This window comes from Mirounga angustirostris, unplaced genomic scaffold, assembly GCF_029215605.1.
Source record: "Mirounga angustirostris isolate CCGP_5_RB_7025 unplaced genomic scaffold, mMirAng1.0.hap1 SCAF_8, whole genome shotgun sequence".
In the NCBI taxonomy this organism is placed as follows: Eukaryota; Metazoa; Chordata; class Mammalia; order Carnivora; family Phocidae; genus Mirounga; species Mirounga angustirostris.
Genome location: NW_026991716.1, coordinates 40,501,141 through 41,654,573, shown reverse-complemented (window position 1 = coordinate 41,654,573; position 1,153,433 = coordinate 40,501,141). Strand labels below are relative to the sequence as shown.

General features: G+C 40.5%; 2 protein-coding genes and 1 pseudogene across 9 annotated transcripts; 2 read left to right on the top strand and 1 right to left on the bottom strand.

Moving 5' to 3' along the window:
* Window positions 1-189,222: 189,222 nt before the first annotated feature.
* On the bottom strand, window positions 189,223-417,484 carry RUNX2 (RUNX family transcription factor 2). Of its 3 annotated transcripts, XM_045866969.3 has the most exons (7): window positions 417,101-417,484; window positions 407,953-408,109; window positions 401,476-401,580; window positions 350,552-350,725; window positions 329,990-330,151; window positions 298,945-299,010; window positions 292,897-297,351 (listed from the first exon to the last, which is right to left on the bottom strand). In XM_045866969.3, the coding sequence occupies exons 1-7, from the start codon at window positions 417,482-417,484 to the stop codon at window positions 296,873-296,875; spliced, it is 1,527 nt and encodes a 508-aa protein (XP_045722925.2). In that variant the 3' UTR covers window positions 292,897-296,872. The 3 variants fall into 3 exon arrangements, with proteins under 3 accessions (XP_064453743.1, XP_045722925.2, XP_054361847.2); XM_064597673.1 differs by lacking the exons at window positions 292,897-297,351; window positions 298,945-299,010; window positions 417,101-417,484 and adding exons at window positions 189,223-190,423; window positions 415,561-416,228; XM_054505872.2 differs by lacking the exon at window positions 298,945-299,010.
* A 44,958-nt stretch (window positions 417,485-462,442) lies between these two features.
* Window positions 462,443-1,024,493, top strand: SUPT3H (SPT3 homolog, SAGA and STAGA complex component). 6 transcript variants are annotated; one of them, XM_064597675.1, is made up of 14 exons: window positions 462,443-462,719; window positions 476,236-476,336; window positions 745,623-745,707; window positions 851,276-851,362; window positions 854,296-854,386; window positions 861,695-861,834; window positions 902,606-902,681; window positions 907,716-907,828; window positions 908,806-908,913; window positions 913,112-913,279; window positions 919,401-919,511; window positions 962,619-962,812; window positions 998,349-998,434; window positions 1,020,816-1,024,493. In XM_064597675.1, the coding sequence occupies exons 2-13, from the start codon at window positions 476,236-476,238 to the stop codon at window positions 998,428-998,430; spliced, it is 1,356 nt and encodes a 451-aa protein (XP_064453745.1). In that variant the 5' UTR covers window positions 462,443-462,719; the 3' UTR covers window positions 998,431-998,434; window positions 1,020,816-1,024,493. The 6 variants fall into 6 exon arrangements, 5 of the variants coding, with proteins under 5 accessions (XP_064453745.1, XP_064453744.1, XP_064453747.1 ...); XM_064597674.1 differs by lacking the exon at window positions 1,020,816-1,024,493 and having other exon boundaries at window positions 998,349-1,000,114; XR_010413639.1 differs by lacking the exons at window positions 962,619-962,812; window positions 998,349-998,434 and having other exon boundaries at window positions 462,444-462,719; window positions 1,020,816-1,020,929; window positions 1,021,658-1,024,493.
* LOC123837775 (elongation factor 1-alpha 1-like) lies at window positions 679,795-681,599 on the top strand (annotated as a pseudogene).
* Window positions 1,024,494-1,153,433: the final 128,940 nt, after the last annotated feature.

Sequence of the window (1,153,433 nt, the reverse complement as noted above, 5' to 3'; positions counted from 1 at the left end):
ATCATCTGGGGATCTTGTTAAAATGCAGATCCTGATTCAGTAGTTCTGGGTTAGGGCACTTCTCATGAGCCCTCAGATAAAGCTGACTACGCTGGTCCCTGGACAGCATGTTAGTGAGTCTGTAGGATACAGTCTTCACAGAAGACTGAATGAATCTGTGAACTTGTGTCCCCCGCTCCCCGTATGGGCAGAGGAACCACCCCAAGAGATAGTCCAGACTACAAAGAACTGGGCTTGGTGGGGCATTTCTGGGAACTTTGGGGGAGGTTGAAGTGTGTGTCGAGGGGTGTGGGTAGGAGGGTGGGGCAACATAAAGGAAATGAAGTGATTCATGCTCAACTGTGATCGCAAGAGAGAAACCCAATCTCCCCACTGCAGAGGGGAACGTCCAACTCAGAGCGCCCTCTCCAAGCAATACAGCCTCCACCCTCTCCTGACAGGACCCACCCAGATTGTGCCTCAGGGAACGCTTCAGGGCTGTCAAACACATGCACAGTTCTCAGACTTCGTGTTTTCTATGGCAGTTGGGCTGTTTGCACCTCCTTTGGGAAGAGGAGAGGTGGGTCCCTTTTGTTTTCTGTGGGCACATTTCAATACTTTGGTGGCCTGACTCTGCTCTGCTGCATGCTCTCTTATATCATGGTGCACTAGTATTTTTAATCCTCCACATTTCTTGGAAATGCACAGATCTCGGAGACTCCAAGAAACACACAGTTGGTTGAGTTCACGCCTATCCAGGGGCCTCTACTAAAACGAAGAGGGGTGTGTTCCCAGGGACCAGGGAGGGCTGGGGTCTGCTTGTGGACTGGACAGCACTGAGATGGGAAGGAAAAAGAGGACAAGTGCAAGAGAGAGGAAAGGAGAGAGGGGGTGGAAGGAGGGAGGGAAGGCAGATGGGGTGGGGGAGGGGATTGTCCATGAAAGAGCTGACCTTTTTTTCTGAGACAATGTTCTGCCTTTTTGGAGGTGGTATTAAATGTTTTCATTAAGATGCTATTGGTTGTAGATGACTGACGTTTTGTTCTTGTTTTTGCTTTTTTTTTTATGCCCTCATTCAGTAAAACAAGAAGTTGGCCATCCCATGTTAGTCAGTCCTCCAGTTTGGGGGGGAATTGTTCTTCTCTGGAAAGCCACGCCCCCCAAGAACCACTTCTGGTTTTCTGGCCGCAGATGAGAGGCTGCGTAGTGCTTGCGTCCCCCTCTCAGTTGTCTACAGCACCAGGGCGCCCAGGACCGGCGGTGCGGGGGCAGGTAACTTCCTCCCGGACGCAGGGGAGTCCCTCTCCTCGTGCCCTCACCAGTCTGCTTAGAGGGAAGCAACATCAGACAGAACGGGTAACAGAGCATTTTCTGGCAGTGGATTAACACCAAGTTTAGAGACTGGGAAGGAGTTGGAGTCTGAAGATCTGGGAGCAAGCCTTGGTTCTGCCACTTCAAAACTGTGTGAACTTTTGCAAGTGGGAGAATCTTTTGGAAACTGAAAAATCAGAGTTGCCAAGAGAATAAAATCAGTAACATATATGAAGAGCTCTATAAAATGTAATATGAAAGAGCTGTGAAAATACAATCTATCATTACACAATCCCTCCTTCCTTCCCTCCTACCAAATTTCCACACACAAATGAAACAGTGTTGGGTGGGTAGCTAAGACCGCTGGCTCACTTGTGCCCACTTTTGGTGTGGGAACAGTTAAATGATCTCAGACACAAGCAGTCTGATTTTTTCCCAATTATTTATTAAATTTTATTGGTCTGGGTTCTGTTAGGACAGCAAGAGCTAGCCGGGTAATTCAAATGTGTATCCAAAGTCAGTAACCACTCTTACAGAAGGTGAGGTACAGAAAACATATCTAACCTAATTAGATAAGTTACAGCTTATCAAATGCTCTGACATAATAATCTCATTTAGCTCAAAAATCTCCCAATCTCACATGAAAAAAACAGAGATTCTAGAGATTAATTACTGCCCAAATTCACATCATCAGAGTGGCATCTGGCCTCTCATCTGCTGCCAGGGACAGGATGCTAACCTCATTCAGGCTGACTCAAAAGCTCTGCTCTTTATCCTTCACTAGTCCATGCTATTGGAGAACCAACACTGAATCCCAACTCACTCACCATGGAGGAAATCCTTGGGATAAAGTACCAAAGGTCAGACTGTCCCAACTTTACTACTTAGCAAAAGGACAACTCTGGACCCATCCTTTCTCATAGGTTGTATAGAGTTCCTAGAAGAAATACAACATCTTCTCAAGTAATTTCCAGGGAAGTGATTACAATCAAAACCAAAACCAAAATACTTTACATTTCTAAAAATTATAATCACTTTCTCTAATGAGCTAACTCACCATTGGCCAAGACTTGCTCTTTGTGCCAAAACTGAAATAAAATGCAGTGTCATTTATTTTTCTTGGTAGTGTTGGTAAATGGAACTGTTCATACTTGAAGGGTTAAATAAAATATTTTTATACTATTTATGTTGAACATTAGCTAGCTCCCTGGACAGATATTGGACATTATCCCTTCAGTGTGCATTAGACATAATATATGCATCTGTTACTGATGTTAAACATCTAATTGGGGGAGTGGAAATATAATATAATAAAGACATGTGTATATAAGGAAAACTGAAGTCCAAAATGCTTTAAATTACAACATGATGCCTTCCACTTTATTTAATCAAGTCCTTTCTTATAACTCAGTTAAAATGAGAGGGACAAGAAGAGAGAGAGGGAAAGTAATACTAAAATTTATTCCTAATTTTAACTCTGAAGTATACAATAATCATAGTGATTTGGTGAAATAGTTTGAAGTTTCCAAAGCAAAAAAAAGAATAGTTTCTGTGTTTTTCCTGTGAGGCCTCTCTTCAAAAAGATAAATACAGAAACCTTACCTTAATCATCCTAATATTCCAACCCAGGAAAAATTAAGATGTTGGTAATGTCAGCACGTAGGCTGTCAAAATAGACACAGACCCACGGTGGCGGATCTGAATGACAAGGGTCAGCACCAGAAGGATTACTGGAGCTCCCAAAAACTTATAAACAAAATAGATTCGACGGACCTAGTGTTTCAATTATATCCAGTGAGGTGACCCAAGTTAGATTAAAAGAGCCAAGTGTCTGCTTCTACATGTTAGGGTATGTTTGACTTAAAAATGGGAGGAGAAAGCAGCAAATAAAATCTGCATACCTAAAAAGTCCTTGATCCTGTCCCTCTCAAAAGCCATCTCTCTTCCTTCCTTCAAATCCCTCCTGCCCCAAAGTCACCAAAAGATGGTGGCCACTGGAAGTGACTCTGCCCCACCGAGCAGTCATGTAAGCCACACCCCCTCCTTGAGGGCATCCCCATCTTCAATACAGCAAATGACCAGCTCAAGCGAGATGGGCTAGAACAGGGATCAGCAAACCATCCCTGTTTTCTAAATACAATTATATGGGAACATGGCCATGCTCTTTATTTATGCAATGTCTAGGCCTGCTATGACCCTACAATGCAGAGTTTTCTAGCTACAATGGAGACCACAGGGCCCACAAAGGGTAAAATGTTTACTTTCTCGTCCTTCGTAGAAAAAGTTTACCGACACTTGTACTAGAAAGAGCACCAGCCACAGAGCACCAAGGTTGGCATTTCATCAGCTCCCAAGTTCTGATTCTCAACCCTCCCGTAACCCCAGCACAGAGAGGGGAAAAGACATATTCCCATCAGTAATCCCATCCTAATTCTTGTAGTGGAGATGCTTCTGGTACACACACACGTGAGAAAAAGATTTTCCATGAAGCTAGTGAAATTTAAACTTCAGGATCTCTCACCTGCACAAGGCCTTGGAAGGAGCCCCAGTCATGTGGTCACATGGTTGTATGATTTTGCAATGTTTGCACAAAGAAGATGTAGAGACCGTTGTCTCTTTCCATTCCAGCTTTCCCTCCATCATTGTTTTGCATGTGTTGGATGGTGCTAGAAGGGATGTGGGAATTTTGTGAATCCGATTAAACACAAGTTGAGTTGGGGAGTTGGGGATGTATCTAGTTTGAGTTTAGCGGGACATAGGTAGAGATAGACAGACAGAAGCTACCATGGCCACTCCTCTTCGTGGTCAAGTGATTGCCAGTCCCCCCAGGATGGGAATGACATGCAGGAATCGTCCTACCACCCACTAGTGCCATGACACAGAGGTCAGGCAGAGCCGTCCTAGCGCTATGTGAGCGTGTCCGATGGCACCCATCTCTGAGAGTGTGTAGTTGTGGGGGAGAAAAAGCTTTGAAACGTGTGAAGCCAGAAACTAGTCTACGGAAAATCCTACCCTGTCTTACAGTTTGTATATGACAGAAACTTGACAGATCTTCCCAAACCTGGTAACAGTCTTAACATGTTGAATGACACTATCAGTCACAAGGAGTGATGCTGAAGAAAACTTTTCTATCAATAATAAAATTTATTTTCCATCAATCACACTAAAGAAGGGGTCGTGGCGCCTGGGTGGTTCAGTCGTTAAGCGTCTGCCTTCGGCTCAGGTCATGATCTCAGGGTCCTGGGATCGAGCCCCGCATCGGGCTCCCTGCTCGGTGGGAAGCCTGCTTCTCCCTCTCCCACTCCCCCTGCTTGTGCTCCCTCTCTCACTGTCTCTCTCTCTGTCAAATAAATAAACAAAATCTTTAAAAAAAATAAATAAATAAAGAAGGGGTCAATGATCTATTTCTTTTGATGGACAATTATATAACGACATTGCAATTATTTAAGAAGATCAAAAAGTATGCAGCCAGCAAAGATGGGAAACCAGTGTGTCAAACTATTAATTAGTACAAATATCATGTTGTTTTCTGGATTTTGTGATGTTTGGGGTCAGCTTTTTAAAAGTAGCAATGTCTTGTGGTTTTATTTTTATTTTAAAAACATGCTGTATCCTTTTTCATAATTAGGGCCCCCCAAATCATATAAGCTTTAGGCCTGCAACACCTGGCCTACTGACATACTTGCATGCACTCGTATATTATTAAAAAACAAATTTTCTTTTCTTTTTTAATGCTGTCCATCATAACCCACTACATCGATGCCATAGCCTACTAACGGAGTAAGATTTGCAGTTGAAGGCCCCTCCCTTAAAAATCCACACAAAGGCAGGGTGCCTGGGTGGCTCAATTGGTTAAGTGTCCAACTCTTGGTCTTGGCTCAGGTCTTGATCTCACAGTCGTGAGTTCCAGCCCCAGTTGAGTTCCATACAAAGGGATTATTATTTTAAGTGACTCTATTACTGCATGGAGCATGTTACCTTCCAAGCTACCTAGCTACAATGAGCAGGATGGGATGGAAAGAGCATACATTTCAGAGCTCAGGTGACCTGGATATGATTCCTGACAGCACCTTTTTTGCCTGGTGTGTCCCTGAACATAATATTTGACTTTCCCGTGCCTCAGTTTCTATATCTGTCAAATAGGATAAATGGTACCAACTTCACTGGGTTGTTGAGAGGGCGAAATGAAGGACCTTGGATTAAAGGCAAAGTCCAGAACCTGGCCTCCAGCAGGCCTTCTATGCTGGTGGTTCCTGCCCTTCACCATCCGCATCCCCTGCGGGCCCCCAGCAGCTCCCGCGCAGAGAACACAGCTGGCAAAGAGACACTCAGAGGAAAGCCTCTGTAATTCATGTCATATTCACTCAATTTCAGGTCTAGACAATATTTTTCTAAAACAATTGCTTCCAAGGGCCAGTAATAAAAACAGAACAATGTCAGTCATCAGAACTCAGAAAGGGGCGGGATAAATACTGCCTGACGGGTCCATTCTAACTTTGATCCGAAATTCTGCATTCCTCTGGGGGACTTGTAGTAAATGATTTCCACACTTTTCCATGGCTGTTGGTCCTTACTGTGCACAGCCCTGAGACTCGGGAACAAAAACCAGGAATTCAGGGAGAAGATGGCTTTGAGACGGTCCTTGAGGGGATCCAGAAGACTCAGTGACTAGGGTAGCAGGTCAGTTGGCCTCCAGAGATCTCTGTCCGAGACATAGTGTGAGACAGGTACTCTGAAAAAGACAGGCAGCCACAAATCTCTGACCTAGACGATTACCCCAACTAGCGTTCTGGGGTCTGAAATCCCCATCCATCTGCTACTTAGGGTTGACCCTACGAGCTGCTGCCTGTTTGCTGGAGTGGCAGAGGAGAAGTTGGAAGGGAATTATAATTTTCCCCAGTAATGGGCCAGCTGAAGGGGGCTCTATTCTTCCCCACCCTGATTCTTCCTTACTAGTCAGGAGCAGGAACTATGGAAGGCACCAGCCAGAGTCACCCAAGAGTTGTGACTTTGAGAGGTGACATTTTGGTGGAATTCTCTGCAAATGGTGTCCCCTGAAAATGGGCAAAGCTGTAGTCCAGGTGCTGGCCATTTAAATCTCTCCAGAAAGGTTTCTTCACATTTCTTTCCACGGAAAGAGAGATGGAGACGGAGAAGCTGGCCAGAGGAAGAAGAGAGAACAATCCAGGGGGAGACACAATGAGGAAGCTGGAGACAGGCTGTAGGGTCTCTGTTACAGTGCAAGAGAATAAACCAAAGCTCTTTGGTAAATCGAACTCGGCAAAGAAGCCAGCAGATGTTCTCACGAACACAGGGCACAGCAGGGCACACCAGGGCACAGACCACCCAGCGCGCAGACTCCTTTACCAGATCTGGCGTTTTGTCACCAGAGGGAGCCCTCTGAGACAACAGGGGCCCTGGGAGTCATTCGGGTCTATGCCACCGCCTTAGATTTCCATATTTGAATGAGGACAAGGCTTTGTGATCCAAAAGGAAAATCTGCATTCTCTTTCCCCTCCTCCGCCCCACCCTGGTTCAGTAGCTAGTGAGATTTAGGATGATGCGACACAGCAAGAAGGAGCAGTAACCTAAAGTGGCATGTCAGCTCCTGGGTACACTCACTCACCGGGCATCGTGCAACCCATTTTAAAGTTCCCCTCCAACCTACCAAAATAGGGGCTCCCCCTGAAGTTTCTCCAACCCCGTCAAAACTCCCCTTCTCCCATGAGAGTATTCTCAGCTGAGTACAAAGGGGGATCTGATTTGACTAAATCTTACTCACGTGTAAGTGACTGACAATCTTTCTCGACTCTTCCAGGAGCATTTATATTGTAAAAGACCAACCTAAGACAAAGACAAACAAACAACAAATGTGATGAATCTCTAATTGGTAGGGTTCCAGGTAGGCGGGCAAAAGGGAGGGAAGAATTTCAGTGAGGGTGGGAGCCTTCATGGAAGGACGAGCTAGTCTCCCAGGACCCCGTGAGTCACATCATGGGGGCAACTGCTTATTCTATCTAGGGCTAAAGCTGCTTCCGTGTCTAGGAAGTCACCCCTCTCCTTAGATTAGAAACATGACACATCTGCTTTCTGCCAGAGCACCTAACAGGAGAGTCAAGTGATGCAAGGCAGGGGTTCTCAAAGTGTGAGCCCTGGGGCAGCCGCATGAGGCTCACCTGGGAGCGCATGAGAAATGCAAATTCTTGGGCCCCTCCCTAGACCGACTGATGCAGAAACTCAAGGAGTGGGACCCAACGAGCCCTCCAGGCAATGCTGATGTACCTCAAGATTGAGAACTACCTTATAGAGAGCATGGTGAGCTCGGAGCCTCCCCTTTCCTCCTGCCAGCTTGAAACCTGGAGCAAGTCATTTAACTTCTATGAACCTCAGTTTCCCCAAATATAAAATAATATGGGATTAATTAGTGTCCTATGGAAAACTGGTTTAATCCAATTCTCTGTGAAAAGATATCTTAAGGCCAGATCTTTCTGGGAAATCCCTTCTTAGGTAACTATGACATATATTAGCCTATCAAAGACCAAAATTCAACCACGGATCAAGAAGCCTATTTAACTGTGTTTAACTCTGCTTGGGAAACATATTTGAGTATGGATTCTCCTTCTGGGTCACATCCACTAACACCTGGAACAGGGAGGGTTTAGGTGGTCACCGGGATCTCTTCCAACCTGTAATATCCCTTGGGCCCATCTCGTGCTGCCCCTGGGAGGCTGGCTCTGTCCTCTCTGGCCCGTGTCTCCTGCAGCCCATATAAAGTCAGTTCCAAGGAGCAAACGCTCAGACTACACAGGGCTGTGCCCTGTACTAACGTTTGTCTGTATTAGGATTGATGTACATTCACTGCTTGTGTTAGTGTCATGTACCACCTTACCCTTCTCTGCCACGTAGAGAAAAAAATCACAAGACACAGAGAGCATGAAGCAGCTTTGAGGGCAAGAGGGGAGGCCAGCCCGAGAGGTGAGGAAGGCGGCCTGGGAGGAGGGGCGGAGCGGTGCAGAGTGAAGCTCCTACAGAGACGAGGAGCCCCAGGCAGGAGGAAGCTGATGACGGTCCCCAGCCATCTGCAAGACTGTCGATATCACTTCATAGCTTCTCATTTCTTGACTCCCTGACTATCTCAGAGGGCAGAGAAATCGAGTTATGTGCATGGAACACCCTCATCTCTGAAAGCGGGTGATGTCAATAATGATTACTAACTCATAATCGTTAGAATGTTCTGCAACTTACAGAGCATTTCTGTGTAGATTCTTCCTTAATCTTGGCAACAACAAAGCTGTGAAGTAGGAATTACTTTAATCTCCATTGTATAGATAAGAAAATTGAGGCTCAGTCGGGATTTTTTTTTTTTTTCCAGGATCTAATAGCCTATAACTAGGAGTAAGTGGATTAGATACTAGGGCTCTTCTACCATCCCACCTGAGAGTGGACTCCAAGGGCACATAGTCTGCTCTTCTAAATCAATTTCCATCCAAAAGCCCCCATTGGTTTGTGTAATGTTGAATTAACCTCAGGCCAGCCCACGGTAGCCCTGACACCAGACAGGAGGAGTGTAATGGTTAAGAACATGATGCTAAAATCAATTGTTTGAGATTGAACCCCAACTTCTCACACTCCGTATGCAATTTGGGGTTTTGCGGGACGAAATGGTAGAGCATAGCGCCTGGCATAGTAAGCGTTCTGTGAATATTGGCTACACTTCGATCATTGTAAGAAGACAGATCTCAGCTGAAGTCAGACAGAGGAGGCACCAGAGGGATGGAAAGTCACCGATTATGCCAAGACCAAGGACAGAAGTAATGCCAAACACAATGGGCTTAAGACTGAAGACTGTGGTTGGCATCTTCACTCTGCCATTTAATTCCAGGTGGCCTTGAGCAAAAACGAAAATGCTTGGTTTTGTCTTCTGTTTGGAGGAGGTTGTAAGACCTGACTTGCTTTCCACACAAGGTTGTCCCACTTGTGTGGACACCGTGGGCTGCCTGCTGAAACAGTCACTCACCCAACTTCTGGATAACACAGCCTCAACTTCGTTCGGGTGTCTACCTCTTCCAGTCCGCAGTGCAGTTGAGGGCAGGTGCTCGGATTGGCCCAAGCTCGTCAGGTGGCTCCATTCCCGTGGTGACTGATGGAAGTCAGGGCTTGTAAAGCAATTCTGACCAAAGAGAAGTGAGGCAAGGTCCTCTGGGAGTGTGGGGGGAAAGGATTCCTTGATTTTAAAAAGAGACATAAGGAAGAAGTGGTACCTCCTCCCCCCGAATGTGGCCACATCTGGATATGATGATCCTGCTGCTGATGTCTTGCTACCACAACGGGACACGACTGAGTGTGAGACCAGCTCTCTGAGGATGGCAGAGGAATGGGATAGAAGCATCTGGGTCTTTGATAATGTCACTGAGCCTCTTAATTAACCAATCCGAAGATGCTCTGTCTCTGAAATTGCATGTGAAATAACAAACGTATTATTTGCTTAGGGCAGTAGGATCGGGGTACTGCGCCGCTTGCCCCTGAGGGCACCTAATATTCCCCAGGTGGCGGAGCGCCGTAAAGTACAGTTTTATGCATCTATGGAACCATGACTTGTAGTGAAAGCTCCAAATTCTCTGCGTAAGTAGGAGAATAATAACAAAGTTCCCAGAAAAGCCCCAGTGGGTTGTTGCACTCGGATGACAAGGCCTAGGTCCTGATAAGAAATAGAATCTCAGTGCAAAACTGAGTCTAGCTGAGCTTCACACTTTATTCCCCTTGAATGATGCTCAGAACCGTGCCTCACCCATGTTTCTCCTGTTCAACAAATGATAAGCGTCCTAAAGAAAATAACATGTAATAATGGAGCAAATCCTTCACCAATCCTTGTGGACTTCCCTTTGTCATCCACATTTCCAAAGCTTACATCCACTGCACGTCAGAACACAGGCAAAGCAACTGTGGGAAATAGTCTGCAAGTCACAAGTCCACGCTTCTATTTTATTTTAAGCGAAATTCAGAGATGCTGGCAACACCAGTGTCCCATTTATTTTCTAAATAGAATGCTTTATTTGGCCAGGCCAGATATGACCTAATGACAGAGATGTAATTGCATCTGAAAGGAAGATAAATTAAAATATAAGTAGTAAAATTGCGTATTCTTACTAAACTGAACATGTGACAGGATTTTTTTTTCTTCTAAAATAGCTGTTCATTCTGACTATTCTCTCTCGTTTGATGACAAATGGCAATGTCTTGAAAATTGTCTAAAATGCTGTGGAATTGTATTTGTTTTAAATTTTGTATTGGGCAGGCAGGCAACCGTTCCTGGTAAAGAATCAGGATAATGTCAGAGACAATGTCTTGATGGGATTTATAGCTCTCGGTAATGACAAAGCCCGCATTGATTCCTGGTAACTAGTAAGTGCTCAACAAATATGTTTTAAAGAACTGAAGCATAATACCCTGTTTATTCTAAGCCGAAGACTGAGCATCATCTTAAGGTGGCAGCTTAAGATTATATGAACAGGTTTGAGATATAAATTGTAATAAATTATTAGAGCAAATGTTATATTCATTGGAATACCTATGCTTTTTCAAAAATATATGGCAATGATCATTGATGTCCATGATGAGCCACTGAGATTCACAAACTCGAAGCACCTTAAAAGGAAGCATTATTATAAAGAGCATGAAATTTGGAGTCCACCAAACTGGGATCCTGTGCCTGGAGTAGTTATATAGCCCCAGGCAAGCGATTCAACCTCTATACCATAGCTTCTTTCTTGACCTAAAGGATGATGACCATCATGCCTATCTTAGAATGTGGTTGTGAGGACTGATTAAGATAATGCATGAGGGCGCCTGGGTGGCTCAGATGGTTAAGCGTCTGCCTTCAGCTCAGGTCATGATCCCAGGGTCCTGGGATCGCGTCCCACATCGGGCTCCCTGCTCCTTGGAAGCCTGCTTCTCTCTCTCTCTCTCTCTCTCTGTCTCTCATGAATAAATAAATAAAATCTTTAAAAAAAAAAAAAGATAATGCATGAAAAGTACTCACTAAGGTGCCTGGCATATTAATGCTTGTCAGAATCACCCAAAATATAATGAATGAGAATGAATGAATGAATGAATGAATGAATGAATGAATGAGCTATGTAGGTGATAGCTTTCAAGTCCAATCTATAATACTATAGCCAAGTTCTGTATGACCAAGTCATGGATGATACACATGGGAACTCACCTAACCAGATTCTTTGATTAGCCAAGGTATGCTTCTATATTGTGCCTACCTTTTCGCTTCATAATTATTTGTTTGCAGATTTCTCCATAGCTAGAAAGTAAAGGTCAAGCAGGCATGAATGATATTCATCTTTTTATCTCCCACATTCAGCTCAGCATTGGCACATAGCAAGCCCTTAATAAACAACTATAAAATGAGTGAGTGAGCAAATAAAGAATTTTGCCTTGGGCTGGACCTGTTTTCTGTAATATATTTCATGATTGACAGAGAATCCTTTGGAAAGTCAAGATGAAGCCACTACAGAGAGCCCTCTATGAAGGCTAAAAACGATAGGGCTCAACTGCCAGCCGCACTGCCAGACGCAAACCACATCGTGTGGCAATTTACATTGTGTTCTTCTAACATCAGGAGACTCAAGACAGCCTGGCTCCTGCCATCTCATGAACAATTCTGCCTCAACACACTGGCTACTGTTCTCTCTATTGAACTGCAACTTTTTTTTTTCCCTGGGTATCGATAAACAGCTGCAGAGTCAAATTAGTACTGTTTACTGTCAAATTAAGCTGGAAACCGATCCTTTCTGTGCTTTGTTTACTTGCTCCTGTACTGCTTGTCCCAAACCTCCCGAGTCACTAAATGTGAACGGACTGCTTCTGACGGCGGATGCTGCCCCAGATCAAACAGAAGGCAGATTTTGTTTGTCTTCGAAAATAAACTATCTTTTCAGGTTCATGGGCTCGGAATAACAGCTATCATGTTTCGCCAGCTGTTTTTTATTCCTTTGCTAATTTTACAGCTCGGGCTTTGAGAAGGAGGGCTCCGTCTTTGTTCCATTCCTATGGTGCTGGTTCAGTGCCAGAGGAACGAATATTCATAGAAACTTAGGAAGCCGAGAGAGAGAGAGAGAGAGAGAGAGAGAGAGAGAGAGAGAGAGAGAGAGAGAGAGAGGAGAGTGTGCTAGTGATTTGGATGCATGGATAAGAGTGTTCTGAAAACTCATCATGAAATAAACAGTGTTTATTGTCAAAACCTAAATGCCGTAGCAATCTCTAAATAATAGAGTTTTTAAAACCTTGGTCCTATTACTTAACATTTATTTTGCTTCCAGGCCCTTCACCGTTGCATGTTCAGTAAGCAAACCTTCTACATATTCTTCTAAGTTCTTTTCTTATGTTGAACTAGATCGTGCCACCTAGAAACCATCTGAAGATTGACATCACTTTGATTGAGTCCGCCATGTTCTAAAACCAGCCAACTGCATTGTTCTGCTTACACTCTTCTGTCTTCTTCGTCAGCCTGTTATGAGGAAGAATCTTGCAACTTGCCTTGCTGAAATCCAGCCATGCTACTTCTGTTGCATTTTCTGGGTGAGTCAGGCAACTGTCACAACAAAGGGAATGATGGCGTGCTCCCGAGAAGCACAGGTTCTCAGGGAACCGCTGCGGGCTCCTGGAGATTCTTTATCGCATGCTCACAAACCAAGTTCTAAAAAGCTGATCTAGAATATCACCTAAGAACCCCATCAAGTTGATGGCTCTGCATTGAGCAAAACCCATCTTCTTACCCATTTGGAAAATAGGACCGATCATTGGCCAAACTTGTTTATTATTCATTTCACAAAAAGTAATTTTACATACACTGTATAATTTAACCTTCATGATAATTTTATAAGGAAAGTACCACTCCCCACTTTGTAAATAAACCATCACATAGGGAGGTGAAAGTGCTGGGACAGGAGTTGAAGCCTCTTTGCCTTCCCTACTCTAGACCCTCCTGCCGTCATGCTCCGTCTTCCCTTCCTTGGGATTCAGAGCCTCAGACCTGGCTTCTGAGTTATCTCTAATGTGACCTCACTCTTGCATTTCACTCTTCTCCAGTGTGAAGCTCTGGAGAAGTAGCTCTAGGCTGCTCCCTGAGCCTAAACATGTCCGTACAATCCTGCCTCCATGTGTATGCCATTCCCCAGTCCTCATCACGTAGCCAGGTTGAGGTTAAAATTTCACAGCTTTTGCAAATTCTTCTCACATGAGACCCATATGTAATCTCTTGCACACCCAGAGCTGGTGCAACGGCTGGTCAGTCATTTGGCAGTGAATAGAAAGAGCACCTTGCTGGGAGAGCCCTGGGCTTTGCAATCTTTAAAGCCAGTGAGCTCAAGACTCCAGCTGAGGAAAGCACTTTGAGAGCCCTTGGGGGCTGGGGCAGACCATCTAGGAACACTGGACTGAGCAGACACATGGCGTGAAATATTGCACATCACTTCCTTCTCTCACTGGAGCTGTACCTGGGGTCACAAATCCTTCCACACTTTTAGTGCTCCCCTGGCAGAGTGACCATCTTGTCCCGCCAAAATCAAGTGGGGAGGAGGGGGACTGCAGCTGGATCCCTTGCTGTTAAGACCCTATGCCGGGAATCTCCTCAGTCTGTGAGAAGTCTGGGGCTTCTTGTCCAATCCACCATTCATTCTATCATTCCTTCCACAGGAAAATATGAACCCTTGAAATATGAAATATGAAAATTGAAATATGAAATATGAAAACACTAAAGCGAATAAAAATGAATAAGAAATGGTCCCTAACCTCAGAGTTTATAATTTGGTGCGAGCAATAACTTCAAAGATCACAAAACAAGCCAGCAGTACGTAAGGGTCTTGTCAAGCGTACAAAAAACAAAACAAAACAAAACACCACTCAAAGTTCAAAAGGGAGAGATCTTACTACTGGTTTTAGAGACAAGCTGGAAATTGAAGAATTGGAAGGATTTTTGGAGTAAAGGCCAAAGTGAAGGTGGGAGTTGCAAGATGAGCTCAGGCAATGGCAAGGGGGTCCGGGCTACAGCACGCATTCCATGCAGATCGTGGCAACTGGTCAACATAAGACTGAAGACACCTGTGAACACCAAGCTAATGAATTTGTCTGCTTTGTGTTCTTCTGGACAGGTGGTGGAGAGCCATGAAAGGTTTGCACGACTTTAGGAAGTTTACTCTGTCCTGCTGTGTGAAATGAAAGGCTCTGGGAAGAACCGCACTAACTTCATCACATTTGGAAATCCTTCAGAATATTCTCTGCCTTCTCACTTCTTGTTCACCTACACTCACCACAAATTATAAGGAAGCCCAGAGTGGAGGGCCAACATGTTTTGTTTTTTTCTTATGTATTTTTTTTTAAGAATATATCTGTGCTAGTTCTACTTATGAAAAAGGTGGCTATGTTTGAGTCAGACAGGTTCCTAAAGCATAGAACGGACTTCAAGTTGAGGACCTGTATCTGATATGGCACAAAGTTCATTGTCCTCATTGGTATGATTGTCATCACCCCCATGAACAACTATTGAGCACAAACTCTCCACTAGGTTCTTGCTATGGACTCATTTAATCTTTATAATTCTATGAGCTAGAGAAAAGTGGTCAACCTTTATATGTGATCAACACAACAATTTTGATTCTAGATTCTCTTTGGTGTATGCATGGCCCAGGCCCAGGGTAGAATTTCCGGCCTACATCCGGGGAACCAGCTCAGGGCTCAAGCTGGATATAATCTGGAGTGTTGGTTTTGGATATAATCTGGAGTCTGCTCAATATTCAGATCTGGATATCTTTCTTTTATTCTTTGAATATTTCTTGAGCATCTTCTATGTGCCCAATATTTTGGTGAATAAGACTTTGGTAAATTTCCTACTCTCATGGATGATTTTTGCTTGGAGTGCCAGAAGGTAGAAACCTTCACCCCAGACTCATGATATCAAGGAAACTTGGAGCTAAGACGTGGCTCAGATGCTAATTGTTCTGGGACTTTGGCCAAGCCTCCAAGCTTCCCCGAGTCTCAGTTTCCTTATGTTTAGAAAGACAGGATTCACCTGGAGGGGCCCAGCTCTTGATCAGAGTCTATGATTTCCAGAGTTTCAAAAAGTGGAGTTGTGCTGGAGTGAGATAGCTTCCTATCTCCCTGTCTCAGCCTTTCTGCTCACCAGGGCTGAACAGTTTAGGCTTCAGTGGAGCAAACTGGCCACACTGCAAGCCCTTCCCCATCTAAGCTAATCAGAGCCACACTCATCTAAGCACACCCATGTCCTACAAGGGCCTGCTAGGTCCAGCCCGGCTCTTTGCTCAGCATCACTCTGAATCTAAACTCACTCCATTTTAACTTGATAATGTTGCTGTTTACTTTACCTGGTAAGTGAATCATTTACCTTATAAAAAGCTCATTTCGGAGATGGAGTGGGATCCAGGAAAGGGCAATGCCAGTCATTGTTCCTGACCTTCTCCGTTAGTTGAAGTAGACTCAAGGAGAGGTGATGTCATTCTCCGAGGCAGACACAAGACATATGGGGATGAACAGAGTTGCTATTCTCCTCTCATTGGAAGACCATGCCAATGGAGTTATGTTGGGTTCTTCAGAAAGGGGAACTCAGAAACTCAATACGAGTATCATTATAGAGACACCACAAAGTCTCTTTGAATGTAGGACTCTGTTGACCTAGAGTGTACTGTTAAATTGGAAACAGGATTAAGCAGAGCAGTTACAAATCACAAAGCATTAGGGCTGTCCCCCATTTTCACCCTCCTCTCCTTCCAAATGGGCATGCCGCTTCTTTTGTTCAATGACATTTGGCAGCTGCTAACCCAAAGCCATTTTGATTTTTCCTATTCATCTGTGGTTTCAGCCATGCATTAGAGGCCTATCTTTTTCCTTTTTTCCCCCCAAATAAAATAATTCATAAAGGGAACCAAGAAGTTGATGGGAAGACTGGGATTCTTAAACGAGGAAGCAGGAGGGAAAGCATGAAGTATACAAAGAAGTTGTTTAACACCATGGTCCGGCCATTATGTCCTCTGAGCCTCAGGAAAGAGGGATGATGGCTGCTTCCAGAGAGCTAGAGTGACTTCAGCAAGATACTGGACAGAAAACACATAGCACCATTTCCCTCATGTATTTACTTATTCATTCAGTGGTTAGCGAGCACTCACTCTGTTCCACAGAAGACGACTCTTAACTCCCTCAAAAACAGAGAATGCAGACTGAGCTACCAATCCTGTTAAAACACAGAAGAATTTGTTTTAGAAACTCAGCGTTTAATAATAACTCCATTTGAGTGACCCTTTTCGCTTTATTTTGCCCCTTTTCCTCCAGCCCAGACTTGAATGTGGAGAAAAGCCTCTGCCCAACCCAACTCCCTTCTCCCTATTCTTTTCTGGAATCCAGGAAATCAGACTGGGAAGAGGTGTCTGGAGAAAAGACAGCTTTGAGAAGAAATGGATGACTTTTGATTGATTTGGTGGCCAGTAAGAACTCAAAGGGTAAAATCCATTCAATCCCACAAAGGCCTGGTAAGTGCCTATTAGTGATGCACTGCTGTGTGATGTGGGAGCTGGGAGAGAGCAGAGTTCGAGTCCCCGGTCCACCACTACTTGGCTCCCTGACCATCTCCATTGCCTCGCTGGGCCTCCTCTTCTGTTAAGGGGGCCTGGAACAGAGGGTCACTCATGGCTCTTCCAGCCCTAACAGTTTATGATGCTGATGAGCATAGGCAAAAGAAACCGAAAACTTGCTCTTGCAAACACGAAGCCACTTTGCCCTTTCTGTTCTTTATTTGACCACAATTACTTAAATTATTTAGAACATATTTCCATGTTGAAGTCTAATTGTGGAATTTTCTTTTCTTCTTTTCTTTTTTGCTGTTGTTGCCTTTGAATCCAACTTGTTTTGCTCATTTCCTTGGGTGGAAACTTTTAGTGCTGAGTGCATTTTTATGAGTGTCTTTAAAAGAGAGATTTAGATACAGTTCCTCTGCCTTCATATGGAAGTTTCCTGAAATTTACAGGGGAAAAAAAAAAAGTATCTAGTCACTTTGAATCTAGGTCAAACCGAATTTTAATATCCCAAGAATGTAATCAGAAAGCTGGAATCTACATTACTGTTTAAGATACCAGATTTGGCAAGTGTTCTATTTTGTTATGAAGGACCCTACCCATCTCAAGGCTAATGCGGTACATATTAGCATTCGAGACCTCAGGAAATCTCATTTTGGTTTAAATTTAACTCTCTATATCCTAGAGTTTTTAGATAAGGGAATATCTGCTTCAGATTCTGTCTCATGGATCATATCAGATTTATTTCTCCAGCTTAGGGTGATTCAATAGTTATCAAATGGTCCAACAGTTTCCAAAAGTAAACATATAACATCTCATTAATTTAGACCTTGCTAATTTAGAATTTATGCACCCCGAGGGTACACAGGCAAATCTAAGCTATTTAGTGGCGTAAATGACAATTAAGGAATTGCAGTGTTCTTAGGAAGACATTGTTTGAAGTGCATCAAAAAACCTTTTGCATTGAAAAAAAAGATGCTAACTACAAATGTTTCTAAGTTAATCTCCAAAGCTGTCCCAAGGCCCCTCTCTGCACAATATATTTTTAGCCACGATTTGTGACACTGTTTATAAGAGAAATTATTTTTTTTAAACATTCCACAATTGCAGCTTTTTCCCTCTTGGGTGCACTTGAGCCACCACTTAATAGAAAATAATCCTACTGCTGTTATAGAATATACCGCGTTGGAAAACGTCACATGTCTGATCGCAGTGTGAAATTGGCTTTCTGTGATTCGCCCCAAGGTAACGATGAAAGCCTCCGTGGGGACAAGAATATTTGAGTTGAGTCTGGGAAAACATAGAAGGAAAGCTTGTCATCAAAAAATGCATGCAATCATCTGATCATGGGCAAGGAGGACCCACACAGGCAAACTGATTTGCTGAGGTCCCTCAGTTTAGCAAGAAGGAGAACAAGACTTAGAAAGCATGGCTCTTTACTCTCGGTTCAGGCTTTTTTTTTTTTACTACCCTGATCTTTTCTCTCTGAAAGCAGATCCTGCTCGTCCATAAATGATCCTATGCTGACCCAGTGCCTTAACCTCAAGCGGCCACAGAATTACTTGTTTAAGGTACACTGGGAGCTGGCCTACAAAATTGTTCAATTTCCCCCCAGATCATGTCCTTAGCCTCTAGGATTTGCTTTTGTTCCAAGGCATCTGACTCAGCGTTAGTCCCATATAGACACAATTATCGGGTTGGCCAGGTGCGGAGAGGGGCTATATATTTATCTTGCCACATTATTTAGACTGACCCTTCTGCCCATTTCCACCTCCTGCTCCTCGGTAAACCAAGGGTAAATGGGTATTTTAGGGAAAATGTACTGGGAGATCACCAGAGCAACCTGAATTTTCTTCAAGTGGAGCTGAGAGCCACAGGCCACAGTAACCTGACTCTTGAAATGTTCACCACTGATCTTGGCAGCTGTTTTCTTTCTGGTTTGTGATTTTCAATAAGATCCTAAACAACCAAAGGTGGGGGGGAGAAAAAAAGAACAAGCAAAGAGAGAAAAATCCCTAACCCTCCAAAACCAGCCATTTATCATAGTCATTCACACAGCGACCTCAAGGGAGGTCAGCGCTGCTGAGGAGTTGGCCCCAGTGCTGTGGTGAGCACCAAAAGGCATTTTGGGCCGAACAAACCAATTAGCCAATGATCATATCCACTTCCTTGCTCCTTCCTGAATTTCTTAAACATGTGTTTCTTGGAATCCACCTCTTTTGCCACATAGACCCAAGCGACAAATCATCAATCCCAAAGATCCTGTGCTCCACAACAAACCACGAGCTTATGTTGCAACTGCTAGAGGGCAGGAGGGAACGATAAGCCAGACTACCAAATTCGGTAAAAAAAAAAAAAAAAGAAAGAAAGTAAGTAAGAAAGAAAGAAAAAAAAAGAAAGAAAGAAAAAGGGAAATTCTTTGTATTGACCAAGTCGTATATTCCAAAGCACCAGTGATGGCTCTCATCTATTTGCAAAATGTCCTGAGATCTGTTACAGTCAAGAAGAAGCTTGGTGAGGGCGCCTGGGTGGCTCAGATGGTTAAGCGTCTGCCTTCGGCTCAGGTCATGATCCCAGGGTCCTGGGATCGAGTCCCACATTGGGCTCCCAGCTCAGCGGGGAGCCTGCTTCTCCCTCTGACCCTCTCCCTTCTCATGCTGTTTCTCTCTTGCTCGCTCTCTAAAAAATAAATAAAATCTTAAAAAAAAAAAAAAAAAAAGAAGCTTGGTGAGAGGGAGGGTGTGTCATCAGGGCAGGCTGGCCAACAGCCAGGGAATCAGTAGCTTGATGAAGTTTCTGGAGCAAACACACTGGTCCTCAGCCAGGTGGTCCAGCATTTAGATTTGGCCAGTACATACCCAGAAATGAAAGATCAATTTCTTTTAAGCAGGTGTTCGATAACCAAACACAGAGGGGACTGATGTACAGACCAGAGGCTAACCTATAAAGTAACAATGAGGCTGACCCTCTTCTGGCGCTGGCACGCTCCTTTGCCTCCCTTTCCTGTCTGGAATGCTCTTCCCCAGACACTGGGGAAACCATCTTAAGAACCTGAAGGAGGCTAGTCACAGAGCATTGACCAACAAATGCAGGCCGATGGCCTTGAAGAAATTTTCAACCCCGCCAAAATGTCCCTCTTCCCTGAATGGACCCGGAATACCCCCTGAGCGTTTCTGTCTTTCTACCATTCCAAACTGTCCCCGGTGTTCTCGTTTTTTCCAGAAGTTCCTGGAGCCTCTAAGTGGCGGAGCCAGTGTTTGAAGCCGTGTTGGTCTCTCACCCCAGCCTGTGTCCTCAGTCACGTCAAAGGAGTCCTTGGGGGCGCCTGGGTGGCTCAGTCGGTTAAGCGACTACCTTCGGCTCAGGTCATGATCCTGGAGTCCCTGGATCGAGTCCCGCATCGGGCTCCCTGCTCGGCGGGGAGCCTGCTTCTGCCTCTGACCCTCCTCCCTCTCATGCTCTCTCTCTCTCTCTCATTCTCTCTCTCAAATAAATAAATAAAATCTTAAAAAAAAAAAAAAAGGAGTCCTTGGTATTTCCAATATTCTGGATTTCCTCCCTTCCTTCAGGCATTTAGTTTTCTAACTGAGAAAGTGAAGGGTAGGGCTTTTGCTAACCATGGCAGAGGATAGAGGGTCCATGCACACTTGGAGGTGACAAGATGCAGACTAACCACAACCGTTGAGAGGACAGAGAAACCTGAGAACCAGCTCCCCCCCACCCAGTTAAAATAACAACAAAGATAACAACAGCAAAAGTCTACCTTAAAGGTGCTAATCTTTCTAAAATACGTCTACTGATTGCCTACCTTAGTTACTAACATCTAATAAACATAATTGAGCTTTTAGATTATTGACTATGATGACCCTAGAACATTATATCTGTAGTTGGTATAAAAGATTTTCCTGAAACTTGGTTGGTTTTTTTTTCCCCCATCCCCTCTCCTTAACACAGATCTATTTTCTTGAGATTTCTTCTCAGTGTTGAGCTGAGGTAACATAAGATCTAGTTCTGCAAAGATGAGAAGTTAAGCTCTGTTTAATTAGAAATGTGCAAGCACAATGATTCATAGCACATGATAATTTATAGCTTGGGGGACTGTGGCAATGAGGCAACCTAGTCACCTCATTCTACAAAATGAGGAAATGAAGGCCAAGAGAGAAGTAAACTGCTTCAGGACACTCAAGGAATTAGTGGCAGAGTCATTATCACGTCTTCTACCTACAAATAAGATGCTCTTTCCACCTAGTGGGAGTGAAGTTGAAAGAAAAGCTGTCACATTGATGGGGTAGAAGGACATGGGCATGTCCTCATGCCTTTCTATGTCTGTGTTGAGACCTCAAATACAAATATCACCAACTCAAAAAGTAGTGGAGACACCTTTCCCTCACCCCTCACAAACCCCAGTCTTGTAGACTCAGGCAACGGGTAATGTTTCTGGGCCTCTCTTTCCAGAACTGAGGGCAAGGAGGATGTTGAGCAGGATTTTTTTTTTTTAGTAACAGAGCCTTTCTACCCTGAGCACATCTTGAGACTCTCCTGGAGAGAATGGACAGAAAAGGAAGGAAAGATGTCACATCACCCTGTGGATGGGCCCTGCAAGAGCCTGGCTGGGTGCAGGGCAGGGGAGACTACAGAGCAGAAAACAAGTAGAAACTGGTTTTAGAGTCTTGACTGAGGCTGGGCTGGGCAGCAAGTCCTGAGGCATCATAGCTAAGAGAATGGGTGAAGAGTAAGAAGATCTGAAGAGAAAAAGGCTGGAAAGACATCCAGACACCTGGAAAGACACCGTCTAATGTCTGCCATGGCTGAATCTGACAGGGGCAAAGGCTTCTCTCCCCACCTCACCCCAGCACTCCAGACATTCAGACAAGAAGGGGGCAGAGGTCCAAACACTCTAACTCCATGTCCAGGGTCCTGGGATCGAGTCCCACATTGGGCTCCCTGCTCAGTGCAGAGCCTGCTTCTCCCTCTCCCTCTGCCATTCCCTCTGCTTGTGCTCTTCTGTCTATCTCTCTGTCAAATAAATAAATAAAATCTTTAAAAAAAAACCCAGTGAATTCTGTTGCAATTATGTGTTAAAAATGTGAATTTTTATTTAGAAGGAGAAAAGACACCACAAGATATTACAGAAGTTTTAAAAAACCTTCAAATACCAAAATATTACAAAATCCAAAAAGATGCCCATAGCGTTCTTATCAATTAAGTTTCGGACACGCCCCCCAACTACTGGTTTTTTTCCCATCTTTTTGTTTGTATTTCTTTTTTGATGCATCCCTTCTAGAGATAATGATGATTAAGTATTATTTTCTATATGTGGGGAGGAAAGGCAATTCAGTCTTTATGCCAGCACAATTGACCAAAATTTGCTTTTTGGTTTTTGGTATTTTGGGGTAAGAGTTTTGATTAGGCCTTGGTGAGATGCCTAAATCTTCCACTTAACAGTTTTGGATACATAGCGTGGAGAAGAACTTTCCACAGCATAGCTTCTGGCTCCACACATGGAGACCTTACTTCTCCTCTGATCTCTCATATGACCAATGCCAGTGACTTAGGACACAGTCACGATGAGAGATGACGCTGCGCCTACATCTTTGTGCCACGATGTGGAGCAAGTCTACCCCTTGGGCGGTAGGAGTACCCCTGACATTCCTACATCAGGAGGGTTTGCAGTAACCTAACCATGCATGGAGATGGCGACAAACCACGTTAATCTACCCCAAGGAAACTGAACTCATACATGCCCAGCCTAATTGCCCTTTATCCAGATCCCCCAAGATGCCCATGGCCCCTCCAATGTCACCTAACAGGAAGGGAGGTGCTGGAGGTAAGGAGGGGGAGAAAAACCAGTAATTAACTGACTGCCTTAAAATGGCTTACTTTTGCCAATTTTAGAAAGACATATGAGCACTGGGGCCTCTTGCATGCAAATCAGGGAGGGAGGTCCTGAAACCTAAGCCCTCATCAGCTTCATAGTAAATCCAGGCTTTAAATCTGGAAATGCCAGACCTGTTGATAAAGCTCAATCCACCCTCTACCTCCCCCAGTAGGCTGGCTCACCTGATGTCTGGACTGAGAAGCTGGTCTCCTGAAGTCTGTAGCTAGGGGATGGTCAGGGGGAGGGGGTCCCAGATAATCCTTAAACTGAATCCATATGTGGCTGGATTTGCCTGATGAGTGGGGAGGAGGGTGAGGAGCCAAGACCAGCAAACATCTATATTCAGGGGTTGATTAACATCGTGGGAGAAGAAGAGTAAAGAGCAGCCTGCTGTGTAGGGTGGGGAGCAAGGAGGGGGCCAGAGGACGGCATGGAGTCACACACACACACACACACAACCGCCAGTCCCAAACGTAAGTCTGGGCACTGTGGAGACAGGGGCTGCCAGGTGAAGCTGCACAAGAGGATTTCTTTTCTTTTTTTTTTTTAAGATTTTTTATTTATTTATTTGAGACAGAGAGAATGAAAGACAGAGAGCATGAGAGGGAGGAGGGTCAGAGGGAGAAGCAGACTCCCCACCGAGCAGGGAGCCCGATGCGGGACTCGATCCCGGGACTCCAGGATCATGACCTGAGCCGAAGGCAGTCGCTTAACCAACTGAGCCACCCAGGCGCCCTGCACAAGAGGATTTCTAAAGGACCTGGGAAGTCACGGGCACATCACCTGATCAAGCCCCAGGTGATGGAACGTGTGGCCCAGAGTAGGGCAGCAACCCTCTCACGTCTAAGCAGAACGCAGCATGGCGCCAGCACCGTGAGGACCGGCCACCCTCCGAGCAGCTGGCCCTCAACATGGCGGACGGGGTTCCTGTGGTGGGTGTGGGCGGTAGGCTGAGGCAGCTTGGAGGGCCATGCACAGAGAGGACATGGTCGTGAGGGCCTCGAGGGGGGAAGGGGGGAAGGAGAGGATGCCACATGGTGACTGCTGCAGGCACACGTGGCACATACCCCCAGGACTGGGCAGGGCTCCGCAGAGGGCTAAGGCCTGTGTGAGCAGGCGGGGGTCGGACCGGGGAGGAAGGCATTGTTGTCCCTGGGCCCCTTGGGATGGGAGCTCCATTTCCTAGACGTTGGTTTCTCAGCCTGAGTTATAGGAACTCCATCGAAGCGGTATCAGGGATCTGATTTTGAAGGTTGAGGAAGTGTATGGAGACCCTCCCCAGGCCCATGGGGTGAGGGGGAGAGGGTCCGGTTAGAATACAATTCTAGTTATTTATCCCTTCGCTCATCTAATAGTCATTGAGCTTCTACTACGAGCCGGGCACTGTTGTGGGGTGAAATCGAGAGTTCCAGCTGATAGACTGCCAAGGGAGCTGGCAAGCACTGAGTCAGGAATTGCTCCATCTCATGGGAGCTGGTGTGCATACCGGGGGGTGGGGGGGACGGTGAAGGCTCTGGACTCAGGAGCCAAACTGACCTGGGCTTAAACTCATGGCCACCCTTTCCCAGCCATGAAAACTTGAGCAAGCTCCTTGATGTCCCTGACCTCTGGCGTGGCGGTCCCCATCTGGGGAATGGGAACACTGTCCGTGCTCACGTCCAGGGTACGTGTGAGGACTAAAATGCGGATTCCACAGAAGAGTTCGGCACCACTCCTGGCACTCAGGAAAGGTGTGGTGAGTGGCAGCTCTTCACAGCCTGTTGGGACTCTTATACCCTCAGCATCCCTGTTCGGGAGTCGGGAGTCATACTGCAGCGCAGATCTGGGAGTCAGACCCACGCGCAGGGGGTGGCGGGAAAGAGAGCACAGCCTTCTGCAGGTGGCAGCAGGAGAATGCTGACGTTACACCAGAGCATGCTGAGGGCAGTTTCAGCAGAGAAGGGAGCAGACAAAATGCCACGAGGAGACAGCTGCGCACACAAGCACACAGAGGACCCCTTCTGGAGACTAGATAGAGAAGGAGGCGTGTGAAGGGCGGCTGAGGCTCCCATAGTCCAGGTGGGGCCAGGGCTGGAGAAGGGAGCCTGTGGAATTATGTTTCTCCTCCCAGGCTGGAGGCCGAGGAAATAGGGGCTGCAACGAGAGTGACCTCCTCTTCTTAGGCTTGGGTAGGGAGGAGGCACTGACTGGGTCCTGAAGGATGAATAGGAGTTTTCCTGGGAGGACACTGGTTTAGGGAGCCACCCAAACCTTGTATGGGAAGAAATGGAAATGAAGCTGGAATGTTAAATGGAAGCCAAATTGTGGAAAGCCTCTTATGCATGGAATGATCTAAGACACCAAGACATGATCGGAGAACATTAAGGAATGTTTCTTTATGCCCAGGTGATCTGCTTTACCTAAATGCGTTCTCAGTTAGAAGGGAAGCAAAAAGAAACTGTGACTTGTGCTCTTTGCCTCTTGTTTTTTGTGAGAAGGCACTTGTGGGGAGATGAATGCCCCTTGTTGGAAGCACAGACCCTGGGGCTGCCCTCACTCATGAACCCCCTACCCAGCAGGCTTACTCCTCAGCCCTCCTGCCTCCTCGCTTCCCCAGACCACACCGCGCTCCTTGCTACCCCACCTTGCCTTATGCCCTGAGCCACATCCGAAATACCCTCTTTTGCCTGTCCTCCTCTTTCCACACGGGTCAGTGTGGCACACCCTCTCCAGCACTGCGACCCAGGGTCACCTCCTACAGCGTCTGCCATGGCACCGGGTCCAACCTTAGGCACCTACGATGTCTTCTTATTGTTTGGTGTGTGTTGGACTTGGCTCCGTAACTATGATCATTGAAGGCAGGGGCCCAGCCTTCAGTGTCCTGATTTCCCCATGGCACCTGGTACCACGCTGAGCCCCAAATACTTGGGGAGTGAGGCAAGGCAGGCCTTATCTGGCTCCCCAGCGCCTGTCTCTTTTTTTACCCATAAATTCAGCAGCAGAGGGAGGCCTGCGGGGCTCCTGGATACTGAGATGTCTCCAGGCTGCCCTGCTTGTCTCTGGTCCCCACCACCTGCTAATCCCCCTACAGGCCTTCCAGCTCTGTAGGAGGGCTCGCTAATCCCCTTGATATCCAGAATCTTCTAAAAGTACTATTTAATCAGGCCGTGTATTCCAAAGATACTGTGGCATTCCTTCTTTTAATCTTTTATGTAAATAATGAATAACAAATAAATCATATAGCACTGGTCCTGTGTCAGGCATTGTTCTAAAACTGGGGGTTCTCAGTTATGGAGTATAGGTATCACCTGCGAACTTGTTAGAAATGCAAACTAAAGGGACAGTCTGGGGTGGGACCCCCCTGCAATCTGTGTTTTAACAAGCCCTCCGGGGGTTCTGAGCACATAAAGTTCAAAACCACTGTCCTAGGGCTTTTCATGTATAAATTAACACACTGAATTCCCTTTCCAACCCCCTCTGAGATAAGTTCTACTGTTAACTCCACTTTGGGGCTGGGGGAATGGAGGTACAGAGAGGTTAGGTAACCCGCTCAGAGTCACACAGCTAATGAGGTTGGTGCTTCCAATCCCTCACTAGGGGAGAGGCTGACCTCAGGGAGTTTGGGGAACTTGGGGTGGCATCTGCTTTGCCACTAGAAAAAAGTGTCTATAGACAAGAGGCTGGTGAGCACAAGACAGGGCTCTTCAGACTCTGGTGGGCCGGGGACATGCCAGTTTTCCTGGGGGTCACATGGACCTGGGAACTGTTGCTGGGCCCCCAGGCAGTGCAGAACAATAATGAAGGTACCAATAATGAACAACATGAAGTACCTCTAAAGGTACTGTGTAGAAAAAAACGAAGCACTTTTAAAATCATCCTTTGCCAAGCCCTGATGATTCCATACTGTGTTTCTCTCAGGGCTTGACAGGAATTTTCCAGCTGACACTTCCAGAAGTCCAGTGATGAGGAGTTCAGTAGGACATGGTCATAGCCTTTGGCCATGGAAGGAAGGTGACCATCTTGGACCAGGGGCCTAATTTGTCCCATAACTGGGGGATCATTTTATCTTCAGGGAAATGGCCGAGAGGGCAGAAGATCATCTGGGAAACACCCATCCTCCCCCGCCGACCGGGTACAGGCTCTTCTGCCCAGCTGGGATTCTCCATCTGGGGTCCTGGGAGAGAGTTGCGGACGGCCACCGAGAAATGGTAGCACATTCCTGTGGCGGATACCATGCAATTTTCTTTCCAAGTATGCTTAAAGATTTTACTAGCTCTGAGGGTTGGAGTGGGAGAGAAGAGACAGGGAGATAAAGAGACAAAAACAGACAGAAAGAGAGAATAAAGATACGAAACTGATGCAATAAACCGCACAGAACTGGTAGAAAGATCTTTCCTCTTTCTTCGGTGCTGGACCATCTCACAGCCTCTAAAGAATGGGGTTTCACAGTCTCAAAGAACCCACACTGGGCCGGGTGGTCTCCACGTGGCACTTTGCTTAATCCTCACCACACCCACCAAGCCGATTTTATTGTACCCACTTTGCAGAAGATGTAAAAGACGGAACTAGGTTGCAGGATTCCTTCTGCTTATCACCAATGCAACACTTTGTGCTACGTCACGTGAGCTCTATGAGTCTTGATTCTTTTGCCTGCAAAATGAGTCTCCAGGTATACAAATGATTGGTACTTTACAATAAATTATTAAATGCTTCTGTCATTCTTCCTCTCATCCCTGTAATTTTTTCTCCATTCTCATCTCATGGACACATGAACTTGGTAGTCCTGATGGGAATATTCATTCATCTATAAGGACACAAAATGGCTCTGTTTGTTAGGATGCAAGGGTTGGTTCTCTGACCCCGTCAAACACCCACTCATAACAACCCACCTTACCTGAAACGTAAAGCCTCATGGTTCTTCATTGAAGAAATATTTATCAATTTCAGAAGTTTCAAAATAAATGCTGAAGTTCAAAATGGTAGCTTGGACCTACTTTATCTCTACTCCCTCCCACATCTCACTGAAATAACAAAAACTGAATGCAGAAGAATAAATCTGTAACAAGCATGAAAGGATCCCAGCAGCAATCTAGATGATTTCACAAATGCCTAGAACACAAGGAAGATGAGATCATATTGATGCATAAAGCTGAGTGGAATAATCTACACCCCAAAAACACATACAGGAAGAGAACTAGCCTGGAGAAGGAGGCGCCCTTCCCAGCAAAGCCCTGGAGAGACTCCCAAATCAGAGCCACGGCTACAAAGGATAGGGGTGGGTTACGGAGTCACTATGTATTTGCTTTTATTATTACTATTATTTTGGATAGGGGAGGGGAAGGGCAGAGGGAGAGGGAGAGAGAATCTTAAGCAGACCCCATACCCAGCATGCAGCCCAATGCAGGGCTCAATCTCATGACCCTGCGATCATGACCTGAGCCGAAATCAAGAGTCAGACGTTTAACCGACTGAGCCACCCAGGAGTCAGTATTTAAAGGCCTTTCTGAGTTTTACAGCCCCCAACCCTTCTCCATAGACAACAACTGGCTGCAACGGCATTTGCTTGTGTAAAAAAAAGAAAAAAATCCATTTGGCCTTAGCTTCTGGAATGTTCTCTACCCAAGGTCCCCTTGTTAAGTGGTGGAGATTCGGTCATACTTCTTGGTTCTGCAGTATCTAATATTTTCATAATCACAGTATTTTATATGCTGTGTATTGCTTCTTATGTTTTCAAACCAACCTACAGACGCAATTTGGAAGACCTAGAATATAAATCTTAAAAATCTTGAAAAGGTAAAGTGAATACTACCATTCAGAGAAGGAAGTGGGGAAGGCGGGGAGGGAAAGGAAGTGCAGGTGTGCTCTTGGCTCGTGTTACAGTCTTCCATGCAACAAAGAGCAAGCAAGTGCCTACCTGTGTCAGGAGGGTCCCGGGCCCTGGGAGGCAGCAAGGAGCCGAAAGGACAGACAGGCTCACCCCTGTGTCACTTCTATTCTAGGGGCAAGACAATAGGTACTGCCTAAAAGTTGATGAATTGCAAAACGAAGATTTAAGTATATTATTGAAAACTATGAAAGTAGCCATGAGATTATGAAGACAACAGTATCATGTACACAAATACAGAGAAGAGGACAGATAGTATAAATGTGCTAAAATCTCTGTCATAGCAGAGAGGGAACGGATGAGGTTTACACAAGCTCAAGACCCAGCAGTAGAAGGGAATTATCTAAGCGTCTGGTAGGAATCACCAAAACCAAATACTGACAGAGTTAGGGAGTTACATCTGGGGCGCGGGCCCAGGGCTGCACCCAAGAAACAGACCTACACTCCATAGCTCTTGGTAGTTCTGGGCGGGGGGCACGTTTCCGTTCATGTGCATATAAGGACATATCACACATAAATGAATAAAATGATCAAAAACAACTTTACAAACGCTGGGAGAGATGTAAAGTAGATTCTCATTCCTGTTTTATATGTGAAGGAGCAGAAGCCAGCCTGCATCCATACTTGTGATTAGAAGCCACGTCTCCTGACCCCTGGCTACAAATTCCCCCCCACTTCCCTGAGCCTTCTCCCTTCAGATGCAGACCGACTGGGGTTGGGGTTCTTGATTTCTTGATTCAGTGCAGGCTACTTTGGGCTGCTCACTGCTCATCTTTGAAAATAGGGAGACTATGGGCTGTGGAAGGAGGGTGGATGCTAACTCCCTCACACAGGCCTGGTGATGGCAGGCCCTCAGAAGTATCAGCTTCCTTTCTTTACATTTCTTTTTTAACGCATCCAACATTTGGAACATTAATACCATTTGTCAATTGTTTTTTTCTTCTTATTTTATGTGATAAGCACTAATTCTGACTAAATGAATCTGGCAATTCATTCTAATGTGCAGGCTTGGCCATATCAGAGGGCTTGTCATGAGTTGAGAGGTAGAGAATGTCACGTTTATTTTTTATTTATTTTTTTTTTAATTTTTTTATTCTTATGTTAATCCCCTTACATTACAACATTAGTTTTAGATGAAGTGTTCCATGATTCATTGTTTGTGCACAACACCCAGTGCTCCATGCAGAATGTGCCCTCCTAAATACCCACCACCAGGCTAACCCATCCTCCCACCCCCCTCCCCTCTAGAACCCTGTTTGTTTTTCAGAGTCCATCGTCTCTCATGGTTCGTCTACCCCTCCGATTTCCCCCGCTTCATTCTTCCCCTCCTGCTACCTTCTTCTTCTTCTTCTTCTTTTTTTTTTTTCTTAACATATATTGCATTATTTGTTTCAGAGGTACAGATCTGAGATTCAACAGTCTTGCACAATTCACAGCGCTTACCAGAGCACATACACTCCCCAGTGTCTATCACCCAGTCACCCCATCCCTCCCACCCCACCCCCCACTCCAACAACACTCAGTTTGTTTCCTGCGATTAAGAATTCCTCATATCAGTGAGATCATATGATACATGTCTTTCTCTGTTTGACTTATTTCACTCAACATAATACCCTCCAGTTCCATCCACGTTGTTGCAAATGGCAATATCTCATTCCTTTTGATGGCTGCATAATATTCCATTGTATATATATACCACATCTTCTTTATCCATTCATCTGTCGATGGACATCTTGGCTCTTTCCACAGTTTGGCTATTGTGGACATTGCTGCTATAAACATCGGGGTGCACGTACCCCTTCGGATCCCTACTTTTGTATCTTTGGGGTAAATACCCAGTAGTGCAATTGCTGGATCATATGGTAGCTCTATTTTCAACTTTTTGAGGAACCTCCATACAGTTTTCCAGAGTGGCTGCACCAGTTTGCATTCCCACCAACAGTGTAGGAGGGTTCCCCTTTCTCCGCATCCCCGCCAACATCTGTCGTTTCCTGACTTGTTAATTTTAGCCATTCTGACTGGTGTGAGGTGATACCTCATTGAGGTTTTGATTTGGATTTCCCTGATGCCGAGCGATATTGAGCACTTTTTCATGTGTCTGTTGGCCATTTGGATGTCTTCTTTGGAAAAATGTCTGTTCATGTCTTCTGCCCATTTCTTAATTGGATTCTTTGTTCTTTGGGTGTTGAGTTTGATGAGTTCTTTATAGATTTTGGATACTAGCCCTTTATCTGATATGTCATTTGCAAATATCTTCTCCCATTCTGTCGGTTGTCTTTTGGTTTTCTTAACTGTTTCCTTTGCTTTGCAAAAGCTTTTTATCTTGATGAAGTCCCAATAGTTCATTTTTGCCCTTGCTTCCCTTGCCTTTGGCGATGTTTCTAGGAAGAAGTTGCTTCGGCTGAGGTCAAAGAGGTTGTTGCCTGTGTTCTCCTTTAGGATTTTGATGGACTCCTGTCTCACATTGAGGTCTTTCAGCCATTTGGAGTCTATTTTTGTGTGTGGTGTAAGGAAGTGGTCCAGTTTCATTCTTCTGCATGTGTCTATCCAATTTTCCCAACACCATTTGTTGAAGAGACTGTCTTTGTTCCATTGGACATTCTTTCCTGCTTTGTCGAAGATTAGTTGACCATAGAGTTGAGGGTCCATTTCTGGGCTCTCTATTCTGTTCCATTGATCTATGTGTCTGTTTTTGTGCCAGTACCATGCTGTCTTGATGATGACAGCTTTGTAATAGAGCTTGAAGTCCGGAATTGTGATGCCACCGGCTTTGCTTTTCTTTTTCAATATTCCTCTGGCTATGCGGGGTCTTTTCTGGTTCCATACAAATTTTAGGATTATTTGTTCCATTTCTTTGAAAAAAGTGGATGGTATTTTGATGGGGATTGCATTGAATGTGTAGATTGCTCTAGGTAGCATTGACATCTTCACAATATTTGTTCTTCCAATCCATGAGCATGGAACGTTTTTCCATTTCTTTGTGTCTTCCTCAATTTCTTTCATGAGTATTTTATAGTTTTCTGAGTAAAGATCCTTTGTCTCTTTGGTTAGATTTATTCCTAGGTATCTTATGGTTTTGGGTGCAATTGTAAATGGGATCGACTCCTTAATTTCTCTTTCTTCTGTCTTGTTGTTGGTGTATAGGAATGCCACTGACTTCTGTGCATTGATTTTATATCCTGCCACGTTACTGAATTCCTGTATGAGTTCTAGCAGTTTTGGGGTGGAGTCTTTTGGGTTTTCCACATAAAGTATCATATCATCTGCAAAGAGTGAGAGTTTGACTTCTTCTTTGCCAATTTGGATGCCTTTGATTTCTTTTTGTTGTCTGATTGCTGTGGCTAGGACTTCCAATACTATGTTGAATAGCAGTGGTGAGAGTGGACATCCCTGCCGCGTTCCTGACCTTAGGGGGAAAGCTCTCAGTTTTTCCCCATTGAGAATAATATTTGCTGTAGGTTTTTCATAGATGGCTTTTATGATATTGAGGTATGTACCCTCTATCCCTATACTCTGAAGAGTTTTGATCAAGAAAGGATGCTGTACTTTGTCAAAAGCTTTTTCTGCATCTATTGAGAGGATCATATGATTCTTGTTCTTTCCTTTGTTAATGTACTGTATCACATTGATTGATTTGCGGATGTTGAACCAACCTTGCAGCCCAGGGATAAATCCCACTTGGTCATGGTGAATAATCCTTTTAATGTACTGTTGGATCCTATTGGCTAGTATTTTGGTGAGAATTTTTGCATCCATGTTCATCAGGGATATTGGTCTGTAATTCTCCTTTTTGATGGGGTCTTTGTCTGGTTTGGGGATCAAGGTAATGCTGGCCTCATAAAATGAGTTTGGAAGTTTTCCTTCCGTTTCGATTTTTTGGAACAGTTTCAGAAGAATAGGTATTAATTCTTCTTGAAATGTTTGGTAGAATTCCCCTGGGAAGCCATCTGGCCCTGGGCTTTTGTTTTTTGGGAGATTTTTGATGACTGCTTCAATTTCCTTAGTGGTTATAGGTCTGTTCAGGTTTTCTATTTCATCCTGGTTCAGTTTTGGTAGTTGATACATCTCTAGGAATGCATCCATCTCTTCCAGGTTATCTAATTTGCTGGCATAGAGTTGCTCATAATATGTTCTTATAATTGTTTGTATTTCTTTGGTGTTGGTTGTGATCTCTCCTCTTTCATTCATGATTTTGTTGATTTGGGTCATTTCTCTTCTCTTTTTGATAAGTCTGGCCAGGGGTTTATCAATCTTGTTAATTCTTTCAAAGAACCAGCTCCTAGTTTCGTTGATCTGTTCTACTGTTCTTTTAGTTTCTATTTCATTGATTTCTGCTCTGATCTTTATGATTTCTCTTCTCCTGCTGGGTTTAGGCTTTATTTGCTGTTCTTTCTCCAGCTCCTTTAGGTGTAGGGTTAGGTTGTGTACTTGAGACCTTTCTTGTTTCTTGAGAAAGGCTTGTATTGCTATATACTTTCCTCTTAGGACTGCCTTTGCTGCATCCCAAAGATTTTGAACAGTTGTGTTTTCATTTTCATTGGTTTCCATGTATTTTTTTAATTCTTCTTTAATTTCCTGGTTGACCCATTCATTCTTCAGTAGGATGCTCTTTAGCCTCCATGTATTTGAGTTCTTTCCGACTTTCCTCTTGGGATTGAGTTCTAGTTTCAAAGCATTGTGGTCTGAAAATAGGCAGGGAATGATCCCAATCTTTTGGTACCGGTTGAGACCTGATTTATGACCTAGGATGTGATCGATTCTGGAGAATGTTCCATGGGCACTAGAGAAGAATGTGTATTCCGTTGCTTTGGGGTGGAATGTTCTGAATATGTCTGTGAAGTCCATTTGGTCCAGTGTGTCATTTAAAGTCTTTATTTCCTTGTTGATCTTTTGCTTAGATGATCTGTCCATTTCAGTGAGGGGGATGTTAAAGTCCCCCACTATTATTGTATTGTTGTTGATGTGTTTCTTTGCTTTTGTTATTAATTGCCTTATATAATTGGCTGCTCCCATGTTAGGGGCATAGATATTTACAATTGTTAGATCTTCTTGTTGGATAGATCCTTTAAGTATGATATAGTGTCCTTCCTCATCTCTTATTACAGTCTTTGGTTTAAAATCTAATTTGTCTGATATAAGGATTGCCACCCCAGCTTTCTTTTGGTGTCCATTAGCATGGTAAATGGTTTTCCACCCCCTCACTTTCAATCTGGGGGTGTCTTTGGGTCTAAAATGAGTCTCTTGCAGACAGCATATCGATGGATCTTGTTTTTTAATCCAGTCTGTTAGCCTGTGTCTTTTGATTGGGGCATTTAGCCCATTTACATTCAAGGTAACTATTGAAAGATAGGAATTTAGTGCCATTGTATTGCCTGTAAGGTGACTGTTACCGTATATTGTCTGTCTTCCTTTCTGGTCTATGTTGCTTTTAGGGTCTCTCTTTGCTTAGAGGACCCCTTTCAAGATTTCCTGTAGGGCTGGTTTTGTGTTTGCAAATTCCTTTAGTTTTTGTTTGTCCTGGAAGCTTTTTATTTCTCCTTCAATTTTCAATGACAGCCTAGCTGGATAGAGTATTCTTGGCTGCATATTTTTCTCATTTAGTGCTCTGAATATATCCTGCCAGTCCTTTCTGGCCTGCCAGGTCTCTGTGGATAGGTCTGTTGCCAATCTAATGTTTCTACCATTGTAGGTTACATATCTCTTCTCCCGAGCTGCTTTCAGGATTTTCTCTTTGTCTCTGAGACTTGTAAGTTTTACTATTAGATGTCGGGGAGTTGACCTATTTTTATTGATTTTGAGAGGGGTTCTCTGTGCTTCCTGGATTTTCATGCCTGTTTCTTTCCCCAAATTAGGGAAGTTCTCTGCTATAATTTGCTCCATTATACCTTCTGCCCCTCTCTCTCTTTCTTCTTCTTCTGGGATCCCAATTATTCTAATGTTGTTTCGTCTTATGGTATCGCTTATCTCTCGAATTCTGCCCTCATGATCCAGTAGTTGTTTATCTCTCTTTTTCTCAGCTTCTTTATTTTCCAGCATTTCATCTTCTATATTACTGATTCTCTCTTCTGCCTCATTTATTCTAGCAGTTAGCGCCCCCAATTTTGATTGCACCTCATTAATAGCCTTTTTGATTTCTACTTGGTTGGATTTTAGCTCTTTTACTTCTCCAGAAAGAGTTTCTCTAATAACTTCCATATTTTTTTCAAGCCCAGCTAGTATCTTTAAAGTGATGATTCTGAACTCTAGATCTGACATCGTACTAATGTCCGTATTGAGTAGGTCCCTGGCAGTCGGTACTGCCTCTTGTTCTTTTTGTTGAGGTGATTTTTTCCGTCTCGTCATTTTGTGCAGAGGAGAATAGATTAATGAGAGAACAAAATGCTAGCAGAGTAACCACGTCCCCAGAAAATATACTCTAAACAAATCAGAAAAGACCTGAAGCAGTGGGATAAGAAGGGGAAAGAGAGAAAAAAGAAAAAGAAAAAAAAAAAGAAAAAGATAAAGATAAAAACAAAAACAAACAAAACAAAACAACAACAACAAAAGAAAAACCAGAATGTGATCAAATATGATCTATATGGTATATAGATCAGTGCCACACACTAGATTTGGGGTGTGTTTTGGTCTTTTAGAAGAAAGTGTCTCCCAAAATTTTAAAGAAAGAAAAAGATATATGTACAAAAATAAGGGTTGATATGATGAAGGGATAGAAAATGACTGTAAAAATGGAAATTATAAAAAATTTTATAAAAGGAATTGATAAGAAGTTGTTTGAAAAAGAAAGAAGAAGATTTAAAAAAAGAAAAAAGAAAAAGAAAAAAAAAGGGAGAGGATGTGATCAGGCAGGGGAATAGAAAACACCATATACTAGAGATTTAGGGTATATTTTAATCTGTTAGAAGAAACTATCTCAAAATTTTAAAGAGAGAACAACTTATATATATAAGCCAAAAATATGGGTAACTACTATGAAGGGATAGAATATGACTCTAAAAATGAAAAATAAAAATGTTTTTTTTTTAAAAAAAGGGATTGATAAGATGTTGTTTGAAAAAGGGAAAAAGAAAAATTCAAAAAGAAATAAAAAGACAAAAAGACAGTTAAAAAAAAAATTAACTTTAAAAGACTAAGGAATCATGGTAAAAAAGCCGTGAATTCTATGTGCAGTAGTCCCCTAGCGCTGGAGTTCTGCCGTTCTCATTGATCGGTAAACTTGGTCTTGGCTGGCTGTTCTCGCTGATCTTCTGGGGAGGGGCCTGTTGCCGTGGTTTCCAAATGTCTCTGCCGGAGGCGGAAGTGCCCCGCCCTTGCCCCCTCCCGGCTAAGTAATCTGCTCGGGTTTGCTCTCCGGGGCTTTTGTTCCCTGCGAGCTTTCCGTACAGCTTTGGAGGCGGAGAGTGAAAATGGCGGCCTCCCAATCTCCGCCCCGGAGGAGCAGAGAACTCGGGCCTGCTCCTCAGTGAGCCCCCAGAGAAAAGCCGTCAGTCACTCCCGTCTCCCCGGTCTCCGGCTGCACTCCATGCTCAACCGGCCTGTGACTGCGCGTTTCTATCTCTGGCACCCGACCCGGTCTGGAGTCTCCAAACCCAGCAGATCCCTGCGGTGCCCTCCCGCGCGGCTCCTCCCGGGGGAGGAAGGTGAGTCTCCCCGGATCTGCCGCTTGTTGGGTCCCTGCTGGAGGAGCAGTGGCCCGGCTGTGCCGCAGATCACGGTTCATGGCCACCCCGAGCTGAGAGCCCGCGCCTGGGCTCCGCCTCTGCAGCCGGCTTCCCTGCTCCGATACCTGGGAGCTCTGCCGCACTCAGGCACCCCCGGTCTTTCTGTGACCCCGAGGGTCCTGAGACCACACTGTCCCGGAGGGTTCCACCCCCCGCTTAGCCACCAGAGTGACGTCCCTCGGCGGAGCAGACTTTTAAAAGTTCCGATTTTGTGCTCCGCGGCTCTATCACTTGCCAGAAGCGGCCGACGGAGGCCCCTCCCCCGCCGTCTATCCTCCCGAATATCGCCTCGGATTCACTTCTCCGCACGTCCTACCTTCCAGAAAGTGGTCGCTTTTCTGTTCAGAAAGTTGTTGCTCTTCTTTTCTTTGATCTCCTGTTGGGTTTGTAGGTGTTCAGAATGGTTTGATCCCTATCCAGCTGAATTCCTGAGAGGAGACGAAATCCAGGTCTCCTACTCCTCCGCCATCTTGCTCCGCCCCCCTCACGTTTATTTTTTAAAAAATATTTTATTTGTTCACTTGAGACAGAAAGATACAGAGAGAGAGAACATGATCAGGGGGAGAGGCAGAGGGAGAGGGAGAAGCAGACTCCCCATTGAGCAGGGAGGCTGACTTGGGACTCGATCCCAGGACCCTGGGATCATGACCTGAGCCAAAGGCAGACATTTAACCATCTCAGCCACCCAGGTGCCCCAAGAATGTCACATTTAAAGCATTTGAGAAAAATACGATGCTGCTGACACATCCAACCAATGCTCCACGTTGGTGAGTTAAGGAGCACATGGTATGAGGGGATATGGGACAGACTTTTCCCTTTATCCCCCCAAATATCCCTGTACCACTCAGGTGATACCCTCTGAATCACTCTTTTGGACCTTGAAGAATTTCAAATTTCTCTGGTCCCCTGTGAAAGTGTCATGGGCCACAACCCCCTAGAAGGAGGGGCTGTCCAGCTGGAGTACAGTCTCTTGGGAGCAGACTGCGGGGAGGGGTCTGGGAAAGGATGGAACAGCATAGATGAGCTCACTGGATCAAGCGCTACCAATGGGCTAGGTAGACACTGGGCTAATACTTCAGACATTATTAGCCCATTTGATCTTCACAACCACCCCAGGAAGGTGTCACTATTATTATTTCCATTCTATGGATGGAGAAACTGAGGCACCCAGAGGCTGAGTTTCATATCTGAGCCACACAACTCTGTGACAGAACCAGGAGCAGAGCCCACGTAGCTTGACTCCAACACCATGCTCTGCACCATCACACTAGAAACACAATCCCCACCTGTAACACACACACACACACACACACACACATCCTGGGAGGACTTTCAGAGACTCCTGCTTTGAAGAACCGCTAGTTGCCAAGTTCTATCTTTTAGAGCCTATGAGACACTGAGGACATGTTTATTGTACGTACGAGTGCTTAGCTGATGCTAACTTAGTAGATTTACTCTCTTTCACGCCAGAGCCCAGAACTAGAACTGAAGGGTGAGCCTCCCAGGAGGCAGACAGTAGTTCAACCCAGGAAGTGTAATAAGACAAAGGACTGCTGTAGCTGGTAATGAGCTCCCTATCAGCCGAGGTGGAGAGCACAGGCAGCCTCAGGCCAGGGATTGTCCGTGCCCTGTGGACAAGTTTGGAAGAGCCGAGAATCAAAGCCTCTTCCAGTCCTGGCGGTCAATTCAGACACTTCTCCAGACCTGCCGTCACAAAGCAGTGCACTGAACCAACAGGAGATGTGTGAACCATAAGACCTGACCCAGCCTCTGAAGAGTTTACAGTGTGATTCTCAGATTTTCTAATATCATCTTCGGAGAGTGTCCAGGAGGAACTTAATAAAGGACAGTGAAGATTCATTCCTTTCATTTCCTAAGGCTAAGTCCATTCTGACCTGCCCATTCATTCTTTCTGTTCTCTGTCTGCTTCCGGAGCGAGCGTGCTATGGGGATTCAGGCATATATATATATATATATATATATATATATATATATATATATATATATGTATAATATGGTCTATGTCTTCGCCTCTGCAGAGGAAATGCTCTATTTTACTGTAAATAATAATTTGCAGGTCAGTGAAGGTTGTTAAATGTCCCTGATGCTTTTCTCACTTCCTTCCAGACTCTCGTAATTACTACTGCTCTGAACCTAGTGGGCAGAGGTGCATATTTCTCTGTCCAGGAAATGACAACAGTGTGGCACTCTCTTCTCATTGCAGCGATAGCCTGCGTGTCTGTGGATCAGGTCTGTCCTGAACCCATATCAGAGTCATTCATGTCCCTGCATGGAAATAGCCACACGGGAACGCTGCAATTGACTTCCCCAAAGAGCTAGGGCTACGGGTCATGGCCCTGGGTTCTAGATGGCTCTACTACCATCTGTGTGACCTCAGACCAGTCACGGAAACTCCTGGGTTTCTGTTTCTTTATCTGAAAAGCTGAGAACACAATACTTACCTTGACTAAAAGATATCCTTCCTGTAAGAATTAATGCTTTCATTCAATATTTCATATTGAATTTAAATATTTATGGATCATCAGTCAAGGTCAGGTACTATTGCAGTCCCGGGGTAAGGGAGAGTGGTGCAGTCATAAACAAAACAGGTAAAAGTCTCTTTCTCCCTAGAGCTCCACTGGGGGAAGCAGATAAATAAGTGAGTAAACTAAACATACAGAATTTCTAATGGTGATAAATTTCTTGGCAAAAAGTAAAACATGAAGGAGAATGGGGAGTGCTGGAAAGAGATCAGGGAGGGCATCTCTAAGAGGTTGCTATTGAGCCTTATACCCAAAGGATATAAAGAAGCAACCCCAGTGCACATTTAGGGAAAGAGCATTCCAGGTGGTGGGAATGGCAAGTGCAAAGGCCCTGAGGCAAAGGCGACTCTGCACATTCAAAAATAGCAAGGCCAGAACAACGGAGGGGATGAGGGTGGGGGGTGTAGTCACTCTGAGGACCTAAGGAAGTGGGACCAGATGGGCTAAGACCTTGTAAGGCTTTTGACTTTGACTCTGAGTAGGATGGAAGCCACTGGAGGGTTTTCAGCCAAGGTATGGCATAATCTGACTTGAGTCTAAAAAAGAATCTCTCCTGCTGCTGTGTTTAGAAAAGAGAACTAATGAAATAATACTTCCTGAGATGTTTTGCAGAGCATGAAGTACAACATGAAAATGAAGTACAGTAAAAAACTCAGCCCTCAGGGGCGCCTAGGTGGCTCAGTCAGTTAAGCGTCTGCCTTCAGCTCAGGTCATGATCCCAGGGTTCTGGGATGGAGCCCCACTCCCTGCTCAGCTGGGAGCCTGCTTCTCCCTCTCCCTCTGCCCCTCCCCCCAGCTCGTGCTCTCTCTCGCTTGCTATCTCTCCTGCTCTCAAATAAATAAAAGCTTAAAAAAAAAATCTCAGCTCCCTAGACCACCCCCTGGGAACAAGTTGTTCTGGAGACCCAGTGTGGATTAAATATAACCACACATTTACTGCCATATTCCACATGGAGAGGCAAAGTTCATGTCCCTGCCCTTGCATCTTGTAGGTTCTGCAGCTCCTTATCAAGTAAGATACAGTGGAAGTGAAGCTGGGCCTGGTCCAAGGCCAGCTTTTTTTTTTTTTTTTATGTTATGTTAATCACCATACATTACATAATTAGTTTTTGATGAAGTGTTCCATGATTCATTGTTTGCGTATAACACCCAGTGCTCCATGCAGAATGTGCCCTCTTTAATACCCACCATCAGGCTAACCCATCTCCCCAACCCTCTCCTCTCTAGAACCCTCAGTTTGTTTTTCAGAGTCCATAGTCTCTCATGGTTCGTCTCCCCCTCCGATTTCTCCCCCTTCATTCTTCCCCTCCTGCTATCTTTTTTTTTTTTTTTTTTAACATATAATGTATTATTTGTTTCAAGGCCAGCTTTTTGAAGGACTGGTAGTGGAGGGTGAGGAACAGGGCTCCACCTCCCAGGCCCCAGGCCCTGTTCTTTTCCCAGCTTATTTGAGCACAATTCTCTGTAGTGACCTGTATGTCCCTACTGAGGCCAGGAAGTCCAAGCAACCCACTCCTATGAGAGATCAAAGCACAGGGGAAATGCTTTGTTCAGCTCTACCACTTACTAGCCATATGATATTGGGTGAGCTGCTTGGGCTTTCCAAGCCTAATTTATTCAAGATTATAAGTTCCATTATCCGGGTTTGTTAGGAAACATAAATAAGATGACACATGCTTAGTACCTAACACGGTGTCTGGCACTCATTTTGGGGTGCCCTATTTCAGACTTAGCCCTCACACAGAGTATGAGGCTCCCTCAGTGGCTGGATCAAAGTCTTTCTTTTTCCCTGTAACTTTACCTACTTGATGGGAATGTTCCAGCTCTAGACCCTTCCCTCTGGGGATAGGATGGCAAAGGTAGGAGACTGTCCAGGAAAGGAGTCTACTAAGACTTGTATAGCTCATGGGAGGGGCTGTGGAGGGATCCCTGTTCGAAGAGAATCCAAGTTTGCTGAGTCCTGCTTCTGGGACCCTCTGCTGGGCAAGGGCTTCCCTGGGGATGGGGAAGAAGAGTGGTTTGCCAGAGGGAACACTTGAAGGAAGGACACAACCCTAGAAGCCAGCAATGAGATGCAAATGCCTGCCACCCCCCCCACACACACCTCCCACTTCAGTTCCCTGAGGACTGTGAGGCCCCCAGTACTTGTTTTGGAGAGAATTTTAGTCAGTGCTCAGAGGAAAGGTGGGGCGGGGGGAAGAAAGAAAGCCAGTAAATCAATAACAGATTTTTCTTCCCATCAGTTGGTTTAACGTATGGAGCCAACATCAACCAATCTAGAATTTCTAAGTTGTAAATAAAAAATTGAATGGTAAGATTTTTATCTTAGCCACTTCATGAAAGCCACTATTCAGAGTCCTGGTTTATCACACTCCTCACGTAGTCTGAGCTAAGGTATGGGTGCACCACCTCAGGTCAGTCCAGGAAATTCAGTGGGAAAGTTTTCATTTCTACCTGGCTCGGGCTGCGATGCTTGGATATGGCACTCCTACTGGATCTTCCTGTTTCTCCTCCAACTTATTTCCCTCAACAGATTTCTTGCACCCTGAACAAATCTTACATAAATAGTCAGACCAATGAAGGACACCAAAGGACATTGAACAGCCTCAACGTTCAGGATGAAATAGCCAATCAACATGCCCAGAATTGTACCAGGTACTGCGGAGAATAACTGTAACAACAACAATAGTAGTGTAATGACAGTTACCATTGACTGCACCTGCTATATGCCAGGCACCGAGCTAGCCACTTTTCCTCTCTTATTCCTGATTCTTCCAAAAAATGGACAAAATGGTTGTTCCATTACCTCCATTTTATACCCAAGCTGAGATTTATAGAAGCTAGGTAAGTTGAATGAAGAGTCATATGGTAATTTTCTTGCTCCCAGAGAGTTTGAGGAAACACCAGCTCTCATCAACTACCCAAGAATGTTCTCTCATGTCTAGCCATCTGGTGAGATTCATTCAGCCAATAAATATGTATAAAGCACTTACTATGTGTACTGGCAAATCTAACACCGACAACAGAGGAAAAATATGTAAAACAATTATTTATTCAATTTTGTGGAACATAGTGGAAGGTCAGAGAAAGAGGACAGCGTGGGCCAGAGAAGCCAGAGAAAGTTTCACAGAGACAGTGAGTCTTGAGTTGGGTCTTGGAAGATGAAAAAACTCATTCCAAGGGCATTTCTAGTCAGGGGAACAGCATGGGCAGAGGCACTGAAGCACAGAAGAGCAGGAGGAAGCATGTTGGAAAGAAGTGAAAATAAGCCTCAAGGGGAAGAAAGAAACGAGTCCCACTCCCTACAGGGATGGGGCAGGAAGATGGCATTTGTCCAGGAATTTAATTAAACTGTTGCGAATGATAATTCCAATGCTTCAAATTCCTTATGCTCAAAAGGTCTGAGACTACTTTTAAAAGTCAAAGATGAATGAGAAAACAAACAAACTACTCTGTTTTAATACTTGAATCATGAACTCTGCTATGAGAAAAGCAGCCTACCAGATGATGGTGTGGTTAAAAAAGTGTTTCTTTTTTTGTGGGTTGAAACTGGAATTTTTTCTGAAAAGTAATTTGTCTTCGGAAGATTCCGCTGTGTGTGTGTGTGTGTATGCATATGTGTGTATCTGTTTCTGTAATACTCCCGAAAACTGGAAAAATAAGAAAGTGTAACTGCCCCTTACCTTGGTGTGAAAAGCTCTTTAGGGACCAGAATTACTGTATCCACATTCCCAGTGGATTAGTCTGAAGGTCTTGGAATGTCAAAGGCTTCCATGGAATGGCCTATCATCCTACATTCTCTCCAGTAATCTACCAAGATGGCAGGTTATTCATTCATTCAGTCAATAAATATGTTTAGAACAGTGTTTCTCAAACTTTTTTTGAAATTATGACTCCCCTAAGGAGCATTTTTAGATATTTTTCCCATTTCTCCCATGAAAATTTAATGCCACAAATATACTGTATATCTACTTATGGACTGTGGCCCTTTGAAGGGCAGTAAGCCATTTCTCAGGTTTTTCTCATGCCCCTTCCCTAAGAGTCATTTCCCCCCTGGGGGGCACTGTCATCTCTATTGAGAATGCATGGTGTAGAGAACTGACTGTGTGTGCAGGACAGCAAACTGAGGAAAACAGAACTGATCCCTGCCCTCAAAGGCTTACCATCCAACATGAAGTAGCCTTTGTCTTGCATCATCAACAATCCTAGTAAAAGAGAGAAACCAGAGGCTCTCGGTTAATTTTCTGTCTAAACCGCCAAAGTTGATTTTAAGACCCTTCTCAATCCAGGAGTTTAGTAGCATTAGATCGGGTTTCAGTTCTGAGCCATCATCAGTGGGGGCTCTACATAGAAAAAAATTGGCAAAGACTTGTGGTCTGGGTGGAAATATGGTTGGGAGGCACTCACCACATATTTATGGCACTAAGAATAATTTCTGCTAAAAAAAAAAAAAAACTGTTTATAATGAAACACAAGACAGAATGGAACAAATTCCTCCAAAAAATTAAAAATGTTTTTTTCAATCACTTCTATTGAAAATCCATTCAGCGGGATTTAAATAGCCGACCCTACTCAAGATAGTGTTTCACTTTCTTTAACAAGGGAAAGAATTTGAAGCTGAAAAGCCAACTGCTACTTCATTACTTTAATGGAAATCCCCTTGATTCTATGATCCACTCAATCACAGGCTCAAAGATTGAGTCACAAAAAGGTACGACCCCTAAGAAAGGGACTGAATGTGAAAGGCATTCCATTTCACGTTAGCGCCTAAGAACACGTTATTATAATGCTTCTGGTGGGCATGGGGGAGAAAATGAAACATGTGCCACGCTCCTTCATTCAGCAAATATTTATTAAGTGCTGCTTTGTGCCAGGTACCATGTTAGGTGTTTTTTTTTTTTTTTTTAAAAAGAAGTCCTTTAGGGAAAGAAGTGACACTTTTCTGACATCTATAGGTGCCTGGTCTTATACTTCATATGTGAGGCATTCGAAATGCAGTATTGGAAAATTATTACACGGGGAGCAAGAAGGGGACTTGAGTGCTGGGTCCACCTCTATGTCTAGCTGTGTGAGCCTCTGTCAGTTATCTAATATCTCTGGGACTTGATTTCTCCACCTGTAAAACTTAGAGGTTGATGCTAATTAGTGGTTCTCAATTATGGCTCTCCCCTGGAGGGCTTCGAGGATATATGGGTGCTTGAGTCCTGTCCAGCACTAATTGTATCAGAATCTCTGGAGATGGAGCTTGGGGGTAGGTATATATATTTTTAAAGCTTCCCCCAGTGATTCTTCTAGCTCTGTCTGTCCTAAAGGCTAAAGACAAAACCCTAGAGAGGGACTCCTCTAAAAACAAGATGGCAGGTCTGACTTCCTGACCATGAGCAATTCTCAATGGAAAGAAGAGGCCACGATTTGCCTCCATGACTTCTAGTTTCTGTTTTAGCATATTTAGGCTTTCTTTCCTCCTTCTCCCATTCCCGCCTGTTTCCTTTCTCTCCTGACCCGCTTGCTAGGGGCTGGTGCCTGCTCTACTTTTCTTCTGCTTTTGGTAACACATACAGTAGCATTCACTCTCAACTGAAAGAGAATTCATCTAGAGGGTTTCTGGTCTCAGGAAGGATGACCTGTAACAGTCAAACGAAAGGCTCTCTAACCCTGAGAAAGCAGTCGTAGGCCCCAGACAAAGAGCTTAGGATACTTTTAAGAGTCAGGAACAAGGCTGACATGAAACCCTATAGATTAGTACTTACCCTGGCCATTTGGAAGAGTCATATGCCCTTGACCCCCAGTAGAAAATTAGATAAAATTTCTCCAGGATTTAACCTAAAAAGATAAGAAATTTGGAATGGATTGAGAAGTCTTCTGGCCAAACACTTCCATCCAATGCTCAGGCTCCCAGGCCCATCAGGCCACTTTTTTACTTGTGGATGTTCCTCTTTAAAAAAAATGGAAATTCCATTATATTAAAACATTCTTTTAAAGATGTCCAAACATTGAGGGGCTCCTGGGTGGCTCAGTCGTTAAGCGTCTGCCTTTAGCTCAGGTCATGATCCCAGGGTCCTAGGATCGAGCCCCGCATCGGGCTCCCTGCTCCGCGGGAAGCCTGCTTCTCCCTCTCCCATTCCCCCTGCTTGTATTCCCTCTCTCGCTGTGTCTCTCTCTGTCAAATAAATAAATAAAGTCTTTAAAAAAAAAAAGATGTCCAAACATTGAAAACCCCAGGTTCCTCTGTAAAGTCCAGTTTTATCTGCCTGAAGATACTGAGCTATCTAACTTGAACACAATAACATGAACATAGAAGGTATTCAATGAATATCCCCTTCTCCCTTTTATGAAAGAAGTGTGTTTTACATTGTTCCAAGTTAAAATGGGGCATTTTTGCTCCATACCTTTCTTTCAGTCCTGAACTAAAAACCCTTCAAGAGACAAGAATTCTTCATCACTCAGCAGAGTGTTTGGCAGTAGAATGAATGGATGGATGAATGGACAACTGTCTCAATGGAAGTTTCTCTTGTAATTTTTTTCTTATATAAACCATCCTGCCTTGCTTATAGCCCAAACTGCACTATTTACCACCACAAGGATATCTGGACTATTTCAGGAGTAAGTAACCCTCTGACCATGCCTAAATGGCAACCACACCGTTTGTCCTGTGACCAGATGACACCCTCATGACCTACGAAGTTGTTGCCCACAGTGGGCATGACATCCTATGACTTTCTACTCTGGGTGTCCCATCCGGCCCCATCAAAATGCCCTGGTGTCTCAGTTGAGAGAAGGTTAGCTATTCATTCAGACCACATTAATAAACTATTTAAATTTTTTTGAAATAACTAAATATTGCAAAATTGTACAGAAGAGATCCCATGCACTCTTCACCAAATTCATCCAATTCACCAAACTACTATGCAATTTGGCAGAAAAACTTTTATCAATCTGTTCATTTGAAGGAATGGGAGCTAGAGTGACCAACATACTTGGTTTGCCTGGAACTGAGGGGGTTCCCAGAACATGGGACTTTCAGTCTTAAAACTAGTCTCAGGCACATTGGGATGAGTTAGTCACCCAAAAAATATTCATATTAAACTGCTAAGTAAGCAATTTTTGAGAGGGGTATATCCCCACTGCTCCTTTCGTGCCTCCTCTAGAATTGGTTTCTATCTCCCCCACTATGCTCTCTGGCTATTTCATTTCTCCTGCTTGTAGACTCTCCCCTCCCACTACTCATACCTGTCTTTCCTCCCAGAGCTCTTTTTGAGAATTATCCCCTCACGTTTTCCTGAATCCCCCGTTAGCTATCAAAATTTGTATTTTCTCAAGTCACACTGCTGGTCTCAATAAGATATTGGGAGAAAAGCCTTTCATTCCAGTGCAGTGAAAACACTCTTGTCCAGTGCTCCTGGACAGGGAGCAGGGGGCAAGATTCATACCCCTCTCCTGCCACCCGTTGGCTGAGTGACTTTGCAAATCATCTTCAAGCTCTGGGCATCTCACTCTGAAAGGAAGGGAATTGGTTGAAAACAAGCTTTCTCACCAAATCATACTACTGATATTTGGGGCCAATTATGCTTTGTTGTGGGGATGGTCTTATGCACTATAGGATGTTTAGTGGCATCCCTGACCTCTACCCACTGGATTTCAGGAGCACCCCTAAGCTACGACAACCACACATATCTCCAGACATTACCAAATATCTCTTGGGAGTAAAATCCCCCCTGGTTGAGAACTGGTCTAAAATACTTCTAAAGTCACTTCCAGTTCCGAAAGCCTTTGATATAAGTTAATCCCCAGTAAATTATGAGTGATTAATAGTTTCCCCTCAACTTCCCAAGAATGTTTGCATTTTCAAAGTATTACCCATTTGGAAAAAAGTCCAAAAGCATCTTCACTGAAATAATCAAAGCAGCTCTATATGGTGGTTGTAGAGATTTACTTCCTCCAACCCTCCTGCTCTTATTCTCATTCTTACTCTTCATTTGGGGGGGTTAATATCATAGTCATCTACAACCTGAGTTATTTTTTCTTAAACTGGATGTTTTTCAGTCCAAATGAAATCAGTCAGTAGATTTTCAAGCCAGCAGGAGGGAGCCTGGGTTTAAACAGGAGAGATTACAGCAAAAACAGGGCCTCACTAACTCACATCATGTTCTGCTTGCTATTAGATCTTTTCACAGAGTTGTATCTACTTTGACATTTTTATGCTGTATTTATCCCAATCAGGTTGTTTGGCAAACACAGGGTGTCTTCAAAATACTTTTCACACTGAAAGCATCCCTCCAGTTTAGGGTACCTCAGCTGGAACTAACAAAACCTCATCAACTTTCACCTCCCAGAAGCAAAGTCAACCAAAAACCATCATCCTCCGACTCTGGGTCTGGCTGGCTGAGAGGAGTCGTAGAGGAAGAACTGCTTAGAAAAATCTACAATACTTCCAAAAGCTTATGGATTATCTACTTTACACGAACATGCCGGAATTTGATCGTACCATATGACGTTGTTGATAGTTGGCCGTTCTGACCTACAAAACCTACAGTTTCCTATGGTTTTCCCCTAATAATATTCAGAAACTGTCAAGTAGATGAAGAACCACACCATCAGCACTGCCTTGATATAGGAAGTGGGTGGAAGGCTTACAAGGAGAAAAGGTAGGAGCTCCGGCCTCTACAGTGGTAGGGGACCACTGAGGATGATGGTGACCCCACAGCTGACCTGACCCATGATGTCACCGAGAGGCAAATGGTGCAAATCGTGGCTCTGCCCTGGGCAGTGTGTAAGCTACTCGAGGGTAGGAACCATCTGCTGTCACACCATGTCTGTGTGCCTCACTCTGTGCCTTTCACACTGCACACAGCAGGGCCCCAACAGTCACTGTGAGTGGGAACATTTGTCTGTCCTATGGTCACATGATTCATTCTGACCTTCATTCGTTCATGGATTCCTTCGTCCAAAGTGTCTTTATCACCTAGTTTTTGCAAAGAGAAATGTTAGATAATGTGGTTGGTTCAATACTTTTGTCCCAGCTCTCAAGATATTTCGAGCCTATGCAAATTGGGCCTAAAGAAGTGGTTTCACCACTAGAATCCAAGTGCAGTGTAGTGCCATGTGAATGACTTTATCATTGAAAGAAGCAAACGGGGGGAATTCCCTTGAAGCTACGTTCATGACCCCAGTCTCTCTGCAAATGACAGTACCCGGTTAAAGTGAAGGAAAAAGCCTACTTGGAAGAAAAAATATGTTTACTTCATTAATGACTAAATCTTCTCATGCTCAACAACTCATTTTTGGATTCTCAAAAACCACGAGTTTGCCCCTATTGTCAAAAATACACATGAGCTGACAACTGCTCCCAAAGTATCCCAACATGCCAAAGTCAAACTAAAACAATGAGGGGAGCTAATTCTAAATCTTTTGGATTACTTTCAGGGTCCTTGTCCCCTTTTATAGCACTTATGGTTTAGGACCAGAATTGACTTGGATCAGATCCCCCCACTAGCTGAAAGCCAATTAGATTCATTCCAAATGACTAGAGCTACCGGCTCTGATTTAGGTCAGTAGAATAAATAAATCATTACTCAAGGGGAGGCTGTTCTTCCATTTTCTATAGGAATTGCAACAAATTCCTCAAAGTCTGAAAACCTCACATGTTTTGATCATTTTCCTGTTTTGTCCTGACATTTGCATTCCTAATAGCTTCTTCTAACACGGCTTTGACTGGTGTTAAATGTCTGTCAGCAATTTAGCAGGACCATTCAGAGGAGGCCCAGCTACATATCAGCAGCATGTGGTCCTCCTGCTCCCTGGAACTCGCTGACTCTCTTGGCTACCATGATGGAAACCCTCTAACTTTAGCTTAGTTCCACTCTCTTTCCAAGAGAACCTGGTCTCTCATCTTGCTCTTGTAACCTCATCTTTAGGCATCCGAGATGTCTGGAGAAAGAGAAGACTCCTGGAGGACAGAAGGAGCTCCAGTAGAGGGCAAGGGTCAACGGGAGTCAGAGGACCTGGGTCCACATCCTACCTTTCTGCGTCCTTGTGCCACCTAGAGCCAACATGCTCCCACAGCCCTCATCCACAAATCACAGAGCTAACTTAGATGACCCTGAAGTTGCTTCAAGTTTCTGTTCTCCACAGTTCTGTGGCCAATGATGGAAAAAATATGCCTCTTTTCTTCTGCTCTCCCTACTTCCTTGCCTTCCCTCTACCAGTTGCCCTCCCTCTCTCTCTCTTCCATAGGGCTCGCTAAAAGCTGGCAAATGCTTCCCAGCAGCCAAATAGAAGTCATTACCAGAAGCACTGCAGCTAAACAGAGGGAAATGTTTAGGTAAGCATTATAATGGGCATGGAAATAAAGAGACCACAATTCAAAGCATAAGTCATCATAGATGAGAATGCACATGTTTGGGGCTAGGTTTATGAGAAATGAACGGGATGATGCTGTGCTGGCGAATCCCGGGCTTTGTGTTTTCTTAATGCCAGGAGTGATTTATTTTCTGGTAAACAGTTTTGCTCAAGTAGGGCATCCAATTACTACAAACCTTGTTTGGTATAAAAACTAACTGCATAGAAAAATATTGCCTTTGCAAGGTTTAACTGGTTGTTAATCCAAACATGTGGCAGAGCCCAAATTCCAGGGCTCAAAATACCCTCCCGATTCTCAGCAGCATCTGAACGTCCAGAGGAGATCATAATCATCACTCTCAATGAGGCGTGCCTCAGAGGTAGCGTATGGAAAGAGGACATTTCCAGAAAAACCATGGTATGGAAACCAAGCCCGCTGGGGGAGGCAAGGCCTCCCTTAGGTAGAAGTTCTGCTCAGCTCCTTTGAAGTATGAGGTTGGGTTGCTTTGGGAAGATGAAAAAAAAAACAACAAAACTTTTTAAAATCCTCCTTTCCACACAAATCTCTTCACATACAGCTCTGTTCCCTGGGATGTTTCATCACCTTAAGAAATATATTTAAAACAGACACAAGTAAGAGTATCCTTTCTAAGTGAAGCAAAACTCTAGGCTTTTATTTTTTTAACAACAAAAAAATTAAATTGCCTTCTTCACATTCTCTGGGTTTGCCTCTCAGCATCCATGAGACCTAATTGTCATACTTTAAATATTTTGTTTTTAAGTAAAGAAAGCTTGAAAGACCTCGAGAGGGGAAGAAAAATGAGAGCGAGAGAGAGGAGGGAGGGAGGGAGGGAGGGAGAGAGAGAAATCTGGTCGTCAAGAAAATTTAGCTTCTGTGTCAAAAAATGTTTTAAAAAGAGAAAGAGATACGTTTAATATCCAGATCTTCCTATTTCCCACATCTCTGTTCTGTGGGGCTTCCCGCTGGGCTAACAGTTCTCAGGGACCTCTGGGAGGTGTCCATTGACCATAGTTCCCCAGGGCTGCACATGCCCCCCGGGCCTGCATGTCCTGGAGGATTTGTTTCAGATACTTGCCCTATTTCAAGGTGGCAGTTGGCAGTCTGAAGGATCCTAAACGACTCTGGAGCCATCGGAGTGGAAAGGAACGTGAAGTGTCAGCTTTCGCCAGCATACAGACAAGAGGCTTTGCCACAAGGCCCCAGGCTCCTGGCTCTGTGCACCGGGCTCCCGGCCGCAGGCCGTTCTCGCCACCCAGAGTCATGGCGACCAGGGGACTTGGCCCGCAGACCCCCTCTGCTCAGCCGGCCCTCCCTCGCTCGCTAGCAGGCAGATAACCAACCCGTTCCACCGCGCTGGTCCACACAGATCACATTATTTGCGGACTTCCTAAGAAGGGGATTTCATAATCTTCCTTGGGTTGTTCACTCCAACGTCTCCTAACCCTTCCACAAGGCCCTGCTTCTTCAGCCCTAACCCTGATCTCTCCCCCTGATGCAATCCCAGCCCCTGGTTTTTTTTTTTTTTTTTCTGTCTTCACTAGAAATGAAAAACAGCTGGACACCATCTTCTGCATACTAACGCTCCAGAAACGGAGAGACCATTATTAAATCAACCGGGTCCTTGTCTTCTCCAGGTTAAGTGATGCCCATGCCCTCAGCTTTCCCTCATACCTGCGGATTTCCAGCCCTTATTTTCATGACTCGCCCTGTCACTCAAATGGTCAAGGCCCAAAGTAGAAATCATATGAGGATTTGACTAATACTAAGTGTGTATGTGTGTGTGGCGGGGGTGGGGTGGGGGATGATGTGGAGGAGGGAGGTTTGGCTCAGAGTTCCAAGTTAAGTTTTTACACTTTTTTTTGTTGTGAAAGACATCAAAAAGAGTTTGTATAACATACGTGCACAGTTTATTTATTTACTTATTTATTTATTTTATTTATTTATTTTTTTAAAGATTTTATTTATTTATTTTGACAGAGAGAGACACAGCGAGAGAGGGAACACAAGCAGGGGGAGCGGGAGAGGGAGAAGCAGGCTTCCCGCTGAGCAGGGAGCCCGATGCGGGGCTCGATCCCAGGACCCTGGGATCATGACCTGAGCCGAAGGCAGATGCTTAACGACTGAGCCACTCAGGCACCCCTACATGCACAGTTTAAAAAACAAAAGATGTGAGAACTCAGGCACCCAGTGCCAGTTTTTTTTTTCTGTTAACACTGATCTTGTGTTTGGTTTTGCTTTATTTGAGAGGAGGCGAAGGGTCATTTTGCCAGTGATCACATTTTATTTTTATTTATTTATTTTTAAGATTTTATTTATTTATTTGAGAGAGAGCGAGAGAGAACATGAGCTGGGGGAGAGGCAGATGGAGAGGAAGAGGCAGACTCCCCCACTGAGCAGGGAGCGCGACTCTGGGCTCGATCCCAGGACTCTGGGATCATGGATCATGACCTGAGCCAAAGGCAGACACTTAACCGACTGAGCCACCCAGGCGCCCCACATTTTAAATTGCATTTACATTTACATCGCACAGACTACATTTTAAACCAATGATGCTCTTCTAACTCTTACACACGTGCTTGTTACTGAATCTCTTTCAAATCTGACAATATTTAGCTGAGGCATCAAAAGTTTTATAAGATGGCCCACTCTAAAAAAAGTTGAACCCAGATCAAAAAAGTCTCCAAATGGGGAATGTTTTCAATGAGCCAACTTTACTAACAGTCTAGTCCTCGATTATTGAAATACTCATTTCTGAACTTAAAATACAATGTTTTCATCAGGAAATGTCAGGAAACAGGCCATTTAATCATGTTTCTATCAAACAATATTTGATGGTATTGTTTCCATCATCCAAACAAACTGCCAAGAATCAGATGTGCCTTGCATGAAAGATTCAAGCCGCCCGTGGATTTATTATCGTGAATTTTCTACTTCTCATCGGTCAAAAAGATGGCGCTCGGTGAAAGCGTTTGAGATGAAGCGACCTCAGCAGACCACTGTCATTTTGAGTATTTTAGGGAAAAAAATGTGCTAACGAGGTGTTGTTTTATCATTGATCCGAGGCCCATCATTTATGGTCAACCCGAATCTCTGCTTGAGTCAAACGCCCGACGTTTTCCTGGACAAGAAGCCACAACTTTCAGTTGGGCTCACAGGGAGGGAGGTGCAGAGGCTTTTTCTCAGGAGGCAGCCGTCAGTGCCTCTCCCCTGCACGGGTGGCCTGTCTCCTTGACCCAGAAGGAGCCTCAGTTTACCAGCTCACCTCAACTTCTTCCAGAGCTCTCTGTTGCTAACTTTCAATGTCCTAGAAAAGAATCAGAAGTAAAAGCCGTGTTCTCACCACCCTTGTCATCTATATTCCCTCAAGCAGACCAAGGTATTTTTCACTTGTTGTTTTGTTTTGTTTACTTCTCCTGCCAGCAGATTGCCTAGTGTGGCTGGGACTGTATCTGACTTGTTTCCTGTTTCTGGGTCCTCCTCTCACGATTTGATCAAGGTTTGTGACTTGGTAACAAACTTATTTTGTTTCTTTCAAGATTCTGCAGACTTAAAGTTGCTTTTTTTTTTTTTTTTTAAAGATTTTATTTATTTATTTGACAGAGAGGGAACACAAGCAGGAGCAGAGGGAGAGGGAGAAGCTCCTCACTGAGCAGAGAGCCAGACTCGGGGCTCAATCCCAGGACCCCGGGATCGTGACTTGAGCTGAAGGCAGACGCTTAACCGATGAAGTCGCTTTTGAACACAGACCTCAGTTGGCTTCATCACACGTGCCCAAGAAGCTGTGCAGAGAGGTTGGCTTCCTGCATCTGGTCCCTTTATCCAATACCAACTCTTTCCCTTGGCTTCGGCTATAATATTTTTAAACCCTCTCCACCCATGCCTCCTGAGAATTTATAGACTGTTCACTTGTATTTTTTTCCCCTAGCTAATGCCTACATTTTATTCTAGTTCCACTTATTAAAATTGAGAAACATGCAGTATCTTTGAGTTTCTCTTTGATAGTGACTTCACTGTGGACACTTCTTACATTGGTTTCTCTCCACCTGTCAGAACCAAGGCCAGCCGATTTCCTATCGGTACAGCTGTTCCAGGCTCCAAAACAAGGCTGGAATCGGCCACCAGGCTCTGTGTAGGATCCAAGGCAGAGATGGGCTACCTGTCTCGGAAAAGAGAATCTTGGCCATCAGGCCCACCCACCTGATACCATCCTGGAGCTTCAAACTGGCCTTTTTAGGAGGGAAAGAGGTGGGGGGGGGGGGGAGGGCGGTGTGCGGGTGGAGAGAAAAAATAACATTGCAAAACTGATCTCAGCACTACCCGTGGAGTCATTAATGTGGTTTCTAGCAAACTGCTCATAAAATTCATGGCAGCAGCTAATTGCTACCATGTTCTTCCTCATATACTCTCATATTAAATTTGAAAGAAAGAAAGAAAAGCCCTTTCAAAGCCGTATTAATCCATGCACAGCAGTGGAATGCGTGATCTAAAGTGAGCCTTTCACATCACCACAGCTATGTGGGCCGGCTGTCAAACGGTGGATTTCATGTCACTCACGATACAATGAACAATGCCTCTGCCAGCCGCGGGCTCCGCCTGGGCCCGGCTCCCTTGAAGTGCTCCAGCACGAGCCGGCACGGAGGGCCGCGTGAGCGCCCACACGTGAGCGTCGGCACATGTGCGTGAGTGTGCATTCGGGCCTCCGACCCATCTCCAGGGAATTCAAGCTAAATCTTGGCATGTATCTTTTTGCCTCCACCCCGCACACACGTTTGCTTTCAAGTCCGCCGCAGAAGAGGGGTGGCTAGGGGCCAAGCTCTGGCTGCCGCCTTACCCTCATGAAGATGTTTCGCTGCATAGGCCATGCAACGTGCTAAGGAGACCAGCTTTGCCTCGAGGCAGCTCTTGCAAGGATTTAAAGAACCACAAACTCAACAAGCTGAAATTCTCACTAGTAGAAGGCTCCTATTGCAATTGATTGTTCCAAGCGCTCGTCGGAACAGGGCTGCTCCTCGGCTGGTTGGCACTGTCGAGGTGCATCCGTTGCTCTGGTCAGCTTCCATTGTAATTGGCCGTGGTGTCCATCCTGATTGGGTGCGGCATCCATTCAATTGGCTTTGACATCCCTCCTGATTGTTAGAGTCGGCGTCAAGCTGATTGTTACATATTGCAAACGTATTAAACGCAATAAATGGAGCCAAGAAACCAACATGTTCAGATGATATATCAGAATAACTGGGTGACAGCTAGCCAAAGCCATGGCTGGGTCTGCAATGAGCAGTTCATCTGAAAACTTCCTGCTGTTGTATGAGAATAGGACCCTCTCCCAGGTATGTCCGAGATGTCATTGCAAAATAGCTACAGATCAATGTTTATTTTCCCAATCCTGCCTGAGCAGGAAAGCTGAAGAGGACTAATGTCAGTCTCCCTGGTGGGGAAAGATTGAGTCCACAGGCATCTTCCCGGTGACTACTTTATCTACCCTTCCTGCCCCAGCTTCACGTTCTGTAAGACCTGAACATTTTCCATTACTGCCCCAAGCCTATTCTGGCCCCAACTCAGCCCTAATGAAGCCAGGCAGTAAGTTAGAAGCCCCATGCCAATTAATGGGCATGTTTGGAATTTGTTTGGAATTAGTCATGTAAACTGATGGCTTGTAGGAATGAGGTGAGAATTCTGTGCACCCCCCGCCCCCAAGCCTTTAGCATTAGCTTCATTCTCTCAGTCATTAGTCCTCCATATCCCATTAATTCCAAGGGGATGAATGCCCTGCTCTGAACCACAGGCCTCTCACATGAGTCTCTACCCTCACGTAACATTAGTGATACTCTGTGACCCCTAGAAGTAGCTCAAAGCTTCCCCTCTTCTCCAGAATTAGAGGGGAATTCTGCCACTTCCAACAGAAAGAGTTCTGAGATCATGAAGTCTCAGGACCAAGTTAGATCTCAGTCCCAGGCAATGAAGCTATGGCTGGGAGGAGATGTCAATGGTGTGAATGTGGCCAGCGTTCTCTTTCTCCTGGGTTCTTCTTTTTGTGTGCATCCTCACTATCAGAGTGGTGAAAGTAAAACCATATATAGGCCCAGGGATAAGAGGCCCAAGGGACCTGACTTTAGGTCTTGGATTGGAGGAGAAAAATGGGGTCATTACTGTTTACATCTTCAGGGATGACAGCAGATAAGAATATGGGGCCAAAGTCTGAGTTAGAAATAAAGCCTGTTCCCTTTGCCCCTCTACCTCAGGAGTTCGTGGCAGTAATAAGCAGCAGGTCAAGTACTAGAGTTTCATGATCTTGGACAAATTCATTTCAACAGACACATAGCTCTAGTGAGGCCTCTTTCCCTAGATTCAGGGGACTATTCACCATCTTCTTCCCTACGGGCTGGGGTTCTGCTTATGATGGATGGAAGTTCTTGGATGCACAAGGCACTCACCCTCTAGACAAAGAATTTTGCCCTTTCCAAATATTCTTGCTGCTGAGACCCATCCACCATATTGGCACCCTCGGGTGTTTTCATCAACAGGCATTCAACTCAAGTTCAGGCATGGACATTGTGAGACCCTCAGCCACCCTCCTTGAGGGCCAGTCCTAGAATTGGCTTTACACCTCCTGATATGCTCCCCTCTTCTGCTGTCCTATCTCAGAAGGTTGACAGCCTTGCAGCCATGGCAGTAGAAGCGCTTGATGCATGTTCAAAAGTGGAATTGTTGTCCACGAATCGTGAACACTACTATGGATCTGTGATTATGTCAGAGGAAAGTAGCAAAACATGAGAAAATTATACAAATTAAATTTTCAGTGGATTAGAGTTCAAGCAATAGTGCTTATTAAAGTCTGTTGAGAGATTTGCTGCCCTCCCTGAAGATTTTAGATTGTCTGCTTTTGAGAAAGAAGTGTTCTTATAAATAATACAACCCAAGTGACCCAAGGTCTACAACTTTCTACAAACTTCTGTCTAATATTCATGTAAAATAACTCAGGCCTCTATTCTCTGTAACTGTGGGGAATTCAGTGACTCTCAGGTATTTCTCAGGATTTCTACAAGGTATTTACAACTTTTGGGAGCTTGCCTATACCAATCAGCCCTAACGCCCTGCTCCTGGTTTATCCCAATCATTTCTGTTTTCAGTCTGTGTTCTTATCTACACCATTGCTCCCAAGTGCAGATCAGCCTCCTTGTATTCCCCAAAGCAAACCCAACATTGCCTTGTGTGGAACAGACTTTGACAGTTCGGAGCTCACATAGGGGGATTACAACAGAGGACAGGTTACAGTTAAAACTGGATATTGGTGACTATAATTGGATATTAGATACCGATATTAATGAAGTTGATTGTCTAAGCCCTTCATGAGGGCTTGAATGGCCAGGACACAGCTTCAGATCTTGCACCAGAGCTCCTCTCTTACCACATTTCTCCGCCAAGCTTCTACCTGCCGCCACCTCCCTTTCCCCAATGGCGAGCCCTGAGGCGAGCCCAAACAACACTGAAATTTTCATAAAAATTATGCAAAGCTATTTTATGCCTCTCTTTAATTCAAATGCATCCATATAAATAAAACATGATGTATAACCAAAGCCTCATTAAATTGTTTTCTTTAAAAAAAAAAAAAAGAGCAACTCCATTCTTAATAGCAGGTCTGTCTTCCTTCTAAGAAGTGGCATGACTCTAACTTTGAAAAACAGCACCTTTCTTTCTTTGGTTCCACCCTGATAGGGTAATCCAAGGATTTATTCCAATCACTGTGGAGGGTTTTTAGTGTTTCTAGTTTTCTAAAACATTTCCAGGTGGAATTTAAAGGTGTCCTTGTAGCTGGAAGAGAAAGGGGAGACTGTCCTAACAAACTAAGATGGCCTTTTGTTTGATGTATGAATGAACAGAAGTTAAGGTGATACAGACTATGCTTGCCGTCTCAGCGGGGTGAGTCCTCAAACCGGACTTCAAAAGAAGAGGATTATTTTGTAGAAAGGGAGGCTGCGTAACACAAGTCAAGGAGATAGCTCTCCTAGAATTCAGAAGGCTGCTGCTGACAGGTGGCTGAAGAACACGTGTACGATGGGACCAGGCCCCGAGGAAGGGTGGGGGAGGCTGTGGTCAGCTGCAGCACATGGAGGATGCCACCCAGATGTAGATGATGGGACATGCCAAGAGCAGAGCATCTGGCCAATGCTAGAATTTGAAGGCATTATTTCATGGTCTTGCGGGTCAGGCAGGAAACCCATCTCATGGGGGTGGGAAGATCTTAAAAAGGAGTGGGGAGGCAGTTATTGTTGTGATGGAAAATTCTCTATTGATCTCAAGTGAAGGAAAAGAAGGAAATGCCTCAATTCGGCCAAATCATTTATTTGGGGGGTTTATTTATTTTTAAGTATAAAATAAAATGAATAAATGAGTACAGGGTACTGATTCCTATACCCCATTTTAATAGTGGGGGGTCTAGTGTAACTAAAGAAAATTAAAATTTGGTCTGGCATGAAGTAATGTTTGAGAACTTTATTATCCATTTGAAGACAAGGAATCACAAGAGGCGACCGTGTACTGTCTTAAGGCTGTCGCAAATGTGTGCAATCGGACTATGACTAATTCAGATCTCAAGAAATCCCCTCTCTTCACTCCATACAACAGTCTTCTTGTGGTTTCAGCCCCTTCCCGAAATAACATTGGAACCACCCACATCAGAGGGTGAAGTAAGCGGTGCAGGGAGGGGGATATTGGCCGAAGGCATGGGATCACCTTCAAGATATTTGGGTGTCCTTGTGAGCACTTGGTGGCTTGTTAAATTCCACTTTAATTCCTAGTTGGCTTGACACTTGGGTTCTTATTTTCAGATGAATCCTAAACCATACAGATCCTACCTTTGACCAAAAGGATGACATAAAGTATGTAAGACACCGAGAGGATGACCCTACTTTAATAGATAAGGAAAGCAAGCCAGCTTATGTGTCAATGCAAAAAGTCAGGAGGCTAAAGCACAACCAGTTCCTGGAGCAGCTCTGATTCCATGCCCAGGAGGTTTACGTAGAAGTCCCAAGCATCCCTTCATTGGACAGAAGTCAAGCGACATCATCACCTGGTTTAAAAAAAAAAAAATTAATGCATTGAAATAAATCATTATTCTTGCAGAGGAAACTCTCAGAAGTGTATTTAAGAAATAGGGACAAAGATGAACATTAAATCAAACATGTATATAGCATGAATATACAAGTTAGGCTGAACTGGAAGGAGAGAGTCAGGGAGGTCAGTGTCTTGATGGGGTGACTAGCTGTTCTCGCTTCCCAGGACATGGAACTTTGAGTGCTAAATCTGGGAGACTTCCGAATAAACCAGAATAGTCACCCTGATCCATGGTGAGTGACGCAAGTGGCCATACTAGAGTCAGAAGAGATCTTTTTGTGGCAGGCATGGACTAACTACCCAGGGAAAGGTCTGGAGGTTGGTTTCAGTGCTGTATATTTGAAGGATGGTAGAATGAAAGCAGAGCTCTCTGACTCCTGTTTTGCTTTTGTTCTGTCTGAAAAGAAGAATGATCTTCAGGCCAAGAAGAATAAACTCAAAATTGGTTAAGGGTCTACCAAGGCTCAAGATGAATGTAGAGCTAATAAGCACTGATCCAGCTGCCCTAAATGAAATCAAGAGTGCTAGTCCAGGAACTTTCAACCCGAGGGAAATGGCAATAAAGCTACCAAAGCCATGTGGACAATATTTAAAGAAGAGTTTCCAAACTCGAGTGTGCTTGATGTCTTCCAGGGAAGCCTGTTGGAGATGCAGATTCCTGGGTCCCACCTTTGTTATGTCTCAAAGATGGGAATCAGCATTTTCTATTAACACTCCAAGTCACTCTCCTAAAGGTGAACCTTTAATGGTACCGCTCTTTGGAAAACACTTTTTTAAAGAACACTGATGAACAACCAATTGGTGAGCAAACAACTGGTCAACACCAATTGGTGAATAAACAAACAAAAAGAACAGATTAGAGATTAAAGAGGAACAATAAATAAATGGAGGCGGATTTGTGTGGATGCACATATACATATTTTAATTTTCAAATAAGATGCATCTAACGTGGATTTCACAAAATACAAAATACAGCCTAATGAGCCGCTTGCCAGGTCCTATTAGATGCAGGGCGATACCTCTCAGGGTGGGCAAAGCAGCTGGTGGTGGCAGGGGCCAAGTGTGGTCGTCTGGTGTCCAGACTCCCTACAGACCTTTGGGCTGAGCGCTACTCTGAGCCGTCTCTCTGGAGTCAGTGCCTCCACCCAAAAGAATTAGATTCAAGGTAAAAATCGAAGATACCCCAGCAAACCAAAGCATAATATATGTCACTTGTGTATATTTTTGTCATCAGTGGGCTAGACAGTTGCAGGTATGCAAATCAGAGTCCTGGAAACCACACCACTAAAAATGCCTCAGCTAAAACCTCCCTGCCACCCAGACAGCCTATTTTCTAATAATAGCATTTCCTTCCTATCTGGTTGCTAATTCTCTGAGAGGCAAACAGAGAAGAAATGAGAAAGAGAAGACCTGCCAACTAGCTCTGTAGAAAAATTCCTGCCCGATTAAGATTTTTATCTCTTCTTAACTTTGGTTTCTGAAATAATAACTAACATGTGCATAGCTCTTTATTCCTTAACAAAGTCCTTTCATGTATATTACTATCTCATTTCATCCTCCCACCAGCCCTGAGAAGTAGGTAGAAGAAATGATTTAATGACATCTGGGCCCTCCAGGCTAAAAAGGGGCAGGGTGCAAATAATCAGAGCTGGGGCTTGAACTCAAGTCTCCCGATTGCAAACCTGAAACCGTTACTCCTTTGAACTGGACGATTGCTTCCTTAAATGCTTTGTGGAAAAGGAGGCGGTGCAAATTACTTAACGAGCTAATTCCTCCACTGAAGGAAGAAATGGCTCAGACAGTCGTGGCTGCTCTCCTGATCACTGTTACATTTGTGTTTGCTTTTTCTTAAAATTAACTTCATTATGTTCCTGAGTGTGGATGCCAACACATATCTGCAGAGAATTACAATTTGCGCTGGAAGGAAGCTCCCTCTTGGACGTCTTGCAAGACCCAGCAAGGAACCTGATGGAAATTGAGCCTGTCATTAATGAGACAGGGCACTTTGGCTCGGAGAAAACAATCTCCTAAAATGACTGTGTCAGCAACCTCATTGTGCTCCCCACCAAAGCGGAGGGGGGACAAGTTCCCAGAGGGCAGGGGAGCCCCATGATTAAATGTTGATCTGCTCCACGGTGCCCAGCACCGTGTCATGAACAAAGTGGGTGCCCGGGAATGTCTGTGGAACAAACAATTCAGGATGGCTACACATTTTGTCAGATCGAAAGAGGTGCAGAGAACAGAGCCAAAAAAATAATTCAAATCTAGGGTTTTGATCCCAGCTCCAGCCTGGCTGTTCTTCTTTCTCATGGGTGAAGCAGTGTAATGAAGAAGAGGACAAACCAAACATCTTATTTCTCAATAATTTATACAAAACCCACCCGAGGGTGGGCAAGTAAAGCAATTAAACCAACATAGGTACATTAACAACGGAGGGGAAGCAGACCGAATTCAAAACCGAGAATACTAGCTAGGAGAAAAAGCAGTTTAGATCACCTCCCTTTGTAAAATGATCCTCCTGGCTAACATGCGGTTGACTGTATGTGGAAGGGTTAAATGCATTACCAGCTGGCAAATGACCTTCTTGAGAGAGAAAGGGGAAGCAAGAGAGGCCAACGCTTTCAGAAGTAACTTGTTTAATAAAAATAATCTCCCCCTCGCATTTCTGACACCACCGGGCAGTCACACCATCCTGCCTCGGGTCACTAGATGTGGCTCTGTGAAGTGAGAGGAAATTATAGAAATCCATCATGGCTGAGTTTTCCAAACTGGTTATTACTCGCCGCGTTTTATCTTCCAAACAGTCCCTAGATTTAATTGCTTGGTTGTAATGAATTAACCTCTGAGGTCCACAGTAGCATTTATATTGTGTTCAAAGGGAAAGTTGCAGGTTTGGAACCCTGTTCCTGGAATGTGCTCTATCAGACCAAAGCGTCCTTGCTCAGTCCCGGGGAACTCTGGTAGACACTTGTCGCCAGAGGGCACTCAGATATCCAAGCAAGGGGATACACAAAGAGACTCATCTGACCAGAAGGAATCAATGCACACCCTCCATGCTGATCTCAAGAAGGAAGAGGAATAGGCGATGACCATGGGGACTGTCACTCTGCAAATAGATGTTAAAAGCACTAGTTTCAGAGGACATGGGTCTTACTCTCCTGCCTTGTTTATCTCTCTGTCTCCTCTGGACCATTCCCATCAATGAGTAAACAGGCTCTACCATCTCTCATCTGCAAAAAGGGACTCTCTTGGCCCCCATATCTTGGCTATTCCTTAAAAACAAAATTTTTAAAAAGATTTTATTGATTTATTTGACAGAGAGCACAAGCAGGGGGAGCTGCAGAGGGAGAGAGAGAAGCAGGCTCCCCACTGAGCAGGGAGCCCGATGTGGGACTGGATCCTAGGACCCTGGGATTATGACCTGAGCCAAAAGCAGATGCTTAACTGACTGAGCCATGCGGGCACCCCAAAAACAAGTTTCTTAAAAGCATTTAAGAACACTCCTCTCCCCCTCTACTCAAACTTTTCTTATCAGTTACCATCAACCTTCCATTGAGTCAGATTTAACAGACACTTTCGTGGGTTCATCTTCATCACCTTTGTAGTGGCATTTGATGCAGGGTATTGCTCCCACCTTCTTGAAACAGTTTCCTCCTAGATTCTGTGAAGCCCTCACTCCATCGGTTTTTCTCCCACCCCTGGGGCTGCTCCTTCTCATCCCCCTTTGCCGGTTCCTCTTCTTCTACTTACTTATCAGTAATGAGCCCTCTTCTCATTTCTCTTGATCTTCCTTCTCTAGAAATTCTCATCAGTCCCTGTGACCTTAAATGCCATCTATGCACCGATGACTCTAAAATATACTTCTGACTTCTCTGAACTTCAGACTAGCATATTCATAGCTTCTCTAGCTCAAATCCAAATTCTTGAGTATTCACCATCTCAGAAAAGGAGTCCTGCTTTTCTCTTGCTTCGAACCCACTGGCTAGTCTTGTTGGTTCTACCTCCACAGTACATCTCAAATAAATCCACTTCTACTCTTCATCCCTGTTAGCATAACTTAGGTCAAGCCACTGACTTAGCACAGAGGCTCCCAATACTTGTTAAGGCTTCTACCTGAGCTCCGTTTCTATCCACTTGTCACACAGTAGCCTTTGACCCTCAAAGCAGGCTCACACTCTTTCTCTGCACCTACTCCAACCTTCCTGGCCTGCTTTCTGGTCCTCAAATACACCAAGCTCTTTCCCACCACAGGGCCTTTGCACTTGCTCTTTTCACTGCCTAAAATGCTCTTTCTTCTGATCTCTTTATGCCTGGTTCCTTCTCATCATTGTGATAGTAGCTTAAATGTAGCTTTAATGTCACCTCTGTCTGATGCTACCTGCTGAAACCAGCTCAGAGACAATTGTGGTAATCTAGGAGAAAGGTTGTGCCCCTTGGACCAGGCATATGGAGAGAACCTGATGGATTTGAGAAACATTCTTTGAGGTATAATTGAGAGTACTTGGTGATATTTGTGTGTGGAAGAGGGGTAGAAACTGAGGATAACTCCCAGATTTCTGACATGGGAACTTGAGTGGGTAGTAATGTCTTTCACTGAGATGGAAAAGACTGCCCAAGAACAAAACTTGGAAGGGATGCCTAAGAGTTCCTTTTTGGACATGATAAGTTTGAGATGCCTGAGAGATGCCTAAATAAAGAGTCAAGTAGGCCCTTAGATGTGTGGTTGGAGTGCAGAAGAGAGGTCGGGGTATTTCCAAGTCTGTAGTAGATGCCTTGAGACTGGGGGTTGTCAGCATAAATTGCATTTAAAATCATGAAAATGGAGCAAGTTGTCTAGGGAAAGAATATACAGAGTGGGAAGAGGACTGAGGCACTGCAGCATTTGGAGATAGTATGAAAGATCTAAAAGAGATTGAGCAGGAATGGCCAGAGAGAGTACAGAATGTAGGCATCTAGGAAAAGGCCAAGAAAAGAAAGTTTTGAAAAGCAGGGAGTGATCAATTATGTCAAACACTGCAGAGATGATCAGGAAAGATGTGCCCTTTGGGTTTTGCATGGAGGAGGCCATGTGTGGCTTTGGGTTTTGCATGGAGGAGGCCATGTGTGGCTTTGGGTTTTGCATGGAGGAGGCCATGTGTGGCTTTAGCAAGAGCAAATTTGTGCTAGCAGTAGGAGAAGACAGACTGAGGTTGGCTGATGAGGAAGTGGAAGCAGACTGTATAGACAATGCTTTCAAGAAACTTGACTATGATGGTAAAATGGGACAGGGTGGAAGCTAGTGAGGGCAATAGTATCAAAGGAGAGCCATTTGTACAAGTGGGAAGCTAACAGAATGATCCAGACAAGGGGAAAAAGTTGAAGATATAGGAGAGAAATGAGATTATTAAAAGAGAAATGTCCCTGAGTCCCTGGGGACTGTTGGGTCTAGAGCATAATGCAAGCTTCATATATAGTTTTAAATTTCCTAGTAACCACATTAGAAAACATAAAAGGGAAAGAAGTAAAATTAATTTCAATAATATATTTTGTTTCATACAACATACTCAAAATACCATTTCAACATGCAATTATTACTAAGATATTTTATATTCCTTTTTCATACTAGGTATTTTATAGTTAGAGCTCACTTCAATTCAGACTAGATTCATTTCAAACACTCAATAGCACCTTGTGGCTGGTGGCTACCATATTGGATAGTGCAGGTCTAGAGCACAAGTAGGGGGATTGATTGGTCTTTGCTGGAGTGAAGAACACTTTCCCCATTGAAAGATAGAAAGGACTCAGAGCATAGATGCAGAAGGGTTTGGAGATTGGGTGGTGAATGGGTGAGGGAGAATGGAAGGAATATCAAAGACCATTTAGTATAACCACTTCTACATTACTTAATCTTTCCATCAATATACCTCTTCTCCCCAGAAATTTCCATTTACTTCCATAATACTTTGGGAGGCCACTAGGCTTCTTGAGTCATGGAAGGTAGGCAATTTTCACATTGAAAAGCCTCCCATAATATCTAAACAAACCCCTTTTTAAACAATGTAAGGACCTTTTTTATACATTCTCTTCTCATATGTTTAGAGAGACAAAGAAGCATTCAGTGGTAAAGCAAGGGTAAGTTCTGTGTCCTAAGCCCAATTTAGCCACTGACCCTTCTGCATGCTGGGCAGTTCACTTCATAGACAGGGTCTAAGCAATAAGCATAAAAAAGAAAAAGAAATAATACAAAATAAATGCCCACATACACAATCAATAATAATAATAACAACAATGACAACAATACACATGGGACCAACCACAGCCTCCTAGTGTTGGCAGTTGATGACCCCTCAAACCTATTTTTCATTCATATAAGCTTCAGCAAAGCACCAAGTGTGATTCTGCCTAAGCCTTTTCCTCCTCTCCCTGCAAACCCACTTGGACTTTGAGGTAAATCTAATCCACATGTTTCTGATTCATTTACACTTAACTCATCAAAATGTTGTTTTCTAACAGCTATTTGATGGTCAAGAAGTCTTTCTTAAAGCTCCTTTCTTAGAAAAAGGATGTTGTGGTTTGCCAAGACAAAAAAAGCTGAGCCCCAGAAGATTTGAACTCAGCTTGAAACTCAGAAATCGTGAAGTTTGGACCAAATTTGTCCCAATGCTTTCTCATTATTCCTAATAACTTTTTCCCCCCAGGTGATTTTTCAACTCTCCCTTCACTGATGGACAAAGTTGGAAAGGCTTGAGCTGGGCAGTTGCTGGTCCAGCATCAAATTTTAGACAAGTCAAACTAGAAATTAGGACACACTTGGAAAGGACAGGTTTCTGGCAATTCATTCCCCCTCCCTTGAAATTCCCTTTACCTCCATGCTTTACAGTAAGCCTCTTGTCAGCTAAATGGCAGCTCCTTGACTCACCCAGGGCGCTTCCCCTGTTCATTAGCTGCTCCCCCTAGGGTGGGGCTATTCATGGCACCACTTCTTTCTTCATGTCCCCCTTCTCAATGAAAGCTCTATGTCAAAGGGTACAGGAAAACAAAACTCCCAGAGCATGAAGAATTTCATGGCCCTGCAAAGAAACAGAAGATATGTTAGGTCAGATGTTAGGCTGATAAACTCACTAACTGCCTTTAACTTAAGACTTTAATTAAAATGACCCTTGTGAGGGGGATTAAAAATAAACACTCATTCATGGCCTCACTCTGGAATCCCATAAACTCTACATGAATATGCTACTTCTAGTTTACTGTAGCTTCCTAAGACACCCTGCCCAGATGGATTTTATTCCTGCCATTTGGAATGAAGACAAATCTCTAGCAGCCCTCACAGGCTTAGAGACTCTGATCATCCTCCATGTTTGTTTCCCTTTGGGCAGCTTCCAGACATGGGCCATTGAATGCATGGTACAATGGCGAGATGAGTTTATGAATTCTCTCTGCTGAAGGAGCAAACTGTGTAGTCTGGCAGCAGTAACTAGGACACAATAAATGTCCAAAAATATATGTGTTGAATTAGTCTATATCAACAAGACTCAATGAGTCTGTAGACCTAGTAGAATAGAGAAGGGGAATGATATTCATAGTTTGCAAAGCAAAAGAAGAAAATGAAGGGGTACGAAGGGGAATGAAATGAGGAGGAATGCAGAGGGATGGTACCTAGTAAAGTCATTTTGCAGGCAACTTCAACCATTCAGTGAGTATGAATGACCATTTCTAGAAAGTTTTACCAAGGTGACAATGGATAAGACAGGATAACCCAGACTTCGTGAAGTACACTAATATAGTACTATTTTGATATTATCCGTTTAGGTGTATATAAGTGAAATTTTCCCAAGAGGACCTGATACTCTCCCTGGAAAGAAGTTAGAATAATGGAAGAAATGAGGGACACACTTTGGCCTGGAAGGTAAGTTTTCTTGTTTCTTTTGGAGGCTAAAGTTCACTGGACCCAGACTCTAAGACATAGTTAGACTGGATCCATTCCAGTGGTGGAAATTGGCTCTCCCTGAGACAATGGAAGGTTCTAATAGCAATGACAATGTAGAGAGGTGGTCCATTTCTAGGCAGCCAGTATGCAAGACAGCAGTTATGAAGCCCTACGGGTTTCAAGAAGGTATATCTGGATTTTCAGTAATGCTAGTAAAGATCAAGAACAAGTTTCCATGTTCTTGTGAACTTGAGGTGAGCAGCGTCCCATCTTGATGGTGCTGCTGGGTCATCAACAGCAGATACCTGGATGAGATAGCAGAAAGGCAATCTCAGAATGTTCTGCACTGAGCTAGAAGCAAGATGAGAAGATAAAACTGGAAGATTTGTTCAGAACACAGCATCTGAGGGACATTTGGGGGTGGTTTGTGTCCAGCAAGTATATAGGCATGGACTCATGCTCTAACAATTTGGACATTAAGAGAACATAACTCGGTTCTTTAAAAAACCTGAGAACATATATGATGACATGAAGAGTGCCTTCCTGAGGGGTCCCAGCCAGCTCCTTAGTTACCTTGTCAGTGTCTCGGGCTTTAGAGGGATTCCTCCACATTTAAAACCACCTTCTCTGCCTTCTTCTGCCATCATAGAATCTTTTTCTGAAGTAAAAGAGTCAGAACTGAAGGTCAACTTGTATTAAAAAATGTAAAGAAGGCAAAGCTTGTATAACCCAAGTGATACTCCTGGATATCCACAGAACCTCCTTCCCTGACTTAAACAACCATCGGAGCTCTTATTCCATATCCAAGAGGAATCCCTCTAAAGCTACATGGCTTGGTCCTCCCTCTGGGATGCTCCTCAGGTGCCCCCTCCCACTCTGACCAGCCCCTGACCCCCTACTCCCTATTTACTCATCATGGAGGACAGTACAAATCTTTAGTCTTGTCCCTTACTCTTCAGGGATAGGGAATCTTTCCACATCCCCTTCAACAACAACCTAAAAAATTCAGTTGCTGCTCATTAACTGATGGGCGCATTTACATATGTGACAGGAAAATATTATTTGTTATCTGTCATTTCTGCCCCCCTCCACGTCTCCTATAGAGAGTGAATCCTAGAAACTAGATGATCTTTAGTAAACTGAGCCCCATGCTATCATTCTCAGAATAATGGGCTTTCACATCTCGATGGCAGTATGATAAAGGACAACATTTTCTGATCTTTTCTCACTATGACTCATAATAAGAAATGTGTTTTATGCTACAACTCCCCCCACTGCACACACTTTTTATTTCACTTTTTAAAATTTTTATTTCGTTTTTAAAAAATATTTGTTCTCACCCATTAAATTGATTTCACAACCCACTCTTGGTTTATAACCAACCCACAGTTTGAAAAATACTGAAAAATTGGATTGAGGCAGGTGTGTGTGTGTGTGTGTGTGTGTGTGTGTGTGTGTGTGTGAGAGAGAGATTGAGACCGAGAGGTAGAGAGAGAGAGAGAGAATGAAGAGCTGAACGAAAGGGACGAAGAAGTAGATCTGGGAGGGTCAGGAGAAAGGGAGAATGCATAGCCTAAGAGTAACTTTGGGGCAGATCATAAAGGTCAAACACGGATTTTTATTGCCTCCTCTTTAATTTCCAGTAAAATCTGCATTCTTCAGGGATGCTCTGCAGATCAGCTTGGTAGGGCTACATACAAAGCACCGTAACCTGGTTCAAGATTGGCAGAGAATAAATCCAGAGGAAAGCGGGAGCATATGGCCTGGGTGTATTAACAGGCCAACCATCTACATTTCATGGGATCCAGTGCACTGGACAGTCAACAGAGTTTAGAGAAGAATGGCAGCTGTGTGGGATGGAAAGAAGGAAAGTTAGGGAGTCAGGAGGCCTGGGTCCTCGTCTGGGATGGCCTCTACATGGCACAGAACCACGATGCCAATTCATCATTCTGGGTCTCATCACCACCTGCAAAATGGAAGAATTGTAAGATTTGTAAGGTCCTGTCCACCCCTAACTTTTGAAGATTCCTACATTGTATTCCTTATCTGTAAGACATTTACAACCTTTGAGATCCTTTATTGATCCAGTAGAGTTTCCCTTGTTTACCTCCTTTGAATTTCGTGCCAAACTAAGCCTCAGTCTTGGAAGATCACCTCTGATACATATATAACTGTGCATGCCTCCTCCCCACATATACACATCCCCTGTACACACACAAGTTATGAATGTGCTTCTGACCCTCCATATCCATCTCACCCTGCTCTCTGACCCCAGAGACTTAGGCCTGTATAAACCCAACCAACAGACTCCTGGGCCTTCTACCGCCCACGGGGTCACTGGGGAACCCTGACAGGGAATAGGTGGGGATGAAGAGAGTGGGTTCTGGAAACTTATTCTATTTATTCTAGGTATCCTAGGAAATTTATTTGTTCAGTTCCCTCCCTGTGAGGTTGCCCTGGGCTGCCACGCCCCTCTCTCTCTCTCTCTCAGAAATCCCTTCCTTTCTGGTTCTGATAAACTTTCCTCACTTCTTCTCCCTCCAGGCCTAGGGGTGGCAATGGCTCTGCTGCTTCTGGCTCTCAGGTGTGTCTCTCTCTCTGGAGGTGCCTCTACCTATCACCGGTACCTGTGGAATAAGGCCTTACAAATAAACTCTCATAAACCGACCCTAATTGGAGTGTGTCATCTGTCCCTATAGAGACCTCTGCTATGAAAGATTCAAAACGATTTCCAGACTTCACCTTTGAACGCTGGTGACAGAAAGGAAAAAAGTCAATGAGTTTCAGTCGGTTTAGAAGCCAAAGGTTATAAACTTTTAAACACACATTTTTATGTGATATAAAAATTTTGGTTCTTCAACAATGTTAATATTAATTATTTTTGTGTTTTTCAATAGTATTAATAAATATAGATTGGGCAAAATGAAAAAACTAAAATTGGTGATAGAAGTATTAGGGGAAATATCAGTTCTTAAGATGGGACCAAAGCTTGAATCATAAAATCTATCAATAAATCCGCATGAAGTTTTATAAATCCATGTATTCCTTATGGTCATATGATTCACCTAATCAGGGCATTATATTGAGCCTCTTCTCTGTAAAAAAAAATATATATATATATATGTACGTACTTACACACACATATACATACATACAACATATACACAAAAGCCCATCCACAATGAAGACATATAATAATTTATGCTATACATATGTTTATATGTTACAAAAAGTTTTATTTAGGCTAATGGTGTTAAACAAGGGAAAGTAATTGGACATTTAATTAATTAGGGTCACGCATACATTTCTACTGATAATTAGAATCATATATTTGGAATAGTGATGATTCCTTAGTTTAAAACAAATTGTACACTTATTTCTCAAGTGTGTGTAAATATCTAAAATATCTCATTAAGACAAAGAATCTTATTCAAGCTAAGAAGTTCATAATAGAAATATAAACATAACTCTGAATAATGAATGTGCTACCAGATTATGAAAAGCACATGGCCTGGAGCCTCTGTTCCCCTTTTCTCTTTCTTAGAAATTACTCACAGCACTTAGCTCAGAGCTGAACACCTAACAGGTAATTGAAGAATAAGCCTGACTGTTGACCAAGCTAACTATAGCTCGTTCATGTACACACACACACGCAGATGCACACACACACACAGCTGTAGTCAGATTAATGCCTCATTTATCTGACATTATTGTTAGTACATTTGCCAAATGAGTAAAGCTCACCCCTTTAAAGTTATATATTTTAACTGAGATCACAAAATTTTCTTAAAGAAAATACACACTACTCTAACTTCTTAAACAAAAAATTCTCAACATAATATAAACTGTAAGCAATGAATCATGATGGTTCTAATTATAAGCATCAGTCATTTCACTAGGCCTTCAGATTCTGTTGAGGAACTTTTAGTCATCATCAGGGTATTTATTATTTTAAAACTGTATTCTAAACACTTGAGGCAGTGAGACTTCACCCCCTCTTACAATACCTTATATCTGGTGGCAACTTTTGCCCCCAGAATAAAACCTGAGCGTTGATCCCTGAAGACAATAGGTGTTCTGCCTGGGAAGGATCCAGGTGTGGGTCTGAGTCTGAGACCATATTAAAATAAATCATCTGGTAACTGTAGCCATCATCCCCATTAGATTCTTCGAGAAACAAAAAGGGAGCTCCATCCAGGAGTAAAATATACTGAAAGGCAATATCCCCCAACTGAAGCCCGCTTTTTTTTGCCCCTCTGGGTTCTCCAGCCTCCTCCATGCTCAGGCACCCTATGGGGAAGCCCATGCTCTGTCCAGGTCAACACAGCAAGCGGCCTGTCCTCTTCATGGGAGAGGCCCATGAGGCAGACAGCTCTGAACAAAAGCAGAGGAACCCTACAACCAAGGATCACCCAACGCTGAAGAAAAGCTGATTCCATAAAAGAGAAGAATCCGGTGAATAAAGAGATCAACTGTAATTCAGAGAATGGAAGTGATGTTTTTCAGAAGTATAATTAGTATCTGCAGAGTTTGAAGAAGATAATGCATTCAGAAATCAAGAGCAAGCTACTGCAAGAAAGAAGCATTTAGGGGCTCCTGGGTGGCTCGGTAGGTTAGGTGTCAGACTCTTGGTTTGGGCTCAGGTCGTGATCTCAACGTCCTGGGATTGAGCCCCAGGCTGAGCTCGGCATTCAGTGTGGAGTCTGCTTCAGATTCTCTCTCCTTCTCCTTCCTGCTCACCCTCTCTCTCTCTCTCAAATTAATAAATAAAACATTTTTAAAAAGAAAGAAGCATTTAAAGAACAAGAAAAGATTTCAGGAAATTAAAAAATAATAATTTTCAAAATAAAACCATCATATCAACAATAAAATAGTGTAGGCTAAAGACCAAGGTGAGCGTCTGGAATTTATTACTGATCTATGAACACCTATAAATTGATCTATAAACAACCTACAAACATCTCATACTGCAAAGCAAGAAGTCAAAGAGATGGAAAATGTGATAGGTGAGTTAGGAGACATAGAAGAAAAAGCTACTAGATCCAGTGTATGTCCAATAAGAATTATAAGAGAGAACAGGGACAAAGGAGAGGAGAAAACAATAAAAAAAGAGGGGGGGGGGGATGAACCTCCCCCGGGCTGAAGAATGATAGGATACTCCAGATTGGAAGGGGCCCATTAAATCTCAGCAGAATGTCTAAAAGGATCCCAACTATGGGTAGGGGAGATTTCAGAATTTTAAAAAATAAAGAAAAAAGCTTTAAAGCTTCTGGAAGACAAGATAGTTGTTTTTTTTTTTTTTTTTTTAAGATTTTATTTATTTATTTGACAGAGGGAGAGGGAGAAGCAGGCTCCCCACTAAGCAAGGAGCCCAATACAGGGCTCGGGGCTCAATCCCAGGACCCTGGGATCATGACCTGAGCCGAAGGCAGATGCTTAACCGACTGAACCACCCAGGTGCCCGAGAAGATAGTTTTTATAAAGGAAGTCGAAGCAGACTTACATCAGACTACTTGTTGGTTACAGCTGGTGCTGGAAGTCAGGTAAGCAGTGCAAACACGCATGTGTGGAGACAAGGAGGGAGCCAGGAAATGTACCTGTGTGTCATGCAAGGAGTCTGGGGACAGCACTGCCAGTTTCATACCTAATATTGCTCTTACTTTCTTCTTTACTAACAGAACCTCAATTTGGGGAGGGGGATATCAAGGTACCCAGCTAAGATTATTCTTGTCACCAGACTCCCATGAAGCTGGGAGTGGCCATCTGGCTCAGTTCTGGCCAATGAGTGTAAGCAGAAAGTGATCACTGGGACTTCCTAGAAAGCTTTTCCTAAGGAACAGACTCAACAGCCTGACTGTTTCATTCATTTGTTTCTTTTCCTCCCCCTGCCTGCTTCTCAGAAAGTGGACTTGATACGCCTGGAAGCTCACAGCCATCCCATGACCCAAAAGACCAAAGCCCACACAATAAGGGTGCTTCTAGAGAAGGGCAAAACAAGCCCAGATCCCTGATGAAAAATAAAATCATAAAACTATTAAAAAGAAATGTGGCAAATTTACAAAATAGTTTTGGAGGAGGAAAGGCCATTCTGTGTAACATAAAATGCAGAAGCCACAAAAAGAAAAATTAATACATTTGACAAATTAAAATTTAAAAATTTCTGCACGGGAAAAATAATCCCGCAAAAAGTCAGATAATTAAAGACAAACTATGCAAAAAACCATAATTGCCACTCATGTCATAAAAAGTTAATTCCTTCAATATATAATAAAATCCCTAAAAGTTACTACTGGAAAAAAAAAAAGACTGACTCAAAGAGAAAAATAGGCTAAAGGTAAGAACAGTTCACAGGAAAAAGAATACAATCACCCTTATATGAAAAGATGTTCAACTCACAGTAAAGATAATAACTACAGTGAAATATTATATATGTTATGTTATGTATTAATATTATATATTATATTAAATACGATAAATATATTCTTGCCTGAGTTTGTATATTCATAGAATTCTCTAAATAGATACACAGGAAATTTGCTCTTGGAAAGAGTGTGGATGACCAGGAGACAATGATAGATGGAACATTTACTTTTCACCATATAACTCCACCCTTATTTTCAGAAAGAGAGAGAGAGAGAGTATGCGAGTAGGGGTGGAGGAAGGGCATAGGGAGAGGGAGAGAGAGAACCTTTAAGTAGACTCCATGCTGAGCACAGAGCCTGCTCTGGGGTTTGATCTCATGACCCTGAGATCATGACCTGAGCCAAAATCAAGAGTCAGTCGCTTAACCGAATGAGCCACCTAGGCATCTCATAACTACCCCCCCCCCTTTTTAAAGATTTTATTTATTTATTTGACAGAGAGACACAGTGAGAGAGGGAACACAAGCAGGGGGAGTGGGAGAGGGAGAAGCAGGTTTCCCGCCGAGCAGGGAGCCTAATATGGGGCTCGATCCCAGGACCCTGGGATCATGACCTGAGCTGAAGGCAGACACTTAATGACTGAGCCACCCAGGCGCCCCATAACTCCCCTTTTTAATTAAACATCATATTTTGAAGTATTATAGGTTGGCATAGGCAGCTGTAAGAAGTAATACAGAGAGAGTTCTTGTACCCTTTACCCAGTTTCCCCCTGTGGTAACAATTTGCAAAACTATAGTACAATATCACAAATAGAATATTGATACTAAGATATTTTCATCACCACTGAATCCCTCATGTTCCCTTTTACAACTTCATCCATTTCCTTCTTACCAACAACCCCTCCTTAACCCCTAGCAACCACTGATGGACATTTCAAGATGTTGCATAAATGGAATCACATAGTATATAACTTTTTTGAATTGGTGCTTTTCACTAGAGGTTAATGCTCTAGAGAGTCATCCAGGTTGTTGCATGTGTCAACAATTTGTTGCTTTTTATTGCTGAATAAGTTCCATGGTACCAGCATAAACTACAGTTTAACTATTCACTCACTGAAGGATATAGGGGTTATTTCCAGTTTGGGACCATTTTGAATAGAGTTCCCATAAACATTCATGGACAGGTTTTTGTGTGAACATAAGTTTTTCTTCCTCTGGGGTAAATGCCATCCTATTAAAGAATGAATGGGTCAACCAGGAAATTAAAGAAGAATTTAAAAAATTCATGGAAACAAATGAAAATGAAAACACAACTGTTCAAAAATCTTTGGGGTGCAACAAAAGTGGTCCTAAGAGGAATGTATATAGCAATACAAGCCCTTCTCAAGAAACAAGAAAGGTCTCAAATACACAGCCTAACCCTACACCTAAAGGAGCTGGAGAAAGAAGAGCAAATAAAGCCTAAACTCAGCAGGAGAAGGGAAACAATAAAGATAAGAGAAGAAATCAATGAACAGTAGAACAGATCAACAAAACTAGGAGTTTGCTCTTCGAAAGAATTAATAAGATTGATAAACCCCTGGCCAGACTTACCAAAAAGAAAAGAGAAATGACCCAAATAAATAAAATCATGAATGAAAGAGGTGAGATCACAACCAACACCAAAGAAATACAAACAATTATAAGAACATATTATGAGCAACTCTATGCCAGCAAATTAGATAATCTGGAAGAAATGGATGCATTCCTAGAGACATATAAACTACCAAAACTGAACCAGGAAGAAATAGAAAACCTGAACAGACCCATAACCAGTAAGGAAATTGAAGCAGTCATCAAAAACCTCCCAACAAACAAGAGCCCAGGGCCAGATGGCTTCCCAGGGGAATTCTACCAAACATTTAAAGAAGAATTAATATCTATTCTTCTGAAACTGTTCCAAAAAATAGAAACGGAAGGAAAACTTCCAAACTCGTTTTATGAGGCCACCATTACCTTGATCCCAAAACCAGACAAAGACTCCATCAAAAAGGAGAACTACAGACCAATATCCCTGATGAAGATGGATGCAAAAATTCTCACAAAATACTAGCCAATAGGATCCAACAGTACATTAAAAGGATTATTCACCATGATGAAGTGTGATTTATTCCTGGGCTGCAAGGTTGGTTAAATATCCTCAAATCAATCAATGTGATAAAATACATTAATAAAAGAAAGAACAAGAACCATACAATCCTCTCAATAGATGCAGAAAAAGCATTTGACAAAGTACAGCATCTTTTCTTGATTAAAACTCTTCACAGTGTAGGGTCCATACCTCAATATCATAAAAGCCATCTATGAAAAACCCACAGTGAATATCATTCTCAATGGGGAAAAACTAAGAGCTTTTCCCCTAAGGTCAGGAACACGGCAGGGATGTCCAGTATTACCACTGCTATTCAACATAGTACTAGAAGTCCTAGCCTCAGCAATCAGACAACAAAAAGAAATAAAAGGCATCCGAATTGGCAAAGATGAAGTGAAACTCTCACTTTTTACAGATGATATACTTTATGTGGAAAACCCAAAAGACTCCACCCCAAAACTGCTAGAACTCATATAGGAATTCAGCAAAGTGGCAGGATATAAAATCAATGCACAGAAATCAGTGGCATTCCTATACACCAACAACAAGACAGAAGAAAGAGAAATTTAAGAGTCAATGCCATTTACAATTACACCCAAAATCATAAGATACCTAGGAATAAATCTAATCAAAGAGGCAAGGAATCTATACTCAGAAAACTATAGAATACTCATGAAAGAAATTGAGGAAGACACACAGAAATGGAAAAACGTTCCATGCTCATGGGATTGGAAGAACAAATATTGTGAAAATGTCTATGCTACCTAGAGCAATCTACACATTTAATGCAATCCCTATCAAAATACCATCAAGTTTTTTCAAAGAAATGGAACAAATAATCCTAAAATTTGTATGGAACCGGAAAAGACCTCGAATAGCCAGAGGAATGTTGAAAAAGAAAAGCAAAGCTGGTGGCATCACAATTCTGGACTTCAAGCTCTATTACAAAGCTGTAATCATCAAGACAGTATGGTACTGGCACAAAAACAGACACATAGATCCATGGAATAGAATAGAGAGCCCAGAAATGGACCCTCAACTCTATGGTCAATTAATCTTTGACAAAGCAGGAAAGAATGCCCAATGGAAAAAAGACAGTCTCTTCAACAAATGGTGTTGGGAAAATCGGACAGCCACATGCAGAAGAATGAAACTGGACCATTGCCTTACACCACACACAAAAATAGACTCAAAATGGATGAAAGACCTAAGTGTGAGACAGGAACCCATCAAAATCCTTGGGGAGAACACAGGCAGCAACCTCTTCGACCTCAGCCGCAGCAACTTCTTCCTAGACACATCGCCAAAGGCAAGGGAAGCAAGGGCAAAAATGAACTATTGGGACTTCATCAAGATAAAAAACTTTTGCACAACAAAGGAAACAGTCAACAAAACCAAAAGACAACCGACAGAATGGGAGAAGATATTTACAAATGACATATCAGATAAAGGGCTAGTATCCAAAATTTATAAAGAACTTATCAAACTCAACACCCAAAGAACAAATAATCCAATTAAGAAATGGGCAGAATTCATGAACAGATATTTCTGCAAGGAAGACATCCAAATGATCAATGGACACATGAAAAAGTGCTCAACATTGCTCTGCATCAGGGAAATACAAATCAAAACTTCAATGAGATACCACCTCACACCAGTCAGAATGGCTAAAATTAACAAGGCAGGAAAAGACAGATGCTGGTGGGGATGTGGAGAAAGGGGACCCCTCCTACACTGTTGGTGAGAATGCAAGCTGGTGCAGCCACTCTGGAAAACAGTATGGAGGTTCCTCAAAAAGTTGAAAATAGAGTTACCATACGACCCAGCAATTATACTACTGGGTATTTACCCCAAAGATACAAATGTAGGGATCCGAAGGGGTACGTGCACCCCGATGTTTATAGCAGCAATGTCCACGATAGCCAAACTATGGAAAGAGCCTAGATGTCCATCAACAGATGAATGGGTAATATATATATACAATGGAATATTATGCAGCCATCAAAAAAATGAAATCTAGCGATTTGCAACAACGAGGATTGAAATAGTGGGTATTATGCTAAGTGAAATAAGTCAATCAGAGAAAGACAAGTATCATATGATCTCACTGATATGTGGAATTTGACAAACAAGGCAGAGGATCATAGGGGGGAAAAATGAAACAACATGAAACCAGAGAGGGAGACAAACCATAAGAGACTCTTAATCTCAGGAAACAAACTGAGGGTTGCTAGAGTGGAGGGGGGTGGGAGGGATGGGGTGGCTGGGTGATGGACATTGGGGAGGGTATGTGCTACGGTGAGCGCTGTGAATTGTGTAAGACTGATGAGTCACAGACCTGTACACCTGAAACAAATAATACATTGTGTTAATAAAAAAAAAGAAAAGAAAAAAAAAATAGACATTCTTGCCTTGTTCCTGCTGTTGGGGGGAAAGCAGTCAGTCTTTCATTATTAAGTATAATGTGAACTGCAGGGTTTTTGAAGATGGTTTTTATTAATTTGAGGAAGTTCCCCCTGTTCTTATTTTTCTGAGTATTTTTGTCACGAACAGGTGTTGAATTTTGTTAAATGCTTTTTCTGAATGAACTGATGGTCATGTGACCTTTTTTTCTTCAGTCTTGATAATATGGTGAATTACAATGATTAATTTTGGACTATTGAAACAGCTTTGTATCCCTGGAAGGTACAAATGATAAGGAATATTAACGCAAATTGGTTGTAGTATCTTTGAGTCTCACCCAAACCGTTCTTTCTCTGAGCTCCACTGTACTTCCTCACCTGCTGGGGAAGTTGACAAGGCTGGCTTTAGAGGACACTGATCCAGGCAGAGATCACCAGGCCGTGATGTTGGCAAGTATCACAGGACAGTATGCCAAGGAAGAGGGTACTGTGGATACATCAGACTGAGTGAGGAGATGTATGCATTGTGCCAAGCTTGCTGCCTTGGGGCCCAGTGAGGTACTAGCCTTCAGTTGGCCAGTAATTTCTTTTTTTAAAGATTTTATTTCTTTATTTGAGAGAGAGAAAGAGAAAGAGAGTGTGTGAGCAGGGGGAGAGGCAGAGGGACAAGCAGACACCCCACTGAGCGGGGAGCCTGATGCAGAGCTCGATCCCAGGACCCTGAGACCATGATCTGAGCCTAAGTCAGACCCTTAACCGACTGAGCCACCCAGGTGCCCCTGGCCAGAAATTTCCATTGGAGAACAATGTGGCTGATCAATTCTGTCTAATTTTGCCCATAAACATACAAGGCATGAGGGGAAAACACATCCAACTATTGTTGGAATGCAGTCCTCATGCACATAAACTCACATCCGCTTACTTTGCCTTGCTATATTCTAGGAATTGATTCTACATTTTTGGTGGTGTGAAATAAACTGTCCTCAACGAATCCCAGACTTTGTCACATTAATCTAGTGCACAGTTATAAAAATACCCATAGACCTCTAACATTGCTCATAGGCTGGGAAAATGCATCTGAGAGAAATGAAGCTTGGAAAGAATGCCTTCTAGCCCAGAGTCTGTATAACATTCAAGCTGCCTGGAAGAAACAGGCAAGATTTGGTGTGTGGAGGCTCTTTCTCTGTGCCTAAGAGCCCTAGAGAGACCAGAAATCCAAGGCAAATGTCTGTTTAGAAGCAAAGGTCATCTATAAATTTAATTCTCTCATCTGAATCATCTGGTGAGGAATTTATATATGTCTAGTGAAAGTAGAAAAACATTGTCCAGCATTTTAGATGGAAAGGGCTCCATATTCTATTTTTCTTCCCTAGATCAGTGTTTCTCAAATTTTTTTCATTCTATCTCCCCCAGGGAGACTTTTTATACATTCTTTCCTAATTGTCCCCCTGCCCACATGAAATTTGGATACTACAGATATATTGTATATCTGTTTATGTTGATGGGTAGGGTTGAAATTTGGAGGGCCATAAATCATTGTAATATCTAATTGCCACCCCCCAACCAATTTTTGCCCCCTTGGCAGTAATATTTCCCCTGGAAGAATACGTGTCCTAGATAAATGAGTATCTAAATTCTTCACGAAAGCAGGAGAAAGAAATATCCTAAAACCACCTTTAAGGTTGCTCCCATGTCCTGTCCTGAGAATTGCAATGACAATTATTCTCCTTTATCTGGGTGGGACTATTGGTAGACTTCGGTCCACGATCAAGTAAAGAGAGATTTACTACAATCAAGGAAATGTAAAGGAAGTCAGTTTCAGGGAGTCTGGAAAGTCATAATCAGGCAGTTGCCTTCTCATCTGTATTCTCTTCTGGGAATGTGAATTCCCTCCAGAGTAGGTTCTAGGTGAAGGCTCTCACTGGCTCCCACCCAGTGCTGGGTGTCTCCTCCACAAATCCAGATGCCTAAATTCCTCATCCATACGACCTTCCAGGGTCCCTTCACTGTTATGACAAGGAAGAGGAGTAAAAGAGGGTGAGTTACATGGCACCATTTGCTGCAATATTTGATGACCCGACTCAGATGCCGTTCTTAAATGGACCAGCTTAATTTAAGACATTATATAAAATCTAGTGTTATGTGTTGAGCTTGGATTCTAACAGATTTTTGGTACATGAACCATGACATACTTTTCAAGGGCAGCCATCGCAATGTACTAAGAAAGGTGTGTATCTGATTTGCCCACATCAGAGGCTTCTTCGATTCATTTTCATTGGACTTCTGCAGCTGTCGTCGTGTCAGAGAGCAGGGAAACTGAAGCTGCTTGGTGGTGGCTGAACATGCTAACATACCAGGGTTTGCCAGGAAAGGCTGCTGCTGAGTTTGAGGGAGCCTCTAACATTCTCTCCACAAACTGGTTTAATGAGGAATCTCAAGTCATTGGGAGATAAACACGAGATGGTTTCCTTTATGGAGTAGCTGCCACCAGCTGGGCTCTGTCCTACTGTCCTTTCCCCAGGCTGCCATGATCTTAACCACAGCTGAGCAGTGGCCGACCTTTCCATCACCTTGATTATCAAGCAGCCTCACTTCAGTTCTGTGAGGGTCAGTGCTGCCAATGTCAAGCCTCAACTCCATATCCAAGGGAACGTTCTTTTCTCTCCACCTTCCTGACTCCAGGGTAGTCGACACTGGGAATTTGGCTGGGGGCTGGAAAGTGAGACACGGTCTGCTCCCACACACTCCTCCTTCCTCTTCTCCACTCTTGTGTTGGGGTGGAGAACAGATGGATGGAAGGTATGTATCTTCTTAAAGTGAGCTTTCGGGCTTCTCCAAACTTCACCTCGCTGGGTCATAACTGCTGATTTGGCTCAGTATCTATGAACTGAGAATGATCCAGTGGCAGTTCCAACAGCCTTGTGGATGAAGGGCTCAATTTAGAGATGCATATGTGGCCATTTCTAAGAAGAAGGGGGGATGATAGTTTGGGGGGTTCATGGCACCCCTTGAACTGGGCAGTTTCATTCCACTCCCAGTTGCCCTCTGATACCTACTGGGAGAAGGGATGGAGAATAGTAGAAGCTACATTCCTTTGTGAGCCCAGTGGTGGTGTCTGATCCATCAGTGGTAAGAAAGCAGGATCTCGCTCCCCATTACATGGCTTCTTCCCAGAGCTCTTGGTTCCTTTTCCCTCACAAGGATACCAGCAGATATGGCTTTGGGTTGTTGTGGTGACAAATCTGGTGGCCACTCCACCTTACCTCAGCTTCATTGCTCAACCCCATCTGGCTCAACCCCCGAGTCTCAGTGCAAATTTTCAAGGGAGGGAATCTGATTGGCTTTGCTTCAGACAGATGTTCACTACTGGCTTAACCAGATGTGGATGGAAGAGCAGGTCACCAGATAAAAACATGTCTTCTTAGGCCTATTCATTCATCAGGGCTTATGGTTAGGATTACTATCTCATCATATCAACCAACCTGAGGCTTTTTGGGGAGCAAAGGGTGGGGTTACCAATAATTCCCCAGGGACAAGAGGCATAAATTGGGACTGTCCTGAGCAAATCGAGATGTATACTCACCCTACCTGAAGAAAATTCCAGGGGCGCCTGGGTGGCTCAGTCACTTAAGCGTCTGCCTTCAGCTCAGGTCATGATCCCAGGGTCCTGGGATTGAGTCCCATGCCTGGGATCCCTGCTCAGTGGAGAGTCTGCTTCTCCCTCTCCCACTCCCCCTGCCTGCCACTCTGCCTGCTGTGTTCTCTCACTCTCTCTGTGTCAAATAAATTAATAAAATCTTAAAAAAAGGAAAATTCCAAAAAAGGTAGAGTAGCTAGACAAGTGTACCAGATACATTTATTATGTAGTGGAATACAAATTAGTCATGAGGCTCCTCAAGGGAAGGAAATGTGTCTTGCACATCTTTATATTTTGAAGTCTAACATGGTGTCTCTCAGATTTGGAGTCACCTAATGAATACCTGTGGAATGAATGAAAATTTAGCAAGCTCCAATATCTTGTTGAAAATGTAGTTAATTTTTACATGTCAACCTGGAAACTATTTTTTTTTTTAAAGGTAAAGTGTTCAAATCATTCTCTGGGAGACATTTTATAGTCTTGTTAATCAAGTTGCCTACAGTAACGCACTAAGAATTTGGAAGCTTGGGACTGTTCCCTTTCTATAATTTGGCTGAAAACGTACCCGCACCAAAGCAGCATGTTTTATTTTGAAAGAGCCTTTCATTTGGAACGTTGGTGATTCTCAAGTTTCTACCCAGAACTTCAGCCCTGATCCACAGGCTTATGTTGGCAATTCTTTGTCAGGAACTTAGGCAGAAACTGCAATATCTCTTCGTTGTTGGTCTCTCTTGGGCTGCGGGGTAAAACGGAGCAGGGAAATGGAATATCATGGGAGGGGTGGGAAGAAGGGATACAGAAGAGAGGAAGTAAGAGAGCAAAGGACAGGAAGATACCCAAAGACAGGTGCAAGGCTATAGCCAGGAAAGAATCTAGAACAACTGCTGAACAGCATCTCTGAGGGTGCCAGGTATGTGGCACTTTATGGTGCCTGTAACAGCCCACTGACTCCCAGCTACCTCTCCTCTTGGGGACTTCCAGCTTCTCTTCCAATCTAGGTCTTTCTTAGGCATGTGCAGCCATATCCATATGCCTGTCTAAAGCCATTTCTAAGAACAACATCTTTGGGACCAGTGGAGGCACCTGTATGAAGCTGGGCTGAACACCTTGGCCCTCCTCCATCTGATATCGGAATACCACTCTCCACAAGCTCTGCTAACATGGCCATGGGCCTCTACTCTGTTCTAGAAGGCATCTGACTCCAGAGACAATGACAAAAATAATATTGAAAGCCACTGTGAAAGGAAAATGGCCTTCTTTATTATAGAGGGTGAAGCCATTATTTTACTTACTAGTTATTATTTTGTCTTAAATGGGTTTATATTTGATGCTTTCCTACAAAAATAAGATAGGATTTGTATAACAAGGGAAATAGAAAAGATATATAAGAAAAAATGTATTACCCCCTCCTCCACCCTCATTTCACATTTTGAATCTACGTTTTTCTTTATTGCTGTCGATTGCCACAGATCCTGTATTTTGTTGTCGATTCTTGTACTTATGAATGTTCAAGTTGCTTTAACTTTTTTTCCCCTTAAGGCTCTATTATTTTAATTAAAATATTGGCTGTGTTATGTAGATTTCTCTGGGAAGAAAGTCTCCGTACACCCGCCGCAGATCTTGTTCTGTGGGAGAAGCTCTAATGCCAGGCATTTCCCTTCTCTTGGGTGGCAGCCGCCTGAATCACAGACATAAAGCCTCAGGGTATTTAACTTGGCTTTAGAGAGTCTCCTTGCAAACTCAAACTTAATGAGGACAGGAAAATTATTACAGAGGTGTTCTTGATGGCGTACAGAATGAAGGCACATTTGCAGTGGTCAGTGACAACAGGGTCTACCCCACTATGTGTCTCTGCCAACTTCAGCCTCCTGGAATTTCCCTGAGGTCTAGTTGCCTCAAAAACCCAATAAACAGTCCAGGTTGTTTATTGGAAAGGGGCTCTGCCTCTCACCTACCATTCACCATTGCCCCGGGTGGCCTGACCACCCTTGCTTTTAGGTTGGGAAAATGGCAAATTCAGGGCCATGTTTGTCACCTAGAAGAAAGCAGAGAGAGAGAGAATGAGGCTTAAGAAATTGGTTAGTCTGGACATGAAAACATGAATGCATTTAAATCATAAGGAAAATAGATGGGTTACAAGTTTTCTTTTCTTTTTAAGATTTCAGAATGTTTTGTGATGGTGTAAGCCCATACAATACTATTTTTTAGACCACAGGTTGGCAAATTGTGGCCTGTGGGCCAAATCTGGCCAACCATCTGTTTTTATAAATAAAGTTTTATTGGAACATAGCCACACACACTTGTTTACATATTGTCTATGGCTGCTTTTGTGCCACAAGGCAGAGTTTAGTAGTTGCAACAGAGGCCATACATGACCCACAAAGCCTAGAATATTTACTATCTGGCCCTTTACAGGAAGAGTTTGCAATTCCTGTTTTAGGCCAACTTTGACACACCATCTCATCTTCCTCACTAATTTAACAGCAGGCTATTTATATATCAAAGCAAAAGGAGAACACATTGCTTATGATCATGTCACTGTTTTTCTGCACCCACAAGCAATTCTTAGAGAGGTTGTAAAGAGCACAGTGTTGGAGTCCTGCCTCCATGCTCACCAGGTGTATATCTCTGGGCCAGTCCCATAACCTCTCATGTCTCAGTTTTCTCATCTGTACATGGGGATACCACTTGCTCCTAGCTCATCAGGTTGTAATGAGGATCAAATAAATGAACAGACATTTTGTATCCATTCCATGTAAAGAGTCAAGGACAGCCCCTGGCCATAGATGGCCTCAACACATATTGGCTGCTAAGTGGTCCCTTTTCATTGTGTCGTCAATTTCTCTACACCCAACATTGCATGAAACACACCTTTATCAGAACAGGGGAAAGAAGGAGAACCTGGAAAAGGGGCAGAAACTCATTTGTCATTCAGCAAGATCTAAGCACCTACCCTTTATTTATTTTTCCTAAAAATCATTCATAACAATTCATGAACTGGATGTACTAGAACATGGCCCCTATAAAAATTTCAACCAACAGTTGAAGAGAATAACAATACTGAGTTGCACTGGAATCTGCTCAATTCACCAGCTCCCTGGAATCCAGTTATTACAACTCACTCTCATGCTTCAGTGGGCTAATTGTTCCTTGGATAGAATCAACCGCCTAGGCTCAGCACCTAGCTCTCTTCAAAGCCCTTAATAAATGAATGGCTCTCCACAGGTACTTACCTGTGTGCCCCAAAGTCAGATACACAGGGTCTGGGCTGACCTGGGTTTGAAAACAGGAAAGCTAATCAGGTCATTGCTCAAAGTGAGTCCAAAGAGCACGGGAGTAATTTGCCCCAAGCACCCAGTGCTGCGTTGCCCCTCGACAGAACTGCCGAATCAATTAGCCTAATTAAATGAGGTGGAAAATTACTCCCACAAATAAGTTGCCATGAAAGGCAAGTCTTAATTTGGCCTAAGGGAAAGCAAACAGCTCTCCCCTGTGTCTTGCCAGAGTCTATGAATGGGGAATAATTGGCAATTTATGTGTGTGTGTTTTTAAAGCCACGGTACAAATATATTTTCGTTGACAAGCAGCTGAGGCTTTCTCTGGTAGAAAGAGAGGGTTCTAATTAAGGGACAGGATAATTGTGTGTGTTGGCTGAAATGCCGCATGGGTACTGTGCCTGCAAACATCGAGGCCTGGGACCTGCGCCGCTGTGAGGAGCAGGGGCTCAGGCCAAGATGGACCCCTGGGAGGGGCGCCTGGCAGCAGCCCAGCCTTTGCTTTCTTCCTGGGGGATGTTTTCCCCAGCTCACTAACCCATGCACAGAGGGTCAGAGGACTCTACTGCAAGTGACCCAGAAAGAAAAACTACGACGTTAAAAATTAAAAAGGGTATGCCTTTGTCGCATGGAATCCACTACAGGCCTTAAGAATGATGTTGGAGAAATAAATTTCTGAGCATAGGAAGGTGATCAAAATTACTTGATAAGGCAAAAGCAGTTGCATGATGGTCTATGTCAGAGTGAAATGAAGCCACCTTGCTCTTCCGCAACCCAGCGCCCAAACTCTGGGACTGTCCTACCTGCCCCAGGCCCAGCCCCATCTATAGGGAGAACTCTAAGACCTCTGCATGGCTGGGGAGGCTGTAGGGCCTTGGAATCCTCGGATAGGGCCATCTACAAACCCAGCAAAACTCTTGCCCACATTGGCCTCCATGGGCAGTGTAACTCTCCTAAGTTTGTTCACCAACAAGTCTCCTTTGGAGGTCTATCTTGAAGACCTCTCCCCCAACAGGGATGAGGGCTTGAAAAAAAGTAGGCTATAGGGAGGAAGAAAATCCCTGCTACACGTGGGTAATTTAAAATTAAAATATTGAAATAATCACAGAATGTGAACTTCTCCCACTGCCTATTTCTAGGTGCTGGGTGGGACCCAGAGCAGTATCCTTCTGAGCCCAAGGAGTAGTTCAGATGAGTGAGGCTGATGTGGGTTCTCAGTCAACTCAGCTCCCTCCCTTGTTTCCCTGGCCCATCCTGTACCATGTGGCCCTTAATTAAGACCCTACTGTTTGCCAGCTTTTTCTTGTGAGCCCAGTTCATCTCCACTAGGGCTCCTAGACCCCTGGACAGTGTCTTACACCCTCTTTCCATCTAGCTGGGGACAAATGAATGATTCACTAGTGACCCCCACTGGGAGAGAGTTGATAGACATAGAGGGTCCTTGAGAAGAGGGTGTGAAGGTGATGGAAGGTTTAATCTTTTAACTGACTGAGTTGAATGGCCTCGTGCCCTGTGGATGCCAAGAAAATTAATGTCAATTTCTTTGTGCCACAATGGGGCTCAGTTTTTGAGATACTAAGTTTAAGAGGCAGTATAGCTTGGAGTTAAGATATGGGCTCTGAAACCAGCCAGAGGGAGAGAGGGAAGGAGGGTGGAGGGTGGAAGAAGGGAGTGGTGGGGGGGGAGGACTAACACGAATGCCATACCTACCATGTGACGGGCTCTTTACAGACATTATCTCATTTAACAGCCCCCCAACCTATGGAATTCATCTCCAAGGAAGGGCATTTTAAAGAGAGCCCTTTTGATAAAGCTCAGAAGTCATATAATTAAATGTTCCATTTGATCTGTAACCCTCAGCCCATCTCTAACCCCCTACCCCCTTCTCTGAGCACATTCCATCCCTAAACCCCCTCTCATCCCTAGGATGAGGCTCAGACATGGGTGGAAGGCAGGGGGTGTCTTCCTCATAAATTATTTGATAATTTTTTAAAGCTAGCATTTTGATGTTTTTCTTTTACTGTCATAAAATTTGGTGCAAATACCAAAATCTCTGCCATGGTTACCAAAAATACCAAGTCAAATTGCCATATTACCCACTATTATTCCCATTTCTCAGACGGGGCCCAGAGATTCAATGACTGGCCCACATTTAAAAAGCAAGACAGTGGTGGAACCAGGACTCCAAAGCCATGCTTTCTGGTTGGCTTGAGTGCCTGGCTTTCTATTCCACATGCTCCCCCACATTTCCTACAGGACTTGAGGTTTAGTGGCGCAGCCCCAAGGTCATCCACTCATCGGTCTCTCTACCCCACACCTAGGTCAGGACTCCGTTCTCCTCTGAGTGTCCAGGGTCATGCATCAGCTTGAACAAGTCCCTTAACATGTCATGCCTTAATTTTCGTGTTCATGTCACAGTAGCTTATTGTGTGGAACTAATCTGAAGAGTGTCTGGGGGAAGAAATGGTTACTGGGAAATGAAAAAAACATGAAGTCTGAAAAGATGCTACAAGGTAAATCTTTTCTGACAGGTGCTCTTTTCCTCAAACACACATGGATTCATGGATTTCAGGGAGGCCAGGTATGGCCTTTTTTCACATAACAGCAGGATCAGGTAAATGGATCCATGGTACCCATTTCTATTTTTCATCTCCTTTTAGATTATTTAAAGAATGTGGACCTGGTCAGCTGTTGAGGGGGTGGGAGAAACTCTTGAGATTGGGTAGCAAGAAGATCTAGAGAGGAGAGTCTCTGGGAAGAGACTGCACTGGACTTTGGGGTTGTTCTCAGGCTGCAAAATTCTTGCTAGGGCTTGTGGGACTCTGAGATTCCCACAGAAGCCCTATTTATCCCCACTGCTCTTACTGATGAAGTTTTCATGTGGAAACTGAACCTCTGAAGCAATGATCTGTCCATCTAAACTCCAGAAGAGAGCCACAATGAGCCAGAATGGAGAGGTGGGAAGGGGTGGTGAGGAATTTATTTTATTTTATCAAAGGACAACAAGTTTCACAGTTTATCAATCCCCCATTTGATGAATATACATGAGACTACTGGACAGAATGGTAAGTGTCTCCTTTTCTAGCCCTCAGGTTACTCATGGGCCAAATGATTCTAGTGTTTTCTCTGCCCCTTCGGGTCTGGCAAACATTGGTTATTCCTCATTTCTTAGTGTCTGTCAAGATTTGTTTTTTAATTTGAAACATGTGCTGTAATTTGAAAATGAAGGGTTTTCTTTAAAGAAATAATATTTGCCATTTTTTAAAAGAGGTCTACTGGATCCCAGGCAAAGGCACAGTAGTCAGAGGTTGGCATGGAGACAGGTGGAAATGCTCTGGCTGGAAGTCCCCTCTTTGAACTCAAAGCATCTTTGGGTCCACTGTGGCCTGTGACCACCAAGGATCCAGAGCTACATCAGCCAAAGATCAGGAAGAAGATGAGGGGCTTATCCAGTCTGCTGCTCAGCAAGACAGAAATGGGGGGGAGAAAGACCCATAAAACACCAAAAAATTTTAGGAGCCAGAAGACTGTCCATTCTTAAGTAAAAGTAGCAAGGACTCCACAGCCACTATACCTTCCCCACACTGGAGAATAAGCCAACCTCCCACCCACAAACTGTGCCCCAACATGATGGTGCTGCTCCCCGTAGCAGCCTCCCCAGCTGCCCATCTACAAAGCTGAGGCAGTGGCTTCCCTCCAAAGGGAGGGCTTTTCCCAAATAGCATCCCAGGGTCCTTCTTTAACCTCTGTATCTCTGCTAAATCTGCAAGGCTCTGTGGGGTTGGGTGGGAGCCAAGGGGGGATTAAGTGGAATTGTAGAAGTTTTGCAAATAAGCAGTTTCCTACCATTAGCAACTTCACACCTACAGCTAAGGCTCAAGTTCTCCCCCTCCCTTTCTTACCTAAGAAGAATCTGTAATAATTCTGTTGTGTGAGATAGAAAAAGATACATATGCACACGCACATACATGTGCACACACGCACAGTGGGCCACGTATGTATCTGCACACCTACACACAAGAACTGCGTGGCCATATCCTTACCTGCACAGCCTACAGGGTTGTTCAAGCCCCAGAGCAAACATGCACTGTGGTTACCTGTATAAGCATTTTCAGCGTGCATGCATGTGGGTGTGTGTGTGTGTGCGCGTGCATATATATCTTTTCTCTTATAGATTCTCTTCCGAAGATTTCATCAAATCTGATGACCATTCTTTTCCATTCTATCCTAGCCAGGTTTTCTGCTGTCTGCTTCAAACATCACAAAACAAAGGTTAATTTTTTTTTTTTTTTTTAACAGCTCCAGTCATAGGACCTAGAGCTGCTGTTTCCAGCTTTTCTTTCTGGCCTTGACCTCTCTGGGATATCTCCTACCAGAATTCCCCAGAAACACACCAGTAACCAGAATGCATGGCCAGGCATCTCAAGTGTTCCTTCTGGGTTATGTTATAAATTTTGGCTGAGACGTCAACACATGTCAACATGTTACTTTCAGTGACATGTTTGTCTTTTCTTTGTTAGCTTTGGTTCAAGGCCGTGAATCCATTTGGAGAAGTAACATTTCCAAGCCTTAGTGAAACTGGCCTGACATACTTCATGGACTTTGAGATTTCTCTCTGCCTGTCTCTTCCTTCCATCACTCTCCCTCCTCCGTTATTTTTCTTATAAATCCAAATGGAAAGGATATTTGGTGATCAAAGTGAATTCAACTGGCAGAGCATGAATGAACACAAACCAATGAGCTCCCAGTGACCTCTGTCTTTGGTTGGATCTTGATGAGATCCATCCCCCGTACCCACACTTGCTGCCTCTGGGGAGATCAGCCATCTCTCCCCTTTTTATCTGAGCTCTGCAGTTCTCTTTTATCTTCGCAATGACAACGGCGGTCTACGCTCAGGTTTTAACCCTGCTTTCTCAAGTCTCTCCTCTCCATCCTCATTATTCAAATTGTCTTTGATCTGTTTGACGTGGGGCTCTGGAGTATCTGCAGGCTTCTTCCAGGGGTCCTGAGTGCTCCAAAGCCATCTCCTCTTGCCCCCAGAAGGGCTGCTTCTTTGCTCGCTTCCTTTTGTCTTTGAGCGAGCAATTTCCTTTGGCTGTGCTTTCATTACCCGTCATGGGAAAGAAGGTGCCACCATGGCCTGGCTCAAAGACCTGGCCTGTGAAGTGACCTAAAGGTGAAGGCATGTTTTGCATTCTTCAGGGACAGCAGAAGGTGGCCAGCAGGAAGCCAGTTCGCAGGGAGCAAAAGCACATGATTTCACTGCCTCTGTCTTCAAAAAAAAAAAAAAAAAGCTTCAGGTTTGAACAAATAATATTAATATACAGCTTGAACAAACATTTTCATTCACACCCTTTAAACTAACCAGCTTTGTCTGTCCCAGAAACCCATTCACGAAGGACAAAGATTTACCACCATTAGGATATCCTGAAGAATTAGTCACAGACTCTGAAGAAGTCTAGAGCAGGAGAGAGCATGTGGCGGTGAGGGTGCAACAAAGCAGCAGTCAGGCAACTGGGATTCTACCCCTAGAACTGCTTCTGTTGTGACCGTGGGCAAGTGACGTCATGGTGCTGGGGTTCAGTTTCCTCATCTGTTAAAGGGGAGGCAGGTGAACTTAACCTCTAAATTCCTATGGGTTCCAAATATGTCTGAGCAAGGAAGCAACATCAGAATAAGCATGTATTCGCCCAAGGCAACTACTTTGAAGGAAAAATATATTTATTTGGAGATATAAGTTCTGATGTTTGTTTAAAAAAAAATGATTTTCACTGCTTTATAGTAACACCTCGTATATTCCAGCTTCTGTTAGAAGCCTTTTATGACTCTGTCATTCATAAATTTGTCCAAACTCTTTTTTAATCCATTTACATTTCCTGTCTGTACTGCCTCTCAGGGTAATGAGTTCCATAACTTTATTATGTGCTAGGAGAAGTATTATTTCCTTGTTTGCCCTAAATTTACCTCAAGCTTCGAAACTGCCTGTTTGCCCTAGTATTTCAGAATTTGATGAACAAGCCCATCCACAGTCTTTACTTTATAAACTAGAGTTAAAATCATTTTAGGCTGCTTCATAAAGCAGCAGTCCACCCCACACCATTCCCTTCATCATTATGGTTATTGAGACAATAAATGTGGGAGTGGATAGTGTAAAGAAGTCTTGGCTCTAATGACTGAGACTTGGTCTCAAGAGCCTGAGGTCTCAAGCTCAGGCTTTAGAGTCGGACAAACCTAGACTCGAATTCCAGCTCTGCTGCTTGCTGTGCGGTCTTCTGAGCCTTACTTCCTCATCTGGAAAATAGAAAACAGGACCTACCTCAGAAGTTGTTGTAAGCATTGACTAATATAATTTTTGTAATGTGCCTAACATAGGGCCAGGTCTGTTGTAAATATTTCCCGAAATCTAGTGGTAGATAGAAGATAATTAATGAATGCCGTGGCACCAGAGAGACTTAATGTCCAAGGTGTTCCAGAACCATTGCTCACATCGTGAGCAGGGCCCAGATCCGTGGTTGGCAAGGACCAATCCAAGATTCAGTGCGTGAGATAATGGGGAGGTATAGGTGGGGAGTGATGTTCTGGACACTAGCAAGTGGGTAGAGTTTAAGGGGAGATCAATAGGAAGTGTGATCTCAGCTTGAACTAAAGTGGTACCAGATCATGAACAATAAATATTTACAAAGTGGTAGAGGAGATTTTAAACCAAAAGAAGGAAGGAAAAGACAATATGCTCTTTCTAGAGCAATGCCTTGAGTCTCAGGGCATAGAAATTCGATTTCTTGTTCATACTAACCAGCTGTGTGACTTTGAGCAAGTCAACACTATCTCTAATTCCAGGTTTTCTTGCATATAAAATAGAATTAGTCTAGTTCACTGACTTACAAACCATACTCCTTGAGCCTGTATTAGGGAGGAGAGGAAAAAGGCAGGAATGAGGACAGGATATGAGTTCTTGTTCCTAATTCAGTCCAAGCATCTATACTTATAAGATCTTAAGATTGGCTCATAAAGGGAAATTGCATTGAGCCAAAATTACTCTTTAAAAAATCCTTAAATCACCCAAATGTATACTGTGAAAAGTCCAAAGGAACTAAAACCAGGTGAAGAAAAGCAGAGTCATCTCTTCCTTTCTCATAATTACTCTGGGGTGTGCCACTATTGAGCCAAGTGGCAGGCTGAGTCTATCTGTCTATCTATCCATCTATCCATCTGTCTGTCTCTCTGTCTCTCTCTCTCTCACACACACACAAATACATACAGGTACATGAATACATGAACTAATGCTGCTGCAATGATCTTTCATTTAAGATTTAAAATTTGGTTTGTAGGGACACCTGTGTGGCTCAGTCGGTTAAGCATCCAACTCTTGATTTTGGCTCAGGTCATGATTTCAGAATCGTGGGATCAAGCCCCACATCAGGCTCCACCCTCAGCAGAGAGTCTGTTGAGGGTTCTCTCTCTCTCCCTCTGCCCCTCCCTCTGCTCGTACACACACACTCTCCCTCTGTCAAATAAATAAGTCTTTAAAAAATTAAAAATAAAATAAAATTTGGTTTGTGAAAAGGCTTCCCCAGCTACTAAGAAAAATAATTGATACTACTAGATGAGATGCTGAAGTGCCTTCCACTCTAACAGAATAAGATTCCAACAAGAAGGATATAAACCTTGGATTCAGGAGTCTTATTAGAGGGATTTGGAGAGAATCCTTATGCATAAGAAACATGGGGACAATTTCTTTGCACACCTAATCAGGCAACCAACAGGTGTGGGAAGTGGGTGGAAAATGAGCCAAAACATATCAGCATTTCTGCATGAATGCTGGAAGCCCCACAATAACAAAAAGAAACACTTGGCATCCACTAGCTCCATAACCCAACTGGCATCCTCACAAGTAACTAGTTACAAGAAAGGAATGCAGAAACTCTATAGGCTATTCCTTGAAGACATCATCCCAGTGTATACCCAGGGCCAAAAGACCAATAGAATTCCAGGCACACCATCAGTATGATTGCTTTAAAAAAATACAGGTACTTTATCCAGTTCCTGAATAAAAGCATGGCGCAACCCAACTAGGATAATTTGCATTGTTCTCATTCTCCTACCTTGGAAAGACATAATGAGCTGGACAAGGCAACTCAGAAAACAGAGAGAGAAAATAAAGCAAAAGAAACAAGAAGAGGGTAAGGGAGGGAGAAATGAAGGACAGACTGAAGTATTTCAAAGAGGGGGATTGAGAGAACTGAAGTGATAGAAGATTCTTCAGTGGGCAACACTAAGAAGGGATGTTACCAATATCTACAAAATAATGAAGGAAAGCAAAATGGCCATGGGCTTTCTCTGATGGCTCGCTTCCTTTCTCCCACTCAGAGGAGCTTAGAAAAAGTTGTATGGAGATTAACAAAAAGCATATTCTACCCAATAAAGTAATATCTTTAAAGGATATCTCACAGGTATAATGTTCACATTCACCCAAAGAAATGCTTGGAACTTGTTATTCTCCAACAGATGTTGTAAATCCATCCAAGAAAGGCTAGGGAAAAAGTAAATGTGAGAACTTTATTTAAGAAGAATGCAGCTCTGTATATCTTTGACCAAAGAAGAATCAGTTTCTTAAGGGAAAAGTTGTTCTCTTCAACCAAGAGCATGATTCTGGAGAATGTTTCTCAAATGTCTTCACATTTCCCCATTTGTTTGCTAGTGTCTGGAGGCAAAGACCAGGTCTTATTCTCTCTTATATCCATCTAAAGATCCTGTCCAGCACAGTGCCTTGTCAAAAAAAATTTTGTTGCTGTTTGCTGAAACAAACTTAATCACATTGTTTCATTGCAAGAGCTAGTAAATCGGGTCTCCCTACAAGCCTTCTTGGTACCTTCAGTGATCCCTTTGGATCCATGAGATCAGACCCTAATAATGATTACATTCTGTGTCATCTGGAAAACATTCTTTCTCTGTGTGTGTTTTTAACCTTTCTGAAAGGTCCAACCTATTTAGTTTCCCAAACTTTTCATCTAATAAGCCTCTTAGAAAAGTATGCAATTTGAATAACAAGAGAATAAACCCAGCCTAGCTTATTGTGATACTAGGAAACAGTCAGTGCCAATCAATTTCAAAACAAATCCCAGAGTGAGTACATCCAAATAAAAGAGCAGTCAACCTACAATTTTCTTCAGAGCATGACCATTGGTGTTGAGCCTGTGAAGGAAAAGGAATATCTGTGAGCTATCTAGATTTGTCATCATCCTTTTTGAGGAGCAACCAAGCATGAAACAGGAGATGGAAAGTCTGAGTCCAGTTCTATCACAAAAGCACCTGTGGCCTCAGGTGAATGATTTAGTCTTTCTGGGCCTCAGGTTCATCATCTGTAAAATGCAGAGGTTACGAGGACTAAGGTCATAACACCCAAATCCAAAAATTCTATCCTCTCGTATCTATTGGGTGAGAAAAATACTATGTTTCCAGAAAATGAGATTTTGAGTTTTATATCTGAGAACATAGATTTTCTAACTTATCCTAACTTAATTACACCTCCATAGATGTCTTACAGCCCAGATAAAAAGACTGCGTGTGTGCACGTCCATGCATGCATATGTGTGTGTGTGTGTGTGTGTGTGTGTGTGTGTGATGTGGGAAAGGTAAGGAGGGTTGTTTAAGGGAAGAGTTTAATAACAGACTCCCCTTAAACTCCCCTGATTCTAGAAGAAAACTGATTTTCTCTGTGATGTGACCACATTTCATATCACATTTCCATGTTCATGTTTATTAATGAGACAGCCTTCCAAGAAGAAATATTCTTTCTGAGAATGTTCTTAAGGCCCATCCTCCACTCCACTATTGGATGAAAAACTCCTGGAGAGTAGAGCCCACAGGCCACAGTCCTGAAATGGTTCAAGAAGTAGAAAAAGCAAAGTCCTATGTGAAAACAGTGGAGCACAGAGAGTGGTAAAAAGTAGGCTGTGGAGAAATACTAGAAGTCTTGCTAGAGGAGTCAGAGGGCTGTGCTCATTCTAGTCAGCTGCAAACCCACAAAAAGACAGAGACTGCCTCAGCAGATTCTACAATCCTTCCAGAACTCTGGTTCTTTACCAACACAGAACTGAAGTCAGTGAACAACATGAGATGAACACGCAATGCCATGTGAATGGGCCAAGACAAGGACAATGCAAACAAAAAAGGCATGCTCTTTAAAGCCTTGTGGACCAGGATGGCTAGTGCCTGGTTCATGATAAATGCTGTAAGAGTGTTTGTAAATAAATAAAATAAAAATGAAAACACTTACTGTCCAAAACCCATGTGAAATATGTCTGCCAGAGACATCTTAAAAATGTTTTCAGCATTGTTGTCTACAAGACTTTCTCCATTCATATAAATAATAGGCCTGAGCTGTGACTGTGTTGTAACAAGAATGGATGATGAAAGCTCTTACCCACCTGCAGTCAACTTCATATGAATTGAAAGCATGCTTTGCCCTCTGGCAAAAGAGTATAGAACAAAGTAGAATGAATGGCCTCTGCCTACAAGATTGCTATCCAACTGGTGAGGTAAATTATCCGTGTGCCCAAAGTTAAAATCTACCCAAGAGATGTCATCAGACAATGTAAATACCAAATGACTGATAGAGATAAGGTATGCAGGTGTGCAATGAGCAAGAAGAGTGTGGACTCAGCAGGTCACGGAAGGTTTCGTGGAGGAGGGCTTTGAGTTGTGGGCATGAGAGGCACAATGGAGAGGAGAGGAGAGACTTCCAAAAAGCTAAACGAATGAGTATAGGCACCAACATCAGAGGAGAATGAGCAGTGAGATATGACATTGCAAAGACTGGGTAGATCAGCTGGCCAGCAGGCTAAGCAACTCAGACTTATCCTATCAGTAGTAGGGAACACCTAAAGATAAACAATGTAAAGTAGGCTCTTGGTCATCCAAAATTCCCTAAGTGAATCTAGTATATTGATCACATCTGTCAGTGCTGGTCCTTGCTCCTAGTAGCCACGGGTGCCCTCATCACATATGGTTTTAGCAGATATTCTTCCCAAGTTATAGACATACTTGCAACTTTGAAGAATATCCCAGAATTGGAAGAAATCTAAGAAATTACCAAACTCTATTTCTCAATCAATGCAGAAATTTTTTTCTATAAGACCATCAAAGCAATGTATTCCCTGGGCTGGCACAGTATACTTACTGCACATAGGAGGAACTCAGTAAAGGTGGGTGAGTGACCAAATGAATCCAACAATTGATCATTTGGATTTCACTTGCAGAGTTGAGCAGCATTTACTCCTTAGAAAGTTCTTTCTTACTTTGACTTAAATTCTGTCTCCCTATTTCTACCTCCTGTTGGTTCTAGTTTTGTCATCCAAAGAAACATAACAAATCTACTCATTCTTCCACGTCACCATTTTTGTTATTATTGTTGTTTTTAGTATTTAGAGATATTTGTTGGCTCTTAGCTTTTTCCTTTCCAAATCACATTTCCTGTTTCTTCATAGAGCTCAAAGGAACCAATCTGCTATTGTGAATAATATTGTATTCCCTTGTCTCTCCTTTAATTCACTGAGCAAGATGGGTTGCATAAGGGGTTGCATTATAGATTGGGGGGGTTAGTCCTCCCAGAGGCTAGATCCACAAGTCCCTGAACTTCTGCATATGTACCATGCTTCCCTGAGGGTACGTATTGGGTCCTTGCTGCAGCTGAGGCACATGACCGCTTTCCAATGAGCCTGATCCCCAAACTCCCATGCTGTAGGATCTATGGGATCTGCCACACTCCCACTGCATGCATTTCCATCAGATGGCATTTTCCCAGGAAGATGTTCCTGCTGGCAGCATCTTTCTACTCTAAATCAGAGCCATTACCACTTAAGCCCACTTCCTCCAGCTTGGTCCCCAGCGCTTTAAGCGAGCAAAAGCATCTGGTTCCTCATCCTCCACACCATAATCCTTCAAATCCTCGAAAGCCTTCATTAAATCACAATTCTACCAATGTCACCACACCCCTAAGCTTCAGGAAATGCTCAACTATGAACCAATCCTTCACCTTCTAATGCAGAGGGTCATAGCCAGCATTTCTAAAAAAACAAAACAGAAAATACCACAGCTCATCATCCTTAATAAACATAAATATTGTTTCTGGAACTTTTGTTTTTTATATACAGTAACACATTTTTTAAGCTATATACAGGGATATCCTGTATGTATAAACATAAATATTCTTCATGCACTGTAATGAAATATTAAGTGTCAGCTATTGTGGGTGTCAGTCGAGCGAGTTTGATAAACACAGTTTTCCTGCAGCCCAAAGCTGTGGTTGTCACTAGCTAATGGGGCCTACAGGGCTATGTAATGGAAAGAGGATTTCTGAAGATAGACACCACATCAGTTTTATTCACCATGGCATCCCCGTGCCTCACTCAGTATCTGCATAAAGTAGGTGTCCGATAAACATATGTTACATGAAAGCCACTCACTGGCTGGGTGACCTCTGGGACTCACTCCCCTCACTTATAAAATGAGTCTTCAGCACTTCTTGATGAACTTTGAGTCCCTTCAAATGCTACCCTAATAACCCATGACTGTCTCTGGGTCTTGGAAAATGCTTTTGCAATGGCAAAGGCTGGCTCTGGTAACTCTTCTCTTCCCCCACATTCACACTCTGCAAATAACCACCTCTGGGTAAGAAGTGTGAGGATAAGCTGGTGCTGAAAATGAGCTAAGAAAAAAATCATGTACGCCCTGCCCAGTGTATGTCAGGCTGTGGTTTGTGCTAGATTAATGAAAGCCCCACATGGCATAATTGTGTTTACAGTAAGCTTATAGGAGTTTTCCCTCAAGGTAGGAAAGGAGGTTTGGGTTAAACAAATTATTTAGCTTTTCCTGACCTGAACTGGCAACAGTGATGGGGAGTGGGGGCTGAGGAATGGACTTCCTGATTTCAGCCCAGATTATGCTCACCTTGAGTGCCTTTGCAACCAGACGCTGGTCTTCCATCAGGGAAGCAAAAGGCAATTCCTATGCTCTGAAAAGGTCTAAAGCCCCAAATTGCTTCCTGTGGGCAAATTGTACCTTGTCCAATTGTGTAGAAGTGACTTCTAGCTACAAGGCAGCCAACAGCTGGTATTACAGGAATTAAAGCTCCTGCTTTTTGGCTGGAGCAAGTGAAACAAATAAGAAAATTTGATTGCCCAGAATGAGAGTCCTGCTATCTTTATTGCAGTCACCCACCTTTTCTTCCTGAAACAGAAATATCCCATGGAGTCACATGCAGCCCACATCTACGGGAGGTTAGTATCCAGCAGTTCTCTTAAGACGAAAACACAAATCCTACCCGCTGAGTCTACACAGCACCAAAAATCTAGTTCGAATGAACATTTCACTGAATGGATTCAGTGCCCGACATGTTGCACTGGCATATTTGACTTTGGTGGAAAACAAATTAATTTTAACTACAGCTTGGGGAGTGTGGATATAATTTTGCTTAGTTTTTATGGTAGATTTTTTTTTTTCAGTCAATCCATAGCCATTGCCAATTTCTCTTCAGTCTCTGAAGATATTTTTAGGTATGAGACTATACTAACAGGATGTATGTAATTTATTGGCAGGACTTTTCTGTCAACCCGTCAGTCATTTTTGATTCTAAATTACATGGGCCCAACCCAGGTCTGGGATGCATTCACATTAAATGATTGTGGATCATTTATTTCAGAAATGATAGGTTGGAGAAAATGTGCTTTGCACATGAGAAATGAAAACCCACAGCATGTCAAGTTTCCTGTTTCCTGCGATCCTCATTTTTCCATTTAGCCCCTATTTTAACTTTTCCTCCCTCTGACTTAAAGGTCTTGAGAGGATCCAAAAACAGACTGGGAAAGACCTACCCACCCACTCTGTGGCCCCGGGTTGAGTAAGACCACCTCCTAGAGGGTAGGAAGGAAATAATCACAATCATCATTGACATTCTGGATCACCCTTGGGCGTTCAGCAAGATAATGAGAGGAGGGTGATGGCCCACATTTTGTAGGCTCACCTGGGTTAGGTGACTCGGCTAAGGTCACACAGAAAGGAAAAGAGTTGCCAGAAGTCAAATACATGTGCTCCCGATGCTTCACTTTTTTCCTAGAAATGATTCTCACTCTTTGTGAGTCTCCTCATGGTTCATGGTGACATAAAGAATGGGATACATTCTGCAGGTGGGTCTTATAGTCAGGGAAGCAGGTGCATGGCTTCTATGAGTCTGTCTGCTGTCAGGGTGGGTGGTCAGGAGGGGAGGAAGGGGGTGAAGTGGGAGAGGTCAAAACAAAGAAGAACTGTGTGCAGCTCTCAGCAGCTCCAACCTTGATGATGTGGGGCCCTTCTGCGTGAAGCTGCACTCATAACTGGCCGAGGAGTTGGAGAAGGTGAAGAGGTGACCTATGGGCCTGGAGGTTGCCCTGGGCCAGCACCCAGCCAGCAGGCAGATCAGCCCCAAGAGCACCTGCCCACACTTTTGTAAACAAAGCTTGCACAAAAACAATTATACGGATTTGGTCTTGTCCCAGTTCTCAGGCAATTTTTGTAATTATTTAGATTTTGCTTTATTTAAGCTTTTAGTAGAGGTATAATTTCTATATTATCAATCTTAGATGCAACGTGATTGATTCTGATAAAGGCATATGTTAATGTAACACACCCTACCAGGATATAACATACTTCCTTTACTCCAGAATGTTCTTTCCCAGTCAATATCCTTCCTCTCCCCGGCCAGAAATCACCACTGTTCTGATTTCTTTGGCAACAGATTCACTTTCCCCATCCTAGAACCCCATAGAAATGGAATCCTATGTTGTTTACCCTTCTATGATACAGATTCTTTTACTTAATATAATATTCGTAAGATTGTCCATGCTGTCACATGTTTCAATAGACCATTCCTTTTTATTGTTGAGTGTACTCTATTATATGAATATAGTGCAATTTACCCATTTACCTGCTAATGGACATTTGGGTTTGAGACTATTATGAATGCAACTACTATGAATATTTTTATATAAGGCATTTAGTGGGTGCAGGGGCATGTGATTTCACTTGGGTAAATACTTGAGTGGAATTACTGAGTCGTCGGATAGGGGTATGTTTAACTTTATTAGAAACTGCCAAACTGTTTTTCAAAGTGAGGTGTTATGGACTGAATTGTGTCCCTCCAAAATTCATATGTTGAAGTCTCAATCCCCAGTACCTCAGAATGTGACTATTTTTGGAGATAGTGTTTCTAAAGAGGTAATTAAGTTAAAATGAGGTCATTAGAATGGGCCCTACACCAGTATGATTGATGTCCTTATGAGGTCAGGATACAGATACGTGCAGAAGGGAGACCATTTGAAGACACAGGGAGAAGACAGCCATCTTTAAGCCAACGAGAAAGTCCTCAGAAGAAACCAATCCTGCCCACGCCTTGGCCAGAAAATAACTATCTGTTGTTTAAGCTACCCAGTCTATGGACCTTTGTTATGGTATCCCTAGCTGACTAAAATCTGTAATGCCATCTTTACACTCCCAACAGCAATGTATGTGGGTTCTGGTTTCTCCACATCCTCACCAACACTTGGTATTGACAGCATTTTTATCTTTAGCCATTCAGTGGGTGAATAGTGCACATCATTGTGGTTTCCATTTGCATTTCTGGATGATTAACGATGTTCGGCCCTCTTTTGTGTGCTTATTGGCCATTCATTTATTTTCTTTTGAGAAATACCTGTTCAAGGGTCATCTTCGTCACCTTCAATCATCCCACTCCAGCCACCCTGGGCATTTTGCCATTTCTTCAACACACCAAACCCACTCCTGACTCAGGGACTTGGCTGTTGATACAATCTGCCTGAAATTCCCTTCCCTGTGTTGCTGTCCCTCCTCATTAGGCCTCAGCTCAAACATCACCTCCTCAGAGAAGCCTTCCTTGGCCATCCTAGCTAAAATAGTCCCTCTCCTATCCCCATCTCTTTCCATTACCTGGTAACTTATTTTTACTTCATAGGAAATTTGACTTTCTAACATATTACATCTGTCTTGTTTTATCTTCCAAGGTAGACTGTAAGTCCACAAAGTAGACAAAAAATTTTCAACACTCTACATTTGGAGTCCAGAAAAGTAGTACAAAGATGGTATCTAATAATTATTTGTTGACTAGATAATCAAAAATGAAAGAGAGGGAGAGAGAGAATGAGCATCTATGCACTGCCTGGTACATAGTGATTGTTCAACAAATGATGTTATTATATCTCTAAAGATGTGTAATCATTGAAACCATAATAATATGATCTTCAGGTGATTACAATTCTCAAATTTAGACATACAAAAACATAGTTGAAAAAATAAGTAGAAATTATAAGCAGGTTAAAAACATCCCTATATTCACATATTAAATAAGTTTCTCGCTTTCAGCTCTAGTTCTCTTTTTCCATTCCTTATTAAAGTTTTTAAACTGATTTTTATTGAAATATACACCCTGACACCCTGAAACTTTTCTGCAAAACAAAACTAAGTAGTCAAAGGTCTTAGAATGAAATAACTTAAAATAACACCTGAGAGTTTTGTATTTCCGGTGTTCCCAGGGTCTGATAGCTTCTGCATGCCTGTTCCCAGAATGTCTTGGGGAACATCTATTCCTAGATTTCCATGAGTATTCCCTTGAAGCTAAAATAATCACCTTACTTAATTGAAGTAAAATGATCCTTTTATTTACTAGAACTCCTTCAATTGGTGTCTACACCTTGCAATCAATCATAAAATCCTGAAAAGAACAGGTCTTCCATTTTTTAATCGTTTTTTTCACTTAGCTGCATAATGCAAAAATCCTTTCGTGTCAATAGACAAATAGCTGAATAATTATAAATGGCTACATACTATCCCACTGAGTGGCTAAAATATGGAATCTATCCAGTCTTCCATAATTTGACTTTTAAGTTTTGGGGCCATTGCTATTCATTCTCCTCACTTTACAGTTTGTTTTTTCTCCTTCTCCATTTTTGATTGAAATCTCAAACTGGCTTTTGATTAGGAGACAAAACTTGTAATTTTCGTGTGGAAAACAGAAAACCTGAAAAGGTAAAAGACTTAGAATGGAATGATTCAAAATAGCATTGGGGCATTTTATATGTCCATGGTGACTATAATATGTCTGAACAGGGAATGGTCTTCAGAACTAAATGAAAGAGAACTGATGTCTCAGGCAGCTGGTGTCACACTATCTGTGTCCTGACCAGTGTAGGAACAGAGCTGGATGGTACCTATCCTTTCTACTGGATTTGACAGAAGATTGTGCTTCTAAGAGCCAGATCTTAAAACTTGGATACTAGTTTTCCCTAACAAGGATAATTGGATCCCTCTTTTTCACATCATAGGTTTGAGAATTATTTTTTTACTAAAGTGTGTTTTCTCTAAAATTAATTTTATTTTTAACTTTCTTCTATTGCTAATAGTCATGCAGATCTGGCTACTGAATTCAGGTAAGTGTGCTTAGGGATAGAACTGCCCATGTTTCTCTCTTAGCTTCCTTTTTCCCAGGTGTTATCAAGACTTTGAATGGAATGGATTTTAAAGGCTGAGAGCATTTGATTAGTCACATAATTATTCCAGAGAAATTAAATTTCCAGGAGTTTAAGTTATTTAGGAAGAAGGATGACAGGCAAAGACCTATGGTCTGTGGTCTACCAGAAAGACAGAATAAAGGACCAAGAGGTTTCTGGGGGTGTTAGTATAAGCCACTGCACCACTCTGAGCCTAATAAAAGGATCAAACTAGGTGTTCTCTTGTATCTTCCTAAATTCTGAGATGCTGTCACCCAGTTGTCTAAGGGAGAATTCCAACTTCTTTCCCAAAAGACTCAATCACTTATTCATTTGGAGATTTTTACTTTTGTTGGATGTAACATTTTGAAAAAGTCATTTCCTTATGACTCCTTTTAAACTGCTATACGAGGAGAAGTTAATTCTTCTCATAGGCGGGCTTGGGAGCTCATAAAGAGAACATTCTTAGCAGGTAGGTTCTGTGAACCCATAGCCTTGCTGTCATTTTAAGTAATTCCATTGAGTTTAATAGCAAGTGTTTAATTCAGCACATTGACTAAGATTCACCAGTCCAAGGCCTTGTAGACTGAAGACCCTGTGGGAGATAATGAAAATTAATGAGTTTCTGTCTTATTTCATTCAGATGACTTGCTGAGTTTCTCTCCCTTGCCTGAGTTAGAGAACTCTCTAACGCTTGTCTCTTCTCATTCCTGGTTGTCTTAAGCACATTTGTGCATCTGTGATGTGTGCACAGAGGCCTGTGGGAAAGCTCAGCAAATTAAAGATCCCGTGGAAAATTAGACCAGGAAGTGAAGGTCAGACTACAGAGAATTAATTTAAAGATCTTTTCAAAATGTCGCTCACCATTTCTATAGCAAAAGAGCAATTTTAAATGTAGAAAAAATAACGTGGAAGCTCTGTTGCATCTCTTGCACTGTAGAAATTGGAGAGAGGAAACTTCAAAGATGGGAAAGACCTGTTGATTGAAGAAATCATGTTTGCATTCTATGGAAGGGAAGCCTATTGGAAGACAAATCCCAGAGCCTAAGGCAAGGTGGATTGCTAGACTCTTCCCTAGATGTCAGCCAAAAGTTGGGGCCTGCAGGGACCAGCTAGTTGGGCACCAAAGGGGGCATAATGTGATAATATGGTACTGAGTTTTCAATTCACCTTGCTTGACTCATTTTAACCTGATTTCACACTTATAATGTTGATTTCATATTTATAATAAAATGCTGAATAGGAACTTGGGAAAGAGGCAGAGAGTTCTAATTTAGGGTTGATGTCCCATAGCAAGATTGGTCCAAGCCTTTCATCTTTAGAGGACAACCCCAAAGGAATAGTAATAAATGAATATAGGGGGGAAAAAACCCTCAAATCTTTGTCTATGTCTTAAGTATTGTGAAAAAAGATATTGAAAGCAATGACATCTGCACTCAATCCATGCAACTCAACTTGGGAAAATGTCATCCTAGGGGAATCCACTCTGTTTGGTAAACTTTCATTTGTCACATGGCCCTACAGAATAAGCATCTGTCCCCCAGGTCAAAGTCAAGTCCTGCAATCTCCTGTTGCAATCCAGTTTTATGAAGAATGTAGCTTCTGTGTGGAGCTTAATTGCCTCCATCAATGTTTTGTGAAAAAAACAATCAAGAGACTATAAACTGGGATTACTGCCCATGAATATCATATGACCTATATTTTGTTTTACTAGTAGGATTTTTTAGATTTAATTATATAGTGTTTATATTATTTATATACATTTCAATAAATTTTCAATATGGATAATATCTTTTATGCTTCTTTTTTTATATTCTTTATATACATACATATATAATTACATACTTTAGAACTTTAGGCACTGAGCTTGCAACATTATAATGCAATAAAATGACTCAGAAAATTAAATAGAGGTTGTAAAAAATTTAATGAGAAGGTCTTTTTGATAATAACTATTCTAAAAGGTGTGAGGTGATATCTCAATTGTGGTTTGGGGTTGTGTTTTCTTAATGATATATATGTGTGGGTTTATTTCTGAGCTCTCCGTTATGTTCTATTGATCTATGCATTTATTTTTATGTCAATACTGTTTTGTTTACTATAACTTTGTAATATAGTTTGAATAATGCAGTTGTTTGGCTATTTAGGGTCTTTTCTGGTTCCATGCTATTTTAGTATTGTTTTTCTATTTCTGTAAAAAAAAAAATAATGACACTGAACATTTGCTTCAAATCTGTAGAGGGCTTTGGATAATAAGGGTAATTCTTCTAAACCAGAAATATGAGATGCCTTTCCATTTATTTGTGTCTTTTTCAATTTCTTTCATCAACATCTTATAGTTTTCAGCTTACAGATGTTTTACTTTCTTGGTTCAATTTTTTCCTAAATATTCATTGTTTTTCATGTCATTGTGAATGAGATCATTTTCTTTCTTTTCCAGATATCTCATTTTTAGTATATAGAAACAATAATTTTGTATATTGATTTTGTATCCTTCAATTTTATGGAATTCATCAATTAGTTCTAACAGTATCTTGGTGGAGTCTTTAGAGTTTTCTGTATAGAATACCATGTCATCTGCAAATAGAGACAGTTTTAATTCTTCCATACTGATCTGGATGCCTTTTTATTTCTTTCTCTTGTCTACTTGCTCTAGCTAGGACTTCCAGTACTATGTTGAATAAAAGTGGCTAGAGTAAAGATCCTTGTTTGTTCTTCAACTCAAAAAAAAAGTTTTTCACCATTGGGTATGATGTTAGCTTGCCATAACGTGGCCTTTATTATGTTGAAGTATATTTTCTTTATCTTCACTTTGTTGGGAGTTTTTATTGTAAATGGATGTTGAGGTTTGTCAAATGCTTTCTCTGCATCTATTGAGATGATCTGTTTTTATCCTTAATTTTGTAATGTGTTGTATCGCACTGGTTGATTTGTGGATATTGAATCATCCTTGCATCTCAGAAGTGAATCCCACTTGCTCATGGTATATAATCCCTTTAATACATTGTTGAATTTGGTTTGCTAATTTTGTTGAGGATTTTTGCATCTATGTTCATCAGGGATAGTGGCTTGTAATTTTCTTTTCTTACAGTGTCCTTATCTGGTTTTGGTATCAGAGTAATGCTGACCTTGTAAAATGAGTTTGGAAGTATTCCTTCCTCTTCTATTTTTTGGAACAATTTGAGAAGGATTGGTATTAATTCTTCTTTAATTGTTTGGTAAAATACACCCGTGAAGCCATCTGGTCCTGGACTTTTGTTTGTTGGGAGGTTTTTGATTCCTGATTCAATTGCTTCCTAGTAAATGGTCTGTTCAGATTTTCTGTTTCTTCGTGATTCAGTCTTGACAAGTTCTATGTTCCCAGGATTTTATCCATTTCTTCTAGGTAGTCCAATTTGTTGCTATATATATCATAATCTTTTGTATATCTACTATAGGTTTTGACTTTGTGGTTATCATGAGTCTTACATAAAATATAACATCCTATTTTAAGCTGATAATTTAAAAACATACGGATATTTTATATTTTTTTGCTCCCCTCTCACATTTTAGGATTTTAATGTTACAATATTGTGTATCTAATAACAAATTATTGCAATTATAGTTATCTTTAATATGTTCATTTTTTAACTTTTAAACTAGAGTTGTGATTTGCATACTACCATTACAATATTAGAGAATCAGACTCTGACTACATATTTAGCTTTGCTGATAAGTTTTACACCTGCATATGTTTTTACATTGATAACTGGCATCTTTCAATTTCAGCTTATAGAATGCTCTTCAGTATTTCTTATAAGGCAGGTCTAGTAGTGATCAATTCCTCCAGTTTTTTATTGTTTGGGAAAGTCTTTACCTCTCCTTCATTTCAGAAAGACAGCTTTGCTGGGTATAGTAACTTCCTGAGGACTCTGAAAACAGTAGCTGAGTGCTCAAGATTGCAACATGGGACGTTCCTGACTTCAGTCCCGTTCACAACTAGCAACTATCCATAGATAACACACTGTTGGGAAAATTTCACTTTACAAGAAGACCCCTGACCTCATGGATCTCCCAGCCCAACCAACACCATTCTCAGCTCCCCCTGCCTCCACTAGGGCTCAGGAACTGAGAGGGAATTTGACCAAGGCTTACACAGAGTTGATGGTAAAAACATATCCAATACCACAGCAAGGCTTTCTTCAGATAGCTAGTTCTTCCTTTCCCCAAGATTGAAGCTATTTAGCATAAAAAAATTAGCAAGTTATCAACTTTTCCTACTGTTTTGAGGGAAAAGAAAGGACTCTGTAGTTAGGGAGTGTTGTGAAACACCAGTTTTCAAGGTACAAATCACATTTTTATTACTCATAGTCTAGAACATCCAAGTGAAAGATAAACAGCATAAAATAACTCTAAATAAATGAAATAAATTTTTTAAACACCCATTCCATCTGCCTGTATCACCACCACTGCCATCCCCAACAACTGTGACCAGTTAGATGATAAAGCTTTTTAAAAATCTTATCTCCCTTCTAGGATCTCACAATCTTACTCAAATAAGTATGAAAATCCAATGGTAACCTAACCTTCATAAATTATTTTCAGGAGTCAATTCTCTATTTTTAAGCTCTTGCCTCCATGTTTTCAAGCTGCTTAAAAACATTAAAATTTTGATGATCTTAAAATGAATTTAGAACATCTAAGGTTGTGTTTCTGTTCAGATGAACACATCATATTATTTTGGTCAATTTCATCTACTAAAATAAAAAAGGAAAACACTAAAATTAAAAAAAAAAAGTTCATCTGATTAAAAAGTAAAGCAGTCAGACCACTGATTTAGAGTGGTATAGAGAGCTCCAAAATTGTAAAGCAATCAGGGAGTGGGGGGAAAGGCTTCATTTGTATCTCTGTCCTTCATTGTACCAGAGCACCAGTTAGAATCTCAGATGAGTAGAGAAAGAACTTCAAAAATTGAATTCCTGTCTACACAATGCCAAAACATCTAGTAAGTCTGGTTTAAAAAATGTCAACCCAGATGTTTGGCACTGCATAGACAAAACATCCAGATGACAGGCTGAACTTGCGAATAAACTGCTGAAATGGACCAGATGTTCTGGCTTCTTTGGGCTTCAGGGCCTAGGGGTCCCTGGGGACGTCAGGAGAAAGCAAATGTCCCCGCTGGACCTTCACCACCTGCGTGCCTTCCCTGGAAACTGAAGTGGGTGTGTAACAGCGAGGTTTAAATTAAAAATGTCAACGACTACCTTAGAAAAATCAAGTGAAAAGTATAAGAAGGATGTAACGTGATATTTATCTGAAATCCATGTTTTGGGAAGTCACTGAGTCACAGCTATCTTGAGGCATTGTGGTTGCATTTCTAAATATTCTCCCCACCCCCAGCTCCCACCCCCAGGGACTTTCTCTTTCAACCCAAGTTCTGGGCTACCCTTTCCCAGCCCAGGGTGTAGTGGCTTTTTTTTTTTTTTTAAGATTTTATTTATTTATTCATGAGAGACAGAGAGAGAGAGGCAGAGGGAGAAGCAGGCTCCCAAGGAGCAGAGAGCCCGATGCGGGACTCGATCCCAGGACCCCGGGATCATGACCCGAGCCGAAGGCAGACGCTTAACCATCTGAGCCACCCAGGCGCCCTGTAGTGGCTTTTTTACAGGCCGCAGTTACCGGCTGAAATCTAGAGCTTTCTCTCTCCCCTTCACTTGGCCCTTCCTCTCTCACGTCTTCATACTTCCTTTTAAAGATCTTGCCGTTCGTATGGTGTGCAAAGTGGGGAAAGGAACGTAAGGATCGTGCCAGGATTTTTCCGGCACAGCCCAGGCCACGGGCAGCCCTGGCAGAAAGGCGCAGGTCCCGGGGTGGCCGGGCCAGCGGGCGGGACGCGCGCGCAGGGAGGGGTGCTGCCAGCCTGGAGGAGGAGGCCCCGCGGGGCTGCGGGCCGGCGGGGGTGTGGAGGGCGCCCGCTCGGGGCAGATACTAACTGGCAGGGTGGGACACCCGCAGAGCCTGGAGTCCCCTCCAGCGACGTTGTCTACAGCGGTGCCTCGCAGGAAACCGAGGGCAGCGGGGAAAGGAAGACGCTCGGAAAACACCATGTGATTTACTAAGCTCCCAACTGTATTCAGCAAACAGCTTTGGCCTCCGTCAGGAAGTTCCGATATGCATTTAATCCGTTATATAATTTCTGTTTTCAGAGAGGGGTTTGTTTTGCTTCTTTTTAAAAACGTCATTAAAAGATTGCCTTCGAGTCAGTATTTTCTGGAGCCTTCCCTGGGACCCTCTCCGCTGCGCTGTGAAAGGAAAAGCTGGGGTGGCTTTCTTGTCTCCCTCCAGAGGGACTTGTTAAAACAATCTTCCAGCTGCCGCTGGAGGAAGAGTTACTGCATCTCTCGTCAGGATACAATTAATAGAACAAGTGAAGTGGGAACAAGTGAAGTGATGTGGGAAAACAAAACAAAACAAAACAACAACAACAAAACCCAGAAAATAAGAAAGGAATGATTCCCAGCGTGTCTCATGAAGCGGGCCCTGCGCTTCACTGCCTGAAGGAAATCAGGACAGCAGGAACCTGGAAAGTGGAAAGAACATCATGGATGGATGCTCCCACCCTCACCCCAAGAGACGAACGACATACCCCGATTTCACCAATACCCAGAGATGGCAGACACACACGGGAGAATTTAAGTACAAAACTAAAGAGTATGATTTTCCTTGCTTTGAATTTAAAAAAGAAAGAAAGAAGGAAAAAAAAAAAGCAGTTTTTTCCCATTCTCCCATTTCTAACCACCCCCACCCCTGCCTTGCTTTCCCCTCCACTCACCCCCTCCTCTCTCAGGGATTGGCTTTATTTAAAAAACTGTATTTCTGCCCAGGCATTCAAAAATGCTGAGTGCCTCAAGCAAAGTAGTAGAATAAGCATGTTTCTTACTGCTTCTTGGCAACTCTGCGGCCCAAGACCTGCTTCCAATTAGAGATCATGTGGCTTCAGTTTAGTATTATCATGAAAATGAAATTACCACTTTAGAAAAGTCAAGTTATTTTGGAAGTGAAAACTGCAGGTCAGAGCCTACCAAAATTCCAAAAAATTTGCTCAAGAAACATCTTGTTGAAGGGTCAAAACGGCCTGGCCAATAAACATCCTGGGGTTGCGATATGCACAGCTCAGTCCTCTGGCAAGGCCTCTCCGGGCCTTGTTGAGAAGGTCAAGCTCATTGTCCTTCAAGAAAAGGCATCCCTCTGATGGCAGATCCGAGCTCACTCTGCTTACAGAGAAACAGCGCGGGCCTCTCGGACCCTGCCATGCGCTTGAATCCACCCATCTCCACCACTCACCTGGCTGGGTCTAACTCTACTTAGCTAGGTCTTCCTCTGATGAAGGTTTCTATCTTCCCTCCCCAACAAGACTGTAAATTCCTGAGAGCAAGGGCCGTGTCTTTACTTTTTTGTAGCTTCATAAATTCTTAGAACAGGAAGGGACTTAGTCCAATCGCTTAAAGATAAGGCCTGTTAACTAGTTTCTGGCAGACACGCTATGAGCATTGAGGCCTGTGGCCACATTAAGGTCAGCTCTGAATACAGAGTGTCTTACCACCCGGATGCCCTTCAGAAGTGCTCTAAACCTGACCTGGGAAACCTTGTGTACCAGCACGGTGGTTAAGACCCTGGAAATTCAGAAGGACTGGGTTCAAATCCTGGGGCCACGGATAACTAGCTCTGTGACTTAAGACAAACTGCTTTACCTTTTTGAGCCTTTGTTTATTCATCTATAAAGCTGGGAAAACAGAAGTATCTATCCTTTGTTTTGCTGAGGATTAAATAAGATCATGTATGTAAAGTATTTAGTCCATGTGCATACAGTCGGTAAGCACTAAATAAATGGACGTTGTTTTATTATCACTATTATCTGGCATGTGTTTGATGGGACCTAAACAGAGGGTTTCTTTTATAGAAAGCTCCACAGCTTGTCATATGAAAACATGGGTTTATTTGGAGGAAATGGTCTGTATCAGCTTTCTGGAACCATCTCGGTTATTATGAAATTCCAGGAATTGGAATAAAATAACAAGGGGTTGAGAGAGAGGTTGTGTGGATTCTTCACAAAGCAACTTGAACCAACCAGCCAGTAGATCAAAAATCTATTGAGCACACTTTGTATGTTAGGCACTGTGTCTGGTACTCTAGGAAATTCAGGAAATGTTAACATGGGCTCCATCTTTAAACGCTCATAATCTAGTTGGAGATAGAGAATTCCTGGGAAGAAAACTGAAATTCTAGCTGTGTGCAGTGTGTCTCAAGGGGCCTATTGACAACATGTACTCTAGAAGCTCAGAAGCAATGGCAATGGCTTCCAGGGATTGTGGGCAGAGAAGGTGAAACCTAAGGTAGGTTTTAAAGGACTGGGAAGACACAGCTGAGTGGAAATGAGGAACCCATGCTCCTCATGCTCAGGGAAGAGTTTGTGTAAAGGCCAAGATGTAGGAATTCCAGGGTGTGTTTAAGGGCAGGGGGACCAGACTGGCTAAAGTTAAAGGTATACCTATAGGCTTAGGGAATGTAAAATTAGATGAGTTGCTTAAAAATGTACTGTGAAGAGCTTTGAATGCTTTCCTTATTGCTGGGCCTTAGTATGGTTGTGCAGAATATGGTGCACCTTAGCATTGTGCAGTATACAACCTATGCGACTGTATTTAGCAGCTTGGCTCACTCTTTGGACTTCATCCTGCAGGTAGCCATGAGGCCTTGGAGGCTTTTGAAGAAGATATCAAGATCTGATTTTTATATATGTTGTTGTTAAAAATGAATGTTATTTTTATATATGTTTTAATATGCACTAGACTTGGAAGAGTTTTAGAAATGGGTATAAATTCACTGAAATAACTGACCACCAATTTGGATAAGAAAACGAGAGGAGCTGTGGTGCTCTTTACATTCATAGTCTTAGCGCCTTTGGAGGTTGAGAAGCCCTCATCCAAATAAAAAGTCTTCTAAGGGGAAAAGATGTCAGAATAAAGCCTAGCACAGTTGTCCAGCCTTTATTGTGGGCTATTCTAAAACTCTCCTATCTAATAACACAAAGTCTAAAAGAGTTTAGGGGAGGAGGGACAAGCTACAGGGCTGAGGGGAGGGGGGAAGAAGCCATGGTCCTATCTAAACCTCTTCAGAGGGGTGGGAAATGAAAGAGCAGGTAGAGAGGATTTGGTTATGATTACCCCATTTTCCTTTCACTGTCTTTGCGAACAATTGTTCTGTGACTTACGTCAAAAATAGAGACAAATCCATGATTGTGCCAAGAAAAACTCCCTTGGATATAGCACAACATTGACTCTAACATGAGGTGGGGGGCAAGGAGGGAGTGTATTACAAAAGAAAACAGTGGTGTGTGGTCCTCCTCACATACGTTGGCAGTTGGCGGGTGAGTTTCAGTACCACGGGCTACTTCAGACGAGATCGGGCACGTTCAGGGTGGTGTGGCCGTAGACACCACGGGCTACTTCAAATGCCATTCAGCCTTGAGCCTTGAACCCGCTGTCCCGGGCAGACAACCGCTAGGACCCTGAGTCTCCCGGCTACCCCCAGCTCTGGGCTCCACGTGTCAGAGCTCCTACTGAATGCCAGAGAAGACACACTCAAAGGAGAACAGAAAGTTTCTGCAAGCCCAAAAGGTGTGGAGCAGATGCTGGGGGTGGGGGTGCCAAAGGGATGGAAGCAGATGCCTGGAAGTTTCTGCCATCAACACCTACTTGTAGATTCAAGTTTGAGCCGTCATTTGCAAATGCCTGTGTAAAATAATCCATCTCCCACGACCTCAACGGAACATGACTTGGCTGGCGGGAGAAAGCATCCTGAGGAGAAAAGCAGCTTCCCCAAGATCTTCACAGAAAACTTAAAAGATCCGAATATGGGCCCCATTGCTCTAAGGCAGGAGGACGGTGTCGAGGTCAGGAATCCCACGGCCACACTGAAAGAGCTTCTCCAATCCTGCTGTTGACCAAAGGAGAGTGGGGAGGTGGGAATGAGATCGTGGGGAGGGCGGATGGCTCTTCCACACTCTTCCCAGGCCCTAGCGAGTGCCAGGGACCAGGCTCCCCTATCTCCTCCTCCCCATTGGCCAAACTCAGACACACCCCAGAAGTGTCATCTGTTCCCTCAGGAGGGAACAGGCCCAGGCAAAGGCCAGCTGACCCACAGCTTAGCATCCCCCAGGCCCCCGGGGGCAACCCCTAATGGATGTACCTGGGGGTCTCGGGAGGCCCAGCCCCAAAACCAGAATGGAAAAGAGAATGACTCAGAATTGCTGACAGGCAGACCCGTGTCTGTGGACTGCACATGGCGGGGGGGAACGTGCAAACACAACCTGCGTCAGCTAGCACGGTGGGTCTCTGGGCAACGGGCATTCTGCAAGCTCGGCCACCTGGGACAGAGACAGGGATTAGCTGTGTTTCACTACTTTCCTTCATTTCTCGGAAGTGCTGTTACGACCGTTTCAAGCAGGGCCTTGAGTTGGATTGCAGAGCGCCGCAGACCCACTCCGTGTGCTGTGCATCCAGAATGAGGAGAGGACGAGCACGAGGCTCCTTGCCCACAGTGAGCACTGCTCATTGGGACATCTGGGCCATCCCCACCCCCCGGCTCCTGGCCTCTTTCTGTCTGCGGCCTTTTCCTGACACATACATAAGATGTGTGTGTATGTCCATATGTACATATGTAGTACTAAATAATGTAGATAGTGCGGCATTACATTACAGCCTGTGTACTACCATAGAGGTCAGGATCGTCAAGCTGACTTCCTGGCAACGGCCAGTTTTATCAGCCCAACACCCTGAAAATCAACTCAGAGCAAGGTCACCTAGAGATCTCTGCCCTTAACCCTAATTTCAGAGGCAGAACCAAGTGTACTTCCTTTCAGTGTTCCAAATGCTTTTTGTGGGTGAATCCTTTTACCTGGTTCACAAAACCAGAAACTTCCAGAAGCTTCCATTACTGTCACCGGTACAGTCCATCATTGACAGGTTTCCATGTTTGGGCCAACAGTTGGCCTCAGATCCTGACTTGCCTCTAGCAGGGGCTGGCTCACACTTGGAGATGTGAGGGGTCTCTAAGGGCCACGGGCCAATCTGCCTCCCATTCTTGACCCCCTCCTCATGTCCTCACCTCTCCTGTCTGCCCTGAGTGTTTTAGGAATGAACCGCTCCTCCCCACCATCTTAGCTCCACCCAGGTCTCTGGATGAAATGGCAGCAGGAGCGCATCTCACTGTGGTGAGCCACCAACACTCAATGTTCTGGTCTTTTCTATCACTGGTATTTAGAGATAAAACTCTGATAAAACTGCTCAGCTATCTCTGGGCATTCACACCCTGCACTCAGACCACCAAATCTGAATTTGTAGATCAGCCAAGCTATCGCCACCAGCCCTGAGTCACCTCTTCCTCTCCTATGGGTTCTTCATCTCCTGCTATATATATATACTGTCACGTTCCCTCAGGGGCTCTCGTGTTCATTCATCTGCCAGCAAGTGCTTATTCAACATGAATTATGAGCCAGGCACTGTTTGTTCTAGGCCCTGGGAAAAAGGCACTGAGCAAAACTGCCAAAGTCCCTATCTGCATGGATCTTCCATTTGCACAGGAGAGAAAGAGCAAAGACTTCATAATATGCCAGGGAGTGATAAGCGCTAAAGATGGAGCTCGAGGTGAAGTGGGTTGAAAGGTAGTCAGGGAAGGGGATTGGGTAGTACTTCACATGACAAGGGGACCCTCCTAAAAGTCTCTCCAAGAGGAGCACACCGGGTGGAGATTGAAATGCCACAAGAGGGCATTTGGGAGGACATCTCTCGCCTATAAAAAAACAAATCCACAGTTCTCATGGCCAGGGCAGGTAGTAATCAAAATTAAAGTGCCTTGCATTATTGCAGCATTCAATCATTTATCGTGTGCTTTGCACTCTGCATTTCATTAACTTCTCACAATTGATGAGGTATTATTCACACTTTGCAGATGCCAAAATCGAGTGCCAGAGAGGGGCGGGGACTTCCCAAAGCCATTCAGAAAAAAACCCAGTGGCAGGGCTGAATTAGAACCCAGTTCTCCTAATTCCCAGCTCAGTGCTTCCTAGGGGGACAGATCATGTTGGCTAATCCTAATAACAGGCACATTTTGCTTAAGACTTCAGTCGGGAATAGATTAAAAAGCCTACGTGGATATTTGTCACTGTCTGTGATCTAGCCACATGGTTACAATGGGCAAAACAAGTTCCTCAGTTACCATAGGTATCCCATTCTTAAATAACTGGGAGCTGAGTATATTCAGTTAAAACCCCAACAAAAAGGAGATAAAAAAGTGTGCGCATTTTGTCTGTAATATTTACTATGACTGTTATGTACATATATGTGCACACTAACAGATTTCCTCTGGACTTTTGACTCATGGGTCCCAACATTTCCTCTATATAATGGATTATGAGGTGGAAAATCACTAGTCCTATGTAACTTTGGACAGATCGTTTCCTTTCCCTGGCCTCAGTTTCCTCTTGTGTAAAATGAGCATCTTGAATTAGATTCTCTAAGTTCTTTTCCCCTTCTGGCATCCTACAGTTCTATCGAACATATATTTTTTAATAATAAATACAGATTTGATTAAGGCTCCTAAGGAAGTCTTTGCTGCTGTGCCACATTATACCTGGCTAGATCGGTAATACCTTACTGTCTTGATTCATTTCCCCAACAAAGATGCTCTTCCCAAGCTAACCTCTTCCTGAGCTTTTCTAAGGTGAGGTGCACAGTATGTTTATTTACCTCTCCATCAGTGTCAGTTGCCGGCTAAAAAATTGAGGCAGGGGAAAGACTTTGGGGATGAGTATGGGAATAAAAGGGAAGGACAGGAAAGAGGCAGAAAACAAAAAGAGGGGAAGAAAGAAGAAGAGAAAGTGAAGAAAGGAAGGAAAAGAAGTGGTGGGTGGTGGGTGATAGAGTAGTGGGGGCAGGGACAGGAAATGTCCCAGAAAAGTATTTCCAGAGCTTTGTGATCTGTTTCTTGTATGAGGCATACGGGCTTCATTAATAAGAGTGTGTGTGTGTGTGTGTGTGTGTATGTGTGTCCTGAAACATGTATTAATCATGCTGGTGACGAGCAGATCAAATCAATGATTTCTAAAACTTCCTCTGAAATCAACTAGAGAGACCACGTACGTGATGTTTCCCCAAACTGGCACCAACACATTCATCCTTCATGGGCTGGCGTCCAGGACTCTTCCCCCTATGCTTACCCCTTGCTCTGGGAAGAGCCCTCAAGTTCCCTTTCCTTTCCCACCCCCATCTCTGGTGTTTCTTCCTCTCCAGGAAGGGGAAGACTTATATCATCTCCCTGGCCAGCTTTAGCAAGGGAAAGCTTTTATTTCTCCACGTTCACACTTTTTCTGTATGTTTTGAGCCTCTGATTCTACTTTATTCTTTCAGGTTCTTTTTTTCATTGAGGTTCTTCCATTCATTTTCCTCTTCACCTCCACCTAGAACATCCCATATCTTACAGAAACAATCTTTAAACTAGGTGTGTGTTCTCCTCAGGGCCCAAAGACTACTGGGGGTAGGAAGGCTACATTGACAAGAAAAATTTGAGGGTATCATTCTCCAGATCGTCAACAACCATAAACACTCTTTAACAGAGCACCTCTAGACTACTATGTCTGCCCTCATGTCCCTTTCACAGTTACGTACCTGACGAAATATGGTATATTTCTTGCCCATCCAAATCTTGCTTTGGACCATTACCTTGGTGAGTAAAAACCTCTGGGATGCCAAACAAGAGGACAGTTCAATCATGCATTGTTCTAAAAGGAACTCCTTTACAACAAAGCAATGAGATTACTAAAGGGGCAGAACCTTATTTCTTTCAGGACACAAATTGTTGACAGAGCTCTGTGGCTTTATCTGTGTGACTATCTACCTATCTATGAATTAGAAATGAATGGTTCCCATAGGAACATATCAACAAGTGTATTTGAACTGAAATTTTAAGTCAATTTTTCTAACAAAAACAAGGCTGATCTGACTGATTTATTTGAACCCTCCCCTTTGCCAAGGGGGTTTTGTATAACCAAAAATAGATATTTAAAGCACATACACAATATGCCAAAATTCACAACATTTGCAACTATTAAGCCTATGAATAAAAAGTTTTAGAAGTTGTGATAGATTGTGTTTTTGCTTCAACTTAATTATTTATTGCCTTATTCTTATAAGAAGAATAACCTTGGGTCAGGCATGGCCATATGACCTGCCTTGGCCCATAGAATGTGAGGGGAAATGATGTGCACCTTAGCAGCACAGAAGCCTTAAAAAGTCATCACATGGCTCTACCAGAGCTATTTTTCCCTTCTGTAACAAGAATATCATGTCCCAAACAACAGGTGTTGCTTCAGCCTGGATCCTGGAAAGAAGAAGACATATGAAACAGCCATAAACAACCTGCATCCAAGTATCAGGTAAGCAAGACATAAGACTCTGTTACTATAAGCCACAAAATTTGGGGGTATGTTTGTTATAGCAGCATAACTTAATAAAAACTGATCGATTATGGATATCCACTCAAAAACATCTGAAAGGATAAATAACTTTTCAAAATTTATTTAGGGAGCATGAGAGCAAAGAGGTTACAGACCTTTCATTTTAGATCCATCACCATTTCCCATTAAAGAAGCCACCTTTCATACATTCTCCAGTTTTATCAACCAAATATTAGATGTGAGCACTGGAGATAGAGAAAGGAGCACATACTCCCCAATCTAAAAGAAATGACAGTCTAATACTGTAGATATTGTATGGTATTTATGCTCTGTTTTATAGTCTACCATATTGTACAGAGAGAGACAAGTAATGAGCATGACCATAGATATGAGCCCAGAGAACAGAAGTGTTGCAGAGAAGGGTTTGATTAAATTTTTCTAGGGTAAAGGACACTGGGGAAGAATTACTGGAGAGATGAAGTAGGGGAGGACGTTTTAGTCAGATACAAATGGCATATGTAAATTCCTAGAGATGTAAAAGGACGTGGTATGTTTACAGAAGTAGAAACATCTGGTATTCCTGGAGTTCACTTTCCAGAAGCAGTGAAGAGAGATACAGCCTGTGGCTGACAGACCCTAGATCCTCACCCTCTGGTGTTCATACCCTCATATAATCCTCCCTCTTTGTGAATGGAAATGTCCTTTGACTGACTTCTAACCAATAAAACATCGCAAAAGGCATGGTAGTGTTCTATTCCATCATATAAGACTCCTAGAAGACTTGTAGGGAGTCTCTCCTTCCCTTGCTGGCTGTGAGAAAGCAAGTTGCCATGAAGTAAGTGGACAAGAAACTGTAGGAGGCTTCTAATAGCTAAGGGAGACCTCTGGCCTGCAACAAACAAGAAAATAAATTCTGCTAACAATCAGAGTGAACTTAGAAGTGAATTCTTCCTTGGTTGAGCCTCCGATGAGACACCAGCCACAGCTGATAGCTTGATGGCAGCTTGGTTTAGACTCTGGTGCAGAATACCCAGCTAAGGCATGCCCACACTCCCAACATAGAAACCATGAGATAATAAATGAGTTGTTTCAAGTTACTGAGTTCATGGTAATTCGTTACACAGCAGTAGTAAAAACTAACACACACACACACACACATACATACACAAACTAAAACACAGCTAGAGATGCAGGAAGGTGCTGTTCTAAGGAGTTCAGATTTTATTATGTGGCAACGAGGAGCCAGGCTGATGGCTCAAAGAAGAGGAATGACACGGAAGGAAGTTTTAGGTTGATCATTCTGATCAGAGTGCAGAAGAAAGACTTCAAGGGACAAGCCTCTTGTCTCCCATGAATCCAGGCGCAAAATGATCTTGTGACCTCAGACCAAGAACTACCAAGAAACACGATTTATTGAACATCTACAGGATGCTGTGTCAGTGAAGAAGAATATAGGAAGAGTCACAAAGTACCGTCCCCACGTTTAAGAAACTTTATGTTGGGTTAGGGAACATGATGGCTATGTAGACAAAGGTTTGTTTGTTTTGTTTCATTTTGTCTTCTTAACTAACAGTCATCAGTAAGTGGATAGTATTTGAGAGGAGGGCTAGATCAAAGTCTCTTCCCACGGGAGCAGTCAGGGAGGTTTCATGTGAAGAGCGATTCTGAGGTCCACCTTGAAGGACGAGCAAGGGTGGTATTTAATGGCCTGTAGATAATTTCTCGGTGAGAGAAAACTAGAGCTGGGGCTTTTGGAAAGAGCTTTAGGGGTAGAGATTAAAGTGAGAGATTGGGAAGACTTTGAACTATCCCCTTCTAGTTTGTCTATTGTGCTGACTACATCTTATAATGTGATGAAGGGCCACCCAAGAAGGATTCATGGAGGAGGTGAGACATGAGCTGGTTCTGAAGGAAGGCAGGCCCTACACAAGCACCAAGGAAATGAGATCATCTTCCTGTGGGAGCAGGGTATTGCCAGAGGTGTGGCCACGGAGTAGGGGTAAAAGGATCTAGAGAAGACCTGTCTGTCAGAGAGAAGGATTGAAATACAAATATGATATAAATATAAAGTAAATATATAAATACTTTTATATAAATAAAGTATAAATAATTTCATTTATATAAGTGAAATATAAGTATAAAGAGATGTGGGGAAGAGAAGGATGAGAGAGCTGGTTGGGGCCAGATTTTCATCTCAAAAGCTTTTTTTTTTTTTTTAAGATATTTTTTATTTATTTGAGACAGAGAGAATGAGAGAGAGACAGCACATGAGAGGGGGGAGGGTCAGAGGCAGAAGCAGGCTCCCTGCCGAGCAGGGAGCCCGATGCGGGACTCGATCCAGGGACTCCAGGATCATGACCTGAGCCGAAGGCAGTCGCTTAACCAACTGAGCCACCCAGGCGCCCTCATCTCAAAAGCTTTAAGCTCCATCAGTATCCTTTTGAGCCCTTATTTTCTTAGCCCATCCATGTTCATGTTACCCCCAATTTATTACCTCTTGATAGTTTCTTTTTATCTTTGAGATAAAATCAATACTCCCATCACCTACAAGGCACCCCCTGATCTGGCCTCTACCTCATCTCTCTGGCCTCAAATCATATCCCCAAGACCCCCAGCACTCTGGTCTCACTTCTTCAGAGCACCCAGCTACTTCTGTCCTCAGGTCCTTTGCACAGCCAGGGTTGGTGGATGCAGGGAAGTGAAGGCACATTCGAGGTAGGATCTCCCTGGACCCTCCTCACCCAGGTCTGGGGTCCTTCTTTGTCATAAGCTCTCACGGCCCTTGCTCACTTCACAGCACGTATCATGGTGTCATTACCGCCCTGGGTGAGGAGCTGTTGAGTGTCTGTGGGTCTAGCTGCAGTATAGGAGGCCTAGTGTGTGTTGTTTGCCACCAAACTCTCCAGGCCCAGAGTTTTGCCTGCCCAGAGCTCACACACAACAAATACTGGCCCCAATGAGTGGGTGGATCTATGGATCCACCCTCTCCTGGAGTCTTACCCAGCACAGATGGCAAGGACTGGAGCTTGGAAGTGGTAACTTCTACCCCTCATGCCAAGCTCTGAACCCAGAGCACGAGATGAAGCCTCCCTGTGGCTTCCCACTCACGCGCCCAGGACAGAGGGCCACCAGACCCAAACACATACCACTAACTGACAGTGAGTAAAATACTTTTACAGCCATTCCTCAAAACAAGGAAATGAAAAAGGATGGCTTGGCATCCCTATGCTCTGTATCTCTATGGCTGCATGAAGTTTTTATTGGCAAGTCCTCATAACAAACTTATGGGTTGTTGTTTTGTTTTTTTTAATCATCATTGATAGATAAGGAACCAAGAGATTTTGATATGCCCAAGGTCACATGACAAGTTAACAGTGGAACCAAAGGTTTAAACTCAAAACCACAGGATCGTCAACACAGTTATTGAACAGGCGTTGTTCAAATGTGAGCTCTTTGGTTTCATCTGTGATTTCATTCCAATTTTATGTAGACCGAGAGAAACCCCAGTCTGGCAGAGGACTTAATACTCAGAATGTAAGAGAATTTAGGATGTGCTGGGGTTGATGCCAAACTCAGTGCTGAGGACAGATGGTGCATTCAGAGGAAATGGATGCCTGGGAACGGTGGCCTTTTTGAAAGAGGGGAAAAAAGGGACAGGAGAGAATTGGGAGGACCCAGGCTGGGACACTGTGCAGGGACAAGTGCAGGGAGAAGTGGGTCAATGTTTGGTGCTTTTAGAAACTTAGATGGGGGATTTAAAAATAGGGCCACTAGACTGCGTTTGAATCCTGGATCTTCCTATCTTGGCAACCTCAGAAAAGTGACTTCATCTAGTTAATTAGTACCTACCTTATATAATTGTTACACAAATTAAATGGGAAGATTCATGTAAAGTAAGGGTGGCAAGCTAGGCCTGCGGGCCAAATCAGGCTCACTGCCTGCTTTTGTATATAAAGTTTTATTGGAACACTGCCATTCGTTTACATACTGTCTATGGCTGTTTTCACAACTACAGTGGCATAATTAAGTAACTGCAACAGAGGATATATGGCCTCTAAAGCTGAAAATATTTGCTTTACAGAAAGTGTTTGCTGATCCTTAATATGAACCATTTATTACATATCCAGGGTGCTGATTTAGTACTAAATGTATACACATGTAGCAAAATGCATTTAGTGTACAGACTGGCACAAATTATGTGCTCAGTAAATATCAGTTTTTGTTAGATAATCCCCTCCTGTCAGAGGAAGGCCCAGAGAGGGTAAGTGATTTGCCCCGGACGGCTGAGCAAGGTAGCAAAGAAACAGGGTTCCAGAAAGAGGATTAGGTGCCAAACAGTGCTGTCAGAAAATATGACCCCAAAGGAATGCACATCCAGGACAAGGGAAATTCCATTCAAGGGAATCTCCATGTCAAATCCATTGTCTTACTGGTTGAGCTGGATATAGAACCAAAATTCACTGTAATCAAGAATGAAAGGCTGAGGATAGTAAGTTCCTCATGTGTGTTCTCTTATTAAGGAAATCCAGGAAGAGAGGTCTGGAGACAAGGGTTTTCCAGAAAGGATGCCGTTGACTCCTGGGTGATGGTTGTGACAAATTACCCAAAAGTGATAAAACCAGTTAGCAAATCTTCATCTTAATTAAGGTGGGGGGACAGTCTTGTCATTGCAGCCCATCATTTACATTTCAGGAAAGGAGACTGAAAAGTTTTCCATTTAATTTTTGTTTTTCTGGAATGTCAGTTAGGAAAACAGTCATTGGCAGGTCAATGATTCCTTTGTAAAATAAAATAACCCTTTGGGTGTGTCTGAGGGGTGGTAGTTATTGTGTATCAGAAGCTCTTAACATGAAGGAGCAAAGCTGAAGGCAAAAATCATCTTGTTATTAGGATTTATTATAGGTTTTTTGTTCACTCAGTGGCATTTAACGCAGGGATGGTAAATAATGGTCATGTGAATACTGATCATATGTGCTTCCACTCCTCTATCTATGGCAGACATTACTGATCGATCTTGGCACAGTTTCCCACTGAGCCCAGAATTCAGAATTCTTTTCAATGCCATGCTCTGTGAAGTCTCCTAGGTGGCATGCAAGAGGAAATTAAAATTGCCATCTCTAGACGCATAGGGATGCTTATTAAATTTCTGTTGAATGATGAATGAATGAATGAATGAATGAATGAATGAATGAATGAACAATAGGTGATTCAGGTGATTCGATAATGGAGCTTTCTAAATGCAACAAACTACTTTGTTTTTATCACCGGCCACAAAAGAAACAAGGAAGGATAGTGTGGGAGTGGATTGTGGATTTTTTCTGGGGAAAAACAACTCCAACACATCCTTGGAGACTTGAACTCATGATGCCCACTCCATCCCTAAGGAATGGAGTATGGGATAAAATGGTTCTGGAACTGACTTGTTGCAATGATCCAGAGGCATGGCTCACTGTGGTGAAACCTCATTCCATTTGTTCATTCAATAAATCTCGATTTCATCCGTCAGGACCCCAGCAAGATCTAGATAATGGTGGAAACAGATAACCTCAAATGGGTCATTTTATGAGTGCAATGAAGAGTCTGTTACAAGGGCTTGTGCAATGCCCTGGGACAAGAAGAAGGGGAGCCATTACCATTCTTGGGCCTGACAGACTCTGGCCAGCCTGTCTGCTGATGTCCCTTAGTATCTCCATTGGCTGTATCCAAAGGGAAGCCAGAGGGCCAGGGAGCCAGTGTATGCCAGGGTTCTCCAAAGAAGCGCAAGTGTGAGGAGAAATATGATAGGAATTGACTCATGTGGTTTTGGAGTCGATAAGTCCCATCATCTGCCATCTGCAAGTTGGAAAATGAGGACAGCCAGTGGGGTGAGTCCAGTGAACTGGGGGCTGTTGGTGCTGCCTAGAGTCCAAAGACCTGAGAACCAGAGGCTCTGATGTCTGAGGGCAGAAAGAGATGGCCATCCTAGCTCAAGAAGAGAGAATTCACTGTTCCTTGGCCTTTTTGTTCCATTTGGGCCCCCAACAGATAGGATGATGCCTGCCCACATTATCTAGTCTACCAGTCAAACGTTAACCATTTCTAGAAACACTTTCAGAGACACTCCCAGAATTAATGTTTTACCAGCTATCTGGGCATCTCTTGGCCCAGTCAAGTTGGCACATAAACGTAACCATCACAGAGTCCATTGACCATTGACACAGTTCACACAAGTCAGCTCCAGGGTGCCGAGCGGGGTAGGGAAGGGCATGGAGCACATCGGGAGGGGTAAACAGAGATACACAGCTCACGCTGAGCAGCGGTGTTGGTGAGCCCTCGTTCCAGATCCTGAGGACTGAGCAGTAAGCAAGACAGGCAATATCCTTGCTCCCAGGAAGCTGACGGTCAGGGGTGGGAAGAGAAACACTGGACTTATGAACATGTTAAAATAAAATGTTTTCACATACTTTAGAAAACCCAAAGCTGGTGATTTTTTACCAATACTGTTTCTATTTGTTTTTTTTTCCAAATGAAAAGACAAATCATCACCAGCAGATAGTACAAATGCCAAGAGAGAGCACTCTGCCTAATTGGTTCTTTATTCTTTAAACAGAAACAAGGCACAGTTTTTTTTCTATCTTGTCTTTTTATCACATGCTCACTTCCAAAGTCATTCTGTCTTGGATAGTTTGAGAAAACAGATTTTTGGTTTTGGAATGGGTGCCTTGTTTAATCCTCGTTTCTGCAATCTTGGTAAATCAGGGAGAAAGATATGTCCAGTGGGCAACACAAGAATGTTTTATTTGCGTAAGAAAATGAAAATAGATATATTTTTTCTTCTGAGTTGCAGGGATAGAGTCTTAACCATACTTGGGTGTTTAACATCCGTTCATTTCAAGAAATGTTTTATTTCCAATCTGTTCTGGATTCTCTCCAGAGAGAACGATGACATTTTTCTTTACCAATAATATTTTAAAGCTTACGACCCTACAGGATCTTTCTTAAAGATTGTAAAAGGAGACAAGCTTTGACCAGGGGTGGGGGTGGGTGTTGAAGGTTTTCTTGGGGGGGATCTGAGGGAGAGGTTGACAAGTGGGAAACGGGAGAGTTTCTTCTTTTTATTCTAGTGTTGTTTTTTTTTTACCAAGATATAAAGCCTTGATCCCAAAAGTTGACAAGCCATGCCCAAAGTTAGGGAAGTGGAGAAGGGTTGGCTGAACCTCAGAAAAACTTGCAAACAAATTCACAATATGATGGGTTCCCAATATTAAATTAAAGCTTCAGCAATCACAAATCTTACAACACATTCCAGAACAATGAAAGAGAGAAAGAAAGACCCCCCCAAACCAGCTGAGCCAGTATTTAAAGCCTTTTTAATTTAACAGAACCCATTTTTTATGGTATCCAGGATATGTTTCTGGCTTTTCAGGCTGTCACATGATCTCTTGTCCAGATGTGGGCTGTATATCTGGGACTGGACCAGCCAAAAACTGCAGCACTTTCCTTCAGCTCATAGCTTGTTACTGTAACTCAACCATGCTCCTCTGGGCTACAGAAGCACCACATTCATATGTGGTACAACAACAATAACACAGGAGGGGATAAAGTTAACCGAAACATCCACATGGATCTGGCAAAGAGGAGAGGCAGGAGGTGGGGCGGGATAGGAAGGAGAGCCAACTCAGATAGGTTTATTTGTCAGCCCCACACAACACTGAAAATGAAACCTCCAAGTGTGTGGTGGTCTGAAAACTTCCCTTTTTCTCACCTACTGTGAACAGCTTTCACCCGAGGACAAGACTTCCTGGAGCTTTCTTCAGGAAATTAGCAAATGCCTCTGTTTGGAACGTCAGGTCGCAGGAACCCACAGCAAGGCCAGAAAGTGCCTCAAGAACCGCAAGAGGACAGGGCTCCTCCTTCAAAGAAATTTCTGGAAGCCCTGGCCTTCCCCACAGAGGGGGCGGGAATGGAGAGCAAGGAGGCAAACGCCCGCCTTGCTCATCTTTGCTGGTGACCTTTGGGGGACTCGCCCGTCAAGCCACTTAGACAGCTTCTGGCAGTCAATGAACTTCGTTAAGCCTTGGTTTCCTCATGTTACGAAGTGGGGGTAGTAAGAGAACCTGCCTTGAGGGGGTGTTTTCGGGATTCAGTGGGATCACCATGACAGCACTTAGAACAGTGCCTGTCACATAGTGAGGGTTGAAGTCGTTCCTCCGTCTACAAGCACTGAGTGGGGGTGGGGGTGGGGGAAATCAGGTGAACTTTAATAAGGTGATAAGGGCAGGTCCCACGGAGAAGGCGACTTTTAAATTAATTAAATAAAATAAATGTTATTTATGGTCTTATCTTCATGCACCAAAGACATCTGTCAACCCAGCTGGCTCTTTCTTTGGATTTCTGGCCCTAACAGTTGAGAACAAGGGGCTTCATCAAAATGAAGGTGAGCAGCTGGGATAGTGAGGAGGTGTCTCAGAGACACCCCCCCCCCATTTGAAATCCTGCTTCCAGGTCCGCGGGGCCCACCATGGCAGCTCACGTGTCTCAAGCTCGCCTGTGACCACTCAAGGAGCTGGAGCCACATGACGTGGCTGGCTCTGGTTCACCTGTGGGTTTTCTCTCAGGTAAAGCAGAGAGTTAAGACAAGTAGAGCCCTACGTCCCCTTTCATGCTGTTACGATTCTCCACTAAAGGAGCACGAAAGGTAAGAGCTGAAGATTTATGAAGGGCAAGCTTTATATTCTCCTTTGCCTAACTCACAACCTCCCGGTGCCACAGAATGGTCTCCAGAAGGGAATTCTATGCTGGGCCCTCCCCCAACCTCTACCATTTTCAGGACACTTTCCCCTCTTCCTTTGAGTGTCAATCCTTCCAAAGCCTCTGTGCTCTACTTGGTTTGACTTCAGCATGAGTGGTGAGAGGGAAGATTTATTTCCATGACTTTCTGTGGAGACCGTTTCACAGAAGACATATTGTTCCAAGAAAGATTTTCACCAGGGCGGTGGGGGAGGCAAGAAATCTCCCCCCAGAAATAATGTCACATTTCTTCAGAATCATTGACTCCGAAAAAGAAATGAAGGAAAAAACCTCTAATCGTTTCAGTTAGGTAGTATGCAGATATCTATATTTTACATGCAAATATATGTGGGTGTGTGACATAATACACATCCACACACATTAAATCTTATGATCTCGAGGTCAGAAGGGCGCGTGTGGTCGAATTCCTTCTCTCACCATAATGCACTCTGAATAATGCCTGCATTAAGTGTAACATGGGTTAGAGCCAAAGAGAACTATCACCCATATGCAGTCTGGCCAGTCTACAAAATTCTGCAGATGACACCCAAGAAAGCCAGAATCTCAACTCACAGCCTAAATGATGATAATTAAATTAATTTCAAAAGGCTTTTATTCAGCTTAAGGTGAGTTTAAAGGCCAAGGAGTTAATAAAAGGACGTTTCTTGAGTTTTCCAGTGGTTCTCATCTCTGGCTACACATTTGAATCACCTGGACTGTGGTATTTTTAATCCGTCCCTATAGAGAATCTATTCACAAAGTATTCCAGCATTCACGATGCTGGATTCACGTTTGCAACAGAAAGAAATATTCTGCTTATAATGAAAACTTGTGGCTAAAAGGGTCATATATATAATTTCCTCCTCATCATGGCTAAAATGGAAATCGCTCTCCCTTCCACCCCATAGTCATACTCTGATAATTTTAATTGGCTTTTGCAAAGAGCCTTTTGATTTTCCTTGTTGCAATTGTATGGTGTAGTTGAAAGAATCATAGTCTAGGAACCAAGAAACATGGTCGTCCCCTTCTCTGATCTGAACTAGCTATATGATTTTAAGTGAGGTTTTTTTGTTTTGTTTTGTTTCTGTTTTTTACCTTTCTGGCCTCAGCTTGCTCTTCAGTAAAATGGGCAGATTATCCTAGGCAATCCTGAAAATCCTTTCCCTTAGAGAAAAAGTGTTGAGATCATGAAGGAGTCAGAGAATCCCAGCTCAACCACTTCCTAAATAGCTGAGCTTGGGTTTGTCTCTGAGTTTCAGAATGGCCATTGGTAAATGTATATCAAGAAAGTGAATTGAGATGACACACACAAGTGTTTACCAAACATTAAAAGTATTAATTTCCACTCCCTTTGGCTCCCTTTGTCACCTTAAGGCCCCTTCCTGAGTTGACAGAAGACTCAAGTAAAGTACAAAGTGGTTAAGAAACCCACCCAAATAATGAAGGAATTTCTACATGGCCCACTCTTCTGTCCAGTAAAACTAATCTTTCCTATTCAGGTAGCCCAAAGGAGGCCAAGTCGCTCATGCTGTCCGCAGACTGTTTACTTCCTGGAGTTGATGATCCCTTTGGAACCCTGATGGTGGGCATTGGGGGCTACGGGAGAGACATAATGGAGACAACCCCTCATGGAAACCTCCAGATCATCCCATAGTCAGCCCTAGTTTCCAGTGTTAGACAAGCCCTACTGGTCTCAACCATTTCTCTTATCCTTCAGTTGCATCAGGGGAAGGCCTCTGAGCAGCCATCTTCAGGTAAATCTAATGTTTTGGTCTTTTCGTAGGAAAGAAGAGACTATTGAGATAGGACAAGAAGGCAAGCAGACGTTTCCTTGCCATTCCTTCCAGTAGCCCAGGTATCCTAGGAAATTGCCCAGCCTTCCATGAGATGAGCTTTCTACAATGAATGGAATAATCTTTTTAATTAGCCCATCATGTCAAACTCCGTGGTAGAGACACCAACCATAATTCCTTGCCACTTTTAGCCATTATAATTCTAGAGTATAAATTTGGTGTATGGATGGTTTTGTGAGCCTGGCAATTGGAAAACATCTAAATCTGACTTGTTTCCTGAATGAGTGTGTGGGGGTGTGGGGGTGGTTGGGAAAAGAGAAAGATAAACCGGAGCTGTGTGAAATTTGACAGTTTCAGTTCACAGGGCTTCGCATTAAATAATTTCAGTTTCAGTTCATGCAGGTTTCCCTCCTTTGGAGAGAAACTTTGACTTTCAGGTTGAAAGAAGCTAAACGGAGCTGAAACCACATTATTTGACGTACTTTCAGATTGAGTTGGGGAAAAGACAGAGGTGGGAAGGTTGCCCCAGCCTCATTCCAATTTCTCCCACAAAAACTTGCCCCAGGCTCACCTCCAGAGTTCTGTGATTCTTGGTCATCTTTCCTCCCAGCCAGACTCAAGTTGAACTATGAACCCAAAGTCCTGTATATTTAGCTGATCTTGGAGACCCATTCCCTGAGCCAGGGCCCAACGTGGGAGAGGAGAGCTAGTCTGTGAGGGAGGGACAAGGCCTACCCTGAAAGACCCATCTGCCCCAAAAATGTCACTCTGTTGACCTTTCCGGAATCCCCCGTTGAGGCTGGGAATAGTGGTCAGCAGAGAATCTGGGTCTGAAGCCCACCTCCACAATTTACTATCTGTTTGAATTTGGGTGGGTTAATCACCAAATTCTTGACACAAACATTAATAATTTCAAAACAAATCCTAACATTTTCTTTACTACCCCAAAGTTACACTGTTGCTCCAAGTTTGGTTAGCCAGCCAACATGTTTAGTAAGGACACGTTCATCTATCACTAGCCTAGTCCCCTAAAAATGCTAAGCAGTTTTTAGAGAAGTTAGTAATGAAGTACTTAAGAATTGTTTGGGAGAATGGGAAACTTAACAGGGACGTAGATGGGCAGAGTATGAAGTAGCCAGAGCCCTGAGTTTGGAGAGCCCAGGAGGGAGCAGGAGGTTTAGAAAGTGGAGCCCAAGGGTACTGAAGCCAACCCCACCTATTCCACAATTTGGCCTCAGTAAGAAGACCCCCTCCTTGTACAAATGTGCTCAGCTTCTCCAGAAAGCAGAAGGCCCCTCCCTGGTTACCTTTAGCTTGTTAATGTGGTGTATCCCATTGACTGATCTGGAGATGCTGAACAATCCTTATATCCCCAGAGTAAAATTCACTCGATTGTGATATAAGATGCTTTAGGTGTCTTGTGGAATTCAGTTTGCTAATATTTTGTTGAGGATTTTCGCATCTATGTTCATCAGGGAGACTGGCCTGAAATTTTCTTTTTGTGTGTGTGGCGTCCAGGTGCAACTACTTTAGATTGTAATCACATTGGAACAAGAAGGAAGGATCAGATCCAGAATAAGAGGAGGAACTCTAATGAATACACATAGGCCCCAATCAGTTGGAATGTGATTTACTAGATATTCCAAGTAACCAGAAGGGCTATATTACACGGTTAGAAGAAGAGCCTTAGAGAGATCCTATCAAGGATGGTTCTCTCTCTAGGAGAAAAGCAGCTATAATTTTTCAAGGTCTGACCTGGGCTCCATATTGAGTCAAGCTGATCTTGCACATGTAAGTCACGTGAGCTGATTCCACAAGCTGCACGTGGTCCACAGCTCTTCTTAGGCACGTCTCAAAGTCAACCCAAGGGTAGACAACCAAAGCTTACACCCCCCACCATGGGGATGGGAAAGTCTCTACCCTGCTGCAGTGGCCTGCTAGACCATGACTTGGAGAGACCATGGTTTGGGAAGAAGGAGGTAGTTTTAATGAAAATCCTTGGGGCATGGATCCAAAACTCAGCTTGACCAGGACTCCCTCTTACCAAAGCAAAGTTTGTAGGGCTGCCTTTCCCCAAATTCCACAAACTCCCTGTAGCAATGATTACTGATGTCCCTCAATACCTATTCTCTCCATCTTCCATGGCACTTAGATTCATAATGTTTTGTGAAGCACCTGGCTGCCAGATTAAAAACTACATTTCCCAGCCTTCCTTGTGATTGTATGACCATATAACTGGGTCCTGGCCAGTGGGTTAAAAGTGGTGTGTATAATTTGCTGGAGGTGGTTTTAAAAGCAAAGTTGTGCCCTTTTTCCCTGCTCCTCTCCTCAGCCTTTTCCCTTCCCACCGGCTGGAATGTGGCTATAATGGCTAGAACTGCAGCAGTAAATGCGGACCATGGGATAACCTACAGAGGTCACCCAGAGCGGAGGATTCAGATTGAAGAGGCCTGAATCCCTGATGCCATGGAGGGCCATTTGCCCTGAACTGAGCACCTCTAAACTTCCTGAAAGTGACTTGTGAATCAACTTCTACCTTGTTTATGCTATTGCTCATGGCTAAGCTCAATCATAACTAATACATTCATCTAGTAGGCTGCATGTTTTCTCATTTTGTTTCCTTTTCCTGTTATTCCAATAGTCCCTCTACCAGGAATTCCAATTATTCAAGAAACAAAAATTAAAATAATAATAGTCTTTATGGAGTTCTTATCGGCCAGGCACTGTTCTAAGTGAAATAAATTCAAAATGAATTTATTTGCCACAACAACCTATGAAGGAGGTGCTACTTTGTTTTCTGACCAAGAATATTTATTATAAGAATATTTACAATAGCAAAAAATAGGAAATAAACTATGCTAATAGTGGGCTGATTAAATAATTTAGTGTGTGTGCATTAAAGAATTAGACAGCTTTGTATGTATTGATAGGAAACAATCTCCCAGGTGTGTAGTTAAGTGAAAAAAGCAAGGTGTCAAAGTGCTTTTACAAATCAGTAAACTGAGGCATAAGGTACTTAAAGAATTTGCTCGATGTTACATTTCTTATAAATGGTTTGATTCTTGAATCCAAACCTGATTTCAACTCTGAAAAGTGATAGGCAGAGGTTGGCCTGGTTCTTCAGCCACCGACTAAGGTTCCCAGTGATGGAGGAATCCTCCTACAGAGCAGGAGGTCAGATCAGATGTTTTCTGAGACATGTTCTAGTTCAAAAAGTTCCATAATCGCATGACTAGGAGCTGTTGCCAGCTCCTTGGGCAACCAGTGAGGTTTCACTTACGTATTACACTTCTCTTCCTGAAAGAAGGGCCGTGAACTGGAATGTTTCAGATATATTTTCAGTACCTTTGTTCCAGGATGATTCCAGATTCAGCAGAAACTCAAATCATAAATAAAGGAGCTTGCATTTCCCCAAGTCTCTGGTTAACCAAGCCACTTCTCCATCCAGTCATGATTCATTCAGTGAAGAACAAGCTAACTTAATCCTTTCCATGTGTAAGTCACTACACTACCTGATCAGGGAGACTAAAACAAAATAAAATAAAATAAAACAAAGAAAGAACATGACAATGTCTATGCCCCCCCCCCCCAAACCTGTGAACTCTCAGCATAAAAGTCATATAGAAGAGTCTTAGGCTTGAATTCAGAAGACCTTGGTTTAAGTTGTGGACCATAAGAAAGTCACTTTTTCTCTTTCAGTATCCATTTCCTTATATTTGGGTTGGGATGGATAAGACTTGGATCAAAGAGTTGGCATGAAGATTAAGTAGCTTGAGTAAAACACAATGTAAATCTCAAAGCGGTGTAAACACGTTTACCTCTTAACTGCCCCTCAGAGCTACACGTCTGTCATGTGCATTTTCTATATCATGTCTTCCTCATTACAGTCCAACAGGATCTGTCACGTGGATAACGGCACCCATTTCACAGAGGGGCAAGCTGAGACCAGAAACATGAGGTAACTTGTCTTATGACATAGAAGAGTCTGTTCTTAGAGCAGACGCCTCTAAGCTGAAACCCTGACTGCTGTTTCCAGACAGTGAAGCCCCAGAGAGGAAATCGAGCAATTCTGAACTTAGACTCAGGAGCCATGCTCCCTGAGGGTGAATCCCAGATCCGCCTCTGCAACCCGTGCCCATCTAGGAAATGCTTTAACCTCTGGGCCTTGGGTTCCTCAGCTGTAAAATGGAGATGTAATAAAGTAAGAAAGGTAAAAAAAAAAAGGTTTAACGGTTCTCTACAACATTTTGCTCATGTCCTGGAAGTTTCACTTTTAAATCTCTCCACTTGGGCGCCTGGGTGGCTCAGTTGGTTAAGTGACTGCCTTCGGCTCAGGTCATGATCCTGGAGTCCAGGGATCGAGTCCCGCATCGGGCTCCCTGCTCAGCAGGGAGTCTGCTTCTCCCTCTGACCCTCCCCCCTCTCATGTGCTCTCTCTCTCTCAAATAAATAAATAAAATCTTTTAAAAAATAAATAAATAAATAAATCTCTCCACTTAACAGATGGCATCTTTCTAAAGGACAGCCTGGTGTTTGGTTTGAAGAGCTTTGTAAGCCCGTTCTTCCTTCCTTCTTTCCTGTTGAGGTGGCCCGAAACCTCAAACGAATAGGACATCACAAGAGGTGCATTGTTTCCTCAGCCGGGGCCCAGAACCCTGGGTTGTGAGCTCACCCCGTACAGAGAATTTCCACCTCTGAACAAGGCAGGGTAGGATCTGCTGAGCACCAGAGGAAGGGATCAAATCCTAAGTGTCCAGGCTCGCCTCTCACCATGGAAACACTCCCTGGCTGCACACAGACACCCAGGGCCACACTGCTGTATACATTTACACCGGGAGAAGCAGATGAATTCACTCAATTCACTAACACTCTTGTTTAATTTGGAGCTTTGAGCGCGCAACTGCCAAGTGAAATGGCTGTCTTAGAAAGCGCCTGTGTATTTTAAAGGAACATTGCATGCATTTTAACCAGAGATTTCCTCTGTGTGTTTATTTCCAGTGGTACACGTGGCAAAGGGTGGTAAGTTTGCTGCATCTCATCTGTGGTTGTTGGGACAAGGTGACTGGCCCACCTGAGGACATTGAATGATGGGCTACAAGGAGCGAATTAGAAATCAGTGGGGTTCCTCTGTCCCCCGTTGCTCAGCAAGCGGGGAAAGGAAGGGCTAGTTTTATGCAAAGGGGGTTGGAAAATCTTCTGAAGTCCAGGGTACTTGGCTCATGGTATTTTTTTCCACGCCATCCTCTTAATGCCTCCTGCTCGAGTATTGCTTTGCAGGTTAGAATTCTCTCCCGTACATTCTGTCAGTCACTAGGCAGCTGGAAAGTTCCTGGTCTTGTCATCAGGTTACATCCTAGGGCATGTGTAGGGTAACCCTATGCTCAGGTTGTGTGCACATCCTGACGTTGGCAGGGACCACCACCCTCTTCCATTGATGGCATGTCCCGTGTAGGTGTGTGATCTTGGACAGATCATCTAACCTCTCAGCACGTCTCTTTTCTCATGTTTCTATTTTAGGGGGTTGTGGGGATTAAATAAGGTCATGCATGCACAGAACTTAGGATGGCACCTAAGCCATAGTGAACACGAAGTAAATATTAGTGATGATGGTGATGATGAGGGTGGTAGTGATATAATGGGGGGGGTGATGGCAAGGACGATAAGAATGCTTCTCTCTCCTCCTTTTTGGTAAAATAAAAATAATGAGAAATTCCAGTCCCTTGAGGTCTATTGTAGGCCAGGAAACCGCCCTGGTGGGCATGTTATGTACCTGGTGTCTAATTTTTGATAAGCCCTATGTGATAGTTGGGAAAATGGGGCCTCAGGCTAGTTACATAACTGGCCTCAGGTCACAGTCCTCATAAGAGGCAGAGGATTCGGATCTGTGGATCTTCAACCCACACCCCTTCCTCCATCCACATCTGTGCTTTGTCTCTTGGGCATTTCAGTTCTCTTAAATACTTTCTGGAAAGGGTGGTGTATACTATCAATAAATGAACATAACACCCAGAACTTTACCAGTTTAGTTCTCAATTGCTTTTCCTCCCTTTCTGCATTTTGTTTCACTTTTATCTGTACTTTGATACCACCTGCAATCAGCTTAGGTTCCCAAGGTTTCCGTTCACAATGCCTCTCATTAAGAAAGTGTTTTGTGAAACTTCTGAGGCCCCCAGGCCATTTCAATGCCAGTTTGGAATCCCTCGGTGAAGTGGATTGGAAATGACAAAGTTACACGGTTCGTTTCAATACAGGTGCAGGGATTGAGCGCCTGGTGTATGCCAGGAGCAGTTGCATGAGTAGGAACGAAGTCCCCCCCTTCCCACAGACCCATATTCTGGAGTATGATGCACATAGCTTCCATACACAAAAGAGAAATAATTACATCTTCCTGATTTCACTAAAGCTGATTATAGGGAAAGCCATACATTTCAAAGCATTCAAGTTTTCAGCCCAGTCTGGAGTCAGAATTTCAGGATCCAGCCCCAGTTGGAAGAGACAAAGAGTTGGGAGACCCAAGGTCAAGTCTTGGTTCTACTCTGCCCCTCTATGACCTTGAGCAAAGGTTAGCCCTCCTGATCTTCAGGTTATTCCTTTTTGAGAAAGAGGATGCCCAGTCCCTCCAGAGCAATGCCTTGAGTTTGCCTGAAATATTCAACCATCCAAGAAGTTTCCCATTAGCATTCCATTTCATTTTGCCAAGCCTGGCCACCCAGGTCATGTGGAGCATCGGCCCCCTGTATCTCTCTGGAGCCCAGTGAACTAGTGGCCGACCACCACACAAGGACCATTCAGCCCCCTGTGCAGATCAAGATGGAGAATTCTGGGAGGAACACCACCACCAGCCATGTACTGGCTGAGAATGAGTGGTGGCCAAGGCCAGGAGAGGAGACTGGCCAGTCTCAGAAAAGATATCTTGTGCCTCCCAGTGCCCCACTGCTTGTCCACAGTTGCTGTTCATTTTGCTGATGGAAATACAAAGTGAAAACTATTTCAGCTAAATGGTGTTTATGTGCACTTTCTCTTGGCATATATATCTACATATCCTGAACCTATTGCCTAGTTTTGACCTTTTGGCATGGCTCTTCAAAGTAAAACATTGGCCCTCCAAATACCACTAAAGGGTCTGTGTGTGGGTCAGACCACTTCCTCACTCAGCCCTGCTCCTAGATAGAGTGGTTGAACTTAGCCTTTGAGTATACACAGTTTAGAGTCCTGAATTCAGATTCTGCCTCTTTACTCACAAACTGTGTGACCTTGGGAAAGATATTCGACTTGCCAGTGCCTTGGTTTCCTCATCTCTAAAATGGGGATAATAATATTTGGGGTTGTTTTAAAGATCCAATCAAATAACATATGTAAAGAACTTGAGACAGCAAGCACTTAGAAATTGGTAAAAGCCAAAAAATCCACAATTAGCTAATTTTTATCAGGAGGGAAAATGGGGAGGGGAGAGCTCAAGAGAAATAGCTGTGCCCAACATACCTTGAGCACTGGCCCTATGCAAAGGATGTGGTAATCTAGCCTTGTCTCGAGTGCCCATTCAGAGCTAGTCATCTTCCAGATGTCTCAGGTGCATGTGAATTTCCTGATTTTACAGAAAAGTAAAGCCAACTATGGCTCAGAAACACTAAGATCCTGACATCACACGAGTAGCTAGTGAGTTTCTTGAGGAAGGGGACCATTTGGGTCTTATTTGCCCCCATGTCCCCTGCCCCATTACCTGGCACCTGTCCCTCCCAGATGACCCGTGTCTGGTGGGCAGAAAGTGAGAGATTGTCCAGACATGTGGGCATGGCAACTGAGGGAAAGGGAAGTTTTAGAAACCCTACTTCCCAGACTACCTCCTTGTCCCTCTGGCCTTCTCTGGGACATGAAGCCCCTCAGGCTTTCAAAACACCAGATGCCAGCTGGTCTGTGGGGCCCCGAGGTCCAGGCCACTAGGAAGAGAGCATCAGCACCATGCATTTGTCCAAAAAGCTTCCTTCTCTGCACATGGCCTCCTCCCTTCACCCCCCAGCAGGAAGGATGCTGAGTGCACCCCTCCAGTCTTCCACCACTGACTCGCCTCTTACCATCACCTCCGCTCTCACTCAGTAACACTTCTATTAGGACCCTTTCTTCACCTGGAATGTCCACCTTTTCCTGTGCTTCCGGGGATTGAGACTGGTGCCCCCACCTCCAAACACATACCAGTTCTTGGCCAAATCATATTCCCCCGAGGCATTGCTCTCCTCCTCCCCAAGTGCCCCTCCTTTCCTCAACTTGCCCTCCAAGCTCCACCCCTGGCCACATCTGGAGAGGTGGGAGAAGGCTAGAGATGGGGCCTCTAAGTTGGAAGTTGCCAGGTCCATGCCAGGGTGGGGACCTTAGACCCCAGCCACAAGGGACAGTAGAAGACACTGAAGGACCGGGGCACAAACAGGATAGAGCCAGCCCTTGCAGGAAGGGCAGACGTGGTCCAGAGAAGGTTTCATGGTAGAGGGGTCACATGAGCTCAGTCTTGTAGGCAGGTAGGATTTGACAGTCCCAGCTGGGTGTAGAGGGAGATGCCCCACTGAGAAGCCTGGTGCACTATTGTTGGGAAAGCAAACTGATGCAGCCACTACAGAGTTTCCTTAAAGGCTTGAAAATAGAACCACCATGTGCTCTAACAATTCCACTTGAGTACTTGTCTGAAGGAAATGCAAAGACTAAGTCAAAAAGATATCTGCATCCCCATGTTCATTGTAGCATTATTTATAACAGCAAGGCTATGGAAGCAACCAAAGTACCCAAGTGTCCATCAGTGGAAGAATGGATAAAGAAAATGCGAGATATATCTATCTATCTATCTATATCTATCTATCTATCTATCTATCTATCTATCTATCTATCTATCCATCATCTATCTATCTATGAGAGAGAGAGAGAATGGAATATTATTCGGCCATATAAAAGAAAGAAAACTTGCCATTTGCGACAACATGGATGGACCTCGAGGACATTAGGCTAACACATGACAGACAGGGAAAGACAAATACCATATGATCTCACTTACCTGTATAATTTAAAAAATAATAAAAAGCCCACAGATACAGAGAACACGTTGGTGGCTGCCAGAGGCAAGGAGTGGGGGGTGTACACCATGGGTGAAGGTGGCCCAATGGTACAAATTTCCAGTTCGATGATAAAGAAGTCCTGAGGATGGAATGAGCAGTGTGGTAACTGGAGTTAACAATACTGTGTATTTGTATATTCCAAAGTTGCTAAGAGAGATCTTAAAATTTCTCATCACAAGAAAAACAATTTTGGAGTTAGGTCCACACCTAATGTGACAGTGATCACAGAATTGTGATAGTGATCGTTTGACAATATATAAATATAGAATCATAAGGTTGTACGTCTGAAACTAATGGAGTGGTGTATGTCAGTTATCCCTCACTTCCCAACAAAAGGAGATGCCCTGCTGAGAAGACCTGAACCAACTGTTAGATCTGAAGGGGATGAGGGGACATTGCCCTGGCGGGGAATGGTGAGACAGAGCCCAGGAGTTTGCACAGTGGGGTGTGACAGCTCCCAGGCCACTTGGAGTCTTGGGAAACACGAGGGTGTTGAACCTCAATAAGCATGAGTTCTAATCCTGCCTCCGCCCTTCTGAGCTATGGCACCTGGAATGAGTCATTAACCTTCCCAAGTCTCAGTTTCCTTATCTACAAAATGGGACTGTCAAAATCTATCTTGACAAGGTTGGTGAGAGGATTAAGTAGCAAAGCATGCATAACTCAGCAGGCCTTGAGCCTGGCGGTTACTCTGAGCTACCTAAATGATTCTTTACTTTCAGGGTCAAGTGCAAACCTCTCAGTCCTTGCCTGTGAACTTTAATACAAACATATCCACTGTTGTAATTTCATTTGGTATTCAGAAAATGATTTTTTAAAACTATTTTCATAATACACACCACAAGATATAAAGCTCAACCAAACCTTGGCTGGTCGGGATGCAACTAAAAAAAGGCCCAGACCTGTCCACAGCCGGGTCACATGTGGTCGGCATAAAACTCAGGCTTATATGGTGAGCGCTGTGAATTGTGTAAGACTGATGAATCACAGACCTGTACCTCTGAAACAAATAATACATTATATGTTAATAAAAAGAAATCTTATGGGTGAAAAAAAACCTCAGGCTTATCAGTAGAGGGCGAGGGGATTTAAGGTAGAAAACGTGGGGCTCGGCGGGGGGGTGGGGGGAGGGGGGTTCCTCAGAGATCCTCTGCCTCCAAGATTCTGTCTCACTTGGAGAGCACCAGGAGAAGTAAAAGAGAGCCTCTCACTCCCCCAGGCCTCAATGGGCCTGGGGGCCACATAGTACTACAGGGCTTGTGTTCCTCACACATTCTGCCTCATGCACCCTGGGACAGGTGGAGGTTTTTCAGGAGTAGGGGGTTGGGTGGAGGGGGCAGCCGTAGGTTTTAGAAGCTGAATGCTTCCTGTCAGCCCCTTCACAATAGACACTAAATGCCGGAGTCCCAACACGAGTTTTGGGTTCTTTCTGTGGTAGCAGGGACAGCGCGTTCCCTGGGCCATCTACACTCTCACCTACTGGCCTTGTTGTCTACACATGCATTCCAGTATTCCAGAACACTCTGGAATCTTTATGGAAGTTCTCAAGTCTTTAGCCAAGCTAAAACAACCTCTCAAACATTTAGGGAAGAAAAAAAAAAAAATGTTGCCATCTTTTACTTCCAGAGCACATGCTACAGATTTGGGGACCCATCTCCCAGCTACCTTTCATCGCCCCTCCCATGTAAGCCAAGCACACAGAAGATTCTGAGTGGCTTCTGCATCCCTCACGCCAAAGTCCAGCCTTCTGGGCTGTAGAAAAAAGCTAGAGTCCTTGCAGATCTCCACCTGAGCTTCCGGCTCACGCTGGTCTGGCAATGCCTAGACCCTGGCTGGGTACTGGTGAGATTGGCACCAGAGCTCAGCTGGCCTCCAATGAAACTTCCCCAGGGAAAGCCGAGCTTCCATCTCCTCGGAGCTGTGTTGACGCTGGGTGCACCTGTCTATTCACATTCGTGCCTTGAGAGAAGCATGTGCAAACGGGGAAGAGATGCCCCAGGCCAGACTGGGGAGGAGCTTGGAAAAACTGTGCCAGGTGTGTCCAAGACACATGCCTAAGTGTGGGAAGATGGCGTAGCCATAGCATAGGATGCTATGACTGCATCCTCCCACTACCCACGACCTGAGCCAACTGCCTCATGATGCCCATGTGTAGACAACAGGCAGCCAGGTGAGAGTGTGGATGGCCCAGAGAACTTGCTGTCCCTGCTATCACAGAAAGAACCCGAGGCAGCTCTGGAGTGCAGATAGACTAGCCTCATCTTTGGGAAAGGAGCTCCATCACGGTGGGTACCAAACATCTTCTCTGTCAACCCAAATGGCGGCCAGGATAGCAAAGGATTTTTCAGGGTTGGAGAAACTGCTTCGGCAGGAGTTCTGGTCTGAGACCTGAAGATGACACAGGGATTTCCCTGAGTCTGAGGCTCCCCTGCGCCAGAGTCCCCGCTCTGGCATGTCCGTCTGGTCCTGTGGTTCATGAGATAACCTCCCTACAGCAGTTTCTGTGACAGGACGGATTCGGCATAAGAGCCTTCTCTCTGGACTGGTCCAGGCCCCAGTTCTACCCATCGTGTCCGTGAACTGACCGGCCATGAGAAGTGTGCACTCTCAGGACCAGTTGGCGAAGGTTTAGCCCGAGTCTTGGATGGTCTAGGTGACGAAAGAGTTCCCCCGCCCCAAATCCAGTTGAATTACATGTTTTTATGTACAGTCTCAGCAATAACTATTTTTATAACACAATGCATGTTGCCCACAAATAGGAACCGCATAGAAGACAGTGTAGTGACCCTCCCAACATGTGGTCCCTACTTAAAGGAGCCTTCGGGACCCGGTTGGACCCCTCACCCAAAACCTCTCTCCCCGTGGCTTATCACAACCAAGGAATTGCCATCTTTAGAATTTCATTCCTTTGGGTTAAGATAGTGTCCCCTGTCAAAATATAAAAATTCCTGAGAGGAATAACACACTGAGTATCAGTCTCCAGCATCTCAGAATCCATTTATCATGCTTTCATCACCCCCCTGTAGCAGCCCCTCCCCAGCTGCCCTGCACCATTTTCTCCTCCCCCCATCCATCTTCCCTTCTGCCAGCGAAAGCTTTAAAACACACACACACACACACACACACACATCAGTCCTTGTCACTTCCCTGCCTAAAAGCCTTTGTTAACTGCCCTTCTCCTACAGAATACAATTCAAACTCAAACTCACGTTTTGGCTCCTGCATGGACCTCCCTCACCCACACCCTGAGTGTTTCCCAAGGGAACCAGGTTCTTTTACACCTACCTTCCCCATGCTATTCCCATGCCCTTCCTCCACTTCTCATGAAGAACTCCACCTCAGCCTTGGAGACCCGCCCGAGATTTTTGTCTCCATTGTGCTGGGTGTCCACATCCCACCCCACGCCCTCTGTGGACACTCTGTCCTGCCTCTTGCTTCATCCTGAGGGTCCTTTATGGACACCTCTGCAAACACACTCATCCCATGAGCCCACGATTGTGTAGGGATATAACGAATACTGTAGATGCTCCTATATTAACATATAATGGATATAAGAATATTCCTTCCACCTTTTCCACTGTGGGCTCTTTAGGGACAAGGGCTATGTCTTAGTCATCTGTGTGCCCCGAGCCCTAGCGTGTGAGACACAGCCAGCCTTCAACAAGGACGGGCTCTCTTCTAGCCCGACAGTCAGGGAGGAGGGAGTGACGGGGAGGTGTGGAGGGCAGGAAGCAAATACTTCGCACAGTGGTGTGAAGATAGCAGGCGATCACCCCAAGCCTGGATTGAGGAGAAGAATCATGAAAGGCAAGGTCCCAGGACAGGTATCACATACCTCCTCACGTTCTCCAGGCCCCCCCACGCTTATGGCCCCTTACAGCTTTGCCAACTCCTCTGCTAGAGTTTGCATCATTGATTCTTGGTCCCCAAATTATTGAGAAGTGTGTTTGAATTTCCAAATGGGTGTATGTCACCTTCTTGCCATTAGCTTCTACCTTAATTGCCTTGGAGCCAGAAAACAGATTCTATATGTTCCTGAATTTTTAACCTTTGTTGCCTAACATATGGCCAGTTTCTATAAACATTTACACAAGAGAAAATATATCCGTCCCAGCGGCGGGGTGCACGCCTCCCTATATGTCCACCAAATAGATCTTGTTCAGTGAGTCGTCCAGATCCTCCATAGCTGTACTCACTGTGGTCGGCTTGATCTTAAGGGCGATGTGCTGAACTTCTCCCACCAGGATGGAGGGACTCAGTGTCTTCTAGCTGGCTCATCCTCTTCAGACTTACCTGCTCTCACTTGCCTCAGAGAGCTGTCAACTCCAACCAAGGGAGTGTCTGCAAACGACAAAGCTTCACGTGCGGGTTAATTATGATGGTTGATAACGTTCGCAATGCCTATCATCACCTTGAGGAGAAGAAGAGGAACACTTCAAATAGTTCTTTTATCGGCCTTTCCTTCCTCATGGTTACTCCCCACTGCTGAACACCTGCTGTGTGTGGGCCCTCCTACTTCCCTCCTGGCTTTCCCTCAGGTCCCTGTGAGGAAAGGGCATTAGTTACATAGGGGAGTGTCTTGCTCAGACCCCAAGAGCAGAGCCCAGGTTGGCCTGCTTATATTATGTTTCCTTTCATAGTCTAAGTTGTTTTTCTAACGATGAAGTGTTCCATATATATATATATATATAATATATTTTATTTATATTATATATAATATATATGTATAATAATATATGTAATAATATACATAACACTATGTAGAAGGTAGAAAGAACAACACAAAATCCATGTCCTCACCACACAGCCTTAAATGGTACATTCTGGATGCTTTCAAATTCACCTGTGTGCCCACCTAGTTCTTTCCCTCCACCCCCTTCTCCAGGGTAGCCATTCTTCTGAATTTTATGGGTATTTTTTTCCACCTTGCTCTTTTCTCAATAGTTTCACTGTATATACAGTGTGTGTGTGTGTGTATGGGTGTGTGTATATATACATAGATGTGTAAAGTTTACATATATATAGTTTTATATGTATATATAATAATTTCACTATATAGATGTGGTGTATAGATCTATAATGATAGATTATGGAGTTGTGCATAATTCTGAACCTTACTTAAATGGGTTCATACTACAAAAAATAATCTTTAACTTCTTAGGGTCACCTGCATAGATATGACTAGAGGAATGCATTCATTTTCACTGCTGTATAGTAATCCACTGTATGAAAATATATTACCATTTATTTATTTCTTCAACTACTGGCAGACATATAGCTTGTTCCTACTCATCGCTATAATAATGGTGCCATCAATGAACTTATCTTTTGGCCTCCATGTTCAAGAGTTTCTCTAGAATGTAAATACCAGGAGAGTGTCAGGGTCAGCTCGGGCTGTCTAAGAAAATACTACCCAGTGTCTTGAAAAACAACAGAAATTTATTTCTCACAGTTCTAGAGACTAAAAGTCCCAAATCAAGGTTGCAGTCTCATGGCCAGTCTCTGGTGAGAGTTCTCTTCCAGCTACTTCTCACTGCATCTTCACGTGGCAGAGAGAGATAGCAAGCTGTCTGAAAAGGCCACTGAGCCCAACATGAGGGCCACACCTTCACAACCTCATCTAAACCCAAAGCTCCATCTCTGAACACCATCACTCTGAGGGTTAGGGCTTCAACATATGAATGAGGAGGGGGGCACAACTCACTCCATAGCAGAGTGCAATTGTTGGGTCATAGCTTATGTATATCTTCAACTCTACTACATGTTGCCAAACTGTTGTCTAAAAGAGTCCACTTAAAATCTACGCTCCGGACCGGTTTCCCAATTCAGACCACCTGCCTCCTTCATTAGGTGCGCCAGTCATGTCCTTCAATCAAATTCAACATTTTTTCCTCTCTGAAAGTTTAAGAATCTTTTTTGTGTCTTGACCTGTTCCTCTCCCCTGCTCCCTCACCCCTCCAACCACCTTGCCTCACTTGTTTCCTCCCCACCGCCCCTTCTCTCACCTTCCCTCTGATGACATTGGCTGACACCCCCCCACACACCTCACCTGTGCTCTAGAAATTGGGAGCACTTCCACGGGCAGAGCACAAAGAAGCATCTGTCTTTCAAAGGCACTCAGAGAAATGGTGCCCCGACCTCCCTGCAGTTCACCACCATGAGTGAGCCAAACAGTTCCAGAAATGGTGGGCACGGAATAACATTCTGGAAGAGGTCCAGGAAATCAGCATCTTGAACCCCCTTCACATAGGAGGAAATGAAGGCCCAGAGGGGAAGGTGTTGGCCTGAGGTCACCAAGCCAATGGGGGCAGCTGTGCCATTACCCCGAGTCCTGTGCTGTAAGCAGAAGTTACCCTCCAAGTGTGTAGGGACAGAGGGGATATTATTCTATTTCTGGGCTTTGGATGCCAACAGCTAGTTTCATCAGCATCTAAAGAAAAAAATTAAAATTTTCTAAAATACCTCACCTATTGGGGGAATTTATTGTTGAGGGCTGAGGTTGTGTGCAGCCAAAGCTAACCGCTATCAGTATATGATAACAAAGGGTGTGTTATAGCATATGACAATTAATACCTTGTGACCCAATCTTCCTTTGTTCATTCAATAAGACTTACTGAGCAGCTGCTATGTGCCATATTCTAGGCACTGGGATACACCAGAGGAGAGAGAAAGCAGGTGAGAATCCCTGCCTTCTTGGAGTTGGATTTCTAGTGGATAAGGACAGACAATTAAAAAAAAAATAAAAACCACAACAAACACATGGAAATAGCAGCGCGTACCTGTCTGTGTGTGTGTCAGATGGTAGTAAGCAGGATGAGGAGCGAAGCCGGGTAAGAGAGCGGCTGGGAAAAACAGCCAGCAGGGGGCGCTGCTTCCAACCAGGGTGCTGCCTCTGGGCCCGGGGGTGTTTGAGTGCGAGCAGAATGGGAATGGGGAGAGAGCCAGCCGTGCGGTTTTCGGGAAGAGCACTCCGGGATGAGGAACCAGCACGTGTGAAGGTCTGAGGCAAGAGTCCCCTTAGTGTCCAGAGAAACAACGAGGAGGCCCCTGTGGCTGGAGCAGGTGAACAGGAGTGGGGAGTAGAAGGAGATTATGTCAGAAATGCTTGGAACAGAGCACACAGGCCCTGTATGCCATGGTAAAACCTTTGGGTTTAACCTGAGTAGGATGAGAAACTCTACTAGTTTCTGTTGCTACTGTAACAAATTGCTGCAAACAAACAAACTGTGCCTTCAAACAACACCAATTTCTTATCTTGCGGTTCTGGACGCCAGAAGCCTGGCATGGTTCTCACTGGGCTGACATCAAGGTGTCAGGAGGGCTGGGATCCTTTCTGGAGCCTCCAGGGGAGAATCCCTTTCCTTGCTTGCCTCTTCTAGCTTTCAGATGCTGACCTCATCCTCTGACTCATGGTCCCCTTTCTCCACCTTCAGAGTCAGCAACAGGGGGTCAGATTCCTCTCACACGACAACCACATAATCCAGGGTACCTTCCCCATAGCAAGGCCTGTACCCTTCCTCACACCTACGAAGTCCCTTTTGCCCACGTGTGGCAACACATTCGCAGGCTCTGGGCATCGGGCTGTGGACATATGGGGGACCATTAGTCTACCAACCACCACCACCACTGGGAGCTCTGAGTAGAAGAGTGAGCTTCTTTCTCAACAGCTGCTGGGTGAGAACAGACCATGGAAGGCAAAGGTGGAGGCAGGAAGACCAGGGAGGCTGCTCGTGTACTGACCCAGGCAGGAGGGAAAGGGACATGGCTGGGAGCAGTGGAGGTTATGAGAGGCGGTCTTGTTGCGGGTATATTTTTAAAGGTAGAGTCAATAGGATTTCCTGACAGGCTGGATGTGGAGGGTGACGGGAAGAGAAGAGTCAGGGTGATTCCAAGGATGTTGTTCAGAGCATCAGAGAATGGAATCGCTTGCAGGAGAGGAAGACTCAGAGAAGCAAGAGATGGGGAGGGATGAAACCAAATAGTAATATTTCCACCAACGAAAGCGAAGCTATGCATCTCCTCTGGCCCCCAGCCTTCAGGATCTTCTATTTCAACTGGGAAATCAAGACAAACAAAGTGGCACAGCTGATTACTTACTGACACATCAGAACTGATTCCTACAAGTGATCACTATCCCCAGAGCTGTCATCCCGCGAAGCTATATGCATTTATTCCAAGGCTGCTGCCAAATAGTCTTGGAATTCCTTTCTAGGAATTGGATTGATTTACGGACCATACAAGAAAACGGGCCTTGCCGTTTCTCCCCTCATTTACTTTATTCACCAGACCTGACTCGACTTCCAAAAAATGGAAACTATTCTTCCTAGTATGACAGCCACTGAGGATATTTGGATCTCCGGCTGTGGCTGTGTCACTGGAAGAGTCAGCTGCAAACTCCAGCGGCGACAGAGTCCCTTCCACACGCCAGGACCCCTTCAGTGGAAATGAGAGCCACCTTCCTCCTGGAGAGTATCTTGGGGCACCTGGGCGGCTCAGTCAGTTAAGCGTCCGACTCTTGATTTCGTCTCAGGTCATGATCTTGGGGTCGTAGGATCGAGCCCCGTGTTGGGCTCTGCACTCAGTGTGGAGTCTCCTTGTCCCTCTCCTTCTTCTCCTCCCCCAACTCATGCTTGCTCTCGCTCTCTCTCTCAAACAGATAAATAAAATCTTTTAAAAATATCGGGGGCAAGTCTTCTTAACATGGGTAAAAATCATATATCTTCTCCGTAGGGTAGTTTTGAAGAGGAAATCAGACATTTCATATAAAGCGTTTCACACCAATGCCTAAGTAACTTAAGAAATCTTGGCTGAGATTTTTCTCCTCAGTCCACGTGCATGATCAGATTTACTAGATCACTGCTCACCTTTTGTTCTTCCCTGGAAGAACCTACTACTATCAGGGTCCAACTGATTTTGTTGCTTTCTTTTGATCGTTGTCCGGTTTTCCTAAAATTCCCTCTGAGTAGCTTGGCTGCCCAGTTGGTTGTAGAGATTGGGTGGGTGAGCAATGGTCTTCTTCTCCTTCCTTTCCCTCCCTTGCCCACTCTCCTCTGACTGCCAACCCATCCCGAGACAAGCAATGGCCCTGGTATCATATAAATTCTTAGCCTCCCCCACATCCTTCATGACTGACAGCTAGACCTCCCCTACACAGAACAGTATAAAGATTTCACAGTCTCCAGGCGGGAAACTGTTTTTGGTGATACCTGGATGCTAAGGGAGAAAGGTGAAAATTATGTATCTAGGTAGAACTTTGGTTCTCCATCCCTCTCAACTCAACCAACTCCCAAGTTTTCCATTAACCCGAGAAATGACCACTTGCTGATGCCGGGGGCAGGGGTGGGGGGCTTTCCTTCTTTCACAGGGAATTTCAGGGACATTTAACAGGGGCTCCTGGAGTCCATGGCTCATGCTTCGAAGCTGATTCACCAGTGGCTCAGTTGTTGGGAATTTTAATCTACTGGGGGTGATAGTTTGGGCCAGAATATCTTTTAGAAGCACCCAGAAATGACAGAGAATAAGCCTCCATTTTCTCGGTTTGGCCACAGGTAGGATGGGAAACTTGAGGGTCCTCTCCTTCCCCTCCTGCCCCCTGATGCCACTCCACACTTAAAGGGGAGTCACGTCCCATGGTTGAGGCCATCATCCATATTAGATGAGAAAATTGACTTAAAAGTCCCTTGTTCTGTGCCTGGTACATAACAGGCGTTTTATCCGTGTCAGCTTAAATGTTTTTCCCACCCTCCATGTTTGCTGACCAAAGCCATGAAGTTCGGATCCCAACAGACTGTATGACAACTCTGAACTGTCTGTGAAGGTCCCCATCCTTGCAGAAACTTCCCCAGCCCGTTCACAACGTCACAGTCTCCTACAGTGCTGATGTAATGGACCAGCCATGCCTGTCTTGCTTTCTGAGGTTCTGGGACCGTGCAGAAACTCCCAGCCGCTTGATTTGACAAATGACTTTCTGAGTAGAAGGGGGTTTTACATTTAATACATATCATAAGAGACATCAGAGCTATGCTCAGGAGATCAAATAGTTTCTTCAGCTAAGTATGTAAGCATTATCCCTATTAATATCTTTCCAACAAAGGCCCTGGGCTCCCCACCCCCGTTTCTCTGTGATCTCAGTTTATTAATGTTGCCGTCCCCTCCCCCTGGCTAAGCTACCCTCACCGCAGACTCTCATTCCAGCCTGATGTATACCCTCAATAGAACACACCTCCTTGGCAAGCATTAAATGTAAAAAAAAAAAAAAAATCCATCATCATAAATCGTAAAATCAAACAACTGAACACCATCTCCTGGGAAATAAAATCTAAAGAGTTAAGAAGGGAAAAGAGAGGGCTATGATTATTTTAATCCTATTCCAGATGCTTAAGTACTCTCCCCAAACAAAACCCAAATTAAACATGAGACTTTTCAGAGGGATGATGACTGTGTAAGTGTAGAAGACAATGTTTGGTAAATAATAGATGCTCAGTTAATGTTTACTTAAAAATAAATAAGCACAGGGGGGCGCCTGGGTGGCTCAGTTAAGCATCTGCTTTCAGCTCAAGGTCATGGTCTCAGGGTCCTGGGGTCGAGCATTGGGCTCCCTGCTCAGCGGGGCGTCTGTTTCTCCCTCTCCCTCTGCCCCTCCCCCCACCAGCTCATGCTCCCTTTCTCCCTCTCTCTCTCTCTCTCTCTCAAATAAAATCTTTAAAAAAAATTTTTAACTAAATAAGCGCATACATAACAAGCAGACCCTTGGACTGTGTTCAGTCATGCTCCAGCCTGACCAGACAGACAAGGTTGCTGTAACTGAAGTCCCCACACAAAAGCACCTTCATGCTTATTAGCTGGTTGGACTAATGCACCGTATCGAAGCTTGTACCTGACCTTGAGAGAAAGTAGCCCTCTGAGGTCCTTTGAAAAATGGATTAATGCAGACACCCCACAGAGACACACACAAACAGTGAGAAAATCCTGTTCCCCCAAGATTTGGGAACCACTGAAAGATTTCGGAATCTCTGTCAGCACTAGAGAAATTTCTGAGATTGGCAGCTCTGGTTCTTGATCAGAAGTGGAGTGAGTAAACCACTTCTTTACCACCACCACCCGCAAAAAAGTTCCGGAAGGATATTGACCTTGTAGGATGGATACTTTGGCTCCAGAGGAGGTCAAGAGGGCAAATGCACCAGCCAGAAAAGTTCCCTTTCATTTAGCCAATCCTGCCCTGAAATCAATGGCAAGCCATGTAATGCCCTGGCCTCAGTTGATGCACCTTTACAATGGGAACAAAGAGGTCAGCTCCATCTACCTGCCAGGATTCTTGGGAGAATAAAATTAGACAGCATGAGGAAGATTTTTGAAGAACTAGAAACTGAGATATACGAGAAGCACAGATGATGGTGAACCGAGGAGAGAATGCTCTTAGAGGCATTGAGCTAAAGGAGGTCCCCGCCAAAACGGTCCTAGGTACCAGGAGTAAGAACGAGCAGGTTGTCATAGGTTGTGTTCTTTCGTTAGAGGACTCCGTCCTAGTACCTAGGTTCAGATCCTTGGCTGTCCTGGGCGTGAATTCCAGAGCTGCCATCTACCCGCTGAACAACCTCGAGCTGGGCCCTTGGCCTCCTCATGTGCTAGACGGACTACCGTCTTCTTCCCGACAGAGAAGCACTGTGAGAAGCCAGTGAGGTGGCCAAGGCCAAGCCCACAGAGGTTCCGCTCAGATGTTAGCTCAGCCTGAAAGTAGGTTCTTCAAAAAGACCATTCCACTCTCAGAGACCCCCAAGGGGAGAAGGAGCTTCCTTACAGCTTCCTGTGTAAATTTGTCCCTAGTTCTGCCTCATTGCTCCGGGTTTCCTCCCACCACCCTCTCCGTGGCACTTCCAGGGGCCTTAAAGGGTCACATGCTGAGAGGCAAATGGTCCTTTGCCTCATGCTTTGTCCCCTGCTGCTGTTGGTGGTGGTGCCTGGAGGGGAAGGAGGACAGCCTGACTCGTTGCTGGTGGCAGCTCTGGACAGATGGCCCCAGCATCTCCCGGAGGTCCCGAGCCGTGCCCTTGGTGAGAGAGTGAAGCAGGCAAAACCTCCTGCCTGGTTGTCCCAACTGCATTTCAGCACCTCCCCTCACCACCCCTGCCAGCAAGACCCAGATCCCCCCAAGAAGTGCCCCATCAGCTTGCCCACCTCTGACCTCCTGTCAGAGAGACCCAGAGCTCATCTCATCCAGATTCTAACTTGGGTCCTTGAGCTCCTAAATGTCCTAGCAGACAATAATGGGGGCACTAGAGATATTCTCAGTATTTTTAAAAGCTGTTCATAAAGCATGCATGTGCCTCATAGGAGACTGAACAGGCTAATTATGTCTCGGTCTCTCTGAGATGGAATTATATGAATTCAGTGTGATCACCCTGGTTAGCTGATGCTGATGAAAGTTCTGGTAGGAGTTTGCAGTTTTAAAATGTCAGCAATTATTGCTTAATGGATGCTTTTGTAAAATAGACAAACTTTTTTTTTTTTTTAAGTTTTTATTTATTTATTTGAGAGAGAGGGGGAGAGAGAGAACACAAGCAGGGGGAGCAGCAGAGGGAGAAGGAGAAGCAGGCTCCCGTTGAGCAGGGCGCCCGACTCAGGGCTCGATCCCAGGACCCTGGGATCAGGACCCGAGTCGAAGGCAGACGCTTAACGACTGAGCCACCCAGGCGCCCCCAAACTTTTTTTTCTAAACAAGGAGTCCATGGGGTAAAAATAATGAGACTTCTCTTTAGTGGCAAAGAGGCCAGAAACCACCAGCCTCCTCATTTTATAGGTGAGGAAACAGTGTCCCAAGAGTTAGGTCTCCCCAAAACCCATGTGGTTTCTCTGGGACAGACACAAGAATACAAATTATAACCCTGATGTTTTGCTTCCGGTGTTGTTTGTAGAAAACGCTCTGCCACATCCTCTCCACACAGTTCTGCGCATTACCAAGTGACACCTAATAAGGAAACTATATGTTGTTGGCCAAGAGATGAATGTATGTCAACAGGTCCTTCTAGAACTGTGCTATCCATTGGGCAAGACACGTGTGGATATCTAATTTTACATTAATTAACGTTAAATAAAATGTATAATCCAGTGTCTCAGTCTCACTAGCACATTTCAAATGCTAAGTAGTCCTAAGTCATATGCTCTTAGTGGCTACCATACTGGACAGTGTAGGTATAGACCATTTCCTTCCTTACAGAAAGTCTGGGCAATACTGCTCTAGAAGTAGTGATTCTAATAGGGAAGAGTCTGGGCCCTGTGGTTGGGCAGAACATGGAGGTACTTTGCATGTTACCCAGGCTCTGCCTGGTATTACGTCTGAGGGTCATCATCAAAGACCTGGGGACCCTAAGAGAGAAACAGACTAAAGGAACACCTTCTCCCTGGACTGGCCCTATGGCTTCCATGACATGACCAAAGGCCTCTCTCAGGATTTAGCCACACTGAGTATTTAAAAATCACTCTGTCGCAGGAGAAAGAGCACAAAGAGTGGGGTGGGGCAGGAGAAGGAGGTTTCAGACCCAGCGTTGCCTTTTGCCAGCTGTGTGCCTTCAGCAAGTGGCTCCCCCTCAGTCCCCCACTAGGGAACAGCCCAGTCTCCTGACGCCCTAAAGGTCCATGCTGGCCAGCATGCTTTCATCTACATCATCGCGTTCCTCTCTCTCGGTATGTGGCTTATGTTTCTTGGGTGTGTGTGCATTTAGAGAATGTTTCATCCTAACCCAGGGAGCAGCAGGGGAGGACAGGTGAAGTCGCCTTGGCCAACACCAAAATGTGTTTTCACGTAAAGAAACCCTTCTGAGGAGATTCAAAGGCTGCTGAAGGCTTTTAGGGTGGTGTTCTCCACTCAAGAATCCAGTAGAGGGGGATATTGCATAGAGGCGGCTTCCTAACAGACTTTGCCTGAAGCTTGTCATTTTGAGTGCCCAAACTCAGCCGGTAGGAAATGCCACTTTTTTGCAGGACCCCAAATGTCCTCCCCGTACCCCGGGACCTGATGAGTCACAGCTAGAAGCCTCGGCACAGGCCCAGGAAAGCCCCTTGAGCCCTTCCCGTGCCTTTAGCCCTGATGAATTTTCTCTTCTCATTTCCAAATTACAAAATTGAAACTATTTTCTCAGGTGCCTTATTTAGCAGCTGTCCAAAGTTGGAACCTGGCAGGATCAACACATTTTTAACAGCTCAAAATTCGCTAATATCCCAGGTGAGTTTTCACCTTCTGTGCCCTCCCTGTGCTTCGTCAGAGCAGACTTTCTTCATCTAGCACGGCTACCTGAGACCTGGCAGTGTGCCTCTTTCGATGAAGAATGCTTCTAAGGGAATAAAAATGCATTCCCCATTCACTCTGTCCTAACTGCCTCATTGTCCTTCCGTCTTTGACAACTGGACTCGAGTCTTCCTCCCCAGATGAAGGTCGATTGGCCACCACAGTCCACAATCTGTCACCATCTTCTGAGAAAGAGGCTCACCCAGCCTCAGCACATCAACTGAGAGCAAAGGATTCAGTGGGATTTCCAACTCCTGTGATTTCTCCATTCAGTTCTTCAGAGATAAAGATGTGAGTAAAAGATGTCAAGAAGGCCTCTGGCTGTGAGCGCCCAAAGAGAGGGTGGAGGGGGGCACACAGGGCATGCATCCTTTGCAACTTCTCAGTGAGATTTCCACAGAAGGGCTCTTTTCCTTGTAAATGTCCCATTTCAGGCTTAAGGTTCAAGATGGCACCTGGATCCAACCTCATCAGCATCACCATGCCCTGGTCTATCAGTGCTCTGAGGGGTTGGGGGACGGGTGCTAAAGACAGTGACCTCTGGTCATGATACTTTCTGTTTAAAGCAGAGGCACCTGTCCTGCTAAGTGAAGCCATGTATAGTCAGCTCAGCTGCTGTCTTAAAGCAATCAAAGAGGACATATGTTGTAGATGGAGGGAGATTTCATCCCCCGAGTTTGGTCTCCAAGCTGAATAGACAAAGGAGCAAGAAACAGGGAAGTTCTCAAGCAAAATAAGGTGTATTTGCCGGGCTATCTGAGTGAGAATTCTCAAAATATTTTCTAAAGCTCTGAACTGTTTGGAGAACGTAGCCACAGCATATACAAAAATAAATGCCCCGTGTTATTTAGGAGAGCCTGTGTGTATAAGGGGAAGAAACGTCCAGGCTTTAGGGCCAGATGTTGGTTCAAATCCCAGCCCTACCATCTTCTACTTGGATCACCTTGGACAAGTCACCTAGACCTGCTGAATCTTCATGATTTTCTCATCTGTAAAATACAATGGGACCTACTTTCATAGACTTATTATTGCAAGGAATCAATGAGATAATCTGTGTAAAAACACCACGTCTAGCATATAGTTAGCACCCGCCAGATGTGAGCTACTATTTATTACTTTACTGATAAAATAGTACCACAACATTCTTCTGAGTTTAGAGATAGAGCTGTATGAGAAACTCCTCTCTTCCTATAAGCTATGGGAATTTCTTGAGAATTAACATTCTGATACCTGTGTGACTTAAGTTTGACCCCAGTTTTGATACATGCTCCCCTTCTTCCCAACAGCCTTTGTGTGTTTGGAGTTCTACAAGTGAAGCCACATGGTTCATATAAATGGGAGAGTATTAATCAACCGAAAAACAAGTATTTCTCAGATCCAAGGGCAATAAAGCGCTGTGAACATGCTCCACCCTCACCCTGTAACTGGAAATCAGATGCAGAGACGGGATCTATCCTGATTTTAGTCCTCCCTAACACGAACCTATGTCTTAGGCTCTGGGATACTCCGGACCCTGCTTCCAGCATCATGGTGGAATCTGGGGTCTGTGTGGGCCATTGTGCCGGCAACCTTGCATTGGGAAGGGGGGCCAGCCTGAAGGTGTTCACCAGCGTGTGCTTCGATTCCCATCCCCCTCTTCAGTCATGCTCTGGGTGGCAACTCAGTGGCAGCGTGACTCCCATGGGCTCTCACCCCACCCCCACTGCTTCTATAAGTGAGAGTAATATTATCATGCAAGAAGAACCTCAGGTCCACACAAATAAAAAAAATGAAAATAAAAAAAGGAAGGAAGAAAGAGCGTTGTTACCAGGTTTGAAGACCTCAAGACTGGTTAGAAATTCGCTATGACATGTCCCAAGTGATCGATCACATGTTGCCACCCCTAATTGAAAAGTGGGCTGGTTATTCAGTCATTTCACCAAACTTTTATTAAATACTTACTATATGCCAGACTTGGGAAAACTGGGAAAGAACTGGACACAGATGCAGCCTTCAAAGACCTCACAAAGATACATGGGAGATCGACAATGCAAGGTGACAGGTGCCACACAGGGCAAGCACGGGGCACTGTGGAGCCCATCGGAGGGGGAGAAGCCCCAGACTAGTCGTGATGAGAAATGCTGCCCAGAACCAGGAGGCCCAGGTCCTAAGATAAGAGAGTCCGCGTGGCATGGGGCAGGGGAGGGCTCCTGGGGTGTGGAGGAGGAAGCAGGCTCAGGTAGGAGCATCTGAGGCCAATAAAGGTCAGAGGGATCAGGTACACAGGCTCTGAGGTGGGAGCCTATGAGGGGATGGGGGAGCCTAATTCCAAAGCCTGCACTGTTCCCCCACATCCATGATTCTCTGAGTTGCACCTAGATTCATAAGGCACAGAATCGTAGCTCAACCAGCACTGAATTCAAAAGAACATTCAGATGCTTATTCTGGAATCAGAAAAGACCTGCAGGTATCCTATGAAGTTTACCTCCCTGACCCTCAAGCCCTCAAACACTGAAAAGAAGACCACGTATCAGGCTCTAAAGTTCAGGATTCTTGCTCTTTTGTTTTTTTTGTTTTTTCTGGCTCAAGTTCTAATAGCATCTGACCTCTCTCCTAAAAAATCAGGAAACATGTTTCATGTGGTCCTTATCACACTGTGAGCCAATGCCTCTTGCTTGTGAAAAGAGCCTAATATTATTAGCTCAATTATAACAACTTAAAAAAAAAAAAGACCCCATAGAATAATAGAAGGAATAGAATGCCCCAGACATCGCACTTAACCCCGTTCCCTAAGTCAGCAACTACGAAGGTAAGTGCTGGTTGTGAGCTGGTTGATCTAGTCTACGTGCAGACCCAAAGCCAACTCAGCCCCACACTTAGGTAGGATTTGAGAGGCGCCAAGAAACCTGCCCTTGGTGGCAGAATTCCAATAAGTTACTTATATTTTGAGTGAAGGTAGTAGGAGTTTGGGGTTTTGTTTATTTGTTTTACCTTTTTTTTTTTAAAGCAGTGGAAAACTTCTCTCAAGTGAAATCTTGCAGAGTACCCCATGCATATCATAATAGCAAATTCTTAAATAGAGTTTACTATGTGCCAGATGTTTTACCTCATTGAGTCCAACAACAACCCTATGAAATAGATCCAGTGTACTGTTATTGCTAATATTTCACAGATGACAAAACTGAGACCCAGAGAGATTTAATGACCTGCCCACCATCACACAGCTGGTAGGTGGCAAAGCTGGATCCAGAGCCCACCCTCCTCCTGACCCCACAGAGTGGCTCTAGTGTGGAAGGCCTATCGAAGCAGCACGGCCCTGGCTGGACCTGGGGAGAGGGCAAGGGCTTTCAGGCTCCAGAGAGCAACCCTCAGGCATATCCATGGAAGCTTAGGACCCCATGAAATGCCGTTCTAAAGCCCCTGGATGGACACATTATCTACCAAAAGTCACTTTAAAAAACACTTTCCTGGGGCGCCTAGGTGGCTCAGTCGTTAAGCGTCTGCCTTCGGCTCAGGTCATGGTCCCAGGGTCCTGGGATCGAGCCCCACATTGGGCTCCCTGCTCCGCAGGAGGCCTGCTTCTCCCTCTCCCACTCCCCCTGCTTGTGTTCCTGCTCTCGCTGTCTCTCTGTCAAATAAATAAATAAAATCTTTAAAAAATAATAATAAATAAATAAATAAATAAATAACACTTTCCTGGAAGGAGTAACAAATTAGTGCATTAGTAGGATTCACTTTTCAAAAGCCAGATTCTTTTTTTTTTTTTTTAAAGAATTGAACTTTATTTTTTATTTTTTTAGATTTTATTTATTTATTTGAGACAGAGAGAATGAGAGACAGAGAGCATGAGAGGGAGGAGGGTCAGAGGGAGAAGCAGACTCCCTGCCGAGCAGGGAGCCCGATGCGGGACTCGATCCCGGGACTCCAGGATCAGGACCTGAGCCGAAGGCAGTCGCCCAACCAACTGAGCCACCCAGGCGCCCTCAAAAGCCAGATTCTTTATAAGAATGGTCCATAGGACAGGTAAGCAGTGACAGGGGAGAGTCCAGTTGCAGGACATGGAGGCTGGGGGGTGGGGGCAGAGTTGGAGCGGGGAGGGAGGGCTGGACTCCAGAGTCTGAAGAGTAGGAGGGGAGGGTGCTGGGAGAGAAGGAACCTTCAGGACGACAAGCTCCCTGCCTGGCCGGCCGGCCAGCCAGAGATCAGGCTAACAGCAGGAACCCCTTTTGGAAGGGCATCCAGGCAGACAATTTTGTGGGTGCCGAGGAGCTCAGCAGCAGGTAACTCCCTGGCAGAAGCATAGCGTGACTCGAGCTGTGTGGGGTGGGTGAGAGGAACAGCCTGACGTGAGAGTGTCAGGGCTCCCCAGGAGGCGACACTCAGGGTTTTCAGTTTCTATCTTGATAAAAATTTTGCAATTTTCACAACTGCAGAGCAAATAGAACCATGACTCACATTTCACAATTTGCCTGGCGAGTTTACTGTATTATCATGATTCCGACAATTGCACATTTATCAGGGGTGTTGAGACAGAATACTTGGCACAAGGGGTCTGGTATAATGGAGATGATGGGACACACACTTCCCCCACCCTGTGTCTTACGTTCAGCCCCAGAAGCCAGGGATTTACGTAGGTTATAGGTCTCAGTGGACTGGGAAGTACATTACACATTTTGACATTCTCCACGTGTATATTTTCTGCCTGTTTTTACATCATCTCTGAGGCACATATTCATCCTCTGTAACTTCATGGGATGAATTACCCAAGGTTCATCGTTTTGGGTTTTTTTTTTTTAAGGTTTTGACATTTGAATGTTTAAATAGTAGGAGTTTGAGTAGAAACTTTCAAGACAATGTAATTTAAGAGCTGATGATACACACAATTAAATCTTAATGCTTTAAAGGGACAATTAAAGCCCTTAGTGAAACTGAAAACCAGAGTTTTGCCCTTTGGTTTCTGAGGAATCAAGTCAAAAAATCTTAGTCTCCTGTGGAAGGAAAGAGACCTGGGGGCCAAGTCTTGGCCCTGATGGATAGCCCCTGGTATCGTGGCAGCAACATAAGAGATAATTATTATCTGTTGAATGAGTGAGTGAAGGATAAATATATATATATATATACAAACAAATAGTCCATACAAGTTGAAATACAGGGTCCAATCTTCCCATACTTAGCGACCATTTCTCTAATTAAGATTTGGATGATATTTGTTCCTTTTTAAATATATGTTCATTAATCTTGGAAATGAGTTTATACAAGGAGAACTACTGTAATCTTACATTTGCCCAGCACCCTTCACTCAGATCCCTTGATAACTGTCTACATTTTTAATTCTCAGAACACCAGTGGGCTGTGAAGGCCCAGGGTAAAGGTCATGGTCTGCCCTATCTCTTGCCATCACGTTTTTCACTCTCTCTCAGGTGCTTTTGTGGAATAGAAACCTAACTTCAAGAGACTAGTTCTCATTAGAAGATGATTCATTTGGATAGTCTGGAACTCACATTTGTTGAGTTGCCTACCTATACAAGCGTTGAGACAGACCCTTCATCACAGTTATTTCATTTAATCCTCTCAAGTGTAATTTTGCCTGTTTTAGGAGATCAGGAGTTGTGGTCAGGGAGACTCATCCAAGCCACAAAGACAAGAAGGAGCAGAATTGGGATCCCAAGTCAGGCCGAGCCCAATGCTTGTGATCTTTATATTGAGTTCGGATGGGGACGGACAGAAAGAGACACCTTAACAGGACTAAAAACCAAACAGGGAATGCTAACCAGGAGGGCTTTTGGACTGATGGGTGGGGTAATATTTGGGGTCATCCTTCTGTTACACCTCAATTTCCACCATGTAGCAGCTTGACCAGTAGGACGCTGGAGGGGCCTTCCAACAGGTCACGAGCCCACTCTAGTCCACCTCTGGGCCACTCTCCACACTCAGCCAGAGTGAGTGAATGCAAGTCTGATGAGGTCACTCTCTTGTCACAAGCCCCTCAGCACTGCCCATTGCACTCGGAATAAAGACCTTGATCCCCACATGCCAGAAGGACCCACCTGACACACCCTGCTTACCTCTTCAGGCTCATCCTGCCCTTCTTCTCATGCTCTCACTTCCTTCTTCGTGCCACAGGGCCTTTGCATGTGTCGTCCCCTTTCCCTGAGAGCCCAAGCCCACCTTGCTCTCCACCAAACCACCTTCTTCCTCTTTTTCCTGTCTCAGCTTAACCCACTGAGCCGCCCAGATTTCCCCCCTTCCTGTTTCAGCTTAAATATTCCTTTCTTCAGAGAAGCCCCCTGTGATGACCAGGTTGGGCCCTTTGTACTCATCTTTTGTTTCACTTATCACTGTGAGAATGGGATAATTCTTGGCATAACTGTATGTCAAATGTCATCACACACACCCCTGCAGAGGAGGAGATTTAGAATAAGGGACACTGTGAGGCAGGAACCCATCCATCTTGCTCATTACCGTCCCCCCAGCATCTGCTTTAGAACCTCACAGGTGGGGCATGCTCAGTACATGCTTGTTCTACCCAGGAGACAGTCAATCACAAAATTAGCAACTTACTATTCTAGTTTCAGGCCCAAGGCCTACGTACGAATCCCCTGTCGTGTTTACTATCTGATTGCCCCAAGTTTTATCAGAACCTATGCGTGAGGAGCTGATGGAGCAGCGTGTGGCAAACTTTACAGGAAACCTTTCACCACTTGGCCACCCCCTGCCCCCACCACCTTCTATTCAGCTTCATAGTAGCTACAGCTAACATTTATTAGTGCTATGTTCTCACCAGTGGGTTAGGAGAGTTTCCTACAACCTAAGTCCACACGGCGTGATCCTGTTCAACTGAAGTCAGTTCCTGTCCTTGCTCCGTTCACCTCCAGAGGCCCCATCTCCCTTGTAGCAAAAGCCTACATTCTAGCCATGGCCTGTAAGGCCCAGGGGACCGGCTCCGGTCTGATCTCATCCCCCCACTCCAGCCTCCCTGCAGCTGCTCGAACACAGCTGGTATGCAGTCTCCCCGGCCAATGCACCTGCTGTGCCCTCCGCCGGGACCCCTCCTCCCCAGAGAGCCACACCCCTAGTTCTGGCATCTGCTTCAGATGCCCCTTTCCCTGACCACTGCCCCGCACTCCCTTGGCCCCTTTCTTGCTACATTTTTTACTATCACTTTACAACATCTCACGTCCTCTCGCTCTTACTTATCTCTGTGTTTTCTGCCTCATCCCATGGGCATGGAAGCGCCTGGAGCGTGGGATTTCTGCCTGTGTTGTTCCCTGCTGTGACTCCCTGCCCGGCACCTAGGAGGAGCTCAGCTGTTTCTGCCAAGGCTACCCCTGCAGCCCTCGGGTCGAGTGGCAGAGAAGAGAACCAGGCAACTCAGGCCCCCGGACATTCTGCGTTCACACCCTGTCCCCCAAGCCTGATGTGAAACAGGTGTCCTGTTTCCATTTCCCACTTCTTCAGTCGAACCCAAAGTGGGTTTCTTTAAGAATCAAGGGTTTATTTTCAGCCCTTCCCTTGTTGGGTGTTGTAGCCGATGCTGCCATTTACTCAAGATGGAGGTTGGAGGGGCGCCTGGGTGGCTCAGTCGTTACGCGCCTGCCTTTGGCTCAGGTCATGATCCCAGGGTCCTGGGATCGAGCCCCGCGTCAGGCTCCCTGCTCCGCGGGAAGCCTGCTTCTCCCTCTCCCGCTCCCCCTGCTTGTGTTCCCTCTCTCGCTGTCTCTCTCTCTCTGTCAAATAAATAAATAAAATCTTAAAAGAAAGAAAAAAAGCTGGAGGCCCGAGGTGAGCACGGAAGGCCCTGCCCGTGGGAGCTCTGTTAGAAAGCCACCTCACAGTGGCTACGTTCGCTTCTTTCTGTTGAACGCTTCTCCTGCTTGCTTATTTTTCTAGTCTCAAATATAGATTCTGTTACCTTTCAAAAACTGGGGCATTTAAGAAAACAGTATTTTAAAATAGTACTCGTGGCTGGAACTGAGAGCAATTCTTTCATACCTCGCGGTCACAGCCTCCAAGGGAGGAAGGGATGCAGCTTGGTCCCAAGGAGGAAAACAGCACTTTTTAAAACCAGGCACACAGGACAGGTTCTGGGCCCTGGGATAGCAGTGAACTTGGCCCTTTTTCATTTCGGGTGCCATTTCTCTGAATTCTTTCCCCATTCCGTGACCACTCAGCGCTGTTGTTCTCTGCTCCGAGCGTTTTGCTTACTTCTATGGCCTTGTCGTTATTCAAAATGAGGACCCAGAATGTGCTTCCCCCCCTGCGCCCCACCTCCTGCCCAGGATCTGCTTTTCGGTCCCCTCCACTTGCATCCTGGCTCTGTCATTTCCAAAATTGCCCCTTGCATTCAGGACGACCAATTTCTCCTGCTCCATCAAACCACCTGCTTCCAAATCCCCCCTCTCCTTAAATCCCTCTTCACTCATCAGTGACAACTTCCGCCTCCAGCTCTCAAGGAGGCCCCTCCCTCCTGCCACTCTGCCCAAGACTCTAAAAGGAAGGAGTGAGAGCAGTACCGAAGTAACTGTCGGGTTCAGCTAACCTGAGCAAAGCACACTGTCACCAGGTGTCTCCCATCCTGCCTACTGAGGCAGACAAGGATCATAAAAGCCAAAGGCAAAGACGAATACCGTATGATTTCACGGATATGTGGTGGTTGCCAGGAGGGAGGGGAGGAGGGGGTAGGTGAAACAGGTGAAACAGGTGAAGGGGGTCAAGAGGTATGCCCAGGGATAAAATAAGTCCTGGGGATGTAATGTACAGCGTGGTGACTATAGTCACTAATACAGTATTGCATGTCTGAAAGTTGCTAAGAAATAAATCTTAAAAGTTCACATCACAAAAGGGGCACCTGGTGGCTCAGTCGGTTAAGCATCCCACCCTTGATCTCAGCTGAGGTCTGGATCTTAGAGTTGTGAGTTCAAACCCCATGTCGGGTTCCACCTTGGGTGTGGAGCCTATTTCTACCTAAAAAAAAAAAAAAGTTCTCATCACAAGAAAAATAAAATTTCATAACTTTGTAGGGAGAGGAATGATCACTAGATTTACTGTGGTGGCCATTTTGTAGCACATACAAATGTCAAATTATTATGTTGTGTTCCTCAAACTAATATAATGTCAATTCTACTTTAAAAAATACTTTTAAAAACTTGGGGAAAAAAAGCAAAGGGCAAGAACTCTTTGTCCTCTGTGCTTGCAGGCTAGACTGTCAGAGTCAGCACTTGCTTCCAAATAGACAGGATTTGGACATGTCTGCACAATCTGATTAAAAGAATTACCAGAGCTCTGTGTACCCATTAATTCCTTAATGCAGTCCTTCATTTCCGCAGCAAATAGTGACGGAGAGGTTATTTCTTTGACTGCTGAAGGTTTTACAACCTACTCTTCAAGAATACCCTATTACATTGTCAATAGTCTTACAAAGTATTACATCTTATTGAAGGGAGTTCAATTTGATAAAATTTAGTTCATTCATTTGAACTGTCAGGGTATTTTCCAGCATAGTAAAGAGCACTGGGCTAGGGCTAAGGAGAACCAGAGAAGAATCCTGTCTATTCTACTTACTGGCTAATTAACCATAGGAAAGTCACATGACTTCTCTAAGCCTCAGTCTTCCGTATTCACAAAACGGGTGATGCTAACTGCCTTACCTATATCATAGGAGTTGCTATATCTTACTAATCTCAGTGTCCTTGGCAATCAACACAATGTCTGATACATACTAGCCTTTCTGAAAACAAAATGGAACCAAAAAGATTTTACTTAAATTGAGTCAGTGATAATAAAGGACCTTTTTGTTGAATCAAGCAAGCATTATAGGTGTGAAAGCCTTGTCTCTACTTAACAAAGTTCCATGCATTTTTCAAGCCCTAAGTCAAATGCAGCTTTATCCATGAAGTAGTCCATTCTCCCAACTCCAAGATAGAAAAGAGCCAAGGAAGTTGGTTGATGTCTGGAACCCCAGGCCATACCTAGGAGGTACAGCCCACCAGAGCAGAGCTCATGAGAACTGCCATAAGGAGAGACCCAAGGCATGTACCCGAGTCTGGAAACCCAGGCCCTTTCGCGCGAAAGGAACAAACCAAGGACCCAGAGCCAAAAGGCCTCTGAGCTATGGAGAGCAAGAATGGAGCAGATAGGATATCTGAGAACAAAGTTGGGAGTTTCTGGGGAGCCAGTAGAGATGGTGTCAAGGGCCAACTGGATAAGGACCGACTCCCATTTTGGGTATCTGAAATGCTCTCATGCAGCTGAATCATGCTGGACAGAAACCATCCTACCTTTTCTCAAATCCCATAGCACTTTGCACCTCTCAGGTCACTGCCCATACTATGTGTCTTTGTGCTTCCTTGAGGATGTGCATATCTTCTTCCCATACCAGAATATAAACTCTTTGAATGCAAGTCCAGGTCTTACTCAACCTTGAACCACCTGTCCAGCCCACACCCAATGCCTAACCCAGTGTCTTTCATGTGATCAGTATAATAAATATTTGTTTGTCAGATTAAATAGAAACATTACAGTCTTCAGTTTCAACCATGACCAGATAAAACATGGCCCCAAATATTGAACCTTTCAACTAGTTTACTCGTCTATTTTTATCATCTGGGTTTTAAATGTTTCCTCTTATCCTTCAGAATTTTACAGCAGGCCCAGTTTTCTTATCTAACAAAATCACTGGTCATTTGACTGTGTGTTCCTACTATTTATTGAGCATGTTGGCAATATGGCTAGCTGTTGGTCAGAACCTTTTGGCTCCCTTTTCAGAGCGTGGTGTTATTGCTAAGAGGCAGCTGCTAAGCTGGAACTACATTTCCCAGCTCTCCTTGCAGCCAGGTGAGGCCGCATGACTAGTTCTCATCAAAGCAATGTGAATGAAAGTGGTTGAGTCTCACCTCTGAGGCCAGGGCTTTTAAGAAACAAGGCTTCTCCACTCTCACTTTCCCCTTTGCCACCTGGAAGCAGAGGATTTTGAGGTTCCAGGGGGTCAGAGAGTCACAAGATGGAAGCCTGAAGCCCTGAATGACCACATGGAGGAAAGCCTTCTGCTTTCCCCATTTAGATGGGCAAGGAGGCATTGCAGTACAGGAGCCTGGATACCTGAGTCGCCACATGGAGGAGAGCCTCCTGCTTCCTCTATGTAGTCTATTACATGGACAAGAAATACATTTTAGTTGTATTAAACCATTGGAATTTGGCATTTAACTGTTTCAACAGCTAGTGTTATCTTAACTAATACAAGTACCTACTCTCTGCCAGGTGCTTCCCCAAAATTATTGCACTGAACACTTGTAATAGCCCCACATGGTAGACACTATCACTATCCTTTTTATTTTCTAAACCCGTAAACTAAGACACAGATGGGTTAAGTTACTTAGACAGGATGTCACAGCTAATAAGTGTTGGAGCTGGAATTTGAGATTTGTCTGGCTCCAAATGCTCTGTTTCCACCGCTGTACTACATCATCCCATCTCCCATCCATCAGTGATCTCGGACGGTCTTTGACATCATTTTTAAAGTAGAGGTTTCTGCCCTGATTCTGACCTACACTTTTTAAAAGCAGTTTAGAAATATGTCTCCCCTTTCCTTCACAGAACTCCTTCCATCACCTGGAAAAATTATGTATTCCAAGCCCTGGAGTGTTCTCCAAAGGCCTTAATTTCTTCCTCACCTGTTTTGACACAATTTTTTTTTTTTATTACTAGAATTGAATTCTTTCTCTAAGGAAATATTTAAGCTTATTACTGCTTGGCTTCTGATTTTTTCACCAGTTATAAAGGGTAAGAAGAGAATTCATTATGGGTTTTAGGTGGAGGACAGGAAAGAGAGTGGGGGAAAGAGAGCATATGAATTCATCAAATCCCACCTGCTTCTTGCTTGCTTGAGAAAGTCTCTCAAAACTTCTGTACGAATTCTCAGGGACTTTGTTGATGATATTTATACCACCCACAGTTACAACTGTGTTAGTTCTGTTTCTTATTTACCTTTTGACTGAGGCGTAGAAAAGTTCAAATGACTTAACCAGAGTCATATAGTATTAAGGGGCAGAACTGGAAAGCAAATTATATCAGCTTGAAAATGAATAGAAAGAAAGGTCAGTATAAACTCACTGGTAAAAAGGAGCTTATAAAATGACAGGAGATTTTTTTGTTGTTGGTTTTTTTTTTTTCTCTTTACATATAAAATGACGGTTATCCAACTCAGAAAGAAAAAAAGAAAGTAGGCAACCCCAATTGTTTTTTCAAATCATTGAAACTAGCTCCTTTAGCTCCTTGGACAGTAACCTTTCTAAAATATATGTACTTGTGGGCCTTCTTAAAGTATACTAACTATTCTTGATGACTCAAGATAAACATCAATTATTGAACTGGATTTTTAACCGATGATGCCTCCAGAGAATATTGAAGAAAACAAGGCTGTTGGTCTCTGTAATAAACGTCCTCAAAGTGGTGTGTATTACTGGTTCAGTGCACTCCATGAGGGCAAAGATTTTAGGTCTCTTTTGTTCAGTAATGTAGTTCAAGTACCTAGGCCTATACTTGGCATGTAGCAGCTCAGTAAACGTTTGTTTAATGATCAAATAAATGAATGAGTGTTTTGCTTCCTAATTATTCCGTTTCTTCCTTTTATACTGGGTCATTTGTTGTCATCATTCCCTTTGCCCTTAATTTGCTATTTCTAATCTGTTGTGGGTTGAGAAGCTTAAAAGAAATGATATAGATAGATAAGATAAATTATAATATAACTCAATAAAACTTTTAGAACTTTCTGCAATGATGGAAGTTTCTCTGTGCACTATCTACCACTAGGCAGCTAATTAATAGCTAGTTCAGCTAAGGAACTGAATTTCAAGTTGTATCTCATTATAATTTAATTTAATTTAAATAGCCCTGTGTGGCTAGTGGGTACTGTACTGGATAACACAAGTTTTGAACAAGGTGCTAAATTAGAGTCAATAAGGACTTGTCTGAAGGCCAGGGGACAGACATTTGGAAAACTCAGCAGCCTTAATTTTTTGTTTTAATTTACTTCTGTCCTATTCGGAATGAATAATGAAGCCAGTTAAAGGCTCTCCAGCAGACCTAGACGTGGCAGTGGAGTGAGACAGTGGTTTGGTTCAAGGAGGACATTTCAGCCTTAGTGATAATGCTAAGGGCAAGGATGGCCAACCATGAGAAGCAGGAAAGCTCTGTCAGAGGTGTTCTTGAGGTCAGGTAAATCTGGAGAGAAAAGCTGGTCTTTTGGGGGAGAAATCTTTCATGGTCTGAGCCCTTCCATCCTGGTCACTCAGGGCAGGGGACTGGAGAGCAGAAGGTCCTGAGACACCCAGGACCAGCTCAGCAAAGGGTCCCTACCAGCACAGGGCACTTCCCTGGCACCAGCATGGGCAATGACAGCACATTGATGGAGGGTTTTATGAGAGGTGGGTTTAAGAGTGGGGGGTTGATACCTAGACTTGCTTACAATTTTTTTCCAACACAGAGCTCAAAGCACCCAGAAGTAGCATAAAAACTCTGCTTTGTCCCTATCCTAGAGGCAAGTCTCGTTCTAATTCAGCCGGGAAGCCGGGAAGCTCTTATCTGACTGGATATGGAGTGTATGGGTCCTGCAGGGGTGACTTGGTGGCTTTCTGAATGGGACTGAGGTAGCTCTGCTGGAAGAAGTCCACCCTTGGCATCTTTGCTAGATGGTGTTTGCGAGAGCTAGAACAAACTCAGCAACTTAGACCTCAGAGATCCCACACTAAATTCATTCATGCTCAGAAATGGTCTCTGCCTGTCTTTATGTGGGTCCAGTTTCATCACTGGACGTGGATACATGTATATCTCTCTCCTGGTTAAGGATAACATTGCTTATATGCGACCCGCAGGCATGCACCACTTTCCTACCCACCAATTCTTTCCTTAGTGAAAGGGTCAGTTTGGTCTCGACTACCCCCACTGTTCTACCAGGTCCTATTCCATAATCAAATCCATGCAATTCTTTTGGTTTTACTTTTTAAATTTTTGTTAATTTTTATTTTTTAGAGAGAGTGCTGGGGGGGAGTGGGGGTAGGGCAAAGGGAGAGGGACAGAGAGAATCTTAAGCACGCTCCACGCTCAGCATAGAACCCCAACACAGGGCTTGATCTCCTGACCCTGAGATCATGACCTCAGCTGAAACCAAAAGTCAGACGCTTAACTGACTGAGTCACCAGGTGCCCCTCTTTTACTTAAAATAAAGATATACCTGTATCCGTGCATAGATATAGTTAGGTGTGTGTATGTGATGTAATATAAAACAATAACTGATCATTATAGAAAATGGCATATAAAGAAAATAAAAAAATACATATAAACAAAAGCATCCAAAGAACCCCCATCCAGGGACACCTGGGTGGCTCAGTTGGTTAAGCATCTGCCTTTGGCTCGGGTCATGATTCTAGGGTCCTGGGCTCAAGTCCCACATCGGGCTCCTTGCTCATAGGGGAGACTGCTTCTCCCTCTGCCTGCCGCTCCCCCAGCTTGTGCTCTCTCTCTCTGACAAATAAATAAATAAAATCTTTAAAAAAAAAAAAAAGAACCCCCATCCAAAGACAAAGACAACCTCAGTTAACATGTTGTTATATTTCTACCTCCCATTTCTCTCTGCACAGAGAAATTTCCCCTCGACCTAGTTCTAAGCTTTTTATAATCAGTGTCTTATTTTTTGTTGTATCATGAGCACTTCCCTTATAATCACACAGACTGAACAAGCATCATTTGTAATGTTTGCAGAGTGTTCTGTTAAGAGGAGTTGCCATATTCACTTAATCATTTCCCTCTTGAAACGCCTTCGTTTCCCAGTACTGCTCTCTTCTAAATTAGGATAGCAAATAACTCTGTGCCCAAAGGCTTGCCACCTGCCAACACTCCAGTTTGGAGGTACCCTTCTTAGGCTAGAAGCATAGAAGAGGGATTTCTGAGTCCAGGTTCATGAAGGTAGGGTGCCAAGGTTCAGGAGGGTAGACCAGCAGAGCCAAGTTCACAAACTGATAATCTTGACCTTCTTGGTGTTGCAGCTCCCAAACACAAAACCTACTTCAACAGGAGCGCTTGGACATTTATTTACAAACCAGATTCCTGGGACCCACCTCAGACTTGCTGAATCAGGGCATCCTGGGCTGAGCTTGGGCATCTGGATTTCTCACAGTCCGTGGGTGATCGTTTGATAAGCACGGCTTCTGAGCACAAGACCTCCAGGTGGGCCTTCTGTTTATTGGTTGCTTTTAAAACTGTGGACAACAGGCCTATTTCTACCCCTGCCACTTGGCAGGGGGAGAAAACATCTCAGGACTGCAACTGGTTTGTTTCTCCGTTTCTTTTTGAAGTGTTAAGTTTAAAAAAATTTTCTTAATCACCCCACAAGAAAATATGGAAATTGAGATCCCACTGATTAAAAGCCCTGCCTTTAACTTACATGATCTTTGAAAGTGAGCGCTCTCCACGTGGATTTTGATTCTTTGTCTCAGTATTTGCCTTGCTGAGCCCATTTACAGTCCTGCCAGGACTCCAGAGTCTTATTTTCTCTTTACTGGAGGATAGCGAGAGGGGCTCATCAGTTCTAATTATAAGCCTCAAAGACTTCAGCCAGAATTTTAGCAATATAACATTACATTTCTGCCAAAGGAAAAGTGTTTGGGAACCACTGATGGGGTCCTCCAAGGAGGAAGTGAAGCTGGCTCAAACCCAGGATGGGCCAGAATGCTCAAAACTCTTTCCGGCTCCCTGAGACTGAGTGTGCTCCCATGGTGTTCCTTTTTATGAGGGACAATGAATTCACACCAAAATTGAGAAACAAAGATACAGAACTCAGTCAGAAGCGGAGACCAATTTTGGAGTGTACTGGACTGCAGGCCAAGCTGGGTGTGATCCCAGAGCCTGCCACCCAATGGGATTCCAGAGAAACATCTTGCCTCCCACATCTTGGCGCCGGGTCAAAACCTCTTTCTCAAATGAGGCACTGAAAAGGCGTCTGAGTATTAATTTGTCTGTTGTGAGAGGTTTTAGTGCTGCTGTAAATCACTCCAGATCACAAACAGGGCTTCCATGGAGGTGTCCTTAAGCTACTTGAACTTGGTAAGACCTGAAAAGAACAAACTTCCACCAAAGCCAGGAGGAGGGGGAGTCCGACTACAGCCCATCTTTAATTACCTGAGGAGGATAAGAGGCAATGGTCCTGGTCCCACTGAGTCACCGGACAAAAAGGAAGTTGGCACGTGTGGGGTCCTGGTAGTTGAGAGATTTTTAAGGAAACGTTTCTCTAAAGCAGGGTGGGTTGAGACACCCTGAGGCTGTGGTTCAAAGTTCAAGGGTCCAGGTCAGGAAAAGGCAATATTCAGTGGTCTGTGAGAGGCTTCCTTTTACTATTAGACAAACAGTCATCTGGATCCAGGTGAGAAAGGTCTAAAATTGAGATGGCCAGTGTGAGTGGTGATCTGGCAGGTCATGGATGTGACTCCAAAGTAGTTTGAACTTGAACTTTGAAGTTGCTTCACCCATGTCTCCAACAATACTCAGTCTGTGATGACTTGGTACACTGAACCCAACCCAGAGTCCAAACTATAAGTACCCACAGATGAAGAGAACAAAGGCAAGGCTAGGCTCTTGTGATAGCGCTCATTTTCTAAGTGACCATATTATTATGATGTGCCTCTCTCTAGTGTGTCTAATCGCCGGAGATTCCTAGGGTGGTCCAGGAATCTGGGATGTTAGCAAGCCTCCTTTTCCACCAAATGATTCTGATTTGGGTGGTTGAAGGACCTGTTGTGACCAAGACCCTCTCCCAGAGCTCCAAGCCTGGCTCCATTCATGGGCCCCATACATAACACTTTTGGCCAAGGTTGAACAACTCTAAGATAAGCTCTATGCTCCTAGGGTGAAAAGGCCATGGTTTCTTGGCCCTTCTTTTGGAATGAATCACTAAAGGAGGACTGTGTATTTGTTCTTTGTGCATACAAGCCAATGACTCAATTCTGGCTGTGATGTTCTTGTAAAATGGCCCTTGCTGGGCCCCATAAGCAAAAGACTTAGTCAAATGTGCTAATTCAGCTAGCCGACTATAGCTGACTCATCCTCAGAGTGCCCCTTACAGATTGCATGATTGTTCCCAAATATTCATTTTCTCCTCCCCACTTCACCAGAGCTTCAGCCAAGTAATATAAACAAGTCATAGACTATAAAGTAATATAAGCAAGAAATAAATGTTTATTGTTTTAAGCCAATCAATTATTGGGGGTGTTTGTTACTGTAGCAAAAGCTGGCTAACACAGCCTGTCCTTTGACAGGTACAGGAATCTAGGCCATTCTTCTACCCAATATAGTTCTTTTAAGCATACTACAGGCTAGGCATGATTCAAGGACACATGCAAACCTTACAAATACAGAATCTGGCCACACCCTACCATTCAGCCTTATCCCCTTTTGCTACGGAAACAAATCATGTCACTCTTCTACTTATAACCTTTCCATGGTGTTCCAGCTAACTCAGAATTAAAGTCCTTGGGGAGCCTGGGTGGCTCGGTCGATTTCAGCTCAGGTCATGACCTCAGGGTCCTGGGACCCAACCCCTCGTTGGGCTCCACACTCAGTGGGGAGTTGGCTTGAGGGTTCTCTCCCTCTGCCCCTCCCTCTGCTCTCTCTCATTCTCTCTCTCTCTCAATATCTCTCTTTCTCTCTCAAATAAATAAATAAATAAATAAATAAATCTTTTAAGGAAAAAAAAAAAGCTCAAGTCCTTATGATGGCCTAGAGGACCCTACAGAGTCTGGCTCTTGTTTCCTCTTTGACCTCCTTTTCTACTACCCCTTGTCACCCACTCCTCAGCTACCCTGGCTTCCTTGCTGTTCCTTGAATAAGCCGAGTATGCTTCTGCCTCAGAGCCTTTGCTCATGCTGTCCTTTCTTCCTTGACTCCTGTTCCCCAAGATACCCCAGGGCTCACTCCCTCCATTCCATAAGCCTTTGCCTAAATGCCACCTCCTCATTGAAGCCTGCCTTGACTACCCAGTTTGAATTGCAACCCTCCCATTACTCCCCCTGCACCCCTTCCCTGCTATAATTCTCTCCATTGTACTTCTCACCAGTCTGTGTCAAATACTCTATACCAGCAGTTTTCAGAATATGGTGCACAAACCCCTGAAGGTCTCTGAGCCACATCTAAATGATTTTCATAATAATACTAAGATGTAGTTGCCCTTCTTGCCATGTTGGTGTTCACACAGATGGTGGGTAAACTGCTGGCGCCTTCACATGAATCAAATCAGTGACACCAAACCTCACCGCTGGTCACCATGTCCCTCACCACCACACACAGTACTAGTTTCACTGAAGAAGGGCCCCGAGGAAACTGCATAAATGATTAATTTTATTAAATCTTGACCCCTAAGTGCCCATCTTTTTCACAGTCTGAGAACTCTGCATCAAGCCCTCTTGTCACCTACCAAAGTATGAGTTACCTCAAGGCTAAGTAGCTGTGTGATTGCTGGAGTTGCACGTGAATGAGCTGCTTTTCTTCTGGAATATATTTTTACTTGAAGGAATGACTGGCAGATAAAATGATGGTCAGTCAGACCTGGGTCTTTGACCGACATTTTCTGGAAGACAACTAACTGGTAGTATTTGCTGCCAAAAATAAAATACAGGCTTTCAAGCAAAATTAAAATTTTTGTGAACTGCCACTTCCCAGCACTGAAAGAGTTGTCTGATAATATTGGAGATGCTATTCATGAATGTGATTTTGGAAACAGATAATGAAATGTATTACTATTTGGAAGATCTGCATAATTTGGTGAACCCATTCTTTCCAAGGGATAAATCCATGATGCATGGGTAGGAAGACCGTTCAAAGTTACATTCAAGAGAAATTCAAAATAGACCAATGGATTTTAACGAAATGGAGTATTGACATAGTTTCAGATTTGACATGGCAACTGATCTTTAACAAACTATGACTTGTTGAGTTCTGGTGTAGAATCAAAGAAGAATAGTCACAATTAAAAGGCCATTAAAATACTCTCCTCTTTCCAACTACATATCCACGTGAGACCAGATTTTCTTCATATGCTTCAGCCAAAATAACATATCAACACAGATTGAATGCAGATATGAGAATCCAGCTGTCTTCTACTTTTGTCGGAAAATGCAAAAATGTAAAAAATACTACTATCCTGTAAATTTTGGGGGGGGAGAGAAACAGTAATTTTTCACTAAATAGATGTTATTCATACTAAAATGTAATGAGTAGATTGTTATTTTTAAATTTTCCTATATATTTTAAATTTCTCAGTTTTAATTTCTAGGACTGTCATCCCCAGCAGCTATAACCTGCCTAAACAAAAGTTCTCTGAGATCTTCAATAATTTTTGAAAACACATAAGGGTTTCTGAGACCAAACATTTGAGCACCACTGCTATATATAACTTATTAGTTATTTTTTGTCTTCCTCTTTTAGAATGCAAACTACATAAGATAGAGGTTGTTTTCTGTCTTGTTCACTGCTGAGTCCCCAGTTTAGAGAAGTGTCTAGCGGGCGCCTGGGTGGCTCAGTCGGTTAAGCGACTGCCTTCGGCTCAGGTCATGATCCTGGAGTCCCGGGATCGAGTCCCGCATCGGGCTCCCTGCTCGGCGGGGAGTCTGCTTCTCCCTCTGACCCTCCTCCCTCTCATGCTCTCTGTCTCTCATTCTCTCTCTTTCAAATAAATAAATAAAATCTTTAAAAAAAAAAAAAGAAAAAGAAAAGTGTCTAGCAATAGTAGGCACTCAGTAAAGATCCGCTGAATGAATGAATAGATGAATGAATGAGCGAATGCCACCAACCACACCTTCCACTTGCCAGGGCGTGCCTGCTCACCTTCCTGAGAACATCCCCGAGGCACAGACCCCGAGGCCTGGCTAAGGCCCCGTATCCATCCACCTGCTCTAGGGCATTTGCCAGCATCCTGTCCTCTCCAAACCAGACCTTTTGCTCATTCTGAACTCCCACTGCACTGACCCTTCTGAGTCACTCATCCCAGCCCTTAAGCCTACCACTTACCTGTTTCCCTGTATTTCCTTTTCTCGCTGCCAGACTATAAGACCCTGGCCTACCATGTACATGATTCCTTAGTCTCTTCTTCAGCTCTAAACACAGGGCCTCGCACAGAATAAGTGCTTTTTAAATGAATACAGTAGTCCCTGCTCATTCATGGGGGATATGTTTCAAGACCCCAGTGGATGCCTGAAACCACGGATAGTGCCAAACCCTACATATATATTTTTCTTATACATATATACCTCTACTAAAGTTTAATTTATACATTAGGCACAGTAAAAGATTAACAACAATAACGAATAACAAAACAGAACAATTATAACATACTGTAATAAGAGTTATGTGACTGGGGCCTCTCTCTCTCTCTCTCTCAAAATATCTTACAGTATCTCACCTTTCTTCTTGTGATGATGTGAGATGATAAATGCCCACATGACGAGATGAATGAGGGGAAGGACATGGACATCGTGACACACTGACCTTCTGACCATACAGCAGAAGGAGGTTCATCTGTTTTCGGACCTCTGGTGACCAAAACCACGGAGGGCAAAGCCATGGAGAAGGAGGACTATTTCACATGCTTTTAAAATAAGTGAATGATATACAAAATAAACATTTATTGGCATGAATAGCATATATGCAAACATTCAGAAGAATAGTTTCCAGCAACCAATTAAAACCTTTGTCCAAGGACAGCCTGAATCCCACGCATTTTTTTACCCATAGCTAAGATTTTTACTCACTCCTGAAGGTTCTCTAGTTAAGCCTCACTGGCCAGTGCAGCTGACCTAGTATCCAGGTGTCTGCCTTGTGGCCGCAGGTCCAGTAACTGGGCCCCTCCACTGTCCCCTTGCCAGGGTCCTTGCCTTGGTGAAAACAGTAGCATTTCTTGAGCGTCCTACTATAGGTCAGTCAGCACGGTCATTGATATATTTAATCCCTAGACCTTTCAGCAACCTCAGAGGGAAGAACCATAAGAAATGAGAGGTCATGTGTAATTAATTTGTTGTGTCTCCATCCCTGGCACAGTACTTGGCACATGGTATGTGCTCAGTCAATGCTTAGAGAAGAAATGGATAAATAAAAGAATTCCATAAGATGGGTGTTCCTATTCCATTTTATAGATGAGCAGACTGAGCCTCATAGAGGTCAGGCAGACCATCCATCACAGTACCACCCCCTGTGTATATTCAGGGCCACAGATGATACACACGGGTTTGCCTCCACAAGCCTTTCCACCCAGTTGGGGGAAAAAAACAGTTTTCAGGTCACAGACGCTTCTGGTCTCGGTTCATCCTACTGTTCATTAAGCAATAATCTCTCAGTTGCAGCCACTGAGGCAAGTCACCTTGGCCCTTCCAACCCAGCCATCCTCTGCAGAACAGGCATGTGCATTTTCAAAGTGTTAAACCTTTTGCATTAAACTTCTTCTCAGCTGGTTGGTCCAGACCCAGGACCAATACCACCAGGGCAAGCTAACCACCCAGAGAACAGTACCACCAGGCCAAAGAAAGCCATCTTGCTTTCAGAGAGTGTGAGGCCAAGAGCACGTCTTTCAGTCCTCCTAGTTTCTGTTTCTGGGGGAAGAAAAGCAAAGAAGGAAGTCAGGGAAAGGCAGGCCACCCTACAGTCTCAAATTGCACCCCACCTCCGCACCCTGTGGCTATAGTTTTTGCTGGAAGGGAATAGACTGATGGCCTGGGTAAGTCTACAGTGGCTAATGCCTTGCTTCCTGAATGCTTCTAAGAGTTGCACTTAACCAGAGGAAGCAGCCGGGAAAGAGCTAGGAAGGCCCAGCTTTGCTTTCTTCCCCACTGCCCAGGCCCTCGAAGCCTGGCCACAACCATCCTTTGCTCATTTATTGCCACTTATAGCATAAGGAGCGAGTGGCCTCTTATGCAGGTTAACCATGCAGCAGAGAAGGAGCGCCAGGGCCCCAGGCAGGATGGGAAGGCTCCAGGGACAGGCTTTCTCAAGCTCTCTGCAACCCGTGGTTCTCAAGGCAGAGCACCTGCTTGGCGATGGGAGGGGAGACCAGAGGGCCTGGCCCTCCCCTGCAGCCTCCGCACAAAACAGAGTGCCCCCCGCCAATTTTATTGCTTCAGGAAAGGGATACGTTTCAAAAGTAGAAAGTGTGGCGAACAATAGGAATAATTCAAAAAAAGAAAATTAAAATGATTCTCATGGATATTTTGTACAAAACTTCCAGTCTTTCTCCTGCACACGTCTTCGGTCTGCGACATATTGATCTTGACCTCATAATGTTCATACTGTTTTATGAATGGGTTTTCCACCAAACACGACAAGGTAAACATCTCCTTCATCATGGTAAATAAGACAGTGATCATATTAAAAACATACACCGTATTCCGTCATCATCTGGAATTTATTTTAGCATTAATTTTTTTAACTATACCCTCTCATTGAACTTTTTCACTCTTCTAAACAATGTGCTGAAGATCTTGAACATAAATTGGGCACTTCAATTATTTCCTTAGGAGGGTGACGAGAAGTGGAATTATTGGGTCAAAATGTTCACATATTTAAAAATTGTTTAAACAGCCTTATTAAGGTATAATTGACATACAATAAATTGCACATATTTAAAGTGCTCAATTTCATAATTTTTGACATATGTACACACCCCTGAAACCACTGCCACAATCAAGATAATGAACGTATCCATCACCCTTGTAACTTTCTCTGTGCCCCTTGTAATCTCTCCGTCCCTCCACTCTCCCTCCCTCTGCTCTGCTTTCTGTCACTATAGATTAGTTAGCATTTTCTAGGGTTTTATATAACTGGAATCATACAGTGTGTAGTCTTTTTCCTCCGGCTCCTTTACTTGGCGTAATTATTTTGAGATTCATTCACGTTATCGCATTTATCAGGAGCTCATTCCTTCTTCCTACGGAGGAGTGTTCCACTGCATGGGTAGGAAGGTGCACATATTTTTAACACTCTTCGTGCACCCTACCAAATTGTCTGTCGGGGCTTCTTGAGACTCTTTATCATAAAAGTGGGTGATTTGGAGTTGACCACTCCTGAAAGGTGAGGATTGAAATTCCATTTGTTCCAAGTGTACCATTCTACTTTCTGAATTACATAGTCTCCAACATGGATTACCAGGAAGAAATGAAGATTGCCAAGAAGAAAGGCAGGAGAAGGGGGTCAGTGAGGGCAGCACTGGGGTTAGGGGTACCTGGGGGTTCATGCATCAGCCCTCCAAGCCCAGAAGGGACCTGTTTCTAGATGCTGTGCTGCGGCGAAGGAGCCTGCACTAAGCCAGTTTCACTCACTGGTAGTAACAGGCGTTGATGAGCAAGGTAACTGGGACAATACAGGTCCTCAGACCACAGAGACAAGTGTGTGTGAGGCGCATCTGCTCCCCTATAGCCATGCACGAACATTGCATTGATACGGACGATCATAACTGTAAATTAGGAAGAACAACAAAACAAAACAAAAAAACACCGTATTTGCTTTGCTACCAGACTGTAAAACCACTTGAGGGTAGAATCTGGGGCTGACTCATCTTTCTACCTAGCCTCTCGCTCTGGTAAATTCTTGATACATTTTTCTTGAATGCTGTTGACTGCATTTTCTTTGAAATGTAGCTCATTGCCTGCCCAGCACCAGGAAGACAGAAATCAGGTGACCTCAGGGAAGATGGTCTGGGGGCTGGGCCTGCTACAGTCAGGGAAGGTTATGTCCTTCCGAGGAAGACAACCGTAAGAGTAGCTGGAGAGTTGATTTTTACATGTCACACACAAACATGTTTACAGGTCAACAAAATAAGGAGGAATTCTCATGATAATTACAGTCCTTGGTTCTGTAGCTGGTCACGTGGTAATAGCTGGTATTTATAACTACCTTCTTCCACTACTCATCCTGCATTTCCTTTGCCTTCAGCAAGCAGCTCAGCTGGTCAGGACACTTTACCCGGTGGGAGAAGATCATAAATAGGACCATAATTCTTCATCCCTGCTGTATCCATGCCCCTTGCCATGTAACTTTGCATTGCCCTCCAAGGCTGTGTCTGGGCTTAGTCATGAATTTGTTTTGGCCAACAAGATAAAGTGGAATTGATGGGTATTGGTTCTGAACCCAGACCTCATGAGGCCTTGTATGTTTCTTCTTGCTCTCTTTTGCAGCTATCATCGCCATGACCTTGGAGGGCTGCTGTAGGACTGAATGAGATACTACACATAGTATGTGCTCAATAAATGTCAGATTTTGTTCTCAGGGGCAGAACCCTATCATTATCTTAGAACAAATCAACCTTTTAGAGTTCCCAACAGAAAAAGCATGATCCCGTTTTGTGAGAATTAAATGGGATAAAGGAGGGCGAAGTGTTTTGCACACTGTGGAGAATTCTCTACAGAATAAAAGGATGATTGCTGTGTGGGGATGACAAAGGAGAATCAGGCCCCTTATTCTCTGGAGATGCTGAGGATTTTCACCCAGTTTCACCTATTTTTCTTTAATTCAAGACCTGTGTTTCAGATTGGAGATCTGTGCACCAGATTGCTCAAGAATGAGCCTTAGGACTCCCCTCCAGGACCACCCAGGAGTCTGAGCAGCCACAGGATGCCCGCAGCTTGTTGACTTAAGAATATGAGCCATTGGAATGTACTACACCTGTCTCTACTAGCTACCTAGGCTTGTAGTCCTTGAAGGTGTTTAATTTAATCTGCAGAACTCTATACAGTGGGACCCTCATTCCCTCTGAGCTTATTGCTTGCTTTTACGACATCGAGCTAGGAAGCTGTAAAATTACAGTGTGGGAAAAACACCCAGAGCCTAATCTTGGTTTGACCACCTACCAACTATGTGGTCTTCAGCAAATCATTTCACTTCTCTAGGCCTCAGTTTCCTGGCCTATAAAATGGGGCTTATAATTCCTGCCTATCTCTCAAGGTTATGAGAATCAAGAAAAAATGTATATATGCAGTATAAACAATTATATAAAATAAGTATATAAAATTATCCGTATCATGTCTGCTATATTACTTGAGTTAGGTTATACTCTGCTCCAAGAACACAACAAAGAATCATTTCTTATTCACATAAAGCCAAATATGGATTGGGTGGTTCTTGAGGGCAACTCTCCTCCATACAGTGATTCGGGGATCCAGGCTCTCCCCCTTTTGAGATGCTGACATCTCAACACCTGAGTTGCCCTGGGTTGTGGACGAAGAAGAGAAGGAGAGCGATTCATCCAGGATGTGGTTAAAAGTCACACCTGGGGTGGTCATAGATCACTTCTGCCTACATCCCGCTGGCAGAACCCAATCTTGTGGCCCCAGGTTAACTGCAAGAGTGAGAAGTTTAGGGGAGCCCATGGACCAATTGGTGAATATCACGGTCTCTGCTATGCTTGCACTAATGACAAGGAATTCACATCTTTTGGAAACTGCAGGTGAAGTAAAAAGACCTTAGAATCAGACAAGCCTAGGTTCAAATCCAAGCTTTGTTGTGTACTAGCTATATGACATTGAGCAGTACTTAACTTTTCAGAGCCTCAGTTTCTTCATCTCTAAAATGGGACAGTGAACGGGGTTCCTGGATGGCTCATTCAGTTAAGCATCTGACTCTTGGTTTTGCCTCAAGTCATGATCTCAGGGTTGTGGGATCAAGGCCCAAGTTGGGCTCTGTGCTCAGCGGGGAGTCTGCTTGAGATTCCCTCTCTCTCTTTCTGTCCCCCTGCCCCTCCTCACCCTCTCTCTAGAGTGAATAAATGAATCTTTAAAAAGAAAATAAAAATGGGAGTGTTAATAGAACCTACCTCACAGTTTTGCTGTAAGGACTATATGAGGTAATGGATATAAAGTGCTTTTTATCTGACACATAATAAATGCTTAATAACTGGTGGATGTTTATTTTTATTCTAGCCTCTGAATCTTGAGACTGCTACTTCACTTCTGTGATTAGGTATGACAGCTTGAGAAGGAAAGATCTTAACACTGACCAACTCCCATCTTAGAAACACTTTATTGCTAGTAGAACATGATCAAAATGACCTTCAGAAAGAAGTAATCATCTGAGGGTTATTCATTTTTCAAATAAGCAGCTTGTACTGTGGTCCAGGTGCCAATGACCAGAGTATCTATGTGCAAATTAGGAAAAAGACATTTCTTGGTGTAGCACAATCCCTGGGGCCCACTGCCTGCTGAATGTGGATTTTACTTACTCCTCAGCCAAGCACACTCGTGCAGTGACCTACCTGCACAATTGTGCCCAGAAGCCCTGTCAGCCATATAAAAATAAAGAATATATAGTCTTACTCTTGAGGAGCTCATAGGGAAGCTCTGGGAAGATAGATCCACACCAATCGGCTCCACTTCCCAGTGGAACAGAGAACAGGGAGCAAATACTTTTGTGGATACAAAAGGCAAAAAGTTGCCCTTTCTTCCTACAAACTAACCTGTCTCAGAGTGTACTGAATTTCAGTCTTGGATGGTCTCTGCAGAGTTAAAAAGATTTGGTTGCCTCAGTCTCCCTGATTGGGGCCAATCACAGCCCAAGATACAGAAGTTAAATCACTCTAGTTTCATCTAGTGGAGATGCGCATTAGATCCTTCCTCAGGAAGCCTGGGGAACCTGTTTTCCAGTCCCTCCCCAACTCTCTAACAGGTTGTTTACTTTGGAGAACTCATTTAACCTCCCCATGCCTCAGTTTCCCCTACCATAGAATGAATATGGGATACTAATCACAAGTGTACTGAGGAGGACAAGTAAGAACATCGTGAGCTTTGAAAATTATTGACAAATACTATATATAAACACAAATGCATAGAGATTATTGTTATGTGTATAATTGGTGAACCTCTACAGTAATTAGCAGTCATATTTTCTATGAAATATCTTTACAAACGACCTTTATTTATTTGTTCTAAGCACTTTCTCCAAAAGAGGACAAAGTGGCCCCTAGAATGTGATATTAAGAATTACAGTAAGCGACAAATAAGGGAAGCCTGGAAAATAGTAACATAAATGATTTAGAAGTTTTATTTTTTCTCATATAACAAGATGTCCATAAGGAAGGCCTTCTAGTACTAGTACAATGCCAACCCTGCGACCACACTATCCGAGACCCAAGCTCTTTCTGTCTTTCCTCCCAGCCATTCTTAGCTTAGCTATGCTCAGGGTCAGAATACCCTCCAGTATTACATTCTCATTTCAGGCAGGAAAAAGGACAGGGACAAAAGGAGTCTCCATCCCCTTTTGGGAGTTCCACTGGATACTTGTTTGCTTCTCATTGGCCAAAGAAGTGTCATATGACAACTCCTTGCTGCAAAGGAAGCTGGGAAATGTAGGTTTTTAGTTGGCCACATGGTTCTTTTTTTTTTTTTTTTAAGATTTTATTTATTTATTTGAGAGAGAGAGAGAGAGACCTTGAGCAGGGAGGGACAGAGGGAGAGAGAGAAGCAGGCTCCCTGCAGGGACTCATCCCAGGACCCTGGGATCATGACCTGAGCTGAAGGCAGATGCTTAACCGACTCAGCCACCCAGGTGCGCCTGGCTACATGGTTCTGATAGCAGTGAAGAAGAGAATTATGGATATTAGGTAGACACCTAATAGAGTAGACCAAATGATTTAGATGACCATTTGATTGAAACAAGGAATTAAAATGTGGTAATAAAAGTATATGGGGTAACTGTCCATATCAATCATCTACTTCCACAGTGATGCCTTACCATTGTGAAACCTCAGTGACACACAACAATAAACATCAAAGGGTAGCCGTGGGTCAGCTAAGTGGCTCTGCCAATCTTGACTGGGCTTATTCACATGTCTGGGGATTGGCTGGTTGTTGGTCAATCTAGACTGGCATTGGCTGGGACAACTGGGGTGACTTGGCTCTGCACCTCAATGTAACCCCTCTCCAACAGGCTAGCTCACACAAGTTGTCATGGTGATGATAGATGCAAAAAAAAAGCAAGAAGAAACATACAAGGCCTCATGAGGTCTGGGTTCAGAACCAATACACATCAATTCCACTTTATCTTTTTGGCCAAAACAAGTTCATGACTAAGCCCAGACACAGCCTTGGAGGGCAATGCAAAGTTACATGGCAAGGGGCATGGATACAGCAGGGATGAAGAATTATGGTCATATTTCTAATCTTCCCCATCCTCTTTCCATGGGTGCTCCAACCTCAGGGCTAAAAGAGGGATTAAGCGTCTAAAAAAGACTCTCCAGGCAGTGAGGTTCATCATATTCACACTACTCCCAGGTCTGCTGATAGAAGAGTTATGCCCAAGCAGTGTGATCACTTTATTTCTTACAGCTCACTTTGGGAGTTGAATGTCTTCCCAGAAAGTAGAGAGATAATGTCAGGATTTTTAAATGGTGGAAGAGCCGAGACAGCAAAGGGCTGCATCAGGGTTAGGAGGAGGAATACAAATCCTTCAGCTGCAGAAATGGCCCTTCACCTGAACTTGGCTCTTCACCTAAACTTGGAACTAACATAAAACTGAACCTGTTTCAAAGCCACCTTTTCTGCACAGTGCTGCTATTGTGAGGTGGGTGGTACGGATTTAGCTAACCCTACAAAATCCATTTCCCTGGACACATCCTGCAAGGTTTCTCTGACTGCTGGTGGTAAAACACCTACATGGAGCTCATTCGTCAAATAGTGCTGTCATTCAGCCCCATTCCTCCTAGAGGCACACATTGGAGGGGAGAATTTCTCCTCTGGGGTCTTGGGCTTGTCTGTTCGTGGTCTTGTAAGTCCCAGCAAGGAGAGAGGAAAACATGGGGGGAAATAAAAGTGTCCAAAGGAAACAGCCAGCTGTACAGAAATGGTGCTTGAAGACCAGCTTCAGGAGAACCTGACAAGGACCTTCTTTCTCTGCAGAGGAGAACAAGAATGCAGTCAGCGTAGGGTTTTGCACTAGGGTAAAGTGGAATGGGTTGTAAGAGGCCTGATTTTCACTTTAGATAAGTGAGAACCCCTCTCTAGGCCTCTATTTCCCCAAACGAGCAGCAAGAACTGGATGAAACTGAGGTCCCTCCCAACCCTTTGGAGTGTGTGTCTGGGAGAAACCAGGAGGCCAACAGCTCAAGGAATTTGTACGGGATCGTGCATGTGTGCCCCCCAAGGGGTAGAAGATGGCAGGCGAGCTTGGCATCGGGATGATCGGGAAGGAAGAGCTCCCAGCCCAGGGAAGCAGGTGCTTAACAATAAGCCCTTAGAAGGGGCGGTGGGGGGTCTGCTGTTGCAAAGAGAGGGGGAAAGGACCCTGGGAGAAGCGGGATTCGGAAAACAAACTTTGCTTTGGAACTCCAGAGGAACTGGGACACAGAACGCTATCTGATATTTGTGGGCAGGGTTCCCAACAGACAACCTCAGCTCCCAGATCCCAAAAGGGTGACTACGTCCAACAGGGACAGCCACACAGCATTTCTGAACCTGATGTGCAGTTCCAAGAGGAGAACGGATTATTATATTTAGGAATTCCATGTGGGGGTTCACAGCCCTTAAATTAATTGGATCTAAATATCCATTCATTGATCAAACAGGAACCAATCACTCACTGTGTGCCAGTGGGGTATTTGGTTCCCTTCCTGGCTCCATGATGTTGATGACAAATGCCATCACCTCTCAGCCTCAGGTGGAGCCCTCAGCCAGGGAGGCACAGCGGAGCCGCAGAGCAGTCCTGACCGGAAATGCAACAGGTCAGCCTCCTATTTCCCCACCCTCGCTTCTAGACCAAATTCCCTGCCCTGAAACGCTGTCCACGGCCAGGAGCGGGGGGAAAAAAGAAAAGAAGAAGAGGAAGAAGAAGAAGAAGAAGAAGAAGAAGAAGAAGAAGAAGAAGAAGAAGAAGAAGAAGAAGAAGAAGAAGAAGAAGGAGAAGGAGAAGGAGAAGGAGAAGGAGAAGGAGAAGGAGAAGGAGAAGGAGAAGGAGAAGAAGGAGAAGAAGGAGGAGGAGGGGAAAAAGAAGAGGAAGGAGAAGAAGAAGAAGAAGAAAGAAGAAGAAGAAGAAGAAGAAGAAGAAGAAGAAGAAGAAGAAGAAGAAGAAGAAGAAGAAGAAGAAGAAGGAGAAGAAGGAGAAGAAGAAGAAGGAGAAGAAGGGGAAGAAGAAGAAGAAGGAGAAGAAGAAGAGGAAGAAGAAGAAGAGGAAGAAGAAGAAGGGCTTTTAAAATTAGTGTAGTAGGATATGGGGCTGGTGGGAGGAGGGATGAGAAGAAGGATCTTGGAAATACTCCAGCTATTTTATTCCAACATTTTCATTCCGGTTTGGAGGTCTGGGACACATTGATTCACAACTTTATAGCTCTCATTCAGTGTTGATTTATGGGTTGACCAATCTGGGCCTAATCAGTTGGAGAAGGATTGGTTTTTTGGTCCAATAATGTTATATTTATGAGCCCATGAAGTGCACCATGGCTGTGGCCCTGCCTGGAGTCAATAGAACAGAACTTCTAAGATCCCAGAGAGGGGAGTTCACAGACTATTTTCTACTCCCAGATCAGGCTTAAAGCTCCTCTTTACATTAAAGGCTTCTGGTGTCATTTTGTATTTAAACTCCGAACTGCCTGCCCGTAAATCTTTCACAACTGTGAACAGCTCTGATGGGTTTGAATGTTCCCGGTTCTGTCTGCTTGTCACTTTTCCCCCCTCTTTCTTTTGACTCTGGCAATAACAAGCCGGAGACCAGAGCCTCGGACGCTGCTGGGCGCTCGCTGGATACCCTGCAGCTGCAGAGAGGCAGGTCAGCCGTCGGAAGTGCTCGGGGAGAAGCCCAGCCAAGGCCACGCAGAGTTCAGCGGGTTATCGCACGCTTCCGGCTCGATTTGTGGTTACTCTGGTTCAGTAACTCTAAAGAAATGAGCAGCCTGAATACACAGGAACTAGTTGAGAAGCCTGCCTTGGTGGGTAGGAAACAGAGGTAAGTCAAATTGCAAGCATCTTTGTGTTTCCTCTTTGAGGGGAAAGACATTTTCACTCACTCACTCTTGAGAGTCTGTTCTCTGGCCCCACCTCGGTCCGCCCGGGGCCAAGCATTTGCAAGGCACCTCCCCACAAGGGCAGCCCATGGTGGGTACCAACAGGAAATGCCTTGACCCCCTAAGTCACCTCTGGAAGTCTCCTGATAATAGGTTCGCCCCCCTGGTTCATCCTGGGAAGCCACAGACAGACCACTGGGAAAAATCACAAGCATCTGACAGGGAAAGGGAGAAAGCTGCAAATTCTAAATTTCACAGTTGGAGCCCTGTAGAGATGACCAGATAGATGGACCTGTAAAAGAGGAGTCTTCAGTCTCCTGGGCAGATTGTTTCCATCACTGGGAGAAACGTCAAACGCATTGTCCAGACCGGGGATCTGCAAACGTTGTCTGCAAAGGGTTAGACAGTAAATACTTTCGGCTTTGCAGGACACATCCGGTCTCTGTCACGTATGCTGCTATTACTGCTGCTTTTTTCACAGTTTAAAAACGTAAAAATCACCCTTCGCTCCCAGGCTGAATGAGAACAGGTTATGGGCCATAGTTAGCCTGACCCCTGGTTTAAAAACACGGAAACAGTATTTTTTTCATTGAAAATTCTGGATCCATCCGACGTGTGTACACGTGTGTGTCCAGTCCCAGGGGCAAAGGACAGGACTGTTCCAGGCTGTCCCATTCCACCACTGGGAAGAGTCACTCCAGGGCAGCCAGGAAGTGCTATGGTTGAAAGGACACAGGACTCAGAAGACAGTAGCTTCCAGGCCAGGCCAGCTCCTCATCGATGGGCAACCCCGAGCCAGCCACCGACCTCTGTAACCCTTCCTAGAAGATGGCACAGTGAAGGGGGTCAGGCCAGATGCTGTCCAAGCACCCCCCAGAACGTGGTATTCTGTGGAGCCATCGCAAACGCTTTGGGGAACAAGGGGAGATGTAAGAGGAAGGAACGAATAAAATCTGTTAGATCTGTTCACTGCAGCTCAAAGCCCAGCCACGTTTGAGATGACCACCGCCCCTACCCCCTGTCGGAAACCCCGCTCCGGGAGCAGTCGCCTGGCACGCGCCCTGCCCGGGGAGGCCGGCAGGAAGGCTGGGCCTGGGAGCACCGGCCATCTCTGCCATGCTCACCACGGAAACAGCCGATGCGTCCCGCACACTGTGCCAAGAATCCGGGCAGCTGAATGAGCCATGCCATTGTGGGCAGACACCGAGGCTCCCAGAAAACAAGCAAAGGCGAGGCCTGGAAGCTGCAGCGGAGGCAGGTCGTCATGACCTTCCCTCCTGGGCCAGCACCAGACTGGCCGCCGGACAGGTCTTCGTCTCTATCCAGGCAGCTCGGGCAGTGCTCAGGAAGCAAGACGTGGAGCCCCGAGCTGCCAGACTGGACCCTGGCGTCTGCTCTCCCCACCACCAACCCCCCAACACCGGAGCCCTCCATCAACATTTACTGAGCACCAGCTCCGGGTCTGAATGGTGCTGGGCATAGCGGGGATGGGGCGGGGGGAGCAGGATACAGTTCCTGCTCCAGAAGGGACGGCTGGGCCAGCGGAGTGCCCTCCGGAGAGCACGTGGGCAGCAGAAACAGCACTGGGGGCGTTCTGGAGGAAGACACTGGAGCCAAGAGCCTTGGAAGATGCTCCCGGTGGCCTCTCATCAGAAGCTTTGTACATTTGCTTTGTGGAAATGGTTTGAGCCCACTGGGTACTGGCCAGCCTCATGCATGAGCCAAGGTCAGAGGCAGCCTGCGTGCTGCTTGCTAGGGTCCTTGCTTTATAGGAAGCTTGGAAAATGCCCCTGGGACTCGAGATGCTAATACTCGCACCTGAGAGACTTGCAGAAATCCTTGCATTTCCTCCAAGCAGAGTTGGTTGTTTAAGTCAGGTGGCCCAAGGGGGGAAGGAGTGAGGGAAACAAAATACAGCTGAAGCTAAGTCACCTTGTGCGTGTAATGTAGTTAATGACATTGACCTTAAAGGTACTTCAGAGCCACCAAGTTGGCATAATCCTTCTGGCCTCTCTCCTCATCCATTCTTCCCTGTACCTTGTCTTATCCTCTAGCATCTCCTCTCCCTCCAACATGTATGACACCATTGGTGCTGTGGGCTGCGGGGGGAGTCCCTTGCTTTCCGGTTTATTATTCCAGTGCTGGCATTTTCTCACTTTTTCAGAGACCTATCTTCCAGAGAGCAACTCGGTTGTCGCTCTCGGGGAGATTCACCAGCCAAAGGCAATTCAACAGCCCTGGGTCTTTGACCTACTTCTGAAAGGAAAAAGTCCAGTCAATGTGATAGGCAGCCTCAGGTGGCGGCAGGGCCAGGGCCCTGGAGACAGACAGATCCAGGCTCTGTCAGTTACCAGCTGTGTGACCGTGGGCAAGTCACACCCCCTCTTTGTACCTCAATTTCCTGATCAACGACATGAGTGTCATAAGACCTCGCTCCCAACCTTGCTCACAGGGTTGCTATGAGAAATAGAAAAGATTGTGTATGTAGACAGAGCACACAGCACAGAGCCGATGCCTGATAGGAGCCCATCAGTGTTCGAGCCTATGTCCTTTAGATGAAGGAATATGTCCAAGGGCAAGTCCCAGGGCTGGCTTCTGTCTCCCAGAGGGGCAACGCACATTGGTAACTACTATTATCCAAGACCCAGCGGTCCCCCACGAAGCCTCCCAAACCCAGCCTGTCTGCCCTCGGCAGCAGAGCCTTCTCTCGGGGCCAGTCTCTCATTGGCACCCTCTGGACTGCTGAGCGGTATCCGATGAGAGAGCCAGGGTGCATGTGTCCACCTGTGGCTGGGTCCTGAGGGTCAAGCAGGCCCTCCTCTGCCTGCACGGACGCTGCCCACGTGGGTCTCCGCGGTGCCTGCTCCCCGGTGCTCCCACGGCCTAGGGCGCGTCTGTCGTGCGGCAGCTGCTTTCCTTAGATAGACCACAGCTTTGACCCAAGGTACGGCTGGCACGGTTCATTGGCCTATCTGCCGTCCGCTGTGCTCCATCCTGTGTCATCGGCGTGGAGGGCCCACAAACTGCATTCCCAGACTGCCTCCAACAGGGGGCTTCCAGCTAGTTCTGGGAGAGGGAGGCACCGGATGAGAGCCAGAAGGTGAGAGGAGGGGAGGAGCAACTCTCTCCCTCCATCCCGCTGCTCTCTGGTGGGGGTCTCAGGCAGAAGTGACTAGTGATATCTGAGGGCGTTGGTGGCAGTGGCTGCAGGGACAGGGGCTGCAGCCCAGCGGTGTCGCCCCCGAGCTCCCTCTATTGCGGGGACTTTGGGATCACTGGGGTCCTGCACTCCCATGGCCGCCCCAGCCCAGCGCTGGTGGTGCTTTCCTGCAGTTACTCACCTTGGGCAACCTGAGCTTCCCCTCCACGCTCCTCCAGCCCTTCCAACACCCTTGTTTCCAATCCCTGAATGAGAGCCCCCCCGTGTGCAAAACTTAGATGGCTTCTGTTTCCTGATCAGACCCAGACTCATGCACCATCTGAGGGACCATGCGAGATTCATCCCTCCCAGGTGGCTTTGAACAACTCTGTTCTGGCCCACTGTGCTCCGATTTCAACCTTCAGAAGGCAGTTTTGTTTTCATTTCCTCCTTTTTCCAGGTTCTTGAATGGAACCTCCCCAAGGCCCCCGAATTCCCCCTACCATTCACTCACTTCCCCTTTTTGAACCTCAATGAAGCCGCAACAGCAACCTAAAACAAGAAGTAGGAATGTGTGCCCTTTGACCCAGAAATCACACCTCTAGGAACTTACCTCAACACACAGAAGAACAAAAACAGGTATGCCCCAGATAGATTACAGTCCTGCTTATGATGAGAAAAATTAGAAACCCAGGCACAGGATTGGTTAAGTAAATGTGGCTTCATATATAACATCTATTTTTTTAAGGGGAAAAATTTCCATCCATTATCAAGTTAAAAAAAAAAAAAAAAAAAAAAAAACCAAGCCGCAGAACAGCAGGCCTAGGGTGATCACAGTTAAGTACAAGTACACATGTGTGTATGCATTTTGTACAGACACAGATGTTTCAAATAGTAGTTGCCAAAATACTGACAGTAGTTATCTCTTGGGAGTGGATTTTGGGGTGGGTTTCACATTCTTCTTTGTTCTCCTCTGTATGGTCTGAATTATTACCATTGATGGGTCCCTTTTACAAAACACTTTTATTTTTTCAAAGGCAGTATGCTGAGATAACAGAGCAGACAAAAAATCCTTCCCTCATGGAGCTAACATTCCAATGACAAAAAATAAAGTAAGCATATAGTGTGTGTGGTCGTGGTTTTTTGCAAGGAAAAAAAAAAACAAAAAACAAACAAAAAAACAACCACACACACAACAACAACAACAACAACAACAACAAAACAAGAAAGGAGAATAAGAAATGCATCTGGGGAGTGGAGGGTTAAGGTTAGGGAGGGGGTTACAACTTTTCAAAGGGGGTTTGAGCAAAGACCTGAAGTTATGAGGGAGCAAGTCATGTGACCTATCTGGGGGAGAATGGTCCAGACTGAAGAAATAGCCAGTGCAAAGGCTCTGAGGTAGAACGTGCCTGGTGCGTGGGAGAGGCAGCAAGGAGGCTGGTGGGACTAGAATGGAGGACAGTGATAAGAGATGAGATCAGGCAGATAATAGGAGACCAAATTATGTAAAACTTTGGCTCTTACTCTGAGTGAGATGGAAACCACTGGAGAGTCTGTGCAGAGGAGTAACCTGGTTAGAAATGTTTTTAAAAGACCACTCTGCTTTACCTCGAAGATACAGATGTGGTGAAAGAAGGGGCACCTGTACCCCAATGTTCATAGCAGCAATGTCCACAATAGCCAAACTGTGGAAAGAGCCGAGATGTCCATCAACAGATGAATGGATAAAGAAGATGCCGTTCATATATACAATGGAATATTACTCAGCCATCAGAAAAGATGAATACCTACCATTTGCATCAACATGGATGAAACTGGAGGGGATTATGCTAAGTGAAATAAGTCAATCAGAGAAGGACAATTATCATATGGTTTCACTCATATGGAACATAAGGAATTGTGCAGAGGACAATTGGGGAAGGGAGGGAAAACTGAAGGGGAAGAAATCAGAGAGGGAGAAAAACCATATGAAACTCTTGACTCTGGAAACAAACTAAGGGTTGCAGAAGAGGAGGGGCATGGGGGGATAGAGTAACTGGGTGATGGGCATTAAGGAGGGCATGTGATGTGATGAGCACAGGGTGTTATGTGCAACTAATGAATCACTGAACATTAAAAAAAAAAAAAAAAAAAAGACCACTCTGGCTTCTCTGTGAGAATAGGGAGGAAGGCAGGGAGGCCAGTTAGGAGGCTATTGCGGTAACTCAAGTGGGAGAGGACAGTGGCTTTGGCCAGGTGCTAGCAGTGAGAAGTGGTTGGATAATGGAACTCTTTAGAAGGAAGAGCCCACGTGACTGGACGTTGGCTTGGGTATGGGCCTGAGAGAGAGAGGAGCCAAGGCTTACTTCAATGCTAGAGTGAGAGGGTCTTTAAATCACTGCTCCACCCAGTGTAGAACCCCGTTTGCTTCAGCATCAGCAGCTCCCCATCTGGTCTCTGCTGGAATGCCCACCAAAACAGGCCCCTCGTTACCTCACAAAGATGAGCTGCCGTAACTGCTGGTAGATGCCGCCCTAGCTTAAGCCTGCTATCTCGGCCATAGGTCTCAGGCTGATTTTCAGCTTGCCACCTTGAACCATCATGTGCTTGTCTTATGTCGTGCCAACCCTAAGGACACCTAAGCCTTGGGGCAAAGAGGTATCAGGACAGTTTGGTGTCACTCAGAGGGAAATTCCAACCTACAATCTACAAGACGAGATTTCTTTTTTTCTGCCCAGCCCCTTCAGACTGATATTTTGTTGGAACTCAATTCCATCGCCTTGGCTGTACCTTCTGCAAAGTCCTGCCCCTCCTATCCTTCTTCAGCCGCATCCCCAAAAACCCTAGACCAGACCCAGTTTCTGAGGCCCTCTGCGCCCAGGACTGGTGCTCAGACTTTCTTCCACTCTCCCTGGATCGACGGAGTGTTACACTAGCCTCTTCTGATCTCCCCAACCTCAATCTCACAGACGCAGACGGGGACTCTGACCAAAGGATCCAGTCGCTGTATCTGAATTTAGGATTTATATGCCAGTCCCTTTGTTCTAGAAGGATTTAGTTTTTTGTTGTTCTTACTCTAATGCCAAAGAAGTCCCTCAAATTGAGAATAAAAGACTGTTTGAATGAGCATCTGAGCAAGAACCCAATCCTGATGTTCCCGGCCAATGTGGTTGAACGCCAGCTTAGCTGTTTCTTCAGCCGAAGAGCAGAACAAAGGATGGTCGCTTTGGGCCATGGATCCTTTTCCTGAAAAAAAAAAGAAAAAGGAAGGGGGAGGGCTTAGTCAGTCAGAGATGGAGGGGCAGCTCTGATGTGAGTGTGTGATCATGACCTGAAGTAAGGAGGGCATGTGATGTGATGAGCGTCTGGACACTATGCTCCAGGGTGCCTCTCGCCACAGGACCCAGGAGAGAGGAGGTAATGATACCCACTTGCCATACAAGGGTATCTTACAGCACTTTCTGGAATGCAAAGCCCCCGGAACATCCAAGTCGGCTTCTGTTGGGCCGTGACGAAGCAGATGCCATCATCCCCATCTGACACAGATTAAGAGACTGAGGCAAGAGGATAACCCTCCCAAAGCCAAAGCCAGAAGCCTGGCCTCAGTGACTGCCATTCTCACCACTCCCTGCTACTTCTCCCCACCCCCTCTTCAAGTTGTTTACTCGCGGGAACTGCTGATCCCTCTCTGTGTGGGACACTAGGTTGGGAGCCCCTGGAGGGCAGGGCCCTTTCTCTATTCATATTTGTGTCCCCCCGGGCACCAACATCGTAGACGCCCAATAAATGTTGAATTGGTTTGAACTCCAGTGAAGCTTCTTTAGAAGTGGGTGGCTAGACCTAATACACCCTGGCTTTTATTTAAATTTTTTTGAAGAATTTATTTATTTATTTGACAGAGAGAGAGAGAGAGAGAGAGAAGCAGGCTCCCCGCTGAGCAAGAGAGCCCAACGTGGGGCTCGATCCCAGGACCATGACCTGAACTGAAGGCGCCCCACACCCTGGCTCAGTCGGTTAAGCATCTGCCTTCAGCTCAGGTCATGAGCCCGGGGTCCCTGGATCTAGTATGGCATCAGGCTTCCTGCTCAGCGGGGAGTCTCCTTCTCCCTCTCCCTCTGCCACTTCCTCGGCTTGGGCTCTCTCTCAATGAAATAAATAAAGAAATCTTTAAAAATAAAAAAATAAAACAGAAAGTCCCTCAGAGCTGCAGTGGAAGTTTTGGTAAGAGCTCGGGGGCTTCTAGGCCACCACAGGGTGCAAAGACAAGCAACCCAAACCAGCAGGAATCCCAAATGGAAATCCTTGGAACTCACTTACTACTCAAAATGTGTCTTGGGCCAGTACCATCAACATCCCCCTGGAACTCATTAGAAATGCAGAGTCTCGGGCCCCACCCCAGAACCACTAAAGCGGAATCAGCACCCTCACAAGCTCTCCAGGTGGGTCATGCCTGCCAAAGTCAGAGATGCTCTGGGTAAGCCAAAGACTGCCAAGCCCAGGCAGCCACTGGCCTCAGCCCATCATCTGCATGCCCTGCAAATGCTCAAGGTTGGCCTTTTACTCTGTGCAGTGTGGTCTCTGACTCCTGGTTTGTTTCCAGGAAAAGAGCAGTACATCTGCTTCTGACAAATGAATTCTAATTCAAATAGGAAAGTGGAAAGAGCCCTGCCTCCTTATGGGAAGTCAGATCCTGGAGGGCATAGATTATTCCAGATTTTTGAAATTCCATCTAGGTCGCAATCAGGGGACATTGGCAAAGTCTGGAGATATTTTCGGTTGTCACAGTGGGGGAGGGTGGTGTCACTGGTACCTCATAAGTAGAGGCCAAGGGTGCTGGCTTCCTTCATAGTGCCCGGTGACTCTGTGACTCAGCTTCTGCTCCAATCCAGAGGAGAGGGGTGGATTTACCAAATTTAGGGGGGTCTGGGAGTTTTAGAAAAGAATCGTGAGAATTTTAGAAGCTTATTCTTCACAAGCATGAGAAACGTTGAAATAAGAGCCCAAGGAGTACAGGAGGGCCGGAACAAGTAACCAGGAACAGGGGCCCATGCAAAGGAAAAAAATGGAGCTGAGTGAGGCCAATATCCCGAAAGTACATATAAAAATTTTATTATGCAAATACTTTCTTATTCATAAGAAAGACTTAAATACCCCCTTCTCCAAATACATCAGATTTTTTCACATCTCTATTTTCCAAACTTCTTGCAATGTGGTTATAATGAGAAAAAAAAATTTTTTTTTTAATTATTCAAAAATATATTTTTTTAAAGAAATATGTAAACATCACCGGAGATCAGATACACCATCAACAAGTCGAAAAAGAAAGCTGGGGCTGGCTTGCCTTCCCTCCATACTACTCAGGAGTCACAGATGTGGGCCTCGCCCAAGGTCCCGTCACCTTCTGGGGGCACTTTTCCCGCCGGGAGTTCAAGGCCTTTTCCAAAACAAGGAGGAGGACATCTGAAGGTCCAGGAGAGCCCACGGGAGTGAGGCAGCCGCGACTGCCGAGAAAGGGCCTGGCCCGAGGGTGTGAGAAGCGCACATCATTTCAGACTGAGCGGCCAGGGAAGGTCCATTCGGGCAGGCCGAGCAGAGAGCTCGTCTCTTCTGCTGGCTTTGCTGGGCCCGTGTGCGTGACAGGTGACAGGTGACAGGCGGGGACGCCCGGTGCCCTGGGGATCCCTTCGCTGACCGCCGCGAAGGTGCCCCGCCAGGCGGCCGCTCCTGGCTTAGCTGGCATCCCGGGCCTCGGGCAGGGGCTGCGGCGGAGGCCCCAGGGACGAGGCCAGTTTGGTGAGGGCCCTCGCTATGACGTCCAGGTGGCCGTTCATGGTCCGCAGCTCCACCAGGATGTCCCCGACGCTGGCTTCCAGGCTGGCGGGCCGGGCGCAGGGCGGCGGGGAGGCTCCCGGGGCCTCGGCGCCCTCCTCCCTGCCCGCTGCCCCGGGGCGCGGGGCGGGCGCCGGCCGCTCGCGCTCATCCCCGCGGACGCCGGGAGGGGTGGCCGCGGGGCCGCCGGGCAGCCAGTCACCGAGGCGCGGGGCCGCGTCCGGGGAGGAGGCGACCATGGAGTAGAGGCCAGCGCGTCCGGGGGCAGCGGGGCCGGGGGGCGCGGTGGCGGCGGCGGGGGGCGGCGGCAGCAGCGGAGGCAGCACCGAGGCGCCCGGGGAGAAGGCCTGGGGCTCGCAGGAGGAGGAGGGAGAGGGCACCGCGGCGGTGGAGGGGCCGGGCTCCTCGGAGGACAGGAACAGGGTGGTCGAAGACTGGGAGTCCGAGGTGCTGGGCTCTGAATCTGTGAAGGAAGGAAGGAGAAAAGGTCACCCGGGGGTGGATGGAGTGTCGCTGTATGCCCAGGGCCGTTCCAGGCACTAAAGGAGCTGAGAAGATGGACATGCATTTCCTACCCCCAGACTTGCAATCTAGGAACGAAGAGTGGGTTGTAGGAGCAGTTAATGTACCAGGAACAGAGCGGGAAGGGGGTGGGGCTGAGCATAGGAATTCTGAGGCAGGAAGATCACGGAGTCCAACAAGGCATGGGGGGGGGGGGGGAGGCAGGCTGTCCCCCGGGGTCTAGGGAGGTGGCCCTCCCCCGGAGACAGTGATGGCGTGGGGGCAGAGTCTGGGCCTCTGTGGAGGCCGTCTTGCCAAGGACAGAGGGTGAAGATGGAAAGGAAGGCCCTTCCCCACTGTTGTCAGAAGCAGAAGTGTGTTAAACAAATGGCCTCCTTCACTGTCCCAGCAAAGCCAGGCTCTCAGGAGGCAGTTGAAAGAGTCTGGGGCCAGGAGCCTGATGACCTTAGCGCTGATTGTCACTCTGCCAGAAAATGCCATGGAACTTTGGGCCAGTCCCATCCTCCCCACCCTCCTCCCTGGGGACTTGGTTTCATTTCCCCCATCTGTACAAGAAGGTCGGGCGCAGTGACCCATCCCCCGGACCCTTCCAAGGCTGATCAGCCCGCTTTCAAAAATCTTCAACTTGAAGCATTGATCTGTGTTCCCAGTGGGCCGCACTCAAGGCCCTGGAGGCACTTGACAAGCCTACCTTTGTTAGTCGCTCCTAAATCCCTTGAGCCTCCAGGTACGAGGGGCGGCAGCTCTTTGTGATGGGCTATGGTAACGAGGTTTACCAAGTTCACATCAAAGGATCCACATCAATGCAAAAGCCCTTAACTCAGCTGTCTCAGCCACCCTGTTTGCTGCCTTTGGGGGAGATGGTCCGTGCTCACCCTGGAAGCAGTTCTGAGTTTTACTGGAACCAAGTCTCTGAGGCCTCCCTCCCAGTTCCAGCTGGAGTGTGTCTGCTCTTGGCTTTCTGCGTTGTCTGTTTGAGGGCCCACCTTTATGCCCTGCCCTTCAGGGGTTCCAAGCCTTTCAGAGGCAGAACTTGCTCTATTCCCTCAGTTTGTTATCTTGGGAAGGGCGCTAGGATGAAAGAGCCCGTGAGTAAACCTATCCCCCCTCGAATGTGAATGTGTGCACTCTCACCACGAGTCTCGGGTGAGCTGTCCCTTCACCTGCGCCTGGCTGGGACTCAGAGAAGCCTGGAGGGGAGCTTGTTCCCTCCTGCATCCTGGCTCTGGCCCCCCACAGGGTTCTCACAGGGCTCTCCAGGCCCCAGACGTTCAGCTGGCCAGTTTGTGTGGTTGGGAATTCCGTCTGAGGGGCCTAGAGGCACTCGCTCCTCGGGGGAACAGAATTTGCAGAGAAACCACCAGAAGGCCTAAAAACTTCTCTGGTAGAAATTTCCTGGGCACCTTCTGCTGCTAGTTTTCACAGAACTGCCTCTTCTCCACCAAAACTTCGCTTCCTCAGGTTTCCGTGAGGATCTTCCTTTGGAATCCAAGAATCTACAGACACGTGTAAGTGCATTAACTACTGCGAGTTGAAAATGATAAGAAGACCTCTACAAACTGAACTGGTCTTGCTTGAGGAAGACGTTAATGAGCCCCACACATCCAAGGCTCATATATGTTAAGTCAAATACAAGTCTAATGTGTGAAATGCAATGGACACAAGCACACAAAATGTTCTAGCACAGTCTTTCCTAAATGCTAACGTGCATGCCATTCCCTAGGACACTGAGAAAGGACAGGCTGCGACTTGGCAGGTCAGGGGTGGGGCCTGAGACTCTGCATTTCTATCCAGCTCCCAGATGATGTGGATGCTGCTGGCCTGGGAACCACACCTTGCCTAGCAAAGCTGTAGACCAAATATACAGCTTCGCAATGAAACATAGGATTCATGACCATAGAAACTCGGGTAACCAGGGGTAGAGGAACCATCTGCAAGTCTGATATGGTCATGAATATAGTAACAGTGATGATGCTGATGATGGACCTCTCCTGGCTGGTAGGAGAATAAGATAGAAGATGGCCTCTTCTGCAGTGAGTCTGATGGTCCCCAGCCCAGCCTTGAACCTCAAAGCACTGGCTCCAGGAGGCATAAAGAGTTCTTTTTTTTTAAGATTTTTGAGAGAGAGCTAGCGAGAGAGGGCACGAACAGGGAGGAGAGGGAGAAGCAGGCTTCCCACAAGGGGCTCGATCCCAGAACCCTGGGATCAGGACTTAAACCGAAGGCAGACCCTTAACCAACTGAGCCACCCAGATGCCCCAGCATAGAGACTTCTTAAGAGGAAAACCCTTCCTTGTTGTTCCAGCTAAAACTTCAAAAACATATCAAGTTGTTAGGACTCGATCCACCCTGACGGGCACATAGAAATCGAAAACAGAAACGTCTTTTTAATAAGTACATGACCTTCCTGAACTTTCTCCCAGCTGTCAGGGAACTTGGTTGCAGCCCCAGCTCAGCTAAAATCTGCTCCAAATGATTTATAGGTCTCTTCCATCCCTGTAACTGATCGTTTTATCCCTGGTTTGGACAGGTGCCTTTGAACCAATGACATCATTTTTATGCACCTTCATTGATTGCTATGAAATAATGTCAGGGTCCTATTGTTACAAACACAGCTCTTGGTGGAGGGGGGGGCTCTCAGGTGCAGAAGGTCAAGTTCACCAGACTGCTTGATTCCCTCCTTCACCCCCTCACATGGTCTCTGACCTTTAACCTGCTTTATTAGTCTTCTGAGCTTTATGACCACCTGATATTTTATGTATTTTTTTTTTTTGTCTACAAGGATGTAAGTCATATGAAACAGAGACACTACTTTATTTTATTCTCTGCTGTGTCACCAGGCTTAAACAATATCTTGCATCTAATAGATGCTCAATAAATACTTGTTGAATGAATGCCATATAGTCATCATCAGTCCAGAAACACAAGCCCAAATGTAATAAACTGATTCAGCTAGATGTTGTTTAGTCATTCAGTGCTTCAATTATTTTCAGAGTCATGCACTATTTGAGACATCCTTATACTAAAAAAAGTATCCCTTGTTTATCTGATGTTCAGGTGTAACTGAGTGTCCCATATTTTATCTGGCAACCTTGTGGGAGGTCAACATTTTCATCTTGTTTCATAGATGAGGACACTTTTTAAAAAGAAAAGCAAGGGGCGCCTGGGTGGCTCAGTTGGTTAAGCGACTGCCTTCGGCTCAGGTCATGATCCTGGAGTCCCTGGATCGAGTCCCGCATCGGGCTCCCTGCTCAGCGGGGAGTCTGCTTCTCCCTCTCCCACTCCCCCTGCTTGTGTTCCCTCTCTCGCTGTGTCTCTCTCTCTCTGTCAAATAAATAAATAAAACCTTTAAAAATAAATAAATAAAAAGAAAAGCAAAACAGCTTAGGTGTTTTCATAGAATTTCAGAGTTAGAAGGAATGTTTGCTATTGTTTGAATTAACTCCCGAAGGTATAGAGATGGAGGTCTGTTCGAGAGAGGGACTTGCTGTTTAGTGACCTAGCAGAGAACAGAGAACACAGAGGGACACGGTCTCCTGTCTCCTAGCAACTATTCAGTCTTCCCATCATTCAGCCACAGAACAAAATCCGTACCAAGGGAGGAAGGACCACATGCCAGGTGCCCTACTGGGCTCTGGAGACACAACCAAACCAGACACAGTCCCTCCCCTGGGCCGTTGGCTCCCAGTTTGCCTCTCAGTGGATATCAAAACCCATCGGGTGGATCAGATTGGGGCAGCAACCCAAAAAAGCTGCACAGCGAACATCCGCCATCTATTTAGTTAGCGCTGGTTTGCTCGGGAAGCTTGGAGCCTCTCCCCCTCCCAAAGGTGTGCTGGAGGCTGGTGTGGGAACCCGGGTCCCCCAACCATTGAGTCCAACCTTTCCACCATGGCACTCCTTCCTCTCCCCATTGCTACCCCCATCTTCCTCACACATAAAATCATTTGGGGGAGATGCTACTTCTGGAGGTGGGAAAGGTGACTTTTAACCAAATTTTGGCGATTTGGGTTCCTATTTACCGTCCTAGAAATAATTTTGCAAAAGTCAGTTTTGAAAAAATATGTATGACTAATAAGCATTTGAAAAGTTTTTGTTCTCTCTAGAAATGAAAGAATTGCAAATTAAAATAATGAATTATGAATTGAAATATATAGATTAAAAAATGTACATATTGAAATATATATTATCAAAAATATACATAACTAAGAAGCATTTGAGAAGTGTTCATTCTCTCTAGACATGAAAGAACCGCGAATTAAATAATAGTGAGTTGTGAACTGAAATAATTAGGAATTAGGAATAATAAATTGCTCTTTTCAACTGGTAAAATTGGCAACAATTGCGAGGAGAGAGGCAGTCTAACACATTGTTTGTAGTAGAGTAGATCAGTACACCCTCTCCGGAAAGCAGTTTAGAAACACGTGCTCTCCTGTTCAGTGAGAAAGGAAATTGCCAAATCATGTTTTGTGGATGAGTTCAACTGCTTATAGAAAAATGTGTAAAATAAAGATTGGGAGGAAGTACATCAAGATGCCAGGCATGTGATGGGATTATCGTTTTCCGCATTTGCAAAGATGTCGGCACTGACCACACATGGAGCTGCCTTCCATCTCGCTGGTCACTGACCTTTAGCAGAAAGTGACTACTTCCTATCCAGGGTCAAGGTCCTCTGATCACTTTCTTTTCAATCTTATTGCTGAGTCAGACTGAATCATTTCTTGGCTGGCAACTAGCCACCTTCAACTAGCCACCCTTTTAAAATCTGTTTTACACCCATTTGGCATTCCCAGTCACCATCACCACCACCACAGACACCCACCAACCTGGGGCTACCCTTGCTCTGGGGATGCCCCTGGGGGAGAGAGGAAGCCTGGGGCTGCCTGGGGGAACCTGCCATTCATCTGCAAATAAACCCTGCTCCCCTCACTGGCTTCCCCTTCTTCGGGGAAGTCCTCTCATGTAGGACTCTCCCCAGCCTTCCTGGTCACCCACCACCACTCCCACTCGCCTAGGAAAATCTTTTGCTGAGTCTTAGCCTCTTTTATTTTGTATGAGATAATAGCGAAATTTATTCATTAATTCATTCAACAAATATTTATTGAGTACCTACAATATGCCCCGCAGAATGCTCTATGCTGTGCGAAGCCAGACCTAAACTCTGACCTCATTGTGGGGGCAGAAAATAATCAAATGATTGCATAAAATAAATGTGTAATTGCAACGATGATACCATCGACATGCTAGAAGCATCTAAATAGGAGGGTTGACCTAATCAAGGAAGACTCCCTGAGGAAATGCTGCTTGAGAACAGTTCTAGAGGATGAGAAGTCACATCTGAAGAGGGGAGAATGTTGAAGTCTGAGCAAGGGCCTGTGGCAGGGGGGAAGTGTTGCAAATATGTGGGACTCTTAGAGAAAGCCAGTTGTGACAGGAATGGAGATAGCTGGGAGAAGGAGGCATGAGGTGAGACGACGCTCAAGGAGAGTAGGGGTCAGGAGAAGATGGAGTGTATGATATATACTGCCAGTATTGCCCAACATCCATTTTTCTCTTCCTCTTTTTTAGGTCCATGACCACTTAAAATAAAGATTACGTTTTCCAGCCTCTCTTCCAATTAGCTGCAGCTAGTAACTAAATTCTGGGCAGAGAGATGCCAGTAGAAGTGCTGTGTGCAATTCTCCCTTCCTCTGCCTGGGATTTGGTTGCGATGGCTGCTGCCCAAGCAGCCCTCTTGGACCACGAGGTGGAAACCATCTGCTAAGGATGATAGAGCAGAGCACCGAGTCCTTGATAACTTCGGGGAATTGCTATGCCAATCCTAGCTGGTTCGACTGCAGACTTTTTGTATGAGTTATAAAATAAAATCTTATCTATTCAAACCCCTTTAAAGTGGGTTTTCCATCACTCACAACCACACCAAATCCTGATACACATGGTCTTGCTGAACTTGTTAAGGAGTTTTGCCATTATCCTAAGAGCAATGGAAAAGTTTGGGAAAGTTTTAAGCATGAGTATGTGTGTGTGTGTGTGTGTGTGTGATATAATTAGTTTTGTATTTTGGAAAGTTCACTTGGCTATTTGGGCAGGGAGTAGATAGAGTAGGAACAGGATGACCGGTTAGGAGTTTGCAGCAGCAGGTGAGAAATTACAAAATGACAGTGGCTCTTGCTAAAGCAGCAGCTCTAGAGACGCAGAGAGGTAGACAGCTTCTAGAGACAGCCGGAATGCGGAAATGTTAGGATTTACTATCTTCAGGGATACAGGAGGCATCTAAGAAATGGGTGCCCTGCCTGGTTGTTGCTTCAGTGTTAAGTTTCCAGAACTTCTCACTCCAGAAGGAGAACGTCCCCTTTCTTGCTCTCTGGAGTCCAGACGGCCCTTCCCAGCCCACACCCAGCCCTCCAGCATAGCTCAGTTCTGACACACCTCACCAGAGACGCAGCCCTTGGGAACATTTTCCCAGGAGCCTAGAGGGAGGAGAAACGGGTAGCCCTGGGGAGCCAGAGAAGCAGAAGTCTGTGGGAAGAGGCTGAAACCTGTCTGCAGAAGAAACAACATCTCAGCACTGCAGCCGGGCCCTTTCCTTTGATGGCTCAGACTTGGCTGGCTTGCTGCTTGCTCCTTTCACAGCGCCCAACACACAAAAGGGAGGGTGAGTGTCTGATGAACTCAACCCAATAGTATTCACTTCTTTTATTTTCCAGGAACATCATAAGACCCACAGGGCAGTCTTCTGGCTTTAAGACCTGGTGAGTCAAGTCTGCAAATACCTCTGACTCAGTCTGAGCCCAAGTTCTCACCAGGCATCTCCCAGGAACGTGGCTGAGCCGGACAGCTGAAGCTGGACAGCCCGGGCAGGCAGGCAGGCGGGAGGGAGGAGGGTCAGCTGCTCTGGGGCCCGTGGGGAGGGCTGGCCCAGTGCAGATGACATTGTCATTCTCCCCACGTTCGCAAGAAGAGCCAGCCTTTACAGGGAGCTTCCTAGCATCAGGCCACGTGCTAAGTTATCTCTTCTGATGGTTGGTTGTGGAACACTGAGGCGGACTCTGTTCTGAATCCCATTTTACTGTTCAGGGAAACTAAGGCTCCGATATGTTCAGTGTCCAGCTCACTGTCATAGAGCCGGGGTACGAATCAAGGCCGCTGATGCCAAGGCCATTCCGTGTGAAGGAGGGCACGTGTTTTATGGGGTTTTTGCAGGCATGACAGGAAGGCTGAGATGGAGGGCCCGCATTCACAGAGAGTCTCCTACACCCCAGGCCAGTGATTTGCCACCTTGACTGCATATTAAGGTCACCTGGAGAGTTTTGTAAACACTACTGATGCCCCCAACCAATTAAATTGGGATCTCTGGGGATAGTGCCCAGGCAGCCTGTGTTTTGAAAGCATCCCGGGTGAGGGGCGCCAGGGTGGCGCAGTTGGTTGAGCATCCAACCCTTGGTTTTGGCTCAGATCTTGATCTCAGGGTTGGTGAGATCGAGCCCCATGATGGGCTCCACACTCAGCGCAGAGTCTCTCTGAGACTCTCTGTCTTCCTCTGCCTCTCCCCTCCGCACATGCTCTGCAGCTCCCTCTCTCTCAAATAAATAAATCTTTAAAAAAACAGCATCCCAGGTGATTATAATGCTAATATGCAGATAGGGTTATTCATACGTTTTCTCATTTACTCCCAACAATGACGCTCTGCCCATTTGCCAATAGGGAAACTGAGGCTCGCAGAATTTGGATAGATTGGCCAAAGTCCACAGCTAACAAGACCCTATCCTCACCTGTCTCTGGGTGACTCCCATGTGAGTGCTCATTCCTATTGGTTCCATTCTCCCTCCTATCTGGGCCTCCTCTCTTTTGAAAGTGAACTTTTAAAATGTAAGTTTATTTTGTAATTTGCATCTTTTTGGTTCAAGATCAAGTGCTATTTAGGCCAGCTACCCAAGTAATAGTAACAGGTGCAGTCTATAGCCACTGAATGAATTGGGCTGGCCCAGGGCACCCTGAAACCCTACGCCTTCCTCATTCACTCTGCTCCAACTATGCCTTGAAGGTACTAGGCACATTCCCACCTCAGGACTTTGCACTTGCTGTTTGCTCTTGCACTTGCTGAATGCTCCTTCCTTGGGTATCTGCATGACTCACTCCCTCATCTCCTTCCACCTTTGTTCAGTCCCCTTCTCAAGAGGCCTTTTCCGAATACCCTAGCTGGAAGTGCTACCTGCATTCCCCCCACATCAGCCTTCTGTCCCCCATGCTCTGTGCAACGGATGCTGTCACTGATCCACTCGTGTCCCCGGGCACTCCCGGTGGAGGGAATGATTTGTGCAAATACAGGAGGCCTGGAGATCACGGCCTGACAGTTTGAAATAGCCAGAGTGTAGGGTGCACAGGGATGGGAGACTTTGAGTGACAGGACTTAAAAGTTAGCACGGACAGATGGCTGAGGAGCTTGTCTGCGAAGCTAAGGAATTTGAACTTTAGCAGGCAATGGGGAGCCACTGAAGGCTTTTAAGTAGAAGAGTGATAGATTTGATTTGCATTTTTAAAAGATTACTCTGGCAGCTGGCCTTGTGGAGGCTGAACTGGAGGGGGTGAGGCTGGAGGCAAGAAGACCAAATGCAAAAGACGTTGTATTCTTGAACATGAAAGGAACTTAAATGATATCACAGCAGAAAGAAGCACAAGAGTGAAGCCCAGCCAACCAGTATTAGAAGCATTTTTTTTCTAGGAATAGATTGAATTTCAGCAAAAAGAAACTTTGCTGCCACCCTTTATGGACAATACTGTGAACGTTGGCTCCTGTCCTCGCTCAAGTTGGCTACCCTGGGTCTCTCATGCATCACCATTCAGTAAAAGCAAGTGTGGGTTTTATGGGATTGTTTGTTAAGCCCCAAGCCAAGCTTTTCTACTCACTTGGGCCGAGCTGCTCTGCCAAATTCTAACTTGGCTGTTTCTTCACATACAGGGTGTGAAGCATATCTCTATGTGTCTCTGCGAACATCCGCATTTGGAAGGAGACACATGTTGACTATACATAATCCCTATATGTGCTTTTTTGAAGGGACATTTATACAACCTGTATATTCCCTGCCGTGAATATTTTTGTGGCACGGAGAAAGGGAGAGACAAAATGAAAAAGTTATTCCCACACTATAACCAACTTAGGCTCGTGAAGAAAAATTCAAAATAGATTATGTTCCTTAGCAATGCCTCCAGGGTTGAACAGTTCCCAAATCAACCCATTTAATCTTTCCTCTTGGAGGGTCATTCACCTTTGAACTTCATTTTTTTTTTTTTAACTGTCATTAAAGAGTATAGCACAGACCAGACCCTGCTGAAGCCCAGGCTCCCTGCCCACGCCCAACCCCCCGCCACCCCCCCACCTCCCCACCCCCTGTCAGGAAGAGCTCACCAAAGGGGCCATCTCGCTTGTAAAAGAGCAAGTGCTTGATGAACTCGATGGAAAGAGCCAGGTTGTAAAAGACGGCATTTTGGTTTTAACAAGGTCAGGAAGCCCGGAGCAGAGCCAGCTGGGTAGTCCAAACGAACCCAAGATTAGAGCCCGGGGTCACACAGAGCTGGGACGCCACCAGGAATGCAGGGAGCAGAGACAGTCTGGCGAGGGGCTGCCAGCTTCCCCATGTGAGTCCAAAAGGGGAGCTCGAGGTGGCAGGGACAGCTGGACCAGAGCAGCGCTGGGCCCACTACCTGGGCCCCTTTGGGTCCTCTTCACACGACAAGGCCCCAGGACCTCTGGGCAGGTGGCAGGTGGATACATGCATGTCTACCCGCCAGCTCAGTGGGGACAGCATCTCAGAGAGGAAGCCTCCTTGGCTGGCTTCATGGTGCCCCCTTGACCCACACTGAGTAAGGAAGCGGTGGGCTCCCTAGGTGACGGTCCCATGTCCCCAGGCAATGAGCAGCTGGGTTCTAGACAAAGGAGTTCCCTAAGCCAATGGCTGAGCAAAGGGCTCAGGATCCCCCAGGACCCTCTATTGTCATACGGTCCAAAGTGACGGTGTCCAGCTCTGGACATTTTTCTCAAGATCTGGCCATGAGTCAATGTGATGCATTGTGACACATGGTATGACTTGTGGTGGAACACCATGAGAAGCATTTCCCTGCTGAGTAATGGAGGATGAAAATCCATAAGGCCCCTCGCCATCCCCAACTTTCCCTCCACGTTGTCTCCAAATTAGAGCAGATAAAAGAATTATATTTACACCATGTTTCGCCAGGTTTTTAATATTCTCCAGAAGTACAGAAAGATCTCTATTGAGGCAGTTCACCTCCTTTCAAAATTAAGCTCTCTTGTAGGATTTTTGCTGATCTTGGTATTTTGGGGATTTAAAGACTGAGTGGGGATGGCAAACATCTTGGCAAACATCTATTAAGCAGATTACCCTGTTTCTCCAGTGTTCTCTGCTGCCCTGGGAGCAGACCCTGGCTCTTAACAACGGATGCCTCTGGTGTCTGTCGCCACCTATTACGACAGTCCCCCCCACATCTGCCTAGCTTAGAAGCAAATGATCCTAAGAGATGGCCAGATTAGCTTCTCTAACTGCCCCATCCGGCCGTTTTTAATGCTCTGTCCTTTCTCTTAAGGACTCCACTGAGATTAGACCTTCCAGCCTTAGCACTGTGTCTCTCCTCAGAAGATCTTTTCTAATTTGGGTACCAGCTTTCCTTTTTTTTTTTTTCATTTCATGCCATTCCTCCTAATGATAACCCTTTGTGCCAGTCTCAATTACATACAAAGCTCAAATGAGCAACCCCAACTCTAAATTTGGCTTTATCCATTGGAAAAGGAGGTCATGGGCATCTTGCTTTGCCCAGAGGGAAAGATGCTGGTCCCTGGAGGGAAACAAAGCCGTGTGGGATGGGGAGGGAGCTTTGCAAAAATAAAAGTCTAGAATGAAGGAACAGACCAGTGCTGTCTGCCCCCAGGTCACCGGGGCTCAAGGACGATCCTGCATTTTCAGCCAGGCCCGTAAGGACTCTTCCCCACCACAGGCATGCAGAAGCAACAGAAGTGCTTTGATTTTTCCTTTTTAAAGATGTCCTCCAGCCTGACCCTACTACCTATGCTCTCACTGCAGGGTCAGCAGAGGGTGAAATGAGAGCATTCTCTGGGAATTTCCTGACTTCTGTGAATTTTTCTCAAGATCTGGCCATGAGTCAATGTGGTGCATTGTGACACATGGTATGACTTGTGGTGGAACACCATGAGAGGCATTTCCCCGCTGAGTAATGGAGGATGAAAATCCATAAGGCCCCTCGCCATCCCCAACTTTCCCTCCACGTTGTCTCCAAATTAGAGCAGATAAGAGAATTATATTTACACCAAGTTTCGCCAGGTTTTTAATATTCTCCAGAAGTACAGAAAGATCTCTATTGAGGCAGTTCACCTCCTTTCAAAATTAAGCTCTCTTGTAGGATTTTTGCTGATCTTGGTATTTGGGGGATTTAAAGACTGCGTGGGGATGAGAAGAGGAATGGAAAATTGAGAATTGCTCAGATCTACAATGCCCTGACAAGATCTGAGAACCTAGAACACTCCCTGAAAGGCCCAAGTACACTGGACTAGGGAGGGAGGGAGGGAGGAGGGAGAATTATTGGGTAATTTTATTGATGTTGATGACCAATCTGAAATAGTCTCCAAATAAAGCAGACTAATACCAGTTTCATGTGTGAATTGTCTGACTCCCAGGACTGGGTACCACGTGTTCCTGGAGACCAGCCTGACCAGTCTCTTTTAGAGATGGTTTATAATTACCTTAAGAGTCTGGGGGCAAGCACTCAGATCAATGGCATCCTTCAAGAGATCCTGGAATTAAAATAGGAGTGTTCAAATGAGACTGGTAACTTGTCTGTAGAGCCTGGCCCCCCACGAGGTTTTGGGGAGCATATGTGGAAGCATTTTGCAAATTGCCAGACACTATGCAAACAGCAAGGAAGTGTTGATGTTACCATCATTGGGGTGCATGACACACCACTGTGGAACCAAAGATGAAAGCCGTTTATAAATACAGCACAGAGTATCTAATATGCTTGGGAGTTTCGGGGCAAATATCTTTATTCCTCACTTTCAAATGCAGAAAATGAAGGGCAAGCCACCAAGTGAGTTGGGTGGACATTGAGGAAACTGAGACACTTCTTGCCCTAAAGTCACAGCTGCTCTGGCCCCATTCGCCCCCTTCTAGCCCAGGTCCCTGAGGGAGAACGGAGTGTCCTCCGACGTAGGAAGCTTAAGCTGGGAAGGAAAATCCCAACTGTAAGCGAAAGCTCGCAACGCTCTTAACACTTCCTGCCCTTTGGAGGTAAACTAAGATAAATATTTTCTGGGGCGCTTTCAAACAAGATGAACAAGGTTCTCTAGCCCCTTCTTCCCCTCCCCCAACCCTCCTCCCCTCCAGTCATCTTACCGCATTTCATCTAAACAGGCAACTCTTCAGTTTCCTTCTCTTTCTGGAAAAGAAAAACCTCTTTCTGAACCGCTGCCTTTTCACTGACTTGTGAAGGCAAAACAAGAGAATAAAATGAGGCCACTGGGTAAAAAGGAACCCAATCTTAGCAAACTATGATTTTTTTAAATTTTTGTTCAAAAATTTTTATTACACATTACATATTTTCCTATATATATTATTTTGATCTTTATTGTAACTTTTAAGTATAGACATATTTTTAAACTAACAGGAAAGGAGGTGACAATTGGCCAACGGCTATTTGCTTGTTGAGGGGCCGGCCCCTGGGGCAGGCCTGCCAGGAGGGAGGGGGGCTCCTCGGGGCCCCGGGACGTCTCTGAGCCCTGGGCAGACCTCTCTCCCTGGCGGGCTCTGGACGCTCTCCATGCTGGAGTCCACCTATCTACAAAATGAGCAACACAACATTTTGCCCTCCCTCAGGTTTGATTATTGTAAATTTGTGAACTGTTTTAAGGTCCTCGGATTAAAGCGGTTACATGAGAAAATGCACATATGCTTGCAGTGTGGACGTCCACGGAGTTGTCACGTTTCCTGTCACTGCCCTCCCCTGTGTGTTACATTACTTGGAACGAGGACCTTGAGCTATGAGGTCATCAGAAAGCCTTTAAGTAATTTCTTGGCCTATTTTTCTTTACCTACCAAAACAAAACAAAACAAAAAAACAACAACAAAAAACACACCTCTTCATCTACTTCTGGTTTTTTGGGTTTTTTTCCTTCTTAATGCAGCCAAAAGCTTTTGCCTCCTAGTGTATAGTATCAGAATAGGAGCCAATCGGTTGGAAATGGACAGACCCTTTCCATCTTGGTGTTTTCTCTTGGACTCTCATCTCTGCCTCCAGTTGTCTTTGCGCCCTACCTCCAGTTTTTAGTAAGTCGTACGTTTTAATGACTTAAAACAAATTTGACTCTGAGCCCTTGGCTGTGAACTTGGCTTCTGCTTCTCAGACTGGCGGCCAAGACAGAGGACTGGGTTCGCCCACTGGCACTGCCTCGGGGGTGTGGGTCACTGCCACGGGACGGAGCGGAGCCCTGCCGCCCAAGGACGCTCTGGCCCACTCAGGGCTTGGCGACAGCAGCGTCACACGTGGAATGTGGGGCCACACCCAGGCAGCTGCCAGGGCGGTCATGAGGCAGGGGCCAAGAATGCCCCTCGCCCTGACCGCAGCTGGGTCCCTCAACCAGTGCTGCCTGGCGGCTGGGTATGCCCACATCTGTCACATCCTCCTCTGGGCACGCAGAAACGCATCCCAGATCAGGGGCTTCATCGTGGGCTCTGTCCCCTGCCAAGCCCAAGGCCACAGAGATTTTTGAGCACAAGACAGTCCACGGGGACCAAAAGCACCCAGAGTCACGTTCCTCTGCCCTCTGCCCTCAGCATGTGGCTAACTGGACAAGTTAGAGCTGCCCCTCAAATTAGAGGCAGGGAAGGAAGTTTCTCCAGAGAAGGCCACGGCTGACCTTTCCCTGACAGGCTCTGAGTGCGGTACCAGAGAGCTGCCGCCACCCCCACATGCCCCCCCCCCCCCCCCCCCGCCACCTAGTTCTGTCAAGGCCCAACTTCTCTGCTCTCCTCAGACTGGAAGAACCACATGAGGGAGAGCAAAAGCAGGCCTGAGCTTGGGACAGGACAGAACCGGACACCTTCCTCCCGGCCCTCCTTCACCAGCTCCTCCCCAGCCCCACCAACATTCATTCCTTCCTCTCCTGCCCGGCACCATTTCCACTCCAGTCTACCCTAGCTTCTCCCCTCAGGGATAGGTAGTTATCTTGAGTGTGGGTGTACATGCGTACGTGTGTTGCCTCCTCAACAATACAAGAGTAGGGACCGTGTCTTACAGAGCTATACGCAACCCCCAACGGGGTGTTACACATCTCTGCAGACATGAAAACCAAATCAGAAAGACATCTCATGTTAAATTTTCTCTGTATCTGGGCGCCTGGGTGGCTCAGTTGGTTAAGCAACTGCCTTCGGCTCAGGTCATGATCCTGGAGTCCCGGGATCCAGTCCCGCATCGGGCTCCCTGCTCGGCGGGGAGTCTGCTTCTCCCTCTGACCCTCCCCCCTCTCATGCTCTCTCTATCTCATTCTCTCTTTCAAATAAATAAATAAAATCTTTAAAAAAAATTTTTTTTTCTCTGTATCTATGTGTACAATCCAAAATCTCCTATCCCAATCCTTTGTGCTTTGGGAAGAAACTTACTGTGTCCTCCTTACCTATATTTTAGTTTATTTTACTGTGTTTTACTTTACTTTTCCCATGGACTATGAAATGGAGCTCCATGAAAATTCGGTTCCATGAATTTCCAGGTAATGCCAACCCATCCTGAGCTGAACAAAGTTAACTGGTTTCCCCACTGTAGGACTTCTCAGGACCTTAACATGACAACGGGCATGGTAATCATCCTGGAGAGGGATGTAGAATTAAGAATTTTCCAAATTTACTCCACCTCAAAGCCCCCTTTATGGAGGAATATTCTGAGGTTCTGATACCCTTTGGTCAATGCTGCAGCAGACGTTGGTTCCTCTCTTGGATTATATATAGTGCCCAGCACAGGATCGGGAAAACCCGACACTTCAGACCCATACCTCTGCCTTGCTTCAAGCCAGAGAACAGAACGGGCCTCATCCTTCAGACCCTTGGGCTGTCCCAGGTGGAAGAAGCTGTTTGGCAAATGAGGGACTTGCTCAGATTTGGGCTCTGGGGTGTGTTTCAGGATAATAAGGGGATATCCAAAGTTGTTCTTTCCACAATAAGGCCCTCAGAAAAAGCCACACCCCTCAGTTGTTTATGACCAGCAATACGCATCAGGACAACAAAAGCACTGCAAAGCCAAAAAAAAAGGACAGATCTAACACTGGGCTGTGATGACTCTTAATTACAACTCTTACTCTCCCGCTGCCCGCCTTCTGGGACCTGGCCTAACTTCCTTTGAGTCCCTCACTAATCAAATCTCACCTCCTGGCCCCCCAGGGGCTTACTTTGATAGTCCAGATAACAAGGATCTAGCCCTTGTTCTGGAAGCCTCTGACCTGCCCTATGGCCTGGACGTACATCCAGGGGCCCAATTTTATTTTCTCAGATCAGGGGGAAGAGTGGAATGGTCTTTTAGCTTCCTGGGGATGTTGGTGATCTCAGTCTTAGAGACTGGGGGACCGGGTGGGTAGGGGGCACTGTCAGGACCAAGCCAAGGTGTGTGAAGAAGCCAGGCCAGTTTCCACAGTGGGCCATCAGCATGGAAATGCTGAAAACCAGAGCGCACTTGGCAAAGGATCTTTACACCTCCTGCCATTCACAGCAGCATCACTCTTGTGAGAGTTGACTCCCATCATTTCCTCATTGGCCCCTGACATTATCCCTACAAAGAGGGCTAGGGATTATGGGAGAATCAGGCAGATGACATCCTCTGAACAACCATCAGGGCTTCTAAGACTCACAGCAGGCATCTTCAGGCCAACTCATGTTTCTTCCTCTTCCTCTCCATGGGCACGAGTACAGGGTGGGGCAGGGGTGAAAGCTGTGTGTTCATCTGTAATGTGAGCATCACGGTTCCCTCCTGGCTTGTCTCACAGGGGCTTCTGAGACTCACGGCAGGGAGAGGGGGCATGGAGAGAACTAAGAGCGAGTCTCTCCTCCATTTTTCCACAGGTTACCATTCCTGCGACTCAGTGTCTCTTCCCCATGCAGATCAAATCCAGACTCCCTCTCTGACAATACATGAGGGCACAGGAGACCCTAAAATCCCACCTCATTAGATTCCAATTAAAGAATTACATGGCGAGTGTCCCCTGAGCTGCTTTACCTGGGACAAGCTGTATAATAGAAAAGACAGCCTCCAAACTCCCTTACCTGACCACCTACTCTGCTCTAACCACGCCTGAGTGTCTCCTCACTTCTGCAAGGCCTTTCCTGGGAAGCTCTCAAAGATGGTGGCAGAGTAAGGATGACTCGGAGCCTGTCAAGACTTAACCCAAGGTAGCCATACCTCCATCTTCCTGACAGATCCATATGGAGTGAGAAGACAGGACCAGACAGGAGTAGGCAAGAGAGAATAGGATGGGTTCATTTCTGCCTCCTCCCCACAAACCCAGGCCAATTGCCAGGTCTGTGCTTCTAGTTACGGACACCCCAACGCTGCTTCCCAGCATTTTGCCCAGCATGAGTCAGATGGAAGCCCAAGATTAGCAGATGACTTTCCCCAGACGGAAGAGCCCTCAGAGCACCAACGTGTTGACAAAGCTCAACACGCTTCCTGTCGCTGTCCCTTGATCCTCTGACTGTAACTCGAAGCTTTTCTCAGCCCAGTCTCAGACTTCAGGATTCACAGACAAAGCCCCAGCCCTTCGTGCACCCTCGCTGTCTGCAGGGACCTGAGCATGGTCATTGCTGCTTGGCCTGCTGCTTCCCTGAAACCCCCACAAAACCATCAGAGCTCAGAGCTTGAGGTGGCCCAGGAAAGACTCCAGGAGCGCCCCCACCTGTAACGTGGGAGAATCAGGGCACACTATCCAAGGACAAGAGGGAAGGGGGCTATAGAAAAAGGGAGGAAAGAAGGGGAGAGGAGTGGGGGGCAGAAATGGAAAGGAGAAGAGAAAGGAAAGAACATCAGGCCAGGAAATCTTTAAAAATGAACTTTCTCTTCCCAAACAGAGGGATGTGACCAGGGGAAGAAGTCCACAAAAGGGAACACATACACATAATTATAAATATAGTAATTTTAGGACTCGGCAGAGAATGGATGCTGGTGGTCTCCCCCTTCTTCCTGGTGGGTCGGCATTCATCCCAGGGAGGAAAACGGGGCCATCACAAGCCTGGCCCTGAGGCCCGACGAGGTGGCCAGCAAGGAACCGCAGAGGGCGGCCACACGGGTGGCAGCCCAGGGCCGCACCTCCGTGCGGTCGATCAGTCTGTGTGAGCAGCACTTTGATATCTGGCCACGAAAGGGCAAGTTCTCAAAGCCCCCATTCATGGACCCTACACACAGGAGCAGCAAACAGAAAAAAACTGTTTCTCCATCAGTCTAGAAAGGTGGGTTCCTGTTTATTAATCGAAGACCACATAAAGAATGCACGGTTACAAATGTTCTTTCTGAGGACCTCAGAAGGCGGGGGCTGAATGTAAAAAAAAATAAATAAATAAGAATTCCATCCGGTCATTACCTGGGACAAAGAGTTACTGCTGTGGCCCCCGCGTTAGTTTGAAAAAGAAAATCCTACAAAAGTGCAGGGGTGGGGGGCCTATTTTCAGTAGGCCGCCCCTCACGTAAGGGGACGTGGCTTTTCCATAGGCCCTGCTGAAAACAGGCCTGCTGCTAGGAGCTCTCAGGTAGCGGGGTCAGCAGCAGCCGGCCGCAAACTCCCCCTTCTTCCTGCTGGCACCCCCTCTGTCTTCCTTCTGGGTCTGTAGCAATGACAAACATTGGCAATTAGCTCCCTGTGGAAATTCATTCATCGGGGGAGGCTGGCCCAGACCATGAGGGTCGGGCCTCCATCCGAGAGTGCGGGCCGGACTTCTCATCCTCAGCAGGGACTGCGGAAGAGGAAGGAAGAAGCAAACTGGAGATAAGATGGAGGCTCGGGTTGTCCTTTGACCTTTCTGATCAGCCGTACGTGGTGAATGCCGTAGACCTACCCCAATGGCAAAGATGATTGTGAACAGGGAGCCATGTTATTCCAGAGCAGGAGGTGAAGAGGAAGCTGGTTCAGGCTTCCAGTGCAGGGCAGAAAAATCTGGAGTGTAATAATTAAATGCAAATCGTGCCTGGTGGCCACAACAACAACAAGAAATCCTTGCTCTCTGCAGATAAGGGGGGAAGGGGGCAGCGGGAGGAGCAGTGGGTTCAGGGCCATCTACATTATTTTATTTCTCTGGCAGATCCTAAGTGATTTCTAGGTGAAGGAAATCACACGGGCCTGTCCCCAAATCCCAAGATCATCTCAAATACCTGCAGAGTGTGTACCCCGTCCAGCTCCCAGACCACTGGCACATCTTATGATTTCTTTAGACTACAGATATTTGCCCATGCTGAAATTGCCCCATAAAACCAACTCGGGGCTTCGTCTGCAGTTCTGAGGTGTTCTCCAAGTGCTGGCCGTAGCCCAGCCCCAAATAACCCCTGCTCATCTTATTCCAATGTCACAGGCAAATACGTCGTCCTTCCCATGTCCGCCTACCACAGCTGTGAGCAAAGGGAAGGTCTCCATTTGGTTGAGGTGGCCACTGTTGTTTTCCGCACACCCAAACGCACATGCAGTCAGGATGAATTGCCCCTGGGTGACAGCTAGGTCCCGTGAGTAGACTATAAGTCTGGTTCTGACCCTCTGTAGAAAAAGAAAGTCCAGGTCAGGCACTGGGACAGAGTCTGTGCCTGCACTTTGGGCAGCCACAGGGCAGCCTAGTGGCCTGAGTCAGAAGACCAAGATTCAGAGACCTTCCCCTTGAGCCCTTCGGCCTCAGGCCCTCCACCCTCCTACCTAGAGAAGGGGACCAGGGCCGAGTGCAGACAGGAGAGCCACAGGCGCTGGGGAAAGGCAGGTCTGAGACGGGGTGGAAGCCAAGGCTCCGAGGGGTCTGCTTGAAAGAGGCACCGTGCAGGGTGAACAAGGGAAGGGAAGGAAAGCAGGAGGCAGACACCGACAGAACTCATCAGGGCACCCAGGGGCAGCGGGCAGGGATGCACCACCCTTGGTGAGCACACTGTTTGCTTCTGGCCACAGACGATCCCACTCCGCGTGAAGATATTGACATGTGTCTACATCACCTTTTTCTTTGACGCCAGTTCTCAGAATACAATGTGGGTTCTACTCAAAGTCATCCTGGCCTTATTCGGAGAAGTCAGTATAATTTCTCCCTCTTTGCAAGTGAGAAAATACGTATGGAGATAAAGAAGTGAATCCAGAGGAATATTCCAGGAGGGTTCCTAAGGCCAGGCCTAAAGCCCCACAGTCCAGCATGACACAGGGTCTACAAAGAGGGCAAGACCTTTCGGGAGGCTGGAAGAATCTGTACTTGCCTGTTAAGCACCTGTCTCCAAAAGCCTCCATGTCAGGGGGTGAAGGACTTAACCCACGGACCTCAATGAGCAGTCTTTTCCACAAGCTTCTGAGGCCCGCACAACGCCATGAAGGATGAAGTCCCAGACAACAGCCAAAGCACCGTGCATTCCATCCTCACCCACCTAAGCCAGGCCTGTGGACAGAGCTGGCTCCATCAGACCCCCACCCCCGCGTACCCCTCTCCAGGAATGACAGCTAGCTCTGGACCCCAGGGAGTGAGACTATGAAAACTAGCCCTGCACATCATCAAATGGAGACAGGCCCCGGGGCAAGGCCAACAATAATCTTTGTTTCCCCCAAGGCCACACCATGCTGTAAAGTGACTACCAACCCCCTCCCCATTTTTAGTGATCTCCTTGCCAATGCCTTCCCCAGCTCTGCTTCTTTCCTCCTGCCTATCACTGAGATACCCAACTTCTAAATGGCCCCTACTTCATGTTGGCATGCAATCCAGAGTAGACCTCATTTTCCCAGGCCCCTCCTCATAATCATTCAGTATGAGTCCAAATCATAAAAAGCCCTTCCCCATTCCTTCCATCTGAGACGCCCACATTTGGGATATGTTCTCCCTTGCTGCAGCAAGTTAATCAGCCTGATTTTATTTGACAACGTGTGCATTCTTGGTGGTGGTTATCTGTTGGAAAGAGGAATATGGGGGGAAGTAACTAAGGCTGAGCCTTGCTTCTGGAACCATAGAGGCCTCTGCAGCCTCTACAGGGATGTTACTGATGCTCCGCTGAGATATTCACCTTGGAATCAACACCTGGCTTTCCAGAGAGTGATCTGAGGCCCCCACCATAGAGTACATGACCCGCATCTTGTATCTTCTTCCCATTTCTCCTAGAGGCCGCATTTCATGGGCCTTCATGGAGCCAGGGCTCCATGAAGAGAGAGGAGCAGAGGGACACCCTGAGCCCTGAAATGCATGCCTTTGTTGTTATTGTCTTATTGTTGCTATTCTTTATTTTTACATTGAAAAAAGTCTGCTTTCTGATTTAAAAATAATAGCGCAGAACATTCAAACTCTAGAAAAATATAAGCAACTAAAACAAACCTGAAATCCCCTAGTCTGTTCATCACCATTCCTGTTTTGGTGACCCATCTCTTTATAGCTGTGTACACGAGCAGAGACATACTTTCTGCATCACTGGGAGACTGCGCATACTGTGTTCTGCATGGTGCGTTCCTCCCTCTCTTTCATGGTCTTGGTTCTCATCTCCCATCTCCCCCTCCTCCATATCCCCCCTGCCAGGAAACCAGTGCTACCTCATGTTCCTCCTTCCATACTGCTCTTCACTCATTGAGTTCCACATGCTGTGGAGCATGAGAATAGCCCTGCTGCCCTTGAGGAAAGCCTGGCATTTGACAATGGACCCTGGGGACAGACAAAGAAGGAGATCCACTTATGCAATTAAGGAAGCTCTGATTAGAAGTCAGAAGTCCTCTGCCCCATAGAGGCTGGATGTGACTGTTGGAGTCAGTTGCATAACCGAGTTCTACTCAAAATATACTGGCAGGACCAACAGACCAGCCTCAGAGCGTCATCCTCCTCCTCCTCCTCCCAAAACTAAGTTGCATAAGATAACGGGGGTTCTATGTGGATTTCAACACACTCCCAAAGCCCCTTTAGGCAGGATTTCCAATTGGTCCTCTGTGTGTGGCCGTGATTTGGGCAGGATTGTACCAACCAGGTTGTTGCCTTCTCGGTGGCTACACTCCCCACCCAACAAACCTGTCCCCAGTTGGAAAGCACTCCTCAATCCTACTTGAACAGAATTCCTCTCTCCTCCCACAGAGCAGCTTCTTCCTTTCTCTCTTTCTCTCATCTGATTATTTAAGACCTTGGTTTTCCTGCCCTTCACTTGATTGGATTTGCCATATTCTGCATTGAGCTCTTCATGCCTGTTCATACATGGCACTTGTTTACCATCTTGCATGGCGTCTTCGAGACCCCACACATGACAAAGGACGGCTTCATAAGGGGTTGCATTCTACAGCCCGTGCTAAGGATGGATGCCATTTTAATCAAACCTATCTTTTCAAAATTCAAATGTACTCTAAAGATGAATTACACAGTAGTTATTTGTTTTAAAAACAATTGGCTGCATGGCGCCTGGGTGGCTCAGTCAGTTAAGCATCTGCCTTCCGCTCAGGTCATGATCCCAGAGTCCTGGGATCGAGCCCCGCATCGGGCTCCCGGTTCAGTGGGGAGTCTGCTTCTCCCTCTCCCTCTGCCCCTCCCCCAGCCCATGCTCTCTCTCTCTCTCTTAAATAAATAAATAAAGTCTTTAAAAAAACAATTGGCTGCATAGTAAAGGAAAATGCTATTTGGGACTACAAAAATAAGTGACTTGTACCCAAAATTTCAGAAGCAGATTTATTGCATTAAAAGAGGGGGGCACATCTTGGTCCCTGTTTATGGGTGGGTCTCTGCATCCTTAAGCCTGGGCTTCTGGTGTCTGGCTGTTTAAATCAGGACCAGGTTGCCTGGCACATTCTGCTCCCCTTCCTGTCACTCACCAGAAGCAGCTTCTTGCAGGCCACAGCTCTGCTGTGCAAACAGGTGCTGCAGAGTTCACCCAAAAGATTAAAAAAAAAAAAAAAAAAAAAAACCCAAAAACAAAACTTTCCACTCAGGGCAGGCAAGGTTTACTTTTTTAAAGTAAGTGTTACTTAACAGAAGGCCTTGTAAAGCTCATAAAACCCTGGAACATCTGGTAAATGGTGTCAGTTTTACACATTCTCCAGCACAGGGTACATGACTCTTGTTTCCACTGGCGGAACTCAAGGATGCTGGTGCGTCTCCGGGCACCCTTCCCACCCTGATTTTCATGGGACAATCCCAAGCCAACAGACCTGTTGGCTTCCACAGACCTCTACCTTCCACCAACCCAGCAACAGACAACAGACAGCCTCACGGCCCCAAGCCAGGAAGCTAGGAAGGTGGTGGGGAGAGTGGAATGGGCCAAGGACATCTCTCCTGCTGTGACTGGCACACACAGCATGCTGGGAGGCTGGGGGAGGGGTGTAGAGTAGGGCGGTCCATGTGACTAGCAGACCCATTTTTCGGGGTGTCTTTAAAATACCATGAGAATCTGTGGTTTTAATCTTCATTCGTGTGTCCTAGATGTTAAACACACCACTTTTTGCCTGGGTTAGGTGCCAGGGGTTGGGAAAGGTTACTCAAAAACATTTAAAAAGCAACATTTCCAAAGTTGTCTGGAAATAAGGTCACAGTCCCATCCATGGATGCTATTCTCTATACCTGTTTTTATATCCTGGCAAGTCAGGACCCCAAAGGTTCCACTGCGAGATTCTGACTTTGCTATCAGGAGGCTTCTTTCTTCCCAGTTGGCCTGCCCTCCCACTGTGTGACTTTCAATCTTGGGGGTGGTCATAGGAAAACATTAGAGAGATAATCTAAATTTGGGGCCCCCAAGCAAACACCTCAGAAAGCTAATCCTCACCCTTTTGCAAATTCTCGCATGCCTGCATGTCTCTTTGGGAAGTGCTGCATTTAGGGCTCAGGATTATCCCACTCTCCAAAACCCGGTAGACACAGGGCAGTGGCAGCATCCAGGAAGGATCCAGGACCCCTGGCCGAAGGAGGCCTGACTATGAGTTCTTGAGCAAGCCCCTCACTTGAGCCCCAATGTCGTCATCTGAGAAACTGCTCCTTGTCACAAAATTGATGGGAGAATCAAACAACTTAATACACATGAATGTGGTCTGTACAACATGCCACAAATGTGACCTACAGTTATACATACACAATTGCTGACTACTTTGTCTTTTCTATCATCTTCACTAAAAACCCAGTTCTGGCTAATGAATTAGCAGAAAGTCTGCTGAAAGATTTCTGGAAAAGAAATTTTGCTGCTGCTAAAATATACTTGTGTTAGAGAAAAGAGCTCTCTGGTATACCCCCTTCCCTGGGTTCCCATCTTTGGAAGTAGAGCCATGGCAACACTTCTGTCACCATGAGGCCACAAGCCCAAGAGTGAAAAGCTCATATGTCGAAGATGGCGGCAGGGGAGGCTTGGAAGAGCCTGGATCTTTGATGACGTCACTGAATCAATGCTAGAAAATGCCTGCTTTTGAACTCCTTGTCACGGGGGAAAGAATAAGCCCAATTTATATGAGCCACTGTCGACTGGGTTTTCTGTTACTTAGAGCTGAATGCATTCTAGTGGATTTAGTCCCTCTCTTATGTTTTCATAACACCTTATATTTTCCTCTGAAGAACTTATCACAGCTATAACGACTTAATAAATTATTTAATATTAGTGTAATTATCTGTTTCATGTCTCTATCCCTGCCTAGATTTGAAGTACTATGAGGGCAGGAACAACATTTGTCTGGCTCACCATTGAATCACCAGCTCCTAGCTCAGTGCCCAGCAGATAGTAGACGTTCAGTAAATATTGGCTGGTTAAATAAATAGTTCTGGTTCCAAATGGACACTGGTCACTTTGCTTCTTGTTCCCAGTAGCACTAATGTGGTGATCACTCAAATTAGTGCTTAGGCGCTGGCCACATAGAGTGGCCTCCCTACCATTTCACTTCCAACAGTAGCTTGAGTCAGATCTTCCATGCCAGTCAAGCCACCTCCCTTATGGAGAACAACGCCCAACACCAACCCCTTAGAGGACCCTCAATAAATACTTGTTGAACAGAATTTATAGCCTCCAAGAGTTGTTTCCAATAAGATACACGCATTCTGCTTTGTAATGGTAATTTGAATCCTTTCTTCGGAACTTTGAGGCTCGACCTCCACTTTCAGAGCAGGAGATCACCTCAATAAATACTATCCCCTATACGGTTTCCCGATTTTGCTTGCAGAAGAAGGGAGAACATTTTCTTAATGAAAAACGTGCTTCCTTTTCTGGCTTCTCCCTGGGCTGTGTATTACCACCTCTGGTCTCAGCTGGAACGAGCAATCCGAAAGCAGTCCCAGAAAAGAGAAGGAAAAAGAATTAAATCACACCACCCACAAGGGATCAGGAGTTTACAAAATAGTTTCCCCGAGGTTGGCTGTGAACACAGTGTGGAGGGTGGTCTTCCCTCCACGCTTGTCCCTCGTCCTCCCTGTGAGAGAGGGAGTATATTACCTTTCCCCCCTGTTAAATGCCAACACACAAACTGCTGGAAAGTGTCCATCAGCAATTCCAAGGCAGGCTCTCCCACAGAAAGCAGGAGAATCCTGAGTTTCGGCTTCCTGTCTTCAGCCAATGTACCTTCCAAACGGAGGGAGACGGGTTCTCTTGGGGCCATAAAGCATCATGGTCAAGAACCAGGATTCCAGACCTGGGAACTCTGCCACTTCCTGGTTATATAATCCTGGCATTTTACCCAATCTCCATAAAGCGCACTCTCTGCATTGCTAAACTTGGGAAATAAGGGCAATAACCCAGGTAGAGTGCAAGCTGGCCACACAGCATCCCTCCGAGCCTCACTCTCTAAAGGAGCTACTCCAATTTGAGAGACGCCTCCTACTGCCTTTAGACTGTAGGGCCCAGCAACGGGCTATCTCAACGATCACCTTAGCTACCCTGAACTCTGCTATCTGGTTCTCTGCCAGGCAAGCTGCTCCCCTACCCTCACCCCTGCTGGTTTCCATCCTCTGAAAATCGGGGCTAATAATTGCTACTTTGCAGGACGGCTGAAACTTTAAATAATATTTGGAAAGTGCCAGACACATCTGGGCACTTAACGCTGTACTTCATACTGTTGTTATAAATAATGATAATACCACTATTATTATCATTATTCAAGATCCAAATTAGCATATGCCTAAGTTAACCAAAACAAACAAACACACCAGAAGCAAGGGCAAAAAAAAAAAAGGAAAAATACTTTTCTTAAAGCTGAGATGCAGCTTGGCAAGCTGCTGGGTTCTGGAAAGGGAGCCGGCCAGCCACCCAACGTGTTAGCTGCCACTTCCCGGGAAGACCCTGCTTTATAGCCAAAGCCCCACTGGGCAGGATCTGGAGATGCTGGGCACATTACTGGCACCACACAAATAAAGAGGAACGTGTGGTCACAAATACATATACAGATTTGGATTAAAAATAAAATCCCCAGATGGACCCACAATCTTATATTTTAGAAGGATTGCTTTCTCTCGCTGTCCCTCCATGTGTGTCTCTCTCTCTCTCTCTCTTTCTCTCTGGCAATATTCTGGACTCCTGAAAATAGAGGTTTATTATGGAAATGCTGACAGACCCTTAAATAGAGCACTGTATTTGCAACACTGTAATTATGCCTCCATTGAAAAGCTCCAAAGAAAACATGATTTCCTTGTGCAAATAAATCATGCGTGGCTTTAAAGGCCCAGATTTAAATCATTCAAACCATAAAGAACCGTCGTCTTCCTTATATAAATGGATTATAAATAATAATGACCTAAAAAAATACAACTAGGCCCATACCAGGGAAATGTAGATGGACTTTTATGGTATTCATAATATTGGGCCCGTATCTCACTCCCATCCTCCTGTATAAGTAGGCATCAGACTAGCCTTATTACAGTGTTGATTTGATTGGCTAGAAATTGCCCCCGGAAAAATAAGAGATTCTTATCATCCCCTGTGCACACCTAGCATAGGACTCAGATGTCTCTCTCCCTTGATCCTTCTCTTCTCCCAACACCCGCGCCCCCCCCACCCAGCCCCTCAATGCCAGCCCCACCTTTAACATATTGGTTCTGTGGCATCACTCAGCCAGTTGGTGTAAGGTCAGGTCCCGAAAACAACTGTCTCAAGGTGATGCAGTAGCTCAGATGTGTCCAGTGACTACAGATATGCTCTCACCCCCCACGGAGCAGGACTCGCGCACTTCTCCATGCTCTCAACACGCATCTCCTTGAAGACAGGAGGCCACCAATCCTTTAGAACTGCACCTTGACAAGCATCGTGTGTTTGACATAGTACATGTATCTGCAGCCTCCGCAAAATTTGCTCCAGATTTCTCAGCCGCTGCACCGAGCGCTGGATAAGGGGCCTTTCTATGTAAGCTCCCAGCAGTAATCAGAGAAGCAGAACATGGTATTGGAGGACAGGCTTTTTTTTTTTTTTTTCCATCCAGATTGTGGTTTGCTTATTTTCAAACAGTTATTGATAGTTCCAAATGGCAGTCACTAAATGACAGGTTTTATTTAGATGATTGTCAAAGTGAAACTAGCAGACTTGAGGCTATAATTCTTTTTCATAATAGCGAAAGAAAATCTGCATTGCAACTGCAGAGACCTACATGTAGTTACAAATACTTATTTATAACTACCAAAGCTAAAAGTTTGATATGGCATTCGTTTGTTCAACAATATAACCATTTCTCGGCTTTCTTCACAGATGGTAATTGTCCTTGCTGAGGGTAAGTTCACTCCGACAGAGACTTTCAACTTAATGAGAGATTCAGTTAGGTGCCTTCTAATTTTCTTACCAAGGCTATTTTATTACATTCTAGTTTCTTGAAAACTGGGTAACAGAGAGTTGCCTACATCGATGTACAACCCCTACAAACCCAGGACACCTGGGACCCAGGCTTGTCGCATGCTGTCTCAAAACCAATTCAAAAAGCAAGAGTGGTTTTGGACACGTTAATTTCAAATTGCTTATTAAACTTCCAAGGCTGAGGTGTAGCAGGAGACAGTAAATTATATAATTCTGGAAGACAGTAGAAGGCCTGAACCGAGTATATAAATTTGGGAGTTATCAATGTAGAAATGACATTTAAATCCATATGATCCAATGATTTCATCAAGGAAGATAAGAAAAAATTTTGAGGTCTGTGCCTCATTTTCAACAAGTTAGCAAACAAAGAGGAACAGCTAAGGAGAATGAGGAGGAGTCAGGGAACATTCACAAGGGTGTTTGGTCTAATCAGGATTATATATAGAGAGAGAGAGAGAGATTTAATTGTATTATTGTTTACTGCTTTCTTTATGGTTTTGAAAAATTAAAAACAATTGCAATGTCCAACAACAATAAATTCTGATGGATCTGTTTCATGGAAAAAAAAAAAACAATTCAACAGAAAACATAAATATAATAGAAAGCAATTTAAAATTTTCTGTATTTTTTTTTTATAGAAAACACCAATTTGGGGTTGCTGGGGGGTGGGGAGACACATATTTAATACAATAAAATAAACTTAAAACCCTTGTTATGTACGGAATGGTGTCCCCCACCCCAAATTCATATGTTGAAGCCCTAACCCCCAATGTGACTGTATTTAGAGGCAGGGCCTTTAAAGAGGTGATGAAGATGAAATGAGGTCATGAGGGTGGGCCCTGATCCAGTAAGGCTGGTGTCATTGTAAGAGAGGAATAGTCACCAGGGCTGCATGCGCACAGAGAACAGGCCATGTGAGGACACAGGGAGAAGGCAGCCATCCATAGGCCAGGGAGACAGGCCTCGGGAAAACCTTACCTGCCCACACCTTGATCTTGGACTTCCAGCCTCCAGAACTGGGAGAAAATTGACTTTGGTTGTTTCAGCCACCCAGGCTGTGGCATTTGGTGGCAGCAGCCCGAGCAAACACAAACAAGCCTCTTTAGATCGCTTTCACCCTGATTCTCTCTCTTAACATCTTTCAGTGGCTCCCCCAAAACACCCATTTACCCCCCTCTCTCTCCCTAATGTCCCCGTTCTGCCTGCTTCCTTTTCTCTCCCGGCTTGGCTCTGGGCTCCGCTCTTTATTACGTATATATCGACTGCACTCCCAGGTGACTTCAGCCTTTCCTCATCTCTGCAGGGCTTCCAGAAAATGAAAAGCCTTCCTCCGAGAACTGGATGGGGGGAAAGGCCATGAGCATGATGATAACCTTTGTCCTGGTGGCATACTTGAAGATTCTAATGTCGAAGCAACTGAGACAAGAAAGAAAGGGATGAAGGTCAAAAGGACAGAAAGGCAACCAGCAGCTCCGCCTCCATGATCTCAACCGTTTAGAAGAAAAGACCAATTATTTCTTGTCATGAGAAAAAAAAAAAAAAAAGAGGAATCCACATGTCTGATGAATATGTTTGCCATGCTGACAAAATTGACTAAAACCTTTGACATCCTGTCCACCTGGTCAGAAATGAGTGTGAAGGTAAACTGGCTGAGATGGCACATTGGGGTCTCATCACCGAGCTCTTCTCTAGGTGAAAGCAGAAGCAAAGTAGACCTCATTTGGCCATCTTTAACCAGAGAGAAATGAGAGAGAGAAAAAGTAACCAGAAATGCTCAAAGGAACAGGGACGATTTTTAAAGCACCAATAGCAAGCCTTTTGTTTCCAAATGGGCTTGTTTACAATTGACAACCAAAATATTTAGAAATGTAATGGGGAGAAAAGGTCATCACCAACTCCAAGGAGTTCTACAGTTAGTCAGCTAAGTGCCTGCGAGTTTGGATCCGGGCATCTAGGTGCCATTATGACAGCATTTATAATGCTGTCACCTTCACGCTTTCCCCGGCATTCATTAATGAACCTCAAAACACCCTTGTCGGGGAGGTGTGATTATATCTGTGCTGGAGAGAGGGATGGGATGGCCCGAAGAGGGCTCCACCTTTCCTAGGTCTGAGAGAGAGGCCTCTGGAGATACAAATCCTTGGCAGACTCTGGTCAGCCAGGGCTCCCCAAGCTCAACAACCACTTCCAACTTCCTGGTTTCTATCCCCTGGGTGCAGGAGCTCTCCAGACTGGAGGCCACCAGCTTATGGCTACCAGTCCCCCGGAACTGAAAGACGTAGTGTCTCTCTCTCTGCGGTGATAAAAGTTTATTTCTGTATCCAAACAAAGATCTCTTCTCCAACCATCTGTCTTCAGTATTCTTGCAACATGCATTGGCTTTGTCCAGTGTCCACTTGCCCAAGCTGTAACTGGGATTCTCAGAATTCCCTTCCCTCTATGATTCCAGGTGAAGCTTGGCCACAAGAGTGGGATTTAGGAGGTGGAAGTGAAGCAGCTTCCATTAGGTGGGGAAGGTGGTATAAGGGCTCCAAAAGCCTCTGGGGATTGTACCTGTTGCCACCAGTCCACGAACCCACTTGCTGGAGGAGAGCAGAGCTGGGCCTGAAGCTCTTACAGATCCTGCAGGATCTCCTTCTTCAGCTTTTCTGAGTCTCAGGCCAGCCATGCATGTGGTTCCAAGGAGGAGGCCTTCTGCAGGTCATCCGTCTTGCTCAGGTTAGAGGTGATGGGTGACTCACCCAGGTTCCAATTTGCCTTCCCGGGCTTCTCAAAGGTGTGTTCCAGTGTATCTTTGGTTCTCCCCCACTTCACTTATCCAGGATTTTCCTCCCAGTCGCCAGCGCTGACCTGCAGTGATTTCGGGCCCACCACCAGACACAGAGGCAACAGCCTCTCGTAGACTTCTTCACCAACAATTGTGAAAGGGATAATCCCTACAGAAAATCTCTTATTTACTATATTAGTCATAGTGGTTTGACTTCCTTGATCAAACCCTGACACAGAGCACCTGACTACTTATGGGATCGTAGAGCCTCCAAACAAAATGGGGCCCCAGCCAAGAGTCTCATCCCCTGGAAGCCTACAAGGTATGTAGGATGACACCCACAGTCAGGATGGGCTTCCCGGTGTCCCCCGTTTCACTCTTGTAGGTCTGTTTGGCCTCCTTCCCTGGGAACCAGGACTCAGAAGACCTGTAAATGTGAATTCTAACCCAAGAGCACATTTCCAGTCCTCTGTGCTGCCTCCTATGCACTCCAATCCCTCTGGTAGGGTAAATGAAGAAACAAAGACCAGGCAACACAGTGCACTCAGCCTGTGTCCTTACAGGTCAAGTGCTTATATAATAAGGAAGAGCTGCCTCAAAGGTACTCCACCCACGTAAATCTCGGTTTCCAGTGCAAAGCTAGTTAGCGGAGTGCAGCGGCTTCACTAAAGTGTCTACATATTTTCCCAAAAAGGCTAAATATGGAAGAAAGAGAAATTGGTAGGTACAACCCTCCCAAGGGGCCACCATTTATCTAAGATGAGCGCAGCCATATTCCCTCAAACACCAGGAAGAGTGTTGGGGGAGTCTATGGATGGATGGATGCTGTACTGGTCATTTGCCTGTTTTCCCTCAGATCCAGTCCCCACAATTTCCTTGCTCTTCTCTGTACTCAAAAGGGACGACCTCTGTACCTCAAAAGGAAACTACCAGGGCTCCCTTGCCCACTGCTTCCTGCTTGGTTTGGCCAGTGAGGAGCACAGGCAGGAGACTGGAGAATGGGTGAGAAAGAGAAGCCAAGTGTTCACCTCCACTCCACCCCATACTTGGGGCTGAGTCTTCCCCATTCAGCACACTGCCAGTTGGGCATCCTCTAGAACCAGATTCCAACAGGTAACCCAGGTGCTTGGGCTCAGGTAACACCCCTGTTCTTCCAGCCCTAGGGGGAGCAATGGCTTTCTGCAGTTGTTAATCTTGGGGTTGCCTTGCTTTTCATGGATGTTCTTTCAACTCTTCTGAAAACCTTCATAACTAATTTCCACATTAAATTTCTTCTATTAAATTGATCCACATGGGTTTTGTTTTTTCTTGATAGACCCCGGCTGATACAGATGCTTTCAACCCTGGGGATTAGAATTTGCCAAAACTGACTTCCCGATTTCTAAACTTCCTGGCCTGGCATCATTTTTTAAAAAAATTACTTCTAGGCAACAAGACACTAAGTGTTGCAGAAAAGGAAAATTGAATGGTAACCCTCACCCAGCCTTTGGAGTGGAGGTGGGGGTGTGGAATTGATTCAAGTCTTCCTACTCATCTAGCAAGAGCAGACATGTACTAGAGGAGATTCTCAAGGGATGGCAGTGGGTTTCTCCTTATGGTAATGGATTTTTACACTTATCCAAATTTCACATCTTTCATATATTCATCAGCATGGGACATGCTAGGCATTGGAGATATATGATGGACAAAATGCTGCTGACATCAAGGAAATTCAGGTCTAGTAGACAATTGTGTGGTCATGTGCAAGCCTGTTCTAGGATAACTTCTTGTCATTAGAACAAAGGGAAATTAACTGGCCCCACAGGACTGAGTCCGGGGTATTGTCTTAGAACGACCTGCTCTAATCAAACCAGCCAGATGAATTCACCATAGACTAAAATCTTTGAAGTCACTTGGGTAGAGTTATTCAAACCAAAAGAAGGACTCTTCAAGCTCGTCCTCACAGCAATACCCACCACTGAGGTCATTCAGGTCAGGACAACAGTGACATGCACTCCCAGCGAGGAAACCATGTTCTTCCTCTCAAAGTCCAGAGACCAGTTTTTTTCTGGGGTTGGACATTCTGGTCATTCATTTTGTTACCCTGTGTGTTCTGACAATGTATCAGTCTAACCTACTAAGCCTTCAAGGGTTGTCTAATCCTATCTATTCAAAAGATCTCTTTAGCTTCCCTCTTCCTCCTTCTCCAAGACAGACACTGACCCTGACACTTTTCCAGTCCCTTCAGACCACACCTCCAGCTCTTCCTTCTTTAATCAGCTGTGTGTCTTTCCTCAGCACCAGGATTCTGACAAATTTAAGGCCTTGAATAAGTGTCTGCTAAATTAGTGAATTGCATGGATGAACCGTTGAATGAATGATTGCATGGATGCACAGTTTAGTTTGGAGTGGGAAACAACCACCGATGTGTTAACTAGGAGTTGTCTACAAAGCACTGATTGTCTACAAAGCACTGGTCAACTAGGAGTTGTCTACAAAGCACTGATTGTCTACAAAGCACTGGTTAACTAGGAGTTGTGTACAAAGCACTGATTGTCTACAAAGCATTGGTTAACTAGGAGTTGTCTACAAAACATCTTGCTTTAAATGCAGTAACACATCCACCTTAGATCATCACTGGAGTTGTATGCCAGAAATAAGACTTACAAGGAATAAGGCTGAAACCCCATCCCTGGGCACAGACTGGAACCAGGGTGTGCAGAGGCAGGCTGGCTGCCGTGACCAGACCTGAAAAACGAGTTTTGGCCTAAGATTCAGGCTATTCTAGAAAATCAAAATTTCTAAGGAAATGTTTGAAGAATTCATTTCGCGGAGTCCCCCCATAAAGCTGGTTTGGTGTGGATCCAATATTTTAAAATCTTCCACTGGCATTTCCAGTTGCAGACAATGTGGGTCACAGCAGGCTATGGGCAGAAGGCTCTGTTTTCCTCTACCAAAGTGGCCTGCACACCCAAACGCCCTCTGAATAGTGTAAATTAAAGACCACAGGAAGGTGTTTGTTAGTAGCTGTACGACTCTCCCTTTTCCCAGACCTCAAACCTTGGTCTCTAGCTCATTAAAAAAAGGTAGATTCCCCTGTGGCCCAGACTTGTACCCAGCGTACTAGAAATAATCAGGAAGCCAGAGGTGACTCAGCTCCTACTTTGGGCCCAGGATGACTTTTCTACCAGCCGGTGCTGTTTTTATGAAGTACCCGACCATCTGGGTTCCTGACCCTGCTTGCCTTGACCTCCAAGACACGTTTTTCCTGTCCTGCCATGAATAATGCACTGGCTGGGCCTCAGGCTTGCTCCTGACCTCTGAGAGCATCAAGCTCATCACTCTTAGCCTGCAGACCCCTCATCTCAATTCCTATTCCATCTCTGCATGTCCAGTCCTGACAGGAGCCATCCACACCAGAGCCTGAAAGTAGCTCTCCCCCAGGAGAAAAGCAAAACAAAACATAAGCCAATAAAAACCCTGGCTGAAGATTAGATAGGTTTGCAGGGACTTGGGCACCATGCAGAATTAACACGGAATGCCTTGTGCCATAAGACGAAATCACAGTACCCAAAGACAAACCGAAGAATGGCCTCCAACCATCCCCCCACCTTGCTGAGACAGGGTGGCAAGAGTTTGCCCTTTCTCTGCCTTCTACGCAGGAAGTCTTATATGGCTCTTACATTCCATCCAAAAGACAAAAGAGGGGGTGGATTTCTCTGAACCCTCGCCAGGTCACATTGAGGTGGGTGTTGGGTCTTTTGAAACCGTCAGAATGAGTATGCTTCTGATTATGGGGTTCCCAAGACTCTGAGCCAGCTTTTTTTTTTTTTGAGCACATACATTTTCTTTCTGGACCAGAGCCACGTTGCTCTGGCTATGTTAATCCTCCCGGTAGTCACAGTGCTTCCCAGGGCATCCAGGGAGTTGCTTGTTTTAGGGAAATCCTGTTAGTTTGAACTCTGTTCAAGAATGTGCCCAGTGTGTTTCAGCCCAGGAGCAAAGTGAATTTCTCCTGGAGAGTTAAAAGCACTTGGGTAGCTGGGGGTGGGGGGCAGAGAGGACAGTACAGGGATCTGAGGGGTCGGTTAGCTCAGCTCCGCAGCATTCTGACCTATTATCTTGGCGCTGAACTGGCTACTGGAAGATTCTCAGGATGACCCAACCAGTGAAAGTGTCAGTTAATATTGATGTAGTGTGGGCAACTGTGGAGTGGACTTACTTCGGCTCTTGTTCTAAGACCTTCCTCTCTCACGAGGTTCTCTGGGTCCTCTCTGTGTCTGAGAAGCCCAGGCATTCCCAATGCATTATCTCTGCTGATAGGGAACTATGTTGCCCATTTCCAGAATTTTACCTCTTATTTTTCTGACCCATCAAAACGTGCATATTTTTCTGACCCATCGAAACTGATAATAGGAGATGATCATGGAACACTGTCAATGCGTTTTCCAGGGAAACCCTTAAAAATAACTGGAGTGAGCCACCTCCTGCACAATGGGGATTGAAAAACAGCAGTTGTTGGCCCCCCTCATCCGAAGAACTCTCCACCTCTGAGTCAAGGCCGCTTAGAGGTTCGCCGTGATGTACATGAAACAGCAAATGGAAGAGGCAGTATAATATAGTGGGGAGGGCCATGCCACTGAGAATCAGGGGCTTCCATCTCCCTCTTGGCTCTGCCATTAGCTAGTTATGTGATCCTTTACCTCTCTGGTCCCCTGTGGAGTCCATGAAGGCCCTGGGGAATAATGGCAATTTTACTGATTCAGGAACATGACACAGCCCTGAGGACTGCCTGTAGGGGGGCGCCCTCCAAATATTTGATGAACAGATGTGTTCCTGCCGCCGACTAGCCTGCTGGTGAGTTAAGACCTTATGATAGCTTATCCTTCTACATTCATCAGATTCTTTTCCAATATTGGGTTTTATTCACTGGGGGGAGGGAGAGGGAGAAAATGAGAGAAAGGAGAGAGGAACATAGAGCAAATGAGCCCAAACATAAAACATGCCATCAAGAAAAGAGAAAAAAAAAGCAGAAAGGGAAGGGAAGGGTAGCAGTGCTGAGGAGAAAATGAGCCTCCTTCACAATTTTGCTGAGGTAATTCACAATTTTGCCTAACTGGTCTTCCCTTTGTCTTAACCCAGTTAAGTATACCTCAGGGCATGTGGCCCAATAGTTAATCGAGCAGAAAGAGAATGTTCTGAACTTGAATCTAGACTCAACCTCTCAGAAAAGTGATTTAGCTTTTCTATGCCTTGATTTCCTCCTCTATAAAAGGCTAACATTAGCACCCACCTCCGTGGGTTGTTTTGAAGACTAAAAGCAATAATGCATGTTGTTTTGAGGATTAAAAGCAAGGACTCAAGTTAATAATGCATGTTAAACGTTCCTGACTAAATACTCATGGAGGTAGGCTCCTGTCCATGTTAGGGAGGAATTCGACCTGAACCGGAGGCAGGCATCTAGGGGAGGAAGTGTTCTTTAAGTTGGACAAATGCAGTAAGGCTTGCAATTGCAAGGCCTCTGGAGTCACAGCATGTAAAATGGGAAAGCGAGTTCTGCTCAATGAACGACATTAGGGACATGCATAGATTCTATTTATAAACCCCAAGTAACCCACAGGTGCCAAGTTACCAGCGCCCTGACTACATCCCCTGCCAAATGTCAGGTTAAGACTTATCATAGCATAAGCCTCACCACTGCGTGTGAGATGTGATCCTTATGCTGCATTCTGAAATTTGCTGGTTCTTGACCATTGAGTTATTTTTTAGCTAAGAATCAACCGTTAGACCAAAGCTCTTCACAAGTTAAATCATCCCCGAGAGGACAGGTCAGCTGAAGCCTGGGGATCCCACCCTGCTCAGAGGGAATGGGGATAGAATGGGTGGGGTGTTTTCTTCTCAAGCTACAACTTGGGATTTTATGGGCAATGACAATGATGTGGGCTCAGCACGATAGCAACTTAGTGAGCTACTAGAGTATAAAGACATTTGAGTATGAAAGAAAATTTACCTAACAAAATTTTTTTTTTTTTAATATCGCGCACAGTTCTTTTCTGAAGAACTAGTTAAATGAAATCTGAAGGCCTGGTCATGGCCTCAGTGTTCTACATGATCACGCCCCTTCTCTGACTTCCTCTTCCTCTTCCCCTGGTTCCTCCCCAGTCCCCACCAAGCCCAATCCCTAACTGGCTCTACCCTGGTTTTGGAAAATTCTCCTCAGATACCCGCTTAGCTTGCTCCCTCACTTCATTTAGGTCGCAGCCCAAAGGTAACCTTATCGGCAAACCCTCCCTGATTGTGCTATTGACAAGACCACCCCCAGCCATATTTTCTCCTCACTCTGCTCTATTTCTCCTTCATAGCCCTTAGCACCACCTTACATGTTGATACAAGAGAGGGAACTTTAAAAAAAAAATTGTTATGCTCATTGTAGGCACTCAATAACTATTCCTTGAATGAACATATGAATGAATTTGTTGAGTGGGCGGATGAATGAAGGAAGGAGTGGACATACAGTAAGGTGGCAGGACCACTAAGTGACTCTCTTATGGAAAGCTGCATAATCATCATCCTACACATTTTTTTTTTAATGAAAGAGAGCATACAGTAGAAGATTTGGCCATAACCATAATCCATTTGTGTTCTTACTTAGTCTTAAAAACTTGAATACCTCTTTCAACTCACTGTGTGTAGAAAAGCCCCTGGATTGGGCCGAGGAGGATGGGATTCGATCTTGATTCAGTCACTTCCAGGGACGTGATCTTGGACAAGACATGTGACTGCCCGGAATCTGAATGTCCTCATTTGTGAAGTGAAGCTGGAGCTCACATCTTCAGAGGGGGGTAGGTGGTGAGAATTAAGTGAGATGTTGTACACAGAAGTGCTTGGAGCTGTACAGTGTGATGTCAGTGGGGGCTGTGGGGGCTGGTGTTACATTGTAAAACATAGAAAGTGGCCTCCCCTTGAGACTTTGCTATTGCATGAGCAGGAGGGAAGGAGGGACTTTAGTCAGGACTATCCCTAGAGGAGTGTTCTTTTAAAACTACGGGCCTTCACTCACTGGTGGGCCATAAAATCAATGTAATAGATTAAAACAAAATTGTGTATGCAATAGATGAGAAAAGAATAAAACATACCGAAATATTTTATAAAACTCTTATTTTCATTTTGTAGATGTGTTTGTGATGTCAGGATATAAAATAATTTTTTTGCTGTGGGTCACAGTTAAAAGGGTCAAAAATTACTGACTTAAAAGCATCTATTAAAGTCCTGATTTGAGGTGATCAAGGCCTGAATTGAAGTGGGAGCTCTGAGAAAAAGAACGATAGCAACAATAACTATTATTTTCTTGTATAATTCTTGCAATGAGCCTATGGGGTAAGGTTTATTGCATTATCCTGAGGTTTCAGAGACTGAACAACAGATCTTAAAACACGCAGCAAATAAGTGGAAGAACCTGGTTCCAACCCAGTTTGTGTTCTCGGTTTCTCTGCCAACTCCAGATCCCATGGTCCTATGGCCAGGCTACCTGCTTCATCTGTACGGGGACTGAGGGAGGTGGAAAGCTCAGGAAATGAGGAGTCAGTGTTGACATGAAGGCCCCAGTCCTGAGAGGCTGAGAACACTGGCACAGACGTCCAAAATGGACATATCAGCAGAGTAGCTTGGTTTAGGCAAGGCAGTGGGGAAAACCCTGAATTTAAACTGTGTCTAATTTTCTTTTTTTTTTTTTTAAGATTTTATTTATTTATTTGAGAGAGAGAGAGAGCACGCACAAGCAGGGGGAGTGGCAGAGAGAGAGAGAGGGAGAAGCGGGCTTCCCGCGGAGCAGGGAGCCCGATGCGGGGCTCAATCCCAGGACCCTGGGATCATGACCTGAGCCGAAGGCAGACGCTCAATGACTGAGCCACCCAGGCGCCCCTAATTTTCAAGTCAAAAGAGAACTTCAAGCCCTTGGTAGAGAGGCCTAGCATTCAGGTTCACACATCTCTGGGTCAGAGGCAGTACCTATCCTCCCCGAGCAAAGGAGCACTTCCTGTGCCCGAGCCCGGGCTGGCTGCACCTGTGAGCCTGCACGTGCCACATCACGGTGTCCATGTTCTATTGACATGGGAGGATTGTGAGGGGTCATCAGCCCTTCCTTGTGTGTATACCTCCATGCCCCGCCCCCAGATTGTAGTCCTCCAGGCAGAGATCACAGAACATGTGAAAAAGTCCTATCTGGCTCCACAACTTCAGTCTCTGAAAGCCTCTCAAAGCTCCTCTAGCTGCACCCCCTTGGGGTTGAGAAGCATTTGTCAGCCTCTCACTCACCCCTGTGATCTGCTCTTCTGCACACCTTACCCACCTCTCTCGGCTTCAGCGTTTGCCTGGTGCTTTCGGAAGCTGTGGGCACCGGGCAGGTTGCAGCCTTCTGAAAACAGCCTGACTTTAGGGCAGCCATAGGTCGGGTATCAAAAACTGAAAGTCAACGTCATGCCAAGAGTAAAAATGAAGGTTCGTATCAATTGCAGTGAAGAGAGGGGCTGAGAGAAATTTGACACACAGAAGAGGAGAAGGCACAGATTGGAGGGATGTGGTTAAAGCCAAGGAATATTGGCAGCCACCAGAAGCTGGAAGTGGTGAGAAACAAGTCCTCCCCCTAGAGCCTCCACAGAGAGTGTGGCTCGGCTGACACCTTGACTTTGGCCAGGCTGAGGCTGATTTCAGACTTCTGGCCTCCGGAACCATGAAGGGCTAAATTTCTGCCGCTGAAGCCAATGTGTTTGTGATCATTCGTGACAGCAGGCTGCTGACAGTCTGGAACACCAAGGAATGTGAAAACACCTACTGTAATAATTGTACATAATAGACACTCAATGAATATTTGCTTCTTGCTTGCATGCCTTTCTCCGCCCCTTCCTGCCTTCCTTCATGTGCCTTCTATTTTTCTCACCGTCCTTTTAAAAAATGTCCAGTCTGAAAGGTATAGAGAAAGAGCACAGGCTTTGGAGCCTTAGCTCTAATTCCACGACCACTCATTAGCTGAACGTGGGCTGGTCATGTCACCTCCCTCAGTTTTCACACCTGCAAAATGGGCTGTCACCACTTTGCAGGGTTCTTGTGAAAAGCAAAGGAGATAAAGATAACACACATCAATCTTCATACAGTTTGTTTGCATCAGGTACCCATTTATCTTGCAGAGTCAACTTTCCATTTGGGGGGAAAAAAGAAAACGAAAGAAAAAGGGTAATAGCAAAAAATAACTATTTAAGTCATGCGGGGAATTAAGTCTGATGTTTTTCTCCACAGTCATCTGCCACAGGGAGAGTAGGAGATGAAGGATATGAAGCTACTCTTTCCCCTGTGGTCTCTGGCCTCAGGTGCTTTGCGAAGTGCTTGTTCGGAGTGCAAGTCCAACTTTTAAAGACAAATTTTTTTAATAGAACATGGTCCCTAAACACAAGCCCACCTCTTCATCTGGTGCCTCACCCCAAAACAGCAATATGATCCAACATAAAGGGGAAGATCATCTGAACGCATGCCGGTCTCCAACATGGTGCCTTTGGATGGGGTTTTCACCAATAATTTTAAGCACGCATGGTGTGCACCTTAGAGCTGACTTCAGGACGTGGACCCAGGTAAGATGTGACTCCACGGTACTGACGGTCATTATCCTCTCACAAGACTGCACACTGGGCTTGCCACCCCTTTCCTTCCATTGCTCCACTGAACCAACCCCCACTGAGCTCAAATACACACCAGAGGCTACTGGACTCCAGCAACACAACACTGTCGTTCTAGAAGAGTTATCCTACTTGTATCTTACCCGTACTACATAATTTTCATGCAGAGTTGCAAAGAAGCCATCAAGAGGCATAAAGAGTCTCAAAAATTGGGGAAATGTAGCAAGCACTAAAAATTCATGAGACTCATCAAATACCAAGTTAGTGCTCCTTGCCCTCAACCAATCTCTCAGCAAAGACATACATATTTATGGAAGGGTGGTCTTCCTACAGCATCTCCCACTTCCAAAGTGATTCTTTAAATTGTGGCAGAATTCATTGCTAAACAACTACATCTGCATTCGATAGCTTTGGGGGAGGTTATAACACAGATAAGCAGCTCTATTGGAGTCATAACAGCAAAAACCTAGTCACACCACTGGGGGGCGGGGGGAGGAAACCCTGAAATTTACCCTACCCACTTTAAAAAGGGAGTCTCTCAGGGAAAGGGGGGGGGAAAGAATGGTCTCTGGCTTCCTTAAATATCTCCCTGTATTTAATTTCACTGAAAACCATGCTTCTGGCCCCACTGTGCCTGCAACCCTTCTCATTACCCCCAGCAATTTACATTGCATCTTTTTTGAACTCTGGATTCCCGGACAGAGTTGAGTGTGGTGGGGCAAATTAGTGAATCATAAAAATTAGAACTGGAAAAGGTCTCTGGTGTCACAGGGTTATCCTCTGCCAATTCTAGACGGTTCTCTGTGGTTTATTCCTGAGTGCTTTGTTCAAACTGCTTTTAAGTTCACAATACAACCCACAGGGAGGGGGGAGAAAGAACAACAGCAACAAAAATGTCTCTTGCCCATCCATTTCGCTCACCAGCCCAACCCAGGAGAGAGAGAAGCCTGGGGCCACTGGGAAAGGAGGGATGAATCATGGGATATGAGGGCTGGAAGGCCCTTCAGAGGGCATCTAGGCCAACATCAAATTGCACAAATAAGGAAAATGAAGTTCAGGGAGTGTAATGTGCAAGCCCACAAGGATTATATGAGGGCCATGACAAAAAAGGCAGGACCTGGCACATCAAAAGTACTCAACAAATACTGGATCTATTTCTTTCTTCAGATCATCTTCCACCTTATATTAGAGTTTGTGGTGGACACACATTAAACTGTGCTTTGTGAACTCCTTGGGGGTGGGCCCTCCATTTTATTTATTTTTATATCCCCACAGTGCCTAGATCAGGGCCTCGTACACAGAGGATGGCTCAGTTAGTGCTGGTCATGTTGAATTAACTTACTATAAAAATGGTCTTTCTTCCGTATACAAATCTCACTAGCTTGTGCCTGTGTGTGTCCCTGCCCACACCTTCCAGACCTTGGAACAACGGGTGTACACTACAGGAAGGTGGGTTTAGGGTCAACGTGAGCAGAGCTCTCTATGGATTACACCAGAAATGGACAGGACTGCCGTGGGAGGCTGTCGGGCAAAGCTAGAAACTGGGCAGAGACATAAATGAGGGGATGCAGGCATCGATTTAGGTTTAGAGTGTTGACCTCTGAGGTCCCGCCCCACCTTCAAGCTTTTAGACTCTATGATATGAAAGAGCTTTATTTCCAAATGCACATAAGGTTTCAACTAGTTGAATCCCTTAAAAGTCAAAACTCTCTCAAGACAGATCCCCATAGTCTCTCCCCCTTATAAATCAAAGACATCAAAATATGGCTCCAACCGTGGACACGAGGCAAGAGTTGTCCCCAAAGTTTTCTCCCAAATGCACCTCTTGATCTAGCTTAGAGACTTCAAAAGTTATCCCCTAATACACTTTTTAAAACCTCATTTAACATAGTCTAGAGTGGAATTAGTTCTGTGAGTTAGTTTGGCAGAGAGATGAAATCACATCAAATCCATATTCATTATAGACATCCCGTATGTCATCTACGAGGATGGATGGCGGCTCTGGTGTGGGAGAAAGGGTGCAGCAACAGAAAAACTCCAGGATTTACAGAGACCTGTCTGCTGCCTTCCTGTTTCACCTCCTTTTAATTGATTCATCCCCAAACGCTGGGCAGCCGGGGAGACTCATCCATTCCAGCTGAAACCCTTCCATGCTTAATTCCATCCTGCCCACTCTTTACATGAGCCAGTTATGCCCAGATAGGCCTTTCAAAACATTTTAAAATTCTTATGTGCTGCTTTGAAAATTAACTTATTTAAAACTGGGAATGACACTATAGAAAAATTATGAAATATAGGTAAGTAATAGAAAAACCCCTAGCTCCTGGAGAGAATTGCTATGAATATCTAGCATGTAAGCTTTAAAGCCTTTTCTTCTCCCTCTTGGTCCTTCGGAGCAATGGGAAAGAGGGTAGTTAGAGAATAACTTTATTACCAAGACTCCACAGAGAGTCAGCTGTACCTTCTAGGTCTTAACCACAATCTTGAACACATAGAAAAACCGAGAGTAGGGGTGTGTAGAAAAAATTTACAGAAATGATACAGGCTGTTTCAAACAAAACATCCTCCCCTGTGCTGGGAGTGGGGGAAGGAAGAAGGGACAGGGACAGCTTTTTAACCTAAATTGTTCAGACTTCCAATCATGATAATCACAGCTACCATTTACTGAACATTTACAATGTGCCAGGCATCCTTCATCTCATTGAGTTGACGTCTTCTTTTTTGCTTTTTAAGATTTTATTTACTTATTTGACAGAGCAGAGCGAAAGAACACAAGCAGGGGAGCAGCAGAGGGAGAGGGAGAAATGAACTCCCCGCTGAGCAGGGAGCCTGATGCGGGGCTTGATCCCAGGACCCTGGGGTCATGACCTGAGCCAAAGGCAGATGCTTAACCGACTGAGCCACCCAGGCGTCCCAAGTTGACGTCTTCTAAAAGCCTTCTCAGGGGTGTATTGTAAAGTTTAACAACTGGCAAGCTTGAGGGTAAAGCTCTGACTTGTAGTATCTGCCATTTTCTGTGGTATAAATACTACCAATTCAAGCTATGACTCAGAGTTGGAAAGAGGGGCTCAGGAACACAGCATCATGTAATGTTTCTACCATTCAGACGTAATAGTCATAAGTTACCTCAGGAACACGGATGATAGTGAAATGCAGTGACATCATTAGGCGTTGTGAGTTTTGTGTATTTGTTACTTATGTTTTAAATATAAATTATTCAATGGGAAGTTTGTGAGCTTAATTTTTATTCATGGTTGTGTTTAACAACTAGCTTGCAAAATTCCTGAAAAGTAATCGATTGGTTCTCGTGAGCCATTGTGAGCTAGCTCCCACGTACCACAGGGCTTTCCTCACCCACTCTTCCTCCTGTGCCGTGTAAGTGGAACCTGATTCCTGAGCTTTTGTCTGACCTGGATTTCGGTTTTGTTTTTATATCTTCCACCTTCAAGACACTCTTCACTCCTCCTCTTCTGATCTTGGCTTCCCAGCAATAGGAGAGGCTGGGGTAGGGAAGGGAAGCTAGCAATGTAAGGCAGGTTTAAAGGCCATGCTGTCCAACATGGTAGCTACTCACCACATGTGGCTACTGAGCATTTGAACTGTGGGTAGTCTGAATTGAGATGTTCTAAAATTGTAAAATATACATAGGACTTTTAAGACATAGTTCAAAAAAATATGAAATATCTCACCAATAATTTCTTTTATTTTTATTTTTATTTATTTATTTATTAAGATTTAATTTATTTATTTGACAGAGAGATAGAGAGAAAGCACAAGTAGACAGAGTGGCAGGCAGAGGGAGAGGGAGAAGAAGGCTCCCCGCTGAGCGGGGAGCCGGACGCAGGGCTCGATCCCAGGACCCTGGGATCATGACCTGAGCGAAGGCAGCCGCTTAACCGACTGAGCCATCCAGGCGCCCCTCTCATCAATAATTTCATCTTGATGACATGTTGGATGATTATATTTTGTTTATGTTGGGTTCAATAAAATATATTATAAAATTAATTACACCTGTTCTTTTTTATTTTTTTTTTAAATACACCTCCTAGAAAATCTTATAGTACAGATGTGGCTTGTATTATCTCTCTATCGGACACCACTGCTCTCGAGAGTGACCCAGAATCAAGGATAACCTTTGCTGGAGAAAGCGTTTTGGAGGCATGGTCTCTGAAACCTACAGGCTGGAAAGGTTGCTTCCCTTAAAATGTTTCAGGAACTCAGGCTGACCCCGACTTACTTAGTGCTGACTGTAAGGGACACCATGTGCTAGGACAAGGCCAACAGCACACTGCTGTGACTTCACACCATCCGAATTCCTGTTGCATTACTGTTCCTCAGCCCCAGCAACATTCAACTAGATCTAAGGAGAAAACTCTGAAAGACAGCTGGACTCAAGTGATACCCCCAAGTAGTTAATAAACACTTGCCGTATGCTGGCCCTGAGCTGGGTCTACAACAGACGGAGGTGCAGGAGTATAAAAGAAACACACCCACAGCTACATGGCCGGTTGCTTTCTGATGTAGGTGCAAAGGCATTTCGGGGGAGAAAGGAAACTCTGTCCAACGATTGTAGCTAGAATAATTAGATAGTCATATGCCCAAAAAGGAATCCTTATCCCTACCTTCACACCACAAAAATTTACTCAACATGGATCACAGACCTAAAACCTAAAACAACCAAACTTCTGAAGAAAACATGAAGGAATGTATTTGGAACCGTGGGTTGGGCAGAGATTTCTGATAAGTGACACCAGAAGTACATCCACAAACAAACAAAACTTGCAGATTGGACTTCATCAAAATTAAGAACTGCTGCACTTCCAAAGGCATCATTCAAGAAACAGAAAAGACAGGTTCCAGACTGGGAGAAAATATTTTCCAATCAGTTACCTGAGTAAGGACTTGTATCTACAATATATAAAGCACTCTCAAAACTTAATAGTAACAAAGGAAATGACCCAATACAAAAACGGGCAAGTGATTTAAACAGATACTTCGGCAAAAAAGATGAATAGATGAAAAGGTGCTCAACATCATTAGTTATTAGGAAAATGCTAATTAAAACCATAATGAGATACCACTAACCACTGCAAACCTATTAGAACGTCTAAAATATAAGGACTGACCGTAGCAAGTGTTGTCAAGAATATGGAACAACTGGGACTCTCATGCAATGCAGATGGGAAAGCAAAATGATACAACCACTTTGGAAAACAATTTGGCACTCTCTCAAAAAGTTAAACATACACCTACTATATAATCCATCCCACTCCTAGGCATTTACCCAAGAAAAATGAAAGTATATGTCCGTACAAAGACTTATACATGAATGTTCCTTGCAGCTTTATTTGTAATAGCCAAAAACTAAAACAACCTAAATGATCATCAATTGACTAAGGCAACAGATGTCTTATATCCATATGATGGAATACTACTACTTAGCAATAAAAAGGAATTAACTAAATATATATAACTATATATATATAAAACTAGATAGATAACTGTACACACACACACATAACCGTGTGGTTGAATCCCTGAATAATTATACTAAATTAAGGAAGCCAGGCAAGAAATAGAGTACATATTTTATGATTACATTTATATAAAATTCTAGAAAATGCTAACTAATCTATAGTGACAGAAAGCAGATCAGTGCTTGCTTGGGAATGAGGGGGATGGAGAGGGCCATGAGAAAGGAATGATAAAAGAGCACAAGGAGACCTTTTGGGGTGGTGGATATATTCATTAGCTTGATTGTGGTGATGTTTCCATCAATGTATACATGTATCAAAATTTATCAAATCATACATTAAACATGCGGTTTATTGTTAATTATATCTAAAAACAAGAAGTGGGGGTGGGGAAGAAGAAGGAGAAGAGGAAGAATAGAAGGAGGAAGGAGGTACAAGGAATGGTGTCTGCCCTTGGGGAGCTAGCAATAGAAATTGTATAATCAAGATTCACCATGGCTTTCCCTGTAAACCAATGAACAGACAGTGACTCCAGAGTTTCTATAGAACAGGAGCTGAAGGATGATACCAATGGATGAAAACAGTACAGGACACTTATCTTGAAACCGAGTCTGTATAGAAAACTGTTAGGGTTTTTTGTTTGTTTGAATGTTTTGTGGGTGCTCATGGGGATTATGGGGAGTGTTTTGTGGATGCTCATGGGAGGGAGGTTAATGGGGCTCTGCTGGGGCTGTTAACTCTGCTAAGAATCCTAACAAGTAAACAAGATGGATTCCTTTTAGGATCTGGTCCCATACCGCCCAAACCCAGCGCCAGCCCTCAGCAGCCTTCCCACTTCTGTCTAACATTCTCCTGCCCTGACCTATCTTCACTCCCTCCTGGCTACCTTGTCTGAGTGCCCTGTGATGAGCTACTCTGTTCTCAGCTACTCTCACTGGGGAATTAGTGCCTGGAAAATGCTTGACTTATTTCTCTCAACAGGACCTACATTTTTATAGATCTATAGAACAAAAAGACCCAAAAGGATTCATGTCTAGAGAGGATAGTTCAGATTCTATTAGGGCTTGTGGGACATTTCTACCACATGGAGCAATCGCCTGCCATCACCTATCACCTTCTGCAATTACAAGTCAGGAGACCTCTACCCTCTGGTTATCCGTCTGCTGGTGTAAGGAAGCTGAGCTAATCTCTGACCTCCCTTCAAATTAAACACTCAAGAAAGAGCAGATGGTGGGAATGCCCTGCAGCATTGCCATCTGTTGAAAACCCAGTCGTGCTGGCCACCACAAAGTTCCACCTGATGGTGAGTTCCAGGCTGAGAAGTGAGGAACACACCCAATGTCTTATGAAGGACAAGTTCCAGGGAGACCATGCCTGCCAATCTTCCCTGTAGGGAATAATGCTGGGAACACGTTAGCTCTACAGGGGGCTAGAAGATGAGCCGGGACCTCAACTCAGGGCTCCCTGCATTTTGAGATGGCACAGGTTAGCCCCTCAAGACAACCCCTCTGGAGTCTGACCCAGGGCTGGCTGAGTCCCAAGTCAGAACCCGGTCAGAGACACAAAACAACGTTGTTGTCTAGAGTGATTTTACCTGTTCTTTAATTCTTTGGAAAAATCAACACAGGATCGGGTAATCTCAGCTGGAGGAACACTAAAAGTATTCTCACCCAACTACATCCCCGACATATCAGCCTCTGCTGCAACATCAGCAGTCTGATCTTCACCTGAATGCTCCCAGTGACAGCTTTCTTTTCAAACAAGCTCTGATTGTTAGAAAGTCCTTCCTTGTATGTGCAGCTGTGAAAAAGAATGAGGAAATTCTCTTTGTACTGATGTGGAAAAATCTCCAAGATATACTATCAAGTGAAAACAAAACAAAAAAAACATTAAAAAAACCCAAAAACTGGTGCTGAACCATGTGTACAATACACTAACTTTGGGATTTTTTTAAATGAGAAAAATAAGAATTGATATTTCTTTTTTTTTTTTTTTAAAGATTTTATTTATTTATTTGAGACAGAGAGACTGAGAAACAGAGAGCATGAGAGGGAGGAGGGTCAGAGGGAGAAGCAGACTCCCCGCCGAGCAGGGAGCCCGATGCGGGACTTGATCCCGGGACTCCAGGATCATGACCTGAGCTGAAGGCAGTCGCTTAACCAACTGAGCCACCCAGGCGCCCCAAGAATTGATATTTCTGTGTGCTTGTATGTGTACTAAGAAACTCTGAAAGAACACACAAGAAACTGGTTAAAATAATGTTATTTATTGGTGGAAATGGGAGAATGAAGCAGAAGGTAATGAGAGTTAACACGTACGTGAGGTCACCACATACTGGGAACTATTCTATGTATTTTACATGGAGGAACACATTGAATCCTCACAACAACCCTATGCCGTTATTCTTATTTTTTCAGGTGAAGAAACTGAGGCTCAGAGAGGGTGAAGAACTTGCCTGAGGTCACACAGCTAGTAAGCAGCAGGGCTAAGATCCAAACCCAGGCCGAACAGTTTCAGAGATAGTGTTCTTAAGGACCATGCCACACTATGCCTACCAGAGCACAGGGGTGGAAGGGAGGCTTTTTCCTGTATTCTTATTTGTGTTTATACTTTTTATTTGGTTGGTTGGTTATTTATTTATTTATTTAGTTGGTTGGTTGGTTGGTTGGTTGGTTGGTTGGTTATTTATTTATTTATTTATTTATTTATTTATTTATTTATTTATTTATTTATTTATTTATTTGGTTGGTTGGCTGGTTTGTTTCTGAAAAATGTGAATACATTATATAATAAACACAGGTTTCTCCGGTTACTGTGAGGAGACAATGTTTGAAGCAGGGGGGAAGAGGAGGCAGTTTGAGATAAAAAAGAAATGTAATTTCTTCCCTAAGCTGAGCAAAAACTCTGCTTCCCTGAAGCTCTTTGCTTTTTGGTCCCAAGTCTCTGGGCAACTATCTATCAGGTCCTGCTAACTGAACCCTTTCCCAGAAAAGGACAAAGACATTCCCCATTCTTTCTGTGGATCTCTGGCTGTCCTGGGCTTCCGTACCCTTTGCCATGCTGGTCAGTCTTCCCCAAACATGTTCCAGGATATCACTGTCCTCTTCAGTGAGGCCCCGAACAGAACGCAGTTCTCCAGCTCTGGTCTGGCCCATATGATGATCACCTCCCTTGTTTTGAGAACTGTATTTCTATGCCCGCAGCCAATGTTTCCACTTGTTCTTTTGGAATCCTCATTTCTCCATTGCAATTAACTAAAATATCCAACATTTATTTCTGCCTATTCGGCTCTTCCCGATTCCTGGCCAGTATAATCGTTTTCTGAGTCCATGTCTGGGATGGTAAGTCTCTTCCTATTAAACTTTGTTTTGTTTAGTTTGTTTGACCTATCAGTCCAGCCTGCCTCAATTGGATCCTGTCTCCGTTTCCCAATGTAGTCAAGATCCCTCCCAGCCTCACACATAAGACAGGTTTCCATCTGGCAGATATGGAAACTCACTCCCAGAAAGGGATCTTCCTCCCTAGGTTCTCACAAACGTTGGTGCCAGGAAGATGACTGAATGAAAGGCTCTTGACCTCCCGTCAGTGCCCATTCCAGGAAGGTCTGGTGTCACAGCCCAGTGCCTTCCAGAACTCCATCCTACGGGCACTATGTAGGCCCCTGGCTGGGTGCTGCCTCCCCAGTGTCCAGCTCTAGCACCTCCCACTGGAACAGGGAAAGAGTGCACTTAGATAGCACCACGATCGAGTGTTGTCTTTGAGAAGGGAAGGCCGTCATGTGCACGGCACATGTTCAAAGTTTGGCTGGTGATTATAGCAGCTTAAAACATCATGTTCTAGATTAGCTGCTTGGGGTTTTCTGAAGCTTGTGCCGAAATCAGAGATGCCGTGGGGATGACATCTTCCTTATCTGTGAAGTGATGTGATGTGAAGCTATTCAACAAGCAATCCCCAGAGACCACAAACCAAGGAAGCGATCCAGGAATTCCATTCTCGCCTGCCCGCCTGCCTGCCCGCCCGCCCGCCTGCCAGATGTGCAGGTTGAAGTGTGTTTCGAAGCTCCACATGTCTTCTCTTCAAGAGATGAGAGCAGGCAGCTATTTCAAAGATGAGTCCAAAAGTGTGTGTGTGTGTTGGGGGTGCCTACCTAATCCTTATGCTGGTAGCATGTCTGATTTGGCGAGGCGGGTGGAAAAAGTGAAAACAGGGAAATTCTCCAGGATACATTAATCTGTGGTCATGAAGACCCCAGAAAACACAGCAGAGAAGATAGAAACCACAACTGGGTGGATCCAAGTGCTCTAGGACCCCTGGCCATGGGAAAAGTCAGGACAGCACAAGCAGCAATGAGCGACACCTCAAGAACTAAAAATGCCTTTGCACTGGGGGGACGCCAACCAGCCCTCTGTCAAGGTTGTGGTGGGTTTGTTTGATGTGTGGGACATCTAAGTCTTAGATGTCACCTGGAACCTGGACTTTACTGGATGCGGTAGAAGTTATAACAAAGCTCACTAATCTAGACCCCAGGATGGTGGCCTCCAACTCTGAGCAAGCCTTACTGGAGGGGCTTCTGAACATTATGTAGCCAACCTGTACCTCTGTTTCCCCATTTTGGTGGTGGCTCTCGGGAGGGCAGGAGGCGGCATAAAAGAGATGATCAATAATCTCCCCCCTGCCTGCCTGCCTGATGTCCTACAAATACAACGATGATAACAACAGGACATTCTTCTGAATTACTTCAAGAAAGACAGAGAATTAAGAGGAAACTTTGTTACTGCAATTATGATGAAATTTATAAAACTGCCTATGTTTTCTGAAATCCTGAAACACAATATTTTTCCAACTATGTAACAGCCTTCACTTTGTCAAAACACTTAACAGAAAGTCCCCAGGAAATGTAGAGAGGCCTCTAAAATATGCCCTTCTGACCCCAAACCAGAAGCAGGTTAGTGCAGGAAGGTATCTCAGGGATGTTCAGTTGTGAACTGGGTGCAGCTGGCGTCTCTTCACGGATGACACTGGTTGCAAGAATGAGTCATACTGATTATAACCTTGGGACATCGTTCCTAAATATCATCTGTCCCCAAAGACTTCCAAAACACAGGAGTCATGGCAAAACACACACACACACATATACATGTAAACAAGGTGTCTAACAATCAGGCCATTGTTCACAGCAGAAAAACCAGGCACACCCTTCATCTAAGATAAAAAGAAAATGCAAAAAGCAATCAAATGAAATCTATCTTGCCTAACCTGAAAAACAACAGTTGGATTAAAACATTGTCTACCATCCATTTTTGGCAAGCGACTTTTCCGGGGAACATTTCAGCAAGCAGAACACCTTCTCAGGCCAGCCATCCCCTAAGTAAGAAGAAAGTGCTCCCTGCTCCTTGACCCATGTCTCCTTTTGTGGCCATCTTCCCAGTAAGTCCCATCCTCACTCAAGGAGCCCAACACCTGGTTCATTAAACGTCCTTCTCTCCTATAAAACATATTCTCAGAAAAGTAGATCTCTTTTTTTTTTCTCCCAATAGGTAATAGAACTTCAGAAATGTTCATTTCAGCATTTGGGGCACCTGCAAGCCCACAGAGACTGGTTAAGATAGGGCAAAGGGCACATGTATATTATTATCTCCAACTCCCCAGGCAAGAGGCTGCAGCCGCCCCGTTCAAGGGATTCCCCTCCTACTTCCTCCTCTATTCCAGCATGGAACAGAAAGTCTCTAAAGGCCTAGCCCCACACAATGGATACTTGGTCCCACTGTGGCATCGTATTCCCCCAAAAAACTCCCCCAAGGATGCCTTTCTACAGAAAGACTTGAGAAGAGTCAGTAGGCCACACAATGTAAAGCCAGGTGCAGCATATATTAATCCTAAACTGAGCCTGCAGCATGGGGTAGAAGTTGAGAGGTTTCAGACTTGGTACTCAAACGCTTGGGGTCCTTGGTAGGCTCAGGAGCCATCTTGTGTGTGCCCTAGAGAGATGCACATGAAGCTCTGGCCCCACAGCCCCTCTGCACTCCTCCTCTCTCCACTGCATTTTAAGACCTAGGAACTAACTGGAGCCCGACCCCCTCCTATGAAAACCCAAGTGTGGCCATGCCCCACACCCTGCTAGAGCACCAATCCTAAGAGACAAATTATGCCTCCCACACTCACTCTTTAGAGGGCATTGGTCAAACAACTTCCCATTGGACACACATCTTCTAATTTGCCCACCCAGAGGTTGTCACCCCATATGAATTCTACCATTGATTCTTCATGGTCAAAACATTCTTGTAAAGAGAAAGATGGAGAAAGGGACATGAAGAGAAAGGGGGGGAGGGGAAATGGAGGAAAAGAGGGACAGAGACAGAGGTGGGAGAAGAGGGGAAAGGAGAGAAGAAGGAAGAGAGGGCACCAGGGCTGGAAGTCACCTCCTAAAATGAGCCAGGCCAAGCCACTAATCTTTTTTCTTTTTTTTAATTTCTTCAATGGTTATATATCTATTCTGTTTTGTATTTATTCTGAGTGAATTTTGGTAATATGATAGGAAATTGTCCATTTAAAATTTCAAATTTATGCCATAAAATTATTCAAGATAGACCTATATTTATAGTTCTATCCTTTTTTTCCTGGTTTATTCATGCCTTCTGTTCTTCTTGCTTAAATTTGCCACAGATTTGTCTTTCCAAAAGACCAGCTTTTGAATCTAACAATCCCCTCTTGAATCTTTGTTTCTGTTTCTTGAATTCATGTGCATACTGTTGTCTTTCCCTTCCTTCCACTTTCTTAACATTTACTCTTGTATTTCTCCCAACTTCCTAGGATGAACACTTTCTTCTCTGATGTAAAGATTTTTTTCTTTTCTAGTTGTAATGCCCACTCTCATCCAGATGATCACAGACCACATTAAGTCTCTCTTGGATCAGTTTCACTTACAAGCATATGGGGAAATACAACGTGCCAGCAGGCCAGGATCAGACATGTCTCTCTTGTGTGGGTCCTCATGATAATTCAAGGCCTAGTCTTTCATTTTTTTAAATGAGGGTATTTAGGCCAGAGAGAGAAGTAGTTTGATAAGGATCAACAGCAAGTCAGCAGCAGTGTCAGACCTAGACCCTAGGTCCTCTGTCTCCTTGCTATGCTGCCTTAAATAGAAAACCAAGTGGCAAGTGTTTAAGCATGAACTTTACATCCATAGTATTATATTATCTTTGACTCTACTTCAGTTTCTTCATCTATCAACTGGAAATAAAACCCTTCTTTTGATCATCCCAGATCCCAGTCATAAGAAGAAAACAGCCGTTCATATTTAAGTTGTCTGTGTGTGCATATGTGTGCATGTGTGTGTGTGTGTGTGTGTGATATTGTTGGTGATCATCATTAAAGACTATCCTTGCTCATGATGGGGTCTGACTGAGGTCAAGATGTCTTGGTTAGCCCCATCTGTGATCTCAGCATTTATTACCCAAAATGAATCCAAAGATGAGTCTCTCACTGATGAGAGACTTCTAGATCTTCAAATCATGTCAGTGGGTACAGCACGTCTCCATAGAATTTAATGGAAGAAAGAAAAAATTTTGCTAGGTTTGATACCTTGTTGTTGGAAGGGCCAAAGGGAATGGACTCACATTTATTTGGGGCCAACTCTATGTCAGATACTTCCATGGCCTTTTTTCATAGTATATATCTTTATGGGAAGATTTTTAGTTACCAGCTTAAATTTCTTTACTTGTTATGGATTTATTCAGATTTTCTATTTCTTCTTCAGTTGGTTTTGATATGTTTCTTTCTAAGAATTTATCTATTTCATTGAAGTTGTCTAATTTGTTGGCAAAACAGTATTCATAGTATCCCCCTTAATTCTTCTAGTTTCTGTAAAGTCATTACTAATTTTGCTGATTTGTGTTTTCTCCCTTCATTCCTTGGTCAGTCTAGCTACAGGTTTGTCAATTTTATTGAGCTTTTCAAAGAATCAACTTTTGTTTCATTGAATTTCTCTATTATTTTTCTGTTTTCTATTTTGTTCATTAATACTCAGTCTTTATTATTTCTTTCCCTCTGCTTATTTTGAGCTTAGTTTCCTCTTCATTTTCCAGTTTTTTAAAGTCTAAGCTAAGGTTAGTATTTGAGATCTTTCTTCTTTTCAAATATAGATACTTAAAGCTATAAATTTCCCTCTGGAAGCACTATGGGTTGGTGGAGCAAGGACCTGTGAAAATCAGTTTCTCCATAAAAGCAACAAGAACATTGGCAAAAATGCCAAAATCATTTTTTTTTTTTTTGGAATTCGTTAACAATCCAAGGAATATTAATGACTTTTAGGATAAGCTTTCCCACACTTGCAAGAGAGGAAGTTAGAATTTTGATAGGGATTGCACTGAATCTATAGATCAGTTAGGAGAATATTACCATCTTAACAACATTAAGTTTTCCAATCCATGAACATAGGCTATCTTTCCATTTATTTGGATCTTCTTTAATTTCCTTCAACAATGTTTATTTTTTAGTTTTCAATATATAAGTCTTGTATTTCCTGGGTTAAATTTATTCCTAAGTACTTCCTTGTCTTTGATTCTATTATAAATGGAATTATTTTCTTAGTTTCATTTTGGATTGTTCATGGCCAGTATATAGCAATACAACTGATTTTTGTATATTAATACTGTATCCTGAAACCTTGCTGGATTCGTTTATTAGCTTTAAAAAGTTTCCTGTGGATTCCTTAGGATTTTCTAAATACAACAGCATGTCATCTGAAAATAGAGAGAGTTCTATTTTTTCTTCCCAACTGGGTGACCTTTTTTTTTTTCTTTTTTCTTTTTTCCCTTGCCTAATTGTCCTGGCTAGAACTTCTGGTACCATATTGAATAGAAGTGGTGAGTACAGATAACCTTGTCTTGTTCCTTGACTTGAGGGATAAAGCTTTCAGTATTTCACAGCTAAGTTTTATTTTAACTCTGGGTTTTCCATAGATGCCCTTTATCACTGGTAGGGATGTAAAAATGGTGAAGCTGCTTTGAAAACTGTTTGATAGTTCTTTAAAAAGTTAAACATAGAATTACTATATAACCCAGCAATTCCACTCTTAGGTATATACCCAAAATAATTGAAAACCTGTGCCCACACAAAAACCTGAATATTCATAGCAGCATTATTCATAATAGCCAAAAAGTGGACACCAATTTGGACATCCCAAATGTCCATCAATTGATGAATGAATAAACAAAATGTGGTGTATCCATACAACGCATTATTCAGCCACAAAAAGAAATGAAATACTAACACATGGAACAACATGGATGAATCTTGAAGACACGCAAAGTGAAAGAAGACAGACATGGAAGGCCACATGTCATATGATTGCATTTCATGTGAAATGTAAAAAGCAGGCAGTTCATAGAGATGGAAATTACATCAGTGTTGTCAAGAGAATGGGGAAAGGGGACAATATGGAATAGCTGGAAATGGGTATGAGGTTTCTCTCTGGAATGATGAAGTGTTCTAAAATTAGTGGTGGGGTTTGCAAAACTATGATATATACTAAAAACCACTGAATTGTACACTATAAAAGGGTAAATTTTATGGTATGTGAAGCATATCTCAATAAAGCTGTTATAAACAAATTTCCTTCTAAGTACTTCAGCTGCATCCTATAAATTTTAATGATGTGTTTTTGTTTTCATTCAGTTAACAATATTTTCTAATTTCCCTTTTGATTTCTTGTTTGACCCATGGGTTATCTAGACATGAATTGTTTAATTTTCAAATATTTGGAGGTTACCCATACTTATTTATGTTGCTAATTTCTAATGTAACCCCATCATGTTCAGAAAAATACTTTATATTATTTAAATATTTTTTTAACTTATTGGCACTTTGCTTTATGACCTAGCACATGGTCTGTCCTTTAGAATGTTCCACGTATGCTTGAAAAGAATGTGTATTCTTCTGATATTGAGGGGAATGTTCTATAAAATGTGCCAAGTTGGGTGGTAGTGTTGTTCAAGCCTTCTGATATCCTTGCCAATTTCCTGTCTAGTTATCTATCAATTCTTGAGAGTGGGGTATTAACGCCTCCAACTATTTTTGTTAAATTTGTTTAATTATCCATTTCTCCCTTCAATTCTGTTCTGTTTGGTTTTTTCTTCATATATTTGGGATGCTGTTTTTAGGTGTGCATAAGTTCATAACTTTTATATCTCCCTGGTAAACTGACCCAACTATCAGTATGAAATATTCCTCCACGTCTCTAATTTTTTTTTTTTGCTTTAAAGTCTATTTTTTTTTAAGAGTTTATTTATTTATTTGAGAGAGAGAGAGCACATGAGAGGGGGGAGGGTCAGAGGGAGAAGCAGGCTCCCTGCCGAGCAGGGAGCCCGATGCGGGACTCGATCCAGGGACTCCAGGATCATGACCTGAGCTGAAAGCAGTCGCTTAACCAACTGAGCCACCCAGGCGCCCTATTTTGTTTTTGAGTATAGCTCTCCTATGGTTACTGTGTCTAAGTCATATATTTTTCCATCCTTTTATTTTCAACTTATTTGTGTCTTTGAATCTAAAGTGCATCTCTTGTAGATAGCACATAGTTGGATCTTGTTTTGTATCCAACAATCTTAGCCTTTTGATTGGAGTTTTTAGCCCACTTACCTTCAGTGCAATTACTGACATGCTTAAATTTATGTCTGCCATGTTTTTTTCTATAGGTCTCATGCTCCTTTTATCTTTTCCTCCATTACCCTATCCTTTTGTGTTGAATAGATATTTTCTAGTGTGCCATTTTAATTCATTTATTTTTGACTTTTAAATTATATTTTAGTGGCTACTCTAGGGATTAGAGTTTAAATCTTAATTTGTCATGATCTACTTTGGATTAATACTAACTCAATTCCAGTACAATATTGAAAGTTTACTCCAATACAACTCCCTTACATCCCTCCTCCTTTCTGCTATTCTTGTCATATATATATTCCATCTTTATATGCTATATGACCCCAAAGTACAACTTTATGAGTGTTGTTTCATGCAATTGTCCTTTAGATCTGATATGAGAAAAGTAAGTAATACAGTCTTTTATATTTACCTACATAACTGCCTTTCCAGTGTTGTTTCATCATTTGAGTCCCTCTTTTCATTTTTTTTTTTTTCAGCCCAAAGGATTTTCATTAATGTATCTTGTGAGGCAAATCTGCTAGCAATGAGCTCTTTCAGTATTGACCTGGGAAGGTGTTTAATTCACCTTCACTTTTGAAGGACAGTTTTGTTGAATATAGCATTCTTGGTTGACTTTTTTTTTTTCTTCCCGTGCTTTGAATATGTGATCTATTGCTGCCTAACTTTCAATGTTTCTGATGGAAATTTCAACTTTAATCATATTGTTGTTCCTTGTATGTGATATGCTGCTGTTTTCTCTTGCTGCTTTCAAGTTTTTCACTTTGTCTCTGTCTTTCAATAGTTGCACCATGATGTGTCTGTGTATAACTCCCTTTTTTCTTATACTGCTTGAGTTTGTTGAGCTTCTTAGGTGTTTAAATTAGTATTTTTAAAATAATTTTTTGGACTTTACAACCATTATTTCTTTAAATGATTTTTCTGCCTCTTTTTTCTTGCTTCTTCTGGGACTCACATTACCCATATGTTGGTATGCTTAATGAGATCCCACAGATCTCTGAGGCTGTGTTCATTTTTTGTCATGCTATTTTGTTTCCATCCTTTAGATTGGATTATTTCTGTTGATCTATCTTCAAGTTTGCTGATTCTTTCTACTGTCATCTCACACCTGCTTTTGAGGGACTCTAGTAAATTTCCATCTCATGTTTTGTGCTTTTTGATTCTAGAATTTCATTTCGGTTCTTCTATATAATTTATCTCTTCATTGATATTCTCTATTTGATATGCCATCACCATAATTTTCTTTAATTCTTTAAACATGGTTGCTTTTGGTTCTTTGAGTGTTTATAATATGTTTTGAAATCTTTGTCTGCCAAAATCTAGGCTTCCTCAAAGACAGCTTATTTTAGCTGTCTTTTTTTTTCTATGTAGGGGCCATACTTTCCTATTTCTTTTGCATGTCTTATAATTTTTTGTTGAAAACTGAACATTTCATTTAATATATTATAGCAACTCTGAATTCTGATTTCCCCTCCCTAAGGGTTGTTGCTGCTGCATTGTTTGTTTGTTTGCTTGCTTGGTTAGTGATTTCCTTATACTAATTCTGTCAAGTCTATCTCCCTGTAGTATGTGGCCACTGATATATCTGCTCAGGTGTTTGGGGTTTTTTGTTTTTTTTTCCCCTTCCTTTTATAGTCTGGTTCCCTACACCTTATGTTCAGCCAGAGTTGTATGGATAGTTGGTCACTCCTGAGTATGTGCACAGCCTTGTATCTCTGTGCAAACTTCCAGACCTCTAAGGATGTTTTCAATGTCCACCATGGCTATCTTACTCCTTGTATCTCCCTGTTCATTTTTGGGGAAAACTGCCTATCTGTGGCTTGCCCCAATCAGGATTGCAATCTCAGGATAGCTGCAGTGTTGGCCTTCCCTACTCATTTGCCCACAAAGATAGTTACTGTTTCCATAAGGTTTGCCTGCACTCCACTCCAAAACAATTCCACCTCCTCCAGCAGCAAACCTTCTGGCTTTCGTGACACTTTTTGCCTGGAAGAGCTATTAGGCTGATGAAATTGATTGGGGAGTGGGGGATGGTAGCAGCCTCAGTCTAAAATGCCATAGATCCCTTTGTTCTTAACCAGGGTTCAGTAGTTTGTATTGAATAAATACTTCTCGGGGCGCCTGGGTGGCTCAGATGGTTAAGCGTCTGCCTTCGGCTTAGGTCATGATCCCAGGGTCGTGGGATCGAGCCCCGCATCAGGCTCCCTGCTCAGCGGGAAGCCTGCTTCTCCCTCCTCCACTCCCCCTGCTTGTGTTCCCTCTCTCGCTGTGTCTCTCTCTGTCATATTTAAAATAAAAAAAAAGAATAAATACTTCTCAATTTGCTGTATGTTTTACTTGATTTTTCAGTCTTAAATGGTGTTAGTGATCATTTCCCCCCAGCTTTATCCTTGCATTTGGAGACAGTGTTTGACAAGCTTCTCATTCCACCATTCCAAAAGTTCCATGAGTCTCCATATTATAGCTCATTTCAACTCCACAATACTATCAGGTAATGTTATTTTTATTTCCAGTTTATTGATGAGGAAACTGAGTTTCAGAGAAGTTAAATAACTTGCTGAAAGTCATGACTCATATTTCTCAAAGGTAGTGCAATGTTTAGAGGGCTCTCCACCTAGATCTAAATCTTCCCTGATTGTTTAAAGACACGAGATGCCAGCAGTTTGAAGAACCTCGGACATCTTGAAAAATAAGATTAGGAGTCAGCACAATCCTCTGGATAGCTCAGGTGACATTGTCTATTTTGGTCATGATAAAGATAGAAATTGTATCTCTTACGTACAACCCATGTTCCAGGAGCTAAGAAATTTTCTACCACATTTCAAATTTAATCCTAATAGCAATGTTGGGAAGGAGAGAAGCCTAGACATGCCCATTCTGAAGATGTGGAAACGAGGCTCAGAAACATCTCAGTTTTTAAGGGGTGGAGGTAGTATTCAAAGACAGACTTCAGACTCTTAGGCCCATATCAGACACAGTGCAATGTCCTCCTTCAATGGGGATGCCATCCAGCTAAAATAAAGTGGGGAATGTGGAAAGAACCCTGAGATAATTCATAAGAATAATGAAAGATTTAGAAATATAAATCGAGAGAACTTTAATATTTGGGATTTTTTGATGTAGAAAGGACATAAAATAACAATATTTAATATATGAAGTGATATCAGTGTTTGTTAGTAAGCACTAGACTATTATTATCACTGAAGGAAAAAAGCAAAACAAAACAATAGGAAGAACATTTCTATTTCATCAGGAAAACCTTGCATCTTTCAAGGATTCATGAGATGTTAAAGTTTGTTGCCCAAAAGGTTACATGATCTCATTCTGCAGTAACTAAGTGTTTTTCAAGTCTCCTTTCAAGTCCCAGGGCAAGGGGTGACTTCCCAAGGCTCTTGCAGCCCTGCTTGCACCTCCCAAATTAGAATGACAGGCTCTCCATCCAACCACACAGGTGCCTGGGTCCCATATGCTGCTTGCCTCTGGTGCTTCTACATCTCTTTCTGGTTCATGTAACTAGTTAAGGCAAGACTCTTGCATGCTACACTCTCCGGGCAGGGCCAAATCCCTATCTGGAAAAAATAGGCCACTATCATGCGAGTTCTAACACAGAAATGTGTAAAAGGCCCACTTGCTCCAGCATATCTTTCTGACCACCTGACATGAAAATCCTCCACTTGATTTAATACACTGAAGGAAGACATAGTCTCCAGAATGTGATGGATAGGACACATGCATCATCTTGGACACATCTATTTAAATGGATGTGCACATCTGACAGGCCAATCATTCCTCTAAAAGAAGGGATGACTCTGAGACATACCAACTTAAATCAGGGAAAGGTCCATTTGTGGACAAAAAGGGGGAGAGGCTGAGATTTCTGCCTTGGTGGAGAAGTGAGTCAGTGGGTGCTGAGAAAGGAAAAGCCAGTGGGGAGGAGGGCAAGCTCACATTCAGAAAATACCAGTACAGGCCAGTGGCATGAAACATTTGTCCTTTACAGTTGTCCTTCACAGTTGTCCTTCAACCCAGCCTTGACTCAGATCATCCATAATTTATTCCTTGGGGCTGAGAGCCTGCAGTGAGGACCTCACCCCTGTGCAACCCTGCCTACCCCTCCAGCAGCCAGCTGGAACCATAAGCATATGTTTTTACATTCACTTTTATATTAACTTCATTTTGCTAGAAATTTCATTAAAACCCACTTCCAGTGTTGATACGTGCAAACATAAAATCCTCCAGATGAATTGGTTCTGTAGATGGTGACAACACTCTCGCCACACTCCATGGATCAAATTGCTCTTTATCCACTTGACTTGGCCGGAATGTAGAGGCAAACACTAAGCAAATGCTATGAAACCAATAGCTGCAGAGTGTTGGGGTTTTGTGTGTTTTTTTTTTCCTGTAGAGGCCCCAAAGGAGACTGACATGCAGATTAGACAAATCGCTTTTCATAATCCCAAGGACTGCTGCATGATGTATCCAGAGTATTAATCAAAGGCTAAGACCGGGTAAATGTGAATTAAATTTCTTAATGGAGAGAGACATGAACTTTCTATCCTTAGATCTCTGGCTGTGGATGTCTCTAAGGCAATGAAAAATTCAGCTACCCAGTTTATAATATTCTGAGAGATATATCACCAAAGTGGCACAATTTATCATGGTTACATTTTCGGTTTAGAGAACTCAGCTTCCAATGTGGTTGAAAGCAGCTTGGCAAGCTGCTGGTAGACACTTGGACAGTGGCCCATGAAACCCATTTCCTATAGGTTTGGGGTCAGTTAGAGAGTCCCTTCCACCAGTGTCTGGAGGCCTGTCCTCAGTCTCAACCAGACTTCAGGGCCTTAGCATTTTTATTTAGTCCATGGCATTGCAATGAAGTGAAATTTTTGCTTCCGATGCCGGTAAAGCCAAGATGAGCCCAAAAGAAATTAGGTTGCAAGCAAATGAGATTTAAGACTAAAATTCAAAATAAACCCGCACGGTGGCCTTTTTTAAAAAAATTCCAACTCACAACATCTGAAATCCCTGCTATGGCCCTGGTGAAGGGAGGAATAAAGGACATGAAAAATGAAAACAAAAAGGAAAAGTCAGTCAAAGTGTGAAACAAAGAGGTTTTTTTCTTGGTCCCTACAAAGATATTTTGGGCGACATGGCAGTGCCCAGTCAACCCCACACAACCGTCTTCCTCAGGAGGAGTGGCTGGAGCGGCAGCTGGGCGTTGACTCCTCCCCATCTGGGACACTCAGGTTCCCAGGGATGGATGAGGCGACCAACACACACGGAAGTTTGATAAGACCGAGTGTTTGTGTGTGGACAACTCTCCCCCGAGGGATAAAAAGCCGTTTTATGGGGTTTATCTGACTTATCTCCCCAACTTTCTGGTACCCAGAGGGGAGTGAGGGGAAGCAGGCAAAACAGATCGGACCAACAGGCAGAAATCCACAATGCCTGTTTGAGGCTCAAGAGAGAGCAAGCTGGTGGAAAAAGAAATCAGAGGCATTTAGCTTTCCCAGAGTCAGGGCTATAGGATTGCATGCCTCCCCTAACACACACACACACACACACACACACACACACACACACACAGAGTCTGAGCTTCACTTTTAAAATAGGGATTACAGTGTATACCTCAAAGGATTTTAATGAGGATCCAGGGAGATGTCATAAAGAAAAGTCCATAATAAAAGGCAATTCCCTCCCAAACCCTTCCTTTTCCCCTCCTCACTGCCGTATCCATGCAGAAAATGGGCCAGCCACAGAAGGAGGAAGAAAGTCCAAGGCAGCTAGATCGGCCGTAGGAGGAGTGAAGCTGCTAACACCCCCTCTAACAAACTGATTACAAATACTGTGTGTTCTGGGCTCTACATGGCCCGTGCACGTTAAAACCCCATACCGAAATGCATTTGGCATTTTGTCAGGCTGTTAGGAGTGCACTGAATCCCTAGCTGAAGCTGAAGCTTCTTCTGCCATGCCCGTCTGCTTCTCTTGACCTCTAATGGTGTTCTCAGTAACTGGGAAGAAGCGCATGCAACCTACACGCCTGCCCAACTTAGAGACCCAATGGGACTATGGGCGTATGTGCAGTAAATCTTGAAGATCTATCCCCACTCAAACACAGGGTGCTAGAGTACACCAGGTTACGAGATGCATAATTAGAGCTCATTCGGCTGACAGATTAATGGGGGTGTAGCAGAGGCCAGATAGCAATAAATTAGGCAGCTAAACACAGCGATCTCTGGTGTAACGTCAGCACTAAATTTGCACATCCTTTGCAGTGCCTTGGCCACTTCTCATAGCTTTTTAAAAGTGTGTCTGTTTTATGAGGTGTTTTCTTTTTAAGGAACCTCCGCATAAATACTTTTGTGGAGAGTTTAGCCTCCTGGTATTCACCACTCCATGGGCCCAACTACTTCAGAATCACCTACTTAATTATATGTCATATATCGTCATGGTCTATTATTGGATGAACAGCCAGATGCATCTGTAACAGCAACGACTTTTTAGTAGGATTTAGAAATACTCTTGCTAGGGGCACCCAGGTGGTTCAGTCAGTTCAGCGTCTAACTCAAGGTTTCGGCTCAGGTCATGATCTCAGGGTCGTGGGATCGAGCCCTGCACTGGGCTCCGAACTCAGTGGAGAGTCTGCTTGAGAGTCTCTCTCTCCCTCTCCCTTTCCCCCTCCCCTCTTGTGCTCTCTCTCTCTTTAAAAAAAAAAATAATAATAACAAACTAATGATGTACTGTATGTTGGATAATTGAATTTAAATTAAAAATAATAATAATAAAATAAATACTCTTACTAACTAGCTAAAAACAAACAAAAAACAAGCAAGTTCATGATATTTGTACATATGTTCTGATTCCCTGATTCTCTTAAAGTAAAATGTCGTGGAAAGGAAGTGAAATTCCAGAGTGTTCTGATGGATAAAACAAATAAACCTGAGCAGTACGGGCATGTCTTTCTCTAGGAAAAAAAAAAAAAACAGACAGCTCGCCAAGATCACACAAATGTCAGACAAATTCATCCCCAAGCCCACGCAGCTCTATCTTCTCTCTCACGGTCTCCTAATTCTTAATACCTCTCTTTCCACCTCTTCTTAGATTTCTGCAATTTTGACAGCATTTTTCTAATCCCAGGCTCCTTTCGGTCTATTGAGTTTCCTCCTTGTCTATGTCTCCAACTTTCTCTAAACAAGGAGTCCTCAAGTGATTTTGTGTGTGTGTGTACTTCCACTAAAAGAATTTTTTAAACTGCATTTTAAGATGACATCTAAATGTCATCATCACAGGTTTCAATGATTATAAAGGTTGTGTGTATTCTACTTGTGCTTTAGCTATTTTTCATCAAAATCCTTGTTTCGACAGATTTAGGTTATTCCACTTAAGGGAAATGTCTGCCTTAAAACCTAAATGACAAAGCAGTTCTCATTGCCAGTCTCTAACTTCATTTTTCAATTCTAATAAGTGTGTTAATATGTGTCCCTGTGGCAACTAATTCATTTCTGAATTGTCATTCAAATAAATAGTGGGTGGATAGATAATTACGACTGGTACATACATAAGTACATGGACATTTGCCTTGAGTTTGTCATGGGATGAAATAGAGCTCTGTCCCCTTCAAGTATTTCTCCCCAAAGCTCTATTTCCTCTTCTCCTGGGACTCTTCTTTGGGCAAAATGCTTTCTCAAAGTATTTCATTACTCAGAGACCCAGAGGATATTTAGACATTGGGGCAATGCTCTACAGAGAGATTGGGGTGAGTGAGAGGATACCTTTTATTTTAAAAGTGTTAGAGGGGCAATTGTAAAGGGATGATGGGAAAGGAAAACCAGAGGTGTGTTCTCAGACTGGTGAGTTCTAGAAAAGAGGGCAGAGGAGGTCGAGAACCTGAAAATCAATGGTGTTAAAGCCATATGCAACTGCATATCCCCTCAAAAATCTCCAGGTACCCCCAGAAGGATGCAAACCACAGTGTGAAGGTGGTTGTTCATGATCGAGCACACAAGACGGGGATCATTCTGGGGCAAGCAGAAACACCTGCTGTACCACCATCTGCCCCTGCTACTCTAGCCACCACAAGCAAGAGGTACCACCTCTATACTTACTCATTTTTTCATTCAACAAGCATCTTCTTTGTGTGAGGCACAGTGCTTTGTATGTCCCCTTGGCACTGTGTCCCAGGGATCCTCTTGAATAATCATCATCAACAAAATACGGAGACTCCTACCAGCCCACGACCCAGATAACTTTGTATCATAACAAAACCAGGCTGTGTGTCGAGAGCAACCAGTTCCTTGGTTAGAAAAATCTGCCTATGGTATTTCCAGACACTCGAGCCCACTAGGTTCCAGATCCCAAATAAAATAAAATAAAATAAAATAAAATAAAATAAAATAAAATAAAATAAAATAAAATAAAATAAAATAAGAGGTGGGAGGGGCGCCTGAGGGAAGAAGTCATATTCTAAACTCATTGTTAACTTTCTGGGAAGTGTGAGTGATGAAAATGGCCAGAAAATACGATCCTTCGGTGAATTGGGATCTCACTAATGTTTAATTGGGCCTCCTGTGAGACATTTAAATCTATGGTCAGTTACCAAGGGTGAGAATTCTACTCTAGTGGCCCCCAAATGATTTCACCTTCACTTTCATTTTAGTGGTGGAGGGAAGCCAGGACATTTGCCAAAATACTTGCACTGTGGGTGTGTGTGTTAGCCGTATGTGTGTGGTAGTCACCACTGAAGAAACTCAGGGCTCCATAATCTCTTTCAGCGTGTCGCCTACCAAACACAGGGTGGCCACTCTGGAGGTCCGGTCGCCTCGGGCGGGGCCCTGGATTGCTAAGTTTCCCCTAACAGAGTTTTGTTCCAGAAGTACGGCTCAAAAATGACCGTATTCAAATGTTCACCAAATATTTTCAAACCTCCTTAAGGCTGAAACCTAGGTGTCTCCAAATAAACAAAAACAGTTTGCAAAGCACTCCTTAGTTTCTTCACCCCAAACCCATTCAAAATAAAGACAAAGGTGACATGTTGGTGTGTTTTTTGTGTTTTTTTTTTTTTTCTTTTCTAATCCCACCTCCACATCACAGGTATGGGGATTGGAGACAAGTGGGAAAACGTGGACCAAGAGGCAGGAGAGAGGAAGTTCCAGGCTCAGCTCTGCAGAGGGACTCCGGGGGCCTGGGGGTCCCAGGCCCACCCTGCCTTACCATGTGCTCTTGGCTCCTGACCTGAACTGCCCTCTGCCTTGGTTTCCTCCTCTGTAGAAGGAGGAGCCTCACCGGGGGCGGGGGTGGGGGGGGTTGTCGAGGGTACAAGGAGACGGGCGCAGGGTGTGTGTGGCCGAGGGCCCAGCATGGAACAGGAGCTCAACCATATTTGTAATTACTGTTGGTGGCACGGGGCAAGTCACAGAGTTTCTGTAGGGCCCCCTTGCTCTCTTCTTCTGCCAATGTGGCAAAAATAAAGCACTTTTGATGGCTTTGTCTAAGGGTAAATTTTACTGAAAGGCAAATGGATCAAAGATGAAGTTCTCCCTCCATTCGACCGCAAATGTCTTGAAGTCTAGGAGCAGGATCTTGTTTTTATATTCTATCCAAGCTCCCAAGCCCCCTCGATTGCCCAACACGACCTTATACATGGTAGGCATCAATAAATGTTTACTGAGTCGAATTATCTCGAAGTTTAACTTGATGATAAGGGAGTAAATGAGAGAAGCCGTTTTTGTGGGGGTGTTAAAGTGAGCCTGGGAGAGCCTGTCTGAGGGAGAGTAGGTGTGTTCATTAGTGATTTAGAGAGGGAAGGGGATGACTACGCCTGAGTAGAAACATTTCTGTAATTACCGAGCCTGCTTTAACTGACCCAAAGACTTCACCGGAACATAAATCCCCATCTGGCAGTTAGAGACGCCGTTATTAAAACCTAAAAATAATAAAGAGGGGCATTTTAGCCCTCAAATGAATCAGATTTTGCCAATGATCTTCCAAAGATAAGTTTGTGTGGGGAGAAAATGAGTTGCATGTTTTCCATCTTTGCCCTTTCCTGCCTTCATCAAAAATATCACCTAGAAGAGGGCTTTTTCACTTCAGGAAACAATGAACATCAGCCCTCCCCCTTTGCCAGGGGCTCCATCCATCTCCCCTGTAAATAATACCAAGTACAGAGGAAGCCCTTTGAGACAAGCCTGGGTATCCAATACTCTACTTAAGAAACTTGAAATTAAAAATACATCTAAACAGTGGATAATAATTTATTTTTATTTTTAAATAAAGGAAAGGGAAAAAAAAAAAAAAAACCACCAAGCATTTCATCACCTGGTATGTGCATTTGTGATGACTCACTTCAAGAAAATTCTGGTGGGGGGAAAAAACCCACCTGACTTTTACCTCTAGGAAATTCCCTTTTCATGGGAATGAAAATCCTGGCTCCCACGCTCTCAGATCTGGGGACCTTGGCGTGGGGAAGTGGGTCTGTCTTTCTGCCCTGAAGCTACAAGCCCAGGGCAAATCAGTGCTTTCTCTCTAACCAGATCCTATTTTTTTATCTGAACGATTTTATGGTGGGGTCTTAAGCAACTTCCTACATTCCTGTTGTTGCTCTTAATTTCTTCTACTGGGAGTGAAACCCCTACAGGGAAGCTATAAGGAAAATAAAACAAAGAAAGGTGGAAGAAAATGTTTCTCTTCTCTTTCGTCCCTAAACCCCCCTCATAAACATCCCACCCCATGTCACAAAATGTATGGCGAGCGTTAAGCTTTGGCAGTATTTTGACACGGTGCGCAGTCCCTTTCTCCTCCCCTATTCCTTTGAGGTTCATCTTGCAGCCCAAGGCTCTGTTCCCCTGCCAACTTGGTGGGAGTGTTTAGTGACTGGAAGGCTGTGGCCTGCTCTCCCCAGAACTTCACACTTCATTTTTCCATATCCCTGGGAACAGCAGCAAATATCTCACCAGCCTGGTTTGCTGGCTGCTGCCATAAATCAGACTTAGGCCTCAAAAAAATATCCAGGCCTGTCAAGGCATTAAGCTTTTATTTTCTGACTCGATCCAGTGGTAAATGAGAGCTTGTATTTTCCTTTAAAACTGTAAAGGGATTTTTAAAGATTGTTGCTGGATGGCTGCCAGCTCTGAAAGATACAATACAGAGGGGTAACTGGTTAGGAGAGATTTGGAAGAGTCTTAAGTATGAAAAATGGCTTTTCTTAAAGGTTTTTCAATGAAATGAGAAACGGAGCTTACATTTCATAAAGGGTTTTTTTTTTTTTTTTTTCTTTTTCCCCTGAAAGACCTGAACTATTCAGGAGAAAAGCATTAGGAAATGAAGAGTTGCTCTCCTAGAGAAATAGGCGTTCTATTTGTTATGCATGCCCCCTGGCCTCCTCTCTCTTTCTCTATGTACACAGATACTTGGGCCCGTTCATTAGTCAGTTCCTGCCATCATTACTGACGATATGACAGCAAGAACAAACAGACTGGACAGTTTTATGTGCTGTATATTAACTGCTTCATCATTTAGGCCTGCAAACCAAGACAGTGAGGCAAGTCCATTCAAATAAAAAAAAAGAAAGAAAAAAACCCTGCTCAAAATTCTAAGCAGGTGCAAATCTTGCCCATGCGATCACTTCTTAATGTCTCCCCTGGTTGAACAACCACATCTCAAACTCCAAACGCTGAAAACCTTCTTGCAGTTGGGAGGGCAACGAAGTGAGAGCAGGCAGGTGTGGCCCCCAAACACCACATCCAGGAAATCTGGAAAAAGGTGCAAGGAATCGGGCTGAGATTGGGCACTCTGTAGAAAAACAATCTGCTCAGATTTTGTGATGTGTCATGTTTCATTGCGGTACACATTTAATTTCAGTGAAGTGTAATGAAATGAGAATAAACATAATCTTTCCTCTGCCTGGTGCAGGTCATTGGTACACTCACAGCCTGGGGTCGCAAGGGGGTGTGGGAAGGCGGGGGAGAAATAACCAAGGGAGGAGGGAAGCTCCATTGAGGAGGGTTGCAAAGGAGCACTTAAATCAGGATGAGACTGATCCAGAAGGGAACAAGGCCATACAGACAATGAGATCTGGTGTTATAATCAGGGAAGGTGGGCATGAGGTGGCTGGGACGGATGGGAACCCAGGAGCAGTGGGCCTGGGATGTGGAAATGACAAGTGTGTACCAGGGAGTGTCAGAATAAGAACAGTGAGGAAGATACACCCTGGGCTGATTTTGTAAGGATCCCACAGGCCATCCGCCCTGCTTGTATAGTGATTTACAGACACCAACCCCAGGGTCGGCTAGTTGCATTAAATCTTGGGTGTTCCCAAGGTGAGGCATCGTCTTCTTGGGTGTTGCCTTTTGTCTTCTTGAGAGAGTGCAGGAAAACCTAGAAGCAGGCTTTCTGGCCTCAAGCCATTTGAGCAATGGTTCAAGTCTCCGTGCGATCCCTGAATGGGTCCTCTGCTCAAGTTCTTTCCAGCCGATCTCCCTCCACTACTTCCAAGCCTTCGGGGGCACATGAAACCCAGCTGTCCGTGGCGGAAGCTTCCGCAGCCGCATCCCTCACCTCCACTCCCGCTCGGTGATCTCTAAGAACCTTCTGTCACTTCTCTGGATTTGCTGAGTTTTCTCTTTTCCCTCTGAATACTGAGAAAGTTGTACGAAATTCAGACTTCAAGGCCCATAAATAAAGTTTGATTGGGACCCAGCCACGTTCATTTGTGTACAGATTGTCTATGGCTGTTTTCACAGTTTTAACAGCACCAGTAGTAGTTGGCACAGAGATCATGTGACCCACAAATATTTGCCATCTGGGCCTTGACAGAGAAAGTTGGCTGATCTCTGCTCTCTTTGCCTCACCAGCCACACACACACCATGCTGGGCAGCCCCTCTTCTTCCTTCAGATCATCCTAAGGACTAATTGTTCCTTTCTTGTTCACTCCGCACTTCTCCTTGCAGAGCCAATATTTTGTACATTGAATTCATTTCTAAATGCTTTTCCATTCAAACTACAAAATGGCAAAACTATTAGATGTAAAAACTAAAAAGCCATCAGCAATCATAAAAAAAAAATACTCCAGTTGAAATCTGGAATAATATAACCACAATGTTCACGTTGGTTATCTCTAAGTCGTAGAATTAGGGGTGAGCTTAAGATACATTAGATTATCTGCATTTTCTAAATTTTCAAAATATAGATTTTTCTGAATTTTCTCTATAATGCACATGTTCTAAATGTTCGACAATGTATAAATGTTATTTTTCATGGAAATTTTACAAAAATGTGTATATAGCGTCTTCTACACGAAAGGCCCTGCATTAAGCACCATGGAAGATATAAAGAAATACAAGAAATAATCCTTGCCCTCCAGAATATCTAAAATTGGTAGTTTAAAAATAAGGACATGCATAATGATGGTGACAATATGCACATTTGGCCTATTTTGGTAGTGTATTCAAGAGAGTAGCTATTATTCGCTGATGAAATGTGTTGAAGTGTTGTTGGATAATATACATGTGTCTATGTCTGTGACCTCCTAGTTCTCTCTCAATGGGCACCCACTTATTTACCAATAGACCTTGAATATGTCTATATGCTTTAAAAAAATGGAGTATGTGTGTTTTAGTTCACATTAAAGATATTCTGGTATCATACCACTCTTTAATTTCCATTCTTTCAAAGAGTAATTAAAGGTTTTGGTCAATCCTCTGTTAGGTTAATTCCCAGATGTGCTGTGGACTTAGCTGCCATGGTGAATAGGATCTCGTTTTCTATTACCGTGGTTGTTGCTGGTGGATGATGAATCTTGACTATGGCAACCTGGCTGCGGAAGGGGAAAGTAAGTGAAACAATAGAGGAACCTCTTGCAGACCACTGAGCCACCAAGCATGGAATTCACCTCTGCACCTGAGGTTGAAAAGCCTGGGGCGGGGAGGGCAGGTGTAGGGAGCCGTCTCTTATCTATGCCACTGATCAGTGTGTTTCATGCTCTTCATCACCGAGACCCCTGCAGGCCTGCTTCCCATGCACCTGGCGTTTCCTGACCCCATACCACAGCCACATTCACGACCCAATCTCGCCACACAATCATACCTGCCAAGGAAACCTTTCTTTCCTTAAAACTCGCCTGCAGAGTCTCACTGAGGCCCTAAGCTTATGATCTCTACTATAAATCCGTTGGAAGCAGCAGTGCGGGCAGCCTCCTCTCTCTCTGTGAGTGGCATGGGTGCCCTCCGGGTTATCCTGGCAGGCTGAAGATGGCCTCCAGCATACGGCAGATCGAACTGGGTGGGGCTCATTATTTTAGGGCATACCTACTGGTTCAGTCTGGAGGGATCTGGAATGACCTGAGCACCAGAGGTTTCAGATCTTGGTGGATCCCACTTACCACCACCACCACGACCTGAGCTAAATCATGTCATTGATGTTATGATCCCTCGTTCTCCCAGAGGTTTGTGGAGAGGACCGTTTTTTGGTTGGAGTCAAGTGAGCTGTTTGTCCACATCCATGAAATGTAGGGAATAAGCTTTTGAGAGGCATGTCAAAAGTCTGTAGATAATCAAACCATCCTTAGCTAACTTTTATGCAGGAATCAGCAATACTACCTCTCAGGATGGCCAGGCCCAGCTCCTCCCCTGAGACTTGACTTCTCAAGTACAGTTGTCATCTGGTTCTTTCCATCACTAGACCAGTGGCTCTCGATTACAATCACTTTGGGAGCTTTTAATAAATGCCAATCCCTGGGCCCCACCCCAGAGAAACTGAATCAGAACTTCCCCATCTGCTCTGCCAAGAATATCAGGTTGGGTCTCTGAGACCAAGGAGGGCACCTCTGTATGTGAGGGAGAGGTGAAGCAGTGGGGTGGAGAGCTTGTCCTCTGCCCCACCCCTCTCCAACCACATCTAAGTCAAAACCACAAAACCAAGTAAACAGGCGAGTGAGGGTTGGTGCAGTGATTGGAAGGAAGGGGGAGTGGTGGGGTAAGGAGGATGGATGAGGAAGAGAGGCCATGTTTTACTGACAGAGTCTTCCTGCAGGGCAGAACTCCCAGGGCCATGATGGACGGGATCCTCAAGGACCCAGGAGAAGGACGGGCTTGCCAGCATCCCAGCTAGGAAAGGAGCCCCAGCTCAGGCCAGGCCTTAGTCCCCCTTCCTCCCTGCAGCTTGAGTCCGCTCCTTCATGTGCCCAGCTCACACTCACTTCATCATTGCCGCTGCCCCCGCCCTGGGCTTCTTGGGTGTTCTCCCGGCTCTGGTTGCCCTGTGAGGGAATTAATTTCCTAAAATGCCACAGTCTCAGCAGGCCGTTTCGGGACCGGGAGGCAGGGAAGGCCACGTGGCTCAGGAGGATGTGTAGCCAACAGCGAGGGGTGCTGAAGGCGCATTCTGGGGGTGCTCAGGTGGGACCATTTGCTCACCAGGGCTGTTTCGAAGAAAAGGAGGAAACCAGCACTCCGAAGCCTCCTCTAACACTCCCACCAAAGTCACAAAGAAACAGAAATAACTTTGCTTCTATCTCTGTTTTCCTCTTAAAATTACCTCTTTTTCTCAGCCCAGGCCCTCTTTGCTTCCTCTCTGTAGTAATGAATACCTTTGACTCCATGCTAGCTAGTGCTAAGAGCACTGTGCTGAGTGCTACCTTCTGCGGTATTCTGTTCAGAGAAGAAGAAATCAGGGCCCAGGGAAATTAGGTGGCTTGCCTCAAATCTCCTGGCCCGTAGTTGGCAGAAGACAATTTGGATGCAGGCCTGTCTGAGACCAAAGTCAGCGCCTCTGGCCACCACACCACGCTGAGAACTTTGTAGGCCAGGGTGGTCAGTAAAGTCAGAGTTGGTGCTCAAAGGCCTGGCTATCATCCACCAAATTCACCAGAACTCAGAGCCACTTGGACAACTCTGGTGGGAGCAGTTTCTGCTCGAGTTGGAAGCCCCCACAGGCTTTGGAATCAAACAATTACTTGACTATCCAAGTTTCAATGTCCTCATCTGTAAAATAAGACAAGAGTATGTCCTTCATAGGGTTGTGGAGGAAAACCAAATAACAGAGGGGAAACATTTACTACAGGGTCAGGCATAGCATAAGAGCTCCATAACATAGCCATTTTATCATGAATAGTATTAGTATCAGAAATATAAGCAACAGACATTTACTCACTCACTCAGTGAATATTTAGAGTGCCCTGCACCAGTCACTGAGGTACATAGGTGAACCAAAGCTAGAGCACTGCTATCAGTTGATTGGCTCATTCTCTTCCCAGGTAGAAGGTCTGCTGTGGAAAGCAAGTCACCATTGGAAGCCTGCCTGAAGTTATGGCATCATCAGAGAGTAATGGCAAGTGCCTTTAAGTTGTGACAGCTTAAAGTGGTCATTTCCCTTCAAGCAGCTTTGAACACTGGAACAGAGCTTAGGACTGCCTGTCCCATGGACAGGAGAAATGGGGGAGAGAAGGGAGCAGCTTACTGAGCTCTTTCTAGGTGTCAGGCACAATGCTCCTTGCTGTCATGCAGGGCAATGTCTCCTCATGTATAAGATGTCTCTAACTCACAGTGCAGGAAACGCTTTTAGGTAGCACCTAAGATGTTCTTGGACATCATGAAGCCATAGCATTAAATAACACTGACTCACCATGTCAGGGAAGAAATAGCCCTGTGCTAACAGACTCTAGTTCTAGAAACAAATCACTTTGGTTCCCACTGTGTCCGTACACCCAACTAGCTGGGTGCTTTCAGCAAGTGATTTATTCTTTCTCAGCCCTGGTGCCTTCGGCTGAAAAAGGGATGTAAATAATACGAGAACCCGTCTCATCTGATTGTGGAGGTGTTGGTGACAATACACAAAAAAAGGGACCCAACAAATTTCACCCATTATTGCTATCCTTTGACAGTCTTCTTCATTACACCAAGAAGAAAGTCTTAGTAGGGTGTACTGGTAAATCTAGTAATGGCTAGTCTGCCCTTTAGCAAAGAGAGAGAAACCTTGGGGCCAGAGAATTCCACAGGTAGTAGTACCTAGCTAGGACTTAACAACATTGTTTTGTTTTCACGGTGGGGTATGCATGTGTGATTAACTTGTAATTGTGACACGTGATACTGGTTTTCCATTTCTGATAGTAGCAGAAAGCTTCCCTGTAAAACAAACACTTCAATAAAAAAGAAACTCAACTTCAGTGCAAATATGAGGAAGTACTAGGACAGGAGGCAGGTGAATATAGCAACCATCCTGATGTGGCCTTCCAGCAACTGAAGTTTGGGAAATAATGACAGGGCAGCCCTATGTCATAGCTTCCAGCCTCCAGTGAGAGATGAGGCTCCCAAAGCCAAGGAGCAGTAGAGCCAAGTTCTGAACCTGGTTCTACCTCCCTCCAGTACCTCTGCCTTTTGCCAGCATGCGCTATCCACACCCGTTCCAACCACCCACTGTTCAGACTTCCAAGACACCACTGTGCTTCAACCACTCTCCTTCTAGCAGGTCATGCACCACTGCTGTGGTGGTGACACCTAGGCTTAGGGAGAAGTCCCAGTCCCCTGGGCAGAATCAAGCTGTTGCTTGAGTCTCCTAAAAACACAGCTACAGACCGTCTCTAGGTGTGGTCTGCTTTTGCACATGGCTAACCTCACTCACAAGGCATCCGTTCCAACTACTTCCTTCCTTAGACGGCAATTGTGGCACCTTGCTGTAGCTCCTCGTGCTCCAACCACACATCCGAAACAGATGAGCATCTCATGAAGTGGGAGAGGCCAAAGCCACATGAAGAATTCTGTTTCTACTGTGGCTCTGATTTCTGTGTCTCACATCAGAGAAAGGGGGGCTCCGGGCAGACATTGTCGGATAAACGGTATTCTTTAGCACAGCCATGGTGGTGGGTCTAAGAAGTTGGTGAACTAAGGATCCCAGAGGATATGGGTTGGGAAGAGATGAGAATCACAGAATTTGAGATGTGGAAACTCCTAAAACTACACAGCCCCACTATTCTGCTTCACACACAAGGGGAATGGAGGCTAAGAGGTTGCTTGACCTGCCCAAGGTCACATGCATCCCGGTCAGAGCACTACTGTGTTTCCTTTTGGGCTTCTGAACCCAATTTGACCTTGGGCCTCATTAAAAATTCTTGCCATGTCTTCTTTCTTCAATGGATAATTTAAAATAGAAATAATAATAAATATAACACCTCGTTGTATATGTGTAGCACCTTTCTTCGAATAAATGGTGTTCTTTCAGCTTGCCCACCCACGCTGCACAGAGCGGAAGTGTTTCCACTGTGGACTCTGACACTGGTTATTGACTGGAGCCTAGCCTCTAGCCCACACACGTACCCCTATCAAAGGTATAGCTCAGGGGACAGGGCTCAAGTCCTACAGGGAGATCTGTTATTAGCTACTTCAGGGAAGTGTTAAAAAAAAAAAAAAAAGCCCTCACACGTAATATATATAAGAAATATGTTTAGAAAGCTAAATTTCTAACTGTTTTGAAAATCAAATATTTTTCTTTCAATCATCTAATTCTTTGATTCTCCATGGAGAATTTTTGTGTTTTTAATAGTAATTGTTGTTGTACCACTAGTAGTAATAGAATAGTGGCAGTAACGGTAATGACTATCATTTATTAAACTTCTGCATAGAATATATGCAGTTATCTATTTAATCTTCACAAAAATCTTAATGATGGAGGTATTACTACTTCACTGATGAAACAAACTAAAACTCAGAGCCTCTTCTTTCTGACAATAGGAGAGACTAGATTTTCAGAGAATTCCTAAGTGCACTAAGTAAAATATAAAAACATTTTTCTAATGTATAACACATTTGGCAACAAGTAAAGTAAGTCCTTGGGCCCCAGAAATGATCAGAAAGCCCAAATCCAGAGGAGTCATTAAGTGTTTGAATCAGCATTTCCCCCACACAAGAGAAAAAACCTGAAGCCCACGATGAATAAAAGGTCTAAGCAGGGACCCATAAGTGAAGCCAAGAATAAGGAAGGGCAACACTCTCAGTGAGTGAACTAAAAAACACCTATGACACAGAACAAGAAGATAAAGATACAAACCCAGCTTTGCCTTGGCTCTGAGTGGAACAACAAAAGAAAAAGAAAAAATCACCTCCATTCCATTTCTAATTTCAGATCTGGACTTTCATGGGTTTGGAGCCTGAATATACACAACTGTTATGGCTGAAAGAAAACTCTGAAGATTTGGTTTAAATTGGTTCTACTTGACAGTATCATCAGGCACCTGGCAGAAGCAAATTCTAGTCTTCTCTGGTGGAAGATATGTTTAAATGGGGACTCAAAATGAATTCTTACACAGTAAGTTACAAGGAAACGTCAACTTTTTTTTTTTTTGAAATCACTAAACACACAAGGAAATCAGCCACCCTGAGTGAGAGTCAACTGAAACAAGAAACTCTAGAATCAGATCTACAGAGACCACAGATACTAGGACTAATCAAAGAATATGAAATTATTATAATTAATATGTTTTTAAAAATCAAAGTGGAAAGTATAGCAAAGAAGAAAAGAGACTATTATAACTGGCCAGTTATGAAAAATGACTAACTAGAAACGAAAAACTATGATCAGTGAAATTCGAATTTCAATGATGAGGCTAAAAGAGAAAACTGATGAACTGGGATACTGAAGCGATTACACAGACTTGTAGTAGAGAAGTAAACAGCATGGAAAATGTGAAAATGCTTAAGAAACCCAAAAAATAGGATGAGAGAATTCTATAGGAAACAATAAAGAAAATGGAAGGTAGCAATGTTAAAAGAAATAATGGCTGAGCATTCTCCAGAATTAATGAAAGACACCAGTGCATGAATTAAAGAATGCCCAGAGAATCCCAAACGGAATGAGTAAAAAGACAGCCACTCCTAAACATATCATAGTGAAACTGCAGAACAACAAAACAAGAGGAGATCTTAAAAGCAATCAGAGAGAATGAGCAGATTGTCTGGAAAAGAATGACAAGCTGACAGCTGAATTCTCAAGAACAGCAAGGAAAATCAAATGCATTAATATCAACCAACTACTATCAAATAACTAGCAATCTAGAATTCTAAACAAGGAAAACTATCTTTCAAAAATGGGTGAAGGTGGTGGCAAAGTAGCAATCTCAAACTATCACAAACAGTGAATTTACTACTAGAACACTCTCATTGTAGGGACTCCTAAAAGGCATGTATTTTAGGAAAAAGAAAATGATTTCAGAAGGTAGGTCTGAAATGTAAGAGGATTAGTGCACAAAGATTTAATTTAAAGTAAACATGATTAAATCGAAATAGAAATTGATAGTATAAATCAAAATCAAGAGAGTTTTGAAAATCAGGATTCTTTGTGTTTTTAAAAATCAATAGAAGGGGCGCTGGGTGACACAGTCAGGTGGGCATCCAACTCCTGGTTTCAGCTCAGGTGGTGATCTTGGGGTTGTGAGATCGAGCCCTGCGTCAGGCTCCACACTCAGCATGGAGTCTGCTTGAGATTCTCACTTTCCCTCTGCCACTCCCCCCATCCCTGCACGTGCTCTCTCTCTCTCTCAAATAAATAAATAAATCTATTTAAAAAAATCAAGCAAAGATTAAAACCTGGACAACTGCATTTAAAATTTGGAAGTGAATAATCAGAATTCAAGTGTTCCTTGTTTTTTTATTGTTAAGAGCTTAAATATTTTGATGAACTTTTAATTCTATTATGTTAACTATGCATATAAAAATTTCCAGGGTGACCCATAAAAGAACTGGAATGAGAGAAAATCCTGGAATTGGGGGTGGGGGAATGGAACCAATCAATTCAAAACAAGGAAGCAAAGAAGAAAAAAGCAAAGAAAACAGAAAAATTAGGATGAATATTACTAGAAAGTGCAAAATAAGATGGTAAAAAATGAATCCAAATAGTTCAGTTATTACAAATAGTGTAAATGGGTTAAACTCTCCAGTTAAAAGGTAAACTATCAGAGTAGAGCCTGACCTGGAGGGAGTAGTTGGCCTGAATTGAGAAGGAGTGGAAATAAGGTTTGGAAGGTAACCCCAGCAGCACCATGTCACATAGGACTTTGAAATCTTAGCTGAGGCATTTTACTTTGATTCAACAGGCTGTGCTAGTGAGAAGTGTGGGGCAGGAGTCTGCTATTTTTTAATGTAAGAGTTCTATTACGATTTGAATAAATTTTTGCTTAGCATATGCATGGATTATATTGAGAAACATTTTAAAGTTAAGAAACAATTTCAAAATAAATATCAATCCTCTAGTTTGAAGATAAATAGAAAAATAAATAGATAGATGGTTATTTTCCTTTATACACTCCTGTATTGTTTGAATTTGGGACCATGGGTATAATTCTTGTGATTAAAAAACTCAAAAATAGGAATGAGGTACTGCAGAATTTTGGATCAGAAGGGACTTGAGAATAGAATATTGTTTGGAGAGTAGACTGCAAGGTGAGTTGAGGGATCAGGAGACAAAGACTAGAATCAGAGAAGTAAGTTGGAACAACTAAAATGACTGTCTGAGCCAATGTAATAAGTGTGGGATGGAAGGAAAGGATAAACCCAAAAGGAAAGAAGTGATAGAATTTGTTGACTGTTCTTGTCCCTGCAGGTCCAGAGTAGTAAGAGCAATTGAGTGCTTAAAGATGAAGGAAGAGGCAAAAATTACTTAATGAATGGTGATGATAATGCCTGTTCTAGTCTGTTCCTGCAGGAGGATTCATTTTCAGCCTGAGTCAGCTTCAGAGAATCTCTGATTCAGAGAGAAAAAGACTCATTGGACATTCAGGAGGATTATACAGAATAGTGACCCCTCCTTGATATCTTTCCTGGAAGTGAATTGACATAGCAAAAGATGAAATACTGCTATGGCCTTCAGAGCCTCGAAAACACAAGCCAGTTTGCTTAGAATGCAAAAAACAAACAAAAACCCTCATTTGCATGTTCTCTCAGGACCCTCCCTAATCCCAGTCCACAACACTGGATGATCTGGAATGACTATGGCATTTCAAATATAATGTTGGAAGGGAGAGGGCAGTATATTGACCATACTACAGTCCCTTGCGTGGGGCTGGCAGGTGCACCCTCTGTGCCCTGGACTAGGGTGCTTCTGGAGCCATGTTTCCAGTGCTTAGGGATGAGATCTGAAGCCCCAAAGGCAAGGAACCAAGTCCCTGGAAATGGAGGCACCTTTCTCATCAATGTTGGTGCCTCCAGATGATTTCCAAGCTGGCCATTTCCCAGGCCTTCTAGAACTCCAGCTGTGTGACCTGGGCACATTAGCTCATCTCTCTGAGCCTTAGCTTCCTCATTTATAAACTGGTGATGCTAACAACAGACTTCTAAAGGGTTGTTATGAGGGCTGAATGAGACGATGATACAGAAAATTACTTGACTCAGTGCTTGGCCCATGTACATACTTAATGCTTATTTTTTAAAATTAATTTTTTTAAACAGAACATACAGAGAGGGAAGAAGGAAGGGAGGGAAGGAAGGAGAAAAGACAAACCATAATCATGCAAGGCAGGTGCCCTCTCCTGAGGCTAGGACAGCAGCATTGGCATGCCAAGGAGGGTGCCACTGTGACATCCCTCGCCAACATTTTAGATCCTGAGCCTTGCGGACCTTTGTACCTTACCCCAAGTCCTTTCTGAATAGCTACCATTGCCCTTGAACTTCATCCTCTGCTTCCTGTGAGCATTTCCTGAAGTCTGAGCCCTGAGAAATGACCCAAGGGCTAGTGGTGTGCACAGAGAAACGTGGCCTTCATTGGCTTTGCTGGTCATAGGTACAATGGCACATTCTAGCCTGGAGCTTGGGTGTCAGCCCTCGCTTCCGCCACAAAGCCCTTCCGCTCCAGTGGTGTTAGACTACTCACACCATGGCTCTCATCACTGGTAAGTAAAGTGGTTTTAGAGAACTTCATACATGGAGGCAAGACATGGAAGGAGTTGTTTCCTTTCCCTGAAGACGGTTTGTTCTTTTGATAAACTACAGTTTTATTTTATTTTATTAATGCCAATAGTGGATTGTGTTTTCTCATGATGAAGCTTCTCCCCGCCACCCCCCCCCTCCCCTGCCACCCTCCACTTTAGACTTTGGCTATAAATAGGAGTTTTTTTGTTCTGTCTCCTCTGGGCAATAATTGGAAACATAAACTGGGAGACACCCTCATGTCTTTCCATGTCTCTTGGTTGTTTCTCCACAAGCAGACAGTTGCACAAACAAACAGGCTGCTTTGTTTGTGTTTTCCCTGCAGTCACAATTTCTTCCACTAAATGTTTATGCATCCCAGCATCTCAAGAACTTCAGGACCAAGATTGATGGTATGTTAATATTCGTTTGAACATGTGCACTTAATGTGCTTGGTTAATTGGAGTAATTAGTAGCCTTTTCATTCCAAGGCCGTTGCTGAAATTAAAACAGGGCGGTTATTTCTTTTAATGGACTAACTGAAGAATTTTTATTTTGAAAGTGAATCAGGATGCACAGACATGAAATTCTGCTCTGCAACAGAGGAGGAAAGGACACACATTCTGAGGACCTGGAGATCTTTGGGGAGAGTTCCCAATCCCATTTAGACCCTCCGTATTTCCATCTATCAGTAATTACAATGCCCAGGGTGATACAATTTATCACCCAGACCATGGCGCTTTCAAGAATGAAATGGGGTCCCATTACTGATGTCATCAGGACAACAGTCCTAAACAGGGAGTGTCCCAGGCAAACCAGGAGAATGATCACCCAACCTCACCTATGTATAGCTCTTTACATGGGACATTCACTGTTTGATTCCATCTGCTCCTCACCCTCAACCACGAGGGAACGGATCATTCCCATTGAACAGATCAAGCGACTGAGGCTGAAAAGCTAAGTGACTTGCCCCAGGCCTGCCAGGCAGTGAATAAAGCCATGCTCAACCTCAGCTCTTCTCCGGAGCAGTATTATGCATCCACCACACTGACCCACATTCCTCTGGCCAGCCAGGAATGACCACAGGGGTAAGTGGTAGCAAGTGAGCATGCGTGGCAGCACCAGAAGATGGATGGGAACAGAAGAGTGGCAGAGGAAAGAACTGCATGAAGGAGCAGGCAGGCTGTCCTGGCCAGGAAGGCTCCCAGGCAGTGGCTTGGGTTTCTGAAAGAGGCTGACCTTCTTGAGGGGCCTCAGAGAAGGCTGCTCTGACGTTCTGGCCCGGCTTCCTGCTCCTCAGGCATGGATGCAGCTCAAACAAGCTCCAGGGCTCCCTTGTGGCCAAGGGAGCTCTAATTATAAAGGCAACGGCTGTTGTGACAGTATTTTCCAGAAGATAACTTTTGGCAAATTCCTGAACTGAAAGTGCTGGCCATACGGCAGCGTGGTCTGTGGGCTCTCACGGTCACACTGCGTGTCACTCTCATCTGTGACACCTCTACCAGACAGCACTGATTCTCTCCTTCCTCCCTGCTGCTTCTCTCCCCCTCCCATCACTCCTTCACCCCTCCTCGTCCTTGCTTGGTGAAGGCAAATGTACCCTGCTCTTCTTAACTAATTCCCTCTGATACTGGCATTTCTATCTTTACAGTTTGGCGTCCCAGTGAAGTTTCCCTTTGTACACACATTTCCCTGTTCCTGTGTTCCCAATATTCAGGTATCATCACTCAATAACCATGCGACAGCAGTAATGCTTTTCATATGGAAAGAACTGGTTTTTTATTGATGGCAAATGTTGTGATGAACTTTCATGCCCACTTGGAGCCAGAGGGGCTTTTTATTGGGGGAACCACACTAAGATGTGGTTCCAAGAAATGTCTTTGGAGTGTGGACTGAGATGTACTTTTGGGAGCAGGTCTTGAGGACGGGGGTGGGGGAGGGAGCGCAGGGAGCTTTTCCCTTTATCAAAATCTCATCAATCAAAACGTATAATAGCACCATTATTAATAACCCTACAGTTGCTTCCACTTGGTATTTTTCCAAGCACTTCCCTGGAACCCTAAAATGAAGGCAAGGCAGATATTATTATTTCCATGTTACAAGTTAAGCAACATTGTAACAGGACTGCCTGGTCCCATGAGCAAGGAGGCAGTTGATAAACCGCTAAGTGTCCCAGGAGAAGGATACTTTTAGCAGGTGGGAAAGCTGTCCTTGAGCATCATGGATGCTCTCAGAAGATCAGGAGTCCTCCCCAGGCTAAGTTCTTCTCAAAGTCGTCTTTGCCTAGTCCAAATATAAGAGCATGGCCACCACGTCTAGGTATGGTGCTCCTCATCTCAGTGCCACCTGCAATGCAGGTAAGCATCCTGACATCTAACCCAGATGCAGTGGGGAACCATGGGTTATTTGCCGTTAGCATATGATGTGGCAGACAGAATGTGAATGCCATGTATTGACCGTCACAGGCGAGAGCCAGTCTCCGTTGGACCTAACAAGAGAAGGGCAAATACTGGAATGTGGATGGCGGTGTTGATGCTAGTGGATCTGGTCCACATTAGCCAACTGGCTACTCTGGACCACAGCCCAACCCTGCACTCCTCAGAAGCCAGCCTTGGCACTGGCCTTGATAAAATAAGAGAAGTAGAGGACTAGACAGGAACTTGGAAACCATCTGGGGCTACCGCCATTGCCATTTTATTAATATGGAAGCTAAAGCCTCAAGACTGAAGGGACTTGCCCTCGTTAGCACGGTTAGCCAGGGCTGAGCGGCACTAAGAACCCAGGCCCTCACAGAGAAGGTGGCTCTTCACTTCACCTCCCACAGTGAGCCAGGGGATTTTGCGGCTCACCCTGCCTGACTTTTCCTCTTCCTCCTTAACCTGTTGGCTCTCCCTTATTACTTGTCTGCAGCTGGTGCTCAGGGGCCCACCAGTCTATCTGAGTTAAGAAGAGGACTTTTTTCTATACATTTGGTTTCTCCATGCCCCCTTCACCCTCATGTCCACATCCTTCACTCTGAGGGAGCAAAGCTCCCTGAGCAGCAGGGTCATTTCCTTGTATACCCATGGCTGTTGCTCTTTCCATGGGAGGTATCATGGATTAAGTATCTATCCCGCGCCGGACACCATGCTAGACACTTTGTATGTATTTTCACACACTATAGACCTCCTGCACATCAGCTCATGTAATCTTCACTGTGATCTTACACAGGTGATATGAACACTGAGCTCAAAGAGGGTAATGATCGCCCAAGGTCAATGAAGGATTCAAATCCCAGTCCCCTCATTTCAACACCTCTCCACTATGCTCCCAAGTTTTCTCAGGAAAATGATTTCTGCAAGTGGCCTTCACCAAGCACAAGAACTTTTACCATAAGCCAGGTTTTCTCCTTTACTGCTGTATTAGCTCATTCTTTTTCATCATGCTGCTAAAGCTTACAATCAGGCCTCTCCCTTCAGGAACACAGACCTCTGACCATTTGCAATGGCAACCCAGCACATGGACTTCAATGAACAGAGATAGCCTGTGGTGGGATCATCAAACCTGAAACAACAAAGCCTCCAACTCCAGCAAAGTAGCCCCAAAGCACCAGCTGTTCCCAGAAGTAGCCGAGAAAAAGCATTTGTGGTTTCCACTTGCACTCATAAGCATGAGGGGACCGGGATCTCCAGAGATTCCCTAAGAAAAGTGCCCAGGCACTTTGCAGAGGTGGAAAGAAAAAGTGAGCTGGAGACAGCCCACCCCAGCCCATGAGAGCCCACTGTGGCGCCACGTCTCAACTCTGGTTTTAGTGATGTCATATTGGTAGCTCGAAGTTGGCCGTGGCAGTAGTGTTTATACCCAAACTAAAACAGTATCCCCACCTACTCCATCACTTTCTATCCCCTTTCTTTGTTTTCTGTGTGTACACAAAACTCTTATCACACCAGGACTTAATGTTATCTATTTTATTTCAGGTTTGCTGGTCATTGGTCTTGGTTATTACCTCCAGCATCTAGAATAGTGGATGATACATATTTTAAGTTATATTTAAAAATGAGTGAAAAACGAATTGCTTTTCCTATGTTAATCTGACACACAGCATGCTTTACCAGGTATTGTTGGTTGCCTTTTTTTTTCTTTAAAGATTTTATTTATTTTAGGGGCGCCTGGGTGGCTCAGTTGGTTAAGCAGCTGCCTTCGGCTCAGGTCATGATCCTGGAGTCCTGGGATCGAGCCCCGCGTCCAGCTCCCTGCTCAGTGGAGAGCCTGCTTCTCCCTCTCCCTCTGCCTGCCACTCTGCCTACTTGTGTTCTCTTTCTCTCTCTGTCAAATAAATAAATAAAATCTTAAAAAAAAAAAAAGATTTTATTTATTTTAGAGAGGGAGGGGGGCAGAGGGAAAGAGTCTCAAGTGGACTCCCCACTGAGCATGGAGCCCAGCAGGGGACTTGATCTCACAACCCTGAGATCATAACCTGAGCCAAAACCAAGAGTCAGATGCTCAACCGACTGAAACCCCCAGCACCCCCGTTGGTTACCTTCCTATGTATATGTATCTTCCATTGCACCTAGTTCTGGAAAGTGACTTTTTAAAATTGATTCTCTTTTATTTACCACTTGTCTAAGTGACAATAAACATAATCATTCTCATTATAAACTAATTTAAAAAGGTTATTTTCCAATTAATAAATATACACCAATGTAAACTGTGTTCACATGGTAAAATAATTATAGAAGCTGCCAACAACTTTGGAAAGAAAACAAAGGTATTTGTTAGTGGCAAGACCTAATGAAAAATCTGATGGTCTAAACAAGAAAAACTGACAAGCACAATTCTCCCCACAAGAACACTGGTAAATTACTTTTGACTTAATAATTTTGCCTAAGGATAATTTCAGGCTTCATATACACAGATTCTCCCTGTGGAAAGCACACAATGAGAAAACCTGTGTTGAAATTTTGGCTCTACCATCTACTGTTTATAGAACCTTCGCCAAGTTGCTTGACCTTTCTGAACCTTTGTTACTTTACCTGTCACATCGTTATCTACCATGCTTTGCAAGGCTGCTGTGTTAAATGAGATTAAGGACAGGAACACAGTTTGTAAACCATAAAATACTATAAAAACATGGCCTATTATTCTACCTCTGAGAAAGATTTGGAAAAAATCAACACCTCGAGTACTACTGAAAGTATTAATAAAACCGACAATGGTGCCAGGTATAAAAATGTGGTTCTTCCTCTACTTAGTCTCTAAAGCGGCACTGTGCAGAATTGTCCACAACGATACAAATATTCTACACCTTTGCCATCTAATACAGAAGCCATTAGCCCCCTGTGACTGTTGAGCCTTTGAGATGTGGCTAGCGTGACTGGGGAACTGCATTTCACATTTATTTCATTGTATTAATTTTATTTAGCTTTATTTAAACAGTCATATGCAGCTGGAGGCTACCGTCCTGGACAGCACAGTTCTAAAGCATTTCTTCAAATCCGTTTTGCAGAAAACTCCCTCTTGGCCCTAACCGTGAAGGGATTCGGTTTTGCAAGCATTAAGAAGCCTGGTGATGGAGGTTTCGAGCAAAGGAGAAGGTGTGGAATGGAGTGAAGACTGGAGGACAAGGAGAGAGGAGGATGGCCTCCTTGCCCTGTGGTCATGCTGATTTTGAAAAAGCAAACAGGCCCTGCCCTTCTGGGGATTCCAGCGTCCCTTCTTATTTGCTGTGTGACCTTAGAAAAGATACTTAACTTCTCTGAGCCTCAGTCTTTTAACTGTAACACTGGAACCATAATGCCTACTTCATAGGAGCACTGTGAGGCTGAAATGCAAGAGGTTCATGATCCAAAGTGCCCAGCACAGTGCCAGCCCAGAGCAAAGCTCTGAACTCTCTGGAGCACAAGCGAATGGGGGAGGGGAGGGGGAAGGTCAGCACGCTGATTCGCGTTCCTGGCCTCAGACCACACCACTGTTGGGCTGCCCAGCCGTGAGTGGGGCATCGCCGGAGCCGCGTTTGGCCTCAAGCAGCCCGGGGTTGGCGTACACCCAGCCTCTCTCTCTGCATTCAGGCCTGCTGAATGCCCTGACCTCACCCACACTTTGCTCTGCAGGTCTCTGAGGGCTTCAAAGACCCCTCTTTGGACTCAATACAAACGATGTTCCTTCTGGGTATGTACACAGGTGGGGAAGGCTGGAGGGTGAGGTCCAACCACCGCTCAAAGTAGGGCTACAACTCCCTCCGCTTGGCTCTGGGGGGAGATTTTCCCTGCACCGGCGTTTCCTCTGCTGTTGGTGGAAGAAAAAAAAAAAAGCTAAGTCTATTCATCCCCACAGGGGCCTCGGGGTGAAGGCCTCAGTATCCGCTGGGGCAGTCCTACTCCAGGTAAACGCAGGTGATGTGGTTCCACTTCTCCAGTGTGGCAAACGGAAATGTTAAGCAAACTACTTAAAAACATACTTTCCCCAGGATTAGCCAAGATAGTCCCACGTGTCATCAGGTCTCCCAGTCTCCCCTCTTAGACTGCCCCTCTCTTCTAGAAGTGGCATCAGAATCCTTTAGACGGCAGGCTGGCAGCCTTCAGAAGGCACCGTCACTGGATGTGAGGGTTTTTGTTTTTTTTTTAAAGATTTTATTTATTTGACAAAGAGAGACACAGCGAGAAAGGGAACACAAGCAAGGGGAGTGGGAGAGGGAGAAGCAGGCTTCCCACGGAGCAGCGAGCCCGATGCGGGGCTCGATCCCAGGACCCCGGGATCATGACCTGAGCCGAAGGCAGACGCTTAACGACTGAGCCACCCAGGCACCCCTGGATGTGAGGGTTTAACAGCATGACTGCCGATTCTTTGACCTCCCACCCCCGAGCAAGGGGCTCCTTCCTTGAATCTGGGTGGGCTCGTGACCTCTTTGACCAGCAGAATATGGCGAAGGTGACACCATGTAACCTCTGAGGCTCTGCCACCAGAGGCCATGCAGTCTCCACCAGGTTGGCTGGGACACTTGTCCTCTGAGCCCAGGACCCATGCTAGAGGCCTAACTACCCTGAGGCCAGCGCACTAGAGACCCACACAGACGCCCCCCAGAGACAGTCCCGGGAACCATCCAGATACCCGACCTGTAAGCCGAGGCACCCCCAGCCTTTCGAGTCTTCCCGGCCGAGGCCACACACATTTGCGATGGAGACCAGTCATCCCTGCTGTGCCGGCCTCACACAATCTGTGAGCGTAATAAAATGTCACTGTCTTGCACCACTGAGCTTGGGGGTGATTTGTTGCTCAGTAACAGATGACGGGGCTCCAGTTCCATGTCTCACAGAACTCCGAGCCTCCTGATTCCCAGCTCCAGGAAACCGAACTCCACGGACTGCAGTGTCCCGACTTTGGGCAGACCCATGCAGTTCTCACTGCTGTCCATTGATGGAAAGGGAGGTGAAGTTGGACAGGCACAAAAGTTGTCTGGAGTAGAACCAGTGGAGGAGGGGAGGCAGGCAGGGAGGAGAACATTTTATTGTTCACATTATTGTCATTCTGAACTCTGATCTTAACAATAACTTTTCCAAGTGGAAAGGAAATGGATAGAGGAGCAAGGACTTATTAATGTGATTTCAGGAGATGGCTTTATTCAAAGAAATTTTCATTGAATTTGCGTGCAGTGGGTTGGTTTTTGTTTGTTTGTTTGTTTTTGGTCTTGTTTCATTGTCATGTGCTGCTAGCATTTTCTTTTCTGATCAGCCGCATGTTCTTCAAGGTCATGTGCACTCTACCCAAGAATAAAGGCAAACGGTGGCCATTTTTAGTTGCAGTGTGGCTGTGAAGAAAAGTTCTCTATGGTCTTGCAGGGACTTAAACGTCAGTGGGACAGAAGGAAGAGCCCTGAGCCAAGAGGAGGACATAGGGACTTACAGACATGTTGCTTACACTTAGACAAATCACTTTAACTAATTTCCAGGCCTCAGTTGGGTCACGCACAAATGGGATTCTATGACATCTAAGGTCCGTTTTCTAACATTTTAGAGAGAAAGAAGTTAATATTTGTTAAGTGCTTACCCTATGGCAAGCAGCATGCTAGGCCTTCTATTTATTTTATTTAATCCTCAAAAAAATTTTTTTCCTGAGAACCAGCATCCTCATTTTGTACACGAGGAAACCATGTACATGGCGTTTTCAGGAGCTGGGAGGTAGAGGGGTGCAATTCCAGAATCCACATGGCTCCCCTTCCAGAGAATGCTGCCACCCTCTCTGCCCCCACAGTGCTTCCCACACCTTGTGCCCAGAGGCTGCGAGTCTGGTTCTTCAGTCTCTAATCCTCCACAGTGAGGAGGGAGGGTCCTCACTGCATTCCTTTGTACTGTCATCAGCTGCTTCAGGTGGCAGGAAACAATAGCGTCTTTCTCTGCTTTCCTGGAAGGGTGGCTCTTGGACCCTGGGGAGTCTCAGTGGCAACCAGGGCAGCCCTCCCAGCCTGGCTGCCCCCAGGTGCCCTGGGCAAGTCTGGAGGAACCCTGCCACCCAGCTCTCCCGTGCAGATCTCGAAACTGTTGAGTGGTGTGAGCTTCTATTTTCCCCTTAACAAGAGTCCCTCAACTCCGGCGTATTTGACATACACTCGACCCACCCCAGGACTCGAGGAAGCCTATGCCGACCCCTTCTACAAAAGACTGGGGCCTCATCTTTCCCTGCCAGACACGCACATCTCCATCCCAGGATGCCTCTCACCCTTGTGTTTGGATGAAGAGGGGTCTGTCTGTATGGAGATGCCTCATGCCCCCAAATCTCCTCTCACACACCTGTTACTGATGCCAAGGGTTGACTAAGGCCCATTGCAATGGGCACTTCAAGGGATCATCGAGAACTGTGAAATCTAAGAGGAAGGACTGCAGAGCGGATAAGATCACAAGCTTCAAAGCCAGACAGGTTGCGTGTCAACTACACGTGGTCATCTGAAGACAACTGTAAATCCTTTGCCGCTTCTCCTATGAAAAGTTGGGGGTCTATTTCCACTCCCCTTGACTCTGGGCTGGTTCCTATGACTGGCTTTGACCCACAGAACACAGTGGAAGCGACCCTGCCATCTCCTCTTCCGAGGCAGACCTTCAGCGACGTACCGTTTCCGCTTGCATGCCTCTTCTAAGAGCTTGGGGAGGACTTTGACTACCCTGGGACTACCATGCTGTGAGGAAGCCCAAGCTACCCTGCAGAACTGCTCCGCTGCGCCCCACCTGCTTTCCTGACCCACAGGACCATGAGCAATAAAATAGCTGTTGTCTAAACCACTAAGTTGTGGTGTAGTTCGTTAGGCAGAGACAGACAGCTGAAAGAGTATGAGGGTTAGAGCACCAGCCTCATGGTGCACACAACAGATGCCAGCGCAGCTGGGTCAGGATGATGGTAAGGAAGTCCTCATAAGGGAGGGGGCCCTGGGGTTTGTCAGAGACTATGGAGTTGCATGAGTGAAAGGGTATGGTGTGGGCAGAGAAAATTTTACAAGATCCAGCTACTCCACAGGCCTCGGGAAAAATGCCCTGAATGCTGACAGGACTTCTCAATTATTCTCACTATAGTTACCTGACTACAGAGAGCAAACCCTAAGTTTGGCCCAGAGTAACTTACTACAAGTAGAAGATTTCTCTGAAGTCTTGTTTTATCCTTAGAACTCCTATGAATTTTGTATTGCATTCCATAATTTATCCATCTGCATTTTGATCTCAAAAAATGGCGGCACTGTGTGGCTCAGTCAGTTAAATGTCTGCCTTCAGCTCAGGTCATGATCCCAGGGTCCCGGGATCGAGTCCCGCATCGGGCTCCCTGCTCAGCAGGGAGTCTGCTTCTCCCTCTCTCTCTGGCCCTCCCCCTGCTTGTACTCTCTTTCCCTCTCTCTCTTTCTCTCTCTCTCTCAAATAAATAAATAAAATCTTTTTAAAAAGGTTGAAATTACTTACCAGTTAAATGACTTCACTTCACCTTACCCCACACTCTTCAAGAAAATGAGACCTGAGACTCTGTGTAGCCCCAGAACACATAGGCACCCTGAGGGGATTATCAGCCTCACCCACCTGCTGAGGTTGAAGACTTGGGACTTTTTTTCAGGATCTAGTCACACATCTTCAGCAGGCAGATCTGGCCCCTGGGTTCCCCTCACCTATCCCTTTCTCTGCTGTGAGCTGCCTCTACGGTCCCAAGGGACCCAACTCAGGAGAGACCCCGCAGACTCCCTCCAGATGCAGGCTGAAACCTTAAGTCACCTGACAATCTAGTTCTATCTCTGACCCACGCTCCAGGTCGGCCTCCCACAGTGTTTGGAAAGCCACCAGAGGCAATTCCCAGCCTTGCCCAACATCCTCAAATGCTCCCCAAACTTCCTTTTTTTTCTTAGACAGACAATTCACACGCACACATAGACACACACACACACACATCTATACAGCCTGTGTAGATACGTTGACACTTGGAAGCAAAATAGAGGAAAGCTTTTATTATTGTTTGCCATTTGAAAATGATTATCCCACAGGATGATGTGGATTGAAGGAGACAGCTTGCAGTTAGCATCCCGGAGAGAGCTCCCTTTCTAGACCTGGGTGAGCCTCCACCACCTCCCGGCTTCCCGAGTGGGGACTGCCTGGTGCCAGACTTGGATGCCTACCAACACAAATTAAAGGAAGAACATGCCTCATAGACCGAGGCGGGCCGGGGGAGTGAGAATGCTGAGAGTTTTAAAGGGATCATCACCTCAGCAGGAGACCAACACTCAGCCTCAGAGAGAGCAGCTCCCCCACCAGATGCTCCAGTTCAGCAAGTCTCTGGTTCTGGGTGACCCCTGATCCCAGACGCCCCGTCTCTCCTGTTCCCCGCCCCTCCCCACCAGAAACGCTCTCTGTCCTCTCCTCTCCGCAAACACAGCCGAACCTTATTTAAAACCGTGAAGCCCTAAAATGACACTCTGTGGGAACCGAGCTAACCAGCTTGTACTCAAACATGAACCTGGAGGTGGGGATAGGGAGCAAGCGTTTAATGGGTACAAGGCTTCCGTCTGGGGTGATGACATGTAGCATCGTACAACACTGAAAGTGTACAAAGTGCCACCGGATGGTGCCCTTCTGAATGGTTAATTTTATGTTGTGTGAATTTCACCTCGATTGAAAGGAAAAAAAAAAAGGTTTCCCGAAAAAGAGGCAACCCTTCTAGAATCCTGTCGACCAACCCATGTTTGACTCTGGACCTCGGTCCCCTCATTCGCTAGCGGGAGGCTGTGGGGGAAGAAGGGGTTCTGCCATGGGATGACTGTTCCAGCTTGCAGCAGGACTAGGACCTCCAATGGTCCAAGGACAGAGAGAAAGTACAATCAACAAGCCGCCCAGTAGGTTAAAATTAATTGACCTTCCATGATCCGGATTTGGCAAGTGACTGAACTTTTCTTATGTGCCTCCTCTGTGAGCTCAAAGGTTGTCTTATGAGACTCCTGAGCAGAGCCTATAAAAAGTGATTCTAATACTCGGGCCAAATCCAGGGAGCCATATATTTGAATCCTATAACTTCATTTCTTTCTCAGCCACCAGCTGGCAGTCTCCAGCAAGTCCCGACGTCAGGCAATGCAGGGTTTTCTAATAAACGATTTTAATCTTCAACAGCCCTTGCCAATTCGAAATAAAGAGAAGAGAGCATTCTGGGAGCATGTGCCCTACAAATTTCAAAAGAAAATGAAAGTGATCCCATCTTGTACTTCAACAAGTTGATTCGATACTTAGAAAATGATCCTTTGGGCCAAAAAATATTTTTACTTTGTGTGTCTATATAAATACCCCCCCCTTTTTTTTAATAGAAAGCACATCGCTGGTGTCTAAAACCAAACGTGGTTTTGATTGAACCAGACTTACATTTCTATCTGAAACTCATTTGCTCACAATGGAACTGGCTTTCCCATTTGCCAACATCAATGTTGACCTGTTTTCACCTAAATTTTATAGATGTCAGAAAAAGAAACTGTTTGCTGCTCAGTGGCCTACCCTGGCCTTTTTCAGCCACACTTGCTCGCATTTTTGCAGCTCCTTTAAATTCCCCTTGTCACAAAAACTAACAACAAGGTCAAGTATTTCAGTAAGAAATATTGAATTATTATCCAACTTTGTCAAACAGCCAAGAGCCTACGAAAGCTAACCACGAACTGGAGAAGAGAGAGGCTTAACCTCAGGCCTCCCGGCCCTGCCTCCATTGCACAGGGAAGGATTTCTGGCACTGGGGGGCACCGGGAGGGCTGGGGAGGAATTGGGGAGGGTAGACGGGTGGAGTGGGAACGGGACGGCTCACAGTCACGTCCAAGCTCCCATCCCTCAGGAGTGTCTCGTTGCACTCACTTGCTGCTACAGAGAGCAGGCTTTGATTTTTCTTGGAGAGGGCTCCAGGCACCCTAACATCTCAGCCATGCCAACACCATGAGGCTGCTGACCTCTCCTGATCCCCTGGCCATATCCCTGTCCATCAAGGCTAATTTCTATGACAACATAAACTCCACTGTGTAGCCAATAAACTCAAACCCGATGGAAGCTGATGTGGCCAGGATGGAGAATGACAAACTGGCAAGATGTCAGGGCTGGAAATAGAACTCGTTTTGCCAGCCAGGGGCTTGGGAGGGGTAGAGGTGGATTTATGTGCGTGTGTGTGTGTTTTATGTGTCCTAATAACCCTAATAAAGATTCCATTAATCAATAAACTGTCTCTTGCAGAGACAGAAATAAATGCAGGGCCCCTAAAGTGAGCTTCAGGTAGAACGAGAACACTTCATTTCACTCTAACCTGTGGTGGTTGAGGGAAGGAGGAACCCTCTGTTACCTCAAAGAATCTGTCTGGGCAAGGTACTTGGCCGAGAGAGAGAGAGAGTGAGAGAGAGAGAGAGAGATTGAGAAAAGGAGGATTGGCTTTTAGCTGGTCAAGGAAGAGCAGCCTACAAGAAGGCAGCAGTGCCCCCCAGGATGAGATGTGAGAGATGTCAAAAAAGCTTCCCAAGGAAGGTTCCTGCCCTTCGAGCAGGGTATGTGGCTTTGGAAGCGAGGTTTTTGTGGTTCCAGAAAACCTCCCTTGAAATGCAAATACACTGACTGTTCAAAGGTGAGGGTCAGGGCAAGTTCATTTATAAAAGGGGAGGTCTACAGTACAGGGTTAGTTGGTGTGGACTTGGGGGGAGAGGCAGAGCCTCTCTTGGGGTCTTCTCCACCCACACCTGCAGAGGAGACGTCTGCAGGTGTGGGTGGAGAAGACCCCAAGATGCTGCTCTAAAGTTTTACGTAGGGTCCGTCACAGGCATAGCTCTCACTTGGTTCTTTGAGTATGTGACCATCCAGAGCATAAACTTAATCCCACCCGTTTATACTTGTCATCCTTCCCTATTGAATGACAAAGGCTCCTATGTACCAAAGTCGCCCTCACTGTCTCATCCAGACTCCAGTGCACATGGTAGTAGGTGGTGAGCAAGCAATTAGATAAAATGTCCCTACACTCTGAAAGTTTGATATTTTATGCTGTCACTTCTCAACATTTTTAACATTTTTTTTTAGTGGGGGGCGGGCAAAGGGAGAAGGAGAGAGAAAATCCCAAGCTGGCTCCACGCCCAACATGGAGCCGACGCGGGGCTCGATCTCACAACCTTGAGATCATGACCTGAGCCGAAACCAAGAGTCAGACGCTCAACCAACTGAGCCACCTAGGCTGCCCTCTCAACACTTTTTATGACTCATACCCACAGAGAGGCTCTGACACTGCTTACACCACCCCCCCACCCTAACCTCTTTGAGAATCCCTCTTGCTCATCTTATCAGCGCAAGTGTGATTTGGCGTGCTAAGGAACACCCCAGAGCCCAGGGTCACTGTCTCACTCTTTGTCTTTCTGAAGAGCTATACGTAGGATCTCCATGGTGGGGTGGTCTGCCTACTCCTGGGGCCTGCACAGTAGGGCGGATGTGGGGCTGACCCCAGCTCAGCTGCAGATCCAGAATGGCCAGGGATTACTCATTCTTCTAAATCAGCTCAAGTGTCATCTTCCTGCCTTGGCCAGGCATTGCTGCCTCCTTTTGGGGGGCGGAGAGAAGGTGGGGAGCCAGGCCTCGGTTCACATCTCTGCAATGGCACCACTCCATTATATTGTCACTTAAGAGTTTATCTTTCTGTCTCCCTGAGCATATGGTGAGCTTCTTAAGGGTAAGGATATGTCTCATTCATTTTCATTTCCATCATTTCTAGTCATTATTGCATGAATAAAAATGCAGCCCCTCCCTAAAGATCAGACGACAGTTGCGGATGGTGAAGAGAGGCAACAATTCTCTCACACTACCTCTCCAACAAGGGATAGGGTGAGGCCACCAATTCTCCCTCCTCTCAGCCCTGCATCTCCTTCCACCCTGTCCACGGCCAGTGTGATCATCACCCGGTACAATACGGTTACGTCTATCATGAGTCAGGGGTCGGATGATGAACCACGTTGTAAGTTTTGTCTGCTAACACGACACCGAGGCCTGTGTGTGCCATCATTGCCCCATTAGCATGGAGTCCCCTTCTGCAGCTTGCAAAGAGAAGAGACACTGGTCATAGGGAACTCAATAAGCAAATAGAAGGTAAAATTGAGATGAACAGTGTCTCTTTTTTCAAGATTAGCTGCCACATTTTCATTTGTTTAGGGGGCTCGGATACCATGTTAAAGAAGTCAAGAATGTGGCCTCATACCTACAGCCGGACCATGAACAGCAAATAGAAAGACCTTGACCACAACAAGGCCATGACCTCCAGCCTTCACAGTGAGGGCAAGGGGGCCTCTTGTCTACTAAAGGGACAGGTCATCTTTGTCCAGGAAGGAATGGCATGGATGCTCTTAGCCTAAATGTCCCACTCACTAAGTCAGGCCCCGTATACAACTTTATCGGTGTATTTTTTGTTTTGTTTTTTTTTAATGAAGAAATATATAACAGGTCTTTTTCAATACGGTTAGCAGGAGCATGGTATGGAATCAGTATGCTGGAAGTTCAATTACATGAGTATACGAAGTTTTTAACAGAATCAGCTTGCCTGAGTTTCTATCAAATGAAAATCGGTTCATAAACACTAGAAAAGTAATGAAGCGTCAGTGCTTCATGAAGAGAATAGGGAAGATGCTACCATTATAAAGGAAAGAAGAGTCTTCCAGAGAATGAGGATGGGAGCTGCTTGGAAGTAGATGTCCAACCCTGGGCTTTCCCTCATCAATTTCAGGGTGACCCCGCATAAGTGATCTGACCTCTCTGGGATTCCGTCTCTTCACCAGCTACAAAATGGCCATTTTTGCCAATTCTGTGAGAAACAATGGACCTCATTCTCTCTCTTCATGCTAGGCAGACTCTAGCTGCACCTCTTAAAACTGCTCATAATTTCTCCGTTCTCAAAACCACTACAAATCTAACAGGTAAGAGTTACTACAGGGTCCCTTAACATGCCATCTAGCAGGTAATATATTATTGTCCACTATTAAGAAGGAGGTCAAGAGAGGTTAAGTGGATTGTTCAAGGTCACACAGTTAGTTAGTAGGGGTTAAGGATCTGGAACCCAGATCTTTTTTGCCACTCTCTCCTTCCCCCTTTCAAAACACCCCTCAACCCCTCAATGCATGGTTGGCTGCACGGCTGTTACCACGGGGAAGAGAAAATGGAAGAGCTGCCCCTCCCTCTTTGACTGTATGAAAATCACCCACTCTTTAAAAGAAACACCAAACCTCCCATATATTGTGGTGGAAATGAAAGGCTTGTACCACTAAATATAGATGCCAAGTACCTTATAAATACGTTGAGTATTTTCAGAAATGAGAAATGGGAAATGAAATTGGCTATAAGCAGAAATCAAAACTATCTAAATTCTTTCTAGAAACCCATTGCTAATTTTTTGATCTCTGTTGTTAGCAATCTGAAGTTCTCATGAATTTGCTTAAATGAAGAACGCCCTGACAAACATCTCTTATTGGGAGGCATTAAATTAAACAGAGATGGGGCACCTGGGTGGCTCAGTCGGTTGGGCCTCTGCCTTCAGCTCGGGTCATGATCCCGGGGTCCTGGGATCAAGCCCCGCATCGGGCTCCCTGCTCCGCGGGAAGCCTGCTTCTCCCTCTCCCACTCCCCCTTCTTGTGTTCCCTCTCTCGCTGTTTCTCTCTCTGTCAAATAATTAAATAAAGTCTTTTAAAAAAATAAAAATAAATGAATTAAACAGAGATGTCTTCCAATATGTTTTTTAGTGGCGGTGAGCCTGCCAGCCTATTGCTCTGGCCATAGTAGGGGTTCGATAAATATTGGCAAAAGGCAGAGTGGGTGACAGGGAGAGAGGTCACTTCTGTTCTCTGGGATATCAGTAAAATGGGATATTAATTCCATATCGGGTAGACTTAAGGAAATCGTCTGTAAAATGCTTTAAGAAGGTGGGAGAGAAGCCCTACCCATTCAGTTAAAGAGATTTAAATAATCTAGGGCCGGGAACATGGAACAAGGAGCCCCCTTCCGAGGCTCCTCCAGGCTAGACACGCATGTGCAAAGCTTGGCACACACCAGTGTCCCATCTCAGGCTGCAGCTAGGTTTCCTCAAGCCTTGGGCCTCCGATCAGCTGTCTCCACTACACAGCATTGCCTCTTAGTAATGACAGTTCAGATATGGGGGCCCTGGGTGCTGCCCCTTTGTCAGGTGGTGAGATGGACCCCAAAGCCACCCGTGGAAAGGTAAGAGTTGAAGTTGACAGAAATTTCTTGGCTTGGGTCTTTCTCCCATTAGGTGAGGCCAGTGCTACAGAATTAAGTTCAAGAACACCTTTTATCAGTAGCAACATTCACCCGAAACTCAACACACCTAAATGGAAAATCCTGAAAGAGATTAGAGATTAAGGACTGAGGTGCCAGTAGGGTCAGTATTTCTGTTCTGGATGTGTTGATGTATTTTATATTTATGGTTTATGTGATGTAATGTCTCCGAGTTCCTTCAGGGAAGGAGCCCATGGTAAGCCTATTGACAAACTTAGCCATGAAGTTCAGTAGAAAAAGTTTATAAAATACATATGAAAAATATTACTTTCAAAGAGTGATATTTTGGGGGTGCCTGGGTGGCTCAGTCGGTTAAGTGTCCAACTCTTGATTTTGGCTCAGGTCATGATCTCTGGGTTGTGAGATCAAGCCCCATGTCAGGCTCCATGTTGAGTGTGGAGCCTGCTTAAGACTCTCTCTCCCTTTGCCTCCCCCACTCACACGCCCTTGTGCTCTCTCTCTCTCTTAAAAAAATTTACTCTCTCGAAGAGTGACATTTTTTTAAACTTAAAATAACAGTTCTTTTTAAAAGATCTTTATTTATTTATTTGAGAGAGAGAGAGAGAGAACATGAGCCAGTGGGGGGTGGGCAGAGGGAGAGGGAGAAGCAGACTCCCCTGCTGAGCAGGGAGCCTGAGGTGGGGCTCGATCCCAGGACCCCGAGATTATGTCCCAAGCCAAAGGCAGATGTGTAACCGACTGAGCCACCTAAAATAATAGTTTTTAAAATGTTGTTCCACTTGGTGCTCCAGCTCTATTGTGATTTAAACTATTTGAAAATTTTATTTACACTTTTTAAAATAATCGTCTTAATCCTTATGAGTAATAATAATGGGTACCATCTATCTATTATGTGCTAGGCATTTTCTTATCTCATTAACTCATTTGGTTCTCATTATGTGGATGATAAAGGAGATTGCATCTAAAGTTTTAGCTTAGGAACATAGACTTTGGAATTGGGCAGATTGAGGCTTGAGTCTTAATAGTTGCATAACCTTGGGCAAGTCTGATCCTCAGTTTCCTCATCAGAAACATAGGGATAAAAACAGTACTACCTTCTTCACAGGCTGCTGGGAAGTCTGACATAAGGCATGTGAAATATCAAGCAAAGCAGGAGGCTCATAGTCAAGTGTGCAGCGAAAAGTAAATGTTAAGTCTTACTGTTATGACTTAATCCTGCCAACAGTACCAAATAGGACTTTTCCCCCAAAAGGAAATTAAAACGATGACCTTCAGTGCCATCCTAAGGGGAAGGAAGTAAATCATCTTCCGCCTCCACTCCTTTCTCCCCAGGATGTTCATCTCAGGGACACCGGGGCCGAGTGAACCTCGAGGACAGCTAGGAAGAAGAAAATAGTGAGGAACAGGTAGCTAGCATGCCCTCTGTGTGTGGTAGGGGAGGGCCCAGGAGGATGATGTCAAGAGGAAAAGTGAGCAAAGGGACTTTCTGGAACTACAATGCGCTTCTCCACCTGCTCCCCACAGCCCTTCCTTCTCTCTTCTCCCTCACTCTCCCGCGGGCCTGGGAGCAAAGTCCCAGGGAGAGACGGTCAGAGGGCTCTGTGTGGACCCCTCACACAGGGCACCCCTACTCTCGGGGAAGCCACCTCGGGCCTGCATACTGAGGTGGCCCGAGCGGCATCAGAGTGCGGCCTGGTCGCTGTCTGCTTTGGTCAGTGGGCTCCCCCCGCCCCGGAGCCCCCACAGCGCCTCTGGCTCTGGCAGCTCCCTGGGAGAGAAGAAAGCAGCATCTTACATGTGTGGCATATTCTAAAACAAAATAATAACCGAGAGGTTTTATAGATTCTGACAGGGGGAAGAAGGGAGTGAAAAAGATGGAACAAAGATGCCATTTTAAAGTTATTGGCTTCTGTTCAGGATTTCACTATTTTCTATGGCAAGGAGCAAGTAAAAAATTCCTCCTATTGATGAGTATTTTTCTACAGTCACTGAAAGCCAAAGGGCTCGGGGCTTCCGACTTCCCCTCTGGGGGAACCTGCGAGCCAGTCCTCTGGCTCACTCCGGCAAGGGCTGGCTGGCGAAGGCAGGAGGCGCGGAGGCCCCCAGGCGAGCGCCCCGATGAGGACCGGGTGCAGGAGGACACACTGTGTTTTCAGCCCGGGCTTCTGTGATCTTTCTGCCAAACAGGGGTTTACAAAGCAAAAACCTCCAGAGACTTCTCATACTTTCTGGCTTATTCTCCTGGTGTTCATCTTAACAGGAATCAGCTGTTTGCCTTCTCACTTATACAGCACGTTGCCGAGGAGAATTTAGCATCTGGTCTGGCTATTATTAAAAACAAGAACATCCTGCTCTGCTGGGAGAACAGCACCACTGGCAATAAAAGGACAGAGATCATTTGCATCCAGGATTCCAGAGATGTATCGCAGCTCAATATCTGCTCTCCCTCCTCCCCCGACGGCCTGTGTTTCCAAATTTCCCCCCCGACGCATCCATCATTTGCATCGAGGTTCTCTCCTGTTTTCTGAACTGGAGTCCCAGAGCGAACTTTTTCCCTTGCCTGGGAGGCAGGGAGCCCGGGAGTCGTTCAAACACTGATCCGCTCCTGCCGTGTGATAAAATTGAACAACCAGAGGAATTTTTTTTTTTTTTTTTTTACAACTGCGGAAATGAAAAAGTAAACAAGACTGGGACGGTCCTGGTATTTAGGCTCCAGCTTTTTGTTGTTGTTTTCGCCTTTTTCTTTTTTTAAGCATCGGGCTGGGAGCCTGAAGGAACCATATAATATGAAAAACTCTGGGAGGTTTTATTAGCCAATAAAAAAACTGAGTTCCTATTAACCACTTAACTCCTTGAGAAAGTTCCGCACTTGCCTCCCTCCCGGGTCCTTTCCTCTCTCGGTCCGCGCCCACGAGGCGGGAAAGTGGGCCCAGCAGTCCTGCCAGGCGCAACCCGAGTGCACAGCGAAGGCTCCAGAAGCCATGGCGGAGGATTACACTCAGTGATAATCTCTGCCCTTCTCATCTGTGAAACCGCTAATAAGAAGATCTTGATAAGGAGTCAAACCTCCTATGCCCCCAAATCCGCAAACAAAAAAGCTCTTGATGCACATGGCTGATGAGAAAGGTCACTGTGACTTTCAAGCTTTAAATATGAAATGAGTGTTAGAGAAGACAGAATGGGGCTGAGATGTCCCCACCCCTCCCCGGGAAGATGTAAGGATGTCACGGAAGGCTCCTCCGCTTTGGGGGGGAGCGGGCAGAAGAATTCAGAGAAACTCAGAAACAGAAAGTGAAACTCGCCTGAGCTGTTGCTCTGTCAGAAGGGTGGATGGAATTATTTTAAAAAATAAATAAATAAAAATAAATGACCTCATTTAGGAAGGAAATGATGTCGAAGGAGATTTAAAACATAAAACCGTTGTATTAATTCTCCCACGCGGTTTTGTTGCTTGCTTTTTTGCTTCTTTTCAAGGAATAAATTCGCACGTTTACATCAGTCCATCATACAGCTGGGAGTTGCTGGTTACTCCTGTCTCTCAAAGCCACCAGATCCTGTACCGCCTCATTTCACACAGCCTGCTGTATCCTACTTCTGTTTTCCACAAGCCAGCTCACTCCGGTACTTTGGGTTCTCCAGGAGAAATGTCTAAAGCCTACGGAGTACAGGCTGCCTGAGACCTGGTCACAATTTTGGGTTCTGGTCTCATTTAATGTTGTGCAGACAAAACTACTTCTTGCGGGGCTTGGGTGAAAGAATTTTTGCTTGCCCCCCAGATTCCCACCTCGGTTTTTCCCCCCTTTTACCATTTTGCTGTATGGTCTTGATTTCTTTATAAGAATGACAGGTATGGGCGGGGGGAAATTCTTCCCTTTCTACTGGCTATAGAGTGGCACAGAATGACCTTGGGTGAAGAAAAAAAAAGAGCCATCAAGCTGTGAGCTGCGTTGGCCATGCTAAAAACAGAAAACAGGTTTTCCAGAAAACCCCACTAAGTGGCCAGACATCATTGCAACAAAATAAGAAAACAAAATAAAATAAGTTTTAGTAAAAGTTAAGTGAGTTTCCAGAAACTTGATCCTTCTGCTTTCCAACTAGTTGTGCGTGTCTCCACAGCAGGGCCAATTGAGTCACGAAAAGCTCTTAAATAAAAACTTCACAAAAATAATAACCCCTTCTTAAATGTCAGCTTCACCATGCTCCTGACATTTCAGGGGGCATCCAGTGTCCCTGGTCCCTTCTAAATAACCTTATGAAGAAGAAGAATTACTTCTTCGCCACTTGTGGAATGAATGCAGTACTCTTTTGTAGGATTTGCAAGAAAAACAAACACCTGAGACAAATGCGTGTGTGCATGCGCAACCACGCGGGCTTCAGTTTTCCCTGAATGGTTGCTTGGGCATCCCTTTCCATCCCTCTACCTCCTCGCTCCATCCCTTTAGGCATGCGCGCGCGCACGCGCACACACACACACACACCCCCCCCTCAGTGTGGTTCCCTTTGCCTCTGCAGTGGACCCTTTCCTTTGCTAAATTCATAACTAAATTCATAGCTTTTTAAAAACTTCACTTCCAAGGCCTCCCAATTGAATACCCACTTCTGGGAAGTCACAGAGAAGCTTCTCAGGGTACACAGGAATGGAGACAAGGAAGGGAGAGATTCCCTTGCCTTGGCTCAGAGCTTAGAATTCAAATATAGAGCATCCGCTATCCATGTATTGGTTCCTACCTGGCCCTACTTAACACGTTCTGCAGGCCTGAGGGGAGAGCCAACGAAGGGAGAGCAGAGGTGGGCGGAGAAGGAATTGGAGCAACCCGGTGTACGCACCTGTCTCACCACCTGCATGTTCTCTGCACCCACACCCGACATCTCTGGCAAGAAGGCATCCTTCCTGGCCCCTGAGGAGTTTGCCGGCGAGCCCACAGGCGAGCTGGCCCCGGGCTCACTAAAACTGTGGCAGGCAGTTGAGTCGTCCCCAGAAGAACGTAGAGACTATACCCTGATCATCTTCTCCTAAGGCTCCTACCTTTGTAGATGCCCCCAAACCAGTGTTTCCTAGCAGTGGTCTCTAAGATAATTTCCGAGTAACCGGGGCCGGGAAGCCAGCTGGCTGGGTCATCCCGATGCTCACGGTGGGGTTGTTTGCTTAAATCCGTCCAGCCAGTGTCTCCACTTGTGCTGCAGCTTTGGGCTGGGGCATGACTGTTACCCACCCGTTTCCAGAGGGAACGAGAAATCGGCTTGTGAAGATCCATAGGCCCTGCTCTCACTGATTGTGAACGAGGCCTTCCCCTGCCTCCTCCCTTGCCTGTTCAGACTGCTTTCAAATCCCATAAATATAAACATGTGGCTCTTCAACCGCATCTGTAGATAATAACTTCAGGGGGCTTCCTGTTTACATGGCAATACCCATCTCCCAGCCAAATAAACTCTGCAACAGAGAGCTGAGGTGTTTATTGGGCCAGCGTCGGCTGGGACTGAGTTAACAGGAAACACCCACTCTCAAAGCAATGCCTGATGATGAGATATTTGGGGAGCAGGGGGCACAAGGGGTCAGACACACTGGAGAAACGTCTCTCTTCCTCTGCCTGTCATTTCCAGTGAGAACAGAAGCAGCCATGATACACATGGCCAAGCAGTCCGGGCCTCACAAAGCCCCACAGCTGTGCACGTTCCCTGAGACATGAGGAGGAGGAGGGGATGTGCAGACGGGAAAGCCAGGAGCCCCCCTCACAACACGTCCCAACCTCAGGGTGAAAGCAGGTGAAGGTGGGGCGCCTGGGTGGCTCAGCTGGTTAAGCGACTGCCTTCGGCTCAGGTCATGATCCTGGAGTCCCGGGATCGAGTCCCGCATCGGGCTCCCTGCTCTGCAGGGAGTCTGCTCCTCCCTCTGACCCTCCTCCCTCTCATGCTCTCTGTCTCTCATTCTCTCTCTCAAATAAATAAATAAAATCTTTAAAAAAAAAAAAAAAGAAAGAAAGCAGGTGAAGGGATGGAAAAGGGTGATGCACGTCCGTCTCCAGGAAGGTCCACGGGCTTCCGCCCAGCTCTCCTGTTTTAATGAGCAATGTATTCTCACACTAGTTGTGTCAAGAAAGCCTGACTGAAGAATTTAGAGAGAACCTCTAGCCCACTGGTTCTCGATCGGGGACGACTTTTCCTCCCAGGGCACATTCTGGAGACATGTTTCATTGTCATGAGTGGGACAGTGCTATCGGCATCTAGTGGGTAGAAGCCAGAGATGCTGCTAAAGCTCCTACAATGTGTAGGACCGCACTCCCTACACACACACACACCGAAGAACTATCCAGGCTGAAATGTCAACAGTGCCAAGGTCTAGCCCGATGCCTCTCCAAAAGCCAAAACACTGAGACCCAGAGGAGCAAAGTCATTTGCCCTGAACCATGCTGCTGGACAAAGCTGGAGGGAGAGAAAAAGCCACTCTGCCCACCTCCCATGCAATGTCTTTGAAAGCCACACAGATGCCTAATATAAAAGGATAAATACATATACATCTTCAAAGAGTTGCAAACAAGTTCGCTGGCCTAGGTCTCACCCGCGAGCTTTCAGGATGTCTCCTAGTCTTAGAAATCAGCTATCTCCAAGATTTCTCAGAACACAATGCCAAAGGGGTAAGAATGAGCAGATCTCAAAGGAGGCCTCTCCCTCTTAGCGTCATGTGGGCCACTGGCCGGCGCCTGAGCATCTCTGCTGCACGGTTTCTGGTCCTTCTTTTAGAACTGTGGTAAGCCAAGGCAGACAGACAGCACGACATAAAGAGAGCAACCACTCTACCCCAGGCCCTCAACCTTATCGAAGGGGAGGGACTTACAAAAATACACAGTGGCCCATTTAAAAAAAAAAAAAAATCTCCAAACTAGAGTTCTGCTCCCTAGTGGAATTTTTCTGAGGCTACAGCTCTCCAGGCCAAGGTCCGTTTTTTACTTACCCTTGTGCTTTGATTGACTTTCTTTTTAAGAACCCAAAAGAGATGTGGGAAGGAAAATCGACTACCCCTTAGGGCAGGGTTGCCTGAGATCTTCTGACCCCAGCCAGGATTCACTTGCCGGCTCCGGCTCACATGCCCAGAGATTAGAACCCTGGGTCCGCAGAGCCCGCTGTCTTTGTTTCCGGACTGGTCCCTTCATCAGAATAAAGGGGCTTTACTCAAGGATGGGGTGGGCACTCTTTCCTTCGGACACAGGCTGATAAGGAAGTGAGTTCACTGCTAGATCCTTCGCCCACGCCTCTGTAGGAGTAGGACGAACCAAGAAGACAGCGCCCAGCGGAATGTTTTAACCTCTCACCAGTAACAGAGACCCCCACTCTCCTCTGGCCCTGGCAAGTCCTACAGCCAAGAAGGGCCCAGGTGCAGGCAGGAATAGGCGTCAGACTAGAGAAGAAACCACGGCTGAGAAAAGACCCAAAGTACACACGTAACAAAACCAAAAAAGCCATTTTATTGAAAATTAAATTCAAACTTCAAATTAATATTACAATCATGAGAAAAATGCCAAATAATTCCATTTACAGTTGCAACATACAATACAAATAGTCCCTTTGAAGTTGAAAGTCAACTCATCCACAATCATGGCCTGTGGCACAAAGTAGAATTTGTACAATATGTGCAGGGAAAGCAGATCTTGGGCAACAGCAATTGGAAAAAATAAAAATGAAAAGCTTGTATTTACACAAAATGCTACAAACATTTTTGTTCCACAGAAATCTAAGAATGGTAAAGCATATCCAAAAAAAATGGAATTTTATTCAGAATACCTAAGAAATTACTGTAACTTATGGTTTTGGCTGATATATTTCAAAGTACTGCATTAAAAAGCAAACAGTTATTTGTAAACATGAAGTAAACAAACATCTAAAAAATTCTCACACAGAAAATATTTTTTAAATGCATTCTCCTTTTAAGAACAACAAATTCAAGGTTTGGAAGAGTCGTCTTTATTTTATTTATTATTGTTCTTTCGAATGTCACAGAAGTCGTTATTGTCTTCACTCGTGCTTTGTGTTTCCATGTATTAACCTAGACTCTGAGTCAGTCCCTCTCCTGGGAATGGAAGGAACTTTAAGCCAGCACACACATCTCCTCCCCTCTGTGTTTGCAATGGATGATCCCTATTGGGGTGGGTTTCTCTGCTCGTTTTTAAAAGGCTCCCGGGGGTGGGGGGTTGAGTCCCTCGGTTCCAGGCTGGAAGTCACTTCACTCATCTAAACCCAATGCTGTGGTACCTGTTCTGGAACCCTGACACTGGTCACACTTGGTGAGACAACTAAGACAGAAAGCGGCTCTGTTGGTCACGCTGTGAACTCCAGCAACGTCTATGCTACAAAGAGAACCGTGCTCTGTGAACCTGAAGGAAACACAGAGCGTGGGCTAGTACATGGTTCCACGGTCGTAGTAGTGAGGCTTTGCTTTGGTCTTGACATCACAGATCATATACATGACCCAGTGCAAATTAAGGGTTCAGTTAAAAAAAAAAAAAGCATGGGGGGTGGGGGGGGGGATATTTAACCCCCAGGCTGAAAAAGGGCAGAATTTAATCCAAGAAATGTGACTTACCCCCTTGGAGTGGTTGGAGTGAGGGGGGAAGGAAGAAGTCCTCGAATTTTTCCCAAGAAAAAAAAACACAACAACTTTTAAAGTGTTTCTGGGTTGCTGCCTGCAGCCACTATAATAACCTTTCAACACAAAAGCATCCCTAAAGTCACTTAGTATGTGTCCTGTAAACTTAAAAAAGCCCTTTTAACATTAAAAAATAATGTACAAATATAGTACCTTTTCTATTAAATAGGGTACAGCTGGCACTGGCGGTAACATTTCCACGTCAATTAATTAAAATTGAGATGTGTAACCAGACACTGGCTTTTTTAAGTGCTGCTGAAACAAACACACATATTTTACACTTAACAAATAAATGGACAGTGGCATGCTTCAAGCTACCACACACAAACAATAAATAGTATCAGTTACTACTTCCCTCTTAGTTAAGGAATAGGAAAGTGGCTTATTTATCTAAGCATACTTGGTATACAACCTTTAGAAGGCCAAGTGTTTTGTTTTGTTTTTTGTCTTGCCCTCGATTTTTGTTGGGAGGAGTCGGGGGGGTTGCAAGGGAGGCGCCCAGCCAGTAGCACAGGGCCAGGTGCCCCCCGCGCTATCCCGCCAGGCTTGGCGGCCTATGAAGCGGGCCTGGGAATGACTACGGGGAAAGGGTCTCGAGGAGCTGGGGGCCAATCTCTACAAAGTTCTGCTTGGCGGGGGCACAGAATTGAAGCGAAGGGGCCCCGGACCTGTGAGGGAGCAGGCAGGGATTTGCCCAGTGGTGTCATGGAGTGATCCTGGCTTGGATTAAGGATTCACGCTCGAGAGTTTGCCATGGGGTCACCAGGAGTGGTCCAAGTGCATCCTACGGGAGGGCTTCTGCTCAAATTCGTACCCAGTAGTAGACACCAAACTCCACATGGCCTTGCCTTCCCTTGACCCCACAGAGCTGGATATGGGCCCCTGCAGCCCGGATGTTCCCTCAGCTCAGCTATCTGCTGGAACTCGCCTGCTTCTTCAGATGACCCGGTGCCCTTTAAGACAATGACTTCACCTGCTCCTTTAAATGCAGATTCCGTGGAGAGCCGCCAGCGGGGCCTCAGGTAAGGCAGATCTGGGTTCTCCTGACTTACTGTTTGGTAAGGCGGGTTGGTTAAGAATCCCTGGTGCAACTTGGCGTTACTGTCCTATGAGTATCATGATCCATCCTTTAGCCACATGGGTGGCTTTAAGCTATGTCTTCACTATGAAGCCTGGCGATTTAGAGTTTTGCTTTAACTAGGAAACCACAGAACATTTTTCTGCAGCTCAATGATTCACTTGTGCTTGTCTTTTTAATAGGACAAGAGTCATCATTATTTGAAAGAAATTGGGAAACCACATCACTCCAGCATTTCATGCTGATAAAGGGCAACATGAGTGATACGGGGCTAAAAGTTGGTTTTTAAATCCCTAATTATTGCTTTAGAAGGCAAAGCTGGGTTAGAGGCAATCCAAGGTCTGAAAGAACGAAGCATAACATTTCCTTCATACATCACAAAAACAAGCTACATCTAAGATATTTGGAGATGGACGTATTTTTGAAAATCACATTGTGCCTGGATGAACTGAAATTGCTTAGCAATATTTCAGATATGGCTCCAGCCCACTGAAGAATTTTGTTATTTAATAAAGAGCACTTTTAGAGACCGAAGTCAGCATATCAGTACACTAAGAAATGTTTCAAGGGTCCAAATGTCATTAAATAATTATAAATATATCTTTAAAGTTATATGACCATTCACGTTAGCAAGTTACCTCAGATTTTACACATATCATAATTTAAAAAAAAAAAAAAAAAGGAAACAACACACAGCCAAACGCAAACACTATCTATACCATTATGGCTATAATAAGGTATTGCCATTTTGAGTTTTGCATAAAAGGAGAAAGGTGGGGAGGGTGGCTGAGGGATGGGATTTCTTTTTGGTTAAATGGGAAAAGGAAACAAAAAAAGTATAAAAAAGTAAAATAAAATCACCTATCCCGATCCATATTTTTTGAAGTCACTTTCTTAAAGTAGGAAAGGAAAACAAAAACAAAAACAAAAACAAAAACAAAAACTGAACCAAACAGTTCAGATGAGAACTTGCGGCAAGCCTTTGAAAGCAAAGTTTGGGACAGTTACTCGGAATGGATGGTACTGTAATGGAAGCATCCATTCTCCCTCTTTGCCTTTACGTGCACCTCGACCGGCTTTGGAAGCTGGTCTGCAGAGTGCACTGGTCCAAACACAGCTGCTACCACGAGGGTGTGTGGTTTCAGAGCACAGAGAGGAAGCGGCTTTGCTCTTCTTCCCCCCGAACCTGGAGTCCGCCTCTCTGACTTGGCGTAGGAACAGGTGATTTGTGATAACAGGCCAAACACCGCCACCACAACAAAAATACCTTTTTCCTTGGTTTGTAAAAGTACATTTTAAGTAGAAAACAATCTGAAACCTAGATAGGATGGTCTCTCTCGGGCCTTCTGCTTCTCAGTATCTCTACCCTCCTGTGGTTGCAAGATCATGACTGAGTGAGTGAATGAAATATCTTCTAAAAAATAGGCACTTTGTAGATAGCTAATTGATATACATATATAGGCACTCTCTCTCTATATGTCTATATCGATACATTTGGGATGCGGCTCCCAGGTACCGCTGGGCCATTGCTGAGGAATTTCAATATGGTCGCCAAACAGATTCATCCATTCTGCCACTAGAATTCAAAACAGTTGGGGAACTGCTGTGGCTTCCATCAGCGTCAACACCATCATTCTGGTTAGGCAAATTTGGATTTAATAGCGTGCTGCCATTCGAGGTGGTGGTGCATGGCGGAAGCATTCTGGAAGGAGACCGATCTCCCCCCGGCACCATGGGGAACTGATAGGATCCTGACGAAGTGCCATAGTAGAGATATGGAGTGCTGCTGGTCTGGAAGGGTCCACTCTGGCTTTGGGAAGAGCCGGGATAGGGTGGTGGCAGGTAGGTGTGGTAGTGGGTGGTGGCGGACATACCGAGGGACATGCCTGAGGTGACTGGCGGGGTGTAAGTAAAGGTGGCTGGATAGTGCATTCGTGGGTTGGAGAAGCGGCTCTCAGTGAGGGATGAAATGCTTGGGAACTGCCTGGGGTCTGAAAAAGGGCCCAGTTCTGAAGCACCTAAAAATTATAACAGAAGATGGGGGGAAAAATCTGTAAATATCAATTAAAATAATGAGAGAATTTTTACATGAAAAAAAAAAAAAAACTTTAGCTTCCCAAAAAGGAACAGCAAGCCACAAATAGACCTTCAGACGCACCAGTCACTACCCAGTCCTTTTTTTTTTTTTTTTCCACTTTACGGTCCTTAAGTTCTTCACCCCCCCACCCCCCCACCCCCGCCCAGAGAATCCCAGAGGGCTTTAAAAACCCCAACGTGTGCTAGGTCTTATGTGTAAACCAACCTAACACCGATCACATAGATTCACTCACCAGACTTTTAAGACTGAATCCTCATTGATTTTTTTTTTCTTTTTTTTTATTCTCATTGCACCTCAGATATTTGAAAGTGATGTTTTTACTAAGTAGGACAAGTTTCTTTTTCTCAACCCAACATAAAGAAATCCCAGAGTGATCTGTTTTGTTATTGGTACTCTTGGCAGGGTCCTTTCATCAATGAAAGAACTTCAAAAAGATACCCTAACATGTTCCTACCGCTTCTTTTCAAGTCTTAAAATCATCTATAGTCTTGTTTTATTCTCCGTCTTAGTAATGGATGTCAAAAAAACCAAACCAGATTTCAATGTGTTCTGGAACTATCTTACTTTTCTGGGGGCAGAGAGGGAGAGTCTAGCCCTTAGAAATTCTCCCGAGGGTCATAAACTAAATAAGTAGGTTTTAAAAGTGGGGGTGGGGGGAAGGCTTAGTACCTAGGAATTGTTGCATTTTGAGCCTCATTGGGTGACCTAGGACTCGTTCAGGCCAGGTGCCAACAGTAGCTTTTGTGAGAGGCTCCATACCCGCCGGGGGAGGCAAGTAAGAGGCTGCCTCGGCATCCATTCACCAGGCCCCTGTGCCACATCCTACAGATTTAGCTTCAGCTAATTCTAAGTGGTACCTGGAGGCAAAGCTGGTTTTGCCCTGAAATGTAAAGCCCCTTAACTTCTAAAGCTAACAGTATGCCTCCTTAACAGCTATTTCTGGTGCTTAAACTTATAAAACCGTAGTCATAAACCACTTCACGTGGAACTCGGTTTTCTGAAATGCCTAAAAACTTAAGAATGGTGATCTTTAAAGACTTAAAGACTTTAAAGATGATTTTCTAAAATTGACAGAATTAGGACAAGAACTTTTATGATCCCAGCGTTCTTTAAGATTTTGTCACATCTAAAACCTTCTAATTCTTTGTGTCTCACATGTTTGCTTTTCCTACAGCTTTTATCCGTAAGGGAAAGCACTTAGTGCTTCTTCAAGGCCTTAGTCAGGAGGTACTTCTTCAGCCCCGTTTTTATTTAACCCTTCTTCGTGGATGCTACAGGATTTATTAAAGGAATAATCCTAATACTTTTCCTTAAATACTCAGCTGACTGAGAGTTGTTGATTTCTGTTAAAACGCACATTCCTGGGATCTTCGTAAGGGCCATGATGTGCACGTGTCATCGAAAGCGATTCTTTAAAAGTGATACGTAGTTAACAAAAGTTTTTCTCAAAAACCGGACAGTACCAATCAGACAGCCCCGCCCCGCCCAGCCCAGCAATTGTTAAAAGTCTCACCTGCCTGGCTCTTCTTACTGAGAGGGGAAGGCCAGAGGCAGAAGTCAGAGGTGGCTGTGTCATCATCTGTAAAATGAGGGGGACGATCTCTAAGTTCCCTTCCAGCTCTAAACACTCTAGCACCGCCCTGAACTCTGAGACAGGAGGAGAAGCAACAACCTTAGGGGAAGGGGGAGGCAGAGAAGGTCCCACCCCTCACAAGCGCTTTCCCGGAATCCGCAGGCCCATAAGCCCATAAGCAAAGGGTAAAAAGCTTCGAGTACCAGAAGCAAACACTTTCAAGATGACAAACCAAAACTGACACACTCTGGGCAGTTACTCTCTGCTTTCTATAAAGGTTCCCATCTTCGGCCAGCCTCTACCTCGTCCCTCCCGGCTACAAAATTCTAACCAAATGTGTTCAAATGTGGAAGGAGTGATTAGGACAGATGGCAAACGGGAGCCGATGAGGCTTAAGGTCTCTCTTCGGCCCGCGCTTATTTATGCCCTCCACCAAAGGAGCTGCACGCAGGACGCGCGGGCCCCAGAGGTTCCCGGGCCAGCCTTTCCTTTGCAGAGCAGCTAGGCGAACTGGAGTTGGCAGAGCTAATAGTTGTAGGCAGGCCACTTCTGTACAGATTAAGTTCAATGTGCAGATCAAGTGAGAGAAACCAGAATAATGTGAACAATTTCAAACAGAAAGAAGTCACACTGAAAACATCACCGTTTGCCCCCGCCCCCGCCGCCAGAAGCACAGAGCTCACACAGATAGGCTTGTCAACGTAAAAAGAAAAAAAGAAAAAGAAATGCTTCTCGTGGGTATCTGTACTTAAAATATGCTATAGTCATAATTAACATTCCATGTGGTTTCCCTTATTTTGATGCAGAAGCCTCATTAAAACCCTTGGTGTGGGGCCCTGCCAGTAAACTCCAATATGGTTTTGAATTTATTCCTCCACCCCTCACCTTCTCTTATTTTACCTGAGACGTTTTGCTGATATTTTTATTACCCATCCCATGCCAGGGTCACTGTACCTTTTTGGTTTATAGATGCCAGCTAATGGAAATTGACATTCATTTTTCAATTAATGAGCTCTGGTTGTGGTTTATAGAAAACAATGCAACAAATTTCTGCTAGGCTTACAGAATTTTGACCAATCGCTTCTAGTCATTTGAGACTATAATGTCTTGAGGATTAACTCCTTCTGGGCAAAGAGAGCTAATGTGGACTTTAAAGGGATTATACAGTCATTTTTATAACTAACAAAAAACAGAATTTTCTAGAATTCCCTTAATCCTTTTGTGTTACCAAGAAATGTTTCTGAAACATACTGCAATGTGTTCTGTATGGAGAAATATTAACAACTCGTTAAAGTTTCACAGGAGATCCCTTATATAATAATCTAAGACGAGGAGATGGAACTCTAAACTTAAAAAGAAAAAAAAATAATAAAGCCCTTCCTAATCTTCCGTTTATTTATAATAATTGTTGCAGAAGCAAATGATATAATTAAATTTCCTTTCATTGAATAAGGTTGCATCTATAGTTTTAATCTCTGTTTTGTACATGAACTCAGGTATCTCTGTAGATGGCCTTCTTGGGTAATCTTGACATTGTGTACTAAACTATGCACACCTGCATAACTAGCCACATTACAACTGCAAACTTAAAAAAAAAAAGACCTAGATATTATATCAACTGCAGTAAAGAAAATGTATTATCTACTTAATGAAGGGTCAAGATAAAAGCCTGGAGAGTTCTAAAAGTACTATCACCTCAATCTAACTTTATAAATGTAAAAGCAAAACTCAGTAACTGCCCAGGGACGTGCCCTGTAGCACAGAGCTCCCCCGAGCCAGTTTCCAACTCCTGCCTATAACTTACTGATTAAATAAAGCCAGAACTACCGGGAGTTACTTGAAGCCCAAGATAAACATGGTGCATCTTCCCAATCGGCTGATTTTACTCAACTTGGAGACAGGGTATATGGGACAGTAATATGATATATATGGGATAGAATACAACACTTGGGTGAATTTTTAGGTAAACAAAAAGGGACTTGAACAAAATTTTGTACTTATAAAATTTTAGACTATGTCCCCCAGATTCCCTATAGCACCCATTTACCCTCCTCCGCTGGTGGGGGTAGCTGGTGGAAAGGTCCAAATTCCTCATCTACTGCTTAGATAGTCAATTCTAATCTTACCCATTAACAAATAGGGAAGCTGAGATCCCAAGAAGGGGAGCCATGTACACTACAAAACCTGCAGCCTGAGAGACGCAGAGCCATGACCTCTTTGCAATCTTAGTCACCCTTAAGGAATTTGGTTGACACAATCACAGGTACATACATTTCTTGCCTTAAAAATCTAACTTTATCTAAAAGTATTTAAGTAGGCTCTCTGGTACCTACATGTGCCCCAGTGAGAGTTACTATCTTTGGGATATACTGACAACTCTTTGAGGTCTTGTTGGATCTAATCTGCTAAATCGTGGGCAATTAGTTCAGTTGCTCATGGCATAATGTGAATGAGACCTAGGTCAAGGGTTTGATTCCCTTAGGACCTGCTGGCTTCCTACAGACGTGTTTCATTCCGGATTGCTATCTGCACCTCTGGCCACAGTCAGATAGCCTGCAAAGGAATGCAACTCTCATAAAGAGAGCTGCAAGAAACTTGCTCATTAACACAGCAGCAGCAAAACCTAATATACACGGGGAGAATATATTAATAAAATGCCCAGGAAGCTCAAATAGAAATAACATCAATATTAAAAGTAAAAAAAAAAAAAAAAAATCTTGCCTCTCCCCCCGCCCCCCAAGGTCTACAGGGAAAAAGGAAATAGCCTTTCTTTACCCACTGGGGAGAATATATTAATAAAATGCCCAGGAAGCCCATATAGAAATAATATCAATATTAAAAGTAAAAAAAAAAAAAAAATCTTGCCGCTTCTCCACCCGCCCCCCCAAGGTCTACAGGGAAAAAGGAAATAGCCTCTCTTTACCCACTGGGGTTTCTTGGGTCTTCAGAGCAAGCAGAAAGCGTGGTGGAAGGAGTAAAACCAAAAAGATAAGAGGGAATAAAAGAGAATCCCTGATCTTCAGGTCCCGAGGTCTGCAATCCCCCATCAGCATCTTTCACACACCGCTTTCTAGTCCTAGTGATCTTGGGTCATTCCTGACTCCTCACTAAAGAGTGGGCTGCTGAGGGCGGAGATTTGTCTAATCCTTGTCTGTCTCCCCTTCGGTGCTGAATCACAGAACCACATGACATTTCTAGACCTTTACCTAGCACTTTGACACACATCTTCTCACTGAGTAGGCCCTCAGTAAATCGGGGTTGGGTGAGAATGGGCAAGGCGATCTCTAGAATGGAAAAAAACAGGAGTCTGGGAACAGTAACAGACTGGGGACTTGCCATTTGGGGCTGTCAGCTGGGAAACACTGGGAGCGCATCGTGCCCTCCAAACAGCGGGATTTCCACACCCCAGCTGAGGTGGCAGGGCGGGCACAGGAAGGGAAGAGGGGTCCCGAAGCCAGGTGGGACAGAGCTGTACAGGCAGAGTCCCCCGTCCTGCTCTGTAATGCGAGGGCGTACATGCACAGAATGAAAAGCCATCATACTTCCCCGCAATGAGGTGTTAACTTCAAAGCTTCATTGGGGCCTTTTAAATGGTAGGAGTTACTGCTTTGACAAATCTCAAATAAAGCCCAAGAATTTTTTATTGACCCCTTCACAGCATTGTTCCTCTGGGAACATATAATACTCAAGGTCGCCACAGAGCTGCTTTTCTCGAAGAATCTTCTTCCCCTTCTACCACGTTTTTGGCTGCCGTGCCCCAACTGCTCTATTCTATAATTTCTTATTTCCTTCCCGTGCCAATAGCATTTACTTTCCATCTCTCTCTTTTGGGCCCTTAAGAGTCACTACTTTACTGAATTATTAGCTGTTTCTTAGCCTGTTTTCTCCCAACTATAAAGCTTTGGTTGGTAAATGTCATGATTTCTTTTCCTCTTACATCCCTTCTATACTCTAGGAGCTTAAGTTTTTTGGTTTTTGCTTTTTTAGTGTACGTATATGGACGGATGGATAAAATGAATGAATAAGTAAATTAGTCTAGGGGTCAGGAACTCTGTACGATAGTTGGTACATTTTTGACACATTAAAAAAATAGATATAATAAGCGTTAAAGCAATGCTGACATCAAACCTAGCATGCATTCCAATACCACTCCAAACTATATACATCCTTGTAAAACTCTTTAAAGGGTGTTCAAAGCTCTTCCCAAGCATCATTACATCACTGGACCTCCCGTTTCAGACAATCCATCACCACTAGTGAACAGATACTTCTGTTTCGCCGCTGGTGTTCCCAGTATCCTTAGAGCCAGGATGTGTGTACCAGTCCACGCCACGGGCCACGCGGAGAAGAGATGAGGGAGCAAGAGGGCCAGGCCACAAACGCATGGCCTGAGGGAGGGGGAGTGAGCACACTCGTCTCCTGCGGGATCCCAGGGCAACTGCCGCCACTAAGGCGGAGTTATTTACTTAGAGTAGGTAGTAAAGGTAACAGAGGGTAAAACTCGCGCTCTGTCTGAATTTCTGGACCAGTAGAGAGAGCAAGTACATGAGAGTCATCGAGAATCAGAGATGACCTTTACAGAAGAAGAAACGGAAGCCTGGAGACAAGGTAGATCTGAGTGACATCATGCAATTAAAACGAGGGGCTTCTGGCTCCGCTGCCAGTGGGAAAATGTGGAGGATCTGCCTTGAGTTGCCTTAAATCCGCATTCTGTGGAAACGCACAGGGACAGGGAGAAATCTCCCGCTTACGCACCTTCTTAGGCCACACAGGTGGCTGAGCCTGAAAACCAGAGGGTGCCACCCCCTCAAGGCACAGGTCAGCCACCTTCCACAAGGCATGACGGAGCACCTCCACCAGGGAGGGGGGAAATGAGGAGGAGACTACTGGCATATTTTCAGAGTCGTTTGTTCTACTTTTCCAAGGTCATATCTCACTGCTCCTCAGTATGAGCCGTCCTCTTTGTGGCAGGACATACACTCAGGACCTTCACTGGAGCTTTGTTCGTGTTCTCCCCAGACTCATGGCTCCCGCTCTTCTCTCTGCCAGACCGAGGCTGGGCAGGCACCATCTTTAAAGCTCACCCATACACAAGAACTTCCCAGATATAAAGTCTCATCATCTTTTCTTTATCATGTACCTCCTGAACATTTTTGTATGTAAATTTTGCTCCATGCATTTTAAAGTATTATTTTTTAGAGAAGTATTTTCGTTTTCCAACTAAGGGGAAAGCAAATTAAGGATAAGAACCATGTATCCTTCTAGATCCTACTGACATAGTACAATGCTAAGACGGGTACTTCCAAAAAATGTGCTACACAGATGAATGACTAGCATAGTCTCAAACAGGCAATAGGACAGAAGCAGAAATGCTATACAAATATTACCCAAAAAGCAATTTTAGACTATATGCAGAATAGTACTTTGCATTTTCCACATTGAGGTTTTAGGGATTTTTACATCAATTTTCTTAATTTCCCTGAATTTGTCTCTTCACACTAAAATGACCAAGTACCTATTCCTAAATTAGTTTTACTTGTAATTACATTAGATAATAATTGGAAAAATATACCCTATGCGGAAGAAATGTGATGGCTCATACCAGTGGAGAAGAAACCAGCAAAAAAGAGAATGTGAAACCAAATTTTTTAAGATAATGAAAGGTCAGACTAGCAAACTCCATAGTTTTGCAAAAGAGGGAAAAGTGCCTCAACTATCCAGGATAAATATTTATTTTCCGTGTTGTAATGAATTGTACTTTTCCACTGCATGCTCACAAATTCTGAAAGACCAGCTGATCCTAAGGCTAAGAAAGTATGCTATGCTGAAGGAAAGAGAGAGAGAAGGAAAAAAAAACAAAGGAACAACAACCTGGCAGTTTCCAGAAACTTCAACCATTCCTTAAACCCACCCAAATTTTGAGGATATTGTTGGAATAATATATTTCCTCTTTTGAGGGGAGAGGAGGCCGGCGGTAGGAGATGTGGGAGTGTTGTGTATATGCACATAGGGAGGGAGAGTAGGAGAGAAGGAAGGAAGGGGGGGGACAGAGAAACGGAGGAGAAATGAGAGATTTTCTTGCTAGGCCTTGATTAAGAACTTTTTAAAGGCTAGGAAGGGTGGGTAGTCTTTGAAACCAGATCCGCTGCAGGAAGGAGGCCAGCACCCAGGACACCGTGTCTTTCAGAAGGGGCCACCCACGGTGCCGTGGCGGTCATATGACTGCTCTGTCACATCCTGAAGCCATTTCCAGCCCATGCACACGTCTGTGCTCCCATTTAGAGAGGATGGGATATATTGGGAACACACATATGGAAACACTTTCAGAGAATCAGTTTCCATGAAATTCATAATGAGCCAAGTGGCTTCAGATGTGGTTGCGTTCCTCCGATTAGCCAGAGGAAAAAAAAAAGGAAAAAAAAAAAGAGAAAAAAAGGGACAAATCCACCCTTTCAGACCTTATTTCAGTTTCAGAGAAATTAAAAACCACTAATGACTTACGGCTACCAAAACATGGAGCCACAATTAAGAGAGGACACCCTAGGAAAAAGACGGAAAGAGGTTTAAAAGCAGTAGTCTTCCCCTCCTAAAAATAACAGCTTCAGTATCAGTAATCTTATCTCCAATCAGGGGGAGGCTTTCCTGTGATGGTATCTGCCTCGAGTGGCAGGATTCATTCTCGGCGGGCAGAAGGCAGTGCGCGTGCGCACGCGGGGCCGGAGGGGGGAGGCGGAGGGGGGCGGGGGGAGGCGGAGGGGGGCGGGGGGAGGCGGAGGGGGGCGGGGGGAGGCGGAGGGGGGCGGGGGGAGGCGGAGGGGGGCGGGGGGAGGCGGAGGGGGGCGGGGGGAGGCGGAGGCTCCAAGACCCGCTCTTATTAGATAACATATGTGGCCAGTTAAGATTATTTTAAAAACTGCAACTAAATGATAAATTGTTACTAAGTAAATCTTTAAAAAAAAAAAAAGCCTGAATGCAGAGGGGACAGCCTGGTATTTTCCTGTGGCCTGTGCGAGTGGTAACTCAGACTATATTAAAGGCAGAAATTTATGAACTGGTTGAGATGTTATATATTAGACACCAAAGCCTGGCTGATAGGATGGCATGAAATACAAGAAGGGAACAAATGGGGGAGGGTTTTTTAAAGAGGGACATATAACTGACATTAGTATGTTAAAACATGATTTTTGTATTGAAACAAAAAAGCAGGCATATTATGGAGTAAAATTCACATGAATTTTAAGATAAAACGAGAAACCTGGAAATGCTCTCCTTGCAGGAGCTGGGGTTGTTTGGGGTTATGTCAACAGATTGGGGAGAGAAGGAGCCGCGAAGGAGCCCTCGAGTTTCCTCTGCCCTCTGGGGTACTTCAGTGGAAAAATCTGAGGAGCGTTTTTCTTGAGTTTGGTAGCAAGGCTGAACCCACTGTGTAGGAATGCTCTGCCTCCAGGTTGCTTGATGACGGGCTGGGAACCAGCACCGGCTTCTGCTTCACAGAGCAGTCTTAGCTCTGCTCCAACCATAGGAATCCTTTCAGTGATTTCATAGTCACCGGATCCCATGCTGCTGCCAGTTTTACTTAGAGGAAGGATTGGTTAACCAGACAACTGACAGGGGACGCCTCTGACTTGCAGAGGATCTTTTCGGAAGCACTTCTGCCTGCGTGATGGCACCAAATCCTCCCAACAGCCCTGTGAGGTAGACCGTGTCACTGACCCCACACTGTGGATGACCAGCTGAAGCTCAGAGAAGTGAAGTGATTTCCTCAAAGTTACTGACCGCTGATGGGTGGCCGGGACCTGGCCCCAGACCGGTGGGTCTCAGCGGCCCCAGTCTCCTCCACGTGCAGGGAGTCAGTGTCATTTTCATGCCAATTCTAACTGCGTGGCCATGCCCACCTGAAGGGCAGTGGTGGCAAGGGGCCTGATCAAAGATCAAAGACAGCCCTGGGGATGGGGATGCGGATAGAGATGGGGATAGGGATGGGGGTGGGAATGGAGATGGGGGTGGGCATGGAGATGGGGATGGGGATAGGGATGGGGGTGGGCATGGGGATGGGGAAAGAGATGGGGATGGGGATAGAGATGGGGATGGGGATAGAGATGGGGATGGGGATAAGGATGGGGATGGGGATAAGGATGGGGATGCAATATGAAATGGGGAGGCTGATGCATGCCATCAATTTCCCACGCTTGACTCAGTCCCGATTCTCACATTGTCTTTGCCACTGATGTTCTAAGAAATTTTGGGCAAATCATGTTTTCTATTCGTCAAGTTCTCTCATTGGGTAAGACCCTTGTAAGTGAAACCTGGCACAAGGACACAGCAAGTAGAAACATCTCCATCTCGAAAGGACATTCCTTCCTACCAGTACCACTTGAACTAGTGGAGCCAGAGAAAAAGAAAACGGAAAAGACTGGGTCCAAACTAGAAAAGACGTGAGTTGAGAATCATTATCCCGAAAGTCCCCATTTACCCCCCTAACACCCAGCTCCAGGCCTGACCGAACTCTTTTGTAAAAAAAGGACAGCAAATCACCACCACAGGGACCATTCCACTCCCTGAATGCACACGTGGTGCTTTCAGCCTGAGCTTCAATTCTCTGCCTCCTAAAGTAGGAAGAGCTCCGTTCCCCTTGATCTGGCACCGATCCAGCCTCAGACTCTGCCTCGGAGTCCAGTGCTGAGCCAAAGAGGCCCAGGGGAAGAAGAGTCAGCTCCGGGCAGCAGTACCACTCAAAACCTGAGGAGCTTGGAGCTCAGCTTTTTCAAATATCATTCCTTTCTAAAGGCTTAGCACCCTGGTGTGTCCCAAGAGCCCTGAGGCCATCCTGGACCTTAGAGGCCCTGACTCAAACCACCCTATGTTTGCCATCTCTCCCTCCACAGTCAGATGAACACGCTGACCTGCTTCCCGGTGCAGGCCTGGGCTACTCATGCCCTGGGACTGGTTCCTGCCCTGGGAGGAAAATACAAGGGGCTTCCTGGTCAGGACAGAAGGTTGCCTTAGAATCAAGACCCACTTTTGTGTGTGTGTTGGATCTTCTGCCCACGTGGCTGAACCACGTGGTTCCTGAATCCTTACCTTGTCCAACTTACTGGTTCCTCAGGACTTCCTTGCTCGTTGCTGCCTACCTGTTCTGTGACTTCATGTCACGCTTTTTACTCAAGTATGTGTACATTTCTAGATCTCTTAGACACACGACAAACATCTGCTGCAATGACAGTCTTCTCCCAACTTACCTTTTCGGTCTTGTCTCTCACTCCACTTCTTCACCAACTCTACAATCCAGCCAAGCTGGACCCTCTTCCATTTACTGTACTCCCCACCCCCCACTACCCCCCCTCTTTCCCTGGTTTACATGGTTCCCTCAGGCCTCAGCTTCCCCATCCCCCACCCTATCTCAGTTCCTTGGAATTCTAAGCAGCCTTTAAAGTCTACCTCACAATCCCTGTCTGCTTCAAAAACTCTGCTTCTGCTCTTGCTTTAGCCCACGGGGACCTCTCCTTCTGCACTCACGTCTCCATTCGTATCTCTCTTAAGGCGCACACAAGCAGGGGGGCTACCATTGCCTTATCACTGCCATTAGCCCCTAAATTCCTTGAGAACAGGCTCTGTCCACCTTATCTTTACATGCACTGTGGCTCCTCTCAGAGTGACACACAGAAAGTTTGTGTGTGTGTGTGAGGAAAAAGACATGGTGACCAGTTGTCCAACTGTGGTCTGTGTCCACTTTCTGATTTCTGCCTGTCCATCTTCAGCCAACTGCTTTTCCCGACCTACTGTCCCTGTGCCTACCAGGACCTCAAGGGCTTAGGTTAGTTCCAGACCCACAACTCTGCTCTGACCACCAGTTTTGGGGTGCATCTCTTGTTCTATAACCTGCTCCCTGGTTTGCTCCCTTCTCCTAAAAACAAAAGCTTTTTCTCGCTTTCTTCGGCCCAAGCAAACTATCTTATGCCACATCAACACTGACTCTCAAAAATAATAATAATAAAAAAAAAATAACGTCTCAAATTCACACATTGTTTTTAAGTTGTCCTGCTTTTATGTACATCTGGTTTTACCTTCACAAAAAGGTCCTGGGAGGTAGGCGTGATGGATACCAACTGATAATGAAGCTCAGTCAAAGAACGTATCATCTCAAGGATGTGGCCAATTAGAGGCAGAGCCAAAATGAAGTTGATGGGTTTCCTAGTTTGTGTCCCTTTTCCTGAGCTTGTCTCATTAGCATTTCCTACTTTTCATCCTAATAGAAATCCTGATAGGGGGAAGGATGGCATTTCTTTCACAACAGGGGAACATTTCAACTGAATTTTTTTATAAAGTGATGACAGACACGCCTCCTCACATTGGAGGTTTAGATCCAGTAACATCAGAAAACAAACCACTAACTTTTATTTAACTTAAATCTGATTCACTTGGCAAAGAATTTCTTTTGCTTTGTTTCTAGAGTTTAGCCTAAAACCACGTCCGAGAGTCTTCATGCTATCCTGAAACAATGCTCCTCATATAACTTCCGAATCCAAATTCAGTGTTATAGGAACTCATTCCTCTGACTGTCTCAGAGTTTTTCCACTCAAGCCTTGCACACGGAATTAACTCAAAACTTCTGCAAGAAAAACGTCCCTTTTAGAGTTTGATTTGGCTTCAGTTTCAAAGAGCTGTTTGTATATTTTAGAATATGTAGAATTTTCCTTTGATTGAAACCTCTCTTTTAACAATGGACAAGAGATGATTTCTCTTCTGAGTGATTTAAACAAAAACAAACACATCTTAGTTACATAGAGCCTTGTTCTCAAAGTGGTTTTTTTGAGAGAAATCAAACCCTACAGATTGTTAAGCATTTGGCAAAAGCCTTCAAACAGCCAACGCCAAATAGTGATCTTTTCCTTGTTGTAGGAGATAAACAAATACCGGAGCAAATTGGAAAAAAAAAAAATAATAAAAATAGGACCTCCTTTCACTATCTCCTGTGCCCGGTAACACTCCCCTCTCAATACACATACCCACCCCTTCAGAGGGGTTTCATCCTCAATGTTTACTTCTGGTGCTATAGCAATAAACTCGCCACAAATGGACATTTCCAACATCTGTTTGTGGCTGCTCCCAGATTCCCTGTATTGCTTTAGGACATGAAGCCCTCTGTCTCCCAAGTGTAAACAGACACACCTAATTATGTATTAAGGTGTCTGAGAAGAGCTACTTGTTTTGATGACCAAAAAAAAGAGCACACGCGAGCCTGGTCTGCTCAGCGTACTTGTGGGACGACCAGTCGTCCAGTGGGAGCTCCTCTTCAAACAGTGGAAGGTCTCTGCCTGCCACAGACAGAACCCCAGCCCTATTTTTCCCAGCCTGAGCATACAGTCTACTGAGTCTGGTCCAGATGTGGACCAAAGCAGCTGATGACTGGTCGAGAGAGATGGTGCTGTCACAGATCCAGGGCAAAATCTATTCTGTTTCTTCATAAGGATTTAATTTCAGGGTAAAAGAGGAAAGAGCAAAGGAGGAGGAGATAATTTGAGGGTAGCATTTTTCTTCTTCAGATCACAAGGGCCGTGTACAGCAATAACAAAAAAAATGTCAGCGCCCTATTGGAAATGTAGCAGGAGAAAACAACTCTAGAGCGCTGGACTAGCAGCCAGGGGGGTGGGTTCTGGTCACAGCGCTGTCCCTGCCACGCAGAGTCCCTTCCCCTCCCTGACCCCCACGTTCCTCGTCAGTAAAATGACAGAATTTAACTTAATCATCCCCCTGGGTTTCCAGCACCAAAATTCTGATTGTTACACGTGAGGCAACCTTGAGAATTCCAAAAATATCTTTAAAAATTCTATTGGAAATACTGTTCCTCTAAAAAAAGGTGCCCATTCATTAAAAAATAGTATTACAGTTTTGTTTTTTTTTTTAATGAGGTAGATGCACTGTGCACGAAATACCCAGGTTTTCTCTCCAGATACAGTTTCTCTCCAGATACAGTCAATTAGAAAATCTAGAATATTTTTCCACAAACTAAAGAAAATGTAATTGTTAACAGTTTGCAACAGAGGCCAAAAGAAAATGGGAACACTATTACCTTGTACAAAAACTTTTCATCATTAAATTGAGCAGTAAAAAGGGTTAAAATTAGCTTTAGGCTCACACTTTCGATGAGAAATATGATGTGAGCTATTTCTCTTTCCTCCTTGTTCTAGGTTCTTCAAGTAAATGGTATTGATCTGAACTAGCGGAAGATAAAATAAGTAATATTTTACACCAACCTTTCCAACTTTTGCAAGACAGGATGTATTGTTATGCATCATTCAAGTAGCCTCAGTTTCCCTGCCCCACATATAAAAATATGTGCTTTGAGGTTTTAAGATTTCATTGATATGAAATTTCACCTCTACACTTGTAATCTCTAAAATAAAATTTAGATTTACAAAAGTAGGAGGCAGATTGTTTCCACTGTTATTTCTGGCAGGAACTTGGTGACTTTTACTTTATTCTGGGTACTCTGACCTTTATAAAGCATGAGCATTGGCTATTTCGCAAGGATTGCTGGTGTTCTGTCCCCCACGTGTCGCTTGGAAAGACCAATGCGATAAAACTCCCTCCGAGGATGATACCCAGCAGGCTCTGTAGTGAAGTCTGGTTCTGATAGGGGGAGACTCCTATGATGAAAGCATAGTGAGGAAAGCACATGTGGAACCAAAGACTTGGGGGTTGACTCTCCTGCTCTTTCATTATGTGACTTAGGTCAAGTCTCTGAATGTCTCCGAGCCCAAATTTCCTACTGGCAAAATAGAGACTATAGGGATACCTATACTCCAATGAGCTGTCACGGAGATTAAATGAGACAATGTCTGTGGAAGTGCTTTCTGTATACTTAACATTCTACCTAGTGGCGCCGGGGTGGCTCAGTGGGTTAAGCATCCCACTCTTGATTTCAGCTCAGGTCATGGTCTCAGGCTTGTGGGATTGAGCCCCGCATCAGGCTCTGTGCTCAGTGGGGAGTCTGCTTGAGATTCTCTCTCCTTCTCCCTCTGTCCCTCCCCCCACTCACGCTCTCTCTCTAAAATAAATAAAACTTAAAAAAATACTACCTAAATATTATTATAATTATTAATGCTAAGTTCTTATTATCACCTCTGGACTTAGTTGCTATAATTCTCCCCATTTTCCTCAGCACCTACTTATTTATCCGGAAGCTTTCATTTCTGCCATCAGAAAAGCCACTGTTATAGATGACCTGGATGTCCTGAGTCTTTTCAACTTCCTCGCTGTCTGGAGTTCCCAAATTAGAGCAGTAGAAGAATTCAAGCTTCCCCACGAGGAGGCCTCCTCCTTCCTGGTAGTGTCTTCCGTTTTCCTTCACATGCTCCGAGGCACCTGCCCGAGTCTCCACCTCTCCTGGCTGACCCAGCCTTCAGGCCAGCATCCTCTGAGATGGCAGCCTGACCTGCTGCTGGAATCCACCTGTCACCTAGCTGCACCGGGCCATGGGCCTCCTCCCATCCGGTACGATGCTGCGGGGGGGTGGGGGGGGAAGGGGGGGATCCACAGTCCTAACTCTCAGAGCCTATTTGTACAGATCTCTTTATTCATCCCATTTCCCTCCACACTAGCCTGTTTGTTATTTGTGTTAGAGCTCACCTGCCACATCTGTGGGTTGCTGAAGAGTTTTACCTCAATGTGAAAGGCTCCGAAAACCTTCTACATAACCTAAGTGGTACTGCTTACTGGATCTTTATGAACTTTTAGAAAGATCCGTTTCGAACATTTAACTGGAAGTTCTACTATTTATAGTTTGAGATGTTACTTTTTTATTAAAATGTTGGCAGGCAGACCCTTGGGTGAGGTTCACTTTGGTGAAATAGTTTTTCTCTTTCAGGCACCAGGCAACATGGCAAAGGAGAGCGGGGTAGACTCTGGGTTTCGAGTCCTAAGGTCCTAGTTTTATCTGGTTACCACTTCTGTGATGATTTTCAATATTATACTGCAGTGTGGGAGCAAAAAAGAACAGTACCCAAGGCTTAAGGATGAGCATGATCAAGACTACCCCTTCCTCATCTGAAGAGGAAGGAAATTAATTGCACACATTTGTATCACTGAGATTTGAAACTCCCAGCTCCTGGGGAGAAAATACCCCTCTTTCTAGTAGAGCACACTGTCCTTCAATTTTATTCCTTTCACAAGTGGCTTTTTTCCCCCCAGTGGCTTGTTACCTATTGTTCCTCAATCTAGTTTTGTCTCTTCCTTACATTGAATCTTTGACTTCTATTCTCCTTTACTGTTCTATTCTAAAGGACAAAGCCAGGGAGAAAGGTTAAAAACTAGGTTTGACAGCCAAAGAAACAGCCAACCCATTATCCAGAATTCTAATCTGTAAAGTTGTTAGAGCCCTTGGAATTATTCTAGATTTCCCATCCTAGGAGAGGATGATACTCTGAATTCTATCTTATTTTGCGTCCTTTGGGCTTCTAAAACTCAAAATAGATCCATCAAATAAATTTTAAGTAGATTAGGTCACTGCTCCCAAGACCCTGATTTTACTGCTTTCCTTCTTTTCTTTAAAAATGGTTATACCAGTTTTCAGCAAGCGTACATCTGCACCTTGGGATGCCAGGAAGATGAGGAAGCTTCTGCCCATGGAGAGTAGGACTTTTCAAACAGGAAATGTTAAGAACTGCTCATATCTTCACAAAATCTTCAAGCTAATTTCTAGAGCCACTAACTGAAGGTTGGGGGAGGGGGACAGTGGAGGGGTTCTCTCTTTTTTTTTTTAAATTTTATTGTGTTATGTTAGTCACCATACAATACATCATTAATTTTTGATGTAGTGATCCACGATCCATTGTTTTTGTATAACACCCAGTGCTCCATGCAATACGTGTCCTCCTTAATACCCATCACCGGGCTAACCAGTCTCCCCTCCCCCCTCCCCTCTAAAACCCCATTTGTTTCTCAGGTCCATAGTCTCTCATGGTTCATCTCTCCCTCTGATTCCCACCCCCCCTTCATTTTTCCCTTCCTTCTCCTAATGTCCTCCATGCTATTCCTTATGTTCCACAAGTAAGTGAACCATATGATAATTGACATTCTCTGCTTGACTTATTTCACTTAGCATAATCTCCTCCAGTCCCATCCATGTTGATGTAAAAGTTGGGTATTCATCTTTTCTGATGGCTGAGTAATATTCCACTGTATATACGAACCACATCTTCTTTATCCATTCGTCTGTTGAAGGGCATCTCGGCTCTTTCCACAGTTTGGCTATTGCGGACATTGCTGCTATGAACATTGGGGTGCATATGGCCCTTCTTTTCACTACATCTGTGTCTTTGGGGTAAATACCCAGTAGTGCAATTGCTGGGTCATAGGGTAGCTCTATTTTTAAATTTTTGAGGAAGCTCCACACTGTTTTCCAAAGTGCTGTACCAACTTGCATTCCCACCAACAGTGTAAGAGGGTTCCCCTTTCTCCACAACCTCTCCAACATTTGTTGTTTCTTTCCCTGTTCTCTTTTTAAGGGACAGGGTATGGAAAGAATCTGAGAAGGGAGTGACAGCTGACTACACACTTACACTAATCATCTCAGCTGTTTAAAGCTTCCTCCTTGACCCTTAGTTTGTGCTTATGACATTCAACTTAGAACAAGCTCCTCCTCCCTTATCCTTGTAAGTTCTTTCCAATTTCAGATATGCCCCCACTTCTCAGCCCTCTGAGAAGAAGCTGTTCTGGATGGTTCCTCCATTCACAGGGGGGAAAAGCGCTGGTTCCTCATCTAGCTTTACTTTGCTCAAATGCAAAATATTAGCGTGCAAGCCTGAGGTAACTAACCACCAGCCCCTTGCTCAGGGTCTCCTCACCTCAGGGCTGTTGCCACACGCTTCCCGGGATGAGCACCTGCCGAGCCAGCCTGATCACACCAGTGTGGCCATGTTCATGTCATTCTGTCTTAAAAGCAGTAAAGGGAATTGGTGTGTCTAAAGGCTACGAGAGATCTAAAAGTGTGCTACCTATACTTGAAGAGGGTGAGGAGAACATACAATGCGGGTCAGTCCCCCAAATTAATCTCATCATTGTGCTTCACTGCAATGAAATCTGTCTTGGCACAGTGCCACGGAAGGGGAGCTCCTGGAAATAATCAGATTAATGGTGTCAATGAAAACAACCAAACCAAGCACTTCAGCTCTCAAAATGGATTTCTGGCTGAATTTTCCAGGTTGGTGGTTCTGTATTCACCCAATAAATCAAGCGATTCCTGAATTACCGCTTCACTCTGGGGTGTATGAACAATGTCTAAAGGTTAACTAACATTTTATAAGACTTAATATTATTCTTTTTAAAGTAGACTAACAATTGGGGGAAAGCACTGCTAAAACATTTTGATGATGGAGGCAAAAGCCCCACTCCAGTCCCGAGTGTCTCCAACCCCATCATCCCCACTGATTCCAGGCAAGCGGGAGTCCCCATCCTCCCAGACACACTCTTGCTTCCTCCCTCATACTCTTACACAACTCTCCCCCAAACAGCCAGAGTATCCTTCAGAAACTAGAAATCCATTTATATCATGACCCTGCTTAAAATCTGCCCGTGGCTTCTCACTACGCGGACCAGCAAACCCAAACTTCCAGTCCTGACTGGCAGAGGCCCCGCAGGATCCGGAGCAGCGATGTCTCTGCCTCCAGCTCATCTTCTCCACACTCCGGCCACCGGGCATTCGTCTTCCCACCCCAAGGCCCTTGCACCCACCTTCCCCGATGCCTGCAATGAGCTGCACAGGGCTAACTCCTTGTAAATTTAGATCTTGGCTTCCTCATAGTATCATCACTCCATTTTACTTTCTTCACAGTACATTCCCCTAGACAATATTTTCTCATTTTCAATTAACTGCCCTTCCCCAGTAATTGCTAACATTTATTACCAGGCATTATTCTAAGAGTTTTACATGCTTTATCCTTTCATCCTCGTCACTACCTATTGAGGTTGGTGGTATTATTAGTAGTAGTAGCCCATTTCACAGATGAAGAAATTGTGGTACAGACAAGTTCCCAAGATCACACAGCAAATGAGTCAAAAAGCCTGGATTTAAACCCAGAGAGTCTGGCTCCAAAGACTGAGTGTTTAATCACTACATCATATGCTAGTAGAAAAAGCTCCCTGAGCTTTTGTCTTACTCATCACTCCGGTGACTAGAACAGTCTCAGTAAATGAGTAAATTTAATGTTGACAATAATTTGTATTAATGAAGATTTTTATCACGTGGTCATAAAATACTATGATAGCAAGGAACACCTGGGTGGCTCAGTCGGTTAAGCGTCTGCCTTCAGCTCAGGTCATGATCCCAGGGTCCTGGGATTGAGTCTCACATCAGGCTCCCTGCTCCCTCTCCCTCTGCCCCTCCCCCTACTTGTGCACTCACTCACTCTCTCTCTCTGACAAATAAATAAATAAAATCTTTTAAAATAATACTATGATAGCAATGTTTCACACTAAAAGGAACTTTGTTATAATTCTAATAATATTTTCTCTAAATATATAATTTCTTTAATATAGAGAATCTGGTCCTCTCATCCCATTTATTCTTTTATTAATAGAATTCACCTGTTCTTTTGTTTTCATAAACTTTAGCTTACAACATTCTTAATTCTCCAGTAAGATAAATTATACTTCATTATAACCATTCTCAGGTAAAGAGGGTCTAAAATAGGTAAGTTATATAAAACCATGCAAGGGTATGTAAAATGTCAATAAAATAAAGTTCTTTAATTTTAATAAAGCCATGTTTTCAAAACCTGTCTGCAGACTCGGACACACGTGCACATATACAAGGCTTCACCTTGAACAGAAGTCAGCTGTGGTCAAGTGTCAAGGTCTGAATGTATAGTTCTTTGGCAATAATTAACCTGATCCTAGATTGCTCCTCATCAGAATCAACTGAAGCACAAGACAAAGCTTTTCTTGACATCTATAGTAGTTCTTCCTATGAATTTAGTTCATAAGTCAAATGCTATACTAGCCTTTATTTTTATTATGGGTGGCAGTATTTAGATTTCTGATGTCTGATCACTAAATGTTTATGAGAGAAAACCTACCCTTGTAGCCCTTATTTTAGAATCCTAGACATTGAAAATGATGGACCTTGGGGAATAGCTCGCCCAACTAACTTATTTCACACACAAGGAACCTAAGACCCATAGAAGTTAAGTGAGCTGCTCAAGAACTCAGAGGCTCATTTAAAAATAGATCTCAGGTTCCTCAATTCCCAGCCAAGTGCTGTTTCCACAAGCTGTCAATGAGGCTGAGTGTTTAATCACTCTGCTGCATGCCTGGGCCTTGGAAGGCACATTTTTCTAATAAACCAAACCAATACAACACAATTTTATTGAGCAACTGCTATTTTATCGGTGTTAGGTTCAACCCTCTTTGGTGGATGCATGTCCCAATTTAAATGCTTCAACCATCTGCTCGATTAAACGGTCATCTGAGGTTTTAATAACCCTTCAAAGGCCGGGGCGCCTGGGTGGCTCAGTCGTTAAGCGTCTGCCTTCGGCTCAGGTCACGATCCCAGGGTCCTGGGATCGAGTCCCACATCGGGCTCCCTGCTCGGCAGGAAGCCTGCTTCTCCCTCTCCCACTCCCCCTGCTTGTGTTCCTGCTCTCGCTATCTCTCTCTCTGTCAAATAAATAAATAAAAATCTTTAAAAAAAATAATAACCCTTCAAAGGCCAATCCAACTATATTAGTTAATCCAACCATATCAATCATCACTTGAACATCAATGATCTAAATGCACCACTTAGGACAGAGACTGCTAGAATGGATCCAGAAACAAGACCCAACTGTATGTTTCTACAGGAAACCCACTTTAAATATAAATGCACACAGAGATCACATAAAGCAACAGGAACTCGCATTCACTGCTGGTCAGCATGCAACATGGTACAGCCACTTTGGGAAACAGTTTGGCAGTTTCTCCCAAAAGTAAATACACTCTTACCACGTGATCCAGCAATTGCATTCCTTGGCATTTATCCAAAGAAGTTGAAAAGTTATGTCCACATAAAACGTACACACAGCTGTTCATAGGTTATAAGGTACTCACACTATCCATGATGTGCTACAGTGTTATTGAAGGTAGACTTGGGAGTAGTGGTAAATGTATATTCAAACTTGGGGTCACCACTAAAAGAGGGTAGAAAGAGAAGCATAACTGATAGGCTAAGAACGGGAGGGAAAATGGACTCATGTAAAACACTCAGCGAAAACCATGAAAGGCAGAAAAAGAGTGGAAGACATAAAAATAGGACCAAGAACATATAAAAAACAGTAACAAATATGGTAGATATTACTCCAACTAGATTGATAATCACTTTGAATACCAATGGTCTAAATGTATCAGTTGAAAGACAGAGATCACCGGAGTGGACCAAAAACCAAGACCCAACGAATGCTTCAAAGGTTTAGTACCTGTGACACCTACCAGCTTCTAAGGTCAAAGAAAACCATGAAACCCTTAACTTTCTCTGTGAACTGTCCAGGGGGCCAAACTCTTTCCTCTTTGGACTCTTTTAGGTCAACGCACCACTGTACCTTTAAGCAACACTGAGAATGTATTGTTTTCCTCAGGTGTAGTTGGTGAGCTTCCGGGTTTGTTTTGTTGTTGTTGTTCTTTAATGGTGAGTACACCACAACACTATTATCAGACTTCTTCCTCTTTTCCAAGCCTGTTTTTATTTCCTTGGTGGTTCTTATTTAGAAAGGGCTCTTTTTTTTTTTTTTTTTCTTAAAGATTTTTTTTTATTTATTTATTTGACAGAGAGAGAGATAGCGAGAGCAGGAACACAAGCAGGGGGAATGGGAGAAGGAGAAGCAGGCTTCTTGCCGAGCAGGGAGCCCGATGTGGGACTCGATCCCAGGACCCTGGGATCGTGACCTGAGCCGAAGGCAGACGCTTAACGACTGAGCCACCTAGGCGCCCCAGAAAGGGCTCTTCTTAATTAGGTACAGATTTATTGTGACCACATCAATGGGTTTATTATTGATTTATCATGAATCACTGCTCTCCTTGGCCCAGGGCAGAGTGTTTATAACCATCATTATATTTGTTATTATTATTCCATTAACTATAGCATTATTACTAATTACAACATGGAGCTGGAAAGGTGACCATTTTGATTAGCGAGAGAGCGGTGAACTTTGGATATAGGAACATTGGTCTTATTCCAGTCTACCATGCTGGACTACATTTCTAAGTTTATTACTTAAGGCCAAAGTCTCTCGGGAAAAGATGACACCTTCCTGCTTAAGAAATCCTCTGAGATATTCGGGGACACTGGTGCCTGAGCAGCATTTTATTTATTTATTTATGAATTTGAGATTCGTGAATTTCTGGAGTGTCACACACAAAAAATTTAGAAGGTAGTGTAGTCAAATGGGATCCTAGATTTGCCTCAAACCAAGTCTCTTAAATTCTGACCCAATTTAATAATATAATGACTTTGAATGATTCAAATTAAAGTGCTGTCATTTGTATTTTATCGTATGGGATTTAATTATATGGAAACTTTTAACTTGTTTAGTTATCTCTTTCAATTACATCTTTCTGATATTTCTACATATTAACAAATCTAAAAACAAACTTAAAATAATCATGCAGTGTCTCTTTCCCCTTTCTACCAGCAGTGATCAATTAATATTTCCTGAGAAATCAATGCTCATTAAAGTAACAAAACAATACAAAGACTTGGAGGATTTCGATGGGGGTCCTGTTTTTCCTGAAAAAAGTTCAAGTAGTAGCTTGGCTGATATTTACTAACATCCCAAATAATACACCTGTCGAGAATATTTTTATGTATACTCATTCTGAATGTAATGGACAGGCAAATACAAGCATATGTGCATATATATGTAATGGCATAGAGCTAACGGTGTTGCTTGACTTTAAAAGAGATAGTAAAAAATTCTATCACATAAATACATGCTAGGACCGTATTTGTGCATATGAAATGTGAAATTAAGTAAATGGCAATTGTCATTAGTCTCTATACAGCCCCACTTCTAGATGTAATATTAGCAACTCCTAACAGTGGGTACAGCAGAAGGGACCCAAAAGCAGGCAGCACTATTGGATAGAGCTTTCTGCAGTGAGCAAGTACTTCCAGGAGCATCTACACACAGAGCATAAAATGAGGACTCAGAGAGAGAGACCGCAAAGGGTTAGTAGCCAGGTCCTTGGCCTATGGGAACTTTCCATCTAGCTGGGGAAAGACAAGATTTTCTGTATGTTCTTGTCCTATCTTAAGAAACATTACGTACCACACACGCCAACAAGTGGAATTTTTTTTTTCCAGCTGAAGTAACTCAGAGTAAAAGTATAATCTAGCAGAATGGCATAGATTTTTTTAATTTCCAAAGAAGAAGGCTTTAAGCTGCTTGGGCAGTGGGGCAAGAGATCACCTTTCACTAAAGTCCTGAGCATTTGTTGCGCATTCTGGCTTCTACATGAGCCGGCATCACAGTAAAACTGTGTCCTCTTTGCACATGTCATCTCCTAAATAAGGCCAAAAGCTTCCTGAAGGCTCAGACGATGTCTTCGATTTTGTTTTTTGTTTGTTGCCTGCCTAAGCATTTTATAATTATGTACCAAGTGTTTGCTGAGCTGACTTGAAATGGCTGAAATAAACTGAAGAAAGACATCCCAGGTAGGAAGGAACGCAAGAAGCTACTACTATATTGGATGAAGTGATAAAAATCCAAAAAGCTCTTGACAGGCAGGAACTATTACCTGAATTAAATAAGATAAAAACCAAACAGGAATAACTGTAAATTATCCTACTTGGATCTGAAAAAAATAACTGTAAAAGTAAAAAAAAAAAAAAAAAAAAAAAAAAAAAAATATATATATATATATATATATATATATATATATATATATATATATAGGAGCAATCCAGCTTGCCAGAAAATGGCAAACATGAGGGGACAGAGTGTAGCATTGTCCCCAAAGCACTAAGGCCACCTTAGCCTATGCTAACAGAGGCCAAGAGTAAGGGGGTTTGGTCTGGGTGCCAGGCTGACAAAGCATAGTGTGCCCAGAGACCACAGACCTGGACAGTGAGTGACTCAGGAAACCCTATCATACAGCAAGGGTTTAAAGAGCAGGGAGGATCGGGGAGAACAGGAAAAGTACAGTCTGGAGAAGGTAAGACTTCGTCAAAAATGTTGTCCAAACCAGACTTTTGCTTTGTTTTAGGGGAGTAGTTTTGTTTCAATTTACAGCTTAGTGAATATAATTTCTATTATTTTCTCAAAAAAGACTTTGACACTTTATTACATGATGGCTATAATTAATGTCAGACTCTAAATTAGAAATCAAAAATTCTATTTGATCATTTGGTTTCAAGCTGGAACTAAAGTATGTTTTGGCATTATTACCAACTGTTAGCAGCAAGTTCTGGAAACAGATGCAGTCTTGCTATGTGTTCTAAATATGAAACACATTGCAGAAAGGCTTAGAGATAAAAATATATACTGCTTATGCACACTCATACTGTGCTATTTCCTGTCCTTATCAGCAATAAAAAGTTCCTCTTGTTTTGTCCTTTCTTTGTTGTTCCAGGTGAACAAAATCTTCTTTCTTCTTTTTCCCTTTCTTCTTCCCTTATCTCTTCTTCATGCCTATCTTGCTGTATTTTTCTATCTTCTTTCCCACTAATATTTGTTTCCTTAAAGATTTACTGAGCACAGGGCGCCTGGGTGGCTCAGTTGGTTAAGCGACTGCCTTCGGCTCGGGTCATGATCCTGGAGTCCCGGGATCGAGTCCCGCATCGGGCTCCCTGTTCGGCAGGGAGTCTGCTTCTCCCTCTGACCCTCCTCCCTCTCATGCTCTCTGTCTCTCATTCTCTCTGTCTCAAATAAATAAATAAATAAATAAATAAATAAATAAATAAATAAATAAATCTAAAAAAAAAAAAAGATTTACTGAGCACATACTACGTGCTCAAAACTGTGCTCCGTTATAAGGATTCAAGGCTTCATGCAAAACAGTCCCCATGCTTGAGAAGCTCGCCTCCTATAAAAGGCAGAAGGCATTTAAGCAAATGATGTTACTAAAGGAAGGTATGTATCACGTTAGAGGTGTATCCAAAGCACAGAGATGAGAAATGGATGGGTGTAGACAGAGGAATAAACTCTGAGGAAAGCGGTGGTCAGGGAAGGAATTCCTTTGGGGAAAGAGGTGGCTGAGAAGGATGAACAGAGCCCTGGCCAGCCCTGCGGAGGAAAGGGCTGGTGGCTGGCGTGGAAGTGGGAAACTGGCACAGCTTACTTAAGGAATGCCAGGCATTCTTAGAGAAAAGGAGCATCCTATACCTAGGAGAGCATCGAAGTCATCAGATAAATGGGTTGTTAGCTGGATCTGTCCTGTACTTGAATTGATAAGAATCATCACCTCAATGTAAATGTTTAGTAAGCGGTCTGTGGACAAAGCTAAAGAAAAATATTAAGAAATGGACCAAAGGTATGGAAAACCATAATCTGGACCATTTGGGGACAACTGCTATGACAGAGGAAGTGTTTCCCCAGGAAGGAATGCATGAGATGCTTTCTAAAAAAAGAAGCACCATGGCAAAGTCAGTGACAAAAGGAAATGGGGTGGGGGTATTCCCAGGAGCAGGGAGAGCAGCCTTGATGTTTTAAAAAACAGACTAACATCCTTACAATAGAATAGTATCCAGTGGTAAAGAGAAGTGAGCTATCAAGTCATGGGAAGACACAGAAGGACCTTAAATGCACATGGCGAAGTAAGGGAAAGCAGCCAGGCTGTATGATTCCAATTATACAACATTCTGGAAAAGGCAAAACTATCGAGACAGGTAAAAAGATCACAGCCAGGGGCTATGGGGGGCAGGTGGGGAGGGACAGACAGGTGGAGCCCAGGGCGTTTTTAGGGCAATGAAATCATTCTGAAGGACTTCCTCATGGTGGATACATGGCATTATGTATTTGACAAAACCCAGAGACATGCACAACACTGAGAGTGAACTTCCTAACATCCACTATAGATTTTAGTTAAGAATAATGTATCAATATTGTTCATCAATCATAGCAAATGCACCACACAAATGCAAGCTGTGAATAACAAGACAAAACGGCAGGCAGGCAGGATGGGGGTAGGGGATAGATCCCAGCTCTACTTTATGCTCAATGTTTCTATAAAACTGTTCTAAAAAATTTTAACTAAAACTGCTCTAAAAAATTTATATATGTATATATATATATATATATATATATATAGTACGTTCATATATATAGTATGTTTCTACCATTTTGAAGCTCACAACACAACTTAGTTTCTCCATTGGCATTTATTAGGTAAGGCAAGCTTTCTTTGCTAGAAGTCCTAAGAACAACAAATCCCTGGGCAGACATCATCTCACTCCTTGCACAAAATTGAGACATGTGGACGCGCAGTTCTGAGTAATTTGTTCACACGGGCCCGCGGAGGCACCAGGAATTGATGGACATATCTGAGAACAGCACAAAGAATCTTCAGTGACAATGAAACCAAAACTCATGTTCCCTCAGTCACATTGCCTCCACCCTGCTCTCGGATCCCAGGGAACCACAGAAGCCACCGTGTCCCTAAAAAATTAACTTTAATACTTTTAGTGAAGCAAGGTTCAAGCTCCCAAGTTTTCTCCTATGAAGAGAAAGGGACTGCAGTGAACCTTTCAGTAGAATCTGCAGCCATGTCTTTGCCATCCCTGCATACACACGAGCCCCTTCATTGCTACACCTTTTCTTCATGTGTGGGTGGTTGCACATGTACCAAAAACCAATCCTCATGAAAACAACTGACAAGTACCATGTGTGAAATCAGAGTCAGGCCACGTACACAGGTTTCATGCTGAGCTTCCGTACCTCCGTCTAACTCCAATAACAGTAAATATCATGCCACCGAGTTCCCTCTGTTCTGTGAGCCGGGCCAACTCTCCCCACTGATCTAGTCGGAATGGAAACCAGTTCTGGGGTCCTCAGTACCCCATCACTCAGTTAGTAAACTCAGTAAACTCAGGTCCAGAGATGCCCTGAACCTGCCCCCCCGCCCCACCCCACCCCACCCCACCCCTCCCCCGGCAATAAGATAAACACCTCATCTGCTCATGTCAGAAGAGAGCCTACCTTTAGAGAAAGCAAGATGGATTTCAACTTCTAGAATGCAAAAATTACCCACCCAATCGCCGTAGATAACCCAGAGAAGAATACTGAACAACATCCCACTGGTAACACAGGGCTTGCCTTTGTTTAGGGTCTATTAAATTTAATAACTTCCCCCTCTGTGGCTTTAAACAGAGAACTTCTTCAAAATAAGAGTGGCTCCTATTAGACTTAACTACTTGCCCGTGGCTGTTGGGGCAGAGGCGTGTCTACCAAACAGGTGGCTCTTAATAAAGGAATGGTTCTGTAGTAAAAAAGGAGACGTTCTAGTGTTTTAGTATAGTTGCTTTAACTTTCTGGTTTATTAGTATTAATTGCTGGAGTTTTCCTTTTAACCTCCTTAAGGCGTCACTCCCTCCTGTGAGTTAAGAGTGGCCCTGTGAAAATAAATGTCCACATATACTTGGCACATTACTGAAGCGGCTCGTTTCAAAACTGGACTCAGGGGACTTGACAGAAACTCGGTTATAAGGGACATTTAAAACTGAACTGCATCAACCACTGCCTGGTTTGAAATCACGTGAGACAACCCCTCCTGATCGGCCTTGAATGATCAAATGGGGTTTTTCCACTGGCAATTTCTCGATTTTGTGGTAGTAATAAAACAATTTTTAGTAGCTTTATTTATTAGACTAACGCCTATTCTGCTGACCTTTGGAAATATTATACTTTAGCGACTAAGAGTCATAAAAACAGACATCTTGAATAGTCCTGGGCAGTTGATTAAGTGGAATGTTTTGATATTTAAATATTTTGAAAGAAGAAATTCAAGACCATTTGCTGAAACAAACAAAAATATGCAAACTTCAAAAAGATTAGTTAACTGTCTCATGTAAAAAAAAAAAATCCTACAAATGTAGAAAAAGATCGTCCACACAACCTGCGTTGGCCTCTCCCTGAGTAATGGAGGTGAACGTCACATAGGACCCTACCCTTGCGTCTCTAATTCACGTATCCTAACTCTCTAAGAGACCTCCCCCAAACAGAGAGGTCCATGGGCACAATGACCAAGACCACACAAAAATGTTTGTATGAGTCCCTTCTACTTCACATATGCTCAAGAGTAGTAGACTTAGGTCAATCTGAGTGGCTTTCCTCGGACGAGTGGGGTACGGGAGGAGTTATCTGCAGAGTACAAACTTACGGAGCGTCTCCTTCCTTCTGGAGACTGGCAAGAGCTCACACTCTGACCCACAAGTCAAAGAAACAGTTGTGTTTCTTTTCGTATCGGGTAATTACATAAAATACATTTTGAAAGTCTGTAATTATTTACTTACATAGTATTTTGTAATGACCTGCAGAAAAATAATTATCATCTTTGTGCCAAGCCTCACAAGTGCTTTGAACATCAAAGATGCACGGGTGATAACATTATGACAATGATAAAGACACACAGTGGTCTGGGTTGTTGTCAGGCTTACTTGTCCTCGCCTTGTCACACCTTGCTCTTTGATAGAATCAGTGAGAAACAATTTTGGCTACCTCTGTATAGTGAATATTGTTTTAGGATCCTATAAGATGAAATGAGATAGGGACTCCTGGGTGGCTCAGTTGGTTAGGTGGCTGCTTTCGGCTCAGGTCATGATCCCAGGTCCTGGGATTGAGCCCCACATCAGGCTCCCTGCTCAGCAGGGGACCTGCTTCTCCCTCTGCCTGCCACTTCCCCTGCTTGTACCCTCTCCCCCTCTATCGCTCTCTCAAATCAATAAATAAAATCTAAAAAAAAAAAAATTCCTCCCTGGGGAAAAAAAAAAAAGATGAAATGGGATAATGTATAAAATCCCTCAGGGGTGGAGGATGCTACTTAAATACAGATTGTTAGGTGATAAGGCCATGCTTACCATCATGAGTATGGGAGGGGAGGAGAACCAACCCCTCCTCCTGCCCCCTAATGTCTCCAGACCGGTTTCTGGTAAGAAGCGTTTGATTTCTCTAATTCAGCTGAACATTAATTAAACTCATTACAGTAAGGGAAGCCCTACTGATCAATTACATAACAGTAATTTATTGTTTAGTCATAAACCTACGACTGCTGCTATTGTTTTTGTTACAATATTGAAGGCTATTCAAGGTTAAGGAAATATTTCCGGAGTCTTTGTTTTGTGCCGATGAACTCCAAGACCTCTGGTTTTGCATCTTTACTTGCGGTCAAGTAGGGACTGTGGGTAACATAGGTTTATCATCTTATTCTATCTATACCTTGCTTCCATGAGGGCCACGGCAGGGACAACACAATACAGCATCCATCGCTGTCATCATCGTAATTCGTTAAGGTCTACCATTTGTAGCTACACTTGAAAAATTACTCAGGGGGGATACCCAAAAAGGAAGTTGTAAAATTGGATTCTCTGAAGATCTTTAAGTATATTAAATGATGGCCTTTCTTTGGAATGGTCTTTCAGGATGAAATAGAGTTTCTTTAGGAACGGTACTTTCTGAAAGATCTTTCTGGTTGCTGTTATTCCTATGATCCCTCGGAAAAGAACATGATCCTGCTATTTTTCCAACATTATAATGAAACAGTTATTTTCTCATAGTGTGTCATTGACCTTTTGTGAATGGCTCCCAACTGCTTTTAGCTCTATACACATTCATTCTAAATCTACACAGTAATAATGATAGCAAACATTGAGTACTTCTACGTGCTAGGCACTGTGTGTAGTGCTTTATGAATGCCATCTGGGTATTCACTCATTTAAATATTTAAATTTTGTTTGTTTGTTTTAACTATGCTCTGTGATGGATCCATTTTACAAAGCAAATAATCCCCTTTAAGAGTTCAGATTTTTACCCGCTTGACTCATTTCTAGGACTTGCCTGCCAATTATATACAGGTAAGCAATTATTACAAAACAACTTCTGCTTCGTAATATCAGCTACAATCTGTTGAGCCCATAGTGCGTATGCAGTGTGCAGACAGCACTTTACATAAAGCATCTCACTGGATCCTCATGGTAACCCTAGCAGATTAATATCATATCTCTATTTTACAAATAAGAAAGCTAAGTTTCAGAGAAGTAAGGAACTTGCCTGCTATGTGCATGAGCTGGGACTCAAACCTGAGTCTGAACCTCCAGTCCTACCCTACAAGTAAGGACTTCTTTCTCACCCATGATCCTATGAGAGTATTTTTGTGTCCCCTTCATATAAGGAGATGAGAACTGAGTTCTCTACACAAAAGCATGAACTGCTCTGGAAAGCATCACAAAAAGGGAACACAGGACTGCCTAGAGATGAAGTTTAGTATTTTAGCTGTCCATGTTATGGAGAGAAAGCATCCTAGACCTTAGGGACAGCTTTAGATATCGGGGGGAATAAGACAGAAACTCTGCAAGGTGGCGCCTTGGAACCCACGAGATGGGCTCCATTCTCGAGAGGTCCCTAGGACCGGCCCCCAGGGAAGCGAAAATGGTGCTCACGCCAGCTGACGTGATCCCCAAGCCCCACGGGCAGCACTGTGGGATGCGGGCACAGCCCCGTGCCCAAGAGCAAGGTCAGGTAAGTCACGGTTCCTTCAGTTCCCTGACAGTCCCTATCTAGTTCTTTCTTCCTGTTTCCCAACATGCTGACAAGAGGGATTTTCTGTCCTCCTCCCTTTAATGTTTACACAGAACCTCCCACCCTGGCACCACGTTAACTTGGCCAGGAACGACTCAGAGAAATGTTTGGGGCAGGAGGAAAAAACTGGACTAAACTCAGTTTGAAACTAGTTTAGAGCAGAGGCTTGTCCCTACCCTTGGCCTCAGATCAATATGCGGCTGGATAATTCACCCGTTTCTGCCCCTACTGCCTCTTCTGTGAAACAGGCAGAGTTGTGTGGTATGGCCTTATGGAAACGTTTTAAATAGGCATCAGTCAAGGGACTCAAAGTAATCTCGCTGTTCTGTAGGACACACGTAAATGACGAACCACAGCGACTACACATTTATGCGGCGTGTTCCCAGTGTTCTCTGCAATGGTTTTCCCGCTGAATCTGATGCGAATGCACCTGGGTGAGAAAACGCTGTAGAGCAGGGTCTCTAAAGCTACAATCACTCCCTGAGGTTTTTTCCTCTAGATACAGCCAGAGGACAAACAGCAAAATCTGCTTCAGCCACAGAGGGTTGGACAGATGGAGGCCCCAGAGGACCCAAAACAGAAGCAAGTTTGCACAAATCTGTCCTGGCCCAGCGTCATTTTGGCCCAACGTGAAACAAAACAGACTCGGTAGAAAATACAGAAGGAATGACCAGAACTCATTCAACACCGTCCAACCCTGTGCCTCTGATCCCACATCAGCCCTCGTTCTCCCCTTACTGCGCCTTACTCATCCCTTCCCGTGTCTTTAACTAATGTTTAACTAATGTCTTTAACTAAAGGAGGTAGTCATTCCTGTCAAGGGAAATGATAACTAAAATTCTATACTCTGCACAATTCCCCCAAGATATACCACGTGATTCATAAAAATAGTAACAGCAGTTATAATGAAAAGGGGTAACATGGTTTTCCAAAGACTCTTGTGGTTCTCCCTCCACCCCTCTTCTTACCCTACTCACCCCTGCGGGAGTCCATCTGCTGTAGAAAATGTGAAGGCACTAGGACCAGAGAGCCCTTTCCTGCCATTTGCTTGAGAAACAAAGCCTTCCCTCCTCCCAAGTGGAAAGAAATAAAGGAGTCTGAACTAATCAAAACCTGCAAGCCTGCTGGTGGAGCTTCAGCTTGTCAGTGATGCAACTCAGCGGAGTGAGTAGCGGCTTCGAGCTTTGCAGAAAATGAGAGAGGGAGAGAAACAGAGACAGAAACACAAAGAGAAAGAAAGAGAGGCATTAACCTGGCCAGGAGTCAAACAGGTGCACGGAGCGCGAATGCTGAGCAGAGTGTCTGACACATAGAGGATCCAACCGTGTGTGCCTCAGTGGGTCTACTTCTTTATTTATGGGGGGCCATGCTCCGGTCTGCATGTCAGGGCTGTACTGAGAGACTTTTTTTTCTTATTCACAGGACTCATACGGTTGGCCGAGAGCCTTTAACTTTCCTCTACTTGCCAGTGTGAAGGCTCTGTACACTTTCTGGCTCTCTAGGATGAATTCTCTCCGTGATAGTGAGAGAAGAGGCCAGAATGTTCGCCTCATGCACTTCCACCATGAGCCACACATTTCTGCGGTGCCTCTGGAATAACGGATGTGTCAGCACCAGGGCTGCCACGTCGAGAGCGACCGCGGCATGCTAGATGGTTCGTGGAGAGGCTACCTCCGTCTGGACTTGGCCCTTGGAGGCCACACATGGCCTTTTAAGAGTCTTCCAGGCCTCGCCACACTTCAAATGACTAGCTTCTGATAAGGACCTTAAGTTTGCAGGTGCTCGCTCTCAGAACGAGCCAGCTTGGACTTCTGGGGGTTAAGAGGCTCTAGAGATGGAAGGCTGTGCCATTGGTCTGTAATCTGGTTTACAGGTGGATGTTGAGAAGAGAAAGAAATGCAAGCAAGGAAGGCCTGGCATAAGACCCTCAGGAGAAGGCCCCAGTTGAGACAGCACCCACCAAAGGGGCCACAATTCAGCAGGACCAAAACTGGGTGGCATTCAACGTCATCTTAAGAAAATGATGCCAGCTCTGGTGGGCTTTGAGTCTTTTAATTTAAAATGTTCAAGGACTTGATAACCCCATCATTCAGAGGACGCGGTTTTACCAGCTGTCGTACCCTTGCCCACACACCTCTAATAGAGAGTTCCTGGAGCTTCAGCCCATCCTACAACCCCAGCCCAACCCCTGCACGGGAGTGGGTTTGTAGTTAAAGTGTGGTCTTTACCTGAAATGCGCCTGGGCACGTCGGTGATGGCAGGAAGCCCCGTGCCCCGTGTGGAAGACAGCGGGGTGGTGGAGTGAATGGACGGGGACGTCATCTGGCTCAGGTAGGAGGGGTAAGACTGGTCATAGGACCACGGTGGGGAAGACTGTGCCTGCCTGGGGTCTGGGAAAAAGAAGAAAAATCTTTAGTGTACCGGCCACTGTGGACTTCAAACAGGCAACCTCAAACTGAGAAAGGATAAAGCAAGAGAAAAGTGAGACTCTATAAGGAGTGTTTATTTCCTACGACCCCCACCCCCCACCCCTTTCAGGCCCTGCATGGCACACAACTTTCTGGACTTCCAGGCTCGATGAGTGTGACAAAAATGGGATCATGACTAAGGACTATTTCTCTCTCTCACATCAGTATTTCTATTTGGAAAGGCTAACGGCCATCCAAAAAACAATCTGCTTCAGTTATCTTTACAAAGTTGAATTCTACTTTATTTATTTTCTGTATCTTCTCATATTACTTCAATGAACACATATTGTTCTTATCTTTTTTCTTAAGATAGAATTTCTTTGAACAACCAACTTGGTTAAGGAACAGGTAGACTGCTGCATTTCCGGCTATTATCTTTCAGATGTGCTCTTTGGTTTATAAAGTGCAGGATTCCATGATTTCGCTTTCTTTCCAGGCAGGTCAATGAATGACACTTTCTAGCAGGTGGTGGGGGAGTGTTAGGAGGTTGGGGTAGAGAGGAGAACAGAGGGAGCAGCATGTGAGAAGAACACAAAGGAGGGCAGCCAGTTATAGGATTTTCATGCTAAAGCTACCCCAGAAAATAACCTTTAAGAAAGAGACAAACTTAATTTCAAAGTCAACTGCCATTAAAAACTGAAAAGCCTCAGGGGTACCTGGGTGGCTCAGATGGTTAAGCATCTGCCTTTGGCTTAGGTCATGATCCCAGGATGCTGGGGTGGAGTCCCGCATTGGGCTCCCTGCTCCTTGGGGAGCCTGCTTCTCCCTCTGCCTCTGCCTCTCTCTATCATGAATAAATAAATAAAATCCTTAAAAAAAAAAAAGAACTGAAAAGCTTCAGGGCTCCTGGGTGGCTCAGTTGGTTAGGGTCCGCCTCTTGATTTCAGCTCAGGTCATGATCTCAGGGTCCTGATCTCAGGATGGTGAGATGGAGCCCTGTGTCAGGCTCTGTGCTGAGTGTGGAGTCTGCTTATGATTCTCTCTCTCCCTCTGCCTCTGCCCCTCCCCCACCCCCTCTTAAAAAAAAAAAAAAAAACTGAAAAGCTTCATCACCATCCAGTTTCAATGTTAAGCATACGAGTTTCTGACAGTAAGAAAATGACCCAAAACAGAAGAGCAGGGACACGTCTTTCATCCTACTGGAATCTCTTTTAAAGATGCCACATGTTTGGAATACAGCCTAGTGTTACCTAGTCATTGTAATAATAAAAATAATGGGCAGCCAACTTGTTAGGGTTAACTGCTGAGCATTAACAGTATCTTTTGATGTATCTCCATGGGGTTTCCTGGAGGCACAAGCTCAAGGCCAAGTACATTTATCAAAGGAGCTTCAGTCTACATAAGTAAAACAGGTAAATCTGCTGTATATTTACAGTGTGTATTTCAAACCGTTTTGTTCTTACTGGAGGGCTAATCAAACAGATTCATAAGCAAATTTCTCTTAACTTTTTTTTTGCTAATTTTAAAAATTCTAATACACAAGGCTGTTCACAAGACAGCACTGTATATTAGAATATTCAGGGACTTTGGAATGTGCAGAATTAGGTTCAAGTCTGAGACTTCTACTTTCTAGCTGTGTGATTTTTGGTTAATTACTCAGCAACTCTGAGCCTCGGTTTCCTTATCTATAAAAGAGGATGGGGGGGTAAATTATGTCTGAATCACAGGGATATGAGAATTACTTGAGAAAACCACGAAGAGATGACTAGCACAAAGAGGCACTCGGTAAGTATTGATTCTTATCTTTTTTTAAAAAGAACTGTTGGTGACACAAGGATAGTCTCACAGTTAAAACAATCTGAATTGGCACTAATACATTTGGAACAGGTTTAAAATTATTCCCCTAACACCTATCAGCCTCTGAAAATGAAAAGCTTAATTTTTAAAAAACTATTAATATGTTTGAATAGTCAATGCAGACCTATCTCTAAAAATAAAAATGAGTATAACAAGACTTGGATATTTCTGAAATGATCCCTCTTTTAAAGCCTCTCGGTTTTTCCATACATTCAAAGCCAGTTAGTTTCAGCCATTTCTTGTTTATTTGTTCAATTCAGAAACAATTTATTTAAAGGCTGTCTAAATAGGACATACTGAGTCAAAATAATTAAATACATCTGGATATTTATCTGATGTTTACTATATCAACAGATACACAGAAAAATTTCATCCAGCTCAATTTTAGGGAACATTTACTGGAGTTCGTAATTTGAATGAAAGTATAGTACTGTAAATGGTTAACATAAACTTTTCCTTCAGAAAGGGGACTTGGTCATTAAAGTAATGAACTTTCGTGCTTTAAAAAGTTCAAGGCTGAGATTGTATAGATTGGCAACATTTCAAATCAGAGTGAGTGGTCCTTGTTATATATCTGATACTGACATGCTTCCTTGTTTTAACCATTAATGTAATTCATTACGTTTCTGAGAAATGTAAATGACCTTCAGATGGAAAAGGATGCACTCGTCACAGCAACAGAAAGCAATCTCATAAAAGCAAGGCCTTCTCTCAGGCCACATTTTCAATAGACAGACAAGAATCACATAGATAACTGAGCTGGGCACACAGGACTCCAATCTGGATTTGAGTTCTAATCTAACTTGACCGGATGACTTCCGGAGCAAGTAGTTTAACCTGCATGTACATGCTGTTAGCAGTAGTATAGGGCTCCCTGCCTAAAAACGGGGAAAAATACAAAGAAATGTAAAGAATGACTAAAGTTATTAACATTTAAAACATATCACAGAGGAATCAGGGAACTTAATCTGGGCAGCCTTTCAGTTCTCCTTGCGCAGAGGGGCAGCCCAGTCTAGGGAGAACAAGTGGACTTTCTAGCGAAAGGATAGGAGTTGGAACCCTGACTCTGCTATTTATAAGCTGTGTGGTAGGGAATTCTCTGAATCTTAGTTTCCTCCTCTGGAAATAAGGGAGCATAACATGGTAAAGTGAATATAACAAAATGGTCCTGTGCTCTCACTGGGCAGACAAGCTCCCCACTGTGCTGGAGCTAGCCACTTAAACTTCAGGGCCTCAATAGCTCATCTATAAAATGGGAATAATGATGCTTCTTAGGGTTGCTGGGAGCATTCCATGAACATGGCCTTATCTGATGAGTTATCTGGCATTCCTGGTACATATGAAGTACGTCTTAAATACAAGTTATTATTGCTATTTGTAAAATGAGTATCATAACAACGACTACCATGTTTGTCACAAAAGTAAATGAGATAATATAAGTAAAAGCATTCAGTAACTGTCAAGTGCTATATTAAAATTATTACTATTCTCTTTAGGAGCTCACATGGTCAAGGCCCTGCTGTGTGACATGGGTTATTATGTTTCTTTATGCTGCTGAGCTTTATTTATTTATTTATTTATTTATTTATTTATTTATTTATTTGAGAGAGAGCAAGCACATGAGAAGGGGGAGGGTCAGAGGGAGAAGCAGACTCCCCGCCGAGCAGGGAGTCTGATGTGGGACTCGATCCAGGGACTCCAGGATCATGACCTGAGCCGAAGGCAGTCGTCCAACCAACTGAGCCACCCAGGCGCCCTATGCTGCTGAGCTTTAATCACTTCACCTGTAAAATGGGTATGATAATACCATCTCAGAGTTGTTGTAAGGATTAAATAATACACAGGGAGTGGCAAATCATCATTATCATTCAAAAAAATTAAAAATCTGACTCTAAATGATCCAGGGGGCTGGGTTGTCTAGTGTTATTCTTGAAGTTTTCTAAGATCAGACTCAACAGAATTTGGTGCGATGCCTGGCACATAGTAAGTGCTCAATAAACAAACATTCAAGGAACCTCCCAGGGTGGCTTGAGTGAACAATGAAATTTTATAATGAAGTAGTAATTACTCATTCTCTAACTTCCCCTTCGGCGATAAAAGAAGTTGGATCAGTGAGGTTTTAGTTTCTGCATCAAGTTCCTGACTTCGAGAATATACACTAGAACAGTCTACCAAAGGATAATTTTGCTTTTAGTGGTGGTCCTTCCTGAAGATACCAAGATTAGCGAAAATAACTTCTCACTATCCTTAACAAGTGAGGTCTCTCTTTGGTTTTTTGTCCCAGAGGACAGATTGCAGAGCCCAGCCAATCTTTTTCAGGGTAACCATCCTAAGATTCTATGATAATGATCTACTTAAGGAGAGAGAATTACTATAGAAAAATAAGACACAAGAACTGCCATATGGGGGTTCACTAGATCACACAGAAATAATATAAAAAGGAGACAGTAATCTCTAAAAAAAAAAAAAAACACAAACGGTAACAGTCTCCAGCACCCCAAGGCCCTCTCTAATACGCTGTGAATGATATCATCAATCCCAGCTCCACCGTTTCTGGCCTGTGTGATTGTGGACAAATCATATATAATCTATCCAATCTTCAAGCTTCCTAGTCTGTATAATGGGGATAAATAAGAAGACCTTCCTCCTCAGGTTGTTATGAAGGTCAAACCAGATAAAGTAGTAAAGAGTGAGCTCATGGGAAGAACCCAACAAATGTTCACCATTGTTAAAACCTCTACCTTTCCTGAACCTTCATTCTACATTTATGTTTCCAGCCCATAATCTCTTATCTTAGCAAAGGACAATTTTTAGAAAGCTTCCTGTAGTTTTAAAGTCCACTATTTGGGGAATATATCCATGCTGGTCATGTCAATATCCTTTATGATCATTAAACTTTAATGGTGTTCTTTCTTAGTCTTGGTTTCTCCCAGACCAAGAAATCCTAATCTGTCTTCCCATTATTCTTTTAATATGTACACCTTAACTTTTTTCAAACCTGTAATGGAAAAAAGAGCTATAAAATATCTTGCTTCCTAAATGCCCCATCACCAAGAAAACATAATCCTATCATAAATACACAATTACAGCATATTTGCTTTGTTATGGACAATTATTAATGCTTACAATAGAGAAAAGTCACCTTAACCTGATCTCATAAACAGTTTTGGAACTCAACTTCCTGAAGAAACTTGAGACTTCTGAGATTCTCTGTGAACTTGGGTGAGTCAGAGAAGGTGACTGGTGGTTTTTAGGCATCACTGGTCAATCCTAAGGTTGCTACCAGGGAAAGGTGTAAGGCCTTGTTCTGAGACAAACCTACTAATTAGCCATTCACAAACAAGAAACTGTCTTCACCCTGATTTCAGGTCCCATGGGGCTGATAGAACCCACTCCTTCAGTCCACCCCACCCAGATGGTTTGTCTCTTTGACTGCAGGAACACAGAGGGAGGTACCGTGTCTTCCACTCCAACATAAATGAGAATATTCTTGATTTTCGTGTCTCAGAGGATAGAAGCAACTCTCTATAAGCAACTACTCATAAGCACCCACGAGCTTTCAGAGGATAAGTGAACTTTCTTTCTCAGAAATTGTTCAAAAGAAATGAAAACTGCTATTGAGCTTTAAATATTTTATGGTGTTTTTAAAACTATCACTCACTATTTTTACATGACAATCCTCAGAAACAGCATTAATATATTTTTATGACCATATTATAGAAATTCAAAGTATTGACATATGTTTTTATATAGATATGACAATTTAAAAACAAAACTTTCGGTGCTTTTTTTTTTTTTTATGTGCACATACTCCTTAGTGTTTGGGAAATCTGAAATCCTAAATAGGACATGAGCATTTAAATAGGACTGTACCCTATTTCTCCCCCAAACTTCTCTGCTCTCACCTAAAATGGGGGTTTTAAAAAGGGAATTTGTGATCAACTTTGACCTGTAAGATAAACTTGAGAGAAAATCAGGTCTTCCCTCTATGAGGGAACTGCTGTACTCACAGCCAGGAATTGACAAGCAAGATGACTAAATGAGAGAGGAGAGAAAGCAGCAGAGGACCTAGGGCAGAGAGAGCTACTAGAACCTGGTTGAAACCACTGAGAAAATGGGCCCCAGATCGAACTGTGCAAGCCTACCAAGAACCACCACCAGGCACATAAGGTCAGGCTACCTAGTAGACACCTCGGGTCTATAACTACACCCTTCCAGAAGAAATCGTGGTTTCCTCTGTGAGAACAGACCAAATCTAGCTACTTAGGGTTCAGGTTGAATAAAAAGGAACCAGTCATTTGACATAAAGAACCCTTCAGAACAGACAGAGGGGCAAACCATAAGAGACTCTTAAAGGTAGAGAACAAAGTGAGGGTTGCTGGATGGAGGGAGGTGGGGGATGGGCTAGATGGGTGATGCACCTTAAGGAGGGCACTTGTTGTGATGAGCACTGGGTGTTGTATGTAAGTGATGAACCACTGAATTCTACTCTGGAAACCAATACTGCACTGTATGTTAACTAACTTGAATTTAAATAAAAACTTGGGAAAAAAAAAAAGAATCCTTCAGCATTGGTTCTAACTGAGGCAGAGTCTATCAGAGACACCGCGACTACCAACACTGTGTGGTGACACCAGGAGCCCAGAGGTCTGTGAACACTTTACAGTCTCTCTCCCAACTCACTAAGTCAAGGGCAAGGCTCTTATTAGCCGTCCCTTTTCCATCTGCGAAGTACAAATGGTCGTTACTGCCACCTTAACAGGGATTTTGAGGGGCTGGGGGAGAGGAGTTTTTGCATGCTTTTCTGGTGGAGCAGCAAATTATCAATTCTTATTGTGATAAACAGCTTCTATATGCCCATGTGGCAGTGGGATGGCCTAAGGGGCAGATAGGACACAAAAGACCTTTCCTGCCTTGAAAAAGCTTAGGCAAGCAGTTGGGGAAGTTAAAACGGACAGATATAAACAATTAACTCAAAAATGTTCAAAGCATGTACTTGTATCTTTAAAAACCACTCTAAAGATAGAAATGAACCTTGGGGCAACAATGTCAGAGGGGATTTCATAAATTCTCTTTCTAGAGTGCTGTTCCTTCTGCTTGGGCTACATGGAGCTTGTGCCATAAACCCCCAAAACAAAAAGTACAGAAGGCAACATACCCAGGAGATGCTCCCAGATGCTAGCTGGGGAAGAGTGGTTCCCATGTCTCAAGGTGTCTTAGCATCAGGCAAAAATGGAGACAACCATTTATTTAAACCTGTGGATGTAAGAAGAGCAAGCTCTCTTCTTTGAGTTGGACCATAGCTTCTGAAGTTCAGTCACCAGTATGGGGAAAAGGAAGGAGTGGCCATTCATCTCCTACAACGGTATAGAAAGAGTCACGGCTCTGAGAGGATCCATACTCTCAAACGACTGGAAGGTAATTCCATGTCTGCATAAGTGGACTCCAAACACTTGGGGGTCAAAAAAAGAGAGGAAGGAGGCAGATCGTTAGAAAAAAAGACACCCTAGGAAAATGAAGAGACTCTAGGAAAATATGTAGAAATCTTGTCTTAAGTTTGAGTGGGGGCGGGGGGAGAGCAGAGTGGGAGTGAGCTGTGTGAAAGCCCAGTGAGGGGTTAAGCGTGGAAACACAGTGGTTGTGCTTAGCGGGCCTCCTTTTGTAAACACTTTGGTTAAACGTGCATGGGTGTGAAGAAGGGCCTGCTTGCCTAAGAATCACTCACAACAAGGCACACCATGCACATGGTGTTGAACTTCACGCAGAGACGGGAGGAAACAAGTTAACAGGGGCAAAGCCTGAACCAGCGCCCAAAAGGCTCCTTCCTGCTTGTGGTGCCTGGAGGCTTCTGTGTAATGTGACCCTACGGGAGCCAATGGTTTCTGCCAAAGCTCCGTGTGTCTACCGGGAGCACCTGCTCTATTTGGGGAGCCGGGTACAATTAGAAAGCTCCACGTTCCCCACCCCTTAGCCTCCACCCATTTTTTTCCCCCTAATCAGTACTCACATCAGCCTGTGTAAACCTCAAATATTTCTTAAGAAAACTGGGGTATTTAAAATGAACTGTGTGGGGCACCTGGGTGGCTCAGTCGTTATGCGTCTGCCTTCGGCTCAGGTCATGATCCCAGAGTCCTGGGATGGAGCCCCACATCGGGCTCCCTGCTCAGCAGGAAGCTTGCTTCTCCCTCTCCCACTCCCCCTGCTTGTGTTCCTGCTCTCGCTGTCTGTCTCTCTCTGTCAAATAAATAAATAAAATCTTTAAAATAAATGAATAAATAAAATAAAATGAACTGTGTATAGAGTCTACTAGTTTACGATTTATACCCTCCCAGCTGCTACCAGGGTCAAATAAAGCCAGTCATCTCAACAGAGAAGCAGGTTTACAATTTCCTATCCTAAACTATTCCTGTCATATTACTATCATTCACAATACAAATACCCTCACGTCCATATGTACATTAACTCCCATTTCAAAACAATTTACACTAAATACTAAATGTTTAAATTCTGTCTTCTCTAATAACCTTGTTAGCTAGACTGGATTTTTAGAATGAGCTCTCCCACTCACTTCTGTGTCTCTTGACTAGTAGGAAACATGGTTCTTAAAACAAACAGGCTTCTCCCTCCCAGCACAGGAAAGCCCTGGACTGGAGGCTTTGGCACCAACGGTGCAGCCACGCACCACTGATTTACCTTCTCGGAGTCTCACCGTTTGCACCTGGAAGAGGAGATGAGAACGAATGGGTTATGGCTAAGATGTTTTTTCAACTAGGAAATGCCACAATTCTAACTACTCAGGAAAGCGGGCTCCCTACCCTCAGTCCCTTCTGGAGACAGAGTTGTCACTGAAATTACTAAAGGTGTGTTGAGCAGACTTGGGCTGGCTGTGAAAGGTGACTGAGGACTGGCCCTCACAGCAACCCCCATTACAGAGCAGAGAAGACCCCAAGAGCAGGGTGCTGACTCCCCCTCTTGTCCCCACCCAGGGCTTCCTCAAACGGACCAAGATGGCTACCTGATTCATCTGGCAGAAGACCAACCCAACTGATTCACAAAGCTGTATACTGAAATCTGAGAACAAAGCAGCACACTGTTTGAATAAAACTGGATGCTACGTAGGGAACACCGGGCATGATGAGTGGTGTCACAAGCAAACAATGGGAGAAGAGGGACTTAGGCACTCTTAGGAGACGATAGCAGGGAAGAGAACGAGAAATGATATGTACAGTATAAGAGGTCATATGCCACAACAAAAGTTTTAAAAAAAAAACAGAAGGAAGTTGAATTAAGACAAGGTAATGAGAAGTGCCTTCAAAGCATCACCAACTTTTAGATGACTGGGACTCGTAACTGTCCCATAAAAAATGAGGGAATTGTCTTATTTAGAAAAAAAAACTGAACAGAAGAAACAAGAGTCTCTACCACATGTCACACCTAATCTGGCCTCAGCCTTGGCAGACCCTGGACCTCAATGGTAAAGCCAGCAGAAGGATGGGAATAAGCTACACACCGAACCAGAAGTGGTTGAGATATAACCGGGATGTGGGGCTGGCCAGGGGGAATGAACTTCTGTTCAAATCCCCATACTGAAGTGGGTATAGTCAGTTCAGGTCAAATCAGACAGATGTCAACATCCAGGGGGGTCAGCTACAGCAGCTAGGGCATTATAGAGGGTCCCCAGACACGGTGATTCCTGCTGTCAGATGGATGATGGTATCCGTGGTGCTAAGAATAATCCCCTGCTCATTCATTCGCCCATCCAACCATTCACTCATTCATTCGAAAAATAGGGACCAAGCGGCCTCCTGTGGTAGGGGGATAGGCATGAGGGATATTAATGGTGAATAAGGACAGACCTAATCCCTGCTCTCAAAGACTGACATGCATCAACTAATCATGTAACTGTGATAAGTACTAGAAAGGAGAGTCCTTGGCACCATGGCAATGCACAGTGGGGGACCCCAACCACACCTGGGGGGCCTATGATGTGATGTGACATGATGTGATAATTAAGGCAAGAACTCAGTGGCAAGCAAGAGTCTGGCAGATCAGTAGGTAAGGGTAAGAGGGCTTTAGGCAAAGCGAACAGTGAGTATCAGGTTCCTGGGACGGAGGCAGCACGGTTTTTGGAGGACGTAAGACAGCCAGTGTGGGTGGATTACCGACAAAAGGTTCAAAATCGTATGAGAGGAGAACAGGGGAGGAGTCAGAGCAGGCAGAACCTGCTGGGCCACACTAGAGGTTTGGGGCTTTATCCTAAGTGCAATGGAAGGTCACCGAGGTGTTCTAAGTATGAGGTGACATAATCAGATATGCCTTTTTAAAATCTCCGTCTGACAGCATCGTAATAGAAACAGGGCACAAGTCCAGTCTAGGACTGGGCAAACAGGTAAAGGTGTATAGGGCAAACAGCAGCTGAAATGGCCGAGGCGCAGAGCCCGGGAAAGCCAGCAAGCAGCCTGGGGCACTTAGCTGCTTCCACACACCATCCGACCACCACAGGGCTGAGGCTCCTGAGATCCCTGAGGCTGGATCAGATCAGCTCTGGCTGAGCAGGGGAGCCTGCGGTGACCGGCCTTGGGCCTGCCACTGCGATCTGAGCAGGCTCCGCCTCATACCTTCTGGTTCAGGGGTAAAGCCTGGGCACCTGGCCTTTTAACAAGCTCCCCAGGTGATGCCTAATATGCGCCAAAGTTTGAAAACAATGGGCATAATTTTTACTGCTGACAGTCAGAAAGGAAAATTACCCAACACTACTCTGATTTAATCTTCCCTATCAAGAAGAATGATCTTCAAATAGAAGGAGCAAAACAAACATGCTTCAGAGGACACTGAGGCCCAGGGGAGGAAGAAGACAGAGGAGAGAGACTTGTGCTTTAAACGAATTCAAGGTGCTCTCCAAGATGAGTTATACCGCACGATATTGCAAGATTTGTGGAGACTAGGGGGCAGAGGGCTTCTATTTGACAGAGCAGGGCTACAAAGTTTTATTAAGTGAAGTCTGTCTCCCCATAACTCCACTCACTACTAATCTTAGCTTTGCTCTCTGGCTTTCCTCTTCCCCCTGAGAGTCATTATTTGAAGGTAATACATTTGAAGGTGAAGTATTTGAAGGTAATGCCTTTACTAGACAATCGCTAGACATTCGCTTACTCCATTCCCCTTATTCTGAGAAAAGCACTACCGTTGGTCAGATCTAAATGTCAACTAGTTTTTTTGGAGCCTCTGTGGGTGATGACTTGCTTGCCGTCCACTGAAAACACTAAGTCACCTTCAGCAGCCTGCGGACAACAAGCTTTTCACACCTGAGCTCCACAGTGATGATCAGAAGGAAGCAGAACGGGTTCACTAAAAACCTGTCTCCTAGGGTTACCAAAGCCCTAGATTAGAAGATAGCTCACCTGTCCATTGCGCATCCTGACCTCAGCAAGATATATACCTTATCTCTAATGTGACCTATAGCCAGTTAAAAGGCCTACCAGAAAGTAGTAGTTGAGATGACTCATGGTCGGCTTTGAGAGAGATGCATAGTGGCAGGTTCAAGGGCATTATAATCCTAGTTATGTCCAGCACGTTCATGAAAGTCTCTTTAAAGAATAAGAAACCACCTTTCTAAGCCGCAAGATGAGACAAAGTTGTGAGGAATAGCCAACACACTGGGTGAAGCATCAGAACTATAAAATAACCCTCAAGGATGGAAAAAAGAGGTACAAGGGTGCACAGCACTGCATTTGGTCAAGACAGGATGGAGGAAGGTTGCCCTAAGAGCAGAGCGTTCCTTGGACTGCAAGCCACAGTGTGATGGGATGACAAAAGTTAACACAATCTTAAGATGCATGAACACAGTACTGGAAGACCCCTACTGCCCTGGTCACACATAGCTAGAGGACTGTGTTTTATCAAGGCAGCATCAGATGGAACCTCCAGCCATCATGTGAGGAATGGCTGAAGGAGAGGCCAAGAACTCCCATCTACCCTCAAGCTTTCCATAGGACACTCCTACCTCCTGCCTGACCTGAAACTTGGATTTCCCCGAATAACCTTTCCACTTGGCTCGTTCTCCAAAGTCACAAGATGAGCCAACTCCTCTTCAGAAGTTCTTCCATGTTTACCATGACCTATGGACCTCCAGAACATTCCTCCTTATTGGTAATTGGCTCAATATCTTCCTTCTTTCCCTGACTTGTACCAAGTCCTACCAAATCCTAGGAGAGACTGTCATTCTCACTGATGATCCACCACACCAGAGCCCACCCCTATTACCAAACCACAGCCAGTGCAGGGGAGAAGCACATTAACTGTGCTGGTTGGCTCTTCCAATTATCTCTATCCTTAGCCGGCTCCTCAGCGATGCTCGGCCAAAGTCATTTTCCTTTCCCATCATTCACCTTGATGACTGTTCCAAACATTTACCATTCCTCTTAACCCTCTCCCCTCTGCCCTCACCTCCTCTCTACCTAAAACTACCTTGTCAGATTTCACCTTCCTGGGACACTGATTTTAGCTCTGAGAGTTTCTGAAATCTGCTGGTGCCTAAGTTTTCTTATTTATTAAACAAGCTTTACAATATGGATTCTTCAGTGATATCCGTCTTTTAAATACTGCTACCACTAACTGTTCTGAAACAGTCAAAAAGCAAATCTTTAGCCAAATAAACAAAGCCCTAGAAAAATATCTGACGGTCTTACATGAAAGGAGGGACATACAGTTTTATTCCTGGAGTATTTCTGCACGTATTAAAATGAGGAAATGGAATCAAAACACTTTCTAAACTGATAATATTTGTAATATATTGTTGTTACTCTTAATATTGCACAGTACAATATACACCAACTCTCAGTTTGAAGTCCTGGTGCCCATCAGTGATTAAACATCAAAATGTACCACAAGAGCATCCGCTATATCAAATTGTATGCCTGATATGCCCCTCTCCTGGGCTGGCCTTGTAGGGTGAATATTTCATTCAAAGCTAGATTCCTATTCTGATTATTTTGCCTACAGTCCATTGCAAAAGGTAAAAAGGGCCAAGAAAGTTCCCCAGGCAACTAGTGAAGAGGAAAGACATGCATGTGTCCATGTACACATATACATATGTACATGTCTCTGTATGTCTGTATTACATGTGCACATATAGGTGTGTATGTAAAGCTAAAACCAGATATAAAACCAAACAGAGAAAGAAAATGCTCTAGAAATGAGTGAAAGAAAGAAATCAAGAGTTCCTCTGGGCAAAGACCCAAAGATAGGCTAGAAACAGTCTTGGGGAAGGACAAAGCGAGGCATTATGTAGATGGATTCTTCTTACCACAATTAGGTATTAACTATGCATCTTCTAGTCCAGATAGGAGGAAATTACAAAGGTTAGTTTTTGGAACTCAAGAAATTCATTTTTCTTGGAACATTGCCCCTCTCCATTTTTCTAAAAGCATAATGAAGCCACAGCATCTTCAGTTAATAAGGGAATTCCTACTGACAGAAGTCTAGAAATCAGCTTTATGAAGCTGATCTAGGGACGCTGCTAACAGGCTAAGAAACAGCATGACATACTGACCACCAGCTTTCCACGGGGTCTCCCTGAGCCTTATTCTTCAAAGCCAGCACAGGATGAACATGAATTCTGCTCTTCTTCCTAAGGTGCCTTCCGGAGCTGAATGGATGGGCAATTACACATAATTTGTACTATTTTCTCATAAGGACGGTAACCAGTGACCTCCTCTAAAGAGATTTCCAGCTCACAGATGTGCACGGCAGCAGCAAATTTACTTGGCTATCCTGCTCAAAACATCTCAAAGGAAGAAGATGGGACAGGACTTTCTGATAACTTCAGAAATTAAACAAGAGCACCACCAAAGTAAAAGAACGGTACTTTCAGCCTTTCAACTGAATGCGGTGATTGCAGTTCTTTCAGATGCGAGATGCCTACAGGTGAGTAAGACCATGGTGGTCATAAAGCGTGAAACCTCGCTTATCTCCCCCACTCTCTACACCGCACCACCCTCTCACGCTGATAGCACCTGCGGTCACTCTTCCTGCTAACGGTCCCCGGGCCTTGCTCTCCCTCACACTCACAGCCACCGCCCACCACCCCCCAACCCCATGCCCATGTCACCTCCCACCTTGTTTCACATTAAAAGGAAAGGATTATGCTAGTCAGTGTTTCAGTGTGAGCACAGTGGACTCAGGCCCAGGACAGCCAAACATACATAGCCCAAGCTCAGCTGGCCCACTTGGCTGAGATCCTCTTTGCATTTAAAGGTGCGTTGTTGGCCAAGGCAATAGGGAATCAGACCAGAGTTGACTTCAGTCAATGTAACTGCTGATAAGATTACTCCTCTACATGATGCCTGGCCAAGCTGCTTTTTGAGATATTTCTAAAAGTGTTACCCTGAATATATACTCACATAACTGTAATTTAATCATTAAAAACAATTTTATTGCACTTTAGAGCATAATTCAGATACTACTAACGCATCCCTTTTATGAAAATATCATCTCTGGGGATTCTAAATACTATCCAATGGGGAGAAAGGAAAGAAATTAGTCCCTTAGGACACATATCACTGAGATTGTCAGCAATATGGCCGACTTGATAGGGATGAGGGTAACTGCCTACTAAGAATGTGGAGCTCACAATCGACTATAATGGCTGAAGAAGCTTTTAGTGAGTCATGTCTCAAAGAAACAATTTCTTCCACCTGTAAGATATGTCCTTTTCAGAATTGTTTTAAAGCTTCAATAAGAACTTCATCCAAAACTAGTTCGTTAGTGGGGAAGAACGACATAAATGAAAGTCGGCAGGTACAGAAATGGGAGGAAACACCCATGACAGAAGCATGCTTCAGCCTCCCAAGAGTGCACAGTGGTTAAGGAGCATGGGACCCTGAAGCAATGCACATCTGGCTTCCATTCCTGTATTCACCACTTCCTAGCTGTACGTGGGACCTTGGGCAAGGTATCTAAGGCGTCTGGTCTCTCAGAACCTCAGCTTTGCCTAATGATGCCGCCTACCTCACAGAGCTGTGGTAAGGAGCATATGAACTGACCTCATTACAGCAATGCCTGGCACACAATATGCATTCAGTAAAGGGTAGCTAATAATAGTTCAATCAAATAGGTACTAGGGCGAGGATAATAATGGGTCACACTTCCTGAAGAAGTCAATGACCCATTCATTCATTCATCACCAAACCAAACTCACAAAGCAATAGGCACTGTATAAGACAATGGGGACACAAAGGTAAATAAAACATGGCCCTAAACTTTAAAAGCTCAAAGTCTGATGAAGGAGACAGATGTGTAAACAGATAATTGTCACCAAGGGGACCAGGAATATGGGAGCCTTAGGCTCAGCGTGGGTAGGCTGGAAGAAGCCTGACAGAGATGCTGGCATTTGATCTGAGTCATGAAGAAATAAGAGAAATGCTACCATCCTTAACTCTCTCCCGAGCTATCGCAGCAGCTTCCCAAATGATGACCCTGTTTCTACCATTGCCCCTTACAAACCACTCTTCACACAGCAACCAAAGTGATTTTTAAAAAGCATGTAAATTAGACAATGTCATTCTCTTGCTTCACATCCTTTAAGAGCACCCCACTGCAATCAGAACAAAACCCAAGCTCCTTACCAGGTCCCCAAAGACTCTTCGTAATCCATTCCCTGCCTGCCTTTCTGTATTATTTCCACCTACACGGACCTTCCTGCCCCTTGAGCCCACCACGGTCACTGCTTCCTGAGAGCCTTTGCGTGACTTTTCTATGGCCTGAAATGCTGTTCCTCATGATCTTCCGAGTTCTTCAAAGAACAACGTCCCAACTTTCTAATCAAAATTACCTTCTTCCTTCCCTAAGTTGCTCTCTAATGCATTACCCTATTTAATTTCTCAGTGCATGGTGTTATCTGAAATTATCTTGTATGTATGCTTATTTATCCATTTACAGACTATATCTAGCACAAAAATGTAAACTCCTTGTCAGCAGAAACTGGGTCTATCTTGTTCACTGAATGCCTGGCAGGCAGTAAGCACTCAAATACTTTTTGAAAGAATGAATAACAGAACAGCAGAATGCCCACCCCAAAGGTTAGATGAATGTCCCAATCCACCAAACCCTAAGGGCTAAGTCTGCTTTTTATCATTTGCTTGTTTTAGGTGTAGCTCACCCACCCACAAAGTACTGAGTTTAAAACAGTGATTACCTTGAGTAATATCTCCTAACATAATATCCCTCCTCCTCTGCTATCACCACATTCTGAATCCAAAGAAGTAGCCATTTGTGACAGACTAGGTGTTTCCTAGCACCCAGAGACAGGCACCAGATGTCTGAAAGATTAAAAAAAAAAAAAATTGTACAGAGGAAGGAAGCAACTTCCTCAGGAAGCCATAGGAGGCCCTGGGCCCTCAGATAGAACATCAGCCATTCGTGACTAGGACAGAATGACACCATGAGACGAGCATTGCTAAGAAGTCAGCCCACTGCATGGCTGGGACCGTTAGCCCCGCAAGAGACAATGGAGAACACAAATATGAAACACTAAATGCCTATCACTTCCTCAGTTCATGACTTCTAACTTCACGTCACCCCTTTTCTGTTGGCAAGTGGGAGAACCAGCAGCAATCATACAACCACGATCATCATCTACAGTCTTGAGGTAAGAGCTTGAGATATCAAGGGGGCCAAACCAATGAGAGGTGACAAACATCTTTATCCAAAGGATTCCATGAACTAAAATGCTGAGGTGACATCCTGCAAAGAAGTTACAAAATCCATTATAGGTAAGGCTCGTAAGTAGAATTTAAAATTAATAATGCAATTATGTAGATCCTACACTGGAATGAAACCAAATGGTTTAACTATGTATTATACTGAAATGTGATTTCTGCCATTATTGTTCATCACCAGGGAACAATGGCACCCTGGGACAGGAAATTAGAAACAGTTATTGCCAATAACACATGACATCCCAGCCCTTCTTATACAGATTTCTTCTCATCTAAACTTTAATTTAGGGGCACCTGGGTGGCTCAGTCGGTTAAGCATCTGCCTTTGGCTCAGGTCACGATCCCAGGGTCCTGGGATCGAGTCCCTCATTGGGCTCCCTGCTCAGTGGGGAGTCTGCTTCTTCCTCTCCTTCTGCTCTTCCCCCCAACTCATGCTTTCTCTCTCATGCTCTCTCTCTCTTTCAAATAAATAAATAAAATCTTAAAAAATATAAAAATATAAAAATAAACTTTCATTCACTCAACAGTTCACGAGATGCTACCACTGTGCTAGGCACAAACCAAAATAAATCCCCGTAATATATCACTCAAAGAATCTGCAGTCTAGCAGGGTAGGAAAAAATGTGGAAGCTGTAAAATTAGGCAATCTCAACTAAAGCTTAGAGGATGGCTAGGCAGCCTGTAGACAGAGGTGCCAAGACTCTTTCCTAAAGAAGCTAACAGTGACCTTGAAGGATAGATGGCACCTTTCAGCAAACAGTAACCACCGGAGGATGAACAGCCTAAGTAAGGGGGTACAGAGAGAAGAACGTGTCCTCAGAGAACAACTACCTTATCATCTGGGGAGAGGATGTGGCTGTGCAAGAGCTGGGAAGGATAGTTCTGCCTTCAATTAGACTTTAACCCAAGGACAGAGCACTTTGCTTCTCCCCCATCCCATATTACCTAAGACCCAATTCTCTACATGTGGTAAGGCTCTAATTCATACTTACTAAATAAATAAGACAATTAACCCAGAGAGAAAAAAAAATGAAATTGACTCAACTCACTTGGAAGTTGCTGCTGCTATGGATGTTCTTGGTTCTCTTACTCATCTGAGTCATGGTAGAACCGTGCACACTCTTGGTTACAGGTAGAACCTTGTATTATGTCACTGACAATACAGGAACATGGAGAGAAATTCCATACGGCTGGGAGTGGGTAGGCGTGGCGTGTGTGTGTGTGTGTGTGTGTGTGCGCGCGCGTGCGCACCAATGTGCAAATCGGGAAGGCTGGAGGAAGTTGTTGGGCCCAATACCTTGTGAATGTTAGAAAAACGAGAAGACCGATCTAGAAATCAATTATACTGGTGCTGCCATCCCAAATGCAGAGCTAATTCTCTCATGGTTTAATTTCAGAAAGCTTTTGGTACCTAGAAATACAACTGTTTTATATTTTCATTTTTAGAAATACATCCAGTGAATATATAAATATTATTTGTAATTGATGATGATGGTGTTGCAGCATGGTATTGTATAAGAAAAAACATACTGTATCAGGAGTCCAGAGCCCTAATTCTGCTCTGTCACTAACTTGATGTAGAACTACAGACAAGAAGCTTGACTTTCCTGAGCCTCCCTACAGGGAGGAGGATGACGAGGAGCACTGAGCCCAGTCTACGGAGGCAGTCACGACCTGATCTGCCCAAGCCCTCTCCTACACTTCCTCAGAGCGCTACTCTCTGCACTTACATCTGCTGCTAAACGGGAGATCCTCTTCGCCATTCTTACTGGCCTCTTGGTTAATTGTATCTAAGACACCTTCAGTTTCTAAAATGTCCTCTGGTTCTTTTTTTATGATGTCATCTTTAGGTTTGAGGGCAAAGCCTTGAGAAAAGCATCTTCTTAAGTGGATCTAGCAACACCCGGTTTTCAAAGGCCATTTTGAAAGCATTCGTCATTCGCCAAATGTAATAGGCAGTTAAGGATGAGATTACAGGAATCAAACATTTAAAGAACCCAGGGATTGCCAAATCATAGAATATGTATATTTCTCATATATGTATATATATTTTTAAAGATTTTATTTATTTATTTGAGAGAGAGAGAATGAGAGAGAGAACACATGAGAGGGGGGAGGGTCAGAGGGAGAAGCAGACTCCCTGCTCAGCAGGGAGCCCGATACGGGACTCGATCCTGGGACTCCAGGATCATGACCTGAGCTGAAGGCGGTCGCCCAACCAACTGAGCCACCCAGGTGCCCCTCATATATATTTTATTAGCCACCATAAGTCCCTTACAAATCATATATAAACACTTTTATATATGTATCCAAATGTTTCCATACACACATATGGTCTAAAGATTACTATAAAAGGAGAGCTATTTATGGACCTCAATCAAAGATCTGAAGCCCACTACTTCAAATGCAGTAGCACCTAGAGCTACAAGCTTCACATTCACAAATTAGTGTGAGTTTCAGCCCTGCATTTTTATCAAGGACATATGTCCAGTAAAGGCACTAACCTTTTGATTCCTACATATCAACATTTAGAGACTCATTTAGGCTAATACATGGCTATTCTTCACAGAGTTCTAATGTTCTCCTCTGATGCAGAACTCTGGTTCTCTTTAGTGTTTATTTTTATAATTCTGCATTATTTTTTAAATATATACTCAGGTATACCCTTATATTCATACTAATACATATATATATACCTACAGAATCCTACTCTAAGTAAACATCCAAGAAGACATATACCTAATATGGGCAGGAGAGAGAGAGAGGTAGGTCATTCCATTTATAAACGATTATGTTTATAAACCATTAAGGACACTCAACACCTAACCACTATCGACCAAAACCTAACCATTAGAACAGATCCACGTTGAGAGTTTACTGTACATTTTGCTTTGAGTTATTTTCCCTCCATTCTAGTCCACCCCTGCCAACAACAGAAACTAGATGACATGACTAGGTGACATCAGCTCTCAATACTTGTGATCAGCAAATTAAAGATCTGTGATGATTGACACACTCCTCTGTCACCATGACCTAAAAGCCATCACACTAAAAGCAAGATCTGTTTTTGCACAAGTGGGGTAGAAAAAAGAGAGAGAGAGAGAGAGAGAGTTGGGAGTCTCACTGCACCAAATGTGAATGATTAGTTTGCAATGCAACGCTGGAGTTAATTTTTAAGAAGAAAGGTAGTAAGCAGCTGACTAGAATGTAGTATCAAGAGAAATGCCGCATTAGGACCTGGAGCTAAATGTGAATCAGCAGCCAAATCTGTCTGCCCGATGAGCCGCTCATTGACCTGGCCGTATACCCACCCATCAAGGCTTCCTGTTAGCCCTGGGCAATCGTCAAGCACACTTAATGCAATAGTTATCCGCGTAAGACATTTAAGCCCAAAGCTGAGACAGTAACACGAATTTCCTAATAGTGAGGGTGTGATGCTCTCCCCTGCGCCACCCGGGGCACGGTCCAGAAACTTGTGACAAACAGTCTCCCAGAGAGCATAGTTATTACCATCTGCCCGGGTGCAGCACGACAATGCTCCAGAGTGCAGCATCAGCAGCGACTTCCCCCAGAGTTCATCCCAAAGTTACTGCACACTGGCATTTGTTTTTTATTAAAAAAAAAAAAAAAAGAAGAAGAAGAAGAAGAAGAAGAAGAAGGCCCGTAAGATCCTTCACGGCTTGATTCCTTCATAATAATAAAGCCATTTCACAGCCCAGGAGTATTGCCGTGAGTCCGTCTCACGCGGCAGCCCCTCACCCCCAGCCTGCCGGAGCGTGTGCAGGTGAAACCTAGGAGTCTGTCTTACCTGTAATCTGACTCTGTCCTTGTGGATTAAAAGGACTTGGTGCAGAGTTCAGGGAGGGCCGTGGGTTCTGAGGCGGGACACCTACTCTCATACTGGGATGAGGAATGCGCCCTAAATCACTGAGGCGGTCAGAGAACAAACTAGGTTTAGAGTCATCAAGCTTCTGTCTGTGCCCTGGAAACAGCAAATCATAAAATAAAAGCATATTAATTAGCTGAACAATTGACCATACTAAATAGATATGTGAACATACATACTGGGGGGTTTGAGCCAAGGAATCATCAATATTGATATTTATACTGAAATGTCTCTATTATGCCTTCCATTTTAAGCAGCTTTATAAGCATCATCTGGCGGCAAGCGTTCCTACCCCTGGTCTACGAATGGAGAGCTGAGGGTCCCAGAGGGTGACTCGGAGTCGAGCATCAGTAGCGAGGCCAGGACGCTGGAACTCTGGAGAGACTCTCTGGGTGCCTCCTCTCTTGGTGACGGTGGGAAAGGTAGTTCTGTGCTGGGGTGTGTTTGCTTGTTTCACGAGGGAGGAAACTTCCCCATGGTTCAGAGAGTCTGTGCATGTCACACTTATTATCCCAAAATTGGGGTAGAAACAGAGACAAACACATTTGTCAAAGGGAAATTTCCAAGATGACCATAAGTGACTTTTCTTTTTTTATGTTACAACTACACCTCACTGTGACTCTTCTCTGAAAAATTAAAACCAAACCTAGAACCCCTTTAAGAGGAAAAAATAGAAATATAGTCAAGGAAACTCAAGTTCTCCAGGGGAATCTGGATATTTTGTGAGACCCTAAAACCTAAAAGCATATGATAAACTATGTTAAATCAGAGCGAATGTTTTTTGATTCTGTATAAGAAATTGAAAAATACCCTTTGGGTTACCATGTGAATGTGAGAATCCATTATTTTAAAAAAAAAAAAAAACCCAACTTTGTCTCTCTTCTAGTTTATTCAAGTCTAAAATCTAAGGACATTCTAGATATTAAAGAAATATGCAAATTAAAATATAACTAAGGTCCTAAGGCTTTTTGAAAATCACGAAATCATTCTCAGCAAGTCTTGGTGCAAGTATAACAGAAAAACCTCTGAATCTTGGTGCTACATAAGTTAAGTGCACATCTGTGGAGTGGCACAGCGGTGGACAAACATGATAACACCTCATACATGAATGGAAATATACTATAGATTCCTTCTTCCATATTCTGTACTAGAATGAGGCCTTAGTATGTTACCCCAACATACTCTAACTGAAACTGAAGCTGATTCAAAGAAAAGCCATTAAAGGGCAACTGGGTGGTTCAGTCGGTTAAGCCTCCGACTCTTGACTTCATCTCAGGTCATGATCTCAGGGTCGTGAGATCAAGCCCCGCATCGGGCTCCGTGCAGGGCAGGGAACCTACTTGAGATTCTCTCCCTCTCCCTCTGCCCCTCCCCACCCCCACACATGGTCTCTCTCTCTCTCTCTCTCTAAAAAAAAAAAGAAGAAGAGCCATTAAGGTGATAACTGGAATCAGAATTTGCCCTTTGAAGAAAAACTAAGGGAATGAGGATTATTATCCATAAAAGAAAAAAAAAAAAAAAAGCCCAGGAGGAGGATTGTTAAGAGCCTTTGAGAATGAGGAGGTATATTCCATGGGTAGCGAGAACACCTCATCTTCCTCTTGGTACAGGACAAGAGGAATCTATGAGGAGAGGGTTAAGGTGAACATTAGAATTCCCAGCTATAAGCTGTCTTCATAAGACAAATTCCTTATTTTATTTGCCCCAAAATGTATTTTCCTGTCTCCTTTTTCATTGCCTACACAGCCCAAAGAAAACAGACAGGAAGCCAAGGCTTGGTAATATGAGTGTAGCTGTCTCCGCAGCCAAACATGTTCCAAATAGGCCCATTAACTGAAATGCACCCACCACCCTATTTCCTGCCAGCGTCAGTCTGGGGCATCTGCTGGAACGAGGGACAGGGAGACCAGGAGAAAAAGTGGTCAGGGAAAGTCATTGTTTTTTATGCTGCTTTCCCCGTTGTTTAGGACTTCTTATCCGGATTATGAATAGATTTTAGAACTCAACGGGGCCTTTAGAGATGACCCCAACAGCCCCCAGACCGCCAGCAAGCAAGGTGCTCATAGACAAAGCAACTCAGTAAGGCCTGCGGAGGTCAAACAAGGAGCCTGTGGTCTTCAGCCATTGGCCAGCTCAGCCTGGACGGCACACGGTTCCTGTCCTAGCTGAGCAGCTTCCCACTCATCGTGTGGCACCACCAGGGCTGGCGTTCTCGCTCGATCTTCCCTCCCTCTCACGGCTGCCATGGAGGACTGAAAGTCTCCCAATCGACACACAGAAACACCTAAGAGCTAAGCCCTGTGTGGTGCCAAGGCTGGTTTTCAACGCAAGCAGAAGCAGCCACGAGGATTCGATTACAAAGTTAACAGCTCCCCCATTACCCCACACAAACTTCCATCAGCGCATCTTGCTGGGTCTAACTAGTTTCACAACTGGGGAATTATATAGCACTTGTCCCTGTCAGATCCATGGATTCTGTTCCTCACACACATACAAAAAAAGAAGTATTGGTGTGGTGTTGATACAGCTGTAAACATTAACAAGAGAGCTTATGGAATTGTCCCTGGAAGTTATTTTTTTTAATAGGCCACATTTTTGGAATGGCAGATTCCCTGAGGGCTAAGGAGAGGGCTACACGATCTTGCATGGCTCCTCTAAACACTGGGACTTTATGTGGGCTCTGGGTCACAAGTAAACTTCATAAAGCCTTGCCTCTGCTTTCTACAGCCGTTTCCCTGGGCTTTCCTGGAGACCGTATGAGATGTGAGCTCAGCATACGGATGGGTGAGTACGCTTTCTTTTCCTCTTAGCCCAAGGCTTCAGGGAAGCCACAGGAGGTTGTAGGCGAGAATAAAGGACCTGAAGCAGCACTGCTAAAGTACGAAAAATGTAAGAGCAGGTGAAATTTTAAAAGCCTCAATGACCTTCTGGAAATTACCTTCAAACACGAGCTACCAAGTATCTACAGACACCTAGCATAATTCAAGGAATATCTGTCCGTGGCTGCGTACATACAAACAAAAGGATGCGTTTTTCCTTGTAGATGTCGGCCCCTTCATAGCCACCACCACAACCACAACAATATTCTTACAGCACAAGGAAGAACAAAAGCTGAACAGGTTCTTCATCTTTCAACCATGACAAACACCGGCTACCACTAAACCACATCAGGGTTAGCATGCGAATTATGGGCTGAAAGAAGGCGTTCTTCAGTCCTCCACACTCAAGGAGTCGCTTCAGAAATCGAGAGCATGGAAGACAAGGGCACACTGAGTTAAATCAAAGACAGGGGACTCTGCCATGGTACAGGGAGAACTGAATGTCAGCCGAAGGGCCGAAGAGTGTGTCTTCCAAACAGGAGGAAGGTATAAAGAATGGGAAACTTTCTCCCTTGGGCAGTGGCTCTTCCACTCCAGCTAGATAAGAAAATCCTCCGGGGAGCTTTGAAAAATATAGATGTCCAGACCCCACATAAGCTCAATTAAATCAGAATCACTGGGAAGTGGGTCCTGGGGAGTTATTTTGTACAAGCTTCGAGCATGACCTGGTGTGTAGCCAAAGCAGAGGACCACTGCCCCAGATGACCTCACCGTCCCACCTACTCGATGCCACCTGTTTGCTCCAATGACACCCCCATTTCCGAGGTAAGCTCTGACCTCTGTCCTGAGTTCCAGGTCTGTAGGTCCCACGGCCTACTGGACTCTCCCCTGGGAAGTCTAAAAGATACCTTAAATGCACTATATTTAAGACACAATTCTTGACTCTTCTTGCCAAAGAACCCTATTCCTCTCTAGGAGTACCCTCACCTCAGTAAGTGGCACTGGCCAAAAACTTAGACATTTTCCTTGATCTCCCCTTATCCCTCACTCCTCACATTCAATCTATTACCAAGTCTTGTCATTTCCATCTTGAAAGTATATCTCAAAGCCACTTAGTGCTCTCACTTCTACTGGTACAACCCTAGTCCAGGACCCCATCATCTCTCTCTGGGCATCTGACATGGTCTACTTGCACTTTCCCATCCCAAACCTCTCCATATTCCCAAAATGCTCTCCCCCCTATTTCTCTGTAGGGCCCCCTCCTTCTCACTCCTGCAACCTCACAGTGAACACCACTTCCTATGAGAGGTCTTGCCTGCCTACTATACCCAGAGCAGGTTTCCTCCGCCTTGAGCACACCCAGCCTTTATATCTTTTATGGCTATTACCACAATCTGTACTTATCTTGTGTATTTGTCTCCTCTGCAGGATAGAAGCCCCATGAGGATGAGTGCTCTGTCTTGTTTAAAGTTGTACCCTTACTTAGTGCCTGCCATATAGTAGGTGATCAACAAATATTTATTCAATGAATGCATGTTCTCCTCTTCTAGATAAATGTCCTGGTGGAGAGAAAACTTTCTGGCCCAGGATATCATAGTATAATGCTATCTTTCCTCCCCCCCAGAAAAACCCTTCTTTTATTTGGCAATCTAGTGAATCCAGTGGGCAAAGCCTTTCTTTAGAGACCAGACCTTATTGGTGCTTGCTAAGAAATTTCCCTAAAGGACATTCATTTAAGTGAATGGTTAATTGCTTGCTTGCTTTCTGAAAAAGCCCTCACTTAAAATTCTTCAGCACTGTTGCAAGTCATTTAGAATCAGAGCACTGAAAGGGACAACAGAAATCATTCTGACTCTACATTTCAGAGCACTGTACTTCTTTTATGAATAAGGACCCTGAATCCCTGAGCAGAGAAGTGACTTGCCCAAAATCACAGTTAGTGGCAGGACTAGAACTCAGGGTTTCTGACTGCTGGTCCCAGGCTCTTTTCCCTCCCACTGTCAACCAGCTTATTTTAGAGTATAACACTGCAGCACCAGGGGAAATCATGGTCAAAGTGGATTTAAAATGGAAAAAAAAAAAAAAGTAATTTTCAGAAACAATTTCTTTCAAAAAGTTGAGTGTATTTGGCTGAATATGACTTTTGTTGCAATAAACTCAGGGGCACGAGAAGAAAGCATGATCCAAAGGTCACAGCATTCACACATCCTTAGAGCAAAGACGCATGAGGAACAGTTAGGTCCCTAAGCAAGAGTGCAGCTGATTGTCCCATCCCTCCCCGCCCAGCTCTGGTAACGCAAGGGGCCCACACTCACAGAGGCCAGTTGGGAATGCTGCCATTAGGATTTCTGCTTAAAAGATCATGCATCTGAAAGGGGTACGTGAAGACCTGGAAACTGTGTTGCATGAACTGCGAAAACAAACTTGCCTCTCTGATGGGTCCCATTTTGCCCATTTTTATAAAAGTCTACTGAGAACTGCATAACAACGGTGGAAAGCAGTGTGGGCGCCCGGCCAGACCATCATACTCTATGCCCTGTACTCACAGCGGGTGCAGTACACATCAGCTATCCTTCCCTCAAAGGGAAAGACGGACTCCTGAAGGATGCCCAAAAGCATCTCCAGAAGAGTGCACCTTCCAAAAACAAGGCAACTTCACCAAGAGGGCACCATGTCATGGCAGGCCTGCTCTCATGTGGCGCAGGAGGGTCATTTCGTGGATCACTAGGGCATGATGTATGGCAGCTCGCCTTTTTAACATCAGTATTCTAAATCAATTTTAAGCGCTCCCTTCTCTTACTGGTTATCTACTTCCATCCTGGGTATCATTTTCAAATAAAATAAATAAAGTGAAAAGGCAGAGGGACCCTCTGCAAGGGACCCTCAATCAGGAACCAGTACGACGTCCACGTCCGGAAAGGTTAGTCCAGCTAGCATGTACGTGTGCAGGGCATCTGCCCACATGCGAGTCTCCCCAGGCATTGGAAGGAGGAGGAGAGAGACATTCTTCAAGATAATGTCCTTGTCCTCCAGCAGTTCACAGTTTAGGAGGAAAGAAAGACGAGCCACGAAATATAACTGAAGAAGGTTGTGATGAGGGCAATGACTAAAATGCTTAGGTTTGGGGATCAATTGAGGAAATATGAATACAGACTATTTTAAAATATTAAGGAAGTGGTGCGTTTTGAGATTATGTAAGAATATGCCCTTATTTTTTAGAAGAGCTAACCAATATATTCAGGGGGTAAGTGTCGTGATGTCTGGTATTTGCTTTAAAACCTTTCAGCAAAATATTAGACGAAGCAAATACGGCAAAATGTTATTAGTTATAAAATAAGGTGATGCTTATATGGGATTTTATTAAATATAACCCCTTTTAATATGTTTGAAATTTTTCATAATAAAAGGAAAACTTAAAAAGAAAACCAATAAACTGCTCTGGGAAGAACAGGAAAGCAACTGATATTTGACTAAAAGGAAAGAGGAAGCTCTCACTGATGAGATCATTATGTCCTAGAAGGTCGAGTAGGATTTTGATAAGCAGAGAGGAAAGGAGGAAAGCTAGCTGGAGGACAAATGACAGAAACATGATAAGAAAGATCTTGTGAGACAAGATAGTGTTGAACACGTACGGGATGCGAATCTCGACACAGAAGCGCGCTGTTCTTCAAATCACTTGACGCCTCTACTTTCTCAACCACACATTAGTTCTTTTAAACTCTTCAATCTCTATGGGAACCTGCCCTTTGCAGACAGATCTTCTTATCCCCTGACTAATGAAACGATCCTTTGGCAGCCCAGGAGCCTCCTCTGCTGGGCACTCAGGCTTCCCTGGAGGACGGGGCGACCTCCAGAGATGTTAGCTAATTTTGCTGTCAGCAAGTGTGCGAGAGGAGGAGACCTGGTCCAGTACTCAAGGGCTCAAGCCCCAGGATATTCAGAACATTCAGATGTTCTGACAATGATCCTTGGAGTAAAAAAGCAAGAGTTGCCATTTTTCAGAGTCAACTGGATATACAGCAATGAAGCTGCTACTTCACAGCAGGTCTGGAAAAACAACAAAAATGAAGCCTTGGTTCCAATCTCTCTACCCTGAAAGTGACACATGAAGGAGTGTTTGCAGGGAGGGGCTCGGGAACAGGCTGACGAATTTTAAAGTCCTAATTCTATTCCAAACGAAATTACTTGGAATTCTACTACTAAGGATGAGCCTTAGTTCATCTTGGAGAATTCGGTTTAGATGGTTTGCAGCAAAAGCAACGTAACAGGGTTGAGATTACACAGACTCAAGGGAGTTCTTAGGGGAGCCGTGCAAAGTTGGGACCCAAATACTTTGTAACTATGGAGCCTCCAGATGGAAAACCCTGATTTTCTGCATTCCTATGTACATGTGAAAATGGAAATACTACTAAGAAAAGTGAAACTCCTCTCTGTCTACATTCAGATGACTACAATTCACTGGTGGTTTGTGAAAATCTAAAAAGCAAAGACCTAAAAAATAAATAAATAAATAAATAAATAAAATAAAATAAAATAAAAAGCAAAGACCTATACTCTTGTGATGCTTGTAATGTTTGGTTAAGCCCTTTGCCTCCCCCTGACACACCCACGCCCCCACTACAAACAGTCCCAACCAGCTTCTCCTCGAATTTCTTTATTTCCCTTAATATCACCACTTTCTAGTCTCCGAGGCTCAAAATCTGGCCCAGGTATACCTTTGCCGCCTCCCTCTCCTGGACCGCAGCATCCGGGTAAGGCCATTCCTGGTTTCTGCAGGGAGGGCCCCCACTTTCCAGTCCCACTGGAATCACTCCTAACCGCTCACTTGTATCTAACCCACCAGAGAAGCAGCCTGGAGTGAACGGAAGGACCCCAACGAGTTGTATGGCCAACCGCAGGAAGGGATTTAATGGAACTCTCCGGGCCTGCCGAAAATGAAGGGTTCATTTCTAAAGTCTTTTCAGTCCCTAAATCCTTACATGACTCACCTGCTCAAAACCTCTCAACTGTCTAACACTGTCTTTTGAATTAAACAGAGCTCCCTGAGCCCAGCAGGGAAAACAAAGACTTGGAAAGACCTGGAAAATACAGTCTGAATGTACGTTGTCAACTCTCATTTTGGACGGCTACAACTGACCACTGCCCACCAATGCTCTACTCACAGTGGACTATCCACGGTTCTTCTAGAGCCCACGTGCCTTTGCACAAGCTGTCTTCCCCCACTTAGAATACCCTCGCCCCATCATCTCCATTTGGCCATCGCACCTTTCTGGTCTTTTCTGTCTCTAGAGCCTCCGTGATCCCTCTGGTTTCCATCTCAGCAAGCTGAAAGCAGCTACAACTGTTTTTTGTCTACTACGTGTGGATATACTTAAGTGTGGTAGGCATTCAGTAAGCATTAACTGACTCTGAATTGATATAAAATATTTATACAAAACTTCAAACCCTACTATCTTAGATTCTCCTGGACTTGACTAGGAACCCCTTGAGGATGGGTGTCATGTCTCATGTCTAGCGCCTAACTCGGAGCCTAGGTACAAAGAAGGCCCACAACAAATGTTTACTGAATTAAAAAATAAGAACACTATAAATTTAGAATTATCTCTCCTTTTATCCAGCAAAAGAAAGGAGGAGAAAAAGGAAAAAAAAAAAAAAAAGAGCTAGTCATTGGGAAACATTTCCCACAGTAAAATTGATGAGTCTATAATCTTTGCTGGGAAAGGCTGCTGAGTCATCTTTTTTTCCTGAGTATGCTGTCTGGTTCAGGTCAAAAACTATTTCTGGACTAGAACAGTAAAGTGGACTAAGAAATTGCCTTCATGCTTCAGAAACCTCTAGGCCCTCTGAGCCACTAGAAGTGAGCAGCCATGCAACAGGTCATGTGCATGGGGCCCCAGCGCTCACAAAAGACAGCTCGTGAGAGGAGACAGCTCTAGAGCCATGTTAGTGTGTGGCTTCAGACAGAGGACCACAGATCATAAACAAATCTCCTTCCAGGAGATTCTTCTCTGATGGCATTTCAAAAATGAACTAACAGAGCTTCTCTCTAAGGGCCCTTCTTAATATATAAACCAATTTCTAAAGGAAAAAAAATCATAATCACTTCCACATAGCTTCAAGAGCCCCCTTTCAGCCCTTGAACAGAGTCAGGCATGTAGCATTCAAAGTTTATCAAGGAAGAGGAGAGGAAGAACAATTTCACCCAAGAGAGGGCTGAAGCCTTCCAGTCTCTTGGGTAAAAACATAATTATGGGAAGAAAAAACATAATCTACTCAAGAGACATAATTACATAGTTAAGCCATAGACTCCATAGAAATATTCTAGGAACTCCAGTTCATAGAAAAAAATGTTAAAAACTGAATTTGCTTTCTTTTAATAACAAAAGGCGCCAGTTTAGATCAGTGAGTAAAAAGTACACTCTCCCAAACTCATTTTTTAAACGCAACTGGATGCATGAGAGAGATCACTGAAGGACAGCCTCTTCCAAAATCTAGGCTTCTAAAGGCTCAAGAATTCAAGATCTTTCAATAAATATACTAATGAAAGAATTGTGAAATATTAACATGCATGTATAGTAACTGCGAGTTCCTTTATACCTTTTGGATTTCAGGCTGTGGCAAATCACACCCATCAGAGACTGAAGGGGCGATCAGGGTAGGCCAGTATCAGTCACACATCAGGGAATAGCTTCTAAAAAACATATGCTTAGAGTGTAATCCTTTTTCTTGAAATAATGGACTCAAAAAACTTGAGACATCTAAAGAAAAAGAAACTCACGGGAGGCAAGAAGAAAATAAAAGGCTTACAAAAATTTGAAGAAAGACCAGATGAAAGTATAATGGAAACACACAAGGGGAGATGTAATACTTTTTGCAAGCAGGGGGGAAAAAAGAGCTCCCAGAGAACCTGGCTGACTTCACCGTAGCCCCGCTCCCAGGTCCTAAAACACCCCTCATCTCCTCAGTCCCTTTACCTCCAGATTCTCTGGCCCTGAACAGCTCCAAATCTGCTATCTTTGACTTCTTCCCCCTGTCATTTCCAAGGGATGCTCTTTTCTCTTTCCTCCCATTTCAAAGCAAGATTACATGAATGAGAATTTTTCAAACCTGGAGGAGAATAGGGATTTGCAGACCATGTTCTTCACTTTAGAAAAGTAACCGATGCCCCAAAAAAATCCTATGATTTGTTTGAAATCCTGGAGGTAGGCAGTGACACTGGAAGCCAGTCCCCTGACCTGCCTCAACCCTCCTTTTCATACAAGGAAAGAAAAGGGGAGGGGGGAGGTGAAGGCTGAGAAAAAGATGCCCAGAAAGAACAGAATAAGAAAAAGCAGAGAAGGGGCATCTGGGTGGCTCAGTCGGTTAAGCGTCTGCCTTCGGTTTCAGTCATGATCCCGGGGTCCTGGGGTCGAGCCCCGCATCGGGCTCCCTGCTCAGCGGAGAGCCTGCTTCTCCCTCTCCCTCTGCCTGCCACTCCCCCTGCTTGTGTTCCCTCTCTCTCTCTCTCTCTCTCTCTGTCAAATAAATAAATAAAAATTTAAAAAAGAAAGAAAGAAAGAAAGAAGCAGAGAAGCTTACGTCTGAGAATTCCTTACATTATACCCGGTCTTCCCAACTCCCGTTTTATCACCATACCTCTTGTCCTCCGAGTAATCACAACCCAACATCCACAACCATCCTGGGCCATCTGAAACTCCATCTCTCCCTTCAGTTTCTGGGAAATAAACAAAAGATCTCTTTCTCTATGTTTACACTTACCCCCACCCCCCAAAAAAACTTAGTAAAACTTGAGTGTTTTACTTCTGAAAATATTTCCTTTGCCTTCTTCTACTCTAAGATACTTCACACACCCCAGTTTTGTGCCACCAGCATTTGTGGACCCCACTGAGAGATGTAAGGATGTTTTTTAATGGTAACGTTTTAAGCAATGGAAATGGTAGTTTCCATAGCCGAACAAAAAGCATCACTGTTTATTTGCCAATAATCCAGCTAAACATGGATGGCATTATTCTTCAAAGAGGCCAGTGACAACCAGCCCACAGACTGTCACGCCATTCCTGGATCCTGACGGACTGTCCTTAGCATGCGATCGTCCCTGTTTCTCTTTCATTATTATGGTTTGGGACATACGTTATGTAACCGTATGTGTGCCTGAAGCAGAGAAAGAAAACAGGACATAAGAGTAATGACGAAGTGCGAAGGGCTCCTCTCTTGACACACGCCGCGACCGAAGCAGAACATCATTTTCCATTTTCCCAGCTCCGGAACAGGAAGAAAACGTTAAAGAGTAATAACCAAGGAAAAATTCAGCCAGCTCCCGCAGCCCCGTCTTGCTGGGCTGAATGGCAGTGAAGATCATAGAGGAAATAAAAAGAAAAAGACAGAAAAAGGAAAGGGCGGGGGGGTGGGGGGAGAAATTTCTTGCTTCAACTGGACCTAGTCCAGCTGGCAAGAAGAGGTGGTTTTCTTAACGCTTGCAAAACCTGATTACTTTTTTAAAGGAATGAAGAAGGAGATGTAAACACAGCCATTAAACCAGATTTAAGGTACTTAGCTTTAATCTAGTCTAAGACTTCTCTGATCGTCTGCTGCCCTGCAGTTCTCGGCTCGCTAGACATTAATACGGGCAAGTCAGGGTCTTCTGAGCAGCAATGGTTGGCAGCTGAGCTCTGTGGTTACCGTCTCAGGTCAGGCATGGAAGGAACACTGGCTTAAGCAATAATGGATGGATGTCTGTTGTGTGCCGTGTCTGTCAGAAGTCTGTTTTACTACATTAAAGGGCTATTGTGTTTATATCTACACAACAGGTCTTAAACAGATTGTTTAAACATGATTAAACAGGAGATGTCTTTGAAATAAGCCCCCTAATAAAATTCAGATGGGTAAGGAACTGAAAAATGCCATCGACAATATATATATTTAAAAAAAAAAAAAAAAAGATCATTTCTCTCTAAGCTGCAAGGGTAACATGATATAAACTCCAAAATAAAACAGTTAGCAAGTTAAACACAAAGGATCCCCCTCCTACCTTAGCACTGTTTTCCACTGGAATAGCACTCGTCCACCTGTCCACCCACCCCTCCTTAATGCTCTTGCCCCATTTACTAGAGGCTTGACAGACAGATAATTGCTTTCCTCAGTCGCGTGAAATGAAAGGAGTCTATTGTGTTAATCCCGGTATTCTTATCTGCTGTGAACTCTGAATAAGGAACTGAGAACTCTACCTCTTCATTCCAAAACTCCTGGAGTTCACTCACACTCAGGTCTGCTAAAGTGTTCTTACATTCCAGGCTGTCACGGAAGGTGCCAAGTATTTTGAGTAGGATCAAGTTATTGTTATATAAAAGGGAATCGAAAGGACTGCTAAATGGAGTCTAGAGATAGCAAGTTTTAACCTTTTTTCTCAGGGACAGATGAGAAAAATGCATTCTTTTCAATCCAAAAGAAGTGGGTTGGTGCTCGTTTTCAGGCTTTCTCAGCACCCCTACTTCAAGGGAAGAACACTTCGGAGACGCTAACTTCATAGTCCATTTTTTTTTTTTGAATATTCAAAAAAAAGTCAGGTGATGAAAATTAAAACTTTTCTGTTTTTCAAAAGCAAGTGCAGTGTTAAGTCTGAAGGATCTCTGTCTGACAGCTTCATGCTGAATTATTTAATCAGTGACAGTTTGGTGAATGCTTTTGTCCATGTGAAATATACAAAGTGTTGGCTTTTCCACATATCCATGTACACAGGTATCTCTACCATATATCTATATCTATATCTATATCTATATCTATATCTATATCTATGTACAGAGAAGGAGAGGAGCACCAGTGGAAGTAAGAGTGATTGATACTACTGAGTTCCGGGTCCCTTTCAGGTAGTTGGGGATGCCATCCTCCAGAAACCCAACATGCTTTACATTCTGTTTACACCATGACACCACAACCCCTCTGACTACGGAACACATCTTTCCTTGCAACGTGGCATTCTTATGTATCAGCCTAATTAGATGCCTTTGTTGTTGGCTGTCTGTTTTGTTTTTTCAAAATGGCACACGCTCAAGAATCTATGACACTCACTGGAAAAGAAGTAATGCAATCTGAAAAGTGGCGCAACTGATAAAAGCACATCATCTTTGCTCCTTTCTCATCTGGGTCCTATCTCTTTAATATTCACTGAGAATATTCACAGAAAGGATATCCTTTCTGCTCCCAGGATAGGCTCTTCCCAAGAGTTAACTGGCCTAATGGCTCAAAACATCCTACTGACAACCTGGGACGCTGAACACCAAAACTCTGCCCAATAGAACTGATGATTGCCCACTAGGGACTAAGAAAAAGTACTGCATGCCTGCGTCAGGGGATGTGGGTGCTGCTGCTAATGGTTAAGCTGTGAACTTCTCAGGTACAGAATCTCCTTATCTGCAAAATAACAGACTACCTAACTTCCAGTTCTACGAATCAGTGATGCCACAGATGCCTCACCTGTCACTATGGGCCACACACACACACACACACACACACACACACACACAATTAGTGAACTTCATAAAAGAAAGTTCACTAAAAGACTCAGCCACTATGTGACTAAATAGGAGAATCCCGTATCTAAATCTGGGCTTGCCTACACAAAGAGCAGAAACCCAGCAGTCTGTCCTAGCTTTGCTGCTAATTTGGTTGAGGAGCTGTGGGCAAATAATCTATCACCTCTGTGATTCAGCTTCCTCATCTGTCAAGTGAGGATCGAAGTATGTGCAGAACAGGAATATCACCAGGATGAAATGTAATTAATAGAGGAGAAAACATCCCATACAGGTAAAGCCACTGTGCAAATACGCTATCCATGTATCAATTAAAATTGCCTATGCACCATGAACTGGGCTAAACTAGGGGGCTCACAAGCTCACAACATCCTGGGAGGGGCATCGTATAAGCAAATCATTACAGCAATGGGATAAACACCATATCCAAAGTCTGAACAGGCAAAGGGGAACCAAAGAATAAATACTTAGCTTCCCAGGGTGGTCAGAAAGGGCTTATAGAAGAGATGGCATTTCAGGATAAGTAGAATTCAGTCAAGCAAATGCAGAAGAAAAAGACATTCCAAGCAGAAGGAACAGGAAGTGCAAAGACAAAAAGATTAAAAAAGTGTGGAGTGAAACAATTTGGCTCGGCTGGAGCTCAGCACGGGGGCGCGGGGCAGGGGAAGGCCGGTGGGCAGGTCAGATGCTGAAAGGCCTTGCACACGAGCCCACACAGTCTGAGCATCATCTTGTAAGTCACAGGGAAGCCCGAGGTATTTGAAGCACGGGTGTGCCATGAGCTGACTTCCAGTTTCGGAGGACCACTCCGCTTGCAGGGAAAACAAATCTTCAAGGGGGTGCAATTAGGGGCACGAAGCCAGTAAGGAAATGACGTTTTTATTATAGGCCAGGAGATGCCACGGAGAGCAGGAACCAAGCGAAAGCGGTGTTAACGGGTGTGAGGGAGTGCCTGCGAGACCCACAGCAGGGACACAGAGGGCAGTACAGCAGGACGGTCAGATGGAGAGACGATGAGTCTCAGGTCTCTGGCTTGGACAGCTGGGTGAACTGTGGGGCCCTCAAAAAGGGTAAAACCCAAGGGGGTCCCTATTTGAAGAGAGAAGCTTGGTGGAAGTGGAGGTGGGGAGCCCCAGATATTGGGTTGGGACATCAGTTTGAAGTGCCCCTGGGACATATTGAGCCCTTTCTGGGCCAAGTCCTGAGTCGGACTGTGGCTCTGTACTTACCACTTGCACAGGTCAGAGAATAAGCAAAATTTGTTGTGGTCTAAATATTACACTGGAGATGCCCAAATCGGAGCCAACCTCAAAGATGCAGGAGAGCGGAGGAAAACAATGGATCAAGAGCAAAACTTTCTACCATTAATGGTCTTTCCCAGTGTATCTTCTGGGAAAGACTCCTTCCTGATCCCCAGGAAGCAGCATATGTGAGCGCTTCTCATCGTGCCATTGGCGCTCAGGAGAGGTAGGGAAACAAAATAAAATAAATGCAGTCCCTCACCTCCACCCTCCCCCTTTCTGCACTCACTCCCGTTGCCCATCAGAAAGTAACATACGGGGATGGAAGAAAAGAATCCATCTGTTATGGATGGGGATACAGCAGGGATCCAATGCAAACAGCACGAGTGATACCATTTACAGAAGAGCAACCTAACTAATAAACACACATAAAAGGACTTTGGGGGAAAAAAAGCCTGAGCCACCACGTTGGCCTGAAGGTTTTTAGACCTTTGCCTTTACCCTCTATGAAAGCTGAACTGCAGAAGTTGCTAAAATCTAAAACAATGTAGAATTTCCCTTGAAGAAACACAGTTATCACCTCCACTGGTTTTGTAACGGGCTTCTTTTCCATTCATTCAAAAATTAGGCCCTTAGCTATTTTGTTCATTTTACGTACCAGTTCACGGCATAAATTTTTATTCCTTGATCCTAATCTGAAGACAAGCTTCGATATGCATTTAAGAAGTTAATTCAATTAACCCAATCTACTTGGTTCGACTGAATTACATTCAGCCGGGTATCTACAATGTGCAAAAATATTGTCACATCCGTACCAGCACAGCTCCAGCAGAAGTCAACGACTACAGAACTAAAAAAACAAAACGACAGGATGGTTAGAGTACCGGAGAAAGGAGCATGGGAACTTAGCCCCTAACGTGGGCATAGGCCCCAGATTAACAGAGAAGAGAGCAAATGCCAGTCAAAGCGAAGGGCCAGGCTTAAACTCCATCAACAGACTTACAAAGGGAGCCAGGGTCAAGGCGGAGGGCTGCGAGGGTTTTTTATGACAATGATAAGTGTAGTGCTAGTCTCCTGGAAGTCACCATCTGTCTGCCTAGAATTTAATATTTAAGAATTTCTGCCAATAAGTTGAATCACTGATACTCAAGATGCAGCTCAAGTACTTTCACTTCAATAAAATCTTCCTTCCAAACCCCCAGACAGAAGTAAAATTAGTTCCGAACGTCCATGTCACTTCGGCTCTGCCACCTTCTCATGCCCTTTCTCATTTTTTATCGCTTTCTGTCACACGGTCCCAGTCATCGATACCCACGCTTTACCCTCTTCCAAGACTGGGCCTCTCCCTGAGCCAGACACATGCCTAAGTCCTCTCTGAATTCTTACGGCCCCTTTTGAACATACATATATGGTAGGTGCCCGGTAAGTGTTCGTGGATAAATATATGAATGAATCCAGAATGTGGGTCAGTGGCTGATTAACGCATACACGAGCAGCCTGTCCACTTAGTAAAAACCAGTTCTCATGATCAAAACACCTAAGGCAACTGAAAAGCCTTCTAAGCATTCAGTCACAGCTATCTTACCCTCTTCCTATACAGTCTGAAATGGAAAGTGAGACTTAATACCTGGTGAGTACTCTCTGGCAGCCTGGCACCCAAGGAGACATTTGAACTTCCTAGCTTTAGGCACAGCCAGAGTAAGCTTCACAGAGTCTGATAATTTTCCAGGCTTATTAAAGGAAATGAACAAAATCAACTTTTTGCTTGTAGTCTTTCTACAGCAAAGACTAAAACAGACCGCCTCCCCAAAAAAGTGAAACGTGTAATGTATCATTGCAATGTACACATTGTACTGTATACTTAAGTACTTAAACACATAGAAATACTTAAGTATATATGTAAATATACATATTATATATGAACACAAAACTATTGTGGGTGTTATTTAATATATTTACCTAGTTTAGCTCTTCCCAAAACGTTCCCGGGCAACTGGTATGCAAACTGCATTCCCTCACTTTACCTCACTCTGACACAGCTAACTCTGGGACACACAAGTACCATGACAAGTAGTTAGGAAAATTTTCTAGCCACTGAATCTGCATTAAGGGCCTGGGCAGACAGAATGTAATTATCCTAACCTCAAGATGGGTTTTCAGTGTTGACAAATCACATGTTTCACTGAATTAAGAGTACTTTTTCTTTTAAGAACCAAATCCCTTGGCCCAGATAATAATTCACCACGTGTACACCGGAGGTGGCCAGTCTCTTCCCAAGCACCTTGTACCTGTTGACCATGGTGGCATCCGTGAAAAAGGCAAGAAAACATCTGACTTTCATAACGACAGTGGAGGAAGAAAACTTGAAATTCATTCTCAAACATATGTGACTCCTTTCAAGAACTCCTGACTCAAAATTTCAGAGGGAAGTGGCCCTGTAATAACATCTCTTCTGAGAATAGTGCCATATGGTTTTAACAGAGGTTTATTTCCTGAACCCAACGAGGGCTGCTGATTCTCAATCCAACGAAAATAATTATGCAGACAATTTCACTCTATTACTTGCAGTGAAACCCATTCTGTGTGGTCCATACATGCCCACTGACACCTTCAAAGAGACATTAAGCCATTTTTATGTACCATACCCTTAATGGGTGGAACGCAAGGTAAATTTCCTTGAAGATTAGCACCTGTCATCATGTATAAGGCACCCCCACTTTGACCACCACATGTTAATTCTCAGAGTGGGTCAAGAGGAGAGAGATGAACAGAACTTCCACGTTGAGTAATAACTAATTACCAGCCAGCTATTAGGAAACACACACACACACACACACACACACACTAAGAACCAGAAATACTGCATCTCCCAAAGTCAACAGCACTGCTGGGAAATTATTTCAGACACAATTGGCAGGTAGAGGGACTGGGGGAGGGTAGAACTGGGGGAAGGTAATGGAGAACCACTCCCTTGTGTAAATTTTAGCAACATTCAACTGCTAACCTTAAAATAATCAGGAGAATAGGAAAATAAAATCCCTCCAGTGCAAAAGCTGAACAACACAAATGCTGTAAAAATAAAGATTTAAACCAAAGAATACAACCATTAAATAGTGCTTTCAAAGAAGACCACCCTTTAAGCCTAAGAATATTCCCTAAGAACAGAATACACCAACCCACGCCAGGTTGCCCCTGAACCTGAATTTTATTACAGCAGTTGGCTATGAATTGAACTAACTCTCCCTTTTCAGACTACTAAAGATCACGGAGTTTGAAAATAAACCCACGAAAACTACTTTTTGTTTTGCCAGCGCACTTGGCGCACTGCAGAAAGATCCTTTCCCTCCCATAAGATCTGTGCCTTCCAATACCTACCCACTTCTCTTTAAATCAGTGAGAGAAACAACCCTCAAAAAGAGCCAAGCCTCTTTAGCTGTCCACGGGAATGTCGCGAAATCGAAGTAAAATCGCAAATATTCTTTAAGAGGGACAGACAGACAGACGTCAGGGAAAGCAGCGTCCAGGCCTGCAAGGTCAGGGCAGGAACCAGATACACAGCGGCACAGCATTAACCACAAGGCAGGCCCAAAGGCTGTTCCAGGACTGTTTTCTTTAGACTGCCTCAAAGTCTTGCCAAGAAACAGACGGATGCTGCTGAAAGAATCTCTTCCACAGCTGGGCATCTGGGTTCTATGACAGACAGCCCAGCTCCTGTGTGTGTGGCCCGTAGAACATATCGAAAGCTTGGGAGGGAGTACTTGGCAGAACAGGAGAAAACCCAAGGATGGTCTTTTACTCGGGGCGGGGGGGGATCTAATTCCAACATCATGCACATTTGATTAAAACTTTGCCTTTGTTGCTGATACCCTGGACCTAAATTCTGTGTCTCACTTTTCTTATCTGTTTCTGAATATGTACTTACTGAATGGGCAGAGAAATTCCTCTGCTCACTTCCATTTCCAGGAATACTTTTACATCTCATTTTTGCACAGCCAACACTAAGGCATTTTTATTTCTAACAATCTGGGGGGAATGTTTGAATAAAAAACAAACTGGAAATCTTGAAATTTCTTAAAAACAGAAACAACTGGAAACTGCTTAGCCATGCATGAGAACTATGTTGCCAAGCAGGTTCTGGTTGAACTTTGTTTAATTAAAAAATAGTTCTACTTCCCATCATTTATCAGATTTATCCTCTTAAAACATTAGCAAGTACCAAAGTTTTACTTCGATAGTGTACTACTAAAACAGTAAAACAGGAACAGAGCTCCATTAAAGAAAGAAAACCAGCCTCTACTGTGTGCCCTTCAAAGTAGAAAGTCAGAGCTCAACAGAGAAAAGGAGGGCTAACCTGAAAAATTAACTGTCAACAGACCTAGCTTCCATTCTCAACAGAATAATAGGATACCATCTTCTCAACTATTCTATTCAATTTAAAAAGCTTTGAAGATGCCTGCAGTGAGGGGTATGAGTATTGCTTGATTGCTGCAGAGAAAAAAAAAAGGCACAGAACACAAACTCCGCTTTTTAGGAATTTAAAAACAGAACAATTCTCTGATTTATATACCTAAACATCACCTGAACACTTAGCATTTTGTACCTAAGCCATCCATACCCCTTACGGTCAGGAATTCCTCTAGTGTGGACCTGCTTTTTAATGTTGCAAACCTGGTGAAGCCCATGAGTGGGAATCACTCCACCACATTTTTAAAAGCTGAGACATTTTTGCTCAAAAGAATGGGAAGACCTGGTAATCTCTTACCCCCACTCCCCACCCCATAGTGTCCCTGCGTATTAACATGGCTCCTGGCTTGGTTTTCCATTATCCTCGGCTTCAACGGGCAAAACTAAATAGCTATACCATTTTAATTACCACAATACCATTATTATGGGTTTTTGGGTTAAATCTCAATTTGTGGGACCTGAATTCACAAAGCCTATAAAAATTTCCCTAGGACAAGGTAGTAGAAGGAGTGAGTTAAAATGAATCTGTTTAATTTTTATGGAAACATTTTGCCTTCTCCAAAGCCGCAGTACCTGCCAGAGTCTCGGGCTAACAGAGCTGGGGGCATGTCTTCAAAGAGGTATATTACAGAGGGAAACAGGCCTGGAAGTGAGACATTTTAACGCCCAACCTTGGTGCTAGAGAAGGCACGGTTTCTGAGCCTCAAGGGAAACTCCCAGTGACCAAGAGAAGTATTCTGGGTACCAAAGAAGGAAAGGCTGATCAAAGGGCAATCTTGGACTCAGAAGGAGGGCCAGGGTCCACGATGATCTCATCCCCAAAACCTGTGGCCCTCTGTCCGTTATCACTCACCTGACACTTATCATATACTTCTCTGTAATCTCCTCTGGAAGGTATTTCTAACTCCCCAGCTCTAGGTAAAATCTCTGAAGGCAGGGCCCATCTTTGTACTCCATTACATGTCTCTCAGACTACAAGAAAAGCTGATTTTTAATTGACTGATCTGTCCCAAAGTCTGGGCTTTTTTCTATCAAGTTGGGATGTGGGCAAGGCTCAAATGCATCTGAAGAAAGAGATGGAAAGGGAATGAAAATTAATCATGTCATTTGGCCAGATCGCTTTCTTGGATCACTTTACATGGTCTCCACATTCAAAGACAAATACTTCTACTTGAAAAAATACATAAACCCAGAGCCGCTAGGTGTCTCATCATCCTAAACAGTAACAATACCTTTGTTGATTAGCACCTATGGCTTGACTAATTATCGAATACATTAAAACGCAACCATCAAAACTAGACATTGCTGCCGGGCCGCAGTTGGATTGACAGAAAAAGTAATACCTACTTTTCCAGTGGCAATGGTGGTGTGCAGTAGCTTCAATGTGTTTTTCATTGTGGAAGGGGTCTGATTTCGTTCATACGGATGTCGTTAGGAGGCTGAGGACTGGTGATGGAGTTAAGATGACAGAAAATGAAGCCATGGAAGAAAAGACTGCACAAATGCTTCATGCTACTCTAGTTAGAGATGAAAGGTGGGTGGAGGTAGCACTGCGCTTTCCTAGCTCGTGTCACTGGGGAGAGATGCTCGCGAATGGAGTATGAAGAGTAAATGTAGCAAGCACTCAGTTCTTGGAAACCTTGCTCACTCTTTAGACTGTACGTGTTAGAAGCCGATCTTGAGGGAATTACCCATAGTGGTTTTGAGGTTTTTGAATAAAGGAGGAAAACAGGGAAATTGCACGGGCATCCTGATTGACTTCAAAAATTGATTTTATCTCTACATTATTGAACTGAATGATAAAAAGGCACTTTCGCCACATTGATCCACATGTGCTCTACAATGTTTGAAGGCTAGCTTAATTTTGCTCCAAACTCCTGCTATGGATAGAGAATATACAGACTAAAGAGAGAGAGAGAGAGAGACCAAACCTAGAGACCCATAGACTTTTTATATGCTTTTCTGATATGAATTTGTACTATTAGAAGTTTACAACTAGAAGATAAACTGTAAATACCACTTTCCAAGCTAAAATCAATCTTCCCTTTTGTTTTTCTCTATAAATATTCTTTAAAAGCTATCCATTTGTTCACAAATAAACATTCAATGAGTATGTAATGCGTGCAAGGCACTTTGCGAGAAACACTGGGGAATATAACCTCCCATTATATACGGTCTATATCCACAAGGATCTTACAAGCTGATAACTAACATAAAGCACTATGTTTCAAGCATCGTCAAGTATTGCAGCCAGAGTGCTCTAAGATTTTAGACTGGCAGACATCCCTCCTGAAGGAAAGCATCATGGAATAAGTACCATTTGAGCTAGAGAGGTGGGTAAGATTTCAAGAGATGGAAACAGAAGACACATTTTCCAAGCCAAAGCACAGCATGAAAAGATGTATGCAATTCGGGAAAGGCAAGGCACACTCAGGGAACAGTGAGAACAGTCTAAATAGAGCAGTGGTTCTCAAGACAGATAGTACCAGCTGCTGGGGAGGTTTCAGAAATTCACAGAGGGGGTTTTAACTGTCACATGACTGTAGGTACGGGATTGTAACTGGGTGGGCAGAGGCTAAGGATGGCAATGCATGGGACAGTCCCACACAATGAAAAGTTTCTCCACGTCCCTCATGACTTTTGGAAAACCCACTGGACAGTCAAGTAGATGAAAAAAATCTGGTTATAATTACCAGAGCCTAGAACGAAAGCTCTATTTAAATATAAACATAAAGGTTTTTCTCTAGAGTTTTTAAAATGTTGGATCTTCTAGGAATAAAACTACCTAGAAATCAAGAGAAGAGCCTCCTTTGCTCTACTAGGAATTTTACCAAGAGCTTTTCAAGAGTTCAGAAAATTTTCACCAACCCTAATAATGTCACTTTTGGTATCTGAGCCACTAATCCATACCTGCATCAAGCTCAATTTATCGCCATTACATTCAAGATGATTCTACACGTGTCCACGCAGCTGGCTAGTTCATTATGTTTTCTAGCACATTCTTCTCCGAGTATTAAGACATTAAAATGTATCAGTACAATTTTATTTTTAATTAAGTTCTTTTATTTTCCTTTATGCTACTATCATAGCATTATATTGATCTTTTGGAAGTTAAGTGGACAGATATAGAAAACCAATTATTTCACTTCAGGGTAGTAAAGGGACAATTATTGAGTATTAAGGGGGAGGGTGTTGGCTCCAATACATCTGAGAACCACTGGACTACAATGTGTGTAGGAAAGTGGTGGGAGATGTAAAGATAAGATGGGGCCAAGTGATTGTGGGCCTACAGAAGCCACCTGAGGAGCCTGTAACTGATTGGGTAGCATGTGGGGATGTGGTACCCTGCAATGTGATGGCTGCATATTAACATGATCAAAGCTGAGCCTCAGGGAGACTGAATAGCAGCATTGTGTAAAGAGAACTTTAAGGAGAAAGACACTGGCGGCTGAAAGAATAGTTAGTAATCCTGGCTCGTCACTAGTTCCCTATACTAAGGTAAGGAAGGGATAGCTTTTACAGAGATAACGTTATTTAAAGATCAAAGATCAAAAGGGTTTTGTGATACTAGTTTTAGGGTTAAGGAAGATGGGGAAATTGAAGATGGCTGGGATGAAAGATAAAGATCTGGGAGCTGTTCATAAAATCAGGGTGACTGTTCATGTGATGGTGCCTTACATAAGCAAGCAAGGAAACAGAGAGAGAGGAAATCCAAGTTCAGAACTTGCGGCGATGTCCACTTGTAGGAGCTAAGTGGGAGTTTAGAAGAAAAAGCAAAAGAGAAAGAGAAGCAGTCAGATAGGCAGGAGGAGATTGGACTACGATATGGCAGAAGCCGAGGATGGAGGGAGAGGAGGTCATCAACAGGGTTACTTGCTGCAGAGGGGTCGAGTCCACCCAAGGGACATGACAAGCAAACTTCAAGACAGCAGACTCGGTCAGGCTGGGGAGCGGAAGCCAGACTGCGAGGAGCTAGGAGTGAGTGGGTGTGAGGAAGTGGAGGCGACACGTCTAAGCGACTCTTTCAAGAAGTTTGGTGGTTAGAAAGAAGAGAAATAAGATATCAGCTCAAAGGAGTAGTAAAGAAAAAAGAACGTCTTAGGGTGGTAAGTCTGACCAAAGAAACAACAAAACGTGCCAGGGACTGTTGGCCAGTTTTCTTATCTGTCTAACAAATGAACGAACGGAGCCTCAGTGGCCTCTGGGACAACTCGAAGAGTCTATGATGAGCCACTCGGATATTGGTTAGGAAATAAAGCACCCAAATGAACATCTGTTTCATGAAAACAGGCTTTAGCTCTCCATGGGACTTAATGAGGGAAAAAAATAAACTGCCCAGTCCTACTAGGCTCCTACTATAAACTACAAAGTTTCACTCGGGGGGGGGGGGCTCACCAAGCCCCTCCATGAAGAGGGGCCAGAGCCAGACCGGCCACCCTGCCTGGGGACCTAGACAGCCATGCTGCACAACTACCTGGGAGATGCTACAGACTGGCAAGAGCTGGGGCTCCAACATCAATGCCTTTCTCCTTCACATTTAAATTGAGAGCATCCCAGCACCTACATCATAGGGCTGTCATGCATATTCTATAACGTGAGGTATGATTACTGATATTCTTGGTATCTCAAGATTAGAGTTACTGCTGCAGTGTCAGAGGTATGGATCTGAGGTGTGGAGAGACGACGTGGTTTTCCTGCATTGCTACAGATACAGAAGAGAAGGCAAATGTCACAGCTAACAATACTGTGACCACATCAACTGGGCCAGGCTGATTCTTTATTAACTAAGTAGTCTGTACCAGCTCAGATCAAGTTAGTACTGATGCTCATTATACAAGGTAAGTGTGGTTCTAAAATTGGAGTCCTTTAAAAGGAGTAAGACTCGGGCGCCTGGGTGGCTCAGTTGGTTAAGCGACTGCCTTCGGCTCAGGTCGTGATCCTGGAGTCCCTGGATCGAGTCCCGCATCGGGCTCCCTGCTCGGCAGAGAGTCTGCTTCTCCCTCTGACCCTCCCCCCTCTCATGTGCTTGCTCTCTCTCATTCTCTCTCTCTCAAATAAATAAATAAAATCTTTAAAAAAACAAAAAAAGGAGTAAGACTCTTGTGACCAGTACTATTTATCTGCTGCTGAATACATCATGCAAAACCTGAAAATATCATACAATTAACAACGAAAAACTAGTATTTCGGAAGAATGGATTAAACGCTGTCATGTTTCCACGCCACTGCCTTCTTCAGGTCCCTGAAGCCTTACCCACCTGACCCACCAGATAAGCTCAGGGTATGGGCAGAGAAGGGCATACTGGGTCTGGTGCCAGGGAGGAGCCTCACAGGCTGGCAGTAGGCCCACTGGAAGGTGTCGCAGACATTGTCCTCAGGGCTGGGGAACACTGCTGAACAGTGTTTCTGAAAGATCCCCTGAGATCCTAATAGGACCTTGAAGTCTTCAGAGTATCTATGGGATGCCCACAAGAAATCGCTTGGCCGAGGCTTATACATATGTCGCAACACAGGTGACCACATCTCAGAAGCATGCTACTCTCCCCAGAGTCACTAGGTGAATTAATAGGAACTACAGTAGAAACAGAAGAAAGAGACACGACATTCTAAAACACTGTGTCCAATGTATAAACATTTTACCTTGCGCAGCACAGAAAGATGGCAAATCTTGTATACTCAAGTACCAGTGCCCCTCCCCTCAGAGCTCCCCTGTGTGTGGAAGCAATGATACAGCCGTGTTATAGACAAAGGTCCCAGATACCGAAGAGGCTGCCACGGTCCCAGTGAGCAACAAGACACACTGTGATTCACACCCAACAGAGGCTTTGTCCAACCTTAAAAAACCATAAACCCTACTAAGACACAGTTAGGTGCCTACAGCTATCAAAATGATGTCTTCTGACGTAACCAATGATATGAGGCTATTCATTGGGGGAAAATGAGAGACGTTAGTGATCAGGCGAGCTATCTGCTCAATAATATCCAGATTCTGAAGGAGGAAACCCTGTAGGTATTGGATCATGCTCTGACACCGGTCTCGGCTGTGTTTTTCCAGCTCTGCAGAGAACAAAGTAAAAGATGCAACGATCTGGTTTGAGGCAGCGGATGCCACCCAAGCCCCAGTGGAGATACAGCTTTAGAATGCTGACACTTCTCAAAATGAAACAAAGGTTCGTATTTCATTTCATATTATTCTCACATCACCATCCTAGACCACGAAATGGGGAAAATTCTATTTAGGGCATTTCTTGGATTTAGCAATCACTTAGCAGTTCATGTACTCATTCTAAGACTTGACTGGCCACTAGTACCTGACAGGTAGTATGCTGAGAACTTGAACATGAGTGGGGAAAGACATAATCCCTGATGGAGAACCTAGGGACGTTCATCCAGGAGCCCAGCTATCTCCATTGCTGCAAACATTTTTAAAATTTTGAACATAATACACAATGAGTCCAACTCATTGTCTAGTTGGTCTTGTCCCACAAATTAATAAAAATAGAAACATCCCCATAAAGTGAAGACCCGGATGCAAATATTTCACTGTATTGTCTCACAGCGATATGATCCGGCTAAAGAAAAATAACAAATAAACTGAGCTACCCCATTCTTGCCAGGAAAAACTAAACTGAAGGGAAAAAGGAGCAAAACTAAGAAGAGGAAAAATTAATATCGGTAAAAAGAGCATTTACATAAACGTGAGCATCACTGTATGAATTTCTTTGGCTTACTACCATGACACTTAAGTGCTGAGGGAATCCATCAGTTTCAACTCTACTGACAAGATAAAAGGGAAAAAAAAAAAATTTACCAAATGAAATAAAGATTAATGTGGGAAAATTTTTTTTTCTCCCCAGCTAGAAAGGAAATCTCTCCACCCTTCTGGAAAAACAAGGGAATGAACAATGTCTTACCATCAGCCTATTTAGTGCACAGCCCATCCTACAGCCTTACTTTACTAGTTTATGTCTTCATCAACTCATTTTTTAATATGCCTGAGGATGATATACATGCTTCCTTGTACAGACTCTTCCTCTTGTTTCTCTGTGGAAAGATTTTATTTCTACTGGAAAGCAACAATGTGTCTTTTATTTCCTTGAGAAACTATCAGCGCGCATTTTGCTTCCTGTGCTCCTAAGACCGGACAGAAAGACAATAAACCGACCCAGGAACCAAGCCATTTGGTGAAGACACCTTCGCTTTAGAAGTCGCTGATGGATATTTGGTGAAGAAAGACTGGCTGCGGCGGGAGCCTGTATCAGTTCAGACATAAGTGGCTGGCCCCCTGCGAAGCTGCCTATTGCCAATGCTTGCATCCTCATCCAGGTCCAGAAGGGCATGACTTCAGCCTCAGGTTCTGGCCAGCCAGTACATGCCTGGGCTTCAACAAGTAACATGTTCCCTTCCTTCCATGAGCACAGAGAGACAATACTACAAGGTGGCTCTCGTGAAAAATATGCTCACTGGTGATGCTTTCCAGACATCTGCGTCAAAATTAACTTGTAGCTGATGCCTACTTGCTGACGTTTCATTCGAGTTCAAATTATCTGCTCTGCAAGGGAAATGTTTACTTTCGTACACCTCTTGGTTTCAACCTCCAAAACCATTGTTAGAAATTAATCTGAACCACTGAACATCTGCTTTAGAACTCAAACCCAAGTCCACCATTTTAATGCCATCAATTACAAAGATGCTGTTTTTTAAAATTCTGTTGTGACTAGTGGAATAGTCTCACTACACAAACCGTTAAAACCAGAGTCCTAGTCCTGATGAATTACACAAAGCTATAGTTCAAAATTAGTTAGCACTCATGATCTCATGCTTCAAGTTAGTTTTTAGCCAACTGGAGAGCTCATTTATCCATGCATCTGTTTACTCTCTTCGCCTAAATGCCCAGCCGTGCAGTTCATTGTTCTAAACCCTTAATACACTAAACCAATTTCCTTAAGATAGTCAGAAATGAAGCCCTTCTTCCCTTTATTTTAAATCAATGTTTCTCTGTATGCTTTCTCTTATTTATCTTAGTATCTTCTATTTTGATTATTTATTTATATGAGTATCACATGAATGGCTGGGGGGAACTGATTTTGATGGTGTTCTTCTGCAGTTGGACAAGCCAAATCTGGTCATGAGTTGTAACCACAGCTGCCCTGGGAGCATTTTTAAGGCTTAATGTGTATCGACAAATCACATTTTTTAAAACAAAAATTGCAGCAACAGATTAATACTGCTAACTCAAAAAATATTACAAATTCACCTAGCAAACTATTCAATAGGCACAGGACGATATAGAAAATGCTTTAAGATGTAAGCTCTTACAAAACAAAAAGAAAAAAAGAAAAGAAGAAGAAATGTAAGCCTAGTTTTGTCACAGTTTGGCTTCCTCCCACACATTTCCTGCCATTAAGGGCGTTGTGGTCCATGCTTAGAACAGAGCTTGAAAGAGTGCCAAGAAGAAGGCCAAGAACAGCAATGGCACATAGTAGGTACTCAATAAATACCTGATGACTGACTGACCTAAAACTCCTTTCATCAGTGTTTCCCCTCTTGAGACACTCTTTCCTTTTGCACTTTGCTTCTCCAGGATGTTAATACTGACTTTCATGCCACATAACCCCCAAATAATAAAGTTCAAATCTGATTCTCACCACACATGGGTTGGAGAAGTACTTCTCTGGTTGACTTCCTTGCCTTCATATTTCTCCCTCCTGTTTCTTCTTGTCTTTGATTCCTCCTGCTTCCTCCACCAAACTAAAATATCCTAGTTGCATTGAAACAATGGAGATCTTCTACAGACCAAGGTAGAATTTGCTCTAATCCCTGTAATTCCATGCTATATAGAAATGCAACACCTTCCACTTTCAACTATTCTGCTGGAGAACCCACAGGGCCACCCTACTGTCTGCCCCAGACTCCTCTGAATGGCCTCTACAGTCCTGCATTCACAGCCCAGTTCTACCAATCCAACTTGATTTTCCTCTTCTCTCCAATATTCACCTTCTGTTCCAGTCCAGCTTTCTCTTTCCTTCCCCTACACATCCTATGGTCTTCCACTTCCCAGAGCTTTTAATAAAGGTCTTCAGTTCACCCAGTCATTCATATCTATTTTTTTCCGGATTCAGCTTCCTCCAAGTGATCATATGTTTCTTTGAGAATGTCTATTGCACGCTAAAGAGGATGAGATTTTTACATTGATTTTGCCGCTTACAAATGAAAAACAATTATCATACATAATCTTCTAAAATCATCATTATAGGTAGGTTTCATTATCCCCATTTTTCTACTGAAGATGCCAAGGTCCTGAGAGACAAAGTGATTTGTCAAGGATGCTCATTCATGAAGGGTCAGCAATGTGGCCTTCAGTTTTGTGACTCAAAGTCCCAATGGTCTCCCCACTCTGCCATATCCCCTTCCAGTTACCAACCCACTTCTCTAACACCCTTTCAGAGAACACTCTAAAAATGTGTTCACTTTCTAAATTCCTTTTCCCCACTTCCTACCCTCCATTTTCTCTTAAACTTTCACCAAACGATCTCTTGAACCTATCCTTCTACTGACGTTTCTTTTTGCCAAGATCACCGATGGCTTCTGCCATGCCAAATCCAATGGCAGTTATCACAGTTGGCTCCTTAACAACCCAGTATTTCCTTCTGATTTGTCAATGTCACAACAGTGAAATGTGACCTCTAGGTAGTTTCATCAAGACTTTAAGATGCTTAACAAATACTCTGCATTGCTTTTAAATTCACACTGTTGCCATTTTTAATTTCCTACCCAGAATGCACCATTGCATTTGTTTAGCTTCACATGATCAGAGCATCCCCATTCATCCCAGTCTATGCCAATATGTCTCTTGCCTTATTAACAGGGAAAAATGTACTTCAGAACCACCTCGGCAAACCTGCCACAGAGCTTTTGACCGTGACAGCTGACTGAGCCTCTGATTTTTCCCCTCAGTCCCAGACCCTCCTCGGCCAAGTCACCACTGCCCTGGCTTAGTTCTTCCACTTTATTCTGTGGGGCAGACTCCTCCACAGACATGCTGCTGCTTTTCTCTACTTCACTTAGCCCCTTGGACATTAGAAGTCAGACACTAGAAAATCTGGTTTCATTTTCACAAGTTTTGAATAAAAAAAACAATATTCAAATTACATTTCCAGGTAGACTAAGTGGCTTAAAATAAAGTATCTGCCAAACAGGATGTTTCTGCTCTTCCAGATATCCTTATGAATTGAGGATGTTTTACATTTAAGGATTTCCTAAGAACCTTTCGTGTTGCTAGACCTCCAGAAATTGCAAAAGCCTTTGTCTGGCATTGGATCTTCCTTCCACTTGCCCTTCACCAGACACCTTATCTCCTATAGATCAGGAGAGAATTACTCTACCCTTGATTTAGCTATCTCTGATCCACAGCCTTTTTCTGTTGGGAGAAGTGAAGCACTATTTTCCCCTTCCCTTCCCAGTAATCAGTGAGCAGCTATGTTGAAGACAATCTTTTTTTCCTACATACATTTCTTTTCTCCATTAATTGATTTAAATTGTTTCTTTTTCTTCACTTGTACTTGATCCCTACTTACTTTTGTTTCTCTCTCTCTCTCTCTCTCTCTTTTTTTTTTTTAAGTAAGCTCTACACCCAATGTGGAACTTGAACTCAGGACTCTGAGATCAAGAGTCGCAAGCCCTACCGACTGAGCCAACCAGGTGTCCCTGCTACTTACTTTTGCAAAACAAAAAACAAACAAACAAACAAGCACATAAAAATCGGTAAGCTTCCAGTTAGAGTAACCTGAAATAATTTTGGCTGTAGTAATATTTTCTGTACTTTCTTTAAATTCTCAGCTGGAACCTTTTCTCTTCTTGAATTTGGTTTGAGTCATACTAAGCTATTTTTAATACATGAAATGTTTAATAGAGATGTGTGACCCCGGGCAAGTCCCTTAACTTCTCAAGGCTTCTTCCTCACTTGTAAAACAATCTCTTCTCTGCCCACTTCACACGGTTATTGTAAAGTCAAAAGAATAACATAAACTTTGTAAACTATACAAATATAGAATATTTTCTCAAAGGTCTGAGAATCCTAAGCAAAGGCACACAGCACCACTCCAAAGGAGGGAATATGGAGATGGAACCTCAAGGAGGTGTGAGCCCCTCAAAGCCTGATTATGGCCCCCGGCACAGTATACACTGGCCATTTCGCATGCCAGACATCACATGAGCACCTGTCAAACGGAATAAAGGGAAAGGAAAAAAGAGACAAGAAGAATAGCAAGGAGGAGGATGTACAATTACTGTAAGTTATATTGTGAGGTAGGCAACTATATCAGGAAGTAAATAACCCCACGGGCTAGAATATTCTTAAAGGAACTAGAATAAGAAATTTCATACCAATTTTTATAAACTAATTTTCAAAATGTTTATCTTTACTTAACAGAAGATTTACCATCTAGATATTTGCCCACTTCCTTCTAAAAATTAAAAAAAGGGGGGGTGCATGGGTGGTTCAGTCTTGATTTTGGCTCAGGTCATGATCTCAGGGTTATGAGATCAAGCCCTCTGTTGGGCTCCATGGTGGGTGTGGAGCCTGCTTGAGATTCTCTCTCTCTCCCTCTCTCTCTGCCCCTCCCCCCCAAAAAGAAATAAAATCAGCTTAGAAGATATAAGCAAAATTGTAGAAAATAAAAAGGATGCGTTAATATTTATGCATACGCACAAATATACACTCGAGAAAAACACTGAAAGGAAATGCATCAAAATACTAGCTACGGTTATCTTTGGTCTTGAGTTTCAAGTGACTTTTACTTTCTTCTTTATTTATGCTTTCTGAATTTTCTGAACTTTTTACAACCAATGTTTTTCTTATGTAGTAATTAAATGAAAACAAATGTTCTTGTGAATGGATAAACTGTGGTATATCTAAACAACAGAATATTATTCAGTATTAAAAAAAAATGAGCTCGCTGCTGAATCACAGGCCTGTACCTCTGAAACAAATAATACATTATAGGTTAAAAAAAAAAAGGAGAAGAAGAAGAAGAAGATAGGAGGGGAAGAATGAAGGGGGGGAAATTGGAGGGGGGATGAACCATGAGAGACTATGGACTCTGAGAAACAAACTGAGGGTTCTAGAGGGGAGGAGGGTGGGGGTTGGGTTAGCCTGGTGATGGGTATTAAAGAGGGCACGTTCTGCATGGAGCACTGGGTGTTATACGCAAACAATGAATCATGGAACACTACATCAAAAACGAATGATGTAATGTATGGTGATTAACATAACATAATAATAAATAAATAAATAAATAAATAAATAAATAAATAAATAAATAAATAAATAAATAAGTAAGTAAGTAAAAAAAAAAAAAAGAAATGAGCTCTCAAACCATGAAAAGACATAGAGGAAACTTAAATGCATATTACTAAGTGAAAGAAGCCAATCTGGAAAGGCTGCATACTGTATGATTCCAACTATATGACATTCTAGAAAAGGGAATACAATGGAGACATTAAAGAGATCACAGGTTTTCAGGGGCTTCGTGCGGGGAGGGATAAACAGGTAGAGTTGGAATCTTTAGGGCAATGAAACTACTCCATGTGATATATGTCATTATACATTTGTCCAAACCTATATTGTGTATAACAAGAGTGAACTCTAATGCAAAATAAGGACTTTGGGTGATCATGATATGTTAATGTGGTTTCATTGGTTGTAACCAATGTACCACTGGTGGGAGCTGCTGATGATGGGGAGGCTATACTCATGTGGGGGCAAGGGGCAAGGGAGATGTCCATACCTTCTTCTCAATTATGCTGTAAACCTACAACTGCTCTAAAAAGATTATATCTTAAAAATAAATGTTATTCAAAATGTAAAAAGAGGGCGCCTGGGTGGCTCAGTTGGTTAAGCGACTGCCTTCGGCTCAGGTCATGGTCCCAGGGTCCTGGGATCGAGCCCCGCATCGGGCTCCTGGCTCAGCGGGAAGCCTGCTTCTCCCTCTCCCACTCCCCCTGCTTGTGTTCCTGCTCTCGCTGTCTCTGTCTCTGTCAAATAAATAAATTAAAAAAAAATAAAAATAAAAATAAAAATAAAATAAAAACAAAATGTAAAAAGAAATAATGGGTAGCACTGAATGAACATCATATATGCTTTTGTTACTAGTCCCACAAATGTTATATGTTCACCAACACGGTATATTTTCCACATAATCTAAACTACCAAAAAAGAGAAGTATTACTACTTCTCGACAATGTCAAGCACTTACTACACACAGTGGCATTAAAGGCTAGCAGGAAAAAACAAATCCCATATAGTAGGTAAGAATTCCTTTCTTGTGACTGGTAGTAATTTCAATTTCTCTAGGAAGAAAAGGTGGCCTAGTAAAGATAAGCCAGAGCCAGAGGGGTCCAAAGTTGTATTGCAAATTATCACATGAGACCTTCTCTCTATGGTGGTTCCTCACCTTGTGCCCTAGTCCTTCTCACTTCCCAAACTGCACCAAGGACAAATAAAGAACCATAAATAGTATTTGAGACTTAACTTACTTTAGATTTGCCTTAACCTCTGATATAAAATTCTGTAAAGTTTCCCCCAAGAAGTTACACGTATTCAAAGCCCCTGGCATCAAGCAGCAGCAAAAGTAAGGACTTGAAGCCAGAAAACAAAGTTGGCTTTGCTATGGCAAAGGAACTGGGTTGGCAAACACAACTTCTTGAGGTCTCAGTGTCCTCATTTGTAGAGAAAATGGATGTAAAGCATCCAGCACAGAGCCCCACGAACCAACAGACTGTTAATTTTCATGCTCCTCTCCTGCCATGCACACACACTCTTTACATTGGATGAGTTTTGTTACACTCTCCTTAGCTTTGGACACCCTTCTTCGAATCAAAAATGTACCCGGAAGCCCATTCTGTAAGGCAAAGAAGTGCCCCCTTACTCTGGGCAAAGGGAGTAGTGAGAGCAAGAGAGCTTGCAGGTGCTGGTAAGGAGGGAGACCTGGTGACCAAGAGACAAAGAAGAGAAGAGAATGGTGCCATGATCATCGGAGATGAGGTGGGAGACCATGGGACTGAATTCTCAGTAAGGGCTCAGAGCAGATGTGGAGGGGACAGGGGACTGAAAGCTGTCAGAAGATGTGGGTGTGGCCAGAGAGTGGACAACTGACAATAAAGTAGGACTGACTAGTCATAAACTTTCATAAGTTATTAAAATAAAAGCAGGGACCCTGCTCATTTTCCCTACAAATTAAGCCCTCTGTGTCCTGATACGTTCAGCATAATACTGATTACTGAACTTGGCTTTATTCTCAATTTTGCTGTGTCTCTTCCAAGTTAGTTTCTCAAAGTTCTTTCATGAGTACCCAACATTCAGAGGCCCCGAAACAAAGCAGGCTTGCTAGAAGCGTTTGCCCAATTAATGAAGAAAGAGAGGACATAGATATCTTATTAAAACTGACTTTTCTTCCTAAGGTTAACTTACTTTAATGACCAGAGTCACCCAGGACAAAAGGATCTAAGTATCAACATTAGAATTTTGTGGAATTGCTTATAGGTACTTTGTAAGTGTGTAGAGGTCTTGGGATTTAATATCCTAATGCATAAATAATAATCTTTTTAAAGCAATTATTTTAAATAATTTACAACCATGAGTCTTCCAACTGCCTGGCAATTGAGACCAATAGTAAGATAACAGATCAATGTGACCATATTTTCCTGATGTGAAAACTATCAAAATCCATTCCAAGAACCAGCCAAATAGCACCAGGCTAGAACTAAGATTATAATTCAGCCATGGCTCAGTTTCAGGAGCTCTTTGCAGTAGCAAAACAATAATAAAATGAAATAAAATAATAAAAAAAATTTTAAATGGTTTTCTTCCAATAAACTTTTAGTGCAACTTATTCCAACTTTGAAAAGAATGAAAGGAGACATTTATAAATGAACCAGAAAAGCCACCTATTCCTTCAAACACAAGGACCCATTCCCCGTGAAGTTTTTATTTACAGCGATATTTGACTCATCCTGTTCAGTTCCTAGCACAGGGGCACACAGCAAAAGTGGTAATAACCAGAGGCATCTATCTAGATCATCAGATTTCCTTCCTCTGGTCAGTTTGTGCCACAAATCTCATGCTGCAAAAGCTACATTTCATCTTTCCGTGTCAGATTTTTTCCAACTCAGCTGCAAATTTTCATTATTTTTCAGTTCTCCTAACAAAAGAGGATGAAGTGGTCACTCTGCTCCCCTGAGGGCTTCTCCTGAGCTATGACTGATGAGGGAAAGTCAACCCTCAGCAAAAATGGAGGTCTGGTGCTATTATATCCCATCAAGTCCCTTCCTTATGAACTAACTTCTATTCCTATGCCACCGCTGGGCTAGTATGTGACAAGTTAACTCCAATCAAACCACATCCTTAGCACAGCTCCTAGACAGCCTGGATGAGAGCAAAGAGGAAAGACACCTCTCCTGCTTGGCTCTACCAAGGAAATGCGGCATCAGGTCTTACAGTATATGGAACCAATATAATAATATATTAAAGAGGGGCAAAAATATGCTCTGCAAATAATAAAATGGGCACATATCCTACATTTTGGTCCACCTATGATCTCCTAATGATGGAATCCAAAGACTCCTACAGCCCCAGCCCCAGCCCCAGCATGCTTCCTTGCAATGTCTGATCTGTGTTGCAAATGTAGACTTCTAAAAACACCCAGGGGAGTCCATGTGGGAATCCCCTGAGAAGTGATCAAGGCATAGGGCCTTCCACTGGCACACTGTCCGAACCATCAACTCTTGCTCCCTCTGAACCTCAAGGCCTTTATGAAAACCTCTGTCCTTCTTGATTACCCTGTAGACATTCTCACAGCCATGTGTCCAACCTTCCCTAAAGCCCTGGCTGCTGGCCGCTCTCACTGGATCCCTATCACAGTTTCTCTAAAGGAAAGGCAGGTTGGTTTTTAAGTCTTAAGTAAAGCCCTCAAGGTAAAAAAAAAAAAAAAAGGAGCTCAGGAAGAACAGACAACAAAACCATTGGGGAGGGGGTGAGATACACTGATGGGTCTTGTATTGCTTCAGAGAATACGCGGTCTGTTTCACAGCTAATTCCTTGGTTCACAGGACTTAGAAGGTAGACAGACGATAAGGAATAAATACCCTTCCACTGTCCACACATGGGACACGAAGAGACGTTTCCTGTAACGAAGTCTTCAGAAGAGAGCTCCTTTTTGTAGTAGGAGTAAACCACACCTCTTTTCACTTGCTTTTCCTTCCCACTCAATCTCCTGACCTCAAGAGCAAAAAAGAGGAGCCACCGATCTCCTTCAGGCCGACTTTTGCTACGGAAAAGGTAGCTGTCGTTTTTAAGAATCCTTCGAAGGGGGTCTTAAAAATAAATTATCTGTGGGTGGGGGAGACCCAAGCGTAGAAATCACGAAAATAAATAATGTCCCAAAGTGCCAAGGCCACAAAGAAAATATGACAGACGAGAAAGAAAGGAGGCCAGTAAGAGGAAGTGGGTGTGACCTGTGTGACTTCTGAGCCAACGGTGGGCTGCAGGGGGCTCGCCAGCAGCGACGATGCTTTGGAAAGGTCAAGTGTAGAGGCTCCAGGGCCTAAGTGTGCTTAATGGACCAACGAGCCCAAGTTATTGTGGAAGGAAAGAAAAAATGTTTTCTTAGTATTTTTCCTTTCCCCTCGCTTAGCACCACACCCGCTGAGCCTTCTTCCCAGTTGGGTCACCTGTTTTCAAAGTCTGCTTCTTTAGTCGCTTTGATTATTTTTTTTCCCTTAGGGAAAATTATACCCACTTAGCTCAAAACAAAAACTCATCTGAGAATGCTACATATGTGTACTTCGACTTTCATAGTCTCATCAGAGAGCTCTTTTGGGTGCTCCGAGCAAACCATCTGCAGGCATGCTAATTTGTTATTACACAAGTTGCTCAGACAGGTATTTAAGAAGCAAGAGTGGACTCAAGAATAAATCTAAAAATAAAAACAGACGCTCGGCTCCACTGAGCAAGGCGAACCCAGGAAACAAGGCTCTTGGCTTCCCTGCGCTCCAGCTGCGAAGTGGATGAGGGACGGCGCGTTCAGTCTTTCTCCGGTTCGTTCTGCTCGGCTTTGCCACTGCTCTGCCAGCTCTTAAATGCATGAAGGTTTCTGTTTTCCAAAATAAATCCTGCCTATTTCCTCTCTCCTTCCTCTTATGTGCGGATACATTCCTTGAGGGTGACCTGCGGATCGCATCTCTCAGGCTCCAGGTCACATGAACCTTGCTGTCACCTGGAAGTGCTTTTAATTTCTCCCAGGAGGAAGGGACCAGAGGGAAAACAAAAGGAGCCAACTTCATAAAACCCCACCTTCTGTATCTGGCATATTCAAGCCAAATACACTTGAGTTTTTCTGAAAATAAAACCTCACTCAGTCCCCACATTCTTGATAATGCTTCTGTTCTAATTATCAATAACAATTTTTTATCACGTGGCAGATCTGTTCCTCCTTTTGGTCATGTTTTTCTCAATTAAAGATTCTAATGGCCATTGAAGCAAGACAAATTACCCTCATCATTTGTGTCTACAAACCTCTGCACCTCTTGAGCTTCAGAATTATAATGGGAAACAGAAATCATGCCTTTGACTTTAAAATCAGAAAGGTGTCGCTTTGTTGCACTTCATAAATACACAGAAAATCGATAACATGGAAGGGATTCAAATGAAAAGCCATCTGGTCCAACCCTCAGCCTTTGGTAACCTGTCCTCTGTCACAATTCTTATAGGCCAGAAGTTCTTCTTTAAATCTAACCTAAATCTAGCCTGCTTCAGTTAAAACTTGTTCTTTCTCTGACCAAGCCAGAAACAAAACAGCTGGTCACCATACACAGCTTAATAACTCCTCATAATTTTGAAGTCTGTTATTAAGTCATTTTTCAGTCTCCTCTTCTTGAAGCTAAATAATCCCATGTCTTTCAACTTATCCTTATAGGTTCAATTTTACAATCCTTTAATCATCATCAGTGCTCTGTGCTAAACATTCTGAAGTTCTCCATGTTGCTCTTATGTTTTGAAACCCAGCTCACCTTTGGAATTGCTTCTCGCTGTCCATAAAAGCCCAAAGACTCTACTTGAATGGGTAACCTGCTGCTTGGTTTGGGTTATTTTGGGTACAAACCTGCTTCCTAGGGCTCCTTCTAGCAGAAAAACATGTTCTTCGGGACCCGTTGTTCTTACTGTGTGCCGGCCACAGAGGAGCCGTTCCCCTCCACTGACTCCCACTCAGTCTCCCTCACCAGACAGAACTCTTCCAGGTCTTTCTCAACTTACTCTCCCTAAATGGTCCTATTATAAAATGAGTATCTAGCTAATCTGACCTGATCCACTTATGTAAACCAAGTTATTAACCCAAAATGCCTTCAAATGTGTTCTCCATTGCAGATAACATCTCTGAAGGTCCTGTCCTCAAAGCCTTAACTCAAAGAAGAATCTCAGACACCTGGGCAAGAATCCCATGAGAGAGGTTCAGGGCCTGTGGGGGGAGGACACAGAGAATCCTTCTGCACTCCTCAGATTATGCTATAGAGGCCATGGGTAGACTCATAAAACAAGCAGCTCTGAGGTGTGTTGATGCTGAGCACCTCTTTTTGCAAACCTTTCCCCAACTACACAGCCATTCTCCTAGTGCTCTCTCTTCTATCAAAATTAGCCAGTAGATTTCTGACACTGATCATGTCCGAGGCTTGATGTGCCCTTTACCGTGAAGCCTCTTCCCCGCCCCTCCCAGAGCTGGTTCATTCCCACCCTCAGGTCTCGGATCTAATGTTATCTCCTCAAAGAGGCCTTCCCTGCACACTCTAGAATAGGTTCCTATCCATCCCCTGATGCCCCATTACTCTTTATTGCTACATCAGTTCCCTTTACAGCACTTAGCACCATTTACAATTAGATGCGGTTATACATATATGTTTGTTTATTCGTTTCTCGTCCATCTTCCCCTCAGAATGCAGGCTCCTCAAAGGTGGGGATCGTGTCTTCTTTGCTTCGTGAGCCTGGCACCTGGCTAACAGTACACACTCAAAAATGATTTTTGAATGAATGCATGCCCCCGTGGCCAGAGATATTTACATTTTAATGCATATCTCTAATTATCATTGAAAAAGGGCTCTGTTAGCTATTATACAGGGAGCAGGTGCTTTCAGTGGCAGGATGGGTAGTGGGAGGAAGGGATAGGGGTCCTCCTCCTCAGACCCATCCAGTCTTACTCAGTCGGGCGAGGACAGTTCACCCCGTCATAGAGACAGCTGTTGCCTCGTCCAAGACCTTAACTAGAAACTTCTGCCCGTCCCATTGTCTCGCTCCTGCTCCTTCAAGCAATGGATCTCTTTTCCAGTTATTCTCTCTCTGTTCAGCTTCGACAAAGGCATGCCACTTAACAGCATTCCATCATTGTCCTGATGCTATTTCCCCGCAGCCGTCACCTCCACGAAAGGACCAGCATTACCACAGAAGAGCATGCAGGCGATTACTATCAGGACACTAGCAGCAGCAATCTTTGGAGACGTGATTACGGACACATTTTATTCTCTTCTTTTCACTAATTTTTACTTTCTACTCTCTCTACCATGTATTTGCCTCCATTTTCTTCTCATGCTACTTTTTTAAAGGTTTACTCATTTATTTGAGAGAAAGGGCACGCGCACGTGCGGGCACGCGTCGAGGGAGGGGCAGAGGGAGAGACTCCTCAGGCCGACTCCCTGCTGAGCACCGAGCCCCACATGGGGCTCAAGCCCACGACCCATGAGAGCATGACCTGAGCTGAAACCAAGAGTCCCCTGCCTAACCGACTGAGCCACCCAGGCGCCCCTCATACAACTTTTTTAAAGTTAACTTTTTGGAGTCATGGGATTGAGCCCCGCATGGGGCTCCTCACTCAGCGTGGAGTGTGCTTGTCCCTCTCCCCCTGTTCCTCCCCTCCCTTCTCTCTCTCTAAAAAAAATTTAAAAATTAAAAAAAAATTAGTAATTAAATAAATAAAATCTTAAAGTTAACTTTTTGTTCAAGTGCTAACTCTATTTCACTGATATTTGAAGTGAGATTCTATGGACGGTTAACTCACACACCTTATTTTCAACTCACAAAATTCAGTGTTTCCAGCTCAACTAAACTTTCATCTGAGTGAATTCGATTCATTCAACACACACACATACATATATGCCTTCTGTGTGTGAGGCCTTACACCTTGAGGCTTATTTACTATAAAGCAGTGCAACTACATCGTCAGGCGTTCTTCTTTTTAAGTAACGCTACTTCATAACATCAACCCTGGGCCCGACATCAGGAGCTTCCACAACTTCAATGACAAAGCATCGGGGAGGCTTAGTCGTGAATAACTGAGCAGGACGGGACCGGGGCTCCACGCCCACCTCCATAATCGTCTGCTGACTTGCAGAGTGACATAGAGCAAATGAGTTTTCAAATGGCCATGCCTCAGTTTACCCACCAATAAAAGGTACAATACATCCCTCAAAGGGGTGTAAAGAGAATCAAGTGAGGTAATGTCTAAGTGTTTGGAACTCCTTGGCAGAAAGGCGCTACATAATTACTATTTGGTATTTAAGTTGCCCTTCATGTGTGCCAAGTACTTTATGATCATTCCTTAGGAGTTACTCCCAACTACTCTGAAGTTGTCTTCACGCCTAGTTCTGCTTGCAGGATGAAGAAACTGAACTGGACAGAAGGTGAGTGATCTGCCGAGGGTCACGAACGTGCCACTGAGGCCTCACCAGAGGAATTTCCAGGTCCTCTGCTTCTTTCAACCATAACTGAAGCCACATCTTAAATACAAACTGCCTGTATGGACCAACTCCCCAGTAAGCTACTCTGCAATAGCCCTCACAGTATGGAAAACGTTGTGACTTGTTTTTGCAGGGTTGTGTGAATGGTGAGAGGGTGAAACAGAAACCAAAGTTCTAGAATTAGTAACCTTGACTTCACAGTCACCCCCCCTTCTTACACATCCATGTTTCTCCTCACTTCCGGTAAGTACAACAGCCTATGTTTGGGTACCTTCCTCATCTCCTTGAAGGGCCTGTATTTTTCTACCAATAATTTCCAGGTCCCAACCTAAAGGGGCACAGAGCCCCGGTTAAATCTTCCTGAGTACTGCCCAGCCAAAATGCACGCTAGCATTTTTTACCTAAGTTGTAGCTCATGAAAATCAGTGTCAAGAAGGTGAAGAGGAAGAAGATGCATGTCATCAAGTGTGCGTATGTAGTCTGAGGGCTAACGGAAAGGCAGAAGGTACGAGCTTGCTTTGGTGTGAGCTGACCTCTTCCCCAGCAGCCCCTTCCTGCAGAACGCCAGTGAGAGGTGCATAGAGCAAACCCTGGAGTCACCCTGCCCACTGTGCCCAGAGAGTTCCACCCCAGGTTATGGTCTCCTGGTTCTCTTAAACGATGCGCCTCCATCCACAAGCCTACTTTCTTCCCTCTGCTTCATTCAGCAATTCACTTACCGTATAAAAGGAGCCTCTTTTGGTTTGGAGACCTGTACTCTCATAAAAGGACAGGAAATGCGTGGACAACAACATCTAAAAAATGCTGCTCTGGTTTTGCAATGAGCAACAGCCAAATGGCCTCTGAGAATCATATAGAACGGCAGAGTTCTTTAACATAAATTTGGGTGGAGAGTTCCAAAGCAACTTAGGCCCTGCCCAAGCCAAAACGGTGAAGTAAGGGATTTAATTTCCTCTCCCTATATGCCTCTTTCTTCAACTTCTCCTCCTCTGCCGGAACATTCCCTCCCACCTCCTCCCCACCATTGGCCGGGACTCTTCAGAGCTCCCCATGGTGAAAGACACTTAGGTCCATTTCCCTTCATCCATCTTCCATGAAAATCTAGCTGTACTGTATTCTAGTCCCTGAAATCCTATTGTAACAAGCCTAGTAATAATGGCCTGGAAGTCTTACTTAGCACAAAGCAAGATTAGTAGAGCAGCCTCCCCTTATCCACAGTTTCACTTTGTGCAGTTTCAGTCACCAGGAGTCAACCATGGTCCAGGAGCTAATGATCCTCAGAAGGTCAAGACAGCAGCCGAATGCTACATCACCATGCCTACATCATTCCCCTCACTTTACCTCACCACGTGGGCCTGCGATCCACTCACATCACCACGAGGAGAAGACAGGTGAGTACAGAAGAGTAAGACAGTTTGAGAAAGAGAGAGGATGGGACCACAGTCACGTAACTTTTATTAGGGCATACTGTTATAATTGTTTTATTTATTATTAATTGTTGTTAGTCTCTTACTGTACCCAATTTATAAATCAAACTTTATCCTAGGTATACATGTATAGGAAAAAACATTAAAAAAAAAAACAGTATCTGTAGGGTTCAGTACTCTCCGTGGTTTCGGGCATGGATATATGGATACATATCCACGAATCCACCATGGATAAGGGAGGGCACTAAGAGCAGACAGACTTTCAGTGGGTGCCCTGCATATCACAACAGCCAGCGTATGTAAGCACGGCCATTTTCAGGGACAAAAACTGAGAGTTTACCACTGACAGGTTCTCTCAAGGAACTACGAAGGGGTCTGTATCATGAAAAAGGAAACTGAATCCAGAAGGAAGAACTGAGGTGCAAGAAGGAATGGTGAGCAAATAAACTGATAAAACGTATAGTTTAAACACTGATAACGACTCCTCTGGGGAGGATAAAAAATATCAGACAACCGATGAGAAGAGAGGAAGTGACAGCAGTTTAAAGTATGCTAAAGTTCTTATATTATCCAAGAGGCAGACAGAGGTCATGATTAATTTTATTAAGACAAATATATGGGTTAAAACGGTGAGGATAACTACTAAAAGAAAGAAAGAAATTAAATGGTAAATTTCAAACCAGTAGAGGAAGAAAGCCAGCACATATCTAGAACAAAACTGAATAAGAAATATTCTGTAAAAGGGAAATACTTGCAAAAGGAGGAAATACAGAAATATAAAAACCAAAACTGCACACCTTAAAATTATAGAATCCTGCACTTGTTAAGAGTAGGTCAGACCTGAAAAGCATCGGAAACCCACACAGCGAGCGCTGACCAGCAGCAAGTTTGCAAGGGTTCAAGTTGGCAGTCACCACCTCTGAGCCTGGCAGAGACCCTGCCTGCACCCTTGAGTCACTGTTTACTTTCTGGTGCCCAGGACTTCATTAACCCACTCTCCCTTTATCTCCCAAAACCTGCTCCCAAAACAGGATTCCAGATCACTTCTGCTGACTTAATATGAATTTAAGTCAAAGTTACCGTTTCTGGACGTATTTGGATGTAAGCCTTAGTCCTGAATTTGAATAAGTGCTCTTGTCTATTAGCAGATAGATTTAGCCACCAGGGCACTGCAGCAGAGACACTCGGAGAGGAACAGGGAGTGGAGTCCTTCCTTTGCTACTAAAGTACCACACCCCAAATACAGTCTCCTACTTGAACTGTTGCATAGGACCTTGAATTAATTTACACCTAAATGGCTTTTATGCCCTCTCAATTTCCCAAAGTTACTTGAAAAACATGAGCAATTATTTTCCAAACCTGCCTAGATTAAAACTTTTGAGATTTTACCTTTGGACTACAGATGTGCTTTCATGGACATCATCCATGCATCCTACAAATACGCTACGTAGGGATGAGTATGAATCTAAAGAGCAGCAACACAATCTTTTTCCTCTGTTATCTTTAAGTATACTATTGTCCTCTGGTCCAGTCCCCCTTGAAGAAAATGTTATAGCACAAACAAAATAGAAGTAAGGTAGTTCAGTGATCTATCAGGAATTTTCTTCCTTGGGAAGGAAAAAAAAATTTTATAAATTAATAATAAATTATTCAATATAACAAAAAAATTTTTTTTCTCTCTCTCTCTCACGCCCTTAACATCTTTTAAGAATGAATGATTTCTGACTTGCATCAAAACACAAACTATGGATGCATGGGATCGAGTACAGGTGTGTTTTTAGGACACACATCCCTTGGAAACCTGCCAGGCTATATTTAGTGAGCAGTAAATGTATCAACTGGAACATATGCATGCGGAAAACATGCTCTTGTTGTGAGAGCCACAGCTCCTTGTTAGCCCAAGTCCAAGACGATGAGAAAGCACGGTCAGAGCTGGGCAGCTAGGGAAAAGTGCAGAAGAGGGACACGAGCATGTTTTAACGGCTGTGATAATTTGCCATGAAGGATGTGAAAGCCATAGCCCCTTGCTCCAGCATGCCATGTACCGCTGAAGTCAATTCCTAGTGAAGGAATGTGTAAACAGGCCATATATCCTTGCATCAGTTTCACAGAATGTTGCATAACACAAAATGCCTCTCGATGTGTCATTTCCTTCTTGGCCATCTTCCCAGCTCCTGACAGTCAGTCAACAAAAAAAAGTACTGAAAGAGATTTAAAACTGCTCTTCTCAAGAGCACATTCCACCAACCACCAGACATGACCTCTACCAGTGCTTCTGACCGCCCCCCTGCTCCATCCTTCTTCATGAAAGGGAAAAAGGGAACAGCTTTTTTTTTTTTACCTGTTACTATTCCCTTCAGTCAAAGATTTTCAACAATGCTTTATATACTAGTGACTGAATGATTAATATTAATGACAATCGAACCACGGCTTATATTTGCTGACTTGTAAATATCAAAACACAGCATTTGCCCATAATTTCCATTCCTTGGGCACTCAGAGACAATGAAGAACCAGGGAAAGTCTGCAAGGCAAGAAGTAACCGGCTTTTCTACTAATGCTTTGCACTAAGGACTAAAATTCAGGCCTGTGGCATCAGGAGTATGGTACAAGACCTATCAAGATTTTCTCAAATTATCTGCACAGACAGAAAGATGATTGATGCAAGAAATGCATCCAGAGATGTCGGAGGGCCTTAAAAAAATTCTTCTGCTAGCCCTCCATCCAACACATTTTACATTTTCCCCACCTTTCACATGTGGCCAAGCTCTACACAAGCATCCACCATCTATAAATGAGCAGAGGGCATGGGCCAACCACCATAAAAAAAAAAAAAAAAAAAGCCTATTCTTTCACCCAATTGGGATGAAGAGTAGCAGAGGAGAAAGGCAAGCTGCCACTGATACCAATGGGAATGAGGAAGAGAAAAGGCCAAACCCTCCATTCTCTCTACCCTCCACAGGGCTGGCAAACAGGCCTAGGTAGAACAGAATTCGAGAAAAATTAAATGATGCTGTGCCCAGACCACCCTGTTCTGTTTAAGTCTGTTACCTTAAGTTCATAAGGTAAAATGTCTGCAGCCAGAAGTGACTTAAGAACATGGAATAATAAAACGATCTCTGAAGAATTGTAAATTTGTGCTGCCCAGGTGAGAAAGCACAAGCAGGAAAAGAAACCAGTTTGGCTGAGGACCTCAGCCCGACAAGCTGAGTGAGCCAGGGTGCTGAGGCAGTCCTAGGAATACAAACATTACCTTGCACTTCCAGATAGATCTTCCTCACCTAAGTGCCAGCCCCTACTCAAGTCAAAGCATAGCCAAGCAGGGGTGCACCTGGGTGGCTCAATCAGTTAAGCATCTGACTCTTGATTTTGGCTCAAGTCATGATCTCAGGTCATGATCTCAGGGTCGTGCAATCGAGCCCCGAGTCAGGCTCCACGCTCAGTGCAGAGTCTGCTTGGGATTCTCTCCCTTTCCCTCTGCCCCTCCCCCCCGCTGATGCGTGTACTCCTGCACGAGAGTGTGCTCTCTCTCTCTCTCTCTCTCTCTCTCAATCTCTCAAATAAATAAATAAATAAATAAATAAATAAATAAATAAATAAATAACATCTTTTTAAAAAAATGCAGCCAAGCAGGGCAGAGTTGTAGGAAAGGAGTTTGGTCAATAGGAAAGAAGAGGCCATGCTTCTTCCTTCTCCCACCAGGTCAGGACAGGTAGCTAGCTGGTCGACAGTGAACAGCAGTGTCCCAGCAGTAAGTTCACAGAGGGCAGTTTTGGCCTCTCCTTAAAGAGTAGCTATGATTTACTTCCCTAGGGCACAGCACGCAAAAATTCTTAGACACCCACTCATGTGTGTTAGGTTATCAGGTTCACAGATGTGCTGGCAAGTGAGAACTTCCAAAGCTGGGTGATAGAAACTATAAAACCTCCAGGCTCGTCCATTTGAGGGCTCATAAAATACTTCTGCTACAGACTTGCCATGTTGCCAGGCAAAGCTAATAACCTCTTTTTGTTCAAACAGCAAATGTTCTTCTTTCCTACAAGTATTGATCCGGTGCACCTTGATTTGGCCTGCTAATACCAAGCACCCCAAGGTAACACTCACCCTTAATTCATCTGATAATTACCAAATATCTTCAATTCAGAAGGAAGCTACTATAATTAAAACTTGGAGTCACCTTGCAGAATTTTTTTTTTTTTTTTTTTAAGAAACTGGGTGGGAAAGTAGGGTGAAGCCTTTGTGATTTTGATGGTTGGGTTCTTGAGTGGATCTTAGTGGGGAAGGAAGCCTCTGTGACTGTGACTTAATATAACTAGAGGGCATTGGCTGGAGGCTCAGCTCTCTCCTTAAGACTCTGGTAAGAAGCTGACAGGACTTGAACTACCTCCTCTCTTGATAATAAAGCATCACAGTACCACGGCCAAGCCTCACCCCTAACCTCGTCTGTCCTCCCCCTTTGAGTGTTGCACACATCCTATAAACTTTGGATAGAAAACCTTGCAGAATTTTAAATGTCCTCCAGATTAGAAAGTCGGGAGACCTTTCAGAAGAAGATACCTCAAAAATATCATTGTGTCCTGTAGACATTTGCCGTCTAAGCACTTGTGGAAGTTGATGGTATTGGTGAGTCAATGGACCACTGTCCCCATCGCTCATGTCTTTATGGGTTTTTTCCCCTTCGATCTAGGCTGCAACTGTATCTTGCTTTAACCAGCAGTAGAAGGAGGAAGTAACTCCATGGCAGTTCTGACCCTTAAGAAGCCTTAAGAAGGCCTAAGAACTCCCACTCTTGCACCTTTGGGAGCCCTGATGTACCATGTAAGAAGTCAGACTGTGCTGGGGAGACTGCGTGGAGAGGCCATGTGGAGGGGGAAAGGTTCTGGGACCACAAGGAGAGGGAGAAAGGCTGTCCCATCGTTCCAGCCAAGCCCAGCCTTCTTGCCATCTCACCAAGGCAGCAGACATAAGAACACACCCATCATGGACGTTCCAGCACCAGCCACCATCTTCCATGCAGCCACACGAAAGACCCCCATCCAGATGAACCCCAGGCAGCCCACCCAATCCTGAGGAATAATAAACTGGTTGTTGTTTGAAGCCATGATGTTTTTGGCACAGCGTGTTATTTAGCAACAGATAACTGAAAAAAAAACAGCAAGAGAATTCAAAGGATCCTGACTGTGTCAGGTGATGTATTTTTTCCATCCTCTGCACAGCCAATAATACCTTTTCCATCAGCCCTCTTCCCTAACTCAGAACCACGACTCTGACATTGCTAAGCAGGTTTTCCCCTTCCCGCGGAAATCCTTTAAATCAGACTGCAGCGGGAACCGAGGGCACACATGGAACAAAGGATCCTAATAGAAACTGATGTTGGAAAGAGCTGGGCATCCACATGCATTACTGTCGCTGCTGCCTCCCCACCGACTTCTCCCGCTGGAGAGCACACGGCAATTGCTCGAGCTCACTTGCCAACAGGAGGTCAAAACGTCTTGCCTAAACACAAGACTTACAAATTTGGGATCTGAGGTATGATGTCATGTCTTAAAATGATAAGCTGGCCAAGAAAACAAATGGCATTCTGTAGAGATGTGCACCGTTTTCATGTTTACGCTACTTAAGATGAAGGTTCTAATAAGTCATCGGCTGTGTTCCTTTAAAGGGAAGTTTTATAACTGAGATGAATCACAACTGCAAAAGATCAAAGTGAAAAAACATCAATGATGCCATGGGGTACTTTTTAATCTTGTAATGAGTGATGATCATGTGCTCTTATGAAGTTCGTCCAACTGCCAACGCCAGATGTGTATATTAAGGAGAGAAGTTGTTTGTGCTGTGACAGCACCGCCTCGGCTGCCAGACAGAGAACACAGAAGGATGAAGCCCCTCCGATTTTTGAGTGAAAAGCAAGTCTTGGCAGATGTGCTGATAAGCGGGGCCTCAGCAGACTGCCATAGCATCCTCTTTTGGACTCTCCTTCGCTGCAAACAAATTATGTTTATCATCACCTCTGCACAGCTGTCCCCAGGCAGCATGACTACCTGCTCAAGGCACAGTTTATAACACTTACTGGTGTCACTTACTAATGAGCAGAAATTAGTAAATCCGTCTGCAAGAAAAAAAAATAACAATACGCGAGGGAGCAGAGTCTAGATAGTATCTATTTCCTGGAAGCGTACTATAAGCAGAGCTCTACAGCAAACTCCTGACACTGACGGGAATTTATATGGTAATAGCTCACACTTAATGAGCACTTACTACATGACAGTCGTTGTGTTACATAGTTTATGTACATGACATCATTTAACATCTTTGCAGCAACCGGTGAGGAAAAGACCGTTGTTACTCTCACTCTAACAGATGAGGAAGTTGAGGCAAAGGAAAGTCAGGTGACTGGCCTACTACCATACAGCTAGAACCAGTCAGTGGGGGAGCTGGGATTTCAATCCAGACAGTCTGACACCAAAGTCCACACCTTTATAATCACTATGTGAGGCTGAATGAAGACCCAACCAGTTAACCCAGAACTTGTCCTTGTCCAAATAGCCAATCTCCCAAAAGTAGCCTTTTCAATATATATTCTGATCTCCAGAGGAAAGAGTGAAATTCCATTAACGGGAATCAATGGTATAAAATCCTCAACTCCATCAAACCATTACAATGATGAACAGATGGATACTATTTCTATGACAACCACTATTTGAAAATACATCATTTCGCTGGAGAGAAGGCTAAAAACAATTGCATTGTCTTTTTCTCTCCCGTCAGGAAAGTCTTTTTCTAAAGCCCTACTCTGTCAAGGGTTAATAACATAAGCCACTTTGAAATCTAGAGCAAGAGTTGACAAACTGCAACTTGTATGCCAGATCAGACCCACCACCTGTTCTTGTAAATAAAGATTTATTGAAACACAGCCACAACCATTCATTTATGTATTGGCTGAGGCTGCTTTCGAGCTCCATTGCCAGAGTGGAGTCCTTGTGACAGGAATGATACGGCACACAAAGCAGAAATTATTTCCTATTTGGCACTTCATAGAAAAAGTTTGCCGACACACATTCTGGAGGATTCTCCATTTAACATTATATATGCACCAATCAATCCAAATCCTATTATAGTTGAAGAAAATGGAAAATCCCAGGTGTTTTTCATAACTGGGATGTGAAAACTTAAAGAACAATGCTGAGAAGAGTGCTGTGCACTCATGCTCAGGATGGCCAAGAGCAGAGCAGAAGGAAATAATCCAGTATAGAGACTCAACGTTATAGGATTAAAATGTTACTGACACCTATGCATCCTGTATCCAGGCACTGAGTTTGGCACACCACCTCATGATGTCAGAGAAATGACATCACATTGTCACACACATTTCTGGTCCTTGAAAAATGTTACTCAGTGGTCTGCGACTCAAGGTCTGCATCTGCTCCCCTCCCACACTCGGCACCCAGAGCCTGAATTCAGGTCACATACACACCATCTGCCCCTCTCCCCTGAACCCTCCTTGCTTTCAGAGCACCTCTCTGCCTTTACAGGGCAGCAAGCCTATCCACTGATTAATTCTGCCAATAACCTCTTGGGAATGAGGTAATGGTATCCTCCCCCGAGAGAGAAGCGACTCTCCAAAAGCTACCCCGTTTCCTCACCTTCTGTCACCCCTTTCAGAACCGGGCAGCACCCACCCACCCTTCCCTGTTTCCTCTCCCAACCATCAACTTTTGAACATCAACTCTTGAGTGTATGAACACACACACAGAGGAGCACGCACACACGCACACACGCACACACGCACACACACACTAATGGTTTTTCCAAGAAGTGAGAAAAGCTGCTGAGATCAGCAGGAAACATCTTTAAGAGATAAGTATTAGGGGCGCCTGGGTGGCTCAGATGGTTAAGCGTCTGCCTTCGGCTCAGGTCATGATCCCAGGGTCCTGGGATCGAGCCCCGCATCGGGCTCCTGGCTCAGTGAGGAGCCTGCTTCTCCCTCTCTCTCTGCCTCTCTCCCTGCTCATGCTTTCTCTCTCTCTCTCTCTGTATCTCTGTGTCTCAAATGAATAAATAAAATCTTAAAAAAAAAAAGAGATAAGTATTAGTAGCGCTAAATGTTAAAAGACTACTGTCCTGCTTTACGCATGACTGAAATGGATGTCCCTGCCTTTTCAGGAACTCAAGGGCTAATTAGGTAACGAGTGGCTTCCATCGCAAGGCATCTTCCCCCATTCACGGCCGTCCAGGAATGTCAGCCAAAGCCCCAGACCAGACAAGACAGCCCTGCTCGGTTCTAGTCACCTGCACTGCAGAACCACTGGCTCTCAAGACCAGAGATTCGGGGCGACCGGAGGCTCTCGTGTGGCGGCCGCCTAACAGAACATTCTCAACCTGAATGGAGCCAGCACTAACCCAACATTGTGAACCTAGAAAAAGCTATACACATGCAAGGAGGAGGAAAGAAAAACTTCAAAGACTGGCTTTTGAGGCAGGAAACCTCCCTGGTTCAGACAAGCAGTGCGCCTGGGTGAAAAGAGACAGCGGGAAGAGGAGTTCCCGCTGCTAAAAGACATGCTACTTGGGGAGGCAAAGACTTGATCAGTCCTTTTCTCTTAGTTTTAGGGGAAGACAGGTCACCCTCTCTGTCCAGGCAGGTGTATCATTATATAACAAATACTTCAGCCGCTGTACCTCCACCACAAACCAAATTAAACTCTCTAAACCCGACGGCTGGGACTCCGACGCATTCACTCATCAAAGGCAGAGTTCAGTACGTTTCCACTGGCACGTCAGTTTTCATGTCATACATATCAAATAATCTTTAATCCCTAAATGCAGTTAAATGCTGCTGTACCCAGTTTGATCAAATCGGTTTTGGAGGTGGGGGGTGGGGAGAAAACCTGCCTCAATTTAGATTTAGGAGGAAAATGCATATTGGCCCAAATGGGTTATGTGGACTTCCTTAAACGAATGCCCAATCAACCTTCTGGATGTCCAGACAGACAAACACACCAAGGCGGATTAAAGCTGGTTTGACTCTATCTGTTAAAAGAAACTATCTATAACAATTACCAGAACATGACCAAACAACCGTGTTGTAACAATCAAGCAAGTTATCATTTGCAAATAAATTCTTTGTAATTAAGCAGTGTGCTCTTTATAAAGGGAATTGAGTGGGCGAGCTAAAAAGTTAAAACACATTCTTAGACCATGGGAAACACATGCAAATGCTTTTTGACTAAGCTCAAGATTTTTCAGTCTGTTGTTTTCCTCCTCAGCTCTCATGGGTCTGTTCGGCCCTGTCTATTGTGTACCGCGGATGAGCACAATGCTTTAGCATGTACTTACAGTGACTGAATACTTATCCGCTCATGTCCCCCAAGTTAGGTAAGCCTTAGCAATTTTGTGGCAAAGTTACAAGTGTAATTTGATCGTCTACTAACTGTGAAGTTCTGCTAACTGTCCCTCATCAAAATACATGCAGATAGCAAACCTGGCAAAGAAACCGTTTACGTAAAATTAGCCCTAACTGCTCTGGGACCCTTTCCTCATAGGGTCTCCACACACCCCTGTTACCATTTCCAATAGGAAGGCAAGTACTTACTTCTGGGTTCCCGGGGTCCATCCACTGTAACTTTAATAGCTCTGTGATAGGTGGCTACTTGGGGAGGATTTGTGAAGACAGTTATGGTCAAGGTGAAACTCTTGCCTGCAGATGTAAAAGGGGAAAATCCACAGTGAATATAAAAAGACAGTCCCGGGGATAACAGAGCAATACAGCTGTCCAGATGGCTCCTGAGCATCTCTGAGGAGCTAATGAAACAAACACAAGAGATGGGGCTCCTTGTTCTCAATAAGAGAGCCTCTGATGGCCACTTTACGGAGTGATGAAACTCGTTGAGCATACAGATCATCTTCACCGCAGTGCTATACAAGAGGGCTCCAACTCCCAAAAAAAAGCCGCTGGGTAGCAACAGTGCTAATGAAAACAAAAACGCTGGTCCACTTGAGGAGGATTCTCTGCCTTCCAGTTCTCTCCAGCATCAGGAACACATCCAAACACAGACAATTTTAGAAGTCTTTATTTAGGATTAGGTCGTGACCCCATGAGAGAACAATAGTAAATCACTGTTGATTGTGTTATTTACTTCACATGGCTTTAGCATTTCATTTGCTTAACTGCACTGCAATAAGAAGATGAAAGAGGAAGGTTCTTATGGGAATCATTTTAACAGGAGCCAGTGTCTCCCGTCCTGCCTTAATGTGCCCGAGGTATGATGATTTCATCATCGCTGGAACAAAGTTTTTCCCCTCCCTGCCCACCCCTGCCCTAGCATACATCCTTGCTGTCAAATCCTGAACCAACTCCCTGACAGTGACTTCTTTTTCGCTAAACGTAAATGATGTCTCCCAACATAAATAGGAGTCGGTGCTTTTAGCCAAGGTTGCGCTTCATTGAAATACGACATCTGATGTTTCAAATTAATGAGCTGAAGGTGATGAATAGAGGTGGGGGAAAGAAGACAGGGAGAAGTTTGGGAGCAGACACGGATGTTGGCCTTCTCCGGAAGAAGATCCCAGAGTCTGTTACACAGACTCACTGACAGTTGTAATCAGTTAGATTTGCAACGGTTAGTCATGTCAGATAGTCAAAACTGCAAACTGTTACAAGACAGGAAAAGGTGGGCGTGAAACAGTGACTCAATAAAACCTTCGTGGCAATCTCGGGCCAGAGCGTGCACTTGGCCTGCTCCTGTACCAGACCTTGAAACAGCTCGTTTTGTTTTGCTTTGTTTTTTTGGTCAGAGACTGTTTTTTCCCTTTACTGAAAGCTTGAGGGTATTAAATCAAAACACAAATCTTAAACAATATGTAGCAATGCAGAGTTTAATGCAATCTTTTCAAAGCTTAATGTGGAACAGGTTCTATGCAAGGCTTAATGTAGAACAGGTCTTTGGCTGTCAAATCTAGTGAATGGGTTTTCTTTTCAACCCCGATCATGTAAGTTCCTAAAATATGTTTAAGACACACATCATTTGTCACTCAGTATATATAGTTTTAAGTCTCTTTGGCTATACTTTTCCATGGCCAATATTAAAAAAAAAGAAAAGAGAGGAGAGGAGAGGAGAGGAGAGGGGAGGGGAGGGGACGGGAGGAGAGGGGGAGAGGAGAGGAGAGGAGAGGAGAGGAGAGGAGAGGAGAGGAGAGGAGAGGAGAGGGACAAGACAGAAGTGGGGGAGGGGAGCAGACAGGGAAAGATGAATATTGATTAGAAAACTACTAACTGCCAGCCACCTCATACACATTATCTCATCTAATCCTCTCCAGTTAGGTTCATCACCTGCAGTTCACAAATGAGGAAACCGAAGCCCAGAGAGGCTTAGTAATTTAACCACACAACTAATAAGATGAAAAAATCAGGGTCTGAACCCAGGTCTTCCAGGCCTTAAAATGAGCGCTCTTCTTTTAAACTTTATCAGAGAACATTTAGAAAAATTAATAGATAATTTATTTCCACATGTGTCCCCAGCAGCTCTGTAAGACCAAGGAAGAGTAAATATAAATCCACTAATGTAGTATCTCGGCCAGGATGATGAAAGCATCTATTCTTAAAGTGTCACTGATAGATCATATTTCATCCTTTATAGACTGAATGTTACATGGGTTTAAAGAAATACAATTGTCTGGTTAGGAACCAGAGGATTTATTATAAACATTAGGGCTAACTGGAAGAAAAAGGCAGCTGACAGTGTGAACGAGTTACAGAAAACTCCAAGTGTACAGAATTGGAGATTAGAAAGCTACATAGGAAGCCACCGGATCCAGATCAAGACCTCAAAACAATGTAGAGATCTGGAGGAGTGAATAGGCTGAATCCCGAGATTGAAAGTTAAGTGAGATTAAACCATACAAGATGCCGTTCTGGGTCAGATCAGTGGTCTGTGAGCCAGGACTGCGTTTCTCCAAGGGTGGTTCTTGCAAGGCAGCTGTCATCCATGGCACAAACCTTAATAAAGCAAGGATGTGTATGTCTCACTTGTCCTAATGAGTCTAAATAACCTGCTAAAATTATCTCGAATCATGAACTTATCTAAACCAGTTCTGAGAATACTTCTATTTGAGATTTTTACATCTTCCTTCGGATATTAAAAGTCATCGATGCTTCTCCCAAATTCAAATTTTGTTTTGTAAAAACAAAAGTCAGTATAAAATTTACCCTATAAGTATAAAGCACCTAAATGTTCAAAGCAGAACTGGTAAAAATTTCTTTTTAAAAGAGGTAGGTTTGGGGGAGAGGAAATTAGTACTTAAACCATGACTACAATCTTCTAAAATCAAATCCTGAGGATCAAGATGTACTTTGACAACTAAAATAAAAATTAAGGAGGTTCCCTCGATCTCTTACTGCCCCTTCAGAAGGAACATGAACATATGTTCAAGAAACTTCCAGAAACTACTACCCAACTAAGTAATTGGTTTTTCACCTCATAAATAATAATACATCTCCTGGGCGCCTGGGTGGCTCAGTTGGTTAAGGGACTGCCTTCGGCTCAGGTCATGATCCTGGAGTCCCGGGATCGAGTCCCACATCGGGCTTCCTGCTCAGCAGGGAGTCTGCTTCTCCCTCTGACCCTCCTCCCTCTCATGCTCTCTGTCTCTCATTGTCTCTCTTGCAAATAAATAAAAAATATTTAAAAAAAAAAATAAAAATAAATAAATAAATAAATAATAATACATCTCCTAAGTCAAATGTTTCTGTGAGTACTCATGATTTACTTAAATTTTTTTTAATTTTTTTATTTTAAGATTTTATTTATTTGCGAGAGAGACAATGAGAGACAGAGAGCATGAGAGGGAGGAGGGTCAGAGGGAGAAGCAGACTCCCTGCTGAGCAGGAAGCCCGATGTGGGACTCGATCCCGGGACTCCAGGATCATGACCTGAGCCGAAGGCAGTCGCCCAACCGACTGAGCCACCCAGGCGCCCTTAAATTTTTTTAAAAAAACTAAAAAAAACCTTTTTCTAAATCCATTGTTTATTACTTTTCATAAGTGATAAAAATGCTGGCTCCTACTGAGGGAGCTAGCTAGCACTAAAGACGACTAATTATACCATCCTTGGCTTCATCTAGGAACTAGTTCCAACCTATGTCCTCAAGTCATATATTCTCCGAGATAAATATAGGAACTGTCATTGAAAGACAATCCTCCCCTAGCTCGAGAGGTTATTGGGAACAGTCTGATAGGGTAAGACTGCAAGCAAGGATTGTATCTTAGATTGACACAGTACCATGCTCTGCACCCTGTAGGTGCTTAAAACTGCTTGTAGATCACAAGCAGCTTGTTTGATGTAAAAGTGAGGAAGCACAGCAAGAAGACTTAAGGACCAAATATTTCTGCTGAAACAGCAAACAAATACTTCTGTTTAAAATATAAAGGAGAAAAAAGGAAAAAACTAAAAAACATAAGCCACTCCTAACTTGATGCAAGTTTCACAGATGCTCTACTTTTAATTCAAAGTACTTTCAAAAGTCATCAGATAACCCATAATGACCAAGTAGTGAAGTGACTCCTTTATACATCTAAAACTATTTTTCAATTTCTCAGAATTTACCTTTCTACCACTGAAAAGAAAAAGTGTTAACATTTGAGAAACTTGGTACTCTTTATTTTTTCATGCTTCTCAAAATAGAAAATTGTAAATAGCTGGGAGAAAAAAAAATACTATGGTAGCGACGTGATGATCCAGACTTCATAAGAGAAATGTAGAAGTGTAAAAATCAGAGAGGAAGCTGGAAGGAGGTTTTTTTTTAGAAAACAGGTCAGGTACCCAGGCAGGTTAAAGGGTTTCCTGCCACTGAAAAACTGACCTTTTTTTTTTTTTCCCCCCCCAAAGAATGGTATCTCTTATCAGTGTTCTCTGTCCTTTTGTCCTCTTCATTTCGGTTTGATATTACTGTTTCCTTTCATATAACGTTAATGTCATGATATAAAAATCTATTATTAGTGATAAATCAATTTTTCTTTCTCTCTCCACCCGCTCCCCCCACCCCCAATCTAAGTCTCGAAGACAAGTCTGGACCAATTTCTCCATCCTGCCTCTGGCAGCCGACTAGCATTTCAGATCCTCCACCAAGTCCCAGCTGCTTCAAAGGAAAAATCCTACTTTCTTCAGTTAAGATCATAAGAAATATAGGGGGAGGGGGTCAGCTCTGTTTGGACATAATTACACTTCATCAAAAGAAGCTTTCTTCATCTTCCATGCGTGAAAAGTCTGCAAGCAGTTAAGTCTGTCTTTTTTTAAAAAAAATATATAAAAATTGCTATTTGGGAAACCAGCCAAAACTCAGAAAGCCAATATAGTAAAACAGTGCACACCCTTTGTTTCTCTTTGAAGTTTCTTAAATAAATATGTTGAGGGTTTACAAAGTACACTATCACTTTGCCGTAGTTTCTACTCAAATTGATCAGAGAAAAGTTATGCAGCATCTATATAATACAAAAGCAAGGTAAATGGAAACACTAGCTTGACTGTGGAAGGTATAGTGTCCAGTCTTCTAAATATTGAAATTCATTACTCCAATTAAAAACAAAATAACGTTACATAAGAAGAAAAGAGGCAATTCAGAGCATGCAGGTAAATCATCATGTTCAAATGTTTCTTGATTCCTACTAGAAAAAAGAGAAACTTTAATTGTACTGTGGACCTGCACCAGTAAGAGAAAAAAAAAAAGAATGCACACACTTCACACCTAATCAGTCAACAGTGAGATAGGCTGTGTCTTTTTTCCTTTTAATGAAAGTAAACTAAATCTGATGCAGAGATAACCCCTTTAGTTTTGAGTCTACCAGAGGCTCTGAGCCTCATTTTATTTCAAACAACCTTTCAGTGACAGTATCTCATTAGCATGCATCATTTTTTTTTTAAGTTAAAAAGTACAGCTTCTTGGCCCTGTTCCTAGAAAGTAAACTAAAACTACTCATCGGAAACAGCCTTGCTTGAATTTCCCTTATCAAGTTTTTACAATGGTAATAATATGACATCTGATCCAAACTAAAGAGCAATTATCGGACATGGTTTAAAAATTGATGCTTCTCATTTCCTAATTCGAACCTGGGTAGAAGTCGTTCCATAGGTCATTCTAATTTATTTCACCTCCGTCCTAAAGTGGTCTATTTTCTCGCTTCTTATCGAAACACTTAAAATGGAAATATTAGATTCAATAAATGCATAAATGAGAATACTTCTTGTGAAGGACCAGTAAAAGTCTCTCCACAGGAAAGTAAATGAAAGCCAAAATATTGGTTTCCTTAGAGACTTTTTTAAAACATTAATCCCCTTTATGAAACAGCTATGAAAACCCTAAAAGAAATTATTTTCTATTTTATGATCTTTTTAAGGACCCCCAATATGTGAATCTGGATGCAGATGGGGGAGACCCTCAAATAATGTGGAAATTATTTAGAGTCTTAATCACTCATCTGTCTAGACTACTCTAGATAGTCATTGTAACATAGGTAACACATCATTCACTGATTCAAATGAGAAGCCTTCTGTAAAAAACTATGACTTTTTAAAAATAGGTTCTTATTACAAAAGTAAGTTAATTCATACAAAGGTAACCTATGTGCTAAGTGAAGAACTTTGGGCTACATATTCAGCCTTTAATCACACTGGCTGTCCTTGCTACAACATAGAGCAAAATTGATATTATCAGGAAATTGATCCAATACATTCCTTTTTCTTTCTTCATTGTCACTCAATTTACTCCATTATTTGGCTCCTCATAATTCAGAACTTGAACCTCCCAACTGTTCTCTCGACCTTATGTGCTCACACCCAGTGAAATTAGGGACTAGTTCTTCTGAAAACACTGTTTGAATTTTCAATATCATAAAACAAATGAAAAAAGCCTGAGCACTCAGAAAAACACTCAACTTCATCTGGACATATTTAAATAAAACCTTCAGCAATTCTGTTCAGTGGAAGAAGGTGCTGATTTGTATATAGACTAGCCTACATTTCATCAGGAGATCCTGATGTGTTTATTCCACTACCAATATTAAAAACCAGAGACCTACCTCTTCCACTCCGGCCCACAAATCTCAGATCGTTGAACCTTGCTACTTGGTTTTTCATAACAGCAGAGGCATTTCGGAGCTCAGCAGAATAATTTTCATCGTTCCCCGCCATGACAGTAACCACAGTCCCATCTGGTACCTCTCCGAGGGCTACCACCTACATAAAACAGGAAACACAGCAGCAATAATGGCACCTCAGAAAAGCTTAAAAACTGAGCATATACTCCCATTGCAAACGATGTGTCTTATCAGGATTTAGTGCTCTAGTCCAGTCATGGCAGATAGGAACGAAGCATCTGCATATGGGTCAGGAGGCCACTTCAAACAGACCCATGTTTCAGGGTCCACCCATTTCAAAGGCAAGCAAAAGTTTCCTTCATTTGTTGTTGGACCCCTCGCAGAATACATGTACATTTTTATTAAATCCCCATGTTAGGCTGTCCATAGGAATTATGCCACAGAAGGAAGGCTGATGCCCCATCTGCAGATGGCGTCGTACATATTAAGGCACCACCTGTCTGCAGCCTGGAGATCCCCTGAGGTGTGGTCTCATCCAGATCCCAGGCTGAAAAAAAAAGTCTGGTCCGCTCTATGGGAGAAGACATTGAGGTGAAATCCTAGAGTTCCTGACGATATGGAAGCTTAAATATGGTGTGGTATCCAGCACTATATTTCATCTCCTTACTTTGGGCTACATATTCAGCCTTTAATCACACTGCAAATAATTACTGAAGGCCCACCCTGCGGTGGGATAGAGACAAAGCCATCGCGAAACTTCAAGTCTAGGTGCAGAATCAAGGTATACAACGGGCTGAAAATGGCCACTGACAAATGAGTAGTAGAGATAAAAAAAAAAAATACGCCCTTGGCCAAACTTTAGATTCTGTCTTGTCCCATCTGCCACTTTGAAATGACACAGTTTCCTCCTTCATCTTCAACAGCTAACCTGCAGCAGATTAACTCAGTCAAGTAAGGATCCGGATAATCAGTCTCTGAGGTCCACAAACTTTCACTGCTCCAAGGCTAGGTGGTCACACTTTTTTTTTTTTTTTTAGATTTTTTTTTTTTATTATTTATTTATCTGAGAGAGAGAGAATGAGAGAGAGAGCACATGAGAGGGGGTAGGGTCAGAGGGAGAAGCAGACTCCCTGCTGAGCATGGAGCCCGAGGCGGGACTCGATCCAGGGACTCCAGGATCATGACCTGAGCCGAAGGCAGTCGCTTAACCAACTGAGCCACCCAGGCGCCCTAGGCGGTCACACTTTTAACCAAGGGCAGCTGACCTGCAAATGGGTGCCTCTTTCTAACAAGAAGGCTGGTAAGGGAATGTTGGTGCAGGGGCTGCACTGTCACATAGACACACTATTCTTGATCCATTACCAAGACCCTGCCCCTTGATCATAGCCTCTTTCTCCACTAACTTCCAGGATCCTATATTCAGTGTTTCATTCTCTTCCTCATTCCGCTTCCAGATGCCCTTGAGGTGACTAAGCAATGGTTCCCACTAGAGTGGCCCACTGCTCTCTGAGAATAACGCCCACGTGCACTTGCCTGCCTGGCGAATATCCCACTGATCTTTCCTCTAGGCCTGGTACTGCTCTCTCCTTTGTCGAGATTTCCACGAGGCAAACCTAGGCATCTGATTCCAGGCTCCCAATACAATTTGTACATAATTTCTCATTAATGCAAGTTTTTTTAGTGTGATAAAACAGACACTATAACTATGCTTTAGGGCTGAGTTTTCCTCACTCATGATCCCCACCCCAGCCCTCCTCTACAACATACCCTCTGTTCCATGCAGGCAGACCGCCAGCCACACAAAAAACTCATCGTTTTGTTGTTGTTGTTGTTTTTGCCCTTGCTTTTCTCTTTGGCTGTTTCTCAATGCCATGCCCGCTTTAGCACTTTGTTATTCGGCTTAAAACCCTATAGCCTTCCTTATAGAACCCACTTCCCCAGCACCCCACTGTACTCAAATGATCCTCATTTCCATGTACATATATTAGTGATCCATCTACTCCATTTGATACACTAGTCCAAAGTCACGAGACTCACTCCTAGGAGACTAGATTAGATTGGAAACTACATGAGGGAGGGGCTTTCACTGGTCTTACTCAACACCATATGCCCAGTGCCCAAACAGTACCTAGCACATAGTAAGTGTTTGATAAATATTTTTGAAATAAATTGAAGAAAGAGCTCCGTAAAGAGCACCGCCTCCCACAGCCAATAGTCTGTGAGTCTACAGCTAAAACTCCAAGAGAGAGAACCACTTAAAGGCTGAGTCAGCATCCTTCCGTAACAGCAACATGCTCTTGCACCAAACTAGTTTTCTGACAACTTTTTCAGTCCCAGAGAAGAGGGATTCACCCACTATCCTACTGGTGACTCAAATTCAATCTGAGAAGTCTCCCAGGCCTAGCACAAATCCCTGGAGAACATGATTTCCTCCCTGCATGCTTGATCTAGTGCCTCAAGGGGCTACTGAATAGAGGTAATGTTGTACCCCTACTGGAGACAATATGCTTTTCAATTTTTCGAATTCACAAGGCTAAAAATGTGAACAATTGAAAACACTGAAATAATTGACCGTGTTTGGCCAATACGTATCTGCACGTCTGACATTTTTTTTTTACACTCAGCATATTGTGTTTTAGCACCTGGCGTGTGCCTTTTGATATCAAAGTAAAGATGGAACCAGTAAGCATATTAATGAAGGCAGATAAGTTTGTACTGCTCAAAAGAAAATGAATGTGCCAAAAATCAAGAGGCCCCTCTTTTTTCCCACCTCTCTTTCACATCTGCTATGATGTCACACAAGTAACTTTATCGCCAGGAACCAGGTTTCCCATATAAATTGGAAATATTTTTTTAAGTCTGTATAATGTAGAAGATACTGTACAAGTAGAGTGTAATTACAATGATGTACTTTTTGTAAGATGAGGAGGCTAACTTCGGTTCCAAGTCTGCTGTGTGCTAAACATGGGCTTTAACTTATAAGCACCCTGAAAGGGTTCAATTGAACATGTAATTCTTTACTTCGTGTCTTGAGATGTTTTTTGGTGTTGTTGAGAGATAAAGGATGACTGCTGATGGGTTTCACTTCTGTCTGGCTAAATTAAAAAAAAAATAAAGAAATCTGCCCCAATATAAAGATTTTCAAGAGCTCTGGGACATTATTATTTTACTGCATATTTTTAACATAATGGATTTTTTTTAGTTAGAAGAAAAGGAAAATTGATTCAATATGGGAAAATATGAAAGAAAAGATCCCTAAGAGTGAAATACACAAATCCACTTTTCTTTGCTTGAGCAGCAGAATAATGACCATGTTAAATACTGGTATGCTTTACGTATTACACTTAATAACAAAACAAATAGGTAATCACAAATTGTGTGAGTCTTCTAGGAGGCTGAGAACTTGGCCTAAAAATGAAATGCTCACAGAATGTGGTGACAACTTTTCCTGTTATGGCTGAACTCTATTTTAATGGCTAAATATATGGGGTTTTTTCTACTATTCACGCTACCAAATCAAATACCTAATGTTTTCCTGAGGAAAAGAAAAGAGGGAGGGAGTACTATATTTGACTTTATATCAATCAGAAGTATAATTATATGTCAGAGGGTTTTAAAAAAAGTAGATCTCTGAAGCTAAAAAGTTTCCCTTGGAGATTCTCAACTGTGTTTATCTAAAAGAAAACCAAAAGAATCAAGAAAGTTTTACACATTTCATCTGTACCAAACCCAAGCAATGGAAAACATTTTAAGGGGTAGAGAGCAGTCAAAAACCATTCTTTTAACTAGTTAGGAGTAAGTACGCATTAAAAGTCGTTTCCATACTACCCAACACTAAAGTTGCGTTCTGCAAAGAATAGTTTGTGATGAAACTTTAACAATTACATTTCTAGGTGTTTTTAAAATATAAAGTCTACCAATTCAAGAAATTTCAGGGAGAAAAAGGAAGTAATTTTGTGTCCTAACATTTCAGAACAGAGAAAGAAGTTCCTTTATTTAGCACACCTCACTAGAACTAGCACTTAAATCACATGATACATAGCTTGTACAGAATAAAGTAAAAGGATACTTAACCCTACAGACTACTGAAATTCTGTATGAGATTCCTTATGACCAAATCTGTGAATTACTCTAAAAGAGCAGCAATACAGAATTAGCTCAGACCCTTAAAATTGTTTTTGTGGTCTTATTGTATGGAAATTAAAATTGCCTTTGACATTTCCATGGACAGAAGTCTAATTTTAACCAATCAATTACTCTTACAGACCAATATCATTTGGCACATTGTACTTGCAGCAAAATTGAAATACAATCTTTTTCAAGATAAAATTTGATCTTTCTTTGGAATAAAAAGATGTAAGAGAGCAATTGAAAAAAGGGAAAATTGTATTCCTATGGTAATTATTTAAAGATAACTTCAAATAAACTATTAAAAAGTTTAACAAATGCTACAGTTAATTTTTAGAATTTATCCTCGAATTTAGGAAAACCCAACTAAGTTGCAGAGAAAAAAATAAATGCAATATAAAATACCATTTCACAATTTTAAAAATATATGTCAAAGAATAATTTGATGGAAATTATTTCAATACAAGCCAGGAATTTATGTGCCATGTATCAAGCTGGTTTAGATCATCTAACAATGGATGTTCTGGAATTTTGAAAGGAGACAAACAGCAATGCCAATGGGAGAATATAATGAAAGATATCTTAACCATGTCTTTTTCCAAATATAAGTTTTTCTTAAAATTTTTAAATATTTATTTTCTACCTAAAATTATGTTTCAATTACCTTTTATATATTCAGCCCTAAAATTTTTAACTTTAATTTTTATTGCATTTAAAGACATAACAAAAATGTATCTGTCCTCACACAACCTGAAATCTATTGTGATTTACGTAATTTTGCTTAACAATTCATAGTAGGCTCAATAAGGTTTTAAAAGGTTTAATAACCTGTTTTCCTTTGTTTGGGTATAATTACATTCAAAAAGACACAAACATAAAACCTGATCATTACATACATTAGGAAAATACATCTCACTAATGTCAAATATTTATTAGTTGCATACTTGTTTTTGAAGAGGAAAATAGCCAGTGATGTTGAAAAAATTATTTTCAAATAGAAATTGCTCTATCATTTTGAAACCCTACTTATGACAAATACTGAAAGGTATCATCAAACATACAGAATTAACTATGAGTAATAGATCATATATCTAAAAATGTGTTTTCTTTCTTTAACATTGCCAGAAAAACATATGATACTGGTAAATATATAGTCCAGTGTTCCCCAACTTAAAACAGCACAATAGCCTTGCACCACTTTTAGTTTTAAAACATACATCTGGACTTAAAATTTCTGCATAGTGTTTCAGCTTGAAGCTATTTAAAGCAACTGAGTTATAAACCCTGAACACCAGGCTTCATGGTGGAAATGCTGACAGACCCCTAACTATAAGGGTGCTACTGGACGCAAAGTTGACATGTTCTCTCCCTGTTTCTACCAGACCATTAACTAATGAACTGCATTTGCAAACTGCTTTTTGGGTTTGTTTGTTTGTTTTGTTTTGTTTTTTGTGACGAGAATTATCTAAGACAGAAAGGGCATGGGGATCCTCTAATAGTATCCCTTAACTATTTTAAGCTTTCAGTGAGATACACCTGAAAGAAATGTTAAAAATATTCATTTCCATTTCCTTGACACCTGGAAGGACTGAACATTACACAACTGCAGACCTTTGTTAAAAATATAATACTAATAAACAACTTTGCATATTTTAAAACATACTAGTTGTTTTTGCATTTTTACATGCCGAGTATAAACAAATTATAAGTATTCTTGAATAATCTCTGAACAAGATCAGATGAACAACACTAATACCTTACTTATGTCTTAATATAATACATTGTCAATATCATCTTGAAGCATTATTTTAAATTAACACATCAAAACACCATATATTAAATTCAGTTCTGATGCTCTATAGTGCTGAGTTCAGGGTCACAGACATAAAATATGGGCTCAATAAATACTGCATTGATTTGAATCCCAGATTTCTCAACAATTAAGTTCTGTGTGTTTGTGTTTTTAAATATATTTACCTATTATCTACCCAACAACACTATAACTTACTTTGTACGTGGCTTTAAATATGATAGCCAAATTATGGTCACCGCTTCTAAAACTGAGACTTCTTCATATTATTTCTTCATTGCATATGTATTTGATTATGTTACAAGGGTGTAGAAAGTCTACTGCTCTCAGGCTTTTATCTCAAAAGAAAGGTAAAGAGAGATTGTTTTTACTAACATTCAGATGAAAACAATAAAAAATGTTGTCAAAATCTGGATGTTCCAAATCTCTACACATCTTTTTCAGCAGAGACAAAACTTATATACTGAGTGGATCTCAACAATCACCAAGTGTCTGAATTTTCTTAAATACAGATATGGGGGTAGAAGGACACAGCAAATCAAGTCTTAAATTAACTCAATTTATTTTTTGATTAATATGAATTAAAATACTTAATTTAATATGGCCATGTATAATCTATGGCTTTGTTTACTGGTTAAAAGTAAAACTGCTCTGTAATTAACAACAAAGGGTGATTAATAGCAAAGAAAACTATTTTCAAAATAATTTTAAAACGGTGGTAATGAGAAAACCTGAAGATTACCAAAATATCTGAGAATAGCTCAAATGAAACTGCATTCTATCTTTACGCCAAAAAGATCATTTCTATCCAAAATACCAAGGCTCAAAATCAATTCACCACCATAAACGTAGGAGAATAGTTCAAGACAGTTATACCTTAAACATGATTAGCAGAAGAAAAAGAATGTAGAATACCAAACATCTAAATGATATCTTTTAAAACGTAGGCAACTACTCTTTTATTTTCATATATCCTGACTTGGAATGCCTGACGTGGTATTTTTTAAACAAAATACCTACGTATTTGTATTTGCTGTTTTCATCCAGGTTTTTTGTTCGTGTTTTGAGGGTTTTGGGGTGGGGGGGGGAAACAAATTTCCACCCTTCGCTTAAGGCGAATTAGAACGTTCTGGGCCTAGGGACGATGAACATCATAAGATATCTCTTGTGTGGGAATTCGAATTTCTCGAATTCACATATATTCTGAGCTTTTCGTATTTCAAGGAGGAAAACGTTAACCTACAAAATGGGTGGTTTATAAAAGGAGAAATGGGACGGTTAACACACACACACACACACACACACACACACACTTCTTGAACTAAGTGCAAAATGAAACCTGCCCCAGAACGCAACATCCCCTTTCCTCAACAATTCATTCTGATTTCTGTTCTGATACAAGACCCAGCTAGATAACCAGCTCTAATTGACCTGGCCTCCTCTTTCTTTCCACCCCACCCACACACGGAATCTGAATCGGTGCGTGGGGTGGTGGGTGATCCACAACTGGGAACTGCCAGTGGCCTGTAGGAGCTTGGCCCCGGGGTTCATAGTGGAGGAACCGGCACGACTCCTCCCTCCTCCCCCCACCTCACCAGGCCTCGCTTACCCTGCTCTCCACAGATCCCAGAACCCAGAGGACCCAGGCCCACCTTCAGAAGTTCAGAGGCCAGACAGGGCCGGAAGCGTCTTCCCGGGAGCGCTCTCTCCCTGTCTGGCTCACCGCCCCCTCCAGCCCGGGCGTCCAGTCCCGCGAGTGTGGATTGCCCGGGAGCCCGTCTCTCCATCCAGCCCGTGCCTGCCGGGCCCTGGGGGCTCCCCGTCTCCCCCTGGCGAGGGCCGCCCCGGGAAACCTAGACCGCTCTATGGAGACCCGCCGTGCTACTGCGAGAGGCTGCAGACCCTGCACCCTCAACCCGCCGAGCCGCTGCCTGCGGCTCCGGCTGCCGACACCCGCCTCCAGCTAACGGGGCCGCCGGCCGGGCGGGCGGGCGGAGGAGGCCGCGGTGTGCGGGGAGCGCTCTCAGGCCTCGGGGGTCGCTCCTCCGCGCCCAGGCCACCGGCCGGAGCCTCCCTCGACCTTCCAGAAGCAGGAGGCCCCTTAGGGACTCAAGTCCTTTAAAAGTACCAATAAGAAAAATCCGCAAACTTTCACCTCCTTTTTCAAGGCGGGCGAGCCAAAGGCATTTCACAGGTTCCCCTTATCCCTCCCAGGTGGGGTGAGGCGGGGAGCTGGGTCCCGGCTCCCAGAGGCGGCCCGAGCCCCCGCCCCCTCCACTGGCCACCTCCCCGCACGCGAGGGTCCAGCGCCCGGGACTCCGTGGCTCCCCCGCCTCGGGGCGCGCGGCGACCCTGGCGGCCCCGCCTTCCTCCCGATAACGGGAACTGGCGCGGGTCGGCGAGCCGAGCAGACGCCCCCGTCCTGTCTCCCCCTCGCTCGCTCCCAGAGTCCCTAGGTTTGCCCGGGACCCTCTCGGACACCGGTTATGCGGCCAGCGCGCGGCAGCCGGCACCCGGCGCCCCGCCCCGGACGCTAACGCCCGGCGCCGGCACCCCACGAACACTGGCCCCCGAGTCCGGGAGGGGCCGGGGCCGCCGAGGCTCAGGCGGGTTAGAGAAGGGGGCGCCAAGCCGGGCGGAGGGGCGTCCGCCTGAGGGGGGGGTAGGAGCGCGCGGGACCCCAGGGAGGGGCGGCGCCGGCAGCCCGCGCTGCAGGGCGGGTGCGTCTGCCCAGCCCGGAGAACGCGGGAGTCCGTGGGGAGAAGGCCGGGGCTCCTCAGCCTGGGGGGAATGGGGGCGGGGTGGAATAAGCCGGGGTGGCGGCGCCCAGAGTGGGCACCTAGGGGCTCCTAGGGGGAGGGGAGACCGCTCACAGGAGCGGGTGAGAACGCTGGTCGCGAGGCTTGAGAGGTAATGAAAGGATAAAGGGGTCAGGGGCTGAGGCGGAGGCTGCGGGCACAGGTGGGAGAGGGAAGGATCTGCGCGGGGTCACCGCGTCCCGAGCCCGCCGAGGGATCCGGAGGAAGAGGGCCAGTCGGGGGTGGGGGGGCCACGGGGGGTCCCTCGGGTCAGAGCCACCAAGGTAGGAGGCCTCAGAGGCCGTCGGGGCCCCGGCCCCCGCGGGCATGGAGACGCCGGCGGGCAAGTCCCGCGGCGCCCGGCCGGGGGCGGGGGGCGGCCGCAGCTTCCTACCTTGAAGGCCACGGGCAGGGTCTTGTTGCAGCGCCAGTGCGAGGGCAGCACAGAGCACAGGAAGTTGGGGCTGTCGGTGCGGACGAGCTCGGCCGGGTGGTCAGCGATGATCTCCACCATGGTGCGGTTGTCGTGCGGCGGCCGCAACCGGGGCACAGCGGCCGCCGCCGCCGCCGCCGCCGCCGCCGCCGCTGCCGCCGCCGCCGCCTCCTGCTGCTGTTGCTGCTGCTGCTGCTGCTGCTGCTGCTGCTGCTGTTGCTGCTGCTGCTGCTGCTGCTGCTGCGCAGCCACCACCGGGCTCACGTCGCTCATCTTGCCGGGCTGCAGGCTGCTGGAGGGAGGGCTGAAGCGCCGGCTGGTGCTCGGATCTACGGGAATACGCATCACAACAGCCACAAGTTAGCGAAGTGGCCGGGGGAGGGGGAGGAGGGTGGAAATGAGGGGCGAGGAGGAGGAAATTGGGGGGGTGGAGGCGAGACGGGGGGAAAGGGGATGGAGGTGATGGGGCCGAGGAGGTGAGAAATCAAGTTCGGTGAAGCCGACTGCCGGGAGGAGTCTGACGGGGGCCGGCGGTGACGATGCGGAGCGGTCGGGTTGGCGGGTTGGGAGACCCGGGAGGCACAGATCTGGCCGGAGCCTTTGGAACGCCCGCGGTGGCCGCTGAGAACCGGCGCGGGGATGTGTGTGGCCTGGGGAGGCAGGGGGCTTCAGTTTGCAGCTTGGAGTGGGGTCCCTTGGGGCACCGCGTCCTGGGTGCGCTGGCGCCCCCTCCCAGGTCGAGTCCAGCGATGGATCGGAGTGGGTTCAGCAGTCCAGCCCCGCGGCCAGCATAGCCGCGCACTGCCCGCCACCGCCGCGCCGCGCTCGCAGCTACCCAGCTGCCGGCGTCCGCGCCGCCGCCCGCCCTCCCGCGCTGCTGCCGCCGCCTCCTCCGCGGCGGCCTCCGCTCCCCCCGCGCCGGCCGCACGCTCAGATTGCTCCCGCGGCGGCTGCCAGCCCGGCTCCCCGGCTCCGCTCCTTCCTTTCCTTTCTCCTCTTCTGGCCTTCTCACGGCCACCTCTTCGCATCCAGTCCCTCCTGCTATTTGCAAAGCTTCCCTGACCCTCGCGCGTCGAGGTGCCAGGAGGTAAGTCGCGGGCAGCGGATCTCGAGGCAACGGATCTCGAGCCTGCGAATCGCAGCCGCTGCCGCCGCCCGCCGGCCGAGAGCAGGAGCCCCCGGACGCAGCGCGCAGCTTCCGAAGCCGGAGAGGCGGCCGGGGTCAAGGGGAATCTCGCCTGATCGCGTCCTCTCGCTTCTCCCCCCGACCCAGGACAAGGAACCCCGTCTTGGTCGCACGAGGTTGAAGCTGAGACGCCAGAGAGCCGCGGGCTGAACTGACTGTCGTTATTTTTCGTTGTAACTTCAGGAGAGGAGGAAGGAAAATTCTTGAGCGTCTGTGCTGACTTCTCGGCACTCTTCACCCTTCCCCCACCCCACCCCCACCTCTGCCCGAGCGGCTCCCAGGGAAAAAATGATTTTGCAGGGCTTGGGTGCTTTTTTGTCTTAAGTGACACCAAAAAATGGGGTGGAGGGGACACTTGTCAAATAGTTTTTAGAAACTCAAGTGGGTGGCTGGACACTTTTTCCTTCTATATTCAAACTTGTCGTTCCTAGAGAACAAGGACGAGCTTTTTTTTTTTTTTTTTTTTTTTTTTTAAGGACTGGAAAACTGTCAGTTGGATGATTAAAATAAGTTGCAAAAACCTTGCTGGGGAAAAACCCCAGCAGTTTTCCATGAATTTCAATCTTTTATTAAGTCTATTCTGCATCTAAAACTACATCTAATGCCTTAACTTTCTTCCCCACCACTCCCGGGGGAAAAAAAATAAAAATACAAAATAAAATATCCAAAATGCTTCCTTGGCTATTTATTTATGTATTTATTTCCCAATGTGGGTTAAGAAAGCGACTTTGGATCCCCCAAAAAGTTGTGGTCGAGAGGATGAAGGAGCGCGGAAAAAAAGCTGCAGTTTTACCTAAAATGTGGTTTTTGGAGGCTGGGATTTCTAATGATTAGGTTTTTGTGGTTTATATAGACACGACTCTGGCTAAGGCGATCATTACGCTGATGAGAGTCAGAAGCACGTGGGTGTCTCCGACCAGCCTCAAACTCTGAACCTTCAAAACAAATAAAACAATGTGCGGCGCCCGCAGAAGCCGGGAAATCCGCTTGAGACCATTGCACCCCCAAAAAGGGGACACAGGGCCCTTTCCCCTCCTTGTTGGGTACTGCTACGTTCCTTGCTTACTGTCAAACTCCTTTAAACCTCTCAAAGCTTGAAGACGTGTTTGCAAAAACAATCAGAGTTGCCAAAGTCTCAAAGATTCATAATAGGGTAGCTGACACCATAAGTGATTTCATAAAAATAAATGAAAAAATTATAACGCTTCGCCCTCGGAGTATTAAGGAATAAAGATGAGTCATCACTCATCCCCCCCCCATTTTATTTAAAACAATTCACGTGCCCATTAATTGGCGTTTTTACTGCTCACTCAGCGCAAATGCCTCTGTCACCCTGGTAGCGACCTGCCACGACCCTCCCCCGCCGGTTTTTAAAGCCTTGCTTCCAGTCGCTGAGTCGGCGCACGGGGTCTGGCCTTTGAAGGAGCCTGGAAGGGCTTCGAGGGCGTGGGGGCGCGGAAGAGGGGACCCGGTGCCAGTTACGGACTCTGGAGCCCATTTCCAGCGCACAGTGAACGTGGAGGGCTGTAGTATGTGACTGGGACAAGAGGACTGCCCTTTAAAGAGAGGCGCGGGCGACAGAGGGGCCTCCAACCGCTGGAGCGGACGTGGGGGGCCGAGGTGCTTAGGCGTGCGCCCTCGCGGGGGTCACCACGGGGCTCGGGGGGTGGGGACACCGCTCCGTCCTTCCTCTTAGGGGCTTCATTTTTACCTTCTCTTTATCCATTCGCTACTCCCCGCCTCCCTCGTGCGTTTTACCCTTTCCCAGTTTTTGCTCCACGTTCCCGCCTCTCCCCCAAATCCCCCCACAAACGCGCGCCTCCTCGCCGCGCCCCTCCCGCCTCCTCGGCCTCGGCACGGCCGCTTGCCACCCCGGGTGACCCATTCTGCAACCCCCGCGACGGTATCCCGTCCCCAGCCTACTCCTCGCCCCCAGCCTCCTGGCCTCCGGACCCCGGCGCGGAGGGGTTGCGGGAGAACCCACTGATCGCGACGAACTGGCCGCGCAGCGAGGAACTGAGCTGTCTCGTGCGCGTGCGATTTTTAATTATCTTTTCTGTCACAGGGGAGAGCTCTAACCCCGGGCACCGCCGCGCCGCCTGCGCGCACAGGGTCGAGTCTTCCCCAGCCGCAAGCGGCCGTAACCCCTCCAAAAAAAAGAGCGAGACCACACTACATCCATTACTCTCCTACCTTACACACCCGCGCGCACACACTCGGACACACACTCTCAACAGCCACACGCTGACACTCAGGTACGTACACACACACACACACACACACACACCAGGCTTGCTTGTTTTATGTTGGCTTGGTTTGATTTGGTTTGGTTGTCTTTTCGCGGGGCGGTTCTCTTTTGGGCATGTTGTACCACTGTCCAAAAAAGATCTCTCACTTGTTTTGTTTGGGTTTTAAATGTGTAGGGGCTACAAAGGAGGGGAAAAGTGTCAGGAACTGGATCATTTCTGTGTTCAAAGGGAGAGGAGTTCAGTGACTACCATAGTAGGTGATATGCCACCTTCTCTGGGGCTGTCCTCCTCCTCCCAGGAAGTCCACCGAACAGGGAACTCCCAGAAAATTTGAAGACGCTAAGTCAATATTTCAAATATAGGCGACCAGATGGGCTTTTCAAAGACGAAATTCTAGGGCACTTTGAATTTAAGTAATCATGTTGGAGAATTTTCCTTTCTTTCTCCATCTCTGTCCTGTCCTGTCTTTGTTTTCCTTGGAGGATAGTGAAATATGCAGGCCTCAGTGGTTGGGTGCCCTCACTGGGGATTTTAAGGGCGATTTAATCAATGGTGAATTCTTTAATTAATCATGTCCAGTGATTTAGCTTTTATAGCCTTCCTTGGGCATCTTCCCTCCATTTTACATTTCAGTTGAACTAATATAAGCAGCTCTTGGAAGTTCCTGGTCTTGGATCCCTTAAAATATCCTACAGTTATTTATAATGTGGAAATGAAATTTTCCACTGAATACCCTAACATCGGTTCAGGTATCTGGCACAGCAGATTTTCAGTCTTTCAAAAATATCCTCTTGCTGAACATTCACACTTTCAGCTGGAACCCACTGAGCCTGGAACTGATGATGTCTTGGCTCAGAGCGTTTTACTTAAAGGAAGAAAACATTTTTACAGACCCCTAAACCAAACCTCTCCTGGTAATAGTAGGCACATAGGAAAACCATGAGATTTTTCATCTGTGAATTTTCTGCTATAGTTTGCATGATCTCACTCTTGGGTTTAGATTTTTTTCTACCCCAAAATGTTCAGAACAAATCATTCACTAGATTCCTATTCCTACTCAGAAGTATCCATCTTTTCTGTTGTATGTTATGGCATACAAAAGAACGTACTTTTTTTCTGAAAACATGGCTACTCTGGAAGATACAGGCATATTTTCCCCTCCATCTCTTTTAATATAACTGTTTAGTAACAACACCTACCAATTTTGACTTTCCAGACAAAGAAAATGAGATGTAAAACAGTCAAGTTATTTATCTAGTCAAAGAACAGAATCCCCCAAACCAGGAACATAACCGACACTTCTTTCATTCAGGTTTCATCTTATAACCTCTATACGTTATTTTATATATACTTTTTCGTGATGAAAAGTAAAAAAGTCATTGTAAAATCTTAAAATGGTTTTCAATGGACCATCTAATGATGTGGGACAACCTTGCAGATGTGTATTAGAAAATCATGGACATATTGTTGATCCACAAATTTTTAACTGTGTTGTATAGGAAAACTTTATAAACAGAACCATCTTTAGAGAGTTTTCCTTTGGACTGTGATTGAGTAAACACTCCCCAGCCCTTGAAGAAGCAGCACTGCGCTAGACCAGGAATGGCCTTACTACAGCCCATGGGCCAAATCTGGCCAGACGCCTATTTTTGTATAACCCACAAGTTATGAACAATTTTTGCATCTTTAAATAGTTGGAAAAAAATTAAAAGAATAACAAAGTTTTATTGAAACACAGCTATATTCATCTGATTTTGTATTTATCTGTAGCTGCCCTCACCGAAAATAACAGAATTATGTAGTTGTGACGAAGATATATGGCCTGCAAAGCCTAAAATATTTAATATCTGGTTTTTTGCAGAAAAAGTTCACCAATCCTAAAATGAAAGGGATGCAGGACCCTGGTGGAATCAAACAGCAGAAGGGGGTAGATATTAAAATAAGGCAATGGGATGGAGCATGTATAAGGCCTGGATTGGTTGTTGTTTTTTTAAGTGAAAAATGTTCCATTTTATTTATTCTTTTCTGTATAAAATATTAATCAATTAGACTATTTTTTTCTACTTAATAATTTTGCACATACCAAAACGGAGAAAAGAATGAGGAGTTAGTGCTTTTCCATGAGCTCCTCAAGAAACATTGTCTTACACATGTCTATATACCAGTATCTTCCGTTGTTCTTCAGTGTGGGAGCCCATTAACTGAATAGATGAGAAAAGAATAAAGGAACTTTCATGGAATGTGAACACGAAAAATTAGTGAAGACTTTAATAGGTTTATTTCATCTGTTTTACAGATGATTACACAAGAAACATAAATGAGCTTACCAAGAATTTTCTGGTATATAATATTTTCACAAGTCCTATATATACTTTTAAGACAGTTAGCTTAATAATTTAAGTGATCCCAAAGCTTTTGGACATATTTTTTCCATTTTAATTTTTTACAGTTAAATTCTATATGATCTCTCTTAAGCTCACTAAGTTTTTCCCTTTGTCAGTGGACCTCTAATAATTTGAATGGCTGTAACAACAGATGAAATGTTTGTAGTGGAGGGCTTAGCATCAGAAGTCTTTCCTGGTTGTTCTAGTTAGCCTTCCTAGAGGTCATTTTCATATATATTGTCACAAAAAAATGCTGACACTTGCCACATGATCTTTCAGAAACACATTTATGGAGCCTCTGTCTAATTGCTTTTCAGGAAAGACACTGACTAAAGGAGCATACATTGTGTTTGATTAAAATACCAACTTACTAAATGGCACTCTATTTACTTGAAGAGACCAATGTAATTTCTAAAAAGCGTCTGATTTAGTACCTCAGAGTCAAGAAAAATATGACTAATTTTCCTAGTCGGCCCTTTGGTATTTTGGGGTTGGCGATTGTCCTGTGACAGTAGCTGAAGTAATGGAATATTATATGTGAAAGTTTAGAGAGGTCTGTGATGAAACGCCTAAGAACACCCTAAAATTAAAGGTTCCATAGTAATGGAGCCATTCTTTTTTGATGTGTGTGCATATTACCTTCAAGGCACCAAGAAAGGTTGCTGTCCAATTTTATTCCCACTGCCCAGGTTCCTAAAATTTCACTTTAGACTTTGGGTTGGTGGCCTGAGCCATCTGTCCCCTCTCCATACCCTGCCAGCAGGGTGAGAAATGTGAATCGTAATATTCCCAGTCCATCTCACAAAGTACAAAAATCATTTGTGCAGTGTGAGAAATTCAAATTAAAAACTAGAGAGGTACTGGGGCACATGGGTGGCTCGGTCCGTTAAGCATCTGACTCTTGATTTAGGCTCAGGTCATGATCTCAGGGTCATGAGATCGAGCCCCTCATCAGGCTCTGTGCTGGGCATGTAGCCTGCTTAAGATTCTCTCCCTCTCTCTCTGCTTCTCCCCTCACCCCCCGCTCATGCTCTCTCCCTCTCTCTCTCTGTCTAGAAAACAAAAAACAAAAACCAGAAAGGTAGGAAAAATAGAAGAGGAAAAAAAAAAGCAAGGGTCCAGCTTGGTTCCATTAGCTGCAGTCCTTAGGTGAGACTGGATTTAGGTTACCATCCCAAGTATGTTGCTCCTCAGGATTTCATATTCAGAAAGTACTTTCTTCTTACCCTCTAGCCATGACCAAGTTCTATACACAATGATTCTTTTATCTTTTTTGACTTCAAATGATTCCCCTGAATTGTCTTTTTTGGGGGGTGGGATCTGTTCTTCAATCATATTCCTGTATGTCACTATTTTTCTTAAGGATCATTTTTCTTCCCTAGATGTGCCATTATCAACTTATTGCCTCTCAGGTCCAAATTCATCCTTGTTTTACTCGCTCTGTGAAAATTGATCAGGAACTTTTAACTGTTTCTTCTTACCCCCTTCCAATTCCATTTTAGAAGAACTATCTCCAATTTTATTTAAATAAAATATGTTGCAAACTTAATGCACTTAGAGCCCTATTATCTTTTATTTCTGTAAGTATATGTCTGGTGTTAAGTTACTTAGATTCTTGTAATAAATTAAATGGATTCCATTATCAAATCTTTACAGGAGTTTTATACTACAATCGCTATTTGTGCCACTATAAAAGTAAACTTACACTGAAGTAGAAAAAAAGTAAGACCTCCCCCCCCCCCAAAAAAAACCTTCTTTGGCCAGTGTTCTTTCCTCTGTTGATACAGTTCTTTTTCTGTTAATTAACATCTTTTCCCAGAGAATATATTTATTTCTACACCCTCAGTAATACCTCTATAGTTTTTGATGACCAGGTGTGAGACTTAACCATGACATGTTGATTCTTAAGTGTTCTGAAATAGGGATTTTTCACATGCCTTAAAATCAAATGCCTTACTTGACTCTTCCTAGCAAGTCTTTTTTTTTTTTTTAAGATTTTATTTATTTATTTGAGAGAGAGAGAATGAGAGACAGAGAGCATGAGAGGGAGGAGGGTCAGAGGGAGAAGCAGACTCCCTGCCGAGCAGGGAGCCCGATGCGGGACTCGATCCCGGGACTCCAGGATCATGACCTGAGCTGAAGGCAGTCGCTTAACCAACTGAGCCACCCAGGCGTCCCCCTAGCAAGTCTTAATTAGGATTTTGACCTCAATATTTAGTCCAGGTTTATATGTACATGGCTATTCAACAAATCTAAAATCCTATTGGGTGACACTATTTTCATTATCATCAAATAAGAAACTGATTAAATGTTCCAGACCTTCATCTGATTTGTTTAGTTTAAAGCTTAGTCTTCTCCAAGATTGCTGAACATGTGGGTTGCATCTAGTTGTTTCATTGAATATAGACTTTTTCCCATTTTTAACTTGCAGCAAAGCAAGTTTATCCTTATTGAAGGGTATTATTATGGTGTGCCCATAACTGCAGAAATGGAAACTACTTGAGGTGTTACAACTTATTATATATCATCATTCAAGATTTAATCATGGCTTCTTTAATGCTGATAGTATTGGTTGGTTCAAACAAAAATAAATGTCTTTTCACATGAAAAGACACTCAACATCACTCATCATCAGGGAAATACAAATCAAAACCACAATGAGATACCACTTCACACCTGAAAAGAGTCTGTTAATTAATTAATTAAATTAGCAACACAGGAAACAACAGATGTCAGCAAGGTTGTGGAGAAAGGGGAACCCTCTTGCACTATTGGTGGGAATGCAACGTGGTGCAGCCACTCTGGAAAACAGTATGGAGCTTCCTCAGAAAGTTAAAAATAGAACTACCCTATGACACAGCAATTGCAAAACCAGGTATTTACCCAAAAGATACAAAAATACTGATTTGAAGGGACACATGCACCCCAGTGTTTAGAGCAGCATTATCAACACTAGCCAAATTATTGAAAGAGCCCAAATGTCCATCGACTGATGAATGGATAAAGAAGATGTGGTATATACATACAATAGAATATTACTCATCCATAACAAAGAATGAAATCTTGCCATTTGAAACAATGTGGATGGAGCTAGAGTGTATTATGCCAAGTAAAATAAGTCAGAGAAAGACAAATACCATATGATTTCATTCATATGTGGAATTTAAGAAACAAAACAAGTGAACATAAGGGAAAGAGAGAGAGAAAGAGAGAGAGAGAGTGAGAGAGAGGCAAACCATAAAACAGACTCTTTTCAGACAAACTGAGGGTTCTAGAGGGGAGGGGGGTGGGAGGATGGGTTAGCCTGGTGATGGGTATTGAAGAGGGCACGTTCTACATGGAGCACTGGGTGTTATACGCAAACAATGAATCATGGAACACTACATCAAAAACTAATGATGTAATGTATGGTGATTAACATAATAATAAAAAATTTAAAAAAAAAACAGACTCTTAAATACAGAGATTAAACTGAAGGTTGCGAGAGGGGTGGGGGTGGGGGGATGGGCTAAATGGGTCATGGATATTGTAGGAGCACTGGGTATCGTATGTAAGTGCTGAATCACTAAATTCTGCTCCTGAAACTAATATTGCATTATATGTTCACTGACTGGAATTTAAATAAAAACTTTAAATAAATGCCCTTGTTCAAAAGTATCTGTGATAAAACTTGAACTATAAAAAATACAGTAATAAGGAGAGAATTACCAGAAATATGATACATAAGAATCACAACTCATCTTACAGTTAACCTTGAATTTTTGAAAGTCTTAAGTCTTTCAATTTTTAACTTCGTTTTGCAAGCATTTACAAACTCAATCATAACAATTCCTTCCAGGCAGGGATCTGGCAAAAACGTTTCAGTTCAAAGCCAAACATTCTATAGAATATTTCTTACTGTCAGTGTTGAAAATTATAAAACTAGAAGAAAAATAGTTAGAAAATAGCTTTGCACTTATAAAAGGGGGAGGCATATATCTAAACAAATTAAAGTCTAAACAACTCATCAGTAATAGCCATTAGACAATTATGAAAAGAAAAACTAGTTTTAATTCATTGACTTTATCCTTGAAATTGTTGTATTATGTGAAAAACCTACATGGTTCTGATTGTTTTAATCAGAGGTGCTCAATTTTCCAAACTTCTCAGTTGGAGAGTATGCAAGCTGGAGCTACCAAAAGAAAAAACTTTCAGGTTTATATTGGATTGGAGATTGGTTTCTTCCCTTTGAACTCCCTTCCAGGAGCAGAGCAACAGGACCATATTTGAACTACATTTCTTCTCGGCACATCTTAGAAGAAAAGGTAGAGCTGCAAAATGGGAAGTGCATTGGGACATCTTTTTAACTAACTCCCTATAAAACTTTGAACAAGAGCTCCAGACCAACATGTCCTATGGCCTCACAGAAATTTCCACCTGAAGATTTATTCCATAAATCCCTTAAGGTCAAAATGTCCAATATACTCAGCTCATTGTTTCAAGCAGAAAAGGAGACAAAGGACAACATTTATGTTCCCAAGGCCCACAGTCCACCGCACTTATTTTTTCTCTATCTTAGGTAATAGTATCACTGTACACAGGACTGTGAGTTCCGTAATGGTAGGCACTATGTTTGTCGGGTTCATGATTAATGTGGAGCCACACTACTGAAGAAGTCCAGGAAACCCCATCCCTACTATATTCCATGTGTACACGATGTGAACAGAGTCCCCTGGAATGGTATAATATGGTAGCTCTAGATAGCTCCCACAGCTAGCTTAAGGCCTAACATATGGTATGGGATATATATATATATAATAAATATATATTATATATATATCAGTTGATTGAATAAATGAATATTCCCCCGTAAGCAGAAACTTGGGTATTATGATAAATTAATCTTCCCCATCATTTTCCACTCTTAGCCTATCACCTAAGTCTATTAATGCTACTTCCTGAATATCATTCCTACCTATTTGCTCTCCATCTCCAACACCACTGCCTTTATTCAGGCCTCTACCATCTTGAAACTCAACTGCAATAGACTTCTAACTCATCTCCTTGCCTCCACTCGTGCTCATCTCAATCCTGGTCCATCAGAGTTCTTTCTTTAGAATATGACTTCAATCATGTCATCGCAATGCTTACAACACTTCAGTGGTTCATATCACCTCTCATACAAGACAAACCCCTTCATGATCTGGCCTTCTCAAGTTATCATCACTGAACCACAAGCACAAGGTTTAAAGGTGAAACCCAAATTTGAAACAAATGTATCTTATGAAAAAACCCAACCCACACATCTCCTACTATCCGTTGCCTCAAACTCAGCCACATTTTCCTCTTTCTCCCTCATGAGTATTATAGCAATTTTCTATAGCTGTAAAACACATAGAAAGAGAAAATATTGTGTATGTTATACTGGGATAAAGAAATGAGAGACTTGTGCTTGGAGGCAAGGGAGAGTAGCTCTAGCCACCTGAACCCGCACTGTGTCCTGAGTGCTCCAGGATCAAAATCTCAGCGCTTGTGCTTTAGTGGTGGTCTTCAAACCTGGTGTGATGTGGTCTGCTGTATTATTTAAGAATATTTATACTGTTCTAGAAAATAAGAGAAACAAATAAGGATGATAAACAAAACTAAATATAGAAGCTAGTAGCTTATGAGACATGTTAGACATAAAGGAAGGAAAGCATGTCACAGTGCTTAACATCCATTGGAAGGAATAGAAGGATGAAGAGCATCAAATAATCATGATGCACTAAATATACATGAGGTTCTCAATATTCATTAAGTCTAAACTGGTATCCCATAATAATGGGATTCTGGCCCATGCTTCCTCTGCCCAGTAAACTCTATGGCTGCTCCTCAATCTAATTGGCAAGCTACAACTGTGGCCAGATGAATCATAAAATAGATGGGTATTTGTTCTAGGCACCTTCCTTCTGCAGAGCACTCTTGCACAAACCTCAGCTATGGCTTATATCCATATCATCTTCAGGGCAAGTTTGATACATCAGAGAAAGAGACAAGACATATGAGCTTTGCATAATTCAGAATTTAAGTAGTATACTCCTTCAACCCTGTTTGCACTCTATCCTAAGTGTATTAATCTATACCATCTCTAGTCCCTTGCTTCCTCTTCTGTTTTCAATTAATTCAATAAACTGCATGATTCAAGAATCTCAATGTGGTCTGTAAGCCTGTTGTGCAGTGGCAAGTAGCTTGTCTTAGTGTTCTTAGAGGCTACTATGGCATCAAGATAATTTCCCACATAATGCTGAGTTACATGTACCCCTACAGGATATGAAAACTTTCCAAGGGCACATACAGTTTTAAGAATTTCCAAACCCGGGCACCTGGGTGGCTCAGATGGTTAAGCGTCTGCCTTCGGCTCAGGTCATGATCCCAGGGTCCTGGGATCGAGTCCCACATCGGGCTCCCGGCTCAGCGGGGAGCCTGCTTCTCCCTCTGACCCTCTCCCCTCTCATGCTGTTTCTCTCTCGCTCGCTCTCTAAAAAATAAATAAAATCTTTAAAAAAAAAAAAAAAGAATTTCCAAACCCTCCAAGTCATATACACTCCTTCTTAAAAGTGACCTCCCTGGGATCCCATTTTCTCTCTTCACATTTCCCTTTTCCCCTTCACAAAAGAAAGGATACCTCCTGGCCACCTTCCCTTCCTTTTGTGCTTTGTCCCATGGCATAAAAAAATCTGGCTGCAACACAGAACCTCCATTATCAAGAAGCCAAAAGCACCACTTCACTCAATTCCTTAAGAGATACATTTCCCAAAAAAGTTTAACTTTCATGTTCAACAATTATTTATAAAAAATTATAATGTATTTATGTAGTTTTCAGCAAGTGCATACTATGGTGATAATATTGCAATAACTCAAAGTAGGAGAAGTATTTTAACAGAAATTGTGGATCCAGAAAGCTTAACAATTTGCAATTTTAATTAATGTACCCATTTTTGCTTCTGAGAAGTAGACTACCATGACTAATAGAAGAATTTAAAGCATAAAATATATTACCCTGAAACATTTTCTGTGGAGGAAGTGGAATAGAAGTGAAATGAATGGAAACAATGTAAAATTTTTGACTGACGAGATCTTATTCATGTATTTTGTAATGGATGTAGGTGGTCTCAGATTATTATGGTTTTAGCTTCCACTAAATACATCAGAAAGAGTGATATATAGGTTTTATTTTTACATGCCAATAATTACAATATGCTGGAAATGGCATCTTTGGCAACTATTTAAAGATAGAATGAAAAATGTTAGACATTTTATTAACCAAGTCCAATAAAAGAAAACAGAAACATTTCCAGGTATTGTTTTTTTAAAAGAAGGAATTTAATAAAGGTATTTACAGATATGGAAGAGTTGAGAAGTCAATAGGGAATACTTAAGAGTCCAGAGGTTATCAACAGGTGGAATAGCTCAACCCAGGACTATAGAAATGAAAGGAGTGGGTTTTATTACCAGAATTCAGAAAGCAGGACCATTTAGGAGCCAGAAGCATGGTGGGACCACCCTGAAGATCTAGAAACCACAGAGGGAAAAGTCATTTAGTGTAATATGGAGGCACAGAGGCCATACAGCTACCATTGGAGTCTATGCCTGAGGCTGAAGGAGGAAAGAAATTCCATGGCTTCTCCCCTCCATCTGTCCTCTGATCCTCTACTAAGGTGTCTCCATTGACTGACCTTACCTGAGAGTCAATTGGTAAGGGACCCTGGGAAAAACAGTTCTCTGAAATATACAGCAGAATGGTGGCGGGGGAAGGGTAGAGTTGGGGGGGGGAGATAGAAACATGACCAGCATAAATGTGAACCTAAAATTGGGTGAGTGACATACAAAAGAATGAAGTCAGATCCCTCCCTCACATTATATATAAAAAGTAACTCAAAATGGATCAAAGACCTAAATGTAAAACTAAAACTATAAATTTCTTAGAACAAAACATAGATATAAATCTTTGTGACCTTTGTGATTACACTGGTTTCTGAGGCAATGGTTTCTTCAATATAACACCGAAAGGACAAGCAACAAAAAAGATAAATTGGACTTCACCAAAATGAAAAACTTTTGTGCTTTGAACAATACTATCAAGAAAGTGGAAAGGTAACTCACAAAATGGGAGCAAATATTTGCAAATCCTATATCTGATAAGGGTCTAGAATCCAGAATGTATAAAGAATCCTTATAACTTAAAAAAGGGCAAACAACCCAATTTAAAAATGGGCAAAGATCTGCATAGGCATTTCTCCAAAAAAGAAATGCAAATGGCCAAGAAGCACATGAAAAGATGCTCAAAGTCATTAGTCATTAGAGAAATGCAAATCAAAACTACGAGATAACCACTTCATACCCACTGGGATGGATGGCTATCATTTTTAAAAATGGACAATAACAAGTGTTGGTGATGATACGGAGAGATTGGAACTTTCATACCTTACTGGTGGGAATGTAAAATGGCATAGTCACCATGGGAAACAATTTTGCAGTTTCTTTAAAAAGTTAAACATAATACCATAGAGCACAGTAATGACACCCAAGGGAAGAAAAAACATATGTTCACATAAAAGCCTGTATACAGATATTCCCAGCAGCATCATTCATAATAGCCAAACTGGGAAACCACTCAAGTATCTATTGAATGGCGTGTGGATAAATAAATGTGGTATATCCATTCAATGAAATATCATTCAGTCATCAAAAGGAATGAAGTACTGATACATGCTACATTGAAATACTATGCTTAGTGAAAGAAGCCAGACACAAAAGACCGCATATTATATACTTCCATTTATATGAAACTCTGGAATACAGACAGAAATTAGGTTAGTGGTTGCCAGGGACTTGTTGGAGGGGAGTGACTGCTAATGAGTATGGGTTGTTTTTTTTTTCTTTTCTTTTCCTTATTTTTAGGCAGTCAATGTTGTGTTTGTTTTTTTTTTATGTTCAGTTAACCAAAATGATAATACATCATTAGTTTTTGATTAGTTCAATGATTCATTAGTTGTGTATAATACCCAGTGCTCATCACAACATGTGAAGGGTTTTCTTTACAGAGTAATACAAATGTTCTGGAATTAGGTAGTGGTGATCATTCCACAATCTTGAATTGTGCACTTCACAAAAAAGTCACGGAATTGTACACTTTCAAAGGGAAAATTATATGGTATGGGAATTATATCTCAATTTTTTATAATTAATTTTTTTAAATGGATGAATGAACCCTTTTTCTTTTTTCAGGACTCTACTTGGGGGAAAGAAGCTACAGCACTTTAGTTAGGAAATTATTCCCTAGAAAAACCTGTGCATATGTACTCTGGGAGAATTTATGAGTATTTACAGCTACATTGGAAACATCAAAAGTAAAAGATAAATTATGGAATATTTATGCAATGGCATACAGTCAGCAGTGAAAATGAATTAATAGCTACACATAATATCATGGAGAAATATCAGGAACCTAATATTGAGCTGAAACAACAAATTTCTTGAATATAAAAAAATGTAGGAGAATGATCATAGCAGTGTTCTTCTTAATAACTGAAAAATAAACCACACAACAAGCGTCAAGAGTAGAAAGGATAAATTACAATATACTGACACAGTGGGACACTATGAACAATGAGAATGAATGAAGCACATTTACATGTAACAGTAAGAATGACTGGGACACCTGGGTGGCTCAGTCGGTTAAGCATCTGCCTTTGGCTCAGGGCATGATCCTAGTGTCCTGGGATCAAGCCCAACATCGGGCTCCTTGCTCAGCGGGGAGTTTGCCTCTCCCTCTCCTTCTCCCTCTGCCTCCCTCCCCTGCTCCTGTGCATGCAGGCGCACTCTCTCTCTCTCTTTCTCTCTGTCAAATAAATAAATAAAATCTTTAAAAAAAAAAAACAATAAGAATGACTGTCATAAAAATATTGACTGGAAAAGCCAGAAGTGAGAGACTCTTGTTGTCTGACTCTCTTTATATAAAATTCAAAACCGGGCAAAACTAATGTACAAGGTTAGCAGTCAGGATAGTAGTTACCCCAGGAAGGAGGGTAGTGATTGTACGGTGGTCAACAGGGGACTTCTAGGATGCAGGTAATGCTGTTTCTCTATCTTGCAGGTTAAATGGATATATTCGTCAGGCAGCACACTTAGGAAGTGTACATTTTTCTGTGTGTATGTCATGTATCAAATATAAGTTCAAAAAGAAAAAACAACCAGTTGCTAAAGAGTTAGTGAAGTATGATATCATTTATGTGAAATTCAGTAACATACAAAATTAAAGAATGAATTGAAGAACCTAATAATTGATAATATTATAAAGAAAATCAAGGAAATGATAAACCCCAAATTCAAGCTTGTGGTTACCTCTGAGGTACATCAGAGATGGGATCAGGGCTTTATAGGTAACGACCAATTTTCTTTCACATATGGGGTAGTGAATATACAAGTATTTACTGTATTATAATTGTTATTCTTTACACCCACCAATATTTTATGAATATTATTTTGATATTCAATATTTAATAAAAGCAATGTTTAAAAACTCTATGGTTTTGATACCAAAATCTATAACTTAAAACACATATATTTCCCAGTGCTGGGTTGAGCTGGAGCTTGGTCTAGAAAATCTATGTCATTATTTTTAGTATCTTTAAATACTATTAATTATTCTAGGGTGCCTGGGTGGCTCAGTCGTTAGGCGTCTGTCTTCGGCTCAGGTCATGATCTCAGGGTCCTGGGATTGAGGGCCGCATCGGGCTCTCTGCTCAGTGGGAAGCCTGCTTCTCCCTCTCTAACTCCCCCTGCTTGTGTTCCCTCACTGTCTCTCTCTGTCAAATAAACAAATAAAGTCTTTAAAAATAATAATTATTATTCTATTGGTTGAGTTAAATGTTAGGGAAACAAAAGTTTCTAGTTAAATTGTTTGTGAGCCAGTTAACAAAGAAAAATCCATCAATCTATTAATTTTGGAGTATAAATGATTACCAATTCAGAATTGTTTTCCTAAATTTTGTTTGCAAAAGGATTTTTGGGGTTTGGAAATACTTTTTCCCACAAGGCAATATTATAAATTTTGGTCAAATTCCCATCTGGCCCAGGAAAGCATATTAAACTGTAATATAACTAAATATAATACTGAGAGTCTTATATTCTTATGCTGATTCTGTGGAAAATGAGGCCCAACTTCTACATGAGAAGTCAGGATGCCAGCACATAGCAGCTGTAAGTTCAGCCCCAGCCTCTCAGTCAGCAATCCTGCTGTAGTGTCTAGAGAGATTTCTTCCCACAGTCAGGTTCCCTGATCATAGAGACAAGTGATGAGGAATCCATTGAGGCTGTAAGGATGTGTACTCCTCTGTATAGCAGAGGAATTATGGGAAATAATGCTGTATACATCAAGCATGGTCATACTGTGGACTTCCGTGAAAGCTTCACAGAGCAGTTGAGAAATTATGAAATAAGTAGAGGGATAATTTAATAAAAATTGAATTCTCAGTTATTGAATACTTACTACACATCAAGGATTTTTCTAAGTAGTTGACATGCCTAAACATATCTACTCCCCACAATGCTTTTATGAGATAGATAATTTAATATCTACGTCTTCAGGTGAAGAAACTGTGAGGCATAGTATCTCACCAAATGTCACACAACTAGTAGATAGATGGTCAAGCCAGATACAAACCCAGGCTACTAATTTTTAGCTTCTGCCAATTTCTATGGTGTAAACATTCCCACCGCAATTGACTTTAAGCTACCAACATGATGTCATCAAACACTGGGTTGGAAGAAAATATGCATGGTTGGCTCTAGCAAGCTGATAGGAGTCAACTCTAGTGAAAAATTGAACAAAGATTTATCTAGTGCTTATTGTATACAAGAAGTACTATGCTAAAACAAAACAAAAAAATTGTCCAAGCTCCAGTTCTTGCCCTTATGATAGTGATAGTATGAATGGAGAGACAATATTTACAGTCATGAAATATTGAATAACACATATATGTAACTCTATAAGAAGAATGATAGTTCACATTTAATTGCCAAGTAAATGTTATACATATTTGTTTAGAGGTCTAAAAAATAGCACTGGCCTCTATGGACAAGTAAGATTTTATGGAGAAGTAGTAAGTTATGAAATCATTGAAGAATTTGCATAGGTAGAGAAGAAACAGGGGTAAGAACATGAACAAAAAGTGCTATTTACATGAATTAACATTCTTTGAAATCAGTTCAGTTCACTAAATCAGACTACAAAGAGAAATTATAGAACCTTTCTCAACGGAAACTTTTTCAGCAACCTGGATCAGTTTCAACATTGATCTGCTAAGAGGCAGGAGGGTGAACCAGATGACCTTTTAAAATCTTTTCCAAATTCTCTAGTTCTTATAGTTATAGCTCATTAGCCTTTCTGATCCTATATCTCTATCACTGTCTTTCTAGAAATGCATTAATTGAAGAGAGCATTGAAATCTAATCTTTCAAAATGTGATGTTCAGCTTCTGGAATGCTTAGAATCTTCCTCTGGCTAAAATATGAATTTCATATCCTTTTTTTGTTAAACTGCGAGTAATCAATCAGCTGGGTCTGTTTTATTGATGTCTAATCTGTCATCGGCAGACATCCTGAGAATTGTAAATTCTGTTCAATTGCATGGATACTTTGAAGAATCAATGAATAAATGTCGATCGACCACAACACCATCAAAAAGAATCAATGAATAATTAGAGGGAGGGGAGCAGAAAGCAGTTTCCATGCAGGTTTTTCTCTAACTAGGGAGAAGGAGGAGAAAACCACAAAGGGACATAGAGGAGGGCGTAGTGGAGAGGCAGGGATTGAGGATGGAGACATCTTAGAGTGGGAGAGAGTTTCAAGAAGGTGAGTCCTTTGCACTTGCAATTTCTTGTGCCTGGAACACTGCCCTCCTTCATACCTACATGGTTCACCCCCTTATCCTTTCAAGTGTCACCTTCTTAGTGAGGCCTTCCCAGACTGTGTATGTGAAATAACAATTCTTGCCCCACTGCTCCACCTGACTCCCTAATGCCCCTTACCCTGCTTTATTTTTCTCCGTTTTTCTAACAGTTCATCATTAGGTATATATTTACCTGTTTATTTGCTTTAAGCTGTCTTTCCTCTTCCCCCAACTCACATGTATGCTAGAATGTCAGCTCCGTGAGAGTTTGTCTATTTTGCTTGTGGCTAAATCCCCAGCACCTAGAACAGTGCCTTATACACCATAGGAACTCAATAAATGCAGTTTGAATACAAAGACATGAAGAAGAGGTGATCAAATGTAGCAGAGATGTTCTAGCACCTTCAATAGACTACATCTCCAATACCGGTCGGCTACATTAAACATGCCTCTATTGATTGCAAGGAAAATCAAAATGATTACGTAGGAAGAAAATAGCTTAAGCCACTGCTTAAGAAGAACAAAAGAAATCCGCAAACCCTATTTTTGTGTTAATGTCACAGTTAATACAATGCACTTGGATCCTTACTATCAGGTTCCTGTGATTATATCCTTGCAAGTGTTTTACAGTCCTAAGAAAAAAAATGTCCTGTGAGTGTGGGTGGGTTACTTTTTAAAACTGCAGAGGTCTGCCAAAATGTTTTTCAGACATTGTGGTAAAGGTATTTTAAAAAAAATAATCTACATTCATGCCTTTCCCCAAAAGGACTATTAAACAGATATTTAAGTATTGATTGTTATATCCAAGATTTTTAATACTTGCTTTAGATAACGGATTATTATCTTTTGGCATTTTATAAGAAGCTCTATAAAAGTTCCCAAAATATTCACTTGGAAATATATAAAATATTAATATGTATTTAATAAACTTCAGTGAAACCATTTCAGGGCTCTTTAAAATCTTTTCTATTCTTTGGTTTAAATGTTGGTTTCAAAATATCAGGAAGACATCCTGACGTCGACTGATCTTTCATAATTCAGCTTGTGGTATATGATTTTTGCAACTCCAAGCGCAGTATGAGCCAACCTACAAAATTTGCCAGTTGCTAGGGGAACAATGACTGCTAAATTCCCATTTATATTAGCTTCAGCTAAGGAAGTAGACAAGTTGAAAGAGGATAAGGAGTACTTAAATGGTTTTCAAGAAAGTGAAGTGGTAAAGAAACTTTAAAATGGTTAAAGAAAATTTGTGGAGAAGAAGGTGAACATTCACAGTGAGGTACTATTATATGCCTTATGAGCGTAACTAACCAACACTTCTCCCCCCTTGCATTATCTAATTTACGCTTTCTCATAGTTAACAGAATGCTGAATGGGACATTTTTTGATGCTCAAGAAGTACCTACTGAACCCAAGGCACTAGGACTCAAAGCTGAAGATAAAGAGAAGTTGAGTACCCACAATACCATAGGTTTGTTTGGTGTCAAATGGGCATTGCAGGAAGTTGCGGTAGTGGGACTGTCCTGACAGTGGCTTATTTAAGAGGGCTGCCACTAGGGTTGGAACAGGGAGTGGGAGGACAGAGACTGCTGGAAGAGGTTGAGCTTCCACATTAGGAAAATCTACTGGCTTTTGAATGCCTGTTGCTCATTAGCCAGAAAGGCAGGGACCCCCAACAGTCAATCACATAAACAGGTTTTGCCCTCTTTTCATTATCCAATTGTTCAATTACTGGTTAGAGTTTTTAAAAGCCCACATTATCCAATTTAAAACTCATGACCATCCTGTGAGGTGGGCATTTTTAAAAATTATACCTTTTTTTCAGATTAGGAAACTTGGAAATCGACTCTGAGAAGTCATTTAGCAAGTCCAAGGTCACACAGTTACTGGGAGAGCCGGGACTTAAATCAACTTCTTTCAGTTCTGGGAGAAGATCTTAAGCAGCTTGGGTGTGAAAACAACAAAGGTATAATCAGTAGGAGATAATGCAATGAAGAAAGCTAAACTGTGCTCATAAGAAACGAACAGAAGCTTTGTCAGGGTTTCCTCACAGTACAGACGATCCAGAATCTAAGAGAGAGTAGGACGGATGGCTGAATCACTTAGCAGAGGGACTGAAGGGATTTTTTTGTTTTTCCCAATATTTTATTATGAAAAACTTGAAATAACAGTTGAAATAATCTTTACAGTGAACACCCATTACCACCTAGATTCTACATGGTTATTACACTTGCTTTCTTACACATCTGTATATCTATCATCCCTCTATCTCTCCAGCAATTCATCTTTCTAAGAAATGAATTTCGAAGTAAATTGCAGGCATGAGTACCAGTGCCAGAATTTTAAAACAAGGATATGTTGTATTCCATCTTAACTTGTTTCTGTTTGCACTGTAAATTTGCATTTCCCCTTACCTTCAGTAAAGCTCACTATACATAAGGAAGCTTTTTGAGAATGGTGTTTTTAAATAATAAAAATCAAGCATGGTGGTGGTGTCTGGGTGGCTCCGTCAGTTAATCTTCCAACTCTTGATTTGGGCTTAGGTCATGATCTCAGGGTTATGAGATCAAGCCCCGCATTGGACTCTGCCCTCAGCACAGAGTCTGCTTGTCCCTCCCCCACACCCAAATAAATAAATAAATAAAATTTTAAAAATAATAGAAATCAAGAAAAATGGCTGAGTTTCAAGTGTAACTAGATGGAGAAATTGAGATAAAGGAATGTATAAGACAGAGTGAAGAATCCAAATTTAGTGGGATCAGGAAGTCAGAACTAGAGGTGACCACAAAACAATCAACTCCCTAGAATTTGGAGAAGTCTTAGGAAGAGCATTGGATTTCATACTAGGTGGGAGTAGGGATTTGAGCCCATCTTATTTAGATCATTTAAGGACCAGGCAAACACCAGTTGACCAGTAAATTACCACCTCTTTCTCAGTTTTCATTTATGGGAGCTAATGGTGTTCTACCCCTGGACACAACACCTGTGATGGGAGGGAGAGGCATGCAAGAGAGGAAGGGAAACCATAAGACCCAGCCATTGTCAATGGTTTCCTCTTTTCTCCAACCCCCACGCCTTTATAATTCTTCTTCCTTCCATCTTCCCTCCCTCCTTTCCTCCTGCCCTCCCTCCCTCTCTCTCTCTTCCTTCCTTCCTTCATTGCTTCCTTTCTCCCTCCCTCCCTCTCTTTCCTTTCCTTCATTCTTTGGAGGGTGAAAGAAAGGGAAAAACAGGAGAAGACAGGAAGAAAAAAGGAGAGATGGAAAGAAGACAAAGGGAAAAGGAGAAAAGGAAGTCATTTTGGGATCTGGGCACTTCTCTCTACCGCCAATGTTAATCTTGCCTAATAAAGATATAGACAAAGAGTGGAGGAAATAAACGGTGGTGGAGGGGGGTGTCGGTAGAAAAATGGGATGAAGATTTAAGGTGAGTTAGAAAAAAATGATTTATACAAGCCTGGGGATGATGCTAGAACGTGGTAAAGTAATTCTTGTTAATATTTAAGGATAAGTAATAAAGATACCATATTTTATCTAGTTGCCAATCTCTTTAAAACCTTGCTCTCTACATATCATCTTTTGAATATTTAAAATGTTATGTGTATTGCTTTCAAAAGAGAGTATACACATATAAACATATTTTGGGTAAAATTGAGGGAAAAAAGCAACTAACCTTACCGCTTTGTTAATCAAACCTATAGCTGAAGTCTGGCTTTTCAGACTCTAACAACCATAATAGCTAAGGGAGCTATGGAGCACTTAATGACGACCAAGCACTGTGCTAAGAGATTTGCATGGATAGCCTTACCTACTCTTCACTACAATTCTGTGCAGCAAGTATAGCTAATAGATGAGGAACCTAGGACCTCGTAAAAGAAGCTAAGTAATGTTCTCAAGTGCTCACAGTTAGAAAGCAGTGAGGCTAGGCAATCTGACTCCAGCTTGCACCCTTAGCTGCTACTAACGGTCCCTGAAAGGACTTTTCGACTTTAGGATGGTATGGACTCGATATGCACTCAGTAGAAACCTTACCTCAAATTTTGAATTTGGTTCTTTCCCCAGGGCTAGCACTATGCTGCATGATACTCTCTTGTGATGCTGGGCAGGGGCAGCCAGCCACAGCTCCCAGTCAGCCAAGCGATCACAAGGGTAAACAGTTGATACACTTATGGTCATTCTGTCCCCATACAACCATTCTGTTTTCCACTTTCAGTACAGCACTGCATTCAATAAATTACATGAGCGATTCAATAGTTTATTATAAAATAGGCTTTATGTTATAGTTTTGCCAATTGTAGGCTAATGTAAGGGTTGTTAGCATGATTAAGGTCGGCAAGGCTAAGCTAGATGTTCTGTAGGTTAAAGGTCTTAAATGCATTTTCGACTTACCATATTTTCAACTTACGATGGATTTATTGGGATGTAACCCCATCATAAGTAGAAGAAGACCTATACATCCATTATATGGCTGTGTATCCCAGAGCCAAGGAGGAAACTCAGTAGAACACCTAACAAAGTTCTAAGGAGAAAAATAACATCGCACGGTATGGATTTCCAAACCTGACACCATGACACCATTCGATAACAATCCATTGAACTCTCAAATGTTTTAGGCACAATGTTAGATGCAGGGAATTAGGCTTCACTGTGAGATGCAGGGAATGCTAAGGTGAGATAGCATCCCTGCCTTTGAGGGCTTCAGCAGGTCAATACTGATACTCTTTTGCTTTCTTCCTATTTTTTTAAAAGATTTTATTTATTTGAGAGAGAGATATAGAATGAGCAGGGAAGAGGGGCAGAAGGAGAGGGAGAAGCAGACTCCCCACTGAGCAGGGAGCCCCAGGCGGGGCTCCATCCCAGGACCCTGAGATCATGACCTGAGCCAAAGGCAGACACTTAACTGACTGAGCCACCCAGGTGCCCCTGCTTTCTTTTTATTTAATGTTGTAAGTTTAAAGATAACTAATTGTACTACACCTATATTTAATGTATATGCGCAATTTTTGACCAAAAAAATCAGGTGACTTTCTCTGCTTGACTTATTTCACTTAGCATAATCTCTCTAGTTCTATCCATGTTGATGCAAAAGTTGGGTATTCATCCTTTCTGATGGCTGAGTAATATTCCATTGTATATATGGACCACATCTTCTTTATCCATTCGTCTATTGAAGGGCATCTTGGCTCTTTCCAGAGTTTGGCTATTGTGCACATTGCTGCTATGAACATTGGGGTGCATGTGGCCCCTTTTTTCACTACATCTGTATCTTTGGGGTAAATGCCCAGTAGTGCAATTGCTGGGTCATAGGATAGCTCTATTTTTAACTTTTTGAGGAACTTCCACACTGTTTTCCAAAGTGGCTGTATCAACTGTATGGTGACTAACATAACATAATAAAACAAAAATCAGGTTGAACCTAATTGCATCTGTAATTCTTTAATTTTGATTTCTTAGACTATTATATGACTAGCAAAATAATTGAAAACACATTTCACCAAAAAAGGTATACAAATGGCTAATATGCTATTCCTGAAATGTTAACAAGTGTCACAACTATGGCATCATTAGTCATTGGGGAAATGCAAATTAAATCCACTATGAGATACCATTTCACACCTACTAGAATGGCTATAATCAGACAGACAGAAACAAATGTTGGCAAGGATATGGACAAACCAGAAGCCTTAAATACTGCTGGTAGGAATTTTAAATGGTACAGCCACTTAGGAAAACGGCTTGATCATTTCTTAAAAAGTTAAATACAAATTTACTGTATGACCCAGAAATTCTACTCCTAGGTTTATCCCAGGAGAAATGAAAACATACATCTACACAACAAAAGAGGTTACACAGGTATGTATAAGTATTATTCATAGCATCATTATTCATAATAGCTCCAAAGTGAAAATGACCCAAGTGACCATCAACTGGTGGATGGATAAAAAAAAAAAATGTGATATATTCATTCAGTGGATACTGTTATTCAACAATAAAAAAGAATGAAATACTGCAACATGCTATAAGATAAATGAACCTCTGAAACATGCTAAATGAAAAAAGTCAGATACAAAGCCCACGTATATGATTCTATTTATACAAAATGTCCAGGATAAGCAAATCCACAGAGACAGTAAATAAATTAGTGCTCATTTAGGGCTGGGAATGGGAGTAGGGATTAATAGCAAATATATATAAAGGATTCTAGTGGGGTGATAAAAATGTTCTAAAACTGGATTATGGTGATAGTTGTGCAACTCAGTAAACTTACTAAAACTATTGAATTATACAATAAAAATAAGTGAATTTTATGATATGCAAATTACACCTCAATAAAGCTTTAAAAAAATCCTAGAGAATTGTGTGACCAAAAATCTCAGATATTTTAGTTATTATTATTAATATGGAATCAGTTTCTGTTCTATATAATATTTATTTTAACAAATGTATTCAGTAATATCTAATAGGGGAGTTTCTACAATAAAGCTTTATAATTGCCTGTCACTATATCATACCTACTCAGATTTAAATTGTCTTAATTTTAAAACAATTACTCAATTGAGAAATATTTTCATAGAGCAAAGAATCTTTTTGTAATTAATATGGTGATTTAAAAATATTTTAGGTTAAATAATGCATACTCATTTGAAATGTTTACTTTCATACACCTTAGTATAAGGTAAAGAACCATAGAAATTATCTCCTTTTCACTGAATTTTTGTGACACTTCTTGTCCAAATGTTTTCTCATATATTCTTAATTTATCTCAGTAAGCCTATAATTTAGAGAGAATGGATATTACCCTCATTTTATGAATAAGTAAACATAAGCTCAGATGGGTTGGGTGATTGAGCTAAAATAACCTAGCACCCAGGGGTTTTAACAACTAAATCTGAGCATAAAACAGTATGTCATTCTATCATTGAACACTAGAGTAGCCTCAACTGATAGATATTAGGATTCTAATATTTAAAGATTATTTTTCTATATGAAATTAAAATGGGCTTCCAGTTTTCAGTAGGACATGTAAAGAGCTAAAAAGTCATCACTTCCATCCTCACAAGAAAATATGAGGTGGAATTTTAGAAAAGTCTGATGCTAAAATATGAAAATCAACCATTCTTAAGATCCATCAGAGAATTAAGGTTACAGAGCAAACCACTGCCCCAAGGGAGGGAGAGACAGATGAATACAGATAATCACAGCTTACTAGGAGTGGAAGCCACTGTTGGAACCTGGTAGGAACACTTCACAGGGAATTGATTAACTGCTGGAGACTAAGCTTGTGGACCAGCTTGAGAGAGAAAAGTTCCTGGGGGGCCCAGCCTTAAGAGGGCCCCCTACATCCTTGAGTTTTATCTCCAGGAGCTCCACTAAGTTCTCAGGATGAAGAGCAGAGGAAAATACCCTGGAACATCTCAGGGGGATGGGGAAAATAGTTATTTTGAATATGCCCAGAGTACTCTGTTCTGCTTAACTCTGTTCTGCCTTTGCCCTCAAGAAATTATTTTACCAGAGCCTAACTGACCTGGGGCAAGGTACATACCCAATCCCAACCTGCTCTAGCCTTCCACATGGGGGAAGAGAAATATCCAACTTCAGCACCCTCTAGCCTTCCAATCCAACCTAATAGAGGGTAGAGGGGAGTAGGGAGGAAAAGATGAGAAGCACTTGTGAAGGTCACAGGCCAGGGACACAGGCTCACTGGAAAATGGAGACTTAATCATAGGATTCCCCTGGCCTATAGTTTTACTACCACATCAATCAGGCAGCTGTATAATAACAATACAGCTGAAAGGCCTGCAAGCCTCAGACTCCACTTAAGAAGGAATCTCAAGGGGAGACAAAAATAAGGACATCAGAGGAAATTTTTGCTTCTGGAACTAAGGCTACAGCAACAGTAAACAGTCTAAACTCCTGGCCAGATAAACCTAAAACCTCACACTGAAGGAAGATCTGTCTTCCTCAGTTATTTTCACCCAGTACATGATGTCCAACTTTCAACAAAAATTACAAGGCATGTTAAATGGCAAAAAACACAATCCAAAGAGACAAAGCAAGCATCAGAACCAGACTTATTAATATATGGCAGAGTTTGGGGAATGGTCAGATTGGGAATTAAAATAACTGCAATTACTATGGTAAGGGCTCTAATGGAAAAAGTGGATTACAATGCAAGAAAGATGGATAATGTGAGCAGAGAAATGGAAATGCCAAGAGAGAATCCAAAAGAAATCTTAGAAATAAAAAACAGTGTAACAGAAATTAAAAATGCCTTTGATGGGTTCATCACTAGAAATGACACAGACAAAATTGAAAACATGTCAGTAGAACCCTCTAAAGCCAAAAAATAAAGAGAAAAGAAGAATGAAAAAATTAGGACAGAATAGCCAAGAACTGTAGGACAATTAGAAAAGGTGTAACATAAGTGTAATGGGAACACCAGCAGGAGAAGAAAGAGAAAGAGAGGGAGAGAGAGTAGAAATATTTGAAGTAATGATGGCAGAGACTTTTCCAAAATTAACAACAGAACCCAAACCACAGACCAGGAAGCTCAGAGAACACCAAACAGAATAAATACCACCAAAATTGACACCCTAGGCATATAATGACATATCCAAAATCAGAAAATCAAGGAGATACGGGAACACGCATCCAAAGTGTAAAGGGCTTTTTGTGTTTTGATTTTCTTCCATACTAATATTACAACTTCTTGGTCTTCCTTCTTTCTTTTCTAATTCTCCCTACCTAAAGTGTCTCCTGTCCAGGACTTATTAGAATTGTTACAAGGGGTTGTACACCTAATTATTTCTCCCTTTAACAAGGAAAATATTATATTTTAAAATATAAATAGCAAAAAATACGATGTACTATTAGCTTTATGTACCCAAATGGACTGCAAATTTCTTGAAGGGAGGGATTATATATGATACGATTCTGAATTCAGAATTCCCTAGTGTGTCTAGTACTATTTGTATTGTATAATCCAATGAAATGCATGCTGTTTTAACTGATTGGAAGCAAGTGTAAAAAGCCTAAGTATACAGAATTTGCAGGTTAAAACTAGGACCTGGTGAAGACATAAGCCACCAATCAAATGGATTAAACAGTTTTAAAGTATCATTTAAATACTTTAAAGAGGGGCGGAGCAAGATGGCGGAGGAGTAGGAGACCTGGATTTCGTCTCCTCTCAGGAATTCAGCTGGATAGGGATCAAACCATTCTGAACACCTACAAACTCAACAGGAGATCAAAGAAAAGAAGAGCAACAACTCTCTGAACAGAAAAGCGACCACTTTCTGGAAGGTAGGACGTGCGGAGAAGTGAATCCGAGGCGATATTCGGGAGGATAGACGGCGGGGGAGGGGCCTCTGTCGGCCGCTTCTGGCAAGTGATAGAGCCGCGGAGCACAAAACCGGAACTTTTAAAAGTCTGCTCCGCCGAGGGACGTCACTCTGGTGGCTAAGCGGGGGGTGGAACCCTCCGGGACAGTGTGGTCTCAGGACCCTCGGGGTCACAGAAAGACCAGGGTGCCTGAGTGTGGCAGAGCTCCCAGGTAACGGAGCAGGGAAGCCGGCTGCAGAGGCGGAGCCCAGGCGCGGGCTCTCAGCTCGGGGTGGCCATGAACCGTGATCCGCGGCCCAGTCGGGCCACTGCTCCTCCAGCAGGGACCCAACAAGCGGCAGATCCGGGGAGACTCACCTTCCTCCCCCGGGAGGAGCCGCGCGGGAGGGCACTGCAGGGATCTGCTGGGTCTGGAGACTCCACCCGGGTCGGGTGCCAGAGATAGATACGCATGGTCGCAGGCCGGGGGAGCACAGAGTGCGGCTGGCGACCGGGGAGATGGGAGTGACTGGCGGCTTTTTCCTGGGGGCTCACTGAGGAGCGGGGCCCCGAGTTCTCGGCTCCTCCGGGAGGGAGATTGGGAGGCCGCCATTTTCACTCTCCGCCTCCAAAGCTGTACGGAAAGCTCGCAGGGAACAAAAGCCCCGGAGAGCAAACCCCAGCAGATTACTTAGCCAGGAGGGGGCAAGGGTGGGGCAATTCCGCCTCCGGCAGAGACATTTGGAAACCACGGCAACAGGCCCCTCCCCAGAAGATCACAGAGAAGAGCCAGCCAAGACCAAGTTTACCGATCAATGAGAATGGCAGAACTCCAGCGCTAGGGGAATACTGCACATAGAATTCCTGGCTTTTTTACCATGATTCTGTAGTCTTTCAAAGTTAATTCTTTTTTTAACTGTCTTTTTGTCTTTTTATTTCTTTTTGAATTTTTCTTTTTCCCTTTTTCAACCAACATCTTATCAATCCCTTTTTTTAAAAAAAAAAACATTTTTATTTTTCATTTTTAGAGTCATATTCTATCCCTTCATAGTAGTTACCCATATTTTTGGCTTATATATATAAGTTGTTCTCTCTTTAAAATTTTGAGATAGTTTCTTCTAACAGATTAAAATATACCCTAAATCTCTAGTATATGGTGTTTTCTATTCGCCTGCCTGATCACATCCTCTCCCTTTTTTTTTCTTTTTCTTTTTTCTTTTTTTAAATCCTCTTCTTTCTTTTTTCAAACAACTTCTTATCAATTCCTTTTATAAAATTTTTTATAATTTCCATTTTTACAGTCATATTCCATCCCTTCATCATATCAACCCTTATTTTTGTACATATATAAGTTTTTCTTTCTTTAAAATTTTGGGAGGCACTTTCTTCTTTTTTTTTTTTTTTAAAGATTTTTTTTTTTTATTTATTTGAGAGAGAGAGAATGAGAGACAGAGAGCATGAGAGGGAGGAGGGTCAGAGGGAGAAGCAGACTCCCTGCTGAGCAGGGAGCCCGATGCGGGACTCGATCCCGGGACTCCAGGATCATGACCTGAGCCGAAGGCAGTCGCTTAACCAACTGAGCCACCCAGGCGCCCGGCACTTCCTTCTAAAAGACCAAAATACACCCCAAATCTAGTGTGTGGCACTGATCTATATACCAGCCTGATCATATTTGATCACATTCTGGTTTTGTTGTTGTTGTTGTTGTTTTGTTTTGTTTGTTTTTGTTTTTATCTTTATCTTTTACTTTTTTTCTTTTTCTTTTTTCTCTCTTTCCCTTTCTTATCCCACTGCTTCAGGTCTTTTCTGATTTGTTTAGAGTATATTTTCTGGGGACGTGGTTACTCTGCTAGCATTTTGTTCTCTCATTAATCTATTCTCCTCTACACAAAATGACAAGACGGAAAAAAATCACCTCAACAAAAAGAACAAGAGGTAGTACCGACTGCCAGGGACCTACTCAATACGGACATTAGTACGATGTCAGATCTAGAGTTCAGAATCATCACTTTAAAGATACTAGCTGGGCTTGAAAAAAATATGGAAGTTATTAGAGAAACCCTTTCTGGAGAAGTAAAAGAGCTAAAATCCAACCAAATAGAAATCAAAAAGGCTATTAAGGAGGTGCAATCAAAAATGGGGGCGCTAAGTGCTAGAATAAATGAGGCAGAAGAGAGAATCAGTAATATAGAAGATGAAATGATGGAAAATAAAGAAGCTGAGAAAAAGAGAGATAAACAACTACTGGATCACGAGGGCAGAATTTGAGAGATAAGCGATACCATAAAATGAAACAACATTAGAATAATTGGGATCCCAGAAGAAGAAGAAAGAGAGAGAGGGGCAGAAGGTATAATGGAGCAAATTATAGCAGAGAACTTCCCTAATTTGGGGAAGGAAACAGGCATGAAAATCCAGGAAGCACAGAGAACCCCTCTCAAAATCAATAAAAATAGGTCAACACCCTGACATCTAATAGTAAAACTTACGAGTCTCATAGACAAAGAGAAAATCCTGAAAGCAGCTCAGGAGAAGAGATATGTAACCTACAATGGTAGAAACATTAGATTGAAAACAGACCTATCCACAGAGACCTGGCAGGCCAGAAAGGACTGGCAGGATATATTCAGAGCACTAAATGAGAAAAATATGCAGCCAAGAATACTATATCCAGCTAGGCTGTCATTGAAAATTGAAGGAGGATAAAAAGCTTCCAGGACAAACAAAAACTAAAGGAATTTGCAAACACAAAACCAGCCCTACAGGAAATCTTGAAAGGGGTCCTCTAAGCAAAGAGAGAGCCTAAAAGCAACATAGACCAGAAAGGAACACAGACAATATACGGTAACAGTCACCTTACAGGCAATACAATGGCACTAAATTCCTATCTTTCAATAGTTACCCTGAATGTAAATGGGCTAAATGCCCCAATCAAAAGACACAGGCTAACAGACTGGATTAAAAAACAAGACCCATCGATATGCTGTCTGCAAGAGACTCATTTTAGAACCAAAGACACCCCCAGATTGAAAGTGAGGGGGTGGAAAACCATTTACCATGCTAATGGACACCAAAAGAAAGCTGGGGTGGCAATCCTTATATCAGACAAATTAGATTTTAAACCAAAGACTGTAATAAGAGATGAGGAAGGACACTATATCATACTTAAAGGATCTATCCAACAAGAAGATCTAACAATTGTAAATATCTATGCCCCTAACATGGGAGCAGCCAATTATATAAGGCAATTAATAACAAAAGCAAAGAAACACATCGACAACAATACAATAATAGTGGGGGACTTTAACATCCCCCTCACTGAAATGGACAGATCGTCTAAGCAAAAGATCAACAAGGAAATAAAGACTTTAAATGACACGCTGGACCAAATGGACTTCACAGACATATTCAGAACATTCCACCCCAAAGCAACGGAATACACATTCTTCTCTAGTGCCCATGGAACATTCTCCAGAATAGATCACATCCTAGGTCATAAATCAGGTCTCAACCGATACCAAAAGATTGGGATCATTCCCTGTCTATTTTTCAGACCACAGTGCTTTGAAACTAGAACTCAATCACAAGAGGAAAGTCGGAAAGAACTCAAATACATGGAGGCTAAAGAGCATCCTACTGAAGAATGAATGGGTCAACCAGGAAATTAAAGAAGAATTAAAAAAATACTTGGAAACCAATGAAAATGAAAACACAACTGTTCAAAATCTTTGGGATGCAGCAAAGGCAGTCCTAAGAGGAAAGTATATAGCAATACAAGCCTTTCTCAAGAAACAAGAAAGGTCTCAAGTACACAACCTAACCCTACACCTAAAGGAGCTGGAGAAAGAACAGCAAATAAAGCCTAAACCCAGCAGGAGAAGAGAAATCATAAAGATCAGAGCAGAAATCAATGAAATAGAAACTAAAAGAACAGTAGAACAGATCAACGAAACTAGGAGCTGGTTCTTTGAAAGAATTAACAAGATTGATAAACCCCTGGCCAGACTTATCAAAAAGAGAAAAGACCCAAATCAACAAAATCATCAATGAAAGAGGAGAGATCACAAGCAACACCAAAGAAATACAAACAATTATAAGAACATATTATGAGCAACTCTATGGCAGCAAATTAGATAACCTGGAAGAGATGGATGCATTCCTAGAGATGTATCAACTACCAAAACTGAACCAGGATGAAATAGAAAACTTGAACAGACCTATAACCACTAAGGAAATTGAAGCAGTCATCAAAAATCTCCCAAAAAACAAAAGCCCAGGGCCAGATGGCTTCCCAGGGGAATTCTACCAAACATTTCAAGAAGAATTAATACCTATTCTTCTGAAACTGTTCCAAAAAATAGAAATGGAAGGAAAACTTCCAAACTCATTTTATGAGGCCAGCATTACCTTGATCCCAAAACCAGACAAAGACCCCATCAAAAAGGAGAATTACAGACCAATATCCCTGATGAACATGGATGCAAAAATTCTCACCAAAATACTAGCCAATAGGATCCAACAGTATATTAAAAGGATTATTCACCATGACCAAGTGGGATTTATCCCTGGGCTGCAAGGTTGGTTCAACATCCGCAAATCAATCAATGTGATACAATACATTAACAAAAGAAAGAACAAGAATCATATGATCCTCTCAATAGATGCAGAAAAAGCTTTTGACAAAGTACAGCATCCTTTCTTGATCAAAACTCTTCAGAGTATAGGGATAGAGGGTACATAACTCAATATCATAAAAACCATCTATGAAAAACCTACAGCGAATATTAGTCTCAATGGGGAAAAACTGAGAGCTTCCCCCTAAGGTCAGGAACGCAGCAGGGATGTCCACTATCACCACTGCTATTCAACATAGTATTGGAAGTCCTAGCCACAGCAATCAGACAACAAAAAGAAATCAAAGGCATCCAAATTGGCAAAGAAGAAGTCAAACTCTCACTCTTTGCAGATGATATGATACTTTATGTGGAAAACCCAAAAGACTCCACCCCAAAACTGCTAGAACTCATACAGGAATTCAGTAAAGTGGCAGGATATAAAATCAATGCACAGAAGTCAGTGGCATTCCTATACACCAACAACAAGACAGAAGAAAGAGAAATTAAGGAGTCGATCCCATTTACAATTGCACCCAAAACCATAAGATACCTAGGAATAAATCTAACCAAAGAGACAAAGGATCTGTACTCAGAAAACTATAAAATACTCATGAAAGAAATTGAGGAAGACACAAAGAAATGGAAAAACGTTCCATGCTCATGGATTGGAAGAACAAATATTGTGAAGATGTCAATGCTACCTAGAGCAATCTACACATTCAATGCAATCCCCATCAAAATACCATCCACTTTTTTCAAAGAAATGGAACAAATAATCCTAAAATTTGTATGGAACCAGAAAAGACCCCAAATAGCCAGAGGAATGTTGAAAAAGAAAAGCAAAGCTGGCGGCATCACAATTCCGGACTTCAAGCTCTATTACAAAGCTGTCATCATCAAGACAGCATGGTACTGGCACAAAAACAGACACATAGATCAATGGAACAGAATAGAGAGCCCAGAAATGGACCCTCAACTCTATGGTCAACTAATCTTCGACAAAGAAGAAAGAATGTCCAATGGAACAAAGACAGTCTCTTCAACAAATGGTGTTGGGAAAATCGGACCGCCACATGCAGAAGAATGAAACTGGACCATTTCCTTACACCACACACAAAAATAGACTCCAAATGGTTGAAAGACCTCAATGTGAGACAGGAGTCCATCAACATCCTAAAGGAGAACACAGGCAGCAACCTCTTTGACCTCAGCCGAAGCAACTTCTTCCTAGAAACATCGCCAAAGGCAAGGGAAGCAAGGGCAAAAATGAACTATTGGGACTTCATCAAGATCAAAAGCTTTTGCAAAGCAAAGAAAACAGTCAACAAAACCAAAAGACAACCGACAGAATGGGAGAAGATATTTGCAAATGACATATCAGATAAAGGGCTAGTATCCAAAATCTATAAAGAACTCATCAAACTCAACACCCAAAGAACAAAGAATCCAGTCAAGAAATGGGCAGAAGACATGAACAGACATTTTTCCAAAGAAGACATCCAAATGGCCAACAGACACATGAAAAAGTGCTCAATATCGCTCAGCATCAGGAAAATCCAAATCAAAACCTCAATGAGATATCACCTCACACCAGTCAGAATGGCTAAAATTAACAAGTCAGGAAACGACAGATGTTGGCGGGGATGCGGAAAAAGGGGAACCCTCCTACACTGTTGGTGGGAAAGCAAGCTGGTGCAGCCACTCTGGAAAACTGTATGGAGGTTCCTCAAAAAGTTGAAAATAGAGCTACCATATGATCCAGCAATTGCACTACTGGGTATTTACCCCAAAGATACAAAAGTAGGGATCCGAAGGGGTACGTGCACCCCGATGTTTATAGCAGCAATGTCCACAATAGCCAAACTGTGGAAAGAGCCAAGATGTCCATCGACACATGACTGGATAAAGAAGAGGTGGTATATATATACAATGGAATGTTATGCAGCCATCAAAAGGAATGAGATCTTGCCATTTGCAACGACGTGGATGGAACTGGAGGGTATTATGTTGAGTGAAATAAGTCAAACAGAAAAAGACATGTATCATATGATCTCACTGATATGAGGAATCTTAATCGCAGGAAACAAACTGAGTGTTGTTGGAGTTGGGGGTCGGGTGGGAGGGATGGGGTGACTGGGTGATAGACACTGGGGAGGGTATGGGCTGTGGTAAGCGCTGTGAATTGTGCAAGACTGTTGAATCTCAGATCTGTACCTCTGAAACAAATAATGCAATCTATGTTAAGAAAAAAAAAAAGAAGAAGAAGAAGGTAGCAGGAGGGGAAGTATGAAGCGGGGGAAATCGGAGGGGTAGACGAACCATGAGAGACAATGGACTCTGAAAAACAAACAGGGTTCTAGAGGGGAGGGGGTGGGAAGATGGGTTAGCCTGGTGGTGGGTATTGAGGAGGGCACATTCTGCATGGAGCACTGGGTGTTATGCACAAACAATGAATCATAGAACACTTCATCTAAAACTAATGATGTAATGTATGGGGATTAACATAAGAATAAAAAAAAGAAAAATAAAATAAATAAATAAATACTTTAAAGAGTTAAATTTAAAAATACAAAATAAATAAATACTTAAAGAAGTAAAACTCATCCCCTCTATATCCCCATACTATGTGGTACATATATAAGACCCACAATGATTTGTTTATAGGTCCATTTTTCATGTCAGATGGTAAGCACCTCTAGGACACAGATCACATCTTTCTTCCTCTTTTAATTGTGAGAGGCACTTAATTTATATTTGGTAAATACAAAGTTGAGGGATACCTGATCAGAGGAAGGAGAGTCTGAAGCCCTTCTGCAATAATAAAGCTATGCATTTGAGAGAAGGGCCTAAATGTTTTATTTCAGAGTAGTTTTTGAAGGAGTTTTCCCCATAAGAAGAGATGAACTCCCTTGCCCCACAAACCCAATCTTCTTAGGGAGGATACTCACTCAAACCCCTTCTACCCAAGGACTTGCAGTGGAAGGATCCCCACTGGATCCCCTCTACCCAAGGAGGATTCCCCCCACTCAACTCAACCCCCTTCTAACAAGGACTATTCCGTGGGAGGATCCCCACTCAATCCCCTTCTACCCAAGGACTTTCTTATCTGTTTCCATTGTTTCCTTCTCTTTTTTCCCCCTAATGTCCTTTTCTGGTGTGTAGGGGGTACTCAACAACAAAACAACTGGACCTCTGTCCACTTACCCAACTACCCCTTCTACCTTCTGCCTCTTTCCTTCCTTCTTTTAACTGCTAAGCTTTTCAAATGTGTGATTGTTCAATACATTCACATTTACAGCCCTGCCATACCATCAAGATGAGTTATGTTAAAGAATTTCTGACTGAATTCAAAAATCATTTCTCAGTTTCTCATCCACTTTAAGTTCCCTGTGTTTTAAAATCTCTTCATAAAGAAATGATTCTTTTATGAAGTGAATAAGCACATGCTAATTGATCTGTTTCCTGTAGTTGTTCAGAAAAAAGGCAGGTTTCCAGGTTGGGGGGCTGCCGAGGAGAGCTGTCTGAGCCTCCTCAGAGTTGGAGTTGAAGTTAGGAGTTTGGCTTCCTGATCCTCAACAGGCAACATTATCACTGTTCCAGAGCTGACTCACTCTAACTCAGAAGAGACCCAGCATAAAAACCAAAATGCTGAGTTATTGGTTGGCAATGAGGAAATATAACTGTTGGGTGGAATGAACCTCCTATCAGCCTGGTCATCATATTATTTGGGAAGCTTCATGGAAGCCAAAATATGTAAAGATTGCCCGTCACAACAGAATCAGGATAATGGGACTTAGCTACCTAATTTGAATTCTTTTTTTTTTTTAAAGATTTTATTTATTTATTTGAGAGGGAGAGAATGAGAGACAGAGAGCGCGAGAGGGAAGAGGGCAGAGGGAGAAGCAGACCCCCTGCTGAGCAGGGAGCCCGATGTGGGACTCGATCCCGGGACTCCAGGATCATGACCTGAGCCGAAGGCAGTCGCTTAACCAACTGAGCCACCCAGGCGCCCCCTAATTTGAATTCTTGAATGATATTAGGACACTGATAGCTTGACCCATTTATCTTTTCCCTACTCATCAACACAGCATAGGAATATACTAAGCCAATGCGTTCTAATTTTGCTATTTCTATGCTTTGTGATTAACCAACCTCTCCTTTTATTTACATAGTATTTTAACCAGGTTATAATTAAGGTTTGTTGGCTTGGATCTATATCCCTTCTGTGATTCATCATTTGCTTATTGCAAAATTAACTTTCAGAGGTTAGTCTTACTGTAAATAATTGGGGAGTGTCTCATATGTGCACTTATGGATTTGTAAATATGGATTTCCACATATTATGTCGTATTTCTTAAAGCAAGGCACACCTGGATAAATCAACCTTATCACCCACCCACCTATCTGGCTGTAAAATAAATCTTTAAGATCCTTCTAGACCATGACTGTTGGCTTTTCCATTGTTTAGGGTATTCAAAAGAATATCCTCCAGATCCTGAAAATAGTTCCAAATTATTTGAGCAAAGGCAACATTGTTGGAACAATGGTAGTAGAAAATATCTGTATTATTGGTGTGTAATATAAAAATCAGTCATGAACATGTGTCCAATTACAGAGAAACTATTGAACTAACCATGTCTAGCTAACTTCAACTTTCATTAATATTCATTGACTATTTGTTCACTTATTTTGTAATCTATCAGCTTTTGTTGCAAAATAAGTAGTTGTGAGGGCCAAAGGTTTAGGAAAAATTTATTGGAGGATAACTTTTTTTTTTTAAGATTTTACTTATTTATTTGAGAGAGAGAGTGAGCAAGAGCACAAGCTGCCAGAAGAGGCAAAGGGAGAGGGAGAAGCAGACACCTGCTGAGCAGGGAGCCTGATGCAGGGCTTGATCCCAGCACCCTGGGATCATGATCTGAGCTAAAGGCAGATGCTTTCTTAGCTGACTGAGCCACCCAGGTGCTCCCCTTATTGGAGAATAACTTAAAATGAAGAAGATTTAAGTCATTAACTTTCTTCACGTTAACTGAGAAATGACTACCATTATTCAGTTAGAATGGGATACTAGAGCAGGAGCATAATTTGAGAACTGCTGCTATATAGCTAGTTAGTGAATACTTTTGATGCAGTAAATAGCCATTTTATTATTTCTCTATTATAAATGTGGAAATTGAGTGGAGAGGTAAAAATGTTTTACAGTATTTGCTTTGTAAAACTTGAAACAAAGGATTCTCTTTGTTGGACATCCATTTGCAAAGAGAAACCAGAAGAAATTTTAAATCCTTAAATATTTTGTTCTGTATATTTTTTACCGTAATACAGAAAATGACCAAAGATTACTAGAATGTGGTCAAATAGCATAATTTGTACCTTATTTGCTGGCTTATTGGGGGAAGTCACAAGTTCTATAGAAGTTGTTTTCAAACATTAGAGAACCTCGAAATCACCGGGAGGTGATTACCAGGAGGGCTTGTTAAAAAAGATTGATGTTGAACTCCACGTCCAGTTTCTGATTCTGTGGGTATGGAGTGGGACCCAAATTTGCATTTCTAACAAGAAGTAGATACTGCAACCATGCTTTGAGGACCCTCCGCTCTATACTTTGGGCTATTTTCAATTTAACAGGCCCTTGGGTATTTCTCTCCTATTCCCCACAGTGGTTCAACAAAATTTCATCACCTCATACCTATCTTATAGTATCATCCCCACTTTTCACCACCTCCATTTTCCTACATTACAGGGAAAATTTGGGTCATTGCGTATGAACTGCCTCGGGTTCTTATTCCTTTCTTCCATTCTATCCCTTTTCCATTTTCAGGTCTACTTCCTGGACTCTTAATCAAAAAGAAAAAAAAAATGTCCGGTCTCGTCCAGGATCGAATTCCATCTTTGCTTCCTAGAGATTTTGTAATTGGCCCTCTTCTATATCAAGTGTTCAACCTTTCCCTCTTTACCAGCTTCTTCTCCAAAGCTTGTAAACAAGCCCAAGTCCTTGATTTTTGAAAATCTGTTGTGTGACCCGAAATATTTCTCTAGCCAATCTCTTTCTTCTTCATAGGACACATTCTTGGGAAGAATTACACACTTGATTTCTCAACTTCCTTATTTACTCTTCTCAAGTCACTATAACCAAGTTTCTAATCCTACCACTCTATTGATGGTGCTTTGCCCAAGGTAACTTTGAACTGGCTAAGCACAGTTAACACCAATTCTCATTTTAGTGCCTTTCAGCTCTCTTTTCGGAGCTCTCTGCTCTCCTGGTTTCTGTGACACCACTACCTTCTCATTGTTCTTTGTAGGTGCTTACTCTCTCTTTCGCATTGAATGTGGGTGTCTGGAATCCAATCTTTGACTCACTTCTCTCTTTCTATGCATGCTTCCTTGGGCATTTCATTGTCTTCCTTGGCTTCAGTTGTGCCCACGTAGATGTTTATGAAAATGTTCTTAGGCCAAATCTAGGAATAGGGCTAAATTCTACATCTAAGTGATGTGTCTGGAATGCTGTATGCTGTAGACTGCTGGTTCCCAAATCTAAAAGGCCATTTACTGTCTTGAGCTCCAGACTTTAGTCTAACTTCTATCTTTACCATTGCGTCTGAATAGTCTAGTTGACTGTTGATGGTAGCCACCTGAAACTTTATATGATCACTTTAAACTCAAAATGTTCAACCTGCCACTAGTATGTTGAGAAAACTTGGAATCATCCTTGAGTTCCCTCTCTTTGCCTTACTTCCATCCTCATATGTTACCAGTCACTAAGTCCTATAAATTCTACTCCTTTAGTATTTCTCCTACCTGTCATCTTCTATCCGCTGTCCCCACACAAAGCTTTGTGAAAATGCTTTTGGGTGGAATCTAGGAAGAGGGCTAAGTTTTACATCTGAGTGGATGTTTGTGGAATAAGGACAGTTGGAAGCTCATCCATGAACTTCACTAATTTAGCATAAATGGAAGTTTAGAGCAAGAGGGGATCATGAGAACATTAGCTCCCCCAAAATATGAAGAGACTCTGAGTTGGCTACTGGGCTTACAAATGAGGTGGAATCGTTGCTCAATCCAGTTTTAACCGACATCTTAAAAGTCAGGGAGATCTCAGCTAATATTTGTGTTACATATTATCACGGTGACTGTGCTCTTGTTTATACAACTTCGTCTCTCCAAAATTTATCAGTAAGAAGTCATTTTGAGATCAGAAAGTCTGTGTTATTTGTCATTATATCTCCAAGACCTAACAATGGTCGGTATACTTAAGGGTCCTCAATAAATGTTTGTTAAAAGAATAATTGTCATACTGACATATATTTATTGAATTCAGAAAAAATAAAACACTAATATTTGAGATAGGATCTCCTGTTTAATTTATTCCCATGTCTAATACATCAAAAATATAAACATCATAAATATTACTCAATAGCTCATTAAAAACTGAAAGACAACAATAACTATAAATTACTGAATATTTTCAAAGTGTCAGGAACTTTTCATTTAAATCCTGATAACAACCTTACCTCACAGATATCCTTATTCCTATTTTATAGTGGAGATCACTTATTTTTTGGAAAGTTGAATAATTTGTCCAGGGCATCATGGCTTACAAGTGGCACCAAAGCCCATATATTTTGTACTATGCCTGACTGAGTTATTGAAGTTGTCCTAAATATATTCTGGAAAGAGAAAATATGGCCTAAGCTGCATCTATTAAAAAAACTAAAACTAAAACTAAAATAACTTAATCAAATCTGCTGGTATAGTTTCTTGTTCTGTATTTTTGTGTCAACTGAATTCCCCACCTTGCTGTCAGGTATTGATAGAACAACAGCAAAAGAAAGGGTTTTTGTTTGTTTGTTTGTTGTTTTTGTTTAACAAGAGGATGTTGAGCTGGCTTCACATGTTCTTAAAACAAAAGTCAGATATTCCTTGACTTATGTCATACAGGCCTATATGGGCCTCTATAATGTGAGCAGGATTAGAAATCAATAAAATAACTATTAAAGAAGTTTACAGGTACAAACTTTTTTTCATTTCCACAAGAATTTACTTATGATGGCAAAAGAATAGATAATACAAACATTGTACTTAATTACTTATTTATGCCTAAAAGTGAATTCTTGATCTCTTACACCTACCCAACATATCCATCCCCACTTTTTCCCATTTCAATTATGGCAAATTCATTTTTCCAGTTTCCCAGAACACTTCAGTCATCCTTTACGCCTCTCTTTCTCTAGAACACCCAATCCAATCTGTCAGGAAATCATATTGATTTTGAAATTATATCGAGAATTTAACCATGTCTTATGGAGACTACCGTAATCATCCTAGTGCTAGCTACCAGCACCTCTTGCCTGGGTTACTGCAATAAGACCTGTACTCCACAGACTATGTTTAACCTGGCAGCCAGAATAATTATTTTAAAACCTAAACTACATCATGTCAATCCTCTACTAACAGCCTGCCTGTCCTAGGCACATAGGCTCCTACCATCTGGCCTCCTAGTACCTCTGTGACCTCACATTATACTATTTCTTTTTTCTTTCTTTCTTTCTTTTTTTTCCTGGGTCATTTTTTTTTTTAGGGAAAATGGCCTCTGGCCATTCCTACAACTTAGTAGGTTTGTTCTCAATTCAGGGCCTTAGTGTGGGTTATTCTCACTCTCTGGAGATATCTGCAGATATCTCTTTCTTTAGATATTTGCAGCTACTTCCTTCACCTTCATCAAGTCATTATTCAAATGTCACTTTCTCAGTGAGGCCTACCCTGCTTGCCCAATTTAAAAATGAACAATTCTCCCATTCCTCCTATGCTTTTCTCATTCCTTATCCCTTCCCTGTTGTATAAATTCCGCCCCCTGTTCTGTTACACCCATGGCTTTCTAACACATTATTTTATTTAGGTATATTTAATTTATTGTTCAACTACTCCTACTACGTTTGATAATGGCAGAGATTTTTGTCTGTTTTGTTCACTGCTATATCTGCAGCTCCTAGAATAATGTCAGGCACATGGTAGGCCTACAATAATTATTTGTTGAATGAGTGAACTAATAAGCACCCATCACTTACACTCAGTGAATAGACCTTATCTTCAAGGGGAGAAATGTAGAAGTTGTTTGTTTCCAGAACAAGAGAATTATATACTGGATTCCATGGGAATGAAAGCAGCTAAGTTTCCATATGTCTAGAGAGTTCAGGGGCTTTTTGAAACCCTGATAGTGTATGATTCCTTTCCCGTTCTAAATCTCAAAACATGATCATTTTCTCAGTAGCGGACTAATTTTAAAAGATCCTGGAGTGTTAAATCTGCAATGAGAGGTTCCTAAGAGAATGGATCATGATTACAGTTCTACAAGCTGCTCAGAATTATTAACATTTCTTCTCTCATCACTGTAGTGCTCTTCTTAATTTGAAATCTATGAACATAATTTGGAAGGTATGGGAAGCCACTTTGATTACACCTTGAATAATTATGTGATACACCCCCCTCCTGTATTTCAATAGATTTGATTTGTGTATGTTTTTCATGTTGGTCTTTTTTTTTAAGCACACAGTAGCAGTTGAATATCCATGTCAGCCTACAACGAGAGCCTTGAATATTCTGTACCTTTGGGTAGCACAAATACATTGAATGCTGAAATTATTTTGTACCACTTTAACCTCCATCCTTGGTCATTCCTATTTTATTTTATTTTATTTTTATTTTTAATTTTTTTATTTTTTAAGATTTTATTTATTTATTTGACAGAGAGATACACAGCTAGAGAGGGAACACAAGCAGGGGGAGTGGGAGAGGGAGAAGCAGGCTTCCCGCTGGGCAGGGAGCCCGATGCGAAGCTCCATCCCAGGACCCTGCAGGGATCACAACCTGAGCCAGAGGCAGATGCTTAACGACTGAGCCACCCAGGTGCCGGTCATTCCCATTTTAAAGGAGCATAGAATTTTAGGGCTACAAGGTTTTCGTTCATTTGGTTTGATCACCTTATTTTACAGAAATGAAAACGGAGGCCCAACAGTGCTAAGCAGCTTGCCCAGGTACCACAGAACTGAGTAATCTTTTTGGTCAGAACAACTTGTTCTAAATGTAAAGCAAGCTGGAATTGAAAAAAGCTTTTAATATCAGAAAATTAATTGAATATCACAACAATTGCAATCTGCAGTTCTAAACAATATGCAGTTCTACACAGTTTATTTCCATGGTGACTTTATAAGCCACTACTTGGAAATCTAAGACAGAGAGAGCAAAGAACAAAATAATTGATAAATGAGAAAAGAAAGAGCTTCTTTCAGGCATCCTAATAAATAAGAGTCACATGGATCACAAAAGAAAAAGAATTTGCAGGTCACCTGCAGTGAACTTATGAGTCCACATGAGGAGAAGAGACCACTTCATCATAGAGATGTTTCCATATTAGGCATAGCGTCTGCTATCTGGAGAATTAGGGTTTCTTTCATTACCTAACCTAATCATTTTTAGGATGCCAAGAGGCATGTTTACTTAGATGACTGCACTTTTTTTTTTTTGCACTAGTGACTATATGAAGGTTATTATGCCAGAGGAATGTGAAAGTCTATGGTAACAATGCTTCATTTTCCTTTAACAGCTCTGTTTAAGGGACAGAGACATTTTTGTGGTGTGATGCATTCACTTGGTCTCCTGGCGTTTTCTCCACATGCTTTGGAAATCATGTATTTTTCTGAGAGATAGTAGTCGTGAATGTCTTAATTTCAGCAACAGCTTCATTGTTTTAACTTTGTTTTAATTAAGGTACCCTAGTAGCCTTGATAGTTTAGGATACTTGATATTAACCGAATGGAAGATATTTTGACCCTTTGTGTACAGCAGTGCTCTCAAACTACAAACAAAATTATGGCTAAATCAAATTTTTAAAATGGATTTTAATAGATTCCAGGAGGTAGGAACACTAGGATAACTCATGTGACTTCAAAGCTAAGATCTCTGCCAACAGCACAATTCGCAATTTCCTAAGAGTGAATTTTTGAGTTCCTTCTACCAGTGCCTGGTTTAATTCAGTTTCCGTTCTCCATGGCTCACTTTCATTAACTCCTGTTGTGTGTGATTATATGTAGGTTAGACACCAGTAGCCTGAGAGTAAGAAGATCTGGGTTCTATTCTGAAAAGTTAGGTCAAATCTGGCCTCCACGTGATGCAGGTAAAACTCCCGTGCAAGTACTATGGCAACATTAACTGAATGTAATTTTAATTGAAACGATCTGCTTCGTGTTATATTTCCTTAGATGTAATATCAGTTTTTGTCTTCATTTTCTCCTAATTATTTTCTTGGTAACATACTTGAAAGGGCTTTTCAACTACTGTATAAATTGGTTTTCTTTTGTAAGAAATGATGACAATTCTGTTACTTTCCCTTCCGTATTCTTTACCCTTGGCCCAGCATTGCATTAAGCCCTGATTTACACATTATGATGAGATTTTTACATCCTAAATGTATTTATTATTTTGGAATTTTAAGTATTTGGCAAATTGTGAAGTGTTGGGGAGATTAAAGAGAACTAAGCACAAAATTAACAGCAGACTCGACTACGACCCAGAGGAAATATTCAAATAAGTTGCTATTTTAAAAAACGGAAGCAATTAGGAAGAAAAGATTATGTCAGAACACAAATATTCATAGGCAAGAAAATAACTGAAGCTATAATGCTTTAAAAGACATGATGAAGGTTCGTAGTTGAATTTCTGTGAAATACTTTATAATATTTGACGTCACAGGAGTGGACGTAAGCATGGATGATAACTCAGTTTTCTTTCCTAAACAGCTGAAAACAATGTTAAAAATATATATAACAAGACTTCATATACTGAAGTAATTGACTATTGTATTAAAGAACTACATCTATAGCACTCAAATTGAGAGCACAGGACAGGCAGCTCAATAGTGGGGGTACAAGATTTAAAAATTAGGAACAGGCCAAAATCCTAAGGAAAAATAAAAATAGGATCATCCAAAAACAACAACAAACCACCCCGTGATATAGGAAAAGATTTCCATTATAAAAACGCGGTCCTTAAATGCCTGAATTTGGTAAAATGAGTCTGGCGATGGGAGTGAGGGGTATTCATGGTGGACCATCGTCGTCTCGCACCGCCTCTCCAATGACTTTGCTGCAGAGGCAGGGCGGGGAATGGTGGTGCTCGGGAGCTTGCAGAAGAGCTGGGAGTCTCACGGTCCCAGGGACACCCCGGCACTGCGGTCCCTTGGGGGAGCAGGTCTTTTGGGGCTCTCCGTTTCCCTTCCCCATCCTAAAAGCACAATCCGGTTAAGACTCCGATTCACCCCAGTTCCTAGACAGAAGCTTACACAGGACAATCTCTGCCCTGAAGCTGAAAAGAAACTTCCAGTGTAAGTCACCCAGCCGCTCGAAAACCCTTGCCCTGTCAGCTCCATTCTTAAATAGAACGGCCTGGCCCTCGAACACCCTTGGATTCTCAGCTCAACTCCACTGCTCTCCCGGCAGGGCCCGCTTCGAGGCCCGCCGCCCGGATCAGGGTCACCCGCCGCCAGGAACGAGGGGGCGGGTGCGCTCCACGACGCCCCGCCCCCGGCGAGCGTGGCGGAAGTGGCTTGCTCGGGAAGGGAGACCACGGCCACCTGGCCGAGCGCGCATGCGCCAGTGCCCGCGCAGCTAGTGGTGGGGGCGTCTGCAGCGCTCCCTCCTCCGGCTCCGTAGCCCCCGCCCCACGGAGAGTCGGGCTCACGCCATTTTGTGCCCCCCCACCTCTGCCCGGGCCGAGCCACCTTCTCCCTTTCTACCCTCTCAGCCCTCCACCCCGCCCCTTTCCAAGCGTGTCCCGGCCGCCGCAGCAGAAACCGCACCATCTCTCCCCACGTTCTCCACGCGGGACGTGCCGCCGTGCCTACAAGTGTTCTTTAAATCAGAGGTTGTAGGGGGTGCGGGGGGCGGTGCGGGGCGGGCGGGGAGAGGTCTGCGAACCGGGAGGGACGGCGCGTGGCGAGCCCCGCGTCTTTGGGCCCCGGTCCCACCCTGGCCCCTGCCCGAGGGCGGCCGCGTGGGAGGAATGGGCGTTTGCGCTTAAGGGCTGAAGGGAGGACGGTCGTGTGAGGCGCTGGCCGGCTCGGCAGCCGGTCCTCCCGCCGAGCGTGGAGCTGGCTCTTGACTCCTCCCCGTCGGCGGGTGGGCGTGGGGCAAGGGGAGCTGGGCCGGCCAGCGGGAGCTGGCGTGGCTGGGGTGTGTTGGGTACCTTTCGCGCGTCCTGTAGCTAGTGTTTTGCTGGGAAGAATCTTTACGGAAGGAGATTGCTTTATGGGCAGGGTGGAAGAAGCGTTGGGTAGCGTTAGGAAACGTGTAGCATCCAGGAAAACGAAAAGCTCCGCTCTTCTCTGTGGGCTGTGCCCACATTTGTGACCCCTGGGGAAATTATTTAGCCTGCTTTTGGCTGGGTGTTCCGGTCTGTAGATGGGGGTAGTAATAGCCTAGTTTAGCACCAGGCACTGATCAATTACATGTTAAGTGTAATTCATTTTAGTCTCTATGTTTCAAGAAATTCAGAATGACTGTGACCCTGTTTTCTAAATTAAAAATCAAGACGCTTGAATGTCCTATAAGCGAGAGTAGATTTATAGGAACAGTGGAATGTGATATCTGACACTCAGAGGCGACACTGACATGTGTTGTTAATGTACACGTGGATAAATTAGCATACCTCCGTGAGGCTGATACAAACTTTAAACTGTTTCGTTTGAAAGAAATTAGTATATATTTATCTGGGTGGAAAGGACCTAGGGTTTTAGCCTATGTTAGGAGTCAGAACTTTGGAAATGGAATTGAGTGAACCGTGCAGTGATTTACTTGAAGACCAAATTGAGGGCGGAACTCCTGGAATTTCTGGTGGATGTTTCAGAGAGACAGGATTTGACTATCAACAGTTTTTTGATGGTACTTTGCAAAAAGAGAATGCACTTCATTATTGCAAATTTCTTATCTCTGGGAATATTTAAGCAAAGATCTAGAGCAGCCAAAGCCTAAGCAGCAATGTCCAATACTGTAGAACTTTCTGCCATGATGGAAATATTCTGTAATCTGTGCTGTACTAATATGGTATGCACTGGCCTCAGGTGGCTCTTGAGCACTTGAAATATGGCTAGTGCACTGAGGAACTTAATTTTAAATTTTGTTTTAATTAATTTAAATATAAATAACCACAAGCGGCTGGTTGCTGCCTTATTGGACAGCCTTAAGCTTAGAATTTAGACTTTGAGATCCCTTCCAATTCTTGATTTGGTTGAGTTTTAAGTCAAAGAAGACAGCTCTTGGAACTTTTATTGCCTTAGGGAATCATAATTATATTCAAATAATGCCTTTTGCTCAAATACTATAGTTCAAAGCATGGGTCTGTTAGTACTTATTTACAGCTTGACAGATTAAAGCAAATCATTCTTTTTACTCCTTAGGTTGTACAGCTAATGCCAGATTCATCTGGAGAGCCATAGCAATACTATCTGGCATTTCCTTTAATCATTATTGTACCATATTGTGGCCATGGATTTTCACTGTCTTTTATCATTTTGGTTAGGTTTAGTGAAAACTTTTCAACTTTTTTGTTCCTGAAGTTTTTTTCCATTTGAAAGGTGGTGTTTTTTTGTTTTATAACTTCTGTATAGTAAAGCAAATTGATAGTTTCTAGTAGTAACCTTTGAGCATTGGGCCATTTTATTTTATTTTTTAAAGATTTTACTTGAGAGAGAGCTCTAAGTGGGGGGAGGAGCAGAGGGACAGGGGAAGCAGTCTCCCCACTGAGCAGGGAGCCTGATATGGGGCTTGATTCCAGGACCCTGAGATCCCGACCTGAGTGGAAGGCCGACATTTAACTGTCTGAGCCACCCAGGTGCCCCACATTGGGCCATTTTAGAAATAGTTTTGTGGTTATTGGTATTCAGAACTTTTGAAGAGATAGTCTGAAACTTGGTGATATTTGTTAGATTTCTTTCTTTGATATATGTAGATCTTTTTTTCCCTTTTTTTTTTTTAAAGATTTTATTTATTTATTTATTTGAGACAGAGAGAATGAGAGAGAGAGAGCACATGAGAGGGGTGAGGGTCAGAGGGAGAAGCAGGCTCCCTGCCGAGCAGGGAGCCCGATGCGGGACTTGATCCCGGGACTCCAGGATCATGACCTGAGCCGAAAGCAGTCGCTTAACCAACTGAGCCACCCAGGCGCCTCTTTTTTTCCCTTTTTTTAAAGCAGATGTCTATAAAGTTAAGTTTGAGAATAAAACATAAAAAAACCTTTTTTTATAGATAGCACCCTTAACTCTGGCCTAGTGTCTGTAAAATGGTGTCCTTGATCTCAAGGCTGAAGATACTCGCTAGATCTGGGCCAAAAACTTAAAGCTCATGGATTAAGCATATACAGAGAATAGCCTATAACATACAAATCAAAATGGGTTGCTCTTATATAGGATGATTATATACCCCATCTTCTCTGCGACAGTCGTTGTTTAGGGCCTGTTTGTCCTGGCATAATTATTAATAGAGCCCCTTTCATATAAAAAATGTCCCAGTTGGTACCACATAAAAATATCACCCTACTTTTATTCTTGTTGAAATTTGTAATGTGTAATTTTAGGAGGATTAACCATATTGCAGTCTCACAAAAGTACTAAAGTACTGAGAGAATTATTGCTTGTGTGCGTAAATAATAGATAAGATATCTGGAATAAGGCCAGCAAGTGACCTGTCCATTTAAGCCACTTGTAATTACAAATTTTTGCTTCTCTCCTTATATTGAATGGAAATCTTGGGCAGGTTGATTTTTGTTTTTTTCTACATAAATGATTTTTTGGTATAGGAGGCTGCAAAGAAAGTCAGACCATGTCAGTCAAATCAGAAGACTTGAGTATTCTTGTTGAAAATAATACCCATTTTATTTTATGGTGAAGTTGACTAGTGAAGTAGGTCAGAAATCTGTTTATTATGCATTTAGAATGTTCAAGAAGGATTTTGCTTATAGTTCACTTAAATAGTAAAGAAAAATACTTCAGCCAAATGCATTATTGTAGTAATTTATACTGTGGTAGGTAAAATGTTTTATTGGGAGTCAAACACACTTGGTTTGAGTCCTTACTCTGCTGAGGATTAAAGGAGGTAATCCATGTGATGCATTGCGTACAGCAAAGCACATAAGAAGTAAGTGCTCAATAAATATTAGCTGTTTTAGCCTTAAGTTTATTAATTTTTTTAAAGATTTATTTATTTATTTGAGAAAGAGGGAGAGCACAAGCAGGGGGAGTGGCAGGCAGAGGGAGGGGGAGAAGCAGGCTCCCCGCCGAGCAGGGAGCCCGATGCGGGGCTCGATTCCAGGACCCTGGGATCATGACCTGAGCCGAAGGCAGTCGCTTAACCAATTGAGCCACCCAGGCACCCCTTAAGTTTATTGGATAAAGGATCTAGAAGAGATATTGACGTTTTGAGATACATTGTGGATAGGTGCAATAAGTTCTTAAAACTAATTCTGAAAACCTCAGGTTCATCCTTCTGTACCATATTCTCTCTTTGTGACTTCAGTTAAAGTATTTAACCTCTCTGAGCCTCGATTTCTTCTTCTGTAAAATGGAATAAGTATCTCAACTCATCTTAGCCTTCTCACAGGATTGTTGAAGACTTCAGAAGAGAATTACACAAGTTGTCTTGCTTTACAGATATTTTATTATTTAATTAGTTTTGTCTCAGCTTGTCAACCTACTATCCCTAGTAAAGACTGACCTTAAATCTGCAAAAGTTGTTGTGTATTTTTATTTGTAAAACAGTGTAGGGTATTATAGGCACTACCTGAGGTTGCTCTCTTTAACAATACTGTAAATCATGGTATTGGTGCTTTACTGATCTGGTTGCAATATATTTTCTTTTTTTTTTCCCCACTATTTATTTATTTTAGTGGGGGCGGGGCAGAGGGAGAGAGAATCCTAAGCAGGCTCCACAATGAGCACGTAACCCGACTCAATCCCAGGACCCTGAGATCATGACCTGAGCTGAAACCAAGAGTGGATGCTTAACCGACTAAGCCACCCAGGTGCCTGTGATGTATTTTCTGCACAAAACAACTACGTATTACTGCTAAGGGAGACCCAACATTTTAATGGACATTTGATGTATTCCATCTACTGTGCAAAATGCTGTATCTCATTTGTTTATCCACACATGTCATTCCCACTTAATAGGTGATACTGATGAGGCTGTTCCTTTCTGGAATGGTTATGTCAGTTTTTTCGTGTTATACTACTGCCTCTGATAATATCTGGCTGATAGTGGATATTGAAGGTTAAATAAGGCAATGAATATGAAAATAGCATGCTATCTGGCATATAGTATGTAGTAGCTGCTGAAAAAAATGGTTGATCATTAAATTCATAGGGCAGTAAATTGAAAGAATTTATGTGAATGTACTTTATAAATGCAAAATACTATACAAATATAAGTTATTTAAAAATCTTGAAGTGTACTCTTGTTGTTTTAAATGCTATAGAGGTCTTATGACTGAAGATTGTGTATTTCACTTCTTTCATATTATTTGCTTTTAGATCTTTAAAGGACTACTCCTAATCATAACATTCCTTCTTTGAGAATATAGATGTTTAGTGATAATACTTTGTGATATGTTTTTAAGAAACTGTAATTTTGCTTGGATTCTTCTTTCTTTTTCTTCTTCTTTATCATCATCATGATAATGAACTGAGTGCTTTCTACGTACGGGCACTGTCCTGAGTGCTTTATATATATATATTCCTTCATGTAATCTACAAGAGGAGTACACTTTTAACCTGTATTTTAAAGATGAGGGAATTGAGGCAGGGAGGTGATGTGACTTGCCCAAGGTCACATGGTAAGTGTTCGAGCCTGTATTTGAACTCCAGAGCCCAGCTATTAACGCTAAACTGTGAGTTGGCATAGGCAGATATTTCACAACAAAGTTCACTATGACAAACACATTGTGGAGGTCTTGTGAGTTAATTATGATCAACTTTTATTTGTGTGTTCCTTGTGGGATAGTAGAAAGAACTCTGGACCAGAAGTCAGGGGACCTCAGTTTTAGTCCCAGCTGTATCACTAAATAGTGATGTGTCCTTGGGCAGTTCAAGAAACCCCTCTGGACTTCAGTTTCCTCACCTGAAAAATGAGGGATTTGGATGAAATTAGTTTTTTTTAAACTGTAGTTCTGAACCTCAGATGTCTTTGGTCCCCCTCCCGCCAATCTGTATAGTTATAGTTTTGTCTATTATAATTGTTTATCCATCTGCCTCAGATCTACTTTCAAGCAAAGACTTCCTGAACTTTTAAAGTCATCAGTCTCTAAGATAACTTAATGACTACTTACTATGTGTACAACTTCTCAGTAATTTCACATTATTTTAGTGTGTTAAAGGAGATAGGCATTGTTTACAAATGAAAAAAACTAAGGCACTAAAATGGGAGATTCGTGAATTTTTGTAAAAATACGTATGTACATGGACAGAATATTTCAGGTTATCAGCTACCTGGGATCAAAGCCTGATTTTTATTAGACTTGTGACCTTTAACCACTTTTTATTCTCGCTTTCCTCATTGGTAGGGGGATCATGACATGCCTTGTAGGGTGAGTGTGAACAAACGTGAACTAATGTAGGTGAAAGTCCTTTATAAATTCTGAAATGCTTATACAAATTCAGCTTTTTTTTTACATGGCAAAAGCAAATCTTTTTAATCACATGAACTATGTTTTTAACCACATCAGATAGTTTATTGACTTGTTTATATTTAAAATAGACTCCTCATAAGGTTAAATATTTCTAGAATGTGAATCTAGAGTGGTAGAGAATCTCGATGTTTAAGAGAGCTCCCTTTTTGACATCCTTGTCAAATACTCATACTATTAAAAATATAATTGGATAAAAAATTTTGCATTTATTTTATCTGAAAAGTTAACCATTAAGTCACTCAATTGTATGATATTTTATGTAAAAAAAGTGTTTTAATATGAGAAAAGTAAGCTTGCCATTTTGTCAGGGTTTGAATGTGAGGTATTTGAGGATAATTTGGTATGCACATTTGCAGTGCTCCTCAAGACCTATTTTTGCAAAGAATAAAATTTTTTTTTGAAACTCAATATTTCCCTAAGAGAGTACTGGATATGAAAGCACTTGAAATAGAAACCTGTATTAATCTGAGACTGAAGAAGAAAAATGTAATAATAAAACTTCACGGGTCTCTGAGCAGTCTGTCACTGGCCTCCTATGTCTGTAGGTTAAAAAGAAGTAGTTGTTTCTGTAGCCAACTAGGATATGTAAATGCACTGTTTCTATCTGCCTATTGGGAATTTTCATAGTTTATAGATGTTTTGATATTCTTTCAATTCAGATAGATTTTTTGGATGCCTGATATGTGGGAACCACTGTCGTCTTTATAACACTCCTCTGAGAGAGGCAGAAATTATTCTTGACAGATGGGGAAACTGAACTTGAGAGATTAGTTGGGCCTTATTTTAAGATTCTACTGTATTGATTAATTATCCATCTTAGCACAACCCTGTGAGCATGACTTATTTCAGTTTTCTGCCTTATAACATCTGTCGTAAAACTTCTACAGGATTTCATCTCCACTTGAATGTCTAATAGTTGTCTCAGACTCAGTAGGGCTCAAACTGAACTCCTGGTTTGTTTTTTCCTTTTCAGTTTTCCTGATCTCAGTAAATGGCACACCATCCAACCTGTTGCTCAGGCCCCAACTTCAACATCAACTTCAGAGTCATCTTGGACTGCTTTTGTTTCATACCCCATGTCTAATCGATTCATTAGCAATCAGCTCTGTCTTCAAAATATATTCCAGAAGACTCATCACTTCTCACCATCTCCACTTGTTCCACTAATTCAGGCCACTGTCCTCCCTTGTCTAAACAACTTCAGTAACTCTCTCACTGGTCTCCTTGCTTGTACCTTTGCTTCTTCATAGTATAATGTCACAGCAGTGAGAGTTAGCTTTTTAAAACCTAAAATATTTCAGGAGCGCCTGGATGGCTCAGTCCAGGATGGCTCTGACTCTTGATTTTGGCTCAGGTCATGATCTCAGGGTCATGAGATCGAGCCCCGTGTTGGGCTCTGCACTCAGTCAAGAGTCAGCTTGGGATTCTGGCTCTCTCCCTGTGCCCCGCCCATCCACTGTGCTTGTGCATGTGCGCGCACATGTGCGCGCGCGCGCGCTCTCTCTCTCTCTCTAATAAATAAATCTTAAAAGAAAACCTAAGATATTTCAAGTCTCTTCCTTTGTCACAATTCTCTAATAGTTTCACATTATATTCAACTAAAATTTAACCTCCGTGGCCTAGAGGGCTTTTTATCATCTGGCCTCTTGCTGCCTATCAGACCTTATTTTCTACTGCTTATCCCCTTTGTTCTCTTCACTTGAGCCACATTGGCCTCAGGATCTTGGTACTTTGCTATTCTTTTTGCCTGGAAGTTCTCCAGAGCTCTCTCCTGGGCTTTATTCAGATCTTCTATTAAATGTCACCTCCTGGTTGAAAACAACTTGTTTAATTTGTTTTCATAGCATTTGTCACTACCTGGTATTATATTTATATGCTCATCTCCAGCATTATATTTATATGCTTGTTTCCTGTATTATAACATCTTTTTGTCTAGCTCAGTCACGACCATATCCCGAGCTCTTAGAACAGTGTTTGGCCTGTAGTAGGTGCCCAGTAAATAGTTAGGAATGGATAAAGCCAATGAACAGGTGGTGCATTGGCTTTGAATAAGGAGGTGCCTTGAATGTCCTAGGAGGGAATCAGGAGAAGGTACAGTGGCTTTGGTAGAGCTGAGTGGAGAGAGTTAGTAAATAAAGGCTTTTCATTTCTTTGTGAAGGAGGAGGTACAGATGCAGTCATCTGCCAACAGTTGGGGAAGTTTATTTTATTAATAAACTAAAATAATGTGTGTGCACTGAAATATTTAATGTTAAACAAAAGGATTAGTAAATGAAAACATCAGATGATAGGGAAAGGAGAATTCCTGATGATCATGAGTCTGGGAAGTCTTGGAGATATTGAGCTTAGGTTGGGCTTTTCTAGGCAGCTAGGATTTGGAGAGGAAACAAAAGGTATCGTAAGTAGGAAGAATTATAGGCTAAAGGTTCAGAAGAACCTGGGATGGTTTGGAAGATAACTGGATATTTGCTTTGACTGCTATGGGAAAGGAGACTGCAGAGGTCCTGTGGGACTGATTTTAGACAAGTTTTGTCCTCCAGGTGAAGGAGAAATTTTGGATGCTTTGAGTAGAGGAGTAACAAATATTTAGAATGAGTACTCTGGAGATGGTGTGCACAATTAATTAGAAAGGTGGGAGATGGGTTTAAGGTGAGATTGAAAAGGAAGAGATTGCATTAGAATTGCTTTATTAAAAGAAAATATGCCAGGAGCAGATTGCATGGATGTCGTCAGGAAAGGAGCTGGTGAATCAAAAATGCCTTGGATTTTTTTGGACTTCTGTGACTGAGGAGTGATGTTGCTCTTAATAGAACTGGGAATGTTGGACAGGGAAGCAGGTTTGGTGGGGGAAAATATACCAGGAAATAGTATAATATATTACAGAGAAGAGTTTTTCTGTCTATGAATATGAAGCCTTTGATAATTATATTAAAAAGGTGATTCTCTACTTATAGCTAATAACTTGCCATTTTGATCATTGGGTGTTCCTTGTGAAAACTTGTAGCTTCTTATCCATACTTATTAGAATCAAAGTGATTTTGGTTAGGAAGTACTTATTCCTGTTCCAGTAGTCTTTAAGAAAAATAATTGCTCAATGAATGGTAAGGAAGAATGTTTATTATCATATTGCTTTTTATGGTGCTTCATAATTTTCAACATACTTTCACTTCTGCACTTTGATTTTATAGTAATCCAGTGGCCTATGGATAGTTCAGATGTGCTATTCACTTACCTGTTTTTTGTTGTTGTTTAATGCAGTTAAATATGCTTTATTTTCAGATTGTAACAAGTATTAAATTTCAGGACAGTTTGCCCATAATAATTGACTGGGTCTTAGCTCCTCCTCTTGTCTCATAGTATCTTGGGCATTATCTCTAAACTCATTCCATTGAATATATCTGATCTGTTAACTTCAGTAGGCTATAAGCTACTAAATGGCATAAATATGTCTTTCTTATCTTTGTATTCCTTGTTACACCATACAGTAATTTGATCATTCACGCAACATTTACTGAGAATCAGCAGTGGTAGGCAGCATATTAGGTATTAAAGTTACAGAATAAACAGTGTCCTGTCATTAAGCAGTTAGCAGTTCGAGGACAATGAAATAGTTAACACTGTAGTGTGAGAAGTGCTATGATTGATGCAGCTTATTTTAGGTTCTGAACTCATTTAATATGGGGTAAGTGAATACAAATGATTTTTAGTTATGAAAATACAGTTAGCAGTTTCAGAAAAATTGCTGTTGATTTTGAAACAGTTATAAATTATGTGAATCATCTGTTCTTGGGTTTATTCATGGTATGTTGCTTCTCTTTTAGCAGGTAATTGTATGGACTCTTGAGCTTTATACCTTCTGAAGTCCACTTGAAATGGGGCATATATAAATATATTGGAATTACCATTGTGTTATCCCAAATACTAGGTGTAGAAGTTTTACCATTTTGTACACTTAATTTTTAAAATTTTTTACATTCTCAGTGATTGAATGATCATTTGGCATTATTTTTCACAGCAGGAGAAATTTACATCATAATGTAACTTGAGTTTTTTGGTTTTTTTTTTTAAACAACAGAACCAGAATGCAGTGTATAATAGTGTTGGCTTAACCATAATTGCTTCCTGCCTTTGGAGTTCTATGAAAATGAGAATGTTCTGATTGTAACAGTTTTCTATTAATTTATATGATGTAGGATGTTCAGCTTATGCGTGATTGGAATTGCAACTGTGTATGCTCAGAATCAGTACATAGGTCTGCTGAATTAATTTTCCTCAGCAGTGATGTAATAGAAGAAATGATAAAACTGGGTGCCTCAGTGGCTCAGTCATTAAGTGTCTGCCTTTGGCTCAGGTCATGATCCCAGGGTCCTGGGATCGAGCCCCGCATCAGGCTCCCCACTCCGCAGGAAGCCTGCTTCTCCCTCTCCCACTCCCCCTGCTTGTGTTCCCTCTCTCGCTGTCTCTCTCTGTCAAATAAATAAATAAATAAATAAATAAATAAATAAATAAATAAATAAAAGAAATGATAAAACATTCCACTGTCTTAATAAATGGGTAGACTGATGGATTTCACAATCCAGATATTTATGTTGTTTTGATGGTTCTATAACTAGTAATAAAGTTTTCAACTCTTTGAGGTATTTTAAGCCAAAGGTGTTTCATGTTATTTCTTCTTTGGTCATTTAGCACCAAAAATGTGAGCTATAATTAGAAACCCAGTTTAATTCACATTTGTAATGTATAACTTTACTACAATTAAAAAATTTTTTTTGTTGTTATAGTATTTTCTGAGGGAAAGGGTATATCCTTAAATGCCATCGTTTTAAAATAAAAGATGTCACTTTTTCTACTCTGGAATAGGATTTTACAGGTGTGACAGTATTGGAGCTTGACTTAATAGTCAGGTGTAAATATAAGTATTAATCAGAGATGAACTCACTCTTTGGGTTCACATTTAAACTGTGGCATGTTGAAATAATCTAGGTCTCCATCTGCACATCTGAATTCATTTTGTAAAATATGGCAAACAGCTGCATTTCAATTGAAAACTAAAACAACTGCAGGACATTAACCCATTGAGAAGATTACAGTAGGTTTTCAGTTCCATGTTAACTGTATTTATTAGAGAAAATTGACTTGAGTGCTTCTGCTTTTAACTGACTTTTTTTTTTAAAAATGTCTAGGAGAAAGGAAATAGAGCATTGGGTTGATAGGACTTTGATGTGTAAAGAAGTTATGTCTAAAGAAGTTAATTATCTAAATCAAACAAAATGCGGGTATGGGAAATAATTATTTTAAAGATTCTAATGAGCTATCAGCTCATCATGTCAGAAAAATGTTATTCACCTGTTTGATTTAAAAATTAAATAAGTTGACTGTGAAAGGATGATCGTGGTTATAATAAACTAGGATTGGGACCTTTTACCTCTTACCAATAAATACTCTTGATACGAAACATTTGCAGTAGGGGGACAACTGAAGAGAGCTGTGGTTTTAATAAGAATTTACTTTCGGAAGTGTCTCCTCTTCAAAGAGTGTTAAAGCAGGGTGACTGGATTTGCAAAGTGAAAAAGGGGGCACATTGCTCCAGCAGTGTGTCACGGGACATTAGGCCACAGGATCGTGCCATAGCCTGGCACGTCTTCCAGTCTGATGTGAGTCAACTTAAATCATAACTGTTTTTGGAGGCTGGGGTTAATACATAAACTTTGACTTTAACGTTTTCTCTGGGACATCATATCTTTGCCAGTGTTCTGGTGGGACAAGGGAAACCGTTTCGAAGGTCCTTGAGAGAGCCAGGTTCCTTTTTTATCACTGTCCTGATTCTGTAGGACTGTTCCTAGAAGTCACTGGGTTCCTGTCTGTCTTTCCCCAATCTTGGATTTGGTGATGTGATTTTTTTTTTTTTTTTAACCTGAGTTCTAGTGGTGATGCTTCTTTTCCTATATTATTTGTAGAAAAAAGTACCTATTTTAAAAGTCTGTGTAGAAATAAACGGAGGCTTAAAAAAAGTCGATGGTCTTTCATAGCATTAGCTTCTTTATGTGTTTTAGAATTTTGGTTTTCAGGCTCAGTTTGAGTAAAAGGTTTTTCCTTCTTTGCTCCTTCATTTGGCCTGGCCCTTAGGGATCTCATACTAGACCAGGGCTTATATTGGCGATAGTTGGCCTTGCCACAGAAGGATATTGGGATTATTCCAGATCTAGCCAGTCAGCTAGCATGCTGCTCATCTTAGACCTCTGTCTTGTTGCCTTCTCTCAAAAGCTTCGTATATTGCCTATCTCAGGCAGTGGTTTATAGTAGTGGTTTATAGTAGTTATATTATAACAAATATATAGTTTTGTTTTTTCCAGTTGTCTTCATGGAGCCCAGTCCTTCCATCTCAGAGCTTGGTGAATAACCCTGGTTCAGGTTTCCTATATCAGTTTTAGCCTCCGTTGCCCACAGGAGCTGTCAGGTTAGAGGATGTATTAAGAAGATAAATTTCGCAGCAAGGTGAAGAATGAACTGAGATGGAAAGAGAGAAGCTATAAGTAGTGCTTATAGAGAGGGCCATAACAGTAGAACAAGATGGGGAGGATGTAAGAACATAAAGTAGAATTTGTTTTTTTGTGTTTTGTTTTGTTTTTTTACAAATTATAGGGTATAGGAGTAGGAGTCAAAGATTGACAGATTTTGAGCGAGGATGAATGCTAGCAGTAGTGATGTCAGTACTAAAAAGTATTTTATAAGGAAACTAAGTATTTAATATTTGTTGAAGTGCATTAAGGTCTTTTAGTGAAAATATTCAAGTTTCTTAGACTTGTGAGTGTGAAAAAAGAGTAACCTAAATTTGTCATAAAAAAGCTTTTAGCTGATCAATAGAGGGAGAATTCTTAAGGTCTGTGTACAATAATAATAATTAACATCGTATGCTTACTGTGTGCTAAGAGCTGTTCTGAATGCTTTGTACATGTTAGTTCATTGAATGTTCACAACAACCCTAAGAATGTGGGATTATCATTTCCATTTTAAAGGTGAAGGAACTGAAGCACAAAGAAGTTAAGTAATTTGCCCAAAGTCCCAGTAAAGTAGCAGAACTGGGATTTGAACCTAGGCAGTCTGACTCCTGACTTCTCCTAAACTTTACTACAGTATACCTAAAGTTTGCAGTACTGCTTTATTGTATCATATATTCAAATCTGCAGATCATTTTAAAGGAAAATTATATTGCAAAATTTATATGGACATAGGAAATAATAGCTAACATTTATTGAGCACTTTTTTTTTGATATCGTATTTGATATCGTATTTGACTAAGCAGTTTTTTCCTCTTTTCTGCTTCATTTTAAAGATTTATTTGAGAGAGAGAGGGCGCATGTGAGTGTGGTGGGTAGGGGGAGGGGCAAAGGGAGATGGAGAGAGAATCCCAAGTAGACCCCATGCTGAGAGCAGAGTCCTAGGCGGGGCTTGATCCCAGGACCCTGAGATCACGACTTCAGTGGAAACCAAGAGTCGGATGCTTAACTGACTGCACCACCCAGGTGCCCCCTCTTTACTATTTCATTTTAATAAAGAACATTAAGTATGGACAAGTCAGATTTATGAACAAATTAGAAATTTAAAATTTTCTATTCTTTTTGAAGTAATTTATAATTGCTTCCATTTTCCATGCACTTATTTATAGTTAAATACATTTTGTAAGCTTTATTTCTTTTTTGTTTAGATGAATAATACTGCAGCCAGCCCAATGTCTACTGCTACTTCAAGTAGTGGAAGAAGTACAGGGAAGTCTATAAGCTTTGCAGCAGAGTTACAGAGTATGATGTAAGTATGTGTCTGCATCACACATTACTATTTTAAGTTTATTCAGGTTGATAAAAGACAACAAAAATTATAAAATTTCTAAAACTAACTTGGAAATGTATACTTAATTAAGTAAAAATGAAATAGTCTGATAATAGTTTAAATAGCCATATGCAAAAGGGGCAAAAGTGGTTAAAAATGCTAGAATACAAAATGCAAAAGTTATTGTTGGCTACAGCTTTGTATTTGAAAAATAAATATTGGTTTATCTTTATAAAAGAATGAACAATCACATGATATTTTTGCTGTAGTTATTTGTTTAAATCTGTGTTACAGATTGTTTATTACTATTTTAGTTTTAGATTTAGAGAATTTTGAGATTGGTTATAGTTCAGATGTTTTCACAGAGAGGTTCTCAGTTTTTCACAAATACCATAAGAATTCCATGAGCCTAATTTAAATTACTTTTTAGTTTTGATATAATTTGAAATCACTGTATTGCTGAATGTTGAGAAAAAACTTAGAACATTTAAAAAACACATTTGTTGTTTTTGAGAAATTGCACAATCTTTAAGATTTCTTTCCTCAGGCTCTATTTAGCTTGATTTCTGGCTTCTTCCACTGAGTGACATGGCATATCTTGATTTGACAGGAGATAACGCATTTATTAGAGATGTCTGCTGGCATATATTCGTTTTTCTTTATTACTGTTTCAGCAGACAGTTACCTGCATAAATGGGACAACACATTAGAGCTCTCCTTTTCCTGTGGATACATTATTTATGACATACAGGGCAAGTTGAAAAGAATGTTTCTGTTGACAGTTTAAGTATCTTCCTCTTGTGGGTGTATATTGATAGTCCTCATAGTGGATTAACTTTACAGTGTGATGATTATTGTTCAAATACATATGCTGTTCATACACTTGGTAAACAGACTTTAGACAACATTGAGAACGTTTAGATCTTAGGTTCTCAAGCTTTTTGGTTTGAGGATCCTTTTACATTCTTAGTTGTTGAAGACTTTAAACAGCATTTATTTAGGTAGGTTGTATCCATGAATACTTAATTGCTTAAAGTTTAGAACTGAGGAATAAACATTAATTTATTTGAAAAATAGTAAACCTATTATATGTTAACATAAATAACATGTGCCCTATAAAAATAATTATATTCTTAAACCAAAAATCAGTAACATTTTGTTAGATAAGATGAGAATAAATTTAATATATTAATTTAGGAGTTATATGAGGGGAGCCTGTGTTTTAAATTATGGAAAATGTGAAGGGTTCATGCTGGTATACACTTTTATATAATAAGCTTTTTCATTTTAGTTTTGTTGCTTTACATTAAGAATTTTTTATGTTGCATAATGTTAATTATGTTTCAAAATAATAAATGTGCTTTAGAAGGTTTGCAGTAAAGTGAAGAAATTCATTTTCCTGTAGAGCTGGTTCATTGATTTACTTTGCATTTTTAAAAGCTTTTAATTTCAAACTCAAGAAATTACAGAGAATAGGATAATGAACTCCATGCATCCGTCATCCAACCTTAATAATAATTGTGTTTTGCTAGTCTTATTTAACCTACTCTCCACCTTTCTTTTGTAAAATATTTTAAAGCAAATCCGAGACATCATATTTCAAAGTTGGTGGTATTTATTAAAACAATATATTTGTCGTAGGTAAAAAAAACAAGCTCTATAGCATAGGTCAGCAAACTATGGTCATGGTCCCATGGACTGGCTGCCTGTTGTTGAAAATGAGATTTTATTGGACTCCATCCATACTCATTTATCTGTTACCTGTCGCTGCTTTCATGCTACATGACAGAGCTGAGTATTTGTGACAGAGACCATATGGCCTGTAAAGCTGAAAATATTTACTATATGGCCCTTTACAGAAAAAGTTTACCTGATCTATGGAAACAGCTCTCTATAAGAAGAAAACTTTATTTCCTTTGGTCATTTACACTTAGGAGAGGTTCTTCTTAGTGCATTTGATAGACTGCAGGCCACTTAAAACAGAAAAAAAATAAAAGCTAAATTCAGCACTTTCTTATTAAATACTTTTGCAAACATCTTCTCAACTAATATGCTTAAGCTGGATTCAGAATGCAAAAGTTATTGTTGGCTACAACTTTGGAAGAAATGTACATTTTCCTTCTATTTCAGACCTCTTAGAGAGACCACTCCTAGTAGTTACATTCATCATTTATAGTCTGAAGTTATTTTTTTCCCCTTATGAATTGCTTCATAGAACAGGAAAAAAGGGCCCAAATTGGGGGAATCCTTTTAAATTTACCAATATTTTCTATCAGTATAAGGTTTTCAGGCTTTTGATTATATAAGAAGCAATATACATTTATTCTTGCTTATTTCAAATGTGAAGTGCAGACTTAAATCTTCATGTTTATTTTGTGTTATAGAAGTTCCATTCTGTATATCCCCCCACTCCCATTTCACAGTCCTATTAACCCTGTGTATATTGTATTACCATTTTTTAATCCTCTACTGTTACTGTCTTTCCCACCCATTCACCATTAATGAGCGCTTTTTCTCTTGGCTCCCTGCCCTCTAAATAACTAACAATATTGTAGTGTCATTTCCAGGGAATAGTTTCACTGAAAGGTGTCTAGTTGTCAAGCACAAACAAAATTGTCATGATCTGCTATTAAATATAGAGCTGGCAGCTGGTCTGTACTACTATATGGTCCGTTCCATCAAGGACCATATTTTAAGTTTGGGTTGTAAATAGTACAGTGAAGCATTCTTTAGAAGGTGTTTCTACACATTTTAAACTAAAGGATTAGCAGACAGACAGTTGCTGGTGCGTTGGGGATGACACAGCTTTCCCTTACCTAGTGCATATAACTCAGCACATTTGCTACATGCTTTTTAACACAGCTCTTTGAATAATGTGTGCTGGGAGAGTCCAGAGGCTTTTCATTTTTAAGTTATTGAACTCAAGTACTGTAAATTACGAAGTGAAATCTCTTCAATCCACATTGAAGGTATTTTAATAAACTTAAGAATTTTGGTTAATTTAAATGCATATCAAGGAGTTCTTCATTGAGCTTTCTCTTCTTTATTTTACTGTACTTTTTCACGTTTTTGGCCTGGTGATGATTCCAGGTTTTACTGCTTGGTAGCATTTAGTAATTCTTATGTGACTGAATTAAAAAATGATTTTGTGTTTACATCTTATATTTTGTAAGAATTCTTCCAAATGAAAATTTCATCCTTATTTATAATTCACAGATTGAAAAGAAATTGTTTTAATCAGTTTTTTTAGTATATGATAAAATTCACTCTCTTAACTGTATAGTTCTGCAAGTTTTGCATTTTTAAAAATCAACATTTATTGATCCCTTATATGGCAGGACCTAGATGCCCTCAAAATAGTGTAGCGATAGAGAAGGTTTGTGGAGACACATAACTGTCGTGTAATAGGATGTGAAAAATTAATTTCATGATAGTACAAAGAGTTCTGAGAGTAATCTTCCTGAGGTCTGTACTTCTGACTTCTTCCCGGAACACCTCTTAAGTATTCTATGAACACCTCAAACTTAGTATGTCCAAAACTGAACTAATAATTTTTTCAGTGAGATTTGCTTCTTTTCCTGGGAGCTTTTGGGGCACATAGCAACAACTATTCATTCATTGCTGCATTAGATGAGGGCATAGTTGTCTATGTGAAATGGCATCATTTGGCTATTTAGCATTTTGAAGTTAGGAGCTGTGAAAGAATCATGTTCCCAGTTCTAGCCTCACGTTAATCTGACTTTAAAGAGACCTAATATGTAAACATATGTATTAGTAATAGATCTTTATTCAGCTGACACAGGGTTCCTTCAAATATTGTTTCCCTGGTGCATTTAAGTTTTTTAGGAAATTGGAGAAATATTCTTAAAAGGTAAATAGTGCTAACAATATATTACAACTTCAGAGATGCTTTAATAATACTGATAATAATAGTGAATGCTTGTATAGAGCATAATGTGTACCAGGCACTGCCTGAGTACTCCCATATACCATTTCATTTAACCTTCACACAACCCGGTAAGGTAGATCCTGTTATTCCCCTTTTGTAGATTAGATGAGGAAATTGAGACACAAAAGTCAGTAACTCGCAAAAAATTGCCATTAGAGTAAGTGGCAAAACCTATATTTAAGCCAGGAAGTCTAACTCCCTCAGAGTCCCTGCTTTTGACATACTATGCTAAATTACATTTCAGCCAGTCAAACTTTGATTTTGATTTAGGAAATTTAGTTTACGAATCAGTGTTTACTAATTTATGTGTGACTAGTGTACTGTAATGAAGTGATGTGAAAGCTGAATAATTATTGTTAATTAGTGTCATTAGCAATGAGGTCTAATTTTTATAAGAAGTATTAGATGAAGTTGTTATTTTCATATTATCATAGCTTTATTTCAGTTTCCTATGCCTAATCACCAAATCTTTTTAAGCAAGGCCATGTCAATAACCAAGGGAAAGTAAAATTTTTCATTAAAATTGTATATTTGTTACTTATATGCTCCTTTTTGGATGCTCATATTTGTGATATGTCATAATTTTGGATATAAACATAGCTACATTGTTGAATATTTAAATATCTATTATATTTTATCACCATTAATGTTTTCCTTTAATTCATGATAAATTTACACTAAAATATGTGGATAAACTTATCCTTGTGCTTTTTGTAGAATGCATGTATTTGGAATATTTTAAGATATACATTGGTTTATAAATATAACAATGATGAGGAAGATTTTCAAATTATTTAAAATTGGTCACAGTCTTTCCTGAAAGTGAGAAAATGTGCGAAAGCTGATTGAGAATATAAAAAGTGCTATGTAGCAAAGTTGGTTATACTTAGTTTCCTTTCAGAAATTAAATAAGGAAATGTTTAGGTTGCTAGATCCAACTGGGTTAAGTGTTTGCACTGAAAAAATGTGTCATCTTATAAATGGGACAAAATACAGTTTTGAATTTGTATTGAAATATCTCTATCAGTTATCTCATGAAAAAGTAACGAGGCTTTTGAGTTTAGGGTAGTATGTCTATAATTACCAGGAAGAAAAATATGTTGCTCAGTCTTAGAAATGAATCCCTCAAATTCAGGGGGATGGCCATTTTGGTAATTCTGTAATGAAAATCCTTAGTTATGTGGAGAAAAATAGGTAATAGTTCACAGATCCGTCATTCAAAAGTGCAGTGTAGTTGCAAATTATTACACTGGAGAATGGGAATACCAGTTCTGAACTAGTTTGATGACAGAACCAGGACCTAGCTGATTCACAGGTACTTACAGAATTTACTTATCTTTAGTACATACATCCTACTGTGTTCCTGAGTGCTTGCCTAGATTCTGCCTGTTGGTGTTATGTAGCGTATAGTTTCTGTTCAGCATTAACTTTCTAAAACCTGAAAACTTGTGAATTCTGAAATACGTTTCTCAGATAAGGGATTGTGGACCTGCATCTACCTCATAGGCCTTATATGAAGATGAAATGAGATACTGAGTCAAAGCACATAGTTACTGTTCCCGGCACATAGTAAGCACTGTCCTGTTAGTAGTTGTTGCCATCATCTTTTAAAAAAGGTTATTGTCAACGTCTGATTAGGAAGCTTATAAAAATGATTCAAGTGCAGGGGGAAAGGTTTGCAGTTTTATGGGAAGAATTTTTATAAATACAGAGAAAAAAATGAATTGTCTACATTGTAGCCTGCAGTCCAGTAGAACTTTCTGCACTGATGGAAATTTCTATTTCTGTGTTTTCCAGTATGATAGCCACTAACGATATGTGCTTATTGAGTACATTTAAATGAGCTAGGCAACTGAGCAACTGAATTTTATATTTATTTTAATTAAGTTTAAATAGCCACATGTAGCAAGTATTTGACAACACAAGAAAAATGGAAAATATAAATTACACATGGGCCACTTCTTTTCTGGGTTGCTTATGTTTTTATTGAAATTGGGAAATACATTTTACGTGTTACGTCATTTTTTGGATTTAATATTTACTTCTAAATAAATAAATGCTGTCACCAGTTTACTTTTTGCTTCTTTTCTTTTGGCTGCCATTGTCTCACAGTTCTTTAAAGATTTGGGGAATATTAACTTTGGTTACTTTGGCAGGTAAGATTTGATTGGGAGGTTTAATATTACATTCATGTTCCATTTTTGGGAAAGCACAGATAATACTGATGTGTGTTAGTTTCTTAAAAATGTTCCTTTGTAAATTTACATAATATATTTATGTTTAGTCTTACTCAAAGTCCCACGGCTATAGCTTTGAGCGTATTGTATTGTACTTGATTATTCTGCCAGTGTGCGTAATTGAATATGTAACAACGTGAGTTTTGGGTCCTCATTTTCGTTTAGCTAGTTTTGTAGAATTTCTGGTAGCTACAGAGTTAGCAATATGTTATACAGTATTTTGTTAATTGTTATTTTTAACATGCTGAGATTTTGAAAACTTGTTATTTTTAAATGTACCAAATTCAAAATTAATCTTTAAAAATGGTAGTGGATGGGGACACCTGGCTGGCTCAGTTGGTAGAATGTGTGACTCTTGATCTCAGGGTTGTGGGGTTTGAGCCCCATGTTGGGTATAGAGATCACTTAAAAAAAAAATCTTAAAAACAGTAGTGGATAAAAATAGATTCTTCAGTACCAAAATACATCAGAAAGTGGTTAGTAATTTTGGATAGGAAATTAAAATTTGATCTCTACCATTATATATTGATTGCCTCCTTACAGTGAATGCTATTGATAGAGAATGTAAATGACTCTTAAAATTAAGAAGATGTGTAATTTTATATAAAATAATAGTGGGTTTATGTATGTATGTATTAAAAATAATCTCTACACCCAACGTGGGGTTGCACTCTGCAACCTCGAGATCAAGAGTGGCATACTAGCAGGAAGGGAAAAATGAAGCAGGGGAAATCGGAGGGGGAGACGAACCATGAGAGACTATGGACTCTGAGAAACAAACTGAGGGTTCTAGAAGGGAGGGGGGTGGGGGGATGGGTTATCCTGGTGATGGGTATTAAAGAGGGCACATACTGCATGGAGCACTGGGTGTTATATGCAAACAATCATAGAACACTATTCAAAAACTAATGATGTACTATATGGTGATTAACATAACATAATAAAAAATAAATATGTAAGTGGGGAAAAAAAAAGAGTGCCATGCTTTACGGACTGAGCCAGCAGGGCACCCCAATAGTAGATTTTTAATATAGGGGAATGAATCTTTTTTTTATTTTGACAATTTGTGGGGTCCAAGCTTCATGACCATTTTTAAGTTTGCTGAAGAGAGTTCTGACTTCTGTAGGTATGAGACTAATATGCATTTTGTATTACATCCAAAGAAATGAGAATTGACTTATTCTGTGATGTATTTTAACACGTTAACATATATATTAATATGTGTAAATATGTTTTTAACATACTAAAATACATCACAAAAATATATTGGTGTGAGTGTGCTACCTTTTGCAAATGTATCTTTTTTGACATCTCTGCATAGATATTTTAAAAATCTTAAAATATCATCTGCCTTTTAAAAAATACTATAGTCATTAGGTTTTCTAACTGGCATAACATTTTTTCCTGGGACAGAATAAATAGAATTCACAAACCACTGTTCTAAGGAAGAGCAAATGAGAACTAATCCTTCATCTCTTATCTTTGACTGACTGCTTTCTTCCTCCCCTTTTTTCATGGATTTCTGCCTTGAAAGAACCATGTTTTTCCATGGCTGGTAGGGTGTTCCTAGCCTTTTGTGGCTTTCTCCCTTATTTCTATTTTATGTGGGTTGGTAATGTGTGTTTAATAGGGATAACAATACACTAGTAATATATTTCTGCCAATTATGGGTTAAATTAAACTTTTTGGGCTGGCCTGGCGATCAATTGATGCTTATTTCTACAACAAAAATAATTCTTTTTGTGTGGAATTACTCCCAAACCGTCAAACTTGGAGTACAACCCATTTCTGAGTCAAGTACTTTATTTTTTATTCTGCCTCTTCCAACCTAGAATTTGGGTTTAATAGTATCTTCTAATCGTTTGGAAGGATGTGAACAGAGATAATATTTGTTTTTAATATACAGTAAAACTTTACTTCTCTGGAATTTATAATAAAATTAAATATTTTAAAGGGTAAGTTAATATAAAGGACAATAATGCCACATATGAATGATTTAGATAGCATGGTACAGCGGAAAGGATTGTAGATTTGCAACCAGAAGATCTTGGTTCACTTCTGCATTGGTGAATTTTATATGCTAAGAACAAAATAACCCCCTTCCCCCCTAAAAAAACCCCCATAAAACCAAGGAAATGTTATGGGTAGGAGAACTGTTATATCAACATTTTATTTAAAATTAAATGTCTTTTATATTTCCTTATGGAAGCAGTTCATGTTATTTTCTGAAAAAAAAAAGTCAGGAGATGAAAGATCATAAAGAACACTTTAAACTCATTGACTTAAAGTAGTATTAATGCTTTGGTATTTATCTTTCTAGTTCCTTTCCAACGCATATTAAAAAATAAATACTAAAAGTTCATATTATAACTATTGTATAACTTGGGCTTTTACTTATATAATACCCTAAGCCCTTTCCATATTGATAAATATGGCATTATCTTTATAGCTGTGATAGTTTATATTCCATTATCATGTCTTTAAGCAATCTTGTTAAATAGACCATGTTCTTTCTAATATTTCAGTGTTGCAGATAGGATCGTAATTAACTTCCTTTATATACAGATCTATTCCCCTCCTTCTTTCTTTTCTCTCCCCTCCCCCCTGCTTTCTCTCTCTTTCTCTACTGTGTGTGTGTGTGTGTGTGTATGTATGTATGTATGTATGTGTGTGTGTGTATCTTTGAGCCTGTGACTGGATATTTCATTAGGACTAGTTCTTTTAAGGTTTTTGTTGACCTTCCATAAAGGCTTTAATGAGCTGTAATCTCACCAATAGTGTGTGTGTGTATATATACATATATACATTGAGTGTCAGTATTTGCCAGTATTGAGTAATGTGACATGTATTATTTATTTATAAATAAATTATATGTTTTCATTTATATGTAAATAAATATGTAATTGAAGTAAATTGACAATGTTATATTAATTTCCGGTGTACAACATAATGATTTAACAATTCTTTGCGTTATTCAGTGCTCACCAAAATAAGTGTAGTTACCATCAGTCACCATACAACATTATTACAGTATTATTGGCTATGATTCCTATGCTGTACTAATCATCTCCCTGTTTTATAACTGGAAGTTTGTACCTCTTGATCCCCTTTATCTATTTGCTCATCCCCGAGCCCACCTCTTCTCTGGCAACCGCTAGTTTGTTCTCTGTATTTAAAAGTCTATTTTTTGCTTGCTCATCTGTTTTGTTTTTTAGATTCCACATATAAGTGAAATTTTATGGTCTTTGATTTATTTTACTTAGCATAATACCTTCTAGGTCCAGCCATCTTGTTGCACATGGCAAGATCTCATTCTTTTTTTGACTGAGTACTCTTCCATTGTATGTGTGTACTGTATCTTTATCCATTCATCTGTTGGTGGACACTTGGGTTGCTTCCATTACCTTTGCTATTGTAAATAATGCTGCAGTAAACATAGGGGTGCATATATCTTTTCAAATTAGTGTTTTCGTTTTCTTTGGGTAAACACCCAGTAGTGGAATTACTGGACTGTATGATATTTCTATTTTTAAGTTTTTTGAGGAACCTCCATATTGTTTTGGGTGGATGGGTGCATCAGTTTGAATTCCCACCAGCAATGCATGAGGGATCCTTTTTCTCCACATCCTTGTCAACACTTTCTTGTCTTTTTGATACTAGCCATTCTGACTGGTGTGAGGTGATAGCTTGTGGTTTTGATTTGCATTTCCCTGATGCTTAGTGATTCTGAGCATCTTTTCATGTGTCTATTGGCCATCTGTATAGATTCTTTGGAGAACCATCTATTCAGGTCCTCTGCCCATTTTTTTTTAAATCAGATTTGTGTGTGTGTGTGTTGTAGGTTTTATATATACATATATATAAAATCTATCTGTCTCTGGGATATTAACCCCTTGTTGGATATATTATTTGCAAATATCTTCTTCCATTCACTAGGTTGCCTTTTTGTTTTATTGATGTTTTCCTTTACTGTGCAGAAGTTCTTTATATCTTGTTATAGTCCTAATAGTTTATTTTTGCCTTTGTTTCCCTTGTGTGAGGAGACATATCATAAATATGTTGCTAAGGGCAATGTCCAAGAAATTACTGCCTGTGTTTTCTCACATTTAGGTTTTTAATTCATTTTGAATTTATTTTTGTATATGATGTAAGAAAGTGGTCCAATTTCATTCTTTTGCATGTAGCTGTCCACTTTTCCCTACACCATTTATTGAAAAGACTGTCTTTTTCCCATTGCATATTCTTGCCTCCTTTGTCATAGATTAATTGACCATATAGGTGTGGGTTTATTTCTGGGCTCTCTATCCTTTTGCATTGGTCTGTGTATCAGTTTTTTTGCCAGTACCATACTGTTTTGATTACTATAGCTTTACAGTATAGCTGGAAATCTGGGATTGTGATACCTCCAGCTTTGTTCTTTCTCGATTGCTTTGGCTATTTGAGGACTTTTGTGGTTTTATTTATACATGCTCACATTTATGTATATTTTTATTCTTAGGTATTTTAAATATATATTGTCATGAAAAAATTATTTCAGCTTAGTTTTTAATTGGTAATACATTTACACATTTAAAGATAGTTCAGTTATTCAGTGAAAAGTTCTCCTATCTCTGTTGCCTGTTTTTTTTCCCTTTGAGTGACAACTTTTATTTTTGTGTATTTCTTCCAGAGTTTAGCCACATATAACACATGAATATATTCTTATTTTTTCACGTGGAGTGCCATGTTATAGACATTCTTTTGCATTTAAGAAAAAATTTAAAAAATGCATCGGGAGATCTCTGCATAGCAACATAAATAGAAAAGAGAGAATGTGTCTAAAGTCTTTCTAGTATTCTGTATTTGAGTTACTGTTTGATGAACTCTAAATAAAAACAAGGGAGCCCCTTATTATTCAAGGAAACTGAGACAACTTCTAAATGACTTACTTAATTTGGAAGGGGCTATAAGATCTTCATACGGATAAGCAAAAAGAAAAGAAAAGCAATCTGTAATCCCTTACCAAGACAGAGTCTTATACTTTGTGGTGTGTGTTTTTGTGTCTGATATAATTTACTTAAGTTCTTAGTAATTTTTAGTTATTGCTGTGATGTTTGGTACCCTTCCTTCCTCCCTGCCCAACTTAATACACGTAAACAGTTTTCTGTTATTAGACAATTGTTTTTTTGTATGGATTTCTTTTATGCTATTATTCCCTTGTTATTGACCCATTAGTTATTTCCAGTTTTTCCACTATTATTAAAAATGATGTAATGAAATCTTAATATCTATTACCTTAAGTCTTAGAAGAATTTTTTAATCTGAAAGCTTTTTTGATAGCAACTTCCTGATTTTTCTTCCAGGAAAGTTGGACTACTTACATTTCCATCTGCAGTTATAAGAGTATCCCCCTCCATTTCTCTCTGGTATTTAATAGTTGTGCTGTTTTACAGCTTTTTTTTTTTTTTTTTTTACTACTGAGTTTGAAAATATTGTGGCCATTTATATTTCTTTATTTGTGGGAATTTGTTCATATTCTTAGCACAATTTCACTAGGTTCTTGTTTTTCCCTGTTGTTTACCAAGGCATTTAATATATTAAAGCCATTGACCCTTTGTCGATCATATATGGAAGTCTCCCACCCCACCTCCCGTCTTTTGGTTTCCTTAAGGTTTGTTTATAGTGAGTGATTTCATTATGCAAGTTTTCATTTTTAACGTGGTTAAATCAGTCTTATACTTCTTTATTTCTTCTGCCTTTGACTGAAAGCCCTACCCTCAATTTTTGAATATATCATCTGGTATTTATATTTCAGGTTTTTAGTTTCTAAAGTTTAATATTTAATCCATTATTTTGTTGTATAGTGTCAAGGAGGGTTCTAAGTTAGAATAGTTTTTAAATTGGTTTGCCAGTGGTCTAACCACCACAAATTACATAAGCCTTCCTTTTCCCTCAGAATTGAAATGCTACCTTTATCAGATAATAAATTATTATTTTTGAGTTTTCTGCTTTGTTCCATTGAATTGTCTTTTCCTTTGCCAGTACTGCATTACTTTAGTTATTATAGCTTCTTAATATGTTTTAAAATTTGGTATTATAGTTCAGGGTCATCCGCATAACTTTTCTTTTTAAAGTATTTCTTGTCTCTTTTCCTATTTTTATTCTTCCAGATGAATTTTTAGGAATCATTTTATCATGTTCCAAAACAAATTCTAAGTGCAAATTTTAAGCAGTTTCATTTTTCTTCTTTTTATGATTTTTGCTGTACACTCAGATTTCAGACATTGGTCTTTGCAGTTCATTTTACTTTTAAAGTTGATTAATAATTTTATAGTTAGAAAGTTTATTTGAAGCAACACTGGATAGAAACTGACTAATGAATGAGTTGGTTAACTAGTGCATGATTAGAGACTCTGAAGAACTCCGTTTTCTTTAATATTTGTTTTTCTTGCTTGAATATAGAATTGTGCTGTGCCTGCAATGTGTAAAAATGAGCCGAACTGTCACCTCAGTTTTAAATTATGCAGTTATTGTCTTATTTTTGAATGGTGAGCATGATTAGAAACAAAAGACTAGTTTAAGTTTTTATAGGTATGTAAATCTGTATTCTAACAAATTATTTATATATAAGGGCGTCTATGCAATATAAATTATAGAAAATAAAGGTATTTATATATTCATCATATAAATATATGAGCTAATTTAAGCCATCAAACGTATTTTATTTTGACCCTTTTAATGAACATTTTATAGTATATCTATGCACATTTATCACTGTATAAACAGAATACCAGGTATAGTTTCATCTTTTTTACACTGAAATTTCATTGTTAATATCATGTGTTGCAATCCACTTGTACTTGATTAATGCAATTAATTCTTAAAAAAGTCCTCATTGTAGGGGCACCTGGGTGGCTCAGTCGTTGGGCGACTGTAGTGATGCCCTAGGGCACCGCAGAGGTACTTTGCTCCTATGATAAATGGTCCTACTTTGCTATGCTGTTTGATTTTATATATTTTTACAGAGTTTTATGCCCCCCCCCCACAGCTGCTAATTTTGCTGCTATCAGTGTGCCACACTCTGGCAAAGTTTCACTTCCCCCATTTTTTCAATGCTGCTTCTGGTCTATGATAGACTAGTAGTCAAATTTATTAGATTTGTGTATAAAATAAGAGTTCATAAGCCAGGAAAGCCTGAGGCACTCTTTGGAGAAAAATCATATGACCATTGGTGCATAAACTTAATATCAATTTTGAGAGTTGAGTTTACTTACTTCTTAGTTCTGGTTTTGGCTGTATTTTTAATAGCTGAAATTGTCAGATGGCAGGTCAGAGTTTATTTGTAAGTCCTATGTTTGGGACTAAATCTGTTTTCTCAATGAAACCGTTTGAGGAATTTAGTTAGGTTGCTGGGTTAGTTCAGTACACACAACCTTTTTTATTTTTTTATCCATAAAAAATGTCTAAAGTAATCAGCTATGCCTAATTATCATTCATAGCATTTTGAAGAAGTAGGCAAGGCCCCTGGCTGAGGTTGGCGAGGGCAGGAGGCAGGGAAGCTGGAGGGGAGGGGTAAAGGTTTGTAATGGTAAACAGCAGTTAGGGAGTGAAAGCTAATTAGGAATATGCTTAGTCTTGCCTAAGTTGTCCCGGACTCAGCTGAGCTTAGTCAGCAATTATGAGGGCTCTAACAGTGAGGTTGTATAATTTCTATAGCAGTGCTTAGCTGCTGGGCATAGGACTGGAAAAGAAGGATGATTGGACTGCTTTAGGGATTTGAAGGGCAGATGTAGCAGAAGAATATTGAAATTTAAGATGTTGGAGGTTCTAATCCCTGAGCCTCAGCTGGTGGGGAGGATGGAATAGAAAGTATGAAGGAGTTGATCAATTTGTAGAAAAATGGGAGAAAAAGAAGGGGTTGGAGATTTCAGTGACGTTTTAAAATAAGTAGATTAGAAGCAGTAGTTATGAGAGCTGAAGGAATAGAAAATGTAACAAAATAGAAGCATCAGCTTGGACATCTCATCCTCTAGGAAGACCTTCCTTGCCTGTTCGGTCTTGTTAATTGCCTTCCTGTGTGCTCTGGCCCCTCGTACTGTACTCTTAAAAAAGTCCTCATTGTAGGGGCGCCTGGGTGGCTCAGTCGTTGGGCGTCTGCCTTCGGCTCAGGTCATGATCCCAGGGTTCTGGGATTGAGCCCCGCATCGGGCTCCCTGCTCAGTGGGAGGCCTGCTTCTCCCTCTCCCACTCCCCCTGCTTCTGTTCCCTCTCTTGCTGTTTCTCTCTCTGTCAAATAAATAAATAAAATCTTAAAAAAAAAAAAAAAGTCCTCACTGTAGGGCAGGGATCTTGTCTGTTTCTGTTCCCCACTGTAAGCTTCATGACTACAAAGATTGCTTTAATTTGCCTGTTTTACAGTGCCCTGGTACCTATGAGGAGCTTAGTAGGTGTTAAATAGAATAAAGAGGAAGTCGGGTTCATAGTGGGTAGTTTAGGAAGACAGTCTTCAATGGGAGTTGCTAATGTTGAGAAGAGGTCAGAAGTCTTCAAAATAGAACAGACAGGAAATAGGGGTATGGGTAATCTATCTTCATACTCTATGTTCATACTAGAAATTCAAATTAGTGCTTTATTTTGGTTGTCCCCTTATTTTTTACGGTTTTGAACATTTGTATATCATGCATCAGGTATTTATTTTGCTTCCTTACTACGGAATTGAAGTTTTACCATTCCCATTAATCTCTTTGTACATTAACTTTAGTTTCTTCTTCATCTTTACCTCATGCAAAACATTTTTAGTTGTAACACTCTATATTTAGAAAATCTCTGATTTACTTGAAACCTCTACTGTGTCCTTAGAAAATTGTAAGATCAATGTAGTGTTTGGTTTGTAGAAGGAAGTATGGTCTGGTGGAGTCATACAAGTATGAGTGAATCCCTTTTAGTTTTTTCTTTTCTTTTTTTATATTGCTGTGAGATTTTTACTATTTATAAAATTTGCATGATAACATCCATCTCTCAGGTTTCTCATATGAATTAGATCATGTATGTAAGCCATTTACATAGGAGATTGATAGGTGTTCAGTGCAAATCTCTCTATAAGTGTCTGCCTTTTAAATTAGTTTGACTTTATAGGATTATAGATAGCATTGAACCTCAGCATATCTTTGGAGAACCACCTGTCTGCCTTCATTCAGAAACAAAGCAATCTGTTAGTGTCAATTACTTAGACTGAAGGGAAAATTTGAGAGTCTTTAGAAATTGTTTAAGGCGGTCTTTTTATTTACTGATAAAGAAGCTGAAGAGCAGAGAGATCAGGTGATTTGCCCTAGGATGTGTAGTTGGTTAGTTTTGGGTTCCAGGATCATCTACTATTAACGGCTCTGAAAGTATAAAGACTTCATTCATTTAGATACTACTGGGATGTCTGAATTTCCTGGTTAGAACCTGACTTTTAACTGACAAAAAGAGCTTATCCTTAACATTTTTTGTTGCTTTTGTATGTGTTATAAGCTTCCTTTAAAAGATGTAGTGATGGAGTGGCTCAGTAGGTTAAACGTCTGCCTTCTGCTCAGGTCATGATCTAGGGGGTCCTGGGCTGCTCAGTGGGGAGTCTGCTTCTTCCTCTCCCTCTGCCCCTCCCCACCACTCATACTCTCTTTCTCTCAAATAAATAAATAAATAAATAAAATCTTTAAAAAAAATACAGTGACCTAATCATGACCACATTTCAGCAGCCAGATGTTATTTTTACAAATTATTCTTTGGTTTGAAGTTAGTTTTTTTTTTCCTTCTCTCATCAACTCCCAACATTTAGTTTAAAGCAGTGCTACCCAGTGTAGCCAGTATGTGAACTGTTTATCATTGGTCTTTTATGAGATTAAGTAGCTTGAGCCAGATTGTTAACCAGTCCTCTGCTTCCTTCACTGAGATAGTTTTCCTGTGAGAAAAGCTGAGTTAAATGGTGTGCATAGGATGCAGTTGGTTCACATTTCTGGTGCAGACTCCTCCTCTCATTGTGAACTTGTAATAAGTCATTCTTAGACTATCACTAAAGTAAACATCTTTATTCATAAATTCCTTCAGTGATCATTTACTAAGTATATATGGTATGCTATGCACTGTGCATACATTTGCATAAGTAAATAATTTAAAATTGTGAAAAGGACTGTGAAAGAAAATGTAAAAGGTACTAAGAAATAGTGGAATGTGTGAACTTAATTTAGGGAAAGCCTCTCTCAGGAAGTTCATTTAAGCTGACACCTGAAGGATCGGTAGGCTTCACAAGGAGTTACGGGAAGAGGAGGCATACGACCATCACTACATAGGCATTGTGCGCTGACATCTTTACATATATTATTACATTTATTAGCTTTGTTAGTTGGATAATATGATTCCCAAATTTTAGATGAAGAAAACTGAGGATTGAAGAAATTCAGTAACTTTTCTCAAGTTACCCAGCTGTTAAGTGGGCACTGGGATTTCATTAGGTCTTTCTGACTCCACAGCCAAAGCTTTAACCGCCATGTTATATTAGGGAGATTTGAGAATATTTTCTTAATTATTAAATAACCTAAGTTATACCTTCCTATTTTACTTTTTCTCATTTTTACACCAGAGCCCTGTGTTCTGTTTCTATAATTAGAGTTAAGTAGGCCATGTAGGGGGATACACACATAAATATTAGATACACAAATGTGTACACATGTATATATACCTATATATTTATGTTTATATAACTTTAGCTTTTTCTGATTTTAAAATTAACACATTTGAGAGATTTTGGAATCTCTAGAAGAACAAAAGAAGGAAATAATCTCATGATTCAGAGATAACCACATTGACATTTTATTATGCTTCATTATTTCAGTATTTAGGCATTTATTATTTTTTAAATTGTAATCAAAATTATTTACTGATAGACATACAGTGTTCAAATGAAATATACATCTATCTGTTTTTGGAATACTAGTAATTTTTCTCATAGTTTCATTTCTTAATATATTGATTTTGGCCTTCATATAGGTAGTGAGAAGGAAGAGGCTTCACAGTTTTTATGAAGTTAATTAAAAGACATTCTGTTATAGTCCTCTTTGGGAGTCAAATTTGGTAAATCATTCTTGAACCTTGTTGATCTGATGGAGTGATGTTTTTATAAGAGAAATTTATAATCTAATTTCTGTTCTGTTTTTCTCATTTTTAAGGACTATAAATAACTTTAAAGAATAAGACCTAATCTTGACTTGTAGTTTACCATTCAAGAATATTATGCTAATAGTGTCACTTTTTTTTTTTATGCCATTACTTTTCATTAACTGATTTTCACCTACTGCATGAAGTCAGTTTTGTGTGTACAGAAAAATAAGCCATTTGGATTTCAACCTTCTATTTAAAGGACAGTCCCACAGGATTATGTTTCTTTCATTTGAGTTTTTTAGTCTCTACCATGTGCATACTCCTTTGCTTTTGTAGACAGACCCCAAGGATGCCAGAAGAGTTTAAAAATATGTGGGATATAAGCCTTGTCGCATTTTATGTTTATTAACCAGTTTTAAAAAATATTAAAGGTCAGATTTTGTTTTTATCAAACTTAACATCTTGCCTTAAATGATATATGCCTATTCCTTTTGGGTTCATTGTGTGTCATAGTGATTTGTGTTGAGGTATTTCTTTTGTGCACATCTACCTCCAAAAGATTTTTAAATACAATTGCAGAACTTTACATTTGTAACTTGAGAAACAAGGAAACACATTTTAAAAAGAAAATCAGAACGCCGTTCCATAACAGTCATATATAAATCAGTGAAATAAAATTCATTTTAAAAAGCATGATAATTGTTCACTGTAGTTTAATTTACTATAACTCTTATTTCTAAGCTGGTGAATGTAAATCGAGTTTAGATATTAGTCAGATATCATATTATTCACATGTAAACCTTAAAATGATGTGTGTAAATAATTCTTTCATCTTAGCTTCTTTCTATGGTAGTAAATTTTTATTGAAAATGTCTCCAGTTTTTAAATATAATAAAGTACGACCTTTTTTCCTTTTGTAGCCATAAAAGTTATTTTAAAGTATTTTTCCTTTTTTCTTTATGTAGTATTTCTTTAGCATGTCTTTTTTCTGTACCTGTTATCAAATCCCTTTTCTGTCCTTTTATTTTTTTGTTTAGATGATTGTTCATCTCTCCATCCAGTCACTCATTAATTAGTTCAATAAAAGTTTATTTAATTCCTATTATATGTAGGCATTTGGCTAGATGATGTGGAAATAAAGGGGAGGAAAGAAGGAATGGGAATTCCTTTGTATCTATGCTAGCAACATTATGAAGTATGACTCTTACGTACCTTTTCTTGTGGGATCAACACATGGAAATAGATTTTACGATTTCCATTTTACAAATGAAGATTTGGGTTCAGAGAGATTTAAGGATTTGCATAGAGAACAAAGTTTATAAATGACAGAACTATGATTTTGACTCTAAGAATATCTGATTTTGCAGTGTTGCTTGCCTTCCTACATGGGAGACAGGTAAATAAAATATACTTCTTGTCTTCCTGGGGTGTATAGTTGAGTGTTCTCTGTGCTTTGTGAAGATGTGTACAGGGCTGCTCAGGAGAGGATGTGAGGTTCGAGCTATCTTCTCAGTCCTCCCATGCAACCAGAGAGTCTCCTTTAAAAATCCATTTCACTTATTGGGCTTTCTCATAGTATTTCAAGTGAAAAATGGATTTTGCAGTTAAAAAGAAAAAAGCTTCAAAAGAAAAAAAGAAAAAAACTTCAGATTCACTGGTCTAGAATTTTTATACGTTTACATATATGTGTGAGTAGAGAGATGGTCTCATACACAGAAACTGAGACAGAATGATAGGAGATGAATATGAGGGAATGATGAAGATAAATATGTGAAAAGAGTTGTGAATATACTACTGTGGGAATACAGAGGTGGGTAAGAGGATTTTCAATTTGGAGGATGAAAACTTGTGAAAATAATGCCATTTGAGTCAGGGCTAAGGTAATATTTGGCACTGTAGAAATTTGGGGGGAGGGTAGCAGTGAGGATGGGTAGGGAACATTGCAGGTAAGGGAACAGCATGTTCAGAGACCTAGAGGAAAAGATGAGGCATATGGGCAAATAGTTTAATGTGTCTGGAGAGAAACTTGATTATAGGAAATACAGACAAAAACAGGTGATTGATATCAGAATATGGAAAGAGTTGAATGCCTGACTAAGGAGTTTAGACTTTTCCATAGGTAGTGGGAAACCTTTAAAAGGTGTTTGGAAAGATAAAGGTATGAAATGTGTTGATACTGATTAAGGAGGATTGATTATAAGCAGCACATAAGATGGATTACCTATTGCAGCAGTCCAGGTAATGGCAGTGGGAATGGAGACTAGGAACCAAGTATGAGTGATAATGCGAAGTCTGGGTTGTTAGGTATTAGGGACTGATAGAATTAGTGAATTAGTTACCAAAGATGATTCCAAGGTTTCTGTCCTGGAGGAATGGGAAACTGATGGTGCCAAGTGGGGATTTTTAGTGTTGAGTTTTATCATTTGTATCTTAGGTGATTCCAAAAAGATATGAGGAGTTTATCATAAGTGTTTATAGTAGCATAGAAAAGACAAATCAAGATGAAGCCTAAAAGGAGTAGGGATACAAAATTAATCCAGGAGGTAAAAATGCACAGCGGTGCATTATAATAAAGGTACTCTCTGGTTGCTGAGGTGGGACGAAAGTGTACTGTCAAGCTTCTTAGCAACTAGGAAAGCATAACACTATATACTGTCTCAAAGCAAAGCAGATTCACAGTCTGTGCACAGCAGTTAGGAGTATAACATTTTTTGGTGATAAGGCCTGTGAGAATTTTCCTTCATAAAAGGCTTTTGGGCCACTTAGTTATGTAGTCAGCAGTGTCTCTAGTAAATATAACATTGAGTATTCAGTTGATTCTTTCAAAATCTTTGACTTCAAGCTTAGGAAACAGCACTCTTAGGTAAAAGCACATTTTGTTTATTTATTTATTTATTATTTATTTATTTATTTATTTATTTATTATTTTTTAAAGAGACTAATGGAAAGTCTGATCTCAAGATTAGTAGTTTCAAATTGTGCTTTCTGGGGCCATGGAAGTTTCATCATGGAACTCCAGCTTCCTGTTCTCTCATTCCCATTTTAATCAGAGCAGCTCTACATTTATTTCTTTTATAGAGTGGATTTGCATTTTAAAACTTGGTGTTTGAACAGAGTTTGAACAGAGCTTTAAAAAGTTTGAAACCGTTAACTTATAGCAGTGGTCTCCAAGGTGGAGTTCAGGGAAAAATATGAAGACTTTTATTTATATATTTTTATGCCTTCTAATTTCAACTTTCATGAATAATTTATAAGGCAAATAATATGTTAGAAATGTAACAGATATATAATTTATAAACAAATAACAGTTGTGGTCATCAAATGTATATTTTACTGATGGGTTACATTAAAAAGTGAGCTGAGCTAGAGGAATGAAAAGACTAACTTTTGAGATAATTTTTAATGAATGTTATTTCACAGAGTTTAGCCTTCAAAACTACTTGGTTTGCTGAAGATTTTAAAGTTTTATTCTCTGGTAAAAAACCTGGCTAGCTTCTATTTTGTGTTGCCATCTAAAGGCACGAAGCACGTTCTTTTAGTCAAGTGAATGGAAGTTTAAACTTTGTTTTTGTAGTACTAAATTGTAATGACGTATATTGGATGTTCTTGAGATTTTTCTTAGTATCTTGACATACTTTATCTCCTTTCAATCTCAAAACATCCTTGTGAGGCAGGGCAGGCAGGTGCGTAGTTTTTCTCTTATTTCACAGATGAGGAAAGCCATGCAGGAGAGTAAAAGGGCTCTAGAACAAAGTTCTTCCACTTTTCTGCCTTTTTCATTACCTTTTGTGCCTCTTTTCACTGCCCTGTAAAAATGTCTTCTTAAAACATGGATCTGGGGCTGCAGATGCAAAGACCCAAAGTAAAAGATAGATGTCAAGGATTCAGTAGAAATAAGCATGGTTAGATGAAAGTCAGGAAGAAGACATTGAATTTTGAATGAAAATGTTAAATACTCAGGCATCAGATGGTAAAAACTTTTCTTCTTGTTCGCAAATTCCTATTGGTTGTCAGTGGCTCCCTGAAGACCTGAGCTGAGAAGGATTATGGTTATACAGAGTCTCAGTGGGAAAAAAATGCATTCAAGTCTGCTCTGGGTGACCTTATGCTGACCAGGAAATACTACTGAAAATAATCTCTCCCCAGAATATAGTAAATATGGCAGAATCATAGTATTTGGAAAAGCCTTAGAGAGCATTATGTAGTTCAGTACTGGTAAGTGAAAGTCAGAAAAGTGTTTTGTCTTTTTATAACATGATAACTGTGCAAATACATATCAGTCTCCTGACTTGAAGCTCAGTCCTTTGAAAGTCCTTTAAAAGTCTAATGTGATACTAGAAAGAATTGGGGTGAGGTGGGAAGCTTGGAGAAAGCCCAGGAAACTAAATGTGAAAAAAATCCAGAGGAATAATTTATTAAGACTATGTTCTGTGACTAGAACTAATCTTTCTTTTTTTTTTTCCCCTTCTTACCATGTAGGCAAGGATTTATTAAACAGGAAACAAACCATTAAACATCAGCAATTAAAAGGTTAACAACCTTACAATTAAAAAATCTTGTTCATCAAATTCTTTTTTTTTTTTTTGACACTCAAGAAAGAAGGTTTGATTTTTGTTTGATAAGGCAACACATCTTCCTCAGAATAATAATGTACTGAGGTCTCAATAAATGCACATTCATGTGGTACCCAGAGAACAAGGAGAAAATAAGACCGTATTCATCTCTAGGAATTGCAATAGTGATTTGGGGATTGAACATTTTTCATAGGATTAGTCTTTCCTTTAGACTTTCTGATTTCCTGGCTATCATACTTTTTCTTTTAATTTTGTTTCCTTCATAGAGCTACCTACTAAATACTTAGGTGCTCTGAGCAAGTAGACAGTGGTCATGAGGAATATTTTAACATTAATACAGCCCTTTTGTTCACATAAATCAGTTTGCTAGATTTTGATTTCCTTGTGTGTAATGGAGACATTCCTAAACTCGTAAGAATGAAGCCTGCTTTGAAGAATAGTAGATGGCAACTCTTAAACCACTCTTCTTATAAATAGTCCCTTATACTTAAGAGATTTAAAAAATTCTGTAACTACCACTTGTTTTATTGTCTCCCTGTCCTGGTCCTGAGTCTTGGCTTATCACATTCTTTATTTTTTAAATGGCCTTCCTTTCTCCATCCACTAGGTATATTCCTCTTTTTGTCTTTAAGGCCAGTTCACCTTTCATATTCAGGTGTTTTTTTCTCCAGGTCTTTCTAGCTAAGAATAAAGTGCTGGTTCATACACAACTTCCTTGCAGAACAAAGTTGATATGCTTTTCTCTGTTCTTAATTTTCAATGGATTTAAAATTTGTGATAAGCATATCTTTCTGTGGGCTCTTAATTATTATTGATGTGCCTATCATAAAGCAATTACAGCTTAATTGATTATGTTATTATTCTAGATGATGTTCAAATCTACAGCTGTGGGCTCTCCACTGGAAGTTTGGAATCTAAGGCAGTGCTCATATGGACACGAATGAAAAGATGGGAGTAGTGCATGAGTGGGCAAGTAAGGGCATATCCTTGGTATATACAGGTAAGAGGAAAGTAGGCTAAATAAATGAGGGACTTCTCAACTGTGTAAGAACTAAGAGGAAGTTGAAAGTTCTGCAGGCTAAGAAATACCTTCAGAGATAAACTTAATTGGAGCTCTGATAATCAAACTCTTAGTATACTGTAGAATCCAGCAGATTTTTTTTTCTTTGTCTTATCTACTTCATACCATCTTTTATTTCTCTAAATTAGGAAATCTGATTTATTGTCTGGTCTGACAGTTTTTCATATAGACAGTTGTCTTCTGTTTATTCCATACAGTAATCATGGAATGGAAAAGAGACAGAACTAGGCATCTGTGATTATAAAGTACTTAAGAGTAAAAAATTAGTATAAAATCTCAAAGAGGGGAATTAGTTGGAAAATCAAAGTCTGAAAGTCCTGTCTGCTTGAGGCCTCTGCTGGCTAAGATTCTAGAATGGGTTATTAAAGGCATGATTTGTGAGCCACCTGGAAGGTGAGCACCAGAAGGCCGATGGTTTTACTCATTGGTAACCATGTCTCACAAACTCTGTGCTCTGTCAGGGCTCTACTAGATCTGCGTCTCAAGAACGTAGGACAAATACAGTGTTTTTAAACTTCAGTAAAGCATTTGACAAGTTTGTGGTGAGACACCATTGACAACATGGATAAACAGACTGGTACCTAGTTAATACAGTTGTGCAGCTTAATAATTTACAAAATATCTCAAATTATTGAAGACCTTGTTTTATAAGAAAGAGTTAGGCATCACCGGCCCCTGTTTCTTGTTCAGAGTGGATAGACTGAGGAGTTCTCTTTAGTTTTGAAAAGTTGTCTTTTGGAGGTGGTAGTAAATTAGACTTTGTATCAGTCTCTCGGAATTAGGAATAAACTACCAGCTGCTCTTCACTCAGCATCAGAAAGAACTCTGGAACAGAGATAAAGTGGACAATTTCAGGGAGCTGGTCGTATATGGACAAGTTGGACATCCCCTTAATTGAATGTTGTTTTGACCCGGGTGTCTCAAACTTTGTTGGGGACCTTGTGAAAACGCAGATTCTGATTCTGAAAGTGTGGCTGGGGCCTGAGGTGCTGAACTTCTGTGCAAGCTTTCAGGTGCTGCTGGTGCTGCTGGTCTGTGGACCACACTATGAGTAGTCAAATTTAGACTCTTAAGAGGATTTCAGGACTGGAAAGTTGACAGTATGTATGTAGTAACTGCAATGATTTTTCCTGATTGGGTTGTAGACACTTTACGTGTGTTTATCTTAGTTTTCACAGAAGATTTTCAAGGTAGGTGGTACATATCTTTACGGGTGAAGAAATTGAGACACAGGGAGCTTAAGTAGCTTGCTCAAGGTTTTAAAATTGATGTAACTGGGATTTATTTTTTAATTTTATTTTTTATATATTTTTCAAGTTTTTATTTTAATTCCACTTAGTTAACAGTGTTATATTAGTTTCAGGTGTAGCATATAGTGATTCAACACTTCCATATATCACCTGGCTTCTTACAACAAGAGTTAATGGTGTAACTGGGATTTCATCTTAACACTAAAACCCTTGCTAGGTCTATCATATTTACAAGATTCTATGATTTTTGTGAAATTGATTTTCCCTCCATAGAAATAGTTTCTTTTTTTTTTTTTTAAGATTTTATTTATTTATTTGAGAGAGAGAATGAGATAGAGAGAGCATGAGACGGGGGAGAGTCAGAGGGAGAAGCAGACTCCCTGCCGAGCAGGGAGCCCGATGCGGGACTCGATCCTGGAACTCCAGGATCATGACCTGAGCCAAAGGCAGTCGCTTAACCACCCAGGTGCCCCATAAAAATATTTTCTAATTGTAGACATTTGCACTATTCAAATTGAGCATGGGGATAAAACACCGACATCATTACCCAACCAAATTTGTTGTATGGGTTTGATTAAACATTAAAACATATTGTCCAATAAATTTTTAAAATTGTAATATATATGTACATATATGTATATATATATATATATTTTTTAAAGATTTTATTTATTTATTTGACAGAGAGAGACAGCGAGAGAGGCAACACAAGCAGGGGGAGTGGGAGAGGGAGAAGCAGGCTCCCCACTGAGCAGGGAGCCTGATGTGGGGCTCGATCCCAGGACCCCGGGATCATGACCTGAGCCGAAGGCAGACGCTTAACGACTGAGCCACCCAGGCGCCCCTACATATATGTATATATTAGTTAAAAAAAATACTGGCAAGTATAAAAAAGTCCTTTATAGTTTCTACTATTATCCAAACATAGTGATTATTACCATTTTGAGTTTCTCTGATAACATGCTTACCCCTCTACAACTAAAAAATTGAGATTGTGTTGTTTATAATTAGGATCTTTTTTCCTCCACTAAGCACAGCTTTAATAATGACAGAGACAAAACTCTTCCTACTTTACCCTCCCCTCATTTTCCCCTAACCACCAGCAACACTACCATCTTCTCCTAGGCTGCAATCTCCTTTTCCTGTTCCTTGCTTCTCCCAACGACGGCTGCCAAGTTCTGCGGCTGGTTTCTTCGTAACCTCTCTTCAGTTTAGTTGTGTTTTTTCATATTTGGGCCCAGCTTTTTCTTACTAAATTAACAACTAGTAAATCACTGTGTCATTCTTAAATTTATTCTCTCGGTTCTGGCTGCACATAAAACCTTTTGTCTTTCTCTTCTCACATCTTTTCAGTGATTTCTGATGAAATAAGCATGAACACTTGGGGAGTTTAAGCTAAAGCCAGTGAAGCATCTTCCCCTATCAGCTTTTATTTTTAACCAGATCTTTTTGTGTCTTCTTGTCCATTGCCAGATAGGGTACGAGTTTGCATACTTCCTTTTCTAAAATGTGGTATCTAGGATTTCGTACCTGCATATGTACTTATTTCATTTTAATAAACGATTCTATCTTACTCTACCTTATTAAAGTTGTTGGTGTGATCACTAAAACATTACGTACCAAATTAAAAATGATTGGAGAGGTTTGTTGACATTTGCAGATGTTTAAACAGCTTTCTCTTCTCCCCAGTTTTTTATTCTTTGAGTACATGTCTCATCTACCTACCATCACCTGTGGCTCCTGGCCGGGGCATCTTTTCTTGATGGATCCATACAGACTGAGTAATATAATCTCACAACTTTATTCCTATCCTCTGCCAGAAAAAAAGGAGCTAGAACTCTTTTGTGGCTTCTCTAAGAATTTTTGTTTTTAATAATAGTGGAGAAAATGGTTGTAGATGAAATTGGGAGGAATAATACGTGTCAAAGAGTTACTTCCTAGAATTATGTACATAATCTTTGGTAGGCAAAGAAAATATACATTTATCAATGGATCTTTGGGAACATCAAAGATTTAAGTGAGTAAGAATTTGAGCAATTATAATTAGAAATTAAGATTTAGGAATTAAGGCTGCCTTGTTCACTTAGCATGAGTGTGGGTGTATAACCCTTTTTAGGTAGGACAGTGAGACCATGGTAAGGGGAATGTTATAGATTATTACAGAAACTAGGATTTGACTCCAGATCTGACTGACAAAGGCCATGACTGAAATCATTTTTGTTTTAAAAATTTTACAAATAAGGAGGATTATAAATTCCTTGTGTTTAATGTAACAGTATATTTTTTAACTCCTAAAATGGTATTTTCTTTTAAGATTTTATTTATTCGACAGAGAGGGTGAGAGAGTACAAGCAGGGAGGAGTAGTAGAGGGAGAGAGAGAAGCAGGCTTCCCGCTGAGCAGGGAGCCTGACGTGGGGCTCGATACCAGGACCCTGAGATCATGACCTGAGCTGAAGGCAGATTAACCATCTGAGCCACCCAGGTGCCCCTAAAATGGTATTTTCACGTCACATAAAGTATATATACTGTGTGGTGTGGACATTGAAGAAGATTATTGATTATGATGATTGGCTAAGAATTATTTAATTCCTTGGAACCTTCATTTTCTGACCAAACCTGACCTAAATCTTATCCCTTGGTATACTCTTCAGTTTTATTTTTTCTTAATCTCTTTGGTTCTCACTGACCAGTATTAACTTAAAGATATACTTTGGGAGAATTTGGAGTCTCAGAGATTCTCTCTCTTTTTGTATTTTGTCAGTTTAATAACTTTAAATTAATGATGTTCCTGAGAATTGATACCTTTATGGATGAAATTGGGGATTAGGAAGTAACTTCATGAAGGTTGTGTATACCACTATACAGTGGTGATTGAGAGTGAGAAGGCTTGGGTTTGAATCTTTGCTCTTCAACTGTGTGACCTTGGGCAGGTTTTATTACCTCATTTTCAGTTTCCTCATCTGCAAATAATTATAACTCCCATTTCATATAAGGGAGAATTAAAGGAAATAATGTTTATAAGGGGTTTAGCACAGTGCCTGGCACAGTAAACAGTCAACAAAGAAAAGCTAACAAAAACAAAATATAGCTTCAATTAAGGTGTACTCTAAAAATCTTGGGAGGTATGTTAGGCACGTATCTTTTCTTAAAATACATTAAAATAAGCTTAATTAAATATATTTAAAGTTTAAAGTATTAAGTTTTTAGAATAGATTGATTATATACTTGAAATAGCTATTTGAACCTAAAAGAAAAATATTAATATTTTTGGCTGTATTCATCTTATTGAATTAACTATGCTTCTGACCTTCATTTTCTTATTAGTATTACTTGTTGGACACATCTTCATTGACTAACATCTCTACTAGAAGAAAGGGAAGGAAAGAAACAAACTGAAATTTTAGTGTTTTCTTTCTTGTGAATAGCTTTACAAATGTTTAGGGGAGAAACAATTTGGAAATGTACATATTTTGTATATACATCTTGTCTTTAGTTTATTTCTGGGTGTATTAAAAGTAGGCTCTCTATTGGCCCCCAAACTTGGCTAATTTACTTGTAGAGCTTTGTTTAAAAAAAACAAAAAACAAAAAACAAATTCCTAAGCCCCTCTTATCTCCCCTTCCTCCCCAAGACCTATTCCTCAGATGATTCTGTTGATCAGTCTGATATGGATGCCACTGGGCTATAGCAAGTCATGTGAAGCCCTATAAGCCCCTTTAATGGAACATACTTGCTCAATCCTTTTTTTTTTTTTTAAACATTATGGTCAAGTAAAATAAGGCCACTGTGTTTACTTTGAAAGATATGTATGGCAAATAAAAGTCTCCTTTTAAGAAAATTTGTCAGCTATGCCATTTCTGAACTCAAATTACTCATTATAATATTGTTTTTTAAATGTTTATTTACATTTCAGTTCGAGTGGTGGGTTCTTTTTTTAAGAAAAATATAAATCAGATAGGCTGTTAAACATATAAATATTCTTATTTTTAATTTTCTTATTCATATATTGCCATATTTCTATGTTTTATGATATTATCCTTAGAATATGTCTCATGAAATGGTTGATACTAGTGTGCCTTCAGAGCAGGGCCTGGGCCTAGGGTGAGGCAAGCAAAGTGTCTAGGGTACAACATTTAAGGAGGCGCTCATTTTTAGGGTTGCTCACAAGTGAGTACCTCCTTAAATGTTGTGCCCTAGACGCCTGCTTGGCCTCACTCTAGTCCCAGCCCTGCTCCAGAGAGTAGGCTGCATATAAATTATTTTAATTTTGGTTTAGCATAATCACATGCATGCTTGGATGTTTTTAAAAAAATTAATGACAAAATGAAAATAATGTAGCCAAACCCAAATTTATGTTACCCAGAAGAAAAGTTAGCTATTTGAAAAAGATAACCTTATCATTTTATTCTTGCATGTTCAGTAATTGTCAGAGCTTCCGAAATTTCAGTTCAGTAGAATCTTGTCTCACACTGAAATGTGCTTGGTTGTTTTATCTACTGGCAGCTACCTGAAATCTATCATAAGCTTCTTCATTTGATATATAGTACATTCAGCTCTTAAACTTATGGATATCATTGAAGTAATAAGTAGTGACTCGAGTTTTACTACATTTTTATTAATAATTTTAGAATTCTTTGAGAATTTCCCTATGATTTTTCTTTTTTTTTTTGAGTGCTACATCTGGAAATGCTCAAAAGTTGTTTGCCTTTTTAAGAGAACAGTTTGCAGTGAAAGTATAACTTCTTTAGAGGTGAGGTTCAAGTTAACGAATGATGAACCATAATATGAGGAAGCATAATATTGTGAATTATTATTTGGCAAACATAACTAATGCAGGCATTAGCTGCTGAAGCCATTAATAAAGTACCACGTGTAGAAAGCTGGAGAGATAGGTAACAGAACTTTCTCTGTAAACTCTCACAATGTAAACTAGAGTACAACTTAGTTTATTCAATAAGGACAGAATTCTTTGAGTCTGATATGCTTGTAGGTTCCATGATTAATGTGTAACTAGAATATGAAAATGAGTATTTAGAGTCCACTAAAATTTGTAGATGTGACATCATTGTCAAGTCAGGCATTTTATTTCTTAAAGTTAGAATTTATTTAAATGCACCTTTTTTTTCCAAAATAAATTTTTATTTCTACTTACAGTGGTGCCAAAGTAAGTTTTCCTACATAGAATTATTTAGTATTTAGGTCTGTTGATACTGTTTAAAAAAAAACATAAACCCATAACAACCAAGGGTGGAGGAGTATCTAGATTTGTTTTTAGCTTTCTTTTTCATGGTTTCTCAGAAGTGTGTCATATTATAAATACATTCAAAATGTTTTGCTCTGAGGATATGTAGCATTCCTATAAAGGTTAAATCAATAAAAATGATTTGGACACATTCCTAAGCATGGCTAGAACAGGTAGTCCGTTGTTTTAGGTACCCTTGAGTTCCTGGAGCAGATCATTATGGCGTAGCAAAAGAACTTACTAAAAGTTGCTTTCTATGTGTAGATGCATCAGCTTAAAAAAAGTAAGATTTTCTGACCTTCTAGAAATGAATATTTTTAAAGTAGCCCTGTGTATATTGATTTATCGATGTGTTTTAAACTCAAAGTTTTGAAGCCTTTTTTTTTCTTCGAATGCTGAAGATACACCATAATTGATAAGGAAGAGGTACGTACAGGAAAAATGCAATGGGCAAGCCTTTCCAGCCAGTGTAGAATAAATGGTACTCTTATGATTGAAGAAAGTGTCACACGTTATAATTGCAAAATTAAGAATTAGATGTGATTTTTTATTTTATTTTATTTTTTTTGGTTTTGCCAGCTTAGAAGAAAATTCTGTAGTCACTGGGATGTTATCTATTCATTTGAGCCGTTCAAAAGATGAGCATGTATTTAAAAGCATTTAACTTAAGCATGTATTTAAAAAAACATATGTATTTCTGTTGTGATTAGGGTTGGCTTTTTGGTATGGTACTATTGCTAGGTGGAGTTTTACTTCATCCGTGTGTTCGTTCTTGTTCATTTAATATGTTTGAGTATGTAAGTGTATTTAGGTTTATATGTAAGTTTTCAGATCACATTATTTTCACAGCTACTTTTAAAAAAATATCTTTGTCAGCTTATAATAGTAATATTATTTTTCTTAAAGTTTCCTTTAAAACAGCTTTGAGGGTATTAGATTTTTTTTGGATAATGGAAACGCAATGAATTGATCATGTATTTGGCTGATTAAGGTTTAAATCAAGGTGGCAAATTTGAGTTACATATATTAATATAGTTTCATTATAGAAAATCTCTTCTTATCATTTTGTACATGTAATATATAGTTACTTTGTAAATAAATACTTTATGAAAAATATTTTGTTACGTTATTTGTTGGAGCACATGATATTATTTCATAGCCAAGAAAATGGTTTGAACATGCCTCAGTAAAATTTTTTTACGTATATAAATGTACAAATATAGAGTGGTTTAACCATTTAGTAATTAAATAATTTGGCAATTTAAGCCAAATATTTCACTCTTATAAAAAAAGTTATTTAAGTATTTCTTGATATATTCTGATTTATCATTATATTTTTAAAAATAAGAATATTTATGAAAATAAAAATAAGCCTAATCTGCATATGGCTCAGTTTTCTTTCTGGATCCTGTGAATGGTAATTAAAAAAAATCTCCTTATTTCTGTGGTCCTATTGGTGCACTAAAATATTCTGCAGTATGCTTATGCATATTATAAAGGAAATGCATTGTTAAATTTTTATTACTAAATCAGGAATGGTGTTCTGACAATACCAGTTGTCACTAGCTTAGATAATGACATTTTTAAAACAAGGTGGATACTAGTGGTAAAATGTTTTGAAAATGTTGTAAGTTTTCCCTCTAAGATAAAGGGACTGAAAGAGACAGGGAGGGAAGGATGGGGGGGTGTGGAGAGAGAGAGAGCAAGAACATACTGTATGTGTTTAGTTTTAACAACTTGGGGAATGTAAAGAATTCTGTGTGAACACTCAAGTTTTAATGATATGAAAAAAAAAAGAGTTTCTCTTATGGAGAGGAGGTTGAATTAATGATCAAAAGTTTGGATTACATTAACTTTTATGTTTATATTGTTTTACAAAGGTACTGTAGTACATTGTTTTTCTAAGTACTGTCTGCTTTATGGATTACCTTCTTAAATATTTTCATTTTTGTATTGAACTATTTGAAGGAGTGATAGCAGTTTTTTCTGCATTTTGTCAAAAGCTGAATTACTTTAAAAGCTTTACAAATTTCATGAGAAGTTAATTAATAAAAATTAATCTTACTAGATTACCTTTTATAACCAATTATCTTATCTAATGTTAGGATGTTATTGTCTTCAAGGAAGTTTTCTCAGCTATTTTCTTATATTGTCCTAATATTTCAAATTGAGTGATAAAGTCCTTAGTATGAAATGCTTATATACTTTTACAGTTATGCATGTTATGGAAAACATACTGATCGATAATAATGTAGGTTATTGAAGTTTTTCTATGCTATATATAATATAGTAATATATCTAATGTTGCAGATTTCTCTAATGTGGTAGAATTTTATGAAATTGAGAATTCACTTTTCTTAAATAGGTTACCTTTGAGCTATAGTTACAAAAATATCTTATAAAATTATTGATTAAAGGGAATCTGCGCCCTGTATTATGTATGTAGACATATATGTCTATTTTCTAGGATCAAGTTACCCCAATACAGTAAAACCAATGGATTAAAATATTAATTATAAAACATAGCACTTTATTATCTTTTCAGCTTCACAGTGAATTCACTTTGCTTAGATTCATTTAAATAATTTTTAATCATTTGATAGAAATAATGATACCTTTTCACTTAAAGATTATCCTGGGAATTGAAGTTTAAATTGAGAAGTTCAGTAGAGAAATTTAAAAGTAGAATTAATTATAATTATTACTGCTAAAACAAAGTAAGTAAATTAAAAATCACAATGCCTAATTTAAATTATTATCCAGGTTATATTTTTAATGAGTAAACATATAGAAAATATACCTGTTTACCTCTAAGCCAGACTTGTTCTTTGAGAGAATGTCTATAAATAGGTATCTGTTAACAGATTACATTCATATTTACCTTTGTGAACTAATAATTTGTTTAACTGATAACCAGTGTTTAATTATTTTAAGTTTATACTTGGAAAATAATGTCCTTAGGTCTTGCAAGCGTAGTTTTTGATTATCTTTATCTTGAATTTCCCAATAGATTGGGATGTCTACTTGATGTCTGTTAATGGTTTTACAGTTTGACATTTCTTTGTTAGTATACATGCAAAAAGGAATTGGTTATCTCTCACAAAAGAACTATAAAGGATACCTCAGTTAAATAATTTACAATTGCTTTTTTCTTTGTTTACAATCTTTATCTTAAGTTCTGTAGTCACTTATGTATATGCATTTGTATGCACATGCAAATGCATAGACTATGTATTAAAATTTTGAGCAGACTAACAGTTGAAAGAGATTTAAGTTGTATTTATATATTTTGTTTCTGGATAAAAATATGTCCATGTTCATATAAAGTTCTGTGGAATACCACAACATCATTATTCTCATTTTTCCAAAGAGACTGTGCGTATATAGGTTCTTAAAACCTTATTGATGATCGTTAATTGTGATTTGGCTAGCATTTTTCCTTTATTATTATTACTATTATTTTTTGCTTATATTGAACCACAAATTGGACTTAATTGTAAGACATCTGCCTAAAAGGCATATGTAAACAATGGTTTGGCACACTCATGGTTCATTTAAATTTTAGAGGAACCTCTAAATGCATAAATTTTTGAGTTTTAAACTTAGTGTTTTATGTAATTGTAGTTGATGGCATAATGATTTTAGTAGCTACTATAGATGTAAAAAAATAAAAAGCCAGTTTAAATGAAAGGTAAAATAAAATTCATTTATTTGATTTTGTGGTAAAAATTATTTGCCTTGCACAGGATATTTAGCTGTACCTTGTTAAGAATGTCACTTCTCTACTGTTAACTCATGTTTTAAAGGATGGCAATAGAAATAGTGCAGATAACAGAGCGTTTAAGCTAATTGCTACAATAATCTTAAATACATGTCTGAGAATAATGTTAACTTGGCAAATTTTCTGTCATCAATATAATTTTAAAATATCTTAAATACTATTAAAAGTTGCATTCACTTAGTATGTCTATATGGTGCAGAATTCCTTGTGGACAACTGATTTAAAAAATGAAAAGCACTTAATCAAGATGAACTAACATTTATCCCCTTTTTAATAGAACCCAAATCACATTTGGTATGATTTTTGGTCCTAGAATATATATTTGATGTTGGATTTATGAATATTAACAAGAATATAGGGTATTTATAGGAGATGTATTAATAAATGAATTTTTTTTCACTGCAATATTAAATGCTTAGGTAGCAATTAGCCTTTAAAGGACTCTTAATTCTACACCTAATTTTATTTGGGAATTGTTTTATATATCCTGGTAAATAATGGGGTTTTTATTTTCTAGTCAAAGCATATTTATGAAAAAAATGTTTTAAAGTTAACATCCTGTTCAATAATAACAAGCACCTGAAATGTTTGATATGGTGTTAATTACATCCATCTAATACTGTTCCAAACCTTGACTGAATCCTGTGTTCTTAAAAAATAGTATAAAGGGGGAGAAAATTCCTAAGAATTCAACGTAAGATGAAGATATTACATACATTGTAATAAAAGAAAATTTAATGTCAGTTTTTATACGGATCTTTTAAAGTTATATGGGAATATAGCCTGTTTTATGTTTGCTGTTGAATGGACAAAAGCTTGTGGTCAACTGTGGTGACAATTATAAGGAAACTCCCTTTGAAATAAGGTATAGAATTTCCCCATTATTTTTTTGAATTGTAACACATTAATCAAAACACATATCCACTGAATTCATAACCTTTGAAATGGCAGTATATTGTATTAAGGTGTATATTTTCATTGTGTGAGACTTCCTTTTCTAAATATTTGTTTTAAAATAGTAAACATTTTAGATTTCATGAGGAATTTCCTTATACTTGAGACAACTTAGAATATTTTGCTCTTTAGAAAATACTGATTATTGAGGTTTATTGTTACCCTTATTATTGGAGTTCAGGGATAGATTTTTTGGGGGGGTAGTTTTTTTCAGAGGAATTCATTGGCATAAGAGAAAAAAATAATGCATTCAGGTAACCTATTGGGATGTCTCTGCCTAAATTAGCATTGGTTTTACTAGCACCCCTCTAATAAGTCTTGAATAGTAAATGACTAGAAAAAAGTCATGCTTTGTCACATTTACAATTTTATTTGCAGGAAGGATTTTTTCATATTGAAAGTATTTGTCTATTTGACCATATGTGTGATGTTTTTAAAGAGACACTGTAGAAGTAGGCTGTTCCAGTGAACCCTCGGTGTTAAAGTCTTTTGTTAGGTAATAGCATTTGCAATCTTAATGCTTTTGAGGAGCTTTTGCATGACCTCACTATTGACTTAGGGTTGTCACATTTTAGTCTCTTGGAACAAGGGTTAGAACAGCATGGAAGGTTGATATTTGTATGCTTTGGACAGGAATTTGAGATGTTACCCTGTTTTGCCATCAGTTTTCGAGTAGGTACGGGTGCATCATTAATCATAGGAAATGCAAAAATAAATAATCCAGTCCCATTGGATTTTTTTATATGAATACTTACCTTTTCCCTTTTTTGTATATACAGTTGAGGTATTTAGGTAACCCCTAACCTTTAGCTTCAACAAAGAAGTACAGTATAAAAATATTACCACAGTTTTCATGTGAGCAGCTCTAGAGAGGAAAAAAAATCCCTCTAGATGGATATTTGTTGAAAAAAAAGTTGTGATACAGAATGTCTTAACTCAGCCCCAATACAGTACTTGAAGACCACCAGTGTATAAAATTGAAAGCACATGAGTTTTGAAGCACTAGAAAAGGTTTGTAATTGATTAGCGCTGCTTGAAAGTATTGAAGTACACTGAGTTTTGATTTGTGAATGGTTCTATTCAATAAAGATTAATTCTGTGTGTTTGATAAAATCTAGTGCCTTCAATGAGTTAGTTTTTTCCTCCCCCTGCAGTTTATTTAACCATCAGATATTTCAGTGTTCTTTTAACAAACTGGAACATTTCTATCTTACTGAATTTAACTTTAGCATGACTGATTTAAACAAGTCAAACTATCAGTGATTAGTTTGAAGGGTGTAATTGAATAGATTAATTTTTTGTTCTTTTAAAATAACTAAAATGTACCATAATGTTATCATGTATATTTCATGACTTCCTTGTGATTTGGAGACTATCGGGAAGTTCATCCAGACTAACAAAATATTTTTCTGTGATTTCTTTTAAATCTTTAGCATTTTAAAATATTTTTAAAATTTAAAAGTGAAATCCTTAACAGTTATTCATGTAAAATTAGGATTACTTATTATAATTTTTTTAAAAATGTTTTATTTATTTATTCATGAGAGTCAGAGAGAGAGAGAGAGAGGCAGAGGGAGAGGGAGAAGCAGGCTCCCCGCTGAGCAGGGAGCCCGATGCGGGGCTCGATCCCAGGACCCTGGGATCATGACCTGAGCCGAAGGCAGACGCTTAACCGTCTGAGCCACCCAGGCGCCCCTACTTATTATAATTTAAAATAATTTATATTATGAGTCTTTGGGAATTGCATTGACATTTTTAACTTTTAATATATGTTGGAGTGGCCTTCTGTGTATGTTCTTGACTTTTTAAATCATCTCCCTGGATTTTGGAAGTTAGGTATTAGAAGCAAGTTATAACACTTCAACATTATTAGATCTTGAAACTATAAAGTTATTGATATGAAACACAGCTATTATTTTGGAAATCAGTGTTTACACATCATGTTCAGTTACTATGGTCAGTTACAAAGGCTTTCTTTAGAAATTTAATCAGTTGATATATTGTCATAATTAAGTTCTTAATTGTAAGATACTCCATGAGTCAGATCTGTCGTTTTCAACAAACTTTATTTATCATAAACAATGGGTAGATTTTGAATAATGCAGACTGAAAAATTCTCGTTTAATTCAAGGTAAATGGTGTGCTGAGAGAGCAAAGACACTGAAAATCTTTCTGTCTCTGTCTCTTTGTCTCTCTCTCACACACACACTTTTCACTCATATTGAGGTGAGCCAATTGGTCAGCGTGTGTTTTGTCATTCACCTAGGATAAACCTAAACTTCAAAAAGATTATTTTACAGTGTTGGAGCACATATCTTTGATTTTTCATTAGGTTGTTTTGATAATCATTTATGAGAATTTAAGGCCTGAAGTGAGGTTTTAGACTTCAGATAGATTATGGGCTGGGGAAATGTTTGCAGTGCGATGACAACCTATACATAATGTTCACTATGTACCTATAATTAGTTTGGTGTAGTGGGTTCATCTTAAATTGTCCTCCAGGTGCTAAAGTACTATTTGGGGGTGGGAGAGACTAAATCCCAGTTTTTAGAAGAGGAAGAATTAGTTACGATGCCTAAAAATATATGACATGCGATAGATGATTTTTATCTATTTAGCTCACTATTATTCCTTGTTTAGAAACTTGGTCAGGTTTTAGAAATTTTACTGTAGAAATAGTTATTAAGGTTGTCACAGAAATATAAGACCCCTCATAAGACAGGATAAAGAGCATTTTAACATAGTATTTGTGACAGTATTAATGTCTTTGCTTCTAATGCTGAAGAAGTCTTTGAAACTTGTGTTACTCTCCATCTGGTTAGAAAAATGTATTGGTTTTCAAACAGTAATATTGTGAAAGAATAAGTTAACTGCTTGAGATGCCTGTTTCAAGTTATTCCTTCATATAACAATAGTTTTAACCATTTTTCCCCCTTATCTCTTATGTAGGAACTGCAAAAGTTACCATGTGTAAGCTGTAATTATAATAAGGGCTGTAATGCAGCCTAGTTGTATATATGTTCTGCTTCTTTAATGCAGAAATTTTTAGAGTAATGTTTATTACCTGCCATTACATTTCAAAAAAATAATCTGTGATTATGATATCATGTGTGTTGTAACTGAGGGGGCCTACTTCCAACTATTGAGGGAGTCACTACAGCGATTTTACATTTTTTTGGTAAAATACAAACTGCATTTCCTTACCTTTTTAAGAGAAACCCTTTTTCTCCTTCAGGTTTAATTATTTCTCTTTGACCTAAACTAAGACTGATCCTCTGGTAGCCAGTTAAAATGTGTGAAGTAGGAGGAGTAAAGGAAACTCCAATCGTTAGTTGTAAGTTATAAAGCAAAGTTAATACAGGTATACTCAGCAAAAGGATTTATTTTAAAGGATAAAGGAAAATTTTATAAACTTGCCTTGTAGTTGGGACATGTTGGACATCATAAAGAAAATCTTGTAAGTGTTTAGATATTTTACTATAATATTGTGTCAGCTGATGAATATTGAAGTAGTTTACTTTTGTATATCAACACTAATTTGAAATTGAGTATTAAGGGACTATATTATGCCTGTTTTCTTTCAAAGTTCAGCATGATTTAATAGGTATGGCTTTTTAAAATCATGCAGGGTATCCTTACGGAGTTTTATTTTTCATGAGACTAAATGGTATTCATTTTGGTAGGTCCAAGAATATGATTAAAAGAATCCTAGACATTTCAGTGTTTGCCGTGTGTTTATAAAAAGTTTTCCATATGGATAATAGTGTGTACATGTAAAATTAAAATTACATAGAAAAATATAATTACATATAAGTTTTTAAAGACTTCTGTGAACTTTTTAATATCCTGGATGTCCTGGGTAACTATAAAGATCTTTTAAAAATGGCTATTACATGCTTATAATTTTACATATGAATATATACTTCAGTTATATAAAGTTGTTTAGAAACAAGCTTGTGCACCTATCTTATGATGCAGTTTAAAATTACAAATAGATTTCTTATAGTTGAGCTGGGTAAAATGTTAACTGTACTGCAGGTTTATTTCTGCAGTAGAGCATAATGGTAGAGCATAATGTCGAGATAATTCTGTGGTCTGTTATTTTGTAAAATTGCTTCCTTTTTGAAGTTTGCTCAAATATTGAGAGCTGCCAGGGTGGATACTTCGTAATACTTTGATTAATTTAGTGTCTCATTTTATTGCAGTGAGGGTTAATGAGAATATTAAACTTTCTTTTACTGTTTTTACCTCATTTCTACAGCTCTAGAAAACATTTTGACTAATGTGAGATAATGTAATTTTTTCTATTTCAAGTCATTACTCCGAGAAGTAGATAAGTTAACAGATGCCAAATGCAAATATGTACAGCAATTTCATTTTTCAGTTTTTAGTGCAACAAAATAGCATTATTATCATAATATTTAGTATACTACAACATTACCCGGAAAAGCTAGCAGTTTATCCAAGAAACATACCTTTTTGTTTAACAGGTTCATCTCTTATAGGATTTTAAAATATAACACTTACCCCAAAAGAAGTTTTGCTGACATGGTGTCACTGTGCTGAAGAGGCTGTTTGATGCCATAGTCCCTCCTTTTTTTTTCAGATAGAACTTGTACCCTCTGTTGTAAATTCTGCTTGCAGCCTTAAACTGAAAATACAGACCATACCCAAACCTTGTTTTAGTTTTACAGTATGCCTGGAGTACATAGACTTTATATTTATTTTTTTCTGTCAAGAAATTATGTAGCTGGTAACATGTGAAAAGCAAGGAAACAAAACAAAAAGAGAATGAGCAAATATTTGAAGGACCTACTATTACTGCATAGACTGTGGTTAGAGAGCACTCACTGACTCTGTTGGTCTCGGTGGCTGGTAGTGACCTGCGGAGATTAACCATTTAAAAACCAGAGACTTCTTGCTGTCCTCCTGGAGAAAGTTTGCACCGCACTTGTGGTTCTGTGGTTGTTTGTGAGGCGAATGAAGCATTCACACAATCCAAAAAAGCAAAAGCTTTAAAACTCCTTTTTTTTGCAAGCACTATTACTGGAGAGACAGAATCATGTGGTTTGTGACCTCACAGTACTCAAAGTAAAGTGGGACTGCCTACCACTGTGGCTTTTCCCCCCTTGCTCTTGCTCTCTCTCTTTCACTGTCTCTCTCTCTCTGACAAAAGGCTTGTGGTAAGGCCCTTCCTGGCATCCAGAAGGATATAGCTTTTTAATTTTTGTGACTCATGAGGATTTGGATAGAATACAAATGCTGAAGGAGCCCAAACTCCTGTAAGGTTAAGCATTTGTAGAGCAGAATTCTGCAGTTAAGGTTTTCCTTTCTATTCCCTGACTCCCACTTTTTTTTTTTTTTTTTTTTGCCTCCTTTTATTTAGTTCATTATTGTGTCTGTGGAAAAGAACAAAATTGGCTCAAGAGGCTGTGTGAAATTCTGAACAACAGTGATGATTTACAATAATTTACATCTTTGGATTGTATCACATTCTGGGGTCTGCTTCATATTTGCTGGGTGATTGGAGTCCTTCTGTTTTTCTTTTTCTTGTCTTCTTAAACTTGTGAATCTGTAACTCATTGTAAAAAAGTTTACCGTTCTTAAGGTCTGGTTGCAAACTGCTTGCTGGGCTTGACTGTAATTGGCTGTCATGAAAGTGTTAGTCTGGAGATTCCTTTACAAATACTAAATCATGTCTGTCTAGTTAATGTATGATCAATATTAGATGCCAGCTCCTACAATAAAGATTTAATGTAGTTAGTATCTTTTGTATTATGCATACGTTTGCCTCATGACCAGTTTGAGGATCTTATAAAAGCGAATGGCAAGAATTTTGACATACTTTATTGATGAATCTTAGTTTTTTTTTTAATGCTTGTAATTTTTATTTTTCAAGGGAATGTGTTCATTTTATATAATTCTTTAAATCGTTTATTTGAATATTAACTTTAACAGCCTTTGATAGCAAATCTTATACATCTATAAAGTAAAATTTTTATGTTGTAACTTAGATTGTTCAGTGTTATTGACTTTATAAGCTCAGAATGGAGTGGGTTAACAGAAGCTGTATTTTTTGTTTATAATGGAAGCTTTGAAATAAATTACAAAATGCTGTGTGTAGTAAGGAATAATGCACACAGAGTATGTTAGTCGTCTCGATTTGCTAATTCTGATTCAGAAGAAAATTGGAAACATCTTTGGGAAACTATCCTTTTTTGCCCCTTTGGACATGTATGTATAGAACTCATTTTCTTATTAGGATGATTATATATCATAGGCAGAGAATTTCATATTTATGACTAGAGCTTCCTGTTTTCATCAGTTGGGAGTGATGGGGTGTTTTTCAACAAAAATTATAAAGCCGAACAGACCAATTTTCTAGGCATTTTTTTTGCCATTTATCCACGCCACTCTGAATTTGCATGTTAGGCTTCTTCCTAGTGTGATAGTAACTAGGAGTGGCGTGAAGTAAATGACTGGGAGGGTGGGCGGAGACAGTGAATTACAAAATGTTATTTGGGGTGTATAATGGGTTTGGGGCTGGAAAACAATAAGAATGGTGTTAAAGCCAAAGTATTCCTGCTTCTGATCTTCCTAGCAGAGTTCATTATTTGCTTTTGGTTTTTATTAGATAAAGATAAATGTACAAACACGTTCATAAGTTTCTTTACAAAAAATTCATGTGCCCAAAATATACTGGGCATGAGAATGGCTTCAATCCTTTATTATTCAAACGCTCAGAACTTTTTCATAATAAACTCTTAGTGATAGAAAACCAAAAATACATTTTAGTGTTTTATTTTAAATATAGATTTATTATGCCTCATGGTGTGTGTAAACAGGTTTTACATTGGAAAGTAATAACTTTCATTTAATGTGTAAGCTATTCAGTTATTCTCTGTCATAAATAAGGTGTACCAGTGTGATCTATATTTCGAATTAATTTCCAGAGTAAGTTAAAGGAGGGATTTGTCTATATAATTTGTGGAATTTCCAGACATAGTGCTACATGCACATACAATAGAATCAGGTAATTGAAAAAATTTAGGTAGTTGTTGTAGTGTGTGTGGTAAGTAAATGCTTTTCTTCTTTTAGAACAAACTTTTAGTTTCTGCAGAAGGATTCTTTGACATCTTACAACCCCAACTTTTTGCTAAAAATTTGCCCCTTATTTTTTTTTTATTAAGCGTATTTTGGCCCTCCAAATTGACTTATATGTATTTGAATAATTTTTAACATCTGTGTGTCTTTTAACTGCTTGTTCTCTTTCTGCAGGTAACAGTCCTGTACATAATTTTTTGGTCAGGATGATTACTCTTATTACATAAGAGTTCAATAGGTATTGTTGATTATGCCCTTTCTTTCCCTGTGAGGTCCATCAAATTCTGGCAGGAGAAAGGGAAGTCATGTGCTTTAAAGTTGGTATACTTATTATCCACACATTTTTTTTTTCTAAATTTAAAATATATCCTCTTTAGAGCAAATATTACTTTGTGGTAAAAATTTTAAAACAACAGGGATAACTGGTATAGATTTGATAACTGACAGTTTGTTTCATTAGAAATAATACTACATGTGATGAAGAGACTGACTCAGATAAGTTACTGCAAGTAAAGCTCTTGATTATGGATTTATACTTTGCTTAAAATTAGAAATGGAAACTATAGATCCTCAAAACTTTCTCCTTTTTGGGGATATGTTAGTATTTGCTATGTTGAAGTAAGTAACAAGTTTAAGTCGGCTGTATAAATTATGTACGTTAATGCCATGGAAATGAAATATAGCTTTGAACTTGAAATCTCAGTTTCAGAAAGTAAAGCAGTTATCTTGCTTCCCCATTACCTTGTATTTAATAAATTTGTCAAAATAAGTTGAACTTTTTATATTATATACTGTAAAATTGTTTTAAATGCTACATATATCCTCATTGTTACTTTTGAATTATTTTTTATTTTCTGAATTATCCTATTTGAATACAGTAGTTTTATTAGTATCAATCTTGTGCTCATTTCTATGTGTGTGCGGTTTTTTGGGGGGAGGGATTGTTTTAAACTTCTATTTGCTACTCTTCTATTTTTCTTTTAATTGAAAACAATAGGAGCAAATGGTTTTATGTAGGAATTTTGTAAATTGTAGAAATCTTGATTTGGCTTAAAATGTTCTCACTGTGTGGTTTTAGTAAGGATCTTTCTTAATCTCTTGTTTCAGCTTGGTTTGTGATCATTGTTTTTTGATGGTTTTTTTTGGATCTGATGTATAGCTGTTTAACTTTACATAACATTTATTGGGCCTTATGTTGATAATTTGAAAAATTTTTGTATTAGTAAGGTATCTATAATTTTACTAATGTTTTAAATTATGATTATGAGAGATTAATTTCACTTCCTCATTTTAATGGGGTATATGTTCATGTATACAACTGCATGCACGTGTATGGTTTTGTGTGTTTGTACAGGGTGTTATTTTGTGGTACTTATTGTAATAAGAGCATTTTTTCTGTTTTTTTTTTTTCTCCTCAGTTTGTTTTAATTAAATTATGCAAAAACCCAAAGCAGCACCGTGTCCATAATTGTTTGAACAACTTCATTTGGTTAGTATTAGCAGCTATCTGTCTAAATGTGAAATTATGTGGAAATTGGATGCCAAAACAGAAAATACTAAACTTTCTCTCCGCCTCCCCCCCCCCCCAACCCCGCCTTCTCCCTTCTTTCCCCTTTCTTTCCTCCCTTGCTCCTCCAGGCTTTTTTCTTTTCTTTTTCTTTTTTTTTGGCTTCTCTTTCTCTGTTTTGATATTTCTATAAAGTCTCAAAGTAGATTCTTAAGGTTCTAGTAGGGGATACTAACATTAATCTTCACTAATGAAGACCTGGTGGCTTTGAAGCCTCTAGCATTCCAGGCAAATCATTGTTCTATCCTGATATAGTACACCTCATTTGTTGGATGATATTGGCTTCTGATTAGAGATTTTCTTTCTTTTAATAGTTTTTAATTCCTTCCTCTGTGTTAACTTACTTGTGACACATTGTTTCACATGACTTTAACACTTTAATCATGAGTATTCCGTTTTTCCCCCCTTTGTTCTTTGAAGTGATCCATACTACATTTAATGTAGTTGTATAAATAATTCATATTTCAATTCATATTTCTTATAATTATTAGAACAATTCATCTTCTAATGCTGTCATTTTTCTAAGAAGAAAAAAAAGGCGAGACCTTGCAGAAAATATGGGAAATATGCTCATATGACAGCTGAGGATGTGGCTAGGCTAAAGCAGGAAACTACTACCCACAATGCAATGTTACATATACTACCACTTAATAAAATTTATATCAAACATGCTACTGACAAAACCAAAGAAAAATAATATCCCAACTATACTAGTTAATGGACTAAATATATCTAGGGAAAAGTGAAACTAATCTCTTTGGAACCTTTGTACTTGGAGAATATAGTAAATGAAACCGTGGGACATCATATAATACATTGGAGCCCTGTGGTAACTTGGACTTCGTGCAGTGAGACTTGGTTGTAGGTGAAAACTGTCTTATAATGAGAACCTGTTGGGTATTAACTTCCCCGAAAAAGGCACAAAAGGAGACACGCTTTTTCGGTTGAGTTGTTGCAGTATTAAAAAGGGTTAAAGGACATTATGATCTAGTAGGAAAAATAAGTTAATTATGAGATATATTTGTCATGATTATTTAAACTTTTTACCTAACCAGGTGTATTTCTTTACATTTTGTTTTAAGTTGTTTTTTATTGCCAGGTTTGAATTGGGGCTTAGGTTGGGACTTGTCCACTCAGGCATATTTCTTTTCAAAGTAATTGTTTTTTCTTGCTGTTTCTTTTTATGTTTGTTAACCTACCTATAGCTTACCTGATCAGTCCATATGCTTTACTGTAGGGAGGTTAGTTTAAAGCAAAAATGTAAACTGCTTTTATAATGTGGTTGATAAAGATATTAGGATATCTTCTTAAAAAGTCAGGTTTCAATATACTTAAGGTTTCTGTTTATAAATCTTAATCTTCTCTGCTCTTAGCTGTCAGACTTTAACAATTTTGATGGATTTAGGACCTTAGTAATTTAGGTGAATTTTGAGGTTTTATAAGGGAGATTTTGTAAGATTTAAATAAGGGAACGTAATAAAGGTTTTGAATTGATAATGTATAGAAATTTTATCATAGAGATAATAGAAGAGACTGTCAAGTTAATGTTACTTATGAAGGATCTCCTCTTAGTATTCCAGTGTATGAAATTGTCTCTGTTTCATACTGGGCATGGTATTTGTCATCTCATCATTTAAACATTAATCAATTGTCTGTCTGTCTGTATCTCTATTAAGGATGATTTGCTTAATTGTTTGAAGTATTTTCTTCTTTAGAGACTGCTTATCAGTAACAGCTGTAGTACTGTGGCTTTTCTTCATGGATGCATGGTGGTCTTTGGAACAACGTTCTTCAACTTTGACAGGTGAGACAGAGGCTCTCCAGTGCCACTGCTTTTGGATGAATCTAGCTGCGGTTGGAGAAAGTGCATCTTGCCAAAATATATGGGTGAGACCACACACAGTCTTTAAAATAGTTATTGTAGGCTTATTTTTAGGGATACATGTCTTGACAGTTCTTTTATTTGCATGCCAATTTCATTGCTATGTATAGATTTTTCATTGGTTTCAGTAAAGGCAATTGTAGATGTAGATCTATCTTTGTTAAGCCTGTGTGTAATTTACACTGAAAAATACTCTGCGTTCAGCCATAATTAACAGTATAGAAAATATATTGAAAATGGATCATTTAGAATACTGATTTTTTGGGCGCCTGGGTGGCTCAGTTGGTTAAGTGACTGCCTTCGGCTCAGGTCATGATCCTGGAGTCCCTGGATCGAGTCCCGCATCGGGCTCCCCGCTCAGCGGGGAGTCTGCTTCTCCCTCTGACCCTCCCCACCTCATGCTCTCTGTCTCTCATTCTCTCTGTCTCAAATAAATAAAAATAAAATCTTTAAAAAAAAAAAAGAAATTATATGAGATTTATGTAATAATAATTTTTCAACTGTCTGATCCTTAGCTACGTGTGTAATAACTGGAATTGCTTAAAATGCTAATGGATAAAATAAGGTGCTCAATAATTGAATCATAAACTTTTGCTTAAAGCTATCTCATTTCTATATAGCTCATTTATTTAAAACTTAAAATACTAATACACTACAGGTCTCAAATTCAGATCAGAATATGGATTCATTTGTTCTTTATCGGTTTTAAAAAAACGTCCTTTTCCTGTTCAGGTGTAATCAGCAGCAGCAACCAATAAATAATATTCAGTCTACCTAAGGTAGATGAATTCTTCAGAAAACTAATTTACTTTGGATATTATGTCCAATGATGGATGCAATGAATGTCCTGGAGATTAATACCAAAAATAATTAATTCCCTTTTCTACTCAGATTTAAATTCAAGTATAAATCAAAAATGGAAAACAGCACATCACAATCACTAATAAAATTTCTTCATATCTTATTAGTAATGAACTAGATAAATTAAATACTGAAATTGATGATAATGTGGGAATAGTCTATAATCAAGATTTATTTGGATTCCAACCTTATCCCTAAAAAGATCTCATGGTGCCTTATAAAACTATTAACAATATATAATAATTACATTACCAAGATGAAAATGCACTGTTCAATTCAACACAGTTCCCAAGACCCATACATGTGAGCTTTAACATAATAAACTCAAAACAGAACACAAAAGTAGATTTTTATAAATACTTTAAGAATTCCATCATGACATGTAAATTAAAAGTTTGATCATTATTTCAAACTCTTCTTTTGCCTATTTCCTAAGAGGCTCTCCACTAGCCACAGATTTCTGTACCTAAAGTAGAGGTGGCAGGAGTGAGCAAATTCTGGCAGGCCAGCCGCCTGTCGACGTACACAAAGTTTCACTGGAGCATAGCCATGCCAATTCATTTACTTGTTGTCTAATTTACTTATTGTCTGCTTGTAGACTACAAGGCAGAGTTGAGTAATAGACAGTAACCCTATGGCCTACAAAGCCAAAAATATATTCTACCTGGCCCTCTACAGAAAAAAACGTACAGACCCCTGACAGGATATTTACTAGTATAACACAGATTCAAGATAAATAATTTGCATATAGAGATAATAGGCTTCTGCTCATTAAAATACTTCTTGACAGAGTATAACTTAACAGTATAAACAAGTTAATAGCAGTGGTACAATTCAGTAATAGTTTTTTAATGTGAATGAATTTTTTTAAGGTACTTTAATACATTTTAGAAGCATCCAGTTAAGAATAAACAAGTAACATAGTAATAACAGATGCCTGTTTTAATCCTCTAAAAATCTCTAGCTTATTAGTCTACACTTGCATTATTGTAATACAAATATGAAATTTCAAAAGTCAGTACTTTCCAAAAAATACCATTTCCAATTCATGTTTTCCATGTATAAACTTGTGAAAATTAGTTGTTTTACTGTGAATAGCATTTAAATGTAAAAAATAAAACTATAAACTAAAATCTAAAATTGCTATGTATAGCCCAGGCTATTCATATGGACTCATTTTTTAAAACTGATTACATGAATAAATAAAATTTCCCCAGCTATTTCAAATCCCTATACATCTTTTCCACAAAATGTTTCACCTTTCAGAACTCACTATTTTAGGTGAAAAATAGTAAAATGAATTCCTGTATACCCTTTGCCTGGATTCACCAATTGTTAACGTTTTGCCACATTTGTTCTGTGTATTTATTTGTGTTTGACTTCATGAAAATAACTCATCATGCACCTCTTCTAAGAATAAGGTATTTTCCTATATACGTGCAATAGCATTATCACACTTAATAAATATTCCATAGTATCATCCATATCCAGGCCATATTGAAATTTCCCCAAATATCCTACAAATGATTTATAAAGCTCTTTTTTTAAAATCTAGCAACCAATCAGGATCCACATACATGACCAATTTCTGAGAGGAAAGGGCCAAATTTTTCTTTAAACAATCTTTTTGTGTATACTATGTTCTCTCTTGGTTCTATAAACTTGTTCTCTGGAAAAGCTGTAGGAACACAATTTCCCCAGTGCTTTCTTGGCAGAACCATTCAGCAAGGAAAGGGTATAACGATAATAGTGGGGAGGAAATTGAATTTCCAGTTATCTTGGTAGATTTTGTTTTTCCCTATGAAAATATCTAGAAAGAAACTGTAATCTTATCTTAGTTGGTTACAATTTTTAAATATACCTAACCAACATTCGGTGATCATCAAAAGTCTTATGACCAATTACCTGCCAGGACTCAAGAATTTTAATATTGTCCCTAATAATAAGAATTATGAATAATTATCCAAATCACCATTTTATAAAAAGAAACATTTTATAAAAGTCTAAAAGAGTGCTTTTACTGGTCACTTTCTTGCCAGTTGCAGAAGACTAAATATACTTTTGTAAACGTATAGTCAATTTTATATAGTTTACTAAAATGAATAAAGTTTTAATCATTCCATAAAGACTAGGCAGCTTGCATATTATGCCTATGCATTTATTTTATTTTTTTTAAATTTTTATTTATTTATTTGACAGAGACACAGCGAGAGAGGGAACACAAGCAGGGGGAGAGGGGGAAGCAGACTCCCCGCTGAGCAGGGAGCCCGATGCGGGGCTCGATGCGGGGCTCGATCCCAGGACCTTGGGATCATGACCTGAGCTGAAGGCAGACGCTTAACGACTGAGCCACCCAGGCGCCCCATGCCTGTGCATTTAGAAGTTGACTTCTTAGCAATTTGTTTCAGTGCTTTCAAGCTTTTACTAAAGTGTAACACATTTTGAACAATGCCTTATTATATCAATATTATAAAAATATTAAAAAATTCAATACTTCTGAACAAGAACCATAAATTTTTTACTATTAATGTAATTAAAATATATGAATATTTTAACCTTCTTTTGTAATTTATTTAAAGTTCAAACTAGAGCAATTTTTGATTACCAAACTTTCTGGGAAATTTAGATTTCCAATGGGAATACTGTCAAATTTATAAAAACAAAAAATCAGTATTTTTTTTTTAGAATTTTTTTATTTTTTATTTTTTTTAAGATTTTATTTATTTGCGAGAGAGAGAGAATGAGAGACAGAGAGCATGAGAGGGAGGAGGGTCAGAGGGAGAAGCAGACTCCCTGCTGAGCAGGGAGCCCGATGTGGGACTCGATCCTGGAACTCCTACATAAATCTCATATAATTTCATCACAAAGGAGCAACCTTCTACCCTTCTTTCTCCTTAAAAGCTCTGAATCTGTGTTATACTAGTTCATAAACAGGGATTCTGCCTCTTTGCCCCATTTATGATAAAGTTTTAACATGATTGCTTTTACACTTTTCCCCTTTCTCCAATAAAAAGTACACACAAATCATTGTAAGTAATATGAATAGCCTGTCTGGGAATGAAACATAAAAATCTAATATACAGAGAGACTCAAAAAGCATCATCCAGGGTCATAAATGTGAGTTCAGACTGTCCTATTTACCTTAATAGATTTTATTTATTTATTTATTTACTTATTATTATTTTTTTAATAAAGTTTACCTTAATAGATTTTAAAAGGTATCACTGTGTTATAGCAATTTAATAAACTAGTAGACAGGAGGAACATTTTATTAAGTATACTTTATTTAAAAAGATAAATATTTAAAATTTATGTAGGTAAGATTTTCATCTAAAAATAAAAAATACTTTTGGCATTTAAAATTATAGTACGCATTTATTAGGAAAATTAACCTTTGAAGAATAAAACCTGGCCTAAAGATTAGTGGTTAAATAAAGAATTACTTATTATATTTTGCTATCTGTTTGTACTATTTTAAATCTCTAGGACTCTTATTTGTTTTTTAACTATCCATTTTTTTTCCAATTAAGTATCCTAAAGATTGCATATTTCTGAAATAACTTCTAGATTATTCAGTATAACTGATGCATGTGGCAGCATTTCTGTGTAGTCATTTATTGCATGAAATCTTTATAAAGTTTAATACTGAAAAATGTCAAAAAACTTTTTAAAAAATTAATAGGTATTTTTTTTAGAGCAGTTTTAATTTCACAGAAAAATTGAGCAGTAAGCACAGAGTTTCCATTTACCCGGTCTTCCTCCCCCAAAGCCCCGTTTCCCCTATTATCAACATCTTGCATTGGTATCCTGTGTTTGTTACAATTAATGAACTGATGATACATTTTTGTTAAGTAAAAGTCAGTAGTTTACATTAGGGGTTATTCTTTATGTTGTGCAGTTCTATAGGTTTTATCAGTTACAGAATTTTATGTATATTACATTATACATATTATAGTATCCTACAGAATAGTTTTCCCTAAAAATCTCCATAAAATTTTGATAAAATACACATAAAATTTAGCATGGTAACCATTTTAGATACTGGCCTTTCTACTGTCTCTGTCTTTTTCAAAATATTATATAGTTGGAATCATAGAAAATACCGTCTTTTCAGACAGGATTCTTTCACTTAGCAATATTCATTTAAGGTGCCATGTCTTTTTTGTGGCTTCATCGCTAATTTCTTTTTGCTGCTGAATAATACTTCACTGTATGAATGTACCACAGTTTATCCATTGAACTATAGAAGGACATCTTGGTTGCTTCCAGTTTCTGTCAATTATGTATGAAGCTGTGGTCAATGCGAGTACAGGTTTTTGTGTAGACATAAGTTTTCAGCTCATTTGGGTAAATACTTACGAATGTGATTGCCGGATTGTTTGGTAAGACTTAACCAAACCAGGGGCGCCTGGGTGGCTCAGTCGGCTAAGCGACTGCCTTCGGCTCAGGTCATGATCCTGGAGTCCCTGGATCGAGTCCCGCATCGGGCTTCCTGCTCGGCAGGGAGTCTGCTTCGTCCTCTGACCCTATCCCCTCTCAGGTGTTCTCTCTCTCTCATTCTCCCTCTCTCAAATAAATAAATAAAATCTTAAAAAAAATAAAATAAAAAAAAAGACTTAACCAAACCAAAGGTTTAACTTTGTAAGAAATTGTCAAATTTATCCAAAGTGGCTGTGTCATTTTGTATTTCTACCCTTAATGAGTGAGAGCTCCTGTTGTTCCACATTGTTGTCAGCGTTTGCTGTTCTCATTGTTTTGGGTTTTAGCCACTCTAATAGATGTATAATGGTACCTCCTTGTTGTTTTAATTTTGCAGTTCCTCAGTGACAAATGATGTTTAACATCTTTTCATATGCTTATTTGCATGTATATATCTTCTTTGGAAGGTATCTGTTGAGATACTTGTTCTATTTTTAATTTATTATTTTGTATTCTGTTCTTTAAGAGTTCCTTGTATATGCCACATTTTGTTTATACGGATATTTGTTGATGGACACTTGAGTTAATTTCTGTTACATTAACTGGTCAGTTATTCCAGCAGTTGTTCAAGCCTTTCACAAAGATCATTTGACCATATTTATGTGGGTCTTTTTCTGGGCTCTCTGTTCTGTTCCATTGACTTAGATGTCTGCTCTTTTGCCAGTACCACACTGGCTTAAATAGTATAGCTTTATTATGTTACAGTGATAAGAATATTGGTTCTCCATAAAGAAACTTGTTGGGATTTTCATTGGGGTTACATCGAATCTGTAGATCCAGTTGCAGAAAACTGACTCTTAACAATGTTTTCTTCTGGTTAGTAAAAACATTTATCTAGATCTTCTAGGTCTTCTTTGATCGCGCTCATCAGTTTTATAGTTTACCTCCTACGAATCTTTTATGTATTTTGTTAGATTAATACCTAAATATTCATTTTTATGCCAATATAATTTTTTTTTTTAGTTTCAAATTCCAGTTATTGATTGCTGGTATTTAGCAAAGTAATTGTTTTTCATATATTGACCTTGTAGTTACAGCCTTCCTATTAATTACCTATTATTTCCGGGAGAATTTTGTTGATTCTTTGTGATTTTCTGCATAGATGCTCATGTCATGTGTGAGCAGACTGTTTTCTTTCTTTCTTTCCAATCTTCATTCCCTTTATTTTCTTTCCTTGGCTTATTGTATCAGCCCAGAACTTCCAGTATGATGTTGAATAGGAATGGTCAAAGAGATATTCTTGCCTTGTTACTGATCTTACTAGGAAAGCATGTAGTTTGTCATCATTAGGTATGACATTAGCTGTAGGTTTTTTGCCAGTGTTCTTTATCAAGTTGAGGAAGTTCCCCTCTATTTCTAGTTTGCTGAGAATTTTTATCATGACTGTTGAATTTTGTCAAATGCTTTTTCCTTACCTATTGAAAGGAACATATGCTCTTTCTTCTTTAGCCTATTGATGTGATGGATTATATTAGTTGATTTTCAAATGTTGAATGAGCCTTTCATATCTAGAATAAATCCTATTTCATCATGGCATGTAATTCTTTTTTACACATTATTGGATTGGACTTGCTAATATTTTTCGGAGGATTTTTTTGCATCGCTTTTCATGGAAGATACTATTTTATATTTTTCCTTAGTTATAATGTCTTTGTCTGCTTTTGGTATTAGGGTGATGCTAGCTTCATAGAATGAGTTAGAAAGTGCTCTCTCTGGATGAGACTGTAGAGAATTGTGGAGAATTGTTTGCTAGAATTTACCAGTGAAGCCGTCTTGGCCTGGTGCTTTCTGTTTTGGAAGGTTATTAGTTAATTATTCAATTCTGAAAATAGATAATAGACTTAATCGGGTTATCTACTTCTCTTTGTTTAAGTTTTGGTGGCTTTGTCTTTCAAGGAATTGGTCTGTTTTATCTGCATTTTCAAATTTTGGGCATGGAGTTGTTTATAGTGTTCCTTTGTTATCCTTTTAAATGTCCACGGGATAAGTAGTGATGTACCCTCTTTCATTTCCCATGTAATTTGTATCTTCTTTTGTTCTTAATCTGGCTAGAAGTTTATAAATTTATTTTATTTTTTTCAAAAAACCAGCTTTTGGTTTCATCAGTTCTCTTGATTTCCCATTTTCAATAGCTTTAATTTTGGTTTGAAATTTTATTATTTCTTTTTCCAGTTTTGAGTTTAATTAGTCCTTTATTTTCCTTTATTTTTTTTTTTTTAAGATTTTATTTATTTGACAGAGAGAAACACAGCGAGAGAGGGAACACAAGCAGAGGGAGGGGGAGAGGGAGAAGCAGACTTCCCGCCGAGCAGAGAGCCCGATGCGGGGCTTGATCCCAGGACCCTGGGATCATGACCTGAGCCGAAGGCAGACGCTTAACGACTGAGCCACCCAGGCGCCCCAGTCCTTTATTTTCCTAAGGTGGAAGCTTAGATTATTGATTTTAGATCTTTCTTCATTTCTAATATATGCATACAGTGCGATCAGTCTCTCTAAACACTTCTTTTTCTCCATGCAAAAATTTTGATGGGTTTTATTTTCATCATTTTTAAACTGATTTTGAGACTTTGTCTTTGACCCATGTGTTTATTGAGATAGTTGGATTAATATCTACCGTATTTATAGCTATTGTCTATTATTGCCCTAGTTTTTGTTTTTTTGCGGGGGAAGGGTTTCTCACTTTAAAATTCTTTTCCTGGTGTTAATTGAGAATTTTATATGATTACATTTTCTTTCCTCCCTTAACATATCAATTAAACTTTTCTTTCCTTTTTGTAAAAACTTTTTTTAGTGGTTACTCTAGAGTTTGGGATATACACTTAAAACTATTCCAACTCCAATTTGAAATAACAATACATGGTTTTATACGTAGTGCAAGTACCTTATAAAAGAGTATTCCCTCCTTTATAAAGCTTTGCTGTCATTCATTTCATTTATCTATAAGCTATAATCATTGAGTACATTGTTGCTGTTATTATTTTGACCAAGCTGTTACTTGTTAGATAAATTAATAATTAATAATTATTTATTCCTTGTCTGATACTGTCCCTTTCTTTATATAGATCTGTGTTTCTGACATATCATTTTCTTTCTCTTTGAAGAATTTCTTTTAACATTTTTTCAAGGCAGGTTTACTGGTAGTGAATTGCATCAAGAGTGTTTTTGTGTGTGTGTGTGTGTGAGAGAGAGAGAGAGAGAGTTTTTGCCACTTTTGAAAAATAATTTTACTGGACACAGAATTCTAAGTTGTTTTTTTTTTTCTTTCAACACTTTAAATATTTCATTCATCTCTTTTCTTGCTTGCTTAGTTTCTGAAGAGAAGTACAGTGTGATTCTTAACTTTGACCTGTGGGTAAGGTTTTTGGGTTTTTTTTTGGTGTGTGTGTGTTTTTATTTTTCTGGCTTCTTTCAGGATTTTCTATTTGATTTTCTATAGTGTGAATATGATATGCCTAGGTGTCAGTATTTCAGTATTTATCCTGCTTGGTGTTCTCTGAACTTCCTGGATTTATGGTTTGGCGTCTGTCCTTAATTTTGGAAAATTCCCAACCATTTTTACTTCAACTGTTTCTTCTTTCCTTTTCCCCTTTCTTCTCCTTTTGGTAGTACCATTACATGTATGTTACTTTTTGGGTGATTTTCCCACAGTTCTTGAATATTCTTTTCTTTTTTATTCTTTGTGCTTTCACCTTTCAATTTTGGAAGTTTATTGACATACCTTCAAGCTCTGTGATTCTTTCTTCTACCATGTTCAATCTACTGGTGAGCCCATTCATTTTATTTTTACAGTGGTGTGATTTGATTCTTTTAGCTTTTCTTTTAAAATTATTTATTTATTTAGTGTTTTCTTCTCTTTGCTTACATTACCCACATTCTCACTTGATGTCCACTTGTTCCATTATAGCCTTTAGCATACTAGTCATAGTTAATGTAAATTTTAGTATGATTTTTAAATTTCCACTACATCTGAGTCTAGTTCTGATTCTTGCTTTAACTCTTCAGATTGGTGTTTTGCCTAATTAGAATGTCTTGTAATCTTTTGTTGAAAGTCAGATGTGATAGATTTGATAAAAGAAACAGATAAAAGAAACAGGTAGGCCTTCAGTGTGAAGTTTCTGTGTTTATCTGGCTAGGAGTTAGGCTGTGTTTACTGTTGCTGTAGCCATAATGTCAAAGACAAAAGTTTTCTTGAGTGTCCCTGTTTTTGTTTCTCCTGTTGTTGTTGGGGTTCCCTTGAGACTCCTTCTTAAGTAGAGTCTGAGACTTTTGGCTCTTTCAATTCTACTCTTATTGTGAAAGAAGCTGATTGATGTGATAGTAGGGGTGACAGAAGAGGAAGTGTAGTATAATCCTGTGCTTAGTTTTTAGTCTTTTAGTGAGCCTCCGACTTTCATAAGTGCTTCTCTTGTTCTCCTCCCCTCTCTCCTCACCTCATGCTGGGTTAAATAGGAAGGCTAGAGGAGCAGGGGTTGAGTATTTTTGTTTCCCTATATGCAAGGCTAGATGAGCTGGAGTTGGATATTTCCCTTCTCCCATTCCAAAGACTAGTGGGTGCTAGAGTTGAGTATTTTCCTTTCTCTAGGGCAGTCAGTCTTTGGTGTAATGCAAGTTGGTTAGATTTTGGTAAATAGTTCCCTCTAAGGGCATTTGTTCAGCAGAACAGAGTACCCTGGAGCTTTTCAAAATGATCATTTTCCGCTTTCCCCTGCTGGAGGGGATTTTCCTTGGTATTCACCATGAGAACATGGTGGGTCTCTGGAAGGTAAAACATAGGAGTGTTTACCCCCTTTCCTTCCCCCCTCCCAACCAAGGCTGGGCTACCTTGAGTTGCTGTCTTTCTAGTCCATGCTTAATCTTTAGCAATTAATGAATACTTAACCCTTTAAGTGTTCCTACCTGGTTCCAGTTATGGGTTCTGCTTCTGGGAAGCTATAACCCTTTGTATTCATTTGTCTGTCACCTCCAGTGTTTACCACACTGGTTTGCCCTGTGACCTCAATTCTCTGATGGATTTAAGAAGAGTGGTTGATTTTCAGTTTGTTTAGCTTTTTTTCTTATCTTGGGGAAGGGAGTGACGCCTTCCAACATGTTTACATGTCAGACTGGAAACCAGAAGTCAGGACCTTTTTTACAACAATTTTATATAGAGCATTATCTTAAAATGTGGAATTTAGAAGTTTAGTATCACTCACTCATTTGTTCATCCTATCAGCATTTATTAAACACTGTGTATTAAGCTCTGTGTTAGTGCTGGGACTACAGTTAAATAAGGAATAGTTTGCAAGTCAAATAACTTTATATTGAAGGAACGGTTTGGAGCACACAAATAAGTCCGTGAATGTAATACTGGGTGCTGAATACTGTGACAGCGTAAACGTGAAGTATAAACATGGTACTAGGTAGTGGTGGAAAAGCAATTTCAGTCAGACTGAGAGAGTCAGTGAAAGTTACTCAGAATCGGTGAAAATTAGGTGAATTTGAAGGACTCTTAGAAGTTGACTCGACACCTGTAGGTAAGAAAGGCAAGAGGAGGGAAATACAAAAAGGAATGTTAAGGACCAACACCACATGGAACAACATGCAGCATTTTGTGAGTTGCACTCAATTTTAAGATGCTGGGGCAAAAGTTGGGTGAAAATGGCTAGAGAAGAGTCTGGAAAGGTAGACAGAGGTTAATCAGGAAAGACCTTATTTGTTAAACTATTTAAGTTGATTGAACTTTATGTTCAAAATCAAGGGGGGGAACCATTATTAGATTTTCTTGAGAAAGGAAGTGATATTATGTAGGTGTAGAATGATCTGATAGCAGCGTGGAGCACGTATTATTAGAGGGGACCAGGAGGATTAGTTGAAAGAGAGCCTGAATCAGTTAAAATGATAGGAGGAAATCGAACTCTAAAAATCATTGATGGAAGTTGATCGTTTATGTAGCATGCAGTTCTGTTCATAAACTAATTGACAGAGTGGATATTTTGTTAAGCATTGTGAAAACAGACTTATCTAACTGAATTTAGGCGAATATATTTGTGAAAAGTGCAGTAAATAATGCATGGAAACAACAAATATTGCAGTTATATTGGGGCTGGTCCATGATATTTTGTGTTTTTTTAAAAAAAGATTATTTATAAATGCAGGTGTTGAGATAAAATGAATTATGTTCCAGTAATGTGAATGCTTTTGGTTCTTACCTATAGCTGAAAGCTGGTATTTCTTTAAATAATGGAGGTAGCCTTGAATCTTAGTTTGGAAATACCTATGAGCCATGATTAGCCACATTACTTTCTAGGCTTTATACTTGAAGATAAATATTGCTTCCATAATTCTTGGACTTTTCCTTGAAAAGCAAACAAACAAACACAAAAACCTGAAGAAGAAGCCTACTCAGTAGTGATTTCTGTTGAAACGTGTTGTGAGTTGAAAGATCAGGCCATGAATTTAGTAGCGATGGAATCCACACTGCCTTTGCTCTCAGTGTTTCAGTTGGATTTTTTAAGTGTTTGTAGGAATAAGAATTTCAGCTTGTTGACTTCCTCTGCCATTTGTGTTCTTTTAGCGCTCAAGTACATTTTAATAGTAAGTATATTATAGACTGGTGACGGTTTTGTACCATTGGTTGCATTAAAAAAATAAGTAAAAGGAAAACTAGGTGTAGTGGCTTTGTTCATTCACTTTCTAAGATCTTTTTGACATTCTTACCCATTAAAATGGTTTGGTTAGTAGACTCAACAACTGAAACAATCATCTGGGAAGCTTTTCTCTTTATGTTTTTCTGCTTTCAGTTTGAATGTTGTTTCTTTTATTTTTTCACTCCTAATTGCCTTCCTCCTTGGCCTTCCTTGTTAAGAACTTTTTTAAAAAAACTTTTTGAGGTCTGTTGGTATAGCTTTGAAATAGCTCCTGCTAATAGTCTTATTTAGTTTTAGGAAAATGATACTAGCCTTTTAGAGCAATGGATTACTCGCAATAGCAAATGGTATCATTAATGCCAAACATAATGATAAAATAGTGGAAAAATTGAATATAAGGTTAGTTTTTTTGGATTTAATTACATTGAAATGTGTTTCTTTTTCAGGATAATTATTGACTATTGTGATAATTTATCTTTCCTTTATTTAAAATAAATAAAATTACTCACAGTGCTAAATTGTTTTTCAAAATTAGAGCTCTTTAATTTAGATGGGTGGGTAGAGAGAAGTTACTTTTATCTGTTACATTTTCCTGTAGAAAGCAGTATTAAATGTCTTTTAATCTAGTCTAAGTGAAATGTAATTATTAGATGTTGGTATTTATACATTTAAATGGATAAAAGTATATATTATTTTTCCATTACATAGCATCCAATTCACGTGACTCTAGTCTGTCATTGATCCTGACCTGTGGTGTATGGGCAGTCACTTGCCTTGTAGCAGGAGATGTATGCAACTTTTCTGTGATAAATAACGAAATCCACTGACTAAAGGGCATTTAAAATACAAAGTTAAAGAAAACTGTCTATACTTTAGGTTCCTTTTTAGTTATATTAAAACAAAGTACGGGTGTACGGAGATACTGCGGGTTTGGTTCCAGACCACTGCAACAAAGTGAATATCAAAATAAAGTGGATCAAGTGATTATTTTGGTTTCCCAGTCCTTATAAAAGTTGTGTTTGCATTATACTGTAGTCTGTTAAGTGTGCAGTAGCATTATGTCTAAAAATACATACCTTGGGGTGCCTGGGTGGCTCAGTCAGTTAAGCGTCTGTCTTTGGCTCAGGTCTGTGTCAGGCTCTCTGCTCAGTGGGGAGCCTGCTTCTCCCTCTCACTCTCCCTCTGTGCGCGCTCTCCCTCTCTTAAATAAATAAAAAACATCTTTAAAAAAACTAAAAATACAGGGTGCCTGGGTGGCTCAGATGGTTACGCGTCTGTCTTCGGCTCATGTCATGATCCCAGGGTCCTGGGATTGAGTTCCACATCGGGCTCCCTGCTCCTTGGGAGCCTGCTTCTCTCTCTCTCTCTCTCTCTCTCTCTCTCTCATGAATAAATAAATAAATAAATCTTTAAAAAAAAAAAAAGTTCAAGTAAGTGGATAAAGCAAGAAAGCCATGGGTGCAGTTGAAGTGTAGAGAGAGAGAGAGAGGCAGAGGCAGAGGCATAGGGAGAAGCAGGCTCCCTATGAGAAGCGGGACTCGATCCCAGGGTTGAGCCAAGGCAGCCGAGCCGAAGGCAGATGCTTAACCGACTGAGCCACCCAGGCGCCCTCCTTGATCTTTTTATTAAAAGCACTCCCTCAGTCCCACTTCCAAAGAATTCTCATCTTAGCCTTTGCTTCTCAGGAACTCCACTGACGACGCTTCTTCCCCCATTTAAAAATATGGTCAAATACACATAAGTTTTGCCATTTTAACTATTCTAAAGTGTACAGTTCAGTGGCATTATGTACATTCACAGTGCTGTGCAGCTGTCTAGTTACTAAAAGTTCCAAAACTTTTCCATCACCCCAAAGGGCAACCCCATACTCATTAAGCAGTTGCTTCCTACTCCTCCTCACTGCATCACCCTCCTACCTCCACAAAAAACCCCCAGTCATTGGCAATACCTAGGAGTGGAATTCCTGGCTCATACTGTAATTATGGGTTTAACTTATTGAGGAACCACCATTTGTTTTCCATAGAGGCTGCCTCGTTTTTCATTCCCACCAGCAGTGTACGAAGGGTGCAATTTCTCCACATTCTCGTCAACACTTGTTTTTTTGTTTTTTTGTTTTTTTTATGTCCAGCCTAGTGGGTGTGGACATTTATTTTTAAACTTGAGCTGACATTCATCCTAAGATTATTGTGAGGATCAAATAACTTGGTACACAAAATATTTAGCATATTGCAAAGCACTATAGAGATGCCTTTACTTTTCATATCATGACTTACAATTTGAACTGAAATAGGATTTAAACGATAGACTTGCATAGAAAGAAAATCATAAAAAATTGTGAAATTACCCATCTGTTTTGCCAATAATAAGAGAAATAGAAGACAAGCCTAAGTCTCACATCTAGAATCTTTCTTACCTTGGGACATTATAATTTTCCATTTGTTTACTTGTTTCCTTTATATCTATTTTATACTCCATCTTATTTTTATTGGAATTAGCAATATTTTTTAAAATGTGAAGTATTTCAAATACATAGCAGCGTGCAAAGAATGACATAACAGACACCCATGGCCTTATCACCTAGTTCTATTGAAGCCCCCAGGTTGTAATATGTACTCTGATTTTAAAAAAAAAATGAGTGCTTTCTGCTCAAGAAAAAAAAAGAAAAAAAAAATTGTGAAAGACCATGGGGAAGGCTAATTTAAGTCTATAGAATGAAGCTTTTAGTTACCTCTTTTTATATTTAAAAGATGTTATTCTTTATACAGTTTCACTGTAAGAAAAAATGGTTGGAGCTCTTTCATATTTAGTGCCTGTTTATTAGCAAAAGAGCCAATTTCACTAAGACTTGTCATTGTTCTGCTTTGTTATAAACCCTATCTGTACGCTCAGTTAGAAAAATGACAAATGTTAGATGATGTGAAGAACATAAAACTACTTATATTTTTTCCCTAGAGATAAAAATTTTAAATTAGTGTTTTTTTCTTTTTGTATGTATTTGAGATGTATCTATTTGTATATATGTACAGGACTTTATTTAATATTTTAATTTAACATAATTTGTGTTTCTAAATATATTAAAAATCTCTATAAAATCATTTTTAGTGACTGTACAGTGTTCCTTGTTGTGGGTATTCTAGCCTTTTCATATGGTTGAACTTTTACTTCTCTATTTTTGGGGGGATGTGTATACATTTAAAGTCTTTTTTGTATTTGGAATCTTCAATGATTCTAAGATTTGTTTTGGAGGCTACCTATTTTAGAGCCTGTTACTGCTTTTGTTTTTGAATAGTCATCAGTTTAATATCATCACTTCATGTATTTCTATAAAACATTTTTATTTATTTGTATGCTTTTTAAACTTTGTCCTTCTGTGGTTTTTATGGCTTTCTGCCAGGGAAAATCAAAAGCCACAAGATCAAAATGACCCATATTTTTGAAGCATCAGTTTTAGTCTCTGGTGAGTCATTTTTAATGTATAATTACAAACATGGATATATTGCGGTATTAAGGTAAAGTTAACAGGAAATTTAAAGATAAAACTAGAGATACCAAAATATTTGATAATTTCCAGTACTTTGGTGCAGAGGTTTGATAAGTATTGGTTTAGTTTGCAATATGTGAGATTTTCAAATTTTACCATTTGGTTCATAAAATAATGATGTTGGTAACCTTCAGTCATTTATTTTTCTCATTTGCACAGACTTAGTAGGTGCATATGTTTTATAGTGTATTGTTATGGACTTTTGAGTTATTTGTCATTAAGCATTAAATAACATTTTAATAAATATCCTTTACACGTGTTAGACACGTAAGACTCCTTTCTGATTTTTGTAAATGATTTTTTTGGTATGTTACAGGTGGGTCAAGGCACAGATGTCTGGGAATTAACTGTGAAACATCTCCACTTCTCTTGATTCCCTATTTTTCTTAATTTATGTAATTAAAAATTAAAAAGAATTATTTTTTTCTGATTATTAACTTGTCACACACATTGCTGAAATGTAGAAAACAAAATTTCTTAATGGCATCATCTTTCTTCCAATCATCATATCGGCAGTTCTTTTGTTTTATTCCTTTATTTTAGTTGATTCTTGTCGGTTCTTTGTTTCCCTGTATCCTTTCTTTATTTTTCATTTCTCTATCATGATTTATGCCCTAAACTTCACTACTCCTTGATTTATGAATTATTCTGTCTCCAAAATTATCCATTCTAGTACTTTGTTTTATTTTTGCTATTACATTAATCTGTCCAAATCTCTTATGTACCTATAATCCCTTCTCTTAAGTTAAATGCTTGTTTTAGGTAAAGGATACTAGACAGCATTTCCCAAACTTGTTCCTTGCTGCCTGTCTTCTGTGTTTTGCTTCTGTTCATTCATTTGGGTTAATAGTATCCTGATTTCCACTTTCTAAAATCTGGTCATCCTTCAAGGTATCACAAGTCCTACCTTTTCATAAAACTTTTTTGTGGCCTTCAGAGTGGGAACATCATGAGGCTGTAGAAAAGTAACTGCTTTTGAGTTTGTCAAAATTGCATTCCAGCCCTGGCTCTGCAAATAATCAACTCTCCGTGACCCAAGCTGTTCAACCTTTGTGATTGTTTTGTTTCTTCATTTCTAAAATGGGAATGATAATCATTTTATGGATATTGTAAGCATTAAATTAGATAATATTTATAAAGTACCTATTATTAGGAGCAGGGGAACAATTTATGTTGAATCATTCATTCAGTAAATACATATTAGATGTCTATTCTATTCAGGTGATGAGCTGTATACAGAAGGAAATACTGATTTTTTAAAATTTTATATACCATTAGTAATTTGAGGAGGGGAGGAAGTATGAAAGTGAGAGGAAGTAGGAGTGTCTTTTATATTTTTAATAAGAGCAAAAGTCCCTATGCTTGAGTGGCAGGAGGGCCTACACGTAGGTATCATACTGTGACTTAAGAGACTATACACAAAATATGTATGAACACTTCTTTACATCTCTTGGACTCCGGGCAGCTTTAGGATGGTGTTATATGGGTAGACCTCACACTCAGTTTCTTTATCTTTGAGATAGGATTAAGAGTATACCCTCCACCGTGGACTTTTGTAAGAATCAGATTAGATAATATATGTAAACCACTATCACAGTGCTATCTTCTATTGCCAGTCCTTATAATAATACTATGTAGTACATACTGTTACTTTTCCATTAAGAGATAAGGAAATGGAGGGGCACCTGGGTGGCTCAGTCAGTTAAGCGTCTGCCTTCAGCTCAGGTCATGATCCCAGGGTCCTGGGATCGAGCCCTGTGTCAGGCTCCCTGCTTGGCGGGAAGCCTGCTTCTCCCTCTGCCCCTGCCCCCACTCATGCGCTCTCTCTCTCTCCCCCTCTCTCGCTCTCTCTCTCTCTCGCTCTCAAATAAAATCTTTAAAAAAAAGAGAGAGATAAGGAAATGGAAGCACACAAAGCTTAAATGACTTGCAGTTATTAGTAATGGCAGTAAAAGCAGTTGCCACTTCCATCTACCCCTCTCACTACCTGCTGTGACTTTGTGGTTTCTGGTCTCATCAAAATTTTTGACACTGTTGTTTTTAATGCACATCTTTGTCACACATGGGAATAAGCAAGGGGTGAGAATACAATGGATTTTCCTTGGCTGTTATGGTGGTGGAGAAGTTGTGTATCAGTGATATTTGTGGATGGCCTAGAGAATCTGGAGGACTGGTACAAGTCTAGAATTGCTGTTAGATTGCTGAAAGGTCATGTGAATTGATAATTTCATTGCAGTTAAGATTAACTTCTAAGAGAATAAGTACAATTTTTGAGAACTCTTTATTACATTTGGTAATACCATTGGTGTAAGAGTAGGATGCATTATCTTTGAATTTCGAAGAACATAATTTAAATTTTTGTTCTATCACTTAGTAACTGTGACTTTGGGTAAACCATATAACCTTGAGAATCTCTCCTGAATCATTGAAAGTGATGATAACATATCTTGAAAGATTATTGTAAGGCTAAAATGAGGTAAGTTTAATTCCCTCTATCATAATGCTTAGCTCAAAGTAGGTATGACATTCATGCATTATCTCACTTAGTCATCAACTGTTGAGGTTCTCTTTTATCTCCATTTTGCAAATGCAAAAACAGCTCAGAGAAAGGTTACTTGAATTGACCAACTTCACACAGCTAAGAAGTAGTGGACCTAAGTTATGAACCATTATCTGTCTGTCCCTCATTGCTAACTAGAATTCTGTATAGTAATGTCTTAGGTGGGGTGTAGACTGGAAAACGGTTGTTATATCTCTGTTGGATATTATCTTCTCAAGGCCAGACTTCTCACTTTCTCTGTTTTGCTTATAGTGTAATAGTTGAGTCAGACTTCGTGGGTTTGAAACTTGACTTCACCATTTATATGCTGTGTGACTGGTGGCAAAGTACTTTACTTTTTGGCCTTCAGATTCCTCATTTGCAAAATGGAGGTAGAAGGCATCTATCTCAACAGGACTTTGTGATGCAATACTGTGGGATGCTGTAGCTTATAGAGTAGGTCCTTGATTGGTGTTTGCTGCTGTTTTTATATATTAGAAACAGTAGTGTGGAAAGAGTTTGGAATTGCATAGACCTGACATGTGGTCTAGGTCTTTGTACTTTTTAGCTTTGAGCGAGGCTTTATTGAGCAGTTTAACTTTCTAGAAGCTTAAGTTTTTTTTTCTTATCTTTAAAAAAGAGATCATAAGACCTACCTTACAGGTTTTTGTTCTGTTTGAAGGAGAGCATATTTAAATGACTGCGCGGAAGAGTGAATAGGAAATGAATGTTAGCTTTCTCTCCCATTCTATTCCCCACTCCTGCCTTTTACTTGAAATCTTCACTGTCCTCTTTTATTTGAAGAGATTCATTTGGTCCTGTGATAGTGCAGTTCAGAACTCACTGCACTGCTACAAATGTACAGCCTGTGCCTGGTAGACAATCCTAATCTCACTGCTTCCCAGATGGTTATATATCGTATTGGCTCAGTGGCTGTCTTCCTTTTGCCCCCAAGTGAAAACAAGAGTTACTTCCCAAATAATTTGTAAGTTTAGGTTGGATTTGCCCAAAGGAAGACAACTGTATTTCAGTATTCACATAAGAAATTGTAGCTGTTAAAAAAAAAATCATACTTTAGTCTTCTCTGTACTGGTGTTAACATACGATTTTTCTTTAAAATGTTTCATTCAGCAAGAATATTTAGTAACTATCTCACCCTTAGCTATGAGACTTACCACAAACGACATACTACAGGTATGACTGATGATTGATTCTTATATTTATCTCTTTTAGGAACTGAGGAGAAGATAGGTGATTATGCCTAAGTGTTTTCCAAAAAGTCTCAAGTATTAGCTGACTTCTTAATAAATTACTGTTCTGCTGATACCTTTTAAATATAGTACCACTAAGGATCATATAGTATGCATAGTTTACTTTCTTAAAATTTACATGATAGTTGTGAAACCAAAATATTATACACCCCTCTCCTCCATTTTATGAGATCCTTGAGGCTCACCAAGACACCATGATTGACTTCAAGTCCCATTGTATATGTAATTCCCAGATGCAGAACTGGATCTGAGATTTTGGTTGATATTTTCAGAGAAATACATTATTTATTTATACCCTTCCTTGTTCTGCAAAGAACTTAAAATAACTTAAAAGTGGAAACAGCGTTGCAAGATGTAATAAATTAAGAATGAGTAATAAAGGGCACCTGGGTGGCTCAGTTGGTTAAGCGACTGCCTTCGGCTCAGATCATGATCCTGGAGTCCCGGGATCGAGTCCTGCATCGGGCTCCCTGCTCAGCAGGGAGTCTGCTTCTCCCTCTGACCCTCCCCTCTCTCATGCTCTCTCTTATCTCATTCTCTCAAATAAATAAATAAAATCTTTAAAAAAAAAAAGAATGAGTAATAAAAGGAGGCAAATGGAATATAAGGTTAGGAAGACAGGATGATGTTTAGGAGTCAGGTTTGTATGTAAATGTACTGCTGTGTTTACTACTCTCAGTAAAGCTTGGATGCAAATTGGGTTGTCAGTTTCTAAATCCCCACCTCACCCCAAAATAATTAATATACCTGAGAACCTCTCACATAGGACAAGGAAACTGAGCCCAAAGAAATATGCCTAAAGCATTGCAGCATTGCTTATATTAAAAATGAAAAGCAATCCAAATATCAAAGAGGGGAGTAGATAGTAGAAACAAATACATAGAATCATTGCTATTGGGCAGTTAAAATGAAGGAAGTCAGTGTTTATGAATATGGATGGGTACATTGTGAAAACAAAGTTGAGCACAAAACGAACAGTACAGCAGTGACATTACTGATGCAGATTTTTAAAGACAAAACTATACTATTTTACTGTGCATAACAAAAGTATTCCAGAACACGAATGAGAAGGATACATGCCAACTACAGAATAGTGGTTATTTCTGAGAAGGGAAAGACAGAGCATGAGGGAAATTAGTAGAAAAGGGATTTCAGCTGTATCACGTAATGTATTTGAAAAAAAGAAAGATGGTGACTTTATATTACAGTCTCAGTAATGTACCAGCTTAAAGTAATCCATAATTAAAACTACATGAGAAGTTTTAACAAAAAGCAAGTAGCAATATACCGCAAAAATTGATTACCATTTTCATTTTTATTTTTACAGTTCTCTTATTTATAGTAAATGACTCTGGATTTTTATTTATAATAGTAATTAAAAAGATTCCCTTTAAAATTTATTTAAGTAAAACAAGGGTTGATATTTGAAGAGAATATTGAGTATATAGGAGTGTGATAGTATGTTGGTATGCAAAATTTTTGAAGATGGGATATGGAAAACAAATTAATTAGGAAGCACCAAGTTTTATTAACACACATATTATTTATTGAATTGACAAATTATATATGCTTACGTCTCTTCTTAAAAAAAATACTGTCACTGTCTGGTCTCAATGATAATTCCTGAAAGAGACATAGATTTCAGCTCTTCTTGGTTGCCAGTTAAGTAGTGACTTATGCTTTGAGGTTGAGTTGGAATAGATTTTTTTTTAAGATTTATTTTAGAGAGCAAGCAAGCAGGGGGAAGGGCGGAGGGAGAAGAGAGAGAGAAGCTCAAGCAGACTCCCTGATGAGTGCGGAGCCTCTCGTGGGGCTTGCTCCCACAACCCTGAGATCAAGACCTGAGCCAAAACCAAGAGTTGGACTCTTAACCAGCGGAGCCACCCAGGTGCCCCTGAGTTGGAATAGATTTGACATCATATTGTGAAAGTTGAAAATCTGGAAGTGAAATGTACCAGATAGGGGAGATGAGCTCAGAAATTACCTGGTGGCAGCATCAGGATTCTCTTTAGAAAATTTTATTAGGTAAATTCTAGTAGGAAAAGGGTACACGAGGCCCCATAATATTGTATAATAAAATCGTAGCCAGACTCCTGTTAACCTGGAAAGTTTTTAAAGCAGATGTAAATATTAGCTGTTCTCAGCCATAAAAAATGTTAAAATTTTAGGAAAGTAGTGGGCAGCATATATAACTGAATAATGTATTATTTTAGTATACAAAAGTAATGTTTAATATATTTTTAAAAAGTTTACAAGATACACAAGTAAGTGTGGTAACTTGCCACAAGTAATTATTAGGAGAAATCATGTAAAGTTGGGAAGTTGCATTTGTTTTTGGAAATAAGAAAAACTTGATCTAAATTTGTTTATAAACAGAAAATTTGCCATCTTAACCATTTTTAAAGGTACAGTTCAGTGGTATTAAGTGCATTCACACTGTTGTCTACTAACCATCTCTACCATCCATCTTCAGAACTTCTTCATCTTCTCAAACTGAAACTTAGCAGCCATTAAATGATAACTCCTGATTCCTCCCTCTCCCTGGCCCCTGGAAACCACCATTCTGTTTTTTTTCTCTCTCTCTCTCTCTCTCTGAGTTTGTTTTAGGTATGAGTACAATTACAAAATATTTGTCCTTTTGTGACTGGCTTATTTCACTTAGCATAATGTCTTCAGGGTCCATCCATCCATGTTGTAGTGTGTTTCCAAATTTTCCCTTCCTGTTTAAGGCTGAATCCCATTTTATGTATATACTACATTTGATTCATCCTTTCTGGGGAGATTAATTAGAAAAAGACTCTCTCAGGGACACCTGGGTGGTGCAGTCGGTTAAACTTCCAACTCTTGGTTTAGGCTCAGGTCGTGATCTCAGGGTTGTGAGATCAAGCCCTGCATCATTAGGCCATGTGCTGAGTGCGGAGTCTGAGATTCTCTCTCCTCTCCCTCTGCTCCTAACCTCCGTGTGCGCTCATGCACGCACACATGCTCTCACTTTCTCTCAAATAAATCTTAAAAAAAAAAAAAAAAGACTCCCTCTCTGGGCTAAAACCCCTTTACTATACATGTGGTGAGAAGCTGGTACCTTTGGATTAAAAAAAGCAAAAACAGCCACTTCCTTTTTCTGGTGTACTTTGCCTTGTACCAAGATGCATCACTGGGTAGTTCAGTCTTTTTTTTTTTTTTTTTAAAGATTTTATTTATTTATTTGACAGAGAGAGAGATAGCGAGAGAGGGAACACAAGCAGGGGGAGTGGGAGAGGGAGAAGCAGGCTTCCTGCGGAGCAGGGAGCCCGATGGAGGGCTCGATCCCAGGACCCTGGGATCATGACCTGAGCCAAAGGCAGACGCTTAATGACTGAGCCACCCAGGCGCCCCTGGGTAGTTCAGTCTTTACCTGCTTTCTCAGCCAGGTGCTTTTGTGCCGTGTATAAATCCCCTAACCATGCTTGATAGTCCTGCTTGTTTATATCCTGGGGTTAAAATCATGTGCCTTGGAATCACTGTATCCTGTATTTATTTTTTTCATTCATTCATGGTATTAGGTATTCTGGATATACTGTATGTGGTGATAATTGTGCTTAGTGCTGGGGATATAGAATGGATAAAGAACATGAGAGCATACTTATTAGGTGGTAAGTAGATGAACAAAACATAAGGATGACAGAGAACATACACCTAACTTAATTTGAGGGAATAATTGTTGGGCTCGATATGTACTTAAGCTGAATCTTAAGATAGTAGTTACAGTTAACACGTAAAGTATATCTTGTATGGGTGATACTCTTTTAGGGCTTTCCATACATTAGCTCATTTATATCTCAACAACCTTATATAATAACTATGATTACTATCACAGTTTATAGACAAAGAAGCTGTGGCCCAGAGAGATAGGGACTTTACAAAGATGATACAGAATTTAATACAATTTGGGATAATGATTGGAATTCATTCAGTTTGGCCCCCAAATCTATGCTTTTAACCATTTGCTCCGTTATATCTCAGGACTCAGGGAGTCCCATGGTTGGGATAGGAAAGAAGGCTGTGGCACAGGTGGTGGTAGTTGCGGGGACACTAAAGGAGGTAAGTTTGGGAATTCCAAAGAGATGGGACATCTGTGTAATACTGTAGATGTGTGAGAGATCGTAAGCCCCCTGAGAGGACTGCAGGCTTTATACTTGGCACTTGGCTGGCATATGTGAAAGATTGGTGGGCAATGAGGCTAGAAAATGGATGGATTTAGAGAATCAAAGATTTTATATACCATGCTTATATTATCCTGAAATCCTCCACTGCTTTGAGGGTGATAGTTTGTGTATCAGTGTTCTTCATCTGTGTTTAAGTCAGAATTCCTCCCTACTCCATCTACCTTTTGTTTACATCGGTCTGAATGAACTGAGTCGCGCTGGGGCAGGGTATGTAGTAGAAGACGGAGTCAAAGACATCGTAGGTGCTCCATCACATAAGGCGTTTTAATCACGAAAGTGATAATAAACTGGAGAAACAGAATTCCAGAAGAATTTTAATAGTGACAGTTTTTCCATTGTACTTGGGATCTGAAAGTTTTAAATTTCATGAATTATTTGAATATTTTTTCCAGAAAGATTATCCATATATTAATCTGTTTTTTTTGAAAGAAACTAGTTATCAAAAATTTATATCCTACCTTCACTATCAAATGATTTTTACATTGCTTAAAGGTCAAAGTAAGCACTTTTTGTATTTATTGTCTTATTCATGAATGATGAACAGTTCTCCTAAATATGTCTGCTTGTTGTTCAAGAATGCCACAATGAAGTGTTTTTTAAGTGTTTGTTCTGTAATTCTTTATAATCATCTTTACTGAACAAGTCACAGACTTATCATTGTGCTCTACTCAATATAATTCTTGCTCATAAATTGTAGTACTTTGAAGAAATCATTCAGTTCTTTTGAAATGACATTTAAAATGAAATCAACTTTTAGTTGTTAGAAAAAGTAACAGCTGTGACTTTGTAAGCTACTGTTAGTGGCTTTGGAAGCTTGTTGGTTAGCTAGTTGTCATAATGAGGTCATTTTCCAAAAGAAGATGAAGTCATTTGCCATCTTGTTTTAGTCATAGTGGGCTTTTTCTTTGGCCAAATATTTTCAAATTACACATTCTCACTTATTTTCATAGTTGGTAATATTTTCATGGAATAAGATAATGATGGAACTTTTGAAAGGCAGCAGTTTATATTTAACATGGCCAATATGTGATTTGTTTTATATTATAGTTAGAAAAAGACCTCTATAGATTTGAAATATTAATTTATATTTTATTGTAAGGGAGCCAAGTAGTGTGTAGTATTTGGTGTGTAAATCTAGCACATACAGCATGGATCCTGCTGAGAGTTGTGTCTCCTGAGTTCCTGTAGGTGGGTGATGTAATCAGAGCCATCTGATCTGTACCTGCTTGAATTCTTGTTGTTTCATCACATATCACTCTGTTTCTTCTGGTGTGTGGCCCACCAGATCCACTTGTGATGGAAAATTTATGAGTAGTAGAGATAAGGAGTAATTATCCCAATCATTTTTGTCTATTTTTACTGGTACCTGAATTATATTTTCTTCTGGATTGTAGCCCATATAAACCTGTTTGTTTCTGTTTGTTTATTTTAGCCTTAGGATTCCATATGTATTAGAAGACATTGAAATGATGATCCGATCTAAGTGTCTTTTTCTTTGTAAAGGAAAAATAATTAGTATAGTGTTATACAGTAATATAGAAATAGTTATATATAATTTAGGAAGGAACTTCTGATAGTAAAAACTATTTCTATGAGGCATTAGAATTTATCTTTAAAATAATTTCTTTGAGGGGCACCTGGGTGGCTCACTTGATTAAGCGTCTGCCTTTGGCTCAGGTCATGATCCCACGGTACTGGAATTGAGCTCATGCTCTCTCTCGCTAACTCTGTCTCTCACTCTCAAATAAATAAATAAATAAAATCTTAAAAAAAAAATTCATTTGAGGTCAGTGGGTTAAAATGGGGAGCCCCAAACTAAATTCAGTTTCACACTTAAGACTTTAATGTAAGAATCACAAAACAAGCATAAGCAGTTATTAAATAATTTCACATTGGATTGAAGAATTTAATATAAAGATAAAACCATAAGCAAATCTTATGGGAAACAGAAATGTGTTCTATCTTCAGAGGTATTGTAATTAAAATATAATTTTCTAGACACCCAAAGTACTGATGTTAAGGTAGTAAATAGTCAAGTATCTTGTATAAGTTATCTGTTGCCGCAATAACGCTGTATCACAGACACGCCCCCAAATTTCTGTGGTATATGACAATAAATATTTGTTGCTCATGTGTTTAGGATGGTCACTTAAGCAGCTCTGCTGCTCTAGGATGGCCTTGGCTCTCAGTGACTCTGTTTAATTTTATTATGTCATTCAACAGGCTAGCCCTAGATGTGTTCTCATGACGATGGCAGAAGTGTAATAAAGAGCAACAAGTGCAGTGCATTATGAAGCTGATACTGTTACAGGTATAGCATCACTGCCATTTTAATCTATTGGCCAAAGGAATTCACGAGGGCAGCTAAGGTTCAAGAAACGGGAAATAGATGTGATCTCTTGAGGGGGAGGAACAGCAAAGTCACATGGTAAAAGGGTTCAGATATGGGGAGGGGTGAACAATTGGGCCCTCATTGCAGTCTACTTCACATACCCTAAAACATCAAAAACTAAAACAAATGAACAATTGTTTCCATGATCAGCTTTCTTCTCTCTGTATTGGTTATATTATATATGTTTTTATAGTTGTTTTTTTAACTCTATGAATTTATTTTCAGCTCTAGTAAATACATTTCTGTGTTATAATTTTGAAAAACTGCAGTTTTTTATTAGTGATCTTTGAATGTTAAATGATCCTTGCATTTCTGGAATAAACCCTCAGTTCTGCTGTATCACCCTGTTTACATGTCTGGATAGTATTTTGATGTATGTTTTTTCAAACTGGTTATATTCAAGTTTTCAGCTGTTTTATATATATAAGTTTGTTTGAATTTTTGCTGTAGTGAACAGTGATACAGCTAATGTTCCTGTAGCAGAATCTTTCAGCCCAGTGTTTGCACAAATTCTGTAATGGAATTGCTATATAAAAAAGCTATTCCTGAGGAAAATAGTATGCATATTTATTCGTGTATGTTTTTGATCGCATATACATGAAAAATGTCTGAAAATAAACTGGGGCTACACCAAAATGAAAAGTTTTTGCACAACAAAGCAAACCATCAATAAAATGAAAACAATAAAATGAGGGGAAGAATATATTTGCAAATGATTTATATGATAAGAGGTTAATATTCAAAATATATGAAGAACTTATATAACTCAATACCCAAAAAACCTATAAATAATCTGATTAAAAATGGGCAGAGGATCTGAACAGACATTTTTCCAAAGAAGACAGATGGCCAACAGACACCTACAAAGATACTCAGTCAACATCACCAATCATCAGGGAAATGTAAATCAAAACTACAATGGGATACCACTAATCAGAATGGCTAGTATCAAAATGTCAAGAAATAACATGCGTTGGCGAGGATGTGGAGAAAAGGTAATCCCCATGCGCTATTGGTGGGATTGTCAATTGATGAAACCATTGTGGGAAACAGTATGCAGATTCCTCAAAAAATTAAAGGTAGAAATAACCATATGGTCATAGTAATCCCACTTCTGGGTATTTACCCAAAGAAAACAAAAACACTAATTTGAAAAGATATATGCACCACTGTGTTTATTACATCATTATTTACAGTAGCCAAGTTATGGAAGCAACATAAGTGTCCATTGGTAGATAAATGGATAAAGGAGATTTGGTATGTATATACAATAGAGCATTACTTCGCCTAAAAAAGAATGAGGTCTTGCCTTTCGTGACAATAGGATGGACCTAGAGGGTATTCTGCTAAGTGAAATAAGTCAGAGAGACAAATAGCATATGATTTCACATGTATCTGGAATCTAAACAAAAAGGAACAAAGAAAAAAACAAATGGACTTAAAAACACAGAGGACGAACTGATTGTTTCCAGAGTGGGGGAGGGGGGAAATGGGCAAAATAGGTGAAGGGGTTAAGAGGTATACATTTTCAGTTATAAAATATGTCATGGGGATGTATAGTATAAGGAATATAGTCAACAATATCATAATAATGTATGGTGACAGATGGTAGCTACACATGTTGTAGTGAGTATTGGATATGGAATTGTCAAGTCACTATGTTGTACACCTGAAACTAACATTATATGTCAACTATACTTAATAAAAAAGAAAAAAAACCTCTGGAAGGATGTACAAAATACAGAGGATATTCGTTGCTTCTTGGTTAGGCAACTAGATAGATGGTAGATGATAGTAGGGAAATTTTTCAGTTTGTATTCCTTTTTATTTTTAACTCATTGAATAAAACTTACATAAATGTATGTAGTCACAAAATAATTTTTTGGTAACTTTTTATTTTGAAATGTTAGCCTATCCGAAAATTTGCAGAAATAGTATGGTGAGTCCATGTATGCTCTTCACCCATCTTAACCCTAATGTAACAACTTACCTGTCCGTAGTACCATGATCAAACCAGGAAATGACAGTTTTGGTGAAACTATAAACTACAAACTTTATTTAAATCCTACCAGTTTTTCCCTAATGGCCTTCTTCTACTTCAGTTATCAGTCTAGTATCTCACATTGCATTTAGAGGTTCTGTCTTTATTATCCTGGTCTCTTCCAATCTGTGACAGTTCTCATTCTTCCTGTGCCTTTTATGATCATGATGCCTTTGATAACTCCTGGCAGCTGTTTTTTAGAATGTCATAGATATTTCTAAAAGGATTCTTGATAACAGCAAATTTAGAAATATGTCATAATGATTTTTTTCCTTTCTTTAAAAAATGGGTTGTTAAATGTATATAGAAAAGAACACAGATTTTAAGTATATAGCTTAGTGAATTTTCACAAGCTGAACACACCCATGAAGCCAGCATGCAGATCAGGAAACTGAAGATTGCTTCATATCAGAAGCCTCTTCCTCAGGTTTCCTTACACTCACTGATCTCTTCAGTAACCTACATCCCACTTCATTTTATGAAGCAAGTATTGTACTAATAACAAAGGCAAAAACCGCAAGAAAACTACAGACTGTTATCTCTAATGAATAAAGGCACAAAAGTCCTTAACAAAATACTAGCTCACTGAATCCAGCAACGTATAGAAAAGATTACACACCAAGGCCAAGAGGGATTTATCCCAGAAATGTAAGGTTGGTTCAACATCCAAAAATCAATTAATGTAATGCACTTTATCAGTAAAGGACAAAAACTACATGGTCATCTCAAAAGAAAAAAAAAAAAAAACATCTGACAAAATTCAACATCTTTTCAAAATAAAAACATAATAAAGTAGGAATAGAAGGGAACTTCCTCAGCCTAAGAGCATCTACAGCAAACTCACATCTATATCATACTTGGTGAAAGACTGAAAGGTTTCTCTTTAAGATCAGGAAAAAGAATAAGATGTCTTTTCTCACCATTTCTATTGATCATTGTACTAGAGGTTCTAGCCAGGATAATGAGGCAAAAAAAAAAAAAAAAAAAAAAAGCATTCGGATATGCAAGGCATCCAGATTAGAAAGAAGTAAAACTCTGTTTGCAGATAACATGACCTTGTATAAAGAATATTCTAAGGAGTCCACATAACAACTATTAGGTCTATTAGACAACTGTTAGATGAATGAGTTCTGTAAGGTTGCAAGATAGAAGAGTAATAGATAAAAAGAAATTGTATTTTTGTGCACTAGAATGAACAATCTGAAGATGAAATTAAGAAAATAATATCATTCACAATAACATCAGAAAGAATAAAATACCAAGAAATAAATTTAATGAAAGACTTGTACGTTAAAAAACCACAAAACAGTGAAAGACAGAAGACCCAGATAAATGGAAAGACATCCTGTGCTCATAGATTGGGAGACTAGTTAAGGTAGCAACTTGATCTATAGATTCAATGCACTAGTTAAGGTACCAACTTGATCTATAGATTCAATGCAGTAGCTATCAAAATTTTATCTGCTTTTTTTATAGGAATGACAGACTAATTTAAAAATTCTTCTATAAATGCAAGATTTTGGCATAGAAAAAATGGCCCATGGTCTGGTTCATAAGGTGTCTATTAATAGCCAAGACAGTCTTGACAAGAACAGAGGTGGGGGGCTCATGCTTACTGATTTCAGAACTTAGTGTAAAGCTATAGTAAGACAGGGTGTTAGTGGCATAAGGGCAGACATTTAAGTCAGTGAAATAGAATTGAGAGTCCAGATAAAAGTCTTCACATTTATGATTGATTATTGACAAGAGTTCTGAAACAATGCTGAAAGAATATTTCAACAAACAATACTGGGACAATATGCAAAGGTAAGAACTTAGATATCTTACTCTGACCATACACAAAAGTTATCTCAGAATGGACTATAGATATAGTAAGAGCTCAAACTGTAAAATTCTTTGAAATCAATATAGGAGTAAATGTTCTTGACCTTGAGGCAGATGAAGTATTTGTAAACATACCAAAAGCACAAGAGACCCCCCAAAATTGGATTTCATCAAAATTAAAGCATTTTGTGCTCTAGCGGACATCATCAAAAAATGGAAATTACAACCTACAGAATTGGAGAAATTTTCTGCAAATCATATATCTGATAAAATACTTGTATCTAGAATATATAGACAACCCAACTTAAAAATGGCCTAAGGATCTGAATAGATGGTTCTCCAAAGATTTGCAAATAGCCAATAAAAACATAAAAAGTTGCAGAGTATCATTAACTATCAAGGAAATGCAAATCCAAACTACAGTGATAGACTACTACACACCCACAGATGTCTATGATCAAAAAGACAGATAACAAAATTGATGATTTGGACTGATTATGTTGATGGGGATGTAGAATGGTGCAGCTGCTTTGGGAAACATTTTGGCACTTCCTCAAAAGGTTAAACAGTTTTACCATATGATCCATCAATAAATGTGGATTATTTGTGCGATGGAATATTATCGGTCAATAAAAACAGTTATCCATATATGCTAAAACATGGGTGATCCTTGAAAACATTAAAGCTAAGTGAAAGAAGCTAATCACAAAAGACCATATATTGTATGATCCCAATTATGGCAAATGTCTAGAATAGGCAAATCAATAGAAACAATATCTTGGTGGTTGCCTAGGGCTGTGGACAAAGGGCAGATTGGGTTGGGTTGGGGGAATAGCTATGAATAAGTACAGGGTTTATTTTTGGGGTAATGAAAATGTTCTCAATTGAGATTGTAATGATTGCACAACACTAATACTAAAAATCATTGAATGGTATAAAATTCAGATGTGTGAATTGTGCGGCATGTGAATTATCCCTCTATAAAATTGTTAAAAATGATCAATAACGCTTGCCTTTTAAACATCTGTGTTTTGGGGCGCCTGGGTGGCTCAGTCGTTAAGCGTCTGCCTTCGGCTCAGGTCATGATCCCAGGGTCCTGGGATCGAGCCCCGCATTGGGCTCCCTGCTCGGCGGAAAGCCTGCTTCTCCCTCTCCCACTCCCCCTGCTTGTGTTCCCTCTCTCGCTGTGTCTCTCTCTGTCAAATAAATAAATAAAATCTTTAAACATCTTGTTTTATGGGAGACAAATGTGTAAAGCAAACAATTGTAACATGATGAGAGGAATAAACTGCGGATATTGCCAAGCTTGAAGGTTGGGATTCTTTGAAAGACGGAATTGTCTTTGCTAAGCATACAAGTGTGAGAGGGGACAATGCTGTGAGGAGTTGATAAAGAGTTCTCCTTAAAGTAGAAATAAAGTATGTGCGTTACTCAGGATTTAGTAGAGTCTCAAACTGGTTGTCATGATCATTACAATGGGACCACCCTAATAACCTCAATGATTAAAATGGTATAGTCAGAGGAACTAGTTATTCCTGGACATTAGCATTTTCTGAAAGGTGGTCTGAGTCCGGCTTCAGATGCTTCTTGACAAAAAGGTGCTGAAGTTAAATAAGTTTGAGGAAAGTGGAATTTTTGGTGCTTAACAGCTAATGGACTATATTAAAGGCTCAGGGTAGTCCCACAATAAAGAAACTGGTTTTGTGTAACCCTTGGGTTCTCAAAGCTAGTTGTCCAACATTCTTCTGTTGTCAGTGCAGCCACTAACATGTTTTGCAGTTTGTGTTCCCTGAAACCATATCTGTGCCGCTCCGATTTCTGCATCTTTTTACGACCTATTTTGATGATAGCACGATACCCCCGGACTTTACTTATTTGGGTCCGTAGATGAGTGGCTTTGCAGAATGGTACCTTCAGTTACAGTGTTCACTTTTCTCTTTCAAAAAGCCCAGCAGGACACTGTCCTTTTGAAGATACAAAAAAAGTTACATTTTCCTGACAGATTGTTGTGCCTCATTTTATGAAGACAACGAGAACCATATAACCAATATTGTTTTCTTTTAATTTTGGTTGACATGAAGTTCAAAACAGATCTGTGTTCAGTGACTCAACCCAGCCTAGGTTATTTGAAATAATTTTCTTTTTGAAACTGTCATAACTACCTTCTTAATTATTTAATAAACTTTTTAGTTTTGTTGGATAGTTTTGGTTTTGTTTTTATCTGGGCCTTTCTTGTAGTTTAAGTCCTTTTATACATTTGTAGAATTGCTTAGAATGAGAAGAAAATTCGTGTATGTCAGTTGACTTATATAAGACTATGTTGTGGTTATGTATGGGAGATTGTATTTAAATCACCTCCAGTTTACCTTAATCATTCACTTAAAGGTATTCTAAGGATTTGCTCTTGTGCTTTTACATTGAATAAAGTGTTTTTTCTTTACTTTGGTAGGCAGATTTACAAACCATGTATTTAAATGCTAAGCAATGGTAAAAACATCATTTATCATTAAAATTTGATTGAATCTTTATATTCTGAATGATTTACAATTATCCTCATGCTTCTCTGACTTTTATTTCTTAAAGTGTTCATTGAAGTTCTAAAATAGAAATTATTTGGGTCTCTGAGTCTGTCATTGGTCACAATAGCAGGATTATGACTGCATGTAATTATGAGAAATAGAGGAAGAGTCTAATTTTTTAATGGTGTGTTTAGTGGTTATATTCTTGTTTGGTTATAAGTTTGGAAATCATGGCATTTGACTATGTAAAGAGAATTATTTTTATATTGTTGATATTTCAGAATTGGTGCCAAGGAGAATAATCTACCTATAACTCATTTTGCAACTGTGACAATGCTCCAAAACTCAGTGACAACAATTATTTATTATTGCCTGTGGCTGGGTGGCTCTATTCCACTTGACTTTTCTCTTTATGTTATAGGACTACCTAGGGAATGTTCTTTTTTGGTGATGGCAGAGTCTTAAGAAAGACTCTTATGGTTTGGTTTGTAACTGTAACAGTTTACCATTTATTGTTGGCAAAAAAGCTTCCATGGCTAATTTGCAGTCAAGAGGCAGAGAAGTACAAACCACACACAGTGGGGCCATGGCAATGTCAAGGATGAAGACATGGAGCCCGTTATGTAACCTACCACTATTTGAGAGCTCAAAGGAGATAGATAACTACGCACTTTACAGTTACACTGAGTGATTAAATATTAAGTAAATTCCCAAATCATCATCCTCAAATATCTGTTTTTTTCAAAACTTTTTTTTATTTAAAAAATATCAATTAACTACCCTGGCATACAACGTATTAATGTTAGAATTGTTTTAAAGCTTGAAATAAAAACACTGCACTTGTATGCATGTACAAGAATGTGTGCATATATATATTTATGTATGAATGTGGTTGGAGAATTAAAAAAATACTTTGTTTTCACTCTATGTACATAAAAGGAATAGATCGAAGAAATAAGGTATTAGAGATATCATTGTTCTTTAATAACGGCATGAATTTTAGGTCTTAAAATGCATATTCTCTAGGGCTTTTATAAATTAGAATCTGAGATATGTGTGGCAGAGTCAGCCTTTTCATTAATACTAAAGTATCAAATGTGTCAGCAGTTTTAGTAAAGAAGGTTTTCCGTAAAGCCGGCTTTGTGAATATTTTTCTCTCAAGCTTTCAAGTTGCTATGTATGCCTGAATACAGTGCCCCTGAATATAAAGCAAATTCCCAGGTACTAGATGAGAAGATTGAAAAGAATTTTTCCTACTTAAACATGAAAACTATGGGATACAAATGTCATAAAATGTCTATATGCACAATAATTAACTAATTTCGTTATACTTAAATCATTGTATAAATATTTAGTAATCTGTTTTTCCCATTTAAATTTCATGAATCTTTCAAATTGTTCACATGAACTTTTTTTTAGTGTCTTCATCATTGTTAGAGCTGTTTTGAAGATAATCAGCTTTCTAGGGTATATGATCTTTATTCATTCTTGATTGTTTGCAGTACATCATAATTTAATAAAATAATTAGAAAACTACCTATTTGTTATTTATGATACCTACATGATAAGTAATTCGACTTACTGTGTTTTATCTGCGGTTTTGCTTTCCATGGTTTTGCTTTCCATGTTTTCAGTTACCCTTGGTCAGCGTGGTCTGGAAGCAGGCAATCCTCTTTCTGACCTATCAGAAGGTCTTAGTAGGCAACGCTATGTCAAAATGCCTACCTCATTCACCTACTTCATCTCATGCAGGCATTTTGTCATCTCACATCCTCACAAGAAGAAAGGTGAATACAGTACAATAAGATATTTTGAGGGAGAGAGAGTACATTCATATGACTTTTATTACAGTATATTTTTATAACTGTTCTTTAAGATTTTATGTATTTGACAGAGAGCATGCACACGAGCACACAAGCAGGGGGAGTGGGAGAGGGAGAAGCAGACTCCCCGCTGAGCAGGGAGCCTGACCTGGGCTCAATCCCAGGACCCCGGGAATTCATGACCTGAGCTGAAGGCAGATGCTTAACCGACTGAGCCACCCAGGCACCCCTAATTGTTCTATTTTATTATTAGTTATTGTTGTAAATCTCTTACTGTGCTTAATTTATAAATTTATCATGTATGTGTAGGAAAAAACATAATATATATAGGATTCGGTACTGTCTGGTGTCAGGCATCCACTGGGAGTGTTGGAATGTATACTCCATAGATAAGGGGCTGCTAGTGTATTTCTTTTTTAACATTAAAATTTTTTCTTACAGTAACCTCTAGCGTTTTGAATTGTAAAGTAATTCCCCCAGGAATAACTACTAAGTCTGTATTGTATATATTGTGATCATTTAAAATAAACTGATGTTAGGTGTTCTGTCACAAGCTCTTCTGTATTGTATGTATTTAATTTGCTTCAACAAATATTGCATTAATCAGAAGAATGCAAATTCTCTTGAGGAAATGTTCTGGTCTTGAAGTATTGCGTATTTGCCAAGGAAAACTTTAATTATAGCTGATGTCTTCTTCTTCTTTTTTTTTTTTTTAAAGATTTTATTTATTTGACAGAGAGAGATACAGTGAGAGAGGGAACACAAGCAGGGGGAGTGGGAGAGGGAGAAGCAGGCTTCCCGCGGAGCGGGGAGCCTGATGCGGGGCTCGATCCCAGGACCCTGGGACCATGACCTGAGCCGAAGGCAGATGCTTAACGACTGAGCCACCCAGGTGCCCCTATAGCTGATGTCTTCTCAGTCAAACACTTCATAGGGGAAATTCAATTTAATCTAATTAATCTAATTAAGATCATTTTTTTTCTTTCAATAGACAAATTTATCCTATTTACATTTATTGTTCTGATATGTTTGGTCTTCTCTCACAGTTGTTTCTTCTCCTCTTCCTCCCCACCCCCTCCCCATTCTTCTTTTTCTTCAAATTCCTGTGTTAGCTAATGTTTTCCCTCTCTTCTTTCCTTTTTTTAAAATTTGCCTGAAGAACATTTTTTGCAGGGTGGATCTGCTAGTGATGAATTTCCTTACTTTTTGTCTGAGAAAAGTCTCTTTTTTACTTTTGAAGGATAATTTCTCTGGATATAGAATCTGGTTGTGGATTTTTTTTTTTCTTTTGACGCTTTAAATATTTCACTTTTTTCTTCTTGCTTGCTTGGTTTCTGATGAGAAGACTGTAATTCTTATCCTTGTACCTCTGTAGGTAAGGTATTTTTTCCCTCTTGCTTCTTTCATGATTTTACCTTTGTTTTGTTTGTTGATTTTTTTTTTTTTTTAAGGTAGGTTTTTTTAGCCATTTGCTGGACTCTGTGAGGCCATATGCCTTTGTTTTTTGATTTTTGTTTTCCAGTTTCAGGGTGATATGTCTGTGTGTGTGCGTGCGCACGTGTGTGTGTTATTTTTCTTGGTATTCTCTGAGCTTTCTGGATTTATGGCTGTTGCCTGTCATTCATTTTGGAACATTTTGACTATAATTCAGTGATTTTCCCATTGTCTCTCCACCTCTGGTGTTCAGATCATGTACATGTTCTACCTGTTGGCATTATTTTATATTTCTTGGATGTACTGTTCTGTTCTTGTTTTCATGCTTTTTTTCCCTCTTTGAATATCAGTTTGGAAAGGTCCTATAGACCAATGTTCAAGTTCATGGTTTTTTTGTTTTTTTGTTTTTTGGCTCTGTTGAATCTATTGCTGAGTCTCTCACAGGATTCTTCATTTCCTTAGCAGTGATTTCAATTTCCTTTTTTATCATTTCATTTAGATTCTTTCTTAGAATTTCTAACTCTGCTTATATTACCCATATATTCTTGCAAGTTACCGTTTTCCATTAGAGTCCTTAATATTAGTCATAGTTATTTTAAATTCCCTGTCTCATAATTCCAAAATCTGTCATATACAAGTTTGTTTCTGATGATTACTTCGTTTCTTCTGTATTCATTTTTGTCTTCTGGCATGCCTTGTAATTTTTTTTGTTGACAACCAGACATGTCATATTTGGTAATGGTTATTCAGATAAATAGATGTTTACTGTAAGGATTTGTATCAGTCTGGTTGAGAGTTGGCCTTTGTTTAATGTTTGCTTTATCAGTTGGTGCCAGAGACTTCAAATTCTTCTACTCTTCTTGTTTTTGTATTATTTTGAATTTGGGCTCCACCAACTACTACTCCTAAAGAGTAAGTCTGTTTCTTAGAGCTCCCTCCGCTCTAATCCACTGTTGTGATACTGGTTATTGATTTGAGATCTTTCTTCTTTTTTAATGTTAGGTATTTATAGCTGTAAATTTTTTTTTTAAAGATTTTATTTATTTATTTGAGAGAGAGAGAATGAGAGAGAGCACATGAGAAGGGGGAGGGTCAGAGGGAGAAGCAGACTCCCTGCCGAGCAGGGAGCCCGATGCGGAACTCGATCCAGGGACTCCAGGATCATGACCTGAGCCGAAGGCAGTCGCTTAACCAACTGAGCCACCCAGGCGCCCTATAGCTGTAAATTTCTTTCTGAGTATGGCTTTTGCTCCATTCCATAAGTTTTGGTATTGAGTTTTCATTTTTGTTCATCTCAAAGTATGTTTAGACATACTGTAGTTTATTCCTTTACCTATGGAAGGATTCTTGGTTGCTTCCAAGTTTTGGCAGTTAGGAAATAAAGCTGCTATAAACATCTCTGTACAGGTTTTTGCATGAACATAAATTTTCAACTTCTTTGGGTACATACCAAGGTAAACAATTGCTGGATCTTTTGGTAAGAATATATTTAGTTTTGTGAGGAACCATCAAACTGCTTTCTGAATCGTCTCTACCATTTTGCATTCTTACCAGCAATGAATGTGAGTTTCTGTAGCTCCATATCCTTGTCAGCATTTATTGGTGTCACTGTTCTGGATTTGGCCATTCTAATAGGCGTGTAGCAATATCTCATTGTTTTAATTTGCATTTCTCTGGTGACTTATGATGTGGAACATGTTTTCAAATACTTATTTGCCATCTGTATATCTTCTTTGGTGAGGTGTCTGTTTAGATCTTTTGCTCACTTTTAAATTAAATTGTTTACCTTCTTATTGTTGAGTTTTAAGAGTTCTTTGTGTATTTTGAATACTGGTCTTTTATCAAATGTGACTTGCAAATATTTTCTCCCAGTCTGTGGCTTGTTTTTTCATTCTCTTGACATCGTTTTTCCCAGAGCAGAAAATTTTAATTTTAATGAAGTACAGTTTTCAGTTTATTTCCTTTATAGATTATGCCTTCAGTGTTTCTTTCTAAAAGGACATCACCATACCCAAGGTCATCTGGGTTTTTTCTTAAATTTTCTTAATTTTTACAGTTCTGCATTTAACATTTAGGTCTGTGATCCATTTTGAGTTCATTTTTGTGAAGGATATAAGGTCTGTGTTTAGATTCATTTTTTTTTTCCATGTGGATGTTCAGTTGTTCGAGTACCATGTGTTCCATTGTATTGCTTTTGCTTTTTTATCAAAGATCAGTTGGCTATATTTATGTGGGTCTATTTCTGCATTCTTGTCCTGAACCATTGATCTCTATTATTTCACAGTACCACACTGTGTTGATTAATGTAGATTTATACTGGTTGTCTTTATTTTTTCATTTGGATTCCAGTTACTGTCTTGTGTTTTTTCATTTCAGCATGAAGGATCCCCTTTAGTATTCCTTGAATGGTAGGTCTACTAGCAACAAAGTTTTTTTTTTCTAGGAATAATGATTGGACAGATTTTCTTAAATGCCCAGAACAAAAAAATCTCTAAAGACCTTTTGCCAGAGTTGTCTTTGTGTGTTGTTATATGTATTCAATACTCAGCAAGGCAGGTTACAACTCAGCCTTAACCTTTACTTCCCACTCGTACAGACACTCAATTCAGCTAGAGGTGAGAGCTTTAGGCCATACATAGGTTTTTCCTGAGCGTGTGCACAGCCCCTCACGTACATATGAGTTTTTAGATTACCAGGGATAATGGAGTTTTTTGAAGCCCCTATGGACAATCTCATTCCTCAAGTTTCCTTTCAGTCTTTTTGGTTAGTTTATGGTTTGCCCCAACTGTTACCATCTCAGCAGGGGTGTTAAAACACTTGCTTGTAAAATATGTTTTCTACAAATACCTACTCTTCTGCTGGGAGAGGCTTTTGTTCTATATGAGTTTTGAGTCATGTGATGTAAACATAAGCCTTTCAAGTGAAGGTCTTCTGGAATGCTACTAGATAGGTCAAATAGTTACTAGTCCTAGGATTGGGGTTGGAATGAATTTAAGCTTTATTCTGCATCTTTATTACTGGGAATGCCTCCTTTCATTACTGGGAACATTTTCCAATGTTACCTTTGAGTTTGGGTGAGGGACATGGTACTGGCATAAGTTAAAACACTATAAAGACCCCAATTTTTACTTAGATCCAGCCATTTTTCTTGTATATATGCTCCCCCATCGCTGCATTTAGTTCATCTCCAGAATTATGAAAAAATGGACTGTGACAGTTTTTACCAGTGTTTTCTTTCATTGCTTTTATGGAAGGTCAGAATTTTGAAGATACTGTCTTTACCTTTTTCACTGATGTCACTCCAGTTTGCTAATTTTTTTTTTTAAGAATTATTTTCAATAGGTATACGGGTTTTTCATTTTCATTTCTAATGATGTCGTTCTTTGGCATCAGAGTAACTCTGACCTCAGGTAATGAATTCTGAAATATATTCTTTCATTCTCTATATTCCGAGTTTGTGAAATATTATTACTTTTATAAATGTATGTTAATCAAGTTGGTTAATTTTTGTTTTTCATTGTTTTGCGTATTTGTCAATTTGCTAAGTGTTATGTCCATTACTGAGAATTAACTGACTTAAAATCTGCTATTGCTGTCAAATTGTGTTTTTCTCCTTTTGATCCTGTCATTTTTTGGCCTCATCTATTTTGTATCTACATTTATACTTTTATTGTATATCCTTTTATCGATATAAAATGTTGCTTTTTGTTTCTAGTAACATTTCTTTTTCTTAAGTTTGTTTTGTTTGGTATTAATGCAGGCACTCTAGCTCCCTTGTTACCTCTGTTTTTATATGGTATCGAATTCCATCCTCTTACTTTCAGTGTATTTGTCTCTCAATCTGAGGTTTGTCACTTGTTAGCAGAATATTCTTGGATCTTATTTTTCTAGCTTGACATTTCTGCATTTTGGATGGGTTGCTTATTGCATTTATATTTAATATGATTATTTTTAATAGTGGGTTGATATACACATTTTTGTTTTCTATTTGCCTCATGTCTTTTGATGTCTTCTGTCTTTATGCCATCTTTTGTGTTAACTATTTTTACTGTTTTATTTTGAATCTTCTGTTGATTTCTTTGTTACTCTGTTTTTCATAGTTGTTTTCTTAGTGGTTGTTTTAGGGATTTCAGTACATTCTAACCCACCACAGTGTACTTTAAAATGATATTTATTCAATTCTGATAAATAGAAACTTTCCTTGACTCTTTACCTCTGCCTTCCTTTGTTCTATTATTGTTAGATATGTAACATCTATTTGTTATAAACCCAGCAATTTATTGTTGTAATTATTGCATATCCATTCTTATGTCTTTTACAGAGGTTAGGAATTTGGGATAAGAATTTTTATAGAATTTTGAATTTATCCATATTTTTACCATATCTAGCACTTTTTTTTTCCCTGCGTATTTGAGTTGTCTGGTATCTACTCCATTTAGATAGAACTACTTCCTTTAGTATTTCTTTCAAGATTCATCTGCTAGCAAGGAATTTTCTGTATTTTAACTTCATTTTGAATGCATAGTTTTGTTGAATATAGAATTCTTGATCAACAGTTTTTTTTTGTTGTTCTGTGTTTTGAGCATTTTGAATATGTTATCCCACTGCCTTCTGGCCTGTGTTGGTTTTATTAATAAGTTAGCTTTTAATCTAATTGATGTTCCCACGTAATGTGAAAATTCACTTTTCTCTTAGTGATTTTAAGAGTTCCTCTCTCTTTCTCTCTATGTCTTTTATTTTTGGCCTCCAGCACCTTGGCTATGATGTAGCCTACCTATGTGTGTCTTTTGTATTTATCTTACTTTGCATTCATTGATATTCTTGGGTTTGTTTATTGTCTTAAGAAGTTTTAGCCATTCCTTCAAATATCTGTTCTTCCCTTTTTTCTCTTCACTCTTACCACCTGCACTTTTGTACATTTGATTTTGTTCCACAGATCTCTGGGGCTGTGTTCAGTTTTCTTTTTTCTCTTCTTCAGAGTGAGTATTCCTCATTTCCACTATCTTCAACTTAAGTAATTCTTGATTTGCCATCTCAAATCTGCTTTTGATTGCCTCTAGTGAATTTTTCATTAGTCAAGTATTTCCATTTTCCCCTTTTGTATGATTTCTGTCTCTTTATTGAGATTCTGTTTTCATTGAATTATTGATATCATACCTTTCTATAACTCTTTAAATATGGTTTCCTTTACTTTTTTGAACATATTTATAATTGCTGCTTTGAAGTTATTTGCTGCTAAACCTAATATCTGATGCTTTGAGAGATAATTGTCTATCAAATGCTTTTTTTTTCTTTTTTTGTATTGTGAAGTCTGTTTCCTTCAAAATGTGAGAATGCTTCTATCTTTTCTCATCCTCTCTTCTTATTTTTATGTGATAGCCTAGGGGTCATCCCTTTATCTATATTGTTTATTGCTCAGTCATTGTTTTGCTAGAGGTCATGATGGGACATTTTAAGGAGGTAAGGCTCATTGCTTTGGATATGTTTGTAGGCTGGCTCATTTAAAGTCTGCCCCCTTTTTACTTTTGATTTGTATCTAGTGTCTCTTCTCTGCATTTATGTAGACACTGTAAGTCACAGGGGTGTGGTTGACTTGGGTCTATTCCAGGCTCTTCTATGTGTGTACATAGCCTTTGGCCAACTTGGCATATGTGAGGAGCCTGTCAGCCCATGTTTGCCTGTCTCGCCTTTAACTTTGTTATCTTCCCGGCAAGCCCCTGTGCCTATTGTTTGCTTTAAACACAGTCATAACCCTAGGTGTGCTGAGCTTTTGGTCATCCCTGTTCTAGTGACACTGGGATCACCACTTTGCCTGACAGTGCTCCCCATTAAGTGAACCCACTTTAGCAACAGCAGAAAAGCTGGTAGTTTTCATAGCCTCTTTTGCCCTGTTTGAGCTACTGTGTTCATAGGGCTTTGGTGGATGGAAGTATACCTGGGTAAAATACCACAGAATCATAATATTTTCCACCGAAGTTCTTTATTTTTCACACATACATGCTTATCAGTTTGTTGTATCCTTTCCTTTGATTTCCACAGTGCTGATGTCGTTGTTTTTGACAGTTTTGTGTAGTTTGTAAGAGGATTTTGTGACCTCCTCACTCTCTTGCTGATGTGAATTTCTGATCTCATTATCTCCTGCTTTGTTATTTTTTAAATAGATCTTCTAACTTTTCCCGCAGTTTTTATCTTTGCTGTCCCTGTGTTCTTGTATGCAAGCAGCAACCATGCCTTAAATGTTCTGAATGTTTAAATGTTTTAAAACATAGGTGAGGGCATGGAGTTTTGCTTAAAGCCCTCAGTGTCTTCATATTCTCACAGTAGAAGGTAAAAAGTGAGTGGTAGGCCTTCCATGATATTTCTCCTGTTACCTTTTCAACCTTTTCTCCCCTCATGCAGCTGCTCTTATTATAGTTTCTTTGCAGTTCCTCTAAAATGCCAGGTATATTCCTATGCCAGATCCCTTGCATTTACTCTGCTTTTTCTAGAGGAATGCTTTTTCTAGAGGAATGCTTTTTCTAGAGGAATGCTTTTTCTAGAGGAATGCTTTTCCTTTAGATTCTCATAATTCACAGGAACGTTACCTTCTTAGTGAAGCTTTCCCTCACCATCTTGTAAAATCACAAATTCCCAACCAACAGTTTCCTTCATGTACACCAAATGTCACTATGTAATTTTTCTCCATAGCACTTTATACCATCTGTTATATGATAAATCGAGTCCCTTATTCATTGCCTGTCTACTCCACTATAATATAAGGTTCAGTAATGTAGAGATTTTGCTTATTTTGTTCTGTGTATTTCCAGGGTCAAAACTGTTTTCCACAAACACAGTTTAGGCAATCATTAAATATTTATTGAATGAATGGGCACAAGGTATCTGCATTAGAGCTTTTCATTCCAGGTAGAAAGATCTGAAAGATAATGTGTGAGACGTGGCCTTTTTGTAGTTTACATACAGACTCAGTGAGAGAGAACTATAATATGGCAAGTACAGTATTTGAGGTACATGCCTAATGTTGTGTTTTCAAGATGGATTTGGCATAATTTTGCATGCAGAAATCTAGAAATGTTTCATTCACGAAGAGACCTTTGATCTAAGCAAAGGAAGAGGAGAAATCTGGTGAGGGGTTAAGGGAGACAAGGTAAGAATTGTGAAAGTGTCCATGTCCAAGAAATGTTGATTTTATTGTGGGCATCCTTGAGTTGATGTAGGGGGTATAAGAAGATCTAGATGGCTGAGTAGATTGAGGTCATGGAGTTCAGGATTGTGGGTATCGTATTGAAGACCTTAGGCTTAGGTGAGCCAATATGGGTCTTAAGCAGGTGACTGACTTTTTTATGTTTTTGGAAGGAAACTATTTGGGCAGATGGAGGTTGAACCAGACTAAGGATAGCTGCATGGCAATGCATTTTAGAAGGCTCTTGGAGTAGTTGAAATGAGAGATGATGTCATCTTGAGCTTCCACCATTAGCAGTGTGCATGAAAAAGACAGAAAACATTGATGAAAAAGAGAAGAAGGTTACATGCTATACATACAAGTGTAAAACTGAGATGGAACCAGTAGGATTTGGAGGTTAAAGAGAAGAGTGAGTGAAAGATTTAGTTATTCAACAAAACACACATGCTATGTGTTTTGGGTGCTAGGTATATACTAGGAAAGGAAACCTTCATCCCTGCCCTCTTGGACCTTGTATCCTAGGAGAGACAAACCAATTAAGATTTGTAAATAATTGTAGAATATGTTATGTTTTAGTAAGTATTATGAAGAAAAACAGAATAATAGATAAAAATGTTTTGTGGAAGGGTTTGCTAGTTGTGATAGGCTGGCCATCCCCTGCAAGGCCTCACTGATAAGGAGACATTTGCACAGAGGCCTGGAGGAAGAATGGGAGTGGACCTTGTGGAGATTGAGATTTTATAATGACAGAGTAAGAAAATAAAGTAGAAAGAGAGCCAAGTGAGATGATGGCTCTATCATGGCAGAATAAAAATCTGTTTGGGAAGATTCAACTATTAAAGACATTTTCTATCCAAGACCATCAAATGCTGGCCTTTGAAAGACGAAAAGTTGGGAATGTGCTTGAAGGTCTCAGAACTTCTGCCTTTGAAAATGGCATTAGTTATAGTGCCATTAACTGACAGGAAATCCTCAGGAAGATGCATATTTGTGGGAAGAGAATCTTCTCAGTTATCTCATTCTTGGGTTAAAGCTTGTGTAAAGCTTCTGCAGCTTTTTGACATTGCTCACTTTTCCTTTATTTTTTTTCCCCCTCACATTTTTCATGATGATGGTGACTTTATTTCTCTGTGATGTTAAACATCCAGCAGGGCTTCTTTACTGTTTCTGGCAGTTTCCAGTGCAGCGGTTGGTCATCAAAAGTGTGATTCTGTGCTTTACTCACTCATGCAAAGTAGAAACTCCTGACAGGATTGTGTGTGTGTGTGGTGAACATGAGTGAGGATAGTAAGATAGCTGGAGTCTGCCTTGATGTTGTGAAAGACTTTGAACTTTGTGCTCCCAGTGGAGCCCAGATTGTCACCTATTTTGCCACACTGATATCATTATTTATTTCACTAGGGAGAATGGGATTAGTTGACAGGGTAATAAGTTGGTTATTTTGTTTAATCTGGAGTATGGAAAAGCAGGAACTCCACAGGTATCCTTCTAGAGAATTACAGTTTATAATTGCAAAGTCCGTTGCAGTTCATGAAGTAAGTGTTAATGTACATGTCTAACATGATTCTTCATTTGAACCTTATCAAAACCCCATGAGACTCACATTAGATGATGATAAATACATTTTATAAAATAAACAAAATTGAAGTTCAAAAGAGATTTAGTATTTTGTCCATTGTGTTTCTGCTGTTAAGTAAGAAACCCTGAATCCACACATAGGTCTTCTGATTCTCAAGTTTAGGAGAGAACAGTTAATAGTGGTTTTAGATCCAATCTCAAAAGCAAGAATGGAAAACAAATAAGTGATAAGTATGCTGAAAAGTAGGTTTCCTTCTGGTTACTTTTCAGTGAAAAGTATTACTGACAGGTTTTATTTTAAGAAATATTTTCTTATTAAAAATTGTGCTTCTTTGAGCACAGGAAAGGATCAGAGATACAAAGATAAATACTGCATGGATCACCTTACTACCAATTACACTTTTTAACTCACTGTCTAGTTCAGGAAGCAGATATATAGGTCTATCTTTATAATATGGCATGAGTCATGATTTAGTTGAGATATAATAATACCTTATATCTGTATAAGATTCTTCTTATAGCTTGCAGAGCATGTTCATAGTTTTCTTCCCTCATACCCCCTTTGGCTTTATCTTCTGCTACTCCTTAGTGTATTCTTTGGTCTGGCTATCAGAGTTATTTTGCTCTTTTAAGAATTCACCTCTTCTTTACTTTCAAAACTTTAGTCAGTCGTCATCTCTTTCCAGATGTCTTCCCCACCCTTAATTCTGGGGCTCTGCCGTTCTCCTTGTAATTCTTTCCTTCGGTTACAGGTGTGGTTTCTGCTCTATTGTATTGTAAGGATTCGAAGGTGTCTTTGTGATGTTTAGTCCTGAGTGCCTAGTTCAGTGCTTGGCAATTGGTAGATCCTTAGTAAGTTCACTGAATGAATTGAATTATTTAACTGTAGCTTTACCGTATTCCTCTGAAGTTATATCACTGTTATAAGGCAATAGCTCTGGTGTGGAGTTACTTATTCCAAGTCTCATGGTTGGTAAGTGTCCAGAGCTTGGATACCAAATGAATTTTGTGCTCTACCTGAGATGGTGGTCTCTAGAAGAGTATACAGTCAACTGGAGGTGATAGGGAGGACTTTCCCACCAGACTGTTCCAGTTTAGCCTTCCCTTTGAGTACGTTAGACTTACATAGGAGAGTAATGGAAAAAATAGAAATGTTTTGGTATCATTACAAGTTTGCAGCAGTTAGATTTAATTTTTTTCCATTTGAAATTTAGACATTTCCAGGCCCCTAGACTTAGTAGGGGCCTGGAAATGTAGACTTAATAACATTTAGACTTAATAACATCTTAATAATTTGGGCTGCATAATAAAATTTTAGTTATTAAAAATAGCAGTACTGTAGTGGGAAAGTTTTCCAGTAAAAGGATCAGTGCAAGAATTTTGAAGGAACTGTTTAGCCCCACTTGTTACTCTTCTTTTATGATTTAATGAAATGGTAATTTATTTTTCTTTCCTCAACATATGCTTAATTTTCTTGGGAAAGCTAGCAAAGGAAAAGAAAAACGTTGAATGGTGAACTTTTTCCTATTTTCCTTTACGACAACAATTGAAAAAATGTATATAAGAACACTTTTTATAAAGGCCGGCTATATAGTGATGCAGGTAATATTCTCATCTGTTGAGGTGGGGGATTTATTGCAAGGAACGGGACTAGGACTGTGACACAGCTGGATCAAGTCCTTGCCACTAATTCTCACCTTGATACTTCAGTGTATGTAGCTCAGTTAAAGCTTTCATGTATTTCTTACTGCAAGACTAGATAATCTGAGTGTGGTATTTTATTTGGCTATCTAGTCACCTTGGTAAAAAATTCCTCTATTGTTTAGGTGATTTTTAAATAGGTAATCCTTGTAAGGATTTTCAGGAGTTTTTGTTTTTCATAAAGTAGTGAGGATTCTGTGAAAATCTTTGAATCACTTCTCCCCAAGAAGTTGGCAAAAGCTATTAAATATTCTTGGGGGCACCTGGTTGTCTTAGTTGGTTGTATCCAACTCTTGATTTCAGCCCAGGTCATGATCTGAGGGTGTGAGATGGAGCACCTTGTGGGGCTCCACGCTGGGCATGTAGCCTGCTTGAGATTCTCTCTCTCCCTTCCTCTCTGCCCATGCCCACTGTGTGCTCTCTCTCCCTTTCTCTCTCTCTCAAATAAATATTTTTAAAAAGCTATTAAATATTCTTATGCATTTAATGTTAATTCATTGTTTCATCAGTTCGTTTAAAATGTAGGCATAAATAATAATGATCTGCATTAGGAAAGACCTAAATATTAATAAAAATATTGACTAATCATTAAATATACTTTTATGTTTTAAAGTGATATGATTGCCACTCAATCAGTAATGCTACTAGAAAGCTGTCACTTAGCTCACTTTGCTTGATTTTTTTTTCTAAATCTGTTAAAAAAAATTTTAAGGCACATTGATTTCTGATAGGAATAAATTGAACATGCAGTGACCGTAGCTGCTTTGGCCATGATTTTGTAGGTAAACCACAACTAATTCATAAAGTGCTGTGGACCCTTTAATACCTACCCAAAATGGGCAGGCTGTCAATTTGGAAGATTCCATCTAAAACATATTCTTTTACTTAGCCCTTGAAAAACTCTACCACAGTACCCTGCATAGAATTTAGTTTATTTACTGTGAAGAAGGAATGGTTGAGTCAACTCGCAGGAGATAAATCTGTGCTAGGTGTCACAGGGCTGATTTTTAAACCACATGCCATCTCTCTCTTTTAGTTTATTTAACTTGCTAATATGTAAATTTTATTAATGAAACCAGGAGGGCTCATTCAGAGATATTTTAGACTTGTGCTTTCATAGGAGTGCCAAATTAGTTTCGTCATTGAATAAGCTCAGAGCTGTTAGAGAGTGAATACGTTCTTTATTTAATCTGTATTAAGACATGAGAAAAGTAGCTATCCAATGTTAATTCATATTTTTAAAGATTAATTTAAATCCTAATATCCAGTGTTACTTTTAATTGGATTAACTGATAGAAATGAACCTGTTATTTACAACATCAGTTTTTGAACATGAACATTGTGCTGTCTTTGATGGAGGGGATCAGTATATACAACATCCAATTTCTAGACAAGGTCCAGGCTAGGCACTGGAGTTACTAGTTTTTACATGGCTTGATTAAAAAAGAGGAGGCTCCTATGCACTGAAATTTTCCTTCTAAAATGGGCACATTTCCCAGCATAAATATGATACTTCTATACTAATCAGGATGGAGTCTTACCCTGCAATGGGACTTACATTTTGGGCTTTCCACCACATCATTGCTCTTTTCTACGTGGTCAAAAATAGATATAGAGTAAACCAACCCCAGAAGTCAATTATAGGGTTTATAGTGATGTACTGTGAAAAATTTGGTTGTGTTTTTCATTATACAGAATGTTCTTTCCAAAGACATAAACAGAAAAGGCACATATGTTTGATTTTAAAAATAGCTCTGCATAGCTCTTTAAAATGGTGGGGACATTTGGATACTCTGAAATGATCAACATTATAATTACATGATAAACCCTCTAAAGTCAGGCCTGGTTTGTAATTATTTATTCAGTTGCCCCCACCTTAATATATATATACGATATACATATATATATTTTAAATTTAAAAAAAATTTTTATGAGAGCCCAAGGTAGGTACTTGGAGACTATTTCCAATGCATGTTGATTGATCTGGTAAACTCATCTTGTTTTCTCATGTCTTCCCAAGAAGCAGATGCTGATATGCATTATATCACCTTTGGAACACACATGCTAATTTACAAGTAATGCATTATAAAAAGTATGGAAAATGAAAGCCGTTTGTCCATCATGACTTATTGCTCTGCTTAAAATACGGTTTGTGAAATCTAATTGCCGGTACACTCTCTAAAGTAGCATAAACTAGCACTTAGAGTGGTTTTAAATTAAACTTTACATTCCCAAGGAGAGCCTCTCGAAGTCCCACAAAACTTAAAGTGGATAAAGAATTTTGTTATAATATCACATTGAATGATATACTTTTAAGCCTTATAACTTAAAATGCTGTTTTTTACATGAGTTTTTGTCATTTTCCAGCTTTAAACTCCAGTTAATTTATATTTTGGCTGTTTGAAAATATACAAATAAATGTTCATTTTTAATGCTTTTCTCCTATAGTCAAGGCTTGATTTTCCACAGCCAGATTTCAGCGTAATGCAAGTCTTGGTTTCTTTGCTTTACTGAAACGGTTGCTTTGTTTAAGTTTTTTACTGACTGATTGACATTATAATTACTCATTTACTCATACAGACAGCACTAGCACAGTCATACCTGGTTGACAACTCTTTTTAAACCTGGTAACTTCTCTCATTTCTGAGATGGTAGAAGCAAGAAAATCAGAAGTTTTATTTTTTTTTTTGAAATACACCGGTAGCAAAAATTTTTGATTTGACCAATTACGAGTCAGCCATTCTTACTTACCTTCTTTCTTTCTGTAAGATACCTGAATGTGCATTGAAATCCTGCATAATATTAGCCCATTCTGGTGACCCTATTCTTCCCAGTAATTGGCTTAGGAAGAGTCATGTGACCCAAATCTAGTCTGTGAGATATGATAAGTCTGAATGGCTTCTGGGAAGGTTCCGTCAAATTACCTGGAGAAGGCTGCGCCTCTTCTGGGTGAAATGCATGGAAGTGCTGCAGAATTACAATAGAAGCTTTTGGGCCAGGTTGCATGTGTTAGACTCCCAGTGCTTCCCTTACTAGCTTTGTGACCATGGCAGTTTATTTAATCTCTCTGTACCTCAGTTTTTCTGACTGTACAAAAATGGAGCTGATATACACATGGAACAGTAGTCATTTGAGAAAACGTAGTAAGTATAAATCAAAGCCACTAGGCTGACTAGAATCAAAAAGTCAGATAACAAATATTGGTGAAGATTTGGAGGAATCGGAATCCTCATACACTCCTGGTGGGAACGTAAAATGGTCCAGTTGCTTTGGGAAATAGTATAGCAGTTTCTCAAATGATTAAACATAGAGTTAGCCATATGACCCAGCAATTCCACTCCTAGGTGTGTGTGTGTGTGTGTGTGTGTGTGTGTGTGTGTGTGTGTGAATATATATATATCCAAGAGAACTGAAAACATACATCAACACAGAGACTTGTACACAAATGTTTATATCTGCATTATTCATAATAGCCAAAAGATGGAAACAACTTGAATGTCCATCAATGGATAAATAGGTAAACAAAATATAATTAATCAATATGAAGTATTATTTGGCCACAAAAAAGAATGAAGTGTACTGATACGTATCACAACATGGTGAACCTTGAAAACATCATGGTAGGTGAAAGAAGCCAGTCACAAAAGACAACATACACATATATTCTTCCACTCATATGAAGATCTAGAATAGGGAAATTTATAGACAGAAGATAGATTACTGGTTGCTTACAGTTGTGGCTGGTAGTTGCATGGCGGTTGGGCAGCGACAGCTAAAGGTTACTGTTTCTTTTTCATGTAACAAAAGTATTCTAAAATTGACTAATTATGCTCACATCATATCTGTGACTATACTATAAACCATTGAATTGTACACTTTGAGTGAATTATGTGGTATGTGAGTTATATTCCAATAAAGCTGTTAAATGGGGCTAATAGTATCTTCCTTATAGACTGTTGTAAGAAATTAATGAATGAGCATAAAGTTCTTAGAACAGTGCTTGGCTTGGAGCAAGCACTCAAATAATGATAAGTATGCTAAAAATTAATTATAGCCTTGAGGGGAGCTAGTCAGGAAGCAGTATACAGGAGAAGAAGGGTCCTAGCATGTGAAGGACTCCAGCAGACTGCCTTGCTTTGGGACTACTGTGTGATTTGGGAGTTTGCTCCTTGCAGCTGAAGGCATCTTGCTGATAGGCACCTTTCTTTCTGGGGTTTCATTTATTCTTTTTCAATGCATATAAGGTGTCACCTTCTCCTAACTTTTGTATTCAGAGGCTCTATCACCTTTGTCCTTTGTATATATTAATGCCTATATGTTTATTTTTAGTTTGTTATCACTGGATTAAAACTCCTTTGAGGGCTTGGGCTATGTTTTAAATTTGAAGGCTCTTTATCTTGCTGAGCACAGAATTGTGCCTGCTAATCTTAGGTGGTTAATCATTTGTTAATAAGAGGGAAAGGTTGTGACTTAGGTTTTGTTGGCATAATCTAAAATTTGCTTGCTGTTTGATATTCATTTCTTCTGCTTCTGGTCTTGTTTTTCTCAGTGTTTTATGATTGAAGTCTCCCTTCGCAAGTTTAATACAACCTGGGTTCTTATTTCAGTTTTGGTTGGAGTAGAAGAATGTTTAAAATGCTAGTAGCTACCTGCCTAGGCCTTCACCTCAGTTGCTGAAGAGTGGGACTCATTGTTTTTGCCTTTCTGATGATAAATGTAGTACATGCTCACTTAGAGAAAAAAAGCAGATGTCAAACATTTTTAAAAAGTACGAAATACCAATAAACCCAACATTTCAAAAAAATTCCTATTGTGTGATGTATATTGCTCTAATATTGACATAAGTGTAGATATAAATGTGTGTATGTGTGTGTATATTTTTTGTTTTCAGTGCTTATACTTAGTTTTGATTGTGAGTTGGAGATGGCATGGGGGTAGATGGAGAAATAGATTAACTAAAATTTAAAAATTGTCCACTTATGTTGTTTTCTGGGTGTGCACTTCAAACTCCCAGTAGATCTTGATAATTAGGTCATCAGTAAATTATCTCTGCGCACAGAATATGTTGTGACTTCTAGAGCCTCACTCCTGCTTCACACAGACTAATTCTTGATGAATTATCCGTTATTTCTTACTCATTTTAAAAAATAGAGATATTTGTATTTTCTTATTGAGTTATAAGAACTCTATATATTAAGGCAAAGTCTTTAAACCTTTGTTTTTTGTATTGCAAGATTTTCTTAGTTTACTATTTGAAATAAATTTGTATATCATATTATTTTCATCCAGAAGTTTTAAAATCAATATAGGCCACATATAGCAGTCTTATTTGTGGTTTTCTAGCTTTGGTGTCATGTTTGGTAAATACTTTTGGTAGGAGCGGTATTAAATCACCCTGTCATAGCTGGTAAGAAGAGCTCATTGAAGATGGCAGGCTCAGCGTTGCATTTTTGGTCTGCTTCAATGCTGAGTAGACCTTGAACCCAGTCCTCTCAGGAATAATCCACAGGATTTAGAATGTTTTCTTTTTTTGGCTTGTTTCCTGTGTTCTAATTTTATTTTCTTTTTCACATCTCCGACCCCATCATGTCCATCTTACTACTTACCACTACTTTCCATCATTCATATATATATGATAGAATGATAGAAAGGCCTGTAGAAAATACTTTTGAATGAATAAACTTCATGAACCAGTGTAGGAGTCACCTATTCTGTTATGCCTTTTGTGTGGTAGATCCCTTTCTTTTTTGCACGCTTATTTGTATTATACCTTAGAACTCTTAGTCCTTTCTAATTTACGTGTTTGGGTGTTTAATCCACTGTTTTCTGGGTGTGAATTTTTTTTTTTTTTTAATTTATTTGACAGAGACACAGCGAGAGAGGGAACACAAGCAGGGGGAGTGGGAGAGGGAGAAGCAGGCTTCCCGCGGAGCAGGGAGCCCGATGCGGGGCTCAATCCCAGGACCCTGGGATCATGACCTGAGCTGAAGGCAGATGCTTAACAACTGAGCCACCCAGGCACCCCTAGGTGTGAATTTCTATTGAAGAGAACTATGAGCACTGGAACAGTGCTTATCATATAGTAGGAGATGAGTAAATATTGAACAAACTTGATAAGCAAATTGAGCAAAAGGACAGTATAGAGGCAATTGGCAAATACTTTTTTCCTTGAATCTACTTTTTCATTATTTTGGTAGAAATTTTATGGGCTTTACATCATGAGAAATGTATATTCAAGTTAATGTATAAAATTTCTTTTTATAATTGTGTATAAATCAGTTTTGACTAGGACAGCATCAGCTACAGAATTAAATCAGGAGCTTCCTCTCCCTATTAACTGTGATCTTGGGCAAATTACTTAACCTTGTTCTCAGCACAATTTCCTGTTTATAAAGTGGAACTAATGCTTTTTATTGATGATGATTGAAGGAAATGTCTGTAGTACAATATATGGTAAATAGTTGAGAATCAATAAATGTTTACATGTTTTTAGTCTCTTTTTAACTTGGGACATAGAGCTAGCTTTGAGCATGCTTTTTCATTTTCCAGTCAGCTGGGTTTCCCCCTTCTTTCCACTTCCTACCCTCCCCCACCTTATAATCTTTTCTTTATTTAAACATAATTTTTTTTAAAGATTTTATTTATTTATTCATGAGAGAGAGAGAGAGAGAAAGACAGAGGCAGAGGGAGAAGCAGGCTCCCCGTGGAGCATGGAGCCCGATGTGGGACTCGATCCCAGGACCCTGGGATCATGACCTGAGCCGAAGCCGGATGCTTAACCAACTGAGCCACCCAGGCATCCCTATTTAAACATAATTTATAAAATAGAATATTTGATATAGTGGCCCGGTTATGTTTTTTTCTAGATGATCTTTATTATCTCGGGGCCCTGTTCTTTTTTTTTTAATATAACTTTCTTTTATTAAGATTTTAATTTCTGCATAGTTAACATACAGTGTTATGTAGGTTTCAGGTGTACCATATAGTGATTCAACAATTCTATACATTACTCATTGCTTATCAGGTAAGTGTACTCTTGGGGCCCTGTTCTTTTACATGGAAGAATAGTTACTGTCTAAACCTTTGGAGACTGTATAACCTAGTTGAAAAAACATGAAAGTTTATCATCAGGACAATTCATGCAATTAGCCTGGCTTTTTTGCCTTAGCCAATTTTGGCTTCATTTTAGCAGTGAACTGGCTTCATTTTACCAGTATGTGAGGTATGATCTTTTTAGAGAAATAATTAAGTTTTACAAATATGAGATAGTGATATTTTATTGAGGCATATCCTTCTTTGAAAATTCATCTTTTCTATCACATCTATCTTTTCATTTTCATTTCCCAATTTTAGTTTATTCTTTATTAAAAGAGGTTTTTTTAGGACTTTAAAATTCTATCACTAGCTTGTTCTGATTGAAACTGACAGGCATAAGTCTCTTTATAGTGCACTGTACATGGGGATTACCCACAGCAAATTTTTAATCTTACTCTGGCTTTCTGCTGGCATTGAACATTTCTCTAGGCAGCTTTTTTTTTTTTTCCCCCACAGTCATTTAGTGAATGCACTTAAAGAAGAGATTATTTTCAGTGTTGGTTTTAGAAAAACATAATTTAAATGTTTATTTATTGTTGAAAGATAAACATGAACTCTAAACATAATGAATGGAATACATACACATATATTTCAGATCATTTGTATATAAATTTCTTATCATTTGACAATATATTTGGGTTGCAGATCATTTTCTCTTAACATCCTGAAGCCTTTCTCCTACCATTCTGTAGCTACCATTGTTGCTGTTGACAAGTCCTGTGCCATCTGATCAGTGAGCCTTCGTATGTGACCATTTTCCCCCCTTACTCTTGACATTTTTAGCATCATTTATTTATCAGTTGTGTCCTCATATTTTATGATATCATGGTATGATATGGGTTTTTTTCATCTACTTTGCTGAGGACTTTTATCTTTCAGCTCTCAGCAATTTTCTTGAATTATTTCTTTGATAATTTCTTTTCTGTCTGTCCCTCCCACTCCTATCTCCCTCTCTCTCTGTCTCTGTCTTCTTCCTTCCCTCCATCCGTCTCTACTTCTGTCTGTCCATTTCCCTTTCCCCCCTTTTCTCTTGAATTGATGTTATTCAGTTGTTATATCTCTTGAACTGGTCCTACAACTTTCTTACCTTGTATATCCATTTCCTATTCTTTTATCCTTTCCGTCTTTTTCCTAGGAGATTATCCTTAACTTTCTCTTCTGAACTTTTCATTTTTTAATTTTTATAGTTGTGATTTTAATTTCCAAGAGCTTTTTTGTTGTTGTTTTCTGAATATTTCTTTTACTTACTTGTTTTAAAAAAAAGGCCTCTTGTGTCTTTTTGTGGATATAATATCTCCACAAGAATATTTGTGATTATGTGAAGCTTTTTTTTACTCCCTTTATGTTCTTTGTTTCGTTTTATTTCCTATTTATTCTCTTTGTTCTGGTTAACATCTTTTATGTTAGAGTCTTTTCTTATCATCTGGTGATCTTTAGCTGCCTAGTTATATTTAAGACCAAGGCACCAAAATGTATGTGAAGTAGAACTTTATTGTAGGGTAATTAGATGTTGGTCTGGCCATTTTTGTGGGACATCGCTCAAGAATACCATTAACTGTTGATTTCTATTCTCTTAGACTAAAAATTTCTCCAAAGAAGAACCTGTCAGTCCTTTGCCTAGGGTTTCTAAGTCTGGCTGTGAGGATTTTGGTAGCTCATCAGAAGAAGGAGCCTGGGGTGGGGTGGGGTGGGAGTGTGTGTCTCTCATAATTGAGTATGTAGATTTTTCCTTAGTCTTTCTTTTTTCAGAATGATGTATCAGACACTTCCCCCACCCTTCCTTCTTCCTCAACATGCTTGGTGTTCACAAGCACAGAATTTTTCTGGTATAATCTCCCCAAAGATGAAACTTTCATTCTTTGAAAGAGTGGTGACAGAATTGTGGCATGACTTGAATGAAGTTAGAAAAGAGATTGGGGGTTCTAATTGCTCCCTGTGGAAACTACAATACATTCTCGTTTTCAGTCCTACCATGCATTCCTATATTCAGTTCTCAAACTTCATCTTGGTTCTGGAGCACAAAACTGCTTGATTTTTGCTGACTTATTCACCCTAGGCTTAGGATTCTACTTCATTGTCTCCTTTGTAGCTTCCAAAGTGTTACTAACATTCTGGTCTGTTGTCTTCTCCTTTCCCTTTTCCATTTTGTATTACTTTAGTAAAACTACTAAGGTAAAACTAGTATTTTTTTTTTTTTTAAGATTTTATTTATTTATCTGAGACAGAATGAGAGAGACAGAGAGGACATGAGAGGGGGGAGGGTCAGAGGGAGAAGCAGGCTCCCTGCCGAGCAGGGAGCCCGATGTGGGACTCGATGCGGGACTCGATCCAGGGACTCCAGGATCATGACCTGAGCCGAAGGCAGTCGCTTAACCAACTGAGCCACCCAGGCGCCCCGGTAAAACTAGTATTTTTACCTCTTTTGTCTTCAGGATAGAACAGAGGTAAATCATATTTAAATAGACATATCTGGGGCACCTGGGTGGCTCAGTTGTTAAGCGTCTGCCTTTGGCTCAGGTCATGATCCCAGGGTCCTGGGATCGAGCCCCGCATCGGGCTCCCTGCTCAGTGGGAAGCCTCCTTCTCCCTCTCCCACTCCCCCTGCTTGTGTTCCCTCTCTTGCTATGTCTCTCTCTGTCAAATAAATAAATAAAATCTTAAAATTTTTTTTAAATAGACATACCACTTCCTTCTTATGATGGAACATGTAATATTTATAAGTTTCATATACATGGTACAGAAAAATGAAATATGAAGAAATTTAAAAGCAAAATGAAAGAACAATAATGAGTAAAGATAAATATCTCTAAAGATTGAGTTAGTAAAATCGGAGAATGAGGAAAGAATATTTGAATGTTAGTCTACACACCAGTTATTTAAATAAAATATCCCTACACCTGGGAAAGAATAACTACTATTGTTCAATTCCTTTCTTGTTGCCATAGAATATTAGAATGGATAGTGTATGAATTCTAAGTGGCAAATACTTAGGAGTAGAGTTGCCAGATCATATGGTAGGTGTATGCTTAGTTTTATTACAAACTGCCAAGTTGTTTTCTAGAGTGGCTGTCTGCTATTTAAATTCCCATCAACAATGTATGAGAGTTCTAGTTCCTATGCACCCTTATTAGTACTTGGCATTGCCAGGTTTTTGTTTTGTTTTAATTTTGTCATTCTCATAGGTGTGAAGTGGTATCTCATTGTGATTTTACTTTGCATTTCCCTAATGATTAGCGACGTTGAACATCTTTTCATGTACTTATTTGCTATCCATAAAAGTTATGTGTCCTCAAACTTTTCCTCATTGTTTATTGTTTTCTTATTTTTGAGTTTTTTGGGTTAATTATATGTTTTGGATACCAGTCCTTCAGAAGTCTTTTGTCTGATATGTGATTTGAAATTAATGTCTCCACATGTATAACTTGTCTTTTTATTCTTTCAGCAGCATCTTTTGTAGAGCAAAAATTTTTAATTTTGATGAAGTCCAGTTTATCAATTTTTTCCTTTTATGTATTATGCTTTTGATAGTGTATCTAAGCACCCTTTGCCTATCTGAAGGTCACAAGGATTTTTTTTTTCTGTTCTAAGGGTTTGATAGTTTTCTTGTTTTACAGTTAAGTCTACTTTGAATTTTATGTAAGTTGCGAAGTATGGATTAAGATACACTTTTTTTTCTGTATATGTATGTCCAGTTGTTCTAATGCTGTTTGCTGACAAGTCTGTCATTTCTCCATTGAATTGTCTTTGCATGTTTGTGAACAGTTGACTGTACTTATGTGGTTCTATTTCTGGACCCATTTTTCTGTTTCATTGGTTTTTGAGTCTGGTCTTTATTACTATACTGTCTTGATTACTGTGGCTTTATAATAAGTCTGAAAATCTCTTAAAATGAGTTGTTTAACTTTTTTCTTTATAAAATTGCTTTGGCTATTCTAGTTCTTATCTTTCTGTGTACAATTTAGAATTGTCTTGTTTATAAGAAATCCTGCTGAGATTTTGATTGAATTTGCCTTAAATCTATAGATTAATTTGAGGAGAATTAACATCTTAACTATATTGAGTCTTCCAACCCATGAAAATGGTCTTTTCATGTTTTTAGGTTTTGGTTTTTTTTTTTTTTTTTTTGTCATCAGAATTTTGTAGTTCTCAGTGTACTGATTGTTCATATACTTTGTTAGATTTACTCCTGTGTATTTTATTTTTTGTGGACACATTACAGATAGTACTGTTTTAAAAGTTTTAGTTTCCTATTGCTCAATGCTACTATGTAGAAATCTGATTTATATTTGTATGGTGGACTGATCCTGTGACTTTGGTAAACTTAACATATTATTTCTAGGAGCTTTATTATAGATACTTTGGGATTTTCTTTATAGACAATTGTCTGCATATAGGAACAGTTTTAATTCTTCTTTTTCAATTGTATGCCCTTCCTCTCCCTCTCCTCCCCTCCCTTTTAGTCTTACAGCATTGGCTAGGATTTCTTGTACAGTGTTGAAAATGAGTGGTGAGAGGAAACATCTTGCCTTGTTCATGTATTATGCGGAAAGCATTTTCTTTTGCCATGAAATGTGATTGGCAGCTATAGGTCTTTTGTAGATGTGCTTCATTGCATTGATGATTTTCCTCTTCATTTCTAGATTGCTGAGAGTTTTTATTATGAAATGGTGTTGAATTTTGTTAAATTATTTTTCTCTATCAGTTGATAAAGACCATGTGATAATTGTCTTAGTAGTTAATATGGTGTATTATATCCACTGATATATAAATATTGAACTAGCCTTGCATTCCTCAGATAAATTGTGCTTGGTTGTGATGTACTGTTCTTTTTATATACTGCTGAGTTCAATTTGCTCATATTTTGTTGAGGATTTTTAATCTGTGTTCATGAGGGATATTGATTTGTGATTTTCATTTTTGTACTCTCCTTTTCTGGTGTTAGTGTAATGCTGGCCACATAAATGAATTTAGGAAGTGTTCCTCCTCTTCTTCTGTTACTTGGGATAAATTGTGTAGATTTGGTGTTATGTCTTACATGTTGGGTAGAAATGCCCAGTGAAACCATTTGAACTCTGGAATTTTCTTTGTTTTTTTCAGAAAGATTTTAAAGTACATATGTAATTTCTTTAATTGCTATGTATTCCAGGGTTTCAGTGACCATGTACACATTCAGTGAATTGCTAGGACTCACAGCACTCATCATATTTGTACTCATAACTATGATTTATTATAGATCAGCAAGGGAAAGTGACTCAAGGAGAGTCTGGAGGCATCCAGACTCAACCTTTAAAGTTCTCCCTTCTGAGAGCACAGGGCATAAAGAACATATTCTCCCAGCAATGAATTGCAGTGACACATAGGGTGTGTTTCTGCCCAGGGAAGCCTTCTTAAGACTCAAAATCTAGGATTTTTATTGAGAACTGGTCATGTAGCCATGCCATGTGTGGTCGTGTAGCCACAGCTTCCCAATTTCCAGACTCCAAGAAAGAAAGCAGATATTTACTCTAACTCATGATATTTGTACAAACAGTCTATGCAAGCTGGTACAGCAGGGCTCAATGCTCCGAGCAGGCAAAACAGCCTTGCTATATAGAGAATATCCCCAAACCAAAAGTTTGATATGCTAGCCAAACACCAGCTCTGCAATCAGGCCCTTCTCATGATAGCAGCATCAGGCCTGCTATGTTAACTCTTTCCTGCACAATATAGGACTATTCTGTTGTCTGTTTCTATTGAGTGAGTTTGTGTATTTTAAGGAAATGGTCCATTTCTTCTAATTTGTCAAAATTATGTTCATAGATATGATTGTAGTATTCTCTTATTATCCTTCTATTATCTATGAGTTCTATTATGATAGTTCTTCCTGCATTTCTTGTTTAAACTGGCAAGAGCATTATCAATTTCATTGATCTTTCCAAAGAAATAGTTTTTGTTTTCATTGATTTTTCTCTGTTGCTGTTTTGTTTTCAATTTCATTGATTTCTGCTCTTTATTATATCTTTCATTTTGCTTGCTTTGGTTTACTTCTCATTTCTTCTGATGGAATCCTTAGATTATTGATTTAAGACCTTCTTTCCAAATGTATGCATTTAATGCTATACATTTCTTACTTAGCACTGCTTTAGGTATATCCCACAAATTTTGGTTTGTTGTATTTACATTTTCATTTAGTTAAAAATATTTCTTAATTTCCTTAAGACATCCTCTTTGACTCATGGATTGTTTAGAAATTTGTTTTATTTCTCATTATTTGAGAATATTTTCTAGTTATGTTTCTTTTATTTTCTACTTTAATTTACTTCCAGTCAGAGAAAATATTTTGTAAGAATTCAATATTTTGTAAAATTTGTTTAATGACCTTGACTGTGGTTTGTATGTGTGAATTTCCATTTGCTCTTGAAAAATGTGTATTTTGTTGTTGAGTATATAATAAATGTGTTCTAAATGTCTTTTAGGTCAAGTTGTTTCATGGTGGTGTTCAGGTCTTACATATCCTGCTGATTTTCTATCAACTTGTTCTATTAATTACTTGATAAAAGTGTGTTAAATTGTCCATATTTCTTTCTTTCTCCTGTCAGTTCAATCAGTATTTGCTTTATGTGTTTTGATGCTCTGTTGTTAGGTGCATACACATTTAAGATTGTTACATCTTCATGATGAAATAATGTTTTTCTTTACTCCTTGTGATTTTCCTTCTTTTGATACTCATTTACTCCTTATGATTAGTGCTTGAATGTTATGTCTTTGTTTCATCTGTTTACTTTTAAGCTATCTATATCACTTTGGTTAAAGTGGGTTTGTCTTTCTTTTTGATGCCTTTACTTAAATGGACTAGGAAGAAACTTGTATTTTTGTATTCATAATTGAAGTAAAAAGAAATGTTTGGGGATTAACCAGGAATTGAGGTTGTTACTGGATTTTTATTTTAAGATGTGGTTGTAATTGTATTGTACCACTGGATCACAGTGCCCAGGAAAATAATAAAAAGAATCAGAAAACTCTGAGAGCAGTTACCAGGTTGTCTTTTCTGAGGCTTGGTTACAGACTTCGGGTAAAACTTCTTTTAGCACTCTCCATCCCTAGGGTTCCTAATCACAATAAGCATTGTCACTGCTCAGGTTCAGGACTGTTTTGATCACTGACAATTTGAATTGCAGGCAGAAGGCTAACAACATTCATAGATACTATGTAGATATTTTTTGGGGTATGATTTTTTAGTAGCAAATAAAAGTCATGTGAAACCCACAACCTTTTCTTTTTCTGTTGGTACTCTGTAACCTCTTTTACATTACCATTAAAATAATCACATTAGGTCCAGCTCAGAGCCTGTGTCTGCCTTATATCTTTTCTCTTTCATTTGTACTCCCATACATTCCTTACAGTTTTGTGGAACTAATTTTTCTGGGAACATGTACACAATCACAAATATTCATCTGTGTATTTGTGGAAATGGAACTTTAGACTTTCAAATGCAAATCTCAGGCTTGTGCACTAATTGTATAGGGAAATATTCTGGTCTTTGTCTAGAACTTTTATCAAGGCTGTGTACAAAGGAAATTATCTGTAATCTTTCTTTAGATTATTTTGTCCTTTCAAATGGCTTTAAATAAGATTGATACACTGAGGATAAATTTATATTTTTAGACCACACTTCTTTCCTGGTTTCCAGGCTGTGATATGGGTTGGCTGCCTACTTGACATCTTCATTTGGATGTTTAGTAGCTTAAAATAACATCCATGATTCCGTCTACTAAACATTCTTCTTTTCTACTTTTTTCATCTCAGTTTGATGTCAAACTCCTTAGCATAATTCTTAATTGTTTTCTTTCCCTTATATTCTATACCTACTTTATCAGCAAGTCCTTTCACCCTCACCCATATCATCATCTTCATAATATGCTTAAGTCATGGTACTGTTTTCTAACTTGAGAAGTTTCTATTTATAAATATTTACTTTTTGTAAGATTCAACAGAAGATAGTGGTTAAGATCATAGACAAAGTAGCCAGACTACATGGGTTAAAATTCTAGTTTTGGAGTATTCTAATTGTGTGATCTTTGTCATGTTTTTTTAACCTCTGTGTGTCTCAGTTTCCTCACCTCAAAATAGGGATGCGATACTTAAACAGTTGCCATGAGAATTAAAGAATTAATATTTATAATATTCTTAGAAGAGTGTACCTATTTGTTAGTTAAAAATATATTTATCCCCTTCAGTCTCTTTTCTGAGGAGTAACCATGTTTTACTTTAAAAATATAAACTAATTTTTTTTTCATTCCTATACTCAAAAACATTTTAGTGGCTTCCTATTCTACAAGTAAAAATCAAACTTCTTAACAGTATCCTTCATGAGCTGGTCCTGTTTACTTCTCATATCTACCTCCTGCCTGTCTTGCCTGCTCATACCATTTTAGCCACACTGTCCTTTTTACTGTTTCTTAAACACAGGAATCACATTCCTACCTCAGACCATTGAAAACATTCTCCCTCTCCCTCACAACTCTTTATTCTCATACCCCTTTATTTTCCTTTACAGCAGTTATCATTATATGGAATATTTAGCAACATACGTTTTTTGTCCTCTGGTTTATTTCCTATCTTCTCCACTAATGTGTAAGCTCTCTGAGAGCAGAGACTTTGTATATGTTTGTATGTAATTCCTAAGGCTTCAAACAGTGCTTGGCATATGCTGAAAGTTCCTTGTTTATTGAATGATAAGTTAATGAATGAATGAATGAAATAAAATTTTATTGTCTACATTCATTCCCTGGTCAGTGCAACCTTGGATATCTGGAAGTTTTTGCTCAGTGTCTGTTTAAAATAATCATAGATGTTTAGAGTTGGGGGGACATTTGAGATAATCACATTTCATTACTCTTTTTTTTTTTTTAAAGATTTTATTTATTTATTTGAGAGAGAGAATGAGACAGAGAGAGAGCGCATGAGAGGGGGGAGGATCAGAGGGAGAAGCAGACTCCCTGCTGAGCAGGGAGTCCAATGCGGGACTCGATCCCGGGACTCCAGGATCATGACCTGAGCCGAAGGCAGTCGCCCAACCAACTGAGCCACCCAGGCGCCCCGGCATTTCATTACTTTTTTAAAAATTAAAGACAATGAGTAGAGGCAGAGTTAGGAAAAGTATCCACATCTTATAACTGTTTGTCCTTTTTGCTATAATACATTTCCTTCCTAAACTATGTGGTGATAGTGGTGGTCCAGGCTGAGATCTAAATTCACTGTTGGGTTTCATAGCAAATAATAGCATCATATTTTCCTATTTTAAATCCACATTACTTTTGGGATGCCTGGGTGGCTCAGTTGGTTAAGTGTCTGCCTTTGGCTCCAGTCATGATCCCAGGGTCCTGGGATCGAGTCCCACATCCGGCTCCTTGGTTGGTGGGGAGCCTGCTTCTCCCTCTGTCTGCCGCTCCTCCTGCTTGTGCTCTTTCTCTCTCTCTCTCTCTTCGACAAATAAATAAAATCTTTAAAAAAATAAATCCACATTGCTTTTTATATCCTGGTAGAAGTCAGTATGTTTTCTTTATTCTTAAGAGTAAATGCATTTCATAATTTGGAGAGAATTAACAATGTAGCTGGTTAACTTAGTTGCAAGGTTACACTCTGTTTCCTGTTCTGATCTTAGATATGTGTAAGAAAAAAATATTTAGATAATATTTTCATGTAAACTTATCAGTTTAACATATTTCCCTTTGGTGATGAAATAGTCTTTTTGAGAAAATTATTTGAAATTTGTCAAACAGAAAAGTTTACATTTTTGCAGAATGTTACATCTTGAATATCTATTTTACCCTTAGTTGTCATGCTTTATAATCAAAAGAAGTCGTGGTGGGAGTACCACGCTTCCAGACTTTCCACATAGGAAGGTGATTTGGAACCATTGTACTATATGGATTGACAGTTGATGAGCAGTATAAATCTTGCTGTGATCTGTATTCTTGCCCAGAACTTTACTTATCTTTATTGTGTTGGGAAAGGTTGGTATCTTTTTTCCAGCCATGACCTCACAATGAAATACTTCATGCTATAGCAAAGTCCATTATAATGGGGTTCCAGTATAAATCACTTTATAGTTTAGATTAATATAATATTCATTGGCTTGGAAGTTAATGATGCTTTCCTACTTGTGAATGATTATGTTTCAGAAATTCACTTGTATTGATTGAAAACCTAAATGTAAGAGCTAAAACTATGTAACTCTTAGAAGAAAACATAGGAAAAAATGTTTATGACGTTGAATTTGGCAGTGATTTCTTGCATATGGCACCAAAAGCAGAGGAAACAAAAGAAAAAATAGATAAATTGGACTTTATCAAATTTTAAAACTTCTGCATGCCAAGGAACTCTATCAAAACAATGAGTGGAAAAAAATATTTGCAAGTCATATGATAAGGAGTTAATATCCAGACTATATCAAGAATTCCTGCAACTCAACAATACAGAAGAAAGCAATCCATTTGAAAAATGGCCAAAGGACTTGAATAGACCTTTCTCCCAAGAAGATGTACAAATGGCCAATAAGAGTATGAAAAGATGCTTAACATCGTTAATCATCAGAGAAATGCAAGTCAAAACCACAATTAGGTACCACTTCGTACCCATTAGGATGGCTATTATCCAAATAACAACAACAACAACAACAACAACAACACAACAATGCCCCAAAACAGAAAATAAAAAGCCATGGCCAGGATGTGGAGAAATTGGAATGTTTGTGCATTGGTGGTAGGAATGTAAAATGGTGCAGTTGCTGTGGAAAATGGTGTGGTGGTTCCTCAAAAATTAAAAATATATTACTGTTTCTAAGAAGTTACTCCTTTCCCCTAATAATATTTGGATTAGTATTTACAGACTTGTTTCTCAGTAATGCTACTTGACCTTTCAGGGTTTCATAAAAGAATTTATTCTGGTTTTTGGTACTTTTGGTGGCAAGGAAGACATATTTATAGAGAATGTAATACAGTTTGTTCTTTACGAGTAATTTAAATTCTAAGATATTACAACTATTCATAAGTATTTTTAAACAGGAGTTTTTAGTTTTCAGCTATTTAAGATATTGGCTCATTAAAATTCCTTTATTGACTGAGGAAAATCTGTTTCAGGCGTGTGTGTGTGTGTAATTTTATCCCTTTAACAGCAGTATAAAATATTTTATTCATAATTATATATAAAGCATTTGATGATCGTCGTTACAGGCTTTCTTCCTTGTGTTAATTTTAATTTCTTTCCCTTCTCTCTTTCTAATCTAATTTCTGTGTCCTTTTTTAAAATCTGAAAAAAATTCCAAAGAGAGAGATTTTGGGGCGGTTAGGGCAAATTTTGCATGATGTTTGGTTTATTTGGCTGTCTTATTTTATTAAGAAAGGGTTTGTATCATATTGAAATATTTCTAGGGGTTTTAAGAGCATGAGACTATTTAGTTCTCTACAAACCCATTATACCCTAGAGGAGCCTCCAATCAACAGAGATCTCCTTGGAGTACTTGTAATTTAACTGAAGAAAATTATAAATTGGATATAAAGGTGTAGTAACTTGATATCTAGCTATAATTTGTTTACACTTTCAAAGTCTTCAAGTATAATAATTTTAAATTGTAATGCTGTAGGAATAGTGATTAAATTAGGTAAAGAAAGAAAACCTATTGTATTTCCACCAAAGACTTGAAAAAACTCAATAATTGTTTAACTTGAAAATAAGTATTCAGCCAGTAAAACATTAGAAATTGAAGTCTTCTGCTTTTCTTCAACAACATTGATGTGGCTTACCAAAGGATTAAATAATTTTAAATAACTGAACAAGTAATCATTATTTACTCATGAATGTTTTATCCAAGAGTTGAAAATACATAGGTAACAGTTTAAAAGAAGATATTTGGGGTTTTTATAGGTTTAAAAAGAGGATACTTGTTACACCATCATAGCTGATTTAGAACTGGGTACATATGTAGTGAATATCTTCCAAGGACTAGTCAACAATTTTTTTTTTAATAATAGACTGAGATTGAGTCCACTTACTTTATTTTTTTTAGGAATATGTCTGAGCCTGACAATTCAGGGAAGCTATTTTGAATGTAATTTATAGTTTTAGCCATACTATTCTAGAAGATGTACAGGAAGGTAAACCATTTTCCCGTAGGGTGGCTGTCGCTACAGTGCAGTGGGGCACGACGCGGGCTTACAGTCAGTCTGGGATTCAGTGGAGGGTAAGCCACTTACTGGTTGGGTGTTCTTGGAATAGTTGAGGCCTCAGGGACTCTGTTTTCTCATATTCAAAATGTGACTTACTGTTCTCTCAATGATAAAGACTGTTTGGAAGGAGTAAATGACATAATACATGCAAAAGTATTTAGAATGCCATTTCTGGATCATAGTACTCAGTACGTGTCAAATAGTATTTTTGGTGTGGTATTTTGATGTTGCAGAATGCATGGCTCGTATCTTATTCTGTGTATTGCATGCTAAGGTGGCAGTATTCCCTCTCAGAATGGAAAAACCCAGCTAAATCAGAAAACTGCTCTCTTAGTGTAAGCTGATTTATACTTCTCCTGGGAAAAATAATGAGTTTAAAGGCTTTTAGCTGCTGCATTGATACACAGAGTCCCAAGAAGTTCATTTTAAAAAAAGTTGCTTCAGTGAAAATGATTATTGCAATAATAAATAAAAGTAATAAAAAACTGAAACCAGTAATATTTTAAAAAGCTTATTTCTTTTAAAAATTCACAACTTATATAACGGGAGGCCATGATTTTGATTTTACATATGATTTTTTTAAATGTTAGTATTCATCCTAGCACATTTTAGAGGGTTAATTCATTAATGTAAATGCATTTGTGCAGGATTATTCTCATCACAGTGTTATAATCTCAATGAATCTGTTGGTAAATTGATTATAAAGAATCTATAAGAAGCAATAGGGTGTGTGTGGGGGTGAAGAAATGTAAGGAATTGACTCGTGTGCTTATGGAGGTTGGCAAGTAAGGCTGGAAGCTGCTCTAGAACCAGGAACAGCTGATGTTTCAGTTTGAAGGCCATCGGGAAGGGCCTATAATCGAGTCAAAGCCTATCAGGCGGGAGAATTGTGTGTTCCTTGCAAGAAGGTCAGCCTTTTGGGCCTTCACCTGATTGCCCACTGTAGAGGGCAGTCTGCTTTTTTCAGTCTACCAATTTAAATGTTGTTATCCAACAACACCTTCAGAGAAACATCCAGAATTATGTTTAACTAAGTATTTGGGCATTCCCTGGCACAGTCAAGGTGACACGCAAAATTCACCATCACAGAAGGTGACCAGAAAATAATGAAATCAAACTCTTTTCACTTCTGCTTTCACTTGAATCCAGCTACAAGACGGTTTAGTTGTAGAGGTTACTCCTTCATATATGCCATTGCCATCTCATTGCTGTTACTGTGTCTTTCCAAATTGTTAAAAGTTTATTATGTACTTTGAGTGTATGGATAGTTTGTTTTGCTTTAGTTTTATTTATTTTTTTATTTTTTGGAATATTGTCCTCACTCCCACCAACGCCCACCATCCCATTTGAAAATGTTAACTATATTACCCTCAGTGCTTTATAACTTTTCTGTGTTTTGTTTCTTCGCTGGGCAGACAAAATGTTAGACTGAAGAACAGTTAATGTTGAGTTGCTCAGTGAAATAGCCAGTACCATGTTTCTGTCCTTTTAGAATTTCCTACCTTTGTCTCTCATTGTTCAGAGCGTAAAGCTGCCAGGTGGCTCCGGGTATCCTAGCTCTCTGGAAAACCAGTGTTTGGGAATGCAGTGGGTGTCCAGTTCATCTGTATCTTAACATACAAGTTTCACATCTGAAACATAAAATGGAAAATGAAACTGAAGTATAATTTTTTTTTTTTTTTTTTTGTGGGTGAGGGGTAAGCTTGGAACCTAAAACTAGCAGGAAAAGCTAATTGACAATGCATGAATTTTATTTTTTTATGAGCACTATCTTGTTTTATTATAATCATTTATGTATTTTTAAGGCCGGGATCTAGAATTGAAATAAATAAATTAAACACAGTCATGAAGGGATAAGCACACAAACTTTATAGGGTTAAGGAATTCATCAGATTAATTAATATATTACAAATACTGATTTTCTGAGAGTAGAGTTTTTTATATATGATATCTAATATAAATTCTTTTTCATAATTATTTTAATTCTAGAAATTCTTCTGCTATAAAGACATCATTGTTGTCCCCTTTAATTACTGAATTGCCTTTTTAATGTAATTACAGTATGAACCTATCTTTATGATGTAAGAACTTTGGCTTCTGGGAGTAACTGTGGATAGAGAAAGTTGAACTGTCCTTGGTTCTCAGATTGTTCTATTTTTAATGGGAATTTTCTTTCACTTTCCTTTTCAGTTAACTGGATAGGCTTGAATAGTAGTGTAAGTGGAGAGTATTTGCATTATTCTTTCATTTCATAAACTAAAAGTCATTAAAGAAGTTACAAATCTGAAAATTTAACAAGGCTGTTTTACTAATATGTTCAGTCATGCAGACTTACAATTTAATTTTTCCTATATTTGAGTAAACATGTTTATATATGTATAAATAATATAGATTCATAGTGTGTACCCAAAGGTGGCAGAAAACTATTTAAAACCATTTAGCTGTGTTAAAATAGAAATATTTTTCTGAAACAAAATTTACAGTTTTAGTACATTCAAAGATACCATTATTTGCTTGGATATGTTATATCTGTTGTAAAATTGTAGAAGTAATGTGTAGGATTATTGAGAGGATAAATTTAATTAATACATGGAAGGGGCATACTCAATAAATCTAGTACTTACTTTTACATATCTGAAGATCACCTTGGTATATTGAAGTCTTGTAAGGATGACAGTGTTTGGGTTAATTATTTTATCCGTAATGACTTTATGCTCCTTTCCCAATTGTCCTAAACAATTTGCTTCATGCTAGTCACTTGTTATGTAGACTAGAAATGGTTTGGTTGTGTATTTTAGTTTTACTGATAAACCACCATGAGCATAGCGAAAGAGGGAGGGGAAGGCTGTATGTGTGTGTGTCTTTTGTGAATGTGTCTGACATGTGGGTATAGTGAACTTTTCATACATATTCAAAAGTGTGATGAGAATGAAATTTACTGAAATTGGTATCTTTAATTCCAGTGCTATTTCTGTTAAAAAGAGGATTTTTATTATGCATTCTTTTTTTTTAAGATTTTTTTTTTAAATTTATTTATTAGAGAGAGAGTGAGAGAGAGAGCGCAAGAGGGGGTAGGGTTAGAGGGAGAAGCAGACTCCCCACCGAGCAGGAAGCCCGATGCGGGACTCGATCCCGGGACTCCGGGATCATGACCTGAGCCGAAGGCAGTCGCTTAACCAACCGAGCCACCCAGGCGCCCTATTATGCATTATTAATGAAGGACCTGAGACGAACTTTTTGACAAATATTTTCAGGTTTGAAAAAAAATTACACTAGTTAACGAACTATTCAGTGATGAGGAAGAGGGAGATAGAAGAAAGAGCAGTAAATTCCAACCGGCTAATTTCTCCATATGTGAAGTGGATAGAAACATTTCTAAGTCTGAATTTTAATCACTGGTAAGAAATTTGGTAGAGGTCACAGCTGGGGTCAATTCTGACAGTATGATGTAATAGCTATCTATATGCTTTGGTGTTGAACCTGAACCTTGAAAATAAAGGCATATAAGAAATTCCATAAAATGTAGATTAAATGGGATTGCTGTTTTTGCCTGAATGTTATTTTGGCCTTGGTAAAGGCCATAAAAATCCCATTTCACAGTGTAGATTGTTAAAAAATGTTTAATAATAAACTAAATAGGTAGGAAGTTGTATATATTCAAAAAGGTACGTAATTATAAGAATTTTTTTGCTGTTTCCTCATTTAAAATGTATTGTTAATGTTAATAATGATGTAATAAATAAGAAATTCTGTTGCCTTTATTAATGATATATAAAATCTGGTACAGTTTTAAATTAACTGCTGCATCCCTCTGTATCCTTTTATCAAAAGATGATAACATATACGATATAATTTTTTTGAGATTAATTGGTACTAAGATGATATATAGTGTCAAGTGCCAGTACTTTTTTTTCTTTTATAAATAATAAACTCAGTGTGTGGGTGGTGGCAGAACCACACAGAGAGAAACATTCTTTTAGCATGTCATAGTTTGTTCTGTTCAAACCATGAAGTACTGTAGATCCTTTAATAATCCCATTGAGAGAATTTCATGCTACTTAGGAGGAGTACTTACATATGGGTAATGACATCTTTAAGTAGACTATACAATGGAGACAGGAAGCTTCAGAAACAGTGGATGGTAAGAATGATGTTAATTTTAAGATGACATGTTTACATTTTATGGGCATACCTCAGAGATACTGGTGGTTTTGTTCCATACCACCACAATAAAGCAAATATCGCAATAAAGCGAGGCAAATGAATTTTTTTGGTTTCCCAGTGCATATAAAAGTTATGTTTACATTATACTATAGCATATTAAAGGTGCAATAGCATCATCTCTAAAAAGTACATACCTTAATGAAAAAGTACTTTATTGCTACGAACTGTATTTATTACTTTATTGCTAAAATCAGTTGAGCTTTTAGCAAGTTGTAATCATTGATCACAGATCACCATAACAAATTTAATAATAATGAAAAACTTCACGATATTGTTAGAATTACCAAAATGTGACACAGAGACACAAAGTGAGCAAATGCTTTAAGAAAAATGGTGCCGATAGGCTTCTTGATGCAATCTTGCAACAAATCTTCAGTTTGTGGAAAATATGGAAGTACAGTAAAGCTACGTGCAATAAAATGAGATATGCCGGTATGTGGCAGTGCATGATGTTTGATTTTGGATTCTATAAATAAATTCTAACTGAAAAAATACCACCTTTGCTTCTTCATGGAATTGGATTCAGTAATTTGCTTTTGCTAGATTATCAGTTATAAAACCTAAATTTAAAATGTATATATATTTCAAAAATATATATTTCAACTCAGATACTTAGGCATATTTTATTATGATTTATGTAATTTAATTTCAATAAGTATGTCTGTCATGTATAGGATTATAACTTGTAATTTAACATTAAATTAATGTTATAGTCATGTTTTTGATTAAAAATTTAAAATAAACTTGAATTTTGAGCTTTATAGTAAGTTCTTAAATAGAATTCTAACTTTGATTACATTAATATATTTGTGCAATAATTCCAATAAACGCATCCTTAAAGTTACATTTAAAATATTTGTTAGACTCCACTTATTCAGAATTTGCTGGAATTTGAGATAGCGTACGACTTAGCTTTATTTATGTTGTAAGAGGGAAAGATAAATCGAAAAGATAAATTAAGAAAAAGTTTGATTATTATAAATAATTTATTTAATGTAAATTATAGCTTTATATGGGACCCCTGGGTGGCTCAATCAGTTAAGGTCTGCCCTCAGCTTGGGTCATGATCCCAGGGTTCTGGGATCCAGTCCCAGGTGGTGCTCCTTGCTCAGCAGGGAGCCTGCTTCTCCCTCTGCCTGCCGCTCCCCCTGCTTGTGCGCGCTCTCTCTCTCTCTTTCTGACAAATAAATAAAATCTTTTAAAAAAAATTAGAGCTTTATAGGGGCATGATTTATCTAATTCAGAAAAAATTAAGTACTATAATATTCTAATTCTATGATTCTGATATTCTGATTGGAATTGTTATATATGAATTCAGTGAATCATTACTTTATTAGGCCTTTATAATACTATATTGTATCATTTCTGGTTCTTTCTTTAAAATTAAACTTTTTATTTTGGTATAATTGCAGAGTCATGTGCAGTTATAAAAAATAGTACAGAGAGATGCTATTTATACTTTTTCCAGTTTCCCCTGGTGGCTACATCTTACAAAACTGTAGTACACAAAGAAGTGTAGTACACAGTCATGATCAGGATATTGACATTGATAAAATCCATTGATCTTATTTAGATTTCTACAGTTTTACTTGTACCCACTTGTATGCTTGTGTTTGTATTTTTATCACATGTAGTACACTTGTGTGTGCATTTATATTACATGTAGTTCCATGCATCGATTATTATAGTCAAGATATAGAACGGTTCCACTACCACATGATTCCTCGTATTGCCTTTTTGTAGCCTCCTCCCATGTTTGCCACCCCCATCCTTATCTCCTGGCAGCAACAAATCTCTTTTTTATTTCTATGATTCTTCCATTTTAAGGAAATTAAGTGGATTTTTACAGTTTGTATCTTTTGGGTATTGGTTTTTTATGCAGCATTATTCCATGGAGAGTCATTCAAGTTGTTGCATATATATTAATAATTTATTGCTCCCGGGATGCCTGGGTGGCTCAGTGGGTTAAGCTTCTGCCTTTGGCTCAGGTCATGGTCCCTGGGTTCTGGGCTCAAGTCCCATGTCGGGCTCCTTGCTCAGTGGGGAGCCTGCTTCTCCCTCTGCCTGCCACTCCCCCTACTTGTGCTCTCTGTCTCTCTCTTTCTCTCTCTCTCTCTGGCAAATAAATAAATAAAATATTTTGAAAAATATTCATTGCTCCTTATAGCAGAATAGTATTCCATGGTGTGGCTGTACCACAGTTTGCTTAATATTCACTATCAAAAGACCTCTGGTTTTTTTTTTAGTTCTTGGCTCTTTTGAATAAAGCCTCTGTGACTATTTGTATACAGGATTTTATGTGCACTTTAGTTTTAATTTCTTTGAAATAAATGCCCAACAGCATAATTGCTAGGTCATATGGTAATTGCTTGTTAATTTTTAAAGAAATTTGTAAACATTTTCCAGAGTTATCTATACTGTTTTAAATTGTCACCAATAAATCATGAGTCACTTATTTTCTTTGTTTTCAAAGAATTACTTTAATATGTTTTTATCCACTCTGCCAAACTGTGCTATTTTAAATCCTAATGTCATTAATTATTAATGTGCTATAGCATGTCTCCCATTTTATTTTTTGTTTTCTGTTATTTTCCTCTCATTTCTCTGTTGTTGTTTTCTTGCCTTCCAGTGGGTACTGGAGCTTTTTTTTTAGATTTATATCTTATTTTTTTATGGTATTTTTCAGTGTATGTTATATAACTTTGTGTAATTATCATAGTGATGACTCTGAGTATTACAACATACATATGTGAGCTATCTTAAACTACTGGTATCAGTCTTTTTTCACTTCAAGTGACGTATAAAAGGCTTATTTCTATATAGGTCCCTTTATCTTTCTCTTTTTAAAATATCATTAACTTTAGTACCAGATGGTGTTAGAGATTTTATTCTAATTATCAAATATGATTTATAAAACTTGGGGGAGTGATAGTCTGTTGTATGTACCCATATTTCTGCTTTTTCTGTTTCTTCCTTGTGCTTTAAAAAAATTTTTTTTTTATTTTTTAATTATTTTGTTTTATTTTTAGAGAGAGAGCATGGGAGTGGGGGAGGGAGGGGCAGAATGAGAGGGAGAGAAAATCTTAAGCAGGCTCTGCCCAACATGGGGCTCGATCTCACGAACCTGAGATGATGACCTGAGCTGAAATCAAGAGTTGGACTCTTAACTGACTGAGCCACCCAGGCACCCCTTCATTACATTTATTTTTGACAAAGTTTCTTTAGACAGTTTTCAAGGACAAATTCATTTATTCATAAGATTAAGTTTCTAAAGTAAATGTAAATGTACTATATACTAAAGACATTATATGTTTTAGTGGTATAAGGAACATTAAAACATTTTCTTATACAAATGAGATATTTTGTGCTTTGTGAGAAAGAACAAAAATATTTTTGTACTATAAAAAAATGTTATAAGAACATACCTGATTAGACTGTCCGTGCTTTGAAATAATAACAGTTAAGTAAGAGCTGTTTGCCATATATTCCTTTAACCTTAAGGGAATATCAAAGTGTTGTAATTAATCATCAGATTAGTATATTTATCTGTGCTGATATCCATATTAGTATCTTAATAACAATACATTTTATACTTAATCTATAACGTCTCCCACTGATTCATATCATAAAAGAAGGAAAGTGATATTTTCTAGTTGAGATGTCAAAAAATTGTGCTTAGATTAACTGGAGCTCTGTTACTTTGACATTATACCTGTGTAAGTTATTGGCTGTTAACTTTGTAAATAGTTACATATGAATTTTGGTACCTTGAAATAAATTGGGAATATATAAGTTGTTGATACTCAACTTTTATGTGGAAGCATTTGACTTCTGTTCAGTTTTATAAACAGATACTATTGGCTACCACTCATGTTCTTACGAATGTGTTTTTCAGTATATTCGCAAATGTCTGGAATGGAATAACATTTAACCTTTATTTTGAAATAGTGCTTATGATCCAAATTTAAATGCTTATGCAATTTTAGTGTTTTAATAATAGAGTAAACTAATCATTAGACAGACCTTTCTGTATTTCTTTCAGGTAATGTCAATTTCCTTTCACTAGCTTTTGCTATTGTTGTTTCTTTGAATGCTGTCAATCAAATCACTTTTCCATATGGCACAATTTATACTTTCTCTTCATTTTTATGTTATTTTTCCTGGTATTCCGCTCCTCTGTAACTACATGGGTTGGGAATGTGTGTGGTCAGATATTTGAATTTGTTTCATAAGGTGTCGTAGAAAACCCATTTCTTCCTTCTGAGCTGTTATGTACTTGGGTGGTCACTGAGTCGTTTGGTACTGTAGCTGTGAGCTGTGCTTGTTCATTTATACATTGCTTTATTGTTTATAATCTCTTCCTGGAGTTAATTGCTTTCAGTCTATTGACCTTTTTTTTCCTTTTTTCTAGTTTTACAATCTCGAAAGGCTTTTGAATGCTATTGTATCAGCATAGTTGTGTACTTGTCTTGAATTTTAACTTTGAACAGTAAATTATGTAAATTTAAGTGAATTTTGGGACTTTGAAATAAATCCTCTTTAAATAGACTTTGAACTATACAGAACAAACTGATGGTTACCAGAGAGAAAGTGGAGAGGGGGATGAAGGAGTGCACTTGTTATTAAGAGTGCTGGGCGTTCTATGGAAGTGTTGAATCACTATATTGTACACCAGAAACTAATATTACACTGTATGTTAATTATCTGGAATTTAAATAAAAACTTAAAAAATAATTTAGAGAATGATAATAAAATTAATATTTGAAAAAATAAAACCAACTTGGAGCCAAGCCAAACTAAAAAAAAAAAAAAAAAATAGAACCAACTTAGAACCAAACCAAACAGAACCAAAAAAATAGAACCAACTTTCAGTGTTCTCCATAGTATATTGATGACTGTATGAGCATTTAAAAGATCTTTAGGTTACAGTGATAGGGATTTTGTACTAAAGAGTATTATCTTAATTCTGAGTTTGGAGTAATTTTTGTATGATTTATAAAAATCCTAGTGACCTGGGACGATTATTTGCTAAAAGGATTCAGGATACTTTTTTTTTCTTTTTTAAGCTTTTTGGTATTATACACATATTCAATATGAGTTGAGAATTCTTTTTGTAATAAGAAAGATGAATAAAACTTTTTATTTTGAAAATAAAGGCATAAAACCTTTTTAAACCTTGTTATATGTTGTGGATATATTTCTGTGTCAGTACATTTAAGTCTCCTTTTTTTTTTTTTAAGAGAGTGTGCCTGTGTGATAGGGGGAGGGGCAGAGGGAGAGGGAGAGAGAATCCCAAGGGGGCTCCATTCCCAGTGCGGAGCCCCATGCAGGGCTCAGTCTCATGACCCCGAGATCATGACCTGAGCTGAAATCAAGTGTCATTCACTCAACCATCTGAGCCACCCAAGCATCCCTCCTTTGTTATTCTTATATCAGCATATTTCTTTTATTTATTATAGATAGTCTCTATTGGTAGACATTTGGATCGTTTTCAGCTTTTAAATATTTAGCCAACTGTTAGTGTACATCTTTGTTCCTAATTTAATTTATTATCATAGGATGTATGCCTAAAAGTGAACCATTTTTTCAACAGGGTTGGTCATTTAAAGTTGTGAGTAATATTACTAAATCATTTATGAATGTATTAGCTTATATTCTTATTAAAACAATGGCTATGAATATTTGTTTTCCAACAGTTTTACCAACACTTGTATTTGCCTGTTTGTTCATTACCAAGGTAGCATGATAGTTTATTTAATATTTACATTTATCTTAGTGAACTTGAACACTTTTTGAAAGGTTTTGGCCATTTATATTTATTGTTTTGTGAATTACAAACATTTCATTCTTTGGAGGCATTGATTTTTTTCATATTAAATTAAAAAAAGGGTTTTTTTTAATTTATTCGACAGTATAAGCAGGGGAAGCAGCAGGTGGAGGGAGAGGGAGAAGCAGGCTCCCTGCTGAGCAGAGAGTCTGATGCGGGGCCTCGATCCAAGGATGCTGGGATCATGACCTGAGCCAAAGACTGAGCCACCCAGGCACCCCTTTCATACTAAATTTAAGTAGCTATATGTTACAGATATTAACCCATTTTGTTATATGTGTTGTATTCTTTATAGAGCAGTTTACTTTAGATTCAAGTGAGTATCTGAATGCTTGTTTTTAGGGACACTGTTGTTTGAAAAATGATACTCAAAGTCTCAAATCATTAAGTGTGATGAGATTGCTCGAGCTAAATGAAACACAAGGGAACTGAATCATACTGCAACAACAGTAGGTTCATTTCTTTCTTCAGGGCATGTACTAAATGAGTTGTGTGGCAAGCAGAATCGTTTTCTCATTCTGACTCTTATTTGCAATACTGGGGAGAGAGTACTTGTATAGCTAAACTGGCATACATACATATTTTAATCCCCCCCTTTTTTTTGCTGTGATAGAATCCACAATGCATAAAATTCACCATCTTAATCATTTTTAAGTGTATACTTTAGTGGTACTAAATGCATTCATAATGTTGTACAGCTATCTTCATCATCTATTTTCATATCTCTTTAAATCTGATAAACCTAACATTCTATACCGGTTAAATGGTAATCCCCAATTCCCCTCTCCTCCCAGCATAATGGCACCCACCATTCTCTTTTCTGTGTCTGTGATTTTGACTCTTTTCTGTGACTTCACATAAGTGAGTCGTAACACTATTTCTCTTTTTATGACTGGCTTATTTCATTTAGCATGATGGCTTCAAAGTTCATTCCTGTCATAGCCTATGTCAGAATTTCCTTCCTTTTTAAGGCTGAATAATATTCCAGTGTATGTATATTCCACATTTGGCGTATCTCTTTATCTCTAGATGGATACTTGAGTTGCTTCCACATTTTAGCTGTTACGAATAACGCAGCTATGAACATCAATATACAAATATCTCTTTGAGACCCCGCTTTCAATTATTTTCAGTATATGCTCGGAGGTGGAATTGCTGGGTCAGATGATAATTGTTTTAAATTTTTTTGATGAACTGCCATATACTGTTTTCCACAGCACTGTGCCATAGGCAGCTTTAGAATCTGTAAAAGGCAACTGGACCTTTTTGGAAGACTGCAGCCCTCTTGACACCTTGATCTTAGCCCAGTGAAACCAATTTCAAAGTTATGTTCTCTGGAGCTATAAGATAATACAGTTGTGTTGTTTTAAGCCTCTCAGTTTGTGGTAATTTGTTGTACTAGCAATAGAAAACTAATATAGCCATTAAAGCCAATACCAACAATTACCTACCTCTCATATGAAAGCAAACCAACCAAAACTCTTACGTATTTAAGTTCCTCTTGTTGGGTCTCTGTTAATAAACAGCCATTTACAATTCTTACCAGATAAGAGTAATTTCCCCCTAATTTCCACTCTAGAACCATTGATATTAGATCAGGATTATCTGACTGTAGATTGTATTACATAACGTAGCTGTATAATTTTGTGTGTGTGTGTGTGTGTATGTGTGTAGAGGAATGAGAGGGTTTTTTTAAACTACAAAATGTATTTTTTAAATAGCCATGGGTGTATTTACAGTTACTGTTTCTTTCTGATTCATTTTATTAAGTTACAGTTTTTTAGGAAACTATCCAGTTCATCTTTTCAAATTTATCTCAATAAAGGTATTTATAGTATTTTCTCTCTGTGGTTATGTTGTCCTTTTCATTCCCATTTTATATCTTTCTTTCTTGATTAATCTTGGGTAAACTCTTTAAAAAGAAGTAGCTTTTAGTTTTATGATACTGTTTTTTTTTTTTTTCAATGTTTTCTATTTGTTTTTTGGCCTCATAAGCACGGTTTCTTTTCTTTGCCTCTCTTTGGACTCATTCTACCTCTGCAACATTAAACAGCAAACATGTTGATATTTTGTCTTCTAAAGTATGCTTTTTTTTTTGCTATAGCTTTAGCTGTATCCCACGTGTCTTGGTATTCTGACAGCAATTCCGATGTTTAACTTTTTTTTCCACACTACCAAACCAGATACCACAGATTAAAGGCTCAGTCCTACAAGACTTGCACCCAGCATACACACTTCACATGCCAATGGCAAATCTAGGTCATTAACCATGGTTCTAATGGTTCCCTCAGCCCCCCACCTTGGGTTCAATTAATTTGCTAGAGTAGCTCACAGAATTCAGAGAATCCTTTTACTTACTAGATTACTAGTTTATTATAAAGTTTATAACTCAGGAACAGCCAGGCACATAGGGCAAAGTATGTGGGAGGGGTGCAAGCTTCCATGATCTTTGAGTGCACCACTTGCCCTGAATCTCTCTTTACCAGATTAGAAGCTCTCTGAACCTGGTCCTTTGAATTTTTATGGAGTCTTCATTACATAGGTATGATTGATTAAATCATTAGCTATTGGTGATCGAACTCAATCTCTAGGCTCTCTTCCTTATCCAGAGGAGGTGGGGGAATTAAGGGAGTGGGAGTGAAAGTTCCAACCCTCTAATCCTGTGGTTAGTTCCCCTGGCAAAAGCCCCTATCTTTAGGTTACCTAGGGGCTTTCCAAATTTCATCTTATTAACATAACAAATGACTTCTTTATTGCTCTGATCACTTCAGATATTCTGTGAGTTTTAGGAGTTTCTTGTTGGGAACTGGGATGAAGATCATATGTATATATATATATGTATATATATATCTCTTATTATAAATAACAGTATCACATTTGGTATATCAGTTTTCAGTATCATCCAGTTATAAATACTTTCTGATAACTATTATGATTTCTTCTTTGAAACATTTATTTGGCATTGTATTTTTAAATTCCCAAGATTTGAAAGTTTGGGTTAATTTTTATTTCAAATTTAATTGCATTTTAATTGGAGAATGAGGTTGTTATATTATCCACTTACTCATATATGTGAACTTGTCAAATCACCTAACTTTCCTTTCCCCAGGCATAAAATAATAATTATTTCCTTTGTCTTTTAAAGTCTTGTGAGGTTATGGGGTACCTGGGTGGCTTAGTTGGTTAAGTGACCACCTTGGGCTCAGGGCATGATCCCACTGTCTTGGGGGATCAAGCCCTGCGACAGGCTCCCTGTTCAGTGGGGAGTCTGCTTCTCCCTCTGTGTCTGCCCACTCCCTTCTGTTCTCATTTCCAATCATGAGGGGCCTTGCTTGCTCAGCTCAAACTCCACCCACCCCTGTATTTCCTCTTGGGCTTCCCTCAGATTAAAGGGTGTATGAACTGGCAGTATAGCCAGTACTCAGGAAGGAGGACCTGAGGAAGAAGTTAACATAGGTTCTGAACCTGGAGTTTGGACATTGGACCAGAGAATTCGAGGGTCCTGGGACCTGGAACAAAGTCTTTCCAAAGAAAGGGGGATGCAGGCTTGGATCAAGGAAGTCCTCTTTGCTCCCATGGACTTCTTCCCCAGCAGGATGGGCATGGCCAGAAGAGGGCCAGAGTGGGACTTTTACAAACACATGGTCCAGGCAGAATTCCTGGTTGCGTAGGTTTAGAGGGCATTATTAGAGGTGTGAAAATTTGGTTAGGAATTTGAGATTACAAATGGATACTTCTGGATCTAAACATCTAGTCCCTCACCTTACCTTAGCTACTGATTACTGATTACACTTTGATCTTACTATCATCAATACCAGCAACCATTTTATAATCTGTTTGAAGACTCCCACTCTTTTTGATCAGCACTGTTTCTCTTTACATCATACCTCTCTACTGTCCCAACACCAACAAATCCATTGACTTGGCCATTTTTTTTATTCTCTTGGCATTCTTGAATTCTGATCTTTTACCCACCTGTAGTCGAGAGTTTGTCGGTGTAATTGTCACAATGCAAATACACTAAACTCTAGCTTCTTTTTCTTTCTCTTTTCTGTTTCCTCAGTTCTTTTGCTTCTCTCTCCCTCCTTCTCTGGATTAACTTTATGCCTACTCTGTGTGGCAGAGGCACAAGTCAATGTGTCTGAAGAGGCACACAGTACTGATTTTTCTAATTTAAACCATGACCACGACCTTCAAATTTTACTTCTTTGCCTACTTGTATTCTTCTGGTCCATTCACTCATTATGTTGGACAACCATTTTCATACATTCTCCTTTCTCATTAAGCCTTCAGCACCTTCTCACTTATCTTCACTCTCAGTGGCTGACTTTGCTCCCTATATCATTTAGAGGATATAACTAGTCAGTAGAAAATTTACAGAAGTTCCCATCATCAGATACATACCTGCATCTAACTGTGCCCACTTCTTGACTAATCCTATAGATGAGATGTCTACACTCCTATCAAAGGCCAACCCATCCACACATGCATTTGATTCCACTTCCTCTCACCTCCTCAAGGCCATTACCCCAGAATTTCTTTGTGTTTTCTATTTCTACTGGATCAAGAGCATACAGAGTTGCACAGATTTCTCCTATCATAAGCAACAAACAGCAGCAACAACCACAACTCTTGATCCCACATCACTCTCCACTTACCATTCATTACTCTGCTCCCTTTTTAGCAGAACTTCTCAAAAGAGTTGTCTGTTCTGTCTCCAGTTGTCTTTCCATTATCTCTTGAATTTACTTGATTTCAGATTTGTGCTCCCATCACTCACCCAAAGCTTTTTCTCAGGGTCACCAGTGACGTCTGTATTACTAAATCTAGTGGTCATTTTTCGGTGCTCATCTTCCTTGATCTATCAATAGCATTTGACACAGTTGCTCACCTTCCTTCTCAAAACACTTTATTCACTTGCCTTTCCAAACCTCACTCTTCTCATTTTTCCTCTTTTCTCATCTCTTGGATATTGGTTGCTTCTCATCCCCTGGATCTCTATTGACAATGGAGTATACTCTCCCTACATTATCTTTCTCTAAAGACCTTATCACTGCCTAACAGTGTAAGTATTTAACTTACTTATTCATTCAATCATTTATTCATTCATATATTAGCAGTTTCCTCTACTAATGTGTATTCTTCCCAGAGATGGATATTTTAGTCAGTTTTGTTCACTGCTATATTCCCAGCACATGGTAGGCGCTCAATAAATATTTGTTAAATGAACAAGTCTTAGCATTTTGTGCAGCTGGAAAGACAAGTAGCTAAAAATTAATATTATGAAGAATCACATTTTTTTTTCAAGTACACACTGTGACCTTTACTCTAACTCTAGCAGTCTGAGTCTAGTCCTTTCTCATGATTGTTAAAATACAAGAAGTTGGAATAGAGCTGGACTATCAGAAATAGAGGAGCTGAGCTCGACTCGTAGTCTAGTTCCTGGCCTACCATTAACTTAGCTGTGTGACCTTGAACAAGGAATTTCACTTCCTCATCTATAAAATGCAGGTTGTGGGCTATATTATCTAAGGTCTTTCATAACCTCAGTTATTTAATATTGTGTAATCGCAGGAGTTGATGCCAAGACTTAATGCACTGAAGAAGGACAGAGAGTGCAGCAGATATAAAGATGGTTCTTACAGTTTAAACTTGTCAAACTGGGAACACGGAGTTCTATTTTACCATATCTGATGTGCCTCAGTAACTTAGGCCACTCAGCTTTGGGTTTGTGGTCTGGATAGACACAGAGGAGAGGTGTAGAACATCCTGCTTGAATGATTATGATGTAGTTTGGAGAAAACTGATCAAAGAAGGAAGCCTAATAAGCTGAATAGGTGGTTTGGGCAGGTTGTAGAAAGAGGGTTTTAAAAGCCAGAGAGGGGTAGTTGGTTTTGTTATGATATTACAATGGAATCTGCCAAAGATTTTTATTAGAGATACAAGGAAGGCACTGTATGAGAAAGAGAAGTCCAACATGGGTGTTATTAAGGAAGGGGAGATTGGAGCTAAGTAAGCCACGGAAGAAGCTGCTGTAGTAATTCCAAGAACAAAAAGGATTTGAATCTGTTTTTGCCTGGCAGCAGAGGAAATGGAGAAAAGAGGATAGAAGTGAAAAGGGAAGGATATCAGCATCTGGTAACTGATTAGATGTGGAGGAGTCAAGGAATCGAAAATTAAGATGATTTTGGGTGTAGCAGAGTTACTAGGGTGGTTTCTATCAGTATGTTAGGATGCTAGCAGGAGGAAGGGATCTTACAGGAATGGATGGACTGTCAATCAGGATTTGGAAATTATTCAGCATAGAGCTTTTCAAACCTCTTTTCCTTTTTTTAATGAACTGTTGTGTGAAGCCCCAGTATGTAAAAACAAAAAAATGAAGCTGATTTGGTTGGAGCAAGGGCAGAGGTGTGTAGTAGATGGGTCCAACATCTTGCTTTCCTGGTTCATTCTCCAAGGGCTCTGATGAATATAGTCAGAAACCACTGAACTAGATCATCTATGAGTGCTCTCCTAGATTGAATATTTGGTGACCTGAGAGTCTTTTATATCCTTTGAATCTTCTGGGTGGCAGCGTATTCTTGTGTCTTCTTGCCTTAGCAGTTAGCCAATATTTATTATTTCAGAGTCTTGTCTAGTTTCTGGGGAATGGTTCTGGAGAATGGAATACAAAAAAGATATAGTCCTTCCTCTGTGGAACTTACAGTTTATAATAGCCATCATTTAAAAGATAATAAAAGATTGTCAAATAATCATAAGTGTATATAAAAGTGCTGCCATAGAGAAGTACCTGTTTGAGTTTCTAAGACCTAGCCTTGTGTGAGGGGGTTGAGGAGAGAGGGAGGGTCAAAGGAGGACTTCCTTGGGAAAGTTGTAGTTGAGCTTGCCTGGAGATGAAAAGAGAGACACAGAGAGGAGGTTGTATCTGAGGAACAGAAAGAAGTTCTTCATGGGCAGGGCAGAAGGCTCCACATGAGGTTGGAGGAGTGCAAGGTAAAACTGGAACTAAAGGTAAGGACCAAATCAATAACGTCATGTTAAAGATTCTAGGCTTTATTTTGAGAACAGTGGTGATCCACTGACAAGTATTTTAGTGAGGGTAACCTGACCTGATTTACATTTCAAACAGACCAACCTGGCAGCGAACTGGTTTCCCATTAGGCTGAGATGGAGATGGGGACAAGGGGATTCAGGGAGACTACCTATGAGACCACAAAAGGGGTTCAGGTGAAGGGTAGTGAATCTGAATTCTGAGGGTGTTACTAAGGGAGCTGGAGATAAAACTGACTCCAGATGTGGTTAGGAGGCAGAATTAAGAGGAATTGGTGATTCTTTAGCTACAGAGTGTAAAGGCGAGAACATATATGAGATGACACCTCAGATTTTGATCTCAATAGTTGGTAAATGTCAATGCCATTTATTAACTTCATGGCCTGTATCTCCTTTATTTTAGTTGGTTTTATGTCACCTTTACTTGTCATTTTCTGTTCTGCTCCCTTCGTGCCTTTGTTCATCACCATCTCTTCCATGACTTAAAATAACTACCTGTTTCTGTGTTTTAAATGAAACTGAAACCTTCCTCCAAAACCATGGTACAAAACCTCCTCCTTAGAGTCTGCCATCAGTAATCTCATATTTGATAAACGTTATCTTTTATAGTTTATCAGTATTTGTGTATAATCTGTATCTTAACTGTCTCGTATTTGATGTTGCTTTGTAATTGTTCTCTCGCTATTTTTATATGCAGGTACATACATTTATAGAATGGACCCAACTTATGTTGTAATACCCTTCTATGTTTTGAATGTTTGCACGTGAAAAATCAGAGTAAAAGTACAAGTACCTCTTTGTTGTATTACTTCATTCTTCAGTACATTAAATGGAATATTATATTTACAAATATTGCATTCTTTTGTTGAGAACCATTGATTGCCTGTTCTAGGTAAATACTCTAAATTGAATAGCAAAGATACGTTAAAATAGGGATTTTGATGGGAAGAATGGCGATAGTATACAAGATTTTTTGAAGTTACCTATTAAGAAAGGCTTGTGGATAAAATTATTTAGGCAGTCTTCCTGAACTGGACATTTGACTACTTTATGCAAAAGATCATTGGTAGAAACCAATCTGATTAAGTTTTCATGAGCTTTATAAATGCTTCTGAATTTATTGTAAGATAAATACTAATCTTAAATATTTGCTATTGTAGATTTTTGCATTTTAAATGTATTTCATCAAGAGGTACATAAGGCCTTTACTAATTTACTGTCTTTTTTTCCTCTCTTTATCATTTTGCTTATAATTATTTTTAATATACCCTAGATCTGAAATTTCTTTTAACTCATTTCATAATTATATGAAATCTTAAAATTTTGTAGAAGCTTCAAGGAGTATCATCGTTAAGTCAGAGATTTTTATAATTTGTCATATTTTAATAGTTCATGTTTATTTTTAATTTATTATCGAGTAGATCAAAAGTAAAGTGCAGTACTGAAAATGAATAGTATTTATTTTGATGTCTGATCTTGGAAACGTTGACTATTTTGGAAGATATATTCTAAGTGAAATTAAAAATTCACATTAAAAATATGAATTCACATTAATCTTAAAATGACAAAATATTTTCTTTATCCCATTTTAAGGACTTGCATGAAGGTCAGTTAAAAGTAAGTGAAGTTTCAGAAACTTTGGAAATCACTGATGTAAAATGTTGATTAGGTATGCATACTATACTGTTTTTTTTAACGTTAGCATAATTTGAAAATTTAAACGATTTTATGAGCATAACTAGTTGTAAATTAAAGTAAAACAAAATAAAACTGCAGTATTTTAAAAATTAAGCATAAGAGTTTGGTAAAGTTTAAGAACATGAATGTTTTAGTTGGAACAGATGTGAAAGACATATGATTTTAAAGGAAAATGAAGTCCACAGCTATCTGTTTGGAAATGTCTTTCAATTACAGTGGCGTCCATGAAGGTTGGATTTGAATGAAGATTTGGCTAGAACTGTTTTATATCCTATTCTGTATTTCCTTTTGAATAAGAAATAGCATGTGTGAAATACATTTACTATAATCCATTCCATACTGCGTAATAAAAATGCTGTGAAGAATGATTATGCATGGTATGAAATTATCCCGATTATATGTTCTGTTCACTTTCAGCTAGCTACTATTTTAAAGTTTATATAAATGTTATAGGGTGTGTTGGTATATTCATTTATTTTTCAAAATGGGAATATGGAATAACTTACTTTCATTATAGATAATCACATTCCATTGATGGTATAACTTTTCCTGTATTTAACCCAACATTATTCACTAGAAAAGAAATAAACTTAACTGGGTGAGCAACAACCCAAGCAGTTAGAAGTGAGTTCTTACATTTTAAGTTGGAAAGTTGCTGAATGAGATTATTTACATTTATCAATTCTTATGTTAAACTCTAGACTGGCCTTCAGTTTTTTATGTTATTTATTTATTTTTTATGGAGGTGCAGTTGACATACAGTATTAGTTTCAGGTGTTCAACATAGTGATTTGGGGCCTTTGGTTTTTTAAAATGAGGATAATTAAAATTAAAGGTAACTTTTAGTTCACATTAAAAGTAAAATGAGTGACATGTTATTACTTATCTAAACTTAAATATTAAAATTTCAATAAATAAAATAGTTTAATATGTATCGTTTTATTTTATAGGTTACTAATTTATCAGAAAATATTTTTATGCTTCATTTTAATATTAATTGTGTTGAAATTCTCATATTGTTCCCGTAAGGAAGTAGTATTCGTGTGATTATGTGTCACTGTGCACATGTGACTGTTTAATTCACATCAGGAGTATTCAGACTTTAGGTAACCACTGATTTGATTTATTCCTTTGAATGTAGAAGATAACAAGATAGAAACAGAACGATCATTTGTCACAAGTACAAAAATTTTACATAAGGCTTAAGATATTTATGTATGCTCATATAATAATCTTTTACATATTTGATCCAGACATTATGTCTGTGAATGTCACATTTTTTTTCAAATTTTAAAAAGTAGTATTTTACTATGATGCTTATAAGGGTAGACAAAAGCATGGACTTTAGAGCCAGATTGTTTACCACTTAATATCTGTGTGACTTAACGTGAGTTACTTAACCCTCTGAGCGTCGTTTTCATCGTCTATAAAGTGAAAGACATTTTGAGCATTAAGTAAGTTAAAAAAAATAGAGTACATACCAATAGTAGCTTTCATGTAATAAGTGCTATTAGCATATTGTACATGTGAGATTTATTATACTATCTGCCCTTCAGTATGTGATTTTAGAATCTTGAAAGTTTGTTAAGTTAAAAAAAAAAACAGTAAAAAAAAATGAGTCAAAATGGGATCTGCTTTAATGATTTTACCAGACACTTTGATTGTGGGTTCATTTTTCATTAATGCATGAATTCATAACTAATTTTTACGTAACATTGGCAGTTTGTCATTTAATATTGGTAACTTTTAGAAATGGACAATAAAATATACATAGTAATTACACAGACAATATTTTGTACAATATGATTAGAGAACAAATTTCTGGATGCTTTTATGGAGGTCTGTGGCATCTGACTAAAATAGCACTCACTGTGTTCACATGTTGGGATTTTATTAAATATTTGAATTGAATAGAAAACAGTACATAAATGTACTGTTATATAAATGATAAATGCGTTGTTGCTTATTAATTTTTAAAATTACAAATGTTTTATTTTCTCCCATCATTTTGCTTTTTGGTTTTCTCTTGTCTGTTGTGTAGAGAAATTATTCTTACAGTCTATGATTTGGTTGCTGGGGGATGTAACATTTGACTGAGTGCCTTCCCTTGCAGATGTCTATATGGATTGAAACTAGATTATGGTATTTAAGATACAAACTGACTGACTTTCCCTGGAACAGAAAAATTCTTGTTAGTTAAGCCACAGACTCACATAAATAAGGCTCTGGTCTTAAAGAAACATAATGTTTAACTGATCTTTGAAAAATCTTGAGTTCAAAGTCATGCATTGCAAAAAAGGAAAACATTTCTGAATTATGAATGCTTTTTGTACTGCAAACAGATAAAAGATACTCCTTTTAGGGTTAAAGATAGAAAAAATACCCATGGCGAAACAGAAAATGTGTTATAGGTTTAACAGTGGTTTGAAGTAATGTGAAAAATTGTGCCACTGTGAAACTACTGAAGAATCATCATCTAACTATTGAATTACCTACAAATGTCAATCTTCAGTATTTGCTGGGGTCTGTTGCCTGACCATAATGTAGGAAAAATAGTCTATTGGATTACCAAGTATTTTTGATATATACTGTGTTCCAAAACAAGGGACTTTTTTCACTGTAAGAAGCCCAGGAAATGAATTTCATGTGGTGAAGGAATAAATGTGTAAAGAAATAATTTTTTTTCATAAGATTATTTAAAGTGCTGCTGGACTATGAAGATTCATGCTTTAATTCGTAACTCCTCAGATGACCAGAGTAGGTCTCAGGTTATGTTATTTGTACATAACTTATGTTTGTAATGGTAGGACAAAATAGTCTACAATTAAGCTGTTTTTGTTTTTAGTTTTCTGGCAAGGAAAAATAGACTTAACTCTGTATTAGAGGTATTCATGAACTGTGTACACAATTTAATCCAACATAACAGTAGCATTCAAAATAGTTCTTTTTTTAAACATACATCTTCTTATCTTTCGGTTAATAAATTTTAAAATATAAAATTGTATGTACTTCTAATTTTAAGGAACCTGTATCTCTGGAGATAACAGAGTAGAGATGTAATTATTTCTTTTCTTAAGAGTTTAAAATGTCATAAAATTACACAAATATTTGTAAAGGAAGTAACAGTACAGGAAATGAAGTGTTATAATCGGTCTGTTTGTAGCTATTTTCTTACATTTTTCTGTACTCTTAATCACATGATTTAGTCCCATGTTATTCAGAGCTTAAAATAGCAGATATGATTAGAAGTTAATGTGTCTGCTACAAAGAATAGGTAACTGTTTCAATAACTGACATTAGTGTTCCAAATGTTACAATTTCAGGTAGTGTGACTTAACCCAGAGAAACTCAGGACTGTGTATATAGAATTAAAAAGCTATAGTTCTTTACATGATCAAAAACCAGTCATGGCAGCTATTACAATTAACTTAGACTCAAACTAATTTTCTTCAAAATTTATTTCATAACTTAACAAAATGGAAATTCTTTTAAGTATGTCAGTGTTATTGTAAATGACAATATTGATTCATTGTTGTGGTGATTCCCAAATTCTGAAACTTGATTTGTTTTCACATGTGAAAATTTCAGCAAATTATTGTAATATATTAGAGATGAATATTTTTCCTCTCCATGTTTTATAGTTAATTATTTTTTTAAAAGTGTTTGAACCAGAAGCTATTTTAGATTATTAGGAGGAAATGTTCTAGTTTTAAATTGCAAGCTTTGTATGTTCCCAAAACTGCTAATGTTCAATTGTTCTTTCCATCTTAGAACTTATGATTCTAGCAAACAAGATAGACATTTATACCTTTATTCTCTATTTTCCTCCTATTGCTGAATACAGAATGCCACTTAAGTTTTGTAAAAGTGATCCTCTTTCAAATCAGAAAACTGCATCACTAGAATCTGTATTCCTAATTTTAAAAGCTCTTTTAAAAATGTTACTTTGTTTTTAGCTTTCATATTGATTAGACTACCTCTTATTTTAGGAAAATATGATTCAGTATCATTTTTATAATGGGCAGTTCAGAGCAGTGGACCTTTCAAATGATACCTTGTTCAGCAAACAAGATAAAAGATGAGTTGAGAACTTTGAGAGATTTTTAGATAATTTCTAGAAATGCAATAGTGCAGTGGTATCAAGTTTGTATTATTTAAACAGGATTCAAAGTAGGAAGAAATTAAATCTGAATGCTTTTATAAGTTCACATTCTGAATAGATGCTAACTGTAGATGAGAAAAATGTCTTTGTTTCTTAACATATGATTAAATTGGTGGGGTTTTTTTTGAGATTTTGCTTAACACTTAGGTTCGCTTTCTAGTTTGTAAATTCAAAGGAAAGCAATTATCTGGCAAAAATCAGGTGCCTGTTACAAGATATGGGAAAAGAGCACTGTTTATATTACATAAATAGGGCCTTAAAAATACAAAGCATAATAGTTTGATAGTCTTGACTCTCTTATTCTTTTCAGTAAACTAAAAAATATAACATAGCCAGTAATTTTTCTGCAGATACCACAGAACTTTTGTCTGTTTCATTTAGTTTACCTTCATTTTGTTACATTGTGTATTTGAATCCGAATCCTTCCTTATCTTATTTTTATTACTTTATAAAAGCATATGTTATAAGATTCTTATAAACTTTTCATCCAATCCAATAAGCATATATTTAGTGAATCTCTGAAAATGTTTATTAGTTAAGCATGCTTGGTAAAAATGCATATAAAGAAGAACCACCACGAAAAGCAGGAGCCATGAAAAATTCCTTGGTAGTTTTATTCTCCTTTCAATTCATTTAAGTATTTAGGACATAATATGAATTAATAGTTCATCAATTTTTGAATCATCCAGTTAAAAAATCTCATTAAAAGCATCTGAAATGACTAAGTGCCACTTTCTCCTCCATTTATCTAATCATTTATTCAGTGTTGATTCAAGAACTTTACTGATTGCACCAAAAATTAACAAGTAATCTTTCAATCTTGCTAGCACTGGTACTTAAAAACCAGTTTAAATATATAGCAGTAGTAATTTTAATGCAGTCGTGAGAAACAGTATTGAAGAATTATTCCTAATGACAAAACTTGTTTCTCCATTGTTGAGTTTAACGGTAAAAATTATTTCAACCTCTGTGCCAGGATGTTTTTCTTTTCTTTCTCTTCAGAAGCTGAGGATGTGTTATTTTAGAAAAACTGCATCAGGGAAGAGACACTAAATCCATACTGTTCCTTTTTACATACTTTAGAAAACAGAGTTTTTTTTCTCTTTCAATTTATAATATCACAGTAAATCAGTCTTCTCTATGTTTCCCTGAATCACTTTTCTATTCTCATCTTTTAGCAGCAGTTTTCACAATATTTTTATGGAACCAAATGCCTAATAATTGTAATACACACGTAACCTTTTGAGAAGTTATGAAAATACAATTCTTGTGCTTAATGATATCCAGAAAGCATAATATTCTGTAAAAAGAAATTCCCTTTAGTCAATTTAAAATTAAACACTCTAATGCAAAAGGATATCTAAGGTGAAAGATGTTTGTGTAATGCTAAACATAACCAAAGAAACTGTGGTTTTAGCAAAGGTACTATTGCTCTATTTTATCAAGTGCCAGAAGTTGCATAATGAAAGTCTTTCAGTTAGTGAAAATATAAGTAAAAAAACATAAAAATACCACCCAGCTGGTAGAGATCTTCCTAATTTTTACCTGATTGTATTTCTGAAGAAATATGGCAGAGCTGTCATAAATTTTCAACATGAACTGCATTTTTGTTGCCAATTTCCATATCCTTTAAAAAGTGCTGAAGCGTGCATTTGCTATTTATGTTTGCAGTAGACTGAGTACACTTTTACTATTTGTGGTTTAGAAATTGGAAACAACCAAACAGTGGTGCTATGGTCTAAAAAAATAAATTTTAAACAGCTGCGGGACAGTATTTTTAGAATGGTAGGAGTCCTCCTAAAGCAATATAACTACCTTCCACCCCCTTTAAAGATGGGTTATGGTCACATATATAAAGTCAGGTTTCCAGTATCTTTTATCTATGATGGATTAAATAAGTGAAATTAAAAGTATGCTTTTGTTAGACATGAGATATGCTTTTAGGCTTTTACAGTCACCTCCCTTTGCTTATCTGCACGTGTTACTATATACCAGGTACTGGGCTTAATCACTTTGTAGACCCTTCCATGGATTCTTATCTTACAAGTGAGGAAGTGGAGGCTTAAAGAGAAGGGAGGTAACTGACCCAGGGTCACAAAGTTTCTAAGGGGGAGACCTGAGCTTCAAGTGAATACTCTAACCCCCACCCACGAATCCAGGTGTTTTTCAGCATTTTGCACACGTCCCATTAAAAGGGGGAAGGAATTCCTCATAGACCCCATTTTATTTTTATTTATTTATTTTATTTTTTTTGGCCCCATTTTAATGTAAAGCGTTTTTGTGCTAAGGTTACTGAATTATTTACAAACATAAAAATCTAGGTAGCAACTTATTATTTAATCTGATGAATTTAAATCTAATGAAACTATGAAATCCAAACGGATTTAGAAATTAAAAACAAATCCATAATACCAGTAACAATCGAATTAATGATCTTAATTTAATGTGACAGACTTTTCACTCCTGAAAATAAATGCCCTTCCTCATTGTGACTGCTGTGGTACATGAGTTTGTTATGTCTTTCCAGTGGTTTGCAACCTTTTGTCACAATGGCACAAGTAAAAATGATCGTGTTCAGTAGGCCATGGGATATGAAAGCACAAGGTTGCTCCTGACAGGAGACAGCAGGCCAGGGAGATCCTGAATTCCCCCAACCATAGTCAGCCACTTCATAGGCTGAGGGGACTGAAATCTATTCACCTGTATCCAGTTGGTGGCTTTTTCGAAGGGACTTGGGTTGGAAAGCGTTCATCATAGCTATTTTTTCCTTATGATAACTCAATTTCCTGTGACTTTCCTCTATTCTAGTTATTATGAAATCTGTGTATGGCGTAGTCTGGCATTATTCAGCCATTTATTTGTGTATTAAGTTAGCATCATTCCATGTTCCCTCTCCCTGACTTTGCATTATCCTGCCAACAATTAGAGAAGCTCTGGCTGCCGAGTCATTATTTTTTATTAACACAAAAATTTAAGGCAAGAAATATTACAGAAAACTTGCAAATTCCCAGGAACTAGGCCCACAGTCTTCAATTTAGAGAAACTACTCTGGTATTTACAAGTCTTTTTACAGTAGTTTAAACATTTTAATACTATATGTCTTTTATGACTTGGTATCCTGGAAACATACATTTGCTGAATGAGTAGTAAACCTCTTTTGGAGTAAAAATTGTTAAGCAGCGTGAGATTAGATAACTACTACTCAGGCTGAGATTACGTTTAAATTTGGTTGATGTAAGTCACTGTAGTAAAAAATCACAGCATATTCAATTTAATGAACTTTCTACTGCAACTGCATTCTTTTTGTTTCATACAACCATAGTATATTTTCTTTGGAACCAAATATGTGTTCATAATAGCTTTGATGCCAGTTTGGCGAACAGATTTTCATTGTGTATATATGTGTGTTTTTGCTACGTGTACTTAGTTACGGAGTTATGAATGACAATTTTACTCAGCTTTTTTTTTTTTTTTTTGGTGGAAAACAGTTATCACCAATACAGTAAATACTTGGGTAATTTTCTTTAAAGTTATGACTTTGGGATTTCATTTTAAATAAACAATTGGTTTATTAAAACAGGATATTTACATGTAAAGATGAATAAATAATAGATGTGTTTTCTTCCCCCTGTACCACTGACAGGACTTTGAAATACCATTTGGAGTGCTGATTTTTTTTTTCTTGTCAAATAAGGGCCATAAAGCATGATTCTCCTGGAGAGAAGGGGTATATGTGTAGTGTATACAGTGGAAAATATGGCTAATATCAGAATGTGGTTTACTTATTTGGAAGATGGAAAAATTGTGTTTATTATATTTGTAATAAAAGCTACCAAATGTAAACTTCGACAGAATCTTTTTGGTTGTCAGGTCATGTCAGTCATGAAATAGCAACACAGGCTGTATAAAGACCTGCGAATAATCACCAGGGATTGGTTCTTCGTTCCTAATTCACGGGTGAACCGGTAAAAGGAAGGTGAAAATCCTGATGCATAACCTGGTGTTCTAAATTCCTAACGTGGAACTGTTATATGATCTGTTCAGTGTTTTTTAAACAAAGACATTTTACATATATAGATAAAACAATTAAAATTTCAAAAGCTATAGGTTAGCTTAAGGAACTAAAAATAATTTTCTTTGATGTTTGTCAGAGTCTTTTAGTCTATCTGAGGGCTCATGTCAAGAATTCTGTATGATAATCTTGAATTGAAGTTCACGTACAGGTTATGACTCCTGTGACCTATTGATATAGCCTTTCTATGAAAGCTTAATAGGAATATACTATTTATTCAGTTTTGTTCAATAAGCAAGTATTTATTGAGTTCTTACTCTTTGCCAGGCCCTGGAAATATAAAGATGAATTTGATATTTAATCTGATATTTTAGGTCTTGTTTCTCATGACATAATCTTGAAGTATTAAGATACCTTTGATAAGAATACTAAAGATTCTTAGTGAAAAAATCCATCTTAAACTTTAGAACTCCATTTTAAAACATCTTTATTTAGGACTTAAGTTTTTCTGGTCATAGCCTGTTTACAAACAATATATTTTATATTAAGGGCTAATGTGTGTGTGTGTGTGTATGTAGGTCATGTGAATTCCAAGAATGTATTTACTCAGTTAAAAAGTCTGATTTCTATTTGTTACAAAATGATGAGATTCTTATCTCATTTGCAAATCTTATAAATTGTAATTTAGACATTAACTTCTTAATGTCATTCTTGGTAAATAATATACTTTGTGTGTGTGTGTGTGTGTGTGTATTTAGAAAGAGACAGAGACAGATGAGGGAGAAAAGAAAGAATCCAGCAATCATGCTGTCATAGTTTCTTCTGGTCTTCATAAAGTACAAGATACTTTCAAGTTTATTTGTATTCTAAAAAATGCCCTGTAATTTTGCTTTAAGAATGCTTCATAAAATACTTTTTGTTAAATAAAAATTTTCCAGTGTAATACTGTCATCAGTAGTTTGCACTTTTTTATACCATATATACACGAACAATCTCTCTATAGAGTAAATTAAGACTTTTTAAAAAAAATTTAAAAAAAATTTTTAAAGATTTTATTTGAGAGAGAGAGAAAGCACAAGAGAGAACACAAGCCGGGGCACGGGTAGGGGGGCAGAGGGAGAAGGAGAAGCAGACTCCCCTGCTGAGCAGGGAGCCTGATGTGGGGCTTTCCATTTTGTTGATCGTTTCCTTTGCTGTGTGGAAGATTTATAGTTTGATGTGGCCCCACTTGTTTAATTTTGCTTTTGTTGTTTTTACTTTTGGTGTCCTATATAGCCTATGTCAAGGAATTTTCTGCCTTTGTTTTTATCTAGGAGTTTTATGATTTCAGGTCTTACATTCAGGTCTTTATTTTAAGTTAATTTTTGTGTATGGTGTAAAATAGTGATTGAGTTTCATTCTTTTGCATATAACTGTCCAGTTTTCCTAACACCATTTATTGAAGAGACTGGAATTTCCTCATTGTATATTCTGGCTCCTCTGTTTTGAGTTCATTGACCATGTATACATGGGTTTCTTTCTGGGCTATTTTGTTCTACTGATCTATGTGTCTGTTTTTATGCCAATACCATACTCTTTTAATTATTTTAGCTTTATAATATAGTTAGAAATCAGGGAGCATGATGCTTCCAGCTTTGTTCTTCTTTTTCAAGATAGCTTTGGCTATTTGGAGTCTTTTTGGTTCCATACAAATTTCAGGATTGCTTGTTCTCTTTCTGTGAAAAATGCCATTGGAATTTTGATAGGGATTGCATTGAATCTGTAGATTGCTTTGGTAGTATGGACATTTTAACAATATTTTTCAGTCCCTGAGCATGGAATATCTTTTCATTTATTTGTATTTTCTTCCATTTCTTTCCTTAATGTTTGCAGTTTTCAGTATATAGGTCTTTCATTTCCTTGGTTAAATTTATTTCTAGGTGTTGTATTTTTTTATTCAATTGTAAATGAGGTTGTTTTTCTTAATTTCTCTTTCTAATAGTTTGTTATTAGTTCATAGAATAAATTTTTGTGTATTGATTTTGTATTCTACAACATTACTGAATTTGTTTATTCTAATAGTGTTTTGATGGAGTCATTTTAGGGTTTTTATATATAAATCATATGCAAATAGGGAAGTTTTACTTCCTCCTTTCCAATTTGGATGCATTTTTTTTCTTTATTTCTGCTTGGTCTGGCTAGAACTTCCAATACTATGTTGAATAAAAGTGGCAAGAATGGGCATCCTTGTCTTGTTCCTGATCTTAGAGGAAAAGCTTTGAGCTTTTCACAACTGAGTATGATGTTAGTTGTGGGCTTGGCCTATGTGGCCTTTATTATGTTGAGGTAATTCCCTCCATATAGCTTTATTGAGAGTTTTTATCATAAATCAGTGTTGAATTTTGTCAAATGCTTTTTGTGCGTCTGTTAAGATGATCATATGATTTTTATCCTTCATTTTATTAATGTGGTACATCACACTGATTTACTGGTGTTGAACCATCCTTGTATCCCTGGAAAAAAATCCCACTCAATCATAGTGTGTAATTCTTTTAATGTACTGTTGAATTAAGTTTGTTGTTGTTTGGTTCAGGTTTTTTTTTTTTTTTGCATCCATGTTCATCAGGGATATTGACCTGTAATTTTCCTTTCTTGTAGTGTCCTTGTCTGGCTTTGGTACTGGTAATGCTGTTTTTGTATAATGATTTTCAAAGATTTTCTTCTATTTTTTGGAAGACTTTGTGAAAGATTGGTATTAATTCTTCTTTGAATATTTGGTAGAATTCACCAGTGAAGCCATCTGGTGCAGGGCTTTTGTGTGTTTGGAGGTTTTTGACTACTGATTTGACCTCCTTACTAATTATTTGTTTGCTTAGATTTTCCATTTCTTCCTGATTTAGTCTTGGTAAGATATATATTTCTATGAATTTATTCATTTCTCTGTGTTGTCCAATTTGTTGTCATATAATTGTTCATAGCAGTCTCTTATGATCCTTTGTATTTCTAATCAGTTGTAACATCTCTTTCATTTTTTATTTTATTTATTTTAGTCCTCTTTTTTTTTACTTGGTGGGTCTAGCTAAAGTTTTCAATATTGTTTATCTTTTCAAAGAACTGTCTTTTAGTTGCATTGATCTTTTGTATTGTCTTTTTAGACTTTTAATTTCTTTCTGCTCCAAAGTTTATTTCCTTCGTCTTACTTACTTTGGCTTTGTTTGTTCTTTTTTAGATCCTTGAGTTGCAAAGTTAGCTTGTTTTTTTGTTTTGTTTTTTTTTTTTAAGATTATTTATTTATTTATTTGACAGAGAGAAACAGTGAGAGAGGGAAACAAGCAGGGGGAGTGGGAGAGGGAGAAGCAGGCTTCCCGCCGAGCAGGGAGCCTGATGCGGGGCTCGATCCCAGGACCCTGGGATCATGACCTGAGCCGAAGGCAGACACTTAACGACTGAGCCACCCAGGCGCCCCGAGTTAGCTTGTTTATTTGAGACTTTTCTTGTTTCTTGAAATAGGTACTTAGTGCTGTGAACTTCCTTCTTAGGCCTGCTTTTGTTGAATTGCATAAATTTGATATGTTCCATTTCCATTTTCATGTCTCAAGATACTTTTTAAATTTCTCTCATAATTTCTTTTTGACCTGCTGATTTTTCAGTAGCATGTTTAATCTCCACATATTTGTAAATTTTTTAGTTTTCTTCATGTAATTGATTTCTAGTTTCATACCATTGTGGCCAGGAATGATGTGATAATATTTCAGCCCTCTTAAATTTACTTAGCCTTGTTTTGTGTCCTAACATATGATTTATCTTGGAGAATGTTCCATGTGCAATTAAGAATATGTATTATGTTGCTTTTGGATGGAATGTTCTGTATAAATCTGTTAAGCCCTTCTGGTCTAATGTGTCATTTAAGGTTGATGTTCCCTTATTGATTTTCTTTCTGGATGATCTATCCATTAATTATGTGGGGTATTAAAGTTCTCTACTATTACATATATATTGCTATCAATTTCTCCCTTGAAGCTTGTTAATATTTGTTTTATATATTTAGGTGCATAATTATTTATAAATGGTATATCCTACTGTGGGATTGACTCCTTTATCATTATGTGGTGCCATTCTTTGTTTCTAATTACAGTCTTTGTTTTTTAAAGTCAGTTTTGTCTGATAGAAGTATAGCTTTCTTTTGGTTTCCATTTGCATGGGACATTTTTTCCATCCCTTCACTTTCAGTCTGTGTGTCTTTATATATCTAAAGTAAGTCTCTTGTTGGAAGCATATAGACAAGTCTTGTTATTTTATCCATTCAGCCGTATTAGGGACCAATGTAAAATATATTTATACATAAATTTATGTTTGTGATTTTTGAGGGTGTGTGTGTCTCTCAATTGGCATCAGAACTTTCAAAGAGCAATACTTGTTTCTAGGTACACATAGATTTTGATATTTCATTTTTTAAAACTGATAATTATAGTCCCCTAGTGAATCATAATGTGCAGTGTTTGAAAACATCATCAAAGCAGTTTTTATGGAATCCTTTCGGTATTGTTTTTGTCCTGGTTTCTTTCTGTAGTAAGTATTCTCATCAAATCTAGAATGTTTGAGCTGGTCACAACAAAACCTTTTTATATAGTTTAAAGAATGAAAGAATGGGATACATTTTCTTAAATACTTGCATTGCTCATATCTGCCTTTATTCTAGGATACTAAAAGTCTGAGGGTTTTTTTCTTCTTAAACCTTACAGAATTTTATATTTCTGACTTAACACATATGTTGTCACTAAATTTCTGCAGTAGAGATCTAACTTACATGATGTGGTGGGTCATAACAACTTATTAAGTTAATTATACCTTTCATTCTCAGGGCTCACCATTTTGCTCTGATTAGAAATATTAGGTCACAAAAATAATGAATGAGTTTTGCTTTTTTGTATGATAAAAGCTCATAAAATGTGCAAAGTATTTCTTTCCTGAGACCTAAGATTAAGAACACTTATTTAAGGAATTTTAGTTTATTAATAAACTAAATGAGAAACTAAAAAAATTACCTAATTATTCACTATTGTTAGATTGACTTATTTGAAATATAGTTAAATATATCCCTTTAAAAAATAAACTTAAATCTCAAATAAATTTAAGAATTATTCTTTAAGTAACCAAAGTTCATAGGCGCTCAACTCTCCTTTCTCATTTCAAAGCACGTAATTCTATGTTTAGCCAGATTTTTGCTTTTCAATTTTGTTTTAATGTTATGTAAGTGGGAGATATTTTTTATTTTATTATTTTATTTTCTATTAATTTGTTCTAAGCCTTGTTTTTTTTCCTACAAAGTTAGTATCAGAACCAGGATTTGTAATGCCAGAACGAGAATCTGGACTTCTCCTTTCATCAGAAGACTAATGGAATTTAAATTGGCTGAGAGTTCAAATGACTGCCTACAAACATCATTAGAAATATCTTGGGAATAGCAATTACTAAGAAATCTACAGGTATATAGAGACTGGGAGTACTGAAGTAAGAGATAAGGAATTTATTTTTGTGTCATAGCTTTCCTCTGAATTAATGCCACCCTCTTGGACATAGCAGTCTCTCTATCAGGTTACTCGGTAATAATTGAATATGAGGTAACTGCAGTAAAATATGTCAAAGACATGTAGCAGGTATAAAATTTGGTGACATAATATATTAGGTATATTAATATTTTTTACTTTCAAGACCTGAATTGTTTTCAGCCAGGGACACTTAGAAGTCTGAGATAATATCCTCTTCTTTTCTTCTAGAGTACATGACATAAATATTTTTAAATTGGTCTCACTATGGAATTTGTGATTCAATAAAAACAATGTATTCATAAAATTTGAATGTAGATAACTTTTTCCTCTTAAGAGGCCTAATTTGTAAAAAGATTTTATTTATTTGAGAGAGAGAGTGAGCTTGAGCATGCACATAAGTGAGTGGAGGGGCAGAGAGTGAGGGTGGGGGTCAAACAGATTCCCCGCTGAACCTGGAGCCAGAGCCCCACTCGGTGCTTTATCTCCAGACCCTGAGATCATGACCTGAACCAAAACCAAGAGTCAGATGCTTAACCAACTGAGCCACCCAGACGCCCCTTCCTAATTTTTAAATTAAATTCTGTTGTTTTAAAATGTATTGTGTTTAGGGGCTCCTGGGTGGCTCAGTTGGTTAAGCATCCGACTCTTGGTTTTGGCTCAGGTCATGATCTGGGGTCCTGGGATCGAGCCCTGCATCTGGCTCTGCACTCAGCGAGGAGTCTGCTTAGGCTTCTCTCTCTTCCTCTCCCTCTGCCCCTCCCATTGCTTGCTCTCTCTGTTTCTCTAAAATAAATAAATAAATCTTTTCAAAGCATAAAATTTATAATCTTTATTTTTTTAATTTAAATTCAGTTAGCCAGCATATCATCATTAGTTTTTGATGTAATGTTCAGTGATTTATTAGTTGTGTATAACAGTCTTTATTTTTAAGAGCAGTTTTAGGCTTAATGAAAAGTTGAGGTGAAAGTACAGAGGGTTCTTCTGTATGCCTTCTACCACCACTCCTCCATCCTCCTGTTTCAATTACAATTGATGAGTCAATATTGACACATTATTTATTATTAACAGTATTGTACATTGGGGGTTCACTGTTGGTGTTGTAAATTGTTTGGGTTTGGAGAAATGTGTAATGACACGAATCTACCATTTTGGTATCCTACAGAGTAGTTTCACTGCCCTAAAAATCTGTGCTCCTCCTATTCATACCTTCTCTCCCCCTGATCCTCTGGCAATCACTGACCTTTTTACTATTTCCATAGTTTTATCTTTTCCAAAATGTCATATAGCTGGAGTTCTCCAGTATGTAGTCTTTTCAGATTGGCTTTTTTCACTTAATAATATGCATCAAAGGTTCTTCCATGTCTTTTTATGGCTTGATAGCTCATGTGGTTTTATTATTAAATCATATTCCACTATCTGGATATACCACAGTTTGTTTAATCACTTATTATTGAACCTCGGTTGCTTTCAAGTTTTGGCAGTTTTGAATAAAGCTTCTATAAACATTTGTGTGCAGCTTTTTGTGTATGTATAAGTATTCAGCTCATTGGTTTAAATAACAAGAAATGTGATTGCTAGATCATTTGGTAGGAGTATGTTTAGTTTTGTGAGAAAATGGTCAAATTGACTTCCAGAGTGGCTGTTTCATTTTGCATCCCCACCAACAATGATTAAGAATTTGCATTGCTCTACATCCACACCAGCATTTGGCATTGTCAGGTATATTGGATTTTGGCCATTCTAATGGGTGTATAGTGGTATCCTATTCTTTTAATTTGCAGTTACTTGATGAGATACAATGTGGAGCATCTTCTCATATGCTTATTTGCCATCTGAATGTCTTCTTTGGTGAGGTGTCTGTTCAGATTCTTTTGCCCATTTTTTAATTGAGTTGTTTATTTCCTTATTGTTGAATTTTGGGAGTTCTTTGTATATTTTATTTTATTTAGCAGTCCTTTATTAGGTATGTGTTTTGCTGAGATTTTCATTCAGTCTATGGCTTCTTTCTTCATCGTCTTAGAACATTCATTAAAAAAAAAAAAATCTTCCCTCAAAAAAACAAAAACAAAAACAAAAACCCTACCCTCATTGACTGTACAAATTTTTCAAATCTCTGTTTTCATTTTGACCTAAAGGATCTACTCTTAATTTATTGAGAATGACCCGAGAAAAGTCTTCCACTACTTAGTTAAATGGTGGGGTATTTTTTCACAAAGTTTCAGCACAAAGAATTGGCCTGTTTAGGGAGTTTAAATATATAAAAGCATTCATAAAAGTTTAATGTCAGATTTGAAAGTACAGGGCTTTTGTTGTGTCTTGCTTTGCATTCAACCCATTGATTTCTGTGAGCTGATTAGAATCATTCATCCATCTTAGTTTGCACTTCTAATAGTATCTCAAACTGTATTCCATGTAATCTGAATATTTTTCAAGATGTATATAGATTTTTATGCACTAAATTTTTATTTCTTAGTCACTTAGTCACAATAATTTGGAAATATTTCATACTTTTTCCTCATCCCTTGGAGATTTGCAATGCATATTAAAGCTTTAAAAACAAATTTTTATCGTAAAGAAACTTATATTACTTGTTTAGTACAGTGGTCCCAGAAATCTTTGACAATGGATCCTTTTCTTCTGGAACATCTATTACAAGTTTTACAGTGCCGTGGTGTAGAACACTAGTGAAGAAAATGATGCCCTAAAGCTGCATGCCCTGGGGAATTTCCTTGGCCTACTGCCACAAGGAAGATGCAAAGTTAAAATGTTTAATTTTCACTATGAGTATAAAGGGATTTTTCTGTGATAACTTTTTAAAATTTAATTTAATTTTATTATGTTATGTTAGTCACCATAAAATACATCATTAGTTTTTGATGTAGTGATTCACGATTCATTGTTTTCATATAACACCCAGTGTTTTTTAAATGTGTTTCCACTTAAAAAGTGGCCAATTGTGTTACCTAGAGCTTGTGACATCAAGGAACAAGGTTATTACTTAATGGCTTTCCAATCAAAATAAAACTATTTTGCTCTTGTGTATAAAAGGGGTCTCAATCTTAAGGGTTTTGATTTCTTCTTCTGGAAGGAGTATTGCTTTCGTTGGTGGTGAGGACTTCCTCTTTGAGTTTTATAAGATTTGACCAGTGGAAATGTCTTTGGGTGGTCTCTTAGCCTGGGGGATTGATACAGAAATCTTGGTTTACCTTTTCTGATAAATAGCCACTGCAATTCTCTTATTCAAATCTCATCCAATGATTTCCTCTGTGATCTGACCAAATGAGTAGGATTGGCATATGAACTTTTCTGAGGCTTGCTTTTTTAAAAGGGAACCATGTTTCCTTGAAATCTTGGATTATGAGAACCTTAACATTTTTTATTAGTTGAACTGAAATGAACCTGAAATATATTCACATAAAAAATTTTGATTTTAGAGACTGATATTTCAAAGATTTAGTTTCTGATTGAAGGCCCTGAACCTTTAATTTCAAGTTATGATTTATGAAATGACAAGAAATAAAGGAAGAGTATCTTCCTTTGTCTTATTACGATTTCTTAAAATGTTTTAAGCTTTTGAAACTTTCAGATTAAATTTCTACCTAGTGTTCTTTGCATTCCCTTAATATACTTATTCTCTTTCTTTGAATATTTTGTTTTTGCTGTGTAAAGTTTTTCAGCATATATGTATGTGTGTGTGTGTGTGTGTATATAGTCCTTCATTATTTTCAAATTATAGGAGATAGTTAAGGATGGTTTGTAACTGATGGCTTTTTAAAATTCTCATTTCTTAAAATTAAAGAAAGGAGGAAATGGAGGAAACTGTTTATTTCTACCTCTTTTATAACAAAGAATGGGTATTACTGTGTAAGAGCTTTCAGTGATAGAGTAATTATCTGGAGGATTTTATTTTCTGTCTCACTGCATTTAACACAGAAAATTTGCTTTTGCCTAATATAATTTTACTTGTTTGGGGAATAAGACAAACGATCCCTGACATTTATTTTTTTAAAGTCCTCTCTAAGTGCCAATAATATTAGCCACCATAAAGAGAGCTTCATATAAAGTGATAGTTTTCCATCAATATAACAGAATAAAAAAAGACTGCTGTAGAGTGAATTCAAAGTATTTGTAAGAATGAACAACATGGTTTAATGGTGCTAAGCACTGAAGTGTATAGTGTGCTACAACGAAAAGGTGTCTGAACCAGAATGCAAGAAAGTTGGATTTTAGGTGCTCAAATACATCTAGCATACTTCCCCAAAGGAACTTTGCACTTGTTGATTCCTTCTGGAATTTTCTTCCTGTCCCACTCCTTCCAGTATTTGCCTCATTTTACTCAGGTATCTCTTATTATTACCCATTCTGAGATTACTATTATCCTGGCCCCACCTTATCAAAAGTAACACTCATCTCCCTTTCTTCGCTTCTTTACTCTTTTTATTTTACTTCACTGCCCTTATTCCTGCCTGTAATTATATCATACATCTATTTGCTTTCCACTGTTTTGTTGTTGTTGTTTTCTTTGTTAGAATGTGAGCTAAGAGTACAGAGCCACTGCTTTGTTCTTTGCTTTGTTGCTAAGGCCCTAGACAGTTGTCTAGCTCATAAATAGTTCTTGAATGATTGAACAGAGGAGTTTTGATAAATCTTAGGCTGAAGTTTTCTTATCTCTAAAATATATGATGTTGTTCTTTTGTTTGCTTCCATTTCATGTATGAAATCTTTTGTTCTTCTCTGTTCACTAATTTGAATTTGTTAATATTATGGTACTAAGCAGTATTTTATTTTATTGTGGTTATATTTGCATGTAGTTTGCTCTGACACACTGTAAGCTGCTCTAGTGTGTCTTACTCATCTTATTGTTTTCTTTGGCATCCAGTATCCAACCTTGCATATTGTGTACACATTTTGTATCTTATGGATCTGGTAAGATAAAGAAATTAAATATTCTGGTTAATAAAGACTTACATATTGAATATCAAATACTCAAAGAACTGCAGTACAGTATTTTTTGCAGTACAGGACATTTTTTGTTAACCTTTAAACACACACACTTGCGCACGATATTTTTTTAAGAAAGCATTTTGGAAGGTTTGCTTTTCTTCATTATTTTGGTTTAGAATGTCAAAAGTGTTTTCTAGGTGGTTATTTCATGGATAAAGCAAGGACTTTGGTGTCAGATATACCTGGCTTTAAATCTTGTTGTTTATTTGTTGTATGACTGTGGACAAGTTGCCTTTTTCCCCCTTAATCCTTAGTTTCCTCATCTATAAATTGTAGAAAATACTTAAGCATCATCATTTTATTGACAATTATTAATATTTCCATGTATGAAGATATATTCTAAGTACTTTATATTAATCCATTTAATTTTCATAATAATCTTATGAGGTATAGTGGTATTATATTTCATTATGCAAATGAGAAAATTGACACATTAAGAGGTAAATGCTTTGTGCAAAGTCATAGAGCTAATAAATGATCAAACCAGATTGGTACTAAGATGATCTAACATTTTCACTACAGGCTTTTTATATTGATATGAAGAAGAAGAAAATATTTTTCAACTACTGAGTTTCATGATTGGCACATAATAGTATCTCAAAATATGTTGATGCCCTTTCTTCTCTTTCTTATGTAGGGATTTTTGCTTGAATAACATTTATATGTTATCTTTTCAGTCTAGAGGTTACCCTTTCCTTTTTGGTAGGGAATCACATGACGATGTAGCTTTCCTATTACCCAGTGCAAATTATCTAAAAATAGATATGTTCAGTTATACTTCTATTTACAAAATATTTCTGTAAGTACTATATATAGGTAGATCTGAAAATTATGGCAGTAGAGAATGGATTTTATGTAAATGTTACATTTTCTTACTTTTTACCAGGGTGAAAAAGCTTGATGTAGCTGATAACACAGAAAACTTAAACAGTAGATCTGGGAATTTTTTTTCTAGGTTTTTCATAATTGGTTGGTGACTTTGAAGTCTTAACTTCTGAAGTTTTTATTGCTTAGTTTTTATTGCTTATTAAATAAATGGGTAGATGTACATAATTTCTAACATGATCTTATCCTGCTCCTTTTACTTTTATGTTTCATATCAAGTTACAAGTTACCTTTTCATTTATTATATGTAGGAGGCTTGCCAAAGGAAATCCATTAATTCAACTTCTTTAGAAAAATATGTTAAGTATTCTTTCTATTCTTTTCTTTTGAAGTGTATTTAATTGACAACTGTAGTATAGTCTTACAGAGGGTTTTTTTTTCTCTTTGTTCATGTATGAATTGCTGTCTATAAGTAAAAGCTATATGTCATATTAAATAAAAAAAACTCACCCTGGGAGGTAGCAAAATTGCTGGCATTAGAATCCCGAGGAGATTTTCCAAAAGTCTCTCATGCTGCAGTAGCTGAGAGATGAGTGCTGGGTCATGCTAATGACACCTCTCCCATCATCCTACTGGGTCCTTTCTTCCCAGTTAGGATTGAGAAGAAAAGGAGATTTTGCAATGAGCAAATGTCTTTATATTTTTGCCTACATATATGTGTGAATTTTTGTCTATTTTATATGGCCTAGCATTTTAGGCTCATTCCATTTTATAACTTGTAATTCCCTATTTCTGAGACTGCTGTTACTACAGACTTAAATCTTTCATTTGAGAAGAAAAATTAGGACAGTGGCTACAAAAAATGGCAACAGAGAAGGATACTGAAATACCTCCCTCCCACAGACTCACTGAATATACAGCTACACACAGAGCAATTACCTTTCTGAAAGAAATCCAGAAACTAGCTGCATAACTCCTATACTTTGGATGAATGAGAAAATACCCATGTTGAAATGACACTCATCTAAAGCTGACTGTGATCATCCCCAGGGAACAAGATAGCCAGCAGACACCTCCCCTGCCCTCTCCCTGTAGCCTGCTCTAAGTCACTGGCATGTTTCTGGAAGGATCTTATAGACACATTTGACACACAAGCTTTTGCCAGTGATGCCAGAGGGATGTGCCTCCAGATTACCTGGATCTGATATCCAGTGGGGTGTGCATTCAGGGGTCCTACAGGACTGTAGCAACAAATAATTTTTTTTTTAACATTTTATTTAGTTATTTGAGAGCGAGAGAACATGAGCTGGAGGGAGGGGCAGAGGGAGAAGCAGACTCCCTGCTGCGGAAGGAGCCTGACACAAGGCTCGATCTCAAGACCCTGTATTCATGACCTGAGCCGAAGGCAGCCTGTTAACCAAATGAGCCACCCAGATGCCCCACAAGAAATAAATTTTTAAGAGGCTCAGGAATGCAAACTCCTCTCCTCCCCCGACAGATATACCCAATCTTGTGGCTATATACCTAGGCTCAGTACAGAGGTAAAATTGAAGACAGAGCAGTGGAAATCATCCAGTCGGAGGGGCAAAAAGAAAAAAAAGAATTGAAAGCAATAGAAATAGTTTAAGAAACTTAATCCCCTGAAACAGCAACAAATACATTATAGGGGTCCCAGGAGGAGAACAATGAGAGAAAGGGGTAGAAGTGTATTCTAAGAAATCATGGCTGAAAACCTAGCCTGCTCAAAGAAATAGACACCTAGATCCTGAAAGCATAAGGAGTACCAAAAAAGGTAAATATAAAGAGATTCACCCTGAGACATAATTAACTTGTCAGAACTTAAAGACAAAGAGAGAATCTTAAAAGCAACAAGGAAAAAACAAGAAAACTTATGTACAAAGGAATCCTCATAAGATTAAGAGATTTTTTCATTAGAAAGTTTAAAGGCCCAAAGGAAGTGGTACAATATATTCCAAGTGCTAGAAGAAAAAACTGGCAACCAAGAATAAGCTACCCAGCAAAGTTATCCTTCACAATTGAAGGAGAGATAGAGTTTTCCAGACTAGCAAAGGCTGAAGGGGTCCATCATTACTGAACTGACCTTACAAGAAATGTTATTTTTTTTTTAATTGTTATGTTAGTCACTATACAGTACATCATTAGTTTTTGATATAGTGTTCCATGATTCATTGTTTCCATATAACAAGAAATGTTAAAGGGAGGTCTTCTGTCTGGAATGAAAGAATGCTAATTAGTAACAGGAAAACATATGAAACTATAAAAGTACTAGTAAAGGTAAATATATAGTTTAATTCAGAATATTCTAATGTTGTAATGGTGGTGATAAAGTACTCTATCCCTAGCATGAAGGTTAAGATAGTATAAAAAATAACCATAACTACAATAATTTAAATGGATACACCAAGTAAATTGTGACATCAAAAACATAAATTGAGATGGGGAGAATATAAAAATATAGAGATTTTGTATGCATTTGAAATTAAGTAGTTACGAGCTTAAAATAATACTGTTAGAACTATGTTTTATGTAAACCCTGTGGCAACTAGAAGCAAAAACCTATAGTAGGTTCGGAAAAGATAGAGAAATGTATCCATGCATACCACAAATGTCATAAAATTACAAACAGGAAAATGACATGAGTAAATCCAGCTCTCTCAATAAGTACTTTAAATGTAAATGGACTAAATTCTCCAATCAAAAGCCATGGAGTGGCTGAATGCATTAAGAAAACAAGATCCAACTATTTGTTACCTATAACAGACACACATGAAATGTAAGGATGCATGTAGACCTAAAGTGAAAGGATGCAGAAAGATACTCCATGCAAATAGAAATGAAAAGAAAGCTGGATAGTTACATTAGATAAAATAGGTATAGAAACGAAGACCGTAACAAGAGACAAAGAAGTTCATTATATAATGATAAAAGGATCAATTAATGGAAAAGGTATAACATTTTTATATATTTATGTAACCTAACATAGGATCACTTAAATATATAAGGCAAATATTAGCAATCTGACCAGAGAAATAAGCAATACAAGTATAGGGATTTTAGTACCCCATTTCAAAAATTGAACGTCCAGACAGAAAATCTGTAAGGAAACTTTGGATATAAAATATACATTAGACCAGATGGAATTAAACACTTATAGCACATTCCACTCAACAGCTGAGTATGCATTCTCTTTCTCAATGGAACAGTCTCCTAGATAGATCATATGTTTGGCCACAAAACATGTCTTTATAAATTTGAGAAGATTGATATTCTATCAAGTATCTTTTGACCACAGTGGTATGAGACTAGGAATCAGTTACAAGAAGAATACTGGAGAATTTAAAAATATGTGGACACTGTCATCCTCCTGACCAACCAATTGGTCAAAAAAGAAATCAAAGAGAAATAAAATATCTTGAGACAAAGGAAGATGGAAACACAACATACCACAATTTATGGGATGCTGCAAAAGCAGTTCTAATAGAGAAGTTTATAGTAGTAAACACCCACATTAAGAAACAGCAAAGATCTTTGAAAAAATGAAACAAAGATTTTAAATAACCTATGTTTACACCTCAAGGAAGTAGAAAAAGAAGAACAAAGTAAGCCCAAAGAACAAAATTAGTAGAAGAGGGAAAATGGCAAAGATCAGAGCAGATAATCTATATAAATATTGAATCACTATGATGTACACCTGAAAATAATACAGATTTGTATTTTAGTTCTTTAAAAAATTTAGAGAAAAAACAAATGATATAGAGACTAAAAAGATAATAGAAATGATCAATGAAATTGAGAGCAATAGATAAACAAAACAGACATAATAGACCTCTATGTAGACTATTCAAAAAAAATAGAGAATTCAAATATTAATTTAAAAGAAAATGGTATTATAATTTGTGTATGATATCACACAAATAGAAAGGATCATAAGGGGGGCTCCTGGGTGGCTTAGTTAAGCATCTGTCTTCTGCCCAGGTCATGATCCCAGGGGCCTGAAATTGAGCCTCACATAGGGCCATGCTCAGCAGGGAGTCTGCTTCTTCCTCTGCCCCTCCCCCTGCTCATGCTCCCTCTCCCTCTGTCTCTCTCTCTCTCAAATAAATAAATGAAATCTTAAAAAAAAAAAAAAAAGGTTCATGAGAGATTACCCTGACAGTTTTTTGGAGCCAGCTGCACAGACTAGAAGAAGTGGATAAATTACTAGAAACATGCAATATCTCAAGACTGAATCAAGAAGAAATAGAATTCCTAAACAAACCAATAACAAATAAGGTGATTTAGTCAATAATCAAAAACCTTTTATCAAATAGAAATCCAGTTCAGACGGCTTCATTGGTGAATTCTACCATATATTTAAAGAAGGATTTATATCAGTACTTCCTAAACTCTTTCAAAAAATACTCTAGAGGGAAACACTTCTTAAACTCATTTTATGAGGCTAGCAATACCCTGAAAAGAAAACTAGACAAGGACAGTATAAGAAAAGAAAATTATAGGCCAATATCCCTGATGCAAAAAAAAAAAAAAAAAACCCAAACCACAACCAGGTACTAGCAAACTGAATTCAACAGTACATTAAAAGAATCATGCACTATGATCAAGTGGGATTTATTTCAAGTATGCAAAGATGGTTGAACACCTGCAAATCAGTCAATATGATATATCACATTAAATGAAGCCTAATTCATATGATCATCTCTCTAGATGTGGCGGAATTATTTGACCTAATTCTATGTCATCTCATGATGAAAACTCTAGCAAACTGTGTGTAGAGGAAACATATGTCAGTATTACTAATTTCCACATATGAAAAGCTCACAGCTAACATACTCATTGGTGAAAAGCTGAATGCTTATTTTATAAGATTAGAGGAAGGTAAGGATGCCTACTCTTGCCACTTTTTTTTTTTTTAAAGATTTATTTGACAGAGAGAGACACAGCGAGAGAGGGAACACAAGCAGGGGGAATGGGAGAGGGAGAAACAGGCTTCCCTGCCGAGCAGGGAGCCCGACATGTGGGGCTCAATCCCAGGACCCTGGGACCATGACCTGAGCCAAAGGCAGATGCTTAACGACTGAGCCCCCCAGGTGCCCTAGGCGCCCTACTCATACCACTTTTATACACAATACTGGAATTCCTAGCCAGAGCAGTTAAGAAAACAAAACAGAAATCTTCCCAACAAGAAAGGAAGAAGTAAAATTGTCTTTATTTTCGTATGATACAATATGGTATATAGAAAACCCTAAAGATTCCACCAGAAGTCTTTGAATTTAACGAATTCAGTAAAGTTGCAGGATACAAAAATAATATACAAAAATCAGTTGCAGTCTGTACACTAACAACAAACAGCAACAGGAATTAAGAAAACAGTCCCATTTAGAATAGCATCACAGAGAATAAAATACTTGGGAATAAAGTTAACCTGGGAGGTAGTAGATCTGTACACTGAAAACTATAAGAAAATATTGATAAAAAAATTGTAGAAGATATAAATGGAAAGATACTCTGTTCTCATTGATTCGGAAGAATTGATTTAAAAATTTTCCTAGTACCCAAAGCCATCTACAGACTCAGTGAAATCCCTATCAAACTTCCAGTAGCAGTTTTTACAGAAATAGAAAAGCTAAATCTTAAAATTTGTAAGGAACCACAAAAGAGCCTGAATACCCAAAGCAATCTTGAGAAGGAAGAACAAAATTGGGGACATAACACTTCCTGAATTCAAATTATATTTTAGAGGTATAGTAATCAAAACAGTATGATATTGGCATAAAAAACAGACACATAGATTAATGGAACAGAATAGAGACATATTTAATTTATAAGTGGGACAAGACTATACAATGGAGAAATGTCAGTCTCTTCAGTAAATGGTGTTAGGAAAACTGGATAGTCACATGCAAAAGAATGAAACTAGACCCCTATCTTACACTGTACACAAAAAGTAACTCAAAATGGATTAAAAACATGAGATTTGAAACCGTAAAACTCCTAGAAGAAGACAGGTGGTAAGCTCTTTTACATCATTCTTGGTCATGATTTTTCAGATTTGACACCAAAATTATAGGCAACAAAAGCCAAGTATAGAAGTGGGACTGCATAAAACCAAAAAGCCTGTGCACAGCAAAGGAAACAAATTGAAAAGGCAACCTGTGGAATGGGAGGATATATTTGGCAGTGATATGTTCGATGATGGGTTAATATCCAAGATATATAAAGAACTTAAGAACATAACAAATTCAATTAAAAATAGGCAGAGGAGTTGAATAGACATCTTTTCACAGAAGACATCCTTGTGACCAGTATGTATGTAAAAAGTTGCTTAGCATCAAACCCTTAAACCTGTTAAAATGGTTATCATCAAAAAGACAAGAGATGACCAGTGTTGGCAAGGATGTAGAGAAATGGGAACCCTAGTATACCGTTGGTAGGAATGTGAATGGTGTAACCACAGTGAAAAACTATGGAAGTTCCTTAAATAATTAAAAATAGAACCACCATATGATCCACCATTTTTACTTCTGGGCATATATCCAAAGGAAGTGAAAATGATCTTGAAGAGATCATTTGCACTTTGATGTTCATTGCATTATTCACAATAGCCTAGACACTGTTGAAAAGCTTGGTGTCTGTCAGTAGGTGAATGGATAAAAGTGTAGTACATATATATGTGTACATATATTACATTTATATACATATATATAAATACATATACTCTTCTTTTGCTGCAGTGGAGTATTATACAGCCATGAGAAAAATGTTTATCCTCTTGTTTTTGACAAAATGGATTGACCTTGAGCGTATTATGCTATGTGAAATAAGTCAGACAGATAAAGATAAATACCATCTATCACTTATATGTGGAATCTAAAATAGCTAAACTGAAACAGACAGAAATGGTGGTTTTCAGGGACTGGGGAGTAGGAGGATATGGGAGGTATTTGATACAGTATGTTTCAGTTTTAAGATGAATAAATTCTGGCAATGTAATATATAGCATGGTGATTATAGTTAATAAAACTGTATTATATATTTGGAAGTTGCCATGAGAGTAAATAATAAGTGTTCTTACCACAAAAAAGAAGTGATAATTGTGTGAAATGGATGTTTTAGTTAATACATGGTGGTAACAATTTCACAGTATATAAGTGTATCAAATCACATGTTATACAACTTAAACTTATGCAACATTATATGTTAGTTATATTTCAATAAAGATGGGGGTAAAAATCTTTCATTTAAAGACAGTTAAAAAAAAAAAAGAAAAACAACAAACTTCAAGCCTGGGCTCAAGTGTGGACTTAAGCAGTCTGTTAAAAAGAACAAGAGAAAATACCTTAGGGCATTTATTATAACTTAGTCACTACAAATATATTCTGGAATGTACTTCAAGATCACATGTTCTACTGTTTTAAAGATATAACTTCATAAGTGTTTGTTTCATACAGAAATTTTTCCATTGGACTCTGGGTTATGATTTTTAATTTTTTCCTTTTTTTTGTTTTATTTTAACTTGAAGTATAGTTGACATATTAGTTTCAGGTGTACAATATAGTGATTTGAAAATTACAAATTATAAAATGCGTACCACAATAAGTATAGTTAGCATCTGTCACCATACAAAGCAATACAGTATTATTGACTATATTCCCTATGCTATAATTTCTTTCTCCATGGTATTTATTTTATAACTGGAAATTTGTACCTCAGAATCCCCTTTACCTGTTTTGCCCAGCCCTCTCCTCTCTGGCAACCATCAGTTTGCTCTCTATATTTTTAAGTCTGCTTTTGTTTGTTTTGTTTTGATTCCATGTATAAATAAAATCATACAGTATTTATCTTTCTCTGACTTATTTTACTTAGCCTAATACCCTTAGGTCTGTACATGTCACGAATGGCAAGATATCCTTTTATATTGCTGAGTAATATTTCATTGTGTATATATAACACATCGTTAAAATTTTTATTATTGAATTATAGTTGACATATAATATTAGTTTCAGGTGTACAACATACTGATTCAACTATTCTATACATTACTCAATGCTTACATCAAAGTCAGCGTAGTCACAGTCTATCACCATACAACATTATTAAAATGTTATTGACTATAATCCCCTATGGTATACTTTTCATCTCAGTGAGTTATTTATTTTATAACTAGAAGCTTGTATCTCTTAAATCCCTTTATATAAACTTAGTTCACCCTCACCCCCACCTCTGCTTTGGTAACCACTAGAGTGTTCTCTGTATTTAAACGATTGTTTTGTTTTTTATATTCCACATATAAGTGAAAACGTATGTTATTTGTCTTTCTTTGACTTATTTCACTTAGCATAATGCCCTCTAGGTCCGTCCAGTTTATTGAAGATGGCAACATCCTTTTCTTTTCTATACCTGAGTAATATTCCACACACCACATCTTTATCCATTCATTCATTGGTTTATATTTGGGTTACTGTGTATCTTGGCTCTTGTAAACAATGTTGCAAAAAACCTAAGGGTGCATATATCTTTTCAAATTAGTGTTTTCGTTTTGTTTGTTTGTTTAAGATTTCATTTATTTGACACAGAGAGAGTACAAGCAGGGGGAGAGGCAGAGGGAGAGGGAGAAGCAGGCTCCCGCTGAGCAGAGAGCCCAACTGGGGCTTGATCCCAAGACTCTGAGATCATGACCTGAGCCGAAGGCAGACGCTTAACCGACTGAGCCACCCAGGTGACCGAGTGTTTTTGTTTTCTTTGGGTAAATACCCAGTAGTGGAATTACTGGATCATATGGTATTTTTATGTTTAATTTTTCACCCATTTTCCACCATGGTTGCACCAATTTATGTTCCCACCAACAGTCACAAGGGTTCCCTTTGGTGTACATTCTTGACAACACTAGGTGTTTCTTGTATCTTTTAGCCATTCTGACTGGTATTAGGTGTTATCTCATTGTGGTTTTGGTTTACATTTCCCTGATGAGTAGTGATGTTAAGTGTCTTTTCATTTGGTAGCCATCTGTATGCCTTCTTTGTAAAATGTCTATTCAGGTTTTCTCATTTTTGAGCAGATTATTTTTTGCTGTTGAGTTACATGAGTTCTTTTTGTAGTTTGGAAATTAACCCTTTATTGGACATATCATTTGCAAATATCTTCTCCCATTCAGTAGGCTGACCTTTCATTTTGTTGATGGCTTTCTTCTCTGTGCAAAGCTTTTTAGTTTGATATGGTTCCAGTTGTTTATTCTTGCTTTTGTAGTCTTTGCCTGAGCAGACAGATCCAGAAAAATATTGCTAAGATTGAGATCCAAGAATTTACTGCCCATGTTTTCTTTTAGGAGTTCCATGGTTTCAGATTTTACATTTACGTTTTTAATCTATTTTGAGTTTATTTTTGTGTATGGTTTAAGAAAATTAGTTCAGTCTCATATTTTTGTATGTGGCTCTTCAGTTTTTCCAGCATTATTTATTGAAGAGACTGTCTTTCCCATTGTATATTCTTCCCTCCTCTGTCATAGATTAATTTCACCATATAAGTGTGGGTTTATTTCTGGACTCTATTCTCTTCTGTTGATCTATTTGTCTATTTGTGTGTGTGTGTGTGTGTGAGTGCCATACTGTTTTGATTACTATAGCTTTGTAGTATAGTATGGAATCTAGGATTGTGATACTTCCAGTTTGTTCTTTTTTCTCAAGATTGCTTTGACTTTTCAGGATCTTTTCTAGTTCCATACAAATTTTAGGATTATTCTAGTTTTGTGAAAAATACTACTTGTGTTTTCATAGAATCATATTGAATCTGTAGGTTGCTTTTCATACTGTAGACATGTTATATTTTTCTCCCCAAAATTCATGAGCATGGAGTATCTTTCCATTTATTTGTGTTATCTTCAATTTCTTTGATCAGTGTCTTAACGTTTTCAGAGTACAGGCCTTTCACCTCCTTGGTTAAATTTATTCCTGGTCATTTAATTAATTTATTTTGATGCATTTGTAAATAGATTTATTTCTTTAATTTCTTTTTCTGATAGTTGTGGTTCCACCACAACAGACACGCATATTGATTTAGTATCCAGCAATTTTACTGATTTAATTTATTAGTTCTAATAGTTTTTTGGTGGAGTTTTAGGGTTTTCTATATATAATATGCTATCTGTAAATAGTGATAGTATTACTTCTTCCTTGCCAATTTAGATGTGTTTTATTTCTCTTTCTTGACTGCTTGCTGTGGCTAGGACTTCTAATGCTATGTTGCATAAATGTTTGGCAAGAGTGGGCATCCTTTTCTTGTTCCTGATCATAGAAGAAAAAGTTTCAGCTTTTCATTATTGAGTATGATGTTAGTTATGGGTTTGTCATACATGGCCTTTATGATGTTGAGATATCTTTCCTCTACACCGTTTGTTGATAGTTTTTATAATGAACGGATGTTGAATTTTGTCATATGCTTTTTCTGCATCTGTTGAGATGATCATATGGTTTTATCTTTCATTTTGTTAATGTGACATATCACATTGAACCATCCTCGTATCCCTTAAATCAGTCTCACTTGTTTGTGGTGAATGATCCTTTTAATGTAGTTTTGAATTTGGTTTGCTAATATTTTGTTGAGGATTTTTGCCTCTGTGTTGATTAGGGGTATTTGTCACTTTCTTTTTTGTAGTATCTTTGTCACGTTTGGTATCAGGATAATTCTGGCCTCATAGAATGAATTTGGAAGCATTTGTTCCTCTCCAGTTTTTTGGAATAGTTTGGGAAGGATAGGTATTAACTTTCTTTTTAATTTTTTTGTAGAATTTACCTTTGAAGCTATCTGGTCTTAGAGTTTTGTGGTTTGGGAGTGTTTGATTTCTGACTCCATTTCGTTACTATTAATTGATCTGTTCAGATTTTCTATTTCTTCCTCATTCAGTCTTAGAAGAATGTATGTTTATAGGAATTAATCCATTTCTTCTTGATTTTACAGTTTGTTGACATATAATCTTTTTTAGTAATCTCTTATAGTCCTTTGTACTTTGTGATGTCAGTTGTAATCTCTTCACTTTCATTTCTGATTTTGAGTCCTCTCTCTTTTTCTTGGTGAGTCTTGTTAAAGGTTTATCAGTGTTGTTTATCCTTTCAGAGAACCAGGTTTTAGTTTCATTGATCTTTTCTATTTTATTTTTTAGTTTGTATGTAATTTGCTTCTGCTCTGATCTTTATTTTTTCCCTCTACTAACTTTGGGCTTTGTTTGTTCTTTTTCTAGTTCTTTAAAGTATAAGGTTTGACTGTTTATTTGAGATTTTTTGTTTGTTTCTTAAAGTGGGTCTGTATTGCTATAAACATCTTTCTTAGACCTGCTTTTGTTGTTTTTCAAATATTTTGAACCATTGTGTTTTCATTTTCATATGTCTTTGGGTATTTTTTGATTTGCTCTTTTACTTTTTTCATTGTCCCATTGGTTTTTTAATAGCATGGTGATTAGTCTCACATGTTTGTGAGGTTTTTTTCAGTATTTTTATTGTAATTGATTTCTAGAAATCAGAAAAGATATTTGATATGATTTCCATTTTTAAAAATTTATTAAGACGTGTTTTGTTATCTAATGTGTAATTTATCCTATAAAATGTTTCATATGCACTTGAAAGGAATGTGTATTCTACTTATTTTGGATGGAAAGTTTCAAATATATACTTATATTAATAATTATATATAAATATATAATTTTTATATAATTTTTCTGGTCTAATGTGTTGTTCAAAGCCACTTTTTTTCTTACTGCTTTTCCATCTGGATGATCTATTTGTTGATGCTAAGTTCACTACTCTTACTGTGTTACTGTTAGTTTCTCCCTTTATGTCTATTAATATTTGCTTTACATATTTAGGTGCTCCTCTATAGGGTGGATAGACAGTTACCATTCTTATATCTTTTTGCTGTACTGATCCCTTTATCGTTATATTATGTCCTTCATTGTTTCTTGTTACCATCTTTTTTTAAAGTCTATTTTGTCTTATTATAAATATTGTTAACCCAACTATTTTTTATTTCCATATTAATGGAATGTGGTTTTCCATCTCATTTGGTCTGTATGTGTCTTTAGATCTGAAGTGAGTCTTTTTTGGCAGCATATGGATAGCCCTTGTGTTTTTATCCATCCAGTCACTCTCTGTCTTTTGATTGGAGTATTTATTTTATTTATAATTAAAGTAACTACTGGTAAGCATGTAATTATTGTCACTTTGTTAATTGTTTTCTAGTTGTTTTTGTACAACAAAACAAAGTTGTCTGTTTCTTCTTCTCTTGCTTTCTTCCCTTGTGATTTGATGACTTTATTTTATATCATTTTTTGATTAATTTCTTTTTGTTTTTTTGTGCATATATTCAAGGTTTTTGGTTTTGGGTTATAAAGAGGATCATATATATCATCTAATGTAGATAGCAGTTTATATTAAGTTGATGTTTGCTGAATTTCGAACATATTTGTAAAGTGCTCTATCATTACTCCCCCTTCACATTTTATGCATGTGATATCATATTTTACATCATTTTATTTTATATTGTTCCTCATGTAATTATTATAGATATAATTTATTTTACTCCTTTTGTTTTTTAAGCTTTGTATTAGCTTTATAAGGAATTACTACGATTGGTTGCTTTCCATACCCTGTCTTTGAGATTGCTGGTCTGTTCTTCTACATCCTCTAATCTACTATTGATTTCCTCTAGCATATTTTTCATTTGTTTATTGCATTCTTTTACACCGACTTTTTTTTTCTTCTGTCTTTTGTTGAAGTTCTCATTGGGTTCATGCCTTGTTTTCTCAAGTCTGTTGAGTACCTTTATAATCATTAAGTCAAACCCTATCAGGTAGGTTGTTTATCTGCATTTCATATAGCTATCTTTCTGAGGTTTTGTCTTTCATTTGGAGCTTATTCCTCTGTCTTCTCATTATGTTTGACTCTTTGTGTTTGTTACTGTGTGATAGACTGGTCATCTATCTCCTGGTTTTGAAAGTAGTGGCTTTATGTAGAAGTCATCCTGTGGTGCCCTGTTGCTCAGTCTTTCCTGGTCACCAGGACAGGTGCTCTAGGGGTGCTACTGGTATGGGCTATGTGCCACTTCCTATTTTGGCTGGACTGTTACTGGTGCCTGCATCCTGGTGGTCAGGAATGGCCATTAACCCAATAGTCTACAATGACTGGCCGTGACTGCTGTGGACACGCTGGTGGGCAAGGGTTGTCCCTCGTGTGCTGGCTGTGAGGTGGGGCTTCAGTTGCTATGTACATGCTGGTAGGTGGGGCTGGCTGCTTTTTCTCCCCAGGGCAGAAATCAGTCTGGAGGGTACTGCTCTGGCTGCAGCTGCCCACTAGGTGTGGTGAAACTGGTGGTCACTTTGGAGGGACACTGGGTCCTACTGAGGATGCTTGCTTGGTGTGGTCATGCAGGAAGGCTGCTTTGGAGGGGCACCTGCTGGAGCAGGCATGTTGGGTGGGGCAGATCTGCAGGGGAACACTGGTGTGGTGAAAGCAGTGCTAGCAAGGCACGTGGAAGGTTTCAAAACTGGCTCCCCTAGAACTCTTGCTGGCTAGGCTAAAGAGCACAACAAAAATGGTACCTGCTAGTACTTCCATTCCTGTAGAAAGTTTCTGAAGATCCTGTCTCTCTGGCACATGTCCTAAAATTACTCATAAATCTCCTTTATGTATATAACACCTGGGTTATACTGAAGCTTCTGTGCTGCATCTCTGATCAAGTGACATAGTGAGCTGGCCCATTAAGACCAGAGACTAAGTTTCCTATATCTCTCCATCCATCCTGGACTTAAGCCTTGCTAATTTTCAAAGTTTCTGGAGTTAAGCCCCACTGATTGTCAAAGCCACACCTCATTGGGGCTGAGCTCCCCAGTGCAGATACCTAGGGCAGGGTGCCTAGTGTGGGGCTTGATCTTCTCTCTCCTCTGAACCTGTGATATCCATCTTTCTTGTTGTTAACCATGGTAGGGGTTTAATTTCCTACCATGTTTCTGCTCTTCCTACCCTTCTTGATGTGGTTTTTCCGTTATGTCTTCAGCTGTGGAAGATTTCTTCCTCCAGTCTTCATGTTGTTTTAGAGTTGCAATGCATATATCTGTTGCCTTGGTATGTCTATGGGAGGAGATGAGCTCAGGACCCTCCTAATCCACTATCTTCCTCTGCTCCCTCTAATTGATTTTTGGTTGTTATTGGGGCAGATGGCTTAACCTATTGGAGACTTGAGTTTCAAATTTGGTTGGAGTAGAGCATAGTTTTTTTCAGTCCCATGATTGTAGCATTTTGTGAAATAGCAGATGTCCTTGATTCTAATATATGTGTTTTAACCTTTATGAAGGTAGGGTGCCTCTTAAATTGATTAAGTATATTGAAAGTTATAGTCTTTCTTGTTTTTCTTGTGTGTGTGTTTTTTTAAGATTTTATTTGCGAGTGAGTGAGAGAGAGCACAAGCAGGGGGAGCAGCAGGCAGAGGGAGAGGGAGAAGCAGACGCCCCTGCTGAGCAGGGAGCCCAACGCAGGGCTCGATCCAAGAACCTGGGATCATGACCCAACCAACTGAGCCACCCAGGTGCCACTTTTCTTGTTTTTCTTAAGTAGCTTTCACTAATCTGATTTCTTGTAATCAGTAGTGTCTCAGATTAAAGGAGAAATGGCCATTATCGGGCACCTGGGTTGCTCAGTAGTGTCTCAGATTAAAGGAGAAATGGCCATTATCGGGCACCTGGGTTGCTCAGTAGGTTAAGCATCTGCCTTTGCCTCAGAGCCCAGGATCCTGGGGTCAAGTCCTGCATCAGGCTCCCTGCTAGGCTTCTCCCTCTGCCTCTTACCTCTGCTCATGCTCTCTCTCTCTCAAATAAATAATAAATAAAAACTTTAAAAAAAAGGCCATTATCTATTTCAGTGGCATGTATTAAAAGTAACAATAAGTCTGGGTATTGAGGAGGGCACATTCTGCATGGAGCACTGGGTGTTATGCACAAACAATGAATCATGGAACACTACATCTAAAACTAATGATGCAATGTATGGGGATAATATAAGAATAAAAAAATTTAAAAAAAGTAACAATAAGTCTCAGATTAAAATATAACTGGAGATTTTCACATTTTGCATACACCTAAATATTTTATGTAATATTTATATCAAACACTTAAAAAATTAACTATTAACAAAATATAAACTTGAAATATGTATTTTATGGAACTGTATTACACCTGAATTATGACTTAAAAATTAATGTGGTAGAAAAAAATACTAGAAATAGACTTGCTTGTAAATGTTGAATCTGATTTTAGATTTACAACTAGCTTTTTATGTTGGCCAACTTGATTAGCTTTTCTGTTAATTATTTCTATGAGAATTAAAATATTTGCCCTTTAATTTTAAGACCCAAATATTATTATATATATATATATTTTAAAGATTTTATTTATTTATTTATTTGAGAGAGAGAGAGAGAGAAACATCATGAGAGGGGATGGGGTCAGAGGGAGAAGCAGGCTCCCCGCCAAGCCGGGAACCCGATGCAGGACTCGATCCCAGGACTCCAGGATCATGACCTGAGCCGAAGGCAGTCGCTTAACCAACTGAGCCACCCAGGTGCCCAAGACCCAAATATTATTATAAAGCTCTTCACAGACCATGTGTTTCAGGGCCTTGGAAAAGTTTAAAGTCTTACACAAATGCATGATTTGGGTTCTCTTTGTGACTTTTTTTCCCCTTTAGAAATGTTTAAGTTTTTTGTGTTTTCTATTTTCTTAGTGAAAAAAGATAAAAAATAAGAGTACTGCCATATCTGAAATGACACTGAGTTTCCTTTTTCATGAACATCTTTTAGGAAAGTTAAGGAAAGAAAATAATGAATTATTATGTTATTGTCTTATTAGTTTTCAAACTTATATATATCAGATTTTTAAAATTAAACTTTTAATTTTGAGATAATAATAGCTTCATATGCAGTTTTAAGATATAGAGAGATCCTTTACCCATTTAGTCTTAATGGTAGTATCTTGCAAAATTGTAGCTCAGTATCATAATCAGGATATTGACAAATACAATCACAGTCCAAAACATTTCTTTTACCACAAAGAACCTTCTAGTAACCTTTTTATAGGCACACACATTGTCCCTCCTCCCTCATACCCCTGGCAAATATTAGTATCTTCTCCATTTCTGTAATTTTACTTAAGAATTTTATATAAATAGAAGTGTACAATATGTGACCTTTATGATTATTCTTTTTCACTCAGCATCATTTCCAGGAGCTGTTGCATGTGTTAGTAGTTTTTTCCCTTTTTATTTTACCTAAGTTAGTTTACCTAAGTTAATTTAATCATTAATCTGTTGAAAAATATCTGGGATGTTTCCAGTTTGGGGCTATTATATATAAATTCCTATGAACGTTTTTGTACAGAATTTTTTTGTGAACATAAGTTTTCATTTTCACTTAGATAAATGCTCAAAAGTATGAATGTTGGGTCACATGCTAATTGCATGATTAGTTTCTGTTTTGTCTTGTTTTTTTATTTAAAAACAATTTAACTTAATTATAGTTAACATAGTGTTATATTAGTTTCAGGTATACAATATAGTGATGCAGTAATTCTACATATCACCCAGTGCTCATAATGACAAGTGCATTCCTTAATCCCCATCACCTGTTTAACCTATCCTCCCACCCATCTCCCCTCTGGTAACCACCAGTTTGTTCTCTATATTTAAGAGTCAATTTTTTGGCTTGTCTCTTTTTTTTTTCTTTGTTCATTTGTTTTGTTTCTTAAATTCTGCATATGAGTAAAATCATGGTATTTGTTTTTCTCTGACTGACTTCTTTCACTCAACATTATACTCTCTAGATCCATCTGTGTTGTTGTAAATACTAAGATTTCATTCTTTTTTATGGCTAATATTCCACCATACACACACACACACACACACACTATACTAAACACTGTATGCACACACAGCCACACACACATCTTCTTTATTCATTTATGTATCAGTGGACACTTGGATTGCTTGGATTGCTTCCATAATTTGAATTAGTGTTTTTATATTCTTTGGGCAAATAGTAGTTCAGTTGCTGGATTATATGGTAATTCTATTTTTAATTTTTGAGGAACCTCCACACTGTCTTCCACAGTGGCAGCAACAGTTGGAATTCCCTCCAGCCGTTCACAAGAGTTCCTTTTTCTCCATATCCTTGCCAATACTTGTTTCTTGTGTTTTTGATTTTAGCCATTTTGACAGTGTGAGGTGACAGGGTGGTTTTGTCTTGCATTTCCCTGATGATGAGTGATGTAGAGCATCTTTTCATGTGTCTACTGGCCATCTATATGTCTTCTTTGGAGAAAGGTCAGTTCATGTCTTCTGCCCATTCTTTAACTGGATTATTTGTTTTTTGGGTATTGAGTTGTATCAGTTTTTTATATATTTTGGATACTAACCCTTTATTGGATATGTCATTTGCAGATACCTTCTTTTATTCAGTAGGTTGCCTTTTCATTTCTTTGTTTCGTTTGCTGTCTAGAAGCTTTTTATTTTGATGTAATCCCAATAGTTTATTTTTGCTTTCATTTCCCTTACCTCAAGAGACATATCTAGAAAAATGTTTCTATGGTCAATGCCAGAGAAATTACTGCCTTTGCTCTCTTCTAGGATTTTTCTGGTTTTGGGTCTCACATTTATGTCCTTAATTCATTTTGAGTGTATTTTTGTGGGTGGTTTAAGAAAGTGGTTCATTTTCATTTTTTTGCATGTTGCTGTCCAGTTTTCCCAGCACCATTTTTTGAAGAGACTTTTTCCCTGTGTATATTCTTGCTTTTGTCAAAGATTAATTGGCAGTATAATTGTGGGTTTATATCTGGGATCTCTATTCATTTGATCTACGTGTCTGTTTTTGTGCTATTATCATACTGTTTTTATTACTAGAACTTTGTAGTATATCTTGAAATACGGGATTAATTTGAGAATATTGAACCACCCTTATATCCTGAGGATAAATCACACTTGGTGGTGAATGATTTTTAATATATTGTTTGATTCTGTTTAAGTATTTTTTTGATAATTTTTATACCTATGTTCATCAGATAGTTCTTTTTTTGTGGTGTCTTTATCTGGTTTTGGTATCAGGGTAATGCTGACCTCATAGAATGAATTTGGAAGCTTTCTTTTTTCTATTTTTTGGATTAGTTTGAAAAGAATATGTACTAACTTTTCCTTTAATGTTTGGTAGAATTCACCTGTGAAGCCATCTGATCCTGGACTTTCGTTTGTTGAGAGTTTTAAAATTAGTGATTTGATTTAATTTCCAGTAATTCATCTGTTCAAATTTTTATTTCTTCCTGATTCAATTTTGGGAGGTTATATTTTTTTAGGAATTTATCCATTTTTTTCGAGGTTGTCCAGTGTGTTGGCATATAATTTTTAATAATATTCTCTCGCAATTCTTTATATTTCTGTGGTGTCAGTTGTTACTTCCCCTCTTTCATTTCTGATATTGAGTCCTCTCTCCTCCCCCCCTTTTTTTTTGATGAGTCAGACTAAAGTTTACCAATTTTGTTGATAATTTCAAAGAACCCATCTCCTGTCTTCATTTATCTCTTCTTTTTTCTTTTTTTTAGTTTCTGTTTTGTTTATTTCTGCTTTAATCTTTATTATTTTCTTCCTTCTACTGGATTTGGGTGTTTCTTGTTCTTTTTCTAGTTCCTTTAGATGTAAGGTCAGGTTGTTTATTTGAACTATTTCTTGCTTCTTGATGTAGGCCTATATTGCTATAAACTTCCCTCTTTTTTTTTTTTTAAGATTTTATTTATTTATTTGACAGAGAGAGAGAGAGAACACAGTAGGCAGAGTGGCAGGCAGAGGCAGAGGGAGAAGCAGGCTGCCCTCTGAACAGAGAGCCTGAAATGGGACTTGATCCCAGGACCCTGGGATCATGCCTGAGCCAAAGGCAGATCCTTAACTGACTGAGCCACCCAAGCACCCTTATAAACTTCCCTCTTAGAACAGCTTTTGCTGCATTGTAAAGATTTTGGTCCATTATGTTTTCATTTTCATTTGTTCCCATGTATTTTTTGATTTTGTCTGATTTCTTGGTGGAACCATTCATTGTTTAATATCCTGTTATTTAGCTTTCACGTTTTTGTGCTCTTTCCAGGTTTTTTCTTGTTTTTGATATCTAGTTTCATAGCATTGTGGTTAGAAAAGAGCATGGTTTGACTTCAGTCATTTTGAGTTTTTTGAGACTTTTTGAGTATGTAATCTATTCTGGAGAATGTTCCATGTGCACTTGAAAAGATTGTGTATTCTGCCATTTTAGGATGGGATGTTCTGAATATACATTTGCATCTGGTTAATATGTCATTCTAAGGCACTGTTTCCTTGTTGATTTTTCTGTTTGGACCTTCAATCTATTGATGTAAGCTGGGAGTTAAAGTCTCCTACTATCATTGTATTATTACCAGTTATTTCTTTTTTGTTTGTTGTTAGCTGGTTTATATATTTAGGTGCTTCCATGTTGGGTGCATAATTATTTACAATTGTCCTGTCTTCTTGTTGGATTAGTCCCTTTATGATTATATAGTGTCCTCCTTTGACTCATGTTGCAGTCTGTGTTTTAAAGTTTGTTTTGTCTGATATAAGTATTGCTAGGCTGGCTTTCTTTTCACTTCCATTTGCATAATAAATGCTTTTCCATCTCTTCACTTTTTTCTTTTTTTTTTTTAAGCTTTTATTTTATTTATTTAACAGAAAGAAAAAGCACGAGCAGGGGGCAGTGGCAGAAGGAGAGGGAGAGGCAGACTCCCTGCTGAGCAGGGAGCCCCAAATGGGACTCGATCCCAGGATGCTCGGATCATGGCCTGAGCTGAAGGCAGACACTTAACCAGCTGAGTCACCCAGGCACCCCGTTCCTTCACTTTCAATCTGCATGTTTCTTTAGGTCTGAAATGAGTCTCTTGCAGGCAGCATATAGATGGGTCTTGTTTTTTTATCTATTCTGTCACCCAAGTCTTGATTGGAGTGTTTAGACCATTTGCATTCAAAGTAATTATTGATAGGTGTGTACTTATTGCCATTTTGTAGCTTGTTTTATGGTTGTTTTTGTAGTTCTCTGTTCTTTTCTTCCCTTGCTGTCTCCTTTCATGGTTTGCTGCTTTCTTTCACAATATAGTTGAATTCCTTTCTCTTTATTTTTTGCATATCTGTTACTGGTTTTAATTTGTGGTTACCAGTAGATTTGTATACAATATCTTATGCATATAGCCGTCTATATTAAGTAGGTTGTTGCTTAAGTTTGAACCCATTCTTTACTCCTTTCCGCCATGTTTTAGATATATGGTGTCACATGTTAAATTCTTATATTTTGTGAATCCCTTGACTTCTTTTTATAGATATTCTTAATTTTACTGCTTTTGTGCCTCCTACTTTTCTTAATCATGCTTATGGTCTGTCCTTTTCCCTGAAAGAGTCCCCCTTTTAACATTTTATGTTGTGCTGGCTTAGTGGTCAAGAATTCCGTTAACTTTTGTTTGTCTGGGAAACTCTTTATCTCTCTATTTTGAATGACAGTCTTTCTGGGTAGAGTATTCTCAGCTGCAGTTCTTTTTCTTTCAGTCCCTTTTGGCTTGTAAAATTTCTGCTGAAAAATCAGTTGATAGTGTTATGGGGTTTCCCTTGTATGTAACTGTTTTCTTTTCTCTTGGTGCTTTAACATTTTTCTCTTTCTCACTACTTCTATCATTTTAATTACTATGTGTCTTGTAGTGGACCTCCTTGAGTTGATTTTGTTGGAATATTGCTGTCCCCCCCGGATCTGGATTTTTGTTTTCTTCTCCACATTTGGGAAGTTTTCAGCTGCTATTCTTCAAATAAATTTTTTGCCCCCTTTTTGCTCTCTTCTCTCTCTGGGACCCCTATAGTGCAAATGCTATGCTTGATAATGTTGCTGAGTTCTTTAATTCTATTTTAATTTTTTATTATTTATTCACTCCTTTTCAGCTGTTTGCTTTCCACTTTGTCCTGCTTGATTGCTTTCCATTACTTTATCCTCTTGGCCGCTGATCTTGTCTCCTGCTTTTTCTAATCTATTTATCCTATCTTCTGTGTTTTTAATTACATTTATTGTGTTCTTCATCTTTGATTGGTTCTTTTTTTTATGTTTTCCATGTCTTTTTTAAAGATCTCAATGAAGTCCTCCTCTCTTTTCTCAAGTCCAGTTAGTATCTTTTTGACCATTACTTTAAGTAGACTCCAAACACAGTGTGGAGCCCAGTAAGAGGCTTGAACTCTTGACCCTTAGATCAAGACCTGATCTGTGATGAAGAGTCAGATGCTTAACTGAGCCACCTAGGTGCCCCTTGACCATTACTTTAAATTCTCTATCAGGCATATTACTTACCTCTATTTGTCTGGCTCTCTTGCTAAACAGAGCTCTGATTTTGTCCTGTTCTTTCATTTAGGACAAATTCCTCTGTCTCCTCATTTTTTTTTTTAAACTCTGTATCTGTTTCTCTGTGTTGGAAAAGCTAACTACATCTTCTGCTCTTGAAAGGAGTTGCCTTATGAAGAAGTCCAGTAGTGTTCTGTAATGTAGTGTCCCCTGTTTACTAGAAGCTGGCGCTTCACGTGTGTCTCTTATGTGTGTTGGGTGTTCCTTAAATATTGTGGCTGAGTCACTTTTGCCTTTAGTCTAATCATTTGTAATGGCTGTCTTTGCCTGTTGGGGGCAAGGTTCACCCCCCTGTGTCATTAATGTGCCAATATGATGCTGCTTTGGGTTTGCGTTGAGTCAGACCAGGTGTTTGCCAGAGTTGCACTAGCAGCGAACTTCAGGGTGCTTTCCCTGTGCTGTCCCCTGAGAAGCTTTTGTTGTTGGGCAGGGCCTGCTATCAGACCAGACATGTGCCCCCAGCCCACTGCTTTGGCTGCAGTGGGACTGGTTTGTTTGGTATTTTCCCCTCTCCTCAGGAGTCACTTTGGAGTAGAGCTGTTCCCTGCCAAGGCTGCTTTCATCCTGCTGGGCTTGTGGCACTGCTTTGGAAGGTCTCCAGCCAAGGGCTTATTGGAAGGGAAAGGTCCATAGGACAAGGGTTGGGGAACACAGTTTTAGCAAGGATTTCCCTGATGTGCTGTGGAAAGGGACCTGGAGCCAGTCCTGGCTGGAGGAGACGTGTCCACAGGAGAATGCAGGCTGGGTGTGGCTGTTAATCAAATTAGGTAGCGATTGCTGGTGCTGTGCTGGTTCCCTCACATATCCCTGTGTACAGGCTGGGGGTGGGGCAGGGAAATGGTGCCCACTGGCTCTTCTGTTCTTGGGGAAGTCTCACAGGGATCCCTGCTCCTCTGGCACATGATCTGAGAATAGTAAATTAATCTCCCTCCCTTATACCCCACGGTTTTTCAGACTGCTGCTTCTATGCTATATCTTTGTGAAGCTGTTTGTGTGCTGTGTCTTTAAGGGTAAGGACTCAGTTTCCTCTCTTCCTCCCTGCTCTCTCAGAGCAGAGGCCACTGATTTTTAAACTTCTAGGTGTTAAGCCCCACTGATTGTAAGAACTTGCAAAATTATGTTCCTGTGGTTTTCAGAGCCAAATGTTTTGGGGATTTTTCGTATCCGTGAAGGTTACCTGTGCCTAGGGCGCCTGTTGTGATGGTCTCTTTCCCTTCTTCACACCGGTGGTATCCCTCCCTTTCATGGACAGTCCCCCGGGTCTGTTCAGCTCCCACCACATTCCCGTCCTACCTACCATTTTTAATGTGACCTCACTCTATTTTTAGCTGTGGGAGAGTTTGTTCTTTCAGTGTTTGGGTTGTCTTCTAGGTTATTTACACTGATATGGGTGTTATCTAGGTGTATCCTTGGGAGGAGATGAGCTTAGGGTCCTCCTACTCTGCCATCTTTCCTGGAACTTAGATACATGAATAGTCTTATAAAATACTACCCAACTGTTTTCCAGAATGGCTGTACCTTCATACAGTCCAATCAGCAACGTGCGAGTTATCCAGTTTCTTTGCATCCTTGCCTGCATTTGGTGCTGTCATTGTGGGCTTTTTTTCTTTTTTTAGGCATTTTGCTAGGTGTACAATGACTTTTATTTGCCTTTCACTAATGATGTAGGACATTTTTTCATGTGCTTCTTTCCCATGTATTTCCTCTTTTGTAAAATGCTTCTTCACATCTTTTGTCCATTTTGTAATCAGATTTATTGTTTTACTGTTCAGTTTTAAAGAGTTCTTTATGGATACTTGTCCTTTGTTAGATATGTGATTCACAAATATTTTTGTCACAGTTCTGTAGAGTCTTTTCATCCTCTTAATAGGGTCATTTGCAGAGAAAAGTTACGAATTTTGAATAAGGTCCAGTTTATCAATTTTTACTTTTATGGATTAATTATGCTTTTGGTGCGAAGTTTACAAATTCTCTGACTAGTCCTAGTTTCTTTTATACCTATTTTTCTAAATGTTTAATATTTTTAGTTTGACATTAAGATCCACGACCCATTTTGAGTTCATTTTTGTATAGGTTTGTGGTTTAGTTTCAAGGTGGTTTATTTGTTTGTTTGTTTTGCCAATGGATCCCCAATTGCTCTAGCATTATTTGTTGGAAAAGCTGCTCCTCCACTGGGTTGTGCTTTCAAATATGTCAAAAATTTGTTAGGCATATTTATGTGTGTATATTCCTGGGTTTATGTTCTGTTCCATTGATTTATATGTGTATTTCTTTGCCAGTATACTATTGTTTTGATTAATATAGATCTTAAGATCAGTGAGGTTGATTTTTTCCACTTTATTATTTTTTAATATTATTCTAGGCCTTACTCCTTTCTATATAAATTTGAGAATTAGTTTATATGTCTATAGATAACATTGGTGGGAGTTAGATAGAAATTGCATTGAATCTATAGATCAGTTGGGGAGAATTGAAATCTTTACTATGCTGAGTCTTATAATCTCTGAAAATGTGGTGTTTCTCCATTTCATTTGAGTATTCTTCAATTTCTTTTATTAGCATTTTCTAATTTTAAGCATGTAGATTCTGTACAAGTTTTGTTAACTTTACACTTAAATAGTTCATTTTCTTTGTGTGATTGTAAATATATTTTCTTTTAATTTCAATTTCTTCATGTTCCTTGTTGGCATATAGAAATTATTGTGTGTTCGTCTTGTATTCTGTGACCTTGCTGAACTGACTGAATAGTTCTAGGAGTTTTTTTTTTAATTTTTTGTTTTTTGCTTTTTTGTAGATTTGTTGGGATTTTCTATATAGAGAATCATTTATCTGCAAAAAAGGGATACTTTTATTTCTTCCTTTCCTGTTTGTGTTTTATTGCAGTGGCTAAAACTTTTAGTACCATGTTAAGTAGGAGTGGTGAGAGTAGACCTCTTTGCCTTATTCGTGATCTTAGGAGGAAAGAATTTGCTGAGAATTTTGTCATGAAATGAAGTTGGGTTATGTCAAATGCTTTGTCTACATCAAATTACATGATCGTATGATTTCTGTAGTTTATTGATGTATTGGATTACATTTACAAATATTGAACGAGCTTTGTGTACATGGAATTCTAGTGGTCATTGTGTATAATTCTATGTATTTCTGGATTTCATTTCCTAGTATCTTATGGAAGAATTTTGCATTTCAATTTATGAGAGATTTTGGTCTGTAGTTTCCCCTTTTTTTGTACTGTACTTTTGTTTTGTTATACTTTGTTCTCCTTGTACTATTCTGTGTTTTGGTATCAGAGTAACACTAGTCATAAAATCATTTGGCAAGTTTTTCCTTCTCTTCAATATGCTGGAACAGATTGTATAAAATTGGTGCTCATTTGCAGTAAATGTTTGGTAGAAATCTCCTGTGAAACCATCTGGGCCTGACAATTTCCTCTATCATTTTCACTCTACCATTGAGTTCATCTAAGTGAGTTTATTTTGGTTATTGTATTTTTCAGTTATATAATTTCTATTTGGTTGTTTTAAAACTTATTCATTTGTTTTTAAAAGAATCTTTAATAGCTTGTGAAAGCATGTGTGATAGTTGCTTTAAAATCCTTGTGAGACAATTCTAGCATCTGAATCATCTTGGATTTGATCTTTGGTGGTTGTTTTTTCTCATGTTCTGCTTTCTTGGTTCTTGGTATGGCAGTGATTTTTTTTTATATTACATTCTGGGTATTATGAGACTCTAGATCCTATGAAAGATTTTTTAAAATCAACCAGGCCCCCCCTATTGAAGTGTAACGTGAGGCCTGGGTGAGTATGTTTGCTCAAAACCCACTAGGTCCCCTCCCCACCTCCAGTAATGCTCCAGAACAATTAACAGCAAAAAGAGGACACTCACTCCTACTGCTTTGATGCAGATGGGAAGGTTGGATATTCACCATCCTTTCTTGGGGATTTGGGTTGTAGTTTCAATTTCCTGCTGAGCTTGCTGCCACCAGGGGAGTGATAATGGTAAGGGAGTGACATCTAGCTCTGTATCATACCACCTCTTTTGGCCTCATTAAGGCAGAGTAGGGTTGGTACTCTGCTTCCCCCCTGGGCCCTGCTGACACCAGGGATGTGGGGAATTGGGAGTGTTGATTAGCCCTGCTTGGCACTGCTGCGTAGGTATGGAGATTCAGGTCCCCACTTGGCCTCAGTGATGCTAAAGGAAGGGGGATAGTGGAGTGGGGACTAGTTCCCACTTCTGTTATCTTGGTCAGTCTCATTGATTTTGCATGAGTGGTGACTAGCACTGTTTCAGACTACTTTTTTTAAAATTTAAATTCAATTTAATTAACATACTTTATTAGTTGAAGAGGTAGCATTTAGTGATTCATCAGTTGCGTATAACACCCAGTGCGCATTCCATCAAGTGCCCTCCTTAATGCCCATCACCCAGTTACCCCATCCCCCCACCCACCTCCCTTACAGCAACCCTCAGTTTGTTTCCTATATTTAAGAGTCTATTATGGGTTGTCTCCCTGTCTTTTTCATCTTATTTTTCCTTTCCTTCCCCTATGTTCATCTGTTTTGTTTCTTAAATTCCACATATGAGTGAAATCATATGGTATTTGTCTTTGACTGACTTATTTCACTTAGCATTACCTTCTAGTTTCATCCAGGTCATTGCAAATGGCAGGATTTCATTCTTTTTGATGGCTGAGTAATATTCCGTTGTATATATATGCCACAAGGGGCACATGCACCCCAATGTTTATAGCAGCAATGTCCACAATAGCCAAAATATGGTAAGAGCCCAGATGTCCATCAACAGATGAACAGACTGCTTAAGATTCTTAGTAAATCTTACTACTGTTGAGTAGAGGTGGTGGCTCAACTTTTTGCTATATTCTGCAGATGCTGCTTTGTGGGGGAATTGTAACAACAAAGGAGAATGAGCAACAGAGGGGATTGTAAAATGATCTCCTCCTTTTGCCCACTGACAATAATCCCATCAGAGGAATTCTGCTAGTTCTCCCTGGTGGGGAATGGAAGGTCAGCCTGCCAAACTGCCTGGTTTGTTACCTGTGGGGGGATTAGGTTGTCTTTTTATGTGTGTGCAGGAATAAAGTAGGGTAGGGATTTGGGGGGTAGAAAGGTAACTTCTCATTTGGCCTGCTTGAAGGGGAGAATGAGGTTTTTCCACGGATGATTGCCTGGAGTGAGGTAATTATTGCCCAGAATATTTTCTGTTGTTTCACTCTTTTCCTTGCCCTCGATTAGAAGGGAACAAGGTTTTCTTGGAGCTTTTTCTACCTCTGAAACTAATAATATATGTTAATTAAATTGAATTTAAATTAAAAAAAAAGTAGTCTGGGGCGCCTGGGTGGCTCAGTCGTTAAGCGTCTGCCTTCGGCTCAGGTCATGATCCCAGGGTCCTGGGATCGAGCCCCACGTCAGGCTCCCTGCTCCACGGGAAGCCTGCTTCTCCCTCTCCCACTCCCCCTGCTTGGGTTCCCGCTCTCGCTGTGTCTCTCTCTGTCAAATAAACAGATAAAATCTTTTTTTTTTTTTTAATTTTTTTTTTTTAAGATTTTATTTATTTGCGAGAGAGAGAATGAGAGACAGAGAGCATGAGAAGGAGGAGGGTCAGAGGGAGAAGCAGACTCCCTGCCGAGCAGGGAGCCCAATGCGGGACTCAATCCCGGGACTCCAGGATCATGACCTGAGCCGAAGGCAGTCGCTTAACCAACTGAGCCACCCAGGCGCCCACAAATAAAATCTGTAAAAAAAAAAAAAAGTAGTCTGAAACAGTGCTAGTCACCACTCATGCAAAAAATGAGACTGCCTATTGGTGATTCCACAGAGAGTCTTCTGCAGTACCCTGGCTGGTGTCTATGGGAGGCAGTAACGAGGTCCTGGGCGCTCGCTGCCATGCTGTCCCTCAGTTGTGAGTTTCCTAGGTATCCAGCCTTCTTTGTCCATCTTTCAGAAACTTCCTATGTTTCTTTGTTGTGTTATAGCTGGGGATTTTTAGTCGTGAGAGAAAAAACCTGGGAGCTGCGGGGCTTTCTGTCTTGCCAAAACCATGTCTCTCAAGATACTGTTTTTGGGGGCGCCTAGGTGGCTCAGTCTTTAAGCATCTGCCTTCGGCTCGGGTCATGATCCCAGGGTCCTGGGATCGAGCCCCGCATCGGGCTCCCCACCCAGCGGGAAGCCTGCTTCTCCCTCTCCCACTCCCCCTGCTTGTGTTTCCTCTCTTGCTGTGTCTCTGTCAAATAAAATCTTAAAAAAAAAAAAAAAAAGCTACTGTTTTTGTTAACATGAAAGCACTTACAAATAAAATTAAATGTTCTTGCTACAATGGAGTATTATTTAGTGAAAACTTTTTCCATGAAGAGTTTCATTGATTTCTACATTGGATTGATTCATTATCAGCCTCTTGTTTCTAGACTCACAGACTTATTTTCTTATAAAACAAGGAGCATCTACAACCCTTTTTATTGGAGCAAAATATATAGAGGATAAAAATTTGCCATTTTAACCATTTTTAAGTATACAGTTGGGTGGTATTAATTATATTCACAGTGTTCTGTAACTATCATTTCCAAAACTTTTATTGTCATTGTGGGAAGTACAGAAAGTTCACATGTACCTCTTCCTTCCCTTTCTCCTTTTGTTACCATTTTACATCACTGTGTTACACTTGTTACATTGATGAGCCATATATACATTCTATGGGTTTTGACAAATAGACAACTTGAGTCCACCATTAAAGTGTTATTTGGAATAGTTTCACAGTCCTAAAAATCCCTGTGCTCTACCTATTCATCCTTCATCCTTCCTTCTTCCCTCTTTCACAGTTCCTAGCAACCACTTATCTTTTTACTATGCCTAATTCTAAAATACCCATATTTTTCAAAAGTTAGTTCATCAAAACATTTGGAAAATATAATTGTTTCAGAACATAAGAAAGGTGAAATACAATGTAAAAACCATTTTTGTAAATGTTCATTTTAGATAGAGCCTGATACTATGAACTATTCATATGTTCTTTTATTTCGCAAAGGTGCTGTTTTGATTTCTAGCTCTTAAAAGTGAAAGCCAACTGAAGGAGTTATCATTTCTCACTGGCAGTTGATGTTCATGCTTGCTCAGTTTTCTGCTTATTTGTCTCACTTTTATGTCAAGTGATTAATCTTAAAATGCTAATGGTCTATATCTTCAATTTTGAGCATACATCATAGATTAGCAAGAAAGGGGTCAGACTTTTTGAGATAATATGCTTACATACCCATATTATATAGGAGGAACTAAGTTCCAGAGATGTAAAAAGTTAATTTCTTATTCTATTTGTTTAGAGAAAAGCAAAACCTAATATATATTAAACTCTACTTTGTAACTGTAATATGTCCTCATATATTTTGTGTATTGATAAATCTGTGGATAGAGAAATGGGTAATCTTGCCCACAGTCACTCAGGAAGTTTGTGGCAGAACCCAGATTTTATCTCAATCACTCTGCGGAGAAAGGGGAACCCTCCTATACTGTTGGTGGGAGTGCAAGCTGGTGCAGCCACTCTGGAAAACAGGATGGCGGTTCCTCAAAAAGTTGAAAATAGAGCTACCCTACGACCCAGCAATTGCACTACTGGGTATTTACCCCAAAGATACAAATGTAGTGATCCTAAGGGGCACGTGCCCCCCAATGTTTATAGCAGCAATATCCACAATAGCTAAACTATGGAAAGAGCCTAGATGTCCATCAACAAATGAATGGATAAAGAAGATTTGGCATATATACAATGGAATATTATACAACCATGAAAAATGAAATCTTGCCATTTGCAACAACGTGGATGAACTAGAGGGTATTATGCTAAGCGAAATAAGTCAGTCAGAGAAAGCCAAGTATCATATGGTCTCACTGATAAGAGGAATTTGAGAAAAAAGACAGAGGATCATAGGGTAAGGGAGGGAAAAATGAAACAAGACGAAACCAGAGAGGGAGACAAACCATAAGAGACTCTTAATCTCAGGAAACAAACTGAGGGTTGCTGGAGTGATGCGGGGTGGGAGGGATGGGGTGGTTGGGTGATGGACATTGGGGAGGGTGTATGTTATGGTGAGCGCTGTGAATTATGTAAGACTAATGAATCACAGACCTGTACCCCTGAAACAAATAATACATTATATATTAAAAAAACAAAAAACAAAAAACTCTCAAATCACTCTCCAGTACCCGAGCAAGGAAGGACTGCACCTTGAAGCTCTTCCAGACTTCTTCATTCACTTTTTGACACTGAAGCCAAGTTGCTGATCTAGAATGAAGGATCAGAATCTAATGGACACAGTTTATCCCTTGATACAAGAATTATCCAGTTACATCCCCATCCTAACCATTGGAGTCACAATATGTTAACATGTTCTATTATCCAGTAAATTGTACAGGTATTCAGGGCACAAAGATAAAAGAGTGGAAGGCAGCGGGAGGAGTAAAACAGTGAAGCAGATAGTGACGGGGCAGCATGATGAGTGCTGTGATTGAAGTCATTTTGGGTATACAGAGTATGTCTTCCCCCAAAAAAGAGACAGCGAAGCTGAATTTTGCTTAAGGCTGTTAATATATCTGAAGCATCTACCTCTAGGACTTTTGAATTACATTTCTGGTCCTCTCTTGCTCTGTACTGACAGAGGTTTTTCCAGCCTATTAAGATTCCAAGCCCAATTGAGGAAGTATGTTTTACGGTTGTTGGAAGCCTTAAAAAGAGTAAAAATTCTATGTGGACTACAGGTAAGAGATAGCCACGACAGTGACATTTAATGAAAAATAGGTTTTTTTTATGGTGGTAGGAGCTCAGCTCTGAAATCAGGTAGAACTGATTCGATTGAATCTGGATTCTACAGCTCTGTGGTGATGAATAAGACATAACTTCTATAAAACAGGGTACTGTACTATACTGTTTCATACATTAAATGAGATTATGCTTATAAAGATTTTAGCATAGTGCCTGGGGAAGTACTGAGTACTGCACTAGCTGTTTTATTAGTTAGTGAGTCTTACCTTAACTGTGTTTGTAATTATAAAAATATAATGTTAATACATCTGACTTTGTTGCTAAGTTTGTGCTGAAAATAGTTGAAAAAATGTTTTATTTAAGTTTATGTAGACTTACAATAATATTTCCCGTAGTAACCAAAATTTAAACACATGTGAAAAAATGAGAATTAAGAACAGTCCTATTTTTGTAAATAGATATTAAACAATGTTTTTCTAAGAAAGCCACAAAGAATTTACCCATAGAATTCTTCATTATGTGGCCTCAGGATGTTTTAGTATTTGTTTATGTTTACCGGAAATCTGTGTGTACATCTTTCTTTTATCACATCATTGGGCCAAGAAGTTTTTGATAAAGAAATTTCTTGTTTCATTAATAATTTTAGATTGCTTCTTCTATCTGTGTTGAAGATTGCCAGTACATTTGCTTAACTGCTAAATTTTTTTTTTATGTCTTCAGACTTTTTTTTTCATTCTTGGAATATGTTGGATCCATTGTTAATCATAAGAAACCTCTGATCCCGGGCTTCAAGGAGTTTAAAATATGAGATGAAGAAGAATGGTGCAAATATATACAGGGTAACTTAAGGATAATATTTTAAATATAACAGAAATAAGAAAATAAACCATTTCTATTGGAATCCCATCTCAACACTTTAAAAAGCAAGTGGAATTTTTGTGAATGCCTTACCCAGGAGGGGTTGATTTCAAAGAGTTGTCTACATTTTTAACAGCTAGGTATTGGTCTTACATTAGATTGTGATCTTACTTTTATCAGTCTTGAAGTGATTCACTGTTCAAGTTGGGGGCACTGGTTTGAAAGGTCCTCTTCAGTTATAAGCTGTAAAAATGCCATGGTGGTTTGGGGTTTTGATTAAAAATAGAGTGTGCTGATTTCTGTGTAGCCGTGCTTACTGTATTTGTTTACATTTATTCAATGTTGGTATTACTTTTATTTCTAGCAAATATTTCTTAAGTGTATTTTTGTCTTGTTTGTGTTATAAAACAGAAAAAGCAAAACTAAAGGTGTAAATTCATACACATTTTATAACATGTTAAATAAGGTATTCATTTTAGCAAATAACATCAGAGAAGTTGTCTTTTTTTCCTTTGCCTCTTTCTGTACCTTTCTCCTAATAAATTAGAGCCCTAAGATTAATTGAAATTTGTTAGTTTTCATTATCTTAAAGCTGATGTTTAAAACTAACGTAGGTACAGAAAATGAATACTTTTTTAGAAATTTAAACAGTTATTATATACATAAACTGTTCTGCTGGAGATCACAGTAGTCAGGATTCATAATCAGTCCATTCACATGTGACCAGAGTGGGCTTATGTGGGTACCTTTGAGATTTGAAGCAAATCTGTAAGAGCCTATTATTGATAGTCTTTATTGGCCAGAGACAGAGGCTTTTATAGATTTACCTCGAACCATAAGTTTAAAACACCAGCAGCTAATGTGTATATAATATTTAACTATTTATAGAGCCATGTAGGTACAGGATGTTCTCTTGATCCTACCACCAACTTGCTGAAGGGCTGTTACTATGTTGGAGAGCTTCATTGACTTCCCCAAGATCCTAGCACCTAGTAAGTCACACCACCAAGGTGTAAGATTCTAGATTCCATATTCTTTTCTATATTCCCCAAAGAAATGTCTTGACTTTAAAATTAATCTTAATGAATATCAGACTCATGAGATCTTAGAATTATTTTATTTGATCTTCCATTGCATTTTGGGGAAAAAAAATTTAGCAGAAGTTAAGGCAGCATTCTTATGTTACCAGTCAGAAATGACAACTATAGAGATGCTGTGAATTGTTAGGCCCTATGAAAATGAAAGTAATTGTAGGACCCAAGTTAAGTAAAAGAAAATTATATTTACATTCTGAATGCAGAACCAAGTGAGAAGTCCAGATCGAGTTTTAAAGAAAAATAAAATAAAAACAAATGAGAACTTACCAAAACACCAGTTTTCCTTTTAGTGATGCTGTTTAAATATACCTTTTCAAGGTAGTGATGATGTATTAAAATCTATATTAAAGATTATGATAAACTGCACACATGTACTTTAGTTTCCTTATATATAGTTTCCCTGAACTCATTTCGCCTACAAGGGATTTGTGGACTTAGTCAGCAGTCAACGAACATAAACATTTCATTTGGCTGGAAAGGGCAGAAAGTTTTTCTGTAGAAAAGAGAAGGGAAATGCTCCGCATATGGAGACTGAGGAAAATTTCATATGCTCAGATCTTGTTCTAATCCAGAAAAATTTAAGGAAACACAAAGTACTACCTGAAGTCCTCCATTGCTATTAATTCAACCAGGATCACATTTGTACCCAGCGTAAGACTACTTCTAAAAGTACTATTTTCCTTCTTCCATCAATCCCAGGAACAATAATGATGTCTCTGTAACTAATACAAGTATTGCTGGTATGTCCTTTAAAAAAGTAAATTTCCTACCTAGAAGTCTACCAAGAGTTGTTTTCCAAACCATAGCCTTTCCTAAGTGAAAGTGAAACAACTGTTAACTTCCCATGTTGAAAGAAGAGGAGGGAGAAAGCAAACTGCAGGGTCTGGTTTCCTATTCCCACCTCCTGGGATTGTGCCCTATGGATCTATTTTAAGTGGCCAGACTCAAAGTCAGTAATTTCATTTCACATCTTCTTTATATACTGGCTTGAAGTTTAACTTTGTAAATTAAAAATAAATTCCATTGCAAGCAGCTTATCCTTTTTAACTGATTTTTGTTGCTTTTCATGTACTGTGACTACAGTTCTTGATATACTGGTATGAGTCTTCTTTCCTATAATAGGGGGAAAGAGATTTTAAATATATTCTTGTTTTGACTAGAAAATATTAAAACTACATTTCACAGAATGAGCTTGTTAGAAAGAACCTTAGACCACTGAGATCACTAATGAGGTAGCCATAGCAGAACAATCTGAAGAACTTGTCCACACATTTCCTTGGATCATTTGATTGGACAGTTTTGGGTTGGCTCCCATGCATGGCGCAGTTTTAAAAAGTTGCTGATCAACATTCATAGTGAAGAACTACTGAAGCCCAACATCTTACTGTTTCGAGGAAGTTTTGCCCAGAGATTGCTGATGGTACAGTGCAGAACAGATTCTGGTCTCCCACCTCAAATCCTGTGGGTTTTTTCCCCCACTTTATCTAAAGCACCGTCTAATTTGGATGTTTACACTACCAGTAGAGAACCCTCTTTTCTCATTTGTTTTAAACATGTGAGATTGTGGTTGTGTGAAATGCTTAAAGACTCTGGCTCCAATATTAAATTTTAAGTGATTTCAAGACAGGGACAGAACATAGTCATTTTTTTAACCTCTGAGCCTTGTTTGACATAGTTCCTTTAGTATAAGCACTCAGTAAGTGTTTATTTTTAAAGATTTTATTTATTTATTTGAGAGAGAGCACGAGCGGGAGGAGGGGCAGAGGGACAACCTGACCCCACGCTGAGCGTGGAGCCTGATGTGGGGCTCGATCTCAGGATCCTGAGATCATGACCTGCGCTGAAGTCAGACACTTAACCAGCTGAGCCACCCAGGTGCCCCAATAAGTATTTAATGTAGCTGGGATTTGGAATAATGTAGCATTTAGTGCCACCTACATTTGGTTCATGGCCAATATTGTTGGTTCAACAATATTTATTGAATAAGTCAGTCTTCAGGGAATCTTTTTACAATTTTAAGTATAAATTCCATTTTCCACGTAATTTCTGCATAATTTGGAATAAATTTTATAATTTAGAATGGTTTTTATTTTTCTCGATAATTATTTTGTTTTATGTATAACAGTAGCATAATAGTTCCTTCTGGCAATAGATCATGTTTGAATAATAAAGAGTAATGGACTTAATACCTCAAATCCTGTGGGTTTTTTCCCCCACTTTATCTAAAGTAATTGTGAATTGTTAGTGATTACATCACTGTCTTGGCTTTAATTTTCCTCCATCTATAAATGAATGAGTCAGTCTAGATTTCAGCTCTAAAATTATGTAAATATATCCTATTCACTCTGTTTCTTTAGATATATATAAAGATATATATATACATATATATATATATGTATTTCTCTGGAGAACCCTAATGCAATCTCTATCTTTCTTATAAAATGTATAATGTAAATGAAGGTAATACTAAGCACTTTGAAGAAACAGGAGTTGGGGGCCTGGAGAATGGTGGAAAGTGCCATTTCAAATGGAGTAGGCAGAGAAGGGTTTTCTGATTAGATGACATCTAGAACAGAGTCCCAAAGAACGTTAAGCGAGTGAGACATAGCAGCAGAGGGAAGTGTGTGTTTATAACAGCTTCATCACAGTAACTCAAACCTGAAAATAATCTGAATGTTCATCAACTGGTGAATGAATAAACAATTTATGGCACATGTATACAGTGGAATCCTAGTCAGTAATAATTAGCAACAAATTATTGATACACATAGCAACATGAATATATCTCAAAGCATTATGCCACATGACAAAATTCAGCCCTAAAAGAATACACAGTGTAGGATTCCACTGTTATGGTGGCATTCTGGAAAAGGCAAAACTAGGAATAGAAAAAAATCAGTGGTTGGCAGAGTTGGGGGCAGGAGTGTCTGTAAAGGGCTCAAAGAGGGGCGCTTGGGTGGCTCAGTCGGTTAAGCGGCTGACTCTTGGTTTCAGCTCAGGTCATGATCTCAGGGTTGTGGGATTGAGCCCTGTGTCAGGCTCTGTGCTCAGTGGGAAGTCTGCTTGAGAATCTCTCTCATTCCCTCTGCCCTTCCCCTCTCCTCTGCTTATGCTCTCTCTCTTTCAAATAAATAAATAAATCTTTTTTAAAAAAGGGCTCAAAGCAACTTTGGGAGTGATGGAGATGATCTCTATCTTGATTGTGGTTATGTTTATACATCTGTATTCATTTGTCAAACCTCAAAACAATACATTCAAAAAGGGTGGATTTTACTGTATGGGAATTATACCTCACTAAATCTGGCTTAAAACAGTTCTTTGTAAGTAACATAATATGAAGTAAACCTGATACCCATTGAAAATATGCTACTTTTATCTTATGGCTTTCTGCCATCTTTGGGGATAGAAGTACCTCTGTGGCAGTTTGAGAAACATGGGGCTAAGAAAATTTTCAGATAGTTAATTATGCTAATTATGGTTAATTTATTAGTAATTTCAGCTGTAAAGAATTGTTCCCTGGCGTAAATTATAGAAGCTTTAGAAGGCAGTAGTTTCTTGAGGAACACAAATAAGTATTCTAATTACACACTAAAATCAAAAGATGTTAATACTGTGATCACAGATGCAGTTTCATATGATGTGAGAAGTGAACTTTAACTGCCAATATCAGAGTCAAAACCTGAGTCAGGCTACTGCCATGTTTCACCAAAAGTTCAGTAAATATTTCTCTCAGTGTTTTCATCATCTTCTTAGTTTTCCTTATTCCAGCCAGAAAGGAAAAAAATCAGCCAAAATCACCAGTTTCTTCCTTCCTTGGATTTTTAATTGAATGCCAAAATCCCTCAAGTAATAAATGTTGAGTCTAACCAAAAGATGCAAATGGGATGAAGACTTTAAAAATATAAAGCAGCTAATTTAGCACATGAGCAAAGACAGAAAAGGTCAGAAAAAATAATCCACCAAGCCTTCCCTCTACCCCTTTTATTGGCCTCAATGCTGAAACTGGCCCTTAAATAGTTTCTTAACATAACTGCATCCTAATCACTTCAGTGGAGTTAAAGGATTCTAGCAGCTTCACAAGAAAGACAAATCTTTAGTTATCATTTAATAAGCTCATTGAGAACAGTGGAGTGAGAGGTAAAGTTCTAAGAGAAATTCCAAGAGAGTATCAGACTTTGGAATACCTGCAGCATACACTTTTTGTTATCATCCCTCCTTGTTCTTGCCATAACATTAGGTTCAGATAAAAGGAAAGTAATGACTTTGGCTAGCTCGGTTTTATATTTCCAACAACTCCTAGCCATTCAAAACTTTTAACCTTTTTGGAGAATCCTGTCCAGGAGTAATCTTAAACTACATGGTTGTATATTTTCAGGGATCCTAATATGTTCCTGGCAATGCAAATTTAAGGCTATTTTTTAACCATTTGGTTACCTTATTGGGTAAATACCAAAGAGTGGAATTGCTTGGTCATATAGTGCACATTTAACTGTATAAGAAAAATAGCCAACATATTTTCCAAAGTGCTTATGCAACTTTAAATCTCCACCAGCAATGAGTAAGAGTTCTCGTTACTCAGCATCCTTGGCAGTGCTTATTATTGTGCCTTTTAAGTTTTAGCTATTCTAGTGGGTATATCACAGCACGTTAAGTGTGGTTTTAATTTGTTTTTCCCTAATCACAAATGAGGATGCACATCATTTCGTGTGGTTTCAGCCATTTGATATATCCTTTGGTGAAGTATCTGTTCAAATCCTTTGCTCAGTTTTTATTGCTTTTTGTTTTATTTTGGTTTTTGCTTTTTTGGTCTTTTTATCATTGAGTTATGAAATTCCTTTATATATTTCAAATACAAGTCTTTAGTGGTATGTTATACAAGTATTTTCCCTCAGTATGTGACTTATTTCTTCTTCTTCTGGCATTCCAATTTTATATGTGTTAGGCCACATTTTTTAATTGAAGTAAAATTGGTATTTAACATTACATTAGTTTCAAGTATAAACATTATAATTATTATGTATATTATAGATATTTGTTTACACAACAAAATGATCACCTCAGTAAGTCTAGTTACCATCTGTCCAAGTGGCCCCTTTCACCTTTTTGCCCACTCCTCAACGCCTTTCCCCTCTGATAACCACCAATCTGTTCTCTGTATCTTTAAGTTTTGTTTTATTTTTTAGATTTCACATGTAAGTGAAATCGCATGGTATTTGCCTTTCTCTGTCTGATTTATTTCACTTAGCATAATGCCCTCAAGGTCCATCCATGCTGACACAAATGGCAAGATTTCCTTTATTTTTATGGCTGGATAGTACTCTATCCATTCATCCATTGATGGACACTAAGTTGTTTCCATATCTCGGCTAGTGTAAATAATGCTACAGTTCACATAGGGGAGCATGCATCTTTTCAAATTAGTATTTTCATTTTCTTTGGATAAATACCCAGAAGTAGAATAGCTTGATCATACGGTAGATGTATTTTTAATTTTTTTGAAGAACCTCCATACTCTTTTCCATAGTGGCTGCACCAATTTATATTCCCACCAACACTGTAATAGGGTCCCCTTTCCTCCACATCCTCTCCAACACTTGTTACTTCTTGTCTTTTTGATAATAATCATTCTAACAGGTGTGAGCTGGTGCGTCATTGTGATTCTGATTTGTATTTCCCTGATAATTCATGATGTTGCACATCTTTACATGTACCTGTTGGCCATCTTTAAGCCTTCTTTGGAATAATGTCTCAATTTTTTTAAAGATTTATTTATTTATTTTAGACAAAGAGAGTGAGCACAAGCGGGAGAGGCAGAGAGAATCTCAAGCAGACTCTGTGCTGAGTGTGGAGCCTGATGTGGGACTTGATCTCACGACCCTGATTCCGACCTGAGTAGAAACCAAGAGTCAGACACTTAACCAACTGCACCACCCAGGCACCCCAAAAAATATCTCTTTAGGTCCTTCGCCCATATTTTAATTGGATTGCTTGTTTTTTTTGCTCTTGAGTTGTTGGAGTTCTTTGTATATTTTGGATGTTAACCCCTTATCTAATATATGATTTGCAAATATTTTCTCAGTAGGTTTTTCATTAGGTTTCCTTTTTATTTTTTTGCTAGTTTCTTTGCTGTGCTGAAGCTTTTTAGTTTGATGTAGTCCCAGTTATTTATGTTTGCTTTTGTTGTCTTTGCAACATCATAGTTGAGATTCAAATCACATACAGCTGGCCCTAGAGTAGGAACTTCTTGCACTGCATTGCTGTGTTCCCTACAGTCTTCATCTTGTCACCTCTGTAGGAGAGCTGAATCAAGAAGGCAGATTGTCACCCTATTACACCTTAGCTGGGAATTCATGTATCTCCAGCTCTTATTTTTTGCCCCTCTGCACATGTTTATGAATAATCATGAAAATGCTGCAAATATTGATTTTGGGATTACAAATAAATTTTAGTAGATAAATTGAGAAATGTGAAATTCATGAATTATGAGGATCAACCGTATTTACTTTTCCAATCTCCCTAGTAGCTAGAGATGGGTAGGCAATTGCGTTCTAGCTAATGAAAAGTAAGTAGAAGTCTGCTATAGGGCTTTTGCTTTTCTTGGTAAGAGTGACAAAGTGACTGGTGCTGCAACACCCTTTTCTTTGATTTGAATTTTGATACAGATTCAGAAAATGTGGCAATCGTCGCCTGACTGCTAGGTGATAAGCATGAGGATGAAAAGCAGCACCGTGAAGGCGGAAAAATCATGTTCCTTGATTGTGCCTGATGAGCAGCTAAACCCATCCTAACAGCCGCCTATCTATAGTCCTTTTAAGTGAGAAAAATTACCCCCCACATATTTAAGCCACTGTTAGTTAAGCTTTCTGTTACTTGGAACCAAATGCATTCTTAATTGACATAGCCAGTAATTCAGTTTTTATAGTTTTTATATTCAGTAGGTCTTTTTTTCTTTTTTGAAGCATAGGAACTTAACATACTTATTGGTGGTTGATTATGCTCATCACTTTATGTATGTGATATTTATGTACTATATTAGATAAAAGTTTATTTTAAATGACTCTATTCATGGCCAGGTTTAGGTAACACATGCTAAGTCAGGTGCAGTATTTTAGTGAATGTTTTTTGATGATTACCAACAACAAAGCAAGGAGTGAAATGAATTGTACCAACTTGAGCTTTGGCTTTGGTGACATTATTACTTTGAATCATTAGTAATGCAGTACAGAGCTTATTGTTTCCACTTAATGTCTGTAGTTCACCCAGAAGGATTGGAAATACAGGGACTAGTGCTCAAGAGTTCTATGTTGATCACTAAGATACATAATCACCTCATCTCTCCCCCTTCTCTTCCAACATAATTCTGTAATTTCATAGGTCAGCAGAAGACCTTGAACATCACTTGTTCTATATTCCACTTTCAGGTAAGTATCAAAATAAGAGGGGAATTGTCAGTTTACAATCTAAAGATCTTGAATGAGATAGTCTTTTGAAAACACCCTACCCTTTTACTGCCTAGGTTGTCAAGTTAATCTTATGGTTAAGTGAAATCTCTTCTTCTACCTACAATTTCCCCTTATTTGATCATTATAAGCAGATCATTATTCTTGTCATAAAAATAATTTACATATCATTTACTGCTATGAACAAGTCTCCTCATTCTCAGGATGAGCATCCAGGGACTGGGGTTGGGGTCTGTTGCTAGATTTGTCCTTTGAACTACTTGGGCAAGTCCTCAGATAGATCCTCATGTAGTTTGTGAACACCTTCAGTTTAGGAACTGTATCTTACTCATCTTTATATCCATAGCCTGTAGCACAGGGCTTTATAATAGGTAGCCCTATATCCACTTACTTTATTGAATTATCTTTTATTTAGATATAATATTTCATTTTAAAAAATGGGTCTCATTAAATTATAGGCAAGTCACATAATATGGAGTTATTTTGGTGGATTACATGATCATTTGTAAAGCTGTAGAACAAAGATCCTGCCTGTTTTTGTGTTGTTCAGAAAATGAAAAGTATCCATCCCCTTTAAAAGCAAGCTATAGCATTCCGTTTGTCAGTTTCATGGTTTTTTTTTTTTTAAATAAGTTTTTTTTTTTTTTAAAGATTTTATTTATTTATTTGACAGAGAGACACAGCGAAAGAGGGAACATAAGCAGGGGGAGTGGGGGAGGGAGAAGCAGGCTTCCCGCTGAACAGGGAGCCCGATGTGGGACTCGATCCCAGGACCCTGGGATCATGACCTGAGCCGAAGGCAGACGCTTAACGACTGAGCCACCCAGGCGCCCAGTTTCATGGTTTTCTTAAAGCAAGTTCTGGAAAGTTACATGCAGTCTATATATTTTTATGGGATATTGTGGTTGTTATACTTGAAACTAATGTAATATTGTGTGTCAACTATACTCAAATAAAAATAAATAAGTAAATAAATAAATCTTTATTTAGTACTTGCTATGTTTAAGGGGCTACCTTTCTGACATAGAAAAGAAACAAAAGACATAATCCTTAACCCTCCTGGTCTTGTAGTCTTATTGAGTGATAAAGACATTTGAATTAAATTGTTCAGAAATAGTGCTGGAATAAAATAGTATAAAATATTAAGTGTCTACTTGTGTGATGCTGAAAAAAAAAACAACCCAAGAGTTTGATACTATAGTAGGCCTTCATTAATTGCTTCTTGATTGCCAGCTGTGATCAAGGTACCAAGACAGCCTTTGTGTGCATTGAGAGTTAGCAGCTTTGGGGTAGGGAGGGGAGCCAGCCACAACTCTTGCCTTCATGGAGCTCTGTCAATCAGGGAGAGTGGCTTTTAGCAGAAATGGTACTTCCAAATGTGCTTTAAAAAATGTGGCTGGGGAGGATCCCACCCATAGTTCATTGTAGAGAAGGGAGAAAGTAATAAGAATTCAGACAATGGAGAGATTTCTCTGGTGTTTGTCCTTTTAGAGACTTTTGTTCTTGAAAAATATTGCCTTGCATAGCGGTCAGGTCTCCTGAGGTAGGAAGAGTCAACCCAGAACTTAAAACGTGGCTGTGAATTAGAGTTCCTTTTTCTATGGCCCAAGAGTCGCTTTTATAGCCAGCCCCAGGTAATGCTTGCTTCTGGCCACTATCATTTGTCAGTTAAACATTACCCTATTTCAGAGACAGGAAAATTTGTGGATTGGTTAAAAGATTTCATAGAAGGAGCTTCTATCAAGACCTAGAATAGAACTTTTGAGTATCCAGATTTTTCCCTGTATAACAGAAGCATTATTCTCTTACAAATTATACTTCCTTTGCTTCTATGAGTAGTTTTACTGTATTCATTATTTTTTTATTGTACTTTTATTTCTTATTCTACTCTTCTCATTTAAACATACAAATTTTACAGATTTTTTTTTGTTTCAATTCAGTATTCATTTCAGGCAGTTAGGAAACTCACCATAATTCACTTATATATAAAAAATGTTTTTACCAGCTAAAACAATATTTTTAGTTTCAGATTTTGCTATGCTTGCAGAATCTATATGTGTTGTGATTCATTTTTATGGAAAATCTTTACATCTCTAGACTGTAGACATAGTACTTATACTTTTGGTCATCTAAGTTTAGACTAATTTTCAAGAAAACATTTGGTCATGCATTTAAAATGTTTTCTCTTCTACTCCGAAGCCCTACTGTTTTGCTACTCCTTTGAGAACTTGTCATAGACCTATCTTTTTGTAAAGCTCCTTTTAACATTCCAGAAACTTTTAACTGCTCTGTTTAGAGACTGTCTCATTCTAACAATTTTTCAAAATAAATAATATGGTGCGTTTGTATCTTAATTGACAAGAACATAAATGAGTTATAGCTCAGATGTAAGTGATTGTTTAAGAAAAACACATTGTTGATGTGTTGATGATCTTGGTTTTAACCATTTGAGAGTACATGCCATGCTTTATGATAGCCCTTATGATACTTGCATTTCAAATGATATTTTAAAGTTCTATTTCATTTTTCTGGTGACTATAACATAAGCTAATCATTTGGACCCAATGTGATTGTATAACCTAGAACTAATTTTTGAGATGTTAGACTGACCATCTTGGTGGTGGTGGTGGTTGCATTGGTGGTGGTGGTTGTGGGTGTGTGTGTGTGTGTTTAAACTGTGGCTTCTAATTTCTACTTTCAAGGAAAAAGCTGAGACTAATAATTGTCTTCTGAAAATTGCTGACATAACTGAACTGACATGGCTTAATATTTTACTCTTACATTTCTGAAACAGAACATGAAATAATTCAAGAGCAAGACCAACCAACAAAAAATATAATAAAAACTAAGTAAATATGAATTTTACTGTTAATAGCTAAACAAATAAAAGAATTAAAATACTTTAAAATTATCAAAATTTGGGGCACCTGGGTGGCTCAGTCAGTTGAGTGTCTGACTCTTGATTTTGGCCCAGGTTGTGATCTCAGGGTCATGGGATCGGGCCCCACCTGGGCTCCATGCTCAGTGTAAAGTCTACTTGGAATTCTCTCTCTCTCTCTAAAATAAGTAAGATCTTTTAAAAAAATAATAAAAGAATAAAAATTCTAAAATTTATGATGGAGTTGTGTAGAAACTAAAAATTTGTAGTCTATTTAAAATGCAGAAGTGTTGACTGTTCAGAAACTATGTAAATAAATTGTGGATTATGGATAAATCTGAATGTTTCTAGCTAGTCTCCATGATACTCCTTTCTGAAGAAAGTTTAGGTGAGGCTAATGATGCCAGCCAATTTAATAATGGTAACCTCTAGCACGGGGCTTTATGAGAGGTTTATTCCTTACCAGTTGGATTTGATCCCCTTTGATCTCTCTTGTTTCTTTGATCTTGTAACCACTTTCCAAGTAAGAGAGCCCCACTCACTAGCAAGGACCATCTGCCTGAGGGTACCCAGTAGTGGTAGGGTATGTGTTATTGTTTTCTCATTATCTACATATTCTGAATGCCAGGACCTGTACAATGTGTTTATATCAGGATAAGACCTTGTCTCTGTGTCTTCATAACATAAAACATGTAAGTCAGTACAGTGGGAAATAGGAATATTTTTGGAAGCTATTCCTGTACCATGACGACTAGCAATAACCATACAAGGAAGTGACCGTTAACAACTAAATCTATCACATGAACCCCAAACTAAAGGTATCTCCAGCTCTTCCTTCCCTGAGCAGGATTCTTTTTTTTTTTTTTTTTAAAGATTTTATTTATTTATTTGTCAGAGCGAGTGAGAGAGAGAGAACACAAGCAGGGAGAGTGGCAGGCAGAGGGAGAAGCAGGCTCCCTCCTGAGCAAGGAGCCTGATGCGGGACTCGATCCCAGGATCCTGGCATCATGACCTGAGCCAAAGGCAGATGCTTAACCGACTGAGCCACCCAGATGTCCCTCTTAGCAGGATTCTGAAACAGAATGCTGGGCAATCACTCCAAAGTTACCCAATAAGAGGGAACTGTGATGGAAGAAAGTCCATATGGAGGGAAGACAGCTTTCTTAACGGACTAATGAAAATACTTAATTTTTTTATTTTTTTAAAGATTTTATTTATTCATTTGAGACAGATAGAGAGAGAGCATGAGCAGGGGGAGAGGCAGAGGTAGAGTGAGAAGCAGGCTCCCCACTGAGCCAGGAGCCCGATGTGGGGCTTGATCCCAGGACCCTGGGATCATGACCTGAGCCGAAAGCAGACGCTTAACCATCTGAACCACCCAGGCACCCGAAAAAATTTTTGTTGATTTTTTTAAATAGAACCATATGGCCATGTATCTTAGACCTCTCCAGGGCCATGGCAAGATCTGATACAAGTGAGGAGACCTGAAGCTTAACTTCATTAACTTCATGGTAAATCCACTTGTGTGTTTGTTCAGTGTGTGTGTTGTTTAAAATAAACTTGGAAGTTATTACAGGATCAAGAAAACACAATATAAATAGACAAATAATATGAGTCTATCAATATAGTATCGTAAAATAGTAAAGCTGCTTCCCACTATAGATAGACAGACAGATAGATAGATAGATAGATAGATAGATAGATAGATAGATAGATAGATAGAGTTTGCTGGATAAGCTATATGTAAAAGCTCTAAATTGATTTTTAATTTAAATCAAATATTTTATATCTAATCGTTCCTCAGCCTTATGGGTTCTATGGGGATTATAAATGTAATTCTTACCTTTAGGGAGTTTATAAGTATTGGGATAATATACTCACATGGCATAAGAGTAATTTACAACATTATGATAATTATATCTAATAACTGTGTGCATTGTGTGTAAGAATCTTGCTATCTTCACAACAACTCTGAGTTACCCAGAGAGAAGTCATTTTACAACTACAGAAACACAATCAGCAAGTAAATCTTGGAGCTAGGATCAGGATCCATGTCATTTGCCTCTTTATCTTTTTTATCCTTAAGTTTTTAAAAATCATTTCCCTCTTTTGTAAATAATGAAACACTTTTTATAGTTTCATGAAGTATAATTATACTGGATTAGTTTCGTAGGGTTGCTGGCAACAAAGTACCACAAGCCCAGGAGCTTAAAGCAAATATACTGTCTTGACTCATAGTTCTGGAGGCTAGAAGTTCTAAATCAAGGTGTCAGCAGGCTTGGTTCATTCCGAGGGTGCCAAGGAAGAATCTCTTCCCTCTCTCCCTCCTAGCTTCTGGTGATTACTGGCAATCTTTGGGATTGGTGGGTTTAGATGGATCCTATCTCCTCTGCTTCCATCTTTACATGGCATTCTCCCTGTATCTTTGTGTCCTCACATGGTCATCTTTTTATTAGGATACTGGTTACATTGGATTTGGGGTTCACCCTACTGCAGTATGACCTTGTCTTAACTAATTACATCTATAATGACCTTATTTCCAGGTAAGATTACATTCTGAGTTAGTGGGGTTTAGGACTTCATATCTTTTTGGGGAGACACATAGTTGAATCCATAACATATACTTAGGCAGATTATTATTGTTTGGTAAATCTCATTTTTCTCTTTGAAATTCTGTCAGTAGAGAGTTTAAAGGAAAACAATTCCTAATTGGCCACAGAAGCCACATTACTTTAAGCGAGCCATTTAACCTCTTGCGATGAAGAAAAGATAATGTGGTCTTATCTATATTATAGTGTGCCTTTGAGAATCTAGTGAAGTGATACTTTAAAAATGCTACTGCTTGTTTTTTTCCAGTGGAACATTAATTTCAGATAATTGCATTTTCATTGAAAATTGACAGTGGCATTCCTTTTACTTATTAATGTTCTCTCATCAGATCAGTAGAGGTCAATATAAGTGGTGGTGTCTGTTAAGTTTTCTACACATGTATCCAGACTTTAACTAGATTATCAGAATCCCACATCCTTTTTCACTAGTACTATAAAAATTGTGGTATTAAAAAGCCCTAGAATTAACTCTTATGTTTTTTAACTAAAAATATTATAACTTAACCTTCAAGTTAGTTATTCCAGAAATCTTTATGATAAAAAGTGAAAAAAACAATATTTTATTATTCTAAAATATATGTATTTTAAGAGAAGGCCTACGTACTTTTTTATGTGACAGGTTTTTTTCTCATACTTGTTTGTAATTACTGTCATGGAATTGGAGCATTAAAAAAACTTGTTTCTTGTGCTCATAAAATTGTTCCTATTTTCTCTAGATTGACAGATGAATAGTGCAAAGCTGGCATTGACTTAAACATTTTTAGAAGGAGATCCCAGAAACTTTTTTGAAATCATATTTAATCATGTGAGTAGCAGAACAGAAAATGGAAAGAAAAAAGAAGAAAGCATTTGAAATATATGCCAGTCAGACAGTCTGTGCCTTTAAATGTGGCAGCAAAGGTTATCTGAAGAAATGTTTGCATTGAGCCTTTTGACCATTCTACAACTCAGGAAGGATGCAACAGTTTTGTTAGTTAAAAAACACTATACAAATGTTGAGGATGTCTGCATGACATTAGGGGATTGAAATCATTTTGTCATCCTGTGATAAGAACAAGGCCAGGTGGCTCCATTCTGTGGCTTAGGATGTGGGTTTCTTTGGTTTTGCTAGTCTCTGATGCTGAGGGAAACAAGGTATGTGTGCAAAATGAGCTTTTTTTTAAGGGGCATGTAGCGTGATAGCATAATTATTGGCCACGGAATCTGTTCTATTGGGCATTTTGTGACATGCTGTTTTCTTTTTTGTTTGTTTTTATTTTTATTTATTTTTATTTATTTATTTATTTTTTAAAGATTTTATTTATTTATTTGAGAGAGAGAGACTGAGAGAGAGAGCACATGAGAGGGGGGAGGGTTGGGAGGGTCAGAGGGAGAAGCAGACTCCCTGCCAAGCAGGGAGCCCGATGCGGGACTGGATCCAGGGACTCCAGGATCATGACCTGAGCCGAAGGCAGTCGCTTAACCAACTGAGCCACCCAGGCGCCCTATTTTTATTTTTTATTTTTTTTTTTTACCCAGAGTTTTATGTGGATCATGCTAAGCAATTACAAATACATTGTTTAAGATAGAAGTGTTTGGCGTTACTCTTATTGTATTTGATGGTCAGATGATTATTTGCTGTAGTGTGTATTTCAAAAATGAAAATTGCCAATTTCTAGGTCGAATGGCCTATGATGCATATATAAAGGAACTTTCTTCTTCTTCAGCAGAATGCCTCATACTAGGGTCTAGCACCGTTGCCCTAATACATGGCGTTCATTTCCTTAACACAGTCACCCTGAAATCTCAGTCTTGCCCCTTAGTCTTTTGGTTTTTCCTTACTTTGCTTTTGTTCATTAAAAAACAGCATTCTCATTCACTTGTTTACATATGAGAAAACTTACAGTTCAACTTACATACCATAGGAAGTTTCAACTTAGTCAAGATTCTTATCACCCCAGTAAGTTTAGTTTCCACTTGTTTCACACTTACTTTAGTGTGCTATCCTTCTCAGACCCGCCTTCCTTCTTTCTAAGATAGTCAGGGTTACACTCTTGAAACTGCAGATGAGAAACTGCCTTCATATATTCAGCATCCTCATACAGGCATTTTGGCCTAAGTTATCCTTAATCCTAATGACAGTTTTGTAAACTTTCTTTTTTATTTTTCCATTGTTTAGTCATTCCTTCATTGGTCATCCTCCAATCTTTTTTTTTTTTTAATGATAGCTTCACACGTACAGTAAGATGAGTTTGCACAATATAAGCTGCCAAGTAGTCACATACCTAAGATGAAATTTTGCCTGTGGTGAAAAGGTTGTCTTCACAATTCTCATAACTTTGGAGGTCAGTTGTCACTTTGCAAATGGCAAGGCGGGAATGTGCCCAAATGCAGAGAAGAAGAACTTAAAAATCATTTTTACTGTGAGCTCATTATGATGATGTCTGTGCAAGGCATTGTTTCTAACAATTCCTGAATCATACCTATATATAATGGATGTAAGGCAAATCTTTGAATGAATGAATGATACAGATATCAAACTACCTGTCATTTGTAACCAAGAAGGCAACACACAAGGTGTTCACCTTGAGGATTCTTCATCTGCAATTAGCTCGAAGTTAGGAAAGAAGCTGCTTCCTCAGGTTAGACGCCAGCTCTCTCAGGATTTTGAGTAGGCTGTAATTCTGCTGCCACTTGTGTCTTTACATGGCTTGCATCCCAGGAGGGACGGATTGTCAACAATATTATTATTCTGATGTAAATATAGCTATTTCAGTGATGTAAGCATTGATGATTAAGAATTTTAAAACTAATTTAGGTCTTTTGCTTTTAGACATGCTATTGAATTACTAAACATAGATCTTTTGACACATTTTGAACCAAATTATGCTGAAAAACACAGCACTTCCCTCAACTTCTAAGCCATTTAATGTAAACTTCAGCTTAAAGCCTTTACTTTAAAAATAAATTGAGGTAAAGTTCCTAAGGCCAAATGTGCCCAAAAATGTTAAAAGGTTTATCTTTTTTAAAAGATTTTATTTATTTATTTGAGATGGAGCGAGCGAGAGAGAGAGACAAGCAGGGGAAGCAGCAGAGGGAGAGGGAGAAGCAGACTCACTGCTGAGCAGGGAGCCCAATGCGGGGCTGGATCCCAGGACCCCGGAATCATGACCTGAGCCGAAGGCAGACGCTTAACCAACTGAGCTACCCAGGTGCCCCAAAGAAAAGGTTTAAGTGAAAACATTAGACGTGTTTCTAAAAACAGATCTTGGCAAGAGCAAAATGATTTGCTTTACAGTGATCACATTTGTGATTATTTGAGACAACTTTTTTCTTTTAAAATCCTGTGTAGCTCAATTAAATTTAAGTGAGTTCTTGATAAAGCTAGTAAACATAATCTGTAATCGTTTATATTTCCCTTTCCTTTACTCATGTATTTATACATAACGTTTCCCCTAATTTGATTTCTAAGTATGGTTTTGCACTCCTCTTTGTTTTGTGTTCGGGCAGAGAGGATATCACATAGAGATCTCTATATAATACAATACGACTAGCAAAACTGGTTATGAGGTTAATTGATTTACGTTTATTTAAAACTAATTTCTTAGAACTAGAGGAGGGATGCATAACACATTAGGTATCATTTTCAAACATGTTACAGATAAAGTGATCATTTTTACAGAATGAATGCCAGGACATAATTGACAAGTACAAATGTACATAGAGAAAGTGGGATATCTTGTCATGAAAATGTATTACCATGGTGAATTTGTCTCCAGCAACGCAAAGTAAAACCTCACATTTAATTTTTCTGTAAATAAGGAACCAAAAATTACTTCTCATCCCAGAAAATGGTTTTGTTCAGGAAGTAGGATTTGTTTTACAAACTGCACACAATGCTTTCATCCAATTGACTATACTAAATTTCATCTTCACTATCAACTGAAGACCATCATCTCCTACAGTCCTATTTGAACCTCCATTCTCTTGTCTTATTGTAAAGTAGCACTTTGACTAGAAGGGAAATTTTCCTCTTTGGAGTTTCCTAGAGACAGTCATAGTAAAAGGGATGGGTATTGAAATCTTAGAGGAATAAACCATCAAGGTTTCCGGATTCCTCCTTCTTTGCAGACCCACCATTTTTTTCTCCCCACCCCCATGCCTAAAATAGATCAATTTAAGTTTTACATATTGGGCTTTCATGTAAGATTTTAAGGACAAAATTACAGCTGCTTAAACAAAGAAAAGAATACTAGTGTTAAATCACTGGGCTGGATAATCTTTAAAGTCTCTTTTTTCTCCCTTCTTCACTGTTTCTCAAAATAGAAAGTCTGTTTTCCTGAGATGCTTCTAAATATGAAGATGTGTAAGTGAATTTTTCTAGAAATTTAAATTATATGGCAGATACACCTTAAGATATTTTGTCAACAAAGAACAAATAGATGAACTATATAAAGGATTTTTATAAGTAATTGTATGAGTACATTTTGTATGGTGGAGGTGATTCATGGAAATAATGGTTAGACAGGGTGGGGTTGTAGAAAAATCCCCATCTTACATTAGTAAGAAAAAACTAAACCTAATGGGGTGAGTGAACTTTTAAAATCTGTTTTAATTATGGAACTATTGACTTGGCAACTCAAACAATATAGTACTTTGTGAATGTTGAGCAATAACTTTTGACCTGTCTTTAGTAACACAAATATGCACAGTCATTTTCCATTTAATATTTAATAATATATTATAGTTTCTATGCAGGTTTAGTCACCGTTTTTTTTTTCATTGTCTCATTATTCATTTTACTTAACTATTGAAAGTTATTTAATGAACATGAGAAATATAGCCTAATGTCTGATGTCCTTACTAAGTGACTAATTCCTATTTTTTCATTAATGTTTCTGTTAAGAGCTAATGGCTACTGGGGGTGCAGTAGTGAACAAGAGGAGATTTCTGTCTTCATGAAGCTTACATTCTAATGGCAGAGGCAGAGAGGAAACAAGTAGATACACGATATGCCTGATAGTGATAAGTCCTAGGATGAAAAATAAAGTAGATTTAGGGGATACAGTATGATGGAAGCTGATATTTTCAATATGGTGGCCAAGGAAAGCCAATACGACAAGTGATGCTTGAGCAGAGATTTGAGTCAAATTATGCCAGTATCTGGGGAGAAAATTTCCCATCTGAGAGAATAGTGAATGTTAAAACCTTTAGTTGGGAACATATTAGGTGTGTTCAAGGAAGAGTGCAAAGACTGTTTGGTAAGGATACAGTGAATATGGTAGCTAAGGTCAAAGAAGCCAGACCTTGCAGGCTGTGGTCAGAAGTTAGGATTTTATTTAAATATATGTATATATGTTAATTGGAGGACTTTGATTAAGAGAGGGAAATGATTAGATTTAAAGGGCTTACTGTAGCTTCTGTATAGAGGAAGGACATTCCATGAGACAAAGGGTGTAAGGTTTAAGCAGAAAGATCAGCATGGAGGCTACTGTAATAGCTCGCTAGGAATGATGGCAACTTGGATTAGGACAGTAGCAGTTGGAGATGTGCAAAGTGATCAAATTGTAGAAATATTTTGAAGGTAGTTGGCAAGATTTTCTAATAGACCAGATGTGGAACATAAGAAAAAAGAAAGAAATCAGAGTTAATTCTAAGGCCTTTGGGCTAAAGAATTGGGTGAATGAATATATATAGTCACACTAGTTCACGTAAAAGAGAATTGGAAGTTTAAGATGTTCAAAAAACACATTGTGTACAAATAGTTTGGGATGAGTACATACATAAAGGTGGGAGACCCTATAACTTATTGGCTCTGAAATGAGCAAACTTGGATATCACTCCACAACTGAGCTCTGCTATTAATGAAAGCATTTGTTGCTAAAAAAATAATCATGCTTTGCAAAAATACACAACATAAACAACAAAAACATAGGACTTATGGGAAAATAGTATTCTGGTATAATACTCAAAAACTTGTTAGTGACATATTTTTTTAAAAGATCATAAATGTTAAGTGGTTAACAAATAAATACTGCGATGTATTTGGTACTTTAGATTTCAAAATATATTATTCCCTGGTGGAAGTGGCTATGGAAAGCGTTGCAAGATTGTGAGTTTCTGTGGAGTGATGCAAGGAGGCTTACTGAAATCTGAAGGAAAATTGTAACACCAGATGTGAATGGGTGTGAGTCACACCTCACACAGTGAACCGAGGTAGCTGGTAGATGTTTGTTTTGAAGTGTGTGCTTTTCATGTATTCCTAGTTCAGCTGGGTGCAGTTTTTTGCATTCACCTTGTTTCTTCTGGAGGAAATCTCTCATAAATGAGCAAATGTGAAATTTGAGTTATACCATTATTCCCTAATTTATTAATTGTACTTGAATAATACATTTTCAAAAGAAGTTGTACAGCAGAACTAACATCTAGTGACTTTGGGCACATTACTTACCCTCTTGGAGCCTTGATTGCCTCATATGTAAAATAGGGATAATAGTATTCACCTTATAGGGCTTGAGGGAGGGTGAAGTGAATGTATGCATGCTCGTTGGGAAGAGAATATTTGTTAAAAATTGAAGACTTTCCTATAACCTCTATTTAGAAATTGCTTTATCTAGAAAAATTAAAAATGTAAAGATACATGTTTTTATGATCTTTATTTCTCTAGTTTCGTATCGATGTAGGTACATAGGTTTAGCTTTTTATAGATGATTTATGTAAGCAATAATGCCTTGCTTTCCTGTGGGAGTACATGGTAGAAAGTTAGCATGAGATTTTTGCTTAATTTTCTCTGTAATGATAAATTCCTTTATTAAAACAGTATAATTATGTAACTGCTAGCTAATTGATACTATATCTTTCATCTTCTTTCCTCTTTCCTTTACTCCCTTTGTCTCAGTTGAGGCCTTAATTTTTCATCTTTCGTATTACCATAATAAAATTGAATTTCCTCTGTTTTCTGCCTCTTTCTCTGTCCCTGGTACTAAGATGTACCTTCTTCCTCTGTGGCCCCAATTCATCCATCCTCCCTACTACTGCCAGAGTGACAAAGTGATCAGCCCATCTGCTTGCTCAGAACTCTCCTCACTCCCCAGCCATCTCCTCCTATGACATCACACACCGTGGCCATCCTGAATGATCTGATTCTTGCCCGAGTTGCTAGAGATGCCTGGAGTGTATCTGTCTGTTGCAGACCCATCCACTCTTTATGTATATCCCTTCCACAGCAATTCAACTGGATGATAATTATTCCCAAATTATGGCCTCATTGAAATCTAAGCCTTTTATGCTCAGAGATTTTATATTTCTTGTTACCCTTTGGAGGTCTAGCCCATACCAGATGTTCAATAAGTATCAGGGAAATAAATGAGGGAAGGAAGGTCTGAACATTGAGCCAAGTGTAGATCAGGATTTTTATAGAATTGAACACCTGGGCTCAGTGTTAATGAGTTGTTTACTTCAGCTTTCATCATTCATTTTTCACTTAACTTCACATTCCTTTATTTTCTACAGCCAGGATAAAAATATTTTCAATATCTCAGCCATATATTGTAATGGTTTAAGAACACAGTGTCTGGAGCCACACGGACTTGGTTCTACTCTTGGCCCTGCCAATTACCAGTTTGATGACCTTAGGCAATTTATTAGACTTCTCAGTGCCATAGTTTCTTGATCTGTACAATAATTATACCTCATTTACCTCCTAGGCTTATTGTGATGATTAAATGAACTGTTAATTGTAGCTGGCACATGGTAAATAATCAGTATTTGCCATTATCTTAAGAACAGATGCCTGTTGCCCTTTCCTCTGTGGGTACTGGGTTCCTCAAGACATGATATTTTCTGGCTTTTCTAAGACTTCAGGGCAAACCCTGGCAGATTTTTGCCCAGCTATTATCTCAGCCAAGGAGTCATGATGGTATAACTTGCTGTTAAGTTTCAAGGACTTTTTCTCTTCTTTCACTCTAAATCATCCTTCCTCCTACCCTTCAAAAGTAGGAGCAAAGGTCCTGTAGGTCTTGATTCACAGACTCTATAGTCCTTTTTCTGACTATTTTCTCCCTCTGAATAGAAACGCAGTTGATTAACAACTGAGAGTCTCTCCCTGATAAGTTTGTTCAGCAGCTGTGCACATTCCCTTGCATAAAACAGATGCCCTTTCAGTAGATCACTGGTGAATCATTGCAGCTGGCTGACTGTGTTCTTTTTGCTGTCATTTTACAGTGGTTCAGACTTCTCAAGTATTATCCAGACCTTTTTTTTTTCTTGAACGTTTTTTAAAACAATTTTTTTTAATATTTTATTTATTTATTTGACAGAGAGAGAGCACAAGCAGGGGTAGCAGCAGGCAGAGGGAGAGGGATAGGGAGGAGCAGGCTCCCCACTGAGCAGAGAGCACAATGTGGGGCTCAATCCCAGGACCCCGGGATCATGACCTCAGCTGAAGGCAGATGCCCAACTGACTGAGCCACCCAAGCTCCCTGCTTGAACGTTTTTTTTAAACACAGAAGAAAATATAGAGAGTTACAAACAATCAGAAGAACATTCTCAAATGATTCTTGGCTACTTAAGAGGTGATGCTTCCTTTAAATTGAATCAAGAAGGGCGCCTGGATGGCTCAGTTGTTAAGCATCTGCTTTCAGCTCAGGTCATGATCCCAGGGTCCTGGGATCGAGCCCCATACTGGGCTCTCTGCGGGAAGCCTGCTTCTCCTCTCCCACCACCCCCCTGCTTGTGTTCCTTTTCTTGCTGTGTCTCTCTCTGTCAAATAAATAAATAAAATCTTTTTTAAAAAATAAAATAAATTGAATAAAGAAAATCTGGCCCAATTAAGGTGTCAGTCATTGATGCAAGTTAATCAAGGCTATTTTTAGTTCACCCAGTCTTGAAGCTCTCAAGGCAAACCCCCTTTTGTACTGCTCATTAGGCACTGTATTATTGCTCCCAATCCTGTACATGCCAACTGTTCAGCCAGCTATTAAAGGTGAGTAAAGGAAACAGTCAACAAAACAAAGAGGCAACCCACAGATTGGAAGAAGATATTTGCAAATGACACTACAGACAAAGCACTGATTTCCAAGATCTATAAAGAACTTCTCAAACTCAACACCCAAAAAACAAATAATCAAGTCAGAAAATGGGCAGAAGACATGAACAGACACTTCTCCAAAGAAGACATACAAATGGCTAACAGACACATGACAAAATATTCATCATCATTAGCCATCAGGGAAATTCAAATCAAAACCACATTGAGATACCACCTTACACCAGTTAGAATGGCAAAAATTGACAAGGCAAGAAACAGCAAATGTTGGAGAGGTTGTGGAAGGGGAACCCTCTCTGGAAAACAGTGTGGAGGTGCCTCAAAAAATTAAAAATAGAGCTACCCTATGACCCAGCAATTGCACTACTGGGTATTTACCCCAAGGAAACAAATGTAGTGAAAAGAAGGACCATATGCACCCCAGTGTTCATAGCAGCAATGTCCGCAATAGCCAAACTGTGGAAAGAGCTGAGATGCCCTTCAACAAATGAATGGATAAAGAAGATGTGGTCCGTATATACAATGGAATATTACTCAGCCACCAGAAAGGATGAATACCCAACTTTTACATCAACATGGATGAGACTGGAGGAGATTGTGCTAAGTGAAATAAGTCAAGCAGAGAAAGTCAATTATCATATGGTTTCACTTATTTGTGGAACATAAGGAATAGCATGGAGGACATAGGAGAAGGAAGGGAAAAATGAAGGGGGAAAATCGGAGGGGGAGATGAACCATGAGAGACTATGGACTCTGAGAAGCAAACTGAGGGTTTTGGGAGTGCGGTGGGGGGATGGGTTAGCCCAGTGATGGGTATTAAGGAAGGCACATATTGCATGGAGCATGGGGTGTTATACAAAAACAATGAATCATGGATCACTACATCAAAAACTAATGATGTAGAGCCCGTGGCGGACCTGCGACAAGCAGAGGAAATGGCTCAAAGGGGCTGTCCCAGACCTTCGGGAGCACTAGGCTAAGAACTGGAGGTGTCGTGAAAACCACCGCTCAACCTAAACCAAAATGGGAAAGGAAAAGACTCACATCAACCTTGTCGTCATTGGACACGTAGATTTGGGCAAGTCTACCACTAGTGGTCCTCTGATCTACAATGTGGTGGGATCGACAAAACTATCGAAAAATTTGAGAAGGAGGCTGCTGAGATGGGAAAGGCTCCTTCAAGTATGTCTGGGTCTTGGATAAACTGAAAGCTGAATGTGAACGTGGTATCATCATTGATATCTCCCTGTGGATATTCGAGACCAGCAAGTATTATGTGACCATCACTGATGCCCCATGACACAGAGACTTTATCAAAAACATGATTCCAGGCACATCTCAGGCTGCTGTGCTGTCCTGATTGTTGCTGCTGGTGTCGGTGAATTTGAAGCTGGTATCTCCAAGAATGGGCAGACCCGTGAGCATGCCCTCTGGCTTACACACTGGGTGTAAAACAACTAATTGTTGGTGTTAACAAGATGGATTCCACTGAGCCACCCTACAGCCAGAAGAGATACAAGGAAATCGTTAAGGAAGTCAGGACCTACATTAAGAAAATCGGCTACAACCCTGACACACTAGCATTTGTGCCAATTTCTGGTTGGAATGGTGACAACATGCTGGAGCCAAGTGCTAACATGTCTTGGTTCAAGGGATGGAAAGTCACCCGTAAAAATGGGAATGCCAGTGGAACCACACTGCTTGAAGCTCTGGATTGCATTCTGCCACCAACTCGTCCAACTGACAAGCCCTTGCGTCTGCCTCTCCAGGACGTCTACAAAATTGGTGGTATTGGTACTGTCCTTTGGGCCTAGTGGAGACTGGTGTTCTTAAATCTGGCATGGTGGTCACCTTTGCTCCAGTCAGTGTTACAACTGAAGTAAAGTCTGTTGAAATGCACCATGAAGCTTTGAGTGAGGCTCTTCCTGGGGACAACGTGGGCTTCAGTGTCAAGAACGTATCTGTCAGAGATGTTCGTCGTGGCAGTGTGGCTGGTGACAGCAAAAATGACCCACCAATGGAAGCACTGGCCTTATGGCTCAGGTGATTATCCTGAGCCATCCAGGCCAAATCAGTGCTGGATATGCACCTGTGGGGGATTGTCACACAGCTCACATTGCTTGCAAGTTTGCTGAGCTGAAGGAGAAGATAGATCATCGTTCTGGAAAAAAGCTGGAAGATGGTCCCAAGTTCTTGAAATCTGATGATGCTGCCATTGTTGATATGGTTCCTGGCAAGCCTATGTGTGTTGAGAGCTTCTCTGACTATCCTCCTCTGGGCCGTTTTGCTGTTCGTGACATGAGTCAGACGGTTGCTGTGGGTGTCATCGAAGCAATGGACAAGAAAGCAGCTGGAGCTGGCAAGGTCACCAAGTCTGCCCAGAAAGCTCAGAAGGCTAAATGAATATTATCCCCAATACCTGCCACCACAGTCTTAATCAGTGGTGGAAGAACGGTCTCAGAACTGTTTGTGTCAATTGGCCATTTAAGTTTAACAGTAAAAGACTGGTTAATGATAACAATGCCTTGTAAAAACCTTCAGAAGGAAAGGAGAATGTTTTGTGGACCATTTGCTTTTGTGTGTGTGTGTGTGTGTGTGTGTGGCAGTTTTAAGTTATTAGTTTTTAAAATCAGTACTTTTTAATGGAAACAACTTGACCAAAAATCTGTCACAGAATTTTGAGACCCATTAAAACAAAAGTTTAATGAGAAAAACAAAAACAAACTAATGATGTATTGTATGGTGACTAACATAACATAATAAAATAATAAAGGTGAGTAAGAAACAAGAAAATACTTTTTAGACAGAATGCAATTCCATATTGTTTCACCAAAATTCTTTATACACAATAATTGGTAAATGTAAAAGAAGTTACTTTATAAAGTTAGAAAAATTTTGGTTTCTATTTTTATTGCTGATTACTTACATGTGTTATTTCCCCAAATAATGTTTTAAATCATTAAATTTTACCTTTGATCTTTAGTTTATAATAATAATTATATAATAAAACTAGGGGCCTTCATCTTGATTCGATATGGATTTAAAAACAATCTGGTTGAAAACGGGGAGACATTTAACCAGCATTGGGTTTAAATGCTGTAGGTAGTGAGTTTTTTTCTTCTAAAATTTCAGAAGATGGTGATGATGCCCAGATATGTCAATCATTAGGTGGAGTGTTATTCTCTGACACTAAAGTTGAACTTAATGTTGCAGTAAAAATACACCTGACAATATTTTTTACTTAGTCGTTAATGCTGCTTTATTGAAGTATATTTTGCATAGTGTAAAAGTCACTATTTTAAGTGTTTAGTCTTTTTTTACATACATTTATAGGCATGTATATCCATCACTATAGTTCAGTTTTAACCATTTCCCATCCCCCCCAAACTTATTTTGATCTTGTTTGCAGCCTGACTCCCAGGCTTATTGATCTCCTTTCTATCTCTGTAATTTTGCCTTTTCTTGATATTTCATGTAATTGAATCACATTCATGGAGTTTTTTCCATGTGGCTGCTTTCATATAGCATGAATTTGAGGTTCATTCACATCGTAGCATGCATGGATCAGTATTTCCTTCATTTTCATTACTAAAGAGTATTCCCCTGTATGGACATACAACATTTTTCCCCATTTACTAACGGATGCACATTTGGATTATGTTTACTTTTGGTTCTTAAGAACAGTGCTGATATGAGCATATGCATACCGTTCTTTGAGTGGACATATGTCTTCTACTCTCCTGGATGGATTCCTTGGAGGGGAATTGCTGGGTTGTATGGTAAGATCATGTTTAAATTCTTAAGAAAATGTCAAACTGTTTTTCTAAAGTGGCTGTATTGTTTTATATTCACACCAGCAATATATAAGGATTCCATTTTTTCCACATCCTTACCAACACTTGTCATTGTCTTTTTGATTATGGCTATACTAGTAGGTATAAAGTGATATCTCCTTTTGGGTTTGTTTTGGATTTCTTTAATGACTAACTATATTGAACATCATTTCATTATCTTATTGTCCATTAATATATCGTCTTTGGAGAAATGTCTATTCAGATCCTGTACCCATTTATTAATTGGATTGTTCATCATCTTACTCAGTTTTAAGAATACATCTTTATGGGGCGCCTGGGTGGCTCAGTCGTTAAGCGTCTGCCTTCGGCTCAGGTCATGATCCCAGGGTCCTGGGATCGAGCCCCACATTGGGCTCCCTGCTCCGCAGGAGGCCTGCTTCTCCCTCTCCCACTCCCCCTGCTTGTGTTCCTTCTCTTGCTGTGTCTCTCCCTGTCAAATAAATAAATAAATAATCTTTAAAAAAAAATTAAAAAAAAAAAAGAATACATCTTTATGTATTCTGAACTCAAGTCCATCAGATATATATTTGTAGATATTTCCCATCTGTGAATTGTCTTTTCATTTCCTTAAAGTTGTCTTTTGAAGTGCAGATGTTTTCCATTTTAATCAAGTCTAATTTATCCATTTTGTCTTTTATTGCTGGTGTCCTGTGAGTTGAATGTTTAATATTTTCACATTTAATGTAAATATAGTAGTTATGGTGGGATTTACACCTGCTATTTTGCAGTTTGTTCTCTGTCTCATGCCTTTATTTCTTGCTCCGTGCCTCCTTACTGTCTCCCTTCTGTGAAATATTTTTTAGTTCACCATTTTAGCTTCTCTGTTCATTTTGTAGACTATTTTTAAAAAATATTTTTTGTGGTGCTTCCAGGAAACTGCAGTATGCATCTTTACTTATTACCATTTATTTCAGAAATACTACCTTAATTCTAGTAAAATATAGAAACTTTATTCTAATACACAGACATACCTCATTTTATTGCACTTCGTGCTTTATACATAATGCATTTTTAACAAATTGACGGTTTGTGGCCACGGGTCTATCGGGGCCATTTTTTCCAACAATGTTTGCTCCCTTCGTATCTCTGTGTCACATTTTGGCAATTCTCACAATATTTCAAACTTTTTCATTATTATTATATTTGTTATGGTGATCTGTGATCAGTGATTATGACTCATTGAAAGCTCAGATGGTTAGCGTTTTTTAGCAATAAAATATTTTTAAATTAAGGTACTGACATTTTTTAAGACATAATACTATTGCACACCTACTAGACTACAGTATGGTGTAAACATAACTTTTATATGTACTGGGAAGCCAAAATATTCATTTAACTAGCTTTGTTGCGATATTCACTTTATTGTAGTGGGCTGGAACTGAACCCACAATATCTCTGAGGTAGGCTTGTGTATCCTTTTTTTCTCCCCTCCTTTGTTCTCTTGTCATATAGATTATATCACTATAAACTTAGTGCACAGTGTTATAATTATTCCTTTTTCATAATCTTATGTCTTTTAAAGAAGAGAAGAAATGAGAACATGTATATTTGTAGGATCTTTTATATTTACCCACATATTTGTCATTTTCAGCACTCTTGCTAGATTTGAGTTACTATCTTATGTCACTTCCCATCTTTTTTCTTCCTGTTAAATAAAATTATATCATTAAATATATTACAATCCTTATATGTTAATATAATTATATTCTTTATAATGTATAAGTTAAAATTAAATTAAAATACATATTTTTATTGAGCTATAATTGACACATAACATTGTATCTGCTTAAGGCATACAATGTGTTGGTTTGATACATTTGTATATTAGAATATGTTTACCACTGTAACATTAACTAACGCCTCTATCACTTCACACAATTATTATTTCTTTTTTGTGGTCAGAACAATTAAGATCTATTTTCTTAGCAGCTTTGAAGTCTATGATACAGTATTGTTGCCTACAATCACTGTGCTGTGCATTTAATCTCTAGGACGTACCTTATCTACTAGTGACAAGTTTGTATTATTAAACATCTCCCCAATTCCCATTCCCCCAAGTCCCTGGTAACCACCATTCTGCTCTGTTTTCACAAGTTTGGCTTTTATAGATTCCACATATTAATAGTACCATCTAGTATTTGTCTTTATGTGTCTGACTTACCTCACTTAGCATAATGCCTTGGAGGTCCATCCATGTTGTTGCAAATGACAGAATTTCCTTTCTTCTCATTGCTGAATAGTATTCCATTGTATATATGTACCACATCTTTTTTATTCATCCATTGATGGACACTTAGTTTTTGTCCATGTCTTTGGCTATTATGAATAATGTTGTAGTAAACATGGGAGTGCAGACATCTCTTCGAGATCCTGTTTTCGTTTCCTTTGGATATATGCCCAGAAGTGGAATGGCTGGTAGTTCTATTTTTAATTTTTTGAGGAACCTGTCCACTGTTTCCCATAGTGCTGCACCAGTTTACATCCCACCAACAGTGTACTTATGGGTTTTCTTTTCTTCACACCCTCACCAACACTTATCTCTTCTGTTCTTGATAATAGTCATTATAACAGGTGTGAGGTGATACCTCATTATGCTTCTGATTTGCATTTCCTTAAGGATTACTGATACTGAGCATCTTTTTGTATGCCTGTTGGCCATTCAGATGTCCTCTTCTGAAAAATATCTATTTAGTTCCTTTGCCCATTTTTTAATCAGATTGTTTGTTTTTATGTTATTGAGTTGTATGAGTTCTTTATATGTTTTGGATATTAACCCTTTATCTGTTTGCAAATATCTTCTCTCATACCATAGGTTGCCTTTTCATTGTGTTGATTGTTTCTTTTGTTGTGCAGAAGCTTTTGAATTTGACGTAGGCCCACTTGTTGATCATGTCACTTTCCTTTCAATCTGAAAGATTTGCTTTAGTGTTTCTTATAAGGTAAGTCTGCTAGCAACATCTTCTCTCAATCTTTGTGTATCTGAGGATGTCTTTATGAAAAATGGTGTTACTGGATATAGATTTCTTGGTTGGCAATTTTTTTCTTTTAGCACTTTGAACATGGTATTCCATTGCTTCTTGCCTTCTTTTTTTTTTTTTTTTTTAATGTAAAGTTATCTGTTAGTGTTATTGTGATTCTCTATATGGGACCAGTCATTTTTCTTCTGGCACTTTTATAATTTTCTCTTTTTTGGGGGGCATATAACATGTCTAGGTATAATGTCTTTGAGTTTATTCTACTTGGGGTTTGTTGAGATTGGATGCATTGATTAATGTTGCTTTTTGTTTTTAAATCAAATTTGGTTTTCAGCCATAATTACTTTGAATATTGTCTTCTTTCCCCTCATTTTTTCTGGGACTCTGTTTATACTTATATTGGTGTATTTGATATTATATGAGGTTCTGTTGATTTATTTTTTGGTCATTGTTTTTCTTTCTTTTTTAGAATGGATAGTAGATTTAAGCTCAAATTTACTGATTCTGTATTTTGACAGGTCAGATTTGCTATTGAACCACTCTAGTGAATCATTCATTTCAGTTATTGTAGTTTTCAACTTCAGAATTTTGTTTTTTAATAATATGGCTTTATGATATTCCATTCAGTAGATCATTGATGTCATGCTTGAGTTCTCTGAACATGGTGGAACATGTTTAGTTCTTTGAATTAATTTATAATTGGTGCTTTGTAGTCTTTATCTGTTAAATCCAACATAAAAGGGCATTCAGAAATTGTTTCAGTTGGCCTCTTTTTTCCTGAGTCAGTAGGTTACACTTTTGTGTTTCTTTATATGTCCCATAATTTCTTTATGTTGAACACTGGAAGTTTTAGATAATATTTTATAGCAATTCTAGATTCTAATATTTTTTTCCCCTGAGGGTTGTTGTTGTGGTTCTTTTTGTGTGGTTGGTAATTATTTAGCCTAAACACCAAACTGTGTGGCCCCTGATGTCTCTGTTTAGTGTTTCCTGTTTTTGTTTTTTTAACCATCTTTATTTTTAAACCTTGCCTATTAGGTGTTTTCCTCTGTTTTCTGCTTAGCTTCATCTTTAATCAGTTATTGGTCAGAAATTATGCTCAAATAGTTGGAACCAGTATGGCTTCCTCTCTCTGGTTATAGATCTGTGCTGATTTGGGAAGCATATTCAGTGTATAGGCTATTTTAAGTTTTTCCTGGCTCTTATTTTCCACTGTGCTCTGTTGTATCTCCTCTGTGTGTTAGCTCAGATTCTGTTTTCTAAGAATGTATGAGTGGCTTGCACCCACTCCAGTCTCTGCTGCACATAGACCAGCCTCAGTCAGTGCAGGATATTTGGCGATCTCATCTGGCCCCATGTGGCTGTCTCACCTCCCAGAATTACCTATTAAGTTTCTCACTTGCCTGCCAGGCTGTTGCTTGCCTGAAAAAGACCCAATACTTCAAAGAGATGGAAACAGTGGCCTCCCTTTCTTCCATGTGCCACTAAGATCACCATTTTAACTGACAACACTTTAAATCAAGTGACCCCGTCTTTGACAGCAGCAGCTAAACTTGCAGTTATCACATTATGCCTTGCCCTAATTGAACTGCTGCACATGCAGAGCTGGGGTTCATCAGAAGCCCCAGGAAAAATCGTCACCAACTGATGCCGTTCTTACTCAAAGTTCAGTGGTTTTTATTAATAACCGTTTGTCAGTTTGTTGTAAGCCTCGGGTTGATTTTCTGAGTGCTGAAATGGTTGTTTTTGACAGTTGTGTTAAGCTTTATGGTGTTTTGGGGAATGAGGGTGGGGAGGACTTGTTGCCCTCCTATCATGCAGGAGTGAATCTGCATTTTTGTTTAAGTATGTTTGCTGTTTATTTTCCAAACTAAAATGGTTCAAATATGACAGATAATCAGAAATTCACGTTTTCATGGTTATCTTCTCTCCTTGTCTGAAATTCTGTATTTGAGGGAAAAAAATCCCACTGTGGAAGAAAATGACTCCCTTAATTCACATTTCAAAACACTTTTTGAGGTTAGGACTGCAGGAGACTAAATATGTGGGTTGAATATCTGAACAAGTGGTATATAGGGTATTAGCAAGAAGAAAAGCACTTTGTGTCAAATCATTCATTGTTCAAGTTCATAACTTTGATATTGCCTGCTCAAGCTAAGCCTGTCCTAACCAGGCTGAGCATTTAAGTAGAATTGGGCTGAAAGTAAGCAGGTGAAGATTAGAACTGTTAACATACATGTGTTTATGTTCACTCTCAAGAGATTACTCTTCTCTCTCACTCCTTTATTATCCATGGGATGTGATGTTTGTACTGGTCAAGAGCCCCTCGGGATGTGGAGTCAGACAGATATAGATTCTAACACCACCTTTGTGTCCCTGTATAAGTTACATGACTGATGTAAGTCTCAGTTTTCCTTTTGTAAAGAGATAAGAGTAATACCATTTTTATGTTTTCTGTAAGAATTGAATTATATCATTTCTATTATTGTTAGAGTTCTCTTAATGTCTAGACCAACACTTCTCTAAGCAGCAGTGTTGAATTGTTTTGCAAAGTAGATTTCTGTAAGAATAGAATCATGTGTCTGTTGGCCATCTGTATGTCTTGTTTGCAAAAATATCTACTCAGGTCTTCTGCCTACTTTTTTTTTTTTTTTTTTTTTGGTGTTGGGTTGACAAGTTCTTTTCATATTTTGGATATTAACCCCTTATCAGATATATCATTCATTAATATCTGCTCCCGTTCATAGGTTGCCTTGTTTTGTTGATGATTTCCTTTGTTGTGCAAAATCTTTTTGTTTTGATGTAGTCCCACTAGTTTATTTTTGCTCTTGTTTCCCTTGCCACAGGATATCTATCTAGAAAAATGTTCAGTGTCAGAGAAATTACTGTCTGTGTTCTCTTTTAGGATTGTTATAGTTTTAGGTCTCACATTTAGGTCTTTATCCATTTTGAGTTTATTTTTCTGTGTGGTGGTAGACAGTGATCCAGTTTCATTCTTTTGCATGTAGTGTTCCCAGCACCATTTATTGAAGAGACAGTCTTTTCCCCATTGTATATTTTTGCCTTCTTTGTCATAGATTAATTGGCCATATAAGCATGTGTTTATTTCTGGCCTCTCTATTCTGTTCTATTGATCTGTGTCTGTTTTTGCACTAGTACCATACTATTTTGTTTACTACAGCTTTGTGGTATATCTTGAAATCTGGGATTGTGATACCTCTAGCTTTTTTTACTTTCTCAACACACACACAAAAAGATGGCTCAACCTCAATAATCAGGGAAATGCAAATCAACACCTCAATGAGATATCACCTTACTCCTGTCAGATTGGCTTGTATGAAAAAGATAAGAAATTACAAGTGTTTACGAGGATATGGAGAAAGAGGAATCCTCGTGAACTGTTGGCAGGAATGTAAATTGTTGCAACCACTATGGAACGCAGTATGGAGGTTTCTCAAAAAATTAAAAATAGAAATACCATATGATCCAGTAATTCTACCACTGGATATTTATCCAAAGAAAACTTTTGAGAAGCTATATTGCAGCCCTATGTTTATTGCAACATTATTTACAGTAGCCAAGATATGGAAACAACCCAAGTGCCTATCAATAGATATGAGTGGATAAGAAGATGTGATATATATATATACACACACACACACATATATATGTATACACACACATGCATATATACACACATATATCACATACATACATACATAAAATGGAATATTACTCAGCCATAAAAAGAATGAGATCTTGCCATTTGCAACGTGGATGGACCTGGAGGGCAATATATTAAGTGAAGTAAGTCAGACTCAAAAAGACAAATACTGTATTTCACTTATATGTGGAATTAAAAAAAAAAAACATGAATAAACAAAGAAATGCAGAATCACTTCCATAAATACAGAGAACAAACAGATGGTTGCCAGAGAGGAGGGAAATGAGGGCTAGGCAAAATGGGTGAGGAGGAATGGGAAATCAGGTCTCCAATCCTGGAATAAATAAGTCGTGGAAATAAAAGGCACAGCATAAGGAATATAGTCAATAATATTACAGTAGTGTTGTATGGTGACATGACAGTTGGTAGCTATACTTGTGGTGAGCAGAGCATATTGTTGAGTCAGTGCTTTGTACACCTGAAACTAATGTAACATTGTGTGTCAACTATACTCAAAACAAGTTTTAAAAAACTAATCAATGATCATTTAAATCAGCTTGCAGTAATATATAATAATAAAATAAGGCATATAATCATTTGAAAAATAAAATTACTTCCTATATTTACTTTTATGAATCGGGTGGACTCTTTTACGTACCACCTGAATATTTATTTTTATGAATTCAGAGGGGTCATTTTCCATTGGGTTGTTCTAAAGCACAGCACACTGGTGTATTTGGATTTTTTCCCCCCCATGAACAATCACTTAATAAAAAATAAATGCTAATCTCTTAAGTCTTTTGTAGAATTATTAGTAAAAATTTCAATCAAAATTTAACACACTGTATTTCAGATAATTTAATATGTAAGATGATTGGTTTCAGGAAAGGTCCAGTAGTCAAAGAGAAATGTAAGAAATGAAAAAAGAGATCTCTTTTTCTATGCTATCCTGTCATTTATTTCCTTGGCTGGGTTTTGGACTAGATTATCAGGTATTATGTAAAACATATAAAGTAGGTGAAATCTGTGACATTCTTATGCTTTTGTTACAGTGTAATAGATTCAGACATGGAGACATTTGAGATCTTATTTTGCAACATTCTTAAGTGGAAAATGGAATTGAAAAAAGCCTTACTATTATCTTTCAATCTGTGTATCAAAGTTAATAAGAGGTTTGCAAACAATCTAAAGAGGCAAAACTTCCTACCTCTCAGTTTGGACTGCTTCCATAGAATATAGAGATCCAATTTTAGAGAATATTTGGAATTGCCAGTATCTGGGGTGGAAAATAAAGACAACATTGTTCCCACCATCCTAAAATGTCTGGTCACATAATTACAATGAAATAATACTTAACTAAAGCTATAATTTACTTGTTCTTCTCTATTTCACATTGCTTCTTGGGAATAATATTTATTCTGTATGTTTAGCTAGATTGAAGTAGTTGAAAAGTGAAGAGTTAAGAAGAATATTAGATTTTGTTCTTTTACCCATAACTTTACATTGACATTATCTTCCAACAATCTGAAGATATTTTTATATATGACGTAAGATTGGGGGCTAACATTTGTATCCCAAATTGCTATTTAGTTTATTAGTATCACTAATGGAATAGTCCATTCTTTCCTCATTGATTTGAGAACATATGTATTATTCGTATATATAAATAATGATGTTGCTGTATTCTATTTCATTTGTTTATTCATTGAGCAGATTGGTCTTGAATACCTACTGTGTATCAGGCATTATCTTACAAAGTAGGAATACCTTAGTAGTTGAAACGGCCATTAAATAAATGTTTTACATATCATGTAAAATTGCTAGTATTATAAGTACCACAAAGGAGAGGTTTTTAATTTTATGAAAACTTACTACAAAATATTTATCTTTTCTTGAATGTACTTTTTTGAGTATAGCGTAAAATAGTGCTCTCCTTATTGTTCTATTGCAAAGTTTCTTAGCTAATTTCACACCTTTTCTTTTCCAGATTAGTTTAAAAATTTTTATTAGTTCCTGTTGAAATTGTATTGAAGTTTTGGATTAGCGTTCTGACAATCAATATCTTTGTAATAATAATGCTTTGTATCAAAAAATACATGTTTTTCATTTCTTATATTTTCTTCTATTCTTTAAAATAATTTTTATTGTGGCAAAATACATATAGTGTAAAACCATCTTAACATTTTTAAGTGTACAGTTTGGTAGTATTAAATACATTCCCATTGTTGCACAACCATTTCCATCATCTATCCACATAACTCTTCATTTTGTGAAAGTAAAACTCTGTACCCGTTAACCAGTAAGTTTTCATTTTCTCCTCCCCCAGCCCCAGGCAATCACTTTTACCTTTTCTGTCATTTTGATTTTGACGACTCTAGGTTCCTCATATCAGTAGAATCATACAATATTTGTCTTTTTATGACTGGCTAGTTTCATTAGCTTAATGTCCTCAAGGTTCTTCCATGTTGTAGCATATACTGTAGAATTTCCCATCTTTCTAAAGCTGAATAATAATAATCCACTGTATGTATACAAGTACACCTCAGAGATAATGGAAGTTTGGTTCCAGACCACCATAATAAAGTGAATTTTGCAATAAAGTGAGTCAAATGAATTTTTTGTTTCCCAGCGTATATAAAAGCTATGTTCACACCTTAATGTAGTCTATTAAGTGTGAGTGGCATTATGTCTAAAAAACAATGTATAAAATCTTAATTAAATACTTTATTGCTAAAAAATGCTAACCATCCTCTGTGCTTTCAGTGAGTCAAAATCACTTATCACAGATCACCATAAATATAATCATAATGAAAAAGTTTGAAATATTGTGAGAATTACCAAAATGTGATACAGAGACAGGAAGTAAGCAAATCCTGTTAGGAAACTGGTAGACTTCTGGTTGACATAGAATTGCCACAGACCTTAATTTCTTAAAAACTCAGTATCTGTGAAGCACAATGAAACAAAGCGCAATAAAATAAAGTATGACTCTGTACCACATTTTGTTTGTTTTCTTGCATAGATGGACACTTGGGTTCTTTCATGTTTTAGCCATTGTGAATAATGCTGTTGTAAATATGGGTGTACAAATACCTCTTTGAGACCCTCTTTCCATTCTTTTGGGCTTATACTAAAAGTAGAGTTTGTGGATCACGTAGCAATTCTCTTTTTAATTGTTTTGGGAGCACAGTACAATTTTCCATAGCAGCTGTATCTTTTAAAATCTTCAATAATGTACATGGGTGCCAATTTTTTTATATCCTTTCCAACAGTGGTTGTGTGTGTGTGTTTTGTTTACATTTTTGAATATTAGCTCTCCTAATGGCTGTAAGGTGTAATGATTAATGATATTGAGCATTTTTTCATGGCCATTCCATCTTCTTTGGAAAAATGTCTATTCAAGTCCTTCCCCATATCTGAATCAGCTTATTTGCTTTTGTTTTTGAGTTTTAGGAGTTCTCTATACATTCTGGATGTTAATCCCTTTTCAAATAAATGCTTTGCAAATATTTCATTTCATTCTGTAGGTGGCTTTAGTAAAAAATATTGTCATATTGATATTGTCCTCTGATGGGCAAAATTTTTGAATTTTCATGGAGTCCAATTTGTCTATATTTTTTGTTACTTGTGCTTTTGCTGGATATGTCCAAGAAATCATTGCCAAATTCAATGTTGTGAATCTTTTGTCCCAAGTCTTCTTGTCCCAAGTATAATTGTTAATTATGTCCTTGATCCGTTTTGAGTTAATTTTTGTATAAGGATTATGGTTTGGGTCCAAATTCATAAGCTTTGCATGTAGATATCCCATTTTTCCAGCATCATTTGTTGAAAAGAGTTTTCTTTCCCCACTGAATGGTTTTGGCATCCTTGTCAAATTAACCATATATGTGAGGATTTGTTTCCAGGCTTTCTTTAATTACTGTTAAGGAGGGATTTTTGTCATTGTGCTTTGCTTTCTAAATGTTTTACAGTTTGTGTAGGCCCTCATTTTGGGCATTATATTTTCTTTTTTTTTTTTTTTAAGATTTTATTTATTTATTTTGAGAGAGAGAGACAGCGAGAGAGGGAACCCAAGTCGGGGGGGGGAGAGGGAGAATCAGGCTTCCTGCCAAGCAGGGAGCCCTGTGCAGGGCTCAATCCCAGGACCCTGGGATCATGACCTGAGCTGAAGGCAGATGCCTAATGACTGAACCACCCAGGCGCCCCGGGCATTATATCTTCTTTTGTGTGTAGTAGATTTTTTTGTAGTGAAATGTATAAATTTGTGTGTATGTTCTATAGCTATTTTCTTTGTGGTTACCCTGGGGAATGCATTTAAACTCCTAAAGTAAAAACATTTGTTATTGAATTTATAACACCTTAACTTCAGTAACATACAAAAACTCTGTTCCTTTACAGCTGCACCACACCCCTTTTGGTTGTTCATGTCTTGAAATTACATTTTTATACATTGTGTGCACAAAACCATAAACTAATAATTTTTAAAAATGCATTAGTCTCTTAAGTTATATAGAATAGAATATTTTGAGTTAAAACTAAAGTTACAGTAGTATTGAGTTTACACTGATTGTTTCTTTTTCTTTAAATTAGTGTCTTAAATCATGTAGATAACAAAAAAGTATAGCCACAATAATGCCAGTTTCATGATTTCCCATGTATTAACCCTTACTGGGATTTTCATTTCTCCATATGACTTTGAGTTACCGTCCATTGTCCTTTCATTTAAACTTGAAGGACTCCCTTGGGCATTTCTTGCAGGGCAAGTCTTTTGGTTATGAATTCCCTCAACCTTTGTTCATCTGGGAATATATTCATTTCTTCCTCACTTTTGCAGATAGTTAAGCAGGATAATGTTTCCTGGTTGACAGTTTTTTTTTCTTTTAGCATTTTGAACATATTGACCCACTCTGTTTTGGCCTCCAAAGTTTTTTTTTTTTCTTTTTTCTTTTTCTTAATGTTCAATTAGCATACAGTACATCATTAGTTTTTGATGTAGTGTTCAACGATTCATTAGTTGTGTATAACACCCAGTGCTCCAAAGTTTTTGATAAGAAATTTGCTGATAATCTTATTGAAGATCCCTTGTATCATGATTTGCTTCTTTATTGCTGCTGTTAAGATTCTCTTTTTGTCTTTGAAAGTTTTATTGTAGTTGTGTGGGTCTCTGAAGTCATTTTACTTGGAGTTTGTTGAGCATATTGGATGTTTATATTCATGTCTTTTATCAAATTTGGGAAGTTTTCAACCATTATTTCTTCAAAAGGTCCCTCTGTTCCTTTCTCTCACTGTTCTTCTTGGACTCTCTCAATATGTATATTGTTGACTTTGTGATGTCCCTTTAGTTCCTTAGTTTCTGTTCATTTTTCTTCTCATGTCTTTTCTAAAACTTTCTTTGGGCATTCATAGTCACTTTAAAATTTCCTCCTCATATAGAATTGTTTTTGCATGTTCTAGTCCTTAAAGTTTGGCTCCTGAGAGGGAAAAAAGGGAAAAATGAAGGGTTGGGGAGAAGAAAAGGACCCCAGCTCTTTAAATCCCCTGGAAGTCACTTTAGCCAGAGGATGAGGTGCTTGCAACAATGGGGAAATAAGCTTTTTTTCCTTCTTTTTTTGTAAAATATTTATTCAGTATTGTTTATCCTCAAACAATGAATGCTTCATTATGAAGAAAGAAGTTTATGTTTGTAGAACCCCTTGCAGGTTACATAGCAGTTGGAACTTTATATGAGTTCTGTAGGATAGGCAGGATGGTGTTTGGTTTATTTTTTTAAATGAGAAATCAGGGCTGAAGTCATATTTTTATTCATTTATTAATGGAATACACTGAAAGTAGTCATTGAAAGACCAGTATTTTTGTTTCATCTCTCATGAGGCAAATTATCTTGGCTTAGTCACTCTTTAGGACTTTGTGAAATTAACATTTGTTAAGTGGAGCACAGGATTCTAGATCATGAACCATGATTCAACAACACCACAAGAGGAACTGAAATAAAGACATTGATCACAGGTCTTGGAGGAAGTATCTGGTATACCTCAAGGTCCTACATGGGCAGGTAAAGGCAGAGTGCAGAACAAAGAGAGAGAGTTGGGACCTGGGGCTCATGCTTTTATTAGGGTCCAAGAGTAGACTGTTTTGTGTTTCCTGGATTATGGCCAGATAGATCATTTCAAACCAAAAGAATGGGGTTTTGGCTACTCTCCTAGGGGTCTTACCTAAGGGGTGCATAAAGCATACAGGTGCTGGGAGGCAAGGGAGACTCTTGATCACAAGGATTGTTGGGGAACTTATATCAGGAATTTATATTTGCTTGTGACTGTGCAGCTGCTGTGGGGCATGTGCTTGCATGAGGGGGCTAATGTTAGTTTAAGGTCTCTGCAGGCTGCACAACATGGGTGCCTAGGCAGCAACATCATGGAGTAGCTTAGTTAAACTTTGAAATCATTTATACTTTTCTGAGATTTAATGACTTCATCTGAAAAATTAAAAGACAATATATAAGTTCTCCCTCATAAAAATTATTGAGGAAAACCACCTGCAGTCACAAACTGTTTTATAAGCTTAGTACTTTCTAAGAAATGAAATATATTATGAAAAAGTAAGATGTAAAATTAATAGAAAGACAAAAGAAATAAATATTTAGGAAACCATGGAAATAATATCTGCTGGTTACCTAATGTAGGATCAGAGTAAGCAGAAACGCTATCACACTTGGTGCTTAAGAAACAACATTTTATATTTCAATGCAATTGAAATTTAGTATATTCATTAAGGAACTGCTTTATCTTAATTTTTTTTTTGTTAAACTAATTCCTTGTGACCAGTGTGTTGGTAATTTTATTACCCTATTCATTTTTTCTTGTTTTATGACTTGAATGTCTAGATTGTTACTAGCTTTCAAGGATGACTTTTTGAAAAAACTTAAAAAAGACTGAAACTTAATAGAACTATTTGTGGGTTTGGCTTATATGTGTGTGGCTTATATGTATATGTATATGATTTTAATGGATTCCTTTATCAGAACTGATGTGTAGGATATTAATGTGTGTTTTTATTTTGACCATATTATTAAAAATCCACATGTACTTGAGGTGCAGTGGTTATGTATAAGCTTGAAAATGTATTAAGTTATGCTGATTTCTGGATAATAAGATATGGTATTAGAGAAAGAATAGATTCCTATTTTATTGTAGACTTTGTGCCATAAATCTGACAGAATATTGAGGGGAGAAAAACAAAGTTTTTCTTTCTGTTACTTTAGTTCACTATATCTGGAAGGATGAGACATTTAACTTTAAATCATAATACTTTAAAACATAATACAACTTTAATTATTAACTCCACGACCTTTATCCACAGATGAGGGTCGTTAGAGGGAGAGTGACTTAATCAGGATATGGAGCTGATAACAACAGATAGCACTGCAAAGATAACTCAGATTCTTTGGATTCTTAGTCCACTGCTCTTTCTTGGTACTTAAACTTTTTCTTTTTTTAACTTTCTTTGTCTCACATAATGTATATTCCCCTAGTGAGGTTCTTTCAAGTTGAAAGGATAAGGGATTCCCTCAGATGATGTGAGTTTACAGTAAAAAGAAGGAAGTACAGACACATAGCCAGCAGCTACAGAGCAAGTCCTTTAAACTTGTACACAAACATTCATAACAACATTATTTATAATGGCCAAAATGTGGAGAAAAATGTCCATCAGGTGAGTTTTGTTATAGGTGAAATGGTATATTTTGATCCTGGGAAAATGGCAGCAGAGTAGAAGGACCCTAGGATCATTGTATTGTCCAATGAATACAAGTAGAGAACTTATCAAGTCATCCCAGATACCCCAGAAATTGACCTGAAGACTGTCAGAACAAACTCCACAACTAAAGGTAGAGAAGAGGACACACTGAAGAAGTTATGACATGCAGAGATGAGGTTTAGGGGTGAAACAGATTGTGGCCACTGTGGTGGAGAGGTATCTATTGTTGAAGAGAAGGGTGAGAGACTAACACACAGGGAAAACAAACCCCCATAGCATTTGGCTTGGAAAGTGAGAGGTCCAAAATTTTGTGAGTTCTTGAAATCAGAGGACATAAAGCCTAGAGTTCTAAAAGTCAGCAGGCTTCACTTGGGGAGAGCCCAGAGGACATTGGGGCTGCTCTTGTAGAAAAGGCAGGCAAACAGCTCATGGACATACAGCATGGAAAAGCGATCTGAAGAGCACCTGGGGCACACAGTGGGGAGGTTAGTTGCTTCTCTTGGAATGCATCTCAGACTACATTAACAGAAAGAACTCTGGGAACAGAGGAATTGGGTGGTGCCATTTCCCTCCTCTGCCCTTCAGCATAAGCACAGGCTGCCTACAGGAACCAGTGCAGTGCTGACATTCATTACCTAACTTGGTTACACCAACCCCGCTCCCCCACCCCCAGTAAGTTGGAACTACCCCTCCCATTCATGCTTGACTCAGTCCCAGCATGGTGGACTCCCTCCCCCAAAGACTGTCCCAAACCGCTGCTCACACCCCATTCCTGATGTGGGAGTTTTGTGGAGCCTTGATTCTAGTGGTGGTGGCAACAGGTCTCATTTGACAAACAGACCAGAGCACACCTAGTTAAAGTGTGCCACATTCAGGCCAGAGACCAAATACTGCCCACAACAGGCAAGGAGAGCTTCTGCAGATGGCTGGTCTTAAGGATAAATCGGCCAGGCTGGAATAGCCGAGCATATGAAGCACAACTTAGAGAAATTCCCAGAAGCATCAGGCCCTGGGGAACAGGGGGACACTACACAGCAGGGCACTACAGGACTTCTTCTTCATAAGTCTGCTACCCTCAAGAATAGGAGACATAACTGAATTTTCTTTCTTCTTTTTTTAGATTTATTTTATTTATTTGAGAGCAAGAGAGAGAGAGAACCAAGTGGGAGGAAGGGCAGAGGGAGAGAGAAAGAATTCTTAGGCAGACTCCCTTCTGAGCATGGAGCCCAACCTGGGGCTCGATCCCAGGACCCTGAGATCATCATCTGAGCCAAAATCAAGAGTAAGACTCTTAACTGACTGAGCCAACCAGGCGCCCCTGAATTTTCTAACACAGAAAAACAGGCAGAGAGACTTAGACAAAATGAGAAGACCAAGAAATTTATCCCAAATGAAAGAACAGGACAAAGCCACAGCCAGAGATCTAAGCAAAACAGATAAAAGCAATATACCTGATAGAGAATTTAAAGTAATGGTCATAAGGATACTCACTGGACTTGAGAAAAGAGTAGAAGACGTGAGTGAGACATGTAACACAGAGATAAAGAATAATACAGCAGAGATACAAAGGGCTTAGTAAACAAAATGAAAAACATACTTGATGGAATGAACAGCAGGCCAGAAGAAGCAGAGAAATGAATTAATGATATAGAAGACAGAGTAATGGAAAGTTATCAAGCTGTACAAATGAGAGAAAAAAAGAATTATGCAAAACAAGAAAAGATTTAGGGAAGTTCTTGACTCCATCAAAAGTAATAACATTCATTTTATAGGAGTCCAAGAAAAAGAGAGAGGAAAGGGGGCAGAAAATGTATTTGAAGAAATAATAACTAAAAACTTCATAATCTGAGGAGGATTCAGATCCAGAAGACACAGAAAATGCTCATCAAAGTGAGCAAAAGCAGATCCACACCAAGACATTTTGTCATTATTGGCAAAATAGAGTGATAAAGAAAAAAATTTAAAAGCAACAAGACAAAAGAAGACAGTAACTTACAAGGGAAAACCCATAAGGCTAGAAGGGAATTTCTCAGCAGTAACTTTCCAAGCCAGAAGGAAGTGGCATGATATATTCAAAATGCTGAATGGGAAAAATCTGCAGCCAAGAATACACTATCCAGCAAGGCTGTCATTCAGAATAGGAGAGATAAAGAGTTACCCAGACAAACAAAAACCAAGGGAGTTCATGACTTTTGAACCAGCCTTGCAAGAAATACTAAAGGGGACTCGTTGAGTGGAAAAGAGAGGCCAAAAGTGACAGTATAAAGGTAGTAAACACAAAAGCAGTAAAAGTGGATATTTCTGTAAAAAAAAATCAGTCAAGGAACTAAAAAAATAAAAGGATGTGAAATATGAGACCATAAATCTAAAATGTGGGAATAGAGGAGTAAAGAATTGGTTCAAACTTGTACAACCATCAACTTAATATAGAATGCTGTATATAGAAGAGGTTATATACAAACTCAATGGTAACCATATATCAAAAACCACTAATAAATATGCAAAGAATAAAGAGAAATCCAAATATATCACTGAAGAAAACAAAAAAAAAAACCATGACAGAGAGAAAGACAATAAAGGATCAAAGGATATCTTCAGAAACAAACACAAAATGTCCAGAATAGGTAAATCTGTGGAGATAGAAGTTGATTAGTGGTAGCCTGGGGTAGAGTAAAGGTTAGGAGACGAGACAGAAATGGAGAATGACTCTTAATAAATAAGGGAGGGGGTCTTTTTTAGGTGATGAAAATGTTTTAAAATTAGGTTGTGGTGATGGTTTCACAACTGTGAATATACTAAAAACCACTTAAATATACACTTTAATTAGGTGAATTTTATGGTAATGTTATTTATATCAATACTGTTAAAAATAATTTTTGGAATAATCTGATGACTTAGTTGTGATATGACACATCACTCATTACTCTGATCTTAACACTGTCAGTTTTGTGACTTAACTCCCTTCTGCTTGTTTCTCTTCATTTGTCTCCTACATTTCTCTCCATGTCTTCCTCACTTCCCCATTTAGAATTTCCCCAAAAGGGGTGATCAGACAGATTGTTTTGTTAATTGCCGTCAAGAGTAGGCACCTTTTCTTTCTGACATATGATACTGATTTTCCATGATAGGAAGTTTCTTTTTAAATAAATGTATTAAGTAAAAATATATATTAACTTAGAGAAAGTAATAAATGACAGCCTAATGAGAACAAAAAAACAACACAACTTGTGAAGGTGGTAGTTAAGTGGCTGACATTTGGTCCACACTGGTCAAGGACATAATAAGCTTTCAATAAGTTTTGTTTAATTTGTTTAATTTTTCCTTTAAAATAGGTATGTTTTAAAGATGAAATTAGTGCTTGAATATCTACACAGGGAAACAACGAATTTGAATTCTAGGGTCACATAAGTAGGATGTGCAAACAAGGACTTGATTCTAGATCTTCATTATCCTATACTAAGCCTTGTTTATTAATTGAGTACTATTGTCCAGAGATAGCCAAACTAAAACTGCATTTTGCCCCAGAAAGCCTGTTTAGAACATATATCTGTAGCAAGTAATTCTGTTGTCTTTTACATAGCAGTTTTCATGACCATGTGAAGAGAATGGATTTGAAGGGTTTTGCCTAGTAGAATACTAGATCACAGTGCTTGGGCAGAGGATTCCCCCATCCCAGTTTTAGGGATATACTTGACATATAGAACTGTATAAGTTTAAAGTGTACAGCATAATGATTTGATTTAAAGTTACTGAGAAATGATGACCCTAAGAACTTTAGTTAACATCTGTCATTTCATATAGATTTGAAAAAAAAGAAAAGAAATAGAAAAAAGTGTTTTTGTCTTATGATGAAAACTTTTAGAACTTACTGTCTTGGGGCGCCTGGGTGGCTCAGTCATTAAGCGTCTGCCTTCAGCTCAGGTCATGATCCCAGGGTCCTGGAATCGAGCCCCGCGTCGGGCTCCCCGCTCCGTGGGAAGCCTGCTTCTCCCTCTGCCACTCCCCCTGCTTGTGTTCCTGCTCTCGCTGTCTCTCTCTCTTTGTCAAATAAATGAAGTCTTAAAAAAAAAAAAAAAAGAACTTACTGTCTTAACACCTGTCAAACATCTATATGTCAATATTAACTATAGTTATCCTGTTGTACATTACATCCCTAGTTGTTGTTTATTTTATAATAGGAAGGCGGTACCTTTTGACCACCTTTATTTGGTTTATCTTTTCCTCATCTTCTGATTTGGTAGCCACAAATCGGATATCTTTTTCTAGGTCTTTGTTTTTTTAAGTTTTAGATTCAACTTTTAAGTGATATCACTTTGTCTCTCTCTGACTCATTTCACTTAGCTTTATGCAGACAAGGTATATCCATGTTGTGTCAAATGGCAGGATTTCCTTTTTTGTGGCTGAATAATATTCTAATGTATGTGTATATATATATATATATATGTATATATTTCACAGCTTCTTTACCCATTCATCCTTTGATGTTTCTGTGTCTTGGCTCTTGTAAATAATAACTGCTATGAACATGGAGGTGCAGTTATGTTTTCGACACAGTGTTTTTGTTTCCTTCACATATATTTCCAGAATGGGAATTGCTGGATCATACGCTAGTTCAGTTTTTAATTTTTCGAGGAACCTCCATAATGTTTGGGTTTTTTTTAACTGTTCCAATTTGCAATCCCACCAACAGTGCACAAGTGTTCCTTCTTTCTGCATCCTCTCCAGCATTTTCATCTCTTGCTTTTTTGATGCTAGCCATCTCAGTGGGCTTGAGATGATATCTTATTATGGTTTTGATTTACATTTCCCTAATGGTTACTGATGTTGAGCACCTTTTCATATATTTGTTGGCCATTCATATATCTTCTTTGTTAAAATATCTACTAGGTTCTTTGCCCATTTTTTAATTGGATTCTTTTTTTTTTCTTTTTACTACTGAATTGTATAAGTTCTTAATATATTTTGGATATTAACCCCTTATCTAAATTATGGTTTGCAAATATTATTTTCTATCATATAGGTTGTGTTTTCATCTTGTTGATAATTTCTTTTGCTCTGCAGAAGCCTTTTAGTTTGATGTAGTCCCACTCATTTATTTTGTTGCTTGTATCCCTAAAATCCACATCCATAAAATCTGTCAAGCTTCCTTTTCTTCCAGCAGTTTTATGAATTTCTGATCTTACATTTAAGCCTTTAATTCATTTCAACTTAATTTTTTTGAGTGATGTAAGATGAAAGTCTAATTTCATTCTTCCACATGTGAATGTCCAATTTTTCCAGGACAATTTTTTTTTGCCTTGGTTAGTCTAGCTAAAAATGTGTCAATTTTGTTTATCCTTTTAAAGATCCAATTCTTTGTTTTGTTCATCCTTCCAGTTGTTTTCCTGTTTTGTATTTCATTTATTTTAAGCAAAGTATAATTTAAGTTCTGCCTGTCAATATTTTTTGCTCTGTAAAAATTGATAATGCAACTTATACATGCATATATAAAAATTTTCCATCTTTTAAAAAATCTTTTGTTTACTAGGGAAGTCAGTGAAATGATAAATTGATAAGTTTGTTGTAAATCCAAAGTGAAAAGTGGTGAAGAATCTTTTAATAGAAAACAATCATTAATTCTAGAGACTGGACTCATAATTTTCTAAGACTCTCATATTTTCTAAGACAGTTTATCATAGTTCATGAAATATTTTTATTTACTTATTCCTTAAGAAAGCTTATTTGATTTTCTTAAACATGGAAGGCCTAATCACAGTGATTAGTTAGGCAAGCTAATATGGCTATATAGTATCAGACAACACAGATTTCATGATAAAAAACATGTCTAGTGATAGAAAAGGAGTATAATGATAAAAGTATGAGTTTTTCAAGAAAAGAGAATAACCCTAAATATGTATGTACCTAATAAGAAGGCTTCAAAATATACACAACAAAACTGAAAACAATAGAAGGAATAAATAAAATTCACATAATGATAATAAACACAACATGTCAGGATTTATAAAGCAGTGCCTCCAGGGAAATTTATAACTCTAAATGGTTATATTAGAAAAGAAAAGAAGATTGAACATCAATATTATAAGCTTCCACCTTCAGGTAGAAAAAGAAGTGCACATTGAACCAAAGTAAGTAGAAAAAAATAATAATAAATATGAGTAGAAATCAGTAAAATAGAAAATAGACAATAGAGAAAAATCAATGAAAATAAAAGCCAGTTCTCTGCAAACATCAAGAAATTGATAAACCCCTAGCTAGGTCAAGAAAAAGAGAAACCAGAATTTACTAGTATCAGGAATGAAAGAGAAAATATCACTATAGATTCCACTATTATGAAAAGGACAGTAAAGGAATATTGATAACTTAGATGAAATGGACAAATTCCCTAAAAATACAAATTACCAAAATTTAGACAAGAAGAAATAGAAAAATCTCAGTAGTTCTATAATCAAAGCCATTTAATTACTAGTTAAAAACCTTTATACCAAATAAATTCCAGTCTAGATAGCTTTATTAGACCACCATTATCCTGATACCCCAACCAAAGTATTACAAGAAAACTGCAAATCACTATCTCATGAACATAAAATGCAAGAATTTTTAGATAAATATCAGCAAATCTAACCCAGCAGGGTATATAAAGGATAATACATAAAGACTAAGAAGAATTTATTCAGCAATGCATATGTGTTTTAGCATTTAAAAAAAAAATCAATATATTTCTCCACATTAACATATTAAAGTAAAATTCATAATCATCTTAGAGATATTAAAAAAGCATGTGATGAAATTCAGTATCTATTCATAATAAAAACTGTCAGAACACTATATAAGTGAAAATATGCCTAAACTGATTAAGATCACTTATGAAAACCTACCTATAATATCATAATTAACGGAAAGACTGAACATTTTCCATATGAAGATCAAGAACAAGGTATGATGTTTGCTCTTACCATTTGTCTTCTGTATAGTACTGTAAGTCCTAAACAGTGCAGGAAGTCAAGCTGAATAGATAAGAAACATTCCACGGGTCCCTGGGTGGCTCAGCTGTTAAGCGTCTGCCTTTGGCTCAGGTCATGAATCCCAGGGTCCTGGGATCGAGCCCCGCTTCGGGCTCTCTGCTCAGCAGGAAGCCTACATCTCCCTCTCCCACTCCCCCTGCTTGTGTTCCCTCTCTCACTGTGTCTCTCTCTGTCAAATAAATAAAAATCTTTAAAAATAAAATAAATTTTTAAAAAAGAAACATTCCAGTTGAAAAGGAAGAAGTAAAATTGTCTTTATTCATAAATTACAAAATTTTGTGTAGAGAAAATGCCTAAAGAATGATTATAATAATAATTTTAAAACTACCAGACCTAGTAAAAGAATTTATCAAGGTCATAGGATACAAAGTTAATAAACAAATTAATTTATTTCTACAAGTCAACAGTGAAGAATTAGTAAATGAAATTTATTATTCACTATTATCAAGTCATGGAAGCAACTTTAAATGTCCATTTATGGGTGAATGGATAAAGAAAATGTGGTATATACATATAATGATATTTTTTTATTAAAGATTTTATTTTTGTTTTATAGAGAGAGAGAACATGTGTAAACAGAGGGAGGGGAAGAGGGAGAGGGAGAGAAATCTCAAGGAGGCAGCACAGAGCCCAATGCAGGGCTTGATCTCACAACCCCGAGATCATAACCTGAGCCGAAACCAAGAGTTGGATGCTTAACCAACTGAGCCACCCAGGTGTTAGTCAGCTTTAAAAGTGAAAGAAATCCTGCCATTTGTAGCAACATGAATGAACCTGGAAGACATTATCCTAAGTGAGATAAACTAGACACAGAGGAAAAATACTACATGATACCATTTATATGAGAAATCTAAAACAGAAGTAGAGAATAGAAGGGTGATTGTCAGGGTCTAGGTGGAGGGAAAAACAGGGAAGTATTAGTCAAAGGGTACAGAATTTCAGTTATCCAAAATAAATAATTTTATAGAACTACTGTACAGCATAATGCCCACAGTTAATTCTGTATTACATACTTCCGAGTTTGCTCAGAGGCTAGATCTTATGTTAAGTAATTTTATCACAAAAAATAATAAAGAGGGCCGGAGGAAATGTTTGGAGGTGATGGATATGTTTATGGCACAAATTGTGGTGATGGTTTCATGGATATGGATATGTACTTACTTCCAAATTCATCGAGTTGTATGCATTAAGTATGTATAGCTTTTTGTATATCAGTCATACATCATAAAAGTCATTTAAAAAATGAAATTTAAAATAAAACCATTTATAATAGAATTTAAAAGCATATAATAAGAATAAATTGAAAATATAACCAGTTTGTACAGTGAAAATTACAAAATACTACTGAGCGAAAAACATCAAAGTAAACCGAGATATATACTACTGTAATTTATTGTAAGTTCTCTCCAAATTGATTTATAAATGAATGCAATCCCAATGAAAATCACAGCAGTGTCTTTTAAAAATAGAAATTGACATGCCTATTCTGAAATTTATATGTGGACAGAAAATAGAACAGTTTTTAAAAAGAATAACATTGGAGCCTTTTATACTATCTGAATTCAAGACTTAAAAAGTAAAATGCTACATTTTTCAAAATAGTGTGATAGTGGCAGAAGGATAGACATACTTCAGTGGAACAGAATAGAGTCTACAAATAGACCCACAAAAATGGCCAATTTATTATCTACAAAAATGCCAGGTAATTCAGTGATGAAAGGATACCCTTTTAACTATTTGTGCTGGATCTACTGAAAATTTATATTGAAGAAAATGGGTAGGCCACAGACTGATAGAACATGTTTGTAGTACCTATGTCTGACAAAGGAATTGTATCCAGAATATCTATATGCCTATTATGCTTCAATTATATAAAGGTACGTTTCAATTATATAAAATTAAGCAAACTAATTAAAAATTGGCAAAACCCTGCGCGTTTTACAAAGGAAGGCATATGAAATGCCAGTTAGCACATGAAAACTGCTGAACATCATTAGTCTTCAGGAAAATATAAATAACTATAATGAGATACATTTATACTCAGTAACAACTGCCTATTCTTGAGATTCTTATCTCTTTGATTCTCCCTGTATTTGCTGTGGCTTTATTCTGTTTTACTATATTCCCTTTTTCACTGTCCTTTTTTCTGTCTTGCAGTTTTTGATTACTTGGGCTTCTGTTGCTCCATTGCTGGAGTTTATTGTTTTCCCTCTGTGTTTCTTTACTTCTGCCTGTCCTACTTCCTATTGATTTTGTCAGCTTTGTGAGAGAATAAAGATAATCAATACTTTATTGTAGAGCAGAGCTATTATGTTGTTCCACCTCATTGTCTGCAGGCTTGTCCATAAATATACCTCTTTAGGTGAGGCACTGATCCCAGTTACTTATGACCTGAGTTTTGAGACTGTCAGCATAAGATAAAGTGCGTGTTTCGTTAATTGCTTTATGATCAGTGCCTAGACCAATACTTGTCACAATAATGTGTTCAGTAAGTATTTGTTGAATGAATGAGCTACCTCTGAGAATGAAGTTGAATGTGGCTGCTTCACTCGTAAGGGTGCACATGTCGTGTTTAGCATAGGATCCTTACAAACAATACTCTCAGGGAAACGTGATTTCTTCTTCGTTTTATTTATTTATTTATTTATTTATTTATTTATTTATTTATTTATTTATTTATTTATTTTATTTGAGAGAGAGAGAGAGAATGAGAGAGAGCACATGAGAGGGGGGAGGGGCAGAGGAAGAAGCAGACTCCCTGCCGAGCAGGGAGCCTGATGCGTGACTTGATCCAGGGACTCCAGGATCATGACCTGAGCCGAAGGTAGCCGCTTAACCAACTGAGCCACCCAGGCGCCCAAATAAATAAAATCTTATTTTTTTAATTTTTTTTTAAGATTTTATTTATTTGAGAGAGAGAATGAGATAAAGAGAGAGAGCATGAGAGGGAGGAGGGTCAGAGGGAGAAGCAGACTCCCTGCCGAGCAGGGAGCCCGATGCGGGACTCGATCCAGGGACTCCAGGATCATGACCTGAGCTGAAGGCAGTCGCTTAACCAACTGAGCCACCCAGGCGCCCTTCTTCTTCGTTTTAAAGATCTAGATTAGACTAATACTTAAGAGCACTGACCCTGGAACCTGAATCTTGGCTTGAGTCACAGTAGGCAGTTTTACTATGTCTGTGATCTTGAGCACATTACTTCATCTCTTAGTGTTTCATTTTCCTTACCTGTAAGTGGAAATAACATTGCCAAACACATAGTATTGTAGTGATTAAAAAATTTACTGATGCCAAGTTGCCAGAAGAGTAGTTGACATATAGTATGATGGGAGGGTTCATAGTTGTTACTGTTATGATTAGTAGTAGTAGTAGTACTACTACTACTACTATTGTCTTTAGAGGGAAACAGCATTATTCATGTCAGGAACACAACGGAAGTCAGAATCTTCAGAGCCCATAATGTCTTTAACAGTGTAATTTTTTTAGGCAAGCCTTTTCCCTTTTTTCTACCCCGTTACTTTTTTTACAGAAGAAACTAAATTACAGAGGTATTTAAACACTAGAAATCACTTTGGAATCTTACAGAAAGACTTTGAAGTCAGTAGAGAAAGAGATACACTATGAAGCTTTGCTCCATGTCTGTTTCATCCCAATTTCCCTTTGTTGTAACCTCTGTATATTTTTCATTCTAAATTCTAGGCCCCTCCCTTAGAGGACAGGCCTGCTCAATGCCCTTAACCCTCACATCTCTGATGCTGTCATTCATATCTTTTTTGGGGAACCTTTAATTATCAATCCCAGAACATCCTATAAATCTTCATTAGGAAATTCCTTCTGAACTTTTGCTGAAAAGTAGTTACTGTGCACTGTGTGTATAGCAGCTGTTTGCCTAAGTTAAAAAAAGTTGACCGTTTTAATTTGCTTTAAAAATATCCACTGGCACTGGTTCTCATTACAGATGTGTGGTTGTAACATTTCATTTTTAAAATGTGTATCCATCTTTTTTCAGTTCTAAAGGAGTCCAAAGAAACCATCTAAAACCTTAAAAATAACCACTAAACCTACAGTGTTTTTGGTTTTTAAAAATTCTCAAGGGAGGACATTTTTTATCTTGGACTTAAGCTTCATACAGGGTGGCCCATTTAAAAGAGGCCCTGTACACAGCCACATTATTAAATGGGAACTGTTTTAAATGGGCCACCCTGTAAATCAGAGGGTTTTTTTCCAATGGATATTTACTTCTTTGCACACTTGTGAGTTTAGTTCAAGTTTTCAGTTACTGTGCTTGATAAGCAGCCGTGAAATTTAAATTTGGGCACCCAGATGACATCAAAATGCACAAATCTGAGTTCAGAGACATTAAGAAACTTGTAGGTTCATATTTTGAGAGAGCATGTTTGGAACTCTTTGAAAATTTGGCCAACATTCTATGCGAATCCCGGTTTTCAAAACATTTTTTTAATGGATGAAATACAAATAGTTGAATGCAACTTTGGACTTTCTTTTACTGGAAATCTTTAAAAACAGGAAAGATGTCCACTTTTTTTGGAGTAGGTTAGGGTCAATAGTTCTTCATATTTTTAATCCCAAAATTCCAAATGCATACTATTTTTTTCGATTACCAAAAAATAAACCTGTGCTAAAAATGAGAGAGAAACGATATATTATTTGAGATTATTGAGATTTTGTTCAAGCCCACCCCCAAAATTTGTAAGGCAAAGAGCAAGAATATAAATGATGACCCATGTACCATATGTCATCATAAATATCCCTGAAATCACACATCAGAAGAAGAGAAGCAAGGAAATGGATCTTTGGCACTATTTGAAAATGGTACTTTGTAATGCAGTAATCTTGTGCATTCATGCCGTCTGACAGGAAGATCTGGGAACCTCAGCATTTCTACCACTTAATCCTTCCAACTCCCAAGAGCAGTGTGCATTTCCCATGTCAGTAGTAACATAACCCACAAACCTTCATGGCATTCTGATGCAGTAGCCTTTTGTTTTGAGAAATGTAGAGAATTCCCCCCCTAGGGCCTGAATGGTGTTAGTCACAAGAATGAAAGATTTGGGTTATGTGTCAGTGATGAGTATTGATGTTGTTGTGTTTGTGACATTTAGGTTCTGAGTAGAGTTCTCTCTTACCACATCTTAAGGTAATATTGTTAAACCCAAGTATAAGTTTAATAGAAATCTCAACTTCTACTTTAAATATAAATAGAGTCTGTGTCTCCAAATTTGTACCTAGTATGCCTCTACAATTTACTACCAAAGGAGTCTTTTAATACATTTCTCCAACTCTAAGTAATTTTTGCCCAAAGAAGTTTTTGTTATCTTAGGACATTATAGGTCATTATAATCTTGGGACTATGGTTAATGGCTTGAATTAGAACCTACCACCTTGTTTTAATTCTACACATTATAGAAAATAGTACATTGGGAAAAAAGATTAGAAAAGATTCCAGATAAAGTGTTTGTATAAATTGGAAGCCTGAGAAGGAAAAACAAAATAAGGAGTTGTAGCAGCTAAATATGGCCTAGATCAGTCAGTTTCCTCTAGGCAAATGTAAAGAAATTCAAATTAAGGGTAAGTTCTCTTTAACATTCTTACTAAACTCACATTTTCAGAGATGTTCTATCAAAACACAGAATGAAGATAACAAATATCTTATAATTTGAGGCTTTCTTTAATATCCTATATTGTAGAAATTAAAATAAGTGATTGATATATACTCAAAAAATGCAATCTAACAACTCTGTAGTAGTCTTAATGTTGATGACTTTATTTTTTCTGAGTGGCCTTCATCCAAGACAATGCCCCAGTTTTTCTTTTTTTTTTTTTTCCCCTCTGAAGAAGTGAGACTGTGCTCACATTTAAACCACTAATGGGCCATTTAATGAAAGTATTAGAGCATAACCTCTGTAAGAAAGAGCTCTTGGGTAAGGTAGGTATGCTTTTATTTTCTTTAAGAAAATATGGTTTCTTTTATTCTTTAATGTGAAGTACCATCTTAAAAAAAAAATTGACATGGATCCAAATGAATTTCCTGGGTGCTTATGTTACCTCCATTTGGAAAGAAGGTAGCCTTTAGTGATCTTTTCTTGGGTTACTCAGGAACATCTGAGGCTTAATAAGCAGAGATGTACAATATGATCATTGAGGACACCAGGGCCCCTAATTGCAGCAACCTAATTATTAACCATCTGCTTCATTGAGGTAACTCACCTGACACCAAGAGACAGCAAGATAAATCAGTATGATTCTGTCTTTCCTTCTGCCTGTTAGCTGTCTTCCTTAGCCAAAGAACATGTGCTTTGAGGTACTAAAGAAGAAAGATAAGGAATGACTTGCTTGGTAGCCATATCATGCAAAGAAAATCAATTTAATTTTAACATGACAATTTTAGTGCATGGTTCGTTTTATTTCAGACTTAATGTTTTAGTCATTAAATGATGTCATGTCATTTGCATAATATAGCGACAGTCTTACAAAGTAAAAAAAAAAAGTTCTTAATCTTTGTTGTTTATGTATTAGTTTCTGAGGACTTTTGTAACAAAGTATCACACAAACACTAGGTCGCTTAAAACCACAGAAACTTATTGTTCCACAGTTCTGGAGGCAAAAAGTCCAAAACCAGGGTGTCGACAGGGCCATGCTCTCTCTCAAGTCTCTCTCCCTTGTCTCTTCTAGCTTCTGGTGTTTGCAGTCAGTCCTTGACATTGCTTGGTTTCTAGATGCATCACTCCATTCACATTGCTATGTTCTTCCTTCATATGGTCTTCCTTCTGTGTGTGTCTGCGTCTATGTCCAGATTTCTCCTTTCTATGTGAATACCAATCATTGAATTAGGCCCTACCCTGATGACCTTGTTTTAACTTCTTTACCCCTCTAAAGACTCGATTTCCAAATAAGGTCATATTTTGAGGTATGATGAATTAGGACTTCCACTTGTCTTTTTCCATAACCCATGACAGTGTTTTTTTTGTTATTTTAAATGTGAATATACAATATTTCAAAAATTAGTAAGCTGTACGGTACAGCTTAAACAACAGCATGATGCTTAATTGCTCATTGTTTGCTACATGTTTCAACAAAATAGAGTTTTTTTTTTTTCAGATGGTAGAATAATTTTCTTGTAAGTGCTAACTAGATAGTAGCTTCATTGACTGAGTTCTCATCATCCTTGGATCAACTCAAGCCCTGGCTCAAGTTCTTCTTATTCAAAGAAGTCTTTCTTGATTATTCTAACATATTCTCCCCTCTTCTCTCTGTGAATACCAGTAGCAATCATGGGCGGTACATACTAGAGTCACTCTCAATCCATTATTATTTGGGACTGATGTTTGATTATACCAGGGGTTGGCCAACTATGGCCTGAGGGTCAAATCCTGACAGCCAACTGTTTCTATACATCATGTGTAACTAAGAATGGTTTTTACATTTTTTAATGATTGGAAAAAAATCAAAAGAATATTTTGTGACATATAACAATTATGTGAATTCCAAATTTTAATGACCACTAATAAAGTTGTACTATCCATATTCATTCATTTATGGATTGTCGGTTGCCGCTTTGGGGCCTCCATAGCAGTTGCATAATTGCAACAGAGACCTAATGGCCCACAAGGGTGGAAATATTTACTGTCTGACCTTTTATAGAAGGTTTTCTGACCCTGGATTATACCAATAGTTTATTTCCAACCTGTTAGGATACCTCACATATGTAAATTTTTCAAACAGTAGATAATCAATATAACTTTATGTTTGACTAATAGGGACAGTTATACTCATTTATTTGTATACTCATCTACCACTATGCTATACATTATTTTTGGTGTTCTCAAGGACTTGGTGATACTCATGTTTGTGTTTCTCAGCCTTTAATAGAGGCCTTCAATTTGGTTGATGTTAAATGAATATTATTAGGCTGAATTAAATTTATATCTAAATTAAGAGGTGTGTGGGCAGGGGTAGACATTAATAACCTCTATTAACTAATAGCACACTTAGAATATTTAGCTGTTGTAAAGAGATTTACCCCAGGCCCTCCAACATATTAATGGTAGAGCTGAAAATAGAACATATATAGACTCTAAATTTTCACTTCTCATCTTCAGTATACTGTACAATCCAAAATAAAAAAAAAAATTAGCAATTCACAAGTGATTATTGTTCGTGTTAATTGGATCTGATTGTTTAGTATTCAATGTGATTTAAACTTAGAAAATACATGTGAGGTACTCCCCTTGTTTAATGTAAAAATATCTCCTGATGTGACTCCTCTTCAACAATACTCCCAATTTGTTTCCTTTTCACAAAAATTAGAAACAGAACTATTTTCTGGGGGTAAGAGCAACCTTCTTTTGTGTCTTCGCTGTTTTAATGATCTATGTGGCGATTTAGCCTTAAGGTTTAGCTTTGTTATGAAGACATTAGGATAAAAGTCGGTTACCAAATAAAAGTAATGGTGGTCGATTTAGTACCCTTTCAAAGTCCATTGTTTTGTTTTCATAGCAAATAGATTAAAAAGAGACATTTTAAATATCAATATTTATAAATGTTTAAAATAAAAATATAAATTTTTTAGAAATATAAGTAAATATATTTTTCTTATTCCAGAGGTGCTGCCAAATTGTTCTTAAATTAAGTTTTTTGGAGAGAAAATCTGTAAGCACTTTAACTAAAGGTGTGTGATTTCAAGAAAATTGAGGTAGTCATACTGAATTGAACCAAGGTTTTTCTGTTATGTGTTACTGTTAAACCAAGTACTAAAAGTGCTACAGACAGTCTTGTTAGTTTTCTACTCCCTCACCAATGCCTCATCCCACCCCACCCCATCCCATGTCTGGAATAGATTGTTGTAGACTCTTGCATTATAACAGTATAAGAAAGATGACACCTAAGTAAAAATATAGTAAGGGTAAACAGAGTAATTTGGCATTTTCTTTTTTAAAGTCAAAGCTTATATATATAGAAAATAGTATTTCCTCACTCTGGCACTCTTTATTTTCCTTTTTCGTTTTTGAAAATGAAATCTTTCTCACTTAACTTTCTTCACTTAGGGTTTTTTAAGAACACATTCATAAGTAGAAACAAGCTCTCTGCATTTAATGAAGAATAGTACAATATGTACTATGTTCCAATTCTCCAGATTTTTCCTCTGTTCCTGAGTTGTGTAAACTCAACTATTGTAAACTTTTTATATAGGCTTACTTTTCTTCATATTCTGCACGTAATTGTCAGGAAGTTGTTTGTAATTTATCCAAGCGTCATCTAGTACTCTACTACAATCACTCTAGTTGGATGTATGCTTGATTATATGATCTGAAATTTTTTATTTTATTTTCTTAACTTAGTGGAAATTGAAATAAATTACATCTGAGGTCCCTTCAACTTCTATGAAAGACAATATTATTGAATAGTCATGGGATTGATTTTTAGAATTGGCAATTAGATTGGTTGAGGATTGGAATTCCACTTCTGCCACTCTTTGAATATGAGCTCTTGGAAAATAGAAATAATAGCAGTACCTACCTCATAGGGTTGTTTTGACATTTAAATCAGTTCAATAGGATCTAGTAAATAGTCACCCTTTAATATGAATTAAAAATATCATCCTCGGGGGGCGGAGCAAGATGGCGGAGGAGTAGGAGACCTGGATTTCGTCTGGTCCCAGGAATTCAGCTGGATAGGGATCAAACCATTCTGAACACCTACAAACTCAACAGGAGATCGAAGAAAAGAATAGCAACAGCTCTCTGAACAGAAAGTGACCACTTTCTGGAAGGCAGGACGTGCGGAGAAGTGAATCTCAGGCGATATTCGGGAGGATAGACGGCAGTGAAGGAGGCCTCTGTCGGCCACTTCTGGCAAGTGATAGAGCAGTGGAGCACAAAATCGCAACTTTTCGAAGTCTGCTCTACTGAGGGACGTTGATCCAGTGGCTAAGTGGGGGGTGGAACCCTTGCGGAACAGTGTGGTTTCAGGACCCTCGGGGTCACAGACAGTCTGGGGGTGCCTGAGTGCGGCAGAGATCCCAGGTATCAGACCGGGGAAGCCGGCTGCAGAGACGGAGCCAAGGCGCGGGCTCTCAGCTCGGGTTTGCCATAAACCGTGATCCGTGGCATGGTCAGGCCACTGCTCCTCCAGCAGGAACCCAACAAGCGACAGATCCAGGGAGACTCCCCTTCCTCCCCGGGGAGCAGTGGTGCAAGAGCGCACCGCAGGGATCTGCTGGGTTTGGAGACTCCACATGGGGTTGGGTGCCAGAGATAGAAACGTTCGGTCACAGGCCAGGTGAGCACGGAATGCAGCCGGAGACTGGGGAGACGGGAGTGACTGACTGCTTTTCTCTGGGGGCACACTGAGCAGTGGGGCCCCGAGTTCTCGGCTCCACAGGGGTGGAGATTGGGAGGCCACCATTTTCACTCTCGTCCTCCAAAGCTGTATGGAAAGCTTGCAGGGAACAAAAGGTCCTGAGAGCAAACCCGAGCAGATTACTTAACCCGGACTGGCAAGGATGGGGTAGTTCTGCCTCCGGCAAAGACATTTGGGAACCACGGCAACAAGCCCCTCCCCCAGAAGATCAGCAAGAACAGCCAGCCAAGACCAAGTTTACTGATCAATGAGAACAGCAGAACTCCAGCACTAGGGGAATACTGCACATAGAATCCATAGCCTTTTTACCATGATTCTTTAGTCTTTCAAAGTTAATTTTTTTTAACTGTCTTTTTTTTTTTTGAATTTTTCTTTTTCCCTTTTTCACCCAACATCTTATCCCTTTTTTAAACAAATTTTTATTTTTCATTTTTAGAGTCATATTCTGTCCCTTCATAGTAGTTACCCTTATTTTTGGCATATATATATATATATATATATACATATAAGTTCTCTCTTTAAAATTTTGAGATAGTTTCTTCTAACAGATCAAAATGTACCCTAAATCTCTAGTGTATGGCTTTGTTCTAGTCTCCTGCCTGATCACATTCTCTCCCTTTTTTTTTTTTTTAAACCTCTTCTTTCTTTTTTCAAACAACTTCTTATCAATTCCTTTTATAAATTTTTTTTATAATTTTCATCTTAAAGTCATATTCCATCCCTTCATCATATCAACCCTTATTTTTGTACATACATAAGTTTTTCTTTCTTTAAAATTTTCAGAGGCACTTTCTTCTGACAGACCAAAATACACCAAAATCTAGTGTGTGGCACTGATCTATGCACCAGCCTGATCATATTTGATCATATTCTGTTTTTTTGTTTTGTTTTGTTCTGTTTTTGTTTGTTTTTATCTTTTTCTTTTTTTTTTTTCTTTATCTTTTTTCTTTCTTTCCTTTTATCTTCCCCTGGCTTCAGGTCTTTTCTGATTTGTTTAGAGTATATTTTCTGGGGATGTTCTTACCCTGTTAGCATTTGTTCTCTCATTCACCTATTCTCCTCTGGACAAAATGACAAGACGGAAAAAATCACCTCAACAAAAAGAACAAGAGGTTGTACCGACTGCCAGGGACCTACTCAATACGGACATTAGTACAATGTCGGATCTAGAGTTCAGAATCATGACTTTAAAGATACTAGCTGGCTTGAAAAAAGCATGGACGTTATTAGAGAAGCCCTTTCTGGAGAAATGAAAGAACTAAAATCTAACCAAGTCGAAATCGAAAAGGCTATTAATGAGGTGCAATCAAAAATGGGGGTGCTAACTGCTAGGATAAATGAGGCAGAAGAGAGAATCACTGATATGGAAGACCAAATGATGGAAAATAAAGAAGCTGAGAAAAAGAGAGATAAACACCTACTGGATCACAAGGGCAGAATTCGAGAGATAAGCGATACCATAAGACAAAACAACATTAGAATAATTGGGATCCCAGAAGAAGAAGAAAGAGAGAGAGGGACAGAAGGTATATTGGAGCAAATTATACCAGAGAACTTCCCTAATTTGGGGAAGGAAACAGGCATCAAAATCCAGGAGGCACAGAGAACCCCTCTCAAAATCAATAAAAATAGGTCAACACCCCGACATCTAATAGTAAAACTTACAAGTCTCAGAGACAAAGAGAAAATCCTGAAAGCAGCTCAGGAGAAGAGATATGTAACCTACAATGGTAGAAACATTAGATTGGCAACAGACCTATCCACAGAGACCACAGGCCAGAAAGGACTGGCAGGATATATTCAGAGCACTAAACGAGAAAAATATGCAGCCAAGAATACTATATCCAGCTAGGCTGTCATTGAAAATAGAAGGAGAGATAAAAAGCTTCCAGGACAAACAGAAACTAAAGGAATTTGCAAACACGAAACCAGCCCTATAAGAAATATGGAAAGGGGTCCTCTAAGCAAAGAGAGAGCCTAAAAGCAACATAGACCAGAAAGGAACATAGACAATATACAGTAACAGTCACCTTACAGGGAATACAGTGGCACTAAATTCATATCTTTCAATAGTTACCCTGAATGTAAATGGGCTAAATGCCCCAATCGAAAGACACAGGCTATCAGGTTGGATTGAAAAACAAGACCCATCGATATGCTGTCTGCAAGAGACTCATTTTAGACCCAAAGACACCCCCAGATTGAAAGTGAGGGGGTGGAAAACCATTTACCATGCTAATGGACACCAAAAGAAAGTTGGGGTGGCAATCCTCATATCAGACAAATTAGATTTTAAACCAAAGACTGTAATAAGAGATGAGGAAGGACACTATATCCTACTCAAAGGATCTATCCAACAAGAAGAGCTAACAATTGTAAATATCTATGCCCCTAACATGGGAGCAGCCAGTTACATAAGGCAATTAATAACAAAAGCAAAGAAACACATCGACAACAATACAATAATAGTGGGGAACTTTAACACCCCCCTCACTGAAATGGACAGATCTTCTAAGCAAAACATCAACAAGGAAATAAAGACTTTAAATGACACGCTGGACCAAATGGACTTCACAGACATATTCAGAACATTCCATCCCAAAGCAACGGAATACACATTCTTCTCTAGTCCCCATGGAACGTTCTCCAGAATAGATCACATCCTAGGTCATAAATCAGGTCTCAACCAGTACCAAAAGATTGGGATCATTCCCTGCCTATTTTCAGACCACAATGCTTTGAAACCAGAACTCAATCACAAGAGGAAAGTCGGAAAGAACTCAAATACATGGAGGCTAAAGAGCATCCTACTAAAGAATGAATGGGTCAACCAGGAAATTAAAGAAGAATTTTAAAAATTCATGGAAACCAATGAAAATGAAAACACAGCTGTTCAAAATCTTTGGGATACAGCAAAGGCAGTCCTAAGAGAAAAGTATATAGCAATACAAGCCTTTCTCAAGAAACAAGAAAGGTCTCAAACTACACCTAAAGGAACTAGAGAAAAAACAGCAACTAAAGCCTAAACCCAGCAGGAGAAGAGAAATAATAAAGATCCGAGCAGAAATCAATGAAATAGAAACCAAAAGAACAGTAGAACAGATCAACGAAACTAGGAGCTGGTTCTTTGAAAGAATTAACAAGATTGATAAACCCCTGGCCAGACTTATCAAAAAGAAAAGAGAAATGACCCAAATCAACAAAATCATGAATGAAAGAGGAGAGATCACAACCAACAACAAAGAAACACAAACAATTATAAGAACATATTATGAGCAACTATATGCAAGCAAATTAGATAACCCGGAAGAAATGGATGCATTCCTAGAGATGTATCAACTACCAAAACTGAACCAGGAAGAAATAGAAAACCTGAACAGACTTATAACCACTAAGGAAATTGAAGCAGTCATCAAAAATCTCCCAACAAACAACAGCCCAGGGCCAGATGGCTTCCCAGGGGAATTCTACCAAACATTTCAAGAAGAATTAATACCTATTCTTCTGAAACTGTTCCAAAAAATAGAAATGGAAGGAAAACTTCCAAACTCGTTTTATGAGGCCACCATTACCTTGATCCCTAGACCAGACAAAGACCCCATCAAAAAGGAGAATTACAGACCAATATCCTTGATGAACATGGATGCAAAAATTCTCACCAAAATACTAGCCAATAGGATCCAACGGTACATTAAGAGGATTATTTACCAGGACCAAGTGGGATTTATCCCTGAGCTGCAAGGTTGGTTCAACATCCGCAAATCAATCAACGTGATACAATACATTAACAAAAGAAAGAACAAGAATCATATGATCCTCAATAGATGCAGAAAAAGCATTTGACAAAGTACAGCATCCTTTCTTGATCAAAACTCTTCAGAGTATAGGGATAGAGGGTACATACTTCAATAGCATAAAAGCCATCTATGAAAAACCTACAGCGAATATCATTCTCAATGGGGAAAAACTGAGAGCTTTCCCCCTAAGGTCAGGAACACGGCAGGGATGTCCACTATCACCACTGCTATTCAACATAGTATTAGAAGTCCTAGCCACAGCAATCAGACAACAAGAAGAAATAAAAGTCATCCGAATCGGCAAAGAAGAAGTCAAACTCTCACTCTTTGCAGATGATATACTTTATGTGGAAAACCCAAAAGACTCCACCCCAAAACTGCTAGAACTCATACAGGAATTCAGTAAAGTGGCAGGATATAAAATTAATGCACAGAAATCAGTGGCATTCCTATACACCAACAACAAGACAGAAGAAAGAAAAATTCAGGAGTCGATCCCATTTACAATTGCACCCAGAACCATAAGATACCTAGGAATAAATCTACAAAGAGGGAAAGGATCTGTACTCAGAAAACTATAAAATACTCATGAAAGAAATTGAGGAAGACACAAAGAAATGGAAAAACGTTCCATGCTGATGGACTGGAAGAACAAATATTGTGAAGATGTCAATGCTACCTAGAGCAATCTACACATTCAAAGCAATCCCCATCAAAATACCATCCACTTTTTTCAAAGAAATGGACCAAATAATCCTAAAATTTGTATGGAGCCAGAAAAGACCCCAAATAGCCAGAGGAATGTTGAAAAAGAAAAGTAAAGCTGGTGGCATCACAATTCCGGACTTCCAGCTCTATTACAAAGTTGTCATCATCAAGACAGTATGGTACTGGCACAAAAACAGACACATAGATCAATGGAACAGAATAGAGAGCCCAGAAATGGACCCTTAACTCTATGGTCAACTAATCTTTGACAAAGCAGGAAAGGATGTCCTATGGAAAAAAGACAGTCTCTTCAACAAATGGTGTTGGGAAGATTGGACAGCCACATGCAGAAGAATGAAACTGGACCATTTCCTTACACCACACACAAAAATAGACTCCAAATGGTTGAAAGACCTCAATGTGAGACAGGAGTCCATCAACATCCTAAAGGAGAACACAGGCAGCAACCTCTTTGACCTCAGCCACAGCACCTTCTTCCTAGGAACATCGCCAAAGGCAAGGGAAGCAAGGGCAAAAATGAACTATTGGGACTTCATCAAGATAAAAAGCTTTTGCACAGCAAGAGAAACAGTCAACAAAACCAAAAGTCAACCGACAGAATAGGAGAAGATATTTGCAAATGACATATCAGATAAAGGGCTAGTATCCAAAATCTATAAAGAACTTCTTAAACTCAGCACCCAAAGAACAAATGATCCAGTCAAGAAATGGGCAGAAGACATGAACAGACATTTTTCCAAAGAAGACATCCAAATGGCCAACAGACACACGAAAAAGTGCTCAACATGGCTCGGCATCAGGGAAATCCAAATCAAAACCTCAATGAGATACCACCTCACACCAGTCAGAATGGCTAAAATTAACAAGTCAGGAAAACGACAGATGTTGGTGGGGATGTGGAGAAAGGGGAACCCTCCTACACTGTTGGTGGGAAGGCAAGCTGGTGCAACCATTCTGGAAAACAGTATGGAGGTTCCTCAAAAAGTTGAAAATAGAGCTACCATATGATCCACCAATTGCACTACTGGGATTTACCCCAAAGATACAAATGTAGGGATCCAAAGGGGTACGTGCACCCCGATGTTTATAGCAGCAATGTCCACAATAGCCAAACTGTGGAAAGAGCCAAGATGTCCAGCGACAGGTGAATGGATAAAGAAGAGGTGGTATATATATACAATGGAATATTATGCAGCCATCAGAAGGAATGAGATCTTGCCATTTGCAACGACGTGGATGGAACTGGAGGGTGTTATGCTGAACGTAATAAGTCAATCAGAGAAAGACATGTATCATATGACCTCACTGATATGAGGAATTCGTAATCTCAGGAAACAAACTGAGGGTTGCTGGAGTAGTGGGGGTTGGGAGGGATGGGGTGGCTGGGTGATAGACATTGGGGATGGTATGTGCTATGGTGAGCGCTGTGAATTGTGCAAGACTGTTGAATCACAGATCTGTACCTCTGAAACAAATAATACAATATATGTTAAGAAAAAAAAAAAAAGAAAATAGCAGTAGGGAAGAATGAAGGCGGGGAAATCGGAGGGGGAGATGAACCCTGAGAGACCGTAGACTCTGAAAAACAAACTGAGGGTTCTAGAGGGGAGGGGGGTGGGAGGATGGGTTAGCCTGGTGATGGGTATTAAAGAGGGCACATTGGAGTACTGGGTGTTATGCACAAACAATGAATCATGGAACACTACATCAAAAACTAATGATGTAATGTATGGCGATTAACATAACAATAAAAAATTTAAAAAATATCATCCTCTGTCATTTTTCTCATAACTATTATTATACTGATTCTAAGTCTTAGGTCCTTTCAGATTCATTGATTTTTTTTTCCTTTTTTACATATCTGCTGCTGTCAAAAAAAAAATGTCATTCATCTGGTACCTTTTTGAATAATTTTACCCAAAAGCATATCAAGTATAATAAAATTTTGAGCATTTTTTTCCTTAAGCTTTTGTTTCATTCATTAAAAATCTATTGAGCTCCCGCTAAGTGCGGTTTCATTTCATAAAGATAAAAAAGATCAGGTCTTTACCATCATTCCGATACGGCTAATGCAGTATTCTTAAGCTATAAATATGCATGTATTTCCAAGGCTATGATTAGTTGTTCTTGGGATAGATTGGGATAGATACTAGAGATGATTTCATGGAAGGGGAACTTTTGATCAAGACCTTAAAAGATACAGTGTTATTAAACAGGTGATAGAAGGGGTACAGACTGAGGGAGTACAGCAAAACCTTCTAGGTAGAGGCAAGGGTACAGAAACAGTAAAGTATGGGAAATGTGAATGGGATTATAACAGAAATGGGGCCCCTTTCCTTTTGCATCTTTGAGGTCTTAACCTATTCCTCTACCTACTAAAATATTAAGATTTTTAGGAATACATCCTTTGATTGTCTGCCCTGATATTTACTGCATAACCTAATGCCACCTAATGTTGTTGGCCAAAGTCTTGCAATTATTGGCTCTTTCTTGCTAATACTATATTGACAAGTCCCATGAATTGTTGGTATTTTTTCCCATTCAGCAGGCAGCTGCCTACATGCCTTAAGGTTTTAATCTGTGCTACCAGTATTTACTGTGTGCCCTGAAATTGTACACCATGGGAGAGACTCCTTAGAATCTGAGATCCCAGTGGAATCAGATGGGAGGTGAATCCTATCCAAATATCAGTCCTTCTTCATCACCAGTATGTTTTTCCTAAACAGTATTTTTCTTTTTAACATGATTCTCCTTTTGACCCTTGCCTGCCTCCCTCCCACATTTTCTCCTTCCATTTTCCCTTCTTTTTGTCCTCCCCTCCTCCTCCTCCTGCCCCACCCTCCTCCTTTCCCTTCTTTCTTTTTTCCAAAAACATGTATTTCATGCCCACATGCAACTGGCAGGTGTTAGGTGCTGAGAATACAAATTTTAATAAGACATGCTTTCACCTCTAAAATCCAGGGATAGGAGAAATAAGTGAGTCACCATAAAAGTATAATGTAACATATGTGATGATAAGTGCTATGGAAGGATCTAGGAGGGTGGATATGTTATTTATTGCCACAATAACACTGCATAACAAAAAGCCATAAAACCTCAGTAGTAAAACCTCAGCATTTATGTGTATGTGTCTAGGATAGTAGATCAGGCAGCTCCATCAGTCTTGACTGGGTTTTGTCAACTGTCTGAGTATCAGCTGATTCAACTGATCTAGGAAGCCTCAACTGGGAGAACTGAGGTGACTCAGCTCTGTTCCCTCTGTCTTTAGTTTTCCAGCAGGTTAGCCTGGGCTCATTTTCATGGCAATGGCAGAGTACAAGAGCACAAGTTGAAATGCTTCTGTGTTCCTTAGCTTCTGCCTGCTAACATGTGCCAACAGCTATTGGCCAAAGCACATAACATAATTGATCTCGGTTAGAGTGTGAAGGCACACTATATATAGTGTGTGGGAAAGAGTATTAGGGCTATCAATGCAATATACCACAGAGACATATCTACATTAAACTGGGGATTAGGGAACAGTCACTAAACATGTACCCTTTGAACTAAATTTTGAAGGAATTAGTTGAATGAAAGGAAAAACAAAAGCCATATTTGTCAGAGAGAACATCACATACAAAGTCCAGAAGATGGGAAACCTGTGTCGTCAGCTAGCTAGAGGTAGTTTGATATGTCAGGCAGGAACAAAGGATGCATGGTGGGAAATAAGGCTAGAATTAAAGCCAAAAGCCAGATTTCAAAGATGCTTATGCAACAAGCAAAGGAATTTGAAAGTTGTAGGAGTCTGTGATGGTTTTAAGCTTAGGTGTTAACAACTATTTAATTGATGTTAATTATTATTAATATTTTTTATTTGCTACCACAGCTAGTCCTTATGAAGATAATAATATACGGGCTGATAGTTGGTAGGTACATAAATTATAGGCTTATTTAGTCAGTGTTTTTATTAATATTTTTGGTACACTTAGAAGGCTGCACATGTTATTCATTTTAAGTCACTAGAAATACAGACTAAGGTTTTCATAGTATAAAGATTAACATATGAGTTTCAGCGATAGTGTGGGTAAACATCTAGAAAAGATTCTTATTTATACATGCCAAAATTTTGAAGTTGTGGAGTATAATCTAAAGTAAAACCAAAAGATCATTCATTATATCCTATATGTTTATTCTCAGTAGAATTGCTATATATAATTAAGTCTTAACATCTTTCTCATGTTGTCACTTTTTTATCCATGTTCTTGAGAACAGACTTAAAATGCAGCTCTTCTGGGCATACTAAATTCCATTTTGATTTGAGGAACATTGTGGAGACTGGAGATAAACTTGTCAGAACAAAAGTGACTGATCATTGTCCAGTTTATATATTCTAGAAAGACAATTGTCTTGTACACTTCCTGATTGAAACTGAAGCTCTTTGTGAAAGAGCCAATGGAATGTATTATGTACTACAACTGGAATATATTATGTATTTTCCTGTTGGCAGTCACGAATATTTGCACAATTAATTTCCGAGTTGCTTAATTGGTAATATAACAACTTTGTACTGTTTTCCATATTTTTTAATTTATAGGCTTATTTAGTCAGTAGTATAGTATATGAGACTAAAACTGTTGTTTGGGGTGACAAATTAAATTCTGGAAATACAAGTACATTAAGAGAGAGATTATTTATAACAGTGGTATTAATTGTTACCAGGTGGTTTTTCTAGAATGCTATTTAAGGAAGCGTAATTAAGTTATAACTTTGGCATGAGTTTGCTTCATTTAAAAAATGATGGGGGAACGGAGATTCTAGTCATTATACCCTGGTGAACTTGACATCAATCTCAACAAAAATTCTGGGATCTGTAATTAGTAGGAACTTACATGAATTCTCAATTTATATCAGAGTAAAATAATTTCCCTTTCTGATAGGGTAGTGCCATGGCAATAGAATACAAAATTGCAGCAAAATGTTCTTATGGATGAGATGGAGAATTATAGTTCTGACAAAGGCAACATGATGGTTGGTTCACCCTTTCTGAGCCCACAAGTATTGATTAGTGGATCTCTTGTCTCAAGGATATCTCTTAGCTACAGGGCTTTGTATCTGGCATATGACTTGTTCAACACTTAGGTTAGAAGTTTTCATTCCTTTTTTTTTTTTTTTTTAATTTAAAAGTTTTAGAATCTTTCTCTTCAAATGAGATCTTGGGCAGGGCCTCAATATATAAACCAAATAAATGCTGAACTACTGTCATTCAAGTGAGGACTGAAAATGGTGGTAATACTTGGAAAAGGTCTTTCCAGGGATATGCTGTTTAAGTAGAGACCTAAATGATAAGAAGTGGGGAATTTTTAACCTTGAAGAAGACTAGAGAGGGTACATGGTTTCTTCAGGTAGGTTAATGGTCCCCCTGAGCTGGGGATGGGAATGGGCATGAAGCATCTTTTTGGAATAATGGAAATGTTCCAAAACTTGATTGTGGTAATGATGGTATAACTGTTTAAATTTACTAAAAATCATTGCATTGTACACCTTAAACATGAATTTTATGGAGTATAAATAATATCTCAGTAAAATTGTTTAAAAAGTTTTTAAGCAAGATTTCTTCATATTTTTGAAGACCTATCATGTAAAAGGTAGATTTGATATTTCACCTAGGTCTAGGTGGCAAAACTAAGTCCAATGTGTGGGAGTTAATAAACAGAATTTCACTTACTTTAATGGAATAGCTCTCTAAGACGGGGAGGAACAGGTATAATGATACTGGGTTATGGGGTTTCTAAGAAGTTTAAATGATATAATTCATCTAAGTACACCAGACACATGTGAGACATTCAAAAAAATGCTGTTCAAAGAAAAATAGATACAGATAAACCTACAAGTATGTATATATGTATGTGTTTATATGTATATAAATTGTGTGTGTGCACATGTATAATTTTGAGAGAACGCAAATGTGCCAAAATGTTAACAGTTGGTGATTCTAAGTGAAGGCTATATAGGTGTCCATTGTACTGTTAATTTCAGTATTTCTGTTGATTTTGAAATCTTTCAAAATAAAAAATTAAGAGGAAAAAAAGACAGGAAGAGGTTCGGGCTCACAGGCTTGTGAGAGCCTAACTTCTTCAGATGCTGTGTGAAAGCGTAGTGAGACCATCGTTCGGTGCCTGAAATAGAGAAAACTGTGTGTTGTTTCTTATCCTAAAGGAAAGGCATATGCTGGTCAAGCACAATCTCTCAGCGGGGGGACAGCTGATCTTATATAGAGTTTTCAGGAAGCAGTGGTGTTCTGGAGCTTGACATCATCTGTAGAAGAGAGGTTACTCAGATGGGACTGTTGTGGACTGGTTGGCAATCAGAGGCCAGTTTCTTGGAGTAAGTCTCTTCTTGATTTGGCTGTCACAAGTGAGGAACTGCCATTGTTAGATGATCCGCTGACAAGCCTCAATACTTCTGGTGGCCGCTTACCATAGCTACAGAAAAATTCTTAATTTATGGGAACTTTAGAAATTCTCAGCTCATGTAAAATTCAGTGCCTGACATGATATAGACCCACAGTAAATATTTGCTGAGTGAGTAAAGAATTTTTTTAAAAATTATTTTATTATCTCCACCAGCATCATCTCATTGTTTAAAGCTGGAAAACTTGGAAGTTCTAACACTTTAGGCTGCAGCTCATTTGGAATCGCATCACTAAAGTTCTTCAATCACAGTGGAGATTTTTGTTTGTTTTGCTATGTCAGTGTTTCTTGAAATGATTTTCAGTGCTGTATAACTAAGTGGGCTTAGAAAAATGATTGCGTACACAGTAAATATATGGAAAACCAAACGTTTCTTTCCTGCAGAATTTCTCGGTATTTCATATAATGTGTTGTAAATCTAGAGAAGAATAAACTATCAGGCATTTCTTAAACGCCTGTAACTACAGAATACTTTTTTTTCTGGCCAACATCAATTTGGGAAGTGCTGATACACCCTTATCCGTTTTGCCAATTTGCTAAATATATGCATAGTGCAAACTCACCTATCTCTAAGTGACTGTCTCACATCACAGCATGTAATTCTGAAGCTTTCTATCTGCTAACGCCATGGGCAAATCTCTTAACTTTCTTGAATCTCTGATTCCCAGTCCATGAAATATGCTTGAAAATTTGGGTGAAATTTGTGATTATAGTGTGTCTATATCCAATGTTATAGAATGTTAATTTTTGACTGTTAAATTTCAGCAATAATGAGATAAAGTCCTCGCATTATTAAATATTTTCAGGGCCTCAGGGACCAAAAGAACTTTCTTGAAGCTATGATGTATCTCTCTAAAAGCCTTAAAAAATTATTTAGTTTTACAAAGTAATTGTACCAGGTTCCCTTTATAAAATTATTTTGTTAATCTTAATGTTTGATAAATGGGCATTTAAGGTTAATTTGTCTAGTTTGTTACAGTTTTTGCACATTTAACATGGTGTTGCAGAAAAAGAGTTCTGGATGAAATAAAAGGCCTACCTTTTGCCTGTAAGTGGATTTGTGACCCCGAGATGGTTATTTAACCTCTCTGACCTTTATTTTCCTTCCTTTTAAAACAAGATGAATGGATTAAATAATCTTTTAGGTCCTTCCCTGACCTAAATATTCAGTGACTGGTATACTTCTCATTTACTGTCTTCCCTGCTCCTCAGGTGAGGAGTGTTTATCATCATTTGCTTTATGCTGCTATTCATTAGGGTTTGAACTTGGGATATTTCCTTCTCAAGAATATAAGATAGATCAGTGGAAGATCCAAGCTTCCAGTTATGGAATGAATAAGGCATGGAAATAAAAGATACAGCATGGGGACTATAGTCAATGGGATTGTAATCGTGTTATATGGTGACAGATGGTAGCTACATATGCGGGGAGCATAGCGTAGCGTAATGTATATAGAGATATTGAATCACTGTGTGGTATTCCTGAAACTAATGTAACATTGTGTGTCAGGTATAGTCAGATAAAAAAAAATTAAAAATATATAGGATATATGAGAGAAATTGCTCTGTGAATTGCTAGAAGAAATTTATAGGGATATTATGCTCTTTTTGTGAACTTCTCAGATGTACATTCCATGCCTTGTGCTCTGGTAATTCTTGATTAGTTTTCCTAGGTGAGTCTTTGATTTTTACAAAGTTTTCTAACTTATCTTTTCACTTTCCCGTTTCTTAAGGCCATTTCTTTCAAGTCAAAAACTAAAAATTAATAAATGTCCATTTTAATATTTCACACTGCCTTCCTTCCCTTATCCCTCACTTCCCGTTTCCCGATTCTATGTTTTCTTTTTTTCTATGTGGTCTTTTTAATATACAAATCTTTTATTTGGTAATTTGTTATTTGCATTGTTTCCTGCATTCTTTCCTCATTGGAATACAAACCCCACTCGTTTTTTTAATGTCCTTCATTTATTGATGTATTCTAAGCAACTAGAACAGTGCCTGACACATAATAGGCACTTGGTAAAAAATTGTGGATTAATTAATTCATATAGATGATTTAAATGTTTGCTTTTTCTAAGTTTTAACTCTTGTTTTACTCTAAACAAAGATAGTTAACATTCCTGTATTTTTCACATTGGGATTGTAAATTTTACCTCATAAGTAATTTTATAATCTTGCTTTTCTTATATCTTCAGATATTTATAGTTATTTCATGTAGTGTTATAAAGTTCTAACAACATTCTCAAGGTTCATTTAAATGATATATGAATATATGCTGTAGTAAAGGGGATGGGGAAATTGATGATGAAAATTCAAGCAAGCAATGAGAAAAACCACTGCTAGAAAAACTGTCATGGTAGGTATTTATTTGATATTAGTTTGGCTTTCTCAGAGCCATTGTTAAGTGAATTCATTTCTTTCTTTGAAAAACAGGTAGATAAAATTATAGAGTTAGGAAGGTTAAAGGTATTAAAAATTGAAGAGTAAGGATAATTTGCATGTGTTTATGATTGTCTGATTGCCTTAAATGACTGCTCGTGGTCAAACATCTGCACTTCCCCCCCACCCCCCTTTGGACAGTGGGTAAATCAGTCTCAACAAATATTGGGTAAGAATGACCTAAACAGTATGATGTCTGTGTTTGCATGTGCTGTCTAGTGCCAGGTTAGCTGACTAGAGTGTATGTTAGGGTTGTAGCCTGCTATTCACTCTAATTCCAGTTAGGAGAAATTCCTGGGTATTATAGTAATACCTACCCTATAAAAGTATAATCAAGTAAGTGGTTTGAAGGGAAAAAGGAAACTTTTTGGGGGGACAGAAAGTCACCTGGGGCCTTCTTAAACCAAGCAGTAGTCACACAGTGTCCATTCCAAAGTAATGTCAGTTACCTGAGTTAGAAAAACGTCCAAAAAACCAGAAGTAATAAAAAAAAAGGCAACTAGCTCCCAAGACCACAGCAATTACTTAACCACAGCATCCAGAATAATTTAACCACATTAGAGTTTGTAGCCAGTGGTAAGTACTGAAAGCAACTCAGCATCCAAGAAGACGCACACAGGGCAGTTAAGAAACGTCTCTTTGTCCTTTTCTTTTATATTTGGTTCTGGATACTTTGTGAGCTGATCTGCTTATGGGTCTCATGTTCTCCGGCCCTGGCCAGCAAGCTCTCTGTCACAGATTTTCACCAAAATTCCCTCCTTGGTTTCTTTTTCACAATCTCTTCCCCACCACCCCACCCCCGGCTTTATTGAGGCATAACTGACAAGTAAAGTTGTAAGATATTTAAAGTGAACAGTGTGATGACTTGAGATACATACACACTGTGAAAGGATCTTTTTAATTAAACAATCCCTTTAATTAAAATTTATTCAGTCCTGCCACTCTGTTCTTTTTTTTTTTTTTTAAAGATTTTATTTATTTATTTGAGACTGAGAGATTGAGAGAGACAGAGAGCACATGAGAGGGGGAAGGGTCAGAGGGAGAAGCAGGCTCCCTGCCGAGCAGGGAGCCCGATGCGGGACTCGATCCCGGGACTCCAGGATCATGACCTGAGCCGAAGGCAGTCGCTTAACCAACTGAGCCACCCAGGCGCCCTGCCACTCTGTTCTTAATCATAGGGCTTGAAAATTTGAAAATAAATATTTTAGACTCAAAAGTGGATCTTGTTAAATATACTGAAAAAATATAAAATCTTGTGATAATATTCTTAAATACAAAGACTACTTACTTAGCATTTTTGTTGTTTTTCAATTCCTTTAGGAGGCATTGGAATGTTTCTTGGGAACTGTTTCCATGTTTAGGAGCAGGAATAAGTTGTAGCCTTATTGCCCTTCCTCCAATTGGCTTTATTCTTTTAATTCATTCTATGATACCCATTTAAAAAATGTACTTCTTCCTTCTTAATATCATGCTTTTTATCCAATTTACTCAATTTAGTAAGATTTCATTTTCTTATAAAAATTTTCTTATAAAAGTGATTTTCTTAAAACATTTTTAATAATTCTTGAAGAAGTAGGTTTGTATGATGTACGGGTTACAGCTGCTTTCATACATCAAAATCGAATGTCTGAAAAGGCACCTTTATAATCAGTCTAATCCAGTCCCCTTCTTTCATTGTCGAGGAAGTGACACATCCAGAAAAGTTACTTGCTCAAGGTTATAGTACTCCTTAGTGGCAGAGTGTCAAATAGAACCAGGCCATCAGACTCCCAGGCTAATTTCTTTTCATCATAACTGACTTCTTCTTTGTAGCTGATGGCCAGGATGTAGTGGGACTTATGCAATTATTGTAATCTTCTTAGTTTGATAATGGACACATGAACTGTGTTTTTCTGGGCTCACATCTCTGGCCCCTTACTCAGCAGATGCTATTTCCCTCTTGCATGTTGGCAGGGACTACAGTGAGATGCAGCTGCGTAGCTGTGCCTCATCCGCTGTCATAAACTTTGTCCTTAACTTCATGAATGGAAAAGCATTATCTCCAAATGAAGGGATAGAATCCCCATGTGCTGTTTGTTTCTCTGTTTTGGGACCCAAGAACTGAAATAATTAGGGTAATTGAAAGTAAATATACAAGTTTTATTCATTATTCATTCATTCTCTTAAAAAAAGAAACTTCTGGCTTGTCTTTTTTTTTTTTTTTTAAATAAGAAGCGTGTCATGACCTTTTAGTATTAATTAAGCTGATTTATTTGGTAGAGAATAACTTGGAAAACCCCTTAGTCCTAGGCAAATCAGAAGTGTTGGTAATGCTTATAATACATATATTTTAATCAAAGCAAAAAAGTTTTCCCATGTCAATAAATAATATTTGTAAAATACCTTTTTTTAATTTTTACCTTCTTTGAAATGTTTGTTTTATACTAATATATATATGTACTTGTATAACTTAAAAAGAGTATTTTATACTGTATGTGCTCACTCAAAAAGTTTGTTTTTCTTAGTTAAAACCCTTAAAAGAATTTGGGGTTGATTGCCTTTCACTGTTGGGGGTAAGTGGGTATAAGGACTATGGGTCTATGAGGACATAATCAAATATATACATTTACGTAGGATCTGGAGGTTAGCTAAAGATTTTAGTAAATGAATAATACTTTAGAATGTACAGAGCCCGTGGAAGCATATACTTGGGAAGCTTCTTGGCATGAATTACTAACAAAAAATGTCAAGTAGGGGCTCAACCTAGTGTAAGATAGCAAATAACTGACATCCTTCTTCTCTCCTTTTGTTTTTGTTTTTTATTTCTTTTTAAAACTGATGTCAAAAGCTACTGACCTAGAGCATATTTTTTCAAAACATATAGTGACTATAGTAATATTCAGTGTATAGTTTGAAAAATGTATTTTCTGTGTTTTGGAAGTGTCTCTGCAACTAGTTCTTCTATTTTATCTTACGTGCCTCCTATTAATAGGATTTTTTTTTTTTTACTTTAATAGATGTCTATTTAAAGGATAGCCCCCAATTGTAGACTGTGTTGGGCATATACATAACAAAAATACTGAAAGGCTGAGTGTTAAGTCCTGCTTCCTTTTGGAACAATATCCCATGGTTTTGTTCAGCACATACCCTCCTGTATCTGAGTATAAGAGTACATAATAAGGAGTGTAACTTCACCTCATAAATAATCTTGCTTATTTCATACTTTCAGTATGAATTTGACAAGGGAATTGCAGAGCTAGCTGTGCTAGTGGTCACTAAAGCATCTGATCCTGGAACTGAATCAAACCAATCTTGTCTGGGTGAAAAGGTAGGCTGTAAGTGACTCTGCCGCTGTTATTATTAGGGGGAGTCCAGCAGGATTGCTCTGGACTTAAACTGCTTGCTGTGACCCTAGTTTTCAAAGTCACAGTCCTTCCTAAAATGGAGGCTCGTGTGTCATAGCAGTGAAGTTACTGCATGGGGACCAGGGCAGGGACAGCCTTTTTAGGACAGTTTCCTGAAAGACGTTTAGTGGAGGCTGGTCCAGCAGCATTGGTGTTATTAGAGGCATCTAGGCAGTATATGAAGGAATGGAGTATCAGGCTCTATTTGTTGGAACTAGACCCAGGACAAGTCAGTCAAGGCATCAGTAAATAGTAAGGTAGGTCTTTAATGAAAAAAAAAAAAGATTTTTATAAGTGTCAGTTACTTGGATTTTGTCCTTCAGTGACTTAAAAATATTATATACATTACAGAGGAAAAAGGAAGTGACTGTGGCTAGATATAGTGGTTTTCATTTTGTTTTCCAAAAATCACTAGGACAATGTCTAGCTTTCTGTGTGTGGGAAAAAAATTGGCAGAAGTAATGTGAGAAAAACTGTGGAATTAAAGCTGAGGTACTAACAATCTTGAAAATTAAAATAGTATACTCATCAAATCCCATCCCTAGTTTTAGATACTTGACATGTTTTAGGTAGTTTACGTGTTTATGCTGATCACAATTTTAAGTAGAAAAAATTTACCTTTTTTTGAGGTAAAATTTGATAATTATTTGTATGTTTTATGTACATTAATACAAGAAGTATTTTTAAAGTGTTCTTTTTATTAGAGATGTGAATTGAATTTATCTTTGAGTCAGTTATTTCACTTTGATAACTTTGTACTTTTTCTCTAGTGAGATTTTAAATAATTTAAATAATGGAAGGGAAACTTTGTTCAGGCATTCCAAAGAATTTAATACTGAATATGTATCAGTGAACATAAGATTTTTGCATTGTGGAGCTTACTCTCTAATGTGGGCTTTTTACTCCCGTTCTGTTTTGTTGGTTTGTTTGTCCTTGTACCAGTAACACACTATCTTAATTCTGTAGCTTTATAATTTGTCTGGTAGGACATATCCTTCCACTTTAAAAAAGTGTCTTGATTATTCTTGGCTCTTGGCTCCTTCATAAAAAGTTTAGAACTGATTTTTATTTCTTTTTAATTGCATTTTCCGCCTTTGCTTTTTTCCGTAGCTTTATTGAGATATAATTGACATACATTCTGTGTAAGTTTGAGGGACACAACATGTTGATTTGATACACTAATTATTGCAAAATGATTACCACCATAGCTTTAGCTAACACCTCCATTACGTCACATAATTACCATTTCTTTTTTGTGGTGAGAACATGTAAAAATTACTCTCTTAGCAACTTTCGAGTGTAAAATACAATATTATTAACTATAATCACCATGGTGTACATTACATCCTTAGAACTTATTCATCTTATAACTAGAAGTTTGTACCCGTTAAGCAACATCTCCCCATTTCCCTCACTTTTGACTCCTATAAACACCACTCTGCTGTCTGTTTTTATGAGTTCATTCTGCCTTTGTGTTGATGATGATATTTGTGGATTGATCTTATATTTGAAAAACATGCTAATTCCTTTATTAACTCATGCTAATTCCTTTATTAACTTCCTTTATTAACTCAAATAGTTTGTTTCCCAAATATTTTTGATTTTCTGTGTAGATACTCAGATTATATGTGAATAAGAGTGGTTTTAGTTTATTCTTTTTCACTCCTTAGGTAGTTTAAACCTTTTCTTGTCTTAATGTTCTGGCTACAATCTTAAGTATTATAAGTCCCCCCCCCCCCCCATCCAAAAGTAGAGTGTTCCTCTGAAAACTTCCTAAGCCAAAGTGGCATAGAGTGAGACATAATTACCATTAATTTATATGGAAAACTTTGTAAGTGTTCCCAGACCCGAAAAATAACCTCACTTAGGCTTTTCTAATACCTTTGAACACATCTTACTAATGAATATACAAAATAAGCCAAAATAAAGCACATATGCTTATAGACACAGTTCTAAGCTGTGGCACCCTGATGCTGAGATGCTGAGTGTAGTTCCCAGGAAAGGAGCTTCATGGTGCTACTCTCACTGTTTGGGATGCGCCCTGCCTCTATAACAGTTTGTTGTAAACCAAATGCTGAACATGAGTTTTACTTTTCATCTTTTGTCATAAACTCAAATATCCTCTTTGGATATCTCTAAATTAGCAAAAACAGGTACTAATATAGATCTTTTGTACAAGCAAAGTGGTGTAATGTGAAATTTGAAAAGCATGTGATACCTGTATGAAAGTGGGATAGTAGGAGTCCTTCTACTGGTGTGAATTTTGAAGAGTATGAATGTGTGTGAGTATATTGTTTCCTATATGGTTTTTGGTAGATTCTCTTAATCAGATGAAAGAAAATGCCTGTAAGTCAAATTCACTAAAATTTTCATCATGAGTGTTGTTGAGTAATTTTCCTATCTATTGAGATGATCATAAAATTTTTCTCTTCAGATTTTAAGTAGTTAATTATTAACATTAATAGATACATGTTCCACTCTTGTTTTCCTGGGCACATTTTCCTGTTTCCAAAAAAATAGAACCAGTAGGGTAACTGTATGTGTGTTTGCATATATGGGTATGAAAGTGATTTATAAGGAATTTGCTATACAATTATGGAAGCTGAGAAGTCCTAAGATCTGTAGTCACAAAGCTGGAGACCCAGGAGTGCCAATGGTATATAGTTCCAGTCCAAGTCCAAATAGCTGAGGAGCAGGAGAGCTGATGATATAAGTTACAGTCTGAGTCCAAAGGCATGAGATCCAGGAAAGCAAGTGGTATAAATTTTAGTTTCAGTAGAAAGCCTGAGAATTCCAAGATTCCAGTCCAGGGTGGTGGCATAGGAGCCTCCTGAACTTACCTCCTTCCATGAACACACCAAATCTGCAACTATACACAGAAAAATTCCCTTTGAACAAAATCCAGAAACTAGCTGAGCAATTCCTATATACCAAGCAAATGAGGAAAAAAAAAATCTGTTTGAAACAAGCCGGAATGGGTGAGACATCCTTGCCATAAACCCCGTCTTGGCACTGTGACATACAGTCAGGCAGGGACTCAGAACTGGCTTCTCCCTGAGGAGCACAGGATTTGGACCCAATATCCAGTGCCCCAACTTCTAATACTTCCACCGGAGGGATGGGCTCCCACAACAACTAACTCTGAAAGCCAGTGGGGTTTTGTCCACAAGATGATAGCAAAAAAGGAACAGTTCATAACTGGGTTGCCAGGACTCCCCAAGGACTCGCCTTGGCTCTCCCTCCAGGGCTCAACTCAGCAGCAGACAGAAATGCCTGTCTCACACCCTTTCCCTGAAAGGTGCCTATTTGCATTCTTGGAGGGGGGAGTCCTTTTTTTAAAATCTAAATTCAATTAATTATCATAATGTATTATTAGTGTCAGAGGTAGAGTTCAGTGATACATCAGTTGCTTATAACACCCAGTGCTCATTACAACACGTGCTCTCCTTAATGCCCATCACTCAGGTACCCCATCCCCCTACCCCCTACCCTCCAGCAACGTTGTTTCCTATGATTAAGAGTCTCTTATGGTTTTCTCCCTCTCTGATTTCGTCTTGCTTTATTTGTCCTGGGTTTGTTTCTTTTAGGAACCAGAATCATGCTGTATGTATTGTGCTTTGATGTGTTTGTTGGAGATGTTCTCAGCCTAGCACACTCCTTTTATCCATTATATATTCCACAGAATTAGTGTCACTGTTTGGGCTGCTTCATTCTGCTGTTATAATTATGCCCACTTTTGTGCACAAACTTGAGCACATGGGCTGGAATTTGAGGGGAAGAGTGTCAGTTTGAGTCCTTGTCAATCTGAGGTGAAGGCGTGTTGACTTGGCATTGAGCAGGTGGCAGGCTGTGCATGCTGACTTGGGCAGGAGGGTGGCTGGCCTGTGAATTTGGGACCCGCATGCCGATGGCATCGTGTGTAACAGGGACGTGGCTGGTTTTGTTTTTCTGGGAAACTCTCTCTCTCCTTCTATTCTGAATGAAAGCCTTGCTGGATAGAATATTCTTGGCTGTAGATTTTTTCCTTTTAGCACTTTGAATTTATCATGCTGCTCTCTTCTGGCCTGCAAAGTTTCTGCTGAAAAACCCACTGATAGCCTTCTGGGGTTTCCCTTGTATGTAACTGCTTTCCTTTCTCTTGCCGTGTTTAAAATTCTCTCTTTATCACTACTTTTGGCCATCTTATTTATGTTGTGTCTTGGTGCAGACCTCTTTGGGTTGCTTTTGTTGGGGGCTCTCTGTGCCTCCTGGATCTGGATTTCTCTTTCTTCCCCAGATTCAGCAGGTTTTCAGCTATTATTTCTTCAGAAAAATCTTCTGCCCCCTTTTCTCACTCTTCTCCTTCTGGGATCCCTATCATACAACTGGACTGTTATGCTTGACAGTGTTGCTGAGTTCCCTGGGTCTCTTCTCATTTGGGGTATTTTTTTCCCCTCTCATCTGCTCAGCTTGATTCCTTTCCATTACTCTGTCCTCCAGGTTGCTGATCCATTCTTCTACTTCCTCTTGTTTGTTATTTATTCCAGGTGGTCTATTTTTATTACCATTTAGTGGTCCAGTATCTCTAATTCGTTCTTTTTTACGTCTCCTATCTCTTGGTGGAGGGTCTCATGGAGGTCCTGCACTCCTTTCTCAATTCTAGCAAGTATTTTTATGAGCATTACTTTAAATTTGCTATCAGACATATTACTTATCTCCATTTTGTTTAGGTCTCTTGCTCTGATTTTGTTCCACTCTTTCATTTGGGACATATTCCTCTGTCTCCCCATTTTGTCTATTTTGTGTCTGTTTCTGAAAGTGAGCTACATCTCCCACACTTGAAAATAGTGGCTTTATGTAGAAGAGGTCCTGTAGTGCCCCGCAGTGCTGTGTCTCCTTTTCACCAGAAAATGGTGCTTCAGGGGTGTCTCCTATGTGTGTTGCTACAGAGGTGTCCTTCCATTGTGGTAGAGCTGTGTTTGCCTTCAGTCCAGCCTGTGATGGCTCTCTGCCTGTTGTGGGCAGAGTCTGGTGCCTGTGGTGTTAGTGAGCCAGTCCAGGGCTACCCTGGGCTTGAGTTGTGTCAGACCAGGTATTTACCAGAGATGAAGTAGTACCAAACTGCGGCACTTTCCCTGTGATGTCCCCTGAGAAGCTTTTGTTGGTGGGTAGGGCCTGCAGTCAGACCAACTGCCTGCCCCCAGCCCACTGTTGGGGTCACAGTCAGACTGGTGTGTGGTTATCTTTCCCTCTCCCTGGAGCAGGACTCACTTTGGAGTGGTGCTGGCCCTTGTCTGGGCTCTACGCACACTGCCAGGCTTGTGGCACCGCTTTGATGGGATCTTGCCAAAAGCAGTCGGTGGGGGTGGATCTGCTTTTCTGTGGCCTCTTGTCTATGTTGGGCTGCGGAGAGTCTGTTCTAGTTTTCGGGTTGCTTTCTGGGGTATTTATGCCAATGTAAGTGTTCTCTAGGTGGCCACACAGCAAGAGGTGAGCCCAGGGTCCTCCTAGTCTGCCATCTTTACAGCAGCCTCTCACCTATTTGCATTCTTAAAAGCTGCAGCCTGCAGCCAAGCATATATGGCCAACTAATACTTGACAAGGGAGCCAAGAATACTCAAAAAAAAAAAAGACAGTCTCCTCAATAAATGGTTCTGGGAAAATTGGGTATACACATGTAAAACAATGAAACTTGACCCCTGTCTTACACCACTCACAAAAATTATGTCAAAATGGATTATGGATTTAAATGCAAGATCTGAAACTTCTAGAAGAAAACAGGAGAAGAGCTTTTTGACATGCATCTTGGTAATGATTTTTTGGAAATCACACCTAAACCAAAGACAGTTAAAGTAAAAAAATAAACAGTTTGGACTATATCAAACTAAAAGGCTTCTGCACGGCAAAGGAAATGACAACATGTGCAATGGGAAAAAAAAAAATTTGCAAATCTTGTATCTAATAAGGGGTTACTATCCAAAATATATAAAGAACTCATACAACTCAATATCCAGAAAACAAATATTACATTAAGTGGGCAAAGGACTTGAATAGACATTTATCGAAAGAAGATACACAGATGGCCCACAGGTGCATGAAAAGATGCTCACTAGTCATCAGGGAAATGCAAATAAAAGCTATGAGATATCACCTCCTGCCTGTTAGAATGGCCATCATCAAAAAGACAGATAACAAATGCTTGTGTGGCTGTGGAGAAATATGAACCCTCATGCACTGTTGATGGGATTGCAAATTGCTACAGCCACTATGGAAAACAGTATGGATGTTCCTCAAAAAATTAAAAACGGAAATACCATATGATTCAGCAGTTCCACTTATGGATATATATCCAGAGGAAACAGAAACACTAACTTGAAAAAATATCTGCACCCCCATGTTCATAGCAGCATTATGTAAAATTGCTGAGATATGCAAACAACTGTCCATCAATGGGTGAATGAATAAAGATACACACACACACACACACACGTATATGTATACACACAAACATCGGAATATTATTCAACCATAAAAAATGAGGAAATCCTATCATTTCTGACAACATGAATGGACCTAGACTACATAATGCTAAGTGAAATAAGTCAGATAGAGAAAGACAAATATATGATCTCACTTCTATGTGGAATCTAAAGCAGAAACAAAAACAAACAAAAAACCCCAAGAAACTTATAGAAAAAGGGATCAGATTTATAGGTGCCAGAGGTAGGTGGTTGGGGAGGGGGAATTGGAGGAAGATGGTCATATGGTACAGACTTCCAGTTATAAGGTAAGTACTAGGGATGTAATGTACAACATGATGACTATAGTTAACACTGCTGTGTGTTATATAAGAAAGTTGTTAAGAGTAGATTCTAAAAGTTCTCATCACAAAGAAATATTTATTTATTTTCTCTTTGTATCTATATGAGATGATGGATGTTAACTAAACCTACTGCGGTAATCATTTCACAATACATGTAAATCAAACCATCATGCTGTACAACCTTAAACCTACACAGTGTTGCATGTCAGTTATTTCTCAATAAAAATGGGGGAACAAAACCTGCAGCCTGAAAGTCAGGCTTCTCATTTAGCACATGTCTGCAGTATTCCCCCTGCCCCACTGTGGTTCACCAGTATCTCCATGAAAGGAGCTTATGCACAAATCTAGTGATCCAGCTTTTGTGACTGCCATCTAGAGGACACACTGGCTGTAGTGGCCAGTGGAGCTTTCACTTCTGGGTCCTCCAAAATTAAGTTTTTAATTGAATTTTTTCCCAGGGCTCAGCACAGAGATAGCAGTTAGAAATGCCCATTTCCAGTCCTCCCTGGTAAGAGGCCTTATTTGCATATCATAAAAACTACTGATTAAGGGTCAAGTTTCTAATTTGGCACATATCTAGGGGCTGATTGTGAACCTCCCTACAGACCGGGAGGCCTGTGCATTCTCCCTCTGACCAGATCTAATTCAAGAGTATCACCCTGAAAAGAGCTTTTGCACATGTTTGGTCACCTGGATTTTGTGGCTGCCACCCAAGGGACACATCTCTTGATCTGGTAGTGGTGGCCAACAGATCTTGAGTTACAGTTCCCATGGGACTGTAGCAAGCAAAGAAACACTTCTCAACCAACTATCATCCCAGGGCTCCGCACAGAGGGAACAGAAAGAAACACCCATCTACTAGTCATTCCCTAAGGGAAGCCTGTTTGAATACTTTAAAATATACTGCCTTGGGGTCCAGCTTTCAATCAGCCTAAATCAGTGTGCTGACTGAGACCTTCTTCTTGTGGGACACTGATAGTTCTTGGCGTACCTAAGTTACCTAGGAGTCTGTAAGGACAAAGAAGGTTAAATTTAGAGAGACAACCAAGAACTAGGGCTGAATGATAAGGTTCATCTCCCATACAAGACTATCAGTCCAGACTGGGGAGGAGGCTATTTTATGTAACGCACACAGAAATCAACACAGAGAATGAAGGGAAATGGGGAACGAGAAAGAGATGTTCTTACCAAAATTATAAGATAAAACTCAAGAAACTGAGGTAAGTGGTTTACCTGATAAATAATTCAAAGTAATGGTCAGAAAGATGCACACTGAAATCAAGAGAACAAAGCATTAATAAATGAGAATTTTAACAAAGAGATAGAAAATATTAAAAAATACCCCCAAGCAGAGATCATAGAGTTGAAGAATATAATAACTGAACTGAAAATTTCAGTAGAGGGGTTTAACAGCAGACTAGATGAAGCCTAAGAAAGCATCAGTGAACTTGAAGACAGAACAGTGGAATTCATGCAATCAGAGGGGCAAAAAGAATAAAAAAAAGAGTAAAGATATTTTAAGTGAAGATACCATCAATCAGACTAATATTTGCGTTATAAAGGTACCAGAGAAGAAGAGAGAGAGAGAGGGTAAAAAGCTTATTTGAAGCAATAATGGCTGAAAATTTTCATAACCAAGGGAAAGAAACAGATTCAGGATGCCCACAGAGTTCCAAATCAGATGAATCCAGACACCCACACTGAGACACATTATAATTAAATTGTCAAAGGTTAAAGACAAGGGAAGAATCTTAAAAGCCACAAAATCAACTTGTTACATATGAAGGAACCCCCACAAGACTGTTAGCAAATTTTTTCAGCAGAAACTTTGCAAGTCTAAAGGGAGTGGCATGATATATTCCAAGTGCTGAAAGAAAGCAATTGGCAACCAAGAATAGTCGACCTGGCAAAGTTGTCCTTAGGAATTGAAGGAGAAAGAGTTTTCAAGACAAGCGAAGGGGTTCATAACCACTAGACTAGCCTTATAAGAAATGTTCAAGGGACTTTTTCAAAATGAAATGAAAGAATACTAATTAGTAACTGGAAAACATATAAAAGTACAAATCCCACCAGTTAAATTCATAGTACTCAAATGTTTCAGTGGTGGTGAGTAAATCATTCATACATCTAGTATGAAGGCTAAAAAAGTAGTAAAAATATGGACAACTACAATAATTTGTTAATGATACACAAAGTAAAAAGATGTACATTGTGCAATTCAAAAACCAAAATGGAGACAGGGGAGTAAACAGTATGAAAACCTGAGAAGCGGTAGAGCTGATCGTGTAAGTCCCAGTCTGAGTTCAAAGACAGTGGAAGACTGATGTCCCAGTTTGAATATAGGCAGAGGGAGTGTTTCTCCCTTACACTGCCTTTTGTTCTTTTCAGGCCTTCAACAGGTTGGATGAAGCCCACGCATGTTGGAGAGGGCAGTTTGCCTCAGGCAATTAATCTCATTCAGAATTACTTTCACACACATGTTCAGTTTAATGTTTAACCAAATATTTGAGCACCCCTAGCCCAGTCAGGTTAAGACATAAAATGAACCACTACCCCATGTCACCTCGACACCCATATACATCTCCTTAAACTATTCTTAATCTCCAAATAAAGACAATAACAGGGTCATAATTTTGCCTAACTTGATACAATTATCCAGTGTACAACTGAAAATGTGTTAACACATTTCCCAGAAGATGAGGTTAATTCTTTGAGTGACGTTTACACTTCTTAATATCCCTAAGTTAACTACTATGATGTAAACATAATAATTAAATATTATGCTATTAATCCAATACATCTTATGTTACATGATAAGGGAATAAGGACAGGAAGGAAACAACAGTATTTGCCCAATAATCACACACACACACAAACATATTTATAACAAAACAAGGAGGAAATATAATGATTACAGTCCTGTTTTTGTTACTGGTAATGTGAATAGCTGGTATTAGTAACTACCTTTTTCTACTACCCATTCTGTATTCCCTTTGCCTTCAGCAAGCACCTCAGCTGGTTGTGGCTTTTTGCCTGGTGGAATGACCCAAACCTTCATTCCTGAAGGATCTGGGCCATTAATAGCCTTTCCTGGTTTGGGTTGTTGTAATTTTCCATTGGTTTTAATAACAGGGCATGGTACTACTAAGAGGTGGCCTCAGGGATCTCCTGTATTCCAGACATACTCTTCCTTACCTCCACTGTGGCAAACCAGTCCTGTCTCCACTTGGTAGTCAACATCACTCACCCCAGCTAGCACAGTAACTCCCTCTTTGCTTGTTGACTCAGAAGCATGAGGAATCCAAAGTGACTGAGCAGCAGTCTTAAAATTTCATTTCAATGGAATAATTGTTGTGTCAGTGGAATAAATGTGAAAGCATTCCTCCCTCTGGAAAAGACTTCGAGGCCAGCAAATCATAAGGTCATGGGAACTGGAAGCAAAAATTTTGCTAGTGGGTCTTTAGGGGTAATAATGAGTGCTGCCACTACCATTCCACCCCTTGATTCCTGGATTTGTGAATCCTACTTGTGGGAGAAACAGCACCATATATTGGTTGTTGATTCACAGGATGTATAAGTGTTCTGGAAAACCTTGCCCCAGCTCTACAAGGTATTGCCACCTAGTTGGCACTGTAACTGGATTTTCAAAAGCCATTCCCACCATTCTGTCAAATCAGCTACTTCATAATGGTGGGAAACATGTTAAGACTAGTGCTTGTGAATTCTTTGAGCATGGACCCAGTGCACCACTTCCTTTGCTATGAAGTGAGGTTTTTTTTATCACAAACAATGCTGTATGGAGTACCATGACAACAGATAAGGCATTTTGTAAGTCCACAGATGGTAGTTTTGGCAGTGACATTGCATGTGGGGACAGCAAATGCATATCCAGAGTAAATGTCTATTCTAGTAAGAACCATACCCTTTCATTTTCGTGATGGGAGTGGTCTAATGTAATCAACCTTTTGCAAGGAAGATGGCGGATCACCCTGGGGAATGGTGCCAGTTTAGAAACTCAGTGTTGATCTTTGCAGCTGACAGATGGGCACTCAGCAGGGGCTGTAACAATGATGGCATTGATTAGTGGAATTCCATGTTACTGGGCCCTGCATATCCTCCATCCCTCCCACCATGACCACTTTGTTCATGAGCCCCATTGAATGATGACAAGGTGATTGGGTGAAAAAAACTGATAGTATCCACTTGATTATTAAAATTCTCCTTTGCTGAGGTTGCCCCTGAGTATTCACACGGGATCCAAATATCCTCACCTTCTTTTTCTCGTTCAGAGAAATCTGTCCACCTACCTCTTCCCCAAATTTCCTTCTCATCAATTTTCTAATCATGTTCCTTACCATTTTTTCAGCCAACCATTGACCATAGCCCATGAATCAGTATATAATTGCAAATCTGACCATTTGCCCTTTCGAATAAAATAAACAACTAGATGCACTGCTAAAAGTTCCCATTGGGAGGATTTTCCTTCACCACTGTCTTTGAGTGATGTTCTAGAAGGGGACTGCAGTGCTCCAGCCTGTTCACTTTTAGGTGGTGCCTGCATATCATGCAGGACCATATGTAAACCAGGGCCTGAGTCTTCTCTTTTTCTGTTAGTTGATCATAGGGAGCTCCCATGAGGTCATAGGAGAAGGGTAGGAGGGAAAGTAAATTCCCCCTCATTCTACCTTTTGTTTTATTCAAGCCTTTTAATTATGATTTTTTTTTTTCTGTTTATGTACATGAGTAAAACTTATGTGTAATTTTACTTTTTTTCACTGTTTTTCTAGTTTTGAAACCCAGGTTATACTAGCCTAAATAAATGAGTTAGGGAGTATATATCTTTTTGTATTCTCTTTAAAAGTTCTATCAAATTAGAATAATCTATTCTTTGCATGTTTGATACAAAATTACAGATGAGGTACGTTTGCTTGGGTTTTTTTTGGGCTTTGATTTTTTACTGCTGATTTAATTTCTTTAAAATTTATAAAACTATTCAGGTTTTTTATTTCTTTTTGAGTCAGCTTTGGGCATTTCTATTTTTTTTTTTTTTAGAAATTTATCCATTTCACCACAGTATCAACATATTTGGCATAACATTGATCATGATATTTTGTTATTACCCATGATGTGATACGGGTAATTTCCTCAGATCTGCTGTTCTGAACCCTAATTACCTTTATAGCTGAATCTAGTCTGGTTAATTTTTTTTCATCCATATTAATTATTGTGGTAAAACATACATAACTTAAAATTTACCACTTACTTATTTTTAACTGTACAATTCCCTGGCATGAAATACATTCAAAATGCTGTGCTATCATCATCACTATTTATTGTTTAGAAGTTCTTATCATCCCAGACAAACTCTCTACACATTAAGCAAAAACTCTCCAATCCCCTTGTGTCCTTTTTTCTATTTCCTGTCTCTATGAATTTTCTTATTACAGGTAACTCATATAGGTGGCAGCATACAATATTTGTCATTTTTGTCTGGCTTTAGTTAGCATACTGTTTTTAAAGTTCATTCATGTAGGAGCATGTATCAGAACTTCTTTCCTTTTTATTGCTGAATAATATTTAGTTATATGCGTATATTTTGTTTATTCATTCGTTAATGGAGATTTGGGTTGTTTCTACCTTTTGACAATTCTGAATAATGTAGCTATGATCATTGGTGTACACATACCTGTTTGAATCCCTGTTTTCAATTTTCATTTCTTTGGAGGTATATACCCATGAGTGGAATTGCCAGGTCAAAAGCTCATTCTGTGTTTGACATTTTCCAGAACCACCCAACTGTTTTTCCACTGTGGCTGTACCATTTTGAATTTTCTCTAGCAATGTACAGTGTTTCCAGTTTCTCTGTGTCCTAGCCAGCACTTTCCATTTTGTTGGCAATAGCCATTCTTCTGAGTTTGAAGTAGCATCTCAATGTGGTTTTGATTCGTATTTGTCTAATGACTGATGATATGAGGATGTTTTCATTTGCTATTGGCTATTTGTATATTTTCATTGGAGACATATCTATTCAAGCCTGTTGAATTTTAAAATTGGCAAATTTTAAAATTTTAAAATTTTAAATTGTTATGTTATAAGAGTTTATAAATATATTCTGGTAATTCATCTGATATATTATTTTCAAATATTTTCCTATTAAGTGGGTTGTCTTTTCACTGTCTTGTCCTTTGATGTATAAAGGTTTGTAATTGTGATGAGTTCCAATTTATTTATTTTTTCTGTTGTTGCCTGTTATTTTGGTGTCCTAGTTAAGAAACCCTTGCCAAATTCAAGGTCATGAAGATTTCCTGGTTTTATTTTAAGAGGTTTATAGTTTTAGCTTTTTTAATTTAGGTCTTTGATCTATTTTGAGTATATTTTTTTATATGGTACAAGGTAAGAATCCACCTTCATTCTTTTGCATGTGGATATCTTGTTTCCCTGCATCAGCTGTTGAAAAGACTGTCCCTTCCAAATTGGTTGTTCCTGGTACCCTTATTGAAAATCAGTTGTACATAATGCAAAGTTTTATTTCTGGGCTCTCTATTCTATTCCATTTGTCTATCCTCATGCCAGCATTACATTTTTTGTTCTTTCACCCATAGCCTCAGGCAAGATCGCCAGAGTGCTTTCACACACAAGTCATCACTGACTTCATATTTGGTTCCTCAAACTGATCTCCTGCCTTGCTTGGGTTCCCAGCATTCTTTGCTATATCTTGAATACAATGCCAGATGAAATCCAGATTATTGGCTACTATGAATAATTAGATGCCTTCAGAATAAATTTTTGCTCCAGGGCTCTGTATCCAGTGGAACTGTATTTTCTCATCTTCTCAGCCTTCTATCTCCTACACTGATGGTTAAAACAAACTTTAAATGTAATTTGTTAATATAGTATTGTGCATTTTCAAACGTCCTTTACCAGGAAGGGATTCTCTGCATATCTGGTCCACCATATGAAAGTTGAGAAAAGTACTTTTAAGTACTTTTAATAATCCATTCTTGACAATCTGTTGTATATAATTAGAAATGATAAATTGTGGCATTTATATAAATTTTTCTAAGCAACTTTTCATTTTAATTACATTACTTGCTTAATTACATTGCATGCTTTTATAATGTTCTAAATAGCTATTAGTATGTTTCTTTATTAGTACTTTGGGTATGGTAACATGATTTTCTAGTGGCCAATATTATGAAGTAGTTGTTAATATTTTCTATTTGAAATAGTAAATGCCCTTAAAAATGACTGCACAGATCAAGAAATAGCATAGCTAACACTGCATTTTCTTTGGAAGTTGTAGCTTGTGTGGGAGAGATGCAATTCTTTGTCCATAGAAAATTGTACATCCACTCTGAATATTTGAGAGAACAAGTTATACTTTATTAACAGATTATGATAATCAATATCTTTCACTTTTTGCCTTTGTTAGTTTTTAATATTGGTATGCTAATTTTTTTTTTTTTTTTTTGGCAGGTTTTCTTTAGGTGATGCTAGGAGGCCTCTACATGAAACAGCAGTTTTGGTAGAAGATGTGGTACACACACAGTTAATTAATCTGGTAAGAGCACATATAATCTTATTTGATGTTTCTCCATTCTGCTTATATTGGGATTGCAACCCAGCACTTGTTTTTAAAGATTGTATTTACATTTGAAATTCTTTATTTTGTCTGCTGGATTGAGGTGTAATTTACATAAAACAAAATTTTACTGCTCTAAGTACATAATTCAGTGAGTTTTGACAACTGAATACTGTCCTATGACTCTGAACACAATCACAGTATAGAACATTTTCATCATCCAAAAAAGTTCTCTTGTGCCCCCGGGTAGTTAGTCCTTTCCCCCCTTCCCTGACCCCCTGGTAACACTGAACTGTTTTCTATCACTGTATTAGTACAGTTTTTCTAAATTGCTTTTCAAAACTTTTCTGTATTTCACTTTAGACTTATAGAAGAACTGCACAAATGGTACATAGAATGCTCAGATACCTTTCATCTTCCTCTGTTAACATCTTATGTAACCACGGTACAATTATCAAAATCAGGAAATAATGTTGGTATAATATTTTTAATGAAATTACCAACCTTATTCAATTTCCATCAGTTTTCTTTTTAATGTTCCTTTCCTGTCCCAGTATCTAGTCTGGGGTAACAATTCATAATTAGCTATCTTGTCTTTGTAGTCGGCCCCTTTCTAGGATAATTCCTCCATCTTTCCTTGTTTCATGGCCTTGACACCTTTTTAAACATACCAGACAGTTGTTTTATAGGACGCTCTTCCTTTTTCAATCTGTCTGATATTTTCTTATGATTAGAACGTGGCTGTGCATTTTTGCCAAGAATACCACAGAAGTAATGAGTCCTTCTCAGTGTGTTGCATCAACATGGTCATGTTCTTGATGTTTTTTTTGTGATTTTAACCTTGATAAATTGATTAAGGTGGTATATACACTGAATTTTTTCACTATAATGAAGTTACAAGTTTCTTCATTTTGTAATAAATATCTTGGGGGAGGTATTTTGTGACTCTGCAAATATTTTCCTTCTCTAAAAATTTGTGCCTATTTATTTTACCATTCATCAGTGGATCTTGTCTGAGACCGTTATGACTGTTGGTATTTGCCTAATGGTGGTGTTCTGTTTTCTGCTTTCCTTTTATATTTTTTAATTGCAATTATTCTTAAAGGATTATCTATCTTTTATCACCATTTATTTATTCAATTTTTAATATATATTTGAATGGACTAATGTATATTTAAATTTTATTCTTAAGATCATTATGCAGTAATATCATTATTTATTTGTATTGCTTAAGCTGTTATAGTGTTGGCCATTAGGAACACTGTCATGTCCTTTTCCCATTTGTCCATCAGGTTTTTGATCCTGTGTCCCATATATATTAGAGATATCAATCCTTTGTAGTATATGATACAAATATATTCTTTCAGTGTGTGAGTTATCTTTTGACTTTGATTTTATGACTTTTTTTAGACATACAAATATTTTAATTTCAACAGAGCCAAATATATCAACCTTTTATTGTCTTAGAATTTTGAAACATATTTAGAAAGTCTTACCTTATGCTGAATTTGAAGAGGAATTCACCCATGTTGCCTTCTGAGACTTGTATGGTTTCCTTTTTAACATTTAGGTCCTTAATCCATTTGTAGCTTATTCTTGTTATCATGTGAGATGTGTATCTAATTTTATCTTTATCCAAATGACTACCCAGTTATACCATCATCATTTATTAAAAAGTCCACACTTTTTCTAATGATCTGAGATGCCTCCTTTATCATATACTAAATAAGCATATTTGGTATTTATTTATGATTTTATATTTATTACCAGTGTCTTATTTTTCTATGCATGTGATAATACATTTTAAATTATATAGGTTTTATGGTGTATTTTAAAGATTATTACAACTAGACTCCTTGTAATTTTTCTTTCTGTGTGTTCCTGGTTATTCTTGTATGTTTATTTTTTTATATGAATGTTAGTATTAGATTCTAGCTCCATAAAATAGCTTTTTGGTGTCTTTATTGAGATTTCATGAATTTATAAATCAGTTTAGAGAGAACTGCATCTTAAGAATGTTGACTCCCATCTAAGAATAGGGAATGTCTTTACCTTTTTTGAAAACCACTTTTGTGTCTTTCATGAGTGTTTTAACATTTTTTTTCTATAGGCTTCACATATTTATTACATTATTCCTATGTATTTGATCTTTGTTACTACTACAAATGGAACATCTGAAACTGAAATACATAAATCTACAGATTCAAGGAGCTGAGCCAACTCCAAGCAGGGTAAACCCAAAGAAATGCATGTTAAACTGCTGAATACAAAAGACATAAATCCTAAAAGCACCCAGATTCATTACCATAAGGAAACAATGACTTGAAAGACAGCAGAATTTTCATTAGAAAACATGGAGACTAGGTCTAAAATGAGCCTCTTGTAGTCAGCATATAGATGGATTGTGTTTTTTTATTCATTCTCATACCCTATATCTTTTGACTGGCACATTTACATTCAGAGTGATTATTGAGAGATACGAATTTAGTGCCATTGTGTTACCTGTTGAGTTGGTATTTCTGGTTTTGTTTCTGACCCTTTCTTGTCTTTGTTGCTTTTTGGTCATTTTGTCTCCACTCACAGTCCCCATTAAAATTTCTTGCAGGGCTGGTTTAGTGGTCATAAACTCCTTTAGTTTATGTTTGGGAAACTCTTTATCTCTCTTTCTATTTTGAATGACAGCCTCGCTGAATAAAGAATTCTTGACTGCATATTTTTCCCAATCAGCACCTTGAATATTTCCTTCCACTCCTGTCTGGCTTGCCAAGTCTCTGTGGACAAATCTTCTGTGAACCTGTCTTCCCCTGTAAGTTAAGGACCTTTATTCCCTTGCTTCATTGGCAAGCGAAGTCAAACTTTCACTATTTGCAGATGACATAATACTCTATGTAGAAAACCTGAAAGACTCCACCAAAAAATTGCTAGAACTCATACATGAATTCAGCAAAGTCACAGGATATAAAATCAAGAAATCTGTTGCATTTCTATATAACAATAAATGAAGTATCAGAAAAAGGAATCAAGGAATTGATTTCATTTGCAGTTGCACCAAAACAATAAGATACCTAGGAATAAATCTAACTAAAGAAGTAAAAGATCTGTACTCTGAAAACTATGGAACACTTAAGAAAGAAATTGAAGAGGACACAAAGAAATGGAAAAGCATTCCATGCTCATGGATTGGAAGAACAAACATTGATAAAATGTGCTACCCAAAGCAATCTACATATTTGCATCAAAATACCACCAGCATTTTTCACAGAGCTAGAACAAACAATCCTAAAATTTGTCTGGAACCACAAAAGACCCCAAATAGTCAAAGCAATTCTAAAAAACAAAAACAAAACTGGAGGCATCACGATTCTGGATTTCAAGCTATACTACAAAGCTATAGTCATCAAGACAGTATGGTACTGGCACAAAAACAGACACACAGATCAATAGACTAGAGTAGACTACCAAGAAATGGACTCACAACTATATGGTCAACTAATCTTCGACAAAGCTGGAAAGAATATCCAATGGAAAAAAGTCTCTTGAACAAATGGTGTTGGGAAAACTGTACAGCAACATGCAGAAGAATGAAACTGGATGACTTTCTTACACCATACACAAAAATAAATTCAAAATGGATTAAAGACCCAAATGTGAGACCGGAAACCATCAAAATCCTAGAGGAGAACACAAGCAGAAACCTCTTTGAACCTCATCCATAGTATCTTCTTATTAGACATGTCACCCCAGGCAAGGGAAACAAAAGCAAAAATGAACTATTGGGACTTCATCAAGATAAAAAGCTTCTGCACAGCAAAGGAAACAATCAACAAAACTAAAAGGCAGCCTACAGAATGGGAGAAGATATTTGCAAATGGCAAAACTGATAAAGGGTTAGTATCCAAAGTCTACCAAGAACTTATCAAACTCAACACCCAAATAAAAACAAATAACCTAGTTAAGAAATGGACAGAAGACATGAATAGGCACTTTTCCAACAATGACATCCAGATGGCTAACAAACACATGAGAAGGTGCTCAACGTCACTCAACATCAGGGAAATACAAATCAAAACCATGATGAAATACCATCTTAACACTTGTCAGGATGGCTAAAAATTAACAACACAAGAAACAACAGGTGTTGGCGAGGATGCAGAGAAAGGGGAACACTCTTGCACTGGGAATGCAAACTTGTCCAGCCACTCTGGAGAATAGCATGCAGGTTCCTCAAAATGTTAAAAATAGAACTACCCTATGATCCAGTAATTGCACTACTAGGTATTTACCCAAAGGATACAAAAATACAGATTCAAAGCGATACATGCACTCTGATGTATTATCAGCATTATCAACAATAGCCGAACTATGGAGAGAGCCCAAATGTCCGTTGACTGATGAATGGATAAAGATGTGGTATACACACACACACACACATACACACAATATGGAATATTACTCAGCCATCAAAAATGGAAATTTTGCCATTTGCAACGACGACATGGATGGAGCTACAATGTTTTACGCTAAGTGAAATAAGTCAGTCAGAGAAAGACACCATATGATCTCTCACCCACATGTGAAATTTAAGAAAGAATCTAGATGAACATATGGGAAGGGGAAAAAGAAAAAAAGGAAAGAGAGAAACAAGCCATAAGAGACTCCGAACGATGGAAACAAACTGAGGGTTGATGGAGGCAGGTGGGTGGCAGATGGGCTAGATGGGTGATGGGTATTAAGGAAGGCACTTGTTATGAAGTGCACTGGGTGTTATATGTAAGTGATGAATCACTGAATTCTACTTCAGAAACCAATACTGTACTGTATGTTAACTACCTGAAATTTAAATTAAAAAAAATAATTTAAAAAAAAAAGACGATATGGAGACTAGAAGGAAATACAAGTTTTAAAGTACTGCGTATAGAATTTTCAGTTGACAGCTATTTTTCTCTAACTCTATATTCACATGGCCTTCTCTCCTTTGTCCCTGTGTCTCTGTGTCCTTTTATCTTAAAAAAATGATCAGATATTTACTGTTTAGTGTATTAAATCTATACATGCTGTCATCTTCACATCACAGTGTTATAGCTTTTCCTTTAAATGCAATTAAAATATAGTAGGAAGTAGGGGTGCCTGGGTGGCTCAGTCGTTGGACGTCTGCCTTCGACTCAGGTCATGATCCCAGGGTCCTGGGATCGAGTCCTGCATCGGGCTCCCTGCTTGGCAGGAAGCCTGCTTCTCCCTCTCCCATTCCCCCTGCTTATGTTCCTTCTCTCGCTGTGTCTCTCTCTGTCAAATAAATTAATAAAATCTTTAAAATATATATATATAGTAGGAAGTATGTATAATCTTTTACATTTACCCACATATTTACCATTTTCCATGCTCATCATTTGTTCTTATAGGTATGAATTGCCATTTAAATAATTTCCTTCAGCCTGAAAACACTAACATTTCTAATAGAGCAGGTGTGCCAGTGATGAATTATCTTTAGTTTCTACATCTGAACGTATCTATTTTCACCTTTTTTCTTGAGGTGTATCTTTTCTATATGTGGAATTCTAGTTGCTAATCTTTTCATTTTAGCTGTGCAAATGTGCCACTCCAGTGTTTCTCAGCATACATTAGTTTCTGATGACAGGTCAGCTCTTACTCATTTGTTCTCATCTGTAACATGTTGTCATTCTCTGGCTCGTTTCAAGATTTTCTCTTTATTGTTGGATGTTAGAAGTTTGATGTATGGAGGACTTTCTTCATGATTATCCTGCTTGCAAGTTTGCTGATCTTGTTGGATCTGGAAACTAATGTTTTCTGCCAATTTGCAGAAGTTTTTGGCCATTATTTTATGTTTGTGTTTTTCATTCTTCGATTTCAATCACATGTGTGCTGAACCATTTGTTATTGTTTCACAAATCTCTGAGAGCCTCTAAATTAATTTTTTTTTTTTAATTCTTCCCCTCTGTTTAGTTGTTACTTTGTTTGGCTTTGTAGTTTCTACTGATTTATCTTTAACTTCACGGATTCTTCTGTAATCTTTATTTAGTCAATCTGATATATTTTTCATTTTAATAGTATTCTCTGTTATACTATGTGAAAATGTATCTTATTGGGCTATAATATCCCTTTTTAAATTATGGACACATTTTTATATTCTTTCATTTCAAATATAGAAGTTTCAAGTTAAATATAGAAGTTATTTGATGATGGTCATTGCAGTAGTATAAAGGAGAATTTGTTTAGGTCTTTCCTCATAATAAAGGAACTTCTTATTACATATACATGTAATAAGCCATGCATTATTTGGATAATAACTTTGATCTGTGTTTCTGAGACTGACCCTGTCCAAATCTCAGTAATTGTAAAGTGGAATGAGATACCTCACTAGAGGAAGGTCTTGCTTTTTTTCTCTTTGCCATATTAAGGCATGTATTAGTGTGAGTTCTTCAGATAAAAAGAATAATAGAGAAATGTTTTTAAAGTTAGTCCTTTCTTAGCATTGTATATTTGCAGCCATTACAAAATATATGTGTGTCTATGTGTATATGTGTTTTATGCCCTGTCTTATAATTCTCTATACATTTAACTCTTAAGACTAGTTTTTTCTTTAATTCTTTTTTTTTTAAAGATTTTATTTATTTATTTGAGACAGAGAGAATGAGAGAGAGAGAGCACATGAGAGGGGGGAGGGGCAGAGGGAGAAGCAGGCTCCCCGCCGAGCAGGGAGCCCGATGCGGGACTCGATCCAGGGACTCCAGGATCATGACCTGAGCCGAAGGCAGTCGCTTAACCAACTGAGCCACCCAGGCGCCCTCTTTAATTCTTTTATTTCCATGTTTTTTGAGATATAATTGACATGTAACATGTAAGATTAAGGTGTACAATAACATGATTTGCTATTTATATTGTGAAATGATTACCACATTAGGTTTAGTAAACACATTCATCACCACATATTTAACATTTTTTGTATGAGTGATGAAAATATTTAATATCTACACTCTTAGCAACTTTCATGTATACAATAAAGTATCATTAGCTATATTTATCGTGCTGTGCATTAGGTCCTCAGAACTGATACATTGTATATTTGGAAATTTTACCCTTTGAAGCACAGTGTTGCATTTCTTCCACCCCTAAGCCCCTGGCAGCCCCCAGTCTACTCTCTGTTTCTATGAGTTTGGTGTTTTGTTTTGTTTTTTTAAGATTCTGCATATAATAAGATCATACAGTAGATGTCTTCTCTTTCTGACTTATTTCACTTAGCATAATGCTCTCAAGGTTTATTTTATGTTGTTGCAAATGGGAGGAATTGCAGGGGTTTTTTTGTGTGGCCAAATAATAGTCCATTACATATATACATGCACAGATGCATCACATTTTCTTTATCCATTCATCCATGATCCACATTTGGGTGGTTTCTGTGTCTTGGCTATTGTAAATAATGCTGCAGTGTATATTGTGGTGCAGTTCATTTCAAAGATTTTATTTCTTTTGGATATACACCCAGAAGTAGGATTGATGGCTCTTGTGTCAGGTTTTTTTTTTTTTTGAGGAACTTTCATACTGTTTTCCATTGTGGCTATCTCAATTTACTTTCCTACCAACAGTGCACAAGGGGTTGCTTTTCCCCACATCTTCAACAGCACCTGTAGTCTCATATCTTGTTGATAATAGTTCTTCTAGCATGGATAATACCTCGTTGTGGTTTTGATTTGCATTTCTCTGAGGACAAGTGATGTTGAACACTTTTTATATACCTTTTGGCCATTTTTGTATCTTCTTTGGAAAAATGTCTATTCCGGTCCTTCCCCAGTTTTCAGTTTGCCAACACTTTCATGTTCATGTTTTATTTGATAATCATTAAATCTCAGGCGGAAAAACAGAGAGGATATTATATTTTCCAATTTGAATGTCCATGTATAGAGAAACAACTCATCCAAGACACAAAGCTTATTAAGGGCTGGGGTTGGAACCAGAATTGAGGCCTCCTGACCCTCATTCTGTGCAGTTTTTTAAAAAATTATTCATTTTTTGCTATGGAGTTGTATGATGTCCCTGAATATTTTGGATATTAACCTCTTACCAGATATATGGTTTGCAAGTATATTCTCCCATTTCATAGGATGCCTTTTGATTTTATATTGATTGTGACTTTCGCTCTGCAACAGCTTTTTTATTGATGTACTCTCAGTTGTTTATTTTTTGCTGTGCTTTTAGTGTCCTATCCAAAATATCATTGCCCAGACCAATATCAGGGAGTTTTTTATCTAGGTTTTCTTCTAAGAGTTTTATGGTTTCAGTTCTTATATTTAAGTCTTTATTCCATTTTGAGTTAACTTTTGTGAGAGGTGTAAGATAGAGGTCCAGTTTCATTCTTTCACATGTAGTATCCAGTTTTCCAATACCATTTATTAAAGAGACTGTTTAAACTCTCTTCAATGGAGATTGAATATTCTTAGCTCCCTTATGAAATATTAGTTCATCAGGTGTGCATAGGTATATTTCTGGGATCTTAATTCTGTATCATTCATCTTTGTGTGCATTTTTATGCCAGTACTATGCTGTTTTTAATTACGATAGCTTTGTAGTATAGTCCAAAATCAGCCTGTGATGTTTTCTTCTTTTTTCTCAAGACTGCTTCAGTTATTCAGGGTCTTTTGTGGTACCATATAAATTTTAGCATTGTCTTTTCTATTTCTGTGAAAAATGCCATTGGAATTTTGATAGGGATTGCATTGAGTCTGTAGATGGCTTTGAATAATATGGACATTTAAATAATATTAATTTTTCAATCCATGAGCACGAGATAGCTTTCCATTTTTTGTGTGTGTGTTGTCTTTAATTGCTTTCATCAATATCATAATTTTTCAGTGTAGTGACATTTCACCTTATTGGTGAAATTTAATTTTTTTTTTGACGCTAATGTAAATGTGATTCTTTTCTTTATTTCTCTTTCAGGTAGCTCATTGCTAGTGTATAGAAATGTAACTGATTTTTGCATATTTACTTTGTATTTTGCAACTTTACTGAATTTGTTGGTTTTAATGGTTTCTTTGTGGATTCTTTATATTTTCTACATGTAACATCATGTCATCTGAAAACAGTTTTGTATCTTCCTTTCTAATTTGAATACTTTTTATTTATTTTTCTTGCCTAATTTTTCTGGATAGGGCTTCCAATAGTATGTTGAATAAGAGTGGTGAGAAATGGACACCCTTGTCTTGTTCCTGATCTTAAAAGAAAAACTTTTAATCTTTCACTTGATACTAGCTATTGGCTTGTCATATATGGCTTTTACTATATTGAGTTATAGTCCTTCTTCATGTAATCTGTTGAGAATTATTATCATAAAAGGGTGTTGAATTTTGTGAAATGTTTTTTCTGCATCTATTACAAGGGTCATATGCTTTTTATCCTTCATTCTATTTAAGTAGCATATCACACTTAATGATTTGTGTATATTGAACCAACCTTGGATCCCAGGGAAAAATTCCACTTGATTATAGTGTATGTTCTTTTTAATGTACTTTTGAATTTGGTTTGCTAGAATTTTATTGAGAATTTCTGAATCTGTATTCATCAGATATATTGGCCTGTAGTTTTCTTTTATTGTAGTGTCCATATCTGACTTTGGTGTCAGTTTAATGCTGGCCTCACGAAATGAGTTTGGAAGTGTTCCCTCTTCTTCAGTTTTTTGGAAGAATTTGAGGATTGTCTTCTTTAAGTATTTGGTAGAATTTACCAGTGAAACTGTCTGATCCTGGGCTTTTCTTTGTTGGGAGATTTTGATTACTGCTTCAACTTCTTAGTCATTATTGGTCTGTTCAGATTTTCCATTTCTTCATGATTCAGTCTTGGTAGGCTGTATGTTTCTAGGAATTTATCCATTTCATCTAGGTTATGCATTTTGTTTTCATTTAATTCCTCATAGCAGCCTTTTATGATATTCTGCATTTCTGTGGTACCAGTTGTAATGTCTATTATTTCTTTTATAATTTTACTTGAGTCTTCTTTTTCTTTCCTCATTAGTTTAGCTACAGATTTGTCAATCTTTATATTTTCAAAAAAAAGTCCTAGTTTTATTAATTTTTTTTTCTATTGTGTCTCTAGTTTCTATTTTGTTTATTTTTGCTCTAATCTGTATTATTTCCTTCTGCTATCTTTGGGCTTAGTTTGCTCTTTTATTTTTAATCCTTGTGGTATGAAGTTAGGTTGTGTATTTGAGATCTTTCTTTATTCTTAATGTAGGCATTTATTGCTATAAACCTCCCTCTTAGAACTGGTTTCACTGCATCCCAAAAGCTTTGGTATGTTCTGATTTTGTTTTTGTCTCAAGCTATTTTCTGTTTTCCCTTTTGATTTCTTCTTTGATCCAGTGGTTATTCAGAAGAGTGCTATTTAATTTCTGCATACTTGAGAATTTTCCAGTTTTCCTCCTGTTATTGCTTTCTGGTTCCTTACCATTGGGGTCAGAAAAAAAAATACTTGATTTGTGATTTCAATCTGTAGACAGAAATGTTTCCTGCCTGGTTCTTGTGCCAGCAGGACTCCTTGAGACAGTAGCCAGGAAGGACTGGAGCCCACTTATAGGGCCCTTTCAGAATCTACAGAAAGACCAAGTTTGTTGGGCTTACCTGCAGGGGCTTCTGGACAATGGCTAAGGGGGTTGAAATCAGTGCACAGACCATTTCAAGTTCCATAGCTGGGACTGAGCTTCTCTACTACCTGAGGCACAGGTGGGCATGACTCCTTCCAGGTCCTTTGGTATATGGTGTGGGTGATGGTACAGTGGCCACACAGGGCTGTAGCCTAGGCCTTGGGAGTACAGGATTGTTTCTGGGTCTGTAGCCAGTACCACGTTCAGTGAATCAGTTGCAAAACAGCTCTTGTCAGCCTCGGACTGTACTGGACTTTCACAGTCTCCTACCTGGGTCCTAAAGCACACACGTGGCCCTTTTGTCCATGGATGGTGGCCACATTATTGTTGCTGAGGGTGAATGTAAGCATGGGAGCTCTCAATTGGCCATTTTCCTGACATCACTCCCCTCCTTTAATTCTTTGAATATATTTATAATATATTCTTTAAAGTCTTTATCTTCTAAATTCAGTATATGGATCACACTGGAATCCATTTCCATCGACACCTCTATTTACTGTTACCCTTTTATTTCTTTGCATCCCTAGTACTTTTTGTTTGAAAATTGGATATTGTAGATGATATACTCTTATGACTCCTCTCTGAAAATTTTGGTTGTTTTTCTGTCAGCTGGCAGGTAACTTGCCTGGACATAAAATGTAAACTCTGCCATGTTGTGAGCCAGTTCACATCTCTGCTAAGTTCTTACAACTTCCTGCTACTACTTTTTGGCTTCATCTCTTTTGCATCTCCTGTGAGCTTGTGCATTTCAGCACATTTCAACTCTTCAAAGGAAAGAAAAACATAATAAGAAAAAGTTGTTTAAATATTGATACTTCCTTAACTTAGAATACAATGCAGCCACTACACATTGTGATGTATTATGTTTTCTTACTACTTTGATTTTTTGTATTTGAAGTGTATTGCTTGTATTACATATGGCAAAATCCATGTTTTTTTTTTCTTGTTTTTCCACTCTATGTGTTTCGACAAATGCACAGAGTCTTATAACTACCAACAGTCAAGATTCAGAACTATTACATCACTTCCCCCCAAATTCCCTTGTTTTACGCATTTGTATTCACACTCCTCTTCCTTATCACAACCTCCTGCCTCCTTGAGGTCTCCATTCACCTTTGTTGGAGCAGAATGATAGAGCTTCTCATAACTTTTTGTGTGTGCCTGGTAATCAGACCTAAATTTACATGGTTTTTGTCTCCAGGGTAGGAGTTACTAGTGCAAAATAAAACCCATGAAACTCACTGCCAGATTTTTGTATTTCAGGTTCTCATTTCCTTCTCAAGTCTGCGTCCTACCATTTACTATTCAGAATTCTCAGATAGTTGTTGCATGCACTATATCCAGGGTTTTTATTGTATTCATTGTGAGAAGCAGTGTGGAGTGTGCTTACTCCAACTTAACTGGCTGGATATTTGAATTTAATCATTTTTCTAAACATTGTTGTATTACCTGATTCAGTGAATCCACTTTCTTTTTATTTAAAAACTTTTTATTGAGGCATAATTGACCTATAATTTTATATTAGTTTCAGATATGTAACATAATGATTCAATATTTGTATATATTGCAGAATGATCACCACAATCATGAATTTCTCTAATTTTGTTTTTCTTTCTTCTTTTTTGCCCTCTTTGCATTATAATCTTGGTACATTTTTATCATGGCACATTTGTTACACAGTGTTACCTAAGAATTCCTATTTCTGATATTGATGTAAGTAAAAGTATATGTTTCCAAATAGGGATTCATTTGCAATTAAGTGAAATAGTTTATTAATTTCAGATTTAAGCTTGTCAATTAAAGAAGAGCTTGGTTGGTTAGTTATCTTTGATGGTAGTCTCCTGATATTCTTGAAGTTTATACATCTGTTTCTCTTAGTTTTAGCCTGCATGTCAGAGACCTCTTTTGATAGTTTTTAAAACAATATTTATTTATTGTTTGAAAACTACCACATTATGTTTTGATGTCACTTGGTGATATCTGGATGCAACCCAAACATGCATAGGGCTGTTATATATAGATAAGTCTTTAGGAATTGCTATTCAGAAAGCTGTGGTGTTTTCAATGCTGCAGTGTCCTTTCGGATCCTGTAGTCATAGTATCTTAAAATACTCTCTTTGTATTTACTGTTCAGTATGCGGGAATCTCTATGGGACTAAATCTTTAGCCACACAATCTTAAATTGTATATAAGTGGCTATCAGTTGTTCTTTGAACATGAAAGTTATATTTTTAACAAGGTCCTAAAAACAAAAGTGTAAAGTAAGCCACCATTTTGTTTCTAGAGTGCTGTATACTGTTTCAAACTGTTTCTTGCTTTAATAGATCATTAGGTATTCTTTATTTCATGTATTCATTTTATGTGTTCATTAATTCAGTAAACCCTTATTGAGTGACTAATGTAGCTCTGATTCTACTGATACAAAGTGAATAAAAAATTGTCTTTGCCTTTGGGGAATTAACAGTTTTGTAATGTAATTGGACACATACAAATTAAATTTACAATCCAAAAGGAAGCGAATACACAATTTTCTTCAGTGCACATTCGACACTTTCCAAGACAGATAATATGTTAGGCCACAAAACAAGTCTTACTAAATTCAAGAGGATTGAAATCATATCAAGCATCTTTTCCAACCATAGTGGTATGAAACTAGGAATTAATTAAATATGTGAAGAAAACTAGGAAAATTCACAAATATATGAAGATTAAACAACATGCTATTAAACAACCAATTAGTGCTAAATGCCTACCTGAAAAAATCAAAAAAGTCTCAAACAACCTAACTTTATACCTAATAGAACTAGAAAAAGAAGAACAGACAAAACCAATGTTAATGAAAGGAAGGAAATAACAAAAATTAGAGCAGAAATAAATGAAACAGACTAAGAAGACAATAGAAAAGATCAGTGAAACTAAGAGCTGGTTCTTTGAAAAGATAAAATTGACAAACTTTAGACTCATAAAGAAGAAAAAGGAGGCCTCAAAATCAGAAATGAAAGAAATGTTACAACTGATACCACAGAAATATTAAGGATCATAAGAAACTACTATAAACAATTATATGCTAACAAATTGGACAACCTAGAGGAAATGAATAAATTCCTAGAAACACACAACCTTACCAAGACTGCATCTAGGTGAAACAGAAAATCTGAACATTGCAATTACTATTAAGGAGATTGAATCAGTAATCAAAAATCTCCCAATAAACAAAAGTCCAGGACCAGATAGCTCCACTAGTGAATTCTACCAAACATTCGAAGAAGAATGAATGGCAGTTCTTCTCTAAGTCTTCCAAAAAAAAAAAAAATAGAGTGGAAGGAATTCTTCCAAACTCATTTTACAAGGCCAGCATTACCCTGATACCAAACCCAGACAAGGAAGTCACAAGAAAATTCCAGGCCAATATCCCTGATTAATACAGGCCCAAACATCCTCAACAAAACATTAGCAAACTAACTCAGCAATGCATAAAAAGGATCATGTACCATGATCAAGTGGGATTTATTCCAGGGATGGAAGGATGGTTCAACATGCACAAATCAATTAGTTTGATACACCACATTTACAGAAAGAAAGATAAAAATCATATGATTACCTCAATAGATGCAGAAAGGCATTTGACAAAATTCAACATCCGTTTGTGATAAAAACTCTCAACAAAGCACATATAGAGGGACTGTACTTTAATAAGTAATAAGGGCCATATATGACAAACCCGAGCTAACATCATACTCAACAGTGGAAAGGGGGAAGCTTTTCCTCTAAGATCAGGAAGAATACAAGAATGCCCACTTTCACCACTTTTATTCAACATAATATTGGAACTCTTAGAGTAATCAGGCAAGAAAAAGAAGTAAAAAGCATCCAGATTGGAAATGAAAAAGTAAAATTTCCATTATTTGGAAAGGAAGAAGTAAAATCTCCACTGTTTATATTACATATAAAAAACTCTAAGAGTCCATGGAAAAAGTGTTATGAACTAATAAACAAATTCAGTAAAGTTGCAAGTCAACAAATTCAATAAAGGATACAAAATCAAAAAACAAAAGCCTGTTGTTTTTCTATACACTAATAATGAACTATCAAAAAGAGAAGTTAAGATAAAAACAATCTCATTTATAGTTGAATCAAAAAATATATAATTTCTAGGAATAAATTTAACCAAGGAGATGAAATACCTGTATAGTGGAAACTACAGGACATTAAAGAAAAAAAAATTGAAGATGATGCAAATAAATGGAAAGATATTTCATGCTCATAGTTTGGAAGAAGTAATATTGTTAAAATGTCCTTACTATCCAAAGCAATCTATAGATTCAAGTCAATCCATATCAAAATTCCAATGGCGTTTTAATAGAAATAAAACAATTTATATGGAACTATAAAAGACCTTGAATAGCCAAAGCAGCCTTAATAAAGAAATACAAAACTGGGGTGCCTGGGTGGCTCAGTTGGTTAAGCGACTGCCTTCGGCTCAGGTCATGATCCTGGAGTCCCGGGATCAAGTCCCGCATCGGTCTCCCTGCTCAGCAGGGAGTCTGCTTCTCCCTCTGACCCTCCCCCCTCTCATGTGCTCTCTCACTCTCATTCTCTCTCTCAAATAAATAAATAAAATCTTTAAAAAAAAAAAAAAAGAAAGAAATACAAAACTGGAGGTAGCACACTCTCTCATTTCAAACTATATTAAAAAGGTATAATAAATAAAACAGTATGGTATTGGAATAAAAACAGACACATAGATTAATAGAATGGAATAGAGATCCCCAAAATAAACCCATGCATATATGGTCAATTAATTTGCAACAAAGCAGGCATGAAATACAATGGGAAAAAAACAGTCTGTTCAAAAATGGTGTTGGGACAGTTGGACAGGCACATACCAAAGAATGAGACTGGACCACTGTCTTATAACATACACAAAAATTAACTCAAAATGGATTTAAATACTTGAACATAACACCTGAAACCATGTAACTCCTAGAAGAAAACATAGGTAGTAATCTTCTTGACATAGGTTTTCATCATGATTTTTTGAATCTGATACTAAAAGCAAAAGCAAAATTAAACAAGTGTGGGACTATACCAAACTCTACAAAGCTTCCACACAGCAAAGGAAACCATCAACAAACTGAGAAGACAATCTACTGAATGGGAGAAAATATTTGGAAATCATATATTTGCTAAGGCATTAATATCCCAAATACATTAAGAATTCACATAGTTCATAGGAAAAAAAAAGTTTGATTAAAAATAAGCAGGGGCGCCTGGGTGGCTCAGTCGTTAAGCATCTGCCTTCGGCTCAGGTCATGATCCCAGGGTCCTGGGATGGAGCCCCGCATCGGGCTCCCTGCTCCGCGGGAAGCCTGCTTCTCCCTCTCCTGCTCCTCCTGCTTGTGTTCCTTCTCTCACTGTCTCTCTCTGTCAAATAAATAAATAAAATCTTTGAAAAATAAAGCAGAAAATCTGAATAGACGTTTTTCCAAAGAAGACATGCAGATGGCCAACAGGTACGTGAAAAGGTGTTCTACATCACTAATCATCAGGTAAATACAGATCAAAACCACAAAGAGATATTAGTTCACACCTGTTAGAATGGCTGTTATCAAAAAGATGAGAACACATGTTGGCAAGGATGTGGAAAAGGGAACTCTTGTGCACTGTTAGCGGGATTACAAATTGGTACAGCCACTGTGGAAAACAGTGCGGAAATTTCTCACAAAAAAATTAAAACTAGAACTACCATATGATACAGCAATTCTACTTCTTGGTATTATTATAAGAAAACAAAACACTAATTCAAAAAGATGTATGTGCCTATGTTCATTGCAGCACTATTTACAATAGCCAAGATATGGAAACAACAACCTGAGTGTCTATCAATGGATGAATGGATAAACAAATTATGCTATATATACACAATGTAATATGATTCAGCCATAAAAAAGAATGAGATCTTGCCATTTGCAACTACATGGGTGGACCTAGAGGGTATTATGCTAGTTAAGTAAGTCAGACAGAGAAAGACAAATACCATATGAGCTCTCTTATATATGGAATCTAAAAACAAAAATATAAAAGCCAGCTCATACATATAGAGAACAGGATAGTGGTTGCCAGTAGTGTGGTGGGGGGTGTACAGATGTGGAGAAACTGGTATGCTGTTTTTTGTTTTTGTTTTTAGTTTAAGTAAATTGAGTAAAAAAAATAATTTTAAAACATGGTAGCTGGTAACACTGATACGCATAAAAAGTGATGAAGGTTTTGACGAGTGGTATCCAACCTGGAGTTCTTCATGCATTTGTATATACATGTCTACATAAAAATACATGTTAAATCTTTTATAGGAAACAACATATATTTATTGTATTAAATTGAGGAAAGTAAGCATCAGAATAGACATTATAAACTGTTACCTATGCATAGATGTAGCATAGAAGCATGTTTTATTTCACTTGGACTGTATTCTTGAAGATGTGAAATTAATTGCCAACATTTAAAAATTGGACTTCTTTTACATAAAAACAGGATTTCTGGCTTCTCTTGAAACATTGAAATTGAAACGTTAGACAACATAGGCCTGAATTTAGCATGAAAATCTTTGCTCAGTGGCCGCTTCTACCTGTGGGCCGTAAACCAGACCAGCTTCATTGACTTAACCAGGAAAGTATTCAGTATTGATGCAGTTATGCAGCATATTGTACCCATATTTTCCATATTTCTCCCCAGTTTCACTTTTCAAGAAAGCGAATTTTGGAAGAAAATTTTGTCATTTTGAAAGAAATTTTACTTTCCCTCAAAAGCTGTGGGAATGATTGTTATGTATGTCGCAGAAATTTACAGACAAAGATAATAAGGTTGTTTCCTATGCAAGTTACTTTTTTCTTAACCCATGCAACTTGGCTCTGTTAATGGAAGAGTGATCTATCAGAGGTAATACAAAAATTATAGAAGCAACAGGAAGGATTTAGAGTCTTGCTACTGCCTGCCTATGTAGAAGAGAGGAGAGGCATTCTATCATCACAGCTTCTGTGGTGCTGAATCCTGTCAGAAAGCACCTTTACCCACTAGGACAGTGAGCTAGGACTTCAGCAGCTACATTGTTCTTCTTTCTGCAACTGAAAGCTAAAATTTAATAAAACTTCATCTAAAACTTAAAGGGAAAGAGAAACGTAGACGTCCAATACTATTGCCAGTATCCCTTGGCTTTTTAAAATCTCTCTTCTGAACACTTACACATAAAAGAATTAGGCACGCAGCTGATATTTATTCAGGCTACCTAGCAATTCTTCAGTTACACAAACATTCTAAGTCATGATAGGGGACTATAAAAATCCAGAGTCTCCTTAAGTATAGAATCAGTGTCAGTTACCTAAGAATTATCCGCAAAACATAAGTTCAGATTATTCATCCATACTCTCCAAAGGATTCTTTTTCAGGAGGGCTTGGGTGGGGCTGAAGAATTTGTATTTTTAATAAACACCCAAGATCTTTGTAATCCAAGTAGTCCAAGAACCAGACTTGAGAAACCAGTTTATGGGCTGGTGGTTTGTAACCAGATCTGGGCAACAACATTGCCAGTGTTTTTTAAAAAAGTAAAAACATGATTTGAACTTTCGGACAGCTTTTAGGTGAACAAGATGAGACTACTCCTCCTGTTAAGAAACAATATAGAGTCTGACTGTAGCCTAATGAGTTTGTTTTTGCTTTATACCTTAATACACCTAAATGTTTGTTTTCTCTTTCAAAACAGATCTTAAGATGCCATAAAATTGTTTCAGTAATGCTAGACATTACTCAAAGCATCATGTTTGTTTACCTAATTTTAGTAGATCTTGATTATTAAAGTCAGTAAAACCATTCAGAAACAAGTCTGATGAATAGGGTAGTTGATTATATCATCTATCCCAAGGCATTTAGCAGTAGTTTTCAACTTGGAGTTCACATTAAAACCATCTTCTTTAAAACAACAACAACAAAACCCCACAACTACCAGACCCTCTCCATATCTGCTCAATCAAAAATTTGGGGGGGAAAATTATTCTGGGGATGAGTGCCCCTAAAAAAAAAGAAGCATATCCTAAATGACTCCGTTGAGGAGCTCTGGGTATGAGGCACTGTATTTTAAAGTATTTGTGTATGGGGGCGCCTGTGTGGCTCAGTTGGTTAAGCGACTGCCTTCAGCTCAGGTCATGATCCCGGAGTCCTGGGATCGAGTCCCACGTCGGACTCCCGGCTCAGCGGGGAGCCTGCTTCTCCCTCTGACCCTATCCCCTCTCATGCTGTTTCTCTCTCTCTCTCTCAAATAAATAAATAAATAAAATCTTTTAAAAAATAAAGTATTTGTGTATGAGTTGGCCTCTTTGATGCAGCTCCTTTTTTTTTTCCCCCTGCTATCTTTTTTTTTTAACATATAATGTATTATTTGTTTCAGAGGCACAGGTCTGTGATTCAACAGTCTTAACGCAATTCACAGCGCTCACCATAGCACATACCCTCTCCAATGTCTATCACCCAGCCACTCCACCCCTCCCAACCCCCACCACTCCAGCAACCCTCAGTTTGTTTCCTGAGATTAAGAATTCCTCATATCAGTGAGGCCATATGATACCACGTCTTTCTCTGATTGACTTATTTCACTCAGCATAATACCCTCCAGTTCCATCCACGTCGTTGCAAATGGCAAGATTTCATTCCTTTTGATGGCTGCATAATATTCCGTTGTATATATATACCACATCTTCTTTATCCATTCGTCTGTCGATGGACATCTTGGCTCTTTCCACAGTTTGGCTATTGTGGACATTGCTGCTATAAACATCGGGGTGCACGTACCCCTTCGGATCCCTACATTTGTATCTTTGGGGTAAATACCCAGTAGTCAGTTGGTGGATCATATGGTAGCTCTATTTTCAACTTTTTGAGGAACCTCCATACTGTTTTCCAGAGTGACTGCACCTGCTTGCATTCCCACCAACAGTGTAGGAGGGTTCCCCTCTCTCCACATCCCTGCCAACATCTGTCGTTTCCTGACTTGTTAATTTTAGCCATTCTGACTGGTGTGAGGTGGTATCTCATTGAGGTTTTGATTTGGATTTCCCTGATGCCGAGCGATGTTGAGCACTTTTTCATGTATCTGTTGGCCATTTGGATGTCTTCTTAAAGATGTGTATTTGTAGGCATATGCCGCTTAGTGCTTAAAATGCTTGGTGACAATTAAGTGGAACAATATAGACCTTGTATTAATAAAAGTGATTGGAATAGTTTAAATGAATAACACATGTATGTAACACACATGTAATGCCATTTTCTTCATTTTAGAGACATAAGAGAAATAATAGAGGGCAATTATAGATATAAATACAATTTTAATCATCAACTTTGTACTTAATAATATAGCTAGAAGAATATATGCAAGAAATATTCATTTAATTCGATGTTTAATCTTTGTGAACCAAATATCTACCTCAAAATATTGATAGCTTCTTCCAATAGCCATTGCTTATTTCAGTCAGGAATTTCTGAAATCCATCTTGGATCTGTTTGTATTTTCAGCATTTTACTCTGTGTAAGGTAATAAGTAAGATTGGCAAATCGGGAAGTTTTTCCTTAAATCTCTTCTTTTGTTGCCAGTTTCTTCGGCCTGTATTCTTATCTGAGGCCTTTGCCCTCTCATCCTTTACCCCTAATCCTACCCCTGATTTTTAGTCAGTAGTATTTCAGCTAGAAACACCTCCTTCTGCATGATTTCCTCTACTCTATTCCACTGGTTAGGTTGTGTCTGGCTTAGGCCCCACTTGACTATTTTTTACTGGAGTTCTGCAGGATTATAGGATATGTTAAATAATGAAAATGCATAGTTTAAAATCTAGATAAGGCTTTTGATGTTATTAAAGAACAAGTTATGATATTAAAATCATAGAATTTTAAAGTTGAATTACACTTCAGAAATTATTTTACGTTATCTATGTTTGAATCAAAATGAAATTGCCATTTGTATAGATCACGAATGATTGAATATTGGCAATTTTACATGATTCAGTCCAATGCAAATTAGAAATTGTCACTAGAGAGAGAGGGTATTCAAAAGTCTTAATTTCCTTATTTTGTAAAATGACAATGCTAATAGTTACAGTGGTTATAGAGGGTCATAAAAATTAGGTAAAATGTATGTGAAGTACTTAGTGAATGAAGTTCCTGGGGCATAGCATCCTTTCTCCAAGTTACAGTAATGCTAGTACTAAGTGGTTATTGTTGTGATTAATCCTGATAAGATAACAGGACTATTTAATGGCATGATTTAGATTAGAAATGGATTGGAAAATGAATTGAAATGCTCTTTCACATCTACCAGAGAGATGCCAACCTTTTCATATCCTAAGCTTCCCTCTCCCTCAACTCCCCAGGTTGAGCTGCATCTCCTATTTGAGGGTAGGTAGAGATTTATGCCAATTCGAAATTGTGTGACAAGTTGCTATTAAATGATGTTCTCAATAATAGTCCTCAGTAATAATAATATCCTTTCAAGATTAAAACTATTATTACTTCTTCTGGTATATAGCTGCTTTCATTCTGTTCATTCAAGGTTAATGATCAGAAGAATCTCTTCATTTCATGCGTAGAATATAATTATCATTCCCCTTCAAAATCATATTGGATTTTCACGGTATTAATCTACTAGGCAACTAGTAAGCTATTCAATCTCTTGTACTGCTTTCACATCAAAACCAGTACAGGGTTAGTCAAATAATCTTTAATATGAAAATTGATAGGGGTGCCTGGGTGGCTCAGTCGGTTACACATCCAATTCTTGGTTTTGACTCAGGTCACAATCTCATGGGTCATGAAATTGAGCCCATATCCAGCTCCACGCTCAGCAGGGAGTCTGCTTGAGATTCTCTCCCTCTGCCCCTCCCCCCTCTCTAAAATAAATGAATCTTTTAAAAAATATATGTAAGTTGATAAATTTATGTGTGTGAAGAGTGATTGCTTAACTCTCACATGGATTAGCATGCACTGAGTCGTCCATCTCCTCCCCACCCCTCCACCTGCCTTCTTACTTCTCATGCTTTTGAATTTGACTGTTAATCTCCCTGGTAGAAGGAGCTCATGTAAGGCATTGTCTGAGCCTCATTACCATTTCTGTGAGGCTGTCACTTATGCCACCTCAGTAATGGTTTATGAGTATGTTTTTAAAGAGAGAGAGGCACACCAAGAAACAGACTCTTAACTATAGAGAACAAACTGATGGTTACTGGAAGGGAGGCAGGTGGGGGGAGGAGTTAAATAGGAGATGGGGACTAAGGAGGGCACTTGTCGTGTTGAGCACTGGGTGATGTATGGAAGTGTTGAATCACTATATTGTACACCTGAAACTAATAGTACACTGTATGTTAACTAACTGGAATTTAAATAAAAACTTAAAATAGTAATAAAGTTTGCTGTGCAGAACCTCAATTGTAAGGGGTTATCAAAATAGGAAAAACTAATATAATTTGTGATTGCATAAAATAAAGGAAGTAGAGGTACCATGGGGACCTAATGAATCACAGAATGGAAACAGTCTTCTAGCAAACTAAACATTGAGACTTTGTACTAAGTCAAAGCATGTATATGTAACTCAGCAAACTGGAACACGCTCTGTGTTTACATCAGTGGGATAAAGGAGTTCACAAATACCATCTGGGAAAAAAAATCTTGGCCTATTTTGTCTGTTCCTACTGTGGAGTAAATCAAGTACCCCATATTTATTATAAACAGCTTAAAAACACACCTGCTTTGTGGAAAACACAAGTGCACACATATACATACAGATCAAGATACAGAACATTGTATGTCCCACTCAAAAGCAATTACTTTTTTTGACTTTTACTTATAACTTTCTTTTCTTATGAATGTGCTTTGGAAAATTTACTAGTTGTTTTGAACAGGACTTGTTTCTAATTGAGCTTAATATTTTCTACTTAGTCTTATTTTCTCTCAGATATTACCACCTCATACCTCAAGAAATACTATTTTAATGTCCTCTTTTTAAAAAATAGTAAGTTTGGCGGCACCTGGGTGGCTCAGTCAGTTAAATGTCTGCCTTTGGCTCAGGTCATGATCCCAGGGTCCTGGGATCAAGTCCCGCATCGGGCTCCTTGCTCAGCAGGGAGCCTGCTTCTCCCTCTGCCTGCATCTCTCTCTCTCTCTCTCATAAATAAATAAATAAAATCTTTAAAAAAAATAGTAAGTTTGTATTACAGTTGCCAGGTACTTAATTTTTAATCTAGGCAGAATACCTGTTCAGCTGCATTTTCCCCACCAGTTGTCCTGGGTAGTCTGCTACAGCCATAACCTAAAGGGCCAACCAGGGAGGAATTTCCAGGCCTTTCCCCTTCCTTAACATATCTTCCCCCCCCCCCCCCCCCCCCCCCCCCCGCTGCACTACATCCTACTCATAGTCAATTATTCAACTTTACAAGGTAAGACAGTCTCAGTGTAAAGTGTTTACAGTGCCGGTAAGTTATAAGTAGTGTCTCGTGTTACTTGGTTTTCTTAGCATAGATGTAAAACACCAACTCCCCACCTTTCCACGTGTGTCAAGGATTTTCCTTCAGGTTTCTTCACTTTCTTCCCGTTGGTCTGCTAGAATCCTGTCACTTGACTTAAGCTAAGCTCTACTAACAACTTGGTTCTTGTGCCAAGCTTGGATTTCTGACCTATGCTGAAAGTTTCAGTTCTGACTGAAACCTCTTAAAAATGCTTAATGCACTCTTTCCAGGAATTTCAGATTTACCAAAGAGATGCAGACCTTCCATAAAATTCTCACTCTCCCGATTGAGTTGCATCACTTAATTAAAATAGATAGAGATTTGTGTCAACTGGAAATTATATGGCTGAATTGATAATGCTGTCAATAGCATTCTTTTGATAATACCCATTTTGAGTGAAGTTTAAAAACTATCATGATCTCTGATGACTGTATAACTACTTTTATTTCTCTAGGCGCTGATAAGCAGCAGCAAGAAGTTGTAAGAGTGAAGGAACCAAGAGAAAATAATTGCTTATAAAAACACAAACACAAAATTATAGGTATCTAGTTGGTCTAGGGGTAAAATTTATAAAGTATGTTTCAGAAAGTGTATATTGTAATATCTAAAGTCTGTTAATAAAATTCTTTGGTTGAAGAGACCGTCACACTTACATTAACAAAAAAATGATTGATATTCACAGTGAAGGTTTAAAACAATTAGAAAAGTTGTTACATTCAGGGTACTCTTTTTTTTTTTTTTTAAAGATTTATTTATTTGACAGAGAGAAACACAGTGAGAGAGGGAACACAAGCAGGGGGAGTGGGAGAGGGAGAAGCGGGCTTCCCGCAGAGTGGGGAGCCCGATGCTGGGCTCGATCCCAGGACCCCGGAATCATGACATGAGCCGAAGGGAGACGCTTAACGATTGAGCCACCCAGGCGCCCCCATTCAGGGTACTCTTTAGAAGATGAAGATAGTGTGTGATACACTTAGAAAAATGTCTCTCAATAATAAATTTCCATCTTTTTTATCTAGAAATTTAGTTATACTGTATATATAGCATGGCACACTGTATATAAAAGACCAAAAACTTTATGTTTGGGCAGATGTCCTTAAGAAAATAAAAATATTTTATTTTTCAAACATTGAATTTGTGGACAGTGACAGAATGAGTATCTCTAATAACAATCATTTTACTTAATATTTATAATAAATCTAGAGAGTTAGAAGATACTGTCTTCATTTTATAGGCTTGGAAGCTGAAGAACATAAAGATTAAGCAAGTTGCCCAAAATCACATACCTATAAGTAATAGATGTGGAATTTAAGTAATTTCTTCTCTAGAGAGTTTAGGGAACCTTTAGAATGAAAAATGCTGATTCACTTATGGGTATGAATGGATACTTGTCTGGCTGAATTTACTCTGTATCTTTAAGGTTCCTTCTAATTTTGAGTGTTCTGAGGTTTTCTGAAGTGAAGAGTAGTATTTTCAGAATAGGATTTATATTTTATAAAGGGTTTGTGAATAAAAAGAGATATTTGAAAAAGAGAAGCCCCAGGAAAATCTTCTTTTGGTATGGAACATACAATTTCAATATCAAGTCTCTGATAAGGGCTTCCTTCAACATGAGAAATTGTCTTAACAACCAGCAAAACATTTTAAGCACAATGGGTAATTTTATAAAATTAAAATAGGCATCATTTGATAGATCTCTGGACAAAGGTAATTACATGTAAACGAAAGAAGAGATTTAAGCATACTTGAAATCAAGGTATGAAAAGCATGAACTTTTCTAGGAAGTTACCTTCTTGCTGCTTGCATTGGTAATAGGCTTCAAGAAGAAAAGTTCTAGTGAAGCCTTTGTCATTGAGACAAGTTGCTTCTTGAAGTTTCCCCTTGAAGTCTGATTTGTTAAGAAGATCACTAGACTTCAAATAAGATTTGATGATAATATGAAAATTAAAATACCTCACAGTATTCCTAACAAATTTCTTGTGGTCCACATGTAATAAAAAGAGTAATAATTTTATTCAGTCTCTTCTTGTATTGACTTTTACTCCCCTCATAAAAGCCTCAGTTTTATTCTGTGCAATCATATCATCTATGGCAAGGTGAAAGAAATCAAATATTTTTCTTTCCCTAAATTGGCATACATTTAATTTCATTGGTAAGAATAAGATTGCTATGAGTGCTTTATGTTTACTAGGAACTCAATATTTTTATTTTTGTTTTTCCATTAAAAGCAAAAGTATTAGCTCTTTTTTTTTTTTCAAAATAAGTTTGTATTTTCTAACATGTTGAGTATAAAATAAAACCACTGCATCTTCATATAAATCAGAGATCAGGTGGTGATATAGTTAATGTTTGCAAATGTCTCTCTTGTGGAACTAAAGTACTGGGATTTAGAAGTTTTTTTTTTTCTAACATATCTAATTTATTTGTTCTCTCTTTTTTTTTTAAAGATTTTATTTATTTATTTATTTGAGAGAGAGAATAAGATAGAGCATGAGAGGGGGGAGGGTCAGAGGGAGAAGCAGACTCCCTGCTGAGCAGGGAGCCCGATGCGGGACTCGATCCCGGGACTCCAGGATCATGACCTGAGCCGAAGGCAGTCACTTAACCAACTGAGCCACCCAGGCGCCCCTATTTGTTCTCTTTTTATGCTAGTCAGGAAATGAAACTTTCTTGTAAGCAAGAAAAAAGTTATTTATCTCTGTCAGTACTAAAGACTGAATGGCTACTCTCCAAAAGAGGGAATGATAATTAATAAATTATCCTTTTATTTACACTTGAGTTCCAAAACCAATTGTTTCTGTTTTAACTAAGTCTTTATGCTTGGATAATAAGCCACTTAGTAACCATTAATAATGAAAGCTATGTTTAGATTTCGGAATGGGTTTGAATGATGTTGTCAGGAGTAGAATTCCTATTTTTAAATGTCAGATAAATTACAGAGTTTGCATTTTATGCCAAGAAACCAAATTTAGGCATTGGTTTATATGAAATCACTTCTGATCAAGACATGTGGATTTTCAATTGGAGTATAAACAACCTTTCCTAAATTTATATTAGAGAAAGGGGATGAAAAAGAAGCTTTGGACTGGATTTTCAAGGTCATTGAATTTCAAACTGAGGAATTTATTTGTTATTCTGCAGATCCCTGGGAGTGGGAGGGGGGGCAACTTCAGAAAGTGGTAACTCATGAAGGTGGATAGAATAACCTGGCTATTTTATATAGGATAGTGAAAGACTCAGGATGCCACTTCTATCCTTCTGTTAGAGGAAGGATACTGAAGTATTTAGGGCAAGAGATGTTACCAGCTTTAAGTTAGATGGTAACAAGTTCTGAACTTTATTTGCTGTGTGAATAAGAGTCCATGATAGGTGTAAATTAAATCCTATATCAGCAAGAATAAGTGAATTCAAAATGATATAACAATCATACCCACCATGGCAGCTATCAGTGTTTATCTGATTGCAAAACTGATGGAAGTACTAAGTTGTTATTAGGACTTTTAGATATACCAACCTGGCATATTCTCACTTACTAATCATTGTTCTAAATGTGATGGTCCTGGTTACTTTTGCAAAACCCACAAGAGCTTTTTTTAGGAAATGCTGGTACAGTAGAAGGTGTTTGCAGACAACATCCCCGGGTTTGAATCTTGGCATCATAACTTGCCAGGTAGGCAGCCTGGAGCATATTTCTTCATCTCTCTGAGTCTTGGTTTACTCATCTGTAGGAATTTACCTATCTCATAGGCATTATATAAGATAATGTATATAAATGACCTAGCTCTGATCCACACTATTTGTCAATGAAAACGTGACTTAATTAATAACAGCCAAAAATTTTAATCATTAATCTATATATTTGGAGTTACATAGTGTCAAGGACAAAGACACTAAAGAGCCAGAAAGAAAGCTTGAAGAGACATATGCTGTATGTATTTCTGGAGCCACTTTCCTGCCTTTGAATGTCAAATCATGTATATAGTCCTATCTCAGTTTCTTTCATTTCTACTTCTCATTCCTGATACACTAATATATCTTAAAATTCACAGATATTAGTTTAGATAATGTATTATATGTGAATTTCCCTGTTCCTTCCTTGTCTGTTACCATCTGACTTTATGTGCCTGGGAAGAAACCTACACAAAGAGTGATCTAAATTGCCTTTGTTAATTTGCTTCAGTCCTCAAGCTTGGAAAGTTTTTCCATGAACTTCATACTTTCTCATTTTGTGACTAGAATTTGAATAGAACTTAACTGTCAGTGAAACAAGAGTACAACATTAACTAAAAGCATTTATTTCTCTCCAGCAAATCCTTAAATATTTTTCTAAATGAATTTTGAATCAACATTTTGTATCTTAGTGATGAATATTGTACTTAGTTTTGTTCCATTTCTACAAATGAATGACTTCCAGAATATTGTATGAAAAGTTTCTCAACACACTTGAAAAACATATGGAAAGATGAAATAAGTAAATAATGATGTGGAATTTGAAAGCTGGAACATGGAAATGGCCAATTGGGTTGGTGGGAGAGTTCAGTAGACAGAAGAGAGTTCAAGTCCCCAAAATGATGCTGTGCTAAAAAGAATATAGATTTATTAAGTTAGTATTATTGGGCCTAAAGTAGGTATTTCTTATGAATGCACTTTGTAAAATATGAGGTACTATTTTGATGTTAACTTTTCCTTTTATTATTATTGCTAATAATTATCTTTTTAAAACTAAAGCCTGTTTTAAAAGTCTTTACTCTGAAGAGTCTATAAAGAAAGCTTTTTATCTGAAATATTGATACAGTTAGTAGATGCAATTTTTAGTATCAGCTTTAGCATTCATAGTTTAGAAATCACCTCTAGGCACCAAAATTTGAGGGTAGAGTCAATCATCCTTCCCAAGTTCATGTGTTCTTTTGTGAATTGACCCTTTAAGCATTATAATTTCTAATACCTTCAGGCTTCATATTTCTGTTCAGGGCAAAACTGAAAATTCAGTATCCTTTATTAATCATCCAGCATTATTACTGTGAAAATAATTCTCTTCTACCAACTAAAAATATGCGACATAATACTTCCTGGCTTATACCTGTTTTTAACACCATCCTTCAAAACATCTATTCTTAAAAGTAAAATTAATTTGCTGCGTTTATGTAGCTGAAGTTACAAAAGACTTGTAACTTCTAATAATCAGCTTAATCTGATTTTAAACTCTTGATGGTTTTGGAACAGGAATTTTTGTTTGAAAGAAAGATTGGCTTGTTAACTGAATTATGCAATTATAAGTAAATGTGGTCACAGCTGCTTTTGATTTCTTCGTTATACACCTGATTGGAAACAAGTTTTTAAAAATATTTTTCCATTTCTTACACTGACACCTAGTGTTCACTATTCCTGATATCTTACATATTGAAATTTAGTTATTAATAGGTATGGAACTAGAAATTTCATTAAACTTTTTTTTTTTAGCGGTGCACCTGTTCACAGACCAATTCCTCCTATTTTCAACAGCAAGTAAGCCACACTTTTTCTAGTTACTTAATAACATTCACAATTCATTGTGAATCAATTGCTGAGGCTATTTTGAACACAGCAAAACTCAAAGAAGCATAGAGTTTTAGAGATGGAAGGAACTCGAGGGAGTTTTTAAAACCAAGAGTCTTAAAATCCCAGTGCTTTATTATGTATGTACATAGTTCCTTCAAGTCACAAGTCCAAGTGAATGTCTTGTTTATGTGAGCTTGGTTCCTGGTGATAGAAGTAACAGGTCACATTTAGTTGTGTAAGCATTGAAGATTTGCTATAACTAGTTGGTGGGGAATGAAGCAAGTTTGAGTTATTTCTTATTTTTTGTTATTGAGGTGTAATTGACATAAGACATTGTATTAGTTTCAGTGTATAACATAGTGATTTGGTATTTGTATATATTGCAAAATGATCACCACAATAAGTCTAGTTAACATCCATCACCATACATAAGTACAGATTTTTTTCATGTGATAAGGACTTTTAAGATCTACTCTATTAACAAATTTCAAATATGCAATACAGTACTGTTAACTATAGTCACCATGCTGAGAGTTTCTAATTTTTGAAAAGGGTGCCCTTAAGATACTATGTTTCCTATTTCTTGTGAATTCTTAAGGATGATTTAAGTGCTCCAGTTTTTCTAGTAATAAAGTTTAAAGATCTAGATTAATAATCAGACTATCTACAATTAAGTGAAAATCTATATATAAATTGGAGAAAATTTATTTATGAAGTAAGCAGTTGTTAAACCAGAAATCCAGGTGGCCAATGCACAGAATGAAATTTAATCATTTCATTGTTTCTATCTTTCATTAAAGTGGGGAAAGATATTGGTAAGATGAAAATTTTTAACCAAGGTAGAACATTTGAGGATTTACAAAATCAATAACAAAGACTAATTTCCAAGTCATCTCTAATAAAATTGCTGAAAACTTCAGAGTATTTGAATATCCAAATATATCTTTCAATGGAGTATTAGTTTTTTCAGGCCTAAAAATCAAACATTTTAAATATAGGAGATAATCATTATTGAATTATATTTAATTTTAATAGTGGTAATGATGTTTTTAGTTAATCTGCAAACTTAGAAGGGGGAACTTTATCTCATAAGCTGTTGTTTTATAATTTATGTGATATCTTTTCCCAAGACAAGCAAAAATATTTGATCATCCTTTCTTTGACTCATTCATTAAGTATTTATCATCTGTTATTTGATAAGCACTATTTTAGATGCAAAAGATAGATGTCTACTGAAGTCTTCATGCTGTTTTGGTTAACAGAAAAGATAAGACTAGAGAAATGTAGAAAAATAAGAGAAGAATTTTGGTTTTTTGTTTTTTTAAAGATTTTATTTATTTATTTGTCAGAGAGAGAGAGAGCACAAGCAGGGGGAGTGGCAGGCAAGGGAGAAGCAGGCTCCTGGCTGAGCAAGGAGCCCTATGCGGGTCTTGATCCCCGGGCCCTGGGATCATGACCTGAGCTGAAGGCAGACGCTTAACTGACTGAGCCATCCAGGCATTCCTAGAGAAGAATTTTGATTACCATTTCTTCATTTTTAATTTCTAGTATATTTCTCACATGATTCTTTTTTGGGTTGGATCTCAATATATTTCTGAATTAATGTTTTCAAGATTATCAAGTTCACTCAAGAATCAACCAAGTTCTTAGAAGAGAGGTGCCCAATCTCTTTAGTTATACTGTAGCACATTTGACATAAAAGATCTGAAAAGAATTTATCAAAAATGAGTAATAAAGTAGGTAACAGTTATGGAGCACATAGTTTTTCTTTGGCCTAAATGGGTTGAAACTTTTAATTTGGAATGTCAGCCTACATTTATATTCAGTAAAAATTGGAGCAGTAGTAAATAATGTACATAAATATTGTGATTCTGTGTGTATAGATGCTTCAGAATAATCAAATATTTAAGGCTTCCTATTATAAGGCAGGACAGGAAAATTTCAGGTTACATTGTTTTCCCACGCACTTAATAAAAATGCATAGATAATACATTTTTTTTTATTTACAAGCTCATTGCTTTCCATTTTATTCAAATTCCTCATCTCATTTAAAGGCCCAAATAAAGAAAGGCATCACACTTACATATAACTGAGTGAAAGTTTTCCTGTTTTATTTTTCTGTTCTAGGTGTAAAAATTGGCCGAGGCAGGCAGTTACTTTAGAATAGTGTCTGGTTTAATGTTTTATCAGGCCCAAGAGTGAAATACTCTACAACTACTGCAATTTTGTATTGTTACCCTTAAGGCAGAAACCTACTAAAAATAGTATATAATTGTGTGAATTCTGATAAAAGTAAAATCCTGTCTCCTCAATTACACTGTATATACAAGAGGTAGAGTTAGGTCAGATGGGATCGTTAGCCACCCAGGGGTTCCCTCGTTCTGGTTCCATCCAGATTTACTTACACATGTGTCAAGAACTGTTTTAGGCATTGGGGATATAATGGTACATAAAGTGCCTGCCCTTGTGGAGCTTTTATTTTGGCAAATAAATGGATAATGCAAGATAAGGAAAGGGAAAGGTATAATTAGATTACTTCATAGGAGATGATATTTGAGCAAAAAATTAAATATGTGAATTGCCATGCATAGATCTTGGGGAAGAGCATTCCAGACTGAGGGAATAGGAAATATAAAGGCCCCCAGACTGGAATGAGCTTCAGAAACAGTGAGAAGTATCAGTGTTGGGAGTGGAATGAGTGAGGGGTCAAATGGTAGGAGATGAAGTATAAAAGGCACATGGGGGCTGGATTACATGGGTATTGTATCTCTCTTTCTGTCACTTTCACTCTGTACAGGTAAGTTTTTCAAAGGTTTGCTTTACATTGACAGATAAATCATGAATTTTGTTCTAAGTCTGATAGGAATTGAATTTTGTTCTAAGTCTGTTAGGAAACTACTAAAATATTTAATAGGGGACTGACTTGTGCTCTGATACAAGGTTTGTTTTAAATTTATCTTTTTTTACCATTCTAACTGGTGTAAGGTGGCATCTCAATGTGGTTTTGATTTGAATTTCCCTGATGGCTAATGATGATGAACATTTTTTCATGTGTCTGTTAGCCATTTGTATGTCTTCACATTGAGATAACACCTTACACCAGTTAGAATGGCAAAAATTGACATGGCAATAATCAACAAATGTTGGAGAGGTTGTGGAGAAAGGGGAACTCTCTTACACTACTGGTGGGAATGCAAGTTGGTACAGCCACTTTGGAAAACAGTGTGGAGGTACCTCAAAAAATTAAAAATCGAGCTACCCTATGACCCAGCAATTGCACTCCTGGGTATTTACCCCAAAGACACAGATATAGTGAAAAGAAGGGCCATATGCACCCCAATGTTCATAGCAGCAATGTCCACAATAGCCAAACTGTGGGAAGAGCCAAGATGTCCTTCAACAGATGAATGGATAAAGAAGATGTGGTCCGTATATACAATGGAATATTACTCAGCCATCAGAAAGGATGAATACCCAACTTTCACATCAACATGGATGGGACTGGAGGAGATTATGCCAAGTGAAATAAGTCAAAGAGAGAAAGACAATTACCATATGCTTTCACTTATTTGTGGAACATAAGGAATAGCATGGAGGACATTAGGAGAAGGAAAGAAAAAATGAAGGGGGGGAATCAGAGGGGGAGACGAACCATGAGAGACTATGGACTCTGAGAAACAAACTGAGGGTTTTAGAGGGGAGGGGAGTGGGGGGATGCATTAGCCCGGTGATGGGTATTGCATGGAACACTGGGTGTTATACACAAACAATGAATCATGGAACACTACATCAAAAACTAATGATGTACTATATGGTGACTAACATAACAATAAAAAAATAAAAATTTTAAAAAATTTATCTTTTTTAGAGGTTGACTTCGAGGCAAAGGCAAATGGGTTTCAGAAGTATCTTTGTCCAAGCAAAGGAAATGTACTAGTTCTTTTTTTTAACCATTCCAACAGTTTCTAAGTGTACAGTATCATATTTTCAACTATATGCACGTTGCATAACAGATCCCCAGAACCCCCTGTATGATTTAAAACTTTAAAAAAATTACTCTGGCTGATTTGTGGTGATTCGGCTGTAGGAGTTTCAGAATGTAAGCATGGAGACTAGCTAAGAGGCTTCTGTCATGGTTTGTAGTAAGCTTGCACTGGTGGTGGTGCTGGTGGCCAGAAGCTCTGGCTTTATTTTGAAGGGGGCACCAAACAGGACTTCTCATGGGGTTGATACTAGATGTGAAGGTGTGGAAGAAATCAAAGGTGACCTTTTAGAATTTTTATCTGAGCAGCTTAGATGAATAGTAGTTTTATAGCAATAATAATAATGATAGCATTTATTTGTGTTAAATTTGAGATGCCTAAGTCATCTAAGTGGAGGAGTCAAGTCAGCAGTTCATATGTGACTTGAATTCATGAGAGAGGTTTGTGCTAAAGATAAAAATTTTGGAGTCATTGACATATAAATGGGATTTAAAGTCCTAAAATAGTACGAGATCACTGAGGAAGAGAAAAGGAGAGTGGCCCCTGGAGGTATTCCAACATTCACAGGTTGGATAAAAGACACAGGCCCTTGCCATGGGTGATACTAGCAGAGTGTGGTATCCTGGTAGCCAGATAATGAATGTGTTTCACATCCTGTTGGGAGGTTAAAATGAGGACAGAGAGTTGATTATTGCATTTGATAGTTTTGGCAAGACTAGTTCCAATTCAGTGATGGGAGACAAAAAACTCTTTCTAGAATTAATCACAAAGAGAACTGGAGATGAGAAAGTGAAGGCAAAAATGATGTCAATCTATTAAGGAATTTTTGCTCTAAAAGTCCTGTGAACACATGTCCCAGCTTGCTCAAGAAGTCCTGGTTTATGGCCATTATCCCAGCATAATTATTATCTGCATTTCTATGGTCAAAAATGTGAGAGAGGATGTGGCAGTAAGAGAGGATCTTACTGAACCTGATAAGTAGTGTTCTAATGAATGTAACAATATAGTTGTTATGCTGTAGACTTTAAATTCTGATAATATGAAGAATTCTAAAAGGACAGAGCAACTGTGCCCCAATGAAGTCACTTTTGTTGTGTATTTCCCATATCTGAACATGATTTACTCATTGTACTGTTTCAAGTGTTTATTTTTACTGCAACTTTCCTAGGAAATCTATAGGTTAATAAAGATTATACTTACTTATTCTTTAGTAAACTTCTGTAGTGTAACATGAACACAGAGACCTGGAGGAGTACATAAATCATAAGTATTTGCAGCTTGATGAGTTTTCACAGAGTGAGTGCACTCATTGAACGGCATGCAGCATACAGTGCATGACCAGCACCCAGGGACCTCCCTCATGAGTCCTTCTAGATACTACCTCCCTTTCCAATGATAACCACTTTTATGACTTCTTTTTGTTGTTTACTTTTTAATTTGAAATAATTGTAAACACAAAATGTTGCAGAAATAATGCAGAGCTTCCCAGGAACCCTTCACCTAGCTTTTGATGGTAACATATTACACAAAACTAGGAAATTGAGATTAGTACAACATTATCAACTAGGATTTCTCCAGTTTTTACATACATACATTCATGTGTGTATGTAGCTCTATGTTATTTTATCACATGTGAACATTTGTATAACCATCACCAGGGTCGAGATACATACTTGCTCCATCACGCCACAAAGAGACTCCCTCATGCTGCTCCTTGATAATTGAGCAGCTGTTCCCCCAACCCTCTTCTTTCCTATACTGTGGCAATCAGCAATCAGTTATCCACCTCTGCAGTTTTTCAAATTGAATCATACAGTGACTAATGTTTTGAGATTGCCTTTTAAAATCAGTTCAGCCTAAAGATTTTGAGATCATTCCAGGTTTTTGCAGGAGTCAACAGTATGGTCTTTTTGTAGCTTAATAGTATTTCCTTTTCTGGATGTACCACAGTTTTTTTAATGTATTCATCTGTTGAAGGACATTTGAATTATTTCCAGTTTTGAGCTATTACAAATAAAACCACTAACATTTGCATTCAAGTTTTTGTGTGGACATAGTTTTCATTTCCCTAGGATAAATGCCATGCATTTGTGACCGCTGGATTGTATGGGAAAGTTTTAGGTTCAAGAGTTAAAATCATCCTGAAAAATTTTAAAAGAAACTGCCGAACTGTTCCCAGAGTAGCTCTGTCACTTTGCAATCCCATTAGCAGTGTATGAAAGATCGTTTTTCCTTATCCTCACCAGCATTTGATATTGCCAGTATTTTTTAGTCATTCTTATCAGTGTGTAGTAGTATCTCTTTGTGGTTTTCATATGCGCTTTCCAAGTAGCTAATGATGTAAATATATTTTTGTCCTTTATTTACCATGAGTATATCCTGTTTGATGAAGTGTTCAAGTCTTTTACCCATTTTTAATTCAAGTGTTTGTTTTCTTACTGCTGAGTTTAGAGAGTTCCTTATTTGTTCTGGATACAAGTCCTTTATTGGATTTGTCATCTGCAAATATTTTATCCCAGTCTGTATCTGTTTTTTTTTTTTATTTCTTAACAGAATATTCTGACTTCTAACACCATAAATATAGTTTTGCTCACTTTGAACTTTATATAAATAAAATCTTACAGTGCATATTCTTCTGAGTCTAGCTTCTTTGATTCAATATCATGTTTGCATGATTCATCATGTTGTTATGTGTAACAATAGTTTATCCTCATGCAAGGTAGCATTTCATTGTGTACATTCATAACAGTTGATCAGTTTTACTTTTATATACATTTGAATTATTCTGATTTAGAGCTATCATTTAATAATGCTTCCATAAGTATATTCTTGAACAAATATTTTGATTTTTGTTGGGTGTACTTAGGGGCAGAATTTCTATGTTATGTAGTGTGCAAAAGTTCAACTTTAATAAATAATGACAAACAGTTTACCAGAGTGGTTATATCAGTTTATGCTCCTGCCAACAGTGTATGAGACTTTCAATTACTTCATATCCTTGCCATCACTTGGTACTGCCTTTATTTTAGTTGTTCTGGTGGGTATGTATATTGCAATATGTTTTTTTATTGTAGTAAAATATACGTAACACAAAATTTATCCTCTTAACTATTTTTCAATGTACAATTTAGTGTATCAATATTATTTAACTTCATTAACATTATTTAATATAGTGGGGTTTGTGTTTCTACTCTTTTAATGTGAGGTAGGTTAGTATTCTACAAAATGATTTTGAGATCATTAGGTGCCCCCTAATTCTGTGAAACAGGTGATTTCACTATAATTGAAATGTTTAAAATGCAAATGTAAAATTAAAGTTATGCCTTTTTACAATCCTATGCATATTGGAAATAATGGATCTTCAGAGGCAGTTGGAAGTCTTACCATCTGCATGACACTCAGATCTGATCTCTCCTTTGCCAAAATAATGACTGTATTAAAATGGAAATCAATAGTTCATTTAGGTAATTGATAATTCTTTTAGAGAGGGGACTTGTTACATCAACTGTGAGGCTAAATGAAACAAAAATTCTCATGTCTTTCATGAGAATGCAGAACACTTTATGATTTTCTTTCTAACACTATATCTACTCCAGGATTACAATGAAGGGTGGATTTCAGAGATCCAGACTCACAGTTCTTGATATATCTGTTTAGCCTCTTTAACTAGAGACTTTTTTTGGTAAACTTTGGAGGATTTAGACTTGGTATTACAAGGTGGGAGGGCAATTTACCTTACAGCACATGTTATAAATAGCTTCCCTGGCCTTATATTGAATAAAATCATGGATCTCTTCCACCTGTAAGGGTCTGTGACTTGGTTTCTTTTCTTCTGAGCTTAGATAAATGAAGCAGAAAACATCAATTTCTTCCCTTAGAGGTATTTTCTTTTCTTTTTCTTTTTTCTTTCCTTTTTGTATTTAATGACCTGTATTTCCACTTAAAAAGTTTATGTCAAGGTAGATTTATCTTTTGTAAGATCTTAATTGAAATATAAAAGAGAGGGAGAAATGCCAAAAGTTGGCAGAACATAGTATCTATCTGTCATGTATAAAATATTCAATTTATTTTTTCACCTTTCTTTAGTATACAGTATTGTTTCTAAGAATATTTTTAAAGTAGCTGCTCAGTTTATTTTATATCTGAAATTCAATAACAATTCTTGTTCTCCAGAAATAAGACTAATCCAAAATGGCAGGCAACTCAGGAATCATTAGTCCTTAATTTTAGAATGCGGTTTTAGATATCTGTGACAATGTGAATGCATCTGATGTTTTCTGCTATTTTTCTGAGAATAAAGCTATGAAAGCATAATAAAAAGGAGTGACCCAGGAAAAGCTAAAAAGCTGTTTAGTTCTGTACCTCTAGACTATAACTTCATCTAGCCAAAGTCTTTTCTACAAATGCATGAGCTAGAACCTAAAAAGCGTAAATATTACGGGACAACAAAGTCATTGTATTGAGAATCTGAAATCAAACCATTTGAATTTTATTTAATATATATTAGCCAATCAAGTTTCAAACTTAAATGTTCAGTAATTATTTCTCACTCACTTCTCTCATTCAGTGATTTTTTTTCTCACTCTGTCTTCTGAACTCCCCTGGCACCTATTCTTCATTTTGTTTTTTACACATGTTCACTGTAATATAAATATAAAACTGAGGGAGAAAGGAAAAATCAGTTGAATTCAAATTGGTATCCATTCTGAGATAATTATTACCAACATTTTGATCACCATCCTATTGTACTTCTCTTTTTCTACATGTACACACATAAATATGTGTAATTGAAAAGAAAGAAATTATATGAACAGATTGTGACCACTTTCTCTTAAACTTTTTTTTTTAAAGATTTTATTTATTTATTTGACAGAGAGAGACACAGCAAGAGAGGGAACACAAGCAGGGGGAATAGGAGAGGGAGAAGCAGGCTTCCCGCAGAGCAGGGAGCCCGATGTGGGGCTCAATCCCAGGACCCTGGGATCATGACCTGAGCCGAAGGCAGACGCTTAAGGACTGAGCCACCCAAGCGCCCCTCTCTTAAACTTTTTTTTATCTCTTCCTATCAAGTGCCTACTGCAAACGACTTGGTGTATATAGCTTTCTACACTTTCTACATAAATATTTAGAGAAAAGTTACAACTATAGTAGTGGTCTTTTGTCATTGTTTTACAAAACTGAGATCATATTACTTAAATTGCATTTAGGTTTCTGCTTGCTTTTCATACTTAACCATGTTACTCCCTCATTCCCTTTCACTGTTTTATAATATTCTTAGAGTATGGGATGCCCCAAATTTTGTTCAGCTGTTGCATTGTTGATGGACATTCACTTCTATTTTAATTTTTTGCTGCTTCCAACAAACTTTCCTTCATGTTATCCTTGTAATACGTCCTTTTGTGCCATCTTCCCCAGAGTGGAATTGCTGAACAAAACTGTGTGTTAATAGGTATTACTAGATGTCTCTTCAGAAATACTCTAACAGTTTATATTTGCACCACTATTATTTGCCCTTAGGAGTTGTGACCATGGTGTAATGTTGCCTATCTGGTGATTTACAGCCCTGCCCCACTGCTACATTTGATTTGCATTTTCTTTACTACTGATGCAGCAAAAGAACATTCCACTCATCTTCATCACTTTCATTTGTTGCTCTGTGCATAGCCTCTTTGTAGCCCTCATCCATTTTTCTGTTAAATGTTTTTTGTATTTTTGTTATCCATTTGAATGATGATTCGTTTGCAAATGGCCTTATCACATCTCTGGGATGGTGTTCACTATAGTTTTCATTAATCAGACTTTATTATATTTAGGTAGTTTGCTTTTATTCTGATATAACTTAGAGGTTTTATTAGCAAAGACGCCTAAATTTTTATCAATTTATATGATTCTTTTCCCCCTCTAATCTTGTTATGTTTCAGATTGATAAATTTTCTGAAATTTTCTTGAAATGTTTGAAGTTTTTAATTTTGAAAATTGACATTTTCGGGCACCTGGGTGGCTCAGTTGGTTAAGCCACTGCCTTCGGCTCAGGTCATGATCCTGGAGTCCCGGGATCGAGTCCCGCATCGGGCTCCCTGCTCGGCAGGGAGTCTGCTTCTCCCTCTGACCCTCCCCCCTCTCATGCTCTCTGTCTCTCATTCTCTCTCTCGCAAATAAATAAAATCTTTAAAAAAAAAAATTAAAAAAAAAAAAAAGAAAAGAAAATTGACATTTTCTTGCATTCCTGGAACTACTTGATCATAGCATATAATTCTTTTGGTATATTGTCAGATTCTGTTTGTTAATAGTTTATTTAGTGTTTTTACAATTTTTTCCTACTTACTATCTTTATCAGATATTAATTTTTAAGGTTTTTCTGATTTCACAAAATGAGCCATTATATTCTTGAGTCTGTTCTTTTTAAAGTTTAGATCAAAATAAGGTGTAAGGTTTTTTGACACTGGGGTCTTTTAAAGGTTGATCTTTATTAAAGTTCACAGATTCTTCTCAGATAATTGGTCTGGTTATGATTTTTACTTCTGAGGTTAAATTTCTATTTTATGTTTTGCTAGGAAACTTTTATTTTTCTTTAGGTTTTCAGATTTTTACAGTGACAGCAATTAAAAGTAGCTTAAGCACACGTCCATTCTCATTTTCTTTCCTAGTAAGAACTCCTGTGTTTTTGGCACAGTGCTGTCCGAACAAAAGACTCCATCTGCTAGCCAGACTTCTGGTCCGTATTATTGTGGGACAAGTCTTTGAGATTTGGGGAAAAGCTACTTACCTCAGAAGTGGTGGCTGAGGAGCTCTAGCAGCCACCCTCTTTTCAAAATGACTTGAACACAAATTCCATGCACCAGGATGGGGGAGCAGAATGTATGTTGTAGACGACACTGCAGGGCTATCATAGCCACACCAGCCTACCTTCTTCAGGACTTTTTTTTTTTTTGCTTGATGGAAAATAATAAGCTTCCATTTTGGTGTGTGTGTGTTTTAAGATTTTATTTATTTGAGAGAGAGAGAATGAGCGAGAGCACGAGCAGGGAGGAGCGGGAGAAGCAGGCTCACCGAGAGCAGGGAGTCCGATGCAAGGCTTGATCCCAAGACCCTGTGATCATGACCTGAGCCAAAGGCAGATGCTCAGCCAACTGAACCACCCAGGTGCCCCCCATTTTGTTTAAAATGGTATTATTTTGGGGTGTTCTTTGATGTGTAGTTGAACCTAGTCCTGACTAATACAATAGCCACGGATTTGCATTTGGTACAAGAATATCCCTTGATACCCAAATCTATTAGAAAGTTTATCCCAGTTGATTTTTTTTCTGCATTCAGATTATGAAGGTTTAAAGAAATAATTTTCCTTCCATATCTGTGGAATAGTCATTCCTTATATTGCCTGTTTATTCTCTTTCATTCCTTAATTAATCTCCAAGGGAGTTTATCAGTTTTAGCAGTTCTTCTGAAAGAATTAGCACTTAGATTGATTTGTTATGTCTACATTGTTTTTTCTATTTTCTTTTTGATTAGTTTCTTCTTTTATCTTTGTCCCTCTTTCTGGTTTATTGTTTTTTTATTGTTCTTTGTTCCCTAATTTCTTAAACCTAGGACTAAGTTTACTAGTGTTTTATTTTTTTTACCAATAACTAGATTTATGGCTATTAATTTTCTCATAATTACAGTTTTAACTCTGACCCACAGCTTCCTGTTTTCATTTGCTATTCATGTAATTTTCAGTAAGAGGTTTGATTTATTCTTTGCTCCCTGGAGAGTGTGCCAATTATTTGAGTACTTTAACAATCCTTTTTTATTTCTAATTTTTTTACAACATGAACAGAGAAAATATACTTTACGTTTTGTATATTTATGTTTTGTATATTTGTTCAAACTGTGTAGATATATAGCCAAATATGTGGTCATTTGTTATTTGTTTTGGGGACATAAAAAATTAAGGTTTTTTTTTCAAGGGATTTAAGAACAGATGGAGGTGTGTGTATGTACATGCACTTATATATACATATACATAAAATACACGATTACAATATTCAGTTAATCTATATCTTTGCTTTAGTACATCTGGCCAATTCTGAGAGAGATGTATTGAAAACTTAATAAAAAAAAAATCTTTTAATGGTCTTGAATTTCTAGTATTTTATATTTTATGGTTAACTTCTATCTTATTTGAATATACAGTTTTATATATCTGTTTTATTTTCATAAATTGTGACATTGTTTTATAACTCTTGTATTTCCTATACTAATATTATAATCTTTTTTTAAAAAGATTTTATTTGTTTACTTATTTAAGAGAGAGAGCACGAACAGGGGGGAGGAGCAGAGGGAGAGGGAGAAGCAGGCTTCCCGCTGAGCAGGGAGCCCGATGCGGGGCTCGATGCCAGGACCCTGGGATCATGACCTGAGTGGAAGGCAGATGCTTACCTGACTGAGCCACCCAGGTGCCCTCTGCTATCTTTTTTATACATGATTTTCTTATATTCCTTATTCATCCCTTAGTTTTCAGAATATTTGTTTGTTTTGGTTTTGGGGGGATTTTTGTTTGTTTTTTTAATAGAATGTGTACACGAGCTGGGGGGAGGGGCAGAGAGAGAAGGAGAGAGAGAATCTCGGGCATGCTGCACACTGAGCTAGATCTCATGACCCTGAGATCATGACCTGAGCCAAAATCAAGAGTCAGATACTTAACAGACTAAACCACCCAGGCACCCCAAGAATATTTGTTTTAAATAACATATACATTTATTTTTAAGGCAAATCTGATGATCTATTTTTTAACAAGAGGATTTACCTATTTCAAAATTTTAACCTATTTTTTCTAACATGATTATTGATTTTTCATGTTTTCTCTCTGTTTCCTTATTTGTTAATTTTATCAGGTTACCGTTTATCACTTTCTTTCTGCTTATTACTTTTTGAGTTTTTTTATTCTTTTACATTCCAATAATAGTTACCTTTCCCTTCTTGTCACTCACCATTTCATTTCCTCCCATCACTTAAAAACAAAATACCCACAATTGCTCCCATTAAAATACTTTATTCCTCTGCCTCTCCCCATAATCACTTTTTAAGAATGCTTTTATTTTTCTGTTCTAACTTGTCCCAAGTAACATTTAGAACACTTTTACTTCTCTATTTCTCTGAGTTCTTATATTTTACTGAGATAGTTAAGTATTTTTAATTCCACATTTTTACTGGCAGTGTGTTTCTTCCATTTCAAGAATCTATAATAGTATCTTTATCAATATCCACTTAGCTTTAATCATATTTAATCAATTACAACAGTTCTTTTTTTATTTTTTTTCCTTTTTCAGTTTTATTAAGATCTAGTAAACATACATCACTGTAGAAGTTAAAGGTGTACATATATTGTGAAATGATTACCACAATAAGTTTAGTTAACCTCCATCATCTCATAAATACAAAAAAAAAAAAGAAAAGTATTTGTAAAATCTATTTTTGAATAGACTTTATTATTTAGAGCAGTTTTAGGTTCATAACAAAATTGAGCAGAAACTACAGCTTCCCATATGTCCCTTGCCCTCACACATTTATAGACTCTCCCATTATCATCATCACCCCTCAGAGTGGTACATTTGTTGCAACTAATGAACCTACATTGACACATCATTATCATCTAGACCCAGAATTTACTTTAGGGTTCATCCCTAGTATTGTACATTCTGTGGATTTGGACCAATGTATAATGACATGTATCTACCATTTATTTTCCCACTAGTTGGATTCATAAATATTTACAAAAGTTATATTTTCATGTTGGATTGATCCCTTATAATTTTATAATGATCTTTTTATGTCTCATTACATTTTGGTTTAAAGTCTATTGTCTGACATAAGTATAGCTACCCTAGCTTTCTTTTGGTTTTCATTTGCATAGAATATCTTTTCCCATCCCTTCACTTTCATTCTGTGTATGTCCTTACTTCTGAACTGAGTCTCTTGTAGACAACAATATAGTTGGGTCTTGTTTTGTTTTTTTTTAAATCCATTCAGCCCCTCTCTGTCTTTTGATTGGAAGTTTAGTCCATTTAAATTTAAAGTAATTATTGATTGATATGAATTTACAATTGTTATTTTATTCATTGTTTTCTGGCTGTTTTTTAGTTCCTTTGTTCCTTTGTTTTACTCTCTTCCTTTGTGATTTGATGCTTTTCTGTTGTGATAAGATTTCTTTCTTGTTATCTTTTATATATCCACTATAGGTTTTTGTTTGTGGTTACCATGAGACTTAAATAAAATATAAAAGTTTGTTGTAAGCTAATAACAACTTAAGTTCAAATGCATACTAAAGCGCTACATTTTTACACTCCCCCACCAACATTTTATATTTCTAATGTCCTAATTTACATTCTTTATTTGTGTATCCATTAACAGGATATTGTAGTTGTAGCTGTCCTTTAGCCTTCATACTAGATTTACAAATGATTTACCCACCACCATTAAAACATTTGAGAATTATGAATTTTTTTGAGAATTATGAATTTAACTATATATTAACTTTGCTGGTAAAATTTATGTTTTCATATTTTTTTGTTACTAATTAGTATCATTTTGTTTCACCTTAAAGAAGTCCCTTGAACATTTCTTACAAGACCACTCTAGTGGTTATGAACTCATCAGGCTTTTCTTGTCTGGAAAACTGTTTCTCTCTCCTTCAATTCTGAAGGACAGCTTTGCCAGGTAGACTATTCTTGGATGCCATTTTTTTTTTCTTTCAGCACTTTGAATATATCATGTCACTTTCTTCCTGGTCTGTAAATTTTCTGCTGCAAAATCTGCTGACAGTCTTATGGGGGTTCATTTGTACATAACAAGTTGATTCTCCCTTGTTGCTTTTAAGATTCTCTCCTGTCTTTAATTTTTGACAGTTTAATTATGTGTGCCAGTGTGGGATTCATATTCTTTGAATTTGTGCATGTCCTGGATCTGGATGTCTATTTCCCCAGGTTTTAGCCATTATTTCTTCAAATAAGCTTCTGCTCCCTTTGCCTTTCTATTCTGCTGAGACCCTTGTTAAGCAAATATTGGTCCACTTGATGATGTCTCATAAGTCCCCTTTTACTCTTTTTCATCCATTTTTCTTTTTACCCCTTGTATTGAATGAATATTGCTACCTTGTCTTCAAGTTCACTAATTCTTTCTTCCATTTCATTTTGTCTGCTGGTAAATCCTTCTATTAAAACTTTCAGTTCAGTTATTGTATGCTTCAGCTCTGATTTCTGTCTTGTACTTTTTAATATTTTCTATCTTTGTTAAAAGTCTCACTTTGTTCATGCCTTGTTCTCCAGACCTTGGTGAACAGCTTTATGACTGTTAATCATTTATCTCCATTTCTTTAAGATCTGTTTCTGGAGTTTTCTTCTTGTGTTCAAAACATTATCTTCTTTTTCTTTATTTTCCTGGACTCTGTTGATTTCTGTGCTTTAGATAAAAGAGCCACCTCTCCCAGTCTTGATGGAATAGTCTTTTTTTTTAATTTTATTTATTTACTTGACAGAGAGAGAGACAGCAAGAGAGGGAACACAAGCAAGGGGAGCGGGAGAGGGAGAAGCAGGCTTCCCACTGAGCAGGGAGCCCAATGCGGGGCACGATTCCAGGGCCCCGGGACCATGACCCGAGCTGAAGGCAGATGCCCAGTGACTGAGCCACCCAAGTGCCCCTTGATGGAATAGTCTTGTGTAAGAGATGAATTTTATCATTCAGCCTGGCCCTACATCTTGGTTGTGTCTCATATCTTTGTGATTTCCTAATCTGCCTTCTTTGTTCTTAGTGGCTTCTAGTAGTTGTGCCATTAACTTGTTTTGATATATTTTATTTTTCACCCAATGTGTAGGAGTCTCTCAGCTAGTTTCTAGATTTCCTTCAGAGAGACTTGTTCCATGTGTAGCTATAGATTCTTTGTGTTCATAGGAGGAACTGAATTCAAGAGCCTCGTGTGTTGCTATTCTGGACTAGAACTCCCTGTATATCATCTTTGGTGAGGTATTTGTTAAGATCTTTGACCCATTTTTTAATCAGGTTGTTTGTTCTCTTACTGTTGAGTTTTAAGAGTTCTTTGTATATTTTGTATGATAGTCCTTTATGAGTTATGTCTTTTGCAACTATTTTCTCCCAGTCTGTGGCTTGTCTTTTAATTTTAAGTGTCTTTCACAGGGCAGAAATTTTTCATTTCGGTGAAGTACAGCTTATCAATTATTTCTTTAATGGATCATGCCTTTGGTGTTACATCTAAAAAGTTATCGCCAAACCCAGTGTCCTCTAGATTTTCTCCTATGTTATCTTAAATGAGTTTTATAATTTTACGTTAATGTCTAAGATCCATTTTGAGTTAATTTGTGAAGAGTGTAAGATCTATGTATAAACTCATTATCATTTTTGAGAAGACTATCTTTGTTCCATTTTATTACCTTTCAGATGAGTATATTTTGAGTCTATTTCTTGTTTCTCTATTCTCCTCTGTTGATCTGTCTATTCTTTTGCCAGTACTACACTATCTTGATTACTGAAACTTTATAGTATGTCATGAAGTCAGATAGTGTAAGTTCTCTGACATGCTTTCTCAATATTATGTTCACATATTCTGGGTCTTTTTCCATATTAACTTAGGAATCAGTTTGTTTGATATCCACAAAATAACTTTCTGGGATTTTGATTGGAATCACATTGAATTTATAAGTCAAGTTGAAAGAACTAAAATCTTGACAATAATGATGATTCTTCCTAATCATGAATTGGAATATTTCTCCATTTGTTTGGTTCTTACATGTTTTGTTCATCAGAATTTTCTGGGTTTTCTCATATAGAAATTGTACACACTTTGTTAGCTTCAGACCTGAGTGTTTTAATTTTTGGGGTGATAATGTGAATAGTATTGTGTTTTTAATTTCAGATTCCACTTGTTCATTGTTGGTGTATAGAAAAGCAACTGACTTTATATATTAACCTTGTATCTTAAATCTTTGCTATAATTGTTTTTTAGTTTCAGGAGATTTTTTGTTGATTCTTTGGGATTTTCTACATTATTTCATCTGTGAACAATAATTGTTTTATTTCGGGCGCCTGGGTGGCTCAGTTGGTTAAGCGACTGCCTTCGGCTCAGGTCATGATTCTGGAGTCCCGGGATCGAGTCCCGCATCGGGCTCCCTGCTCGGCAGGGAGTCTGCTTCTCCCTCTGACCCTCCCCCTCTCATGCTCTCTCTATCTCATTCTCTCTCTCAAATAAATAAATAAAATCTTAAAAAAAAAAAATAATTGTTTTATTTCTTCCTTCCTGATATCTATCCCCTTTCTTTTTCTTGTCTTATTGCATTAGCAGGATTTCCAGTAGGATGTTGACAAGCAGTGGTGAGAGGTTACATTTGTGCCTTGTTCCTTGTCTTACTGGGAAAACTTCTCACCATTAAGTGTCTTGTTAGCTGCATGTATTTTGTAGATTATCAGGTTGAGGACTCTCCTTCTATTTCTCATTTACTGACTTTTTTTTTTAATCATGAATGGGTGTTAGATTTTGTCAAATCCTTTTTTCATCTATTTTTTTCTTTTTTTACATCTATTGAAATGATCATATGATTTTTTTTCTTTAGTCTGTCGATGTGTGGATTACATTAATTGATTTTGGTTTTTTGTGGGGGTTTTTTTAGTGTAATTTTTTTTTTATTTCAAGCTTTTATTTAAGTTTTAGTTAACATACAGTGTAATATTAGTTTCAGGAGTAGAATTCAGTGATTCGTTACTTATATACAACACTCAGTGCTCATCACAGTAAATGCCTTCCTTAGTACCCATCATCCATCTAACCCATCCCCCTACCCCCCTACTCCAGCAACCCTCAGTCTGTTCTTTATAGTTAAGAGTCTGTTTAAGGCTTGCCTCTCTCTTCCCCCCACCATGTTCATCCGTTTTGTTTCTTAAATTATAAATCAATCTAATTTTTATATGAAATATATATCCCCTACCTTGACAAATATCTTTCTAACAACCTGGACTGCCAGGTTCAAATTTAGAATTATTTGACTACATAGAGTTTCATACTTGAAAGTTGTGGCAGTCTGCAGTGTAACCCACTTTCTTTTGAACCCTAGCTCCATGATTCAGGGTTTCTCATACATGTGTATAGATATCCCAGTCCTCACATCCAACCACAGGCTTAGAGATGCACATATTCACAGAACTATCTGACCTTAAGAAGACATACCCTGTGAAGAGCCCAGGCATGTCTTGGAAATATTCGGTGTGAAACTGAACAGGAAATTGTAAGGTTCTAATGTGTGAGACCTAGGGTGTGAGTATACCTGTTGGCCTAGGTTCTACTCTTCATGGAATTCATCTTAACCCAACTAATGAAAATCCTCATTCTTTTTTTCTTGGTAAGTCTCTTGTTGCTCCTCCATTAATCACCCAGATTATTGTCTCAGGGTTCCCGCTTTCTTTTTTCTCTTGAGTTTGGAGTTTCCCAGGAATTGTTCCTACCTTCTGGAAAGTCCTCTCTTTCTTCTTTTTTAGATTTTGTTTTTTTCTCAACTAATCTTCCATTTCATTCTGTTGAATTTATATGTCTTGGGAATTTCTAAACGTTTTGGCCCACTAATGCCATTTTTTTATTTTCCAGTGTTGTTTTTGATGTATTCTTTTCCCCCCACAATATACATTTTTAAAATTTCATGAAATTATGGGCAAAAAGAAAATTTGAAACATGCATATTTTTTATTATAATCTATCTTTTTTTTTTAACCTTTGTGTTCTTGTGGTATTAGTACATTTGATGACATAAATGATTTTTTTAAGCATATTCCATACCATCACTGTACTTGGCCCTGCAGAAATCCGGAGTTCATTTATTTATTCTCTGAACATTTCTTACACCCCAACATAAGCAAAATCCTACACTAGGTATCATATAGGGTGATTTCTACCTTATGAGAAAGGTTATATTTTAATAGTATATGTGGTAAATTCTGAAATGAATACACTGCTAATGAAGATATAATGCTATATGAGGTATTATGGTGGTTCCATAAGGGAAAAATTAGCTTTTCCTCAAAGAATCAGGGAAAGCAGTATGAAGGAAATAATTTTTATCTGGGCTAGGAAATAGTGATGTCTGATCTCATAGAGATTGGAAGTAATTTTGGAGTTAGATAGTGGAAGATAAATATAGGAGAACAGCTTGAGAAAAACAGTTCATTTTGAGGGGAATATAGCATATATGAAGAGGAACAAAGAGTCATAAAAATTTAATAACTACTAGACCACTTCTAATAGAAATTAAGAGTCTTGTAAAGTTTTAGGCTTATTTTGCACTTGCTGTTCTAGGTGATAACCTAATATCAGTACAGTAATAGTTTGGGGCAGAGACAGTATTGCTGGGGGCCTTGCTAGGAAACTGGGCATCTTGACTCTCCCTGGGCTTACCAGTAGGTTGGATGGTTATTGGACATAGAGTGGAAAGGGTGGCATATGTAATGGGGAACAAATACTTTATTCTGAGCTGATTATGAACAAGAAGACATTACTATTACTCAGGATGCAGCTTAATCATTTTGATTAAAGGAGCTGATTATTTAAAATGTTGGTTTAAATTTTAAAAATGTTAGGCCATGTATGCTAAATATAACTGTTTCAACTATTAATGAAAGTGCAGAAGCATTTTGATGCTATAGAGTCTTTGACTTTGCTCACCCACGTAAGTTGAGAAGAGTCTGTTTGTACCTCAGAAAACATCAGAATCACTGCCCAAGTTGTTTTTCTCTTCTTGCAGCATATTCTTCATGATATCAGACAAAATAACAGTAAGGACATCTCCATCTGGTAACCATTACCTGTAGCTTGTATGTGTCTTCTGGAAGTTAACTTTTAATGTTAAACAAAGGAAGCTGATCAAAACCAGCTGTAAAACCTTTGCATAGTTCATATTTTAGACAGTCAGCATTAGGTTACCACTCACATAACTGCATGTCTGAAGTTTAAAAAAAATAATAAGGTAAATATTTTCCTTTTATTAAAATTAATGTAATCCTGATTTTATAGTTAACACAACTTCAAATGTGTCCCTGTTTGGCAGGAAAATTTAATGCAATTGGCCTCACTATGTATGTATTTTACACACCTTGGAGAAATAATGGCTCATTTATTGACTATATGTGCCACAATTAATATATTTTGGATGCAGTCAAAATAAAAACAGTAGGTTGAAATATAATTTTCTAATTTAAAATTATGGGGTTAGTAAATGTAGAAACTTGCCAGCTAAAAATGTAACAGGCCATTAAATATATTATATGAACTAATTCTATAGATATTGGAAATTACTCTAGTAATGCCTTCTTTGACACATGGCATTTGTTATAATCCTCAGTACATGCAAACACAGTAATTTTAGATAATAATTATTTATGATAAAAAATGACTCAGTTTTAAATCAGGAAGACTTTTTTTTTTTCTTTCCTTAACTGAATTTAGAAAAAGTATGGAATTTGGAAGAATCAGAACATTCTGGGCAGTGTTTTGCATACTGTTGGTACATCGTGTATGTGAAATAATAGTTTCTTCTGCCTGGAACTTGCAGTTGTTATATAAATAGCAATTTTGAAGTCACAAAGAAGCACGTGAATTATAAGAGCGCATACTTTTGAAAGATCTGTAACAACAGCATTGAGGATTTGCTATCATGAGATGGAATTTCATAATGAGAAAATGCACCAGATAATGTAATGACTCAGGCATAACAATCTAGGCAGAAGACAGTCAGCATTTCTCTCCTAAAGAAATATTTTGAAATTCAGTGGTTGTTTTGCAAGTGATTAACACTGTTGTGTTGGAAATGTTCTAGACTGGAGAAGCCTGAGTGTTGCTCAGAAATGCCATGTAGGCGGAAAAGCCAAGGACAGTTCTGACCATCCAAGCATAGCAAAACATCAATGTGACCATGTCTGGTATTAGTGCCCACTGTTATACAGGTACTTTTCTTAGGCTTAACTACAAGCTTTAGGAAGGTAGTCTAAAATATATAAGCACATAAATGGAAATTGTTGATAACAAACATTAATAATTTTTCAAATACCATAATTGTAGTTTTTATTTCTGCCAACAGTGCCATATTCTGTTTTTAAAAAATAGGCAATACTTTGTATGCCAAAAAGGCACTGAATCATATTATCGTCTGAGAATTGACAAGTTACCATTCCTTAGGAGGGAGATTAAAGAGTGTGTTTTACTTTATTTTTTATTTTTATTTTTTAAAGATTTTATTTATTTATTTGACAGAGAGATAGAAAGCACAAGTAGGCAGAGAGGCAGGCAAAGGGAGAGGGAGAAGCAGACTCCCCACTGAGCAGGGAGCCCGACGTGGGGCTCAATCCCAGAATCCTGGGATCATGACCTGAGCCAAAGGCATCCACTTAACCAACTGAGCCACCCAGGTGCCCCAAGAGTGTGTTTTACTTTAATCACAATATTTGTATTGGAACATATAAGTCAATTTAAGATATGTTCACTTTTAACACACAAAAAAATAATTTAGAGCACATAGCACATGCTAGGAACATAGTATATGTATGTTTATTATATTACTCATTGTACAAAGAGAGCTTAATTAGATAAATTTTAATACTTCTTCTTCTACACCCAATATGTATATGTAAGTACACATATTCGTATATACAAAAGTAGCACAAGAAGTGCAGATTTCAGTTGCTCAGTTCAGGGAGCTTTGATAATTCCATCCCAAACAAAGAATGACATTTCCATTCCTTTAGAAAATTCCAGTCACAACCTCCCCCATGGCCCCCAAGTGATTTCTATCACCGTTAGATTATCTTGTTTGTCCTTGGATTTCATATAAATGGAATCATATAGAGTGTATTCCTTTGTATCCGGCTTCCTTGGGTTTGTTAGTCTTTTTATTTTGTGCACTTCTAGAACATATGTAGTATTATCTCCCTGTATCTACCATAGCTTTTCAACAAATTGGTATCATCATGCATTCTGGTTTTCTGTTCTCTTCTGTAGATATGCTCACAGATGAATTACTTCTGTTTGTCAAAGTTGAGTGACCTTTGGTGAATTTGTATCTAACCTCTATCTTACACCCCTCCTCAGTATCTCACTTCATGTATTTTTCCTGGTCTTCCCAAAGCTAAAAGTAAAGACATGATCCCTAGTACTTCATAAAACAAGCCATAAGATGTTAAGTATTTTTTAAAACTATTTAGCTGAGTGTTTAGAACATGATGCCCCTACAGTGTTATAGGTGTGGTAGTGTAATGTAGTGGCTGAAGTCCAGTGGCTCTTCCACATAAGATTTCTTAGGGTTCTGTGTCCATCTTAGTACCATATTTTAATTACCCCATCAGTGAAGTCATCCAAACAGTAATTTGTGGTTTTTCAAATTAAAGAATCTATTGAGTAGATAGACTTATAAACTTATAAACTGGAAAGGCCCTTTTACTAATTTGTTTTTTGGATTATAAATTGACTTTTATTTTCATTATACTTTTTGATATTTTCCAAGCTTTCCATGGTAAACATGTATGCATTGCTTTTATAACCAGGAAAGAAAAAGTAGCCACTAATGATGTCCCAGAGTAGAATACATTCTCTAAACTTTTGGCAAAGCCTAATTAATTAACAGGACAAATTTAGATATCAGGGCATTTTGGTTAAGGAATTTTCAATTTAATATAAATAGAAAATGGGAAAATTGAGCTTCTAGAATTTAGTTGGTGGTTGATTAAGCTGCATCCTGAGTAATTCGGTTGGTGTCGTTAATTAAATTGTTTGGGTTATATAGATCTGTATATTTAATACTGCTTGTGGACTAACCACACATCTTCTGCATAGATAATGAAGACTATCTGCCAAAATATCAGCCAAAATGTTGTATATGAGTATAGGTACAGGACAAAAAACAGACTATATGGGAAAAAGTAATACCTTTCAAGTTTGTGTTTTGGACAAATAAACAGTAGAGAGCATCAAGAAATTTTAGAAATGACAGGGAAACAAATGATACCCATCGTTTTATGGAATCAAACATGATTTTTTTTTAACTTTTTAACTTTCTGAAATTTGAACGTGTGGTGACACAGCTGTTATTGCCTGAGTCCTTCTGGTAATCTAGAGAAAGGGTCAGTATCCAAGAGTTTGAAAGTGCTCACCCATGTCTCAGATTGAAACCCAGGAGCTGATTGTGGAGCAGCATTGCTAACATGGAAAAACAGGGAATACTGATGAAGAAATTCAGAAGAGTCAAAATTCTAAGTCATTGCTTCTCAAACTATTTGAAGTAAAGGTCCAGTTGTGGGTTTTTGTTTTGTTGTATCTCCACCACTTTTATAAAATACAATTTAAAACAGCATTATCAAAATGTCATAAAAATTTCTAAACACTCTAATTTTCAGTTCTTATCTTGTTGACTGACAACAGTTTGTGGTCTGGCCCACACTTTGAGGACCACTGATAAGAAAGCATTGTATCAGTTTAATTAGCAGGTATTGGGGTTTTTCTAGTGCTAAAGTAATGGTGATCTTACACTTGATGGTATTGGAGCCTTGATGAAATATTTGGCATATATTGCTTAATTTCTCTAAAAGCAGAGGTTCTAGAGTCAGACTGCCAGTTAACTTTGGGGGCAAGTCCCATATCCTTTGTAATCCTCAGTCTCTTCATTTTAAAATGGAGATACATTAGTCTCTACCTCATAGCATTGTTCTGATGACTGCAAAAATGCATGGAAATTGCTTGGTTTGACATAATAATAGGAATGTCATATATGTTAAAGCATATTGTCATTCTCACCCAGACTCTTTATCCTAGGAACTCAATGACAAGTCACTGTAGAGAGGTGATTAGCATGGCAGGTCTGGTTGGGGAAGGATTACCTCTCCTTATGGAGCTGGCTATCAAGGACCAATAAACTCAGGTTTAATTCAGGGAATACCTGTGTATTTCTTTTGGTAGGTCTGGGCATCAGGTATCTCTGTCAGATATAAGGAGGGATTCTGTATGGGTCGAAGTTGGTCTTTAATAAGCAACTGATAAAAAGTCAAGGTCTTCCTCCCCAGGGAAAGGGATCTGATAAAAGCTAAGCTGGGACACGAGGACTCAGTTTGTTCAGACTGATGTTTGACAGGACTTTAGCCCCCAAAGAAAACTGTGGCACAAGCTGATAACTGGGAGAGATGCCCAGTCGGAAGGTATGGCGTACATGTCGGAGTTCTGGGAAACCTATCTTGGTTGACACGTAAACATGTAAGAACTTCCTGTGCACATTGGATATCAGACTAAAACTCCAGACTCTCTTTTGCTCTTTCTGGCTGCTGACTCATTCTTATTGGCTCCATGCCTAGGAAGAACTGAGTTTGTAGGTTAATCATCTTTCATGGATAAAAGGGCAAAGCAAAGACAGGAAAATAATGAAGAGTGATTTGATTGGGTTGGTTCCTCACCTGTGACTTTTGCAGCTTTTTAAAAATGTTTCTGACAAATGATTTTAAAATGTTGATTTGATCTTCTTTATGTTGGCCTAGGAAATCCTTGGTTCACCATCCTATGGGATGAATAAAAATTTGGGTTTCCCAGATGTCTCTTAACCATGGTCTCATTGTTCCTATCTCTCAACAAACTTGAAACTCTTGCTAAACAGGAACTTGCCTGAAATTAAGATACATATTTTTCTACTACTATATCCATTTTTCTTCATGTTACATTTTGCAAAGGGGGAAACAGAGACAAAATACTGAGAAACTTCTTTTTTGTTCTAGGGCTTATTATTCTTTATCATATTTATTTTCATTTAAGTAGAATGAAATATTGATTATGTTAGAACTAAATGGCAGAAGACTTACAAGGAATAGGAAATTTGTTTTGTTTCTCAGATGTTTGTTGCTTATACATCTGCTTTATTTCCTGTGATTTCATTGGTGGTTTTAAACGCAGTGATATGGGCTACTCACTGTATACTCGTAGGAAGAGTTGCTTCCAGTTCAGCACTCCAATTCATAAGAAGAAATTCCTTCCACTTTCAGATGAAGGGATTTCATTTTCCCAGCTGTTGCCCAGGCACGCAGCCCTTTTAGCAGAAACGTGTATCTCTGAACACTGAATAAGAATAGATTGAATTCTATAGTTTATAGACTGGCTTTTGGGTGATCTGAAAACATTGGAAATCTACTTTTTTATCTGAAAGCTCTGTACCTTCTCATAAATTTCAGTGTGTTTTAATTCCAGTCTGATTAGAGAATGTGCTTTGGATAACATGGGTTTATTGGATACCAGGGGTCTATTTCCCCTTAAATTTCCAGATTACATGAAGGCAATAAGGATATGATACTGGAGTCACAGCCAGTTAAAATGTCCAGATTTTCTTCTATGCATTGGGAAGCTTTTTTTGTTAGAAGCCCTTTTTGGGAATGACCGATCAATCGTGATATATTGACACGTGGCATTAATCTCATGGGTTTGCCACAGATGGCCACTTTGCTGCTGAAGTGAGCAGAGCCATTGTCCTCTCCCAGCTCTTACAGATGCTACTGCCAGTGGCTCCTGGTCGTTTCCTCTCTAGGCTTAGTTACACCAGTGGAATGGAGTTAATGTGTTTTCCTTCGTGTCAGAGGAGTGACCGAAGAGCTGCAGAGGAGAAGGTACTCAAAATTACCATTCAAATACTTTTCAAAATATAAAACTAACTCAGTGACTTTTAAAAAAAAATAAGGGTTCCCTACAAAATATAATGTTGTTAAACGTGGATTTTTTGGTGGTTTCCTCCCACTCTGCTCATATATCTGAGATGCTTTCAGTAGTGTGCTGACGCAGTTAATCTTTAAAACTCTTAATAGGAACTTTCTAGGAAATACAGAGGCGTCTACGAATACCCTGTTTCCTTCCATTAGTTTACATATACTTCTATGAATCATACTTACATTTTTTCCCTCCAGAACTTTCTAAACCAAGCCAAATGTGCTGTGCCAATTTATAGGGGCCTATAAATCTGAGTAGTATTAAGACCACATATCCATCCTTTTTTCTCATGCTCTTTCTGTAACTATAACATTAATCCATGTGGTGATACTGGATTTCAATACTAATTCCTCATGTCTCCTCCCCTTATAACACATACTGTTAATACCTAAAGACAATTTTTAGCATGTCGCTCCCACCCCAGCCCCAGCTCAGAATCCTAGAATGCTGTTTAACACCTCTGTGCTTCAGTTCTTCTAATACCTCTTCTTTGAACTGTCATTGTGCTATTCCTATTTGCTACCCTTGTTTTACTACCTTTATAATTTTTGTGGTGACAGGATCCATATTTCTCTTTATCCCCCATCTTCTAATTCAGTGTTTTATATTTACATATTCTACAAAGATGGACCCTCTACTGTGCCGTAGGCACTCTAAAATACGTGGAGGAATCACAGATGAAAGCAATAAAATACGGGACGCCTGGGTGGCTCAGTCGGTTAAGCGTCTGCCTTCAGCTCAGGTCATGATCCCAGGGTCCTGGGATCGAGTCCCGCATCGGGCTCCCTGCTCCGCGGGGAGCCTGCTTCTCCCTCTGCCTCTGCCTCTCTCTCTCTATCTCTCATGAATAAATAAATAAAATCTTTAAAAAAAAAAAAAAGAAAGCAATAAAATACACTCCTAAGAAGCTTGAGCTGCTTTGATGCTCCATTTAATGTTTGCTGGCTATAATGTTTGCCTTGTATGTCATATTATACTGCTGATGAATTTGTCTAAGAATTATAATCTTATCATATTTACCATCATGCTCTGATTTATCCTCTTAAAAATAGAATTTATTGGGGCACCTGGGTGACTCAGTTGGTTAAACATCCAACTCTTGGTTTTAGCTCAGGTTGTGATCTTGGGCTCATGAGATTGAGCCCTGTGTCAGGGCTGCTTAAGATTCTCTGCCTCTCTCTCTCTCTCTTTCCCTCTGCCCGTCCCCTCACTCGCAAGTGTTTTCTCTCTCTCTCTCTGTCTCTCTCAAATAAATAAGATATTTGATGAAATAGAATTTATTACAGTACAGAATCCATAATTTTATTTTAATGTACAATGTTGTATGTGTTACTTTACTTTGTATTTTGTAAGTTACTTTGCAAGATATATACTTGAACTTCTCACAAACATGCTACAACCACTTTGAGTTTATCAGGAGTTGGATTGAATGATTAGCTTAAAAGAGGCATTTGTATCCTTTACCCTATCAGATTCCAGTATAAATGGTAGGTAAGATGCATATTCATATAAAAAATTTCTTACTTTGTATTTGCAAGTGGATTGATTCTAGGTACTGTCCGAATTGTTTAAGAAAATTTGGATATGGGATAATATGTTAATTTTAACAGTGTGTGGATGGATGCCCATACAACACAGTATTACCCAGTTGAATCCCCGTTAATTTAAATTTGGGTCCTTGCCAAAAAACACCTCTTGGATAAAAAGTTACTATACTACATTTGATTTTGGAACATAACTCTAAATTTAACAATCAGAACATTGGTGCCTTTTTCAAAGATAGCATGGCTAAAATTCTTTTAAACATGAATACCATTTAAAATATTAGCCTAATGTTGATTTATATACTCATATATAATGGATTTTTTAAATTGCTATACACATAACATTGCAAAAGCTCAAAATAATAAAAATTATGGATTTACATTGTAATAAATTCTGGTTTTAAAAGTAGAAACAATCATTCATTTCTGAATAAGGTATGTTCCAACGTAGTATACCAGAAATCAGTTCCATACTGTATAAAGAGCACTATGCTAAATGCTGAAGGGAAAGCAAAGCAAAGATGAGCAAAACACAGATCCTACCCTCCTGATGTTTCCTGTCTCATATCTGTGACATGTCATCAATACAAGTAAGGTGTTTAGATGTTCAGCCAAGGGAGAAATAAGATCTACTTAAAAGATCAGAAATAGCTTTATAAAGCACTTGGAATTTTTGGGGTGAGTCTTGAAGGATAAACAGGATTTCAGGTGGGAAGATGGATAAGCACAGAGGACAGTCATTCAGGGCCAAAAGGAACAGATAACTGTGAACATGTGCATATGGGCAACTTTACAAATTAGTAAACAGTGAATAATGAATTTGGCTAGAGCTAAGAATGTTGGGGGGAAAAAAAGGTAATGAAACTGGAGAGGTAGCTGAAGTCATACTATAAAGCAGTGTTTCTCAACGATAGTTATGCCTGCCTTTTAGTGGAAAAAAGAGAAAATAAAGGTGTATGTATGTGTGAGGTTTCAAAAAGTCCCACAGGTACTTCTAATATAGCCTTTCTAAAATGGAAAATCACACTGTAGAGTATAACACTTTATTGCAGACACTGTACTAAGTACTTTGCACCCATTATTCTAATTCTTACAAGTTTGTGCATAGCATATTAGCATAGAATACAGAAGAATTTCAGTAAATATTTATTTTTTGAGTGAATAAAGGAGTTTAAAAGGTGAGTGTGAATGGGGTGCCTGGGTGGTGCAGTTGGTTAAGTGTCCAACTCTTGATTTTGGCTCAGGTCATGATCTCAGGGTCCTGGGATCAAGCCCCACATCCAGCTCTGCACCCAGCATGGAGTCTGATTGAGAGTCTCTCTCCCCTTCTCCCCCTCATGCTGTATGCGCTCTCTCTCTCTCTAATTTTAATTTAGATAACTAACTTAGATTACTTTCTAATTGGCATTATTTCACATAGTAACTAAAATTAAGGACACATCAGGCTTTTCTGGCTATATTCAAGTGAAATATTTTTAAGAAGGAACTATCACAACAATATGTAAATTCTATCTAGAACTGCCTCTACTATCAGTTTACTTAAACAATTTTTCCTAGATTTTTCATTTTCTTTGTTTTTTTTTTTTTTTTTATTCTACTAATTAGCTAACTTCACATTTCTTTTTTCCACCTGGCTTTCCTAGCAGTTTGGGAGTCTTTCATAAATCAGGCTTTTAAAAGTGTTAACTGTATCTCTGTTCACAGATCTGATAATTAAACTTTGTATTCTAGGCATTGCTAGCTCTTTGATATCAGTTGTCTGAACATTCTTTTTTTATTTCCAAATAAGAAATACATGACTATTGAAAAAACAAATGAGTTATTCCGAGAAGGAAAATAACCTCCCTCCCCTCGCCTTCCCATCCCTCTCTTAACCATACCCATCTCTTCCTTCCTTCAATCCCTACTCCCTCAGGTAAAAGTTTAAAACTTAAAGTTTTGGTATTTATTTTATTATCTTCCACTTTGGAAGGTTAGTTGTGTAGTATCACAAGACCTTTTATGATTCAATTTATTGTTGTTGTTGTTTTTTAAGAAAAAATTTTGATTTTTCTAAATGAACATTCCTAAAAACTTAGCTGTATTTATTTTACTAGTTTTAAAATATGTCTAAAGAGTACATGGAAGACTAATATAAATATTGTCTTCAACTTACGCAGTATGGTACAAATACCTGATCTCTAGGAGGAATTGGTCAAAGGTTGGGTCTGTAGTAAGAGGTATTTTACATGGAAAAAGCTTGTCAAAGGAAATGAATTAAACTTTGTTGTTTCTTCTCCTTATTTTCAATGCTAAGTAGCACTTTTCAGGCATTCCCATTTAATAATTTAAATAACAATAGCCTTTTGAGGGCTAATTTCAGTGCTTCCCTAAGATGCCTCTTTTAAATCATTAATAAATTCTTTAGCTTGTAGAGAGTAGAGTTCTTATTTTGGAGCTTTATAGAATACTTACAAACGCACCATTCAGTTCTGTTATAATAGTTTATGTAAAGCTGTTTATCTTTGTCTACTAAGTCCAACATCTGAGCCCCCTCAAGGATACTTTCTATTGACTGCTTTTTTTTTTTTTTTAACACTGTGTGACCACAGTTTCTTCTTAATGGTCAGCCAGGGATTGGTCACTTTTCTTTAAAAGCTATGAATCATCGGGGTGTCTGGGTGGCTCAGTCATTAAGCGTCTGCCTTCAGCTTGGGTCATGATCCCAGGGTCCTAGGATCGAGCCCCGCATCAGGCTCTCTGCTCCACGGGAATCCTGCTTCTCCCTCTCCCACTCCCACTCCCCCTGCTTGTGTTCCCTCTCTCGCTGTGTGTCTCTCTCTGTCAAATAAATAAATAAAATCTTTGGGAAAAAAAAGCTATGAATCAGTATGGCTTCCACCTTTGCTAAGAGATTTGTGTGTAGTAATGCACACATTCTAAGGTTGGATGGTTTACAAGTCCGTCTTTTCTTTCCCTTCCTAATGGGTAACTCCAGAGACACAGGGCCTCTTGGTGTACTATGGATAAGTAGATAACTGGAATCCTTCCTGGGCTTACTAAGTGTGCATGTGTAAGCCTTCCAGATCCCCAGGAATGTGTACATGCTTTTCAAAACCCCCTGTGGCTATCTTGTTCTATAGATCTCCATTTTAAATTTTTGGTTGATTTTTGCTTGCCACATTTGCAGCATTAGACAGCTCTGATGCTGGGATTCCTGATTATTTGCCACCAATTACTATTGTTTTTACTGTCCCTAGGAGCAAAGCTTTTCCACAGAGCTCCAAGTCATGTGGAGCTTAACAGCCTGCTTAACCTGCCTTGGAACTGGTGGGAGTATGGAGAAGAGAGGGCGTTGATGGTTGCAACTCAGATTAGTGTGCCACATACCCCAGTGTTCTTACCACAATTCAGTCATCTTTCTTGGATAAATGCTTTTCAGCTTCTTGTATGTCTTTGGCTATTTTCCAGAGTTCAGAAGTGTTTGTTCTCAACGATTTTGTCAGTTTTTCTTTTTATTTTAGGGACGGTGTGTGTCATGATTCTCACTCCATCATTCCCCAAATCCTATGGGTTGTTTCTAATATTAGGAAATACTAAGGTTCCTTAGAATGACCTTGAAAAAAAGTGTTATGAAACTTTTTAGCCCTCTAGTTTCACTTTGTATTATAAAGGCTAAATTAAGAAAACATCTTGAGTAAAATAATAGCAAGGAAGTTAATTTGCAATACAAATTCTTACCAAAAATTGCAATCAGAGATAGGTGTGGGAGAATGGCAGATTATTCTTCGTGAAGCTCTCATCAAGAATGGCATTATAATCTGAAGAGGAATAACTAGGGACACCTGGGTGGTTCAGTCAGTTAAGCATCTGCCTTCAGCTCAGGTCATGATCCCAGGCTCCTTGCGCAGTGGGGAGCATGCTTCTCTCTCTGCCTTCCACTCCCCACTGCTTGTGTGCACCCGCTCACTCTCTCTCTGACAAATAAATAAAATCTCAAATAAAAAAAGAGGATTAACTAATAGAATTGTTGTTGCATGCTGATTGCAGGAAGAATAGCATGGAGGACATGAGGGGAAAGAAGGGAAAAATGAAGGTGGGGGGGGAATCAGTGGGGGAGACGAACCATGAGAGACCCTGGACTCCGGGAAATAAACTGACGGTCTCAGAGGGGAGGGGGGAAGGGGGTGGGGGGATGGGTTAGCCCGGTGATGGGTATTAAGGAGGGCACATATTGCATGGAGCACTGAGTGTAATACGCAAACAATGAATCAAGGAACACATCAAAAACTAATGATGTACTGTATGGTGACTAACATAACATAATCAAATAAAAATATTTCTCAGTGCTTTCTCAAGAAATGCATGAAGGGATAACAAACTACATCAGAAACTACCCTGTAGTCTGAATATATAATACATTTTCCCTCAAAGAATGAAATGTATGATCTCTGAAATATTAAATAATGCACACCTAAATTTTTGAGATTCTAAGCTATGTACATATCTCTGGGTATCCAAGTGTAATATAAGAAAGGTTGGTTATTTTAATATCGATGGAGTAATTGCTATTCATTTATTTATTCACCTATCCATTCACCAAATATTTGTTGAGAACCTACTATATGCCAAACATTGTTCCAGGGCTTGGGATATTTCACTGAAAACAAAACGAATAAAAATTATCACCTTCATGGAATTTACATTCTAGTGGAACAGCTAATGTTTTGAGTGCTTACTATGTGCCAGTGTTTTAGGCATTTTACACCTATTAATTCATTAATCCTCAGCATAATGCTCAGATAAATACTATCCCATTTTATAGATGAAGAAACTGAAGGAAGGATATACCTAAATGCTTTGTTCAATGTCACACAGTTTGGGGAGTGGTAGAATTGAGATTTAAAGAACCCCAGGCATGCACTGGTTTCAGCATCCATGTTTTTAACTACTACTCTGTATATATTGTCACTCAAGCAAATTCAGATCATGAAGCAAACTCAGAAGCACATAGAATCCAGTCAGATAATTTAAATAAGTGTTGCAACAGGGGAGTGTAAAACACTGAATCGTAAGGATTATGTCAAAAACTGCTATTCAGCAGCGGTGGTCTGTTGCCAGGTTAGATCTAGCATTATTTTTTGTTTTTTTAAAGAGAAGTTCGAAGTATGGATCTTTACGTGCAATCTGATTTTTAAATAATTTAAAATTTCAACAACTCAATACAGGTCAAATAAAACATATTCGGAGGCTGAGACTGCCATTTTGCATGCCATCCTTGCATTTTTTTATACCATCTGTATTATGGTGGGTCTGAGCCTGTCCACTTATTCTTGACACTTATGGGCAGGCACTTCATATGTGTACATGAAACCAAAGTCCTTAGTTTATCCCTCCAATTTTTGTTTTCCTGCAAATGTTTTATTTCTCATGTGGGGATACTGCCTTCTCAGTTAATAAAACTAAAAACCCATAAAGTCATCCTTGACTTCTTAATTTTTCTCCCTCTCTCTCTCATTTCCTCTCCCTCCTCCCCCCACTCTATCTGCCCCCACCTTACTCACTCATCCATATACACACATACACCCTTTTCTTGCTTTCTGCCCTGCTTATGCTTTCTTCTGCCTGGAATGTTTTTTTCCTCTTTCATACTCTTCCCCCAACCCCTCCTTTCCTGGTCTGTCTTACCCATAAAATACAACCTTCCTAAGGGGGAGGACTTCATTTTAGTTATCTTTGCATTCCCAACCTCTAGTGTAGTGCCCAGTACACTAGAGATCCTCTTGGGAATTTGGAGTAAGGTATAGTCTATGAAATTCTTTTCTCCTGACAGCAGGACTAAGGTAATGTCTGTTAGTAATAATGGGGCATTTCTAAGAGCTGTATTTAGGTAGATGTTTTGTTTTGCTATTGCTTTAAATTTGGTTAAAGAAGAGCATCTGCACATCAAAGATGTTTAATTATACTGAAAATTATCATCTACAGAGAAATGCAGTCTATACAAAATTCTACCCTTTGTATAATTGGATTTTTTACAGAGCTATTGAATGGCATTCATGCCATAATTTGGAAATTACATTCAGCACATTCCTAGAGAACCTTTCTAGTGAAACTTGATATGATTGTGTATCTGTTGAACGATGCTTCTTAGCTCTTATCACCTCTGATAAAGAAGTCTCATGCTCTTCTTTAATATTAACTTAAATTTCAGAATGAATTAAATATGACAACAAATTGTAACAGTCTTATTTTAAATATGCTTTTTCAAACTCATAACCCCCTCATGGCATAATTCTCCCACCCCATCAACTATACCATTTCAGGAAGTATGATTTAAACCTTCTATCACTGATTCACCTCAAAAAAGCTTTTTGTTCACTTCCCTGTTACAACTAAAACTATCATTCCATCAGACAATACCACCAAATACGTAGGTCATTCCCTTTGATTTTTCAAAAGATCTTATTGTTTTATTGTCTTTCTGGTCATCGTACTCCTGCTATAATTCTTGGTCAATTCAATAGCTGCATACATGATCCTTCCAATACCCTGGTCTTTCACTTTCTTCATTTTCTCTCTTCCAATGATACTGTCCTTTAGCTCGTTTCAGCCATTAATTCCCATGGTCACACCCAAGACCTCGTTGTGAACAATAACTGCAGCCCTCTAGAACTTCAATTTCAATACCTCCCCTAATTATAAATTTCACAGCCAATAACTATGATCATTTCCTTGCATATGTGTTTAATTCCCTTGGCCTTTTCCCCTTTGTCTAATTCACCTGGAAAACTCAGTGCTGGTTAAATTCTGACCAGCGGTCACTTGTATCTGCGCAGCTATCAATGGAGAAAAAATGTACTATTCTGATTGGTCTCACATTAAATACATGACCAGTAACTTCAAATAAGGTTTTCCTGATGTCCTGTGAGATATTTATAATATATAATCTTATATGTATTTATACATATATATCCTATATATGTCATGTAGAAAATATAATACATAATACATATTCCCCCATTATGTTCAGGTTCCCAGTCTCGTGGATGACATATTGTACCTTTTTTCTTTTTCTTTAAATCTCTGACAACTTCTTTCCCATCCTCATTCTCGACTTACAGCGTGCTTCTTACTTCTCTGAGAAAGTTAGAATAAATAGATGAGGCCTTCCACATCTGCTCTTTTTCCTGCATGGATGCCCACCTACATGACTTCCATCCTGTTACTATGACTTGACTATCCATGCTCAGTCTAAAGCCAACCTGACCACTTCTCCTTTAGATTCCATCCCTTCTCACTCACACAAAGACACCAGCATGTCTTTCTTCTCCATCATCACTTTGCCACTCTCTATTGGATTATTCTTTTTTTTTTTAAGATTTATTTATTTATTTGGCAGAGAGAGACACAGCAAGAGAGGGAACACAAGCAGGGAGAGTGGGAGAGGGAGAAGCAGGCTTCCCATGGAGCAGGGAGCCCGATGTGGGGCTCGATCCCAGGACCCCGGGATCATGACCTAAGCCAAAGGCAGCCGCTTAACGACTGAGCCACCCAGGCGCCCCTCTACTGGATTATTCTTATCAGCATAAAAATATGTTCTTACTTCTTCGGTCTGAACCCCTCCTTTTCTTTAGGACCTTCTTTCTCTAGCTGCTTTTCTTATCAGCAAAATTCCTCAAAAAAGTTGTTAATAGGGGCTATCTCTAGTTCCTGCTTCCCTGTTATCTTTTTCTAACAATCAAATTCTTGCTTTTTATTCTCTATTTTATTCTCCTTTCTTTCATAAAAAAGAACTTGGCTTATCAACAGCCTCAATATATATACTTATTTGGTCGATCCTCTAATATATAAAATATGCATAGCAGAATTGCTATACCAGGATCTCTACCAAAACAAACCCACTTAGTAAAGTTCAAGACCAAATGCTTTTTCCTTTGAATGAAGCCAAGGCAAGGATGCTCTTTGTATCTCGTGTCTTGATCATGTTGTAGTGGTGGATACCCTACCCATGCCATAAAATAAGATAAAAAACAAAAAGCCTAGCAAATGAAAAAAAATGTAAAACTCAGGTTTCTAGAATTAATAACTGAATTTAGCAAGGTCAAGGACACAATGTCCATCCACAAAAACCAATTGTATTTTTTATACTAGCTATGAAATTAGAATTTTAAAAACACCCTTTGAAATAGCATCAAAAACATAAAGTACCTAGGGATAAATTGAACAGTATGTGTGCAAGAACAATACACCCCAAACTACAAAACATTGCTTAGTTAAAAGACCTACAATGTATTAAGAGAGATAATTTGTAGGTTGGAAAAATCAGTCCTATTGGGTTTCCTTGACCTATAGATTTATTGCAACCCCAATTAAAAGTCCAGTAGGCTATTTTAGAGACATTGACAAGCTGATTATAAAATTTATATGGAAATACACAGAATGTAGAATAGCCAAAACACTTCTGAGAAGGAACGAATGAGATGATTTATTTTGTCTCAAGGTTACAGTAATCAAAGCAGTGGTATTGGCACAAGGATTAGACCTATAGATCAACAGAATAAAATAGGAAATGCAGATATAGAGCCACATATATGTTCAGTTGAATTTCAGTAAATTGACAGGGTGAGTAATTTAAGGTGGAAAGGGTAGTATTTTTAACAGATAGTGCTGAAACAACTGGATATCCACAAAGAACAATAATGAACTTGAACCCCTCCTTCATACCTATGTAAATATCATGAAAGCTAAAAGTGTAAAAATTATTTAAAAACCATCGGAGAAAACCTTCATAACCTTAGGGTAGATAGAAACAATACATATATCAGACAAAGAATTTGTATTTAGAATATATAAGGTACTGATCAATCCATAATAATGTGACAAACAACCCAATGAAAAGTGGGCAAAAATTTGTAAAAACACTTCATTAAAGAACATTTGTGAATGACCAATAAACACATGCAAAGATGCTCAAGATCATTAGTCATTAGGGAAATGCAAATTAAAACCATAATGTGATATTTCTGTATTTCCATTACAATGGCTAAAAATGAAAAGATTGAAAGTGTTTATTGCTGGTGAGGATGAGGAGCTGATGGGAATGTAAAATAGCACGAACACTTTGAAAATGAGTTTTGCATTTTCTTAGGAGCATATTCTTACCATAGGGCCCTGCAGTTCTGTGTATTTACCTGAGAAATGAAGAATCAAGAGAAAGGAAAATGCTTATGCAATTACTTTTACGTGATGGTTTTAAACAGCTTTATTCATCATAGTCCTGAATTGGAAACAACTCAAGTATCTGTCAAAAGTTCAATGGATAAACAAATTGTGGAATAGTCATAAAATAAAAAGCTACTCAAGAATTTTAAAAAATGAACTAAAGATACCACAAATAACCCAGATGGCTCTCAACATTAGGCTGAATGAAAGACTCCAAACTAGAATATATGGTATACGGTTCCATTCATATAAAGCTCTAAAACAGAGAAATCTAATCCATAGTAACAGACCTATCAGTGGTTGACTAGGGGCTTGGGGGTTATGGAAATGTCCTACAGATCTTGGGGCATCTGGGTGACTCAATTGGTTAAGCATCGGACTTGATTTTGGCTCAGATCATGACCTCAGGGTCCTGAGATCTAGCCCCACGTTGGGCTCTGAGCTGGGTATGGAGCCTGCTTAAGATTCTCTCTCTGTCTCCCTCTGTACCCTCCCCCCAACTCCTGTGCTCTCTCTCTTAAAAAAAAAAAAAAAAGAAATGTCCTACAGATCTTGATTGTGGTGGTTAGTGCAGGAGTGTATACATTTGTCAATACTCATCAGATTTTACACTTTAAAACAGGGGTATTTTATTTATGTGTAAATTATATCTTGGTAAAGTTGATTCTTTTAAAATACATTTGGGTGTTTTTTCCTTCTGAATGTTGTGTTATCAATTAATATCTAGTTTGGTTCATTTCTGCCCCAACCACATACATTCTCTTTGATTCAGTGTGATTTCTTGAATGTATGAAACATTAAAATGATTCAGAAGTCAGCAATATATTAAAGAATTTTCTCAGGAAAGTCCATTTCTTTTTTTTTTTTTTGTATTTATGTATATACATACATATATTCACAAACATGCATATGAATCTATATGCACATATATAATATATATTGTATAGAATGATACAGATATCTTCACAAAGATAGTATTCTTTATATACTTTTGTGCCCCTTGATTTTGGGGATTTTTTTTATCCTGGATAATAAAGTCAAGCTTTTGAAGTTTTGTTAATCTTATAGGTAAGAAGTGGTATCTGAGTGAAGTTTTGTTTTTCTCTGCTCTTGAGTAAGGTTGAAATCAATGTTTTGTATCTCTTTTCATGAGCTATCAGTATATTTTATGTATTTTTTCAGTACCTTTTTCCCCCTGATTTTTGATAGTTCGCCATAAAATAGGGATATTAGCATTTTTTTTTGTATTGCATGTTTGCCAAGTATTTTTCCCAGTTTCTCATTTCTTTTGGATTTGCTAATAGTGATTTTTGCATGCAGAGGATTTTTGTTTTTATAGAGTCAAATATAGCCATCTTTTCCTCAATTGTAGCTGCATCTTAAAATCAGTATGGAAACATTTTTCCATACCCAGGTTGTACGAAAGGCACTCATATTTTCTTAAAAGTATTACATGGTTTTATATTTTTACACTTATATCTTGATCCATTTGCAATTTATCCTTTTTTTTTAATTGAAAGGTTTATTCACAGAGTGGTTTCAATGAGGAAAGCATATAGCTATTCCCATATGTTTGTACCCATAGGTTTCCAAATACTTGTATCTTCTTTTTTTTTCAGTTTTTATTTAAATTCCAGTTAGTTAACATACAGTGTAATACTTGTGTCAGGTGTACAATATAGTGATTCAACACTTCCATACGTCACCCAGTGCTCATCACCACAAGTCTCTTCAACAAATGGTGTTGGGAAAACTGGACAGCCACCTGCAGAATGAAACTGGACCACTTTCTTACACCATACACAAAAATGAATTTAAAATTGATTAAAGACCTATGTGTGAGATAGGAAACCATTAAAATCCTAGAGGAGAACACAGGCAGTAACCTCTTTGACATCGGCCTTAGCAACTTCTTACTAGATATGTCTCCTGAGGCAAGGGAAACAAAAGCAAAAATGAACTGTTGGGATGTCATCAAAACAAAAAGCTTCTGCACAGCATAGGAGACAGTCAGCAAAACTTAAAGGCAACCTACGGAATGTGAGAAGGTATTTGCAAATGACATATCTGATAAAGTATCAGTATTCAAAATCTGTAAAGAATTTATAAAATTCAACACCCAAAAATAAATCCAGTTAAAAAATTGAGTTTATTCTTGTGTATGAGATGAAATATTGATCCAGTTTTATCGTTTTTCAGAAATGGCTGTCTGTCCCAACTCCATTTATTAAATAGAGTTTAATAATTTCTACCTTATCCCCAGTGGTTTAAAAACTGCCATTTAAAAAAAATAACATACTGAATTTCCATATACTTGGATCTATTTCTGGACTTTCTGTTTTGTTTCACCAGTTCATCTGGCTGTTCGCATGCCATTACTACACTTTTTTAGTTATAGAGACTTTATATGATATTTCAATAATATTTTTCTTTAATAATCTAGGTAGGACAGTTTTCCTTCATTGTTCTTCCCTTTCAAAGTTTGTTTGTTTTTTTTTATATAGTGTTCCATGATTCATTGTTTGTGTATAACGTACAGTGCTCCATGCAGAATGTGCCCTCTTTAATACCCATCATCAGGCTAACCCATCCTCCCACCCCCCTCCCCTCTAGAACCCTCAGTTTGTTTTTCAGAGTCCAAGGTCTCTCATAGTTCGTCTCCCCCTCTGATTTCCCATGCTTTGTTCTTCCCCTCCTGCTATCTTCTTTTTCTTCTTCTCTTTTATTTTTAACATATAATGTATTATTTGTTTCAGAGGCACAGGTCTGTGATTCAACAGTCTTGCACAATTCACAGCGCTCACCATAGCACGTACCCTCCCCAGTGTCTATCACCCAGCGACCCCATCCCTCCCATCCCCCACCACTCCAGCAACCCTCAATTTGTTTCCTGAGATAAAGAATTCCTTATATCAGTGAGGTCATATGATACATGTCTTTCTCTGATTGACTTATTTCGCTTAGCATAATACCCTCCAGTTCCATCCATGTCGTTGCAAACGGCAAGATTTCATTCCTTCTGATGGCTGCATAATATTCCATTATATATCTATACCATATCTTCTTTATCCATTCATCTGTCGCTGGACATCTTGGCTCTTTCCACAGTTTGGCTATTGTGGACATTGCTGCTATAAACATCGGGGTGCATGTACCCCTTCGGATCCCTACATTTGTATCTTTGGGGTAAATACCCAGTAGTGCAATTGCTGGATCATATGGTAGCTCTATTTTCAACTTTTTGAGGAACCTCCATACAGTTTTCCAGAGTGGCTGCACCAGCTTGCATTCCCACCAACAGTGTAGGAGGGTTCCCCTTTCTCCGCATCCCCGCCAACATCTGTCGTTTTCCTGACTTGTTAATTTTAGCCATTCTGACTGGTGTGAGGTGGTATCTCATTGAGGTTTTGATTTGGATTTCCCTGATGCTGAGCGATGTTGAGCACTTTTTCATGTATCTGTTGGCCATTTGGATGTCTTCTTTGGAAAAATGTCTGTTCATGTCTTCTGCCCATTTCTTGATTGGATCATTTGTTCTTTGGGTGTTGAGTTTAAGAAGTTCTTTATAGATTTTGGATACTAGCCCTTTATCTGATATGTCATTTGCAAATATCTTCTCCCATTCTGTCGGTTGTCTTTTGGTTTTGTTGACTGATTCTCTTGCTGTGCAAAACCTTTTTATCTTGATGAAGTCCCAATAGTTCATTTTTGCCCTTGCTTCCCTTGCCTTTGGCGATGTTTCTAGGAAGAAGTTGCTGCGGCTGAGGTCGAAGAGGTTGCTGCCTGTGTTCTCCTTTAGGATGTTGATGGACTCCTGTCTCACATTTAGGTCTTTCAACCATTTTGAGTCTATTTTTGTGTGTGGTGTAAGGAAATGGTCCAGTTTCATTCTTCTGCATGTGGCTGTCCAATTTTCCCAACACCATTTGTTGAAGAGACTGTCTTTTTTCCATTGGACATTCTTTCCTGCTTTGTCGAAGATTAGTTGACCATAGAGTTGAGGGTCCATTTCTGGGCTCTCTATTCTGTTCCATGGATCTATGTGTCTGTTTTTGTGCCAGTACCATACTGTCTTGATGATGACAGCTTTGTAATAGAGCTTGAAGTCCAGAATTGTGATACCGCCACCTTTGCTTTTCTTTTTCAACATTCCTCTGGCTATTCGAGGTCTTTTCTGGTTCTATACAAATTTTAGGATTATTTGTTCCATTTCTTTGAAAAAAGTGGATGGTATTTTGATGAGGAGTGCATAGAAGGTGTAGATTGCTCTAGGTAGCATTGACATCTTCACAGTATTTGTTCTTCCAGTCCATCAGCATGGAACGTTTTTCCATTTCTTTGTGTCTTCCTCAATTTCTTTTATGAGTATTCTATCGTTTTCTGAGTACAGATTCTTTACCTCTTTGGTTAGATTTATTCCTAGGTATCTTATGGTTTTGGGTGCAATTGTAAATGGGATCGACTCCTTAATTTCTCTTTCTTCTGTCTTGTTCTTGGTGTATAGGAATGCCACTGATTTCTGTGCATTGATTTTATATACTGCCACTTTACTGAATTCCTGTATGAGTTCTAGCAGTTTTGGGGTGGAGTCTTTTGGGTTTTCCACATAAAGTATCATATCATCTGCAAAGAGTGAGAGTTTGACTTCTTCTTTGCCGATTCGGATGACTTTTATTTCTTCTTGTTGTCTGATTGCTGTGGCTAGGACTTCTAATACTATGTTGAATAGCAGTGGTGATAGTGGACATCCCTGCCGTGTTCCTGACCTTAGGGGGAAAGCTCTCAGTTTTTCCGCATTGAGAATGATATTCGCTGTGGGTTTTTCATAGATGGCTTTTATGCTATTGAGGTATGTACCCTCTATCCCTATACTCTGAAGAGTTTTAATCAAGAAAGGATGTTGTACTTTGTCAGATGCTTTTTCTGCATCTATTGAGAGGATCATATGGTTCTTGTTCTTTCTTTTATTAATGTATTGTATCACATTGATTGGTTTGTGGATGTTGAACCAACCTTGCAGCCCAGGAATAAATCCCACTTGGCCATGGTGAATAATCCTTTTAATGTACTGTTGGCTCCTATTGGCTAGTATTTTGGTGAGAAGTTTTGCGTCCATGTTCATCAAGGATATTGGTCTGTAATTCTCCTTTTTGATGGGGTCTTTGTCTGGTCTAGGGATCAAGGTAATGCTGGCCTCATAAAACGAGTTTGGAAGTTTTCCTTCCATTTCTATATTTTGGAACAGTTTCAGAAGAATAGGTATTAATTCTTCTTGAAATGTTTGGTAGAATTCCCCTGGGAAGCCATCTGGCCCTGGGCTCTTGTTTGTTGGGAGATTTTTGATTACTGTTTTAATTTCCTTAGTGGTTATAGGTCTGTTCAGGTCTTCTATTTCTTCCTGGTTCAGTTTTGGTAGTTGATACATCTCTAGGAATGCATCCATTTCTTCCGGGTTATCTAATTTGCTGGCATATAGTTGCTCATAATATGTTCTTATAATTGTTTGTGTTTCTTTGTTGTTGGTTGTGATCTCTCCTCTTTCATTCATGATTTTGTTGATTTGGGTCATTTCTCTTTTCTTTTTGATAAGTCTGGCCAGGGGTTTATCAATCTTGTTAATTCTTTCAAAGAACCAGCTCCTTGTTTCGTTGATCTGTTCTACTGTTCTTTTGGTTTCTATTTCATTGATTTCTGTTCTGATCTTTATTATTTCTCTTCTCCTGCTGGGTTTAGGCTTTAGTTGCTGTTCTTTCTCCAGCTCCTTTAGGTGTAGGGTTAGGTTGTGTGTTTGAGACCTTTCTTGTTTCTTGAGAAAGATATATTGCTATATACTTTCCTCTTAGGACTGTCTTTGCTGTATCCCAAAGATTTTGAACAGTTGCATTTTCATTTTCATTTGTTTCCATGAATTTTTAAAATTCTTCTTTAATTTCCTGGTTGACCCATTCATTCTTTAGTAGGATGCTCTTTAGCCTCCATGTATTTGAGTTCTTTCCGACTTTCCTCTTGTGATTGAGTTCTGGTTTCAAAGCATTGTGGTCTGAAAATAGGCAGGGAATGATCCCAATCTTTTGGTACTGGTTGAGACCTGATTTGTGACCTAGGATGTGATCTATTCTGGAGAATGTTCCATGGGCACTAGATAAGAATGTGTATTCTGTTGCTTTGGGATGGAATGTTCTGAATATATCTGCGAAGTCCATTTAATCCAGTGTGTCATTTAAAGTCTTTATTTCCTTGTTGATCTTTTGCTTAGAAGATCTGTCCATTTCAGTGAGGGGGGTGTTAAAGTCCCCCACTATTATTGTATTGTTGTTGATGTGTTTCTTTGCTTTTGTTATTAATTGCCTTATATAATTGGCTGCTCCCATGTTAGGGGCATAGATATTCACAATTGTTAGATCTTCTTGTTGGATAGACTCTTTAAGTAGGATATAGTGTCCTTCCTCATCTCTTATTACAGTCTTTGGTTTAAAATCTAATTTGTCTGATATAAGGATTGCCACACCAGCTTTCTTTTGATGTCCATTAGCATGGTTAATTGGTTTTCCACCGCTCACTTTCAATCTGGGGGTGTCTTTGGGTCTAAAATGAGTCTCTTGCAGACAGCATATCGATGGGTCTTGTTTTTCAATCCAACCTGATAGCCTGTGTCTTTCGATTGGGGCATTTAGCCCATTTACATTCAGGGTAACTATTGAAAGATAAGAATTTAGTGCCATTGTATTCCCTGTAAGGTGACTATTACTGTATATTGTCTATGTTCCTTTCTGGTCTATGTTGCTTTTAGGCTCTCTCTTTGCTTAGAGGACCCCTTTCCATATTTCTTGTAGGGCTGGTTTCGTGTTTGCAAATTCCTTTAGTTTTTGTTTGTCCTGGAAGCTTTTTATCTCTCCTTCTATTTTCAATGACAGCCTAGCTGGATATAGTATTCTTGGCTGCATATTTTTCTCGTTTAGTGCTCTGAATATATCATGCCAGTCCTTTCTGGCCTGCCAGGTCTCTGTGGATAGGTTTGTTGCCAGTCTAATGTTTCTACCATTGTAGGTTACATATCTCTTCTCCCGAGCTGCTTTCAGGATTTTCTCTTTGTCTCTGAGACTTGTAAGTTTTACTATTAGATGTCGGGGTGTTGACCTATTTTTATTGATTTTTAGAGGGGTTCTTCATGCCTCCTGGATTTTGATGCCTGTTTCCTTCCCCAAATTAGGGAAGTTCTCTGCTATAATTTGCTCCAATATATCTTCTGCCCCTCTCTCTCTTTCTTCTTCTGGGATCCCAATTATTCTAATGTTGTTTCGTCTTATGGTATCGCTTATCTCTCGAATTCTGCCCTCATGATCCAGTAGTTGTTTATCTCTCTTTTTTCTCAGCTTCTTTATTTTCCATCATTTGGTCTTCTGTATTGCTAATTTTTTCTTCTGCCTCATTTATCCTAGCAGTTAGAGCCTCCATTTTTTATTGCACCTCATTAATAGCCTTTCTGATTTCGATTTGGTTAGATTTTAGTTCTTTTATTTCTCTAGAAAGGGTTTCTCTAATAATGTCCATGCTTTTTTCAAGCCCAGCTAGTATCTTTAAAATCATCATTCCGGACTCTAGTTCTGACATCATACTAATGTCCATATTGATTATGTCCCTGGCAGTTGGTACTGCCTCTTGTTCTTTTTGTTGAGGTGATTTTTTTCCATCTTGTCATTTTGTCCAGAGGAGAATAGATGAATGAGAGAACAAAATGCTAACAGGGTAACAACATCCCCAGAAAATATACACTAAACAAATCAGAAAAGACCTGAAGCCAGGGGAAAAGAAAGGGAAAGAAAGGAGAAAAAGAAAAAGAGAAAAAGAAAAAAAAAGAATATGATCAAATATGATCAGGCTGGTGCATAGATCAGTGCCACACACTAGATTTTGGGTGTATTTGGTCTGTTAGAAGAAAGTGCCTCCCAAAATTTTAAAGAAAAAGAAAAACTTATATATGTACATAAATAAGGGTTAATATGATGAAGGGATGGAATATGACTGTAAAGATGAAAATTATTAAAAAATTTATAAAAGGAATTGATAAGAAGTTGGTTGAAAAAAGAAAGAAGAGGATTTAAAAAAAAAAAAGGGAGAGAATGTGATCAGGCAGGAGATTCGAACAAAGCCATACACTAGAGATTTAGGGTATATTTTGATCTGTTAGAAGAAACTGTATCTCAAAATTTTAAAGAGAGAACAACTTATATATATATACCAAAAATAAGGGTAACTACTATGAAGGGATAGAATATGACTCTAAAAATGAAAAATAAAAAATATTTCTTTAAAAAAGGGATTGATAAGATGTTGGTTGAAAAAGGGAAAAAGAAAAATTAAAAAGAAAAAAAAAATAACTTTGAAAGACTAAAGAATCATGGTAAAAAGGCCATGGATTCTATGTGCATTATTCCCCTAACACTGGAGTTCTGCTGTTGTCATTGATCGGTAAACTTGGTCTTGGCTGGCTGTTCTTGCTGATCTTCTGGGGGAGGGGCCTGTTGCCGTGGTTCCCAAATGTCTTTGCTGGAGGCGGAATTGCCCCGCCCTTGCCCGGTCCTGGCTAAGTAATCTGCTCGGGTTTGCTCTCGGGAGCTTTTGTTCCCTGCAAGCTTTCCATACAGCTTTGGAGGCGGAGAGTGAAAATGGCGGCCTCCCAATCTGCGCCCCAGAGGAGCTGAGAACTCGGGGCCCTGTTCCTCAGTGAGCCCCCAGAGAAAAGCAGTCAATCACTCCTGTCTCCCCAGTCTCCGGCCGCACTCCGTGCTCACCCAGCCTGTGACCAAGCGTTTCTATTTCTGGCATCTGACCCCAGCAGATCCCTGCGGTGCGCTCCCACGCTGCTCCTCCCAGGGGAGGAAGAGGAGTCTCCCTGGATCTGCCACTTGTTGGGTCCCTGCTGGAGGAGCAGTGGCCCGACTGTGCGCGGATCATGGTTTATGGCAACCCCGATCTGAGAGCCCACGCCTCGGCTCCGTCTCTGCAGCCAGCTTCCCCGCTCTGATACCTGGGAGCTCTGCCGCACTCAGGCACCCCCGGACTTTATGTGAACCCGAGGTCCTGAGACCACACTGTCCCTGCGAGGGTTCCACTCCCCGCTTAGCCACTGGAGCGACGTCCCTCAGCGGAGCCGACTTCTAAAAGTTCCGATTTTGTGCTCTGCGGCTCTATCACTTGCCGGTAGTGGCCGACGGAGGCCCCTCCCCTGCCGTCTATCCTCCCGAATATTGCCTCAGATTCACTTCTCCGCACGTCCTACCTTCCAGAAAGTGGTTGCTTTTCTGTTCAGAGAGTTGTTGCTATTCCTTTCTTTGATCTCCTGTTGAGTTTGTAGGTGTTCAGAATGGTTTGATCCCTATCCAGCTGAATTCCTGGGACCAGACGAAATCCAGGTCTCCTACTCCTCCGCCATCTTGCTCCTATTCCCCTTTCAAAGTTTTTAACTGCTATTTTTGCATGCTACTTTTGTACATGAGTTTTAGAATAAACTTGTCTGGCTCTAGAGAACAATGTTGGTGTTTTTAGAGGGATCTCCTTGACTTGATAAATCATGTAAAGTAAACTGATATCTATATGCTATTGAGTCATCCTGTCTACAAGTAAGTGATGTGTTTTTTCATATGTTCAAGTCTATAATGGTTTTCAGCAGTTGTTTTTGTTTTTTTTTTTACAAATTTTCCTCATATAAGGTTTGCACATTTTTGTGATGTTTATTCCTGAAGTATTTTCCTTTTTTCACTGAAAGGGGATATTTTCTTCTAGTATCTTTTTCAGTTATTGTGTGTAGAGAAAAGATGTTGGTATTTTAATTTTATATATTTATGCTATCTTATTAAATTATTGTTTGAGTCCAGTTTTCATTAGACTCTTTTAGTCAGATCTCGCCCTCCCCACTTCTCTGAAACTGCTCTTATTGAGGTACAAGAGACCTCCGTGTTGCTGAGGCTAGTGGTGATTTTCAGTCTTCATCTTATTTGACTGCTCAGCAGTATTTGACAGTCACACATTCCCTCCTCCGTGAAATGTTTTCATTGGGCTTCTGGGGCACTAAACTCTCTTATTGTCCTTTGCCTCACTTTCCTAAGCCTCCTTTGCTGGCTGTTCTTCCCAATCTGGAGTTAATCAGACATCAGTCCCTGGCACTCTTTGGCTTTGTCTCCACTCCTTCCTGGGATCTTTTCTAGGATCTGGCTTCAAGTACAAGATACATGCCGATAAGTCCCAAATTTATAGCTCTAACCCAGACCTCTTAACTGGTCTCCAGACTTGTATCTCCAATGTACAGTAGTCTTTGTATCTAGGCTCTCTGCTTTTGCTGTGTCCTGATGTGATGAGTTTAATCTCAACAGAGCAGAATGATCATTTTAGGTGTAAGTCAGATAATGTCACTATTCTGCTCAAAACTCCTCACTATCCTCTCATCTCACTCAGTGTAAAAGCCTGAATTTTCAGTCCCCTGCCAGGCCCTGCAAGATCTAGTCTTCCACCACATTTCCTCATCTGCATCTCTGCTTCATGGGCCTCCTTGCTGTGTCTTGGCTCTGGGCCTTTGAGTTTGCCACTTCCTTTGCCTAGAACATTTTTTCCCTAGATACCTGCCTGTCTTGCTCCCCTACTTCCTACAGATCACCTTCTCTGACTACTCTATTAAAAGTATCAGTGTTTTTCTTCCCTCCCACTGACAGTTCTTATGATTACCTATCCTATTTCTGTCCTCCTTTCCTCATTTATGTCCTTCTCCTTAGTAGAGTATAAATTTTAAGGTGATAAAGATGATTTTAGACCATTTTCCTTTCCTTTCTCTTCCACTGTTGTATCCTCAGCTCCTCAAATATTTCCTGGCACAAAGACAGAGACCAATAAGTGTGTTCTTACTGCAAAGGATGAAGACTGCTCTCTTTTGTGGCTCCTAAACTGAATGAGAAGGCAGCTGCAAGGTACTCCAGTGATGATAGCATTATAGACCCAGACTGTAACTATCTGGACAGACTAGATCATGCTTGAAATGACACAGTGGTCTGGTTTGGTTTTAGATGCTGATATTAGGTATGTCTGAACATTCATTCATTTAATGTAAAATCTTAAAGAAGAAAAACAGCAAGTTCTATTTTTCCAGAATGACTGGTGGTTCCACAGTTTAAAAAAAAGAAGAAGAAGAAATGAAAAAAACTAAGTAAGGCTGTGTTTGTGTGTATATAGTCTATACATATATACTTACACATATGTAGAATTGCACTGTCCACATGACTACATCCCATAAACAAGGTAGTTTGGGGTTATGACAGTGTTTTAGAAAAATTTAGAGGTCTTACTGCTTTGATTTTTTTGGCTTACAAGGGCAGTGTGTTCCCCTAGAAAAAAACAAAAAACATGAGTTCCTGAATTACTGAGGTGGAAGCCGTTTCATTTCTTATAACAGTGGTTCTCAAAGTGTGGTCCCCACAGACCACTGATGGGCTCCTAGGAGTCTCTGGGTGGTCTGCCAGCTGGTTTCTTCTAAAGTTTATAATACGACAGTGTCTGTAGTCTGTTTTATGGCGTGGATTAATAATTTACTTAATGACATTTCTAAAGTATTTTCTCAGACGCCATTCTTCCCATGAGTAATGGTGAGGTTTCTTTTCAATGGCAACTGGGTATAGGTGGAGTTGGTGGTCCCCTCATTCTTTTTTCTTCTTACGAAATAATCCACCGTGTGAAACTGAGAACTGCTACCTTAGAGATACCTGTTCATATGACTGTGAAAGCTTTGAGAAGTCCTTCAGTGGCAATTTGAAACACTAAATTTTTTAACTGAAATCCCAGTTTGCACGCTTTAAAATGACTCTTCATTTGGCCAGAGGGTGGTAGCTCAATTTTCAATACTGGAAGAGATCACATCCAGGAACCTAAGATCTGGGAACCTAAGATAATATTTTGAGTTGACAGCATAGAGTTACCTGGGCTGCAACCCAACAGGCCTGGATTTATTCCTGACTCCATCACTTGGTAATTCTGAGACCTTGATCAAGTTATTTTCCATCTCTGAAACTGTTCCTATTGGTAAAATATTAAAGTAGTTCTTATACCTATATAATTCCTATATAGAAATATAAATTCCCAGAATAGTACCCAACACATTCATTCATTTAATGGAATATATTTTCAGTGTCTACTATAATGCTGGGTGCTCTGGATACATAATAAGGAAAGATGTGGTTTCTGACTTCAAATAATTCTGCAGATATATGGTAAAGATAGAAAAGGAAATCTGCCCTTCTGGTGCCAGGTATACCAGATATACCAGATATATGCCAGCACTTATTCAGTAGTGCTCTGGGCACTTTGGGAACAGGGGATTAGGCCCAGTTTCCTAGAGGATATGAGGTCGAGCTGAGTCTTAAAAATTGAGTATGAGTTAGAAACAAGGGGCGCCTGGGTGGCTCAGTTGGCTAAAGGTCCGGCTCTTAATTTCAGCTCAGATCATGATCTCTGGATCATGAGATTGAGCTCCATGCTCAGCATAGAGTCTGCTCAAGATGCTCTCTCTCCCTCTCCTTCTACCCCTCCTTGTGCTCGCTTGCTCTCTCAAAATGAATAAGTAAAATCTTAAAAAAAATTGAGTAGGAATTAGATAGAATTCAGAAGATTATTGCAGCCTACTAGAACGATAGATTCAAACACAATACCAGTAGGTCCTAGTGTGGAGAACTTTTAGCTGGCAGCAGTGGGGGTGGGAGAGGAAGATAGAGGTTTGATTTGGACGGGGGCTTAAGCATTTAATAAATGGATATTACCACTGCCGCTACCACTACGATTAGTATTAGTATTATCATTTTAGATGGCTAGGTGAATTGAGAGGAACCTGTAGTAGCTCTGCTTGAATAAAATAATTTAGCTCACTTGGTTGCAAATACAAGTGGAGTAAAACATGTCTTTCTTGACTCATAGACCTGATATGAAGAAGTTCTCTTTCTAAGTTGCATATTTCTGAGTTTCTCATTTTTTAGAAAGGGAGTGAATAGTTCTTGAAAGCCTTTCTATTTGTTTGCAGCTTCAATACATTTAGTCAGTTTTCATGAGTCAAAGCTGAATTCCCATGTCCAGCATATCCCACCAATTACAAATTTGAAATAAGTGAAAGCTGAAGTGATGCAATTTTATCCAATAGTAGTTACGCACAGCTTTAATCGGGTCATATTTATTTATGAATTTCCGTATGTTTCTTTTCAGCCTTCAAGTTACGCGTATGGTCTCCCACACTGGGATAGGCTCCTTAAATGCTGGGCGGGACTTTCTGCTCTCCATTTTTCTACTATTCTTGTTTTATTTGCAACTCTAAACAGCATGTAATAATAGTGTTCTGCACAGAGAACAGAGCAAATGTTGAGTTGTCAGAAAGGGATTTTTAACTTACATTTAAGTCTGATTTATTGTTCTGCGTGGGAATTTTGCCTGAGGAGAAGGACTGCGGTAAGGAACTGACAGTGTCTAAGTTCCTTATCTCTGTCTGTGTGTATGTATTGTTGCCTCTCTCCTTTATATGATTGGAGAATCAAAGCAAATTCAATTGGAATTAATTGAGTTAAAATTTTTACATTCTCTTTGTAATCTGCCTTGCTTTTGTTTGTCTTTAGCTGTGAGGTTCCCAGAAGAGTGTGCGTTTTATGGGATAGTCTGAATCACCAATGAGACCAAAAAGATCCTTTTTACATGGGCTGATGCCACACTGTTTTATTAAATATTTGGAAAAGAAGGACAAGTCCTTTTTTTGAACAAAATGTTGAGAAAGGGATAATTCTTTCGTAAAAGTAATTATATGTATATAACTTAGTACCAGCCATTTCATAAGCACTAAAACTAGTTTTCCCTATGAATACCATATATGGAGTGTCTGCCCTGTTCCAGGCGTACAGTAAGTAGCCTTACTGTGTCCTCAGTACTTGTGTACATTTACTCCTCTAAGGGTAGATTAGACTAAATAGATTTTTAAGTGTGACTTTTAAGAAATTTTTAAAAAATGAAATTTAATTAAAATTTTGTATCTATACCATAATGTATCTGTGTCTATTTCAATGTAAATACACTATTTTAATTACTATCTAATTCAGTCAATGCCTCTGGAAGATGTGCTGCATGTTTCTTCTTTAGCTTATCTTACCTTAATACACAGTTCTGCATACAGTGGTGTTTGTGTATCCTTGTAGAAGAAGCCATATTCATCTTAATAATCCTAAGAAATTCTTACTATCTCCCATTTTACATGAGGAAAGTGGGGCCCAGAAAGACGAAATCACTGCATCCTGAGAATGTACAAACATATTTCTAATGTTCTATTGGCACAAGACAATTTTACCGGGTTAGAGGACTTGTGACTAGTGAGGAAGAAACAATTTTTTACAAGGTGATGGATAAGAATGAGGGCATGTTCTCTTTGTATGTTGTGTTCTACTTGGGAATTTCCATTTCTTAAGCAATTTTCTAATTTGGCAAATTTGACATTAACTATTCATTAATTTTGAAAATTTTAAAAGAAATGCATGCGAGCTGAACTTTGAGACTTGTATAATAATGAAATATTGAAAACCTATTAAAACCTTATCTGTTATTATTTATATCAGTCTGTGTAAACTAAGGAACTCTATATATCCCAGATACCTGAGTTTAACTTTACATAAGGATACCACTTTTTTTTAAAATAATTGAGTAAAATCAACATTTACTAGCACTTTTCATAAATGTTCATTACTTTTTTTTTTTTAAAGATTTTATTTATTTATTCATGAGAGACAGAGAGAGAGAGGCAGAGGGAGAAGCAGGCTCCCAAGGAGCAGAGAGCCCGATGCAGGACTCGATCCCAGGACCCTGGGATCATGACCTGAGCCGAAGGCAGATGCTTAACCATCTGAGCCACCCAGGCACCCATAAATGTTCATTACTTTTGATGAGTACACAAAGGATTAGTTAAAATTGTTGAAGATGGTATGCACGTATTTATGAATTTTTTAAACTTTTTTTAACTTAATTTTTTTCTTGAGAGAGAGAGAAAGAGAAGTGGAGGATCAGAAGGAGAGAGAGAATCTTAAGCAGGCTCCATGCTGGGCATGACCTGAGCCAAAATCAAGAGTTGGACATTCAACCAAATGAACCACCCAGGCGCCCGTTTATGGTTCTGTAGTAGTTTGTGGAGTCAATCTTTTTTTTTTTTAATTTTATTTGAGTACAGTTGATACAGTGTTACATTAGTTTCAGGTGTACAGCTTAGTATCTTAAGTATTGTATAGTAAGTCAATATATCCCATACATTACTTCATTATTAGTACTTTACTTGCCAATTTACCAGTCTTATCCTTGAATAAACTTATGGATGAGTATCAAGTTCTGTTGAGTCTACCTCCAAAGTATCTCGGTTGCATCTACTGCTTCCCATTACCAGTACCATCAAGCACTACTTTCTCTTTTAGAGAACCGCAATAGTAAACTCCCTGGTCTTCCTGCATCTGGTCTTGCCCTGTTTCAGTCCATTCTCCTCACAACAGCAGAAGGTGCTCAGAATGCAGTTAGACCTTGCCACTCTTCTGTTTAGGTCTCCATTTACCCAGGACATTCTGGTTTAAGCCAGTTATCCAGGTGTAATTACTGATAATGCACTCTTGATTTAGATAAATCATGAGGTCCACCAACTTAAAGCTCTTTAGTGATTTTCGGTGCACTTAGAATAAATTCAGACTTCTTATCGTGGCCAACACTGCACTGTGGGAACTGACTGCTGTCCTTTTCTCTGTCCTCATTTGTCCATTTTTATTTCTTTAACTCACTATTGTCATCTCTCAATATCTCATTCAAGCCAAGTTCTTTGCTGTCCAAGAGTCTTTGCACGTGTTCTTCCTTCTACCTGGTGTGCATCTCTCTACCCCTTTTTCCCCACCAGTGAGTGGACTTTGAATGACTACAGCCCTGTATTCCTTGAGGTCTCAAATCTCAGCTAAAACGTCACCAGTTTGAAAGGCCTCCCTTGTGGGGCGCCTGGGTGGCTCAGTCGTTAAGCGTCTGCCTTCGGCTCAGGTCATGATCTCAGGGTCCTGGGATCGAGCCCCACATCGGGCTCCCTGCTCCGCAGGAAGCCTGCTTCTCCCTCTCCCACTCCCCTGCTTGTGTTCCCTCTCTCGCTGTGTCTCTCTCTGTCAAATAAATAAATAAAATCTTTAAAAAAAAAAAAAAAAGGCCTCCCTTGACCCTGCCTAATGTAGATGCCTTTTCTATTATAGGTTATTTCAGCAACCTGGGATTTTTTTTTATATATCATTTATTATGACTTGTAAAACTTCCGTTTATTGATATATTTCTTTGCTGTCATAATGGAAGATCCTTGAAGGCAGAGACCATGGCTGTTTTTTTCAATATGGTACCGTAACTCGTAGCTTCGTGCAGAGTATATAGTAGGTCCTCAGTAAATATTTGTTGAATACACGAATGAAGACAGATTAAAAGCCAAAACTTGCTTTAGTCTTGCTTCTATAGAACAAGACAAAAAATAGTGACCTGTTCTCTGTTGAGATATCTTCGCTAAAATCAATACTAACTCACTTTTGAAATGGAAGAAATTAATTGCGTATCAAGAGTTTGAGGCCCAGTTGTTTTACCACACATATATAAAAGGGAAAAATATCTTAAAAGAAGAGAGGGAGAATAAGTGTAACAAGCTTAAAGTTTGGGGCTTATTATGGGTTTGTATTCTAGATTTCCTTATCACTGTCAACATTTAATTAATTATACATCTTAAAGTTATGGGTCTTCTCTATCATTCAACAAAAATCAGTAATCAGGATCATCTTGTTCACTATTTGAGAGTAAATGAGAACACAGTAGAAATACAATATTTAGTATGTTATTTAAAAGTATGAATTTTTATTTGAAAAAGTTTAGTTTTGGTTTATGTGAGGAGCCTGTAGTCTGGTTGTAAGGGTTAAAGCATTAGGATAAAATAGGACTTTGCAAGGATATACTTTGCAAATAAATGTCAAAAGTTCTAAATGCTATTTTAACAAAGTAGTTTATAAGGTCAGATCAAAACCTCTGAACAGCTAATATAACTAATCCTATGTTTTTCCAGCTATTCTTTAGCTACAGGTATATAATGGCTACACATTTAAACTCAAGTTTATGTAGTTTTGAGTGCTGTTTTTTGTTTGCTTGTTTGTTTTACTTTATAGCATAGCATTTTCTTCTGACACAATATAGTTTTCATATTTTCTCTACAATACTTTAGACCAAGGACTAGCAAATAATGGCCCATGGGCCAAATCTGGCCCTTTGCCTATGTTTGTAAATAGAATTTTATTGGAACACAGCCATTCTCATTGATTGATATATTGTGTATGGCTCTTTTCATGCTACGATGGTAGAGTTGAGTAGAGGTGACAGAAAGTGTATGGCCTGCAATGCTGAAAATATTTACTATTTGGCCCTTTACACAAGTTTGTTGACCTCTGCTGCCAAGCATATGAAGGCAGTGACTGTCTGATCTAATCATCAGTGTTCATCCTCTTAGTGCCCTGCTGGAATCTGACCAACTCCAGAATCCTACTGCAGGTTTAAAAAGCTGAAAACCTTTATTCTTATTTCTATAAGCATTGTACTAAATTTGGAACATCTTGTAAATTTTATTCAAGCATGGCAAAGATAAATCCTACTTGTCTAATAAAATTTTCTTAGCTGTGCATGTCAAAATTGTATGTGTGTGTGTGATGCTTAGTAAACTGATAGAAACAGATTTCAGAGCAAAAACTAAATTTGATATTACAGAAACACCCATAAATTAGTCCTAATAAACATGTTTTTTATTCCTTCAATTTTGATACTGGCCATTTTATTGTTGATTTTTATTTGAAGGCTTTTTACACCTTAGCAAAGTAGATTTGAAATGTTTAGACAATGCTCATCCACATATTAAAACACTTTTCTTCCAAGAGGAAGCATAATAATTTATTCTTTTATAGGTGTTGTGACTTAAGTGCATCTTTTTCTTCCTGTTTCTTGATCCAATGTAATTAAATAATAGATTTTATTTCATAATTTTTCAAAAGGAATAAACGGGTTGTTTATATTTTTCCATGCCCTTCTAAAGCTTAAATGGGATCCTTTCTCTCTGCAGTAAAGGAAAATGAAATAGCCCTTTCAAATCAATGTTCTTGGGAAATGAATGTTAATTAAAAATATACACTTTAGGGGTGCCTGGGTGGTTCAGTTGGTTAAGCGACTGCCTTCAGCTCAGGTCATGATCCTGGAGTCCCCGAATCGAGTCCCGCATCGGGCTCCCTGCTCGGCAGGGAGTCTGCTTCTCCCTCTGGCCCTCCCCCCTCTCATGTGCTCTCTCTCTCATCCTCTCTCTCAAATAAATAAATAAAATCTTTTTAAAAAATTTAAAAAATAAAAAATAAATTAAAAAATACACTTTAACAGAAACATTTTTCCCCAGAAAAATCTGGTAGTTAAATCTAAGTTAGATGCTCCTTGAAAATAATGCTAAAAATTTTAATAACTATTCAATCATTTAAAAACCAGTGCCATAAAATATATATACATAGTAAAGTATAATTAAACTAGTTGCCAACTTAGTCCTTATTGAATAAGTTTTAGTTTTTATACGAAGAGAACCTTTTAAAAATCATACCTTCTCTTCAAATTATATTTGTATGTCTTACATGCTATATTCATTTATCTTGTTTATGTTGAGAAATAGTTTTTTTTTAGCGTTATAAAAATAACGGCAGATTGGGAATAAAGAAGTCCTGGTGCCTCAGACAAAATAACAACTAGAGGATTCTTTCATATTTGCCTAGACTGTGATAGCTATTTTGTGTATATTTAAAGCCAAAAGTAAACTCAGGCACTTCTCACCCAGCGTCATTCAGTGTTTTTAAGTACAGTGGAGTAGAAATTATTAACTGGTGTGACTGTTTTTATCCTTTATCCTGGTGAAGTATTCATTCCTGACTATTATGAAAAGTGACATGAAAACAAAAACAAAGCAGTTTTATAATATAAATGGCTGCTCTAATCATTGGGCATTTCATTTTTTTTAATGGTTTCTGTACTTGTCTATGTATGAGCTATTGGTGGGTATTACACATTCAGCTCTTTTCATTTTGGTTTTACAACCTGTCATACATGTTTTTTAATGCTAGTAAAACCTGTATATATAAGAAAGTATTTAGAATAGTGTGTGCAGGGAGGGGAGGCGAGGAAAGGTGGGGGTGGGGTGGGGCTGGCTTGAAGAATTAGTTTGAATATCTGAACAAGCCAGCTAGCAGTTTCTCTGTTAGGCCCAGGAAGACAAATTTTAGACTGTTTACACTATAAGTAAAACTCAAGTAGTTTTGGAAAATAACTTTTGGATATTTTTATCAGGATTTTTATATATAAATTTTTAAAAATTTTATCTTTTAGTGGTTTGTCCTGGTTGTCTTTGGGAATCTGATGAAATTGTAGATTGCCTCCCATCTAAACATTTTATATACAGTTTTAGAAAGTTCATAAGCCCCAGGATAAATTTCCTCAGCCACAAAATATTTACCTGATTAAACAGTCCCTTACCTTTTAAAGCTAAAGACACAATTTGAATACATTAACTGTATCAGTTTAAAAGGGATAAAGTTAATTGTAGCAAATTTGAAAAATATTGAAATAGAAACTAAATAAAAATCACTTATGACTTTATCTAGATAAAACTACTCAGTGTCTTCATGTATTTTCTTATTATCTCTATTAATAAAATTTTACTTCAAAAAAATTTTTATCATTACCATACTTCCGATTTGCAGTCTGCTGTTTAAATTTAACATTTTATCATTAGAATCTCTCCTGCTGGTGAATATCCATGAAAACATTTCCTATGGCAGAGTAACATGCCATTGTGAGGAAGCTATCTTTTGTCAGTAGAAGTGTATGCCCTTTCCAGTGTTTTGCTGTTTTAAAGTGCAAAATAATATCCATGTTCATAAATTCTTGTCAATATCTGATTGTTTTCTAAGATAGATACCTAGAAATAAAATTATAGGGTCAGAGGCTATTATCTTCGTTAGCACACAAGTTGAAAGTGCCCTCCAGAAGATTCTGTCTCTCTAGCAGTGAATTAGTTTGTTCTCTGAATTCTGTCCTGCAAAGAGCATTAGCATTTTTAAAAATCTGCTAATTTAAGCAGTGCAAAGTAATAATTTATAGTTTTTTTAATTTGTATTTATGATCCCATTAGCCACCTGTATCCTAATGTGACTTTTTTATTCATATCATTTGCTCATTTTTCCTTTAGGGTTTGAATGTTTTCCATGAGCCTTATAAGTGTTTAGAAGAGTAACATTTTATGAACTCCTTTAGAAATCTTTTTCCAGGGGCGCCTGGGTGGCTCAGTCGTTAGGCATCTGCCTTCGGCTCAGGTCGTGGTCCTGGGGTCCTGGGATCGAGCCCCACATCTGGCTCCCTGCTCTGCAGGAGGCCTTCTTCTCCCTCTCCCACTCCCCCTGCTTGTGTTCCCTCTCTCGCTGTGTCTCTCTCTGTCAAATAAAATCTTTAAAAAAAAGAAAAATATTTTTCCAGCATGTACCTTTTCATTAAGTCTTTTTTTATGCCAGCAGTTTTCATTGTAAATGTAATCCAATTCACTGGTTTTCCCCCTTCAACAGTAATGCTTTTATGATTAGAAAGTTCTTGAGAACTGATTTATATTCCCATGCATTATCTTAAGCTATATTTATTTATTACATTTAAAATTGCACCATTGTAATTTATTTGGATATACAGAATGAGACAAAGATTTAACTTTGTTATGTCTCAATATACAGGCATACATATAAATAATTGTAACTGAATGTGTCACTGTGTTCATATCATAAATGCCTTTTTTAAGGGATTTTTTTTTTCTATTTTGCTGGTATTTGTGCATCCCTAAATCCATGATGCCTATTTAGTTACCCTTTTTCTCCATGCCTTAATATTCGTGTATAGATATATGTGTATGTACATAGAAACATCAACATGCATAGGGTTTTTTTCACATTGTTACTTATTTTATAAAAATGGGATTATATCATACATACTTTTCTGCATCTTGTTTTTCTTGCTAAAAAATACGTCATTGAATTTTAAGTCAATTAGTGAAACTGTTACATTGTTTTTTGGAGTTTCTTTGGGGTTTTTTTGTTGTTTTCTTTTTTTTAGTTTTTGACAGTTTTTAGACCTAACATTTTATTTATTTTTATTTTTTAAAGTTTTTATTTAAATTCCAGTTAGTTAACTTACAGTGTAATATAACTTTCAGGTGGGGGCGCCTGGGTGGCTCAGTCATTAAGCGTCTGCCTTTGGCTCAGGTCATGATCTCAGGGTCCTGGGATCGATCCCTACATCGGGCTCCCTGCTCACCGGGGAGCCTGCTTCTCCCTCTCCCACTCCCCCTGCTTGTGTTCCCTCTCTCGCTGTGTCTCTTTCGGTCAAATAAATGAATAAAATCTTTAAAAAAAATATTAGTTTCATCCCCTTCACCTATTTCCCCTATCCCCCACCCACCTGCCTTCTGATAACCATCAGTTTGTTCTCTATAGTTAAGAGTTTGTTTCTTGGTTTGTCTTTCTCTTTTTTTTTCCCCTTTGCTTGTTTGTTTTGTTTCTTAAATTCCACGTATGAGTGAAAATATATGGTATTTGTCTTTTTCTGACTGACTTATTTCGCTTAGCATAATACTCTCTAGCTCCATCCACGTCATTGCAAATGGCAAGACTTCATTCTTTTGATGGCTGAGCAATATTCTATTTTATACATATATATACACACCACCTCTTCTTTATCTGTTTATCAGTCAATGGACATTTGGTGGCTGCAGAATATAATTTACCTTTTCTCTATTGATAGAATTCTTTTTTCATCATATTTGATTAATCTTAATATATATTGTCAGATTCTCTTCCTCCTATTTCTGCTAGCAATAGAAGTTGTAGCTCCTTTCAATTTTAGTTCAAATACTCAATGTGAAGAAATATCTCATTTTAATTTGCTATCTGACTACTAGTGATTATGAGCATCTTTATGTTCGTTGACATTTGGATTTGCTCCTCTGTGAATTGCCTGTTCATATATTTTTTTTTAAAGATTTTTTTTTTAAGATATTTATTTATTTGACAGAGAGAGACAAAGTGAGAGAAGGAACACAAGCAGGAGGAGTGGGAGAGGGAGAAGCCGGCCTCCCGCGGAGCAGGGAGCCCAATGCGGGGCTCAATCCCAGGACCCTGGGATCATGACCTGAGCCGAAGGCAGACACTTAACGACTGAGCCACCCAGGCGCCCCTTTTCATACATTTTTCTAATGGATTTCTTTTTTATAAATTTCTAAAAACATTAAGTCATTACATCTCTTAAAATTGCATTGCAGAATTTTTTCAAATAATCCATGAAAATGTTTTAAAATTTTATATATTCATAAGTGTTTATACTTTCCTTTTTGAACTTCCAGCTTTCAATAAGGATGTCTCTCCAGTACTTTATTGTATATATTGTGTCCTAGACCATCTTATAAGATTTTTAATGTTTTGTTTCTTGCTGTTTAATAAACCACCTCAAAGCATAGTGGGATTAAAAGCAAAAATCACTTGGGGCTCCTGGGTGACTCATTTGGTTGAGTGTCCAACTCTTGATTTCACCTCAGGTCATGATCTCAGGTTTGTAAGATCAAGCCCCACTTTGGGATCCACACTTGGCGTGGAGCCTCCTTGAGATTCTCTCTCTCCCTCTCCCTCTGCCCTTCCCTCCCTCTAAAAGGATCATTTTATTATTTCTTGTAGTCCAATGATTTGGCTCAACGAGGTGTTCTTTTCGTCTTGCTTGTAGCCTCTCACTTAGTTGCAGTCAGATGGTACCTGGAGCCATGTCTCTGGAGTCTTGACTAGGATTCTTAGGAAGGCTGGAGCTCCCTCCTTCCCTATGTAGACTCAGTGCCTCTCCTCTCCGTCTAATCTCTTTATATGGTCTATCCAGCAGAGTCTAGTTGATGGTACCATACTCTAAAAATGTCAAAATTGTAGAAGCTGCAGCAGCTTTTTATTGTCAAGACAGGAAAGTCCTGGAACGTCACCTCCTCTATGACTATTGAGTAGAACAAGTCACAGCCCAGCCTAGGTTCACTGTGGGAGAGAACTTTCTAAGGGCATGAATACAGGAGCCATTCACCGGGGTCTTCTTTAGAAACTAGCTCCCACAAGGCCTAGGTTTTCTTTGCAGACTACTAGCCGTGCATGAAAAGGTCTCCTGCACCCTTGGATGTAGGCCCTGGATCTTCTTTCATGATTTGTATCATTTTGAATTTTACATTTTAAGTTTTTAATTTACCTAGAATTTATTTTGACATATGGCATAAGATGAAATCTTACTTTTTTCTCTTTAGTTAGCTATTTGTCAAACAATTGATTCAGTAATTCTGTTTTCCCACCGAAATAAACTGCCCCTTTCCGTCACATTTTCATCTATTTCTCATTCTGTTCAGTTCTATCCCACATAATCTTTCTTCCTTTTTATTCCTTAATCCTTTCTTTTCTCCCTCCACCCACCACTCCCTTTCCAGTGCAGCCACTACTGCTCCAACGTCCTAATACAGTTATATCCTATTCTTCACTTAATTCGTTGGTCACTGTTTACCTTGTCCTCAGAATTCCGAAACTTCAGAGTAATATATCTAGAATGTTTTACATGACATGCACCCCACCCCACCTTGGCTGCCTTTCTGATCTTATCCATAACCACTCTCTTTTCTATAGCCAGATTAGCCTCCTTTCTTTTCCGCTGTCTTGTCCAAGAATGGTCTCGCCTCAGAGCCTTCGTCCTTCCTATTCCCCCTGCGTGGAATGTTCTCCCAGATATCCATGTGGCTCACCCCCTTCTTGCTGGTTTCTGCTCAGGTGTTACTTTAATGAGTACTTCCCTGATTACACTTATAAAATAACAACCACACATATCTCTCCAGCACACCTAATCCTGCTTATTCTTTTTTCCCATCTTAATTTTTTTTTTTTACTCTTTTTGTGGTAGCATAGGAATTAGTATGACATGTTAAATTGTTTATTATGTGTCTCCTGACCCCTAAAATATAAGCTCCATGACAGTGTGGACTTTGTCTATTTTGTTTAATATTCTATCCCTGCCATCAAGAGTAGTGCCTGATCCCAGGGTCCTGGGATCGAGCCCCACGTCAGGCTCCCTGCTCAGCGGGAAGCCGGCTTCTTCCTCTCCCACTCCCCCTCTTGTGTTCCCTCTCTCGCTGTGTCTCTCTCTGTCAAATAAATAAATAAATTCTTAAAAAAAAAAAAAAAAGAGTAGTGCCTGGTTCTCAATAAATATTTGTGAATGAATGAGTGAGTGTATGGTGACTTGGTATGCCCTTTTTCATCCATTGTGTTGAACAATTAGTAGATATAGTCTGGAATCTTACGTTTTTCGGGGCTGTGAATTTTCTTGAATTATTCCTTCAAATGTTCCTTTCCCTCCATAGTATTCTCTTCTAGAACTTCTGTTCGGGGATTTTAGACCTGGATTAATCATCCAACTTACTTTATCCCTTCTTATTTTTAATTTCTTGTCTTAATTACTTGTACTATATACTAGGTTAGGTGCTTTAGAGAAGTAAAAATGCAAAGTGAGTTTTCTACCTACAGTTATTTATGTATTTGTAGTACTTATTTACATATTCACCAATTGCCATTATCATAAAAGTAAATCATTTGGGAGAGTTTTTCTCTTCTCATTCATAGCTATGACTGTGATTACTAAATAGAGCACAGATATTGATGGGGACGGGATGACACCAGAGTCTGTAAACATATGACACCTGAATAAAATTAGCTGGTGAAAATTCCCCTTCCCAAATCCACCCTTCCCTACAAGGAGGCAGAGAGGACTTCTCATCAGGCTCTGTGCTCCAGCTTTTCACATGAACTCCGACACACATCCTTTGGGACAGAGAATGGTGAAGGTACAACAGGAATGAATTTTTCTTGAGAATCTGTGCCGGACACTTTGCATGTATAATTTTTTTTTTTTAAGATTTTATTTATCTATTTGACAGAGACAAAGCTAGAGAAGGAAAACAAGCAAGGGGAGTGGGAGAGGGAGAAGCAGGCTTCCCGCTGAGCAGGGAGCCCGATGTGGGGCTCGATCCCAGGACCCCGGGATCATGACCTGAGCCTCAGGCAGACGCTTAATGACTGAGCCACCCAGGCGCCCCTGAATTAAAGTCTTAATGGCACATTCAGACTTCTAAACTAATTGCTGTGTGTCTAAGAGTAGATCTGTTATGGACCATATGAAAAAAAATTTTCTACTCCAAAAACCAAACTATGTTTACACAAAAATATTTACAGAAATTTATCAGAGACTTTTAAAACTCCATGAAAACTATATTAAACTGTTAATTCTGTCTAAATTCTGTAAAGTACTGAATGTTAATTGGTCAAGTTACTGAATTTTACATATTTAAATATTAATTTATATGAGGGAACTATTAAATATTAGTTTACATGAAGAAAATGGAAAAGTTAGCTGTCTACTAGCTATGGGATACAATGGAAACAGGGAGTTATTGTCCAACAGACTTGTTCCAATCCCATCTTAGTCATATAAATGCTCTGAGCTGCTATTCCATTATCTATAAAAAAAACTATAAAATATTAATATCCCTTAATTCATAGGATTTTTGCAAAGATTAGAAAAACTAACAATTTTAAAAATATGTCAGATATGTCAAGCATCTTTTTTTTTTTAATTTTATTTTTTTATTTGACAGAGAGACACAGCGAGAGAGGAAACACAAGCAGGGGGCATGGGAGAGGGAGAAGCAGGCTTCCCGCTGAGCAGGGAGCCTGATGCGGGGCTCAATCCCAGGACACTGGGATCATGACCCGAACTGAAGGTAGACGCTTAACCGACTGAGCCACCCAGGCGCCCCCAGATATGTCAAGCATCTTATAGTGTATTCAATAAGTGCTAGTTTATGTTCTTGTTCTTCATATTATTGGTGCTACCCTTCCTTAAATTAAGTCTCAGAATCTAGAATTATAATTTCCATCACTGGATCACATTTCTGTTTTTAAGTTGTCTGAACAGAAGCATTTTTTAAAGGAAATGAAAATATTCTGCTTCTGGTATTTAAGGGAGAAAGTAGACTTAGTTAAGTCTGAAGACTCAGGTGATAACGGACATCTAACATTTGTCCCTCCAGCCTCACTTTTCACCCTTCTGCCTTTTCTGCACCCTGGGAGGCTTATCTCTTTAGATCTCTCTTGCCCTCTGACTTCTGGTTGAGTTTGGCCAGCGGGAGGCACCAGCAGGACTGCTGAGAGTGGGATGAATGAATGTAAGGCCAGAGGTGGCTATCTGTGGCAGGGTGGGCTTCTCCAGCTCCTGGGCTCAGGTGGTGGCTGCCTTCCCCTTACCCCTCTAAGCCTAGGGTTCATAATGGCTTCCTGTTGCTCATAGAGCCAGGAGGATGCCACACTCCCCGTTGTGGTTTCCCTAAACCTTCCCCACATCTTCATAAACAGTTTCTGTTTAAACTGTCCTCCAAGTTCCGGGTTTAACTATGCCATCTTTTTTTTCCCCCCAAGTCCCTGACTGATATATTCAAGTAAATATCAGTGATCCCATATGGGTCATCCCCAAAGATACCCCAGACACCCATATATTAGCTGAGAGTCAGCCAAGCCAGATAAATTATATAAATTGAAGTTTTCTACAAATCCTGATTAGAGTTGGAGGCACAACTTGATTTGCCTTTAGGCTGGAAATTTCACCATGGCTAGTATCTAACTGAGCTAACTCCAGATGAGTCAGAATATTTTCTTTAGACATTTCAGATAATCTGTAGCAATGTCCTTGAGACTCTTTTAAGATTAATAACCTTTATGTGGCCTGTGGAGACTACATTAATGGAGTTTGCATTCTGGAAGGGAAGCCTTCTTCTTGTAAAGAAATCTTTACAAAATAGGGCGATAAGTGGTAAGCTGGCTGAAGTCCTACAATGTCCCCAGAAACACAATGGAAAGGGGGTGATTAGGTCTATGCTTGAGTTAGAGGAGACCTCAGAGAGGCTGTGGCCCCTCACTTGCAATTTTTGAAGGATGTGGGACTCTGTCTTCTCTATGTTGTGTGCTTTCTCAGAATGTGACCGTGGGAGTGTTGTTGGATGGTTATACCATTTTAGCTTGATGTGAAGGAATCTCTTAATATCCTGGTTTGGGTTTAAGTAACAATCCTAAAACATTTTCTCTGCTTACCAAATTATCAGTAGACCTTTTTTTTTTTTCTTTTCTTATACAGATTACTTTGTTCATCTTCTAACCAAGAACGAGTCATTCCTAAGCAGTATGTTATATGCTCTTATGGTGCTTTTTAGTCCTCCAAATGCCTGTACCACATTATTTCATTTGATCTTCACAATGACCTGTGTAACAAGATCTGTACTATGTCACCTTTTGAGCCCTTTTCAATAACCTTTTTAATTCTTGAGTAGAGTATGGGACTGACATCTGAGCTCAGGAAACCTGACTTTTCGTTTAGTTTTACATATACGTCTTCTAATTTGATAAATACTATATACAACATTGATTGATTTTCCTATGCAAGCAGTGTTTGAATACAAAATTTGAATAAGGGCTACTTTCTCTGACAGACTGAAGGGGAAGTATATACAAATTATCTCTGTTCATCATATGATAAAAGCAGAGAGCAGATTAGAATCAGATACAGACCAATCTTTCTTATGCATTAGTAATTGCATTGCTTTAATCCCATTTTGCAACTGACTTTGGCTTTCAAATGTATCTGGAACTACTGGGTAGGATACTGGAATAATTAACTCTATCACCTGCTGATTTGTGTACCATGGTGAAAACATTATTGTAAAATAAGTCATTAATGCTAGATAATGATCCAACTTCATACTTCCTTCCACACTTACACAATTAATTGGGTTGGTTGCTATCTCTACTGGTTAAACTAAGTAGATTTTTTTTGGGGGGGGGGGACTGACTCCCTCCTGCACTTCACCTCTTTGAACTTTTCTTTTTTATTTCTTCTCTCATTGATGCAAGCATTTAATTAGGAAGCCAAAAGTAAACTATACCTAAGGTTAAAAACTAGAACCAGAAGGTAAAAGCCAAAAGCACCTTTGGAGCTCATTTGGTGTCCACCTTTCTTTAGTTCCTGTTTGAAGAACCTGAGGACCAGAAAGAGCCACTCTTCTGTTAAAAACTATAGCTTCAAGAATGTATGTACATTAAGGCATGCATTATATTTCATGTTGGGGTGATTCGACATGAGAAGTGATTATGGAAGCTGTTAGTTCCCTATCAAAAGAACTCTATATAATAGTTTTTCCCTTTAACTTTAGATGAGAGTTATTTTTAAAAAACTTGTTAAGAAAGGGATTTTAGTGATAGACACACTATATGCATAGAAATATGTATGTATGTGTATATGTATATATATCGTATATATGTACTGTGTGTATATATGTATATGTATATATCCAAACAAATTATTTACATCCTAAATTTGTTTATGGTAAAATAAGTTATTAGTGGTAAGCAGTAGTCCAATAATAGCTGTTAATCTTTGTGAATACTGGAAACGATACACTTTTTTATGATGACCCTGAAATTTAAATTTTTATTTCTTTTTTTTTTTTAAAGATTTTATTTATTTATTTGAGAGAGAGAATGAGAGACAGAGAGCACGAGAGGGAAGAGGGTCAGAGGGAGAAGCAGACTCCCTGCCGAGCAGGGAGCCCGATGCGGGACTCGATCCCGGGACTCCAGGATCATGACCTGAGCCGAAGGCAGTCGCTTAACCAACTGAGCCACCCAGGCGCCCCTAAATTTTTATTTCTGGATAAATGTAGATAGCAGTTTTTCAAGGCTTACTGTATGCTGCATGACAATGCCTCACATAAACATCAAACCATAGGCATTTTTAAAAATTTTATGAAAAGGAAAACAATGGTTTTGGAAACTTTTTTAAAGTTAATGATTTTTTAAAGCTTCTTGATTAAACTGTGAATTCAGTTTATGTAGTGGTCCACATGGAGATAAGCCGCTGAGTTAGACCATAAAAGGAAAGTAATAATCTAATTGCTTTGGAACACTCTTCAAGATACACAGTAATGACACAGTAACCACACCTTAACTAAGTTTCATAGCAGACCCTTGCCCTCCTCATGCATCGAACAGGTTATGAGACCCAGCATCAGAAGCTATAACTCTAAAATTTTAAAGTTGGCACTTTCTCCATGTATTTTCTCACCAGAAGGACCAAATTATAAAATTGCTTTTGCTGAAACAAGGGTAATATTAATAGAAAGAAAATTAGAAATCAGTTTTCCTCATTCCTCATGATTATTCTTTAGGATTACTTTATTCTTTATTTTTCCAATCATTACATTGGTCTTTGCATGGTCTGTTGTAATTCACTGCTTTTAATAACCTGATCTAACCATGAAGATTTAGTACAAGACCTGTGTTTATTCCTAAACATTCTGGGGTGAAATGAAATCAGGTTATCATGTGAAAAATTAGGCAGAGTTCCAAAGAAAAGTAATTAACTCAGTCTTTTACCTGTTAGATTTCTGTCCTTTTGAGAAATAACTAATGGCCACAACTATTTGTGTGGACACCTTTATAGAAGACTGGGAACAGAAGGAAATATGGAGGGGAGCACAGAGATGCCATGAAATAAGCAGAGAAAAAAAGAGTTATTATTAATTGTAGACAAGAAAAGTACACATTTTGTAATCTACCAAAATGTTTATGCTTTTAAAATTTTAAATGCAAATAAAACGTACACCCTTAGATCTTTACAGCATATCATTTTCAGTTATTGAGTAACTGAATGATAGCTATGTAGAATGTTGAGCAAAGTCAAAATCTACTATCTTTCTACAATTTTAATGTAGTTCAGTTTATTTTTAAAATTTTTATATTTAATTTAAATTCAAGTTAGTTAACATGTAGTATATAATTAGTTTCAGGGATAGAACTTAGTGATTCATCAGTTGCATGTAACACCCAGTGCTCATTACATCAAGTGCCCTCCTTGACGCCCATCACCCAGTTACCACATCTCCCTTCCCACCTCCCCTCCAGCAACCCTCAGTTTGTTCCCTATAGTTAAGAGGCTCATGGTTTGCCTCCTTCTCTATTTCTGTATACTGGTTGAAGCAGTTAAATAGTAGTCTAGTTTTAATGGTTAAATAGTAAATAATTAAATTTTAGATAGTACTAACTATAGTTAGTTAATAGTATCATATTTAAACTATAATCCAGTTTAGTATGATAGTTAAGATATAATACAGAATAGTATACTATTTAAACTATAACCTAGTTTATTACTTTAATTTCAACTTAAAAAAATTTTCAGGGTTCTAGAGGGGAGGGGGGTGGGAGCATGGGTTAGCCTGGTAATGGGTATTAAAGAGGGCACGTTCTGCATGGAACACTGGGTGTTATGCACAAACAATGAATCATGGAACACTACATCAAAAACTAATGATGTAATGTATGGTGATTAACATAACAATAAAAATTTTTAAAAATTTTCCAACATATCCTTTTGCTTACTTGCAAACCTTGATGTGTTTAGACTATGCAAATAGTCTATGCAAAATAGTTTAAAAGAAAACTTTCAAATGGTTGTTCTCCTAATTTCATATTTAAGAGTAACCAAAGAACTAGTTCCTTGTCAAGTTTACTGTTCTTACACAATAAATGCAGTCACTGTTTATTGGATATTTTTAAAACTTTGCAGGCTTATATTGAGGGTGGCTTGGTAGTTCTTTAATGATTAAAGAATGAAAGGTAATTCTTTATGTATATAAATAAAAATGAATTCTTTGAGTTATGAGATACTGATAATTATAGCTTTATCATATTTTTTAAAACTTAACTGTGTTTGACTTACTATTCTTTTTTTTTTTTTTAAAGATTTTATTTATTTATTTGAGAGAGAGAATGAGATAGAGCGAGCATGAGAGGGGGGAGGGTCAGAGGGAGAAGCAGACCCCCCGCCGAGCAGGGAGCCCGATGCGGGACTCGATCCCGGGACTCCAGGATCATGACCTGAGCCGAAGGCAGTTGCTTAACCAACTGAGCCACCCAGGCACCCCTGACTTACTATTCTTAAAGAAGAGTTAAAATGAAACTCTAAAAAGTTAGACACATCTTTTATCAATTTATATACCTGTTTATATTTCAGATGTCTAAGATAGTGGAAGACCAATCACCAACAAAGAATAAGGAGATCATATGATAGGAAAATACAAAGTAATATATCTTACATTTATAGTATCCTGAATGTTAACTGTATTTAGTTACAAATCCATTTCCTTTCAAACACTTGCTTAGTCCTCAGTCCTTAAGCTATGTCTGCATGAAGCAACTGGCTTGGATGTTTTGATCCAAACCATTTTTATTTTGGCAACCATTTCATTGCCAGCAATGAAAATGTTTTGAAAGGCAAATAAATGTTTTTGTGGGTAGACTTTTCTGTGCAATGCAAGGCTTGATTTAATGATCAGACCTTCCTGTATTCTGAATAAGAAATTAATCTTGGAGATGAAGATAAATGGCTTGATATTAAGCATTTATTATTTAGTACCAGTTTTTTGTACTTGACCATCTCTCATAGGTTTTTTTATAAGGGTTAAATGAGATATAGAAGACAAGACGCATAGGATAGTACATTCAATAAATGTTAACATTAAAAAAAAGAGGAAAAAAAGTAAAAAAATAAAGAGTATTAGTTTCTTTGCTTAAACATACGTGATACATGTGCTTCTCTCCAACCATTCTGAAACCACACTAAAGGACAGCAAAATAATTTAAAGAGGCATAAACCTGTAAAGACAAAATGGGTAAAGATTAAATAACAGATGAGATATGTTAAAAAAAAATTATGGAAGCTTAAAGGTGGATAGAAATGTCAAAAGTTTAAAAAGTCTGAGAAAAATGAAACCTTAGAACCTTGAAAAAATCAGTATTGAAGGTACCTCTGAAGAAAGAAGTCTTGGATTGGATGAAAAGCAGGAAGATTTGTGGAAAGTATAAAGAAGCAATTTTATCCCAGTCCCTGTCAAAACCGAATATACAATGGAATATTATGCAGCCATCAAAAGGAATGAAATCTTGCCATTTGCAACAACGTGGATGGAACTGGAGGGTATTATGCTGAACGAAATAAGTAAATCAGAGAAAGACATGTATCATATGACCTCACTGATATGCGGAATTCTTAATCTCAGGAAACAAACTGAGGGTTGCTGGAGTGCTGGGGGGGGGTGGGAGGGATGGGGTGGCTGGGTGATAGACATTGGGGAGGGTATGTGCTATGGTGAGCTCCGTGAATTGTGTAAGACTGTTGAATCACAGACCTGTACCTCTGAAACAAATAATACATTATATATTTAAAAAAAGAAGAAGAAGATAACAGGAGGGGAAGAATGAAGGGGGGGGAATCGGAGGGGGAGACAAACCATGAGAGACTATGGACTCTGAGAAACAAACTGAGGGTTCTAGAGGGAAGGGAGGTGGGGGGGATGGGTTAGCCTGGTGATGGGTATTAAAGAGGGCACGTTCTGCATGGAGCACTGGGTGTTATATGCAAACAATGAATCATGGAACACTACATCAAAAACTAATGATGTATGGTGATTAACGTAACATAATAAAAAAAAAACATATAGGCAGTCAACTATCCTTTATCCATTTGGCAGAATACCATAGGTTTACTTTCTGGAGAGGTTGAATAAAACAAACTCTGGTATTAGAGATTCTAGGCACAAAGACCACCAATATTCGATTAATAGACATTCTAAAAAGAATCCAGAAAACCAAAAGAAAGAAATTTTCAGAGTGATGCAAGAAAATTTACCAGACATGAAGGACAGAAATATATGGGTTACAGTATCCTTGTGAGTACCAAGAAAATATGTGAAGAAAGACCCTCACAAAGCCACAGCACCGTGAAATTTCAGAATTTCAGGTATGAAAAGAACAACACTAAAAGTTTTTCAGAGGAGGAAAAAAAGTCACATAAAGGTTTAAGAATAACAACAACTAACTTCTCAAGAGCAACATTTTAAGCTGGAAGACAGTGGAGCAATGCCTTTAAAATTCTGAAGGAAATGGTTTTTAATCTCAAATTCCATACTCAGTCAGTTTACCAACTGAATATGAGGGTGGCTTAAATGAATTTTCAGAATAGATCTTTAAAATTTTATTTCCCATAAACCCCTTCTCAAGAAACTAGCAGGGGTATTTTTCAGCTACAGCCCCACCACTGGGGGAAGAAGAAAGGTGTTGCAGTTTGAGCTCATTCTAGTTTTCTAGTTTTCATTCTGCCTATTAAAAAAAAAAAAAATCAATATTCTTTAAAGGAACATAACAGAATCCAGAGTCCTTATAAGGTATAATTTACAATATCTCAGGTAAAATTCCAGATTCCTTAAAATATGAAGTAACAGGCAAACATGACTTTAACACCGGAGAAAAGACAAAATGAAAACTGACTCCAAGATGACCGGGTGTTGATATTAGCAGATAGGGATTTTTAAAGCAGCACATCTATGCTCAAGAATAAAAAATCTACCAAAATAAGGAAGTAAACTAAGAAAGAGCAAGAAATAGAATCAATAAATTAAGAATCCAAAAGGAATAGTTGAAGAATTGAAGGACTCCAGATGAGATGTCTCTGAGGGAAAACAAAAACAATGAAACTGAAAGAAATCCTTATATGTTTCAAATCTCTCAAAGAGTTTGAGATGAAACAGTTTTAGATTCACAAAACAAATAAATAAGCAAAGAAACAACTCAAGGAAATTATTAACTACAAGAAAAATGTTTTTAAAAATTGTAAAAAAAATTTGTTCATAGTAGCCAAGCTATAATAGTGTTTACACACTCTAAAAATATAAACACTGGATATTAATTTTTTTAATTATATTTTATAGATAAGATCAAGAGGGGAGGAAGGAGATAGTTAAATAAGAGGCATCTGAGAACACTAAGTCTTCTTTATCTTCCATTGTAAGAATTGACAGTATTTCAAGCTGAAGGATAAAGAAAACAAGCATATTATAAGCATATTTCCAATATGGAGGTAAAGAACAGCAAAACAAGCTAAACAAGTTGAAAGTAGTTGCCTCTTGAAGCAGAATCACTGAAAAGAAGTGTGGTAAGGTAGTGCTGTCTGTCATTATAAAACTTAGAGTATTGCTTGACTTTTAATGTTATATACATTTTAACTTAAATTTTAAAAATGTTTAATTGAATTCTGTATAACAGTACAGTGCCTGGTACAAATTAGGTGCTCAATAAATTGTAGCTATTGTTACTGCTAAGATTATTAACTCTCCTAATAGTCATTAAAATCATGGTTTGCCCATTTCAAATGGAAAAACTATATTTATAAACCGACAAATCTAGGGAAGTTATTGATGTATCTGATCTCACAGTTAGGTGAATATATGAGTAGTAGAGCTAGACCTGGCATCCAGATTTCTGAACTCTTTCAGTCACAATATGGAGGCTCAGAGAGGATTGATGGCTGAGAAATACAGTTGTAAGCAGAGCTGTCCTTTCATCATCTGACCGAGAATCTGGCCTGGTAAATAGTGAGTGATGGACCAATGGATAGAAAGACAGACAAATAAATCTTAGGCCAGGGGACAACCTAGCTTTTCATAACATAGCTTTTCATAACATAGCTTTCAACAACTCTTGCCTTTTACTATTTATTTATTTACTATGTATCCTCAAAAAGGTAAGATCCAGGGATTTAGTCAAAACCCAAAGGAAAGAGGTGCAACAGAAGTGTGGTTAAAATGGAATATTTCAGGTTGTTAATAATTGTGAAATTAATTTGCTGTACTTTTAAGACCTTTTGGAATTTTAGAGGAATCTTTCTGCTGAATTTATGTAGGTCCCAGACAAATGCAGAGTTTATTTACTTCATCTAACCCAATTCATTTATATCAAAGATGAGGAAACTGACAGCTGTCAATGGGAAATGGATTGCCAACATTTGACAAACATTCATAAACTGCCTGTTGGGGAATGGTGGTCCTGGACCAAGAGATATTATTCAAAATGTAATTGGGAAGTGAGAGTATTAAGTAACCGGTTGAGGAAGATAAAGAAGAAACTCATTGATGAGTATAATTAACATGTTGTAACCTGAGCATATGAGTTTCATACCTAGGTTAGGTAACAGACACTACTGTATGAAGATAATCATAGATCTTTTTTCTTTGATAAAATTATTTTGAAACCTGTATTTTAAAGAAGAAAGTGCTGCATCCCATAAAGGATCAAGAATTTCTCATAATTTGAGTATAGTTCTATATTAGGGCTCTCCAGAAAAACAGAACCAATAGGGGGTATGGGGGGTTGTGGATGGATGGATGGATGGATAGAAAGATGGTAGGTAGGTAGGTAGGTAGATAGATAGATAGATAGATAGATAGATAGATAGATAGATAGATAGATAGATAGTAAGGAATTGGCTCCCATGATTATGGAGGCTGAGGAGTTCCAAGTTCTGTAGTTGGCAAGCTGGAGACCCAGGAGAGGTGAAATTTAATTCCAGCCTGAGTCCAGCCTGAAAAACAGGAGGAGCTGTTTTAGTCCAAGTGAGAAGGCTAGAAAAGACCGATGTTCCATTTCAAGGTAGGCAGAAAGGGTTCCATTCCCTTTTATTTGGCCTTTATGGTTTTTTTTAGTTTTTATTTAAGTTCCAGTTAACATACAGTGTAATATTAGTTTCAGGTGTACAGTACAGTGATTCAGCACTTCCATACAACACCCAGTGCTCATCACAAGTGCCCTCCTTAATCCCCATCTCCTATTTCACCCATCCCCCTCACTCACCTCCCTTCTGGTAACCATCAGTTTTCTTCTCTATAGTTGAGTCTGTTTCCTGGTTTGCCTCTCTCTCTTTTTTTCCCCTTTGCTTGTTTGTTTTCTTTATTAAGTTCAGCATATGAGTGAAATCATGTGGTATTTGTCTTTCTCTGACTGACTCATTTTGCTTAGCGTAATACTCTCTAGCTCTATTCATGTCACTGCAAATGGCAAGATTTCATTCTTATTTATGGCTGAGTAATGTTGCATTTTATATATATATACCTCATCTTCTTTATCCATCAGTCGATGGATACTTGGGCTGTTTCCATAATTTGGCAATTGTAGATAATGATACTATAAACATCAGCGTGCGGGTATCCCTTTGAATTGGTATTTTTGTATTATTTGGTTAAATACCTAGTAGTGCAATTGCTGGATCATAGAGTAGTTCTATTTTTAACTTTTTGAAGAACCTCCATACTGTTTTCCAGAGTAACCACACCAATTTGCATTCCCACCAACAGTGCAAGAGGATTCCCCTTTCTCCACATCCTGGCCAATACCTCTTGTTTCTTGTGTTGCTGATTTTAGCTATTCTGATAGGTGTGAGGTAATAATGTTCTATTCAGTTCTTCAATTTATAGGTTGAGGTCCACCCACATTAGGGAGGGCAGTCTACTTATTTTACCTATTCACATGTTAATTTCATCCAGAAATACCCTCACAGTCACACCCAGAATAACGTTTGACCAAGTGTCTGAGCACCTTGTGGCCCAATCAAGTTGACACATAAAATTAATCATTACAAATGCACGAAAGTGTGAAAATAGAATTGAAATTATTGGAGTTTAAATGTAGAATAATATGAGAAAAAAAAACAAGAAATATAATGAGAATGAGGGTACAGTGGAAAATCTGTGAGTCACAGGCTTTAAAGACCACATTGAAGTTAGATAATACTTACTTCTCATAGATCCTGGAACAAGAATTATGGGCATTATATTTGAGCCAAGATCGTTTTAGCACTTAAATCTAGATTGCATCACAATTTGGAGACACTGAAATTTTGAAACCAGTAAGCAAATAGCCCCACAAGTGTAGATTAGGATGAATTCTGTGGAAGTAGAAAGCAAATTCAAGACCATGAGCAGAGTAAAACAAAACAAAATCAACAGAGGTTAGTGAAAATGTAGTAGAGTGAGGAAAATAAAATGAATTTGAATGTTAGTGTCATTGAGAGCAGTGAGAAATTAAGAGGAGATTTATTTGCGGGATCAAAGATGAGACATTTAAGATGACATGTAAAACTTAAAGGACCTTTTTACGCTCAACTTCCAAATAAAGTGTCATAAAATATTTTAAAATGCAGACATGATGGGTGTTAATATGCAAGGGGAACTTTTGTCTTTTAAACAGTTGTTACAGGGGCGCCTGGGTGGCTCAGTCGTTAAGCGTCTGCCTTCGGCTCAGGTCATGATCCCAGGGTCCTGGGATCGAGCCCTGCATCAGGCTCCCTGCTCAGCAGGAAGCCGCCTTCTCCCTCTCCCACTCCCCCTGCTTGTGTTCCTTATCTGCTGTTCTTTCTCTGTCAAATAAATAAATAAACAATCTTTAAACCGTTGTTACAAGTATATTATTTTTTGTCTACTTTGAAAAACAGTATCAGAAAAAAACATGCTGTACCTGAGTTGCTATTGTGGTAAAATAATAATGTCTTGTAGCACAATATTGTACTAAGTTGCTGTTACCATACCTTTATCCATATAGTTAAGAAAATTAAGTTTGTATACTCATTCTACTAGTGGTTGGTCTTAAAGTATTTTTGTGCTCCATTATTTCTTACATATTTTATATCACAATTAAATATATACTACTTTCATTATAATAAAAAATTGTGAAATGCACCATTATTTCATGTTATTCTAATTACTACCAGAAATATTTAACTTGCAGCAGTGAGTAGTGAAGTAATTACAACTTCCATTTAGTTTCAAAGATTAAGAGATCGAGGGATTTCTTAGAATATAGAATCAATTTTTTTAACACTGAAGTTATTAGGAATATTTTGTGATTTTGGTTTCCTGACTCTAGAATTGCTTTCACATTAAAGGCACCAATTCTGAGCTCAGCATTCTGTGGAACTGGACTGACAAGCCGCTAACCTGTTTTTTAAGCCTTTTAAGCTTTATATTGTTAAAGAGGAGTTTCCTTATTCTTTTCTGGTAGGCATGGACAAAAATTTCTAGAAGGAAGCCAGTGCGTAATACACACTTCTACTGTGTGATCACTGTAATTAGCTGATAAGATTGCTCGCCTTACTTTATAGAGAAGAGGTCAGAGTTTGGGAGAGGTCATTTTGGAGCCTGAGGCACATCAAGACAGATAGGTTTGAAGTAGCACAGGGATCATGTTCAGTCCTGAGGAATCACTTCTTGAAAGTCCGGGGCGTATTAGGAGAATTCTAGCAGCGCCCATGCTAGTCAGGACACCAAGTTAGGTGAAGGAAATTAGTGCCTGAGATAAATGAAAACTGAAGTTAAATTTTCCTGCTAATTATATCATGACATAAATTCCAGATCCCTCCAGTAGTCGTCTACTGGTTTTCAAAGGTGTTTTAAAATGTCTAAGTCTCCTATGTCTTTATTTTCCATTTTCTACTTTTTCCTGGTTAATGTGTTTGTAAACTGACATTTTGAAGAGGATGATAAATACAGATGATTTATTGATATGTAGTATGGATAAGTGATTAATTGGGAAAACTTGTGGGATATATCCTTCTCCTGATCCTTTCTTAACATAGGTGAAATTAGTTGTATCTGTATAATACTTTGTCAAATCCTCACCATCCTTTGTGAAAGAAAATACAAAGTTACTTGACAGGGCTGCCTCCTGGTACCCTGTATGTTCTCTATATACGTCCACATATTTAAATGCATACTGAGCCCATATTCTTCTCCACACTGATTGTGTGTATTTTATACTGTGATAGAAATGTTTTTATTTGAAAAAAACATGTGTACACATATTTCCCTGACACTCTTCCAGTTTTTAGAAAAATATGTTCAAGTTTTTCCTGCTGAAAACTTTGTTTCTGAGTAGATACATCATCTTTTTAAAACCTTTCCCCCAAGATTTCTTTTTAAATGGCTCACAGTTAAATTTAAATTTCTATATTTAGGTAGAATTATGTTTATATACCAACCACCAGTATCCAGGAAATTCAGTGGTAAGGCTGACACATAGGGAGTTTATAGTCTATTTTGTAGTCTGTGTATTTAGACAAGGTTTGAAGCTTACTTAGCAAAATCGCTTAAACATTCGAGCAGAATTTCTCCAGTACAAATGCACTATTTGATTCCTTATAATTGTTAAGATAACAGTGTGTCACTTTTTAAAGATTAGTTCTCAGGAATATGTTAGATTTATTCCCTTCAAAGAAGAATGCATTTAGGAACAGCCTTTATATGTAAATATTTTTATAATACTGGATAGAGATGGTGTGGTGCAATCACCATGGTTTGATCAAATTTGGAAGACGTTACGGGCACATATTTGTAGTGTTTTCTCCAGCATCTTTATTTTTTTCATCTGGACGTATTTTATGTTCCTTCCAACTAATCAAAATAAGAAACCGATTTTGCCTTTGCCAAAAAATAGAACTATCATTTTTCACATTCTTTTATTTTCCAGGTCATTTTCAAGTAAGATTGTGTTTCTAGGACTTCTGAATTCCAGAAAACTCTCAACTTTGTAGATATAAGGACCCAGATGAACATTTCAGGGGGAATCTAACTTTTCATGCAGTATGTTTTGTGTTGTGCATTCCAGATACAGTTAACTTTTTGTATGCATGTGATTAGTGTGGAAAGAAATTAATGCAGTCCAGTATTATGATTTATGGACTGAATCCTTTGCCCACTGAAGACTTGCCAAAACTAAAACTATTTTTTTTCCTTTGGATATTAGAAACAGCTACTGTTTTTGTTGATCTTTTAAAGTTCTGAATGGGCCTATTTCAAATCATACCAGCATGGGAGCTTAGATTAATAATATACTTATTCAACTAGTGATACTGAGTGAAACCATTGCTCACATGGATATGAGGATAAAATTTCATAAAATTATTTTCAGGTGCATTAATGCATTTCTGGAAGCTGCACATGATTTTTCTTTTGCATGAAAGAAATCAGGGATTTCTGTTTATTGTATCAGTTACAGGTGGGCTTATAAGTTAATTTAATTGCATTTTTTTACTTTAAAACATAAGACATTTCACTTTTAAAAGCAGTAATGTGATTGCCAGATTATTCCCAAAGGTTTTTAACTCTTAGTATATTTATCTCTCTTGAGACATCATGACTGTAGTATACTTAATTTAGATTATGGAGAGAAAAAAATCCTAAATTCTCTTTGTTATTAGTTACAGCAAGCCGCTGAAGTTTCTCAGCTTCGGGGAGCAAGGGTAATCTCCGCTGAAGACCTTCTGTTTTTGATGCGCAAAGATAAGGTAATATAAAACAATTTCCTTGTATTAACATGCCATGTTTGGTGCTTAATTACACTTATATAAGGAACTATATCCTTCTTATACAGCTTTCAAATTGGAATACTACTATTAAACTGATGTTTTAGTCTTCATAGTTTGCACAGAATGGTTTATTATAAGAGAATTGATTGTTTAACAAGGGCCAGGACACTGATGTAGAACTAGGCTGCCAACGCATTCTCACTTTTTCTTCCCTATCTCTTTCAACATTTTCATTGCTACATAATATTCACTACGTATCAATTGTGTGCTTTGTTGGAATATGTGAGATAGAACTGAGTGGCATATTTATTTTTCTTCTAATTTTACACAAGATTACAGGCTTTCCCAGGGTTTGTTTCAAGGTTTATTCTGTGACACTGAATTATAAGGAAACAATCAATCAGTCAAGGTGAGTCTTCCAGTGGCATCAATAAAATAATGTCTAGAGTTTTTATGGTAAAGGTCTACCTTTCTTACTCTTTGAATTCTGGTAATTAAAATATTTAAGCTGGTATTTACCTGTCTAATTTTGTCCTAACTATCTCCCATGAGTAGCTAGTTGAAAATATTTTATAATGTTTTACGTATTTTTAATAACAGTGTCATCGAAAATTTACATGTACAAAAACTAGTGGAGTAACCACCTTGTGTTATGTATGGTAGCTGCTATCCCCAGTGAGCAGGCAGTGTTTGGTTTCTGATGGTCCATCTTTCACTTCTTCATTGTTTTTCCCTGGCCTTTTCATTACACGTACCCATTCCTCTTCCACCATTTTTGTATGCTCGTGGCTGGGTTTTTTTGTAGTTTATTTTTTTTTGTTTTTTTGTTTTTTTGTTTTTACCAGAAGACATCCCATTAACCTTTTGGAGAACCTTGTTAACACCCTTTCCAATATCCAGTTACTTTATATCTGTGAAATCTTTTAATTCTGATTGAAGGTTGACTAAACTTAGATCAAGTATTTTCTGTCTTCCTCATAGAGTAAGATTCAGACACCTACAAACCACACCATGACTAGTCTACCATTAAATTATATAAATTCTAATTAACTCTTTGATCTTATGAGGAATATAAAGGAAGAGAAAAGAAGTGTCTTCACGATCAAGAAGCTATAATCTGGCTTAGGAAATCTGTATGATTTAGTTAAAGAAGCAGAATTTCCGAAGTTGTGTGATTAGACGAGAGGTGGAAAGATTTGTTGAAGTGGAGGTGTCTGAGACTCATGCAGTTGTATGTAGAATGGACCAAATGCAAAGGAACTAGCCAAGATGCTGGTTCAGTAGTCGAGGCAAAATGTGATGAGCATGATGGCTCTGGAAGTGGATAGGAAAGCAGATTTCAGGGAGACAGCAAAGAGTACAAATACACAGGATTTGGTGACTTCATTATACTTGGAGGACCAAGAAGTAATAGGCACTGGGCAGCAGTAGTGCTGTGAGGAAGGAGCTTGCCTTTGACAGAAATGAGGACCTGGAGCCAAGGTCCTTCGTGAAGGCCCCTGGAGAACAGTGGAGTTAGTATTAGTACTTTACAGAATATGTCCAATCAACTTCTCTTTTTCATGACAGAGGTAAAGAGGCTAGCACAAAAAACAGTCCACATTGACACTTTCTCCTGCCTTTTGGGAAAGTCAGCATTTAAAATCATGGTGATACTATAGGAACATACACTAATTGACAGGGCCCCTCTACTGCCCAGAAGGACTCTTAACCAGAATCCTTTCATCAACTGAGAACATAGCTGTAATATAGCTGCCAGAGTTCTCATCTTTCTTTTCAAAATAATAATTGTATTTATCTGCTGACATGTTCCAAACAAAAGTAAAGTAGTTTACATAGGTTTAACATAAGACAAAATAAAATCTTAAGTTTTGAATACAATCAGAGCAAAGAGAAAAGAAGGGGAGCAGAAGAACTATTTATAGGTGCATGTTTTTTCTCTTCCTAATTCCATTTTATATTCAAGCAGTATTTATTTACTGTCTACTATCTTGCTCTAGGTACCTTCACTCATTCTTTGATTTATTCATCCCAGTGGTCCTATATGGTAGGCACTTTACTTAAAATTGTAAATAAAGAAACTGAAGTCCAAAGCTTATGTTCTACTTCTGGCCCTGCTAACCTCTAGTTGTAACCTGTTTCCCTGTATATAAAAAGGAGATGATTATATTTGTCTGTATTTCAGGGTTGATCAAATAAGATGTGTGTAAAAGAGCTTTGTAAAATGCACTATATTTCAGCCGTAATTCAGAACCTTAAACCTGAAGGTCAGGAACCAAGCACACAACATATTACAAAGTATTATCAGTTACCTTTTAAGTTAAGCAGTATTATGGTCTTCTAATAAACTTAAAGAAAACCATCAAGACCCAACTATCATTCATCCGCTTTGAGTCTCATTAAAACATATTTCTCAGATTATAGAATGTTTTTCAGAAATATAAAACATAAACCAAATAAAATAAAATCTAAATTAAAAAAAAAATTTTTTTTCCAGAGAATAAAAAACAATGAAAAGGAGAGTTGCTTGGCTTTTTAAAGCAGTTGTTACAAAATCCTTGTCTAGATGTTTATAAATCACTATAGCTATCTTAGTATGGAGAGTGTGATACTTATCACAATCTTCAGGAAGAATTTAAAACTTTTTATAAGACCAAAAAAAGAAAAAGCAATTACTGTAATTCTGGAGCATTTTGGATACTTACAAATGAAAAGTGCTTTTTAAAATGCTTGTATTTTAGCATTTATGTTTAATATGATGACATCTTTTATTCCATAGTATTATGCTAAGAATTGCTGTATTTTTCGCAGTGATCCTAGAATACAAGTTTATTAAATTTAGTTATCATAGTATTCTATAATCAGTAAAGTGAATGTAATGTATAAGATTTCTTATTTCATTTTTTTAACAGAAAAAGCTTAGAAGACTCCTAAAGTACATGTTTTTCCGAGACTACAAATCCAAGATTGTCAAGGGCATAGATGAGGATGACCTTCTGGAAGGTAACCTAAAAAAAAAAACAAAACACTAAACTGAGAGCATTGTGACATGTACGTGCTGGGTGACACACTGATACAATGTCATTGTGGACTTTCCCATCACAGAAGAATATATGTGCTACTGTTAAATAATGTAGCTCAGAAATTATCCAAATACATATTTAGTTGGCAGCTAAATCTTGTGATTTTCTATTTACATGGCTTCGTAGTAATCTGTGTCAGTTCTTTTAATCATATGGCCTGTTTTATATCAGAATGTCATGAAACTGAGAAAATCATGTTGATTCAAAACATAATTAATCTTAGCAAGCATAATTTTTCTGTCGTGGGTGTAGGAAGCCAGAACTGTTTATTATATATCTCTGAAATTGACATACGGGTTTTTCTTAATTTATTATAGAAAGTATCTGATATGCAGTATTATGTAAAGTCACCTCATTTTGGTGTGTTATTACTATGCTGTTTGAAATCTTACCAACAGCCTAACACGGAGTAGAAAATTTTCTTTATCTGATTTTCCAACTCAGTTCCCCATTTCAGAATATTGAGAAAAAAATATTAATGTTGCAGAATCAAGCAGTGCTAAGCTGAAAGCAGAAACATACTAAACAATACTTATTGAGTCAAAATAAATATGTGTGTTTTAGAATAACTCATATATTTTGCATTGAATATAGTCACTGCATAGTGGGTATCCATTGCTAATAAAGACATTGATAAATAAACTCTACTGGATTAAGAACTTCAGAAAACTGCTCAAAACCAACTGAAGAGTTAACAAATTTTAGAAGTAAATTTTGATTTACTGTCAGCAAATAAGCAAGTGTAATAACCATGCAAAAAAGAGAGAAAGAAAGAAAAGATATTCATATCAAATGTTTAATCAGTGTTGCCTATTTAATTTGTCTGCAATTCTCATAGAATTTAATTTCTGAAAAATAGTTCTCCAGATGAATTTAAATGCTTCCTTATTTGAAGAGCATAAAGAATACAGACCTGAATTCCAGTCAGTCCCAATTGTCTGCTTTCTCTCTATGTGAACTTGAGGATCAGTTTTCTCATAAGTCAAAAATTATACCACTCATGGTGGAGTTCTTATGAGAGTTTAACATAATGTATGAAAATAACCTGATACATCCCTGACATTGAATAAATGATAGCTTTTAATACCAAACTCAGAACACCAAGAAGCTCAGAGTGGTGAGACTAGTATTCAGTTGTACTAACACTATCCTATCAGTCTGATGCCTTCTCCTCCTTATTTATTTCAGATCTCATCTCTTTATTTTCATTTAAATTATCTAGTTTTTTGTGTCATATAAAGTTTTAAAATAGTTGATATAACTTGTAAGATAAAGTACTCCAGTAAAATATATCTAATACTGAGGTGGGACTTTGGAGAATGGCCATATGAGGATAGACTCTTTCCCCAGTGAAAAACATTTTACTGGTGACAACTTTAAAAAGTAATGGCTTAAAGTCTCTAGAAGTTCTCCTAAGTGTATATAGCAAATGGAGAAGTACGTATTTAAGAAAATCCAAATCTCATTAATAACAGTGAGAGTCTGTTTGATTTGAGCCATGACCTGCTCCCATTACCCCTCTTCTTCCCTCGTGGCACCTCAGCTCAGTATGGTAGAAGCTTTACTCTGGGCAAGTGTTTCCAAGAACATTGGACACCTGATTCTTCAGCTACCAGTCCAGGGCAATAGTTTCCCCCCGGGAGGTTGGCGTCTCTCATCTCCTCTGGCTCCATGTTGCAGAAGCTCTATTCCATGCAGGCACAGTTAAAAGGACTGGAGCTTCCACTCATTCTCTGTTCATAGGAAAGCTCTACCCCAGCCATGGTAGGCCAAGAATACTGGGCCCTGATTGCCCCACCCTAGCTTGCTCATGGGGAATAAAGCTCCACACCAGAAGGGACAAGCCTAGAAGACAGTGGACTACCATCCCTGCCTGGCTCTTCACTCACAGATCTAGGAGTCTTTCTAGGAAAAGCCAACTGCTATTTCTACTCTCAGCTCCAGTACAGTGATGCAGAGGTTTAGCCCAGAGGGAGAGGCAGACTTTGATAACAGAGAGTTCTGCAGCTTTTTCTATGAGGACTGACTTTTTAGAACAGAGCATGTGGAAGTTCATACCTAAGGGTGGTATAGAAAACTATGGAAATCCTGACGGTTAGTAATTAAGAGGAAGCTGGAAGCTATGTGATATGAGTAACAACAAACAAAACAGTGTGTCAGCTAAAGGTTTAACAGAGGAAACAAATGGAAGAGACAGCTAAGAAGAGTCTTTCTGGGGTCAGAGCAAAATGTAAAGGCTGGCAATATATGGACTCTGCAAAGGGGCCTGACATTATTCAGACCAATCTGTGGGAAATGCCCAAGAGTATTATCAAAAACAGTAGAGCAATCAGCCAGAAGTCAGTGGAAGCTAAAAGCTGTATGTGAGACCCATAGAATTAAACCAGCCAGAAACTTAATAGAGATCAGGGAAAGTGACAGCCAAAGAGAACCTGACTAACACCACAGTCATCCCTGGTGATTGAGGAGACCAGTTGCATGCTCACAGTTATGCTGTCTGGGGAACAACTTCTGAGGCCACATGCTGTGAGGGAAAAAGATTTTATTGAACCAGTCAAGCCAAATCACTAAACAAACAACCAAACAAGCAAACAATGACAACAGGCCCCAGGAAGAAGAGGGAATTATTATTTAGAGTTGCTATAAGATAAAATGTCCATTTTCAACAACAATAACCACTAAATACTAGACAAGCAAAAAAATAGGAATGTGTAATCCATAAAAAGGGAACAAAAAGCTGACAACACAAACTGCCTTTGAGGGAGCCCAGATGTTGGACTTAGCACACAAAAACTTCAAAGTAGCTATCATCAATGTGTTCAAAGAACAAAGGAAACCATTTTTAAGGAACAAAAGGAAGGTATGATTACAGTGTCTCACAAAATAGAAAATATCAATTAAGAGAAATTAAGGCATACACTTGTCATGATGAGCACTGGCTGTTGTGTGGAAATGTTGAATCACTATACTGTATACCTGAAACTAATATTATACTGAATGTTAACTAACTGAAATTTAAATAAAAATTTTAAAAATGATTAAAATAAAGATACAGGGGCACCTGGGTGGCTCAGTTGGTTAAGCGACTGCCTTCGGCTCAGGTCATGATCCTGGAGTCCCTGGATCGAGTCCCGCATCGGGCTCTCTGCTCAGCAGGGAGTCTGCTTCTCCCTCTGACCCTCCCCCCTCTCATGTGCTCTCTCTCATTCTCTCTCTCTCAAATAAATAAATAAAAATCTTTAAAATAAAATAAAATAAAATAAAGATACAAATCATAAAAAAGAAACAAATGCAAATTCTGGAGTTGGAAAGCACAATGACTAAGATGAAAAATTCAGTGAAGAGGCTTAAAAGTAGCTTTAAAGTGAGAAGAAAGAATCAGTGGACTTGAAGACTGTTAATGATTATGCAGTCTGAAAAACAAAGAGAAAAAAGAATGAAGAAAAATTAACAGAGAAATTTAAGGCATCCTGATATGAGCCAACGTGTACACAATGGGACTACCAGAAGGAAAGAAAAAGATAAAAAGGAGCAGAAAAAATCTTCAAACAGATAGTGATTGAAACTTCTCAACTTTGATGAAAATCATTACATCCAAACAGCTCAAGGGGCTCCAATTAGGATAATCATATAGAGATCCACATTCACACATATTCTTCTAGAAATGTAGGAAGACTAAGACAAAGAGAAAATCACAAAAGCTGCAAGAGAAAAGCACCTCATCACATACAATCGAACTCCAGAAGTATTAACAGCTGATTTCTCATTAACAATATAGATCAAAAAAAAAAAAAAAAAAAACCCACCAATATAGGTCAGATAGCAGTGGAATGACATATTCAAATTGCTGAAAGAAAAAACTGTTAACCAAGAAACATACCCAGAAAAACTATCTTTTAAAAGTGAAGGCAAAATAAAATATATTCCCAGATAAACAAAAACTGGGTGAATTTCTTGGTAGCAAATCCACATAAAAAAATATGAAAGTAAGTTCTTCCGGCTCAAGCAAGTGGCACCAGACAATAATTTGATTCCATACACACACACACACACATACACACACACAAGTACCTGTAAAGGTAATTATGTAAGTAAAACATAAGAGACAATATAATTGCACATTTTTTCCTTTCTTCCTCTTAACTGATTTAAAAAAACTATGAAACAATATATATAATTGTACTGTCAAGTCTATAACATGTAGATATATGTAGATACATATTACAATATATTTGACAGTAACAACATAAGTGAGGCAAGTGGTAACAAAGCTGTATTGGAGGAAGGAGTGACACAGGATGGCTGCTCAAATTGCAGAAAGAAATGAAAAGAAGCAGAAATGGTAAATACAATGGTTAATATAACCAATTCTATAAATATCTACTTTCTATCCTATGAAAACACAAGCTACTGAAACTGAATCTAGAAGAAACAGAAAATATGAGTAGATCTGTGGCAAGTAAATTATTTAAATTAGTACTTTTAAGACTTCCCCAAGGAAAAACCCAGGCCTAAATGACCTTATGATGAATTCTACCAAATGTTTAAAGAACAATTAACACCAGTCCTTTCCCAGCTCATTCTACAAGGCCAGTATTATTCTGATATGAAAACCAGACTAAGATTTCACACAAAATGAAAACTAAAGACTAATACATTGCTTTTCTGTATTCCCGATGCTGTACGTTCCATCTCCATGACTTACTTGTTTTGTAACTGGAAGTTTCTACCTCTTAAACTCCTTTATTTATTTCACCCATTTCCTCACCCCACTTCCCCCTTGGCAACCACCTGTTTGTTCTCTGTATTTAAGAGTCTATTTTTTCATTTGCCTTTTTTTCTTTGTTTCTTAAATTCTACATATGAGTGAAATCATGAGATTGTCTTTTTCTTTCTGAAGTACTTCAGTTAGCATTATACCCTCTGGGTCCATACATTTTGTTACAAATTGCAAGATCTCATTTTTTGTGTGTATGGGCTGAGTAATATTCCATTATGTGTGTGTGTGTTTACATCTTCTTTATCCATTCATCTATTGATGGACACTTTGGTTGTTTCCATAGTTTGATTATTATAAATAATGCTGCAATAAACAAAGAGGTGTATTTGTCTTTTTGAATTAGTGTTTTTATTTTCTTTGGGTAAATACCTAGTAGTAGAACTACTGGATCATATGGTAATTCTACTTTCAGTTTTTTGAAGAACCGCCATACCATCTTCCATAGTGGCTATATCAGTTTACATTCCTACCAACAATGCACGAGGGTTTTTTTTTTTCTCCACATCTCACCAACATTGTTATTTCTTGCCCTTTTTTAATCTAGCCATTCTCACAGGTGTAAGGTGATCTCTCGTTGTGGTTTTGATTTGCATTTTCCTGATTTGTGATGTTGAGCATCTTTTCACATGTCTGTTGGCCACCCATATATCTTCTTTGAAAAATATCTATTCAGGTCCTTTGCCCATTTTTAATCAGATTATTTGGGGGTTTTTGTTATTGAATTGTATAAGTTCTTTGTATATTTTGGATATTAACCCCTTAGCAGATACATCATTTACAAATATCTTTTCCCATTCAGTAGGATGCTGTAGTGTCTTTTTAAATATAGATGTGAAAATCCCTAACAGAATATGTAGTTATTCTATTCTACATATTAGAATGTAGTAAACCAAATCCAGCAACATTTAAAAAGGATTATACACCATGACCAAATGGGGTTTATCCCAGGAATGGAAGATTGGTTTAAATTTAGAAAACAATTTGTGTAATACATCGTATTGTGGAATAAAGGTCATAAATCACATGATCATCTCAATAAATGTAGGAAAATCATTAGAAAAAAAAATTCAAAAGTCTTTCATGAGAGGAACACTCAAAAAACTGAGAAGGGAACTTTCTCAACTTGATTAATTAAGTTCATTGCTATGAATGGAATGTTTGTGTCCCGCCAGAATTGATTGTTATGTTGCAGCCCAATCTGCAATGTGATGGTATTTTGAGGTAGAGCCTTTGGAAAGCAATTACGATGCCATGAGGGAGGGGCCTTCATGAATGGGATTAGTGCCCTTCTAAGAAGAGACACAGGAGAGTTTGTTTTTGCTCTCGGCCATGTGAGGATAGGAGAAGACAGTCCATCTGCAAACCAGGAAGCAGTCATCAGATACCAGGTCTGCCGGCACCTGATCTTGGACTTTCCAACCTCTAGAACTGTGAGAAATAAATATTTGTTTTTAAGCCATCCAGTCTGTGATATATTTATATATTTATTATGGTCTATGCTATAAATAGACCCAAGACAGCCATCTGTGGAAAACCCACAGCTAACATCATACTCAATGGTGAAAGATTGGATGCTTTCACCCTAAGATATTTGGGTTTTCTTTATTTGGTATCTGCCCATGTATTTTATCACTTTAAAAAATAATCTAGTTCTTGGGCACCTGGGTGGCTCAGTTGGTTAAGCGACTGCGTTCAGCTAAGGTCATGATCCTGGAGTCCCAGGATCGAGTCCCTCACGGGCTCCCTGCTCAGCAGGAGTCTCCTTCTCCCTCTGACCCTCCCCCCTCTCATGCTCTCTCTCTCTCTCTCTCATTCTTTCTCTCAAATAAATAAAATCTTTAAAAAAAATAAAAAATAATCTAGTTCTTTCTCCCTAATCCACACTGATATTAATGCATTAAACTATTAATTACCTATTGCAATATTAAACTCCTTCTTGACCTTTGGCAATAACTTTTTAAAAGTTATGTTTTGCTTTTAGGTAAGCATGATAGTTTTACCTCTTAAGAGAAGAAGTGTGAGATCTTGTCCCTTTACTCTTCAAATATATTACCACAATAAAATACATAATATTCTTTCCTTTTAATATCACATCTCAATCTTTATGCTATTTATTTAGGTCTTTGTTTTTATTTATTTTCTTAATTAGCCTTGCTATAGCAGGATTCTTTTTCTAAATCTGAAAGGACTCTTTTTTTTGTAAGGAATTTTAACAGTCCATTCACACTATGTTAATTGACAATTTGGTTTTTTATCCTCTCAACCTTATAAATGATTTAATTCTGCATGGCTTATGCTTTTGTTTTGGATGCAAAGATTCTCCCTTTAAAGATTATTTTGAGAGAACTCCCAATTCTGAATTTCACATGCAGTATTCAATACATGTCGTGATTGGTGTTGATATAAACCTACTAAGCACATTTTTTTCCTTCCCTTATGTTCACAAAGACAAACTGAGTGGCAGCAATAATGCAAACAAAAGACAGAAAATCGCCCAAGACTTTCTCAGCTCTATTGACCAAACAGGAGAACTCCTGGCAATGTTTGAAGATGATGAGATTGATGAAGTTAAACAAGAAAGAATGGAGGTACGGTATACTCTTCCCTTCTTACAGTAATAGAATACCCATTACAGTGCTTATGCTATTGGGTTCTATTCTTATGTTCTTTAATTGTTATCTGAATTGCCCAGAACAGTGTGTTTGCATGTCTGAAAGTAGCATGGTGCAGCAGAGTCTCCCTCTAAGGGTGTCGTACTCTGCCTTCAGACAAGACTTTGGAAGACAACTTCAGTGCTCTGTTTCTCTCTTTCCTCCTCTAAATATGAGTAGATTTCCCTAAGCTTCTTGCTAAGCCTAACTTTTACTGATATTATTTTATTTCAAACTTATTTTTTGTTCCAAACCATATAGTTATCTTTGTGGGCAAAGGTAATTTTCCTGCTTTCGTGTTGGCATATAGCATGAAGAGCTGTCTTTCAGGCTATGAATAGACTCGCTAGCTAAGGTAGTATCCAGAGCAATTACGTGCTTATAGCCCTGTAACACAAAGTTAGTCCCGTGTGTTTGGGTTCCCTGGATATGTTTTCACAACACATATAAAAATTGTGCTCCTTCTATTTGCCTAAGCTATCTATTCATAAAATTATTGTTTCCTTAAATATTCAAAAATAAAAATGACTGATTTTATTTGAGTGCCTTCCAAAATACAAAGCATTATTCTTATCACCCTTCTTATTATTATACTTTTACATGTAAAAAAAATCTTCATTTTCCCCTTCTCTTTAAATTGGGCAAGAGAAGTAATTCCAAAAATCCAAAAGACCATGTTAATAATCTCTATGCATGCTAAAAATATAATTATTTCATGTTAAATTCTGGAGGAAGTCCAATAGACATACATGCTTTATAAGCTTTAACAACCTTCTTTAAAGAATTAGTATGCTTAGATCATGAACTGTGATCTAAAGGCAATGTTCTCTTTAGGTATCAATTACTTTAAAAATGTGTGGTTATCTTGGTTTGGGGCAACTGCAAATGGTTTTAGTTCAACTTCGCCGTGGGCCAAAATCATGCTCAGTTGTCCAAAGCAGATGATAAACATATATTTCTGATGTCATTATGGCCTAAACAGGATATGATTGTTTAGTGGCATGGTTTCACTTACGATGCATTCTACACAGAGCAAATATTGTTTATGCTTTTTTAAAAAAACATTTTTATATTACACTAATGGGCATTAAGAAAGATTCACTAAGAAAGGACTCTGCGTGAAACATTAATAAAATAGAACAAGTAGCTTCTCAGTTTTGATGGGAAAATCTCTGTCAACCAAGCCCACTGCCTGGAAGGGCATTCCATAATCAAGGAGAAGAGAAGAAATGGAGCATGTTGTAACACTAAGCTCATAATAGCAGGCTACTGTAGGCTTGGAAAAATGATGAGTCAGTAAGGTGCAAGTTAAAGTCAATAAAGTAACGGGAAAGGCAGACGAGGAAGGGCGTGGGAACTGATGTAGTTTATCTACCTCTTCTCTGTAGTTACCTATTACATAGTGGTAACCAGGATAATAAAATATCAATAGTTGGTGAAAATGGTTACAACGCAAGTCAGCTTCATCTATGTAATAAAAATCAGATTGGCAGGTCTTTAAGCTTTGTATCATAACTAAAATCTTCTCTAACCAAGATAACAAAGAGCAGTTTTGAGATTCTACTCATCCAAATAACAGAGTTTAACTGAAGAAAAAGTGCTGAACTTATAGACATAACTGCAGACAGTAGAAAGTGGAACCGTTAACAGCATCGGCCTTGCCTGCTTCTAATTTGACAGGTTATAGTTTCAAGCATAAACCACAACTGCAGCAGTCCATATGAAACCACTTTGGACTCACAGACTGCAATCTCTGCTTTTCAAGTGCAGTGGAATAATCAGTCCTGGCATCACTCTGTGATTTCATTTTTCTCTAAGCATCACTTAATGTTGCAGAAATTTTGTTTGCTACCTCTTCCCAAGGATGTATGCAAATAGTATAGACCTACCAACAAAGCTTATTATTGTTTTGTTTTCTTTCCTTTTTTTTCATTTAAATGTAATTTAGAAGAGAAAAAAATTTTATAGACAATAAAAACCCACCTGGGTTCCTAGTTTTTTCTCAAGACATTGGACGAGTATACAAAAAAAAAAAAAGTTCTTTCCTGTTGTTCTAGGTGATTTCTATGTGTGCCTGGCTTTGTGTTTCGCTCATAATTTACTTCAGCACTATTAAAGATTATATGGCTTGAAATATAAAAACTCTGGATTTTTACTTCCATTTCTAATTGCTTGTCCTTCCATCATGATAGTTATCTAACTTTTACCCTATTTTAGTTTTCTCCAACACCAAATTTTTAACACTTAGACATGTATGTATAGTAGAGATCTATGACCCATTGTCTCTGAAGATCCTTACAAATTCTCAAATAAAGATTAAATAATGTTCAGAATTGCTTTCAAGGGGCTAGGAAACAGAAGCAGGGATTTGGTAAGCATAATAATACATTTGAATGCTCACAGCTCCTCTCAGCTCCTCCACTTAACCTCCACCCCAGAATGACACAGGTATGTTTTACTGTTGATCCTGTTTCTTACGTTCTAATCTTTTGAGTGTTAATCAATTAAATGTGGTTGTGTCAACCAAAGGCCAAGAGGGTGGTCACAAAAAACTGCAAATAGCTTTAGGGTTTTTTTGTTTTTTAAAGATTTTGTTTATTTATTTGGTGGGGGGGAGAGCATGAGCAGGGGCAGAAGCAGAGGAAGAAGGAGAAGTAGACTCCCCAGGGAGCACAGAGCCCAAAGCGGGGCTTGATCCCAGGACCCTGAGGTCATGACCCAAGCTGAAGTCAGACACTTAACCTACTGAGCCTCCCAGGCACCCCATCTTTGGGTTTTCTTAATGGAGTGATTGTGGTCACTCACAGAAGAGCCTTGCCTAAGACCCAGCTGCTCTACTGTGAAGGAACCTGAGAAGCTCAAGTTTATCATCCATCAAGTAAAATATCTGGTCTAATAAACTACTAGGTTTGTGAAGGGGATATAAACAATGAATCTTTAAAAAGTTGAGTGAATTCTACCTTCTGACTAATCTTCAAATTGATAAAAGTAAACAAGAAAGCAAAGATTAGAGCCCACCAGAGAGACCAGACTTTAAATTAATTAGGGTGCTAAAACCTCAGAGGCCTGACACTGGAATCTAGAAATAAAGCAGAGTAGAACACATAAAATTTAAGATCACTTAAAAATGTTTTTAATTGGCTTAAAATTGAATAACATTCCAGGTGGCCATCTGAATTTAACCTAAAGTGATTGGCCATAGATTTTAAAACACAAAGTTTCTCATAAAAGCTGAATGATCAGAGAAATAAGGTTCACCATTCAGTTATGCCCCAAAAATAATGAGGTTATGATCCCTGGGGAGGTTGAAATCCAGTGTTATCCTTCGTGGAGCTAAGTATATTGGAAAATTCACTGAAGAAGCCAGAGAGGTGGGTTGCTATAGATGTTCTCCATCTTCTCTTGGTTTTGAAGTCTGTTCTTTCTACCATTCCCCTTCTCTATCTATTATTATTATTTTTTAATTATAATGGAAAGTGAAATAAAATGCCTGTAAGACTAACAGTTTAAAAATATCTTAGGTAAGATTCATCATAAAAGAAAAAAGGTTAACCCTAGTAAGGTAAATGATGTTTACAAATATGAAAAAAATTAAAAACATTGTTTAAAAATGAAACCCAGAAAAAAGTTTAAAATTTAAGTGTACATGAGATTAAGAAATACAGAATTGATAGACTGGAAAGATATAGTTTATGTGCCTACATACAGATGATATATATAGATACACATATACTTTTACATACATACTGTTATGCCTGCATGTGTGTATTCTGTAAGAATAGAAATATAGTTTTAGTAGATTTTTTTTAATGTAAAAGTAAAAGAACAATCAAAGGTATATCAGACAAACTCAGATGCTAATAGTAGCAATTATTAGTTCAGAGAAAAGATTCCAGGGGAAAAGCTTTAAAAGGGAACCATGTCAGTAGTTTTATGTTACTAAGTGATGCTGCCTGTGATGAAGAGAGTAAATACAAAATGTTAATCATCAAATTCCAGAGAATTGAAATATACAAAGTAAAAGCTTCCAGTAATTCAGGGAGAGGTCAGAGAAATGCATTTGTTGAGACTGAAACACACTATTTCAGTCATTAACAGATTGACTTGGGGGGAAAATTTTTAATAATAAAAATTTAACTTTATAGATGCATATAAAACATTTTATGAATGAGCAGCAGTTTTAAAATCTTATCCAGGTAACTCCAAGGACTCCAAGCTGCTCTTTAGGGAAGGTAAGGGGAAGTTTGGTGGGTCTCTAGCCTCTCTCCTCCCCCCACACTTTCCTCAAACAGAAAAACTTCTTTGATTTTACATAATGGATCTATATATCATCAGTAAAGAAGGGGTTTCATTATTTTTTTCATTGAAAATCATTACAGAACGTCACAGGAGTCTTTCTGTCTCTCACGGTCAACAGATTTCAAAAATGTACAAATTTATAGAGCACATTACCCTACCAGAGCAAAAAAAGAAAACCTGAAAGTAGTAAGAGAAGTTAAACATATAAAACCCTAATTGATTGAAAATTTAAAAAGAAGAAACCAACAACTAATAGGAGCAACTAATGGACCCACAACAGATTAAAAATTACTACCATTGGCTATTTGGGCAATAACAGCACTGAGAATAGTCCATGTAAAATTTACAAAATTCAGACAAAACTTTATTTAAAACAAAGGCAACTTTTTAGCTTTTAAGCCTTTGTTAAATTGGGGAAAATTAAAATAAACGATTCAACTAAAATTAGAAATTTTACATCAAGGGGCACCTAGGTGGCTCAGGCAGTCAAGTGTCCAACTCTTGATTTCAGCTCAAATCATGTGAGATTGAGCCCCACATGGGGCTCCATGTTGAACGTAGAGTCTGCTTAAGATTTTCTCTCTCCCTCTGCCCTTCCCCCACCACCCCTGCACATATTCTCTCTCTCTCTCTAAAAAAAAAGAAATTTTACATCGAAAAGAGGAAAAATGAAAATATAAAAATAAACGCATAAAGTTAGAAAACAAATAATTAAATTTACCAATTTAAGGAGCTTTTTGCAAAAATAAGAACAAAATGGCGGAATGAATCTATAACAAGTCTCAATAAGAAAAATGAAAAGAAAAGAAAGCTGCTAAAATTAGCAAGGAGTGGGGATCTAGCCATAGACTGGAGAAATCAATTCACATATAATTCTGTTACTAACATTTGAAAAGCCTGATGGAATGAGTATCTTCCTAAGAAAACATTAAATGATTAGTTTTACTCAACAGGTCATAGAAAACTTGGATAGATCAGTAAACTTGGAAGAAATGCTAAATGTTTTTAAAGAATTATGTCCTCAAAAGGCTATGAATCCAAAATGGTTTATGGAAAAGCTCTTTTAAACATTCATAAGACAGTTCATTACCATGCTATATAAGCTATCTCAGAGTAACGAAAATAAGGAAAACTCCTTAAATTTTACAAAGTATCATAATATAATCTCATTTATGAAAATGGATGCAGGAATCTTAAAATATTAGCAATTTTAATTTGCCAATATATATAATAAGAAATGTGCCATGACCGAATAAGATTTTTTTCATGAATTCAAGCATGCTTAATATTAGAAAATACTTTAGTGTTATATACCCAATAACTAGGTCAGAGTAAAACAACCATATGGGTTAGGAGGTGATAAAAAGACTGGACAAAATTCACTTCCTATTCCTTTTAGAAATTCTCAATGAACTAGAAATAGAAAAGTACCTCCATATCAATGTAAAGAATATCTCACTCTATTGAACAGACATCATTATAGTTTGAAAAATATTAACAGAGTTCCATTAAATTCTAGAATGCCCATATAATCATTTTTATTTGCCAGAGTTCAGGAAGCATTAACCAGTGCTATAAAGGCATAGCTGTTGGTAAGAGACAAAATTTATCATTATGTATAGATAATATAATTTTTATTAGGTAATCCTTTAGAATCAATCTAAAAACTATTAGAACCAGTTAAAGCCTTGATTAAATCATATAGATACTTTAAAAATCAGTAGTTTCCCCCATATTTCAGTAAGAGTTAATAAAAATGAGGAGAAAGACAATTTCAATCAAAATAATACAAGGACAAAGTTTATTTGGAGGGGAACTTCATATTAACAAGAAATATAAGAGAAATATGAAAGTAATATTTAGTAATGTACTGAGATATGAGGGGTGTGTAAGTGAAGAAATAATCTGGTCATGGATACAAAGATGGACTATTATAAATGTATCAGTTGTTCCCAAATTAATCTATTAGCTTAATGTAACTTTAACAAAAATCTCAGCAGAATTTTTTTTAAGACTCTCAAATGATATTAGAGGTTATTTTAAGTGATAAAAAAGATAAGCAAAGAAATTTTCATTAAAGAAGAGTAGAGGGCAGAGTTCAGTTTATCCTACCAGATATAACATTTTATAAAACTACTATCATCAAAATAGTGTGGTACTGGTGTAGAACCCAATAAGCATACCAACAAAGAGAATACTGCACATGACATAAGTATAGAGAGCAATTCAGTCACAATAAAGGTAGCTTTGGAAATCAATCGGAGAAAGATGCCACACAGTTGAATAACATTTGGAAAGAAAAAAAAGACAGATAGTCCCCAACCTTATACTTGCATCAGAATAAATTCAGGTGGATTAAAGCACTAGGTACGAAAAGTAAAGCCATTAAAAAAAATAGAAATAAACACAGGTAACTATCAATTGGGGGTTGTGGAAGGACTTTCCAGGCTTTTGTTTTCTTAAACAAGCATTTAAAGAACTACTCAAGATGTTAACAGGTGCACTGTTGGGGGTGGGGATGGGGGAGTGGTCTATTTTCAAATAAATTTGTGAAATCCTAAACTAAGAAATTGAAGAGATTTCTTTTGGAACCTTTCAGAGGCTTTTGTATGCAAATATATATTGTGAATTTTTCAGTAGTGGAAACAGAATCTATTAGTCTTCTGAAAAGAAGGCCCAGTTTGGAGACGAAAAAAACCACAAAGGAAATGACTGTTAAATTTGATGACATAAAAATTATATAACTTGTAGATATCAGAAAAAGAAAGACAAAATTGAAAAGCAAACTCATGTAAAAATGTGATAAAATAATCTTTTAGTCAATAAAAAAACATTCCAGTAGAAAAATTGGCAAAGGATAATAATAGACAAATCACAGAAAGAGAAATAAAAATAACTAATAAGCATGCAAAATATCTGGTTACTTATAATAAACCAATGCCATTTTTGCTTATAAAATGGTGAGTAGTAAGGTGGAATTGGGTGCACGTTAACTGTTGGTGGAAATGAAGTTTAATAGAAATCAGAAACTATTGGGTGCCTGGGTGGCTCAGTTGGTTAAGCGACTGCCTTCGGCTCAGGTCATGATCCTGGAGTCCCGGGATCGAGTTCCGCATCGGGCTCCCTGCTCATCAGGGATTCTGCTTCTCCCTCTGACCCTTCCCCCTCTCATGCTCTCTCTCATTCTCTCTCTCAAATAAATAAATAAAATCTTTAAAAAAAAAATCAGAAACTATTAAAAAATATCATTTAGAAGCATTCATCTACTTCAACCTAGTAAACCCACATTTGGTAATTTCTCTTTAAGATGTAATCAGAAATTTTGATCATATGCACATTCTTATACTCAAGGCTGTTCATCCACTACTTATAATAGTGGAAGTGGGACAAGAGAACATTGTTAACCAATGAAAAGGGAATGTGTATGTTCCCTCACACATAGAAATGAAGCCTGGAAGGATATATACCTACATGCTAACTAACAGAGAGTGTCATCGGGTGACGAGATTGTAAGTGAATTGCATATGTAAATGTATGCTGTTTTGATTTTATATATTTATCATTTATGTTGTTTCTTTTAATCTCCAGTTGAGATTCTACAGTTTACCTTTTCATTTTTTTTCCCCCATCAGAAGTATTAGTCTATACATGGTGCTGCCAGGATATGCTTTGTGAGCAAATTAAATAGGTTCATATTATGTAATTGAGGAGTAGGAGAATATAACCACACAGTGTGACACAGACTATATTCAGAGCTATAATAATGATCTAAGAAGTTTAAAACAGATAACTTTTTCGCATGATTAGAATGAACACAAAGACCATTTCAAATGAATTAAACAGGGAAATGGTTCAGGTAAACAACCCGAGGTAGATTTGGCTTCAAGCAAGGTTTGGTATTGAGGTTCACAATATGTCACTGGATTTGTAGCTCCATTTCCCTGTAATTCTCTCTTTTCTGCCCTTTTCTGTTTTTGTTGGCCTAATCTTTTGGCTGACTGACCTCACAGGAGCACCAGTTCTCTAGGTCATGATAGAGAAAATGCCTTTGTCCAAGATTGACTCTGAAAATGCTTACAATCACAAGATCTTCTGAAACCCCTAGCACCCACAGTAGCTAGTAGGATGACATGTTCTTATTGGCTTAGCCTAAGTCATGGGCTCCCATCCCTAAAGCTGAAGGTGTACTCGGCCCCTCACAAAGGCATGGATCCCTGGAGCTTTAGGAAAAAGGAATGAATTCAGAGAAGCAGCCGCAAAGGCCCGTTAAGTATAGAGTATCATACATTATGACAGCAAGATTGATAGAGTGATGCATTACAACCTTGAGTCTCCTCAGATCTCTAGGAAGTTTTCCCTAAAAGGCAGCATGTATAATGAGTAGAAATCGTTTTCTTTGGATTCAAGCAGATCATCCATCCTTCCTTCCACTCTTGAACTCGTTTGGCATTTATTCTTTGAGACTCTTTTTAAGCCACTCTACCACTTACTCTGTGAGATTATGTCTATAAAAAAGACAAAATATGGCTTCTGCCTTCACAGTCCTGTAGTAATAAGTGGCAAATCAAAAGATAACTGTGTACCCTGTTAAGGGGAATACAGGCTCAATAAGTGGTTGTTATTATCATTCTGTTATTTGGTCTTGAGTTTTGAACCAATAGGTTGTGTGATGGAGCCATGTATTTTCTGTTTTGCTTGCTATTTTATTTGAAATTGAGTTTCTTCTGAGGTAAAGCACATTACTTCTTTAAGAAATTGTTATGGCTAGCCTCAGACAGGGCCATAGAATTAGCCTCAGTATGGCTTGTAACGAGGGCACGAAACAGAACAGAACTAGGGTACATTTTAAAACATGAAACTAGAGTATGTCAGGGTTAGACTCTGGCAGAGACTCATCAGGAGAACATAGAATATTTTAAATCAGAACTTGGTAGTAAAATATAGGAACAATGATTACCATTCACTTCCACCTTCCCCACATCAAGGAGTTTCAATTTTAGTAAAATAGAGAACCATTGTTGAGGGTAAAGATACACACCGGCCCTGCAAACTAAACATTTGTGTCTACCAGGCAATGCATGTGTGCAGGCCTCCCTGGGCTGCTGTGTCTGGTCTTGCATAGATGGATATTTGACTAACACATCTGATTATACTGTTCAATTAGGTTTTTATGGAATCAATCAATATTTTCTTTCTCAAATAATTTGTTTGTTCTTTTTTAAAATGATATCCTTCACTTTTAAAAGATAGATTACAAGGGTTTTCTTAGAGATCAGTCCCACCAACTTGTTTATAAAACACCTTGGCAGAGAAGAGTTTTAAAATAGCATCGAATTTAAGAACACCACAAGATTTACCACTAATTTACATTTAATGTTTATAGTTCTCAAACTGTGGTTGTTGTAATAACCAAAATATTTTTGCCCTGAATATTTTGTGGATTATATTTCCCTATTCTTTCTCCTTCACCCACATTCCCCACAGTAGGTGGGCAGATTGTTGTTACATAGTCTGGCTTTTATTTATCTGTATTGGTTTAATCTCAACAAGTTAGTAATTCTAAATATGAAAATAAATGTATTCTGTGGCAAGATTTTTGTCATTTTAATGCTGTAGTTTATTTAGTGGAATTAACAGATCGTTGCTTGTTTGGTATAGATGAATTCCCTCTGTTCCTTTTTTGCATCCATGCTGAGCTGTCTTCAGTTCAGTTCTTACTGTTGCTGCCACTTCATGACATCATGCCAGTCAGGCTGTTTAATGCAGTTACAGTTCTTCGAGATCATTGCATTCCTCATTTAGACATAAAGGGTTCTGGACGAAAATATAGCTATTTAGTGATCAGTGTAATCTGTGGTGTTTGCATGTCTTTGCAAACTGTCCTTTTCATAAAGGGCTGGTCCCAAAGGCAGATCGGATCTTGCCAGCCTTCTGCTTTTCATGACTCTCCATTTTCCCCAGAAGAGTCTTAACTTCTGAGCATAATATGAATACATTTTTTTTAATCTGACCTCAAATAGCTTTTTTCATCTTCATCTCTCACCATTCCTCCACTTTTCCAATATTCCCTCCCAAAACATGCATATGCACACACATAAAACACACACACACACGCTGCTTAAGGGACCCCCTTGAACTTGTAGTTCCCTAAACAGGCGTTTACTTTTCTTCCCTTTACTGAGCCTTCTTCATCTGGCAACATCTAAGTTCGGGTATTTTAGTTAGTAGATAGATTATAACTCATTGTGTTTCCCTAGTTTAACTTATTTTTTTTTAAATATTTTATTTATTTTTTGACAGACAGCAAGAGACGGAACAAAAGCAGGGGGAGTGGGAAAAGGTGAAGCAGGCTTCCCGCGGATCAGGGAGCCCGCTGCAGGGCTCTATCCCAGGACCCTGGGATCATGACCTGAGCCAAAGGCAGACGCTTAACTGAGCCACGCAGGCACCCCATAGTTTAACTTATTAAATAAGGTCCTTGAGAGCATGGACGTATTTTACTTTCAGATCCTTTGTACCTAGTACAGTGCTTTGTACATTACAAACTTTCAGTAAATATTTGTCCAAGTAAGGTAACTAAAATAGGTGTGTTCTTGTAGCCAATATATGTGAATATTATTAATATCTCCTTTGGATGATCTGAATATTTTTTTGTTTTATTTAAATAATGTGGTTTACAGGTACATAAAGCCAGTCATTTCTTCTGACTCACATAGGATTGCAATAAGGATATTGCAATTAGTTATATACCTGTATCAACTTTTCGTGTGAGGAGTTCTCCAATAAATCTTTTTCAGGTACTTTTCAGTTGCTAATAGTTTTCATTGCTCAAATAACTTCCGGTTCAAATTATAATAAAAGTGGCTTTTCTAGTTTTAATTATAGAAGTTCTTCCAACCCTACTGCTTCAGCATTGACTTTTACTGTGTCCCAAATGTGTCTACAAGCTGACACTGAACATCAGTTACAGCTTCAATCAGCAGATTTTGTTTCAAAAGGACCAATACCATCTGTGACTATTGGTCCATTCTACCTAGTTGGCCAATTCACATTTGATAATACATATTACATGCTTTTCTCATATGTTTGCTATTGTAAGATTTTATAATTTAGCATTTTCAAATAATAACATTACTCACTTCTCTGATCCATTAAATACCTCTTTTAGAAAATCTTTTAGTTATTGGCTGATGTATAGTTAGCAAATAGTTTGAATTTGCAGCTGCCTTAAGTTACTGTTGAATTTTTTGTGGCATGAAAATTTACCTCTCCATTCATTGTACTTCATACAGTTGGAAAGTGTTGTTTCACTCAGTCCTTCTAACACCAAGGAACAGTTTACCAACAAATCACCAGATTCACAAAAGTTACTTTTGAATTTATCTGCCTCATGTACTATATTGATTATGGGATTTTTGATTTAATAATTCATTATTACCACCCCTACTCTGGCTCTTATACTCAGTTAGGAAAGACAATGTTTAGCCATACCCCCACAATTAATATAGCCAGGTAGTAAGCTGTTTTAAGCATGATATTTAATTTTTAAAATAAGTAATAAATATTAACAGTTTGGACATTTTATCTTTTTCTTTTAAGGTGTTTATTAAATCTTTTAAAAGTTCTTGAAGAAAGGACATTTGGTTTTTGTAGTTATTCTGCACCTTAAATAGAAGACAGTCATTGATAATGGATCTATTGATCTGCCCTGAAATATGGAAAAGCTGTAAATACAGATGTGACCATGTTTGGGAAAACACACTACAGGAAAATCTAAAATCGCTGAAGTCATTGTTTTTATTTTGAAAAAATACCTTATTATATACAAGCTCTAGCAGAGCTTTTTTTTTAAGTTTTGTGTATTTTTTATTCAACATTTGTATACAAATACTTAGACTACTGGTTTAGTGAATTTATTTCAACTAACTTTTTTTTATTTTAATTCAATTAGCCAACATATAGTACATCTTTAGTTTCATATGTAGAGTTCAGTAATTCATCAGTTGCCTTGCTCTAGCAGCACTTTTAAATAATTTAAAATTAGACTCTATTTACCAGAATTCAGTACATACACAAATATCTCCAAAAAATACTACTGCATTCCTTTGCTGTATCTGTGGAAATTATCCCAGTGAAGGAGAGACTGAAAGGGAGAGAGAGAGAGGTGGGGAGGGAGGGAAGAGGAAAGAAGAAGATGAGGGAAAAGGGAAAAAATGAGGGAAAACTTGCAATCTTTTTTCCTAGGGAGTAGCTCTGTGTGGAGTTCCTGTTATCCGTCTGGGTTTAGTGGGGAGGATATTTGAGTCTTGGAAGACTTGTTCCTTGTGGCCCTACAATGAGTTCATTACGATGAATAGAATAAAATAAAATAGCCTAATAAGGCAGTTATCACTCTCTGTTAAAACAAAAATGCTTCAAGTGAAATCTGGGGGAATTTTTCTCACCGTTTTAAGCAGTTCTTATCGATAACCCACTATATGGTTTTGAAGTAGAAAACATAGTACATTATTTGTATAATTAAATATTGCTTAAACTTTTCTGTGAAACTCCTGGTGAAGGTTTTTTAATTTATTGTAACCAAAGAGTGATCTTGGTTGCCTGGATATTATTTCTTTGGGATATCAGTCATCTCAAACTCATAAATTCTTGCAAAAAATTCTGTTCTTGATATTCTTTTAAATCATTCCATCCATTTGTGTGGGACTTGGGTACTTTTAAATATGATGACTGTAGGCCAACTGGTTATATTGGGGAGTTATTCAAAGAACTGTGGATTCTCTGGGGCAAGAGACAGCTATGAAAAAATTTATAAATCATTTGTGATACATTTTAATACCATTGAATCTCATCTCCACACCTCCCCCTACTTGCACTGCCCCTAGACCCCAAGAAAAAAAAACAAACCAAAGCTAGGGGGGAAAAAAATCACATTTCATTTCAGCTCGAAAATGTATTTTGTTTAAGTTGTACCAAGAATTATTCAGTGTTTACTTGGTTGTGGAGACATTGACTATCTCATATATTAATGGGAACATAAGTTGATACAACTTTCTGGAGAAAAGTGTGGCACTATCTCTCAAACACATGAAAAGAAAAAACAAACCTTTATGTCCTTTGATCCAGAAATTGCATCTCTAGGTACTATGCTAAGGAAATAATTGAACAAAGACTTTTTTAAAAACTCAGATATGTTCATTGCTATTTTTATTAGCAAAACTTTTGTCTAACAGTGGAAATACTACATTTGTAATGTTTCTTAGCATAGCTTTTGATATAGCCCATAGAGTTTAAAAATATCTATTACTTCTATTACTTAAATATTATTTGTAAATATTTTAATATTAACATTTATTAATATTATTGTATATTTATATAATTAATACTTGATTTTGAACTTTCAATCACTTTGTGGCCTAATTCATATAGGAGAATATTTAAAATATATATATTCCAAGTGGCTGGATATTTTGTTTGTGACCCTCTTAGGTGTTTTAGTTGCTTTATTGCATAATAGTCAGATATATTTTAGATATATTATTTTAGTTGCTTTATTGCATAATAGTCAGATATATTTAGATACATTATTTTAACATAATATATGTTAACATATATTTAACAATATAATATATTATTATAACATATACATAGATATATTGTTTTAGTCTTAGGAATTTATAGAATTTACTTGGTATTTTAATATGTGATGACTTTTTATAAGTGATCCATGGGCAGGGTAGGGAGATTTTTATGTGTCTGTTATATCATCATTATTAATAATATTCACTTCCTTTTTATCATTAGTCTACAAACTCTTTTTGATCACAGAACCCTGGTCAGCAAAAATTTGAGATTTAGTTAGATATATTAATAGATTATTTTAGCTCTAGGAATTTATTCATACTTGGAGCTCACACTTACACATGCCCTTAGCAAAACCCCAATCCTGGTTAAATCCAATTCTTTGCTTATTTTATACCTACCTTATGCCTAAGTCCCAGCAGCAGAACATGAGTAGAGGAAAACCCAATCAGTCTAACTAGTCTCACTTCCAATTTATAACTAAGAGCCTCAAATTGGTCTTAATGCTGCCCAGCAATTTTAGAACATCCCTCTTCTCCCATTGCCCTTAATAAAACATCCCTATTCTCCTGCTGCCCTTAATAACTGTTTAAACTTCTCTCTCACTGGACCTCTAGCACTTGACTTGTCCTTGCTCAGCTGATACCTTGCTTCCTGTTTAACTGAGAAAAGAGAAGCAATGAGAGGAGTACTTCCAAAGTTCCTACCACAACACTGGTACACTTCATTAATTCTTATCTGCACAGAAAAGTGCTGTAATCTCCCTGCCTTCACACAAAAACACTTGCAGTCACTCTCTCTGCTCTCCTTTACAGTAGGATCTCCCAAAAGAGTTTGCATTTGTTCTCCTTCCATTCTCTTTAGAACCCTCATGAATCCCATTTTCATCCCCACCATCCTATAGAAATTCTCTTGTTAAGGTCACAATAACCTCCACTGTTGCAGAGTACATTGGTCAGTTGTCCATCTTTCTCTAGATGTCCACTCTCAGTGGCTCTCAACTGGACAGACACATTGCCACTTGTAGACTTTGTCACATACTCTTCTCTCACCCTCTTATTTCCCTCAGAACTCTGCTCAAATCACCACAGAGACCTGCCCCAAAGCCCTCTAATGTGATGGTATTTGGAAATGGGGCCTTTGGGAAATAATTAGGTTTGGTGAGGTCAGAGGTAAGACCCTCATGATGGGATTAGTGCCCTTACCAGAAGAAGAATGGACACCAGAACTCTGTCTATCATTGAGGACACAGGAGACAGTGAGCTGTCCTCACCAGAATGTGACCATGCTAGCATCTTGATCTAGGACTTAAAGCCTCCAGAACTGTGAGAAGTAAATTTCTGTTGTTTAAGCCACCATACATTTGTTAACGCAGCCTGAGCAATTAAGACAAAAATAATACTTCCCTACCCAATCATTCTCTGTCCACTTTCCCCACTATATTTTGTTCATAGCACTTATCATCTTCAATCTTTTATATGTTTGTTTATTGTCTTCCGCCACTAGAATATAAGCTCCAGAAGGTTAAGAGCTTTGTCTGATTTGTTCACTATAATATCTCTGGTGCCCACAATAGCATATAATGATAGTAGGTGCTCAATAAATATATGTTATATAAACAAATTAATAATAATGAAAATGTTTCCAAACATCTGTAAATCATAGATGTTCCATCATTTGGAACATCCAAATGAAAGCATTTATAGTTTTACTACTTTTGCCTTTAGAGGGATACATAAGTTATGTTTATTTACTCTAAATATCTATTGGTAGCATCCGATAGTCATTGGAAAAGTTCAGCAAATTTATAACACTTGTATTCTATTTTTATTATTATTATTATGTTATGTTAATCACAATACATTACATCATTAGTTTTTGATGTAGTGTTCCATGATTCATTGTTTGCATATAACACCCAGTGCTCCATGCAGTACATGCCCTTTTTCATACCCATCACCAGGCTAACCCATCCCCCCACCCCCTCCCCTCTAGAACCCTCAGTTTGTTTCTCAGAATCCATAGTCTCTCATGGTTCATCTCCCTGTCCGATTTCCCCCCCTTCATTCTTCCCTTCCTGATATCTTCTTCTTCTTTTTTTTTTTTTAACATATAATGTATTAATTGTTTCAGAGGCACAGGTCTGTGACTCAACAGTCTTACACAATTCACAGCACTCACCATAGCACATACCCTCCCCAGTGTCTATCACCCAGCCACCCCATCCCTCCCAACCCCCACCACTCCAGCAACCCTCAGTTTGTTTCCTGAGGTTAAGAATTCCTCATTATCAGTGAGGTCATATGATACATGTCTTTCTCTGATTGACTTATTTCGCTCAGCATAATACCCTCCAGTTCCATCCACATCGTTGCAAATGGCAAGATCTCATTCCTTTTGATGGCTGCATAATATTCCATTGTATATATACCACATCTTCTTTATCCATTCATCTTCGATGGACATCTTGGCTCTTTCCATAGTTTGGCTATTGTGGACATTGCTGCTATAAACATCAGGGTGCACGTACCCCTTCGGATCCCTACATTTGTATCTTTGGGGTAAATACCCAGTAGTGCAATTGCTGGGTCGTATGGTAACTCTATTTTCAACTTTTTGAGGAACCTCCATACTGTTTTCCAGAGAGGCTGCATCAGCTTGCCTTCCCATCAACAGTGTAGGAGGGTTCCCCTTTCTCTGCATTCCCACCAACATCTGTCGTTTCCTGACTTGTTAATTTTAGCCATTCTGACTGGTGTGAGGGGGTATCTCATTGAGGTTTTGATTTGGATTTCCCTGATGCCGAGCGATGTTGAGCACTTTTTCATGTGTCTGTTAGCCAGTTGGATGCCTTCTTTGGAAAAATGTCTGTTCATGTCTTCTGCCCATTTCTTGATTGGATCATTTGTTCTTTGGGTGTTGAGTTTGATAAGGTTCTTTAGATTTTGGATACTAGCCCTTTATCTGATATGTCATTTGCAAATATCTTCTCCCACTCTGTCGGTTGTCTTTTGGTTTTGTTGACTGTTTCTTTTGCTGTGCAAAAGCTTTTTATCTTGATGAGGTCCCAATAGTTCATTTTTGCCCTTGTTTCCCTTGCCTTTGGCCATGTTTCTAGGAAGAAGTTGCTGCGGCTGAGGTTGAAGAGGTTGCTGCCTGTGTTCTCCTTTAGGATGTTGATGGACTCCTGTCTCACATTGAGGTCTTTCAACCATTTTGAGTCTATTTTTGTGCATGGTATAAGGAAATGGTCCAGTTTCATTCTTCTGCATGTGGCTGTCCAATTTTCCCAACACCATTTGTTGAAGAGACTGTCTTTTTTCCATTGGACATTCTTTCCTGCTTTGTCGAAGATTAGTTGACCATAGAGTTGAGGGTCCATTTCTGGGCTCTCTATTCTGTTCCATTGATCTATGTGTCTGTTTTTGTGCCAGTACCATACTGTCTTGATGATGACAGCTTTGTAATAGAGCTTGAAGTCCGGAATTGTAATGCCGCCAGCTTTGCTTTTCTTTTTCAACATTCCTCTGGCTATTTGGGGTCTTTTCTGGTTCCATACAAATTTTAGGATTATTTGTTCCATTTCTTGGAAAAAAGTGGATGGTACTTTGATAGGAATTGCATTAAATGTGTAGATTGCTCTAGGTAGCATTGACATCTTCACAGTATTTGTTCTTCCAGTCCATCAGCATGGAACGTTTTTCCATTTCTTTGTGTCTTCCTCAGTTTCTTTCATGAGTATTTTATAGTTTTCTGAGTACAGATCCTTTGCCTCTTTGGTTAGATTTATTCCTAGGTATCTTATGGTTTTGGGTGCAATTGTAAATGGGATCGACTCCTTAATTTCTCTTTCTTCTGTCTTGTTCTTGGTGTATAGGAATGCCACTGATTTCTGTGCCTTGATTTTATATCCTGCCACTTTGCTGAATTCCTGTATGAGTTCTAGCAGTTTTGGGGTGGAGTCTTTTGGGTTTTCCACATAAAGTATCATATCATCTGCAAAGAGTGAGAGCTTGACTTCTTCTTTGCCGATTCGGATGACTTTTATTTCTTCTTGTTGTCTGATTGCTGTGGCTAGGACTTCTAATACTATTTTGAATAGCAGTGGTGATAGTGGACATCCCTGCCGTGTTCCTGACCTTAGGGGGAAAGCTCTCAGTTTTTCCGCATTGAGAATGATATTCGCTGTGGGTTTTTCATAGATGGCTTTTATGATATTGAGGTATGTACCCTCTATCCCTATACTCTGAAGAGTTTTGATCAAGAAAGGATGCTGTACTTTGTCAAATGCTTTTTCTGCATCTATTGAGAGGATCATATGATTCTTGTTCTTTCTTTTATTAATGTATTGTATCACATTGATTGATTTGCGGATGTTGAACCAACCTTGCAGCCCAGGGATAAATCCCACTTGGTCGTGGTGAATAATCCTTTTAATGTACTGTTGGCTCCTATTGGCTAGTATTTTGGTGAGAATTTTTGCATCCATGTTTATCAAGGATATTGGTCTTGTATTCTAAACAGAAAAAGACATTCATTTTTCTTCAAGTTCTTTTTTTTTAAATTTTATTGTGTTATGTTAATCACCATACATTATGTCATTAGTTTTTGAGGTAGTGTTCCATGATTCATTGTTTGCATATAACACCCAGTGCTTCATTCAATACATGCCCTCTTTAATACCCATCACCAGGCTAACCCATCCCCCACCACCCTCCCCTCTAGAACCCTCAGTTTGTTTCTCAGAGTCCATAGTCTCTCACGGTTCGTCTCCCCCTCCATTTTCCCCACCTTCAATTTTTCCCTTCCTACTATCTTCTTCTTTTTTTTTAACATATAATGTATTATTTGTTTCAGAGGTACAGGTCTGTGATTCAACAGTCTTACACAATTCACAGCGCTCACCATAGCACATACCCTCCCCAGTGTTCATCAGCTAGCCACCCCATGCCTCCCACCCCCCACCACTCCAAATATCGCCAAAGGCAAGGGAAGCAAGGGCAAAAATGAACTACTGGGGCTTCATCAAGGTAAAAAGCTTTTGCACAGCAAATGAAACAGTCAACAAAACCAAAAGACAACTGACAGAATGGGAAAAGATATTTGCAAATGACATACCAGATAAAGGGCTAGTATCCAAAATCTATAAAGAACTTGTCTTCGAGTTCTATAACACTTTTATTTACTTTGCTCGGAATTAACCTGTGAGACTTTGGGTGATACAAAAGATCTTTATGTTCATTCTGCATCTCAATTCAAAATGTTTTAGAGATCCTACGATTGGTGGTCATATTTTTTTTTTAATTAACACGATGAACACATCCGCCTATACCAAGTAAGGTGAAACAAATTGCACTATCCTCACACTGAATAGACTCATGAGTGTGCCACAGTTAGCCCGTCCATGTGCAAGCACTGCCCTCTTTCAGGATGTTTTAACCACCACATGCAATTCTTGGGCCTATGGACTGACTGAGGGTAGCAATAGCAGTCCATGTAAAATGTGTTCAATTTTTTAAAATTGAAAATAAATATAAATAGGTGTTTCACTATTTGTTTCACATCCCAATTGGTGATTTTGGGCACCCACATTTTTTCCCTACTTAATCAAATAGAAACCAAGAGGTATATTAAAAGTAAGTCTTTCACTGCTGTGATAAATATCTCTTTTAATTTCCATCTATTTTTGCTGTATACAATCCAGTTCTCCCATATTAGGAGGGAGAAGTTCAAGCGTTTTTCTGCATTGTTGATGGACCCTTCATCAATAGAAACTGGCCCTCTTGTTTAGATTAATACCTCTGGTTGTTATAGCTTTGCCTATCTTTACTTTCAATCTTTCTGAGCCAGTTGGTTTGGATGTAACTGTTATTAACAGCATATATAGTGGAATTTTGACTTTTGCCCCAAATCTTAAGATTTTTTTCTTTAATTTCTTTCCATTAATGAGATTACTTCATTTACTTTTATTGACATAGCAGAGATGTTTTTATTTTATTTTATTATTCTGTCTTTTATGCTTCCCTGCCCATTTTCTTTAATTGTCTTTTATTTGTAATTTCAGAGTCTCCCTGCATTTAAATCTTTTGGTGGTAATTTTTAAATTCTGAGGAAACTTAAACCTATATGTTGCAATTCATCAACATTAAAATAATAAACCTATATGTTGCAATTTATCAACCTTAAAATAAATTAGTATTTTTTTCATTTGATAAATATGCTTTGATTACCCACTTGGTGCCTACTACTGTACTTGATCCTTGGGATATAGAGTAGTATTCATAATATGCTATTTCCTTGACAGAATGTTTACTATAGCAGAGAAATAAACATAATAGTAATGACAGCAGAGTCCTGTATAGGACTTACTACTTGCCAGACACTGTTCTAAACCCTAATGTATGTATTAGCTCATATCACAGTCTACCCATGTGGTAGATTCTATTATTATCCCCGCTCTGGAGACAAGAACCCTGAAGTACAGAGATTGCACCTTGCCTAGGATCACAGTTAAAAAATGTAAGTGCTAGGGAGGAAAATGGGTGTGTGGACTGTCTGGAAAAGGAAAGTAGAAGAAAAGTAGTAATTTTTATCTGGAAGAAATTCCTTGAGTTTGATTGTATATAGTTACAAGCCTCCCTAATTCCAAGGCTGATTAAAGATATTTTGCTTTATTTTTGCTTTTCTTTGGCCATTTCAGGTAATTTCTGAGCAGAATCATACATTTGGAAAGATAATGGATTTATCATATTTGTTTTTCAAATGTGAATCATTGTTTTCTTAAATCCACAAATTTTCAAAATAGTCAATAAGAGATTACTATATCTTCTTTCAAAATTTATGAAAACACATGAAGGGCCAAGGACACTCGGTTATTTCTATATTGATGTGAATCACATTGCTTACATCTCAATCATTAGCTGAAAGGGACTTTATCTAAGCAGTTTTGGTCAGTAAGGAGTAAGGTAGTTTTGAACCTTAGGGAAATTTGAAGAGTAAAGGACATTAAGCGATATGTTATATTGTGTGCTTGTGGGAAAGAAAATTCAAGAGGGGGATGTTAGGAAGTTGAGATTTCAGAAATGTGAGAAGGTATCAAACACCAACTTCATGTCTTCAGAATTTTGCATAGTATTGGTCCATATGGAAAGGGGACAAAATTCTCTTAATTATGCCCCTTCAAATCCCTACATAAACTGAGTATAATCCAGCTTCATATGGATTAAAGAGCTTTTTTTTTAGATTACATGGGAATTAACAACCATTTAAGACAGTATTTCTATGAGAAGATACATTATTAAAACAAACTTTTTTTTAAAGGGACTTTTTAAAATTTTTTTTAATTTTATTTTATTATGTTATGTTAGTCAGCATACAATACATCATTAATTTTTGATGTAGTGATCCACGATTCACTGTTTTCGTGTATCACCCAGTGCTCCATGTAGTACATGCCCTCCTTAATACCCATCACTGGGCTAACCCATCCCCCCAACCCCCTCCCCTCTAAAACCCTCAGTTTGTTTCTCAGAGTCCATAATTAACATATAGCATATTAGTTTCAGAGGTAGAATTTAATGATTCATCAGTTGCATATAATGCCCAGTGCTTATTCCATCAAGTGCCCTCCTTAATGCCCATCACCCAGTTACCCCATTTCCCCATCCACCTCCCATCCAGCAACCCTCAGTTTGTTTCCTAATAGTTAAGAGTCTCTTATGGTTTGTCTCCCTCTCTGTTTTATCTAAATTTATTTTTCTAAAAGGACTCCTTTTTTTCTTCAAGTTTTAAGTTATATTTATGAGTTGGAGGATTCTGTAATTTAGTTTTAAATGTGAACCTTTACATGTTCACTAATTTTCAATGACACAGAACTGCTTGTCATCTCTAGAAATTCTTTTATCAAGCTTGTTTTCTCTGGAAACAGAAAACTACTGGTTTTAAAAATCAGTATTGAATAGAAATTTGGTACCTCCACCTGCTTTCTTGTAAAATTATTTAGGAAGATACTTCCGTCCGAGTAAAGGACTTGATTGTGTTAAGGCCTTTATGTAATGTATGTCCAAGCTACTGGCTATGTCCTAATGGTGAATTAATGATGTAGATATAATTCAGTGTGCTATTGAATAAAAGAAGTGTTGGTTACATATAGGAAAGAGGTCAGTTTTTTCAGGATGATGAAGCAAAGTTGTCATGGGAGTTATACTTCAGCTCTTCTTTCTATGACTGTACAGACGGTACAAAGATCATGAATTCGTGGGGCGCCTGGGTGGCTCAGTCAGTTAAGCATCTGCCTTCGGTTCAGGTCATGATCCCGGGGTCCGGGATCCAGCCCTGCATCAGGCTCCCTGCTCAGTGGGGAGCCTGCTTCTCCCTCTCCCTCCTGCTCCTGCTTGCTCTCTCTCTCTCTCTCAAGTAAATAAAATATTTTTTAAAAAAAGATCATGGATTCATGTAGAGAAGAGGGAGGACAAATTTGTAATTTGTTTGATATGTTGTTTAGAAAATTAGTGAATTCTACAAATAAATTTCTCATGTTGTAAAGATGTGTCTCTTCTAAGCAGCCCAAGGGTAGACATACAGTTGGGTCTCAGGAGCTACAACTCAGTCACCAAAGAAATCAATTTTTTCTTCTCTCTCTATATATATGGTAGGTAATATACTGCCAGCAGGTGCTCCCAAATTAGCTTCATCACCTAGAGAGAGACAGACCCAGTTCTCTGGGTTACCAGTTTCAGGCATCAAGGAGGTGGCCTCTGATTGACCCAGCTTGTGTTGGGTGTCCAGGCCTGGACCTGGCAATGTGGCTGGAAGGCAGGGCCATGCGGCCCCACTCTCATGAGGAGGCTTGTAGGGTTAGCCTTGCAGCAATGGGGGCAGCGAGAGTAGGCAGACAGGGCCTGAGCTGCTTCCTGCACCAGACCATTCATCCATTCATTCCCTCATCACGGAGAGCATGCCCACAAACACGCTGGAGTTGATCTTGAGCCCATCAGTATTTTACTTCAAAACTTATTTTCATAATCTAAATCTAGTTTCTTTTTAAAAGCTACAGGGGATATTTTACAGTTATCTAAGACTTAAAGGAAAATGGCTCATGAAAGAGTAAATGTAGAAATCCCACTGAAGTTCACAGAATGACAAAGAGAGAAAGTAAAATGTGCTTCAGCCAAGCTTTTTCTCTCAAAAAATATCCTCACTAAAACTGTAAAACATTTCAACAAAAACATGTCTTCGAATATGTTATTTTAAATACTGCATTACTTAAGCAAATATTTAAATACTATATTAGTTTCTCTGCATACTTGACTTGAATTTAATTCTACCTGTCTGCCAAATATGTTGAAACTCCAAATCCATTTTCATTTGCCAGGTCAAATGTTTATTTTGTTTTCCCACATAATATGCTCTTTAAAGTGTCACAAGCATACCAAATCTGATTTCTTTTTCATAGGGACATGGTAGGGGTTTTTTTCCTCTCTTCAGTTAATGGCAAAGGATGTGCTTCTCTTGAGGAATATGCAAAGGTATGTTCCTATTCCTGCCTACTGAAGGTACCTCCTACCTTTGTTATTGGAAAATAGACATTAACTTTCTTAAAGGAATTGTAATATGTGTCTCCTAAATTTACCTACATTTTTGAAGCCTCACTATTATTTCCTTATAATCAGAATACCAAAGATTTTTCTTGTACTGGAGAACATTTAGTTTTACTTAATAAGTAGATCTGTGTGTGTAGACCAGTACAATGAAAACGTATTGGGCTATGGTGATTTACAAATAGTGCTGAAGATATTCTCTGTTACTTTCAAGTTCATTGTTCTTGGGATCACTTCAGCCCTCCCCACTCCAGTCTACTTCAATCATCTTTTCTTTCTTTGATGAAGTTTGAGATTGGTAGCTTTTCATTGGCTATATCTAGGATTCCAGTAAAAGGTAAGAAGAGAACAGGTCAAGAGTAATGTCCCCAACCTGCCAGCCAGCATTCATGCAAAGTGCATAGACTAAAAATGGCAAGGCATTTAGCCCCCATTGGAGTGACTCATTTGTCCAGCCCCTATTCATATGACTCATCTTCACTGAGTAGTTGTTGTGCTCACCCTGATGTGTGAAGAGATTAAATACAACTAAATCAATTTCTTCCTAGACTAGAGCATCTCAATCATTTTGGAATTGGCTTAATGTTATTGGTTATTTGTTTGACTTAGTGTTGTCCTCTCCTTATCTTCTGAGAACACTCCATGATGTTAAAAAATATATATAAAATGCATTTTTTTAAATGTTGGTATCTGATGTGATGGGAGAGAATCTTTACTCTTAAGCCTCGGCTCCTACGACTGGTAAAAATCAGGTCTGGAAATCAGTATGATAGATCACATAAATATAATGACTCCTACCTCAATCCTATGCCAACATGATAGAGGCAGCTACTTACCACCCAATAGCTGTTCTCTTCTTCCTTTGTGACAAAACTGATTGGTAGCTGGTTATATCGCCATCCAGACACAATACCAGTTTCCTCTCCTTACCTTGCTGCTAGGTTTGATCATACTACTGAGATACGGCCAGTAAAATGTAAGCATGAATATTTTATCTCACTACCCTGTTAGTTTTCGTGAAACAGAAGTACATTCACTTTTTTTTCTTACTTTCCTACATTTGATTGCTTTATGCAGATGTAATATCTGGAGCTTGAGAAGCTGTTCTGAATCATGAAGACAAAGCCACAGCCTACACATTGTTAGATGTCAATTATATCTCAATAAAAGGAATAACTGACTTTTAATATGGGAAAGAAAAAAAGCCACAGCTTAGAAAAATGTCAGAGCAGATGCTTTAGGAGACTGAAGTCCTTGTGACTTCAGCAAGTGGTTACGTCAAGCCTGAACTCCTCATCTCCAGAATTCATTTGCATGAAGAAAAATAAACTTCTGTCTTGCTTAAGTAACTGTAATTCTGAATCAGATTGCATGCAGCCAAAAATTTTTTTTATTTTATTTTTTTTAAGATTTTATTTATTTATTTGACAGAGAGCGAGACAGCGAGAGAGGGAACACAAGCAGGGGGAGTGGGAGAGGGAGAAACAGGCTTCCCGCTGAGCAGGGAGCCCGATGTGGGGCTCGATCCCAGGACCCTGGGATCATGACCTGAGCTGAAGGCAGACTCCCTATCAACTGAGCCACCCAGGCGCCCAGCCAAAAATATTTTAACTAGGAAAACCTGGGAGTGAGCCCCCCAGGTTGATAAAATTGAGAATAAACTTTGAGAAAGTCATTAGTGTCTTAGGATAGGCCTGGTCTGGTATAAAACTTGTTTTACTTACAAGTCATAAATGGAAATAATTTGACAGTTCCAATCCATTTGGCAGCGATTGGACTCCGTTTTGCCTGATGCTAGTAGAAATTCAGGTTCTTTCAGACAGGGCCTAGTTTGTGCCAGCGAAATGAACTCATAAGTTGTGAAACAAAATTTCTTTGTGCCTCATCATGAGAGCAGATAATTCTCAGCTGTCCTGTGAACTCATCACTTTTGGTGTGTCAAGGAAGCTGTAAAACGGTGGCTTGTCCTGGCCCCTCTCCCACAGGCTTCTGTATGGGCTCTCACTGTCCGCTCCAAAGCTCCACTTTGGACAAAGCTAAGGCCTTTTACATAGGACATTAATTTTTTTCCTTCTTGTTAATTCTTTCTCAGATTATTGACAAATTAAGTCTAATTTTTTTGTATCAAAGGAACATTTTGTCATGTATCTATGATGGTCAAGGAACTATCCTACTTACAGGACAAGTGTTATGTCTTAATGAGTTTCAGCCTAAGTCTTGTATTACTTAAAGAGTTTTGTTTATCCAGGCTTCCCAACACTGAAAGATTGAAGAAATCATTCAGCATTTATTAGGAGATTTCCTGTTTCTTAAAGTCCAGAGGAAAATAGGAAAATGGCTCTGAATTTAGGTTTTGTTGTTTTTGTTGATCAAAATACCCATCCTGGGACTTAGGAAATTAAAAATCTATATACAGAAAATAAATCCCATCTGGGCTGTGTGTTTTTCTGTCCTCTAAAGAATATTACACAAGGGAGGGTCTACAGAGTACCAGGGCATGCTTCTTCTTACTGGACTTGTGGGACACCTGATGTGGTACAGTAGGAGTCTCACTTAAAAGTTGTGTACAAACCAGGTTGTAGTTTATTTCATCATATCGTAAACATACCAGGAAAGCACCAGTATGAAAGAATTCTAAGAGGATGGCTTTTGCGCTATGAAGAATTTTAATTTGTTATTTTAACAAGATCACATTTTCACCATTCATTTCAGTGTTGCCTATGTGGTGTGGTGTTTTGTTTTGTTTTGTTTTTTCCCAATTCACCTACATGCAGGCAATCTGGTTATGAAACGTGTTGCTCTGGTGACCATCAGGGTTATTGGACAGCTCTGACCAGCTCTCTTCTCCCCATTCTCACCTCACCCAGCCCTCCCTCCTTATTTCTTACTCCTTCAAAGAGGGTGACCTTCCCAGACAGATCAGACCATGCTTATGTCACAATAATGTGCTCCCTCCTAAAAGCTACAACCTGACAACACGTTCATGCGTGCATGCAGATGCACACACAGGTACACACACACACACCGCATTATACATACCCTCTCAAGGGTTGAGCCAGTGTATTTTTTCCCCTGGCATCATTTTCCTAATCAAAGACAGCAGTCATCACAAAAGATGATAAAGCCTTTATTCTAGAATGACAGATTATTTTTATCTTTTACCAAACTATGGTATGCCTGTCTTCTTTCTGACGTTCTCTTTAGACTGCATGGTGTTCTAACCAGAGCATTGGCTTTGGGGTCAGACAAATTTCAGTGTTCAAATCACAGTTCCATCCCTTACCTTGCACCAGGGTATCCTTGTTACCCTAGACAAATTAACGTTTCCGAGTCTCAGATTCTCCCACAGGACCTGCCTCTTAAAACGGTTGGGAAGGGGGGTGCCTGGGTGGCTCAGTCGGTTAAGCATCTGCCTTCGGCTCAGGTCACGATCCCAGAGTCCTGGGATCGAGCCCCGCATCGGGCTTCCTGCTCAGCCAGGAGCCTGCTTCTCCCTCTCCCACTCCCCCTGCTTGTGTTCCCTCTCTAGCTGTCTCTTTCTCTCTCTGTCAAATAAATAAAATCTTAAAAAAAAAGAACTGTTGGGAAGGATTTGTGGTAACAAATGTAATGTAACGTACCTAGCTCAGTGCCCAGCACCCACAAGTAGTAGCTATCTTGGACAACATCTCTATAAAAACGTGCAATATGGCTAGATTTCCAGAGGCATACATACAAATGGAATTGAGTTTAGATACAGCCTTCCTCTCATAATGACTACAACCAGAGCCAGTGAAGAAATTTATAGCATCTATGAAAGATCAAATTACTGTAGCTATCTATCTAACACTGATTGCTCTCCTCCAGTAAAATGACTGTGAAAACTTTGTGTGTTTCTTAAGAAGTCACTATGTAAAGTAATTTTGTGACATTTGTCCACTTATATCTTACTAAATAATTTATTCATGTTGGAATGTATTTCTAGATCTTGTCAAAACTGCACATAGTTATCAAGTTTTAGGGTTTCAGTTCTGTAAAAACTAAACCAGTTTCTTACTAGAGCCACTAAAGAGCATTTCAGGTAGAATATTCTAGATCACTGCACACTTTATAGGTGTGTAGAATTGTAACATACAGTAGTAATATACAGTTGTACCCTTTGGTAATTTTACTCAGGTAAACCTTACTTGGATAATCCTTTCTATATTCAGAAAGAAAATTCCATAGGAGTTCTGTTACAGGAGTCAGTGATATAGTAAAAAGAGCACAGGTTTGGAGTAGGAATCTTAAATCTTTCTAGCAATATGTCCTGCCTTGATGAAGAGTCACAGAAACTCTCATCCAAGTCCTAAACACATAACTCGGCTTCTCAGATCAGAAGGGTTAAGGAGAGATTTGGGTGGTGAGGCTGGCTGAAGAGGACACAGAATTCTCTGCACTAAATTTTGCAGATTTTCTGTAAATTAAAATTAGTTCAACATAAGTTTTTTTAAAAAGCCACAGAGAGTCAGCGAGCTTTAGATTCTTCGTCTCTAAAATGGAGACGTCGCTAGCAGCTGATCTTCCTACGTCTCACAGTTGCTGAGAGGACCAGCAAGTGAAACAATATACATGACGCTCAGAAGTGCTGCTGTTCTGGGCTGTGATTCTTCCCCACTTGACTTCGCCCGTTTTACTGCCTCTGGGCTTCCCTGCTGCCGGCTGCCACAGTTGCCCTTTGCTTCTTTCAGGTTTTTGTGGTTGCTTTAAGGTGAAACACTGCCGCACATCACCAGGTTACTAAAACAATTCTCCTTTCTTCATCTTTCCTCATAATCCATTCCACACCCTCTCTGTGGCATGCCTGCTGTAAGCCTTCTTACTTAAGAACTGGGCCTAATGGCCACTGCCATTTAATCAAATAACAGAATACATCTACTTATGAGTAAAGGCTGATTAAAATTTGGGCACTGGCATCTGAGGATGGGAATTTCATCATCAAATATCTTAACAGAAACCATTTTGTTAAATAACCCTAATTATAGGTTTTACATTTATGATTCCAGGGGATTTTGCTGTTCTGCATTCTTTGAAGCCCAAGAGGCTGTCGTAGTGTTCAGGCTGCTGGAAATACCGAATCTAAGTACAACCAGGGCTTCTTCAGGAGATAAATCCCTCCAGTATTTTATCTTTCAAAGGTCTTGAAAACACAATGATTTTAAAGATGATACCTGGTTTTGTTTATTTTCTAAATTCAGTAGGTAGACTTTTTAAAGCTAAGAATCGAAAATAGACATTAATTTTCTGAATGTGGAGACATTTCTGCTTTTTCCCGTTAAATATTTAGGAATTTTCATGTATTACATTGGAAACAAAAGCAATTTCAATAGCTATGATTATTACTGTTGTATTCTCATTATAGCCATATTTGGTCAAGTCTGTTGGTTTTTTTCAGTGATTAAAACTTGGCATACTCTGGAAGTCATTTTCTTCCTTTGTTTTATGTTAACTCATGCTTTCAGCTACATCAGTCTCTGTGGCCGATTTCTATTGATGAACTTATTCATTTCTGACTCATGAAAACAACTCAGCCAGTTATGAGAAAAGAAACTTCGGCTATAAAATGATTAAGAGCATTCTCGGTAGGGAATAAACAATTTAATTTGGTTTGGTTTGTTGCTAATCTTAACTCAGATGGTACTCAGTTGTAAAAGCCTATTTTTTTTCCTCTATAATATATTCCCTTGAGAATTTTCCATAGACTGGTGACTTCATTTCTTCACTGGGGCATAATGTAATAGACTTCTTTATTTATCTTCTTATCATTTCATATTTCTTTATGAATTTTTAAAGCATGTGTGATTCAGATTTACTGTTAAAATGTGTTTTTTTGATATCCCCATTTATATCAAAGTTGGTCTACAGCAGTATTTTCCTTCAGTTGAAAATTCCTAAATGAATCATTTGGCCATCTTACTAAGCTCCCTTCTTAGTTAGAACACTTAAGGTTTACTCTGGGAAGAGCCAATTTTTTCAGTGTTGTATAAACTGAGAGATTGCAACTATGAACATAAATTCTAGACAGTGAAGACTTTAAACTGATCGTTCTGATCCATCATCGAGCCCGGTAGTTAGGCTGCTGCTAAACGTTTCTGGTAGCAATAGTGTGGCTTGCGGATAGGGAGGAGGGTTCTGATGGGACGGCAGGACAGGATCTATCGCAGTGACTCAGGAGGGTTAGAAGTGACAGCATGTGTTCCAGTCCACATGTGTTCCAGTCCTTATTTTAGGAGCCCTCTTTTGTATATGCCCCACAGATAAACCTGTCATTTTGCAACAGACCATGATGTCAGAACCAAGGCGGGATTTAATTGAAATGACACAACGTGATTACATTTTTAAAAGATCCCTCTGACTGATACATGGGGGTTAGTTGTTCCTTCAATATCGTGGTCATCTTGTGACTCTCCTGTCTGAAATGGCCTCAGTTCTGAAACCACGTATAGAAGCATAATGTTTGTTCCTTGAAGGGCAGGCAGCATAGGAGAGCACAGTGGTTTTCAAATTCTGTCCTGCAAGTTTTGGTGTTTCACTGAGGAATACCTTTCAGAGGAAGAGGAAAACTGGAGGACTCCAAGGCTGCTTCCCTCACCTCTATCAAAGGATCTCTGTTTTTAGCCATTTCATTTATGAGGGTTCATAGTAAAAAAAAAGAAAAAGCATAGACTTTGGATAAGACAGACTCAGTTTGAGATTGCAGCAACCTTATTTGTTTAGCAGCCTTAGACAAGTTACCTAACATCTGAGCTATAGCTTCTTCATTTTTTTTTCTTAAGATTTTATTTATTTATTTGACGGAAAGAGACACAGCGAGAGAGGGAACACAAGCAGGGGAAGTGGGAGAGGGAGAAGCAGGCTTCCCGCTGAGCAGGGAGCCCGATGTGGGGCTCGATCCCAGGACCCTGGGATCATGACCTGAGCCGAAGGCAGACGCTTAACGACTGAGCCACCCAGGCGCCCCAGGTTCTTCATTTTAAAAATAAGAACCATATGTGCCCATTGAGATTCTTAGAAGACTTAAAAGAGATAATGTAAAGGACCAACCATAGCACCTGACACATAGTAGTGAGTCAACCAATGGTCGTACCCTTCCCCTGAGAGTAGTGGTTCTCAGTTGGGTATGATTTTGCCCTCTAGGGGACATTAGGCAATATTTGGAGACATTTTGGTAGTGGGCAGAAGCTGTTAGCATCTGGTAGGTAAAGGTCAGGAATTCACTAAACATCCTACAGTGCACAGGACAGTCCCCAGAACAGAGAGATCAGTAGTGCCAAGGCTGAGAAACCCTGTCTTAGAGGTATTAGCTTTTCCACGTACAGAATGTAGAATGAATAAAAATATGAATATATATTTAATTCCACCAATGTTTATGAAACACCTACTATGTGTCCAGCTCTTTGGGGATTTAGCAGTGAATAAAATAGACATGGTCTCTGCCATCAAGTCGCTTTGCATTCTAGTTGGGAAGAAATGGACAATAAACAAATAAATACGTTATTGTGGCAGATGATAGCAAGAGCTATGAAGAAAAAGGAGGCAGAGTAATAGAGAATGACCGGCAAGAAGCTACTGTTTTTTGGTGTTTTTTTTTTTTTTTAAGATTTTATTTATTTGTTTGACAGAGAGAATAAGCAGGAGGAGCAACAGAGGTAAAGGGAGAAGCAGGCTCCATATCCAAGCAGGGAGCTTGATGCGGGGTTGGATCCCAGGACCCTGGGATCATGACCTGAGCCGAAGGTGCCCCAAGAAGCTGCTGTTTCATATAAAGTTGCTCATACACAGCTTCTCTGATAAGGTGACCTTTGAACAGAGACCTGAAGGAAGTGAGTGAGCAAAACAGACAGTGACATGGTGGGAAGATCGTCGGGACAGGGCTGTGCAAACGCAAAGGCTCTGGGATGGGAATGTGTTTGGCGTTTTCAAGAAACCTCAGGATAGGCCAGTGTGGCTGGAATGGGGAGTAAGTGAGGAGAATACTAGGAAATGAGACCAAAGAGGTAACAGGGAACAAGACTATGTAGGGATTTATAGGCCATTTTGAGAATTTTTACTTTTATGCGTGATGAGACACCATTGGAAGTTTTGATCATAAATGACATGACCCGGTTTTCATCTTTTAAAGGATCACTCTGGCTGTTGTGTGGCGAACGGACTGGCAGGGGTGGGGGAGGGAGAGTTGAAGCAGGAAGACCCATGAGGAGATTATTGCCATAATCTAGGGAGAGATGATCATGACGGCTTGAACCAGAGTAGTAGCAGCAAAGGTAGAAGGTGATGAAAAGTGGTTTATTCCAGATATATTTTAAAGGTAGGGCTGATGAACCTTAGAGGAAATTAACTGATGAAGTAATATAAGATAAAAATTTTATTTTTACATGCAAAAATAAAATCCTTACAGGAAAAATTTAGATGTATCACATAGTAGCAACAAAGGGAGATTCCAAGCAGGCACTCTCTTGTTAGAGAGTTCCATCGATCCTTGAAGAGGATAATGAGAGCCATATTGCACTGACAAGCTTCCTCCTCCATAGGATTTTATTTTAAAGGTGCCAGACTTTCCCACTATGTAAGTGAAGCCAGCCTCCATTTGATATGTGTGTGAAACTGCTTGAGAATTTGATCTTGCTAAATGAAAATGGAAAGGTCTACAGCTCTAACTCAAGGTTCAAGAGAAAATATGGACTACATTTTGTCCAGCAGTAGTGGCTTTATATGCATATTTCCAAGGCAGTTTTATAAAATTTTATCCCAAATAACTAAAATATTTAACTAGATCCTTCTATATTTGCTAGACTCTAAAGCCATGTCGACTCATCTGGATATTACATAAACCAATAAGAATGTTCAGGAATGTTATTTGGAATATCTGAAGAGCTTACATGTATTAATTTAGTACGTTCACTTTTGGATATGCAGCCAAATAAAAGCCACAAAAAAGGGTTACAGCATCCTCAATCAGGAAAATAAAAAAGAGGTCAGTCTTCTTCTATTACTTTAAAGAACTGGTTTGGGCAGAAGCTCACATAGCTTTTTATATTATTTGCCAACTTAGTTATTACAGAGCATGTTTACAGTTTCAGGGAAATGTTAGTAAAAATTAGTGCTAACACTGCACTAGGATTTACAGCTAAACATGGAATTGTGTGGTTGTGTGGTACTAGATTACAAAGGAAAAAAATATACTTAGCACACATTTTATCCCAGGATAGGAAATAATTTATTGTGTGTAATTTTCCACACTACTAGCTTAATAAATTCATATTTGAAAATTTTTAATAGACATTGAACCAATTTTATTTTTTTAAAGATTTTATTTATTTATTTGACAGAGAGAGATAGTAAGAAAAGGAACACAAGCAGGGGGAGTGGGAGAGGGAGAAGCAGGCTTCCCGCCAAGCAGGGGAGCCCGATGTGGGACTTGATCCCAGGACCCTGGGATCATGACCTGAGCTGAAGGCAGCTTAACAGCTGAGCCACCCAGGCGCCCCGACATTGAACCAATTTTAAATGTACTATTTAAGTAACAACTATATTTTTCTTATGTAACCAATTCATGCTCATTCTTGATAGTTTATAATAGAAAAAAACTCCTGTAGTCGCATTAATTAACATATCTAGACCCATAGAGTATAGACCCCCCAAAATTCAATATTTTGAAACAACTCTTTTATGAACTACTATCACAAATATCCTTTTGTGTATTTCTCAATCACTGTTGCTTTGTACTTGCTGGGAATTACTCACTTGTTTTTAGCACAAAATTCCCTTTAAATCCCTTGAATGTTCTCCTAGAGTCCTTAACTACTTCTTTGGGGAACTTCCTATGATTACCGTAATATATTCTTAAAACCCTGGACACAAAAAATTGATGTATTTTGAAAATCATGTGGGGCGGTGGGGGAGAAAATTTAGCACCAATGGAAAGCTTTATTTTTTAGGCTGTGAAATAGAAAATATACTGTATTTTTATTCAGTTGTATGTTTCAGAGACAATGAGGATTGCATTGGCTCCCTAAATAATGCAGAACATTCTCTTTTCTCCCTCTCTCGCCCACACTCTCTCACTCTGTGAGAACATATATCCAAACCTGTGCTGTTTCTCTGTGATTTTCTGCCTCTTGCATAACAGCTTTGATTATTTTTGTGTGTGTAGACATTTATTTAATGACCTCCTGTAGGTCAAGCAAAGTTAACTCAGGAGGAATTTCTTTACTTTTAAATTCTCTCTTTTTTTTTTAATTAAGATTTTATTTATTTATTTGAGAGAGAGAACTCAAGAGGAGGAGCAGGGGGAGGAGCAGACTCCCCGTTGAGTGGGGAGCCAGACACGGCTCGGCTGGATCCCAGGACCCTGAGATCATGGGACCTGAGCTGAAGGCAGCCACTTGACCAACTGAGCCACCCAGGCACCCCTAGGTTCTCTTTATTTATTTTTTTTTAAAGATTTTATTTATTTGACAGACAGAGACACAGCGAGAGAGGGAACACAAGCAGGGGGAGTGGGAGACGGGGAAGCAGGCTTCCCGCGGAGCAGGGAGCCTGATGCGGGGCTCGATCCCAGGACCCTGGGATCATGACCTGAGCCGAAGGCAGACGCTTAATGACTGAGCCACCCAGGCACCCCAGTTCTCTTTGTTTTTAAAAGTATTTTTGCTTATTGTAATTCACCTAAGAACAAGTTAAAACATCACTGAAATGTGTAACTGAAAAACTGAAAGCTCCCTGTAATGCTAACCCCAGAGATAAATACTATTAAAATATACCCTATATGCTTCTAGACATTTGCACACACACTCACACATACACGTGTGTGTTTTAATCATAAATGAGATCAAGATACAAATATTCCCGTTCTCAACTTGCCTATTTCAGTTAATAATACATTCTTGCAGCTACAGCTTTTGAGGGGAAACAAAAGTAGAGCACATGGAAAAGTGCAGGGGTATAATCTATCAAGAACAAATGTTCCAGAAGAGAAAACAGGGTGACCTGAGAGCTTCAGAGAAAACTTCCTAGAGGAGGTGGTACCTATGCTGAAGGGGAAGGAGTTCAATACGGTGTAGAAGAGGGGGAGATGGCCAGCACAGTCTTGGGGGAGGGACACGGGACAGCAACATGGCAGATGTGACAAAGGGTGTCCTGAGGAAAGCACAGAAGATGTTAGGTTTTAGTGAGAACAATGCTTAGCTATAGAGAATGAGCCAGATTATGGCTGCATTTGGAAGCCAAGCGTTTGAGCTTGAATTTGATGCAGTCATCAGCTGAGAGCCATTTGTTTAAGTTTATGAGGCAGAGGAATGAAAGTGGGGTGGCGATGGAGGAGACCCTGCTATGGGAAGGTCTTACTATGTGCCACGGCCTTTTCTCTCTGTTTTTATTTAAAGTTGTTGTACCCAGATGGGTTGGGAGAGTTAAAATATTTGGAAGGAACCAGCCAGGAACCAGTTGCAGGACTCCAGGCCCAAATTGATGAGCCTTACAGTTGGGTGTAAAGGCAAGGAAAATGTACCAGATGGTTTGAGGGAGACTCACTTGACTCTTGGGTAGGAGAATCTACTAAATTACAGACCAATCCGCAAGCAGAATGAGCACTCACCTGGGTACCGAGTTGACTCTGCAACAATCCAGGTAAACCCTTTAACCTTTCTGAACCTCAGCTTCTTTATCTGCAGTGAGTTGGGGATATGGTTTCTAAGTTTCTTGAGCATTCTATGGTGTTTACTGATCTATTGGTATCATTCTACAGAAGAACCACAACATACATGAACATGTATAAACATTCCATAATTTGCATGTTTTCACACTGAGCGACACCACTGCCAAGCACTCCATCTGAGGTTTTCGACTTCAGCAACCAATTCCTGTTTAACATGAGGTAGTTGGTAGATTACTGTTGGCATTTTGCCTTTTCCATGCAGAAAGGACTTTGCATTTCAATCATAAGACTTCTAAGAGTAATCAAAGTAAGATTTTTTTAAAAATCCAAGGTGGAAGTGAGACAGATAAACTTTCATCTTGGTTTAAAAGTTATGTTCTGTGATTCGGTATTGCTGTAGAAAGATAAATGTCATGTGTCTTGAGAAGCCGCCAAGAGATATGCCAGCACATAGTTTTCTCTAACCTTTACGTATGCTTCAGTGAAAGCATGTGGAGAATTTAAATGAAACTGTATGCTGCATAAGCAATCCAGCCTCATACCTCAAACTGGTAGAGACAGGGGCAAATGGTGATTGTCACTACTGAAACTATTTTTCCAAGACACAAGCAGTTTCGTGTTAATTGAAATGAAAACTTTGCACTGAACATTTAAATTAACAAATCTATACTAAGAGTCTCTTGTGTTCAAGGTACTGAACAAGCAAACGAATTATACTAGGTACTGCATCTGTCGGGACATTTCCTTCCCTGTTTTCATTTAGGTAGGACCCAAAAAAATGAGTTCATCTGGCATGGAATTCTGCCTTCTGAGTTCGTTTTACAATAACCAGAAAAAGCTGTAACTTCTTGGTAGTGAGATGAATGACTATTAGCATAACTATTCTCTCTTACCTTTTTAACAAGCCATTCCAATGAAATTTTGAAATATTGTTAGGTGCTTGGAAAATCTTAGGAATAATTCTTCCAAAAGTGATTTTTCTATGTATGCCCCTATATGGTAATACTTTGCTGTATCGTAATACTAGTACAGTTTAATTTTTTAAAAAGCCTCTGAGTATGGACCGTATTTTTATCAGTTTTCAAGAGCAGTGTTAATACCTAAAGAAACCAAAGAGTGGGTAGAGTCGACAGATTAAGCAGAAAACAAATCGGACTTGCAGATACAAGAGCATGACTAATCCAGAGATGACCTTTCATTCATGTGGCAGTCTGAGATCAGGAGAACATTGTGTAATTTGAGAATATCCAGTATGAATAAAAGCTATGATTTAACCTGCCATGATTATTCAGTGATATACCTCGGAGTAGATCATTTAGTACCCAAGTTTTACTTATTAGCTTGGCCGCTTTATTAACTATATGTTTTATAAAAAAATTTTTTTACGTCTTTTAAATCTCAGTGTCCTCGACTGTAAAATGGAGCTGTTAAAACTGTTTATGTTAAAGGTTATTGTGCTGCTCTCTGAAAAGAATAGATAAGCATTGTCACTCTGACCATGCTGCTCTGCGAGGCTTATGATTTTTCCCCCTTGCATCTTTTCCAGAGATTTCCTACAGTACTGGGAATAGAAAAGGACTATCAGTGCGCACTTCAGTGTGGATTGGAATGGGTGGTCTGAATCGAGGCAGAAGGGAAAGTGGAGTCAGGACAACACAGAAAATAGGAACCAAGCTTATTTGATAGTTGGCCAATGTCTTGCCTTTTTTTTAATGGGACTTTGTCTTTAAAAAGCTGCCTACTGTCTCTGGAATTTGGACAACTTGATTACAAATATTACAGTTCCTGATTTTAGATCAGACAACAAGGATTTATACGCATTTCTTTTGCCTCCATCCATTCCATCCCTCTGCCCATTCAGCTAGCCAGCAACGTTTACTGGGGCCCAGGTAAACCAAGCTAAGCATTGGCCAACGCTGAGATGACAGAAGGAAAACATAGTTACTGTCTTTAAAGAACACATAGCCTGTAACGGTTAGATATTTCCTGCCTTTCCCATTTTAAGGTGATAGTGTACAGACTGGAGATAATATAATCAGATGCTGAGTTTGGATCCTTTCACAAGGCCACATTTGTCCCTTTACTTTGGTTATTTGAAATAATTCATGGGGAAAAGAGAGAAGTAAACAGAAATTAGCATGATGAGCATATCTGTATCATCCTCAGCATCCTTGACTGCCAGTCAGTGTCTCTGATTCCATTTGAGTGCACTTGACCATGCTGTGAATAGCACGCATGTGCTGTGTCATGTAATATTAAGGACATTGGTATTAGTACAACTGCTTCCCAACCTCTCTCATGTCATGGCACACATAGAAAATGATATTTTTATGCCACACTGAGGTAAACGGACAAAGCAACTTAGGGCAAGATACCAGCCCTGGGATTCTGCTGCCCCAACCTTGTGCAGCATTGAGAAGGTCGGATGAGGTGGAGGTGGTGGGGGTTTGGGGGACAGTATGTTTGCGCACCTGTGATGTGTTGGCAGCACACCTGTGCACTGTCAGGTACATTACAGTTGGAACCCTCTGCACTTAATTATCCCCAGGTTGTGCCTTCTTTGCTGACCCGGGGCCTTACTTAATTTTGTTTGGTCATGAACACTTTGAGCACATCAATTATGGTGGCCACGTGATACGGTTTAGTAAGGGAATGTAGAGACTTTAGAGGATTCCAAACAAAAATATAAAACACTACTGTAGGTCGAAGACAGCTTCTCATAATGAAAATAGGCTGGCTTGGGAATTGAGAGTCCTGGCCTTCAGTGCTAACTTGATCACCTTTGGCAAATCACTTCTCTCTGAACCTCAATTTCCTTATCTTTAAAATGAGGGGGTTTGAACAAGATGACCTTTAAGTCACCCTCTAGTTCTGATAGGCCGTGGTTTTTATTTTTATTATTTTTTATTTTTTTAGAGAGAGCATGCACATGCACACGCAGGGGGAGGGACAGAGGGAGAGAGAGAGAATCTTAAGCAGGCTCTGCACTCAGCACAGAGCCCGACACGGGGCTTGATCTCACAACCCTGAGAGCCAGATGCTCAACTGACGGAGCCACCTGGGTGGCCCAACATGCCGTGGTTTTATAGATGCTTGTGCATCTTTGCTGTTACGTCGGCTGCTCTTCCCGGAGCGTTTGCTGTATGGACACTTGGTCAGTGGCTTCCTGCATGGGCCCTAGGGCCAGCTTCATGAGACTCCACTGCTTCGATGCTAGAGGAATTGAAACCAAACTACGATGCCTGATGAAGGAAAGATGATAGACACTGAATTGGGTGTCTGAAAGGAATGAAGCTAGCTATAGTAATTGAAAGGCCTTCCGTGTCTTTTAAATGTGGTTCAGGATTTCCCATCTAGCTAAACGCCTCGCTTGATTAAAACTGGCAACCCTGGCAGCCTGAATCTCCTAGGATAGGTTTTCCTAACTTTCATTTCCAGAAATAACTTATTCAGATACATCAACCATGTAAGCATGTATACAGAGACCAAATCTCAATTGTCCAACATGGTGGAAGAAAAGTTAGTGTTAAGAATCCCATTAGGAATTTTCGTTTTCCGTATTTATCTAAGTCCTTTCTGTTTCGCATGTGTTGGGTGGGGTGAGGCTGCCTGGCTGGAAAGCAACAGAGAAGACTTACCGGAATGCATGGATAATCAAGGACTAGGCACATCATGGTGATGATGGTCATTTGCCATGATTGTAGACTAAAATGGTACCATTTGTTCAATCCACGGAGGTTTCATTGTTCATTTACCATGTATCAGAAATTCTCTAGGAGCTAGAAAATAAATCTGAGAGATTCCTGATATAGTCAAAGACAGACATTAATGATACATTGTTAGCCTTAGAACTTTTTTTTAATAAACACATCAGTAACTGATTTGTTATGTTCAGAATTCTCCCTTACTTCCTACTGTCCATTAGCATATACTTATTGAGTCATGTATCAGATACACTAAAAAGAAGGACAAGACTAAATAATGTATTCACGTATCAAAAAATACTTCCAAGTAGGGACGCCTGGGTGGTGCAGTCAGTTAAGCATCTGACTCTTGGTTTCGGCTCAGGTCATGATCTCAGGGTTCTGAGATTGAGCCCCACGTCAGGCTCCATGCTCAGCGGGGAGTCTGCTTGGGATTCTCTCTCCCTCTCCCTCTGCCCCTCCCCCCTAAAATAAATAAATAAATCTTTTTAAAAAAATACTTCTAAGTATATAAAAATTCACCCAATAATATACCCTTAAGGAAACCTAATGTTTCAGATCTATGCACAAGAGGATCCTTATGCACATGTATATATGTGTGTCTGTGTGTGTATGTGTGTCTATTATGTAATGTACATATGTAATACACGTTCAAAAAGGATACTTGAACCTAGAGGGTAAATGAAGAAGTCTGGGTTTATGTCTGCACATATGCATGTTTGTATGTATGGGGTGAGGGGGAGATTAGGAAGGAAAGAAGGGAGGGATGGAGTAGAAGAAGAGAAGAAGCAAGGGTAAAAATAGTTAGTGGTCTTAGAAGGAACCACAGGAGTTAGTCTAACTCCCACCACCCCATCTATCTTTCCTGTATTGAGCAGCAGTTAGTGTACCATTATTCATCCCATCAACAGATATATCCTCAGAATTAAGTTGACTACTACCCAAATCAAACAAAATGAAGAAAGAATAATTTCAGTTTAAAAAAAATATAAAAACATCCAGACGTTAGTGGTACTTATGTACTCCAACTGTGATAAAGAAAACTTACCGAAAGTCCTTCAAAGCAGAAAAAAAATTAACATCTCAGGGAATTTTTTCCTTTACTGGCCAGAATCTCATTCCAAGAAGTACCATCCTGTCTCATTTCAAAATGCTTCCCTTGCCAAGGAAGCGGAAGCGGTCATATTCTTTCCCACCGAACTATGGGTGAATTATAATTATCCTACCTCTTGTGGGACAATGAAGCAGCAAACATCTGCTATACTGAATCAGAAACCCACGAATGAAACTATACCAAACTGTGAATCATACCTGGACTCAGATGAAAGGTTTTGTGTTGTGTTTACCTTTTTCTTTGTTTTCTTTGCAATTTAAAATATGGATTTGTTAGCTCTGGCTCCATGTTCTAACTGAGGGAAAATATATGGGGTCCATTCATTGACTCAGATTTTAACATTGAAAATCCCCAGCTTTAAGGCAGTACATGGGCAATAACGATTAGCAGTTTTTTCTGTTTGATTTATTACCCCCTCACAGCTTTTCTTCGAAAGGATGGTACAATTAAGAAAATTTAGTACACAATCTAAGAAGTAAGATCCTTTAGCTTTTTCAATATAGTGACAGTAACAGAGGAGGAGAAAATGGCATTTTAAACTTCGCTTCCAAAAGACACAAGTTGCAAAACTACTGTTAACTTATCATAATTTCAAGTTTCATGATATTTATGGTGGTATGAAACTGTTTACTTAAAGTCAGGAAAGGAAAATGGAATTTCAATTCTGCAATTTAGCCAGGAAGACATAGATAATGGTCTACTTGCTCTGAAACATTGTTTGTGTCTTTTTATCTGTCAGAGAGCAGAAAGACAAACTCGAATTATGGATTCAGCCCAATATGCAGAATTCTGTGAAAGTCGACAATTAAGTTTCTGTAAGTAAATGTTTAATTTTGCTTCATTATATGTTTAAGAGATCATGTGTTACAGATAAACGAAAGTATGACACAATCTCCATTCCTTAGAAATGGGTGAATTTAACGTATGCATAGTTATAACTTAGAAACAGCCCCTGCATTGTAGGGGACTCTATAAAAGATTTTACCCCACTCTACCGTTTTGTAATTAATAGTCCAAAGAGGTTTTAAAGGGTGCTAGTAAGACACAGAGAACCATGTTAATTATTCACATTACTTTTAGTCTGAAAAATTCCATTTTCTTTAACATTCTCATTTTATTTTCCAGTTTCTTCGTCCTACTAACACTAGTATTGCTGATTGTACTTGACCCCATAATGGACTCTAGTAGCACAGTCATGACATTTAAAAGCCCCCAATATTAATAAATACCAAGCTTTCCATTTATTTATGCCTACTCATATTACCACAAGGAAATGTATCAATAGTCTCTTCCATTTTTGTCTGTAACCTCTTACTGTGACAAGCATTCAGTGTTAGCCAAATTCATCAGTCTGTGCTCTTGTAACACTAATAACCTAGTGATAAAATTAGTACCGTCCCATCATTGCACACAGGCTTACTAAAAGTACATAAAGGCTCGTGATAAATAGTGGGCTCAATTGTGTAGCAAACATCCTTACCGCAACAGTTCAATGATGACTAAGCCTCTCAGGGGAAAGGTCAAAGAGTAAGTGTGATGAAAAGTCCAGTTAAAAATCTGACAGAGAAGCACATGACCCTGGTCTGAGGGATTATAGACACAATGGTGTCTTTAAACGGAAAAACTGTTCTGTGGCCATAACAATGTATTTGATTTGAAAACAGAAAATGAGAGCTTCATTTATAGATCATAAAGTGCAAATAAATGACACATTTCAAATAGTGCCCCATGTAAATGTCAGTAAAATATAGGAAAACATGTTTTGGAAGCTTTTTTCCCTAACTAAATATACTTTGCAGTCTGACTAACAATTTGGCATCGTACATCTGTGAAGCATTAAGTAAATGACACTTCAGATCATGGCAATTTCAGCAAATGAGAGGTTTTTGTATTGTAATTTTTAGGTTTAAAAATGGCATTCAAGTCTTTTATAAGTATAAATTTCCAGTTTATAAAGTAACATTTAGTGCTATTGAACTATTTTTTAAAATCATATTTTAAATTTAATTCACTTAAAGGAACAGAAGTGCTGTTTTCACGCTAAAATGTATAGCCACTGAAGGGTCCTAATACATCTTGTGTTTGAAAATCACATTTTTAACAACTCAGTTTTTTGTTTATAACTCAGTAATAAAGTATAGTAAATTAAAAATTAATGCTTTCCCTTTCTATATAAAATAATTATAAACAGTATATTATGCTTACTTTTTTTTAAAAGAAGAGGAATTTGGGCATTTAAAAATATTTCTTTGTATGATGCCCATAGGTGCTTCATTATGAAACCCTAGTGGAAGAATCTGTTTTATATGCCAAAATGCTGTGGTTGGGAATGCTTAATCCAAGTGGGTCCGCAAATTCAGAACTAATACCCACAACTGGTCAGAATGTTAGGCTCTTTTCATTTCTCCCCTTCTGATAAATTACCAGGATATAGGAATTGCGATCCAGCTGTTTGTATCTTCTTAAATATTGGATCGTAGCATTCACTGATTGGGACTACTGGTGTATTTTAAAATTTACAAGTCTATGACTTTATAGACTGAAGGTAAGTTGTAGAATTGGGATCAAATTCACCAGTCTTTTGTTTTTATATTTATGTAAGTTAGATAGTCATTTCCCTGAAAGTCTTTTAAAATCTGATATTCATATTAATTCACAAAGATTAAATTTAGTTATAAATTGGCAAATCATTTCCCAAGCCTTTTCTTTCAGCCTTTTGTTTTGTATGTGGGTTCTGTAAACAAATATATAGATTTTCTTTTTAGTCAAGTCTGAGAGTCTTTTTGTATTTTAATTGATAATTTTAATTTGTGTGTGTTTAATTACTTATACATTGGGTTTATATATGCTGTCTTTGTGTTTTAAATATACTGTGCCTTTTTTTTTTTGCTTTTCCTCCTCCTTTTCATTGTTTTGTTGGATTAATTGGATATTCTTCATTGCATTTTTTCTCAACCAGTTTGTATAGTGTATATTCTAGTTCTATTATTGTAGTTGCTATCCTTAATTTTTTAAAATGCGTCCTTGACTTAAATTTTTTAAAGTTGGTAATTAGTAAACATGCCTTGTCAGCTTAATTTTGTTTTTCCCAAGGCTCTGTAAGTGCTTAAAGCACTCATTTTTGTCTTAAAAATGCTTTATTTTGCCCTCATACTTAAATGGTAGTTTAGTTGGGTAGGAAGTTGTGGGCTAGTAGTTATTTGTTAAAACAGGATTCCTTTTTTTTTTTTTTTTAGCCTCTGTTGTTGGTAAGAAGTCTCTGTCCACTTGTCCTGTGTCCTGTATTTTCCCTGTGGGAGAAACTAAGAGAATGAAGATGTGACCCCCCCCCCGACCCCTCTGGTGTATGGGGAAATGAACAGGTTGGCAGTCAGTGACTGATCAATAAATATGTACAGAAGGAAAGAAATAAGGAACCTCTACTATAAAAGACTCCAGGGAAAAGCATGCCCTCTGAGAAAGACTATTTGCAATTAATCCAAATAGCAGTAATTTTGAAGAGACTGAAGTTGTGGAAGAATTTCTTCAGAGTGGACTGAGCATTACAGAGGGCCCTAAGGAAAGGATGGGGAATGGAAAGACTGGTGAGAGGGATGACATAGAAATAGTGAGATAGTATGCAGGGAGGTGAGAATGGGATATTGAGAGAAACTTAGATTTTACTAGTGGTCAATAATGAGAAAGAAAAAAAGACACGTATGAGGGTTCACTAACCTTAAATTTCCCATATGAAGTTATTATAAAAAGTTGTTTTAATTCCAGCACAAGCTAAAAAACCAGATAGTGTCAGAAGGCTGATAATCTTGGGAACTTCTGACCTGTGTTAAGGATTCTGTTTAAATTGTTGATCGATGTCCCCAATTACCCTTTCTCCTGATATATTGAGAAAAGCAGTAAAGGTGAAGGAACTCATTCATTCTGATGCCCCCCACCTCTCAATAGAAACAAACTGTCATGACCAGGAGTATCTGTGCCTCTTTTGCTGGAACCAGCAATACCATGGGAAGGTCTGTCTCTGAAGCAGTCCTTCTGCAGGTGACAGGGCATTATCTCAGGGAATGTTCACCTGTTGCTGGAATAGCAGTAGCTCACAGCGGTTTTATGGGACCCTCTGTGCGCCTTTTCTGCTAGAGAACAGAGACCCTACCCTTTTATTAAAGAAATATCTTTCATTTGTCCATTCATTCATTTTTTTTCTGGAAATATTTATTGTGAGACTGCTGATGCCAGGCAGTATTCTAGGTGCTGGGGATACAGTGGTGGACACAGGGCCCTCATCCCTGCATTCTCAGTACTTAACATCTAGGGAGGAAGCTACCAATTCTGTTGCTTAGGTGGACAGATCCTGTGGAACACTAAGAACCGTCTATCCTTTCCCTCTCTTTTAAAATAAATCGTTTAGAGCATAGTCACAAAATACCTTGTTTCTGCGTTCTTAACAAACTGTCAAAGGGAGAAGTGAACAAGGTACATTTTATTGATCTTGCCAAATTGCCGCCTGTTAACTTTGACTTCAGAAGTATTCCACAGATGTTAAACAAGTGTTTGTGAGCTAATGCAGCTGACTAGTTAGATGGAATGTTGCATGTCAGAGAGTATGTGGAAGATTGGTTACTTTAGGGAGATAGCTTTAAGAGGATTATCATAATTCTGCCACAGTTGACAACTTTGGACATGCACTTCCATAGCAAGACTTCAAGTCTTCTGTGATTTATTGGAAAAAAAAAAAAAAAAAAAAAACTCTTCTGTACTTGGAATCCATGAAGACCACATCTATAAGGATAGAAACATCATGCTTTGAGTGACGGTTAAGTGTTTTAATAGACCCATGGGACCAGATTAACCAAAAGAATAATCAGTGGATTTTTTTACAAGATTATTATGTTATAGATATGATAAAATCTTTACCATCAATCTCCTCCCTGTAGATTACTAGTTAGATTAGTAATATCTAATAAAGGCTCTACATCAAGTTAGGCTGTGCTTAGCACTGTGGCATTTTGGAGATATGAACCGGAAGGTTCCACGTGCGCTTGGTACTGTTAGGTATGCAGAGAGACATGATGCATGGTGTTTCTAATATGGTTCGAGAAATTAAAAGCAGACATGAAAGGATATCTGATGATACAAGAGTTCAGTAAATGACCAGTGTGGGGAACTACACAGTATAGGCGGGATTCATGTGAAGGAGGAAGAGAGGTGGGATGGCATTCCATGGAGGAAAAGGAGCAGCGGTGAACATAGAGAGGGCTAGACTCAATGCCAGGTGGCATTTCAGCAGGCAGTAACAGAAAGAAATTGAAATCACTTTGGAGGCTTAGGAATTTGGACATCTTTGTAGTCAGAAAAACATAACTGCAGGCCTAAGTTTTTTTCTATTGTATTCTAAATATGTGACTTTGAACCTATTCTGGTAATAGACACATTTGGAAATGTACTGCAAATACAATTTCTGTATGTTCTTTCTCCATCCCAGGCTCTTTCTTGCAGGAATTTCTTTCCACAAGAATAGGTTAAAGTTGCATTAAGCAACCCCTCTGACTTTTGTTAAAACATAAGCTATGGCCAGTGGTAACTTATTCTGACACTGTGAGAAATGCTGAATATTAAGTCATTTAGTATACCGTGTTAGGTAGCACAGATACAAAATCAAAGACCCAAATGCATAAGGAATTTCTTGGGGTTTGAATATCTTGACACTAATTGAAACTTCAAAAGCATGGTGTTTTATATGCATTATTTTTCAAATGCAATTTTCAAGAGACATATTTTTCATTTTGTGATAGTAATATGCAGTATTAAAACACTTCAAAAACTAAATTCTCCATATTTGTTTTTTTGATGGCCAGCCAAAAAGGCCTCCAAATTTCGAGACTGGTTGGACTGCAGCAGTATGGAGATAAAACCCAATGTTGTCGCAATGGAAATTTTAGCGTATTTAGCATATGAAACAGTGGCACAGGTAAGAATGCTAATATCTGTCATAGCAGGCCATACAGGACTGCTTTCTTCTTCTTCTTCTTTTAAGATTTTATTTATCAGAGAGAGAGGGGGAGAGAGAGCACAAGCAGGGGGAGTGGCAGGCAGAGGGAGAAGCAGGCTCCCTGCTAAGCAAGGACCCCGATGGCGGGACTCAATCCCAGGACCCTGGGTCATGACCTGAGCCAAAGGCAGATGCTTTAAACCACTGAGCCAACCCAGGCATCCCTTTCTTCTTATCCCTGTCCATGATCAAAGTTCCTCCACCTGCTACTCTACCAGGAATGAGAACAACCATGAGTTTTATCCTATGACAATCTTACCATTTTCTGGAATTTAGTTCAGTTATGTTTCTTTGTATCCTCAGCCCTGGCAGGTGTTAGTGTAAAAGTGACTGTTGCTTGCAACTCAATCCTAACCAGAAATGGAATCCCTACATACTTTTTCTCAACATTGAATTCTCAGTACACATCTGCCTTGTTTAGAGATTATTTTTGAGCTCTGAAACATATCTTTCTAGCTATGTACAGTCTCCTGAGTGCTTGCCAAAACCTGAGTCTAGAATCACTGCTCTCTGACAGCTTCTCAAAGCATGGTCCTCTGACCACAAGCATCAGCTTCTCCTTGCTTCTTGCTGAAAATGTAACCCAGACCATACCTACCAAATTAGAATCTTGGTGTCCAGAGCACAGAAATCTGTATTTGAAAATACTTCCCTAATGATTATTAAATAAAATTTGAGAAGTGCTCCCCTAAAAAGTCAGAATACATTGTTTATATTCATGGGTAGGTCTACTTATCAATGAAAGCATATGCTCACGTCCACAATACAGATTTTTAAGCAGACCGTATTATCAATAACACTTGGAATGTATTGCTTTTAGTTTTGCCACTTCGGTGACATTGGTGATTGATTATTCCCAGTTATGTGACTTTATTTTCATTGCTCTGATCTTCTAGTTAGTGGACCTGGCTCTTCTTGTGAGGCAGGACATGGTAACCAAGGCAGGAGACCCCTTCAGCCATGCCATTTCTGCAACCTTCATTCAGTATCACAACTCTGCTGAGGTAAGTAGCAAAAAATCTGTCTTTGACACCTCTGTGGGTTTTTCATGTGTCTGGTGTTTACATGAGTAGTTCTTTGAAAAAGGTAATGTAGGAATGTGTAGCCTTCAATCAGGAATCTTAACATACTCAGTAACATTCAAACATTTACTGAGCACCGACTATTCCAGGCCTTAATAATCCACTTAATACAATTATCTTTTCACCTATTTCTAACCTTATTTAGCTTCCCTAGCCCTTCAGTGAAAGAGGAATAGTTGGAGAGCATGCCTCATTTCCGTGGGAGGTGAACAACTGATTTGGGCAAATGAACAATGTTGAGAATAGTTCTTTATTTCTTTGTGCCTCAGAGACAAGAGAATCATTATTATTCATGTCCTAATAACTCCTGACATTTATTAATCATTTTATTTCCCAATTATTGACCCATCTCTAAACATGATTTAAAGGAGCATGGCTCCATTTATTCTGTGTGCACACTGGCCCTATCATGTGAGGATCACATCCTTTCTGACCGAGTTATGTTGCTGGGACCTCCACCTAGGGGGGCGATGAAGTGGTCTTGCCAACTTTAAGGCATTGTGCAATAACTGTGTACCATTTGTAGTATAAGAAAGACTCTCTGTGAGTGTCATGTACTTAAAAACTAGAAATGTAGTATCATCTATTGAATGAATTTGCTGATATTTGACCCTTTTTCCTGGCATATACAGCAATTCCATGTAGTTCAATCTAATAACCAGCGAGAAGGCAGCAAGGAGGTTAGCTTAACATCTCCATGTGTAATTATGAAGTGAGCTTTGGATAAAGCTGGGTGAAATGTATAACCGGAAAATGTCTAAGCCCCTTCGAGAATCTGACAAAAAGTCTAATTCCTGTCTCCATAAGCACATTCACAAATTTTGCATACAATTTCAGGGTGTTCAGAGACCCTCTGAAATCATTCTATGGATCTAAGTAGTCTGTGATGGACCCCAAGCTTAAGTACGTCTGCTCTAGGATACTTAGAAACTACATAAAGATACAAACCAGTATATTTTATTTCAAGCCAAAAGTTTGACATCTTTTTGTGCCCGTTGGAGAATCAGATTGGCTTGGAATCCAAGTAGAAATTTAAATGTTTATGCCTATTAAAAATCCATTTTTTTCTTAGAAAAGATCATACATCATTATCAGTCATCATACTTTAAAAGTCCCTAAAGTTTACCCAGTTGATTAAACACTTTGTTTTCTTTATGTTACAAACCCAAATTACGATGTCAAAGAACACCCTTTAAAGATATCTTTGGTACATGTTCACTTTATGAATATGTGTATAAGTATGCTTTTCATTAACATCAGACAAATTTGTTGTAACATTTCTAATTGAAGAAATTTACAGTGAACATAACAAGCCTAGTTTTCCCTTAACATTCAAGGGATTGCTTGCATGGCTAGGAAAAGTCTTTATTTCCCTTCTTTCTTGGTTCTCCAGGGTGGCCAAGCTGCCCTGGGCAACTGCTCAGTAACCACAACTGCTGCTCCCAGCTACCCAGCAGTTAAGAAAAATGGCCTGTGTGTGCTGGGTTTTCCGGGCTCTCTGGGAGGTGGGAGCAGGAGTGTCGGAAAGCATCCCGCCTAAATATGCTAGCAAAGCCTCAAGCGTTTCCCTGGCCTTCCAGACACCCCTCCTCCTGCGACTAGTGGTCAAAATGAACATTCAGAGGGACTGGAAATCTTCCTGCCCTTTATTACCTGACGAAACACAGAGAATGGCCACTCTAAAGTAGGAATCTTACTCATCAACCTTAACAAACCAGCAACCAACGTCAAGGGCCTGCTTTGAGGGCTTTACCAAATTGGGTACAAAAGGGGGACTCCGAAGACTGGTATGATCTGTATTCAGGGAGATAAGACATTCTGTAAAACAAACAAGGAAATAGAGAACAAACAAAAAAGACAATTCAAGATAGCATAGATGCTAATTTCCAAATGAGTGGCATAGACCAGAAGTGCAGAGGTAAAAACAAGCCCCGACTGCAAAGCACTTGAGAGAGGATGCTGGCGTTGAGGGAAAATAGAGACTTTGATGAGATGGTAAAAGTGGGGAGAATGCTCTAGGTCTCAGAGGCAGCATAGGCATAACTGTACGAGGGAGAAACAAAACTCTGATTAAAATATTCGAGCAAAGGATTCATTGAGGAGCAGAAGGAAGAAGTCAGATTAGAAAATTGAGCCTTAGGCTCTTAGAGTTAAGGAAGAGTTGAAGGTTTCATGGCTGCTAAAGGGTGATGAGTTCAAATGGGTGTTTTAGAACATCCAAAGGGAGGTGCTATGTACAATGGATTGGAATCAGAAGCTCTCAAGGCATGATGTTAATACACAATACATTCTCTTTTAATGACTATCATTTTTGAGTATTAAACATATGAGGAACCAAGCTAGTTAAGCTTGGGTTCTCAGATTGACAGGTGTAATATTAATTGAAGTTAATTTTTGTTAAAGATTTATTTATTTATTTGAGAGAGAGAGTGAGAGCGCATGGTGGAGGGGGGCGGGGGGCAGAGGGAAAGGGAAAGAGAGAATCCCAAGCAGACTCCACACTAGGCATGGAGCCCAACGCGGGGCTCAATCCCAGGACCCTGAGATAACTATCTGAGCCAAAACCAAGAGTTGGATGCTTAACCGGCTATGCCACCGAGGCACCCCGATTGAACTTAATTTTTAAAAATTCTTTTCTAGGGGCGCCTGGGTGGCTCAGTTGGTTAAGCGTCTGCCTTCGGCTCAGGTCATGATCCCGGGGTCCTGGGATCGAGCCCCTCATCGGGTTCCCTGCTCAGCGGGAAGCCTGCTTCTCCCTCTCCCACTCCCCCTGCTTGTGTTCCCTCTCTGGCTATCTCTCTCTCTGTCAAATAAATAAATAAAATCTTTAAAAAAAAAATTTTTTTTTTCTAATATATGGTTTATGCACAGGAAGCAGTGATCTCTAGGAGTTATCTTGTTTTTTCTAAAAATAACTCATGCCAAATTAGGTTTATTCCTTCTTGTTTGATAAGGTTCCTAGGCAGGCAAATCAAAGAAATACTTTTTTTTTCTTTAAAAATCTTTTTATTTTAAAATAATTTTTAGATTTACAGAACCATTGCAAAGATAATACAGAGTTCCAGTATATTCTTTACTAGCTTCCCTTAAACTTGCTCATTTTTAACTTTAAATAAATAATATAGTTCTCAACAGAACAATAGACAGATATACTTTTGAAACCAATATGTGCATTTCAGCCAAACATTTTACAAAATTTAGCATAGTTTTTTAAATACAAATACATAGCATTATAGAGAAGTGTAGGCCAGCAGGTAGTATGGTTTAGTATAGTTGGTAGGATAAGGAAGATGTAGATTAATAATACCATATATGAAAAAGACTTACAGACTTTTATTGGACTGTAAATTCCTTAGGAGCCAATATCGTGATGTTACTGATAAGAAAACTTTTTTTGTCTTGTTTAGTGTTTAGGCACCATCCTAGAGGATGGACAGTGACACAGTAGATAATGTCTAAAGGAGAGTAATGAGAGGGTGAAGGAACCTGAAAACATGTCTCATAATAAATGGTTGAAGGAATTTGAGGCAGTTTGACCTATAAAAGAAAAGAGGCTGAGAAAGGTAGTAGTCCTCAAATATTTGAAGTGCATCCACATGGAAGAAAGCAGATTTGTAGCCGTAGCCGAAGAACCCAGGTAGAAATGAGGGATATTATGAAAGAAGAAAGGAACTAGAAATAAAAGGAGCTGGAAATATCCACAGCGACCCTCAGACACTGAGTTGGAGTCACTGGTAGAAGGCTGGCCATGCTGATAAGAAATACTGTCTGTACCATCCAGTTTGGGGGGTGGGGATTCAGAGGTGCCTTTTGAGACGTGTAAGTCTGACATGCTAACAAAACTTGCAAGTAGAAATCTCTGTATCTGGCAAAATCAGCAGAAATTTTGGAGGCTGCATCTTGAGAAATCCTGATTTTATCTAAATGACTAAACAGATTAAAAATTAACATATTTAGACCAATAGGGACAAATGAGGCATCATTTCTGTGAACTGGATAATAAATCATGTTTTGATATTTGTAAGCTTCAAGAAGTATTGAATTCAGGAGATATTAAACACAACTGAATGTTAGTAGAAGTCCTGGTCACTCGATTTCAAAGGCACATCTCTTTGGGCAGGGGTCTTGCATGAAGTCCTACCCAGAGTCCCCTGAGAACACACCTCCTCCTACACCGACTGCTCCATCATCTGGATCACAGCACTCAGGGAAAACCACATCAGGATCCCTAGGGAATGGGAGTGCTGGACAAGACTCAGCTAAAACCAAGCAAAGGAAAAGAAAAAAGGTCAGTGATAAGTTTTTTGTTTTTTTTTTTTTTCTTTTTTCCGGTGCAGAGTGGATAAAGTTGTTGAGTTTGCTTCAGAAATATGGAAAACATGCTGTTTTTCTCATAATTCAGATTTTTAGAAACAGCCATTTTATGCTTAACCATACTTAATGACTTCTACTCAAACTTTTTTAATAGCTTTCTTCTGGGTAAAGCAAGATACTGATTTTTTTCTAACATTTTATTATAAAAATTTTCAAACATACAAAAATATTAAGAGAATTATAGACTTAACACCATGTATCTGCCATCTAGATTCTACAGTGAACATTGTACTATGTTTGCTGTATTATCTACATATTTATATATTTACATTTATTATATCGATGCATCTAATTATTCTTTTGTCCATCTGTCAGTCCATCTTTTTTTTTTTTGCTGCATTGCAAAGTAAGCTACAGATATTAGTACACTTCTTGGGTTAATACTTCATTATGTATAATTTGTTTATGGTTCTTTTTTTTTAAGCTAAAATTTATACACAGTAAGCCATTCAGTTGTTAAATATCCCATTTGACGTGTATTGACACAGGTATAAACTTGATGTTTTCTAAACCCTTCTCAAGATATAAAACATTATCATCAGTTCAGAAAGTTCCTGCATGCCTCTTCCCAGTCATTTCCTGCCACCACAGAGAGGCAATCATTGTCCTGATTTTTTCATCATAGATTAGTTTTTTTCTGTCCTGGAAATCATATAAAGAAAATGTAGTACGTATGCTCTTTTGAGTGAAATTTCTTTCACTCAGGATGTTTTTGAAATTTGTTTTTCAGTATAAGTGTAATTTATTCCTCTTTATTGCTGAATAATGTGTTGTATGAATATATCAATGTATTTATTCTCATTTTGTGGACACCTAGGCTGTTTCCAGTTTTTGAGGTATTATGAGTAAACCTGTTGTGAGCATTATTATACAAGTCTTCGTGGGCAAACGCCTTCATTTCTCTTAGGTAAATAGCTAGGAATGAAATTACTGAGTCACAGAATATATATGTGTTTAGTTTTTAAAGACACTCCAAGACTTTTTTCCCCCAAAAAAATGTTTGTATCATTTTATACTTCCACCTGCAATATGTGAGAGTTCCAGTTGCTTCACATGTTCATCAACTCTTACTGTTATTGTTCTTATTTTTAACCATTCTAATGGATATTCAACAGTGACTCATTATACTTTGAGTCTGCATTTCCTTGAAATTTAGTGTATTTATTGACATGGTTAGATATAGTTCAACTATTTTGCTATTTGTTTTCTGCTTGTTCTATTTTTTATTCTCAGTTTTTCTTTCTTGTCTTATTTTGGGTTGTATACTCTTTAAGAAATTCATTTTAATTCATCTACTCATTTCTTAGTGATACCTCTTTGCATAATTTTTTAGTGGTTATGCTAAGGGTTACAATATATCCTTAAATTTTCAGCATACTTGGAGTTATTGCACTACTTACATAAAATGTGAGACTCTTATAAGACTGGTGTACTTTACTCTTATCCTTCCTTTATGCTATAGTTGTTATACATATTATATCTCCACATGTTATAAACCATACTACTACTTATGCCTTAAACAATCAAATGTATCTCAATGAAACTAAGAGAAAAAATAAACTAACATTTACCATCCCTACTGTTGCTCATTTCTCTCTCTCTCTCTCTCTCTCTCTTTCTCTTTCTGTGTCTCTCTCTTTTTTATGCTCAGACTTCCTTCTGGTATTACTTTCCTATTTTGCTCTACTAAATTTTGTTTTAGCATTTGTTACAGTGCAGGTTGGCTGGTGATGGTTTCTCCTAATTTTCATATTTCTGAAAATATCCTTTCATTTTTACAAGATACGTTCACTGGATGTAGAATTCTGAGTTGGTAGTTTTATTTCAATACTTTGATGATATTCCCCTGTTTTCTGGCATCCATTGTTTTAATCATATGTCAGGAGTTTGTATTATTGTTTCTGTGTTTGTAATGTGTTATTTTTCTCTGGATGTTTTCAGGATTGTATCTTTATTTTTGGTTTTCAGCAGTTTGACCATGCTGTCTACAGACATGGTTTTCTTTGTATTTGTCCTGCTTAGGGTTCATTGAGGTTCTTAAATATTAGTTTTATGTCTTTTGGGGGAAATTTTCAGCAGTTACTTCCTCAGATATTTTTTCTGCTTCATTCACTGTCTCTCCTCCACTTCAAAGACTCCAAGGCATATTTGTTAGTTACTTTGATGTTGTTCCACAGGTACTTATTTAATTTCTCTTTCAATCTTTTCCCTCTGTTCTTCGGGATGCATAAGTTCTATTGATATTTCTTCATGTTCCAGACTCCTCTGTCAGTTCCAATCTGCTACACCCATCCAATAATTTTTTCTTTGTTATATTTTATTTTATAGTTTTATAATTTCCATTTGATTTCTTTTTAGTTTTTGTTTATCTGGTTTTTTTATTTGTCATTTATTACAGGTTTTTTTTTTAATCTTCTTGAGCATAGTTATAATAGCTACTTTAAAATCCTTCTTTGATCAATTAATATCTGGATTATTTTAGTCTCCATTGAGTATAAATCATGCTTTCTTTGAGACTTTGTTAGACTCAGTGGAGACCAAAATAATGCCTCCTCTCTCAGTCAGTTCTTCCCAGTCAATTTTTTATATTGTTGCATGTCTAGTAATTTTGAATTATATCTTGGACATCATGGGTAATATATGGTAGAGATTTTGTGTTCTGTTATATTCCTATGAAGAATTGTTGGTGTTAATAGTGGTTGGGATGTGGGCATGTGTGTTAAGCAGACAGTTTACTATTCTACACTCAATTCTAAACGTCAAACCCAAACTCCTCTTCATTGACAGCAGCTTAGAATCTCTCTTCAGTTCATTTAGCTTTAACTGGGTTTCTTGGATTCAGTACCACAGAGAAATAGATTTGGGTAAAGTTTGTATGGTGAATTGGGGCTCTCCTTCTTTGATTTTGCCCTTTCTTGGTATTTCCTTCCTCACTTTATACCTACTGTGGGTGTCCTATATTTCTCTGGCCTGTATTTCTTAGAGTCTCTAAGCTCATGTGCCCCCTATCCTGACTGGGACCTGCCCTTCAGCTAAAAGAGTAAAAACAGGAAACTCAGCCACTGCCATTCTCTTCTAAATATAGGCATTCCCCTTTCCAGTTTCTGCATGGTTTTGATCAATCTCTATCACTTTCATGTTCTTGTTTTTTAATAATTTGTCTAAAGTGATATTATTATCTAAAACTCAGCTGCTACAATAAGAACCATTTGCCATTACAAGCAGCGGAGCCATGCCAAGATATAATTTTATAATGATAGTAAGCAAATTTAAGTTTTAGCCTCATATCTGGTTTCCTCTTCCATTTACAAAACAACAGAGCTCTGTGTTTATTTATTAAGGGGAAATTTGAACTAGAAGGAACTTCTGTACTGTAAAGTAGTTTTAAAGATTTTTAGCTATAGTGCTCCAGCTCACTCAGTAAGTAAAACTAGGGTAACAAAGTGTTACCTAAAAGACCTCTTCAGTGGACTTGCTTACTAAGTATGTAAGAAGTTGTAATTAACCTGATACGATTATGCATACATACATAAAAATTTGAAGAATTCTCAAAGACATATAAAGAATTATTTTTTCTCTTAAATATTTAAACATTTCTCTCCTAATCTTGTTGAACACTATTACATTAAAGTTGTTTTATAGCAAAGATTTCCTGAGTAAGTATTAGCTTAGTTCATATCTGAATTTTTGTAAATTCAAAATCAGTGACATCAGAATAACATACCACTTTAAAGCTATTATTTCTTTATTTATTCATCCACATCTTTCTACAGACTCTTGCTGTGTGTTTATTTACTCCCATACTTCCACTGTGGTGGTAATACGGTACAATTCATTCTACATAAAATAATAAAGCCTCTGTATATCAACTATGTGTCCTAGAAGCCAAGAGATCTAATGTATAGCCATATTCCGATATTGTCACTGTAATCTTGGGCAAGTACTTTGTCTTCATTTTCTCATGGTGTGGGGTTGGAACAGTTTAGAAATCTTGCATTCCTTCCAGATTTAATAATGTATGAATCCTTAAATTTAGTGATTCTCTTGTCTTCACCTAAAGGACTTCTTCTAGTTTTAATTTCCTTAAAGAAAAGAGTTACAGAGTTTTCCAGTTACATAGAACTACAGTTGTAACAATTAACATCTCAATTAAACTTTGAAATGAGAAAATTAACTGCTAAAATTAACTATACTGTGTACTGTAACCTTTGGCCAAAGAATGGCCCACCTTCATCTGAAAAGACATTCTCCATAAAAAAGGAAACTCTGGAAAAGCGATGTGTACAGCAGTGAGTAGAAGGAAGACACTTGCCTTGCCAGTCAGATTATATATCCACCTTTGTGGTCAGTGAGTGATAGAAGTATTAGTAATAGTAGTACCAGCCTTTCTTTTGCTCTAATCTGAGATATGTGTTACTCTTTAAGAACGAATGTTTCGAGTTTAACAAAAGATCTAGTCCACCATTATGTGGAAAGAATAAGTGGCAATTATCCAATATTCCAGGTCCTCCTTAAATTTGGATTTCACTGGCAAGAGAAAGGCTGAGAAAGGATAGGACGATTTAACTTGCCAACAATTTTTTTTAAAAAGTCCAGACAGGTACGAACATTTGTAAGAGATTCAGCAGTGACAGAAGTTTCAGTATAGCTTCCCCGGACCACGGTTTTATTTACCATCTTTCCCATTCTGAGTGTGCCTGTACTTTAGGATATTCTTTATTTTTAAATTTTCAAAAATGAAACCTACATATTTGACAGAATACTGAGTCCTGTTGTCTAAAGAGTGCTGAAATCTCTGCCGAAATAGACTCTCTCTTTCCTTGAGTAAAGTACAGGCTGCCTTGTAAAGTTCTTCCTCAGATGTCAGGTCCTCTTCCTCTTGGCTACATTCATACACCAATCTGGTGTTCTTTGATAAATTCTTAGATATGAAATTGGGTCAAAATGGTTGTGCATTTTCATTTGATAAGATTTTGCCAGATTACTATTCATAGAGGTCATACTAGTTATACTTCTACAAGGAATTATGAAAGTGGTAATTGTAGTAATTATCAGAAAAACAAATAATCATTATGTGACTATGACTGACTTCTAGAATACAGTTATAGTAATACACAAACTACTGTTTCTTTCATTTGATTCTTTAATGTTAATGACTGGCATCTGGTATCCACTGCAGTAGAAAGCAATTATAATTATTACCCCAATTTTACAGATAAGGAAACTGAAGTGCAGAGATATTACATAACTTGACAGAACTGGTAAGTGATAGGATCTAGATCAGGTATTTGGGAAACCAGAGCCTGCAAGTGAGCCACGAGACTATCTTGTTCCTATTGAACGTTTTAATTTTTTTTTTTTAAATCATGTTACACACCTTTCTTAAGCTGGTATCCATACTCTCTTTACAAATAGGCTTTCTCTTCCTTGTGTCTTTTTGTACTTTCAAACCTGCCTTTTACACATGAGGCAGATTAAAAGAGAAAGGTTTTGTTTTATTTTCTTTTTGCCCTGAGGACACCTAGAAAATTGGGAACCACGTTAAAATGATTGTCTATGACAGCTCCGGTATTATAAATAAATATGTAGCAATTTTATATTTTTCATTTTAAAATTGATGACCCTCCAGTTATTTCAGAAATATGCTCAACAAGCTCCCAAGAAACATTTATAATAATAAATGTTTAAGTGTTTTTTTAAAAACATAGCTTCCTGTGGTTCTGTCTGCAATCCCCCACGACACTTCTCATCTGCACACGAGTGGTTCTATTCTCCTGTACCTTGACGTGCAGGCCTAGGTGAAATATTGTGGGCATAAAAATTGCATTTGGTAGGTCTGCTAGAAAGGGGTCACGGAAAAGTCATCTTTGATTTGTTAACGGAGTCTTTTTTTAAATGTCATGTAGGGCAGCAGGGACGTGCATCCTAAAGGGGGGGAACATCCATTTTATAAAAGTTTATTTTCATATTTTATACACTGTAGTTCTGTTGTGTGTTTTTGATTTAGTAACAATTTATGTGTTTTTCTGTCACAGAGCACTGCGGCCTGTGGTGTTGAGGCTCACAGCGATGCCATCCAGCCCTGCCACATCAGAGAGGCCGTTCGACGCTACGGCCACAAGATTGGCCCCCTTTCCCCATTCACAGTACGTAATAACAGAGTTATAAAAAGTTATATTTATAATCTGAAAGAATTTTGATTTTCAAGTGGTCAAATGAAGAAGCAGTGGAATTGTTGAAAGCAATTTGTGGTGACTATAATTTTGTTGTATAAAAGTGGCATAATTCCCTTGGGAAATAAAAGTTAGTCATTTTTGTCTCTTTTTGGAAGGACTTTTTTTTCTACAAAATATTATTTTCTTTCAATTACAAATGATGCTTTTTTTTTTTTTTTGCTGGGGCTTATATTTTCTATTTTTCAAAGCTTAGGTTTATAAAACCTTTTTGTCAAATTATATGTCTCCAAATATTGCTAGAAGCACTTTATATTTTAAAATTGGTTAGATTGGCAATACCACTTCTATCAGATGTCCTGCTCCTAAACATACTGAGTTGGAAGAAGAAGAAATGATTTCTTTACTGGCTTTGAAGTAGGCTGAAATGCAGATAGTCTTTCACATCTTCAAATGGTTTTAAAGCTTATAATCAGGGTTTGTTTTTTTTTAAGTGGAGAATTAAAGACTTTATATTTCAACAGCCTAAAGAAAGTATGTGTGTGTGTGTGTGTGTGTGTTTTAATTAAGTGCTCATCTTGTGGCCCTTTCTAAAAAATCTTCATTCGTGTTAATAGAACTTTCTCCAAGTCTTTCACTGTTTATGAGGCATTGGTTTGATTTTCAGAAAGTGAGGTTGGATTTAAGACTGAGGAACAGCAGAATTTACTGTTTGGTTTCTTTATATTCACTTCTGCTTTACTATACTAAAGCAGAGTATATACGTATAACATCATACATATATATACATACACACATACATAAGTGCAGCAGAGTATGTTTTCTCCTGAGAGTGGATTTTACTGTGATTTCTTCTACATTAGATCATCTGGTTTTTTTCCTGTTTTTTAGTTAAAGGGAATGCTTTCTTTCCATTCTTTATTTTCAGCAGTTAATTGTATGGATTCTCATTGTGACAGCAAGCATGTATCAGCTTTTTATATATGTCTCCATAAGCTTTTTGTAACGATAACTATTACTCTCACTTTTGTTTAGTATTTAAAATCTGTCTTCTATGAGAACATGATTTCAATACTGCTGATGAAAACAATATATCCTGCATAACTGTTTTTAGACTATTACAATTGAAAAGGCAGAATGAAATCAAGAATCTCTTGTTTTATTTTTTTCTGCACGATAGGTGAGACTACTTTTAGTGATGAGCCAAAAGAAAGATGAAATTTAGAAAAATAGGAGATGATTGGAGGAATTTAAAAACCGAAATTGAAAGAACCGTCTTCTAGCAAAGGATTAAATATATCAAGTCCATATTTAAGAGCCAACTAATGACTAAAAGGTTGAGGCAATGGAGTGGAGAGGGAAGGAAAAGGAGGCAGTGTTGATAATAATCTAGAAGTAATTAAAGAGTAGCAAGGGGAAGCTGGATTTTTGAGAGAGAACCTAAAATGGTAACTAAAATAATAGATAAAATTACATAAAGGAACATGTATCTAATATAAGGGGAAAATCTCCCAATCATAAAGTCTTTGATATTTCCTCAAAAGGAGGTGGTGGCTCCTTCATATTTCCATGTTTTTTATACTTGACTACACTGGACAGATCACTTAACCATCTTGGTTGATGACATTGTTTATATGTGGGTGTATGTGTATTCATTCCCTCATGTCTAACTGGTACTCTGTTATTCATGTAAGGTTGCTTTGATAATCTAAGATTGTGGTATATGGTCAGAAAATGCACTTGAAACTAAAGTTTAGATACAATTTAAGCTAATTTTTATCTAATAAACATATAACCAATATGATTTTTTAAGTTAATGATTAATTTAAATAGATCTGGAAAAATAGAACAAATAAACCATGACCCGGAATGTTCACTTAGCCACTACCAGAACACAGCAAATGGTAAAAAAAATCATCAGAGAGGGGCACCCACTCCTCAGAAAGGACCCACCTTGACAGGTCTGCTTCATTACCTAGACCTATACTAATTTGCCCAGCCTGCAGGACTGAAGGTGCCTACTCTGTTTTATATCATGATTAATATGATCGGGGAGATACAATTTCATGGTATACATTACAATACATAAATCTGCCCCTTTTTTAATTGAAGTATCATTGACACACATTAGTTTCAGGCATACAACATAGTGATTCAACCTCCCTATATATCATGCTCTGCTCACCACAAGTGTAGCTCCCATCTGTCACTATACGACACTATTATAGTATCATTGACTATAGTCCCTATGCTGTACCTTTCATAAGTCTGCCTTTTAAATTAGTTAAAAATTCTTTTTAAAGTGGGAGAGATTTGCAGACTGTATATCTAATAATATGGCCATCCTTCCCTGGCACCCACATACCTTCAACTTTCTCTGAGGAGGTGCTTCTGATGTTGGGGGATGCTGACGTCCAGTTCCCTGATACCTGCTCTCGGAGATAATACTTCATGCTGCACTAGGGACTCTTTGCTACCTAGGCTTTGAACTACAACTCATAAGAAGAGAGGAGGCATGTGGACTGCCTCTATAGTAACCATAGATGGAGACCTAAATTTTCATACAGAAAGGCTGAGCTCAGTTACCTCCAGAATAACATTTCCTGTGTAAACTAAAATACTCATGAACGACTGGTTTATCTATATGAAACATAGAGATTGTCTATGTACCTTGTCATTCCAAATGTAAAGTGCTTGTCTGGTGTAGATATAGATGTGACATCTAATTTAGAATATCCAAACTTGATTCGTATGTAGCAATTGCCAATAATTGGAAATTGATTTGGAGAATTAAAATAACAACCAGTAGGTTGCACAATATTGTCGATATTATTTATCAACAATAAACCAGTAAAAATCTGCTTTTAGTGAGTCATCCTTCTGTCTTCCACCATTATGACTTTTGGCATAATTTTTTTTTTTTAAAGATTTATTGATTTATTTGAGAGAGCGAGAATGAGAGAGAGTACATGAGAGGGGGGAGGGTCAGAGGGAGAAGCAGGCTCCTCGCTGAGCAGGGAGCCCGATGTGGGACTCGATCCCGGGATTCCAGGATCATGACCTGAGCTGAAGGCAGTTGCTTAACCAACTGAGCCACCCAGGCGCCCGACTTTTGGCATAATTTTATACAAAATCACAACTTGATCAATTTCAGAACTACAATTCATGGCATAAAGAATTGTGAGTTCTTCGCCTTGGGAATTAGTTGAAATGATAGAAGAAAAGAATGATTGAAGCCCTGTTAGGTGGAGGTGAGAAGAAGAGCACAGGCTCTTTGCACAGAGTAGCTGGGGGCACAGAGAGGAAAGGGGCGGAGAGCCATAACATCAGCTCCCTGCCTGTGAGGACGTGCGTGTGGTGGAGACACTTGTAAACCATCATCTCCACTCAACCAGTTAGAGCAGGGCTGTGTTTAGCATAATGCTTTTAGTTGGTGATTGCTTTCTTTTCTGTGTTCTCGTTCATTCTCAACCCTATGCAGAAAATTAGAGAAAGTATCATACCTAGAGGACTGAAGTAATTTTTCTGATGTTAAGCTATTAATGAGACTAAATGATGGAACCAAGGCCCAGCTCCAGAATGGGCTCCCTAAAGCATACTTTTGCAGTTGTCCCCAGCCCTATATACCTGACTTTCTGTATACACATACTGAAAAACATTTTTAAAAACTAATCTTACTTCTTTACCTATTGTTTATTTTTCCTATAATTCTGAAAATCACTTCAGAATCTGTGATTTGTAGTCATTATTTTAGAGTACATATGCATCCTCAGAGGTCCGAAGTGACTTTGACGCTCGTCATCTTATGTTGTCCTTGCACTCAGAGTAGCTGGTATTTGCAGAAGTTCTATCGTGTGGTGATTGACTGTTGATCCTAGAGCTAAATGACCATGGTTTAGATCCCAACTCTGCCACCTACTAGCTAAGTAGCCTTAAGGAAGTTTCTTAACCTCTCTATGGTTCAGTTTCATCTGTAAAATGGGTGTAATAATAGAACATACCTTATGATAGAATTTAAGGCGTATTGTGAACTTGACATGTGATAAGCTCTTTTTGCTTGTTTTTGTTTCAAATTTTTATTTAAAATCTAGTTAGTTAACATATTGTGTAATATTGGTTTCAGGAATAGAATTTAATGATTCATCACTTACATATAACACCCAGTGCTCAACCCAACAAGTGCCCTCCTTAATTCCCATCACCCATCTAACCCATCTCCCCAGCCACCACCCCTCCAGCAACCGTCAGTTTGTTCTCTATTGTTAACAGTCTGTTTCCTGGTTTGCCTCTCTTTTTTTTTGTCTGTTTTGTTTCTTAAATTCTACACATGAGTGAAATTATATGATATTTGTCTTTCTCTGACTGACTTGTTTCACTTAGCATAATCCACTCTGGCGCTATCCACGTTGTTGCAAATGGCAAGATTTCATTCTTTTTGATGTCTGAGTAATATTCTATTGTGTATATAGACCACATCTTCTTTATCCATTCATCAATCGATCAACATTTGGGCTCTTTCCATAATTTAGCTGTTATTGATGATGCTTCTATAAACATCACAGTGCATGTGTCCCTTGGAATCAGTATTTTTGTATCTATTGGGTAAATACCTAGTAGTGCAATTGCTGGATCATAGGGTAATTCTATTTTTAACTTTTTGAGGAACCTCCATGATGTTTTCCAGAGTGGCTGCACCAGTTTGTATTCCCACCATCAGTATAAGAAGGTTCCCCTTTCTCTGCATCCTTGCCAACATCTGCTGTTTCCCGTGGTGCTGATTTTAGCGATTCTGACCTGTGTGAGGTGGTATCTCACTGTGGTTTTGATTTGTATTTACCTAATGATGAGTGATGTTGAGAATCTTTTCATGTGTCTCTTGGCCGTCTGGATATCTTCTTTGGAAAACTATCTATTCATGTCTTCTGCCCATTTCTTAACTGGATAATTTGGTTTTTTTGGGTGACATGTGATAAGCTCTTAATAAATTATACTAATAATATTGGAAGTAGTAGTAGTAGCTGTAGTATATTTTCTAAAAAGTCTCAAATAGGAATACAAACAGACTGAAATAGAAGCCACTCCCCCACCACCCAGCCACACAGACACACACAAAAACACGGACTTTCACTTTGTAATCCCAGAAGAAACTAAAACTTGAATAATAATGTGATTTCTTATCAGACTAATGGTTTTTACCATTAAAATTTAATTATCATTTAAAGATGATTGTTCCTGAGAATAAATGTGTTCATTTTTACTTTGGGAACTGGTAATGGTTGAAGAACATTAATGGATTTTTATCACATTATCACCTTAAAAATAAGGTCTCAGTAACTGAATGTACATAGTTGCCACTCCATTTTTGCATACTAGGTAGATTTTGCATACTAGCTCTTATGAAACAGAAATCTGAAGGGGGAAAAATGGCATGGTTTATAACGCTTCATCAAATTCAATTTATATAAGTTTATATGTTTGTGTAAGTTATTGAAAAAATCTCAGACTGATGAGTATATCAAAGTTGGTGATAATTTTTTAAATAAATTATTGCCTCAATTTATCTTTTTCTTGCTCACATCCTTTGAAAAATGCTTCTATCTTCATAAAGGAAGACGTTGGGGGTAAGTTGCTCTCTACCTAGACTTGTTTCTCAGAGTTGAATATCTGGTGTTTTCTTTATGCATCCACACATACATTAGAAAACAGTTCTATCTTCATGAAGAAAGATGTTGTTTGATAGAAGTTTTCTTTTTTTAACATATTATTATGTTCAGTTAGCCAACATATAAGTACATCATTAGTTTTTGATGTAGTGTTCAACAGTTCATTAGTTGCGTATACCACCCGGTGCTCATCACAGCACGTGTCCTCCTTAATACCCATCACATGGTTACCCCATCTCCTCACCCCCCTCCCTTTTGTAACTGTCAGTTTGTTTCCCAGAGTCCAGAGTGTCTCATGGTTTGTTTCCCTCTCTGATTTCTTCCCATTCAGTTTTCCCTCCCTTCCTCTGTGGTCCTCCACGCTATTCCTTATGTTCCACATATGAGTGAAACCATATAATTGACTTTCTCTGCTTGACTTATTTCACTTAGCATAATCTCCTCCAATCCCATCCATGTTAATGTAAAAGTTGGGTATTTGTCCTTTCTGATGGCTGAGTAATATTCCATTGTATATATGGACACATCTTCTTTATCCATTCATCTGTTGAAGGGCATCTCAGCTCTTTCCACAGTTTGGCTATTGCGGACATTGCTGCTATGAACATTGGGGTGCATGTGTCCCTTCTTTTCACTACATCTGTATCTTTGCGGTAAATACCTAGTAGTGCAGTTGCTGGGCCGTAGGATAGCTCTATTTTTAACATCTTGAGGAACCTCCATACTGTTTTCCAGAGTGGCTGTACCAGCTTGCATTCCCACCAACAGTGTAAGAGGGTTCCCCTTTCTCCACATCCTCACCAATACTTGTTGTTTCCTGTCTCGTTAATTTTTGCCATTCTAACTGGTGTAAGGTGGTATCTCATAGTGGTTTTGATTTGCATTTCCCTGATGGCTAGTGATGTTGAACATTTTTTCATGTGTCAGCCATTTATATGTCTTCTTTGAAGAAGTGTCTGTTCATGCCTCAATTTTTAAATTTTTTTTCATTTTACTGACTTCTTAATTTCTTATTAGTTTTTTCATTTACTGAAAGTAGCACTGGTATGTTAGAAAATTAAGAAAATATAGAATAGTGAAGGGTAAATAAAACTTAATTTAAGAAGGGTATCAGGGCCCCCCAATAAAAGGTATAGCAAAAGATTTAAATGAATTGTCCTATCAGAAAATTAATTGGTATTTAATTGTTTGAAGAGTATTTTCTTCTCTCAGCCTAAAAATTGAAATGCTTTGGTAATGGTTTTTTAAAAAATATTCTTGGAATTTACTTGTGCATGTTTAGAAGGAAAAAGCATATAAAATTTTTGTGAATGAAATGTTTTTTAGGGAAAATACTCCAAAGAGTAACCCAGTGTACTGATAGTTTATCATACAGAAGAAGGTCAGACATGTGTTTTATCTAGATCCTCACTGTTTACAAGCAGTGGGTCGTGCCCATGGTTACTTACTCTGAAGCTCAATCCCAGCTCTCAATGGGAAGTGCTCTAAATGGCTGATATAAAATCAGGTGTATAATTTTGAAAGCCAGAAAAAGGAAACTGTTCACTGGGTGAGATGACATAATCCAGTGTGTAATGCCTAAATCTATTTTAGTTTCTCCTGAGTGATACTCACCTAGAAAACTTTGTTAACCCCTGAGCTTGCATGTTATCAGGTGATTTTCTATTGAACTAGAATAGCGAGACAATAAAGTTGCTTATTTAAGCATAGTCATTAACCTATATAATACCTTCAGTGCATCCCTAGAAGCAAGTTGTGCTTCAGTATCCATTCAGCTGCCTTAAATTGTCAGACAGAATCACAGTATTTTTTTTCTCTTAATACATTTTTTTAAATTTATTAATTAATTTATTTTTTGATGTAGTGTTCCATGATTCATTGTTTGCCTATAACACCCAGTGCTCCATTCAGTTATGTGCCCTCTTTTATACCCATCACCGGGCTAACCCATCCCCACTCCCCTATCCCCTTTAAACCCCTCAGTTTGTTTCTCAGAGTCCGCAGTCTTTCATGGTTCGTCTCTCCCTCCGATTTCCCTTGCTTCATTTTTCCCTTCCTGCTATCTTCTTCTTTTTTTTTTTCTTTTAACATATAATGTATTATTTGTTTCAGAGGTACAGGTCTGTGATTCATCAGTCTTACACAGTATTTTAAAGCTGGCTAAGACTTGTGAAAGCCAGTGAGTCTCAGCCTCAGAGAAACTTTGCAGTCGCCCAAAGGCACCTTGTGAGTGAGCAACAGGGCTGACCCTGGAATCTAACCTCTCCCTCTCCGTCGACTACCCCTCCACTCTGGCCACTGACTTCGATGTGGGGAGATCTCTTATGGGTGCTAGGGATGCTCTCATATCCTTGGTTCTTGAAGACTGTTGGAAACAGCCACAGAGCTATGGAAAATGTGAAGTTGCCTTTAGGAATTCCTCACATTAGGCTTTGAAAAACAAAAGCGGCATAGCAGATTGCTTTAACTATTTTGATCTAGACGTTCGTGAATAATTCTTACGTCATGATTATATTAGATTTGTCAGCATTTTATTTGTTCAACCTGGAAAATGAAATGTCACAAAATATTAGAATAATTTCCAAATGTAAATACCAAGGATAAGTTGGGTAAGAAGTCTTCAATATTTGTGTTTTTGACTGGAAGCAAAAATCTTCTCAATAAATTTTTTGGACATTAAATCTATCCTTGGAGGGGCGCCTGGGTGGCTCAGTTGGTTAAGCGACTGCCTTCGGCTCAGGTCACGATCCTGGAGTCCCGGGATCGAGTCCCGCATCGGGCTCCCTGCTCAGCAGGGGGTCTGCTTCTCCCTCTGACCCTCCTCCCTCTCATGCTCTCTGTCTCTCATTCTCTCTCTCAAATAAATAAAATCTTTAAAAAAAAAAAATCTATCCTTGGAGCCATATACCTTTTTATAGTTGTGGGCAACTGATTCTGAGAAATAAAGTAACATATTTATCATATTTATCATATAAGAATAACCTAAAAGTCCGTGTTCTCTAGAATACACTGTGAAACTTTTAATGTAGTGGTTTTTAATTTTGAAATAGGGCGGGGGGATTCCAGTGCCAAAATTCATTATGTCAAATTATATGAAATTGCAGTTTCTCTAGGTGAAAAGCAGTTGACTATCAGAAATTTTATATGGTTCAACTAACACAATGTTCAGTTTCGGATCAGTTAGGGAGAGAATGTTTGAAATGTAGGAATAAAGTCGTTGGAAGAGTTTGGCAGAGAAAATCATTAGAATCCGAAGCAAGTGTTCGTTAACCAGATAATTTATGTACTATTTTAGAAGAAACTTTTCACTTGCTCAAGACACAGCAAGATGAGTGTTAATTATCCCCGCTAGATAGGAAAACTGAGATTTAGAGAAAAACTAAGTAGCTAGCTTAAGGTTACATAGTAGGTACTAGAACTCCATCTGTGGACAGGAATAGTCTGTGGTTCCCTGGGGCCATGAGCTTCAGTGAATTCTCACTAATCCTACTCATTAAATTTCCTCTTTGCAGAATGGTCTCTGTTCTTAACTCTTTAAGTGGTCTTATCCTGAAAACATGAGATCATATTTTCTAAACTACATTGTATAGAAGACAAGTGTTCCAAGAGGTACTAAAAGATGTTCCACTAGAAAAGGGCTTCTTCATAAGATATTTCAAAAAATCTGTATATCTAAAAAATCCACGCTTAAAATCTCATTCATTAAGAAAAGTGAAGGTGTTTCAAAAACAAAGTTACAGGTGACATTCTAATATTATATCCTAGCAATTTTTACTAATGTTCTACACAGGCCTGTAATAGTCTTGGCCCAAAAGAAAAATAGTTAGAATTTTTTGCTTAAAAGTTATTTCATTACATCAAAAACTAATGATGTATGGTAACTAACATAACATAATAAAATAAAATAAAAAGTTATTTCATTAACAATACCTAACAAGTACTCACACTTTTAAACTGGTAATATTTAAAGAAGATTAATATATGGATTTCTAATCCAGGGTAATTCTTCATGGATTTCTGGAAAATATTTTTTAAGGTCTCAATGTCACAAAGAAAATCTCGGTCACCTGACGACCCTTCTCTGACAAATATTTACTTAAAGTTTCAGAGTCAAATTTATTTTGCTTTGCCCATTGAATCCTCATTTGGTGAACTTCATTAATGAAACTGTTTCTGCTATTGTAAGCATAGCATCATAATTCTGTATCACCAGATAGAGGTGGCACAGTCCCATTATATTGTAAAGCTGTTCAGTTAATTTTTTTAATCATCAGACAGAAAGGGAGGAGAAGTAAAACAAGATCTTCTCTCATTTGAACCCCTCTATCTACGGTAATACCTTAAGTTGGGGCAGCCAGTGAATTTGTTTATAAGGACTTGTCCAGTTCCAATTTGAAAATTCTGCTGTCATTAACAACTAGTTTGTCTCTGCAGTCAATAGTTATTATTCAAACACATTTTGCTTTTTTCTGCCTTCACTTCTATGTCAGCAGTAAAGACCTCGAATTTGGTTCAGCATGCGGTATAGATTCTAAAGTGATGTACTCAAACTTGCACAGCTGTATATGGAATATTTTATCTGGTCTGCTTTAAATATCAAAAAATAAAACTAAGAAGCCCAAATTCCAGGACATGACTTGCTAATCAACAAAACATTTACAAGAAGTTCAAATATAAAACATGAGATGACAGAACTTTATTTTGAGTAGCGCAGAAATCGTAAATGGGCGTTCAAATCAAACATTATGAGGCTCCTGGAAATCCTTCAAAGAATCCTACTAGAGTTTTCAGGAACACAGCTTGAAAAGGAGAAAACCAGTATTCTCTAACGGGGCAGGGGGACGTGTTCAAAGTAGAAATGAAAGGTGAGAGCCCTAACCAGCCCTGTGTATTTTCTCCAAGTTCGTGTCCTTCAAAGACTTTTAAAAATTGAAGTAGTTCAAGAAGTTAATGCATCTCTATTTATTGTAAAAGGCAGGCTGTATCTTGGATAATGGGGGAAAAATTCAAACATGAATGCAAGAAAAGAGGAATAATCGGGGTGCCTGGGTGGCTCAGTCGTTAAGCGTCTGCCTTCAGCTCAGGTCATGATCCCAGGGTCCTGGGATCGAGCCCTGCATCGGGCTCCCTGCTCGGCGGGAAGCCTGCTTCTCCCTCTCCCACTGCCCCTGCTTGTGTTCCCTCTCTCGCGGTCTCTCTCTCTGTCAAAAAAATAAATAAAATCTTTAAAAAAAAAAAAAAAGAGGAATAATTGACAACAAAGAGAAACTCTTTGAGCAGAATATTCTAAAAGGACCAGATCTTGAGATTTGAATGTGTTATTGTAGTTTCTAGGTTTTTGCAGTCTTCTGAGGGAGTGGAGAGAGAGTGGGAAAATATTTAGCGTGACTCCCAAAAGGAAATTATTCTTTCTTTTAAAAAAAATCACAGGATTCTTTTAACTCATAAATTCATGAAAGCAGCAAAAGGATTAGTTGGGAGAAACTAACCTCAGCTCAGATATTTCTAAACTTAAAAATTATACTCTAAAAATGGCAAGAATCTTCTTTTAAGTCTGTGAATACATAAGAAGATTATATATATTGAGTTAGACGTACAGCTTCAGTAAATTTGTTCATGTTCACCTAGCAAAAATGCTATTTAAATTTTCAATTAATATTTTATATCTGACTGGGTGTGAATATTAGAAAAGAGCACATTGGTTTTATTAAAACACATTGCTTATTGGCCATTGCCAGAAACATCTAACATTCATAAGTGTGTTTTGTTTAAGTGAAACATTTGTGTACTGTTTTATTGATAGTGTGACAAAAATCCCCTCCCACAGCCATGATGAGAGCCTGTTGAACTGGAGATGATTTACTTTTTGATGATTCCTTAAATAGTATTACAGATTTTAGTCTCACAAATATAATCATTGAACTGTCATCGAATTTACTGATGTAGTTGCAGAGTTAATCCCACAACATAATAAGTGGATTGTTTTAAGTGGAAAATTTACACCTTCCCAAAACGAAACTGATACCTAGCTTTTATTGTACCCAACGTGTATTTAAGGTTATATCCAAGGTAGAAAAAGTATACAGGAAAAAAATAATTATGCCTTGTTTTCCTAACTGGTATTTTAATTATAATTTGATTTAAACCAAATCCCTTAGGCTAAGTATGCACAGATCAAATATTCCACCCCCACACACTGCCTCTGCATGACCCCAAGCTGTGAGAAGAGAAAATTCACGGCCCATATGTCAGTCAGATGTTAATTCTTGCCCTGGCACCTGGATAGGCTCTCCCACCTGATTGGAGTGCACTTGCAGTTCTGGGCATATACCCAAAATGTGGAGAAGGCTCTCCAGATCTGGAAATATTTTGGCTGATTAGTTGGCAGAGGTCATGAGGGCAGAGCCCAGTGTCAGGCTCTGAATTTGCCCAGGTGCATTCAAGGTGACAGTTGGGCAGCTGTGCCCCTGATGGAAATACCAGGGAGGGAGTATTTGAGTTGACTCTCTGGCTCCAGAAGTTCACAGCCTGGCCTACAGGTTCCTGTCAATTCCAATTCAAACACTTGTGCAGATTTTATAGTTTCCAGTAGAGAAGTTAGAAACTACGTTTTTGGCTCTGATTTAATTCTTCATTCCTGATCTAACCTAAAACACCTATTCCTGTACTCTAGACTAATTAGGTAAGAGCCGAATAAGTAAGTTATAGCTGACAAGCACTCCTCATCCAAGCAAGCCTTCAGTGTTTTAAAGAGAGAGAGACAGAGAAGAGAAGGAGAAGAGAAGGGAAGAGAAGAGAAGGGAAGAGAAGAGAAAACTAGCCTGGGCTCTACTGTGCTTTTCTCTGAATCACTGTCTGAAGAAAACAGTGTAATAGGGGTTGATCCTCATGTGGGTAAAATACCCTCAGTTTTCGATGGCAAGCAATATCTTTCACTCACAACCAGCTCACAAATGGTTAAAGTTAAAAAAAAAAAAAAAAAGAATAAGGAGGTAAGACAAGACTCTGTACTAGTACGAGTCCATCTGTCACCCACCACTGCTGGAAAACCAATTCAAAGCACGTGCCTTCCTGCTAGGGTGACAGCATACTTCACATACGTAGGACAGCACTTGCCTTCTGAGTTTGGACAAAGTAAAAACAGTCCATTTGGCAAAATCCATATTTGTACAATTGAACTACTCACCATTGAGAAGTAGAAGGACCAGTGTTAACATGTTCTCAGACCCCTACAGCTCTGATAGCTCCATTTATTAATTCAATAAACACTTCCCAAGTTTTGTGTTAGAAATCTGTTGAAGTGGGGGTGTGGAACATGGAGGTAACTGGGTGTTCCAACACAGCGAAGGAGATGTGCATGTGACTGGTGTTGCAACTGGAAGTTTGGACAAAGTGCTTCAGGTACAGAGAAGGAGAGCACAATCTGCCTGAGGAAGTTAGGGAAGCTTTGTGGGGCCATTAACCTTTGAACCAAGCTTATGAAACAGAGCTAAGAGAAATTAGTAAGAATTTTGAAAAGATAATTCAGGCAGAAAAAAGAGCAGGGGGGCGCCTAGGTGGCTCAGTCAGTTAAGCGTCTGCCTTCAGCTCAGGTCATGATCTCGGGGTCCTGGGATCGAGTCCCGCATTGGGCTCCCTGCTCAGTGGGGAGTCTGCTTCTCCCTCTCCCTCGGCCGCCCCACCTCCCCGCTTGTACTCTCTCTCAAATGAATAAATAAAATCTTTTTTTTTTTTAAAGAGCAGGAATAAAATAGGGTATGGGGGGAGGCTAGATGTATGAAAGCAGTCTGACTGTTTAGGCAGAGTTGAGGAACCGAGTCTGGAGTACCTTGAAGGGAGATGAAGCCTCAAAGATGGGGTGATGACAGTTTGAGGATTTTGAATTCCAAGCCAGTTTAGCTAGACTTTATGATATAGGCCAACACTTACCTAACCGTGCTCTGCAGAAATCCCAGATTATTGTGCAGGCATTGTGCAAGGAAGAAGGCATTTTCTCTAAGTAATACAGATGAATTTTTATCTCTGATATACATTGGGTTCTGAGGAAGATTTTGTTTGGAAAATTTCTTTTTAACAACTGATACGGTCACCAAGGGACTATTTGAGAGTTTGGGAGCAAGGGGTTGATATGAACAGATCCATATAGTAGAAAAATAACTCAGATGATGATGTAGAGGAGGGACTAGGGTTAGGGGCCAGAATAGGCACAGAGGCCAACTAGGTATTGTAAGCAAGAAGCCAGAGAAGTCTCTGCTAAGGCAGAACATTAACACCAGAGAAGATAGAATCTATTCAAGAGGTATTTGGCATCAAGAATAAGTAGAACAAGACCCCAAATGAAAGAAGAATAAAAGATGACACGTTTATAACTTAGGTCAGTGCATAAAACAGACAATAATTATTCTCAGGAATAAGTGCTCAGTTGCTTACAAAGAATTTGCATTAAGTTTAAAGATTCAACAAGGAAACTAATTTCAAGGGGCCTTCTGGAGGGTGGGTGGGGAGCTCAATGCATAGATCACCTGAACTTAAAAAAAAAATAAAATAAAAAAGACATTCTAGCTTTCTGTTTGAACTTCCGGGAGTGTTATAACCAGGAAGTCCCGCACATTATTATGCCTTTTTTATGAACAAATTGACTTTCTAAGCCATTAATGAATTCGGTCATGCATTCCTGAGGGATGACTATAACCAGATTTCAAAAATGTTTTCATCATGAAAGCCATGCCTGCAATAGCTTTGTGCTAGTGTAAGTTGCAAAGCATCATTTTTCTAAACTTTGATTGGCGGTTTTCATCTTTGTGTGAACCCATCATCTCTACCACCACACATACCCCCCCCAAAAAAGAAATTCTAAGGAAGGAGAGCAACACTGACTCCCGACACCAGATTTTTGAGGACCGATGGAGTGATACGCTGTTCGCGTGCTTTCCCTAGTTGCACAGAAATCGCGGAGATGCCTCTCGGTGGAGGCCCGCTGTGTGCAGCCCAGCCTTGCCCACACAACTGCTCCACCTCAGCAAGCACTTCCAGGCCAGAAGCGGCTCAGTCTCGATTTCAGACTTTCTGCCCTTCCTCACTAAGAGCCCCTCCTTCAGATTTATGAAAGAAAACATTTCTTTCTGTGAAAGGTTTTTGTACACCGCATCTGGAAGTGTTTATTTCAGTGGCATGTAAGCTATCTGTGGATTTAGTTAGCACCAGACCCCCTTTTGTGTACTCCTGCCTTGAAAATGTTATAAATGATCTTATTGAATCTGTGCCAGTGTGCACATGGTTTGGCTGATGGCTGCATATATCCCTTACCTGCCAGTCACCTTTGATTTATGTTCCTTCTGCTAAGCTTTTACCTTCCAAAAATGGTGCCACTGCACTGTCCTCTAAATCATCCTATTGGTTAAATTACTCCAAGATGAGTTGGTATGTTTTTGGTTGCCTATGGACAGATGAATTTATATTTGTCTGCCCTTACCCACTTCGTAAAGCCACTTACAGAGGAGGACTGGACATGGTATGTCATCGATCTCTCTATTCCAAATGAATACCACCTGAAACACGATGCCAAGTCAAGACCAAAGTGACAAAGAAGTGTTCTTTGGCATCCACTTCTGTTATGAGATTTTTTTTTTTTCCCCAAATAAGTCTGTGCCTTGAACTGAATCTGTGGTGGGGACTTTTCATTTCTCAGAAAAGGAGAAATAGAGTCTCAAACAAAATCAGTAAACCTCATCACAAAGATAGAGACTTTGTAGGCTTTACATAGTTTTACTAATTTGTGAGGCTTATGGTGTTTTCTGGAGAAAAGCAGGTGGCTTGGTAGTTATTTAAAATGTGGATTATTTGTGGTAGTGGTTTTGAGGGATTTCGTATTTCTAAAGAGAGATCCTAAAGAGCTAAGTTTTAAGAGTGTGGGACAAAATGATGTGTCGTTTTGAACTCATTTTCTAGGAGTTCACTGGCCGTGGAACAGGCTACCGGCTATCACCACCGAGGGTGACCTTAATACTCAGAGTGAATTTGCTAATAAGGAAGTCAGTGTTGTGCTAAGAGAGCATGACATGATTGATACAGTTTTTAAAGAAGGTTTTAAACACTCAAATATCTCACTTAAGCAAGCTTTGCAAAGAACTGCTCTTCTTCTGTTCTATACAGTGGTAGAGGAGTGTTTTCGATTTCATGATTGTGCTTGCAGTGGTGTGGAAGCATTTAAAACAACTTACGATCACACACATCTCAGTACCATAGTTCACAAACTATTGTAAGCAAAGGAAAGAACTTCTAGGCTGCTTGGCCGTGGTCCTCCCAAGCCTGGAGGTATATATTCCAACAGACTCGGGCGGCTTCATTTATACTCCTAAAAATTGATTTGGAGCTCCTTGTGTTCCGTCAAGGTGAAAGGTGTCTCAGGAGTGTGTCAGACATAGTCGCATGATTTAGTCAGTCATGGTACCGACATGCTTTTCTGGGAAGCGTTACAGGTGGGACTGCTGTTAGAAAGTCAGCAGCAGAGACGTGGGTGCGGTATTTGCATTAAGTTGGCACTTGTAAAAATTAGCAATTTTTAGTAAATATTTAGCAATAACACTTGAAAGCTCCTAGCATAGTGCTAAAATATGAAACATGCTCCAAAAAAATGCAAAGAATGCTTTCTTTTTAAAATCATTATTATCCTAATAGAATTCAAAAGTAAAGAAGAAGGCCTTTTTACTAAGAATTGGAAAAGGAGTCTCAACCTGACCTCTGAGTGTGGGATGGAGACCCAAACCCATTGATTGGCCGTCTTCGTAGCCTTTAGAGAATCCCCTCTAATGTCTCCGTGTCCACTTCCACATGTATAATATGTGTAACTTTATAGTTTCACAATATCTTGAGATCCATGAATGGTTGGCTCCTTTCCTGCCCCACTTTTCTGCCCTTGTGTGGGCAAACAGGCCCATGCTGAGGACTGTTTTACTTCCAGTGGCGGTGGCATCACTGACCACATATGGGCAGTGAGGCTTAGATGCCGAAAGAGTATACAGTGAACAGATGAAAAGCCACAGAAATTGTGGGTTGCAAAAGTGACTGCCAAAAGCTTTTCCAGGAATGGGAGTTTCGAGAAGTTGGAAGCTTTAGGTTGTAAGGAAAGAATGAAAGATGTAGTACATTGCAAATGGACTTTAATTATAAGTTTCCAGCTTGTGGGTCAGGGAAAGACCCTTCCCCACAAATGTTTCCTACTCCAACTTTTACTGATTCCTAAACTTCTGTTAGTGGACAGTCATTGTCCTCTTATTTTGTATGCATGAGACAATTTAATATTTCAACTACGTAGGCAAGAGGATTCATAATTCAACAAAGTTGTTTGGTGATGATACTTTAGGTAGTCAGTAGTATGATCTTTGGTCCATTCTCTTGGTCCATTTTAGCAGGATCTTTAAATTATTCAAGACAAATGAGAATTTATGGTTTCCAAAAATCTCCTAAGAATTTAACTTGACATCTCTATTCTCAGGTTATTCCAGCATCCGATAGTCACACATTTTTCTTCCAACCTAAATTGAATATTCTTCTTTATTTCTCCTCAGTGGAAAGAAAAATACAATGTCATATGAACAAACTCTCTGAAGTCCTTCCTAATTTTAGTAACAGTGTTTCTTACATACTTGCTTGGGAAAATTTTGTCACTGTCTCCACTTTAACCTTGAGACAGCTTTGGAGTGCCCATCCTCCTCTTAGAGGCAAAGTCTAGATGAAAAAACCCTTTCTCTAGAAAAGAAACAGGTAAATTTAGGCCCAGGGAGTTCCTGGTGATGCAGGGCACTGTGGGAGTCCAGATCCCATCTCTTTCTTATTTCCTTGACTTTTCTCAGAACTGTTTTCTCCTTTTGAGTCAAATCCTAAACTTTGACCCACTTCCTCTAAGATACTTTTTATTTCCTGGTCTGATCCAAACCTAATGAGGACCTATCCTCAGGTAGACCAGTGACCCATGTTTTAACCATCTTAGCATCTCCCTTAGTGAAGTACAGTGTTTTTTGGCTTATTTGGAGTTCAACGTAGAAGATGGAAGAATGGTTGATCAGATGGACAGAATGATGGTCTTAAGAGAGAACAAGTTTCCAATGGACAAAGTTTCCAATTTTAATCTCTTTGATCAGCTTTAGGTCCCCTGAACTTGGTGTGTCCTGTATAAATGGATCTTCCACTCCTATGATTAAAGAGCTTATAGATCACTACAGGGCAGCAAAAAAGAATGATGTGGTTGGTTCAATATTACCATCCAGCATTTATCATTGATTCCTCTATAATCTAAGGCAAAATAAGCTACGTCATGAGCAGTATCTGTTTTAAAATGAATATGTTCAGTGAGGAGTTATGTACCAAACATACTGTCGAATCTTAGCATATTGGGAAAAGTATGAAGCTCAGCTCCTAGCATCATGCTGGAACCATAATTGGCGCTAACATGCACCTGTTGCCTTGATTGACCTTTGTTTACACTCAGCATTTCAGCACCGAGAACAAACTCCACATACTCAACCAGTAGAAGGAACTTTGCTATTGGTTGCAAGGCTCCAGAGCTGATCTCTTATCATCATTCTTCGATCATTTTGCTGAGTGGTATTTAGGAAATTAGATAATATTTATAAAACATTCAATTCACACAGTTTTATTTTATCACAGAAACCAATCTTGTTTTCATAATTCCTCTTGATAGCAAGTTGTTTTTTTTGCATATGTTTTTGTTTTTGTTTTTGTTGTATCTGGGAGAACAATAGCCAACTGTTGGGCTCTGGAAGTAGCCTTGTTCTAGAAAATTATTGTTTGTAATGGTACTTGACGAAGTCAGGTTTTAGTCAATGTGGCTATTTTATGAGCTATCAAACTGAAAACTTTGAGGACTAAAGTTGATAGTTAATAGATGTTTTTAAATGACAACAGTTATAAATATGAAACCACACTGTGGTAGAGGTGGCACTGAATCATCACTATTCATTCAGAAAGCTTTCGTCTGAAAGACTTTAGGCACCAGAAATAACCACTTAGACAACAAGATTTGAGGAACCCAAGATAACAGAATTATTTGGATATTAAGACATGTCTATTTGCTAGATGCTTATGTGTTCTCCGAGACACAAAGTAGTTTTTCTGCTAGAAGTATCTTTCTTAGTGACGTGCTCCTGTGTAGTTTCAGACACATTTTTTTTTATTTATTTTTATTCTTATGTTAATCCCCATACATTACATCATTAGTTTTAGATGAAGTGTTCCATGATTCATTGTTTGTGCATAACACCCAGTGCTCCATGCAGAATGTGCCCTCCTCAATACCCACCACCAGGCTAACCCATCCTCCCACCCCCCTCCCCTCTAGAACCCTCAGTTTGTTTCTCAGAGTCCATTGTCTCTCATGGTTCGTCTACCCCTCCGATTTCCCCCGCTTCATTCTTCGCCTCCCGCTACCTTCTTCTTCTTCTTTTTTTTTTTCTTAACATATATTGCATTATTTGTTTCAGAGGTACAGATCTGAGATTCAACAGTCTTGCACAATTCACAGTGCTTACCAGAGCACATACCCTCCCCAGTGTCTATCACCCAGTCACCCCATCCTTCCCACCCCACCCCCCACTCCAGCAACCCTCAGTTTGTTTCCTGCAATTAAGAATTTCTCATATCAGTGAGATCATATGATACATGTCAGACACATTTTTATGCGTGGCCTTCAGTGAGGAAGAGTCTAGACATCGTGTTTTCCAGTTTGGGGAAGAACTGTTTTCTCCTTAGGTAACAACCTCATGCGCTGCCACGAAATACGTCAGTTCCAGTACAGATGGTAGTTGTCTGCATTCTCAGTGAGGAGCTGCTCTCTCGCATCATTAAGAAATACATTTCCCAGCATAGAGTATTTTGTGCTATATGGCCAAGTAAAATCACCGGACAGCTGCAGTTTGAAGACAGTGCTTTACATGTTTTCTAGCTGTAGGAGAATTCAAGCAGACCTCACAGAGAGGCTGATTTTGCTTTCCTTTGGAAAAACAGAAGAATTCTCAGGGTGGTAACAAAGGGAAACTAGTGCCCAGACATGTGTCCTGATGTACACTGTCGGCTGGAAGGATGGTGACTCTGCTCCGTAGGCAGATGGAAAGGGAAAGAAAAAGAGAAGAAAGCCCCTGCCCCATGTATCATCAGGAAACCAGATTCTCTGAGGCCTCTCTCTTGTTCCTGAGGGTTCACTTCTCCCTGGCCGACAAAGTCCATTCCCCTGATGGGCAAGGAAGAATGAAGGTCATGAGCATTTCACTTATTTTGTTGGGAAGAAGTCGTTCTCCAAGGAATCAATCAGCAGCTATTTTGAATTCCTGGTATGTGGTTAGTGCCATGTGAGACACTGGAGAGAAGAGGAAGGAAAACCGTGGCTCTTCCTGAGCCCCCCACCACCCGACACAGTCACTGGCACCCTGAGAGCTGCTCCTCATTTCCTCCCCTGGAACCACCAGCACAGACACCTAAAGACAGGAAGGGAGCTCGGAGTTAAACTGTGGGGAGGGCAAACAACAGGAACTCACTGGAGATAAGTGTTAAAGTTCACTGACTGCAGGTGCTTCAGGAATTCAGAGACAAAGGGGAACACAACAGCTGGAGTAATCGAGAAACAAGCAGGGTTTTAGAGGGGAGGGGGGTGAGGGGATTGGTTAGCCTGATGATGGGTATTAAAGAGGGCACATTCTGCATGGAGCACTGGGTGTTACGCACAAACAATGAATCATGGAACACTTCATCTAAAACTAATGATGTAATGTATGGGGATTAACATAAGAATAAAAAAAAAAAGAAAAAAAAAGTCAAGGGCTAATGAACTGATAAACAAAATGCGGTCTGTACCTACAGCCATATAAAGGAATGAAGTTCTGCCCCACTCTACACTATGGATGAACCTTGAAGACATTATGCTAAGTGATATGAGCCAGTCACAAAAGGACAAATGCTGTATGGTTTCACTCATGTGAAATATCTAGAATAGCCAAATTCATAGAGACAGCAAGTAAGAAGTTTCCAGGGGCAGGGGAGAGGGAGAATTATTGTTTAACAGGTATAGAGCATTTGTTTGAAAAGCTTAAAAATTGGGGGGGAAGGTAGTTGCACAATATTGTGGATGCAATTAATGCCTCTGAATTATACATTTAAAGATGGTTAAACTTGCAAAATTTTGTATAACTTTTATATGTAAATTTCATATATATTCTACACTCCTCCCAGCCCCCAAAGAAGGCACTTGCTGTTGAATGCTATAAAGGTCTGAGGATTATGCTGCCACCAGAGTCTTAGATGGACACTGCTTGAGTAGAAGAAAGGGGAGGGTTTGAGCTAGAGAAGCTTTTAAGTAAGACAAAGGGCAGAGTAACTCATCCAGCCCTTTTCTTCATGTACTCAGTGAAGGTTCTGGATATACTCACAAATTAACGCAGTACCCACAATAGTTGCACATGGTGGCTGAAATATGAATAGCCAACTCCTGTGATTTGTCAAGTTATCTATGTATTTGTCAAGTGTAGGTCTAGATGGAAAGTGCACAGAGTAAGAGTCATTCTTTATATTGGCAACTAGATGGGCATTAGACATTAGAATAGTGAATATTTTTTATAAAAATATTTAATAGGAGTATATTAAATTTTCAAAAAATTTTAGCCTTATTTAAATCATTTAAAAGTATCTCAATGGCAAAACCATCATCATGGTATTCACACAATTGGCAAAGGAAAAGGTATACATGCTGGAATTTTGGCAAAAATTCCAGAAGTATTTTTTGTGCTTTGAGCAATGCCTCATCTTTTGAGTTTGTTACTAGAAGTTGTGGTCACAACTCTGCCAATAGTGATGACATCCTTTGGAACAATTTGAAGGTTATTTATGATATTTTTCTGGATCCACCCAAAGAAAGAACATCGTGCTGAAATAGATAGCAAATTTGCCCTTGCAACCCCTGTCACACACACGGTGGGAATGCTGGCTAGACACAGTTAAAGTGATTAGATTTAATTTTGAGAAAATACAGGATGAACTAAAAAGAATAGGAACAACAGAAATTTCTCAAATAAAGAATAAACCAAGCTCACTGGAGGAAAATGAAATCAATTTTAAATTGTCCTCCCTAGTTATCTGATATGAAGTATTGTTTGTTACCAATACTGTTAGCAAAAACTTACCAAAAAAATTATATCTAAGCTTGGCTATTTCACCTGTGAAAGAAGTGAACACTTTTTTTTAAAATTTAAGAGAAGAAAATAGTTTTTCTAAATCATAGCAAGATTCAAACAAGCAATGAGAACATTTGCCTAATTGTGGAGAAGTTTCACAGTCTTAAAACTAATTTCTATAGAGTATATTTTCTGGTCATTCTAAATCAAGGTGTATTATTATTCTAAGAGAACTGTTTCCAAGAATCTCTTATTTTTGTTGTTGTTTCTGGAAAAGTTACTTAAATTCCATGGGGTGAGTGAGGGGATATGATTTGTTTGAAAAAGTTTCCATTTTTAGCAATATTTATTAATTTTGAAATGTAACCTAGAAGAAGTGATCCATGTCTCCAGCAGGGTGTGTGGCAGAGAAGGTGGGAGAAGCTACCAGACTGAGAAGGGAGGAGTAGTATGTGGGGATTGGAATGCATAAGGCTGGGAAGTGGGGGAGGGGGCGGGGGGCCTTCAGTGATGCCTTGTCAGCCCTAGGTTCAGGGTCTAGTGGCAGGGGAGGGAGAAGGGAGGAGAAGGGAGGTGTGGACAGGCCCTCAGAAGACAGTGAGGAAATGGGCCCAGCCTGAGCAAAGGATGGACGTTCATGAGAGGACGGAAGCGAAGGTTTTCCAGAAACCCCAGTAGCAGTTTTCTTCTTCCTCTAAAGCACTTGAAGACCCTTGGTATGTGTTGCCCAAAATGCTTTCTAAAGGGGCTGTGCCAGTTTACTCCCCACTGCCGCCCTCCCCCCCCCGCCCCCAGCAATTTGTGAGAGTTCAGATTTCACTGTATCCTTGCTGGTGTTACTGTAAGTTTTGAAATTCATTAAAAGTATAATAATTTGATAATTTGCCAGCATCCCTGAAATGTAGCATTGTGATAAAACGAAAACCATCTTTGTTTTTAAAATATTTCTTGGAGACTCACAGTGCTCTCTGCCTTTGGTATGGTGGGGAGAGCCCTGAGCTGAGTGTCCGGGCCCTTCCCTCCTGGTCCCAGTCTCAAGGACACGTCCATGAGCCTCTCTCTCTCTCCATCTGAAATGTGAGAGCCCTGATAAATGTCCTGCTCAGTCCCGAGGTGGTCAGGAATATTAAAGGACATGATAAAAATGAACATTCATACATAGTAAAAATTCTAGATAAACGTAAAGTTTAAGCTAATTGGTATTTTTATATTATTATAGTATATGGGGAGACTGAACCTGAGTACCTACTGTGTGTGATTTGTGAAACTAAAACCAAGACATATCACTCTGACTCCAATTTTTAAAAGTTGAAATTTGAGGCGGGGGTAAGGACTTAAACAGGCAATCTTTATGTTCATATAGAAAATCAAATATTTAAGAGGAGCCAGGAAAATTCTCAAAAAGTATAAACAGGGAGAGGGAGTATTAATTAGCCAGGACAGATACTAAAACATACTACAGAGCTATAGTAATTCAAAGTTTGATGTTGGTACATAATTAGATTAATTGAGCAACATAGAAGGATCAGAATTATACCCAAATATAGATGGCGAATATAATATATGATAAAGATAAAGAAGTAATCTCCAAAATACATTGGTTACCAAAAAAAAACAAACACTAAGAAACAGAACAACAGAAAGTTATATTGTGTTATCACTTATATTAAGAGGGGTAATCGAGGAGACTATCAATACATGTATGTCTGTACCCCTATATGTGTATATGATTGCATGTGCTTGTATGTGCATGGAATTATCTGGCAGGATCCATATGAAACTGGTAAAAGTGGTTGTCGATGAATGAGTTCAGCCATGAGAGGGAGGTTTACTAATTAATATGCTCTTTGCTATAGTTTGGAGTTTTTAAACCAATTTCAAGTACTTACTACCTATTTAAATATTTTTTTAAAAAAAATACTAGCTCAGAGTAAGAGAGAACCAGGGGAAATTCTATTCACCAAATGTCTGGGTGGTGGTTTTAACTTTTCACTCAGGTATGTTAGTGTCTTGGTCTCTAACATATCAGGAGTTATATAAATACACCTTTCTGCAATTCCCTGCACAGTCCTAGGCCCAGAGTTGGCTTGTCTTAAAAACTTTCTGGAGTGTGAGGTAACTTTCCTTTTCTGTAGAATGGGTCTAATTTAAGAAGCAGGATCGTGTGGTTGGCAGTCCTCTTAAATACTTTCCCCATAGTACCAGTGTGGGTAAATCAAACTTTTGGCAGCAGGCAAATTCCATGAATTCATGTGTAGCATTTCTTCTCTGTTTAGAATTGAGATCCAGTGCCCAGTGACCTAGCTTTTAAAAATTATCTTTCTGAAAATCTTGCTACATTTTTGCACTGGTGGAAATGAAGTCTTTTGGGCCCATGGGGAGTTGTTAAAATGGCTTCCTTTGGAAAACCACTGCAGTGGATGTCAGCAGAGAGACTGGTCTGTTGCAGCTCTTTCAGATTCTCCTTGTTCTTTGGGTCCTCCACAGTTCCTTTCTCCACCATAGTCAGAGCCACATCAAAATGTGCCTTTCAAAAGTAAACCAAGCGCTCACCATAGCACCCAGCCACCCCATCCCTCCCACCCCCCACCACTCCAGCAACCCTCAGTTTGTTTCCTGAGTTAAGAATTCCTCATATCAGTGAGATCATATGATACATGTCTTTCTCTGATTGACGTATTTCGCTCAGCATAATACCCTCTAGTTCCATCCACTTCGTTGCAAATGGCAAGATTTCATTCCTTTTGATGGCTGCATAATATTCCATTGTGGGGGGGGATCGGAGGAGGAGACGAACCATGAGAGACTATGGACTCTGAGAAACAAACTGAGGGAGGGGGGTGGGGGGATGGGTTAGCCTGGTGATGGGTGTTAAAGAGGGCACGTATTGAATGGAGCACTGGGTGTTATACGCAAACAATGAATCATGGAACACTACATCAAAAACTAATGATGTAATGTATGGGGATTAGCGTAACATAATAAAATAAAAAAAAGTAAACTAAGCAAGTATTTTTTTTTAACTTAACATTGGAGAAATGTATTAAACATATATTGCCAATAATTTCATCAAGTCAGAAATTCTGAAAGTCCATAACATCAGCATAATGAAATGGAGACAGCCTTGTCATATTTATCATCAGCTTGGAAAAATCACGTCTCCAAACAATCATGCCGGAACAACCAAGTGTAAGTCAGGATACAGTGATTTAACTGCTGGCCTTTGGGCCAACAGTGATCATTAGTAATAGTACATACTCTGTAGTAAGTGATGGAGTGACGATGGTTTATGGATTATAAGAGAATCACAGTAAGCTGTTCCATGCTCTCAAGGTTGGCAGCAGTATCTTGATCTTCTGTATCATATCTGTAACAAATAACCCCAGAACGTAGTGTCTTAAAACAACTGTAATCATTTATTATCTCAGGATTGCAGTGGGCCAGGAATTTGGGAGCAGCATGAGTGAGCAGTTTGGGTTTATACTTTCCCATGAGGGTTGCATTCACGCGTCAGCCAAGTGTTCACTGAGGCTGAACGATGCAGTTCTGAGGTGGTTTACTTCCGTGGCTGGCAGATGTGCGAGCCATTGGCTGGAGACCCCAGTTCTCCATGGGACTGCAGATGCATTCTCCCAGCACGGCGGCGGGCTTGTTCCAGAGCAAGCCATCCAAGAGAGCAAGGTGGGAACCACAGTGCCTTCTGTGCCCCAGCTCCAAAGGTCACATACTGTCACTGTCACCAACCCCAATTCAGTGTGGGAGGGAGCTGCACAGGGCATGAGTACCAGGAGGCAAGAATTATCAAGGACCAGCTTGGAAACTGACTACCACAGCAGCTTAAGCAGGATATCGTCTTTAGGAAAAAAGCGATTTGGGCTCAGTTAAAAAACATGGTGCAAAGTCAGGAGCTTCATCTATCCTCCGTAAGTACAAATGCTGAAGATTAAGCTATATTACATTCAGGGCGCCTGGGTGGCTCAGTTGGTTAAGCGACTGCCTTCGGCTCGGGTCATGATCCTGGAGTCCCGGGATCGAGTCCCGCATCGGGCTCCCTGCTCGGCGGGGAGTCTGCTTCTCCCTCTGACCCTCCTCCCTCTCATGCTCTCTGTCTCTCATTCTCTCTGTCTCAAATAAATAAATAAAATCTTTAAAAAAAAAAAAAAGCTATATTACATTCAATAACTGATGATTTTGAAGGAGGAAATTTCTATTGAGTAAAGGACCACAGCCAAGAACTGCTGAACATAGTTCAGTCTTTTCCCGCACTAAATCTTAAGAGAACATTTTTCTAACATTAGATTTCTATGGGATGACTAATGGACTGTAGGGTAATTCAGCCATTGTTTTTAAAAATCCATTTTGGCAAATAAACCTGAGACTCTGCTGAAAGAGTTGAGGTTAACCCCTGGTCTTTCAGAAAGTACTGAGGGGCTGGTGTGTGTCCTCTTGGTAGAGAGAAGGCCTCCGCTCTCGATGTCTAGCCCAACCCCACACTAACTAATCTGCCTGGCCTTCACTTCATCCTTTTAGTAGGACCTTGGGCTGACTCAACACAACTGAGATTTGGAATCTTGACTCCAGAAAGTCTGTGTTTTTTAAACCTCAGACTCAGCCATTCTTGATTTTAAAACTAATAACATTTTAAGTTATATGCTGAAAGGTAGAGTTAGCATTAAATGTGATAATGTGCATAAGAATCTTTTGCAAAGGAGCGTCTGGGTGGTTAAGCATCCAACTCTTGATTTTGGCTCAGGTCAGGATCTCAGGGTCGTGAGATCGAGCCCTGCATCAGACTCCACACTCAGTGCGGAGTCTGCTTCAGGTTCTCTCTCCCTCTGGCCCTCCCCCTGCTTGTGCACGCACGTGTGCACACTCTCTCTCTTTCCTTCTCTCTCATAAATAAATAAATAAATAAATAAATAAATAAATAAATAAATAAATAAATAAATAAAATCATGGGGAAAAAAAAGAAAAGATGCTTTGACACTGTGCTCTAAAGAGGATCAGGATAGGGTGAGATGGTTTTACAGCCGTCCTAATCCTGCCATCGTTACCACTGTCATGCAATTGACCTTGACTTTCTGTCCAGCTATACTACATGCTGACTTTGAGATATCCTGAGTTTTCTAACCTGTTTTTTAAAAAGTAGGAAAGACCACTCTTTCCCACTGTTCTACCCTACAGGAATTTTATACATGTAAGTGAAAGAATATATGAAACTTAATTAAAGAAAAGCAGAATAGGAAAGAGGTTCTTTTAAAAGACCCCTAGAATAAGATCTAGAAGAGTTCACTGAACTCTTCAGTTAACCAGCTCCTTCACAAACCCTGGATGCCTCATATTTGCAGTCAGAGTTTTAAGACTAGATGATCTTAAAGATCCCTTCCATCACGAGTCATCCCATTGATTTTTGTATTTGATCTCACAACAACCCTGAGGAGTAAGCTTTATTGTTGGGCGAGTTACTTAACCTCTCTGGGATTCAGCTTCCTCGGGTAGAAAATGTGACTCATCGTAGTGCCTTCTCATGGGCTTGTTAAGGATTAAATGAGTTCAAATACATAAAGCCCTTTGAACTGTGCCTGGAACATGGTAAGCACTCTGTAAGCGTTAGCAGTGCGGATGATGACTTTGCAGATGAGGAGGCTGAGACTCATGAGAGCTGATTGTTTTCTGAGGTAGTAGAGCTGGAACTTGAATTCCTGTCTTCTACTAAACCACATTATTGGCATGTACACTTTTCAAACCTTGTTACTTACCTGTTTTCGAAATACACAGTTGATTATCACAGCATCTAAACAGCTAGACCCCCAATCACACTTCGCCAAGGTCGTTTTACAGAAAAGGAAAGAAATGAGAAGATGGGATGTTACTTGTCCCCAGGATTCTGAACGTCCATGGGACATATGGCAGTGCCTCCTTCAACACCAAGTCCCACCAGGGTATCACCACCTAGGTGGGTGGAAGAGAATTCTACTTAGTTCCCAAGCACTGTTGTGGCTGCCGCAGTTCTGCTGGTAACCACTCATTTTACTTGGCTTTAGTCATGTGTCCATCCTTCTCTTATTTGGAGAAAGAGAACAAATTTCACTGTACCCGGCACAGCCTATTAAAGCAGTAAATAATGGTTTGGATTTAAAATAGATTCTCCAAGGGGCTCCTGGGTGGCTCAGTCAGTTAAGCATCTACCTTCGGCTCAGGTCATGATCCCAGGGTCCTGGGATTGAGCCCCGCATCGGGCTCCCTGCTGAGCAGGGAGCCTGTTTCTCCCTCTCCCACTCCCCCTGCTTGTGTTCCCTCTCTCGTGTGTCTCTCTCTGTCAAATAAATAAATAAAATCTTTAAAAAAATAATAATAATAATAAAATAAAATAGACTCTCCGGGGGCCCCTGGGTGGCTCCATAGGTTAAGTGTCCAACTCTTGATTTGGGCTCAGGTCATGATCTCAGGGTCCTGAGACTGAGCCCCGCATCTGGCTCCGTGCTCAGCAGGGAGTCTGCTTGAGATTCTCTCTCTCTCCCTCTGCACACATTCTCTCTCTTTCTCTCCCTCTCTCTCAAATAAATAAATAAATCTTTAAAAAATAAATAAAATAAGATAGATTCTCGGTTCTCCAATTCTCCAGTCTTTTCCACTAATTGTGATTCTGCTTTGGGTGACCGCCCAAGTACAATCTCATTGTTGCCAATGCAGTTATTACATTGGGATGCTCCATGGCCACAGACAGTGCAAACATCATTTGAGCCATTTTAAAAAGCGAGGTGAAATTAGAAAGTAATCTTGATTACTTTTACTGTTCTTACTGTTTGTTTTGTTTTCAAATATAACCAAACGTTATTTCTCAGAGGTTGTATGTTTCAAAACAAAATGTCCTTGAATGTCTGTACAATTCCAAACAGTGCTGCCTTTACTCAAAATATTTTTAAAATTACTCTCTAGTAATTATCTTTAGAGCTTGCAACACATTCTTTCGAAAAGCCTCAGTTGTGACAAACCAATCACATTATTTTTACTAACACACCATATAGTTGTAGATTCAAACTACTACTGACAGAAAAAGAAAAATTATGGAATAGATTGTCTTGTGGCTCCTCAGCAGCTATGTATAGCGAAACTAAATTGGTGCAGAAAATTGAAGAAACGTTAAACTGTCTAAGTATTGACTGGTAATAATAGATTATTACCATTTCTGGATGTCACTGGCACATTTCCACTGTATCAACATCATTAAGAATATTTACGTTCGTATACTCTAAGTTTACCTAGTGGAAAAGTTAAATAAAATGTTCTATAAGAACACTTTTTTAACAAAATAATGTTCAATTATTACATTCAATTTTTATATTTTATATTATTTTTAAGTGTTATAAAAATGTATTATTTTACTGCCCTATAAAACACACAAGCTTATTAACCTGGTTTTCTTGGTCTATTTATGAGAATGTTTTATCAAAATGGATATTTTAAATGTTATAAAGATGTAATACTGTGCTAAATTAGACTATAAATGATTAATTTGGAAAACAAATACATTTTTATTATTTTTCTAGAATGCCTTTATGTTATAATAGGCAACTATTAGGAAGAAAGATGCCTTCTATGTGCACATATGCTATCTTTAGGCATGCCACACCGAAATGAATAATTGAGTTAACACTTGTCCAAATTTAAGTGTAGGTTTTCGTGTTTGTACTTACCCTTTTATATATTTACACACATTGTGTATTTGTTCAGAAGACTCTGGTTTAGTTTTTATCCTGTATGGGTAAATTGATTTGTGATTTAAAAAAAAAAAAATGAGTAGAGAGAAAAGTACAGAGTCAGAAAACTGGAGCTGAATTCTTCAAAGAGATTTCAGTAAAGGGAAAGAAATTAGATTTTTGGCTGCTAACACTTGGCTCAAGGGGTTTGATTTAATGAAGCTGCGTGGCGTGGCTTTGAAAAGAGCAGAAATCAAGGGGCTTGGGCTTAAAAGTCCTTGGCTCTGCCACTAATCTCTCTGAAGGACCTCAGACAAATCACTTGACCTCTGTGAGCTTCTGTGTGCTCATCTGTAAAATGAGAGTTTTGACGACATGGTTGCTAAAACCCCTTCGAGCTATAACATTCCTTATCATTCTAACTCTGAATGTACTAATTCACATCTTCTTTTCCCTGTGTGTTATTTGCATGCAGACTACCTAAATACCCACAGATGTTTAACTTCCAGACTTTGTGTTAGTCAGTTTGAGCTGCCATCACGAAATACCACAGACTGGGGGGCTTAAACAACAGACATTTATTTTCTCACAGTTCTGGAGGCTGGGAAGTCCAAGATCAAGGTGCCTGCCAACTCGGTTCCTGGTGAGAGTGCTCTTCCTGGCTTGCAAATGGCCACTTTCTTGCTCTCTCCTCATGTGGTCTTTTCTCGGTGTGAGGGCATGGGGAGAGAGAGAGAGAGAGGGAGAGAGAGAGAGAGGTAGAGGTCTTTCCCTCTTATAAAGCTACCAGTCCTATCACATTAGGACCTTATCCTTGTGATCTCATTTAAGCTTAATTACCTCCTAAAAACTCTGTCTCCAAATACAGTCACATTGGGCATTGGGGCTTCAACAGATGAACTTTGGGAGAACACAGCAGCTCTTCTAGATATTTCGCTCTAGAAATACCTAGATCCTCTCTTCGTTCCAGGTGGTTTGTACTGACTTTCCTCCTTGTTAGGTTAAGAAGCAAAAACCTAAAGTTTCATGAGCTTCCAAAATCAGTGAGAGAAATAAATAATACACTATCAACAAATGTGTAAAAGGAATAGAAATGAAAGTGGTAGCTTGATGAAACTTTTCCACAATATTTTATTATGGAAACTTTGTAACATAAAGCACGCAGGCATATAGAAAAGTTGGTAGAAGTTTATAACGAATACCCATATACCTGCCACCTGTATCCACACTTAATATTTTATTCTTGTTTTCTTGCACATCTAGCCATCCTCCATTCATCCATCAACTATCTTTTTTTTTATGCCTTTCAAAGTAAATTGCAGACATCGATACTTAAGCATTGAGTTAAAGTTCAGTCTTTCTTCTTTTAAGATAAAATTTTCATACAAAGAAATGCCAAATCTTAAGTGTACCATTCTGATAAAATTCTTTTAGATCACCATTTTAAATCTTGCTGTGTTCTATATGCATAGTAAAAGAACGAATTATGAGAAAAGGACACAGTTCCATTAGTAGAAGCTATTTATAAGTTAATACTAGTTGTTAAAATCAGTTATTTAAATCAGTAAAAAGGACAGAGCTGGGATGTGGGAGGGGGAAATGAAGAACAATACTGGAATCTTTAAAAAAAAAAAAAGAAGAAGAAGAAGAAGGGACGCCTGGGTGGCTCAGCTGGTTGAGCATTTGATTCTTGATTTTGGCTCAGGTCATGATCTGAGGTCATGAGATCCAGCCCTACGTCAGGCTCCACACTGCTGAGCGTGGAGCCTGTTTGAGTTTCTCTCTCTCCCTCTGCCCCCACCCCCCACGCTTGCTCACTCTTCTCTCTCAAAAAGAATAAATAAAAAGTTTTTAAAAAGGCAAATTTGGCAAATGATTAGGAAAAGACTTGTCATAGGCATTTGGGTACAATGTACCTACACACATGAATGATTTGCTTTCTACCTTTGCCTTGCAAGTTTGAGGGCAGGGAAATGGAAAAAAAGATGTTGTTTCTGCTTTCTGCTGCCATCCCTAGAAATTCTCTCAGCTAACTGGAGAGAATTTTCACTTGGTTCCTGACACATGGTTTGTTACCTTGTTAAACATTCCTAGGTGAGTGAAAATGAATCACTATCCTTAGCAGTCAGGGGTCCTTTTCTAGGGATACCTTAAGTGGTGGTTATGAAATAATTATGCTAGATCTTCTAATGGATCGTGTGCAGCTCTCTCTAACAGTGGTAGAAGATTGCAGGCAGGTCAGAAAAGGGCTTTCTCATGCATTGGTGTGCATAATTGGTTTAGATTTCTTTGTCTTTGTATATATAATATATAAAAATATCATTGTATAATGTAGCTATATATATGTATGTGTATATCTATGTATTTGTATTTATTGTCTGAGTCTATAAGGGGTACTTGTCAATGTGCCTCTTTTGCTAGTCCCTGAATTCGTTGTAGATTTCTCAGAACAGTTGCAATTTAAAGTCGGTGTGAATCCACTGGAGCCTTTGTTGCTCTTAGTGGTTTCTATCTCAGCTCTTTGTTCTCCACTGAGTTTACCACTGTCTTCAGGAGTCCTGCTGGCATTTACAGCATCCATGGCTATTTTTCTCCAAAGTCACTTGAAGCGAACACCCAGGCATTGGAAGGCGTTGTTTGTGTAGGCAGCAGTTGGTAAAGAAGGTCTTTTGGGTATTGCCACAGTCCTTGGGGTGTGATATGCTATCTGTCTTTCCAAGCAGGCACTCTGGGTGGGGGAGGGGGGGCAGGGGGAACAAAGCAGTGTATTCTCAGCACTGAGAGTTGCTGACTTTTGGCATTGGGACAAGAGCTGGTGCTGCTAGAGGTGGCCTGCCTTTCTCAGCACCGTTCCTGCTGTCCACAAGGACACAGAGTCTCATCGGCACTCCCATCCTCCTGCCGACCACCACGCACGGTGGCAGTGGGTCATAGAAATGTCAGGGAGATTGGCCCCTTTTCCTCAGAGCAATCCAGAGTGACAGAGGGCAGCCAGAATCAGCAGTGGGTCCATCATCTATGCCAGCATAGGTTCCCAAGAAGTCATCATGACAGAAGCGCAGCCTAGAGGAAGAAGCATGAGGGTCAAAGATTGCAGCCATTTGGTGTGCAGCTGTGGACCCCTGCTGCAAAGCAGCATTGGGGAATCTATGACTAGATAACCAAGAGTCCATCTTCTCTGGAGGTTGGAGCAAACACCGGGGCGTGCAGGAAATGTTTACCGGGGCAAAGTGCAGGCCTACAGGCAGCACTAAGGAGCTCCAAAGAAGGGGAGACGGGCACGAGTCAGTCAGTGGGTGTGGGACCAGCCACGGACAGAAATGACACCTGAAAGAATCCCAACAGTAGAGCCCTGGCGGGAATGGTGGGTGGCCCGGCAGCTGAACAGGATCCGTGGAATGACAGATGGACAGGGCAAGGGCCAAGCAGACAAAGAAAGCCTCCTCTCATGGATGATTTTCTTGTCACCCTGCAAGACAAAAGCATATGAGACGCAGCCTCATCCAGGCAGGGCGGGTGGGTGACATCATCCTTAAAAGGCTGAAGTGGATGGTTTCATGCTTAGAGTTTTTTTCTTTAAAAAGTATAATTGCGGAGGCAAGGAAAACTGTTTTAAACTTGGTTTTTAAGTTTTACTTTACATTTTCCTGGGGTTTAGTTCTATTTGCTTCCAGCATGGTCCAAATACCTACTTCAAAGCAAATATTCTAACAAGAACTTGTTAAAAGGCAGGGAAACCAGCTCCTGTGGCTTCTTGTACACCAGCTCTGGGAGGCACTCACAGAACCCCGTTTGTGACTTGAGTGTAAATGAATCCGAAACCTACAAATTAGATTTCCCTTGAAATACACATGGGTTTAAAACCTTAACGGGAAAAGAACTTGGCAAATCAAATCTGACCATATTCAGTAAAACCTCACTAATTTGCACTAATGACCAAGAGACCCATTGAGAATTACTGAATTTTTGTGAATATGTTAGCATGGGAACAAATACCAAAACAGGGGTGAGGGGGTGAGGGGGTACAGAGAGAGAATGGGGGTGGGGGGAATCAAAGTTCCAGCATCAAACAAACATACTTTCTGGTACAATGAAGAATGTATTTGAACGGTTACTGGAATGAAACTCTATAGCTTAATGAGTGCCTTGCTGTGGTATGCCTGACCACTGGGGAGGCAGCCATGTCATACAGCCCGCCTAAGCCAGCAGCTAATGTGCACTTAGGTAAAGAGGCCTTCGCTTTATTGAAAGCTGGGGGGGGGGGGGGGGGGGGTTGTGGTTTGTGCAGGGGTGTGAACCAGTGAGATTCTACCATGTGTCATGCACGTTTGTTATGGGCTTACACATGCAGGCTGTGATTGTAAATCAGCATTTTGGGTGGGATTGCTTATTACTGCTTTAAAAAAAAAAAAAAGGAGAACTTGCTGGAAGAGACAGCAAGGGAAGTTGGAATTCCAACTAGTTGGTGAGACGTTAGCAATCATACTTGTAGTAGAAGATCTTTAAATTATTCCGAACTGAAGACTGATGATTTAGTAACCCTCTATTATGACATGAATTTCATTAATAAGTTGCATCTTCCTGTATAAGCAACTATCTGAAAAGTTCTTTGAAGATTTAATGATCTAAGACCCAAATTTCAGGAATTACAGTGCTTGCTTTTAGTTCATTTCATTGGAGAAATAGGATACTTTTTTCTAGTTGTTATTAATTTAACAACTGCAGTTAAAGTACCGTGCTGATGCTTCCTTTCACTTTCCTCTCCGTGACAGCTAAGAATATCTAGGGCTTGGGTATCCTTTATAATTCCGGAATGGCTCTTAACTAAATGTGCTGTTCCTCTGATTTAAGAACAGCCCCTAGTAATGATTTGTGTTTATACTGATTTCGGTCACTCCTTCCTGCTTGTCTCACTGCGAGCTACTGTTTTACCAGCTGAAGAATAATTTAGAACTTCCACTCAAGCAGCCATTGAAGGCTGTGGGGAATAATAAATATGTGTAGCCAGAGCTTTCTCTAGGACATAAGTCGAGTGAATGGTTTCAGGTCTTAATGGTGTGGCCCCTGGACCAGAAAAGAGTTGTCACCCTGGCTGGTGCAGAAAAAGACTGAGCCTCGTTTGAGTCATACGAGAGCCTTCTGCTTTCATCATTTTTAATCTCTTCATTCTTCCCAACTCCCCAGTTGAACAATAAAACACAATTCATGCAGACCTTTTTCGTCATCTCCCCTTCAAGCCAGGGAGTGGGGAAGTAAGACAGTTTGAGGGGTTTGTTCATTAGCATCCCCGTAGGAACTATAGCAAAACAGTTAACTCTTCCCGAGCCCCTAGTTATGCTCTGTGACTCTCAGCTAGACGGTCTGCTTTGCTTTAAAAAAAAAAAAAAAAAAAAAAATCCAAGGCCAATGTAGGCTTTCTGAATTCTTTTCTTCTCCACCTCAAAATGCCTCTTGTTTACTTCTCTCTTCTCTCTGGGACCTGTTTCTGAAGAAGCCTTTGTGGCTTTGTCAAGCAGGTGCCTGCCCCCCCTTCTCCCCCTGCTCTCCCCCTCCTCTCTGTATGTGAACAGATTCCGGTCTCCCTCACCCCGAGTCCTGTCCTAGACGGTTCAGCTTACTGTTACTGTTACTGCCCTTTGATGGCAGAATTCCTCGGAAGGTTGGAGAACATACTACTTCGCATGGATGACGTACTCCAAGTCTTTACGTCTAATGTTCTGCTTGGTCTTGCCCCGACAACCTCTCAGAACTCATCCCTCAGCCCCCACCCTCTTGCTCATTCTGCAGCAGCCAGGCTGGCCTTTCTCCTCTGCCTCAAATCCTCCCTCGGGGCCTTTCCACTTGTGGGTCTCTCTACCTCGTTTGCTTTTTTGCATATATCTGCATGGCCTACTCCCTCATTTCCTCGAGGTCTCTCTGGTCCAGTGTTACCTCAGCAGACAGGCCTTCCCTGACAGCTTACTTGTGCCGCTAATTCCATCCCCTCTCCACAGTCCCCAATGCCTTTTCCCAAAGCACTTGTCACCCCTACCACACTGTGTATTTATCTGTGTGCGTGCTGTGTATTTGTGTAAGATACTGCATGAGGGCACGAACTTTGCCTCTTTTGCTCACACATGCGTTCCCAGCACCTCTGAGAGTGGCTGATAAGTAGTGGGCACTTGCGAAATAATTAGTGAATGGATGAAAGATACAATATAGATCATATAAATATACATATAAATAATCTGCAAATGTATACTGACCCTTTCTCTGGTTAACTTTGTTCTTTAGTTGCTTTGCGGGTTTGTTTGTTTTTTTAAATCAATGATTTTTCAGTTTTTTTCTCTGCAGGAAAGTTTTAAAACAGTGTTTAAATGGAGCATTGCTCTTTCTGGCTGTACCTTCCTTCTGCTTCATAATAAACATATCAAATGATACAGGCAAATCCTGGTTGAGAAGAATCATTTCTTAATTCAGTTTGGAATTAAGATTTGCACAATAAGAGAATAAAGCTTCGAAGAAATAAGCTGTGCATCAAGGGCTTTTTCAGAATTTTTAAAAATCAATTTCTTAGGTCAAGTTTTGCTTTTTTTATTTATTTATTCCCTCTTTCAAGACATGTTTATTGAACTTTCAGGCACTAGTATTTTAACAAATATGGAAGACAAAGGGGCATTGCCCATAAGACACTTACCAGGCAGTTGAAAGAGATAGTAGAAAACTCCATAATCTCGTTACACTGTTTAATTACTGTGGTAGTCCTTCACAGGATGAAATGGGAGCAAGTGGAGGTTACTTCACCTATACTCCCGGGGTTCCTGAGGGCTTCATGGGAGAAGGATTGCCTGAGCGGAATTGTGAAGGATAAGAAGAAGTTAGCCAAGCAGGGAAGGAAGGGATGCAGAGGGAACATGAGCAAAAGTAGAGTTCCAAAGAGGAGCAGCATTGCCTGGTCAGGAGATTGCCAACAACTCGAGATTATTAAAGCATGAAGTACATGGTGCAGAATTCCTGGAGACACAAGGAAAAGGAAAGGTGGGGGCTAAGGCATGGAGAACGCCATGTTTAGGAGCTTATTCTTTGACAGGCTGTTGACTGAGGGCCTGTAAGCTGGCAAGTGAATATCAGATTTAGAAGGAATAATCTAGCACTTTCAACTTTTTGGTGGTTTTGAAACTTTACCACATAGCTTGTTCTTCACACAAAATCTTACATATTAGCTTGATATCAAAGTCAAATCAAAGCAGAACTGCCCAGTTAAGGTTGGGGTAGAAAATTCGGAACTTCCTAGCATGGCCTCCCCCTGCAATTCTCCTGGCCCCTTTTGTCAGCTCCTAGGACACCTTCACAGAACCTTTCAGTATACAGACTAGGAAACTGACTCAGAAAGCTCGAGTATCCCAATGAATTAATGGCAAAGCCCAGAATAGAACCAGGCCTCTTGGTTCCCAATTTAGTGCTTTTTTTTTTTCCCTCAGGATAACATACTATCATTGGAGAAAAATTTGGCTATTTCACACAACAGAAATTCTTCATTCCTATTACACGGGTACAATATGAGATGAAGAAAGAAAATGCCCAAGTTAGAGTGAATTTTTTACATTTAGTACATGCTAAATCCTTATGCAGTTTTTTTAACAGATTCATTAGAATTGGATCCTAGTTCATACAGTTCCCTTTGCCTTTTCATGCTGAGAGAGTACCAAGTTATCCCTCAACTTGAATTTTTAGGAATTAGATACAGGGAGTTTTCTGTTAAGGCCTCTTGTTAATGGAATCCCTCCCCATCAAGTCTTGATAGAGCCTGAGTTTACTGACCTTGTCTAAATAGTATATCATGGCTGAAGCATGTTATAATGGCAAAAGCAGTGGAATAAGAGTCAGGAGACCCGGTTCTACTCCCAGGCCAGCCATTAAGTGGCTGAATAACATTTGGAAAAGTCACTCAAGCTCAACTGTACAATGAGAAGTTTGAACTAAATTACCTCAAAGGCCCATTCCAGCTCCTACAATCTGTGATTCTAATTACAGCGCATGTGGTATCTTATCACTGAGAGTGTTGATGTTTTATAGACTGCTGTAAGGTCTCAGTTCTGGTGGTCCTGACTCAAGATAGTTGGTTATATGAAGCAGTTGTTTGTGAGCCTCTCGAAAGAGAAGTGGGCATTTGCTCGTTTACTCATCGGGGCAAAGGATGTATGCTAAGAAAATGTAGCATATGAATTAGCGTATGCTAGTGAAATTTATTTGCAGCTAAACTCCCAATCTGGGAGTTTGAATGGATTCACTGAAATTCTGGTAGTACATTCCCCGTGACCTTGTCAGTGGACAGTCTGGTCTTGGACAGCCTGATTCGGGAACAGGAGGATGTTTATGAGGAGCGCTGCTTAGCTTGGTGAAAATCATGGTATATAAACTCTTCAAGGACTCTCAGAACTGGAGAAGCCCTTCAGAGTCCTTTTCTGAACTCCCCGTGCTCTACTTGATTCCCCCTTCTCCTGTTTCTGCAGAAGCCCCTCCTCACTGTGCTATTTAAAGTCCTTCACATCAAGCCCTATGACTTTAAGAATAAGTGTGATATAACAAACAATGACATTATTATATTGTAAGGACAAGAAATAGGGGGTGAGTTATAAAGCAGAACATTTGTATTTACACAGCAGTGTTTTAATAACCAGTAAAATTTTGGAAGAGAACTAGAAAAATAGTTAAAAGATAAATGGACTTATGTTTCAGTGTTATGATTTTTCACATACACTAAAGTTCTTTTTTTTTTTTTTTTTTTTTTGTAAATCCTTGAGTTTCGGACAGGACCCTAGGAGAGTTGTTGGCATCCTTTGGTCAACACATTTGTCAGGGTATTTTCTTTTTTCAATGCCCTTCTATGGTTCTAGTAAGCTATAACCTCATTAGCAACACATTCTGAGGGGTATAGTATGATAGCTTTACTACAAAGGGCTTCTGTATTTCAGTTGCCAGGATATAACACTCTTATGACAGGGGAGAAAAAGAAAACTTGCTGGGAAGGGGAAGCTTAGACATTATTTACTCTAAATATTGGAGCTTTCCATCTGAAAGTTTACAGAGGCTAAAGAATTGTTGAATTTGGAGATTTCAAAATAAAAATCTCCAGCAAATACTAAAAATGTTTCCAGCCTGCAAACAAGTCCTGTTCCCTCCTGTGAGCGTTTGCCTTCCGTAGCTTTGGATGAGCCTATAAGTTATTCTCATCACAAATACCTTTCACTAAGAGACACAGTATCACCCTCTTCTGGAATGAAACAAATAGAACATTCTGGTGCGGGGCTAGGCAACCTGAGAACAGACTGTCAGTTGTGTTGAGTTTTGGTTTTTTTTTTTTTTTTACCTCTTTATATCAAGTATGTTTTTTAGGCTACATCAGGTTAGAGCAGTGCAGACTTTGAAAGGCCCAATCCAAATTAACCTTGGCAATGTTCCAGAAGTGCTGGGAACTGGCAAATTTAAATCATTTTCAACTCCAAATTCTTTTTTCCTTTTACCTTTGGCTTTATGTCATCATATAGGAGTTAAAACTATGGAAAAACATGTTATTACTGATTTTACCTCTTCTGGGGCCCTGGACGTGGTCTACATAGGCAGAACGCATTACAATCAATGTCATTGTTCACAAAAGTGTTATATATGGCAAAGAGATCATTAAGTCTTAGCCAACCATAGAAACAAGGCTCTGTTGACACAGTTTAAAAGAATTCTATGCATAAATGCTTTCTCTGGTCCCTATCCATGTACCTGTCACTCTTTAGCATGACAATATGTAGGAGTGTGGTATGTTTTCCAGCTGTGGGTGAATGGGGTAGGCAACAAGGATAAAGACTGAGCTATAGCTGAACTCAGTGTACGAGGTTGAAATGGATGAAATTGCCATATTTGTAAGTCAAAACCAATTGAATATCAATAGTTTCATATGATTCAACCTAACAATTATTTGGATCTGTTATCAATTAGTAGTTATCCTTCAATTCACTTTAGTTCCCAGCGTATAAACTAAGTTCACCTAAATCGACAAGCCATTTTCAAAACAAAGCAACTCAAAAAAAGTACTGAAGGTTCTCTGTGCCTATTTCTTTTTTTTTATAAAGTTTTAGTTTTATTAAGTCTAGTCGTCTTAATATATATAATTATCTTCTGTAACATGTTTTTACTTCTCAGTTTCTTCATCTGTAAAATGGGGATGGTAATGGCACCTGCCTCATAGAGCTATTGCGAAGGGTAAATGCAAAGGCACAATAAGCACTCAGTAAATTTAGCCATCATTAACATTGTCATCATTATCAACATCCTACTAATTTGTTCAACAGATAATTGTGGGCATGTGACTACATGGCAGGCTAAGTGCCACGTGCTATGACCAAATTTCTGAACAAGCTATACTCTCTACCCTAAGGAGCTTACAAGCAAGTATATGGCAATTAGAATGTAGTGTAGTCATTGCTGGTGTGAGATCAACCGAGCTGTGGACACACATAGGTGAAGCCTAACTTTATCCTAACGATAAAAAGACAAGGCTTCTTGGAGGATGCGTTATCTAAACTGAAACCTAAAGGGGGCACCTGGGTGGCTCAGTCGGTTAAGCATCTGCCTTCGGCTCAGGTCATGATCCCAGGGAGCAGGGAGCTGCTTCTCCCTCTCCCTCTGTGTGCTCGTCTCTCTCTCTCTCTCTCTCTCTCTCTCTCTCTCTCTCTCTCTCTCTTTCTCTCAAATAAATAAATCTCTAAAAATAAAATAAAAAACAAACAGAAACCTAAAGGACTAGTGAAATCGGTCAAGCAGAAAGGTCCAGAAAGATCAGTCTCATCAGCATGAGTATGAAGTATAGGGGCCTGAGGAAGGGAGACCGTGATGTGGTCCAAGACCTGCACATAGTTAAATGTGACGGGAGTGGAGAACAAAATATGAAATCATTACTTCCCTCCTGCTCTGCAGTTGTTACCCCGTAACGTTGGCAGGTTTCATCTGTTGCCACTAAAGCAGAAATGTATATGATTTCCACCAGTATGATCAAGAGAGTAATGCCAGTTGCTGATTCGGATAGCTTGACAGCTGCTGACCAAGGGGTTCTAACTATAATGTTTCTGTCCTGTACAGAAGCAGCTACTTTATAAAGGGATTTTTATATGGCAGAGGTTCTAGGTAGGAAAAAATGGACTCAAAACATATGGGCTCTGGAATAAAAAAAGGAATAAAGGAAATGTGTTCATAATGCCACACGCTGGTATCAATAGTAACATGGCTGTAGAAGCTGGATTACCTGTATAGCTGAATTTATCTTAAAAACAAAGCCAGTTAGTGCTGAGCTAACCATGAACACTAAAAATCAATCTGATTGATGAGGATTGTTTTGGTCCAGAGCAGAGTAAACCAGGAAATGCAAAGGATTGCCGCACACACATTCCTTCCGGCAAGGCTGTTCCCCCAAATAGAACAACCCTTTCCTTCATCAAACCCCTGCACAGTCAGATGTGTTTTTCTTTCTGCTTTTGTCCTCTTACTACAGTGGAATTTGTACATCCTTTACAGTACTTTATGTTTGATAAGGGGGTTATAAGTCATGTCTTACATTTCTATTGTATCTTCAGAATATCTGCCAAAAAAAAAAAATTAAAAACAGGGTAAACCTGTGAAAGAAGCAAAACATAGACAATAACCTGAAACAGAAATGAAAAAGATAATTTACCACCTAATATCCCATTCAGAATCTGCATATTTAATTAAAGGATGTATTTTCTTCGAATTTCTAAAAAGCCTGCTTACTGTTCAGCCTAAATGTCTTGGGTTAGTTTATGACAGAGAAAATTGATTGGATTGAAATGTATATCTTTCTCGCATATAATAACATACCTAATTCTATACTCATAAATGCTAAAGTCCCCATGATTTCTTTATTACAGATTTTATTCCCATTTATGAGCTCCATGTTAAACTGTTAAATCAACAGAATCATCACCTTAGCCTTAAATTAGCATAGCACATCATTAGAGAAAGCAGTGCTATACATTTAATTGCTGTTTTTAAAAGTTATGTCATGTTGTCATGCCCTACCTTTGTGTTCATATGTTACCATGTTTAATTTATAAGGAGTTTGTTTAATTTACAACAAGCTTCTGGGCTCTGCTTCCTGTGGGTCATTCGCTCCCTGAGAGCCCAACTATTTGGGAATTACTGTGGCTACTGCTCTGCGAATATTTGGAATGTAGTAAAACTAAAGTGAGATAGGATAAGGGGACACATGTTAGAGAATGGGAAAGATAGAAAAACAGTGCAGCATGAAACATCAAACCACATTTTAGGGCACTTTTACTGTATTCCCATAAATACACGCGGGCATTATGTTGCAAATACTTGAAACTGTTTGTTTTCATTTTTTGGCCTGATTTTTTAGCATTGAAGAAACCATGTCTAATGATCTTGAGTCTTCTTAAAGAAAAAGAAATTATATTTTCCCTAATGGGTTGCATGTGTGAGTTCTCTCTGGCAGAAGCGCACTAATTAGTGCGTCGTGTCTCACAGAAGGAACGATCTGTCTTAAAGATGCAGGGGCCACATCTGACTGCCGGAGCTGAGTGCAGAACATTGTGATTTTTTTCAGAGATAAACACCATCTCTTTTCACTTATTCATTCCCTCTCCTTCCTGCTTCTTTGGCTCAAGCAGAAGCAGCAAAGGACAGCTGAGTACAAACAGTTTTCTCCCTTCCTCATCCAGCAAACCATGGAGAAAGATCTTGGCTTCTTGACATTAATAACTTTGCTTCAGCTCTACTTGGAACTATTTGGATGGCTTTTCAAAAATGAGAAAGGTACAATAAAAGAGGCCCGAGCTTCCTGTTTTACTCATAAAGCAGCAGATTCAGCAAAGGCTCGCTCTCCTCTGGGAATGACCGTATCCTTCCCTAGAGAGCCGAGATTGTACGATATCATTTCCTTGCACAACTTTCATTGAAACTATTAAAAGACGATCAGCTTGAGTAGGCATAGTGGCAGACAATACGAAGCTTTTCGGTCTTGCTACTAAATAAGAGTAATGGTAGTATAAATGCTTGGCCGCCTCTGAGACAGAAATGTCCCTGTTCAGAGGAAGGGGGGAAAGCCTAACGGCTGTCCCCGAACCAAAATAGAAAAAAAAAAAAAAAGTGACCACCCATCTACCAGGCGTGTATAATGCATGAGTGTATCTGTTACGTGTCTGCATTACACACACATGCTCACAAAACCATGCATACGCCACCTCTGTCATAGTAGCCTTGGCTGGATATTAACTTTTGATTCCCTGCTATATTCAAGAAACTAGAATTGACCGGGGCTCAAATACAGTGCATTTCATGTCGGTACCTGTGACTGACTGCACAGCAAGAGTAGTGCGGCAAGATAGGAATAGACCACTCTGTGAATGAAGATGACCGTTTCATTAGGAGAGCAAAATCAGAAAAACCGGGCCTTCTGATTCTGTTTTGCATTAGTTTGCATTTGTTTCTGGGTGCACTAGAGACAGGATGTCTGCTACCCCTTATCTGTTACAGTGCGGGCCAGAAAGCCAGGGAGATGAGAAACTGCTGCCTCAGGAGAAGCATCTGCCAATCAAAGCCGGCCAGCCCGAGAGATGGATCTCAAGCCCATCAGCACCTCCTCCTCCACGGCCGAGACCTGGGCGGAGGGGGGCAGAGTTAAGTGCGCAGTGCTCTGTGACCCTCTCTAGAAAGTGCAACGTGCTTAGGTACAGTTCCGTGTGATGGAATTTCTTTCTCTCTGGAAGGAGCCTGACAAGCCTTGAAATCAGAAAACGGGGTCTCCTCATTGGAGTCTGTCTGGTGTTGGAGAACCAAGAAACTGCAAATTGCAGAACTGAATGGAAAAGAATGAACTCTCCGGTGGCGTCCGTTCTCACAGGGACCCCATCGAGAACATATATTGTGCTTCCTCCTTTTTGTTTTTATCTATTAGATAAGGAAATACTACGTTTTATCTCAAGGGGTTTTCTTGGAACTTCAGGCATAGAGCTAATCCTGTTTCATGAGATAGACCTTCGCATATTTGAAGACAGCTATCGTGTTTCCAGATTCCGTTAGAAAATTTTTAGAAGGTAAAAGAATTATCTAAATGTAAGTTTCTATTTATCTGTTATATGAATAATATTTTTATGAAGATTTTATTTATGCATCAGAGAGAGTGTAAAAGCAGGGGGAGCGACAGGCAGAGGGAGAAACAAGCAGGACTCGATCCCAGGACCCTGAGCTCATGACCTGAGCCAGAGGCAGACGCTTAACGACCGAGCCACCCAGTCGCCCCATGAATAATATTTTTAAATCACATTTTAGATATATTTAAAATGCTTGCATTTCTGCTTCAGTGCATTTTTGGTCGCGAGCAGGGACTGGAACACAGTACCGAGAGAGGCCAGCAGAAGCTGATCAGAGCTGGGTCCACAGAGGCATAAGGAAAAGAAAGGACTCTGACTGGAGGAAGCAGCAAATGGGGACAGGGAGAGAGGAACCTCCGCAGAGGGAGGCCATTCAGCAACGTTGACCCCACTAAGCTGTCCCAATCCAGAACTAAGTCCAACAGCGGAACAGACTGATTCATGATGTCTACTGCTCAGTATTAGTTTTTCCTGACTCACTGATTGCTTCTTTTCAAAGTAGGTAAAGGATCATTCTGTCTACTGTGACAAGAATGTCTTACAAACCAGAATAGAAGCAAGAAGCCCAGTCAGGTGATTGCAAGAGTCCACAGAGAGATGATGGTGTGGTGTATTTTGCTTTGGGGAAAACTGATTTCAGCCAGTTCTTTTTTGCCTGTTACCACCATCCCTGTATTCATTTTTATTCCACTCACTGAGGTGGGGGGGGGCACCTCTATTTTACCTTTGTAATTTGTTCTTTTTAAGATTTATATATTTACTTTGGAGAGAGAGAGAGCCCAAGTGGGGGGGGTGCAGAAGGAGAGGGAGAGAGAGAGAGAATCCCCAGCAGACTCTGCGCTGAGCACAGAGCCTGATGCGGGGCTCTATCTCATGACCCTGAGATCATGACCTGAGCCCAGATCAAGAGCTGGACATTCAACCAACTGAGCCACCCAGGCTCCCCACCTTTGTAATTTGTTCTACGTGCATTTCCAAGACCCAAACATAGTACAACTATTCATTTGTCTAAAATACTGCAAGCCATTATGGTGATGTCTGTGTCTTGTTCATACTTCTGTCTCCGGTGCACAGCCCAATGTTAGGTAGCATATATTTATTACATGCATACATTTATTGAGTGCATGTTTCCTATGATGATTTTAGAGCTTCCCAAGGGGATCAGTGATTCCAAGGCCAGGATGATATACAGCTTGAGAACATGGGCTCTGGAGCGACCGCCTAAGTTCATATCATGACTGTACCGCTTAGTAGTTATGTGACCCTGTGCAAATTACACAGCCTTCCTAATAGCACCCACCTCATAGATTGTTGTAAGGATCGAAAGTGTTAATACACATAAAATGTTTAGAATAGTGCCCAGCACAGACTCAATACCGTTAGCCTTTATAATTATCATAAAGAAACAAAACCTTATTTCTCTTAATCTCCAGAAGAACAAGGCAGTCATTAGGCAAAATACTTTCTACAGCCAGTAGGACATCATTTAGAAATGCATCGATTTAAAAGGTTCAGTTTATAATTGTTTTGAACCAGGTGGTAGAATGGAACCTCCTGAAGACAAAGTGTGAAAGCAAATTGTTGCATCATCAGATACTGCTTTAATCCATCTTCCTTCTGCCCTTGCTGGAAGGTTAGCTCACAAAGACAAATATGTAAGAAGTAGCATTCATTTTATGCAAATTCACTGCTAATTTTATGGGGAGAAGAAGACTATTCCTGTGCTGATAGTCTTTTTGTTAAAAAAAAAAAAAAAAACACTAAAAGGTACAAAATGCAGAGAATTTACCATAGCTATTGTACTATGAAAATAGTTTGTTCTCCAAAGTGAAGAATGGGCAAATAGAGCATAAATTTTTTAGACATTGTCACTGCCTTCTAATGCCTGTGACTACTCTTTCTTGTGTGGGGGGGGGCTGGAAGGGAAGTAGGGAAAGGAAGCAGAGGTATGGGAGAAGAGATAGCTCCTTCTCCACTCAGTTTTCCAAAAGATGAAATCCTTCAATGGCCCTACAATCAGAAGTTAACTAAAAATGTAAAACTGAAGACTTATTGAAATTTGCCCTTAACCGTTTTTAGGTAGGTGCCACGTTAAATGTTCACAGCTCCATGACGGAGCTTTTCAGTATAGTTAATGAAGTTCGGCAAGGTCTGAGCCTGTCACAGCCTTGCGCACTGCATAATTAGGGGAAAAATAGAAAAGTGGAATTAGTTGAAAGGTGGAAGAAAGCAAAATGGAAAAGGTGACTAGAGTGGGGATTTTGTCTAGTGTCACCAATAATGACTTGTTCTTAGGTGCCCATTTTCCTAATTCTGGCATAAATATTTTTAAGTACTTGATTCTGAGCCTCTTCCTTCATTACTAGAATATAATAAAAATTAGTAGCACAAGTCTTTTAAGTTTCCCCAAACTGGAAAATGGAAGATATGGTATCATTACCATGAAGGGGTCTTCAAATGTCTGAGGATGCTGGATTTTCCATTTCCTTTGACACCCAAATTTATAAGAATTTATAGGAAATACCTTTGGGGCCCCTCTTCTTTAAACAAGGAGTCAATCTTCATCCCTTTGGCAGGTTAAGTTCCTGGGAAAGGCCTGACAAGTCAAAATGATGTGAGTCAATTTTGGATTTTCCCATAGAAACTGTGTTAAGGAGTTTATATTTGTGACCAAGGGTTTGATGCCCCCAGCTTTTTATAGAAATAATTCCAGATACCAAGATTTCATCAATGAAATCAATAATAGAAGGTACTCTCGTGTTTCACAACTTAAGACACATTCATGTATTTTTACTGTAAGGCCATAGGTAACCCTAGGTGGGATTCTTAAAAATTTTTTTCGATCACATTTTTATTTTAAGAAACTAGAAGGCAACAGTATGTCTACATTAGGATGGAAATTTAAAAGGCTGTTTGTAGAACATTTTGACACATTTTTCCAAGGAGATGTAGGGCCATTCGATGGCTCTTTGATAAAGAAACCACACTTTTTCTCATTGCTAATTCCACTGTAGCCAACACAAGCTTTAGAGAATGAGTATTTTGGTGGATCAGTTTGAGGCTGGATTCCTTTCCTCGTAATTACCTTATAAGTCTATCTGTGCTGCCAGTCATAACTGCATTGGTTACCAACCCAAGCGTGCTCATTGCTGTGAGTCACATCTGTGTCTTTCCAAGGCTATCTGTTTACCATTGAAAAAGAAATCTTTTGTATACCCACATTCTATTCATTCCACCAGTTCAGAAAACTCTTTTCATTCCTTCCATACTGACGTGGCTTTATCCTACTCCTGTATTTAGGTAAATTTTGTATACTAATAGTTCAAGAAATATACCTAAAAAGCCTCATGGAAAGGTATTATTCAAAATTATTAAAACCATTCCAGTGAGGAAAACTAAAAGCTATTCACTTTTTCTGGTCTCTACACATGAAAAATCCCTCAAGTTCTTAATGCTTATATCTGGAATTCCATCCCATGGACTAAATTCAGTGTCCACGTACACCGTCTCTCAGTGGTTACAGACTCATTATTACATCTTGAGCTCCCAGAAAAGAGAAGACTTAATCTATGAGTGTGATTCCTACACTGGCAAATCTTGAACATAATCTAAATCTGTGCTTCTAGATGAATCAGGAGCTTCTCATGAATATAAATGTGACTCTGTAGGAAGTGACTGCAAGCCATGATAAGCGGTGGCCTCACAGCATCTATATGTGTTTTGTACACACACAAATACAGATACATTTAGAGAGATATGTACATACATATATACATATCGTATATAGAAACTATTACAAAGGAAGCCCAACTTCCCCAGACTCTGACTGACAAAGAGCCAAATAATTGAAAAAAAAAAAAAGAAAAGAGTTCAGCATTTCAGTCATAAATTTCCAAGACTCATTTCTGTTTGAGAGTGTTTTTGTCTTGCTAACCACAGAGAACAGTTGGAGCAAGTGGATCATTTTATTTCGATTGCTTCTCCGGCACTGGCCCTGAGGGACAGACTTGATGATCTAATAGGCCTTTTCCGTCCTTAATATCTATAATTTTGGCTATTCTGTGGCAGCTTCTTATTGCTTTAAATAAGCCATCTTAATTCAAAAAACATACATCTGGATTTGACCTGCCTAATATATGTCAAGAAGTGTGTGTCCCTTCAAAGCCCCCCCAGGGAATCAAGAGACTCGAGAACCTGAAAGGAAGCAGGAAGAAAGAGTGTGGAGACTATGAGTCCATTTTTTGTTTATTTGATTTAAGTTATTATTTTTCAATCATGAGATCATCCCTTAGGCCTCTTTAAATCTTATTTAGTTTTGTTTCATTAAAATCTAATCTAAACATTACGTTCTTTCAGAGTTTTTGGAACTTGTTGATTCGGTTTCTTGGAAGTCATCTTACCATTAACTAGCATTTTTGTTTCACAGAATTTGGTCATCGTGTCTGACCAATTCTTGGCCTCAGAACCACTTTGCAACTACACAGACTTGAATATCTAAAGAGGAAGTGGTGTCTATGCATTGCTCCGAATGTCAGCCAGGGGTGGTCCTCACCAGGTGTGTTGGGAGCATGATTACAAATATACAGTAACTGGCTTCTTCCCAGCTAAATACATCACCAACACTATGAATTTGCTTTTCTAAATGTATAAATTTGTAGCCTCGATAATTGGACTTCAGGCCATACATCTGGTTCATCTGCTGGAATTGCTGTCCTTTATTTTTCCTGCACAGAGATTTTCATCTAATATGTAGGTCTTAAAAGCTGTTGTCAGTTAATATTTTCTCCTGCACACATTTAGTGACTTCCTGAGATTATTCTTCCAGACAGGAAGAATCTAGGACTGTGTTTATGTGTCTTATTGTCCGTCTGCCTCTGTACTCTTCCAAGACTCATTCAGCCTCAATACTGAATTACTATTTCTGACCCTTTTTCTGGGTCCTTACCATTATAAGCAGATCAAATCAGGATGGAAATTGGGGTTCATGTGGAGTGCTAATCTCTCCAGCTCTCCTCCGTAGAAGGGTCAGATACATTGTCACAAGAATAGGATTTTGCATATTTATTCATTCAACAAATAATTGTTGACCACATATTATCTTCCAGGAACGTCACTGAATTGCATTAATCTGGTTGCATATAGGGTATCTAGTGCTTCAGCTATAGTTCAGCTTTCAATATCACGTTTGAATTGAAAGCATCACAAGGTAACAAGAAAACCATCTCTCACCTCTGTTCTTCTTCAGAGGAGAGTTGGGTAGAAAGGAGTGGAAAGTGCGCTGGGTGTTAGATGTTCTGGTTCCTCGTCCGGTCTCTGTCACTGAATTCTGGGAGATGTCGACAAGTCATTTAACCTCCCTGCGCCACATTTTTCTCCTCTAAAATGGGCATAGTAATCCCACCTGCTTTCCAGAACTATGGTGAGGTTCACATGAGATAGTGCTTATAGAAGTACCTTGTCAACCATAAACCACTGTGCAAACGTGCACACAAAATACATTGTTACTGATGTCAGCCAACTGAAGCTAAATGATGAAGATAAGTCAAGGGAAATGTCTCACGAGCAAGCAGTTTGGACTTCTTTAATATCTACCAGTCTCTGATAGGAAAGGTTCACATATAAGCTGGCTGACCAGAAAACCCTGAGTCCAGTTGCAGAGACCCACACAGCACATGTACACAGAACAGAACTGTAATATGTTTCCTACCACAGGGGTGAAGGCAGCGGGGAATTAAAACTCAGAATAAACCCGAAAAACAAATGAGGGCTTGATTTTTTCCCCTACATCAGTGCTCCTCCATCCTGACCGAACATTGGGATAGATGCCTAGGCCCCACTTTCAGAAATTAATTACCTGAGGGTGCTGTCTGGGTCTCAGGATTTTTTAAGATTCCCAGGTAGTTCTAATGGACAGTCAGCCGATGTTGAGAAAAATCACTGTGCCAGAAAGATCAAAAAAGGGGTGCCTGGGTGGCTCAAGTCAGTCAAGCATCTACCTTCAGCTCAGGTCTTGATCTCGATCAAATCCTGCATCGGGCTCCCTGCTCAGCGGGGAGTCTGCTTCTCCCCATGCCCCTTCCCCCTGCTCATGCTCTCTCTCGCTCGTGTGCTCTCTCTCTCTCAAATAAATAAAATCTTAAAAAAAAAAAAGACCTCCAAAAGTCTATTTATAAAGATAGAATTTATGGACACAAAGAGATAACTGGCAACAGTAGAAGAATATATGTGTGTCATGAATGTAGAGAAAATTGGTGGCACCCATAGGCCTCCAATAGTCTTACAATAGCTTGGGCTGACATCTCACCAGGTGAAAAAGAAAAGCAGAAGAAAAGACAGAGGGAGTTACAAAAATCTTCCTATAATTGTTAGAGTTTACATTTGAAAATGAGTTTCCACCCAGTAATCTGATAGCGTAGAGTGAGTCAAGTGGCAATGGGTATACATAAACATGAGCATTAAGTGTTATTTTCACAATTCTTGTTCCCTGTAGTAAATATTTATGTAACGGCTAATCTGAGTTGTTATAACTAATCATGGCTGGTTCCCTTTAATGTGCAGACACTTTGATTGTGACCAGACTTGTAGTCTCAGGTCATTTACAGAAATGCCCCAAAAAAAATCTTTCCGCAAGAAAGACAGTGGCATTTTTATGCTTAGCAAAATAACTGTATCAGCAATTGGAAAAGTATATAGTACTTAGCACAGTCCCAAAATAAAATGCAAGAAACAAAGTATTAACCTTTCATTGTGGTGCTCAGGGTCCAGTTGCCAGAGCATTGTCCTGATTTATGCCCAAGCATTCAATCCGATCCTTAATGTCAGTTACCAAGAAAAAGTCACATTTATGTGTTTTCAAGTTCTGTTTTTAAACACAAAAAAAAACAAGAAAGTCATAGAAACTGTAATGCTAAAAACTCCATTCCCGTTGTGAAAAGTTATTCTTTACTCTTCAAAAAATATTTTCAGTTGGGAAAAAGACAAAAATGTTCAGAAAGGTCAGGCCTCCCATGTTCTCTCCAAAGACTCTTCTCAGTTTCCCTGCAATATACATGTCTGTCTCTGTCTTACCTCCTTTCCCCACATTTTCCCTTCTAAAGGCTCTCTCTGTTTCTTTGATCGTCTGCTCCACGTGGTTTAGGGAAGGGCTCTGAAGTTCCTCCACAAGGCTTTCTGGTTTCTGGACTACTGTCGAGCTTCTTGTCGCTGTCTCTGTGGTAACTTGTTGGAATATTTAGAAGTCCAGCTCTTGAAGAGATGAGTGAACCCCACCACTTCTGTCCTTAATGAGACCTTTGCGTTAAGTTGAAGAGAAGTTCATGATTGTCAAATTTTCTGAAGTTATAGTGCAGAAGAGAAGCAACGTTGGAAAGCAAGTGATGAAAGGCACCAAGGGTCAGAAATGGTCCCAAAACAATTTTCAAAGCCTGCTACGCATGCACTCTTATCAAAGGACAGGTCTCCAGAATTAGATTGCAGGCACTGACAGGCAAGTGCCACTTCCCATCTTGTTACTGATTGCTAGTCATTCGCAATGATGGCATATGACAGGATGGCTTGGATCCACTACATCCTGAGTCCCTGGAGATGCTGTTGCATGCCTCAGGGATCTGTCTTCCTGTCTTCCTGTGATTCCTCATCCAATGCCTGGCACATAGTGGGCATTCAGTACATGTCTGACAAATTGAATTGATTTTATAGATATATACACTTTTAACTTTGGTTTTAACAGAATCTTCCTAGCCATATAGTTTTTCTATTCAACTGGGTCTTTCTAATAAAAACTAGTATGCTGCCATACTAGTTCCAAGTTAGTTTCTCAAATTGGAAACTAAGTGTTGTTTTTCATTTCCTAGCGCTGTTCATGTCCAAATATTCTTCCTGTCTGTGATGTACAAATCCTGACCATGCCCAGAAAAGCATAATTATTTTTTGTTTTGTTTTACTGAAGTATAATTTATATACGATAAAATTCACTCTTTTTAAGTGTGTAGTTTGATGTGTTTTGACAGATATAAAGAGTCCTATCACCACCATTGCAATTTAGATATAGAGCATTTCCATTACTGCAAAAAAAAAAAAAAAAAGTCTTATAGTTTTCTTCCCCCAGCTGCAGGCCTGTCAACCACTGATCTGTTTTCTGACCTCCTAGTTTTTCCTTTAGAATGTCATATAACTGGAATCATACACATGTACCGCTTAGAATCTGACTTCTTCTTTCAGCGTAATGCATTTGAAATTCATCTGTGTTGTTACATGTATCAATAGTTCATTCTCTAGCTATGTTAATGGACATTTCGGGTTATTTCCAGTTTGGGGCAATTATGAATAAAGTTGAAGATATATAAACATTCACATATTAGTCTTTATGTGGCATGTCTTCATGAGTTTGTAACTTTGAAGAAGTCCAATTTGTCAGTTTTTTTCTTTGGGTATAAGTGTGTTAGTTCAGAAATCTTTGCTTATCATGAGGTCACAAAGATTTTCTCCTGTTTGTTCTTATAGAAGTTTTGTTTGTTTTTTTCACTAAAATATTTTTTTTATTCTTATGTTAATCCCCATACATTACATCATTAGTTTTAGATGAAGTGTTCCATGATTCATTGTTTGTGCATAACACCCAGTGCTCCATGCAGAATGTGCCCTCCTCAATACCCACCACCAGGCTAACGCATCCTCCCACCCCCTCCCCTCTAGAACCCTCAGTTTGTTTTTCAGAGTCCATCGTCTCTCATGGTTCATCTACCCCTCCGATTTCCCCCGCTTCATTCTTCCCCTCCCGCTACCTTCTTCTTCTTCTTTTTTTTTTCTTAACATATATTGCATTATTTGTTTCAGAGGTACAGATCTGAGATTCAACAGTCTTGCACAATTCACAGCGTTTACCAGAGCACATACCCTCCCCAGTGTCTATCACCCAGTCACCCCATCCCTCCCACCCCACCACCCACTCCAAGTTTTATAGTTTCTAAAGTTTCAGTCTGTGATTCATTTCTGCATAATGTTTGTATAAGGTGTGAGGTAAGGATCAAGGGGTTTTTCTTTTTATCTTTTTCTTTTTGCATATGAATATTTAGTTGCTCCAGCTTCCATCTGTTGAAAAGACTGTCTTTTCCTCCACTGAGTTATCTTGGCACCTTTGCTGAAAATAAATGCACCACATACATGTGAGTCTGTTTTGGTGCTTTTGCATCTGTTCCATTGATCTCCATCTCTGTGTGTATGCTATTACCACACTGACTTGATTACCTTAGCTTTATACTTAATTTTGAGATCAGGTAGTATATATCCTCCAGCTTCATTCTTTTCCAAAAGTTTTTGGCTGTTCAAGCCCTTTGCATTTTCATTTAGAATCTGCTTGTCTCTTTTCTATGGAAAAGCCTGGTGGGATTTAGAAAGGAATTGCAATGAATCTATAGATAAGTTTATGGAGAATATCTTAACAATATTTTCTTCTAATCTATTAACATAATATACCTACCTATTCATTTAGGTCTTTTTAAATTTTTCTCAACATTTGGTAATTTTCATTGTACAGGTCTTGCATGTATTTTGTTAAAATTGTCCCTAAGTATATCGTTTTTTCATGTTTTTATAGTTTCTTAATTTCAGTTGCTACTTATTCATTACTAGAATATATAAATAAAATTGATTTTTATGTTGCCCTCATATTCTGAAACCTTGATAAAGTCATTCGTTCTAGTAACTATTTTTAGATTTTTTTGTTGTTTTCTAGGTAGACAATTGCGTTGTCTGTGAATCGAGGCAGCTTTATTTCAACATTTCTAATTTGTATGCCTTTTATTTCTGGGGTTTTTTTTGTGACAAGTTTTTTTTTTTTTTTAAGATTTTATTTATTTATTTGACAGAGAGAGACACAGCGAGAGAGGGAACACAAGCAGGGGGAGTGGGAGAGGGAGAAGGAGGCTTCCCACTGAGCAGGGAGCCCGATGCGGGGCTCGATCCCAGGACCCTGGGATCATGACCTGAGCCGAAGGCAGACGCTTAACGACTGAGCCACCCAGGTGCCCCTTATTTCTGTTTTCTTGACTGATTTCACTGATATTAATGGTGAATAGAAATGGTGAGAGTGGATATCTTGCTTTATTTGTGATCATATGGGGAAAGTGGTGAGCCTTTCACAATTAAGATTGATATTAGCTGTGGGTTTTTTATACATGTTCTTTATCAGATTGAGGAACACCATTGTTTTTAGCCTTTTTCTAGGTATGTGTATGCCTCATTTTGGAATTTCTAATGCTTTTTCATGTATACCACTAGGTATACTTATAATAATTTCTGCCACCAAGAAGGTCTTTGGTTAGCACACCAAAGTGTATCTGTCCTGAAACTAGACTTTTATTTCTTAATATTTCTAAAATTTCTAGCAATATTGGAAACTTTTCTTACCTAATCCACCTTGTCATCTAGGTGGCCACTGTGCCCAGTTCCCTTCCACATAACAATACATTTCTTTTCAAATGTCAGTGGACTTGAGTCTTTTTCATCGAGCGGTGTCTCTTAGTGCCCACCACGAGCAAGTGACATCACTGAATGTTTGATATGATTCATTCTGATGTAAGCATTCGTTCATCACCTTGTGCTGCTGCTGTGTGGTAAAGTGATAAATGGCCCCTCCTGTCTTACAGGAGACTGGCTAAATGGCCTGGCTGTCACCACATGGCAGTCACGCTCCCCTTCTGTCGAAGCGCAGACCATCAAACTGCCCTTATCCCTGGCATTTAAAAAACTAATTTTTCTTATCCTTATATATCATCTAAGTGTTTGTTGATATGTATTTAAGAGTTCCATGAAAGCCTGAAAAACATTTGAATGATTTATGGCTGGTAATGTCTCTCCCTCTCTTTCCATTCATTCTCTTATACTGAAATAATCCCAAAGCAAGTGGGCAGCACTGACCAGCCTCATGATCTCATGTCCTGATAGGTTTGTTATTAAACTGATACTATTTTTTAGAGAAAGCAGAGCCTTTACATTTATTTATTACTAAACCCAAGGGGCTTTAGGTAGGACTTTATCCATGGCCCAGCATTCTCAGCAGCTACTAAAACCCCCAAGTGTCTCTTGAAAGAGTTGGTCTTTGTGGCTGTCGATAAGTGAGCTCTCTATAGGACCTCAGAACTAAAGAAGGGGCAGGTCATGTATAATGTGTGATGTACTTTGAGATCCTCCTAAAAGTAATGTTCGTATGCTGCAGTATGTAAGTTTGTATGCTGCTGTATTGCAAATACGTGCCCCAAATACACAACATCTCTTCCTCCCAGATGACTTCACAGTAGGGATGGCTCAGTGCACTTCCTCCCTTTCAGCATGCAGATGTTCACATGCTGTGGGCACTGGTTGCTTTGAAGGAAACGCGTCACTAAGATCTAACCTCTGAGGAAAGATATTTTAACTGCTTGAATTGAATTTAGAGATGAAAAAAGAAAACTGAAAAATTGATTAGGAGATGATTTGTGGGTTTTTTGCAAATATTTTAGTAAAGAGCTCACACTCCGCGCTTGCCAATGAGTGGTAGAACAGACTTCTGAAAATCAGCAAATTAACTTTCCTTTTTTGATTTGAAACTGTGGCTCTGTCACTCCCATAGGACTGAGCAGGGCTGTGACCCTCATTCTTGGAAAGGTTCTTTGATAGCTTTATGTGTGCGTGTGTGTATGTGCTCTCTCTCTCACACATGAATACACATATACACGCAAGTAACTTCCTCCCTCTCCCTACCCCCCGGACCCTTATGTAAGATTCCTAGTAACGAGAACCACAACTGTTTCGCTGACTCCTCAGAGCACACTATGTGCCTTTCACACAGGATATACAGAAGAAAATGTTGGAAGGAAGATAGGATGTTGTCAGTATTACGATGATCTTACCAGGGTTTTCCTTTAAGTGTGATTTCAGTTATGCCCCACACCCTGCTGTTAGGATTCATAGGCCGTCCGCACTTAGGTGTCTGCACGGCTGCCTCCCTCACTTTATTCTGAATGTTACCTTGTCAAAGAGGCAGCATTCCCACCCCATCTCTCTTTGTCCCTTCACGCAGCCTTATTAGTTTTTATACCACTTATCACCACTGTCATATTGTAGATTGTGTGTTTCTTTAGTGACTGTCTCACCCCACTTAGAAAGTCAGATTCAGTGTATCCATGACGCATGCTCAGCACCTAGAACAGTGCGTGGCCCATCACAAGCATTCAATAAATACTTGTGAATGAATGAATACACAAATGCGGGCCAGGGGCCCATTTTCAGACCTGCAAACCTGCGTTCCCCAAGAGCCTTAGAGTTAAATGGAACATCCCCAGACCCAATGGCACATTAAGCATTGTGTGTAGAGAGGATAACTGATACATCTTGGTATGTTTTCAACACTATGTAGATACTGTTAGGATTAATAAAATTCATTTAAACACATCATCGAAGGATTAGATCATTAACACTCTCTCAGTCGGCGGCTACCGGAAATATAACTCCCATGTGAGTGTTCTTAAATTTGTTTCATATTTCCCCATACACAAATTTTTTCACCGTACTATATTTTTAATATTCCCTTATACATTATAAAGATGGGAATTACTGATCCTAAGGTTCGCTAGACCAAAAATAAAGTAACTTGATCTTAGTTACTTAGGTTAACCTTAAAGCAAGGGACTGTGGTGTGATGGCCATTAGCAACAACTTGGCTTTTAAAATATCTCAGATTTCTTCCTTTAGAGGCCAATCCTTAATATTCTTTTTTTCTTCTACTTTACACAGTGCTTAAGAGGAAAATGCCAGTCTTGAGAATATTACCCTAAGTTTCCCACCTCCTAGATTTATCATTTAGGAAAAAGCTTTGCTTAAAAGTACACTTTGGGGCCAGTCTTTGTTTCAAGTGACTTTGGCTCCCCTGGACCTGCTTTAAAACCCAGAAAGAAAAAATTTCCTGGGCAGGTAGAAGCAAAACTGATCTCATTTGACCCTCTTGGCCCAGAAAATGAGTGATTACAGAAGTAGCTATTTCTACTTCCTAGACTGCTTTCGGTTTGTAAGGACTTCATCAGCGGCCTTAGTTTCTGGACTGTCTGGTTAGAGCCTGGCTTCTAACACACCATACAGATCTAGAGGAGAAAATAATAAAAGGAGGTGGGTTACCAACCTTACTAGTTTCCTGAGACTGCTATAACAAAGTCCCACAAATTGGGTGGCTTAAAACAACAGAAATGTATTATCTTACAGTACTGGAGGCTAAGAAGTCCGAAATTAAGGTGTCAGCAGGGCTGGGTCCCTCCGAGGGCTCTGAGCTTTTGGTGATAACCAGTAATCCTTGGTGTTCTCTGGTTTGTAGGTACGTCACTCCAGTCTCTTGCTTCTGTCTTCATGTGGTTTTCTCACTGTGCGTCTCTATCTCTTCTTCTTCAAAGAGCCACCAGTCATATTGGATTAGGGCCCATCTTAATGACCTCATCTTAACCTGATTATATCTGCAAAAGCCCTATTTCCAAGTAAGGTCACAGTCACAGATGCCAGAAGTTAGGACTTCAGCTTATCTTTTTGGAGGACACAATTTAACCATTAACACTGTCTAGTTGCCATTATGTCAAGATGGTAATTGTATATAAAATTAGCTCCAGCGTAAGACCCATAGAAACGGTCTTGCTAATTTTATTGTGATGAAACAAATGATCAAAGAAAGAAAGAGAGGAACAAAAGAAATTCAACATGGTACTTTAAGGGTAAAAAAAAAAAATTATCATCATTACCTTTCCATTATTAATAAATAAGGATTTTTAACATTTTTTAAAAATACAATTACAACCTAACTTTAGAACAATGAAGTGATAGAATACCTTCCCTCCACCTACTCATTTATAGTAGAGATTGCTCTTTGATATCCTCCCATCCTACCTTTCTGCACCCAGCACAGAGAGCTCTCAGGTAGCCTAGTGATCTGAGACTCCATACTGGAGATTTTAGTAGCTTGTCACTCAGACTACTCAGTGGACCAGCCCTCCCAAGTTCCCTCTGCCTTTAATGCCAAGACCCCGCCGTACCCTACCTGGATAGACCACCCATGCTCTGGAACAAGGCCAATGATTCCCAGCTATTTTGAGGATGAGGACACTATTTCATATAAATATATTTTATGGATACTCACCCCCTCCCCATGATAGTACTTCTATAATGCTTTAAGAAAAGGTACTCTGCATTTTGTTTCCTTAGTTATAAATATATTTGAAAATAATATATGTTTGAGAAATAAAAATTCTCAATTTGTGAAATAAATTATTTTGCAAACATAAGTATTCATCTGTATTGGTTTTCTTCCATGAGGACTAGCCAAACTTGAATAGCCTTTACTCATTTACCAAATATTTATTGAGCATATAATTGTAAGGCATGGGAGCCCTAATAATGGCTGAAACAGAGTTTAAAAGGTAGAAGTTATTTATTAACTAAATAATATAATGAATTATACCAACATTTATAAATAGAAATATGTGTTACTAGATAATTATAATCGAAGTGCTTCCAGAGTTGAGAATATGCATTTAAATGAACATACATTTGTTAAAGTTAAAATTCTACAAGCATATGATTTGATTGTATATTGTTATAATTATAACTGGAGGAAACAAACTGAGGGTTGCTAGAGGAGAAGTGGGTGGGGGGATGGGGTAACTGGGTGATGGCCATTAAGGAGGGCACGTGATGTGATGCACACTAGGTGTTATATGCAACTGATGGATTACTGAACTCTACATCTGAAACTAATGATGTACTGTATGTTGGCTAATTGAATTTAAATTTTAAAAAAATACTGAATACAAATACAAACACCTTACCCTTATACATGGGTTTGCATTTTATTGAATACTTCTGTGTACATTATCAGAGCCAAAACTCAAAAATCGCTCTTTTCCAAAGTTAGACTACAACATCATGTTTTAAGGTATTACAACCTTACTTGACTTTCTGTCATTAACGGTTTGACTCTTTAATATCACCATATAATTATATTTACATGATGCATTGGAAAGAAGGCAGAGTCTCCATATGTTCATTTCAGCCTGGGTGGCTACATGGCTTGTAAGAGTCAATGCATGAAAATGGCCTAGATTGAATAAATTAGCAAAATCACAAAAGGAAACCACTGTAGGAAATAGTTTTACACATGTAATTGCTGAAATCCTCTAGTGAATGTGTCAATCTGTGCTAACTAAATAAATTTGTTTATAGACATGTTCTGTATTAGCTCCTACTCTTTCACAGCCCTTTGCCAAACAAAATCCCACTAGAAGTAGGATGTTCACACCCGAGTAGGAGTTTCTTAGATAAATATTTTTACTATATGGAGACCAAAACCACTTCTACAAATTTCAGACTTTGATTGAAATACTATATTTCTTTAGCTTTTTTTTCCCCTCCCATCTTTTCTCCTGGTAGCTGCTCACGCATTACGTTACCTCCTCTCACCTCCCTTGGCTGTGGGAAGCAAGAGGCTGGCTACGTACACGGGGGGCCAGTGGCCCCTGAGAGCGATGGGACCTGCCTGCTCAAATCGCTACCACCACCACATGGACTACACAGGCAGAGAGAGGTTCATTTGCAAAATGGCTTTCCTTTCTTTCTCCTAAAGCCTCATTGAAATGATTCATGGAATTAATTTCAGTGCAGAAATTATACATCCTGAAGCTATACTTTATAGATTGCCTTGCTTGCATTTCATTTGAGTGTTACATGAATAGCATACATAAAGGTAGAATTCATTCAGCCCTTCCTCAAGAAGTCCTGGTAGGAGTTACTGAAATATAACTGCCACATTTTTTCATAAGGATGACTCTGAACTCAACTTTGGCCAACCAGTTTGGCACAATAATGTTACCTGACTTCTTTGTTCTCTAGTCCAGAATTGGTGCTGAATTTTTCACAGGCCTTCGTAAGATCTATTTTTTTAAATTTGGCTGGTGACTAATAAAATATTTTTTTTAGTATTTTAATAGTAATGACTTCTGTGTAGCATGAAACTAAGAACTTTTTTTTTATTTGAGTATAGTTGACCCACAATGTTCCATTGGTTTGGGGTAATAACAGATTCAGCTACTCTGTGTTACTCTCTGTTACTACACTTGTGAGTGTAGCTCCCATCTGTCACCCTACAACACTGTTACCTATGTTCCCTATGCTGTACCTTTTATTCTTGTGAATTCTTTTTAATGTGCTAAATCTAAACATTCTCACTGGTTTTGAGAGACAATATAACCAGTGAACGGTAGATTTGAACAATAGTGTGTGATACGGATGATCTGGGCCAGTGCGGTATCCTAATTACTGTGACCCAAATAGCCTGCCTTTTAAGCTTGATTAGAATAATATGCAATAAAACGAGCACTGTCACTGCTGTATCAATAATATATCTGACTTGGGATAGTCCCATACCTTCGGGAGTTTAGTCACTTAATACAATAGCTGTATTCAAATTAATCTTTAACATTGGAGAACGCACTTGGGTCATTCAGGATATTTTGGAGGTAAATTTTTGAAATGGCTGAGGCAGATTGCAAATGTCTGTGGCAAATTCCATTAATACAATACCGGTAGAGAGATAGAGGTGTATAATATGTACAAGGTAAAAGAATATGTCCATAGCGCCTCAAGAACACCTAATTAGGGAAAGGCGTGGAGGAGGCATGCCTGTCATTGTCAGTATATGGTAGTTCAGTTTTGAAATAAATGTCAAGAGAAAGTATCCCAATTTTTAAAAATACGTTCTTTTTTTAGAACAGGTTTAGTTTCACAGCAAAACTGAGCAGAAGGTACAGATATACCCCGGGCTCCACTCATGCATAAGCCTCCCCCTTGATCCGCATCCCTCACTAGAATGGAGCATTAGTTACATTTCATGAGCCTACCGTGACGCATCATTGTCACCCAAAGTCCACAGTTTGCGTTAGGGTTCACTCCAATGTTCTAGTGGGAAAGCTTCCATTGAACATTCTAAGGGTTTGGACAAATGTATAATGACATATATCTATCACTATACTATCTTGTACAGAACAGTTTCACTATCCTAAAAATCCTGTCTTCTGCTGATTCACCCCTCTCACCTGGCAGCCACTGATCTTTTACTGCCCCCATAGTTTTGCCTTTTCCTAGATGTCATATATTTGGAATCCTACAGCATGGAGCCTTTGCAGATTATCCTATTTCACTCAGTAGTATGTATTTAAGCTTCCTCCATGTCTTTTTGTGGCTTAATTTCTCATTTCTTTTTGTACTGATTAATAATCCATGGTCTGAAAGTACCACAGTTTATTTATCCATTCACCTACTGAAGGACATCTTAGTTGCTTCCAAGTTTGGGCAAGTATGAATAAAGCTGCTGTAAATATCCACGTGCAGGTTTTGTGTAGATCTAAGTTTTCAACTCCTGTAGGTAAATGCCAGGTAGTGCAATTACTGGATCACATGGTAAGAGTACGTTTAGTTCTGTAAGAAACTGCCAAACTGCCTTCCAAATGGCTGTACCATTTTGCATTCCCACCAGCAATGAATGAGAGTTCCTCTTGCTCCCCATCTTTGCTAGCATGTATTGTTTTCAGGGTTTGGGATTATGGCCATTCTAATGGGTGTGTAGTGATATCTCATTGCTGTTTTAATTTACATTTTCCTGAGGACATATAATGTGGAGCATCTTTTCAGATGCTTCTTTGCCATCCATAGACCTTCTTTGGTGATGTGCCTCTTAAGGTCATTAGCCCCTTTTTTAGTCAGATTGTTTTCTTACTGTTGAATTTTAAGAGTTCTTTGTATATTTTGGATAATAGTCTTAATATTTTACAAATATTTTCTCCCAGTCTGGGGCTTGTCTTCTCATTCTCTTGACAGTATCTCTTGCAGAGCAGAAATTTTTAATTTCAATGAAATCCGGCTTCCTAATTTTTTCTTTTAGGGTTCATGACTTTGGTATATCTAAAGAGTCATCACCAAACCCAAGGTTGTCAAGATTTTCTCCTGCTATCTTATTGGAGTTTTCAAGTTTGGCATTTTACATTTAGGTCTGTGGTCCATTTTCAGTTAGTTTTTGCGAATGGTTAAAGATCTGTAACTAGATTCATTTTTTGCATGTGTACGTCTAGTTATTCCAGCACCAAGTGTTGAAATACTCTTTGTTCCATTTTATTGACTTTGCTCCTTTGTCTAGGATCAGTTGACTGTATTTATGTGGATCTATTTCTGGGCTCTCTATTACATTCCATTGATCTGTCTCTTCTTCTGCCAATACCACACTTTCTTGATTATTGTAACTTTGTAAGTCTTGGGGTTGGGTAATGTCAGTGATCCAACTTTGTTTTTCTCCTTCTGTATTATACTGGCTCTTCTGAGTCTCTTGCCTCTCCATATAAACTTTAGAATCAGTTTGTTGATATCCACAAAATAACTTCCTGGGATTTTTTATTGAAATTGCTTTGAAAGTGTAGATCAGGTTAGAAAGAACTGACACCTTGACAATATTGAGTCTTCCTATCCATGAATATGGATTATCTCTCCATTTATTTAGCTCTTGTTTGATTTCTTTTATCAGAGGTTTGTAGTTTTCCTCACATAGATCTTGTACATATTTTGTTAGCTTTATACCTAAATGTTTTATTTTGGGGGGGTGCTAATGTAAATGATAGTGTGTTTTTAATAGTGTGTTTTTTATTTCAAATTCCATTTGTTCATCGCTGACATTTAAGAAAATGGTTTATGTCTGTATATTAACTTTGCACCCTGCAACTCTGCTGTATTCACTTATTAGTTCCAGGAATATTTTTGTTGATTCTTTTCAAATTTTATTCATAGATGATCATGTCATCTGCAAACAAAAACAGTTTGATTTCTTCCTTCCCAATTTGTGTCACTTTTATCTCCTTTTCTTGTCTTACTGAATTAGTTAGGACTACCAGTACAATATTGAAAAGCAGTGGTGAGAGGGAACATTCTTGCCATGTTCCTGATCATGAGGGAAAGCTTCTAGTTTGATACTAGCTTAGGACTTCTGTAGATATTCTTGGCCAAGTTGAGGAAACGCCCCTCTATTTCTAGTTTCCTGAGAGTTTTTATCATGAATGGTTTTTGGGTTTTGTCAAATGCTTTTTCTGCACCCATTGATATAATCATATGACTTTTCTTCTTTAGCCTCTTGATGTGATAGATTACATTAATTGATTTCTAAATGTTGAACCAGCCTTGCATACCTGGTCTATATCCTACTTGATCATGGCATATAATTTTTTCTATACATTGCCAGATTCAACTTACTAATATTTTGTTGAGGATTTTTGGATCTGTGTTTATGAGAGATATTAGCCCATAGTTTTCTTGTAATGTCTTTGTCTCTTTTTGGTATTAAGGTAATGCTGACCTTATAGAATAAGTTAAGACATCACTCCCTCTGCTTGTATCTTCTGAAAGAGATTGTAGAGAACTGGTATGATTTCTTCCATAAGTGTTTGGCAGAATTCACCAGTGAACCCATCTGCCCCTGGTGCTTTTTTTAGGTTATTAACTACTTTAGGTTTTAGGTTATTAACTATTAATTCAACTTCTTTAATAGATATAGGTTTATTCAGATTTTCGATTTCTTCTTGTGTGAGTTTTTAGCAGATTGTGTCTTTCAAGGAATTGGTCCATTTCACCTAGGTTATCAGATTTCTGAGCTTAAGTTTTTCGTAATATTCCTTTTTTTTTCCTTTTAATGTCCATAGGATAGTGATTTCTACTCTTTCATTTCTGATATTGGTAATTTGAGTCCTCTCTGTTTTTTTCTTAGCCGGGTTAGAGGCTTATCAATCATACTGATATTTTCAAAGAACTGGTTGTGGGGGGTTTTTTCCTAATGATTTTCTGTTTTTAATTTCATTGATTTCTGCTCTAATTTTTATTATTTCTATTCTTCTGCTTACTTTCAACTTTAATTTGCTCTTATTTTCTAGTTTCCTCATGCGGAAGCTTAGATGAATGATTTTGCATCTGTCTTATTTTCTAATATAGGCATTCACTGCTATGTATTTCCTTCTAAATTGCTTTTGCCACATCCCACAAATTTTAATAAGTTGTGTTTTCATTCCTATTTAGTTCAAAATATTTTTTAATTTCTTTGAGATCTCTTCTTTAACCCATGTATTATTTAGAAATAGGCTGTTTTATTTACAAGTTTTTAGAGTTTTCCAACTATCTTTCCATTATCAATGTCAGTTTACCTTCCTTGCAGTCTGAGAGCAGACATTGTATAATTCCTATTCTTTCACATTTGTTAGGATATGTTTTGTGGCCCCAAATGTGGTCTATTTTGGTGAATGTTCCATGTGAGCATAAAAAGAATTTGTAATCTGTTGTTGGATGAAGTAATCTATAGATGCACATTATGTCCGGTCGTTTGATGGTGTTATTGAGTTCCACCATGTGCTTACTGATTTTCTGAGTGCTGAATCTGTGCATTTCTGGTGGAGGGGTGTTGAAGTCTCCAACTGTAATAGTGGATTCATCTCTTTCTTCTTGCAGTTCTGTAAGTTTCTGCCTCCTGTATTTTGATGCTCTGTTAGGTGTATTCCTGTTAAGGATTATTATAACTTTCTTGCTCTAAAGTTTGCCATGTCTGAAATTGATATAGCTACTCCTCTTTCTTTTGATTACTGTTAGCATGGTATATCTGTCTCCATGCAGTTACTTTTAATCTGTCTGTGTCTTTATATTTAAAGTGGGTTTCTTAGAGGCAATATATAGTTGGGTCTTGTTTTTTGATCCACCCTGATAATCTCTCACTTTTGATTGGTGCATTTAGACCATTGGCATTTAAAGTGACTATTGATATAGTTGGATTAATATCTACCGTATTTGTTACTGTTTCAATTTGTTGCCCTCATTCTTTGTTCCTATTTTTGTCTTCTAATCTTTTTCTGCCTTTTGCAGTATTAATTGAGCATTTTATATGATTCCACCTTCTCTCTTTTCTTAGTGTATCAATTATATTTTTTTAAACTTGTTTTAGTTGTTGACCTAGAATTCACAATATACATTTACAGCTAATCAAAATCCACTTTCCAATAACACTACCACTTGATGGATAGTGTGAGTACCTTATAAGAACAAAATAACCTAAATTCCTCCCTCCTTTTACCATTGCTTCATTCGTTTCATTTATACACAAGTATACATAAGCATATGTATATATACAACATAATCAATTATACTGTTGCTTTAATTTTGAACAAACTGTTAGCTATTAGATCAATTAAGCATAAAAGTAAAAGTTTTTATTTTACCTTCAGTTATTTCTTCTCCATTGTTCTTCCTTTCTTTATGTAGATCCAAGCTTCTGACCTGTATCATTTTCCTTCTCTCTAAAGAATCTTTTTGTTTCCTGCAAGGCAGAGCTACTGGCAAAAAAAAAAACCCTCAATTTTTGTTATCTGAGAAAGTCTATATCTCCTTTACTTATAAGGGATATATCACAGGGTATATAGAATTCTAGCTTGGTGGTTTTATTCTCTCAACACTTTAAATATTTCTCTCCACTCTTTTCTTGATTGCATGGCTTTTGAAGAGAAGTCAAATGTAGCTCTTATCTTTGCCCCTCTCTAGGTAAGGTGTTTTCCTCCTCTGGCATCTTTAAATATTTTTGGTTTTCTATAGTTTATATATGATACGCCTAGGCTTGGGTTTTTGGGGTTTTTGGGGGGAGATTGGGTTTTTTTGGAGGCATGGGTATTATCCTGCTTGGTGTTCTCTGAGCTCCCCAGATCTGTGGTTTTGTGCCTGTCTTTAATTTGGGACAATTCTTAGTCATTATTTTTTCAGGTGTTTCTTCTATTCCTTTTCTTCTCCTTCTGGTATTCCCATTATGCATATGTTACACTATTTGTAGCTGTCCCACAGTTCTTGGATATTCTCCTCTGTTCTTTATAGTTTTTTTAGTCATTGCTATTCAGTTTTAGAGGTTTCTAATGAGATATGCTCAAGATCAGAGTTTCTTTCTTTAGCTGATCCTGTGATCAAAGGCATTCTTCATTTCTTTTATAGTGTTTTTTTTAAGATTTCATTTATTTATTTGAGAGAGAGAATGAGAGAGAGAGAGAGAGCACATGAGAGGGGGGAGGGTCAGAGGGAGAAGCAGACTCCCCGCCGAGCAGGGAGCCCGATGCGGGACTCGATCTTGGGACTCCAGGATCATGACCTGAGCCGAAGGCAGTCACTTAACCAACTGAGCCACCCAGGCGCCCCATCTTTTATAGTGTTTTTTATCTCTAGCATTTCTTTTTGATTCTTCCTTAGAATTTCCATCTCTTTGCTTACATTGCCGATCTGTTCTTGCATGCTATCTACTTGTCCATTAAAGCCCTTAACATATTAGTCATTGTTGCTTTAAATCCCTGGTCTCTTCATTCTGACATGTCTATCATAGATAGGTCTGGTTCTGATGCTTGTTCTGTCCCTTCATACTGTTTTTTGCCTTTCAGTATGCCTTGCCATTTTGTCTTAATAGCCAGGCATGATGTACTGGGTAAAAGGAACTATTATAAAAAGGCATTTATTAATGTGGTGGTGAGATGGGGGGCAGGGAAGCATTCTGTACTAGTATGATTAGGTCTCAGTCTTTTAGCAAGTGTGTGCCTCTGGACTATGAACTTCACAAGTACGCCTTAGTCTTCCCCTTTCCAACCACTCCCCTCTTAGGTGAACAGGATGGCTACAGTGGGCACAAGTTGGGTATTTCCCTTTTCCCAGGTCAATTAGACTCTGATAAAATCCAAGCAGTTAGGCTGTGGTTAAATAGTTTCCCTCAGGGTAAATCTTGTTGAGAAAAACCGAACGCTCTGGCATATTTCAAAATGTTTTTTTCCTCTCTCCCTGCCCAAAACATGAGAAGATTTTTCAGTGATATTCACTGTGAGAACCTGGTAGGGCTCCAGGAGGTAAAACTCACAAAAGTGCGGGCCCTCTTCCCTGTCCCCCCCATGACTGCATCCCCCTACAGTGTCATCTCCCAGACTTGTCCACGTGAGCGTCTAGCAATTTCTCCATTACATACGGTTCAGGTTTCTCTACTCTGGCACCAGTTCCCATGGAGGTTTGTGATTCAGTCTGTATTCTTAGTAAGTTGTGATTCTCTGTATTCTCCTGTCTGTCTTTCTGATCTTAGGAGAAGTGATTTGCCCTATGACCACACTTCTCTTTTGGATCTAAGAAGAGTTGTTGATTTTCCAGTTCGTTCAGCTTTTGGTTATTGTAGGGACAACTTCCAAGCTTCTTACTACATGCCAGACCAGAGCTGGAGGTCCTCAGATTATTCCAACTTAATATGGCAAGTTTGTATCAGGCCCTAAAGCAGAGATTCAAAAGAATTGGTTGAATACTTATGTAACATGAGCATTTCTTACCGGAATTTTGAGAAACCCTTCAGTAGTAGGTAGTGTGGGTTGGATTTAATATTTATTGTGACAAGCCTAGCTTATAGACTGGCATTGGGGAATAAGGCAAGTCAAGCTCTCTCTCCTCTGGGTCTTACCCACCTACTACCTATTCCCCTCCCATCTCCAACTCAGGTCTCAGTTGAACATCTTTTCCTTCAAGAAGTCTCCTTGATCACCACCACCCACCCCTACCACCTTCTCATATGGTCCCATTACACCCTAATCTCATTCTGTAACTCCCATCGCTTCTTTCATTTCTCATTCAGTATGTCTCCCCCCATTAAACTGTTCAACATGAAGGGGAGGAACCACATCTATGATCACTGTTGTATCCACTGCACTTTGCATTCTGTATTGTTGAATAAATAAATAAATGATAGTAGATTCATACAGAAATATGCCTCCTCAGGTGGCTACTATATGTGGTTGGTATTATTAACTACTGTATCCTGATTATTCTGTCATAATTTTATTACTCATTATCTTCAAAAAATTCTTAAGAACCTTAATTATAATGTACTTACTATTCTAAATTGGTATCTTGATTATTGATAAATAGTTCTTGCCATCCTTGCTCTTATTCCTTGTGTTACATTTTTTGATTTGGCAAAGGCCATTGAGGCAGTATTTTTCTTTTTATTTTTAGCTTGTATCATTGTTGAAGACTTGGAAAAAGCAATTAAGTAACATTGCCACACAACCAGGATTGTAAAAAAAAAAATTACTTTATACTATCTACTATAAACTTGCTATTAATTGTAATTTTCAGTAACAGAATATTTGGACTTAAAATGTTTAGACATAACAAAACAATTTAGCAGTATTGTTTTAGATGACTTGGATTCTTTTTTTTCTGGCAAACAAGGCAGTTGGCTTCATCAGTGCAAAAGGTTTTACTCCTGGCAGATAACAATAATGATAAGCCCAGAAATGCTCCCATGGGTACTAAGAACTAATACCAGAATAACCATTTGCTTTGCAGTATGGCTTATGGTTGAATTAGTAAGGTCACTAATTTCTTTTTTCTTAACAACTGCTGCTGATGGTTATCTTGTGAAATGATAAGTGTGTGGTTTAAGCCTAATTTTTAGGAGCTGAGCATAGCCCAGCCCCTGCTCTGATGGTGAACACATGTTAACATTTCTCATTGTTGTCCAGAGAAAAGTAAGCTATTTGCTAGTCAAATGCATTCATTCAATGGATGATTATTTATTGAGCACCTACTTATTGGCCGTTCATTGGGTTATACCCTAGACATATAAAGATAAATAAAATAGCAAGTTCCCTGCCTTCCAGAGGCTATGAGTCAATCAAGAGAAATGAGAATTAAATGTTGATAGATCTGAGACCCCCCCATAATGGAAATTTTGGTTACTAACTCCTGCCAATGTGACACTGTTTACACATATTCTTATGTGTGTTTGCAACTTGGAATAATTTCAGACATCTGTGTTTTGATTGTTTGCAATAAAAAGTAGCTGAAGAATAACATTATTGGCATTAAATTATTATTAACTATAGATGTATTTGAGTGCACACAATATCATAGAAATAATTTATATGTGGAAATGGTATACTTTTAGTCTCATATGAAATTGCTAAAGGTAACATTCACGAAAAACCTTTTCTCTGAAATACAATGTTGTATGTATCAGCCACTTAATTATTTTGCTCAACAACAACAAAAATTAACACATCACTCATATAATTTGATTGGGATGACTTAGTTAGAAATTATATTTTAATAACTAAATTTTAATTTAGAAATGTTTGTGTTCAGAAATGGTGAGATAACTTGGTAATAAGAAGAATCTGACACACACTTAGAGAAAACCATGCATAAAATGACAAGTTCCTCAAGATTTATAGGCGCCCAGTTACTTGGAATAGAATGAGAGTTAATGCTATGTCTTTTTTCCCATTCTGCCAGCTAGACAAGACCTCTTATTTAAAGGGCAGGGCTCCCTCCACTGTTGTTAAATCAAGGCTCTGCTGTCTTGCCCTCCATGATATTCACAGGATATTTATAACATTGGGAAGTACACAAAAAAAGGAAGCTGTTTAATAAAGAGCTTTGCATGTTGTAGTGCTATACATCATGTGGTTCAATTTAGATTCTCTGAAATATCAGAGTTAGTTAGAATGAAATTATCAAAAGGGGAAAAGTCACATGGCATTGGTACAAACAAGATGTGCCTATTTGTATTTATGTTTGCTAATGAAATTCAGCCATGGTTACCACTTTGATTTTAAGAGTCTTAGACCACCATTCAGTTTTATTCATTGTAATTAAATCTCTTGCCCACACGCAGACACAAGGGCAGCAAGAAAAGGGGGCATATTTTATCTTTTAAAAAACTATTACATAGCTTTGATATGAAGTTCCAGAGCTTCAAAGCTTTGTAGCATTAAAACAAAACAGCATGTCTCTCGGGGCACAGTCACCTCCTTAGGCGAAAGGAGGGTTTGAGAGAGGGCTTGGACTCTGAATCCAGAGACCCCACAGAGGGCAGGGCTGAACTGGGGCATCTGGGGGCAGGCGAATTTGAGACAACTTGATATAGTCTCCATTGTTGCTGCCAGAAGAGAAGTAGCAAAAGGCCAGATAGAAGCACAACTGGTTTTTACTGGTAAAACTTGGGAGTGGGGTGGGGCAGAAGGGAGGGCTAACTTAGCAGTCTTGTGAAACAGCATTTATACAAGAAATTCAGACAAGTACCTACCTTACCACCCAAGCTCAACTGGCTATTTTAATAAAGCAAACACTTGAGTTAACTTCGTAAGTAAGGACTAAGGAAAGCCTGTTGCTTCTCGTTTGCTCCACTCCCTCCCCACGTTTTCCCTCCAGCAAAGCCAAGCTAGTGGCTGTAGGACCCCTTCCCTCTGTGCTTCTTCCTCCCTGTAGGGTAGAGAACACTTGGGAAACCACCAGGCCCCTGATAACCGGGGCAGCTTCTGGGGCCCACAAATCACCTAAAATGCAAAGAGTTTCCCCTACACTTAGTTAATTGGGAGTTAGGGGGAGCTTGGGAAAGGGAGAATATATGCTCCAAATCCCTTTATTGTCCTTTTTACTACTGGATGTAACTCAAATTGGCCAACTCCAAACACATCCAGGCAGGCCACCTTATTTGCTGAGCCTTAAATCAGACACTGAGCACAGCCTTAGTAAAACTTCTATGGGAACACATGGTATGTCACCCCCTGAAGGTCCCAAAAATGCATACTTTTGCCATAGAACCTTTCAGCCACGTTTCTCTTACTAATTTTGATATTTCATCCATTTATCAAAATTATTCTTGTGGGCACTTAGGGAAATTAAGTGATTCTCCAAGGAAGAGCTAATCATATAGCAGAAGACTCAGTAGAATGAAAAGCTCATAATGGCCTGCCTTGTTCTAACTACTCACCTGTCCTGTTTTAGACATCATTAAGCCCCACCCCCCCACACACACACACTTCAGTCCCTTCACTTTTGTTCTGCTCCCAAGCGCTCTTAATCCGGAAAAACAATTTCTTTCCCTACATCTGTTTTCCCCATCAGGGTCAGAGAAGCTAAACACATAGCTTTGGGCAGAATGAGAACCATCCATAAAGAGCCCTAGACTGAGTCAGGAATCCTGGGCTGACCAGTGATGGGTCTCTTTCTTTCTCTCTCTTTCTCTCTCTCTCTCTCTCTCGGCATTGGTTTTTTCATCTGTTAAATTAGGAATTGGAAGAGAGGAGTTCACAAGATACTTTCCCATCCCAGAATTCTATTGTTCTTTGATTCTAGATATAAGCAAAGGGTTTTGTTCTGCTTGGTTTAGTCAGTTTTCCAAACTGCATTTTCTTTATGGAATTAAACATGGCGTGGCAGTCTGAAGGACTGTGTTCCTCTACAACAGCATCCGAGCATCGGGGAGGGTAAAACAATAATGACCCTCCAGTGAGAGATAGAGGTATCCCATCTGCCGTCTAGGTAAAAGGCATGATCAGAAAACCTTAATATCTATTTCTCCTATATTAAATTAAATGCCAATATTAGGATCTCCATTAAGAAACATGATATACTGTATAATCATGACAGATTCTGAAAGGGAGCCATTTATTGACAAAACCAATTTTGGGGGTCTGTTAGTGGTATATTCATCCACTTTCTCTCCATTTTCAGCCCTCACCATGCATCCAAACCACCTGGATTGCTCAAACTCCACTCAGGCCAGTCGGCTTGAAGGAGAGCTGGAGTATCTATTATTTTTCTAAGTTTCTCAAGTGATTTGGGCATACGTGGGTTTTTTGTTTGTTTGTTTTTTGTTTCTATTTTTGTTTTTTACTATATACTGTTCTCAAAATTGGTTTGGAAAATAAGGACCAGTTGCAAATTCCTCCAAACTGAAGATGATTTAGATTCAAGTCCCATCTCTGTCCTCTGAAGTATTATACCAGTCTGCTCTAGTTTAAACTAGAATTCAAATTTTAATTTACCCTTTAAGTGATGTTGAGCAAGAATTGAGTTTGTTAGGACTAGGAGAATATGTATGTCGATAGTAATCTGGGTAGAATAAATTATGTGAGATTTCAAGGATTCTGTTTTCTTTTGCTTAGTGTAAGACAGTGTGGTGTAATGAAAAGTGTACAGACTCTGGGTTTGAAATCCTAAATCTACCACTCACTAGTCATGTCACTTTAAAAGGGGGAATAATAACTTTTTTTTTTTTCACTAGTTGTGTTAAGACTAAATTAGATATGGGCATGAAAGTGCTTCATAAACTATAAACCATGTATCTCAGCACTTTTATAGGACTGAGTCCTTAAACCTGTGGGATATGATACTCTCTCCAGGTAGATGTGTCAGAATTAAGTTGAATTGTAGGACACTCACATATACTTCATTTCTAAAGGCCCAAGACAGACAGTTTTGGTTCTATTGCTTGAATTCCTATAAACTTGAATAATTTGATTTTAGCAAATCTTTATTGAGTTCTTACTTTATGTAAGCCACTATGTGCTTGGTGGTACAAAGGATACATAGAGAAGTAACACAGTCCTGGCTCTCACTAAGCTTCTAATTTAATGTTAAAGGTTTAACTATCAAGTAAAATGCACTAAGAGGTCATTCTCAAGAGTGGGAAGGAGTCTCTTGTAGGCACCATATAGCTGGGTCTTTTCTTTTTTAATCCATTCAAGCACTCTATGTCTTTTGATTGGAAAATTTAAACCATTTACATTTAAAGTAATTATTGATAGGTAAGGACTTACTATTGCCATTTTGTTAAATGTTTTCTGATTGTTTTGTAGTTCTTTTGTTCCTGCCTTCCTCTCTCACTTTCTTTGAAAATTGATTATTTTTAAGGTGGTATGCTTTGATTCTTTTCTCATCATTTGTATATTTTTTATAGGTTTTTTTTGTGATTACCATGAGGCTTTCATAGTAAATTTTTTAACAGTCTGTTTTAAGTTGAAAACAACTTAACTTCCATTGCCTGAAAAAATTCTACACATTTACTTGCCCCCCAACTGAATGTTGATGTCACAGTTTACATTTTTTCATATTGTATACCCATTAACAAATTATTGTAGCTATAGTTATTTTTAACACTTTTGTCTTTTAACTTATATTTTAGAGTCTAGTGATTTGCATACCACCATTGCAGTTTTAGAGTATTTTTAATTTGTCTATATATTTACCTATATCAGTGATTTTAATACTTTAATGTTTTCATGTTACTAATTAACATTCTTTTGTTCATCTTGAAGAACTCCCTTTAGCATTTCTTGTAAAGCAGGTCTAGTGGTGATCAGTTTCCTTAGCTTTTATTTGTCTGGAAAAGTCTTTATCGCTACCCGGGAACTACTTTCCTGGGTTAAGTATTCTTGATCAGCATTTTATTTTCTTCAACCACTTTGAGTATATTATCCCACTGTTTCCTGGTCTGAAGGATTTCTTATGAGAAATCTGCTGATAGCCTTATCACGGTTCCCTTGTATGTGATGACTCTTTTTAAAACTCTTGCTGCTTTCAGAATTCTCTCTTTATCTTTGATATTCAAGATTTTGATTATATTGTCTCAGTGAAGATCTCCTTGGGTTGAATCTTTTTGGGAATCTTTAAGTTTCATGTAGCTGGATGGCCATCTCTCCCCAGAGTTTGGAAATTATCAGCCATTATTTCTTTACATTTTCTGATCCTTTCTCTCTCTTCTCTTTCTAGGACTCCTATAACATGAATATTGTTTCGTTTAATGGTGTCCCCTAATTCACACAGGCTTTCTTTATTTTTCTTTTTTATTTCTTTTTTCTGTTCCAAATGGATAATATCAAGGATTCTGTCTTCAAGTTCACAGATTCTTTCTTCTGCTTGACTGAGCCTATTAATGAAGCTCTCTTGCATTTTTTATTTCATTGATTGTATAGTTCAGCTCCAAAATGCTTTTATGATTTCTCTCGGTTGAACTCCTCATTTTATTGTTGCATTGTTTTCCTAAGTTCATTTTGCTCTCTGTCTATGTACTCATGAATCTCTCTGCCCTTCCTTAAAATAATTGTTTTGAAATCTTTTTCAGGTAACTCACAGATCTCCATTTCTTTGGGGTTAGTAACATGAAAATTATCAAGTACCTTTGGTAGTGTCATGTTTCCTTGTTTCACATTTCTTGTGGCTTTGCATTGATGTTTGCTCACTTGAGAGGGGTCACCTCTTTCAGCCTTTTAGACTGACTTTGGTGGGGAAAGACTTTCAACAGAAAGTGGCTATGAGGGTTCTGGCTGGGTAGGTTTCTGTGTCTCTGATTCTGGAGGGGGCACAGCAGCATAATCTGTACACCTACGTCAACTGAGGTCAACACTGACAAAGACTATGGGGTTCTTCTTTGACCAAGACTGCAGAGGTACTATAAGCGGCAATAGTGTCTGGGGCTGTTGGGGTCCTAGGTGGAAGAGACAGCTGGGGTCTTCCTGCTCTCCTTTTTTTCCTGTGACAGGGAGTTCTACCCAAGGGCAATGCCTCTTGGTACCAGGTCGGGTGAACTGGCACCCAGTGCATCAGTTAAACCAGGGTCCTGGGGCCCATGTGCACTTGTTACGATGGCAGTCCAAATGTCTGGTGTGCATGCATGTGCAGCTCTCCCAAGGAACCAGGATCTGAGTCTCTGGGAATCACCACAGTGATTTGGACCCCAGGTTGGGGGCACACAGCAGTGGCACAGGCTGTGGAATGACAGGATACAGCAGTGACTTAGGCCCAGGATGAGGGGTACAGCAACAGCATGCCCTGGCGATGGTGGCTCAAAGCCCTGACAGGGCAGCAGCAGCTTGGCCTCCATGATGTCAGGCCAAGGCTGTGTCTCAAGACACAAGGCATGTGGTACAGAGCTGTAACGTTACAACCCACTGATGGCAAGTCAGTTCCATGGCTTAGGACATGGAGGGTGGGACAGAGAACAGCAACGGCAGCATCACAGCCTAGTGATGGCAGGTCAAAGCCACAACTTAGGACCCCAGGGGTCAGTCACAGAATAGCAGCAGCTCAGCCCCAGTGATGGCTGATCAAAGCCATGACTTAGAATCCTGAAGGCAGGGCCCAGAAAGCAACGGCCCTTCCAGTTTCACAAGTGGCAAGGTACTGTGGCATCCCAACCCCAAAGAGTGGGGCACAGTATCAACTGAGGCCCCTGGGGGCAGGTCTCACCACAGCAGTAACTCCAGTAAGTCCGTGGTGAGGAGAAACAGCAGTGGGGACTCCAGGGACTACTTTAGCTGGGTTCAGTGTTGGTGCAGACTGGGAGTGCTCGGTGGCAAAGTTTACAAGTGGCCACAGCAGTGATGAGGGTTATTAGGGTTATTAGGGTTCTCCTGCTCTCCTTTTCCCATCAGGTATAATCCCTCCGAAGGGGGTTCCTCTTTGCACTGAGCTGCTCTGGGCTGGGAGGTGGAGTGATGCAGGTAAAATGCTTCTTATACTTTTCTATGCAGCTATGCTCAGTATTTGAGCCCTGCAGGGTTTCTGCTGCTGCTTTGTTGTAGTCTGGAGCTTTCCCAGAGCTGTTTGGTCTGTCTGTAGTTGTTTATTCATTGTTTTTGTGGGGAGACAAGCTTTGGGACCTCCTAGCCAGCCATCTTGCCAGTGTCAGTCCCTACAGTGAAATTTTTGTTGTATTTAATTTGAAGTTTTGAGAAAGTGGAAGAGAATCAGGAAAGCTAGTAGTGGAGAATAAGTATAAATCCAAACTGGTGGAAGGGTAGTTTTATCTATAGTTAAAGCTTTACTAACCAAGTTAATGGTGCAAATAACATACATACAGTTGTTTTCGACTAGGAGCTACAGGTTATGTTTTGTAGCATATTTACCTTTTGTTTAAATATTAATCCTTTGCTTTTTAATATTAATTTATATTCCTTGAAATGTACAATTTATCATGGCCCATAAAAAAGGAGCAACAAACCCGGTTAAGATTTAAATTTTTGCTCTAGTTTGTCTATATGTAGATAAGAAAAAAATTGTATTTCAAAAGTGAAAACTTACGAGTTAATTTCTACCCATCAATGCCTAATGCAGTAGGCAGAATATGTGTCAGCTCATCCAGTTAGATTGAGATTCTGGTAGTAGGCTGTAATTTGGAGCCGAGTGAATATATGAATGTCAGAAATTGGGAGCTAGCTTGATCCTCAATTTAAGAAAAACAAAGAGCCTATGAACTGCAATTGGTCTTCAAAAAAAAAAAGAAGTATCTTTGCTGGCAACTTTAGAGATGTTAGCATGTCTAAGGGTTTCAACAAATTCACATAGGAGCAACTAGTAGAGAACAGAGTTTTATTAAATAAGAAAGTTTAAGTGGTATATAGCATGTAGAAGCTGGGTTGTTGAAGTCGGGTGTGTTATTGATTAATTTATACTTTTTAATAGTGGGGGAGGCGGCCCCAGCTTTTCCCAGTCAAGGCCTGGATTTTACTAAGTAGGAGTATCTATAAAGATACAGAAGCAGGGAGTCCTTCATAGGATCTGACAGTAGAGAGTAAGTTGGATACAAAGTGTTTCATGAGAATGTGGCTTCTGGAAGGCCCTCACACCGAGCAGTGTTTAAATTTAGTTTCAGTATTCACAACACAAACAGAGAGAAATTCATAGTTGACACAAAGATGAGTTGTCCTCATCCATCTTCCTTTAAAGTTGCTTTCTCTGGAAAGGATGCCAAATTTGGGATGTTCCCATAATCACCCTCCACAGACAACATACATCCTTTGTACATCAAAAGGAAAAAGCTGTGACTCAGGGTGGAGGACCCTAGGGGATCGGTTTGCCGAAATTGCTCTTCACTAATCACACATGCTTGTTTGTCCCTTCTCTATTTTAAAATTGGAATAGGAAGAACTTATTCCAGAAATCTGGGACAGCTCTAAACTCTGGCTTTCTCGTTAAACTTGGCTACTCAAAGTTTCTGCTACTAAATGTCTCTAGTCTTATAGTCATTTGCAAACAATAGTGATAAATCATCTGTGATGGTGAATTGATCTTTGAAAAGTAACCTTTTCAGTACTAGACAGAACCATTTCATATTGCCCACCCTGGAAAGATGAAACTTAGTAATTTCTCAGGTGTGCTCAGCCAAGACTCCCGTCTTCTCCTGAGCCAAAACTTCTTTTTCAAGCAAAACTCACTTCAACCATTTACCTTTATGAGGAATCCAGCTTTACTCCCAGGTCCATTTATCTCCATGTAAACCATCCCCATGCTTTAAATATTATGTTATGTTAAAGGTTGTCACTGTGGTTGTAAAATTTCAAACATCAAGGTCAAGAACCTGAAAGCATTACTTTGGCATAAGGCTCTCTAAGGCAACTGTGGTGGTAGGGGCTGTTTAAAGGCCTGAGGCTCCCCTGTCTGTGGTTGTGGGAAGACACTCTATCCATTCCTGCAAGTTATTTGCGGCTCTCTGAGGAACTCATTTAACACTGTTCTCCAGGGCACGCTCTTAGGAGGTAAAGCTGGACTTTTCTAGTCCTTGTTATTCTGTTTGCTTCAATCCAAGCATCCAGTGGCACAAAAAGTCTGATGGTAAAGGGCGAGCTCCCAGAGAGAGCCCTGAGGAATGAAAGGTGGAATGTGCCACTGTTCTCTCATCCTTGAAATGCTGATCTGCAGAGCCACATAACCAGCCTATGAAATTTCAGCCCGCGTCCCAAAGCCTGACAACCATAGTAAATCCTGAATAAGCTGGATATTTGGAGGAGAGGTTTTGAAGTTAATTGAATTTTATGATGAACAGAAAGTTACGCGGAAAACCTGTTTGGTTTCACCTCACGTAGGTAGAGGTCTTTCTGAAAAGCTTGGTTCCACTTTTCTCTCTTTGGGTGTAATTATAAATGTGATCTAACCATTTCTAGGTGTAAACTCTTCGGCACCTCCATAGCGTTACCTTACTCATAAAAACTTACTGTATATTTCCTATAACATGGCTGTTGAAGGTAAATGTATTGGACTGGAAGTGTACAAACTCTAGCATCAAAGTTATTAGCCTAGGGCGCCTGGGTGGCTCAGTTGGTTAAGCGACTGCCTTCGGCTCAGGTCATGATCCTGGAGTCCCGGGATCGAGTCCCACATCGGGCTCCCTGCTCAGCAGGGAGTCTGCTTCTCCCTCTGACCCTCCTTCCTCTCATGCTCTCTGTATCTCATTCTCTCTCTCGCAAATAAATAAATAAAATCTTTAAAAAAAAAAAAAAGTTATTAGCCTAAAGGAAAAAAAATCCTTGATATGAGGTTTTGTCATTTTTCTGTTTTTCTGAAAACAGATTGTAGAAAAAATCCATCTAATTGAGGGTTATGCATTCTCTGAGTATGACTAGTCCTCGTTTAAATAATGAAAAATGTGGTGAAAAGGGTAATTTTCTTCCTAAGTCCTGGATTTTAGTTCTCTTTCATTCTGGGTTTCATTATGAGACTCAAGACAAGTCACAAGAGGCCCTGTGTAGTCCAGCTCTTGCAGTTCTGAGCTGTAGAATAGATCTTGCAGGAAGAAAAATCATGCAGTTTTACTTGATTTACTGGAATACATCATATTCTTGCCATTAGTATCCATTTTCCCATTTTCTTTTATGGAATATTTTATTCCACTATGAATATTCATATGTACATCTATATGTACATGTGTATGTATGTAAAATTATGTAAGATTCGAGCTTTCTATAACGTCAATAATGTACAGAACTCCTTAGAGATCACTGTGTTTTAGCAAGGAGGAAAGGCCTCTGCTAGTGTCTGTTTCCAAGCTTTTCACGGAGGCTATAAATTAGGCCTGGGAAGGCTATAACAAGTCGGTAATTTATAGACTATTAAGATAGTTAATTAGAAGTGATTCTTGAGCATATCCAATCGAGAACACATGTTTATAAAGGACAAACAGATTCAACACAACATGTCTTTGACCTAACCAAACCCAATCAGTTAACAAAAGGGGATATCTTATTTTGCATATCTCCCACTCCCCCCCAAAATAGAATCGCTAACCACTTGTTAACCACACTGACTTTCTATCAGAGTGGTGCCCCAAATGTTCAGATCGAGCACCCTATTAGAGTGTAGGCAGCAGAGTCTACAAGACAGGAAGAAAGCCCTTCTTGCTTTTTTGCCTCCTTTCCTGGTTTGACTTGATGTGATAATTCATTGCAGATTTCTTCTTCTTTGACAGAGTGCCTACCGCAGGAATGGGATGGCTTTTCTGGCCTGCTGATGGGACTGTGACTGTAACAACAGGAAAGGCACTGTTATAGTAAGGTGATTTCTGTTCCCCTCTTTGGACAAAATAAAATACAAGTTTACCTTCTCTGTATCCTCAGGAGTGGGTTGGTTTGTTGTGACTATCAACTGGCTGACTCCAGCTCTTTTTCCAGACCCCTCAGTGTTTCATCTTGTTTACTGGCTGGGCCATTTAGCTAATTAATGGCAGGATGTTTGGGAGAGTGTGTAGGTGGACAAGAATGCAGATCACACAATTTTGAAATTTTAATTTGGAATGGATTTACTGCCCTCAGCTCACATATCTTAAAAGCAGTGTCTTTTCTCCTCTCCCCCACCCCCCCGCCAATGTTTAGTCTATGTTTTATTTGATGCATTTTGTAATCCAGGTTTGGGACAAAGGAAACAAAATTAAAAGGACAGTCACTTCTCCCTTTGTACTGTCCCACCAACTTCACTGCAACATCTGCTGATTACGTATATCCTACATGTATTTTAGAGACAAATACTCGTTTTATAAACTCACACTAATCAGAGACCTAATTGATCCGATGAACTGGCTGTCCCCAGCTTCGCATCCCTTCCCCCCACTTACAGAGTCCATGTTAGTTTTTCATGCCTTCTTCCCGAACTTCCTGCAGATCTGCCTGTCATGTGTGTTCTCCCTCTTATAGGCCCTCCTCCCCTGTCTTCATGTCTCTCTGTCCCCTGTCCCTCCTCTGGCCCCGGGCCCACCACACACACACACACACACACACACACAGCCATTTTAGGGGCACAATAATCAGAATCTGTTGACAAAGGGGAGTTGAATGATTTGCTTTATCCCTTCAAAGCGCTCCCGCAGCTACACGGGAATTGTGGACTGGGTCATTTCTTGCTGGGAGCAGCTGAGCTACCCTTCTGGCATCTGTACTTTCTCCATTAAATGAGGAATTCGAACTTTGGAGAGCAAATCAAAATGTAGCAGATGTAATTGTACAGTTCCTGATTCAACTTGAATTACAAAAAAGGAAGTTATTTCTTTAATTCGGTAAGACTTCTGTGCAATTTTATTTTTATCATGGTTTTTGCACACACCGAAAGAGCCTTTGTAAAGCATTAATAAAAACAGAAATAAGAAGCATGAAAGATTTTCCGCCTGTGACCAAATCATCATGAGGCTCCGTTAATATGATTGTGCCATATTATTCACATTTGTTAACTATCATTTACCTGTTCTGTGTTAGTCCTTCCTTCTGGAAAAAATCTTCATGTCAAGAACAAAAAAACGCAGATATATAATATATATCAAAAAATTGCCAAGGGGTTTCGATGTTCCATCTGTGCTTGTTGAAATGTATGATTAAACTTTTCTTTTTATCATCATTCTTATTTTTCTTGGCATCCCTAATCATGGAAAATTATAAGCTTGCAGTAAACATCCTAACTTTTAAAACGACAGCATTTATTGTATTTGGTTTCGATCTGCCAGGCTTATAGATGTATAAAATTTTCAGGGGCTAATTTTTCACATCAAAATTCCTTCTCTCCCACATTTTACATTTTAAAGTATGCACAAGGCAAAAAATACAGGGTTTAGGTTTTTTCCCTTCATTTTATTCTACCTGATCTCCTTATAGTCCCAGAGAAGGAAGACTCAACGTACATTTCTCTCAGAAATATGACAGGTCTGTGTTTTTGTTGGTCTGGCGTATGTTTGTCTATCTTGAACAGTCTGACAGGTAATTATTTATAAAATCTGGTTTTGCCCAGTAAGTCCATATAATAACCTTTCACTTTTCATCATAAGCCAGTGAGCTGAATTTAGAATAAAACAAGGTCATTTATGTCTGTCCCAAAACAGCCTAGATGTCCCCATAATTGCTCAATATTAATATTTTTAATTCTTTTTTTTTCTTTTCTACACTTAGCTCCTTTCTCTGACTCTTTCAACAACATTGAATTTGAAGTGAAATGAAATTTTCTTAAGCAGCAGATATAGAAAAAAATTTATAGAAGGAAAATCTCAGAAAATGCGACTTCAATAAATTGCTCTCTCAAGATTAAAATGTTAGGTAAAATCATAAAATGTTAGAGCAGAGATGGTCTTTAGAGATCACTGTAAACAACCATTCATTTTCCCAGTGAAAGTATGTAGCCTGGAGAGGGAAGTTAACTTTCCCAAGGTCACTCAGTAATGGCAGTGACAGACCAGAGACCAGATCCATGGCCCCTCATTCTCAGGCTACCATTTTGCTCCAGCATACTGGATTTGCATAAAATACTACCAAGACACATTTGGGATTTTATGGCATGTTTATCCTAGACAATAACCTACATTTATTTTTTAAATGATACTAATTTGGGCACACTCTAAAGCATACGTGTTACATTAAAATCTTCCTCAAAGGGCCCATGGTATACTTAAGTAATCTGTATTATATGTCAGTTTACATCAGTCTTTTAAAAAAAAGAGGTCTGCAAGCAGGGGGGAGGGGACTAGCACACTTTGAGCACCGACTCTGTGTCAGGAACCTCACCTCTGGGATTTCATTGATCTTCACAATGACTTCATGAGGTAGAGGCTATCAAAAACAAAAACAGCCACATCAGGCTCATTTCTAAATCAAATGTGAATACACAAAATAATCTCTATTTTTGTAGCCTTGTGTTTTGGAGCTCAAATCTGAAAAAAATAAATAAAACCGACAAATCAATAAAAATAGCCTCTCTTATGGGAAATTGACACGGCCTCATAGATCTGAGAGTAAAGGAAATAGAAATATTTCTCCCTTCACCTGAGTTTGGAATGTGACGTTCCGAACATGCGGTCCTGAGCTATGTCATTAACCTTCCTGCCTTCACATATTGCAATAGTTAAGATTCAAAAATAATGTTCCAATTTTAGAACCAAGGGTTTTTATTTAAAAACCATCAGAAGCACAAATATTTTTTAAATAGTGTATATAATTCCTGTACCTGGGGAAAATTCTTCATTTATTACTGTTTGTCCTTTGTTTCTTATAAAATAATAAACAATCCACATTTAATGCTTTTACCACGTAGAAGACAAATAAACATTAAGTGGTGATTCTTGGTCTGAAAGAAAACAAGTTTACTTGTCTAGAAATTATAAGGTTTAATTTTATGAAAAAAATGTTATATAGTTCCCAAATCAGGTATTTCTTCCCAGTTCATATAACCCCTTGTGTAAAACTGAATCACTACAGAGAAAGTATTCCCTCCTCTACCCTCCTGGAATTTAGATAGAACCTTCCCAAGTTGCATTTAAAATTCTACCTTCAGCCATGTATACATCTCATAAACTATTTTACAGTTTCCGGTATGCTCTGGCTGAACATTTCATAGTACATAAACACTTCTGCAAATAATAGGAGGGCATCAAGTTGAATGAATATGTCAAGGCAGTGGCTCCCACAGAAAGCTGATTCTCCAGCAATGTATTTTTCTTATTTTTATCTCCTTACTTGAAATCCAAGATGAAACTTTCCATGCTCTTAGAGTAAAGGGAGGGGGGTGGAGGTAGGCAGGGGACTCTAGCAGTTTTCGTGGAGTTGTGTTCATTAAAGCAGAGGCTTTCTGCAGAGGGCATCAAGCCAAACTTAAACAACAAAACCATGCCTGCAGGAATTGGATATGAATGTGATGGTCAAATAAGGGCCAGATGCCTTTAAAAACTCAAATATTAAAAAAGTCATATCTCTTAAAGTAAGTCTCCAGTGTTGGGAGTGATACTGTAGTGCTAAAAAAAAAAAAAAAAAGCCAACACAAGGAAAGAGACTTGCATTTGTTTTCTGGGCCATCATAAGTCATGGGAGTTTTGGCAATTGAAGCATATTTTAAAATAATCAATTCCTAGAAAGTCACAAAAAAACTACATATAATATTTCATTGTTGGACACCACTGTAATTCTGTATAGAGCATTATATTCACATTCCTCCTTCTGCTCATCACCATCCAATATTCATTATTCCCATTTTTTTCCAAAGGAAAAAAGTAGAAAAAAAAATATTGGGAAAAATCAAGAATCAAGAAGATTGCTTATTTAATTTTACTTAAACCAGGTAACACTTCACTTGCTTTCAAAAATGAGTCTATATTTTACCAGCATTTTAAGAATAAGTCTGACATAATAATGCCAGCACTCCACGTGTCATCCTGTGTACCAAGCACTTCGTGCAAGTTGTCCCATTAGATACTCACAGCCCCTCTATGGGATGTGCCCTGTTATTCCCCCCATTACCCATACATAGTAGAGAGGAAGCTGATGGAGCTAACATTTGTACCCAGCCGCTTTGACCCAAAGCCCATGTCCTTCACCACCGTTCCACAGCATGGAGCATGCTCGAGTATAGGTCTCTAATAATGTGTTAAAGAGAATTGCTGCTCTGAGCCCAGAAGCACTTCTCAGTTCCAAAAATCTTGGTTACAAGAAAATTTCATTTTAACTGAATATTCCTTCTCTAAGGCCAAGTATTAGGTATATAATGGACTATCACATCATGTGTAATAGACTGTAGTTACACTGGATGATGCCAAGTCCTCTATAATGTCTTAAACCTTAATATAAATACATATGATCAATGCACATACTCAGAGTCCCTATACAAATTGTGAGAAAAACTTCCTCAAAGATCCAAGATCCATGTTTATAAAGACTCTCCTGTATGAAGATTACATTTCTCCAGAAGGCTCTAATTACTTACACTACTATTTTATGCTTTCATACAAGGTATGTACATCCTGTTATAAAATAATCCCCATCTTGTTTACATGTGTTTGCAGTGGCAGATACACAGGTACATATGACAGTCACTTGAAACTTTGTACAAATGCCCTTTTTTTTAAATTTTATTGTATTTTGTTATGTTAATCACCATACATTACATCATTAGTTTCTGATGTAGTGATCCATGATTCATTGTTTTCGTATAACACCCAGTGCTCCATGCAGTACGTGCCCTCCTTAATACACATCACCAGGGGACGCCTGGGTGGCTCAGTCAGTTAAGCGTCTGCCTTCGGCTCAGGTCATGATCCGAGTCCTGCATCAGGCTCCTTGCTCAGTGGGGAGCCTGCTTGTCTCTCTGCCTGCCACTCTCCCTGCCTGTGCTTTCTCCCTCTCTCTCTCTCTGAAAAGTAAATAAACAAAATCTTAAAAAAAAAAAAAAAAAACTTAAAAAATACACATCACCGGGCTAACCTGTCCCCCCACTCCCCCTCCCATCTAGAACCCTCAGTTTGTTTCTCGGAGTCCCATGAGAGACCGTGGACTCCAAATGCCCTTTTTAGATATTTGCTCCTTAATGATGACATAGTCATTGTTTCTCCTGGCCCAGGATTTCTGTGCATGTGCTTGGGGGGAATGGCAGACGGGGAGAGAAAATAAAGTGGAAAGAAAGTTGCTGAGCGTGGTATGAATCAGAAATGATTTTCCTCTCTCATCAGTAGTTAGCAGCTTCCCTAATTCAACCCTAGGTCTGCTCTGCCTCAGCTCAAGTCACTTGCTGACTTAGGTCCCTTAGGATTCCCAACTAGCAACACACCAGCCTATGGCCCAGCATACCTGCAGTGTTGTTTTCTGAATGGCATGGATTGACTTCTTCCACCCACTTTACTTATAAGAAGTTAGTTCACCTGCCAGTGCATTGGCCACTTCTTTTCACTTAGCCAAGTCATCCCTAAGCAGCAGTGAGCGTGCTGTGGGTGGGTTGGCTTGCCACTCTTCCATAGATCTGACCTGGGAAGAGACAGTGAGCCCAGATGGACTTAGACAGTTTGTTAGTTACGCGGCAACATAGGTGAGATCAGCATGGTGTCAACATCCTGTGTTCCGGGGGGGCGGGGGGGGGGTGCGCCAGATGACAGCAGACATGAGAGGTGGGGTACTCTACCATGGAGGCGCGAACCCGAAACTACAAGCAAGCAGTTTCTTAGTGTTTCCCCTACATATGTAGGACGTCCTGTGTTTCTGTTGCCAGCATGAAAAATAAATCTGCCTCCCGTTTCCTAGGTTTTCATGGTGGCCTCCTTCCCTAGCTCTTTCCCATAAAGGTTGCCTCAGTGCATGCTACCTTCTGCTTCCTCTGAGCTAATTATGCCCCTCTTGTTCTTTATACTTCCTATTTTGTGTCGCTAATTGTCTCTCTGTGTGCCTTGTAGCCTGCACCAGATTAAGAATTTCTTGAGGGCAAGTCTTGGATGTATACCCTCTTGTAATCACCACATGCACATATTAGGTATTCAATAAACATATGTTGGTTGGTTGGTGGAAAAGAAATTATTCATTTAAACATAAGCACAGAATTTTTTTTTTTTTTTGGTTGGTTAAATCTCTTTAATCTTTTATTGATGCTTGTTTGGCTGCAATCTCATGAACTGTAGATGATCACAGCCTTTTTTCTTTTTTTTTTATATTTATTTATTTGAGAGAGAGAATGAGATAGAGGGAGACAGCATGAGAGGGGGGAGGGTCAGAGGGAGAAGCAGGCTCCCCGTCGAGCAGGGAGCCCGATGCGGGACTCGATCCCGGGACTCCAGGATCATGACCTGAGCCGAAGGCAGTCGCTTAACCAACTGAGCCACCCAGGTGCCCCCGATCACAGCCTTTTTCTTAAAGACAAATGCAGTGGCTCAGAGAAACCAGAGCACTCTGAGCATCAGGCTTCTTGTAGCCTTTATGAGTAGGTCACTGTAACTTCAGTCTTGTTTGAAGGGATTAGTGACCTCAGTGTCCCACCTGCATCTGTACAAACCTGAAAAAGAATTACAGACATACTAGCTATTTCTATATATAGCACCATCTTTGAAAATGTGCCAGTTCTCCTACTGGTTTATTTAAGGACAGTAAGCCATTTTAGGTTGAGATTTCCCTAAAGGTAATGCAGTAATATGTCCACTGACCATAAAGCAAATATGAAGATCTATTTAGCTTGAAAATAATGAGGTTTTGTGAACTGGAAGCAACAGTTTAGCACCCAAGACTAGCTTGCAATTAAAATGTCTGGGTTCTTTGTCTCTGTTATTCATTCATTCATTCATTCATTCATTCATTCATTCATTCATTCATGTAAAAAAAAGAATAGCACCCTTGAAAGCCAAGCAATCAATATGGAGTCTACAATTCCCAAACAGTGAGTCAGGGACCTGTGTGAGAGTGGAATTCATGAAAGGGGCCCAGGAGGCCACCTACATTAAATTACCTGTAGATTAAATAAACATGTTTTGCCCATGTAGGTGCCACTCTAGTTTTAAATATATACATATGTCCCCATGTGATTTATAAAATTCAATTCATTTAAAAGTGATCCTGAAATCCTGGTAGCTTTTTGACATTACATATGATTTTTCATTCAAGAGTTAACAAAAGTATAAGTTACAGAATGCATGGGTCCGGGTATTTCTTTATGTTAAAAAGTGTTTCTCAAGCTCAAAAAAAAAAAAAAAAAGATAGCTATTGCTTTCTGTGCTCTCACAGTAACTTTCATCAGGCTCTTCCGTCCTTTTGTGGTGATAGATTGTGCCTTCTGAAGATTTTTGAGCTGCTATAACTTAGATTTAACTGTATATTTTTCCTGTGACATAAAGTATCACCTGACTTTTTTTTTATATGTCTTATTTTGGGAAAAATTTATGATCTTTTTAACATTAGGAAGTTTTGCTTTTCCTGACATTTTATTGCTTTGCATATTTGAAACATTTCAATCCCAGACAATAAATACTATGTGATTATTGTTTTCATATGGATAGGCTATTTCCTCCTGGTTTTTCCCAACCCCTTTTCCCAGCTAATAATACTCAGAAATTTATTAATACTAAACTGTGCCATTCAACTTTTCCAGAATCGTGTATAATGAATGTTAAAAGAGGGACAGGTCTCAAAGAGGGGGAGTAGCGCTTAAAAAGAAATTGAGGCGTGCAGTTTTCTTTCAGTTGGATTTCAAATGTTTCCTGTTCAGGTGAAATGAAGATTATATGTATTCCATAAATCATTTTTATAAACTATCATAACCAGGGATTGCAGTAAATGGCATCTTTTTATATCCTTATTATGGAAACGAAACATCTCAGCAAAGTAGGTGGATGTGAATTGAGTAGGCCACGAACGCTCGGTGTTGGAAAGCACCCATTTTTAGAGCTCTCCTCACAGCTCCCTCCCCCTTCTTCAGGTCTTTTTTCAAATATCACTTTCCCAAGAAGGCCTTCTCTGCACACCCTTTCAGATACTGAAACCCCAGCCTCTGCCCTAGCACCTCATACCCCCCTTCCCTGCCTTCTTTTGTCACCCTAACACCTGCCTACCATTTCATATACTCATGTGTTTTGTTCATTCCCTCCTCCCTGTAGAACGCAGACTGTCCACTGCTGTACCCCCAGCACTTAGACCAGGGCCCGACACCTAGCACATGCTCAGTCAGTGCTTTACTAGATGGATGAGTCATTGATCAGTCTTGAGTTTTGCAGAGTCTTGCAATGCCACACCCACGGGGTTGCACTCCAGCCTTGCACCGTTCCTTCTCCCTTCTGGCCTGGCTTGTCCTTTACTCCCCACCTTCCCCCTGACTTTCCAAAGTCCTCTGAACCTCCTCAGCTGTGTTCCTCAGCACAACTTTTTAAAAAAGTTTTTACATTTTAGGACTTCCAAATCCCAGGGCATTTTGAACAGAATGAGAAGTTTGGCCACTACAAGCAAGAGTTGAATTACTACGTAGTTAGGTTTTCATTTAATGTCTTGTAAAACTTTTTGAGACATTTATTTCACTACTTATTCAAATTTTCTTTTTCCCACAACTCCAGGTTAGCAAATGTTTTGGCGTATTTATTACCTCATAGAGTGCAATAGTTTTTTTAGACAGGACACATAAAATATATTTCTTCTAAAAAAATTAGTTGAATGCAGTATTGTTTACATACAGTAATAACCCCTTTTTAGATATACAGTACAATTCAATGACTTTTGACAAATAAACACAGTCATGTAACCACCACCACAATCAAGATGCATTAATGCCAAAAAGTTTTCTCGTGTTCCTTTGTAATCAATCCCCACCCATCACTCCTGGCAACCGCTGATCTGATTTCTATTTTTTTTTTAACTTTTCCAGAATAGCAAATAAAATGAAATAATTCTAAATGAGTTTGGATTTAAGGGTTTTTTGTGTCTGACGTCTTTCATTTAGCGTAATGCTTTTGGGATTCACCCATGTTGTCATGTGTATCAGTAGTTCACTTCCTTTTGTGCTCGGTAATATTCCGTTGTATGGATGCACCACAATTTGCTTATCTGTGTAACTGAGTGGACATTTTGATTGTTTCCAAATTCTGGCTATTAAGAATACATCTGCTATGAACATGGATGGACAGAGCTTTTTGTGGATTTACATGTTCATTTATATTGGATATAAATGGTGGATATATCCCACCTAGGAGTGGGATTACTGGATCATATGGTAAGTAAATATTTAATTTTCTAAGAAAGTGTTTTCCAAAGCAGCTGAACCAATGGGCCCTCCCCCACCAGAAATGTGAGATTTCTAGTTGCTCCATAATTTTGCCAGCATTTGTTATGATTCATTCTGTTGTTTGTTTTAATTTTAGCCATTCTGATAGGTAGGTAATAATATCTCATTGTGCTTTTACTTTCTTTTCTCTGATGATTAATGATATTAAGCATTTTTCATATGTTCATTTGCTATCTGTAGCTTTTCTTTATTAAAGTATTCAAATCTTTTGAACAATTGGTTGTTTTCTCTTATTAAAATGTAAGAGTTCTTTTTATAGCCTTTATACAGAAATATGTTTTCCACATATTTTCTCTGAGTCTGGGGCTTGACTTTTCTTAAAGTATATTTGGAAGAGCTGAAATTTTTAATTTTGAAGTCCAATTTTTGGTTTTTATTCTTTTATGGCTCGTACTTTTTGTCTTATCTAATCTTGATCTAACCCGGGCATACAAAGGTTTTCTCCTATGTTTTCTTCTTCATATTTTAAATTTTAACTTTTACATTTAGGTCTTCGATTCATTTTGAGTTTGTTTTTGTATATGATGCAAAGTGAGGGTTGAAGTTCTTTTTTTTTTCTTTCTGCATATGGATGTCTGATTGTTCCAACACTATTTGTTGAGATTTATCCTTTCTTCATTGATTTATCTTGACATATTTATCTAAAACCATATATACATGGGTCTATTTTGGATTCTCTTTTGTTCCATTGATCTGTATGCTTATCTTTAGGCCAGTACCTGACCGTCTTGATTACTAAGTCATGAAATCAGGTCTTATGAATCCTTAAGCTTTTTCTTTTTCAAACCTTTTTTTTTTTCATTCTAGGTTCTTTACTTTTCAGTATTTCTACAAAACATGTGCTGGGATTTTTTTTAAGGGGGGAGGGGCAAAGAGAGAGGGAGAGAAAGAATCTTAAGCAGGCTCCATGCCCAGCACGTGAACCCTATGCAGGGCTCAATCTCATGACTCTGAGATCATGACTTGAGCCAAAATCAAGAGACACTCATCCAAGTCACCCAGGTGCCCCTCATGTGCTGAGATTTTGATCGGAACTGCTTTGAATCTAGAACTCGGTTTGGGGAAAATTGACAGTGGTGTTAAGCCTTCTAATCAGCGAATATGGTACAGATCTTCATTTACTTAGGTCTTTCCTAGTTTCCCTCATCAGTGTTTTATAATTTTCAGAATATAAATCTAGTACATATTTTGTTAGATTTATCTGTGGATTTTCATGTTTGATGCTCTAAGATTTTTTTAAATTTTAATTTCTGGTTCATTGCTAATATATAGCAATAAAATCTATTTTTGTATATGAACTTTTTATCCTGCAATATTGTTGATCTCATTTATTAACTAAAATAGGTTGTTGTATATTATTTGGAATTTTCTACATTGATAATCATGTTATTTACAAATAAAAAGTTTTATTTCTTTCTAATTTGTATGCTTTTTATTTCTTCTTGTCTTACTGCAGTGACTAGGATCTCAAGTACAGTGTTGTGTACAAGTGGTGAAAATAGACATCCTTGCCTTTTTCCTGATTTTATGGGGGAAACATTCAGTTTTTCACCATTAAATATGATGTTAACCTCTTTGGGAAAAACTTTGGCAGTTTCCTTTCCTTTTTCCTGATTTTATGGGTATTCGGTCTTTCACCATTAAAACATCTGTAAGATTTTCTTAGATGTTCTTTATCACATTGAGGGAAACTTCTTTCTATTCCTAGTTTGCTGAGAATAATGAATGGATGTTGAATTTTATATTATTTTTCTACGTCCTTGGAGATCTTATAGTTTTTCTTTTTATGATGGTACATCATACATTACATGGATTGATTTTTGAAAGTTTCATTACTAGGATGAATGCCACTTGGTCATGATGTATTAATCTCATATCTTGCTGGACTTGATTTCATAGTATTTTGTTATAAGTATTTTTGCATCTGTGTTCATGAAAGATATTGATGTGGAATTTTCTTATAATGTCTTTTTTCTGGTTGTTAGATCAGATGATGCTGTCCTTATAAAATGAGTAGGGAATTACTTTCATTTTTTATTTTCTGGAAGAGTTTCTGTAGAATTAGTTTTTTTTTTCTTTTTTTCTTTTTTTTTTTAAGTTCGGAGGAACTCAACAGTGAGGCTATTGGGATGTGAAGTTTTCTTTGTGGGAAAGTCTTTAGCTATGAGTAACCTTAGATGTAAAGCTATCAGGGTTATCCTTTTTTTTTTTTGGAGAAAATTTGGTAGTTTATGTCTTTCCAGGTTGTCTTTCATCTAACAACAAATTTATTGGCAGAAAGTTATTTATGAAATTCCCTTATTATTCTTAAATATGTATAGAATCTGTGGTGATGCTTCTCTTTTTAATTCCTGATATTGGCAATTTGTTTCTCCTTCCTTTTTTTTCTCAACTAGTCTGAATAGAGTTATCCATTGTACTTATTTTGCAAAACAGCCTTTGGTTTCATTGATTTTTCCTCTTTTTTTTCCTGTTTTCAGTATCAGTCTTCTTTTATCTTCACTATTTTCTTCCTTCTGCTGCTTTGAGTTTAATTCACACTTCCTTTTTTTTATTTGAGATCTTTCTTTTCTATAAGCATTTTGATGCTATCTGCTTCCCCCTAAGCACTGTTTTAGCTATATCTCAAAAGCTTTGATGTGTTTTGTTTTCATTTTCATCCAACTCAGAATATTTCCTAATTTCCTTTCTGATTTTGTCTTTGACCCGTGGCTTATTCAGAAATGTGTTCGTTAGTTTCCAAATATTTGAGAATATTTCAAGTATCTTCCTGTTTTTAAATTTTAGTTTAATTTTATAATGAAGAACATACTTTATATGATTACAGTTCTTTTAGTTTTGTGTTTATTTTATGGCCAGAATATGTACATGTGCACTTGAAAACATGTATTCTGCTCTTGCTGGGTGTAATGTCAATTAGGTCAAGTTGATTGATAGTGTTCAGTTTCTCTAGCTTTTTGCCTTTTAAAACATCAATTCCTGAGAGAGGAATGTTGAGGTTGTCGACTGAAATTGTGGCTTTGTCTATTTCTCTTTTAAGTCTTACTAGTTTTTGCTCAGTATATGTTGAAGTTCTGTTCTTAGTTGCATATACAGTTTGGAATGATATGTCTTGATTAATTGTTCCCTTTAGCATCATATAATGTCCTCTTTATCCCTCGTGATTTTTCATCTTCCAAAGTCTACTAGGTCTGATATTAGTAAATCTACTTCACTTTTGTTATTAGTGTTTATATGCTATATATTTTAACATCCTCTTACTTTTAATTTATCTATTTCTCTATATTTAAAGTGTCTCTCTCATTGACAGTCTATAGTTAGGTCTTGGTTTTTCACCCAGTTTTATAATCTTGGCCTTTTCATTGAGGTGTTTAGACTGTTTACATTTAATTATTGATATGCTTGCATTTAAATTTACAGTCTTATCTTCATCATAACTGTTTAACTTACTAATTTGTCTTCCTTGACTTTAACTTATTTTTACCATTGTAACTCTTTAACTTGTTCTTTATAATTCTCTTTAATTACCTAAAAAATACACATTTTGCAAACAAACAAAAACCTTAAAGACTCAGGAAAGCATAAAGAATACAATTAGAATTATCCACAGCCCTTTAACATTGAGATTAAACGTTGACATTTTAATATACCCACACACAAAATACGTTCATACAGTACATACTTCTTTGTAACCTATTATAACGCTTTCATATGCCATTTTTTTTTACTGCTGAATATTTCATACTATGGCTGATTTACTATTAATTAATTGTATCTTATTATTGGATATTTTGATTTTCCCAAAGTTTTGCCATTATAGAATGTACATTATTTTCTGTATATATCCTATTTCCTTTGTCTTTTGGCTTCTGTCATTTTGGTTGTCAGCATTATTGTTGCCCCCTGTGAAAGTAATGTGTCTACTTTTCTCTGGCTACTTTTGAGATTTTATTTTATTTTCCAGCCCTTGCAGTATGACATGCTTACATGTAGCCTTCTTTGTAAGTATCCTTTTTGGAGTTCGTATAATTTCTTGAATCTGTGGCTTGATATCTTTCATCAATTTTTTAACATTCTCAGCTACTTTTCTTCAGATATTTCTTTTTGTCTTCTAGGACTTTAATCACATGTATGTCAGACTTTTCACCATATACAATATGTCTTCTATGGCCTTTTTTTATTTCCCATGCCTTTTTATCTCTCCTTTAATCTGGATGTTTACTGACCCATTTTATCTTTATTAATCTTCTCTTTTGCTGCATCTGAAATTCTGTTAAACAAACAAAGACTCTTAAATACAGGGAACAAACTGGTGGTTGCCAGAAAGGAAGTGGGTGGGAAAATGAGTAAAATAGATAAAGGGGATTAAGAAGTATAGACTTCTAGTTATAAAATAAATAAGTCATGAAGATAAGCCCATGTATTGAATTTTTAATTCAGTTCTTTTTTATTTTTCCATTATATAATCACCATTTGATTCTTGAAAAGAAAAGAAAAAGTTTAAATCCCTTTCTCATTACACCAGTGTGTGGGTTGTTCATGGATCTGCTTCTGTTGTCTGGATTTTTTTACTCTTGGTTTTCAGTCATTTGGTTCTCTATCCTAGGAGTTTTTTATTGAGTGGCAGACATTGTATATGAAAAAATACAGAAGCTCTGGATGATTATTTCTTCCAGAGAGGATTTCATTTCTGATAGGTAGAAGGGAGTGTAGTCAAATCAAGGTTGATCTATTTTTGCTTTGCCCCTATTCATGGAAAGTATCTCTAGGGCCTCAGCTGAAGGTTTGTGTTGTTTACTAGACCCTTCAACCCTAGTAAGCTCTGAAATCCAGCTTCTGGCCCCAATTACCTGCAGGATGGATGAAATTTCTGCTCACCTCCTTAGCCTCCCAGCTCCTGCTCTCAACCTACACATGTGCAACTTTGGGGTTAACATATATTTCAAGGAGAAACTGCATGCAGAATTATAGGTTTACTTCTCTGAGTTTCATCCTCTCTGAGATCTCAGTCCCTTGGCTATTGGCAACCTCATGTTCCAGCCTCTGGCTCAATGAGACTATCACAGGCCCTAGACCTCTGCTTCCTACATGGCTTTTCTTCCTCTTACATTTAAGTGGCAGATTCCCTGAGAGGGGAAAAAAGTGAATTTTCCTCTTCTTCAATTTCACATCCTTTCACATCCTGACCAGTTTCATCTTTTTCTGATGCCACAAATAAAGTGTGGCCTCTCAAAGATATCCAGACCCAAATCCCCAGAACCTGTGAATGTGTTATATTGAATAACAAAAGGGAATTAAAGTTGGAGATAGAATTAAGGTTTCTAATCAACAGACTTTAACATAGGAAAATTATCATAGATTATCCAGGTAGGCCCAACCTAATCACATGAGCTTTTAAAAACAGAAGAGAGGGGCACCTGGGTGGTGCAGTTGGTTGAGTGTCCGATGCTTGGTTTTGGCTCAGGTTATGATCTCAGGGTCATGAGATCAAGCCCCAAGTAGGGGTCCACATTCAGCAGGGAGTCTGCTTGGGATTTCTCTCTCTCTCTCCCTCTGCCCCTCCCACTCATGCCCTCTCTCTCTGTCTCTCTCTAAAATAAATAAATCTTTTAAAAAATAAATAAATAAAAAGAGAAACAGAAGGTGGAGGCAAAAAAGTGGGTAAGAGAGATGCAACATGAGAAAGACAACATGCAACATGACAAAGAAGATGGAGTAAGGGTGCAATGAGCCAAGGAATGTGGTAGCCTGGGAAATGCCCCTTTGTTTACAGCCAGCAGGAAAACTGGCACCTCAGTCCTACGGCCAAGGAATTGAATACTCCGGTCAATCTGAATGAGCAGGAAGCTGGTTCTCTCCTACAACGTCCAGGAAAGAGCACAGCCTGCCAACATCTTGACTTTTTTTTTTAATTAATTTATTTATTTTAGAGAGGGAGAGAGGGTGGGGTGGGGGAGGGGCAGAGAGAGTCTTAAGCAGACTCAGCTTTGAGCATGGAGCACAATGCAGGGCCTGATCCCATTACCCTGAGATCATGACCTGAGCCAAAACCAAGAGTCTGTCGCCCAACCGACTGTACCACTCAGGCACCCCAACACTTTGATTTTAATCCATGAGGCCCATACCAGACTTCTGACCTGGAGAACTGTAAGATTATACATTTGTGTTCTTTAAGCCACTAGCTTTGTGGCAATTTGTAATGGCAGCATATAAGACAATTACACAATTGTTCTCTATTTTTTTCCTAGCTTTTATAATTTCTCAGGTCAAGGATTAGTCATCCATAGCTTGATGTATCCATCAGAGTTCAGTCACAGAATCAGAACTTGTGTGCATAATGGGATAAAGATTTTGTTATAGGAATCAGATGTGACATAGTTGTGGAAGGAGCTGGGAAAGTAAAAGCCTAGGAAGGAAGTTGGAGGATCAGAGAAAAAGTCACCAATCCCTCAACTTGAGAAGCAAAACACAACCACCTGCCAAAATGGCTGCAGAGTGATGGCTTATGGGAAGGCCTGGAGGAAGCCAGGCTTCTGTATAACTACCACCTCTGTGGGTTCACCACCAAGTGTCTGGTAGTGACATTGGAGCCACTGTTGGTCAACAGGGTCTTCCATCAAGAAGAAGAGCTGCATCCAGAACAGAGGAAAGGGAGAACATGCTAGAGCTATCAGCACTTCTGTGTTTGTCTGTAACTGCATCTAACCACAAGGAACTTCAAAGGTTAAAAACTGCTTCACTTCCATATTCCAAATCTTGCATAAATTTTTTGTCCAACTCTAACTCAGATCCATAGAGGGAAGGGGATTCTGGAAAAGGGGTTTCAGTTTCATCAAGCTGACGCAGTACTGGTGACCACAGTCTACGCTTTGTCAATTTGGCACCCATACATATCGCTTTTAACCATATTTTAAAATCCTCCAAATAAAAACAATAGCAAAATGCTTCCACCTAACATGCTGTATGCTAACCTTTGTGGGCTTCCTCCCCAAAACCCAGTATCTCAATCTAATTATAAGAAAAGCATCAAATAAATCTCAGTTGACAGACATTCTACAAAATACCTGACCAGTACTCCTCAAACCGTCAAGGCCATCAAAAACAAGGAAAGTCCAAGGAACTATCAGAGCCAAGAGGAACCTAAGGAGACACAACATATATGTAATCTCCTACATGCGATTCTGAAACAGAAAAGGACATTAAGTAAAAACAAAGGACATTTGAATAAAGTATGGGCTTAGGTGAATGGTAATGTATCAAAACTGGTTCTTTCATTGTGATAAATATGCCCATGCCAGTGTAAAATATTAATAATAGGAGAAACTCAGTGTGGAGTATAGCATTCTTCAGAGATACTATGGGTTGTGTTCCAGACCACTACAATAAAGTGAATTATCACAATTAAGCAGGTCAAATGAATTTTTTGGTTTCCCAGTGCATATAAAAGTTATGTGTATACTATTCTTTAGTCTATTAAATGTGCAATAACATTATGTCTAAAAAGCAATATACATATGTTAATTTAAAAATACTTTATTACTAAAAAATTCTAATTATCATCTGAGCTTTCAGCAAGTAGTTATGTTTTTGCTGGTGGAGGGTCTTAACTCCATGTTGTTAGCCACTGACTGATCAGGGTGGTGGTGGCTGAGGGCTGGGGTGGCCATGGCAGTTTCTTAAAAGAAGACAATGAAGTTTGCCGCATCGAGTGACTCTTCCTTTCACGAATGCTTTCTCTGCAGCAGGCGATGCTGTTTGATAACATTTTACCCACAGTAGAACTTCTTTCAAAATTGGAGTCAGTCCCTCCAAAACCTGCCACCGCTTTATCAACTAAGTTTATGGAATATTCTAAATCCTTTGTGTCATTTCAACCATCTTCACAGCATCTTCACCAGGAGTAGATTCCATCTCAAGGAACCACCTTCTTTGTTCCTCCGTAAGAAGCAACTCTTCAGCCGTTCAAGTTTGGTCATGAGATGGCAGCAATGCGGTCCCATCTCCAGGCGCCACGTCTGATTCTAGTTCTCTTGCTGTTTCCACCACATCTGCTGTTACTTCCTCCACTCAAGTCCTGATCCCCTCAAAGTCCTCCATGAGGGTAACAATCAACTTCTTCCAAACTCCTGTTCATGTTGATATTCTGACCTCTTACCATGAATTGTGAATGTCCTTACTGGCATCTAGAAGGGTGAATTTTTTGAGAATCGTTTCCATTTACTTTGCCCAGATCCATCAGAGGAGTCACTGTCTATGGCAGCTCTAGCCTTATGAAATGTGTTTCTTAAATAACAAGATTTGAAAGTCTTAATTACTCCTTGATCCATGAGCTGCAGAATGGATGTTGCATTAGCAGTCATGAGAACAAGGTGAATCTTGTACATCTTCATCAGAGCTCTTGGGTGCATTGGCAATGAGCAGTACTATTTTGAAAAGAATCTTCTTCTCTGAGAAGTAGGTTGCAGCAGTGGGTTTAAAATATTCAGTAAACCATGTTGTGAACAGATGTGCTGTCATCCAGGCTTTATCCCATTTACAGAACACAAGCAGAGTAGATTTAGCATAATTTTGAAGGGCCCTAGAATTTTCAGAATGGTAAATGAGCATTGGGCTCCAGCTTAAGGTCACCAGCTGCATTAGCCCCTAACAAGGAGTCAGCCTGTCCTTGGAAGTTTTGCAGCCAGGCGCTGACTTCTCCTCTCTCTCTGTGAAAGTCCTAGATGGCATCTTCTTCCAAAAGAGGGCTGTTTTGTTTACACAGAAAATCTGTTGTTTAGCATAGCCACCATCTTGGGTAATTTTAGCTAGCTCTTCTGGAGAACTCGCTGCAGCTTCTCCACCAGCACTGGGTACTTCCCCTTGCACTTTGATGTTATGGAGATGACTTCTCTCCCTAGACTTCATGAACCCACCTCTGCTAGCTTCAGACTTTTCTTTCCCAGCTTCCCCACCTCTCTCAGCCTTCACAGAATTGAAGAGAATTAGGATCTTGCTCTGGATCAGGCTTTGGCTTAAGGGAATGTTGTAGCTGGTTTGATCTTCTATCCAGACCACTCAAACTTTCTCCATCTCAGCAATATGGCTGTTTCACTTTTTTACCAGGCTTGTGTTCACCAGAGCAGCACTTAATTTCCTTCACGAACTTTTCCTTTGCATTCACAACTTGGCTAACTGGTTGGCACAAGAGGTGCAGCTTTCTGCCGATCTGGGCTTTCAACATGCCTTCCTCACTAAGTGTAATCATTTCAAACTTTTGACTTGAAGTTGACCATGCAACTCCTCCCTTTCACTTGAACACTTTGAAGCCATCGTAGGATTATTAATTGGCCTAATTTCAATATCACTGTGTCCCAGGGAACAGGAAGGCCCAAGGAAAAGGAGATAGATGGGGGAACAGGTGCTCAGTGAAGTAATCATAACATCAGAACACATGCAACATTTAAGGATTAAGTTTGTCGTCTTATATGAATGGGGTTCATGATGTCCCAAAACAATTACAATAGTAACATCAAAGATCACTGATCACAGATCACCATCACCAATATAATAGTAATGAAAAAGTTTGAAATATTGTGAGAATTAACCAAAATGTGACATGGAGACATGAAGTGAGCAAATGCTGTTGGAAAAGTAGCACGGTTAGACTTCCTCGATGAAAAGTTGCCACAAACCTGCAATTTGTAAAATCCACAATATCTGCAAAGCACAACAAAACAAAATGCAATCAAATGAGGTATGCCCATATGTGGGAACTTTGTATTATCTTTGCAATTTTTCTATAAATGTAAAACTATCCTAAAATAAAACTTTATTTCAAAAATAGGATATAAAGATTTATTCATTGGGGGGCGATGTTCTTTTCTCTAAATGATAATTCCCCTTTGATATCCTGTAACTTAAACACAAAGATCCATGGCTAACCACTATTAATACCTCTTATGTTAGCTAACAGCGGAATGGGAAGGCGGGCAGGGGGTGGAGATGAAAGAAAAGAAGTCTTTAATACCTAAATAAATATGCTGTATTCATACAAAAGATTTTTTTTATTTATTTTGAGAGAAAGAGGCAGGGAGGGGCAGAGGCAGAGGGAGAGAATCTTTTTTTTTTTTTTTTTAAGATTTTATTTATGTATTTGTCAGAGAGAGAGCACAAGCAGAGGGAGCAGCAGAGGGAGAGGGAGAAGCAGACTCCCCACTGAGCAGGGAGCCCAATGCAGGACTCAATCCCAGGACCCTGGGATTATGACCTGAGCCGAAAGCAGACATTAACCGACTGAGCCACCCAGGCATCCCGGGAGAGAGAGAATCTTAAGCAGACTCCACGCCCAGTGCATGAGCCCGACGCAGGACTTCCATCTCATGACCCCAAGATCATGACCTGAGCTGAAATCAAGAGTCAGACGCTCAACTGACTGAGCCACCCAGATGGCCCTGTATCCATACTAAAGTAAGGAAGAAACACTCATAAGTGTCCAGTGGTCATAGCTGGTATTTATGACTTCCTTCTTCCACGAGCCAGTCTCCATTCCTGTTGCTCTCATCAGTAAACACTTCAGCTGGGATGCTTTGCCTGAGGGGGTGACCCTTCCTGTTTCTGTTTCAGTGCTCTTTTGCTGTGCAATGAACCACCCCAAAACCCAGTGACTTAAAACAACAGTGATTTATTATTTCTCATGATTTGGGGGGCCAAGGGTTCACGCAGGTCTTCACTAAGTGGTCCTACCGCACATGGCATCATCTAGCCATTACTCAGCCACATGCAGAGGGCCACTGAGCTGCACCAGAAGGATCAAAAAGGCTTTGCTCGTAGATTTGGAGATTTTTTTTTTAATCTTATTTTATTATGTTTATCACCATAACATCATTAGTTTTCGATGTAGTGTTCCATGATTCATTGTTTGCGTATAATACCCAGTGCTCCATGCAGAATGTGTTCTCTTTAATACCCATCACCAGGCTAACCCATCCTTCCACCCCCCTCCCCTCTAGAACCCTCAGTTTGTTTCTCAGAGTCCATAGTCTCTCATGGTGCATCTCCCCCTCCGACTTCCCCCCCTTCATTTTTCCCTTCCTGCTATCTTCTTCTTTTTTTTAACATGTAATGTATTATTTGTTTCAGAGGTACAGGTCTGTGATTCAACAGTCTTACACAATTCACAGCGCTCACCATAGCACATAATTTGGAGATTTTGAGCCTCAGTGATCTCTCCTTTCGCTTGTGACGAGCTTTGGCTTCCTCACAGCATGGTAGTTTCAGGGTAGTTGAACTTAAAAGACAACTGGCATTTAAAAGAGATGAAACAGAAACCACCAAACCTCTTAAGGCATGGCTCAGAAGTCCCACAATGCCACGTCTGCTATATTTGGCTCTCAAAGCTAGCCGCGAGGCCAGCCCAAATGAAAGGGGAAGGGAAGTACACTCTCCCTCTTGCTAAGAGGAACAGCAAAGAATGTGTGCCCATCTGCGATCCACTAAACTGGTCGTGGAAATTTCCTCTAAGGTAAATTCCCAGAATTGGCACTGTGACCTCAAGGGTGTTCATTTTAAAAAATTTGACACATGTCCAAATGGCCCTCCATTCAGTTTTACCAGTCTGCATTCTCATTAGTGGTGTTTACCAATCAACTTCTCTGTGCCTTCACCAACACTGGGTGTCATTACCCTTTTGAGCCTTTACTAGTTTAAAGAAGGGTAAAGTCTGATTGTTGTAGGGTTTTGTTTTTTGGGTTTTTTTCCACATGTGTGAATACATTGACACTGAGCATTTTGCATGTGTTTATTGGCCATGTCTAGATGTTCTTTTTTTGAATTGCCTAATCTTGTACTTTGCCCATTCTTTTCTTCAGCTATTCTTGGTTTGAGTGTTGATGTTGGTCTGAAATCTGGGTTATTAAAGTTTAACCAACCTCAGGCAACCCTACTGGGTTTTTAAATATTATGAATTACTCTTGCCCAAAATAATCTATCTTCATTTCCATTCATTTATTCTTTATTTCCCTGGATCATCACCATTTTCAGTCCTTTTCTTTTCTTAGATTCACAACATTAGAACTGCAGATCACCTCGGTTTTCAGTTGAGGCTATTGACACAAAAGAAGAAAGGGTCTTGTCCAGAGATTCTGAAGGTGGGTGGGGGGGCCTCCTCAGTTTGGACCCATAGGACCAGCCTTTCAGCTTCTGGCCAAAATGACACCAACAATGCATTTAGCCCCTTTACATAAAGGTTTGTGTCCTTAGGTCTGGCACTAAGAAATTCAGTCTATCTTGCCTGGATCCTAAATTCTCCCTGCCTCTAACTGGCTCTACCTCTTGCTATGTGGCATTTGATAAATTAGGTTCACTTTGGGGCCTTGGATTCTCCAATTAAGCAAGAGCATTGAACTTTTTTTAAGTTTTTATTTATTTTGAGAGAAAGCACAAGCAGAGACAGAGGGAGAGAGAGACTCTCCAGCAGCCTCCACACCCAGCTCAGAGCCTGATGCGGGGCTCGATCTCACAACCCTGAGATCATGACCTGAGCCGAAACCAAGAGTTGGATGCTTAACCAACTGAGCCACCCAGGCACCCCAGGAGCATTGAACTTCTGCTAGATGACTCTAAGACATACTTTTTCCATTGAAGTCTGTTATTTAAGAGGGGCATTTATAGAGTATGCATTAGGGAAAAGCAGCATAGATGGAAGGCAAACCCTTTAAGAAATTGGCTTCAGCCTAAGAGGTCTATTTTTGAAGGGAACTTAATCAAAACTTTTTTAAAACAGTTTTTAATTACAGGTTTGAAACTTTGTGTTATTTGTAATACCTTTTTAGAAGCATGAAAATAGCATTTCTCTCTGTACCAACTTTGTGCTTTTCCATTTGGTAAACACTGATTTTATTTCTCTCCGTGCCTGTAGGAGTAAACCAAGCCAACTCAGCACTTCCTGTTTACCTCCTGGTTATACGTATCATAGATGGCAACAAACCTGATTCCTGAAATAAGCTCCCTTGGTTGACTTCTGCATTTTCTGGTGAGGCAACCAGCCTGTCAATACTTGAACAATGAGTTTGGCTATCAAAGGCTTGTTCTGACATTACCCCTCCAAACTGTGGGTGGAAAGGAGAATCACTTAATGTAATGGTAGGGATAACATAATAGTAGGATTTACAGTTAAATGGGGGCATCACACAGTACCTTTCACTGGAGAATATCAAAACAGTTTCAACTTTTAAGCTTGGAACATGTGACATGAGCGAACACAAAGATAGCAAATAAGCGGGTTTCCTCTGGAAAGTCTCAGTGCTCGAAATATCTATTTTTTAAGGAAGAAAACTGAGTTTTATGTGTGTTGAGTGACTAAAGTGTAAGCTTAGAAATATTTTATGTTTCCATCACAGTTTATTCTGCTTCGCATAAATCAGCAGAGCCAACCATAATTTACCATTTACTAGGGCTTTCTCAGTTGTTTTACACTCACGTCAGACACACCTTCGTACAAGTCCCTCCGGGTCAATAGTTTAGAAATTCTGCCTCTTCCATCCCCTTCTCCTCTCAACACTTATGGAAATATATGCTAATTGGAACAGAAGCAGCCTACCCAGCTAATAGGGTTAGACCACTCTTAACACAAGATTAATGAGATAGAAGTTTAAGGAAAAAACAACATTTCTCAAGCAGTAAGGGTGTAGATGCCAAGTAAAAGCCAACACCCCTTCTGGATCAGTCAGACCCCAAGCTTTGTTTGCCCTTGACTTAAAGGAGTGGAAGAGGAAATCTTGTCCATCCGGCCCTGCCGTGCCCTCTGTTGCCACCCTCTGACTCAGCATAGCTGGCTCTCCCACCTTCCCTGAGGCCTCGGCTCAGCAGTCACCGTGGTGGAAAACAAGACCACAGACTCAAGATGTAGAGTGAGACCCCACACACTGCTTACTGGGCAGACACGCCGCCGAAAGGACTGAGGAGGCACGAGCATACCACAGGGGGCCCCCTGTATTCGTGGCTGCTTTTGTAGGTGTGTGATCGAAGTGCATAAAAGAGGGCATTCAGAGACAACGGATATTTAAAGTCACAGATACTGGCAAGAAGTTGTTTGTAAAATGTTCTACATCCCCACTGTGTGACTGAACCATGGGTCAGCAAACATTGAAATACCTTTCAAGCCCAATCAGGGGCTTAGAGAACAGTATCTGCTAAGAGGAAGAAAAGCCTAAGTATCTTATCAATTTGCCAAGACTGTAATTGACATAGTGTGTGATGAATCTATATTACTGGGGACGAGGGGCTGGTTTCCTCTAGATTTCCACCTCTTCCAGGGTCCAAAGCGTGGCACACGCTCAGCTCTTTCTACACGCCCTAAATTCTTCCATTACTTACCAATCACACATGCACACACACAAGCAGGGGGAGTGGCAAAGAGAGAAGCAGGCTCCCTGGCTGAGCAGGGAGCCCAATGTGGGCCTCGATCCCAGGACCCCAGTATCATGACCTGAGCCGAAGGCAGCCGCTTAACTGACTGAGCCACCCAGGTGCCCAATTGCTGATATTGTTAATTAAAATATGTTTTTATCGGGGCACCTGGATGGCTCAGTCGGTTGGGCATCCAACTCTTGATTTCCAATCAGGTCGTGATGTCAGGGTCCCAGGATTGAGCCCCATGTCAGGCTCCCCACTAGGCACTGAGCCTGCTTGAAGATTCTCTCTCTCCCTCTCCCTTTGCCCCTCACCCTGCTCGTGTGCTCTCTCTCTCTCTCTAAAATAAATGAATAAATCTTAAAAAAAAAAAAAAAGGAAAAATATGTATTGTTTTGGTTCACAAATGGTTAAGTGCTTCTTTTGCTTTAATTCTGTCATCAGCCCACGCCATTAAATAAGAAACACAGAAATTCATTTATAACAGTTGAAAAAATATGTCCAATGATGACAAATCCTTTGATAAAACATACTTTGGGTAAATGCCTAATTCAGCTCTTTTTGTTTAGACTCAATCTGGAAACCGTTCTCCCCTCCAAAAGCCAGAAGAGGCTAACTCTGTGGCACAGCAGAGACAGACAGGAGCAGAACTCTGAGCCCTGGGATCAGAGGGAGTAGAGGGAGACTGGGACCTACAGGGCAGTGGGGGCAGAGAGGGGTCTGTTCCCGGACGGCACCTGACTTCCATCTGGTCCCTTCCCTAGTGAGGAGTCTGGCCCTCTTTATTTCCCCTTTTGTGGTCTCTGGGAGACCAGCAACACTGTTTTCGATTACAGTGATGGTTAGGGATCTGCAGCAGGCGGGACGCTGGGGTCCAGAGAGGGCAACCCGGGTAAGCAGGCCGCCTAGATAATGCTGGCTCAGCTGGGCTCCCAGCCACCTGGTTATGTGATGGACTGCACTCACATTCCGGGGGGACGGGACCGGCACCTCGGAGACTGCATTCAGACGTTAAAATACACACCCACAAAACAGCCATCCCAGACCCCTAATCTTACTTTATGACCAAACTGTAATTACATTACAGCAATTACTTGAATATTACATTTTTATTACTGTTATGTCATTATGTCTACTAGGAAAAAAATATGCCTACTTTAACCAATAAAATTCTTAATGACTCATTTAAGCTCTGTCTACATGAAACCCCTGACTTAAACATTTTGGTCAAAATAATTTTTCAGGCCTGGGGGAAGAAGAGGGTTATCCTTCACCTCCATGATTGACCAAAAAGCAGGAAAACTTCCATTTGTAGATGTACTTCTAGAGATGGAAAAGTCCTAGCCCAGGCTAGTCAGAAAGTTACGATGGTTACGCTTAAGAGCTGTATTTATAAAGCCATCAATTCTTTATCATCTGTTGATCAGTTTTAACTACTGACAAAAAGTAGAGCTGAGATCTCAGGACACATCCGCCTCTCCGTCCTCAAATGCATGGAGGCACATTTGATATACTCCGAAAATGTTGAGTCAGTCGACTGCAGAAGGATTCTTTAGAGGCCGAGTAGGCCAGTTTTGCAGCCCTTCTACTCTGGAAGCCAGTGATTTATTTAGAACTCACTCAGGACACTCCCCAAATAAAGTTACTCATGTGAGGTACTTAGGTTTTTTAATCATTATATTTTTCTTCATTACCTCTTTTTAGGTAGCGTCTCATTTTCTGAATGCCTTATCTTGCTTAAGATGTCAGGCTGTCAAACTGAGTACATTTTCTCAGCCGGGGGGACCCTCTCACCCTAACCGCTTCCAGCTTAACCCAAGCTGTGTCCTTTCCTAAGCAGCGCAGGCCTAGACAAGTGTAGCGTGCTGTCTTTCTCAGAAATAATTCTACACTTTGAGAGCCAGAATTCAGGCCCTTGAATTTGGAGAATTGACCATATGAGCTGACTAAGTCAAAATATCCAGATTTAACTGCTTTTGAATTTTATCCACACATACTTTACCCCCAAATAGTCTACGTATTGAACAAACACCTTCCTTCGAGAAAATGAAGTTGGCTAACAGGTTTTGCTTCCCCTCGGTAAACCTAGCCCAAGGTTTGTTCTTTGCCTCATTTTTCTTAATCCTTTTGGCAAATATATGTCCTATATAATTCAGTGCCTAATTCTAAAGTTATGTGCATCTGCTGGACATATACACTGTTAAACATTCATGACTGCCTACAAATGTGAAAAGTATTACCAGGTCTATTTTTAACATTGTTTTGGCAAGGCTGTTGCTGTGGAAAAAAAAAAAAATCCTATAGAATCTTAATGAGAAAACTGAATGAATCTTTGAAATGTGGTTGTGATTCTCTCACTTATTAAGTGGTGATGTCACTGAAAAGCAAGAAACCGAAGCCTCCCTCATTTGCCGGCATGCTCTAGGGCTACACCAGAAGGGAAATGAAACTGATCTTGAGTATGGTTTGTGCTGAACTGTGCCTTCTCCCACTGCTCCGGGGGCCACATACGTCCCTGCCCAGGACATGTCTCGCACACTTGGTCTTTCATCTCTGCAGGCCTGCGTCAATGGAAGGGTGCACTGTCTGCATGTGTTTTTTTAGGGAACGTGATCTGCCTGCTGGCTCTTTCTCTGTTCATTACCCACATTTGTGTGAGAGAAAATAACCACCTTGTTCCAGCTGTTGGAGCAAGACCGGAGTTCGCTCCAGCTCACCTGAGTCCCCGGGGTCACTTTATTAGCAAGTGGCAAGAAGTCCAAAGAAGTCTGGCAGGAGGGGAGAATGTGAGCCTATGAAGGAGGCCTTTCCTCCTGTCCTCGCTCCCAACCCCCACATCTCTCCAGACCTCGTTGCCACCCAACATTTGAATCCTACCAAGGGGGGCATGAGACCTAGCGGAACAAGGTGTCAGGCTGTTTGATTCTGGGCAGCAAGTGGGCTGGCTGGAGCACCAGGCCACGGGGCCCACGGGGACACGCGCTCCTGGCTTGGGCTTCACTTGCCAAGCCTTGTGTCCCTGCACTGACTTGTGTCAGCCAAGATCAAGGTCCCCTCAGAGGGAGCATTGTTTCTTGTTTCTCTACTTTGAGGAGGCACTTCTTGTCATCCTTCTGCCCTGACAGGACACACTTTTCTGGTTTGTATCAACTTGCTGTGTGTACTCACAGGAGCCCTGGGACTGGTCCTGCAGGAATGACGCCACAGCATATGGATGGGGCAGAGTTCTGCTGCTTAAATGTTGGCTGGGTTGGCAGTCAGTATTAATGGTGTCATTACTTCTAGGGAAAAAGTGCTACAGAAGAAGTTATTTTGTCCCGGGCAAAATGGCTCATTGTTCCAAAGTCCCAGGATCACCCCTAGCTTCAGGAGGAGGGTTTTTCGTTATCATTCAGCCTAAAGCCTACAGAACCAGTCTCTACAGAGAGAACCATGTTCTGTTCAGATTCGAGACCAGTTTGGTTCTGGCATTAGGAGAAATGGAATGTAAGCGGTGGCCTACCTGTTCTCCATAAATCTGCCATAAAACCATGGGATCACTGGAGCTTAGAGCAGAAAGAAGCCTCAAGCCCTATAAGGTCCAGTTGCCACTTTCCAAGATGGGCCCACAAACTTGAGGCACTGGCCCTCACTGGCCTCAGCCCCCAAGCCTGCTTCTCCCCCCACATCCATTCTTCCCCCATCCTGGTGCTCTAGATCTTGGCGGGGGGGGGAGGATTCTGATTCTTGGGCACGAACCCACTGGTGTTCCACTTCCTTCCACAAGTCCTTTGGGAAAGGCTTCTCTGACATCAATAACCCAGTGATGTCTACCATCCACACAAAAGGATGTGATGGCTCTCCACTGGCCATCCATGATTTCCAGAGGCTTCCAAAGGAACTAGTCCAGTCCTTGACCCAGTCCCAACCAAGCCAGCATGACACCCATTCTCACCAATGCTAGAGGACTCTGCATTTTTGCCTTGGCTTCCGGGGATCCTTTCCAGTCCACTGAGATGATACAAGAACCCATTCTATCAATCCTCACTCCCCACCCCACCCCCAGGACACTCTTGTTTCCACCCCCTTCACCCTCTCACTGAGATCCAGCTTCAGCTTGGTGGAAGAAATCCCCCGGAGCCAGCCTCCTGAATGTTTCCTCTGCAGAGAGACTCCTGCAGCCCAGAGCCCTGTCTGGACAGTGATTTGGACTAGTGCCCATCTTCTGTGGAGACAGCCCTACCCTCCTTTTAGTGTTGCTAACTCCAGCACCATGCATTTATTTATTCCTTTCTTCTGCCCTTCACCCCCACTGAAGTCCCAGATGCCTCACAGCAAAAGCTACGCTAGGGACGACACATGGCATTTGAACCCACCCGTGGAAGTCTCTTTGTCTTTGCAAAAAGGATATTAATTTGGCAGGTTAATTTGGTGAATCTATAAATCAAGCATGGGGATTCTGACTTCAAACTATTATATTTATGATGCTGCGTATTAGTTTAACAGATTCCACAGAAAGAATTCATTTGTTACAATAATGTTTTTATAAACCTCAAATAAATATTGGTTTTCCTTTTGGAGACTGCCTCTGACACACTAATATATTATTCTTATATTACAAACTCACCTAAGATCTGAACAAGACACCATTTGATGTGACATTCCGTCCTCCCGCCCAAGAGTGTGGCTGGGGAAGAGCTCCTCAGGGCTGGCCACCATATTGTTCTTCTCGGTGACCAGTTGCATATGCTTCTGCCATTGACCGAGATATCAAGCTCAGCCTTGATGATTAGTTCTAACTGATTAATTGTTGGCTAAGTAATCTACAAGCTCTGTATCCGTTAGCTACTGTCACATAACATACACTTCCAAACTCAGCTTAACCCAGTAAAGCTCTTATTGTTGATGAGTCCAGAGGTTGTCTACTCTCAGCTGGCTTCATCATGCATCTGTGATCTGCTGTGGGTTGGTAAGCAGCTGTGTTCTTCTTGGCTGGACACTTGGGAGTCAGGTGACTACGTCTGGTATAGGATGGCCATGGCTGAGACAACTGGTCTCTTCTCCGTGGTCTTACCCTCCAGCAGTTAGCAAGAATCTCTCATGGATTCTTGCTAACTGCTGGAATCCAGGTCTCTTGAGTCTCTTGAGTCCTAGGCTCAGAACTGGTATGGTGTCACTTCTGCCATTTTCTATTGGCCAAAACAAACCAAAGACCTGCCCAGATTCAAGGGGTGGGGGGAAAAAAGTTCTTCTTTAACTGCAAAGTGACCTTGCAAAGGATGTGGACAGGGAAGAGTGACAAAGCATGGATATTTTTGCAGTCAATCTACCAAAGCTTTGTTAATAGCTTTTATTTTCTTAAATCTAAATGTAGGTGACTGACTGAATGTCTTTATAATGCTAAATCTCTTTCAGTTGTATTTTTTTACATAATGTGCCAGCTAAGGAAACTAGAGCCTCTCGCAGTTTAAATTGCTTGCCAGGAGCTAGTAAGTGGCAGCACAGGACTAGAATCCAGATTTCCCGATGGCAAGTTCAGAGCCATTTCCAATATTCCACTCAGATGACCCCCTTTGGCCTGTGACATGCATTTATAAAAATAGTTTCTTATCTGGGGGCGGGAGCAGTGTGTGGCCATGTGGTGAGGTGGGGGTAAGACTCATTGCTCCAAATCAGGCCTGACCGCATGGTCCTGGTCTCTGTATCCCCTTAGCACAGTGTTGGAACCCCCAAGCCAAATAATCCCAGAAAGATACTGTACTCTACACACCACCCTTGGACACTACATTAAAGACTGACTCTGTGACTCTTGTTCACTTGAATTCTCTTATTTCTTGCTAAATTCGGGTCTTCCAGCTATGCCCCGCCTTAGCACTTTTGTCTGTTTCTACTGTTACGCTTCAACTTCTGGATGCATATCCCAAGCTCAGACCTGCTGCTTGCACCCTCAACCCCCTGCCCTCCTTTTCTGGAGGTCTTCTTGACATCTAAGGGTTATTGATTTCTTTCCCAGGACCCGGGCCCTCGTCGAGTTTCTATGGGAACAGCTGGTGACCTCACACCCTGCTCAGGTGTGCTGGAAACCATTTAAATGCAACCACTGGCCTTGGAGTTTTAATAAGAAACTTGACCCGGAACTCCTGGCTCTGTAGCAACTTGGTGGCAGCTCGGTGCCGGCTGGAGTGTGGCTTCCCCCCAGTCCAATCCTACAGAAGGACTGTAGAAGGTCGGGGTTCTGAGGGTTTGGGCACAGGCTGTGGCACAGCAGCTCCTGGGTCCGGAGGGGACAGCTTTGCTCAAGCCAGCCTCCCTCCTTTTCCTCCCTGGCAGGGGTTTGTTCTCCTGACATCTTCACTAGGGACCGTATGCTCGAGATGCAACAGGGGAGGCCAGGTCTGGGGCGAAGAGAAAAAGGTGCGAGGCACTTAGAGGTCGCGCCGGACGCTGCCCTTCGTCTCACACAGACACCACCCCCCTGCCCGACGCTGCTCGCAAGACCAGAAGGGGTGGAGTGTCTGCTTGTAACAGCTGAGTGAAAGGGTGTCCCCACAGGCGCCTGGGTGGCTCAGTTGGTTAAGCGACTGCCTTCGGCTCGGGTCATGATCCTGGAGTCCCGGGATCGAGTCCCGCATCGGGCTCCCTGCTCGGCAGGGAGTCTGCTTCTCCCTCTGACCCTCCTCCCTCTCATTCTCTCTCTCTCAAATAAATAAATAAAATCTTTAAAAAAAAAAAAAAAAAGAAAGGGTGTCCCCTTATAGAAGGAAGAAAAAGACTCTTCAAGGTTTGCTCGAGAATGATGAGATATGGCAGGTCTGAAAGAAGATTTCTTAGCCTCTCCCTCACCACTCCCAGATCTCCTGATAGCAAGCGAAGTGGAGGTGCGCACAAGACAAGGAGGTGAGAACTGCTTGCTTATTTGCAGTGTCCTTGGGGGAAAGGGGTGGGTTCTAAAAAACAAACAAACAAAAACATACAAAAAAGCCTGACACTCAATAAATAGACCATTTCCAGTAACCGAAGTCGAGCCGTTCCTGGGAGCTCCCGAGCCCCTTCTGTTTGTTGCTGTTCTCCAATTAGCCGAGAATGCCCACAGATTATGCTAACGCAGCACTAAGCCCCCGTGCCAAACACCTTCTCAGGTTTTTTTCCCCTCTGCATTCTGCTAATCCCTGGATGAAACATAATCTCCGAGAAATGTTCAAGGTTGGATACAACGGGGAGGAACTCAGCGCTGGCTCCCGCCCAGTGGAAATAACATGCCACTGGACTCGGCAAGGCGGGAATAAGGATGTTGAACAAATACGCTCTCTGCAGCCCTCCTTAGCAACCGCTTGTTGCTTTCCGCGGGAGCCCTAGATCTCCTCGAGCTGTGCCTTCTGCTCCCAGCTTGCAGCACCTGAGAGATGTTTTAGAAGAGGTAAACAGGCAGGGAAGTCAACGAGCACAAAAGTCCAATCAGGAAAAGAATGGAAAGAGAATGAAGTCCTTTATTCCCCTCAAGGGCAAAATGAAAGTAATAAAAACATGTATATGTCATGAATACATAATTCTATTTAATAATCAAACTCCAGCAACATGCAGGCATAATTGTTGTTCGCTTTCTCTGGAACCAGAGGAAAACCTTTCTCCCTATTGTGCTTTTGAGGTGGATTTCTGAACGAGAAGTTCCAGGTCTCAACTGATCCCTGTCATCTGTGTTCTGATGATAGTAAGAGAAAGAAGATCGGAGAATGGGACAGAACTTTCTGTAGTGAAGAGAGAGGGAGAGAAAGTCATCTAAAAGTACTTACGATATTACACATACCATTATCTGACATATACACACATACGCAAATGTTTATCTCTCCTTTAATCCTTACGGCAAATCAAACCCTTCTTTTTTACAGATGAGAATCTGACGTGCAGAGGGGTTTGAGGACACACAGACTGAACTAAGGGGAGAATTGGAGATCCGCATATGATTCTAGACAGAAAACGGAGCTCCGAGCAGTTAGAGAGGCAAAACTCGAGGTTAAAAACTAATCGCAGCAAATCTGTCTACTTTCAGATTGCCAAAAGGCAAATAAATCATAAAACCTGGCCAAAGTTCTAGATCTTTTCCTGAGGGGTTAGAAACACTCAGCCGAGATCTTGCGTCTCTATCAGTTACGGTGAAGAAAACCGAGGCCTTATGATATACGTTTGCCTTAAATTTGTGCTCAAACTAAACCTAAAACGGGTCTCCCTACTCCTGTGGGTCCAGCTCTTGTGAAATCAGGGTGGATCTAAGTGGCCTCTAAGTGACTTGCTCTGGGCCTCTTCCCTTTCCTCTGAAACCATGAACTGCTCTCTGGCCCCCAGGCTACGAAGCCAAACACGGCCACTGACCCCAGCCCTGGCTCGTAGGGCTCCTGTGAATATGTGCAAACCTGGCAACCACTCCAGCTTCCTGCAGACCATCCAGGACCCTCTGAAACAGCCTTTCTCCTTCCATCCATTGAGCCCTCGACGTGCCAAGCCCAGGGCCACCCAGCAGTACACAGAGAATGCAATTTCTACAGTGTTTCCTCCGTCAAGCCGAGTGAAGCTCAACTCAGGGCAGATTTCCAGTTAACTGTGGGAGTCTCTCACCCCACCACCTAACACAGTTTGCCAAACTTTCCTGGACGTGGAGGCACTATGAATTAGTAAGAACCTCCTGGGCTTTGAGTTCTGGTTCTGGTCCTGGTCCGCTGTCTGCTCTGGGGCATGACATTGACCTCTTTGGGCTTCGGTCTCTCACCCACATAAAATGGAGGTGAGAATTCCTCCCTAGCAGGATTGGAGGCAATGCCGAGAGCGCAGCCAGTGAGTGGGTCCCCTTCCGACAGCACCTTCCATTGTCATCAGCATTATCTCTAACTCTCTCATGGCTTCAGAGGATTTCTTTTTCCTGCCACAGTAAACAATCACCAAAAGCCAAATGTTCCATCCACTCCCTGTCTTTCGTTTCTTTATTGTTTTTCCTCTGATGATTTCCTCCAGAAAAGTATTTTGACTGTCTCCTGGGTGAGTGTATTCCTGGCCAAATTTTTTTTGAAAACCTTTGGCAGAGGGGAGCACCCTTCTGCTAAAATGCCATCAGAGAAGAGAATGGAAGGGAGAGACAATAAAACCCTTTCTATCTAGAGAGGCTTCTACAGACCACAGTGCTTCTGAATCCCACAGCAACCCTGAGAAGTGATCAGAGCCCAGACTGTCAGCCCATTTGCAAACGAGAAAACTGAGGTTCGCAGAGATTGTATGGCTTGCCTGGGGCACATAGCCAAGACATGATGAAGCCAGATCTCTAAAATAGGTCTCTGATTGCACATCAGGGCTCCTTCCACCAAAGGGAACCTCTTCTAGGAGAAGTCCTTTTTCTTGTTCTATACCAAAGGCAGGAGAGGTTTTCGATTATGGCCTGAGAGTGTGGGAGTTGGGTCTCAGAGTGGCCCAGGCCTGCCTCACGCCCAGCATTTGCCAAAGGGCTCTTGCTATAACTTCCTCTCCCAGAACACAGGGAGTTAGGCCTCCTGTTTCTTTTTCTTTTTTTTTTTTAAAGATTTTTATTTATTTATTTGACAGAGAGAGACACAGTGAGAGAGGGAACACAAGCAGGGGGAGTGGGAGAGGGAGAAGCAGGCTTCCCGCCGAGCAGGGAGCCCGAAGCGGGACTTGATCCCAGGACCCTGGGATCATGACCCGGGCCAAAGGCAGACGGTTAACGACTGAGCCACCCAGGTGCCCCATGGGCTCCTGTTTCTTAACTTGGCAGTGGGAGTACTCCAAATCTAGAATTGTTATGAGTCCAGGATCTTATCCGCCAGCCCAACCTCACTCAAGTCTCCACTTGCTACTCCATGTGAAAGTGATTATCCTGCTTGGGCCTTAGTCTCCTCATCTGGTCCCTGGGAATAATAATGCCTACTTGTCACTGTTGCAATGATGTATTCTCATATATCAGCAATGGCCACATTATGGGCATCCTGGGCAGGTATATTATATACCAGGGATTATTCTTGGTATTGTGGGTAAGCAGTGAACAAGACAGAAGGGGACCTTCCTCTTATGGAGCTTAACTGCTAACGGGGGAAGATCAATAATAAAAGAACTGACAATGAACAAGGTACGTTCCCAGCAGTAATAACTGCATTACGGATATATGATTGAACATATAAATTAAAATTTAAAAATTATTCAAACTGAAAGAATTTTAATTTTACATAAATTTGGTTGAATCAGCCACACAGAAAAAGAATTCCTACAAGGTTATTTTTAAAACACAGTATTTTGATTATATATTCCTAGTAAGATACATTTCCAGGACAATGAGAACCAGAAAGAAATCTTAAACACCATTTAGTAGCCTTAGTGATTTTTAGTTCACATTGGAAAATTGATGAGTTCATAATTCTTTTTTTTTTTTTTTTCTTAAAAAATGACGTATTTCCTAGTCCTAGCCATTGAAAAGGTTTAGTAGCAATAAGCTCCCATTTTCATGGTCTCTAAATATGATTTCATATCAAAAGGGACCAAAGATTTGTGAATAAATGGTTGATTCTGTTTATACAAGATGAGCCTTGGATATCTTGTACCAGAAAGCAAGAAAACTATCAAAGATTAATTTTAATGAATCTACTCAATAGAACACAGGACTTAGGAGAGTCTACTTGAAGGGGCTCCTGTTGGCCTAAGGATAATTTGAACATCAAAAAGATTGAAACACACACACACACACACACACACACATACACATATATATAAAAGCTTAAAACAATTCTAAAAGAAAAATTCACATGTTACTATTTTGTAGGTTACTGAGCCACCAACTCATTATTCCAAAAATTGCTTTTAAAAATTGGGAGGACTCAAGCATTTGGCCCATCTCTCTGTATGAACAGTATTTTGGAGTAACCAAATTGTTGTTAGGGAAAAGTTTTTCTTTGAAGAAGAATTCCAGATAATAAATGCAAGAAAGAATTATAGAAGTATAAAAATCACTGTTTTGGGGGCACCTGGGTGGCTCAGTCGTTAAGCGTCTGCCTTCGGCTCGGGTCATGATCCCAGGGTCCTGGGATCGAGCCCCGCATCGGGCTCCCTGCTCCGCGGGAAGCCTGCTTCTCCCTCTCCCACTCCCCCTGCTTGTGTTCCCTCTCTCGCTGTCTCTCTCTCTGTCAAATAAATAGAATCTTTAAAAAAAAAAAAAAATCACTGTTTTGCAACTCCTAATGAAATAATGTATCTAGCAACAATTATCAAAGGTTGCCAAAATCATTGAGTAAAAAGATTGATAGGGAGCTTCCCAGTGGAAGGGTGAGGATGGCACCACCTGCACTTCAATCTTAGCACCACTGCAGGTTGGGGGGAGCTGAACATTGTATGTTTCATGGTGTGATGGACCCCGATGAATGGTCGCCAAACAAACTTGAATCTGATCCTACCTGAGCCTGTAGCTCTAACCATCAGTGAACAAGAAATCCAGGGGACAAGAGGAAGAAATCAAGCAATACCATGAGGAAGCAATCAGCCAAATAAAAAATGTGGGATCTCCTCCAGGTCAAATATGTTGATTTCTCCACCAAATCAATGGCATTTAAAAGATACAGGGTGGTGGATGGGAGAGTTTTTATAAAGAGTAAGACTTGGGAAATATAACAACCAAATGCAATGTATAAACATGCTTGGATTTGAACAAACAAATGTAGCAAATCAGGAAGACAAAATCAGAAAGCTTTGAATAGGGACTGGCTATTGCTGATTTTAAATAATTAATTTTAAACTTTTAAGAGATGATAATGTCATGGAGATATACTTTAATAGTTAGAGATGCACACTGAATTATTCTGGGTAAAATTATTTTTTATTTTAATTCCAATGTAGTTAACATAGAATGTTTTATTAATTTTAGGTGTACAATATAGTAATTCAACATTTCCATATATGACCCAGTGCTCATCACAACAAGTGCCCTCCTTTATCCCCATTACCTATTTCACCCAACCCCACCTACCTCCCCTCTGGTAACCATCCGTTTGTTCTCTATAATTAAAAGTCTCTTTTTTGTTTCTCTCTCTCTCTCCTTCCTTTTGCTTAAGTGTTTTGTTTCTAAAATTCCACATGAGTGAATTTGGTAATTTATGTGGTAATTGTCTTTCTCTGCCTGACTTGTTTCACTTAACATTATACTCTCTAGCTCTATCCATGTCCTTGCAAATGACAAGATTTCATTCTTTTTATGGCTGAATAATATTCCATTGCATTTATATATCACATGTTCTTCATCCATTCATCTATCAATGGACACTTGGGCTGCTTCTATAATTTGGCTATGGTAAATAATGCTGCAATAAACATAGGGGTGCATGTATCCCTTTGAATTAGTGTTTTTGTATTTTAGGGGTACCCAGTAGTGTTCATAGGGTAGTTCTATTTTTAATTTTTTGAGGAACCTCCATACTGTTTTCCACAGTGGCTGCACCAGCTTGCATTCCCACCAACAGTGCAAAAGGGTTCCTTTTTCTCCACATCCTTGACAACACTTGTTGTTTCTTGTGTTTTTGATTTTGGCCAGTCTGATGGGTATGAGGTGTTATCTCATTGTGGTTTTGATTTGCATTTCCCTGATGATGAGTAATGTTGAGCATCGTTTCATGTGTCTATTGGCCATCTGGATGTCTTCTTTGGAGAAGTGTCTGTTCATGTCTTCTGCCCATTTTTAATCAGATTATTTGTTTTTTGGGTATTGAGTTTGATAAGTTCTTTATATATTTTGGATACTAACTCTATCAGATATGTCATTTGCAAATATCCTCTCCCATTCTGTAGGTTGCTTTTTAGTTTTGTTGATCATTTCCTTCAGTATGCAGGTTTTTATTTTGATGTAATCCCTATAGTTTATTTTTGCTTTTGTTTCCCTTGCCTCAGGAGACATATCTAGCAAGAAATTGCTATGGCCGATGTCAGAGATATCACTGCCTGCGCTCTCTTCTAGGATTTTTATGGTTTCAGTTCTCCCATTTAGGTATTTAATCCATTTTGAGTTTATTTTGTGTATGGTGTAAGAAAGTGGTCCAGTTCCATCCTTTTGCATGTAGGTGGCCAGTTTTCCCAACACCATTTATTGAAGAGACTGTCTTTTTCCCATTGGATATTCCTCCCTGCTTTGTCAAAGGTGAATGGACCATATAACCATGGTTTTATTTCTGGGCTTTCTATTTCATTCCATTGACCTATGTCTATTTTTGTACAGGTACCATACTGTCTTGATAACTGCAGCTTTGTAATATGACTTGAGGTCTGGAATTGTGATGCCTCCAGCTTTGGTTTTCTTTTTCAAGATTACCTTGGCTCTTTGGGGTCTTTTGTGGTTCCATATAAATTTTAGGATTGTTTGTTTTAGTTCTGTGGAAAATGCTGTTGGTATTTTGATAGGGATTGCATGAAGTCTGTACAGTGTTTTGGGTAGTATAGACATTTTAGCAATATTTGTCCTTTGAATCCATGAGCATGAAATATCTTTCCATTTTTTTGTGTCATCTTCAATTTCTTACATCAATGTTTTATAGTTTTTAGAATACAAGTCTTTCACCTCTTTAGTTAGGTTTATTCCTAGGTATCTTATTATTTTTGGTGCAATTGTAAATGGGATTGATTTCTCTTTCTGCTGCTTCATTATTAGTGTATAGAAATGCAACAAATTTCTGCACATTGATTTTGTATCCTGCGACTTTACTGAATTCTTTATCAGTTCTAGTATCTTTTTTTTTTTTCCGGTGGTGGAGTCTTTAGGGTTTCCTATATGTAGTATCATGTCATCCAAAAATAGAGAAAGTTTTACTTTTTCCTTACCAATTTGGATGCCTTTTATTTCTTTTTGTTGCCTAATTGCCATGGCTAGGACTTCCAGTACTAGATTGAATAAAAGTGGTAGGAGTGGACATTCTTGTCTTCTTCCTGACCTTAGAGGGAACCCTCTGATTTTCCCCATTGAGGATGATGTTCACTGTGGGTTTTTCATAGATGGCCTTTATTATGTGGAGGTAGATTCCCTCCAAAACTACTTTGCTGAGGGCATTGAGGGTGAAATTAAATAATATGCCTGTGTGATGGGCAAATTAATGACCCCCAAAGATGTCTACATTCTAATCCCTGGAACCTGTGACTATGTTACTTTACATACAAAAAGGACCTTCCAGATGTGGTTAAGTTAGGATCCTCAGCTGGAGGGATAGCCTGGAATATCTGGGTGAGCCAATCTAATCATGTAAGTGATAGAGGAAGGAGGCCAGAACCCAAAGAATGTGGGCAGCCTCTTGAAGCTGGAAAAGGCAAGGAAACGGATTCTCCCCTAGAGCCTCCAGAAAGGAGTCCAGCCCTGAAGACACCTAAAAAATAACCAATTTATGTTGTTCTAAGTCACTAGGTTTTGGTAATTTGTTACAGCAAAAACAGAAAACTAATACATATGGTATCTGTTTTAAAATGCTTCTGAAAAAAAATAGTAGAGAATGGATGAAATATTGGGGAAATACCAGTAACTACTGAAATTGGGAGATGGGCACTTTGAGATTCATTACACTATTCTGTCTACTTTTATGTTTGAAATTTTCCACAATAAAAGCACCTTTAAAAACAACTGGGGGGAGGGTGGGGAGAAAGAGACGGTTTGAAGGAAATGGGAGGGTGGTTTGTGTTACGGCACGACACTGGAGGTCTCAGACCAGAGACCAGCAAGAGAGACACATCACATGGGCTAGTGAGGTGGCTCCTAGTCATCAATCAGATGCTGAATGATCTTTGTGGGGACTGAACCAGAAGTAAAGGACTCTCTCTAGAAAAACAAAACAAAAACAAAAATAAAAATCCATCCACTTACTGAACATTTCTTGAGCATCTACTGTGGCTTTGATCACTAGCCCTAGACCCATGCTCTAAAGGCTTGACATTTATGAAAGAAACAGAAACAAAAACCAGAAAGATGGCAGAACTCAAGGCCTAGTCACTGAAATTTCTGTGAAATTCCACTCATTTAGTGGCAGAAGTGACTGCAGAGTCTGACTTATCTCTGAGAGTGAGGATAATTTGTGTCCACCCAGCATTTGCCTTACCCCATCCCCATGAAAAGTATTTGTGTTGTCAACACCCTCACTGAGCTCCCAGTTGGGCTCCCTGGACCCTTCCCACTGCCTCAGGTGGGAAAATAATAAGCATCCTCTCAAACTGGCTCAAGGAAAGGGGCTTTGGTATAAGGAGTCAGGGCAGTAAATGGGGCAGATCTAATAAGGGACAACAACTGGAACCTAGCTAGCTAGAGGAAACACAGCCACTTCTCTCTCTGTCACTTCCGCTCACTAGCATTGTCTCCCTTACGCAGTGGGATAACATCTTGAACAGTTTGCTTTCCTTGGGCCTGATCTTATTTGGCCAGTGCCATCCATTCTTTCAGGGAGTATTGGGTTGTTAGTCTGAAAGGAAGGGGAACAGACTGTTGAGTTCAAAACTCAGATTACGGAAACCCAAAAGACAAAATCCTGAAGAGCTCTAACACCCTAATCCATCGATTGATGGCACTGATGATTACGAGAAGAAAGACACCACCGGATCCCAGAGATTGGCTATTGCACGGTATGGGAAATGGATGGGACAAACAAAGGGGATGTGACAAAGGAAGATTGGCAGGATCCAGGGCAGCAAGATAGTAGTAGGCTCACCATCTAGAGACTGCCAAATCAGCACCCTCAGACTCCTGGGTCACCATTCACGGCCCTACCCAGAAGCCCGGTAGGGAGTCTCATGGCTAACCAACAAGTATCTCCCATTGGTAGCAGTCTGCACACGGCCTAGTGATTGTTCTGGCATTAGTACCGCCCTAAGACACTGCTCAGCCCCATCCTAAATGCATCTATGGTAATGGCACAAAGCTCCCCAAACAGCAGTGACACACTGAAGGGGGTAGAGTACAGAGCACCTTCCTCTGCATGGGACAGAATGGCCTAGGATCTTTCCCTAAGCAAGGAGACTGGTGACACCCTGCCCATTTATACTTAGCTCAAAAAAAGCCACTTCAGACCCAGAGGCACTGGTCAATCCCTGCATCTCTAGTCCCCAGTCCAGGGACAGACGATCTAATCAGCTCAGCTTGAGGAAAGAGTCTATTCTTGTGTCCCTCATTTGTGGCCAAGGAGCTGGAATTACATGGCTTGCAGCCTCCTCCCCAAAGTTTATGAGGACATGTGCTCAGATTCCTCCCCACTCAAACCTGTTCTCCAAGTCTCCCCACTTCTGGCTGAGGCCATCAGTGTGACCCCACACTGCCGAATCTGGTCGTCACCTCTCTCCTTTCTTACTGAGCCTTTCAGCAGCATTTGGCACAGATAATAACTCTGTCCCTTTTCATCCTCTTCTCTGGACATCAGTAACACCATCCTTGCCTGGTTTCCCCTCTCTCAGTTACCATTTCTTCCTGGACTGCTTTGTTGGCTTTTCCTCCTCCGTGGAAGATCTCATCTAGTCTTATGACTTTGAACACCATCTCTTCTCCAGGAACTCCCATATTAATATCCCTAGCCTTGACTCCTCCAATGAGCCTCAAACTGATAGATCCAGCTGTTTACAGGACATCTTCGTTTGGATATCTAATTCAAGCTCCACAATAAATACTTAATAAATGAATCCAGAAGCTTATATGTAGCTGGGGCCAATCTTTCTGTTCCAAGAGAAAGTGTGGCTTAGAAGAACACAAGAGTGGGTAGAGCAGAGAAAATCCTTAGCCTAGGCTGGGTGTTTATGGAAGAAGAAGCAGACTTGAGGATCAGGGAGAGATGACAAAGTAACAGTGCCTTCCGTTCTATAGCACTGTCTTGGGCATTGTCTTATATGGTCAACACAAACCCCCTCCTTAGGGAGAACAAGAGTGATCCCTCATATTTCTCATTTTTTTCACCCATGAGGGCACCAGGAGTGGGGACGTGATTTCCCAAGGTCACACAGCCAGTTAATGGGATTTGGGTCTCTGGAGTCCGGATCTCCAGACTCCCAGTTCAGTGCTCCTTCATGACCACATACTATACGCTGTCCTACTCTTGGTCTTGGGAAAGTGGAGCAGTAAACCATCTGAATGGTGACACTTCTTCCTCCATACTTGGGTTGCAACCCAGTTTGAGGACTCGGGCAGGCTAAGAAGGTGCCCCCCGGCCCCCTCCCACAGGAGACCCTGTGTACTGACTTTCCTTCCCTCGATTCCACTGGATCTCATTGCATAATTACTTCTCAACTTCCTATCAGACCTTTGAGCCATGAAAGAAACGTTAGAAGTGGTGAATTCGTGGCAGAGCTGGGGTACGACCAGGACCCCTGCAAACCAAAAAGCACAGTGAATAATATACTCACGCCCCAACACTGCTGAATTTTTACAGTTTGCAAAGATGGCCTAGTTTTCATTTCTAAATAAAACGTTATGACCAGTTGAAGGTCCCTCCCCTAATTCCATTCCCCTCCTCTCCTCCTCCCCAGAGGTTGTGCCCATCCTGACATTGGCATTCACTGTTCCCACTGGTTTCTATACTTACACAGCAGATGTACATGTCTATAAACAGTACATAGGATCAGTCTGTATGTTTTTAAACTTGACATAAACAGCATTATACAGCACAAGCCTTTCTGCAACTTGCTATTATGTTCTTGAGCTTTAACCGTGATGGTAAACGCAAGGCTCGTTCATCCATTTTAGCTACTCAGATACTGTAATTTCTTTATTTATCATCATTTCTTTACGTTCATCATGATGAACGTCTCAGCTCTGTCTGGGGGACACAACTTTTCCACCGTCCTGTTGAGAGACTCTTTTTGCCCGGTGTGTCGCTGTCCCGGCCCAAGCTGCCGGATCTCCGAGACACGTGGCCCAGGGTTTCTCCAGGGACTTCCCTGGAGAGGGATCGCCAGGCCGCCGGACAGGCACGGCTTCAGCTTTACTAGATATTTGCCGATTTGCTCTCCAAAAGTGGTTGTACCAATTTACACCCCCACCCAGTTCAGTAATCTTTCCATTATGCCAAGCTGCTGCCTTATTCTGCTTTCAATTCCTTATAATTTATGAAAGGAAAATATAAAAGAGGTGCTATTACCTTATTAAAAAATCCAGCTTCCTTTCCCTGCAGAAAGGAGAGGAGAAAGAAGGGCAATTGCATATTGGATTAGGGCCTGGCATGCATTCATCAACTTTATAGTAGCGCCGGCTTGGAATTCAGGTCTCCTGAGGGGGGAGAGTGGGGCCACTGGAAACAAGAGACACTTTCACCACGGCCTTCTCCAGGAACGCAGATATAATTTACTCTAAGGTACAAAAACGTTTGCACTTACAGCCTCCCTGGTTCCAATCAGGACATGAAGGGAAAGTGCCAAGACACCAGAGAATAAGCCAGTTCTCATAAACTTTCCAGCCAAGCTCTGCAAACTCTGGAAGGAGGAATCAAGACTGGTAATGAACTTGAGCACTCAGGCCAGGTCAGCTCTGAGCTCTTTTGAACAGTGACTGGCAGGCCCCCTTCCCTACTTGGGGGGGGGGACCTCACTGTCTCCCCCTCCCCGCTCTGCCACCCTGACGCTCTGCCCACCCCCAAGGATCTGCACTGTGTGTCTGCCCCAGGCCCGCACCCTCTTGCCCTCGGGCTTGCTTCAAGGGTAATACATTGCCCCCCAAAGGCCTGTGGGATTCCCAGCTTCTAGTCTCCTCTGAATCTTTCCCCTCCCTAGTCAAGACTCCTCTCGCCCTTTCCTCGGCCTCTGGGACACTGTGCTCAGCACAGTCATGGTACTGGGTACTTAGCCTTGGTCTGCCTGCCTCAGTCCAGACTGGAGAGTGAATTGTCCCAAGCCTGTGGGCACCAGAAAGCAGGGCTGAAGTCTTCTTTATCCTGGTGCCCTGCCCGGTGCGCACCCCCTGGTTCGCTCTAGAAGGAGCCGAGAAAAAGAGAAACGAAGGACAATTGCTCCAGCCCTTCTTTGTGCCCCTCTGTTCCTTTCCATCGGGTGCTGGCCCTCTTATCACTGCGTGTTGTGATTATCTGCCACAGTCCGTGTAGCAGAGGAGAAAAGCCGAGCGCATGTTCTTGGTTATCTTCCCTCCGAGGCTGCAGGCTCCCCGGGAGCAGGGTCCGGGCCGTGGCCCAGTGTCCAGTGGGGAGTGAACCGTACGAGGTAGGTGTGTGCTCAAGTCTAAGGCTCACTCCCCTGTTCAGCCCAGTGCCTCCTGTCTCATTAGCCACAGGTACCTCTTTAGACTTCGGTGTAGAATGCAGAAACAAGAGCCCCTCTGCGGCCCTGGCCCCGAAGGAAGCCGGAGACAAGAGAATGCCCAAGGGGAGGAAGAGAGAGACCATTTTAATTGGAAGGCTTTTTGTATTTTCCTTTTCTTCTTGTTTTTAAGTCCCAGTCTTGGATCCTAGAAATTACAGGCTCCTTCAGCATCGCCCCTGCGGTTGGAAAAAATGCTCATTTCACTTTTAAAACAAACAATGGAAAGTTCTTTTTAAAGGAAAAATCTTATTAGCCCAAGTCCAAGCAAATCTGCCCAGAGTTTCAGTCAGCTCGGCAGGCACTGCCCACAGGGCAGAGGTGGCCCCCCAGGAGGCAGCCCCGAGGGAGGCTCTGTCTGACCTTCCTACCCCAAAGGCTTCCCTTCTCAGGAGAAGCACCCACCCCTCCCTGTGGGGCCGAGGCGCGCAGAAGACCTCACAGTGAACACACACAGGAGGAAACTGCTCAGACATGAAAGAGAGGAGAATATCCTTTACCCAAATAAACAGCCAGAGGAAGATGCCGAAGGAAGCGAATCCCATCAGACAAAGCCACAAATTAAGATCACAAGAGACTGGGGTTGGGCGTCAGGCTCTGTCTTTACAATGTCTTCCAGGAAGCTGCCCCTGGGGCAACCCTGTCCTCGTGGCGGTCCCCCCGCTCCCGCTGGGCCTCCAGCAGCCCCGCAGTGGGCACCTGGGCAAGAGCCGAGTCCTCGGTGACATGGCAGAGCGGGAGGGAGGTGGAGGGGGGTGGGGGTGGGGCCGAGAGGGACCACAGTTCAGGGTCACGGATGTGTAAGGGGGCCCATGAGCCCTTCACAAAACCCTGGGTGGCACCCGGCGAGGGAGAAGTGGCCTCTTGCTGGGGCTGCCTCCCCGTCCCTGACAGAGCCCTCTCCACCCACAAGCAAGGCTTTAGGCCTTCCACAAAGAATCCCATGAGCCTACACCCCGGGATTCAAAGGTTGTAACCTGGCTCTGGTTGCAGCTGTTCCTCCCTTTCCCCATCGCGCGGCCTAGCCGTCCAGACCATCATGTGGCCCTGCTCAGGAGGAGGCCATTTCCTCTGAGACACCAACGCAACTTGTGTCGTGACAACAGCGTGCAGCATTCCGATGCCACCTGAAGGCTCCCCTGGTCTTGCTTGAATGGGCCAGTGCTAGGATGTGAGGACACACGACCTGCTGGAGAGACACAAACGGGTACAGCCATCCGGGACAGCCACCTGGCAGCATTTAAGAAAACTAAGCATGTGTTTCCCCAAGTTCTAGCGATCGTTTAGTAAGGGGGTATGTACAAGGAGGTTCGTGTGGCCTCACTTCAGTGCTGGAGAGGTAAGGGGAATCCTAAATGTTTATCCCTAGGGGAATGGACAAGTAAAATGAGGTGGATGCCTCCGATGGACACCATGTAGATACTCTGTATCAGAAGCTGGGGTCTGTAGGCTCAGTCAGTCAAGCGTCCGACTCTTCATTTAGGCTCAGGGCATGGTCTCAGGGTTGTGAGATGGAGCCCTGTGCTGGGCTCCGTGCTGAGCGTGGAGTGGCGTGGAGTCTGCTTAAGGTTCTCTCTCTCTCCCTCTCCCACTCTCTCCTTCTCTAAAAAAGAGAAGAAGAAGAAGTTGGGGGCTGCAGCCAAAGAGCGACTAGAAGGACATTACAGCATTCTGTGTTTACATCGGAAAATAAGAAAGCATCAAAATGAGGGAGATAGCCATGCAACTTAAGAAATCAGGAAAAGAACATAATAACCCAAAGGAAGTAGAAGGAAGGAAACAATAAAGCCTAAGGTGGAAATTTATGAAACAGAAAATAATAGAATCAGCAAAGTCAAAAGTTGTTTCTTTGAAAAGACAACCCTCTTTCAAGATTAATCAAGAAAGAAGGAACATGTCTACACATAGTGTGGAGATGCCACCATTTTAGGAACATGTCTACACATAGTGTGGAGATGCCACAGAAAACAAGAGGACATTATGAAGTCTAGAATATCATCATCTCAGTCAGATCTAGGGGCAAACGAGGCTCCCCAAGCATAGCTCCCTAGGTAAGCTCCTTGAATGCAGCACCTTTCTAATTTAAGAACTTCAAACAAGACAGACGAGTTAGCCCCTGACATCCAATGTTGGGACATGGCTAACTGCTATAGTCATTCCTGTTCAAAAAGGGGGAAAATGCGAGACACAAAAGAGTCACTGGGCCATAAGATTTCTGAAATCTGGCGGGGAAAATGGTGGAAGTTCGGTGATAAGGGCTCAGTCCGATTTCTGCCAGGAAATAATTCTCCACGGCTCTTAAGGCTACCTTCTGGGCTCTTCATGCTCCCCTCTGCGGCTCTTGCTTTCATCTCCTGAGTCATCCTTTACATTTTTTTTTTCTCAGTCTGCTTCCTGCCAGTAGAGTTTTGGAGGTCCAAACGTCTATTTATTTTGTACTGTCTCTATGCTTTTCAGTACAGTCTGGAGATTGTGTGTGTGTGTGTGTGTGTGTGATTATCTTTAACATTTTTCGTTTTCCTTTGAGTTTTATTGGGGTTTTCTCCATGAGACATAGGCCACACACACACACACACACACACACACACACACGCCTTTGAGATAAGCCCTTCACCACCTTAGGCTTCTACTACAATGCCTACCCTTGACTGTAAGTTTCTCAGAAGCCCTAGTGTTTATGAGATCTGTGGGACACATCCTTAAGCACTTTATTTTATTTATTTATTTATTTACGAGCGAGCACGCAAAGGGAGGGGCAGAAGGGAGAGACAAGCAGACTCCCACTGAGCGGGGAGCCCGATGCGGGGCTCGATCTTATCACCCCGAGCCGAAATCAAGAGTCGGGCGCTTAACCGACTGAGCCATCCACAGGCGCCCCCATCCTTCAGCACTCTAGAGCACCTTTTGTCTAGCCGAATGGAAGCCTGAGGCGCCCCTCTATCTTTCTGAGGACTTAAACAAAGAATTTCGACAGCCACCACTAGCTCTATTGGGGGATTCATTCTTTCCTGGCAGTGCCCTTGATTTGAACTTCAGTTGAAAGATATTTCTTAATTTTATCATCATTTGGTATCTGAAGTGGCTGGGAAGCTTCTAAATCAGCAAAATCTTGTTTCCCTTTTGTTTGGCAGTCTCTTCTTTACCTTATCTCCCTCCTGTTGCATTTTAGTTCAAGCAGCAAGACTTTTAGCGCTCTGGCTGGAAATATCCTTAGCTAGCTCACCCTGTTCGCTGGGGACATCGCTTATGTCCATTGCCTAAAGGTGACACGGTAGCTAAGCTGGTCGCCACTGCACACCAGGGGTTCCCCTTCATCCAATTTCTAACCACATGCTCCTGATTTCCCTTAAACCCATGCCAGCTGCCTCCTCCACGTCCAGACTATTCAAGGCACTCCGGGCTTTCATCGACACTCTTGTCAATGTCCTTCAAGCTTCTGCTCACTTCCTGGTTCCAAAGCCAGATCTGTAGGTATGTGCTGTGGCCACGCCCCTCTTCCAGATACCAAAATCTATACGAGTGCTTGAGCGTTGTGTGACAAATCACCCCAAACATGTATGATTGCACAGAGCAGTTTAGATGAGAGGTTCTGGAGCAGGGCTTCTCATGTAATTATTGTCAGGACTTGGGCAGGGGTTGTCGTTGTTAAAAGGCTCTCCTGGGACCGGAGAACCTGTTTCCAAGGTGGCCCCTTCCCACGGGGGTGGGCGGGAGTTCTCTGTTCCTTACCACTGGCCACTAAGTGTTGTCAGGACATGGCTGTTGAGAAAGCAATAGGAGAGGGAGTCGACCCTTATGTTTTTCACAAGGATTCTGGTTGCCGTGTGGAGAACAGATTGCAGGAAGCCAAGGGTAGAAGTGGGAAACCTACTAAGAAGCTAATAAAATGATGCAAGCAAGAGATGACGTGGCTTGTACCAGCAAGGAAGCAGTGGAGATGGTGAGAGATGCTCAGATCCTGCATATATTTTGATATTTTGCAGGCAGAGCTAAGACTTGCTGAGAGGTTGGATAGGAGTCTGAGAGAAAGATCAAGAAGACCATCAGAGTTTTGATCTAAGCAAACTAGAGGCGCGGAATTGTCACTCACTGAGATGACCACCTTCCATATGATTCAGGAATCTTGATTATTCATATTTTACAAGTGAGCAAAGTCGGGGGCGCCTGGGTGGCTTAGTCAGTTAAGCGTCTGCCTTCGGCTCAGGTCATGGTCCCAGGGTCCTAGGATCGAGCCCCACATCCGGCTCCCTGCTCAGCGGGAAGCCTGCTTCCCCCTCTCCCACTCCCCCTGCTTGTGTTCCCTCTCTCACTGTGTCTCTGTCAAATAAATAAATAAAATCTTTAAAAAAAAAAAAAAGTGAGCAAAGTGGGAATTTGAGTGTTTTAGTAACTTGAGGAGATTTCCCAACTAGTAAGTGATGTAGCTGGTTCTTAACTACTGTACACTATTATCCACTGAGCTGGGAATATTACTGGATAGCATCACTCGTCAACTCACTGCACTAAAAGCAACTGTCAGATCCTGTGTTGCTTCAGACGGCTGGCTTAGTAGTGGGGCAGGTGCCTAAAGGGGGATTCACCCTGGCATTAACACATGTGAGGCCACGGAGCTCGCCGCCTGCGCCCCTGCTATCCTGGGACCCTGGCCAGGATCTGGTGCTGCATGTGAGTCTTACTGGCGTGGAAGCTTCCAAGCACACACTGAACACTCCAGGGACAAGGCAAAGGTCAGGGAGAAACCTGTCCCCCAAGTGCCACCAGGCCTCCTGCTTTCCAGCCGGAGGATGTTAATGCCACTTTAGGAATTTGCCACCAGAGCCAGCTCTGGAGTGCAAACCTGCCTCTGGCATCACCGTGGGTGATGCCAAGGGCGGGAGCCTGAAACATCCGGCCAATACCCAAGGGACGGTCATTTCTGTAGCTGTCCACATCTGGACTGCCAGGGGAGGCAGAGTTCAGCATTTCCTGTAGACTGGATCCCTTTAGAGACAACTTGGCTCCATCTCCACCCTCACCTCCTAAGCTCTGTTTCACCTCCCACAGAAGAGGAGGAAAATTTTGAGTGGCTCTCCCGGGGACAAGGGGGCCCGATTTCCAAACTGGTTCCCTTGCATTCTGTCCTGGCTTGAGAGTCCCCTTAGAGTTTGGGGGAGTGGGAATGTTTTCCTCTTTCTTTTTTCTTTTCCCTCTTCTTTTCTACAGAAGAGGGTGTAATGGATGTTTTCTATACCTGGTGAAACTTGGGGATAAGTCCCAAAAGAAACAGTAAATGTGTTTCATCTTGTATTAAAGGGGGGAAAAAAATCCTCTAAGGTGAGAAAGAAAAAAAGGTTCAATAGTTTCATTTGGAGCCTAACTGGAGAGAGTTTCCTTGGGGAAATGTGGAGTTGGGGAGGCTTGGAGTCTCCTGCTGACCAGGGAAGGGGTCTGATGTCATCCCTTTTTCATTATAAATAGAAAATACAGAGACCCAAAGGGAGTTTCAAAGTGGGGGCCACAGGTCTATGGGACACTGAGGGACAAATCCAGCCTCACTCGGAATAGGAAAAAAAAATGCAAATTAAAACAAGTCCCCGCTTTTCATCTATCAGATCAGTGAGGATGTTTTGAAATGATAAATCCAGCATCAGTATGTAGTAAGACAGTTGTCCCTATGGCTGTTGGGAAGATAAATCGTCACAAACTCTTGGTGGGCAGTTTGGCAGTTTGCATCAAAAGCGGTTAAAACACCCCCACCGTTCAAGCCTACAATTCGTAAACTAGAGGTACCATAAGGAGATAGTCCTGGATGGGCGCAGGGCTTTGGCTAAACGAATGCTCATGGCAGCCTTGCTTATTTAAGAAAAAAAAATTGGAAAACAAGTACAGGAAGTTAGTTAATAAATTCTGCATCCAAATGCTGACATTAAAACTGGTGTGGTAGAAGAATATTTACTGATCTAGGAAATCAGCCGTCTTGTATTGCCAAATGAGAAGGTAAGTTATGACAAAGGGGGATATACAAGATGACAGCCTAGCAAAATGACTAAGAACTCAACCTCCATATTCATATAACCCAGACAACCTTACCCAGTTTCCCCACCGATGACATGGGGATAAAAGGCCCTTGCTCCTGCCGGGGGGTCAGAAGAGTGCCCTCCAGAAGGCTTCGGGCCAGCCCTGCCCCTAGCTGTAGCTCTGCTCAGCACTGGGTCGGGGGCGGAGGGGGTCATACCCCCTTCGTTCTTACTCTAATTCCACAGCATCCAGGCCCAGCCCCTTCTACACAGCATTAATTCGGGCAGTGCAAGAATGCTTCCCGCCTGCGCTCCCATGGCGTGCCATGCCCATCACTGCAGAGGTGGAGATGGGGAGTGCCCGCCTGAGCCAGAAGGATCCCAACCGTGCCGGGACCACCACGTCCCTTCGCTCCGGTGGGCTCACCTGTGTGCAGCGCTGCTCTCCTTCGTTGCCTGCCCCGCTGCCCTGACTCTTCTCAGCCCTCCAGGCCCCGCTCTAGCCTCGCCTCCTTCTTTAGGAGGTCTCCCTGGGCTGCCTTGGGCTCCACAGTCTCTGCCTCCGCTGTGTCCTGCGGAGCTGGCCAAGCGCAACTGCACCCCTATCTTGGGACCCTCTTCAAAGGCTCTGCCTTCACCCCAATAAACAAACTGGGCTCCAGACTTACTAAACCTCTGCCCCGCAACAAGTGACCTGCTCCATTTCTCCTCTGTAAAATGGGGATCGTCACCCTGAGTTGCCAGTTGTTATAGGCATTAGAAAGAAAACCTGGCAAGTCGGTGCCACTCAAGGGTATGGTGCGTGGCAGCTATGATGATTCAAAGCCAAACGCCTCACTCCCCCATCGATAGCAGAGGGGGCAGGCCTGGGGGGCTCAACTTGGTAAGGAAAGAGCAAGGTCTTCAGTACAGGGACCTTCTGGGACATTCAAGGATTTTCTGCTTCCTTCCTGGTTCTCAGCTGAGGGGTTTCCCAACTTGTTGCATGATTTAACCATTTTATGCAGGTTTCTGTTCCCCTTTGGAAAGTGCGTTTCACATCCAAGGCCGCATACCCTGAATCTCAGTAAAAACTCTCCAGTACTTTCCAGGTTTTAAAAAAAAACTGCCCTATGACAGAATTTCCCACCTTGCATGAGTCAGTTGAGGAAGTGGCATTGGCAAAGACCACCTGGATTTCGGGCACAAATAAGGATCTGGCATGGGTCTCCGGAAGGGCTCACCATGGAGACCACAGATGTGCAAACACCGTCCAAGCCACAGTCCGAGGTGGCCAGAGGTGGCTTCCAAGGTCAGGGCCTGAGTGACACAAGCAATATAGGCTTGAGCTAAGAGAATATGCTGTGAGGGTCCCTGGAGGCCCCATAATCTCCCAAGTTGGGTTTCACCATGTCTGAAACTACCCCACACGAGCTTCATTCCACTGGGTTCCCCCGCCCTCAACATGAACATTCTCTGCATAGGGGAATGATTCAGCTAAGTGTGCTTACTTGAACTAAGATGTTACCAAGAAAGACCAACAGCTCAACTGAAAAATGGCCAAAGGGTATGAACAGTGAGCTCACAGAAAAAGCATATAAATGGCATCTACACACATGCAGAAATGGTCAGTTGCACTCATAATAAAGAAATGCACGTGGAAACTCCAGTGGGATGTCATTTCTCACCTGTCAGCATGGAAAAAATGCAAACATATGACACCACATCTTGACGTATGCCAGTTATTAAGTAATTCATTCTGAGCTCCAAACTCACTCTCCTCCCTTCTGTGCTGTGCCCCTGGGGCTGGGACTCTCCTTTACCAGGGGCTCCCTTTGAGACTCTGTCATTAGGGGGCACTAGAAGAAGCCTGCAAGGTCGGAGGTATGAGAAGGAACTCACTCCTTCCTATTTTGCCCCCTATCTGCTTCCTGCCTGTTCCCTGTTCTTGAGAGGATCACCCTGGCTCTTGACTGATAAAATGGGTGAAGTTGGTAAAAGCCCCAAAAGTATGGTTCTACCTTATGTAGAACAATTTAACAATATCTAATTAAATTGCAAATTCCATTACCATTGGGCCCAGTGATCAATCCCTCTTCATTCCAATTTGGCACATGTTCAAGATGGAGATCATCTATTGCAACGTTCTTTGAAATAGTAAAAAGTGTCCATTTTCTGCAGGGGACTAGCTAAAGAAATGACATATCCACACAATGGAAACTCTGCAGCAGTAAAAAAAAAAAAAGAACGTGAGAATCTTACATTAAGTAAAAAAAGGGAAGTGCATAATGATGAACGTAGTGCTTTGCGTTTGTGCAACTAATCGGTAAGGTTAGAAATTGTGTGTATACAATAGCCAAACTGTGAAAAGAGCCAAGATGTCCATCGACAGATGAATGGATAAAGAAGAAGTGGTATATATATACAATGGAATATTATGCAGCCATCAAAAGGAATGAGATCTTGCCATTTGCAATGACATGGATGCAAGTGGAGGGTGTTATGCTGAGCGAAATAAGTCAGAGAAAGACATGTATCATATGATCTCACTGATATGAGGAATTCTTAATCTCAGGAAACAAACTGAGGGCTGCTGGAGTGGGGGGTGGGGTGGGAGGGATGGGGTGGCTGGGTGATAGACATGGGGGGGGTACGTGCTATGGTGAGCGCTATGAATTGTGCAAGACTGTTGAATCACAGATCTGTACCTCTGAAACAAATAATGCAATATATGTTAAGAAAAAAAAAAGAAGAAGAAGATAGCAGGAGGGGAAGAATAAAGGGGGGGAATCGGAGGGGGAGACGAACCATGAGAGACGATGGACTCTGAAAAACAAACTGAGGGTTCTAGAGGGGAGGGGGGAGGGGGATGGGTTAGCCTGGTGATGGGTATTAAAGAGGGCACATTCTGCATGGAGCACTGGGTGTTATGCACAAACAATGAATCATGGACTACATCAAAAACTAATGATGTAATGTATGGTGATTAACATAACAATAAAAAAGAAAGAAGAAAAAAGAAAGAAATTGTGTGTATATCTGCTTCCAGCCGTACCTAGGAAGTCCGAGAGGTTGCCTATGAAACCAGTAGAAGTAGCTGGGTACCTGCATGGTTCCAATGCAGGTTCTGCAATTCTCTGTGCAGAGGCCTGACCTAGTTTGCTGTAGATCATCCTTCCCAGGGTGTTTTATAGCAATACCCCTAGAAGATAGAGATAGTGTGTCCTCCAGAGCAGAAAACAAGCTTGTTTGTTATCTGGTAAAATTAAGATAAGGTCTCCCTTCAGGGCGGAGGTTGGGCAGGTTTGTTCTCAGCCCAATAGAAAAGATTGCGGGTTGTTAAGTTCCTGGTTCCTCCGAGGTGAGGCAACCCACCCCCCTCTGTGCGTGCTCGGCACCTGCCTGGGCCACTCCACAGCTCCCACCATGGAAATCAGGGACGTGGAAAACCCATGTGAGCATCAAGCTCATGCTGCTTGCTGTGCCATGAATAACAAAGTCCTTTGTCTCTGGTAACAGTATCCATGACAATGTGGCAGACTTACTCCTTAGCTTGCAGGTAGGGTAAAATCTTAGACGCTTCCCAGTTTCTAATGGGAAAGACGTACATGGAGGTGGGACAGGATGAGACTTCTTGTTGTATATTTTTTCATAGTATTATGTTCTCAACCATGGGATTGTTTTACCTATTCAATCATACATAATATTTCATTTGAAATAAAAATGTTACTCCTGTATGTGAGTCACAGAACTTTAGCGCTCTGGACATGGCTGGGGCATGGGAGGGCACCAGTTGTGACCCTGGACTCTTACAGAGGAGACCAAGGCTGAGGGACATGCAGTGACTTGCACAGCTGGTTCCTGGTGGATCCTGGATGAGCTCAGACATCCTGACCTTCAGTCTGGTGTTCTTTCCAGTACCCAGGCTGGGTCAGGGGAGACCACAAGACATAAGTCAGATAAGGATGTCAAAAACAGAGATGAAGACCGTGATCTTGACTTCACAATTTAGCCGAGAACCAGCCCTATCTGACATTATCCTACCAGGGTCCCAAGGAGCTCTCAACATTTTGTTCTTAGTCTAACTACTGCAGAACATACTCTTCGAGTAAACTGCCCCAAATTATGTTCAGAAGCAAATGAAACATTTAAAAATGCATGCTGACATGCTAGTCCAACCTAAAAGACTTACCCATCTTATTCTAAGCAACTGTGGAGAGAAGACCAATTCAAGGCTTCCTGGAATTGCCCTGAATTTCTAATAAATCAGTCACAGCATGAAATGGAAAAGAGAAATATGGGATACAGGGGTTTGGGTGGTGGGGGCTCTTTCAGGAAGATGTTCAGAGGTCCATCTGTTCAAGAATTACATCTGGCCCTTCGAAAGCAGGGTGGCTATAGAATGTGCCTAATAAAGGTGCGTCAAAAAGATGTAAGTATTGTTATCACTCAGGTAAATTTTTAGAATCAACAGTATCAGGCTTGCTAATAACTGAGAGCCAGAGAAGGACCATACCATGTCCCTATTGTTATGAGCTTCATATGGTGTAGAGAAAGGGTACAGGATGAGCCCTGGAGGGTACCTCTTCAATCAGACCAGCTCCACTTGACCCCATCCATCCATCCATTCATTCTTCTTTCCATGTATCCATCCACCCATCCATCCATCCATCCATCCATCACCCATCATCCATCTATCCATCCTCTAACCAACCCCTCAAACCAGGGGCTTTGAGCCTGGCTGGAGGGGAGACATGCAGAAACCACTAGAATACAGTCAGAAAAGTGCCAAAGAATGCTAACATCTAACAGGTATGAGGTGGAAGGGTAAAGGAAAATGTTGTTTGACTCTTACCCTGTCTGTCTCCTTCACCGAATGGTGAGCTCCTTAAAGGCAGTGACCTGAGCTTTATTAATTTCTGTATCCTTGGGGCTCAGGATGGCACAAAGTAAGTAAACATTTGTTTAATAAACAAATGAGTGTGCATGTTAGAGTACGTGTCAGAATGAATTGGATTATGCTTTGATGACCAATAAAACCAAAACCTCAGTGGCCCAGAACAACAAACAAAAAGTTGATTCCTTGCTCATGAAACATGTCCTTCAGTTGGCCCAGAGCTCTGTATTGTCGTCACTCTGGACGCAGACTGATAGAGCAGCCAGCATCCGGAACAGTGCCTGACACAGATGGAGACTGGCAAATTGCATGCTGCCCAGAAGTACCCCACATCACCTCTTTTCATGTTTCATTGACCAGAGCAAGTCAGCAGGCGGCCCTATCACCTGAGAACAATCGCCCTGTGTGCTCAGAAGGAGATCGGGAAATGTTTGTTGTGGAATAGTGTTAATGTGTACCACAGCTATGAGCCCTGCCGCTCACAAAATATTTGCTTCCCTGTCATCCCTAGAAAACTCAAGGTCCCTCCTCCCCGGAGGAGACAATCAGAAAGTCCTCTGGTGGAGGTCCAGCATCACTGGCTGATGCTCAGTTGTCCATCACCGGGTCTTTTTGTAGTTTTTCCTGATCTGGGCTGCCCCCACACCCTCAAAGCACAAGGGGGCATGGGGGCAGAATTGTACTCCGAGGGGCGCCTGGGTGGCTCAGTCGTTAAGTGTCTGCCTTCGGCTCAGGTCATGATCCCAGGGTCCTGGGATCGAGCCCCGCATCGGGCTCCCTGCTCAGCGGGAAGCCTGCTTCTCCCTCTCCCACTCCCCCTGCTTGTGTTCCCTCTCTCGCTGTGTCTCTCTCTGTCAAATGAATGAAATCTTTAAAAAAAAAAAAAAAAAAGAATTACACTCCGATTCAGTTGGAACAAAGGGACACACCTGAGCAGACACCAACGTCCCACCTGAGGGGACGTATCCTCAGAAGAGACTGTTTCCTGTGTAGGCCCTGATCTCACTCTCCGGGAGAAGCTCCATCGTCTGTGGCTCTATGTGACCTCTGGATCAGCCCTCGGGAATATTCCTTGTCTTTTGTTATCCTCTTTGACCAAGTCAGAAGTGAGCTATGGAGACTATGTGCCCCTTGGGTCCGAGGGGTCTTTCTCCGAGCCTCTGCTCTCTGCTACAGTGGCCGTCAACATGGAGGCGGGAAAGCTCAGGCTTGGAAAAATCATGGACCAGCTCTTAATGCTTCCACCCAGAAGTGACACATGCCTCTTTGGCTCATGTTATTTTGGCCAGAGCATGTCACATGGTCGTGCCTCGCTCCAAGGGGACAGGAAAATGGAATCCTCCCACGTGTCTGGAAGGAGAATGGGAAATCCCAGTGAGTGACATTTGTGTCAGTGAGTTTCATCTGGCTCCGGCCCTCCAAAATATGGCATTTGGTTCATTTAGAAAAGGTGCAGGAGAAGGGCAGCTTTGACGGGGAGGATGTAGGAGAAGAGAAAAGGAAGCCTGAACGTGGGGCCTATTCCTTCAGCCCACAAGACATAAAGCTGCGGTGAGGGAGTGTGAGCCAGGATGTGCACCCTCCCCCTGCGAGTCTATTCCGAAAGGTTCTGCTGGGTAAGGCTGCAGAAAGTGTGGCCCCTGTTCTTCCAGCCGAGGAGCTCCTGGAAAACCCACGCCACTTCTTAGGTGATACAGTGGAGGCCCTTGAGTCAGGAACCCAGAGATGCTCAGAAGTGTCCCCAACCTCTTGAGGGTAATGTCACCACGTCTCCCAGCCCTGTTCCCCCTCACCCTGCCCCTGACACTGGAAATCAGGGGGCACCTGGAGGGATTGGGATGGCAACTGTACGGGCCTACCATGTGCAAGCTAACTAGAAATAAATGCAATGTATCAAAACTCTCGATTACAGACTGTTCTTAAAGAAATCAAGCAATGTCTGAAGAAATACAGTTTATTCCTTCTGAGGACAGGGGGTAACCTGATACAGGCTACTGGCAAGAATGCTTTAGTGCTTCGGTTGGTAACAGTGAAGAATGGAGTGGAATTAGCACATCATTTGGTTACATGTAGTACTTAAAAGCTATTTGTTCTCTTAGGTGGCTGAAACACTCCCCTGTCCTTTTTTCCCCCTACCTCTGTCTGCAGTGAGTGAAACAGGCGAGCTCTGGGTTGGTCGCAGGCCCGACTATGGCCACTTGCACCCCCCCCCCCGCCCCCCTCACCGCCTGTGGGTTCTCACCCTACTAACAAGCATCATCATCCATAGGCTGGCTTTCGCACCTTGCCCAGAACGGTCTTAAATCATAGACTCTTTTTGTAACCAGCAGCCAACACAGAAGTCTGAGGCTGCTGGTCTTGATTTTCAGAAAATTTAAAGTATCACGTCCCTTGAGAGGAAACTTCTTGTCGGGAAAGATGTCAGGGAGTGGAAGCCTTTCTGGAGTGAGCAAGCACCATTTGCAGGGGAAAATGCCGAGGGTGGAGGCTGGGGCCCCCTGGGGTTACATGTTTACAGCTTAAGGTGCTTGTCTAAGCCCTGGATTCGAGGAGCTGTGCTCCTGAAGGTCCCAGAAAAAGCCTTCTTGGGACAACACAGACTTGCCATAACTCCCCGACCTGTGAGCCACATGAAGTGATTTATACAGACTGGTGCGGGGAAAGTCACCAAGATGTTAGCGTGTGCTGGGTTTGTCCCTCTGTTGCAGGTCGGAAGCTTCTGTGTTCTTGCACCTCGGTGGAGGCTCGTGATGCAGGCTGGGAGCACAGGCTGCTCTGACCAATCCATCTTCCGGGCCTTTGCCTTCCCGAAGCTCGAGAAGCCGAAGGGGGTCATGCAGTGGGAGGGAGGGCCAAGAGAGGGAGGCTGGACCCCATACAGAGGACCCTGTGGGAGGGGACAGGACCTCCCAGGGAAATGGCCACCGAGGCACCTGATGATGGGAAGTGGGAAGCATTACCGTAAGCCCCCATCCCAGTTTGTCCAGAACTGAAGGGGTTCCCGGGACAAAGGATTTTCAGTGCTTAGCTTAGAAAAGCCTTGGGCAAACTGGGACAAGCTGGTCCCCTTAGGTGGGGCAGAGGTCCCAGCTGACCCCAGTGTGAGAGCCTCCTGCTCTGAGCCACCACCAAGAAGAGCTGAAGGTGAACCTCCCCCTGTTTTCTGCCCCATAAACTTCCTGGCTCTTGCGTTATCCCAGAAGTGGGGCCCCACAAGTGCTCTGAGAGCTCAGGGCCAGACTTAATTTGATTGAAAGCCAATAGTGTGGTTTGATGTCTCTTCTCTGCCAAGAGCGGTCTGCTTATCTCTTTCTGTCTCTGGGTCAAGCTTTTCTCTTTTCTCCCCTCTCCTGCATCAGCCCCACCCCCACCCCCACCGGGTTAGATCACATAGGAGATCTCCCGGTGGCTCAGTGGCCACCAGGATGACCAAGGATAGGTCTGAGCATTTGGCTTTCCTCTTAGCCCCAAGCCTAGAACCTGGATTTTTGTGTTAAAGAGGTGCTGCACTCCAACCTTCCCACCTCGAGGTAGAGGGGGAGCCCCACACAGGCGTTAGTGGATGGGGGGGACTCGGCTCACTCTCAGAAGCTGGCTTCGTTCCCCCTCCCCCCTCCCCGCCAAGGACCCTGCCTCACAAACCCTCGGACAGGAGGGAATTCCTTGGCAGCTTTTGCTCACTCAGATAACTGGCCAGTCGGCAGAGCGTGCCAGCACTCAGAGCAGAAATGAGCAGAAATCGCTTCCGTGTGTGCTGTTTGTTTTCTGAGGCTTGCTCTGACAGTCACAGGCTGCAGCGGGGGCACGGGGCTGTCAGAGGCCATTAAGGCACCAGCCAGGCATCCCCACGCTCTGAGGAAGCTGCCCCCGCAGCTCTCCCTTGCAGAAATCACCAGAACCCCACAGTCTGGCCGAGGCCAGTTGAGGGAGACCACGGTGGAGGGGTGCCTCTGCCCAGCCATAGCTCCAGAAGGACCAGCGCCGGGAGGCCCAGGAAAACAGATGCACACTTAACAGGCTTGCACCCCCTCCCATGGCATGCCTAGTGCCCACCCCAAGACTTCGGGGAATTCTTGGAGATTCACATCCATTCTGGCCTCCTCTGGCCCTGCTTCTGGGCTTCTGCTAAGTTATCCTCCTCTCTGGATTTTGTTGCTCTTTTTATGATGCCTCCCCTGCACTGACCCAGAAGTGGGATGACCCTTTTCCCTGACTCCCCACGCCTCTGCATACAATCAGGCAGAGAAATTGGGTGTCGAGAATTCTCTGAAGATTCAGGGGCCATAGCAGGAAGCATCCATCTCACTCCACGCTGCTGAGAGTGGACTTTGAAGTTCTTAAGAGGTCCTTGGGCTGTTTCCTTCCCCTCAGCTTCGGGTCCACACTGCTCCAGCCCTCTCTCTGCTAATCCCCCTGCCTTACCCCACGGCCAACTCCCCGTCCCTTCTTATGCGGACTGGGATGGTTCTCTATTCCCCCTCTTCCTCCAGCCTCCCCCAAGGGCTCCCGCCCCACTCCAAGTGTCCTTCCTGCATTTTCCTAAACTAAGGTTGGTCCTTTCCTAAGTGAAACAGATAAGGTTGTGGTGATAGTACCTTCCTTTCCCTGAAAGTACCCTTCTTTAGGGATGAGAACATTGGAGCTCAGACAGGCTAAGTAACTTAGTCAAGGTCCCACAGCCGGGAAGAAGCAGAACTGAGATCCCACTCAGATCTGTCTCCAGAGCTTCATTTCCTCCTGGGTTGACTCCAGGCTTGGTTGAGACCTTGGCCTGCAGAAGGGGTCTGTCGCTGGAGGAACAGGTAGTTCTGGGAGAGGGTCTGCATGGGAGGGCGTCTGGAAAGGGTGCCTCTGCCTAGTCATAGTTCTAGAAGCAACAGTGTCTGCAGTCCCAAGAAAACAGACAATCTCGAGATCTCGAGAATTATGGTCAGTGGCTGGGCCAAGACCACCAGGTCAGGGTGTGGGGTGAGGGGCTGATACAGAAGGCAGGGCCTTGGCCCCCAAGCAACAAGATGCAGGGTGGAGGGAGACAGGAGAGTGAAAAGGAGGCAGGCCTGGGAGGGTTGAGGAGGCCCTAAAACAGAGCTACCAATCCTCAGGCACCGGGGAGCTGTGCTAAAGCATTTATATATGTCATTTCTAATCCACACAGCAAGTCTGAGAGTGATTATCTCCCGAACTCACAGATAAGGAAACCAAGATTCACCAAGGTAAAATGACTTGCTCAGTGCCCCAGGCAGCCAGGACTCAAATTGGGCATGGCTACCTCCAAGTTCTATGATTGTTCCTCTTCTCCACATTGCCTGAGCCAAACAAAGATGAGGGGCCCTGGGCTTCCCACCTGTCCTGGGTCCTTGGTTCCTTAGGTGGGTAAACCCAAGTTAGGTCTTGGTTACTAATTCCCAGCCTGAGGTAGGCATCTTTGGCTGACCAGTGTTCAGGGTCTGCCAAGTTGGCTCTGGGAAAATATTCAGCTGCTGGGGGTTGTTGTAAATTGGGTCTTCCATTCCCACCTGGGGACTCTGCCCTGCTCTGGAATATCTCCCCCAGATTTCAACATGGCAGGCCCCATCTCATCTTTGGGACCCAGTTCAAGTGACTTTTCTACCTTGGAGAAGCTTCCCTGACCTCTCAATCCAAAGAAGCGCCCCCTACCCCACCAACCCTCTCCACCTCCTCACCCTACCGTATTTTCTTCTAGGCACTTCATCCATTTATTCACTTATTATTTATCATCTGCCCCTCCCCCAGCGTGAGAGGGTGGGCCATGTCTGTCCTGTTCTTCCCAAATCCCCAGCACCCACATCACTGCTCACACATAGCAGGTGCTCACCAAACATTTGGTGAAGGATCAAATGAAGGGAGCAGACTCTGAACACCAGCAAAGGCCATCTTTGTCCATCCCAACATCCCTCTCTCTCTGTAGCCACAACCACCTCAACCCCATTTCCCTGTGAAAAAGTGTTGCGGGGAGAAATCACATCTCAACATCGTAGACAGAGTGGGCAGCCCTACCTGGTGGGCCTCCGCGCAGGCTGACCAGGCTTGGGCCCCGGCCCTGTGAAGCCCCTCCCGCTGAATTGGCCTGGAGATTCCTCCCAGCCCTGCCACCTCCTCTTCTGTGCACCCACCTCGAGGCTTCAGGGAGACAAAAATAGCTCTGCCCCATAACAACATCCTAGAAATGGTTCCACATGGCCAAACCCTGCCATGAGACAGAAGGAAGTCACGGCCCAGCATCAGAGCCACCCCGGGGGCTCCTGGTCCTGTGGGCAACATGCTTGCCACCACTGGGCCACAGTTAAATTCATCTTCTATCAAACAGATCCAGCCACTCCTTGCCTTGAACTGCCCTGCAGGGAAACCGGGGCAGCAATGAAATATGAAATCGGAAGCAGGTTGTGCTTCTCAGACGAGAAGTGCCACAGTCAGAGGGAGATTCTCGGCCATCTTGCTCACCCATTAAGGTCACATGGCTTTGTCTGGGAGATTTTTATGCGGGTGTGAGGTGTAGGGTTTGAAGAAAAAACGGCTCGTTTCATAGAGCTATTATGGGATTTTCTCTGTAGAAGCAGACAGTCTCCGCACAGCCCTGAAATGTTTTGACAGCTCAGGAAAATCCTCAGGAAAACCTGAGGCCAGGGCATGCCAAGGAGATGCTTATCACTCCGCACACCCCCACCGGTCGTCCTGGGAGCTTCCCGTGCTGGCTTCTCAGCAGGCCCAGCCGCCACCCTGCCCGCGGGGACCAGCCACACATGGTCCAGTTATGAATCAAGCTTGTCCTCCTAGTCAATGCGGGAAAATGGGATGATGAATTCATTTCCATCACCACACTGCCCATAAGTCACGGCTTGAAGGGCCTTTTTTTTTTCCTTTTGGAGTTTCCAATGACAAAGATTTCATTATCCGAAGCAATAATTTTTACCCAGAGCAATGCAAGATTTCACTCTACCTGAATTAGGCCCATATGTGAGAGTGAAGCCCGGAGAACGTCAGTGTCTGGAGGGGAAGGGAGAGGGGGAGGCCTCCTTCTGGGTTCTCCCCCCATCGCCCTCCCATCCTTTTCCTTTTTCTCCCCATGTGGGTATTCACTTTCTTTGTTCTCAGTCTCCCTCCTCTTGAGCCAACCCATCTCCCGTGCTCTGCACCCTCATGTTCTTCTCCCCCCCCCCACCCCGCCCCCACCCCGGTGCCTTAGTGATAGCCACCAGCCCTGGGCTGAGAGTCTCTGTCCCTTCTGCCTGCCTATTCTCCCCGCTCCTGCCGCAAACCCCCTTTTCCCAACATTGGAGCCAAAGAGGGGCAGAGATGCCGATCTTAACCCTTCTCCTGATGAGATGAATCCTCAACATTATTCAAATTGAAACAAAGACTTTCCTTCTAAATAGAGAAACCATTTCAAAACCACTGCAAGAGACAAGATACCCAGGGGATTGTCTTATTTGATTGCTCTGGATATGCCATCTTCTGCTAGGCCCCACATGCCTCCCTGCTTGTTTTCATGCTGGGGCCTTATTTCTGTACCCAAAGCCTAAAGTCATGGGAAGGATAAGTAAGAATCTGAAGACAGAAACAAGGGGACCTTCCACAGCAGCTCTGGAGAAGCCAGGACAGGGCCCTCTGCTCTCAGCTCTCCTGGAAAACAGTATTTTTCTTCCAGGGTTTCTTTTGGGAGCAGGCCTGGCCTGGAAGACAGGGAGCCCTGCCCAGAAGGGCTTATCCTGGGCTAGGATTGGGGTGCCTCTGGCATCCCCCCACTGTCCACATCCCTCACCCCCCAGGCCTCCCTGCTCCACCTTCTTTGTCATCACAGCCCTGCAGGCAAATGCTTTTCTGTCAAAGACACTGGCTCCTCCATCAGTCCCAGGGCAGGCCCAGGTCAGACCACCCATCTGACAAGCCCAAGGGGAAGCCGTTGTGTTAGATTGGAGGGAGCTTTGCAACAATCTGTATTCAAACGGCAACTGTTATTTATGAAATACTGACCAAGCACAAAAGATAAAATAAGTGCATAGGATGCCATTAATTTTATCAAAGGGCCAAGGCAAAGTATGGCTGATACTGGAGTTTTGGAACTACCAAACGGCTGTTTCATGGGACCGACCTGCATCCGTGCCCGGGTAGAGTGAATACGAAGTAAGAGGCCCAGACGGCTACTTCCGGAGTTTGGGGAGGGGGTGTCCCCGGAGGCCAGAGTCGTGGGGTGGTCTTCCAGGAAGATGTGGTGCTCCATAAAGGAAAGCAGAGGAAAGGACCCTGCTGGGGGGCCATAGGGTGTGGAGGTAGGAGTGACTCTGGGGAGAGGGGGTGGTCAAGAGTGATTCACAGAGGGCTGGAAGTGATGCTAGGGGGTTATGGGGCCAGACCTCACAACAGTCCCCAGTGAGCCACAAAGGATTCTCAGCCGTCACCGTCACACATTGTGAATCCTCCCTGGGCCTGCAGTCACCACGTGCCTGGGGACCAGGAGAGAGAAGAGAGGCTGGAAGGTGAGGTGCCTGCCCTGGGTGGCCTCTAGTGCAGCCCCGGCTAAGAGCCGGTCCTTGTGGTCCCCAGCCCCAGCCCCACAACAAGCCAATCCCAAATTTCCTGCCTTGACAACCTCACCAACCACCTCATGTCCTGAATCTGGAGTTCTGGGCGAGCAGGTGCAGGTATGAACGCTTTATGTGTGTACTAGGGCACTTGTGAGATTTGTAGGCAGTGGGAAGAAAAATTTTATTTAAAAATTTTTTATTTTAATTTTTAAATTTTGAATTTTTATTTTAATTTAATTTTTAAATTAAAAATAAAAGTTTAAAGGTATGATTCACATAACACAAACTTAACCATTTGGAAGTATACAGTTCAGTGTCATTTACTACATTACTACGTTCACGGTGTTACGCACCTACGATTCCGAGCCAGTTCCACCACACTTCCATCACCCCAAAATGAAACCCTGTACTCATTAAGCAGGCGCTCCTCATTCCCCCTGCCCCCAGCAATCACTGATCTGCTTTCTGTCTCTATAGATTTACCTATTCTGGACATTTCATATAAATGTCATACATTTAGTGCCTGGCCTCCTTCACTTAGCACGTTTTCAAGGTTCACCCATGAGGTAGCCTCTAGTGGTACTTCATTCATTTTTATGACATTTTATGACTGAATAATACCCCAGGGTATGGGTATTTGTTTATTCCTCTGTTGATGGACACTTTTCTCTGCCGTTGGCTATTGTAAATAACGCTGCTATGAACATGTGTATACGAGTATTTGTTGAGTCCCTGCTTTCAATTCTTGTACACGTAGGAGTGGAATTACTGCGCCATATAAGAGTTATTTGTTTAACTTCTTGAAGACCCACAGAACTGTTTTCCACAGGGGCCGTGTCCTTTACATTCCTGCCAGTTGAAAGGTTCTGGGAATCCTCAGACAAACAGCAAGTGGTAGAGGATTCATCTGGAGGCTTTGTGTGATGCGCAGGAGGCCAAGAAGGGGGCTTCTACCTGGGGCTCCTGCCCAACCCCCAGCCCAGAACGGTGTGGTTTCAGACAAGACCCTAAGAGGCTGGGGTGTTGCAGGAAGTGGGGAGGGAGGGAGGACTAGCAAGTGGGTCGTGACAAAGGTTCTGGGATGCAGAGTTTGGAGATGTGACAGAGCCACGGTGAAAAGCAAGGCCAAGTGGCTGGGACTGGGCCGGCTTCCCCACTCGGGCCCCTCCTCCAGGCAGCCGTGTGGGGAGCCGCCGCCTCTGCAGATCCCATTACTGGAGATGGGGCTGCAACATGACAAGATGAGAATGTAACACAGGAGGGAACATGCTATAAATCATGTATTTCGGTTACTTACACCTCCCCGCCACACCCGATCCAAGCACGGCAAAGCGGCAGCCACGGAGGCTTTCCCCGCGGCCTGGACCAGGCTTTCCCCTCGGGCGCCAAGATCCTGACCTGAGAACCGAAACCATGTGAGGAAAACACCTCAGGGCCTGACTCATCCTGTCCTCAGGCCCGGGAGCCTCGCCGGGAGTCTCCTACTGGCTTGGCGCCTGCAGCCCCAGGCCTTGAGAAACCCCCTCCCCCGAGAGCCTGCATTCCCGCTTTGTGCAATGATGACTAGCCTTCCAGGCTCTCCAGGATATTCCAGATGTATCTCTGAGTCACAGAATTGCCCGCAGTCTTGGCTCTCCTCACTTGGTCCCAGGGAGGAAACTGGGAAGCAAAGGAAGAAGTGACCCCCTTTTAGGCCAGGTGGGGGAGCGGGACACCTTGGAATCCTTTCCAAGGACAATTGTCGTTCCCTCTAGTGTGCAAGGCATGCTATGGTTCCCTGCAAGCAGCACCCAGAAAAAAAAATCACACTAAGAAAGAGAGCAAAATGATGGGCTGTCTGCTTCCTAAAAGGACTCACTTCATTCTTTTTTTTTTTTTAAAGATTTTATTTATTTATTTGAGAGAGAATGAGATAGAGAGAGAGAGAGCATGAGAGGGGGAGGGTCAGAGGGAGAAGCAGACTCCCTGCCGAGCAGGGAGCCCGATGTGGGACTCGACCCAGGGATTCCAGGATCATGACCTGAGCCGAAGGCAGTCGCTTAACCAACTGAGCCACCCAGGCGCCCTAAAAGGACTCACTTCAGAATACCTTTCAAGGATTTGTTTTAATCGGGATGGTCTCTCCACACATGTGCAATTTCATGTGTATTGTCTGAAAGTGGAGGTTAGTGTGTCTAGCTTTGCTTCAACTGGGTAGACTTTCCCAGGCCCTGTTTGAAGCTATCCCCTGCAGCCTAGCTCGGCTTGGCCACCAAAGCCAGCCCTGGGTGGGGGTGGGATGGCACATGGGGAGCTGGGCAGGAAGAGGGAGCACATGCGGGAGCTGGGTAGCTGAGCTCTGGTTAGCAGGAAGGCCACTGATGGAGGAGTTAAGACACTCTGTGTGCCCTCCAGTGAGGCTTTCCCATTTCTGGGCCTCAGTTTCCTCCTGTCTACAGTGAGGACATCGGGTCAGGTGATGCCCGAGTCTCTCCAGCTCTTGATGGTACAGGCTGTGGGTCTTTCTGGAGCCGCTGCATGTTCCTGAAGCTCTGGGCAGGCCAGTCGCAGGCAGAGCTCAGAAGAAGCACAAGTATATCCCCCCCGGGCCCCCTAAAGAGCCATGACGGACCCATGGTCCACACACAAATGAGCACACCACTCAATTCCCCATCTCATCTCTCCTCTTTGTTCCCAGGGCCCATGCAAATGGTTCACAGAGAATCATTTGATCTGCCACCTGAATGTCATGCAGCAACACGGGGATCCAGGGGAATCAAAAGACTATTTTATAATGAAGTAAAAGGTCAATGTATCCCATCCCTGTTTACCAAATAGATCAGCTACAACAACTTCCCTGTTGGTGAACCAGTGGGGAAATCAGCTGTCTTTCCTCATCGTGCAGCAAGTTTAGCTGGGGATGCTTCTTCAGTCTTACTGCATGCAACAGTCTCATCTCCTCGGGTTCAGGATTCTTAATCAGAGTCCTTTCATTATTAGCCCCATAGTGCTGGGCACATAGTGGGTGCTCAATAAGGCTGTGTGGATTTGTTTCCAAGAGCCGTCGAGGACAGGAAGATCAGTATTTCGGTTACGTATGGCTGCAAAACAAACTGGGCACAACTTAGTGGCTTAAAACAACAACCATGTATTCTTTCTCCTGAATCTGTGGGTTGACTGGTCTCAGCTGGGAGGTTGGCTGGACTCACTCAACAGATGCATTCGCCTGGGAGCTTGGTTGGGGCTGGAATGTCCAAGATGGCCTCTTCCCCTCAGAGCCATGGCCTCATATTACTCAGTGATCTAGCCAGGACTTCCTTAGAGCATGGTGGCTGGGCTCCAAGAGAGACATCCTGAGAAGATAAGCCTGATGTGCAAACAATTATGAAGCCTTTGCTTGCTTCACACTTGCTAATGTCCTTTCGGGCGAACCCCAGGACCAATGTGGGAGGAACCCATGAAAGCGTGAAATTCTGGGCGGTCCATTGGAGACCACCAAGGCAATAAGCTGGTGAGCCCCCATGGTGGGGACAGAGCCATGAAGCCCTAAACCACCCTCCAGTCTGCCAGGATGCTGGGAGACAGGGCAGGTTTCTCAGCAATCGGAGACATGTCCTAGAAGAAGTGGGGAAGACAAGTTACCCACTCTCAGGCTGGGGCCGGGGGACGGTTCCTTGCGTCCCGTCATGGTCATGCTCAAATCTAGCCAGGCACAAAAAGCATGTGAGGATTTATTTTCAGATCCTGGAGGATAAGTGGGGCCTGCCATTTGCATGTATGCATTCATTCTTTATTTCATTCATTCATTCATTCACTGAACACAGTGCCTGAGCGCTGCCATTACAGGGCACTCAGGGGATTGAGGTGTGTCAAGACAACCCCTGCTACCAACAGCAGCACAAGCATGTCCTCCACATCCTTGTGGGCATTGGCGACCACCTCTGTCTCACGGGGGAGTGATAGTGTCAGGCAGTGGCTAAGAGCATGGTCCCTGCTGCCTGATGGCTTGGCCTCAGGTCCCAGCTCTGCCCCACACCAGCTCTATGAGCCTGGGCAACTAGCCTGGTCTTCCTGAACCACTGTTCCCTCACCTGAATCCTCCTGGGAGTTCAATTCTGTAATCCCTGCCAAGTACTCAGAACAGTGCCTGGCATGAAATAAGTACAAGGCAAGCTTTTGTTCATATTACTTTTTTTTAAAAGATTTTATTTATTTATTCGAGAAAGAGTGAGAGAGAGAGCACGAGTGGGGAGGAGGGGCAGAGAGAGAAGCAGACTCCTTGCTGAGCAAGGAGCCCGACATGGGGCTCGATCCCAGGACCCCGGGATCATGACCTGAGCTAAAGATGGACGCTTAACTGACTGAGCCACCTAGGCACCCCGCTAATATTACTTATGATGAATCCTTACAGTAAGAACTTTTTTTCAAAATACAAAAAATATATATACTCCATGTAAACAGAAACAAAACAATCTTGCAACATCTGAGAAAGAGAGAACTCACCCCCACAATCTCCCCATCCAAAGAGAAGCCTACGAACCACATGGCATGGGTGCTGAAATATGTATATGTGTCCATTCTCTATAAGAAATTGTCTTGAGCTAGTCATACTGTTCATGGCCTCTCCACTTAAAATTTAACAATATGTCAAAATTGTTGGTTATAAATATTATTCGACAATTTGATCTTATTGGCTACATGTATTTCCTTGTTTTTGATCCCTTACGGTGAGACATTTATGATTTGTGATTTTTTTACAAATAAAAATAATGCCGTGATGCATAGCCTCATGCATGTCCCTGATTACGTCCTCAGAATCAATTCCTAAAAGAGAAAATGCTGGGCCCAAGAAGCATGCTCCATTTTAGGGTTGTTTGATTCTGATACTGCTGGACTGGTCTAGAAAGAATGAGTCTCTCTAGAAGGCACAAAGGCAGAGGGACATGTGTGTGCCCTCCCATGTCCTTGTTGGTCATGGGGAAACCTTTTTCTCAATGGAGAGCAATAGTGTCAACCTCAGGAGCCATGACCCTCTGAGCGGTGACAGCCCACTCTGGTGGCCTCTGCTCGGCAGCAAGCTAGTCCAGACCCACCGTCAGCACCCTGGGAGCTCCTGCCTGCCATAAACCACTACTGTTCCAGCTTTTCACCTGACCCTCCAGCACCCCTCTCTACACACCAGAGCTCCCTGGCTTTAATATCTACCCTCCAGCACATGACCCCCAAATCCACATGCTCCCCCCGCCACGGATTCCCACCTCCTGCCTGACAGTCCCATGGGGTCCTCACACTCACCTGACCTACACCTGTTCTTGCCTTTCCCACGACCTGCTGCTGCAAGCTGTTTGAGCAGGTGTACAGCGTCGGGGGGCAGGGGGCGGTGGTCAGGCAGCCTGGGTCTGACTCCCAGCTCTGCCATTTCCCAGCCAGGCGACTGTGGGAAAGTGGCTTGCAGTGCTCTTCAGCTGCAGAATAGGGACGGTAGTCCTGGCCTCTCAGAGCTAGAAGGATTCAGTGGGGTGACTTCAGATCCTGGCACAGAGTAAATGCTTAACAAATGGTAGCAAGAGCGATGCTTATTATTATTTTTATTGTTACTACCCAGTGCTCCAACTGGAAACCTTCTAGTCACTCACCCTCCTCCCAGAGTCTCTGCTCCTCCACAAACCCAGGAAGTAAACCTCAGAAACGGCGCTCAAAGCCCTCCCTGCCGCCTGCTTCATGCAGCATGCACCACGTAGGCTCCCTGCTCGCCCCCACTCCCCAGCCCGCACACGGCAGATGCCTGAGAGCCATTTGAGTGAAAGTACCCTGGTCCCCTGCTCTAATGAGCTGTGTGACCTGGCATCACTTCCTCCACTTTCTCTCTCTGGACCCTGCTTCCACATCTGGAAAGCGATCTCCAAGGGCCCTCCAGCAGCAGGGAAACGCCTACCCCAGGGAACTCAGGAGGCTGGCCGCGTCACTCAGGTGGGCACATTCTGAGCAGCATGACGGCTGCAAAGGTAACTCCTCTTTTTATCTTCGAAACCATCAAAGCCTCCCCGAGATTTCTGGAAGACTGTCCCTTGGCTGGCTCAGAAATTTATTAGCTCTACCAATATTTTCTTTCGTCGTTCTGTAAAGCAAGCTCGAACTCTGTGAGCACTGCCTATGCAAAGACCTTAAACCACATGTTTATTTTCCTAAGCTATAAAAAGTTTATAGGGGAGCTGGACTCCTTGTCCAACACCACGCTCAGGATTGCTACTGCATTCCACGGGAAGACAGAGGGCTCTGTGTCAGCCCAGGGGGGCAGGCGGGAAGTAGGTGGAGTAAGGCTGTCCAGCCCCCAGCGGAAAGGGCACAGGGCATAAGATAGGACAAGGGAGTTGCAAGCTCATGAGGTAGAGAGGACAGCAGGGAGGGAGGATGGGGGTGAGGATGGAACGTGGCAGCAGCGGGCAGCAAGCAACTGGGTCAAAATGCAGAAGGCGGGCTTTATCTCAGCATTCTGCTCTTCCCGTCTTTGTCGGGGCAGCTTTGAGGACACTCAGCAGAAACACGGGCTGGCCCTGGCTAAAGCGCACCTTCTGACAGTCCCTTTATCTTAGAACATGGAGCCATAGACCCTGGACTCCCGAATAAACTACCAAGAGTACGCATCTTCGCCCAGGCGCTCTCGAGTTTCAGGCTGACCACAGCACATCTCTTTATTGATTTCCAACTAGCCCCGTGCTTCATGACAATCAGATGCCCACAGTGTCATTCAGAACTCCAATGCTGGGACATGTTCTGAGATGCAGTGTGTTTGTTTACTAGCTTGGTGGATCCCAGATTTCTGGGATCCCTGATACAGACTGAGCCTTTGCGAGTAGAGTATTTCTATTTGGAATGCAGGTCCAAGCTTTCCCACTGAGCTAGTGCCCAGAGCTTTAAGTGGACTTTTGAAGTGGCTCTTGGACCCCAGCATCTACAATGCCTCATGCCAAGAGCCATAAGGTTCACTGAATCTGGGTCCTTCATCCTCCAGGCCCATCTCCTGCTCTGCCCCACCCCGGGACCCTACAGGGGTCACACTACAGAAGGAAGAAAGCAGGCAGAGGTGTGTGAAGGCCCTGAGTCCTCACTCCAACTGCACGGATTTGAGCACTGGACGGAGGCAGGGGTGGGTCTGGGTGACCCTGAAGGTCTCTTCAAACCCTGAAATACTATGATTCTTAGCAAAAGAAGGAAACTGCTATTTGCTCAGAGCAGGGATTCTCAACCTTCTCAAACGCAGCGCCTCCTCTCTATTTCAAATACTTCATCATGCTCCTTTACTATTCTGAAATGAAAGGAAAGGTACTATGTATGTACGCACAAAATTTTTAAAGGTCGACAACTTAACTCCAACAAAAAGAAGTGATTGATGATCATTTAGTAGGTATTGTCACATGCAAATGCCCAGGCGTGACTATCCTGAAAACCCTGATGAGGCAGAGCTGCACCTGTGAATGGACCCCTGTGCTAGTTACCCCAGCAAGGAAGAGGGATGCAGGTGGGTGGCACTGGGATTCCAAAACCACCAGCAGCATTTCTGGTGGGGACAAATTTTAACTAAATCCTGAACCTTGTTGAAGTACCATCTTAATTTACGTATTGGTTGCATTCTTGGGAAAATTTAATGTACTATAAAACCATGCAAAAATAATTTTATTGGGTTCTAATAAAAGCAGGATTTTCACCTCCAGGAATGACTGTAGAAGCTGGACATTTGACAATTGTGCAGGCTGTGGAACAACTCATTTTATAAGACCATCTCCTACAATCTAATGCAGAAGGTCAGGGTGCCAGGCATCCTTTGGCTCACTTACTAAATGCCAGTTGTAGTCCTCCACGCACCCCTGTAGCACCCTGTTCAGAATGGCTGGAGTCTCCTCTCTGCTCAGGGCTCCGTGAGGCAGGAGGGATATTGGGCATCACAGGGTCAAGGACACCACTGCAGGATTTGCTGGGACATCACTCTGGTTTGCTGAAGCAGACATAGTGGTACCTTTGTGGGGCCACCGAGGACTTCCTCTGACCATGCCCCTGACCCCCAGCCTCATCTCTCACATGGTCCTTGGCCTCCACACCAGCCCCAACATTTCAGGTCTCGTTTAGCTTTAGACCCATTTATCAACAATGCTTTTGGAAGAACCTGAACACCCTCACTTTTGGACCAGACACTGCCTATGGGTGATTTTCACAGCTGTTGTTCTTTTACACCCTACCCCCCATCCAACCACAGAGGCTCTTATAATCAGGAGCCTGAACAGGAAAAAAAGAAATCCAGTAACCTGGATAAGTTGCTTAACCTTTCCATGCCTCAGATTCTACATCGGTAAATGGGAATAATATTATAGGGATAATATTAGCCCCGTAAGGTTGCTGTGAGAATTAAGTAATACTGATGAAAAGGCCTTTCAAACTTGAAAGCACAAATGCAGGGTGTTACACTCTTTTTCTGCACTATTAATAACATTAGGTCACTGAGCCTGTCTGAGAAACATCCAACATGGGTTGACCACAGCCCATCCTTTGACCTCAGTGGAAGAGGAGCCTGAGCCTCCCACTTCATGGACTGGTGCGCTGTACGAGTTGCTCCCCACCTGTGGGGAACCTGGGGGGACCGCCAATCGAAGGTCCAAGGCAGCCAACGAAGCCACTGTGGGGAACTGGCTGTTCTGGATCATGAGACGCTCCCCAGAAGGTGGCATGGTGGAAATGGCAACCAAACACCAAACGACAACAATGGCTTTTACACAGCTTTGCAGGGTACAAAGACTTGGATTCTATTTCCTCTCAATTCTCACTACCATCGGGCAGAAATAAAACCAGACCCATTTTCCTGGGCAGGAAACTGAGGAGTTAAATGATCCATGACAGCCCAGGAAGGGGCAAAGCCAGGAGAGAACCAAGACCTTGACTCCCCGTCCAGGGCGCTCTCTCCCCTGAAGCACAATGCTTTACCTAGAGGAATTCTAGACTACTGCCATGGCTGAGGGAAGCCGCTGACAGCAAAGTGGGAATCCCAGCGGGTGCTGCAGATGACCAGGCAGCTATTCCCAGTTGCCAAGGTCACTTAGCCCTGTCCAGAGGGCAGGACCAGACTCAGGACATTCATTCCAGGGTACACCGGATGGGTCTGTCCCAATCCAACGGAAAGGTCTACGGCTGAGAGTATGATGGGGGAACAGTGAGAAACGAGAAGACACGAGCTGGGATTGAGAGGCCTGAAGAGAAAAAGGAGAAGACTAGGCTCTTCCATGTGCTCTACTGTCCTCCAGTGCTCCTACCCGGCCCAATTCCCCGGCCTGACCCAACCACTGCCCCAGGCACGCAGCTGCCTCAAGACCTGCTCAGGCTGCTGGTTTCCTTTCCACCATCCGAACCTTCCTCCTGGGACCTGTCAAAAATGTCCCGGGTCCTCCCGCCTCTCCCGGGTCCCCGACCCCCCATCCCCCGGGGAAGCCTCCTGGAAAGCCAGGAGGACGCAGGAGAACCCACCGCATTCCGGACCCCTGAGTGCCTGTGCGTAGCACCTGCGTGCCTGTGCGTAGCACCTGCGTGCCTTGGGCATGCGCCGTGTGTGCGTCATGCGTGCCCCTGCGTGCCTGTGCGGCCCCCCGCCCCTGCGTGCCTTGCGCATGCGCCGTGTGTGCCTCATACGCGCCAGGGGTAAACAGGCAGGAGCGCGCCTGCGTGCTCTTCTGGGCCTCTGTGGCAGCCTCTTCTTTGGCCTTGTGTCGCCTCGGGACTAGGGTCGCGGGTTTAGGGTGCTGAGATCCCGGCGTGCTGGTGGAAGCCAGGGGATTGCTGGCCTCCCGAGGTGCCGATGGGGTGACCCAGCCTCAGCTCAGCGACCTTTGCCTGGGCTCGCCAGCCTGTTGTCAGCCCGCTCAGATTTGTGGGCCAAGCGGAAGCATTTGAGACAGCCAGGAAAGACGGAAGACGCCCAGGCACAGACTGAGAAAGAGGAGAAGGGCTGCTTCGCCTAAGCCTCTCTCCTAGATCCATCCCTCCGGACGGGGCTGAGGTGCAGGAGGTAAAATTGGGGCCTGGGGCCACGAAATCCCGAGGAGAGTGGGTCCACGGGCTGAAAAGAACTTGGATGCCCTTTTTTGAAACTCGGTTGTATTGAGCCCCTTGTAAGGACCAGGTGTTTTACATACGTGGTGAGGTAGATATTGCTGTTTCGGTTTTACAGGTAGGGAAACGCAGACCCGGGGGCAGAGAACTGTGCTCTGAGCCACACAGCTAATAAGTGGCAGAGCTCAGATTTGAACCCAAGTTTACCTCCTGTGAAAAGGTTTGTTCTTTCAACCACTCTGTGCGTCCTCCCAAATTTAAAGGCACCCGAGCCAAAGAGGGACCTGAGGCATTCCTCCTCCGCAGTACTCAACTGGCATGTTCAGGCTATAGTGGGGCCAACTTTTGGCCAGCACCTCTCAAATTTTCAAAGGACATATGTGTCCCTAACACGGGGGAGGACACTGTGAATCCCGGAATTGCTGAAGTCCTATTCAAACAACCAGCCACATATACACAAAATGCATTCAACATTTCATGTTTTAGCCCAAAAATTCCTGGAAAGCTTGCTTTCTACTCCATAACACATCCATATTTCGCTTTGTATAAAAATGTTTGAAAAGTGTGACCCTTGAGTAAAACTGATTTTCCAGGGGCCATCCTTATTTATCCAGGAACCAGTGCTGTGTCCTAAAGCAAGTTTGTTGTTGTTGTTGTTTTGTTTTGTTTTGTTTGATAGGAGCCATCCTAATGTGTATGAGGTATGCTGTGATGTAGTTTTATATGTGCTGCTTTAAGACCTTAAATAACAAGCTTTAGTAGTAGGTATGACTGCCATAATACTGAACTAGTGATGAGCTTAAGTAATATTTTCTTATGTATGCAACTATAATATGAAAATATCTGATTTCCTGGGGGATCTGGGTGGCTCAGTAGGTAAAGCATCTGCCTTCGGTTCAGGTCATGATCCCAGGGTTCTGGGATCCAGCCCAGCGTCCAGCTCCCTGCTCAGCAGGGAGCCTGCGTCTTCCTCTCCCTCTGTTTGCGCTCCCCCCCCCATGCTCTTTCTCTCTCAAATAAATAATTTAAAAAAAAAGAAAGTATCTGATTTTTGCTGATGATAAAGCTTTTATTTAAAGGGGAAGGAGGGGTGGGTGAAACAGGTGAAGGTGGTCAAAAGGTACAAACCTCCAGTTGTAAAATAAATAAGTCACGGGAATGTAATGTATAGCATGGTTACTATAGTTGTTAATATGCTGTATTATCCACTGAAAGTTACTAAAAGAGTAGATCTTAAAAGTTCCCATCATTAGGGCGCCTGGATGGCTCAGTTGGTTAAGCGACTGCCTTCGGCTCAGGTCATGATCCTGGAGTCCCAGGATCGAGTCCCGCATTGGGCTCCCTGCTCAGCAGAGAGCTTGCTTCTCCCTCTAACCCTCCTCCCTCTCATGCTCTCTCTATCTCATTCTCTCTCTCAAATAAATAAATAAAATCTTTAAAAAAAAAAAAGTTCCTATCATTAGAGGGGCACCTTGGTGGCTCAGTCAGTTAAGCATCTGACTTGGTTTAGGCTCAGGTCATGATCTCAGGGTCATGGGACCAAGCCCCACATGGGGCTGTACACTCAGCAGGGAGTCTGCTGGAGATTCTCTCTCCCTGTCCCTCTCCCTCTGCCCCTCCCCCACCCCTACCCTGCTGGTGCACGTGCTCTCTCTCTCTCTCTCTAAAATAACTAAATAAACCTTTAAATCAAAATTCTTAAGAAAAAAGATTTTGTAAACTAACTGTGGTAATGGATATTAGTAAACTAACTGTGGCAATGGATATTAGCTAGACTCATTGTGGCAATCATTTCGCCATATGTACAAATAGGAAATTATGGGGTGCCTGGGTGGCTCAGTTGTTAAGTGTCTGCCTTCGGCTGGGGTCATGATCCCAGGGTCCTGGGATTGAGCCCCTCATCGGGCTCCCTGCTCGGCTGGGAGCCTATTTCTCCCTCTCCCACGCCGCCTGCTTGTGTTCCCTCTCTCTCTGTGTCTCTCTCTGTCAAATAAATAAATAAAATCTTTTTAAAAAATAAGAAATTATGTTGTACATCTGAAACTGGTATGTTAAGTGCCAGTTATATCTCAATAAAAAACGAATGCTAAATTTCAATTTGACGTGAATAAAAATAAAAATGTACTTTTTTTTCCTCACCCTAACTCATGGAGAGATTGAAATATCACTCTAGGTTAAGAAAACCCATGCTAGAGCAACATGCCTGATGGAAGAATCCTAGAAACCTGGCAAGTTGAAGCTAAAGGAAAAGGTCTGACAGATTTGCAGGCTCAGCTTCCAACCATCCCAGTGATGTGGCAGAGTGACCTGGTGGGTGAACTTTCTTCCCTTCACCCCAAGTCCAGCCTTGGTCATTGGATGAACTCAAGCCATGATGAGAGTCACTGAACAGGATTTGCAAAACTACCGTGTTCACACACCCTGGCTTCTGCAGTCCCTTACTGCCCGTCCCCACCTCTCTGAGCCTTGACCTCCAAATGCTCTGAAGAACATCACTCTCTGGGTCACATGGTCTCCTCTGGGAACCTCTTGCTGCAGAGGAGATGAGGGGTCCCTCTGTCTGGAGCACTGACTGTCAGTACATTCCACCATGAGGCTGAGACCAGGAAGGGCCTTTCAAAGCCCAGAAGTCAACCACCCAGCCCTCCCAGGCACATCTTGAAGCATTTTTACTATCAAGAAGGATCTGCATGCAAATTTCAGAATCTGTCTGCCGGCTCTCTTTGCAAAGAGTGTTGGAACCGTGGCATGAAAGGAAATCCAGAGAGACAGGGTAATGGGTGTGGACGACTGCTAATGAGACCCTCAAGTCCCTGGGCTGTTAGGCCTGTCTCCCTTAAGCACACGTTTGGAGTTCAAGTTCAGCGAGATGGAGGTGTATTCCGATTTGTTGATTTTGGGGGGGCGGGGAACAGAAAAAAACCCAAATCACTCACCTTTTGGAGCCTTTGTTTAAAAAAAGAAATCAATATTTTAACCATTCATATATTCAGTGAAGGCAAGAGCATATTTTCAAACACTAGGTTGTGGGAATGTTATGAACAATTTTCTTCTTATGCTAAAAATTACTTCTTTGTGTTCAGCTACACACAATATATATTTGGAAGGAAAGACTGACACTGCGTATGAATGGGAGGGTATTTCTTTATGACTTCTGTTACTGGTTTTTTCCCCAACAATTTTTCCTCCTCAAAATCTCAAGATGGAAAATTAAGCGGGAAATTGTAATAGTAATACACCTGGGGTGTCAGTCTTTACATGTAGTTCGGGAGTCAAAATATAACCCCTCCCTCATGATTATCTCAGAGGATGATGCTTGAGGCCCCTCCTTCCCTTCACCTCCCCTCCCCTATGTGTCAAGGAAACTCCAATATGTCAGTCTGGCTGTTCTCAGTGGAAACTAGCTATGTAGAGGATTAGAGTCTCTTTGCCTCTGGCTACTGTCTTAGTACAGGAAGCACTGTGGCCACTAATGAGTGTGCTGAGCTCCGATCACTGCCACTCTACCGGTTTTATTTCAGAAGGCTATTGTACTCTCATGTTACTGGATTATAGTCTGGGCTTTAGATCCATTCTGACTAATGTCCACAACCTGAAATCTCTGGGAAAAGAGAATGAAGTTTTATTCTATTTTCTCCCAGAAGGCTTCTGAATTCCTTATGCAGATTTACTCACGTCTTCCCAGTAAGTTTCAAGTCAGCTTGTTGCAGATGGTGTATCAGTTATCTTTTGCTACATAACGGGGCCACCCCGTAACTTGTGGCTTAAAACAAGAACCATCTATTTGCTCATGATTCTACAGTCTGGAGGCTACACTGAGGCTGGATGGCCCTTCAGTTGCTGTTGCTGGAATAGCCCAGAGCTGATGGAACCTTTCTCTCTGGAGGAGCATCTGACTTACGTGGGGTAGCTGAGGAGTCTCAGGATAGCAGAAGCTTCAAGCTGTCTTAATGCCTGAGCTCAGTTCTAGACTGTCACTTCCACAAAGTCAGCCCCGATTCAAGGGGTGGAAGAATAGACTCTACCTTCAGTGCCTATAAGGTGTGTGAAAAACTATTATTGGTTGAATTTGCAGACAACCTACCCCAGTTAGAATAAATCTTATCCCTGGAACTTTCCAGAAATGACAGTTGCACTCCAAGCTGGCAGGTTCCATGATGGTGTGAGAGGCGGTGTCAAGGACTTGCTCCCAGGGGTTTATGAGGACAGGACGCAGGGGCAATTGTAGGACAAGGTGAAGGACAGGGGAGGATACCACTATTGCTCCGAAAGCAGGATCTCTGGAACCCTATTAAGCCAGCTCAGGGATTGGCTTTAGAAAGCCTCAGCAAAACTAGAACTGAAAACAAGAAAAAACCCTCAAAGGCTGTGGAAACTATTTCATGCAGTGTGAATTATTGTCAACGTTATAAGTAGTTAATAGAAACACGATTTTGGTTAGTACGTAATTCAGCCTGATCAAAGGCAGGAGTGGGCCACAGATCCTCCGACCCCTTCCAAATAAGGACTGCAGTGAAATGGGAAACACCAGCAAGCAGATTATGTGGCAAACTGATTTTTGGCAAATCAGTCTGTTATCTGCAGAGCACTTATAGTTTACAGTGTGCCTTCTCATTACTTATTTAATGTGGCTGATTTAACTCCATCTCATAAACTGCTAAGTTCATGATAATCTTCATTTACCCACAGCGCTATTTATCTTAATCAAGACAAGCAGAGGAGGCCTCAATTGGAATTTGCACTCCTTGGGGTGTGTTTGGGAAGCTTGTGGGCAGGGTCTCCAGAAACATATACAACCAAAGGAGCAAGGAACACCTGGAAGAACACAACTCCATAGACAAGGCAGCCCCATGGGACCAGCTTGGCCCAATTTGGGGAAGTGGTACCCCTATCTGGGTCAGAGGGAAGCCCTGGTTCTGAAGAGGGTTTGAGCTTGAAATCTGTGACTCTGATTTCAGGCGCCTTTGAAACACACAGGATTCATATGTGGGACCTAAGAAGAGAGAAGGCTGAAGGCAAACAGAAGATGGCTTGCTAACAAAATCTCGAAGCAGCATAGCAGTAAGAGCCTTTTACAGCCCCAAATAAGAGGGAGCTCTTTCTCCACACTCCATGGGCTGTGTCTGTGGGGATGACCCCCACAAATCCTTGGGGGACCAAGATCCTCCCTGAACAAACAGAAACGAGAGCCACCGAGTTGTGGGTTCTTACTATTAATGGGCCTCCCTCTGTACTTATAGCTTGTGGAAACTTGGATCCCAGGGGAAAATAATTATCCCTGAAGAAGCTATGTAAATAAAATCATAGCACATTCATTTACGAGTTGTTCTGTGTTATGGACCTGAATGTCTGTTCAGTTCTTGAGATACCCAAAGGAAAATGAGAAAACACATTATTCACTCGAGTGATGGATTACTACGGACTTATCAGAGAACCAAAGGATCCCATTCAGATACATATGTGCCCTCTTGAAGATAAGGAAATTCTGGAGGCTAAAGCAGGACACCAGATGTCAGGAGTCTCACTGGTATTTCTTGTGCCCTCACGTGCTATCAGGTGACTTGGAAATTCACTTCATCTCTCTGGTTCAGAGTAGTTGGGAAAATAGATCTAAAAGAAATTTTTCAGTGGATGTCTTCAACGTTTTCTACAAATTCAGTGATGCTCGAATGGTGTGAGGCCGGAAGTTAGAATTCATTGGTGGACATGAACTTCGAGCAAAATCTGCTGAACTTTCAGGTTGAGACCTGGTTCTGCTGCAGACCCTTCCAAGTGCCTGTGGGTTTTTTGGGTAAAGCTCTTATAGTGCTTATTAAACAAAAACAAAACTGTCTCTGTGAGGGTCCTGCAATGTGAGGTGCATGGTTCTAAGACCTCTAAAACTGTCACGTTGCAAAATGCTTGTGAGCCACTCTTTTCAAGTAACTTTTTGATGCAGAGCTAAAGGCACAGCAGCTTGCAGGATATGCAGATGTGCTGATCCCTAGGGCACTGCTGTTCTCCCTGGTGCATGCCCCGGTGAGCAACAGAGAATCAAAATTCCATGGGCAGCCTTTGAACTGAACCAAACTGTGCACCCAAATCAGCCCAAGCTGCTCTCTCCAACTAAAAGCCAAACCAAACCCAAATGCTAGTTTTCAAAGTTTGTCACTAACCAAACCAGAGATTTTCCCAAAGACCATCAAAAAAGCCCAAGTTTGAAAAAAATAATTGGACCTGTATAAATTTTTTAAAATGAAAATTAAAACCCTGACATGGAATAAAAATAAGGTCATAGTTATGTCACACTGTCGAATTCAGCCAGAGAAACCCCTGTACCTTATAATAATAGTATCTTCCAGCATATGTGCCTTAAGCTATAATCCATTCAGTCCACCCAGTACCTCTGAGACAGGTTCCACTTTTGTCCCCATCTTACAGAGAAGGACTCGAGGGCCCAGGGAGGTAAGGAATTTGCCCTAGACTGGCTGCACTGCTGGAGCTGGGATGTGCCCACTTCCCTGTACCTCCCCTTGTGTCAGAGGCAGGCTGTGGAGCTATCCAAGTGGGACCATCACAGAGCAAGAGGCTCCTTAGCAAGAACAGTGGCACGGAGGAAGCTTTCATCATATGTGGAATATGAAATGACATTTTTATGACCCAGTCATTGATGTGGGTTTGTTTCTTTTTTTAATTAGGAAGCTCGGGAAATAGCTCTTTATAATTTTGTAGCACATATTTAAACAGATTTGGCACCTTGCAAGACCCTTAGGCCCCCATGAGCAGGGCCATAGGCCCTACTCTCGAGCTCCTGGACATTCAAGATGTGCTGCTTCACCTCTGCGCCACCCTGCTCCCTCTGCCTGCTGTCTCTGGCTATCGTTGCCTCTCCATACCCTGCCTCTCCTAAAGGAGGCTTAAGAACTATCTTTTGGTTATCCTTGCATTTGCCTTAGGCAATGCCCTTCAGAACGTCCTAGCTCCATCTAGCTGCCTATGGGTTCTACCTGAGCCCAGGGAGCCCCTCCCAGAGGACAGCTCAGGTGAGGTGCCTCAATCCTTTGACCAGGTGGAGCCTTTGATAGTACCTAGCCCTGAGGAATTCAGAGCATGTCCCCAACTGTGAACTCTAAGGCCACACCCCTGGGGAGCCAATAACTATTACACTTTACTCACCTTGGAAAAGGAGGGAGGATTCTTTGGTGAGGCAGGTGGATAGGGGTGAGCAGAACTGTTTCTGTGCACACATGAGCCCAGGACCTCCAGAAATACCTGGGTGAGGGGGATGAGGTCCTACACTCATACTATTAGGGACTTGGAACAAAGTTGGATATTAATATTGGTGGGGCTGTATTTGCACCCTATATTTGTGGGTGTGGAGTAAACTGTTGTTTACTAATAGACCCAAAACAAGTTTATTTCTTACTCACATAAATAATTCTGGGAAGCTGTTCAGAAAGGCAGGGTGATTCTCGTCCATGTCATTTGGGGACCCAGGCTCCTTCTATCTCATGGCTCTGTCATCCTCGATAGCATGTTCATCCAGTTGCTGGAAGGACAAAACTATGGTGGATCATATATGGGAGACTAGGACCAGGCCTGGAAGTAGGATGCCTCACTTCATCTCACATTCCAGTGGCTAAAACTTAATCATGTGACACATCTTCCCAACAAGGGAAACCGGGAAATGGATTTGGTCGTGTGCCTAGGAAGGATGGGAGAAAAGATTTTGCTGAGCAACTATCACACTTACAGATTGGTGAGAACTCCTGCAACCATTTGAAGTTACTTTATAAAGGATCTGAGGGAAAACAAAAGGAGATCAAGAGAGAAAAATTTAATAATTATTACTGACCACAATGAAGCAAATTAAAGTTATAGGTTAAAGTAACTAGCCCATCTTAAAGAATCCATCTAATCCTGAGAAAGTTGTCTTAATCTTTCATACAAAAACTGTGAACCACTGCTTTATGTGTAATAATTGACTATTACAGATAAATTCCCACTCATAGGGAAAAGACAAACTGAATCTTGGGTATATCCGTTCCTCTAATAACAATATTCTCGGTGAGTAGGTAATAACCCGAAATGCTTAGATTAAATGGGAAAAGCAGGACAGAAAGTTACAAATACAGTATGATGACAACTGTATAACAATACAACACCACTACCAACAAAAACCTACACAGAGAAAAGACCAGAATAAATGCATCAAAATAGCAGTAGTTTGGGCGTCTGGGTGCTAAGTCAGTTGGGTGTCCAACTCTTGACTTCGGCCCAGGTCATGACCTCAGGGTCATGAGATCAAGCCCTGCCTCAGGCTCCGCGCTCAGTGAGGAGGCTGCTTGAGATTCTCTCTCTCCCTCTGCCCCTCCCCTGCTCATGTGCACACACACTCTCTCTCTAAAATAAATAAATCTTTTTAAAAAATAGCAGTAGTTGTCTTTACATTAGGGAACTCTAGGAAATTTGTTCTTCCTAGATCTAAATTTTCTATAATGTCTAAAAGTTTCCAGGAGAGCAGGCATTGTTGTGTAAGGGGGATAGCTTATGGAAGAGAGCCTCAAATGCCTAAAGAGCCCCCCTCTGCCCTCCTGTGTCCTAAATCAGACCTTCCTCTTCTTTTACTCCTCTTCATGCTCCAAAGGATCAGTCTGGATTAGATATCACTGTGCTGTCTGCCGGGTGCAATGGAATGTTCATGCTCACCAATTTACTTACCACCAGCCCAGTAGGTGTCCCAGGATCCTCATCTTCCTGTCAAGAAAGAGGGGAGAGGCCCTTGCTCACAGGACCACCCTGGCAGGGTTTCCTGGGCTAGGAGGGTCCAGAGTTATAGTTGGTTTTTTCATTGTGAGGATTTGTGCATGAGCTCCAGCCCTGCTCCTATCAGCCCCTCGTCACCAGCAAAGTCCTTGCCAGGATCAGGTGTTAACTCGTGTTGTGTGTTAATGTATGTGTGTACACATGCCAGTCTTTATCCTTGTGTTAACAAGGGTCAAAGACTGAACATCAGAGCTACGGCCAGAAAACTTTTCTATTTTCTGCTCTAATTGATGGCTGACTTACATTAAGCTCTTGGGGTTTTGGATCATTATCTATGAATCAAATAGGAGAAGACATTTAAGCTGCAGGATTCTAAGGCAGCAGGAGAAGGGACCAATGGTGTGTGTCTGTGAAGGGCTTGAAATGGGTGCAGGTGTCTGGGAGGAGGAGGCGTAGCTGGACTCCAGGGAAGATGGAGTGGAGTGCAGAGGGGGAAATGAGAGGGAGCTGAGGGAAGCAAGAGTTGGCTTGTGCAGGGTCTTAAAGGTCACAGTGAGAAGTTGGGATTTAATTTTAATGACAGTGGGAAGCCACTAAGTTTTATGCAAAGTGAAGTACATAAAATGCATCATGATCTGAGTTCCATTTTGAGAAGAAAAATGGTCCCTGGGGCAGCTGTGTGGAGGATGGATCGGTGGAAGCACCAGAAGAACAGTGAGTGGAAATGGTGGAGACCATCTTGGAGGTGATTAAGGTTGTCCACACAGAAGATGCTGGTGGCCTGGAGGGGGACAACGGCAGTATATGGATTCTACTTAAACTTCCAGGGCTCCCATTGGACCAGATCCAAGGAATGAGCAAGAAGGAATGATCAAGGAGGAACCTGAGATTTCCAGCTAGAGTAGATGCCATGCCCCTGGCTGAACTAAGGATATCAAGATGGAAACAAAAACAAAGAGTCCCATTTCAGAAGTGTTAAGTGTGAACTAATAAGTTAATTAATGCTTTTGATTTTCTGGGAAGGACCATAGTTGGGTTCTGTGATCGAGTTATCTAAAATTTTGTTTGAACATTAAATTCAGGACAGTCTGATCCCCAATCACTTTTCATGTTGGTGTCATTTTTAGAACACCATGTCCTAAACTGGAAAGCAGGTTCCTCCTTTGAACGATGAAGATAGCTACATGGCAGTGGTACTCACAGGCTCAGATCGGTTATGGAAAGACTAACAACCCCACAGGGCAGACTGGAGAACAAGGGACAGCAACTTCTCTTGATAATCCTGCAAAGCCACCCTGCAGATGTGCGACTAGCATGGCCATGTGTGTGGGAAGGGTGAGGACTGGCCCGGGGGCCACTGCTGGGATCAATAGTTGTCTCCAGCTCTGCTCCCATTTTTGAGCTCAGCCAAACCCCAAATGCATTTGGTCCCCAAATTGCATAGAAGGCCCAACATATTTCAGGGAAATCTGTAACTGATTTGTGAACAATCTGCCTACCCTGGGGCAACTTTGTCACAAAATATAGTATTTTCGCATTCTTGTTGAAACCACTGATGTGTGCCCCTGCCCCCCTCCCCCTACCCCCCCACTCAGCACACTCCCACCCCACCAGTCAGGGCCTCTTTCCACACATGTAACTGTTGCAGAATGGATGCCAAACCCAGTAACTGCTTATCTCCAAAATAATTTCCATCTTCCATGGGGCCATGTGCTCCAGGGGAGTAGTTAGGAGAAGGTATACTGTAAATTAGAACAGCTTATTTTCAGAAGCCACGTTTTAGAAACCTGATAGCAGCTCTGTGTTCTTGATAACCGTGCCCCTTGGAGGGCTGCACACACGTCTCTGTTGATGCCGGACTGGATGCTCCCAGATTAGCTAGTCGGATCAGTCAAATGGCTCAAGCCCCATTCCGTGTATTTTGGGATCATGGAAACCCCAAAGGCTACCCCTCCACCCCCTCCCTCTGGGTTGAAATTCTGTGTATTGCAGATAAATTTTATCCATCTGTTTCTGATTCATTTACCCCAACCCATCATGATATTTGTTTTGCAAGAGATATTCAGCAACGAAAAGTTATTTTCGAATTCTTCATAGAGAAAGGCTTATGTCTTCTCATGTACGAATAGAATGTCTGCTCTTGTAAAAAAAATACTAGGGTCCCTAAAATATAGTCAGGAGAGAAGCCAAGATGGTGAGAATAGAGGTTCAGAATCTAGCTACACGTCCAGCCCCCATTTTTGCTAAATTCAAGTTGTCGAGGAATCAGGAGGGGACCCACTCATATGGCATTCTGGGCTTAGTTCCTGGGATGGGGGGGGGGAGGGGGAAGGCGAGGGAAGACGTTTCCCGAGCGATCACCCCGGAGTCACATGCTAAGGGAAGCAGAGAGGCAGAGGTGCTGAAGTGGCAGTGTGGGGTGAAGGGGCTCCTGCCAGCTGAGACAGCGATGCCAGCCACGGGCGGTCCGTGGAGACCCCATCCCCAGCCCCACAGAAACAAAAGTGCCACTAGCTGATTGCTGTAACTGTGAGAAACACCCCGCCTCATTTCAGAAAGGGTTGGAGACTGCTCACAATAGCAGTTCCCCACGCCACAGTACTGGTGGGGCATCGGAAGGGCCAACTCTCCCGCGGTAGGAGACGCTCTCTGCCCAGCCGGGCCTTCTCGGTGGCGGGACCTCAAGAGAAAGGAGGCGCACCAGTCCCTCAGGCCGGACGCAGGCACCAGCTCTTGCAGCGTGTCATCTCCACGGTGGCAACGAGGTTTCTGTGACCCTGACTTTCTATTGCCCGTTTGCATCTGGCTGCAGCCACAGCCGGGGGACAAGCGTCCAGCTCCAGCTACTACCAGCACGTCTGGCAGGCCTGGACTGAGGCATGGGGGGACACTGAAGCAGGGGCAGAGGCAGGCGCCATCTGGGACCAATTAGAGGCCGACTTCTATCCTGAGGCCTCTATAAACCATCCATCAGGGAGGCAAAAAGAAAAAAGCACAACCTTCTTTCCCTTTTTATTTATTTATTCTCTGCTTTGTTTATAGTGACAGTGGTCAGTTTCCCTGAAAGGAAATCACTGAAAATTACAGGGTGTTTGGCTGGGCTTTTTAAAAATTAATTTCCTCTATTTTTGTATGAATTTGATTTGCTCTCATTCCCTTCCACTAACTCATGCTTAGTGAAAAATCTCTTTTGATTTGTTCTTAATGTGGAAAATGTTGGCAGTTCCACATGGCAATTGGAAACAATCCGAGGAGCACAAACCAGGTAGAGCTTTCCGCTGGCTTCCCAGGGTGAGGAGATAGTCTCTCAGAGGGGAGGCCGTGGACAGAGCCCCTTACCCGGCCTTTGCCCCAGGGCCAGGAAGCCTCCTCCAGCTCCTCCTTAAGCCTCCCCGCCCTGCCCCGCCCCACTATTATCCTTTCCAAAGAATATCCCCCATTAACCCAATTCTCTTGCAAGGTGTCCTACTGTTGTCCCCCAACTGGAAGCTCACTCTTCTGAAACTACCTCAAGATGCTGCCTCCTGAGCTGGGATGGGTTCCACAGGCTAAACGTGAAAGGTCTTCAGGATTCCAAACAGGTCCTTGCATCTTACTTCCTCGCAAAACCAAGCTGTCAGTCTGCGCTGGACATGAAAGGAGGTAGGGGCTTCCAAGGCAGGTGGCAGGAGCTGGGCAAGATCTCCTAAGGGAGATTCAGAAAACCTGGCTCAAGACCCAGTTCTGCCATTTACTGGCCGAGGGTGACCTTGGATAGGTTACTTTACCTCCCAAAGCTTCAGTTTCCTTAAGGACCATGATCATCGTTGTTATTGTACCCTCTATGTACAGAGGCTGTCCTGTGCCAAGTTGGTGCTAAGCCCTTTACTCACCTTGCCTTACTTCATCTTCATAACAAGCTCAAGGGGTAGGCATTTTTATCCCCATTCGACAGATGAGGAAACTGAGGCACTGGGAGATTAGATTTTTTTTTTTTTTTTTGAGAATTGAAAGCTGGGATTCAAACCCAGATTGCCTGACTCTAAAGCAAGAGCTCATAACCACCATTGCTTTATTCTGCCCATCTCCCAATAATGAGAGCTGTTCGTTCTGGAGCATGTGCATGTTTTTATGTGTTTTATGGGGCCTATATCCTGTATCCCTCACAAAACCCTTGAAGACAGTCTACCAGGAAGGGGCGGGGGGTAGGGGGGACCAGGATTCGAGTGTGGTCAGTGAGCCCAGAGTGCCAAGTGGTGAGGTGTGAATGAAAAATGTTTCACTCAGAGTGTTACTTGTAAACCAAGGGTGATCAACCCTGAGCAGCACCCAAGGAGCCCAGAGTTCAATTCTGGAGGCACCAATGGCCCTTGTTGAAGGCTCTTCTGCAGTGGGTACTTTAAACAAACCGTGTCTTTGGCGCCCATGCCTCAGAGCATGTCTGAGCAGTGCCTTCATGCACCTTGCTCGTTTGCTCATGCTTCTTTGGCAGTAGTTGAGTTCCTATGGAAATGAGGGGAGATCCACAGCAGTGCTTCCAGGCCCCAGGAGATGCTCAGGGTGGTGGTCACTACTCCCTCTCCAGGTGGGCAACCTGCTCCGGGACTCCAGCCAAACCGATGGTCTCATTGCTGGGCTGGCTGATGCCGGTCACGGGGCGCAGCCCCTGCCCGCTGAATTTTACATTCATCTGGACATTTCCCTCGTCCCGTTTCTCAGACAGAGCATTCCAGTCTGGTATGAGCACTTCTGTCCAGTTTTTCTGCCGTTTCATTGTGGTGGCTCAGCCCACGCTTGTTCTCAAAACCAAACATGGTCAGTTACCAGGGACATGATACAGATAACCCCGATAGAATCTGGGACCTGGAACAAGACCCCCTCCTAGGCTGGGGCAATGCGGGTTATAGGGTCACTGCCCCATTTGTGAGTGCTGGCGTCTGCCCTGGCCTCAGTGAGCATTTGGGCACAGGGAGCCGGGGGTACTGTGCCCATCACTGCAGAGGAGGAGGGATGGACACAGGCCTTAGCCACTAAGAGTGCCAGGCCCAATCCACTCACTGTGTGGCCTCGGGCAAGGTACTGAGCCTCTTTAGGCCTTGGTTTCCTCACTTGTAACATGGGACTAATAAGAACTAACTCTTGTTGGGGCGCCTGGGTGGCTCAGTCGTTAAGCGTCTGCCTTCGGCTCAGGTCATGATCCCAGAGTCCTGGGATCGAGCCCCACATTCGGCTCCCTGCTCGGCGGGAAGCCTGCTTCTCTCTCTCCCACTCCCCCTGCTTGTGTTCCCTCTCTCGCTGTCAAATAAATAAATAAAATCTTAAAAAAAAAAAAAAAAAAGAAGAAGAACTAACTCTTGTTTAACCAACACTTAAGTCGTGCTTGCTTTGTGCTAGGCACCATTCTATGAGCTGTACATATAATAACTCATTTAGCCCCATGTCAACACTAGAAGTTAGGTGCTATTGTTAGCCCCATTTACAGCTGAGAACACTAAGGTCCAAGAGGTTCAGTAACTTGCCCAAAGATGTCTAGAATGAGGATGATTCACAGATGCTCCGGAAGTGGTAGTTCTTGCCACGTGAAGATATGGTCTGGACGTGGCAGGACATAGCAGGCAGCCTGTGGCAAGGCAGGAGCAGGTCTTGTTCCCAGAGCTGAGCAGGAGGCAGGGACAAGCTCAAAGTTCTGGGACTGGGAAAGGTCCCAGAAAGAGCAAGGCAGAGCCAGAGCTGGGATGCAGATGGGCGGGGCGATGAGAGCCACAGCCCCCGCTCAGGGAGCCAACAGAGGCTAGAGCTGAGTTGGCAGCCAGGGCCCAGAGGAGAAGGGCTGCGGAGGTGGGAGCAGCCAGGCAGAGGGCAGAGTTCAGGGCCCTACCTGCTCTGTGACTCTTCCCACCTGCTGAGTGACACCAAACAAAGGTTGGGTTAGCAAATCTCCAGCAAGGAAAACTGTCCATTTCCTCCTTGTTTCTCTCATAGACTTAGGACTAAAAGAGGAAAGTATTTATTTTTAAAATGTGCAACTTGTCCTCCACACTGAAGTGAAGACTGCAGCAAGAACCCTTCTTCGTCCTCTCCCCCTTTCCTGGGGACAAGTGATGAGGAATCCTTGGTTTTCCTGGTTATACATTTATTTCTGCCCTTTAGAAAGCTACCCTAACCTACAAACCACACATCCTGACCTAACCAAGTCTGAAGCTAATCAGTATCCCTTCCCTCCTTCCTAACAAAACAAGGGCCTTGAAAGGCTTTAACTCTGATTACCACCCCCATCTTCTGCATTACTATTTTTTAGCATATTTTTGTTTTTAATTCCCCCTACTTCAAATCAGTTGTTATTATTACTGTTTTAAAAATCAATCCTTATTTAGAATTACTCAATATTTACCAGTTTCCCTCTGTACCATTTTTTCTTGCATCTCCTCCTCTCCTTAATAGACTCAGTTTCCGGCTTCCTGGAGTCTGTCCTTTAGATCTTTGAGTGAGGGTCTGTGAGTTTTAAATTCTCTTAGTCTCTGCGTTCATGGAAAAATCTGTTTTACTTCCTTTAAAAAATGGTAATTTATGCATAGAGTTTTAGGTGTAGTTATTTCCCTTCAACACATTTAGGATATTATTGCATATTTTCTGGCCTTCATTGTTGCTGATGAGAAGTCTACCATGAGTCCATTACTCCTTTAAAGGTGATTTACCTTTCCTTTCCAGTAGCTTTTGTTTTTTTGTTTTTTTGTTTTTTTGGGTTTTTTTAAGATTTTATTTATTTATTTGAGACAGAGAGAATGAGATAGAGAGAGCATGAGAGGGAGGAGGGTCAGAGGGAGAAGCAGACTCCCTGCCGAGCAGGGAGCCCGACATGGGACTCGATCCCGGGACTCCAGGATCATGACCTGAGCCGAAGGCAGTCGCTTAACCAACTGAGCCACCCAGGCGCCCTCCAGTAGCTTTTGTTATATTAGCTTTGTCTTTGGTGTCCTGGAGAGTGGATTTATTTTTATCTAGCTAACTTGGACATGCATATCTTTAATATATTCTAGAAATAATTTGGCAATTCTCTCCAAATATTTTCCCCCATCCTCTGAGTTGACTTTCTCTGCAGCTCCTATGTGTGGCATCTAGCTTCCATGACCCTTTACCTCTTTTTCATATTTTCCATCTCCATGTGTCTCTGGATTCCAATCTGAGTAATTTCTTCAACCTGTTTCCCAGTGCACCAATTCTTTTTTCAACTGTATCTAATCTGCTGTTTAACCAGTCATTGAGGTTTTTGGATTTTTTGTTTTTTGTTTTTTGTTTTTTGTTTTTAATGACTGTTTTTTATATCTAGAAGTTCCACTTGGATCAACACTGAGGATGACTTTTTCTTAGTTACTGTTTTATTTTATTTGATAAAGTCTATTTTATTTGATATGTTGCTAGCAGGTGGTAATAGATGATGATGGTTGTACAGGATTCAGGCAGGGAGTACATTCTTGAGTTAGTCAGAAGCTAGTTCATTGACTTTCTTACTTCTAGTGGCATGACCTTAGAGTTTCAAATAAAATTATGCATGCCTGTGCTGGACTCACTCTCACTAACCTCGTATCTCTCATTATTGTTCTTTTATCATTTTTTCCTTTACAGCAGTCTTTCTAGTGTGTGTCCCATACTACAAAGTCTGGGAGACTAAAAACTACACTTCCGAGATTCCCTTTCAGGCAGAGTTTTAGATGACAGTTAAGCTCTGCCAGTTGGGTGCAGAAATGAGACAGAAGCCTCCTTCCAGATGCTTTTGGCTGTTTTCTGCTGGTAAGCAAGGTTATGGTCCAGTTCCATTTACGTGGCTTTGGAAAATCAGTTGAAGTACTGTACCAGCTAAATACAGCTTTCCAGTGTCCAATAACCAGATTCTTGGGTGTTTACAAGGAACCTTGGTGATGATAACAGCTTCCTGGTCTGGTTTCCTGATTTCTGGTTCAGTGATTGAGGTGGTTTCTGATCTCCTGATTTACCTTTTCCCATCTTCCTGATTGGCAGGTCATTTCTGCCAGTGTTCTGGGAGTCCTTTCTGGTGGTCCAGCTGAGAGCCTGCCTCTTCAACTCTTACAAAGATTTCCTAAGCAACGACTTCATGGTATTAAATCCTATTCCACTTAAAAATACAGAGTAGTTTCTGTTTTCCTGCACTGAACCCTGCATACCATACTATAATGTCAAAAGTAAGTCTCTTTACAAGCATAGTTAAGCTCAAATACCTTTTAGTATATAGCATTGGAAAGAGCTAGCCATGTCTGGGTTGAATCCTTCTCTATTTTCTGCCTTCATGGCTTAGGGAAAGTAACTGAACCTCTCTGTGCTTCAGGTTTTTTCTTTAAAGTTGGGTTACAATATCTCATTCATAGGGTTGTTAGAGAATGAAATGAATTAGTGTATGGATCATTCCTTGTACAGAAAAGGAACTTAACAAGATGTAGAAAGAAATGTTGAGATAATATTTCTCCAGGGCAAAATTTTAAGATCAGTAAAACTTTAACAATATAAATTTCCATCAGTCCTAACCTCATATCTCTCATTATTGTTCTTTTATCGTTTTTTCCTTTACAGCAGTCTTTCAAGTGAAGCCTTCTACTTCTTTCTCCAATTCACCTGTTTGGTGTTAACACCTCCCAAAATGACCAATGTTTGCTATAAATTTTATGCTTAACAAAGCATTGTTTTCCAACTACCAACTCTCAAACTACCTTAGGCCTCAGTTCTTTCCAAAACATAATGGAAACAGGCAAGATGCTGGAGACATAGTTAATCATAGCCAGAATCTGTCAAATCTAATGTGCCAAATCCTACTAGACTCACCAACATCTCTTTGGGAGAATAAATCACTCCAAATTTTCATCTGTACAATGTCAAAATAGATGCCAAGCTTAGAACTTTCTTTTAAATGCAGTGAATTCTCTCGCCCTTACACCTTTATATGGACCACAAATGCAGAGCATGATGCCTCACTCACAGCACTCGGTCATTGGTCAGTCTGCAGGGTCTAGCCCTTGTTACATGGATTCCCCACTTCTTGCCCCCATTCCTCTCTCCCCATTGGCAGCCACTCTCATGTGTTTCATGTATATCCTTGAATTTGTATACATACTTCTAAGTACTCGTGTGATATTTAAGGGTGCAAATATTTACTTTGTATGAATAATACGGTCCTATGAACCTCATTCTGTTTCTTATTCCACCCCCTCCCCCCACTAAACACCATGTTCTTAAGCTTTATCCACATCACACCATGCTTCTCAGCTACGCAGTACTCCACAGTGAGCTTTCACCCCATTGTCTATACAGGGGTTTCCTCTACCTCCCACTTCCACAAACAATGTGTGGTGAGCATGCTCCTACATACGCCCATATGGACCCAGAGGATGAATTCACTGGGCTACAGGTGCAGGAGGGGGACAGCTGAGACATAGGGCATAAACACATTTCATTGACTGAGTATTACCAGGTAGCTTTTCAGCATGAGTGCACCTATCTGCACTTCCCCCAGTGGGACACAAATTTCCTATTTCCCCAGATCCATGCAACTTTGGCATTATCCAACTTTTCAATGTTAGCATCCCAGTGTGTGTGAAGTGATACATTACTGTTGATTTGATTTGAATTTCTCTGGTTTCTGTTGAATTTGAGCATCTTTTCACATGGACAGATGGCTTCTTCAGCCATTTGGGTCCCCTTTTCTGTAAATTGCCCATTCACATCCTTTGCCCTTTTTTTCTATCCGGGTTTCCTTTGTAAAGTTTATTAATGTATATTAATGTCTGGTAAGACAGATCTCTCCTTTTTGCTCATGTTGTGTTGACATAATTATTTGTTGACCTCTATGTTTCCATAAAAAATTTTAAATAAATATATTGAGTTTCTCAAAATATGCAGTGGATTTTTATTTTAGGATTATATTGAATTCACAGATTATTTAGGGAAGATATTTCAATCTTAAAATGTCACACAATCCCATCTAAATGGACTATCTTTCCCAGTTATTTAGATTATCTGTGGCATCTCTTAAAAGAACTTTAATTTTCTTCCATGGTGTATTCTTTTCTTTTTTAGTTTTTAAAGATTTTATTTATTTGAGAGAGAGAGAGATTGAGAGAACAAGTGGGAGGAGGGGAAGAAGGAGAATCAGACTCCCTGCTGAGCAGGGAGCCTGACCCCGAACTTGATCCCAGGACGCTGGGATCATGACCCAAGCTGAAGGCAGACGCTTAACCAACTGAGCCACCCAGGCACCCGCTTTTTTTTTTTTTTCTTATTAAGATTTTATTTATTTATTTTGAGAGAGAAAGCACGCGCGAGCAGGGGGAAGGGCAGAGATAATCCCAAGCAGACTCCAGTGCTGAGCATGGAGTCCTACTTGGGGCTCAATCTCACTACCCTGAGATCACAACCTGACCCAAAATCAAGAGTCAGAAGCTTAACTGACTGAGCCACCCAGGCACCCCTTTCATGGTGTATTTTTTAAATTAAATTCTGGATACTTCAGTTTTTCTGTTATTAACAATAATATTTTGTTTTTCTTATATCCCTAGTTGCCTATTGCCAGCCTAGAAAGAATGCTATTAGTTGATATTTTTATAAGTTAAACTTGTATCTAGCAACCTTACTAAACTTCCTTATCAGTTCTGTGAGTTTGCTGATTTTTTTTTTCCTTATTTGCAGGTAAGGACAGCTATTTCTTCTCTGTTAATTTTCATGCCTTTTCTTATTGTTGTCTTGTTCCATTGTGGATTTTGGGGGGTGGGGGAAGGAGAGGGTACTTAGAGTTTTTGCCAGGACCAATGCTTCACTAAGTAAGAGCAACAATAATGAGATCCTTGTTTTGTTCCAGTATTAAAGGGGATCCCTAGAGTTTAAACATGATGTTTACTCTTGCTTTTTGATGTATTTGACCTTTATTGAGTGGAGGAAATACCCATCTAATTCTGATTTGTAAAGAGGTTGTCTTAGTTCTTTTAGGCTGTTCTAAGAAATCACCATTGACTGGGTGGCTTATAAACAACAGAAATTTATTTCTCATAGTTTTGGAGAGTGGTAGTCCAAGATCAGGACGCCAGCATGGTCAGGCTCTGATGAAAGCCTTCTTCAGATTGCAGACTACCAACTTCTCACTTTGTCCTCTAGTGGTGAAAGGGGCAAGGGATGACTCTGGAGCCTTTCTTTTTTTTTTTTTTTTTTAAGATTTTATTTATTTATTTGCGAGAGAGACAATGAGAGACAGAGAGCATGAGAGGGAGGAGGGTCAGAGGGAGAAGCAGACTCCCTACTGAGCAGGGAGCCCAATGTGGGACTCGATCCCGGGACTCCAGGATCATGACCTGAGCCCAAGGCAGTCGCTTAACCAACTGAGCCACCCAGGCGCCCCTGGAGCCTTTCTATAAAGGCATTAATCCCATTAATGAGGATGGAGCCCTGTGGCCTAATCACCTCCCAAAGGCCCTGCCCCCTAATACCATCCCCTTGGGGGTTAGGATTTCCACATATGAATTTGGGGCTTGAGGGGGTGGACTCAATTCAGCCTATAGCATAGGTTTTATTGTCTGAACACATGTAAGTGTTGACATTTAGAAAGTGCTTCTTTTGCAACTAAGATGAGGTGATAATGTGATTCCTTTTGTCCTTTATCCGTGAATATGAGGAATTATATTGATGGATTTTCTGGTTTTGAACCATCCTTTTCTTCATGAATAACTTCTACATAATTAGGATTATGTGATGTTATTTTTTTTAAAAGATTTATTTATTTATTTGAGAGAGAGCACATGAGAGAGGGGAGGGTCAGAGGGAGAAGCAGACTCCCTGCCGAGCAGGGAGCCCTATGCGGGACTCGATCCAGGGACTCCAGGATCATGACCTGAGCCGAAGGCAGTCGCTTAACCAACTGAGCCACCCAGGCGCCCTATGTGATGTTATTTTTAAAGTAAGATGTTGAATTGGGTTGGCTAATATTTAGGATTTTAAAAATTTAACCTCTATGCTGAACATATTCTTTGAAAATCTATACCAGAAGTAGAGTTTCAAGTCACAAAACTGCACATCATGGTTCTTGTTCAGCTTTAAGAAATCATAGATGAGGATCTGGCAGAGAATTAAGACCAATAAAGGACATAAGCATTATAGTAAAATAAAGACATTTGCTGTATTAGGACTTAATGTTCTCTTTGAGAGAGAAACCCTGCTGTGGTCTGAATGTTTATGGCCCCCCTCTACTCCAAATTCACACGTTGAAATCTTACTCGCCAAGGGGATGGTTTTAGGAGGTGAGGCCTTTGGGGGTGATTAGGTCATGAGGGTAGAGTCCTCATAAATGAGATTAGTGCTCTTATAAAAGAGGCCCAAGAGATATGAGGTTAGAGCAAAAAGATGACTATCTGTGACCCAGGAAGTGGAGCCTCACCAGACAACCAATCTGCCAGTGCCTTGGGCTTGGACTTCCCACCCTCCAGAACTCTGAGAAACAAATATTTGATGTTTATAAGGCACCGAATTATGGTATTTGTTGTAGCAGACTGAATGGACTAAGACAAAAGTTAATGAGAGAAAAAGAGAGAAAAATCTTTGAAGTCGTCAAATTTTCTTTTTTCCAACTCTGACTCTAAATAATCAGTCTCATGATCTTCTGTCAGTTTTCACTTCTTTTCATGTGGTGCTTCATTTTTTTTTAATCTTCCTCAAAGATCTGGCAAAATTGCCACAAAGTTCCAACTTCTCCCAAATATCCTAGAAGGCAGGTTTCTGCTTGGGCAAAGGGATAAACTCTTCATTCCCAACATCTCCAGGTCAGTGGGAAAGGATGGAGCAAGCAAGGGAGGAGCCTGTCCTTTCTTCTCTCATGAAAGCAACACGTTTCCCTGGAGGAAGGAAGAAAGACCTGGCTAGCCCTTGCCGGATGCTCTGTGCAGCATCTCCTCAGGGTGGGTGGTAGAGACACATGAACCACTTTTTTGTTGAGCACATTGTTTTGCACTATCATCTATTCTAAAGAAAAGGGAGAACCATAATTCAAAGTTCTTCTTTTCATTGGACTATAAGACCTTTATAATCTCTTGATGGAAAAGAGCAGATCTCTTTCTCCTGAATTTCTCTGATCCCCCTATGTCCCCAGCTTTCTCAGGACTGTGTCCCACTAACCCTGGGGAGACCACTTCTCAGAAATGCCAGGAAGCACTTAGGAAGCTGGAGGGGCTCACTGCATGAAAATCAGCTTCCAGTGCAGCTCCTCCCAGGTGGAGAATCTGCAGGATCTCCCTCAGTGAAAGGAGCCACACGTTAATTAGGAACAGGTCCATCAAGCAGTGTCAAGGGGACACTTACAAAGTGCCAGGCACTGTGCTGAGACTGTTAAGTAATGCTCTCATTTAATTAATTGACCGATCTGATAGGCAGACCTTATGATCCCTACTTTACAGACAGCGCAGCTGCCACTCAGCAAGGTTCAGTAACCCACCCAGGTCATGCTGCTATGTGTCGGAAAGTAGGGAAAAGGAAGCTGGATTGAAACCTGGCCTGAAGCCTGTTTTAGTGCCTCCTTTAAGCTTAGGCAACACGATGGAGTTGTACAGACATCTCAGAAGTCAGAGCACCAGGAAGGAAGTCTGGACACCCAGAGTCTCGTCCCATCTCTGCCTCTCTGGCTGAGGGACTCTCTGAACTGCAGTTTCTTCATCTGTTCAGCAGGCAGGCCAACCAGATGACTTTTCAAGGCCCTTCTAGCCATGCTTTTAGAGCCAAGAAAACACCACATGCTTTTTCACACTAAATCCCACCAAATTTCTCACCCCCAGAACCAAGTGGCCTACATGGAAGAGCCTCCAATTAACAGCTTTGTGGGTCTGGGGTGTAGATGAGCCACTTCCCAGGGCAAACAAGCCCAAACCATCCCCACAAGCAGAGCCCACCAACGTGCTCTCCAAACCTGTGTTCTGAGTGGCTGGCCCTGATGGAAATCTGCAATTAGCTGTTTTAATCCCTAAAATAGCTTTGCTACTGTTGTATATAGTCACATAGGGAAAGAAAAAGCCAGGGGCCACCACAGTAAGGTCAGGGAGGAGTTGGAGACTCGGGGTTCCCAGTGCCAACCTTCTATTTGAGTTGCATGTGGTTGCAGATAATGTTCTGATTTCCAGCGAGCTGACAGCTGGGAGGAACGGCTGCTTAACCTGATTAGATATGCCCCCGCCACAGACTCTGGGGCCACAGACAACTGCTCATTTGAAATGCATGCCACTGGCACCCGACTGAAAGAATAAAGGCCAGCCTCAAACAGACAACACATTCTTGGATGCAAACCTTATGGTTTCTACACAGCCAAAAAAGGTTTATAACTGCCCGGGGTTCCTTTTCACAGAATATTCTTTGTTGAAGAGTGTTTAGAACAACTTGTAACTTTAGCACTTTACTGTAATTGCAGCTTGTCATTTAGAACCAAGTGGTATGTGAGGAACCCGGCGGGGGCGGGTGGGGGGGGGACCCCAGAGCTACTGAGTTCCTGTGTTCAATCCGCTCTGTGCTCCCTCAGATCCTGGGGGTAGCTCCCCGCCGTTCCCATCAGGATCCCCACGTAGCCAAGCAGCCCTGCTGTCTTCCTGCTGGTTGCGAGGACTGCACAGCCTCTCTTTTACCACCGAAGGGTGTGTCCCTGCTCAGGCACTGCCCTTTGAGCTGCAGTTCTCAGGAGCACAAGGCCTCGCGAGGCATCTCTAGGAGCTGTGTCAGGACTGGTGCAGGGGCTGGCCCCTCGGGAGGGTGGGAGGAGGGCTCAGAAGGACTTCTCTGAGGATTTTTATGGTGCATTTAAATGTCAGTACAACATATTATGGTATGAGCACACACTATCAGCCTGGTATTAAGAACAACGCCTCTTTAGTGTTCCCTCCTAGAAGGATAAGCTTTTCCTCTCTGCCCATCTCTCAAAGGAAGCACTGTGGCCCATGGTCCATTTCTGAAATGGAGGTAGACGTCCAACTCATAGGAACAGCGGGGAATCCATTCTTTCACAAGCCACACCTCAGAGCCGAGTACACATACTGAGGCCTAACAGTTATCCTTCTACACTATGAAACTTTTTTCAAAAATTAGAACCTACTCAAATACTAACCTATAAAGCATCAATCCGGAATCTTCCTGTTTGCTTCTGTCCAAATGATAGACTTTTGCAAATGTCTATTAAGAGACCTCCCTGAGGGGTAGACGAACCATGAGAGACGATGGACTCTGAAAAACAAACAGGGTTCTGGAGGGGAGGGGAGTGGGAGGATGGGTTAGCCTGGTGGTGGGTATTGAGGAGGGCACATTCTGCATGGAGCACTGGGTGTTATGCACAAACAATGAATCATGGAACACTTCATCTAAAACTAATGATGTAATGTATGGGGATTAACATAAGAATAAAAAAAAAAAAGAGAGAGACCTCCCTGCCTCCCCTGTCAGCATAGTGGTAAAGAGCATGAATGGGAGACTCTAACTTGGATGTATACAATATGGTGTATCTAATTTGGATGTATGGAATATGGGAGAATCTAACTTGGGTTTGAACCCTGTTCAGTCTCAGCCTCCCTTTCCTTATCAGTTAATTGGGAATAATATGTGTATCTCCTCACAGGATTGTTATGGGATTAAATGAGATTAAATGTGTGTAAAGCACTTAGCAGAGGACCTGACTCATACTACAGACTGAGTGAATCTGAACCATCCTTATTATCAATAATCTATCCTCCACCCTTTCTTCAGCTTTGACTTTGCTTGAACCTCTCTTTGATCACTTTCCTGGTTTAAGTTTCCCCCATGGAAGCATTATTCTGCCTTGTACTGTAATTGTTGGGGTGCTTGTCTCATTCCCTTTATTAGAGTCATAGGCTTCTTGATGGCAGGACTTGGGTCTAACTCATCTGTGCATTCCATGCAGTGCCTCTCACATAGAATGTGCTAGTTATGTGTCACCTCCTGCTCAAAAACCATCCAAGATGCTCCAGAGCCCCCGATTGAGGTCCAGGCTCCTATCTTGATGTATGAGGGTCTTCACTTAGAGCCCCAACTGTGTCTTCAATTCCTACCACCTCACACATCTGCTCATGCTGTTGATGTTGCTTAGAACCCCCCACCTCTACCTCTTGAACTCTTATTCATCCCTCAAAGCTCAGCTTAAATCACACGTTCTCAGTGACATATCCCAGAAGATAACAGTCAGGTGAGCTTCTTCCTGCCTCTCCTATAAAATTTGACTTTAGTTTGGGGGGTCAGCAAAATTTTTCTATGAAGGGTTGGATGGTAAACATCTTTGGCTTTGTAGGCCATATGATCTATGTCACAATTACACAACTCTGCAAAAGCAGAAATAAATAATACATTAGTAAATGGCATGCTGTGTTTCAATAAAACTTTATAAAAACAGGTAGTGGCCCAGATTTGGGCTGTTGCACTATAGCTTTCCAACCTCTGCTCTAGTCTTCTATGGTGTTCATCACAGGCTGCCTTTATATATAGTTATTTGAGGTCAGATCTCGTCTCAACTTCCAGAGTAAAAATGCCTTAAAGGCAGGGATAGCATTTTTCTGTTGCCATCATTTATAACAGGCACATAGAAATTACATATTAGATATTTGGAGAAAGACCAAAAGAATGGGGTGGGTGAGCGGGCTTGGGGTGAGGGTGGGAGGCAGATACCCAGACAGGAACCTGGGATGCACAGAGGAACCATGAATACAGAGGGTCAGAAAGACAAAGAGAGACAGGGGTGGAAGCAAAGACAGACTGAGCTAACAACCAAGAGAATCTTCCCAGGGCAAAGGTAGAGAAAGCTTGAGAACAGTGTTATGGGCTAAACTGTGCCCGCGCCCTCCCACCCAGTTCCTATGTTGAAGTCCTAACTCCCAGTACCTCAGAATGGGACTGTATTTGGGGCCTCTAGAGTAGTAATTAAGTTAAAATAGGGTGGGTTCCAATCCAATCTGACCAGTGTCATTATGAGAAGAGGAGATTTGGACACACAGAGGAACACCAGGGATGTGTATGCACAGAAAGGTGACCATGTGTGGACACAGAAGGTGGCCATCCACAAGCCAAGGAGAGAGGCCTCGGGAGAAACCAGGCCTGCCAACACCTTGATCTTGGACTTCCAGCCTCCAGAATTGTGAAGAAATAAATTTCTGTTGTTTCAGCCACCCAGTCGGTCGTATTTTGTCATGACAGCTCTAGCAAACTACACAGAGAAAAGCCAATTAGAAAAGCAGAAGGAAGGCCCCGGTAAATGTTAATGATTTCAAGTATTTTGCCTTTTATTCCTCCACAACTATAGCTTTTAGAAGACATTAAGGTTTTATTCTGTTGGGAGGTTAACATAGGGGGGGAGTTAAGTATGGATTCAGTTTCCAAGTCCCGGGTTTCAAGTTTGTAGCTCCGGGCTTGCATTTCTAATACTGTCAAATCCTGATGATTCTGACAAGGGCTGCCCCGGCCAGTTGCCCCACAGTGTTCCAGAAACATTTCTTGCATGTCCACTCAAAGTTAATCACCTAAATACCTGCCATTTCTCATGGACTTTTGAAGGGTTTTGTTTGCTTTGTAGAGTTTAAGGAAAGTATTTGATTTTTTTCCCCCCTTGTAAAAACTCCAGTTGGAAGAAATACTTTTATTTTCCCCTCTAGGTTTATTTTGTTTAGCAAAAGCCATTAGAACTAGCTTTAGTCTTACATTTTTCTTGTCTGCTCGCAAAGTGTGTTGACATGGTGCTTGAATTTCAATGGTTTGGATTGTTTTGAATGACTCCTGGTGTTTTTGTTCCCCGTTCCTCAAATACTGGTTGTAATCTAGGTGACCAGGTGAATGAGTTTATTAATAGGATTTCCACTAAGTTGAAGTTTAATTACGTGTACTGACGTTGGAAACCTGATGTTCCCACAGATACAAGACAGCTTGTGTACCTAGAGACCCAGAGGCTCCCATTTCCTCTGTGCCGCGGTTGACTCTGAGACCTCACGAGGCCAAGTCTTTGGGGTACATGCTGTGGCCTCCATCCCTGGAGAACGTGTCCTCTGCTAGGTCGTAACCAAAACCACCTGGAGGGATCTAACAGAGTTGCACTTCCCTAGATCCCATCTTCTGGCAAACGGCGCAGTGGGGAGTTTTCACATGACTAGTATAATCTGGAGGTGCTCATACAGATGTCTGGACTTCATTACATTTTCTTAACAATCCACTGGAGTCAGGTGCTGTTTTTATCATCACTCCCATTATTTATACAGATAAGAAACTGCGGCTCGAAGAGGTTGTCAAAAGCTGCCTCCCGTCAGGTCTTTTCTGTGCCTCCGCCTTGCCAGTCAGGAGTTTGCTGGTAGAGTCACTGGGGGCAGGACCTGTGTTCTTTCACTTCATGATGTTTCCTCTTGATACCTTGTCATATCGGAAACAGCATTATGCATTGTGACTCTCCACAGTACTTGTAATTTAACAAGATGTTTACTAAAATTAGCAACTTCCTCAGCTGAGGGATTTCAGGGATCGGTGACAGAAAGGCAGTGTGGGAGAAATGTTTTGACCTCAGACTTTCCCAAAAGCACTCCTAAAATCACACTACAACGGTGGCAGCTAATCCTGCCCCTGCGCATAAACCCGTTCCTCTTGTCAGGCAAACATGCCCTGAGGTGCACTCACTTCCCCAATAAAACTTTGAGATGGAGGGGGAGGGAGAGCTCCCCAGGGGAGACCCTCCACACCACAGAGAGACGCTCTCCATGACCAAACCGGGAAAGCCTGGCATGGTGGCACTGGTGGGGTCAGGTGGTGTGCAGGAAACAGCAATTAGGCTGGATCCCTAAGAGGAAGATCAGTTTTGAGGGACAAGAGTCAGGACGAGGAGAGGGACAAACTCCCGAACCCCCAGGAGATTCTCCCCCTTTTGCCAGTTTTGGCCTATCTGGAACTTAATTTTGTGGAAGAAACCAAGCATTTGTACACACACATCAAATGAAGAGAACAGCCTCTGACTTCTTGCCATGAAAAGAGACTTCTGCCTTAAGCAATTCATTCCGAATTGGCACCGTTCCCTTATCAACTTGGAAAGCTGCCCTATCCTGACAAGGTCCCTCAACCAACAGAGCTCCAGTCCTCTGGCCCGGATTACAGCCCCCACCCCCAGCGGCCTTCACACCTGCAGCTCCCTGATTTAATGAGGGCTGTCAGGGATTATCAAGTCATGAACTCGCTTACATCCGCCAGACTCTCATGAATGAGGCATTTTGTTCAGCTACCTCTCGCTTCGTGTTTCTTGGAGACAACACAAAGGGAAAAGGCAGTAAGTGAGCAGCTATTTGGGGCCAGGGTCTAATATTCAAATATTGCATGATGAAATTGCAGGCCTATCAAGTCCGTTGTGTTGTAACTTTCTTGTCTCTCCCGCTGCACCCCCACCTCAGCTCACCTCCCCACCCCCACCCCCCAGCCTGGCCTTCTAAGCCCTGTGGTGCCCTAGCCGGTGGGCTTGTAACTCTGCAGCTGGTGACTCACAGCTCCAGCACTGAGATGGGAAATCGCTGGGGCTGTAAATCCCCTGACGGGCGGTCACCAGAAGCCGGACCTGTGCAGGAGGGGCAGGGGGCCAACATTCAAGCTCCCTGAGCCGGGCAGATTTAGAGGCCGACCCACACTGAATCCTTCTTGATCCAAGTTAATTTTCTGAGGGAAATCTGATGGGAAAAGGCCTTATAATTTAGTGTTTTGAGGCCTAAAACACTGGTCAGTAACAGAAGGAGAAAATGGTAGTGTGGACATGCAGTTGCTTTCAGCGGACAACATTTTGATCACAAGGAGTCAGAAATTTTCAGTGTGAAGTCCTCCTTCCAGGAGAAGGCTGAGAGGACCTTTGGCCTGCAGACAGGATTCTTTTCATTACAGCAATAATAATTGCCATTATTAACAAGAGTTATAAGACATTTTTCATTGCCTATTTTCTAGCTGTCACCCCAGAGAAACCCAAAGCCCTTGGCTGCTGCTGGAAGAGAGAACACGGTGGTCATTTGTATTGCCCTTCAACAGCCTCCTCACAGCCGACCTGAGCAAGCCCGCAGTGGGGCTTCACAGTTCACAGGCTTTGTCACGCGGATGCTGGGCAGAAGAAAATCCTGTCTTGGTATAAAGTATTTCTCCAGCATTGACATTATTTATCTATCTACACCATGAGGAAGTATTTCCTTCTTCAAATACACCAGCATCTGAGCCCCTGAAAGAAGTCTGTAGACTGAAAGACACATGGAAGACAGCAAGCAAAAGGTAATTCTGCCTGGAGGCTCACAGGTGAGGGGTTCAGAGGGGAAGGAGAGAGACCATGGTCAAGTTGGTGACCATTGAAACAGGGTCAGGGCAAGACGGCTCTCCACACGGTAGCTCTCTGTGGCTGTAAAGAACTATTCTGGACTAGGTCCACTACAAACCGCAGGAACATTCAACTTAGAGGCCCTTCAAAGGATTAAAACATGAACCCTGAACTTGGGTGCCCTCCTCCAACGGGCCAGAGGCTGTTGGCTGCGATGTGCATCACATCACGTCTGATCCTTGGACAGCCGGGGGAGCTGCCCCCTCGCCGTCCAGCTTAGGCCTTGGCATTTGACTCTAGAGTTGGGGCCCGTGTGTCCGGCGTACGGATGAGTGTGGCCGTGCACAGCTGCGCATTGTGGCTTAGACTTCTTGTGATTGCTGTGGACGGAGCTGAGTTTATTGTGGTGTCCTGTAACCAGGATTGGTAGGCAATTCCGGAAATCTGAGGGTAAAAATAGCTGCAGAGCCGCCAACCCCTGGCCAGTGCCACCACGGTGGAGAGGAATGGCAAGCTGGAAAGTGCTGAGTTTCATGGTCTTTTCTTCCTTCCGGTGGTGGGAGGTTCTCAGAATAAGATCTGGGCTTTGGATTTCCCCCAAAGGGTTTCTCGGTGCTTCCCGGGCCTGCTGAGTCAGTGTAGTCGGACTTGGGTGAGTTTTCAAGGAGGGCTGTTGGTTTTTGAGAGAGGGGGCGTGTGATCGAGCCAACTCGGGCTCTGCAGCCCAGGGAGGTAACCACTGAGGGTGCCCACTGTTTGTTGTCGACCTCCCATGGCTCCGACATCCTGTCAGGGAGGGTCACAGCCTCCCAACAGCCTTCCAAAGCAGACCGCTCAGGCCCAAAGCCTCTCGCTTCATTGTTCTTGCCTCTTGCCAGTTCTGCCTCCGAACGTTGCCATTTCTTAACTAACACCTTCCCCACGTTCTTTCTCTCCCGTCTCTCCAAGAAATCTGCTTAAATGCCAAGTCTGTGGTCCAGGTCCCATCCCCTTGGTACCATCCTAGGTGCTTTCCATTTGCTCTTGGCCCTGAGTCCCACCCTGCCATATTCTCCACATTTTTCTGGAGAATGCTCATTGCAAAAACACTCTGAGGCCCCCTGAGAAATGGAAAACAAAATCTGCTCACACATGGCCCACTGGACCAAGAAACTGGACTGAGAGGAACATGCATTTGAACTAAATGTACAACTAAATTCTAGAATATCTCTAGAAGGGGGAAGATTTTATTATTTGAAAACTCATTCGGTAGTTTCAATTAGGTTAACCAAAGTTTGAGGTGGTATCAGCCCTTTGATATTCTGCTTTAACAACTTGATGGGAATAACTCTAATTACTAAATTAATCTTTCCAATTAAAGGTTATTTCTGAAGGGGAGAGAGTTTCCAAAATAGTTGATTAGGTCTTAAGCTTTCTTAGACCTTGCCAAACCCAATTCCTCCCTCTTGTCATTGTTCTCATACAGAACCTTATTTTTTTTAATTTTTAATTTTTTAAATTTTATTGTTTGTTGTATAAGCACTTAGATGCTTGCTTCTAGGCTGGTCTATGAGCTCCCTTTAAAAAGGAAAGATTCATTCGGTTTTATATCTTCAGCACCCTTATGAAATATTTATTGAATTAGACAGGATTACATGGATTAAAGATTCTTCTGGGAAATCTTGTTTACATGATTAATTTGCTTGGTGAGTTCTTTCTTCCTAGATAGCAATGAGACACAATCATTGCCAGTTCTTGTTCTACCTCGGGGCGCCTGGGGGGCTCAGTCAGTTAAGCGTCCAACTCCTGATTTCGGCTCAGGTCATGATCTCAGGGTCGTGAGATCAAGCCCCATGTTGGGCTCGCGCTCAGTGGGGAGTCTGCTTGGGATTCTCTCTCTCCCTCCACCCCCCCGCCCCGCAACTCACGTGTGTGCACACACTCTTTCTCTCAAATAAATAAATATTTTAATTAAAATAAAATAAAATTCTGCCTCAGGGAGTTTCCATTATCTTTCTGTGAGTCTGCGGCTGGATATCTCCAATCAGAACTTTATTTCTTCCACAAGTTTTCCCTGGGAGGGGAGCTCCAGCCTGCAGTCTGGCTTCATTGGCTGGAGTGTGATGCCCATGTGGCCAGAATCAGGTGTTTGACCTACTGTGTACGCTCAAATCCATAGCCCCCTTCCTGTTCCCGTGGCCCAAGTCAGCCACGTCAGAGGACAAGGTGAAGTTGGAAGGGCCCATCTGGTACCCATGGCAGGGATGGTGTTTCATGGGCTTTCGCACCAGACCCAACTGGTACAATCCTGGCTCCAGCACTTTCTAAGTGTGTGACCTTGGTCAATTAATTACTCTCCCAGAGACTCAGTCTTTTCTGTAAAATGAAGAAAACCATGCCTTACCTGTAAGAATGCTGAAAGAATTGGAAATGAGTATGCAAAATGGGTATTGCGGTGCCTGGTAGCTGTTGATTGGAGGAAATCTTTTAAGGGTGCGCTTTTCTCACCATGGGTGAGTCAAACCATCTTTACCCAGGTCAACACTTTGCATTTCAGAGTCTGAGGCCAAGGAGATACTGAAGAATTCAGAGGTCAAGTCTAGTTTGCAGCAGGGAGGTCCTGGCCCAAGAAGAAGTCAGAAAATAATAGTAGTAGCAGTAAATACGAAGTGCACACTCACTTTGAACCCAGCGCTATGCAAAGCATTTTACATGGAACATTTGATTTAGCCTTCACAGCTCCCTTTTGGGTTCAGGTTTATTGAGGTTTAATTGACAAATAACATTGTAAGATATTTATAATGTACATCATGGTACTTAATATATGTGTACTTTGTGAAAGGGTTCCTCCCATCTTGTTAATTAGCACATCCATCACCTTACATATTTGTGTGTGTGTGTGTACCTACATATATTTTGTGAGAACATTTAGGTTCTACTCTCTCAGTAGATTTCAAGTATACAGTACAGCGTTGTCAATTATCATCACCATGTTATTCATTAGATCCTCAGACCTTATTCAACTTACAGCTGGAAGTTTGCCCCTTTTTACCAACCTTTCTCTATCTCCCCCAGCCCTTGCCCCTGGTGACAACTTATTTACTCTCTATTTCTGTGAGTTTGGCCTCTTCTTTTTTAAAATTCCACATGTAAGTGAAACCATGCAGTATTTGTCTTTGTCTGGTTTATCTACCTAGCACAATGTCTGCCACAACTCCCATTTGACAGATTAAAAAACTAAAGCTCGGAGAAGCTCAGTAACATGTCCGAGTTCATTCAGCTAGCTGAAGCCAGGTCAGCTCCAGATAAGTGGACTTCTGCAACTTTCAGCTTCATGGCCTCAACAGGAACCTTGGCCTTTTGAGGTCTCCCCTTTCCTGGGCCCCATGGCTGGGGCCCAGCACAAGGGATGGGCACACAGGTAAAGGGAAGAACAGGATGACAGAGGTGGTGAGAGGTGCATGGAACCACACCTCCAGTGAGGAGACAGAGGCCTAGAGAGGTGAAAAGAAGCTTTGTCCCTTCATGTGACCTGTTAGGGCAGAGCTGGGGCCAACCCAGCCCTTCCAAGTGGGGATCCACTAAACTGGAGGGAACCAGCCACTTCCCTAGATCCCCTGCATCCTCTTCCTGACTCATGCCTAACAAGCCTGCAGGGTGGGGAAAGGAGGAGGAATACTGACAAAACCAGTGATAGAAAAAAACCCAGATTGGAACATTTAGCTTCATTCAGGACCAACTATAAACCGCACCTCTGCCTGCCAAGCCCTAATCGTCATCCCGTGGCGGAGTCCCTTCTTAGTCACTGTCTGCCCCTCCAGAGGGGCTTGTAAGACAATTACAAGAATTCAGCGATAATCTCTCCCTATTTACATCTTTCAGTTTTTATTTCCCGGGCTTTCCAGAATTTGCTCTCGTTAAACATCCAACCCAAAGCCAGCTGAAAAGGCTTTGCAGCGTAGGCTGTTGTCTCTCCCTCTGCCTGATTCTATTACTCTGATCAAAGTCCTGTTGCAGTCCTGGGGTTTTGTGTCAGCTTCAGAGAGATCAAAAGAGACAAAGACGAGGCCCCTGGAAGTGAACAGCCATGAGCAACTGTGCGTGTGACGAGCTGGTAGCTCCATGGCATTTTCTGTAGTCAGAGATGGAAGGCCTAGGCCGAGAAGGGGCTGCTTGCTGGGCTGGGGGATCTATACCCCACAGGGCATAAGCCAGCGATGGCTGTACCCTAGGGTCTAGGGAAAAGGCCAAGCCTGGCATGACAGTCACCATCCATCCCAGTTGGACACTTGGCACAACACACAGGATGCAAATTAGAGCATGTTTTCCAGATGGGGGCCTTATTTAAATTCTCAAACCCAACCCTCTCTAGCCCTCACAGCACACACGCATGCACATGCACACACATACACACACACACACTCCACATAAAAGGGGAAAGGTTAGAAGTTCTTGGTCAGACGGGAGGCCTGAGATGATGAGGACTTAAAGACTGCTTCTTTGAAAGGCTGCTCTTCTGAAGTCAAAACTTGGTTGGGACTGAGGAAGAGTGGTCAGAGCTATGGGGTATGGAAGACCACCTTGGTGTCTTGCCTCAGCATCTCTAAGAACCTCTCCCTTCTCTTCTGCTGTCTTACCACATTGGTCCCTTCTACATATGTCCTTGAAAAGGTGAGAGGATTCTCATACATACAACATGCTGACCTTGGACCTTTTATAGTTTTAGCAAAATACACCCTCTGCAAAAAGTGATTATAATTGAGGAGTAAATCCCAGACTGGTGTAGTGGTTAGGATGTAGGCTGTATAAGCAGCTGGAATGGAGACCCCAATCAGGCTGAAAGCTATTTCTCTGTCACGTGATAGCCTGGAGGTAAGTGTCCCCAAGCAGCAGGGAAGTTCTGCTCCACTCGGTCCCTTGGCACCTGGGATCCTTCCATCTTGTTTCTCTGTTGGCCTCTAGAGAGTTGTCCTCTCTAGAGAGCTGGGTCACTACTGTATGAGCATCCCTACTCATAGGGTGCAAGGTAGAGGAGAAATGGAGGGCAATCTATTTTCATGTATTTTTTGTAAGTGATGCAGAAGTTACAGACTTTGGCTCTGCTTATGTTCCACCAGTGAGAACTTAATTACGTAGCCAAACCCAGCTGCTATGGAGGCTGAGCAATGTGGTTATTAGCAAGGTGAATGTCTGCCACCACAGGAATTAAGTTTTTTTGTATGAAATATAAATGTGGGGGGTTCCTGGGTGGCTCAGTTGGTTAGATTAAGTGTCCCACTCTTGATCTCAGCTCAGGTCTTGATCTCAGGGTTGAGTTCAAGCCCATGTTGGGCTCCATGCTGGGCATGGAAACTATTTTTAAAAAAGCTACATATCTACATAGATATAGATATATAGGCTATCCATCCAGAGAACTGTACAATGAGAATTCATTCTTCATAAGATTACTCTGAGACATTCCTAGATCCCTATCTATCTACCCATCCATCCATCCATCCATCCATCCATCCATCTTCACTGATAATATGGTAGAGGGTTGGCAGGAAGATAGACTCAAGATTAAAACATTAAGTAAACTGACCATTTGTTCATTTATTCAACAAACATTTATCAAGTTCTTATTATGAGCTAAAAGTTGTGCTGGGCACTGAGGTACACAGATGTGGAAGCCATGTTCTGTGGCACTGACTAACTTTGTCTGTGGTTTCTAAACTTGCTAATGTGCCCTAACTCCCAGAAACAGAGAGGCAGGTGAGCTTGGGGTTTTTTATTGTTATGTTAATCACCATACATTACATCATTAGTTTTTGATGTAGTGTTCCATGATTCATTGTTTGTGCATAACACCCAATGCTCCATGCAGAATGTGCCCTCTTTAATACCCATCACCAGGCTAACCCATCCTCCCTGCCCTCTAGAACCTTCAGTTTGTTTTTCAAGTCCATCGTCTCTTATGGTTCATTTCCCCCTCCGATTTCCCCCGCTTCATTCTTCCCCTCCCGCTACCTTCTTCTTCTTCTTTTTTTTTTCTTAACATATATTGCATTATTTGTTTCAGAGGTACAGATCTGTGATTCAACAGTCTTGCACAATTCACAGCGCAGGTTAGCTTGTTTTTAAACAGACCTCAAGTGATGTTTCTTAGCCATCTCTGTTTAATTAAAGGGTTTCCCAAAGATTGCAGGCTAATTAAAAAGGATTACCATTTGCAGCTGTTTATCTTCTTAATGACCCACAACAACAAGTGCAGAAATAAATTGCCGATGTTAATGTGATTATAACTGTCACCCCTAATTCTGAATTTTCAATTTTGAGGTCCATCTAAACAGCATCAGTGTGCTCATTTATTGGCTCTATCGTAAGACAATGTTTTAAAACTGAACTTTAAAAAGCACCACTTTGGGTGATTTCATTTTCTCTTGACAAAACTACTCGGAAGATTTGAGGACAGTGGTAACAAGTTTCTCTAGATTCTTCCAATACAGAGGCTCTGTGGCTCCCCAATTCTTCCCTTATGGGGTTGGAATTTTTTTTTTTTTAAAGATTTTATTTATTTGACAGAGAGAGATACAGCGAGAGGAGGAACACAAGCAGGGGGAGCGGGAGAGGGAGAGCAGGCTTCCCACAGAGCAAGGAGCCCGATGCGGGGCTCGATCCCAGGACCCTGGGACCATGACCCGAGCCGAAGGCAGATGCCCAACGACTGAGCCACCCAGGTGCCCCATGGGGTTGGAATATTACGTGGGACTACTGAGAGGAGAGGCAAAGCAGCACAAAACAGTGGGGAGAGGTCTGAAAGATGGGCTTGGCTTGGCAGTGTGTCAAGAGCCCTGATCAAGGACTGCCGGGCCTGGGAGTGGGTGAATCCAAAGGTTGCCCTCCCTGCATATGGGATAGAAGTACACTGGGTGGGAGTCAGAAGTCTGACGGGGCTTGGAAAACCCCAGGGTCAGGGATCCACACCTCCTACAGCTGCCCAATTTACTGTTGAGGGAAAATTATTTTCCTCTCAAATATGTGCTTACAACCCCACAGCTGCCTTACACATGGGCTGTGGAGATGGCCTGGGCCGCCCCATACTGCTCCCCAGGCACCCCCCAGGATGACTGCCAAGAGAGTCTAGCCTCAAGCAGCCAACTAGTGCATTGTCAACAGATGGTCACTCTCCAAAGCATGGAGAGCTGGAGGGGGGTTGCTACTTTTCAAAGTCATTAGTGTCTTTTCATAGTATTCGACCTTCAAATCTTGGAGGGATATAACAGATGACCTCACCCAGGCTCTGGGTGTGCCGAGTGAGCAATGAGATGCTCAAGGGCACACAGCGAGTTAGTAGCTAAGTCCAAATTTAAAACCTAAATTCCAACCATCCCATCACCTGTTCTTTCCAATGTGACAGTAATTTCACTTAACACAATTGTATATGTGGTTTAATGAGCAGTAACAGTGATAGCCCCTATTGCCAAATTTCTGTTCATCCTCCGTATCATTTTAATCATGCCTATCTGAGGCTCTAGTCCCTGCCAGCAACCTTACAGAGTAGATGGGGCAGGGATGAGCCACATGACTTTGGAGGAGGCAGGGTTGAACATTAAGAGCGTAAAAGCCTTAGCACCAGCACACATGTGGTTCATGACATATCTGTGATTTGAACCAGATCTCTTGGCCCCGTCCAGCATGCTCCCCCACTCCACTGCTCAGCTTTTTTTTTCATCCGTTCATCTGCTCACAAAAAGAGAAAAAAATAAAATGAAACAGTAGTGATGGTGTCTCCAAGACAACTACAGCCATAAGGCTTGTAACCAGAGCTGAAGGGCACAGCACGATTGTCCGGTACAAGGCACATGGATGATTCTCCTGTCCCAGCTTACCCCCAGACAACATGCGGAGTCTCTCACCCAATCTCTCCAGAGTGATCACTGTGTGCTAGGTGCTACTGGGCATTTGGGGAAGCACCAAGCAAGACCTCTACCTTCGAGGAAGGGAAGGAGAACTAAGAAAGAAGAGTTAAGGTACTTGCTACGGTGCTCAGCACCTTCCATTTAATTCTGGCAATTGCAGTCTAAGGCATGTGGAACTGTCCCCCTTTTACAAGATCTGAGGCTCAGGAAGGTTAAGTGACACCTGAGGTCATACAATTCATAAGTGGCCAAACTGGAATTTGGACCTACATCTTTCTGAATTCATGAGCTTTCCAGGTTTAGCACTGGGTGTGGTATATAGTGGATGCTCATAAATGTGCTGAGTAAATAGAATGGGCAGAGTGAGATTAGGCCAGGCAGAGGAGAGAAACATGAATTGGTGGTTCATGGTGCAGTGGGTGGAAATTGTGGTCATCACTAAGATGGCGGCTTATACTGTGGGAAAGGATACGATGGTCCTGGGGGAACATACAGATGACTTATCACAGCCACCAAGAGGAAGGCCAGCCTTCCTGGCTGGGGAGGACACAGCTAGAGAAGGTGTTTCTATTTCTCCGCTCCGGGCTTGTCCTCTACACCCACTAGACAAGGCACCTGTGTTCATTTTCATGGTCGTCCCCCAGAAGTGGAGGTGGCTGCCTGCCTTGTCCGCCCCCCAACTCCCTTCCCCTGAGCAAGTGGAGGCCTGGTGGGGCCAGCAGAGTCACGCCCACGAACCTGCCCCATGCACCGCCCTGCTCGGCCGCCCGTGCCTGCCTCTCTTTCCAGAGACGGCGTAAGGACTAGCAACCTGAGAAGAGCCTCCCAAGTGGCCCCGGTCCCACCTTCGGGGCGGTTTGATGCTCAGGGCTGGGTGCCGACAGCCGGCTTAGCTGAGACACATCTCCACACCGCGGGCTTCAGCCGCCACGGTGTGAACTGTCTCTGAGCCTCCTCTTGGGGCAGCTGCAGCCTGACAGTGTGGTTCCTAAACGGCTGACAGATTCTTCTGCGCACTTTGGAGAGTCACAGGAGGATTATAACTGTCTGCCCCATCCCATTACCCCCTCCAGCTGCCTCTGCCCCTGGAGAATCCCTTTCCAGTGTGTAAGGATGCCATCATCGCAGCCACACTAAAAAAAATGTGTGACATTTTCAAAACTGGAGCGTGACTGATTGTGTGTGTGTGTGTGTGTGTGTGATTCTAAGCCAAGAACATATCAAATCTATCCCTCCTGCCTCCCAGGGTGGGTTTTCGGGGGAGAGGGAGAAAGGGTGGAAGCAATGAATGAAATCTCCTTAGGGTCCTACCCACTTCTTGGGCCTGGCCGGGGTGCACTTTTTCTCTCTCGAGATCGCCTGTCCCCGGTCCCCCAGCATGAAAGGAATCCATAGTCCAAGAGAGACCATTAGAAAGGGCACATCTGGAGACCAGCCCCGCAGGCCCACCATGGCCTGAAGGCCAGCACAGCTCGGACAAGCTGGCAGGGCTGTGCCCACCTCCCCTCCTGTCCCGCAGGCCCCAGAATCCACCTTTCCTGCCCCGGTGTCTCCCCCTTCCCCCCCAGCGCACTCCTCCCAGGCGGGACATGTGCCAGAAGCTTCCACGTGTCAGAAGCCCCCTCTCGCGCAGGAACTTCCTTAGCCCCGGCAGGGCTAGCTGAGCCTCGTGAGCTCACTGCAGACTAGTGTGCACTGTCCCCAGGGAGGCTGGTGCAGACCCGCGTCCATGTTGGTCTCACTCCAGGCCGGCGGGGTCCCCCCCACCCCCGTCCCCCGTGAGTCTGGCGGGGCTGCCATCCAGAGCTCGGGAGCTGCAGAGAAACCGCTGTCTCAAGGCTGGGTGCCGGGTGCCCCTAACTGCGCACAGCCCCCATCCCTGGAGCCAGAACCCCTCAGGAAGAGCCTGCACGGCCCCCCCAAGACCAGCACCCCGGGCTCTCGGGAGAAGTGAGGTGGGGAAGCGGTTAATACTGACGGTGGAGCGGGTTTCTTTCCCAGAGGCCCGGGGAGCAGGCTGTAAGTGCCCTCGCCGGGTCCTCTCTCGGCTGGCGTCCCTGGGCGCACACAGCTCTCTGGGAGGGAGGGCAGGGCCGCTGCGCTCCCAGCCGAGGTGTGGGGCCCGTTTCTGTCCCCGCCCGCCTCTGCCCAGGGAAGCTGGCAAGAAACCACGGGCCCTATTCCTTTGACTGTTTTCTGAGTTTTATGAAAAACTGTGGTTATGATTCAACCTCAAACAATGACCAAAAGAAATCGGAGTATTTATTGCTTTGTTAAAATAATGATGATAATAATAATAATAATAAAGTCTGGATTGTGTTATTTTAATTTAAGTTCTCCTTAGTGAAATTGGTTTCCACCATCTATTGTTCATTATTCACGTTAGGAGCGCCCTCTGTTATGCTAGATGTCACGGCCACCATTAAAAATACACAACTATTCATTATGTATTACAAATTAAAATACTGCCTTTTATATATCCCACATCTCCATTATTGAAGGAGTCATACAAAATCATTTATTGAAATGTCATATTTAATTAATTGGCCCAACTTTATTAATTTTTTTTACCTTTAACCCAAAGGTCATTTAGTCACACTGAAGGATTCAATAAATTGAAAGAACATAAACATTTATTATATTTCTCATTTTTGCGTTGTCAAACAATAAACATTTCTCTTCTTCTTCTTCTTTTTTTTTTTTTTTTTTTTTTTTAGCTAGTAGGGTTTTGTGTTTTTCCCCCCTTGGAGTAGATCCTATTTTTTGTTCTTTCAAATGGTATATGAATCAGTCAAGGTCTCAGCAGGAAACGGACACTCAAACTGGGTAATTTGAGGAGAGGGAAGATGGCCAGGGACAGCGCAACACCCAAGGTCTGGGAGCAGTAGGGAGTCCTCGCTCAGCCCAGGCTGAGAAGGAGTGAATTCTACCAAGTCTACAGAGAGAACTGCGGGCAAGGCAGCCGGGCAGGCCCTGGGTCAGGACGCAGATGGAGGTGGGCAGCAACTCCCAGCAGGGAGTTATAGCCTGGCTATAATCACCTTGACCTCAGAGTCCTTCTTTTCTGGGACCTCTTGCTGATCCTCCAAGTTGCCAAAACCACTTGGCAGACCACGTACACGGGAGCCCTTTGATGAGCCCACACAGGCCAGCCTCGACAGAACAGAAAGGAGAACAGAGAAGAGGAGGGAGGGTCCACAGGGGCAAACGGAAGATGCATCCTATTTCTTTGTCTCTATAACATCTCCTGCTTCTCTTCCATAGTTTCCCAGATTTAGTCTTATACGTCGTCCCCCAAATTAGCTCCCATAGAATGTTTTTTCTTACAAGAAAAAAATTGATATTTTTGTTGGGATATCATTTATTAAAGCCGAATCTCTAAAAAAAGTTATTTTTCAAAATGTTCAACTATTACTATTCATCATTCCTGTTAAAACAAATATCCAAATCTTGACACAATCTCCGGCCTGCTTTTGTAGCTCTTTCACTGCAGGCTGCCTCCTGAGGTCTCAATATTCTTCCAGTTTTTATTATTTAAGTTCTAATCTCCTCAAATGTATTATTTAATCCCCAAGAGTGTTTTATTTGAAGAACGGTGGTAAAAATAAAATTTATGGAAGAAAGATTTAAAGTGATTTTCTTTGTTTACATTTCCCATTGCATCTTTCAAAGACAACGGAACATAGTGACTTAGACTATATCTAATTAAAACCTCTGGAGGATTTTCTAAAATTTTGGTTGAAATCTCAGATATTGTCCATAGCATTATCCTGGTACTCTGTACAATGAGGTTTTCATGTAAATGTTTCTCAGTGAAAAATTATTTTTCTTTTTTTTTTTTAAAGATTTTATTTATTTATTTGAGAGAGACAATGAGATAGAGAGAGCATGAGAGGGGATAGGGTCAGAGGGAGAAGCAGACTCCCTGCCGAGCAGGGAGCCCGATGCGGGACTCGATCCCGGGACTCCAGGATCATGACCTGAGCCGAAGGCAGTCGCCTAACCAACTGAGCCACCCAGGCGCCCCGAAAAATTATTTTTCTTAAGCATTGATGATAAACTAAAATATATTACATCAAATGTTACTACTTCCACAAGGTAAACAAAAATCTATTAAACTATCTTCAAAGTTTTGAATTTTACATATAAGTAAATTATTAACAACACTTCAATGTGAAACAGTTGAAGCTTTGTTATTAATGGTTCACGTTTTATTGCCCAGATGTATAAATTTTCCAAAAAACAATTTTCACATTGTAGTAAATAAATGTCTTATAACAAAATCTAGACTACAATAATATGCCCATATTGAAATTATTGTTTTCTGAAGTTTATTATTTCATATCTGAAAATACTGTTATTTTTAACTAGCCACTTGATATTGTTACAAAGTCTAATAGTACTTTCTGTTTTTTAATTTCTTTATTGACATTAATAAACTATCTTTTCAGAAATTCCAATGATTTCAAATGCTGGTTTATATATAAAGTTACTCCTGATAATCCTTTAGTCACTGACGATGGCAAACTTTCTTTCTCTGGACCATGTGCTTCACCAAAACAGGCTCGCTGTTCAGATAACGTATTTAAGTATTTAGCGCTTCAACTTCCAATGACGGAGTTTTTGAGCATTGTTGGCATCCCGTCCATTACTAGCAAAATAAGCTGGTCATGTTTTTGTGGAAATTATCAATCTGTAGATTGTTTCTCATTCCAGAAACAGACATTTGGGGCTTTATTTTGTGCCAATACTTCTACCGAATCATAAGACATTCTGTTTGGGTTTGTTGCATATGGTGTCGGAAGATGTTGCAGGCTACCGTTGATGATGAATATCATATCTCTTTATTTTCCTGCAAAGTCAGAAGATTAACATTCATGATATTTTAAAAGGAACATTAAGAAACTGATCTCATCGACGATGTTCTTTTCATTCTGAGTGTTCAGGGTTTTGTTTGTTTTTAAGTGAGCACGTATAATTAGTGGAAGGAGCATCATGGTAAGACTGATTCAAAGAAACCTGGAATGAGCCAACTATACTGATTAAATAAATGGCGAACTATTGATAGGATTGTTAATTTAGATATAGAACCGGTTAATAACCCACAGAGCAAAAACACTGTAACCTTTGGACTTATCTTTCCTACTAGACAAGTGTAGTTGACCCTTGAACAACACGGGTTTGAATGGCACAGATCCACTTAGACGCAGACGTTTTTCAATAAATCCAGGAGAGTACTGTAAAAGTATTTTCTTTATGATTTTCTTACTATTTTCTTTTCTCTGGCTTACTTTATTGTAAGAATACAGTATATAATACATATAACATGCAAAAAATATATATATATAGGGGCGCCTGGGTGGCTCAGTTGGTTAAGCGACTGCCTTCGGCTCAGGTCATGATCCTGGAGTCCCGGGATCGAGTCCCGCATCGGGCTCCCTGCTTGGCAGGGAGTCTGCTTCTCCCTCTGACCCTCCTCCCTCTCATGCTCTCTGTATCTCATTCTCTCTGTCTCAAATAAATAAATAAAATCTTTAAAAAAAAAATATGTATATATATATATACACTGTTTATGTTATCAGTGAGGCTTCCCATCAACAGTAGGCTATTAATAGTTAAGTTTTGGGAGAGTCACAAGTTATATGCAGATTTTCAACTATGTAGCGTGGGGGTGGGGAGGTCAGCACCCCAAACCCCCTTGTTCAAGTGTCAACTGTGGTTATATCTCCTCTGAACAAAATGCATTTACATTGTTACTGGACAAAAGCCATTACTCTGTTTCCTACTAGTTATGCCTATCTTTATAGATCTATAAAATATCTTAAATTAATAACAATCTTTTTTCCTGCTGTCTTGCTCTATACCCTTTCTCTGGGTATAAACCTTGGCTGCAATTACAACCTGCTTTAGGTTTTGTTGCAAACTCAAAGATGGTCTCGAGACCCTGGAAACAACTTTCTTACAGAACCTTAGCCTTTCTAAAAGTAAGAAAGTTTTGTAGTTTTCTATGTTAAAAAAAAAAAAGGCACAAAGCACAGAAAGACATTCTGAGGGGCGCCTGGGTGGCTCAGTCGTTAAGCGTCTGCCTTCAGCTCAGGTCATGATCTCAGGGTCCTGGGATCAAGCCCCATATCGGGCTCCCTGCTCAGTGGGAAGCCTGCTTCTCCCTCTCCCACTCCCCCTGCTTGTGTTCCCTCTCTCGCTGTCTCTCTCTGTCAAATAAATAAATAAAATCTTTAAAAAGAAAGAAAGAAAGAAAGATATTCTGAAATATAGAATCTCTGCTATCTAGTAAAAAAAATCTTTTACTACCCCCGTTAAGAGCAGACTGAATAATTTGTCCCTTCAGGAGAGAGAAAACAAACTTCTGACTTTTGCATTAACATAGTACTTGGCAGTAAATGTTAAATAAGTTTCTTTTTTAAGACACTTATTAATAAACCCATAAAACCTTAGCCAGGTTTGGCAAAATTTTACATTTGACATTTCACTGCCTTTTTTGAGACTCATTATTTATGAGTATTATAATTCAAGGCAAATAAATTTCTCTTTCCACAAAGCTTCTACTGCTTCTTATCTTCATAGAGGTTTTAGCCCTCACCATCTTCTTTCAAAATCTGAAACAATCAAACTCTTTATTTTAGGACAGAATCACTTTTTTTCGCTTAATAAGCAAAAACACCAACCACTAACTTCGCATAAGCAGACGTCCTTCTCTGTCACTGTTACTCCTGGCATGGCCTCAGTCATTTACAACTTTTTCCAAAGTAGGCCAGTTGTGAGATCTGAGAGGTTCTTTTTTTTTTTTTAAGAGGGAATGTCGGCGGGGGGGGGCGCCTGGGTGGCTCAGATGGTTAGGTGTCTGCCTTAGGCTCAGGTCATGATCCCAGGGTCCTCGGATCAAATCCCGCATCGGGCTCCCTGCTCCTTGGGGAGCCTGCTTCTCCCTCTGCCTCTCTCTCTCTGTCTCCCATGAATAAATAAATAAAATCTTTCAAAAAAAAAAAAGAGAGAAGGGGGATTGTTTGTGTGAAGTTGTAACCCTCATTTACATATAACATTGTGATTGCTAGGAAGGCTTTATAGAGATGAGAGAGATAATTTATGTTTTAGAACTGAGTTTGTTTGACTAAGAGATTCTAGATAAATTCCATACATGCTTGAATGCTGGAAGGTTTGCCTAAGATGTTTAAATCTTGGTGAAATCTTATGGATGCAGACAAGCCTGGACATGTTTGGGAGCTATTGAAGCAGCTGGAGGGGGCTATATTCTCATGAGAGGCCAAGGAGCCTCTGGAAGGATCTTCCATGCAGAAGTCTGCAACCAGTTTTCTATCTTAACACACCTGAAGTAATGTGGCTCAGTACGACAGTGATCCCCAAAGAGGTGAAATAGATGGGTACCTATACTGAATTAGTTAGGACTGCTCTTGGCTAAAAGTAACATAAATCATGTCCAAACGGTACTTAACACAAATTAAGGAGAATTTTTTCCCTCATAAAGCAGGAAGTCCAGGAGAGGCAGTTCCTACTATTACTTCAGGGGTTTAAGAATTCCAAGGCCAAGATCTCTGCAATTTCCTTGGCCTTTCCCTCATGGTCACAATATGGCTGCTGCATTTCCATCCACTTAAGTCCAAATTCCAGCCAGAAAGTAGAAAAGAGGAATAAAGAGCAAGGAAGAAAGGGCAATGCTGGTATCAGAAAAGTAGTATGTTTCCTCCAAGTCCCTGGTAGATGTTTGCTGTGGTTTATCAGTCACAGTGACAACATCTGGACATTTTAGCTGGGCCAATGGCCGGCCTACTGAAACCAGGATCCTCTTCATAAGGAAGAAAGAATGAAGGATACTCAACGTGTGTATCTGTCAGAAAAACACCCCGATTCATGTAGTTTCAGTAGGAAGGCGGTTGGAAGAGGAACTTGAGTCTCACAAGACTGTAGGAAGCACTAGAAGAGGGAACGGAAGGGAAGGCTGGTGCTAGCTCTGAGATACACTGCTAGATTTCAGGGCATCGGGAACTTCTACCGCAGGAAACCGCCACTGATTCTAGAGCCTCTAGCTCCCAGTACTATCTAACTACCTATGGTGCTGAGGCAGGTTACTCACAGAGGAAAAACCAGAGGTGCCTGCAAAATCCCACCTTGGCCGAAACCGACGTGTTTCCTCCATGGCTGGAGTAAAGATACGGCCTGTGGTTCCCTTCTTCCTCCCGGTTCTCACCGCGGAGTCTAAACCAGAGCCTGTTGGCAATAGATTCTGGGAAATGTAGTTGTGTGAAGTTGTAACCCTCATTTACATATAACCTTGTGATTTACATATAACAATGTAGGTCCCGGGGTTTCAGCCCCTGCATTACAGAAGGGATGGGGGCCTGAATCCGGAGGAAGGGGGTAGCTACCATCAATTTGGCACAGTAGGCAACCAGTAGTGTTTACTACACCCATGCAGCGTAGAGGCGTCAGAATCTGTGTGTGTGTGTGTGTGTGTGTGTGTGTGTGTGTGTGTGTGTGTGGAGGGGTTGGAAATCCCCCAGGTGTTCCTACAACCTGACACCTTTGAGAGCCACTTCTTGCAGGCAAGAGAGGTTACAAATGCATCTACTCGGGCGCCTGGGTGGCTCAGATGGTTAAGCGTCTGCCTTCGGCTCAGGTCATGATCCCAGGGTCCTGGGAGGATCGAGTCCCGCATCGGGCTCCCTGCTCGGCGGGAAGCCTGCTTCTCCCTCTGCCTCTCTCTCTCTCTGTCTCTCATGAATAAATAAATAAAAATCTTCAAAAAAAAAACAAATGCATCTACTCGATGTAAGGACAATGGGTTATCTCCAGAAGAGCAGGGGACTTCTCCAAATAACTTGAATGTATGCAACACAGATCATCCTCTCCTTTTGCACGCTCCTTTAGCCAAAGCACTCTAACACAGGTTACCTGGGCCTGGGCTAGAGTTCCAAAGACGGGAGACTGGGAGAGAAAGACGATTGTGTCACGGGATCAAGGCTGATCACCTTGGGGCCGTCAAAAGGGGTTGGTGAGGATGGTTCACTTGCTCTGGGCCATGAACACTCAGAGACAGGGCTGAGAGTGTGTTGGAAACTGAGGCAATCTGGGGGCGACTGGACAATGTCAGGAGGAGAAGCCTTAGTGAAAGAGCCACCGAGTCACCACTGTCTAGATCTGGAGCAGCAGCTTGGAGAGACCCACACGGCCAAGACCCCAGAAGATGTCGCAGCGTATCCGGGATGACTGTGATGCAGGAGCTGGGGGAGGGATCTGGGGCAGGGTTGTCCCAGTTCTGAGCTACGGGAATACTGTTTTGTTCCTATTCCTGTGGCCTTACTGGGCCCCTCCCCAAAGACAAGGATCAAACCTCGGCATCCAAGAACCCCACGGCGTGAAACTTATTACTTAAAGAGTGATGAGCTGTTCCTGGCAGAAAACCAGGTCCCGCTGACAGGAGGGATGTAAGTGGCAGGGTGTGGGTTCTGCCTCTTTCCTCCTGACATGGCCTGACAGCAGCCAAATGCCACCGTTGCTTTCTATGTTTTGAAAATATGAACATGTTTAAAGGGGATTTGAGAAACACTCGGTCGGGGGCTGCAGGGATTTCCGCAGAAGGGGTCCAAGGAGCCAAAAGCATCACGGGCCCCTGTCCTCTCCCTCAGAACAGTGGGATGATCATTACCCGAACCCCCGTCGATCTCAGCAGCTGGGGAGCTCTGCAGAGCATGAGTAGCTCCTCTTAGGTAAGACGGAGTAAGGAAGACCAGTGGCTTTGGAGCCAAACCCTAAAGTGGATGTGAACTTGTCAGAGGAGCCAAGGAGAGGTTTTTAGAACAAGGGTGATGTCACAGCTGCCCTCAGTTGCACGGTCATCGGGTTCCCACTCTGAGGTATGGCTGGAGGACAGCCTCAAAGCCTAGGGGAAGGAAGGAGCGAGAGAGGGCAGGAGAGAGAGGGGGAAGGAGCAACAAGAAAGCGAAGAAGGTGTAGGGAGTGACACACGGGAGCCTGGATGGAGCCTGGGATTGGTGCCCTGGCTTCTCTCCCTGGGGCCAGCTGGGTACGGGCTTAGAGGGGTAACCGCTGTCCGGTGGAGAGGGAAGCCGAGATCCGCAGTGAATCCTGCGGCTGGGGGTGGGAGGTCGCTGGCTTCTGGCCAAGGAGCTCCTGGCAGGCATATCCTCAGGGCGGACAGAGCAGCACTCGCCACCCAGGACGTTGCCACGGAGTTTGTGAGGAAGGGGGCCCCCTCTGCTGATGGCCCCCCTTTCCCTTCTGGGGAAACGAGGAGGTAGGGGGGGCCTCAAACGGATCCAAGTCTGCTGGCCCAAACTGGCCCTCCCCAATCTGGATATCGGCTGTTACACACCTGAGCTGAAGCAAAAAATAAAAGGAGAAGGGGGTGCCTTTGACCCTACATGCCTGTGAGTCTGTCTGGGGGGTGGGGTGAGCCCCAGCTGGAGGAAGGAGCCAGAGCTCTGAGTGGGATCCACCAGCCTCTGTCTTCATGAGCCCCCTCAGCTGATGGCGTTTGGATTCCACTTGAGAAAATGTGGAGGTGTCCGGGGTTGACCTTCAGCAACCACAGAGCTGGGATTAGAGAGCAGGGTCGGAGGATTGGCATAGACTTAGAAGAGCCTGTAGCGGTGGGCGTTGCACGAGGAGTCAGCGGGGTTGGGGTCTCTCAGCTAGTGGGGAGACAGAGCAAACTGGCAGGGGCAGGACAGATGATGGGAGCCAGCTGGATAGGCTACTGCAGGCAGAGGGAGGGAGTGGGGGAAGCTACAGGAAAACCTCCCCATACGTGTGAAAACAGACAACGCGTCCCCAACAGCTGCTCTGATAGACCACAACTGGTCTCTCCATTCAACAGATATTACGTGCAAACCTGTGCGGAGCCTGGTCTAGAGGCTGGGAAAATAACAATAAGCAAAACAGATGGAAGTCCAAGAATAAACAATATGGCACCCTATGGGTTCAAGGAAACAGACCCCTTCTGACCCATCTGTCAGGGCCAAAGTCACAGCCAGTCGGCCCGCGCTGTATGCCCCGCCGTGCGCAGCTCCCGAGTGCTTTCTGATTTAACTGTCGCACCCCGCCCAGAGGTGGGTGTGTCGTCCTCGGTTTGGGGATGAAAAAAGCAAGGCTCAGAGGGAGACCGGAATAATATGCCCAAGGTCACACAGCTGTCACCAGAGGGGCTGGGAAGCCTGTGCTTGACCTTAGTTTAACAGCCCTGCCCCCAGTGTCCTATCTCGCTCTGGACTAGAAGGTAAAAAGCAGGCTCACACCACCCGCCCTCGCACCTCCTTTCTAGAACTTTACTGTTACATCTTTACAGTAATTGACCAGCAAGTTAGGCCATTTCTCCAAGTGCCCAGCCTCTTTTTAGCCTTTTTTAGGGTTACAAATAATAATAATAACAGTAACACTGAGACCTACTCTCTGACCTTGAGGAGTTTATTCTCTATTGGCAAGTCTGATGGCACATCTGCAAATTAACCTGAAGCTGGTTACAAAGCAACCAACCCCACAGATGGAAAATGAAAGCACAGTGGCTAAGGCACACCAAACAACAGGGCATCAAGATGGAGTTGGGGCAATCAGGGAAGGTTTCCTGGAGGAGGTGGTTTTTCAAGGGAATGTTAGAGGATGCAATATACCCAGTTATCAGAGACATGAGAAGTCTATATTCTGAAAAGATGTGAACTAGTCACAAAAGGAGGAAGGACCTGGGGAGCAGGGGAACAGGAGTGCGGGTGAGGGTCGAGTAGGGAAGGAATTGGGTTTGCTTTACTTTGAGCAGATGGTCTAAAGAAGAGAATGTCCTGGGATGTGCTTGGAGAGACTGTGTGGTTGCATTTGGAGGAGAGCTTTTCCTCCAAAAGAGGAAACCCTGGCTTTTCCCAGTATCCCACTCTGCCATCCTGACCCTGACTGCTCTGGGTTTCCACATTGTCACAAGATGGCAGCCATAGCTCCAGACATCACATCCTCCAACAGTAGCATTCAAGCCAGATAGAACGGTGTAATACAGGGACCTTCTTTTCATATGGCTTCTCTTTCAGATTTGAGTCTGCTTCAGTCTCAGATCTCCTATCAAGCCAAAACAACCAAAACTGTTTGCTAGAGGGCACAGCTTAGCATTTCCTTGGGCTCTTTGTTCTAGGTAAAGAAGCTCAGAGCTAAGATTTGGATAAGCCCAACTTATCTGCCAAGGAGCATCAGTGTTCTCTTTCCTACCTCTTCTCATCAGCCACTCCCATCCCTTTGCCTCTCACATTCTTATTCCCATGATCCATCTCTGCCCACGTCTCTATTTGGCATCCCTGAAAGTCTACTAATATCATGCAATGGGTCAGCAGTCCCAGAGGTGGGAGTCAAAGTGACCCTGTTAAATTTAAAAAAAGGATGTTGGTGGTTCCTCTGTTTCTTCATTCACTTGTGCTTTCATTTAACAAGTAGGCAGAGATGCAGGCAGAGGGAGAGGGAGAAGTAGGCTCTCTGCTGAGCAGAGAGCCCGACATGGGGCTCGATCCCAGGACCTGAGCCGAAGGCAGCTGCTTAACCGACTGAGCCACCCAGGCGCCCCTCACCAGAGCCTCTTGCGCATGTCTTGTTCCAATTCTGCTCTCAGTGGTGTCATATCCCTGGCTTGAAACAAACCATAGTGGGTATATTTACACTGTAGAAATTGGCAAGCACTGGGGCGCCTGGGTGGCTCAGTCGTTAAGGGTCTGCCTTTGGCTCAGGTCACGATCCTGGGGTCCTGGGATCAAGCCCCGCATCAGGCTCCCTGCTCAGAGGCCTGCTTCTCCCTCTCCCACTCCCCCTGCTTGTGTTCCTACTCTCGCTGTGTCTTTCTCTGTCAAATAAATAAATAAAATCTTAAAAAAAAAAAAAGAAATTGGCAAGCACTACAAATTAGGGCTTCTCTCCCTGGAGAGCCAGGGACATTTGCCAGCATGCCACTGGGAAGAAGGGTGACTTCTGAGAATATGCAAAGATCAGGTGCTCACAGTCATCATCTAAAGCCATTTCTTCACACGCTTCTGCATGCTTGTGCAGACGAGGTACACATTCTCCCCTAGCGGATGCATCACTGAACTGTTTTGGATCCCTCCACAGTTAGGGCTGTGGGGCAGAGTGCATGGAGGTCTAATGAGAAAGAGTGAGCCAGCATTTAATGCTGATTGGCATGATGATGGTAACAACCTTCCCAGGAGGGTCTTTAACACACAAAGCACCTTCCGGGTCTCCCCAGAACTCACAGCTCTCCTCTAAATGCAACCACACAGTCTCTCCAAGCACATCCCAGGACATTCTCTTCTTTAGACCATCTGCTCAAAGTAAAGCAAACCCAATTCCTTCCCTACTCGACCCTCACCCGCACTCCTGTTCCCCTGCTCCCCAGGTCCTTCCTCCTTTTGTGACTAGTTCACATCTTTTCAGAATATAGACTTCTCATGTCTCTGATAACTGGGTATATTGCATCCTCTAACATTCCCTTGAAAAACCACCTCCTCCAGGAAACCTTCCCTGATTGCCCCAACTCCATCTTGATGCCCTGTTGTTTGGTGTGCCTTAGCCACTGTGCTTTCATTTTCCATCTGTGGGGTTGGTTGCTTTGTAACCAGCTTCAGGTTAATTTGCAGATGTGCCATCAGACTTGCCAATAGAGAATAAACTCCTCAAGGTCAGAGAGTAGGTCTCAGTGTTACTGCTATTATTATTATTTGTAACCCTAAAAAAGGCTAAAAAGAGGCTGGGCACTTGGAGAAATGGCCTAACTTGCTGGTCAATTACTGTAAAGATGTAACAGTGAGTTCTAGAAAGGAGGTGCGAGGGCGGGTGGTGCGAGCCTGCTTTTTACCTTCTCAATCACTAGGCCACTACAACCTGGGACTGCCTATCTGGGCTTCTTGTTCTGTAAGATAACTAAGTGTCTTTATGGGTTAAGCTTTTTAAAATTCAGATTTACTATAATATATAGCCAAGATCATTCATAACCGACAGATCCCATTAAGTGGAATCAAATGACTCCATCGCTTAGGAGAGCCTTCCTCTTGATGCCTGGTTTGCATCAAGGGCCACTCTGGATAGGCAGGGGCTGGAATTGGATGCTTCGCCTCTGCTTAGGGGGATGGAGGCAAAAGGAGAAGCCTGGGGGAGGCTGGGCACAAGGCAGCTCCGCCAGCTCACAGGACCCTGCGGGCATCTCTCTTACCCCTTCTCTCTGAAACAGTGATTCATGTGTGGTGCAGGGCAGGGGTGGCTGGCCCAGTGAAGAAATGGACAGGAAAGAAGAGAGGGGAGCGGGGATCTTGGTGTGTGAGCCCCTGTCTCTTGCAGAAATAGATGGCATCGGCCCCCACTTTGGAAGCGGAGACATGGCCAGGCACACAGGGGAGGCGGGGACAGCACAGCTCCGTGAGACACCTGCCAGGGAAAGGTGCTTGTAGGGAGGGCGGCTGGAGCCCCTGACAGCCACCTGGAACAGGTGCACGCCACCAAGAGACCCTGCAGCAGTCCAGAGGGACTCGAGGACGCTCCTCAGTTCTCCGGGGTGGGGGCCTGAACACCTTCTTCGGACTCCTGCTCTGCTCCTCCTCGCGGGGTTCTGTCTGTGTCCTCTGCCACATGCGGAGTCGGCCCCTCAGGAGCAAAGACATACTCACAGTTACTGCATGAATGAAGGCATGCTCTTTTGTCACCATTCGGGGGACCGTTACACCCCTAGACTGCTGTTACTTGGGATGGTAACCATGGCAACTATGCAGCTTGTGTTCTATTCCAGGAATAGTGCCACGTAGGTCCCCAGCGTATGCACGTGTCTAAGTGCACGTGTGTATAGATTTGTGCCTGAGCACGTGTGTGCATGTGTGTACAAAAATGTATGTATATTTGCATATTTGTGCATGCGTGTGTGTGTGTAGGATAGGGAATGATGCTGTGATCAGTTACTACCTCTTCTCTATCCTTTATCTTTTGGGATCTTTTTTTAGCCAGTGCATGGAATTCCAGCTGTCGGTCAACAAATACGATTAAAAAAAAAAAAAAACTAAACGCTTGCCATTGGTTACATGAAAATACACTGATACTTTATATTTTCCAGTGGGGCAGTCATCTGTGTGAGCCTATGTGTGGGCAAACCAATATATTGGCCCTGCCACATATATTATTTGAGGTAGAAATGCCAATGCATTTGAGCAAAGTCAACTGACAAAAGGGAACCACGTGCTTATGGCACGTAACATCCCCACTCTGGATTGGGACATTCGGCAGGGCCCCAGGGCCAGCTGTGAAGCAGGTGGGGCTTTATTTAGATGGAAGGCAGGGCGATTTGAAAGACACTTGACCCACTTTCGCCGCTGGAAGGTGGAGGGGCACAGTGATGCAGAGTTTGAGTGGCTTTAAGAAGCAGAGAGAGACTCCTTGGCTGACGTCCAGCGAGGAACTGGATTTTTCCAACAACCTGAACGACCTTGGAGGGGAGCCTTCCCCAGAGTGTCCCGGTAAGAGCCTAGACCGCTGGACACCTCGACTTCGGCCTTGTGAGGTCCAAGCTGAGCCATGCTGGGCCAGACTTCTGACCTCCAGAACTGGAGATAATGAAAAGAGTTGTTTAAGGCCACAAAGTCAGCCGTGGTTTGTTACAGCAGCAATGGGAATGGATACATCCTCCCACCCAGCTTTGCAGGGCCCTGCGTGGCAGCCGGTGTCCTGGCTGGTTCCTTATCCTCTCCCCCTTAGGAAAAAAAAATGCTATCTGATCTCCGTTCTATTCCTCTTGGTCCTTGACTTGGGAACCTAGAAACTAATCCCTGCTCATCTATGAGTGGCAGTGACAGGGATGTCTTCTAGCTGAGGTCCTGGAGAGGACTGAAGAGGAGACTCCAGACATTCACAGGATCTTGGATTGACAGTGCAGGCCAGGCCAAGAGACCTGACTCCTGTCCCTTACTCTGCCTCTGCTTGCACCTTTCACACCTGACGTCACTTCTGAGGGATCCAGTCCCAGGAAATTGCCAGCAGGCTGAGTGAGGAACCCTTTCGGGCTGACTCAGCCAGGGGCTTATGGGATTTGAACCCAAGGCTCCAGGGTGTGTAGGACGGGGACAGGAGACCACAAACCAGCATCTCCTCCCCATCCAGCCTGGGCCTCCCTGCCAGCAAGCCCTCCTTCTGCTAGGTGGTGACTGCTTTTGTTTCCTGGAAGTCATTCCATCAGAGCCTCTAACCGCCTCCCCTCCTCCTCCTCTGGGGAGACCACCACCCCAAAAAACAGAGCTCCATGCGGCCAGCCCACCTGTGCTGGCTTGTAGACACAGCTGCTCACCATCCATCCGAGTCACCCACGAAAATGCTCAACAGGACGAGTTCAAGGGCAGCCTTGTCGGAATGTTTGATTCCAACATTCTGCGAATGTGGTTCTCTAGAAAGCACCCTCCTGGATAACACCCACCCAGCCAGTCAGTGCACCCCTGGGACACAGCTGTGCAACCAGCCACTCTCCCGCCCAACTGTGTCGGCATGTGGGCAGAGTCCTCAGTCCTGCCCAAATACAGTTTCCCTTGACTTTCCCTCATGTGCTCGTCCTGGAACCCAGTCAAGGCAACATGGACGGACCGACGTACTTGCTCCTGGTGACTCAGGCTCCTCTCCAGGACGCGCTCCGTGGAAAGGTGTTCAGCGCGGGGGTAGGGCCCCGGCTCTGGAGCTGGGCCCTCAGGTACCGCTGGCCGTGTGGCTCTCACTAGGCAAACTGCTTACCTGCTCTCTGTCTCAATACCGTCATCTGTAGGGTAGAAATAATCACGGTGCCCATTTCGTGAGATGGTTATGAGGACTGAAGGAAGAAGTAAAGCTCAACTGCTGGCTCTTTTTATTACTACTTGCTTCTCCAGGTATTGGCAAAGCCCTCACCTTAAGAATCCTTCTAGAATCCTGGCTGCGGGGGCTTGAGTTTATGGTTGTTATCTTCTTTGCCTGGTATCATAAGAATATCCCATGTTCCCGCTGGGTGGCCGTCATTATACTCGGAGGCTGTACTGGTTATTTAAAACATAGAAATGCAACTTTTCTCATGGGTGGGAACAGCGTTAGGGACATATCCAGACAGCAGGCACACGTTCTCAGACCTTGGGCAGAGAGGAGCTGCTTGGTTCCAGCATAGTAGAATATAAACTCCCTGTGGGTGGCTATCCTGCTCTCTTAGTTCCCCCCTCACGCCCCACCCCCCATCCAGTATACCGCCCAGTTCACACTTTCTGAATGAATGCACTGCGAAACTGCACACAATGAAAGACAAGTGCTTTGCAATTTTTCAATGGAAAGCCTACTACTGTCATTCTTTTTGAGAGCTCGAACTTCGTAAAACTTGGCTTTGACCTGTTGGAGCTGTTTTTGGCTTGTTTTTCCAGATGATATTTCCTTTTGGAAATATCATCCTTTGGGTTATCTAACCTCCAGCGGGTCCCCCACCACTGAGCCCAACTCTTAGCCTTGGGTCTGGGTCTTCATAATCAAGCTTTGGAAAGACAGGGTCTCTGAGGCCCAGCAGTCCTCCAGGAGAAGGTGGCCCATCTGCCTGGGTCCAGGGCAGTGGTCACCATAAACCTTGCGGTAGAGAAGCAGAACCATTAGGGCTGTGTGGGACCTTTGCCCGAGGAGGCGCCGAGGAAACCCTGGTAATTTCTGCACAGCAGGACTACAGTTGGGAGCCAGCAGACATGAGTGACTAATGGCTCCAATGGGGGGGGGGGGGGGGAAGGAGATTTGCATACAGGTAGGGTGCACCTCCGTGGGTTGGATTAAGGCAGTTGAGAAGTCAAATAATAGGTGTTCCAACAGGTACACTTCTGAGGCTGGTTCAATCTGTCCAGACTTCTGGTGCCTGGGATTGACTCATCTTTCCAGTGTCTCTGGCAGGTTTCCATAAAGGCTCCTTCCTTTGGGGAATTCAAATGCTGGGTTTGCTCTCCCCCGCGGGTGAGGATCGCTGCTCTGGTTGAGGCTCCCAGCACAGCACACGACAAAGGCATGGCTCTGATCTCACTGAGATCATAGCATCTTTCTGAGCAGGACTGTTGAGCTGGGGTTCTGCGCCCGAACCTCTTTCTCCATCTTGCCTTGCCTGCTTGCCCTTTAGAGCTCAACTCTTGAAGCTGCTGTGGAAACTCTACGAGTCCAAATGCATGGAAATAGAAGGATCACCATAAAGGCCTTTGCAGATTTCGTTACGAAGTCTGAGCAAAGATGAGCTTTCTCCCCTCAGAAAACTCACAAGTGGCCATTCTGACCTTCCTCTCTCCACTCCAGCACGTGTTAACTCTTGAATTTGTTCCTCCTTTGGTTTCTCCTGCCACCCTAGTCCAAGCCATGACCACTCCTTTCCCATAAAAGCCGCAAGGAGGACGCCCTGCTTCCACACTTGCCCCTATAATCTATTCTCTACAGAGTAGCCAGAGGCTATATTTTTAAAATGCAAACCTGATCCTGTTGCTCCCCTTTGAAAGTCCTCCAATGGCTTCTCATTGCTTCAAGAATAAAAATCCAAATCTTCAGCCCAGACAATAAGGTCCTGCATGGTTTGGCTCTTGCCCCAGCCTCTCCTTTGATTAAAAAAAAAAAAAAAAAAAAACTCACCATACTACATTCTACATCACACAAATCCAAGTTTTCAATTATATAATGGTGGAATGGTTTGAGTAGAGAGCAGGTAGAGCACTTTGTGTGGTCATGTAGGATGTGCACCATATAATTCCAGGGCATGGGGGTCATTATCATAGGTTAGGATGTTACAGGACACCCGGAATTGTGCAGTGCACAACCTATACAATCACACACCACAGCCCATTTGCAGCTCCTGGCACTTGGGAGGTGCTCAGCAAATATTGGTTGAATTATGTGGATGCAACTTCAACTAAGAGGATAACATGAGCATCCTATTAATCTTAGTGAACCCCTGGGACACTCAAAAGATGCTAGAATATTAGAAATGAAATTAAAAGATTTTTCAAATACAAATGTTTTGTTGGCATTTGATCATAATAACAATAACATTTATTGATAAGCTTCTACTCCCTGACACAGTCTTAGGTGGAGTACAAGCTTTATTATACAATAAACTCTTGAAGTTAGTCCCATTATCATTTTCTTATTACAGATGAGGACATCATTCCTCAGAGGGGCAAACTGCACAGCTCCTAAGTGAGAGCACTCCGAACCAGAGCTGCCTGACTCCAAAGCCCATCTCACCCCCTGAAGCTCCACACCGATGTCCAGGGTCAAGACTGTTGTATTTCTTCCCAGAATCTTGCTTGGTACTCTGGAAGCAAATAAGAAGGTTTCAAAGCCTGGTGCCTGCCAGTCCTGAGTATGTCATCTGGAACAATCTTCCCCAGGATGCCCTGGGGCAGTGGATGAAGTAATGAGCTGCATCTCCATGGACCCTGACTCTCGTACTGCCAGAGAGTCTGGGAAGAGGCCCATCGGGTCACCTGAGACCTTTGTATTGGCCTCTGGCTCAGATGCAACACAAAGGGCTTCTCCCTCCCAGTAGGGGACACTGGTGAGTGGGCGGGGGACAGACAGCCTGCTCCTGCGCTGGGCGTTTAAAACTTCTCCCATCACAGTTATTGCTACCATCTATCAGTTCCCTGGGGTGTCCAGGCATCATGCAGACTCTTCTGCATGTATTACTCCTCTGGAAGGTAGGTAGAATTATGCTCATTTTACAGCTGAGAAAACTAAGGCTCATTGAGGTTAGGTAATTTGTTAAAGCTTCCATAACCTGAGAGTGGCAGACCACGGGTCCAAATTGGGTCTGTCAGGACCTGAAGCCCATCCCCTTACTAGGATGCTCCATGGCTCAGACTGTATCCAAGACCAAAGACTAGCTCCCTGGGGAGGTGGACAACGTGGCAGCCTCCCAGGCCCCCTTCCAGTCCTGTCCCACAGCGGGGCACCAATGTTGGTTTGGGGAAATCAATCCCTCCCCCAGATCCACAAACCAATCAGCACAGTCTCATCCTCCTCACCACAGTGATTTGCTCTGGGACCGGAAGGAACCCGGCCAGCCAATCAGTGAGCAACCTTCTCCTGGCCGTGGTGATTGGCTCAGGCTAGCCCAATGAGAGTAAAGCGGAGAGCTCCTGTAGAACACGGTGGCTGTGGCGCTGGGTGGTGAGGCCGGAGAGCTCCTCCCTCTTGCTCTCAGGGGTGTGGTATGTGGATGTGAGGCCCGAAACTGCTGCTGCTGTGTCTGGGAATTGGGGCTGCAATGAAGTGAAGCCACCAACCCAAACCGGCAGAGCTGAGAGCAGCACAAAGAACTGAAGACATAGCCCTGATCAAACCACTCCTGAAGGTTGAAGCAGTCCTAGAATTTCAATTCCATGTCCTAATGTATTACTTCTTTACTGTCCAAGTCATTTTTGAGCTGGATTTTCTACGAGTTGCCGTAGAAATTATCACACCCGGAATCTCCCACGAAGTTGGCCTGGGTTTGTTTTCTCCAAACCCAGCTGCTTCTAATAGAAGATTGTAGCTGGAGTAGAGAAGTAGCTGTATGGGGGGGGGGGGGGGGGGCAAGGTGCAGGGTAGCATAGGGAGCAGGCTGTGAGCAGGTGAAGAGTGAGGGGTGAGGGGGTGAGTGGGTGAAGTGTCCAAAGAATGAGGAGATAGGAGACATGAGGAGAGTAGGATGGGGGGGGCGCGGAGGACAAAAGAAGGGTAAAGCAATGAGGAAGGGGATGAGAGAGTGCAGGGTTAGGGAGGTGAAGGGGCAAGGGAGTGAAGGGGCTGAGGAACCGAAACAGGTAAGGAAGTGAGGGAGCTGAGGCATGAGGGAGGCGGCCTCCCAAGGGCTGTCCCAGACCAGCTGGCTGCCAGAAGCGCCCCTCTGGCTGCTGGCCAACCCTTGCCTGCTCTGGGGTGAGGGTCCCAGGGTGAGAACACTGCTCCTGTTGACGTAAATCTTTGCCTTCCATGTTTTCACTTCCTTGTCGCTTAATTAGAGGAAGCAAGCCCTGGGTTTTCTAGATCCTGGTTCCGGAAAACTACACCGAAGAATTCACCTGCTTCAAGGAAAGGGAAAATTTGGGGATTAAAATGCTCCCACTCCTCTTGAATGAGCCTTTTATCCAAAAGAGTGCTGGGAAGAGCTTGGGTGAGACTCCAGGGGAGGGAAGAGGCCCCACCTTCCCTAGCCTCCGTCTATAAAAATCTGGAATTCCCAACAGTGGGGGAACGGTGCAATTGCAAAAGGCTTTCTCCTGTGACAAAAAGAAGTTCCAAACCAGGTGTCAGTTTACAGGACTCTGGTCCCCATTTTACAGAAGCCATCACTGCTGGAAAGCAAGGCACAGCCAAGGACAGGGCACACTAAGGATCCCTCGGGAGAACGAACTGAATCAGCCTGTCTCCGGCACCTCGCTCAGCGCCTCGGCATCTAATCCTTCTAAACTGCCACCATCAGAGCTCTGGCTGCCAGGGGTCAGCCCTCAGGAAGGATGGCCAGGGCATGTGTTTAGTGAGCCAGCCAGCAGGGTTGGCATCCAGGTCCAGGTGGAAGAATATTGCCAGTAACTACAGCATCTGTCTCTGCCATACTCCTTCATCCACTCCAAAGGCCGCCCAGAAGCCAGCCCAACCTACTCGCTCAGCTGGCCCTTCCCCTCTCTTCCAAACAGCCCAGTGACTGGCTTCTACCTCCTGAAATACTGTGGGACACAGGAGGAGGGCACAGGTGCACAATGCCTTGACTTCAAGAGTGACAAAGACACCGTGATTTTCTTCCGGGCTTTAAAGTCTTCATCTACAATCTGGTGATCATCATTGTGCCTGCCCTGTTGGGAGACTCCAAAGACAGAATAGGTGGGAGAAGCACTTGGGAGAGTGTAGGTTGTTCGTTATCATCGCTCCGAGCTTTCCTGTCCTTCAAGGCTCTGCTCAACACTGACCTCACCCACCAACCCCGCCTGGATCTCAAGGCTTTATTGCTCCCAGAGCCTGCTCAGCATTCTTGGAAATGTTCTTCGAAGGTTGCTAGTTCTCATCATTTAAGGGTTGATCTGATATTTAGAAGCATTTGAAAGCCATTTGAGGCCAATCCCAAGGAATTAGGTGAGGAATCAAACTGGGTAATCGGATTTTTCGGTCAATAACGAGGTGGGGTGGAGTGGTTTATTTTTTTTCCATGTGGCCCACACAAATGGACTCTGAAGGCAATTCCAAAAGAGATGCCACAAGGTACTTGAGCGATGGCAGCTTCCCTGGAATAGGATGGAGCTTTCCAGTGGAATGTCTTTGGAGTCCTAGTCTGTTTGCTGAAAAAACACAGTCATTATTTTATAATCACATCTTTTGCATAAACATCAGCTTTTCTCTCCTGGCTCTGAAACTAGCCTATATAAACAGTGTTCCCTCAATTTATTTTGAGCAAATGACCATACTCAACAAGCAAAAACCTATAAAAACAGAACATACGTATGTAGAATTTTAGCGTTGTAATTAAATCAAACTTATAGGGAAGTGAATCTGATACATATTTAATCATTTATTTAGTTGTTGCCATGTGGCTTGGTAATAAGGCACGCATGTTCCTCACCTAATTTTGGCACGACAACTTCAAACATGTTGGACATCGGCTAGGATAGGGAGAGAGGGAGGAATGGATGAGGGTTTGGGGCCCCGGTCCTCCCCCCTGACATCCCTCCCCAACAGGTCTGGGCACAGGAGGCTGCCTGGCCGTAAGCTAAGATGCACTCCCAATGCCAAGCCGGGGATCTGAGGACAGTGGGCTGTGGATGCTGCCAGTTCCATCGCCTGGCAGGAGAAAAATGAGTCCGAGCTTGGAAAGATGCTTCTGAGGCCCCAGGAGGCAGGTGGCTCCTGCCATATAGTGTGGACCCGGCCTGGGACCTTGGGCCAATTATTAACTTCTGCCAATCTCAGCAGCCTCCGTGAGGCAGTCACAGGGTCTGTGGGGCAGAGATGTACCACTCCAGGTGCACTGTAGGTGCTCCGTAAGACAAGTCTGTTGTCCCCCGGGAAGCTGAGAAGCCATCAAAGCCCATAAGCAAGGTCAGGGGCACCAGGCAGGATGGCAGGTCCAGGCTGTCATTTCTCCATCGGACAGCAGTAACTGCCCAGAGCTTTGGGGAAGCTCCACTGGAGTGTCCTCTATGGAGCTGTTCAAGTGTCAGACCCTCCTCCTCCTCCTTCCCCTCCTTCTGCTACCAGAGTAATTCCTAATAACTGCATTAAAGGAAGAGGTGGTTTGGGGGGGGGTAGAAGAAAGAAAGTGTTCCCTCAAGAAATATTATGGAATGTGGGCCACTTCTGAAATTCCTGGTGGCAAGGTGACGCCTGCGAGCCAGGAGTCAGGCTTGGAAAGGGGACTGGATGGTGAGTCCAGATGGGGTGGGCCATCGAATATTGGAGGGAAGGCACCAGAAGGAAAATGGGGGTCTTCTGTGCTTTCTAGAAGCTAAAGGATTATTCTTTAACCCTCTGATGGTTGGGCTAGTTCTCCTCACCCCGAGGATGGGCTGTGGGCTGGGAGCTGACCCAAGGCAGACACTGGGGTCTGCAGCTGAAGCAAGAAGGCAGAGCCCAGACAAGACCTGCTCCAGGCAGGTGTGGGGTCAGGCCGGCCTCCCAGATCCAGTACCACATGAAGGTCCGGGGAAACTGGCCTGCATATCCCCCTAATTGGGCTGGATTTTATTCAAGGTGGGCAGTCTCTGCCTTCTGGTGGGAGGAGGGAGGAAGGAGAACGAGGACTCAAGTTGTGGTCCTTATTGATGCGAAAGAGCCTTTCTCTGGAGACAGAAAGAGGAAGAGAAAAACAGCAACAAGTCTGAACAGTCCAAAGAGCCAGAGAAAATGAGATTGTCAGATTCCTCAGCCCTCCCCGACTCCCTTTCTGGAGCATTTTACAGGCCTAAAGACGACCATGACTCATTCATTAATGTGAAGAGAAAACAGGGGACGAAAACAACAGAATCGTCCAGACATGAGCATTCTTCTAATGCCTTCCATTCCCCAAACACACATTTTCAACCAGATTCCTTTGGCTTCCCAGAATGTCTTAATTTTATGCTTTCATGAGTCATTAGAGAGGAGAATTCTGAACCCTATGGAAGGGGCAGCAGGTCAACACAGCTATTGATACTTGGGGGCCAAGACAAGAGGCCTGCCCGGGAGGATACCAGCAAGGCCCTGAGCTCCGACAGCCAGAGCCCTGAGTGAGGTGCCCTGCCCCACACTTGCCTTCCCCCTCCTCCTTTGTCTTCCCCTCCCCGCCCTCCCTCCCAATACTCCCCTCACATCTTTTCTTGTCACTTCTGCTCTCGCCCTGGGTGTCCCTTAAGGGACAGGTCACTTTGGGTCACCGGACACAGCCCCTTTGCTCACCCCACCAAGCTCTGTTCCCCAAAATCCAACCTGTGCCAAGAACGGCCTCTGCCCAGGCTCCTTTGCAATGCAGAACAGACTTACCTGGCTTGACGCATGGGTTTTTAACCAATTATTTGAAAATGAAACAGCCAACATGGAACACCATGTGAAAGAACTTTTCTTACTGCTCTGCTTTTGCCTTTTTTTAACCAGCATCTTCTCCCTCACCCTTCTGGACCTCTCCTCCCCCCCAAATGCTTGCTTTGGCTCGGGGGAGAGGTTTTCGATATCTGACACCTCTTGAAAGTGTAGTTTGGCACAGGACAATTGAAATCCACTCCAGCAGGCCAGGCCCCGCACAAGGGGCTGCAGAAAAACACCTGGGTATCTCCCCACGCCGGACGAAAACCAGGCCTCCTGTCTACAAAAACAACACCCTGGTCTTTCCACCATTCCCTGCCCTGCTCCCTGCTCCACTGCCCCCTGATCCGTGGAAACTGAAATGAATTGAAAGTGCTGGTACTCAAAACAGGTGGTAGAAGCAGGCAGGAGCAGGCCTGGGCAGACTGCGGGCATCTTGCAACAGGGAGCTTTGCAGGTCGGGGCTCTGGGCCTTGTTCTCCACCCCTCTCTCTCCTCGTCCCCTCCCTCACCTCCGACAGGCTCCCCTGGACCCCGCCTGGATCGTCCTCAGAGCCCTGCAGATGTTCAATCTGATGTCAGATGTTCCTGGAAATGACGGGGGTGGGGGGCCGGGGAGACCTGTGTTTAAAGGTGTCTTTAGCAGGCCTCACCGAGAGCCTCCTTTTTCCTCCAGCCGCAGGGAGAGCTGTTGCAGTTGGACCACCTTCCTCTCCCCGGGAACCGAAATTATTTTCCGAGGCCCAGACGTGGGCTGGTGTCCATTGCCCCGAATAGAACAGCAAACACCCTGTCTAAAGAAAGCACTTGTGAGGTTCGCCAGAGCATCACGGCGGTGAGAGCCCTGTGCGCACGCGCAAACCACGATGGGGCAGATGGAGCAACGCACTCCCAGAGTGACTGTGGAACCAACAGAGTGGTTAGCACGTTGTCATGCTGCATCGGAGAGGGACCTCCGCCCCAGAGCTGGTCCCCATCACACTCCCGTGTGCACACACACGCACATACACACATGAGTGCTCGCCCACACTGGCAACAAAGGAATTTTGCATCACGCAATCTGTACTTTGATTGCGCACACCAGAGACCTCATATTTTAAAAGAGTTTTTCCCCCGTAAACTATTAGGGAAAAAAAGAAAATGAATTCCTTTTTCTCTTCTAAAACTGTATTCTCAGGGAAGAGTTCTGTGCCCAAAGATCGTTTCCTTCACCAGCCTGGTTATGAGGGCAGCGCCGGCCCTTCAGAGGGCCCTGTGGTGGGCCAGGGCGCCTGGGTTCTGTCTTAGCTTCCCTGTAAGCCACCCTTAGCAAGTCCCTTCTCCCTGGGCCTCAGTTTCCCGCTCTGCTGTCAAGTGGACATGTAAAGCCCTTTCAGTGTTGGCCCCTGGTTTAGAACCATAAAATGAAAGCTTCGGTTCTTGGGTCATTTCCAATTTTGCCCCCTTGTCCTCCCCAGCCCAGCCTCCTGCCTTTGCTTATGAGGCTTGAAGCAGTTGCATTTGGGCCAACCTGTGAACATTCCTCCAGAGAACTCCATCCTTGCTGCTTGGGGCAGGAGCAGGGTGGCCGCACATGCCTCAGGCGCTGCGGTCGGGCCTGGACACCCGGCAGAGCCCTTGGGTGTCCCCTGGCTCACTGGGCAGGCACAGACCCTAGAGGGGCACGGTCCCAGTGCCACACCGTCCATCTGGACATCTTCAAAACAGGACCATCTAGTCTATACCTGGGATTTCTTACTTATCTAACTCAAGGATCTCCACACACACAGGGCTAGGGAAAAAAAAGATCTGTGAGCTCAGTCCCTCTCTGGCTAAGTGCTTAACTTTTCTTTGGCTCCAGATGCATGTTCCAAATATGAGGGTTTACATATAGACATATCTTTTTGCAGATCATTTGTCTGAGCCCTTATTATCCCGTAGTTGGGTTAAATACTGCTGGGTAGGCAGCAGAATACCAGAGCCATGGCCGAGTCCTTGCAGGCCATCAGAACTGCATCCCCCCGCCCCCCGCACCACCCCCCCCCATTTCCTTCTGCAGGCTTATTGGAAGAAAAAGGTAGAAACATAAATTAAGGCAAGGAGAACATATTTCTTTCTTGGAATGAGCTATTTAAAGAACAAGCCAGATGGTGCAAATAGACATTTTTCCCCTTGCTCTTTACATTTTAAAAGATTGTGTGTGAGAGCGCAAGCAAGCAAAAGAGAGAGAGAGAGAGAAAGAGAGACGGGGGTACTGAAATTTTCCATTCTTCTCTTCCCCTGGAGACTGTAGGTGGGTCTGATATGAGTAGGTGCCCTTTGCCCAAGGGAACAGGTCCTGGGTCTGTGCTCTCCACAAAGGCCACCCACACTGTCCTCGATCGAAGGCTCTTCACCTTTCCATGAGTCTCTAAGTCAGCCGTGGGCCTTGTGGGGGGCCACCCCACTGCCCTGGTGTCCCCCGGGAAGGAGGGGGCCTCTCTGGGAGCCCGTGTTCCCAGTGGCTGACACTGGGCTTTTTACAGTCCCCACTTAGCATGGGAACACTGGCTTCTTGAATCACTAGGTTCTCCCCAGACAATGCACTCTTCGATGTTTTAATTGTTTTATGGAAATCCTTCCAAAACATACTGGGCTTTCGCGTCCTATTTCCTGCATATTGTGTTGAACATCATTTAACTGAAAGACAGAAACTGAAGGATGACTCTGGTGGCCTGGAACAGGCTCTGAGTTGGAAGTCAGAGCGGGGTTCAGATCCAGGCGGCATTACTTACTGTGACCTTGACAGTGCCAGGAGTTGGCCTCATCGCAAAGAGAGATGATTCTGACCTCCGGGGGTGCGGGCAGGATTAAATGAGATAATCCTGTCCTCCCCTTACTGTCTCCACTGCCTTCAGGCACACGGTCCCTTGCTTGCCTGGGTTATTGCCAACCACTAAGGAAACCTGGTTTTGCCCCCTCTCTTTTCCTCTCCCTGACGCTTTCGGCCAGAATAACCTTTCCAAAATGTCCATCGCACTGTGTCTCTCCTCGGCTTGCTCTGAGAACAGTCGTGAACGCACAGAGCATCTCGGCCAGCCCTGCTTCCCCAGCGCACCCCTGATCTGCCCTGGGTTCCCTCATTCGTGGAATCCACCTCACCCGACCCAAACCCTGTCTGTGTGTCTCCGTGAACCTCTGGAGCTCCAGGTACCTTTTCCCTCTTGCTCCCCATCACCCAGAGAAGCTGCCAATGAGCAGTTAGCCCCTCATCACAGAGGCTCCATCTTCCTTCCTTTCTTGATATTATGCCTTCGTGTCCTCAAGACTGAGGATGGCAGTGGTAATTACAACCCTAGGGCTACATGAGTAAAGCTTTTATCTCCACCCTAAATAGGCCCAGACCACTGGGGGGTTTTAATAGTCCTTCTGTTTGTTCTTCTGTTGTCAATTCTCACCTCTCGCTGTTGACTGCGCGTCTCGCTTTATGCACAATTATTGGGCAAGGGCTCGCCTGTCTTACAAATTAAATTGCAGAGCCCTGAGCTGTTTTCCTCACCACGCAGGAGTCCTGTTCCCTATCTTTATCTGTGGCTTTGTCCTGAACCATGGGGGAGGCAGGAATCTGGCTTTCGGACAAGTGATGGAAGACACTGCGTGGGGTATGTGTGAACTACCTCGTGCAGATTTGGGAATGTGAATGGACCACATACCAGCTGCTAGAAACCAGAGATTCCGGATCCTTTCAAGGGTTAATTTAATTAAGAATAACTAATTCCTGGAACCTGCTTTGAAAGCTTGCATCTGTGTAAATGTCAAGTTTCTTCGTGTCAACTTCAAAACCACAGAAGGATAGATACTTTGCTTAAGCTGGAGGATGACTAGCCCTCTTGGGAGAAGGTGGCCCAGGGAGGCCAAATGGGGCCACCAGGAGAGTCCGTGCCCTCCAGAAATGCCTCTTCTCTGACAGTAGGGCTCACGCTGCATTTCCCGCAGGCACGCACTGTCTATGGGGGACGTCGACCAGCGAGCGACACGAGGACCCTGCTAAAGGCAGAGGGCGTGCCCACTGAGGAAAATGCCCGTGCGCGTGGGACGCCCAGGCACAGGAGAGACCTTGAGGAACTGTGTGTGGGCAGATGGAACCGCCAAATTGCAGGCAGTTCAGCGAGCAGAGGGCCGCATTGAACGCACCATAAAGGTACAGAGAGCGTGGTCCAGAGCAGGGGACCTCTGTGGCGCCGTCGAAACTCTGGTTTCTTCAACACAGAACCTGCAAGAAAAACAGAGAGAGGTGGCACCTCTAGGTCTTGGTTTCTCAATGTCAATCTTCTTTTTTTTTTTTTTTTAAGATTTATTTATTTATTTGAGAGAGCAAGAATGAGAGAGAGAGAGTACATGAGAGGGGGGAGGGTTAGAGGGAGAAGCAGGCTCCTCGCCGAGCAGGGAGCCCGATGTGGGACTCGATCCAGGGACTCCAGGATCATGACCTGAGCCAAAGGCAGTCACTTAACCAACTGAGCCACCCAGGCACCCTCAATGTCAATCTTCTTGATATTAAGGCTGGATTAGTCTTTGTAGTGGGGACAGTCCTGAGCACCGTGGGATGTTTAGCAGCATCCCTGGCCTCCGTCCACCCCCTCGATGCCAGCAGCACCCGCCCCCACGTTGCAACAACCACAGAAATGTCTCCAGACATTGCCAAGTGCCCCTGGGACCAAGACTGTCCCTAGATAAGAACTACCACTATAAATTCAAAGAGGCTTCAGAAGCATATTGACCAGGCACAATGCATGGACTTCATTTGGATACTGAATCAGACAAGTAAATTTTTAACTGTTCAAAAACAGAAAAGGAACATTCATGAGACAATCACAGAGCTGTATAGTGGATGTTATTAAGGAGTTGTTCGTTTTTAGACATGTAATGGCATTATGAGTATCTTTTGAAAAATTCCTTATCTTTGGGCCATACATGTTGAAACATATGAATGAAACAATACAATTCTGGGCTTCACTTCAAAATAATCCAGTGTCAGGGACAGGGAGTAAACAAGATGGAACAAGACTGGGCCTGAGTTAAAGATAATCGATGTGTGATGGGGTCACAGAGTTCAGTATGCCCTTCCGCCTATGTTTGAAATTTTTCACATAAAAAAATATGTAAAAGGAAAGATAAAGAATAAAAGAAGGGAAATAGTAGGTAAGATTCTGAAGCTGGAGATATTTTTTTCTCCAAGGGGGACGGCTGTCAGCTTCTCCCCAGCTCTCCCAAACCTGCCCTTTCATCAGACCCCTCTGGACCCCTGTGTCAGTGTGTTCACCACCCTAGAAGGCATCAAGCTGTGCAAAGAAAGGTCACATTGGGATGAGTCCTTGTTCCATGAGTTTTAATAGTCAAGACTGCATGACCCCGCTTGCCCAAGCAGTTCCTTCCGTAATGAGTTCCGGGAAGACACATGGTTTTCACATGTGGGCATACAGGAATGAATGAACTAGTGAGTGGGCAGAGTTCAAGGTCGTCTGCTAGGCTGGAGGGGGCAGGGTGCATGGTGATATTAAGTCATGGTCCCTGCCCTTGAGAAGGTCACACTGTCTACGGGGGCTAGAGACATTAAACAACTGACAGGAAACTAATTCAGAATGAAGTCAATGCTAAGTCTACTCTAAGCAACGCGACAGGGCATGGCCAATTTCAAGGAATGAAGAGAGCAAAGTCCCAGCTGAAACCTTGGGGCTTGATCTCAGAAAAAGCAGCACAAATTCTTATGACATCCAGTTGCTTTTTCCAACTCTCTTAGTCGTGAAGTCATAAAAGCCACCATACTCTAACAGATTCACCAGGGGGGACTTGGCTGGCTACAGAGGGGAAAGTCTGTTTACATTAAAAAGAAAAAAAAAAATCAGTTCAACTACTGTAAGAAACCGAAAATCAGAAAAAGCTGTCGATGGCTTAATATGCTCTTTAGTGGCTTCAGAAGATCTGACTCATGCCTTTCCCTAATATGTCTTCCCGTGTCAAAATCCACCACCTCAAAGGAAGCGGAAGATGGTCTTATGGAGACCGTGTTCAAGACAACCGCATGCGAGCGGTGCCAATGCGTTAGCTCAGCGCCTGGAGCGAAGAGTCCTTTTAGGAAATTGATTTTCCTTGGATAAAGTCATTTCCCCTCTCCGCATCTCAGTCTCCTCCACCGTAAGACGCAGCAGTTGGATGAGATCAGGCGTGGCAAATTTGTGGCACGCTAGCTACTCCTTGCCTCTCTCTGCCCACGGCAGACATTGCTAATTGATCCGAGCACCCTTCCCCACCGAGCCCAGCCACTCTTGGTACGCTCCACAGGGGATTCCGGGCACCCCCAGTCCGTCAGAGGGAGCTGATGCTTGTCTCAGACCTGCTTATCATCTCTCGCCTTCAATTTCCCAGAATTCTGAGTCAAAAAAAAAAAAAGCCCTGATTGAGAATACATCAACAGAGCAAAATGCCAGGTACACAAGCACTTCGTACCATCGTTATTAGCATCCAAACATTCTGGAGATCCTGCCGCTTGCTGAGTGCTGGTGGGAGCTGGGGTAGAGGCAGAAGGCGTGGGCCACACCACCCTCTCCTCCCACGGCATAAGGGGCTGGTGGTTTGGTAGGGAGGAAGGACGAACCAGGTGCCACACCTGGGCCAGGTCGGTGTCAGCAGACAGCTGGGCTGCAGGAGCTGGAGGTGGAGGGGACGCAGAGGGAGGGGGCAGGTCTGAACAGGTTTCTTCAGCAAGGGGAGGCTTGAGTTGAACCTTGAGGGATGAGCAGAATAGACAAAGCAGCAAGAAGAGCCAAAGGCACCCAGAAATCAGGGCCCTGTTCTGGACTCTACCTCTGCTCACAGAGGTGATAAGTGAGCCCCTTCTCCCTCTCCATCGTTTTCTTTGCCAAGAGCCCCCCCCCCCATTCCTAAACCAACTCCCCAGTGATGGAAGGTCCACAGGGAGGTTAGGCAGTGAGGATTCTCACAGCATCCACGATGGGAAAGGAAATGAAGCTGGAGAAATCTACATTCAATGGCATCTTGTCTCCCTGCACAGGGGATATCTGGAAGTTTCCTGGGGGGTGAGTGTTTCATCCATTTCCCCACACAGGTTGTATGTAACACAGAGGATGGAAATGAAAGCATCAGGAATGCCCTGAGCTTAACTGCATAAAAACAAAGAGTAAGACATCTGGTTGTCTGCATGATTGCATTTCTTTTACCTGGATCTTTTGTTTTCAAAGTAGCCGCCCCAGACTTTCATTTCAGAAATGTATGGGGCCAGCCAAGGCCGAATCTAGGGATGACGAAGCCTGCCTCAGCTATGTGGAGAGGGGTATAGACAGTGTAGCAGGAAAAGGTACAATTCAACATATGGAAAGGGAAATACATTTTGATGTGTTACTGATTTCTTAAGAGGGGTAATGGGAGAATTTGCCTCAGCCAAACTGTAAAGCAGTGTATTGGAGGTTTCCTGTGTCTTTCTCCTCGGTCTGGCCAAGGTCAATTGGACACCAGCCTCAAGGCATGTGGTCTCTCTGGAGTGGCCATGTTGTGGGGCAAGCTGGAGCTTACCAGGTTCCAGGACTGTGAGCCCTGGGCGAGCCTGGATTCCTAACAAACTGGCTGGGGCAGCCCCCAGGCGGCCGATTCTCCAGACAGAACTTCTCCCTTTGCACAACACAGATTATGGAGGAAGGGACAATCAGGTTGGCCTTGAGGCATGTCCTTGTGGGCAGAGGAAGCAGCTGTCCTTTGGGGTCCAACATGGGGGACAAAGGACAGGTGACTCTGGATCTTAGAAACTGTCCAGGGCTTTTCTGACTCCATGAACCTTCTCCCAGAAAGATCCCCAGTTTATTCAGGAAGAGTATACTCAGAGATGCTTAGCTTCTGCTCTGCCTTCCCTCACCGTGCCTCAAGTCACAGCACAGCAGTGTCCAAGCCATGAAACCCTCAGGGGCCACTCCGTCCAACCCCTTCACCCAATAGGACCCATTTCTTCTATTTTGATACTTTTAATCTACTATCGTCTGAGAAATCCACAGAACACGTTTGTTGGACTTGAATGTCAATTAAAAATACATAGCTCAGAAGCTGGCAAATTTTCAAATGTCCCTCAACAGTCGAACGGACACGTAAATTGTGGTAGTCATATAAGGGAATAGTACACAGCAATGAAGATGGACAAACTACAACCACACACAACAGGACGAAAACAAGTAAAAGGAATCCACCACACAGAAGTCAGGAGAGTGGCTCTCTCTGAGCAGCAGGATTGGGAGGTAGTATGAGGGGCTTCTGGGAGCTAGCCATGTTCTGTGGCTTGATTTGGGTGGTGGTTACTTGGGTGTGGTCTGTTTATGAAAACTTGTCAGGCCATACAGTTCAAATCGGTATGCTGTATGCATATTGATATCACTGGAAGGTTTTAAAGTCTCTGTCTTACATAAAGAGCTGCTTAGCATATGATTCCATTTGTATGAAACACCCAGCATAGGTAAATCCAAAGAGACAGAAAGCGGACTGGAAATTGCCAGGAACCGGGGGCGGTGGGGCGGGGCTGGTGGGAGGCAGAGAGTGACCACTTAATGGGAAAGAAGTCTCCTTTCTGGGTGAGGAACAAGTTTTAGAACGAGACAGCGGTGGTGGTTGCCCAACATTGTGGATGTGCTAAATGCCTCTGAATCGTACACTTTAAAATGGTTAATGGTTCGTTTTATGCTATGTGAATTTTACCTCGAAAAGAGCTCCAGAGAACTGGGGGTTTCAGAGAACCTGAGGCCAGTCGGCGGTTACAGCGAAGGGGCTCACGGGACTTAAAAGGTCCAGGGCACCTTGCGGGGGACCTCGCAGAGGGCCAGGCTCTGCCCCACTGCCTGGCCCGAGCCATTCCAGAGCTGGCCACCTCCCGGGCCTCCTGCTGCATCCACGTCCTGGGCAGAGCCCGGTCTGGGGGAGACTCACACGCGGCGGTGTGTGAGCCCGGGCTGGAGACCCACGGCCGCTCGCTCTGCTATCCCTTTCTTAGCAATAATGTTTAGGTTCGGGAAAGAGTTCCAAGATATATATAATTCCTCATGCTGAGTCAGGGCCCCAGCCCTGACTCTGCCACTGCTCGGGCTACTGCTCTCTCCAGGAATGTTATTACCCCAGCCACTGGCCCGGCGCTAGGGACGGGGGTCTCTCAATGTCCTCATTATGTACTCCGTATTTTTCAGGTCATGTAATTCAGCTGTAAAAATTTGCCCCTGGCTGCACCTGGCACAAGAGTGGCACAGAGGGGTGTGTTTATTTTTTTTAAGGTGCTGTTAAAAATAAATTTAATAAGAGAAAGAGAGAGCAAGAGACTGAGACTGTGTTTAATTTGAACGATGGAGGAAACGACACGAACAGAAGGTCTGAGGTCTTGGTGCTTTGTGTGTGTGTGTGTGTGTCCGTGGCCATAGGCAAACGTACGTTTCTCCTGAGTAACTCAAAGCCAGCTTTGTTTATTACACCAAGATTTTCCAGATCATTAGGTTGTGATGTGGCTTGGTTTACACTGTGCAATATCCCATTTTAAATACAACACAGGTACATAAGTGCAAACCAACCGAGCTACTTCAATTAGTGAGACTATGGGCAGCAATTCACTTTGAATGAACATTTTTGTCAGCTTTTTCTTCCTTTCCTTCCCTTGGCATGTAATTAATGAATCGCTGAGTGAGCTCAGTCTCGATGAAACTAGCAGATTTTGGCTCTGGAACCCATAACAGACAGATGGAGAGGAGCGCAAGGGTCTCCAGGCTGGAAGCAGACTCCCTGCCGAGCAGGGAGCCCGAAGCGGGGCTCGATCTCAGGACCCTGGGATCATGACCTGAGCCAAAGGCAGACGCCTAACCGACTGAGCCACCCAGGTGCCCCAGAAGGGCCTCGCTTCTGAGGGACAGCCACTGCATCAGAGAGTCTTCTCCTTCCCTCTCTCAACGGCGATTAGAAGCTTGGGGTCTGAGGAGGACTCATCCGATGTAACTAGAGACAATAGCCGGTGTCCACCCAGGGTACCCACAGGGGGCCTCCCAGAGCTGGGGAGGGGCTGGGGATGCCTCTTTAAGGGGACACTAGGAAGAGAACTTCTCAGATAAACAGAAGGAGTCCTCCCACCCACACCTTCCAAGTTCTGTCCCTCCAGCCTTCCTGGCAGGCCCTGCGGCCACAGCCTCTGCCCATTGCTCTGCCTGGACCCCAGCAGGAGCACGGCCATGATGGCTCACTACTGAGACGGGGCGTCCTCACGTAGTCTCTCACCAGAATGCCACCCTACCAGAGCCAGAGCCGGGACACCTCTCTTTCTCTGGCAGTCCCCTTTACCCACTCTATGACAGTTTGTGGATGCTGTTCCCCTCCTAAATGGGCCCAGCCTGACGCTCCCCATTTGGCCTTACTCGGGCGCCACCTGGTGTCCGAGAGGGTCACTGCCGGTGGATTCTGGGCTAATGGAAAGAGCACAGGTTTTAGCTTTTGCCTTTGTTTTCCCTGCTCTTTTTGGGGCCCAGAAAGGCTCTGTGGTGAAAGGTGGGGTCTGTCTCCATTACAGCAGCTGAGCGGGCACAAGCGAACTTGGGACATTTCCTGGTCTGAAGGACGTGCTCTGTTCTGGGCTGGTTTTCACACGTCACAAGGAGCACTCGGTATTTTGTTTTGTTTTTAATATATTTATAGATAGACAAAGAGAGGAGATTTGGGGATAATGGATAGGTTAGGAGTCTTAGCTACTTACTAGCTGTGTGCTCATGGGCAAGTTACTTTCATCTCTCTGAACCTCAGTTTCTTTATCTGTAAAAGAGAGAATACCCACCTCAGAGGGTGATGTGAGATTAGCAATGAGAGACGTCCTGCCACCATCTTGACAACTCAAGGTGTTCAATACCTGTTAGTGCCTTGTTTTCTTAGCAGACCAGGGAGACGTAGATAATGATATTGATTACATAGATAATGATTACACCTTAATTGGTGTAATGACACAGTGAAAATGGTATTTGCTTTTCCTGGTCTGTGTAGGGATGGGCAGAGCAGTTGGGGGTTGGAGGGACCTCCCTTGTTCTCACTTTCCTCCCAACCCCTCCAGAGTCTTTGCGTGACTGGGAGGAGGCGCCCGGGGGTGACCACTACTTTGTGCAGAGACCCTGATCACACCACCGTTGAAGAGACCAGTGGCACACTTCCATCCAAACTTTCCGTGAAACTGGTTCATAAGCAATAAGGCAAGTCACTATTGACTAAAGTTCGTTTCGAAGGTTCTCCAGAGCCCAGCGTGCCCCCGAACAGATCTGTTTACACGCCGTGATCTCTATCCCCATTTACCGAGTACTTCTCCAGGGGAGGTACAGCCAGGTACGTGACAAATGTTGCTTCATGTACTCTTGAAAAAACCCTTTGAGGTCAGTATTACTGTCCCCATTGCATAGATGAGGAAATTGGGGCTCAGGGGGAACAATTCACTTGCCTAAGTTCATGCATCTAGAAAGTGGTCAGGTCCACACAGTCCTAGACCCACTTTGTCTTCTTCCTGCTTCTCCCAACTGCCCCTCACAGCCTAGCTGGCCTCTTAGGGCTCGTGGGGAGCGACAGCCCATCCCCGAACCACTCAGAAGCGGTTTTCTCCACCAGCCCCAGTCCCCGGCATAAATCAAGTCTCAGTTCCTGCCCATGGGTCATTGGTTGGGCTCCCAGCTGTCTTCCGCGTAGTTCCTGGCGTGTGGCTATATTAAGAATGTGAACCATAACATTAACACTTTTTTTTTTTTTAAATATCCCAAAAAGAAAGGAAGAAAGAAAGAAATACCCCTAAAGAGTCTAAAGTCAGGTCCAGCCAAGGGTCATAAATCAACGTCGGTAAATTTATAAACAGTTCATAAATGTAAGTGCTTTTTACAGGGCTGTTTGTTATTGTGTCGGCTGAGATGGGGGCGGGGCGGGGGGCAGAGAGGAGCTCTGCATCCATCTGTCTTCTGTCGGGAGCTGCTCAGATGGCTCCAGCAGCAACAACAACACAAGGAACAAGGAGGGAACCAACACGGCCCCAGTACTGACATGCAGGTGGTCTGGCACGCTGGAACCTCGCGGGATGGTAGGAGAACCAGGCTGGATGACAAGTGAGCCGAGCCCTGAACCTGAACTGAGGCTTGAGGACACTTACAGCAGCAACATCACAAGGATGGATTTCTCTCCTGGTTCTCTACTTTGCTTTTCTCAGTGTTCTGCTCTTGGGGCCTCTTCTGTGCTGGGCTGAGGTCAGTGGCCAAAAGGGAATACTAGAAAGCCAAGAACAGAACTCTGCAAGCACAGCGCCCCTCACACACTCTACTGACACACCACCCCCTCAACACCCCCACCCAGCCCCTTCCAGGACCCCAAACCCCGAGGCTGGGGGTCAAGACAGGCTCTGCTCTAACATACCCTTTACAATGGCAGGAAGGTGACTCTGGCTAGAAGAAATGAAAGGGGAGAACGGCCGACCCTGCCCCTACCACCCTGTCTCTGTGTTGAAAAGCAGCAGTGCTTGGATCCTGGAAGCTCCCAGAACAGGTCTTGAACAGAGCTTCTCAGCTTCTCTCCATCAAGACGGGGAAACACACATCATCCCCTCCATTATCTTGTTTCTCTCTCCGCTTGGATACCCCTTGACTTGTACACATGTCACTTTCCCCATCAGCCCCCAACCAAGAGACCTTATGCCAAAGAACTCTTGCCAAGGGGTCCTTGGGGTGGGGGCCGGGGGTGAGGTTGCCTCGCTCTTCTCCCCAGAAGCTCCAGTTTCTGAGGCGCCAGGGCGGGCCCAGCCCAGATACCCTGTGGTGTGTCTGTCTCGGCAGCTGCTGGCCAGGCAGCCAGTTGGTAAGGGAGGAGTGTAGGTGGGTGTTGACCTCTAGCCTCGGCTGCCCACTTCCCAGTCCCCCGAGCTAAGTCACTGATGGTCAGCTCAGAGCATTTGTGAGCACCTAAAGGATCAGTCAAAACTGGGCCAACTTGTGACTCCACTACCATGCTTTACAAACTCAGGACCCATGAACCTCTCTGGAATGGCACACAATAAAGGTAGGTACATAGATCTGGTGCCTTCTGGAAGCTTCTCTCACCCCAATTCTGAGGCATACATTTCTAAGTGTAAGTGATTGTAATTCTGACATAAAGCAGCTCTTCTTTTAGAGAGACTTGTAAAAAACACATTCGCCTATCTCTTATAAATGTTGTTTCATTATTCTATAACTTTGTCCCCCAATTTCTGGGAGACTCGGGGCACCGCACACTGTTCAAGAGGCTGCTGGGTCTGACGGAACCACCTCGTACAGACAGAACTGCCCGTGAAAAATCCCTTAACCAGCTGCAACTTTCCCAGCCAGCACTAAACAGGGATTTCATTTATTTGAAAAGTAGGTATTAAATATGTCAGATATAGGAAGTTAAATGTAATGGGCCCAATTCCACACTCGGTTCCATATGCGTAAATCCCACTGATGGAGAACAGAGTGCAGCTAGAACAGCAAAAATCGAGGTCCCTGGTCTGCAGGAGGAAATTGCACTCCTGATGGATCTTAGCTGACACTCTAATGGACGTTGAGTCGGGTCTGTTAAAACTGGAAGAGGCCCCGAAGTTGGAGTTGCTTTGGGTTGGGGTTGGACTTTTGTTGTTGTTGTTTTGTTGTTGTTGTTTTAAGTTTTAGGAGTTTTAGGAGTTTAGTCACATCCTGCTTTATTCCTTGGTTTTATTTTCTAACTCCCGATAAACATTTGCCATTTCTCTTCAGAGCTTTTGTTTCTGTTCAACTGTGCTTGAGGTGAGTTTTTCAAGAGGGTGACTGGGTGACTGGACAAGGAACAAGCAAAGGTTTCAGAACCTAAGTTTGGGGGGCAGCCTGAAGACCCCTAGCCGCTGAAACTACATGCAAAGCCTCGCTACTCAAAGTGTGGCCCTGGATTAGCGACATCAGCATGTCCTGGGAACTAGTTAGAAATGCAGGTTCTTAGGCCCTACCCCAGACCTTCCAAATCCAAGGCTGCACTTAACATGATCCCAGGTGATTCATGTGCACAAAACAATTTGCAAAGCCCTGGATTAGAGAACAGAAACTTGACGTGACCCCTTCTTTGACACGAATTTATCACCAGGCTTTATCTTAAGAACTGCAAGAATCCGGCTCAGATGTTGGTGATAAGTCCGCAGTGGTCATTCGCCAGCCCAGTGGCTCTCTTCCCAGACTGTACATTAGAATCGCTGAGAAAACTTTTCAAAAATGCGGATGTGGGGGGGACCATCCCAAGACACTGTGATTCAGCTGGTATCTGGGAAGGGGCTGGACATTTGTATTGGCTTAGAGCTCCCAGGTAATTCTACCGTGTCGTCGGGGCTGGGAGGCCGTGGGACGAAATATCGCCTTGAAGAGTTAGACTTCTTTAGGAACGGGAGAGACATAACTGTCTGATTCTCCCTTCCAGACGTTGAGCGCTGGGCCCTGTGGATGATACCGGAGTGGACCCCATTACTGCCCTGTCAGAGCTGGCAATTCTGTGGAGGAAAAAGTGAGGTGCGTCGCGAAAGCTGCCACGCAGTGTGGCTTTGAGAAGTGCCCACGTTCTGTGAGGAGAGCTGAGGGTTGAGCCCATGCAGAAAGGGATGGTCCAGGCCCAAGCAGAGAGAGCTGGGAAGCGCTGGACCTGACAGCGGTCCATCCATCAGGCATATGGGAGCTGGGGGAGCCTTAGGATCTTCTGGTTTTGCCACAGAATACCACACAGCTGGGTTTTTCAACCTCAGCACCATTGATATTTGGGGCCAGATAGTTCTGGACCAGAAGAATAATAATTTGGGGCTGTCTTACGTATTGCAGGATGTTTAACAGCATCCCTCTACCCACCATCTGCCAGGAGCACCCACGGCCATTTGCGACAACTTAAAAATGTCAGCTGACTTTGCCAGATTCCCCCCGCCCCGGGGGCAAAATTGCCCCTGATTGAAAACCACCAGCTCAGAGCAATTAGGGAAGGTGGTGATGGGCCTGAAACTGACATGGAAGGCACACTGAGGCTGTTTAGAATAAAAAGTAAGTTGCTGACAACATGGGTGTTAGTCCCAACAAAAGGGGTGCGTGTGTGTGTGCGTGCGCGCGCACTTGCATACAAGGGTTGTGTGCACATAGTGGGAGAGGTATCTCCCCTCTAAGTGGCTACGGCGTGGATGCTGGCACTTGCTTACCTGGCTCTCACCCCTCTCACCTACCCTGGCCCAACATCTTTCATCGCCACGTGCCTAAGTTTCTCTGTCTTTAAGGCGGGACTAGCAGGGCCTGCCTCAATGGATGATTATGGAGATTAAGTTCAATGGCTTAGTAGAGAGAGAGCCTTGCGGGCAGGGCTTGGCCCCGGGTGAGCAGTTCCCAGGTTTGAGCCCTCACTGACACTATGGGCCGGGAGCAGGTGATCGGAGGCAGCGATATGGGCCGGAAGGGAGACTTTCAGGTTTTGTTTTGTAAGCTTCTGCCTATAAGAATTCTGTATAATGAGATTGCATTTATATATTAATTGTGAATTAAAGCACAGATGTACAAAGAAAGAAGCCTCTAGTTTTGCCCACCTCATCTTTTTAAAGAAGCTTTTTCTTTTGGAACAGTTTTAGATTTACCCAAAAAAGTTAAAAAACAGTACAGAGGGGCGCCTGGGTGGCTCAGTCGTTAAGTGTCTGCCTTCGGCTCAGGTTGTGATCCCAGGGTCCTGGGATCGAGCCCCGCATCAGGCTCCGCACTCGGTGGGGAGCCCACTTCTCCCTCTCCCACTCCCCCTGCTTGTGTTCCCTTTCTCTATGTGTCTCTCTCTATCAAAAAATAAATAAAAATCTTTAAAAAAAAATTAAAAAAAACAGTACAGAGTGTTTCCTTACACCTCCAGCCCAGTGTGTTTTCCCTAATGTTATCATCATACATTTCCATGGGACGATGGTCAAGACCAAGAAACACCGGTACATTCAGATTAACTAAACTCCAGACTTCACTGAGATTTCACCAGATTTTTTTTTTCCCTAATGTCCTTTTTTTTGTTCCAAGATCCCAGCCGAGATACCATAGCGCATTTACTTAGTCATTCTTTCTCCGTAGGCTCCTCCTGGCTGTGACAATCCCTCAGTCCTTTGTCCTTCATGACCTTCACATTTGTGAAGGGTGCTGGCCAGGTATTTTGTAGAATGCCCCTTAATATGGGTCTTTCTGACATTTTCACATGACCAGACTGGGGCTCTGGGTTTGGAAGAAAACCACAGAGGTCAAGTCCTCCGTGCACCATGCCAGGGGCACTTGTTGCCACCACAACCCATTACTGGTGGCTGACCTCGATCACCTGGCCAAGGTTTCTCTGTGGTAAAGTGCCCCCCACTTCCATGCCCCACTCCCTGGAAGCAAGTCACGGTGTGCAGTCCCTACCCCCAGAGGGGAGAGATTGAGGTCCTCCTCCCGGAGGATGGAGTACCTACATATAATTTGGAGTCTTTTCTGTAGGAAGATTTGTCTCTTCTCCCTCATGGATTTATTTATTTATTCAGTCATTTATTTATACAAGTATGGACTCCTGGATATTTATTTTAGAGTTTGGTTTATAATCCAATACCATGTTATTTATTTTGTTGCTCAAATACTCGGTTCATTTTCATCAGTGGAGACGCCCTGGATTGGGGAGTTGGGGGGTGCTGATTGTGGATCAGGGGTGCCAACAGGGAGAGGGACCATGAGTTACAGATCCAGCTTGGGGTCTTTGGTTTCGGTTGGTCTCTGCGAAAGCCATGGCCCATGGGAAGCAGAAAGAACAGAGGCTGCGTGATTGTGCCAGGGGCCTGTGAGGAAGGTGGGGGTTGGAGGAGGACTTCTAGGGTGAAGGAGGCAGACAAGGAGACCTAGAGGCATGTTAAATCTTGGGGAGACCGAAGCTGTGATGTGGTTGAGAAAGTGACTCTGTGGAGACCCAGGACTTTCTCAAGGGTCTTCGAACAAAGACTGTCAGGGCTGTAGACTTCGTGTAATTTGGGGGGAGGGGGACACAGGCATGTTGAAACCCCCCATGTAAGGGGTAGAGAACAAAATGTGGTGTGAGAAAGATATAATCACAGGCTCTGACGTAAAGTAGGGGTGTATCAGCCTTGTTCCTGTTAGTCAAGCTTGAACAGGGAGTCCCAAAATGTACCCAAGTCTTGACTTCAAGGCTGAGCTTTATCTGCTTTCTCAGAAAGAGTCCACTGGGCTGTGGGAGGCCTTCTTTTCCCCCTCTGCAGCTTCCTGCTGCCTTTAGTCTTTAGCTCCCTCACCCAGGGTCCTGCCTCTTCCTTCTCTTGGCCTCCTCTCAGGGTCTCAGGTCCTCCTCTGCTCATTCGGGCCCCATGAGTCCCAGAACGGGAGAGGGGAAAGGAGGCTGGCAGGCCTCAGAGCTTATGAGCCAACATCCTGGGACAGTCAGGCCTTTCACAGCCAAGCTGGCCTCTCCCAGCATAGCTCCTGGGGGGCATAAGCTTCTGGGGCTTTTCTCTGCCTGGACTCACATCTCCCAGCACCCTTTCCATTCCCCTGGCCTCCTTCTGCGTATTTCTCCAGGAAGCCGGACCTGGGGTGAGGGAGGGGCACCTGTCCTTTCACCCATAGTTGTTAGACATCCTATCGGAAGAATGAAAGATTCTCTATTATTTTCACAAATTAAGAGATAGAAAGACCAGCTCTCCAAAATCTTCTTGGCTAGTGGGCCTGTGCCTAGATAGACTCTATCTACAGAATTAAACGAAGCAATGTATGTAAAATAAGTATCATTCTTCAGTGAAGCCATTTAAAGTATCCTCTGATGGCAGACGTCATGGGATTTCAATACTTAACAGAAGGCAAAATGGTTTACAAATCCAGGGTGGAAGCTGAGACCTGGTCCAACCCTCAGGTTTGGGCAGGTGAGGGGACAGGCCTGGTATGGAGGGAGCCTTGACCAAGGTCACATCCAAGTTCTCTTGAGGAGCCATTCCAGCCAAATGGAAGCTGTGGGCTTCTCCAGAACTTCTACCCATGTGGTCTGGCTGGTCAAGGCAAGAATAACTCACAATGGAAGAAGAGGTGAGTCAAAGAGAAACAGCCTCCCGGAGGAGGGAGTGGAGACGGCCTGACCACAGTCAGGCCCCCTGGATCAGCTTCCGACTCCCACACGCTATGGGAGAGCCTTCCTGGAAGCCTGAACCCTCCAGCCAGGAAAGTTTTTTTTTTTAAATACCAAAATGAACCATATGTGGATCCTGGGACTCAGACCATCAAAGAGGAAGATGAAGAGGAATGAGCAAGGCCAAGAAGAGGCTGTGATACACACTGTCCACACATCAGCTCCTGGAAACCACCAAGGTGGTGACATGTAAAGGGAAGATGCTCCTGAGCACAGGAGGGGCCTTAGCTTGACTCAGCCAGGTGTGGCTCCCTCTCCTGAGCAGTACCCTCAGGATGGAACCCCACTTGGCCACCCCCAGCCGAAGGGGCTTCCTCTGCCCAGCAGCGTTATTGTGAGAAGGAGCAGAGGGAACCTTGAGCTTCTGTGAAGGTGGGAGGGGCTGAACTCGTCCTCTCTTGGCAGGATGCCATGAGCCGGCTCATAGGAAACATCCGTGGCTGATTCTGTTTCCAACAGGAGGTTGAACCAAGGTTGCACAGGACATGGGAGACACAGTCCCTGCCCTCAAGGAGCTGACCATCTTTCTGAAGAGACAAGTCTGGCCTGGGTAGAGCACAGTCGAGGGGTCCATCAATGTGGATTGGAGCCCCAACTAGTCTGTTAATGGGGTGTGTGTTAGCATCTGCATAGGGGTCGTCTTCCTCCTGTTACAGATTAAGCAACAGACCAAGGGACAGGAAAAAGATGTATCAGGAAGATAACTGAGGCTCTTGGAGATTGGAGGGACATGAGGGATGGAAAGAGGACAATGACAACCCCATGAATAACTTTCTCAATGGGCTGCAGAGGGCCAGCCCAAAACTGACACCAATCTAATTGTGATGGGAGAGAGTCCTTCTGCAGACATTGCCCCCTTGGGACACACCCCACTGGTCCCTTCAGGCTCAGGGCAGGTGTCCTGGTGTTCACGCTCACCTCTACTTTTCAAACTATCATCACCCTAAGGACACTTCTGGTGAGCATCTGGGTGGGAGACCTGCTTGCCAGGGAAGTGGGCAGGCCCTGCTATTCCTCAGGAAGTTGCCCTGCAGCTCAGTCTGTCAGCAGGCCTGGAGCAGGGGCTCTGCTGTGTCTCTTTCCTTCTGTCATGTCCCGGGGAAGAGAAGCAGGCCCTGTTCAGGGTCTGCAGCTCCTGCCCAGCTTCTCATGCATCCTCCCTTGACCCCGAGAAGCCTGGCTTGGAAGACCCAAGGGGACTCTGGGATGGGCCCACAGTCCCCAGACTCAGACCAGGGATTCCTCCAGTGTCTTTAAAACAGGAGCATGCAGGAACCTTGCAGGCCCCAGGAGGAGCCAGAAGCAGCAGATGTGGGCAGAAATGGCTGCACCAACACTTCCCAGGGGGTTTGATTTGATGTTGCTGCGGCAGTTCTGGAACCCACAAAGGCCCTCAAGACAGACACACGGGACAGTCTATGACTGACACCTGAGGAGACCGTACCCCATGTTTCTGCCTGATTCCATCCATCTTTTGCTTCTTCGGTCTTAATTTTTTGGCTCTGGGCCTGGTGGTGGTTTGGGTAGAATTCTCTAACAATGGTAACCACATCAATGATCATGGCTACTACTTATTAAACACCTGCCTATAGGAACCGACTCCGGGTCTAAGTGCTTTGCAGGCATTATTTCTAATCCATATAAGAACCAGGAAAAGTAGGGGCGCCTGGGTGGCTCAGTCGTTAAGCATCTGCCTTCGGCTCGGGTCATGATCCCAGGGTCCTGGGATCGAGCCCCGCATCGGGCTCCCTGCTCCGAGGGTAGCCTGCTTCTCCCTCTCCCACTCCCCCTGCTTGTGTTCCTGCTCTCGCTGTCTCTGTCTCTGTCTCTGTCAAATAAATAAATAAAATCTTGGGCGCCTGGGTGGCTCAGTCGTTAAGCATCTGCCTTCGGCTCGGGTCATGATCCCAGGGTCCTGGGATCAAGTCCCACATCAGGCTCCCTGCTCCGAGGGAAGCCTGCTTCTCCCTCTCCCACTCCCCCTGCTTGTGTTCCCTCTCTCGCTATCTCTCTCTCTGTCAAATAAATAAATAAAATCTTGGGCGCCTGGGTGGCTCAGTCGTTAAGCGTCTGCCTTCGGCTCGGGTCATGATCCCAGGGTCCTGGGATCCAGTCCTGCATCAGGCTCCCTGCTCCGAGGGAAGCCTGCTTCTCCCTCTCCCACTCCCCCTGCTTGTGTTCCCTCTCTCGCTATGTCTCTCTCTGTCAAATAAATAAATAAAATATTAAAAAAAAAAAAAGAACCAGGAAAAGTAGGTGGTATTTCCACTTTACAGATGTGAAAAGTGAAGTCAAAAAGGCAAAATAACTTGTTGAAGCTCACACAGTAAGTCAGTGGCTGAGCAGGGATACGAACCACAGTTTATCTGACCCAGAATCCTTGATTTTTTTCACTAAATTACACTGCCAATTCACACCAAATCCTATGGTACAGATATTCCAATTCAGGATCTCCCTCCCCCTCTCCTGTCCCACTTTATGGCAAACATGGGAAGTATCATGTGCCTATGGCCCAGGCAGCAGACAGATGAGGCTGCTTGTCAGGGTGGGGACATGCCTGGGGGCCTTGGCAGCCCCACACCTGGGCAGCAAGGAGGAATGAGTGGACCGAGACCCCTGCACTGTGTGACCCAGCCTCAGAACCCCTTTTTTGGAAATTCCATCCTAAATTATTCATTGGATCAGTAGTTTCCAACTTCGGCTAG

What these genes read in the sequence shown, in the direction of transcription:
- SUPT3H (XM_064597675.1), top strand. Translation starts at nt 476,236, where the DNA reads ATGAATAATACTGCAGCCAGCCCAATGTCTACTGCTACTTCAAGTAGT. An exon ending in GCAGAGTTACAGAGTATGAT is followed by an intron (nt 476,337 to 745,622) that starts GTAAGTATGTGT and finishes TTTTTTTGGCAG; the next exon opens with GTTTTCTTTAGGTGATGCTA. An exon ending in AGTATCACAACTCTGCTGAG is followed by an intron (nt 908,914 to 913,111) that starts GTAAGTAGCAAA and finishes CTCTTTGGGCAG; the next exon opens with GGGTCTTGCATGAAGTCCTA.
- RUNX2 (XM_045866969.3), bottom strand. Translation starts at nt 417,484, where the DNA reads ATGCGTATTCCCGTAGATCCGAGCACCAGCCGGCGCTTCAGCCCTCCC. An exon ending in TGTGGGCCGGAGTGGAAGAG is followed by an intron (nt 401,581 to 407,952) that starts GTAGGTCTCTGG and finishes TTACATCTGCAG; the next exon opens with GCAAGAGTTTCACCTTGACC. An exon ending in AGGACAGAGTCAGATTACAG is followed by an intron (nt 330,152 to 350,551) that starts GTAAGACAGACT and finishes TCTTTTTCCCAG; the next exon opens with ACCCCAGGCAGGCACAGTCT.